Genomic DNA, 1,153,433 nt, shown 5'->3' with positions numbered 1-1,153,433 from the left:
TAAATCTATATTTTATCTGTACTGCCCTGGACCTTTCTGAGCAGCCCTCCCAAGGGGTCACTTTCCCCTTGCACCTACATTTCCACCATCTCTACTTCCTGCACCTTCCCAGAGTGGTCTGTCTCCTATGCCCTTGTCATGACAGACCCTTATTCCTCATTGCTCAGTCCCTTCCCAGAAATCCTAAAAGTCCCTCCTCTGTCTCTCTGCCCAGCCATTTGCCCCTGCAACTTTATTTCCCAATCAAAACCAATTGGAGGCATGAACCTGCAGTAACTTACAAGCAGACATTTGAATTCTCATGTAATTTGGGAATTCATTAAGTCAAATCCACAACATCTCACCCCTTTTGTCCATTAAAAAGGCCTTTTCTCTCATATGCACATGGAATGTGGTTAACAGTTTTGTAAACTAAAAGCATGTTATATACTAGTAATATCCAGTCCATTGATTTTGTCAATTTAGATATATTACTCTAATATCTGCCCTAACTTAAAGGAATTACAATTATGTACCTGAATTATGTTTTGACTTTAACTTACATTATTGTCTAAAAACCAAACTTTGAAATCTACATCATCTTCCTCAATGCTAAACAACTTAAGTTTGATTATGAGACTATAACTAGTCTTCAACCTTGTCAGAGATCTGAGAATGAATTCAATGTTACCTGAATACATAGCAAGCACAAAAACATAGCTTCCAAAGCTTAACCAATCTGTAGAGACAGCTGACTACCTGTACAGTCCCCTAATTTCTTATAATGTTGGAGAATCTGTCTTCAGCCTTCTGGCTCAGAACCATCTGACTTAAATGAAGCAGAAATTATGAAGGATGAGCTACCTTGCCTTGGCAGAACTTAGCATTTGACTATCCCACATCTGTTTGTCCTTTTTGGACAGTATTTTTGTCTGTAGATAAATTAGGGCACTTTTTGTCCAGAATCTACCTTGCCACAACCAAAATAACTCTACCTGGAGGTAACGATGCTCAATATCTTCCTTGAAGAGGAATGGGGATACTGCTAAGAACAGACATGTGTCCTAGTCAAAATTTCTACTAATAATGAAATGACTTTAAATGTCATATTTTGTGGATTTTTGATGCTTTTGAAGACTATCTGTCTATATAAAGTATATATGAATTGTCAAACATTAATCATCCTAGCTATTTCTATTTGAATAATATTAAAATACTTTATTATAACTAAATCAGAATTTATATAACCATGAGTTTACTCTCTGACCCTTAACTTGTGTTACTTAATCATCTTAAATAGTTTGTAATAGGAGCTAGTAGCCACAATTCCTACCTAAGAGTAACAATATTATTTACAAATTTTGTATCCATGTACAAAAATGTATACCAATGAAAACTTTAATTCTGTTTCAATATATAAATTCTATACCAATGTAAGAAATTATTATTTCAGTTTTATATCAATTATAAAGATTTCTACCAATGTAAGATTATGGCTATACAATATTTTGTTCAGGAAGAAATCTAGTAATCCTTCCCATGTATTTTCCCTATTCAAAATTATGACCACTTCAAATTATCCCCTAAAACGACAACCTAACTATAATTTATAAGATGACCATAACCAGACATCCAAACTAAAGGAATCAAGCTCATGACTCATGGTTTATTCCTGTCTAATAGGGTGATGAAATTTTTTTGAAAGGGTGAGGAGGGCTAGGAAAATTAGAAAATTTGGTTAGACTTAAGAAAGCTAGCTTAAGCAACTCTCTCAATAGGCTTAGAAGTCTCAGGACTTGAGTGAAGTTCTGATTGGAACTGTTTGAAAGGCTGGATGAACCAAGTCCATCAGCAACTATTCCTGATGCTACTTTGGGAGGCAGGTAGCTGGAATAACAGGTCATATCAGTGTCGCTGAGGATGAATCTTGCCAGAGCTTTACCTTCTGCAATACATGAATCTCACAACCAAAATTTTAGTACTATAAAGATATTTGTATGGATTATGTAAAATGCACAGATCAGTTAAGGATAAATTTTTGCTCCTTGTTTGAGCAGGTGAAAGACAACTATCTTTTTTTATGAGTTATTTTCATCAATAGCCAATTGTAATAAATCTGCATTTATGTCATATGAAGAATGGCATGAAGAATCTTAAGGATTCCCAACAAAATTTATTGTCTAATTTTAGCTGAAGTTTGATTATTTTTATGTCAAAGCCGTTTACTGGGTTCCCATATGTAGGAATTATGTTCTGGGTATATCTGAAAAAAAAAAAAAACAGCTTTTTTAATGGACAAAAAAAAGGAGGAAATGTAGCGACTTGTGTTCTCATGCTAATTATGGTAGAAAGAGAGAGAGGAGGAAGGAAGGAAGGAAGGAAGGAAGGAAGGAAGGAAGGAAGGAAGGAAGGAAGGAAGGAAGGAAGGAAGGAAGGAAGAAGAGAGGGAGGGAGGGAGGGAAGGAAGGAAGGAAGGAAGGAAGGAAGGAAGGAAGAAAGAAAGAAAGAAAGAAAGAAAGAAAGAAAGAAAGAAAGAAAGAAAGAAAGAAAGAAAGAAAGAAAGAAAGAAAGGGAAAGACAAACCTGTTTGCACTGTCCCATACATAGAACTAAAGGAACCCTGTCCCAGTTGGTTTTTGACTGGTCAATAAAGTTACCAGCAGCCAATGGCTAGGCAAGGAAACAGAGTTGGGACTTTTAAAATTCCCAGAAAGGGACCAAGGAAGGAGGAAGAGGGAATTTTCCATTGATGAAGCTGGTGCCCTTAAAAATCTAATAACCTTTTAATAGCACCAAGCTTTGAATATATGACTCTCTGTGGGAGGGCACTTTATATTTAAAATATAGCAAGGATTATTTACATAAGCTGGAGATGTCAGAGCACAAGGACATAGCTTTCATTGTAATCTCTTTTATCCTCTCTGCTTTTAAATCATGTATATGGATATTTTCAAAATATGTCAGCTTTGGCACAGAGGCTGCTCAAGGCAAATGCTACACCAACTATAGCCATATTGCTCCTTTTAGCTACTTGGACAAAATTCATTCCCTGCAGATTTCCAGTAGATTTTAAGATATTTTCTCATCTTTATGAAGATGAGGGAATATCTTCCATCTTCATCCACATGTCTACAATAGCCAGTATTAAATAGATTGTGTTATGGTGCAAAGCAAGGAGCTGGTCAGACTTCAAAATGAAGTATGATATGGAAACACTCAGATTCCAGATGTCGTTACTTAAGAAGCTTATGTTCAAGAACACCTGCCCAAACATCCCTGAGTACTGGGAAATGGGCACAAAGTAAGGTAAACACTGAAACTGAAAGCTGTTTGGAATATTTGATAAGCTAAGAGATGTGGTACACTGTCTAAACATCTTTGCTGTTGTATTTAATGCTTTATACTCTTCTGAACATTACACAGTGCTTCTTATATTCTGTCTATCTTAGTTATCCCTGATTTTAGCAATTAGGAGTGAAGGTGGCTGCTAAGTAAAATAGGAACTCTTGGTCAAGTTGACAGGTATCTGGCACCATCATTAAACTTGTGATACTTTAAATCTGACTCTTCTGGTTTTTGATATGTGCAAGCTCTTCAAAGTCAAGGGAAACATTTTAAAGACTTTTTTCCTGGGGAGACTATTTCTCCCTCTCTCAGCATTCCTTAGTTATATGTAGTTTTTTTTGTGTATGCTTAAGGCCTCAGGCTTTCCCCTGTCCATTTGACATACCTATTGTCCTTGTTCAGCTCTAAAAAAGTATACATAAAAATAACATTATAGAGACTGAGGTGGTTCTGTTTAGGATTATATATGTATGCAACAGCAATTAGTGAGAAAAGTGGCCATCGTAAAGTTTGAAAGAAAGCTAGGAAGAGTCTACAGGAGGGTTTGGAGGGGAAAATGGAAAAATGATATAATCTCACAAAATAAAAGAAATAATGAAAGACTATATCTTTATTCCATGCCGCATCATTACTTTGAAAATGACCCTGTCTTCACCACATTTTATAAAGGACTTCATGACATGATATTTTGACATGTAGTTGAAATCTAAAGGAGACCATTTCAATCATCATGAAATTTCTCTGCACACATCTTATATAAGTGGCTTCAGACAGTCAGAAATACATCTATGGAGAAAAATAATTCACCCTTCCTACACCAAAGCCAGTAGGGCCACTGAATTTTTTAAAATGCCAAGCTTTTACTTGATTACAGTCCTCTAACCTCAAGCTTGGTTAACAACAAGCCTTATGACTGAAAATATGTACAAGCAAACAAGAAATACGGCCTCCTACATTCTCTGAAATTTTATTATAGCGCTAACCTTTAGACAAGAAATGACATTTTAGAAATGCCACATACATTTTAACTCTTGTTCTATTTGCTAATGGCAAAGATGACCTATTAGCTGAGATAGGGGATAAAGTCTCACTATGAACTACATAACCATCTCAGTCCTTCAACATCATTACAACTCCATTTTTCACTCAAACCAGTGCCTTTTTTGTCAATTCACCCCAAGAAATACTACTTTTCCATTACTAACTGGAGTATCATAAAATCATAAGGGGAGATTTGATGTCATAATGACAAGACCTGCAGTGTGACCTCACTCCCAGGAATTTTTTGTATTTTTCTTCTTAAAACTTGCTCTTCTTGGATTGATCAGTAATCTCTCTAGTCATTGATTCCTGAGGACAAATTCATATAACACAGAATGAAGGGTAGAGATTTGATTTTCCTCATCTACAATTATCAAAAATATTTTTCAGAAATTATGAAGAAATTGCAAGTAGTTGTGTCTACTCTAGCCTGAAAAACAATCTTCAGCCATATAACAGTCAATCTCATAGTCTAGAGAATAATTAGGGCAATAGCATTAGCCCATTTCTGAGTCTTACAAGTTAGCCAGTCTTGACAGTTAAACCCACCAGTGTGATCACCAACTAGAATTGTTAGAAGCTAACATCCAAGGGATCCACATTAATACTGAAATATATTCCCTTTTTTTCATCAACAAATACCAATCAAGACATAAATATTGACATCACACATAGGTATCAGTAATAAGTAGCACTAAATAAGAAACACACCATTGTCTTGTCAACATAAAGGTCCAACTTATTGAGGGGAAGAGAGATAAAATGGAGTGAAAGACTTTGGGTACCTTGTGGTGGGAAGATATTGCCATTTTTATATGTGATAGTCAATATCATCCTAGCTGATAGAATAGTATTTCAGTAAACACCTAAAGGAAATGGAATTTGCCAAATAGATAATAAATTTAGGGACTTTAAAATCAAATTTTCCATCACTTATATTTATTGCAATTTTTTATGAAAGCAGAGGTAAAACAGAAATAATTACTATTTTCCTTTGATGACATCAAATTTCCACTTCAAGGATATAGCCATGCTGATTTGTGTTGTCTTATCTCTGTGTCTACCATTTCATCATTAGACACAGAGAAAATAGCTTAGTTAGGCAGTCTCAGCCCTCAAGACCTGTGTTGTCAGCTATCCACAGGAGAAGACCACTTGGACATGGGTTCGAACCAATGGAATGTATTTATTAGCCAGCCTGCAACTACACTGAGTATTTGAAACCCAAGCAAGCCTTTCTCACAATGGGCTTTTGGGCAAAAAAAAAAAAAAAAAAAAAAACCACATCCAAGGTTGACGCACCTCAATTAGCAAGAACAATTATCCAGAATCAGAACTATAGAAGCTAAAAAGCAAGGATAGTACCTCTAGAGATTTTCCCAGGATGATGGACTTTGATGGATTAGATCTTTGTTTATGTTTTGGCAGGTGTTGCTGTCCATATGCTGGTCTCTAAGGCCTAAGTAGTACTTCCATCATGGCAGCAGTTGTGCTAGGGTAGGAGGCCTAGTAAGATGTGGGGGGGCTGTTACTGCTGCATCCAAATCAGTGTGCTGACTCTGCTGCATTCCAGAAGGAAATGTTGGTGAGAAATAGGGGCCTAGTAATAAACCACATTACATTGTGAAAACTTTCTGAATTCTCTTTGTACCCTGAAGCACAAAAATGGATGGCAGTCTACCCTAGAGGTTGGATGACCACTTTCAAAACTTCATGGTGCCCTTGGCTAATGGAAGTAGGGTGACAGCTCATGCTAATTTTAGGTACCAATAAGTTGCTTTGATTTCTTTTAATATCGGATAACTATTTAAACAAAGAAGCTTTAATTTGAAAAACAAAACATACTTATGTAAGGTTAATTTATTTGTATTTATACAAAAACAGTAGTTAAATAAACTTTTCATATTTTCATGTAAGAATTGGGTTGTGAAACCCAAATTTTCTATAGCCTACAAAAATCGCAATGTAGCCCTAGTGACAAATCCATGGGTAAACAAACCTACAAGGGCCCCACCCTTAGAAATTTGCCATATTCAGTTTAGCTCTGACCACAGGAAATAGCAGGGTCATGATTGTGTGCCTACAGATAAGGAAGAACAAATCTCAGAACCTGTGAAATTACTCTCAGGATAAATGAGGAGTCTGCATGACTACAGAAGGCATGCCCTTTTCATAGGAAGACAGCTTTTGCTATGAACCAACACATCACTGGTGTGCCTGGAGAATAAATGAGCCTTGCCTTATTTGTATCTCTGCTAGTTTGTGCTCATTGTTTCCACATACCAAGGTTCCATGCCTGTAGTCATAAGGTTTTTTCCAACCTACTTTAGTAAGCATTCAACCTCTCCTCTAGCTCACCACACACCAGAGGTAGTAGAAAAGTTACTAGGACACAGGTGAAGTAGGCCTGTTTAGAAATAGTTCTTTCTTTCACCTCTGTTTGCTTCAGCAAAATTTTCTTTCACTTGTCTGCTTTAGCAAAACATTCCTTCACCTGTGTTCCTCGGCAAAACATCATTTGACAAAACTGACTTTCCAAAAAAAAAAAAAGAAAAACAGAAATTTCCACTTTACATGCCCACAGGAATGCGCGGAGCATTGTTAAAATGCCTGTGATGTTTAGTGACAGGAGCCACAGCAGGTACTTGCCCTGTACTTGAGATTACCAATCAGTTAATGGTCACAATAGGCATGAGATAGCTGCTCAAGCCTTGTCTTTTTTTTTTAATTAGGTATTTTCCTCGTTTACATTTCCAATGCTATCCCAAAAGTCCCCCATACCCACCCCCACAATCCCCTACCCACCCACTCCCCCTTTTTGGCCCTGGCGTTCCCCTGTCTTATCTTATGAGGGAAATGTTTCAGTGATGGTAGATAAGGCTATACACATAGTAGTGGACAGAGTTCTGATCAGACACCTAATTGTAAGACAACAGCATTCATCATTGTCATGTCTTTCCCTTCAAATAAAAGAAATAAAAGGAACTTACAATGGGCAGAAACCACTCCACCTACACCATTGTGCTTCTGCTGACCCTCACAGATTGGAGCAGTAATCCAGTTAAAGCTGGACATTCATTACTTCCTGACTGACCATCTCCCAGTAGCTTCCAGTTTCCTGCATAATAAAACTGTGTCCAGCATGACCATAACCTGCAGGGCCCTGTACACATGGCCACTACCACAGCTCAGCTGCCCATCTTCTAATGTTCAGCTCATACATTCTGTTCATGTCATTCTGGTCTCCTTGCTCTTCATGAAAGGAATGAGAATAGACATTTCTGTTCCCACAATTTACTTTCTTTTGGAGCATACAGCCATACTCTGATGGGTGGCTCACTGAGATTAAGTTTGTCTTCTGATGCCATAAATCTCAGAAAGACTTCACAGATACCTTCCTTAGGCCAGTGTCAGCTCTGGCATTCTGTGACACCTTACTCTGCTAGCCTCTGCCCCAGCTTGTCACATCTAATAACAATCTACAGATCTCTCTCTTCTCACCCTAAAGCAGAAGCCCAGTGAAGGCAGGATGTTACTGCTCCCTGGAACAGCCATTACTGAAACTAGAATATGACAGAGTGATGCACTGCTACATGAGGCTTTACATGAGTGCATGGTGCATAGTGCACAGCTATGGGAACAGGGAGAACCACAGATACATAAGGGGGTCAAATAGCTTGGAAGTCCTTCTACAAATAATAGAGCTCTTCTTCTAGTTCCTGTAACTTCCCAGAACTTAAAGGATTTATTGGAATGGGCTATAGCTACAAGAATAGGAAGAGAGAAAATTGGAGAACTTCCAAGACTCATCCCTGATGGAATCAGAGCCAGGTGAGTGTGTGGGACAAAGCAGAAGGTGCCTTTCTATAATAACAGCCCTGTGTATCAGCTATCTATTGCAGCAGTACAAATCTCTCATCTCACATCTGTCAATCAAAAGCAGAGCCTTGTTTCTCTGAGTCCTCTGCTATAGTTCTTGCATAAGGTAAGAATGAGCTGTAGCACTTCTTAGGACTCAGCAGGAAGCAGAGTTGCTTCAAACTCACTACAAGGATAGACTTAAGGCACTTTATTTAGCAGGCTATGGTTGATGGAAAGTCTGGTCTTCCCTAACTATTTTCTGGTTGTTGCTGTTAATCATTGACAGGATGGCCTCTCTGTAGAGCAGCCAATCTTCTGAGAGTAAGCTATTGTGGGAGGACTCGAACTAGTCAGAAGGCCCAGTCCTAAATTGTCCCCTAGAAGTGGCATCTACTGGATTCTGTTCATAAGCAATTCCCTAGGTCCAGCCCACACTGAAGGGAAGAAAATTAGCCAAGACATTGATACCAGGAGGTGGAGCCATTGGCAGCCTGTCACAGCTACCTACCACACTCAACAAAGTTAGTACTGAAGACATCCAAAGATTATGTTTATTTAGCTTATCTTTGCTACTGGTCTTGGGATATTTTGTAGAAAACAAAGGAAGTGAACCCAAGGTCACAGTGGGGTTGACTGGAATGCTCTTTCCCACCTCCATAGGACACACACTTAGCCTATTGTACCTTCTCCATGCCCATCTTCAGAACTGCTTATCTTAGCAACAAATAAACCTTACCTTAGCAACAGGAGAACCAGTCCAGCCCTTTTCTTGTATATACATCCTTTTGAAAAGATCTTCCTCGTGGGTCTCATACATGAACCATTTGTTTGAAAATCCTGTGTTGATTTTTCCCAACATGAGTTCATATATGAAGCATGTCTTTCTCCTGACTGCTTCTCCAATTTCTTCCACTTGTATCTTCTTGACTGGCCACCCTTCCTTTTAGCTCCCTCATAACTATCCTCCTCCAAAAGGGGGCTCCCTTACTTCACTTTTCCTTTCTCCCAACGGGAAACACTTTCAGAAACAAGCTTTAGCCCAGACCTGATACTGCTCAAATAGCCACTTTTGACCAAATGGGCCTCAAGATGGTGCTTCAGCGATGGAGAGTCTCTAGTGAGGCTCTAAAATGGGCTTTACTGATACAATCTTGGCCTATAACAGCCCTCATTTGAATAGCCCCTACCACTCCTGCTAAGCAGACACTTGAGTTTTCCTATGCTGAGATGAACCAAAGAGTTAATCAACCACTGAAAGGAATACCAGGGAGCTGGGAGAGTGGCATCCTGTGCTGCCTGCCTGCTTTCCAAATTTAAGAATAGGGAGTTCCCAAGTTCTTTGAGGGTCCTTTAAATGTTAGAATACTAAATGAGCTAGAGATTGTCTGCCATTAAATTAGCAGAGAAGAAAACCTGATGAAGAATTTTTAAAATACTGTATATCACCTTAGGGACAGAGGCATTTCTGATTTTAAAGTAAAATAAATCAACATGCTTAGGGGAAATTTGCATACATTAACATCCCATAGTTCTCTTTAGTTTGTAGAGCCTTTTAGTTGATTTATCTTTATTTTTTAATTGTCGAGTGAAATGCAATAGAAAAACCTATACAGTCTCACCACCCAGAAACCAGAAACAATAGCAGCCACCAGCAAAAATGATATACCAATACCACATGCATACATGAGACATAGATACCACAGCCACCGAGAAAAACAGAAACCAGGAGAAAATATTTGAGGCCTGATAGAACAAATATTTTCAAGATAGGAGTAATATAGCCAAATTCAGTACAAAACGTCCAGTAGAAATATCTGAGAAGAGAGGGATGCTCCCCACACCCTGAGAAAGGAAAGAGAGAATTTTCTCATACTCTTTCTCAGCTACAGATCAAACGTGAGAAAGGAGCTTTTTAAATGTGAAGCTGAATGGAGTTTTTATTTAAAAACAAAAACAAAAACAAAACAACCCTAAGAGTTACAGAGAGATAGATGGCTTAGGGACTAAGAATCTTGGCACACAAACATGGGGACCCAACTTCACATCCTTTCTTCCTCCTCCGATACCTGAAGTCTCTTCCAAATGCAGGTGACAGTGGCTGGATCTTATGCTATAGCAAGCAAACCCCACCTCAAAAGCCTTGCCTTTTCTCATCTGAGTGATCATTTCCACCCAGGCAAGCCGAGAGGACCAAGATCTATTTCAGGAACATGACGATATCTCTGTGTAAAGACCCTCTGAGTGAGACCATAGGTGAAGAACACTATCATTCTCATTGTCTTTGTGACTTAGTCTTTGTCTGCATTTCCCCAAAGTAGGACAGCCCTCCAAAAGAAAAATAAACCCAGCTCTCCTCCATGAGCTCAACTTCTGACTCCTCCTTCGTGTGAAACTCCTAGTTCAGATACATCCTCTACCAGTCTCAAAACAACTAAGCTCTAATGCAGCAATCTTTTTTTGATTTCTAAATTTCACTTACAGTGCACATGCTTGATTCAGTGCCCTTGTTGAAGAATACCCCATCAGTATCCCTGATCTTGCACGCTTGTTTTTCCCCTTTTGAGACTCCATCAATTTTCATCTAGGTCCATAATTCCTATTCAATGCTTTGCACATGGAAGTCTTCTGGTGACTGACATTTACTGAATTTTAGAACCTTTGCAAATTCATGGGCCTTCATTAGTTTTAACAAGATATAAACTTACTACAGTGAATCAAAGTAATTGCAACATGCATTGAATTCGGGCACACACTGATACAGTGTTTTCATTAAGGAAAACTTAATAAGGATATAAAAGCTAATATGGTAACCCTCCGAAGCTTCAGAGAGAATGTTAATGTTGTTCATTTAAAAGTTATTTCTAGTCAGAGGGCTCATTTCCTCCATGCAGCAACTCAGAGGCATAGGCTTCTGTCTGTGGTTCCATCATCTTCGGTGTCTGGTTTCCCAAGCTGACATTTTACCCCCAAATTGTCAGGTCTGAGGATAAAGGCTATGGAATGCCATACAATAGAGGGCAGACCTAACAGGTAAATGTGCCCTCTAGTACTTTCCCTCAGCTGGATTTCAGTCATGTAGCTATAGGAATACATGGAGGAGGAGCAGGTGGAAAGTATGAGCCTTTCCTAGATTCAGAGGGAAGAGGGATAATAAACAGTGATAATTTTAGAATTAATTGCCTGGTTTCTGCCTCACTTATTAAACCTTATACATACTATGAAGATTTCCTGAAAATGACACCCTCAACCCCAAATACCTAGATCAATCTAAGTAAAATGTGCAAAATATGCACAGCAAAGATCGTAAAAACCCCGGCTCTCAGATAACAAGGAAAGCAGAGACAGCAACTCCCACTAACTGTTCCTACCATTTTATAGAGCGCTGTGTTTCCACTGAACCTCATCTGGAAACATTCGTGAGTCACTAAACAAGCTAACTGCCTACAATAACCACTCAACCAAACAAATATCCAGAAACTGATGCTATAGACGTTAAACCATCAAAGGATAAGTGGGTGGGTGTCCTGGATCAGCATGATCCTACATGCAACAATTGAGGACAAAACAAAAATGACAGTAGAGAAAGGGAAAGGATTTGCATGAGTATCTAGACTTGTCATGCCCTCAGACTCACACAATTTTACATAGCTCACTACTTAACTGTAGAAATTAGGTATTTTTTAAACCCTTTTCCAGTGTGTGTATGTGTGTATGCACTCAGATATAACTCAAGCAAATCTTGTAGAAAAGGTGACAGCAAGTTTGGGTCTAATGTAACTCTTGTTTTATTTTGACCTACTAAAAGGCTCTCACATAATGATTCATCCCTTCTACAGAAATGAGATGTCAGGATGCAAAGGGCACCACATCCCGTCAACAGGCCATGTTTGTCTCCCAGAAGCACCTCAGGGAATTTTAACAGCAAGCACCATCTTCTGAGCCCTTCATGAGACTAACATCCGCTGGCTTCCTTTTCCACATCTGTAGGAGTAAAATTAGCAAGCAGTATGGAATCTGAGTTCTCCCCAGAGTTCAGTCAAAGGTCAGAGCTACCTTTGGGTAATTCATAGGGGAAAAAAGTTGCATAATAAAAATAATGATGTGGCATATGAATGTGGTTCCAATAGAACCATACCCTTTCAGCAGCCAGCTATATACCAACTCTCCATTTTCTGCTTGTTGTGTTTCTTAACACAGCTCTTTTTGCATCTGCCAGTGACTAAAATGTTTACCACCTCCTTGGTCTATTACTCTTGTTGCCTCAGGTCACAGAACATTCCAGTCGAGTTGCAAATTATTAGGACTGATTTTTTTTTATGCCTGTGCTGTCTAGAAAATATGCATGCATGTGTCCTCATCCTTACCCCGTGTTCACTGTCCTATACTGCTAGGATCTCTTTGTCCCTCCATTAGCCCCAATAAATTACAGTTGATTATAGCTCAGTCCCTTCTATAGTGGGTTAAATGCAGTAAAATGAGCAGGAAAATAGCAAACAAGGCCTTGGGGTGACATCAACACCCTGTAATAGCTTACTTTTACCTCTGATATTTTCACAGATGATTCTATCTGAAATTCCTCAATTTGGGATAATGATGCTGAAAGTGTATAATGTGAGTATTTGTGGTTGAGCCACAGATGATGGTAATAGTAGTGGCAGAAAGGTTGTATGTGGGTAAAAATCTAGCTCAGTGTAAAAGGCTGCTGAAGGCTAACTACACTCATGCTCAAATAAGTCCTGATGCAGTGGTCCTATCTGTAACATTAATAGGTTTTGATGTTTATTTTTTAAAAGAATAGAAGGAGAATCTCTGACAGAAAATTAAATAATAATAATAATAATAATAATAATAATAGTAAATAATAATAATAATAAACAAGTCTCTGGATTTAAAAAAAATTCCAGATCTGGGGACCCAGGATTCAATCCCCATCACTACAAAAATAAATATAAAGAAAAGGTGGGGGGGGGGGCATGTACCTAAAACTTCTCATTCACTGTGATCATTAAGCATTTTATTTGAGCCACCTATGACAATGAGGACATCTGACTATGGCTCCACCTGTACCTAACTATAAGGACCACTGCTATATATAGCATGAGGTGTTCAACTCTTTATTGAAACTCCATTTACCCACCCCGCCCCATGTTTTTGTTTCTTGAGTAGCTTTAGATAGAGAAATAATGACCACAGTGAAAAGCTCTCTCTGGGATGGGAAGATTAAGCTGAAATTTAGTAGGGACCTGAGATGTACAGAACCAGGAACAAGAGAAGTTTGATCTATGCCTTAGCTTGGGTTTTATTGCTGTGAAGAGACAACATGACCAAGGCAAATCTTATAAAAGAAAATATTTAACTGGGGCTGGCTTACAGTTTCAGAAGTTCAGTCCATTATCTTCATGGTGGGAAGTATAGCAGCATGCAGGCAGACATGCTGGATGAAGTAGATGAGAGTTCTACATCTTGATCCGAAGACAGTCAGGAGGAGACTTCTCTGCAGGCAGCTAGGAGGGGACTCTCTTCCACACCTACATGGGGGAAACTTTAGCCTCAAAGACTATGAACACAGTGACACACTTCCTCCAACAAGGTCACACCCATTCCAACAAGGTCACACCTCCTAACAGTGCTGCTTCCCATGGCTAAGCATATTCAAACTACTAGAGTCTGTCATCTCCCCCAACTCCCTGCATCCACCAAATATGATCCTTCCTGGCCCCAAGCCTTTACTTCTTCAGACCCTCTCTAGTCTGAAATTTTACTCAGACACTTCATTTAATTCTTGCCAAACAATTCACTATGCTGTAAGTTATTATGCAAAAGTCCTCACCACACCTTGGAATCACATCCTTCTTAGAGACTTACCTTTAACCCCCACTCTAATCTAGGTATCCTTTCTGATTATCTGCTCTTCATTTTACCCTAAACACCAGTACCCTGCATGATAAAACTATAGCAAACACACTAATGGTGTTCTTCATTGTGTTGGGCAAAAGTATTCTTCTCTAGTCTCCAAAGTGTGTTCCTTAAAAGCTATATTGATTTTCTCACTCATTTCTTTATGCCCCCTCTCATGCTACATACACTGAGACACCTTCAAGAGCCTCAATGTCCTCCATACTCCTACACTTCTAGGTAAATGGACTTGATTTCCTTCGAAAGCCCAAGTGTCCTGCCTCTGTCCTTGATACCTTCTCTCAGACTTTAGTTCTTCATTCTATTCTCCACAGACAAACTTCTCCCTCCTGACACTTGGATACCCTCAAATTATTCCTTGCCTTAAACCAAAGGCCGAAAGGAAAACATGTGAAACAAGACATCTCTTCTCCCTACCCAACTATGTCTAAATGGCTCCTTTTAATGCTTCCTCCAGCCTAGTCATAAATCCTCACATACCCTCCCTAACCATATTAATGATTTTCCCTTCTGTAGAAATCATCCGTCAAACACTATTTCTTAAAAAGAAATTCCTAGGTCAGAGCATCAGAATATTATTTTACTACATTTCTTACTGAAGCTTGATTGATTTCTTAAATGTACTTAAAAAATCAATATGCAATAGGGAAATAAGTCATAAGTTAAAAGTTCAAGGGATACATACAAACTGCACATGCCTACATGCTTAGCACCCAGTCTAAGGAAAGAACATTATCAAACTCCTAGAATCCAGTGTTCTCTCTCACCCCCTGGAATACACCACCCCACCTTTCACTAACTGTCACACTGGCTTCTGAATCCACATTAATGTTGCCATTTAGTAGTACTCTAAAATAGAAGTGTACAGAATGTACCTTTTTCTGTTTATCTTCTTTTATCAGATATTGGGCCTACTGATTCCTGATGTCTATATTTATGGCTTACTCATTCTTATTGCTGTTTTCTAGCATTACCTGTATATGCTATGATTTATGTATTTTCTGTTGATAAACATTTGGGTAACTTTTAACACAGTTGTATTATTTAATAGTGGTGCTACAAATATCCTACTGTGTATGAGTGTTGAATTTCTTCAGGATGTGTCCCAGAGGTGGAATTTGAGGACAACTTCACTATCAAAAATACCAACAAGGTCCACTCACACTAGCAGTGGATGAGAGTTCTGGCTGCCTGTATGCTCACCAACACTTGGTGGTTTCCTGATCTTTTCATTTTGCCATTGTAATGAGTGTACATTTATGATTTTTAATTCAGTGAATTCAATATCTTCAATCACTCCATATTTAACATGAGAGACTCCCTCCTTTGTACCACAAACTCACTCCTCACTGCAGAACATGTTGGTCTTCAGTGTCTCTTCTCATGTACCTTTCTCTTCCAACACTCTCAGGTCTGCATAATGTTTTTTCCTTTCCTTTACAAATTCTATTCCATGATCCCATTATTTGCTATCATTAAGTCTTACTTCCTTCAAGACAATATATTTACAACAGACAATAAAATTCCACAATTTTATTCACTCAACCAATGGTTACTTTATCCTTTACTAAATTCCTGACTGTTTGGGATACCAAACACTTTGAAAAGAAGCAGAGATGAATTGTTTAAGAAACAATCCTGGTTGGCTAGTTCTAGTGCCCACCTACATACCAGCACCTGGAAGATAGAGGCAGTGGAGTCAGACATTAAAAGTCATCTTTGGCTACATAGTAAGTTCTAAACCCAGTCACCTGGACTAAATGAGATACTACCACAAAAGAATGAAAGAATGAACAAAAGTACAAAAGAAAGAGAGAGATGTGGAAGAAGAAAAACCCTTGCCTTAAACAGCCTACTATCTCCACAACAAACAACAGCAAATCAATCTCCATTGGCAGTACCTAAGCATACCACACTAGAGGTTTGCTGAGACATAGAAATAACTAAAAAGGATAATAAGCAATATGAGCACTCAACCCTAAGACTTCAGTCTCCAGTGTTGGAGAAGAACTCACATATGAAAAGCATGGAGAGTGTCTTTCACACACTAACACTGTTTGGAATGGTTAAAGATGTCTGTGAAATAGAGAATAGAACCCATAGAGAAGTCTGCAAACATACACTGAAGGGCTTCCATACTTTCCCAGGAAGTGACTGAATTCATAAGTCAAGGGATCTACAAATATACTGGGATAACATTGTTTAATTCACTGAAAAAATTATTTTAGTTCCAAAGCTAAGTCAGCCATATGTCCTGGATTTTCCAGGACTCTGCTGATTTAAAATATTTTGTCTTACCAGGCCATGTGTCAGAACACAGCCCACAGCCCATTTAAGGTTAGAAAAATTGTGTTACCATAACCTCATTCCATCCCACATGCCATATTGTTTTTTTCAAATAAATGGTGACCTTGTTTCTGGTGGGTATCCTACACAGAAAACAATCTTGGTTTGTGAGCTTGCAATGTATGCTTATGAATATTCAAATGCACAACTCCAATTAAAATAAGAGCTGAAAGTCTGTGCTACAGGCAAGAAAAAAATACTCTGCTCATAGCTGCATTTGCTTTACTAACAACAGGTTGTAGCCTGACAGCCTGAGGGTAAAAATAATTAATGTTTTGTTCTTACCTTGTTATCATACATCTAATGAATCATATTTTGATTTTGCTTTACATTTGTTGAAGAGCCATAGACAGGTCCAATATAACAGAAGAAGCTGCAACTTTTTTGTCCGGTTCAGATGAGCACTGCTATATTTAGGAGCATTATATAGCTCAGTCTTTACAGAGAGATAAATGCCAGGAAGCCCATTCCAACTAAGAAGAATTTAAGAAGTATCTCAAACTTTAGGTTTACCCAAGAACAATCTGCAGGTCCAGTCCAGAATGCATAAAAGCTACATCATTTAGTGGTGGTGGTACTAGGTACTGAGCATTATACATGCTAGGCAAACACCCTACCACTGAGCTATATCACTAGTTCAATGTCAATTTGACACAACCCAGAGTTATTAGAGAGGAGGGAGCCTCCCCTGAGAAAATAGGTCCTCCATCTATACACAAGCCTGAAGGACATTTTCTTAATGAATTATGAGGGAGCACCCAGTCCAGTGTGGGTGGTGTCATCTCTGGGTTAGTGGTCCTGGGATGTATAAGAAAGCAGAATAGATTTGACCTTAGTACAAGGAGATAGAAATGGATCAATTTGCATTCTTCTACATGATAACCGCCAGTTGTGCCAGCACCATTTGTTGAAAATGCTGTCTTTTTTCCACTGGATGGTTTTAGCTCCCTTGTCAAAGATCAAGTGACCATAGGTGTGTGGATTCATCTCTGGGTCTTCAATTCTGTTCCATTGGTCTACTTGTCTGTCACTATACCAGTACCATGCAGTTTTGATCACAATTGCTCTGTAGTACAGTTTTAGGTCTGGCATGGTGATTCCACCAGGGGTTCTTTTATCCTTGAGAAGAATTTTTGCTATCCTCGGTTTTTTGTTATTCCAGATGAATCTGCCGATTGCCCTTTCTAATTCGTTGAAGAATTGAGTTGGAATTTTGATGGGGATTGCATTGAATCTGTAGATTGCTTTTGGCAAGATAGCCATTTTTACAATGTTGATCCTGCCAATCCATGAGCATGGGAGATCTTTCCATCTTCTGAGATCTTCTTTAATTTCTTTCTTTAGAGACTTGAAGTTCTTATCATACAGATCTTTCACTTCCTTAGTTAAGAGTCACGCCAAGGTATTTTATATTATTTGTGACTATTGAGAAGGGTGTTGTTTCCTTAATTTCTTTCTCAGCCTGTTTATCCTTTGTGTAGAGAAAGGCCATTGACTTGTTTGAGTTAATTTTATATCCAGCTACTTTATTGAAGCTGTTTATCAGGCTTAGGAGTTCTCTGGTGGAATTTTTAGGGTCACTTATATATACTATCATATCATCTGCAAAAAGTGATATTTTGACTTCTTCCTTTCCAATTTGTATCCCCTTGATCTCCTTTTGTTGTCTAATTGCTCTGGCTAGGACTTCAAGTGCAATGTTGAATAGGTAGGGTGAGAGTGGACAGCCTTGTCTAGATATAGCTCTCTCTTGTGAGACTATGCCGGGGCCTAGCAAACACAGAAGTAGATGATCACAGTCAGCTATTGGATGGGTCACATGGCCCCCAATGGAGGAGCTAGAGAAATTACCCAAGGAGCTAAAGGGAACTGCAACCCTATAGGTGGAACAACAATATGAACTAACCAGTACCCGGGAGCTCTTGTCTTTAGCTGCATATGTATCAAAAGATGGCCTAGTCGGCCATCACTGCAAAGAGAGGCCCATTGGACACGCAAACTTTATATGCCCCAGTACAGGGGAACGCCAGGGCCAAAAAGGGGGAGTGGGTGGGTAGGGGATTGGGGGGGGTGGGTATGGGGGACCTTTGGGATAGCATTGAAAATGTAAACGAGGAAAATACCTAATAATAAAAAAAATAAAAAAAATAAAAAAGAAAGCAGAATAAGCAAGTCATGAGGAGTAAACCAGAAAGTATCACCTATCCATGGTGTCTTAGTCAGGGTTTCTATTTCTGCATAAACATCATGACCAAGAAGCAGTTGGGGAGGAAAGGGTTTATTCAGCTTACACTTCCATACTGCTGTTCATCACTAAAGGAAGTCAAGACTGGAACTCAAGCAAGGCAGGAAGCAGGAGCTGATGCAGAGGCCATGGAGGGATGTTCTTTACTGGCTTGCCTCCCCTGGCTTGCTCAGCCTGCTCTCTTATAGAACCCAAGACTACCAGCCCAGAGATGGTCTCACCCACAAGGGGCCTTTCTCCCTTGATCACTAATTGAGAAAATGCCTTACAGCTGGACCTTGTAGAGGCATCTCCCCAACTGAAGTTCCTTTCTCTGTAATAACTCCAGCCTGTGTCAAGTTGACACCCACAACCAGCCAGTACACATGGCATCTGCATTAGTTCTTGCCTCCATGATCCTGCCCTGAATAAATTACTGCCCTCACTGCTTTTGATGAGAAAATGTTATGTGGAACTGTGAGAGAAATAAACCTTTTCCTCCCCAAGGTGTTTTGGTCACAATGCTTCATGGCAACAGAACCCTAATGAAGACAATCTCCCATCTCATTTTACTCTTTATTTTGAGACTAATTCTAAAATTCACTCTGCAGCTCAGGCAAATGTTGAACTTCTAGTTCTTCCGCTTTAGCCTCCAGATTAGAATAGCTGTAAATATATGCATGGAACACCAAACCAGCTGCCACAACTTCTAACAATCTTCTACCTTCTTATTTTGCATCAGTCTGCTTGTCAGTCTCCTTTCCTCTGCCTGATTCTAGCTCTTTGTTCTGAAGATCACTATATGTCTTAGCTTTGTTTATAAGTGTCTTCACTATTACATGAATTCTGGACCACAACAAGAACCCAAAGTTGAACTAGGTAAGTAAGATCTTTTTCTACTTCATTCCTAGCTTTTGAGCATTTTTTCTACTCATTCTAGGATAGAGTTCATTGTACAAGCCCAAATTGCTATACTCCAGAAGATGACCCTACACACAAGCACCTAGAGGCAGGACTAAGTTAATTCACTGTTTGTTTTTGTTTTTGTTTTTGTTTTAAAGCACAGAACATTGGAAAGAAAAGTGGTTGGGGGACAGAGAAGAATTAAGACACTTTGTATACATCTATTCCAAGCAATAAAAAAATGAATAATTCTTATTTGAAATTTGTCACATTAGGTTTAAAGACTTTTCCCTTTACATTATTCAATGTATGTCAAATCTAAAATTTCAGCTTTCGTTTTTTTTTTAATTTTTTAATTAGATGTTTTCTTTATTTACATTTCAAATGTTATATCCTTTCCTGATTTTCCCTCCAAACCCCCCTAACTTATTCCCCCTATCCCTGCTTCTATGAGGGTATCCCCCCACCCACCCACTTATTCCACTTCCCCATCCTCTCATTACCCTACCCTTCACAGGACCAAGGGCCTCTCCTCCCATTGATGTCTGACAAGGCCATCCTTTGCTACATATCTGGCTTCAGCCATGGGTCTCTCCATGTGCACTTTTTCAATTTACTAATGAACTTATAATCTATTATTTATACAATGTAAAAATACTGGAACATATTTAAAATGCATGATACATTTACATGATGCTATGTCCTTCTTTGCTACCATGGAACTTGAAACCACCACACATCATAGACATAGATTTATTTAAATTAACTCTAGAACACAGAGCTTTGAAATAAAAAGAATGAAAAACTTCATCAAAGAACTCTGGGAATTTGAAGATGACCTAAACACCCCAGTGAATTTAAGAATAGTAGTAAATGCCTAAAAAACACAAACATAACTGAATGAAGTTATGAAAACAATTCAGGATCTGAAAATTGAATTTAGCAAAAAGAGAAATATTGAAGAAAGTCAAGTGAAAATGAAGATGAAATAAAAAATTAGAAGACTCTGGGGAAAAGCCTTAGAGGAAGAATGGATTTAGAAGTAGAAATCATATCAGTACTTGAAGATAAAATAGAGGAATTAGACAAAACAAGCAATGAATATTTAAAAACTTTAAAGCATATGAAAGGAACCTTTAGAAACTGTGAGATATCATGAAAAAAGTCTTCAAATTACAGGCATATGTGATGAGAAGAATCCCAAGTCTGGCTTGAATCAGATCTTCAACAAGATCATAGAAGAAGAAGAAAAATAAAACTTTCTCCAAACTAAGGAAATATCTACTCATGCAAATAGAAGAAACACACAGAACAACAAATAGACAGAAAAAAACCCTCCCACAGCATATCATGGTAAAAAAATACTAAATGTATAAAATAAAGAATATTAAAAGTATCAAGAGAAAAGACAAAAATCACATTTAAGGGAAAAGTAGAAACTTTGAAAGCCAGAAGAGACTGGAGCAAAGCATTTAAAATCTTAAAAATCCATAATAGGCAGCCCAATTTGACTAATATACCCAACAAAACTATCTGCTATAGTAGAAGAAGAAAGAAAAGTTTCCATGGTACAGCCTTAAAAAAAGAAAAATCCATGTCACCAAACCAGGCCTATAGAAGATACTGAAGCAATACTTCAAGCTTAAGAGATGAATAAGCATGGTTAAGAAACTATAGAAAGAAAACAAATAAAGCTATAAATACTGAAATACAAAATATAACAAATTTATTTTGCAGATAGCTCTATATGCCTATTGAACAAGTCCTGACAACAGTGATGAAAACAATTCTTAGCTGTAGTCCATTTCTTTCAAGCATCACTTGCTACTTTAAATCTCTTCATATTTTACTCATGGCTATTCCACTGGCTACCTTATTTGTTCTTTGCTAATTTTAATGCATTTTTATTGATTTTAACTCATTTACAAACCCTTAGTTTAAATAACATGAATGGTACCTATTTGAATGTATAGTTTGATGAACATCAATATGTACATCTAATAAACTAATACAAGTGGGATGCTGAATATTTCCAGTCCCCTCAGCCACCATAGTAAGTTTCCGTAGGCCCTTTTCAATCAATTTTTCTCTCTCCTCCCCAAGAATCATCAGACAACTGATGAGTTGCTGCTTGTGGTTTTGGTTTGCTAAAATTGGAAGAAAATTGGACCACACAGAATGTATTTTACATGATGATTTTAGGGTTTGCCTATGTGGTTGTATGTAGTTTTTGTTTTCCTAAGTAGATGTACCTTAGATGGATGTACCACAGTCTATTTAGTCATTTTTCCGTCAATGAACATGCAGCTTGTTAGCCTGGCACTGTTAGAAATAAAGTCCCATTAAGCATTAATGTAAAAGTTGCTTTGTGGGCATGTTTTCCATCTCTTTTAAGCACAAGAGAGCAGTCAAGTCCTATGTAAGTATATATTTACATTTTTGAAAAGGTACCAAACTTGGAAAAAGCCTATCTCTTCCATATTATACTCCTGCCAACCCTGCAGGAACATTCAAATTGCTGTACATCATTGAAACATTTTCAAGGATATTTTGTGGAGTGCAAGTATTGGTTTTAATGTGGTTATGTCTGTTAGCTATGCTGAACAGCTTTTTATGTACTTATTAGTCATTCCTGTTATCTCCTTTATTGAAAACCCTGTTCAGGTTTTCTCCCTACTTCATTTGCTGCTGTTCTGTAGGTTTATCTTTTAGCTGTTAGGAACTTTTGTTTTGATTTATATATTCCAGATATACATCTTTTATTTGACATGTACCTTGTAAATATTTTCTCCTAGACTTGTAGGTTGGCTACTCCTCTGGGTTCGGTAAACTTTTTATATTTTTATTGATCATTCAAGCAGATGAGTACTTAGAATAATCACTGGAGTGATGCAGAGAATGTGGAACCTTTTATCAACTTCAGGGAGCTCCAGATGGCACCAGTCTAACCAGCATCGCCATTAATTACATGATCAACACACACTTTCTGGAGAGTTGGCAGAAATGCTGTTAGAAAGAACATTTTCTACTAGACTATGATAACATCTTTTTTTTTCCCAGATAATAGTGATGTTGTGCTATTAAACTTGTGCATAGACACGAAACACCCAGAAAGTGGTTCTAACTCAGCTATTTTTATTGTGTGTGGAACACTGTGAAGAGGTAAATATGGTGGGTAAAAGGTGAAGGTATGTACACAGACTTATGAGGGAGACTTTTCAAAAGGCAAATGGGTCAGAAATTTAATCTGCTCCAAGAAAGAAAGGAAACAAAATAACAACAACCAAAACAGCCACAGTAAGAAAATGGGTCTAACTGCTAATCACACACAGGAGCACACACACAGGCATGCATATGCATATGGACACACAGTCACACGGACACACAGAGCTTTATTCCTACTGAGATCATGCATTTTTCCCCTGATGAATCTCAATATACTATATGAACTAACCAGTACCCCCAGAGCTCATGTCTCTAGCTGCATATGTAGCAGAAGATGGCCTAGTCAGACATCATTGGGAAGAGAGGCCCCTCGGACTTGCAAACTTTATATGCCCCAGTACAGGGGAAACACCAGGGCCAAGAAGTTGGAGTGGGCGGGTAGGGGAGCAGGGGTGGGGAGAGTATAGGGGACTTTCAGGATAACATTTGAAATGTAAATGAAGTATCCCTAATAAAAAAGTGGAAAAATATTAATAATACTTAAAATTATCAATAAGTAGAGTATTTTACTCTTGAAATAAAAAGCATAAATTTGTGTGTGGGGGGGGGTTAAAAAAAGAAAGAAAGAAAGTGTATGCTTCTTTTGAATACAAGAAAGCCAGAATAGTCTACATGAAAGTACTGTGGAAGATGAAAAATAAAGTTATCTGCAAAGCTCCTCACTTCTTAAGGCAAGACAAACAAAGACTATCAGCAAATTTGGGGGAAGAGAGAGAGCTTCCTTAGCATAATACAAGGAACCTATGAAAACTGAAAACTTGAATTTTTCCCCTTAAGAAGAAAACAAGAGCCAGGCATGGTGGCACACGCCTTTAATCCCAACACTCCAGAGGCAGCTGCAGGTGGATTTCTGAGTTCGAGGCCAGCCTGGTCTACAAAGTGAGTTCCAGGACAGTCAGGGCTATACAGAGAAACCCTGTCTCAAAAAAAAAAAAAGGAAGAAGAAAACAAGAACAAGGTGCATCTGTTACATCTATTCTGTGTTGGATGAAAATTGCAGTCAAAGCATTTGGGGGAAAAATAAAAGAACTGAATCCCTCCAAAGCTAGAAATACAGGAACAAAATTATCTGTATCTATAGATGACATGATTCAGAAAATGCAAAGAAATCTACACACACACACACACACACACACACACACACACAAAGCACATAGGGCTAGTTTTGTCTCTATATATCAACAATAAAAATTATCAGAGAAAAAAATCAGGTTTATATAATAGCATCTAAAGAATTCAAAATCAATAGATATATTTAAACAATGAAATGAAAAACTTGTTCAGTGAAATTTTTTTTAAACAAGAAGCTCAACTATATTAAAGGCATCCCGTGTATGTTCCTTAGAAGGTCAGAAGGTCTCATACTGTTAAGATGGAAATAATACCCCCTCCCCAAGGAATCTGCAGATTCTATGCAGTCAGTCTGACTTAAAAAAGCCTGTTTGTGCAGAAACAGAGTGGTTCACAAATATGAAATAATGGTGGAATAGTCACATTGCCCATCTTTGCATTTTTATGATTTATAATTGCATGTATAGGATAAATATATGTATATGTGCATGTGAGTGTAAGTACCCATAGAGGATGTTGGGATTGTGGCCTGGGACAAACAGCTGAGGTGCACATTTAAACATACCAAAGTGGACCTGGCCTCTATGTTCTCCCAGCATTCCTCAATACATACCTGGCATACTATGTCCTCTACCCTGACTTCCCCTCCCCCAGAGGCTCTTTTCTATATAATCCAGACATTCTACGCCCCCCACACACACCCCTTTCTGTCTTCTTTCCTTCTCTCAGAATGATTGCTTTCTTTCTTTTTCTTCTTCCTTCTGTCTCCTTCCCCATGGCTAATTCCCTGGCCTAGCTCCTCAGGAGAAGTAACCTATCATCTGATTCTGTGACTCAAATGGAGTTGAGCCCCCAGCCACATGGGAATGGGGACCACTCTTTTTCCCCATCTTCCTCTTCCCCTGATTCAATCCTTTTTGGACTCTGTGAGTAACCACCATCTAGCAGCCTTGGGGCACTGGGTGCTCCTTCCAGGTCTCCAGACACCCCCACCCCCACCAGGTTTTCCTGTCAGGAGGCTACAGGCCAGGGCAAGCCTGTCTGTTCTAGAGCAAAGACTGGGTCTTTGTTCCCACTGGGAACCTTGACCTGAGGCTACCTCCCCACCCACCTTGTAAGACCCAAGGCTTATGTGCAGGACACTGTACTTTTGAGCCTTTGGTCTCTAGCAAAGCCTGGGAGAATGGGTTCCACTGAATCTAAAACCAAAATATTTATCCAAGTTGGTCTTGACACCCATTATTTGAGAACTGCGCTTTTGCTCCTCCCCCTCTTTTCCCTGCAACACAACTTCAGCAGCTGAGTACTTCCTCATGTGGCCCCAGGTGTCACCCAGGGGGAAACCTGCTTACCTACACCGTGGCTGGCACAGGGAAAAAAATATGCAGTGGGTAAACAGCACTTGACTAGTTACCATTTTGACTATGGGATAAAGAAGGTGGAGCCATTGTTTCACCACCATCTTAATTAAGGTCAAGCATATAACTGGCAGACATCTTTGTTATGGGAAAGTCATAGTTTCACTGGCAACTCCAATTTTATCTCTCTATAAGTTTTGTCCATCTGTTTCAATTGTATAAGTGTGAAATGACCAGTGCATACTTGTTTCTGATCGGTCTTGAATGCCTGAGGGGAAAAAATGCTATTTCTTTCTCCTGCCACCAGCTGCCTGGATTCAGAATTTACCTTTCGGTTTTCTAGCCACTATATTTATTTAATGGGGTATCAAAACTACACCTCCATGCATTGATACTAAAAGGTTAAGCCTAGGGTGGGTAATTAGAAACAGGCAAAGTTTGTCTATCCTGATAGACTTTAGATAGTCCTTTGGTACTTCAGAGACTTGCTGCAGATGGCATTTAACACGCCTAAACTTACCATGACAGACAGAGACTCCCAAATGACAAAGGACCCCTCCTGGATTGTGGTATGCTAACCACTGGGAAAGACTGCTCCAATGCCTTACCCACTGCCAGGCCCTGGCCTGAATTGTGGACAAACAGAACACCTGGAGTGATCATTGTCCCACATTGCTTAAGATGAGGTAAGGTCAGTCTCCACAGAGGGCTGGATGGCCAAAGAGAAAATGATTTAAGGTATATGGGAGAAAAATACCTCAGATTTCTTCCCATGACTATGCTACTGTTGTATTAAGACTTCAAAGTTCAGAGCATTAAACAGTGGTAATGTTAACATATCTAAAATCTCATCTCTTTTTGTAAACTTAAAAGATTCTTATAAGCTTCAGGAAATCTACTTGAATCCACCTCTCACAGGTATAAATCCAGATATATACTGTCAGTCCACAACCTGTTTCCCTCCCTACCTGTCTATTCCAGAGGGTGGGATCTATTCCACTTTCCCTGGTCCTGGGTGCCCTCCTCTTCCGACTACCAGGACCATAAGCCTAAAAGTTTCAAATGTACAGCTATTCTAGAACTCACATTAGACTAGGCTGACCTTGAACTCCTTGAGACCTGCCTGCCCTGCCTCCCAAGTGCTGGGATTAATGGCATGTGCCACCACTGTCTGGCTGAGTTTATTTTTTTAGTCCTAAAATTTCAGGTTATAAAAAAATTAACTCCAAAAATTGCTTACTGGCCCACTATTATGTGAAGACTCCCTACCACATACATGAATTCCCACAAGCCTTTCCCTCCTCAATGGATTGGTATCTGAAAATTGTGAATGGAAATAAAGTTTTCTTCCCATTATTAATTAGATTTTTCATTGTTGTGATCAAATGCCTGACATTTGATCAAAAACAATGTTAGGATGAAGGGAAGGCTTATTTTGGCTCAGAAATTTGAGGATATAGTCCGTAATGCTGGGAAAGTCATGGCAGCAGGAACCTGAGGCAGCTGGTCACATGGTGTGTACAGTTGGGAAGCAGAGAAAGATGACTTTCTGTTACCACACTTTCTCTCTTTCACTTACTTTGCTGTCCCACCATGTGGTTGCTGGGAATTGAACTCAGGAACTCTGGAAGAGCAGTCAGGGCTCTTAACCACTGAGACATCTCTCCAGCCCCCAAGTATGGCCTTCAAAAGCTCATCTCTAGTGACCTACTTCTGCCATTCAAGCGACCTGGCCTTTAAAATAAAGTAACTAGTTGGAGACCAAGCATTCAAAACATGAGCCTATTGGGGAATTTTAGATTCAAAGCATTAGTAACTATGCAATGAAAGTCTTGCTAAAGAAGAATAGTGAGTGTGTTGTATCTAAGCATTGAGATCCATGAAGTTACACTGTGCAACAGGTCTCATGCAGGAGATTTATTCAGGAAAAAGGTGTGTATATTTGGTGGGGTTTGATGATAGATACAGAAGCTGCCTCAGGGTGGAAGAAGGAGAAAAGAGGGGAAATGGCCTTTAAGAGGGGATGTGGCACATGTGCAGGAAGACAGACTGGCCATCAAGGTGCCTGATTGTCAACAATATGGGCTAGAAGTCAGAACATCTCTAACACTGGTCCTTAACCCATGGAGCTCTCCACTCCCTCTGTCATGAATGACTTCAAAGTCATTATATTTGGCAAGTTGTCATAGTGATCTGAGAGTTGGGTTTCAGATCTAGACCAAGCAGCTTAGCTGAGTATTTAACATACCAAAGTAGACCTTGCCTCCACAGGCTCCCAGCATGGCTGGCATACCCCGCCCTCTATGCTGAACTTTCCAAGCCAGGAATACGGCTTCCTCTCACCCAGTGGCTCTTTAGTATATAATCCAGATATTTCTTCTCTCTCTCCCAATCTCTCTCCCAATCTCTCTCCCAATCTCTCTCTCTCTCTCTCTTTTCTCTAAAAATGCATGCTTCCTCGGCTTCTCTTCTCCTTCCCCTCTATTTCCTCTGCTTGGTGACTTCACTGACCCCTTCCTGTGTGGTCTCAAACTCTCCTAAGAGCTGCCCCTAATAAACCTATCTTTATACTTAAATTCAGCTTAAACTGGTTTATTTTGTCATCAGAGATAACTTATCAGTCTCTCCAAAGTCAAGACATAGAGTTTGAAGACCTTTGCTTTCCATATATAAAGAGACTGGACTTTAGGATGTTAATTATGTGAAAATACTGATTCTAGTTGTATAACCAGGACTTCCCAGCTTGCTTATTTACTTAATTAATAAAAAACTTAGTGCTGACTATTTCTGGGTGCTGTTATAAGTTATTGGGGCTCTATAGATTAAAGAAGTAAGACAATTCTTAACTGCTCTCATGTAACTTATCTTCTATAAGCACTCAGTTTTTACTTTTAAATATGGTTTTCAAGATGGACCTCTTGAAAGGAGAAGGTTTAAGTAAATAGATGAAAGGTCACCCTCTGTGTGCCTCTTGGAGGTGCACTGGGCCACGGGTCAAACATAAGTAACTGGAGAGGGCATGGATAACTGACAATGATAAAGGTAAAGTAAAAAGCCTTAGAGATACACAATTTTGGAAGCAGAAAAGACTTGTCTCGTTGATTAATTGGATGAGAGTCTCATGGTTTCTCGAGAAGGTGTTGACAGGATTTTTTGAAACAGGTTCAAAGGACACCAGCTGGGGACACATCACCACTAATGAATCCAGAATCAGATCAACATTGAGTTATTTGGTGACACAGAAGAAGGTTAAGGGAACCATTGTGCCAGTGTGGAAGAAGAGAGGAGGAACAAGGGAGGCTAGAGCAGGAGGCTTTGGAGACCTGTGGATCATTGGAGCTTTCATTCCAAGGAAAATTAAAAGAACATTCAGGCAGAGAAGTGTGATCTGGCTTGGGTTCTAGTCAACACTGTGAGGTTCCTGGCACTGACCAGCACATGAGCAGAAGTGGAACTCCTGTTGAAGGATCCACAAGAATCCACCTTGAAATGATGGCATCTGAGGACTGCACACTGGTGGTGGAAACTGAGAAGTGAGCAGTCTAGATGTGTAATATTACATACTGGTGACTGAGTGTGTAGTCTGAGAGAAAGAGCAATTGGGACAGCCTCCTCAAGTATTTGTTCTAAGTCACTGGAAGCACAGTATTCAGTCCCAAGAATTAGATAGTCAGACTACATAGGCAACTTTAGCAGGAGGACCAGAAGGTCAAGTTTAAGTTGCTTATATAAGAGGACATGTATAAGGCATTGTTGGATATCACAGTGTGGACTTTGGCAGACATCCTTCAGCTGAGACATTAGTTCCTGGCACAATGCTCATCTAACTCACAGTCCTTTATAACCATAGCTTGAACTTTTACAGACTGTAATGAACAGTTGCAAAAGCATACCAGAACCATGTCAAATAAGTACAGAGAAAAGCTTGATATATGAAGAAAAGAAGCCAGTTTCCTTGCATGGAAGTTCACAGAATCCTCAGTCAAGGGAGTTCTGTGCCCAACTTCGCACTGTAGAAACTATCATAGAACTCAGGCAGTACACCTGGGGCTGGAACCAATTAGTAAGGCATGAGTCTTCAGGATCTACAGTTTTCTTAAGCCTTCTCTCCAATTTATCAGGTGAATTTGATTTTGTTCTTCTAACTTGCAGGGAAGAAGTTTTTTAAATCCTTGGGTAGATCATAAGCAGCTAAGCTGATCCCAAAGAACCACATTCAGTGAAGTTAAATAACTCTGCTTTGATTTGATGCCAGGAGAATGATAATATTTTAAAGCTATTCCTATAAATGTGGCATATGCATCCCCATGTGTCAGCAGTCTCTGCTGAAAACAGTTCATTGAATGACAAGTTGATTGGCCCCAATTCGAAAAGCACAGTGCATAAAAACATAATTTCAGGGTGGCCAACATTATGACAGATTCTAGATTCTGCTCATACACAGAGCTTGTTTGAACTGTTTGGGGAATTCTGTTAGTCTGTGAGTGCTTGCAGCCAAGACAATTGCCCTGATAGGAACAGAAGGAAAGGGAAGGAATGGAATTAACAACTGTTGGATGACTATTATCAGCCAGGCATTGTCTGGGAGAAAATGGAAGAGCAAGGGACTGATTGATAATAGTTGTTTTCACCATGAAAGGAACAGTGATAGCAGAGATGGAAAGAGCAGGGTTTGCAAGTGTGCAACACTGCACCAATCCTAGCTCTGTCACTGGCCAGAAGAATTCAATGAGTTATGTTACTTCGAGAGTCTTCAGCTTTTATATCTGCAAAAGGAAAAAGGTGAAGGGTGATAAACAGCTGTAAAAAGTGAAGGAGGATTTATTTTAGTACACACACACATTTACTACCTACACTACATACTCATGCTATGCACACACATATACATGTATACCACATACACATGGCACATGCACATAGACACATAACACACACACACACAAACATGCATACATATACACACACCACATAACCATACTTCATAAACACAGGACACACACATATTCCACATTTAAAAGCACACACACAAAACACATACCCACACCATACAAACACACATATATACTAACACTATACACATCACACACACATATGTACATACACCACATACCCACACCATGCATATCATGCATACACACATACCACAAATATACTCCGACATATACACACCATGTACATCATGCACATATCTCACATACACACACACCACAAACATATACACACCATAAACACATACATATCACATGTCCATAATATATAGACATGCCAACATACCATACATATTACACATATATACCACACACACACACACATAAAACACACATAAATTCTATACACATACATACCACATCTATACACACATACAATATACACATATATGTCATGTAGCATACACACATATACACACACAAAGTACCACCCTCATCCACATGCACCTTATCTCACACACACACACTCACCACTCAGCATACACACTCAAACTGAATAGACTTGACATTTTCCTAATTCTGTTCCATTACACCCAGTGTATTAGAAAAGGAAATATGATACAAGGTATCTGAACCAACCAGACAAGTACTCACCATGATTACCACAGTGGATGTGGTTTGAGGCTATGCCAGTGCCTGGCAAATACAGAAGTGGATGCTCACAGTCAGCTATTGGATGGAACATAGGGTCCCCAATGGAGAAGCTAGAGAAAGCACCCAAGGAGCTGAAGGGATCTGCAACCCTATAGGTAAAACAACAATATGAACTAACCAGTACCCCCAGAGCTCATATCTCTAGCTGCATATGTAGCAGAAGATGGTCTAGTCAGCCATCACTGTGAAGAGAGGCCTCTTTGTATTACAAACTTTATACGCCCTAGTACAGGGGAATGCCAGGGCCAAGAAGTGGGAGTGGGAGGGGAGAGGGGGGCATGGGGGACTTTTGGGATAGCATTTGAAATGTATATAAAAAATATCTAGTAAAAAAAAATGAACTGTTCACCACAGGCCACAGTCTCCAGTTGTTAGTACTGTTTGGGATGTTGTGAAATCATTAGGAAGCAGAGCCTTGAATAAGAGTGTGGGTCTCTGGAACAAGTTTGAGGTCCTCAAGGCCAGCCCTACTTCTTGTTATATAGTTTCCTAACTATGGAGCAGCCACTTTCATCTACCACACTTTGCCCCTCTAGGACTGTAGCTCAAAATAATCCCTTCCTCCCTTAAGTTGCTTTTATCAGTTATTTGTCACAGAAATGAGAAAACAAAATAATACAACAAAGGAGGGTTGGGGATACTGGCCACCTTTGCTTAGGGCCAAATAGAGTCTCTCCAGTTCAGCTTAGACCCTGGAAATGATAAATACAACACAGCACCCTGTGCCCCTGTGTTCACTGAATTACAACAACCATACCAGGGCCCAGCCTATCTTCTTATTAATGTTAATGAGTGTATCTCAAAGGCTATGGCCTTGTCAGAGGATTCTCCTAAAGAAACTGCACTGGAAATTACAATATAGTAATAAAACGTTTCTTGGTTGTTTGGAAATACAAGGCATAAGAAGCCTTTAATAGCCCCTCAGCAGTGTTCCATCACTATCCATTCTGAAGCATTCATGGTGCAGGTCCTCACAGCAAACTGCATCTTCCTAAGAAATCAGAACTCTTTTATACTTTGATTTTTGTTGACCTTCTGTTAATAACAAGCAGTAAAGACAAAAGGCAAAATCCCTAGATTATTGGCACTAAGTTCTGAAAGGCCAATGGAGGCCAGAGACCAAAGAAGTCAGATGGCAATGAGACCGAATCCCTGCCGAAAGAGAAGCTAGGTGGCCAAGCAAGGCAGTGGCAGGAGCTCTATTTCCAGGTCCCACCCTGAGGGCTCCTTAACTTCCCATGAGAATGGAACCATCCTCTTGCTGTTTCAGCAAATATCGATCTGGTGTTTCAAACCAGCTCATAAGTGGGAAACTCTACCGCTGTCTGTTGAAAGCAAGCGTGGCTAGACCAGCTCTTTTCAATTGATTTTGCCACTGAGCCAGATGAAGACATAAACAATAACAAGTAGGGAGAGGAAGGTGATTCTGGAACTTCCGGGATTTTTATACTAACCTTTTCTGGCATAACAAAACCACCTCATGAAACGTCTCTTCGGAGAGGAGTTGCAGAAGGAACCCAAGGTGCAAAATTATACAGCCCACTGTAATTACAGGAACTGGTTCCATTTTGAAATTCTGAGCTGCTCAGAATGAAATTGGGGCAAAACACGGAGGACCAGAACATGCTGACTATCATGAAGATGCAAAGCCTTGGGTAGACATTCCTCAGGGCAGGAACAAGCAATAGGCAAGGTCAAGGGTAAAAAATTGATGTGCTTGGTGCTGAGTGTAACACAAACACAATCAAAGAAGATGTGCCCAACCTGTCTCTATGTGGGAACTTCTCCGCTGCTCCAGTCTACAGGTGTCTCCTGCCTGAAATGGGGAAGAAAGAGGCTTAAGCCAGCCTTACTGATAGGGACCTGATTTTTTCCCCCTTAAATCCAGTGTTTTCTAAGTCAGAGGGTTGAGATTTAAGGATAAGATCAGGTACAAAAAAAGTTGAATGGAAATATATTTATTCCAAGTTCCATCTATGCCTTGTATCTCATGTCTCCTAGAATCAGCTCACATGGAACAATCCAGGGTGGGCAGTGGGGGTGAGGAAGAGGATGGAGGAAGCCATCTAACCAAAAAAGAACTTCCCATACCTCAGCATGAAGAGCATGTGCACTTCTAGCAATGTGACTGCAAGAACAAACACAAATGTGGTTTCTGTGATTCCCTTTTTTTTCTACATATAATGTTGACATCACAAAATTACAGTGTCTTAAAATGAAGACTCTAAACATTTGGATCTAAGTGTATTTTTTCAACAAATCATCTGCTACATTTTTTTCAGGTAAGTACCTCTTCCACTGCTCCTGAGGTTTGAACTGAATAAGTTCAACAGACATGGCTCACTATGAAATATTCATTTGTTTCCACTGGATTCTGAAATGACCACAATTTATTTTAATGCATTCCATACTGAGGATCAATTGTAAAGCCCTACAAAGCTGTGTTTGATCCATGTTACCTAAATGTCTGGTAAGCAAATAACAAATGCTATCACAATGCTTCTACAAAATATGCATAGATATGGTTATATAGACAAAGTCACTTAAAGCAGAAATGCATACCATTTTTGAAACAGCATTATTCACAACAGCCAAAATGTTCAAACAACTCAAGTCCATCAAACAATGAGTAAAGTCTATTTGTGTGTGTGTGTGTGTGTGTGTGTGTGTAACACAAAATATTGAGCTTTAAAAGGAAGAAATTCTGACACAGGCTGTCACAGGTATGGCCCATGAGCACATGTGCATTAGAAAATTCCAGCTGCTCAGAGGCAATCACATGTGAGTTCTTCACATGGGGCACTATGCTTTGGATGTGACTTGTTTTCCAAGGTTGTGTGCTGGAAAGCTGGTGCTACTGTGGAGATATAAAATGATGGGGCTTTTGAGAGGCAAACCCTGTTGAAAATTAATTAGGACATAGATGCCCATGTTCAAGAGTAGACTAATGCTGCACTACAGGAATAGGGCAAATTTGTTAAGAGTGGTTTTGTTTCCCAAGATAGGATATTAAGGATGAGCCTGATCCCCTCCCTGAAGCATTTTGCATATAGACACACTCACCATGTCATCTCCTCCATCCTTATCCCACCATCATTATGCTATCTGACACAAGACATTATCAGAACCAAACAGCCACAGACTCTGCACTTTTAGATCTCCAGGATTGTAGGCTAAATAAACCTTTTTAAAAACAAATATCTAACCATTAAGTATTTTTGCTACTCTAACATAAGAGTAGATCAAATTAATGGGATGGAAAACAGAATAATGATTACTGGGGACAAATAGAATAACGTTCAGAAGTCCATCTGGAATCAGTCAGCACTCTGCAAACAGATAGTATGGCCTGGAGAATGTCTGCAGGACTAGGGACAGAGTGCTAATGTTTTATGACAGAATGTTGGGTTGGACAGGCCAGTGGAAGGCTCTTGACATAGGGAAGGTCATGAACTAAGGGACTAGGCTTTGGGTCTGGGGAGTAGGCCACCATATGTGTTCTGAGAGAGGTGACACCATCCGTGCAGCAGATGATGAAAATGAACTCAGCGACTGCATGAAGGATGGCTGCAAGGGAGCCGTGCTGAGAACAGGGAGCCTGCTGGGGAGCAGGTTGTAATCATTGGCCTTTCTGTGAAATTGATCTTACCACAGAACGCCACAGTATTTATCCAGTCCTATATTAAATAGGCTCAGTGCTTTACAGTAACAAGTCTCCAAGGAAACACCAATAGGAAACTCCCAACAGACATAGAAAGGAGACTCAAGGAAAGCAAAAAGATGGGGAGAGACAGAGGGAAAATAAAAGACTAACACACTAGGGAAAGAAATTGCCAAGCTGAGAAATTTATGTCAGGCAATCAGCATTCCTTTCTTCAAAAATGGCTAGACTGTGTAATACTAGGCAAAGACCATTAATTTAGTATTTCACACATTGGTAAGTATTTCTTTTTTATTAATTAATTATTTTATTTATTTAAACCCTAAATGCTGCCTCCCTCCTAATCCCCCATCAAAGTCTTCTCCCCCCCCCCCCCCCATTGCTCCTTCTCCTTCTCTCCTCCTTTTTCTCTGAGAAGGTGCCTCCTCAGATATCCCCCTACCCTGGGGCATCAAGTCTCTACAGGATTAGACACATCCTCTCCCACTGAGGCCAAACAAGATAGTCCTCTGCTACATATGTTCTGGGGGCCTCAGACCAGCCTGTGTATGCCCTTTGGCTGGTGACTTAGACTCTGGAAGCTCCCAGAGGTCCAGATTAGTTGACACTGCTGGATTTCCTTTGGGGTTGTCATCACCTTCAGGGCCTTCAATCTTATACTTCCCCTAACTCTTCCTTAGGAGTCCCCGACCTCCATCAAGGCTTGGCTGTGGGTATCTGCATCTGTCTCAGTCAGTTGCTTGGTAAATCTCTCAGAGGACAGCTATACCAGGCTCCTATCTGCAAGCACAACATCAGTAATAGAAGACCCAAGTTGGGCCTGTTACTAGTCAGCCATTCCTTCAGTCTCTGCTCTATTTCTGTGCCTGCATTTCTTTTAGACAGGAACAATTTGTCGTTGAAAGTTCTGTAGGTGGGTTGGTGTCACCATCCTTCCACCAGAGGCCCTGTTTGGCTACTAGAGGTGGTCTCTTCAGGTTCCATATTTCCACTGTTGGGCATTTTGGCTAAAGTCACCTGCATTGAGTCCTGTGAGCCTTCCCCATCCCAGGTCTCTGGGACTTCCTAGAGATCCCCACACACCTCACCCCAATCAGCCGAATATTTCCATTCATTCTGCTGGCCCTCTGAGCCTCTCTCTTGTCTCTTCCCATACATGATCCTACCCCTTTATTCCTCTCTCCCTCCCTTTGGTAAGTATTTCTTAAGACTGTCAAACAACCAAAGTCAACAAAAGTATATGGCTACACCATATAAGGAATGTGCTTGATCTTATTTATAATGAAATAACTTGTGAGTGTGTGTGTGTGTGTGTGTGTGTGTGTGTGTGTGTGTGTGTGGTGTGAGTGTGGTGTGTGTGGTGTGTATGGTGTGGTGTGTGTTTGAGAGCTCAAGGAAAACATCAACAATCTGATAGAATAGTAAAGATCCCATTCCCCTGGTGCATGTGATAAGAATGAAGAAATGCAGTAGGGAGATAAAGAACGTGTGACTACATGCACATGTATGTATGCTTCTTTGAACGCAAAGGGCCAGTACATGCAAATGGAAGAAACCACAGGACAGATCCAAACAGATAATAAAGGAGGCTGCTTAGCTAGATTTACATGTAGCTCCTATTCTCTGAATGAGAGAATATGAAGGTTATTGGTGGATCAAAATATCAAATGTATTATTTAATCCAAGTTTGGTATTACTGTGGGCATGCATCTGGAGATTGTTGGTACCCTCATGAGTCTTAACAAATGTACATGTAACTTAAAACAAGATGAATCATTAGTGTGAATGAGGGTAGAGAGAAGTAATGTATATGGAGCCTGAAATAGTGCCTAATACCAAGTAGATATTCAGCAAATCTAAGTAATCGTGATAAAAATAACATTGTGCTATTTATATGTGCATATATGTTACTGTAATTAGTTGCTTTGGAAAAGTTTACATAATCGTGTGCATTCAAGATAATGTGCACTTATTAAGCACCTGCTGTCTAATAAGTATCAGATACTAATGTTTTCCAGGAGTGTCTCTGCCTTTAACAAGCTCACATGTTTCTTCATATGAACTCCACACACACTCCTCTACTGAGATCAAGGTTAAGTGCATAAATGGAGTTTCAGTTGAGAGAAGCTGGGAGTACGCTGTTCTCCATTCACCATGAATCCTGTATTTGTTATTTTTCTGTGGTTGTGTTAAAATACTCAGTCCACAACAATATCATGAAGAAAAAGCTTATTTTGGCTTATGGTTCCATTCAGATGGAGTCCACTGTAGTGGAGATACCATGGAATGGCAACAGGAGCAGAAAACTAGCTTATCACATTTATATCCACATACAGAAAGCAGAGTGTGTGAACAGAAAGTCACACCCTCTAAACCCATGAGCCTCCCCTCAGTGACTATGATGGTCAACAAAGAGCAACCTCCTAAACTTTCATAACTTTCTCTGATATCACTAATCAGGAGCAATCAAATATTCAAATATATGAGCTTCTGGAAAACATTTCTCATTCAGACCACCACAATGCCCAAGCCAGGGAGCGAGGAATCCTAGTGCCCCTAGTAGTTGGAGGACTTAAAGGCAGAGGAGGAAGTATTTCCAGAGTCTAGAGATATTCCCTTCCTCATCTTGTACAACTGCAATGCTCCAAATATTTCAGAAAGTTGAAAAGGAATGAGCACTGTGGATGGATGTGGTGAGATCAATGGTGACCACCTGACCTAAATAAAATGCAACTACTGGCTTCCCTTTGGCAATAATAGTACATCTTAAACCTACAGGGAGCTCTTAGCAGAATGAGGATGGGTATGAAAAATGAATGCAGCCTCTAATACTGTCAGATGGACCATTTCTCAATCTGCAAGCCATTTTCACATCTACCTCCCTCTTATCCAATGAACCAGCATTGTCAAAGAAGGTAGAAGATGGACATTGAACAACAGATAATACCACACGGTGTACTGGTGTACAGGATACTAGTAAAAAGGGAGTATCAGGGGAGATCGTAGAGAATTCAAAGAGAAACTCCAGCTCCCTCTATAGAGGATAGGGGTTGTTTGGAAAGATGTGTTTTCATGAAGGAAGTAGAATATGAGGAATTTTTATGTGGCAAATCTGGCTCATGGCACCCAGTGATTTATTCTTGTCTTCCATCATATAAGAAGACCCTTCTCTTCTTGAATCCACATCTACTTGAGGCCACTAACTCCACCTGTAACCTCCCCCAGCCTGAAACTTGCTTGCTCAGGGGTAGAGCTTGCCGCTCAATTGTTCTGCCATGCCCACTGCAGGAGCCCGCCGCTTTGCTGTTCCGAAGCCATCATGTGTTCACCTGCAACCTTACTCCAAGATTATTTGGCGGGAATTGGGCCCTCTTCCCCTGCTTTATAACTGCATGCGGAATAGTAAAATCGAGCTTTGATCAGAATGACTGTCTTAGCTGCATCTTTTTCTAGCCCGCCTAGCCCCTCTCTCTTCCAGGTTTCCAAAATGCCTTTCCAGGCTAAAACCCAGACCTGTGATCTGCTGGCCGGACACAACATCCACCAGCTTCTTCCCTTCACCTCTCAGGAATCATTCTTCATTCCCCCTTGACAATGGTCCTCTTCCATCTTTGTAGACCACCAATGAGATATATGTCATGGCCTCTAAACAGTGCTCACTGTAGTTGTGTAGGTGGCTTAACAGGTAAAGGCATTTGCCACCAAGCCTGATGACCTGAGTTTGAGTTCCAGAACTCACATGGATGAAAGACAAAGCTGACTTCAGCAAGTTGTGTTCTGACCTGCATGCACGAGCTATGGCATATTCATGGACATATACGCACAAGAAATAATTAATTCTTAAATGATGCGATTCGTGCACTTTTACTTTTTCTTTTAATGCCCTTCAGTGTATCATCTGAGCTATTGACAAGCTGACTGACTTCAAATTCAAATATAATCTGCAAACACCTATCCCACTAGTCTGCCAACTAGAAAACTTGGTACATTGTCTAGAACCACTATCAAGATCAGGTGATAAAGGTGGAAATACTGAAGTGCCCACACACATATACAAATTGGTTGTTATTCTGACTATATCTTTATGGTTGAGGTTGATGTGGTCCTCAAATATTTCATTTTGGTTCATCTGAGGAAAGTGAAATCAGCTAGGTAATCACTGTGTCTGTTAAATATCTTTCCTCTGGCCACACTGGTGCCACAGTTCCCAGTTCCCAGTTCCCAGTTCCCAGTTCCCAGTTCCCAGTTCCCAGCACTGCCATGAAATGCCCTTCCCATCCTTGAACATGGATAAACACCAGAATGTCAGAACAGATCACCTGCCATGCCAGGCACTGAGTCAGCCCGGAGGTGTTATACATCCACACAGCTCCCTGAAATGCCCCAGGGGCTTGGAGATGAGAAAGACATGTGGAGGACAAACAAAAAAATATGCACCTGTGAAAATAGTCTTGTAATAGCAGCCGCCCATGCACTAGGTGGAAGGGGTAACAGATGGCCACGTCTGCCTAATTTCCCAGTCCCCAAGGTTGTACTTCTCTGCTTCCCTTCCATCTCTTCTCCTAGAACATAGTTTTGGCAGACAGTGGGTCCCTAGGAATCCATCAGTATCCTTCAAAGTCATTCCAGAACAGTACAGCAAGCAGGGCCAAGCTATATGCTATGCAAATTAGAAATTCTGAGTTATAAACATGATCATTTCCAAAGCAAGTCTGTGACCTTGTAAGGAAACCCCTTCATTTAAACAAAATATATTCACTGATTATCAAGACCCCATTCAAAAGATTGACAGAGAGAACTGGACTCAGTGGCGAAACACAAAATCATTAGGCAATGTGCAGTCTGCCAGCTAAGTCACTGGACTCAGAGGGCTGTGGAGCACTAATTGGAGCTACTGAGATAACTCATGGTTGACCTCCATCTGTGTGTGGCATCATCTGTGGGCCCATCAGTTTCCTCACCTAGAAGATGAACTTGGGATATAAGTGTTGACTAACGCTGATCTTCCTAATTACTGCTCCCTGGATGAGACCTCCAGGATCCTGGTTGTTTGTTAATCCATTTTAATGCTTCAAAAAGGGTAAGACAGGATTTTTAAAAACCACTTAAGCTTACTTTAAATTCTACTTTTTATAGCTTCCTCCATGAACTTCCTGAGTCACTAATTTAAACAGGCAGAGTTTCAAGTACTATGCAGATGAAATGCTTCATAGACTTTACCATATCATGGTTTCTGTATCGTGATTACGTAAGACTGACTAAGCCCTATATCAATGCCCCCACCCCCAGCCTCCAGACAATCCCAATATCCTATACAAGTGTCACTGTAATGATAAACATCACAAAATGGTATATTTGGGAGGTGATGAAGTAGAATTTGAATTTAACCAATTAAACAAGCATTTCTCAACCTGTGGGTCACAACCCCATTGGGATCTAATGACTTTTCACAGGAGTCACCTAAGAAAACACAGATATTTACATTACAATTCATAAAAGTAGCAAATTTACATTTATGAAGTAGCAACAAAGATAAATTTATGGTTTAGAGTCACAGCATCAGGAAGATTGAGAATCTTATATTAGGCCTTTGTAAGTGTTTTGTTAAGTCCTGTGATTGGCTCTGCAGGAGCACTTTACACTGGTAGGGGTATCACCATTATCCCTCTAAATCATCCCACCGAGCTGCTTTTGCAGGATGGAAAACTGTGAAAAGACTGATTGTCCCTATGATCAAGGCAAGATGGGGAGAGAAGATCCCAGAGTCTATCCGAGAAGGAGGCAAAAAGTCCAGAAGGGGTCAAGAGAGTGAGTCCTGGTGACTTGGAACGCTGTAGCCAGAGCAGTATGGTGGTCATGTGACTTCTGAGGCTGAGCAGTTCCTGACCTCTTGTGGGTTGAAAGGGTGGTGCTGGACCCCATGAGCTCTTCCTGCTCCTCTTCGTACTTCAACTAAGGTCTGAAGTAGAGTCCCACTGTTCTAAAAGCCCTGCAATTGAAGTCCAGAGAAGCTTGTAGCTATGGCCATCTGACCCCATGAGGCTTGCAAAGAGATGTCCTTGTCCACAGAAGAATAGCAAAGTGTAGAAATTTTGACCTCCATCACCTTGATACCCACTGGCAGTCCAAGTGGACTGGGACATTTGTGTCCCTTTTTACCTGCACATGAAAGATTCACTTGTCTCTGCTCTGAAGAGAAAAGTGCAAATGTACGCCAAAGGACCATATATGCTCTGTGCCCTAAACCAGAATGACACTCATGGGATGACCTGTGTCAGGTAAAGAGAAGGCCTTTACCTCAGACACAAAACTGCAAAAATTACACTATAGGAATGAGTTTGTTCTAGGACCTGTGAATGGCTACAGGTTATGAGAGGCCAACTAAGAAGAGGTTTTAGTGGTCCTTCAGGTCATGCTTTGAAGAGGAAGGAATGCTGTTTCGTGTCTCTTCTGTAAGTTGAAAAACCACAGCCTTAAGACAGAGAGCTGGAAGAAAAGTGAATGGGGGATTTGTCCCTTTTACTACATGCTGAGCACGCTCCAGTTCAGTGCAAATGCTAAACTCCATCCTCTGAGACCCCAGTGAAGGTGGCACTGAGGACACAGTGACTTTGTCCTATAATATGAGCAGTGTTGGACCAGATCATGATTTGAAGTGGGGAGAAAAGGACACTGACAGATAGTGTTCAGGAACTCTGACTGGGCAGCCAACACCTGCACAGCAAGAGGATAGCATTAAGAGACAAGCTGAATGCATATCTGGAAGTAAACTCACACAAAGTCTGTGCACTGAGCTAGGAGATTCTGAACTAGCTGGACCAACCAGAGCAAAGTGGACATGGCAGAAGATGATGTCAGATATAAGGTCAAGGCTAACCCCAAGGGGAATTCTCCACAGCTTGAACTCAGTCTCAAGTAGAAGCATAAATGCCAATTTCCTTTACTTTGACAAAAAGTATGAGGTAAGCAATTTACAAATATGGAATCCTTATTTTAGCTCTTGGTTTCAAGACTCGAAAGTGGGCTGGTTATGTGGCTTTAAAGATATTCTAAGGTTATATTCTCATGGTTAGAGCAAACCTGATCAACTTGTGAAGGCCAGGAACCTAATAGAAAAACAGGAATAGTTCAAGGGTTTCAAAGATATTCCCTTTAAAGGCACATTTAGTGACCTAGTTTCCTTCCTTCCATTAGATTCACACACACTAAAAGTACCATCATTTCTCAGTTACTCACAGTATGGCAACTCATGAGTCTTTGAGTGACACTTAGCTTAACAATAGTCTTTAAGAGATTCTGCTGGTAGTTGCGTAGAAGATTGAGTGTGTGAACAAAAAGCAAAACAGAAAATAAGATTTATGAGACTATTGTGATGCTGTGTTCTAGATGGAAGTAGGGTGGGAATGGAAGTGCTAAGACTGGATGTGTATCGGGATGGTCTGTTAAGGAAGAAGAGAAACTGAGAGCCTAGAATGGCAGATGGGCTGAACACTCCTGAATAGAGACAGACTGAGAAGCCAATGATCATCTGACATTAGTGGAGTGATCAAGGCAAATACTAAGTGAAGATCTATGAATAACATTGGGAATAAGAAGCATCCCAAAGCAAATAAGTATCCAGTTGATAAGGAAGTCTCCAGTGGCTTCCAGGACCTAGAAGGAGATCTTTGTGTCCAGGTTAAGGGTGTGTAAAGCACTCCTTATAATTAAAGAGAGACGCTAAGGATCACAGAGGAGGAACTCAGGTGGGACCAGTCATATATGCTGAAGAAGAAAACAAACAGCCAAAGAAATTGCCAGTACCTGACAAATACAGAAGTGGATGCTCACAGCCATCCATTGGATGGAGCACATGGTCCCCAATGAAGGAGTTAGAGAAAGGACCCAAGGAGCTGAAGGGGTTTGCAGCCCCATAGGAGGAACAACAATATGAACTAACCAGTACCCCTAGAGCTCCCTGGAACTAATCAAAGAAAACACATGGTAGGACTCATGGATCTAGCTGCATATGTAGCACAGGATGGCCTAGTCGGCCATCAATGGGAGGAGAGGCCTTTGGCCCTGTGAAGGTTCTATGCCCCAGTATAGGGGAATCCCAGTGCCAGGAAGCAGGAGTGGGTGGGTTAAGAAGCAGGGAGAGAGAGGAGAGAGAGGAGATTTTTGGATGGGAATATTGGAAAGGGGATAACATTTGAAATGTAAATAAGAAAATATCTAATAAAAAAGAAAAATAAAGAAATCATATGAAAAACACAATCTAATTATAGGAAAATAGCCAGCCTAGAAATTTCCACAGAATTAATCCTAACAGTCTCTGATGAATTGGAAAGTATAGGCCTCTCTGGAAGAAGCCAGATGCTCATGGAAGCCCTACTCCAGGTGGACTGCCACCGGGATTGGTTGGTTCCCAGAAGCCACAGTTAGAACTGGAAATAACATTCACTCCAGATGGATGGGAGGCCGCTGTGGACACCATCCTTCACAGCTTGTCTTCACTGTGACTCGAAGGGAATAAACGTAAAATGGCATCATTGGTGTAAAAATAACTTTATATGAAAGTTATCTGTTTTTTCAGTTTCCCTTTACTTAATTCTTACCTGCTTTTCAACCCACAGAAATCACATTTCTGGCCCCTCCATCTTACCAAAGTAGTCCTTGACAAGATTACCATTGACTTCTGTATTGCTGGACCTGACTGTCAGATCTCAGCCCCCCATCTTAAGGGATATCTCAATCTTACTGGCTATAGGTTTCTCCATTAAAGACCTGCTGCTTTGTCCACTCTACTTACCATCTGTTCTGTCCAAATTGTGTATGTGGGTAGCTTTTCATTGTGTCGGGTCCTAATTGTTGATTGTAAGTCTTCTGCCCTTCTTGTTGTACATCCTGTCTCCCAGCTACCTCCAAAACTCTATGCTTTCACTGTATAGTATAATCACACCATGTAAATAGAAGCCTGGGTATATTTAAAGCCTGGGTGTGACCAAAGTATATGGAAGGGTGATTGAATTGGGTCATTCAGACTTATCATAGAAAATGAAGACCAAGGATACAATGTATAGAGCCTCCCATTTAGAACTCTGGGGAATTCTACTCACTGGACTTAAGGTTGAACTGACACCAATAAATCAAAAGTAACTGCTGTTATAATTTATCACAGTTATGATTCTATAAAGTAGTTACTTATTTGTACACATTTAACTCTCTGGTGTTTATGTAGTAACTTTATATCCCTCTTTATCCAAAATATCCATGTCCTCCTTTCACTCACTATATTACTATGCCTGGGTTCATCATATCAGTTCACTCTTTGTCATTTTTATCCAGTGCTTTTAGGATAAGTAGGAATGTTTAAAGCACTATGACCCATCTCTATTCTCAGAGGTTCTGATGCAGAATTTCGATCACTCCGCTACTCATTGCTGACAGCTTTTCTATCCCCCTCAGTTTGAATAGACACAAAGAAACCACATCTGTCAATTATTTTATCAGCAACGCAAGTGCAGAAGCATTGCTTGCAAGTGGTCAGCAGTCATTTCTGCAAGGCAGATGCTCATTTTTAAAAAGAAAAATAAAATCTGCAGTATCTACAACTTCTATGTATATGCAGAATAGTTATCTGCACTGTACCTCTTGGCATCCCTGATGTTGAGCTTATTGATCTGCCCTAATGAATTACCTATTTTGTTGACGTCTACACTCTGCAATAACAAAGTCAATCACATCTGAGTTGTCTACTTCTAATTTCCATCTATTTTGCACACTGTCTGCAAAGACAATCAGCTATACACAAAGGAGTAACTGTCACCTTGGAACCAGAAACCCCCCACCCAAGTTTTTGGTTTGTAATTTAGTCTATCATTCAGGACATTTCATTACCTTTGTCTCTGTATCTGTGTAAAAACAACAACAACAACAACAACAAAAACCCTACATCCTTTATAACCACCCCATAGTTAGACAGACATTTTGTATATTACCATTAGGAAAAGCCTTGGAAACCCAAATACCTCACTCTTTTTAATGTGTGAGGGAGTTAGGATGAGTCTTCCCATACCAATTAACCTAATCTAGATAAAGCCTCTCAGATATTCTCAAAAGCTAACCAAATCTAGATAAATCCCTCTCAAGCATGCACAGAGGCTGGTCTCCTAGGTGATTCGAAACCATGTCAAGTTGGCAATCAATATCAGACAGCATCTTATGCAATGAAAATAATAATCCATAGCATTCACAAGCAACCTCAATTTTTAAAATTGTTAATATTCTCAATAATAAAATAAGAATTTTATAAGATAACTAAGAAATAATAATTATTCCCCTACATAAAACACCTAGGCTAGCTTCCTTTTTGGTGTGTGTGTGTGTGTGTGTGTGTGTGTGTGTGTGTGTGTGTGTGAGATATGTGTGCCTCTGTGTGTATGTTGTGCATGTATGGTGTGTGTGTGATATACATGTCTGTGGTGTGTGCATGTGTGTGTGATATGTGTGTGTGTGTGTGGTGTGTGTGATATGTGTGCATGTGTGTTTCTGTGTATGTGTGTGTAGTATGTGTGTGTGATATGTGTGCATGCATGTGTCTGTGTATGTGTGGTATGTGTGCGTGTGTGTGTGTGTGTGTGTGTGTGTGTGTGTGTGTGTGGTGTGATGTACATGTCTGTCCATGGTGTATGTGTGTGCGTGTGTGAGATGTGCATGTCTGTGTATGGTATGTGTGCCTAAGTACACCTGTGGAAGCCAGAGGTCAATGTCAGGTGTCTTCTATCACCTTCCACCTTATTTTTTTAGATAAATTTCTCATTGAATCTGAAACTCCCCAATTAGCTATACTGGCTTTTCATGAAGCACTTTAACAGACAGAGCCATCTCTCTACCCCCTTAAAGATATCAATGTGCAGAGTCCGGCCTCCGTCTTTGAGAAGGGATATATTCTCAAAATTTTGCATGCTTAATATGCAATGAGCTTTAACAAATTATTTAGATGAGCCATGTGACTAGAGGCCATACATGCATGCACATACAGCTTAGCTGTAGACAGAGGCTATATAGTATATTTTAGTTATATCTAGTTTGAGGTACAGTAGACTCAAGACTCCAAACTCCTTGAAAACTAAATGTTAAAATTCGGTTTGACTAAGTTAGGTGAAACTCTATTCACTCAAGTTTAAATTTCTGCAAGATTTAAAGAAAACAGAGCAAGTCAGTAGTAGTCTGTTTTCAGGTATTATTTGCACAGGCAAGACAAGCACTAGACTGGCATGGTGCTGATGGATGAAGAGGGACTGGTTTTAAGCAGGAAGGCTTATGTTCAAAGCCATATCTACCCACAGATATAAAAATGTCAGTTCTTTCTTTCCACAGGGCTTGGTAGCAACTGAGAGACGTTTATATTTGCTAAGTTCTGCATCGAATGAATGGAAGAGCCAAACCCATGTTTTAATGACAAAATGCTTCCCACACACAGGCTAAAATAATGCTTTTACTCATGTCAGCATGTGCTCGAGCACACGCACGCGCGCGCGCGCACACACACACACACACACACACACACACACACACACACACAGAATCATCATCATCATCATTCTTAGTATCTTTCTTTTGCTTCCATTTGAATAGTTAACCTGTAGATCCAAAGTCACATAACAGCCATTTCAGCACACAGATACACACACACACACACACACACAGAGAGAGAGAGAGAGAGAGAGAGAGAGAGAGAGAGAGAGAGAGAGAGAGAGACATCATTCTTAGTAGTTTGCTTCTGTTTCCACTTGAATAGATACCCTGAAGATGGGAAGTCACACAACAGCTTTGTGCCCTATCAAGTTGCCTCCACCCAAAAACAGCTGCAATGCTTATCTAATTAAACCCCAGCGCCAAACTGTGAGATGCAGCATCAATCATTAATATTGTATTTTGGATCACTTTAAATTCTGACTGGGGGTAGGTGGTTTCCCGCACACTGGTCTCAGAAGGAGATTTTTCAAATAATCTTTAAGCAGCACTGAAAAAAATAAAACAAGCTGCCTGCTGTTCGATGAGGACTGTGCTACCCTGCTGAACACTGATTAGCTGTTAACTCTAATTGAGAGATGGATATTACTTATTCTGAAAATGCTAAGGATACTTTTATTGTGAATAATATGTAGCTTTCCTCACCTCAAAAATGTGTCTGTGGCTACTTGCCCAAATTATGAGCTGTTCCAAAAGAATAGGGGCTTCTGGTTCTCTTGTCTCTAATTTGCAGAGTCATTTATCCTGAATTGTGGCTTTTCTCCAGGTAGCCATCCACGAGTCAGCGGACTGTGATCTCCATGTGGGGTTTGTGCATAGATGCCCTGCATCTGGAGCAGGGGCATATTCTTACAGTTCTGAAGGCTCAGAGATGTTTATGTAAATCTTTGTCTCAGTCAGGCTCATGCTGACGTGCTTAGGTTTATGCTCATGAACCAAGAGGAGGAGTTTTCTCTATCGCCTTCTAAAAGACTAGAGCCAGCAAAGCAAGCCAAATGGGGCAAATTAGACAAAGAGAAACTGGCCAAAACTAAATGAATATCTGCTTCCTTCTAGCATTCTAGGAAGGATACCAGGCAGCTGTGCCAAAGCACACTGCTCCTCTTTGTGGGGAAAATGCTATGATCTACTCAAAGTCAGGGCCATCCGTCAGCACCCGCCACAAAAGGAGATGTGTATAAGAGAGGCTCCTTAACGAGGGACGGAGGACTGCAGAAGCACGGCGTGTGCCAAGCTCTGTAGAAGCACCGCTTAAAACTCAAGAGGAAATAGGGCAAATATCTGAACCATGAGGTTCCCATTCTCAAAGCCAAGATAGGTTGAGTCTGTGCCAGGGTCGTGCCTGGAACCCAGCCACATCAGCTAAAGAGGGATGGGAGAGCCAGAGAGAATACAAATAAGTGGGAGTAAGAGAGTGGAGATGTTTCACGAGCCTCGGGGGACAAGGAAAAGGAAAAGACTGTTAGAATGGCTTGCTGCAGGGCAGAGAGGCTGGAAGATCTAGGAACGTTCTGAAAGCCTACAAAAAGGATCTCTGCGCATGAAGGGACTGATCAGAGGCATCTCCTGAGTCTAGCAAATAGTCCAAAGCAGATCAGGGCACCGTGCCTTGGGCTGTCAACACAACTCAGCTCAAATTACATTTTCCCAGAGTCTCTTTGCCCATATAATTCTGAGAAACTATGTGCCAATTTAGAAAGTGGAATCTAGAGGCAGCCACATTTATGGGCTTTGATAACTGTTTATCTGCCTATTCACCTTGTTGGCTAGCATCAACTTCAGTTCTTGCTGAATCCTCTTCTTCAACTCTGTGACTGTGAAGCCAGCCATGTTCTCTCCTTTACAGGATGTGCCATTATTCCTGCCATACCCACCCATTCTCCAAGTTAGAAATTAAGAGATGGTGCAATGTCAGTTCAGATTCTGCCCATCCTCGTAGGTTACAGCTTGTGTCCCCGGTTATCACAGCTTTCCTCCAGTCCTCCATAACTCTCACATTTCTTTGACCACACTTAAAAAGGACAGTGGCTCGTCTCGGTGTATAGTGATTTAGTTATAATATTCTAGATAACTCATCATGTAGCTTACTATGATTGGGGCTTAGAAACTGGCATTAAGATGCTCTATGAATAATTAGCAGTTTCTAATTCATAGACTTTATGGCATATTTAAACATGTACACACAAACAGGACAAATATGCATATGTACACATTCACATATTAATAATATAAATGTGAATTAAGTATGACCATGTTTTGCTTAATAATAAATATACATTCTGATACACGCTTGGTTACATAATTTTATCACTGTGAAACTATAGAATGTAGTTACATGAACTAAGATAAAATATCATTCAATAATACAATTTTATATGATCACCACCCTATTCAAAGTCTGCCCTTGACCAATCTGTTATTATGCAGCATGTGATTATGTGCATGTATACACACATACACACACACATACACACACACACATGCACGCATGCACACATACACATGTACATATGTTTGTGGCAGCAAGCTAACTTGTCTGTTGGTAAGCAAGGAGGAAATCTCTCAATTGCCCTACTTTTTTGTTTTTGTTTTTGTTTTTGTTTTGTTTTGTTTTTGTTTTGCTTTTTTGAGACAGAGTTTCTCTGTATAGCCCTGGCTGTCCTGGAACTCACTCTGTAGACCAGGCTGGCCTCGAACTCAGAAATCTGCCTGCCTCTGCCTCCCAAGTGCTGGAATTAAAGGTGTGTGCCACCACACCCAGCTCTATTGCCCTACTTTCAAACACAATACTCTTCTTACATGATCACCATCATTTCCCTTTTCTTTAACCCATTCTTTGGTCATGATATCTCTAGTAGAGAGTAGAGCAATCTGCTGTTCTTTGGCTCTCCTACTTTGCACCAAGGCAAAACAAACTGTAGGCTTTCACTAGAATGGACTTCTTAGAAATGTCTACAGAATGTGAGGACCCCTGTCAGTGCATCCACATGACAATAGAACCACCCGTGCTCTGCCTCTGGGAAGCATGGGAAGAACTGTTGGTACAGAGAACACCTGGCTGAGAATGCAACCTAATTCTGATGTTATCTCCTCGCCTATCCTTCAACCTTTGGATGTGTTATGTGATATCCTTCCCTCCTTAATCGAAAACTTGAGACAAAAGTGTTTGTTCTGGCTGTCTGTAGCATTAAAATAACACCAAATGAAATTATTTATGTGCAGATTGTTCACAAACATGAAAAAACAAAACTTTAGGACCCAAATCATTCCAATTGTATTGAACTTACTTAAGCAGGAGAATAGAAGCTCAGCTACGCTCGGTAGACTTGGTGCCTGTATGCAGGAGATGAGCAACTCAGCTGGAACCATCTCTGGCTTTTGCCTTCCCGTTGATAAGACACCAGTTACTTCCCCCCTCATTTTTCCTTTCTGTAGGAGCTAACCTGAGCTCCAACATGGATGACTGAGGCTATGAGACCTGACTACCTCTAGTCATTCCTTTCTCTAAAGGACTGGATTCTGCTCCCAATATCCCACAACTAGTGAACAACGTATTTGCATGATGAGAAAAATTACTGTGAGATATGGTATCTCACATAGTTCTCATCCTCATGCTGCTGCCTGACCTAGCTCCACTCTAGACACCTTGACTTGATGCTTAACGTCTTTTCTCTTCCGGTGTCAGAATTGATAATCTCTTCTGAAAGAGAGATGGGAGGGAGAGAGATGTGGAAAGGAAAGAAGGAATGAAGAATAGAAAAATGCAACAAAATCTGTAAGATAGGAAGAGAGCTAATTTATTCTACTTTGTATTAAGGATGTGTGCTTTTTGGCAGTGAGGACTCTAATATGCTTGAAGTGTAATCGACTTAGGAATTGTAATAACAGCCTTCCTTCTGAGTGATTTCTGATGAATTAGGAATGTTGCCTCTGGCTTGTTTTTTTCATCCCTGATAATTGAAAGTCTCAAGTTAGCAAACAATTGCTTTCCAGCAAGCATTGCTCCTTTGTTCAATTGTTCATTCAACAAAAACATCTCCTGGTTCGTGTCTGTGTGCCAGACACCGTGCACTCAGTTTGCCAGGCATGCAGGGTAGAGCCAGACAGTCTGGTGTCTGAGGTTTTAAGGCCAAGAATCCAATGCTTACATCTGGCATTTTCTAATTAAGAAAAATATTTTATGCAATAATTTTGGGGTCTTGGGGTATGGTACATTTGGTGATGAGCTGACTGGACACAAAAGAAGTTGCTGAGGGGTTCCAAAGAGCTTAAAGGATGTGGTTCCCAAATCTAATTTTCTTTCTTCTTGTGGTACCAAATCTAGTGCCTGGCCCTCAGCAAGTAGGTGATTTCTTCCAATCCACAAGGAGCCCTTTTTCAGATGAAAGCGCCATTCACTACCTCAGAGATGCTTGTGTAGTAGCAGGGAATGGGAAGCAGTTGTGGCTATGGTTATAAACTCCACAGGCGATTCTTATATATATAAGCACAAAGGAGACCCACTCAGCATGAGCTGTATACATATTGTGCAACATATGAAAAATGATCAAACAGATAAATATTTTAAATGGGTGCCATATTTTAAAAAGAACACTTGGCACACCACGGGAAATAAATTCCAAAACCAACATATACGTATATGCATACAAATGATTAATTTTTTTTAGACTGTAAATTTGTAAAAGAGCAAGGAGGGGTATATGTGAGGGTTTGGAGTTTTGAAAGGAAAGGGGGAAATGAAGTAATTATATTGCAACCTGAAAATATATTTTTAAAGAAATATAGAAAGAAATGTTGGGCTAATGTTATGTATAAATTTGATTAACACAAACCAAAAGAGGTTTTAATTTTCTAATTATTTAGTGCATATACCTAAAGTCAGATACTGCCCCTGAGTTCAGGGTGACCTTGAACTATTTATCTTCCTGTCTTTACTTCCTACATGCTAAGAATATTAGCCTATGTCTGTTACCTTGAGATTAATACATTTTAAATTATTTTAATACATTTTCAAACTAATCATCTGTTCTGTGTGTTGTTCAAGATGCTTCTCAACAGAGAGAGAGGAAAAGAAGCATGTGATTAGACATTTAGTGTCTGTAAAAGCCTGAGAAGTCCTATGTCCAGGGTTCTGAAGTTGGGGCTTAATAGCAGAGCATCTACCTAATATGCATAATGCCCTAGGTTTGATCTCAAGGGGTGAAATAAGTATATAAGTAAATCTGTTTAGTATATGGGAATTTTTCCTCATGTCATGTGTCCAGACTACATTGTCCCTCCATCTGTTCCTGCTAGTTTCTTCCCCTGACCCGTCCAGATCTACCTCCTCTCAGGGTCCATTAGAAAACAAACAACCTTGTAAGGATTAATATTAACATATAATATTAAGTAGTACAAGAATATAATATTAAAGATGAAACAAAAACTAACACAATGGGACAAAACAACAGCAACAACAAAACAGGAAAAAAGGAGCCTAAGAGAAGGCACAAGAGACAGAGACTCACTTTTTTGCACACTCAGGATTTACATAAAAGCACTAAACTGGAAGCCACCACATATATGCAAAGGACTTGTAGGGTAAAAAGAAAGAATATATGTACATGGGGAGAGAGAGAGAGAGAGGGAGGGAGAGAGAGAGGGAAGGAGGGAGGGAAGGAAGGAGGGGAGAGAGAGAGAGAGAGAGAGAGAGAGAGAGAGAGAGAGAGAGAGAGAGAGAGAGAGAGAGAGAGAGAGATATTCCTCTGGCCATCTATTGCTGGTCATGCAGCCTACCCTTAAGAATACTTTGTTTTCCCAGTTAGGCTCCCTTAGAGGAAACTATATTTTAATTGGCAAGTGGTTATCAATTGAAGACTGCTTCTGGGCTAAGGATAGAAGTATGCATTCACTTCTCCTTTTATCTCTAGGATAAGATCTGGTTCAGGCTGTTGGCTGTTGGTCTGGTGCATCTATGTATTCAAATGCTTAATACTGGCCCCCAAGAGCTGGTTGACCCCAACAAGGAGATTCCCACTCACACCCAGTGATGTGATGTAATCCCTGCTCCCCAATTTAAAATTGATTCATTATTAAGAGATTTAAAGTCTGTGACTGGGCAGTAGGAAGAGATGCATGACTTGAGGATTGAGTGAAGAGGTCTCAGGAAGAACAGATGGAAGAAAGAGAAAGGAGAAGGAAGAAAGAGGCATCCATGAAAGGAAATGGAAAAGGAAAAGAAATTTCCTATATGTTTTGGGTTAGGAGCTTTTTGCACTTTGTATTGTCTTCAACTGTTGAGTCAATATCTTTTATGGTATCTTCTATGCCCAAGATTCTCTCTTTTTTTTCTCTCTCTCCATTTTTGAATTTATTTATTTATTTATTTATTTATTTTACACTTCACATTTTATTCCCTGCCCCTTGTCCACCCTCCTACTGCTCCACGTCCCATACCTCCTGCCCACTCACTGTCTCTACATGGAATTCCCCACTCCCAACCCCATCTGACCTCTAAACTCCTTGGGGCCTCCAGTCTCTTGAGGGTTAAGTGCATCATCTATGAATGAGCACAGACCCAGCAGTCCTCTGCTGTATGTGTGTTAGTGTTCTCATATTAGCTAGTGTATGCTGCCATTCTGATGATGATTCTTGCATCTGTAACTTCTGATATCTTTCCTAGGTTTTCCATCACTAGGGTTGCCTCCCTTTGTGATTTCTTTATGGTTTCTATTTCTGTTTTTAGACCCTGGGCATTTTTGTTCAATTCCTTTACCTGTTTGATGGTGTTTCCTGTATTTCTTTAAAAGATTTATGTGTTTCCTCTTTAAGGGCTTCTACCTATTTATCTGTGTTCTTCTGTAATTCTTTAAGGGGGTTATTTATGTCTTAAGTTCCTCTATCATCTTCATGAGATGGGATTTTATGAGATATTGCTTTTCAGGTGTGTTAGGGTATCCAGGGCTTGCTGTGTTCAGAGAACTGGGTTCTGGTGTTGCCAAATAGCATTGGTTTCTGTTGCTTATGTTCTTGTGCTTTCCTCTCCCCATCTGATTATCTCTGGTGTTAACTGCCCTTGCTCTCTCTGACTGGAGCCTGTCCCTCCTGTGGCCTGGTTATGAAGGACTTTCTGGGAGTCAAGCTGTCTCTAGGTGTGGGAGGGTGTCTGGAGAACCAGATTTGCCCCATGTTTAGCTTTCTTTATCCCATCATTCCTCACAGATATTACACAAAAGATGCTTCTTTATTCTGTAATACTTTTTAAAACTCTCTAGAAATAGCCTTGCACGTCAACAATTTGCAAAACATAATTGACACAGACCTTTAAGAAACTGAATTTACTCCTCCAACAGTCATGCCACTTATTAACAAAGACACACTCTGAAAAATTGTCATTGATCTACTGGGATTGGTATGGGAACATGCTGGAATATATAGTCACAATTCATATATGGTAACCTACTAGACTTATAGGCTATTGAGTAGACTAATGAGGACTATCATTGACTATAATGTTACAAGGTACTTATTAATGAGCTTTGACTATCTGTTGAGACCTGGTCTAGCTACTATTCATACAGCGCTGAACAAGGCAAGCATAGTTCTCAGGACCAAACAAATCTGACCTTCTAGAATCTAATGGAACAAATCACCCTGGTATGTATACGATATTTAATAGAGTGAGGATTCAAGTTGGGGGTTGCTGGAACTTTAGACATGAGAGACAAAGACTAGTAGTACAGGATTAGCATTTTATAAATTTTATGCTAAAGATAAATGTCAAATAGGATAACCATTGCCCTTCACTCTGTTTAAACAGGCATGTATTGTCTCTGGATTTAAAATACGTAACTTATTGAAAGCTTACAGTCCTTGAAACAGGTGTACTGGGGACATCCCCAGTCACAATGTTAAGTGACAAATGGGCTTTATGGAATAGTCCAGAGGTTAATCCACTCTGTGAGCACCAAGACAATTAACACTATGACTACTTTGAAAGGACACTCACATACAAAGGGATACCCAAAGACTTCTGCTTGGCAAACTGACCAGGGGGAATCATCCTTGTAACTCAGAGCTGAGGAAATTGGAAATGTTTGGAAGTTAAATTGGTGGGATTTCACACTTCATTGACTCCAATTCCTGCTGATTATACCTAAAACTCTCAGGAAAGCAACATGTGAGTCTGAGTAGATGATTTGTATGGTTAGGATGCTCATTAACAAAATACTTTTTTCCCACAGATATAAAATCTCCCAAACAATTCAGGGAAATGGCACTAATAACTGCTCTGGGTAACAATCTTCATAATGATCATTGTGTTGTTTGTTAAAATGGTATGTGAATAACAAAATGTCCCCCAAAGGCTCTAACAGATAAAGCAAGGATTCAAAAGGTTGCTATTAGGGTTGTTTTTAATTTCTTGTTTTTGAGAAATCAACCATAATAGTGGAAAATCTTTAAACAGACAAATGAAATTTACTTCTTATTGTATTTTGAGTAGTGAAAATTGTACCCAGGATTATAAAATCAAAATACATTGTTGCTAGGCAATTCTATGAATCATTTAAAGTCAGATTTTTACAAGATTGATACAAGCATTCCCCCTTGATTTTTTTCCCTCAGCTGGAACACTTTTTTTAAATTTTGCTTAAGCAACAAAAAATATATGGCATAATTATATGTGCATTTAATGCTATGTGGTCATAAATAAATCTTTCCCTAATGCTAGAACTTAAAGCTATGCATAACTATTGCTGGAATAGTTATCAGGTGTGACATGAATCCTAGGCACTGATTGCACTTGGCATTGTATTGACTACAGAAAGAAGCATCCCCAGCAGAAAGAAAAAAACAGGTGGATTCTCAGAACCACCTCCAGAACAGCTTCCATTCAAGTCGTAGGTACTGGCTGTTCATCCCCCTGACTTGAGAAATACCTATATAAATCTGTAGGTATTTGCATATAGTAGCCAAGACATTCACTTGTAGACTCTAGTATATTTATTCAGTTAATCATTTTACTGATAGCTGAATCTAATAAAAAAATCTACATCCTCCATGTTATTTAATAAGGAAGCAAATATATACTTAATTATGTAAAACTTGAAGGAGATAAAGATGAGTTTGAATAAAATGATATTGGTATTTGGGTCTTGTGGATTCTCGGTGTGCTTTGTTATGTGTCTGTAAAACTACTGTAGGCTTTTAAACTTGAAACAAAGAAGAGACATCATTATTTAAAACTAAGTATACAGCTCTTATATACCCTGTTTGTTGATATGACTCTCAAGTATCTCCTACAGATGATTGATAGGTCAGAGATCCTTTTGCTGAAATGTTTGTTCCATGACAGTAGAAGCCAATGCCACGTGAGTCACTTAACCATTCTCTTAAAAATGTAAAATCTTCAGACAAGCTCTCCCAGAATTTTAGGTGGATAAATGCCTTAACTCTATGAGCCACAAATTAAAACTACAGCCAGTTATTAGGGTATTTAATGAACAAGGACAGCATTTAAAGAATGAGGTTAGAAGAAGAGCAAAATGAGCTTTCTGTGCTTTCTCTTGTGAAGAGTACCCTTGTCATTAGGAGTATATCATCATTAAAATTGCATATTCATGTTTTGCATTTTCAGTTGGACTTGTGTCATTAAAACTACATCACGTTTGATGTATTTATAATTATAGCTAAAAGGTTATGTTAATGTTTATCTCTTCCACCATGAAAATCAAAAGAAACTATGAAGTATGCTTCGTAGTATGAACTTTGAATTCCTCCCCCCCCACACACACACCCCAGAAATTCAATTTGCACATATAAAATCCAATATTCACACACCTTGAAATAAAATATCTTTGATATCAATAGTCAAAGTTTTAAATATAAGTCTCCCAGTACTGGTGCTCACAAAACCTACACCATCTTTAAAAGGTGAGCTAGGGGAGGGAGACAGAATGAACTCCACGTCTCATTTAGTCTTTATAGGAGAAACCTCACAAGTGCAGATGAATGCACAGGGAACAATTATATCTCTTAAGGCTATAATCACTGAACTTAGACACTCAAATCTTCCTTTTTATACAGAACAGCAATAATAAAAAACATATAGGGCATGTCAGGGCTTTCCCCTCTGCAAGTAAAACTGGTGGTCAAATCTAATATCCACTTTCTAATCTTGGAAATTCGTTCTAACTTATCCTGCTAAGGGAATCACACAAACACCAACACTGTAGAATTAGACGTTTCTTTTGGGAACTATGATGTCTGACTCTGGGTCTGTGATGTGGCTGGAGACTGATAAACAAATGTTTTTGCATTATAGATAGTGATTTCTGTTTAATTGCTTTTCCTAACCCTCAGTGGTTATAAGAAAATAGGGTCATTTGTAAGAGATATGAAAAACCAAACTGTTTGTTTTGCTATTCTCATACCCAGCACAGCACAGAGTCTTCAGTGACCAAATTATTTTTTTAGTTCTACACCATCAACAACAACCTGCCCCTGGCGACACCCCCACCCCCCACCCCCCACCCCCTCCACCCCCACACACACACCACCATGTAATTCCTTTGCAAACACCAGCTGGGTTTCCTACAATTCAGTCCAACTCTGATGTCATCCACATGAGTACATCAGAAACACTGTATATGAGCTACACAGTAGCGGTTGCTTCTACTCCACACTAGCTCCCATCCTAAGCAGAAACATACAAACCTGGCTCTTGTAGGAAATGTAGCTCAGCCTTAGCAAGTAAACACATTTTAAAGCCATCATACTATGGACTTTGCCAGGTATGAGCAATTGATCCAAACACAGACATAGTTCATCTGCTTTCTGTACCCTGAATAATGAAGTCTTTTGTTTCTAAGCTGGCAATCTATTCTACCAGCATCCATCAAACTCTTACAGAACAACTTGCTAGTCTGCTAGGAGGGTGAGCTCCTCACAGCTCAAAACAACTAACATGATCAACTCAGCAATATGTGGAGCTCTTTATTAAATTTTAGAACCATATGCCTTTTCTTCCTTTTATTTCAGTTATTGGTCTTTCTTCAGAAGTATAACCTCACCTAATCCACTTTAATGTTTGGAAATCAATTTTTGATTATCATGACTTACTAAATAAGATATGTTTGCATGACTAAATAAGGTATGTTACATTAAAATTTACTTCTTTTCCTATGACAATATTGTTCTAGACAAGAAAAAGTATCCAATATTATATAACATTAAATTACTATTGGTCAACAATAAATTCAATATGTAAATGTTTCTTGTACTGACAATATAGTTTCATAGGTAAAGCATCAGTCTTCCTCGTATACCTGAAGTCCTGGGTTTGATCCCTAACTCTATAAAGCATAAGAAAGAATAAAAGTGTACAAATATTTCAAATCTAAATAAACAATGATTATTAAAACCATTTTACTGGAAATTCATCATCTCAATTCAACATTGCTAAACAATGTATTCATTTTACATATATTGATATACTTTTATGTCAATGAATTGAAAAGTTTACACATTTTACTAAGAAATTAAGACCAACATATTTAAGCTAGGTGTGGTAGTGTATGCCATTAATACCAGCACTTGAGAGACAGAGGCAGGCAGATTTCTATGACCTCAGGGAAAGCCTGGTCTACAGGAGTTCCAGTTGAGTTAGTGCTACATAGTGATATACTCTTTCAATGTGCCTAGTCTTATTATAACTTATTCTGCCATGTTTTGTTGATATCTCTGGGAGGCCTGCTCTTTTCTGAAGGGAAACAAGAAGAGTGGATCAAGGGGAGAGAAGAAGTGTTTGTGTAGGGGAGGTACTGGGAGGAGAGGAGGCAGGGGAAACTGTGTTAAGGATGTAATATGAGAGAAGAATAAATAAATAAATACATAAATACATAAATACATAATACATACTTAACTAAATATTCTACTAAATGATGTGATAATAATTCTAACTATTTAATCATATGGTACACCTGGACTCTATAAGAAACCACATGCAAATTTTTAACCAAAGGTTCTAAAATAGAACTTAAAGTTCTGGCTAGCTCTGTGAACATTAACATTAACGTACTGTCAGGTTATTCAAATGTCTCTCCCTTTCTGCTTACCAAGCTGATGGCAGATGAGCCTTAAGAACAGCTGAAAAGAATTGTTCGTGGTTATATGCATATAAAATGTCATCTTTTATCACCCAGTCTTTCTTATACTTCACTTTAATCTATACTCATAGAATTTTTCCATTCTTTAACAAAAGGAAAGAGGCAAAAGAGATAGACTCTCATTATTTCTGTATCTAAGCCAAAGCACTTCAGCTCTGGCCTCAAACACCCAGACCTCACTTCACCCTAAGTAGAATAGTGATTGTGACAGAGATATGCATGAACCCCTGTGCATCCACTGAACACTTTTAAATGAAGCCAATGCCTTTGATGTATGACCAAGAGGTTATCCTAACACTGACCCTGGGTAAGATTTAGGATGGGTTAAAGGTCTAATTTGGGCTTACCACTGGAGGAAAGAAACACTCTGACCTCAGTCAAGTTCTCCAGGAACAAAAGCTAAAAAAGAAGACCTATAAAACTTCTGGATCCAGCTGGTTCCAGTCAGAAACTATTGTGGATGCCAACAAGTGCTTGCTGATAGGAGCCTGATATAGCTGTCTCCTGAGAGGCTCTGCCAGTGCCTGACAAATACAGAAGTGGATGCTCACAGTCATCCATTGGACTAAGCATAGAGTCCCCAATGAAGGAGCTAGAGAAAGGACCTAAGCAGCTGAAGGGGTTCGCAGTCCCATAGGAGGAACATCAATATGAACTAACCATTGCCCCTAGAGCTCCCTAGGTATAAACCACCAACCAGAGTGTACACATGGTGGGACCCATGGCTCTAGCTGCATATATAGCAAAGGATAGCCTAATTGGACATCAATGGGAGGAGAGGCCCTTGGTCCTCTGAAGACTCTGTGCCCCAGTGTAGGGGAATGCCAGGGCTAGGAAGCAGATGTGGGTGGGTTGGTGAGCAGGGGGAGGTGGAAAGTAGTAAGGAGAGGAGGGGAGCCAGGAAAGGGGATAACTTTTGAAATGCAAATAAAGAAAAATATATATTTAAAAAAACACTTCTGGATCCAAAAACTCATCTCCTGAAAACTGCCCTTGTCTTGCCATTACCTCAGAAACTATTTCAAACCATACTGAGATCCACCAAGATGAAGCCCTTCTTCCTTCTCATGCACCTTCTATCTTCTTAGGTGCAATTTTAATGTTACCTGCAAACACAGAGAAGATTCTGGAAGGATATATGTAAAAAAGAAAAAATATACTGCAATGTAGTAGAAACTACAGTTGGAAAGATTTATCAAGGAGATAATCATTTATTATCTAATAAGGTACTCATACATTGTTTGATTTCAAGTAACTAATTTTAAAAGATACATGAAACTTCCTATTGAAAACTTTGGGGGATGATAAGTTAGGGATAGGTAAAAAGTAGTATTTTTTAAAAGACAGTAAATCCTTATATGAGATATGTGAGGCTCCAGAGTTTTGACTCAACAAGGGAAATAAGTCCCCTAAAACTTAACATGGCAGCATAACCTGGAGTAGCTTTGCTATTTTAACCGCCAAAATAGTGGCCGTTGACTAGACCATAGCAGAGCATCCATGAGGGCATTGAGGAAAAATGACAAGTTCAATTTTGCTGAGCTCTTTGGTCATAATAAAATACAAACTTGGTAGGTCAAGTGCCCATATGTTGGTTTCAGCAGTGTTTGCAAATGCTGATGGAGAAGAGCTTCCAAGGCCAGGCTCTTACAGCAGCAGGTGAAGTCCAACCTTGGAGCCTCCTAGCCAGGTGCCAAAAAGATAACTGTGAAACCCAAATTACAGACCCTGTTCTGGAGTCTGTCTGAAGTGTAGGAGTAAGGCTTTAAGAATGCTCAGGGGACAAAAAGACAAGAACTGGGGTGCAAACTCTGCTTCTACAGACCCAATCTGCTAATGTTAGGAAGAGAAAGAATTTGCTGAGGTAGTTCAAACCATGTGAGAATTAAATATGTCACAGCAGGTTAATATTTATTTTTTACCCTCAAATTTTAAATCATAAAATACATCTGGCATTCTTGCTGATGATTTGAAGGTGGGTGGCCCTTCTCTGTTTTCTCAGACAGAATGAGGTACAATATGTAGTTTGGAAGGGCTTATATCCCGGCAATATATCTACTCTTTTGTGAAGATATTTCCAAACCATTTTTCTCCAGGAAACTTTATCTTTTGGTGTGAGAAAGGAAGAAATGTCAATATTTTGAGGGCCTGGAACTTGTATAAATTATTCTGTCTTCAATTTCTAGAGAGAGGGAAATGAGAAAAAAAGAAAGAGACCATGTCTTCTTTTCTGTGTCCTCTCCTTCAAGACCCTCTGGGCTTATGGCATTCAACTCTTAATATACAGAGTGCTATACCACCTAGATATTATATTGCCTTGTGGCTCCTTAACACATTGTTTAATCTGTTCATTCAAAATTAGTGTAATACTTTTATGCACCATCTATAGCATGGTCCTCTAGAAACAAAGCCTGACACAAGAACTTTTACTTTTGTGATCTGTTGAGCAACAGATAAAAGAGAAAATCAAAGAGACTGATTTGACAGAACAGGACAACACACTTAGCAAGAATTCGACACCTTGAAGTAGGGGGAAAATGACACTCAGTAGGCCACAGGTAGCCATCAGTTGTGAACACCAAGATGCCCAACAACTGGGACAGGTGCACCGGCTCAGGAGAGGGAAAGGAAAGATGCATAAAAGAAAACAGGGGACAATCTTTAATGTTCTGCAAGAAAGACTCGGTGCTCCTCTATAATGCCTGACAAGGAGTTCCATGACGGATCAATGTGGGTTAACCTTTATTTTCTTTCTCATTATATTTTTAACCTCATGTAACATGGTAAATATGTTGTGTCATACATGAATATCATAATTATTTTAATATGTGTACAATTATTGTGAGCAGAGGTCAACTCTGGGTGTCTCCCTCAGTTTCTCACCACCTCGGGTTTTTTTGTTTTTGTTTTTGTTTTTGTTTTTTGTTTTTTTTTTTTGAGACATTGGTCCTGGAGTTCACTGTTTTGAATAGGCTGACCTGATCTATGAGCCCAAGAATCTGATTCCTCCATCACCATCAAGCTTACCTCAGTGCTGGGTGACAAATGCACAAATGTGCACAAATATGCTTTTATGTGGGTACTGGGGATCTGAACTCAGGTCCCTGTGCTTGGCTGGCAGGTAGTTTAACAACTGAGCCATGTCTTTGGGCTCCTCTACATGAGTAATTCTTTCTTACACTCAAAAGTAATAGTCTCTTCTACCAGAAACTAGATGTTACAACATACCATGAGAGTCACCCCCACCTTTCCCCATTAGGAGAAAAATTCCTTGCAATCTGAGCTCTCCCTCAGAATAAGCTTTCTGCAGTGCCCCTAGCTCTGATATTTGGTATAGCTATCTCCATCTTCTGGCATTTCCACGTTCACAGGGGAACCACATTAAAACAACTCTCTCTGGATTCACAACCTTGGCAACACGTTTTGAACCTTCAGTCTCCACACACAAGCTATTGACTACAGATGTGAGTTCATTTGGTTTGCTGAATATAAATAATTAAAATCCTACAGGGAGCATATTTTTACTTACAGGGCTCCATTGTTGTTCTTCTACCTGGTGAGAGTATGGCAAAAATTACATGAGTTTATTAAAAAAACAAAATGGATGGTTCCAGCTCTGTTCCTCTACCCCATGGAACGAAATCAAACAGCAGCTGCATAGAAGCAGGAGTCGGCTGTGGGGGAGGGGAGGGCTGGCTAACATTTGGAGGGATGGGCTTTCAGATTTGAGGGCTCCCTATTGTGCCCAGGGTGTTGTGGCCATCACTGCATCTTAGTGTGCAGATGTTCATGCTCTGAGCCGCTTCCAAGCCCAGCCTTCACCCTTGCTGGATGTTCTGTTTTATCATCCCCTCTTTATTTATGATCCCTCACATTTCCGACGACATAAGCGTACGCTGCTGAAGCCGTCAAAGCATACCCCCTACATACAAACTGATCTCCAGATTTCCAGCGAAATTGCCGCCTTTGTATACTTACAGACTGACGTGATAACTGAAAATAACTTCCATTAGCACTATAAAAACTCCAGCTGATACCAAATGAATTTCATTTGATACCAGCAGAGAAAAATATTGGCTACTGAGATATTCTTTGTTCATGGTTATTTACAGTTAGCTAGAATCCGTGTACAATCCAGCCAGGCAGACGGCTCCAAATGATCTTTCTTTTTGGACCTTGTAGGGATAGAAGGTCTTCTGCTAAAAGATTGGCTCACCTTCATTTGCTGAAATCCTAGGACCACTCACGTGGTACCTGCTCTGCCACAAAACATGGAAATGTCTAGTAATTAAATCCCCCAGAGTAAGATGTACACAGATGTTTAAGAGCCCTAGTGTCCCGACTCTAACTCTCTCCTCCCTATCTCTACAGTCTATCACCACACTGTTTTGTAAAACTTGAAAATGGTTGATAAAATAGACTATTTCCCCTTATCATGGTCCTGGTGTAAATATTACATAAATACTTCAAATGCACTTGACATCACCACTAAAAATTAAATGTCCATGCTTGTTAGGTTTCCTCCATATTGTTTACCGTATAAGAAATATCAGATTCCTTCCCTGGCCAGGAGAAGCCACTATCATGGAACTGCACACCCATTCTGGAGCTAGACATCCGGTATACAGGACTGAAGATAGAATAATATTAAATATTTTGAAAAACATACATATATATCTTCCTTTTCATAAGTTGCTTTCTTCATTCAACATTATTCAATTTTTAATTTCTCACTGTAGATACACACATAAAGTGCCATCTTAACTATTTTTATTTGTGTGACTCAGTGACATGAAATATATCCACAACAACATGAAACCATAGACCTCTAATTTCCAAAATGTTCCCCTTGTTCTAAACAGAAACCTTGTCCCTATTACCTAATACCTGTAATTCTTTCCTTTCTATGCTCCTGACAACTGCTATCTAGCTTTGTCTCCATCGTTGTGGTCACTCCAGGTGCCTCATATACATGAGATCATATAACCACCTGGTACTATTTCACTTACTATATTAACAAATTTCCCTGCACACTGGCTTATGTCACTCATCTTAAGTATTATATAGAATATTTAGCATATCGTAGACAACAATTTGTCCATAACTTTAATATTGTGGCATAACAAAAAGAGTTTTCCAGTGAACAGAGGGTCCACCATATGAAAATGGGCCTGCTAGCTTTCTCCACCTCTGCAGTCCACTAGGGCGTCACCCTTATTCACATTTTTCACATTCTGACCATCAGTAACTTATGGCTCTCTTTTCCGGGTCCTAGTTTTTCCCAACAGACTTTAATTTTTGATCTTTGACAACTTGATGGGTGTGAAATGTTACTTTTCCTGCTTTCCCTGATGAATACCACCAGGGCTCCAAGTGTCTTTGCATGCTTAGTAACCATTAAGTTTCTTCTCTTATGATGTGCCTGCTCATAGCCCTCACCCTCTTTTATATCCCTGCCCTATTGGTATCTCTAGATACACAGGCAGACCTTCTGAAAATAATCATTTAATAGTTGTATTTCAAGTGTCTTTGATAATTATCTCTAATGTCTCTATTTCCTGCTCCATTCACTTCTCCCATGACCCATCATGCATTTCCTTTTCTATTTGGATCGCACTGTCTTTGACTTCTTTATTATTATTATTAGATATTTTCTTCATTTACATTTCAAATGCTATCCCGAAAGTCCGCTATACTCTCCCCTCACCCTGCTCCCCAGCCCACCCACTCCCACTTCCTGGCCCTGGCATTCCCCTGTACTGGGGCATATGATCTTAGCAAGACCAAGGGCCTCTCCTCCCATTGATGGCCAGCTAGGCCATCCTCTGCTACATATGCAGCTAGAGACAGCTCTGGGGGGTACTGGTTAGTTCATATTGTTGTTCCTCCTATAGGGTTGCAGACCCCTTTAGCTCCTTGGGTACTTTCTCTTGCTCCTTTCTTATTCTATATTTTCCTGATTTCTAGTTTAAGCACTGAAGACCATGACCTTCCCCCTAAGAAATGCTTTCATCCACCCCATAGATCTGCTGTATTTTATTTTAAAAGACTGTGTGCTATGCCCTTGCAGCTGAACTCTGCTCCCTATCTGATTCCTTTTCCTCTGCTGTTCTGATGTAAGTTTGGACTTGACTGTTGGGCAATGACTGCACTGTGCACTGTACCACCTTGCAGCATCTCTCATGACTTGGGCAGTATGGCCGCCTTCACTCTCACTCTTTGGTTTTTATATGCTGTGAAACATTGTGTTTGAGTTTGATTTGCTTTATTTTTATTTTTCTACAATTTAGTTTTAAAGCACCCAGGGCAATGTTTTATTTCTTTTCCATTGGGAGGCAGGTATTATTTTAATTTTAGCATTTGTATCTCTTCTTGATATGGATTACTCTACGTCTATTGTGCCTGCCATCCAAGAATGTCTATCTTGAGCCTCATGAATGCTCTCAAAATCTCCAACTTGTGTCTGTTCCCATGTACTTGTATTTAATCACCAAAAAACAGCCTTTTCTTCTGAGTATCAGGTTCTAACCATGGTTTTTCACTCTTTCCTTTAAGCCTTTTGAGCATCCAAAAGACAGTGATAATACCACTCAGTGCCACAGCACTTGCCCAGGATTCAGAAGGCCCTGGCTGCAGTCCACATCATTGAGACAAGAACAGTAACAACAACAACAACAACAACAACAACAACAACAACAACAACAACAACAAAACCCAGAAAAACAAAACAAAAACAAAAAAACACAACAACATTTTAAATTACCCTTCCTGCTGCTCTTTTTCTTTTTTGTTTTGTTTGGGCCTGAAAATGCCCTGTCTCCTGACCCACCATCTCTTCTTTTCCCTTTGTAATTTGCAATTTTGGCATGTACATATATCCCAGGGACTGGAATAGGAGGACACTCCTCACCCCAGACATCCCAGCAGTGGTTACAGAGATAGTTCAGGTCACCTTCAAACTAATTAAATGAGAATCTCTGTGGATAAAGTCCAGACAGCATGCTTGAGAAATCTCTACAGCTGATTGCAGTTTGTATACAGGCTACAACCACAAACGACACACACCAGCCAGTATCTGCCTTCACTGCATTGTTGGCTGGGTTCACTCAACTGACACTCTCTGCTCAAAGTTTTATCCTTCATTTTGGCACCTGCAGATTCCCCTTTCCAGCTTTCAGTTTTTGATATACAGTGGGAGGGTGTTATGGTAAAGTATACATATATCATAACATTTACCATCTTTTTTTTTATTATGTATTTTCCTCAATTACATTTCCAATGCTATCCCAAAAGTCCCCCATACCCTCCCCCCCACTCCCCTACCCACTCATTCCCACTTTTTGGCCCTGGCATTCCCCTGTACTGGGGCATATAAAGTTTGCATGTCCAATGGGTTTCTCTTTCCACTGATGGCCTACTAGGCCATCTTTTGATACATATGCAGCTAGAGTCAAGAGCTCCAGGGTACTGGTTAGTTCATAATGTTGTTGCACCTACAGGGTTGCAGATCTCTTTAGCTCCTTGGGTACTTTCTCTAGCTCCTCCATTGGGAGCCCTGTGATCCATCCAATAGCTGACTGTGAGCATCCACTTATGTGTTTGCTAGGCCCTGGCCTAGTCTCACAAGAGACAGCTATATCAGGGTCCTTTCAGCAAACGCTTGCTTGTGTATGCAATGGTGTCAGCATTTGGAGGCTAATTATGGGATGGATCCCTGGATATGGCAGTCTCAAGATGGTCCATCCTTTTGTCTCAGCTCCAAACTTTGTCTCTGTAACTCCTTCCACTGGTGATTGTTTCCAATTCTAAGAAGAGGCAAAGTGTCCACACTTTGGTCTTCGTTCTTCTTCAGTTTCATGTGTTTTACAAATTGTCTCTTATATCTCGGGTATACTAAGTTTCTGGGCTAATATCCACTTATCAGTGAGTACATATCATTTGAGTTCTTTTGTGATTGTGTTACCTCACTCAGGATGATGCCCTCCAGGTCCATCCATTTGGCTAGGAATTTCATAAATTCATTCTTTTTAATAGCTGAGTAGTACTCCATTGTGTAAATGTACCACATTTTTTGTATCCATTCCTCTGTTGAGGGACATCTGGATTCTTTCCAGCTTCTGGCTATTATAAATAAGGCTGCTATGAACATAGTGGAGCATGTGTCCTTCTTACCAGTTGGGACATCTTCTGGATATATGCTCAGGAGAGGTATTGCGGGATCCTCTGGTAGTACCATGTCCAATTTTCTGAGGAACTGCCAGACTGATTTCCAGAGTGGTTGTACAAGCTTGCAATCCCACCAACAATGAAAGAGTGTTCCTCTTTCTCCACATCCTCGCCAGCATCTGCTGTCACCTGAATTTTTGATCTTAGCCATTCTGACTGGTATGAGATGGAATCTCAGGGTTGTTTTGATTTGCATTTCCCTGATGATTAAGGATGTTGAGCATTTTTTCAGGTGCTTCTCTGCCATTCGGTATTCCTCAGGTGAGAATTCTTTGTTCACTTCTGAGCCCCATTTTTAATGGGGTTATTTGATTTTCTGGAGTCCACCTTCTTGAGTTCTTTATATATATTGGATATTAGTCCCCTATCTGATTTAGGATAGGTAAAGATCCTTTCCCAATCTGTTGGTGGCCTTTTTGTCTTATTGATGGTGTCTTTTGCCTTGCAGAAGCTTTGTAGTTTCATGAGGTCCCATTTGTGAATTCTTGATCTTACAGCACAAGCCATTGCTGTTCTATTCAGGAATTTTCCCCCTGTGCCAATATCTTCGAGGCTTTTCCCTACTTTCTCCTCTATAAGTTTCAGTGTCTCTGGTTTTATGTGGAGTTCCTCAATCCACTTAGATTTGACCAGAGGTCTTAGGATCCCGTGGGGAATCCTGTGTGGGTCCTTGCGGGTATCCGGAGACTCCGCGGGCAAGGCACCCGGGTGCTGGAGTGGACAAGATTTACCATCTTAAAGATACAGTTTGGTTTGTACTTTCAATCCATTACAGTTAGGGAGATCACAGAAGCAGGAGCTGGAAGGAACTGGTCACATGTCATCCACGGGCAGCAAGCAGGATTGAAGAGTACTTGTGCTGGATTTATTGTTTTTGTTTTTCACAGTTCAGTGTCCAAAGAATGAGTGAGCAGGTCTCTCCACCTCAGTTAATCTAGTTAAGATATTTTGGGGCAGTGGTAGCACATGCCTTTAATCCAGGCACTCAGGAGGTAGAGGCAGGTGGATCTCTGAGTTTGAGTCCTGCCTGGACAGAGCAAGTTCCAGAACAAATAACGATATACAAAGAAGCCCTGTCTTGTGTGTGTGTGTGTGTGTGTGTGTGTGTGTGTGTGTGTGTGGGTGGGTGATATTTTCCACAAATTTATCTTCCAAGTGATTCTAAATCTCAGCATATTGGCAACTGAAATTAACCATTACATTTTTTTCTCATATCCTGGTACCTTAAATTCCAAGCAGAGCTATACAAGGACAAGCACCTCAGAGATACAAAGATAAAGGCTATTTTATTAAAGGTCTTTGCTATCAGTGTTGCTGCAATAAATGAGTCAAAGGAAATGGAAGAAGAAGCCAGCTTTTTGTCTTTCTCTTAGCTCTTTCCAGTCTTCAAAGAAATAGTAACATTTTCCTCAAGAGGCTGCTGCCTGACTGGTTGACATAATGGGTCCTGGTGGCCTTTAGGAACCTGCACCAGCACTTTTAGACCTCTTCAAAACTAAAAAATGGACACAGACGGTCTTTTTTTTTTTTCTTATTATTTCCCCCAAAGTTATTATAGTGATATTCTGGAAACTGATTTTAAAAGCATGCAATTTGCTCAATTCCCTGAAGTCAGGATATTATGTGATAATGTTCTCGTAAGAGGCGACCTATGCCCTCACTACCATGCATTCTTAATGAACAATTGGGAACAATAAGTTAAAAAGCTTTCATGGATGGACTGGGAGGCAGGAGAAGAACCCCTCAAATGTACAAGATTAACCCAATTTCTCACCTAAAATGAAAGAAAGACATGGTAGAGCCAGCTGCACTAGGTTAGAAGGTTGAAATGGTTTTATGTTAGAAGATGTGTAGACTGAAATCTTTGATCCTATGGAGCTCTGTCTACATCTGCACAGTGGTGCAAGGTGAAAGTAAGATGTATTCCCGTCTTCTCATGGAGCTAATCCAATGGAAGGTAGAAGTGTGGCAGAATAAGTCACCCTGAAGACACAGCCACCCTGAAAGGTAAGGGCTAGTGGCTTTGTATATTTATTCTAAACATACAATGAACTCAATAATGTCGACAACTCAATCACAAAAAGACAACTAACACAATTTACTTTTAATGCATGAAAAGCTTGAACTGGTGTGTCATACATAAATGCATACACAAATGCCCTGTACTCATACAAAGAGTGTTTAGCAACATTAGCCAAGAGAAATACAATAATGGGGACAATGAAATGTCACCAAGAGCACATGAAATGGCTGAAATAACCAGGGAGGATGGCAACAATTGCTGATGAATGTTACAAAGAACTAGAATTTTCACATATCATTGATGGAAATAGAAAATATCACTTTGAGTATTCTTATAAAATTAAACCTATACTTAACTTGTGATCTCAGTTATCTGGAATAATTTTTAATCATAAAAAGAAGAAAGCATATACCCAGATATTCAGCATATAAACTATGCATGAATATTTATGGGAACATTATTGTAATAACAACCTGAACCCAGAAGTGAATCACATCTCTATCAACCAAAGAAGGAATTTTAATGAACTATTTACACAATAGAATAAATATGATGAAAAATAGAAGAATCGTCAAACATTACTCTTAGAAAAAGAAACCCTAAATAAGTTTGGTTGGCAAGTTTGGATCTTGATGGTCACAAAATGACTGCCACAGCTATACTCAGGTCATCCAAGTAGAAGACAGATGTCCTTTCTTAGCAGACTTCCGCTTGATTTTCCCCTATACTAGGCCATATATCAATAACTCTAAAAGCCAGAGTCATAAAGAGTGACTCATTTATCCTGACTTAAGCTAATTTGGATTTCTCTGTTCAGAGATGGGTTATGTTCCCTCCTAAAGAAAAATTAGAATATAATGTCATCAAAGCAGAAGGAGATATGGATACTACATAAACAACTATAAAAGCCTAGACAGAATTCTAACATGAAAAGAAAACCACACAAATCCATTTCTATCTAGTATAGGAAACAGAGATGCTGGAGGGAAATGACCTACATCATTTTGTAGGAGCCACAAGAAGGCAGAACCTTCCCATACACAGAAACTAAGAAATCCATTCCATAGGAAAAGGAAAAAAATAATAGGAAATAAGATGTAATATAGCTGTTAAGACATGGGAACCAAGGATGGAGATGTTGGCATCAAGGGACAAGTCAAAGAGTGTAAAAGACAATGCAGAACACGTTAGGTTGAGCTGATACCAGCATCCCATGCTTTGGGAAGTCAAGATAAGGACAGTTTAGTCCTCAGGTCTGGGATGTGGGAACCCCAAGGTCAAAGTGCTGCTAATGTAGTTGTTTTTAAGAGCTGCTCCCTGGATAGAGATCACCTTCTGAGCTTCTTCCTGAATAGAGCCACCCTCTGGATTACTCTCCTCATCTCACATCACCTAGATGATCTTCTCAAGGCTACATACAGTCATATTGGAAGTTGAAGCTTTGGTATATGCATTTTGGAGAGGTAAAAATTCAGTCCATTACAAATGGTAAATTATAAGCTATTTAAAAAGCTATGTCCCATTGCAAATGAACTCACTAACACCAAGATATTTCTCCACATGGAACATTGAATTCTATTGTGAGAGAAAACATGATGGCCATCCTTGGGACAGAATAAATCCACTTTCTTTCCCTCCACTTCTGCCAACAGGCTGACCTGAGAGATGACTGGGTTATTAACACCCCTGCCCATGTCTGCATTAATTAGCCTTCTATATACTACTACCACTTCATCCAACACTTCCTGTAGCCAATGCCATGTTTACAAGCAGAACACATTGGTTGACATATAGTGATTAAGTTAATGACTAAGGGAAAATATCAGAAACCCCACAGATATTACATGCTATTATTTGTGTCTATAAATGTTTAGACAGCTTGTGGAAGTTTTCTCTGACACCATCATTAAAATGTACACTCATCATTAAAGTGTACACCTGTACTCCTAGCAAGAAGCATTCTTTTTCCTTGCTCATGGGAATATCCTGAGACCAAGCCATCCAGATCTCAAACTTCTCTGCTTCATGGTCCAGTTCATGACCCATGCAATGTAAAGAATATAACAACTTTCCTTCTAATTGTGTCATAAGGAAGATCATGGACACAGATCCCTTAAAGATCTTTTAGCAATTTCTCACCTCGGTGGAGGTCAAACTCTCCACTTCCAAGTGATACAATTCTTAAATTCTAGTAATTAGGGTACAGATGCTGCATTGTCTCAGCACCCCCAAGAAGGTCCCAAATGCCTTGTCAATAAACACCTGAGGTCTGACTAAGGGCTGCTTGGTTTCTTCCTCATCCTTCTGAGTAACAAAGAGTAGCCAGAAGGCCAGCTATACCTCAAATGTTATCAACAATTTAATCAGCATTCATACAAAATCATCTATCTATTGTGAGAGAAAACATGATGGCCATCCTTGGGACAGAATAAATCCACTTTCTTTCCCTCCACTTCTGCCAACAGGCTGGCCTGAGAGATGACTGGGTTATTAATGCCCCTGCCCATGTCTGCATTAATTAGACAGAGCACTGTACTAGCTTAGGGGAAACAGAAGTAAGGATAGAGAGCCCTTCCTTTAAGGTGCTCAAAATGCCACTGAAATAAATGAGCGAGCACATTGAAGGGGAAAGGTGGGGCTTTATTTCCAAAGAAGACGAAATAATTCAGCTGGGCAGGAAGTACATGAGATACGGCTTCTCAGGGGAGCAGTGTTTAAAGAGAATATGGAATGAAAAGGCAAGCTTTGTCTGCTGACAATGAAAGAAGTTTACTGTGGGTCTAAACTTTGGGACATCTAGGAATCATGCCATAATTCATGTAGCCATACAATTATAGTGGAAGGTAGATGATGCTAGGCATGTTCGAGGTACATGCAGCCTGTAGAAAGCTGAATTTTTATATATGCAACATAGATTGGAAGTCTGAGCTAGAGGACTTGTAGAAGAGATGGCTTAAGACAAATTAGGGGACAGGATGGAAACATCCAAAAGAGATGGGCAGAAGGAAAACATAAAATGTCCCATGGCAGCTGGGCAGTGGTGGCGCACGCCTTTAGTCCCAGCACTCGGGAGGCAAATGCAGGCGGATTTCTGAGTTTGAGGCCAGCCTGGTCTACAAAGTGAGTTCCAGGACAGCCAGGACTATACAGAGAAACCCTGTCTCGAAAAAAAAAAAAAAAAAAAAACCTAAAAAAAAAAGGTCTCATGGCATCTCTATCTTTATATTACATTTAAAATTGCCCCACCCAACTCCATATCCCCACTTTCTTCCCCTCTCTATCTTCATTTGCATGCTATAATGACTTCACGATGACACAGCCTGGGACTCAGGAGATCATCTTAATTCATCTTGTTCTGACATCAACTATATCTGAAAAATCTCTGATTCCCATCCTGCTGAGCACCTCTTAGACATGTTTAGTCTTTTCAACTTCTGGGTCTTTCTGAGTTTCACTTGATCATATACTGCTAGGAAAATGGGATAAGTAAGAAATACCTACTCTTTGGTGGTCTGGAAGTCAGTTTATTATAAAGACTTCACCTCCTGATTAACTACGAAAGACTGATGACTGTGTACCTTGTTCACCTATGACACAACCAGCTACAGATATCTCAGTTCTCATTCCTTGCTTCACAACAGTTAGACAAACTCCCCAATAATCAGTCCAAATAAAATGGCCTCCAGTTAGACATGATCAAAATTTCGTTAAGTTTCTTTCCTGCTCCAAGCTCCTAAATGTGGACCCAACCTTACTTAGCCTGTGCAAAATATGACCACTACCTAATGTCCTCTCCTCAAACCATGCTGACCTCAAGGAAAGACATACCTGATTCACTTCCAATGTCTGATCACTCTGACACTGCAATTCACCCCATTTTCTTGCACCCATTCCACTCTTGATCAAGTTCTCATTAGCTTACCTCAAGGCACTATGATAGACTCTAAACTTCTCTAGCCACCTCCTTTCTGGAGGGCTTCAAGCACACTCCTCACACACAAGACTACAACAGAGGAGCTCTGCCTACCTCTCCAGCCTTGTCTCTTACTATCCTTCTCCTCATTCAGGCCTCTCTTGGTTCCTTAAATACACTACACTCATGCTTTGGGCCTTTAAAAAATACCCAAAATGCTCATTAGAAACATACTCAGATGTTACACAGATGCTATAAATACTAGAGAGGGAAATCTTGATATATCAAATGGAGAGTTTTAAAAATAGATAAATTGCAAGGGAAAGACAAGGAAATGATGCAAAAATGTGGAAAATCTGAGGCATCAAAACGAGATGCTACATACATATCAGAAAGTAACAAAATGGAGACCTCAGCGTAGATCTGACCAGGCCAAGCACAGAATCAGTGAAATTACATATGACAGCATAACCCCCAAATCTGAAACATAAAACAATAATGAGTGAAAAGAGAGAACAAAACTTTCAAAGTTTTATCAAATGAGACTGAGTAGGAGCGGGAGGATTGATAGCCCAAGGGGTGGGGGGACAGAGAGACTGTAATAGAGGTATAACTGTATTTATGAGAACAAGTAAAAGACTATAAAGGTACATCTCTGACTCACAACCATCTGCAACTCCTGCCCCAGGAGACCCAGCAACCTCTTCTGGACTCATGTGCACATACCACACACAGAAGTACACATAAGCATACAATTTTAAAATAGTAAAAATAAATCTTTAAAAATGTTTTAAAAATATTATTTGAAAATATTATGTCTGGAAACTTTCCAAAATTAATGACAGGTCCTAAACCACAGATCCAAGAAGGTGTCAGAACACCAAATAGTATAAATTCTTAAAATGTCTATACACCAATCTTATTCAAAATTCACACACACACACACACACACACAGAGAGAGAGAGAGAGAGAGAGAGAGAGAGAGAGAGAGAGAGAGAGAGAGAGGACAGAACAAAAACATACAAGAAAACTTTATCTGCAGTTATACACAGCAAGAAAAATGTTTACAATGTTGAAAAAGAAAAAAAAATCTCACCAGCCAAGAATATAGTCTATATTTAATAAGACTAATGGACAAACTGAAGAAAAATGTGTTGCTAATAGAATTATGAAATGGTAGGACACCTGTGAAAATGATTGGCAGTTTCTTGAAAGTGACCTATAGAATTCCCATGTACCCCAGCAGTAACAAACTTCTTTTCTTTATAAATTAACTCAGCTTCAAGTAGTTTGCAATAGCAATAGACTAAAACAATGAGATCTGACTTACAAGACTCTCTCAAGGGCATTAGCCCTGTCTTAGTTAGGGTTACTATAGCTGTGAAGAAACATAATGATCTAAGGCAAATTGAAAGGAAGGGGTTTATTCACCTTACACTTTCACATCATGGTCCATCATTGAAGGAAGTCAGGGACAGGAACTTACACAGGGAAGAAGCCCAGAAGCACGAGCCTTCAGGCAGGATGCAGAGGCTATGAAGAGATCCTGCTTACTGAGTACTCCCCATGCCATGCTCAGCCTGCTTTCTTATAGAACCCAGGACTACCAACCCATGGATGGCAACACTCACAATGAACTGGGCCCTGTCACACCAATCACTAATTAAGAAAATGTGCTATAAACATGCCTGCAGCCCAATCTTATGGAACATTTTTCTCAAATGAGGGCCCCTCCTCTCAGATAACTATAGCTTGTGTCCGGTTGACATAAAGGAGCCAGAACAACCCCCAACTGTCAATGAGGCTGATGCCTTTGTCTTCACTCAGAACTTGCTCTGGAAGGCAGGTGGACTAAACTTGCAGCTGAAGGACAGCCATAATTTGAGCCAAGAGCTGAGGAAAACTTGACAGTTGGATGCCCTTTGATGGATATAGATGGATTAATTCTGTTTAGTTTAAAGTATTGAGAAAAGAAAGTCTTTGAAACTCATGTGTCAAGTAAGATCTTCAAAGACAGTGGGGTAGGACTTTGGGTGTCTTTAATCTCCTTTTTCCTGAGCACAGGAAGCAATAGAGACCTTCTCTCAACCCATGGCAGACCTCCAAAGTCTACACAGTGGGTTTTAGGGGAACCTAACATTAATTTCTAAGCAAACATTGCTGTTAGAACTATATAAAATGTCCAGAAACATCCACAATAGTTCACAATACTGCTGGCTCTTTTCATTTTTTCCTGTTTCCACATACAGCCCCCAAAACTTCAGAAGTATTTATGAATATGTTCCCAATTCTGATGTGCTATAATTCCAAAGGCTGGAAACAAAGATAAAAATATTTATCATAATGCAAATATTAATACTTCAAATGAACAACTCAAAGACCATCTGGAACTTACATCCTTGAATGCTCCAATAATTACAACGACTGTGACTGCATCATTCTTGTGCCTTCAAATGTTCTTTCATGGGATTGCCACACTTTATAGATACTGTTTCAAAGGCATTAGAGCAGAGATACAAGTGAAAATTCCAAACCTTTAAAGAAAAAAAGGTAGGATAGGGGCATTAAGGTAGGTTAGCTTAGAGTGAGGAAACAAGTTCTCAGAGTTCACAGGTAACTTGAGGAACAATTTTCCAGTAAGAGCTAACTGGTTCAGAGTGCCATTCTTTATAATTTATTCTTGGTGCACTCTTGCAACCACAGCTTATCCCAGCTATGAAGGGCTACTTTCACACTGTTTTCACCCGATCAGGAGCAGACTAGGTACTAGACACTGATCTTAGACTGGAAAGTAACCCTACAGCTCCGAAGGATTGGTTGCCTGAAGGTATTGATTCTAAGATGACAACTTAGGTATCTCTGTCATTACTATAATAATTCTCATGGTAACCCGTCTTTTTTTTTTTTTTTTGCCATATCTTTATAGCTTGAAACCAAATGTAATCTTTATTCCCATCACCATAGGACATGAGTTGTTTGCTTTCATTTGCAGGAAAAGGAAATTTCCTTTAAATCTCATAGGGAAAGGAAAATGGAAACTCAGCAGGGAGAAGGGGTTTTCTGGAGCTTAGATTAGGACATATCCATTTGTCACATGATCACGTACTGACCACTACTCTCTTTACTTAGTGTTCCAAATAGTTTTTCAGTGGAAGGGGTGGGAGAAAATCATCTCAGCCTCTCTTGATTTCCCATATAAGGCATCCAAGACCATGCTGGAGGAGGGTTGCAGAGAAGGCTAAATACCATCTCAACCTATTTTGCTTTGTAGTTAGAAGCCAGTAAGAAAAGGCAAAAAAATTCATTAGTGCAAGTGGCTAATTAGCACATCAGGTAAAGGCAACCACAGTGAAATGCAACTCAAAGCAGTAGGTTAGAATATACAGATATTGAGCAGGGAGCGATGGATTGACTGGTAAATGAGAAGATTGACTGGGAAAGAGAAAATAAAGTGATATTGGCTTCCAAGAGTCTGAAAGTGGGGAAGAGAAATCAATAGGAGGAAGCTGACTGGGTGATACTTTGTGTTTAGAGCTGCCACTGGTAAGAGTCAAGAGCTGTGGGAGCTGGGGTGGGGGGTGCCTCAACCAGTAAATTACTCACTGTACAAGCAAGAGGACCTGAGTCAATTCCCAGAAGCCATGTGAAAAGCCTGGCACGGTGTGTATGCCCATAATGCACCACTGCATAGGATCCCTGGGGATCTCTGACTAGCCTAATTGGCATGCACCCAGTTCCAGTAAGAGAACTCGGAAGAAAAAAAGAAAAGTGGCCTTTGATCTACACACACACACACACACACACACACACACACACACACACATTGAATACATGAAAAATAAGAATTAAGAAGTCTAAAGTTGGCTGCTGAGAAGTTTTTACTAGACCAACAAGGTGAAGAACAGGGAGTGGCTTTTTTCAGCACTTCTTACTGCATTGAGCTAAAAATGAAGAAGCTTTTTGGGATAAAATAGTCTGGTTTTCTTCATGGTTTTGGTAGCTCCTCTGCCCCAGAGTTCCTATGATTTTTTTTTTCCCCGAAGCAAAAGACTCTAAATATTAACCTTCGTGAGGATATAAGCTTTCACACCATTCAACCAGTCTCTACTCAGTGGAAAATGTGCCTGTCCCTAGTCACAAAGGAAGAAACCGTCAGATACAGGAGATTGGCAGGCTATCTTCCGGGACAAACTGCCCACGGCCTGTGTTTCACATGGGGAAAATCTCTTTAAACCATGAAGAGGGAATGTCTAATATTTAAAAACTAAATCCCCATTATTAACACACCCAAGACCCATACAAAAATCCCAATAAAAATCTGCTCTTTTCTCTACCTTGGGCACTCTGTGTTTCCCAAGCCAGACCTCCCTTCTTTTCTGGGCCTCTTTTCTTTCTAGCTAAAACATTTGGCCAGGGAGCTCCTGCTCATTCTGTTCCCATGCTTATAATCACCAAGGCACCTTTTCTCATACCAGGGATCACCTGGAGTCATGGCAATGTTGGGTTTTTGAGAGAGATATAGCCCTTCTCGTGGTGAAATTTTGAGCTTAACTTGGGGAAGTAGTGTGCTGGATGGTCACTGTCACCAAAGCCACCCTGAGCCAGTGGCTTCTAAATTTATTGTCTTACATAAGAAAATTAAAGAACCAAACAAAAACTGAGCAGAGAGAATGTGGTAGATCTATAAGGGAAATATGAAAAAGATCCTTAGAGTATAAAAGAGTCTCTGAGGGAGAAAAAACAAATCTGCTGCCCTACCCACTCCCCTTTATGGGTTTTAAGACTGGCGTGGAATTGGGAATAAGGCCATTTTTTATTGAGATTGGTCATTTTTGAGGACTTAACTATTAAGGATTCTACCTTCCTTCTCTTCCCTGGGCTGGAGAATCAAGCAAGAGAGTGGTCATGTGTGACTTCCTCAGGATTCACCATGAGTCTAACCATTGTTAAGGAGAGTTTAAGTCCTCCCTCAGCTGTAGGGCTGGCTCATGCCTCGGATAACAGGATGATTCAACATCCCTGTGAAGGAGGAAATAAGGAAAGTTAGTGAAGAGCTTTAACTAGGGAATAGAGGGAGAGCAATTTGGAAGGAGAAGAAGGGAGAAGTAAATAGCATTAAAGATGTTTGAAAAGCCATAGGGATCATATTATTTTTATTTTCCTAAAACTACATATAACACACATAAGGAGATTATATATATAATATATATATATTTTATATATATATAAAATGTCTTTCTTCAATCTAGTCACCTTGTGTTGAAATGAATAGTACCTCTTTTACTCCCCAAAGCAAATATTGACTAAACATTTGGAAAATATATTCTGTAATTAGAGAGACACTAATTCCTCTGGGAGTACCCCATCAGAGATTAAAATTCTAAAAAACTATTATAAGAAAATGGAAAGTCATTCATTATAACAAAAAAAATGCAAAATGTTCTGCTTTGCACACTTAACAAATACTTATGAGGTGGAATATTTAATCTTAGGGTCAAATAGATTCCTCTTATTTCTACGAGTTCAGCAAAATTTATTCTAGCTCTTAAGATTGCGTTGTCTCAATTTGTCATTCCTGACTGTTCAAATTGCAGCTCTTACAAGCTTGCTTCCCATGGTCAGGCTTTGAATTCTCCCATTCTTTACTCACGTGTACACTAATCTTTCCTGTTACTATCTCTTGCACCTTCATATGTTTGGACTTCCCAAAGTAACTGTGGCTGGGCTCCACCCCTGCATTCACACTCCTGAATAGCCCTCTTTCTTTGAGTACTTGTTCATTTCCAAGAAAAATATGGCAGAAGTTATGGGAAAGAATATGGGCTACTAGGCTGTAAATACTGGCTTCCAGCCTGGATGCCCTTTCATCCTCTTGTTTGCTCTTTCTAGGAGAAGCCAGTTAGGAGGCCCAACTGGCAGGGGATTAAAGAGTTACTGGCTTTTTAGTCAAAAGCCAACAGGAAACAGGTCCTTACTTCCATAGACCATGGAATGTTGAAGGTGCTAATGTCACCATAAATAAGTACAGAAGCAAAATTTCCTTCCATCCAGTCTTCACATGAGACTGCTGCCCTGGAAGACATCTAGAGTGTAGTGTTTTGGGGAAGAGTAAGACAAGGGTCACTCAACTAAACTGCAACAAACTCTCCAGCCACAGAAATGATGAGATATTAAACGGTTGATGTTTTAACATATTAATTATGAGAGTACCTCATACAGAGCATAACTAATGCTTTTAAGTTTTGTCCAGTTCCATACTGTACACAGGCAATTCACACACACCAGATTTAGCACCATGGTGGCTGATAAACCCTAATATGAAATCCTACCATTAGTCTGCACTTCACAAATGCTGAAGACTAACAAGGGTGCGTCTGCTGCCCAGTGCACTGGCTGCCACACTTTGTTTCTTGTATCCTCAAGATTCTGATACTAGTTTCTGGGCCCAGTTGAGTCTCTATGGAGAGCAAAAACAATTGGCAAGTGCCTGGATTGACTTCTTCCTATTTCATTTTTCAGAAGAGTTAGCTATTAAATCTTCCATCTCCGTCCTTCCTACCATGCCTAGTCAGCTAGACAACAGTCTCAAGTTCAATTCAGAGTTTCATATTCAAATCTTCTATTTCTAATGCTTTTTCTTTTCTTCTTTTCTCTGTCTGTATGTATCCTATCTGTGCATGTGTAAGCAAATGTGTGTGTGTGTGTGTGTGTGTGTACATGTATATGGAGGCCAGAGAACAAGCTAAGGTTTAACTCCTTGGACACTGCTTTTTTGTTGTTGGTTTTTTTGAGACAGGGTCTCTCACTGGCCTAGAGCTCACCAATTATTCTAAGCTGGCTGAATAGCAAGTCTCAGGCATATGTTTATCTCTATCTCCCCAGTGCTAGAATTACAAATATGTAATACCTCACCAGGGGTTTTTATGTGGATTCTGGAAAATCAAACTCAGGTCCCAGTGCTTGCAAGGCCAGAGCTCTTGCGTCTAAGCCATCTCTCTAAATGGTAATGCTTTTATGTGCTTTTGTCATGAAAGTAAAAAAAACAAATTTGGAAACGCTTGCACATTTCTATGGCAGTGTGAAAAATACAAAGGCAAGCACATTCAAAGATCCCCTTGTTTGCATTCAAGAGTTAATATTGGTTAAAAATAAATAAACAAACACCTACGGCCCTACAAGGCGAGATAGAAACAGTGAGCCGCAAGGAGCTCTAGAAAGCTCAGGTGTTACACAGCAGTGCTGGAAATTTTATGCCAAAAGCCAGACTCATGACTATGGTGAATGCTGTGCCTTACCTTCCTATCCGAACAATTCTCCAACACTCTGAGTGTTCCTGCATCCATTAGTGCTTCACGCTGGAAAGTCTGACTATGGCAGAACAATGCCAAAATCTCATCACACCCTGAACTCGGCCTTTCAGCCAGAGACCTGGAAACAGAGAATACCATTCAGGAGAACACAGAACAGAAGGTGGATTTTTTTACTCTCTTAAGGGAGAGGAACAATACACAAGCTAAAAGGAGAACTCCTTTCAGAAAAGGAAATGGCCTTTGCCTGCTGATAATAAACTATTGTAAACACCCAGATTCCATGTCCCAAGGTTAGACCACCTCAGGATCTATTGCTGAAACACCATGACCACAGTGACTTGGGGAGGAAAAAAAATATTTGGTTTAACTTACAGATCACTATTTGTCAAAAAGGAAGTCAGGACATGAATTCAAACAGGGCAGGAACCTGGAGGTAGGAACAGAGGCCATGGCAGAATGTTGCTTCCTGGCTTGCTCACCCTGCTTTCTGATAGAACTTACACCAAACCAGGGATAGCACCACCCACAATGAACTGGGCCCTCCCCTATCAATCACTAAGAAAATGCTCTACAAGCTTGCCTGCAGCTTGATCTTATGAAGGCATTTTCTTAATTGAGGTTCCCTCCTCTCAGATGACTTTAATCCAGCATCCTTACCACACGTGAGGGTAAACCACCCTGCAAATAGCCAACTAGAGAAGCCACAGGAGAAACAGACAAGTTCCACCTGTTGCAATAGTTTTCTAGATTGTGATGGCACACACTAGTAGTATAAGTTGAAGAGATGGAAGTAAGCCCGAGCTACACAGAAATATACACATATGCACATACACTCAAGTTGATATGATATGATAGGCATGACTGGCTGTCTTCATGTTACAGATTAGGGACCTGGTCTCAATCTGAAATATTTAGCTACCTTCATACCATGATGATGTGGTAGAGCCATCCACTCTCTGTTTGATTAGACACTGATTTGTCCCTAAAGAAAAATATTCTCTTCTCTGCTTATCTGCTTACCTTGGAAGTGTGGAGTTAATTTCTTTCCCAGCCTCTTGGTGATGCAATGGAGTTGAGAAACACACTGCTGACTACAATAAATAATAAGTCTCACTTTTCCTATGGGTCAAACTGAGCTGCGCTGAGATTCTTGGTTTGTTATTGATGTTCACACCAAAATCTATAGTGATTTAAGTATACTACAGCACATGTAAAAACTGACTGTCAACAAGATATTTACTAGATTACTTGGGTAAATACTAACTATATGGTGTCTCTATTTTGCCTTTCTACCTTTAAATGATTCACACACACAAAGGATCATAACCTAAGCCATTACCATACTTCCATTTACAGTAAAGTCCTTGCCAGATCAATGTTCAAAAAAATGTGGTTCACCAACATGTTTCTCCTCCTCCTCCTCCTTCTCCTCCTCCTCCTCCTTTCTCTCTCTCTCTCTCTCTCTCTCTCTCTCCCCCTCTCCCTCTCCCTCTCTCCCCCCCCTCTCTCTCTCCCTCTCTCCCCCCCCCTCTCTCTCTCTCTCCTTCCCTCTACCTCTATTGCTTGCTTGCTTGCTTGCTTGCTTTCTGTGTAGCTCAGGTTACCCTCCATCTCTTTAACTTATACTACTGGTGTGTGCCATCACAATCTACTTTTTATTGTTTGTTTATACTAAAAGGAAGAATTTATTTTTGAGAAAATATGATTAATCACAGGGGCAGGAAGAAGAACCATGCCTCTTTGTGAATTGTATTCCTGAATAGAAAACTATTGTAACAGGTGGAACTTGTCTGTTTCTCCTGTAGCTTCTCTAGTTGGCTATTTGCAGGGTGGTTTGTCCTCATGTGTGGTAAGGATGCTGGATTAAAGTCATCTGAGAGGAGGGAACCTCAATTAAGAAAATGCCTTCATAAGATCAAGCTGCAGGCAAGCTTGTAGAGCATTTTTCTTAGTGATTGATAGGGGAGGGCCCAGTTCATTGTGGGTGGTGCTATCCCCTGGTCTGGTGTAAGTTCTATCAGAAAGCAGGGTGAGCAAGCCAGGAAGCAACATTCTGCCATGGCCTCTGTTCCTACCTCCAGGTTCCTGCCCTGTTTGAATTCATGTCCTGACTTCCTTTTTGACAAATAGTGATCTGTAAGTTAAACCAAATAATTTTTTTCCTCCCCAAGTTACTATGGTCATGGTGTTTCAGCAATAGCAATAGAAACCCTAATTAAAATAGTAGGACTGTTTTGTGATTCCCACATTAACCAATCTCTTCTGTATATCTTATATAATACACATTTCATTTTATTAAAAATAAAATTGGTTTCTGGTTTTCTCAAAAGTTCCCACAAATCTATCACACACATGTTTGTTTGTTTGTTTGTTTTTTACTTTATTCCTAGGTAGTTTGAGAACAGAAATTTGGATATCTAGCACCTAAATAAACAGCAGGCGGTGTCCTGGCTGCCTATAATTCCAATATATGGGAGGTGGAGACAAGGAATTACTGGCAAACTGTTGGAGCAGCCAAATCTGGCAGCTTTGGGTTCAAATGGTAGAAATTGCCAAAATATGGTAAATAGAAATCATAGAGTATATCTTATGTCAACCTCTAGCCTCCACACATGCACATACACACACATACCTGCACTATAACATACATGACAAACCACACATATCTGAATGTGTACACACATACACATACACCATACACATACACAGGCAAAAAAAAAAAAAAAAGGAAATGGAAAGGAAGGAAAAAAAGCCTTCAAAATGTGTCAAATGTGAGCTATCTAAAATATCTAGGACATTAAATATGCACACAAATACACAAAAATGACTTTTATTCTGCCCCTTAGTTTGCTTTTGAACTTTCACCTTGACAATGAGCTACACTTTGCAGGGAAAATACTTATGAAGATGCTATTCATCTGTCACAGAATATTCAAGAACGCAGTTTTCTAGGTGTATTCAGGCATGAGCTGGCATGCCTGCTTTTTGTGGTACCTTAAGGCTTTAGCCCATTAACCACTGCTCTAGACAAGGGTTTTAAATGTTTCTAAAGAGGGCTAGATCTTAAACTTTTCAGGCTTTGAAGAATAGTTTTAATGTATCTATCCAATTCCAATAGAATAATTTTGAAAATATGATGGGGCTGGAGAGATGGTTACATGGATAAGAGCACTGGTTGGTATTCTAGATGACTGAGGAGAACCCACATCCACATTTCGGAGATCACAACCACTGATAACTCCAGCTCTAAGGGATCTGATGTCTTCTTCTATCCTGCAGGGGTACCCTCATATGGATGTGCATATATATATATATATATATATATATATATATATAGGCACACATACACATATGTACATAAGGTTTTAAAAACATAAAAACAAAGTACTGTAGTGGAGGTTCTAATAAACTTTCTTTACAAAACACAAACAAACAAACAAACAAACAAAATGTAATACTTGTTAAACAAGTAAAAATAGACCAAATTTTGACCCTGGACCATAACTTATCAATCCCAACTCTAGTATCATAACCTTGTTACCACATATGGCATTTTGCATTTAAATAAAGATAAATGAAATTGTAAATTCAAGTTTTTGTTGTACTAGACACATTTTACTGCACATGACCAATGGCTACCATATTGAAACATAGAATATTCCCATCATGCCAGCACAGAAAACTTTTCCCTCAATATCTTTAGACTACATTTGTGTTCTTTACATAAGAGTGGGGGTAGCATTTTATTCCTTAAGCTGCTATATCCTAGTCATTCTTAACACTTACTCAGTGTGAATGATTTGTTAAAACATTGAGTAGCCTGAAGGTTTCATATTCTGCAAAAAGTTGCCATGGTGTGATTTTAAACATTTTCATTTTTACCAGAGATGAAGTCTTAAAAAGCATGTGAAAATTTTACATAGAACACTTGATAATGGCAAACGAAATCTATCCATACACTAAAGAGTTGGTTGGTTTCCATTTATCTCTAAAAAGCACCCACACATACCATGAGACTAAAGTTCAAAACACAGTTGTTTTAAGTGTCTAAAAGTGGCAAAAGCAGGCAAGACAAAAAGATACCTAATGCAAATGTCTAAGAGATATATATCACTCGGAGTTACCATCGAGTGTCAGAACCATCTGAAAGGAAATTTTTCTAAATATTACTTCCCAATAGCAGGTGTAGGCAGCAGCAATGTGGTCTGTCCTGAAGTTTGCTCTTGGTTGTCTTAAGAGCCAAGGAGTTACTGTGTGGGTCACAACAAATACAAGTTCAGTCATGAGTTCCTTGAGTTTGGGTCCTGACCAAACATGAGATATGACAGCAACAGCAATTACATGTTTGTTACATGGTGTCATGATTAGAATACAGGCTCATGTGCATAAAAGCATGATGGAAGAATTAAAGAGAATTATCGATGACAGTAAAATTCCCAAAGAATATGATGTATGGCCTCCTGGCCAAGTAGGTTATCCATTGTGGTCCCATCCTGATCAAACTGCCTAGCAAGACTCTTTCACAATATTCTCCCTCTAAATATCAATCCAATGATTTAGAAGGCTTATGATTATTTAACTGTCTTGTCCAGAACTGACACATTTAGTCTTAAATCTTACTGGGTTTCAAATTAATCCAACCTGTGTTTAATACTGTTGCAGATATGAAGGGCATGGGAATAGTTTTTAGTGGCATAAAACAACCCAAAGATATATTACACCTCTGTAGATGAGAAATGCCACTTAGCTTCCGCTGGGTGAAGTTCATCTCATGCTGGCTGGGTGTGTTCCATTTGGAAGTCTCCGGGGTAGAATCACACCCTTCCCTTTTTTCACTTTCTAGGCTACACTCAGGATTTTGTGCCTATTCCATCTTCAAACTCAGCCACATAATGCTGAGTCCTTCTCACTATGCCATCCTTCTGGGCTTCTTCTGCTTCCCTTTCTACTTAAAAACAAACAAACAAACAAAAAACTTATGTATTCCATTGGGCTCTCTCAAATAACTGAGAATAACTTCCTTGTTAAAAGAAAGATCAGAATGTTATGAGATAATAGGATCATGACATTTTTCTTCTTTGTGCTTTTTCATTTCATTCATACAAACTTCATACCTCCTAAGCAGACTTAATGCTCACTTATAATTGCTTTTTGTCTGGAAAATGCACATCCCAAGCAAAGCAGAACAAAACCCTGAAACAGTTCAGATTCAGCCAATTCCTGAGAATCTCCCCAGCAGCCCATGAAATGCAAATACAGAAGCAGCCGGTCACAGCAGAGGTGATACACACTCATACTCTCAAAAACCTGTGACCACCCCCAAGAGAAGTGGGGATCGAGAGTCTGAGAGCAAGGCAGTTTGCATATTGATTTTGAAACCCACACTACGCCAAGAGATCAAAGAAAAGTGGTGTTCAGTTAAACTTAGCGCAGAGGGGGCCAACAGCCTCATTCCAGGCTGCATAATTTCATAATTAAAGATCAGGGGTGGCCACAATAAATAGCATGACATTAATCAAGTCTTTTAAATGGCAGTGTACAAATCAATCTTTCTCATTTCAAAGAAACTTTGACAACTTCCAAAAGGCATCATCTCATGCAAATGGTGTGCTGTATTATAACTGTTTAATTAACTCTGGTATCAAAAGACAGATGTGGCTCCAGAGGGAGTCCTGATATCTCACACGAAGACAGCTGCCTGCACGTGATCACGGCCCCACTCACTATGCCACAGCCACCCACCCTGTCCCCTCAGTAAGCTCCTTTCATCCTCCCGATCTGCTTCACTTTCATAAAAATGAGAGCATCTTTGCAGGAGCTTGATGAGATTTGATGAAGTTTCTGGAGACACACTTTGAAGATGAAGGCAGTGAGCCTTTCTCAAAAAACAAGTAATATGCATGTGTGTGTGTGTGTGTGTGTGTGTGTGTGTGTGTGTGTGTGTGTGTGTGTGTGTACAGTGTGTAGTGCGCATGCACATACACATTAAACATTATATGATGTTAATGTTGATTGTCAACTACAGGATCTAGAACCATCTAGGAAATCAGAATCTGAGAATGCCTGTGAGAGCTTATCTGGGTTAAGAGAACTGCTGTGGGAAGACTAGCCTTATCTTTGGTGGCACCATTCCACAGACTGGGACCCTAAACAGAATAAAACAGAAAAATTATGAGCTGAGCGCTAGCATTCTTTTTCTGCTTCTATATTTCTGGCACAATGAACCAGGGACCTCAAGCTCCTACTGTGACTTCCCCACTGTGAGCCCCCAAATCTTTCCTTAGTTAAGCTGATTTTATGGGGGAATTTTGTTATAGCAAGAAGGCAAATATCTAATACACAATTCTTTGAATGCTTATGGGATACCTGATAAAACTGGGATTTGGTAGAGCCTTAAGATTCTGCATGTCTCAGCAGTTCCCAAATGCTGGAGATGATGCTGTTCCATGTATAACACTGAGCAGCTAGTGACAGGTTGATGCATCATGACCAAGAATGGTCATTAGACTTAGACCTGATTGAAGCTGTTCTTTGAATGCAGAACTCTCAGCTGTTAGAATGATACTAGACTTAGAGGATAATCAGAATAACTACCTCCACCTCAGAATGGTTGGTGTCTTACCCACAATCAGAGACAGAGCAGGGGAATTTTCTGCTTGTGGTTTCCTTTCTACAACCACCAGAGAACATGGCAGAGAGAGGTGAGGGCAGGAGAGAGTGTAGTTTGCTTCTCACAAACCTGCACAATAGCATAGACATAAAGCACCTCCTGTAACTCCAGGACTCATCCGTACCTGGGGTGTGTGTGACGGGCATACTGTCAACTCAGCAGCATCTAGAATCTCCTAGGAGACAGGTCTCTCAGAAAATCTGTGAGGGAGGTTTTAGGCTGCATTTGTTGAGGTATGAATACCCACTCTATCTATGGGTGACACTATTCCTTGGGCTGGAGTCCTAAACTGAAGAAAAGGGAGGAAGCAATATGAATACTAGCATTCACGTCTCTCTACTTCCTGACTGTAGACACAATGTGACTAGCTGCAACTATGGTCTCCCTGCCATTGTGACTGTCTCCTCAAACTCTGAGTCAAAGAAATCTCCCTTGCTTAAGTTGCTTTGTCAAGCATTTTGTCACAGAAATAAGAAAAGTAAAGAACATGAGGTTCTAATCAAAATTAATGAATGCACGGAGAATCTCTACATGTATGAATACTTTCCCTTGTGTCCAATATTGTTACATTATGGAGAAGAAGAAAAATAAAAACAGCTGTTTACCATTTTACAATGCTTTTCTCCACTAAAGAGGAAAGCAGATTTTAAATGACATATGCTTTTTACCTAGTACACAGCTAGTTCCTTCGTGTATAGAATTTAATCAATACTTAAAACAAATCTGTGAGTGGAGTGAGTGAATTTGCTTACATGAGAAGGTGAATAGAAAACTACTTGATTAAAAAAAAAAGAAGGGGAGAAAAAGAAAATTACTTGATCATAAACCCACAGTCATACATTGAGTTATTCAATCACTTAAGGCAGCATGTTTTACTTGAACAAGTATAAGTAATTTGTGTTTGTTTTCTTTTTTTAAGTGTATCAGAGTTAATATTGTTTGTCAGTGTAATGGGACATAGAATCAGCTAGGAGACAAGCCTCTAGGTGTACCTGTGAGAGATGCTGACCAAACCCTAAACAATTCCTTTATTTTCCAGTCTAAAATCACTTTTAACCCCCCAGTTAAAGCTGACTATAATTAGTCTCCAAATTTACATGTGTTCTATTCTTGAATACCAGACTTATTTCTATAAAAAAATTTCCTGTCTTGGCTTTCACTAGTTGTATAGAATATTTAAAGGGTGAGAAATAGCCCAATTCCACCTTTAAAAATCATCTGGCCAAAGTATCTCATGCAAAATATGATAGTTGATGTTCTTATTAATTAATTATTTTATTTATATCCCAAATGTTGCTCCCTCCCTCAGTCCCCCTTCCCAGGGTTCTTCCCCCATTCCCTACCTCCTTCACCTCTGAGAGAGTGTCTCCCACCACCACTGCCCACTTGCACATTCCCTACCCTGGAGCATAAGGTCTCTACATTATTAGACACATCCTCTCCCACTGAAACCAGATAGGGTAGCCCTCTGCTACATATGTGCCCGAGGCCTCGGACCAGTCCATGAATGCTGTTTGGCTGGTGTCTCAGTCTCTGGGATCTCCCAGGGGTCTAGGTTTGTTGACACTGTCGGTCTTCCTACAGGTGTCATCCCCTTCAGTTCCTTCAATCCTTCCCCTAATTCTTCCATAGGAGTCCTGGACCTCAGTCCAATGCTTGCCTGTGAGTATCTGCACCTGTCTCAGTCAGCTGCTAGAAGATCCTCTCAGAGGATAACCATGCTAGATTTCTGTCTGCATGCACAACATAACATCAGAAATAGTGTCAGGGATTGGAGCCCACCCATGGGATGGATCCCAAGTTGGGCAGATTGCAAGGAAGACATTCCTTCAGTCTCTGATCCATTTTTATCCCTGCATTTCTTTTAGACAGGAACAATTTTGGGACAAAAGTTTTGTAGGTAAGTAGGTTGGTGTCCCCATCCTTTCATTAGAGGTCCTGTCTGGCTACTGTAGGTGGTCTCTTCAGGTTCCTTATCCCACTGTTGGGCATTTTGGCTAAGGTTGGCCATATCAAGTCCTGGAAGCTTCCCCCATTCCAAGTCTCTGGGACTTCCTATAGGTTCTCTTACACTTCACACCCTACCCCCAGCAAGCAGTTGCATATTTCCATTCATTCCCCTAGACCTCTGGGCCTCTCTCCTGCCTCCCCCTCTACCTGGTCCTGACCCCATTTTCCCTCCATCTCCCCTAGCCTACCCAGACCCCTCCCTCTACCTCCCATGATTATTTTGTTCCCCCTTCTAAGTGAGATTTAAGCATCTTCACTTGGGCCCGCCTTCTTGTTTAACTTCTTAGGATCTGTGGAGTATATTGTGGCTATTCTGTACTTTTTGGTTAATATCCACTTATCAGTGAGTATATGCCATGCATGTATCCTTTGGGGTATAGGTTATCTCACTCAGGATGATATTTTCTACAAAATACAAAATACTTGTTGTCCTTGTTTTTAATAGCTGAACAGTATTCCATTATGTAAAAAAAGCACATTTTTTTGTATCCATTCTTCAACTGAGGGACATCTGAGTTGCTTCCAGTTTCTAGCTGTTACAAATAAGGCTGCTATGAACATAGTAGAGCATGTGTTGTTATGATATGGTGGAGAATCTTTTGAGTATATGCTCAGGAATAGTATAGTTAAGTCTTCAGGTAGAACTATTTTCAGTTTTCTAAGGAACCACCAGATTGATTTCCAGAGTGATTGTACAAGTTTGCAATCCTACCAGCAATGCAGAAGTGTTCCCCTTTCCCATATCTTTGTTAACATGTGCTGTCATTTGAGTTTCTAGTTGTAGTCATTCTGATTGGTGTGAAGTGGACTCTTAGGGTTGTTTTGATTTGCCTTTCCCTGACAACACATCTGTTGAGAATTCTCTGTTCGGCTCTATACCCCATTTTTAAATTGGGCTATTTGGTTTTTTAGAGTCTAGTTTGTTGAATTCTTTGTATATTTTTCTTTGTATAGCTGTCTTAGTTAGGGTTTTACTGCTGTGAACAGACTCCATGACCAAGGCAAGTCTTATAAAAACAACATTTAATTGGGGCTAGCTTACAGGTTCAGAGGTTCAGTCCATTATCATCAAGGTGGGAGCATGGCAATATCCAGGCAGGCATGGTGCAGGAGGAGCTGAGAGTTCTATATCTTCATCCAAAGGCTGCTAGTGGAAGAACAACTTCCAGGCAACTAGGGTGAAGGTCTTAAGCCCACACCCACAGTGACACACCTATTCCAACCAGGTCACACCTATTCCAACAAGGCCACACCTCCAGATGGTGCCACTCCCTGGTCCAATTATATACAAACCATCACATTAGCCCTCTACCAGATATAGGGTAGTGAAGATCTTTTCCCACTCTGTAGGCTGCCATTTTGTCCATTTTTCAAGTTCACTAAGAGCTACTATCAGGGAAATATATATATATAGAATTAATGAATTTCTAAAAATTAACCAAATCACTGACTAAGGCAGGTGCTTAATATGTAGTAGAAAGCAACACACACACACAGAGGATCTTCATGTGAGAGAAATGGATGGGTGGCTTCAACAATAGAATGGAGATGTTTACTGGTAATGGAGGTAGATATATGTTAGCTTGGATTAATTTACACAAATGTATCCTTTGGGGGCAAAATAATCCTCAGAGGAAAACCTCCTAACTGCCAACATTTTCAATACAAGTACCAAGAAGATAGGAAGGATTTGGTCTAAACTATACTGAGCAGTCCTGGCTGTTTATGAAAGAAGTCTCATGAGGTCAGAACTTCTATCTTTGGTTACGTTGGGTTTTTAAAGGGCTGTGGAAAGAAAGAGACTCAATCAAAGTCATTCATTCACTTTCCCCTCTAGTGTTTAGAAGGTATCTCAGTGGTAGAGTACTTGCCAAGCATGCAAGATGCTCCAAGGTCATTCACCAGTATCAAAAGAAGAAAAGAGAGAGCTTTTACTGTCTTTACGCCCTTAGACACAGAGGTTAGAATGAATTTTGCCCCTGGGCTTGAGGTGTAGCAATCATTTTGTGGAGAGACATCCTCATGATTGCTTTTGTTCTCCTGTCCTTAACCCAAATCCCTATTTCCTTCCTTTCCACATGCTATGTGTTGGATATGCATGGTTGGATAATTTTATGGATATATGCAAATTTTCATTTGCATGAATGATTATGTTCTATTTTTTAATCAAACATTCTCCAAGGAAGATGCCCCACTTGCTATTTCAAATACTTCAGGCAAGTTGTATCCATCCCAATAGAATAGACTGTACTGTAAGGAAGAGTAAAGCAAAAGCAATGGTAACTGTGTTCTACACCCAGTTTTGCCAGGCCCTCAGTGTCTTTACTGGTAGACAGCTCATCCTAGACACAGATAAAGCAATGAGCACCAGTGCAGCACATAGAGAATTAGAGATGAAACAGTGAAAAATCTGCCCATAATCTAAGCACATAAATCAGCAAGATGATTTGTCATAGTAACTTTGCCTTGTGCAGCATTTCTTTTTCTTTTCTTTTTCTTTCTTTTTTTTTTTTTTTTGCATTTGTTACACTTCTAATATCCACAGCATTCACACTTCTTACTCTCTTACATTTTTTATCTAAGTAAAATCCAACTCCAAAGACTGAGGTCACAATTAAGTAGGAAATTACAAGAATGATATTCTCATACCTCAAGACTGAGGCCAAAGCTTTCCTATAAAGCCAACTATGGTGGAAATTATTAAATAGAAATGTAAATAGCATGTGAAGTTTATGTTTGTTTTTTCTTATGCCTCAAGGGCATCCAAAACAATAGAAGTAGGTGGGCTTCTGAGGTTTGACCTGAACTACCCAACATGTCATCAGGAACCAGAAGTCCTTGGAATAGCATGTGACAGTTGGACACATCCCCATGGTGGGTGCCTAGAGCTGCATTCCTAAGGAACTCCAATGCAATGTGACTATGATGCAACTAAACCTGGGCTCTCAGAACTGTTGCTTGAAACAATGTCAGAAGTCAGATGTTTGCAAAGATCAATAAATAAATAAATAAATAAATAAATAAATAAATAAAAACAGACTTGGATTCTGAAATCACCCCAGTGCTCACACAATACAGCATGTTAATGCTCACACAATACAACATGTCAATGCTCACACAATACAACATTTCATTGCTCACACAATACAACATGTCAATGTGTGGTTATTTGTCCTCAGAAGATATGTGTCCTTGTTTTTACAACCTCAAAATCCATCCTCTACATACATTTTTGGAGCATGGTTTTCTCCCAGTGCCCAAGAAACACCTGTTATAGGTACTCAGGTACTCATTTTTTTTTTTTTACCTGATCTGTCTGTTTCTTAGAAAGGAGTGTTAAAAATCTCTCACTGTGATGTAGATTTTCAATTTATCATTGTACTTTCATGTCAAAGCTTTGATGAAAATTGTAAATTGCTTTTGTTTTTCTATCTTCTGGGTAGGTCTTCTATTAATACAACCCATCTTTCCTTTTTCCTTCCTTAATGTTTTTAACCTTGAGTGACATCTTGTCAGTTGATCATTTATTGTTCCTGTTACTTTATTAAATCTGCCTAGGATATAATTACCCTTTCTTTAATTTCAACCTCTCTGGATCATTTGGTTTAGTATATGCCTCTTATGAAGAGCGCATGACTGGATGTTTAGAATTCAATCTGAGAACCATATCCTTCACAAACATCATGATTCCTGACGTGTCGTCTCCTTTCTGCTGTTCTGTTTGATTTTCAGTGTCCTACACACCCATTCATTTTTCTTTTCCTGTCTGATTTTATTTTTTATTCTGTTTTCCTTCTCCAGTTACTTGGAAATTGCACCTATTATTTCTATAATAGTTTCCTTTGTAAACTTAACACATCCCCTTAAAGATGTATTTTAAGGTGAGAATTAATTTGTATGTTTATTCAAGAAAATGATCAATGCCTGCCTACCCTGGGTGGGATGGTTTCCTAGAGTGAGGATTTCACTGAGTAGGAAATTCAAGAACATCATGAAATTTCCATTCTGGTTGGCAATATAAGATGGTAAAGACAATAAGTATACCTGCAGGTGCTTAAAGCACAGCAAGCATCCCAGTGGACTATGAGATCAGTGGTAAGAAGAGCCTCTGATCTTAGAAGGAGCAGCTTAGGTAAAAGTAAGGAGCCTGGGTTTTGTACTCAGTGAGTTGGAAATTAATGGAGGATTTTAATCAAGTGAGAGAAATAACTTGACTTAGGTTTGTGTGAAATTACATGGCGGCAGGGTTGAGAATCAATAGCAGAAAACAAAGCCCAAAATGGGATACTACTACAAAATACCCAGAAGAAATAGAATGTTCACTAGATGGTCCATCCTTTCATCACAGCTCCAAATTTTGTCTCTGTAACTCCTTCCATGGGTGTTTTGTTCCCATTTCTAAGAATGAGCAAAGTGATTGCCATATGCAGGGATCCATCCCATAATCAGCTTCCAAACGCTGACACCATTGCATACACTAGCAAGATTTTATTGAAAGGACCCAGATGTAGCTGTCTCTAGTGAGACTATGCCGGGGCCTAGCAAACACAGAAGTAGATGATCACAGTCAGCTATTGGATGGGTCACACGGCCCCCAATGGAGGAGCTAGAGAAATTACCCAAGGAGCTAAAGGGAACTGCAACCCTACAGGTGGAACAACAATATGAACTAACCAGTACCCTGGAGCTCTTGTCTCTAGCTGCATATGTATCAAAAGATGGCCTAGTCGGCCATCACTACAAAGAGAGGCCCATTGGACTTGCAAACTTTATATGCCTCAGTACAGGGGAATGCCAGGGCCAAAAAGGGGGAGTGGGTGGGTAGGGGAGTGGGGGTGGGTGGGTATGGGGGACTTTTGGGATAGCATTGAAAATGTAAATGAGGAAAATACCTAATTTAAAAAAAAAAGAAAAAAAGAAATAGAATGTTCATGTGGACAGAGAAGCAGAAGCAGGTGGTGGAAAGTGGCCATATTCTAGATGTCCTTTTAAGTTAGAGCCCCAAATATTTTTAGGGAAACCCATATTGTATCATGAACAAAAGAGGAGAGAAGAGGACATACTAGAATGTACCATATAACCACCATATAATCAATCAGAGGACTAGAGTTTCCTGGAGCTTAAAAGATAGGAGGTTATCAGAAGGCATAGTGGGGAATACTGAACTTGATTTAGGACATACTCATTTTAGAAGACCACTACACATAGGAGAGATGAAAAGTGTGGTACATAAAGGCCTAAAATGCATGAGCTGCAGATGACTAGAGATAAACATTCATGGGTCTGCAATACAGAGATAGTTTCCAAAGATAGGTATGTGAATAAATTCATGCAGACAGTACAGACAGCAAAGAGGTGAGAAGAAAAGAATGAGACTTGGGGCAGAAAACATGTCAGGAAGAAAAACTGAAACCAGGAATAACATGTAATAATAAGTCTGCAGACACTAACCCCGACACTTTTGCTTTTGCCAAGAGGCGCTTGCTGACAGGAATCTGGTGTGGTTGTTCCTTAGAAGGTTCTGCCAGCAACTGACCAATGTAGATATGGATGCTTGGAACCAACTATCAGACTGAGCTCGGGAACCCCAGTTGGGGAGCTGGCAGAAGGACTGGAGGAGAGGAGCGGGATTGCAACCCCATAAAAAGAACAATGTAGGTGGGCTGGATGACCCAGTGCTGCCAGTGACTAGACCACCAACTAAGGAGTGTACAGGGGGGAGATTCATGGCTCCAGATACATATGTAGCAGAGAATGGCCTTGTATGACATCAATGGGAGGGGAGGCCCTTGGTCCTGTGGAGGTTTGATGCCCCAGTGTAGGGGGATACTGGAGCAGTGGGGCAGGAGAGGGTGGGTGGGTGCGGAAACACCCTCATAATGGCAAAGAGCAGAAGGGAGAGGGCAAATGTGAGATGGGGGTTTGTAGAGGAGTGACCAGGAAGTGCAAGATCATTGGAGATATAAATGAATTGAATGATTTATATAAAAAAGCTGTACTACTACTAATAATAATAAATAACAATAATATAAATAATGATAAAGAGGGAGAAAAGAACCAGGAGGGTAGGAAAATCAGGTTAGAACTATGTCCTACAATGCAGGTGAACTTGACCAGGTTTCTAAGAGGGAATGCCAAGTTCTGTTAGCAGTTCAACTAGGGTAAGGCCAATAATTGACCACTGGATTTTCTCTTACCACTAACATGCCTCATAAAAATAATTTCAATGGAAACAACAACAAAAAAAAAACTATTTGGAGCTGGATCAAGGGAAAAGATAATGAAGGAGAGAAGAAGAACGAAAAGGAGGAGGAAGAAGAAAAGAAGGAGGAAGAGGAGGAGGAGACAGAGGGGAAGGAGAAGAAAGTAAAGAAATCAAAAAGTGACTACAGACAATACTTTGAGTTTTGCTACAAACAAGAGCAGAGAAGGGTAATCTTTAGTAACCTTAGTCAGGTCAGGAGAAATGTTAATATCTGCCCTGAGGTATTAATAAGGGTAGGAAAGATAATATTATCTTTACATGTTGATGACAAAGATCTATTTGAAAAGAAATAACTGGCATTTGTGGAAGAAAAGGGAAAAAACTCATGGAGAGAGAAATCGACTACTTGGACACACTCATCTTCCATTTTCAATGCCTTTGCTGGAGAAACTGGATCATCTATAGAGTACATAGTCTCCATATTCTGAATATTTCCCATTGCATATTTATAGTATGGTAGCCTAAATATAATGTTTAGTAGGAAAGTTCTTTCCTCAAAGCACTATATGAAAGCCAAGTAAATGAAGCTGGGGGTTGGGGGAGGAGTGCATTGAAAAGAAATCGGTTGTGAGAGCAAACAAAGAAACCAAGGGTTCAATACTCTTGCAGGTTATTGCATGTAGATGACTCTAGAGTGGAAAACCAGTAGGGAAGCCAGAGATCCTTTTCATGTGATCACTGATATGATGGCATCAGTCCTACCCTCCTGGTAAGGACACTCTGGAGTTCTGAGGGTCATCCAAAGGGCAATTGCTACCCTGATGACAAGTGGGATATTCACTATGTAATGTTCTCAGCTATTCAGATAATGATACTAACCACAGACAAAGGGCACCCTTTGGCCAAATGTGGGATGCTACTGCATTCAGCATCCACTCTTTTTAATGACTGAAGTGCTGTGTGCTCCATATGACTGTGCAGAGCTGGAGGTGCAAGCTGTGGCCACCAATCTAAGCAAACTGCCTGGACCATAGGAGGGTCAGAAATGGCTTCTTCAGATAGCCCTCTCTAACTCTAACATGGCTAACCAGCCCGCAGAGCCCCAAATTCTAATTAAAATTGCAAAGGGGGTGCTTTTCTTTCTTGCTGTCCATTCCACACAGAATGTAGACAGCATTTCACTGTGTCCCTGATGAGAGCGTATGGGTTCTGTGGAAGCACAGCTTCAGGGTTTATTAGGAAAGTAATGAAACCAAAGGGAGTCAAGCATGTCAGAAAAAGAAGAAAGACAATTTAACAAGAGCACCCTGTGCAGAAGCAAAGACTGTTGTTTTAGGACTATGGATCTTCTGTCTGCTTCTCAAGGCTTATATTAATTGCTAATATGCAATCAGGAGTTGTTATTTTCACACTCCCACATTAAGAAGCAGAATATTCATAAATATTTACCAGATTGTTGTATGTGGCATGTAATTTCTTCTCTCTCCATAAATTATAAACATGTGTGATATATCACCAGAAGAGAAACACGTAGGAAGACAACAAACAAAATGGTAATTGAAATGACAGGCCCTACTTTGTTGGACTCTCTGGCTCATTTTCTCACATCTAGCTCCACTAAGGGAAAAGCAAGCCTCTCCAGGCTCTGAAAGGCAATCACCTACATATAAGCAGCACATTGTGAGTCTGTCTGATCTGTGCTGACTTGGGGAATTCACAGTGATAAAAGTTATGATAATCAGCCATTAAGTACTGTTCTCTGGGGGAAGCTTTGGAAGGGGCAGAGAACCATATATGCTAGCTTTTCTGATGTGGAAATCTTTACATCTTCTGTCCCATGTTCAACTCATTTTGATTGTCCAAAATAATCAAAATTAATCTCAGGTAAGAAAAAATAATCAAATAATCAAGGTCACCCTTATCTATAAAGGATGTACCACCTGCTTGCATACCCTAAGAGATCGAGGAAGACATGATGTTTTACTACTAGTACCCTGGTGTTCCAAATACCACACAAATGAGTATTGACTTTCCCATACAGTGATCCACATCTTTCAGTATCTTGCTAACATTCACAAATTGAGAGTTGCTGGTCAACTGAAAACTTTAGAACCTCTGGAAAAGCTGAGTTTCCACACCACCTCCACTCTCTCCCCACTGGGTCTGTTTTCTCTGTGAGCCAATGAGTTTGTGATCACAACCCAGATGTAATTTACTACCTTCCATAAGTAAAGAAACTTCAAAGATTAAGTGATGAACTTCCATAATCATGTTCTTTTGTTTGTTTGTTATTTCTTGATCTCTTGCAACAATGGAACGCCCTGTGAGCTAGTCACTGAGACTATAAAGATCATTAAAGCTTTGAAGACACTCTTGTCTCTCTAGTATAATATCTAACATATAAATCCTGACCATGACTAATCCTAACAAAGATATAGAGCAATAGAAATACACACAAACTGCTGGTACAAATTCAAAATGGTGCGACCACCTTAGAAAACAGTCTGCAGATGGCAATGACTTTGTCATGTGGCTAACACACATGATAGAAAAGACAAAGGAAAGGGGGTGAGAGGGAAGACATGTAGAGAAAGAGAGAAGAGCATGCTAGTGACAAGAAAGAAACAGATAAAGAAAAGAGGAGAATATACTTTTTAATGCAATAACTGTCAGAGGATAAATAGGGCCCAACTGCTCGAGTGCAGATCTTGGAAAATGTCACATTTGGGATAATTGAAAGACAGGAATAAGCTAAGCAAATACAGCAGTCAGCCTAGGTGCTTTTCTGAGCACTCAGTTTTTCCTGACTCTTGCAGCTAGACACAGGTGACTGAGTTTGGATACAAAGAACAGTGGATAGAAGGACCCATTACCACCCTGGTTTGCTCATGATTTCCTGCTTTTCATACCAAAGTCCTGTTTCCAGAAAACCTTCCTACAGTACCGAGAATCAAGGAGTGCAAATCTTAGGAAAAAATATTACATACCTTGGATGATAAAAATTGGAGCTGAAAAAAGTGGAGTTTTAGCATGAATTCAAAATGATGAGGATTATCAGCCTTCAATAGCTTTTAGATTGTTTTTTCTCCTGACTCATTGACAAATTGATCCATGGTTCACAGTAGCACTATCAGTCTTCACATGATTTTAAGTAATGTGAGCTGAGTAATGACTTAGTTTTTGCCTGGCTGTTATGTCAAATCTGTGTCAAGATATTACCAGCTCAAATTTTAACACTGTGTTAATATTTAATGCAATATTTAACTAGAATTTCCTAGTCTTGTTGGAAACCATGTTTCCTAAGAATTAGGGTAATGAACAATGCCCACCAACAGACCTGTGCATTATGGAAACAGAAGTCCAGAGTGACTAAGTTTTCATAGCATTTGGAAATACTCACACATGATTAGTGCATTAAACAAGACAGCAGCATAATCATAGCCTGGAAATACTTTAAAGCTGTACCTGGGAGAAGGAGGCAGTGGCACATGTTTGGAGACAGTCTCAATAGAATGAGACCAGATATCAGCCATAAGCTTTCCCATCTCTCCAAACCAGTGCTCTGTTGAAAGTTGAAGCTACTACATCTGCTGGTACATACTAGAAGAAGGAACACCTCACTGCAATTTTATTGTACCCTGTGAAACTAGGCACAGTCAAATTTCCTTATTCTGAGTTACAACCACAATGTCCTATGAATGATCTGTCCTTTTTTTTTAAATTAGGTATTTTCCTCATTTACATTTCCAATGCTATCCCAAAAGTCCCCCCTACCCTCTCCCCCACCCCCCTACCCACCCACTCCCACTTTTTGGCCCTAGCATTCCCCTGTACTGGGGCATATAAAGTTTGCAAGTCCAATGGGCCTCTCTTTCCAGTGATGGCCGACTAGGCCATCTTTTGGTACATATGCAGCTAAAGTCAAGAGCTCCAGGGTACTGGTTAGTTCATAATGTTGTTCCACCTATAGGGTTGCAGATCCTTTTAGCTCCTTGGGTATTTTCTCTAGCTCCTCCATTGGGGGCCCTGTGTTCCATCCAATAGCTGACTGTGAGCATCCACTTATGTGTTTGCTAGGCCCCGGCGTAGTCACACTAGAGACAGCTATATCAGGGTCCTATCTGCACAATCTTGCTAGTGTATGCAATGCTGTCAGAGTTTGGAGGCTGATTATGGGATGGATCCCTGGATATGGCAGTCTCTAGATGGTCCATCCTTTTGTCTCAGCTCCAAACTTTGTCTCTGTAACTCCTTCCATGGATGTTTTGTTCCCAATTCTAAGAAGGGGCAAAGTGTCCACACTTTGGTCTTCGTTCTTCTTGAGTTTCATGTGTTTTGCAAATTGTAACTTATATCTTGAGTATTCTGTATTCTAAGTTTCTGGGCTAATATCCACTTATCAGTGAGTACATATCATTTGAGTTCTTTTGTGATTGGGTTACCTCACTCAGGATAATTTCCTCCAGGTCCAACCATTTGCCTAGGAATTTTATAAATTCATTCTTTTTAATAGCTGAGTAGTACTCCATTGTGTAAATATACCACATTTTTTGTATCCATTCCTCTGTTGAGGGGCATCTGGATTCTTTCCACCTTCTGGCTATTATAAATAAGGCTGCTATGAACATAGTGGAGAATGTTTCTTTCTTACTAGTTGGAACATCTTCTGGATATATGCCCAGGAGAGGTATTGCGGGATCCTCCAGTAGTACCATGTCCAATTTTCTGAGAAACCGCCAGACTGATTTCCAGAGTGGTTGTACAAGCTTGCAATCCCATCAACAGTGGAGGAGTGTTCCTCTTTCTCCACATCCTCGCCAGCATCTGCTGTCACCTGAATTTTTGATCTTAGCTATTCTGACTGGTGTGAGATGGAATCTCAGGGTTGTTTTGATTTGCATTTCCCTGATGATTAAGGATGCTGAACATTTTTTCAGGTGTTTCTCAGCCATTCAGTATTCCTCAGTTGAGAATTCTTTGTTTAGCTCTGAACCCCATTTTTAATGGGGTTATTTTGATTTTCTGGAGTCCACCTTCTTGAGTTCTTTATATATATATTGGATATTAGTCCTCTATCTGATTTAAGATAGGTAAAGATCCTTTCCCAATCTGTTGGTGGCCTTTTTGTCTTATTGACGGTGTCTTTTGCCTTACAGAAGCTTTGCAGTTTCATGAGGTCCCATTTGTCAATTCTCAATCTTACAGCACAAGCCATTGCTGTTCTATTCAGGAATTTTCTCCCTGTGCCAATATCTTCGAGGCTTTTCCCCACTTTCTCCTCTATAAGTTTCAGTGTCTCTGGTTTTATGTGGATCTCCTTGATCCACTTAGATTTGACCTTAGTGCAAGGAGATAGGAATGGATCAATTCAAATTCCTCTACATGATAACCACCAGTTGTGCCAGCACCATTGATCTGTCCTAAAACAACATTGTAAACTCAATGGTAAGGACTTTTGAGGAGAGCTGAAAACTAAGTCTCACAGCAGACTGTTCCTAGCAAATGAAATCCCACATATTTAGTAAAGCACAGGGGAAAAGCTGTAAGAGCTTAAAGTTCTCTCTCCCTCTCCTCCCCCTCCCCTTCCTCTCCTTCCTTTCTTCTCTCCCTCTCCCTCTCCCTCTCCCTCTCCCTCTCCCTCTCCCTCTCCCTCTCCCTCTCCCTCTCCCTCTCCCTCTCCCTCTCCCTCTCCCTCTCCCTCTCCCTCTCCCTCTCTCTGCTTCCTATGTGCAGATTAAATGTAATCAGACAGCTTCCTGCTCCTGGTTTTCATGCTACCCCTTCCCCATCATTACAGACTCTAGACACCGGAAGCAATAAGACAAATAAATTATTTCTTCCTCAATTGTTTTTGGCTATAGTATTGTATCAGAGTGACAAAAAACCTAATGGAATAACTGTGCTATATTATGCTGATATCTGTTTTTCCCAGAATGGCTGTATCTTGCTTGACTTAGCAATGGTATGATGACAATAACTAAAAGTAAGGTTGATTCTTGAGTACTCATAAAACCTTCTGTGCTACCTCTTTTCCCATAGTATGAAAGACTAAAGAAAGAGAGCCAGAGGCCAAGGACATGGCAGAATTCCTAATTCTAAGGAGCTCTGAGATCTCTGAGGACCCACATTTTCTTTGTTGCTGTGAATGTGGGAATTATTAAAATACTATTGGCCACTGTTGCACTCATGTAAGCCTTCATTATAAGGACTTCATCCGGTTATATTTTTCCTGTAAATATCCTAAGATGCTGGAATATAGAGAGAACTGACTCCTAACTGACAGCTGCAATGGCTTTACCAGTGGTCTGGCTGCCTTTAGGGAAGGATTACCCACCAAGTAGCCAGATGGACTATCCTTCTGATGAGTGTCAAGTTGTTTTGAGATATCCATATATTCCTTGAGGAAGCTACATGACAATTACAGCTGCTTGCTTCCTTCACATAATACCAGCTCCTGAAGGTACAGCCCTACTGCAGCTATATTAAACAGATCTTTCCATGCAACTAATTCCATCCAGGCCAAAAGAGAAACATTTTGCCTGGAGACTTTTGCAAAGAGGCTGCTGTGAGTGATATAGAAATACAGTACCATGATTGGCATAAACACAATCCTTTCTTTACATGAAGATCTGCTGTGATGGCCACAAACACCCCCAGAAAAATAGACTAGCAGGGCTATTTGGCTCACTTAAGAGCTGGCTGGGACATTCCCTGCTCCCTGTGCTGCCCTGCTGGGGTTACAACATTAAGTCCAACAAAAACACTTCTCTCAAGGGATCTTTTCTTCACTAATTTCAGTAGAACAGGCTTAGTAACTGGTAGTAATGACAGCAATGAAGATGAATTCAGAGCTGAGACAACAGAGTAGTGGGTAGGGTCAGTGGGAACTCAGTGTAGCTACAGCAGTGACAGGCTGTATCATTAGGGGCAGAAGATATACATACATATATGCATGCATACATACATATATGTATATATGTGGTATATGTAATATATCAGAGAGAGACAGGGAGAGAGGGAAGAGAGAGAGAGAGAGAGAGAGAGAGAGAGAGAGAGAGAGAGAGAGATTCAATGACAGGCTGGCAGGTTCAGTAGTCACAAGGGGCAACTAAATACTTCTCAAGAATGGCCAAGTTAAAACCTACCAGGAAAAAATAAGTTAAAAATTAAAAAAAAAAACCTACCAGGAATGATAAAAGTAAAAACAAGGTGAAAAGTAGAGGCATGCTGAGGTTGGGTGCAGAGAGAAGGCTATAACAGGAAATAGAAATTGTAGGTTTTATTCAGTAGAAAATCTCCGGGAGCTGCTGCTTAAGGGCTAAGGGTTTCTGATACTTTGGCTTCAAAGCTGCAACACCAGCTGTAGTTGGAGGCTGAAGAATCCCAACTTCCTAGGTCTTCACAGGTGCTGTAAAACAAACAGCTGCTGTCTGTTGCTGCTCATGACTGTCTAAAGTTTTATCACTTGCTTCTCTGGGAAACTGAGGATCACAGAATCTTCCTGGCACTAGCATAGGAAGAGTCTCTCTTCACCTACTCACGGTTTCTGAGAAGAGCAGAAGGACCCCGGTCAGCTGGGTGATTCTTTCTGGACTCTTGAAATACTACCTGGGTCAGAGCGCTCCTGGCAGCCTGCTATGGACAGGGACTTGGGCAGTGGGTTAAGGTGCTCCTACTTAGTGGTTCCCTGCTGTTCATCCTGCTTAGGGAAGAGAGTGAGCTCTCTATCTCATTATAGGCTGAGGAAACTACAACATGAACATGAAGGATGTAAATAAAACAAACAAAAATCAAAAACAAAAACCTTCAGTTCTATGAAGGAAGGTTCTCTGGTGGTTGAGGAGTGAAGAGTGTAGGTTCCTGCAGCTTTCTGCCTCATGGTTGCCAGCCATTTCTGTTTGATTAAATAAAGGCTTCACAGAAACCAATCTCATGCCTTCAGTTTTACCTCTTACTGGTCGCCTTAAAAGTAGAGCTACTAACAAACATGAAAAGATGGAAGACACATGCACTTTACTAAATAAACAAAGATGACATGGGAAAAAATGCTACACATTCTATGACTCCCACTATATGACATTCTTTTAAAAATAAAGACAGAGACCATAGGATCAGTACTGTGGGGTTTGGTGGAGGTAGAGATGGATAGATGAATCACAGGACACACATCCTTATACATTTTTCCAGTGTACAGAATACACAAGACCGAGAATGAACCCTCACAGGAAACGTAGACTTTGGATGATGTGTTAGAGAGGAGGAAATGCCTATTGTAACTAATGGACCACTCTAGTGCTGTGGGATGTTCATAGTTGGAGAGCCTGTGGGTAAGTCAGGACAGAAGATATATGAAAAATCTCTGTATCTTTCCTTCCAATTTTGTTGGGGATCTAAAACTGTTATGAAAAGTCTGTTCAATCCTCTAAAACACAAAGTATGTTTTATAGCAGTCATACAAATTTACAAGCGATACATATAGCATGCACACATACACATTTTTATATAACCTAAAAATTATGCAAATGCAATCCTATGCATAGAATATATACAACATTTACTTTCTAGAAGATCACCATCTAATGAGTTTGCCTTCACTTCTTTGGCTTTGTTTCTCCTTTTCATGTTTCATTCTCTAAAGCCAACATTATGAAGTCCATATCCAACATTCGTATAGAATCCATACTTGAAAGCACTATACTTTATATCCATGCATGCCCACGTTTTAGTATGCTGCCCATCACTTTTCTTATTTTTTTGTGCATCGCTAAATCCATATTTTATACCACAATGCAATTAAATCTTTTTCAACAGATACAGTTCGGCAACATCCAGGGGCAAGAAGGGATGTCCTGACTCATAAGCGATAAAAATTCACAGTAAAGCTGCAGATGTAGCAAAGTGAGAATTACCACACCAGCAGGAACTGCAGATAAAAGAGGATTACACGGGATGAAATGCAGTAATTGACTAGAAGTCACCGAAAAATACCAGATGGATGTCACTGCTCTCTATAACTCTAATGTGCTGGTGGATTTTATTGAGCATCAACAGACGCTCACTTTCGGTATTTTCTGGAGTGTAATTGAAGTTTATTGATATGCCATTATTGTCCAGTTTAGATGTGGCCATAAAAAAATACTGTTTGATGTACTCCGATCTCCATAGAAATCTTGGGCTTTGCTGCTTTAAATGAGAGCATGTAGTCGTAATTGTTGTAATATTTATTCCTCATCTTCCATTAGTCCTTTACCCAGAATATGGACAGCAGCTGCTCCCAGTAGCATTGAAATTGCAGGGGCGTCTTCAGGAGTGATTGGTGCATAAAATATCAGATGTGCAATTTTCTGTAATACCAAGGGAGACTTGCAAAGAATTTTTATGTTGAAGGTAAAAGAAAACAAATGTGTATGCAGAAATGAGCTGCCATGGGTGGTGTGGTCACCCATTACTTTTCATGGGTTTCTTTCTCATTTAGTCCTCAGCACAGCAATATGAGAGAAATAACTGTCTGTCCAAGCTAGAATAGTCATTCTATAAATACAGGCATCTCAGGTCTCAGGAATAGGACTCCCCAGCATAAGCCAAGACCATTTCCCTTAGCAACAAACATTTGAAATTAAGCTGGAAATAATGGGTGTGAAAATGATTGCTTCTCAGAGCAGCAAAAGAACACCCTTCCTGGGAATTCCAGGTATGCCTTGAATCTCACCACTGACAGGTTAGTCTAAACGTGCAAGAAGCTTCTGAAAAGCCCAAGTCAATAGGCCATGCAACATGATTAGATTTTCACAAGCTAACATCACTTGTCATTATTTTAAAGAAAATTGTTTTTCTTCTTCTTTTCTTTTTTTTTTTTTTTTTAAACATCTGAACTACGGTGAGTCAAGTAAAACCAGGGAAGAAAGAATCTTACAACATGCTGTTGGAAGCCAAAACTTCTCAGAACAAAAAGCAGAGAAGGCAAGTCCTCATGGAAAGCTCTTGCAAACATATACTATCCCAGTATAGTATATATACTCACTGTAGAAATCCCAAACAAACACACTTTGTTTAAGCTTGCAAGTCACAGTGTTAAGATTATATACTAGCAAACCTACAGTGAAGACCACCTCTTCAGGGTGAGCTTCCAACCAAGGCAGAAATTCTTCTAAGAGCAGTCACCCAGTGACTATCTGCATGAGAACCTCCTAGAAAACTCAGATTCCTGGGATGGGAAGATGTCCTTATTCCCTAGCACCCACATGGAAAGCCAGATGGGGCTATGCTTTTCAAAGGTGAGGAGCAGAGACAGGTAAATGCTGAGAGCTTATTGAACAGCTGGACTAGCCAAAAGATGAACTTCCAATTCAGTGAAGAGTCCTTGTCCCAATGAAATGCAGCAGAGAGCAATAGAAGTCACCCAAGTCACCCAATGTCTTGTTCTAGCCTCTACATATACATTTTAGGCTCACACACCTGAACATTCATATACATGCAACATACACAGCCTCAACTAAATAAATAGATAAACATTTTTAGAAATAAAATTCAGATTTCTTAAGTCCCACACCAAACCACTAACTTAGACTCTCCAGCAATAATGAACAAGCACTGTACATTTTAATAAACAACCAAAGCAAATCACAGAAAAATTTGAGCAGCACTGGCTTAACATTTACAAAGACCTGCTTCTGAATAGAATAGGTCGGTAAATGCCAGGAGAAGGACAAATCCAGCTGTAGAGTATCTAACTCCAGATCTATCATGGAACAGTCTCCCAGTGTGCTGCAAGTACACATGAAAGGAAAACTCTGAAAAGATAAAAGATTCATTTCCTCCATGTAAACATCCATGTACTTTCATAAATTATGCCAGACACCTACTTCTTATCTACTGGGGGGAAATGAATTCAAATGTCAAGTACTTTGCTATTTTAAGAGAGGAATAGCCACAAACAGAATCAGCACTTCAGTACACTTGGGGACAGCCAGCCATAAGATCAGCAGAAAAAAGCAGGAGAGCTGTACTCAGGCCCTGCTTTGAGTCAATCAGCACAGCTGGGCATCTGGTGATGATAGCAAATCCCATGTGGGGGCAGCGTCTTCTCCCTTTGTTTTCTAGCACCTCGTAGTCTTGATTATGAAACAAGAGTCATAATATATACATGGGCATATTTCCACTTTGCACCTCTAATATAGTTAAGAGAATTATACTGAGAATAACAACAAAAGGCCATATGGCGTTGCTAGCTCTGCTCCGCATCAACGTACCTATTCCCATCTGGCATGTCTGCCTGTTTAGCCTCTTCCTGTATGCACATTTCCATCATGGACTGGATTTCAACTGGAAGTTGAGGGCTACATGCAGAAAAAGCCAAAAGCAAAATCCCAAGTTCTTGTTGTTTGGTTTGGTTTTATTTTAAGCACATTCATCCATTCACTCACATTTTAAGTGATGACTTTCAGCCAGGTTCCACCTTAGGCTCTGGAGGCATCAAGCAGCATGGATAATGCTGGGTGTTCTAATAAAGAATTCAGTCTAGTCGGTGAGACAAGGACCTGAATAGTGTTCCAATTCATATGTGGATACTCTAACTCTATTTCACTGCTTAAGGATGTGACTATATTTTCAGATAGGACCACTAAAGAAGTAAGTAAGATATGAGGTAAAGTGGACCTAGTCCAAACAGACTAAACTTCTCTTAAGGAGAAATTATGACTCAGACCCCCAGAGAGAGGAGAGCATACAAAAAGGCTGCAATCTCTCAGCAAGTTGAAAAATAGAGAAAAAAAAAAAAAAACTTCTTCCACCTTGATCTTAAATGTTCCACCACCAGAATGACAAGTGGCCACCTTGTCTGTGATTGATAGTTCTGACAACCTTGGCCAGCCTATACGGAAACCCCCAAGCTATAGAAAGAACTCGATAGCCACTAGATTGGTAGCCTATGGGTTTCACAATCTAGACTCATCAGAGAGTCAAGGAAAAGACTGCTAAAGTTGCTTTTCAGACTTAACCCATTTCTCTATTCCTCTCTGAAAGCTGCTGTTATAACAAATGATGAATGAAAACTCATTCTCTCATCACTTTGGGACTGGAAGACAGATGACAGGAGGCCAACAAGATTGAGCCTCCTCAGTAACTCTGGGCAGAGCCCTTCCTTGCCTCCTCCTGACTTCTGGTTGAAGCCTGGTAGTCCTTGGCTTGCACTTATATCACCTGTGTCTCTGCCTACATCATCTACTGGGGTAGTCTCTATGTGTCTATCTTCCTATGGTGATCTTCTCATAAGGACACCAGTCATAACTGATCAAGACCTTCACAGCCCAAGATGATTTCATCTTGACTAATTTTAACTACCCCAGTTCCAAGTAAGGTCACATTCCACACTATCAGGGGCTAGGACTGCAGCATATCTTTTGAGGAGACCATTCAAATTCACAGCTGTTGTCCATGAACATCCTCAGTAAGATGAAGAAGTAGAGCAGCAAACAGGAAACTATCCTGTCAATGAAACAAGCACTGTGGGCCTGACTCTAAAATACATGCAGATATCTCAAGCAAACAGACCCAGATGACCAGCACCAGCTGACTTGACAAGATACCAAGCTGTAACATCACCTCATTTGATCAGTAGAGATGTTGTGCAGGGGCTGAAAAAGGAAGATGATGTCATCTGCCAACTTTTACATTTCTAGAAATACAATGTGCTTTTACAAAGAAATCCTAACTGGTACACTGACATGAACAAAGAAAAGTTATTGTATTGTCAATACCCTGCTCTGAAAATTCAAATGGTCTTTATTTATACCTTCAACTACCAAATTAAAGCCAACTAATTGTGATAAGTCCCTCTCCAATTCAAAATCACCAAAGAATACTTTGGATTCTCAGAGTCAAGGCTCTTATCTCCCAGCATCAACAGCCGTGGCACTAGTCAATGAAAGCCAGTTTATTTGTCATTAAGGAAGACTTGGGGACTGGAGAGGAATGTTAGGGAGCCCATCTATCCTATCCACTACAGCCAGTAATGCTGAAAGCCAGACAGTCACCATGCAAACAGGCACAGACCTCAGAACACACAAATTATTTGGCTCTTGCGAGCTACAATCAGAGTCAAAATCTTACAGATCCAAACCCATGTTCCTTTTCCTACCTAAAAGATTCTTAAAAGTTGTTAAATAATCTAGAATGTGCCCTAAAGCAAGTTATATTCATTAGGATCCATTAGAATTCTTTCTGTATAGAGTATGTGCTGTTTGGTGAGTCTGGGATCTAAGGGCTTCTCCCAAGATCTTCAGAGGCTCTATTGGTATTACTTACCCAGGTGTTATGACCTGTGTAAACTGCAAATGGGGAACAAAAGCTGAAGTTTTGTAATATGGAACTCACACTTTGTAGGAACATGTGCTTTCTGATTCTGGTATCTACAAAAAAGTTGTATCCCAAATCCTTCTGGCTTCCTTTCCCATAACCAACTTTTCCTCATGCAGGTAAAACAACTTTCCTGGTTGGTTTGGTCTAAGTCCATTGTGTGGAACTAAGCACCTACTCTTCTTAGAAGGGCAGAGACTCAATCTTGCCCATCTGTGCTCAAAACAGGGAAATGGTCCTTTGGTAAAATCTTAGAGATCTTCTTATTCTGGCATACTTTCAGAGAGTACTGTTCCATGTTTACTAAGGAAAAGAAAGAGGCTACACACATACACTAACTGGCTCATACATCATCTCTACTAACATGTGGTCACACTAGCACTCTCCCGAGAGGCCTGTATGAAAACAGTGATACACGTAGAATTTCCCAGGCTTTAAAAGGATAAGAACTGCCAAGATCTTACCAAGGGGAATCCTGTTTACATAGTCTTTTGATTAGGAAAACTCTTAGATAAATCAGTGAACATGCAGAGGAACAGGCATAGAAATAAGGATATCTGGGTTGATAGTAATTGTCTTCTCCAGTCCACAGTCATGTTGGTCAGCCTGACTTGTTCACATGAGAGCTCTCTCTCTCTCTCTCTCTCTCTCTCTCACACACACACACACACACACACACACACACACACACACACACACACTCCACAACTAATTAATGGATTTTGGCAGTATATCTAGACCAGGCCAAGATCCCTTCTCTGGGCACCTAGAATTTAATACATCAGAATAACAGAACAGACAGGCAGGCATGCTTTGAAGCTAGGTCAAGGTTGAGGAGGTCTGGATAACTAGTTGTGCCTGCTCTGTATGCAAAGATACAAGGAAAGCCCAGCTGTCAAAAGCAAAGAATGAAGCTCAAATACAAACAAACAAAACAATAGTAAAATAAGAAACAGAGACTAAGAGATGGACAGATCCTTCTTTCATCTTTTTTTCCGCCAACTTCTCAGTTTCTGCAGGATTTACTTCATGCTCCTCATAGTCCTGGATATCCGTGAGACTTACTTAAATCTCTGTAATCAATCTTCCCCTTTTTATTAAGTTATTTATATATTTCTCATAACAAAAAAAAAAACAAAACAAAAACAAACAAACAAAAAAAAACACCACCTATGGCAGAGCCATTGGAAAAGCCCCTGGGTATATGAGTGGTAACAAAAGACTTAATGTCTGATAATACCTTGAGTATCTGTGATATCAGTCTGTCTGTTCACTCCCTTGGATATGCAAACAGTAACGAAGTGATACTCATTTGATACCAACAAAAACATTCCCCAACCCAATCTTGGTGTGTGAAGCCTCTCTTGGGGATGTTCCCATTGACTTGCATGGATATGCCCAGTCCTTGAAAATCACAGCTGAAGAACAGACTGTGGAAATCAGATGAAAAACAAGAGACTCAGCATGTCCCAACCAGACCATCAAAACATAATGACAATCATTATATCAATCACGAGTGATGCTGCTTAACAGCTCTTTTTGAAGAAGAAATAAAATGGAAGGAGAGGGAGGACATGCTTGGCATTGCACTGAAAAGTGTGAAAATGGTCATTCCTATGGCATGATTTCTGTCTGGAACACTGATGTCCACTATGTAGACAGTGATCAAAATAAATACTGCAGGCACGTCTCATGAAAAAAAGCCAGAGTTCCTTTTCTGATTTACTGAAAAGGCTCATGGCTTACATACCTCATTCCTTTATTTCCAAAGCCAGGGGTTGGCAAGGCTCTCCCCTGACTGAGCTGCATCTCCAACACTCCCTTTAAAGAATGTATAAAGCTGGAGTGCCCAGAGCTGGCCCAGGGCACCAAGACCCAGCTGCCACACTCCTGGAATGCAGACCACTGCCTGCCACAGTGATGAAAGCCCAGAACAGGCATCTCCAATGCTTTGATTTGCAAGAACAGCTTGACATCCATAGCAACGCGGTTAACGTGAAAAACACAAGATAAAAACATTCCATTTAATTAAAAGCCCACAGTTCAATGGTAGTATAATTATTACAAGTGCATTTTATGGCTGTCTGCATTCGTTGTGGGTACATAAATTAATATGCAAATTTCCAGCCCTTCTCCTGTTCTTAAGCAGTCCTCCCCACTATCAATCTTTTCTCCAACATGTCAATTGTGTAAAGCATGGCTTTTTAAATGCAAAATAAAATTCACATTTACAGTGCTTCTGAAATCTCTCTAAACTGCTAAGCTTTGGTTTAGATAGATGGTGTTTAATTAACAGAGTTCACCTCTCTCCAAGGGCCCCCCAGGACAACAGAAACAAGGCCAAGGCATGCCCATGGTCTTCAGTCTGGCCAAGATTAAAGACTATTTCTCCATCTCAAGGACCACCTATCAAGGTATTTGTGATTCTCCATTCACTACAGCAAGAATTATAGGGAAACGTTGTTCTGATTTACAGAAAAGCAAATTCCTGTCCCTAGACACATGAGCTTGATATTATTCACCAGGGAAACTCAAGAAGAAAGCATTATTTAACAGATGGTGAGTAGGTGTTCAGAAATTTGTAGGCAGTAGACTCTAAGAACTACTGGTGGATGGATATGCATAAGAAGAGCTCCAACATATAAAAAGGACACATGCTCTACTATGTTCATAGCTGCCTTATTTATAATATCCAGAAGCTAGAAAGAACCCAGATGTCCTTCAACAGAGGAACGGATACAGAAAATGTGGTACATTTACACAATGGAGTACTACTCAGCTATTAAAAACAATGACTTCATGAAAATCTTAGGCAAATGGATGGAACTAGAAAATATCATCCTTCTTAAGATAACCCAATCACAAAAGAACACACATGGTATGCATTCACTGATAAGTGGATATTAGTCCAAAAGCTCCGAATACCCAAGATACAATTCACAGACCACGTGAAGCTCAAGAAGAAAGAAAACTAAAGTGTGAATACTTCAGTCATTCTTAGAAGAGGGAACAAAATACTCTCAGGAAGATATACGGAGACAAAGTGTGGATCAGAGACTGAAGGAAAGACCATCCAGAGACTGCCCCACCTGGGGACCCATCCCATATACAGACACCAAACCCAGACACTATTGTGGATGCCAATAAGCGCTTGCTGACAGGAGCCTGATATAGCTGTCTCCTGAGAGGCTCTTTAAGAGACTGGCAAATACAGAGGTGGATGCTTGCAGCCAATGATTGGACTGAGCACAGGGTTTTCAATGGAGGAGTTAGAGAAAGGACTGGAGGAGCTGAAGGGGTTTGCAACCCATAGGAAGAACAACAATATCAACCAACCAGACTCCCCAAGAGCTCCCAGGAACTAAACCACCAACCAAAGAGTACACATGGAGGGCCCCATAACTCCAGCCACATATGTAGCAGAGTATGGCCTTGTCCAACATCAATGGGAGGAGAAGCCCTTGGTCTGGGGAAGGCTCAATGTCCCAGTGTAGGGGAATGCCAGGGCAGGGAGGTGAGAGTGGGTGGGTGGGTGGGTGAGCACCCTCATAGAAGCAGGGGGAGGGAGGATGGGATAGGAGAGTTCAGGGGGCGGGAAAGGAGATAATATTTGAAATGTAAATAAATAAAGTATCCAATAGAAAAAGAAAAAAAAGAAAAGAAATAAAAAGAAATGTTCAATGACTTTAGTCATGGGGGGTTGTAGTCTCCCCTCCCCTAGCCTGAAACCTGCTTGCTCAGGGGTGGAGCTTCCTGCTCATTCGTTCTGCCACGCCCACTGCTGGAACCTGCGGAGCCACACACGTGCGCCTTTCTACTGGACCAGAGATTATTCGGCGGGAATCGGGTCCCCTCCCCCTTCCTTCATAACTAGTGTCGCAACAATAAAATTTGAGCCTTGATCAGAGTAACTGTCTTGACTACATTCTTTTCTCTCGCCACCTAGCCCCTCTTCTCTTCCAGGTTTCCAAAATGCCTTTCCAGGATAGAACCCAGGTTGTGGTCTGCTGGCCGGACACAACAGGGGGTGAGGGGAGAAGTGGTATAGTAGGCACAGGCATGCCACCTGATTTCATCTACTTTGACAGAATTGCTAAAGTGAGTCAATAATAATGATCAAAATCTGTCTGAACCTATAAATATGCACATTTCAAGATAAAAATATATCAATAAAGTTTGGGGCTAAGTCTTTCATGACTACCTAACAAACATGTGCAGACATGTTTTACATGTAAAATGCTCCTCACAGGTTCATCACATGTTGAACACTTTTCCCAAGCTGGTGGTGCAGTTTGAGGAGGTGTGGGGAAACTTTAGGAGGTGGGGTACAACCAGAGGAAGCAGATCACTCAGGAACAGATCTTGAGGTTTACAACCTGGCTCCACTCCCAGTCTCCTGCTTTCCTGACCTGCCCAGGTGTGAACCAGCAGCCTCATATTTTTAGTACTACAGCAGAAGCTTATCCTGCAACTATGCCTTTTCTCCATGATGGACCCTCAAATCTTGAGCCAAAATAGTTGCTTTCTGCTTTAGCCACTCCTTGTAAGGTATTTGATCCCAGTGACCAGAAAAGCAGATAACATGATATAGTTTGTGAAAATCTTGTTTGACTAGTAACACTGAGTTTATTACAGCATGAGTAGTTAAGAGCCCTTGAAGTTCTTGTTCACTTCCTAGCACCACATGATAGCTCACAACTGCCTGTAACTCCAGTTTCACCCACTTTTGGCCACCATGGACACTACATGCATATAATACACATAAATTCATGTAGATGAACACATGTACACATAAATAAGTCTTTAAGAGAAAAACATTAGGTGCTTGAATGAAAGACTTCAAGGTGGGCCCCCAAAGCCCCAAGTTTTGTCTTGCTCTGGCAATGATACTAGTGTCTTAATAGAACTGGAGAAAATGTGCTTGGGTAATTTACAAATGTTCCAGACTAAAGAGACAGCTACAGTATACACTTCTAGAATTAAAGTTCCCAAACAAAAACATCCCAAAGACTGAGCCTATTAAGTAAAAAAAAAAAAAAAAAAAAAAAAAAAAATTCAACTCTCCAAGAAGAAGGACTTTCCTGTATATTGGGTTTTGCTTGTTTTTAAGTTGTCCATGAAACTGATGGTGGTACCCTTTAGCTTGGCATGGATGACTAAAGAATTGTTATGAATCATTAAAATGAAGAATATACAATATTACTAAAAGGCAAGGGCTTTCTTTATAGTATTACCAGTGTCAAGAACAGTGTCAAGACCAGGATTCCAACTGAGGCTCAGTGGTAAAGCACTTGTCTAGCATATGAAAATCCCTAGTATTGACCCATGGTATCATAATAAGATAAAATAAACTAAAGAACAGTGACTAACATATAATATATTCTAAGTAAATATAAATTGGTCAGGTCCTGTATTTCCCATCTCTACCCTAAAAATAGAAATTATAGAAATTTGGAAAACATATAAAGACATTAAAAATCCAAAAACTTCCTTCAAGTCTTTTCTTTATGTATTTTCCCATGGTGAAATAAACTTTAAAATGGTAATTAATTTACATTATAAAAATTATTTCTATATCATGTATCTTCACAAATATATTATTTTCATGGTTCTGTATCAGTTCACTTTGTACATGTACATCCATTTTCCTAACCACCCATAGTTTATATGTGGGTATTTAAACATGAGCCTGACAATTATCAATATAAGCAAAACTTTCATTATGTTTTATAATGAGTAATAAATAGCCTTCTTGAAGTAGTATATGCCTAAAACTAGACCAAGTGTGTGTGTCGGGGGGAAGAATAACAGCCAAGAAAGCAATTATTCTTCCTAAAATACTAAATACTAAATCCTAAAATACAAATGCTTGCCAGGGTTGTGGGGAAAGTCCACTGAAATTTGGCAAATCATGAGCTCTGGAAGACCAGAGTGATCTCTGGCAACACCATCTACTTGTTCAATGACAATCTGAGTTAGCTTCTTGTAAATAAGGCTTGATTACCAATTCTGTGAGATGGACTTCATTGGGTTGTTACAGTGGGAAAGTGATGCCTACAAATGCCTGAAATCACTCAGTAAAAGGCAGCTGCTCCTTGGTTCACTTTGATTATTCTACCACTCTCATGAAATCACAGAAGCATGCATTGTTTTTAAGTTTGGACAGGCTTGACCAAACTGAGGTAAGTGACAAGATGCTGTTTGAGACTGTGTATATAGGAGAAGTTTTGAAGTTTTAATGGCCCAATGCAAGATGAGAATGCAGGCTGCCTTGGGATGGCAAGAGCAGAATATGAAACACAAGGCAGAAGGTGCTGCTACATTGCCAAGAGGGAATTCAACCTTTATGGAAAGCACAAGAATGTGCATAGATGTATGCAACAAGTAAGGGACTCTCACTCAGGGAGGTGGCCAACCATGGAGAAGGGGGAGTTCAGCAGACCCCACCTCATTGTATGATTATAAATAAGAGCAGAACCTCCCAAGCTTCAGCAACTAGTTAGTGATGCTACTAATGGGTGGAGTCTGTGCTGAACATTTCTAGGTTCTTGGCTTCTTATTCAAATAATTGAAAATAAGGCTTCACACACGTTTACAAAGTAGTGAGGAGACATAATTCAAAAGCAAAGTAAGTAGTTCAGCTAGGAAGAAAGCACAGGCCAAAGAACTATTAGCCATAGGAGAGAGAAAGCAATCAAGGGCTTTCATTACTGCTAGGAACATCTTTTTGTGGGAAAGAGAGGAAGAAATCTGGTTGCTAAGGAATATGGATAGGCAATTCTCTATTTTGACTGATTGATTAGGTCATACTATAATTTCTCTACTGTGCATGACCCATCCCATAATGCATCTGATTTTAATCATATTCCTGTTACTTATGCATAGGCATAAGATGGTAAAGAGAGCATTCTCCCTAGAACTTTACCTACGGACACAATTTTGTTTTTCTTCCCACACACCCCAAACTAGTTCAGGATAGATTAGCCTTTCTATTCCTCATACCCAGATTCATTGGGAATATACTTGAATAGAAACTGTCCAGGTCTGATTGCTATCAGGGGATAAGAAACCTATTTTGTTGTTCCGAGAGGGATGTATGAGAAGCCCAATGCAGGTGGGAGTCTGACGTCTGCTGGGTTCATTTTTCTGAGAGGGGTGTGTGGATACAGTATGTGTGGGCCTAGGCACTAGGTAGCCACATTTATTATTAGAAGAGGGAGGTATGCACAACCCAAACCAAATAAAATCCTGTTTGTTAAGCTCTTCCCTCTGTTGCCTACCTCAGCAGCACTCAGCTCCCTAGAACACATGACTGCACTTTTCTGGCCAGAAATGTTTTGAAAGTCAGTGGAGTGAGATAAAAGCCGAAGAACAAGCCCACAAAATGGGCCAATTATGACTCATTGTATTAAAAAATCAACTTCTATTATCTACAGTGAGCATGCCTCTCTTAAGGGTATACCACTACATTCAGAGGTAATGTTCTAATTCTTTAATCTTTTCAGAAGATTCCAAAATGTTTGCCAAAATCTTTCTCTCCACTTGTTGGGCTTTTATAACCAAAGAGTACAAACAATATTTTTTTAATTTTATTTATTTATTTATTTTTACATTTCTGGAGTCTGTGAAGTCAAAAAGAATCAGGAAATTCATTGCCTGATAAGGACTGGCTTGTTTGACCAATGGAAGATTGTCATCTCCCTTGTTGGAACAAGATAATTCTGGCCTTTTCATCCCCTATGGTGTACTAATCCTATTCTTGAGGACCCATCATCATGATCTCATAATACCATCACACTAGAGCTGTAAGTGTCTTTGGAGACAATGCAAGTACAACACTTTCCTAGTAGTTAATGACTTCAATCAGGAACCCAGAGAGGCTTTCTCAGATATTTAAATCAATGTGGCTGTGATTATGTGAACAATAGCTGGTTGCTAACATCCTACTGTGGCTACAAGAATGGCTGATTATCAACATTCACATCCCTTTCTACATTTAAGAAAATAACAATGTCCTTTTTTTAAAATTCTTTTTCAAAAAGTTCATGTCCTGAATTTCTCTTGTGTCCATTATTTCTTTCTAACGAGGGTACATCAAGTGATCATTTCATCTCTCCAACTAAACACATGTTCCTGTGTATAATTACTAACTGTTCCTGTCCCAGCTCTACTACACGTCCCTTCTTCTAACCTGAGCCCTAACACAGCTTTGTCTATCAGACTTAAACTGAATATTGTTTCCCAAGGTGTCTACATTCTAACCCCTGAATCATTTTGATATTTCCTTGCCTAACAAACAAGACTTTGCAAGAATGTTTAAGAATCTTGAAATGGGAAGGTTATTTTGGATTTTTATAATGGACCCTAAACATAAGCCTATTGGTACTTTTAAGAGGTCAACAATACAAGTCATAACAGCACATGGAGGTTAGAGGATTAGGAGTAAGGGGTTACATGCCCCAGAGTGCAGGGGCCTCCAGAAGCTTATAGGGTAAAAGCAACAAAAAGGCAACAGATTCCTGCAGAAGGGATCTAGAAGGACTCAGCCATAAGTGTTTATTATACATATCTAGTTTATTATAATACGATCTTGTTTTTCTGGCTCCCATTCCTGCAGAGGAAAAAAGCTAAGCTGTCTGACAATGCTCCATTTATGTTAGAATAGCCACTGGAAGCTGTCTGTACAGAAAATCTTTACCACCTCCCTCCTAGCACCTCCTCATTTCATCCACCCTATGAAGAATTTATAGCCATCCCTTGGTATCCATGGGAGATCAATTTCTAGACCACCAGCCAATACAAAAACCAAATGATGCTCAAGTCTCATATAAAAGCCAGGCATAGTATTTGCTTACAATCTACACATAACCCTTTATACACTTAAAATCATTTCCTGATCATGTATGTCTAATATCCAATGCAAATGCTGTGTAAATGGGTGTTGTGCTGTATTGTTCATGGAATGGTAATGAGGAAAAGCTGTTCATATTTCACATCGATGTAATTTTGAGGAAATACCCTCCCTCACCCTGATATTCAAGGATGCAGAGCCCAGGGCTCTAGCCACACTCTATTTCCATAGACAAAAATAAGTCCTCATTTTTATTATAATATTTTATTAAACAAAAAACATTTAACTAAATAAAAACCTAATATGTGTATAGCTCTGAGGCAACTCTAAAACCTTACAATAACTCTGAAGAGGAAACTTTAAAAACAATCAGAATGCAATATTGTCTTTCACTTTTATTGAGACAGGGTTTCTGCTTGTTCATTTGTTTGCTTGTTTTTCAAATCTTACTGTGTAGCTCTGGTTGGCATGGAACTCACTCTATAGACCTGCCAGGCCTCAAATTTACAGTGATCTTTTGAGGTTATGTGTTCTGCTATCTATTGTAATGCTAAGTGTAGTCCCCAAGAGATAGAGTTTTCATGCAGCCTCTGTGAGCCTGCCCCCAAGTTAATTCTGATTGGTGAATAAAGATGCCAACAGCCAATGGCTAAGCAGAAGAGACACAGGTGGGGTTTAGACTTCCCAGGCTTGGGAATGGAGAGGAAGAAGAATGGGCAGAAGAGGAGGGAAGAGAAGCCACCATGGGTTAAGGGTCAAGAAAGCATGACCCTAAGGGCTGCCCAGATGGAGCATAATAAATAGTAGGTGATAATTCAGGGTTATCAATAGGAAAGTAGATTCTAGCAGAATGGGTAGGCATCTGCCCAGCTATTGTGCCGCTTAAAGCTTATTAAAAATATAAAGGCTGTGTGTTTTTTTCCCATTATTTATTAGGTATTTAGCTCATTTACATTTCCAATGCTATACCAAAAGTCCCCCATACCCACCCACCCCCACTCCCCTGCCCACCCACTCCCCCTTTTTGGCCCTGGCGTTCCCCTGTACTGGGGCATATAAAGTTTGCAAGTCCAATGGGCCTCTCTTTCCAGTGATGGCCGACTAGGCCATCTTTTGATATATATGCAGCTAGAGTCAAGAGCTCCGGGGTACTGGTTAGTTCATAATGTTGTTCCACCTATAGGGTTGCAGATCCCTTTAGCTCCTTGGCTACTTTCTCTAGCTCCTCCATTGGGAGCCCTGTGATCCATCCATTAGCTGACTGTGAGCATCCACTTCTGTGTTTGCTAGGCCCCGGCATAGTCTCACAAGAGACAGCTATATCTGGGTCCTTTCAATAAAATCTTGCTAGTGTATGCAATGGTGTCAGCGTTTGGATGCTGATTATGGGGTGGATCCCTGGATATGGCAGTCTCTACATGGTCCATCCTTTCATCTCAGCTCCAAACTTTGTCTCTGTAACTCCTTCCATGGGTGTTTTGTTCCCAATTCTAAGGAGGGGCATAGTGTCCACACTTCAGTCTTCATTCTTCTTGAGTTTCATGTGTTTAGCAAATTGTATCTTATATCTTGGGTATCCTAGGTTTGGGGCTAATATCCACTTATCAGTGAGTACATATTGTGTGAGTTTCTTTGTGAATGTGTTACCTCACTCAGGATGATGCCCTCCAGGTCCATCCATTTGGCTAGGAATTTCATAAATTCATTCTTTTTAATAGCTGAGTAGTACTCCATTGTGTAGATGTACCACATTTTCTGTATCCATTCCCCTGTTGAGGGGCTTTTAATCAGGGAACTCAATAACCAAAGGCAGCATAGAAATACTGGGCTAGATTAAAGAAATTTCTACAACAGAGATCTTCCTACCTCTGCCTCCGGAGTCCTGGTATTAAAGGTGTATACCACTCTGCCCAGCTGAGACAACGTTTCTGATAGTCCAGGTTGGCTTCAAACCTTCTAAGTAACCAAAGATGACCTTGAACTCTTGATTCTCCTGACCTTATAATTCAAGTTCTGGGATTTCAATCATATACCATCACATTTGGCTTTTCATGAAGTGTTGGAGATTGAACCCAGGACCACAATTGTGTTAGGCAAATACTCTACCAACTGAGCTGTAGTTCCAACCCAGAATATGAATATTTTTAAAGCATTTATTTGCTTGCTTTTGCAGAGAGCAAATCATTCTCATTGAATTTGATTCAAGAGTGGGTATGCAGTTCTTCCTGGTTTTGCCTCCTTGCCACACCCATTCCAGTGCAATCTGCGTGGCAAGTCCAAAAGCTTGGCCACAGTCCTGAGGCAAAAAGTTCCATGGAAACTAGTCTCCTGGAAGTTCCTTGTCATCCCATAACACAGATGTGTTTCAGATTTGTCCCTGAGAGTTTTGCATGCTTTCCTTCAGTATTGTTTTATTATAAGTGCCCCCAAGGAATGATTTGATGACTAGCTAAGTTACATTAGCCTCCTCCAGTGTTCAATATCCTAGGAAATCATTGAGCCAGCCTTGGGCTTTGAATTTCCTACGAGTGTTACTTATTCAGACAAATTGCCTCCAATGTTGACAGAGAGATAGTGAAAGAAATCAGGCATTGCAATTTACTGGATTAGAGTAGAAATCTCAGGGTAATTTCTACAAAGTAAACTTAGAATTCTTGTTACAGTCATGTATGGGCAGACTACATTATGTATTAGAAGAAAGCTGGTGCTTTGCCTGAGCATCAGCAGCAGACATCTTGGTTCCGGGACCCAGCCGAGAGTATTCTGCACAGGTGAGAGTATGGAATACAGAAGCTAAAAGCTTCTGGGACAGGCGGGAGCCACAGAGCTTCTAAGGCAGCCCCCTTTTTGGGCCCCAGACAGCTGGCCACTTTCCAAGCCAGAGGAAAGGGGTCCGCCCGTCCCAAGAGCGCTTTGACTGAGCATCCACAGCAGACATCTCTGTTCCAGGACCCCGCCGAGTATATTCTGCACAGCTCCAGAGCTTACCAGATGGCGAAAGGCAAACGTAAGAATCCTACTAACAGAAATCAAAACCACTCACCATCATCAGAATGCAGCACTCCCACCCCACCTAGTCGTGGGCACCCTAACACAACCGAAAAGCTAGACCCAGATTTAAAAGCATATCTCATGATGATGGTAGAGGACATCAAGAAGGACTTTAATAACTCACTTAAAGAAATACAGGAGAACACTGCTAAAGAGTTACAAGTCCTTAAAGAAAAACAGGAAAACACAACCAAACAGGTAGAAGTCCTTAAAGAAAAACAGGAAAACACATCCAAACAGGTGATGGAAATTAACAAGACCATACTAGACCTAAAAAGGGAAGTAGACACAATAAAGAAAACCCAAAGTGAGGCAACGCTGGAGATAGAAACCCTAGGAAAGAGATCTGGAACCATAGATTCGAGCATCAACAACAGAATACAAGAGATGGAAGAGAGAATCTCAGGTGCAGAAGATTCCATAGAGAACATCAGCACAACAATCAAAGAAAATAGAAAACGCAAAAGGATCCTAACTCAAATGATCCAGGAAAAACAGGACACAATGAGAAGACCAAACCTACCGATAATAGGAGTTGATGAGAATGAAGATTTTCAACTTAAAGGACCAGCAAATATCTTCAACGAAATTATAGAAGAAAACTTCCCAAACCTAAAGAAAGACATGCCCATGATCATACAAGAAGCCTACAGAACTCCAAATAGACTGGACCAGCAAAGAAATTCCTCCCGACACATAATAATCAGAACAACAAATGCACTAAATAAATATAGAATATTAAAAGCAGTAAGGGAGAAAGGTCAAGTAACATATAAAGGCAGGCCTATCAGAATTACACCAGACTTTTCACCAGAGACTATGAAAGCCAGAAGAGCCTGGACAGATGTTATACAGACACTAAAAGAACACAAATACCAGCCCAGGCTACTATACCCGGCCAAACTCTCAATTACCATAGATGAAGAAACCAAAGTATTCCACGACAAAACCAAATTCACACATTATCTTTCCACGAATCTAGACCTTCAAAGGATAATAACAGAAAAAAAAAATACAAGGATGGAAATCACGCCCTAGAAAAAGCAAGAAAGTAATCCCTCAACAAACCAAAAAGAAGACAGCCACAAGAACAGAATGCCAACTCAAACAACAAAAATAAAAGGAAACAACAATTACTTTTCCTTGATATCTCTTAATATCAATGGACTCAATTCCCCAATAAAAAGACATAGACTAATAGACTGGCTACACAAACAGGACCCAACATTCTGCTGCTTACAGGAAACCCATCTCAGGGAAAAAGACAGACACTACCTCAGAGTAAAAGGCTGGAAAACAATTTTCCAAGCAAATGGTCTGAAGAAACAAGCTGGAGTAGCCATTCTAATATCGAATAAAATCGACTTCCAATCCAAAGTAATCAAAAAAGACAAGGAGGGACACTTTATACTCATCACAGGTAAAATCCACCAAGAGGAACTATCAATTCTGAATATCTATGCTCCAAATGCAAGGGCAGCCACATTCATTAAAGACACTTTAGTAAAGCTCAAAGCACACATTGCACCTCACACAATAATAGTGGGAGACTTCAACATGCCACTTTCATCAATGGACAGATCCTGGAAACAGAAACTAAACAGGGACACAGTGAAACTAACAGAAGTTATGAAACAAATGGATCTAACATATTTACAGAACATTTTATCCTAAAACAAAAGGATATACCTTCTTCTCAGCACCTCATGGTACCTTCTCCAAAATTGACCATATAATTGGTCACAAAACAGGCCTGAACAGATACAAAAATATTGAAATTGTCCCATGCATCCTATCAGACCACCATGGATTAAAGCTGAACTTCAATAACAACATAAATAATGGAAAGCCAACATTCACGTGGAAACTGAACAACACTCTTCTCAATGATACCTTGGTCAAGGAAGGAATAAAGAAGGAAATTAAAGACTTTTTAGAGTTTAATGAAAATGAAGCCACAACATACCCAAACCGATGGGACACAATGAAAGCATTCCTAAGAGGGAAACTCATAGCTCTGAGTGCCTCCAAAAAGAAACTGGAAAAAGCATACACTAGCAGCTTGAAAACACATCTAAAAGCTCTAGAAAAAAAGGAAGAAAATTCACCCAAGAGGAGTAGATGGCAGGAAATAATCAAACTCAGGGATGAAATCAACCAAGTGGAAACAAGAAGAACTATTCAAAGAATTAACCAAACACGGAGTTGGTTCTTTGAGAAAATCAACAAGATAGATAAACCCTTAGCTAGACTCACTAGAGGGCACAGGGACAACATCCTAATTAACAAAATCAGAAATGAAAAGGGAAAAATAACAACAGATCCTGAAGAAATCCAAAACACCATCAGATCCTTCTACAAAAGGCTATACTCAACAAAACTGGAAAACCTGGACGAAATGGGCAAATTTCTAGACAGATACCAGGTACCAAAGTTAAAACAGGATCAAGGTAACGATCTAAACAGTCCCATATCCTCTAAAGGAATAGAAGCAGTCATTAATAGTCTCCCAGCCAAAATAAGCCCAGGACCAGATGTGTTTAGTGCAGAGTTCTACCAGACCTTCAAAGAAGATCTAATTCCAGTTCTTCACAAACTATTCCACAAAATAGAAGTAGAAGGAACACTACCCAACTCATTCTATGAAGCCACAATTACTCTGATACCTAAACCACAGAAAGATCCAACAAAGATAGAGAACTTCAGACCAATTTCCCTTAAGAATATAGATGCAAAAATCCTCAATAAAATTCTCACTAACCGAATCCAAGAACACATTAAAGCAATCATCCATCCTGACCAAGTAGGTTTTATTCCAGGGATGCAGGGATGGTCTAATATGTGGAAATCCATCAATGTAATCCATTATATAAACAAACTCAAAGACAAAAACCACATGATCATCTCATTAGATGCAGAAAAAGCATTTGACAAGATCCAACACCCATTCATGATAAAAGTCTTAGAAAGATCAGGAATTCAAGGCCCATACCTAACCATGATAAAAGCAATTTACACCAAATCAGTAGCCAACATCAAAGTAAATGGTGAGAAGCTTGTACCATCCCACTAAAATCAGGTACTAGACAAGGCTGTCCACTCTCTCCCTACCTATTCAAAATTGTACTTGAAGTCCTAGCCAGAGCAATTCGACAACAAATGGAGATCAAGGGGATACAAATTGGAAAAGATGAAGTCAAAATATCACTTTTTGCAGATGATATGATAGTATATATAAGTGACCCTAAGAATTCCACCAGAGAACTCCTAAACCTGATAAACAGCTTCAGTGAAGTAGCTGGATATAAAATTAACTCAAACAAATCAATGGCCTTTCTCTACTCAAAGAATAAACAGGCTGAGAAAGAAATTAGGGAAGCAACACCCTTCTCAATAGTCACAAATAATATAAAATATCTTGGCGTGACTCTAACTAAGGAAGTTAAAGAGCTATATGTTAAAAACTTCAAGTCTCTGAAGAAATAAATCAAAGATCTCAGAAGATGGAAAGATCTCACATGCTCATGGATTGGCAGGATCAACATTGTAAAAATGGCTATCTTGCCAAAAGCAATCTACAGATTCAATGCAATCCCCATCAGAATTCCAACTCAATTCTTCAACAAATTAGAAAGAGCAATCTGCAAATTCATCTGGAATAACAAAAAACCTAGGATAGCAAAAACTCTTCTCAAGGATAAAAGAACCTCTGGTGGAATCACCATGCCTGACCTAAAGCTTTACTACAGAGCAATTGTGATCAAAACTGCATGGTACTGGTACATTGACAGACAAGTAGACCAATGGAATAGAATTGAAGACCCAGAAATGAACCCACTCACCTATGGTCACTTGATCTTTGACAAGGGAGCTAAAACCATCCAGTGGAAGAAAGACAGCATTTTCAACAAATGGTGCTGGCACAACTGCTTGTTATCATGTAGAAGAATGCAAATCGATCCATTCCTATCTCCTTGTACTAAGGTCAAATCTAAGTGGATCAAGGAACTTCACATAAAACCAGAGACACTGAAACTTATAGAGGAAAAAGTGGGGAAAAGCCTTGAAGATATGGCCACAGAGGAAAATTCCTGAATAGAACAGCAATGGCTTGTGCTGTAAGATCGAAAATTGACCAATGGGACCTCATGAAACTTCAAAGCTTCTGCAAGGCAAAAGGCACCGTCAATAAGACAAAAAGGCCACCAACAGATTGGGAAAGGATCTTTACCTATCCTAAATCAGATAGGGGACTAATATCCAACATATATAAAGAACTCAAGAAGGTGGTCTCCATAATATCAAATAACCCCATTAAAAAATGGGGCTCAGAACTGAACAAAGAATTCTCACCTGAGGAATGCCGAATGGCAGAGAAGCACCTGAAAAAAATGTTCAGCATCCTTAATCATCAGGGAAATGCAAATCAAAACAACCCTGAGATTCCACCTCACTCTAGTCAAAATGGCTAAGATCAAAAATTCAGGTGACAGCAGATGCTGGCGAGGATGTGGAGAAAGAGGAACACTCCTCCTTGGTGGGATTGCAAGCTTGTACAACCACTCTGGAAATCAGTCTGGCTGTTCCTTAGAAAATTGGACATAGTACTACCAGAGGATCCAGCAATACCTCTCCTGGGCATATATCCAGAAGATGTTCTAACCGGTAAGAAGGACACATGCTCCACTATGTTCATAGCAGCCTTATTTATAATAGCCAGAAGCTGGAAAGAACCCAGATGCCCCTCAACAGAGAAATGGATACAGAAAATGTGGTACATTTACACAATGGAGTACTACTCAGCTATTAAAAAGAATGAATTCATGAAATTCCTAGCCAAATGGATGGACCTAGAGGGCATCATCCTGAGTGAGGTAACACAATCACAAAGGAACTCACACAATATGTACTCACTGATAAGTTGATATTAGCCCAAAACTTAGGATACACAAGATATAAGATACAATTTGCTAAACGCATCAAACTCAAGAAGAATGAAGACCAAAGTGTGGACACTGTGCCCCTTTTTAGAATTGGGACCAAAACACCCATGGAAGGAGTTACAGAGACAATGTTAGGAGCTGAGACAAAAGGATGGACCTTTAGAGACTGCCATATCCAGGGATCCACCCCATAATCAGCTTCCAAATGCTGACACCATTGCATACACTAGCAAGATTTTATTGAAAGGACCCAGATGTAGCTGTCTCTTGTGAGACTATGCAGGGACCTAGCAAACACAGAAGTGGATGCTCACAGTCAGCTAGTGGATGGATCACAGGGCTCCCAATGGAAGAGCTAAAGAAAGTACCCAAGGACCTAAAGGGATATGCAACCCTATACGTGGAACAACATTATGAACTAACCAGTACCCCGGAGCTCTTGACTCTAGCTACATATGCATCAAAAGATGGCCTAGTCGGCCATCACTGGAAAGAGAGGCCCATTGGACACACAGACTTTATATGCCCCAGTACAGGGGAACGCCAGGGCCAAAAACATGGGAATGGGTGGGTAAGGAAGTGGGGGGGGGGAAGGTATAAGGGACTTTTGGGATAGCATTGGAAATGTAATTGAGGAAAATACGTAATAAAAAAATATTAAAAATTAAAAAAAAAAGAAAGCTGGTGAGTTTCTCTGTTAAAAGGAGGTTCCCTACAGATACATAAAATAACAACTAAGTCACTCCCATATACAGGAGTTTACATTGGCTTAGGAAGAAGGTAGGTTGTGGTCTAAGAAAGAACTAGAGTAAATGCTTAGAATAACAGCTGAGTCACTCCCATCCACAGGAATTTACAATGGCCTAGGGAGATGTTGGATTATACAATAGACTAGAAATGGGACTATGGTAAGGGTATAAAGCACTTGCCCCTGGCTTCTAAGAATAAGCTGACCTTAGGTAGGGCTGATTTTTATCCCGGTTGTAAACACTACCTGGTTCCTGTCATCTTTTATTTATTCATTTCTCTGTTTTGTGTTTAGAGTAATTTTGCATCAGGTAACCTCAATATACCTTAGATTGTTGGAGTCAGCCAAAAGATCCTCACTCACAAAGACCACAAAAACCGTCATAGCCACAAACTGCAAGAGGTTTTTTATTCATTGCTCCAACACATTGGGGACCCCCCACCCCAGCATGCAGGCAAGAGGAGAGATCCAGAACAAACAACACACTTTTTATACCTTGTAAGGGGCAGATTTAGACAACAGGGCTAACTGGCTTATTCTCATTGGTTTAGCAAATAACCCTTTCAGGCATTGATTGGTTTGCATAGGGTGACTACTTTTGGCCTAGCGACTCACTCTGCCTACTCTTATGGAGGGTTATTATGATTAGTCAGCAAAGCAGCAGTATGTTTTGAACTTATGGGTCAGCTATTAACGTCACAGCCATTAATGTCATGGGGAATTCTAGAGACAAGGTCAGGGCAGTTTGTGGTTTTTCTCAGAATTCAGTGTGGGCAGGGTAAGGGAATTTTTCTGGGAACTGCTAATCTTGTTTTGGCAGCTGCAGACTTAGTCTGGTCATTTTGACCACTAGTTTGGAAAGTTCCTTCAGAGGGTGAAGGGGCTGGGTGGTCTTGAATTTATTTCGGATGCTACAGGATGACCTTAATGTATCACTTAATTTCCTTGTTTTCTTCTGTAATATAAGTCTGATGCTCACTTTGAGAAATTACATTCAGATCCGACACTCTCTCTGGTGTTCATGTCTGTTTGTCATTTTTTCACCAACTCCTTGCCCACCCCAGTACCAGAACCCTGATTTTCCTTTGAGTTGAGGGACCTACTGAGTCCAACCCCCTGGCACTTCCTACTATTGGTTTTAAGCAAGACAGATCACCCAGGAACCCTCAGAATCTCTACTTGCCATGGACCGGCCTCAGTACACCCCCCCCCCCCAATCTGTTAGGTTTGACTCAGGGTTCCAGTTACAGGTGGGCAAGGAGTTGGCGAGAAGGGGATGACAAACAGACACGACACAAGGGAGTGTGGATCTGAATGTATTTTGTCTCAAAGTGAGCACCAGTCTTATAAATGACTTTTACACAAAACAGAGGAATGCCTACCAAGGACTGGCAGGAACCAACTGGGATAAAATTCAATGTTAACAACTGGGATCAAAAGCAGCCCCACCTAAGGTCCGCTTAATCTTAAAGTCAGGGGCAAGGGCTTCATGTCCTTGCCATAATTCCTATTCTAGTCTATTGTATAGTCCACTCCCCCGCCCCAGGCCATTGTAAATTCCTCTGTGTGGGTGTAACTCAGCTATCTACAGTTCTAAGTATCTACTATGGTTTCTCCTTAGACCACAACCTTCCTTCTTCCTAGATAATGGCAAATTCCTGCATATGGGAGTAGTTTGCCCTGAGATTTCTAACTCTATGTATAGATAGCAATGCCTGATTTCTTTCACTATCTCTCTTACAATACTAGAGGCAAATCTGAATGTCACTGAATAGGCAACATTCTTACTGAATTCAAAGCCCATGGTCGGCTCAAGGACTGCCTAAGATTGGTGAGGAATCTAACTTAGCTATATGTCAAAAATCAATCCTTAGACGCCTTATAATGAAGTAATATTAAGGGAAAGCACACAGATCTGTTTACCAACTAAAGCAAGGACATTGGAGAATCCATTATACAGAATGCCACGGTTCCAGAAGATTAAGTTTCTGTGAACTTTTGCCTCAGACCTCGTCCAGGCTTTTTGGCCTGTCAGGCGAGTCACTACTGGAGTGGATGCAGTATCTACTTACGAAGGGACCTATTTATCCTATTTTGTCTCCACTCAGAATCTAAGCCATAGGTTAACCATTCCAGGAGCAGACCCCAAAAGTCCAGGAATAAGACAATAAAATACACCACCCAAGGAACAGCCTAAAGAGAGTCACATGAATGGGAGATAGCTTATCTCAGGACAGGCCATCTGTGCTGGGCAGCCCATCTGATGGTTATAATCATTCACAACACAGGAATGCAGTCCATCTGGGGCATCCCAACATCCACCAATGAGGTTTTAGATAATCTAACGCTAACATAGTAGCCAATCAAAATTGTCCTAATGTCAGGGCTCTGGACCCTGCCAATTACATTAGAGATTACCTAATCTTTCTAGAGAGTTTCCCCAGTTCCCTATAAGAAGTCCTGTGAGCCACCTTTGTCTAGGCTTGTCACCATGTTGATGCAATGGTGACCCCAGCACGTTGGCTGCTTCTACAAAATAAATGCTCCTTGTTCTTGCATACTATTTGACTCTGGGGTTTTCCTTCAGTGATTCCCAAATCCTAACACTTAAATTTTTCCTTTCAAACTTAACCTAAAATTTAGCTCTGATTTACTTCCTTGATGGACAACATAACCTAATTGTATGTCCAAAATCAAAACAATGGCTTATGTACACAGTGATTTAAGAATAGCCTTTGTCAATACCTGAACATTCTGGGTCTTTCATGATAAGTACCTAGCTACATGTTATATGTTACTTAACCTCCATGTTTATCATCTTTGAACTATCATGAATTATTTTTTTGCCCAGTGCTAAAGAATATCTTTTGGCTTCTAGTTTGCCAAAATATGATGGCACATCCAAGTGAATACACAGCATACAATTGCCTAACAGTATTCAGTTAAAAGATGGTCATCTGTATACCCTTTGACTAATTTTTCTTTTGCTAGTCATTACATAAAGAGAAGGGAAAAAATAAAAATAGCAAAGTCTCATAAAATTTATAGACCTTGGAGAATATAGCTATAGCCTGCAGGAGGAAGAAAATCCAACTGGGGACATTTTCATCTGGCTTTTGCTCATTTTCCCACTTTTTCTCCCTCTACTTCAGTTGCTGTAATTATTTCGTTCCCATAAATTTCTTTCCTTTCCCTAAAGGTGGTCTGCTCTGTTTTTCTTCTCTTTCTCATCTGAGAGCAAATCCCACAGATACTTATCTCCCACATAGGGATACTTTCCTCCTTATCTCTGGTGGAGCCAAGACAACCTGGATGAGACAGGTGTGGATTGAGCCAAGGGCTGCCTACCAAGATACCAGAGGGGCACCATTCCAATTTCCTCTCTCAGCAAATGTGCTGACAGCGCTTCCTTTCTGCACAGTGCCCCTTCTGCTTCAGTTCCTTACAATCATTTAAATGGCTTATACTATGTTATTACCAAATCATATTTTTTCTAAATATACTGACCCCTTATTGGGAGACATATGCTTTGAAATGTTTTCCTCAACAATAAGGTGGTAGCTGGTGGGGCTTCCTCATCTCACACTCCAGACAGAACTTTCTGAGACGATCTGTAGGCAGGAAGCTGCATTGTATTGAGCTCCTTCTATTGATACTGGGTTCAACTGGACACTAAATTGGGATCCTTTTTGTTTAACCATTGTGACTGTTGATATAGTTATTATGGGAAATAATTTTTTCATACTATTGTACAATCATATGACCTTAGTCCATTTGGACTACAAAAACAAAATGTCTTAGACTAGGCAAGTTATCAATAATATTGATTTATTGCCCATAATTCTGGGGAACAGGAAGTTCAAGATTGAGGTACCCACATAATAACTATCTGATATGATATACCATAATAAGTGGTACCTTCTTGCTGTTTTCTCATGGTAATAAAAACAATTAAACTTCCTTTGTTTTGTTTTGTTTTTTCATAATCCACTTATTAGTGGCCTTCCCTCATGACTGAAAGCAGTCTGCAATACTGTTCATTGGGGACAATTTTCAATACATGAATTTCAGAGGCACATAAACAAACTCAGATCACAGCACATGCTGGCCATACATTTTAGAATTCGATTGAATCTATCCGATGCTAAATTTGCAGGAGCAAAATAAACATGCAGCTCATTTCAAGTGTGAGAAAATCCATCCTAAATCAATGTGTTCCACTTGGGGGTAAGAATTCTTGATCCTAGTATATCACCCCTCCCTGTGTCTACACAACTTGTCTGTGACTCTGCATGTTCTCCTACTAAAGCGAAAATTTTCTCCTTATCCTATTAAAGTTGGCTTTGATCTCTGGAATTTGAGAATTTGGGCATAAATACAAAAGTTCTGGGGCAAGGCTTTAAGAAATGTTCTGATTCTGCTCACCTTTCTGGAAACTTCCAACCTCTGCTATGAAAACAATACACTCCAGCAGCCCAGAAGATTGTGAGATCCTTCGAGGCTCTAGAGCCCAGCTTAACTAAGGACCCCTCTGATGTGGATTAAATCATGCTCTCCTCAAAAATTTCATAAGCTTAAGTGCTAACCCCTAGTTCCTAAAGTCCTCATGTGTAACTTTAATTTTTTCAAACCTTATTTTTTAATAATTGTTCTTAAACACTTTAACCTCCCTTGTAGCCCACCAAGCACCAGAGGTAGTGGAAAAGAAAGGATACCGGTGAAGTGGACCCGTTCAGAAATGGTTCTTTGGCACAACTCTCATCTGTGTTGTCTGAAAATTGGTAGTTCAGCTCACAGGTAGCAGTGGCAGCTTGATCCACTCACACACACTTTGCACATATATCAGCAGTCCAGTTTGATAGAGTCAGGATAACAAACATGAATCAGCAACAGTGGCACTATTTAGGAGAGACAGTCAGGCCTCAGCTTCAGCCTCAGAATCAGCAAGAGGGCTCAGGAGGAACACCAGGACAAGTTCTTGGCTGTGCCTCTCTCAAGGAAGCGAAAATCAGTGAAGAAGCAAGACCAAGTGTTGCACAGCTAGCTCTATAAGCAAGCCTAGCTCAGCTTCCATCACTGTCTGTCAAGTTCAACTTATACCCTCCAAACATCTCATGTCCTCCACGGGTCTTGCCTCAGCACTTGCATCTGTCTCAACTGACAGCACTCTGCCAATCAGCCCAAGTCCGAGGAAATGGCAAGAAACTGCAGCATACTACCAGAAGTTTTTTGGTGCATTTCTCTCTATGAAGTCCCAACAACTGCAGCTCAACTACGCAGTGTAAAGCGGACCAATATATCAATATGTCATTAGCGAAGAATCAGTCATCATGTGTCCTTTCATGTGCTTGCTTTAGCAGAACATCTTTTCACCTGTTCTGCTTTAGCAAATCATTCCTTCATGAGTCTGCCTTAGTCTTTCACCTGTGTCCACTTCAGGAAAACACTTCTTCATGTGTTTTCCCCAGCCAAACACTACCCAACTGACTTTCCCAAAAACCTTTAAGTTTCCACTTCACTCATGATTAGTCCAAGTGACAGTGGTTGGAGGTAATTAAGATCAAATGAGCTCGTATAGATGGACTTCAATGTAATGTTGCTGGTGCCCTAAGAAGAGATTAGAATGTGGAAGTGTCTCTACATGAGAGATAGACTAAAACAATCATCTGAAAGTCATAGAGAGACAACCTCCAAGAACACCATATTTCATCTGGAACTTCTAACCCATACAACTCTGACAATATACAGTTTATTGTTTTGCTTAAAGCAACCTAGTCTATAATATTTTATTACCCCTGACAGACTGACTATTCAACACAGTGTAATGCAATGATTGGGAATAAAGAGTTATTGTTTAAAGTCACTGAGTTTGGGAGTGTTACTCTACGCAGTGTCCCTGCAGTGAGAACTATCCCTTATTTTCACTTCCATTCTTCACACATATCATGCTGTCATGTGGTCCTAATGGAAATGCTATGTCTGTACAGAAGAAGCCATAAGCTCCTGGATAGCAAGGTCCACTTTCATTTACCTTTGTAGCCTTTATCTGTTACCTGTTTTCATTCTTAAGACAAAATACCTGACATGAACAATTTAAATGAAGGAAGGCTCAGAACTTAAAAGGGTACTCACCAAGTTAGCAGGGAGGTCATGGAGAAACGGATGACACTGAGAACATGGGGCTGAGACTCTCCCTATCCAGATGGGTCTAAAGAGCAGAATAAAGAGTGCTAGCATTCCGTTCAGTCCCTTTTTATTTCCCATTGGCACTCAGGCATGGACCTCAGTCAATGACATGGTGTCAGATACACACACAGTACCAGTCTTCCTCTTCCTTTCAAGACACACCTTTGTTGACACAATGGATGCCACATTAGTGCCCTAGGTGTTTCTTAAACCAATCAAGTTGACAACCTAACTTGAGCCATAGCTTCTATGCTTAGGATGATATCTGGCGGTGACCGTGGAAAGCAGGAACAAATGAGAAGAGGAAGGTACAGCATGTGAGCAAAGACTGATTTTAAGAAATACATCAAGGATAAATGGGAGATGAGCACTGCTTTGAGGTAAACTCAAGGATTAAATTTAGAATGTATTTAAAAGCTACGTGCAAAGAATTAAGAGTTATTCTGTTTGCTTGCTTATTTGAATGGCTACTTGTTTACTTGCTTGCTTTTGGTGTTCCATCTGCCCTCTGACCATGAAATTGCAGGTACAAATCTCGGTCTTTCTTCTGTACATTATTTTCAAAAAAAAAAAAAAAACAATTAATTAATCATGAAGCAACACAGATTTCAACAGTGACCAAAAAAAAAAAAAAAAAAAAAAAAGTTTTGTGTGTGAAATGAAAGCACATGACCTCCCTGATACAGGAGACCATGGCAAACATCGAATGACCTCCCTGAAGTCAGAGGCCTTGGCACACATCACAGGGGAGTCTGGTGGTAAGAAGCAGGGAGGAGCTATCCACAAGGACTGCACCATGTCAAGAGTTCATTTTTATGAGAAAGAAAACCGAAAGGATGGCAGCAGGCTGTCCTTGAGACCATGCATCTGAATAAAGGGATTTTGTAAGATTCCTACTAGTCCTATTAGATATGGTTTCATAGCAGTGATCAGCTCATAATTATGCATGATAACTGGAAAGCACAGACTAACAGATAACCCCAATATCATTTATATTATTTGTCAAACAGTTTCTCATAGTGAAACTGCACAAATTAAACACGTCTAAGCTTGAAACTTACTTCTTGCCACTAAGAAGTTGTGCAATTTTGTAATCCTTGCTTTTTCTCATGGTTGTAAGAAAAGGGAGTGGGAGTGTGGCTCATGATTGGAGAACAAAGCATGGCAGCAGGAGTAAATGGTCACACTATGCCAGCAGTCAGGAAGCAGGGAGAGGTGAGTTTTCTCCTGCTCATTCATTAGTCAAGGATTCAAGTCCAAACATGAAATTTGTCTTCCTTCCTCCAGTGCCCCATAGACACACCCACAGGTACACTCCAGATGCAGTCAAATTGACAGTGAGATTAACCAAAGACCTCAAAAGAATCATTTAGTACTGGAGATGAACCTTAGCCATGGAGTGCTTGCCTGGCATTCAAGAAGCTCTGGGTTCAATCCCCATCTCTACAATAATAACTATTATTATTCAATCTTTCTGAACTTTACCTCTATAGCTTAAAGTGGGTATAATAATATCTGTGTCCTGGCAGCCTGTTATCTGCCAATGAACTACCGTACTAGGTAACCAATAAATGAAAACTTTTAGCAGAGTCATAATTTTTACTCTTTGGCTTTGCTACATAAACAAAACTACCCTAGTCAATATATTTAAATATCCATTTCCCTTTCCCACTAAAACCACCAGCATATTATAGATCACTATTCATTCAACATGTTTTTGTTGGTAAAAGGATTTTGACAGGGTCCATTTACACACCCACATTCTCTGCCATAAGCAAGTTGCTGTCCCTGTGAATAACTGACAATGCAAAAAGTCAACTCATAGCACAAGTTTCTTCTGATAGTTGTGACAGAAATTTAAATAGATGATTTTATAGAATGCATCCAAGAGAAATATTTTGAAAGCATTAAGTAACTAATTCTTTAAAACTTAAAATTAGTTGTTTACTGACTTGAAGGAAACAAGATTGTTGTGTTTCTGAGTAGTTTAGCTCTACTTGCAGTCTGACACGGGCTTCCTGACTATACTTTCTTGACTTTAAAATCTTCTCATTTTAAAGCAGAGAGCTGTGATTCAACTTGCATTTTTCCATTTTCATTATGGCAGACATTATTAACACTGTTTTCCATTCTCACCAAGATAGACTAACAGGATTTTTATTTTACTGTGGATTTTTCAATATGTGCCTAACAGGAGCAATGTCAATGATAGATGTTTGGATGGAACATTGAAGGTTTCCTGAGATAATTTCCTGTCTTCATGTTTGTATTTCCAGTGTTCTAAGAGAAAGGTGCCTGGGAGTGTTCAAGAATCCTGCCTCAACCTTCAGTATCAGCTATGATCTTAAATCTTTTATCTGAAAAATAGAAGGTCTTTCCCCAAATGGAGAAGTAACATTTAGCAAAGAATAATATTCTGTATACCAATGCTTTGTTGTTTGTGTGTGTGTTGGTTTTGAAGGTATTTAAGCAGTTTTTAGTTTTTGATGTTATTTTAGAAACATGGAAGCAGAAGTCAGAGAGATGACTCAGTGCGTAAAGGTGCGTACTGCCAAGAATGGAGGCCTGAGTTCATTCCTGGGCCTCACATGGTAAAAAAGAGAGAACCAGCTTTCACAAACTGTCTTCTGGCTTTTACACAAGTCCAACAATTTAAAATGCCTATTCCTCCTGGTTTGAAAATGAAGTGTGAGGAGACAGGAGAGAAGCCCAGAGGGCCAAAAGAATGAATGGAAATATGCAGCTGTCAGGGTGGGAGTGGGGGTAAAAGGAACCTCTAGAAAGTCCCAGAGACCCATGATGGGAGAGGCTCCCAGAACTCAATGTGGGTAACCTTAGCCAAAATGCCCAACAGTGGAGATATGGAACATGAAGAGGCCAACTTCAGTAGTCAGACAGATGGAGACACCAACCCACCTTCAAAATTTTTGACCTAAAATTGTTTCTTTCTAAAAGAAATGCAGGGACAAAAATGGACCGGAGACTAAAGGAATGGCCAGTCTGTGACTGGTCCAACTTGGTATCCATTCCATGGGTGGGCACCAAACCCTGACACTATTAATGATATTATGCTATTCTTGTAGACAGGAGCATAGCATGAATATCCTCTGAGAGGCTCTACCAGCAACTGACTGAAACAGATGCAGATACAGCCAAGCATTGGACTAAGGTCAGGGTCTCCTCTGGAAGAGTTTGGGGAAAGTCTGAAGGAACAGAAGACGATGGCAACCCCATAGAAAGAACAACAACATCAACTAACCTGGAGCCCTAGGAGCTCCCAGAGACTGAACCACCAACCAAAGAGCATACAGGAGCTGGCCCAAGGCCTCTGGCACATATGTATCAGAGGACTGCCTTGTCTGGCCTCAGTGGAAGAAAATGCACCTAATCCTGTAGAGACTTGATGCTCTAGGGAGGAGCACCCTTTCAGAGGGGACAGGGGTGGGGGAAGAACTCTTCAAGGGGGACCTGGTGGGAGGCAACATTTGGGATGTAAATTAAAATAATTAATTATTTTTTTAAAAAAGAAAAAAAATGAAGTGAAATTCCCCTTGTGTATCAGACATTAATCACAGGAAAACTCAAGGGAGCCTAGCTTTGCTACTATCAACTAGTTTGTATCTGTGGTGGTTTGAATGAAAATGGCCCCCATAGGCTCATAGGGAGACTCATAGGGAATGGTACTACTAGAGGGTGTGGCTTTCTTAGAATGGGTGTAACCTTTTTGGAGGAAGTCTGATACTAGATCTGGGCTTTGTGGTTTCCAATACTGGAGCCCAGGCCCAGTCTCTCTCTCTCTCTCTCTTCCTAATGCCTACATCTAGATGTAGAACTCTCAGCTACCTCTCCAGTACCATGTCTGCCTGCATGCCACCATACTTTCCACCATGATAGTAATAGACTAAACTCTGAAACTGTAAGCCAGCCCCACCAAAATGTTTTCTTATATAAGAGTGGCCTTGGTCATGGTGTCTCTTCACAGCAATAGAAACCATAACTCTTGGGAAGGACCACATCTCTTTCTAGAACTTTTTCCACATTTGAAACTATAAAGATCCCATTCTTTGTAGATAACAGAGGGTTAGTAAATGCTTCAAATACCAGAATTTATTTGAAAACAAATTCTATATTAAGCTACAGTAGGTGCCTCTATATCCTATTTAATGACTGTGGTACATTTCTAATAGGGAACTCAGGAGTAATAGTTATTTATAGGCTATACTCGAAGCCATCAGCTACACCTTCAGGTGTTCTGTATTTGCAGGGATGATTACACAATGAATGCCTAATCTTGGCTAGAACATAAATAGAAACAAGAAAACAAATTTCCAGGCAAGCATACCTGTAATTTTAAACTGTTGATCCTGTAAGAGACTTCTTGAGAGACTACAGAAATTGGAGTAAGCATGGTCCCTTCCAACCTCCACCTAGGATTATATATGCCTACCTGGAAAGCAAAGCCCTCAAAATCAGTAGCTAGGGAGTTAGCAGTCACTACCTGTTGGCTGAGATTGAAAGACCAACCAGAATTGAAACAATAAACAGGGTGGTTTATCATACTGGTGCGTCATTTTCAAATGAGGCCCCATTCAAACATGAGCTATTTCCTGAAGCCTAAGGACTCTGAGCCCATTATTTCCGTATGTTTGCTCATGTGTTTGTTGTATTTTGTTGCTATCTGGTAAACCATTTATTCACTCACTCAACAGACAGTTTTGAAGTAACAGGATAATAAAGAAAATCTGATATGGGCACCAAGGGCCATTGATATTTGCTCCTCCAACTTCTGCCCTCACCCTTCCTTACCTTATGTTTCTCCCTATAAATTCAACACACAAAACAAGATCCATCCAAAAGAAAATGATAGCTTGCCCTCAGAAAATCAACTGAAAATCCAAACAAAAAATCAATAAATTAAAATCTTGGTAGACTGAGGGCTGGTTTTTTCACATTTTAAATGGAAGGGTTACTTCAGATATTTGCAATATGCCACTAGGAGAAAATGAAACATTTTTGGTGAATGCACTCATCACCAGCAGATAGTGCACACAATAAATGTTAGCTGTTTTTTTCCTTTTCTTTCATTTAAGTTTTTAAATATTTAATTGTTGGGGTAATCTGTGCACATGGGTACAGGTGCTTCCTGGGGGCCAAAGAGGGCAGCAGATGCCCTAGAGCTGGAGTTACAGGTCTCTGTGATCAGCCCAACAGGTGAGGATAGCACTGAGGACCTTTGCAAGAGGGGTTAAGTGCTCTTAGCCTCTGAGACATCTTTCTAAATGCCCCTTTTTGTTTTGTTTATTTATAATAACATTTTTAGGCAGATAACACATAATATCATGAAACGCAAGCACAAGAAGTCATGATTGCTGGCTCCAAGGTGCTTATGATAATGCAGGAAAACATTCAGGTAAAGAGCAGACAGCTCTGTGGGATAATTGTGCCAGCAGAGGTGAACACAAGGACACAAGTGTCTATTCCCAGGTAAACAGAGAAGCAGAGACTAGGCAGAGGAAGGCCTTGAAATTATGGCAGCCACCAATTCATGGAATATTAAATTCCAGACCCTGTACAAAGTACTTTGTAAGCATTTCTGACTGTATTATTAAAACACATATACACTTTATAGACAGAAAGCTGTAGGAGATTACTCAAGCTACTCTCAAGCATACAAACTGTCACATCAGGGGCAAAACTGAGGCTGGGACTCAAGTCTATTTGCTCTATGGCCCTCTCTCAAAATAAGCAAAACCACAGAAATAAACCTAAATCAGATCTTTTAGATATGTTGCCCTATGTATTTCACGGCAAGATAAGATTATGAAGTCTAGTTAAATTCAAATAGTGTAAGTTCAGTATTTAAATCACAAATATTGACTAGAATATCCTTATACTAAAAAGTAGCTATGTTTAATATAAATTGGTGGTTAACTTGGGGTCCTATATTTTCACTAGCTAATCACAGCAACCCTATTGCCCTGAACCTTCTCATGCTATGCTACTCAGCAAGTTCCACACCTTTCTATTCAAAGGCCAGACATGTCTTTTGCCTTTATAGGGTTTTTTGTTATTTTGTTTTGTTTTTTTTTTTGTGCAAAGGGGCCACATAAAAATAAAAATAAAAAATATATATGATCACTAGCATATTTTCTATACCTACTGTGGGTCACTAATACATTAATTCTATATGAATATATATTAATCTTCTATGTAGCCTCAGTCAATATTAGAACACAATTTGCTGAGAGTCACTCAGCTACAAAAGTGGAGACTGAAGGCTGGGTTGTAGCTTGCTGGTAGAAAACCTGCCTTATTGCCAGGGTTCCATCACTGGCAAGGCAAAAAGACACAATAAATTAAATAAGATATTAAAATAAAATATGTGCATTGAAAAGTCAATGACTACCCACAGAAAAGTCATGTCTCCATCTTCTCCACCCATAGCTATCTGAAGCTCTCTCACAGGGAGCTCTGACCTCTGCACCTTCAGCCTTCACCTACTGTCTATTGTTTGAACATCTACATACATTCCAATTCTCTGCACAGGGTCTTCTCTCTCTGGAAATTAATGAAGCTATATCTAACTAGAGTTAAATTTGAAATAAATGTACCTAAGAGCCTCAGACAGAAAAAGACACAAAGTCAATCAATCACAGGGCAGAGAGAAATCTCCTGCTGTCAGATGGCACCACAGCTTAGCTGTTTCCTTATTTGTAGACATTTCCTAGGTTGTTTTTAAAGGCTGAGGCACATCACTTACTAGGCTGTCTTTGACCAAGTTGACAGGATCAACTTTTATTTAATTCCATTCTATATTGAATCTGCTTTGAAAGCCACTTTTGATTATCCAGGCTAAAGGAAGGTATTGCAAAATGCCAGATAAGGAAGCAATTAAATTTACCTTCGGACTGTGCTGCTGCACTTATATTTGTTCACCACAATAAGCAGTGAGGCTCAGGCTCCTGTCTGTGTGCTGTTCAGTGCTGTCTCCTCTCCTCTGTCCCAGAGTCAATCCCATCTGTGGTGTGGTCTTTTCTCAAGAGGCAGGAGAAAGGGGAGCATGTCAGGAATGTCTGGGTCCTAGCTGAAATGATGGTATCACCTTTCAGGGGTAGATGTCAGGCCTAAAGTAAAGTTCATGAACCCCCTAAATCACGCACATGCTGTAACTCCTTCTGAGTCATGAAGTCTCCAGGAGAGATTATTTGTCTTTTCTTCCCCTGCCCTGTATTAGATATTGGGAGCATAAAGACATGTTAGACATAACCTCTGCCAGTCAGACTATGACTATAGTCTGAAACAGAATATAACAGAAATAGCCAAAAGATGGTGCAAGGAATAAAGTTCTAAAACATGCTATAACATGGATGGAAACATTACAGTAAGTAAAATAAAAGATACACAAAAGCACAAATATTCATTATAAAAGCTACCTAGAATGGACAAATGAATAGAGTCGGAGCACAATGTGGAGTCACCAGAGCTAAAGGGAGGAAGGGGTGTGGAGTTATTACATCATCAATCATGTAGGTTAGGGGTATGGGGTTATTACATCATCAAATATGTAGATTATGGGTGTGGAGTTATTACATCATCAAGTATGTAGGTTATGGGTGTGGAGTTATTACATCATTAAGCATATAGGTTAGGGGTATGGAGTTATTACATCTTTGAGCATGTAGGTTCAGTTTTGGAAGATGAGCACATTACAGAAATGGACAGTAGTCATGGTTGGACAACACTGAGGAGGATAGTGAACGTCCCTAAATTATAAACTTAAATAAATGCTTAATTTGTTGTGTTTAATTTACTATTATTTCAAAACAAAACTATCAACCAACTGAAAATTTTCTCTTAGGGGAATGAATAGACATATTTAAAAAAATTAAAGGCTAGTAATTTCCTCCCCAAAGGATGTAACACAAGGAATTATCTTTGTTTTAGAATTACAAACAAATCATCCAAAGAAAGAAATCATGCTGCTGTTTAATTCACTCAAGAGTTTATTTTACCACATCAGTTCATGAGTGGGCCTGAGGAGATGGGTTAGTGGGCAAAAGTCACACAGTATAAGGACGAGAGTTCAAATCCCTAGAAACCACATAATTGTCAGATGGGTGTGGCACCCCACATATAATGCCAGCTTTGAGGAGGTAGAGACAAGGGACCCCGGATCAAACTGGCTAATAATAGACTGTCTGAATCAGTAAACTCTAGATTCAGTTGAGAGGCCCTGCCTCAATGTGTAAGGAAGGAGGAATGTGGTCAAGTACTCCAAACATCAGTCTTGGACATCACATACATGTACATGCACATATCTTTCCAAACAAATGCATCTACTCATGAGAAGAATAATGCATTTCACAATAAACATAGAAAAAGCAAAGTATAGGACAGGATATTTTTATGGGGCAGGAAGCTTAAGTAGACTATAACTTGAACAACCTGTGAGTGACAGATGGGAATCCGGTCTCAAACTGTTTGTCAGTGCAAAGACACAGCTCTCATCTCAAAGGGATAAAAAATAGCTAATTCTAGAGCCAAACATGAATGGTTACATCCCAGGAACATGGGTTGAGGTAGCTCTAAATACTATATTACAGTTTGGAAATTGTTTCATGAAGCTTCTACAATTACAAAGTAAGATGAGCAAACCATGGCAATTTTTCAAATGTATGGTAGAAACATCAGATAAGCAGGCTATAGCAAGTGACTCCTCTCTGTTATTGATCACAGATGCTATCTGATGACATTCTTAGCCTTTGAATTGGTAAAAGAGAGGGGTTTGTCAGTATGTCCTAAAATGGTGACAAAGAAGTGATCAGCAAATGGCCATCATGGAAGCGAAAGGAAGTCCAGGATGCTTTGGCTTAGGACCTTCTACATTCCAATCCTCTACAATAACAGCAGATACTATTAGTCATCTTTTTTTTTTCTGAGAACTTAAGTTCACAAGATTCTACAAGATAAAAATTTGCCTAAGATGTAAAAGTTGTCTCAGGAAATTACTAACACCTCCCCACTCCCCAAATCTATAAGATGACTAGGGTATTTGAAAATGGTTAAAGAAAATGAGGATTTATCCTAATCAAAACTGACCATATAATCAATAATAAGGACAAATGCTTTTATACCACACGAACATATCCAAATATAGTAGTATGCACCACAGTTCTGACAAGGTCAGTGTCCCTAAGCTGTATGAAAGATAAGTAAGATATTGACCTCAGAGATTAATATTTAGGGATAAATCAGGACCCCAGAGACACATACCTCCTCATGTCTCAGAATTCCACAATGTTGTATCTTCTCTCCAATAGTTTTAACATTTCACCTTGCCTAGCACCATTTTCTTTCTTATTGTTTATTGAAATATTGTCCTAGCAGCACTGACTTTATTATCAGAGAGAATAATACAAGAAATGATTTGTAGAATGTTTTAAAACATGTTTTATAGATTTTTCTTTTTTTTTTTTTCCATTTTTTATTAGGTATTTAACTCATTTACATTTCCAATGCTATACCAAAAGTCCCCCATATCCACCCACCCCCACTCCCCTGCCCACCCACTCCCCCTTTTTGGCCCTGGTATTCCCCTGTACTGGGGCATATAAAGTTTGCAAGTCCAATGGGCCTCTCTTTCCAGTGATGGCCGACTAGGCCATCTTTTGATATATATGCAGCTAGAGTCAAGAGCTCCGGGGTACTGGTTAGCTCATAATGTTGTTCCACCTATAGGGTTGCAGATCCCTTTAGCTCCTTGGCTACTTTCTCTAGCTCCTCCATTGGGAGCCCTATGATCCATCCATTAGCTGACTGTGAGCATCCACTTCTGTGTTTGCTGGGCCCCGGCATAGTCTCACAAGAGACAGCTACATCTGCGTCCTTTCAATAAAATCTTGCTAGTGTATGCAATGGTGTCAGCGTTTGGATGCTGATTATGGGGTGGATCCCTGGCTATGGCAGTCTCTACATGGTCCATCCTTTCATCTCAGCTCCAAACTTTGTCTCTGTAACTCCTTCCATGGGTGTTTTGTTCCCAAATCTAAGGAGGGGGATAGTGTCCACACTTCAGTCTTCATTGTCCTTGAGTTTCATGTGTTTAGCAAATTATATCTTATATCTTGGGTATCCTAGGTTTGGGGCTAATATCCACTTATCAGTGAATACATATTGTGTGAGTTTCTTTGTGAATGTGTTACCTCACTCAGGATGATGCCCTCCAGGTCCATCCATTTGGCTAGGAATTTCATAAATTCATTCTTTTTAATAGCTGAGTAGTACTCCATTGTGTAGATGTACCACATTTTCTGTATCCATTCCTCTGTTGAGGGGCATCTAGGTTCTTTCCAGTTTCTGGCTATTATAAATAAGGCTGCTATGAACATAGTGGAGCATGTGTCCTTCTTACCTGTTGGGGCATCTTCTGGATATATGCCCAGGAGAGGTATTGCTGGATCCTCCGGTAGTACTATGTCCAGTTTTCTGAGGAACCGCCAGACTGATTTCCAGAGTGGTTGTACAAGCCTGCACTCCCACCAACAATGAAGGAGTGTTCCTCTTTCTCCACATCCTCGCCAGCATCTGCTGTCACCTGAATTTTTGATCTTAGCCATTCTGACTGGTGTGAGGTGGAATCTCAGGGTTGTTTTGATTTGCATTTCCCTGATGATTAAGGATGTTGAACATTTTTCCAAGTGCTTCTCTGCCATTCGGTATTCCTCAGGTGAGAATTCTTTGTTCAGTTCTGAGCCCCATTTTTTAATGGGGTTATTTGATTTTCTGAAGTCCACCTTCTTGAGTTCTTTATATATGTTGGATATTAGTCCCCTATCTGATTTAGGATAGGTAAAGATCCTTTCCCAATCTGTTGGTGGCCTTTTTGTCTTATTGACGGTGTCTTTTGCCTTGCAGAAACTTTGGAGTTTCATTAGGTCCCATTTGTCGATTCTCGATCTTACAGCACAAGCCATTGCTGTTCTGTTCAGGAATTTTTCCCCTGTGCCCATATCTTCAAGGCTTTTCCCCACTTTCTCCTCTATAAGTTTCAGTGTCTCTGGTTTTATGTGAAGTTCCTTGATCCACTTAGATTTGACCTTAGTACAAGGAGATAAGTATGGATCGATTCGCATTCTTCTACACGATAACAACCAGTTGTGCCAGCACCAATTGTTGAAAATGCTGTCTTTCTTCCACTGGATGGTTTTAGCTCCCTTGTCGAAGATCAAGTGACCATAGGTGTGTGGGTTCATTTCTGGATCTTCAATTCTATTCCATTGGTCTACTTGTCTGTCTCTATACCAGTACCATGCAGTTTTTATTACAATTGCTCTGTAGTAAAGCTTTAGGTCTGGCATGGTGATTCTGCCAGAAGTTCTTTTATCCTTGAGAAGACTTTTTGCTATCCTAGGTTTTTTGTTATTCCAGACAAATTTGCAAATTGCTCCTTCCAATTCGTTGAAGAATTGAGTTGGAATTTTGATGGGGATTGCATTGAATCTGTAGATTGCTTTTGGCAAGATAGCCATTTTTACAATGTTGATCCTGCCAATCTATGAGCATGGGAGATCTTTCCATCTTCTGAGATCTTCCTTAATTTCTTTCTTCAGAGATTTGAAGTTTTTATCATACAGATCTTTCACTTCCTTAGTTAGAGTCACGCCAAGATATTTTATATTATTTGTGACTATTGAGAAGGGTGTTGTTTCCCTAATTTCTTTCTCAGCCTGTTTATTCTTTGTATAGAGAAAGGCCATTGACTTGTTTGAGTTTATTTTATATCCAGCTACTTCACCGAAGCTGTTTATCAGGTTTAGGAGTTCTCTGGTAGAATTTTTAGGGTCACTTATATATACTATCATATCATCTGCAAAAAGTGATATTTTGACTTCCTCTTTTCCAATTTGTATCCCCTTGATCTCCTTTTGTTGTCGAATTGCTCTGGCTAATACTTCAAGTACTATGTTGAAAAGGTAGGGAGAAAGTGGGCAGCCTTGTCTAGTCCTTGATTTTAGTGGGATTGCTTCCAGCTTCTCTCCATTTACTTTGATGTTGGCTACTGGTTTGCTGTAGATTGCTTTTATCATGTTTAGGTATGGGCCTTGAATTCCTGATCTTTCCAAAACTTTTATCATGAATGGGTGTTGGATCTTGTCAAATGCTTTTTCTGCATCTAACGAGATGATCATGTGGTTTTTGTCTTTGAGTTTGTTTATATAATGGATTACATTGATGGATTTTCGTATATTAAACCATCCCTGCATCCCTGGAATAAAACCTACTTGGTCAGGATGGATGATTGCTTTAATGTGTTCTTGGATTCGGTTAGCGAGAATTTTATTGAGGATTTTTGCATCGATATTCATAAGAGAAATTGGTCTGAAGTTCTCTATCTTTGTTGGATCTTTCTGTGGTTTAGGTATCAGAGTAATAGTGGCTTCATAAAATGAGTTGGATAGAGTACCTTCTACTTCTATTTTGTGAAATAGTTTGTGCAGAATTGGAATTAGATCTTCTTTGAAGGTCTGATAGAACTCTGCACTAAACCCATCTGGTCCTGGGCTTTTTTTGGTTGGGAGACTATTAATAACTGCTTCTATTTCTTTAGGTGATATGGGACTGTTTAGATGGTCAACTTGATCCTGATTCAACTTTGGTACCTGGTATCTGTCCAGAAATTTGTCCATTTCGTCCAGGTTTTCCAGTTTTGTTGAGTATAGCCTTTTGTAGAAGGATCTGATGGTGTTTTGGATTTCTTCAGGATCTGTTGTTATGTCTCCCTTTTCATTTCTGATTTTGTTAATTAGGATTTTGTCCCTGTGCCCTTTAGTGAGTCTAGCTAAGGGTTTATCTATCTTGTTGATTTTCTCAAAGAACCAACTCCTCGTTTGGTTAATTCTTTGAATAGTTCTTCTTGTTTCCACTTGGTTGATTTCACCCCTGAGTTTGATTATTTCCTGCCGTCTACTCCTCTTGGGTGAATTTGCTTCCTTTTTTTCTAGGGCTTTTAGATGTGTTGTCAAGCTGCTAGTATGTGCTGTCTCCCGTTTCTTCTTGGAGGCACTCAGCGCTATGAGTTTCCCTCTTAGAAATGCTTTCATTGTGTCCCATAGGTTTGGGTACGTTGTGGCTTCATTTTCATTAAACTCTAAAAAGTCTTTAATTTCTTTCTTTATTCCTTCCTTGACCAAGCTATCATTGAGAAGAGTGTTATTCAGTTTCCACGTGAATGTTGGCTTTCCATTATTTATGTTGTTATTGAAGATCAGTCTTAGGCCATGGTGGTCTGATAGGATACATGGGACAATTTCAATATTTTTGTATCTATTGAGGCCTGTTTTGTGACCAATTATATGGTCAATTTTGGAGAAGGTCCCGTGAGGTGCTGAGAAGAAGGTATATCCTTTTGTTTTAGGATAAAATGTTCTGTAGATATCTGTCAGGTCCATTTGTTTCATAACTTCTGTTAGTTTCACTGTGTCCCTGTTTAGTTTCTGTTTCCACGATCTGTCCTTTGAAGAAAGTGGTGTGTTGAAGTCTCCCACTATTATTGTGTGAGGTGCAATGTATGCTTTGAACTTTACTAAAGTGTCTCTAATGAATGTGGCTGCCCTTGCATTTGGTGCGTAGATATTCAGAATTGAGAGTTCCTCTTGGAGGATTTTACCTTTGATGAGTATGAAGTGTCCCTCCTTGTCTTTTTTGATAACTTTGGGTTGGAAGTCGATTTTATCCGATATTAAAATGGCTACTCCAGCTTGTTTCTTCAGTCCATTTGCTTGGAAAATTGTTTTCCAGCCTTTCACTCTGAGGTAGTGTCTGTCTTTTTCCCTGAGATGGGTTTCCTGTAAGCAGCAGAATGTTGGGTCCTGTTTGTGTAGCCAGTCTGTTAGTCTATGTCTTTTTATTGGGGAATTGAGTCCATTGATATTAAGAGATATTACGGAAAAGTAATTGTTGCTCCCTTTTATTTTTGTTGTTAGAGTTGGCATTCTGTTCTTGTGGCTGTCTTCTTTTTGGTTTGTTGAATGATTACTTTCTTGGTTGTTCTAGGGCGTGATTTCCGTCCTTGTATTGCTTCTTTTCTGTTATTATCCTTTGAAGGGCTGGATTCGTGGAAAGATATTGTGTGAACTTGGTTTTGTCGTGGAATACTTTGGTTTCTCCATCTATGGTAATTGAGAGTTTGGCCGGGTATAGTAGCCTGGGCTGGCATTTGTGTTCTCTTAGTGTCTGTATAACATCTGTCCAGGCTCTTCTGGCTTTCATAGTCTCTGGTGAAAAGTCTGGTGTAATTCTGATAGGCCTTCCTTTATATGTTACTTGACCTTTCTCCCTTACTGCTTTTAATATTCTATCTTTATTTAGTGCATTTGTTGTTCTGATTATTATGTGTCGGGAGGAATTTCTTTTCTGGTCCAGTCTATTTGGAGTTCTGTATGCTTCTTGTATGATCATGGGCATCTCTTTTTTTATGTTTGGGAAGTTTTCTTCTATTATTTTGTTGAAGATATTAGCTGGCCCTTTAAGTTGAAAATCTTCATTCTCATCAATTCCTATTATCTGTAGGTTTGGTCTTCTCATTGTGTCCTGGATTACCTGGATGTTTTGAGTTAGGATCCTTTTGCATTTTGTATTTTCTTTGACTGTTGTGTCGATGTTCTCTATGGAATCTTCTGCACCTGAGATTCTCTCTTCCATTTCTTGTATTCTGTTGCTGATGCTCGCATCTATGGTTCCAGATCTCTTTCCTAGGGTTTCTATCTCCAGCGTTGCCTCGCTTTGGGTTTTCTTTATTGTGTCTACTTCCCCTTTTAGTTCTAGTATGGTTTTGTTCATTTCCATCACCTGTTTGGCTGTGTTTTCCTGCTTTTCTTTAAGAGCCTGTAACTCTTTAGCAGTGCTCTCCTGTAAATCTTTAAGTGACTTATGAAAGTCCTTCTTGATGTCCTCTATCATCATCATGAGAAATGTTTTTAAATCTGGGTCTAGATTTTCGGTTGTGTTGGGGTGCCCAGGACTAGGTGGGGTGGGAGTGCTGCGTTCTGATGATGGTGAGTGGTCTTGATTTCTGTTAGTAGGATTCTTACGTTTGCCTTTCGCCATCTGGTAATCTCTGAAGCTAGCTGTTTTAGTTGTCACTGTTAAGAGCTTGTTCTTCAGGTGACTCTGTTAGCCTCTATGAGCAGACCTGGAGGGTAGCACTCTCCTTAGTTTCAGTGGGCAGAGTATTCTCTGCAGGCAAGCTCTCTTCTTGCAAGGCAGGTACCCAGATATCTGGTGTTCGAACCAGACTCCTGGCAGAAGTTGTGTTCCACTCACTAGAGGTCTTAGGATCACGTGTGGAATCCTGTGTGGGCCCTTGCGGGTGTCAGGCGACTCAGCTGGCAAGGTAGCCGGGGCTCGAGTGGAGTGGAAGGGGTTTGTGCCCCAGATCAAGCCCGGGTAGCCTGCTTCCCTATGTACCGCAGTCTCAAGTTCCACGTGATTGGATTGGGGCAGGCACTGTGGTCCACTCACCAGAGGTCTTAGGGTCCCGTGGGGAGTCCCGTGTGGACCCTTGCGGGTGTTGGGCAAGACTCTGCTGGCAAGGTAGCCCGGGGCTCGAGTCTCGAGTCGAGCGGAAGGGACTTGTGCCCCAGATCAGGCCCGGGTAGCCTGCTTCCCTATGTACCGCAGTCTCAAGTTCCGCGCGATTGGATTGGGGCAGGCACTGTGGTCCACTCACCAGAGGTCTTAGGGTCCCGTGGGGAGTCCCGTGTGGGCCCTTGCGGGTGTTGGGCAAGACTCTGCTGGCAAGGTAGCCCGGGGCTCGAGTCTCGAGTCGAGCGGAAGGGACTTGTGCCCCAGATCAGGCCCGGGTAGCCTGCTTCCCTATGTACCGCAGTCTCAAGTTCCGCGCGATTGGATTGGGGCAGGCACTGTGATCCACTCACCAGAGGTCTTAGGGTCCCGTGGGGAGTCCCGTGTGGACCCTTGCGGGTGTTGGGCAAGACTCTGCTGGCAAGGTAGCCCGGGGCTCGAGTCTCGAGTTGAGCGGAAGGGACTTGTGCCCCAGATCAGGCCCGGGTAGCCTGCTTCCCTATGTACCGCAGTCTCGAGTTCCGCGCGATTGGATTGGGGCAGGCACTGTGGTCCACTCACCAGAGGTCTTAGGGTCCCGTGGGGAGTCCCGTGTGGGCCCTTGCGGGTGTTGGGCAAGACTCTGCTGGCAAGGTAGCCCGGGGCTCGAGTCTCGAGTCCTAGATTTTTCAAGTAATTAATGCTAAATATCTTACTGATTTGCCAGGTAGCATGGAAAAGGCAGTGTGCTGTTGGTCAATGAATATATACCTTAATTTGAGTTTCACAGAAAGCATTCTGTTTCCCACTTAAAAAGAGTACGTGTGGGTCCTAGAAGGAAAATGCATCTAAAAATGACTTGGTCATTTCTCAGGAGTAGGCATCACCCTCTCATTTTTAAAGGCATTTGCCAGGTCCACTAAAAGGGAAATTTCCACCTCAGTGGTAGGTTAGTTTGTGCAGCTGTACCACACTGATAATGCCCATGTTGCTGGTGTCAGTCAGGATTATTAGTCACAGGCAAATAGTTGTCGCAGAAATGTTCTCTGGTTTAAGCAGGAGCAGTCCTGCCATGGGGACCTGACGCAAACTCCTAGGGTCTCTGTGCTGTTCTTCTCTAAGACCACTGTCAGATGCTTTCCCACAGAGACCTCTTTGCTTATCATATTTGCTTTTCCCAATGTTTTATACAGACTAATTGCACTCTCATAATGATTATGTGCAATGATGAAAGGTAAATAACAGCCATCCAAAGGTACACCTGGGACATCACTCCTAATCCATAGATTATCACTGAATAGATATGTAAGTATTTTGGCTGGTGTTTTAGATAAGACTAATGGATTATCCTTAGTCCAACCATAAACTTTTAAAGAGAGGGGCTGAAAGAAATTTAACACACATATACACAAGAAGAAAAGACAGAGATTTAGAGTAGGGACACTAGCCTAGGAATGCTAGCAACTTCAAAAACTTAAAGACCATGGAAGTTTCTTCATCAGAGTTTTTTCAGAGACTATGACCCTGCCAAACCCTGAATTCAGATTTTTCTGCCACAGTGAAAAAATAAATTCATGTTGTGCTGAGTCATTTGATTATGGCAATGTATCAAAATGGTGTTGGGAAACATAAACAGATACCATTTTTATCTTCATTCTGAAAACAGGGAGACAGGCATGGAAAGATGTTGTAACTTCTCAGCACAGCATAAGTAACAGTGAATATTTGAACCCGTGCAGATAGGCTGCAGAACAAACCCAAAATCTAGGATAAAAATCTATCCCTCTAAAGACAAATCACTACAAAGTTCATGATGGAAGGACAGTGCAGCCAACTGGCTCTAGAGGCACTTCTCCACCCTCCTTCCAGCACACAGAATATAACAAAGTCTTGGGGCCAGCAAGGTGGACACTTGTCAGTCTTGATACCTAAGTTAGGGCCTATCTCTACCACTGGAAGTATGAGCCTCTTGAAGGCCACTGAAACTGCTGATAAGACCCACATGTGTGCACAGAGGTCTATGCACCAAGGCTTGATCTTACACTCAGTGTTGACTTGCTGGGGCTGCTTTATGAAAGCACCACCAACAGAGAATCTCAAGCCACACAGATGTGCTGTCTCAAAGTTCTCAGGGATGGAAGTCTGGGGTCAGGGTATCATCAGGATAGGTTCCTTCTAACAGCAATGGGAAGAAGTCATTCCAGGCCCTTCCTCTGGTTTCTAGGGATGGCTAACTTTCTTATTCTCCTTAGTATAGACATATGACTGCTTTGACCCTGTCTTTACAAGACTTTCGTCTGAACATATGTCTATCACCAAATCCCCAATTACATGGGACAGGATCCTGCCCCAAGGACCTCTCTTAACTTGTTAGATCATTAACAACTCCTTTTGCAAACCAGCTCACCTTCTTGGGAACTTGAGTTTAGTTATGATTTCCAGATAAGAATCTGTGAGGTGCACAACTTGACCCATAATAACTTCCCAGCACATTGCACTCTGGCCCTGATGTGGTGAGCAACTCAGAAAAGCAATTTCACTTTCTTGTACTACCTTGTGCAGCAACTGAAAGCATGCCTGGTGCTTGATGCATGTTCAGCCTTCCCATTGCTTAATTCAGCAATTTCTCAGACCAGACTTTCTGTTCTGTTTTGAATTCTTGCAGTACCATAGCTTCAAAAGCAAAGACCTACTTATATCACAACCATTTTTTAACTCTCTGAATTTTTAAATTATATTATAACTTCAAAATGTTAAGAATTTGAGCTGATAAAGCTCCACTTTGATAAGTTACCCCTCACTGTGATCTGAATGAGAAATGGCCCCCATAGGCTCATGCGTCTGAATACTTGGTCTCCAGTATTCTTGGTGTTTCTAAGAGGTTACGGGACCTGAGGCCCTGCTGGAAGACATATGTTATTGAGGACTCACCTTGAGGTGTACATATAAAATGTGACCTCTCCGTTCCTGACTGCCATGCTGGCCTCATTCTCCATCTGCCATTCCTTGCCCACCATGATGTATTGCATCCCTTCCAGAACTGTAAGCTAAAATAAACACTTTTCTCCTCTGAATTGTTTGCTGGTAAGGGATTCTATCACAGAAGTAGAAAACTACTATGTTCTTAATTAAAGGCAAACCCCTCAACTGTCTAATTTCTTTACTCCCCTTGTACTAATTGACGTTGAGATTTTAATCAACTAATTCCTCAACCTCATCTATGACTTCTTCAATATCAGTGTAGGGCACTTCTGACCAACAACCTCTCCCCTTACTTATAAATACGGTCAATGTCTTGGGTGGATGAACCTGTAGTCTAGGTGAAGGCTGGAAGATCCTACCTTTAAGATTAAGGAGTTTACAACATTAAGAGTCAAGTAGCTAAAGCTGATTCTCATCTTTTAAAGATTCTAGATTTACAAATACAGCTGCTTCCTAGAACTAATCACCCCAAGGTCAATACTGTAGCATTTCCTAGGTCATCTGCAGCCAAATTTCAAGCCAATATTCACAGATGAGATTGAACAACCTAGTGCATGTGTCTTTGTAGGAATATATCACATACTTTGTGCTTTGTCTAGCAAGTTCCCTAGTTGAAATGTCCCCATGAATTTAATAGCGAATGTGCCTAAAGGTATTGATAGCAAAGCTGACTTTGCCAATTGTTGCAAGTTGCTTAAAGTGACCCCATGCAAGCTGAGTGGCTGTAAGCAAAATACAATATATCAGGAAAACTTGCCACAGGCATAGATTGGTCCTGAGTTCAATGTTAATAAAGCAAAGACATCTATGAAATAGTGTCTTTAGGGGCTAATGAGATGACTTAGCAGGTAAGAGTGCTTGCCACCAAACTTGAAGGCCTGTATTCAATCCCCAGAGATCACTTACTGAAAGAAAAGAACTAACTTCCATATGTTATCTTACTTCTACATATCTGTCGTTGCATACAAGTGTGCACCTCCTCTACACACACACACACACACACACACACACACACACACTCTCTCTCTCTCTCTCTCAAATAAATGCACACAAGACAAGATTATATGTTGATGAGCTGGTGACTAGAGGTTTGTGTGAACCAAACCCTATACTTCCTGTGGGAGCAGCGGCCTAGAGTTCATTAATAAGAGTTGACTATGATTTGGTAGAAGTCACATCAAGTAACAAAACTCAGATGTTACTTTACTGTCCTATGGAGAAATGTTCCCATCAGCCATCAGTACTATGAAATCCTCCATACCTAGCCAAGCTCCTGGCACATAGAAAGTACTAGATAAGTGTCCACTCAAAAAATAAAACAAACAAATCCATCCATTAAGGAACAGAGCATCCAATGGCCCATGACAGCCATTCCCTCTGCTCTTGAGGATTACAGGCAGCCAGGATTTTTTAAAAAGCATGATCCCTGTCCATACGCAGACAATGTTTCTGCTCTTTAAAAATTATAGTCTACTGACTACTGAAACTGCTGCAAAAATTCTCCATCTCTGCTCAAAGGTTTCACAACCAGAGTTTCATGTGGTGGCACTCTGTAGTCTTCACATTCACCTTAGGACACAGCTTGTTGGTAAGCATTGTTGCTTCTAGAGAAGAACCCATACAGTAATACCAGAAAGCAGATTTGAAGCCCCTGGGGTGTGTGTTATAACCCTTTGCCAGCATTTATTTCCTCAACGTGAAGTCATTTTCTGAAGAGAATGACTTCACATTTCAGTAATTGGAGATAACACTGTAGCCAGAATTGCAGTATTAGTGCTTCTGTGTTGGGGCAACTGGGGACCTACATTTCACTTTGTTAGGTTGCACTGTAAATGTTCCCACTGTCAGAAGAGAGTTGAGATGACAGTCTTTGCCCAGAAGCACCTCAGAGCTAATTTAGCATGAGGGATCAAAACTGCTTCCTCCAGACATTTTCTAAGTTGTCCTGAAAGTAGGAAGAATGGGAGATTGAGAGGATTACATTCATGGCCTACAGCATTCACTTTAATCTCCCCCTCCAGCACAATTATCTTTGTAGGCATTGACAAACCTATTACCCAATTTATGGCAGCTCTGGAATTGTAAGGAGGCACAAATTGTTTCTGTTTTGATTGGAAAAGATAAACCACAATCACTTTGGAAGGATCCTCAAAACTGAATGCCATTGTCAGCCAGAGCCATGGCAGTTGAAGAAAAGAGCCAGTTACCAGTTGCTGTGGATGGTTCAGGAGGGACTGGCTCTTGAGGTGTGCTTGTGACAGCAGGGAGGGTACAGATGCTCACCTGTGCAGGTTGGAATGAATGCTGCTAAATATAATTCAGTGAGGTTGAGTCCTATATGACATGCTGTGTTTGTCCTTGTCAGCATAATGAAAAATAACACAGACAATAAGGAAAGTGATCTATGGTTGGTTTACCATAGCCAGAGAAAATAGAAGTACTATTAGATGTGTCTCCTTGATTTAAAGTTGGGCATGAAGTGAGAACACCTGCCCCTGTCAGGGCAAATGGCCAGGGGAAGGAAACAGCAAGACATGAGAAATGTTAAGTACCTTCATCTTATAGAAATATAAATTATTGGCAATACAGTAGAAACTATAGGGACCAGTAGAGAAAGTGCTAAGAACAGAGACTCAGATTTGGGTAGCTACCTGGCCATCATGAATGGTTTTGCTATTTGATACAAGACTTATGTTTTGGGGACTCTCGATTTTGTCACCATGGGTTTTCTCTAGTCTGTAAAATGAAAGCATTTAACTAGGTAGCTTCAGGGCTAAGATTTTTATGAAGGATTTATTTCCATCTGCTGTTTTGAGTTGCAGTTACTTCCAACCCTTCCCCCAAAGACTTGTCTATTCTACTCCCACTGGATGTGAGCCTGCCCTAAGTGCTGTTAGGGTTAGAAAAGAATGCCAAAACCACAGAGGAATTTCTTTCCTTGGGCATCTCATGAGTCCCAGGATAATTAGTGGGAAGTAGGAACTGGAGTGGTGATTAAACTGAGGATACAGGAAGAGGGATATGTAGAGCAGAGTTGGCTTTGCCAAGTGTCACGAGCTCCCTAGAAATGATTGTATGTAAGCCAGGTGCTTTTATGAAGCCATATTCTATAAAAGCATATTGATTGGGCATAGTAGTCTTCCACATCCAAGAAAAAAAGGGAATGTCAATGATGTAAGCTCCCTCAGACTTCAATAATGTCTTGCTAACTGGTGTAATCTTCTACAAATGGGTGCAACCTCAAATTAACAGCCCTGAATTGAGTCTAATAACAATATCACACAACATCATATCTACTCCTCAATCAATACTTCATTTTCTCATACAGCTTTTGGTCTCTGAGCTTTTATTGTGTTTTGCAGAGAACAGCAATGACTTTGAGTGGCACCAGTCACCTTCAACCTTAATATCCCCAAATGGCTGAACATGTCTTGAGATATTCCCAACATGAATACAGATTGAAACCCACACCCAAGAAGAAAAATTGCTCTACAATGCTCGTTACTTTCTGAAAACTTTTAAATTATGTGTATGCCTGTGGAGAGTGGGTTATGTACACATGCGTGGGAATATTCACAAAGACCAGAAGAAGATGTAGGATTCCTTGGAACTAGAGTTGCATGTGGTTGTGAGCCATCTGAGATGGATATTGAGACTTGAACCTCAGCTGTCTGCAAGAGCAGAGAGTGTTCTTAACCACTGAGCCATATCTTCAGTCCCTATAATATTCACTACTCACTGATGGGATGACATTCCTCACATTGCATGAAGGTGTGTCCCAGTATTTTCAATTGTTTATGGCTGTGCTGGTAGAGAAATATGTGCTGGCAAGATTTTGGCATTATCATTTTCTATGGACCATCACTAGTTTTCTATATGTAAATGCTTGTCCTTCCTTACCTTTTCAAAAGATGATTCTCTGGGATTATCATATTAAAAAGCAAGCTTGAGGTGGTGAAAGTCGCATAGCCCTCAATGCCAAAGGGCAAGACATTGACATAAGAGACAGACAAGTCATTGTCTTGGTGCTGATTGGTTCAGACTGGAGTGTGGCTTTTTGTATAAAAAAGAACTGACACCAGAACTAAAGTACAGAAATGGGACTTCAGGGCAGGCAGAGACATGGGAGACATGACCAATAGGGAAGGAGAATGGAGATGGTTGGAACTAGATAGAGTGCCGGAGAAGCCAGGCTTACATTAATAGCTAGGTGAGAGACTGCCCCTGCAAAAGGCCAACAGCGTTAAATTATACAGATGCCTCCATGTCTTAATTAAACCTCAAGTAGGATCCACCAAAGTCCTGAAATAACTCACTTCTTATCATGTCTGGTATATCAGTTCTTTTCTTCACCCAAAGCAAGGTAATTCTGCTTTAGAAACCACCCTTTGCCTTTAGAAATAACTCCATGAGGCTTCTCTGACAGTCACCAAAATTCCAAGTCCATAGTCTCAGGCCTTTTCACAGTTGGTTCTGGACGCTGCATCCTACAGGTTTAGTCACTCAACAAGTTTCAAAGAAAATTAGCTGGTTTTTTTTTTCATTTCATTTAATAAAAGGTACTATGTAGTATGATGGTGGGCTAGTTTTGAATGTTTAGGGATGTTTTAATATTTTATTCCAGGATCCTCCCATTGGGTTATATTGTAAAGCTATTTTTAAGGAAGAGAAAAGAAAAGAAAAGAAAAGAAAAGAAAAGAAAAGAAAAGAAAAGAAAAGAAAAGAAAAGAAAAGAAAAGAAAAGAAAGGGAAAGGGAAAGGGAAAGGGAAAGGGAAAGGGAAAGGGAAAGGGAAAGGGAAAGGGAAAGGGAAAGGGAAAGGGAAAGGGAAAGGAAAGGAAAGGAAGCACTCCAAAGTAATCTTTTCTGTATTTGTTCCTTTCATTCATACAGAGTGCTGAGCTGACATTTCTTCAAAAGGCAAAGAAGTTTAAAGAAAGTTGAATTCTCATCACATGCTCGCAAATTCTGATGGATTCCACAATAAGATGGTGCCTTCCTAGAGTCTGACTAAAGACTGTTTGAACCTTTCTACTTTAATTGGGTTTCTGTTAGGAGCATAAAAGATCACACAACAACATGTTTACATCCATCAGGAAAGTAGGTATATCTGTGCCGTGGCATTTTCAAAACTGTTCTTTTGAGTCACCATATCTGTGTGTGCTTAGATTGCATGGATCACCACATCCCTAATACCAAGACAGATGAGCTTAAACCCAACTCACACATGCTCACCTTGGAACCAGACAGAGGCAGACAGGTCAAAATTCTTACATCAAAATGAGCATGGCATCGAGCAACAAAGACTTGTGCAGCTGCTCCGTTATTCCCACTGGATTTTAAACCTTTCGTCATAAACCATTGTATACATTAGTTTCTTATCTGTTACCTCATAGATAGACAGCTTAGATTATTCCTAGTAGCTTACTTCTTTAAAAATTAGTCACCTTGGCCTAGTCGGACATCATTGGGAAGAGAGGCCCCTTGGTCTTGCAAACTTTATATGCACCAGTACAGGAAAACGCCAGGGCCAAGAAGTAGGAGTGAGTGGGTAGGGGAGTAGGGCGGGGGGAGGGTATAGGGGACTTTTGGGATAGCATTTGAAATGTAAATGAAGAAAATATCTAATAAAAAATTTTAAAAATTAGTCACCTGAAAAATAATTTTGCTCTAGAACATTCATTTTATTTGGGATCATTTCCTTAAAATATATTTTCAATAGTGGCAGGATCACTAATAACTAAGCCCAAAATAACAATATCTTTAGTCTCCTGTTATTCATTTCAAAGCTCTACATTTGGTACCAATATCCATGTGAAACATATTTTGTTTTTCTCAATCTTTGCCAGTTTGACAAACTCAAAGAAGACATAGACAGAACTTGGCAAAATCAACTCTCTGGGTTTTGGTGTTTTGTTGTTTTTTTTTTTTTTCTTTCTTCTTTCACTGGAGAATTTAATGACCTCTCATGTTGTTGAGGGTCAAAGTCCAGACACTCTGAATCACAGAAGGGTTCCCAAGGACGTGGCACTGATGGCCTCTCCACATTTTGTCCTGCCTTTTACCTTGCTGTTGCTCCACAGCACAGTTAGACAAAATGAGACACTCTCAGTTTTGCAACTCCACATCCATATGTCAGAGTCTAGGCAAGGGTGGTTCTCTCTTATCTGAACATCATTCTGATTCTACTTCAAGAGTTGTCTTAACCTTGTCCATACCACATGATTAGAATCTCAGTCACACACCATTTCATCAACCCTTTCCCATGATCCTTTTTCATCAAAAGAACTTCCCCCAGCTCCTGTGCCCGAAGAGTTCAACCAAAATGGTGTCCTGTTTGTATATTTGGGTCCTAGAACCATGTTTTCCAGAAAAACAAAGCAAAACAAAACAAAACAGAGTGGCAGATAGCGGTGCAAAGAGAACAGATATTGACAGAAGAAAGTAGAAGGAAAATTGATATTTTTTAGGAGAAAGTATTGACTTTGGCCTCTATGAGGTTGAAAACTATATTCAACCTCTCAGCTCCAGGTGTCATGACTTGGCCTGAGCCGAGTGCTCACCATCATAGTTCAGTTGTAAAGTTATTTTAACAATCATACTGATATATCAACGTGCATGTGACTATTAAGTATAAGAAACAATAAAATTAGGCACGTTTTTATGGAATTGTAGAAGCACCAGCTTGAGAACTTTTCAGTGGAAAAACATCCCCAGATCTCACCTCCTTTCTATAATGTGGATGGTCACACACAGAGGAGAAATAGTGGGAGGGGGAAGGATAGAGAGTATCTGAGGAGACGCATAACCATCAGTGAGGCTCACATCTGGTGAGATGCATGTTTTTCCCATGGAAAGACAACACTAGCAGTGGATGATGCTGCTAAAAGCTATTCGCGCAACATGTCATCTGGACTAAAGGATGTTTGGCTCTATCCTGATCCGAGATCTATAGAAGGTAAAACCCTGAATAACTGGCAATAGGGGCCGTGCAGAAGTGATGTGTCCCATCCCACAAAAGAGGCAAAGAAGAGCAAGTGAGTGTCAAAGGACAAGTGACATCAAAGACTAAAGAAAAGGGATGTGTGCTCCTCTCCTCCCTTATGTGATGCTGGGCGCAGGCCATAACCAAAGCAAGAGGCTTCCTATGGGGGAATGTGTCTGCAGTTTGTACCTGCCAGCTCTGAGGGAGTATTTATTTATTTATTTATTTATTTATTTATTTATTTATTGGCTCTCAGGCAGTGCTGCACTGTCTCAGAGGAGAACCTGTGTTCACAGCTTTTGGAAAGCAAGGCTTGTTTCAGCAGCTGTTGTCACTTTCCATAAGCCTATCCAGAAGAGCGGTCACAGGCACCAAGCTGAGCTGCTTGGTGCTCCCAGGCTGAGCTGCCTGGTGCTCCCAGGCTGAGCTGCCTGGTGCTCCCAGGCTGAGCTGCCTGGTGCTCCCAGGCTGAGCTGCTTGGTGCTCCCAGGCTGAGCTGCCTGATGCTCCCAGGCTGAGCTACCTGGTGCTCCCAGGCAGAGACAGGGCCCCCGAGGCTGCAGACATCCAGGGATGTGAAAGAGATTAACGAGGCAATGTCTCTAAAGTGCTTCTAGAACTTTGGAGAAAGGTCTTTGAATTATAATATTGACCGGAAGCAAATTGAGAACCAGAAAAAGAAATAATATTAATTTTGCCAAGGGTGGAAAAGTAAAGTCAGTCCAGATAACTTTCCTGCCTTGAAGAATACAGTTCTTGTCCCACCTCCTTGTAGAGCCTCATACTTCTTGATTAAGACATAGTATCCTTTTATCTCCATGTGCTTGTAGGATGAGCTGTAGCTGTTCTTTTTATTTTTTAGATTTATTTTCATTTCTTAATAATATATGTGCTTTTGTGCCTGTGTGTGGGTATGCGCTTGAGTGCAGTTGCCTGTGAGTCCAGAAAATGGCTTAGGATGCCCTGAAACTGCAGTTAGAGGCAGTTGTGAGCCACCTAAATGCATTCTAGGGACTGAATTTGGGTCCTTTGCAAGAGCAATGCTTTTTCTTAACCATTGAACCATTTCTCCAGCTCCCATAACTGTTTATGTTAATCTCACTCTGATCTTTGGTTTTTATAATCATTAGCTTATCTTCAAAAAGGGTTCCACTGTGTATCACAAGATGGCCTCAAACTCACCATGTAGCTCACCTCAAGCTCCAGAGATCCTCCTGTTTCTACTTCTGAGAGACTAGGTTTTCATGGGTGTGGCAACAACATATCCAACTCCTTTATTTTCAATTCAGACCCATTATTCAAATTAATTCATTTTTGAAATCTTCATTTTAAGAAGAGCAGGGTATTTGTCTACTATTGAGAGTTTTCATGAAGTGATTTGAAAGATACATTTACCTTAATATGGTTGCAAGATTTGATCTTACATGTAATTTGTTTGCCTGTAATTTTATTCCATAAAGAGCATGGAAACACAGATATGCTTCAAAATTCAGGTAAGAAAGCTTTTAGAGCAACATTCTGAAAGCTTGGGGTCGAGATGACATGTGTACAATATTTGGTACAGACATGACTCACATCCCTGACAATCTTGTTAAGGCACAAGGACAGTGTGAGCTCCTCCCATTTTGCCCTCCTCTATGCTAAGCATCAGCCACAAGTAGAGGATATAGTGATGTTTGGAGGGGAATTAACTACTACAGGTGAGTGCAGCCTTGACTGTAATGAACTACCTGGAAATAAAACTGCATCCAATGCCTATGGTATCAAATTTCTTTCCCTGTGGTACCCAGAGCCCTTGCTTGCAAGCTTAGGAGCCCTATAACATAAAATGGTAGCTATGTGGAAGTCATATGCAGAAGGCAGCTTTGAAAGCTGTTTTCCTGTCACTCTTCAACACAACAGAAATGGTTGTATCCTTCACTGAAGAAGTGACCTTAGCAAGGGAATTTAAAACACTGGACTAATCAATAAGGAGAAATGCAATCTTCTTAGGTTAAGAACTTGGTTGCTTTTGCCTTAATTGCTTCAAGGTCAATCAATCTTTCTGATGAATTGCCTGTAACCATTGCCTGACCCTCAAGGTCTCCCTCCCTTCAGGTCTTCTCAGTCAAGGACATAAACATTAGATTGAATTGGATGTTTCCCAGGTATGGGAAAAAATGAGGGGGGGGGGCACTATGGTTTCATCTTTAAGATAGGTGGTTTTTAATTTCTGCATATCTCAAGGTGCCCCCCTCCACTTTTCAATTCAATCTACATCCTATTGATTTTAATTTCACTGCATTGTGGTGAGATAATGTGGTCTGCATATTCCCAGTTCTTTGAAGATAGTTGATACTTGCCTGTGTTTTACTTTCTGGGCCCCTTTTGTAAAACTGCAGACAAGTAAGAAATGTTGAAAACATAGTCTTCTCCCAGAAAGAGCACCAATTGGTTATCCAATACCAAACAGACACTCTGAAACTTTCATATACAAGTAACATTATACAGACTGAGCAGGTTGTGTGTTTTTGTGTGTGTGTGTGTGTGTGTGTGTGTGTGTAAAACAATAGTTAATGAAAATGGAGCCAATAAATTTGAAAGAGAAAAAGGAGGGGTACATAGAAGGGCTTCAAGGGAGAAAAGAGAAGGAGGAAATGATATAACTGTAATATGATACATTTACACAATAAAATATTACTCTACTGTTTTGAAAAGTGACATCATGAAATTTTCAGACAAATGGATGAAACTAGAAAAAAAAATCCTAAGGTACCCAAGACCCAGGAAGAAAAATATGTATGTATTCACTTATACCTGGATATCAGCTGTTAAGTCAGTGATAACCATGCTACAATCCATAGAACCACAGAAAGTAGGTATAAAGTAAGGAACTAGGAAGAACAGATAGATCTCACTATGGGGGAAAGTAGAATAAATAATTATGGATGGATTGGGGGAGAGGACTATCAGAACAAGAGGATCAAGTGGAAAGAGGGTTGAATAAGGGAATTCAGGAAGAGACAGATAAAATTAAAGGCATTAAAGGGGTAATATAGAAACCTAATATGGTAGAAACTTCAAAAATATATACATATATGAATGAAATTTAAGTGAAATCACTAAATCATGGGAGAAACAGAGTCCAAGTTGGGCATATATTGTCACCAAAGCTTCCAGTACTGGGATTATGTTATATCTAATTGAGTTGTTGGCCAAAGGAGACCCATTGGAATCCCCAATAACTCAGGCTATTGCTCTTCACAAACTGATGGAAGGCCATATTGCTGAAGACAATACCAATGCAACTCATTGAATATGAAAAATTGAAGTGGATACCTACATAGAGCCTGTACCCATACATTCTAATGTCTTTGGTACAGGAAAGTGCTCTTCACAAATCTACCAAAAGAGAAACATAAACAACAGCTCAATCTTAAATGCTTTGATCTGCAGTGGTGTTCTGCCTGCAAGATATGCTAGGGCAATGGTAGTAAAAAGTTTATGGGAGTAACCAGTCAGTAACTGAATTGACTTAGGCCCAAACCACAAGATGGAACCCATACCTGATACTGTTTCAGTGACCAAGAATGAGAGACTAGATAGCCCAGGGACACAGGATAAAACCCAAAAAGGAGGAGGAGGAGGAGGAGGAGGAGGAGGAGGAGGAGGAGGAGGAGGAGGAGGAGGAGAAGAAGAAGAAGAAGAAGAAGAAGAAGAAGAAGAAGAAGAAGAAGAAGAAGAAGAAGAAGAAGAAGAAGAAACAATAATAAAATGACTCCTAAAAATATTCTGCTGAACTCATAATAAAATGGTGCCTTGTTCAGTTACCATCTGAGAAGTTTCCTCTTGTAGCAGATGGGAATAATACAGAGACCAATATTGGCCAAGCATTATACAGAGTGAGAAACCTTGGAAAACTCAGCCTTAAATGGAATATCTCCATCAAATCCTCCCCAACTCAGGGGGTCCCTGTAGAAGAGGAGAGTGTAAAATCCAAAGGGAATAGAGGACATCAAGTAAACAATGCCCTTTCAATCAACATGAGCAAAGCTCATACAAATTCACAGAAACTGACGCAGCAGGCACAGGGCCTGCACCAGGTCCTCTGTGTATATATCATGGCTTCCAGTTTAGTGTTTTGATGGAATTCCAGAATTTCCAACCAAGTGGGTCTTTGATTCTTGTGTCTTCTCTTTTGGGCTCTTTTTCTTCTATTGTTTTATCCTGTCCAAGTTTAATGTGATTGTTTTAGTTTCATTTTATCATACTTTATTATTATCTCTTAGAAACCTGTTCTTGAGGGGAGGTGGGGAGGAACTGAAAGGAGTAGAAGGAGGGAAAACTGTGATCACGACATAGTATGTGAGAAAATAATCTATTCTCAATCACAAGAAAAATAATCTCAACAGTAAAAGTAGTAGTTTTAAAGGAGCTAATTTCCAAAATATATAAAGAATTTAAGAAACTAAACATCAACAAACCAAATAATTCAATTTTAAAATGGGATACAGACCTAAACAGAATTCTTGACAGAAGAATCTCTAACGGCCAAAAAGCACTTAAAGAAATGTTCAGGATCCTTAGCCATCAGGGAAATGCAAATCAAACAACTCTGAGGTTCCATCTTATGCCCATCAGAATGACTAAGATCAAAACCTCAAGTGACAGCTCATGCTGTCAAGGATGTGGAGTAAGGGGAACACTCCTCCGTTGTTGGTGGGAATGTAAACTTGTACAACCACTATGGAATCAATTTGGTGGTTTCTCGGAAATTTGGTAATAGTTCTACCTTAAAGATGTAGCTATACCACTTCTGGGCATATACCCAAGACCATACCATAAGGATACTTGCTCAACTATGTTCATAGCAGCTTTATTCATAATAGCCAGAAACTGGAAACAACCTAGTTGTCCCTCAATCAAAGAATGGATAAAAAAAAATATGGTACATTTACACAACGGCATATTACTCAGCTATTAAAACAATGACATCATGAAATCTGCAGGCAAATGGATGGAACTAGAAAAGATCATGCTGAGTGAGGTAATCCATTCCCAGAAAGACAAACATGGTATCTATTCACTTATAAGTGGATATTAGCCATAAAGTACAGGATAACCATCTTTGGATGTATACCATCCACAGACCCAAAGAAGCTAAGTAACAAGGAGAACCTAAGGGAGCGATGCTTGAGTCTCACTGAGAATGGGAAACAGATTAGACATCAGGGATGAATGGAGGAAAGTGACTAAGTGGAGGATGGGATGGGAATGGGAACAGGAGGGATCAGTTTGGGGGGGTGGAGAGAGAGACAACTGGATGGGAAGGGTGCATCTCTGAGCTGAGCTGGAAACCTAGGACAATGGAAACTCCCAGGAATCTATGAGGGAATCCTTGCTAAGACTCTTAAGATAAGGAGCCTGAATTGGCCATCTCCTGTAACCAGGCAAGACTTCCAATGGAGGAACTGGGACACCAACCCAACCACAAAACTTTAGAACTACAATTTGTTGTGCCTACAAAATATGAAAGGGTAAAAGATGGAGAGGAATTTGAGGCAATGGCCAGGCAATGGCTGGCTCAATATGAGACCCATGCAATGAGAGAGAGCTCACTCCTGACACTATTAATGTTATTCTTCTGTACTTGCAGACAGGAACCTAGCTAGCATAACTGTCATCAGAGAGACTTCACCCAGCAACTGAGAGAAATGTTTGACCCACAGTCAAACATTAAGTGGATCTTGGGGAATCCTGTGGAAGATGGAGGAAGGATTGAAGGAGCCAGAGGTATCAAGGACACTTCAGACTCAACTATCCTGGGCCTGTAGAGGTTCATAGAAACTGAACCAACAACCAGGGAACATTCATGAGACAGCCCTCTGCAATATGTGACAGTTGTGTCTACATGTGGAACTCCTAAAGTAGGAGCAGGGACTGCTTTTGACTACATTCCCTGTCTTTGGGTCCCCATCCCCTAACTGGACAGCCTCATCTAGTCTCAATAGGAGAAGATAAACCCAGTCTTGCTTCAACTTGATATGCCAAGCTGGTTGATATCCATGGGAGGCCTCCCCTTTTCTGAGGAGATGGGGAAAAGAGAGTGATGGGGGTAGGGTAGGAGAAAGGGAGGGAGTCGGAGGAGATGAGGTAGGGGAAGCTTCGATCAATCAGGATGTGAAATAAATAAATAATTTAATCAAAAGGGGGATATCTATTGAATAAAGATCTTAAGAATTTTAAACTTTAAAAAGTAACCCTCTACTTAATAATGATTTTACTCTTAAAGATTACTTTGTCTGACAGTAACTTGACTGCTCCAGCTTTCTATTTAATGCTTTCACAGACATGGTGGCTACTCTTCATTATCAAATTTGAATCACCTAGAAGACTAACCCTTCACCATCTCTGTTAGGGCATTTGCAGAGAATTACACATGGATGCCTCACCTTAAAGGTGAGCATGTGCTGGGGTCCTAAACTGATATAAGGAAGAAATCCAGCTGGCAATCAGGATTCATCTCTCCGTGCTTCAGGTTTGTGGACACATGACAAGTTAGTGATGCTCTCTCTACCATCCTTTACTCGCATGGTGGACCAACCGAGCCTTCAAACTGTGAGGCAATATACATTCCATTCTTAAGTTGTTTATTTTGTCACAGCATCAAGAAAAGAAATTCATACAATAGGCATATTAGATTTTCTATTCTCTTTTGCCTTTTCTGACTTTAAGTCATATTTTGCAGAAGTAACACGGCATTGGGTCACTGAGAGAGCCCCCCCAAATCTATTTTTCTCATAATATTTTAAGTTATAAATTCAGTTTATTGATATTAATGATATACTTGAACTTTTTCACACTTTTAATATAATTTTCCCATCTCTTCTCCACCTCTCATTCTTCTTGCTTCTTTTTCTTCTATTTTTTTCTTTCAATTTTTTTATCAGGTATTTGTTTCATTTACATTTCCAATGCTATCCCAAAAGTCCCCCACATGCTCTACCACCCACTCCCCCACCCACCCACTTCCACTTCTTGGCCCTGGCACCCCCCTGTACTGAGGCATATAATGTTTGCACAACTGATGGGCCTCTCTTTCCACTGATGGCCGACTAGGCCATCTTCTGATACATATGCAGCTAGAGACACGAGCTCCAGGGCGTACTGGTTAGTTCATATTGTTGTTCCACATATAGGATTGCAGATCCCTTTAGCTCCTTGGGTACTTTCTCTAGCTCCTCCATTGGGGGCCCTGTGATCCATCAATAGCTGACTGTGAGCATCCACTTCTGTGTTTGTTAGGCCCCAGCATAGTCTCACAAGAGACAGCTATATCTGGGTCCTTTCAGCAAAATTTTGCTAGTGTATGCAATGGTGTCAGCGTTTGGAAGCTGATTATGGGATGGAACCCCCGGATATGGCAGTCTCTAGAAGGTCCATCCTTTCATCAGAGCTCCAAACTTTGTCTCTGTAACTCCTTCCATGGGTGTTTTGTTCCCAATTCTAAGAAGGGGCAAGTGTCCACACTTTGGTCTTCGTTCTTCTTGAGTTTCATGCGTTTAGCAAATTATATCTTATATCTTGGGTATCCTAAGTTTCTGGGCTAATATCCACTTATCAGTGAGTACATATTGTGTGAGTTCCTTTCTGATTGGGTTACCTCACTCAGGATGATGCCCTCCAGGTCCATCCATTTGCCTAGGAATTTCATAAATTCATTCTTTTTAATAGCTGAGTAGTACTCCATTGTGTAGATGTACCACATTTTCTGTATCCATTCCTCTGTTGAGGGGCCTCTGGGTTCTTTCCAGCTTCTGGCTATTATAAATAAGGCTGCTATGAACATAGTGGAGCATGTGTCCTTCTTACTGGTTGGGACATCTTCTGGATATATGCCGAGGAGAGGTGTTGTGGGATCCTCCGGTAGTACTATGTCCAATTTTCTGAGAAACCACCAGACTGATTTCCAGAGTGGTTGTACAAACTTGCAATCCCACCAACAATGGAGGAGTGTTCCTCTTTCTCCACATCCTCGCCAGCATCTGCTGTCACTTGAATTTTTGATCTTAGCCATTCTGACTGGTGTGAGGTAGAATCTCAGGGTTGTTTTGATTTGCATTTCCCTGATGATTAAGGATGTTGAACATTTTTTCAGGTGCTTCTCAGTCGTTCAGTATTCCTCAGGTGAGAATACACTATGCACATTTAATTAACAAAATATAGTTTCATTTCTTTTCCAAAAACAGGACTTCAAGGTCCTTTCACAGGACCATTAGCTCTCTGGTTCCATTTCGAATGGCTTTTCACTTGAAGGTTCCAATCTTGGAAGTTTTTTGTCTTCCTCTTGCAGGGAAGGTGCCCAGATATCTGGTGTTTGAACCTGCCTCCTGGCAGAAGTTGTGTTCCAATCACCAGAGGTCTTAGGATCCCTTGGCGGATCCTGTGTGGGTCCTTGTGGGTGTCCGGAGACTCCCTGGGTCAGGGACCCCGGTGCTGCAGTGGGCCGGAAGGGACTTGAGCCCCAGATCAGGCCGGGTTATCTGCTTCCTTAATTAATGCAGTCTCAGGTCCCGAGCGATTGGATTGGAGCAGACACTGTGTTCCACTCACCAGAGGTCTTAGGATCCCGTGGTGGATTCTGTGTGGGTCCTTGCGGGTGTCTGGAGATTCCCCGGGCCAGGGACCCCGGTGCTGCAGTGGGCCGGAAGGGCAGAACTTTTTTTTTTTTTCCCATTTTTTTTATTAGGTATTTAGCTCATTTACATTTCCAATGCTATACCAAAAGTCCCCCATACCCACCCACCCCCACTCCCCTACCCACCCACTCCCCCTTTTTGGCCCTGGCGTTCCCCTGTACTGGGGCATATAAAGTTTGCATGTCCAATGGGCCTCTCTTTCCAGTGATGGCCGACTAGGCCATCTTTTGATACATATGCAGCTAGAGTCAAGAGCTCCGGGGTACTGGTTAGTTCATAATGTTGTTCCACCTATAGGGTTGCAGATCCCTTTAGCTCCTTGGGTACTTTCTCTAGAACTTTTTAAAGACAAAAATAAAGCATTCCTCTCGTATCTAGACATTTTTTATTGAAATTTTGTGTATTCATCTTTTCCCATTTTTCATGTGTCTCTCCTTTTGTACCACACAAATCTTCCTTCTAAAATTGTTAAATTTTTTACCTTCAGAAGGCTTTTAATGCTGGGTTGGTGGTGGTAGCTCCTGTAAAATTTTTATCTAAAAATGTCTTTACTTATCGTTCAGGCCTTATAAAAATCCCTGTCATTTGGCATAGGATTCTAAGATGATATTTTTTTCTCTCAAAATTATCCTAACATCTTCCATGTTCTGTGGGCCTTTGAGACATCTATTCTTTGTCATGTTTTGTAGATGATCTGTCTTCACTTTCTCTGGCAACTTTAAAATCTCACTTTAGCATTGTGGAGTTTCAATGTACTATATCTGGGTACAGAATAAATAGATGTATGTCTTCTAATGTGATGGAGAATTCTCAGCAATCATCTTTTTGAATATTGCCTTGCTGGGTTGACAGGCCTCCTTAGACATTTTCTTATACTTTCTCAAACTTTCTTGTTCTAAGCTTCCAGATTGTCTGGCATGTTCTTTATATTTCCTCTGTTTGACTCCTGGATATTTCTTTCAGATCCATCTTCTAATAACTCTCTTTGAGTCTGTCCAACTCACTGTTAAGGGTTTTTAATTATCATTTTAATTATATCAATTGTAGTTTCACTTTCAGAAGGTCCATTTTGTTTTTGTCTGAATCTTCTTGGCCATATCTAATAGCTTCCATGCCTGCTTGTCAAAATGATTCCATCCTCTCTCCAGTGATAGAAGTAATCTTATCCAAGACAGAAACCCAGAAGGCTGGTGTTCTGGAAAAAAGACTTAGTAAGGCTCAAAGCTCCATGGAAATGAGCCATGGCTCAGAGCTTAAGGTAATGAATACTGCTCAAGCTGTGAACTCACTGCTTGGACCACAACCCTGTGGCCATGCCTGGAATGAGCCGCATGGCTCAGCCATGAAGGCTGACTTGGCACAGCAGAACTGGAGTGAAAACTCTGCCACATCCTATTGCTCCTATCTCCTTTCTCAAACCTGCAACCCAAAGTACCAGTCTTCCTTGTAAAATCTGATTCTGTCTCTGTTACCAGCCTTAATTTGTATGTTTTATCCAATACACATGGCTTCAATGAGTCCAACCCAAGCCACCCATACAACTTTGCACTTGTTGCCAGTACTCAATTTAGTGTCTACTTCAATGTCAAATGCTGCCATTGGACCCTGTTCTCAATATAACCTCTTCCTCCAGATGTCTTACTGTTCAGAGTTTGTTTACAGGGAACTTCACTAGGGAGCCTTGGGGAAGTATCTCCTCCATCTTCAAACCAAGCATATCATCAACAAAGTACATTTTAAACAGAATTAAATTATTTCTCAGTAGAAAGGTGTTGGACCGTGAAAGGCAGTCTGTGTTCTGTTGGAGCAAGGCTTACTCTGGAGACCCAGTAGAAAATTTTACAAGGGACAGAACCATAAGTTACACTCTCAGACATTAGGCTCCTGACACCAAGAGCCCTCAACTCCATAATTCTGTGGCTATCAGTCACATAGGCAATGCCCCAAGCTCCTGGTATTTTGGCTGGACTCTACCCCTACAGTTACCTGGCTACAGCCAGATATGCCCCACCCCACAGTTATCTGGCAACAGCAAGGTAGCCCCGCCCACTATAAAACGGGCTGCTTGGCCCCTCCTCACTCTCTCTTAAGCTCTTTCTCTCTTTCTGTTCTCTCTCTGTCTCTCTGCTTTTCTACAATAAAGCTCTAAAACCTTGAACCATCTCTGCTCATTAAGATCCACTGCAAGTCTAACCTCCCACCAGGAGGCCTCCCAGCGTTTCCAGCTGCCAGACCTGATTAAGGGCTCTCACCCTCCTGGGGAACCACCCACTGCCTTCTCCCCCTGACTCTTCTCCCTTTGGCCCCAGACTGACAGAGCCGTCCCAGGGGCTCACATCTGTTCTCAGTTCTTTGCAGTGTCTGGTGATGTCCTGAGGGATGCAGGTCCCTCCCACCCCTTTATTTCCTCAGGGCTGGTGCCCCACAGAGGCACCTCAGAGGACATCAGAGTACTTTATTCTCATACTTATAGTTAAATCTAGGACTTCAAAATACACCTCATCATGGAGCTGGTCCCATTATGACACCTATCAAACCTTGGGACTTACCAAAGACTGACTAACTTCTCCATCAAACATATTCTGCCACTATAGCACAATGAGAACAACCACTCACATCCACTGACAAAAGTACCCCCAGAGAGTCTGGAAGAATCCTGAAAAAATATTGGGATCTCTAACATTGGCCCAAAGAAATGACTCTTCTCCACCTTGTTTGCAGGATAAAATCACTTAAGTAGTTTTGAATATTCTATGCCCAGGCAACAGCTGGGGCAACATCATAACAAACTACACATCTGGATCTTAACTTCAGGATCTGGATACAAACATAAATGACTGGCAGTCTCTGTTCACAGACCAGATAAGCACACTAATGATGTAATGTCACTTCTATTAAAAAGCAGAAAAAGAGCTGTGTAATACCCTGGAGCTGGGGCAGGGCAAGCTAGCCAGGTAAGTGACTGCCCAAGCCCTACTCTGTGGGGGCTGATGGAATCTTGTCTGTGGCACATGCTTCTACCAGGGCCATGATCTGTACTGCAGCCTGAAGTCATGCTAAGCAATGCCCATGGGCCAGGCTGCTGTTGAGTACCACATTGATACAAGTGGCCTGAGCTGCCACCTAAGACCATGGTGATATCTGGGTTCTCACTGCCACTGAAGGACACATCTCGTTCGGAGACCATTGTGTAGCTGAGGTCTGTGTGGATGTCCACGGTCCAGGTTGCCACCAGGGACCATGCAGCAGTCTGTGGTCTGTGCTGCCTCCTGAAGCCATGGATGTCTATAGGGTATTCTGCCATGGGGGAGCCACATTGATGGGAATGGCCTGACTTGCCAACTGAGGCCATGGTGACGTCCTGGTCCTTGCTGCCACCAAAGGGCTTATCTAGGTCGAAGGCCTGGCTGAACCTGGGATCATGTTGATATCAGTGGTCCTTTACCACTGAAAACCATGCTGATGCCTGTAGTCCATGCTTTCATCTGAAGCCAAGTTAATGTTAATGGACTATGCTGCTACCCGAGGCCATATTGATGTGGGCAGCCTACACTGTCACCTGAGACCATGTTGATGTCTATGGACTAGTCAGCCTCCAAGGGCCTTATCTGGGTACTGCAGCAGCAGGCCAGGTTCATGGTCTGTGCTGTCTTCAGAAACTGAGTAGAGGCCAATGATCCATGTTCCTGCTAACTGTGAGAAGAACAGGAAGGCTACTTTTGCCATGATGTTAATGACTGCAGATATATAATTGAGAATAAGAGACATGGAAGATGTTTGTGACAACCTCTACCCCCCAACCCCCAAAAGTAACAGCCTAGACAATAAACCACTGAAGATAACTCTTAAAAAAGTGTGATGGAGATGCATAAGTGTAGCTCTCCACAATTGATGGCTTCTAGAGGAGGTATGCTGTGGGAGGGGAAGGACTCAGATCTATTTAAAGGGGCAGGACACTAAGAATTTGACCATGATGCAGTGAGTATATGAATAAGACGAAGTGAGCTTTCTGGGTTTTTTTTTCCCCTTTCTTATTTTAATCTTCTTTGTAGGGGGAGAGGTCACAAGGGGGTGGCAGACATGGAAGGACTGGAAAGGGGTTGTGCTTAGGGTGCATGATGTAAAACTTCTCTAGAATCAATAAAAAAGGTTATGTGGGGGCGGGGGGGAGCAGAAGAGGATCAGAATATGCTGCCCAAATGTACTACTCTGTTGCCATGTCTTGTTTCTGACAGCAATAGAGAATCAACAGATATGGAAAGAAGCCTTCCAGATTTCCTAATCTGACTGACAGCAGAAACTTGGGAGAAATGAAGACTGCTATAAATCCCTTCTCCACAGGAGTTATAGGCAAGGAGATGAAAAGCGGTCTAAGATGAGTCTGCAGAAACAAATGCTATCAAAATAACCCTAACCTTCCCTTAGTTTCTCCCATACTAATCTTCCCGCAATTTACTACCCTCAAAGCTTTAACCCTGTCTCCCTCCCTTGTCTATGCACCCCTCCAGAATTTATGAGCCTTTGTTAAAATGATGTATGAGCTTCTACTTCTCACTATTTTCTTTGGATTTCCCCATCTTTCCTGTGAAGCCCCTGTGTGCATTAAAAATATAAACATCAATGAGGAAGCAGATGCCTTTTCTCCTATTAACCTGTCCTCTGTTAGTGTAATTCACAGATCTCTAGTCACTGAATCCGAGAAAGCAGAGGGAAAAAATTTTCCTTCCCTACAGAGATCTACATACATATTAAAAGGCAGAGAGGAGGGAGTGCTTATTCCTTTGAAGAGATGAGGGGAAAGAAGGCCAGAGACAGACTCATAGAGGTGGGATGAGACACCTATGATGTGCCATGAGGGAAAAATAAGAACTGGCCAAGTGCAAATGGATGTAGCTGGAGGATATCATCCTTAGTGAGGTAACCCAATCACAAAAGAAGTCATTAGCTATGTACTCACTGATAAGTGGATATTAGCCCAGAAACTTAGAATACCCAAGACACAATTTGAAAAGCACAAGAAAATCAAGAAGAGGGAAGACCAATATGTGGATACTTTTTCATACCTCCTTAGAATGGGGAACAAAATACCCATGAAAGGAGTTACAGAGACAAAGTTTGGAGCTAAGATGAAAGGATGGACCATCCAGAGACTACCCCACCCAGGGATCCATCCCATAATTAGCCACCAAACCCAAACACTATTGCATATGCCAGCAAGATTTTGCTGAAGGGACCCTGATATAGCTGTCTTGTATGAGGCTATGCCAGTAGCTGGCAAATACAGAAGTGGATGCTCACAGTCATCTATAGGATGGAACACAGGGCCCCCAATGGAGGAGCTAGAGAAAGTACCCAAGGAGCTAAAGGGGTCTGCAACCCTATAGATGGAACAACAATATGAACTAACCAGTACCCCCAGAACTTGTGTCTCTAGGTGCATATGTAGCAGAAGATGGCCTAGTCGGCCATCACTGGGAAGAGAGGCCCCTTGGTTTTGCAAACTTTATATGTCCCAGTACAGGGAAATGCCAGGGTCAAGAAGTGGGAGTGGGTGAGTAGGGGAGCAGGGCTGGGGGGGAGGGTATAGGGAACTTTCAGGATAGCATTTTAAATGTAAATAAAGGAAATATCTAAAAAAAAAAAAAAAAAAAAAAAAAAAAAAAAAAAGGACTGGCCAAGTGGAGAAAACTCAAGGGAGAGTAAGGCACAGAAACAGGAATACAAGCATTTCAACGTGGCTAAAGGATGAACCATATGTTGAGTGGTCTCCTGCAGAGATGTAAAAGTCATGGTCAAAGAGCTTGGATTTTTTTTTTCAGAAGGCAAAAGAAGAGGTGGCCAGTGAAAGTCATGTAGTTGACTGGATTTCCATCTTAGTAGGATGTAAAAAAATTTTAAAAAAATTTAAAAAATTTTTTAAAATCTACCTCTGTTTGTGTCCATGCTTATCCTGAAGCTCCACAAAGGTTTGGTGTATGTGCTGAGAGCTCAGGACTAAGCCATATCCTTCTAGACAAGAGATATATGGTTGTTCCTATAGACAGCAGAACTCATGTATCATCCCTCCTAGAAAGTCTATGGTTCTAGCACAGGAAAGAGGACATAGAGGATTATCATGAGACCGGTGAAAAAGATCTTTAGGGAAGCTTAGAGACATTCTTTTCAAGAAGAAGACATGTAGTCTTCTCCCGTTATGGTACAGCCAGGAGAAGTAACAAGGCTCCTGTTAGTTATATGTTGTAATATTTTTCCTGATGACATATTACCAAAAGTCTGTTCATCCCAGGTTGGACATTGAGAATAGACCAAAGAAACAAATCCACCCAAGATTAGTTTATAGAACTGGGGGATTCGCTGATGTGATTTATAGTAGAATGGTTGACTTAGAGGCAGCTGTATCCCCGAAAAGCATAGATGGTGACTCGCAAAGGCTCCATCGATGAAACTCCCTGCACAGACCTACAGGCTTCTCTTCCCAGCAGCTGTTAGTGCCACATGGACTTCCTGAAACTTCCTGGGCTTTCTAAATTTTGTTTACTTCCTGAGGCTTAAATCAGCTCTCATCTGGATGGACTGTTTTAAACCAGAAGAAATTGCACGTATTAATTATTTTGGCATTTCAGTGTCAAAGTGTCCTACAAAAAAAATTAAGAAAAAGGAGATTTAATTTCATATTAAATCATATTAAAAGTTTTCAAAGCATTTCAGTTGGTGTGGTGGTTTGAATAAGAATGGTCCCCATAGGCTCGTCATATGTTTGAAACTTTAGTCATCCAGGAGTAGCACTATTTGAAAGGGTTTAGGAGGTGTGGCCTTAAAGAATGAAGCATGTCACTGGGATTGGGTTTTAAGATTTCAAAAGCCTATGAAGGACATAGTATCATTCTCTTCCTGCTGCCTGGAGATCCAGATGTACAACTCTCAGCTCTTTTACCAGCACCATGTCTGTCTGTATGTCACCATGCTTCCTACCACGATAATGGACTAAACCTCTGAAATGGCAAGCAAATTCCCAAGAAAATACTTTATTTTATAAAAGTTTCCTTGTCTTGGTCATGATGTCTCTTCATACTAATAGAACACTGAGATAGTTGGTCATATCATGCAGGAGAATCTTGGCTTATGATATTGAGAATATATGGTAGTATTGGATCACATCATGGAAGACCAAATGAGAATGACCCCTATAACCTCATATATTTGAATGCTTAGACAGCGGGGTGTGGCACTACTTTAGGAGTGGTAGGACATGAGGACATGTTGGAGGAAGTGTGTCACCAGGAGTAGGCCTTAAGGTTTCAAAAACCCATGCCAATTCTCTCTCTCTCTCTCTCTCTCTCTCTCTCTCTCTCTCTCTCTCTCCCTGAGGATCAGGATATAGCTTCAGCAACTTCTCCAGAGCCATGCTTGCCTTCATGCTACTGTGTTCCACCAAAATAATGGACTAACTTTCTAAAAGTGTAAGTGAACCCCCAATTAAATGTTTTCTTTCATAAGAGCTGCCTTGGCCATAGTGTCTCTTTAGAGCACTGGAACAGTGACAAGCACACCAAGAAACAAAGAACCAGCAGGAAGCAAGGGTCAGCCACCATCATAACTCACCCCTAGTGGCCCACATCCCTCAGATAGGACCCAGCTCCTAAAAGTTCCACAGAATCTCAAGATGCCACTACCATCTGGGAACCATTCAAAACGTGTCCATACAAAGGACATTTCAGATTAAAACTATACTACAAGCATCTCTAGTAACACACAAAAACTGCTTCTTGTGTTACCCTTCTGTTTTTCTCATAGATGGAAAATTGATTTGAAGTTTCTGCATGTTAATCCTGGTCCCAAGAATAGGACAGCTATTTAAACATAAGTTCTACATCCCAAAGAGAAACTATAGAAATAGACCAATAAAGGCCAATGGAGCTGGCAGGCACTCCTGATATGTGTCTAAGGAACAGCTAAATATCTCCAGCTCCCAAAGAGACTTCTCCACATCCTAGATAGAATGAAGTGATTGTATTAAGGGAACTAGAAAATCCATCCACAAAGACTACAGAGGTAAGAGTGGATGTTAGAAACACCCTAGGAGAATTAGTTAAGAAATGACAACTGTATAAGAGAGAGGACATGGAAAGAAAAGGAGAAGGGACATTCAGCAAACAGATTTCACAAGATGTAATGAAATAGATCAGCTTCTTGGCACAGAGATAGAGTAATGAACTTTCAAGCAAGAGTGAGTATGCCAGGGCTATACAGAGAAACCCCGTCTCAAAAAAAAAAAAAAAAAAAAAAGTAGCAAAGAACATTTCTGAAGTGTGTGGTGAAAAGAATGAAGCTGGGGCTAGAAAAATGGTTCAGTAATGAAGAACACTGGCTGCTCTTCTAAGTGATCTGGAATCAGTTCCCAGCACCCACACAGCAGTTCACAATTTTTGTAACTCCAGTTCCAGAAGATCTGAAGCTCTCCTTTAGTCTCTGCAGAAACTAGGCATGCATGTGGTGCACACATATATGTGCAGGCAAAACACCCATTTGTGGAATAACTCTGCTAATTAAGGTCTAAGTCCACTATGACTAGATAGCTTCTAGGCTTGGGTCCAATATAGGAGACTCACTTCTTTAGCAGGTTTCCTCTGACCTTGTCTAAGCCTACACATAAGCCTCTACCTGAAGCATGTTCTGAAGCCTAAATTAGATTCTAGGACCACTTTCCTTTCTCTTGACAAAACCTGATCAGCCAATACCTGAGAGTCCTGAAACGCTTCCCCATGCTAATTAGGCATTCCAGGACCCTAAGCCCCTAGCCAATGACCTTTGCCCATCCTGGATGTTCCTACCCTCAGTCCCCCAAAACTTTATAAGCCTTCAATCACCCTACAAAAGTTGGTCTGCCTACTGATTGTGGTCTCTGTGTGGTTTATTCATCGGATGTGCTCACAGAGTTTCTAAACCACCTGTTCGACATCTGTGCTCCCACTGCCCATACCCATACAAATTTTAAATTAAAAAAATAATAATGAGGATAACTGGGATACATCAGGAATCAACAGGAAGAAAAATTCACCTGTCTTATTCCAAAACATATGTTCTTTCTGCTATGAAAGGCAGGCTCAAAATCTGCCTCAGCATCTTAGTAGTCAATTTCTTTATCCCCAACTTCATCATATTCTGAATAAAGGCACTGTAGGATCTGACTCAAGCTGCCTGCAAGCTGAGTGAGACAGTGCACACAAAGAATGTGGTACAGCCTCAGGCACAGGCATAGACTTCTGATTACTGTGCTCACAAGGAGCTAAATGACAGGTCCTAGGGGTCATACATCCTAATTCTCAGAAGTTATAGGCATGTTATTATATTATATGGCAAAAGGGCCTTTTGCAGTAGCTCAAAGTAGTGAGAATATTGTGATAAACCCAGATTAACCCTGATACACAGAGTGGCCGAATGTGTTCTCAGACTTCTGTAACAAGTAGAGAAAAAAGAAAAGCATCAATGAGACAGACATGAAGACAGAAGAAGGCTAGGAGACTGACTCCAAACAAGGAGGAAGTGACTTTGAGCACAGTAGTCAGATACCAGCTGGAAGGGGAGGGAAAATTGGGTCTCCAGGACACAGGTTAAAACATCGAGCTTCCTGAAAGAGACACTCTCCAATTTGTTGAGCTTCTTGCAAGCTATGCAGATGGCTCCAAATTTTTAGCTTTCGTGAATTGACATCCATGCTAGGCTAGGATTTTAGTGATGCCACAGTCTTTAAGTCACTTCTACTCTATTTGGTAACCTTTCACTCACTCCTGCAAGCAAGCAACCTCAACAAAACTCATTGATTCACCAAGTTGGACTTTAGTGGCATCTTGGTCCATTGTCATGTCTCTGAGTTGAGGAGGGATGTTTGTACATATCTCCCCAGTAATAGTGTCACACACATTTATACCAATAAGCTGCATACTTACAAATGGTTGAGGTAGAAAGCTTACAGCATGTATAATATTCCATAGTTATGAAGACAGGAAGCAGAAAGGCCTGCCTTAGCCTGAGCCCAATGTATGACAATCAAAGTCCCTCAACAGGCAGCAGGAACTGGACATAACTTGTTGAGCTATGAAATGAGCAGATTGTTGCAATGGCAATACATTTTAAGGGTGTGGACAGCTCTAGCTTTTTTTTTTTTTTTTTTTTTTTAGTTTTACTAATTTTTTTCCATTTTTTATTAGGTATTTAGCTCATTTACATTTCCAATGCTATACCAAAAGTCCCCCATATCCACCCACCCCCACTCCCCTGCCCACCCACTCCCCCTTTTTGGCCCTGGTGTTCCCCTGTACTGGGGCATATAAAGTTTGCAAGTCCAATGGGCCTCTCTTTCCAGTGATGGCCGACTAGGCCATCTTTTGATATATATGCAGCTAGAGTCAAGAGCTCCGGGGTACTGGTTAGTTCATAATGTTGTTCCACCTATAGGGTTGCAGATCCCTTTAGCTCCTTGGGTACTTTCTCTAGCTCCTCCATTGGGAGCCCTGTGATCCATCCATTAGCTGACTGTGAGCATCCACTTCTGTGTTTGCTAGGCCCCGGCATAGTCTCACAAGAGACAGCTACATCTGGGTCCTTTCGATAAAATCTTGCTAGTGTATGCAATGGTGTCAGCGTTTGGATGCTGATTATGGGGTGGATCCCTGGATATGGCAGTCTCTACATGGTCCATCCTTTCATCTCAGCTCCAAACTTTGTCTCTGTAACTCCTTCCATGGGTGTTTTGTTCCCAAATCTAAGGAGGGGCATAGTGTCCACACTTCAGTCTTCATTCTTCTTGAGTTTCATGTGTTTAGCAAATTATATCTTATATCTTGGGTATCCTAGGTTTGGGGCTAATATCCACTTATCAGTGAGTACATATTGTGTGAGTTTCTTTGTGATTGTGTTACCTCACTCAGGATGATGCCCTCCAGGTCCATCCATTTGGCTAGAAATTTCATAAATTCATTCTTTTTAATAGCTGAGTAGTACTCCATTGTGTAGATGTACCACATTTTCTGTATCCATTCCTCTGTTGAGGGGCATCTAGGTTCTTTCCAGCTTCTGGCTATTATAAATAAGGCTGCTATGAACATAGTGGAGCATGTGTCCTTCTTACCAGTTGGGGCATCTTCTGGATATATGCCCAGGAGAGGTATTGCTGGATCCTCCGGTAGTACTATGTCCAATTTTCTGAGGAACTGCCAGACTGATTTCCAGAGTGGTTGTACAAGCCTGCACTCCCACCAACAATGGAGGAGTGTTCCTCTTTCTCCACATCCACGCCAGCATCTGCTGTCACCTGAATTTTTGATCTTAGCCATTCTGACTGGTGTGAGGTGGAATCTCAGGGTTGTTTTGATTTGCATTTCCCTGATGATTAAGGATGTTGAACATTTTTTCAGGTGCTTCTCTGCCATTCGGTATTCCTCAGGTGAGAATTCTTTGTTCAGTTCTGAGCCCCATTTTTTAATGGGGTTATTTGATTTTCTGGAGACCACCTTCTTGAGTTCTTTATATATGTTGGATATTAGTCCCCTATCTGATTTAGGATAGGTAAAGATCCTTTCCCAATCTGTTGGTGGTCTTTTTGTCTTATTGACAGTGTCTTTTGCCTTGCAGAAACTTTGGAGTTTCATTAGGTCCCATTTGTCAATTCTCGATCTTACAGCACAAGCCATTGCTGTTCTGTTCAGGAATTTTTCCCCTGTGCCCATATCTTCAAGGCTTTTCCCCACTTTCTCCTCTATAAGTTTCAGTGTCTCTGGTTTTATGTGAAGTTCCTTGATCCACTTAGATTTGACCTTAGTACAAGGAGATAAGTATGGATCGATTCGCATTCTTCTACACGATAACAACCAGTTGTGCCAGCACCAATTGTTGAAAATGCTGTTTTTCTTCCACTGGATGGTTTTAGCTCCCTTGTCAAAGATCAAGTGACCATAGGTGTGTGGGTTCATTTCTGGGTCTTCAATTCTATTCCATTGGTCTACTTGTCTGTCTCTATACCAGTACCATGCAGTTTTTAATCACAATTGCTCTGTAGTAAAGCTTTAGGTCTGGCATGGTGATTCCGCCAGAAGTTCTTTTATCCTTGAGAAGACTTTTTGCTATCCTAGGTTTTTTGTTATTCCAGACAAATTTGCAAATTGCTCCTTCCAATTCGTTGAAGAATTGAGTTGGAATTTTGATGGGGATTGCATTGAATCTGTACATTGCTTTTGGCAAGATAGCCATTTTTACAATGTTGATCCTGCCAATCTATGAGCATGGGAGATCTTTCCATCTTCTGAGATCTTCCTTAATTTCTTTCTTCAGAGATTTGAAGTTTTTATCATACAGATCTTTCACTTCCTTAGTTAGAGTCACGCCAAGATATTTTATATTATTTGTGACTATTGAGAAGGGTGTTGTTTCCCTAATTTCTTTCTCAGCCTGTTTATTCTTTGTATAGAGAAAGGCCATTGACTTGTTTGAGTTTATTTTATATCCAGCTACTTCACCGAAGCTGTTTATCAGGTTTAGGAGTTCTCTGGTAGAATTTTTAGGGTCACTTATATATACTATCATATCATCTGCAAAAAGTGATATTTTGACTTCCTCTTTTCCAATTTGTATCCCCTTGATCTCCTTTTGTTGTCGGATTGCTCTGGCTAATACTTCAAGTACTATGTTGAAAAGGTAGGGAGAAAGTGGGCAGCCTTGTCTAGTCCCTGATTTTAGTGGGATTGCTTCCAGCTTCTCTCCATTTACTTTGATGTTGGCTACTGGTTTGCTGTAGATTGCTTTTATCATGTTTAGGTATGGGCCTTGAATTCCTGATCTTTCCAAAACTTTTATCATGAATGGGTGTTGGATCTTGTCAAATGCTTTTTCTGCATCTAACGAGATGATCATGTGGTTTTTGTCTTTGAGTTTGTTTATATAATGGATTACATTGATGGATTTTCGTATATTAAACCATCCCTGCATCCCTGGAATAAAACCTACTTGGTCAGGATGGATGATTGCTTTAATGTGTTCTTGGATTCGGTTAGCGAGAATTTTATTGAGGATTTTTGCATCGATATTCATAAGAGAAATTGGTCTGAAGTTCTCTATCTTTGTTGGGTCTTTCTGTGGTTTAGGTATCAGAGTAATAGTGGCTTCATAAAATGAGTTGTGTAGAGTACCTTCTACTTCTATTTTGTGAAATAGTTTGTGCAGAACTGGAATTAGATCTTCTTTGAAGGTCTGATAGAACTCTGCACTAAACCCGTCTGGTCCTGGGCTTTTTTTGGCTGGGAGACTATTGATAACTGCTTCTATTTCTTTAGGTGATATGGGACTGTTTAGATGGTCAACTTGATCCTGATTCAACTTTGGTACCTGGTATCTTTCCAGAAATTTGTCCATTTCGTCCAGGTTTTCCAGTTTTGTTGAGTATAGCCTTTTGTAGAAGGATCTGATGGTGTTTTGGATTTCTTCAGGATCTGTTGTTATGTCTCCCTTTTCATTTCTGATTTTGTTAATTAGGATTTTGTCCCTGTGCCCTTTAGTGAGTCTAGCTAAGGGTTTATCTATCTTGTTGATTTTCTCAAAGAACCAACTCCTCGTTTGGTTAATTCTTTGAATAGTTCTTCTTGTTTCCACTTGGTTGATTTCACCCCTGAGTTTGATTATTTCCTGCCGTCTACTCCTCTTGGGTGAATTTGCTTCCTTTTTTTCTAGGGCTTTTAGATGTGTTGTCAAGCTGCTAGTATGTGCTGTCTCCCGTTTCTTCTTGGAGGCACTCAGAGCTATGAGTGTCCCTCTTAGAAATGCTTTCATTGTGTCCCATAGGTTTGGGTACGTTGTGGCTTCATTTTCATTAAACTCTAAAAAGTCTTTAATTTCTTTCTTTATTCCTTCCTTGACCAAGGTATCATTGAGAAGAGTGTTATTCAGTTTCCACATGAATGTTGGCTTTCCATTATTTATGTTGTTATGGAAGATCAGTCTTAGGCCATGGTGGTCTGATAGGATACATGGGACAATTTCAATATTTTTGTATCTATTGAGTCCTGTTTTGTGACCAATTATATGGTCAATTTTGGAGAAGGTCCCGTGAGGTGCTGAGAAGAAGGTATATCCTTTTGTTTTAGGATAAAATGTTCTGTAGATATCTGTCAGGTCCATTTGTTTCATAACTTCTGTTAGTTTCACTGTGTCCCTGTTTAGTTTCTGTTTCCACGATCTGTCCTTTGAAGAAAGTGGTGTGTTGAAGTCTCCCACTATTATTGTGTGAGGTGCAATGTATGCTTTGAACTTTACTAAAGTGTCTCTAATGAATGTGGCTGCCCTTGCATTTGGTGCGTAGATATTCAGAATTGAGAGTTCCTCTTGGAGGATTTTACCTTTGATGAGTATGAAGTGTCCCTCCTTGTCTTTTTTGATAACTTTGGGTTGGAAGTCGATTTTATCCGATATTAAAATGGCTACTCCAGCTTGTTTCTTCAGTCCATTTGCTTGGAAAATTGTTTTCCAGCCTTTCACTCTGAGGTAGTGTCTGTCTTTTTCCCTGAGATGGGTTTCCTGTAAGCAGCAGAATGTTGGGTCCTGTTTGTGTAGCCAGTCTGTTAGTCTATGTCTTTTTATTGGGGAATTGAGTCCATTGATATTAAGAGATATTAAGGAAAAGTAATTGTTGCTACCTTTTATTTTTGTTGTTAGAGTTGGCATTCTGTTCTTGTGGCTGTCTTCTTTTTGGTTTGTTGAATGATTACTTTCTTGGTTGTTCAAGGGCGTGATTTCCGTCCTTGTATTGCTTCTTTTCTGTTATTATCCTTTGAAGGGCTGGATTCGTGGAAAGATATTGTGTGAATTTGTTTTTGTCGTGGAATACTTTGGTTTCTCCATCTATGGTAATTGAGAGTTTGGCCGGGTATAGTAGCCTGGGCTGGCATTTGTGTTCTCTTAGTGTCTGTATAACATCTTTCCAGGCTCTTCTGGCTTTCATAGTCTATGGTGAAAAGTCTGGTGTAATTCTGATAGGCCTTCCTTTATATGTTACTTGACCTTTCTCCCTTACTGCTTTTAATATTCTATCTTTATTTAGTGCATTTGTTGTTCTGATTATTATGTGTCGGGAGGAATTTCTTTTCTGGTCCAGTCTATTTGGAGTTCTGTATGCTTCTTGTATGATCATGGGCATCTCTTTTTTTATGTTTGGGAAGTTTTCTTCTATTATTTTGTTGAAGATATTAGCTGGCCCTTTAAGTTGAAAATCTTCATTCTCATCAATTCCTATTATCCGTAGGTTTGGTCTTCTCATTGTGTCCTGGATTACCTGGATGTTTTCAGTTAGGATCCTTTTGCATTTTGTATTTTCTTTGACTGTTGTGTCGATGTTCTCTATGGAATCTTCTGCACCTGAGATTCTCTCTTCCATTTCTTGTATTCTGTTGCTGATGCTCGCATCTATGGTTCCAGATCTCTTTCCTAGAGTTTCTATCTCCAGCGTTGCCTCGCTTTGGGTTTTCTTTATTGTGTCTACTTCCCCTTTTAGTTCTAGTATGGTTTTGTTCATTTCCATCACCTGTTTGGATGTGTTTTCCTGTTTTTCTTTAATGATTTCTACCTGTTTGGCTGTGTTTTCCTGCTTTTCTTTAAGGGCCTGTAACTCTTTAGCAGTGCTCTCCTGTAATTCTTTAAGTGACTTATGAAAGTCCTTCTTGATGTCCTCTATCATCATCATGAGAAATGTTTTTAAATCTGGGTCTAGATTTTCGGTTGTGTTGGGGTGCCCAGGACTAGGTGGGGTGGGAGTGCTGCGTTCTGATGATGGTGAGTGGTCTTGATTTCTGTTAGTAGGATTCTTACGTTTGCCTTTCGCCATCTGGTAATCTCTGAAGCTAGCTGTTTTAGTTGTCACTGTTAAGAGCTTGTTCTTCAGGTGACTCTGTTAGCCTCTATAAGCAGACCTGGAGGGTAGCACTCTCCTTAGTTTCAGTGGGCAGAGTATTCTCTGCAGGCAAGCTCTCTTCTTGCAGGGCAGGTACCCAGATATCTGGTGTTCGAGCCAGACTCCTGGCAGAAGTTGTGTTCCACTCACTAGAGGTCTTAGGATCTCATGTGGAGTCCTGTGTGGGCCCTTGCGGGTGTCAGGCGACTCCGCTGGCAAGGTAGCCCGGGGCTCGAGTGGAGCGGAAGGGGTTTGTGCCCCAGATCAAGCCCGGGTAGCCTGCTTCCCTATGTACCGCAGTCTCAGGTTCCGTGCGATTGGATTGGGGCAGGCGCTGTGTTCCACTCACCAGAGGTCTTAGGATCCCGTGGGGAGTCCCGTGTGGGCCCTTGCGGGTGTTGGGCAAGACTCTGCTGGCAAGGTAGCCCGGGGCTCCAGTCGAGCGGAAGGGACTTGTGCCCCAGATCAGGCCCGGGTAGCCTGCTTCCCTATGTACCGCAGTCTCAGGTTCCGCGCGATTGGATTGGGGCAGGCGCTGTGTTCCACTCACCAGAGGTCTTAGGATCCCGTGGGGGGTCCCGTGTGGGCCCTTGCGGGTGTTGGGCAAGACTCTGCTGGCAAGGTAGCCCGGGGCTCCAGTCGAGCGGAAGGGACTTGTGCCCCAGCAGCTCTAGCTTTTGTAATCTCTTGTTCAAACTAAAGTATTTTACGACAGTGAACACACCAGAGGGCTCTTAATTTTCTAATTTTCATGAACTGTCACTTATGCTGGGCTGGGATTTTAGTGATACTTCTATGTTTGAGTCATTTCTGCTCCATTCAGTAATCCTTTACCTATATATACCCCTGTATCAAATTCTACAGTCTATTAGAGTTGCTATGGAAAAAAAAAAAAAACAAAAAAGAAACAGAAAAAAAAAACTACTAAAGAAAGAGACTAGAGGCTTGAGATTCTACTTCTCGGCAGCAGTGTTGTGTAAATTTAAATCATTTCAACAATAAAAGGCACAAGTAAGTCACCATCAGCATATCAAGGCTTCCACTCACACAGCGTTCCGTACTTTCAGAACTTTTATGGCTGTCTACAATATGTCCCCAAGACAGCCTGCGGTGGCTTCAATGTGAAATGTCTCCCACAGACCCCTATGTCAGAATACTTAGTCCCTGGATGCTGACACCTTTTTGGAAGGTTGTGGAACCCTTATGAGGTGGGGTTTTACTGAAGTCACTGTATCACTACACAAGGGCCTTATGGTTTTATAGCCCTAGTCTTTCTTCCTGTTCACTCCTTGATTTCTGACTGTGGTCATAATGTGGTCAGCTGCCCCCTCCTCATGCAGCCATGGCCTTTTCTACCATGCTGGACTATATGCTGGACTACATTGCTTCTTAAACTGTAATGTAAGCCACAATAAACCCTCTTCCCTTTATTACTTCTTGTCCTATATTTTGGTTCCAGCAACAACTACTACAATAAAAGAAACTAATATGTAAGTCTAAACCAGAAATAATTTGTAACCATTACTACCCAATAAGTGACACCATGGGGGTCCAGGATGAGAGGGAACTAGACAAATAATCTCAGGTAAGGGTGCCCAAAGACTCTCCTCTGCCTCAATCATAATGAATCCACTTTGTGGATTATGTTTTCATTTAATTTCAGAACATTGTTCGCGCTATAGTTGGGGTAATATAACACTGTGCCAACCAAAAGTAGTTGAGAGCAAATTACAGCTGCGTATCACAAAGCTTAGCATAGCATTACAAGTAGCTCATTGAACCACCGGCAGTTTGTTTGCAGGAGAAGCAAGCAGCCGGCCGTTCTGCATAATACAGCAGTGCAGCTGGTAATAGCAGGAGCTGAAATAAAGGAGTTCAGAGGTAGCAGCCTCATTTATGAACGAGTGAGGAGACCCTAATGAAATAGCATTTTGCCCCATCATCATCCTCCTGAGAAAATTCCCTGTGAGGTTTTCCATTTGAATCTCGGGCATATTTATGAAGATCAAAGTAATGGCTCTTTAAAATTAATTACATGAATTTGTAGCTCAACAACATTGAGTGAAAGACGGATGTTGTACCCCATGCCTTGTTACAGCTGTACATCACATACATCAAAAGCCTGGGACTCTGGGGAGAGCAAAGTCCCTCTCTACACCAGCCCCCAAGCAGCCGGGACAGACGTGGAAAGAGTACAAAAGATCAGTCCCCAAAGTTGTTGTGACAGCTTAATTGTATTATGGTGCTTAGATAATTCCCATTTATTTGGCTTTTTCCTCAGCTCCAATGCTGGCCCCCCAAGCGTAGCTATTACCAGGAAAATTAAGATTCACAACTTTAATGGGTCTGCTTGCTCTCTCTAATGCTGTCCCTGCTCAAAAGTCCTAGTAATTGTTCCACGCTGATCAGGACTTCCCCCCCAGCCCACAGCATGCTGAGACCCGACAGCAACTAACTAATTGCAATTAAAATCTCCCACGTGAGTGGAAGAGAATAACATAAATTAATCAGTACATTAGCAGAATTACATTTAAATGTTCAAATGTGCATCCAACATAGTGGGACATTTTAAATTATAAAGCAAAGTACTTCATTACAGATGCTGATATTTTAATGAGGAAATGTGATGTTTGGTTAAATGGGAGTACAATATAGAAACTTCCTTAAAATTAGCATCAGCGATGCATTTTAATTCAAGAAACAAGTTGTGGTCTGTGTAATTCCTGCAAATCAATGTAGAAAAATTTGCCTGGAGCTATGGAGACAGTTGATCATCTCATTCTCTGAAGAATTAATAATTTCAGCTGTACTAACTAGCATTTTATGTAAATTGTCAGATAAATCACAGTAATAAATACAGGTTTTAGATGAACAAAACAGTATGCTTCTCCTTAATTTATTCAATCATCAATCCGTATAGACTGAGGCTCAGGAATATGAAAGATTCAACATCTGAGTCAAAAAAAGAAAGAAAGAAAATGAGAGGAAAAGGGAAGAGAATGTCTCCTATGGTGGCATGGAGAACCTGGGGGCGGAGGGTGTGGTAAGTCCCATCTAATCTTACCAAAATTGTAAGTAGGAAAATATGAACATACATATAAAAGTTGGATTATGCATTGAGAAGATTGGTTCAGTGGCTAAGAGAGCGTGTTGCCTAATTCTTGTGATACCTGCACCACCCACATGGTGGAAGAAGAGAACCGACATTTACAAACTGTTCTTGGACCACTACCACACATGCACACATGCACACATGCACATAAAAACAAACATACACACATGTGCACATGTACACGCATACACACATGTATGCACATGCACACGAACATACACATATATAAATTCACACACACATACACACAGACATACACACATGTGCAAGCACACACACATGCAGGCACACACAGTACACATAGACACACTCACAAACATACACACATGCACATACACACATGCACACACACAAATATAAACATATATAAATAAATGTTTTTTTTTCTTTTAAGAAGTGGTCTTCTCTCTAAAGAAGCCTTTCTCCCAACAGTGAACACTCCCTGTTATTTCTATTGAAACAGCCTGTCCTCTTGGTGTCTCTGTGACATCATTGCTGTTCTACACCAGGTGGCAGAAGTCCATCTTCTTCTGAGTGGCTTAGGGCATAGCTTGGTACCCTGGCCGGTGTGCATAAAGACACCTGCTCACTTATTGGCATAACTGTGGACATTGCTGGCTTTGACTGAAGCTGGTGTCCTGATAAACAAAGGTGGGTAAGAAATCCTCTCTTTTGTGCTTTGGAAAAGAGCTGCTGCAAAGATTCCCCCCTTTTCTCCACAGACATTCTGTGAAGCTTCTTTTGCTTGTCTTCAACAAGACTGCCGAGGCCCATTACTGGTCTCCAAAAATTTTAGCTGCTCTGGTCAGAGTGGCACACACCTATAACCACAGTATTCTGGAGGATGAGGCAGGAGAGCAGAGATGAAGATGTTCTGTGGCAGCTTACATCATGGCACATAGGACTCAGAAGAAATAATTAATACCAATAGCAATAATAAATATAATTATAAATAAAGTCAGCTGCCCAACTTGTCATCACAGAGCAATTGAAACAAGATGGTTAGCCCGTTTGACTCTACCCTTCCCAAGTCCCGGAATCTGGGATCTCCTCTGTGGATCACATAGAGGCAAGCCACAGGATAGAATTTCCCTGTCATTCTGTGCCACTGCTCATCAACATTTCTAGTCTTGTGATGCCCGCAGGCCTGCCTGCAGGCAGAGCCCTTTCCCTGTTACAGGAATCTCTCCCCTTTTTACTTTAGCTGTGTTTAAGCACAGCACAATTTTGGGAAAAAAAAAATGGTAACAACTGAGTCCCAAATGTATAGCAGTTTAAGACGTTTATATTAAGATTCTTTACAAAGTACATCTGGCTGCTTTCACAAGAAGACTTTGAACAAAATCTCTCCCTCTAAAGTGCATATGTGTTTTCCATCAAATACCATCAGTGGTTAATGGTCTCCAGATGTGACTCTGAGCATCACTGAGATCTATGCAAAGGCATCTCATTATATCTCACATGAACTAATCATATTAAATCCCAGAGTAAATGGAGACCAGTGAAAATAAAGACAGACAATGACATGATTTTTTTATGTGTGTGTTTTGTCTGCATCTTTGTCTGAGCACTATGTGCATGCAGTGCCTACTGTTGTAAACCATCATATGGGTGCTGAGAATCAAACACGGGTCATCTAAAAGAGATTCTTATGCTATTCTTACAACTCCTACAACACCATTTTTTAAAAACTTGCTATTGTAGTAATACATTTATCATTTTGTAGCCTGCAAACAGGATAATTACACTTAAATTAGTCTCTACTTATAACTGACCAAGATCAAGTCTAAACAGAGCAGGAGACAAGAATCAATCCATCTGTCCTCTCTGTGTCTCCTGTCAGGGTGGTAACAAAGAGCAAGAAGGGATGTAGGCTCAATGAGGCTTCAAGTGTTAATATGAAATAGATGGATCTGGAGGGTATCATCCTGAGTGAGGTAACCCAATCACAAAAGAACACACATGATATGCACTCACTGATAAGTGGATATTAGCCCAGAAGCTCACAATACCCAAGATACAATTTACAAAACACATGAAACTCAAGAAAAAGGAAGACCAAAGTGTGGACACTTCAATCCTTCTTAGACGGGGGAAAAATGCCCATGGAAGGAGTTACAGAGACAAAGTTCAGAGCAGAGACTGAAGGAAGGACCATCCAGAGACTGCCCCACCTGGGGATTCATCTCATAAACAACCACCAAACCCAGACACTATTGCAGATGCCAACAAGAGCTTGCTGACAGGAGCCTGATGTAGCTGTCTCCTAAGAGGCTCTGCCAGTGCCTGACAAATACAGAAGTGGATGCTCATAGTCATCCATTAGATGGAGCACAGGATCCCCAGTGAAGGAGACAGGGAAAGTACCCAAGGAGCTGAGGGGGTTTGCAGCCCCATAGGAGGAACAACAATATGAACTAACCAGTAACCCTAGAGTTCCCTGGGACTAAACCACCAATCAAAGAAAACACATGGTGGGACTCATGGCTCTGGCTGCATATGTAGCAGAGGATGGCCTAGTCAGTCATCAAGGGGAGGAGAGGCCCTTGGTCCTGTGAAGGCTCTATGCCCCAGTATAGAGGAATTCCAGGACCAGGAAGCAGGAGTGGGTGGGTTGGGGAGCAGTGGGAGGGGGGAGGAGATAGGGGATTTTCGGAGGAGAAACTAGGAAAGGGGATAACATTTGAAATGTAAATAAATAAAATATCTAATTTTTTAAAAAAAAAGAAATACTCTGAGGCAGCTGGAGGAGCAACAGTGATTACAAAGCCAACACTGTGGACAGTGTAAGGTCCAGACTGACAATGTGATGTGTAAGTTCATCACACTGCCTGCATTTGGGTTTTAGTTATGCTTCTCACTTACAACAAAACACTTGATTGATAGATTTATCATAGTTCACAGATACTGTCCATCACAGATATCATAGCTCAGAAGATGCTGTCCTTCATAGCAGGAAAGTCACGCTGCATCTGCAGTCAGGAAGCAGAGAACTTCATGCTGGTGCTCAGCTAGCATTCTCCTTTTCATCTACTTGAAGACCTCAGACCATGAATTGGTCCTGCCAGCGTTTAGAATAGATCTTTATATCTCAATTAACCCAATTTAGAAACTCCCTCCTAGACATGTGCAGAGGTTTGCCTTCTAGGTAGTTCTACAATATTAGACATTATAATGTATACAAATTATGTTTTTCTTATGTGAATAAGTCATCAATAAGTTAAACTGTTAATAGTTATGCAATTTCCTCAACCTACTAATTGGAATAGGGAGCCTATTTCTCCCTGAAATTCAAAACTAAAAACATTTTTTACACAGTAGTTTAGAAGCTCCTACTTTGAGTTTGATAATATATCATTCCCTCGAGAGATTGTGTTTATTTCCAGCTCCATCTCTCACCAAGACCAAGAAGTGATAGTGAGCAAAAACAAAATAAGTCAGCAAAATGGAGAAGTCACCATGCTGTCTACTTTTCCTCTCTTCCCAGTAGAAGTGTTCTGACACATTCGTTGCTTTCATATTCCAAAACAGAATTTAGTGTGAGAAAAAAAATTGAGGACACAGAGGTAAGGTCACTAGATTCTATTTTTCAGGCCTGTGAGGGTATTAGGAAAGGTGGCTTGGAACTTCCAAATGTAGGGGTAAATTGGCTACTGACAGTAAAACTAGCCAAGAAGCACAGGATATTCATAGGTGTAAATGACGGAGCTCAAGAGACCTGTAGATATAAATGAAAGCATTTGGTGTGTAGCACTGAGAGAAGTGAAGCTATCTGAGGTTATTTTATTTTAATTTATTCTCAATGTTATAATTATCCTTACTGGAGCCATTTTGAGGAAGACAATGTTCATTTTCCCCCCTCTTTTCTTTTTTGGAGAAGTGACTAGTTAGATGCAGAGTGAAAGACAAAGGTTCTTTCATTTGACCCAAGTAGAAGGAAAGATTGGGGAAGTCTCCACTTTCATCAACTCAATTTACAAAAAGATCTCAAACAACCTATAGACATGCACTGTATCACAGTGACATTCAATACCAGGATTCTACTTGGTCTTCTCTGCCATTATGTTTATATAAACCCTAATTGCTTTCTGGCTATTAAACAAGATGAATCTACTGCTCTTGCCCAAGTGTCTTGCTTCATGATTTGTCTACTGGCATGTGTGTGTGTCCAGGCACTCTACAAGGTAATGTCTATACATAACCAACCAAAGGGAAATCTAACTTTCCCAAAAGGAATCTAAGGCGAAAGAGGATGCAGCATTGCCCCAAGTCACATATCTATGAAAGGGGCAAGGACACAAAGCCAGGGTCATCTGGATATTAATCACTAGAATACCCAACTTCTGAAGGACACCAGAGCAAGGACCTTCAGCCCACAGACATATAAATGTCTCAACTTCTATAGCTAATTCAATACCACACACCCACACACACACACACACACACACACACACACACACACACACACACACATGCCTGTGCCCTCACCAAGTAACATAAAGTTGATCCAGTTGTAACTGGGTTTTAGACTGGTGTTTTGTTTTACTTGATGCTGAGAACAAACACATGACAAGTGGCATACAAAAGGAAGGGTTGATTATGGCTCACCATTTGAAGGGTTGCAACCCACAGCAGTGAGGAAGGCACAGCAGCAAGAACATAAAGTGCCTGGTCAGATTGCATCCCCAGTCATAAAACTAAGAGAGATGAATGCTGATGCTCAGATGGCACTCTCTTTTCCCGTTTTGATTCAGTCTGGACCCCTAGGGCATGGTGTGGTACCAATGATGTTTAGGGTGGCTCTTTCCACCTTAGTTAAACCTCTCTGGAAATAGCTTCATAACCATGCTCAGAGATATAGCTCCTAGGTGATTCTAATTCCAGTCAAGTTGGTAATGAATATTATCCATCACAATTAGGATCTTCCTTTCCTCTTCTGTGACATTCCACCTACGTATAAACCCATCACATGGAACTATTCTATCAGAGGACATCATGTAAGTTCAGCTTACATCATGGTGAACACAAGAAATGTAGGAAATATGGGGATACAGAAAGGGCCAGAACATATCTTCCTCAAGGATACACCTTCAGTGACCTCCTTCCTTCATCTTTCTCCCTTCACACTCTCATTTCCTGTTAATCTTTCCATCATATTATGAGTTCATCGAGGGATTAATCCATTCTATGTGAGATTCTTCATGACTGAGAGTCTCTAGAAACTCATTCACAGATCCAGAAGTGTGATTTACTAACCTGGATTTTTTTTTTTTAAGACAAATCTAATTGACAAACTAGCCATCACTGTAAGCCAATCTGAAGACAGACCTACCCAGGAGTCTGAGGGAGGAGGAGAGAAGAAAGCCAGGAAAGGAGTAAAGGTCTTGTATATTTGGGAACCAGATTCTACAGCTGCATACCAAGGACACTCTGAGGACTAGAACCCACACATAGGAAAGGCATGCAGTACAGACAGGGATTGCTGCAAATGTCTAGGCCTGAGTGACCAGAACTTATCCCATTGCAATAGAAAAGAATGTCCAACATAGTTAGTACCTTACACATTTTTAAACAACTCAGCACTGGTATAAGACATGACCTGTTTATTAATCCAATAGTACGAAGTCAAAAAGAGAAATTCAGTCCATGCATCTCTTAATATAGGAAACCTGCTCTTATCATGAATCATAGACTTGCTAGGGTAGGCTAGAGTAATCACACACTGAAATGTAAGGTTAAGCCTGTGGACTATTAAGTTGGATTTAAAATTTTTATCCCTAGATTTTCAAGCATCCTTGTATTTAAATATTCTTTTCTTATTGGACTAGAAAGTCCTGGAAAATTGCTAGTGTCCTGAATAAATTGGTTTTTTTTCCTCAGAGTAATCAGTGAAACAGGGACACGTATCCTTCTATGGATTACATTCACTTCTGTTCCTTTTCTGCTGGTTACTGTGAGTTTCTATGTGGCAACACGAACTTACCAGAAAACTGGACTAAAGGACAGCTGGCAGTTGCTAGAAGAGCCTTTCTTCCCTGCTGAATGAGCCTGGAGTAAATGCTTCTAGCCGCCTTCAAAATTGGCAGTGCCTTATTCTTTGACATAGCTACTGACCAAGCCATTCTTATATGTAAGCAAAATGGCCCCTCCCCCAAACTATCACAAAAGTCCCACATACAAGCTTCAGACCATGAATTTAGACTTCTAGATAAAAGATCAGAAGAAGGCTATCTGTCTGGCTGTTCCAGACTGACTTTAAGACTGGCACACAACATTGTGATGGTTACCTAAGGTCCAGCAAAGCAGAAAATAAGTGAAATAAATGGAACTAATGGGGGAATTTTACATGTAGTGGCATCCTCTCCCTTAAAGGCAGTGTTGGAGAAAATCCCTTTCATTTCATCTGTCTTTGATTTCTAGAATTTAGCAGGTGAATTCCATGCAAAGTCCAGATAGCACACATTGATGATATATTTCCCAAAACCCTGTCATAGAACCCAGTGGAAATAACCTATGGAATACTCTAATATCATCCATAAATGAATGAATTGACCAAGAACTCAGGAATGATGAGTCTGAAGAAAAGAGTGTAGTTGGATGAGGTTGCATATGTCTATAATATCAGCACTCAGGGGGCAGATACAGAAGGACTACAGTAGGTTTAAACCTTCCTAGTCTATATAGTAAGATCCAGGCCATCCAGGAGCATATGGCAAAACCCTGTGTCAAAAGAAAATAAAGAAGGGCTGAGAGACAATTTGGTTGGTAACATGCTTTCTGTTCTAGTAAGGAGACATAAATTCAGTCTCCAAGGAAGGAGGAGGGGGAAGGCTACTGTGACAATATGCACCTGCAATCTTAATGCTGAGGGCACAGTGACAACAAAAGCATTGTCTGTTGATTGGTTTGTCTTGAGATCTGGGGAGAGGTCAATAGAGGCAGGTCCCCCTGTGTTCAGTGAACAAGCAGTGTTGCCTATTTGGGAAGCCCCAGACCAGTGAGAGACTCATGCCTTAAAAAAATAAAGTAGACCACTCCAGAGAAATGGCCCTTAAATTTGTCCTCTGACCTCTATGTGCATGGCAACACACACACATACACCCTTAAACACATATGCACAGACACACAAATCACAACAGAGCCTCTTTGTTTAAAGCCAGGGTCCTTGCACATGACCCCCCCCCAATAATAACTACCACAAAAGAATCCGTCAGAAGGTCAATTTTATGCACAGTATGTCTCTATGTGGCATATGATTACAACCCTTTGGTCAGAATTGGATTGCTGTCGTTCTGCTTAGTCATCATGACCAAGAGTAGCTGTGTCAAAATACGGGATAAAATAGCATTCCTCATGTTTATTTCCCCTGACCTCAATCTCTTCAACTATATCCAGTTCCACAGGCACGCATACTCCTCTAGCCTTGCTCCTGTCTTCACCAGTAAATGCCAGTGTCCACTGGAGACCTTCTGATTGGTTCTTGTTTAGTTTGACAGCTCATAAGATGACCTGAAAAGGTAAAATTGACCTTTCCCTCCTTGGCTGAGCTTGGGCTGATCAGGGGAAGATGGCTGTCTCAGGAACCCAGAAAAGATTTACATGTTTGAAGACTAGGCAGTCCCAGAGATAAGCTTTGACTTACAAGCCACTGCAAAGTCCTTACAGACCACGATAAGCTGTGATCCCCTTTTTCTATTATTGGAGACAAGGCTTTAAATCAAAATAAGACTGTCAACTTCCATGTAATAATTGAGCTATAAATACAGCTTTTTCTATTATTCTGGTAGCCTAACTACTATGAACACTTGCTTCAGGCTGCCAGAACTCAACTCAGCGATCAAAATTGTCTGTGTATGAGTTTTCTTGGAGAGAGAGAAAGATAAATGACCTATTAAAAGAAATAGAAATTTTTCATTTATTATTTTTTTTATTTTTATTAGATATTTTCTTTATATACATTTCAAATGCTATCCCGAAAGTTCTCTATACCTTCCCCCCGCCCTGCTCTCCTACCCACCCATTCCCATTTCTTGGCCCTGGCATTTCCCTGTACTGGGGCATATAAAGTTTGCAATACCAAGGGGCCTCTCTTCCCAGTGATGGCCAACTAGGCCATCTTCTGCTAGAGATACAAGCTCTGGGGATACTGGTTAGTTCATATTGTTGTTCCACCTATAGGGTTGCAGACCTCTTCAGCTCCTTGGGTGCTTTCTCTAGCTTCTCCATTGGGGGCCCTGTGTTCCATCTTATAGATGACTGTGAGCATCCACTTCTGTATTTGCCAGGCACTGGCATAGCCTCATACGAGACAGCTATAACAGGATCCCTTCAGCAAAATCTTTCTGGCATATGCAATAGTGTCTGGGTTTGGTGAATTGAGTAGAATAAAAATAATTAAAAGGAAGGTGAGCTCTCAGCTACCATCAGTTAAACAATGATTTGTAGAGTTCTGAGGAAAGGTGGGAAGTTAAAAAAAAAAATAACTTTGCAGCTTTCAAATATTACAGAAGAAAAAACCCTAAGCTCTTTGTCAGCCCAACCAGTTAAAAATAAACCAATAATTGCACAGCAGCTTGTTAGGTGTTGCAAGGTTAGAGACAAGCCAATGACAGGTCAACTTAACTGATCGCAAAACAAAAAGTGCAGCAGACAATAAATGTTTTTTTTTTGTATTCCCTCCTATCTAAAACATATGCTCTGAGTTTGGACCCATGAAGAACAGCCTTTCTTTTCCACAAATGTAAAACCAATAATAATATAAATCAGTGAATTAGAGTGCCATCTATTGGTTTTCATCTGGAATAGGCAGAGTAGGAGTTCTATACCTGTTGATTGTTCATCTTTATTGGCAACCTGATTGGGTACAGAATCCCCTTAAAGATTTACCTGAAAGTGTGTCTATGTGGGTGTTTCCAGAAAGGTTTAGCTGATGAGGGAAGCTGCACCCTGGGTGTGGACAGCACCAGTCCATAGGTTGGGGTGCTGAGTCCATATGGTGGGGTGCTGGATCCATGGGATGGGGTGCTGGGTACATGGTTTGGGGTTCTGGGTGTGTTGTCAAGCTGCTAATGTGTGCTCTCTCTAGTTTCTTTTTGGAGGCACTCAGAGCTATGAGTTTTCCTCTTAGGAATGCTTTCATTGCATCCCATAAGTTTGGGTATGTTGTGGCTTCATTTTCATTAAACTCCAAAAAGTCCTTAATTTCTTTCTTTATTCCTTCCTTGACCAAGGTATCATTGAGAAGAGTGTTGTTCAGTTTCCACGTGAATGTTGGCTTTCTATTATTTATTTTGTTATTGAAGATCAGCCTTAGTCCATGGTGATCTGATAGGATGTATGGGACAATTTCAATATTTTTGTATATGTTGAGGCTTGTTTTGTGACCAATTATGTGGTCAATTTTGGAGAAGGTACCATGAGGTGCTGAGAAGAAGGTATATCCTTTTGTTTTAGGATAAAATGTTCTCAAGATGTCTGTCAGATCCATTTGTTTCATAACTTCTGTTAGTTTCACTGTGTCCCTATTTAGTTTCTGTTTCCATGATCTGTCCATTGGTGAAAGTGGTGTGTTGAAGTCTCCCACTATTATTGTGTGAGGTGCAATGTGTGCTTTGAGCTTTACTAAAGTGTCTTTAATGAATGTGGCTGCCCTTGTATTTGGAGCATAGATATTCAGAATTGATAGTTCATCTTGGAGGATTTTACCTTTGATGAGTATGAAGTGTCCCTCCTTGTCTTTTTTGATGACTTTGGGTTGGAAGTCGATTTTATTAGATATTAGAATGGCTACTCCAGCTTGTTTCTTCAGACCATTTGCTTGGAAAGTTGTTTTCCAGCCTTTCATTCTGAGGTAATGTCTATCTTTTTCTCTGAGATGATTTTCCTGTAGGCAGCAGAATGTTGGGTCCTGTTTGTGTAGCCAGTCTGTTAGTCTATGTCTTTTTATTGGGGAGTTGAGCCCATTGATATTAAGAGATATTAAGGTAAGGTAATTGTTGCTTCCTGTTATTTTTGTTGTTAAAGTTGGTTTGTTGAGGGATTACCTTCTTTTTCTAGGATGTGTTTTCCGTCGTTGTATTGTTTTTTTTCTGTTATTATCCTTTGAAGGGCTGGACTCGTGGAAAGATAATGTGTGAATTTGGTTTTGTCGTGGAATACTTTGGTTTCTCCATCTATGGTAATTGAGAGTTTGGCTGGGTATAGTAGCCTGGGCTGGAATTTGTGTTCTCTAAGTGTCTGTATAACATCTGTCCAGGCTCTTCTGGCTTTCATAGTCTCTGGTGAAAAATCTGGTGTAATTCTAATAGGCTTGCCTTTATATGTTACTTGACCTTTTTCCCTTACTGCTTTTAGTATTCTATCTTTATTTAGTGCATTTGTTGTTCTGATTATTATGTGTCAGGAGGAATTTCTTTTCTGGTCCAGTCTTTGGAGTTCTGTAGGCTTCTTGTATGTTCATGGGCATCTCTTTCTTTAGGTTTGGGAAGTTTTCTTCTATAATTTTGTTGAAGATATTTGCCAGTCCTTTGAGTTGAAAATCTTCATTCTCATCTACTCCTATTATCCGTAGGTTTGGTCTTCTCATTGTGTCCTGGATTCCTGGATGTTTTGAGTTAGGATCTTTTTGCATTTTCCATTTTCTTTGATTGTTGTGCCGATGTTCTCTATGGAATCTTCTGCACCTGAGATTCTCTCTTCCATCTCTTGTATTCTGTTGCTGATGCTCACGTCTATGGCTCCAGATTTCTTTCCTAGGGTTTCTATCTCCATCATTGCCTCACTTTGGGTTTTCTTTATTGTGTCTACTTCCCTTTTTAGGTCTTGGATGGTTTTATTCAATTCTATCACCTGTTTGGTTGTGTTTTCCTACAATTCTTTAAGGGATTTTTGTGCTTCCTCTTTAATGTCTTCTACCTGTTTAGCAGTGTTCTCCTGTATTTCTTTAAGTGAGTTATTAAGGTTCTTCTTGATGTCCTCTACCATCATCATGAGATATGCTTTTAAATCCAGGTCTAGCTTTTCGTGTGTGTTGGGGTGCCCTGGACTGGGTGAAGTGGGAGTGCTGGGTTCTGATGATGGTGAGTGGTCTTGGTTTCTGTTAGTAAGATTCTTACATTTACCTTTCGCCATCTGGTAATTTCTGGAGTTAGTTGTTATAGTTGTCTCTGTTTAGAGATTGTTCCTCTGGTGATTCTGTTACCCTCTATCAGCAGACCTGGGAGACAAGCTCTCTCCTCTGAGTTTCAGTGGTCAGTGCACTCTCTGCATGCAAGCTCTCCTCTTACAGGGAAGGTGCACAGATATCTGGCGTTAGGACCTCCCTTCTGGCCGAAGATGAAGGCCCAAAACAGAACCTTTCCCAGAAGCTGTGTTGCTTTGGCCTGTCACAGAAGCTGTTAGCTTCTGTGTGCACACTCTCACCTGTGCAGACTACTTTTTGGCGGAGTCCTGGAACCAAGATGGCTCCTGCCGTTCCTGGGGCAAAAGCCTCCCGGGCCGGGTGGACACCTGTCCTCTGGCCGGGGAGGTGGTCGGATGTCTGGAGCCTGAAAAGGGTGCTGCCTCAGAAGCTCTGTGGATCCCGCCTGTCTCTGAAGCTGTCAGCTTCTGTGTGCACACTCTCACCTGTGCAGACTACTTTTCAGCGGAGTCCCAGAACCGTACTTACAGTTTTATCCATACATATAACTATATATGAATGCACACATACATGCATGTGTCTCTAAGACTAAGTATGTGAAGTTGTCATCTGACTGTAACACATAGGAAGTAAAGATTGTTCAAGTCATAAGAAATGTTATCACAAGACAGGATGTTACGGCTTAGAATGTGACAGGACTCACACAGTACAGTTCCATAGATGGGGACACAGTGCCTGGTGATGATGAGGTCAGTTGACCTGTAGTAGAGAGAACACCTCAGGTAGCCACAGGATCCTCTACCACAATGAGCTCCAGTCCACACACAGCCAACAACTATCTGTTGGAAGATTTATAATTAAAAAAAATAAGTTTTTATGGCAATTTCAATCACCAAATACACAAATACAGAGAAGCCATTCTCAAATCACCTCACTGGAACGCAAGCAAATCTGCTTCCTGTCAAATGGGCAGTGTGGGGATCTTAGTGGGTCTTCATGTGAGGATCTTAGTGGGTCTTCATGTGGGACTAGAGGAGTTCTGGTTCAGAGGACACAAGCCCAGCCCTCCCTCTTGTGTTCCACCCTTCCTGCTGCAGCTGTCACAACCACAAATTCAGAGTCACATCTAGAACATGCTTCTGCCCCTCATGGCAGGAAAGAAGGAGTGGGTGACATTTCCTTTAGGAATCTGAGTAGCAGTAAGAGAGATAATTGGCAGAAAGAGTGTCTAAGGAGAGATGAACACATTTGTGACATCAGCAGACCTGTAATGTGACAAGGCAAGAGGTTCAGCAGCTGCGTGCACAGAGAAGTCTTTATGAGGAAAAGCTCCAGTGTTCCTCACTCTTTCAAGGAATGGTCAGTATTAAAACAAAGTTCAACTTTCCATGTCAGCACTATTTTAGTTTAGAAAAATAATCATAAAACTCAACATAAGAGAGTAATTAAACCATGGTAGCCACTCTGATCACTGAATCCTCTTTCTCTGTGGCCTCTCCCACTAGTGAGAGACACTTCTCCCTGGAGACTTGTCACATCACTAACTGCTAGTTCAGCCTGCCTCTCTATTCTGTGCAAATGATAAACAAAGCACCAAAGGACATCGCTCTGTAACCCATGGTGAGTCAGCTCATGGTCATGTACAGTCTTCCTTACCCACAATGCTTGAGACCAGAATGATTGGGACCAGAATTTTGGATTGTGTTTCTTTTAAAATATTTGTAACATGTGAGCTCTTTAGAAATTAGGACCCAGATATATAATTCCTTCTTGTTTTATGCATGCCTTATGCACAAAGCCTTGCAGTAATCCTATACAATATTTTTAGTGTGCCTGAATAGCAAACATCAGATGCCTTGCCAGGAGAAAAAAAAAGTTGAAGATTCTAGAGCATTTTAGATTTCAGATTGTCAAACTGTGGATATTCATTCTTTGTTAGTCCAATAACCCTGCATAGCAAAGAAAGCACAGGTGGTTAAATAAAAATGTGTTCTTTGAAGCTCAAGAGGCCACAAGTCTGTGAATACCATATCAAGGCTGGTTTACCACCAACCTGGAAGACCATAACAAGAGGATCTGATCCAGGCTCCTCTCCTCGTATCTGCATACCATCATTGCTCTATACATGTCCATGTTCAAATTCTCTCTCTATCTTAGTCACTGTTCTATGCTTGTGAAAAGAAACCATGACCAAGGCAACTATTATAAATGAAAGCATTTAATTGGGAGTGAGCATACAGTTTTGTAATCCATTATCATCATGGCAGGGAACATGGTGGTGGCAAGCAGGTAGACACTGGAGCTGCAACTGAAACCTGATCAAAAAGCAGAGAGAGAGAGAGAGAGAGAGAGAGAGAGAGAGAGAGAGAGAGAGAGAGAGAGAGAGAAAAGAGAAGAGAAGAGAAGAGAAGAGAAGAGAAGAGAAGAGAAGAGAAGAGAAGAGAAGAGAAGAGAAGAGAAGAGAGACTCTGGGCTTGGCAGAAACCTCAAAGCTTACCCTCAGTGACACACTTCCTCCATCAAGGCCACACCTCCTCCTCCTCCTCCTCCTCCTCCTCCTCCTCCTCCTCCTCCCCCCTCCCCCCTCCCCCTCCTCCTCCTAATCCTTTCAAATAGTCCTACTGCCTGTTGACTAAATATTAAACTATAGGAGCCTACAGGGGCAATTTGTATTCAAATCACCACACTCTCCTCATGAGACCATCAGTCTTTGGGTTACCATCCACCCTAATAGCTTCATTTTAGCTTAATTTCCTTTAAGAAGGTGATTTCTATTTCTTATCTATAAATCAGTCATTCTGAAGTGGGATTAATTTTCAATACATGTAAAAGTGAGGGCATGACATGTTCACCCCCTAACACTGGTGAACCTAGCACCTTGGTTAGGATGGGGAACTTGTGAGCTCTGTTTTGGTGGGTAGTAAAATGCTTTAGAGCATGATTATACAATCTATGAATGTAATGAAAGCCACTAAAGGGTTAATTGTATGGTCTCAACTATATTATGTAGGAGTTATTAGATCTTGGTATAGATGTTATAAAAATGTACCCTTACTTTCCAGGAAAAACCAAAATGTTTTAGGGGTATCGGGCCTTTCCATTTACTGTCAAATTATTCTAAGTCGAGGATATGTACACACACAGCAACTGATAAATGACAAAGTACTAGCAACTGATAGAGCCAAGTAGAGGGTACACTAGAATTCTTCATCCTTTCAGTTTCCCATAAGCTCAAATTTCCACTTACAATCCCACGGCAGATGCAGAGGGATCACAAGTTTAAGTCCAGACTAAGCTAGTTACTCCAAAGCTATCTTAGGCTACTGTACTGGCTGGTTTTGTGTGTCAACTTGATACAAGCTAGAGTTATCACAGAGAAAGGAGCTTCAGTTGAGAAAATGACTTCATGAGATCCAGCTTGTAAGGAATTTTTAGTGATCAAGGGGAGAAGGCTCATTGTGGGTGGTGCCATCCCTGGGCTGGTAGTCTTGAGTTCTATAAGAAAGTAAGCTGAGCAAGGAAGGGGAAGCAAACCAGTAAGTAACATCCCTCCCTGGCCTCTGCATCAGGTCCTGCTTCCTGACCTGCTTGAGTTCCAGTCCTTGTCTTCCTTTGGTGATGAACAGCAGTGTGGAAGTATAAGCTGAATAAACCCTTTCCTCCCCAATTTGCTTCTTGGCCATGATGTTTTGTGCAGGAATAGAAACCCTGGTTAAGACAGCTACAAAGAGAGAGACCCTATCTCAAAAACAAAAACAGAAAAAGCTTAGATAATATTCAATAGCTGAGTGTTTCCCTAATAGGTGTGAAACTCTAGGTTTAATCCTTAGAACTGTAGATAATTCTAAAATAAACCTATTTTTAAATTTTTAACAATACAATATATTGCTACTGCAGTTCAATTCAACATGAAGCTTTTATTGAATCCCTTGTCTGGCTGATCAAGTTGCTTAAAGTTGACATCCCAGGACAGGAGGCTGAGGCAAGTCTGTTCTTAAAGTCTAGAGAGAGAGGGAGAGGGAGAGGGAGAGGGAGAGGGAGAGGGAGAGGGAGAGGGAGAGAGGGAGAGAGGGAGAGAGGGAGAGAGGGAGAGAGGGAGAGAGGGAGAGAGGGAGAGAGGGAGAGAGGGAGAGAGGGAGAGAGGGAGAGAGGGAGAGAGGGAGAGAGGGAGATGGAGGAGAGGGGGAGGGAGAGGGAGAGGGAGAGGGAGAGGGAGAGGGAGAGGGAGAGGGAGAGGGAGAGGGAGAGGGAGAGGGAGAGGGAGAGGGAGAGGGAGAGGGAGAGGGAGAGGGAGAGGGAGAGGGAGAGGGAGAGGGAGAGGGAGAGGAGAGGAGATTTACCTACTTTAAGCCAAATGTGTCTAATTTGTGTATTCTGCTTCTCACAGAGAAGAAAGCTACACAAAACAGGTATATATTTTGGTACTTGCTAGGCCCTCTGCTCTTTCTGGAATGTGGCTTGTCACTAGCAGAAACCTTTATCTTAAATGCCTCTAGGCAAAGCCCTCCAAGGAGGAGTGGGAAGGAAAAATCTTGCAGTATTTTTAAGGTTAGGAACACAGGAAGCAGCATTGCAGGTTGAGGCAGGGTCAGACTGTGGACAGTTGCTGTTGACACTTCCTTAGATAAAAGCCCCTCAGCATTGCTAATCAGCAACAAAGAAGTGCTAGGAAGCCAACCTTTTGCAGGATCCTGAGTGCTGATTAATATCTGCCTAGTCTCTTCCTACACTGTGTGATCATATTTTAAGAAGAATTTCAATGGAAGGCTTTTTGGAATGTATGATTACAATACATATTTTATGCTATTTCACCCCAGCACACAATGATGTAATTCTCAGAAGACAGGAAGCAGGCTCTCAATCCCCCTTTGCTACTGGGTCACCCAAGTGTTAGGCTCCCAGGGCATATTTACATCTTTTTTAAATTCCCCCTGACTGACTTGAAATATGGACAATTCCACCTTGTGTCAAGCCACACAGAATAGATAACTTGATCTTGGTTGGACTCCAATGAAGGTTGGGCTTTTCAGTCCTTTCTAAGTTGAAAACTAAGAAAGGGAACGGAGTATATGAAAGTTAACCCAGCAAGCTGGAGGGCAAATTTTTTTCTTTCATGCAGCCTGAGAGCTAGAAACGGTTTTGACATTTTTAACTAATTATAAAATAAGTGAGAAGACACTGCTGAGACATATATACAGACGCCAGAGACTAAAATGTTTATTATCTAGCCCTTTAGAGAAAAAGTTGCCAATCCCTTAACTAGTGTGTCATAAACTGAAGATGTAGCTAAAATTCTCTCTGCTGTGGGGCTGAGGGCACTCAGGGTACCAGCACACACACAAAAAAATTGAAGCTGCTCAGAGAAATAGGTTGGACAAAAGGATAAATAAGAAGCCATGTTTATCAACAAACACCACTTTTCATAATGACAGTTGGTAAATCACCCATAAATTAATGTTTCCTACAGGTATGGGGGTGTACATCTGTAACCCCAATACTTGGGAAGGAGAGAATTGGGAGTTCTTGGGGAAAAGAAACATTGGCTGTCCTTCAAGGTAGGTTGAAGGACAGCTTGCGCTACCTGACCCCAGAAAGGAAGGAAGGAAGGAAGGAAGGAAGGAAGGAAGGAAGGAAGGAAGGAAGGAAGGAAGGAAGGAAGGAAGGAAGGAAGGAAAAAAAAAAACCCACTTTGTACTTGGTATTGTAGCACATGCCTGTATCTCTGCATTCCAGAAGGCAAGGCTGAAGGATGTTGAGTTCAAAGTCAGCCTGGGATACACAGTAAGAATTTATCTCCAAAAAAAGAAAAACAAATATTTCTATGTATAACAGAAAATCTTAGTCATCTGACCCCACCAGTAGGCATCTTACAATTGTCCTTGTTCCTGGCAGAAATGATCTTGAAGTCGACAGAAAACACAGCCTCTTGTCACCTGAATAGCTCTTACAGCCAGACACTGTCCACAGTGCTTAGTCAAAAGGTTGAGCCTTATGAAGTGTTCCAGCTCCTGTGTAAATGAGAACTCCACCATCAGGCCTTCCTAACTGCTCTGCTCCATAAAGGAAACAGAAAGCACGAAGTTGATACCTCCTATTACTAACTTAAAATTTTCCTCAGTGGGCAAGTCTACACATGCCTGGCCATGTAGCATGACCCATCTGGAGTGTTGCTATACCACTGTCAAGACACTGTCCTCTAAGTTCAGAGGATATTTCTAACATAAGTAATTACATAGTATCATCTGCCTGACAACAATGGGGATTTAAAGGCAATAGTTATTCCTTTACTGTAAAAGCATGTATATCCCAGGCCTTCCCAATCGTCTGGGAATGGCCAAAACTATTGACTATAAAAATAGAGACAGAAATCTACAGGCAAAAATTAGACTGGGGATATGTCCCCAGTTAGGTTTCAGACATATTATCTAAATATGTTTTGTGTTCTTCCAGGAGAAAGGGAAAAAAACCTGTGAAACTCAAACCATCAGCATTTTAGTACTGGCCTCAAGGCTGCAAGACCAGCAATGAGGCCTCCTGTGTTTCTCAGCCCAACTGTGAGTCTCTGTTAGGGTTTCCAACCAAAGATAATCAGGAACCAAAACCTACAATCCCTGGTGAGTTTTCTTCCTTCTCTAGCTCTCTAAGCCATGCTGGTATATGAAAACAGCTTCCATACTCCAGAGATTGTTAGGAGCTAACTGAAGGCGAGACACATTCTTAAGCCTGACTTTGCTACCTTTGTTGTGTTAGTGACTGCTACCACATGTTGACAGCTCTCTAAATGCACGGTGTCTCAGCATATAGAGAGGTCCTTTCAATCATTGTTTTGTAGATGGAAAGACTGAAGGTAAATGACCCACACAAAGGCATCAGAGGTATAGGGGAATGCCAGGGCCAGGAAGCAGGAGTGGGTGGGTTGGTGAGCAGAGGGAGGAGATGGGGAGGGAAGGTTTGGAGGGGAAATCAGGAAAGGGGATAACATTTGACATTTAAATAAAGAAAATTTCTAATAAAAAAATGCAATAGACTTAAAAAAAATATTAAATGAAAATCCAAGTCCATTCCTTTCTATATATGTCAATTCCCTTTGGAAGTTTCATTGTGAGGCTAGCACCCTAGTTTAGGTGAGAGACTTGTCAATTTTGCACTGTTTTCTCATTTTTAGGACAACCAACTAATGAAATATGCCTACTGAAAAGTTTTAGTCTTCTAACACAATACATGACAAAGCAAGCTGCTAACCATTGGGACAGGAACAGTAAGGAGGGAAGCTAAATGGACAGACATGGAAAGACTGGATCTGTCCTCCTTCCCTATACCATGCTGAAAAATCTTCCAAAGTGAAGCTAGCGTCTAAAAGTAAAAGAATATATTCATAAACAATCACACAGAAGAATAAATGTGTTGCCTTGAGGCCAAAAGGCATTTCTTAAATGGGGTATAAAGTGTTCTAAACTTAAAAGATGGGCTCAAAAGACAGGCATGAGAGACCAGCTGACTGCCTCTTCACAAGAAGATAATCAAGTGGCCACATCAAAGAGAATTCTGCTTTGCTTGTGATCAGGGAAAGGCAAGTGGGAACACTGTAAAAAAAAAATGACAAGGTCAATGGAGCTATGAAAACAATGTATGTCTGGTAAGAGCGTAATGGATTCAGTTTCTCCAGAAAACTCATAAATATGTTTACCAAAGGTGACCTTCTATATATATAACACAACAGTTACACGCGCACGCACACACACACACACACACACACACGAAGACAATGTGATTGCATATATATATATACAGACACACACAATCTCTCCTCCATATCTCTTGAGAGAAATTCACATGAGCATGAGAGTACAGTAATCTTAGATTCTACTGTATAGTGGTCTTCAGAGGGAATATATTAAGAGACTATAAAAATCAACAGTGGCAGTTTGAATGAGAAATGTTCCCTACAGTCTAATGTATTTGAACACTTATTCTCTGATTCATTTCATTGTTTGGAGATGGGATGGACTCTTTAGAACTTGAAGCCTAGTTGGAGAATTTTATGGCCTCACTCCATGTTCAGTTTTCTCTCTCTCACTCTCTCCCTCTATTGCTCTCTTCCTGCTACCTACTTGTGGTTAAAGAAGTGATCTTCATGTTCCTGCTGCCATCCCTGCAACTTATGGACAAGCTCTTCTATATCCACCATGATGGATCCATCCTTCTAGAAGCATAAGCCAAAATAAACTGTTTCTTCCATAAGTCACTGTTTGGCCATGGTGTTTTATCACACAAACAGCAAAGAACTATTAAAAAAAAAAACAAGGATATTCACAACAGCCTCAAGCTGTAAATTGTCCATGCGTCTATCAACCATAGACTATGGAGATATATTTTGGCCTAGTTATCTTTTGAATTTTATACAGCTATGAAAATGAATGAACTATGTACATACCTGCATACATACATACAAACATTCATACATACATGACTGAATCTCATAAGCACACATAGTAAGTATCATATAATTCTATTTATATAAAATTCAAAAGCAATCAAAACTAAATTGTGGTGTCAGAATCAGAACTTATTCCATTTTAGATAAGAGGTTGACTTTAAACTAGAAAGGAATTTCTAGAATGCTAACTGTAGTGGTTAATCTTAATGTTCAAGTTGACTGGATTTACAGTCAGGTGTGTTTCCTAATAGGGAGATCCGTCTTGAGGCCAAGCAGCATCACCCATGAGCTGAGGTCTTGGACCGAATGCAAAGGAGAAAGTGAGCTGAGTACCAGCGCTCACTGCACCTGGCTTTCTCACTACAGATGCCATGTGACAGCTGCCTCGTGCTCCTGCCTCCATGACTTCCCCACAGGAAACTATTCCTTCCAACTGTGAGCCAAACTAAACCCGTCATCTTTTATCGGGTGCTTGATCACAACAGTAAGAAAAGTCACTAACACACTAGGTGAACCCCATTCCTTTATTCTGGGGAATATGTTCATTCACTCTTTGGAACTGTCCTAAGCTACACTCTTGTAATGTATGCACCTTTTGGTAAGTGATGCATCAAAATCAATATTAAAGATACAGGATAAAGGAACTGAGGAGATGGCTCAGTGGGTAAAGTTCTTGCTGCACAACTATGAGGACCTGAGATTAGATCTCCAGACTACATGTAAAGCCAGACACAGGAACACATTTCTGTGATCCTGTGCTTCTAAGGCAATAAAGGAAGTAAAGACATGAGGATACTTGACCTAGGCTAGCTACCCTGTTAGATGCAGATGTGAACAAGAGACCCTGTCTCAAATAAGATACAAAATGAAGACTGGTTCTCAAGTTTGTCCTTTGCCCTCCATATCAAACCTTGGGACAAGTGTACTTGTACTCACAAATGACTTAAAAATATATAAACAAGACAATAAAGAAAATAGCTAGGACATAAATAAATAGACATTTAAAGTAGAAAGGGAGAGGGGGAACCAAATAACTGCCAAGATAGTAAAGAGATCAGAAATCATGTGACTTTGGAGAGATGTGTATCATGAGAACCGTGCAGAGCCCACATCAGACTTGGATGATTAGCTAAGCAAGTCAGAGTTCCTGAGCATTTACCTCACAGCAAATACTAGCAGAAAATCCCAGCTAAGAAGGGGAAAGAACAGAAGAGCAGGTTTTCTGATGTGAAATGATCAAGCAGCAGCAGAATTGCAAAGCCTTGGGTATTCATCCTGCACAAAGTTAGAGTGTCAGGCAAAGTCAGACTTATTACTACACATGAGGAGAAAACAATCTCACCTTTGAGAGGCTGTTCCTGAGGCAGCTTGAGGTGATCACTCCCTTGAAGGCCTTAGTTTCCTAAAACTGCAATAAAATACTGAAAAGTTGGTAACTTAAAACTGCCAATCTCATTATATTTCTGTTTAGAAGACTGGAAGCCTGAGCAAAGGCTTGACAAGGCTGCTCTTTTCTCTGAAAGTTCTAGGAGGAAGCTTCCTGGGAACATTCGGCTTCTGATATCTGCCAGTCTCTGGAGCTCCTTGCCTTGAGAAGCTACTATAAGCACATGATTATCTTCTGTCTGCCTATCTCCACCTTTTCCTGGATATTTCAATCTGCACAAGCCATCTCTAATTAGCATATGACTCATTGGTATACAGAACCAAGGCAGTCTAACAGAACATCTCAACTAAAGACATCTAAGACTACCTTATTTCCAAACAAGGTCATGTCTAAGAGACTGTGGAGAAAGACTCCAAAATAACTTTGGGAGGACAAAACCCAATCCATGTCAAGTTACATACAGCAAACTAGTGTTGAAAGTTTCTCTTAGAATCAGCATCAGACCTAGATAATTGGCTAGGGAGACAACTTACTGAGCAAAGTATTTGCCTTGGGGTGGGGGTTGAGTTCAACCCTCAGAACCCATTTTAAAATAAATAAGTAAATAATAAATAAGTAAATGATAAACAAATAAAAAGTAAGTAAATAAATAAATGTTTTTACAGAATTGGCATGCATTTAAGGGGTGCAAACGGGACAATGATAGGCAGGTCCCTGGAGTTCAATGGCCATCCAGCCTAGTCTACATGTTGGGTTCCACACAAATGTATGTTCACATGCACCCCCACAAATGTGCACATATATTCAAGAACACACACCAGATACATGTGCAGACAGACACACACACACTCAATACAACACAACACAACACACAGAGAGATACATGTGCACACACAGACATACACACACAAATAAAGTAGATATGGAAAAGTTAGTTTACCTGAGCCCATATTACTTCCTTGACTTGCATTTCCAGGTCTCTTTAGCCCTTTGTATACTCTAATATCAAAGGAGCTAAGACAAACATACCTAAGAGGGGGTTTGGGGAGGCAACTCACTTTAAGACTGACTTAGATGAAGTCCTGTGATTCATTATAAGTATCATGTAATCAAAGACCCCAAACCTTTATATTGTGAAACTATTGCTATTATTTTTACCAGTTCTATGCTCATGAGCTCAAACACAGTTTTAGTAGGTACAGTTGGTCTCTTTTTATAATACAAAGGATTACAGTAGGAAAATTCAAAGGCTAGAGAAGGAACAACCTGAAGCCTTAAACATTCAAATTTGCAGATGCTAAGCAAGGCCTCAACTGAGACCATTAGCAGTAGCAACACACCACTACCCTCCACCTTCAGTGATCCAGGCCTTCTCACAAACAGGGGCTAGACTCTAGTGGAGGTAGGAGAGAGAGACAGAGATAAAGACCTAGTATGTGTCACAGCTTCTGACATTTTATGACCTAAACCTAAGAGTCATGCAACAGCAAACCCTGTTCTTATCTAAAACTTTGATATTCTTATTTATCCTCGATTTTTACATCACTTGTATTTTCAAAAAGTATTATAAGATTAAAAACATGTCCCTGGGGGTGGTGCTCACCTCGAAACCCAGTACTCAGCAGGTAGAAACAGGAAGATCAAAAGTTCAAGGTCATCCTAGGCTACATAGCAATTCTAAGACCAGCCTGGGTTACAGGAGACACAGTCTCTCTATTTTTCCTTTCTATCACTGAGATTTTAGCAGCTTCTGGGACACTCAAGACAAGTGCTGTTCTCATTGTCTTTCTCTCACATTCCTGGCCTATATGTCTTCTCCACCACATTCTGTTTGCTGAGTTAGTCACACAGTTCTGCCCAGCACCAAAAGAATCAGACAGAGGCTCCAATACTCTGTGGGAATGGCAATTTTAGACCTGAACACATGACCTCAGAATATTACTAAGTCAAAATGCAGTCAGCCATACCTTACAATAAAACAACTGTAAGGGTTCTGACTTGTTTGACAAATGCATCAGCTGTAGCTAAATTGGTTCCAGAATCCCAAGGAGAAAAATGTCAAAACTAATATCCACAGTGGCGAGTTCTTCGACCTTCTAGGGCCTTATCTTAGCTACGTTTCTGACTGTTCTATTTCAAAAGAGCAGTTGTTCCTTAGATCTCTTACAAAGAGATCAGATCTTTGAAGGCCTCAGGAAATGTTTGCTCAAACCTTTTGAATTGAAAAATCTTGTGTTTGGAGAAAAAAATTGTAGGCATAATGGAAAAATAAGTAAGAAAATATCTTTGTTTCCTGGGAAAACATCTTAATTATTGTGGTTCCCCCCCCCCAAGTAACAGGACACATTAGTAAATGATCCCAAGAACTTACTTGCATTGGTAAATAGAAGGAAAAGCACCTTGGGAATTCTCCAGTGAGATGCACACCAGTTGTTCCTATGTAAAATTTGTTTCACAGGCTCATGTGTTGGAACACCCAGTCTCCACCTGGTGGTATTGTTTGAGGGGTTGTGGGACCTTCAGCAGGTAAAGAGCCTAGCTGGAGGAAGTAAATCAGTAAGGGGTATGTATGTCTTGAGGTTTTCAGCCCAACCCCACTTCCAACCCCAGTCTCTCTTAGATTCCTGGTTAACCAGGTTGTAAACAAACCACTTGTGCCACTGTGAAACATACCTCCCCATCCACTAAGAACTGTATTCCCTTCGACTATGAGCCAAAATAAACCCTCACTCAGGTTGCTTCCTGTTGGAAATTTTGTCACAGTGACAAGAAAGGTAGTGAAGCAATGCCTACCTGTGAGTTCAAGATCATGTGAAGACAGCATCTGCCAGTTGTTCAATGCAATGGCAGCACATTCTGGCACTTTAGACTCAAGTTATCTCAACTGCCATCCTCTGTTAACAGGAAGGTCTCTTTTCAGAACATCAGTGGGTGCAGAATGTTCCTTAGTAGTTTCAGCAAGTGAAGAAACCAAAAACATTCAGAACACAAACGAGCTTGAAATCTACCCTGAGCAAAATATACTTAGGAACTTTCGTTTTATCTGTATATCAAGAACTATGGAATTTTTATCCATTACAAGATAACAAGTAAACAATCCATAATGTTGTTGCCCCTGGTAGAGAGTTCACAAGTTCTGGGTCAAAAACAAAAGAGAGTTTACAACTCCTTGAAATAGCAAGAGTATGAGTGAATACATTTGGCCAGTTTGCCAAACCCCAGTTCCCACAAGGTGATGTCATAAATAAGACCAAGTAGCACCTGCCCAAATCATGGATTGTGCAACTTCAGAGAAACTATGAACATAGTAAACTTAATTTTATAAAGAGTGATAAGAATGTCCACTCTTTATCCCACATCAAGACACTATTAGCATCTTCTAAGTTTGGTCACTCAGTAAACATCCTAAAAATAACCTATAACAAAAAGTAATCATTCTCTTTGCTCAGGAAAAAAAAAGTATACTAGAAACTCAAGAGTCATCTCCCCATACCATGCTGACTTATAAACACGAGTTCAACATGGAAATAGCTATAAAATACTTTTAAGTATGGTACCTCCTACCCAATTATGTATAAATTACTTAAATGAAATAAAATGCTAATTGCACTAGGCACGTTCCAGGTGTTCAGTGGCCATGTGTGATTGATTATTGGTTATAATATTGGACAGAATAGTCAAGATTTGTAGTCAGCTATACAATTAGTTGATCAGCCACATGTAAGGAAGAATGTATATGATTCAGGTCATCCAGTATATGTAGGTAACTTTGCCTTGTTCTAGGAAAACATGTTACAGCCTGCAGTGAAGACCAGCCTTGTTGAACAAATAAATGCAGCAGTTAAACAGACAGACAAGTTAAAGATCCAACTCACTGTACAGGGCCAAAGAAGGAGAAGAAGGTAGAAGAGTAGGGATCTAGAACTCTGTTGCAAAGAAGACAGAAATAGTAACATGGCTCAGAAATGAAGAACAGCGGATTGTTCAGCAGGATGAGGAAACCTAGTTCTAAGGGAACTATGAAACCCTCAAAGGACCTATAGAAGCAAGAGACACAGTGACTCTAACCCTCCCATGAAGAGCCCTTAACAGGACTGATGGATTAGAAAGAGAGCTGGCCAGACTCTTGAAGGCCTTTTCAGAGGCTTAGACCAAGAGTATGGCTGATCTTAAAAAGAAGTTTAAAAAATAACAATGGCAATAAACCCCTGAAAGATTAATGCAAATAGGATACATTTTAGAGAGAAAAAAAATTAGAATCCAAAGCAAACCAAGAGGCTTTAGATTCTTTGCCAAGGATCCAAACAGAGGAAAAGGCCAGGGCCACCTTCAGGTCACAGTCAGAGGACTGCAGCTACTCTTCTCCTACCTTCTCACTCTTGGGCTGCAACAAGGTCTATGTTTCTCACTTTCTGGATCTTGGGTGAGTCTGGTAAATAGTTGTCACTCAGTGATGAACAATGAGTCATCAGTAATGGCTGTTTAGTGCCTGTTGATGAATGAATGGCCACGGACAGGGGATACAGAGAAAGGCAGAACTCCCCCAGAGAATCACAATGCCCTCAAATGGCAGACCTTCCCAGTTGAACACTATTGTGAAACCATCATTCAATTACCGTACACAAGCGAAGATGCACCAAGCAGGCTGACTCCAAAAAAAAGCAAGACAAGAAACCAGGCTACTGAGAAAAGGAGCTAAGGTTATTAAAGAATGAAATCCTAAAGTTAAAAAGTCACCAAATAAAAGGAAGACTTTAAAGTAATTGTGATCACAGCTGTAAATCATCTTGGAAAGAAGGCAGGCACAACGTTAACCAAAGAGGAGGTGATAGGATCTGGCTCAAGGATGAGGGCCAGAAAAAGAGAGGCTGGGAGATTTTTGGCTACTTTGGAGGCTGAATCAATAGAAGTTGGTAATTGACAAACTAAAATGTGACAGAGGAATAAGAGTAAATAAGTTTCCTGATATGAGAGCTGTAGGCATCAGGGTCAAGAAAGGCATTATACATTCAGTTTAGAAAATGCACAGTAGGTAGGCATGTTTGTTGGTATCTGATGGAGGGGCTGGTTATGTGAACTCAAGCAGAGAGGAATTAAGCTATGAACTTGGCTGTATAAGCTCCATAGAACATCAGGTTGTCTGGGGAGTGACACACATCACAAAAGAAAAACTATGCACAGGCTGAACATGTGACAGGAGAGAGCTGAGCAGGGAGAATGCAAAAAGTTCTCTAAAAATCAAAATAACTAAAACTTACAGCTCTCCACTTTGTTTGCTTTGTTGGAGGCCAATACTTCACACAAAGCAATTGTGAATCTCCTATGGTTTCCTAGGATGCACACTATAAATGAAAATAGCTTCTCTCTCTATTTCAATATTTTAGCTGCATTTGGGTTTTTAAAAACATAGAGTGCAGGGATGTTTTTGTGTACTTATGTAATGGAGACTGTGTGGGCATATTTTGCATTGCACAGCCTTTGTGTTGAAAGGATGAAAGCCTAAAATGGATCTTGTATGAAATATGGGTAACTGCACACATCCCATCACATGTCACAACAGTAATTGGTACAAATTGTATTATACTTTACTTCTCCTCTGTCACAAGTGCCTATTTTATTCTAGACATACTAAATCAACACACATCTAACTAACTCAATTACAAAACCGGTGTAACCAAATCCAAAGCAGCTGGGATTTTAATGGGGATTTCTGACTGCTGTTTAGACGGTTCCTCTGTTACATGCAGAATGTACATCTCTAATGCAATCAAAGTCAAGAGAAAACTCAAGGTGGATTTGGAATCTAAGAACAAAATAGAAGATCTCTTCACTGTTACAGTCACAGAACAGCATGAGGAAGCAGCTCTTCTCACTTCCCAGCACAAATCCAGTGGGAACCATTCAAAAGGAACACAAGCGTTAGTTTCACAGGATGTACAAACCTGTACTTGTGAATTCATCTGCTGACCCATACAGAAGGAAAAGGGAGGGAATCCACATGTGTGTAGGGAGTCAGCTTAGCCATATGAAGTATTGAAAAAAAAACAGATAATGAAAGAACAGAAAGAAAAGAACTGGGTCATGTGGAGGAGGGCCATGGGAACACGGAGAGACAGTGCACTCATGAGCTCACAGCAACTGTGACTGCCAGCATAGGCTTTACTTACACTGGAGTTCCTAACATTCAATTATAAAGGAGACAGTTATGGGATGCCATTAGTGGTGTGGCCACTGGTGAGTTACCAGTGCACATGTGAGTTACATCTGATTACACTTGGTGGGTCACAAGGCCAAACAACAACAAAAACAAAAAACCAAAATAACAACACACAAAACTGTGAGGCCATGGGTGTTGGGGAAAGAGGGAGTGGAAGAGAACCTGCGTCCCTCCAGAGTTCCTATGCTCTGGGCAGGTGGACTTGGCCCCGGGTGGGTGTCTGGCTGTGTAAAGCCACTGACCCCACATGGCAGGTGGTGGACAAGGGACAGCCCTAGGTACCAGGTTCCCAGCCTCCCACATCCCACGCTGAATACAGCAACAGAATAGGGTCCCCGGGGCAGCACTCAGCCCCCGGGATGAAGGGAGGAGAGGGCAGGGGGAGATGAGGTGCTGGATGGTTCCCACACGGGCAAGAGTCCTTGGTCAGGTCCTTGGTCAGGTCCGTGGCTGGAGCGCAGGATGGCCTTCTGTTGGTAGGTTAGTGGTGGCTCCGTAGGAGAAAGCCCATCCCATCATTCAAGCATGGCAGGCCTTGATGATCAGAGACAATCTATGGTTTTAGAGCTTTATTGTAGAAAGGCAGGGGGAGAGAGAGAGGCCACCCATGACCACTTGGAGAGAGGGCATAAGAGAAAGAGAGAAGGAGGGCTAAAGAGTAAGAAAGGTGAGGGCTTAAAGAGAGCAAGGAGGGGCCAAGCAGCCCCTCTTATAGTGGGCTGGGCTATGTTGCTGTTGCCAGGTAACTGTGGGGGTGGAGTCCAGCCAGAATGCCAGAAGCTTGGGACATTGTCTGTGTGACTGATAGTCACAGAATTATGGACAGGCACCTGATTCTGGGAACGTGGCTCACCTTTCTGTCCCTTGAAGATTTCTCTACTGGGTCACTGGAGCAAGCCCCATTCAACCAAAATAGGCTACCTATCACAGCCCCACACAAAACTCCAAAAGCAGAATTGGAAGGATGGGGACTTAACCAGAGGATGGGAATAGAGGGAAGGAAGAACTAGCAGGGAAATTAGTCTAGCCAGAACATATTATATATGTGTATGAAACTATCAACAAATAAATTAGTTTTAAAAAGAAAAAGTTATAAAAATTTAAAAGTGAATGCCACTAAATTTGAACTCCCTTACACAGGTTCTTTCCTGTGGGTAACACTGGAATAGTGTGTGTCTGTGTCTTTGTATACCTACACATATCTGTGAAGGCGGTATATACGTGTGGGTGTTGTTACTCAGTAACCCTCCACTTTATATTTTGAGACAAGGCCTTTCAGTGGGATCTGGGACTCAATGATTAGGCTACCCTAGCTGGTCAGTGCACATGAGGCTTCCTCGTGCACTGTCTCAATGCTGGAATTACAATAATGCACCACCATTCCTAGATTTTTATGTGAGTGCCGGGGGTCAAAATGGGATCCTCAGATTTCATAGCAACCATTTTACCAAGTGATCTATTCTTCTCAGCTGCCCTCCAACTTCCAACCTTATTGCTTGAGGTCATTTTCTTCAAGCATTCTTCGTCCCATAAGCCATAGAAATTTCCCCTGGCCTTACCACATCTAAGAGTAAATGTTGGCTTTCCTCTTCATATTTATGTCCCTATTAGTGAATGCAAAGCCTTGCTCAGCTATAGCTCTTCCTGAGCTGTGCAGTGCTCTGGCAAGCCTACCTTTCTTTCTTCTGGCAAACGGATCCCTGGGCCTGTTGCTAAGCCTCCTTCCTGCACCATTTAATACATACCCACTTGATTACATTCATACTTTCCAAATGCCTGATGTCTTCCCCTGGGCTATGATTTGACAAGACTCTTTTTGTGTAGTGAAAACTACAGTGGTCAAATAGCATGTACAATATAAACTTGCTTCCATTAAACAAAACAACTTGAGAAAAATATAAGATCAGATAGCATATCTTTAATCCCAGCACTTAGGAGGAGAGGTGGGCAGAACTCTGAGTTTAAGGCCAGCCTCATCTACGGAGAGAGTTCCAGAATATCCAGGGCTGCTTAAATAAACTGTCTTAGAAAAAAAAAAAAAAAGTTGCAGAACTCTCCATAGCACTATTTCATGGGTGGTGGAAATGTAGACTTTTATCTTTAATGCATTTGTGGTGCTTATCATAATTAATATAAAGAGTAGTTATTCTAAGATTTCATCCTCACATCAAATTACTCCTTTTGATGTACACTTTCTATCTTCACATTCTGGAATGTTTTTAACAAATGAATATTTTTATCCCTGTTCAAATTTGTGTTTGTGTATATGAGTGTGTATTTGTGACCATGCATGAGAGCAGATGTGTGTGTGTGCCTCCTTCATTATCCCTTCAATTACAATGCTTCTCCCACACACTAAAACCCTCAAGATTAAGATAAATTTAGCCATGCATGGTGGCACACACTTTTAATTCCAAGACTCAGAAAGCAGAAGCAGGTGTATCTCTGTGAGTTCTAGGACAGCCAGAGCTATATCGTGAGAACTTGTCTTAAAAATCAATCAATCAATAAATAAATAAATAAATAAATAAAACCACATATGTAGCAGATGATGGCCTTGTCTGGCATCAGTGAGAGGAGAGGGCCTTGGTCCCGTGAAGGCTTGATGCCCCAGTGTAGGGGAATGCCAAGGTGGGGAGGCAGGAATGGGTGGGTGGCTGGGGGAGCAGCCTCTTAGAAGCAGGGGGAAGGGGAATAGGATAGGGAGTTTCTGGAGGGGAAACTGGGAAAGAGGATAACATTTCAAATGTAAATAAATAAAATATCCCATTTTTTTAAAAAAGAAAAGAACAGAAACTGCACCCCCCCCCCAAAAAAGATGAAGGTAAGTTTTATATCAAGCAGTAGACCGTCTACTATCAAAATACAGGTGCCTATGTCAATGTTCTCTAGAAGCCAGACCTTGGACACTGTTTGCTGAATAAGTACAGTGTATGCTGTGATTTGAGAAATGTCTCCTATGGGCCCATGTATTTGAATAGATGGTTCCCTGTGGTTATGGAGACTTCAGGAAGAAGTACATCACTAAGGTGGGTATGGAGAATTTATAGCCTGGCTCCACAGTATGTCCTGTTTCCTGTGTGTGAATGAATTGTGCCTTTCCCACTATAATGAAACACTTTCTCCTAACTTGCTTTTTGTTAGGGGATTTCCTTACAGCAGCAGAAAAGCAACTAATACAGAGCAAATCTCATAATGAGTAAGTCACATTTGCCCTTGGAGCCTGGACCTCTGTGTGATGACTTCACATGCATGTGCTCTGTGTGATGACTTCACATGTGTTTGCTCTGTGTGTGATGACTTCACACGTGTTCATTCTGCAATAGTTATCTTGTTTCCTCTGAAATGCGTATAAGATGCATTAAATTGCACTGGCCTCCCAAAACTCATCTTTGCTTTGTTTCAGCTGTCGTTGATATTACCAAAACCAGATTTTCTAATAGATTCATTAGTCATTCCTAACAACTGCTTGAAAACACCAAAACCCTTTTCAAAAGGCCAAAAGATACAGTGGTCTATAAGTGTCAATAGTAACCCTTAGCTTCCTCAGAACCCATAAGATAAATTATGCAACCTTTTATGCCTCTTTATATACCCCTGCTATTCCAGTGCCTTAGCTGTCTGTCAGCACCTAATTATACTTCCAATGACTAGAGACAGACTATCTTTTTGTCCCCACAAATAAGAATTTATAGCTTTCCAGTCCACATGTCACCCAGCAAACACCAGAGGATGAATATCCTACAAGAAGTCAATGATAGCCAAAGAAGAATAAGCCCCGCCAGGCCCAGTGGTGCAGCCAGCAGAAGGCCTTCCCCAATTCTAGTTGCCATGGCAAATGATCTAATGAAAAATGCTACCATTCTGAGTTCATCACCAGAGGATGATTAGGATGTAAATAAGGAGACATAAGCGATAACATTACAGGTCGCACCAAAGGCACATGCCATAAGAGTGGCTATGGCTTATCACAAATGAACCCTGAAGCCCTTTTCAGAATCCACTGTTTCTCATTTTGATCTCTGTAAACTTCCATTATATCACATAGAAATATGCAACAATTAAGTCAATTTAAATTTTAAATGGATTTTGGGCAAGTGGAGTGATGTCTGTCGTTTTACTCACTGTAGGGTATGCATAGAGCATTGGTTAGCATCTGTTCACAATTCCTCCAATTCAATTACAACACATTCAAACGCTGCATAGATATGAAAGACTATTCTGAATCACAATTTGTCATTTCTATTTCTTTTCTTCCTTTTTTCCTAGCTATTCAGGATATCAATTTCCAACCCAAAATGAGGATTTTACATTTTCCATTCAGAGGTACAAGATGTGCCCATTTAAAAAAAAAAAAAAACCACATGGCTCACTGCTTTAACAGGGGTTTCTGTCTCCTGTTGCCTCTTGGACCATGCACATACCTAAAATGAGCATCGTTCTCCCACATTCTAAAAATGGAGATGATAGATGATAAAATCTTCCCATTTTAAATTACTTCTTGGGTATTTGTCAAAGCAACAAAAAACTGACTTACATGAAGTCTAACTCTGAACGCTTTGCCAAGGCCAGGCAATAAATCTCATCATGTACCTCTGTGTGAATACTGTAGTTAATATCATAACCCTTCCCCTGAGACTCCAATGACCTTGGACATCTCAGCCTTTGAAATCTCCAGTAATACCCCTTCCTAGTCAAGTAGGTGATTTATTAACACAGTGCATGTGTGCATAGTGAATGCCTTGCATGCCTATGTAGGAAAGAATCCTGCCATCAAAGCTAGAGGGTTAGGTTCTAATTGCCTTCTATCACAACCTAGATGGTACCAACAATTTACCATCAAATTCCCAGGTGACACCACAAAAAGACCTAAAGATAAAATGTGATGCTATTTCCAAAAGATCTAACTGAGACATATGTAAAGAGAAATGGCGTTCATCTCCCTCCCTCTCCCCCTCCCTCCCTCCCCTCTCTCTAACCCCCTTTTTATTTTATGATGTCAATGATTTGCTTATGACATCATCTCTATTCTGATGCTCTGTCATTACAGGAGAACAAAAGCATCGATTGAGAACACATGGTCTTGAACATGAGTCATTAAATCGGTGGCTAATTAAATCTTTTCTCTTACTAAGTTAATGACCTCAGACATTTTATTGTAATGAAACTAATACACAGAGTATGTTTGTCTCTGGTTCTACAAATCCAAGGTGCAACTCATTCCTGCCAAGAGAAGTCCAATTAGCAGTCCCTTTCTGATATTTTTTATAAATTAGAACAAATCCTGCCTGCATTGTTCCACCAATCCTAAGATAGACCAATACAACAGGGAGGAGCCCCTGGGAATGTATCCTGAGGTGAGAGGTGCCACTGGCCTTGACTTGTTACCCAATGAAGACTGCCATGGAGTGCAAAATTAACCTATAAGAGTTACCTTGCTGAGATCCTGGTAGAATGCAGTTTTCTCTGGGCTGGCAGAATATTATGAACTTACCTTTTATCCAACAGCAACAAAGCTCAGAATATCTTCCCAAATAGACATAGAGAGTCTCCCACAGACTGAATACACTTTAGACACATAGTTAGCCATCCAATCCCTTGCTCCATCACAAAAATTAAAATAATCTACCCGGATAAAGTCCTACTCCGCACATAGCAAGCCTGACTGTTCTGCATCACTGTTTGATTTTCTGGGTGATTGCAAATTGATTGTGGAGTGCTGCATTCGGTCTCCATAGATCCATCAGGTAAATGCTCTGTCATGATTGAACTCCTCCTTTGCCCTTAATAGCTATCCTCCCATGTCCAGGAAATTCTCTATCTATCCACAATTTTTCATGGTTAGTGGTTTTTGCAATGTGTTCCTTTGAAGTTTAGATAAGCCCTTTCACTCTTAGAAGAATGGACCCTGGATCATGCTGTTCAAAGGTATGGGAAATTAAAAGGTGCACAATGATAAGTTGAGATAGCATGTGAACAATGGAGGCACTACACAAACACAAGTGTCTGTGATGTGTACTTGTGTTGTATCAGTCCCATTGAGTACATTGATTGAGGGCTCACAATGCTCCTGGCACAGAACCAGAGAAAACCATCCTTCTGCAGTATTCCAAGGACTCCTTACAACACACATGCGCGCGCACGCGCACACACACACACACACACACACACACACACACACACACAACTTAATGCTTCTAATAGTGAGTGAGAAACTGTGAAATCAGTACACTGAAAAAGGCAGATGGCCTGGAAGTTCAGGGACTACCATCTATCTCTTAGAACCACCAGAGGGACAGAGGGAAAAAATTGTGGATTTTGCTTGTTAGAATTTGAATCTTCAGTGTCCCTGCCCTCTGAAAAAGTTCTGATATGGAACGCTTGGTCCCCAGTACAAGTGTTCAGAAAGGTAGTCTTTGGAATTGATTGAATCATAAAGACTGTAACCCCAGATAGATTGAATACACGGATGAATTTGTAGCTGAATGAGTGTCTTAGCCACTATTCTTTTGCTGTGAAGATATATCATTGGCCGGGCAGTGGTGGTGTATGCCTTTAATCCCAGCACTTGGGAGGCAGAAGCAGGCAGATTTCTGAGTTCAAGGCCAGTCTGGTCTACTGAGTGAGTTCCAGGACAGCCAGGGCTACACAGAGAAACCCGAGAGAGAGAGAGAGAGAGAGAGAGAGAGAGAGAGAGAGAGAGAGAGAGAGAGACCAAGGCAACATTTAAAAAAAAAACATTTAATTTGGGGCTTTTTTTTTTATAGTTTCAGAATGTGAATCCATGACCATCATGGTAAGAAGCATAGTGGCCAGCAGGCAGGTATAGCACCGGATCTGTAGCTGAGCACTTATTTCTGATCCAAAAGTTACAGGCAGAAAGAGCAAGGAATTGGACCTAGTATGGGCTTTTGAAACCTCCAAGCCCAGCCCCAGTGACAGACTTCTCCAACCAGACCACACCTCCTGATCCTTCCCAAACAGTTCCACTAAGGAACCAAGCATTCAAACATACTAACTTATGGACCAATCTTATTCAAACCGACCACAATGAGTTTGAGGAGGATCTTCCTTATAGGATGAGCTCTCTTTGTACCTCATGGTCATAGTGAAGTAAACAATTTCCCCAGCCAAAGTGATATAACCCAGCAACTATGGACAGAGACCTTAGAAACCAGGACTCAGGATAGTCTTTTCTTTCTTTTAAGTTTTTTTTTTCAGGTATTTTGTGACAGCAAGAGAAAACTGACTGGCATGCACACTGCGCCAATCTGGAGGGGAGGAAAGAAGGAAGCAGAGAGGACCATCTTTCTGATTCTCTGTATGACTCTTCTGTGTGACTACAGATTTGCAGCAACTCTATTTCCAACCCAATAATATGCTCATTGATCTCTTTTTCGGTAAAATTCTATCTACTAAAAACAATGCTTACACTGTCTACCACTTGTGGTGGTTTGAATGAAAAATGGCTCCCATAGGCTCCTAGTTGGTGGCATTGTTTGGGGAAGTTGTGGAACCTTGAGGAGGTTCAGACTTGCTGGAGGAAGTAGGTTACTAGAGAAGGGATTTGAGAGTGCCCAGCCTCATCCCACTTCCATTTCACTCCATGTTTCCTGTTTTCAGTTGAAGATGAAATCCTTCAGCTTCCTGTTCTCGCTGCCTGCTGTCGTGTCTCCCCCACCATTATAGAACCCTCTCCCTGGAATGGTAAGCCAGAACTCCTTCAATATGTGTCTTTCAGCCATGTTATTTTACTGTGGCAACAAAAAGCAGCTCAACACCACCCAATTCCAAACAATCAGAAATAAAGTATGGTGACCTCATTCTAACAATTGACAGGGAATGAATGTGAAGCATTACTTGCTTTTGATAGTCTATAAACACCTTGTGTGCATCCATACTTCTAACATATGTAATATTGACACTTAGAAGTATAGTGGACTGAATAGAGGAGGGGCTTAGCTAGAGCCATATTCCAACAGACTTTTTCTTCTGGAAATATGGACCATTGTCTCCAAGCATCCAATAAACTGACTCAAACTATTATATATTTTAGTGAGCTCAGTAAGAAAATAGCATGGGCTGAACATCTTAAGTAACAGAAATGTATTTCTCACACATTTAAAGGTTATTGTGATGCTAAAACTTGGATATCAACTTGACTACATCTGGAATTAACTAATACCCAAGCATCTGGTCACATTTACAAAGGGTCTCCACTGGATTATTTGAGATAGGAGATCGACCTTATATCCATATCATTTGAGGTCAAAAGACCCATCCTAAATCTTGGCCACACCTTCTGGTGGCTACTTACATAAAAGGACATAAAAGGAGAAGCTTTTGGGGTTTTGCCTGCTTGCCTTCATTCTTACTGGAAAGTTCATCTATCCAGCTGCTGAGACATTCCCCTGATGGTATTAGAACCTACTAATTTCAGGATTCCAGCATTTACTGAAGATCAGTGGAGACATCTAGCCTCATGGACTGAACAAAAGCTAGCTGGTTCTTGGATTTTTCTTTTAGGAGACAGCCACTGTTGGACTAGCTGGACTACGGCATGTAAGACACTCTAATAAATCCCCATTTTAGAGATAGATAGATAGATAGACAGACAGACAGACAGACAGATAGATAAATAGATAGTGCACAGACAGATTCAAGCACTTTGGTTCTACTACATGTGGACTAGATCAATGCTAATCAGTTTGTGATGTGAGAGTTGACTAAAGTGTCCATTGTAGGCAACAGTAAGCTTTCTTTTCTCTGTATGCCAGTCAACTCAAATTCTCTGTTACTACTTTATTTGCTATTATCCTACATGACTGAAAATGAGCCAGCAGCTGTCACAGTACACCAAAAGCCTTTAAGTCTTTGTATAATACACATCTCACATATTCCTAGCTTTGGGGACTTGCTAGTTGCCCCAACACTGACTGGCACATGGACACTATTCTGTGGAGGGTCTTTGCTAGCATTGCTGTCTTGGCAATCATTCTCTTGGATGATAGGATTTTACAGATTCTCATCTTTCACTTCAAGCTATGTCATCCTGCTAAATGAAACAGTCAGCCAGCTTTTAGTTTTCCCTAAGTCTCTAAGGCAGAGGAACACATGTATTCTCACCTTGCACGGCTGTGCCTGCCTTTGAAGCCAGCTGGTACCCAATCCCAGGAACAACCTGAATGTCATGGCAACATGGCTACAGTAGCAATGGGCAGCAGACCTTGTTGAACCCTACCACAGTGAAAGGTTTTTGAGACCACCCACAAAGACGACTTGGAGATGGATAGCCATCTGGGAGACAAAGGGCAGAATGTTGTCTGAGAATTCTGCCATGAAAAATGAGAATGAATGTTTCTGACCTTCACCCAGCCTCTGTCCACTGTCTTGGAGAAATTCCAAGCCTGTGGAGGAGGAGGAGGCACCGGCAGAATTAACACATGCTCTGCATGATTCAAAAGTTCATCAAACTCTTTTTTGGCCTCCAAGTTCCCCAACCCCATGGCCGAGTAGGTGGGCACAGGAGTAGAATTTCAGGGAGGTACAAATAATGAATGAGAAGCAGGGAGAGTGAGAGGAGAGAAAATGGAAACTGGAATCAGGCTAAGGCAGAGCACACATCATACTAGAATCACCCACAGGCTGTGAGAGCAAATGACATGAAGGAGTGATGGCCTTCCAAAGAGGAAGAAGAAAGCATGGCCAGTTTGCTTATTTTTACCCAAGTCCCACCTCGGTAGCAGCCAGGACACTCACAGAGGTTTGCTAACCTGCTCTCCACATCCTACTCCAAGAGACAATTTCAGTCTACAGTTGGAAAAGTCACTGAGAAAAGAATTTCCTCTTTCTTTCTTTCTTTCTTTCTTTCTTTCTTTCTTTCTTTCTTTCTTTTTCTCTTTCTTTCTTTCTTTCTTTCTTTTTCTCTTTCTTTCTTTATTTCTTTTTTCTTTCTTTTTCTCTTTCTTTTTCTCTTTCTTTATTTATTTTTTTCTTTCTTTCTCTCTTTCTTTTTTTCTTTCTTTCTTTTTTAATGGAAGTTTTCTAAATCTCTGATTGAAACAAAAATCCTGAGCTGGGAAAGAGGAATAGGTTTCTATGGAAGTATGATTGCTGCAGCTTGAGCTGAGAGTGTGACTATGTCTATATACACACATGAGTATATACATCTATATATCATGTGTGTCTTCATGGTTACATGCATACAACATCTGGTGACAGAGGAAAGGATATTTTGAGATACTAAAGATCATTTTCTATTATACCTTTCAGAGGCAAGAGGAATTTTTTTCCATATTTGGGTAATTGTCTTTCTTTCCTAATTGTGGGCTGCCTGTCGTTTGATGCCTGAATCTCCTGTGGATTTGACTGCAGACTGTGGACATGTCTTACCAGTGCTGTGCTCCCTTCAGCTCACTCCTCCCCTTATGCAGTCCCCAATAATCCTGTGATCAGGTAAACATGGTCAACAGCATGTCTTCTTATATCACAGCACTATTCTTCTACAAGGCACTCTATATATCATAATAATTCTGTCCACGGGGACAGTTCAAGAGTCTAATGTTCAGCACTAGTAATTCTGGCATGGTTTAAACATGGAATGTTCCCCCAGAGACTCTAGCCCATGATGTTACCATGATGTAAGGGAGGAATCTTAAGAGGTGAGGTGAGTTGTAAACAATTGGATAATGGGGATAGTTTCTTGAAGGGAACAGAGGACCCAGGCCTTCAATCTCTCTGTTTGCTTCCTAAACACCATGAATTGAGCAACTTTGTGCTACCCTCCATGCTGCTGGGCCTCAGACAATGAAGTCAGATGACCATGGACTGAGGCCTCTGAATCCAGGCGCCAAAGCAATCCTTTCCTCTCTGTAAATTGACTTGCCTCATGTTAAATGCTATGGCAACAGAAAGATGGCTGACAGACATGTCAATTGGTTTTAATGTTCATCCTCAGTTGGTTCCCAATGGCCCTAGGCAGAAAATTTCTGAAATGTTCACCATTTAAGAATAATGAATACCATTAGCTTACTGTTGAGTCGTCCTGCTCACACATCCATATGCTGTGTGGGTCCCACAATGCAGCTCCAGTGACCTGTAATTCTCAGGTACAAGCACCTATGAAAGTCACTTCCTCTCTCTTGACTTCAATTTACTCAACTCCATAGTGAGAGGATCACACAGAAGACTCTGTGTAAGGTCACAAATACTACAAAATTCTGATCTTTAGCAATAATTCCTAGGGGCTTCCATTAAGTCTGGTCCATTTTACCACGGAATTTTAACAGGCCTTGAGGTCCATTATTCTAAGGAATATTACAGTGAGAGCAGACACACCTCGGAGTGAGGGGGAAAACTTGGATCCATATTCCAAATTCACCTTATCATGAAATCATATCCTTTGATCATAGAATAGTTTTATAAGGAACTGATTTGAGAACAGTGAACTACTGACCATCTAGTCAATGACAACACAGTCAAAGGAGAAAACAAAATGAAGAACAAAGAAACTAATTCTGAAACACTCTTGTAGCCTACAGACTGACTGTAACTTCCTTGCTAATAGCAGAAATGGGTACGTAAATTCCAGAACCTTTAGTCTGACAACTGAAAATGTGAAACTCATCAAAGAATTAGTCTATCGATTTGGTCTAAGCCTCTGTGATCCAGAAACTGTCTAGAAACAGTGCACACTAAGAAGAATGTTGTACTAAGTTTGTGGGTGTTCCACAACCTAACAATTCAAGGTAATAATCATGACTAACCACCACAAACCATACCCAGCCCCGGAATTCCAAGAGGCTTAATGGAGAGAATACTCTCTACTTCTACCATCTAGTTTTTAGAGATTCAAATGACTCTTCAAAGGATATTTGAGAATCACTCCAGCCTGTAGAATCCATTTTCTCGGGTGGTAGTACCCATGAGCCCTAAGCATTATCCCTCCCCTCTTCTAAGCCCCAAGAGGCAAAGATCATGTGAGTTTTGCACAGTACTGAATTCGTAAAGTTTTTTAAATCACCTAGACAAGAATGTCCAGCAAATATTTATAAAATGAAGGAATGCATGTGCATAAGCCTCACAAGTCATTTTTATTGCATTAGTCAGGGTTCTCCCGAGTAACAGAACTCATACAATGAATATATATGTATGATATATTAATTTTTCTATCTTTATATTTTAATATATTAATATGTAGATATATTTAATATATTGCTACATTGGTCAATTATTTACTTATATATTAAAGTAAATATAACACACTTTGCTGTCAGTAAGAGCATGGTATTCAAAGAAAATAAAGGAATGACTTACAGGCTGTGATCTAGCTAATCCAACAATGGCTGGCTACAAATAGAAAAATCCAGTAATCCAGTAGTTAGTGAGTCCAAGAGGCGAGTTGTCTCAGCTTACTTGGTCTTCAGTATATGCTGGAATCCTGAAGAAGTAGGTCCTAATGCCAGTGATTAAATGAACTTGCTAGCAAGGCAAGAGCAAGCCAGCAAAGAGCAAAACTTTCCTTTTTCTGTGTCCTTATATAGCCTCCCAGGAGAAGGCTTGGCCCACATTGAATCTGGATTAAAGATCTAGATTAAATGTATCTTCCCACATCAAATGTCTGGATCAGAAATGGAACTTCCCACTTCAAATTAGGCAGAAATCCTTCATAGGTGTGTCCTCTGTTTTTGAGTTTTAGTTCACTCTAGATGTAGTCAAATTGATAGCCCATAATAGCCATCACATTACCTTCCAGTCCCTGCTTCCTAATGTGGTCTGTTCTCAGGAACAATGTCTTCAGGACTTTATGCTGAAATAGACTCTTCTTTCTTTTTATCCCAGGAACAGAAAAGCCTGCCCCACTGTTAGTAGGAAATGTAGGATAGAAGGGAGGGAAGGAGGAAGGAAAGGAAGAAAAGGAGGAAAGAAGGAAGAAGAAGGAGGAGGGAGGTGAATGAAGGGATATTGCTGAAGAAGAAAACAATGATAGATTGATGTGGAAATAAGATGGGACCTATGAGAATAGGAATCAGAAAGTCAGATGTTTCTCACAGATGTCCTGAGGTAGATCAGTGGGATAGAAGGTTGGAATACTGTCTTCTTCCATAGAATGTATCAAGTAGTTTAGCAAGTACCTCTGGTACCCACCTTCTCTCAGATTCCTGTGTTAGGAGTCATTGCATGTGTATTCACGCAAATCACTACCCCTCTGTGGTAGAGGACATGGAAAGAAGTCTGCCCTATGTAACCCTGAGTATACCTTGGGAGTGCTGAAAGATTTATGACTCTGGAACAACACAGGACAGATGCTTCAACAAGACTATTTGGATGTGGTGAGGTAGGGATGGTGAAGAGCCAAGTGAAACTGGGTCCTGTGGATAAGTGCAATGACCTGTCCCCTAGCCTTCTTTGTTTGCTCTTACTCCATGCCCAACCCTACTCTATAGGCCAAAAAAGGGAGAAAAAAACAATATTGGAAGCAAAAAGATCAACAGAGGGGAAGCAGAATGAAAAGACAGGATAAGAGATCACTGTCTGCTGCCACATGTGCATCTCAGGGTGGGGTTTAGATGTCTGGTGTTCACAGCTCATGGTGCATATTCACCCATGCCCACTCTCAAATCCTGTAAGTAGAGCAAGGGTGGGGGTCAGAGAAGAGTATGCACAGAGCCACCTCTGCACATCTGCCTTTTAGTGACAGCAGGCTATGTTACCAAGTCATCACTTCAATGCTACAGCTCACAGTTTTCAAGAAAGCTGCAAGTTCCCTTCATCAGTCCTAAGTAAGCAGATTCTTGTGCCGTCTTCGTGAAGCATGGACTAAGTCATAAATGTGCAAGCAGTATCTCTATTAATATGAGTAGCAGTTGGCAGAATCTTAGTGCAACACTGGAAATCACAAATGGAGTTGAGTGTTGTCTTCCTCCAATTTGAGCAACAGAGACTCATACATAATGTAAAAGGGTAGATTGCAGCTGGTAGCCTCAGGCTGGATCACAGGAGATGACATTAACTCATTTTTATGATCATGAAGAACTAGTTCTTAATCAGGCAGCCAAAGAAAACACTAGCCTCCAGCCCTGGAGGTGTGCAGAATCACACTATATAACAATAAATAATGAGATTTCTCTGAGGCCCTAGACCTGGGTTCTTTATGCTCCATGAATATTTTTAGAGTCTAGAAGGAATGCAGGCAGTGGAAACCACATAAAGCAGGTGTCACCTGACCAGATGGGAAGCTGCTAGAGAGGCTAAGAGCATGCAGCTGAGCTGGCTAGGGTAGTGGCTGCTCATCCAGGGATGCTATTCTAGATATGCCAGCTCTTAATCTCAAAATTGTCCAAACTCAGGAAAGATGGGCTGCCTAAAGCAACAGCTAGTCATGGTTTCAGTCATCTGATGACAGAGCCTCATCAGTAGGTTAAGCAAAAGAGACATGGAGAGATCCCACTGGGCTCCCCATTTTAGCCTACTGTTGTTCTCCATCACCTAACTGGATAATCTGTTAATCTGTTTGTTTGGTTTTTTTTTTTCAACTATATTGAGACAGAAGTCAATGAACACATAATTCAAAATGTAGGTGCATGATTCAATAGTTCCTAGTATATTGCATTATTATTTTGTGTTAAAATATATAGAATAAAATATACCAGTCAATTTTATATTGGTCTAGTGAGATGGCTTAGTCTATAAAGTATGTGCTGTGCAAGCATGAGGACTAGAGATCTCCAGCACCGGTGTAAAGGCTGAGTGTGTCAGCACACATCTGCAACTCTAGTATTGGGAAGACAGAGACAGATGGATCCAGCCAGTGAGCTCCAAGCCCAGTGAGAAACTGCTTCAAGATGTAAGATGGAGAGCAACTGAGAAAGACACCCAACATCATCAATCTCAGGCCTCCATATACACACACACTCTCCCACCCTGCCCCATCACAGTGTGAGTGTATGTGTGTGTGTATGTGTGTGTGTGTGTGTGTGTGTGTGTGTGTGTGTGTGTGTGTGTGTAAGTGTAACATGAAATTTGCCAGCTTAACTCTTTGCAAGCAAACCTTTCTGTGGTACTAAGAACATTCGTATTATACAGCCAACAGCACCACACATCTCCAAGATGAAATTGTGCACATTGAACAACTCCCATATCTTCTCCCCTCAACTTCTGGGAACCTTTGATATATTTACTGTCCCTACAAACTTCCATGTTCTAGAAAGATCTTCTAAGTGAAGTTACACGGCATTTATCTTCTGCATGGTTGATTTCACTAAGCATCATGTCTTCAATTATATAATCATGTTTTCAATTTCATCCTTACATTATTCATGGTACAGTATATATTATAACTTCATTGTCATTCACAAAAGAGATTCATGTTTAAACTTCATACCAAGTATCTTTAAATACTGTGTCAGGAACATCAAAATAATAAACAACAAGAATCCACCAAAATTAGTGGACAAGCTGGGCATGATGATGAAAAGACTGTGAATATATCTCAGGAGAGGGTTTGCCTGTTTCTTTGCCTTCCCAATTATAAGTTCCAGAGACTGCACATATCTCTTAAACCCTAGACCAGTTCCTTCATCTTCAAAGCCAGTATCATTAACCCTGGTCCTTATATGGCCATCTTTCTGGTTTTGTTTTTTCCATTTACCAAGATTGCAATGATGATATAAATTCATTTGAATTTTACCTCAAAGTCAAATGACTAGCAATTCATTTTGTCTAAAACTTAGATTCTAAAGCCTTAATTGTTATATAACCTAACATATCCACAAGTTCTAAACATTAAGACATGAGCAGCTTTAAGGGGCTAGGATTTTACCTACCAGAACTATTGAAAAATAATTCTGATAACTTGAATTTTCAATTTAATGATTATAATTTAATAATTATAAAATCTTTAATATATTGTCATATTGGTCAATTATGATCTAACTTAAGTTATAAGTAAATAGAGAACACACTTTCCTGTCAGTAAGAACATGGTATTTATAGGAAACAAAGGAAGATTTTCAATCAATGCTCGTAATCTTATTGAAAGCAATATAACAGAGGCAATAAAAGCATAACATGTTTTTGTTTTTACCGGGTAAAAAAATCTATGGTAGAAATAGAATAGAAATTCAAGTCAAAGAGAAAAACAAAACAAAATTTCCCAACATTTAGGGAAGATTGTGTGTATACTTGTTTTTGTTTTGTTTATTAGATATTTTCTTTATTTACATTTCAAATGTTATTCCATTTCCTGGTTTCCCCTCCCTCAACCCCTCCCCCATCTCCCTGCTCACCAACCCACCCACTCATGCTTCCTGGCCCTGGCATTCCCCTACACTGGGGCATAGAGCCTTCATAGTACAAAGACCCTCTCCTCCCACTTATGTCCGACTAGGCCATCCTCTCCTGCATATGCAGCTGGAGCCATGAGTCCCACAATGTGTACTCTTTGGTTGGTGGTTTAGTCCCTGGGAACTCTGGGGGTACTGGCTAGTTCATATTGTTGTTCCTCCTATGGGGCTGCAAACCCCTTCAGCTCCTTAGGTCCTTTCTCTAGCTCCTTTATTGGGGACTCTATGCTCAGTCCAAAGGATGGCTGTGAGCATCCATTTTTATATTTGTCAGGCACTGTCAGAGCCTCTCAGGAGAGAGCTATATCAGGCTCCTGTCAGCAAACACTTGTTGGCATTCACAAGTGTCTAGGTTTGGTGATTGTAAATGGGATGGATCCCCAGGTGAGTCAGTCTCTTGATGGTCAGATGAAAGAGTTTATCATCTCTTTAATTTTAGGGTCTACTAAAAGTATTATTATCAAGCTCACTTTAAAATCTTGATACAATTGAACGTCAACAACTAATGCTGGGCAAAAGGAGTCAGACCATGTGACCCATTTATATTTGCAAGACAATGTTCCAAGGATGTTAGAACAACCCAACAATCCCTTTCCTCACTAATAGAGCTCAAGAACAATGACAGGTCATCCTGAGATGGATACCTGTTCATAACAGCCAGGGCTCCATTCTAGAAATAAAATGTCCTTCAGCCCTTTGGTTCATCATAAAGTCCAAGTAAGATGCCTCTATGGGACCCTGAGATGTAGGGGAAGTTGTACATGGATAGGTGAGTTTGCTTTGACCCACCTGGGTAGCTTCCCTGACTCTTAGGAACCAGCTAACAAATTCATAGCTTCTGCTGTCCCTTCCTGCCTCTCTGTAAACAGAAAGCCTATTTTATATAATTTGTTGTGTGAGGAGGTTTGAATCCTCACCACAGTCAAACAAATTGAAAACTATGATAGTTAATCTTGTCAATTTGGTGGGATTTAAAGTCACTATGAAAACAAACCTGCGGGCATCTCTGAAATGAATTGAAATAAGAAAGTGAGGCGAGCCCCAGCACTCAGGTTTCTCTGCTTCCGACTGGATGCCATGTGATACCATCATGCCTTCTCCATGATGGATGATTGTGCCTTTGAACATGTGATGAAATAGAACCAACCCACTTTTCTTAAGTTGCTTTTGTTTGTTATTATGTGAAAGTGACGAGGAAAGGCTCTGATCTGGGTACAACACACTGATTTACAATATGAAGTTCAAAACTAAGCAAGCTGACTAGTTGTGCGGAATTCCAGTTGGCAGATTTTCTTGGTTCTGAGAGATTTAAAGGAACTAGGAGGCTTCTGGGAGTCTGTGACAGTTTGTCCATATTGAAAAAAAGATAAAATTTCAAGACCTGTAAGTCATATAAAGTACTCAGAAATTGCTGGTTGTTTGTGAGCCTAGAGGCTGCCTGGGGCTGAGAAAAAAGAAAAACAAACCCGGGTATACCCGGTAGTTAAAACATTCCTGGGAACATCTTGACCAGAAAGATAAAGAGAAATGTGAGGACATAACAGGGCTATCTAAACTGAGTCAACAACTCACAGAACTCTGACACCCTACATGTACATGTAATTTTTCTGCTGATGTTTGAATAAGCCAATAGTGTGTCGCTATGCTGAATTCCACACGCCTAAGTCTCTTACCCCATAAAAACCCCTAGCTTTCGAGCCTCGTGGCTGACATCCATTATCTCCTGTGTGGGATGCATGTCGGTCTGGAGCTCCGTCATTAAACTGCCTCATGTGATTACAGCAAGATGGATTCTCGTGTTTCTTTGGGTGCTCTCTCACTCCCGAGACTAGAGTGGGGGTCCCCGAAAGGGGTCTTACAATATGAGTGGTTTTCTTTTTCTTCCAGCACTCACTTTGTAAGAACTCATGGTTTGCACACTTCTGCTGTGTTTGCTTTTTCTATGTACAAGCTGTGATTTAATGTCACAGTATTTAAAACTTTAGTGTACCCTTTATGCATTATGGATATCTACGCTTTTTTATCTTTCAGATGTTCTTCACTTTCTATCACTTATACTTGAAGTACTTTAGAACACTGGGCAAAATTTACAACCAAGCAATTCACAACAGACATCAGATAAAAAGTAATCAAACCAGAAACACTCCATTTTCAGTGCTAACCGAGAAAATGCATATAAGCACAACGTGTAAATCCTTTGCTCATCAAACTGAAAATGTTTGTGACAGTTGACTATAATGGGAAAGAGGTCCTCCCATACATCAGTGGAGGTTTAGTTGGTGTGCCAAACGATTGATGAGCAGCTTGGTGCAATTTTACCAAGTACTACATCTGAGAAAACAGTAAGCATTCTTCATGAAAGTCTTCAGTGTCTAAATAGATATAACCGGCCATACACTTCCCAATCTCTTGTGAAGAAATCAAACGTTTATTATTATTATTTTACTGCATTACAGATAACCCCTACTCAAACTCATGACATTTGAACTCAGAAACACAGGATTCCAAGTTTAGCTAAATTTCTTCTAAGGAAACTCTCTACTCAGCACCTAAAACTACAAAGCAAAGTATATTGTATTTACTGATTGCATTAGTTACTTTATTTGTTGCTATAACCAAATACCTGACAAGAAGAACTTAAGAAAGGATAGGTATATTTAGCCTCACACTGCGAGGGGCCAATTCATCATGTCAGGAAAGGCTCAGCAGCAAAAATCTGAGACATCTAGTCACATTGTACTTGAAGTCAAGAAGCACAAAAAGGTGAATGCTTGTGCTTAGCTTACTCGCTCCAGTTCATTCAGCTCAGGACCTCAGCAATAGGTCGGGAGCCACTCACAATCAGGGTAGCCACTCCCTCCTCAGCTCCTCAGGTAAATTGTTCTGGAAACATACAGATACCAAGTCCTGCACGGCTGAGGAAGAGATGGGTGTGACATGGTTCCTGCCCCTGGAGCAGGTCTAGCAGGGTACGGGCCTCCACAAGTGTTGACTATTGCTATGGGCATAAGGCTTGTTTATATAATAATGTATATATTTTATTTTATGTTCTTCTTTCAGGGGAATGTCCTTTCTGTCAAGTGTAATGACTCCATAATAATAAAAACAAACAAACAAACAAAAACCAGCACAATCCTGGGAAGCAAGAATGTGTCTCTATGATGCTGAGATTTTCAGTGCAGTCCTTAAGGCTGTTAGAAAGAACTCTGAAGACATGAGTTTTTGATTATATAAATCAGTGTAAGAGCTGTCCTTTACAGGATTTCTCAACTGTGCAAAAATATAAGAATGCAATATAAATTGTATAAAGGTCTTCACAGATCTTTAAAAAAAAACGGGCAGATACACTAATGAGCCAGCTTAGTCAAAAAGATATCAGCGAAGAAGATAAAGAGATTTAGGGAATGGTGATCTCAGGGCAAGATCCCACCCAACTAAGTTTATTGTTTATGCTTACAAAGACAGGCAGACTTCTGAATTCAAGGTTAGCCTGAGACAGAGAGAGTCTAGGTCCAGGTGTGGTAGGAGTGATGATCACAGAATAGGATCTCACCCAGCCAGCTTACTGCTTGTGCTTACAAAGGTAGGTGGATCTCTGAATTCATTTGCTTTCTTTAAAATAAAAAAATCACTTTTTTTTCTAAGAATCAAGGTGCTATGGTCATAAAATACTGATGCATGGGATAATCAAAAGTAAACCTGGGTATTGGACTGATTTAATATGTAAATAAAAGACTGAATTTGGTCTGCAAGAGAGAGCTACCTAGTTTCCAAGAGCTAACTTCTTGGAAAGCAAACATAGCTCTTTTAGAAAATTTCTACCAGGGTTTTCTGATTTTGGTCAGAAAACCCAAGAGCTATCCGGTTGCTTTTTTTATTATAATTTTAAAGATTTATTTATTTATTATATGTAAGTATACTGCAGCTGTCTTCCAACACACCAGAAGAGGGCATCAGATCTCATTGTAGAGGGTTGTGAGCCACCATGTGGTTGCTGGGATTTGAACTAGGGAACTTCAGAAGAGCAGTCTCTTAACCACTGAGCCATCTCTCCAGCACCCCTCTCCCCCAAGACCTATCTAGAGATCTGTCTTGAGCAGGCAGCTGTCTCAAGCAGACTACAGAGCTATCAGCTTGCATTCTATCATTGACTTTGAGTTGCTTTCTTCTGTCACTCCCATATAGCCCTTCCTTAGGACTTTATCCCAAGCTGATGCTGATCCTTGGCACACAGACACATCTAGAATTATGTTTCCACATGAGTCTTAATTCAATCAAGTTGACAGTGATGATTAACCATCACACTGTTAGTCACAAATTTTATATTTCATAATTACTTTAAAACTTGAAATGATTATTTTTTTAAAGATAGATGTATTGTTATGCCTATATGAGTATTCTATTTACATGTACTCCTGCATGCCAGAAGAGGGCATCAGATCACATTATAGATGGTTGTGAGCCACCGTGTGGTTGCTGAGATTTGAACTTAGGACCTCTAGAAGAATAACCAGTGCCCTTAACCACTGAGCTAACTCTTCAGTCCCCCAAATGATTATTTTTAAATACCAGCTTTTTATATGTTCAATAGTATGAGGGGTAAGTTTGTAAAAAGAAAAAAAAGAGCCATTTAAGAGAAAAATTTAAAGATACCAGTTTTAATAAAAATCTTTTTAAATATAGTCTCTAATCAGTCCAAAAATAAAAAGGCTAGCAAGAATTCATAGGGTTTTCCCAGCTGTGAACTCTGAACTACATTAGTAAGCAGTCTGTTGAGATATGCCCATTGGTACAGCATTATTGTGATGGGAGTAATCATCTGCTTTCTGATTAAATTTAAGGTGAACATTACAGGAAGTAACTCATGCCTAGTACTATAAAATTGGCCAGGAATCTGTGGGTAAAGAGGTGATAGGCCCTAGGAAGAAACAGACAAAATGTCAGCATGCCTTCTAAATACTTATCTTTATATTCATAAAGTAGTACAGCCTCAGACCTCATCAGATAAGCTTCTTTCTGCAGTGCACAGTGATTCCTACTGTGACTCATATGTGGTTAAAAAGCAGATGATAAGTGGCTGTTGGTGCTCAGCCTTAAAATCGGTAACACTACACCTTCAAGGCTCAGGGCACATATGGAAGAGAGGGTGAAAAGATTTTAGGAGCTAAGAATGAGCGGGACTCTGTGAACCAGTCTCTTTGGAATAACATGGCCAGTGTACTCACAAACTCACAGAGGCTATGGATGCCTGCATAAGACCTGTGTTAGATCAAGCCAAGCCACATTCCAGTGTGCATGGAGTGAGTGCTCATGAGGCTCCTCCTCGCTGAGGAGCTATTGGTAGTTAATGACTGCTGGGAAGAGAGAATATTCACTCTGAAGGGATGTGGCCATGCTCTTCTGAATGTCCTTACACCCATGTGCATACAGGGAGAATATGGACTAAGTGGATTATTTTTTAAAAGAGAAGACTAAAAATTGGAAGAGGGACATGGAGGGAGTCCAGAAAGGGTTGGATATGATCAAAATCTATTGGAAACATGTATTAAAATCTAAGGGAACAAATGTAAAACATATTTTAAAAGAATATAGAGCTTTATTTGCACAATTAAGATGAAGCAGTTGTAACTTTGTAGGTATCTTCAAAGTAGAAGGTATGTATAGTTTCCACACATCCATGTAATAGGCCATAAAAGCTCAAAAGCTCAATACACTTACACACATACACAGACACACACACCTAAGTAGCTCTACAATTAAGGAGCACATGGAAATAGGAGGAAAGAAAAACATACCTAGACATTTGTTACATTTCCCATGTAACCCAGGGATTTCCCTTAGGCTTCCCTGCTCCTCTGAATCCTGGACTTCATGCCTGCTGTGTTCTTTCCACTGAAGATGTCCTACCTGAACCCACATCTGTCCCCATGGGCCCAGCGAGCAATGGGGCCTAAGGATTCCAGGTACAGTTAATCCCAGGCCCTCTGTTTTTGTCCAGTAATCATAAAAGAGTATTTTTGGTGGATACTCTTGCCCTTTGCCATGACTTAGATGTTATTCTCGTCTTGTGAGATTGTGAGCTATCCTGTTTCATGTTTCATGGTCTGATCACTTTTCTTTAAACAAGGAAAGCTCAGGGTTTGGTTTGTTCTTAGCTTTCATGACATGTACCCATACACAAACCTATGCAAACACATGCACACCCTCACACACACACACACACACACACACACACACACACACACACACACAAAACTTTATATTAAAAGGTCAAAGTTTCAGGATAGACAGAAGATCATCAAAGGTAGCATTTTTAGGCATATAAGACCTTGCCATAGCATTGAATTATATCAAGAGAGTGACCATCCAGTGTATAGAAATTTCAAATATCACAAATAAGTGTTTTCTCTTACTCTGAATTATCCATAGACAAAGCATATTGAACAACTTTGTAAAAGCCTTCAACAGGGTATTCCACATCCTGAGAATGGCTTACTCTTGCCAAGGTAGGAATGATCTCTCAGTAAAACTCAAGAATCTGAGAGGACCCATTAAGAACTACTCTTCCTAGACCCCTAAAAATCTTCTTGGGAGGTAACAGGCTTTGTTCTGTGCAGGTAACTGAAGAAAAGACACTAGAGATGCTTGAGGAATATGATCAGCTTGAGACAGAGAACAGAATCCTGGCCCCCAGTAAAACCTCTGAGACAGTGGCAACAGGCTATTATAGAGCTATGTTCACTAGGAAGGCTCTGGGAAACACTGCATGCACTAGCCATCTTTAGCAAGCTTGAACTGGTTTTCCATTCAGCAGCCACAACCAAACCAGGCTTCACACTGGCTTCCCCCAAATAAGTGGAAGTGGAAAGGTTTTATCTTCTTGGCTGTTGTTTCAATCATAATTGTCTTTCAGGCTGAAAACATTACAAATCTTAGCAGCTCTTCTCTTATGAAAGACATTTTGATGACTTCACAGCATCATTTTAGCACAGAACATCTCTTGCTAAGTAGTCTATAAAGGTATGTGGGTCTATGGGTCAGCAGATGAATTCACAAATATAGGTTTGTACATCCTGTGAAACTAACACTTGTGTTCCTTTTGAATGCTTCCCATTGGATTTGTGCTGGGAAATGAAAAGAACTGCTTCCTCATGCTGTTCTGTGAGTGTAACGGTGAAGAGATCTTCTATGACCTAATCATAGTATCTCCAACTCTCAGCTTCTGCCATCAAAGCCGGGAATTCAGCAGAGTTCAGAGGCAGATCCATGGCTCTGTCTAATCTATTCATCTCCTATATATGTTTCCTATTTCTGCTGTAACTAGTGACACCATGTTTTCTGTCCCCAAGTCTATAGGTCAAAACTCTGAGTGCTTCAACAGTATGTGTGCTCTGGGTAGCAGAGGGATAAAATCAAGTGGTTGGACTTCCTCAGCCCTTATGGGAAAGGTCAGGAGAAGAATCTACTTCCTGGTTCATAAATGCTGTGGCAGAATTCCATTCTTCATGGCAGTGGTCGCCATTTCCTAGAATCCAGGCTACCCTGGACTATGTGTATTCTTGTCTCCTCTCAGTTTTCAAGCCAGAAAAATCCTCTTGGGGTCTTTTCTACCCTTTTGCATTTGTCCTAGTCAACAGAGCTAGTTTCAAGACAGCCAGTACTACCTAGAGAAACCCTGCCTCAAAACAAACAAGCAAGCAAGCAAACAAACAAACAAAAAGACACTTGGTCCCATATGCAAACTCTTTCAACAATTCATAAGACACATTCACAAGCTTCAGGAATCAGGGTATAGACATCTTTAAGGAGCATTTCTGTCTACCCTCCTCATCAAGTTTCTCTGGTTTCAAAGTAGACCCATAAGAAGTGTGTAGGGGTGTGTGTGGGTGTGTGTGTGTACATGCACACATGCACGTGTGTTCATGTATGTATCTATGTGTGAGTGTACACATATGCATGTACATGTGGAAGCCAGAGGTCAATGTCAGGTGTCTTCCTCAATTCATGTCATGTTTGAGACAGGGTCTCTCACTCAAACTCAGCAACTGTCTAGAGTGGCTGGTGAGCAACCTCCAGGGATTCTCCAATCTTAACTCCCTAGTACTGGAGTAAGGCACATGGGGCAGTGCTCATCTTACCTGGATGCTATGCATCCAAACTCAGGTCTTTATTTTTGCGAAGCAAGCATTTTATCAACTGTGCCATCTCCCCAGTCCCAAAGTTATGCCCTTCTACACTAGACTAAGTCATAGAATCATCCTCTCCCCTGGATTCTTATTGAGAAGCCAAAGATCCAAGGCCTCTTACCACCTGGGCATTCGTATGAAAAGCTAGCTTCTGCCAGCTCCATCCACAAGGTCTTGCTACAGGCTGAAGTTTGACAGCAATAACACAATCTTCTAAGAACTGACAAGCTACACCTGAAGTCCCAGTCAGGTACCACCCATCTCACCCTCAGGATCCAGCATCAAGAATGATGAGAACTGGCCCTCTGCCTTCTCTGTCCCCTACCTGTAGCCATCAAAGACTGCTAGAGCTGATGGCAAAATAGCAGAAGTAGTGAATGTGAGCCCTTCACCTGTTAAAGCCATAAACCAGGACCAGTTCATCTTTGTTGCTGCTGATCCAATAAATACTCCTAATCAAGTCACATTCTGTAGCTCATATATGTTGACAGTATGTTCTCCCCAGTCTCACTTGTTCTGAAACATTTGTGCCTGAGAAGAAATATGTTCTAGCTCTCTTTCCTTTAAGGCCAGAAACACAAACAGCAACAAGAATTTATATAATAAAGATTTAATATTTCCCAGCCTCCTCATCATTTCAGCTCCTACTCCATGTATTTCCCAAGAGGAGTCTAACTTCTTACCCGATTTACACACATAAAATCCTGACACAAAGAACAGCTACAAAATCTATAATAGGAAAACAAGACAGGGAAGGCAAAGGAATTTGTTCTCAAATGTAAAGTGGCTGGTTGTGTTGACACCCCCATGTGGACAGCTAGATAACCAGACCTACGTGTCCTTCTGCCCTACTTGCTCTACCTCCTCTACTTGACCTTCTGTCCCCACTTTCATGTCTTTAATATTGTCATACGTGTATTCTACCACAAATCAATCACAGTTCACAGCTCAGGTGCATGGCCACATCTCTTTATTTGTATTGATTTTGATCCCAATGCTGGTACTTTCAGGATGGTAGGATTTCTTACCTCCACCACTGTCAGTTTCTAGATGGTTCCATGAAGCTGTAGATAGGGTGCTGTAGCAGTTACTTTTTATATTAGTGACAAAAACAACTTAAATAAAAGATTTTATTTTGGCCTACAGAAGGGCTATTTCATGGGCTGAGGGTGGTAAAGCATGAACTAACTGACTGGAGTTCTGTAATGTGAAAATCAGTATCAGCTAGCACCAGGGAGTTAAGATTGGAGAATCCCTGGAGCTTGCTCCCTAGCCACTTTATCCAGTTGCTGAGTTTGAGTAAGAGACTCTGTCTCAAGCTTTAAACAGGAGGTAGCTTCCTCGGCTGGCTATTATAGATAGCGATATCCTTCTGGGTTCCCTGCTGTAGAGTAGGCTGCCTTCCTGGGCTATTTCTCTGTAGTCAGTTTGCTGGCTTCCTGGCTGGTTGCTGATTCTTTGGAAGAATTCTCATTTCTGTATAGCCCTAAGCACTCAGCCCCTCATTAGTTACAGTTATTGGATTCATGAGTGTAGGATCTTGAGAACAGGAACCCAATCTTTATATTCATATTTCCAATGCACAATGACTGTCTAGCACATTCCATCATCTCTGAAGAAAACACTGTACCTGTTAGCAGTTACTCTTTGTCCCCTCTTCCCCCAACATTTAGACACCATCAATATATGTTCTGTCTCTGTGTATTTGTTTATTCTAGGAATTTAATATAAAGAGAATGATATAGAATATGTCTGACTATTTTTACCTCATGGAATGTTTTCAGGGCCCATCCCCATTATAGCATAGTTCATTGTGTTGTCCTGTTGGGGTGAATAATATTCCACATGGATATATCACACTTGGTTCCTCTCCTCATCAGTTGATGGATATTAGGACTGTTTCTATCTTTTGGCTTTTGTGAATCATATGGCTATGGACACAACCATGCAGGTTTTCATATGAATGTCTTTTTAGTTCTCTTGGGAATCTCAGGGTTTCATGATGATGTAACATTTACATTTTTTGCATAATCTTCTTTAGCTGCAAAGCTGAAAATGAAGCTAGACTGGAGAGAACTGGAGAGAACTGGCTGGGCTTCCTGCTTTCCAGAACTACTCTCCCTTCCTCCATGGCTTGCCAAAAACTTTATCCCCCAGTACATTGTACCAAATTTTCTGTTTCAGGCCTCTGTACCCCCAACTGGCCTGTAAGTCCCTCTGTGGTAGTAGTTATATATTTCCAGTCTCTTTGGGGTATCCACAGTGTTGGGTGCTCAGCAATCTTCAAGTGCTCTGATGAGTGAGTGACTAGACCTGGTGAGATGGCTCAGTGTGTACAAGTGCTTGCTATGGAGCCCTGACAATATAAAAGATCCATCTGCAGGGCCCACGGTAGGAGAGATCAGATTTCCAAAGGCTGTCTTCTGACCCCCATATGCATATTTTGGTATGCATTGTACATCACATGAACACACATGTACACATGCACACACATGTACACACATGTGAATGCACAAACACACATGCATACACATACATGCACCCACACACACATGCACACATGTACATACATATGCACATACATACACACATGCACATACATACATGTCTACACACATACACACACACTATCACCAAAATCATCACCATCATAATGATAATTTTTGAATGAACGATTAAACTAACTAAAGTACCATTCCCTTAGTGTATTATTTCTTGTTTAACAAGTACAAGATTTTGTTCCTTGTGAAGTTTGAATATGAAATGCCTCCCCTCCATGATCATGGTTTCAGAACTTGTTTCCAAGCCAGTGGGGCTATATGAAAAGATTATAGGAACTTTAAAGGGTGGAGACTAGCTGAAGGACATAGTCACTGAAGACAGGTCCTAAAGGGCATATTATCACTATTCCTTTCCTCTGCTTCCTGTCTGCAATGATGTGAACAGCTCCGGCCACACATTCCAGCCACCATAATACCCTGCCAAGTGGTGGTGAGCTGAACTCTCTAGAACCACCCTCCCTCCCTCAAGTCATTTCTTTCAAATGTTTTGTTAGAGCAGCCAATAGTTAATACTCTGTAGGCTGTTCACTGGTTGCTGCTGATATGGTAGCTCATGTCATCTACACAAGACATGTCTATCTTCAGAAAGCAATAAACCCCAGACGCCCCAAGAACCGCAGCAATCTGCTCTGCAACAGTACATTTAACTTGTTTTTAAATTAAGTGAATGTGTCTCTGTTCCGAGCACAAAGCCTCATTATCTCAAACAAAATACAACTTCAGATAACACTGGCGGGTAAAAGCAGAGCGCCGTGTCTGCAGGAAAGTGATCTGAGTGATACATGGGTTATATTGTGTCTCCGTTGTTCAGAATTCCTAGGCCTGAAACTCTCCCAGGCTGCTTCTGTGGAATGATTAGTGCATCTCAGAATAGTAAAGGAGGGCACGGTTGATGTCTGAAGTGACAGTGAGCTCAGCCCTCCTGTCAAATGCTGTACATCCTTCAGTAGCAAGACCCGCACAGCTCAGGGCTTTGTTGGCGGCAGGTGTTATCTAAATGCAGTGCCGTGCGACTAAGAACCTTCGTACAAAGGGACTCAGTGTGCAGCTCTGGGGGCCTCGGTGTCACCGCGCTGAGGAAATCTCTTTTTTCTTCCTGTAAATTCGCCCTTGATGTTCAAGGGCTGAGGCTGAACATGATCAAATAGCAATTAAACCACAATGATCTAAGAATTATGTGACATGATGACTTGGGAAGGCTGATCTGTTCCTGAAAGATAAATTGAGAAGAAGCAAGGAAAGGGGGGGATGTGCATTCTGGGCAGAACAGATGCCATGGCGTGGCAGATTGCAGCCACAAATCGAAGGCTCTCTTTTTTATACCAGTCTCCTCTCTATACCTCCAGCTTTTACAGAGTGTTAACTTGGAGATCTGGGTCCAGTGAGAGTGGGTTCTTCTCTCCCACACTCAGTGTGAGTAATGGTTTCCTGCACACAAGCACAACCTCACAAATATACTCACATGTGCCCCTCTCTTCAGCTGCCATTTTCTAAAACTACCTATTCAAGATTATGGAAATGGCTCCCTAGTTAGATGGCTTAGTGCCTCCATTTCCCATCCCATTTAATTTATGCATCAATCTTCTCACTCACAGGCTAATGCTCAGCTCAGAAACTGCCAAGAGCCTCCATTCAGATTTTCTCCACAAACACCTTGCCTGCTGGTATTTAAAGCTGGCTGTGACATAATAGACTTACCTTTCTTTACTAGAGTTAAAATGAACTCTTTAGGGTCCTCACTTGTACCAGTTACCTTTCTCATTACTGTGACCAAATACACAAGAAGCTACTGAATGGAGTGGCTTATACGGACTCACAGTTTGAGGGAATAGTGTCCTTCATTTCATGGAGGGTATAGACTGTGTGACATCTCAATAAAGCTGGAACTGGAGGCTGAAAACAGAGCATGCTAATAACCTCAAGGCTCACCCTCCCCACAATAACCCACTTCCTCTAGCTAGGCCCTATCTCTTTTTTTTATTATTATTATTACGTATTTTCCTTAATTACATTTCCAATGCTATCCCAAAAGTCTCCCACACCTTCCCCCCCCCCACTCCCCTACCCACCCATTCCCATTTCTTGGCCCTGGCGTTCCCCTGTACTGGGGCATATAAAGTTTGCGTGTCCAATGGGCCTCTCTTTCCAGTGATGGCCGACTAGGCCATCTTTTGATACATATGCAGCTAGAGTCAAGAGCTCTGGGGTACTGGTTAGTTCATAATGTTGTTCCACTGATAGGGTTGCAGATCTCTTTAGCTCCTTGGATACTTTCTCTAGCTCCTCCATTGGGGGCCCTGTGATCCATCCAATAGTTGACTGTGAGCATCCATTTTTGTGTTTGCTAGGCCCCAGCCTAGTCTCACAAGGGACAGCTATATCACGGTCCTTGCAACAAAGGCTTGCTAGTGTATGCAATGGTGTCATCGTTTGGAGGCTAATTATGGGATGGATCCCTGGATATGGCAGTTTCTAGATGGTCCATCCTTTTGTCTCAGCTCCAAACTTTGTCTCTGTAACTCCTTCCATGGGTGGTTGTTTCCAATTCTAAGAAGGAGCAAAGTGTCCACACTTTGGTCTTCGTTCTTCTTCAGTTCCATGTGTTTTGCATATTGTACCTTATATCTCGCTATACTAAGTTTCTGGGCTAATATCCACTTATCAGTGAGTACATATTGTGAGAGTTCCTTTGTGATTGGGTTACCTCACTCAGGATGATACCCTCCAGGTCCATCCATTTACCTAGGAATTTCATAAATTCATTCTTTTTAATAGCTGAGTAGTACTCCATTGTGTAAATGTACCACATTTTTTGTATCCATTCCTCTGTTGAGGGGCATCTGGGTCCTTTCCAGCTTCTGGCTATTATAAATAAGGCTGCTATGAACATAGTGGAGCATGTGTCCTTCTTACCGGTTGGGACATCTTCTGGATATATGCCCAGGAGAGGTATTGCTGGATCCTCCAGTAGTACTATGTCCAATTTTCTGAGGAACCGCCAGACTGATTTCCAGAGTGGTTGTACAAGCTTGCAATCCCACCAACAATGGAGGAGTGCTCCTCTTTCTCCACATCCTCGCTGCATGGTACTGGTATAGTGACAGACAAGTAGACCAATGGAATAGAATTGAAGACCCAGAAATGAACCCACACACCTATGGTCACTTGATCTTCGACAAGGGAGCTAAAACCATCCAGTGGAAGAAAGACAGCATTTTCAACAAATGGTGCTGGCACAACTGGTTGTTATCATGTAGAAGAATGCGAATCGACCCATTCCTCTCTCCTTGTACTAAGGTCAAATCTAAGTGGATCAAGGAACTTCACATAAAACCAGAGACACTGAAACTTATAGAGGAAAAAGTGGGGAAAAGTCTTGAAGATATGGGCACAGGGAAAAAAATTCCTGAATAGAACAGCAATGGCTTGTGCTGTAAGATCGAGGTTTGACAAATGGAACCTCATGAAACTGCAAAGCTTCTGCAAGGCAAAAGACACCGTCAATAAGACAAAAAGACCACCAACAGATTGGGAAAGGATCTTTACCTATCTTAAATCAGATAGGGGACTAATATCCAATATATATAAAGAACTCAAGAGGGTGGACTCCAGAAAATCAAATAACCCCATTAAAAGATGGGGCTCAGAGCTGAACAAAGAATTCTCACCCGAGGAATACCGAAAGGCTGAGAAACACCTGAAAAAAATGTTCAACATCCTTAATCATCAGAGAAATGCAAATCAAAACAACCCTGAGATTCCATCTCACACCAGTCAGAATAGCTAAGATAAAAAATTCAGGTGACAGCAGATGCTGGCCCTATCTCTTAAAAGTGTCACAACCTCCTCTCCAGGCAGAGCTGCCAGCTAGAGACTATACATTCAAATATATGAGCTGTGAAAGACATTTCATATTCAAAACACACTCCTGCCACTTCAAGTGAGTTTCTAGAGACCCTGAGATGAAGACATGTAGGTAGACAATTCACTGAGGAAACTGAGCACAAAGGAAAAGTCAGTACAGATTTTAGCTTCCCATATAGGAAGAGACAGAAGGGGCAGTGGACTGGGAAGGCAGAGAAGCTCTGCAGCTTGTCCTGACCCTAGGATCACAGAGCTAATTCTACAGACTGCCCATCAGCTAGGCATTGGTTAAGGCTGGGGTGGTTATGTGATAGGGAAGGAAAAATGTAACAGTCTGGGGTCTCTGTATGAGAATGTAAACTGACTCTGGAGTCCCAGGGAATCCTGGACACTCCAAGGTCTAGAGCTATCTGAAACAAAGCATAAAATCTGTTCAGAGGATATCTGGGTAGGTAAAAGTGCCAAGGAAAGGGCTCTGAGGCTGTAGGAGAACATAGTGGGGTCTGGTGCACCCCATTTCAGACCCAAAAAGTCAATGCTGAGGAAATGACAGCCCTCCACTATATAGTTGTTTCCCATGGACTGAAGTATCCCCTTGGCTTACAAGACTCATTAAACTCGGACTCGGGAAGTTTACAAGGCTCACTAAGCCCCTCTTCACTCTTACAAAAGATATAAACAATTGCAGGGGGAAAGGGGAATCTTTGGTAGATCTGCCTGCAAGTTGTGCAGAAAAACCCAGTGATGTGTTTTCTCGTGAGTCATCACCTCTGCTGGGTAGAGGAGATACAGCTGCCAAGAGTTCCTATGTTCCCATCAGTAACCCCAAGAAAACCATGGTCTCACTAAGCCAGACTTGGGTGGAACTATTTCCTTCTGTCATCGGGGCTCTGTCTGGTTCACATAAATGTCTACTCATGAAATAGTTATGGGAACTCTTCACCAATTGCTCAAATCTTAAACATCTTTCACAGCCCAGCTCAGACTCTTCCACAAGCTTTTGCTAAGCAACACACACTCACACACAAAGACACAGGATCACAGAGATGGGACAAGACAATTTGTACCAGGCCCAGTTCATTACTTGTCTCAACTAAGGAAAACAAGTCTTGAAGAATGGTTGGGCCAGGAAAGCAACCTAGATCATGGTAAGTGACCATCACTGAAGGTCTGAATGAAAATGACTTAAGCCTCTTCATAAAAGATGAATTCTAACACCTACACTTCTAATGAAAATTTCCAGTTTCTTAGAAAGCAGTGTAACTATGTGAGGTAGAAACAAAACTAGAAACAGAAACTAAACTGGAAATCCAGTTTCATGAATAGGTCCCAACAGAGACCTGAAAGGACAAGTGGGCTCAAACTGCATCCTGGGAGCTGACCAGGACTCAGCAAGGGACTACAGCCTAAGTCAGACTAGTCCAGCAAATAGTCAACACTACAATCCATCCAAGGTGGGAGGTTGACACTACTCAGGAATCAAGAAGACTGCTCTTGAGGTGGTCACATGCTACAAGCCTGAAGAATGTGTTAAAGGCCTTGTCAAATCTCCTCTCTATTCTCCATGGTGCTCCATTTTTCGGACTGGAATGCAGATGCTGCTGCCTGGTGCCCAGAGAATGAAAGTCAAAGGCAAATGAGGTCAAAGGAAACAAAGGAAATAGAAACAGGGCCAGTGAAATGGTTCTGAAGATTAAGATCTTTATCCAAGATTGTCCAAGCCTGACAATCTTTAGGACCCACAGGGTGGAAGGGGAAGATGAACTTAGAAAGCATCCTCTGACTTCAAGTATACACCTTGGCACACACACATATACAGACACACACAATAAGTCAATATATTAATGTAATAAATATTTTTGTAATAAATAAATAAATAAAAGGCATGGTGGTGTACGCCTTTTAATCCCAGCACTTGGGAGGCAGAGGCAGGTGGATTTCTGAGTTCGAGGCTAGCCTGGCCTACAAAGTGAGTTCCAGGACAGCCAGAGCTATACAGAGAAACCCTGTCTTGAAAAATATATATATATATATATATACACACACATATAAAGGAAGAAAATAGAGATTGGCCTCATGATATAATGTTTTTAAAACACTATAATGGTAGCTGTTATCTAAATTTTGAAATCTCACACAATGATTATTTTTCCATATGTATAAAGTTCAGATGATGAGGGAAAGAAAGGATTTTCTGCCTGTCCCATTGTGTTCTCAATGGACTCAAATTAATGGGAGAATTTCTTCCTGGGTATGGTCATCCACCCAACAGAGAAAGGAAAAAAAGCAATGGATTATTTCCACAGTGGTATAAACAAGAACTAAACACTACATTTGGTGACGAAAACTAAATAAGACATAAGAACTAAATAGTACATTTCTTTTCCACTTCCTTCTTTCCTTCAGCCAGAAGTAACAACTATGGCCACACTAACTGCAAAGTAATCTGGGAAATGTAGTCCTGCTCAAGGTGAAAAAGAAAAATCTGCCACATTAATCTTGTGCACTGAAGTGCCTTCCTCTAACCTGGTAATAATAATAATAATATTGAAAGTAAATGTCTTATTTATTGATTTAGGAACTAGAGAGGTGGCTTAGTGGTTAAGAATGTATACTACTCTCACAGAAGACCTAAGTTTGGCTCCTAGCACTCATACTGAATATTTCACAAACACCTCTGACTCCAACTTTACAGGGATCTGACATCTCTGGCTCCATGGGCATCACACTTGTGTGAGTGCTCACACTTACAAGACACACACACACACATAGCTAAAAATTATAAAAATAATTCTTTTTTAAAATATGTATTTTTTTGTTGTAAATGGGATGATAGGCATATGTCACCATGCTCAGATTTTAGTGTAGATACTAAAAACTAAACCCATGCTTGCACAATGGGCACCTTACTGGGTGAGCCACTTCCCCATTCCCCCAAATCTTCATATTTCTAGGAGATAGGAAACTGTTTGCTCTGGGAAATACTTGGGGAACTATTCTACAGAGATATTAATATAGTCTCCAAAGGTATTAGCTAGGAGCACCCCATCCAAGCTACACACAGTAGGCTCTGGAGAGGAAGTACATGCAAGAAAAAAATAAACTCCCCCTAAAATCAGCCAATCCCAACAGCTGTTAGGGGCTGTACCATAAGATCTCAATATTCATATGTTAAAGCTTTGACTTCCAGGGCCTTGAATTAAGCCGAGGTGGGGACTTTAAAGAAGCGATTGAGTTAAAATGAGGCTACTGGATTAGTCCCTAACTCTCTTTAACCCACTGTGAGGAAGGAAGCTGGATGTAGAGGAAAATAGATATCAGGGACACAGAAAAAAGAACATGGGATACAACATAGAAAGGCTGCTAGCTACAAGCCAGAAGAAATCAAGCTGTCTGACACCTTGATGTCAATGCATCTAGCACATAAGGAAGAGCATTTCTATCTCAAAGCCTCTGCCTTGTGACAATTTTTTTCCCTCAGAGCAGCCTCAGGAAGCTGATGACAAGGAGCAGCTCTTCTAACCTGCCTCCGAGATGCTCACAGTCTGCAGGAGGTGACTTAAAATGCATCACCACAACGTGGAAACCTTCATTTTTCCACCAAGGATGCCAGGAATCAGGGCTGAGACACACACTGGTGCTCTCTTTGGAATAAATAGCAGGCAGAGAGACCTGGAGAATGGCCCATCAACAACTGAAATGATACAGTTGGTACAATTAAGATCTGACCAAAATCCCACACTAGAGTAAGAAGATTGTGGGCCTGTGTGGTCTCAGTTCTTAGATATGTGAAACTGGCTCAGCTTGATAACATAGATTCCTCAGCAGTAATATATGGCAGCCCTCATGACTGACTTCATTAAAATTCTTCAGGTATTCCATATGACATATGTCTAGTGAGAAACCCCATTGGAAGGTGCAGTTGATGGATTTATTGAAAGGTTTATTGCCAAAGTTAAGAGCCATACTCCTTTTCTACTTATTTAGAAATATACTGACACTGATGCACTTGAGCCAAATCTAGCAACATTCTGGCAGGCATTAAGAACGTAGTTAAAAGACCTGATCTTAATTGGGCTAATTGCCCCCTGTCTGGAGACCTGCTCAACCAGGATTCCCTTCTCCTCTCAGGCCCATGCCCTGTTGTGCCCTGAGTTCACAGAAACCCAGACAAGCCCAAGAATTGCAAAGTCTGCTGCAACTTGCACTTGCAACTCACAACTTGCAACTTGCAACTCGCTGAAGAGTCTTCTATTGTTTCAAGTTCAAACGTGCCCCGCCTCCCCGCCTCACACTCACCTTGCTGGCAAGCAACCCCCAGTCCAGAAAACTGTGGGTTTATATACAGTATATAGTTGGGAATAGTGTGAACATTCACAGAAAAGGGGAGTAGAGGGTGGGATAGTACTGAAGCGGGAGGGGGGGCTAATGGGTGTCTGTTCAAGGACTAATTTTATGGCTGTCATAACTGTTTGTGACCTGACCTCTGTTTACCTTTTACTTTTTCCATGGTCTCCCTTGAGCTTGTTATTTCTCTAAGGTCTCAAGGACAGACACCTGGAGAGTGATCAGGAGGCATGTTGGTTTTTGGAGACACAAAGGTGGGGAGAATGTCTCCTGCTGTCTCCTCAGAATGTCCTCATTAAGGGGGAGTTTTATGGGTCATGCCATTCTAATTCTAGGGGAGGAGGAGGGAGCCCCAGGCTGCTGCAGGAAGACACAGCACAGAAATTAGCTGTCTGCATGTGGTGCTTGCCTGGGGGAGGGGGGGGCGGGGGGTGCGAAGATGAGAGCCTCTGGCAGGAAACGCAGAGGCAAACTGTCTGTACAACACTGAAGTCTCTCTAGTATCAGTAGTTCTGGGGTTACAACAGCCCAACCTCTATGTTTTACCTGTGGATGATATAGCTAAGCCTTTAGGACATTTAGAGAGTAGGAAAAGAAAAAAATTGATGAGACTTTTGTCACTCGGAAGACTTTGACCCAAAGGAAACTGGTGTGGATTGAGGTGAATGGAGGATAGAGGTATGTATAAGTGGAGAAGATGGGGAAAAGTTGGAGACTAAGGAGTAAAGAAAAAACTTTAATCAGGGAGGAAAGCTTCACATTTTGAAGACTGGAAAGGGTTAGGGAGAAAGTGGGAAGAGAAGAGAAGGGGACTGGAGAGGAGGGGAGACGAGGAAGATGAGTGTGCTTCCCCTCAAAAATACACTAAAGACTTCACCCCTAGTGCCTGTGATTATAACACTATTTGGAAATCAAGACTTTATAGATATAATCCAAGTAGAGATGAAGTCATTTTAGTTAAGCCACAACCAGTACAGTGGTATCTCTTAAGGAGAGGCAAAGTTGGACATAGACACAGAGGCAAGATCTTGGAGTAATAATTTCCATTAGCCAAAGAATGCCAAAGGCCACAAGCAGCTTGGGTGAGGAACGATTCCTAGAGACTGCAGAATGGGGATGCCCCTTTCCAACATCCTCAGTCTGAACTCCCAGACTCCAGAACCCAGAAAGAATAAGTTACACTGAAGACTCTGACTATGATACTTGCTATGGCAACCCAAGAAACAAATAGAAGGAAAGTGATAAAGGGTTGAACCAAGCTTCCCCAAACCTGCCTCTCCCCCACACTTCCATTCCATCTGCCTCACAGGAAGCAAACGGAAATTCACAGGCTAGATTGACAGTTGCTGCTCTGTCTACAAGGAGCTTAGATGAAGTGGAGGGAAATAGAGTGTGAAGCGATGTCACAACATCTTATTAGCTATCTCATTGCTGAGTCAATCAGTTGATGAACTGATTCATGCCCACAGTCTCCAACACTTACATGTAGACTAAGGGTACACACATCTCTTGTGACGTTATTTACTTTTTAGAATTGGAACAGCTATTGATCACAAAATATAAACTAGGCATTGGATCATTGGCAAGAGAAGATGCAAATGAAGAATATAGGAAGAGAGAAAGAAAAAAAGACACACAAGGAAGAGTACTGTGGTGGTTTGAATGAGAATGGCCCTTGACCTGAGACTGCAAGAATAAGGGTCCTGAGTGGTGAGGAATGAGTATGAGAAATTACGAACACAAAAGCAATGGGTCCTGCATAAGCTGATGACTTATGCCAAGTGTCTTAGGGTTTTACTGCTGTGAACTGACACCATGACCAAGGCAAATCTTATAAAGAACATCATTTAATTGGGGCTGGTTTAGAGTTTACAAGTTCAGAGTTTCAGTCCAGTATCATCAAGGCTGGAACATGGCAGCATCCAGGCTGAGATGGTACAGGAGGAGCTGAGAGTACATCTTCATCTGAAGGCTGCTAGCAGAATATTGGCTTCCAGGCATCTAGAATGAGGGTCTTCAAGCCCACACCCATAGTGACACACCTACTCCAACAAGGCCATCCCTACTCCAACTAAGCCACACCTTCTAATAGTGCCACTCCCTGGGTTGAGCATATACAAACCATCACACCAAGCAAGTTAATTAAGAAATACAATGGCCTCTATACTATTTGCAAGAGGGGAAATAGCCAAGGTTGGTAGAGAGTTAAACAGACAATGTTGACAGAAAACAGGATATCTCAGACACAACTCCCTAAGGACTCCCTAAGGACTAATAACCACAGCCCAGGGGAAGAGTCATGTCCCCAAAATCCACAACCTTGACTCCTCTGAGCCACTGGCTCCAGCATGAGACCAATTTGTGAAGTCTATTCCTGATCACAGAACTAAAGTTTTCTTTGCCCTTTCATCAGGGCCTCTGAGAAAGTCTTGGGTTGGTCTGGCTCCTCACAGGCTCCAATGGGCTTGTGTGTTTGGATATTTGGTCCCCAGTTGGTGGAACTGTTTGAGAATGAGTAGGAGGCATGGGCCTTGTTGGAGGAGGAGTGTCACTGGAGGGTACACTTTTAGGTATCAAAATTCCATGCCATTCTTGTTTGGTTCACTATGTTTCATGCTGGTGGATCAAAATGTGAGCATTCAGCTACTACTCCAATGCTATGCCTACCTGCCTACCACCATGCTTCCTGCCACAGTGAATTCAAACCCTCAAAAACTAAGAGGCAGGTGGATTTCTGAGTTCGAGGCCAGCCTGGTCTACAAAGTGAGTTCCTAGACAGCCAGGGCTACACAGACAAACTCTGTCTCGACAAAAACAAAAACAAAAAACAACAATAACAACAAAAAAAACCTATAAGCCCCAAATAAACTCTTTCTTCTATAACTTGCCTTGGTCGTGGTGTCTTCTCACAGCCGTGGAAAAGTAACTAAGACAAGTTCTATGGGCTAGCAGGAGCAGAAGCCCAGAGTGACACTCTAGCTGAGGAGCACGATGTGGTCCAGAAACTCCCAACGCAGAGAAAGCATAGGGCTCTGAAGGGCTCTGAAGGGCTCCTGTGCCGCCACTTTGATTTTGGATGTCTACACTCTTCTGGGAATACATTTCTGGTGTTTTAAGCTCACTGACTTGGGGCAATTTCATTCAGTCCCTCTTAAAATACCAACACGGGAAAGCAGTTTAAAGCAGTGAAGCCCAGTTAAGTATTGGGCTTGTTATTTCTCGTTGGTACTTGAGGTATGAGCTCAGTCCTATGAGATTACGTACAACTATAGACCTTGTCTAGTGGAGATACAAAGAGTTCCTATCTAACAAAAAGGCAAGCCTAAAGATTACAATATTTTTGCCTCATAGGATACTAATGCGTTTTGTTCCAAACTAATAAGCAAAAAAAAAAAAAAAAGTTGTTTTTTTTTTTTTTCCGGTAGAAATAATTCCTCTCATTTCTCATTCAGATTGCTTTCCACTGTTCTGTTCCTTTAGTGGAAATCTGGATTGAGCTTTCACACTGCTTCATTCTATATGAGAGTCACTTTTTCCTTTTTTGAGAATCACACTTTACCAACACCCTGATCTTCAAGTCTGCACATGATCATGAGCTGGTCTACATCAATGTTCCTCTAAAAGCAGGAAAGACTTTCTTTCAAAAATCATTCTCCCTGTCAGGGGCCTGTACAGCCCATGCTTGACAGGGGTAGCTCATGACTGCTTTCAGGATATCTGCTCTATTGTCAGGTATATACCATCAGGAAGTTTATCTGGCTAACACAAAATCCCCTCCCATCTCTTGCTTCGTGGTTTGACTTGTGATTCTTTGACAAACATAAAAATCTCACTGACAGCTCCTGGGATATTCTAGTTTTTTGTTGTCTGGTGTAAGTCTCAGCATGGACTCTTAAGTTCCACATGAATTTAAACACACTACAGCACATGCCTAATACTTCACTTTACTGTCTGCATAACTAATATTGATAACAAACTTCATCATTGTAGATCACCGGCCACTGAGCAAAGCAGCCACCTTCTTGATCAGACTGGTTGTGCCTCCTTGCAAAAGAAACCATCATGATAAGCTGTTGATGTTTCTTCATAGAAGTTGTGGGGGATGTCAGTGAACCCCTACTGAGGTTCCAGATACCCCTTCTAGACATTTGCATGCAATTTTGCACTAAATATGTGTAGCCTAGAGAAACAGAAGGTGCTATAGTTTAAAGAGTAGGAGGGTTAACTGAAGCGAGCTCCATTTACATAGGTATATGGAAATCATCATTTACTCTGGGTGAAAACTTTCTAGTGTGGTTGCTTTGAGGTCACCTACACTCTTTTAGGGAATCCCCTAACCACTGCTCTACAAGTAAACTAAGAAACTCACTGGTTTCCCAGGGTGAACTGTACCTTGGTTTGTCACTATGACCTTACTGGGATGGGGGAAGGGTAGACATTGTTTGCATCTCCCCAGGAAAAGAATTCTCACAATAGAATACCAGATTCCTGTTATTAGCTTGTAAAAGAACAATTTCTCTGACACATGCTGCACAATTGGCAAAGATAAACTGTTATTGTTAGTGTGCACAATTGGCAAAGATAAACTGTTATTGTTAATGACCATGCAGAAAATAAGCAGACGCACATTAACACAACTCTCACCTTAAAGGGAGTAAGTAATAATTTACTCTGGAGACAAAATCAAGTATGGCTATATATTAAGCTTGGTTCTCTAGAGTAACAGAACTTACAGAATGAATCGTGTGTGTGTGTGTGTGTGTGTGTGTGTGTGTGAAAAGGATTTATTAATATGAATTACAGGCTGTGGTCCAGCTAATCCAACAATGGCTGTGTATGAAGGAAAGGTACAATAATTCAGTAATCATTCGGCCCACAAAGCTGGATGTCTCAGTTGGTCTTCAAGTAAATGCCAGAATCCCAAAGACCTAGACTCTAATGCCAGTGAAGGAATGGACTTGCTATTGAGGTGAGAGCAAGCAGGCAAAGAGAAAATTCTTCTTCTTTCATGTACTTATCTAGGCTTCCAGCAGGAGGCATGGCCCAGATTAGAGGACTGTCTTCCCATATCAAAAGTCCAGATTAGAGGTAGACCTTCCCAGTTCACATTAAGCAAAAATCCCTCACAGGTGTGCCCTTCCACTTTTGTGTTGTAGTTAATTTCAGATGTAGTCATGTTGACAACCAAGAATAGTCATCCCAGCCTCAAGTCACAGTTATAGGTTGCCCCAAATTCCATGTTCCAATGTAGAAGGAGTTTATAAAGTCATACAGTTTTATACAACAAAGAAAGTTATAAATCAAGGCAAGTTTAAAATATACTGGCTGGTACTTCAAAGAAGCATTTACAGCAGGATGGAGGAAGTCCTGCTACAGGCTCAGACACTGGTTTTGGGTTGGTGGAAGTTAGTGATCTGCTAAGTCAATAGATTTTTTATAGGGTTTTATCCATCAGTCACAGGATGTTAGTTTCCTACACAAGAGGTGGGCAAGAAATGGCTGTTCGGGGAGCAATAGTTAGCCCAAAATAATTAGTCTCTGGATCTGCAACACTCCACCCTCTCTCTCCATACCACTGCAGTTGAAATCAGCCAGTCTTTACAGACACAGCCCCATTCCAGGGATTCTCATTGACACTTTCGTTATTATTAGCCTATTTATTTTAAATAATGATTCCCTTCTGGGGGTGTAAAGAAATAGATTATAAGAAAGACTCTTTATAATTCTTGACTGATATGCACCTCAGGATGTGTGTAGGCATGAGAGAGTGAACTGTCTGAAGACCTGTCTGCTACCCTTTCTCAGCTGGGCTTCCTGCCTTGAGCCTAGCTGCTCCCTGATCTCTAGCAGCCTCTCTGCCTCAGAATCACATGTAGGAAAGGAAGGCTGGGTCATAGAAAGAGTTCAGCGTCACATAAGCCTAACAAACACACATAAAAATCCAGATAACACAGTTCATGTCTGTAATCCCAACAGAGATAGAGAGACAGAGAGAGTAAAATAAATAAAACAAACAAACAAATAAATAAATAAAATCATAGTTTTACACCACTAGATTATTTATAGGCTATTTAAATTAATAGATGAAACTAGACTAGAACCTTTTCTTTACATTAGTACAAGATAATACATTAGTTATTAATATGTTGCAAATTATTAGTTATTAACATGTTACAAATCACAAGGAACAATCTCTATGGAAGTGTGGCATTCCCTTCTTAGATCACACTGTTTTCAACACTCATTTCAGATCTTAGAGCTTAATTCCTAACACTACACAACTTGCTTCCTAATTTATTATTATACACCTCATGTTGAAAACACTCATTCAACATGAAAATTTATGGAAATATAATGCAAAATAGGATTCTTTAAGATTAGGCAGATAGAGAACATCGTTAAGCATTTCTCTCCAAAGCATTTTTTTATTATTTATACACTCCTCCCAGAAACTTAACTTGGTAAATATTGATTGAACTACAAATGTTCTTACCAACTCTTTTGAAAGTTGAGGATTCTAAAAATAGAAAGGATAGTGGCACTCACTCTGAAGAAAAGAAAACATTTTTTAAAGAAATTAAAGAAAATAGTGTGCAAATGTAAAAATAAAAACAAAAACAAAAAACCTTCCACCAGGCATGGTGGCTCACTCCTTTAATCCCAGCACTCAGGAGACAGGGGCAAGCAGATACATTTGAGTTTGAGGCCAGCCTGGTCTACAAAGTGAGTTCTAGGACAGTTACAGAGAAACCTTGTCTTTAAAAAAACAAAAACAAAAACAAAAACAAAAACACAACCACCACCACCACTACAACAACAAAACTTTAAAACTTGGATATAGGTGGAAAATACAAGAAGTTTCAAAAATATATAGCACTAGTGAGAGGTTCCTAGCACATACCACCATTAAATGTCCTTTAGCTGGGGGGAGAGGATAATGCATTCCAACTTGCTATGAATTTAATTTTCTTCATGGCTTCAAAGACAACAACCTTCTATATCTTTTTTAAAACCCTTCATCTCCCATATCTGTTCCTCTACAACATCTCCTCCCTTTGCCTTATGTTTCTTTTGCTACTGTTGTTGTATTGTTTTTAGATTTCTAAAAACTTTTTATTGATTCTTTGTGAATTTCACATCATATTGCTCCCGTCATATCTGCCCTTCACCCTTGCAACATGCCTCTCAAAATAAAACACACACATACACACACACACACACACATCACACACACACACACACACACACACACACATACACACATCACACACACACCACACACACACATTTCACACACACACCCCCCACACACATCCCCCCCAAACACATCACACACACATCACACACCCCACACACACACATATCACGCACACACACACACCCCACACACACATCACACACACACATATCACACACACACACACCCCACACACACATCACACACACACACCCCCACAACACACACCAAAACAAAGCATAGAAACCATCTTATTGTGGAAGCTGTAGTGTGTCACAGTGTGTCCCACAGTATACCTGCCTCTGTCCACACATCTTCACTTGCAAATGTTCATTGCAGTGAGTCATTGGTCTGGCTGGAGATCACTGGATTCTACCACACCATCAATATTAGGTCCTCATCTCGACTCCTCCTGGCTATCCTGTTCTTGCCCCATGTCATGGAGATCCCACAGCTTTGGAACAGCAGGACTGGCCCTTTCATGTGTCCCAACCATTCACAGATGATACAGATTTCTGGGGTGGCAGAGCCCTGGATCTGGGAGTGGGTAGTAGCTGAGCAGGTTAGTCTGCAGGCTCTCCCTTATCTGCACTACCAGAGGGAGCTCTCTAGCACTGCTCCAGCACAGCCACCCAATGACACCATCAGCAGGAGGCAGTGCCAGCTCTCCTAGTCTCATGACCTTCGGACTGGCTTACCTGCACCTATGCCTCCAGAGCCAGCTCCACTATGGTGCCCACTCAAGGTCTGGGGCCCACTTTCCCAAATGTTGCAGGCTGTGAGAGACTGAGCCAGTTATTCTGCTCTCACACCCTTGACGCTGGTTCACCTATGTCTTTGCCATCAGGGGCAGCTCTACTGCATTATCTAGGTGAGGTGCAAAGCCCCACTTGGCCATTCTCAAGACCCCAGCCAGGGTCAGCTCTCCCAGTTACTACATGTGGCAAGGTAAAGAGGGGGAAGACATCACCCCTGCACCTCTAAGCCTCAGGACAGATGAGTGGTGGGGCCAGCTCTCCCACACTTTCACCCTTGGGGGCCGGCTCACCTGTACACCTCTTTTACCAAGTCCAGCTCTACTGTATTGCCCAGGAGAGGGGCAGGGTCCGTTCATCCACTCTCATGATCCTAGAGCCAGTTCTCTAGAATGCAGCAGGTGGTGATAGAGAAGATGAGTGAGGATAACACGTACGCATGCACACGTGCGCGCACGAATACCACCTCACAGCAAACAAGTGGCAAAGTCAGCTCTCCTAAGCTCTAGCCTTCAGGGCTGGATCACCTGTGCACCCCTCCCCAACTCCTGCCACTGGGGTCAGCTCTGCTGTGCTGTCTAGGTGAGGTGCAGGGTCCTTCTTCCAAGAGTTGTAGCTAGTGAGAGCAAGGGTTAGCTTTCCCGAGCTCAGGACCCTGTGGTCAGCTTTCCCGAGTACTAGAGGTGGCCACCGCTGAGGCCGTGCCACCCCATAGTAGATGAGTGACAGTGCCAGCTCTCTCACTTTCATCTCCTAGAGGATGGCTCACCCACACTCCAGCTGCCAGGACCAGGTACTGTGCTACCTGGGCAAAGCTCTCCTGAGTGCTGCCACCAATTGGGGACAGCTCTTCAGTGTCAGGTCCAATGAGGGGGCGGGGCCAGCTAGGCACCGCCCCTGGACATCCACGTGGTCCCTGGCAGCTGCTCTTAGCAGGGACATCCCCAAGTTCTCTGGTTGTAACATGAGCCACAGATATTGACATCAATCCCTGCCACTGTGTAGTCACGGACTCAGTCATGGTGCTCAGGAGCAACTCAGGCTGGGCACTTATAGCAGGATACTCTTCTCCACCCTCAAGTCTCCAGTTCCATCTCTCTTCATAATGCTTAAGTTGTTCCACTTTTCTTTCTCTCCCATCTGGCCAACGCATACTTGCACATTGTGGTGGCTACCACTGCAGGTGGCCATGCAGCTGGCAGGTACCTGGGTGACATCCTCCATCCGTGCTACGGTGGTGTGGCAGCAAGCTGGCGTCTATGGCCTGCCTGTGCCAGAAACTGGAGGGCAGGTCTGTGGGTGGCATGACAGTCTACAGGTCTCTGTCTGTCCTCCTCCTGGGCTGCATTGCCTGGATTTGATTTGATTTTTATGAGTTCTAGGTATAAGGCAGCTTTGGCCACTAAGCCAGACGTCAGGGGTGTGCCTTACATTTCAATAAACAACATATTTTTGACATTTTAAAATAAAATTCCTCTTGGTCTGTCTTCTCCAGGTGTTACCTAGCAAGGACATTGACAGTTTCTTACCCAGTGCTTCTCCCAGTAGAACCTAAAAAACCCACCAGTCATCCAGCTGTCCTACCCTATGAGGTTGGGGAACAGAACACTGTATTGTGCTAAGACGACTGGTCCACAGTAATTCTTTTCCCTCTTAACTGTGATTGGCTGAGGGGGGGTCATGTGATCAAGCACCATTCCAGATAATTTCTAAACAAGGCTTTTCTGCCCTCTAAGTATAAACCATCACACACACACACACACACACACACACACACACACAAGACTCATTCTTGTTTTGAGACGTATCATTATAGGTGAAATGCCAGCGACTGAGTCAACTTATACTATCCCAAGGATGGCCAAAACACCAGACCTTGAGGCAATCAGCCTATCCAAAAGAAGCACATAGTAAAACCCTTCGTGCTTGCGCCCATTCTAGCTGCAGTTTTGTGTTGGTTGTTATGGAAGCTGTCTTCTTTGATACACATCTTTCTTTTTTTTGTGGGGGGGGAGGGGTTGAGACAGGGTTTCTCTGTGTAGCCCTGGCTGTCCTGGAACTCACTTTGTAGACCAGGCTGGCCTGGAACTCAGAAATCCGCCTGCCTCTGCCTCCCAAGTGCTGGGATTAAAGGAGAGCGCCACCACCGGCCGGTGATCCACATCTTCCTTGCCAGCTTTCCTACTCTTGCCAGGAAGTAATGACTGTTAACTCTCTTCCCTCCCTCTTGGGGTCCACTTTGAGTCCTTATGTTGACACCTACCCTACTTCCAGTGATGGTTTTAGGGGCTGGGACTTAGAGGAGAGAAGGTGACTGGGTCATGAAGGTGCAGCCTTTGTGACCTAAATGAGTAGTCAGGGAAAGATCCTTTGACCTTTCTACCACATGAAGACACAGTAAAAATTTACTATCAGTCAGTAAATAGGCCATCAACAGATATCAATTCTGCTAGGATTATTATCATCATTATTATTACTATTATTATACATTATAATTAAACCTCTCAGTCTCCAGAATGTGGAAAATAAACTTCTCCTGCTCACAAGGCACCGAGTTTGTGGAGTTTATTTTAGAGGTCAGTGTGGACTATGACATTCTGATCTATAGTCCTCAAACCATGCTCTTGTTTTCTTTTGATCCTAACAGGCCTATTAAACTGTGTCAGGCCAGAAATAACCTATTCATGAACAAATGTTTCTCCTTATTGACTAGTTTGCCATTCTATACTCTGCTCTTTGAAAGTCCCTGCTCTTAAATTCCATGGTCATAAGTTGTCTTAGGCCCAGTTTTCAGTGAATTATTTATTACCTTTGTTGCTAAAATTTCTTCCCTTAAGGAAACAATGTAAAAAATACAGAGACCCCCAAGGCTATGTGCAATTAAGATAGAATTGCATACTCGGGCACAGGCCCCATGGCCCTTCTTTGCCCACTCCTTCCAGGATGGCATCAACAAACCTAGCTATGATCTTTGGTAAGGAAGCCCTGCTGGATTCCTGAAGATGACAACAGTTTGTCTTAGACTGTAAACGTTAGAGGCTAGTCCTGAACAACTTTCTATTGTGGAATCTTTTCTCAACCAATCTCAAAAAATGTTAGCTTCATTGACAGTAAAAGATTAACCTTGCACACTTCAAAGAGAGGCTTGACCTTTTCTCTGTTCTGGAAGATAACCTCTAAACCTCTGAATTTTGCTGTCCGATAAGCATGCATTTGTTTAGTTGGGTCAGACAAGATCATACTAACAGTGTAATTGATGGTAGAGGCCTCAGCTTTTATCACGTTGGCCTCTGTTGGCTAGCTTGAGCTGTCAATCTTGTCTGTGTGACTAACTCTTTATACCATCCTTGGCACCCAGGCTTGGCGAGCTCCCTAAGCCTGTTGAAAATCATTTTATGGCTCTTGCCATGCTCTTGCTGGGAGAATCAAGTGTCTACATAAGTAGTCAAGATGGTGGCAGCTGAAAAATTTCTGCTTGGTGTCTCCCCATCCCCACCCTGTGCACCATGTTCCCTGTGGATTTTAATCTGCATCTTCAGCTCTAATAGACTGCATCTAGGAATAAGAGCTATGTTCACTTTAGTGGGCACTTCTAGCAGGTCATCAAGCCTGGGGTAGTCTTGGGAGTGGCCAAGAGCTTCCCTTGGGGTTCTGGACTAAAAGTCCTATCTAAGAGGCCCTCACAGAGTTAAGCTCACACAGCTGCAGTTTCCTTTGTCTGCTCTCAGATCTGTAACAGCAGTTCATATTTCTCTCCTAAGATCCAAGAGTTACCTCGCTCCTTGTTTGTCTCCTGTATGTCTCATGGGATCTTCAAACTGCCAAGCTGACAAGTTGTCTGTGTCCCCCAGGTTTCTTCTTCCTTCTCTACTCTTTGTCCTCTACTCTTTAATCAGTTGAAAACCTGTTACTTCCCTGAGGGTAAGAATTCTTTCAGCTCTGAAACCCAAGCATCCAACAGAGGGACTCACAAATATCTAGCTTTCAATACAGAAAGGCTCTGTACATAAATAATTAGTCTTCCATGTAAGTAAATTTCACTTCAAATTGACAAGAGCATAGCTATCTTATGAATGTGAAAATAAGAATTTTAGGTTTAAAATCTTAAAATAAAGGTGAGTCATATTAAATGTGTGTGTCTGAGTGTGTGTGTGTGTGTATAATCCAGAGGCCGATATTGGGTGTCTCTCTCCACTTTAGTGTTTGAAACATGCTCACTTAACCCGAAGCTTGCTCCTTTGGCTACACTGGTTGACTAGAAAGCCCCAGGGGTCTTGTGTCTCCTACCCATTCCCCAGCCTCACCTTGATCCCACAGGTATCTGTGGAAGTTTAGACAAGTGACTTAAGGACATCAGCCTCAGACTTCTGGTCTGTGAGAGGACTCACAGTGGTAGCCAGCTCACTGTACTGTTTTGAAGACTTCTTAATGGATTTGTGTGAAGTATATGTGAAGACAGGTAGACCTAAGTAAAAAGCTTCAATGAGGTCACTGCTCTCATAACTCACCTCTACTGTTTCCCTTCTCAGTGGATCTTTAGCTTGTGACTCAATTTTTTTTTTTAAATTAAGCCCTCTAACTCACCTTCATTCTTTTTAGTTAAAATGGCAGATACATGGTTTCCAGTGTTCAAGTTTGTTTCTCTGTTGCTGTGAGGGAGAAAAGGTTTCTTTGGCTTACAGTTTACAGTCTGTCTTAGTTGCTGTTTTATTGCTGTGAAGAGACACTATGATTAAAGCAACTCTTATAAAAGACAGCATTTAATTGAGGGCCTGCTTACAGTTTCAGAGGTATAGTCCATTATCATCATGCCAGGGAGCAGACATGGTGTTTGAAAAGTAGCTAAGAGCTCTACATCCTGATCTGAGAGGGAGGTTGGGAGGGAGGGAGGGAGGGAGGGAGGGAGGGACGGAGGGAGGGAGAATGAGAGAGAGAGAACTTGAGAAGACTAGGCTTGGTGTAGGCTTTCAAAACCTACCCCCAGGAACATACTTCCTCCAAAAAGGCCAAACAAACCTTCTAAAAAAAAAGTGCCACTCCCTGATGAGGAAGCATTCAAATATATGAGCCTGTGGGGTCCATCTTTGTTCAAACCACCAAACAGTCCAGTATAAAAAGAAGCCAGGAGGACCTCAAAGCTGAAAACAGGAGGCAGAAAGGCTCTGAGCTTATAGAACCTCATTCTGCTTCCAGTTCACTCTCGCTGTTTCATGCTTGCCTTTGAAGATCTGAGTTCTCACTCTCCTACTGCCATTGTCTGCCTGCCATGTTGAGCTCTCACCCCTCTGGAACCATAAGGGAAAATGAGCTATTCCTTCTGAGAGTTTCCTTGGTTATGGTATTTTATCCCAGTAACAGAGAAGTGACTACTACAGGAGAACAGTCAGCTCACCACTCAAGGGCATGTTTTATCATGGCGGGGAAGCCATAGCAATGGCTGGCTCATATCTCAGCAAACTGAGAAACAGAGAACGGCGAATCCTGGACTCATCTGGCTTTCTCTCCTCTCCCATTTTATTCCGTTTGAGATCCCAGTACATGGGATGATACACACTCAGGGTGGATCTCTTCAGTTACCACTGCAAACACTTTCAAAGATATGCCTAGAAGTGTCTCTCAAATGTGATTCCAAATCTAGTGAAAGTGACATGAAGATTGACTATCACCCAAGGCAATCTAATGACGGGCTTTTCATTATACTGTAATCACCAGCTCTTAGAATCTTCTACCTCATCTGTATATATTTACTTGTGTATGACCTGCTGGGCCCTGGATGCCACCCTGCTCTTCTGAACATGAATGAGAAGATTCACAAGCCCAAGCTGAGACCGTGCTCATTCTCAAGGCTGGCCTGCCCTGGCTACTCACCTTCTATGATTCTGCTCAGATAACCAACAGGGAAAATAGGGCAAGAGGAGGGGAACAAAGATAAAATGTATGTCAGAGGTACTCTGATACGTACAATGTTCCTTGCCTGGTACAAATAAGATTTTCTGTCACATTTATCTTAATCAAAGTTTCTTCATCAAAACAGAAGTAAAGCTACTTGAGTTAGCTTAAGAACAAATAAAAATGCTTTGGAAGGAAATGGGGGTGTTAGAGCTTTAATATGATTTGAGTTGAGACAGTTTGAAATTTGATTACTATGTGGTCATGGTGTTGGGAGTCAAGGGCTTTAAGAGATGAAAGGTTCACTAAGGGATTGGGCTAATTCCTGCAGGAATAGAATAATTACTCTTAGGAGTGGGTTGCCAAAAGGAGACTGACTCTTCTTGACTTTTAGATACCTCCCTGGTCTCGGGAACAAAGTCTTCCTGAATTTTTCAGCAAATATTCTGCTTATTTGAGAAAAACAAATCTACAGCCTCATCTTTATTTCATCTCACGCTAATGAGTCTGATGGTTAATCTCTGTAATCTCTGAAAAGATGGCTTGATCAACTCTTTCCCCATGGGAAATTTCAGGGACCATCTATTGGTTAAAGTGCCTAGTTTCTAATTATAACATTCCTGATGCTTCAATTTAGAAGCTTCCAACCTTTCCAGCCCATTTTCTGTATGTGTCTGTGCTGTCCTACATTCTCTAAACACAGAGCTTTCTTTTGTCTGAAAAAAAAGAAAACACGGAACTTTTGTCTGTGCCAGGTTTTTGTTTTGTTTTGTTTGTTTTTGTTTTGTTTTTGGTATGTTTAGCTTTGGCTACAATGTTGACCCTACCAGTCTCTCCAGTTAGATCACTTACCTCTGACTGCATTTGTTTCTGGTCACAGGACTGAACTGCATCCTCCTGCCCACTTGCAGCATGGCTGGCTTACTCCAATGGATTGGGAATGTATATCACTTCCAGGCACTTCCCATCTTCTCCACATAGTGTGTAGAAACTGGAAAGCCAGGGCTTGAAGGCAAAGACTGGAGCCACAGCATGGGTAAAAGGCCCTGAGTTCATTAGTGACTGTGTGGAGCATGCTACACATCTATGACATGAAAGAAAGGGTATTTTTTGCTGGACGAAGTTCCTGAGTACATGGTTCATAACAATATTTAGCTTTCTTTAAAAAGCACTTCTGAGACTGCTCTATTTTATGGCACTTTTAGACAATGACCCCTCTGTCATCTGCACTTCCTTTCTAGCAGTTTCTAGTACTTTCTAGGTACTCACCATTTAATTGTTTAGCCTTATGAGTACAAGTTTGCGTGTTTTGTCTCTCTTTCTGGAATGTACATGTTTGAGAACAGGTGTGGAGATCTCTTGCCACTCTTTAATCTTTGCTAGGTGGACTTCAAGGGTGGGTGCTGCTACCCACTATACACTCTTAAGTGGAACTTTTGTCGAGTGAGCTAGGGTGAAAAGCAAAAAGGGAACTTGTGAGACTGGAGAGGTGGTTAAGAGCCTGTATTACATTTGCAGTGGAAACAAATGTCCAGAACTCCAGCTCCAGGAGATCTGACACCCTTTTAGGGCTCTGTGGGCACCTGCACCTACACAGTTATAAATAATCTTGGTTTTGGTTTTGGTTTTGGTTTTGTTTTTGTTTGGTTTGGTTTTGTTTTTAAGTCAAAGAGGCTCCGAGTTCCTTATCTTCTCCTTTGGGTCAAGGGGATCTCATTAAGACTTTAAAAATGATGTGTTTATAAAAAGATAAACAGAGAGGGGGTTATGTTCTATGCTGGGGAGAGGGTGTGGGGGTGATGTATTGGGGGGGGGTCGGGAATGTCTCAACGGACCCATGCTGAGGCTTCCCTTCCCCCTGAGGGACTGGCCACATGAAAGTATAGTATAGAGTTTATTCAGGGCATGGGGAGGAGAGTTAAGAGGGTAGTAGAGGCAGAGAAAGGCAGAGGCTGGCCATGGCCATGAGCACGTGGAGAGAGGGGAAAGGGAAGAGAATGGGGAAAGGGGGAGCAAGAACAAGAGAGAGGTAAGAGATCAAGAGAGGGAGGAGGGGGCAAGCATCCTTTTTTATAGTGGGTCAGGCCTACCTGACTTTTTGCTAGGTAACTGTGGGGAGGAGCATACCTGGCTGTTGCCAGGTAACTGTGGGGGTGGAGTTTAGACAATGCTAACAACAACAACAACAACAACAAAAACCCCTAGTCACACTAACTGAATCCACCTAAAATGTAAACATTTCAGAGCTCAACATGTTAAATGCCAAACACTATAACCATTCCCTAAACTATAACCAAATCAGCTTTGGTCTAAAATGTCCTAAAACCCAAAATTGATAACCACTCCCCAAGCTGTAAACAAATCAGCTTCAGTCCAAGATGTAAAAATTGATGATTTATAAGGCTTTAAAGTATTTTAAATTCTCTATTAAACATTAATTTCAAATCTAATGTTTACTTAACTTGTACATGTAGTAGTGTGGAGGGTATGGCCTATGGGGCTGAAAGGCACTTGGCAATTAGGATGTCTACATAAATTTGTCTTTCAAATATGTTTTGTTTACTCATACAAACATTCATTATAATACCATGCTAATATAATATCACGCTTAGACATATCATGGAGCAGGAGCAGTTGTTTGGGCAGAAACACCATGTACAGGGACGGATTCACAGGGAAATCTTCTCATAGGCTTGATCTTCATCCTCCATGAAGTCCTTCAACTGTGGCAGGCTGGGGATGGCACTGAAGGAGATCCTAGGAGGTCCTTGTGAGCATAGGCCAGGAGCCATCACAGGTAGGCCTGTGTGGGCCCAGTGACACACAGTGCCAGAAGTTCAATGGTCACTGAGGCCAGGGCCATACACAGTCTCAAGTCTTCTTGCTGATGGGAATCCACACTGAGGTTAGAGAAGCCTTGTCTCTGGAGCAGGACAGTTTGATCCTAGAGTAGAGACCACTCCCAATCTTTCAATTTATGTATTACTTCATTAGATGGTAGATTTGTGCTATCAGGGTTCACAGATTGTGACTAGTTGACCAGCATAGGAAGTGTCTACCTTGGGGAGTATTTCATTAGCTTAGTAAAACCTGTCCTGGACTTGACTTGTATTCAAGCTGCCAGGTGGCCAGCCTGGAGCTTGTAATTGTGGCCTGGCTCCTATCAGAGCTGCCTGGTGGCCAGTTTCTTTTTGCTTGTTTGTTTGCTTGCTTTTTTTGTTTGTTTGTTTTTGTTGTTGTTGGTTTTTAGAGATATTGATTTCTCTGTATAGCCCTGGCCGTCCTGGAACTCACTTTGTAAACCAGGCTGGCTTCGAACTCAGAAATCCGCCTGCCTCTTGGTGGGCAATTTCTATCTCACATACATTGCATTATTGCAAGTCGCACAAAATTGTTACTAAGTTACACAATTTCTTTAAACTTATATTCCTAACAATCAGTCAGTTGGTGGAGGAGGCATATAAAGGTAGAGGCACTTATAAATCAGGACCTTGACCATTCATTAGATGCCAGGACTAAAGCCGACTTTGGTTTGTGATACTCTGGCTGTCACAGACCACCAGAAGGAAGGCAGAGAAAGCATGACGGATGTCTTACTATTTGAGATGTGGTGGCATATACAAGGGGAGAAGCTAAGTGGGGAACTAGATAAATAGGTTTGAACTCCGAGAAAGCAAGGAAAAGAAGTGTAAATCTGAAATGTATTGATTGGAGTGTTGGCAGCAGATTAAATCATACAGGGAAATTTGTGGAGTAGGAGAAAAGGATGAGGCTTTTAAAACTCTTAGCGATCATTCAGGGCAGGCAAGCCAGTCAAATAGACTTGGGGGTGGGGTGGGGGAGGGGGACAGGAGAGAGAAAAGGCAATAGGCATAAAGAAGAGGGCATTTTAAGGAGGAGGAAATTGTGAGATGAGGTAGCATTGGGAAGCAAAATGTCCTCTGGCCTTAGTAAGGGCAGAAGACAGCAGAGGTGACTGGCAAATGCAGTTTCCCTGAATGAAAGCCAAATGAATGAAGTTGGAAACAGCTGTGGTTGGGGGTGGAGGTGGGGGTGGGGGAGGGGAGAAGCACTCTGCTTCAGCGATGAAGGGCAGCGAAAGGCAGGGTGACACATAGAGCAGAGGAAAGCTTGGAAGTCACTTGGTGCTGAGGATGCGGACTCCACTCCAAAGAGGGAGACAGATCAGAGACTGATGCTTTGAGGAGGGTCGGAGGTCATTGAGGTTTGAGGTCTGTAAGTCTGGTAGTGGAAAGTACAAAGGTTTTTTCTCTTGAAGGTGGCAGCACAAATAAGTACTAGGAGTGGAAACTGAGTGGGTGACCTTCCCATCAGGAGGGAGGTGTAGCACCTAGTGGTCGTGACTGTATGGCACTGCTCCAAAGGAGGCGCAGTCCTGAGGTTGCACGGCCTTAGGAGGAGGAAGTCACTTCCCGTTTCAAAGGGAGAAAGTGGGGACATTTCTTCAACAACTTCAGACAGAAAGAAGCGTGGAGTTGAGATTTTCTGCAGGGATTCCACAGCCCTCGGCGGAACGTGCGAGACAAGCCAGGAATAGGCTTAGAACGCACGGATCCGCAGGGAACAGCGGCCAGGCCCGGGAACCGCCGCTGCTGCTTCGCGTCCCAGCTGCGCTTTCTCTTCCCAGCAAAGCCTGTCTGCCCCTGCGCCTCCTTCGTGGCGAGCGCTCTGTTCCGACGTCACTCCGACACGGACCAATAAGCGGAAGAGGAGAGCGTGAGTGATGGAAAGGGCAACCGATGGTCCCGCGGCGGGAGGCGGGACTAGACGGGAGCGGGCAGCCGCGAGTGGGAAGCGGCGCGGCGGGGGGCGGGACGCGGCGGGGTGGGAGTGGGAGGGCAGCCCCTCCCCTGGCGGCGGCGGGCTGGGGAGCCGCCGGAGTTTAAGCACGCGGGAGGGGAGATGAGATCGCGGCTCGTGCTCCTTGCAGGTAAAGCGCGGGGCGGCCCGCTGAGGGCCGAGCGCAGCTGCAGGGCGCTCGGAGTTGGGCGCGGGCTCCCGGGCTCTCAGCTGAGCCGCCAGCCCTGCGCTGGGGCCCGGGGGCGGCGCCCGAGCTCTGCACCTCTACTAGAGTTAGCTCCGACACTCGAGCTGCCTCCCGCGGACGCCGCCCCGGGCGGTCTGCGCCTGGGTAGAAGCCGCACCCCGGACAAAGAGCGCGCGGTAAGGGTGCGCGCCCCGAGCTCAAGCTCCGGCACTGCCCTGCTACGGCCGAGGTCGCCGAGCCAGACCCTTGCCTGCTACTGTCTGACCCAGCCGTGCAACAGCTTTGTAACCCGGGAGTCCACCGGGTGCAGCGGCCACCTGGCCGCGGGGTCCCCGCGCCTGGTCGCCAGCTGGCCAAGGCACGGGCGACGGCTGGACACAGCCGGGTAGCTTGGCCGCCCGCCCAGGGTTACACGGAGAGCCACCCAGCAGAGCCAGGAGTGCCAGTTACTCTACGCTCAACTGTGGAGCAAAGCTGGTACCACTGGCCTGGGAGCCTGGAACGGCTGCCAGGAGTTGGGGGAGCCAAGCAGGTGGTGTAGCAACCGCCTCACCTCCTGCGAACTCCACGGGGAGTCTGGGTTGTTGATGTTGTGACTGTGGGCTGTTTGTGTTTTCTTTCTTTTTATAACTACACACAAAAGAAAGGAGGAGTTAGAGGACAGATATCTCCACTGAATCATCCACACTTTGCTCTCTCCCCGTGAACAGATGGATGGGGAGAATTATAGTAAGGATTGACTGGAACCATTTTTGCCCCTTGTACCTGCATCCCCCGAAAGCTGTGCACTATAGGTGGAACTGGGGCAAAGTGAGGTATGCTCGCCCACCTGGGTGGGAAAATGGTTACATGCTAGCAAAGTGGAAACTTTCTGAGGCAGAAATTCTGAATGTGAAACCTCAGATGGGCAGCCACTTCTTGAATTAGGAAGATGGGTCACAACAGGATTCACCTTACTCTGCTTTTGGCCCATCACTACAGAGGATGGCTGGCTCCTTTGCCTCTAGCACAATGTGTGCTAGCTCTCTCTGCATCGTGCCAGATACGGGTGGTCAGAAACTATCACATTATTTAATCTGATTTCTAGAGGCAAGGTTGCCCTCCATCCTGAAGGGCAACTGGCCCTGGATGCATTGCCCTTAATGTAAAGGACAAGAGGCTCTCCATGCCTGTGGAAGAGTCTCCAGTTAGGTGGCTGCAGCCGGTTCCCCGTTTTCCCGGGGTGAATCAATTAGGTTGGGTCACTCTGCCTCATTGCAGCCAGGGCTGCTGTGACCATTGTTATCGGAAGCTTACAGTTCACAGCTCAGTGCCATTTAGCCTCTGGGGAGATATTGTTTGAGGTCTTTTTGACCTTTTGATTATTGACAGATGAATATATTTTAACCCCCTATAAAACCGAGGCTTAATATTAAGAGTTTGAGTATTGGGGATGGAGACTACTGGTTTGTTCCACATTGAACCTCTCTAAGGAGCCAGTTCAGAGAGTTCAGGAGACACCAGAACACAAGCTTTGTTACTGTGACTGTCTCTTCAGACTACTAGTAATAGGTTCAGTGTAGATGGGTCATTGCTGGAACTGGAGCCACTGTGCACATCCTGTTTAGCACCTCCTTACAGTGAGCTACCATCCAGGCTGTGGCTGAGGAGCCATGGCTCCCAGTCAGGGTATAACCTGGAGAAGACCATTAAGACATGTTGCTTAGTCAGAAACAAAGTATTCTTTCCTATACCCTGACAGGGATATGAAGATCTCTGCCACCTTGTGGGGCATGGTTTCATCTACCCATGCACCAGGCCTTATTTGTAGAACAAGGGTCATTTCCTATTGGAGGAAGGAGAGTTGGAATCAGGGTTATTTGTGTGGTGTGAAATTTGTATAGGATGCAAAGTCTCCTTGCCTGGGAAGTCGTATGCTGTAGATCTGCCCAAAAGAAGGGTTCCTCTTATTTGGTACACCCTGTCACCTGGTGGGCAGTGCTGGATGTTAAACCGCACCATGAGCATTAAGGCAGGTGATCAGGAACTGTGAATTGGTCAAAACAGTAGAGACTAACTAACTGCTTGTATTGCTTCACTCAGTCCTTACCACAGCCTAAAGACTGTTCCTTAGGGAAACAATGTAGCTCAAGGAAATGTAGCCACCAGTTCATGTGCATCTGTCTCCAGAATCATTGCTATGGACTGCTGGAGTGGATTCTGAGAACATCACATGGCTTTCTAATGCATTATGACTTTTTTGCATTTTCTGATAAAAGGCATGTTCTGGACTGTTTGGCTATATGTGCAAAGACAAGCCTTTTAAACAAATGGGAGCATTTGAATATTTTCACTGCAACAAAGCAGCAAAGGCATTGGACTTAGGGGAAGTCCCCTGACAGAGCAGAGATGCTTCCATGAGATGGCAAGAGCCAGTGAAGACTGGGCATAAGGGTGGAGGATAGAATGCCTGCACCATAGTGTTCTATGGTTTTGGTCCCCACAGGGGAAAGAGATCAATTTGACATCAACTCATTCATTCAGTTGACATCCCAGAAATGAGAACCTGGTCCACCAGGGCACCGCAGATGTTGGAGACCCACAGCCCATCCTACATAGATGTGTGTTGTTGCTTCAAAACCAAAATGATTGGCTTGGGCTGTGAATGAGTAGTCAGGGGAGGACAGTGGCTAATTTAAGAACACAGATTACTTCATCAATCAGTAATCATACAGCTATTTGAACTTCCTAACAAACTGATTACATATTCAAATGTTTACGGCTCAGCCTGAGAATATCAGAACTAGTTATATGGCCTTTTGTAGATCTCACGTACTCTGTTATACATTTAAAATTGGCATAAACCATTTGTTTTCCTGAACATTAATTTTCCAAATCAAAGAATACATTTAGACCTTTGCTTTTTAAAGTCATGGTGTCTTCTTTTTCTAAAATTTGAAGTAGCAGGAGTAATTTCTTTGCTAGAATGTAAAATAGCAATCAAGGTGTTTGTGATGACCTGACTACAGTTAGAATTTAAACAGTGGTTTACATTTTTCAGTGGAAAGAAGAAAGCTAGAGAAAGTGGGTGGATTATTCCCCCAGCACTTGCTAAGAGCAGGCCTTACATCAGGCAGTGATGCTCAGGGGACAAGCAGAAGAAGAGTCAAGGCTTTTGTGTCTGTATTGTAAATGGACTCTGCCTCTGGAAAGGATCAGTGCTGCCATGGAAAGGTGTTCCCTGCTGCCCGTCACCCTGTAAAAGGTGATTATCCGGACAAAAGCCCTTTAAAAGAAATGTCTGCGGCCTGAGATTCCTATTTGGTTGACTTGTTGATTTATGTATTTACTTGAAGATCTGGAACCAAATATACTCAGGCTGCATCCCAGTCAAGGGACTGGGATTTTCTTTCACTGGTATGAAAGATGAATGGAGGCTGTCTTCTTAATAGGGAGGACCAGAGCTTTTACAGCAAAAGCTAGTACTAAAGGAGATATTCCAAAGACTGTTCAACCTCACAGAAAGTATAGTGATAGCCAGCCTCCTCCAAACATCCATTAAACCCCAGGGACTCAGTTCAGAAAATGTCTCCGTCACATTGACCTATAGGCAAGCTGTAGGGGCATTTTCTTGATTAATGATTGGTGGTGGGAGGGCCCAGACCACTGGGCAGTGCCACCCCTGGGCATATGAGCCTGGGCTCTGTAGGAAAGCAGGCTGAGCAAGCCAGTAAGCAGCATTCCTCTGCAGCTGGGTTCCTGCTTTGAGTCCTTTCCACAACTTTCTTTAGTGGCAGACCTGTAAGCCAAATAACACTTCCCTGCCCCACCCAAATCCAGTAGGTAGTCTCCTTTTCATCTGATAATGAGGACGCAGTTTCAAAGAGTATAACTCTCCAAACTTATACTGATTGGAACTGAGCAGCCTCACCAGAAGAAAGCACACATGGAGGGTGTGGGGGGTGTGGGGGGAGTAGGGACAGGTAACTGATTTGTAGATAATTTTGTGTTTGAGTCTTGGAATTGGCCCAGGCTCTTATGCAACTCAGACAGCTAGAAAGGTCTTACATTTTGCTTTGTTCCACAGGAAATAGAGAGATAGAGACTCTTACAAAACCACACAGCTAATAAATGACAAGGCTGTGGTAGAACTTTGTCCATTTGAAGGTTCTGAAGAAGTACGTATTCCTAACTTGACTCTTTGTGCAGAATTACCCTCCCCCGCCCCCTACTTTCAGGACAGTTCATTTCTTTTTGGGGCCTTCCAAAGAAATCAGTTCCTCTATCTCTATGCAAACCCCAGCTCAATCAATCATTGTCATGTGCTCTAGCCCTATGAGTCCCCTCTCTTAAGATTCAGCTAGCTGGCATATGCACTTGGGTTGCACACACAGACTGTAAAGTCTGTCAGAGTCATGTTTCATACAGTACACTCTCGCTCCCCGCACCACAGTGTGCCAACAATGAAAAGTTACTGATTTTTCTGGATCAGTGGAGCTGTTTCTTACTTTTTCAAAGCTTTGTAAATTGGCTCTGAGAATTAAAAAATGACTTGCTTTATGGGGTTGGTGAATACATGATTCTGTTAAGTTAGAAATCCCAGAAGGAAAAATCAGAAAGTCAAGTGCTTCACCTTCCACTGGTCACGGTAAGGTCTGAAAGTCTGCTTGAGTTCCAGGTCACTTCTCTGCCTTCTAAATTTTGAAAGCCACAACCTAAGACACATATTTGAGACCATTGTATAAAGTCACAGAGTGCCTATTGATCTAGCTCTTGGCTTGCTTTAGGTAATGAGGTCCACTGCAAAATTGTACTTGCGGATATTTACGTGATGTTGTTTCCCTTGCAGATTTCTAACGAGCGTAATGCTGGAGCAGGTGGCTGTCGGCCTGCAGATTTCAAGATGGTTGAGCTGGATGCTGACTTGGATCACATTGTCCCATCCGTCCTTCCCCCTTTCTGGGCTAAGTTAGTAGTGGGATTTGTTTCCCTTCTGTGTTTTGCAAGGAGCTATGATGGCGATTTTGTCTTTGATGACTCTGAAGCTATTGTTAACAATAAGGTTTGTGTCTTAATCCTCTAGGAAACTTAAGCATGCCCAGTTTCCTTCTGTTTCAGTAGTCATCCAAGTGGGTGTTAATTCCATGTCATGCTTGGGTTGACTGTCAGTCTGGGTCTCATGAGCTATAGCTTTCCCATTTTATTTTATGTATGATCTCCTAACTGCATTGCCTCAGATCTGCAGCACCTGCCTGTGCTCAGGAGACCCCATGCATACCTCTGCTAAGACTGCAAGTCTGGGGCTGTTGCAGAGCATTGTGGATTGAGTGCTTCAGGTTTTATGAAACTTTGCAGAACTATGAGAGGAAAGAGAGACTCATGCATTTGCTCTAGTGATGGATGGATCTAATCACCCATTGCAAGATGTGTGGTCTGTAGCAGGCAGCAGCTGGCTACGACTCTGTCCTTCACTGTGTGAGCAGTGTGTTGACAGCTGTTGGAAGAAAGCGTTCCGCTGCTGAGGGGTACAGCATTCCTGCTCATTTCATATGTGGACACTCAACTTTGCTAACCTTGCAAAATCCTAGTCAGTCTTGTTACAGCTATATGAGGCCAGGAAAATAGCCGTCTTTTTTATTGTAAAATGGGAAGGAAAAGATTCAAATAAGCCACAAGACAACGAGAATAAGAAACTTGGAGGGAGGCAGAACCAGTGCCCGGAAGTGGCATGAGGTACCATCTTTCTGATGGTCAGTTATTCAGCACACGGGTTAAGTTGCTTATCTATGGCCAGAGCTTGAAGGAATGCACCTGCCTGTCTCTCTGGGGCAAACCATTGAAGGTGCTTTTGCAGCGCCATTGTTTCATGCTCATAAGAAGTAAAAGTCTATCAAGATGGCTCAGCAGGGTAAGGCATCTGCCACCAAGCCTAATGACCTGAGTTTAGTCCCCAGGATTCATATTGTAGAAGGAGAAAACACTACACACGCCTCCCCCCCATGCATGGTATGTCTTTTTGTGTGTATGTGAGCATGCACACAGACAAAAGTTAATAAAGGCTATAAATTTGATAGATGGATAGATAGGTTTTTTTTTAAGTCACTGATGCCACCAAATTAGAAAAAGTCTTTCTCACATAGAAAATGTCAAAGAAAACTTCATATGGCAAAACTGTATGTTTTAAAGTTGGAGAAAACCATGTTTGACTTGCAGGTGTTTTGTTTGTAGCATGATATTGTAATTACATTTTTTTGAGCCAGGGTCTCATTATGTTGCTTTGGCTGACCTGGAACTTGCTGTGTAGTCCAGACTGGCTACAAGCTCTCAAAGATCCATCTGCATCTGCCTCTGCCTCTCTGCCCCTCTGCCCCTCTGCCTCTCTGCCCCTCTGCCCCTCTGCCCCTCTGCCCCTCTGCCTCTTGATCGCTGGAGTTAAAGGCATCCATCACCATGCCTGGATCTGTTGATTCTCACTTTTAAGACATGTTTTCCACTTGTGATTTCCTTCCCTTTCATTCACCTGACACCTATAACAGGTGACTCCTTTGCAGTTCTTTCTTTTTTTTTTAAAATTGGGTATTTATTTCATTTACGTTTCCAATGCTATCTCAAAAGTCCCCCACATGCTCCCCCACCCACTCTCCTACCCACCCACTCCCACTTCTTGGCCCTGTCGTTCCCCTGTACTGAGGCATATAAAGTTTGCACGACCAATGGGCCTCTCTTTCCACTGATTGCCGACTAGGCCATCTTCTGATTCATATGCAGCTAGAGACACGAGCTCCAGGGCGTACTGGTTAGTTCATATTGTTGTTCCACCTATAGGGTTGCAGATCCCTTTAGCTCCTTGAGTACTTTTCTAGCTCCTTCATTGGGGGCCCTGTGATCCATCCAATAGCTGACTGTGAGCATCCACTTCTGTGTTTGCCAGGCCCCAGCATAGTCTCACAAGAGACAGCCATATCTGGGTCCTTTTAGCAAAATCCTGCTAGTGTATGCAATGGTGTCAGATTTGAAGGCTGATTATGGGATGGACCCCTGGATATGGCAGTCTCTAGATGGTCCATCCTTTCGTCTCAGCTCCAAACTTTGTCTCTGTAACTCCTTCCATGGGTGCTTTGTTCCCAATTCTAAGAAGGGGCAAAGTGTCCACACTTTGGTCTTCGTTCTTCTTGAGTTTCATGCATTTAGCAAATTGTATCTTATATCTTGGCTATTCTAAATTTCTGGACTAATATCCACTTATCAGTGAGTACATATTGTGCGAGTTCTTTTGTGATTGGGTTACCTCACTCAGGATGATGCTCACCAGGTCCATCCATTTACCTAGGAATTTCATAAATTCATTCTTTTTAATAGCTGAGTAGTACTCCATTGTGTTCATAGCAGCCTTATTTATAATAGGCAGAAGCTGGAAAGAACCCAGATGCCCCTCAACAGAGGAAGGGATACAGAAAATGTGGTACATTTGCAGTTCTTTCTTAACCGTGTTTCTGAAAAAAAAAGCATGTAGCCTTGAAAAACTGCTATGCTGATGGCTTGCTAGTCACAATAAGAATTTTCCTTTATTTTCCAATAAGAATTCACCTTTACCTTGTAAGTTCTGTCATTTGTTACCTGGGTACATAAAGAGTTAATTTGGAACTTGAGTTGAGAAATTCTGTTGAGCTGGGAGCATGGACACATGGGCTCTGGTGTGTGGAGAGTTTTGGTGCTTGCTCTTTTCCTTCCATGTGAGAGGAAGTGGCCAGGCATCTTGTGTCTCTGCCAAGTATGGTTTGAGCAGTATTTTCTGGAATGTCATCTCTTGCCCCCTGTATTAACTTTCCAGCCTCACTTTTTTTTCCTTCCCTGTTTGAATGGAATGCACAGCTCCTCTCTTGAGGCTGTCTTCATGATATAAGCAGGTGGTTCCTGGGTCTGGGGGTGTTGGATACTGTTGCTAGGGACTTCCTTGTGCTGAGTTGCTATTTCTTGCTCCCTAAGATGATCTCTGAATGGTGTTAGGAGGAATTTGCAATCTAATGTTCCCATAAATCATGAGAAAAGAAAAGACCTTTCTCTCACACACTGTGCTTCATGTAGACTGTGCCTGATTAAATATTTAGAGCTTCTTTGGTGTTCATTTTCTGTTCGGAGGGAGGCTAGGATGCTACTCTGACCACCTCGACTGGGGAGGCACTCCTTGCAGAACACAAAGGCCTGGATGTCCACTGTTGTTGCTGAGTTAGCAGATGGATTCTGCGATCTTTGTAAAACATCCAGCTGGCTCCTTGGGTAGATGATCTAGTTTTTTAAGGCCACTGAAGCTGGTAGAAGTAAAAGTCACAGTGAGAATCAAGTGATCAACTTTGCATCTGTTTCTCCTCTTGAGTTAGCAAGCAGCTCATTCTGTAGCAAGTGCTAAAGTCTAAATTGTAATTGTAACGTAGATATTTGTTCTTCAAGGCCATCTGTCATTTAACCGCCTCTTATTTGGGAACATTTTTTTAAAGGGTCTGTGTGTGTGTGTGTGTGTGTGTGTATGCGTGAGTGCATGTATACAGGTGCATGATAGGGGTGGGAGAGGCTACTGAACCTCCTGGAGCTCCAGTTGCAAGTGGTTGTGAGCCTAAGGTGGATGCTGGGAACCAAACTCACATCCTTTGGGAGAGCAGCATGCATTTTTAACCCACTTAGCCATTTCTTCAGTGTTTAAGCATCCATCTGTGCGTAAAAGGCCATTCTTAAAAAGCTGATAATAGTGTAGTTTCTCCTCTTAGGTACACCTGCCTGCTGGAGTCAGGATTCATGCTGGGAACTCAAGTCCCCTGAAAGAGCAGATCATGCTTAAACTGCTGGGTCATCTCCCTCATTTAACTTTTATAGCATTTAGTTTCATATTTTAAATGTAAGGAAAAATGAATTTAGGCATGTTTGGTATAAATTTAAATTATCTCAGCAGAAAGATGGTTTTGTTTAATATTTAGTAATTTTATATTTTAAAATTGCATAGAAACTTTCCCCCAGCTTCATAATCTGCTTAACTCCTGATCAAAAGTAGAAGTCTTAAAAATAATATTTGCCCATACTTGTTTAAATTGGGTATTGTTTTGTTACCTTACCTTATTTAATTGGCTATGAAAGGATAGTCGTGACCTTACATAGCTGAGTGGTCTGTTTATTCAGCATGTTTTTTTGTTTGTTAGGTTGGTTGGTTTTTGGTTTTGAGGTGTTTGTTTTGTTTTGTTTTTAGTTTTTTGAGTCAGGGTTTCTCTGTATAGTCTGTGTAACCTTGGTTGTCCTGGAACTTGCTCTATAGAGTAGACTGGTCTTCAGCTCATAGAAATCCACCTATCTCTACCTCCCGAGTGCTGAGCCTAGTGATAGAGATACTTAAACCGAGTAACCAGTTACCAGGGGCTATGGGGAGAGATAAGAGATGCTCCAGCATCCACAGAAATGGATTGAGATCCACTCAGGATGTTAGAGGGTTGAAGATGACGGTCCAGGGCAGCCTTGCCTATGCAAAGCCTCTGCAGAGAACTCACGTAAGAGGGGCAGCGGCATGGCGTCAGGCAGACGAACACAGTGGCTCTGACGGTTAGGAGAACATCAGCTTTGACACAGGAAGGTAGGAAGCTGTTAAAGGGCTGTGACTAACTAGATAACATAAGAAAATATGAGGATAGAGTGGTCCTTCTGAAAAGCCTGGGCATATCCTACAGAAGAGATGTTGGAGTGTGGGCCTAGTGCTAGCAGAAAAGACCAAGGGTATAGAGTTAATGGTTGGGGAGCTTTCAAGGCTATGGTGCAAAACCAGGGGAGGATCATGACTCCTTGCCCAGAATCTCCCATTGTGTTCCTGCAGGACCTCCAGTCAGACACGCCCCTTGGGGACCTGTGGCACCATGACTTCTGGGGCAGTAAATTGAGCAGTAACACCAGCCACAAGTCCTACCGGCCACTTACTGTCCTGACTTTCAGGTAAGGTATAACAATAGAACAGGTTCATCATTTGAGGTTTCCACCTGACATTATATGTGGGTCAGGTACATTGTTTGAGGTTTCCCCATGACGTCATATGTGGTAGTGATGGTGGTGGGGGAGGGTCCAGCATTAGTTCTTACGTACGTAGGTGGAGTACGTATGTATTCTAAGATGTGTATGCTCATATTAAGTCTTAGGAAGTGTGCCACAGGGTGTCTGAAAGGTTCTGCCTCAGGAATCTCTATTTCAGCTACACAAACTAAAACTGAAATTATGCAGAGGTTAGCCTGGCCTCTGGGCAGGGATAAGGCTTGCACACCAGCTAAATACCTGTCTCTCTGGATCTCAGATAGCCCACCCTTTACTGTTTGGTTAGCAAAGCATCAAGGGAATATATGATGCATACCAAAGCAACACAGGCATCCAATAAAACTATTGTTTTTTTTTTTCCCATGACGAAGGTAAGCTCTGAATCTTCATATCATTACCAATTCAATATGCAGTGAATATGAAGTTTAAAGATTACTTCTCTGAGCCTCATTAACCAGAGCTACTGGTCACGTGACAGAGCTCCTATACATATTTCTGGGACACATTTAAATACTTGTGTATAGATCTAACAGAGAAACAATTAGAACCACTAGCAATTGAGAAGTAGAAGGAAAAATCATAGTCACGGCAGGAAGGTGTGCTGTGGGAGAAGGCTGAGGATACATGTTATTCAAGTGTTTTGTTGTGTGATGTGTGGGTTATGAGAAACAACCTTGAGGAAAATGTGATTTTTTTTTTAAGATTTATTTATTTATTTCATGTATGTGAGTACACTGTCTCTGTCTTCAGACATACCAGAAGAGGGCATCAGATCCCCATTAGAGATGGTTGTGAGCTATCATGTGGTTGCTGGGAATTGAACTCAGGACCTCTGGAAGAGCAGTCAGTGCTCTTAACCACTGGCCATGTCTCCGGCCCAGAGGAAAATGTGATTTAACTTGTCCTTGGAGAGTAATCCCTTTGGGGCCCTGAAAACATCGTCTAGCTGCTCTTTTGACTTTGGACTCTATCGGTGCCCTTTTCTCCCGCTCTCCTCACGGCTCACTGTGTTCAGTTTCTTCAGGTTTCTTGGCTGGGCAGGCATTATTACCTTGGTCATGTCCCATGTCCGTTGTGTATGCTTCGTGCATCCACTGTGAACAATCCTCATTTGTTGCAGGATTAACTACTACCTGTCCGGAGGCTTTCACCCCGTGGGTTTCCATGTGGTCAACATCCTCCTGCATGGCAGCATCTCCATCCTCATGCTGGATGTCTTCTCAGTACTGTTTGGTGGCCTACAGTACACCGGTAAAGGCCAGAGGGTACACCTGGCCCCCAGGGCTTCCCTGCTGGCCACGTTGCTGTTTGCTGTCCATCCAGTGCACACTGAGTGTGTAAGTATCGCCCACACCTGACAGTCTGCATGCGCATAAGAAGATATCTCTGTACTGTCTGCTTTTCTGAAATAGGCTCAGCTCATTATGTGTTCTTCTTGTGTGCAGAGTTAGAATAAACACCACACTGACTTCAGGAAATACAATGCTCTCCCTGTCAGACATTAGAAACAATGGATTTTAGGTCAGAGATAGCTTTATGAATAAATAATAGCTACCATACTGGTAGACTTTCTCCTCAGAGTGTGCTGGCATCTTGGGTGGCACTGTCTGTGTGATAACACCAGCTTAACGGGTAAACATGCTGATGTTGCCTGACTTTGTATCCTAAAGGCCAGCAGCTAAGAATTCTTCCTCAGTGCAGAGACTACGGTAGTTTTTATTTATTTTATTCATTTTTGGAGAGAGACGGGATCTTACAGTGTAGGCCCTAGCTGGCATAGAACTCCCTATGTAGACCACACTAGACTCTAAATCACAGAGATCCACCTGCTTTACCTCCCAAGTGCTGGGAATAAAAGCTTGCACTTCCATATCTGGCCAGGGGCAGTTTTTCTCTAATAACTGACTTTATGATGTACAAAAATCTTCTCAATATAATAGCATAAAAGCACTATGACATCAGATGGTCTGGCACTACTTTATAGTAAGTATCTCAAGCAGGTAAAGAAAAGAGAGTGTAGCATATTCCATGGCCCATGTAGGCACAAACAAACAGCTCTTGAAGTCTCTGTCCCTTCTTCCTCCTCCCTCCCTGGATATCGTCCCCAAACAGACTTGGCCAGGTGATAGATAGCAATGATAGGAGCCCTACTTGCTGTCCAGTGGCCATGTCTCTGTGCCTTGGACACAAAGGAGAATACACTCTAGACATAGACTGTTGAGTTTTAACTGGGCATTTTCCAGACTGTCAGAAAACTCCCATGTGCATATTTGAACCCTTCCAAAATGTGAGGCGGCATGTGGCTGAAGTAGGAGATTGGATTTGGCCATTCTGGTCCCATGAAGCACTGGATTGGAAGGCTCCATGTGCTAGTTCCGTTACTGTGAACTTTGACCTTTAATAGACATTTAAATGCCTACAGTCAGTTGATTGTCCTGGTGAGGGTCTTAAAGTCAATTATAAACTGTTAACCAGAATTCCTGTTTCTGGCTGTCTGATAGAATACCATGGAGTTTTTACTGTTACCTTCTGTATGCAAGGCTATGGAGATCATGTTGAGGAGTCCACGTAAAACCCTTTGTCTCTCATTTTGTGCACAACTGTGACCAAGTTACTGTTGGCTTCAGCCTCACTTTCCAGGGCTGTGTTTGTTGTGTCTCAGATACAGTGTTGCATCAGACACAAACAGGGCTTTCTGGGAAAATCCTGACTGCATTGACTGCTTGCTTCTTGTCTGCTTGGGCACAATCATAAAACCAAAGTAAAATATTACGTTGGCCAAAGATATCCCAAAATTCTAATTCTTAGGTATTAAAAAATTGATTTGTGAATAGATTTCAAGACCTAGGTATGCTTCAAGTGTGTGCATGCACAAGACACACATGATCATTGCAGTTAAATGCAGCTAACCTGCTAATCTTAAAAGGCTGTATTTTAGATCTTTAAAGGGAATTGAGGGGAATGGAGAGATAACTAAGCTAGTAAATACTTGCGGTGCAAGCATGGAGACCTGAGTTTGATCACCAGCACCTGCATAGAATTCCTGGCATAGGGGCATGTGCCTGTATCCCAATGATAGGGAGGCAGAGACAGACTGTCCTTAGGGTTTCCAGCCAGCTACTCTAGTCTCATTATCTAGTTCTGGGCACATGAGAGACTCTATCTCAGTAATGCCCAAGGTTAGCCTCTGGCTTCCACATGCACAAACATATGTGCATGAACACACACACACACACACACACACACACACCACAGAAAGAGAGGAAGAAAGATGGGAGGTGGGAGGTACCTGTAGGGAGAAAGCAGTATTTGAAAATTCTATTCATCTCTCTGCCATTTCATGACAGCTGTTTAAACTTGGATTTCAGGGAATAAGGAATAATTAAAAATTAGCATTCACACCGACATACTTTGTATGTTTACCTTTCATTATTTTGACACACTATCCAATTTCCTCTTATCGCCTTTCCCCTGTTATCTCCCACTCTACATTCTTAATGCCACCTTTAAACATGTGCACAGAGCAAGACACCTGGAGCTTATCTTCAGGTGGCAGGGGGATGCCGCACAGGTATCCTGCCAGGATGGGAAAGACAGCCCTTTCCTGGCTGTGGTGTGGCCATGGTGGTCTCACCCTGCTTGTAGCTCCCTGTGGCATGGGGACAGAGCAGATTGCAGTAGATACGTGTCTGTGTATATGTGTTAAGAGGGTGGCATAGCAGCATGTGCCCTACCAGTTTTAATGGCATGCATTTCTTTGTAATTAATATTAATGTGTTTTGTAGCCCCTACTCCCTGCATTAACACTGAAGGTATTTTTGCCAGGTGTAAATAAGCACTTATATTTTCTCTTTGTTACTATTGGGGTTTTGTTGTTGTTGTTTTTGTTTTTGTGAAACAGGGTATCATGTAGCCATGGCTGGCCTTGAATGCCTGATCCTCTTGCCTCAACCTCCTGAGAGCTAGAATTATAGAGATGTGCCACCCAAAGCCATCCAGTGGACTTGAGATACAGGGTCCTGACCAAAGCCAAGGTGGTGGAATTAGACACATTTCAGTCTGATCCCCTTCTGGCTCTGATTGGTAGGGAAATCATTACAGCCAGATTGATTTGTTCCTCAGCTGATAGAAATCAAAATCCACCCCTACACCTGGTACGCCATCCCAGATCATTTTGAATTGTTCGTAGACATGTGAAGCGTCTGACAGGGTATTGGTGCCCAAGTGGGGAGAGGCATGAGCAGATATTGCTTGTTGTCGAAATCTTCAATCCTGATTAGGGGTTTCTACCTCACCTTTGACCATTCAGTTCCTGGATAAAAGACATGCAACTTGTATTATAGTCAATAATCCTTAAACAGCACAAGAGTTGGGCAGATATCTACCCTCTATGCTATTAGAATCTACTTACCTGTAGATAACCCCTGGTTATTACTTACCTCTTACTTTGTTTCATCTGGGCTGTTCTTAACTCTAGTTGGCTAGCTCGTAGGGCTATGTTTTCTTGACTCACCTAACACATGCTGGTTTCTCATTTCTCCTCTCATGCTCCCTACTCCTCAGCCTGGGAACCTTAAACCCCTCCCATGTCTCTTCTATCCACCTATTGGCTGTTGGCATCTTTATTCACCAATAAGAAATAACTTGGGGGCAAGGTCACATAGCTTACTTGGGTCTACATGCAGACTCTCTTACCACTGGAGCCCTTAGGGGTCACACTTAGCATTACATTACACAGCAGAAGACCAAACCTCAACGTTGCTTAGGTCTTGATCTAGTGTGACTCAGCCATCAGGATGAGATAAACCCAGGGCCTCCTTGAGGATAGGAGTAGCATTGCACTCCAAGTGTGGCAAAGGTGACAGGTTGCATGGGTTCTAGTATCAAAAGCTCAGGCGTCTTTAAGATGTCTACCCACCCATCTCCTGAATCCAGATGTCTTGCCAGGGAGGGGGCAAGATATGGTCTTTGCATTCCAGGCTGGGTCTCAGATTCACTTGTAGCTTTTAGATGAGGATGTCTTTACCTTTCAAGTTCTAGGATTATAGGCATGCTCCATCCATCATACCTAGCTTTGAACATCTAGATCTCAACACCTAAGGAATTAGTAGAGAAGCCCTGACCCACCTCCTTTTTTGTCCCCAGATTCTTATTTCTTGTCCCCAACTCAGATGCCACCTGTTTGGATTGAGGGGCGAGCACTGGTTTTCTCCCCCAGAAAAGACTGACAAGACGTTTGATGTAATCGGAGAGAAAAGTACAGCTGTTGGAGAGGAATTTACATGAAAATAATTAATTTGCAAATATTTTTAAAAGGGAGGAAGGAAGGAAGGGAGGGAGGGAGGAAGGGTAAAAGCCTTGTCTCCCTTATGTCCATTCTCCACTGATTGGACATAGCCTGTTCTTGGATAGCCTTTCACATTTTATGCTGTGAGCTCTCTTTAATTACTTGACAAATATTAGCTGAAATGCTAAATGCTTCTTTACTTAAAAACACTTGATAGATTTATCTTTCGTTTGTTCTTATGTCAGGCAGTATAATCTCCAACAGTTTGATAGTTTACCAAAACAGAGATGAAAGATGGCTCAGCTGTTGGAAACTAAGCCCACAGCCAGGACAATCGTGCTTTTACCAAAAGGAGAGCTTTCCTTTAGAAGATAAGCTTATTTGCTTAAACTTTGTTTCGTGGCAACACTTTGTACCTTAACCACCCTGATGGAAGGGGCTTCAACAACCTGGTCCTTCTGGCTTTGTCCTCACCGTTCTTATACAATCTATTCCTTCCCTTCAGTTACTTCAAGAAACCCTAGTTCCCCTGTCCTTCCTCCTCTTAGCTTGTTGCTCTGTGGCTCCTTGGTCAGAGATTCTGCATTGGCTTTAGTTGCTTCAATTCTGAGAGGGTTTGGGGTCTGGTCTATCCTAAGCCACAGCTCTCAAAAGCTCTTCTCCTTGTATCCTGGCTGTAGGCCTACAAAGCCTGGATGTTCCAATCACTTCCTTATTTGCCACTTTGTCACTGAAGCACTGAAGCACCCACCCCACCCCTCCCCCTGCCATGAGCATCAATGACCTTGGTCCTTTCTCCCACACAAGGTCCATGGTCCTTCCTCCCTCCCATGAGCAACAGTGTCCTTGGTCCTACCCCCCCCCATGAGCATCAGTGTCTTTGCCTCCCTTCATGAGTAAAAGTATCCTTGGTTCTTTCCCCCTCCATGAGCATCAATGACCTTGGTCCTTTCTCCCACACAAGGTTCATGGTCCTCACCTCCCCCATGAGCAACAGTGTCCTTGGTCCTTTCTGCCCCCCTCCATTAGCAACAGTATCCTTGGTTTCCACCCCCCTCCATGAGCATCAATGTCCTTGGTTCCCTCTCCCATGAGCATCATTGTCCTTGGTCCTTGCCCCCACCCTTACCCCATGAGCAACAGTGTCCTTGGTCCTTTGCCTGCCTGTCTTATGCATTGTCCTATTTCAAGAAGCACTCTGGTTACTTACTCATTAAATGAACTTACTTTGAGTATCCAGAACTCTCATTATGTGTTCATTTAACTCTCCAGTGAACTGCCATGTTCTCTCCAGGTCCATTAAGCTTGGTTTGCTCCTTGCCTCCTATGCTGGTTGGTTGATAGCATTTTTTGTGACAAGATACCAGGCAGAAGCAACTGTAGGAAGGAAGGTTTGTTGTGGCACAGTTTGAGGTATAAAGTTGGTCATGGAGGGGAAGGCATGTCAGCGGAGCGTGAGTGTTGGATATCTGGGCATATCCAATCAGGGAGCAGAGAGCAATGGATGCTGGTACCAGGCTCACTTTCTCCTTTTTATTCAGTTAAAGACCGCAGCCTCTGGAATTGTGCTGCCCACATTGGGAGTGGGAGTACCTCAGCTAAGTGGTTTAGAAATTCCTTCACAAACATGTCAAGACAGTTGTCTCCTGGCTGACTAGGTCCTGGCAGGTTGACCGTACTTGTCTCTCACACGTGCTCTTGCTAGGATGAATTTGTCAACTCATTCTTTCCTCTTACCCATGGACTTCCTAGTGTACCTTCATTCGGGGATTATTACTACAGAGGGCAGTGTACCTCAGCCTTTCATATGCAAAAGGAAACCTATCCTTAAAGGCATTCCTGTTCATCAGTTGACCGTACATGCCGTTAGGAAACATATATATGTACTAATTTCCACAGGCATGATATTTTATCTGCCCTTTCAGAAGTAAACAATCTGTTAATCCATTAAAGTGATTTGGTATATGCCACATTTGGGTGTCAGTTAGTAAAGGACATCCCGTGAACTAGAGCAGTACTCATGAGAAGAATTCTGTGTTTTTACTTGCTATGAAATATTTGGAGGACAATTATTAAGTTAGTGAGCTTGGGGAAAAGTGAACACAAACTTTATATAACTTTAGGAGAAAGGAGGGAAGGAAGGGAGAGTCGTGTTGGAAATGAGAAGAGAGAAAGGATGAGAACTGTTCTCTGTTTTAGCTCATTGGCCACTTTGGAATCATCCTGACATGGCAGGTTAGCCCTCTAAACTAGCTTGAGTTGGAAGGGAGAAGATGACAGAGGCAGCTCAGAGGCTTTGAACCTTCCCTGCTTCTCTCTTTCTGCCAAATGGCTTTTTTTTTAAATTTTTTTATTAGGTATTTTCTTCATTTACATTTCAAATGCTATCCCAAAAGTCCCCCATGCCCCCCCCCCACTCCCCTGCCCACCTACTCAGTTCATACTGTTGTTCCACCTATAGAATTGCAGACCCCTTTAGCTCCTTGGGTACTTTCTCTAGCTCCTCCATTGGGGGCCCTGTGTTCCATCCAATAGCTGACTGTGAGCATCCACTTCTGTGTTTGCCAGGCCCCAGCATAGCCTCACAAGAGATAGCTATATCGGGGTCCTTTCAGCAAAATCTTGCTGGTGTATGCAATGGTGTCAGTGTTTGAAGGCTGATTATGGGATGGATCCCTGGAAATGGCAGTCTTTAGATGGTCCATCCTTTTGTCTTAGCTCCAAACTTTGTCTCTGTAACTACTTCCATGGGTGTTTTGTTCCCAATTCTAAGAAGGGGCAAAGTGTCTACACTTGGGTCTTCCGTTCTTCTTGAGTTTCATGTTTTGCAAATTGTATCTTGTATCTTGGGTATTCTAAGTTCCTGGGCTAATATCCACTTATCAGTGAGTACATATCATGCGAGTTCTTTTGTGATTGGGTTGCCTCACTCAGGATGATACCCTCCAGGTCCAACCATTTGCCTAGGAATTTCATAAATTCATTCTTTTTAATAGCTGAGTAGCACTCCATTGTGTAGATGTACCACATTTTCTGTATCCATTCCTCTGTTGAGGGGCATCTGGGTTCTTTCCACCTTCTTATATTTATTTATATATTATAAATAAGGCTGCTATGAACATAGTGGAGCATGTGTCCTTCTTACCGGTTGGAACATCATCTGGATATATGCCCAGGAGAGGTATTGCGGGATCCTCCAGTAGTACTATGTCCAATTTTCTGAGGCACTGCCAGACTGATTTCCAGAGTGGTTGTACATCTTGCAATCCCACCAACAATGGAGGAGTGTTCCTCTTTCTTCACATCCTCGCCAGCATCTGTTGTCACCTGAAGTTTTGATCTTAGCCATTCTGACTGGTGTGAGATGGAATCTCAGGGTTGTTTTGATTTGCATTTCCCTGATGATTAAGGATGTTGAACATTTTTTCAGATGCTTCTCAGCCATTCGGTATTCCTCAGGTGAGAATTCTTTGTTTAGCTCTGAGCCCCATTTTTTAATGGGGTTATTTGATTTTCTGGAGTCCACCTTCTTGAGTTCTTTATATATATTGGATATCAGTCCCCTATCTGATTTAGGATAGGTAAAGATCCTTTCCCAATCTGTTGGTGGCCTTTTTGTCTTATTGACAGCACTTTTTGCCTTACAGGAGCTTTGCAATTTTATGAGGTCCCCTTTGTCGGTTCTCGATCTTACAGCACAAGCCATTGCTGTTCTATTCAGGAATTTTTCCCCTGTGCCCATGGCTTTTAACACATACTTCCTAGGTTTATATCCTTCATGTTTCCACTCAGATTTAAAATTCTTCTCGGTTGTTTATTATTGTTGTGTATGTGTGTGTGCATGTTTAATGTGTGTGCATGCCTGATATTGGGGAGTGGGGCATGCATGGTATATAAGGTAAAGTTTGGAAGACTCTGTGAAGTTTTTTCTCTTCATCCCTTCATGTGAGGATCAACTCCATGTCTCCAGGCTTAGTCAGCACCTCTACCCACTGTTCCATCTTGGCAGTTCCAGGACTTTTTTTTTTTTTTTTTAAATACTGTGCCCTCTGAGCTGGTAACATTTTCATTTGAAAATCTCCTGTGGGACATGAAAAACCTGGGTTGCTGGTGTTCTTAGATGTAAGGTATTAAATAACACCGCTTTTGCTAGACATGTGCTGTGCTCAGAACAGTCTGCTCAAATAACCTGGAATCTCTTAAAGCAATGAGCTGAAGTCCTGTACAGAGAGGGTGACAGGAATGAACCCGTTAAGATAGCACCCCTGGGTTGTACAGCACTGCCTACGTGCCATCATGAGGGGTGGGGGCTGGTAAGTTGCTTGTTTCATGTCCGAGGTACATTTTGTATATCCAGAATTCAGGAATGCTTAAATTTTTCTCCCCCCACCCCTTTCTTTTAAGGTTGCTGGTGTTGTTGGCCGTGCAGACCTCCTGTGTGCCCTGTTCTTCTTGTTGTCTTTCCTTGGCTACTGTCAAGCATTTAAAGAAAGTAAGCACTTTGTTTACCTTTCTTGTTTGCCACCTTCTTCGTTATTTCATCCTATGGAGCAGCGTCTTAACAGTAGGGAGTCAGTCTGTCCATATAAGGTTATCATATGAGGTGCAGTAGGTCAAAGGTTTAGACTCCTGAAATGTGTTTCTTTCGTTACCTCTTCATAATTGCCACATTCTAGATCAATAATACAGCAAAGTCCTGAGCAGAATTACTGAAGCACTCGGGTTGGGGATGGGGTACGTTTTATTTTCAGCAAAATTTCACGATTGCATACCAGCTTGGAGCTGTAGAGATCATATGTGTTGATGGCCAAGCTGCCCTTTCATAATTTTCAAGGGTGGATTGAACTGGTCCTACGAGAGTCTTCACTATTCCTCCCCTTCCTTGCACATAGGCTAGATCCCAGCTCTGCTTGCTTCTCTGGTTCTCCCAGATGTGCCCCCATGTTGGTGATGTCTACCTGAGTAGGCATGACCATATCTCACATCCTTATATCATTTTTTATCATGCTGAGAGAAAAAATCCTGCCCATCAGTTGGTTGGAGTCTGGGGACACATCAGTGGAATAGCTTTAGGGGCAGAGAATAGCAAGGGGCAACTTCTTTTCCTGAGTCCAAAGGTTAATACAGCAGGAAAGCACACCTCCATCAGTTCCTTGGACAGGGACTCCCCACTAACCACAGCTCATGATTAGAGCTCTGTAGAGGTTGTTCCTGCCTCAGTCTCCTAACAGCTGAGCAAGATTCCAGCGCCATTCTGTTTTCCATAAGGCTGTGAATCAGGCATGGGAGGGGTTCCCCCCATCACAGACATGTTAATTAAGTATAATGGCTCTACATGTCCTGTCATTGGCAATTAAGTTGGAATCTGCAGGTTATAGGGAGACATTTCTCAGCACTCAGAAAATGAAAACTTCAGACTTAAGAGGTTTTTTTTCAGAAATGTCTCATCAGTCATCATTTATTAATCTTAACATAACCTCCTTAAAACAATTACTTAGAGTTATGAATGAATTTCACAGTCATCAAACGTACTTTTTGAAGAAAGTATCTATATTAAGTATTAAATATCCACAGATTTAACAGGTAAGGTGTGTCATGTGGAACCTCCCACTGCTTTTAAAGATTGCCTTGTAAAGTCATAAGGGAAACCATTACAACACCAGAACTCCTTCCATTGAGTGAGCTGATAAATTCGCTAGGCTTTCTGAATGGACTGTTCTTTCAGAGTGGTGAAAAAAAAAAACCTGAAGCTACTTGGCATTCTGCCCTGGATTCTTTATCCTTTCTGTGTTAAAGTTCATGAATGTGTGCATTAACATTTATGTAGTATATGTGTATCTGTTTTGAGTTCTTTTACAGTCATAAAATTGTTTCTAAGGGTCATCCGTACAATAGGTAATTGGTTTAGGGAGCCTTTGGAGCTGGGAGTTTAGCTTGGGAGTGGATCACTTCCCCTGGCATAGGCGAAGCCTCGGGTTCTATGCCTAGTGTTGAAAGACAAATTAAATACTCGTGAAGTCTTCAGAAACTGATAGTGAGGTGAAGGTACTTCATTGTTGAGGGGTGCTCAGTTAACTCGTACTCTGATTCCCGGGAAGTTGGTGCTTGCCATATTACCTTTCGTTTTGCGTCCAGCGACACTATTTTAGTTAGCATGTATACTGTATTTAATTTAGCATGAGAAAGAGATGGTTAGGTCTGAGTTTATCAAGTATCTTCAATAAAGTTAATCTGAGCATGATTGGTGTTTGCGGAAAAGTATCGGTGGTAGCACCCCACTTGGATTACGAATAAATATTAATTTGTTTGACCTTCCCTTCCCACAACAGTAAGAAGAGAGGAGGATGGTTGTGGGAGCCTGGACAAAAGCCCGCTTGTCCATGTCTAGCCTATAGCCTCTATTTACTAATTAACTTGAACTCATTTTAGGACAGGAAAGAGTAGGCCAAATGGAGCCACAGAGTCACCTTCAGCATTGGTCTTTAAAGTATGAAACTGTAATGGTTGGTAAGCTCATTTCAGGCCTCAGTGCCTTGAGCTTGAAAGTTACCCTCAGCCTTGCAGCTCTGCATCCATTCTGCCCTTGGCAGGCTTGAGTTGGAGATACCATAGTTACTGCAGGGTTTAAAGTGGGTGGTTGAAGACTCTTGAGTCTTCTTCATTGTGAATCAGTTCCACTAAGGTTGCAATTCTAGAGGTTCCAAGTATCCTGAGAAGGCCTTAGATGCACTATGAGTAGTATTTATTTATTTTTTTTTTTTAGGCGCCTCTATTGCTTTAGTAAGGTCCTAACCTGACCTCCACTGTAGACACCAAAGGGCTTTGCATCCTGATGAGTAACCTGCCTTGTTCCTCTAGACCAATGGTCTAACCACACTGCACCAGCCCCTTGGTCTTCTCCTTATCATAGATCCCACCCCATCCCTTGTCTCTTGACAGAGGTATCATAATTTCAGTAACTTTTTTATATTTTTGATTTGTTTCTTTTTACTCTTTTCCCAACATGTCAAGAGTAGAATGTTCTCTGTTAAACACCAGCACCTTAGACACATCCTTAAGTACAGTGTCGATATTCAGCCTAGCATGTGCATTACCTAAGACCTGTTATTCTCAGAGGCTTGCAGGGTCCACAAGCCTTCACAGAGGAAGAACAAAGTTCCCTGGGCAAAAGATTTCGATCAGAAAATCTAACCAGGAAAGGAGTTCTGTTCTCTGATACTGTTCCCGAAGCATCACAGGGGCTGATCAATTTAGATCATCCATTCCCTCACCAATCAGCCTTATATTAAAAGTATTTCTTATACTGGGTCTTGTGCCAAATGCTGGATTGCAAAACCTAGAAACAAAGTCCATACAGCCCCATGGTGGTGGTGGTGGGGGATTTCTAGGCCCATGTGTATTATACGAATATACGTATACATGTCATACTTACGCTTGTAAAAATACTTTTCCCCCTCATGTTAAGACATTATACCCAGGGATTTGCATGTTCTAATCAAGACCTCTGGGTTGCACATTCCTAGCCTTAGTCCGGTTTGGTTTGGTTAAACTATGGCTTGAATTGTCTAGCATGTCCAGGGAGCTAAGAACAATCCCCTTCTCCACTCTTCCTCCTTAACTGTGTCATCTTAGCTCCCCGCATGTGCTGCAGTGTTTGCGGAGTGGATGGGGGTGGCCCTTGAACTGCAGGCACCCCTGACATTCCCACGCGTTTCTGTTGGTCCATCCTTTCATATATTTAGGAGCATCTTAATGTTTACATTTCCCTGTGTTTTAAATCACCAGTTTTCCCTCCCCTAGCTCATCAGTGCAGTGAACACAGACAGGCTAAGCCGTCCTCACAGACTCATGCCATAGCATGGTGTTTGCCTGTGTCTGTAAGTACAGCAGAGAATTAAAAGTTTTGTAGCAGAAACACAGTCTCTATTGGAATGAAAATGATCATGCTGTTTAATGCTTAGGCTTAATGTTTAAAGCAACCAACTTAAAGTCCTGGTCTTTGTACTTTAAGCATCTGAATATATAAAGTCAATAAAAAAGGAGGTCCGGTTTTAGGTACACATAAACTTGACATTCAGGAGTTGGAACTGAGTTAATACTATTTTATAAGGGAACAGAAATTAAGCGCTCTGAATTATGATTTAACTAGTTAGAAGGCTCTCTGAGAGACTATAGCTCCTTTTGGGTAACCTCATTAGCTTTCTTTATAGGTGCGGTCTGTATTATTAAGTCTGAACAATCTTTAACTACTTGAGTTTATTAGGAGGCCGCTTTGTTCAGCTCTGGTGACCTGGACTTTCAGAAACTGGAAGGAAATCTACTCACTGTCATCTTTAGGACTCTGGATTTTTTTTGGATATTTTTGGATTTTGTTTTGTTTTGCCTTTCTTTACTCTCTTTAAGCTCTTTTAGAAAAAGAGCTTTTAAATGTCATCAGACATTTACTTCAGAATAAGACAAAAAAATCATTAATTAAATGAGTTGAAGGTACATTTGTTGTTGTTGTTGTTTAATATGCTGTTCTCATGAGATGTTTTGTCAATACTGAAAGCTCTTTGAAAGCCTGCTCTTTCAGACTGGAGACAGGTAAGCCCTGAACTGTAAGCTTGCTAAAATGGTGAAAACAATTCCATTCTTCAACTAGTACCTTAAGCTAGGACTCAGTATCTTACTCATGTGGGAGGAGGGCTCTTCCAGAGAGGGATGGGGTTTTTTTGTTGTTTTTTGTTTTGTTTTTTTGTTTGTTTGTTTTGTTTTGTTTGTTTTTCGAGACAGGGTTTCTCTGTGTAGCCCTTGCTGTCCGGGAACTCACTTTGTAGACTAGGCTGGCCTGGAACTCAGAAATCCGCCTGCCTCTGCCTCCCATGTGCTGGGATTAAAGGCGTGCGCCACCACGCCTGGCCCTGAGGGATGGTCTTGTTACATTGTATGGCACACACTTTAAATTCTCAGCTCCGCCAAAAGTCAACAAGATCTCAGAGCTCAGAGCCTGTTTTTTGTTTGTTTATTTGTTGTTTGGTTTGGTTTGGTTTTTGTTGTTGTTGTTGTTGTTGTTGTTTTGTTCTTAAACCTTTATCCTGTTGCTGTCCTGTTTTGGTTCAGCCAGGAAATCGGGGTTTTCATTCCTTTACATTTAGCTTAAGATTTTTTTTTTTTTCTTTTGACTTAGAATCATGGTGCTTAAAAAGTAAGCCTAGTCAATTGGGTGACACACCTGTCATCCAAATACTCTAGAGGCAAAGGGAAGAGGAATTGTGAGTTTGAGGCCAGCTTAGACTACAGTAAAAAACTTACTTTATAAATAAATGAATAAGTTGGCAATAAATAAATAAATAAATAATAAAAAGTAAATGGCTGTGCCATACAGACACCTGTTTTTAGTCTGGGGTCATTGCTGGTGGGTTGTTTGTCTCTTTCTTCTCTGCCTTCATTTTCTTTGGATTCCTCCCCTGCTTGAATTTCTTTACATGGTCCCCTATGTGAGGACAGCAAGTCTGACTCTCATTCTGTGCATGGAAGCAGGCTCGGTTGGTTCCAGTACTTGGAACACGAGTCTGATGCTCATTGTGTAGCTCTGGCAGCTACAGAGCTGTGACCACCTGTCGTGATGGCCCGGTTCCCACACACACCATGATGTGCCAGTTTCGCTCCGCAGAGCTGCCAGGCAGAGGGTGGTGAAGAGGGCTAGCTTGTACAATGTGCTGCTCTTGCTGAAAGGAGGGAGGAGGGCTTCCCTCTGGAAGGAGTGCCAAGTCGGAGACGAATGCTTCATTAAATTGGTCACATCTGTTGGCACTTGTGGGTGTCAGTGCTGACAAGTGTCTTTCTGCTGGTTGGAGTTCTTCCCTTCGCTCCTTCATCCTTTGCCTCCGTTGACCTAAGGGACTGTGTCATCATGGATAATAGAGATATGGAGTGGGGTGGACCTCCCATGTTCTGAGTCTTATGCCATTGGCGCTTGTGCTAGGTAATTGCCCTGGAAAGTGGCTTTCCTCCACCTGAAAGGTACAGAATAGCTACAGATGGTTTTGTTATCTCTTCCTGTATCTTCTGAGCTTAAAAATCTAACAGTATGGACAAAGTTAGGGCCATGAATTCCAGTAGATACTTGAATAGAGAGCTGCATTCAAGATAGAATTACCTGTCTTAGGGAGACTTTATTTCTAAACAAAGATTCATAAAAATGTAACTGGATTATTCATAAATGTAACTGGAGGCAACGTTGGTTTTAAGGTTACTGTTTCTCACAGTTGCTTTTAGGTTGAAAATTATTACATTTTTATATGCATTTTATTCATATTTATTTATTTATTTATTTATTTAAAATTAGCCTCTTACATGATGAGGATACTTCCATCCTGAAGAGGCTAGAAGGCTAAGTTAAAAATGAAAGAACTTGTCTTCTAACTGTATTTGTTCACACCGAGAAGATTACTAACTTTTTGCTATCGCTGCATAGTTGCATAAGAAATGTGACAATGTAAAAGACTTCTAGTAAACATGGAGCTAAAATAAACCATTAATTTGGTTCTATATGCAAGGTGGCCTAGTGTTTCTGTCACTGCGATGAAATATTCATACTTGGAATGAGAGTTGCTAGCATTTGGTTGCCTGGTTAAAAACAGCCATAAAAAAAACCCATGAAATCCAAATTCACCTAGGTTATGTTGCAGGTTGACCTCCTTAGTTGCTTCGATGAATCGAGATTAAAAGTAAGTCTTAATTTAGGGGAATTGCATGGATTAAAAACTATAGTAGATGGGGTTGTCCCAGAACTCAGAACGGGTTTCTCAGTTTTTCTACCCACTCATGTAATATAAGCATTTTTGCCAATGCTTTGTACATTAGTTGACTCTGGTTTATAATGTCCAGGCATACTACACATTTGTGAAGAAGAACCCCATGATTTATATGATATAATTTTAGAGATTTATCCATTTATTATTTTGTGTGTATGTGTATGTGCCCGAGTGTATGTGCGTGCAGCACAGGCTGGCAGGCAGACACCCGTGTGCAAGAGTTCTCTGGACCCGGAGTTATGGGTGGTTGTGAGATACCTCACATGGGTGCTGGAAATGAAACCTGGGTCCTCTAGAAGAACAATGAATGTTCTTAACTGGTGAGCCATCTTTCCAGCCCCAGATGATACGATTTTAAAAGGTAAAGTTTTCTAGTTTGGATGCTGGAAGACACGCTAACACATATGCATGTTTAATCCTAAGGCTTCTGATAAAATACTGATAGCTCGGTGGCAAAGAGTAGATGAGAAAATGTTGGATTTAAATCAGCAGACTCATTTCATACTTTGCAAGATTTTAGAGGTGTGGATGGAATATAGACAAAGCAGTGTGCAAGGTGTCTCACAAAGCTGAGGCTGATTCTGAGGTTTACAGAGGCTGCCATATATAGAAACATAACAGGGCATACTTGTCTTTTTTTTTTTTTTCCAGTTCCCACTGTTTAAATTTCAGGAACAAGTGGTCTGGGAATGTAGCTTAGTTGCTAGAGTGCATACAAACCGTGCATAAAGCCCTCAGTTCAGGCCCCAGGTCCACAAGAACCAGGACTGTAATCTTAGCACTCAAGAGCTGGAAACAAGAGCATCAGAAATCAAGGGTCATCTTCTCCATAGTGAGTCTGAGGCCAGGCTGGAGTATAAGTCTCCCTGTCTCAAAAAAAAAAAAAAAGTGAGATGATTTTAGTCTATCAGAAATACAATTTTATATGGAATCAGTATAAAATGTAAAATACACATGATTTTTTTCACACAGAAGTCTTCAGACTCTTGTGTGGCAGTGCAGCACATCTCAGCTGGGACTAGATAAAGTCCAAGTGCTTGTTAGCTTTAATTACTTGCTTTTATATAGGAACAGGTCTGGAGTGTAGCTCTCTGCAGGTGAAGCCGTCAACTGGGTTAATAACTGACCATTGAAGTGTTGCCTTTGATCTGAAATTGCCACTGATTTTGGTTACTGAAGCTGAAGTAACTTCAGCAGAGAAGTGCCGTCACCAGGCAGGTTTTTGGGTGTCTGATATCAGAAGCCTAAGGGAGGATTTCGGTGAAGGACGTGAAATTGGAGGAGGTTTAGTTTAAGTGCTTCTATTGCTGTGATAAAGCATGGCCAAAAGGAGCGTGGAGAGGAAAGGGTTTGTTTCAGTTTGTACTTCCACAACACAGTCTGGGGTGATCAAAAACCATCAGGGTGACTTAAGAATGAAATTCAGCTCAGCTGGATTTTATTGTAACCGGTGCTACACCAGGAAGGACTTCTAGAGTCTGGCCCAGGTCATTTTACTTTAGCTGTGTTTAAGCACAGCACAATTTTGGAAAAAAATTTTGGTAACAACTGAGTCCCAAATGCACAGCAGTTTAAGATGTTTATATTGAGATTCTTTACAAAGTATATCTGGCTGCTTTCACAAGAATGGATGTTGTTGTCTTGGAGATGGTGCCCAAGAAGTTAGGGTCTAGGGAGCTTGCCTGAGTTAAACATAAGGCCTGTGGGTGTCAGGATTGGCCTGGCCCTAAGATAAACATAGAAGTCACTTAGGCTCTTAAGTCACTTAGTAAAGCACATGGGATATCACTCATAAGAATGGTTTAGGGTCTAACACAGTGTTCAAGACTTAGGGGGAAAGAGTCTGGGGTAAGTCAAAACAAAAATTCTGGAAGATACAGGCAGAGTTTGTCTCATCAGATAGCAAAGGATCGTCAGGTTGTAAAAACTACATCATTCCTTGCATTCCAGGAAGAACAGCTAAGCACCTTATTCCATTGAAGAGGTAACCTGTGTGTTCCTTCACCTTCCCTGGCTTCTCCAGTGCCTATCATGTGTACAAGACCTTATCGCCCTCTATAACCATCTATCGCTGAAGGAAGTCAGGGCAAGAGCTCAAGGCAGGAAGCTGGCGGCAGGAGCAGAAGCAGAGACAGTAGAAGATAATATTCAGCCTGTTTGTTCATACAATTCATGACCACCAGCCCAGGAACAACAGTGCTCACAGTGAGCCCTCCTACATCAATCCTCAATCACGACACGACAACACCCAAAAGCCTTGCCTTCAGACCAATCTGGTGAAGACTTTCTCTCAGATAAGACTCCCACTTCCCACATATGTTAGGATTGTGCCAAGTTGCAAAAACCAACCTGCACAAAAGGTATAGTACAGCTCTAGAGTGACCCTAGGGGGGGGGGGGGGGGAAAGCTCAATGAAGCCAGAGGCTGCGTTTCCTGCCTTGTTTCCATGCAGCCCACTGAGTGTGTTAGCCATCTCTAAAGGAGGCTGCCTTGAAATCTAGACAAGACTAGTGGAATGTAAGGCTCTCATTTTCACACGTACATAGTATTTAGCTTTGTGTTAACAGGGTGTCTTTGAGAATTACCTTTACATGTTTTAACGGAGGAATTGGGAATTTGTTTCCTCCTACACCCCCATGGGGGAAATTTCATCCACATTATATTTAAGTAAAACACAAAGTAATTCCATTTTTCTAGGGAGATTTAAAGTGATCTGGACATGTGCTTTTGAAATTAAGAATTTAGGAGATTTTATTACATTTAGGTGAGAAGTATGAAGGGAGAATGGTTTTCAAGTCAAATCTATAAAAATATTGGTAAAATAGAATTGCTACTGAACGTAAAACCCAGGGCAAGATTCCACCGCTTCAGGACAGCTGAGCTAACCATAGAAGCTCATTGAGATACATGGACTTTGGACCCGGCTAATCTCACTGTGTAATGTTTTTTATTTGCAAGTTTTTTTACATAAAGTTTTTATAATTAAAAATAAATAAATCACATCCAAGTAACATGTTGAGATAGAACAGAGCAGAATAAGTTTTAGGCTCTGTGCTCAGTAGATGCAAGTACGATGGGAATGAAGTGAGACGGGGTACCTCATGCTAGGTCTGAAACGCACAAAGCCTCAAATCAGAATCCTGCTTAGTGTATAAAGGCTTCTGGTAATGGGGGTGGTTCTGATTGTGATCTTTTAGTATCACTTATATATGTCATTTTTAAAAAAAATAATAAAGCCATTCTTCATTTGTTTGATAAATATGAAATGGTTCTTAGTGGAGAAACACTGACTTCCAGGCCCTCTGCCACCTGAACAGCTTGGAGCCAAGCCATGAAATTTAGAGAAGCAAGCTTGTGCTCAGCCTAAGGAATAATATTCCTGATGGACCAGAGCTTAAGAGTGAAAGGGGTGGTTATGAGATGTTCAGGCCTGTGCTGAAGTTACTCAAGGCAAGGCCAGGTGGCCCCCTGCTGGAAGCATCCTGGAAAGGGTTCTTTTTTATTCACCCAGCACGTGTTACCACTCCAGAGTCAATGGGTACTGCTGCTATTTGGTCAGGACAGTTCTCAATTGCTCCTCTAAGGCAAACAGGGTGCCAACAATGTAGCTAAATGCAAGCTTGCTGCCAAGGGTGATGTTGTAGGTATATAGAGTGTCCAGAAGGTCTGGGAAACATGTTAAAAGGGTCCATGGCTTGCTACTTGCTCTTGTCAGGCTCCTGACTCAAGAGGTCTGGGTAGGTTGTAATTCTGCATTTGGGGGGTGGGGGGGAGCATTCGAGACAGGGTTTCTCTGTATAGCCCTGGCTGTCCTGGAACTCACTTTGTAGACCAGGCTGGCCTCAAACTCAGAAATCTGCCTGTCTTTGCCTCCCAAATGTTGGGATTAAAGGTGTGTGCCATCACTGCCCGGTATAATTCCACATTTTTAGCAAGATCTAAGCTCGGACTCCAGGGGCTGAACCCTGAGTAGCACTGGTTTAAGGCAGTGGTCTCCCAAGGTCATTTGAAAGCATCTGTAACCCACTTGGGTAGAGGTGCTACTGTTGTCTAATAGTAGAAATGCACATTTCCTGAGATATGTAACATTGTCTCCACAACAAAGCATCTAACAATCAAATGTTTAAAGTTGAGAAATTCCCCTCTGGGGTAATAACCAGAAAATCCAGTGTCTATAATACACTTAAGAACCTCCTGGATGATTGTGGGTTATGATTACCACAGTCCATAGGCTACAGCTCCTCCTAACTTAATCTGAGGGGTCAGTTAGGGACACTTACCCACAGGCAATCAGACAGGCAGGTCACTTGCTGTTATAACTGGAGTAAAGCAAGTGGATTTGGAAGGGAGACTGCCTGGGAGAATGGGTGTGGCTTCACAGTTTAAGTGACATTTGACAGCTTTATAAGAAGGGTAGGATTTTGCCAGCGGCATGCTAGCCCAAGGGAACAGACAAGCAAAGAAAAGTGGGAATCTGTTGAGTTGGTTACTACACCTGGGATGGAATATATACCATGGAATCTAGAGGGGTACCAGGTGGTCACAGTAGCAAGGCCACTAATGAAAGTCATACTCACAGGGTTGCCCTTAGCCTGAAGGCAGCAGCAGGTGTCAGTCCTGGCAGAAAACGGTGCTGCTCAGGAGTCTTTGGGCTTCCAAGGGGTTTAGCTGTCTGCAGACTTCATCACCTTGACAGCTATCTCAGCCCACATCCAGGGAGCGTGAGGTTGAGATCACCTACAGTGCACGCGAGGTACCAGTGGTTACTGGCAAGACATGAAAGACTTCCACCCTGGGGCTTTGCCAGTCAGTCCTTAATAAATTACAATGCTTATATCCAGCTAGGGTATACATCATGCATCATGCATGTGAGTGTCACACACACACACACACACACACACACACACACACACACACGAACATTTATTGCTGGCTTCTAAATGTTGGTTTCTGGAATGAGCAATTTAATAAGAATCACAGTGTACCTTAGAAACTACACTGCATGCTTGGCACATTTTATGCCAGACTGATTGCCCAGCCAACCCCCTGGACTGTTACAGTGAAGCCATGGGAACCTCATCATCTAACCTGAGGAAGTTGCAGTGGTTTGCATGCAGCGTTTATCAGCTGACCTCTGTGGTTTCCACACCATACTGGGTGATTTTCTTATAAAGTGCTGAGTGTTTGATGTGGTTTTTATATGTACTAGGAACTTGGCTCTACAGTAAAAAATGTAACTTTCTCACCTGCTCTATTTTTTTCTTCACTCACTAATTACTACAGTTACTTTCTTACAGATTTTTCTAGACTTACAAATTTTTTACGCTTTTGCTGTTGTGGAGTATATAACATAGTGGCAAGTCACTCCACTCTAGTTCTTCCTTCTCATTTCCTGTGGTAGGGTCATTACCCCCTCTTATAGATTGAGGGGAATAAATGGAAGTATCTTGCCAGATGCTGTGTGTTAATAGTGAATAGCAGAGCAGAAGTCAGATTTAAAGTTCTTGTAGTGGTACCCAGACACGCTAATGATTGGTTCTCCTAAGAAGATGCAGTGCCTGTTTACTTAGATGAGGGCTGAGGGCTTCAAAGAGCTGCCAGGGATGAGGCCTACCTGTGACACTGTCTCCTTCTAGCTCTTTGGCTTTGGCCACTAGATTGCATTTTTTACTGACCACAGACAGCAATGGAAGTATACCTGCCTCTTCAAAAAGCAACTTAGTGACCATCAGGTGCCACACCTGACCTCCAGGTTTCTTGTCAATATATATGTTGAGCAGTATTTTGCCTTGCTGTTGATGCTGAGTCCCCATAACAGTTGCAGCCCAAACAGACTTTGTCTCTAGTGTCCAGCAGTAGCCATGCACCCTCTGGTGGTAGGGTCAGAGCCATTGCACACAGAGAGGAGCAGACCCAACCTAAGTGTGTAGGGCCCAGTCTTTATCCCTGGCATAATGGGTCAGAAGATATGCGAGCATTCTGAGCTCCTTTTTTTGGGGGGAAGGGGGGTAGCAGTGGGGACCATTGCAGTCATTCTGCAATCAGATGGATTGTTTGTGGCCTTAGAGTTCTCAGCACCACTTGTTAGAATGATCCTGTAATGGTGTACAAGTAAGGAAGAAGGAACTTGTTTCATGGGGACTCTGGGTTGTTGTCTTTGTGAGCAGAGCTTACTTACAACAGTTCTCAGTGCCTTGAGATGGGACGGGTGTCCTTTATAGAGGGAACTGTCCAGCCAAAGTTAAAAAAAAAATGCACATTGACCTACTAGAGACCAATGGTTTGGTCCAAACTCGGGTTTCAGATAGTGATTCTGTGAGACGCATGCTGGGAATTCCAGTTTTTGGTGCTGGCAAGATGGAACATATAACATGATCTATGTGTTTGTTACTTACCAGCAGGTAACAAGGAGGGAACACATTCTTCCACCTTCTGGGTATTGCTGAGTATCTTTCTGGGAGCTGTGGCCATGCTGTGCAAAGAGCAAGGAATCACTGTGCTGGTAAGACCTCCAACACAGATAGGGCCTGTGTCTTAGTCAGGGTTTCTATTCCTGCACAAACATCATGACCAAGAAGCAAGTTGGGGAGGAAAGGATTTATTCAACTTACATTTCCACATTGCTGTTCATCACTAAAGGAAGTCGGGACTGGAACTCAAGCAGGTCAGGAAGCAGGAGCTGATGCAGAGGCCATGGAGGGATGTTACTTACTGGCTTGCTTCCCCTGGCTTCCTCAGATTGTTCTCTTATAGAGCCTAGGACTACCAGCTGGCACCACCTACAATGGGCCCTCCCCCCCTTGATCACAAACCAAGAAAATGCCTCCAAGAGAGACACTGTAGGCCATCCAGCTCCCATAGCCTCCTCTGCTTCTGTGTGGCTTTGCCAGCCTGAGGTTTTAGCCTTTTGGGTCTTGGCTGCCAAATGCCAGCATTTCAGATAGAGAATTGATGGATTCTTCTGACCATGAGTAACGAATTGTGTAAATTGATCTGTGAAAATTTCTTAGGGAGAGAGAGGGGCATGTTTCCTCCTTGTAGAGTGGTCCCTTAAAAAAGATAAAAGAATGGCTCAGTTTCCTGGTACACTGTCACAGTTAGCAGTCCCGCATACAACAAGGAACTTCGTTAGCCACCAAAAGCATCTAGGCACACACACCCTTGACTCTTCTTCTCACCCAAAAAACTTGAGATACCTTGACCCAATTAAGAATGATAGTTCAGGGCTCGTTTTGCTTTTGTGATTCCAGCAAACAAATCCTTGTGCCTGCTGGTCAAGCATTGCGCCACTGTTCTGAATCCTCAGCCCCAGGATTCTTCAACCTTGTGCATTCACAGCCATTTCTGCCCAAGAGATTTTTACACAACTCAGGGTATATAATACAGGAAGATAAGATAGGCTTACAAATCAATCACTTACTGATGGTGAATCATAAATTTATTTTAAAGCAATTCTTTGGTATACCATAATTTTTATCATCTATTAAACCAAGTAAGTTTGCAAGCCGTGAATTGGATACGCATATTTGCCTAACAAATTCCAGTCCAACAAAACACTAGTTTGATACTGAAATGCTTTTGAATGATAGCAGGGAAAGATTAAAAGTGTTTATTTTCCCATGTTTAAACTATTATGATTCTGTAAGAGCAGAGAACCTAGTATGTGAAGAAACTGTAAAGCATGGTGTTCAGTAAGTGTTTTGGGCATTGTGTGGTGTGATCGTGTGCACAGTGTGCCAGGAATGCATGTTGTATGTTTAGAACCCAGGCTTCAGTGAAGTTACACAATGGACACCAGATGAGGGCCACCACAAACACCTTGGATTCATGATATGTTTCGATTTTGAATTAATTTTTGCTTATTGTGTATTCAGAAACTTTTATGTTGCCAGGTTTTTACAGATAATTATGCAGTCTAACATGGGGTCATGACCCACAGCTTAAGAAGCCTTGGCCTAGTTAGTCTAGTATTTAAAAAGGTGTGTAAGTGTTTGGTGGCTGATTATGGGATGCAGACACTATTGCATATGCCAGCAAGATTTTGCTGAAAGGACCCTGATATAGCTGTCTCCTGTGAGGCTATGCCAGTGCCTGGCAAATATAGAAGTGGATGCTCACAGTCATCTATAGGATGGAACACAGGGCCCCCAATGGAGGAGCTAGAGAAAGTACCCAAGGAGCTGAAGAGAGGTGGAACAACAATATGAACTAACCAGTACCCCCCAGAGCTCGTGTCTCTAGCTGCATATGTAGCAGAAGATGGCCTAGTCGGCCATCATTGGGAAGAGAGGCCCCTTGGTCTAGCAAACTTTATATGCCCCAGTACAGGGGAATGCCAGGGCCAAGAAGTGGGAGTGGGTGGGTAGGGGAACAGGGCAGGGGGAGGGTATAGGGAACTTTTGAGATAGCATTTGAAATGTAAATGAAGAAAATATCTAATTAAAAAAAAAAAAGGTGTGTAGGAGCCAGTAAGATAACAGGTAAAGGTGACTGGTGCCAAATGATGTTTGATCCTTGGGACCCACATGGTGGAAGGACAGGACTGACTAACTAGTTGACCTCTGACCTCCATACACACACCAAGTACTGCATGCTCGTCTACCCAAATAAATTTCCTAGAAGGCTCTTTCTATGCCTCATACATTTTACAGTTCTGAGAATTGAAGCGTCTGTCTGTGTATATAGGACACGTATCATCTTCACTCTTTTTAAATCCTGGGGTACATTCTGTTTAGTAAAATGTAAGTGAAACCATGTTCATGAAGCCAGTTCTCCTGAAACTATTACTGGGAGTGGGAACCAGTCATTAAATGACACCTCGTGTGGATGTCAGTGAGCTATGGGTTGAGTGTGTGATGCTGTGTTTGGCCTCTGCAGCTAGTGCTAAAGCAGGCAAGAGAGGGCTCTCTAAGCAGGTAGGCACACCACTTCTAGGTCTGCTCTGGATAGACGCTGGGGTTGAGTCTGAGAACAGAGGAAGTTTAAAAAGCTCGCTTCCCTCCTCCTCCCAGGTAACTTTTGTTGGCCTTGTCTCTTTACAGGAAAACATTGAAACTAAGGGTATGAGACCCCCCCCACCCCAAAGGAAAGAATCGTGGTAGTTGACTAAAACTGGGAGAGAGGAGCAGTCAGAATGTGGGACTTGACACAACTCAAAGCAAAGATTACTGGTTTTACTGAGTTCTGTCTGTAAGATAAAAGTCAGCAAGCAAGGATATTAAAAAGAACTACTGTGTAAAGATACTTAAGTCTTAAGCTAGAGATGGCTCAGCAATTAAAACCACTTGCTGCTCTGCAGACCAGGCTCAGTTCCCAGCACCTGTGTCTGGCACCTCCAAGGGAGCTTCCAAGGGCACCATGCGTGAGTGTGGTACATACACATTCATGTAAGCAAATGCTCATACACATAAAACAAGAAAAAAATTTAAGATACTTAAGTTTCCTGAGTTAGTTTTTTAACACTTTTGAACTAGGCATGGTGGCTCAAATCTATAATCCCTGTCCTCCGGAGACTGTGTTGGAATGATTGCATGTCTGGGCTAGCCTGGTCTACAAAGCAAGTTCCTAATCAGCCTGGGCTACAGCATAAGTTTCTGACTTCAGTTGTTTTTGCAACCTTGTCACTGTGGGTGTTTTATAAGTAGGCTGATTCTTGTGTATTGTAGACATTTAGCATCGTCCCCACCTGGAGCCAGTAGATGCCAATAAGAATCCCTTAGTTGTCCTACAATGCCTGTGGAGGTTGCTAGGCATCCTTGTGACCAGTAGCATCCCAGAGCTTAATTCCGGGTCTCTGCCCCCTCCCCAGGTCTGCAGAATAGGAATCCCACTTAGCCAGCTCTGCAGGTTGCTCCAGAATTTATTAACATATTAGAAGCACTGAAGATTAGGTTGAATTTAAATAAACCATGAGCATATTGATGCTGCCTGCAACTTGGATGGAGGAATGAGTACCAGTCAGTCCCCCTGGTCACATGACTGTATGACCCTCAGTGGCTGCCCCACAGCTCCAGGCAGAGAAGCAAACAGCATGAGAAGGTAGGAATGGCAGACAAGAGAGTTCCAGCCTCCTGGAAAACAGTTTACAGTTGAGCAGAGATGGTCTTCTGTGACCCATGTATGATGTGTGTCACATTAGTGAATAAAATCAGGATTCTTTGAAACGTTTAACCTGCCAGTGGCCTGTGAATTGGATAATTAGTGACTCCTAGCATTTGTGGGAGAGAGTTAAGCAGGGTTGTCATCCTTGCTCTGAAAACCACAAATTACCACTGGCTTCTGATGTTTTCTGATCTTCTTTGCTACAGAACCCCATATTAAAAGAGCCCAGTCACATAGGGGCAGCTTTCACTGGATATAAACTGTGGATATTCAGACTCTTTTATGCAGACTGGGCAGGGATTCCAGTAGATGACAGTGCCTACCAAAGTGACATTGACAGAAAATCATCCACAAAGTAAAGACTAGATCCAAGGTGTAACTGTACCTTGAAAAGCTGTCAAAGCGGCCTGACCATCATGGTGGCTATAGGAGCTGTTAGTGTAGGTGGGGCTATGGTTTACCTCAGGTCATTGTTGTTCACCTAACAGGAGTAGGCAGTTCTGCATAGTGTCTGAGGAGGCTTGCTCGTACAACATGAGCATCTTTTATGTGCTATGTCCAGAGTTACTCTATAGACAGCTGTGTCACAGCTTGTCAGTAAGGGGACATAAAGGGAAGAGAGTCTAGCTTTTAAACTAAAACTCAAGAAGTGTCTTCACTTCTCCCCAGGTTCCATTCCCCACCCACCTGACCTAGCCTGACCTAGCCTGACCTTGGAATGTCTCCATAGCACACACTTGAGGATAAAGTCCAGCTGTGTGCCCAGGGAGCACAAGACACTACTGAACAGTTAGAGTTCTGAAAGATCCAGGCATCCTTCAGAGAAAGAGATGTGTGTCTGCCCCATTCACCAGGCCTCGGTCAGCCCACTGAAGTTTACGTACAAGGCTGGGTTTGCAGAATTGATGGCTGTCTTTCTCTTGATATGCTTAATTACTGCCCAGGTAGTTGACCGATCTGTTTCAGTTATAGACAAGGAGGTGAGGGAAACAAAGACTTTGGGGGAACTTTCCATGAGAACCCCAGAGCGTAGCCATCCTCAGTCTTACAGTGCTCTAAATGTAGGCTATGGGATCATTACTGCCAGGGTCTCACTAGGTTCTAAATGGTGGAGGTCCCATAGTGGATTGGGTTCATCAAAACATGTGGCAGTTCTTTGTAAATACCTGGGATTTTGTCTGTTGTTTCCTTCAAATTTCTGGTCTAGGTTAAATAATGAAATTGTGGCTAATTTCTGCCCTGTCAGGGCCAGGATCCCTCTGGACTAACTGTGAGACTTTGATTCTTAGGGCTTGAATGCTGTGTTCGATATCCTGGTGATAGGCAAACTCGACATTCTGGCAGCTGTCCGGAAGGTCCTACATAAGGACAAGTCACAAGAGGTGAGCCACATACTTTTTCTGGAGCCTAGATATGGAAAATGTCAGGGACCAGCCAATTTAAAATGCTGAAAACCACAAATTACCGCTGGCTTCTGATGTTTTCTGATCTTCTTTGCTACAGAACCCCATATTAAAAGATCCCAGTCACATAGGGGCAGCTTTCACTGGATATAAACTGTGGATATTCAGACTCTTTTATGCAGACTGGGCAGGGATTCCAGTAGATGACAGTGCCTACCAAAGTGACATTGACAGAAATCATCCACAAAGTAAAGACTAGATCCAAGGTGTAACTATACCTTGAAATTTCTTACAATTTGAATTCTAAGGTAGGCAACTTTTTAGTGCACAGTGTCAATGCAGTAGCTACTCATACTTGGGCTTGGTATATTTTTTTTATTTATTTTGCAGTGCGGGGCAGTAAAACCCAGGGTCTCTTTCTAGGCAAGTGATTAACCTGTATCCACTCCATTTTCTACTTTTTATTTTAAACCAGTCTTCAATGTTGCCCAGGCTGGACTTGAACTCTGTATAACCCCCAGGCAGACTATATGGATGGGGGGGGGGGGAGGACGGGACCCTCTTGTCTCAGCCTCCTAAATACTTAGATTACACGCTATGCTTAAGTTGAAAATCTTCCACAACAGGAACTTTGTGGTGTCCTTTCAGAATGCAGGCATGTTCAAGAATGGAGGCCTCCTTTTCCGAATAGCCCTACTTACCATTGGAGGCACCAGCATGCTTTATATACGCTGGAAAATCATGGGAACAGGCCCACCGGCATTTACTGAGGTGGACAACCCAGCATCCTTTGCTGACAGCATGTTGGTTAGGGTAAGTATTGAGCCTGGATTTCTTTTCAATTATTTTCTTTACCCATCTATAGATTAGCAGTTCTCAACCTGTGAGTTGTGATCCTTTTTGGGGTCAAATGACCCTTTCATAGAGGTATCTATCCTAAGACAGTTGGAAAACAGATATTTGCATTATGATTTATAACTAGTAAAACTAATACTATGAAGTAGCAATGAAGATAATGTTAAGGTTGGGGGTGACCACAACCTGAGGAACTATATTAAAGGGTTGTAGCGTTAGGATGGTGGAGATCCACCTTCGTCTTCTCCATCTTCATCCCCACCCATCACCACATTCACAAGTCCCTAATCAGTGGATACATCCATGTTTTGTTGTTTTTAAGGTTATTTTATAATAAAGGCAACTTTTTTATGCTGTTAGGAAGGGTGTGTGGTGGTTCTTTATATAGTTATTTCTTGATGCCCATGGGAAATTAGTTCCAAGAGTCCCCCATCCCAATTCTAAAATCCAGGGGTGCAGGAGTCTCATTGAGAAGGTAAGGGTGTTTACATATATCCTGTTCACATCTCCCCTATGCTCAAAACTGTCTTCAGCTTCTACACTGCACCTAACACAGTGCCTGCTCTTTGTTCTAATGTGATTAAGGGTAGCGTTCACTGCTCAGCGAGTTTAAGCTTTGTTTTTTTTTTTTTTTTTCTTACAAATATTTTCAATATATGGTTAAATTCTAGGTTTATTGAGTCTGTCAATTCAGGCCCACATAGAGGGCCAACATAATTCCTTTCATGAAAAGCAGGAAAAGAGACCCCTTCTATTATGATGCCCATCTGACCCCATCTTTGTTGCTGCAGGAGGACCTAGCATGGCTGAATTAAGACAAATGTGGTAGCGCAATGCTATTGTAAGAGTGTTTTTCTAAGGATCAGGATCTCAAGCCACAGATTCTTAGCTGTGCACTCTACAGAGAGAGTCAAGAGGATGCTCAGAGCTGAGCTCCATTTTTAAAGAATTAGGTGCACCGGGCCCTACATTGACCATGTCAGAGGCGTTAAGTAATCCTATGTAAATGAGCCATATCCTGGCCAGAAATATAACCAACACCTGCATTGCCTGGACCACTGGCTTGGCTGTATTTTTAATGTATTAAAATCTGGATGCATTTAATAAATTACAGATTACAACCCTATGCTCAGAATACAAATGGGCAGTATTTTATTTTTACACAACCGCTTCCTGGAACAGAAGCTTATGAATGCCTCGGAAGTGAAGTTAGGATATGTGTGTTCTTTCAAGTTCACCATCAAGTAAGTGTTTGTTTTTCTTTTGACTGACAGGCCATAAACTATAATTACTACTATTCATTGAATGCCTGGCTGCTGCTGTGTCCCTGGTGGCTGTGTTTTGATTGGTCAATGGGCTGCATCCCCCTCATTAAGTCAGTTGGTGACTGGAGGGTAATTGCTCTAGCGGCACTTTGGCTCTGCCTAATTGGCCTAATATTCCAAGCCCTGTGCTCTGAGGATAGCTGCAAGAGAAGGTAAGAGGCAGCATGGAATTTTAACTTCTGTGCAGCAGAAGCATTTTGCTAAAATCAGTGCCTATCACTTCTCAACAACTCTGTGTATAGGACATCTAAGGATATTTATTCTGAATTTATGGCAGCAACAAGGTAGGAATCTATGGCTTCAGCTGGTAGGGAGGGAAGTTGGAGAGGCAGTAAGGCATTACTACCATGGGCCACTCCCACCCTCCTAAGTAGCACTTAGAGGCCTCACTGTAGGAGGTAAAATGTAATTTATGGTCAGAACAGGGAGTATAATTGACAAATGTTGGGCCCATTATTTCACAGTTCTCCTTCAAAGAAGCCCTTGCGAAGTCCTCTCTATTGTCCTGCACAAAATATGTTGTTGCCCTCAAAAGATACTACACTTTTTCAACAGATTAAAAAAAATCTTTTGCAAAGGGTTATTGAGAAAATAATTGGAGAAGACAAACATATTCTATGAAAATGAAAACTGCTTAAGACAGTTTTCACAAAACCTGAGTGCACATGATGTTAACTAAGTAATTTCTCAAGATGAATGAATGTTTTCTGCTTACCTGTGTGCTTAAATTAGTTGATGATTCTAAAGAGTGACAAACTTCAGTTTTAATCAGTTCATTTATACTTGTGAAATGAAATGTAAAACAAAATATTGTGAGGCATAGGGTCTGAGAAGGAACCACCAAATGTGACTTCACTGCTTCGTTTACACCATCTCATCATCAGAGCCTTAGAGATGTGGATGTTATACATGTTTCACTGCAAAGTGTGTTTGTGCTTGACCGCAGTAACAAAAGATAGTTTCTTTTAAATTTACGCACCTTAATCTATTTCAGTATTGTCCTTGCTAGACAAGTCGGGGAAGGGTCCATTAAAAACTACATGGTGTTATTTGGGAAGAGTATATTCACTAATCAAGGAATAGATTAGATCTAATCTTTTGACTTTATTGATGCAATGATTTTCCTATGTGCTGGCTGCTAAGTACTTTGCTCTGTGCTGCCAGCCAACTCCCCTCTACTGATGACTTTATCCTTGCTAAATATCTTTTCTAAATTGATAGCAAGAAACAAAGAGCAGTCTTTATTGTTATGTCCAGTAAGGTGCTTTTCGTGGAAAATCTAAAAATAGCCGAACTTGTAAATACTTTTTCATCTTCCAGAATCCTTACTCTGGGTTTGGGATTTCTTGTGATCCCCTTTCTTCCTGCAAGCAACTTGTTTTTCCGAGTGGGCTTTGTGGTCGCAGAACGTGTCCTCTACCTTCCCAGCGCTGGGTACTGCGTGCTGCTGACCTTTGGATTTGGAGCTCTGAGCAGACACACTAAGAAAAAGGTACCATAGGGCTGGGGCAGTGATGCAGTGGGTAAGAGAGCTTGCTGTGCGAGTGAAGGCTGAGTTCAAACCATAGCACTGATGTAAACTGCCTGGCATGGCTTTGCATGCCTATAACCCCCAAGCTTGAGGGCTCCAAGCTAGGGAGATCCTGGAAACTCATTGTCCTGCCAGCTTTGCGTTCTAAGGCCTAGAGTGAGAATGGAAGACACGTGACATCCTCCTGTGGCCTCTGCATGGACACAGGTGTGTGTTTACATCTGTGCACCCATGTGCGTGCACCACACATATGTACATACCAAAAAGAAAAACCTAGAATGCTGCCTCAGAAAACCATAGCACCACATGTTACTAATGACCTCTGCCAACTCTATTCAGAAACCTGTTGCCGCCATCATCCTGGGCATCCTTCTCATCAATGCACTGAGATGTGTGATACGCAGTGGTGAGTGGCGGAGTGAAGAGCAGCTCTTTCGAAGCGCCCTGTCTGTGTGTCCCCTCAATGCTAAGGTACCTTGCCCACCAGATTACATTTTTAATCTTCCAGTAGATAAGAACATACACCATGGATCAGTAACCAGGGGTGGGGTGGGGGGGGTGGTGGGAGAGTGAGGGGTAGGGGATGGAGGGGATTATTGGGTATTTTTTCCAGTGAGTTAGTTAAGATTCATTACACTTAGCTAAAAGAAGTTATTAAATTAATTATTAACATAGATTTATTTAAACTTGTGCCATCCTCAAGTTGCTAGTATCACCTCAGTTTGAAGACACTGGGAGTCGGGAGGTTGTTTCATCTCCAGGCTGGGGCTGGGTATGGATTCCGTCTTTTAAAGCAGACCTTTCAGAATCTATGCTCTGTTGATAGAAGGAACTGGTCTCATTCAAGCTATAATGTGAAGGTGGCAATACCTGTGAATAGGCTTGGGAATTTAAAGTTGACTGCTGCACAGAAGTGTACGTGCATAGCACCCTGAGGTCTGTGCTTGGTGATGCCTCTTGCCGGTTGATAAGCATGGGTGTATGTGCTGTAAAATTGGCAGTGTTTTGTTGGAGAGATCTACCAGGGATTTATCTCACTTGTATTTTTGGTTAAATCTAAGCTTTCCACTTACCCAACTAGTCAAACTCTCAGTGTTCTTTTTTTGTGAGAAATAATGCCTGCCTGGTAGGTTTCTTGACCATAGCACATCAGTCAGCACATAGGTGCTTGGGAAATGCTAACTGTTTAGATTTTGTGTTTATTTGGCTTCACCAAACAGTAAGAGGAGAATTCCATTTGCTGAGGTTGGGCCAAGACTTTAGGGTAGAAGTCTTCTGTTAGTGTACAGATTACTGTGTCATACTGACAGCTGTCTTACTTAGCACATTTGATTGGGATTGCTTAGTTTGTGTGAACGTGATCCTTCTGGGTACAAAGAGCTTTCTGAAGTTCTCAATGCTACATTCTATATTTAAGAAAAGTAACAATTTCAGACTAAGTTATATAAATAAAACTAATGACCATGTCACATCTTACTGCGATCCTAAAGTGAAGACAAGTCTATAAGAGCTGTGACTCCATGCCTGTCCTATGTTTGTATGTTTGTTCTTTTTTGGTCAAAACATTTCATTCCTGTTTTAGTTAAGATGTCTTAGGAACTTTTTTTTAGGTGCTTCTCAGCCATTCAGTATTCTTCAGTTGAGAATTCTTTGTTTAGCTCTGTACCCCATTTTTTAATAGAGCTATTTGGTTCTATGGAGTCTAACTTCTTGAGTTCTTTGTATATATTGGATATTAGCCCTCTATCAGATGTAGGGTTGGTAAAGATCTTCTCCCAATTTGTTGGTTGCTGTTTTGTCCTATTGACAGTGTCCTTTGCCCTACAGAAGCTTTGTAATTTATTAAGTCCCATTCGTCAATTCTTGATTTTAGAGCATAAGTTATTGGTGTTCTGTTCAGGAATTTTTTCCCTGTGCCCATGTGCTGGAGGCTCTTCCCACTTTCTTTTCAATTAGTTTCAGTGTATCTGGTTTTATGTGGAGGTCCTTGATCTACATGAACTTGGGCTTTGTACAAGGAGATAAGAATGCATTCTTCTGCATGCTAACTGCCAGTTGAACCAGCACCATTTGTTGAAAATGCTGTCTTTTTTCCACAGGATGATTTAAGCTCCTTTGTCAAAGATGAAGTGATTGTAGTTGTGTGGGTTCATTTCTGGGTCTTCAATTCTATTCCGTTGATCTACCTCCCTGTCACTGTACCAATACCATGCAGTTTTTATCACTATTGCTCTGCAGTACAGTTTGAGGTCTGGGATGATGATTCCCCTGGAAGTTCTTTTATTGTTGAGAATAGTTTTTGCTGTCCTGGGTTTTTTGTTATTCCAGATGAATTTGAAAATTGCTCTTTCTAACTCTATGAAGAATTGATTTGGAATTTTGATGGGAATTGCATTGAATCTGTAGATTGCTTTTGGTAAGATAGCCATTTTGACTATGTTAATCCTGCCAATCCATGAGCATGGGAAATCTTTCCATCTTCTGAGGTCTTCTTCAATTTCCTTCTTCAGAGACTTGAAGTTTTTGTCATACAAATCTTTCACTTGTTTGGTTAGAGTCACAACAAGATACTTTATATTGTTTGTGCCTATTGCGAAGGGTGTTGTTTCCCTAATTTCTTTCTCAGCCTATTTATCCTTTGAGTATAGGAAGGCTACTGATTTGTTTGAGTTAATTTTATATCCCATCCTGAGTGAGCTAACCCAATGACAAAAGAACACGCATGATATGCACTCACTGATAAGTGGATATTATCCCAGAAGCTCAGAATACCCAAGATACAACTAGCAAAACACATGAAACTCAAGAAGAAGGAAGACCAAAGTGTGGATACTTGGATCCTTCTTAGAAAGGGGAACAAAATATTCATGGAAGGAGTTACAGAGACAAAGTTCAGAGCAGAGACTGAAGGAATAACATCCAGAGACTGTCCCACCTAGGGATCCATTCCATATACAGTCACCAAACCCAGACACTATTGTGGATGCCAACAAGTGCTTGTTGACAGGAGCCTGATATAGCTGTCTCCTGAGAGGCTCTTCCAGTGCCTGACAAATACAGAACTGAGCACAAGGTCCCCAGTGAAGGAGCTAGAAAAAGGACCGAAGGAGCAGAAGGGGCTTGTGGCCCTTAGGAGGAACAACAATATGAACCAACCAGTACCCCTAGAGCTCCCAGGGACTAAACCACCAACCAAAGAGTACACATGGAGGGACCTGTGGCTCTAGCTCCATATGTAGCACAGGATGACCTTGTTGGACATCAATGGGAGGAGAAGCCCTTGGTCCTGAGAAGGCTTGATGCCCCAGTGTAGGGGAATGCCAGGACAGGGAAGCAGGAGTGGGTGGGTTGGTGAGTAAGGGGAAAGGGGATGGTATAGGGGGTTTTTGGAGGGTAAACCAGGAAAGGGGATAACATTTGAAATGTAAATAAAGAAAATACCTAATTTTTTTAAAAGATGTCTTAGGAAAAGTGATTTACTTTAAGCTTTTATCTTGGTTTTGTTGATCAATCACTACTATCTTTTGTAAATTAACTGTAGTAGTAGTGTAATTTCGTAGATAAAATCTCCTTTACATTTGCTTTCCTGCCTGGACAGGACTAATTGCTAGTTCTGTTTATATAGTTCCTCACCATGGGGAACTCCAGTCTCTACACAGGGTGTCATAATTAAACCTATTATCCTTCTGCTAAGGACTTAGATAAAGGACATTGCTTTCTTTATTTTTACCAGATGGAAGAAACTGAGGCATAGAAGGGGGAAGCTGGTGGTACTATTTAGGTTAGTAATTTGGTAGAGATCCAACATGGTGTTTTGTGGTACCCAGATGACCATAGGAACATGGAGTATATTTGTTGTCTTAGCCTGAAAATCTTCTCAGCATGTGAATTCAGCCCTAATAGACTGGAAACTGAGGGTACACACATGGGCATCACTTAGTCATGAGCATGTATGTTTTTCTTTTTAACTTGGGGTACACATAAAGACCTCAAGTGTCATGATAATCATTCTTTCTCTAGAGCTTTTCTCAATTATGCCATTTAATGTAAGCATGATAGAATTTATGTTTGTCTTAAATGGTTCTCTATGCACTGAAGTGTCTAATTGTCTTTTTCTTCTTTTCAAAAAGCTTGTGTTGATCGCAGTTTCTCCCTTTGGAAACTGCTGTGTCCTTTTGATTCCTCTGCATGGGATTCGTTTTCTGTTCTGGCCTCCACTCAGTAGCCTCTGAATATTACAGTTGGCACCTAGCTATTGTTCAGACCCAGATATATAAACTGAGACTCACTTTTTTTTTTTTTTTGAAAGATTGAGGTATCAGGGTAGGTAGTCCTTGGCCTGCATTGATATTACCCACAGTGTCTTGAAGGTGATAAGTGCCCAATATTAGTTATTGAATTGGTCCAAATGGAAACTGTGTTCATAAAGCCTACTGTGTGAGAGATTCCAAGTACTGAATTTATTGGGACTTACTTTAGTTTTTAAGATTTAGACATATGTTGTATTTAATGTCAACCCCATGATACAGTGCTAAGTTAACAAAGAAAGGATCATGTAGCACTTGAAGGTATTCCCTTAAAGATGAACATGAATCTTTATGTGTTTATACGTTTTAGCTTTAGCAATCTTCAACCTCAGCAGAATATTTGGGACTTTTAATGGTATTAGAAGTGCCTCTCATTGTGGGCACTTCTGCTTGTTTCCTACGTTTGTCACTTGGTGGCAGTGGCTGTTTTAATCTGGCTTCATTGTCTTAGCATATGATATGCAAAGGCTGGAGGAAAAGTTGGGTAACTGGGCTCTTTCTGTCTTACATGGAACAAAAATCCCCCATTTTCTAACTGCTACTAAAAGTAGCCTGTTGGTCAGGTTTGTTTTCTGAATTATTCAGCCCAAATCTAGGCAGCGGTTTTCTTTTCACAGAATTCTCTGTCCAATCTAGAGAGAGAGAGAGAATGTCTTCTTAATTTTGGAATGCCTTCTAAGCCCGAATCATATTTCTAACTAATTCCATTTAAATAACTGCTGCCTGGCAGCTTTTCACAGTGACCTGTCCTCTACCCTGGGATTCTGGCCTGGCATCCTGAGTGTCTGGCAGAACCCTGGCCATGCTGCAGAGGGCAGCTGAACTCTTTAGTTTACAAAGAGAGCAAAATTACCCCCAAACAAAGAAAAACAGCAGGAGCCTATGGGCTAAAGAGACTGGAGTCCATACTGATATCTAGGTAGAAGTTGTATTTGTGCTCTGGGGACCCAGAGAACATCCTTCTCCATAGCACCCTCTAGCTTTTCATTCTTTTGTTGTATGGAATAGGATGATCTTCACAAATGCCATGGGCTGCTCTGGCAGTAGTGTTTACCAAGCCACTTCCAAGCTGTGGAAGAATGAAAATACCTATAAATGGATAGGTATTCTGGTCCAGGAAGAGTTTCTAGGTTTCTGTATCACTGTCCATGCGTGTGTGTGTGTGTGTGTGTGTGTGTGTGTGTGTGTGTGTGTGTGTGTGTTATATGGTGTTTCTAAGTTTCTGTCAAACCATGTGTGCATGCATGCATGTGTGAGTGTGTGTGCATGTGTGGTGTGTGTGTGTTTCTAAGCTTCTATTCTGTCACACTCTCAATGACTTATCTTCTCACTGTGTCATTGTTTAGTCATTCCTGTCTACAGTCTTCATTTCTGTCCGATTCTAGTCAGATTGATCCCCTTTGTGACCTCACTTCCTTATTGCCACTTTAAAGGCCCAGTCTTCACAGTCACACTAAAAGGCCATGGGCTTCGCTCTATGAATAGTCTGTCCATGATGCATAACAGAAGTCAGTGGTTCAAAGACAGCTTTGAGTAGAAAAGCAGGCAGTATGGTGAGGCATCTCTAGATGGCCTAGAGAAGTCAAGCCCATCTTCACCAGCTCCCGGGAAGCAGGTGTACTGTGGTGAGAAGGAATGGGCTTAGAAAACCTGGGGTTCAGACTCAGATTCTCAGTTTCCGATAAGATGTCGAATACCAAAGCAATGTATCAGCTCAGAGCCACGGTGATGAGAAGATCTTGGGAAGAACCATATCGAGTCATGGTGGCCCTCAGCATTTGCCTTGAGTCTTCCTCTCCAAACAAAGATCTGTGGTATCCCTTTCCGGGATTACTACTGGCCTTAGGGTTTATGCCTCCTGATTCTGGGAAGAGCTTTTGATCATCAATAGAGACCTCTGATGGCCTTCCTCAGGGCCATGTCGTTCTGCTTTTCTGATCTTAGTCCAGGTTCCTGCTGCTGCTGCCTCCTCTTTCTTCCTTCTTCCTCTTCCTTCTTTCTCTTTCTTCTTCCTCTTCCTTCCTCCTTTTTCTTCCTCCTTCTCTTTCTCCTCCCACTTCTCTTGTTCCTCCTCTTTCTCCCCCTTCTTCTATTTTAATGGTGTTGAGATAAGGTCTCAAGTAGCCCTGACTGGTTTTGAACTTTCTATGTAGCCAAAGATGGCCTTAATCTGATTCTTCTGTCTCTACTTGCCAAGTCTAGGACTGCAGGCATGTACACTGGGGTTCAGACTCAGATTCTAGTCTCACCTGATATTTCTCTGTAATATATTCTGTGCCCATGTGTAACTGAGAGGCTCTGCCCCAGCCTCCCAGGCATCCTCACTCTAAGATGGTTAAAAATTTCTCATTGATTTGCAACCATGAGTCCTGTTTCTTTCATTGTCTTTGCAAATGGTTTATCTACTCATATATTCTCTTTTGTTCTTAATAAATGTAAAACCCCCATCATGTAAGTTAACCATTTTAAGACCAATAAGATGAATCAGTATGTAAAGGCACTTCTTGCCAGGACTCAACTGAGGTTTGATGAAGACATGAGAATTTAGCTTTATAAGGAGGGAGAATTGACCTGGCACATTCTTGTAGTAAACCATCAGTGACCTTCTCTAAAGGATATGCCAGGACAAACAATACACCCCAGGACATGCCAGGACATACAACATACCCCACCATCTTGTCAGTTGATGCCTTACTCTGTATTCTGAGTTTTCAGCAGGGACAGCCTCCTCTAACCCCTGACCCCAGACTTCACAACCTCTTTCCTAAACTGTGAGTAAAATATATTTCTATACTAAAATATTAACAGTCTGATGGAGGCTGGAGAGATGGCTCAGCAACTAAGAGCACTGACTACTATTCCAGAGGATCTGGGTTCAATTTCCAGCACCCACCCACATGGTAGCTCACAGCTGTCTATAACTCCAGTTCCAGGAGATCTAACACCCTCATATAGACATATATGCAAGCAAAACACCAAAATACATATTTTTAAAAAAGCAGCCTGTGGTATTCTGTCATACGAAAAGAAAACAGAGTAAGATGGCTTACATCAGGTTAGAGAAGAGACATGGAGACAAGGAAGTTAGTTGGGTGATGTGTGAAGACATCAGTAAGAGTTGTCTGGTCACCAAAATACACCTAGAAGACATACCAGGCTGGAAGAGTCTACCTCAAGCTAGGCCTTTAGAACTGAGACAGGCAGTGCTGTATGAATGAAGCCCAGGTTTGAAGGGCCTTGTCATGATAGCCCAAGGGCACAAGTATGGAATAATTTGACCTTGTTGCTTTCAAGCTGTGCCTGCTGTTGCCTGGCTAATCATAGTGGCCAACCTGAGTTCCTGCCCTCAGCATCCTAGGACCTTGAGTCTCTTACCCAACACCAGCTTCCTCCTATCCCTGAACTCTGCCTGGGCTGCCTCCTCTTCCCAGGGTAAACCTCTCTTAGTAGCTACTTCAGATCCCAGCCAGAAAATCAATCCCACAAAACTTTTTCTTAGGCTCTGAAACCAGAGCATAACCTTTCCTGCACAGCCCTTGAAACCTATGCAGCGACACAGGTTTAGCCATTAGCCGAGGCGCTGTGAGGTACAACTCTGGGCTTTTGCTGCCCTGCCGTATGTCCCCAGCGCTGGCCCAGTGCCTTATCTAGTCCTCATCAGTTGCTGCCTGGAGGATGAGGAGTCGTAGATGTTAGCCTCTAGTTTAGGCTGCCTTGAGAGAACAGTGTGGACTGGGGTTTAAACAGCAAATATTTGCTTCTCAACATTCTAGAGGTGAGGAAATCCACAGTGAAGGCACCTGTGCATAGCGGTGCTCAGGAAGGACCCTCTTCCAGTTCAGGGACAGGGACAGCCATCTTTCAGAGAAACCTCTGCATAACAAATGAAGTAAGGGGCCTATCTTTATGACCTATTCACCTTCTAAAGTCCTTACCTTTAACTCCGTAGGTTAGGAGTTGGGATGCCATTGCATGATCTTCAATTAGAAGATGCAATAGATGCCCAGCTTTGAACAAAGAAGTCTATGTGCTGATGGCCAAATTGTCACCTGTGTTTTCAGGTTCACTACAACATTGGCAAAAACCTGGCTGATCAAGGCAACCAAACAGCGGCCATCAAATATTACCGGGAAGCAGTCAGGTACACAGTTGTACGCATAGACCTTCCCTTTCTGAAATGCCTGTCGGTCTTGACTGATTTCTAAGTGTTAGCTGAAAACAACCGAACAGTGACAGACTGTGTGACTTTTCTCTCCATTTCCAGACTAAATCCCAAGTACGTTCATGCCATGAATAACCTCGGGAATATCTTAAAAGAAAGGAATGAGCTACAGGAAGCTGAAGAGCTGCTGTCGTTGGCTGTCCAAATACAGTAAGCATTTTTTTTTTCTTTTCTTTTCTTAACATTCTGCCAGGAACAAAGAGTGAAATCTCTGGGTTTGGGCAGTCATCTAATCCCCTCGTTTTCTTGTTTATCTTTTGTTAAAAAAAAAAAATGTTTTTCTAGGCCAGACTTTGCAGCCGCATGGATGAATTTGGGCATAGTTCAGAACAGCCTGAAACGGTTTGAGGAAGCAGAGCAGAGCTACCGGACAGCGATTAAACACAGGAGGAAATACCCAGACTGCTACTACAACCTCGGGCGGCTGGTAAGGGCAGGCGGCCCCAGTTTCCCGTCACCTAAAACAGAATGACCTTCTTAAACCCATCCAGCACTGTCCACATTATAAAAGTCCTATATATGTGTTTATCTCATTTGAAAATAGTATTTGATTTCCTTGTATACACTGCCGAAGTTCTAATTAATGAGCCATACAAACTGAATGAGCCCAATTTATGAAAATCACAAAGGCAATAGATGAAATGAAATTCTGTATATCCCTTCTGCCTTGGAAAACATGCTTCAAGAATCTGTTTCTTGATAAACATTGATTTTGTTGTTATTGATGTTTTTAAAACATGAATTCAATAGAAACTAATATTTAAAAACAAACCTGTAACTTATTTTCTGAGCTTCCTTGTTCTCTTTCCCCAAGGGAACAGATCTCTTGCTTTGCAAGGGGACATCCTCCTGAAAAGGACAGTGTCAGGAATTAGTGTTTATCTAAAAGGGCCTTGCAGTTACTTAATGGGCATAGAAACTAAAGTGCTTGAATTGCTCTGTATTTCTGGTTCTTGACAAAATATTTAAGGTAATCTGATTGCTCTTAATTTTCATGGCAAAGAAAATAATGTGGCTCAAACAGCATAATTCTTTAAACAGGACTCATTACATTGACTAGGTGAAATTGGTAAGGGAAATACTTTGGATCTGTCTGAGCCAAAACGGATTGTACATACAGAGATGGAACATCTAGGAGGAGTGTATAGCTTCACAAGTAGGTAGCATGTACAGGTTAAAAAAAAAATCTTGCTTATCCTCATTTGAAATACCCAAAGCATCTTTTGTGTAAACAAAACTAGTTCCTCACATCAGTTATTCATCCAAATAATCATCTCATGTCCTATTTGATAATTCAGATGTCCCATAAAAAACAACAAATGTCCCCCAGCATGGCCCTGCCTCTGGTAATCATCCCTGTCTAGACTTTGACGACCCAGTCAAGGCAGAAGGGAAACCAAGAAAACATTGGGTATTTGGATACTTTAATAGAAAGAATAGGCTTCCATTTTTACCACGACATGAATAACTTTGGCCTTTACCATGTTTGTTTCTGGAATGATGAGCCAAGATTTTGTTGACTGCACAAGTAGAATGAACAGAGGAAAAAAAAAAAATGGCCAGGCGCATGGTTGCAAAGAGAAAGACTGACTTTCTAATGCTGGACAAGTCACTTTAAGTGGACAGACGATGCTTGTATTATAAATTTTAGAATGAAGTAGTTTTTATTTAAAAAAACACAAACCTTGTTTTAGTTGTGATATATGTATGATAAGTATGATAGGACGACACCATCTCTAGGAATCTACTCCAGTGTCAAAAAGAGGTGTCACCTCCTGCAGGGCACAGTAGAGCAGAGACATCAACACCACTGACCCCAGGCAGCAGAGATTTGGACGAAGGACAGAAGCCTGAGATTCCCTTGTCTCAATCAGCTGTCTCCAGGTTTACATTCAAAAATGGATACTTTAGCTGGCCAGTGGTGGTGCACGCCTTTAATCCCAGCACTTGGGAGGCAGAGGCAGGCGGATTTCTGAGTTTGAGGCCAGCCTGGTCTACAGAGTGAGTTCCAGGACAGCCAGGGCTATACAGAGAAACCCTGTCTCGGAAAACCCAAAAAAAAAAAAAAAGAAGGAAAGAAAGAAAAAAAAAGTATATTTTATGATGTTTCGTACTTCTGTGCTGAAGCAGGTTTCTCCTAGAAAACAGAAGAAGCTCTTCTAAGGGTAAGCTGGGGTTGGGGGGCATTTGAAAACCCCATGACAGTGTGCGTAGGGACCAAAACTTCAGTCACATACAAAGCAGGGCGAGTCCTCAAAATTAACAAAGGGAGGATGTGCTGGCTGGAGGGAGTAGATGTGTTAACCTGAATCTATGCATGGAGGTGGAGTGACTGTCTCTGTTTGATGAGCCAGTTAAACTAGCAGTTAAATGACATTAGGCTGGTCCCTGTGAAGTCTTTGGTGTTTCCCCTTTTCTAGAGGTAGCTCCTTTCAGGTCACTGCCTGCCAAGCAAGTGTGCCCACCTGCAGCTTCAATTAAAGCTCAATTCTACAGTCATCACTCCCTCACTACTCACTGCCTCTCACTGCTGTTGCTTGGGATTTGGAAAACAGAATCTATGCTAAATGAACCCCGTAGGAGTAGCTTCCAAAGCAAAGAACGCAGAACATAAAATATAAGCATGGATGGTGAGCTCCAGTCTTGGGCTGCATGATGCTTTCTTTGACTGTGATGGAGAAATGATGGAGGCAGTGGTGTTGTTTACCCGTTGTGCTACCCAGACGTAGCGTTACCACAGGGCCTGTTGGGTACTGTTGTTGCTCTCTGTTGTAGTTTAATTACCCAGGTTTTGCCCTTGATAACTTAAAAGCATCAAGGCTTAATCTCTGCACCTCAACTGGCCCACTTTTATACCCATAAGTAAAAGGAACTTAATAGCTTCAAGGTATCTGTTTTAGAAGTTGCATTTTTATATTGGGAGATTAAAATTTGCTTTGATTTATGGACTCTGGTAAGAAGAGGATATAATGTTCTTCTTATTCCTCTATATTATAATTCCTCTATAATGACAGAGGAAATGGGAAGAGTTGGATTATTAGGGATGTGGTGCTGGCCCTTGAGGGTGGCAGTATCAGTGACCTGGAGGAGTGCTGGGGACTGTTGGCTGTGGTGACAGTGACCTGGAGGAGTGCTGGGGACTGTTGGCTGTGAAGAAGCTGGTCATTATTCAGTCATGATGGGCTTTAGAAAAGAAAAAGCTGGCTAAGTATTTTAAATAGGGAAGGCTTAGCACAAGGAATTGGTCAGACAGTTGTGGAAATAGCAAAAATGTAAATATAGGTTTGGGGGAAGCATGTGGATGGATAGAGAACTAACAACAGACTAGGCTACCTTTTAGAGGAAGATGACTGCTTCTAGCCTCAGGACAGTAGAAAATGGGCTGGAGCCATTTTGAGACGCCAGTAGGAGAATGAGAGGTGCGGGAGAAGCATGGTCCTCTGCCCTGTCCTTCTGAGGCTGGGAGAAAGAGTCAGAGGGTAAAGGACCCATGATGGACTGGTAGGTTAATAACACCTCTACTCCCTGCTGAGTATTAAATTACCATCACTGTGGTTCTCTGCTTCCTTAAAGTGTGTGTAAAGGAAGAGTAGCCATGGAGACAAAATGAAAACTTATCTGGTTCACCTTCAACAAAACAACAGTCAGAGTAATAGTGGGAACAAGTAGGAAACATCTGGAGGACTTGTGTTGTATAATGAATATACAGTGTCATCACTGACTCCATCCAAGTGACTGTGACCTGGAATACACGCTGGAGTGAACTGACTTAGACATCCAATGCAGGGACCAAGTTTAATGTTTGGTATATTTAAACAGCTGTATTTATTTGAATTTTTACACCATTTCCTAATGCTTTCCTAAAGGGTAAAACATTGCAACCTGACAGTCTTAAGCCTCGTGAGAAATTTGAGAAATTCTCTTTAACAAAAAAGATGTTTGTAAATGTTTTCATAATTCATCTGACCTCATGTCACCTACTTGTTGTGTGGGACATAGAACAAGTCAAAATGTTTCTGTTGTCCAGTGGAAAATGTGCTTAATAAGCAGTAGGAAATTATAAGCTAAAGCTGCCATAGATTCCTGTCATGGGGACTCCATGCAGAGTTAAGGGATGGAGTATATTCAGATGAAATGTACCTTTGACCTGAGTTTAAGAGGGTCGGATCACCTGCTAAAGAATCCATCAGAAGGCAGAAAAATTAAAGCAATTTCTGTACAAGCATGAGGACCTGAGTTCAGATGCCCAGAACTCCATGTGGATACCAGGTGGACATGATGACCATTGAGTTGGGGTTCCCAGAGAAAGCTAGCTAGTGGGAGTAGCCATTTTAGTGAGTTCTGGGGTTGATTGAGAGACCACGCCTCAGTGAAGAAAGTGAAAAGGCCATGGAAGATGATTCCTAGCATCCTTGGACCACCACATGCAGGTGCTCACATGTGCACATATACCCATATACATGCAAAAAAACATACACACAAGCACACGAACATACCACACACACACACACACATAAATGGAAAAAGAAAAGAATCCATCACTTTGTCCCTCTGACTTCTGATGACTGTGCAGATTAGAGCTATCTCTATCTGTTTTATATTGTTACGGATGTTAAATGAAATCTGTCCAGAGAAAGCAAAGATGATGTTCTTCTTTCACACAAGCCAAGCTGATCCAGACTGCTGAGGGATCTTATGTGACTATATGGGTCTCCAAAAAAGTTTGCAAAAATATATCTGAATGGCTCATATTTGTATTTTGAGTTTAGATATTCATAAGAGGTTTCTAAAACATTCTTCGCAAGCAAATAGGCATATGGAATGCATGTGTGCTCTGGCTTCCCTCCCACCCCAATCACTTCTGTGTGGGTAGCTGAGCCTATGTGTGTGCATATGGAGGCCAAAGATCAACCTTAGGTACCTTCCTCTGTGGCTGTCCTTATGTTTTGAGGCAGGGTCTCACCATTTCAGACCTTGCCATTTCAACTAGGCTCACTGGCCAGTGAGCCTCCTGGGGTGCACCTGTCTCTGTGTTCTCCCCACCCCCAGTTCTGGGCTTGCATGTGTATGCCAACAGGCTTGGCTTTATGCAGGTGCTGGGGATGTGCAACAGCTACCCGCTGAGCCATTTCCCAAGCCTACTACACCTTTCTGATTATATCAGATACTCATTTACTGGTCCAAATAACACTTAATCAAAGATAAACTATAGGGCCTTTCTGGAACAGAATCATCAGTGTTTCTCAGTAGCTTGAAGTGTGACGTCATATTTGTGGTCAATACATAAAAGGTAATAATGTTCCTTAACTCAAGACCCAGGTCACCTAACACTACCTCTAGATGTTTAGCAGAGCAAGTCACTCATTTCCCTCTTGTCTTGGTTCCTTCTGTAAAGCTCGGATTGTGATGGCATCTACTCATTGAGGTTGTGCTTTTAAGTACACAGGTTGATAGGAAGTAAGGTAGTAGTTATTGTTTGTTCTGAGGGATTTTGTGTGTCTTTGTGATAATGTCATAGAAAGGGAACAAGGAATAAGAGTTGGAATATTGACTCTAGGGGGGGCGGGTCTTTATTTTCAGTATGCAGATCTAAATCGCCACGTGGATGCATTGAACGCTTGGAGAAATGCCACCGTACTGAAGCCGGAGCACAGCCTGGCGTGGAACAACATGATCATACTTCTGGATAACACAGGTACAGAGGAGAAGGAGATGATGAGAAGGTGTTCCACCATCCATCATTCTGTGGGCTAACCAAGGCATGCAGACCAGTGACATTCCCACAGGCTAGTCAGGGCGTGCTGCTGACCAGTGTTAGTCCTAGAGTTTAAAAGATAAATAAGCTGGGTGTGGTGGTATGCAGCTTTGGTCCCAGCATTTGGCAGGGAGAGGCAGGCAAATCTCTGTGTCTGAGGCCCTTAGGATGACACAGAGAGACTCCAGGAAAAGAAAGAAGGGAGTGGGGAAGGAAGGGAGGGAGGAAGAATGAAAATAAATCTGGGTTAATTGATGTTAACAAAAATAACCTTTTCTAGAGAGTGGGGAGATGGCTCAATCGGTAAAATGCTCACAGTGCAGGCATGAGGCCACAAGTCACACCCTCCTCACCCACATAAAAGCCCAGGCACGGTGGTAGATACCATACAACCCCAACACTGGGAAATAGAGACAGGATCCCCTCACTAGCCAGCTGGATTAACCTAATTAATGAGCTCCAAGGTCAGTGAGAACCCTGTCCCTGACTTAAAAAAATAAATTGGATAACAATTTAAGAAGACATCTGATACTGACTTCTAGCCGCAAGAGCACATCCAGTACCCCAGCACACATAATGATGCTAATGTCTTTCTAGAAAACGAAATTTCCTCTAACATACCTGAACATAATGTGATGAAAACCATAATGTAATGAAAATTAGTGTTGAGGAGTGGGTGTGATCAGGTCTCATTTATTCTGAGGCCTATCATTGAGCCACACTACCTACCCTTCAGCATGCTGGAAACAGCTAGGTACACATAGGATCTGCTTTCAGGTCTTTTCTGAGAGGAATGGATTCTTAGTTAAAATACAATGCTGATGGTTAGATCTGATTTCTCAGCCCATAGTAGACCAGGTTCAACTGGTTTGGGGTGGGGTGGTGGGCTCTGTTACCCTTGTTGTGCTATCTTACGATACTGGAGATCAGTCCCAGGGCCTTGGATGTGGTAGGCGAGTTTTCTACCAAGTAGCCCTCTGCTGCCTTCTTTATAAAAACCCAACCATCCCTTTAAAAACCTTGGTGGTACTTTGATAGAATTGAAAACTAGTAAACCATCTAAACTGTGTAGACAGGAGGTAGATGGCTTGTTTTCCAAAACATACAGAACATGTACTTGGCTGTAAGAATATTCAGAAGTTAGTGTTGCTTTGCTGTGCTTTATGTCCCACTTTGGATATAACTGGTATCTGGGAGAGGATTTAAACATGGTCTAAAATGTCTGTTAGTAGTGTACTGAGTTGCCATCCCATGTCTCTTCCACCCACTAGGTTGTGGGTGTGTCTCATGTCTTCTCATGTTCTCCTTGGGTCTTCTCAAGTAGTATTTTCAATACTGTGTATCATGCATTCAAGTTTTGCTCTAGAGAGAAGAAGACACAAGCACAGTATTGATTAGTTCATTTCTTCTCCCAGGTAACTTAGCCCAGGCTGAAGCTGTTGGAAGAGAGGCCCTGCAATTAATACCTAATGATCACTCCCTTATGTTCTCATTGGCAAACGTGCTGGGGAAATCCCAGAAATACAAGGTGGGTAAGCAACAGGCTTTGATGTCCTGCAGTCAGTCGAGCAGCTACAGGAGCCACGGTGTTTATGCCCAGTTCAATGAAGGGTTCGGCCAGAGCAGGAGCACCAGGGGAGCTCTTGGTCAGATTCCTCTCCTGGTTACCTAACAGCTAGACCCAGTGTCCCTCGTCATGAGAAACCAGCTTGTTCCTTGTGCTGAGGAGTGAGAAGCCCAGGAAAAGTAACTAGAATGAGCTGCCAGTGCTGGGTTCCTGTGCTACATGGCTGGTGTCAAGATGACTTAGCACAGTGCCACCCTCCCAGGGCACGCTCCTCCTTTGCATGCAGAGTCTGACCTTGCACTTACAGTAGGGCAGGAGTACTAGGTTTGTCTGTGGGTTCTATCTTTTGCATTTTATAAACCTCAGTTTCTCCTCTGAATCACATGTCATCATCAAGGCCCTAGAGGCTTTTGACCAGTGAAAATCATAAGATCTTAACTCTGGCACTAAGATGTAGCTCAGTGATAGAAGGCTCGCCTAGAATGTATGTCACACATATACATGCAAACACACATGCACACTTCTTCCACTGAGGTTTTCAGAAGTAGTAAGTTGTCTGGGCCTCACTCCCTATAGGTTCATGGGGCCGGTCACCCAACACTCTATTCTCTATATTCTCATTAACGCAGATTCCTCCCCAGGAGAATCAGCCCGGAGCGGGGCAAATCAGAGGTATTTATTTTTAAATGACATCCTGGGCACTTCACACAGACATACTTTGGGAACACTTGGAGAAGCAGTCCCACAGCCTTTGGATGAAGAACTATTTCAGGATTGTGGTCTGATAGATGAGTTATTACTTAAAATATTATTTTTATTAATATTTTATATGAATATTTTATTCTGAATAACTTTATTTCAGAATTATAACAGCTATGTTTAATTTTGAACACTCTGAGGCCATGGATGCGATTCAAGGATAAACAGTAGCAATTAATTATTATTCACCTTTAAAGAACCCTACTACTATATTAATCAATACCTCTCGTATCATTTCTTTATATTCATTAGACATCATTATTGGTTTAACTTTCTATAAACTATTTTATGCATTTCTATCATTTCTGAATATTGGTGAATTTAGGTTTTACTACACATTTTTAATTCTAGCTTTTGTCCTAAAAAAAAAAAAATGGCTTTTTGAGATGTTTCATTTTATTTTTTTTTATACCTCTACATGGGGGAAGGGTGGGTTAGCAAGAATGAATCAGGAGACTCAGTCCTCCATTGACCCGGCTACCTACAGCAAGTCTTCAAGATGCTGATTCTGTGATCATTGTATTGATTTTTCTATCATCCTGCAGTCTATAAAGTGCAATTTCTATTATGGGAATTGAGCCCAGGGTTCATTTGGCTTCCTGTTCACATTGTTCCCCCACCACCACCCCATAAGTAGAAAATACTCCATGTAACAGAATGGTACAATAGGTTGCCCATCTGTACACATTTTCATCCTAATGGGCAAGGCCAGAGTGCTGAGCCTATGATAAGGAAACAAGATGAAATCTGAAATAAGGAGCTCATTTTGAGCTCTTAGGCAGCTAGCAGCAGGGGGCATGATGGGACTTTTCCAGCCAGGGGTTCAGCCAGCCTAGTCCAGCCATGGAGCCAGCATCTCATACTTTATTATTTTTTTAAGTTAAGGGTTTAGAATGTAAACATTTGTATAGCTTTTCTGTCACAATAGGAGGAGGATATCTTTTGTTCTTTAACCTGCAGGGTGCCCTGTCCAGCCTGTTGACTGCATGTTGACAGAGCCCTGGGCAGATCAGTGGGGAGATGGGGAAATGGTGGAAATAGAGTCTCACAGGATTGGTAGGCTTCTCTTCTAGTCCAGGGATTGGGAGTGGTGTGTGGGTGTGGGTGTCTGTCTGTCTGTCTGTCTGTCTGTCTGTCTGGGGCGAGAGGCTGATGTAAGGTATCTTCCTCAGTCACTGGCTATCTTACTTTTTGAGTCTGAGCTGGATCTGGAGCTGAGTGATTCAGCCAATTTGACTGTCAGGAGAAATCCAGTGATGCTCCTGCCTCTGCCTCTCCAGCGCGACACCATTTTTTGCGTGGGTGCTGGGATACAGATTCAGGGCCTCATGCTTGCAGTCGTGAAATGACCAAATGAATTTCTCATCAATATCAGCATGCAGGCTTCAGCAGCCTGCTAGTAGCTTCAGTGTACAGAAAATGTGTCTACTATATTGAGTGTCTCTAGTGCTCAGTTAAGAGCCCTAGAACCTAACCGCAGTCACTCACCGGTCCATCATTCAGTTTGTCCTTGTATAAAGTGAAGATAGCAGTCTGCCTGGCTCCTGGCAATATGATAGGAGAACATGCATGAGGGTGGAATTTGCATCTACTGAATGGTAAATACATGCATACAAAATGATGTTAGCTTAATTATCATTAAATGAACCTCTGTTGATCACTTTTAAACCCATTAAAATTAATATTGCTTTCCAGTTCAGGGCTAATGTGGGAGAGCCAAGGTGATGTTCCCAGCCGTCCCTTTCTGCATTGCTCATTCACTGCGTTGGGGTTTAAGGGCATGTCCTAGTGAGAGAGTAGTTTCCCAAACTCTGGTCATGTGTGCCACACTGTTAAGAACTCCTTTGTTTCTCATATAGGTTCTGCCCGATTTATTTGCTTTGCTTTGCTTGTTTGTTTATTTGTTTATTCATTTATATGTTATTTAAGAGACTGAGTTTTGCTATATTTTATTATATAACACAGGTTGGCACTCTTCCATCCTCTTGCCTCAGCCTCCCAAGTCCCTGGGAGCATAGTACATCCAGTTGATGCTTCTCTTTACGTAAATGTTCATTAAATTTCTTTTTATTTTATGACTGTGCACCACATGTGTGCATTGCCAAGGGAGGCCAGAAAAAGACATCATATCCCTTGAGGCTGGAGTAACACATGGTTGTTTGAAGCCATGTGAATGTTGGGAAACCAATCTGGGTTCTTTGGAAAAGCAACTAGTATGTTCGAATGCTGATCTCCAGCCCTTTGAGTATATTTTGAACACAAATAAATGTGTTTTAAAAGGTCATTATCAGAAAAATAGGGTAGCTAAGAAGTGAAAGTTTTACTGAGTCTCAGCTACTTAACTATCCCAGGCATAGGATCTGAGCCTTTAAAGGGAGATTGGCCCATGGTAGAGGGTATGAGCCGCAAACCACCAGTTGCACAGACTTTGACCTGAGTGAATCGAAAGGAAGGTATCTTCTTGTGCTTGGTTTCAACTGCACATTAGACTGTCTCCCTTCCCTTCCCCGAGTCATGGCCCTTAGGACATCCCATCTGAGGGCACAGGCTTAGTCTTAATGACCGGCTGCTGCTGTGACATTTTGTCTTTCAGGTCCTCTCAACCCAGATCTCCACTTGTTCTAAAGACTTGCAGGACCATTTCCGGCTCTAAACCTTTGTTAATTGCCATTATTGTTCTTCAGAAGAGAGTGTATTACTTTTCCTTTGTGTTGATAAACAAAATCTCCAAACTTTGGTTTAGGTTGGTTGTTCTGAATCTTATCTAAAATGTTGGACAAACCTGAGGATCTCTAAAGGCTGCTGGAGCTGGGATGTAAAACTGGCTCATCAATGACATCCTGTATATCAGATTGATGGCTTTATTCAAACCCTTTTAAATAATACTTCTGCACGACCAGGTTTTCTCTGAGCTATGTGGGTTCAGAGTTATCCACCTAGACACCCAGCCTATTTCCCAGGACACCCATGGGCTATCCCATGGCAAAGAAACTGCTGTTCTTGCACTTTAGAAAATGCAGAGGTAGAGCGGCAGAAAGCCCACTCAGAGAAGCCAAAATTATCCCCAGTCTAGCATCATGGGTTGTTTAAGCTCAGCATTTGGTGCCAGTTGCAGTGAGCTTGGCTCTACGTGTGGGAGACATGCATTGTGGCCTAGGCTTATGTTAGTAAAGAGGTTGGACATCTATCTGTGGGCATCATGGTAGAAAGTGACATCTAGGCTCAGTCTGGTAGAAAACCACATCACCCTGCTTCATGGTGACCTCACTGCAACTAAGGACAACTTAGAGGAAATGCAAATCTGTACAAAAATCATCCCATACTCCCCAAGGGTCACAAGGGTCTCACAGTCATGCACAGTATTGGACAGCTTCCATCCTAAGTGGCCATTTCTTCCTCATTCTCTTTGCTAATTGCTGTTGTATGTGGGATCCAGCCTCATCTGGGATGCAAGGGTGTTCTGGATTTCTGAGGAGACTGAACGGCTCATACCCCTACCTGAGAGTCTGCAGTAAGGCCTTCACTTCAGGTTGGGCATGCTGCCCTCGTTGGTGTCCTTGACAGCTTGGTGCTTTCCTTGTCTGTGCCCTTCCCTCAGTGCACACTGAATCAAGTCATCTGATTTAGGTTGTGAAATCCCAGCTACTTGTGAGGTAGAGCTTACAGGCTTTGCCATCCCCTCTCTCTGGCCACCACTGTGTTCTGCCACCCCCTGCCACCTTCCATGTTAGCTTCTTTAGCCTCTTCTGAGCAGGGCTGTTTCTGGAAAGGATTTGGTGATACAAAACAATGATGCTAGAAAGTAAGATGATTGGTTTTGCTTCGTGCATAATACCTTCTTCTGCATGTATTTTGTTTCATAGGAGTCTGAAGCTTTATTCCTCAAGGCAATTAAAGCAAATCCAAATGTTGCAAGTTACCATGGTAATTTGGGTAAGAAAATTTTCCATTTGAATTGTATTGAAATTTTGATATTATATACACAAGCACAAACAGACACACACACACATATATATGTATATATTACATATATATACATATACATACATCATTCATATACATGAATATAATATATTGGTATATATTATATGAATATATATATATATTATATAATCTTTTGCAGAAGTAACGTTTAAAAGGTAACCTATACTGACCCTGTCTCAAATGATTTTTTTTTTAAATGGGCTGGTGATACAGCTCAGTGTAGAGTGCTTACCCAGCATACGCATTCATGTTCCTGTACCTCATGAAAAACATTCCCTATATACAAATCAGGCTTAGGATGCTGAAGGCTTGCTTTATTGTAACTATCATCTTACAGCCTCATTTTTAGGTTAGAGCCCCTAGTTCTGCCTAGAAACACAGCTGTTATTTCACCAAAAGATTTATGGACATCTTCATTTAAAATAAATGGTTGTGGTTATAGAAACAGCTCAGCAGTTAAAAACACTGGATGTTCTTGCAGAGGACCCAGATTTGGTTCCTAGCATCTACATGGAGGCACACAACCATCTGTAACTTTAGTTCCAGAGGATCTGACATCTCCTAGTCTCCATGCACACCAGGCACTGCATGCAGGTGGTATACATATGTACAGGAAGGCAAAATAGTCATAAAATAAAAATAAATAAATCTTTAAAAAAAATAAGTTGTGGGCCTTTCTAAAAAAGGGGATAAAATAATAAAGGACCGGACTTTGGCATAGCCCAAGCTCAGTACACTGCTGACTGGCTAGAAGTTTCACAGCAGCACTGAACAGTCTTGTGCCCTTTCTTGTAATAACATTTCTGGAAGCACGTGAATCCCATCTAACAATAAGAAGAAACTCATGAGTAATAGGCAGGGCCCGGGGTACATTCCCCAGGGTGTGCAATTACAATAAATAAAGCTTTCAGTACAAACAATATTTTTTTAAACAGTGATTTCTGTAAAGGCTCTGCAATGGTTCTTTGTGCGTGTGTTTGGGAATCCTGCAAGTTAGTCAGAAGCACTTCCAACTAAATTCATCTCCTGCTATTTCAGCTGTGCTTTATCATCGCTGGGGACATCTTGACTCTGCCAAGAAACACTATGAGATCTCCTTGCAGCTTGACCCTGTGGCAGTAGGCACCAAGGAGAATTACAGTCTTCTGAGAAGAAAGCTAGAACAAACGCAGAAGAAAGATGTCTGATCTTCCCCCTAATGTTTTGAGTTTGTGAGTGTGTGCATGAAGCCTCTGTTCAGATTGTGTGTTTAGTCATTTAAAAGTCTCAGACATTTATTTTATTCTATTGTTATTTTTTTCCTATGAAAACAAACACATGCAAAAAGATTATAGCACCAGCAATACACTCTTGAATGCTTGATAGGATTTTTGCATTGAAATTGTATTTTTTCACACAACTCAAATGTAATTCTAAAATCTCAAAAAAAAAGAAACCTTTTTTTAAAAACTAAACAGAAAAAAATATTATTTTGAGTGAATTTTGATTGTGTTAAACTGCATTTGGGATGTGATGGAGTGACTTAGACATGCCTCCTACAATTTACATAGCCATCTACCGTTATCTGTATATTAGCTTGTTTATTTAATGACAAGAAAGAGTAAATCAGGTTTGGGTTTTTTTTTAAGTCTCTTTGCAACAGTGTAACTTGAAGTTTGTAAGAAAATTATTTATTCACATTTTTGTGTTGAACAGGATAAATAATTGAAGAAGGGAAAATTTTAATGTCTATATATTTATCTATATATTTTTTTCATAGGAAGTTATGGACTCCCATGCTTTTTTGATATGTATATGTATTCTCCAATGTGTGTGATGTTAGTATGCAGGATAATATTCCACTGTTAATAGAGTACCCCTGACGTACTTTAGGCAACCTAACATCCTGGTCTCTGTTCTGTCCACTGTTCAGAGGGCTACCTGTGTGTATATGCTGTGTTTTCATGTTTTAGTTGTAAAGTGGGTTTCCATCTCACATGATAAAATCACAGACATTACTCTATCCAGAAAATGCAAAAAGGTTCTCTTTCAAAAGAAGTCATAGCTCTGGATTGTGTGCTGTTCTTATAAACTGGGTTTGTTTTTCCTTTTCACATTAGATCTCAACAATTTGTTTACTTAGTTTGTTCTTTATATACTGTTGACCTAATAATTTATGCCATCGCTGTCATTTCTTATGCAGTAAAATTATCACACAAACTGTCATGAAAACTGTCTTGGTTTCTTTTTAGTTGGATGTTTTTGTCCCCCTCTCGCCCCTAGAGTCTGTTCTTTTCTAGTATACGAGTAAAACTGGTTTGCAGTTTCAGGGCCCACTGTCCATTCCTTTCCCACTGCTGAGACAAGACACCCGAGTAACAGGATAAAGGTGGAGGGGCTTATTTTAGCGTGGATTCAGGGTACAGGCTGTTGCAGCAGGGAAGGCATGGTGGCAGGAGTCTGAGCAGCCACTGTATGGACTGTGTCCATAGTCAGGACACAGAGCAATGCTTGCCGCTGCCCTGCATCCATTCTCCTTCCATTCTCTGCAGGTCCCCTGCATGTGGGTTGCTGCCACTCACATCTATGCCGGCTCTTACCACCTCTCTCATACCTCTGAAAATACCCTTCATGATGCATAGGTGGGCCTAAAGTCAGTCAAGTTTAAAACAAAAATCATCATAGGCCTATTTTATAGGATTCTATTATGAAGTTAATTGATGTTCAAATAATGAGATCAATGACAGATCCGTATTGATAGATTTGATTCTGTGTACTAAATTTTTGAGTAAAACTTTCACTTTTAATTAAAAGCAAGTGGAAGAAGTGTGCAGACAGGAACCAGGCCTGGTGGTGTATATATAAGCCCATCTACTTGGGAGGATCACCAATTCAAGGCCTGCTTAGGTTATAGAATGAATTCAAGACCACATTGGGCAGCTAAGTGAGACCTTGTCTCAAAAGTTAGTCAGGGTTTTCTAGAGAAAAAGAACAGGAGGGGGTTGGAGAAGGAGGAGGAGGAGAAGGAAGAAGAGGAAGTGGGAGGAGGAGGCAGGGAGAGAGAGAATAAAAAGGTTATTGGATTGATTTACACTGCACTTTCTAGGTTGTCCAACAAGGACTATCTTTACAATAGCTGGTTCTCAGTAATCCCAATCTAACTCTGAAGGCCAGGAGAATTCCCCCAGATAGCCACTGGTCTAAAGCTCACATCATAAAGCTAAAGAAACTGAAAGGAAAGCAGCATCAGTGGCAGCCACATGGTAGATGGACTCAACAGCCAGGTGCAAAGGCAAGCAAGTAGGAAAAAAAAAATGTTAACTTTTGCAGTTCCTTGCACCTGGGCTGTGGCAGGACCATGAGGCCCATGTTTAAGATGGGTCTTCTCTCAGCTGTGTTGCTCTAAGTTTTCTACTTGGTCACTCAGATTTGTTTGCGCTTTCATGCATGCTTAAGTTCTTTTAGGTTTCATCCCATTAGGCCCAGCCACACATCCCTGCATAGGGCTTTCTGGTTTTGAGTCTCATATTACCTAGTGTGTTCATTGCATATGGTTTCAAATTACTGACTTGAAGGTATATATAGAAGATTAAGCACAGCATCAAAACTTTGGACATCTGTGCCTATATTCTTGATCAACCTGCTTGGACCCAGATAGACACATCTTGATACTCCTGCTGTAACATCCTAGGTAATTTGTTTACATTATTCTCCCCATTTTTCAAGTTTAAAGTGGGTCATAAGACTTTTTTTTATAAGATGAGAACCTCAGTGGATACTGAAATAAATTACCAATGTTAGAGTGGGTTTTTTAAAAAGTAGCTGTGACAAAGGAGAGCTAACATTAGTAAATATGTCTGTTCCCTCGTTCATTCAGTAAAAAGTAAGTGCCTGCTGTATTAGTCACGTCTGTATTGCTGTGATAAGAACACGATGGCCATGGCAACTTACAGAAGAAAGCTTATTTGGATTTATGGTCCCAGGTGGAGTCTATTTTGGCAACGCAGACATTTGGTGGCATAGCAGAAGCTGAGGGCCCACATCTCCAATGGCAAGCACAAAGCAGAGAAAGCCACTGGGCATGGTGAAAGCCTTGAAACCTTAGCCTTCAGGCAGTAATATACCTCCTTGATCAAGTTAAAACTTCTTAAATTTACCCAATATTCAAACATTTGTGCCTATGGATAACATTGAAACTGCCATACCTACTATGTGTTAGAGTAACTAATTTCCCATTTTGTGGCTTCCAGATTGAGAGTTGTATCTGTGTAGACTGTGGCTATACCTCAGTGGTAGAGTGGGTAACCTAACATGCACTTGGTCCTAGGATTGAGCCCCAACACCATAAGAACTAACATTTAAAAAAAAATTGTAGCTGTGTTCACTGTACATTTCTTTTGGGCAGTATGCCTCTAGAGTATAGTAAGACACAAATATATGTGCCAGTCTAGAGATTTTAGTTATTTATTGCATCTAATTATCGCATTCAGGTTAATTTTTAACGTCATTGGAGACCCACAAAGGCTGTAGTCTCTCTGCTTTCACGGAGGCTTTCTGGGGTGGACAACTCAGACACCTGTCAGAAAATTGGACTCAGCATGCCTCTCAAGATCACAGGATTAGCAAGTGGCCAGAGCAAGCGGATGAGTCTTCTTGATGGATTAATCAGAGCTACTCATAATAAATGTTGAAAGAATGTTGATTAGAAAATCATCCTTTGTTTGGGTTTTTGTCCCAAATGAATTAATTGATTCAGGCAAAGAGCAGCAGTGAATAAAACCATTAGCTGGGAGGCAAGTCCAGAAAGCTGAGCTCACTGCTGACTGGGATCAATATGTGACTCCCACTGTGAGACCATGTGAGTTACATAAACACCTAGAAGAATTCTAAAATAAATAGTTCCACCTGAATCTAAGCAAAAATTGCACGAGTCCTGAGTTTAAATTAAATACTACAGATGATGTTGAATTTGTTATGATATAATGTAAGGACTTTAGATTTTTAAGGAAGATATACAATGCTGGATGTGGAGATACACAGCAGGAGAATGGTGAGCTTGAGGTCATACTGGACTACATAGCAAGTTCCAAGTCAACCTAAGCTACTTAGTGATATTTAGTAAAGGGAGTGAGGAAGGGGAATAGGTCTCATGGTGGCAGGCATGGGGATATCCCAACATCTCTAAGCCTGGTCCAATTCAAGGCCGACCTAGATTTCCTTGGGAGCTTAGCCAGGTCTGTGGGTCTACCCAGCCTGGTTCTTGCCTTCCTGTTCCATCACCCCTACCTGGTGGGGATGAGAAAACAAAGTTTGTCAATGGAGAGAAATGTTTGTCAGGGCTACCTTTGGAAATGTAATTTGCCATACACATCTGCAATAGTGTTTATCCACTTCTGGACTACCCTTTGGTCAGAATCATAACAAAGGCTATGCTAAATACCCTGCCTAGCAAGTGTCATGCCATTGGAGCATTCCCTCACTGTTACACTTGCACCAACTGACTGACATCAGGAAACATGCCATTCCTTTCCCCAACTTGGTCCCATACACAGCACTAAACTTCAAATGATATCACAGACTTCCACTTTTATATATTCTGGTTACCTCCAACTTTAAAATTCTAAATTTCCAACCCGTTTGTGGTAACTTGTGATTGCAGCTCTACAAAGGTAACTCAGTAGCAAACTCTCAGTAACACCACTGTGAGATTAGCCAATCATATCAGAGTGTGAGACTTCTCTCTCAACAATGGGATGAGACTCAGTCATCACCTACGCCTGAAATAATGAATGGGAGCCATCTTGGCCCTAGTGTGCTTAGTAGCTTAGTTTGGTTCTTGGTGCACCCATTTTACAAAAAGAATTGCCTCGTTGAGATACTTGGACTTTGTTAAGGTGAGGGGTTTTGTTTGTTTGTTTTGCTTGTTTTTATGAGATGCTAAGATGATTCTTTGCGTCTACCAAGCTTTCATTAGTAAAATGGGAAATAAAACTTTTCACAGAAGTATGAGGAAGTTTAAGTAATACATAGACATAAGAGCAAAACACATTTTAAAAAATTCTAAAAACATTCTGATAAAGTATGTATGGAGGGCTGGAGAAATGGCTCAGCAGTTAAAAGCTTCCACTGCTCTTCCAGAGGTTCTGAGTTCAATTCCCAGTGACCACATGGTGGCTCACAACCATCTATAATGGGATCTGATACCCTCTCGTGATGCATCTTTAGATAGTGACAGTATACTCATATACACTAGTTAGATAGATAGATAGATAGATAGATAGATAGATAGATAGATAGATAGATAGATAAAAGTAGTTGCATGGTAGAATTTACTTTTCAGCAAACAAGGTGATAAGGTTGGAAGAACTTTGGAACAAGACCATGAATCTCAGGGTCAGCTTTCTTGCTTGTGTGGTGGTTTGAATGAAAATGACCCCCATAGACACAGAGTGGCATTATTGGAGGTGGCCCTTGTTGGAGGATGTGTGTCACAGGGGCTGGGCTTTCAGTATCTCTCTCTCTTCCTGCTGTCTGATTATCTGGATGTACAACTCTCGGCTACCTAACATCATGTCTGCTTTCATGCTGCCATGCTTCTCACCATAACAATAATGGACTAAACTCTAAAATATAAGCCAGCTCCAGTTAGATGGTTCCCTTTATAAGAGTTGCTGTGGTCATGGTGTCTCTTCACAGCGATAGAAACCCTAACTAAGATATCATAAGTCATTTTTAAAGGTTCAGTGACTATCAAAGACAGATGAATCTGATTTTACCATATTTACCTGGAACCTGGGATTAGTTGCTTATTTACTTTGTGCCCCAGTTGCTTCCAGTAAATACAATGGGACCACTACTGGTTTTATTGATTTCTCCACTGTAAAATGAGATTGTGGTAAAGGAGTAACTTCAAGCATACTTAGACCCTTAACCTTCTTCTTCAACGATTTAGTTTTGTAAATTAGCTTGCCGCATTATGAGTGGCTCTGAGACTTTCGTAGTACTGCTTTGTTCTTCTCTCCATGCCTCCTTCCCTCATCCCTGCCCATCTTTGATGTCATGTGTAATCCTATTACTCCCTGTTTCTCCCCTTCCCAGGCCCTCCTTTAAGACCCCATTTTCCTTCTCATGGTCCTCTTTCTATAAAATTGGTGGTTTATAAATGTGATGATTGTTCAGGGTTCTTGTAGACTTGGACATCTATTTAAAATACAACCACTTCAGCATCATTTGATGCTACGTGAAAACCAAGAATATAACACGATTTCAAGTACTCCACATACACAAAGTCAAAGGGATGGGAAATGATGAAAGGAAAAGCAGTAGTCATATAGTTAATTTGGGTCTCGATGAGGAGACAATGGGTCTCTAGTCTCACCATCTCTGTGACGTTGCTTTCACATCCCGATAGGGACATATAGAACTCTCCAGCATCACGCCTGCCTGCATTCTGCCATAGGAACATCCTTCCATGATAAAGATCTCTAGAGAAAAAATTGCCCTCAGCTTTTGGTTCTCATACATCTTATGTCCTAAGGGTAGGATGTAGGGGAAAGCTAGTTCTTCCATTAGCTCCTAAACAAGTTTTATTTTAAAAAGAGTTGGTAAGTAGGCAGAATTGCTACAGTTACCTGTATCCCGTAGGGATATGTACGAGCAGATGCGATGCCTTAATTGTCCTGTGGAGCCTTCCTCAGATCTGAGTTTAGCATCACCTCAGTGTCTATGTGAAGGGGTGAGTCTCTCTGAAGTAGTGAATCTTAGGCGTGTTTGGGTCTAACGTGGAGTCAAAGCATGTGTGATGTAGAGCTGAACCTGGTGGGAGCAGTCGAGCCCGTGTCTGGTGGTGGGAGTGGTGGTGGGGAGCTTGCTTGCTTGCATTTCGGAGGAATGTGGCTTCGGGTTCTTACCTGCGCGGTTCCGGCACATGGGGAGTGGCGTGCGCGCTGCCAGGTGCGCTCCGTGGCGCTGCCGGGGCGGGCGGAGCGGCGAGAGACCAGCAGGAGCGCCGCCCGGGGCGGTTTGGTTGCGACACCCGCCCAGCTGGGCATTTCCGCTCCGTGGTCCGGGCGCGCTCCTCGTGATTCCCCCGACCGCTGCAGGTGAGGCGCCGAGGCGGGCTGGGACTGGGAGCCTGGGGGCGGCTTAGGGACTCTGTCACCAGCCAGCGAATGTCCGCTAGCGTCCCGGCGTATGGGTCTGCCTGGCGGAACGCGCTGGGCGGAGCGCGCATTTGACCCCCCACCCCCACCCCGGAAAGCTGCCCGGGCGGCCCGTGCTGTGACTGCTACCGGAGCGGAGCTGATGCTTGCTCTCGCGGGACAGACAGCTCCAACAGGTAGCTTAAGATCCTAAGGGAATGTGGCTAGCGGTTTTCAAAAGAAATGTTTTTTTAATTTTACTTTAGGAGTCACTTATGTGTGAAGAGTCCAAAACCTGAAAAAGAATCCTAAACCAACTTCTGTTGGTCCGTTTCACATCTGGATTTCCTTTGGAACCAGTAGTAAAACGCCTGGAACTTTGGCGATCCATCCCTTTGATTCTATCCGTGGTTATTATTGCTGTTTAACTCTAATCAACGAGTTATAACGTTACAGCCTCGCTTAAAACCCATTTGAGGTGTGCGTGTATTTTAACTTAGCTTAACTCCAAGCTCATTTATTTATGTTAAAAGATTTCTTCTAATTGAAGTCTTTCTCCTGGTCTGTTTCCTGTAACTGAAGTGCTTGCTAAGTGAGGAACTCTGCAGTTTGGCCTCATTTTCCTGAACCTTCTCTGAGAAGTCCCTGAGTAAGCAGGCCAGACTTCAACAATAGAGGGCATTTTTCTCTAAAAGCTAGTTTGCAAAGTTAATTGGTGGATTTTTTTTTTTTTTGTACTGAACCTTTTATTTAAACTAGTGAACTTACAAACCATGTCCTTAGCATGCAAAAGGCCCAAGATTGGCTCTCCAGCACTGGAAAATAAGCAGACCAAGTTGGGATTAGGAATGTGGCTCAGTGGTAGAATTCACCCTTCTGTGTGAAGTGGTGAGCTGGACTGACGTCTGTCTGTGGTGGTCATTAGTGGATGGCAGTGTGTGGTACAGAACCAAAACCAAAACCAAAACCCTGCAAAGGTTAATTTTTTTTAAGTACAGGATCAAGCCAGGTGTGGTGGCTTATGTCTGTGATTCCAGCACTCAGAACGCTAAAGCAGACCATCCTGGGATATGCAAGATCTTACATCAAAAAAATATCAAAACCAAAACAAATAAAAGTTTCTTCTTTATCTAGTAAGAACTTTTGAGAGCTCCAGTTCTGTCTGTCAAAGCTTGAAAAGGAGTCATGGGATGACTCTTTATTGGCCTTGGCCAGGGTCTTGTTAGGGGAGAGGACCCTCTGCCCTACAGACTAGTGCTGTCATGTTTGAAGAGGGACATGGTCCATGGGAAGGTAGCAATAGGAAGACGACATCAAATGATCTTAGCAGCCTTCTCTAGAACATTCCCCATCTGAAGCCAGTAAATACTGGAAATTTTATTTGGAGACTCTGAGCTAACAATAACCACCCAGCATCTTGACTAACACTCATCCTTCAGTCAAAGGCTTCCCTGTATTGTCCCACCCCTATAGCCATGGGTATCTATCTCCCCTCTTTGTCCTAGTGGTATGCTTGCTGGGCATCTGTTTCACCTGTTTCAATGCCACATTATTTGGTAATTTTTATGTGCTATTGACTCTTTGCTGGACTTCAGACTCCAGCTAGATAAGAACTACCCTATGTTGTTCATTCCTGTTGACCCTAGTGCCTTCTACATAGCCACAGAGTAGGAAAAAGTAACATTTTGAGATAGGCTTAGTGAGAGTTGAAGAGGAACCAACCAGACATTGTGCATTTGTTCAAATAATTACATCTGCTTTATAAGAATAGAAAATGGTTTGTCCACATTTCTAGGGTATACTTGACAGAGAATACCCAGCCACTGCCAGTATGACAATGTGTCCTGAACATCAGCTTCCTAAGGCAAGAAGCTAGTAGATGTGCTGGGTGTGCCACTCTCTGGTTGGCTGTGACATACTGTTGGATATATTGGCTTCCAGAAGCTGAGTTGTCTGCCATCCCTTACTAGAATCTCTGGTCACTTTCCCCGTATGCTAACTGGCAAATGTCTCAAGCAAATTCTGAACTCCAGTGGCCCTAGTGTCAGTACATAGGTTGAGCATTCCTAATACAGAAATTTGTTATGCTCTGAAATCCAAAACTTTCCTAAGTGACAAAAGTGTTGGATTTCACACTGTTTGTATTTCAGGTTTTTATGTTAGAAATGCTTGACATTAACTCTTCAATTAAGTCACCCCAAAATCTGAAAACTTCCAGCATCTAAATAATTTCTGGTCCCATGGGTTTCAGGTAAGGGCTACTCAGTCTGTTGTTGTTGTGTGGTCTTTGACTGTAACAAAATCACTAGTGACAAATGGATAGATACCAGACATGGTGTTCACCATGTGGTTGCAGAACGTCTTTGAGTGGCTGTTGTGAGCAATGCTGTGAAGGAATGGGGGACAGGGAGCCCCATCACTTACAGTACCATTATTACTGCCAAAAGGATTTTATAGAATTTATTTTATGAGCACAAAAAGTTAAATTATCAAGAACATCAGTTACAAGCCAGGCGTCATTAACACACACCTATAATCCCAGCATGTGGGAGGTGGGGGCAGAGGGATCAGGAGTTCAAGGTCAGTCTTGGCTAAATAGTGAATTTGAGGTCAGCCAACTGCAAAAGACCTTGTCTGATAAAAACAAAAGTAGAGCAACTATAAAACTGTTAAGTAGGAAACCAATGTATGGATTTCTTGTGTTGATGAGTAAATTAAAAAGGAATTAGCATTTACCAGAGACAGCTATATGCCAGACATGATTATATCTGGGATGCATTCTGTTACTTGGTTCAGTTTATTCTGTGATTTACCCTTCTTTCAGATGGAAATGGACAGTATTTGAGGGCTAGAGTCTCACTTATTTTCTTCACATGAAAGTCATTATTTGCCCTTTTTTTCAGTGCTATAACTGAAGTTCAGAAAGATGGGATGCTTGAACCATGGACAGGCACTCAGACAAACAGTTGGCTTTTCTTGAGTGTAAAGTGCAGTGCAGCTTGTTCAAAAGTCTGTGTTCTTCTGTTTTCTTTAGTTATTTTGATGCAGGGTCTTTAACTTGTTTTCTAGGCTGGCCTGGACCTTTCAGTCCTCCTGACTTGGGTTCTCAAGTGCTGTGACTCAGACATGCCTTATCACACCAGGTGTTTGTTCTTGTGTCTACCCCGCACTGGCTCCTGCTGCCAGAGTAACACTAAGCACGTCTGATCTGAAGGACATTGGTACACTCCTGGGAAATTGTGTTGTCATAATAAATTATAAGTAGAAGACATTGTATTACGTAGTGGCTCTTGTCATGTTCGTTGCAGACATGGGTGATTTATCTGAGTCACATTGCAAGGCTTGATCAGAATTTACCCACTCCCACAGGTGGTTTTTCTACGAAGACTCCTGTACCTCCCTATATTTTGATTCCCTATTTGCATCTTTTTTCCTTCTTCCTGCCTGCCTGTTGGACCAGCATAGTTATAATCATTGCTGGACTTTGTTCTGTCTGTAATCAAACTAAAGCTGGGAGCTGCTCCCAGCTTTCACATAGGCAAAGGGGCAAAGTTTTGGAGGCTGAAAACTGTTGGAGGGAGTGGCCTTTATTGTTTGAATAATCTTGTGGTGATGAAAATAATGATATTTTAAAGGGCAAATACATACTAAACTTGAAAAATCCTCTTTTGTGATTTGAGTTTTAATTTATCTCTCAAGTGCTGTGACTCAGACATGCCTTATCACACCAGGTGTTTTAGTTGAATTCAACTTGAGGTAGTACAAGCTCTGATAGAATGTGAATTCTTTAGGGAAAGTGAAGAAAAACAGGCTTAATTTTGAGTTTGGTGCTTTTAGTTTAGGTTGTTTTTTTTTTTCTTCTTCTTCTTCATTTTTTCCTTTTATTGAAAAAATGTTTTTTCTCTTACAATATATCTTGATTACAGTTTCTCCTCCCAACTCTCCTTCCTCTCTGGATCTACTCCCTTTCTGTCTCTCATTCGGAAAACAAAAACAAACAAACAGACAGACAGACAGACAGACAGAAAACCAGGCTTCTATGAGATAGCAGCCAAACATAACAAAATAAAAATAATAAGATGAAGCAAAAGCCATCAATCACACTGAGGCTGGACAAGGCAACCCAACAGAAGGAAAAGAGCCCCAAGAGCAGACACAAGAGTCAGAGACCCACTCATTCACACACTCAGGAGTCCCATAAAAATACTAAACTGAAAGCTGTAATTTATACTCAGGCCCTGTGCAGATCCATGTAGGCCCTGTGCTTGCTGCTTCAGTCTCTGTGAGTTCATATGAGTCCTGCTTAGTTGACTCAAAGGGCCCTGTTCTCCTGGTGTCCTCCATCCCCTCTGGTTCTTAACACTCTTTCTGCCCCTCTTCTCTGGTCCCTGAGCTCTGAGGGGAGAAATTTGATGACATCTCATTTAGACTCTCTCTCCCTATAATGTCTGACTGTGGGTCTCTGCTTCTCTTCCCATCTGCTGCTGGAGGGAGCCTCTCTGACGATGACTGAATGAGACATTGATCTATGTATGAGTATAACAGGATATCATTAGGAGTTGTTTTAGTGATACTTTTTTTTAGGACCAGTCGTGTTTGATTTTTCAGCTAGGTCTCTGGGCTATCTAATCTTGGTTCTTGGTCACACACCAACTCATGAAGTGGACTTTAAGTTGGATCACACATTGTTGGCTACTCCCACAAGTTCTGTACCACCATTGCTCTAGTATATCTTGCAGGCAGATCAAAGGGTCTGTGGCTGAGTTGGTGTCTATGTTTCTCTTTTGGTAGCCTACTGAGTACTTCCTGCACCAAAGACACTAGAACGTAAAAGGCTAAGGCTCCGTGTAGGCACCAGCTCCACTTATTTCTGTTCACCGAGTTGTGTGTTGTCCTCAACAATGAGTCCCCACTGTCTGTTTGTAGAGAGTAATCTATTGTCTTAGCAATAGCCTGGGTTGTTTGGGGGTTTCTCTGGGATCCTTTGGCCAACACTCAATTGAATGCAAGCCAGTCCTAGTACTGTATTAATTTTAATTGAATTCTAGAAAGTCTGTCTTTCTTTCCTCTTTCTTTCTTCCTTCTTTCTTTCTCTCTTTCTTCCCCCTTTCTTTCTTTCTTCCTTGTTTGCTTGCTTGCTTGCTTTCTACCTTGATTTATTTTTCACTGAGTGGAAAGTTGTTCAATTTCCATGAGTTTGTAAGCTTTCTGTCATTTCTTTTGTTGTTGATATCCAGCTTTAATCTGTGGTGGTATGATAGGTTACAGAGAGTTATTTCTTTTTTTTTTTTTAATCTGTTGAGACTTGCTTCATGTCCAAGTGTGTGGGCAGTCTTAGAGAGACTTCTATGAGGTGCAGAGAAGAAGGTATATTATTTGTGTTTGGGTGAAATAATTCTGAAATATCTTTTAGGTCTATTTGGTTTCTAACACCCGTTAGCTCCAGTATTTATCTATTAGTTTTTGTCTTAATGTTCATCCATTGGTGGGAGTGAGGTACTGTGTGAGGGCCAATATGTGATCTAAGCTGTAGTAGTGTTTCGTTTACAAACATGGGTACCCTTGTGTTTGGGGCACAGATGTTAAGAATTGAAATGCCATCTTGATGGATTTTTTTCCTTTGATGAGTATGCAGTATCTTTTCCTATCTCTTTTGATCACTTTTGGTTTGTAGCCTGTTTTGTTAGATATTAAAATGTCTACACCAGCTTGTTTCTTAGATCCATTTGCTTGGAATAGCTTTTCTAACCATTTACCCTGACATAATTCTATCCTTGATGTTGAGATGTGTTTCTTGGATGCAGCAGAGGGATGAATTGATTCCTGTTGTTATTATTGTTGTTGGTGGTGTGTGTTTCCCTTCTTTTGATTTTTTCCAGTCTGAGAGTATTTATTCCTTGTCAGTATTTTCCTTCTAGCACCTTCTGTAGAGCTGATTTGTAGATAGATGTTGTTTAAATTTGGCTTTATTGTAGAATAAATACCTTATGGTCCAGTCTATTTGGTGTTCTGTATGTTCCTTGTACCTTTATAGGCCTCGCCTTCTATTGGCTAGGAAATTTTTCTTCTATGATTTTGTTGAAAATATTTTCTAAGCCTTTGAGCTGTGATTCTTTTCCTTTTTTTATTATCATTCTTAGGTTTGGTCTTCTCATAGTGTTCCAGATTTCCTGGATGTTTTATTTCAGGAGTTTTGTAGATTTAACATTTTTTTTTGACCAGTGCGTCCATTTCTTCAATAATATCTTTAATTCCTGACATTTTTTCTTCCATTTCCTATATTCTGTTGGTGAAGCTTGCTTACCTCTGTAGTTCCAGTTTGCATTCCTAGATTTTTCATTTAGAGAATTCCATCAGTTTGTGTCTTCTTTATTGATCCTATTTCCATTTTCAGGTCTTAAAAAGATTTTATTCATTTCCTTCTACTGTTTCTGTTTTCTTGTGTTTCTTTAATATTTCTTTTATTCTTGTGTTTCTTTTATTCATTTTCTCTAATGGTTTGTTTTTATTTTCCTGTGTGTTTAAACAAATTCATTTTTAAGAACTTCTATCACCATCATAGTCAGTTTTAACATCTTTTTCTGGTGCTTCAACTGTGTTGGAATATTTGGGGTCTGCTGTAGCTCTAATGAAGACAGATTGCTCTGGTGTTTTAATTGTGTTTTTATGCTGTTGAATAGGCATCTGGGTTTAGGATTTTCATAGGTCTGGGTGCTGATTTCTGAATTCGTCTTTTTGGGAGGATGTTTTGTCCTTTTCTGTTTCTGTTTCTTCTCTAGATTTGCAGAGTGTGATGGCTATGTTCCTTGGCAGGGTGACTCCAGGCTCAGACCTGGAAATGACAACCAGAAGCAGGCCTGAGACAGGGTAACTTGGTAGTTTATACTTAGATAGACTGACAGACATGGCTATTCAGTATGAGTCTGTAGGTTGTATCAGGGCAACTTCATAGTGTGAATAGGTTTCAAGTTGGATACGTTTTCCTTGTATTTGGTACTGTTAGGCTTCAGATGTGACTTCCGTAGGTTCGTGTATTTGAACACTTTGTCCTCATTTCTGTTTTCAGAGGTTGCAGAGCCTTTGGACATGAGAGAAATCCTATATAAAATGTATCCATCCTGAAAGGACTTCCAAGCTCTTTACCTAGAGTAAGATAAATTAGATCTCCTTAGGTAACCTGAGGGTGCTGAGAAGAGGCTTTCTCATTGAGCTGGGGGGTGCAGTGACACATCTAAAGTTCTTTCAAGGACAGCCTGCATGTCTCACTGAATGCTGGAAAGCAGTGGACTACAAACTGGAGCCTGGAGCCTTGTTTTAGCAAATACAGCCTGCAAGCTAAGAAGACATTTTACTTTTCTAAAGGGTGATGATAAAAACAAAGTGGTGGCTGCATCAAGAGTGGCACACCTTTAGTTCTAACACTCAGAGTCAGAGGCAGGCAGAGCTGAGTTCAAGGCCAACCATGTCTACAGTGTGAGTTCCAGGACAACCAGGGCTACACAGAGAAGCCATATCTCAAAAAGTAAGTAAGTAAATAAATAAAAAGGCCTTGGGGGAGGGCTAAGCTTTGAGGCTTATACCTGGATATAACCAAGCAGCCTCATCTTCCTGCCAAAGTCAGACGCTTCTTCTGCTTCCTCCTCTGTGATGGACTGTATCCCACTCAAATTGTGAACAAAAATGTTTCCTGCCTTAATATGCTGTCAGGGTCTTGGTCAATGCAATGAGTTACCCACCGTGATTACCTTCTAACTATTCCTGCTAACTGTCCTGTGTTGAACCTTGTTAACTACCATAGATCCCTTGTCCCCTCCCACTGGGCCTTGCTTTTTCTTGGCCAGGAACCCATACACACCCACAATAACCAGGAGCTTGGCCTTAACCTTGAACTCAATGTAGTCATTTGGCTCTCTGTCCTAAAGAAATTGACTGCTGGTGTGCACTTTTAGTCCTAGTACTTGAGAAGCAGAGGCAGGCAGATCTCTGAGTTTGAGACCAGCCTGGTTTACAGAGAGAATTCCAGGACACCCAGGTCTACACAGAGAAACTTCTGCCTTGGAAGAAGAAAAAGGTAAGAAAGAAACCTGACTGGCGAGCTTGTAAACAACACATTGAGCAGCCGACCAAGGAGCCTCACTTGTGCTTTTATTGCCTTCATTTTGAGTAGATCAGTCCTCTGAGGGAAGACAGTTGTTTAAATGGGTTAAATTCTCATCTTTCTGGAGTATTTTGTTAGTACAGTATATAGAAGTATAGAGAACAACTTTGTGCAATATTTTAAATTGCTCTCTCTCTCAGGTTTCTTCTTAGTTTTTAAATTGGAGATATAAAGTTTGTTAAATTGAGCTGGAAATTTGGCTCATTTGTAGAGTATATGCCCTCCATTGAGGCCTCTAGTTTGATCCCCAGAACACACACACACAGAGACACAGACACACACACAGTGTTGTTATAGCTTGAGTTGACCTTGAAAAACAAAACAGTGTTCTAGAGTAGACATTCCTGTTTCATCCATAGCTCTTGTAACAGAATGTTCCAGAATACCTTGAAGTTGTCCTGTAGAAACATGAAGGGAAGGGAGCGGAATCTTCAGGCAAGGGTTGGTTTTCTGCCCAAGTTGTCTTAGAGTAAAACAGTGAAGCCTTTGGGGCACAAGGCAGACTAGAAATTACCTTCAGCCAGACCCAGATGCCCCATTTCCCTGTATCTCCCACTAACAGAGGGTGAGTTAGAACAAGACCTGGATTGTTAGCTCTTTCCTCCTTGACCAGAGAGTACTTGCTCCAGGAATAGTAAACACATTCTGAGAAGTTGCCTAATATGAGTTAAAAGCAGGCTACCCTCCAGGAGCCTGGAAATATTCCAAAAGCCAGATCATTTGCTATGTTTCTTAACCAAGTTTTGACAGTCACTGCTTAGTTAACAGTTAATGTAGATGGGGCCCTGAGTAGGTAAAACAAAACAAAACAAAACAAAAACCCTCTGGCTATATGTCCTAACGTCTGGGCATGGGATACACTCCATTCCCCACATTCTTCTTTCTGCACCTACTGACCACACTCAGCTTCCTTTCCTTGAACCTTTAACTGCAGAGGAATGCGTCTTACTCTGTTTCATTGTGAGTCAGGGTCCAGACATGATTGAGTTTAACAGGGCAGCATAAGTCCATTTCAGAAAGACTACAGAAACTTCACTGCTTGTGGAAACCCTGAAGGTGAAGGTTTCTGATTAGGGATTAGAAGGCATGTTGAATTCTAATAATTCTAATTCTAATAAACTGGCAAGGACAGGAGGCTCAGTGGCCTGTAGACTGGCTCTCTCTTTTGTGCTCATTAGTTTTTATTTTTGAAACAGGGTTGTTGTAGTTCATGATGGCCTCGAATTTGTCATCTTTCTTTATGATTCAGAATGCTAGAATTATAGGTATGTATCACTATGACTGACTCACTAGTATTTTCTATATCAACTCTTTATTTGCACACAAAATGTCTTTTTGTTTTGTTTTTTTGGTTTTTTTTTTGTTTGTTTTTGTTTTTGTTTTTGTTTTTTACAAATGGCTACCACTGTAGAACCACCTGGATCACCTTGGAGAGTGTCACTGTGCCTCCTCCAGAGAGTGGCATCGTCCCACTGGGCCCCTTCCCACCTTGCCGAGATGGAGCTTGCAAACTCTAGATCCTATGTCAGGCCTCCAGCTGTCTGTAGTGCCTCCCTGGATCACTGGCTCCCACCTGAGTCACCTCCCATGATTTGGAGTACCTGACTTTCTTTTGCTTGGCTCTCATGGGATGCTGACCAGCAATGATGGCAGAGACTAGCACTGAGTGAGCTGCCTGTAGGTCTGCACCCAGACTGTGTTGCAAACTGGGCCCTTAGAGCTGGATCGTGAACTTGAGAGTACAACTGAAGCATTTATGCCTGGACGCTGGCCAAGACCAGCAGTCTGGCAGCGGCCACCCTGTTGGATTCAGCTTGAGCTGCAGGTGGCACCAGTGGGTTATTGGCACCTTTTGAGGCCTGTCACTGCCTGCCCAGCCTGTTGACAGGTGTCTGGCTGCTCAGCCACCTGTAACAGCAGGAGCCAACATGTCTCCGTCCCAATGTACCTGGCCTGTGTTTCCAAGGCTCCTTCCAGGCCAGTGGGAATTTTCCAGGCACTTTCATACTCAGAATGAGCAGAAGTGAAGAGAAGGCTGTGTCTGCACTGTTAGTCACTGTATTTTGAAGATAGGAATGTAACTGCCTTAAGTTTTTAAAATTACACTGATGTGTATCTACTTGGAGGGGGCATGTGTGCCACAGCATGCATGTGGAGGCCAGAATTTGGTTCTCTCCTTCTACCACATGGTTCCCAGGCATCAAACTCAGGAACGTTCTTTACCTTTTACTTGCTGGATCTTTGACAAAGCATGAAAAACACTTCCAGCATGACAGAAACATTAAGAACTCACAGAATGGTTGCCAAGGCCAGATTTGTGCAGCCCATTGAGGTATCGGGACCATGAAGGTTTGTTTTCTAAGACCCTTGAGAATCTGGAGCTTTGAACACACGAGCAGGTTGTACCTGATTTCAAAGGCAGCTAGTGCTGCAAATTTGAGTACAGTGTTTGGCTGTCTGCTTTCTGGGGTATTGGTGGAGTTGGTGAGGCTGGCTTCAGCAGGAAGGTCTTGTCTTTACTATAAAGAGCCAAGCAGGCAACCAAATGAGAGCATCAAAGCGTCTGCAGGATGTAACCAGCCCTCCCTGGCAAGATGCCCAGGACCTCAGCTCCTGCCCCTGCTCACAGGCCAGGGCCAGGTTTAAAGTTCACAGCATCTTGTTTTTTCACCTGTTTCCTACAGTTCTAAGAAACTTCTGAAGAATTAATCAGTAACTACATCAGATACTCAGCCTTTGCTCCAAGGAAAATAGGGTTACTGTAGGGGAGGGGAGAAGTAACTCCTTGTTCAGATGCAAGGAGGCTTCTAGAAAATAAGAAATTTCCCATTAAACATGGCCCACACCCCATCCTCCATACCTAAAAGATCCTTATTCAGTTTCCCCACAGTTGTGTATGTTTGTTCCCCAAGCAGATGCCCTATGAGTGGGTATTTGGCAATATTGGTAAAGCCAAGGGTATTGGTTGGCCTTGTGTAGCCAGCTTTGACACAGCTGGTGGATGATGAAAGGAGTAAAGACGCCATTTGTAAGTGCTGTACTGTGGGTGTGCTGCACAGGAGTTCCTGCTTCTGCATGAGTCCTCTGCAGTCAGTGGAAAGTGGTAGACACATTTGGCCAGAGGCAGAGCTCTGTGCCCCCAGTATATGGTCACTCGTTTCCACCACAGTCTTGACAACTGGGAGATTGCTAGTGCCTTGACTTATCATGTAGAGAAATTGAAGTGATGATATTCAGAGCTTTCCTGTACTTCTTGTGCCACTAAATTTTAATACAAACAGGATAGAGACTTTAATGAGGTTGCTTTCAGAAGGTTGTTCTTATGCTAAGGGATAACATCCATTTTAAATCCTTTAGCAATTAATGTTGCAAGAGTTTAATCCTTAGCCCTTTTCTTATTTGGCTTACCTGATGTGTGGTCTAAGTATGGATTGAACATGTTCAATATTTGTATTTAGACTACCTTATTAAAGTCCAAATTCCTGCCTTTTACACTCTTGCCACCAGGTGGCTAAGGGAAAAAAAATCAATGAGGACCAATCCAGCAAAGGGCTTGGAATCATTATCAATTCTGCTTCAGTGACGAAATATGAAACTAGATGGATTGTCCTACAGGAAAGCAAACTGCTTCGTGACAGCATTTCAGGCAGCGCCCTGCCAGATGGACATTTCCATTGTGTTTTGTTTTTTAAATATTGACAATGTTGACTAGCCAGGTTTTGCTGAGCTAAAGTGTTTGGAGACGCTGAACCTGCTCTACCTTTGGGCTGACTTCTGGATAGACATATTGTTCCAGACTATAGCAAAGTTTAACACAAAGGTTCTGCTTTGGGCTCTTCTATTCTAATCAGGAGCATCTCAGCCCTGACACTGTAAGCCTCCCATCTGCTCCTAACTATATCTGTGATAGCATCCACACCAACACTGCATAAATCTACTCAGTACAGGCTCTGGAGCTCACAGCAAAACTGAGCTGAGCAACCATGTGTAGCTGTCTGGACTGTACATGTGTGGTAAGGTGAGGGAATTGGGCTGGTTTCTACAGGACACATCTGTTAAGAGTGAAGACAGCAGCATATGGCACTGGCCCAGCTTCCCTCAGTGTTTGGAAAGAAAGAGGCAGTCCTTCCACAGGCATGAAACCTTACCCAGCCCCTGGCTTATATCTTGTGCTTACTCAGTCCCTCTTGTATATCTAGCTGCTCTTTGGGTCTTTAATTTATTCACTTTGACAAGTAACCTCTTGGTCATACAACAGTTCACTCTCAACTTGCTTTTCTGATTCAAAGTGAACATGAGTGCCTTAATCCTCTAATGGGAATTAATTGCTTGTTTCAGTGCTTAATTCTGATCCTTTTGCAATCCCCACAGGGACAAGTTGCTTCCTGAAGGATCCATGTGTATTGTTCAAAACACAAGCTTAAAAAGGTAATGATGTTTTTCTTATGAAAGAAGCCAGAAATGCACAACATTCATTTTGTACTGCATAAGTAGTATTCTCAAACTGGTTTTGTATTATAAAGGAATCGCTTACCAAATGCTTCTGAGAAAAAGCCTAGTTTTCTTGTACAGAAATAAGCTATTGTTTTCTTTAGAAGAAAGTTGCTGATTTTCTACAGTTTAAAGCAGAAAACCACTGTCCCCTTCCTGAGTCTGCTTCTTGGTTCTGAAACCCCCATTTGATCAAGCTTAAATCCTCTTCCATCAACACATTTACTGTAACACTCTCAGGGGCTTAGTTGAGAACCCTCCAGTAAGCATTTGGGGAAGGAGCTGCAGTGGAGTGGAGACCTAGAGAAAATGGGAGGGAAGGGTCAGGGGAAGAGGAATCTAAAGTATGGCATTGGATGCTTATGACTGGCTGTCAGTGGTCAATAGAAAGTAGCTCATTGGAAAATATGATAAACCCAGTTTTTAAGTGGAGAACTTTGATTTAGGTCTGTACCATGCCATCCTGAACTTAAATTATCTGGTTCTGTATCTTGAAAAGTAGACCTATTGGTAGACCTATTGATGCTCAGTGGGGAGAGTGGGTCCACATTGTGTCGGATGCATAAGAACACTCATTCTTCAGGTTTGTGGTTCAGGCTTACTTGGGGCTATCAACATTTATCTACTAGATCCACTTGCCTTTGCTTCCAGAGTACTTGGACTAAAGGTATGTTACACAATGCCTTTAATTTTAATGTAGGCACTTATAAAAGAGCTAAACATTTTCTTGCAGGAAAGCCAGTAGAGGTGGGCTTTGAAGTTTCAAAAGCCCATGGCATACTTTGTCTACCTCCAACTTGTGGATAAGATGTAAACTCTGAGTTATTGCTCCTGCCAGTGCCATGCCTACCTGCCTGCCACCATGTTCCCCACAATGGTGATTTTGAACTAACCCCTCTGAAACTGTCTTGGTCATGGTGTCTCTTCACAGCTATAGAACAGTAACTAAGACACGTCTATTGGGAAAAGTGCCAGATTGAAGTCACCTACTATTAGTGGGTTCATGTTAATCTGTGTCTTTAGTAGTAGTAGATATTTTTTAAATGAAATTAGGTACCCCCTGAATTTGGTGCATATAGGTTTAGTTTGGTAATGTCATCTTAGTTAACTGTTCCTTGATAAGAATGAAGTGTCCCTCTGTTCGTCTATTTTGTCAGATATTAGGATAGTGATACCTGCTTGCTTTCTGGTCCAGTCTGATTGGGGTACTACTCTAAATCAATACCTATCTTTCTTATAGACAACAAATGTATTTTGTTTCTTTATCCATTTTGTCTTTTGATTGGAAATTGAGGCATTGATATTTAACGTTTTTACTGAAGTGTGTGTGTGTGTGTGTGTGTGTGTGTGTGTGTTAGCTGCAGTTAGTGTTATTGATGTTTGGTGTTGTGGTGGTCTCAGTGATACTGTGTGTTTTAATAAATATGATTTTTTATTTCTCGCCACACATTATTATGTGTATTCCTCTCTTCAGCCCAAAGTATTTCTTCATTTTCTTTAAGTTTTGGTTAGATATGAATTCTTCTTAGGATGCTTATATTGTGATAAGTTTGTCTTTCTCCTATTATGGCAGATAGTTTTGCTAGATACATCAATCTAGGCTGCCAGTTGTGATCTTTATTTTATGTACATGAGTGTTCTATCTGCATGTACAACTACATACCAGAAGAGGGCATCAGATCCCATTATGTATGGTTGTGAGCCACCATGTAGTAACTGGGAATTGAACTCAGGACTCTAGAAGAGCAGTCAGTGCTCTTGACTGCTGAGCCATCTCTCCAGCCCCCCTTACCCCCACCCCACCCCTTACCCCCACTCCACCCCTTACCCCCACCCCACCCCTTACCCCCACCCCACCCCTTACCCCCACCCCACCCCTTACCCCACCCCACCCCTTACCCCACCCCACTGCCCCCTTCATGTTCATTTAGGACTTGGAATGCTTTGTTTCAGGCTTTTCTGGCTGCCAGACTTTCCATCGAGAAATCAGCTGTTACTCTAATGGCTTTTCTGTATATGTAATTTACACTTCTTTTTTTCTCTTGCAGCTTTCAATATACTTTCTTGGTATGTGTATTTAGTGTTTTAACTGTGGTATACTAGAGGGATTTTCTTTTCTGATCTTGTCTATTTGGGGTTCTGTAAGCTTCTTGTATCTGTAGGGATGTGTCTTTCCTTAGTTTGGGGAAGATTTTTCTATGATCTTGTTGAAGATCTGGTCTGTATCCTTAACTTGGGATTCTTCTCCTTCATCTGTGCTTATAACTCAAAACTTTGTTTCTTTCCTGGTGCCCTACAGTTCCTTTCTTCTGATTTTAATTTTTTTTCTTTATTCTGTTTAGATCCTCCATTTTATCATTGTATCCTAATATATGTTCTCTGCTTGCTTTTTGAGTTTTCTAGTTGAGTTACTGGGGTTTACAATTCCATCTTCATTTCAGCTTCAATGTTTATATCTTCTTATTGGATTCCATTTTCAAGTCCTTCATCATTTTTCTCACCCTAATGCTTGTGTTTCCTTGGGCTTCACTAGCTTTATCTTCCTTAATTTCACTGAGCTGTTTCTTTGTGTTTTTGATGAAGTTTATTATTATCCTTTTAAATTCCATGTCCTGGGTTCATCTAAGTAATTGTTACTGGCAATCATTGGCAGACATTTCTATAGGACTGGTAGGTAGATCTGGCTTGATCTTTCATATTGTTTGTAGTTTGGCACATACGGACTTCTTTTGTTAGTTCAGAATCTGATATGAACGGCGGAGGTTGGGGTAGAAGAGAAACTGTGTGGATGGATTGGACCTAGAATTTGGAACTGGCTTTGATGGAATGAAGGCAGATGGTCAGAGGAGACTAAGTTGGTGTATGAAATGTGCCCCTTTGACCTAGCCTAGAATCTGGAGGCAGGGGTATATCTGACTGGGTGGAAAGTTAGATGTGATATAGGAGAGACCTGTGGGTTGTGTGATATGAAGATGTAGGTAGGGTGATTCCAAGCAGACCTCTAGAGATTGATTGTAGTGTAGAAGGGGTGGCCAGACAAAGCTTGGGTACTGGTAGATGTGGCACCTGGGCTAGATCTGGCAGGTTGAGGAGGATCAGGGTGACTCATCTGGCTAGACTCTAGAGAAGGATGCGGGGGATCTAGCTGGATGGAAGGGTTGGAGGCAGAGATGGAAATGGAGGGACCTGTGGTTGGTGGCAAGTAGGGTAGTTCCTGACTAGAGATGGGTTACAGTGTAGGCAAGGGTAGCAAGACTAGACCAGAGCACAGGATATGGGACCTAGGCTAGATCTGGTGGGTTGTGGTGTGGGGTCATGATGGGGAGGGTCAGGGAAATTCTCTGGGATAGATTCTGGAAAAGAATGTGAGAGATCTGGCTGGGTAGGAAGGTTGGGCTTGGAAGAGAAGGGATCTGTGGGTGGTGGCAGGTAGGGTGGGTCTGGGCTAGACACTTAACACTGTCTTTAGAAAATATATATCAAACAGAAAACCTACAAAGTTGTGACACTCAAAATAGAGTGTCAATAGCCTGAAAACAAACGTATAGTCAAATGGACTACGAAGTAGTTACTAGCATGTATAGTTAACAAAAACTGCAGGAAATTCTAAGACTATTTTATTCAGACAGGCAGCTCTTTCAACAAATGATAGCATATATCCATATTCAAGTTAGACCTTTACATAAAAACAAATGGATCAAAGGCTTAAATAAGAACTTAAGTGGGAAAAACCACCTGACACTGGGTTTGAGAATGATTTCTTAGATATGACATCAGAATCATAGGTAACAAAATTAAAAATACATTGGACTACATCAAAATTTATGTCCATTACTGGATATAATTAATAGAATGAAAAGGTAACTTACAGATGGGAGAAAGTAAATGTAGCTCATGTATCCAAATAGGATGACTATATTTTATTTTATAAAGTACAGGACAAACAGCTTGGATTAAATGCTGGGCAAAGGTCTTGAAAAGATGATCCTCAGAGATACACAAATATCCAATAAAGTACATCCAAAGATGCTGAATGTCATTAACCACTGAGGATACCAAGTCATACCCACAGTGAAATATTACCTCATGCCCATGGAGATGGCCACCATCCAGAAGCAACCACTTGGTGGTAATGCGAAAGGGACAGCAGCCAATCCATGCCCATCAACAGATAAGGATAAGAAAACTGGGTAGTCTGTATGGTGGAATATTACTTAGCTTTAAAAAGGAAAAAAGGACACACACACACAATATGATTGAACCTTGAAAACACTACAAGAAGTGAAATAAGCTAGCCATAAAAGACAGTGTTGTTGGCCTTCACGTATGCAAGGTGGATAAGGTACCAAACCTCCAGGAGAGGAGCAGTAGGGTAGAGATTAAGGGGAAACTTATTAACAGATAGTGGTTTCGTTATATAAGATGAAACATTCTTCTAGAGATCTGTTTCTCAACGGTGTGCATTCAGGATAACCCCACTACACATGTAGAAATGGTGAGGAGGGAATTAAGTGTAAAAAATAGTGGATTTCTGGTAGGTAGATTTTATACCAGTTGCTTAAAATTCGATATGTTTTTTATTGAAATACATTCAAAGTAAATGGGGTGGGGTGCAGGGAAGTAGGAGCCTTATAGAAAATTGTTCCAGGCCATATGCCACTTAGTCACATTCCTACCCCTGTGCTCCTGTGAGTAGCAGAGCTTTAGAATCAGGCAGCATCCCTGGTTACAACTTTCCTCTCAGAGCCCTGACTTGGCTTCTCCCATGATAAGTGAGGAAATGCCTCCTACCTTACAGAGCCCTGAGGTGATCAGGGCCCAGCATGACCCAAAGCCAAACTAGACTGGGAACTGGCCCCTCAGTCTCTTGTCCTGCCTCCTTCCTGACCCTGATTGGATGAAACGTTTCTTTTCCTCCTGTGTTGACTCTTAGTGACAGCTGTGGGTACTGCCCACAGCTGCTTCCCAGCTTCTATCAGGAGCTCTTTTCATTTTGTGAATTCTTAGCTCAGTGGACTTTGCCATAGTCACTCTGTCCTTGCTCTCCAGGGATGTTTTCAGGACCATCATCATCATCAGTTTATTTTCTTTCTTTCTGTAACTATGTACAGTGATCCATTGCCAGTCTCAAACTCACAGTCTTCACATTTCCACACCCACCCCCAGTGCTGACATTAAGGTGGTCTATCACCACACCTGGCTTAGTGTGCACTTTGCAGAGGTCAAAGAAGTGTCATACTTGGGTGTTGTGTGTGCCCACAGAGCACCCAAAACGCACCTGCAGTTGCTGCCTTCTTCCCCTTCTTCAGCAGCAGAAGTGAGTCCCTCTATGCTCCCACCCTCTCCCTGTCTTTAGCCATCAGCAGCCTTCTCTACTCTGCTCATTGGTATCCCAGAACATATTGAGTCAGCTATTGTAGAGCAGTGCCTCTCACTATGCCACACATACACTGCCTGCCCCATTGCTTCCTGTCACATATCAGCCATCTTAAAGGAGAATGCGCCTTTGTCCAGGGGCTGGGCTTTACAGTGGACAGTGAAGAACAGACACTTTTGTCCTGACTGTCTCCTAAGATACCATTTCCTGTGGTTTGAACATGGTTTGCATGTTCTCCAAGAGTCTACATGTTGAAATATAATTCCAATATAAGGTAGTAAGAGGGTAAAAAAAAAATTGTGATGCTGGGATTAGATTCATGGCCTTGTCCATTCTAGGCAAGATGGGGGTGGAAGCAGCATGCATGGTTTAAGGGATGGGGCTTTGAGAGGTGACTGAGTGTTGTGTAAGGTCTCCAAGGGATTAAATACTGTTTCCTGTATAAGAAAAGGCAAGGAGACCACCACATATATATGCCCTCTGCTTTATGGTGCCCTGCACCCCCTCAGGGGGTGTCTCTAATAAAACCATCACTTGGTCTGGGACCTTTAGGAATTAAGAGGAAAAGACTCCTTTTCTTTATAAAGTTGCCTTACCTTACACATTTCATTACAGTTACATAAAATGGACTTGTATATCCATTCAATAATCGCAAGAGAAAGTAGGCAATGAGATTCTGAAGATAGAAGATAGAACTGAACAGTGACCAACTTAGCAGCCAGCTCTACCAGATCCTAAATCTCTGCACAGTGAGGCCCAGGAGGCATGAGCTGTCTGGTGCTCTGGAAATGTGAGTGATTAGAGTAGGAAGGCATAGGATCTATACAAGAGACAAATACATCCCAAATCTCTCAAACTGAGCAGAGGAAGACAGGTTCCTTCTAACACAGGTCTAGGGAGGATGGCAATAGCACTCTGGAAATAGATGGAAGGAAACTCCACTTGTCCATGGATTATCTACCTCCCACACATACACCTGCCCTAGAGTCAGCCAACTGCTAAATCCAACCCCAACTCCTCCCATTGTAGTCCCACTTCCAGAGAGGGCCAGTTTTTTTCTAGAAAAAGCCAGACATGGGAAGAAAATCTCTTAGAGAAACACAGATACCATTTAAAGAAAAGAGGTAAGGAAAAAGACCTGGTGCCTGTGTCCACAGCAGAGTTAGAAGCAAAGAAAGGCTAGGAAAAAGCTGGGAACCCATAGAATGGCAATGATGTTTTAGATGAGTGGACTGAGATGAAGGAGAAGGGAACAGTGAAAGGCAGAGGAAGTGAAGGTACCAACTCCCCAATTACCATGGCAATGGAGTTTCAGGCTGGAATTTCCAGAGAGGGAATGCAGACTCTACTTGAACCCTATCATTATCACTTTTCAGAAGCCAAGGGGGTCAGGGAACCTAAGAGCCTCAGTTCAAGCTAAAAGCAGAGCTTGGCCATCCCAGCAAGAACCTGGAAGACAGTGAAAGCACACCTCAAGTCAATGTCCCTCAATTCCCTTCCTGCCACACTGTACACCAAGGGGGAGAGGATTTGTATAAGCTCTGGGGAGTCCACCGAAGAAGGGACATTCTGATGGCTTGCAGAAAAGGTGAGGCTGGGTCACCTCTACAGAAGCATGACCAGGAGACCCATGCAACACAAAACACCCAGAGCAATTTTAAGTTCCAACAAAAAATAAGAACATGCTTGAGAAAAAACATTCAGGTCCTATGTGCACAGCTCCAGTGCAGGTCACTAGGTCATGTTCCCTGTCCCTGCCCTGGGAGGTCCCCTTCCCAAAGTCCCACAGTTTGACATCAGGCACTGCTGGTAGGGCCAGTGGAGCATAGACAGGGTATGGAGAAGACCTGCTCCTGTGTTTCCATTCTCAAGCCACATTTTACACAGGTCACTTAGGTACCTAAGTCTGTAGCCCAGTCTTAAGCAAATGTTAGTTCTACATGGAGCCAAGGTACCTGCTGTAGATCACCATGAATTGTTCTTACCCTCAAAGATCTTGGGAAAGAAAGCTATGGGCCCACAGATGCTGTGAAGTTTTGCTGGGTCTTAAGTGTTGGGACAGGAATGTAAATGTGTTGCTGAAACCTTGCTTTGTCCCAGAAGTGGGGATCCAGTTTGTTATATGTATTTGTTCATAATATATGTTGTGGGGATTTCAAAGCTCCTTAAAAGACTGAAAGCTAATTGTGTCAGAAGGTGGCCAGCCTGCAGGTGTTGGTCCCTGATTGGGATGTTCCTGTCTGACAGAGAAGTCTCTTCTTAGGCTGAATACCTATGTGTGTGGCTGCTCACTCAGATATGCATGTTTTTGGAAGTTACCGCAGGGGCCTGGTAGTGACTTGACTTGCACTGGGACAGAGCATTGAGTGAAAGGTTTAGTTAGTTAGGTTTAGTTAGTTAGTTAGGTTAGTCATGGGGTCAGGCCTGTGCTCCTGAAACAGAGGCTGTCATAGAAACCCACCGTAGCCAGCTGAAAAAGCTGTGGGAGTTTTGTTTGTTTGTTTGTTTGTTTTTTCTATTCCAGCCCCATTATGACCCTGCCCCTTCCACCTGAGATGCTCAAGAGCTGTCTCCATATGTGGTCTGTGCTTGAGGTCTTTGTGAGACCTGGATTAGTCTGTCCTAGTGGGGCAGAGTGGCTGACCTGCCTGCTTTTCTTACCTTAGAATCGCAATTGAGGCCATTTGCTGGGTGTACTGGTATTCTAATGCCAGCTACTCAGAAGGCTAAGGCAGGAAGATCACTTGAGCCCAGACCTATACGATCTTACAAACACAGGGAAGATCTTCCCATCATACACACATCATGGTGCTTACCATGCTAGGAAGTATTCTTCCTCTACGATTATAGAGATCCACTTCCTGAGCCTCCCAAGTGCTGGGATTAAAGGTGTATATCACTACACCTTGCTCCCCCAGCCCAGATTTTTAAAGTCACTAATATGTGCTCCTCTCTCTAGGCTTGGGATTTCAAACTCCAGGGCAGGCTGGCCTAGTGCCTCTTTCAGCTTTTTAAATAGCTAGAGAAAGCATTTCATGATGTGAAGACTACATGAGCTTCTGGGTGCCATAGCAAAGTTTAACCAGAACATTTTGGCTTCTCTTCCTTATGAGCTTGGCCAGCAGAGTGGAAGGACTGTGGTCGTATTACCCTCAGTCCAGAGGCTTTCCCCAAGAAGACTCTTCATCTGCTCATGTGCCTGCCTGCTTTCTCCTCCAGAGTGCCTGCAGACAGATGGCCCACATCTTCGTGTATGGCACCCTGAAGCGCGGCCAACCCAACCACAAAGTCATGCTGGACCATTCACATGGCTTAGCAGCCTTCCGAGGCCGAGGCTGCACAGTTGAGTCCTTCCCACTGGTGATTGCAGGCGAGCACAACATACCTTGGCTGCTGTACCTACCAGGCAAGGGCCACTGTGTGACAGGTGAGATCTACGAGGTGGACGAGCAGATGTTGCGTTTCCTGGATGACTTTGAAGACTGCCCCAGCATGTACCAGCGCACAGCCCTGCAGGTGCAGGTGCTAGAGTGGGAGGGTGACGGTGACCCTGGGGACAGTGTGCAGTGCTTTGTGTACACTACAGCCACCTATGCACCCGAGTGGCTGTTTCTTCCCTACCATGAAAGCTATGATTCTGAGGGTCCACATGGGCTACGCTACAACCCCCGGGAAAACAGATAAAGGGCTGTGCCCCAGACGCCAACAGGATGGAGGGAACCAGATAGCTTCCTGGCATAAGCAGAGCGTTCCAAGTTCAACTCTAAAGCATGCTGACAAAACATTTTTGTCATATACTCTAATCTGATGTGACTTAATACTGCTTTAGTCTTAAGGAGCACCTGGACTTGCAGGTACTAGATAGGAAACACTCTAGACTGAGGTCCCTGGTTCTCCTCACTGCCTTTTTTTTTTTTTTTTTTTTTTTTAAATTTGCTTTGCTCTAACCTGAAGATGGCATCTTCTGAGACTAAAAAGACTAGGCTGCAGTTGCATCTCAGAAGTCGAATCTAGAAAGAAATGGCAGGAAATACTGAATTGGGTTGGATCAGTGTAAAAACATCAAGGAAAGCATGTTGTACTTAAACTATGTGCTCCATCCACCCCAACCCCACTTGCAATTTCCAAATCACACACAAACTATTAAAATGGCCATTAAAATACGAGTTTGCTGTTGCTGTTTGGTCCTTCTTTTGGTGTACTTACTTGGTAGACAGTGTTTTTCATTCTAATTCAGCAAAGTCAGGAGCACCAACTTGCTGGGAGACACAGCTGAGCCCTCAGACTTTATGTCGTTGATAGGTGCCCAGCTCTCGACAGTCTAGCCCATTTCTGCCACCTGAAGGTGCAGCCCTTGGGGAAGAGCCTTTCAGAAGAACCAACACATTAGTAATTTGTTCCTCAGGCCTGACAGAAGGCTTTGCTTCCAAATACAAACAGCACTTAAAATAATGTTAGGAAGACACGAAGTACCAATTACCATCTACCTCCATCTGATAATCTGTCAGCGTACATGCAAGTTGCACATGACTCTGCCTCTGCCTCCCAATGAAGTAGAAAATGGATTCTGAGAACTGCAGAACCAAATGCAGCTGCTGGCTGAGCACCCTGGCCCTCCACTAAGCTCACTCACCCTTCAGCATCACGGTGGACTGATCACTAACTGCAACTGGCAGAGAAGCATGACTTATTTTAGTCCCTTTTTCTTAATTGGAAACTTGCTTCACAAAATAGAGGGGCAAACATGGGCATCAGCTGATGGTCTGGCAGCCCCACACACAACAATGAGGGCTGGGCATCCTAGTCAGGAGGGAAAGGGACTGGGATAGCATGCTTGTCCTTGGACCCACACAGGCAGCACCCTGTCTGCAGACCCCAAAATGGGGATCTGACTCTTCAATCATCCAAGTGACATCAGTGTAGACCCACACAAAGGGGGCTTCCATAATCTTCATATAACCTTCATCGGTGCTACCTGGTCTAAGGAAGCCATGACTAATGAGCCCCAGGAATCCATCCTGAGTGATGGGAGGAAGGAAGGCAATCAGATTATAAAATGGCCAAAGCTAATAAAATTGCAAGCAGAGAACTGGAATTTATATAAATTTTTAAAGAATCACAATGAAATGCTAATATTTACAGTCAATTGGCACAGCCTGTCGCCTCTGTGTATATTGTCTTCATTCGGAAAAAAGGGCAAACTAATATTTAGACAAATGCTTGGTTTTATTGATTTAATTTTGACACTAGGAAATCTCAGCAGAAGTACAAATCATATGTACAAGTATTTATATCAAGAATTTCCATTGGTGATTTGTTGGCAGAATGTCGGTTTTGCCTCTTCTGAGGAATAAACAGGAGGCTGTAGAACCTCCTGCACAGGAGTGCTCCTGTAAATGCTTGCGCAAATTGAGGGTTAGAGAATAATGGAGACGCCAGTTAAAGCAGTGAGCAGTGCTGACGGAAAGGCTAGAAATACTTCATTCCAGCTCCACAAGCAGGTCTCCTTCACCAACTGTGTCTCCAGCTTTGCAGTGCACCAATTTCACCTTGAATTAAAATAGTTGGGTAAGAGCAAGAAAGAGAAATGGGAACCAAGAGGTGCACTCACCTTAATTTCTCATGAGAAGTAAGTGGCTTTAGGCCCGAAAACTTAGGTCAGACCCCTCTGCTCACATACATCTGTATAAAGAGCCTGAGTGTCCCTGCAGAACCTGTGCCTCACTTCTCCTGCCTTTCCTGTCATGTCAGCCCAAGAAACTTCTTAGGGAATTTAGGCTATGGATTGCTCATGGGCCTCTGAGACCAGGCCACTTGGCCTAGGTCAAAATGTCCTGAGACCCAATATGTTCATGCTGGTGACTGATGCATCCCATCCCTGCTTCCTCCTATGGTTTTGAGACTAGAGTGTGTACTTGGTGTCATGGTAAAAAATCAAACAGTTACACAACAATCCAAACAGGTACCAATTGAAAGGAGAGTCTCCTAGCCTGACCTTGTCCTCCTCCTTCCTTCTGATTTCTCATGAACATAATATCCCTGTCTCCTCCAGATTTATGTACAGGTCTAAAAGGAGCAGGCAGAAGACTAGAGGACACAGGAAGTCATCATTTCTCTCCTTGGAAGTAGTTGCTGAACAAAGAGTGGGTTTGACCTAACTAGCCATGTGGTGTTAAGCAAATAAAAATGCCAGGAATTGTCCAGGTTGCTGAACAAGTCCCCCACTATAAACAGAAGGAACAGACTTTTGCCTTAAACTTGATCCCAGAGTTCCTAAGAGCAGTGTAAAGCTATGCGAGTAATACTCAAAGGCCCTGATGAGCAGGTGCTATCTAGAGTGAAGTGGATGGTGACATGTGGTAGGTGTTTAATGATGCCACACTGACTAGGCCTGTGGATCTGTTTCCATCCTGAGCACTTTCTCTGAGAGGAAAAGTGATCCTTCTAAGGAAGAACTACTAGCTCTAGACACAGTCAGGGCCACTCCTTTGTCTTACAGGGCTGAAATCCAGAGGCCTGTGGTTCAGGACTGGAATAAATGGACAGGAGGGATTGAGCTAGCTGGGGTCTGGCTAAAGCAGACTTGCCCCAACAGCAGTTCTGGGCTCAGGATGAGGCAGCAGCCAGGCTGCTTCTATGGCGGACCAACATGAAGCAAATAAGGCATCTAGCTTATTGGGCCCCATGCTGCCTCAGAAATTAATTGCGTGCTAAGTCAGTATCTTAGCCCAGCCACACAGGGCCCTTGGTCTGACTACACAGCTATTTTTGGTGCCCATGAGGAGGAGAAGTTCTCACCCTGACACTAGGGCAGTGCTTGAAAAAGCAAGTAAAAAAGAGTTTTAAATAAAGATCACATTTTTGTGTCCCTATTTTTTTGGGAGCTCGTTATTATTTGACTGCCTCCACCTCCTAGAACATGAGACCCCAAATTCAGCTTAGAAAGAGTTAAGACCCTGTACAGCATTCTACCCTGTCAAAGCCCTCAGACATTGCATGGCTATCTTAATTTGCTCCAGCCTGGCAGCCAGGCTGGGGCCATTCAATATCCAGGGGGGGTGGGGGAGGGAGGGCTATAATTTTCCCATAGGGAGCAAGCAGGACAACTCTAGGCCTTCTGGAAGTCCATCTTTTTGGTGCTGGCTTTTAAGGTAACAGATCACAAGACAGACTGAAGCTGACTTGATTGTAACTGACCTCTCTCTCTGAACTCAATGTCCCCAAAGTGTGGCCATGGTGCAGGACATAGCATAGGACACAGCAGCCTCTGCTGTTCTCTGCACCTCCCAGTCACATTCTACTATCCTACTACAAACCCAAGCAGTCCTTTGGGAGGGGGATATAGTTTTTAATGATGGCATCTCTTTAGTCACAGGGAAAACACACAACAGCAAAGTAGCTTTTCCTGTTTCACTCTGAACAAATTCTAGCCCTGATACCCTTCCTCTCTTTCTCCCCGAATCATTAAGTCCCCTGCATGTATGTGGGGATTCAGTTCCTCCATCTACAACTGAATTGTTCCTGTCAAGGGGAAATTATCTTGAAGAGTTACATTAATTTTTGCAATCTGTAAAAACCATTTCCTGCTGTGTCACCTAAGTCTCAGATAACTAAGTGCCACAGAGACAGATGTAAACATTAAAAATTAAAGACCCCTTCATCTGAAAGACATTAGCATGGAGAACCTTGACTACCTGAACATAACATGGCCCTTCCTGGAAGGCCTGCTCTCCAGGAGGCAGAGACACACTGACAGAGTGGAATTCCCCAGTCCCAATGTCCACCCAGGAAAGGGACATGGGGCAGACATCACCTTTCCATTCAGTTTCAGGATACCCACCCATGTCTCAAATGTGGAGGTCCTACACCCATCACAGGCTGGAGTAGGCTAGTAGGAACTTGAGGACATACCTTGCCCATTTTCCCAGCTGTCATACTGTTCTGCATTTTCATAGCTTCAATCACACAGATTTCCTGACCTTCTGCTACCTGGAAAATAGGTTAACAGTAGATGTTTTAAGAACATTCTAATTTAATAGTAACATCCAAGAGTGAAGTCATTAAGTTCTTTGTCAAATGTGCTGGTTGGTCATGGAAACAGCAGCGACCTCTGAGAGCTTCCACTCCAGTGCATCTGAGGAGCCAGCAGAGAAAAGCCATTCACTCTGTTGCCAGGTTCTCAACAGAAAAGTCTGTATTAGAAGATCACAGAGTAGTGTATGGGGCCTCTCCTGGGCCCTAGGAGTCGGCGAGGTGATACAAAGCCAATGCTTCTGTGTCTCTATCATATCCTCAACAGGTAGACAGACAGACAGATACCTAAGGACCAAAGGACTCAGTGGCGCTTGTTGGTTTTCAGTGCAAGGGACATGTCTACCTTTATCTTGGAAGCATCAGAGCCAAATCTGTAAGACCTGAAAGTGCTAACTGGGAAAGTGACTTCTGAGAGTAACTTCCTACACAGGAATGGCTTCTCCAGCCATACCCAGTCCTTACAGAAGGCCTGAGTGTTCCACAGGTACCTGCTCAAGCCTATGTTCTGATGCTTGCCTTGCCTCTGGCTGTGGGAGAGATCCAGGCTGAGCAGGTACATACCCACAGGGTTAATCTGGAACTTCCACCCTGGAGTCATCCTGGGACTAAAAGCCACACTACTTTTTCTTTCTCTGGCCTCAAGGGTTAAGCACCAAGGAGCTGGGCCAGGATTTCTTTCTCTGTTTTGTGGGAAAAGGTCTCTTACTCTATGAAGTGGTAGGCTGATGGCTCCATGGGGCACTGCTGGTATGGTGGCCGGGGCTCCTGGACAGTCGCATTACTGTGGCTGTGCTGGCCAATGCCACAGAAGGGCCTGGAGAATGTTCTTTCCTGCCATCCCCAAATGATCTCCAAGTCCCCTCCCGGCTCCCTGTGTGGCACAAGCTGTCTTGCTGGCAGTGTGAGTACTGCAGCCCTGTGCATTCTTTCCTCTGCTGTTCAGGTGGTGGGCTGTGTTTTCCTGGCACGGGAATATAGGAAGAGAGGAGATGCCAAGGCTTCTGGTTCTGGCACGGAGGAGAGGCACTGCTGACAAGCAGGCTTGGAGCTCAGTGCTCACGGCCGCTCTTGACTCATTTCACCTGGCATCTGCAGTAAAGGCACAGAGAAGAGACACCTCAAAAGGACTGTTCTTCAAACTGTGGGACAGGAAAGAGCAGTGCCAAGATGATGCACATGCCTTGGCCGGAGGTGTCAGAACTGTTATTCCTTCATGCCATCATATTAGAGCCACTTCTTTCTCTTCAAATGCCAGGAGAAGGGCAGGTGTTATTCAGAGCTTATTCAGCAGCCAAGCTAAAATGTCCCTGACCCTGACCTGCAGGCAACACCACAGGTGGCTCCTTAGGACACCTTGAAAATTAGGAATCAAATGTCTACCTCTGGACCCTGGTCACTATTTCCTGTCAGATGGACACGTCCTCATAATGGGTATTTATGTGGTAGCCTTCTACACACCCACCTAGCCCGCCTCCCTTTGGATACTTGAGAGTTGGGGTTGGCTCTGAGTTCCCCTCACCTCAGGCCATCAGCTTCCTTGTGGATGGGCTCACTGCCCTCTGTCAGCAGCTGTGTCTCCTGTCGTTGCTCATCTCTTATCACACGGCTTAAGACCTACTGGGCAGTCTGAGGAGCCCCCTAACCCTTCCTCAACATACACACATACAAGTGTCCTTACAATCCTCTGTTAGAAGCTTAGTGGTTTCCAGTGGTGCCTAGGGGCCAACACTACCCATGGTGAACACTAAGGGACAGCTTCAACAGGCCACTACCTCCTAGGCCCTACTAGAGCCTGAGGGCAGAAAAACGTGAGCCAATTTAGGGTACCTTGCCACCATGACCATCCTCCCTGGATGGTTCTGGATGCTTGTAACAGTGAGTGCAAACACTGGGTCCCAAATTATTAATCCAATCCGAAACAAGACTCTCAAAGCTGACATAGCCTCTCCCCCCACTTCTGATTGCAAAGCTGGTAATTTGATGAAAAGCAAGCTTCTCCTGATGGGAAGGGAGTCTGTCTTTTGCCTGACTCAGCCCGTAACAACTCATAGGATTAAACCTGGGCCCTCCATCTGCCTTTCCCCCTCACTCCTCATGTACTTCCTAGCTCCCCTCACCGCCTTCTAGTCTCCTTCCATCATTTAACTATGAGCAGAAACCCATGACTTCCCCCTCTAGCTTGCTCTCTCTCCTTCCAACCATGTTTAGAGGAAATTTTCTTGAGGCAACTACAACAAAAATTTTCCTTTGTACCTTACAAAGCAGTGATATGTTTGCTCCAAGTGGATCATGCTACACACATGCATACAAAACCAAATAAGAAAGAGGTATGCAGAAAGGCTTGGTCTAATTTTGACATAGTTCATCTCTTGGAAATCAATGCAGTACAAGCTTATGGTTTTTGTTTTGTTTTGTTTTGTTTTTGTTTTTTAATCTCTGGGCAGGCTCTAGTTCCCACTAAGAGGCATTTGGGGGCTTAGCTCCTGTCTGCTGGAGCTTTCCTGCCTGTGGTGTCTGCACCTGCAGAACATGTAGCACTCACCCACTACAGCAACTTCTGGACTGCTGGCAGGCCCAGGAAGCCTGAGAGCAGCTGCCCTATCCCAGTGCCCATGGCAGAGCCAGCCCTGTAGCATGGCTGCACACAGACTTCTCTAACATTTGTGAATCATTGGATAAAGACTCACTGATTGTGACAGGATGTATCCAGAATTGGGCTTACTAAATGGTCACAAGCCTTACAAGTCTGTCTGATAAACGCAGTCGGCCTGATGTGCTTCTCTGCTGTCTAATTGGTGCAAAGTTTGGAGACCTGAATCCTATGTCTTTTCATCCGGCTTATTGCATCCTCTTCTCTGACACAGGGTCAAGGTTCACATTCGAATCAGATTATTAGAGCAGCCCTCATTAAGTGGGAGCTAGGCTTGCCCCAAACGAGTAAGCTTGTGAGAGAACTCGGCCCATTTACTCAGCAGATTTTCACATGTTTACGGGCCTGAATGTCACCCAGCATCGCTCTGTGCTGAGGAGTTTCAGACATCTCCAGCTGATGACTAATTGTGAGTGATGGGAAATGAAACCCAGCGAAGCCAGCTGCTTGCCATGGTCGGCAAAATGACTCTAATGGAGAGAGGCTGCCAATTTTCCAGTTTTACTGGCAAGTCTTCCAAGTGTAATTAAGGGAAGTTATAAATGATATGGAAATCTATCAAGTTCCATTTATTTTCAGAGGACTCCTTTCCCAGGGGACTTTTATCTTGAAGCTTATAGTATGCTTTGTTGTGCTAATGATTTAAGCCACATCTTGGTTCTGATTAAAGCCCCCAATCTCCTTCTACCAAGGCCCCTTCACTCCTTCCACAAAGATTAAAAGATACAGAACATTCTCCAGCACATGCCCCTCTCAGAAAACATGCTCTGACTGGGACCCGCATGGCACTGTGTATCGCTCAAACTGCAAACTGCCATTGCCCCTAAGAAAGCTCAAAGAAAAGTGTAGGGTGGGGGAAGAGAAGGAGGGGGGGGTCTCTGCCAGACATAAAAGCAAGACCCTCAAAGTGGAGCTTCGAAAGCCATGCTTGAGACGAGACATTCATCAGAAGGTGCTGTCGCCCACTAATGTTATTTGATTTGGAATAAAAGCATGAAAATGATGGCGAAGGCCTAAAATTGAAGACGTAAAGGATGACTGCACAGTGCTCCATTTCTCAATTTCATCCTTCAGAGCCACAAAATGGGGGTGATACAGTGACTGGATGAGCTTTACAGTAACAGCTGTGGTCTTCCCACACAAGGGAGGCCCTTCTAATGGGCTGAGGTCTGTCTGCAACAGACGGGGAGGAACAAAACAAGGATTCCTATTAAGAGTGCACAGTCATATTTCTGATGGAGAGAATCATTCTGGGAGTAGGGTTTCCTTTACATCGGTGCATACCCTCTTTTGTCATCCAAACCCAGGGCTGTGTGAAGGGTGCTACTGCTTAAAATACAGGCCAGAGGATGCAAATGGCGTCGAGTTTGTGCTCCCCCTCCCCCTAGAAGCCTACTCTAGCAACTGTAAAGAATGTAGAGGAAACTGTGCCAGTGGCATATGGCTTTCTACTGTGCTAAACATTCATACAAAAGACAGGTTCATCAGTCATTGGAGTATCTGGATAAAAAATTAGCTCCTGATGGATGGTATTTTGAGCTTACCTGCTGCTAGTACATTACCAGAGAAACACCGGCTTAGAAACCCACATGACATTAGAAACTGCAGACCATGAAACACAACACATGCAGGAGCACATAATGCACGGCAGATTATACAAAATAATAAATAAGCTATTTAAACCCTCTGCCTAAAATTGGGCCCGCTGCAAGGAACCCCGGGTCACTTCTACGCAGGCCAATTAATGCACAGCATCTGCTGTATAGAAGCAGGGCACGAAGCACTTCCGAATGATTCCGGCAATTAAAAGAAAACTGTTTCCTGCCTGTTCAGACAGCAACTGTTTCCCTGCAAGAGTGAGCACCAAATCGGTGCACAGCTGAAAAATTCAGGCCCCTTTTGGGGAAGAGGCATGGAGGAGGGGAGGGGTGAACCTTTATGGAAAAGGAGCCTTCTTTTGTTGTTCTGTATTCTGTGTTTTCCTGCCAAGTGAGACAGAAGGCTCGGAGGGCTTATGGGCCCACTGCAGTCTCCCCTTCTGCTGTACTGGTCCCCTGAAAACTAGGGATCCACATCAACCCTCCTGACTGTACCCAAGTAAAAATCGCTCCATTTCATATCGAAAGGTTTGTCTCTTAGAACATAGTTATCTAACACGTTTTAAGTCTCTGAGATCTGAAGGAGGCGGCCTCCATTTGCTAAAAGGAATCTGATTATTCCTACTTCCTTTTCCTGAGGTACTAACACAGGCTGCTAAATATGCCCTGATCTTTCTTGGAGAAAGAATGTGTCTCATGGAAAACCCACAGGGAGATGGGACCCCAGGAGATTGCCCTATCTGAGCAAGGATGGGACTGACATCAAATTACAAAGAGGACAGGCAGTGGACAGAATGGCTGACCCCTCATCTGGAGGTACTCTGTCTGGCCCAGCACACTCAATCTGAAGGGTGACGGAGAGAAGAGACCACATGTTTAGCATGCCTGGGGGCTCTGAGATTCAAGCCTGTGGTATCTCTATGGTGTTGCCCTCGGCTCTGCCCTCAGACCCCCTAGAATTGTGCTGTGGGAGTTGAGGGTGCTCAGAAAGGAATCCAGATTGTAGCCAATGTAAATGAAGTCCAGGTTTTGTAAAAATTCCTTAAAATGAAGAAAAACATGACTCCCTACTGCCCTCTAACTTAGCTCACACTGACAGCCTACGCTTATAGTTACAAAGGGAAAAAGTTGAAACTTCAGTGTTTTCCAGTCCTAAGAGGTCAATCTGACAGGCTACCTTGTGCACTCAGTAGGCTGTTTTGAAGGACGCAGTGACATATGATGATTTCTCTTTCAGCATATATAAATGTATATGTAGACACATACATATAAAGTCAAAACACAAAAGGTATTTTGAATCTTGGTAAGGTTGAGAATAAGCCTTAAAAACACTACAAAGGTAACAGGCCTTCTCATCCCAGGAAGACCATTCCTTGAAAAATGAAACCATTGCCAAGCCTGCACAAGACTTCACACAGATTGACCATCAAAACATTTTTATCTTACGCTGATAGTTTGTACTAAATTATAAAAATTTAAAAAATCCAAATGTTAGCCACGACAAAAACTACTCTTAAACATTTCAAAAGAAATGTTACATGGAAAAAATGATTCAAGGGCCAGGCTAAGGATAGTCCTTACTCCTGAAAGAAGATGAGACAGGAATTAGATTGGAGAGGGGTCACTAGGCAGCTTCATGGTGTGTATGTTTTACTGCCAGGAAAATCCAAAGCGATTGTAGCTAAGGGGAGCAGAGAATACACACGTGCTTGGGAGATGATTCTCCTAACTTTCTATGCTCTCCATGACTTAGAAGCTTAAAAGTGCTTCTGAGTATATGATTCTGTTTCTGTCCTGTAGAATTCAGTTTGCAGTTTGGGTTCAAAACTGGCGTCTCCTCAAACTGCTTAAAAAGTCACTGCTATAAAATATGTAAATTAATTATTGCCACCATTTTCTGATTGTAAATCAGGGCATCCATAAATTGAAAATCTATCCAACAGCCAGCCTGGCTCTTCTGCAAGAGAAAGGCAGAAATGAATGTTGGGCTACAGGAAGCACCAGAACACAGGTACTCCAATGCCCAACCTATCCCTTTCATTTAGCATGCCTAAATGCTTCCGAGGTTTCAAAGCTGGTTCTTAGAGCAGTGAAAAAGACATCTGCCAAGTTCATGTGTGCCTTCCCCAGATTGGCTACGGACTCAACTGTACGAGCTTTGATAACAACAGGAGGCAGCAACTGAAGGTCTGCAGCAGACACCTGTATCTTTTGTCTCTTGGACCATGGTCACTCACCTGCCTGGGAATTCTCCCTAAGAGAAGCACAGACGAGGAAGAAAAGACCGAGGAAGAAAAGACCGTGGTGAAGCCTGGTGGCATTCTTATTGCTGCTTTCGTTTCCTGCCTAAGGCACTGTCCACAAAGGCAATGGTCACAAATCCCAACTGCCAGTTCCCAGTCTAGGGACCGGGTGGAGCAGCCTCATCTTGGGGCCCACTAAAATTAGCTGACATGCAAATGTGAACAGGTCGGGGTGGGGGGAAGAAACCAGCAACGAAAGCAGCAGTGGTCACTGATGTATAAGACAGAGATGTAGAACCTTCTGGGTTGCATCTCCCTAATTTTCCAAAGCAAGGAGGGGAATTATTTCTCATACAAAAATTAGATGAGCACATTATATAGCTTGAAAGAACCTTAACCTTTAAAAAAAAGTCTTATCTAGGGTTGGCTCTTTTTTATGAGCTTTTATTGTTTTATGTCTTATATGAAAAGGCTAAGGAAACAAATATGCTCATAACAGCTTTATTTTATTGTTTAAAGACAAAAGGAAAAATCTTGCAACAAATGTTTTATTTAGTCTAATTTTAACCCACAGGACACATGTATGGTGCCAACATACTCTAGGAATTTATTTTAAATATTTTTTGTTAAAGATAGAAGTTTTTTTATTAAAAAAAACTCAAATCATAACATTTTGTGAAAGAAGTATTATAGTATATGCTTAGCAGTATATCAATAGAAAAATTGACTTTTTTGTATGAAGATGATCACTATAAAAGTATTTCCAGAAGGCAAATAGAAAGGGCTTAGAAAAACTGTTCTATCAATTGTCTCCTGAATTAAATTTGTGATTTGTTTGCAACTTAGTGTTTTCTAGCATCCCTTCCACATACATTAAAGACCCCACTCTACCATCTTTTAGAAAGTGATTGCTGCTGTCCCTAATATTAAAAAATAGGTTGAAGCATTGGAAACTCTTGCTGTGTGTATCCTAAAGGAGTATTTTGAATAAATACTTCATTTATTTTGAATAACACACTTCAATTCCAGTGTTTAGAGCAGGGGAAGTGTTTCAAATAAAGCAGTTCTTAAACCTTCCTACAGCAAGCCCTATGAAGGCATTTAGCTGAGATTTGCTACTTAGAATTTTATGCAAAGGAGACCCATTATTCTGTATCAAGTTTTCTTAAAAGATCAGTACAAAGCTACAGGTTGTGGGAATTTAAACTGTGAACAAAACTGTAAAGAAAACCAAGAGTGCTTTCATGGCCTCAGTTGTGTTTCCTGAGAACACACAGGGATGGTTAACTTTCACTGGTAAAGTGGAGCTTCCCTTACCTCTCACACTCCACCAGCCCTCAGCCATTTTAACTGCAGAACTGCAGTTACAAGCAGCGTTAGCATTTCTTCTGACAGCTTCACTAAGTTCTCTACCGTGAGTCCAAGGAGAGGTCCTTGCCTTGTGACTGCAGATTTCGAGCAGAGATTCTGGGAGGAGCTGGCACACCCCTCACCCTGTGTCCAGCTTCAGTATTTGTGGTTCAGGACACTCTTCACAAATATTAGTAATTCAAGAGAAAACAGTTTTCCCACAGTACAGCAGCATAGAATATGAAAGGAAGTTCTTCCAGGAATAAAAAGATGTGTGTTGCACCTGACCAGCCAGCCACATGCACAGACACACAGCGTTCATAAAGAAGGTGAGTGTGAAGCCAGGAACTCTGGCTTCAGGAGTACTTACAGCAGGCCCTGTTCTCTGTACACATTCTGCAGCCATTCTCCAATACCCACACTGAATTGATAATGGGTGCTTTTAATCTGAGAGCTCCCTGCCAAGCAAGACTGGGTTTAGGCTCTTGTTGATCACTGGCTTTTCCCAAGCAAACTTGCTGACCACATAATGAAAAGTAGGAAGGGCAACAATAATGCCAGAAGACTGTATTTATTAAGAGGTAAGAAGGCTGCACTTGCACTGCCTTGCTTACCAGTTAAGCAATCATAAGTGGGTAAATAGAGCTAGGATGGAGCAAATGGGGGCAGCCTCCCAGGCAAGAGCTGACCCACACCTTCTGCCCATCTTGGTCTTAGATGTCAGAAAACTAGGATTGAAGGTAAATACCCTCTTATGAGGACAAAAAAGCACAAATGTGATGCTCTAATTATAGCCACAATTAGAACTGGCAAGCTGGGGCTGGCAGTATATAGACTGGGTGGCTTCCAGAAAAACAAAACAAACAAACAAGAAGAAAGAAAGAAAACCCCAGAGGGTAGAGGTAACCACAACCACAACAACAAAAAGCGAAAAAGGAAAAAGAAAAAGAAAAAAAAAAAAAACTTCACTGCTCACTAGCCTGCACATTTAGATACAAGATTTCACTGACTGCTCTGATAATATCTGATAATACAATGTGCATTTGTGCCTGTTAATGCCAAAACCAGTGAAGAGCCCATTTCCACCCCCCAATCCTGTATGAAAACCCTGGGAGCTCTGCAGCACTGCACAAGTCAGCCTCTAACTTTCACACCTCACCTCTCCCACCATCGCCTACCGCTGACCTCAGGTACTGCTGTCTGCAGGAACATCCGTGAAAGCAGCTAGGCAGAACTACCTGGCCCTTTGTGTTTTCTACAAAAGTAGATAGCTCTCCTGTATCACCAGGGGAAGATATTTTTAAGTCAGTTTCCCAGTTGAATGTTAATTGGGAACTAATGAACAATCCAACTTGATCATTCTTATTCTGTATTTTTCTAGAAGCCAATGTCCCCTCCATGGATTTTTCTAAGTGTTAACATGATGCTCTATCTGTATTAATAAAAAAAAAAATCAGGTGCTATCTCAACATAATGATTATAGAAAATTAGGCAAAGTCCAGTGGCTTCAGTCAGATTCACAGTAGAATTAGCACATAGCCCATGAAAGTGGTTCCACAAGTACTTAAGGGCCTCTGGGAATCTCCCAGTTGCATTTTCAACCATTTTTTACTTTTGCTTCTAAGCAGCTGATTGAAGAAAAAGAAAGAGAAAGAGAAAAAGAAAAAGAAAGATGTATGTATCCTACACATTTGTCCACAGCAAGTTATGGGACTGAGCAGATAAGGGATATAATATAGCTCTGCTATTAAAAAGTCAAGAATAAAGCTTCCAGTTATGAATTTCACTTTCCACCTTACAACAGTGGGCTGATTTTGAACAGATTATAGGATTAAGGCTTCCTTAATTTTCCTCCCCAGTTAGACATTTAGTTCAGAAATCCTGCAACTAGAAACCCCTGTCAGGGTTAATATGTTCTGGCATGAATTCCTCAAGCATGCTTCATATCTAGAGGGCCAGGGAATAAGGAACAATGCAAAGTAAATGTAAATTTTACAAATTTGAGAAAGAAGAGAATGTCTGTCCTCATTTCTATTCCACGCCCCTACACCCCCACCCCTACACACACACAAGTTGGGAGGAGGCACTGTCACCCACACAACTCAGATGTGAAGTAGGTATACAGAGTGAATGCACACCTGTACCATGAGCGTCCTGTGGGTTAGAAGAGGCCACTGGGAGCGTGCTCCTGTCGGTGCCATTGTTCTGTAGGGGAAGTCTGAGCCCAGCATATCCCTCACACAGAAGTACTCTTACCATGTCTCCAGGCTTGACAGAAACGGCCACCACCACTCCAGGCATCGGGGAGCACAGAGTGCTGCTGGTGTCCTTGGGCACTTTTTCAAGCATGAATTTGTTCAGCTCTGCAGCAAGCTTGGTTAAAATGTGCACTTTGTACTTGAAAGAGAAAAAGCACAACAGAGGTCAAATGACGAATATCATCTAAAACAGCACTTATTCAAAATCTGCTTTTAGCTTTAAACTAAAATTACAATAATATCCTTTAAAGTCAAACATTCTAAAACCCTCCACATAACATTATTCATAACGGAGACAGGTTTTTTAAAGGAATTACTCATGATTAATTAGTGATATATAAAAAAGTATCACAGATCTTTAAGAAAACCATCTCAGAACTTTGTAAAGGAAAACAGTAAGGATTTTGCTTGAGGAACACTGCCGAGTGAGTGAGAGATCGAGCAGTGCAAAGCAGAGGAACCAGATCCTTTGAGTCCCTCAGCCTCAGGGAAAAGGCAGTGACACCGAGTGCATACCAGTAGATGGCAGCAGATTGCTGTCGCACGCCTCCCACACCTCTGAAGCAGCTACACCATGTAGATTATTAAATAGAGACAAAGGCTTCAGTGTTCATTTTGAGAAAAGAAGAGAAAAGTCCTTAACGTTCAAATATTTCTCAGTGACATAAAATGTTATATTCACATCAAAATGTTTTTCCTTTTAGGCACATTACCATGTAGCCTTTTCTCATATGACAAGCCAGCTAGTAGAAAGACAAGATGTAATGAGAATATCTTTTGGGCCGAGATATGATAGCACCAAGATTTGTAAAACACGGAAAATGCCAGGCACATCAGTTTTCATGGCATAGCAAAGGTGGATGGCCAACAAGTCAATCTTAACATTTCTAATACAGACAATACCTACTGGACAGGAAACATCCCAGATAAATATATGAACCACGATTCGCTCTACCCAAACAGAAAATAAAACGCTTTGAGGTAGGGAATTGGTTTCTGGTTCCCACCAGATCCGGTCTCTCTGGGGAGGACAGAAGCAGCACCCACTGGGCAGCTCCATTTTGTTGGAGGAAAGCTGCTGTAACTCAAAGCCTCCTGTGGGCATCATGCTGGCAGGGAGGCCGAGGCAGAATCTGATTCCCACTTTGATTCTGCCTGGGGACAGTGGCACTCTCCAAGTGGCTCTTTACAGGGCCTATTTAAAGCAGGTGGGGGAGGCCCCACAGAAGAGCTTTGATAGCCTAGGTTCCAAGCAGATTTTCGACACTGTGACAGGTTGAATAATAACATCTTCTGGGTGTTTCTTTACTCCTGAGTGTGTGTTTTGCAATCAAGACATAGAAATGTCTGCCAGTTCCTGAAGGATATGATCCTTAAGTGAAATTACAGCACAAATAAAAGCTTTTTGCTCCTATTAAAATTCATCTGAGTCATAAATGACAAGGGAAAAGCAGGCTGCTGTCAGTCTGACGACACCCTGGGCAGAGGGACTACGCATCACCCATGAATTGTACTTCCAAGGCCCTCATTAAATCCTTGGGAACCAAGGGGGGACATAATTGGGCCAAATTGCACAGTTTTAGTATCTGTGCTCTATCTCCCTTGGAACAGAAAGTCCGGCAGCACTAGAGGCTCGTGTGTACCGGGCAGTAAGTCCAGCAGCACTAGAGGTACGTGTGCATCAGGCGGGTTTCATTTCTAGCAGCATCACTAGGGTGTCACTACTACGTGACCAGCTGGCATTCTGCCCCAGGGATTAGTTTTCACTGTAGCATTCAGATCTATTTTCCCCCTGGTTTTCTTTAACTTCAAAATATGAATTTAGGAAAAGTATATACTGAGAATACAATTTAACAGCTTTTCACCACAGCAAATAGGCTTAAGAACCAATACTTCAGCTATCTCACAACTAAGCCTCAATGTGAACAAAGCTAAGGCTGTCTTCAGACCATTTCTCCTGAGAGGCCCAGATCCTGACAAAAAACTGGGTCCCTTACTATTTTTATAACTTTCATATCTTCTAAATTCCTTTCTCTGTAGGGCCCCTGCTTTGCTTGGAAAGAGATGTAAAAGAGTCCAAAACTCAGTGCTTCAGACACAGCCTTTGTTATTGATGAGATGTTCCTTTCCCTTTTGTATTTGTTTATTGTTCTTAAATCTGTTTAGGAATAAATGACTTATTGTAATCACAAGTGAAAAATAACAAGGAGTGGATGCCTCAGGAGAGGTCTTGTTGAACATGGCTGACTCAGAAGTGACCTTTCTGATTAGGAAAAGAAGAGAGAGAAGCTACACTTCTTAAGGATACCTTTGATGTTGTCCTGATTATCACAGGCCATCTTAAAACAGCCTCTTGTCGGCCCTGCAGTTTGTATGTAGAGTCAAAAGTCTGAACCGGCCTCGTTGGTGCCGCACATGGGCCCATCCAAGAAGACATCCTAGTTACAACCATAGATGTTTCCTAGTGCCTGCTCTCCAAAAAGGGGGCCACTGCAGTCTGCACTAGGACTTACAGAGCTTAGCATCTGAACTGGGACTCATTGTTTTCTCTAGATTCTTGGGGAGAGGTGCAGTTAGCTAGCTGAGGATTCAGGAAAGGGTCTTTCTAGCAATAGCAGAGCTCAAGTCTACTTCTATGATGGGCACTTAAGTGTTTTCAGATACTGTAACTACGTAAGTTCAGGGGTGTGTCTGTGTTCATGCAAAGCACAGTGTTGATGTTTAAAAGGCTGGCTGCTAACAGAGAGAAGTATAATCATGAAGGAGGACAGTTTTTCATTCCGTGTGGGTCCAGAAGAACCAGGGTATGGTGGTGAAAAGGTCCATAAAGGTCAGCTCTGGACTCAGTAGTAAAACCACTTCCCTCTACTGGTTTTAGGAAGCTGTCTCCAAACCACTGTCATGGGAATGGAAAGTTTAAAAAAAAAAAAAAAAAAAAAAACACCTCACCAGGTAAATTAGAAAACAGGCTCTCTCTGGGAGCAGTTTAGATGGCTTCTTAACCCAAATGTGATAATCATAGAAGGTATTTGACCCAATTATGTAAAATCGCCCCCCAAGCCAAGACTCCAAACAAATCCATTTTATGCTGTCTATAATGTAAAAACATATCTAGTGAGAAAATGTCATCCAAACATTTAAAGAAAAGAAAGAAGAATCAACAGCAAACATGGGAGATACAATGAGAACACTGCACACAGCGGGCAGTTAGGAGGAGGGCCGTGGGACCAGCATAGGACCCACTGTGGCTTTGGGAGAGAGTGCAGGGTAGAACAGGAGAGGTTTCCAGAGTGATATGCTCTGCTGACTGCTACATCCTGCAAGCGGGCTGCCCACCTGTGGGAGAACATGCCTCAATCTATTGATTATATGCACGATTCTCAGTCAGCAGCTTTGGACAGAGAAGCACTCCATCCATGTATGATCAGCTCCAACCTGATGGGCTCTGTTATTTGTCTAGTACTCGAGGCAGGCCCCCTGATGGAGATTGAAGTCTGTGAATGCCTTTCCAAAGCCTCTACATATACAGGTGATTTTTCAAGCCATATACACAGAGTTTCCATGATTCAAGGGTGTGGCCTTTGAATATGAAGTCCAGTCTGCTTTACACAGCCTTCAGCTGCAGTTTCAGAGCCTGTGAGATTTCTCTTGGAGAAGGGCTGAGCTCCAATTTCCCTTCTAACTCATTCGTCCAGGTCCAATTATGAGCTCCATAATTGATTTGATTTTTTTATGTCAGCTGTTGCCCATTAGAGCAACATTAGTCAACATTAGAGTCATAGGTCAACAATCCAGCTTTTCTCTGAGTTATCTGGAAAACTCAAAGTTATCAAGCATTGGCCAAAAACTATATCCACCCCCTTCCTATTCCCAAATGTACTGGCAGATACATTTTTCAAAGGCTGTCTTCCTATTCAAAGTTCCTCACCTCCTCCCACCTCACTCACCCTCACCCCTTCAGTCTCTACTTGTAAGCCTCATCTTCATTCACCTGACGTGAGATCCCCTAAAGCCCTAAGTCAGTCAGGGGAAAATCAGCACGAAGGTTTTGGAAATGATAAAAATGAGGCGTGTCTTCAAAATGCCAGCTCAGCAGAAAGGCAGGAGAACTATAAGCTATAACGTAAGCCACACCATGGACTTGGAAGCCATCAGTGTGTTCCTTGTCCCAGTTCTTTGTAGAAAAAGCACATGTTTACACGAGGGAAAACAACAGTCTGAGCCACGGACTGCACCTGTTTCTCTCCTTGAACCCAGAGCCTATTAGCTAATCTTTTGAAAGAGAAATCTCCAGAAAACATACTGAAAACACACAGACCAGGAGCTGGTAGCTTCTTCATCAAGGTTCAGTCAGCAACCAAGGTGGAAGGAGGAGGCTGCAGCTAAAGCAACAGGCCAATACCCAGCCAGCCCAGTCTCAGCCCAGGCTTCCTGCAGCTGCAGTGGTGGCTCAGCCTGTTAGCATAGTTCTGTGACAACTCCATCAGTGCAGTCTCAAGGTAGCTGTCAATCAGGATGCATCATTTAATCCAACAGCACTCGAAGGACTTTCTCCTCCAACCCACATGACAGCATAGCTACAGCTCTATTTATATCAGCGCCCAGTTGTGTTTACAATGCTGCAGTAATTAGAGAAGATGCAACAGGCAGCAATATTCCTGAGATTTCCATTTTGCAGCATTACCCTATAAAGTGTGATCCTGCTTCACAGAGTCATGCTAAATGACAAAAGGCTATTTTCTTCAATCTCCCAGCCCCGACAGCACTTCATTTGCAGCTATCTATAATTAGATTAATGGTGTAGTGCAGTACAAAGCGGACCCACTTCACATCAGATAGCTTATGAATTAGGACAAACACTTATTTCAATTCCAGGCAGAGAAAGCAATGACTGGGGTGTTTAGCATACCCTTTATGGTGGAATGAGATGTTAATTGTGTACCATTACCTCTAAACTGCTTGCTTGTTGTATAAATCACTGTGCTAATTGATGCAGAGATAGAAATGTAGCCACAGGCAAGAAAGCAAAGGAATGAGAGCTGAAGATGGAGGATAAGGGATTATCGAGGAAAACCATATGGAGACAAGGTTCCTTTGAAACCTCTGTTTTCTGCCTATGAACAGGAATCCTTCAAGTACAGCAATAGACAAGAAAAAAAAAATAACTTTACTTCTTACAAACACAATTTTCTTTTAAAAGTTCTGCCTGTCAAATATCGAGTATGTTGAATGAATCTGAAAATGCATTTATAAATCCCAGAATGTGTGGGCCAGCCAGGACATCTGGACTATAACTCATGGTTAAGGAGAGTCCCTTCTGAGTTACTTGATGCATGTGCTTCTGACCCACCCACAAGGCAAAACTCAAGTTTTCTGAGGGCCTGAAATTCTTCTCCATATTAGGAGGAAAAAAAAAAAAAAACTAGACTGGTTTAGATCTGTCAGGCTAATTACACAGAGAGAATGAATCAAACAGAACATGATCATCTGCCACTGATACAATAACTAGAACCACTGATACAGTAACTAGCCACTGATACAGTAACTAGAGCCACTGAAACAGTAACTAGCCACTGATAGAGTAACTAGAGCCACTGATAGAGTAACTAGAGCCACTAATAGAGTAACTAGCCACTGATACAGTAACTAGAGCCACTGATACAGTAACTAGAGCCACTGAAACAGTAACTAGAGCCACTGATACAGTAACTAGAGCCACTGAAACAGTAACTAGCCACTGAAACAGTAACTAGAGCCACTGAAACAGTAACTAGCCACTGATACAGTAACTAGAGCCACAGAACCCTAAAATCTGGTCATCACAGTTATAAGGAAGGGACTTCAAAGGTGCTATTTTTTTCTAGCTGTTCTAAAACTAGCAAAACAAATAAATAAGAGCACATACTGATCTAATAGCACCAGTCTTTTGTCTTCAAATGTTCTTCCTTGTTTATATACCCTACTCTCACTAACAGCTCTTTCTAGGGTCTAGAGAGCACAAACACAGAAACCAAATGCTGAACAAGAGTCGAGCCACGAGTGAGCCACAACTAAACATGCCCTTGGGAAGTTCATAAATCAAGCATGTGCCCTGTGTGTGTTTTCACTTTTTTAAGGTGCAAATTACTGCTGTGCACTTTTTTTACAATTCAGATGCTTAGTAATTAGCACTGTTATAACACTATTTTACACAGAGAGCAAATGTAGATCAGTTAGTTAGTGGTCCAATGTCCCTTTTTCACAGTAACAGTTGGCATCTCTCACAAAAGCTCAATTCAGAAACACTGTATAAAGTGCATTCTCCTGAAATGCAAATGTTGTCTTAACTTGTAAGACAATCAAGCGATGTCCTAAGGAACTGGGGCAGCTGACTTAAGTTATCACAACTGAAACCTGAAGGGAGTAGCCAGAGCTACATTAGCCTGTTACCATAAAGTAGACCTATATATCTGTCTAGGACTAACAACGCCTGCATTGTAAGGTTAGGGTCAATAGTTTAATGTTTGACACATTGTGATAATTAACAAAAGCCTACAAGGAACCATCAATGTCCTGTTCAACAGAATAAAACATTATCAGAATAGGGCAGAATGGAGATATAGCACAGTAGTACAGCACTTGTCTCTCTGGCATCCATAGGGCCCTGAGTTTGATTTCAAAATCCATGGGAGAGAAAAACTAGCAAAGGATTGGGAAACGAGTAGGGCAAAATGGCATAGGCCTGTAAACAATGCTCGGGTGGCAGGTGCAAGGGACTGTACATTCTAGGCAAACCTGGGCTAACCTGAGCGGAGTCTTAAACAAACAAAACTACAGTGCCCTACTTCCTACATCACAGCTGAGGCTCAGTGCCAGGTCCCAGAGGCAGTGCTCAGGGCCTGCCCATGTGTCTCATCCATTTAAATGCCAGAGTTACCTTAGAGCCGAATGCTTCAGGGTCAGTGATACTGATGTAACAGAAAAAAGATTCAGTCCCTGACTCAGCATTTGTTCCTCTCGTTGAAAAATGCAGTTAACACCACCAGAAAGCCACTCAGTATCTGACCGTTCTGTGACATGAGCTGACCCCAACACTGCGCTGTCACATAGCACATGGCTTCCCACTGGCAGTCACCAGTCAGGCAACAGTCAAGTGGTCAAGTGGAATCCAAACTCCAGGTTCGTTTTGATTTGGTTTTCTGGTTATTTTATTTTACTTATTTTATTTTAATTTATTTTTGTTGCTGGAGATTAAATTCAGGGCATTGTGTACATTATGTACATGCTTTATCACTGAACTACAAATCCAGGCCTAAACTTCAGCCTTTGGTTATACCCATAAATGTGCCATAAGAAATCATAAGGGCAGAGAACAATAACCTTATCTTTTTTGGAGAAAAAAAATACAAAAATAGAGGCAGGGAGAACATTTCTAACAAAACAAAAGAAAACAAAAAACAAAATACACAGAACTCATTTTTCAAAAATCTTCCTAAAAGGGTATGGCTTCCTTAGGGAAATGAACTGTCTTCAAGGTAACATGACCAACTTGGGCTAGTAAGATGGTTCAGAGGCTGAAAAGTCTTGTCATCAGGACTGACGACCTGAGTTCAGTCTCTGAGACCTACACAGTAGGAGGAGAGAAGCAACCTCCTCAGGCTGTCATCTGACACAGGTCAGGGTGCATGTGAATACACACATGTATGCATACGTGTACACACACACAGAGACAACATACATAATGAAAAAATAATATCTCTGGCAGAATGAGTCGAGTGATAGCTTCAAAGTATCTCTGATTTGAGGTAAAAAGGCAGTTCCCTCTGGAGAGACCTATTTAGAGATGTCCATCCACAATATAAAACTCAAGTCTTTTTCTCTTTTGTTTTTGTAATCACAGGCTTCCATTCATTTCCACTGTCTTGAAACAAACAACTTTCACCCTTAACAACTGTGCTGAAAAGCATATTGAGGAGACTAAGCCTTAGATCCAGAGCACTCTCACCAAAGGGAACTTACTTTTCTGCTGAGCTCCTGTGAGGCAGCTTTTCTGGCTCCTGAAATCACTCACTGTCTTCACACCCAAAATGGGAAAGGAAAGGAACCTCTGTGAGGAGCGCCAAGGACAGAGACACCCCTAGTGTGCAGTACTAGGGGGCCCCACATGCAGGTGCACCAAGAATAAAGGGGCCCAGGTGCCCACATGCTGTCTAACAAATAGGTGCACAGTCCACAAAGGCACTGTGCTAAAATAAGTGGTACTTTCCCACCCACAAGGGCAAGTCTGCTGCAGTGTATTTCACAGAATCCCAAATCAGGGCATGTGCCTTCTGTTTGATCAGGAGTCTATGTGACACATTATGACTATAATGAACCAGGGTTTTCTTTTTATACAAGAAAAATATTATAGATCTTTGAAAGTGCTGTGCTTAATTTTGTAACAATACCAACATCTGTTAACAGTACAAGCTGTTTCCATTCTTTACCCTGAATTGTTTTATGTAATTACGAGTTTATAAGGTAGTTGGTAAGCCAGTAAGAAGGTACCTTTTAAAAGCACTCTGTAATTTGGGGTACAATGAACTGTTCCCTTGAAAGTCTGTAATTAGGGCAGCATCAACTTACAGAAAAGTACAGGAAATGTTATAACAACACAATTATGTAAATAGGCACATAGGTAGGGAAGCGTACCATTTTGCTATGGTCCCCACCCTTCTCTTCACTTTCTCTTCCATTTGAATTCTTTGCTCATCTCAAGTGGGTATACTGTTATCACAGGATGTGGAACAAATGGACTCTGTGGAAAACAGATGGGGAGCTTGGCCTTCCTTCCCCCATCAATTCTTCAACACCAGAGGCTGGGAATGAAGCCAATGCTGGGCCTCTTCAACAGCACTCTGGCCTGTGTGTGGATGATTTCAATAATAAAAAGTTTTCACTATTATGAATTCATTGAAGAAACTCAGAATCAAATGGGATAAAATGTTGGCTTATGTCTGACAGAAATTACCAAACTAGCTTGTAGAAAGACAGGGTAAACACCGCCAGAGATGATTGTGGCATATAATCCTGTTGGCCAAAAAAAAAAAAAAAAAAAAAAAAAAAAAAAAAATCAAATCAGGAAACACCTCCACAAGCCTTCACACAGCGCTCCAAAGCACCACAAATGACCTCTGTCAGGGGATTGCTTAGCAGTTCTGCAGTTCAGAATGTAATACATCTTGCAAGCCCAGCCTGTGTCCGTAGACAATCTGCTGGCATTCCATGTGGGAAATATTGTACACATACAATACTGATTGTATGACAAGACCTGCAAAGCCTTGTGGGTAATATGGAAGGGAAAGGAGACAAAGTCCCAGAACATAATAGCAGCAAATGGAATCTTATTCCATAAACCTGAATTTGAGAGCTGGGAAAGATGCTACCTTTGGCTAAAGATGGTGGCACATACCTGTAATCCCAGCACTGGGGAGGTGGAGACAGAAGGAATCCAGAGTCATCTGGACTATACAATGAGGCTTAATAAGACTGTCTCGAAAATTTCTTAAGATGATAATTTTTCGACCAAATCTAATTTCTCAGACAAAAATTTATTCTCTTAAATCAAGATTATACCTCTTTTTAAAAGGTTATTAATTTATATGCATGTGTGTATGGCTGCTCACAGAACCTAGAAGAAAGCATCAGGTCTCCTGGAGCTGCAGTTACAGGCAGTTGTGAGCCATCCAACATGAGTCCTCTGCAAAAGTGTCAAGTGTTCTTAACTGCTGTGCCACCCCTCCAGCCCCATGATAATAACATCTTGTATGATAGTGTTAGAGATCAAATTGACAAGGATTTACAAAGCACCCAGCAAGTACCTGTAGAAAACTACACACTAAGTGTTCTTTTCAGTCTCTTTTCTAAACATCTCTGATTACCCAGAATGAGATAGGACAAACTGTTCATGTGTATGGCAGCACACAGGTTGCTAATTTTAGTCCTTACTCTATGGTTTAAAATTTGTAAACAAAAGTAGATTAAATTCTTCAAATACTACAAACAACTTCTAAAAGAAGATCTAAAATAAAAATTACAAAATAGGGCTCTATAACACTAAGGGTGTCTTGATGGGATTGTGTGGGGCCTTGTAAGCCTTAGATCCCTAAAGAGACACATGGTGAACTACAGGAAAAGTTTGAGCAATCCGTTCATTTAAAGATACTTAACAGGCCTAGCTGGGCATTGGCAGAGTATGAATACATATGGAAACATGGCTCCTGGCCTCAAACACCATAACCTGGCCATTCAGAAAAGGCATTGTGCAGAGCTGTAATATCAACACCCAAGGATACTGCTAAAAACTGACCCATTGGGAACATGTTTTACACTGAGCCCTCCTGGAGCCCTCTGGGCTAGGAGGGAGTGGGAACCATGACACACTGTCTCTATCATCTTCAGCATAGATACTGAGTTTCGACCTCTAACTCCACAGCTTAGAAGCTCAGGACTGTGAAGCTATGTGTCTCTAGATCCTGACTCACAAACTGTGGGTCTTCATGATACGAATTCACAAAGTTGTCCTGAGGATCCAGGCAATTCTTACATGAACAATCTACTTTGAGGCCCTGGTCTGTTTTACCTCAACATTATCACCTCTCTCAAGGCTGCCCTTAAACTCCAGGCTCTATTTTCCTTTCCTTTCCTATTTGCCTTTTCCTTTCCTTCTCTCCCTCCCCATTTTATCTCTTCTCCCACGGCTTTAGACAGGAGCTCACTGTGGCCTAGGCTGGCCTCACATTTGAGGTGATTCTCCTGCCTTTGCCTTAGGAGCTCACACAGGTGTACTGACCCCCACACCCGATTTCCTTTCTTTCCCTCAGTTTGGAACTTTTGTTGATATCCACAACACCCTGATTGTAACAACACTACAAAAAGTCTTTATATTCTACCCTTTATCTCAGAGGAAAGTGTTTATCTCATAGCCAACCAACATAAACTGTAACTGTCACCACTCGGTGACTTCCAGAATCTAGCTTGCCTCAAATGCCCAAAGTAACTGCCAAAAGACTTAGCTCCAGAGGTTAGACCTATTTGCCTCTGGACCCATCTGTAAGTAATACCTGTCCAATCAAATCTAACTCTTATCAGCATAGTTAAATAATGCTATTGAGGTATCAGTATATAAGTCAATAATAAGTCAATAAGGGCCACATCCCTTATAGCTAGAATCCTGACCCCAGGGTTTAAGTGCACCACAGGCAGAGCAGGAATCAGCCTTGCTCAGCGGGATAGAGCTTCTTATCACAAGAAGCTGAGCAGACAGACGCTGCAGCAGAACAGGTTCCTGTGAGAAGCTCTGCCACTGAGCTGAGCCTTCAGCCCTTGTTCCTGTTTATATTTGTTTTTGTTTTTGTTTTTCAAGACAGGGTTTCACTATGTAGCCTTGGCAGTCCTGGAACTTGCTCTGTAGACCTGGCTAGACTTGAACTGAGATTAGCCTGCCTCTGCCTCCCAAGTGTTGGGATTAAAGGCACCTTTTTGTATTTAAAGATCTTTAAGTTGTCCAGGTTGTCCTTGAACTTTCTAATCTTCTGCCTCCAACTCTCCCAGGTCACTGGGATTATAAACCTGCAGCAGCAGGCCAGTAGGCTAGAGCTCAGTCTCAGCTTTGGGAGTGTTTGGTAGATATAGTTATCACCTTATCAATGTTTCTGTATCCTTCATGCTGCTGTCCCTGAATCAGAAGACAAACATTACAAGGGCGAAATTAGAATAGGAAACCTGTGCATAGAACCTGAAGGTTCTTAATCCAGAAGTAGCCTGAAGAAAGAAAGCACTGTGGTCAAAGTGTGTTTGGGAAGCCAGGTTCTGGATGACTAAACGTTTACAGATTTCCAGTAAGCTGAACTACTAATTGTATAGGCAACTAGGGGCTGTTCCTTCATTCTCCTGGTTTATTAAAAACTATAAAGGAAGGTTTAAAAAAGTCCTAGGGAAATCAGCAGGATAACTTCAATGGGAATGACCATGCTACACTAACTGAACAAATGACTGTGTTATACTAATGGAATGACAATGAGATAGGACCCTTCCAAAGTATGGTTGAGGAAAGGTTTTTATTCCTGACATGAGGAAAAGAATACAGCCAGAGGCATGTGGAAGGATCCAGACTGAGTGGATGGTGAGCAGACAGACGCTGGGGGGCGGGGTGGGGGGGGGGTTGGGTTGTAAGAGACAAGAGAGAAGAGAGAAGGAAGAGGATAAAGGGCAAGTGGACCAAGAGAGGAGCCCAGAATCAGACACACACATACACATACACTATAAGGGCTAGTGTATACGCTTTTTTCTTTCTACCAAACACCAGAGTGAAAAGACAGTTTCATTCCAACATCTATGGGCACACAGATGCAAACTAGGGAAGAAACCTTTCCTGAGCCTCTTAGGTCCTACACAGGCTGCTGATGTTTACATCTGGAGAAGCAGTTAGTTCTATGTGAAGCAGGGTCTACACAAGTATAATTTTATGGCTTAGTCAGAAACTTCTGAGTATCACCACAGATCACTCGTAGTTTTGGGGAAATGGCATGAATTGTCGTTAATGTTACTCTGCTGATGGACACCTCCTCTGCAGTCACTGACAATATCTTAACTAGAAATTGAGTCTGGATTTTTGACTATTTCATCTAATCATGGAAGTTGTATGAGACTCGGGGTTTATAGCTTTGCTCCACTTCCAGCCACTTGATGCTTACCCTTCCCTACTGTGATGGACTCCTCCATTAGTTAGTTTTGGTCATAGTCTTCTACCACAGCAAGAAAAAGTAGCTAATACATTACAGAGGATCATAACTACACCCAAGCCCAGATGCCAACAAGCATCACTCTAAAACATCTGAATAGAGAAGAGCTAGTCTTAAGCACTAAGACTTTGGTGTCCAACCCTGTCTTGAAGAAACAAAAACAAAACATACAAACGAAAGTATCAAAAAGACTGTATAAATCAGAAAGACTGACAAGAGTACATACCTCTAGTTCCAGCAAAACAAAAACAATATTAAATTAGAATTGTTAGCTTTGGTACCATTCCCTTTGCTATAAACTGAGAAAAGAATAGTTGTTCATTTTATAGGACAGAAGCCTGGCAACACCAGCTCAGCCAAGTAGTTACAGTGCTGTGCTAGGAGTGTGATGGGTAGGAGTACTGAGCTTCCCAACAGTAGCCTGACTGTACAGAACCCCAGACATAACCTGATAGAAGTGTCAACACCAGGCCAGGCACTGGTGGCACATGTGTTCAATCCCAGCACTCTATAGGCAGAGGCAGGAAGATCTCTGAGTTCAAGGCCAGCCTGGGCTACAGAGAGGTCCACAACAGCCAGAGAGCTACACAGAGAAACCCTGTCTTGAAGAAACAAAAACAAAACAAACAAACGAAAGTATCAAAAAGACTGTATAAATCAGTTCTGGACAAACAAGGACTGGAGAAAAGAGGTGGGAGACAATGCAGCAGGTGATTCTGAAGGAGGCCCTGGACTGACTTTAAGCCAGTATTTTATAGTGAGAAAACTGACAAAGTTGAAAATATTTGTAGTTTAGACGGTCATCCTGTAATGATACTGTTATCTCCTGCTATTCAAAACTGTACAGCCATGCTGCGATGTTTTAGACAGGAGTTTGTCTTGTACTGAAGAAGCAGAGAGGTATTATGAGCAACTTGAGAAAGGGACAGAGTAAAATGAGTGAGACAGACAGACAGACAGATTAGATGGATACCTAGAAAATCAATACCCAGAAGCAACAACTGCAGCTCATGGTTCACATGAAGATTCTGGCAAAGTGATATGGATGGCATTTGTAGTGTTTCTGTGACTTTTATAGTAACTCTGACATTATTTTAAAATAAGCTCAAGAATTACAGCTAAATCTTAAAAACCTGAGATAAAAGTTTGTGTGTTAGATGAGAAAACTATCTGTGGGATTAAGAGCATGGGCGCTGTTCAGGGTCATTGAGGACATCTGCAGTAATTACTTTTAAAGTGAAATCAGTGGTTAGAGGGAGTGCTAATTGGAAGTTGGCACAGCTCCAGGTCACTGACACTGTCTCCCAAATTAACCCAACAAACTGGACGGCAGAGCAGTGAAACATCTTGGCACTATTGTGAGCTCGTGAATGAGAAGCAAAAAAAGACTCCAAGCTCTCCCCCTGCTTCATAAGAAAGGACATTTCTCATGGGCTTTGAAGGAGGCTCTGCCTCTGCCTTAAACACCTACAGGTTCACGAGATTGTCAGGGAGCACACATGGTAGGTTAGTCCACTGGTGAGTAGCACTCACTTAGCTAAGGTTTCTACTGCTTCCATAACACCACGACCGAAGTGAGTTGGGAGGAACAGGATGATTTGGCTACACTTCCACATCCCTGTTCACCGGCAAAGTAACTCACACAGGACAGGAACCTGGAGACAGGAGCTGATGCAGAGGCCATGGAGGAGTACTGGCTTGCTCTCCATAACTTGCTCAGACGATTTTCTTATAGAACCCAGGACCACCAGCCAGGGATGGCACCACCCACAATGGGATTGAGCCCTCCCACATCAATCACTAATTAAGAAAATGACCTACGGGGCTTGTCCACATCTCGATCTTATGGAATCATTTTCTCAATGAGGTTTCCATCTCTCAGATGACTGAAGTTTGTGTCAAACTAACATAAATCTAGCCAGCAAAGATACCATCTCTAATACTGCCCCAGAGAGCTGGCCTTTTCTATAGCAACAATCTAATAGCACTAACTATAGAAGCTATGACAAAGACCAGGCTGGCTCTAAAAGGTAACCTTTCTGCCTTCACATCTTGACATCTTGGGATCACAGGAGTCCATGACTACATCCACTATCCAACTATGGGACTATTGGTTTTCCTTCTTTCTTTGTGTGTATATGTGTATAGTGTGTGTGTGTGTGTGTGTGTGTGTGTGTATTTGGATGCATGTTAGAATGTGTATGAACATACATACATGTATCTATCTGTATACATGCAGAGGCCTGAAGTTGACCTTGGCTATCTTCCTTCAGTGCTCCCCATATTCTTTATTGAGGCTTGGTCTCTCACTGAACTTAGAGCTCTCCAATTCTAGCTACTTTGGCTAGCCAGCTTATCCTGGAGATCCCTTGTATCTGTCTCGATGGAACCGGGATTATTGGCAGCAGCACCTGCCTCAATTTTATGTTGGTGTCAAGTACCTAAATTCCCTGCCTCAATTTTATGTTGGTGTCAAGTACCTAAATTCCGGCATATAGGACTTTGTTCGAGAGCCTGTCCCTAGCCCCATAGGAATGGATTTCTAATACCACTAAGGGAATGGCAATTTTAATCCAACTCAGGAAGATGACTGATTTCCTATTCGGTTATTCTCTCAGGGTTGGACACAGACCCCATGCCCTTGTATATACAGCCAAGCACTCTATCACTAAGCCACAACCCCCAATCCAAAATCAAGTTTTCAGACACCACTGGCAGATTGCCTCTATGATGCCTGGGCTTTTTCATGATTCCTTTTTACACCAGTTACTAAAAGATCCACAATTAGAACTACATAAGCCCCATTTTCCTAGCAACAGCACCATGGAACCTAACCACAACACAAAGACCAGACAAACCTTTGTTATCGTTCCCTCCTAAATTCGATGGCTAACATGGCTAGCAGCAGCCCAGACTTCCATCTCCAGATGCCACAAAATTAAACAAACAAACAAACAACAACAACAAAAAAAACAGAGAACCATAAATGTTTACATTTTGAGGAGATTTAAAATCAGAGTTACAGGGGCCTAGCAATGCTCAGAGTCAGCTATTGGATGGATCACAGGGCCCCCAATGGAGGAGCTAGAGAAAATACCCAAGGAGCTAAAGAGATCTGCAACCCTGTAGGTGCAACATTATGAACTAACCAGTACCCCGGAGCTCTTGACTCTAGCTGCATATGTATCAAAAGATGGCCTAGTCGGCCATCACTGGAAAGAGAGGCCCATTGGACACGCAAACTTTATATGCCCCAGTACAGGGGAACGCCAGGGCCAAAAAATGGGAATGGGTGGGTAGGGAAGTGGGGGGGGGGAGAGGGTATGGGGGACTTTTGGGATAGCATTGGAAATGTAATTGAGGAAAATACGTAATAAAAAAAATATAAAAAAAAATCAGAGTTACAAATGAGTTTGCACAAAGGGAAGCATGGAGCCTAGTGCTTCCTGTGGAGCCAGGACTTTATTGCAGCCCCTCATGTCTCCCTGTGTCTACATCAGACTGCTGCTATCTACCGTGAGGCAGTACTTCATTTTTCCATTCTTTGCTTTCTTTTTGGTAAATTATCCTTTATATTTTTGTCTATTAAGAGCATAAGTACAAATTTTGAATTTGTCTCTTGCTATTGTGAACGCCTGGCTACTTTTTAAAAGGCAGAAATGAAAACAATAGCTTTTTCACATAGGTTACAAAATGATCCACAGACAAAGGTGTGTGTACATGTGCTTGTGTGTGTGCCTGTGAAAAGGCATGTGTGCATTAAGTAGCAATGCACTTTTCCCCACTGAGAAATCACTTTTCAGACAGCACTCAGTGGCTGTGTTCATCACTTCATCTCAGCGTGCATTTCTTTCTCATAGGACGAGCAGTATAGTCCTGTAGATAAGGAAGTTTTTGGTGGATGATAAACTACATACTTGACAGTGGTCCCACAGGCTATAGTGACACCATGCCTTTTTAGTTTGTGTAAGTTTCTTCTATGTTGCTTGTGCAACATGAAAAGTATTTTTTGTCTCCGAGGCTTACTGCCTGTGTCTGCTAACTCAGGCCTAGTCCTGGAAGCATCTAGTCTCCATACAATCTTATTTAAGCAGAGAATGTTTTCAGCCTCTGAGATTTACTACTGAATAAGCTCACCCCTTCCTAGTTCTTTCTGATTTCTGGCTGATTCAGTCCAGCTGTTCTGGCTCAGCCTCTCAGACTCAGGCCTCATACTAACTTTGGCAATATGTTCTAATCTTCTGGCTCCTTCTCACCCTCTGGCTCCTTCTGTCTTCACCTGTGTCTAGCTTGTTTTCTCTTCAATCTGTCTCTGTAAAACTCTCCTGGTAAGACTGCCTTCCCTACTCTCTTTCTCCCTCTGCACTGCCCCTCAAGTAGCTTCCCTTTCCTCTCTCTTCTCATGAGTTGGACATATCCTATTCTGTCAAATCTTTCTCTGATTCATCACTGCCACTCAACTAGACATCACTTTCAAACATGGCTGCTTCCTTGTACAAACTAACTTTACCTTCATGTAGGCAATTAAAGGTGTATACTAAGAGTATGTCTGTATTCCAGCCAGAGGGATTAAAAGTGTGTGCTAAGGGGGTGAGCCCCACAACAACCAGAAACAGCTTTCTTTTCAGTAAATAACACAATCACAGGGCTCACAGTGTAATCAAATAACCTGTGACAGCAACACACCTTTTTCTTTTTGTTTGTTTGTTTGCTTGCTTGCTTGCTTGCTTGCTTGCTTGCTTGTTTGCTTGTTTTAAGACAAAGACTCACTTAGCCTAGGCTGACCTCAAACTCAATATGGAACCAAGGGTGACCTTAAATTCTTAACCTCCTGTTTCTACCTCTCCAGTGCTATGACTACAGGCTTGTGCTAACAGGGCACTTTTCTCAGAATGTGTCCTCTCTTTAAGTGATGTGTGACAGTAGTTTTCAAAGGTACTCAGCATAATCCACTCCAAGCATGTACGCACCAGCACACACACACATACACACACACACACTTTACAAGAATGACTACCCTTCGTTGAAGTGGAAACTTCTGGTTTCTTTGGAAAGTCAGGTATGTCAAAGGATGTTTTGCTGGAGCACACAGGTTGAAGTATGTTTGCTAAAGGAGACACATGAAAGGGTGTGTGATGAAGGAATATAAATATGACCCCACAGACAGTAGGAGCTAGAGCATTGGTTTGCTTTGCTCTGCCTTACTATTCTCCACTAACAACACTTACATTGCATTGCTGAGCTCTGCTTGTGGTGACACCATAAGCAGAACCTCACTAAAGAACTTCTCATGAGGTTCCTGCAGCTTCTTGCCACTTCTGCAGCCTCTGGCCAGTTTCTTCAGGATTGAACTGCCCTTGCTGGTTTGTGTGCAGTATCTGCCTGCTGAAAGAACTGGACTGCAACTGCTGATTCATATTTGGTGTTTGCTACTGGACTGAACTGCTGATATCCTGACAATGAAGATCGGACTCATTCCCAAAGAACTATTTCTAAGCAGGTCTACTTCCCCTGTGTCCTAATAACTTTTCTCTTCCACTACCTCTGATAAGGGGTGGGCTAGAGGAGAGGTTGAACCCTTATTAAAGTAGGTTGGAAAAATTTATGGCTACACTTCATAGATGTCAGCATCACCAAGAAACTTATCAGAAGGGCAAATCATGAGGTCCCAACCAGACCCATGAGGTTGGGAATACTGGGGGTGGGGGGTGAGCCCAGCAAGCTGGGCTTATAGCTTTGAAAATGATTCTAAAGCACATTAAAGTTTACAGGGTAAGTGCTTCAGATAGTCTTGGCTCCGCCATTTGAAACTATACACCAGGAGCTTGCTGCCTCACTCTGTTAATGTAGTAAAACCAAACTAGGAGGAGGAATGCCTTAGTCAGTGCATATGAAAAACTGGCAAGGCTACAAGCATGTAACATATGGGAGGCCCTAGTTTCAACATCATCAGCACCATAAAATAGACAAATAAGATGAAATAAAATTATATGTTGACAATGGTTGCCAGAGTTGGTGATGGGAGCAGGGATTGGCTACCACAAGGCAGAAAGTAGCTTCCATGGTAACAGCAGGCCCTGAAGCTTGAAGAATGTGTGATGACTGCAGCTGTGCAGTAACTAGGATTCTGTGCTCCTGTGCACTAACCAGAACTCCACAGGACTCTGGAGCTGTGCACTAACCAGGATTCTGCGGAGCTGTGTACTTCCAGGACTCTGTGTTCCTGTGCACTAACAAGGTCTCACTGAGTTATTGTCTACAGCCAGGGCTATTATCATGCATGATAGATGCGTTTCAAAGTTATTTTAAAGATAAAAGAAAATGAGATTGGGGAAATGCTCAATGGGTAAACTGTGTTCTGTGTGTGATGGTTTGCATATGCTTGACCCAGTTGGAGTAGTTGTGGCCTGTCACTTTGGGTGTGGGCTCGAAGACCCTCATCCTAGCTGGAAGTTAGTCTTCCACTAGAAGCCTTCAGATGAAGATGTACAACTCTCAGCACTTTCTGTACCATGCCTTCCTGGATGCTGCCATGCTTCCCATCTTGATGATAATGGACAGAACCTCTGAACCTGTAAGCCAGCCTCAATTAAATGTTGTCCTTATAAGAGTTGCCTTGGTTATGGTGTCTGTTCACAGCAGTACAACCCTAACTAAAACATCATGCAAGCAAGAAGACCTGAGTTCAGATCTCAGAGCATACATAAAGCTAGATGTGGTAGTGGACAACTAGAATCCCAGCACTCCTAGGGTAGGATAGGAGGTGCATACAGGAGAATGCCTGAAAGGTCACAGGCCAGCTAGCCAGGCTCACACAGTACAGAACAGATGTTGTTTCCAAAATGGTAGAAGGTGAGAACCAATATGGAGGTTGCCCTCCATGCCTGCACACAGAATGTTACAATACTGAAAATGTATAAAAGAGTATCTAGTTCATAGTAATCAGATGTTGGTTCTTGTCATATGATAAGTCAGATTTGTCAAGCTGTAAATGTTTATCTAAAAGAAACTAACTTCCCCCTAAGTGCGGTGGTCTTTTCCTGCCATGATAGTAGATCTATTTTTCTCATGTTCCCCAAAATGGAGATTGAACCTATTATCTCTGCTATCACTGTAACAGAATACTTGAAGGGAGGATTCAGTTCATCTCAGAGGAGAAGACATGGGGGCTGGAACTCAATATAAGGTGAGGTGGAAATTGTAGGACAGCCTGTTATAGCTTAAGGAATTAATACGCATCTTGGATTGGAAGCAGGGCCATCTTCTATAACCTTCAATCAGGACCTCTCTGACCCTGTTTCTAACAGCTAGGCCTCCTGTCCAAAAGGATTCATACCCTCTCAAAGAGTACCACCAGCTGGGGACAAAGAGTTTAAATAGATAAGCCTAGGGGTACATTCCACATTTGAATTGTAAGAGTCATTTGCCTCATAATGAAGACTTTACAGAGAGAAGTATATTGGAGCAACTGCATTCAACTGATCCCACAAATCAGCCCAAGAGTTACTTTCCTTTCAAGAACACCACAGACTTCAGTGCTGTCATTTTCAATTCAACAAGCAGATGCACCAAGAAGCACACTGATATGTTGACACACATAGCCATGGACAGAACAGCAGAGAGCTATCACAATGGACATATACAGGTGTTCATCTTTTCAAGGCTGAGAAATAGTTCAGTGGCAGGGTGCTTACCTTATCTGATTTCAACTCTGAGCACCCAAAGACCCGTGGTTATATTTTGCTGACAACAATGTTAAGCTTTCCCCCAAGCCTGGTTCTGGGAAACATGAATGGGCAGCATCCATAGCTTTACATGAGGCCAACCTTATGCCTTTCTCATGAAAGCCTTAATTCTACAATGCTCTATCTATCTGCCATTTAAATCCCTAGCTTTTCTTTTCAAAAGTTCTTCTACTGCAATAAATCATATGAAATTATTGTAGCTGTTTAATACACTGTTGTTCTGATACTATAACAGATTTACCTGGCTCCTCTGTTTGCTTTTGGCTAACAGTGTAATCTGAGAGGTAAGATTCTATATTGTTTTAGAGTGCATACAAAACACACACACACACACACACACACACACACACACACACACGAGCCAGTTAATTGCAAGAAAAAAAGTTAATATAGGTGTTAATATAGGTGTGTACAATGTACACACACATATGCACACACACACATACACAGAGTGGGTTTGGCCTAATGCTGCTTGTGTTATAATGTTAATTTTGGTCCTCAAAACTTCTTGCATGAGTGTAAGACACTGAGGGTCCCTGCCCCCAGTTGGCTCCAGTTTGTAAGTAATGATGCCAGCAGCCAATGGCTGGCCCAGGACAGACAGAGTTGAGGCCTTTGGGATCCCAGGCTGGGGAGAGAGAGGTGAGGAAAAAAGAGAATTGCCATGATAGCAGTGTACGACTGACCAGCCATGTAAGAATTGGAGTAAGTGGCTCTAGTGGCCACTTCCCTGATTTGGGTCTGAGGTAGCAGAGATGAAATATAGATTTTAAAGGATGTTAACTCCAGAGTACTGGAGGGAAGTGTTTTCTCACTGTGGAGAGGATTAGAAGTGCCCAGCCTTTTAAAAACATTGAAACTAAGCTGGGCAGTGGTGGCACATGCCTTTAGTGCCAGCACTTGGGAGGCAGAGGCAGCATATCTCTTAAGTTCAAGGCTAGCCTGGTCTACAAAGCAAGTTCCAGGATAGCCAGGGATACACAAAGAAACCATACACACATATATATATATGAATGTGTGTATGAGTATATATACATCTATATATGCACATGTATGTATACATACACATATAATGCTAACTATAATTTTGGTACCTATATTATTTGAAAAATTTTGTCTGGGGTGGGATGGCTTTTAAAACACATTATATAATTCCAAAAGCACAGTCTAGTCTGTTCTGATCGTGAAAGGTCACTATTGGTCCTCGACTATTGTGTTTTCTACAACACTTTGGGCCTGTTTTAGGTAGGAGTGGGAGTCCTTTTCCAAGTCACCAGATTTTTGGCTGTCATTTCAGTTTTGAAGTCCTCCTTCCAGTCAGCTTCCTTCCAGTCCTTCTGGTAAAAAAGACCCACAGGGCCCTGGAGGTAACTGAGCTGGTAGAGTCCCTGGTCCTCAGTTTGAGGACAAGATTCAGAGTCAGATCCCACAAAATGCACCAGAGAACTGACTGTCGAGCTGTCCTCTGACCTATATTTTGACCTTCACACTGTCCCCAAGGCACACATGTGCCTGTACTCACACTCCCACAGCAGCTTTTTCTCTACAGAATTTTGAGTATAATATTGTCCACTAAATGGAAAGGATTTGGTAGCTGGGCATGGCAGCACCAGCCTTTATTCCCAGACCTCAGCAGGCAGAAGCAAGCAGATCTCTAGGAGCTTGAGGCCAGCTCCTAGTGAGTTCCAGGCTAACCAGGACCATTAAGCAAAACCCAGTCTCATAAAAATAATAATTAACTGTTTAAAAAAATAAATAAAAAGAAGGTGAAAGGATTATGTGGCCAAAACAACTTAGAGAAGAGCTTTCTACATTCTCTCTCAGAAATTCAAATTAGACACTGACTTAGTAAAGACTGGGAAGTGGAAAAAGAAAAATTATGACTTCATTTAACCTACTACTTATATAAATTTATGTAAGATACAGTGTTTCTTTTTAAGTGAGTTCCTCTTAGGGGGAAGCTGCTACATTAATTGCACTAACAGCAATTCTTAGAATTGTGTGCAAATTTATAGCCAATAGAGTTAAAGTTGTAAACCTAGGGTGTCCCATTTAGTGACTCTGTTTTCCCTGTTATAACAGGATTTGATACAGATAACTCCCCATCCCCAAAAATCAAACCTCTGGGGTGTGATATCTCCAATCTGGAGGTCCACTCAATTAAAGCAACAGAAGCTACTTCTTTGGGCACTTTACTGATGATTACTAGCTCTGTAAAGTTACATCCTCAGGTCCTTAATTGCTTCTACTGCACAGATAAGTTATCAGCGTTGCTGAGGCTTCTACCTTACTTTCATTCCTTTTCTCATTTGTGAATATTTTCTATTTCAGATAATTTAGGCAACATAACTCATTTGTTTAATATGTTTATATATTTTTCTAGCAGGTTATAGGATGCATGCCTAATGTCTGCCCATTCCAAAAAGACCAGATGATCAACACAGGAGCATGAAGGATTTTCACTCTAAGTTTAGTATCCTAGGTTCAGCATTCTGTGTGTGTGTGCCTGCATGTGCAGTATCCTATATATGTCACCCCAGCCTTAATTTCATGTCACAATTCAGGTCCATATTGCATCCTTCCATGGTAATTTACTGATCACAATCTCAATGGCTTGCAGATGTTGTTCTGTTACATGGAACTCCCCCGGTTCTTTATGAAAACCCTGCTGTCTATGGACTGAATGGAAACACTGTGAGGAGTATACAGTCTTTTGCCACAATAGGCTTTGGTCCCAGTATTTTCCACGTGGAGCCCTCTGAGAAGGCAGTATGCATATGTATACGAGCTTTGCTTCCTACCTCTGCTATTAGCTAACTGAACTTGAGGACAGCAAACCCTAGACTTTCCAGTGATCCCTCAACATCTAGGTGAGAAAAAACGGAGAGGGACAATCAGACTCCCCTCTTGGGAATGACAGAAGGAATGGTTGCAGGGAGAGCATGATCTAAACAGTGGCCATGGACACAACAACATGTATCCATCTGTAATGCCTTCCTAAGGGCTTGGGTGACCAGTCTTTCCTAAAGGTATATCCTGACAGTATGTTTAGAAAATGTGAATGAATTTCTTGCAAATGATATAAACAAAACAATTCCTTAAGAATCCTTAGCATTGTAAGCATAGATGGAAGAGGAGTGCTAACTCTTGTAACTCCTACCATGGGTCATCTCTATGGATTGGCTCCCCCGAAGGCCCTGACCTATGAAGTATTTGAACTTTACTCAGGCAGCCAGTCTGCATGTGGCTGTCAGCTCGGTTCAAATACGGGATAGATCTCAGAAGACCTAACTAGAAATTTAGGAAGTGCCCTGTCTTGTCACGAGTGCTGCCAAAGCAAGTTAGTACAGTAAATACAAGAGATGGCAAGGAGTGCAAGAGTAAAAGATTGCTGTGTGGCCAGTGCTTGAAGTAAAGTGTCTGATGTGGACGGACAGACAGACACACGGCACCAGGCCCCATGACCTTACTGCTGTCGAGAAAGCCATGAGTGGCTGGTGTTTCCCTTCTGAACACACCACACCACTCACTGTCTTTCAGTCCTCACTCCCTCTGCTTCCACTGTGAGACAGGAAAGAGAAAGGGAGGACAGGAGGGGAAGAATGAGGGGAGAATTCAGTGTGAAACTGAAATCACCACAGGCCTGCATTTCTCAGAACAAACCTAGATCTAATCAAAGAATGCATCAGATAGGCAGGAAGGAAACGCAGTGCCACCAAGCCTAAGTAGGCAGAGCGCTGAACACTGGGCCTCTCTGAAGGGCTCCCCACAGAATCACTTGGGAGCTGCCTCAGATGGAAACAGCCCATGTGTGAACAATTTCAGTGGAAGTCATTTCCCACTCCTGTCTGTAAATTTGGAACTATGTAGAGGTCACCAATAGTAAGAGTGGCATCTTAGAAAACTCTACATATGCAGATACACCCACATACAAGAAAGGGCAAGTTCAAACACTTCCAATGAGGTCTTGGTAACCCAGTCAGGTTTTTAATCTCTGAGCACATTGTTTGGAAATTTAGAGTGGCAGTGCAGAAGTTATCACAATGCATCAAGACGGCAGGTACACTAGGTGAGTCTGTCTAAGCCTGGCTTGGTAAATTTAGTTTTTTATTTTGGGAGGCCATAATCCCTATGTATCTAAGCATTTTCCTTAACATGGGTCAGAGAGTCAAGTGTTTCGTGAGAACCTCAGTCGACTCATGTCAAACAGTGTGAATTTGCTACTGACTTAAAATAGGGCCAGAGTTCTTGCCATTTCAGCCTGAGGATCATAAACACAATGGCCACCTGAGACCACAGAGCCGGATATGAGCTACTTATAGTAATACTGAGCCAGGGAACAAGAATAGCAGGAAAACAGCCCATTTTCTTGTGGTGAGGGCCTTTGAAGTAAACTATTTCTTAAACATACTATGAAGTTCAAAACATAAGTCTTTGAAGGCAGGTTATCCTCCTCAGCACAGTGACCACTGCTAATCAATTACTTCCTTTTCCTCTTGGATTTTATTTGTGAAACTGAGACCCATATTGTTGTTCTTTATCTAGGAAACCCACTGACACAAAGTGCTACAGCATTCTTGGACTCATGTCCCAAGATGGAAAAAGCAGCAAGACCTAGCTCAGAGATTCCCTACAGTACAGGAGATGTGCATATCCCCTGCTGTTCTGTCACAGTTTGGCACACCTTCACATCACAGAGCTATGGAAAAAGAAATGAAATAAGGGCCGTGGAGATGCTCAGGGAATAGAATCCTGCTGTCAAGCATGGTGACTTGAGTATGAATTCCCTGGGACATCCACCAAAAAGTTGGTGTTGTAATGCCTATAATTCCAGGGTCAGGGAGGTAGAGGCAGGAGAACCCATGGGACTTGCTGGTTCACTAGTCTAGCCAATCAATACTACCAGGTTCAGTGAGAGAGATCCTGTCTCAAAAAATAAATGAATAAACAGAAGAATGATGGAGGAACACACTGATTTTGACCTCTGGCTTCTGTGAAGGTATGCATCTGCATATGAATATGCACGTAAGTGCACACACACACACACACACACACACACACACACACGCATCCATACACAATGAAAAAGCATATCTTAAATGTCAAACAATCAAGAATATATGTCTTCATTTTTTAAATTAAAAACAAATTATCAGCTGGGATTAATCAGCTGGGTGTGATGTTGCACACCTTTAATCCCAGCTCTTGTGAGGCAGAGGCAGGCAGCTCTCTGAGTTTGAAGCCAGTCTACTCTAAATTGAAGTGAGTTCTACGACAGCCAGGGCTACACAGAAACCCTGCCTTGATAAACAAAACAAAACAAAGCAAAACAAAATTATCTCCAATATTTTCCAATTCATGACTCAGGGCTAAGATTGGTTTCAGCAATCATCTAATACTTCTCAATAAGATGCTGTGGATGGACCAATAACAGTTCAAAAGAAAACTCACAGGCTGACAGCTAATTTCTTCAAATCCATCATTAACTTCACAGTCTTTAGGTGGGAAATACGCAATGAGAACAAAAGTCCCAGTGAGCCAGCTTGTGTGGTTAACAGGTTAGGTATGATGGCAGGCATCACTGAGGCTGGAAGGCAGTCCAACAAAGAGTGTGCTGATGGATAGAGCCAGAGCCTGGACAGCACATGGCTGAAGCCTTTTCAGAGTGGCCAGGAACGGCAGGAAGCTTCTTAAAATCTAGAAATACATCAAAGGCCTGATGCAGATTAAGCTCTCCCCCATCCCCTCTTTTTTTTCCCTGGAAGCTTCACTTTTGTTCCTAATATAGAGACTTAGATGGCGTCTCTTCAGATCATAGAGCAAGTCATGCTTTTAATGATGGACTAAAAATTATAAAAGTCAAAGATGCCTTTTTCACCCCTGCTCTTTTGTTCCCCTTTCGGTGAATTCAAGAAAATATCAGTCTAGGCCAAATTTATCTCTTGCTAACAATGAAGATTATGGAGTAAGCCAAGTGAAATCACAATACAAAGACAAATTTGGATGATTTGGTCACGATTTAATCCCATTATTAGAAACATTAGGTAATACATGCATTATCTTTGGTATAATTCCAAGATATTAGTACAGTAGTTCCCTCATGCCCTGAAAACAGGTCCACAATACCCAGTGGGTCCCTGAAGCTGACAGTGCTAAACCTTGTAAGGACACACACACACACACTTACAAAACATTTAATGATTAAAATTTGCACTTTGAGACATATAGCACCAGAGAATATTCATTTCTACCGCAGATCCCAACGGCCTCCCCTGGTAACTTTGTCTCTCCTTATTTTATTAAGTGAGGAACTTTCTTTTACTTTTCTCTCAAAGGAACCACCTTACAGCTTTTCTCTGGCAACATCACTACTCCTTCATTTTATTCTGAATAATCAAGGTCCCCTGAGCACAGCAACTGCCATGCCTGAGCCAAATCAACCAAATGAATAGCAGCATATGCCATGTAAATGCATAAGACCAAAAAAAAAAAAAAAGTCCCCCCCAGGCAGAAAAGTACAAAGTTGATCATACTACCTAGAATGTCATGCAATTGAAAACTTGTAATTGTTTCAGGAAGTTTCCATTTACTACTTTTAGACTAAGGCTGACTGGAAGTAACTGAAAGCATAGAAGGTAGAAACTTGAAAAGGCAACTACCATCTGCAATATCAACCACCTATGGAGGTTTAATTTATGCCTGCTAAACTTCTAAAATATCAAAAATTTGTACCAGAAAAATGATTGCTTTTAAGTAGATGCACATTTTCACTGGACTCCCTAACGGCTCTTTCTCCAAGCTTTTTTAGAGCCATCCTCTGTGGTATTCCAGTTGGATGATGATTCTGATCTTCCCTGGGAACGTTCTCTGTCCTTTAGTCCACTTTCCCCTGTCCCTCTCCCCAGCCCCTCTCTCTCCTTTAGCCTAAACCAAGCTTGAGTTGCTCCTGTAAATCAGCTCTCCCTGCCCTGCAGCCCTAAAGCCACTGCCCTTTATGGTCATAGCATCCAAACCACCTACTCTGCTCACTATTATCACAGGCTCCACTCAATCAGACCACCTGGGGGGAATGTCCTTGCCCCACTTTGTTCAGCTGACAACATGGATGTTCTCAGATCAGTTACGGGAAAACGCCAAGGGTTACAGAAACCTCTTTACTAGACAAAGTGATGTCATATTTCATGATGCATAGTCAGCAATACAGAAATAAAAGTAACTGTTCCTGGAACTCTGGGGCATTGAGACAGTTTACTAGTCTATGATGGTGCTTGTCTTTGAGTCCTAGGAACTCCAAATTTACTTTGCCTTGGTTACAATTCACTTCTAGGCAACCTTGTAACTAGGGGGAAGTTGAGGTAGTGAGATGGAAATGAGTTGTCCAGTGTCCCTTCCTCTCCAGGCTCAGGAGCTTGACTCTCTGAGTCTTTGACTTAACCCTTCAGCCCTTGGAGTGACAGCACTCACTAGGAAGCAGCACCTGAGAGCTAGTCCATTACAAGGTGAATGTTCTTCAGCACTATCTGGTTTCACTTCAAGTCCTCTGGCAGTCAGACACCTTATCTCTCCAAACACCTCCAGACCTGCCTCATCCAATATCCCAATCTGACCAAAGAAATGAATTTGTTGTCTCTAGTAGTCCCACAGAACCTGGTGAAGAGAAAGGTCTGCACTGAGGAGAACCCTGGAAGTCACACACAGAAGCCTCATTTAGCTTGTCTCAAACAAGAGGCCCTCCTGAATCAGAAACAGGCTGACTTGTTAACTTACTGGAACTAAGAAGAAGCACCATGTAGACTTTCTGATGGAATAAAAACAATTAGACCAAGGAACTTTCTATATTGATTACAACTGAGCCAGAAGTAGACAGACAGAGGGGACATAGTTAACTCCTTTCATGCCGTCAACAAAAATGCTCCATCTGACTAGGCAGGTGAACCTGCCAATGGAGGCACCCCTGAGTCCAGTAAGGCCCATTACATGAGGCACAAGGAAGTAAACTGAAATTTGGATTTGGATCTTGTTTTGAGCAGGCCACATGTGGCAATGCTCTTGGGATACTGGGCAGCAGCAGTGGAAGTCAGGATAGGGAGATAAACTGCCTTTCTCCAACATGCTTGCTGGGTTGCAAAGAAAAATGTCTGGAACATAAGATGTGTTCAATGAATTTTCCACTGGGGATGTTTATTACAGAACTCTGGGACCTGGGGGAGCATCAAGGTCCCAAATACCTGGTTCCTTCATGGATAGAAATGGAAATAGGAAGAGTTGGAGAGGCTGTCATATCTGCTCTTCCATTAATTGTAGCTTCTTAATACTGGCTGCTATCTGGAAGAGTAGGGGCCAGTGGGGCTTTGACATTCCCTTATCTTGATCAGAAGCAACTAAATATTCAGAGTTAGGATGGGTGTGTTTCATTCCTTCTGGCATGCACCATGAGTTCTGACACTATGATATAACATGCTTGTTCTTCTCACTGCTGGCAGAAACTGGCTTTGGTTTGATACAGGAAGGTGTCATGGGTACCATGGGCCATTCTCTAAAGCCAGCTGCATGGAAATTCCAAAGTGGGTACTCTGTCCCATGAATCAAGCTAAAGAAGTGCTTCCTGCAGAAGGGCCCACTGTAGATCTAGAGAAAAAGAGGCACATAGATGCTAACAATGAACCCTAATAAATGTAGTAAGAACCCAAGGAACAGCTTAGAAGAGCTCTTCCCTTCTAGGAGAACTATGCCAGAGGAAACAACTGCACTCGGGGAGGACCACAGTTTTCTTTTCCCTGGCAGAGGCTCCTGGAACCCCTGCTATCCTCTACTCTTCCAGATAGCAGCTGGTATTAAAAAACTACAATTAGTGAAAGGGCAGATAATACAGCCTCCCCAACTCTTCCCATTTCCATTTCTATCCTGGAAGGAACCAGCTATTTGGGACCTCGATGCTCCCCCAAGTCCCAGAGTTCTGCAATAAACTGCTCCTTGGAGAACACAAAATTGTTTCCCACAGAACAAGAAAGAACTGCATTGTTGAAAGATGGATATCTTCCTGAACCAAAGGGAAAAAATCCACAGGGAAATAAATATGAACTTCAGGAGTTCATTCTTCTTTGGGGGTAAAGAATAGTTAGCTCTAGGCATCAGAAGTAAGATGGTGTTGTAAATGAAGGCCAGCTTACACTTGGTTGTGTGCCTAGAGCCAAAGCCTTAGCTCATTTATAGTCCTTCCCTCCTTTACTTGAGAATGAACCCTGGTCCTCCTGCTCTCTTCCTAGAGTACAGGACTTGCCACATTGGGAGGGAGAGAGAGGGGGAGTGGGAGAGAAGGAGTGAAGCACAGGGAGAAATGGGCTGAGGAATGGTCAGGGGTGAAGGGGTGAAGGATGACCACATGGCTAAAGGCCATTCATTTCACCTCTTATTAATTTTGTTAAAATTCTCATGAGAGCCTTAATGCTAAAATTTCTCATTCTACAGTAAATGGCATAATTCTTCTAGGGACCATCTTTACTATTACTATCTAGATGATTAGAATAACCATATACTTAAAGGTTTTTCATCTCTTGATGGTAAGACCCTACTGGTGATACTATCATAAATATGTCATACCGTCAATAAGACATAAAGGCCACCAACAGATTGGGAAAGGATCTTAACATATCCTAAATCAGATAGGGGACTAATATCCAATATATATAAAGAACTCAAGAAGGTGGACTCCAGAAAAATCAAATAAACCCATTAAAAAATGGGGCTCAGAACTGAACAAAGAATTCTCACCTGAGGAATACCAAATGGCTGAGAAGCACCTGAAAAAATGATCAACATCCTTAATCATCAGGGAAATGCAAATCAAAACAACCCTGAGATTCCACCTCACACCAGTCAGAATGGCTAGGATCAAAAATTCAGGTAACAGCAGATGCTGGTGAGGATGTGGAGAAAGAGGAGCACTTCTCCATTGTTGGTGGGATTGCAAGCTTGTACAACCACTCTGGAAATCAGTCTAGTGGTTCCTCAGAAAATTGGACATAGTACTACTAGAGGATCCTGCAATACCACTCCTGGGCATATATCCAGAAGATGTTCCAACCGGTAAGAGGGACACATGCTCCACTATGTTCATAGCAGTCTTATTTATAATAGCCAGAAGCTAGAAAGAACCCAGATGCCCCTCAACAGAGGAATGGATACAGAAAATGTGGTACATTTACACAATGGAGTACTACTCAGCTATTAAAAAGAAGGAATTTATGAAATTCCTAGGCAAATGGATGGACCTGGAGGGCATCATCCTGAGTGAGGTAACCCAATCACAAAAGAACTCACATGATATGTACTCACTGATAAGTGGATATTAGCCCAGAAACTTAGAATACCCAAGATATAAGATACAATTTGTAAAACACATGAAACTCAAGAAGAACAAAGACCAAAGTGTGGACACTTTGCCCCTTCTTAGAATTGGAAACAAAACACCCATGGAAGGAGTTACAGAGACACAGTTTGGAGCTGAGATGAAAGGATGGACCATCTAGAGACTGCCATATCCGGGGATCTATCCCATAATCAGCCTCTAAACGCTGACACCATTGCATACACTAGCAAGATTTTACTGCAAGGGCCCTGATATAGCTGTCTCTTGTGAGGCTGTTCTTGGGCCTAGCAAACACAGAAGTGGATGCTCACAGTCAACTATTGGATGGATCACAGGGCCCCCAAAGGAGGATCTAGAGAAAGTGCCCAAGAGGCTGAGGGGAACTGCAACCCTATAGGTGGAACAACAATATGAACTAACCAGTTCCTCCCCCGCCCCCGAGCTCGTGTCTCTAGCTGCATATGTATCAGAAGATGGCCTAGTCAGCCATCAGTAGAAACAGAGGCCCATTGGTCTTGCAAACTTTATATGCCTAAGTACAGGGGAACGCCAGGCCAAGAAGTGGGAGGGGGGAGTGGCAGGAGGGAATGGGGGACTTTGGGGATAGCATTGGAAATGTAAATGAGGAAAATACCTAATTAAAAAAAGGGGGGAATAAATAAATATCTGTCATGGGGACATAAGAGAAGTTCAGCTGATGGTAACCAGAAAGATTCCGCCCTTTTAGGTCAATGGACCTAGAAGTGCTATGTAAGTCATCAATAGTCTTACATAGTTATAAGCCCTTAGAGCTACTGTAACAACCAGAATGGAAAGGTACACTTGTGGGTGCAACAGTGACACAAATATTATAAGGGTAACCAAACTCATTCTGCTTGGATTTAAGAAGAAATGAATACAGCTACTGAAAACCTGGCAAAGAGTCAGGGAGCTCATAAGCCTCACTCATGGGCTGAACCAATTACTACTATTTTGCTATGTTGGCTCTAAATTGTTATCTAAATACATGACTCTATGTTTATACTTTTTTGCAGCTCTCAGACATCATCAGGGAAGATTATTTGTGCAATGATCAGTAGTTAACACAGAAGCCACAACTAGTCAAGGTTCAAAGCATAAGTATCCGTGGAGTACTCCCCAATAAATGAGACATCTATACCAGAACCTTTTCCTTAGGGCTGGAGACCATTGGGGAAGAGGGGGCAGAATGGAAGTAAGGGCCAGAGATACTGAGAACATGAGAAAAACTGTCTTTTGGACAAGAAAGGACCACTATACTCACGAACTCACAACAGCCATTGTTACACATGCTGACATTCACATGACCTGCACATGACTGCACAAGATCAAGCTAGTCCAAAAGGATATACATTCTTCTCAGCACCACAAGGTACCTCCTCCAAAACTGCCCATATAATTGGTCACAAAACAGGCCTCAACAGATACAAAAATATTGAAATTATCCCATGCATCCTATCAGATCACCATGGACTAAGGCTGATCTTCAATAACAACATAAATAATAGAAAGCAAACACTCACGTGGAAGCTGAACAACATCTAGTCAAGGAAGAAATAAAGAGAGAGACTAAAGACTTTTTAGAGTTTAATGGAAATGAAGCCACAACATGCCCAAACTTATGGGACACAATGAAAGCAGTCCTAAGAGGAAAACTCATACCTCTGAGTGCCGCCAAAAAGAAACAGAGAGAGCACACACTTGCATCTTGACAGCACAGCTAAAAGCTCTCTAGAACAAAAGGAAGCAAATTCACCCAAGAGGAGTGGAAGTCAGGAAATAATCAAACTTGGGGCTGAAATCAACCAAGTGAAAACAAAAAGAACTATAAAAAAAAAAATCAACCAAACTAGGAGCTGGTTCTTTGAGAAAATCAACAAGATAGAGAAACCCTTAGCCAGATTAACCAGAGGGCACGGGCACAGTATCCTAATTAACAAAATCAGAAATGAAAAAGGAGACATAACAACAGAACCTGAGGATATCCAAAACATCATCAGATCCTACTACAAAAGGCTATACTCAAAACTAGAAAACCTGCATGAAATGGACAACTTCCTAGACAGATACCAGGTAACAAAGTTAAAGCAGGATCAGATTAACGATCTAAATAGTCCTATTTCCTCTAAAGAAAGAGAAGTAGTCATTAATTCTCTCCCAAACAAAAAAAGCCCAGGACCAGATGGGTTTAATGCAGAGTTCTAACAGACCTTCAAAGAAGACCTAATTCCAACTCTCCTCAAACTACTCCACAAAATAGAAACAGAAGGTTCTCTACCCAATTCATTCTATGAAGCCACAATTACTCTGATACCTAAACCACACAAAGATCCATCAAAGAAAGAAAACTTCAGACCAATTTCCCTTATAAATATCGATGAAAAAATACTCAATAAAATCCTTGCAAACCGAATCCAAGAACACATCAAAATGATCATCCATCATGACCAAGTAGGCTTCATCCCAGGGATGCAGGGATGGTTTAATATACGGAAATCCATCAACGTAATTCACTATATAAGCAAATTCAAAGACAAAAACCATATGATCATCTCGTTAGACTTGGAGAAAGCATTTGACAAAATCCAACACCCATTCATTATAAAAGTCTTGGAAAGATCAGGAATTCAAGGCCCATACCTAAACATGATAAAAGCAATCTACAGCAAACCAGTAGCCAACATCAAACTAAATGGAGAGAAACTCAAAGCAATCCCTCTAAAATCAGGGACTAGACAAGGCTGCCCACTTTCTCCCTACCTATTCAATATAGTCCTTGAAGTCCTAGCCAAAGCAATTTGACAACAAAAGGAGATCAAGGGGATAAAAATTAGAAAAGAAGAAGTCAAAATATCACTATTTGCAGATGATATGATAGTATATATAAGTGACCCTAAAAATTCCACCAGAGAACTCCTAAACCTGATAAACAGCTTCAGTGCAGTAGCTGTGTATAAAATTAACTCAAACAAATCAGTGGCCTTTCTCTACACAAAGGATAAACAGGCTGAGAAAGAAATTAGGGAAACAACACCCTTCACAAAAGTCACAAATAATATAAAATACCTTGGCGTGACTCTAACTAAGGAAGTGAAAGATCTGTATGTATGATAAGAACTTCAAGTCTCTGAAGAAAGAAATTAAAGAAGATCTCAGAAGATGGAAAGATCTCCCATGCTCATGGATTGGCAGGATTAATGTAGTAAAAATGCCTATGTTGCCGAAAGCAATCTACAGATTCAATGCAATCCCCATCAAAATTCCAACTCAATTCTTCAAGGAATTAGAAAGGGCAATTTGAAAATTCATCTGGAATAACAAAAAACCTAGGATAGCAAAAACTCTTTTCAATGACAAAAGAACCTCTGGTGAAATCACCATGCCTGACCTAAAGCTGTACTACAGAGCAATTGTGATAAAAACGGCATGGTACTGGTATAGCGACAGACAAGTAGACCAATGGAATAGAATTGAAAACCCAGAGATGAACCCACACACCTATGGTCACTTGATCTTCGACAAGGGAACTAAAACCATCCAGTGGAAAAAAGACAGCATTTTCAACAAATGGTGCTGACACAACTGGCGGTTATCATGTAGAAGAATGTGAATTGATCCATTCCTATCTCCTTGTTCTAAGGTCAAATCTAAGTGGATTAAGGAACTCCACATAAAGCCAGAGACAGTGAAACTTATAGAGGAGAAAGTGGGGAAAACCCTCGAAGATATAGGCACAGGGGGAAAATTCCTGAATAGAACAGCAATGGCTTGTGCTGTAAGATCGAGAATCCACAAATGGGACCTCATAAACAAAGCTTCTGTAAGGCAAAAGACACTGTCAATCAGACAAAAAGGCCACCAACAGATTGGGAAAGGATCTTTACCAATCCTAAATCAGATAGGGGACTAATATTCAATATATATATAAAGAACTCAAGAAGGTGGACTCCAGAAAAATCAAATAACCCCATTTAAAAATGGGGCTCAGAACTAAACAAAGAATCTCAACTGAGGAATACCGAATGGCTGAGAAGCACCTAAAAAAGTGTTCAGCATCCTTAATCATCAGGGAAATGCAAATCAAAACAACCCTGAGATTTCACCTCACACCAGTCCTCCAGAATGGCTAAGATTAAAAATTCAGGTGACAGCAGATGCTGGCGAGGATGTGGTGAGAGAGGAACACTCCTACATTGCTGGTGGGATTGAAAGCTGGTACAAGCACTATGGAAATCAGTCTGGTGGTTCCTCAGAAAATTGGACATAGTACTGCCGGAAGATCCTGCAATACCTCTCCTGGGCATGTACCCAGAAGATGTTCCAACTTTTAAATAGGACCCATGCTCCACTATGTTCATAGCAGTCTTATTTATAATAGCCAGAAGCTGGAAAGAACCCAGATGTCCCTCAACAGAGAAATGGATACAGAAAATGTGGCACAGTTACACAATGGAATACTACTGTCATTAAAAACAATGAATTTATGAAATTCTTAGACAAATCGATGGATCTGGAGGATATCATCCTGAGTGAGGTAACCCAATTACAAAAGAACTCACATGATATGTATTCACTGATAAGTGGATATTAGCCCAGAAACTTAGAATATCCAAGAAACAATTTGCAAAACATTTGAAACTCAAGAGAAAGAAGACCAAAGTATGGATACTTCGTTCCTCCTTAGAATGGGGACCAAAATACCCATAGAGGGAGTTACAGAGACAAAGTTTGGAGCTGAGACAGAAGGGAGGATCATCCAGAGACTGCCCCACCCAGGAATCCATCCCAATAACAGCCACAAACCCAGAATCTATTGCATATGCCAGCAAGATTTTGCTGACAGGACCCTGATATAACTGCCTCTTGTGAGGCTATGCCAGTGCCTGGCAAATACAGAAGTGGATGCTCACATTCATCTATTGGATGGAACACAGGGTCCCCAATGGAGGAGCTAGAGAAAGTACCCAAGGAGCTGAAGGGGTCTGCAACCCTAAAGGAGGAACAACAATGTGAACTAACCAGTACCCCTAGAGCTTGTGTCTCTAGCTGCATATGTAGCAGAAGATGGCCTAGTCGGCCATCATTGGGAGGACCTGTGAAGGTTCTATGCCCCAGTACAGGGGAATGCCATGGCTAGGAAGCTGGAGTAGGTGGGATGGGTAGTAGGGCAGGGGAAGCGTGTAGGGGACTTTTGGGATAGCATTTGAAATGTAAATGAAGAAAATATCTAATAAAAAACACAAAAAACAAAACAAAAGAAAACAAACCATGGCTCTAACCAAAACAACCATCTAACCAGAGCATCAGCATAGGCAGCTCCAAGTCCTCTCCTGCCTGCCCTTCCTTATCTAATTAACAAATTTACTTAGCTGTTTTCTCTCCTCACCAGTAGCCAGACATTAACATGGGCACCACTTCCTGGGGTGAGCATCACAACTCCACCGAGTGGGTAACCCTCCTTATGCCCCCACACAGAGGTTTTTTTTTTTTTTAGTACCTGGCAAATTCTGAGTGTTACTCTGTGGTTTTGATTAATGCTGCTTTTACCTAGTGCAGTGAGGTAGACCAGAAAGCTTTAACAAACTCTTCATGTTTCCAGAATTGTCGCATTAACTGGGAGAAAAAGTGCAATATGCAAGAAATGCCTACTAAATGAAAATATACTGAGAACTGGGCTCTGAGGAAGCGACTATGTCAGGGTAAGCTCCTGCTCTACCAGGAACAGAAGAGTGACTAGCTTTGCTGTTGGGTTTTGTAGCTAGTTAAAACAGTAACAATACTTCATAACTATTAGGAAGGCAATGGTGCCATGCCATTTTCTGCAGTATTAACTCATTCTATCAAGGATGAAGGGGTAGAGAGACCTGTAGTTCTATCAAAGCTACATTCACAGAGGAAACAACACCAAGATTTCTGAACCCACAGCCTCTTGGGCCATCACCAATGGGTACAAATGGGAACCAGAAATTATCTGGGGTGACATCCACACCAGGGGCATGTAGTGCCTCTTGGCATACAGAGAGAAACTGTAATTCCTTGTCCTCAATATCTGTCCATTTTAGAGCCAGGTGACTCAAGTATAAGAGGTTGATGAACAGAGGGCCCCACTGAAAAAAGAAATTGAGCAATGTGACTCAAAGGTGCTTTGATTGAATGTGATCTTCTAATAACTACCTGCAGACCTGCTACAAATATCATACATTTCCCACAGCCCTCAACACATAACCCCTAAAATGACACACACACCCCAGCTAAAGAGTCCTGAAGCACCTAGATAAACACAGCTATGGGTTGCAAATGTTGCAGCTATTTCACGTGGCATGGAGAATTGGAGCTTATACAATATACAGGAACTCAAAAAGAAAACAGAGAACAGACTTTGGGGAGTATCTTCTTGCTCACTGAATTTCAAACAGGCACAAGAGATTCTCTAGCTCTAAAGTAGCCGCCCTCAGGAAATACCTTTGGCAAGGAAGGGAAATCAGATGTTACTCTTGGGATGAAAGGCACCTCTACAATGCTAGTCAGAGCTTTTGAGTGACTGACTCTATAGTGCAAGAACAGTACTTAAGTGTTATGCAGGATAACCCCATTCATTCTCACTGTAGTTGCAAGGTAGAGGGCACCATTTCTAAGAGTCAGCAGAACTGAGAAGCTGGTATCTGCCTGTGTGTAAAGTGGGTGCCCTGAAGCTTTACCGTGAAAACTACTTTCTATACACAAACAGGCAATATACTGTTAAAATAATGAGGATACGATTCCAAGAGGAAATCAAGAAAGATATTTACAAAATAAAAGGGGCAAAAAATGTGACAAACTTCAGAATCCAAAGTCCTTATCCTACTTCCTCATCCACCCTCAGCTCCACCACAACAGCAGGGTTGAGTTTTGCTAAGACTGAAGAAAAGTGAAGCTGTGTGGATGTGAACTTGTATTTGTGCTGAACACCCCAGCTGGTTGCCAAGGGTACTTGTTTAGTAATTCAGATTTCTGTGTTGCTAAAACTGGTTCATTTAACCAGCACCTAGACTATCTTTCCACACATAAGAGGCATCCAACAAATACTCAATGGATGAGTGAATGGCTGAGTGGATCACAGGTGCCATGGCTGTGCAAGAAACACCAGTGGGTAGACAGGACTGTGCTTGCCCTCTCCTGCTAATTTTGAGCTAGTGTCTCGGAAAAAATACTTAACATGCTTTCTCTTCTTCACAGTATTAGTGCTAATTAAATACAGTGTCAGCTATTATATCCTTTTACAAGCACATGTGGGAGGTCTCTAGCACAGGAGATATCTAAATGATGAGCGAAATAAAACCCTGCTATGTGAAGCACTGACAGAGGCGGGCAGTGCCTGACTTCCAGGGCAAAACAACAGTTCACAGACAAGAAGGAGCTGCCAGAAATGTATTGGCTGATTCAAACCTCAAAATGTTTACAAGGTTCCTATTTGTAAAACGCATGGACATCATTAGGTCCCTCTGCTCTTTATTCCTCCAGCCTTTCTTTATAGAACGACTTTCCACATAGCATACATTATTATTAAGAAGGTAGGAGTGGGGAAATGAAAGGTGTTACTTGCATAACATAAAAAAAAAACATTTTGAGAAAGGAAGAGGAACAAATGAAGTAGAAAATACATATCCATTTAAAAGTCATGTTGTTTGCTGTTTTGTGAGAGTTAAATTTGCTCTAAAATAAGAAACAAGACAAGATGGCGCAGCAGGTAAAGGTGCTAGCTGCCAAGTCTGACAACCTGAGTTTTATCCTTAGAACCAACATAATGTACAGTGAGCATGGTCTCCTACCAGTCCTCTGTTTTCCAAAAGGCACCATGTTGAGAGCATGAGCACAAACATACATGTGCACACACATACACATGCACACACACACATATATAATAAAGAAAAATAAAATGCTATACATTGTTGGGCTACCTCTGGATAATTACAACTTCAAAGGAACAAGGGGGAACCCTGACACACATAATATTTAAAAATAAGATCTTTTGTCAGAATACCAGATGACCGTAATGAGAGACAAATTATACAAGGCTAGGTGAGGATGTGGAAAGATTTACTTTGCTGAAATAGGACTCCCTATGTGGCCTAAAAGAACTGACTCACTCATATATTCAGGATGCAAGACAGCGTGGCTCCTTTAGAGAACAGTCTAGAAACATCTCGCAAGTTCACACAGATACTGTATGATCTGGAAATTATACCAAAGCATAGACCAGGAAAAGTGAAAATTGAATTATTAATGTCCAGAATACCCTTCTTCCTGATATAAAAAAAAAAGATAAAGAACAGAAACACTTGTTATCATATGGACAGACTCATCCATAAGACCCCACACAGCACATAATTTCATTTCTATGAAATGTACAGAATTCAAACACACAGAGAAAGAAAGATGGCTGCCTTGGGCTAAAGGGCTGGAGATATGGGATGATGGCTACAGAGTATAGGTTTCCTTTGCAGATGCCTTAAAACGGATGATACTGGTGGGTGCAGAGCTCAACAAACGTTTAAAACTAGTGACTTCATACTTCAAATAAAATCGTATTTCATTGAAATCTTGTAAGATTATTTACAGGCATGCATTTCACAGTCCTCTGTAAATGAAGCATATGAAATAGTCTGAACTCAGACAAAGAGTAAACAAGAACATGGAGAGAGCACAGCGCCTTGTGAGATGTCTACAAGGACAGCAGCCAGCTCAGCAGTGCTACCAAGGGAGCTGCTCTGAAGCACTCAGGCTTACAGTATGGACCAAGGCTGATGTCAGCTGTGCCAGCTAAAGAGAATGTCGAGCCAGGCCTGGTGGTATATGCTTGTAATCTCAGCAGATGGGAGACACAGACAGGAGGCCCACCTTGACTTTAAGTCTGGGCTGGGCTGCATAGTAGCTTGTAGCTGGCATGCTTGAGGCTCTGGTTTCAATCCCTGGCACCAAACAAAACAAAACAAAAACCCAAGTAAAAACAAAATAAAAACCCACTCCTTATATACATAAGGAAAAATGGGCCTGTAACTTGCAAATTCCACTTAAAAGTCAAATGGATTTATTTGCATTTGAGATTGGTGAACAAAGAAGATTTACTTTATAACTCTTTTGACCTATTTTAGACATTATTTATTAAATATTTATTAAAATGCTTAAGCTTGAAATAGTACCAGAGGCACCAGAAAGAAAACAAATAAGAGCAATTCAATTCTATACCTTCTGCTCAATAAAACTTGCTTCTCCGTGGCAGGCGGTACAGAGAACTCTACCCAGGGGGTTAATCAAAATTTCCTTAGAATAACTGAAAAGCATCTGCATTTTCCCCCTGGAAACCACAAAAAAAGTCACTGTAAGCAGAACATATAATCTTGATTATTAGTGCTGAGCCTGGAGCAGCACAATGTGTGTCCCCAGAAATTAAGTTACAGGACTCAGTGGCATTGTGGGAAGTCAGTGATGCCTCCCCTAATGAGACAGAAGAGCTGAGGAAATGGAGAGAGAGACAAGGGCGCTAATCAGTTGCATATGTGATGCTTTGCTACTGTCTGGAGCAAACTGCTTACTGTGCTTGATGCAATCACTCTCGAGGTAGGATGGTGCCGAGAGAGACCTCAGAGGTCACCGACCCCAACCTTTAATTTTACAACAAAGAAAACTGAGGGTTAGGAGGTCACACTCCAGTTTAAAGCATTACTGGGACTAGAAACAAACTCTCTCAGGGCTCTGCTCTTCTCATGAGATATTTTCTCCCCTCTCTGAGTCTGTGTGCTTCAGAGGATGTTACCCTTAGACATGGGAAGCTACAAGTTTCAAGGGTGACACCAGTAAAACTCAGCATATAAGGGCTACACCATCTGTGAAGGCACACGACGAGAGATCTAGGGTTCTAGGCAATACAGGTCTGCAGCTATGGCTCAGGCTGTTAAAGCCTAATCTCTCCCAAGAGTAATTCTGCAAGCAGACGATGCAGAGCCAGGCTGACAAGGGACAATAAATGGAGAGTGCAGAGTTAAGAAGCAGTTCACCAGGTTTAGGCGTGGCACAGGTACACTGTGGCAACTTTGCTCTGACTGTGCTGAGGCTGTGCTAAAGAGCTTCCTAATCTCGCTGGAGGGTACACTTAAAAGATTTGGTCTCCGGGAAAAAATATGCCTCACCTCAAATTAATAAAAGTACCAGTCTGTGAGTTAAGTTATAGGTTGGTTCTCATTACACACACACACACACAAAGATTTGTTTTATTTTTAGTTGTGTGTAGGTATGTGCACGTGAGTGCAGCTGCTCATGGAGTGTCTCCCAGGAGCTGGAATCACAGGCAGTTCTGAGGGGCCCAACACAGGAACTGTACTTGGATACTCTGGATACTCACCAAGAACAGTACACACTCTTAATCCCTCTGCCATCTCTTCAGACCCCATGTAGCTTTAATTTCTATATAATTAATAATTTCTATATAATTAATAATCTCTATATAATATAATTTAATTTCTATATATAATGGTTTAACATTTGAAGGAGGCACTTAACCACTCAAGACTCACTCTCTTACCCATAGTGAGTTAATTCCTAAAAGTAAAGAACTTAATTGTGAATAAGCCAAGCAACTCTGTTTTTAACTCTGATACTGTACAATTATTTTCCCTTCCCTAACCCTAACTATTTAGGACTAGGTACTAGGCAACTAGAGACCATCTTCTAAACCTGCATTATTTTGATCCAGAAATCCTATCTACCCCCACCCACATGCCCTGTACTTTCCCAGAGAGCCCTACAGGGCTGCTGCCCATGTCTCATGGCTCCTTCTGCATTGAATCCCCACAGCCCCAGACTTTCCCTGTGGGCCTGCATGGTATAGCTACTCCCTTTGATGGGAAGTAACATTCTTCTTTTAAGGGCAGTAACCTCAGTCACCTCCATAAATCAGAATCCTCAAGTACAATGTTTGTAGTCAGCTTCCAAGGACTACTTTGCAGACTGGATAGTGACAAGCCACCAGGTGGTGTCCAGGTCCACAGGCCCAGTGCTACTAGTGCCTCCATGAACACCTACTACAAGCTGCAAGGCCCACAGGCCTGACTGACTCAGATTAGTGCTACTGCTGGCTGTGCACAGGGCACACGGTGTGTGTTCACACAAGTTTGCACTAAGAAACTGGTAGACTAACACCATAGCATTAAATGGATATTTCCCTGTAAATTACAATTTTAACAGAGAAAACACTATAGGTGGCAATCTTGAACTGGAAAAAGTTGTTAGCCTCCTTCTAGCTCACCACCTGTGGGAAGCCACATGTGCCGTTGCAGAGTGGCGCTGGCTACTGCTGGCCACCACGCATAAGTTTGGACAAACAACCAATGTGTACATATGCAGTAAAGTTTTTTGCCAAGACACTGCCTGGCCCGGGGAATGATAATGAGGTTCTGAGAGTATAACCAATCAGATGTGAGACATGTAAATGAGGTATGATAATGAGGTTCTGAGAGTATAACCAATCAGATGTGAGACATGTAAATGAGGTATGATAATGAGGTTCTGAGAGTATAACCAATCAGATGTGAGACATGCAAATGAGGTATGATAATGAGGTTCTGAGAGTATAACCAATCAGATGTGAGACATGTAAATGAGGTATGTTAATGAGGTTCTGTGAGATACTGAGAGAGAGTAACCAATCAGATGAGGAACATGCAAATGAGGTATAGTGCATAACCAATCTGGGTGTGAGACACCCCTCTCCTAGGCCTATATAAGCAGCACCAGTTCTGGGCTGGGGTCTTTTCGCCTCTGCAATCAAGCTCTCCCAATTAACATGTGCAGAAGGATCCTGTTGCAGCATCGTTCTTGCTGGCAAGAAAGGCGCACGCAAGAACCACCCACCAGACATAGTGGGGGAAAAAAAGGTTATTAGGATATGGGGGAAGTGGACCTGTTTAGAAATTGTTCTTTGGAGCAAATCCCATGTAAATCAACTGTTCAGTTTATAGAATTTAGCAACAGCAGCTCAATTCCCTCCCAAATATTTCACAAATATACCAGCAGCCCAATTCAGTAGTGTTGATATAACAAACATGAATCAGCAGCAGTGGCATAACCTATCAGAAACAGCCACACATTAGCCACACATTAGGGTATGAGTCAGCAGGAGTGACCAAGACGACCAGGGATGCCAAGAGAAGTTCTCTGCCATGCCTCTCTCAATGGATTGAAGATCAGCAAAGATGTGAGACCAAGAAGCATTGAAAAGCGAGCTATGCAAGCAACCCTCCATCACTGTCTAGTCCTATTTATACTCCCTCCAAACAACATGTCCTCCACGGGTCTTGCCTAACTATGTGTCTTGCCTCAGCAAGTGAGTCTTAGCAAAACTCCATGTGCCTGACATCATTCTGCCTATCAGCCCAAGTTGTCGAAGCAACAAAAAGCTGCCAGAACACAACCAGTTTTGTTGGTTTTTTTTTTGGGGGGGGGGTGAATTTCTATCTATGGGGTCATGACAAACAGAGCTCATCTATGCAGTGTAAGATGAAACAATACATGTATGTCATTAGCAAAGAATCCTTCATCACATGTTCTTTCATGTGCTTGCTTTAGCAAAACATTCTTTAACCTGTGTCTACTTCAGAAAATACTCCTTCATGTGTTTGCCCCAACAAACCACCATCTGGTACAACTGAATTTCCAAAGAAACTGTACATTTATACTTCAAAAAGTTAGTTTTTGAAATAAAAGTTAGATATAATCACAAATAGGAAAATCAAATCCTTTTGATCAAATGGCCTGTGACTAAGAAACACATGGCACTTATAAAAACACTTTGGTCATAATTCTGTGCAAATGTAAAGGTACACGTGAACAGTCATTAGTCAGATAATAGGAACATGCTCTATCTGGCAAGTGGTCTGAAATTAGATAACCTACAGAGTGTATGCAGAGGGATGAGCTGCACCATGACCCAGGGACAATCATGAGCAAGTTTTCAGTCACGAATTTATGAAGGTTAGTGATATGGTGACAGAGAATTACAGATAACCACAACTTAAGCTTCTTCCACTTCACAGTGCTTCTAACACATTTGGTTAGAAAGAGACTTGGAATTTTAAATCTGGATCTTCGCACGTGAGGGTGCTTGGCAGTAGTGGTACACAGCTCTAGTGAGCCATGATCAGAACGGGACACCACCAGCCTACTACGCTGTCTGTGCTTCTCAGCACAGGACAGTGGATGGTGTTGTTAAGGTCTGCTGTCAAAATACAAACTCTATTAACTGTATATTTTGGCATATGAGATTTTTCTCTTATCATGACATTTAGTGAATTAAAAAAAAAAAAACCCTCATCCTGTCTATGATCACTGTCTGGGACAAGACTCTCAATCTCACACTACTAATACTTGAGAATGAGTGACCCTGCTGTACTAGACTGGCCGGTGTAGTGTAGGGCTTCTTAGTCGCATGCTGGCCTGCTCTGGTAGCAGCCCACCACTAAAGTCAGCCAAAATGTCACCACATAATCCACATGTGCCCCAAAGGACAGAACCACTACTCTGGAGTACTCTATTACTATTTCCAAAATTGTAACACATTGCTGGGCTCAAAATTTGGTTAAATAGATAAGAGAATAAAGAAATGTGGGTTAAATAATAAGAACAAGGAATCTCTCAAAACACATTTAAATATGTGTTACATCTGCATTACCTTGAATGTAGTTAGCTTGGGATTTATTTTCTTCTATTATGTTTGTCTGTCTGTCTATCGTTCTGTCTATCTATCATCTATCTTCATCTGTTATGTATTATCTATCATCTATCTATAATCAATATCATCTATATACCAACTATCTAGCTATCATCTATCAATAAGTCATATATACATATATAATTATCTAGCTATCACCTATCTACCTACTAGATACATATCTATAATCAACCAATCATCTATTATCTATCCATCTATCATCTGTCATGTCTATTTATCAATCTATCATCCATCTACCATCTATTTATTATCTATCTATCTATTTATCTATCTGTCTATCTGGCGAACAATACTCTAGGACTTGAACCTAGAGCCTTGTATATGCTGGTTAAATGCTCTACTATTAAACTACGATCACCCCTTTCTACTTTCTATTCATTTTTTGTCATGTATTACATCTTGACTGCAGTTTCCACTCCCTCCACTCCTCTTAGTCCTCTTCCAGATCCACTCTTCTTCTGTTTCTCAAAAAAAAAAAAAAAAAAAAAAAGAGCAGGTCTCCCAGGGATCTCAATTGAACACAGAATAACAAGAAGTTAAAATATAACTTGAACAAACCCTCATAATCAAGTCTGGGCTGTATGAGATAACTCAGTAAGAGGAAAAGGGTCTCAAGCACAGGCAAGAGAGTCAGAGATGCCCCTACTCACTGCTAGGAATCAAGCTAATAATCATAAAACATATGGATAGACCCTAGCTCAGGCCTGTACTGTTTGTAGCTTCAGTCTCTGTGAGCCCCCATGATCCCTACTTAGTCAATTCTGTGGGCCATGTTCTCATAGTATCCTTGACCCTGATGGCTCCTACAATCCTCCCTCTCCCTTTTCTTCAGAATTTCCAGAGTTCTACCTACTGTTTTTCTGTAGGTCTCCACATCTGTTCTCCTCAGTTGCTGAATGAATAAGACCCCTCTGATGACAGCTAGCCTAGGCACAATCAATGAGTATAGCAGAGTATCAGGAGGAATCATTTCATAGCTTTTCTCTCCCAGTCATGTTTGGTTCTTTCCTAGGTCTCTGGCTGCCCTGCCTCTGGTTCCTGGCCATCTAGGCAGTGTCAGGCATGGGTTCCCTCTCATGGTATGGGCCTCAAGTTGGTTATCTATTTTGTATTTTAATACAAGGTCTAAGTTGCCCTTGTTGCCTTGACCTTGGGATCTGCCTGCCTTCAGCCTCTATCTAGATGGGATTATAGGCCTGCATTGCCAGGTTCTATTTGGTTAAGGCTTTTATTATGTTTATTATGTTCTAATTGAGAAGGTAAATCTTTAAATCAGACAGCATGTTTAATCTAGTTTTCTGTCTATAACAGAAACAGTTACTTGGGGAAAAAGTATTACCTTTGGGGAAAAAAGCTCTCCCACTGTAGTGGCTGGTTTTGTGTCAACTTGACACAAGCTAGAATTATCACAGAGAGAAGATTCAGGTAAGGAAATGCCTCCATGAGATCCAGCTATAAGGCATTTTCTCAATTAGTGATCAAAGGGGGAGGGCCCCTTATGGGTGGTATCATCTCTGGGCTGACTTCCTTCAGTGATGAACAGCAATTTGGAAAGTGAAAGCTGAATAAACCCTTTCCTCCCCAACTGCTTCTTGGTCATGATGTTAGTGCAGGAATAGAAACCCTGACTAATACACCCACCAAATACAGAAGCAGATGACTGTAGAAGTAGGGAAATAGGGGCCTTTGGCAGCATGGGACATCAGATCTCAAAAGTCAACCCACAAGGGTTAAGAGTTCTTCGCCTGGCATTCAGGCATCACAAACAAAGCCAAAGGGTCACTGGTAAAACTCCAAGCCCCAGATGCCTGGTGCTAGGGCCACACTCTGGACTATGTTGGTGCTGCAGCTGTCCTCCCAATACAAACCCACCTGAATTCTGCCACCTTTGTCTTTTTTGTGTACATTACTACTTATGTGCATATGTGCATGTCTGTGTATGCTTTGTGTCCAGAAGAAGGTGTCAGATTCTCTAGACCTGAACTTACAAGTATTTGTAGGCACCCTATATGGATTCTTTTGCAGTGTGTGTGTGTGTGTGTGTGTGTGTGTGTGTAGGGGGGGGTGCACAAAGGTTCTTCTGCTCACAGGTAAGTACTAGGGGAACAAACATGTTTACCATATGGGGTTGTGTTTTCAAAGGGAGAGATGTATTACCTGTTTTCCACCTAGAAGGCCAGGAGCAGGTGTGATTAATTATCTGTGTGTGGCAGAGACCACACTGGATCATTCCACAGAGCCTTATGATCAGTTTGTCAATCTATAGAATCCATCTTTATGGAAAAATGTCATGTGTACTTTACAGTTTCAATGTAGTCATACCTTAAGTTTTATTGTACACATGGGATTGAGTTATTTATCATAAAAAAATTGTGTTGTGCTTACATATACCGAAAATAAACCATTGAGGGTCAGACTCCCAGAGTTTGCACCAACACTGGCTACTGAATCATGTTGAACTGACTGCCTTCTTGCCTCCCGTGAACTGTCACAGTGGTCAAAAGGACTCCTGTACATCAGCAGTAAGGCTTGCAATCACTGGGCCCCATCCCTGTTTCTAACAGGCATCATCTCACCTGCAGGAGGGAGTAACAGTTGCTTTTGAATACTCTACAAGAATTCATCAAGCATGGGCTCTCTGCACCCACACACCCACACATGTTAAAGTTTGTTTTAATTGAATGACTTAATCAGAAAGGTGGTGGGACAATCTTTTGGGCATGGAAAACTAAAAATTCATTGTTAGAAACTATACACTGGTTCCCTTACCGCTAAATACAGGAGATATATTTCAAACCAGATCACTTAAATGGTGTCTTTGATGCCTGATAACTAACTCAGGTAATTAGCATTGGGATCCTAGGAATTACCTGAATTGTCTCTCACAAATGAGAATACGCATCATTAAAAAATATGCTAGCAGCCGGGCGGTGGTGGCGCACGCCTTTAATGCTACCACTTGAGAGGCAGAGGCAGGTGGATTTCTCAGTTTGAGGTTAGCCTGGTCTACAGAGTGAGTTCCAAGACAGTCAGGGCTACCCAGAGAAACCATGTCTCTAAAAAAGAAAAAAAAATGCTAGCTTGGGAAAGTTACTTCTCATGCACACGGGATGCTGACTACAATCTGACAACTTGTTCATCTCTTTGGGTATCCTGTCACAGACCAAGGGAGAAAATCCTACAAGGTATTAAATGCTGTGCTGTGAAATAGATGCTGTGTGAGGAGATGATTGTAATGTTCTCAGTTTCACCATGAGACAAACCAGGCTGCCACTGAAAACCAAGAAAGGGAGGTTTCTTGAGCAGCCAAGGAACTGTTGCTTTTACTGTTCAGTACAATAGGCTGTCTCTGGTGCACATTCAAATATTAGCAAGGACCCAAACCACTGTTGAACATCACACAAGCTAAGATTTACCCTAAATCCACAAATGTTGTCCATAGCAGATCTATAGTAATGATACAGTATGAGATTAAGTATCCCTTTCAAGCTTCCAACCAGATAAAGGTTAAATATATTCCTAAAGTAAACCCAACATCAGGCCAGGGTGGTTTGCTGTTTTCTTTGTGTAAGAAGTATATTCGCATAGCCACAATGAATATCATACATTGGTCCTCAGTAGACTTCAGACCACTAAGATTCTACAGAATAATATACATTAGTAAAATAGAAAATAAACCCAAATCTCACCTCTGTGTTAAGCACCTCTGTGGTTATTGGGTCTGAATCAGGTATGAAGTTACAGTACCCCCAGCTTTTGTCCTTCCTTTTGGGGACATTTTCTAGCATCTCCTTGGTAAAGGTCGGAGATGATGCTGAGCATCTTACTGTACCAGGGCAGCCTAGGACAACATCTATTTCATACAAGAGGATTGAAAATCCCTGCTTTAGAGAGAAAATGAATGGGGTCATTGTATATACCTGTAAGAAAGCAACTCAGAGTGAGGCAGACTGTAGAATTACAGAAATTATAAACAAGATGATACAGAGACACAGCTGATGACACTAGGGGTTTCCTTGTGCTTTAAGTCCCAGGTGTTCCTCCTTAGTTGCCAAAATAAAATAAAATAAAAACCATCAACATATACTTAGTCAAATTCTTGGACACACTGCTATTACAAAACACATTCCAGAACATCATTTACATGTTTGGCTCATTACATACTAGTACAATAAGGTAATTTGGTATCTGCTTGCTAGAGTTGGTATTTATTGTCAGAATATAATCCAAATTCTAGTCTTGGTGTACATTTTTAAAACATGTATTTGCTATGTGTTGTGTGGTGGTAGTGTGTATGTGAGTGCACGCATGCCTGTATATGCACATGAGTGTATATCTGTGCACTACATGCAATGTAGATACCCAAGTGGACAGAAGAGAGTATTTGACCATCTGGAACACGAGTTATAGTCAGTTGAGCTGGCATGTAGGTGCTAGGAACGGAATCCAAGTCCTTTACAAAAGCAATCAGTGGTCTTAACTGCTAAACTGTCTCTCCAGCCCTGGTCTTGTATTTTAAGTTGTTTTGTAGAATATGAGACCTCTCCCTCTCAGCCTCTCTGGGAACCAGATGACCTTTCAAGTGACTTATGCATGATAAACCTGATACCCACTGACTCTGGTATGACTTCTAGAAGAAAAGTACCATCATTCTGCATTACCACTACTGTAAATTAAAGTACAAGAAGCAATTTATAGGCACAAAAGAACAGCATTATGTAGTGATAAAGGCAGAGTGAAGTGGAAATTTCTAGTATCCTTGGAGATTCAGTTGTGTCATGTCATGTTTTTCTGGAAACTGTCTTCTAGGAGGATGTTTTGCTGAAGCAGACAGATGAGAGGATGCTTTGCTGAGAACAGACACATGGTGTTTTTCTAGAAGCTGCCTAGAAAGGGGGAATGTGATGTTTTGATGGAGCACACACTTGAGAGGACACATGATGTTTGGAAAGGGTACTAAGTATAACCTAACAGACGGTGGATGATACTCTGGAATTGGTTTGCCTTGCCACTCTTTGTTGGTCTTCGTAGGGCTTTGTTGATACTGGTCTTCACTGATGGTACTATGGACTGGTTCACCTTGCCTTCTTCGCTGATCATTTGAATAGAAAGGCACACCAAAGAACTTCTCCTGATATACTGATGGCTTCTTGCCACTTCTGCAGACTCCAGCTGATTGACAAAGCCTTGTAGTTTCTTCTGTATTTAGCTGCTGTTGCTGATTCATGAATGGTGTTTGCCAGTGGATTGAGCTACTGCTGCTAAATTGTGTGAATTTAACTGATAATATCCTGACAACAAAGACTGGAATCGTCTCAAAGAACTATTTCAAACAGGTCCACATCCTCCTTTGCCTTATCAGCCTTTCCTTTCCATTACCTTTGGTGGGTGGTGGGCTAGAAGTCAGGTTAACACATTTAGAAATCCTTATTACAGTAGGTTCTGAAAAATATAAGCCTATAGCACAGAGACCTGAATGGCCTAAATTGACATCTCTTGAACATGAGGTCAATATGACAAAATCTCTAAGCACCATAACATGATCTCAAGCAAAAGAATGTTGCTTTTGCCAATGTATGCATCTGTCTTAGTCAAGGTTTCTATTCCTGCACAAACATCATGACCAAGAAACAAGTTGGGGAGGAAAGGGTTTATTTAGCTTACACTTCCATACTGCTGTTCATCATCAAGTAAGTCAGGACTGGAACTCAAGCAGGTCAGGAAGCAGGAGCTGATGCAGAGGCCATGGAGGGATGTTCCTCACTGGCTTGCTTCCTCTGGCTTGCTCAGCCTGCTCTCTTATAGAATCAAGATTACCAGCCCAGAGATGGTCCCACCCACAAGGGGCCTTTCCCCCTTGATCACTAATTGAGAAAATGCTTTACAGTTGGATCTCATGGAGGCATTTCCTCAACTGAAGCTCCTTTTTCTGTGATAACTCAAGCTGTGTCAAGGTGACACAAAACTAGCCAGTACAGCATCTCAAGCCCAGTGTTCACACACAAGGCCCTGTCTTCTTTGGTGTGGAATTGCTCTTGGTGACCTTTACTCTCCTCAAGAAAATAGATGCTAAGGGGGGTGGAGATGCAAGTCAAAATAAGCAAACCAGAAGTGGGAGCCTGGAATACAAACTGTGCTACTATATGCCAAGTCCCTTTGATTTTCCAGCATTTTACAAACAGTTTCTTATCCAACCATTGAACCTCCATAGAAGTGGGAAATCTTGTTGACAAAAAAACTGAGGACATGAAAAGTTAAGCAATTTGTTCAAGTACACAAACTATCAGAAAGGATCCAAGATTCAAATGTAGAAATGCAAGCTCTGTGCACCACTCTTCCCACTCCTCCCTGTGTCAGTGTGCATGGACAGCCTGGGACAGTTCATCCCTGTGTCACTGTGCATGGACAGTCTGACACAGTTCAGTCTGTGTCAGTGTGCTTGGAAAGCCTGGGACAGTTCATCCTTATGTCAGACAGTTCATCCCTGTGTCATTGTGTACAGTCAGCCTGGGACAGTTCATCCCTGTGTCGCTGTGTATGGACAGTCTAGGACAGTTCATCCCTGTGTCACTGTGTATGGACAGTCTAGGACAGTTCATCCCTGTGTCACTGTGTATGGACAGTCTAGGAAAGTTCATTCCTGTGTCAGTGTACACAGACAGCCTAGGACAGTTCATCCCTATGTCAGTGTGCACAGACAGCCTGGGACAGTTTATCTCTGCGTTAGTGTGCACAGACATCCTGGAGACATCTCATGGACACTTCTGTGAACATAAGTCAGTGACTGCAAATGTTTTTAAATGGCAATATTCCAGAGCATATTTGCTTTGGCCACATGATTCATGTTCCCTCTTCTAGCTACTTTTCTTTCTCTGTGTGCCTGGTGTGTGTTATATTTGTGTATCATACACTTACGTGACTACCTGGGTGTGTATGCCTGTGAACATGCATGTGAAGTATATTTATGTATCATGCATGTGTGTGACTATGTGGGTATATGTGCCAGTGAACATGCATTTGGAAAATCATGGCAGGACATCAGGTGTCTTCCTTTATCTCTGCCTTACTTCCTTGAGACAGGGCTTCTCAGTGAATCAGAAGCCCACCCTGTTGTCTGGACTAGCTGGCCACCAAGCTTTCAGGACATGCTTGTCTCCGCCTCCCAATGTTGGGATTAGAGGTACATGAAAGTCATGCCCAGCTTTTTACATGGGCACTGGGGAGTCAAACTCAGGCGTTCATGCTTACAAAGTAAACACTCTCACACACTCAACAATCTTCCCAGCCCGGTGTTTGAGTTTTACAGCTAATTCTCAGGTCCTCTCTGGCCTATTCATCTTAAAAACCAAATGGTGCAAAGTGAGCTGATGTATGTAGAACAATTTTAAAGCCCTATAGCATCATGCAAATTGAGGACATTTAAACTATTTATTAAAACTGATTTTATTCTAAGTATTTGGGCAGTTGGAAAATAGTCTCTTAAGATACTTTGAAGTAAGCAGTTACTGCTATAAGGATTGAAACACTATGGTATCATTAAACAGCCACATCTAACTGATGTAATACAATTATAATGTCATAAACAAACATAATAGTGTAGAAGCTAGGCACTACCCGCTTAGACACTGCTCTTAGCATTGGATCTCGCCTTGTCCATACTCACCCCCCAGTGTTCTTCCTGATCTACACATCAGTGGTGTGTCCCTATGCCACCGCATACAGTCCATCTGTCTCTTTGACCTTTCAAATAAAGCATACTAAAAGTCCAACTTTCTAGCTACCTCTCTGCTTCTCTGTGTGGTGCTCTTCTGCCTCTGAACCAACAGACAGTTGACATTCAGACTTTCCTGGGAGACAGTTACCATCCTTCTCCAAATCCTTGGTTCACTCTGCACTGTCCAGTTTCTGATAGCCTACTCCTTCCTCCCTAACAGACTTTGTCCCCTTCCCACCACCAGCACTAGCTGACCTGCTCTTCCTCAGATGCCCGAGACTTCCTTAGGACTTTGGGTTTAAACTGATTCCTTAGTCTACCTTTCCATCAGTTTTTAAACTCTGTCTCTAGTCCTTTGCAGACCTTGTTCATTCTCTTTCTGAAATCCATTTTCCATTTGCAAACCTGACTCTTCCTTAGAGTGATAGCCTAAGCTCGAGATGTCTTCAGATGTCACGTCTGTACTGCCTTTATCTGAGCAGTTTAGAACACTCCTCCTTCATATCATATTTCATAGTCACCAGCTGCTTCAATTCTATGGAGGATATCCAGCTCCCTGAAAGCAGGGACAGCAGTCTCTTCCTTGAGTTGGCAAATAACTGTCAGCTAACACATGATCTATCAGATTAACACTTCTTCAAAATGTGATGTCTAATAAGGTACAAAACATGGCTTCTTTACTCCCATGTTTATTAATATTCAGCTAATAAATGACACAAGGATATGCTCCCTCTCCCTCTCTCCCTCTCCTCTTCCTCTCCCTTCCCCGTCCCTCTCTCTAAGATAGAGCCTCTCTACATAGCCCTGGCTGTCCTGAAACTCACTATGTAGACCTGGTGCTGGCCTCAAACTCAGAGATCTACCTCCTCTGCCTACCAAGCAGAGACCTTGGCTCTGTGGCCTAGACTCATAATCTCATTTATATTCTCTCTCTCTCTCCCTCCCTCCCTCCCTCCCCCCCCTCTCTCTCCCTCCCTCACTCCCTCCCCCCTCTCTCTCCCTCCCTCCACATGTGTTAGCCAGACTACAGCTGGGGTATCATTCCTCAGGAACTATGCCATCTTGGTTTTTGAGAAATCGTCTCTCTATAAGATGGAGCTCATTAAATAGAGTAGTTGGACAACAAACTCCAGGGATCTACCTGTCTCTGCCTCCTAGGAACTGGGTTTACAAATGCATGCCCCTATGGCTGACTTTTTCTATGGATTCAAATTCAAGTCCTCTACTAACTAAGCTATCTTTCCAACTCTCTGGTTGGACTATATATATTGGGTTTTCTATCAGTAAGAGAAAAAATTAAGCCAGGTATACTAGCACATGACTTTAATCTCAGTATGCAGGAGGCAGAAGCAGAGAGATCTCTGAGTTCAAGGCCAGGCTACTCTACATAGCAAGTTTAGGACAGGCAAGGCTATACAGTCAGAGTGTCAGAGAGGGCTGGGGAAATTGGTCCATAATCTGCAACTTTATCAATCGAAACTCAGGCCTGTTTCATCCTCAGCTCCCATGCCTTTTTCTTTTCTTTCTTTCTTTCCTGCTTCCTTTCTTTCATTTCCTTATTTATTTATTTATTTATTTATTTTAGAGACAGGGTGATGGGGTTGGCTTGACAATCATAATAAAAACACAATTGTCTGCCTTATCTGCCCAAGTACTAAGATTAAAGGTTTATATCATTTGGCTGATTCTAGCAAGCATGATATCTTAGGGCAGAGAGTAAGTCACCATCTAGTCTTCTTTCCAACTACACATGGCACACAGGACACTAATCATATTTCTTAATTTTGCTGATAATGTATCACACACTATGTATTAATAATTAAACTCTTTAAAAAGCACAGTGGCCAGGTCAGGGAAATGGCCTGGTGGGTAAACACTCTTGTGCATCTGCATGAATGCACTGTGGCATGAGCACACAAACACCATGGCACACAATACCATCAGTAAATAAATGTTAATAAATAAAATGGTAAGTTAAAAAATACTACACAACAACTTCAAAAAAATATGCACTAAACTTGTGTTCCAAGTGTTCATTCTCACACTTGAGATTGGCATTTATTGTATAAACCACACCCTGCTGCAGAAACAATGTTTAAGACTAAGAGAACATTTAAAGTACATTTTGTAATCTCTTATCCACATTCTGGCTCAAACTTTGTACATTTGGGGGAAAATGAAGAATGGGATGCTATAAACTTATTTGTAATCTTGATTATTATAAAAATAAAAACATCAGCTGGGCAGTTGTGGCGTATGCCTTTAATCCCAGCACTTGGGAGGCAGAGGCAGGTGGATTTCTGAGTTTGAGGCCAGCCTGGTCTACAGAGTGAGTTCCAGGACAGCCAGGGCTACACAGAGAATCCGTGTCTCTAAAAAAACCATAAATAAATAAATAAATAAATAAATAATAAAAAAACATCTGATAAACTACAGCAACCTGCCACTGACTGCTCTAGGGACATCTCTGTCTGATGCAAGATGGAAAAGGATCAGGGTGAAGAGTAAGACAGCCTGGCCTGGCAGGCAAGAAGGTATGAGCCTGTGTGCCTGCATGTGTGTATGTGTGTGTGTGCATGTGTGCATACCCATGCATGCACTTGCACACATGCACACACACACACACACACACACACACAAGCATGCATGGGAGCATATTAAAACCTGGGGAAGGCTCTGGCTTTCACACCAGACACACTACCCTCACTCCCATCGTCTCTTTAATATGTCCAGGGAAAGTGTGCCTCAGTGCTTCTGGTGAACAAGTCCCAAGGGACAACCCAGCTGGAGACTTTGTGAAGAGAGGAACCTGGGTATAAAGTATTAGTTGGCAGGACCCAAGCAGCTACAAAGGCAGGCTGGAACAGGTGGACAGTTATGTAGACCAGTGTGTAATGAGTAGTTACAACTATCATGTCTCTTCTGATACTCCATAGATGTAGAGAAAGGAACAAGAGAGAGCTGAGAGATCCACCAGAGTCAGACACCTGTGGATGAGGGAGAAAAGAAGAGAAAAGGTCTCTCACATCTTCTTTTGGGAGGTGAGAGCCAGACACAAATGATAACGTCATTTATTACTCCAAAGACGAGGCACAAAGAACAATGGCAACAATCCTAGTTTCCACTTTCTAATCAATTGACTTTCAAACAGACGGGAGGTTATTTTGTTAAAATTCAGCTCCCAGAGGTGAATTTTTAGAAATTTTGATGATGCTTCTCTATCTCTAAATATGAGTGATGCAGATTTGAAGCCTGCAGTATCCAATGACAAGATATAGTACTGGCTTCAGCTCCTGCTAATTAAACGAATCAATTAAGAGGCTGCGGCTGCAACTGTGTGGCTGCTGTTCTACAGTAGCAATAACAGCCCCACAGGGAGGTCTTTCTCAGCATTAAAATGCTGTCCTCCACAACTCCATCTGATATTATTAGAAATGGTTATTTCTGTCTTGCTGTCATATTAGTAGCAAAGGCAAATTATGGAAATATGCAAACCAGGATGGTCCCAGTATGGGATCAGGTTGGGTTTTCAGCCTCCAAGGGAACAATTGCAGAAACTCCAAAGTTCCCCAAAGTTCCTTAATGGAATGGATAAATCTCTCAGCACAGCATCCATTTACAAGCTAGGTAAGGGTCACATATTTACATTCCTTCCCGCTAAGCTGATACGATTCAACTAGATGAATTATCATATTAAGTTTACCCTCCTGAGTTAAACTGATAGAGTTCAAAATTGTTTCCGATGGTTGTCATTAATCGCTGTTACTCCTTAAACCCTTACTTTGAAATCTAATTGTGCTGGTGTGCCAAGGGTCGTATTAATAGTCTCCTTAATGGTAAATCGTTGTAAAACATGTTTATTCTACTGATGTTATCACTCAAGCTTTCAAGGCTAATAAGAAATAAAGTATATTTATTATCAATAAAACTTAATTTAAAATGTACAACTTGAGATTTAAATTAGCTTGGAGAACTTCAGCATCATTTGGTTTCATTAAGATTTCTGGCTAAGCATCAAAGACAGAAACTGATAGTTCCTCAAGCCCTTGGTGAATGCTAACACCATAGCTATGAAGAGACTGTTGAAGAAATTGCTGTGGTGTTTCCAAGGTGGGGAGAATTAGTCTCAGTGAGATATGCTTGCCTTATACTGCAGTGCTTCAAAAATTAAATAGAAACAATGATTAGATTTTAAATAATAAACACAATGGTAACTCCCCAAACTTTTAAATTAAAAAAAAAAATTATCCTTATTGTTTAGCAAAAGAAATTCTGATTTAGCAAAAGACTGCCTTTTCAGTTTCTGTGTTAGTTTAGAAAGTCTGGTGTATAGACTCACAACTCAACCAAAAATGCAACTCAACCCATGCAACTCACTATGTGAAATAGGTACCTCTGTTCTAAGGAAAATTCTGGGACACTTGTTCACTACGTGGTATCTGCACTGACTATTTGTGTTCCCTGCCTAGCCATGACAGGACTCAGAGGTAGGAACTTTGGAAGGTCCTGAAGGGGCTCCAAGGATCAACCTCATAAGAAAATATGCCCCCTCCCCCCCCACCCCCACCCCTGCCTGTGAAGACAGAGAAACAACAACAAAATCCAATCATCAACATCTGCAGAGAGCTCCCTGGGCTAAGCAGTTAAGCATTTGTTCTGAATGCACTGTAATGGTTACTAGCTTGACTTTAAAGACAAGTAAGACCTGGTTTTGATCCAAGTCTATCAGTTAATTTGTACCAGGTGGTCATTTAATGCCTCCATGTTTACTTAGTTCTGAAACCTAGGCACATCTCCCCTCAGCATCTCACTAAGTAGAGGAGGTAGCTCCTATTATGGGGGATAACAACAGACATGAGAATACGTGTAGAAATACATGACCATATTCAAGTGAGGTATTAGAAACGTAGACCTAAGAAGCAATGAGCTCAGAGAACATATTTTTGTAAATGGTCATTTTTAAATTCTCATACATGTCAAATGATCCTTCCTGTCTATATAAAGTATACTGGGTGGAACAATGTCACTTACAATGTCATATTCTCCAGAACCTCGCAGGTATAACAGTATTTGGAGCTAGGGTTTCACAGCTGTGAGTACTTAGAAGGAATTTTTACTAGGTTGAGTATGTGAGCCCCAAGTGTCCAAACTGGTATTCTAGATTCACATGAATAAAAGCACACAGAACAGGGAACAGGAAAGGGCCAAATGATCACAGGAGCTTAGAATAACAGTTTTAGCCATGGAAGGACAAAAACTGCCACCACGACAAGAACCTGGGAGACAGGGTCACCAGCCCTTACACAGAGCCTGAGGAGCAGTGCTGCATCTGATTTTAGGTTTCTTCTTCTTCAGAACTATCAGTGAATTTGTTGTCCTGAGCTACCCATGTGTGGCAATCTACTATAGGGAAAACTAGTACAAGCTCAAGATGTCAGAATACTATTCACAAATGGAATCATGTGAGAAGTCCCAGTGCTTATGAGAAAACTCCAAGAAAAGAAGGGTCATGTAACCCCGGTTTCTCCAAAAAACACAGGGACTGCTCTTGGATTGTGCTCTCGTGCCCTTTCCAGTATAGTAAATAGGAATGAGTTCACTTCAGATTACTCATTACAGTTGGCTATTGCGTGATACTTCAGTCTGCCTCATTTACCAGCTCTGTTCTCCCAGATCCTGCTGCCTTTCAAGTGGTACAAGTGAATCATGAATCAGGGATCTGAGAATAATGGGGCAGAAGCCAGGGAAGTCTTTGCCTTGTACCAAGCTTGGGCATCAGTTTTTAAAGAAAGGCCGAACACAGTATTAATCTAATAATTACAAAATTAATGCAATAATTAATCAAATAATCAATCTAATAATCACAAATATTAGATTGCTTGCAAGTTGCTTATGATTATAATCCCTGGTTCCCAGTAAAAGGAACTTTAGAAGAAGAAGTATGGGACAGAGTCGGAAAGAATATTAAAACACATATGAACAAGGAGAAAACCATCATTCAATCTTGGGTAAGTCATGTCAGCATTAATTTGGACTGTTACCAACATACTTAAGGGAGATAAGGGGGATATTAATCATGAGGAAGAGATGGATAATTCTTTAACTGAATGACCAAACCTTAAAATTGGTTAAAAATGAAAAGAAGAAAGGAAAAGAAAGAGAGAGAGAAAGAAAGAGAGAATGAAAAAGAGGCAAAAGGACAATTTTCCCCATTCAGGCAAAATTTAAAGTAAAAAAAATAAAAACCACCCATAACTCTGTGGGAGATGACCCCTCAGCTCTTTCACTGGAGCCTCCTTTAATATCGTCACCATTATCTGAAGATGACCATGAAGCACAGGGTGAGGAATTTGATAAGTTGGGGACCTTGTGCTCCAGCCTATGGATGATTGTGAGCATCCACATCTGTATTTGCCAGGCACTGACAAAGGCCCTCAGGAGATAGTTATATCAGGCTCCTGTCAGCAAGCTCTTGTTGGCATCTGCCATAGTGTCTGGATTTGGTGGTTCTTTATGAGATGGATCCTCAAGTGGGGCAGTCTCTGGATGGTCGTTCCTTCAGTCTCTGCTCCAAACTTTGTCTCTGTAACTCCTTCCATGGGTATTTTGTTCCCCCTTCTAAAAAGGATTCTGAGCTTCGGGGCTAATATCCACTTTATTAGTGAGTGCATATCATGTGTGTTCTTCTGTGATTGGGTTACCTCACTCAGGATGATATCCTCCAGATCCATCCATTTGCCTAAGAATTTCATAAATTCATTGTTTTTAATAGTTTCAACATAAGTACTCCATTGTGTAAATCTACCACATTTTTCTGTATCCATTCCTCTGTTGAGGGACATCTGGGTTCTTTCCAGCTTCTGGCTATTATGAATAAGGCTGCTATGAACATAGTAGAGAATGTGTCCTTATTACCAGTTGGAGCATCTTCTGGCTAAATGCCCAGGAGTGGTATTGCTGGATCTTCTGGAAGAACTATGTCCAATTTTCTGAGGAACTGCCAAACTAATTTGCAGAGTGGTTGTACTTACTAGCTTGCAATTCCACCAGCAATGGAGGAGTGTTCCTCTTTCTCCACATCTTCACCAGCATCTGCTGTCACATAAGTTTTTGATCTTAGCCATTCTGACTGGTGTGAGGTGGAATCTCAGGGTTGTTTTGATTTGCATTTCCCTGATGATTAAGGACGTTGAACATTTTTTCAGATGCTTCTCAACCATTCAGTATTCCTCAGTTGAGAATGCTTTGTTTAGCTCTGCACCCCATTTTTAATAGGGTTATTTGGTTTTCTGGGGTCCAATCTCTTGAGTTCTTTATATATATATTGGATATTAGTCCCCTATCAGATTTAGGATTGGTAAAGATCTTTTCCCAATCTGTTGGTTGCTTTTTGGTCTTATTGCCTTACAGAAGCTTTGCAATTTTATAAGGCCCCATTTGTTGATTCTTGATCTTACAGCACAAGCCATTGGTGAGTGTTACAGAACTCTGGATTTTCAAATTTCATTTGCAGATCACTACAGAAGGATAGGGAATCAGTGTCCAGTGGTAAGCTATGGAATTTCATCATACAAACTGAATTTGTGATTACAAAAATTGTCCAACCATTTCCCATTTCACAGGCAGATACTTATTTTATTGATAGTTCATCTAATGGTATAGGAGGGATTCATGGTCCAGATATTCATCAATATTAACACTTCCTTTTCCTCAGCCCCATAGAGGAATCGATTGTCCTGATTTGTCTATTACAGTTAATTCATAAGCCATTAAGTATCATTTCAGAGTCTGTTTATGCTGTAAGATTATTTCCAGCAATAGACTCATACTTGTACTTTTCATGGTTTTATTGCATAAGGAAATAGGTAAACGGATACATTAACCTGCCCTATTTTTACTTTTTCTGGAAGGAAACTGGAAAGGGGGACACATCTGTCATTGCAGATGGATCCACTAAAGCATTATGGATTCTTCTTCAGCTCTTCCAGTCCCAGGCCATCAAGGACAATGGCAGAGGGTGAGGAAACAACAGAGGTCACCAGAAAGATAGAAAATCCTCACTAAAGGGCAAAAGGAGATATCGACCACATCATCAGTATCTGTCCGCCTGGAGTCAAGTACAGCCCTAGGCACCAAGGAAAAGTTATTCTACTAATGATTCTGTGTTTAGGACTGGTTGTTGGGACCACAACAGACTCATTCATTCATCTGAAGAAGGGATTACATTTAATTTTTCCTTGGGATCTGAAACATTCCCCATTTGCATAGGATATAACATTTATATTCCTATTAAAGAAGAAAATTGGCTTAATCATATGAGTCTCTTTTCAAACTATTCTATAGATTTTTCTGATGAATATAACAATGTAACCAATAGTACTAGACACAGTTTGGATCTTGGTGGCAAAGGATTACACATAATTCTAACTCTAATTTTATTCATCTTAATATTGTTTAAATTCTATTTCTATTACAATAGAAATCTATTTTATTATAATCTAATTCTATTGCTCTAATATTTTTCATTATGTTTATATTTTGCTTCCTTATAGCATGCTCATACATCAACTGACAACTAGATTTATCTACAACATCTCAAAGTCAAAATCAAGCTGGATATCCTGCTATTAAAAAATAAAAGGAGGGGGAGATGTAAGAACATGGTCCAAGAATATAGTCATGTGAAGAGACATAAAGAGGCATTACACAATTTTCTGAGTGCTTATGAGAAAACTCCAAGAAAATAAGAGTCATGTGACTTCAAACTCTTCAAAAGCACAGAATTCTTGGATTATGCTTCCATGCCCCTCTCAAATGTAGAAGGAATGAGTTTGCCTCAAATTATTCTTTAGAATTGTCTGTTGTGTAAGGATTTAGTCCACCTCATCTATCAGCTCCATTCTTCGGGATCCCATCATCTCTAGAGCAGTATACATCCAAAAACCTACATTTTTGGGGCAGGAGATCAGTCGAGTACAGGCACTGAAGATAGAATATATGCAGCATAAATCCTCATGTCAACTGTGCTTTATAGGTGAACACACAGGGTGATGCTCAAACACCACAGCAAGAGACAAACAACAGATTTAGAGTGTGCCTTTAAACAAGCTTCTGAAAATTAGAGCTGTCACTAATGATAACTATAAACTTACATGTAAACATATTAACAAACCAAGTGAGTAAACCTCATCAGAGGAAAAAGTTTAATTATTTAGATAATCAAAACTGATATTACTTAGAGTACAAGACTCTATCACACAGTGAGTGGTGTCCTAAAACCTAGAAAATAACTAAAACCTGTAACAAATCATACAGTTATTAACAGTTTTGAGTCAGCTTATGAGGTGATATAGCTTATGAACTTAAAAATATCATAGATGTGCTTAAAATAATTATTAAAATACAAAAAGCAGAGCATCAATGTGTTCATAATGGTAAAAAATAAAAACAGCAGAAGCAACTTAAGAAGCTTACAACTGAAATTCATGGATAAATAAAACACATCTCCTCGACTCATTAGAATGTTAAACATGCCTCCATTTAAGCTTATACAGGGCTGCACTTATGGCTCAGTAGTGAATAGCACTGGCTGCTCTTCCAAATGACCTGAGTTCAATTCCCAGCATCCACGTGGTGCACAGCCATTTGTAACTACAGGGAGTCCTGTGGTCTCCACAAGCACCAGGTATGTATGTGGTGAACAGATATACATGCAGGCAAAATACCCATACAATACCAAATAAGTCACATTGAAGTTATAGTTTAAGATTAGAAAAATAACTCATCTATACACAGAAATTAATTAAAAGATAAAATGTGACTTATGAGTGTCATGTAGCAATATATAAGATAACAGGATTTACATGAAAATAATGGAGATATAAAACTATGATCCAATGTCATTAGAAAAGTGGATGTAAAGAATTCAACAGAGAAAGCCAGAAAGCAAACTGAGGAGGGAAAAGTCAAATTCATTGTTTTAATATCATATGTCTTTTTTTTTAAAGATTTATTTATTTATTTCATGTATGTGGGTATACTGTCGCTGTCTTCAGACACACCAGAAGACAGCATCGGATGCCCATTACAGATTGTTGTGAGTCACCATGTGGTTGCTAGGACCTTTGAGCCATCATCTCTCCAGTCCAGTATGACTTATTTTTAAGAATACAGAGGAAAAAAATCGGAAATTGGAAAGGAAATGTAACTATGCAACAAACTGAAACTAGAGAAGCATTTCCTCTTTGAGAAGATGCAACAGGAATATTTCCTTTTTTTAAAGTATGACTTCATAGTCTTTCGTTATATAAGATACAATTTGCTAAATGCATGAAACTCAAGAACGAAGACCAAAGTGTGGACACTTTGCCCCTTCTTAGTATTGGGAACAAAACACCCATGGAAGGAGTTACAGAGACAAAGTTTGGAGCTGTGACAAAAGGATGGACCATCTAGAGACGGCCATATTCGGGGATCCATCCTATAAGCAGCTTCCAAATGCTGACACCATTGCATACACTAGCAAGGTTTTGCTGAAAGGACCCAGATATAGCTGTCTCTTGTGAGACTATGCCGGGGTCTAGCAAACACAGAAATGGACGCTCACAGTTAGCTATTGGATGGATCACAGGGCCCCCAATGGAGGAGCTAGAGAAAGTACCCAAGGAGCTAAAGGGATCTGCAACTCTATAGGTGGAACAACATTATGAACTAACCAGTACCCCGGAGCTCTTGACTCTAGCTGCATATGTATCAAAAGATGGCCTAGTCGGCCATTAGTGGAAAGAGAGGCCCATTGGACACGCAAACTTTATATGCCCCAGTACAGGGGAACGCCAGGGCCAAAAGGTGGGAGTGGGTGGGTAAGGGAGTGGGGGGAGGGGATGGGGGACCTTTGGGATAGCATTGAAAATGTAAATGAGGAAAATACCTAATAAAATATTTTTAAAAAAGATTTATTTATTACATGTAAGTACAGTGTAGCTGACTTCAGACACACCAGAAGAGGGCATCAGACCTCATTAAAGATGGTTGTGAGCCACCATATAATTGCTGGGATTTAAAATCAGGACCTCTGGAAGAGCAGTCAGTGCTCTTAACCACTGAGCCATCTCCCCAGCCTGAATATTTTCAACACAGAAGCTTTACTCACATGTCCTGCTTCTCACACCAAGATGTCTCAATTTGATAGCAAAATAAAACCACAACGAAAGCAGCAGAAACATGGGAGAAGGTCAAACATATTCTCTCTGAGTAAGAGGACAGACAGCACTTTTTTGTACTTACCACTGTGCCAAGAAACTGGATGCTCATGTTTCCACCTGCTTCCCGAGAAAGACACTAGAAGGAAAAACAGTGTAAGATGAAACTGCTCCATAGGGGAAATGTACAGAATGTTCATAGTCACCAAACAAAACTTGCAAATGCCCACCAAGCAGTGAATGAGTGAAGAGAAGACAGTACGTCCACACCACTGAATGCTCGGCTGAGCAAGGAGTGAAGCATCAAAGGCGCTGCTCTTCAAAAGCCTAATGACAAGATCAGTGAAGTGATGTAGCAGGTAAATCACTTGCCACCCATGCCTACCACCTGAGTCTGACCTTGGGTACCACTGTGGAGGACAGAACCGACTCTGAAAAGTTGTAATTTGACCCTCACACGTGTACCATGGCACATGTGTGCCTGTACTCACATCATAAACACAATAATGATAATAATAATTATTAATTAGTAACAATAAAAACAATGCAATCCTCTTGAATAAGCAATGAAAAGGAAAAAATCAAATTGCCCCATATAAATCAATACATTCTCAAAGCAAAAAAAAAATTACCATTTTACTTATTGTAACTTTAGTTAAAAGAAATAATCCTGAAAAATGGACACTAAACCATGTACTGGAAGTAAGTATTCTTCAGTACTCTCACCACAAAGCTGTTTAATCCTAAACTTGTTCCTTCAAGTTCCCATTAGCAAGAAAACTTTCGAGTACAGTGAAGAGACTAGAAGGAAGCTCTGTGGTTTGAAGGTTGGCAGATGAAGCCCTGGAGGATGAATGGCGCATTAGTCACTTTTCTTGCTGTTATAAACACCAGGTGAGAAGAACTTGAGGGAAGATTGATTTGGGCTCAGTTTATCATGGTGGTACAGACACAGTAGCTCTTGTTCATGGTGGCAGAAGACCAAGACCACAGCCATGGGATGGCACTAGCTATTCAGGGTCAGTTTTCCTTCTCTACTAATAAGAAACAAACTCACAGACAGACCCATTTTTGTTTAGTTTGTTTTGGTTTTTTGGTTTGGTTGAATTGGTTTTTGTTTGCTTGAGACAGGGTTTCTCTGTGTAGCCCAGGCTATCCTGGAACTCACAGAGATCCACCTGATTGTGCCTCCTGAGTGCTGGGATTAAAGTCAACAGTCAACACTACCCACTACAGAATATCAGTGCCTTCCACTATACTATTAGTCCCTTGCCATAAGCAGAGATTCATCAACAAAAATCAGTAAGGTGATAGAAACTAAAAGGACCCTCTAGAGTTCAAACTGAGCTCTTGACTCCTTCCCTGTGGGAGGTCCCACCTGCAGAGGGCCAATGGCTCCACACCAAATTGATCTTATTAGCAGTCTCAGGACGAGGAGGTGTGCAGAAAGCATACCTTAGTTCATGTCATTTTGGCGCATTAACTTTTTCCTAAGGATTTATACTACGGAGGGAAGTACTGGCTAAGTAGGAAAGCAAAGCTGCAAAGACACCAACAAAGTACAGTTCACAGAACTGAGAAATGCCGATAAAAAAATCACAAGGTGCATTCAGAAGGCCATTTAAAAGTTTTGGATACATGGAAAATAGTATACAAGGTAAGTGACCTTACAAAATGCTTGGGATCAGAAAGGGCTCAGATTTTCTTAGATTCTAGAACATCTACAATCTATACTGGTTAAATACTCTTAATCCAAAACTCCAGCACTCCAAAAGATATTGGAGCAGTTTAACTCTTGCTCCACAGACTGGGGGTACTCTTTATATATACACATAAGAATATATAAAATATCATATATATATACACACATAAGAATATATAAAATATCATATATATATATATATGATAAGAATCAAATAGTATGTTCAAAGTAATGCTTAGAAAGATTCTCTAGAAAGTAGAGCATATTAGAAGACACCTGTGTGCAACTCTGAGTCAGGGTAACAAGCAGCAGAAAGAAAGAACATAAGAATCGTGAAGAGGAGGACAGGAGTAAAGCTGTGTGTAGAGGAAACCAGTCCTGGCTCAGCAGCAGATACTTTGTTATTTTCTAAAACATTTTATTTTCCTTTAAAAATTTTTTCTTTACTATCTTTTAGTTAAATTTTTACTTTATTTTAAGCAACTTTAAATTACTTAAAGTTAAAATTGTATTAAGCTAAAGTATTTACATATTTTTCTTTATTATTTAATTAAAATTTTATCTGGAGCTCCCTTCTCTCCTCTTTAACATTCTGCCCATTCTTCACATGTCTTTTCTTTAACCCTTCCTTTTATATCTTGTTCTTGTTCCTAATACCTCCATAATTTCTTTCACTATAATTAACTTTTCCTTTGTTTTAAATATTATATCTCATATTATATAATGCTACCAGTTTCTGTGTATATATGACATGTATGTTTATGGCCTGTGTGGAAGGCAGAGGAGACATGTATATTTGTGGCATGTGGGGAGCCAGAGGGTAGAATCAGGTGTCTCCCCTCACCTTTGACTTTGTGACAAGGTCTCTCTCTGAACCTGGAGGTGAGTGGTTTGCCCCCAGCCCCATCACAGCATGAAGCCTACCACTCTCATGTGTCTGACTTTATGTGGGCCCTTGGGATAGGAACTCAGGTCCTGCCTCATGCTTATATGGCCCTGTACCAGCTGGGTCATCTCCCCAGCCTGACAGCTTTCCTGTGGTCATGGACATATATTAATTGGTTTTAATGATCTTAAGTGTATTTAATATCTCATTAAGTTTGGTGTTGCTGTTACAGCAGCTTGCTCTGTCCTCCTTGAGTAATACCAGGAGTGTGCTCTCAAGAGAAGATTGATCACTGAGAACTTGAAATAAAACCAAAAGAGAGCTGGTTGTGGTGGTGCTCGCCTTTAATCCCAGCATTCGGGAGGCAGAGGCAGACAGATTTCTGAGTTCAAGGCCAGCCTGGTCTACAAAGTGAGTTCCAGGACAGCCAGGGCTATACAGAGAAACCCTGTCTCGAAAAACCAAAACAAACAAACAAAAAACCAAAAACAAAGAGAGAGAGAGAGAGAGAGAGAGAGAGAGAGAGAGAGAGAGAGAGAAAGAGAGAGAGAGCTCTATCCAAATAGATGAATAAATTCTAGCCCAGAAGCAAGTGTGAAAAGGCATGTTAATATGACTGTTCCAAGTAGCATGACGGCAGTAACCAAATCCAAGAACACTGAAATGACAGAATACTAGACAAAGAATTCAAAGTCTAGATTGAACATTGATCAATGATCTCAAAAAAAAAAAAAATTCAAAAAAGCAGTTTAATGAAGTTAGGAATTCAGCTCAGGGCCTGTGTAAGAAAGTCAGCAGCATGAATGACAAATTCAGCAAAGAAATTAAGATTCTTAAAAAAAATAAAATCAAGTAGTATGCCGGAAGTGGGAAAACTATATTAAAGACTAAACTAATCAAGTAAATGTACTGAAAAGCATCATAATGGACTAGAGAAAGCAGAAGAAAAAAGTTACTAAGAACAAAAAACAAGGTGAAGGAACTCTATCTCAGACATCAATAAAGAAAAATGCAGAAGTATCACAACTTTCAAGAATCACAGTCATGGGAGCACCAGGGGTAGCTATCTTGGGTCCCGGATCCCTTAGGTGAGAGTGTGGACTACAGGAGCTACATAGCTTCTGGGACTGGCAGAAGCTCTGACCACTGAGACTCAGGAGACAGCTAGACTCCCAGGTCTGCTGACAGAGGCTAACAGAATCACAGGAGTAACAAGCTCCAACTAACTCCAGAGATTGCCAGATGGTGAAAGGCAAACATAAGAATCTTACTAACAGAAACCAAGACCACTCACCATCATCAGAACCCAGCACACCCACCTCAGCCAGTCCTGGATACCCCAACACACCCGAAAAGCAAGACTCAGATTTAAAATCATATCTCATGATGCTGGTAGAGGACATCAAGAAGGACTTTAATAACCCACTTAAGGAAATACAGGAGAACACTGCTAAAGAGGTAGAAGTCCTTAAAGAAATACAGGAAAACACGACCAAAACCATCCGAGATCTAAAAAGGGAAGTAGAAACAATAAAGAAAACCCAAAGTGAGACAACGCTGGAGATAGAAACCTAGGAAAAAAATCTGGAACCATAGATGCGAGCATCAGCAACAGAATACAAGAGATGGAAGAGAGAATCTCAGGTGCAGAAGATTCCATAGAGAACATCGGCACAACAATCAAAGAAAATGCAAAATGCAAAAATATCCTAACTCAAAACATCCAAGAAATCCAGGACACAATAAGAAGACCAAACCTACGGATAATAGGAGTAGATGAGAATGAAGATTTTCAACTTAAAGGGCCAAATATCTTCAATAAAATTATAGAAGAAAACTTCACAAACCTAAAGAAAGATGCCCATGAACATACAAGAAGCCTACAGAACTCCAAGTAGACTAGACCAGAAAAGAAATTCCCGACTGAGGTAACCCAATCACAAAAGAACACACATGATATGCACTCACTGATAAGTGGATATTAGCCCAGAAACATAGAACACCCAAGATACAATTTGTAAAACACAAAAAAATCAGGAAGAAGGAAGACCAATGGGTGAATACTTTATTCCTCCTTAGAATAGAGAACAAAATACCCATGAAAGGAGTTACAGAGACAAGGTTTGGAGATAAGACAAAAGGATGGACTATCCAGAGACTACCCACCCGGGGATCCATCCCATAATCAGCCACCAAACCCAGACACTATTGCATATGCCAGAAAGATTTTGCTGAAAGGACCCTGATATAGCTGTCTCTTGTGAGGCTATGCCAGTGCCTGGCAAATACAGAAGTGGATGCTCACAGTCATCTATAAGATGGAACACAGGGCTCCCAATGGAGAAGCTTGGAGAAAGCACCCAAGGAGCTGAAGGGGTCAGTAACCCTATAGGTAGAACAACAATATGAACTAACTAGTATCCCCAGAGCTCGTGTCTCTAGCTGCATTTGTAGCAGAAGATGGCCTAGTAGGCCATCACTGGGAAGAGAGGCCCCTTTGTATTGCAAACTTTATATGCCACAGTACAGGGGAATGCCAAGACCAAGAAGCGGGAGAGGGTGGGTAGGGGAGCAGGGCGGAGGGAGGGTATAGGGAACTTTCATAATAGCATTTGAAATGTATATGAAGAAAATATCTAATAAAATAAATAAATAAGTAAATAAGAAAGAAAAAAAGGAATTGAGGTACAATTAAAAAAAAAAAAAAGAATCACAGTCATGATCAAGAGGCCAAACCCAGAACCCACGGGTAGAAAAAAAAAAAAAATGAAAGAAAAGAAAAAGAGAAAAAGCTGACTACTGACAAACTAACTGTTGGCAGAGAAAAGAAAAATTAAAATTATAGTAGAAAAACAGAAAAAAAAAATCTCTTAAAATTCTTATGTAAATAATAAAGACTTCGAGACTTTACAGCCAGCACCTGAGCAAAATGGAAGTTGCTGGAGCCAACACAGTACCCAATTTCAAATCATACATATACCCGAACAGCATACCTCAGCCACAAAACAGGCATGTGGCCCAACGGAGGGCACAGAGGACCCATGGTGTTACTGTGATTTACATGTAAAATGTTCTTCACAGACTTGTACTTGGAAATCCAGTCCTCAGCCTATGGCACTGCTTCATTCATAAGGAACCTTTAGGAAAGAGTCTCATTAGGCAAGGGGATCACTGGGGCAGGCCTCAAGGTTTTGTCTTTGTTTTTTGTTTTTGTTTTTTTTTTTTTTTTGTTCGTTTTAGGTTTTGTTTTTTTAACTTACTAACTTTATATCCTGCTCTCTCACACTTCTCCCCCACCCCCACCCTGATCATTCTCCGAGTGAGTGAGTGAGTGAGTGAGTGAGTGAATGAGTGAGTGACTGAGTGACTGAGTGACTGAGTAAGTGACTGAGATAGAGAGAGTGAGTGGTTGTGTGCCTCCCCCCCCATCCCTGGGTATCTTCTCCACCCTGACACTTTAAGTCTCTGTGAGGCTACATGTATTCTCTCCCACTGAGGCCAGACAAGGCAGCCCAGCTAGTAGAACATATTTCAGGTACAGGCACAGCTTTTGGGATAACCTCAGCTCTAGTTGTCCAGGACCCAAATGATGGTCAAGTTGCACATCTGCTACATATGAGCAGGGTGGGGAAGGCCTTAAGGTTTTATTGCCTGGCCCCATTTCCTGTTTGTTCTCTGAAGCCCCACTTTGAACACTATGTGATCAACTGTCATTGCTGCCACTATACCTTCCTTACTTTGATGCACTGTCTCCCTTCTTAAGCTGTAAGCTAAACCCTCTCTCCCCTAAATTTCGTCTGCCATGTATTTGGACACAACAAGAAAAGAAACAAATGCAGGTGCCAGAGACACACTGGATAAAGACAGTCTCTTTAAGAAATGGTGCCAGGCAAACCAGATAACCACATGACTAGAAAAGAGACTGCCTCCCCACCCTGCACAAAAATTAATTCAAAATGGATCATAGACTTTAACATGAGATCGGAAACTGTGGCATCACTAGGAGAAGTTATAGAGAAAACACAGGATATGGTATAGATAAGGACTTCCAGTAAGAACTGACAAGTGGACTGTGTGGGAAAACCAATGGTGGCAGGAATGTGAGAACCCTCAGACAGTTGGTAGGAGACAGAGTGAGTAAAGCCAGCATGGAAGTTAGCATGAGGTTCCTGAGGAAACTAAACAAATGATTCTAAAATTAAAGCACTGTGATACAATGCCCTTTTCTGGTCCCCACAGACACTCACATACATGTAACATACATTCATACAGATGTACACACAAAATAAAAATATAAAAAAATAAATAAATCTTTTAAAAAAGATCGACCTTCCAGGTTACCACAGAAAAGACAACAAACAAATTGTAAAATAACTAATTATGCCTCGATATGATAAATTCACATACCAAAATGTATTAGGTATTATGAGACAAAAAGAGAGATCAACAAGTTTCCAGAAGAGTTACAGAAAGGCTTACTGCTAGACACTAAAGTTTGGTGGTTAAAAATAAGCATGATGTAGCCATTAAAGGAAAATAGGATGGAGGGGGCCTCTGAAGTTACTTTCGATCAGAGAATCCCACATGCGACACTGCCCTTAAGAAAATGAAGCAACCCTATAGGTAGAACAACAATATGAACTAACGAGTACCCCCCAGAGCTCATGTCTCTAGCTGCATATGTATCAGAAGATGGCCTAGTTGGCCATCAGTGGAAAGAGAGGCCCATTGGTTATGCAAACTTTATATGCCTCAGGACAGGGGAACGCCAGGGCCAAGAAGTGGGATTGGGTGGGTAGGGGAGTGGGGGGGACGGTATGGGGGACGTTTGGGATAGCATTGGAAATGTAAATGAGGAAAATACCTAATAAATTTAAAAAAAATAAAAATAAATAAAAAAGAAAATGAGGTCAGCACTATGACAGGATACCTACATTGTCATCAGCACTACTACAGATTCATGTATGATCTCTAAGTCATGGGATCCGTTCAAGTGGTCATCAGTGAATAAAGAAAATGTGTATATTAATGGAAATGTATATAATAATATTAATGTTTACACATGTGTGTTGTGTGTGAGTGTGTTTATGTGAACATACAAACATACTAATAGAAAACTATTTGTTAAATAGGCACCTTAGCCACTTGTCCTAGAGATGAATGAGAAAAGGGGTGATATGGACAGGGCAGGACTGCTCCTAGGTATGGTGGAGGAGAAAGTGTATTATAGATATAAGGGAAACATAGCCAGACCCTGGTCCATGTACAGAGAGGGGGAGGGGAAAGGAGAGAGGAGAACTTAGTAGAGCAGCCAGGCAGGGAGGTAACCACAATGTCCGGATTATATCAGAAGGAGCCTCCAGGCGACAGACAGCCCAGCCCCTGGGCTGGAGAGTTCAGGGTAAAGGCCATACCCTATAACATGTAGAGCTGGGGGATGCTGGGAGAACCTAGAGGTAGGCCTGCTTTGATATGCTAAATAGGCACCTCAGCTGCTTGTCCTGGGTTTGAAACTTAACACAATTCAGCCCTCAAAATAGTGAAAATCTTGTCATGGGCAACAATATAGAAAAATATGAAGGGCAGTATGGTAAAGGAAGTGAGCCAGTCACAGAAAAGACACACACACACACACACACACACACACAGAGAGAGAGAGAGAGAGAGAGAGAGAGAGAGAGAAACACAGACACACACAGAGAGACACACATATGCATACACGTACAGACACTCACACATATACACTTACAGACACATCAGACACATACATACACACACCACCATCACCAAAATAATAGGAATGAACAATCATTGGCCTTTAATATCTCTCAACATCAATTGTCTCAATTCCCCAATAAAAAGACACAAACTATCACAATGGAGCAAATATAGAATCCATCATTTTGCTGCATGTAAGAAACATGCCTCAACATCAAGAGTAAAGAGCTGGAAAAAGATTTTCCAAGCAAACAGACCCAAGAAACAAACTGGAGTAGCCATTCCAATATCTTATACAATAGACTTCCAACCAAAATTAATCAAAAGAGACAGAGAAGGACATTTCATACTCATCAAAGGAAAAATTCACATGAGAAGTTTGAAAAGCTGACCTCCTAGAAGCAGGGAAGTGACTGGTGAAGAGTGATTGATTGATTAGTCAAAGGGTGAAAGTGTTAGCTCAATGGATTCAAGAAACCCATACTATATCAATCCATGCATCAGGTCACTCAAGATCACTAAGAGAACAGATGTTAACTGTCCCTACCACAAATGTGGGAAACTGTAAGAGGTAACGCACATCTTAGTTAGGTTGGCTTAGTCATTTCATAATGCACATGCATATTTGAAGCACTTATAATTGTCAACTTAGCATGTATAAAGGAGGCCATTTTGAGTTTATGTTTGCATGTTTACATGACACATGTGCACATGTGTGGAAGTCAGAAGATGCTGTGTCTTTCTCAGTTGCTCTCTACCCTGATTTTTGTGAAAGGTCTCTCACTGACCTTGGGGTCACCTATTCATCTATAGTGGCTGGCCAGCAATCCTCCAGTCTCAGCCTCCTTGGCACTGGTGTGCCTTTTATCATTTGTGCTGGAACTCAAACAAAGTCTCTTGCTTCCACAGCAGAGCAGTGAGCCCCTTCCTAAAAATAACTCACTAAAAACTATTTCGCAGGAATGTTACAGAATGAAGTAAAAGAAAAGCTTTTGTGTTGATAGGAAAGTTTATATGACTTTCCGATGAGGAGCAAGCATGGAAAGTTGGAGGAAGGGCGGGTAGTTCAGTGTGACCAGGAACAGGCAGAGTTGAAAGATGAAATCAGCAGTCCAGGAAGCAGGAAGAACTTAGAGAGCTGGTTACAGCTCATGTGTCTGAGGTTCTGTTGCTGTGCTGGGGACAGAAGCTGTGCCTGTGCATAGACAGTGCACTCTCCCGAGCCACAGCCTCAGCTCTATAAGCCTCTTAAATTTCCTACACAGCCCTGCTCCTGATGAACAGTTGATGGCCTGCAGGTGAAGATACACAGCATGGAGAGGGACAATCGCCTTTGAGTTGCAACTTTGAAAGATGATCTTCATTCTGTGGAGGCAAGGGAACTAAAGAGAAGGACATTTAAAAGTGCATGTTCCTTCTGTATGGGATGTGGCTACTCTGACATGATCATTCCTTAGATGGAGAGCTCTACATGGACTGGAAACATGTGTCTTGTGCGTTCTCCTTAATGCCACCAGCATACAAGACAATGCTGTAGACATGGAAATTCATTATCAGTTCCCAGCAAGAACGTTTTGGGTGTTCAGATTATGAAAGACAAAAGCGGGCAACATAGCCCTGAATCACAGGTTGCTCCAAAGTAGAAGTCTGGCTGCTGAACTTAGCATCAAAAAATTAGGAAAGGAGAAATGAGAACATTGGAGAGGGTGAGTGAGTGATATATCAGTATACTGGCTTAAGGAGGGAAGAGATGGGGGCAGGGAGAGAAGGTCCATGCACCCTGTTATCATTAGAGAGGAGGGATTGTTTTTCCTGGTATGCATAAACTTTCTTTCCTACTACTCTGTGTCAGAAAGAGCCAAGGGAAAAATATGCCACTTCTAAATGTCAAAAACAGACTACAAAGAGACTAATTTCAAGTAAAACTGAACAACAGAAAACTGTCATGCCTCAAATCCATATAAACTTACACAAAAAGTAGATAGCACAGAAAAGTAATCACACAAAAAATGATACCATGACCAAAAATGCCAAACAGATGAAAATCATAATCCAAAAATTAAAGATACTATCTCCTAAAAATGAGGCAAAACTCAAGAAATACTTTAAAATATAGGAAATAGTTATTCAGAAGGGCCAAACCAAAGCAAACAAAAAATGGAATTATGAGCAAAGAGGCATAACCACTACTGCCTCAAGACACATGGGGAGGTCATCTATAGTTTGCATTTCCCACATCTTAGATCTATTTTGTCTACATCTTATTAATCAATACTCTAAAGAGGAGTTGAATCCCATACCCAAAAGCATCCTAGACTGGCCTCAAGACCACCTCAGGCTCCTGGGTTGCGTCCCATTTCCTTGGTGTTTCCTTGGTGTTGCCTGCTGGCTTCACCTCTACACATTTATCCACATTCTTGCCCTGTGGGTTCCATCCAGATCCATGATTCTTTCCCTTTTACAACATACATAGTTTAAAATGTAACCGTATGGGTCCATGAGGTGTTTCATTGGGTAAAAACATCCAACCTGATGACCTGTGAGTGATCCTTAGGATGTAAAAGCAGAAAAGTGACTCCCATGAATTGTCCCTGACACCATGACACATGCTTATACAATAAATAAACACATGTATATTTTTAAGATTTAACTTTGTAAGAGTAGGACCTAAGCACAAAGGATACATTCCACATATAGCCTAAAATTCAATGTCTTCTGATGGTTGCATGTAACTTCAAAAACCACCATGCTCCAGATACAGAACCCAACTACCACCTCCCAAAGAAAATCCCAACCTCCTCGGTGAAACAGCCAGAAAATACTGCAGAGACAACAGCAGAGCCTTCTACCCATCTCAACCTGTCCTAAGTTAGAGTCTGACTAAAATAAAGGGCCTATTTTTCCTTTCCTTTCCTTTCCTTTCCTTTCCTTTCCTTTCCTTTCCTTTCCTTTCTTGTTTGTTTGTTTGTTTGTTTGTTTGTTTGTTTTAAACAACATCTCACTCTATAGGCCAGGCTGCCCTTGAATCCAGACATCCTCCGGCCTCTGCCTGTGGGTGCTGGGATTATTGGCGTGAGCACCACACTCAGCCCCTTTATGCTTTGCATGTGACAGACCTACTCTACTCTTTGTGGCTTCCAAATTTCTGTTTTCAGCTCCACTCTAGGATACATGGTCAACTGCTCATGTGATACTAACCCTTACATAGCTAAGCACCTCTCACACGACGGCAGAGTCCAGACGGAATTCTTGATCAGCAGATCCTTCTGCAGACCTGATCCTCCATAGCTCTCCTAAGTCTACGTAAAAACAAAAGGTCAACATTCACCACTCACCCTCAACCCTTTAATTTCCTTCACACCCGGTAAATAGTGCATCTGCCAGTTCTTGCTGCCCCCACCCAGAATATCCACCAAATCACTTTACTTGTCTCTACTGCTGGGGTCTAACTCAGGTTTTAGCAGCTTTTCTGTACTAAGCCATGGAGTTAACATTTTGGGCCTTATGAGACCATGGGCAGCAATGAGGACATTATATAACTACTTCTAGAATAAGATAGAAAACTTTTTTTTTAAGCAAAGAACTTCCTTTTGGGGACAAATTTAAAATATAATGACCAAGTACAATTTTTATTGCTGGTTTACGACTGTCAGTAATAGATTTTTAAGTAATAATATTATTAATTCGTTGAGACTTCATACAATGCATTTTGTCATTTCACAACTCCCCCAAGATCCTTCCCCGTTTCTCTACCAACCCAACTTCATCCTTAGTCTCATTCCTTCCTCTCCCTCCTTCCCTCCCTCTCCATTTCTCCATCCCCCACCCCAAACGTATCAAGTACAGTTTGTACTGGCTGACTACTCCTGGGCATGAGACCTGCCCTGGGTTGTGGTCTCTACATCAGGTATCACACTGAGAATGAAATGTTTTAAAGGACAGTTTGAATTAGTTCATAAATTGCTCTTTATCGAAATTACATGGTGATCTCCATTTGTTACGATCCATCTTTTACTAAAGTCATTTTGTTTTTAAGACAGGGTTTCTCTATGTAGCTCTGGCTGTCCTAGAACTCACTCTGTAGACCAGGCTGGCCTCAAACTCAGAGATCTGCCTCCCAAGTGCTGGGATTAAAGGCATGGGCTACCATGCCCTCTTTGCTAAAGCCTTAAACATTTCATGTACATTGAAGTTTGGGCATTTTATCTCTGAAAAGGCCTTTCAGAGACAGGTGTTGCCCACACTGGCATTGGACACTTGTGACTGCACTGCAGTCCTCACTCAGAGCAGCCTGAGCTAATCGTGGGAACTCTTCAGTCATGATCCCATACTGCCAGTGTCAGCTAAAGCCTCAATGGAGGCTGGCTACAGCAGGCAGTGGGTTTACGGTGAAGCTTTCCTCGCTGCTTCTGCTAAGGGAACTGTAACTTGCATTTTATTCTAACCATTTGGCAGCCCAAGAGTATGGAAACAAGCTTCACGTGTTCTCTTAGAATGCTCTCTGAAAGAAATGGCAACTGTGGGAGCAGCTGGCTAAGCTGAACTGTCCTGGCTGATCGTTACACAATTGACATGTGCTGCAACAGCACAAAGTGCCCTGAGACACAGTCAATCATTATCTGTCAGTTAAGCAAAAATAAATTTAGATATTAAAAATAACAGTTCATAGTCAGGCAGTGGTGGCCCATGCCTTTAATCCCAGCACTCAGGAGGCAGAGGCAGAGGCAAAGGCAGGAGGCTCTCTGTGAGCTTAAGACTAGCCTGGTCTACAAAGTGAATTCCAGGGCAGCCAGGGCTATTATACAGAGAAACCTGTCTTGAAAAAAAACAAAACAAAAATAAATTAAAAACCAGCTTGTTATAATTTATTATTGAATGCTAGCTGTTGACAAATGACTTTGCCTTGGGACAAGTTTGTCTGTAAACTGCCTGAGCCACATCAGGTGTTCTCATCTGGGAGGGGACATCAATGCACCATCATTCTGCATCTCCCTGCCCTACAAGAAGGGCTCCACTCATTCCCAGGCAAACAGAAGTAAATGCATAATAATTAACATATAATGAGCTTAGCACAATAAATGCACTAATTATACCAAATGAGTGTATAACCAGACATAAAAAGTACTAACAGGTTCCTTGACTTTGCATTCAGTTTACAGCAGGTCAAAACTACACAGAAGATGACTATAGCTTGCTTGCTTGCTTGCTTCCTTCCTTTCTTCTCCTCTCTCTCTCTCTCTCTCTCTCTCTCTCTCTCTCCCTCCCTCCCTCTCTCCCTCCCTCCCTCTCTCCCTCTCTCCCTCTCTCCCTCCCTCCCTCTCTACCTCACTGTCACAATCTCCAGAGAAGGAAGTCAGAGTCGTCAGAGTCAAAGCAGACATATCTCAGCCAGTCGGGGAGGAATGACATTGGGAAAACAAATGAGAACCACCAGTCTCAATTAATCTGGATCCCTGGATCTCTCAAACACTGGACCACCAAACAGACAGCATACACCAGCTGATATGAGGCCGCCAACACACATACAGTAGAGGACTTCTGGGTCTATGTTCATTCAGAGATGACGCACCTAAGCTTCAAGATACTGGAGGCCCTGGGGAGTTTAGAGGTCAGGTAGGGTGGCGGGTGGGGGAATCCACGTGATGACAGGGTGGGGTGGGGAGGAGGTGTGGGATGTGGAGCAGACCGAGGCTGGATGGGAGTGGGGGTGGGGAGGGGAATGAAATATGGAGTATAAAAAATAAATTAAAAGTAAAATTAAATTTAAAAAGAAGATAAAAAAAAACCACTAGAGCTTATTCTGCCTTTCCTATAAGAATACAAGCTTTTCCCATAAAGAAAAGTGAATACTTTTTTAAAATCTAGAATCCATGAAAAAGAAAGTCTTTAATGCTAAATGCATTACATACCAGGCAAAAAGCAAATCCAACCTGCCTGAAAGCCAGCAAAGCTTCTGCAAGAAGACATTCCTAAGACATACTCTCCTTCTGCCTGATTCCACTTCCTCCTTTTCAAGTTTAAGATTCTACCTCAAAGCCAGATAAAAACATCCCTCTTTCCTTATGTCGAATCTACTCTAACATCTATACTTTCCAGTGTTTCACAATGAAAATTCTAAAAAGATTCTGTTCACAAAACAACTTCAACAAATACAAAATCAGCAAAGCTATCTGCTCAGGAAAGCAAAGACACTCACAGAACAATAAACCTAAGGTTTCCAAAATACCTACTAGAATAAAAAGTCAGAAATGATTTCATCTTTACAAGTAATGTTGAGGGAGGACAGTGGTGAGGAGGGCGGTGAGGATGGTGGTAAGGATGGCCGTGGTTTTCTTTGTCCCCCTCACTGATTTCCAATTTGACAATATCTTTGTAAGGCTGCAGGGTTTGTCCCCGTAGTCTCCAATGTAGCTATTCTTTGTTTCTCATCTACACAGTTGCTGCCTATACCCTTCAAAATTCTCTTCCTCTCTCAGCTACTAAAATGTAATTTTCTAGTTAACAATAAAAAAAAAAATGTGTGCATGTGGAGAGGAGAGGGATTCAGAAAGCTGTCTTCCTGTTCCTTCAAATTAATGAACATCTCCAAATTATAAAGCCCGTTGCTAAGACCAAGACGCGCTCGGCTCCCGGGACTGCTGTCCAAAGGCAGGTAGCCCTGCCTTGGAGTTAATGCCTTAAATTATAGTCATGCATTCATCCCAGCTGTTAAACTGTGATTAAATTTTTTGAAACATAGTGAAAGCAGTTATTTCTGTTGTGCTGGGAAGCTTGTTCCTGAGATGTGTAACCGTAATTGATGTTTTCAGGAAAGTGAAAAGGAGATGGTTAATAATTACTCTTTCATTTCCTACTTCTTTAGGAAAAAAACACTAACCCTTGCTTATTCTGTTATATATTTATATATCTGACACAACTAAATATACGGGTTCATATTACATTTGGTGATTCTGGAGTAATCACATGCGTACAGTTCAAAATAACAGCTAATTACTTCTAAGAGGGGTGGGGGTGAGGAGAAACATCTTAAAAACAGGGAAAACATTTATTTTAAGACTGAAAACATGTTATGAAGCAGATTCTTCTATGCGCATGTGCTTGCAAATATAAGCAAAACGGTGAACCCTATCATTTAACTTTATAATTAAAAAATTAATTTTAGGGACTGGGACTAAAGCTCAGTGATAGTGTTCAATCCCCAGCGTGTACATGCACATTCCAACATACGCGCACACACACACACACACACACACACACACACACACACATGCATATTAGCTTCAGCACACATACATAGGAACTAGGACTCTAACGTTTGTTTTCATATCTTATGAGGGGCATATTTATTTAAAATATTGACAAGTAGAACATTTAGTTTCATCTTTCTAAAGTGGAAAAAATCTTCTCACTTAAAAACAGGAAGGTACAGTTAAAATGTCAAAAACTTCTTTAATTTTGCATAGATACACTCTTGTAGATATACTGTAGTCAGTACACACAGCCTGTAGCATAACTGGTCTTCCTTCACATTCTGTGCATGGGTGACATTCTGTAGTACCTTGCTGCACTGTATCATGTTATTTAATCCATCTACTACTCCAATCAGTTCACAAGCAATACATTTAATCTGGTATTCTGCAGTAAATGCTTGAGATGTGTGTGATGCTGTTGCAAATTTATCTGCTTTAACATGGAAAATTAGTTCCACTTAACTGCATATCAATGAGCTATTCAACACAGAATTCGGGAATCCTGTTCTTTACAATTACTTATAATAAATTTATTTCTCTTGAAAATATTTCAGCAAGAATAAGAGAAGGAAAAACCAGTCTTCAAAAGCACATTGTGAGTAGCTCCCAATCACACAATGCGGTACGGCTAGACCTTAGCTGGATCTTCAGATACTTTCAAAAGTGCTTAGCTACTCTTCAGGCCTGAAGACAACCTGCTGTGAGCAGGTGGGTAGGAGAGATGCCACACAAAGAAGCAGTCCAGGAGCAGTCAGCTGGCTCTGCCTAAGAATGTCTGACAACGTGACTGTACAAAATGAAAATCTACTCTGTGAAATGTTAACAAGAAACACGGCAAATGCAGCAGACAAATTACACTATAAGAAATGGACAAGTTTTTGAGTCAGACAAAGTAAAATTAAAGAGCCTCTTTCAAGGTTACAAAAGAATTACTTCACAGGAAGGGAACACAGGCATAGTAATAATACTGATAATGACAATAAAAAGTTTGTTAATTCCGCACGCTCCCACCTGCAGAGGTTCTAGCACACATGAAGGACACAGAGAGTGAACTCAGAGAGATCACAGCACATCTCCCATTTTCTTTACCACTTCAATCAAGTGCTATAGACAGGAAATCATTTCATCTAGTAAGAAAAGCTCTGATTTTTGTTAAACTTAAAATTGGAAAAATATATTAACTGGAGGGGAAATCCATCTTTTGCTTTAAAATGAATCCAGCTCATGTGTTCATTCTACATTAATTCTGTTAATCCAATTAATTTGTGTGTGTCTGTAGGAGGCAGTGTGGCATTAGCATGCTCATGGGTTTTACCTGCGTATGCATGCACATGTTCATGTGTGCCTGCTTGTGTGTGGAGACCAGAGATCAACCTTGATCAGATACCTTTTATTTTGCTTTGTGAGACAGAGCTTCTAATAGACTTGGAGCTTGCCCCTTAGGCTAGACTGGCAGGCCATTGAGTGCAGGGATCCTCCCCCGTCTGACTCCTGGTGCTAGGATAACAATCATGCTCTTCCATGACAACTGCTAGGAGCAAAACTCAGGTCATCACTCAAGGACTCAGGTCATTACAAGCACTTTACCAACTCCTCAATGCAACTAATTAATGAAAAATATTAAAACCATAGTTAACACATAGAGGGGAAACAGAAAACAAATGAACAAACAAACAGAACCAAAATCAAAAAGTCCTACATGATTTTTATCTGAAACACTCCCTGGCTTATAAAGAGTTTGACTGGAAAGCTGTCTCAACCAACAGTCAGAGTAGCCAAACAGGGCTTCTCCAACTGATTGGGAAATTAAAATTTCAATTTTATTTTACTTCAATAAATTTTATTGTAGTTTTAAAACTGTGGGGACTAGAGAGATGGGTTGGTGACAAAGGACAGTTGCTGTTCATGCAGAGGACCAGTTTTAGTTCACAGCACCTACATGGCAGCTCACAATAGTAACTCCAGTTCCAGGGAAATATATGGCTTCTGTGTGCATCAGATATGCACCTGGGTGTACATATACACACAAGGAAAGGCAAATACTAATACAAAATGAAATAAACAAATCTTTAAAATAAACTATAGTAACATAATACATATTTCTGTTAAATACAGTCTCATTTTTTGGGTAGTATAGATCTCTAAGTGCACCTTCCCACGAACTACAAGAGAATGACAGGACTTCCATTAGCTCTTCTTTAGTAAACATCAAACCATCTAGGTGGAAACACTAGCAAATGCCTAACATGAGAAAGTAAGTAAATTGCAAACACTGCCATTCTACCTCCCTCAAATGAAGGTACTTGAGGAAAACGGACTTGTCAGATGAGTAGGAAAAAAATTCTTTGACACAGTCATTGAGGGAGGAGCTTTAATTTTGCTCAATAGTTTTCAATGTTTGCATTCCCGGTTCTTTTAATCACTCCTCTCAGACAGACTGCTCACTAGCTCTGCAGTGGTGCTTATCAACAGCGACTAAGGTTCTTTGAGCCTATGATCCTCAAGTCAGAAAGAAAAGGCTATGGCAGCAGCAAGGTACACGTGGCAGAGGTCAGGCCCCACAAAGCAGACGTCTCTAAGTAATGGGTAATGAACGTCAGAGGGGAAGACAGAAGCCATGATATGCACAAGCCTCTGAAAAAGAGAAGAGGGACAGCCGAGACAGACAATGTGCTGCTCTCCCCATGCAAGCCCATCAGCAGGTGGTCATGCCAGCCTGAAACAGAGTGGGTGCCCCCCCACCGAGAAATTAGCAGCAGACACTTGCTTCCATGAGAAGTATCCTTAGGTGGGTCCTCTGAATCTTTGTTGCTGTTGCTGTCTCAGGAACCATGGTGGCCTGTATCTGCCGAGCTCTGACTTGCTGTCTTACAGTGTGGATTCTTTTGATCTGGGGAGGCCAAAACTGGAGACCCCATAAACCACACAAGAAAGCTACCTCAGGACCATGGTTACCAAAGGGAAAGTTTGAGAGCAAGTAAATCTAAATCTCAGGATCAGTGCATAGCTAAGGCAGACTTACTTCAGACATTCTGGAGCCCAAGAAGACTCCATATCCACGCACTGACCTGCTCTCTGCCCACAGAGCCAGGCAGCTTTCACATGTATATGCCAGGGACTTGGCAAAGCAGCAGGTTCAAACTTAAATCAGAGCAGACTCCAGATCAACTGAGGATGATGACCACCTATTCCATAGCCACAGGTCTCCTCACCATCCCTTCTGATCAACTGAAGAATGGTGATCACCCATGGCATCCCTGACTGCACTTAGTAAATACACCTGGGTTTTTGTTTTTGTTTTGTTTTGTTTTGTTTTGTTTTGTTTTAAAAGGAAACAGGGAGTAATACTGTGCCCATGAAGTTTACCAATGATATCACTTCTCTATTGGAAACTCCCATCAACCCTACTGGCCTGAAGCCAGAGCAGAGTTCATGGTACTAAGTAAGAAGACTGTGAGTGTTTGGCTCCTCAACCCTGTCAGGTTACTACTGATGACACACATGTAAAGCTCTTCAACTGTGGCTCCCAGGTGAGCATCCTTAGGAGCCTACTAGCAATACAGATGAAGTAAAGAAGTCTGAAGTCAAGTTTGTAGGTGCACACACAGCATGAGTTTAACAAGTCATCCAGATATTCTTCCCCACACTGTACTTTGAAAGCAGCACTAATTTAAAGCATGAATGACAAGAAAATGTGACGTGAGAAATTGACAGGGAAAAGAGCAAGCAGCAGAGCACAGTAGGGTCACAAAGTTGGCTCAGGCTCCTGCATGAGGAAGCCCCACAGCAAGACTATGTGGGTCTAAATCTCTCATCACACCTTATTAGCAGAATGACCTTAAGCAAATCACATATTTTCTTTTTCTCTCAGGAGTCTCATTGATTCTCATCAATAAAAACAAACAATGAGATTATCTACTCTGTAGAGTTAAGCATTGTGAAGATTAAAACATTTACTATATGCATTAAACTTTAACCAGTCCCCATTGCAACTTGAGCACTGTGCAGCATGCAGAGCGAGCACTATGGAGCAGGGGCACCGTGCATGATTCATGCTGACCATCGCTTATCTCTCACACTCACTCCACCATGTGGAACCATGTGGTAGTTTGTCAAATCAACTCTAAAGGTGAAATCCAAAGAAAGTGCATAAAAATCATTCCTGTCTGTAAGGGAAAAAATGCTTTATCCTGATCTTAGGCACCTGATATTTTTGCTGATACAGCATTTACCTTTCTTAGAAAGTATTAGCCTGGTGTCTCAATTCCTTTCAACAAGTCTAGGGTATGCCTTGATGGGTTCATACATTTCAGGTATATGAATACTTCTGGAGCAACGGACTTACAAAATAAAAAAATAAAAGTGAACTGAACATTATCCAAGAAAAAGGGATTTTCTAAGGGAAATGGTACTGGTGGTGTTTCTACATACATACCTAGCCAAAAATTCTACAAGTCAAATAGCCATGAAGATAACTATCATCAGAGATACCAGGAAAGATGCTGAAGAGTGCTATGGCAGGAAGACTTGAATGGAGCCTCCTATGTCTTTTCACACCTAAATACACAACAGTCAAACTACCTGATGCCCCAAACCACATGGTCCAACAAAAAATATGGTATTGACCACTGTTGTTAAGATGTAATAGCACAAGATTTATTATTCTATTCACTTCTTCAGTATTTGTTTGTTTGTGGCTGTGTGCTTGCTTGTGTAGACAGGGACACATGCATCCCAGGCTGGTCTCCAACTCTCCTCAGCTAAGGAGGCCCTTGAGCTCCTCATCTTCTCTCTTCCGATTCCCGAGTGCCAGGATTATACAAATGCACCATCACACTTGGTTTTAGGCAATGCTAAGAATCAAATTCAGGGTGTTTGTTGGCCATGCTAGACAAGCATTCTGCCACTAAACCACATCTCTGAGCCCATCAAATGGATTTAAGTAGTGTGAAAGCATGTAGCGATATATCGTTCAATGGTCTCAAATACTTTCATCTCATAACTTATTTATAAGGTAGAAAAAATGAAGCAAAGAGTTAGGGTATAGAAGAAAATTAGTATGCATAGAGAAGCCAAAATATCAGGTTGAGTACTAAGAGTTAAAGCCCTCTTAGACCTACAGAGATAACACAACAATCTTAGAGACTAATCAGTCCTCAGATATCTATTTCAGAGTCTGAGTCCTCTGACTCACAGTCTCTTAATAGAGACAGGTATAGATGAAACATAAAACAGATGTGATTCTTTGGTTTTCTACATAAAATTGAGTTTAAAAACCAGCATTTGATGCTATGAGAGATTGAAAATTCCTATTCATATGTAAGAGCCACATTTTCCTGTGGTTTTGTTTAGTGTTTGGTTTTCCAGGAGCCTCTGACCTCAGTATGAAGTGCCCATGGAGGCTTAGCTCCATGGGTTTCTACTTTAAATAGAGGTCACGGATTACAAAGAACATGCTATCAACTCTTGTGTTCAAGGTAACTGCTAATAGGAAGCCATTGGGGTTGGGGGATGAGCTTCTCAAATTACAATACTAACTTCCTGGGGCATGTGCTAGAGAAAGTCAAAGATCTTTAAAAATCCTAAATCTGATAGTGGGCTAATATCCAATATATACAAAGAACTCAAGAAGTTAGACTCCAGAGAAACAAATAACCCTATTTAAAAATGGGATACAGAGCTAAACAAAGAATTCTCAATTGAAGAATACTGAATGGCTGAGAAACAACTGAAAAAATGTTCAGCATCCTTAATCATCAGGGAAATACAAAACAACCCTGAGATTCCACCTCACACCAGTCAGAATGGCTAAGATCAAAAACTCAGGTGACAAGCAGATGCTGGTGAAGATGTGGAGAAAGAGGAACACTCCTCCATTGCTGGTGGGATTGCAAGCTGATACAACCACTCTGGAAATTAGTTTGGCAGTTCCTCAGAAAATTGGACATAGTACTACCAGAGGATCCAGCTATACCATTCCTGGGCATATACCCAGAAGATGCTCCAACATGTAATAAGGACACATGCTCCACTGTGTTCATAGCAGCCTTATTTATAATATCCAGGAGCCAGAAAGAACCCAGATGTCCCTCAACAGAAGAATGGATATAGAAAATGTGGTACATTTACACAATGGAGTATTACTCAACTATTAAAAACTAAGAATTCATGAAATTCTTACACAAATGGATGGATCTGGAGGATATCATCCTAAGTGAGGTACCTCAACCACAAAAGAACACACATGATATGCACTCACTAATAAGTGGATATTAGCCCAGAAGCTCAGAATCCTTCTTAGAAGGGGGAACAAAATATCCATGGACGGAGTAACAGAGACAAAGTGTGAAGCAGAAACTGAAGGAATGACTATCCAGAGACTGCCCCACTTGAGGATCCATCCCATAAACAACCACCAAACACGGACACTATTGCAGATGCCAACAAGAACTTGCTGACAGGAGTATGATATAGCTGTCTCCTGAGAGGCTCTGCCAGTGCCTGACAAATACAGAAGTGGATACTCACAGCCATCCATTGGACTGAGCACAGAGTCCCCAATGAAGGAGCTAGAGAAAGTACTCGAGGAGCTGAAGGGGTTTGCAGCCCCATAGGAGCAACTACAATATGAACTAACCAGTACCCCCCAGAGCTCCCAGGGTCTAAACCACCAACCAAAGAAAACACATGGTGGGACTCATGGCTCTAGCTGCATATGTACCAGAGGATGAACTAATTGGTCAGCAATGGGAGGAGAGGCCCTTGGTCCTGTGAAAGTTCTATCCCCCATTATGGGGAATGCCAGAGCTAGGAAGCAGGAGTGGGTGGGTTGGCAAGTGTGTGTGGGGGGGGGAGAGTAGGGTATAGGGGGTTTTAAGAGGGGAAAAAGGAAAGGGGAGGGGAGGGGAGGGGAGGGGAGGAGTCAACCTTCATGGCCGTGTTTCTTCTGACCGAAGACTATATCATTTCATCTGCATGAAAGATGATAATCCATGCAAACCATGCTTTATAATTAAAAGCCTATAATGACAAAGATGACTTCTCATCTAGTAATTATTTAAATGCCTGTGGGATTATTTATTTTCAGCAAATATAATGCAATAACTTTGTGAGGGTCTCTGAAAAACAGAAAACCCATTTTCTGAAATTAAAACATAGCTCCAAATTCCCTAGTATAACAAGAAAAAAAATCTTTACAACTACAGAAAGAACACAATGAATATTAAAATACAGCTTTTCCTTATTATGTCAGTATTAGCCACATAGAGAAGGATAAGGCTTTTGAACTTGAAACTTTCTAAGTAAATCCTGTGAAGCTTTACCTGCACAGTCCTCTGCGTGCCATCAACGTTGACAGACAATAAGGGTGACGCCAGGTTCCACGTACTGGTCACATTTAGTTTCGAGCCATCAACTTCCACCTGTTGTGACACAAAATAAGACTGTTACCACGAAGACAGACAGGAAACTGATCTCAAGTTCACTGCTGCATGCAAAGCAGCAGCCATTTTAACAGATGGCTTCCAAACAACCTGTCATGTTTACTGCTGCAGCCATGAAAGACAGGGTCCAACAACGGAGTCTTCCCAGCCATCTCTGGGGAGAGGTGAAGGACCTGTGAACAGCTGCCTCTGGGTACTGAGGCTTCAAGTGATTTCCAGAAAGTAACAAACAGCCTTCTAACTGGAAACCTAGCTGGACATGCCACATTTACTGCAATTAGACACGTAATGCATGTAAATCCCAGCGACACTTTGCAGCCCACACAACAGGGCGTGCATAGAATGTCCTCTCCAAGGACCAAGGAAGAACTTTCTCATGCTAATTTTAATGATGGACTAAGCATTGTTATCTTAATTAAACACACACTTTAATTAGGCAATACTCTCTGGTACTGAATAGCCAATCTATCCAAACTTTGAAAAGTTCTACCAGACAGTCACCAATCATAAATAATTTTTACCAAATTATCATCAAAAACAAAAAGGCCATAATTATTCAAATCAGAGATACAATTAGAGGGAAAATTTTAATTTCTAAGTAACATAAAAGTAGTTAAAAGGAAGTGAAATCAAGGTTAATTGAAAACACTCACCAAAGGTTGTTTCCTAACTCTTTGGTATAAGAGACAGGCTGGAAATATTATTATTTTAGGTCTATACACACTCGCATAAGTTGCAAAGTAAGTCTAAAGCAGAAGCAATATGTGTGGAGGCTAACAATCCCTATTGTCAACTCTCTCCAAAGTGCACACACACTCTGTAAAATTAGATGACAGAGTCCTACTGCCTTTCTGTTGAGCACCTGGGGACAGATTAAGGAGACAACAGTGTACAGAGACTTTGTTAAAACATTTCTGTCACATATTAGCTACCCTAAAAGGATTCAATCTTGGGGACACAGCCAAAGAAAGTTGAAGGCTTCATGACATTGCTAACTAAAAATGTGACTCCAGTGAATCATGATAGGAATCTAGAACTTCCAGCATGTCTTAGTAGAAGATAAGCCAGGTCTAAGTCAGGCTGAGGGCCACAGGGCACAGGAGACTCCACGGCTGCGGGTGCACAATAGGCACTATGGCACTAGAAGTCTTTTCAGTGCAGTCATAGCATCAGAAAAGCCCAAATGAGACCAGGAATTGTTATTCAACAGCTAATGGTCCAAAGCCAAGCAGCATAGACTTGGAAGACTCTCTACCCCACCATCGTTATTTTAATATGGCTCTAACTACTGTTCCAATGCCCCTAACACAAGCATCTGAACTCTATTTTGATGGAGTCTAGGGGCAGTGAGAGAAGCTTGAAACACCAATGTCTTTGTACAGAACAAAATCATAATCCAGTTTACACAGAAGTTTGCCTTCTTTCCTCTCTACCAACTGGAGGGAGGACTTATGAGAAAGACTCACATGACTAAGAAACAAAGGGACAACATTTCCTTATACACTAGATAAGAAATCAACAAAAATTTGTGATCTTGCTACCTCTAAATCAAGGAAGATATCACTGCATCAGTAATAAATGAAGTATATCTGCAAATATTAAATAAAGGAACATGCCAGAACCTACCACATGCCTTTCTAGGTCCCTATCAGTAATCAAATTTCTCCAAGACCCACATCGTGAACAACAGATACAATGATTTTATTGATACTGTCATCGTATGTGTGAGACCTAGTTGTATTAAAAAGCCAGCAGGGAGCAAAAATATCAGTTTGCTTCCGTGGGAAGTCAAGACAGAGTGGGCAGAGATACTCCAGCTATGTCTCATATGCCGTCCACACCAGTCCTCCTGAATCACAGAAGATGCAGATGAAGTATGACAGGAGGTTTCCTCATTTACCACACTGAGAAACTTACTGAACTGACCACCACTTTATCTCTTCAGTGACAACCACCAATGTGCAGGGGCCCACCACAAAGGAAACCAAGGTCAGATGTGGTCAGAGAGAGAACATAAGGGACTAACTAGCTTGTGGAAAAGTGCAGCCTCTGTTTCTAGCCAGCCCTCCTGATTACAGCATGGGCAGTAATCAGAGAACAGCCAATACTGCATCTTGAGATACAGCTGAGGAAAATTTTATAAGAGAAAAAGGTAAATAGATTGGAAGCATCAAACACTAAAACACAAGAACTACTACTCAAAGAAACACAGGAAGAGTTTAGACAAATAACTCTCCAAAAACTCAAAGCAACCATAGGAAACATGACCCTCAAAAAAAAAGCAAAACAGCTCAAAGAAGAAAAACAAAGGTTCAAAGAAAAGATTATACAATAACAGAAGGAAATGAAAAGCAAGCTGGTAGAACTCAAAAAGAAAAAAAAAACACTAAGAGAAAAATAACACTATAGAGATAAAAGCTACATGAAGAAGCAACCAAAAATAGAATGTAACTAAAAAGAAATGCCAGGACATAGAGCCACGAATATAAAAGCAATAATGAGGAAAATAGGCAGGGAGAAAGCAGAAAGGCAACACAAAAGATACATTAATGGTCTTCTTTAAAAAGGCCTATAAAGCAAAAAAGAAAAATATAAAACTAAAGATACAAAAAAAAAAAAACTTTTCTTTTTTGTTGTTTCTTGTTGTTTTTTGTGATAGGATCTCACTGTATAGTTGCTTAGGGTTCACTATGCAGACCACATTTATAGATCTGCCTGCTTCTGCCTTCCAAGAGCTGGGATTAGAGGCCTGTGCTGCTATGCCAAGGAAAAATACTTTTTCAAAATAAAAAAAAAATGTTGAATTTGTAGACATATGATTTTAACAGAATTCTATGCCCAAAGAGATAATTACATGGCTACTTGGGGAAAAAAAAAAGAAACTACATACAAGGAAGGAAAAAATGTCATCCTAACTAAATAAGAGCAACATCAGCACAGAAGACCTCAGAGTAATTTGTTCTAAGTAGATCAAAGGAAGCAAGGTAACTAATTTTATATCCAGCCAAGGTTCCTTAAGGTATAGCGCAAAAATATATTCTCTGCATGAAGGGACTGAGGTGGGAGGAAGTTTCTAAAAATAAGACAACTTTGTAGGTACTAAAGTAAAAACTACTGTCAAAGAAATTCAGAACAATATATACAGTGAGCTATCCTTTCTTTTAAAAATATATGTATTTCTTTATTGATGCTGTTTTGTATGTTTTTAAGATGAGGTCTTGAATGCTGCCCAAGCATGACATAAACAACAAATTCTCCTGTCTCAGGTACTAGGAAGACAGTCATGGACCACACAAATAGTTTTAAAATTAAATAATTTGTTGTTTACTCATTTGATTACCATGTTGCTAGGCAAGCGAATTACTATGAAATATAGCCCCAGTCCCCAAAGATATGCAGTGATTTAAAACTTCTCAATATTCTTTGCTTCTCAGCAGGAAGGTACATCTCTCTAAGAAAGTGGCCTTTAAGCTAAGATCAGAAAGATGAGCATTAATTAGGTAAATAGAATTAGGTGCTAGTATTTGGGGTGTACACAAGTATCACAGAAAAAAAACTATTTTTCATAGAAACACAATACTATAAGATAGTTTAGTGGATAACGCATTTGTTGCACATGCATGAGGACCTGATTTCAAATCCCCAGATCCCAAGTAAAGCTGGACACAGTGTTACTTGTAGCTGATTCATTAGAGATTGTTCAGTGACTTCTTCTAATGTCAAAGTCTTGTTTATTTAACTCTAGAACTTGAAGATCAGTGGACAAAGGTGGCTTCTTTGTATTAAGATGCAGCAACAATCTCATTTCCTGGTCAGTGACTGAGACTGAGGAAATCGGGGAGATCTTTTGCCTAGTGTAAAGGGAAGTGGTGTCTCTGTCTTTGTTAATCATGTGTTATGGAACAAATATCTGAGGTCCGAGGTTGTCACATAGGGTGGGAGATGAGAGACAAAGAGAATACTCAGAGGCTTACTGGTGAGCCAGCCTGCTGTACATGGCAGTGAAAAAAAGGGGACTGTCTCAAACAAGGTGAAACCAACACACATTCTACATGCACACCCTGGCATACACACATTGATATTCACAGATACACACCTGTGGGTGCATACACACACACACACACACACACCCATATTCACACATACACATTATATAACATACACACACAACATTTTTTTAAAGTAAACACAGATACACACCTGTGGGTGCATATACACACACACCCATATTCACAATATACATTATATAACATACACATACAACATTTTTTTAAAAGTAAACAAAATAAAAGCCCTGTGGCAAGAAGCAGCCAACATGAGACAAAGGACACAGATAAGGAGTGACTCTGCCCTTAGCATGGGATACAGTCTCTTAGGTATGGATGATCAAATAATGATGATCACAAGTCAGGACACTGAGCTGGCCATCTGTGGGTAGAGAGAAAATGCAAGCATTGACAGCCACATGGAAGCACAGGGCCAGAGCACACACTGGCCAATGGGCTTCTATTGCAAGGAAAGAGTGTACAGAGGGAATGTGAAGGTTGCCCAGAGGAAGAGGAAGCAGTGAGACAAACTGAAGAGGTCCTAAGAAGGGATTTACAAAGATAATAAGAGTTGTTTCTGGAGTAAGGACTATGAGAGGGAAACTACCACATGGTTTCACTGCAGGCCAAGAAGGTGCTGGATGGAATATGTGGGAAAGTGCGGTATACAAAAATCAGGGGATTACTAGCAGGAGTTACAGAGACCAACCAAACAGGATGGAGACAAGTGAAGCAATGGCAGAACAAAAGCAAAGGAAAGCTTTAGGAATGGAGGGCTGGAGAGAACCTCCCACACCTGGCCAAACTCTCTCCATCAGCTCACCTCCACCACCACCCAAATCTGGATCTCTACTCAACCTCTCTCCTGTAGCTCTCTGGTGTCACCAACCAGTTCTTGGATAAGCCAGGAAATGTTTGTATAAACATGAAATGGTCATTTCCAAACTGAGACAAAGGGGACACAGTAATGCTGGCGTAAGAATGAACAAAGTGAGGAGAGTGCACACACTGAGAAAGCACCTGACAGCATGCAGTTCTCTGTGTAAGGACATCAGGTGCCTTACTAGTCTGAAACCATCTAAAGATGACATGCTAATTTAAAGTCAAGGGCGTTATAAATTTGGATGAATCAGAGCTTGGCTATGGTGGATGGGGCTGTAAAATGCATCTCTCATGCTTTATTTTCTGAAAACTTTCTCCGAGGATAATCATAGAGAGGTTTATATGAATGTAATTCAAAATTAGGATATTTAAGGCATTTCCAAAACAACCCAAAAGCATGATTTCTTTTCATTTCCAGAAGGTATTTTTCCACATTTAGTAACCTCCCTATAAGTCTGTATTTCACTGAAAACAACCAGCTGCATTGTGGCACAGGCAATGCTTGTGTGAAACATTTCCTGTGAGCCGTTTGGAACATTCAGTTTTCCTATCCACGTCATCACAAGGGGAAAAACACACACCCTAAATTTATATGGCATTTGATGAGAATACTTACATTATCACTAAAAAGCAGCAATACAAAGTACTTCCTCAGGATTACCACCCGACACAGTAAAAACACTTTTGCTTCTGATGCAGCTGCACCTGCTAAGCTTTTAAAAAGTGTACTCAACACTAGCAGTGTAAAAATAAAAAACAAAGTATTTTCCAGCCCCACCCCACAAATAATAAAACTTTGGGAAGGTATAGTATAGATGGTAAGAAACGCTTCTGGTTCACCCTGTAGCTTTGTTTGTCACATGCAAATCCTACTTCTCTAAATCTCATGTTATTCTATGTTAAGGAAATGAATATTATGCAGAGGTAAATCTGAGCTAAAACTGCCGATGTTCCATCTATTGCTTCTCTTGCTTCTGTTCCTACCAACAAACTGAAGGACCAAATGCACAGGCTGATCAGCTCTGCTGCTTCACAGAAAGTCAAAACTAGTTCCTGCCCCTTTCATAGACTCTCATGTGGATTCTTTGCTTTTTCTGTTTTGTTTTGTTTTTTGTTTGTTTTGGTTTTCGTTTGTTTATTCTTTGACAAGGTTTTTCTACATATAGCCCATGTTGGGTTCTATGTACCCAGCTCCTCAGGTGCTGGAATTCCAGGTGTGTGTCCGTGGCATAGGAACCTTATAAATCATCATACTACACAGAAAATGAATAAAAGAGATAATTGTTTGCACATTTGACTCTCAGGCTGGAAAGAACCATCAAAGTACTATAACACAATCTTCTCCATTTTTTACAGATAAGGGAATTAGAGAATCATATACATTAACTCACAGAAGCAATTACCTTTAGGTACACCTGTGAGAATTCATATAAACATATTAAAAGCAAGGACAACAAATGGAATGTAAAGCCTGAGATGAGAGCTGGACAGGTGGTTCAGTGGGTCAATGTTTGTTTTTCTTACAGAGACCCAAGTTCTGTTATTAGCATGCTGATGGGGTGGCTCACCAGAGCCTATATCTCCAGAAGCCTTCTGGCCTCTCTTGAGTACCCATATGGCATTTGTGCACACACACACACACACACACACACACACAGAGGAAATGTACATATATCCCCATACGTTAAAACTAAGTCTTTAAAGGAGCTAGAGAAATTACCCAAGGAGCTAAAGGGAACTGCAACCCTATAGGTGGAACAACAATATGAACTAAACAGTACCCGGGAGCTCTTGTCTTTAGCTGCATATGTATCAAAAGATGGCTCATTGGACTTGCAAACTTTATATGCCCCAGTACAGGGGAACGCCAGGGCCAAAAAGGGGGAGTGGGTGGGTAGGGGATTGGAGGGGTGGGTATGGGGGACCTTTGGGATAGCATTGAAAATGTAAACGAGGAAAATACCTAATTAAAAAAAAAAGATTAGGACATGGAACTGCTATGGTATAAATGCTCTTTTTTATTATTATTGTGAAAGAAGATTTGTTCTATGGATAGAAATGTTAATTAGTTGTTTTCATTCTTATGTGTTAACTACTGATGACAAAACCTTTTTCTGTTTAATTGTACACCAGTGGATTGGCATATCTAGAGTCTTCATTCACAAAAACAACTGTGTGCCATGTGATCAGTTAGTTGGGCTATTAGTCCCATCTAGCCTTACTACACTTTACGAGATTATATAAAACATAAGTATTCCTTCAGATTCTGTCAGCAAAAATATGATTTAACAGGTTTAACAACTTTGTTATTTGCTTGCTTCAACATTTATTTAAATGGAAAATGAGTTTTGTTCAATAACTAAAATGGTTCTTAAACTTTCAATATTACTTATAGCATGTTCTATGTCTTTTAGATAGCAAAACATTTTTTTAATTTCTTTGATCATATTTACTGACTGATGTATGTGTGTGTGTTTTTGTGCACATGCATGAAAGACAACTGTCTGAGAGTCAGTTCTGGCCTCTCTCTCATGGAGCCCGCTCTCTTGTTTCTGCTGCTGGGCTGAGAACTCCAGGCTGGCCAATCTGAAAGCTTCTGTGAGAGTCTCCTGTCTCCTTCTCCCAATTTGTCAGTGGAGTTCTGGGATGGTGGAACATGCCAATGAACACAGCTTTTTAACATGGATTCCCGGGGTCAAATGCGCACAGTCAGGTCTGTGAGGCAGGCACTTTTGCCTATGTATAGCCATCTCACCAACACACGGTAAGCTTTTTTCAATTCTGCTCTCTCACTTACTAAGACAGCTCTCTAAAATGCTCTAAAATCCTGGGTGGCTTTCCATAAAGTGGTGAGATGCCTTCTTACAAAAACAAGAGGACAAGCATTTTCGGTGTTTACTTTTTACACTCGCACCTTGCACACAGTCTGACTTCTCTTAGCCCAAAATTATATATATGACAAAAACCATCAAGAGAAATTAGATATGACAGCAAAGCTCCATCAACCTGTCACAAAGGTTATATTAAATATGCATCATTGTAAATGTAATTAAATATAAATCAAATGATGTGAATTGAAAGAGAAATTTTAGGTACTGATATACACACTACCACTAGTTTGACTGTCTAGTTTCTGTTTAATTATCGCCTCATTAATTGATCGGTAACAACTTTAATTTCAGTTTTATGGTTTCAAAAAAACTCTGTTATCTTGCACATGCTTTAATTATGATACTAGTTTGTTTTGGATTGGTGTAGTAAGGTCAGGCTCTGAAGACCATACTGTAAATTATATCAGCTTAGTGATAACCCAGATAGGCATGCTTTTACACAGGCAACAATGGATGCTTAGGATCAGATGAGTGGGAACCCTGAATCTCTCTGTGCTGTCAGGAAGAGTCCAGTGGCTTGTTTTGAAGGTCTTGTCTTCTGTTCCTTCGTCATTCCTGATTCCATTTCTTCATGTGTAAAATACAGTCAAGCTCCTAGCATAGCATTCACATAGGGCCAGGAGAGGGCCGCTGTGGTTGCACTTCTGTCCACCCTTCTCATCTCCCACAGTCCTCACGTGTATTCTTCTCTAATTTCAAACACAACTATTTTTCTTGTAAAAAATATTTTTAGTATATTTTTCAGTGATAGATAGCTCTTGCCTAGAAGCAACAACAACAAAAGTAATTTTTCTTGGCCCTCTGTTTTCTGCGTTTTGGTTTTTTTTTTTTTCTCCACTTGAAGCAGGGTATCATGTGGCCCCAAACTGACTTAAACTCATCATGTAGAGAGACCAACCTTGAGTTTCTGACCCACCTGACTCCACAGCACAGTACTGCAATTACAGATATGCACCTCAATGCCTGGGTCCTCTTTATTATGTTTCCATCAGCACTTCCATTGTTTGGGTGATAATTTCATCTGATGACATTTAGTATCTGTTCTGTTTTTCACTACTTCAAATGTCACAAGCTCAACACTACCACATAACCCAGAATCATCTATATTTCTTTGTTTGTTTGTTTGTTTGTTTGTTTATTAGGTATTTATTTCATTTACATTTCCAATGATATCCCAAAAGTCCCTCACCCAATCCCCCACCCACCCACTCCCACTTCTTGGCACTGGCTTTTCCCTGTACTGAGGCAGATAAAGTTTGCAAGACCAATGGGCCTCTCTTTCCACTAATGGCTGACTAGGCCATCTTTTAATCCATAAGCAGCTAGAGACACGAGCTCTGGGGGGGGGGGGGGTACTGGGTAGTTCATATTGTTGTTCCACCTATAGGATTGCAGATCCCTTTCGCTCCTTGGTTACTTTCTCTATCTCCTCCATTGGGAGCCCTGTGATCCATCCAATAGCTGACTGTGAGCATCCACTTCTGTGTTTGCTAGGCCCTGGCATAGCCTCACAATAGACAGCTATATCTGGGTCCTTTCAGCAAAATCTTGCTAGTGTATGTAATGGTGTCAGCGATCGGAGGCTGATTATGAGATGGATCACCGGATATGGCAGTCTCTAGATGGTCCATCCTTTCATCTCACCTCCAAACTGTGTCTCTGTAACTCCTCCCATGGGTGTTTTGTTCCCAATTCTAAGAAGGGGCACAGTGTCCACACTTTGGTCTTTGTTCTTCTTGAGTTTCATGTGTTGAGCAAATTGTATCTTATATCTTGGGTATTCTAAGTTTCTGGGCTAATATCCACTTATCAGTGAGTACATATTATGTGAGTCCTTTTGTGGTTGGGTTACCTCACTCAGGATGATGCCCTCCAGGTCCATCCATTTGCCTAAGAATTTCATAAATTCATTCTTTTTAATAGCTGAGTAGTACTCCATTGTGTAAATGTACCACATTTTCTGTATCTATTCCTCTGTTGAGGGGCATCTGGGTTCTTTGCAGCTACTAGCTATTTTAAATAAGGCTGTTATGAACATAGTGGAGCATGTGTCCTTCTTACCAGTTGGAACATCTTCTGGATATATGCCCAGGAGAGGTATTGCGGGATCCTCCAGTAGTACTATGTCCAATTTTATATATATATATTACAATGTCAGATTTTATTGAATAACAAAAAATTTACAAGTTGCAGTGGTTTTAATTGTAGTAAATTGTTAGACTGGCATCTGGCTGAGACTGATGCAGATTACTTGATATTCCACTCTTTTTTTTTTCTTTTTAAATATTTTTTACTAGGTATTTTCCTCATTTACATTTCCAATTCTGAGGAACCACCAGACTGATTTCCAGAGTGGTTGTACAAGCCTGCAATCCCACCAGCAATGGAGGAGTATTCCTCTTTCTCCACATCCTCTCCAGGATCTGCTGTCACCTGAATTGTTGATCTTAGCCATTCTGGAGGACTGGTGTGAGGTGGAATCTCAGGGTTGTTTTGATTTGCATTTCCCTGATGATTAAGGATGTTGAACATTTTTTCAGGTGCTTCTCAGCCGTTCGGTATTCCTCAGGTGAAAATTCTTTGTTTAATTCTGAGCCCGATTTTTTAATGGGGTTATTTGATTTTCTGGAGTCCACCTTCTGGAGTTCTTTATATATATTGGATATTAGTCCCCTATCTGATTTAGGATAGGTAAAGATCCTTTCCCAATCTATTGGTGGTCTTTTTGTCTTATTGACAGTGTCTTTTCCCTTGCAGAAGCTTTGCAATTTTATAACATCCCATTTGTCAATTCTCGATCTCACAGCACAAGCCATTGCTGTTCTATTCAGGAATTTTTCCACTGTACCCATATCTTCAAGGCTTTTCCCTACTTTCTCCTCTATAAGTTTCAGTGTCTCTGGTTTTATGTGGAGTTCCTTAATCCACTTAGATTTGACCTTAGTACAAGGAGATAGGAATGGATCAATTCTCATTTGTCTACATGATAATCACCAGGTGTGCCAGCACCAATTGTTGAAAATGCTGTCTTTCTTCCACTGGATAGTTTTTGCTCCCTTGTCAAAGATCAAGTGACCATAGGTGTATGAGTTCATTTCTGGCTCTTTAATTCTATTCCATTGGTCTACTTGTCTGTCTCTATACCAGTACCATGCAGTTTTTATCACAATTGCTCTGTAGTAAAGCTTTAGGTCAGGCATGGTGATTCCACCAGAGGTTCTTTTATCCTTGAGAAGACTTTTTGCTATCCTAGGTTTTTTGTTATTCCAGGTGAATTTGCAGATTAGCCTTTCTAATTCATTGAAGAATTGAGTTGGAATTTTGATGGGGATTGCATTGAGTCTGTAGATTGCTTTTGGCAAGTTAGCCATTTTTACTATATTGATCCTGCCAATCCATGAGCATGGAAGATCTTTCCATCTTCTGAGATCTTCTTTAATTTCTTTCTTCAGAGACTTGAAGTTCTTATCATATAGATCTTTCACTTCCTTAGTTGGAGTCACGCCAAGGTATTTTATATTATTTGTGACTATTGAGAAGGGTGTTATTTCCCTAATTTCTTTCTCAGCCTGTTTATCCTTTGTGTACAGAAAGGCCATTGACTTGTTTGAGTTAATTTTATATCCAGCTACTTCACTGAAGCTGCTTATCAGGCTTAGGAGTTCTCTGGTGGGATTTTTAGGATCACTTATATATACTATCATATCATCTGCAAAAAGTGATATTTTGACTTGTTCCTTTCCAATTTGTATCCCCTTGATCTCCTTTTGTTGTTGAATTGCTCTGGCTAGGACTTCAAGTACAATGTTGAATAGGTAGGGAGAAAGTGGGCAGCCTTGTCTAGTCCATGATTTTAGTGGGATTGCTTCCAGCTTCTCACCATTTACTTTGATGTTGGCTATTGGTTTGCTGTAGATTGCTTTTATCATGTTTAGGTATGGGCCTTGAAATCCTGATCTTTCCAAGACTTTTATCATGAATGGGTGTTGGATTTTGTTAAATGCTTTTCTGCATCTAACGAGATGATCATGTGGTTTTTGTCTTTGAGTTTGTTTATATAATGGAATACGTTGATGGATTTCCTTGTATTGAACCATCCCTGCATACCTGGGATGAAACCTACTTGGTCAGGATGGATGATTGTTTTGATGTGTTCTTGGATTCGGTTAACGAGAACTTTATTGAGGATTTTTGTATCAATATTCATTAGGGAAATTGGTCTTACTTTCTCTATCTTTATTGGGTATTGTTGTGGTTTAGGTATCAGAGTAATTGTGGCTTCATAGAATGAGTTAGGTAGAGTATCTTCTGCTTATATTTTGTGGAATAGTTTGTGAAGAACTGGGATTAGATCTTCTTTGAAGGTCTGATAGAACTCTGCACTAAACCCATCTAGTCCTGGGCTTTTTTTGGTTGGGAGACCATTAATGACTGCTTCTATTTCTTTAGGGGATATAGGACTGTTTATATCATTAACTTGATCTTGATTTAACTTTGGTACCTGGTATCTGTCTAGAATCTTATCCATTAGATCCAGGTTCTCCAGTTTTGTTGAGTATAGCCTTTTGTAGAAGGACCTGATGGTGTTTTGGATTTCTTCAGGATCTGATATTATGTCTCCCTTTTCATTTCTGATTTTGTTAATTAGGATGCTGTCACTGTGCCCTCTAGTGAGTCTGGCTAAGGGTTTATCTATCTTGTTGATTTTCTCAAAAAACCAGCTCCTTGATTGGTTGATTCTTTGAATAGTTCTTCTTGTTTCCACTTGGTTGATTTCGCCCCTGAGTTTGATTATTTCCTGACTTCTACTCCTCTTGGGTGAATTTGCTTCCTTTTGTTATAGAGCTTTTAGGTGTGTTGTCAAGCTGCTAATGTATGCTCTCTCTAGTTTCTTTTTGGAGGCACTCAGAGCTATGAGTTTTCCTCTTAGAAATGCTTTCATTGGAACCTGAGACTGCGGTACATAGGGAAGCAGACTGCCCGGGCCTGACCTGGGACAAAAGCCCCTTCCGCTCCACTCCAGCCCAGGGCTTCCTGGCCAGCGGAGTTGCCTGACACTCGCAAGGGCCCCCACAGGATTCCCCACGGGATCCTAAGACCTCTGGTGAGTGGAACACAGCACCGGCCCCAATCCAATCGCGCAGAACCTGAGACTGTGGTACATAGGGAAGCAGGCTACCCGGGCCTGATCTGGGGCACAAGTCCCTTCCTCTCGACTCGAGCCCCGGGCTACCTTGCCAGCAGAGTCTTGCCCAACATCCGCAAGGGCCCACACGGGACTCCCCACGGGATCCTAAGACCTCTGGTGAGTGGAACACAGCGCCGGCCCCAATCCAATCGCGCGGAACCTGAGACTGCTGTACATAGGGAAGCAGGCTACCCGGGCTTGATCTGGGGCACAAACCCCTTCCGCTCCACTCGAGCCCCGGGCTACCTTACCAGCGGAGTCGCCTGACACCCGCAAGGGCCCACACAGGATTCCACAGGAGATCCTAAGACCTCTGGTGAGTGGAACACAGCGCTGGCCCCAATCCAATTGCTCGGAACCTGAGACTGCGGTACATAGGGAAGCAGACTGCCCGGGCCTGACCCGGGACAAAAGCCCCTTCCGCTCCACTCCAGCCCAGGGCTTCCTGGCCAGCGGAGTTGCCTGACACCCGCAAGGGCCCCCACAGGATTCCCCACAGGATCCTAAGACCTCTGGTGAGTGGAACACAGCGCCGGCCCCAATCCAATCGCGCGGAACCTGAGACTGCGGTACATAGGGAAGCAGACTGCCCGGGCCTGACCCGGGACAAAAGCCCCTTCCACTCCACTCCAGCCCAGGGCTTCCTGGCCAGCGGAGTTGCCTGACACCCACAAGGGCCCACACAGGATTCCTCACGGGATCCTAAGACCTCTAGTGAGTGGAACACAACTTCTGCCAGGAGTCCGGTTCGAACACCAGATATCTGGGTACCTTCCCTGCAAGAAGAGTGCTTTCCTGCAGAGAATACTCTACCCACTGAAACCAAGGAGAGTGCTTCCCTCCAGGTCTGCTTATAGAGGCTAACAGAGTCACCTGAAGAACAAGCTCTTAACAGTGACAACTAAAACAGCTAGCTTCAGAGATTACCAGATGGCGAAAGGCAAACGTAAGAATCCTACTAACAGAAATCAAGACCACTCACCATCATCAGAACGCAGCACTCCCACCCCACCTAGTCCTGGGCACCCCAACACAACTGAAAATCTAGACCCAGATTTAAAAGCATTTTTCATGATGATGATAGAGGACATCAAGAAGGACTTTCATAAGTCACTTAAAGAATTACAGGAGAGCACTGCTAAAGAGTTACAGGCCCTTAAAGAAAAGCAGGAAAACACAGCCAAATAGGTAGAAGTCCTTAAAGAAAAACAGGAAAACACATCCAAACAGGTAATGGAAATGAACAAAACCATACTAGAACTAAAAGGGGAAGTAGACACAGTAAAGAAAACCCAAAGCGAGGCAACGCTGGAGATAGAAACCCTAGGAAAGAGATCTGGAACCATAGATGCCAGCATCAGCAACAGAATACAAGAAATGGAAGAGAGAATCTCAGGTGCAGAAGATTCCATAGAGAACATCGACACAACAGTCAAAGAAAATACAAAATGCAAAAGGATCCTAACTCAAAACATCCAGGAAATCCAGGACACAATGAGAAGACCAAACCTACGCATAATAGGAGTGGATGAGAATGAAGATTTTCAAATCAAAGGACCAGCAAACATCTTCAACAAAATAATTGAAGAAAACTTCCCAAACATAAAGAAAGAGATGCCCATGATCATACAAGAAGCCTACAGAACTCCAAATAGACTGGACCAGAAAAGAAATTCCTTCCGACACATAATAATCAGAACAACAAATGCACTAAATAAAGAGAGAATATTAAAAGCAGTAAGGGAGAAAGGTCAAGTAACATATAAAGGAAGGCCTATCAGAATTACACCAGACTTTTCACCAGAGACTATGAAAGCCAGAAGAGCCTGGACAGATGTTATACAGACACTAAGAGAACACAAATGCCAGCCCAGGCTACTATACCCGGCCAAACTCTCAATTACCATAGATGGAGAAACCAAAGTATTCCACGACAAAACCAAATTCACACAATATCTTTCCACGAATCCAGCCCTTCAAAGGATAATAACAGAAAAGAAGCAATACAAGGACGGAAATCACCCCCTAGAACAAACAAGAAAGTAATCCCTCAACAAACCAAAAAGAAGACAGCCACAAGAACAGAATGCCAACTCTAACAACAAAAATAAAAGGAAGCAACAATTACTTTTCCTTAATATCTCTTAATATGAATGGACTCAATTCCCCAATAAAAAGACATAGACTAACAGACTGGCTACACAAACAGGACCCAACATTCTGCTGCTTACAGGAAACCCATCTCAGGGAAAAAGACAGACACTACCTCAGAATGAAAGGCTGGAAAACAATTTTCCAAGTAAATAGTCTGGAGTAGCCATTCTAATATCGGATAAATTCGACTTCCAACCCTAAGTTATCAAAAAAGACAAGGAGGGACACTTCATACTCATCAAAGGTAAAATCCTCCAAGAGGAACTCTCAATTCTGAATATCTACGCTCCAAATGCAAGGGCAGCCACATTCATTAAAGACATTTTAGTAAAGCTCAAAGCACACATTGCACCTCACACAATAATAGTGGGAGACTTCAACACACCACTTTCATCAAGGGACAGATCGTGGAAACAGAAACTAAACAGGGACACAGTGAAACTAACAGAAGTTATGAAACAAATGGAACTAACAGATATCTACAGAACATTTTATCCTAAAACAAAAGGATATACCTTCTTCTCAGCACCTCACGGGACCTTCTCCAAAATTGACCATATAATTGGCCACAAAACAGGCCTTAACAGATACAAAAATATTGAAATTGTCCCATGTATCCTACCAGACCACCATGGCCTATGACTGATTTTCAATAACAAGATAAATAATGGAAAGCCAACATTCACGTGGAAACTGAACAACACTCTTCTCAATGATACCTTGGTCAAGGAAGGAATAAAGAAAGAAATTAAAGACTTTTTAGAGTCTAATGAAAAAGAAGCCACAACGTACCCAAACCTTTGGGACACAATGAAAGCATTTCTAAGAGGGACACTCATAGCTCTGAGTGCCTCCAAGAAGAAACGGGAGACAGCACATACTAGCAGCTTGACAACACATCTAAAAGCTCTAGAAAAAAAGGAAGCAAATTCACCCAAGAGGAGTAGACGGCAGGAAATAATCAAACTCAGGGGTGAAATCAACCAAGTGGAAACAAGAAGAACTATTCAAAGAATTAACCAAACGAGGAGTTGGTTCTTTGAGAAAATCAACAAGATAGATAAACCCTTAGCTAGACTTACTAAAGGGCACAGGGACAAAATCCTAATTAACAAAATCAGAAATGAAAAGGGAGACAAAACAACAGATCCTGAAGAAATCCAAAACACCATCAGATCCTTCTACAAAAGGTTATACTCAACAAAACTGGAAAACCTGGACGAAATGGACAAATTTCTGGACAGATACCAGGTACCAAAGTTGAGTCAGGATCAAGTTGACCATCTAAACAGTCCCATATCACCTAAAGAAATAGAAGCAGTTATTAATAGTCTCCCAGCCAAAAAAAGCCCAGGACCAGACGGGTTTAGTGCAGAGTTCTATCAGACCTTCAAAGAAGATCTAATTCCAGTTCTGCACAAACTATTTCACAAAATAGAAGTAGAAGGTACTCTACCCAACTCATTTTATGAAGCCACTATTACTCTGATACCTAAACCACAGAAAGATTCAACAAAGATAGAGAACTTCAGACCAATTTCTCTTATGAATATCGATGCAAAAATTCTCAATAAAATTCTTGCTAACCGAATCCAAGAACATATTAAAGCAATCATCCATCCTGACCAAGTAGGTTTTATTCCAGGAATGCAGGGATGGTTTAATATACGAAAATCCATCAATGTAATCCATTATATAAACAAACTCAAAGACAAAAACCACATGATCATCTCGTTAGATGCAGAAAAAGCATTTGACAAGATTCAACACCCATTCATGATAAAAGTTTTGGAAAGATCAGGAATTCAAGGCCCATACCTAAACATGATAAAAGCAATCTACAGCAAACCAGTAGCCAACATCAAAGTAAATGGAGAGAAGCTGGAAGCAATCCCACTAAAATCAGGGACTAGACAAGGCTGCCCACTTTCTCCCTATCTTTTCAACGTAGTACTTGAAGTATTAGCCAGAGCAATTCGACAACAAAAGAAGATCAAGGGGATACAAATTGGAAAAGAGGAAGTCAAAATATCACTTTTTGCAGATGATATGATAGTATATATAAGTGACCCTAAAAATTCTACCAGAGAACTCCTAAACCTGATAAGCAGCTTTGGTGAAGTAGCTGGATATAAAATAAACTCAAACAAGTCAATGGCCTTTCTCTATACAAAGAATAAACAGGCTGAGAAAGAAATTAGGGAAACAACACCCTTCTCAATAGTCACAAATAGTATAAAATATCTTGGCGTAACTCTAACTAAGGAGGTGAAAGATCTGTATGATAAAAACTTCAAATCTCTGAAGAAAGAAATTAAAGAAGATCTCAGAAGATGGAAAGATCTCCCATGCTCATGGATTGGCAGGATCAACATTGTAAAAATGGCTATCTTGCCAAAAACAATCTACAGATTCAATGCAATCCCCATCAAAATTCCAACTCAATTCTTCAACGAATTAGGAGCAATTTGCAAATTCATCTGGAATAACAAAAAACCTAGGATAGCAAAAAGTCTTCTCAAGGATAAAAGAACCTCTGGTGGAATCACCATGCCTGACCTAAAGCTTTACTACAGAGCAATTGTGATAAAAACTGCATGGTACTGGTATAGAAACAGACAAGTAGACCAATGGAATAGAATTGAAGACCCAGAAATGAACCCACACACCTATGGTCACTTGATCTTCGACAAGGGAGCTAAAACCATCCAGTGGAAGAAAGACAGCATTTTCAACAATTGGTGCTGGCACAACTGGTTGTTATCATGTAGAAGAATGCGAATCGATCCATACTTATCTCCTTGTACTAAGGTCAAATCTAAATGGATCAAAGAACTTCACATAAAACCAGAGACACTGAAACTTATAGAGGAGAAAGTGGGGAAAAGCCTTGAAGATATGGGCACAGGGGAAAAATTCATGAACAGAACAGCAATGGCATGTGCTGTAAGATCGAGAATTGACAAATGGGACCTAATGAAACTCCAAAGTTTCTGCAAGGCAAAAGACACCGTCAACAAGACAAAAAGACCACCAACAGATTGGGAAAGGATCTTTACCTATCCTAAATCAGATAGGGGGCTAATATCCAACATATATAAAGAACTCAAGAAGGTGGACTTCAGAAAATCGAACAACCCCATTAAAAAATGGGGCTCAGAACTGAACAAAGAATTCTCACCTGAGGAATACCGAATGGCAGAGAAGCACCTGAAAAAATGTTCAACATCCTTAATCATCAGGGAAATGCAAATCAAAACAACCCTGAGATTCCACCTCACACCAGTCAGAATGGCTAAGATCAAAAATTCAGGTGACAGCAGATGCTGGCGTGGATGTGGAGAAAGAGGAACACTCCTCCATTGTTGGTGGGATTGCAGGCTTGTACAACCACTCTGGAAATCAGTCTGGCGGTTCCTCAGAAAATTGGACATAGTACTACCGGAGGATCCAGCAATACCTCTCCTGGGCATTTATCCAGAAGATGCCCCAACTGGTATGAAGGACACATGCTCCACTATGTTCATAGCAGCCTTATTTATAATAGCCAGAAGCTGGAAAGAGCCCAGATGCCCCTCAACAGAGGAATGGATACAGAAAATGTGGTACATCTACACAATGGAGTACTACTCAGCTATTAAAAAGAATGAATTTATGAAATTCCTAGCCAAGTGGATGGACCTGGAGGGCATCATCCTGAGTGAGGTAACACATTCACAAAGGAACTCACACAACATGTACTCACTGATAAGTGGATATTAGCCCCAAACCTAGGATTCCCAAGATATAAGGTACAATTTGCTAAACACATGAAACTCAAGAAGAATGAAGACTGAAGTGTCTACACTATGCCCCTCCTTAGAATTGGGAACAAAACACCCATGGAAGGAGTTACAGAGACAAAGTTTGGAGCTGAGATGAAAGGATGGACCATGTAGAGACTGCCATATCCAGGGATCCACCCCATAATCAGCATCCAAACGCTGACACCATTGCATACCCTAGCAAGATTTTATTGAAAGGACCCAGATGTAGCTGTCTCTTGTGAGACTATGCCGGGGCCTAGCAAACACAGAAGTGGATGCTCACAGTCAGCTAATGGATGGATCACAGGGCTCCCAATGGAGGAGCTAGAGAAAGAACCCAAGGAGCTAAAGGGATCTGCAACCCTATAGGTGGAACAACATTATGAACTAACCAGTACCCCGGATCTCTTGACTCTAGCTGCATATGTAACAAAAGATGGTCTAATCGGCCATCACTGGAAAGAGAGGCCCATTGGACACGTAAACTTTGTATGCCCCAGTACAGGGGAACGCCAGGGCCAAAAAGGGGGAGTGGGTGGGTAGGGGAGTGGGGGTGGGTGGGTATGGGGGACTTTTAGTATATCATTGGAAATGTAAATGAGCTAAATACCTAATAAAAAATGGAAAAAAAAAAAAGAAATGCTTTCATTGTGTCCCATAAGTTTGGGTATGAAGTAGCTTCATTTTCACTGAACTCTAAGAAGTCCTTAATTTCTTTCTTTATTCCTTCCTTGACCAAGGTATCATTGAGAAGAGTGTTGTTCAGTTTCCACGTGAATGTTGGCTTTCTGTTATTTATTTTGTTATTGAAGATCAGCCTTAATCCATGGTGATCTGATAGGATGCATGGGACAATTTCGATATTTTTTGTATCTGTTCAGGCTTATTTTGTGACCAATTATGTGGCCAATTTTGGAGAAGGTACCATGAGGTGCTGAGAAGAAGGTATATCCTTTTGTTTTAGGATAAAATGTTCTGTAAATATCTGTTAGATCCACTTGTTTCGTAACTTCTGTTAGTTTCACTGTGTCCCTGTTTAGTTTCTGTTTCCATGATCTGCCCATTGGTGAGAGTGGTGTGTTGAAGTCTCCCCCTATTATTGTGTGAGGTGCAATGTGTGCTTTGAGATTAACTAAAGTTCTTTAATGAATGTGGCTGCCCTTGAATTTGGAGCATAGTTATTGAGAATTGAGAGTTCCTCTTGGAAGATTTTACCTTTGATGAGTATGAAGTGCACCTCTTTGTCTTTTTGGATGACTTTGGGTTGGAAGTCGATTTTATTAGGTATTAGAATGGCTACTCCAGCTTGTTTCTTCAGACCATTTGCTTGGAAAATTGTTTTCCAGCCTTTCATTCTGAGGTAGTGTCTGTCTTTTTCCCTGTGATGGGTTTCCTGTAAGCAGCAAAATGTTGGGTCCTGTTTGTGTAGCCAGTCTGTTAGTCTATGTCTTTTTATTGGGGAGTTGAGTCCATTCATATTAAGAGATATTAAAGAAAAGTAATTGTTGCTTCCTATTATTTTTGTTGTTACAGTTGGCATTCTGTTCTTGTGGCTGTCTTCTTTTAGGTTAGTTGAAGGATTACTTTCTTGTTTTTTCTAGGAAGTGGTTTCCGTCCTTGTATTGTTTTTTTTTTTTTGTTTTGTTTTGTTTTTCTTTTTTTTTCTGTTATTATCCTTTGAAGGGCTGGATTCGTGGAAAGATAATGTGTGAATTTGGTTTTGTTGTGGAATACTTTGGTTTCTCCATCCATGGTAATTGAAAGTTTGGCTCGGTAGAGTAGCCTGGGCTGGCATTTGTGTTCTCTTAGTGTCTGTATAACATCTGTCCAGGCTCTTCTGGCTTTCATAGTCTCTGGTGAAAAATCTGGTGTAATTCTGATAGGCTTGCCTTTATATGTTACTCGACCTTTTTCCCTTGCTGCTTTTAATATTCTATCTTCATTTAGTGCATTTGTTGTTCTGATTATTATGTGTCAGGAGGAATTTCTTTTCTGGTCCAGTCTATTTGGAGTTCTGTAGGCTTCTTGTATGTTCATGGGCACCTCTTTCTTTAGGTTTGGGAAGTTTTCTTCTATACTTTTGTTGAAGATATTTGCTGGCCCTTTAAGTTGAAAATCTTCATTCTCATCTACTCCTATTATCCGTAGGTTTGGTCTTCTCATTGTGTCCTGGATTTCCTGGATGTTTTGAGTTAGGATTTTTTTGCATTTTGTATTTTCTTTGATTGTTGTGCCGATGTTCCCTATGGAATCTTCTACACCTGAGATTCTCTCTTCCAGCTCTTGTATTCTCTTGCTGATGCTCACATCTATGGTTCCAGATTTCTTTCCTAGGGTTTCTATCTCTAGCGTTGCCTCACTTTCGGTTTTCTTTATTGTGTCTACTTCCCTTTTTAGGTCTAGTATGGTTTTGTTCATTTCCATCAATTGTTTGGATGTGTTTTCCTGTTTTTCTATAAGGACTTGCAACTCTTTAGCAGTGTTCTCCTGTATTTCTTTAAGTGAGTTATTATAGACCTTCTTGATGTCTTCTACCATCATCATGAGATATGCCTCTAAATCTGGGTCTAGGTTTTCGGGTGTGTTGAGGTGCCCTGGACTTGCTGAGGTGAGAGTACTGGGTTCTGATGATGGTGAGTGGTTTTGGTTTTTGTTAGTAAGATTCTTACATCTGCCTTTTGCCATCTGGTAAACTCAGGAGTCAGTTGTTATAGTTGTCTCTGTTTAGAGCTTGTTCCTCTTGTGATTCTGTTATTCTGTACCAGTAGACTGGGGAGACTAGCTCTCTCCTGAGTTTCAGTGGTCAGAGTACTCTCTGCAGGCTGGCTCTCCTCTTTCAGGGAAGGTGCACAGATATCTGGCGTTCAGACTTGCCTCCTGGCAGAAGATGATGGCCCAAAACAGGACCTGTCCCAGAAGCTGTTAGCTTCTGTAGTCCACACTCTCACCTGTGCAGACTAGTCTCAGTGGAGTCTGGGAGCCAAGATGTCTCCCGCAGATACTCAGGCAAAGCCCTCCCAGGTCGGACACCTATCCTCTGGCAGGGAAGGTACCTGGATGTCTGGAGCCCGAAAAGGGGGCTGCCTCAGAAGTTCTGTGGCTTCTGCCTGTCCCAGGAGCTGTTAGCTTCTGTAGTCCACATTCTCACCTGTCTCATCTATATTTCTATAGGACATTCACAATAAGACTTCTTCCCCTATCTGCCTTCCCACCTACTGCCACCTCAACACAATACTTCCTATTAATCTTGCCTACTTTGATACTTATCTGTGGCAGTTCAGCATTCTAATATTTTCTGCAAGCATGTGAAGGGTCTCTCAATAGTCCACTTAATACTCTGTTTTTAACTCTCTTCTCTAGGAAAACTTTCCAAAATCATTTCTTGAGCTTCTATGGCAGCAAATGACATCATTCTTAATATGCAAACTCAACCAGGTAATACTTGTGTATTATGACCCCAACTATATACGTTTGGTAGTTTTATTCTCTTATCTTAAAATCAGAGCAAAATTTTCCCAAAAATTAATATCCCCTCATCCTAAATTCTCATCTTTGGACAGAATGTTTTATAAGCATGAGCAATGAAAATTCCATGTTTGTCAAATGCACTGCTCCAAAGGGTTACGTGCATCTGCACAGTGGGTAACTCTGTAGTTATTTGCCTTGTGTCAAATGCATTCCAGAAATGATAGTGTTGGGTTTTTTTTTAATCTAATTATTCTCAGGCTAATCATGAGAAACCATGAATTTGCAAAGTGGACCTTACTAGCTCCAGGGTCCATTGATGTTTCTTACCTTGGTCAGCTACTATGCTTATAAATAGAAAACAGAAAAGTGGTGAAACCACTGCTAATCTTCTAATGAATATTCTAAATAGCTGTTATCTGGGCCCTTTCTTTAATTTCATATATTTAACATTTTTAGTATTAGTATGCATAGTTCTGTGTACATTACCCATATTTGACAGTTGTTATTAATCCTCTGGCAATAAAGAACCATGAACCCATTAGTGTTTCAGCTTACGTTGTCCACAATAGGAATTTTCCTTACATAGCAGTAAACAAAACCAAGAAGTTATCATTCATCTAATATTACCATCAAACTCTGTTTAGATTTCTCTAGTTACCCCAGTGATGGCCTTTAGGGTAGGGATAGGATCTGATTTAAGCTCACGTGTCTCTTTTCTCTGTCCAGACCAGCTCCTTAACTTTGCCTTGACTTCTGACACTGAGCTATAGAATAAACACATCAACTCAAGTAATGTCCGAAAGATTATTTCTTCCTTGACTAAAAGATGAGATCTTGGACAGTAATAGTAAGCTCACAAGGGAGATCCCTCACAATGGCCTAAGTATCCTTTAGGGACTCAAGACCTTGCTTGCCTGCTCTGTTGGGCAGTTATGCTCTTGCTTCTTTGCTCACCCATGGTGAAACAAAGCAAGAAGTTAGTTATCTGCAAGCTGGGGATGGCCCTTCACCTAGTACTGGATCTGCCAGAGCATTGGTCCGAACTTCCAGCTTACGGAACTGGAAAAGTTATGTAAGTTGGTATGTACGACGCCACATACAAGAATACAAGGCACAGCAGACCAACCTCAATAGCTGCAGCACAGCAGGTACGCTCAAAGTATCTCCTAGTTTGGGATCATATTCCTCACAACTGCTTATCTTAGCAAGGTGAACACATAACTTGGGAGCCATACAACTGTCAGTCTGCCCCACTCCCAGTGACACCGATTACCTTATCTCTGACTAAAACACTTCCTGCCAAGCTAAGTTAAACTCAAAGGAAGTACATCCAAATCTGTTTCTATCCTGCCTATTACACACCATAAGCTCTACTGACTATTTAATGCATCAAGTTTATTCTAGATTTTACCCATCCAAGATTTGCCAAGCCCTTCAGAGAGAAACAGCCTTCCAATACTTGATTCACTGAGACACTCTTTGGTCATTCAACTATGGAATGCACTGCACTTTAATTATAGAAAAAAAATATAGCCATGAATTAGCAAAACAAATTCCAACTAACTTTACACTTAAGGTGAAGTTTTAAAAGGAAGGCTTCACCTGTGGAGAGGAGTGAGATCAGGGACTGTTTAGAGATTTAGGACAATGACAAACCCTGCAACTCAACAAACATTAAAATAAATCAATTTCTACGGCTGTAGCCTGCTGTAAAGGTCAGGAAAAAGAAAAGGCAGTGAGCAAGGGCAGATCAACAGGAGCAGCACAGGGGCTCAGCCTTCTGTTGTCTGGACTTTGTGAATGCTTTACATTTCCGGGGTAGAAAGGAAAGAAAATAGGTCATTAGGTCAGGCTAGCTATTTGGACAGTTGCAACAAGTTCCAAAGATTTCCAACCAAAATTATAAATAAGTTATCAAGACAATTTGGCCAAAGGGATAAATAGTTTCCTGAGCCACGTGGTAAGAAGGAATAGCTCAAAGGACAACCCGCCCTCCCTCTACTTGTTTGATGCCTTCTTGGTTCTTTCCTTCCTGGAACAACTGACTCCTCTCCATCTTACAGAATTCTTTGATCAGCCACAAAGTCATATACTCTAAGTTCTCCTGATTTTCAACAACTTGAAAATCTTCCCAAAGCCCTATTGCCAATCAGCTGTGTCTATACACTTCCACTGACCAGTAGGAGCTGGGGCTTTCCTGTGTCCTATCAGTTTTTGTAGTTCGGAAGACTTCTTGGCTTCTAGATGTTTAATGAACAGAACTATCATTTCTTCTTCATCTGGCCCTTCGGGCTTTCACTCTACTACCTTCAACCTACCATTCACCATCCTGATTCTCCTCCTACTCTTTCTTACATTCAAGTGAATGAATGTACACAGGCCCCCACTACCAACTATATTCCTGCTAAACTCGGACTCGCCACATCACGACCACATTCATGCCACTTACTGCTTGCTTTTGAGTTTTTGTTGCATCCTCACACCACACCATGAATGTATCTTTTCTTGCTTTGAAATTCTACAGCTTTTTCTGCATCTAACGAGATGATCATGTGGTTTTTGTCTTTGAGTTTGTTTATATAATGGATTACATTGATGGATTTTCGTATATTAAACCATCCCTGCATCCCTGGAATAAAACCTACTTGGTCAGGATGGATGATAGGGGACTAATATCCAACATATATAAAGAACTCAAGAAGGTGGACTTCAGAAAATCAAATAACCCCATTAAAAAATGGGGCTCAGAGCTGAACAAAGAATTCTCACGTGAGGAATACCGAATGGCAGAGAAGCACTTGAAAAAATGTTCAACATCCTTAATCATCAGGGAAATGCAAATCAAAACAACCCTGAGATTCCACCTCACACCAGTCAGAATGGCTAAGATAAAAAATTCAGGTGACAGCAGATGCTGGCGAGGATGTGGAGAAAGAGGAACACTCCTCCATTGTTGGTGGGAGTGCAGGCTTGTACAACCACTCTGGAAATCAGTCTGGCGGTTCCTCAGAAAACTGGACATAGTACTACCGGAGGATCCAGCAATACCTCTCCTGGGCATATATCCAGAAGATGCCCCAACAGGTAAGAAGGACACATGCTCCACTATGTTCATAGCAGCCTTATTTATAATAGCCAGAAGCTGGAAAGAACCTAGATGCCCCTCAACAGAGGAATGGATACAGAAAATGTGGTACATCTACACAATGGAGTACTACTCAGCTATTAAAAAGAATGAATTTATGAAATTCCTAGCCAAATGGATGGACCTGGAGGGCATCATCCTGAGTGAGGTAACACATTCACAAAGAAACTCACACAATATGTATTCACTGATAAGTGGATATTAGCCCCAAACCTAGGATACCCAAGATATAAGATATAATTTGCTAAACACATGAAACTCAAGGAGAATGAAGACTGAAGTGTGGACACTATGCCCCTCCTTAGATTTGGGAACAAAACACCCATGGAAGGAGTTACAGAGACGGAGTTTGGAGCTGAGATGAAAGGATGGACCATGTAGAGACTGCCATAGATAGCCAGGGATCCACCCCATAATCAGCATCCAAACGCTGACACCATTGCATACACTAGCAAGATTTTATTGAAAGGACGCAGATGTAGCTGTCTCTTGTGAGACTATGCCGGGGCCCAGCAAACACAGAAGTGGATGCTCACAGTCAGCTAATGGATGGATCATAGGGCTCCCAATGGAGGAGCTAGAGAAAGTAGCCAAGGAGCTAAAGGGATCTGCAACCCTATAGGTGGAACAACATTATGAGCTAACCAGTACCCCGGAGCTCTTGACTCTAGCTGCATATATATCAAAAGATGGCCTAGTCGGCCATCACTGGAAAGAGAGGCCCATTGGACTTGCAAACTTTATATGCCCCAGTACAGGGGAATACCAGGGCCAAAAAGGGGGAGTGGGTGGGCAGGGGAGTGGGGGTGGGTGGATATGGGGGACTTTTGGTATAGCATTGGAAATGTAAATGAGTTAAATACCTAATAAAAAATGGAAAAAAAAATATGTATTATCTTAAAAAGGCCAGGAGAACAATAAAATCATTTGCAAAACAAAACAAAAAAAAAAAAAAAAAAGAAATTCTACAGCATTTTGCATGCCTGTGCACCTCTAATGGTGCCTTATGATCTCCACTGTATTAAACTCAAACTTCTCGAAGCTCACAAGGGTAAATTAGACTATTTCTCTTTGATTTCTCTCATGAAGAGCTTAACAAAATGACTTGATCCAGAATCTTAGTAGATTTTTGGTATCTACCATATTAAAGTAAAAACAATCTAATTAGACAGAAAATATAACTTAAAAATTGAGTGTCTGATATGTGTGCGACCATGTGCATGTATGTCATGGAGCAGATGTGAAGGTCAGAGGACAACTTTGCAAAGTTTGTTTTCTCCTTCCCCCTTTATATGGGGGGTTCTGGGAACCAAATTTGGGCAGTTACGCTTGGGAGGAATGTATCTCTCTGCTGATACATCTCACTAGCACAGAAAAATATCACTTCATCCCTGTGATTACAGGCCTATGAAAAAGCTATGAAAGCCATGGCTTAGAAAAAATTTCATGGCGCCAAAGAGACACAAGCATGTTACTTCACTTCCATGGTCTTCAGTGCATATTTTTCAGATCTTAGATTACTAACCACAAAAAAACACATTTCTGTTTTGAAGATTCCTAACACAGCCTCAGAAAGACAAGGTGCAAATAATACTGTCATTAAAAATCCATAAATGCTCACAATGGCAGTTAACTACATAAAAGATTCTATTAGGCTCTTTCATAACTTAACCCAACAACAGAATCTTCAGACATCTATACCTCATTGCCCACCCAACATGTACACGGCCCAGCAGACTTAACACGGCTCATTTAAAGAAAGACAGGCAATAACAAAGAAGTTCAAAACAAATAAAAATGCTACTTAAAATTCTATCCCATTTCTGGGGTTTCACTTTTATGTCCAGAGAACTAAAATTATCTATTCACATCATTAGATGAATCCTTTAATCTTGATGACTGTGAACAGAGTAAAACTACTCCATTATGTGCAAAACTGTGCTTTCAAACCCCAAAGAGCAGAGAAGAGGTCTGGCATGTTTCCAGGAGCCTTGGAAGAGAGTGTGGCTAATATATATTAGTTTTGGTAGCAGTTACCAAGAATAATACACTGGCTGTGGCCAAACTGAAAGCTGGCAAGCAAGGAAAGGGAAGGAATGAGTGGGAAATAATTAGGGACAGTACAAAGAAATAATGCACAAATTAAGTTCATCCTTAAAGATTTCCAGATAAGAACTGGGAGTGGTGATGGTGGTGAAATCATTCCTGTGCTTCCTTAGAAAGTTATAAAAAGAAAATCTAAGATATTTAAAGCACTGCCACTCTGAGTGAAGCAAGGAATAAATCAAGTCCATCCTCATTATAAGCAAAAATCATGGGAAAGGAAGGCACAGCCCAAAACTATCTTGATTTTTTTCCATCTCTCATTAGGCAAAAATCAATATTCTGAAGACAGTCTATGTAATTTTACTATTACTTTACTGCAGTAAGTCTCAGGATGCTGCATCAATAGCAGAGTGCAAAGTGATTAGGAATGGCTCATCTACATAACATCAAATGGAAAGATCACGACAGTTTTGCTGAAGTATCTTAATTGAAAAAGGGGCCTTCTAGCCCCTTTCTTCTGAGCTGACGCCTCCAGCAAGCCTCTCTCCCAGGGCACCTCTGCAAGCAGAAGCCTTTGGCCAAAGGAAACCAGAATCAAGTGTGTGTTAATACAAGGAGTCAGAGTAATTTAGGGGGAATCCCAAAGTATAAATACCTACTGGAACAAACATAAGCTCAGCCTCTCAAAACTAATCTGAGGCATGAGCTTGTTCTCTGGAAAGTGTTTCAACTGTAGAAACTACAACAGTGCTAACATGAAGATTAAAAGATGCCACTTACATAAGTAGACAGTCTTAAAGATCTCTTTAAAGGGCTAAGGGTGCTCTACATACAAACAAGCATGAATCAAAGAGTGGCATTTCTAACTTAGAGTTATGCCCTTGGATTAATCCAGAGAATTTAGCAAGCTTTATTAGGTCTATTTTCCCAAGAAATTAACTTACTTGTACATGAGCAACCAGTCTGTTAAGCTATGTAGTTCTCACTTTAACTGGGCAACTTCTGATAATGGAGCCAGGCAGGACCTGGGAAAGATGCAACAAGTGTAGGGCACCTTCCAACAGGAGGTGTTAGGGTCTTGTGTAAATGAAGTAAGCAGCTGTGTTGTAGTCTAGAAAATTGTATGCACACATACACACACAACAGTGTATCTTACTAATGTTAATATGCCCATCATCCAAGTCCAAAATTAATCCCTTCCAAGCCAATTTCGTGAGACCTGTGTCACCTACCTGCTCTAAGACTGTTAAGTAAGACACACTTCTCTTGTCACCCATAAATTCAATATGTTTTGAGTTTAGTCTATATTAAGACATGCATCAAACTTTGGCATCAAATAAATTAATCTCATAATCAGCAATAATAGTAATTTTCATCATATTTTACATGGTCCTCTCTGAGCACTAAGAGCAGAAATAGGAGGGGGCAAATAGACAATGGAGCAGATAGCTATAAAAGGTTACATGAAAACCAGTCCTAACCACATATCCTGCATAGAGTGCTTTCTCCAATTTCTATTTATTGAAAGATAGGGTCATAATAAAGTGTCCCTATTAGTCTGGATCACAAAAGTAATTCAAGATGCATGAAAAAACTCTTATTATCATTCAAGTTTGCTAAATCTATTCAACCATTCAGCCCTTTGCTTTCTGAGAAAACTGCCAACAACTGTGCCAATTAGTGTCAATTGCCATGTTAGATTTTGTAACATCTGCACCTGCCTACCAGTTAGGTTAGCCTGCAGAAAGGAGTGAGTGATGCCACCCCAACTGGCTCTGAGATAGCATTTGCAAGACTGTAATTTCTTAATTTCTTAATTGTACTGAGTTATTTTTAAAGTAAGTTTTCCAAATTAAGTTTCTATTTCTTCTTTTTCAGGAGATGGACAAATTTAGCATTCATCTATAAACTATATTTTGTTTTAATCTGGAGTTTTATAACCAAGGAAAATTCAATATACAAGAAATTTAATGAATCATATATTTACTTCAAATATGTATTTATGAATTGAAAGAAACAATTTCAAGATTATCAAATGTAAATTTATGCATTTCATTTAAACACATGAGGAAAACAAATATCTATCTAATATTTTGAGATTTTTCTCATTTGAGTGCTCTTATTGTTTCTTTAATGATATAGAAATACATAATGTAGAAGAAATCATGAACAACAGAATCTCTAATACCGGCACATTCAAGCATATACTTCATCTTTATATTTGAAGAATTGCTCACAATTTAAACTCATAAAACACTTTTTTATGTATTTTTTATTATGTATTTTCCTTAATTACATTTCCAATGCTATCCCAAAAGTCCCCCATACCCTCCCCCCCACTTCCCTAACCACCCATTCCCATTTATTTTTTTGAAGAATTGCTCACAATTTAAACTCATAAAACACTTTTAAAATACTCAAAACAATTCATCAATCTTTGGTTTATCTTTGGGTCAGATGCTTCACTTTGGTGCACAGTAATTAATAGTAACAATATTTGTTTCAAGCCCACAGTTGGAGTGCATTGCCCACAGCTGATGAGTGCTCCTAGACCCAATGAAGTGCTTAATGGCCAAGTGTAACCATGCAACCGTGACAGGAAGTACAAGCTGCATGTCAATACAGACGGAAAGCACAGGAGATGTACACAATGTAGCATGTTCTATCTGGTGTCATTACTTAAATTGCTACTTTTCCTCAACGATCTATTCTGAAGCTCCAGCTAGTAGAATAAATGGTAATTTTACCTGCCAAATTTGGCACAAATGAGGACAAGCAACTTCATTAGCAGAACAATGCTTTCAATATGATTTTTCCCTTTTCCACCCAGTGCCAAATAGTAGAACAATTCAAATCAAGAAATATAAGCAAAATTACCTCCTCTTGTTGAAGTTTTTATATGCTTGAATAAGCAAACGATCTACAGAATGCTAGCAATAATCTCCTCCTTGTAAGTTAGTATATTTTTTTTGTATTGCAGTTTAATTACGAGTTAGAATGCTATACTCATCCAAGAATGAAACGGTGAGATAAAGTTTTCAATGTATTGTGTGTAGGAAGTACTTTGCCTATCAAACATTTAGAACATATGTGGTACATAAAACTACAAGATTAGACTTGGATGCAACTTTTGGTTAAAATGTCAATGAATGGACCCAAACCAGTTGTGTGGAATGAGAATGAATAGGCTGTTTCTAGTCTGTGGTGAACAAATACAAGTAGCACCCACTACCACCCACATCACCAACCACAAGCAGCTCTCACACTTCCTTGGTGTTTTCAGTAGCATCCTGAAAACAAAATCACAAATTCCTCCAAGTTTCTTTCAGATCTGATCATAGAGGCACTAAACCCAGCCCTTCTATTACTTATGCTGAACTAGAATAAGGGGATATGCATAGCAGCTGTAAGTCACTGCCACTAGATTAAGAATAAACAGAGTAGTTTTTGTCCAACTGAATGAGTTTGATCGTTACTCAACAAGTCTTGCTTTATTTATGACACGAGATTGTGCTATGCTTATACTCTCCCTCTGGCTCCTTATACATACTCCATATGAGAGCTGTATCACACATATAAACACAACAAACAGTTTTTAATCTAAAAACTCGATTGATCAAGTGGAGCAACAGCAATGTAAGCCGAGTCTCTGTGAGCAGACATAACAAGTAAGACCCCAAGAACACACAGGGAACAGGCTGTGCTCACAGAACTTTAATATTTAGCAGTGTCTACCTTCTATTAAAGTTTAAACACCATGATTTCTTTTATAACATCCTCCCTTAGGAAGGAAACATTCATTGAATCAAAACAGAAATTTCAATTCTGGTAATATCTAGACTATGAGTGCCCTTTGTTTTTATTTCCAGCTATTTAAATTGTGTCACTTGTTCAAAGAAATGGCTCTAAAAGAAAGAAAAGGAGTGTTAACCAGGCATCTAATACACATCCCACTCATTGACTCCTCAGAGCATCCTACAACAGAGAGATCATGAATCGGGTTTCATAAGCGAGAATCTAAGGCTATGCGGCACAGCACAGTTAAAAATTGCTCAAGATTCCAATTGAAGTGGTCACCTTAGGAGGTCAGAGACTCCTGTTGGTGATAAGTGGGGCAGGAGAAAAACATGGTGGGGTGGATATTGCAATGCAAAGAAAGGTCACTCTGAAAGTGGCTGTAGGACAGCCATGAAGAAGAGAATATATGAACAAGATACCTGGGAAAGTGGCTGTGGAATCAGCAAAGGTGGGTGGATACTGGAGCAAACTGTCCAAGAGCAGTACTTAGTCTGGCACCATGATAGCATAGGTGCACCCACAATAGGTAAAAATGGAACTTCAGACTTTAACTTAAGTACTAGAAGGGTCCCAGAGCCACAGAAACGGAAGAGAACAGAAGTCTGTGATGGCTTCACTAGTCTTATTAAACAAAACTTACCCAAATCACAGAGACATGAAAACTACTTCTAGATGTACCTTTGAGCTATTGTGTTACAGCCTCAACAAGGGTTTCATATGAAAAATGAATTAACAGAATTTTAGAATCCAGACTAGTAATTAACACTGACAAGTCTTGTCAATGTTTGTGTGTTTATCTGTTTATACAAATTATTCACATGTTGTTTGCAAATGGGAAGAGATCTGCTTGCAGAGTATAAAGTTTATTGGATTATGTAAAAAAACAAACTAGTATGTGTAATTTACATAGGTAAGGTGAAACAGGAACAGTGTTAAATTCCTACCACACACACACACACACACACACACACACACACACACCACTCTATTGGGGTCTTTACATACCTTACCTCATTTGAGTTTTACAAAAACCCTAGAAGATATTATCTCAATTTTATAGATGAGGAAAACCAGGAAATACCTTGACCCTGTTGGCTTCCACAGCCCACCCATCCTGGCTCAGGCTTTAAATCTAAGTTCGTCTCTGTCTCGTGCCCCTTTTTGTCTTCCTGTCTACCATTGCATAATACACTAATACACTAATGTGGCTGTAGCTCAGGGGAATTAAATGGCCTCCTCTTACAGTCACATAATTGTCAGAAACAGAGGAAGTTTCACTATCTTCAAAGAGTGTTGTTTTCAAAACAGTATAAACTTGTTTCTCTGCCATCCCTTACCTGGCCCCACGCTGAACTTGGTTAGAAAAAATTAACCTAGCTCCGATCAGCAGTTACTAAGTTGGAAAAAAAAATGGAGGATGGAATATGATGGCCTATGTCCTTATATTTGACTTGTGGGATGTCAACAAGTCTGCTCTGTTTGCATAATAAAAAACGTGACCACTGTGATGTACTGCATATTAACTTCACCAGATAGAAATAGTTCCCTAACAAGCTGTCTTGCAAATTGACATAAAAGACAGCTCACTAACATTCTGACTCTTGATATTTTGCATTTCTCCCAAGATTTTTAGAGCATTGCCAACAAATAAAGAAAATTACGGAACCATGTACTACTGTTGTAAAGGCAAAAACATTAAAAGGACACCATACCTGTGATTTTTCAAAGTGAGTACATTTATATAAATGTAATAAAATATTTCTGTGTCACGTCTATCATTCTCCTAACACTAGGAGTTCCACCCAACAGCCACAATTCATAAAACAAGTGATCAAGAATAGAAAGCTCAATGACCAACTTATGGCCTGGCTCCATCCATTATAGCCCTAGATGGTGTCATCGTTCAACATACTCTTTTAGTTTAAGCTTTCCTTGACTGTTTTAACTGACAGGTATTTCTGATCATTGAGTCAAATAAACTGCCACAATTATGCAGCATGGCAGCTGGTGGGGAGATGGGAAAGATCAGTTATGGCTGAGATCCAAGGCAGGAACCTCAGGTTGCCTGAGACCACAGATTCTTGGATGGAAACAAGACCCAAGAATGGTCTGTGACCTGTGGCACTGGAACACTAGTAAACTTCAACAGCCAAAGCTGATTTTATATTTCCTTAAAGGCCAAGGTAATATGCAACATAAAGGTAACTTTTGAGCTTTTTTATAAAAAAGCTTCTTGGATGTTAGCACCAAGAAGATCTGAAATGCAAACCACGCGCTCCTGGATGGAAAGCCTCTGAGGCCCCCGAGCTTTCCCATCAGAGCAGAGTGAATGTACGAGTACAGTCCTAGAGAATGTCACAGCCCTCAGAGATGTAACTGGGATGTGGACGGAGAAAAGATGCTAAGGTGGGGGAAGTACACAGAAGAGAGAAGAAAACATTATTGGGGGTAAGTGCAAGGAGCGAGCTATTCTATTGAAATGTGACAGTTTGCAGCTAATTTCAAAAGTACTAGCTCAGCACACTTTAAAGTCATAATGTACTGTGAAGAGCATCTCTTTTTTAAGATGTTTACTGAGGAAAATGCCATGACCTGTAGCATGGGTAAAATAAGCCAGAGCAAGCATCACCTGCACTGTAACAAAATTGGCTTTGTTTTGTGATTAACACTGGTCCCATTTCCAGGTTCTGGGTGTAACCTCATATGGGCACTCACACAGGCCTTATGCACAGGTTAGTGCCATCTTTTCAGTTCACTCACAAGCAAAATCTGGAAAGGCACAGCTGCTGTGGGGGTCTGAGAAGCAAGATCTATTCCACACATCTCATCTCGGATGGCCAGCCTAACCAGCCTGGTACAAAAGGAGCCTTGGTGGGGCCAGCTATGTTTGCTTAATAATAACAGTTGTATAAACATGAGGTCCTCTCAGTTAAAGGGAAACCAACATCAAAAAGCTGTAAAACATAGAACCCGAAACCCCTCTTTCTTTGAAGAAACCCGTTTGAAGCGAGGTGTTTCTAGTTATGGGTGAGTGGAATGAGAATTCAGCTGCAACAAGCGGACATCCAGTCCCAGGAAGGACTAATTAACTCCATGTGCGCAGCGGCATCTCAAGTCGCCTCACACATTTCAAAGAGAAGCCCTTGTCCGCCTTCTGCGAAGACATCAAAACACTCAGTGCAGCTGCTGCACATTGAGGCTCCATGACGATGATGTTGTTTTTATGGAATTCCAAGAGCTGAAAGAGTCATGCCAAGATTCAAAACTACCTCATCACTGAATCAGCGAGGGCAAGACATTCCCACTCATCACCACTGGGAATCCCGTGCTAGCCCCCGGGCCCACTTAACAACGCTTCTGGAAGGCCTCTGGAGGAAGATGGGAAGCCAGCATTTAAAGTGCTGTACACACTTGATAGTGTGTGGCTAAAACCTCAAGAACTGACATGATAGCATATTTAACTTTTTTCTGAACCACCAAACCAGGATTTTGATGTAAAGACTCTGGTAGTTGATGAAAGCCAGCAGAAGGAGATAAGAACTTCAAAATCATCTTTAACAAAAATATTCTACTTAACAGCCTTTACTCAGGCTATGAAGTAGTAAGAGAAACTTGTGGTGAGAATTTAGAACATTGTCCCAAAAGATTTAAGTACTCTTAATATTTTGCCCCTGAGGCTTCTCCTAACCTCATCACTCGTCGTGGCAGGCACATGTGGTCAGATGGGGCAATCACATTTTTACATAAAGACCAACAGTAGATGGACAAGGCCACAAAGTAGAAAAAAATTCCAACCCACCCTCCCACATAAGGTGTAGATAGAGAGATAAACCAATGCCATCCATACAGCAGCTAAAAGTCAGCTGTCGGGCTCAGAGGCCAAGAACTCGCCTAATACATGCCAGAAGCTGAATTCAAACTCTAGCACAACAGGGAAAGGAGAAATGGGTGGGTGGACAGTTGAATGGACAGATGAGTAGACAGACGAGTAGACAGATGACTGGCAAGGCTTCACCAGCAAGAGAGCCTGGTTTCTGGGATTGCACTCACTCAGTCATCATGAGCACATCACTGGGCCACCTTCCTGCCCTTGTGTGCTCTTTCAAGTGAAGAACTGGCCTATAGAAGCTAGATTCTGGTCAGGTCTGCATACATCCTGTGGTGCTTTTCTTCAAAAGTGGATTCAGGGAGGCACAGCTTAGTTTCAAATAAAGCTTGGTTTCTAACACAACTAAAAATTTCTTTGCCACTTTCCCCTACTCTCCAAATTTGAGGCATCCCATGACATATGAATAAATTAAAGCCAACTCAAAGGGAACTTTCCAGTACAGGATGAAAGCCTACACACAAGCACACACCTCTAGCACAGAGAGAAAGGCGAAGCATAGCAAAGAGTAGGGCAGATGGTTTGCTGATGTCATTACTTCAACACTGTCTGCAATATACACCAAATACTTCACACTTGGTAAGAGAAGTTACCCTATTATACAAAAAGGGAACACACCAGCACTCAAAAAGTACAGCTTGCAATCAACTTGTGCATTCGATTCCCACGAGTGCCAGCCAGGTACAGTCTGGCATAAGAAACACAAAGAGGATGAAGGTCCAGTTGCAGGGGAGAGTGCCTGCTTAGCACAAGACGTGGGCTCCAGCATAGCAAAGCAGTAAAACCTTTGAAAAACTTCACTAAAAAGTGAAGTGTGAAAATTAAAGTAGCTGAATGAAACAAAGTTCACAGCGGCCTCCTAAAGTCAAAGTTATAAGCCTGATGTACCAATCCAGCATGTATGGATTGCAGGTTTTAAATGTCCTGATTATCAATGTTGTTAAATACATTTTGTAACTAAATTAACCAAATACACAATACATACATAAGCACAAGCAGCTGTAACAGCTTCTAGAAGTTTGGGAAGCTCGCTCTATAGCCAAAGGGGTAGACATAAGCTACACCAAAATATGCACCTTGGCATATGGAATATTTTAAGCTTTAGGAATTAGAGAAATCACAGGTGCCGGAAAGACTCTCTGACCTTCCCTGAAGCAAGTCGGGAGAGAGTTTCCTCACTGCAGAGAGGCAAGAGCATCCTTCTGTTGGAAGCGCTGCTTACTGCCCCCATCTACCACCCTTAGTTTAAACAGCTCATCCTCTTGCAGTCCCCATGCCTCATGACTTAAAGTCAGTCTAGAACTTTTCTTTGTCTCTTCACTTCATTATGAAATCTTCTGTGTCAGGCTCAAGTGCTTTTATATAAATGTATGTGTTTTCCCCCTTGTTAACTTGCCTTTTGTTACAGGGGCCCAGCTGAGGCTTAGAAGGGTAGAAGAAAAAGATACATTTTCTCTACTACAATGGGCTGCAGAAAAAAACTCTAGATAAGCAGGTGATTTACTCAGATGAGCCAGCTGTCACAAGAACGCGGTTTTCTCCTTCTCACATGAAGTCTTTACACATGGGACCAATTCTGTCAATTAATTTTTTGGTAACTTTCCAGGTGCTCTGATGTCTAAATATAGTATTAATCTGCATTTTCTTTGCTGGTTACTTTTTTCCACTTGTACAATCAAAACTAATTAGCTTGAATATAATATTCTCCAGATTTGACTTTTAAAAAATGGAAATCCTGTTCTTTTTTAAATTGTTATTTATTATTATCGTGTGAGTGTGGGTGCACATGTACTGGATACACATGTGGAAGTCAAAGCAATTTTCAGGCATCAGTTCCCTCTTCCCACCATAGCATAAGAGATTAAACTCAGGTTTATCAGCTTTGCACAGCAAGCACTCCAAACCCCGAAATCACATTCTTTATGGAAGACAAAAACTTTTAGTTTTTTTTTTTCTAAAAAACAAAATCCAATACCATAAAACATCAAGGCCACTGAGATAGTTTAACAAGTAAAGATCCTTAATTCCACACCTGATGATCTGAGCTCAATCCCTAGGACCTCCTAGGTAGGAAGAAGAGGACCAACTCCCTCAAGGGGTCCCATGAGAGACATGTGCTCACAACACATAAATACACATTTAAACCCTTTAGATTAACACATTTACTTTGTCCTTTTTATTGTTTAGAGTATGAAGAAATTTGAAATATCAAAATGTCTTAGGGTTACTATTGCTATGATGAAAAGCAACTTGGGAGGAAAGGGTTTATTAGGCTTACACTTCCATAGCATTGTCCATCACTGAAAGGAAGCCAGGACACACTTGAAACACAGCTTATTGCAGAATCTCAGGAAACACTTCCAAGAAGATTTCACCCCGATGATGCTGGGCTATTCCTAATCATTGCTAATCTCTCAGGTCCCAGCTGACCAGCATCAATGTCAGTAAGGCACACATTTCACACCAGCAGTGCTAGTCTCTTGGTGATAACAGCTGACTCCTCAGCCCCAGCTGATCAGAACCCCAAACCTTAATTCAAAATAGCAAGTGGCCCCTAACAGAGTCTTTAAACTTCCCTCTGAAACTTCACAAACCAGGCTTCCATCTTATGCACTGCTCTCAACATTCTTGTCTCCAAAGCTCCTATAGAACAGTCCACTAAACTCTCCACACTCAATGGCTTTTCTAGCCCTAAATTCCAAAGTCCATCCACAATCCTTCCAAATGCAACATGGTCATGTCTGTAACAGCAATATCCCATAATCCTGGTACTAACTTGTCTCAGTCAGGGTTTCTATTGTTTTGAAGAACACCATGACCAAAAAGCAAGTTGAGGGGATGAAAGGGTTTGTTTGGCCTTACATTTCCATGTCACAGTTCATCATCAAAGGAAGTCAGGCCAGGAACTCAAATAAGGCAGGATCCTGGAGGCAGGAGCTGATGCTAAGGCCATAGAGAGGTGCTGCTTACTGGCTTGTTCAGGCTACTTTCTCATAGAACCCAGAACCACTAGCCCACCCACAATGGGCTGGGTCCTCCCCCATCAATCACTAATTAAGAAAATTACCTATGGGTTTAGATCTTATGGATATTTTCTTCATTGGGGTTTCCTACTTTTCAAATGAGTTTAGTTTGTATCAAATTGACATAAAACTATCTAGCACACAAAGAATATAGGGTTGTGGGTTGTTTTTTTTTTTTTCCCAATAATGTGTGTGAGTGTATATCTGTATAAAGAGATGTATACATGAGTGCAGTTGCCCTGCAAGGCCAGCAGAGGCCAGCAGATACTCTAGAGCTGGAGTTAGCAAGTGGTTGTGAGCGGCCTAATGTGGGTGCTGGAAATAGCCTCCAGTCTTCTCTAAGAGCAGTATGTGCTCTTAACTACTGGGCATCTCTCCATTCCTGACAAGTGTGCTCACCATACCCTTTCAGTAACCTAAAGTTATTTAAGCATTTTATAATTCTAAACATATTTCATTTTGGAGTTTGTCTTCAAAAGTGATTACATGATACTCTGTAAAAATGCATTTGAAGGGGATGAAAGATGACTCTCCAGGTGCTTGCTGTGGCCAGGCATAGCCACCTGAGTCTGATCCCAGAACCTACATAGAAAGAGGAAACTCACTTCTAAAAATTGTCTTCTGGCTCCCATACCACCACTGTGGGATATATACAGAGACAGACAGGCAGGCAGGCAGACAGGCATACACACACACACACACACACACACACACACACACACACACACAAAGTAAGTATAAAATAACTAAATTCATCTCACCACGGTAAGGTAAAATACACTGTCAGAAGTTAACCTATTAGGCCCTAATAAACTTTGCTAATAACAATGTTGAAATTTTAATTAAATATGAAAGATCCATATACTTTTCAATGTAAATATTTTTCAAAACTTGACAGGATAGCTTAGTGACACTGATTTCCACAGCATGTGTGAGGTCCTGAATTACCCACAGCAACCAAGTAAGTTTACTAAAAATACAACAGTAATCAAAACATGCCATCTTTACAACATATTAATTTGAACACTGTTTTTGTTGGTCAGTATCATTCTCTACAACATACCTAATATATTTTGCATATAAGAGATGACCAAAATGATAAATAACTTTAGAATAAAATAGAAACCCATAGCCTTAAATTGCTGTCAGGTTGTGCTGTGTTTACCCCCCCCCCCCACACACACACACACACCTGTCCTCTGGCACATGGACCAACCTCCTGTCCAAGATCTAAGCACACAACTCATGCTGCACACACTCCTGAACTAGAAGCTCAGAAGATGTTGCACCTCAGCCTCTTTTGTGGAAGTCATTTCTCTCCAGTGTCAAGCAGCACTTCATGGCCACCACGCTCCTCCTTTTAGTCCTCTCCATCAGAGCAGCCTCCAGAGGAGGATAGACTGATATTTTCCCTCACTTCCATTTCCACCTCCACCTCCTCCAACCTCTCCCCACCTCTTAATCTTCAAACATTTCTTCCTTGTGGCCCCACTATTCACCTTAAGAAAGCCCCACCTGAGTCCTACCTGAGCACTAAGATGTGTGTTCTTTCACACCCAACTCACCTTTCTTATGAGTCACTCATGCACACTCCTCCTATCTCAACTTCAATATTCCATCTTGTCTTCATGACACCATTGAAATGGACACAGCTCAGTTTTCCTTCTTCTGCCGCTGCTTCAATGCTTTGAACCAGGGTGCTCTGGTTCTTTACATTGCTTTTTGTCCAGTATTCCCTATCCCTTGTTGACATCTTTGGTGGACCACAGGTCTGACGCCTCCTTGGCCTCTTCTCTATTTCCCATCCTTCAACTTGTTTCTGTGCAACTGACAGTCAAACTTCTGTGGACACCCTTGGGCCAAAGAACTTCACTCACAGCAACCCAGTGGACAATGCCAGGTTCTTCCAACAGGTCTGCAGTCACCTTCATTATCTCTGATTCCTCTGCACACATTTTAGCAAATGTCACTGTCATTCAGCCAGCTGACAGATACCCTGAGCTCCTCTTTGTCTTCATCACAGAGCTGTGCTGAGATGGCTTACAGCATGAACTCAAGAACCAGAGCCAGATTCTCACCTCAATGCCTACTTGCCACTAACTTCTGATGCTGGAAAGGCTGTTACTGTCTCTGTACCTCAATATCCTTCCATAAGACTCACACCTCCTCCATGCACAGCCCTCCCCAACTCCAATCATGCCTTTCTAACTTATTCCTTAGAAGGGAAACACAGTGGTCCTTCTAACCCAGATCACTGTCAGGTGTCCTGAAGAAAAGCTTTCTGTGATCTCTACTGCCTTTCAGACCAATCCCAAAGGCCCACAAGGTCAAGTGGCATCCACAGGTGTGAGGGAGGCTGTTTAATCCCACCTCCCCCTGCCTGCCTTTGGCCCCAGATGCCACACGTACACATACACACAGTTTCATCCATTCCCTCAGTTTAATTCTCTTTATACATTTTACATAAGCCCTCAAGATTGTGACCTCATCCCCTGTGCCACCAACCACCCTTTTGCAGGTCTCAAGCTGGCTGGCTTCCCTTTGAAAGCCTGCACCCATGTTCATGTCCAGGTTTGAGGATTCCCTACCTATTCTCCATTGCACCCACTCTCTCTGTCATCATTCATATGCCTGTCAGCCTCAACAGAGCTAACAAGTCAGAAATATCACCTGTCTTGATGACCACTGTTTCTATTCTCTATGTCATAGGACACAGTAACCAATGGTGACACTCACTGCAACTATGATGATGACAGAATGATAACAGTGTATCTGGTGGCTGAGTCACTCAAGGGCATTTCAACAGATGGTTTCCATGTTCATTTAATTTGTCAAGAAGCTTGAGATGCAAAAATATAATATGAAAATTGAGCCAAGAATAGTGATGACCCCTGTAATCTCAGCACAAAGGGAACTTATAGGTTTGCTCAAGTTTAAAGCCATCCTGGGCTACACAGTGAGACCCTATCTCATAAGAACAAAAAATGTGATGAAAAATATATACATAAGCAAAATTAACAAAATAATTGTTAATATTTTTATTGTTAAAATTCAGTCAGTATCTAAAGATACAACCATACTACTGCATATATTTTATAACAGTTATAAAGTTAAATAACCTGAACTAAAGCTGGATATCTTGTGTCAACATTAAGCATTTTACCTGAAATTAAATACTTCAGAGAGTGTCAGAAACCTGAACATAATACTAACACCCAGCTGAAGTCTTAATCACAGTATTTGCCAACTCTAATACGGTAACCACCAAGCCCACTTAGTGCTTTTCATCTCCAGAGTAGTGGGAACTGAAGGTCTATAGCTTATTTTTGTTCCTCACTTAGCACCATAACAAGCAACTTGGCTCTTAAGCACCACATGCCTGAGCCATTTAAGAGGGTGCAGGTGCAGCCCTGCTCCCAATTAGACGGGCAATTTTCCAGATTACATGGGCAGGAGCCTCACATTTTTATGAAAATTCAGGCTTCTGGCTGAAAAGCAGATTATGATACCCACTGGAAAGGCTACATTTAAAATATAAACAGATCAAGCTGTGCGAGTTACTCTTCAGGCTTGATTTTTCCACAGCCTTGTTTATCTGACCCTCTTCATCAGATATCAAGCTGACTTGGCTGTGTCTGATTTAAAAAGATATTTGTTGGCTTGTTGGATCTCAGGGTATGAAGTGACAGTGGTACAGAAAGTGACTTTGGGACTTCCTTCCTTAAGCCACTCTACTCCCTAAAATACTTGAGGTCTTTCACAATCAGTAAAGCTATGAATTCTGGGAGCCTGAGAGCAATCTTCAGAGTGCTATCAGCAAACAAGCATCTCTTGAGATGTTTCTACACCTAAGAAGAAAAGGGGGGCATCACAGAGAGGAACTAAAAATGTTTTCACTCTTTCTCCAACTACTCTGTGGTCTGTAGAATCTACTTTCAATTTCAGAGTTCCAGCTGAAGACAGTTCAGAAACTACACTTTGTGGTCCCATGCCCATGCCCAGTCACTCTCCAATGAGTCAGAAATTTATCTGAGCACTTATCTGGGTAGCCTAGGCATTGTATGGAGCCATGCAGCTGGCTTCCCAACATCAGGGCAACAACTACATTTACCACATTGTTGTGTCTGCTTATTTTGTGACCAGAATGTCTTCGGAAGACATTGGTTCAGAAGACATTGTGGCTTCTTCTGAAGACATTCTGGTCACATAATAAGCAGACACAAACCCCTATCACTACCCTACTCAAGACAGAATCTCACTGTCCAGCCTGGGTTGGCTTGGTACTCATGAGATGTGCCTGCCCTGCCTCCCAACTCCTGAAATTAAAGACATGTACCACCACACCAGTCCTAACATACTCTTTCTTTCTACGAAAGAATATACTTTGCCTTTACTACTTAATGAAACCGCATGTAAAACGGATTCATAATCATTTTTTATCACCTGCACAGGATGTCAGTGTTCTGACATTTCCACAGATATTTAACTATCAACACACTCAGCCTTTGAGCTGTTTGAATTCTCTGCAGTTACAAACAATACTTCTATGGACACACTCTTAAACCCCCTACATTTGAACATAAATTGAGGTGACACTTGGGTTTATGTGTGTTGGTCAGTTGGGTGATTTTGAGACAAGGTCTTGCTGTGTAGCCCAACCTGATTGTGGATAAATGGATTATCAGTGTGCCCCGAAGACCTGACTAGGAGACTCCCCCTGTCCAATTGCTTCCTGTGTGTTTTATATCAAGGCACCTATAACATATCAGCATTTATTTTCATTTCTGTATATGAAGATGGCTTCTGTACATCATCTCACCCTGAGCTGGCCTGAAGACGGTGGTCAATGTTCTCACTGTGCAGGAGCCAATCACACACTCTGCACTGTAAGTCATCTCTGAACATTTCCACCTAAATTAGAGGCTTTTCCCATCTGCTGGCTCTCCACATAGCCCTACATGGAATGTTCTGGGAAAGACAACCTGACATATTTAACTTGTATAACATTAATGGGGGACAGGAGGTGTCTAAAACTTCATTTTGTTTCAAATGTGACAATTATATCTAACACAATATATGCTAATCAAAAATATGGGAATTTTTATAAAAATTAATATAGAAAAGGACTTGTAGGGAGGCAGAGATGGGTAATAGGGGTAAAGGGAGGGAGGCAACTGTGAGAGCGACAGTAACCAAAATGCATGGTGTGTATGCAGATAACCAAAGAACAAATTCAATGAAAATTTAGGAAAAAAAAAAAAGATCAAAACAGAAACAGGACACAGGCAATGTCTCCTGATGAATATCTTGAAAAAGGAAAAAATGATTTATTTTCCTACTAATATTTTTCAATTGGAAAATTTTTTTCAAGAAAATTCATTTTGCTGAGTAAATTTCATGTTACACGATGTACTTAGTAAAAATTTGCTGTTAGAAAATAATTTCTTCCAAATGTAGCTTTTCAAATTCTGCTTCATTTAGAATCTGTTTGTACTTTTCGCACACACATACACAAACACACACACACATACACCCACACTCAGTCTGACAAGCAGTTCACATGATCATAGCATTTAGTTCACATTAAAGGAAGAACAGAAGTAATAAAAAGTTTAAGTATGTCGGCTAACTTAAAAACTTGATCTTGATTTTCTATCACAAGCAAAAGTCATCTCCCTGGACCAGATCACACCATTTGATCTTCTACAGGAAGTACAATGCTTCTTCATTTGTCATACATAGATTTGAGTTGTAAATACTTTTTTTAAATGTTGAGGAAGCTAAAAGTTGCCATAAATTCTAATAGTTAACTGGCCTTATTTACTAATGTCATTGTCATGGCCCAAGACCTTTCTAAAATCTGCCAAAAAAGTAAATCAGTGCATGTGGCAATAGCTCATTTCTAGAAGGATAGGAAAGCCACAGTAGCTACATCCCTCAGCACTTCCTTCTATTATAAAGGGACAGAGATGGGATGACCTTGCTAAAGACATTTTTGATTCCTTGGTTGATGCTCACATTTTTTAAAACTGGCAAGGGGGCTGGAGAGATGGCTATGTGGTTAAGAGTACTGGCTGTTCTTCCAGAAAACCCAAGTTAAATTCCCAGCACTCGCATGGTGGCTCACAACCATCCAGTTTCAGGTGTGACTCTCCCTCAAGTACCAGGGTGCAAGACATACATACATGCAGGCAAAACACCATACACATAAAATAAGACTAAAGTCTTTTTTTAAAAATGGTCTTATTTTTTAAAAATCACTTAATAGGCATCCTAAGTTCATCCAATTAATGTCCGGATTTTACAATGGCATCTTACAAAGCTGCTCACAGGGCTCTGCTTTAAAACCAAATTTCCAAAATGCTCTTCAAATATAAAAACAAGCTGGTGGAATGTCTTCCTAGTTCAGAAGTCTAGACATATATAGTAGCAGAGCAAAGGGGGAAAGGTTGGTAATATCAGAGAAGGAAAATACCACACAAGGAGTATGCAATTGTTTCTTATTATGCATCCATATGTAATTATTATTTTTATCCTTTTGTTCATCACTGTATCTTTTCTTTGTGAAGAAAAATACAGGGTGGTAATTGAAATGATATGAATACTCTACAACATTTCCCTCCCTCCACCACAGGCATCCAAAGATAAGATCATTTTGAATCAACCATAATGAACATTATTAAGAAAACAAAATGAGAGTTTAAACTCTTTAGGTAGGAATGCTCTTGTCAAACCTCAAAAGACTCTGAAAAAATATAATTACTTGTATAAAATTCATGTAATCATTGCTAAAAATCATTATCATAATATTAACATTTATAAGTAGTAGCAAGGTTTATAAATACTTTTTAAAAGTAATGGAGTGCTGGTGAGATGGCTCAGAGGATAAAGCTGCATTCCAGCAAGCCTGGGGGACCTGAGTTCTGTCACAGGGGCCCACATGGTAGAATGAGAGAAGCCAATGCTGTGCTCTAGCATGGGTGTGCCCACAAATGCTAGCTCAAGCTAACACACCACACACACATACACACACACACACACACACACGCGCTTTTAAACTTGTGTGTGGTGGTAAGGGTTAAGTTCAGGACAGCATGCTTGCTAGGTGGGTATTTGGTCTGAGTTGCATTTCTAGCCAAAGATATAAAGGCACAATAGCTACCTTTTCTCAGATCACTAGCCCTCACATTACCAATGCTGTGTCCATGGTCCAGCAGAGTTAAATCATCTACTCCTTTATGACTCTGAGCCTGAGCTTCTGAACTTCTCTGTGCCCAGCAGCATTTACACATCAGGGGAACTCTAAGAACTAAAGGAGTGAGGCATATGCCCTCATCCATAGGGCAGCATGAGGTCTTAGCAAAAACAGATCCAGGTAAGCATTTGTTTCAGCAAAGCATCTATGAATAGGCTAACCTAACTTTACAAACCACAATATAACTACAAACCACTGTGAGCACAGATAAGAGTAAAATTAAGAAAACATAGAGTAAGGAATTAGGGCTGGCAAGGTGGTTAAGGACAAAATGCACTTGCTATACTAGGCTGATGACCTAAGTTCAGCCCTGGGAAGCCACCATGGAAGGACACTAGTAACAGGAGAGAGCCGAGTCCTGATAGTTGTCCCTGACCTCCATGCACTGTGCACTTTCCTACAATAACAATAATTAAATTTAAATTTAAACAAACAAACAAACAAAAAAACAGGACTAATGAGATAGCTCACTGGAAGAAAGTTCTTGATGCCAGGCCTGACCATCTAAGTTCAATATCTAGGACCCAAAGAGTGGAGAGAACCAACTCCCAAAAGTTGACCTACACACACACACACACACACACACACACACACACACTTGAATTTTTTTTATATGGTGTAGGTTGGTTGGGGGTTGGTGAAGCGACTCAGCTGGTCAGGGCACTTCCCAGGCCTGACAACTTGATTTTGACTCCTGGGACACGGTGAAGGAGAAAACCAGCGCCCACGATGCCCTCTGACGTCCACATATGTGAGTGTACACACAAAGCAAATACTCTTTAAGAAATTAAACTTCCTACATAGTAAGGATGTCTCTGGGGATCTGGAGAGATGGCTCAAAGGTTAAGAATACTGGTTGCTCTTTCAGAGGGTTTATATTCTATTCCTAGCACCCAAATGGTTGCTCATGTCCCTCTGTAACTCCAGTTCCAGGAAGCTGGACACCTCTTTTTTTTAATTTATTTTTTTTATTAGGTATTTTCCTCATTTGCATTTCCAATGCTATCCCAAAGTCCCCCATACCCTCCCCCTCACTCCCCTACCCACCCACTCCCACTTCTTGGCCCTGGCATTCCCCTCTACTGAGGCATATAAAGTTTGCAAGACCAATGGGCCTCTCTTTCCACTGATGGCCAACTACATATGCAGCTAGAGACATGAGCTCCGGGGAGTACTGGTTAGTTCATATTGTTGTTCCAACTATAGGGTTGCAGACCCCTTTAGCTCCTTGAGTACTTTCTCTAGATCCTCCATTGGGGGCCCTGTGATCCATCCAATAGCTGACTGTGAGCATCCACTTCTGTGTTTGCTAGGCCCCGGCATAGTCTCACAAGAGCTATATCAGGGTCCTTTCAACAAAATCTTGCTTGTGTATGCAATGGTGTCAGCGTTTGGAGGCTGATTATGGGATGAATCCCCGGATGTGGCAGTCTCTAGATGTGGGCACCCTGTTTTGACCTCTGTGAACATCAGGCATGCACATGGTGCACAGACACACACATACACATTAAACGCTAAAGAGGGGTATTTGACTTTCAACGCTTTTTTTCTCTCACACTCCAGTGTGGTTTTCTAGCTATGATGGGAACCAAGTCCCTGCTCACACTTTGTGAGTGTGCAATAAGTTGTCACTAGTAAACTCACACGTGAGTGTGCTCTAGGTTGTCACTGGTAACACCTCCCAAACACTTCATCTTCCTGCACACACTTCCCTTTGTTCAGGCAGCTGGAAGGTTTTTTTGGTTCACTTTTAATTTTATTTTTAATTTATTCCATCTTACCCTCCCTCCACTCCTCTCAGTTCCCACACGGCCTCTCCTCTCCACCAGATCTATTGCTCCTCCGGTTCCCTTCAGAAAAGAGTAGACATTCCAGGGATATCAACTGAACATATCATAACAAGATGCAATAAGAATAGGCACAAACAAACCCACATATTGAGGCTGGGCAAGACAACCCAGTAGGAGGAAAAGGGTTCCAAGGGTTCCAAGGCAGAGTCAGACACCCTGGACTTCCACGTTAGGAATCTCAAAAAAACCCCAACAAAACCAGCAAGCTACACAACTATAACATGTGCAGAGAACTTAGTGCAGACCCATTCAGGTTCCATGATTTCAGTCTCTGTGAGCCCCCAATGAGCCCTGTTTAGTTGATTTTGTGGGCTATCTTCTCCTGGTGTCCTCAGCCCCTCTGGTTCCTACAATCCTTCCTTCCTTTCTTCTGTGAAGTTCCCTGAGCTCTGCTTAATGTTTGGCTCTAGGTCTCTGATCTGCTCCTATCAGCTGTCAGAAAAAGCCTTGGAAATTCAGGTGACAGCAGATGCTGGCGAGGATGTGGAGAAAGAGGAACACTCCTCCATTGTTGGTGGGAGTGCAGGCTTGTACAACCACTCTGGAAATCAGTCTGGCGGTTCCTCAGAAAACTGGACATAGTACTACCGGAGGATCCAGCAATACCTCTCCTGGGCATATATCCAGAAGATGCCCCAACAGGTAAGAAGGACACATGCTCCACTATGTTCATAGCAGCCTTATTTATAATAGCCAGAAGCTGGAAAGAACCTAGATGCCCCTCAACAGAGGAATGGATACAGAAAATGTGGTACATCTACACAATGGAGTACTACTCAGCTATTAAAAAGAATGAATTTATGAAATTCCTAGCCAAATGGATGGACCTGGAGGGCATCATCCTGAGTGAGGTAACACATTCACAAAGAAACTCACACAATATGTATTCACTGATAAGTGGATATTAGCCCCAAACCTAGGATACCCAAGATATAAGATATAATTTGCTAAACACATGAAACTCAAGGAGAATGAAGACTGAAGTGTGGACACTATGCCCCTCCTTAGATTTGGGAACAAAACACCCATGGAAGGAGTTACAGAGACGGAGTTTGGAGCTGAGATGAAAGGATGGACCATGTAGAGACTGCCATAGCCAGGGATCCACCCCATAATCAGCATCCAAACGCTGACACCATTGCATACACTAGCAAGATTTTATTGAAAGGACGCAGATGTAGCTGTCTCTTGTGAGACTATGCCGGGGCCCAGCAAACACAGAAGTGGATGCTCACAGTCAGCTAATGGATGGATCATAGGGCTCCCAATGGAGGAGCTAGAGAAAGTAGCCAAGGAGCTAAAGGGATCTGCAACCCTATAGGTGGAACAACATTATGAGCTAACCAGTACCCCGGAGCTCTTGACTCTAGCTGCATATATATCAAAAGATGGCCTAGTCGGCCATCACTGGAAAGAGAGGCCCATTGGACTTGCAAACTTTATATGCCCCAGTACAGGGGAATACCAGGGCCAAAAAGGGGGAGTGGGTGGGCAGGGGAGTGGGGGTGGGTGGATATGGGGGACTTTTGGTATAGCATTGGAAATGTAAATGAGTTAAATACCTAATAAAAAATGGAAAAAAAAAACCATACAATAATCAAAAAAAAAAAAAGAAAAAACCTTGGGTGATGATTGGTCTTGACATAGATCTATGAGTATAGCAGAATATCATTAGGATTTGGAGGGGGTAGTCATCAGTTGTGTTTGGTTTACCCTAAGGTCTCTAGGACATCCAACTTTCAGTTCCTGGCCATCCAAGCAGATTCAGGCATGGGCTCCCTAGCTACTTCTATGTTCTATGTTAACTTGACACAAGCTAGAGTCATCAGATAAGAGGGAGCCTCAATGGAGAAGATGCCTCCAAAAGATCAGGCTGTAGGCCAACCTATAAGGCATTTTCTTAATTAGTGATTGATGGTGCTTGGGGGGTCAACCTGAAAGCAGGTTGACTAAGCCATGGAGAGCAAGCCCTCCATGACCTCTGCATCAGCTCCTATGTGAGAGATACTTTAATTTTAATAAATGTTATTCATCCTTCCTGTGTTGCTTATGCTAGGAAAATATAGTAACATCTAAAGTCAGGAAGAGGGTTTAGCTCTTTCCTTTAGGGATTAAACTCATTTTGCCTAAATTTTGCATATTACCTTCAGTGTGAGGAAGGAATCCAACCTCATTCATTGTATATGGATATCCCACTATTTGCAGAAAGGATTATCCATTCCTCTCTTGAATCATTTTAGTGCCTCTATGGAACATCACTTTGAAGTAGGGATGTAGCTCAGTGGTAGAGCACATGCTTTTTAGGTATAAAAGCCCTGGGTTCAGTACCCAGCACACACATCATCACCTCCTAAATGGAACCACTACATGTTTGCTTATCTTATGGCTTTGGGAACACCCCAAGTTCTCAGGACTACAAAGGGTTAGAGAATTAGTCCTATCCCAGTAATCAACTTGTCTGCCCTGATGTAAGGGTCTTACTCCAGTTCAGTACACCAAGGGTAAAAATGTGACTAATCCATTGTTTTAAAGATAATTTTGACAATCCTACATCTTTATGCTTTCACATGAATTTAAGGGTCTGACAAAAATTTGGCTCAATTCAGGAATTACAGGGAGTCTTTAGATCATAAGGAAGCAACGACTGTGTCTTTCTAACCAGTTCATAACCAGGAGGCTGTGTCCCTCCTTCATCCTTTACCAAAGACTTGCGCACTGCACCATGTGTGCTTCACGACTTGTGCATGTCACCATGTGTGCTTTCTGATTTCTGTGTTGCACTTGTAGACTAATGGAACTGTTGTCCCTGTGGGGTTACCATTGCAAATGAGGAGATATTTAACTGATTTGAGTTTGCAACCATGCAGAACTCACTTCTTCGTGATAGTTTCTTGGCTGATGCCTTCCAGTCTTCTACACACAACCACACAGCAGTTACAGATGGAGATTTTCACCACTCTCACATGATGGCATTTTGTTGAAGAGTGGCTCCACGGAACACCTCATGCTGCCATTCCAGAGTAGGCCTCTGCTGCTGATTTAATAGAATGCAGGGCCTCATGCTTACTAGAAACTGCTTTACCCCCAAACCCAGCCTTTTAAATTCTAATACAAATTGAATTGTATTAGATACAATATAACATATAACATGAAATTAGGAGGATGGAAGGGACTCTAATTTTAATTTAAATGAAGCAATTTTATGCTTTTTGAAAGTATTTTTGTTCTCTTAATAAAAGAAACTGAACTAAATTTAGGAAAATGAACTATAAAGAATTTAATAGCACAAAGAGGACTGGGTGTGTGGAAGGGAACTAGGAAAAGTGGGGGAAGGCAGTAGGAAAGACAAAGAAATTTCAACAAAGTATGAATGATAGTATTAAAAGGAATGCCAGAACTTTATATGCTAACCTTAAATTTTAACTTTAAAGTTTTTAAGATAGTGGAAAATTATTCTCCATCCAGCAAAGCTAAGTATTATTTTGACCATTTAGATGTTTGTATTCATTAGTACAAAGATTACATTTGTAAACTATGGGTAGTCTAGAGATTCTGGATATTTTTTGTAATGTTGGTTGATTGATAGCAGGGGTAAGGAGTGGGGAGGAGTACCTGCCATGGTATCTTGATGGTGAGGCTAGAACCCTTACCCATTGAGCTGGCAGTCCAAACCTGGATATTCTTAAGTAGTAGTTTGAAGAGTCTTTACAAAGGTTGCTGACACTGGCCTGGTAGGAAAGATTATCTATTCCTAAGAATCACTTATGAGAAGTTAGTCAGGCAAACACCAGGCAAACACTTAAAAGTAAATGTGTAGTGCTCAGATGTCTGTCATTGAAGAACCACATTTCTAAGCCAGTTTTTTACACATCAAAACCACTCAGACCTTTTTCTTCAAACTGGTCTTCAAAATAAATTTAGTTCTTCATCTTTAAAGCAATGAACACACTAATCTTTGTGTTTCTTGTGCTGTCCTAACCAGTTTTATATCGTGTTGCATAAGAGAGAAGGAGAAAGACTTTGGAATCCAGAAAATTATTATAAGTAAACTCAACTGATTTTCCTCATCTTGGAGCTCAATACTTTGAAAGACTGGATAGTATTCTCACTGTGTGTGTTCATGGAGACTAAAAACCTCCCAAGCCCCTGGAGCCTCATCAGATTTAGAATGAAATTACATTATTTTGGTTTCCATTCTGCTCTTCTGTCAAAAGTCATTTGTTTCCCCAAACAATATGTATCTCAAAGCAACTAAATCACAGAAGAGATTGTGGGTAAAGGGTTATCATGCTAACAATGCAGCCACTTTCTTGTTCATGAAAACACACAAAGCTACACTCTAATCAGCAAACCTTCAGTGTTTGTCCAGTGAACTTGAGTCACAGATTTTATGTATCATCCACACCATGGTATAAACACTGAAATCTGAGTGGCCTGTGCTCATTGTAGTCCAGAATTTAAAATACTACAGTTCTGTCCTGGATGTTTCACAGAGATTTTATATTCCTCATAAGAAAGGGAATGGCACCAGGAGGTAAGCTTTTCTTCAAGAATATCACACAGGAATCCCAAGATGACACTATCTATCCAAGGCTTCTGGCCCCTAGCACATCCAGCACAGACTGGAGTGATAATTGATCACAAAACCAAACCTATGACTTTTCAATGAATACTAAAGAAAAGTGAACCAGGGAGTAGTTTAGAATGTGGCTAAATCCAGAAATGTGTTTCCTAATTAGCATAAAAGGACCAAAAGTCCCCTTTATATTCAGCTCATATAGACAAACATGAAGCTATGCTGGAGACTATGAAGAGACACCAGAGAGGCTAAAAATGTTCTAAATTTGCCTAGATAATGGAAGATTATCTAGCAAAAAACAAGCAAAACTCACGGTAAATGCCGGCCCATTGTTAGATGCCACGACAGTATGATCTTCATCATGTAACTTTACCGAGAGCTCCCACTTAGCCACATCAGGCCTAATAACTGGTACTCTGAAGCAGAAAGAAAGAAAAAGAGTTAATTATATTTTATTCTCTATCAATAAACTAATTTCCTCTAACATTGATGTGTGGAATAAGAGCGTTGAGTACCACACTTCACATTTCATTGCACTAATCCCACCCTTGGACTAAGCAGCTTCCAGATATAAATGGAGAGATTTTTAAAAGGCAGACACTCAAAAAACAACAGCCATCAGTCTGCTGTAATTGTGGAACCACTGCCTCTTCTGTGGGGGCATTCATGCCATCCTTGCCCCGTGTTCTGAACCTGAATTGTGGAATTGTGACAGTCCTTCATAAGTTACTCTTTTTTTAAGTACTATTATTTTTTGCTAACTACTCAAGCTATGTCTCAATTATAGTAAAATAATCACGGTGACAAATGTGCTAAGTTTCTAAGACAGAAATTAATCAGTCAACATAACGTGGTGTAGGAACTTGGGGCTTGTTTGCTCTCCCTATTCGATACGACTAACAATGTAGTAAAGAATGAAGGTGGTGAGAGCTAAGGGAATAAAGGTGCTTCCATGGCCTGAGGACCTACATTCAGTCCCTGGAATCCACAGATAACAGGAGAGAAAGGATTCCAGGTTACTCTCTGACACTTCCCACCTCTGCACACACAGGCACATACATACACACAATAATAAAGTTTATTTCTTTAAAAAGAATGCTTTACTTGTAAAACTATATAGAATGTTCTCCCATAAAGTGAAATTGGAAAAAAAAACTACCTTAGTATATCAGCTAGACTAAAACCATGAAGAGAAAACTAAGCTTCAGTAAACTGTGTAACTTACAACTTCATAAAAACTAAGTGACTGGCACCATGCCATGGAACACCAGGCAGGGACAGTCATGGTTTCCATCTTGTGCACAGCCTGTGTCTTCTGTCTTCTCTAGTCCTGGCTTTCCAGTAAGCCCTGGAATCCACCCAAGGCTGTCAAAGCTCTAAACAAAGCTAGTCTTATCATATAAATGTATGGTTGGTATTACATGGAGCAGAAAATGTAGGTCAAGCTGCCAGGAAAGAAACACAAAAATTTCCTATAATTTTGTTTTTAAAAGTAAGGAGTTCAGAATTAACCCTAGGGTCACACATTTATATTCTTCTTATCTTTGAAGTATTATTAACACTAGCACCTTTTAGTATCTAGGCTCTAGCTTCAGTCATGAACCTAAAATTAATATTGCAGGTTATATTTTCATTCAAACCTCTCAAATTTCAAAAGAGTGTATATTATCTGGTATTTAAAAAAAATCATAGTGATAACAACTGTGATGCTTAAGTCCCCTCTAGTTACAGAGCCTGGTGAAGGGGGGCTAACAGGTGAAGAGACTGTTGGTATTGGACAGGCCACTTCATATGTTTAATGATGACTATCTTAAATCCTACAAAAGAAAACAAGAGACGCAAAAACCACTTGGAAGACACTGTTGGGTGATCAGAGAGTAGAGCTTCATAGAGAAGAGTGAGAGTAAGCAAGAGTTCCTAAGGACAAGGCCTGCAAGCATGGAAGGAGAGAAGAAAGGGAGGCAATGGCTATGTCAAGGTAGCAGGAGTGTTCCTGTGCTTACTGCCTCACTCCGCACCTGTATCCCATGGCCACTGTAACATCCATGTCTCTGCACTGGACTAAGGGGCTGAAAAAATGTTCAACATCCTTAATCATCAGGGAAATGCAAATCAAAACAACCTTGAGATTTCACCTCACTCCAGTCAGAATGGCTAAAATAAAAAATTCAGGTGACAGCAGATGCTGGCAAGGGTGTGGAGAGAGAGGAACACTCCTCCATTGCTGGTAGGATTGCAAGCTTGTACAACCACTCTGGAAATCAGTCTGGCGGTTCCTCAGAAAATTGGACATAGTACTACCAGAAGATCCAGCAATACCTCTCCTGGGCACATAACCAGAAGATGTTCCAACTGGTAATAAGGACACATGCTCCACTATGTTCATAGCAGCCTTATTTATAATAGCCAGAAGCTAGAAAGAACCCAGATGTCTGTCAACAGAGAAATATATACAGAAAAGGTGGTAAGTTACTCAATGGAGTATTACTCAGCTATTAAAAACAATGAATTTCTGAAATTCTTAGACAAATGGATGTATCTGGAAGATATCATCCTTAGTGAGGTAACCCAATCACAAAAGAAGTCACTTGATATGCACTCACTGATAAGTGGATATTAGCCCAGAAACTTAGAATACCCAAGATACAATTTGCAAAACACAAGAAAATAAAGAACGAAGACCAAAGTGTGGACACTTCATTCCTCCTTAGAATAGGGAACAAAACACCCATGGAAGGAGTTACAGAGACAAAGTTTGGAGATAAGACAAAAGGATGGACCATCCAGAGACTACCCCACCCGGGGATCTATCCCATAATCAGCCACCAAACCCAGACACTATTGCATATGCCAGCAAGATTTTGCTGAAAGGACCCTGATATAGCTGTCTCGAGTGAGACTATGCAGTGCCTGGCAAATACAGAAGTCACAGTCATCTATAGGATGGAATGCAAGGCCCCCAATGAAGGAGCTAGAGAAAGTATCCAGGAGCTGAAAGGGTCTGCAACCCTATAGATGGAACAACAATATGAACTAACCAATAACCCCAGAGGTCTTGTCTCTAGCTGCATATGTAGCAGAAGATGGCCTAGTCGGCCATCATTGGGAAGAGAGGCCCCTTGGTCTTGCAAACTTTATATGCCCCAGTACAGGGGAATGCCAGGGCCAAGAAGTGGGAGTGGATTGGGTAGGGGAGCAGGGCAGGGGGAGGGTATAGGGAACTTTCGGGATAGCATTTGATATGTAAATAAATAGTTAATTAAAAAAAAAGAACTACAGTCACTTCATATTCTTATTTGTTTTTTTTTTTCCATTTTTTATTAGGTATTTAACTCATTTACATTTCCAATGCTATACCAAAAGTCCCCCATATCCACCCACCCCCACTCCCCTGCCCACCCACTCCCCCTTTTTGGCCCTGGTATTCCCCTGTACTGGGGCATATAAAGTTTGCAAGTCCAATGGGCCTCTCTTTCCAGTGATGGCCGACTAGGCCATCTTTTGATATATATGCAGCTAGAGTCAAGAGCTCCGGGGTACTGGTTAGCTCATAATGTTGTTCCACCTATAGGGTTGCAGATCCCTTTAGCTCCTTGGCTACTTTCTCTAGCTCCTCCATTGGGAGCCCTATGATCCATCCATTAGCTGACTGTGAGCATCCACTTCTGTGTTTGCTGGGCCCCGGCATAGTCTCACAAGAGACAGCTACATCTGCGTCCTTTCAATAAAATCTTGCTAGTGTATGCAATGGTGTCAGCGTTTGGATGCTGATTATGGGGTGGATCCCTGGCTATGGCAGTCTCTACATGGTCCATCCTTTCATCTCAGCTCCAAACTCCGTCTCTGTAACTCCTTCCATGGGTGTTTTGTTCCCAAATCTAAGGAGGGGCATAGTGTCCACACTTCAGTCTTCATTCTCCTTGAGTTTCATGTGTTTAGCAAATTATATCTTATATCTTGGGTATCCTAGGTTTGGGGCTAATATCCACTTATCAGTGAATACATATTGTGTGAGTTTCTTTGTGAATGTGTTACCTCACTCAGGATGATGCCCTCCAGGTCCATCCATTTGGCTAGGAATTTCATAAATTCATTCTTTTTAATAGCTGAGTAGTACTCCATTGTGTAGATGTACCACATTTTCTGTATCCATTCCTCTGTTGAGGGGCATCTAGGTTCTTTCCAGCTTCTGGCTATTATAAATAAGGCTGCTATGAACATAGTGGAGCATGTGTCCTTCTTACCAGTTGGGGCATCTTCTGGATATATGCCCAGGAGAGGTATTGCTGGATCCTCCGGTAGTACTATGTCCAGTTTTCTGAGGAACCGCCAGACTGATTTCCAGAGTGGTTGTACAAGCCTGCACTCCCACCAACAATGGAGGAGTGTTCCTCTTTCTCCACATCCTCGCCAGCATCTGCTGTCACCTGAATTTTTGATCTTAGCCATTCTGACTGGTGTGAGGTGGAATCTCAGGGTTGTTTTGATTTGCATTTCCCTGATGATTAAGGATGTTGAACATTTTTTCAAGTGCTTCTCTGCCATTCGGTATTCCTCAGGTGAGAATTCTTTGTTCAGTTCTGAGCCCCATTTTTTAATGGGGTTATTTGATTTTCTGAAGTCCACCTTCTTGAGTTCTTTATATATGTTGGATATTAGTCCCCTATCTGATTTAGGATAGGTAAAGATCCTTTCCCAATCTGTTGGTGGTCTTTTTGTCTTATTGACGGTGTCTTTTGCCTTGCAGAAACTTTGGAGTTTCATTAGGTCCCATTTGTCGATTCTCGATCTTACAGCACAAGCCATTGCTGTTCTGTTCAGGAATTTTTCCCCTGTGCCCATATCTTCAAGGCTTTTCCCCACTTTCTCCTCTATAAGTTTCAGTGTCTCTGGTTTTATGTGAAGTTCCTTGATCCACTTAGATTTGACCTTAGTACAAGGAGATAAGTATGGATCGATTCGCATTCTTCTACACGATAACAACCAGTTGTGCCAGCACCAATTGTTGAAAATGCTGTCTTTCTTCCACTGGATGGTTTTAGCTCCCTTGTCGAAGATCAAGTGACCATAGGTGTGTGGGTTCATTTCTGGGTCTTCAATTCTATTCCATTGGTCTACTTGTCTGTCTCTATACCAGTACCATGCAGTTTTTATCACAATTGCTCTGTAGTAAAGCTTTAGGTCTGGCATGGTGATTCCGCCAGAAGTTCTTTTATCCTTGAGAAGACTTTTTGCTATCCTAGGTTTTTTGTTATTCCAGACAAATTTGCAAATTGCTCCTTCCAATTCGTTGAAGAATTGAGTTGGAATTTTGATGGGGATTGCATTGAATCTGTAGATTGCTTTTGGCAAGATAGCCATTTTTACAATGTTGATCCTGCCAATCCATGAGCATGGGAGATCTTTCCATCTTCTGAGATCTTCTTTAATTTCTTTCTTCAGAGATTTGAAGTTTTTATCATACAGATCTTTCACTTCCTTAGTTAGAGTCACGCCAAGATATTTTATATTATTTGTGACTATTGAGAAGGGTGTTGTTTCCCTAATTTCTTTCTCAGCCTGTTTATTCTTTGTATAGAGAAAGGCCATTGACTTGTTTGAGTTTATTTTATATCCAGCTACTTCACCGAAGCTGTTTATCAGGTTTAGGAGTTCTCTGGTAGAATTTTTAGGGTCACTTATATATACTATCATATCATCTGCAAAAAGTGATATTTTGACTTCCTCTTTTCCAATTTGTATCCCCTTGATCTCCTTTTGTTGTCGAATTGCTCTGGCTAATACTTCAAGTACTATGTTGAAAAGGTAGGGAGAAAGTGGGCAGCCTTGTCTAGTCCCTGATTTTAGTGGGATTGCTTCCAGCTTCTCTCCATTTACTTTGATGTTGGCTACTGGTTTGCTGTAGATTGCTTTTATCATGTTTAGGTATGGGCCTTGAATTCCTGATCTTTCCAAAACTTTTATCATGAATGGGTGTTGGATCTTGTCAAATGCTTTTTCTGCATCTAACGAGATGATCATGTGGTTTTTGTCTTTGAGTTTGTTTATATAATGGATTACATTGATGGATTTTCGTATATTAAACCATCCCTGCATCCCTGGAATAAAACCTACTTGGTCAGGATGGATGATTGCTTTAATGTGTTCTTGGATTCGGTTAGCGAGAATTTTATTGAGGATTTTTGCATCGATATTCATAAGAGCATATTCTTATTTGTTGACTTAGTTTTTTCTGGTGCTGTGATGAAACCCAAGGCTCCAAGTCTGCTAGGCAAGAACCCTAACCACTGAGCTACAGCCCCGTGCATTCATCAGGAAGGGCTAGGGAGCCACAGAAATGACAGAGTTCCAAGATCGCCCTGGATGTGTCTCCTCCATAGGATACATTCCTTGCCCAAACCCCAAGTGGTAAGATGTCCATTCTCCCAGGACCACCATGTAACTTGGCTTTCCTACATGTTTGTTTTCTTTGATTCTAAAACTACACACTTGCTGCTCATGACAATTCCATGGTATTCGACTTCACACCAAGCTAATTCTTAATTGAACTACTTACCATTCAAGCCCTTAAAGGGAAAGTCCCATTCTTTGTACCTTATTCTTTTCCTGATTACTCTGGCTTGTGTCTGATTGGACCAGATCCTTTTAATTAAGCCAAACAAACAGGAGGCAGAGGACCAAGCAAACTGATTAAGAACCAGGCTCTGCTGTCCCACAGTATGAGCTCTTCCTACACTTCTGACCTTGAACACATAGACAGAATGTATTTCCTTTCATAAAACATTAAAATAACAATGGAATCAGCATTGTCAGACACACTTGTCAGAGGACTGGATGGAGGCAGGCAAAGGTAACAAGATGACCACTCCCACCTCCTGGTCTCTCTCTGGTTTTGGAGACTGAAATCCTTCCATCACAAAGCTTTGGACTCCCTCTTCTCAGCCTCACAGTTTCCAAGGAGGGGATTCCCACCCTCTTAAACTGTCTCAATGGTGATGTAATTTTTCTGTCTTCCTTCCACTTAGTCGGAACTACATGCTATGGAATTTTCTAAAATTGAGTGACAACAATCCTTGAGAGCAAAGGTCCTTTCCAATGAAGCAGCTGTCTTTTGCCTGTAGAGGCAGTGGATGTCACTGATCTTAATGTCCTGTGCTAGCCCAGAACTTTTTCCCACAGAAAACGATCCTGCAGATGGTGGCGAGACATAGCCGGCTCTCCTCAGGACCCAGCCACTATTTATTTTTCCAGTGCTTTATTTTGATCCACATCTGTTTCATATACATTGTAGCTTGTCCCAGGAGGGACCTTATGGAAGAACACAGGCTTCTGAGAGAAAGTCCAGAGGTTCATGTCTCAGCTTCTTCTCTCCTCAGCAATGCACTTGAGAACCCACATCCCTGAACCTGTAAGAGGGGTTCCCACAGAGACAAGGGGGTAAAAGGAAGCCCAGCTTCCTCTGACCCTGAAGTCCTGGAGTAGCACTCTCCTAACAAGATTTAAGGCACTTTGTTAAGAGAAGAGAAGAAAGCAGTTCCACTAAGAAGCAAGACTCCAGGGGCCAAAAAGAACAAAAACCAAGGTCCCTGGGCACGGTTAGCACTAGGGTCTTGTCTGGCTTTACGTGGGTTTAAAGGTGGCTTGATTTTGTTTGGTGAATAGACTAGATAGTTTGGGCATTTATGCTAGTTATTCAGCCATGCAATACTGCACTAAAATCTGATTCTACATAATTGCTAAGAGAACAGTAATTTAATAATTACTGTGAAACAGTAATTTCAATTCAAAAAGCATGAACATGATAGAAATAACTACTACCTAAAGTTGTATTTCAAATAAAAAAATTATATCTGTTGATACAACTCAAAATGGTTCAAAATGGGTTATAAAGATCAGGGTAGATCACTTGCATAGTAGATACCAGGCTCTGGATGTCAGCCATCAAGGAGAGAGAAAAAGCCAAGGGAAAATAATTACAGGCCATCCTGAAAGGTGGGGAGATGCTTCAGTCTCCCTAGTGAAGCACACTCCGTGGGGTGGCCGCCGTCAGATCAAGGGTTCACCTTGTACAACTTAAGCTGCACATTCAAATCTGAAACCCTGACTTCAGATGGCAAATAACCAAACCCAGTAATGAGGGATCACATACCAGCAGCTCAAAACCAAATCACAGCTGTACCCAAGTCTGTCCATTTCCATTACCAGCCTGACAGCAAGAGTCAAACTGGTTAGGAAAACCCACCTTTTCCATATCTTACAGAGAAAACCTGGCAACTGATTTTTAGTAATTTCAATAGACATTACAATATACATAACTTAGCAAACACACACACACAAATGATAAATGTGCACAGCTACTAACGGAAACTTCCAACATTTCACAGACTTCAGGCTCAGGCAGTGGCCATCCCAAAGCATTCTGTCAGACAGTAATGACTGGCACTACCCATTAGAACAGGGAGAATAGTGGAAGAACCATGAAGAACTGCCTCGCCATAACTTCCCCAGCAGGTGGACTGTAAACTGATGCAGAATAATCTTCTGAATTCCAAAACCACTGAGGTCAGTTTCTGCATGCAAATCTTGTAGGAAGAAAAGGGCCCTCAGAAAGTGGGCCATTCATCTGAACCCAGTTCAGAAAAGTTCCAGTGTGGCACAAAGCTATGCCATGCAAGCACAGAGATGCATTCAGCGGGGGTAGACAGACATAGATACAGGCAGACTACAAAGGAGCCCTCCCATGGCTCATGAATAAGTCGAGGAAATGATCAGGAAAAAAGTGGGGGGAGAGACAGAAAGATGTTTAGACAGATGGCCCACTTGAAATGCCTGAGATAGGGCAAAAGCAATTTTAATGAAACTTTAGATCTATCACATGAATTTTTTCTTATTTTCCTCAACTGAAGAGGAAAAGAAAACAACTCCAAGGAAGACAGAAACTCAGCCATGTGCTGAAAACCCCATGTTCAGCAAGTTCAGACAGAAAAAGGGTCAAAAGCATGAGTTTTCGTAGTACAATAAATTCATATAAAAATTTTTCACAGAATCATCAGCTATCAAAATGAATAGAAAAAAGCATGAAACAAACACATTAAAAGAATTTTAAACAGAGATCTACTGCCAAGCCAAACAAAAATCTATGCCTTATTATGTGAGAACTTACAACAGGGTAACATTAAAGTTCATCACTGCGAAGACAGATAAAAGTAGCTTTCAGAGAACCCTTCAAAGCCAGAAACAGGCATACGTGAGGATCAAGATCCACCTACATGTGATTTTAAAATGTGTGCATCCAACACATGACACAATACCAAAGCCTGTCACAAAACTGTCCTGAGACATCATCGAGTTTAGTGTTAGCAACACAGATAATCAGACAAGTGACAGATAGTCTAGTACTGAATGTATCACTACAATCCTACAATTATTCATAGATACAAATCCTACTTTCTTCCTCCACTGCAAAGTGTGTGTGCTTCTCCTAGACGTGGAGCACGTGAGTCAGGAAAGCAACCCAGACTAGTTGGCACCACTGCAAGCCTCACCCGTTGACCAGGTGTAAGCCTGTGAACAGTCTGTGGCCTCCATATGATGGAAACTCACTGGGCCTTGTTTTCTTATCTGTAAGAATGTCTAATTTGTATGTGGATGAGAGGAGATAAGATGTGAAGCACTTGGGGTGTTACTGTGCAGTAAGGGTCCAGTGTCCACAAGCATCCATCAGGGTCTGCTACAGAATCCGAAAACGCTCCATTGTCTCAGCAATACTGCACATCTTTTTGAAAGGATCGATAGATAGATATGTAAAGGACACCTGGCTGCCCTGTTATAACAGCCATAATATGGATCCTGCAAGGTGTCAGTCATTATTAACGTTCTCTTCTTGATGGGATTCAAAATCCCCAAGGTAGCATATCTCTGAATGAGTCTATGAGGATACTTCAGAGAACTGTGACTGAGGAGGAAAGACCTATCCTGAATATAGGTGGCCCCAAGGTCTGAGAGGAAAGCAAGCCAATCAAGACAATTCAGCTTTCTGCTGCCCGACTGAGAGTGGACTGCAACCTCACACTCCTGCCACCATATCTTGCCAATCGTGCCAGACTCTCCTCTCAAAGTGTAAGTCAAAATAGCTCCCTCTTTCTTCAAGTAACTTTGGTCAGTTATTCTGTTGCAGCAATAACTAAGAATACAGTGGCCACTGATATAAGAAAAAAAAATGTGATACATACATGATATTCTGTCATCTGCAGCAATGGGGATAGAACAGAGAACACTAGCTGAAACAAACAGTTACCAAAAGACAGATACCAAACGAGCTCCCACATCAGAGGCAAACAGCTAGGCTTCATGAATGAATACTGAAAGCCAGAAAGTTAGGTGGAAAGGGGGATTGAATGACAAGGTGCCAAACAGTTATACAGGAAGAGTCACCAGAGGGCTGGGTAACAGGTACCAAACAGTTATACAGGAAGAGTCACCAGAGGGCTGGGTAGCAGGTACCAAATACAGTTACAGAGGAGGAGTACTTGTGCATTTTATACCATGGAGGGATGCCTGGAAGACAACCACTGGAAGGATCCCAGCACAGGGAAACAGAGGGCTTTTTTTTTTTTTTTTTCCAGATAGGGTTTCTCTCTGTGTAGCCCTGGCTGTCCTAGAACTCAATCTGTAAACCAGACTGGCCTTGAGCTTATAGAGATCCTCCTGCCTCTGCCTCCAAGTGCTGGGACTAAAGGCATACAACAACAACACCCAACTGGAAACAAAGATATTTAAGATGTCAATGCTGGGCTAGAGAGATGACTCAGGCATTAAAGGCTGGGCTCACAACCAAAAATATAAGATGTCAATGCTAACTATCCTTCTAAGACCATTTTATGTGACATATATGTATCACATTATCACACAGCACTTACAGATAAAAGAAAACAAAATAATATGCAATTTACATAGTGAAATTCAGCAGTCTTCAGTTCCACCACCTGCCTTCCAGCCCTCCCACAGTTAATTATGGGTTATACTTGTCTGTTCCAAAGCCTCACTTCAGTGCATACTGAACATGTGTACTATGGTATGAGCTTTTGTTCAATGTACTTCTGAATTCCTCTCTTGCTTATTGGATGCTTTCTTCTACATAGCATGTTCTCTTGTACACATGCTAAAATTAGCTCCTCCTGCTGATAGGCATTGAGTTGTCTCCGTTTTAGATTTAGGGTGGATGTGAGGTTCCCGTCATTACTATAAATGCCAAGGAGCTCCAGGCTGCCAGATGTGGTGCTGAGAATGAAACTTAGGTCCTCAAGAAGACCATCAAGTGCTCTTAACTGCTGAGCCACCTCTCCAGCCACTTAATTTCAGTCTTATGAAGACAATGCCCAAAGTATTTCTCTAACATTTCTTGCCTTCTTCACCCCTTTCCTTTTGAGACACCTAACACGTGTGTGTTACCTTTCTTTATAACACTAAACTGTCTTCAACTTTTTAAAACATATTTGCTGAAATAAAATCTACATTTAAAACAAAACAAAACAAAACATAACAAAACCCAAAATCCTGGGCCTGGACAGCTCAGTGGTCAAAGTGCCTGCTGTGTGAGCAAAAGGATTGAAGCTTGGAGCTCCAGAATTAACACTAGCCAAGTGGGCATAGAGGCAGGCCCACCTGTGATCCCAGGGCTCAGGAATAGAAAGGATCTCCATAGCAACCTGGCTAGGAAGACTAGCTATATCAGAGAAATCTGGGTTTGACTGAGAGGCCCTGCCTCAGAAAAGAAGGTGAAGGAACCATGAAGACGTGTGCTTCAGGTCTCCACAATGACATCCACTTATGTATGCCCAGACACATGCAAACACACATATACACACATGAGAAGAAAATGCTCCTATATTTAAGGTACATAAGTTATGTGACACCCTTATGTGCTTCAGTGTCTGGAATTCCATTTTCTCTTTCTTCAGACTGGATAGACTACCATTCACCTACCTTCTGAACTACCCATCCTTTCTTCTGTCACGGCCAGCCTGCTTTCCAGTGTCCCCAGAAAATTGGCCATGGCAGATACATTGTACAACTGGAATTTCACTTCCTGCATTCTTATCACTTCCATTCCCATGCTAAACTGCATTTCAATTCTCTCATTTGTTCTTTAAAACCTGAAACAATTAAGTCCTGCTTTAAAGTTCTTACCCATGATTGTAACAGCTTCACATTCTCCTCACTGGTTTCTTCTGACTGCTTTTTCTCTGAACTATGAGTCATCTTTATTCTTAACCTACATGACAAATCAACCTCCAGGGTAGGAGAGATACGGAAGGGGCTTCACATGCTATGTGATCTTCCTGAGTGGTCTCTATGACAGCAGGCACTGAAGTTACTGATTAATAATTGAAGTTGAAGGCTTACTTGCTTGTCATAGAAGGATGTGTCTATTTGCTTTTGTTCTTAATAAATCAAACATCCCAAACTGCTGATTCAAGAAACAGTCTTTTCTCCCAAGGGATAGCCCATCCAGGATTTTAATGGAAAGTTTGAAGTATTTACAAGACCTTCCAACTGGTAAGATTCAAAACTGCAAGCATCATCAGCATATCTCTTACTATGCAACTCAAATTCAAGTTCTCTTCACTCATCATTCCAGCAAGCTCTCAATGCTGGGTTCCCTGGAGTCTTTATGCACACATATTTCAAGAGGCAGTGGTTAACTTCAGAGAAATGAATTTCCAATATGGAACTCTCCTATGTGTTGCCATTTTGCCATGATATCTTGTTCAATGTCAAGAAGTTCTGGGGGCTGGAGAGATGGCTCAAAGGTTAAAAGCACTGGCTGCTCTTCCAGAGGTCCTGAGTTCAAATCCCAGTAACCACATGGTGGCTCACAACCATCTATAATGAGATCTGATGCCCTCTTCTGGTGTGTCTAAAGACAACGACTGTGTAATAAAATAAATAAATCTTAAAAAAAAAAGTTCTGACAATCCTAAAGATCTTCTCTGAGGTATAAAATACTGGCTACTTACTTAATTTCTAGTCATTCTCTGATGCCTTTGACAGTGACTACACAATGGGGGAAAAATCCAGATGTGTACTTCACACACTGTAGTTTCTGACAGACCTGCCTTGTAGGAACTATGAAGGAACTGATTTGGAAATGTATCTCTTTTAGGAAGCTTACAGTCAGGTATATATACATCTATACATATGTATATATCTGTGCTGCAGATCAAATACATGACCTGTTACATGGTAGATAAGTAGTTCTTCCCTTAATTCCACTGTATGCCCCTGACTCCTATCCTTCTCCCCATCCATTTTGGTATCTACCAAAGAATGAACTCTTCTGATTACTGATATAATTTATGTGACAAATCATTATTCTCTTACTGAAAGCCAAAATGATAAAATGGAAAAGTGAAAGCATCTTCAACAAATGGTGCTGGACTAACTGGATGTCTACATATAAAAGAATGAAAATAGAGCTATACTTAATCACTCTGCATGAAACTCAAGTCCAAGTGGATCAAGGACCTCAACATAAAACTGGATACACTAAATTTCATGGAAGAGAAAGCGGGAAATACCCTTGAACGTTTTGGTACAGGAGACAATTTCCTAAACAGATCATCAATGGTTCATGCTCGAAGACCAGCAATTGATAAACAGGACCTCATGAAACTGCAAAACTTCTGTAAGGCAAAAAACATGTCAATAGAACAAATAGCCTATGGATTGGGAAAAGATCTTTAACAACCCTACATTTGCCAAAGGGCTAATATCCAAATTTTACAAAGAACTCAAGAAGTTAGACCCAAATGACCTAATTAAAAAGTGGGGTACAGAACTAAACAGAGAATTCTCAACAGAAGAATCTCAAATAGCCCAAGAAGCACTTAAAGAAATACTCAAATTCCTTAGTCATCAGAGAAATACAAATCAAAAAAATCTCTGAGGTTCTATCTTATACCCAAAAGAATGGCTAAGATTAAAAACTCAATAGATGGCACATGCTGATAAGTATCTGGAGCAAGGGGAGCACTCCTACATTGCTGGTGGGGGTGCAAACTTGTACAACCTCTTTGGAAATCAATTTGGCAGTTTCTCAGAAAACTGCAAATAGTTCTACCTCAAGACCCAGCTATATCACTCCTGGGAATATACCAAAAAGATATTCCAACATCCCACAAAGACACTTGCTCAACTATGTTCATAGCAGGTTTATTAGTAATAACCAAAAACTGCAAACAACCTAAAGTCCCTCAACAGAAGAGTGGATAAAGAAAACACGGTACATCTACACAGTGGAGTACTATTAAGAAATTAAAAACAATGACATTATGAATTTGGCAGGCAAATGGATTGAACTTGAGAATATCATCCTGAGTGAGGTAGCCCAGACCCAAAAGGACATGCATGGTATGTACTCAATTATAAGTGCTTATTAGCCATAAAATACAGGTACCATGTGACATTCCTCAGATCCAAAGAAGCTAAACAAGAAGGGAGGCCCAAGTGAGGATGCTTGAATCTCACTCAGAAGAGGAAATAAAATAGTCATAAGAGGCGGATGAACGGAGGGAACTGGAAGGGTGGGGGAAGGGATGGGGGTCCAGGATCAGGACGGGGGAAGGACAGGAAAGATGACTAGATTTTGTCAATGAAAATTAATGGAAATCTGCAACTGACAGGGGTGAGAAGGTGGGAGGCATTTCCAGGATGAGACAGAAACCTAGGATAAGAGAGGCATTCAAGAATCAATGGGGGTGACCTTAGCTCTAACTCACTACATTGGTGATATGGAACCTGGCTACACCTCTTGTAGCCAGGCAGGAACCCCAGTGGAGCAATAGAGACACCAACCCTCCCACAAAATTTCAACCCAAAATTTATCCTGACTACAAGAAATGGAGGCATGGGGGATGGAGCAGAGACAGAGGGAATGACCATTCAATTACAGGCCCAACTTGAGACCCATCCTATGGGCAAGCACCAATTCCTGACACTATTAATGATACTCTGTTATGCGTGCAGACAGGAGCAAGTTGTCCTTTAAGAGGCTCCACACAGCAGCTGACTTAGACAGATACAGACACAGTCAAACAGTGGATGGAACTTGGGGACTCTTATGGAAAAATAGGAAGAAGGGTCGTGGGCTCGAGGATAAGAATTCCACAGGAATGCCAACAGAGTCAACTAACCTGGACCCTTGATGCTCTCAGAACATACAAGGGCTGAACCTAGGCCTCCCTGCAAATATGTAGCAGATGTGCAGCTTAGTCTTCCTGTTGGTCCTAAATAACTGGAACAGGGTGAGGGGAGACTATCCTCAAAACTGCTGCTTGTCTGTGTGATATATTCTTCTAGCTGGGCTGCCTTGTCTGGCTTCAACAGGAGAGGAAGTGCTCAGCACTGCAGAGACTTAAAGTACCAGGGTGAGTGAATACCGGGGCGTGGGGAGGCACCCACTCAGAGGAGAAGGGGAATGTTGGATGGAGAAAGGATTGTGAGAGGGATGACTGGAAGGATGGCAGTGAGTAGGATGTAAAGTGAATAAGTTTAAAAATTAATTAAATTTTAAAAAAGTAAAAAGAAAGAAATTTAGATTATTTAGACTCCTTCTCTCTAGAAAACAATCTAGACATCTCTCTTCTACTTTGACATTTGGATAACCATCTATCATATTTGACATTAGTGTTACTAAAAGAAGGGATGACTCTGTTCTTGTCATAAATTCTTGCATCTTATCATATGGGCACTATCTGTGACTTTTAGAATGACTTAGTAACTACTTCTGAAGACAAAAGGCTATCAGCATGAAAAGAAGAATGTACATAAAGGAGTAGAGCTCTGTGAAGTGGTGGTCATAGCACTGGTCACTCGGGCCAGTGTTTTCTAGACCCACAGAACAAGAAAGCAAAGCAGAATTTGTATAGAGAAGCAATTGAAGGCAAAAAATAAACATTAAAATATACCTCTAAGATATATATACACTTCAGAGTTCTTTTAAAAAACAATAACACAAAAAGCTTAATTCACTTTGTCCTATTACCAAGAAAATATTAACAACTATAAAATAGGATCTAAGTATAAACATGAACAACTACTACATCAGTATCATTTAAAACAACCAGAGTCTCAAACAACATGACTCATTAGTCTCTCATTATTGTCCCTAGAGTTTTATTTATAGTTCTTGTATTTTCTAAATTTTACAGAATTTATTTCTAGGACAGATTACACTGAAATCCTTGCTTGGGGTGAAGATGAAAAAGGTAAAAGAAACATCAACCTAGCCAAGTTGCTTCAAAAGGTCAGACTTGGGCACACACTGTTCCGTCTGCATATTCCGTGGCACCTCAGGGAGAGGCAATAAGGAAGTGAGCTGACAAGCAGATAATAACGAACACAACCCCCAAATCGAGCTCCTGGAGCAAGCTTTCATCTCACTCTGGTACAACTCATTGCTCCACCTGTCATTAAACACCTAAATCATTATGTTCTTTTATGCATAAATACAGGAAGAAGCAAGCAGAAAAATTAAGCAATATCTTCAGAAACCCTATTTCCCATTTGTACTAATTCCATCCTCTTTTCAATACTGCATTTCTCTCCTTGGCAAATCTCTCTAAACCAATTTTAAATTCCTTGTTGGAACAAGGCCAAACATAAATATACAAATACTGCTCCTTTTCCTACTGAAAATGACTTTGCACAGATCGGCTAACTTGGATTTTTAACAATCATCTTTGTATTATGCAAATTAATCTTTTGACATTTTCTTATACATGCACTGATGGTGTTGATTTAGTTTCAATTCAAAAATCAGGGATTTCATTACCCTATAAAACATATCCAGAGTTCAAAGTATTTAATGGGGGTTAAACAAAATGCAAACATTTAATGCAACATTAAGCATGTGAAATAAAAACTTGATTGCCTAAAGAAAGCATGCTATGCTGTTACCCTGGTGACAGGTTAAAAAAGGGATTGTGAGATGAATAGCTGTATGATATGAAATTAAAATGTTTCACATTGAACAATCCGAAATGAATTGGGAAAGGTTAGAGTAGAGAAGAGAGAAATCAATTCTCCAATGGCAATGGTGAATGGGAGAGGAGAATGAATAGGATTTGCCAGTGGGGTGCACCAGCTGCCAAGTATCCTGCAGCCACAGAATTACAATAATACTGATGCAATGTGCGTGAGCGTCTGCCATCAGGGCAGGGGAGACAGAGGTCCTCCCACAATAGCAGGCTGTTCTGACATCTAGCCCTTGCAGAACAACCAAACTGAAGAAAAAATATTTTAAAATGTTATATTCAGCAAATATTACAGATGTGTCACCTTACACATTTATGATTTCATTCTTGGGATCTCTGTGATTCTAACTCGGACAAGACAGGGTCATAGTAAATAACTGAAAACAGCAACAGTAATAGTAAAAAGCCAAAAGGAGTGTGGCTGAATTCATGTTTTTCTCTCCTCGTCTCCTCTTGATGCTTTCAGTGCGTTGGTTGCTCAAATGGAAGTGTGTATTTCCAAAGATGTTGCATGGCCACGAGTGTTCGCAAATATGCAAAGTATGCAGTCAGCCATCAACACATCACTTCATTATTGTAAAAACATGACCTAATTGAGAATGTAAATGAATCAAGTATGATATAAAAGTTGTTTTATTTCATAGGTGGTGTAAGTGTGACATATCTTTTTAAATCCAGGAAACTAACCCTCCTCTAATGCAAACTACATGATAATATTGGCTATTTCTCAGAAATGATTTTCGCAAGGCTAGTTTTTCCTGTGTTCCTTTCCCCAATTAGCATTCAATGGTTAAAATCCTATTTGAAACATGAAACTCACCCTCCAGATGGAAACTTAAGAACAACTACAAATCACATCCGAGACCGGGAAAGGCCACTGCCTTTCAATAGCAGGAAAAACCTCAGATAATTGCATCTGTCAGGTAGAAATCATTAGGACATTGATTCTCCATTTTATCAGGAAGCCAGATGAGAAAAGAATGTACAACACAGATGTCAACACAACACACAGAGGTAATTCAAGAGAATGTAATTTCCCCTTAGAGGACTGTGCTTGCAAAGGTTAAACTGGTTGGGGCAGGCTGTGTGGCTAGTCAGATGCCTGAGATGTCCCTCTAAGCCAGAGCACAGGGTAAGGTCACACACTGAGCCACATTGTAGGCTGAGCTGTTTTCATCAATATTACTACAGCTCATGAGAACATTCTGGCTCTGAGACTTTAACAACTGAACTCGTAGTTATGGGAATGAAGTAAACTCTGTGACCTTGTTCAATTCAAACAAGCTCATTGCAGAAGAAGCTGGAGAACCTGAAAGAAGCCAATTCTGCTGTTACTCAGACAGTAAAATGAAGGCAAAGGTTGAAGCAGTTTGGCAAAGCAGTTTGTATCACTTGTTTGTACCTTACCATGAAGCTGGAGCCAAACTCCTGGCACCTCACTAGGCCCTGGTCCCACCTGCTGCACCATGCCAACCGTTCACAGTTCAGCACTGGGTGAAGGGGCCAAAACAACCAAAGCAACTCACAATTTCCAACCCTGAAAAATCTCACGTAGGACAGGCCATAAGTCAGAGGCCATCTTTTCCGTGCCGAAGAGATGTGGGGGTGTACCCTCACGTTCTGTAAGGCGTCTTCATGCAAATTACCTCTCTATTATTTCCATTAGAACAAGATTTTCAACCATATGTTAATTTTTATAGTGCTAATGCACGGTTTTTCAAAACTACAATTTTGAAGAACATTAATATGCCAAAACATTGACAATATAATGGTATATTTTTAAAGCTGTCCTTTTAAGTGGAATGCTCACTTTTCCATAAAATCAAAGTAAGGCACAAGACTTTATATATCTATGTAGAAGGCCAATCTAAATCTTCTGCCTCCACCTCCTAACGTACTGTAAGTCTGCTCCTGGCATGTGGGCTCAGCCATGCCTCGCTCTCTACACTCTTCTACTGCTCCTCTCAAAGTCTGTTATCATATCCTCCCCATCTAAAAGAGGTGGGTGCTAGAGAGCTCCCAGGCCCACACCCTGGCTACTACTGTCTCTTTTACTGGTCTCCCAGCTTCCATTTTTAACCAGGTTACAAACTGTTTCTAAACCTGAAGTCAAAAAGTCTTGTTGGTACTTACACCGCAGCAAGCTCCTGGCTGAAAATTTACAATGGCTCTAGACTCCCCACAGGGTACAACCCTCAGTCTTAACTCAAGAATCAGGGCTCTTCCCTGTCCCACTCAGAGGGAGGAAGGATGGGAAGGGGAAGAAGAAAACACATGTCTTAATTTCTATTGCTGCAATGAAACACCATGGCCAAAAAGCAAGTTGGGAAGAGAAGAGTTTATTTGGCAGACACCTCCACATCACAACTCATCACTGGAGAAAGCTGGGACAAGAACTAGAACAGAGCAGGGACCTAGAGGCAGGAGCTGATACAGAGGCCATGGAAAAGTGTTCTTTACTGGCTTGTACCCATGGCTTACCCAGCCTACTTCCTTATAAAACCCAGGACCACCAGCCCAGGGATGGCACCACCCACAAAGACCCGAGCCCTTCCCCATCGATCACTAATTAAATTTGCCCTACTGCAGGAACTTATAAAGGCATTTTCTCAACCGTGGTTCCCTCCTTTCAGATAACTCTACTTTGTGTTAACCTGACATAAAATTATCCAGCACAATAAGGGAGGGAGGGAGGGAGGGAGGGAGGGAGGGAGGGAGGGAAGACAGGAAGGCAGGCAAGTAGTAATAAATCAGTCAGACTTGTGAAAACAAGGAGCAGAGTGGCAGCTCTGGGCCTACAGACTTTCAGTTCTGCAAGACAAAGAAGCTCTAGGGCTACTACATAAATGGTTGCTATAGTTGACACTACAAACCTAAACACTTGGAAATGGCTACAGTGATAAATGCCACTGTTTGTTTAACACAAAATATAAATGCCATTAATTCTTTCTCTCTTTCTCACCTCTCTCCTTCACCCTCCCACCCCAAAGAGGGTCTCACTATGTAGTTCTAGCCAGCTCATTACTCACTATCTAGTCTACAGTGTGCTCAAACTCAGCAATCCTTCTACCCCAGCCTCCCAAGCGTTGGGATTAAAAGTGCAAGCTACTATGCCTGAACTCACTAGTTCTCTTTATCAACAACAATTATTAAATGGGTCCCAAGTGAGTTAAAGAGTTGAACATTACTAATTTTTCTAATTGCTCCTTATAAGAGATTGTGATTGTCTCTTCTGGTGAGCTGTTAAGAGGGGTTGTCTTAGGGTTTCTATTGCTGTGATGAAACACCATGACTAAATGGAGCTTGGGGAGGAGAGGGTTTATCTCACCTTTTGCCTTTACCAGTGGTCCTCAATCTGTGGGTCACTACCCCTTTGGGGTCAAATGACCTTTTCACAGGGGTTATCTAAGACCATCAGAAAAGATATTTACATTACAATTCATAACAGTAGCAAAATTACAGTTATGAAGTAAGTAGAAATGAAAATAATTTTAGGGTTGGGGATCACCACAACGTGAGGAGCTGTATTAAAGTGTCGCAGCATGAGGAAGGTTGAGAACCAGCTTATAGTCTGTCTATCATCAAGGAAGCTAAGGCAGGAACTTGAGGCAGGGACCACGAGGCAGGAATTGAAGCAGAGGACATGGAAAAGTACCACTTACAGGTTTGCTGCCTATGGCTTGCTGAGCCTATTTTCTTATGCCACCTAGTATCATAAGTCCACTGGGCTGGGGGCTGGGCCCACCACGTCAGTCTGGGTCCTCTCTTTCCAGTGATTCTTGACTATGTAAAACTGATGAGATGCCAGCCAGCCAAGGGCAAGGGAAGAAAAGCAAATGAACAGAGTGAGGCCAGTGAAACCCAGTAAATTCTTATCTATCTACAATAAAAACACTTTCCTATGCCCAGAGGCAGCATTGACTCTCCAAGACCTTGAGATTAATGCAATGTGAGGACAGACAGCACTGTGCTTGCTCCTTCTAGCTCAGCTCAGCCCTGAGGACCAACCCTAAAAGAGACCAGGGCTGGCTTTCTCTGCACCGTGCCTCTTCCTCACTTGTAAAAAGAACAAGCAGGTCTTCTGCTCAGGAAGGGAGAGTTGGCCACTGAGCGGCCTGGCCATCCCTCTATGGTAAGTTTCAAGGCTTACAGAAAGCTTACATTACACATGACAGCTTCAGAGCCACAGAACCTTGCAGAGGACAAATTACAGAGAAATGTTGCAGGCAGAGGGGAGTTGAGTGGTTCCGTGGAGACAGGCAGGCCTTCTCACCAGCCCCTGAGAATCCTGAAGGGCAGAGCTGGGCCTGCCCAGGATAAGGGAAGCTCCCCTGACTGCTCTACAAGCAGTATTTCCAGCTGAGGACAGCAGGCATTTCAAGCAGATATAAACATTACCAAAAGGGACTAAGGGATTATCATTAATATTTTCTCCTTCCAGAAAGTTATCAATTAGTACAACAAACTATTGGACCAAAGCACAATGCTAGTAAAATCATTTTCAATTCACATAAGAGAATATGTTCTTTTAATAGAGCGTTTAATATACACTTCTACAGATTAAAGTGCTTTCATTTTTAGCTTTATTTTGGAGCTAGGGATAGAGTCCAAGGCCTCAACTCTGGGTAGCACGCAGAAGCCCTAGAGTGTTAAGAATGGTGGAAGTACGTGACTACACAGTACATCAGTGACTGCACCGTAAACAAGTGTACATGCATGTAAGGAATTGTGTTCTGTACACTGACAGGTATCCCAAGAAGCACACTATTGTTTCTGCCATTAACTTTTCTTTTTTTTTTTCCCAGAAATGTCCCCTATTACTTTACTATCTAAATACTGTGGTACATATTAATGTCTTTTTCCAAGTCATAAATGATGAAAGAGTAAAAACCACAGAGAAATTGGGAAAATACATTCAGCAGCCAACACAAGCAAGCCAGAGGAAGGGCTATGAGCTACTGGTTTGGAAGTGAAAACATTACATGAATGCACCCATGGCAGCATGGTAGAGCCACATCTGGAGGGTGGCATGCTACTCCATTCCCAATCCAACTGTAAACACAGCCTCAGAAGCCAGGCTATGACCTCAGCTTGAGAGAGGCAGGCAGCAGGGCCCTCATCAGGAAGCATGCAATAGAGACTGACTCTAGAGTTTGTACTGTAAATAGTGGTGCTGAGTTTAGAACATTTTGGCTACTGAATAAGTGGCAAGTTCCACAGAAAATGAACTCACCAGAAAGGAGCAATTACTTGTTGCATGGGAAATATTCATATGCACAATTATCTGCATAACTGAACTATGACCTATGTCTTTCACTAATATAATTCTTCCTACTTATAGAAAGACAATGAGTTCAACAATAAGACATGCAAAGTTATAAAGGCAGCAATGTTCAGACTTACAATTTAGGGTAGAAACTCTGTAGAAGTCAAACACAAAGGAAGACAGAGACTGAATGCAGTACCTAAAGCTTTCTGATAGAAAGACTTGGTACCCTTGTGTGCAGGGGTCTAAGTAACAAAGTACACAAGTAAACTTGTCTATTTGCACGTGGAAATGCAACATAGACATAACATTAACAAGTGGGGCAGCTGAGAGATGGATAGGGAGGAAGCAAGGGGAGGGTCTTTCTCATGGCTGTGAAAGCTGAGGAATGATGAGTTGAGGCTCCTTATAAACTGCAGATGCTTAAAGACCTCTAAAATATAAGTGTTTCCAAAGAATAGCTAGCAAATAGTCGTAACATATTACTGTGGGCTTTTTATCAAATGAGATTAAAAGATAGAAATGTAGCTGTGGTCTGCGTTTGAAGCTCGTATAGAAAGACAACAATGTACAAGAAGCTTCGTGTTAGACGTGTTACTAGGAATGATCTGGTCACAGCGAAAGTACAGTGTTTAAAGTGGCGGTTAATAATGTGTGGGATTACACCGGGTTCTCACGTCTCGTATTTTAACTGCTCTTCTGAGTCTTACCCAGAATGAATGAGAATATTTATTTCTTTTAGAAAAGCCAACACAGATACTAAGTCACATCACTTCCTCTTCAACTACACTTAGGGTTTCTGAAGTAATAACAATCCAAATAGTTAAAAAAAAAATGAGAGCAGAAATATCAATGTCATCTGAAAAGAAACCACAAACCTCATGAGGTTAAGAGTCTCCTGTGCACACCCCCTGCTACACCAGCACTGTCCCACAGAAGCCAGTGGAGCAAGGCAGTCATGATGAAAGGGCTCATTGTGTTCCCGAAGCACATACCACATGCAGATACTGAACACTTGAAATATGGCCAGTGTGATGGAGAAACTGGGTTTTAAGTTTGATCTTAAGAGCACATGTGGCTCCAGGCTTCCATACTGAACTGCAAGGCAGTCAACAGTCATCGGATTCGCAACTCTGCTGACCACGCTCACTCTCCCACCAATCATCTGTAATTTGTTGACCCATTACCTCTCCCCTCTCTCCAGATAGCTATTGAATCATTATTCCTAAAAAGACAATCCACTAAACTTCCTCCAAAGAAGCACCATCAATGGATCATAGTAAGTACTAAGCTGCAACCACACACAACTTCATTATCTGTTTACTTCCTCAGAGGCAGCGGGACTCCGATCTGTGCTGCTCAGAGCTATCTGGTGGCCACCACCCCACTCTCTCATTCATTTTGTGGAAAACCAAAAAGAAGAGAAATTAAAGTAATGGAGTTTTATCGACACTGTAGCTTCCCTTGTAAGGGTCACTCAGTAAGCACAGCTTTACAGTCAATGACCTGACTGCTGAGAAACAGCATTGCCCATTGCCTTTCACCTGGGTTACCAGAGAGTTAAAGTTCTCCTTGGGTTTACAGACAACTGTCTCAATCTGGTCTTAATTCCATCCTGCAGCTTCCAATTTCTGACATATGTGTTTTAATCATCCAGATGGGTTCCTGATACTGTATAGTGAACACTTTTCAAGACTAGCAAGTTAATAAAACAAAAATAACCAATGCAAGCTAAGCTGAACAGAATTCCCAGTAAATATCAGAATGGATGTCTAAATTAGACAGCTAAGATACTCTTTTCCAAGTTTCAAAAAAAAAAAAGTTAGACTAATGTACCCATAGCACCATATTAAACAGTGAGCTTACTGTACTTTCCCCTTCATTCCATACCTTGAATGTTCTTGGAAGCGCTGAGCTCGTAGCTGGGATGCCACAAATACAGATGATGCAATGGCCAATAACTGGTTTCTCTCACTCAGTGTTAACGTGTGCCCTGTAAGAAATGAATCATAAGTCATATCTGTGACATCAACATCTGCACCTCCCTCTTAGAGTCATCAGCCAATCAGACAACATCTGCACCTCCCTCTTAGAGTCATCAGCCAATCAGACAACATCTGTACCTCCCTCTTACAGTTTCCAGCCAATAAGAGAAGAACTTTACCGGGCACCTAGAATAGATTCAGAATTGTATAAGAAACAGGTGACGGGGTATAAGAAAGCTCAGTAAGAAACTCCCAAGCTGTGCTCACTGGAAGCTCATTGCCTAACATAGGAAAAAAATTATTTTGTTTTGTTTTCTAAGTTTATTCATTTTTCAGCCAGAAAACCAGAATATTGACATTCTTGAAAGCAAATTTCCAATTGGACATAGTACTACCAGAGGATCCAGCAATACCTCTCCTGGGCATATATCCAGAAGATGTCCCAACCAGTAAGAAGGACACATGCTCTACTATGTTCATAGCAGCATTATTTATAATAGCCAGAAGCTGGAAAGAACCCAGATGCCCCTCAACAGAGGAATGGATACAGAAAATGTGGTACATTTACACAATGGAGTACTACTCAGCTATTAAAAAGAATGAATTTATGAAATTCCTAGCAAAATGGATGGACCTGGAGGGCATCATCCTGAGTGAGGTAACACAATCACAAAGGAACTCACACAATATGTACTCACTGATAAGTGGATATTAGCCCAAAAACTTAGGATACCCAAGACATAGGATACAATTTGCTAAACGCATGAAACTCAAGAAGAATGAAGACCAAAGTGTGCCCCTTCTTAGAATTAGGAACAAAACATCCATGGAAGGAGTTACAGAGACAAAGTTTGGAGCTGTGATGAAAGGATGGACCATCTAGAGACTGCCATATCCAGGGATCCACCCCATAATCAGCTTCCAAACGCTGACACCATTGCATACACTAGCAAGATTTTGCTGAAAGGTCCCAGATATAGCTGTCTCTTGTGAGACTATGCCGGGGCCTAGCAAACACAGAAGTGGATGCTCACAGTCAGCTATTGGATGGATCACAGGGCCCCCAATGGAGGAGCTAGAGAAAGTACCCAAGGAGCTAAAGGGAACTGCAACCCTATAGGTGGAACAACACTATGAACTAACCAGTACCCTGGAGCTCTTGACTCTAGCTGCATATGTATCAAAAGATGGCCTAGTCGGCCATCACTGGAAAGAGAGGCCCATTGGACTTGCAAACTTTATATGCCCCAGTACAGGGGAATGCCAGGGCCAAAAGTGGGGGTGGGAGGGTATGGGGGACTTTTGGGATAGCATTGGAAATCTAAATGAAGAAAATACCTAATTAAAAAAATAAATAAATAAAAAGAAAAGAAAAGAAAAAACAAAACAAAACAAAACAAACAAACAAACAAAAAACAAATTCCCAGCAATTGAGCTAGTCAGAGCATATCAAAAAAAAAAAAAAGCAAATTTCTAACTAGCACTTAACACTTGATATTTTTACACAAAAAAATGAATTAAATTTCAGTAGAGGCTTCTTATCTAAGCACCTATTTCACACTTACTCATGTATACTGAAGAACAAGAAATTACCAGCTTTCCTAAACTTGTGACTGAGTATTAGTGCCTTTTATTCTAAAAGCTATGAAAAGCCAGTTCCAAAATGCACAGCTTGGCTACTCTGCAACGTGAGCAATGGAGTGTTAAGGACACACATATAGAAGGTGGCCAAAATCCCTCTGGAGCAGCTGGCAGAAAGGCTGGTTGATATGTGGTTGGTCCCTCCTCTGTACCTTACCACCAGCCCTGTCTATCTGAACTCTGAATTACAACGAAGTGTTCATGTTTATTGAATTTTTTTATAGAAAGAAAACAACTGTTTAGTTTATAAACTATTAAAATAATAATAAAAAAAAACAGAGCTTTTGAGCTGGCTTAGTGGTTAGGAGCATGCATGGCTCTTTAGAGTCTGGTTCTAGCACCCAGGCTCAACAGCTCAAAACTCTTATTTTTATTTTATTTATGTGTAGAAGAGTGTCTGCATGTGGGTGTGTGCACATGAATGCAGGTGCCCATGGAAGCCAGAGGTATTGAATCTTTTGAAGCTGGAGGTATAGAAAGTTATAAGCCACAGACTTTGGTTTTAAGAAGTGAACTTGGGTACTCTGGAAAAAAAACAAGTTCTCTTAACTGCTGAGCCATTTCTCCAACCCCAGGAAAGAGATTTAAATAGGTGAAGAAAACAAAACAGCCATAAATGGGAAAGTCAGACGAAGATCTTCAGGAAGCACACCAGCCTCTCACACCTGTTTCCTGTCACCATTCTCATCCATAAGCTTACTTCTAAGGAAAATGAGAACAAAAGGCCACAAGTTCCAACTTCTGCAGAAGCAGATTGATGCTGGTCAAGAACATGGGCAAGGCCATGTTTTTCTAGCTTTTCCTGCCTCTATGTATGAGTCAGAAGGCAGATCAATCAATTGCTCAATTAACAAATTTCTCTCTTCCACAATTTCTCTCCATACCAAAATTCTGTTAGTCCCAGGGGCAGTGGCCTAGCTTCTGAACAACCTCACATGCCCAACTGCCTTGCAGTAGGTAACTAACTCCACTGGCAGACTTGTATAAAAATCAATAGGTGTCCTACCAGATCAGATAATGCAGAGTCTGTAGTTAGCACACCTTGAGAGCACTAAAGCAACCACACTGTCTCTACTAGTCATGTGACAGCAATCACATGGTACAGTAGGTACAACTAGAGTTCTGAGCTAAAGAATTCAGTAGGTATACAAGTTTATTTAAAAAAAATAAAGTGACTTGAATATCATTTTTAAAAATAACCTAAAAACATTCAGAATGTAAATATAATTATTTTTCAAGATCTGTAGCACATTCCTCTACAGAAAGGTAATTCATGAAATGGAAGGGTGTGGAAAACCCAAGCAATCCATCCTTTCCTGTTGGGCCAAATCCAGACACTGAATGAACCATTACACAAAGTGTAATGGCTCATGCCTGATTCTAGGAAAGACACCATCATTGACTTCATAAACCACAGCCATGTAGGCCATGGCATGTCACTGACCTTCTTCTGACACTGGAACAGAGATGGAAAGTCCCTCATGATCTTTTCTAAGCATTCTCACAAAAAATAGAACACTGACTTCCCAAAACACCTAGAAGAAGAGTTCTCCAACCGTGTCTCAGGGATGACTTGGAGCCCTAAAAGCCATGCACAGGCCAGCAAAACTAAAGCAATTTTTCTATCTGCTTTTTATTGACCATTATTTTCAAGGTGAAGTATTTCTGTATTCCTTCCTGGAGTCTACTTATGGTTTCAGACCCTAGCATGCAGACTATGTGATGACATCATTGCTCCCATATCAACATCTAATGGACGTATTACAGTTGCTTACAAATGAACCAGCAAGTATGCTCCAATTTGTCAGTAACATACTAAGACCAGTAGATACATAAGCTCTTTGGAACACAAGAGAATTAATAGATTTCATGGGGACTCCCAGTAACAGTGGGTATATCCTCAGCAGCACACAGAGCAGAGAATACGATGACACAAAACAAACTTCCTATGTTCAACCCAATTCTTTTTTTTTAATTATTTTTAATTAGGTATTTTCCTCATCTACATTTCCAAAGCTATCCCAAAAGTCCCCTATACCCTCCACCCCACTCCCCTACCCACCCACTCCCAATACTTGGCCCTGATGTTCCCCTGGACTGAGACACGAGCTCCTGGGGTACTAGTTAGTTCATATTGTTGTTCCACCTATACTGTTGCAGATCCATTTAGCTCCTTGGGTACTTTCTCTAACTCCTCCACTGGAGGCCCTGTGATCCATCCAATAGCTGACTGTGAGCATCTACTTCTGTGTTTGCTAGGCCCCAGCATAGTCTCACAAGAGACAACTATATCAGGGTCAATTCAGCAAAATCTTGCTGGTGTATGCAATGGTGTCAGCTTTAGGAGGCTAATTATGGGATGGATCCCTGGATATGACAATCTCTAGATAGTCCATCCTTTTGTCTCAGCTCCAAACTTTGTCTCTGTAACTCCTTCCATGGGTGTTTTGTTCCTAATTCTAAGAAGGGGCACAGTGTCCACACTTTGGTCTTCATTCTTCTTCAATTTCATGTGTTTCGCAAATTGTATCTTATATCTTGGGTATTCTAAGTTTCTGGGCTAATATCCACTTATCAGTGAGTACATATCATTTGAGTTCTTTTGTGATTGTGTTACCTCACTCAGGATGATACCCTCCAGGTCCAAACATTTGCCTAGGAATTCCATAAATTCATTCTTTTTAATAGCTGAGTAGTACTCCATTGTGTAAATGTACCACATTTTCTTTATCCATTCCTCTGTTGAGGGGCATCTGGGTTCTTTCCAGCTTCTGGCTATTATAAACAAGGCTGCTATGAACATAGTGGAGCATGTGTCTTTCTTACCAGTTGGAACATCTTCTGGATATATGCCCAGGAGAGCTATTGTGGGATCCTCCGGTAGTACTATGTCCAATTTTCTAAGGATCTGCCAGATTAATTTCCAGAGTGGTTGGACAAGCTTGCAATCCCACCAACAATGGAGGAGTGTTCCTCTTTCTCTAAATCCTTGCCAGCATCTGCTGTCACCTGAATTTTTGATCTTAGCCATTCTGACTGGAGACAAGTGGAATCTCAGGGTTGTTTTGATTTGCATTTCCGTGATGATTAAGGATGTTGAACATTTTTGCAGATGCTTCTTTGCCATTCGGTATTCCTCAGGTGAGAATACTTTGTTTACCTCTGAGCCACATTTTTAATGGGGTTATTTGATTTACTGGAGTCCACCTTCTTGACTTCTTTAGATATATATTAGATATTAGTCCCCTATCTGACTTAGGATAGGTAAAGATCCTTTCCCAATCTGTTGGTGGCCTTTTTGTCTTATTGAAGGTGTCTTTTGCCTTACAGAAGCTTTGCAGTTTTATGAGATCCCATTTGTCAATTCTCGATCTTACAGCACACGCCATTGCTGTTCTATTCAGGAATTTTTCCCCTGTGCCCATATCTTCGAGTTTTTCCCCACTTTCTCCTCTACAAGTTGCAGTGTCTCTGGTTTTATGTGGAGTTCCTTGATCCACTTAGATTTGACCTTAGTACAAGGAGATAGGAATGGATCAATTCGCATTCTTCTACATGATAACCACCAGGTGTGCCAGCACCATTTGTTGAAAATGCTGTCTTTTTTCCACTAGATGGTTTTAGCTCCCTTGTCAAAGATCAAGTGACCATAGGTGAGTGTGTTCATTTCTGGGTCTTCAATTCTATTCCATTAATCTACGTGTCTATCGCTATACCTGTACCATGCAGTTTTTATCACAATTGCTCTGTAGTACAGCTTTAGGTCAGGCATGGTGATTCCACCAGAGGTTCCTTTGTCATTGAGAAGAGTTTTTGATATCCTAGGTTTTTTGTTATTCCAGATGAATTTTCAAATTGCCCTTTCTAATTCGTTGAAGAATTGAGTTGGAATTTTGATGGGGATTGCATTGAATCTGTAGATTGCTTTCTGCAACATAGCCATTTTTACTATATTAATCCTGCCAATCTATGAGCATGGGAGATCTTTCCATCTTCTGAGATCTTTGATTTCTTTCTTCAGAGACTTGAAGTTCTTATCATACGTACAGATCTTTCACTTCCTTAGAGTCACGCCAAAGTATTTTATGTTATTTGTGACTATTGAGAAGGGTGTTGTTTCCCTAATTTCTTTCTCAGCCTGTTTATCCTTTATGTAGAGAAAGGCCATTGACTTGTTTGAGTTAATTTTATATCCAGCTACTTCACCGAAGCTGTTTATCAGGTTTAGGAGTTCTCTGGTGGAATTTTTAGGATCACTTATATATACTATCATATCGTCTGCAAAAAGTGATATTTTGACTTCTTCCTTTCGAATTTGTATCCCCTTGATCTCCTTTTGTTGTCGAATTGCTCTAGCTAGGACTAGAAGTACAATGTTGAATATGTAGGGAAAAAGTGGGCAGCCTTGTCTAATCCCTGATTTTAGTGGGATTACTTCCAGCTTCTCACCATTTACTTAGATGTTGGCTACTGGTTTGCTGTAGATTGCTTTTATCATGTTTAGGTATGGGCCATAAATTCCTGTTCTTTCCAAGACTTTTATCATGAATGGGTGTTGGATTTTGTCAAATGGTTTCTCCGAATCTAAAGAGATGATCATGTGGTTTTTGTCTTTCAGTTTGTTTATATAATGGATTACATTGATGGATTTCCATATATTAAACCATCCCTGCATCCCTGGAATAAAACCTACTTGGTCAGGATGGATGATTGCTTTAATGTGTTCTTGGATTCGGTTAGCGGGAATTTTATTGAGAATTTTTGCATCGATATTCATAAGGGAAATTGGTCTGAAGTTCTCTATCTTTGTTGGATCTTTCTATGGTTTAGGTATCAGAGGAATTGTGGCTTCATAGAATGAGTTGGGTAGAGTACCTTCTACTTCTATTTTGTGGAATAGTTTGTGCAGAACTGGAATGAGATCTTCTTTGAAGGTCTGATAGAACTCTGCACTTGTCCTGGGTTTTTGGTTGGGAGACTATTAATGACTACTTCTATTTCTTTAGGGGATATGGGACTGTTTAGATCGTTAACTTGATCCTGATTTAACTTTGGTACCTGGTATCTGTCTAGAAATTTGTCCATTTCATCCAGGTTTTCCAGTTTTGTTGAGTATAGCCTTTTATAGAAGGATCAGATGGTGTTTTGGATTTCTTCAGGATCTGTTGTTATGTCTCCCTTTTCATTTCTGATTTTGTTAATTAGGATGCTATCACTGTGCCCTCTAGTGAGTCTAGCTAAGGGTTTATCTATCTTGTTGATTTTCTCAAAGAACCAGCTCCTCGTTTGGTTGATTCTTTGAATAGTTCTTCTTGTTTCCACTTGGTTGATTTCGCCCCTGAGTTTGATTATTTCCTACCATCTACTCCTGTTGGTTGAATTTGCTTCCTTTTTTTCTAGAGCTTTTAGGTGTGTTATCAAGTGCTAATGTGTGCTCTCTCTAGTTTCTTTTTGGAGGCACTCAGAGCTATGAGTTTCCCTCTTAGGAATGTTTTCATTGTGTCCCATAAGTTTGGGTATGTTGTGGCTTCATTTTCATTAAACTCTAAAAAGTCTTTCTTTTTTTTATTCCTTCCTTGACCAAGGTATCATTGAGAAGAGTGCTGTTCAGTTTCCACGTGAATGTTGACTTTCCATTATTTATGTTGTTATTGAAGATCAGCCTTAGTCCATCGTGATCTGATAGAATGCATGGGACAATTTCAATATTTTGGTATCTGTTGAGGCCTGTTTTGTGACAAATTATATGGTCAATTTTGGAGAAGATACCATGAGGTGCTGAGAAGAAGGTATATCCTTTTGTTTTAGGATAAAATATTCTGTAGATATCTGTTAAGTCCATTTGTTTCATAACTTCTGTTAGTTTCACTGTGTCCCTGTTTAGTTTCTTTTTTCACGATCTGTCCATTGATGAAAGTGGTGTGTTGAAGTCTCCCACTATTATTGTGTGAGGTGCAATGTGTGCTTTGAGCTTTACTAAAGTTTCTTTAATGAATGTGGCTGCCCTTGCATTTAGAGCATAGATATCCAGAATTGAGAGTCCCTCTTGGAGGATTTTACCTTTGATGAGTATGAAGTGTCCCTCCTTGTCTTTTTTGATACCTTTGGGTTGGAAGTCGATTTTATTCGATATTAGAATGGCTACTCCAGCTTATTTCTTCAGATTATTTGCTTGGAAAATTGTTTCCCAGCCTTTCATTCTGAGGTTGTGTCTGTCTTTTTCCCTGAGATGGGTTTCTTGTAAGCAGCAAAATGTTGGGTCCTGTTTGTGTAGCCAGTCTGTTAGTCTATGTCTTTTTATTGGGGAATTGAATCCATCGATATTAAGAGATATTAAGAAAAAGTAGTTGTTGCTTCCTATTATTTTTGTTGTTAGAGTTGGCATTCTGTTCTTGTAGCCGTCTTCGTATTGGTTTGTTGAAGGATTACTTTCTTGGTTTTTCTAGGGCATGGTTTCCGTCCTTGTATTTGTTTTTTTTTTTTTTTTTTTTTTTTTTTTTTTTTTTTTTTCTTATTATCCTTTGAAGGGCTGGATTCGTGGAAAGATATTGTGTGAATTTGGTTTTGTCATGGAATACTTGGTTTCTCTATCTATGGTAATTGAGAGTTTGGCTGGGTATAGTAGCCTGGGCTGGCATTTGTATTCTCTTGGTGTCTGTATAACATCTGTCCAGGATCTTCTGGCTTTCATAGTCTCTGGTGAGAAGTCTGGAGTAATTCTAATAAGCCTTGCCTTATATGTTACTTTACCTTTTTTCCTTACTGCTTTTAATATTCTGTCTTTATTTAGTGCATTTGTTGTTCTGATTATTATGTGTCGGGAGGAATTTCTTTTCTGGTCCAGTCTATTTGGAGTTCTGTAGGCTTCTTGTATGTTCATGGGCATCTCTTTCTTTAGGTTTGGGAAGTTTTCTTCTATTATTTTGTTGAAGATATTTGCTGGCCCTTTAAGTTGAAAATCTTCATTCTCATCTACTCCTATTATCCGTAGGTTTGGTCTTCTCATTGTGTCCTGTATTTTCTTGTTATTTTGAGTTAGGATCTCTTTCCATTTTGCATTTTTTTGACTGTTGTGCTGATGGTCTCTATGGAATCTTCTGCACCTGAGATTCTCTCTTCCATCTCTTGTATTCTGTTGCTGATGCTCGCATCTATGGTTCCAAATTTCTTTCCTAGGGTTTGTATCTCCAGTGTTGCCTCGTTTTCTTTATTGTGTCTTCTTCCCTTTTTAGGTCAAGTATGGTTTTGTTCATTTCCATTACCTGTTTGGATGTGCTTTCCTGTTTTTCTTTAAGGACTTCTACCTGTTTGGTTGTGTTTTCATGTTTTTCTTTAAGGACTTGTAACTCTTTAGTAGTGTTCTCCTGTATTTCTTTAAGTGAATTATTAAAGTCCTTCTTGATGTCCTTTACCATCATCATGAGATATGCTTTTAAATCCGGGTCTAGTTTTTCAGGTATGTTGGGGTGCCCAGGACTGGGTGGGGTGGGAGTGCTGCGTTCTGATGATGGTGAGTGGTCTTGCTTTCTGTTAGTAAGATTTTTACATTTGCCTTTCACCATCTTAATCTCTGGAGTTAGTTGTCATAGTTGTCTCTGGTTAGAGCTTATTCCTCCAGCGATTATGTTAGCCTCTATCAGCAGACCTGGGAGACTAGATCTCTCCTGAGTTTTAGTGGTCAGAGTACTCTCTGCAGGCAAGCTCTCCTCTTGCAGGGAACGTGCCCAGATATCTGGCGTTCGAACCTGCCTCCTGGCAGAAGTTGTGTTCCACTCACCAGAGGTCCTAAGATCCCGTGGAGAGTCCTCTGGGGACCTTGGGGGTGTCCTCAGACTCAGCGCTCAAGGTGCCCCGGTGCTGGCACCGACCGGAAGGGCTCAGTCCAATTCTTACAAAAAAATATGGTAACACAAATGCATACTCTATGTTCAACCAAATGCTTACAAAAAATCAGCAGCTTCTTAAAGAAAAACAGATAATCTTGATGTAGCTTTTGAAAAGGGTTGAAGTTAAAGTGTAACAAGGTACCAGAGAAAGAGATCCAAGATGCTCATATTGGTCAACTGAAATTACAATTTTTAAAATACCTTGTTCATTTTTTCCTTTAATTTCAAATCAAGTTTTTACATTCAACATTTGAATGTAAAAAGTCAACAAGAACAATTTCCTGTGTACCCTATTTTTAAATTTTAGATTCAATCATCTCAAAATTCAAATCTAAGGACCTTTTGTAAAAGTACCCTCATCTACAAACAGATTTGGGGAAAAAAACAAATGTAGTGGAAAAGTTTAATGCAGTCAAAGAGACCAGTACCTGCCTGTGAACAGTGCTGAGATCAGGCCAGATGGGACACAAATGGGTAACCCTAATGGCGCAAAGTGACCTGGACCCAGACTTACTGAGAAGATCCTGGACTGGCTTCTCTTGTTACTTGCTGCTGTCTCTCAGGCACATATATCAAATAATCAATGATGGTGGCTTAGCATAGCTGAGATTTGCTCTGGGTTCCACCTTCTGGGGAAGGTGAAGGACAGAAGATAGTAGCCATTCAGAGAAGGAAAAACTGGCATAACAATAAGCTCAGGGCATCAAATGGGAGGAAGGTGTTAGAAATGGCCAGTATGGTGTGCTTGACCTTAGAGGGCCACCTGAGGAGACATCATTGTAAATTCTGTGGCCTATGAACTGGAATCCCAGCCCAACCCAAGAAATCCTTAATCTGTAACTGAAAATCCTATCGTCAGAGCTTGAGATGAAGGTCACTGTTCCAGCCTACCATGGACAAAACCCTGCACTCTGTTCCAAACATTAAAAATAATAATAATAACTAATACACATACGAGTTCACAGAGCATGACAGTGTGCACAGAACCTGCAAAATTCAAGCCAGACAAGATCCAAGCGAGGAGAAGGTGAAGTAGGAACAGAGTCACACCCCCTAACCAAGATGTTGTTTGCAATTGATAGATTCTGGAAGAGAAAAAAATATCAGTTTTCTCCAATGAAGTGATACTGGGTATATCAACCACACTCCAGAACAAGTCTCAGGCTCAAGAGTAGTTGACTAACACAAAATAGAATACATGGCTTTTGTCTGCATTTTGTTGTTGTGGTAGTGGTGGTTCATTGTTTTTGTCTTTCTTATTTTGTTTTCATTTATTTCGGCTTTACTTCTAAGAAAGATAAAGAACATAAAGTTGGATAGAAAAGGAATAAACTGCAGAAACACTAGAGTCAGTTCCTGACTTAGTTCTTTTAGTGTACCTTCTCTGAGCTTAATGAAAATGAGAGCTGAGATTAAGTCATTGTAAAAGGCTCTTCTGGCAAATTATGGCAGTCAACAAGCCAGGATTCCTTCTGCTGCAAACACAAGAGTCTATGCAAAGAAAATGTAGTTAATGTCCAGTGGGAAAGTGTGCTCTGTTCTAAGGTCAATTTCTCAGCTAAAGCGGATTGTGGCTCCTAAAGAATTCGCAATACTTTACATAATTGTAAATGTACACTAAGTATAGCCATCAACTCAAATGAAAGATTTTCAATGCCCATTTTCCTCCCCTGGGGGCTACTTACACACATGTACATTCATGCTCACATAACCACATGTGAATACAAATGTTCAGATACATACATAATCCCACATGTACATTCATGCTCACATAACCACATGTGAATACAAATGCTCAGATACATACATAAACCCACATGTACATTCATGATCACATAACCACATGTGAGTACAAATGCTCATATGATACATACATAAACCCACATGTACATTCATGCTCACATAACCACATGTGAATACAAATGCTCAGATACATACATAAACCCACATGTACATTCATGCTCACATAACCACATGTGAATACAAATGCTCAGATACATGCATAACGTTTGTTCTGAGAGCTGACTCGGGGGACTACCTTTTCCTTCTGCCCACTATTTCCTGTCTTGTTACCAACACAAATGAATTATCTGAGCAGACATGGAACCATATGGAAGTGCTGAATCTACTTCACAACTTACCACAGCTTCTAAACCACAGTACAGAGAATAAAACATTAGAATCAAATAGGGTGAGCTGTTTATCTAGAGATGTGTATAGGTGATTTAAAATTCCAAAGCATTCCTTTCATCAACCCTGGATAAGATTCTTTTCATTGATTAAACAAGTGTTTATATAGTATCTCCCGTGAGTTGTTACTAGGGAGATGGTAGGAAGCAATGGCCTAAGTGTTTCTGGCTTCAGGTTAGCAAATGTTAATGAGCAAATACTCCATTATAAAGCTGTAATCATAGCCAAGATGTAATTTATTCTATATTTTTGAAAATTCAAAAGTTTAAGAAAAATAACCTGATGAATTACTATTACTGTTCATTTTAAGACTACAAATAAAACTCAAAGAACATTCAAACGGTCTATTTTCAATTTAATTTACAAAACCTTAGTGAATAGTCTGAACTAAAAGCCATTGTGTAAATGCGTTCAACAGTCAACTCCATGATGCTGAGCTGACCATTCAAGTTACTTTCTGTACTACAACACGTGTTTTGCTTTATTTTATATTTAATTTAATGGTGTCAGGGATCAAAATTCAGGGCTTCACATATCCTCAGCAAGGATTGCTAATCTACACCCCTATAATACTTAAAATCTAAGAATCAGCCTTTGTAGGGATTTATGTCTAGATATTCCTAGAATCCCAATTAAATCACTGGTTTCTACAGATGCTGACCAGGTCTTCAGTGCTCTATCTCCAACTTGATTTAAAAAAAAAAAAATTGTCTGAAACTTGGAAGCAATCGCTGACAACTTGTCAGTGTTAAATTTAACGTAAGGATATTTTCTTCATTCAAAGTACATTTCTTTTTTTATATTTAAATCTGTTATCAGAGAGACTGTTCTCTGAGCTCCATATGCACCATGGCTGGAACACTCCTAGACTCTACATATGAGCACACACTACACACACACTTTTTTGTTGTTTTACTTTTAAGAAAAAAATCTAAACATGGCTACATTCATGAATTGCCCATGCATACTCATAAACATGAATGTTAATGGTCAAGAATACTTCAAAAATGTAGTACAGCAAGTGGAACAGAAGCCAAAAGACCTTCACTCAAAATAGAAAAGTTGTGTTTACGAATAAGAATAAATTAACCTGGTGTAACTCAACACACTTCTGAGAACTAAATAGCTCAACACATACATATACATACCTTTGAAGCCATCAGGATACACATCAGAGAGAAACTTAGTGCTGATGTCTCCTTTCACAAAACGTGTGTTGATTATCACCTCCCGGAGCAATGGGATGTTGTGTGTAACACCTACAAACAGAATTTTAGACTGAATTGGAAAATTGATAAACCGCTTGTCATACAAGCATAATGACCTCTGTTTCACTCCCATGTGACAAATGCTGAGTATGACTGTGTAGATCTGTGATGCCAGTGTTGGGCAGGCAGAGAAAGGAGGATCCCTAGAGCTGGTCTACCAGGCAGTCTAGTCAAAAAGTCAGCTGCAGGTTAGTGAATACTCTGTTTCAAAAAATAAGGCAGAGCCACTAAGAAAGATACCAACATTGACCTGTAGCTTATATTCTGTCTCTCTTTTTCTCTCTCCCTGCCTCCCTCCCTCCCTCTCCTCCTCCTCTTTCCCTATCTCCCTCCAAGAAAAACCCAGTTACTGGTCTTTCCTTACCTAATAAAATCATTTAAAAACAAACAAACAAACGAAAGAAATAAAGAAACCACCCACTCAAGCAGATCCATTCCCCACCCTACTTGCAGATAGGCATGATGACTAATTCCTAAACAGAGAATTCAAGTTCAAGTGATGTGTTCCACACCTTTCTTTCATTTCCTCCTTTTAGGGGCTTCTGGATGGTGGCAGGAACTTCACTTTAGCAATGTAAATGAAGCAGACCCTAGTCTGCTTGTCTGTCTACCTGTGTGTGCATTTTTATCCCCTTAAATGACCTCACTATCTGGAAGGCCCAACAAATTTTAATTACATCAAAACCAAGCACATTTGTGCATTTTCATAGAGTCCATACAATGGTATCTTGACACCTTGGTTACAATGTGTCACCATGAACACTGGTTTCCATATGAGCACATGGGTTTATTATTCAAAATGACTATCTATCCCTTAGCTAATAAATATTAACAATTTACTATATCCTTCCAATCATTTCTTCTATGCATCTTTATTCTAAATTATATTAACAACCTGTGTAAACATATGAGCATTTCTGTTCCCAACTCAAAAAATACTATATATCTAAACTGGATAAAATCCAATTCTCAAACTATCCCATCTACCTCAAACATTTACATTAAGATCTACCATTCTAGTCATACTGATAATGGTTTATACAAAAATTCCATAGATGGAGTTACTCTATTTAGAGGATGCTATAATACGTTGCCTTTGTATTACATGTCTGTGAGAGATGCACCCCCAAAGTTACATTTTAGCTCATAGCCAAAAACTACAGCTTCAAAGGGCTTAAAATACCCAGAAGCAACTGTATGCCTGAAGGATGCCTGGGTATATTAGACACATATAAAGACTTTTGATTAAAAACAAGACAACAGCAGGAAAAAAAAAAAAAACACTTTCATTACTGAGGTAACAGAAGGTCTACAACACCTCTGATGGCTTAAGGAAACACTGGAAACAAGGTGACATTCATTTACAAAGACATTTGATAAGATACTTAGACAAACCAAAGGGGCAAGAATTTTTTTTAGTTGATTATTTTATTTTGTATTTTATTAACAAAAGTTTAAAATTTTAGTCTTAAGTCGGGCGTGGTGGCGCACGCCTTTAATCCCAGCACTCGGGAGGCAGAGGCAGGCGAATTTCTGAGTTCGAGGCCAGCCTGGTCTACAGAGTGAGTTCCAGGACAGCCAGGGCTACACAGAGAAACCCTGTCTCAAAAAAAATATTTTTTTTTAGTCTTGGTATCTTTACCATAATGTATAGAACAATATATACCTGCTATAATGAGAAGAAAAAGAAAAACCTATAACAAATCAAAAGACCTCAGGAATGTAGGTCTAATCTTATTGCATTAATCAACAGCTGTATTTTTTGTAAGCCATGGCTATGAAAGTCCTGAGCAAGAAGGGTTTTCTGTTTAAGCTGCAGTCACTTTTTTGATTATGGATCTTCATTTTTTTCTGAGGCAGGTTTTTATAATTTTTTAAAATGGATTTGAGACAACTGTCTCAAAGTAACATATAGTTTTCCAGACAACTTTTTTTTTCGGGGGGGGGGTTATTTCATCTTATATCCTACAGTACATTATGAATGGTAGTCAGGACAGGAAATCAAACATGAGCTTGGAGGCAGGCACTGAAGAAGAAGATGTCATGAAGGAATAGAATTACTATCTTGTGCAGACTGATTTCTTATTCCAGATGTTCAGGGATGGCACTTGCAATGTAAATCATCAGTTAAGGAAATACTCAGTGATCTTTTGCCTACTTCACAATCTAATGGAGACATTTTTCAACTGAAGTTTCCTTTATATTTGATTTAAAAAAAAACACAGAAAGAAAGGAAGAAAGGGAGGGAGGAAGAGAGGGAGATGAAAGGAAGAAAGGGAGAAAGAAAGGGAGAAAGGGAGGAAGAAAGGGAGAAAGAAAGGGAGAAAAGAAGAAAGGGAGGAAGGGAGGGAGGGAGGGAGGGAGAAAGAGAGAGAGAGAGAGAGAGAGAGAGAGAGAGAGAGAGAGAGAGAGAGAGAGAGAGAGAGAGAGAAAGAGAGAAAGAGAGAAAGAGAGAAAGATTGATTTTCTCAAAGAAACAGCTCCTGGTTTTGTTGATTCTTTGTATAGTTCTTTTTGTTTCTACTTGGTTGATTTCAGCCCTAAGTTTGATTATTTCCTACAGTCTATTCCTCTTAAGTATATTTGATTCTTTTTGTTGTAGAGCTTTCAGGTGTGCTGTCAGGCTACTAGTGTATGCTCTCTCCAGTTTCTTTTTGGAGGTACTCACAGATATGAGTTTTCCTCTTAGCTCTGCCTTCATTGTGCCCCATAAGTTTTGAGTATGTTGTGCTTTCATTTTCATTGAATACTAAAAAGTCTTAAATTTCTTTATTTCTTTCTTTACCAAGATATCATTGAGTAGGGTGTTGTTCAATTTCCATGTGTATGTGGGCTTTCTGTTGTTATTGAAGACCAGCCTTAGTCCATGGTGATCTGATAGGATGCATGGGATTATTTCTATCTTCTTGTATCTGCTGAGGCCTGTTTTATGACCAATTATATGGTCAGTTTTGGAGAAGGTACCCTGAGGTGCTGAGAAGAAGGTATGTTCTTTTGTTTAAGGATGAAATGTTCTATAGATACCTGTTGACAGTGTCTCTGTTTAGTTTCTGTTTCCATGATCTGTCCATTGATGAGAGTAGGACGTTGAAGTCTCCCACTACTATTGTGTGCTGTCCAATGTGTGCTTTGAGCTTTAGTAAATTTTCTTTTATAAATGTGGGTACCCTTCCATTTGGAGCACAGATGTTCAGAACTAAGAATTCTTCTTGGTAAGTTTTTCCTTTCATAAGTAGGAATTGACCTTCCTTATCTTTTTTGATAATTTTTGGTTGAAAGTCAATTTTATTTGATATTAGAATGACTACTCCAGCTTGTTTCTTGGGACCATTTGCTTGGAAAAATTGTTTTCCAGCCCTTTACACTGAGGTAGTGTCTGTCTTTGACATTGAAGTGTGTTTCCTGTATGTAGCAAAATGCTGGGTCCTGATTACATACCCAGTCTGTTAGTCTATGTCTTTTTATTGGGGAATTTAGTCCATTGATGTTAAGAGATATTAAGGAATAGTGATTGTTACTTCCTGTTATTTTTGTTGCTAGAGATAGAATTATGTCTGTATGGCTATTTTCTTTTAGGTTTGTTGAAAGAAGATTATTTTCTTGCTTTTTCTAGGATGTAGTTCCCCTTCTTGTGTTCGAGTTTTCTGTCCATTATCTTCTGTAGGACTGGATTTGTGGAAAGATATTATGTAAGCTTGTTTTTTCATGGAATATCTCGGTTTCTCCATCTATGGTAATTGAGTTTTGCTGGGTATAGTAGTCTGGGCTGGCATTTGTGCTCTCTTAGGCTCTGTATAACATCTGCCCAGGATCTTCTAGCTTCCATAGTCTTTAGTGAGAAGTCTGGTGCAATTCTGATAGGTCTGCCTTTTTATGTTACTTGACTACACACTGTCACAGGGATTACAGTATTGATCAGCACTGCACACTAACACTGGTATTACAATATCCAAAGTGCACAAGAAATAACAACCCCCAGGAGGGAACAAATTCATAATATGAAGTGCAGTAGTGATTTAACTGAAAGAGAGAAAAGTAATTGTTCTTATATGAAAATTAACAACTCTGTGCTTTCATAAGACACTCTCCCCAAGCGGCCATAGAAATAGGAGATAACTTAAGTGAGGCAGCCTAACTTCTACAAATAAATGTTTGCCTACATATGTAATTTAGCTTAGTTGAGTTTCCTTTTACAGTCTAGTCCAGGTTTCTCAGCCCTCCACATGGCCAATACCCGAACAGTTAACACAGATCTGTCTTCAGCAAATATAACATGGTTTAAAGATGCAGTTTATGATATTTGGACAACATAAAGTTACTTTCTGATACTGATATCTAAAATACTGAAATAAATGTAAGTAACAGGATGAATGAGTGAATGAATGAATGAATGAATGAACGAATGACACATTAGCATTTCATTCTATATTCACAGTTGAAAAGGGGTGGTGACTTTAGAAAACGTAAGCTGAAAGGATTGTGAACAAGTATTTCTTACATCTGGGATATCAAACAACAGAGCCAAACAAACAAATGGACATCGACTTTTTTGTTTGTTTGTTATAGCATTTTCTTTCTTAAAATTTTATGTTAGCAGACAAAGTATTAGGTGCTCTAACAGCCTTACAATGTACTTTATAGCTGACTGACCTGCTATCTCCTCCTTCCCCTACATTCTCAGTTTCCTTTCTACTTTCCTATCAGGTAGCTCCTTTATACCATGCTTTATACCATACTTCTCTCTACACTCTTTGTTTCCTTTGTGACTTTATCCACATTTACACATGTTTATAAACACACACACATACTACAAACTAAGGTGGTCATGATAAGGTGGTCAAGAAGATGGTGTTGCTGTTATCTGTGTCTGGGTCACCTCCTTAATATAATTCTTTCCAACTCCGTCCATTTCCCTAAATTTTTCATAATTTCATCTTTCTTTACAGCATAGTAAAATTTTATTATATTTATATGTATTACACTTTAAGCATACATTCATCTAAGCTACTTCCATTCCACTGAAGAATGTTTTAATATTTTTAAACTATATAGTAAATACAGCATGAAAAAACCTTAGATTTTACTAAATTTCAAGAATAAAATTAAAACTCAAATACATTTGTCCTTAAAGTTCTTTGAATAACAAAGCACATACTACTATGTGAAGTCAAACTATTATCTGTTTTCCTTCCGTAAAGTACACAGTTAAATACCCCCCCCCTTTTTTTTTCACGTATGGCTATTAGTATAACTAGCTGTTCCAAGAACTAATGCCCAGGAACTAATTCTAAAGCCAAATCAATAATAATGAGAAAACTGTTTCAAACACATAAAGCTAAAACATCAGCTGGAAAGAAAGGTGCAGATGAGAGGTACCACTGTGCACTTGGGTTGCATTCTTCCCATGTCTCAGAAAAGACAATGCCATTGGAGTGAGTCCTTATATAAACAGTAAGCAGACAGTAGAGTATTCTTTGAGAGTTTACAGCCTCAGTAGTATTATTAATCACATACTTATAAAAATTACAACTCAGAGTTTTAGGTTGGGAATTGGGGTGACCTGTGCCACAGTTCACCAGGTCCCATCTGCATGGGAAATCATGACCAGGACACAGAGGGAGGCCCCTGGAGCAGCCTTCTGACTGCCTGCTGGTTCCAAAACAGCAGGCCAGACACTAGCTGTGCACTCTGCCAGGATCAAACAGAGGCTGAGACCACTGCTTCTTTCATGGGGACTTGGAAATTAAGTTTAATGTAGGTATACCGTGCTCTAAAGTTTCTTTAAAGTTTTTAGAGTTTAGAAACACTAAAATTTCTCTAGAGTTTTTCTTTTACAAAAGCTTACAAGTAATTGTAGAGTTGGGGAGAGGGGAGGTCCACATTTGACCAATGAAGCAGTTACTTAACAATACAGTAAATTTCTTTTCCTTTCTTGCCCTTTACAAAAGCTTTAAAATCATCTGTTAAAATTCACCAGGTAAAAAAATAAACATCAAAGATAATGGTGTTAATGGAGACTTTTTTTTAAAAGAAAAAACCCTCTATCCTGTAATAATTTCAGAATCTTAGAAAGTTTGCAAAACTATAGATAATTACTGTCCACCCTTGACCCAGGCACTGCATCTGGGGCAGCTCAGCACATGTCTGGGCTTGATTCTCTGTATGTACAGACCACAGACCACACAAGTCATTTTTAATGTAATCACTTAAAGGTAAGTTGAAGACGGAATAGCCTCTAATTATCTTCCTGTACATTTTCTAAGAGGAAGATAAGTCTCTTCTGCAATCACAAGTGTCTATTTAACCTACAAACTTGATTCGAATTTCTCCAGTTGCCCCACTAATGGTTTTTACTACAAAGGAAAGCCTTTTTGGTCCTGGTCCAGGATCAAGTGCAGAACTCTGTTGCACTGAGTGGTCTTAGGCCCTCTGGTTTCCTCTGAACTAGAAGCTGCTGGTTTCTCCTTGTACTTATTGACCTTGACACCTCTAAAGATCACAAACCATTTATTTTGTAGATTGTCTTTCAGGTTGGTAGGTCTGATTTTTCCTCATGATTATATTCAATTTACCTGTTTTCAGGAGAGAGAGAAGAAAGGAGAGAGGAGGGAGGAGGGAGGAGGGAGGAGGGAGGAGGGAGGAGAGAGAAGAGAGGAGAGAGGAGAGAGAAGAGAGGGGGTGGGAATTATCACGACAGGCACAGACATGGGTTACCACATCAACAGTGGCAATCCCTGGCCACTTGGTAACATTGCTAGCACAAAGTAGTTCCCATGACACTTATTAAGTATATTACAAAGGGACACCAACAAACTATGCTGTTTCTCCAATTTCCCCATTAACTTCAGCATCTACTGACTTTTTATAGTTTATATTCTTGGCATAGCACCTTTTTACATGGATTAAAATCTATGTAGAGGAGTCAAGCCACCTCTTTCATTTATGAGTACTTACTGAGCTTCAGTCTTCCAGTCTCCCAGTTTGACCAGCGGGAGCCTCTTCAAGCAGATTCTGCATCTTCCTAACAGATTTTTTCTTGAGCTTTTCCATTGTTTGTTTTAAGGTTTGCACAAGGTGTCACACTGTAGCCAAAACTGTCACACCAATCCTCCTGCCTCAGTCTACCAAGTCAGTGAACTCCAGGTGAGTGCTTGGAAAACAGGTGTGAACTAAGCCTGACCTGAGGTCACTCTTCAGCACAGCTTTTCTTTCTTACATAGGCAGTTCAGGCTCATCTTATGCTCCTCCTGAAGCGGAGCCTGGACACAGTTAGTAAACTGAGTGAATAGAAGCCAAACATGTGGACAAGCACACACATCTCAGGACTATCATCCTACAATTGCTGGCCTCCAAATGTCAATAGTGCCAAAATTCAGAACCCTTAGCTAGAGAATGAGCATATGTGTGTATACATGAACACACACATGCACATACACAGAGACAACCCTTACACAGTCAGTAGTTAAAGCCCAAGAGTTCTCATGGATACCTCCTGATTCAACCTCACACCACACACAGGGTTCATTTCACCCTGAGGCATTCATTCCCACATCTGTTACTGCCTTTCTGACAGAGGGAAACTTGTTTCTTATTATCCACGATACTTGTATTTATTTCCTTACTTCCAGAATGTACATAAATTGGTTTCAGACCTGCTAACTCATCAACTATGAAAAATAAACCTACTAACTAGAGTTTAATATTTATTTAGACATATTTTCTCTTTAGTCTGGGGTATTACAGTTAATATACAGTTAAGTTATTTGGGTTACTTCTCTCCACCCTCATCCCTCAGCATGATTATGTCACTCATCTGAAATATGTCCCATTCATTGTTAGGAATCCATCTTAAGTGTGCAACCCCAAACACTGATTAGTCCAATATTCAAAAACTGTCACCTCCAGAGCCACTCCATGCACTTGTTTCCTGTCCCCCACCACACCTGCACCTCCTGCTAATCCTGTATCTTTGTTTGTGTATCTATATGTACAACTGTGTGTGTGTGTGCCCACAGAGGCAAGAAGAGGACATCAGATCCCTCAGAGCTAGAGTTATGGTAGTTGTGAGCCAACCAATGTGGATGGTAGAACCAAACTGCAGTCCTCTGGAAGAGCAGAGCCCAAAACAACCCAGCATCCAGGCTTGCCTAGAGGATGTTCTTAGAGCCCCCCACACATACACACTGGCCATTCAAAATTATAATATACAGCTGAATCTGATAGCAAAGTTGGTACTTACATTTAGTATATAATTTACTCCTCAAAGTGGGTGAGAATACACACGTTGCAGACTCCAGTGCAAGAGTAGCTTCTGATTTGGTCACCATTGCACTCAGAGGGCTTGTATGAGCACCTGGGGACAGGCCCTTGGAAGACAGCTGTACTCACAAACCATCTACTGCCTTCTCTGAGCAGAGCCAGTAGATGTTTCCAGACCTCAAAGTCATCAGCGGTAAGGCCAGGGTCCATTTTCACACATCTGTAAGTGTGCTACCTTCCAACCCCAAAACTCATAGTCAGCGACATAACAGACTCATTTTCCCAGTGTGGGACAATGGTTCTTCATAGTCCCTCATATCATGTATATTGCAGAATTGCAAGATGCCATGGGTCAGTCTGTAGAGGGTTAAACACCTGTGCCCAGTGTTTAATCTAGTCACACATTTTCTCATTTTTCTTTAATCATGGTAAGCAACTCTTTTGTGAAGTTCCTTAACAACAAAGCCTTCAAGCTGCTCTCTAGACCTGGACAACATACACAGCAACAAAAAGGCAAGTGTGCAGTCTTACCCCGGATCACATAATTGTCCAGTGCGTCTTCCATCCTCTTCAGGGCTTCTGCTCTGTCAGACCCATATGTGACTAGCTACAAGCAAACAAACAGAATGGTCTGTAAGCTAGCCACATACCCGAGTAACCAGGCCTAGTAAGTTTAATACTTCCTATCACATTCCCCAATGTGTCTTTTTGATTTTCATAGTGGTCCAATTTTTTAATATAAAATAAGTCAAGTAAGATTCCTTTGAATAAACAAGTGAGAACCAACCGATCTCAGACATTCCTCATACATGTCATTGTCACAGTAGAGAAACACTTGAGAACAAATCAAACAAGTTCTTCACTTGATAACAAACAAACATGTTGTGTAAACAAGCACAGCAGAAAGATTAAGGAGAGTAGACAGCAGAGCCTGAGGAACTGCCACAGCATGCCAACACATGGCACAGCACACCAGCACATGACACAGCACATCAGCACATGACACAGCACACCAGCACATGACACAGCACATCAGCACATGACACAGCACACCAGCACATGACACAGCACACCAGCACATGACACAGCACACCAGCATGTAACAGTATTCTAGCACGTAGCACAGAAAACCCATGTATGGTACAGCATGTCAGCATATGGCACAGTGTGGGGTCTAAGGACAAAGTTGCTAATTTCCCTGGTTTTCTCTGCTTCCAAGTTTGATCTCCTAAACAGCTAAAACTTTTCTAAGTTGCAAAAGAGCCAGTAAGAAAGTGAAAGAATAAGTTAGACTGTCCTTAAAAATTACTGGGTCAACCAGAACATAACACAAAAACTAAAGGTGCTGGTTAAAAAAAAAGAAGACTTTGTCTGTAGTTTCCTGTTATATGTAGTCTCTATGAATTCAAAAGACATTGACAATATACATTAAAGGTTTTTCTGATGCATATTATTAAGTAGTAGGTTGTAATTCTAGTAAATTTACAAGTTCTTATAAAACCAATTTGCCACATGGTGGTACACACCTTTAAAGCTAGCACTTGGGAGGTAGAAGGAAACAGATATCTGTGAATCTGAGACCAGCCTGGTCTACAAAGCAAGTTCCAGGTCTACCAACTACATAGTGAGACAGCATCTCAAAAAAAAAAAATTAAATAAACTTTACACATATGAGCCAGCTAGAAAATTTATAGGCCATTTTTCTAGACAAACATACATTCATCTAAAAAAGAAACAGTTCATTTGAAAATCAATTTGTAATATTTTATGTATTTCTACTTTTATATGTGTTTCTGTAATAAGCAAAACATCTAAGGTTTATTTAAAAAATATTAATGGTTAAAAACAGTGAAAAAAGAAAACTACAAAGATTAAAATGGCTTGTTTCGGCAGCTATAGCTACATAAGAGAGCACTCAGGGCACTAGAAACGTGGGCCACAGCAGAACCTTGCACAAACTTGCAGGATTCCTGTTTCATCTCCAGCACAAAACTAAAAGAAAACTTGAAGTTAATCGGTCTTTGAGGCAAAGCTACTATTTCAGAGACAAAGCATTTTCAAATTGCAACATTTTACTATTTATGAGATCTTAGTATTTTAGAGACTCGTGATTTTCAACTTTAATCTGCAAAGTTTAAAAAGACACATGGGCCAAATCCTATTGTACTTTTCTATAAAAGTTAGCTGGGTTGAGTGGTGGCTCAGTGGTATGGTGCCTGCCTGAGATACACCCGGCTCTAGGCTCCAGCCATAGTGTAAACAACAAAAGTCAAATCCACTCAAGTTGTAGATTGGAAAACCTTCAAAGAGCAAAAGTACTCTTAACCAATACAGGACCAGTTTCTCCACAGCACCTGACACACGTACTGCTCACTGGTTTGTTTAATTAGAGTTCATTGTTAAGAAAAGGGCTGTGATCAGGATGTAGTGAATTAAAGGAAGGAAGTCAGGAAGGAAGGAAGTCAGGGAGGGAGGGAGGGAAGGAAGGGAAAGAGGGACGAAGGGAAAGAGGGAGGGAGAGAGGGAAAGAGGAAGGGAGGGAAAGAGGAAGGGAGGGAGCGAGGCTCAATTTTGAATTCATTAATTGAATATGCGTACTGTTCTACAAATGGAACTAACCTTTGAAATCATAGGATCATAATAGATGCTGATGTCACTTCCTGGTTGGATGCCACTGTCAACTCGGACCTGGGAAGAAGTAAAGAAAAGGTGCATAACTTCACATTGGGAAGATTTGTTTTATTTAACCACAAGCTGTTTTTTCATGGAGAAAATGGATAGTAAAGTTTCAGTCTCAACACCCTTGCCTCTGGAAAACAGAAAACCCAGAAACATAATGTGAGGCTGATCTTTGATCTCTAATATGCAGTACAGCTTATAATTTTTGCTCTTTCACTCAAAAAAAGAAACTGGGAAGAGGAAGGCTTCATACACCCCTACCCTAGGGCACACCTGCAACTGGCTGCAGCCTGCCCCTGCCCCTTCAGAGCCCTGGGTTGGCCCTGCCCAGACCTCCTCCTCACATGGCCTCTGAGCCACACAAACGGGACAGGCTTTTGTGTCTGCAACACTTTGCCATTTTCCCCAGACCTTCAGCTGTGAGCACTGTTTTCTGTTACTGTTAGCCCCGAGAGGCCTTCGTGTTTACACAGCTTTCCCCGCGGCTCTGCCCTGTGAGGATGCAAGCTCCAATTAAGAGTTCGGATTCTGCGCTTTTTTCCATCTTGGGCAGAACCGGCACAGGTTCAAAACATCTTTTGAAGCCGCTGGTTGCTGTTAACCTGCCAACGAGTTAGTTAGTGCATCACTGACTCTTGTTTTCCTCTCCCAGCTTGATACCCAAAGTACAGCACAGAGGTTAGCCATGTAAAACTTCGAATGAGCATCTGCCAAGGACAGAGCACTTATTAAATTATTGTGACTACGTTTTGGAATCTGAAGTATTTAGAAGCTAGTCAAAATATTTAAGACTGGCAGGCTTATCTTCGGGATTGAGGATGGAGGAATTTAATGGAAGGTTCTAGAGCAGCAGGACGATGCTCAGCATTTCAGGGGTGGGATAGAAGAGGGGAAGGAAGCGCGGGGTCCTGACACCTTCGTGAAGGAGGCTTCCCAATAAGCAGCAGCTCATCTGTTTGTGGCAAGGCAGAAAAGGTCAACACAGCGGCTGCGAGGCCTTTAATGTTTTAATTTAGGCAATTGTCAAGGGACCACGTGTAAAACCTCTTGTCTAGAATATCCACGTGAGAATGGGTGATGGCTTTATTACATGACATCAGAAAATAAGTGAAAACCACACCGCTCTCCCCTTCATACGGTTTTAAGGGGAAGCTTGCAATAACCCCGGGAAGCATCTATTTCTGTATGTGCAGCACAAGCAACAACTTGGGCCCATGTGCCCCGAGTTCCTACATGAAGGTCTTAAAGTGAAAGCCACTCCACATTCATAAAAGATGTGAGCGACCTTTCTTTACTAAACACAGTCTTCTGGGCATAAATTCTATAAAATTTGGTGTTCATAAAAAAATAAAATAAAACCTTAAAAAAGGAAAAGAATTTGCAGGCAGCCATGAACACAGAAAAGTGACACTGTATCCTCTCTCACATATACATGGCTGCTGGTAACTTGGCTGCTGATTACTTGGTTAAGAAAAAAAGACACTGTCTTCTCAGTTCTGGTGCCAATAAGCTAGAACTACTCTGACCACAGAGTCAGCTTTATACCCACAGCGCATTGCCAGAGCCTGTTTATCGCTAGGACTGCGGCAGATCTGAAGCCCTGGCTTTCAGCATAGTTGATATCCAACCCACAGTTCATAAGACAGCTCTCATCGTCTTAAAGAATACTATCCTAAATGCTAACTAAACTATGAGCAGTTGCTAGGTCTGACTCTCTTTTTTGTTTGTTAAATTAATGACAAAAATGTGTCACCTTGAACACATGGGGTCAAATCAAAACATATCATATACAATGAGCACACATAGGCAGATCAACATTCCCAAAGAAACTGTATAGAGAAAAAAAAAAAACAAGTTTTAACTCCCAGTTTACATACATTTTTCTAAGTAATAGCCAACTATATATCTTACTAGTAACAATCAATTAAAAAACAAATTCAATTGCCCATTCCTCCATGCATACAAAGCCTACATAACGCCACTGGCCATTTCAAGAATGAAGGCAAATGGAACTCTAAGCATAACACACCAGTGTGATCTGAAAATAAATTCACAAACTTGGAAGATCAAAGACTACAAGGAACAGCCTCATCTCTGCCCTACAAGCATGTTTCAGCCTTAATGATGTGCGTGAAAGGTGTGAATCAAAAGTTAACTCTGAAATATTTGCTCTTTCTTGTGACCAAAAAAACCCAAGATCCAAAGCTGGCTTCCCTGTGAAAATGACACATCTAGCTTTAATATAGTGAGGGAGAAAGAGGACCACACTGAAAACACTCATGCATCCCAAGTGTGAGGTGCTCAAGTCAGCCTCCACATACCTCCAGAACAATTAAAATTGCCTTTGTCAGCCAAAAAGTGGACCCTAGAAACTATAAGGCGGCTCCCAGCCTTCATTATCAATTCACCTCTCCCCTCGGCACAGCTCCCAGCCCGCCGTGTCTACCTGACAAGTGACAGCCCAATATGATTAAATGTGTTGAAGGGAGGGGACTTGTGGGCCTCCATGACAGGCCAAAAGTGATCACCATGGAGATACATAATTACAGCTGTCAACGCGTCTACTGTCCTGCTGACATCAATTTGATTGCTCCCAGCAATAATGATAGACAAAGCTTAGTGCACACTCTCCTGCCCCCAATCCCTTTATCTATTCCTTGGTCCATTTAGCTGACATGCAACATTCACACACGCAAATAACAGCAGTAAGCAGAACATTTAAGGCATTTTAATTGTTTTTTCTTTCTATGGATGGATCACAACTGCAAATGTTATTACATAAAACTCCTGCTGCAGCATTAATTGAAGAAAGATTTGGTGGGACAAAGACTGTAGGGGGTAGAGTTTGTCCATTATCACTTGGGCTTTCAACAGGTCTCACGTTTGAAAATTGCAAATTGCAAAAACTTGAGAGGGCAAAATGTTTGACATCCTGTGAGCTATTACAACATGGTGGAAACTTCTAGCAACTAGAGTAATCATTACAGCTTCTTATTTAAGACTTTTTTTTGTTTGTTTGATTAAAAAAGTGTTTAGATATGTCCCTATGACACTTGCTCTCATGTGCTATTTAGCATCACAGAATGCCTGCTCAGTCTTTACTAATTTTTTCTGCCTCCAGGCTTTGAACACAGCATGGAGTCTCCAGGCCTAGAAAGGGTCAAGTCCCTTTAGAAAGCACATGGGCAAAAATCAGCTTAAAAGTGAAATAAATCATATATCCAATAACATCTTCAAATTCAGAATTCTTCCTGTAATCTTTCACCATCTTCTTAGCAGCCATCAAACTGAATAATCCTATTCACAGATGGTACAGCCTTTTCATGCATGGCTAACATAATGTCATCTATATGTGCACTCAATACCCTGAGTAAGAGAGAAGGTGCCACCCTTGTTCTTCTGAAGCAATCGAATTGCTTAGAAAGGAAACGAACAGATGAACTATGGAATAAAATGAATGCTAGTCACTGTTTCCTCAAAGTTGGTGATACCACACAAAATGAGGCACTTTTTACTCTTTAATAAAATTCTGCTAGTGAGTTTATTTTGTGCTAGAACTTCTTGACATCTGACTATAACACAGGGCTGGATTAGTTTGGTTTTTTTGTTGGGTTTTTTTTTTTTTTTAAAGAAAAGATTACATTTTTAACACAAAAAGTCATTTCCCATTCTTAGGATTCTATGATCTTTCACAGTATAAACTATCATTTATATGATTAGATGTGTGTGAACTTACCCTGTTGAGTGGATTCTGATGTTTCTAAATACCATGAAGTACAAAAAATATTTTTATTTAACACAAGAAATGACTCCCCATGAATTTCCCTTGTCCCTCAATTTACATCTTTTAGTGTTCACATTCCCTAACATGAAAGTGTGGCATAAATCAAGGGCTGAGCCCCTCAGTTGGGATCACAGTTAATGACTTACACCAGGTAGATGTATCGGCTCTTGGTACTGGGACAGCCTCCCAATAGACGGTAAACCGAAAGACTTGTAGGGGTCCTGGAGGTTCAAAGGAAGGGAAATACAGGCTTTGAAACATAAACCAGCACAAGGAAGGTTAACAACAATGAGAAGTATTTATAGGTCTATTTTAACATACGGTATTTACCAAATCACAGATTCCAGAATACGATTGTCTCATCCTCTAGACAACTTCTAAGTATATTTAAAAAGCACACAGAACCACAAGCAGAGTTTAGCCTGACCTCCATAGTCCTTTATTGAAGTTGGTAGAATTCCAACTTTTTCTAAAATTTCTAACAATGCCTTGGGCAAAAAAATAAAATGACCTAGACTCTCTATCAAACATAGCTCAAGTTCAGAACAACAAATGCAATACAGCAAAGAAATTTGTTTTTTTTTACTTCTCCAAACAGCTCACATATGGTAAAGCTGGGAAAAGTCTTCCAGCAGAGACTCAGAAAGCCATACACACTTCTATACATGTACATGTTCTGCTTGTAAACATATGAGAGCAGAGCTGGGACGTGTGAGTGCCACTTCATATATGATCATGAGCAGTAACACTGGGTAATGTGTGGGTCTGAGTTATCTACAGATTTCAAAACAACTCACAGCCCACTTAGAGATACACTGACTCAGTGCTTTATATTGCTAATATCTTGCACCTAAAAGATTGCACAAATGTTTATGTTGCATTTCTGTTCTATCACCTGAAAAAAAAAAAAAAAGCATCTTCAGAAGCTGAGTGATTGGTATAAAGTGTCAGTTTTTGGCAAAACCTGTAATTAAAATTATAAACCAAGAGTGGAAGCTTTACCAAAAGCTTTACAGTGTAGAGCCTGTCTGTGGAATTTTGAAGGACAAAGTCAAGGACGCCCAGCTGAGGCCCTGCTGGGTCCCAGCACACTGCTACTGACTTCCCCACCCAGAAAAACACAACAATTACTTCAACTCCACTCTGTTTTCAATTGTTGCAAGTTACCTAGTGTTTTTCTGCACTGACCATGGGCTATCAAAGTCTTACTCTATCTGTGGGTTAGCCACACTGGCTGTTCCAACTTGGACATAACCCCACCTCACCCCACCCCCATCTACCATCAGAATGCATTTTACCTCAGCATAAACCCGACATTCAACTGCCCAGCCACTGATGGGAATATCCTCTTGCTTGTGCCTGAGTGGGTAACCCTTAGCAACAAGGATCATTTCTTGGACTAAGTCCAGGCCAGTAATGCACTCTGTGACAGGATGTTCGACCTGTAAAGCCAAGATTGCCATTTAATAGGTGAAGAAAAAGGCAAATAAATGTACATCAACAAGGGAATTCACAAAGGTTCAGAGTCAAGTGAAATAATTCTGCTTAACCTTTAGTAATACCTGACTAAAAATCTTCAGTGAAATACATAAAAAGAAAGAATAAATACAGCTCCACACAGATGAAGGTCAGAACCACCCTGAAAGCATGTGTAAGCTTCTCCATTACTTTTCCCAATTTCCATTAATTTGTGGTCCCACATTTAATGGTTTAGCTTTATGTTTCTTTTGCTGCCGTTCTCAGTGTAGCTGATAAATAATGCTCCTTCTGCTACACTTGCTGCAGCATCTGTGGGGAGACCGCTGGTGTTCTCAAGCCCTCATCCAGTCTGAAGCGTGCCCACTTGCATGCTTTCACTAACCTGTCCTGACAAGAAGCAAGATTAGCGTAATCTTGCATCAGTGCAGCATGGCAGGAAGCAGCAGATGGAGCCTTCAGGTTGCCTTCCCTCCAGACAGACCTGGGCAGTGCTTAGCATGCACAATAGCAGACCAGGGTGATGGGAGCACTCTGCTTTCTCAGCACACTGCTGATAACTACCTCAGCTGATGGTGCCAGGGGAGTACCTGGCCTTCCACACCAACACATGGGATACATATGTGCAAAAACACAACACTCACACACAGCCACATGAACAGATAGACATCATTATAATTTGGTTGACTGTGTAGAAATCCTTAGACTTGGGTTCAAATAAGGACATTTACAGCACTGAAAAAGAACATGTAATCTTTTATCTAAAATCTCAAGTAAGTTCTAAAATATTTTAAAAATCTTTGGCCATACCTAGTACTTTCATACCATTATTTTTCCTTTTAAAAATTAAGTTCTAGGTGTATGACACGATCATTTCATTATTGTGACATGTCACATTTCATACATGGACACAGGAAAAGGTCACTGAACAAATGAATCATCTTCTAGCTTCAGCTGCACTAATTGAAGGACAGGGCTTAGTCATTACAATAATCTTGAAGCTTATCATAACCAGACAATGCCATGGTCTTTAAAAAAAAAAAGAAAGCTTGGTTAAAAATAAACAGATGGCATCCATAATTAGCTCTGTGTGTGTTATGAGTTTGTTTACAGTTTCAACAACATTTTAAGACATTTTGACATAATTTTAATGACAAATCATTGCTAAAATAAGCATCTACCCTTTGTAAAATAAATGTGACACTAAATAAAGAACTTATTAGACAGTTTAATGCATATATATTTTAAATCAAATTGTGATGTGTTAGAAACAATATTCATAAGACACAAATGCAAAGCCCCCTGTTAATGCTCAACACCAATTCCATGTGAACAGACCATCTCAGCACCCTTGACTGATCTTAACTATAAGATGTAAACCTACTATGTGACAAAGCACAGTTTACACAACCTTTTCAAAATGAGCTTTAATTAAGTGAAAGACTCAATTTCCACTTTGAATAACCAGTACTCCAAAAGTATTACATAAAAAGTAAAAATACAGAGAGAATAGAACTGAACAGAAGCTACGAAGTATGGTCAAGTTAGTGAGTGTTGAAACTATAAGGAGACAGTGAAAATGAAATATTTAGAGAATTTTAGGGCATCTCCCTTGAGCTACTTCACTGACAATGAAAGGAAACACAGTGAGTGCGCAGCATGAAAACACTGGGCACACTTCCTCACCACAACCCATATTAGCAATTGTGGGGTACAGAAACTCATGGCATTTGCATGGTGCTCATAGAAGCTCCCCACTGCTGGAGCCGCCCCCCAGAAGGGCAAGGGTGCATCTATAAGAAGTCAATGAACTCTGAATGAAGATGTGCTATTTTTTTTTTTAAACCACCTATGCTTTTTTTAAAAGGTCAAGATTACAAATGACTAAACGGCCATGGGATTAAGAGAGACTAAAGAGAGAGCTGACTGTGGTGGTACAGACCTGGGACCCCGGCACTCAAGAAGCAGAGGCAGGAAAATCCCAAGTTCAAGGCCATCCTGAGCTACACTGGGAGAGATCAATCTCCAAAAGCAAAAGGAAACAGGAGAAAGTAAGACAAAAACAAAACAAAACAAAACAAAACAAAACAAGACAAGACAAGACAAGACAAGACAAGACAAGACAAGACAATTCAAGACAAACAAGGAATGAGTATGTGTGACACAACCCAGACTAGGAAATTTCCCCTTCTGTAGCAAGCTTTAGTGAGGTCTCTGGATAACAGCAGTGTAACAATGTCACCATCCTGATTTGGGGTTCTGTGGCTATGTAAAACTTATGCCTGAAGTTTTACTCTAAAAATGTTTATGGTAAAGAAAACATATGTGGCTCTGCATATGAACTTACAGAAAGAGCAGCTATAGACAGGGCTAGTAATGTGAGCTGAGATTCCTTTTTTCTTCTCCATCTTTACTCCAAGTCAGAGATCATTTAAAGATTTAAAACATAAGTAAACATAACACTCCTGTAAAGGACTTCGTATTTTCTTATGATGAACCATGATTGACATAACTGTACCTGGCTGGACCAGCATGTGTTCCTCCTCAGCTTCCAGATCTTACAGATTCTCATTAAGAGAAAAGAGGTGGCCATTCACAGCTGCTTATTTGTTCCATTTCTCTCTGACCTAAACTTCTAAGACTTTACTCTGAATTCACCTAATAGTTGCTAAAGCATTTTTTAAATTAGGTAACTATATCAGTAGGGCTTCTTTATCAGAAAAATAATTTGGGTAAACTAATTGTGTAAGTGTGCATGTTAACAGCAAGAGAAACCTAGTACAGATGAGAGAGGAGTCATTCCACAACTGCGCAGAGAGGACGATGGGGAAAAAGAGTCTATGTTTCTTGAAAGCAGGGATATTTGACTGTAAATTTTTAGAAGCTAGTAATCTGTGATTATACTCAGTCAAAGCAGAAACTTCCATGATTCAAAGTAGAAAGCCCAGCATTCATAATCATGGATGGCATGTTAAAATTTGCAAATCCTCCATAAGAACATGCTTATTCAAACTTAATCAGCACTTCCAGAGGAGACACCTGTGAGGAGAGGTATATGGTACAAATTTTAAATCTCTAAATAATACCATTTTAAGCTAACGTGTCTTACATAGTATCTTTAGTAAATCTATCAAGTGTGACTAGACAGGTATCAGGTAGAGATGGTCTGTGAAAGCTCTTTCCAAAGCTGAATTTGTTGGAGTCAGCCCTACCTTGAACAGGATATGAATATAGATGTCATAAGGATAGACAGGATTACCCGATAAAATAGGAGGGAACTGTCGTCTCCTATAAAACAGGGTTTCATCATAGTGCTCGGTACTATATGTCTCTGTCTCTTCCCTTGCTGCTGCTCTCACCTAGAAGGATAACAGATGCCTTTATTTTTGGTTCTGCTCTCTGAATTCAGAAAGACACTTTGTCTAGTATAGGATTCAATGGGCACATGTGACCAACAAACATTAGTTTCTTACAGTCCTGGGGGCCATAGTAAAGAGTCTAAAAAATGTGCCCATTAAAATTATGCCATATTCCCTTCCTCCTGGGAATATGGGATTGCAAAATAAAGACCCAAAGTTATTAGACTTTTGGTCTACAGGAATGAAGTATAAAAAGCACATTGATGCAAACACACCTTGAAAATAATAATGACACTCAAGAAAAGCTGCACAAACTTAAGCTTTGTCATGGAGTGTTCCTGGTGAGAATTAACAGATAAATACAGGACGACAGGACTGCCGGGACTGCAGTGTATCTTCCCCTATCTTGACGTTCTAACCATTGCTACCTCAGAATGAGACTGTACATCAGGAAACAGGGCCTTTATTGAAGTGACTATCTTAAATGAGGTCATTAGGGTGAACCCTACTCCAGGATGCCTAGGGCCCTCATAAGAAGAGAATGGACATAGACATACAGCACAATGCAAGGCCATGTGCAGACAGATATCTTTCTGCAAGCCAAGGAAAGAGGCATCCCAAAGAGACTAACCCTGCTGACACCCTGTTCTTGGGTGTGTGGCCTCCAGGACTGTAAGAAACTACTGTTGATTGGTTAATCCATCTAGCCAAAGGCACTTTGCATTGACAGCCTGGGGGCCATAAGAAGGCCAAAGTAGGATATTAAATGTGAGTATAAATCCAAAACTTGGAGGGACATGTTGACAAAGGCCTTTAATTCTAGACCTAGAGAGGTACAGACAGGTGGATTTCAGTGAATTTAAGGCCATTCTGGCCTACACAGCAAGTTTCAGGCCAGCCAGAACTACATTAGCGAGACCCTGTTTCAAAAACTCAAAAAAGATAGCAAAATAATTTATAAAAGCTGCAAAACAAAACTTGAACTGTCCACTTGACAGGCTTCCCCATGGACAAACTCACTGCACACATACACAGAAAAGGGGGAGTGGGGCTGCACTACTCCAAAGCTGGTAAAAGCACTTGTCCAACTACATCTACTGTCAGAAGACATCATTTCGCTTGCAATGTAGACAAGAACTAAAACCCAAAAGAACTGCTAAATTATCAATGAGAATTGAGTAATTAGTAATTCAAACTGTAAATAGAAGAAAAGAGAAATCAGAACTTAAAATGGAAAAAATATTAATTTAAAAGAGAATTGTGACATCAATAGCTAAGAATGAGGATCACCTTTTCACGTTGCAAGCATGTCAGATTACATCGCGGCCACGTGTACATGCCATGTGTATACATGTGTGTGTAAAAGTGCATGTGCATAGAGATGAATGTGTTCATATGTGTGTCAAAGAACCTCGCATGTTGCTCTTCAGGCACCATTCACATTTTGAGACCAGGTCCTCATTGGTCTGGAACTCACCGAGTAGGCCGAGATGGCTGGTCAGAAAGCCTAAGGAATCCACTGTCTGCCTTCCCAGTGCTGGGCTAATGAGCTCATGGTATCACTATGCCTGACTTTTTCATCTGAGTTCTAGGGATTGAACTCCAGCCTCTATGCTTGTGTGGACTGAGCCACAGCTCCAATCGTAGAGTGCATTCTTCAAAAGTAGCTTTTAAACTTTGAAAGTAACATTTGAAGGGCTTGGGAGATGTATCTGTGAATACATCACCTGGCACACAGGTATAAAGGACCTGAGTTCAGATCCCAAAGCACACAGAAAAGCCACTCAGATGAGGCATTCCACCACTCAGAAGACAGCGGCATGGTTCCATGGCAGGATGGCTAGCTAGACTGTCTAAAACTTGCACGCTCCAGGTCCACCAAGAGGCTCTGCCTCAATAAAGTGGTTATTGATTGAAGGAAACACCTGATGTCAATTTCAGCTCCTCATATGCACACAAATGCATGTGTGTCCATACCTGGACATACGTGCGTATATGAAAACAGACACGTGCACATGCTACAGACACATAGATGTACAAAGAAGAAAGTAGCAGCCTCAAAAATAAAAGATCTCCCAATGATCTTCAATGTAGAAGATACAACATGATACAGGTTGGAATTTGGTATTAAAACCTTTGAAACTAAACTGCAGTTACATGTCAAAAGGCACAGTACAATGGTAATGTGCTATGACATAATGTCTGCTATCTGCACTGCAATGCTGCACATAAAAAGGCATTTGGGAACAATATTGGAAGAACAAGCATGAACATGCAAGTCCATGGCTCTTGTGCTCTTGCTAGTCTTTCCCACTTCTTAAAAGTACCACAAGAACTGGAAAGCTAGCTTACCAGTTACGAGCACTTACTGAGGACACAGATTCCGTTCCCAGCACCCACACGGTGGCTCACAACTGTCTGCAACTCCGATTTCAGGGGCTCCAATACCCTCTTCTGATCTCTGAGGGCTACAGCACACACATGGTACACAGACATACACTCAGGCATACACACATACACATAAAATAAATATTAAAAAAAGGAAGTTAGCATGAAGAAAAGGCAAAGGTTCAGATGCAGTGGAGGAAGGAGGGAGGAAAGGGAAAAAAGAAAAAAAAAGAAGCAAGGGAAGAACTAGGGAGAGAAATTGAAGTGCGATTTGGTGCAAGGATTTCTGCTCCAAAGGGCGTCATTGGTGAAGAATATTTTGATTCCAATTGAAATTAACTTGATTCAGTAAGGACACATGAAGTCATTCGCATATAACATCAATTTTAAAAGAGGTTATTTATCAGAGTAGCTGCTGGTTCCTTGTTTAGCAGGCTGTTAGAACAGTTCCCACATAACTTCCCTGCCTCCACCTAGCTTTCCCAGACGATGAGCATGCTGTATCAATATGGAAACTTGTGAGAGTTTATGAGCCAACATCAATACACTGTAATTAAAGCCCACATTTTACATCAGAGCTCACTCTTAGAGCCATACATTCCTGGTGGCTGGCAAATGCATAGCTAACTGTGTGTCTCTGCCTTGGCAGCATTAGCATTTTCAATTCAGAAGTCTACACCCAAAATAGCACAGGAAAAACCATGACCAAACAACTCTAGGAGGAAAGGGTTGAATGGGCTTATGCTTCCAAATTACTATACATCATTGAAGGAAGTCAGGACAGAATCTCAGACAGAATAAGAACCTGGAGGAAGGAGCTGATGCAGAAGCCAGAGTGGAGTACTGCTTCTTGGCTTGCTCCTTGTGGCTTGGTCAGTCTGCTTTCTTATAGAACCCAGAATCACCAGCCTAGAGGTCCTCTCAGTAATCATCAATCAAAAGAATGCACTGCAGGCTTGTCCACAGCAACCATTTCCCAAATGAGGTTCCTTCTTCCAAAATGATTCTAGCTTGTGTCAAGTTAATAAACTAGCCAGTACACTCCCCAAAGTTGGAGTTCCTTCTCAATTCACCCTACCAGGGGCTGGTGAGATGGCTCAGTGGGTAAGAGCACCCGACTGCTCTTCTGAAGGTCCGGAGTTCAAATCCCAGCAACCACATGGTGGCTCACAACCATCCGTAACAAGATCTGACTCCCTCTTCTGGAGTGTCTGAAGACAGCTACAGTGTACTTACATATAACCAATAAATAAATCTAAAAAAAAAAAAAAAAAAAATTCACCCTACCAGGCTATCACCACCACACAACACATTAGTTCAAAGAACCTTTGCTTCTCTCTTGTTTTCCGTTGTATTTTTTAATAGTTACTCAATGGTTTATATTGGGTCAAAAGGTAGCTGATTTATCTCAAGCCCCAAACTTCTGTAACAAAGTAAATGTAAGACATGTAAGGACAGCCTTATTTATCACCCACTCAACAGTTCACAGGAGACAATACCCAGAGCTACAGCTAAAATAGGAACCTGTGACTGAAGAAAAGCCCTGGTCATACTACAACAACATGCTCAGTGACGGAGACGCTGTTGCTGAGTGTTATGGAGTTTGTGACCCCTGGAAAAGACATAGACTCAATCCAACTATAATTAAAAGAGTTATTGGTTAGGTACTAGCAGGAAAGCCACCCTAAAGCCTAATCTCAGGCATGTCATGAAGGAGGGGTGTGGGAAGGGCTTGTAAAGGGGAAAACCACAAGATGATCTTCAGTATCTATGCAGGCAAGCAATGACCAGTCTGTTCTACCAAGTAAAGTGGTTAAGGAAACTCAGAACAATCTTTGTGTGTATGCATAAGCAAGTTACAAAAGCCAAAATAACAGTTAGTCATTCTGTAACAAGTAGATGGTCATGGCTATACATTTTGGGATGGGAGGTCACTGATTCTGGTTACTGGGACTTATCTTTCAGGGACTGGAATAAGAGGAAAAATATCTAGTTAATAACAAATAGATGCCTGGTATATAATGGGGTTTCTTTAGCCACCACATTGAGCATTCAAGTCAAAAATATTAATATGAGAACCAGAGAAGACATGCCTACTACAAATAAGACAAATGGTAGGCCAAGGAGAATAAACAGTGAAAGCAGCAGACATAAAAACTTGGGGAAGAAAGATAGCAGGAACAGGCAAAAATATGTTAATTAACATTAAGAATTATTTAAAGGAAACAAAGTACTATTTCAAAATGTTAGCCATAACCATTTTTAAGATTATATCTTGCAAATTATATGTGAAAATTAAAAGCATTTTCCCAAGATTTTGGCAACTGTATTATTTTAATTCTTTTTCTTTTATTAAACATAAATAAGGTAATCTAATAAGCTAAAATTTTCACATATAAAAATAAAAATGAGAAGTAAATAGTTCTCTTGGATACTGAACTATAATGTATGGCATAATATCTAAAACACTGCAATACTAGCACCCAAATGAGCAGAAACATTTTCCAAATTAACAGATATCTGAGATAGTTGAATAAATTGAATGTCTTAGACAAATACAATAAAATTGATTCCAGATGGAGAGATCCATTATGAAGTATAAAATGAGTTCTAAGAGAAAACATGGGGGACGGAGTTTGGCTTATCAAAGAATAGGGAAAACCAAATACTATCACAATGACCCAAGTTACACAATAGAGATTCAACTACTTAGAAATAAAACCTTTTTCAGAAAATAACAACATACAAATTAAGGAAGACAAGCAACAGATGGAGGGGAATATCTAAAAATGGTATCTGAGGTTTCCACCCTATATTCATTTGCTGATCCCACTGTCGATGAGATGGCTTCTGACGCAGGTGAGGGAAGAACCCCTGCTCTGAGAGGATCAGAACATCGTGATCCAGACCCCAACCACATGCAGCAAGGACCAGTGGACCTGACACAGGTAGAGGGACTTGTACTACACACCAGGAACCTGAACCGTATAAAATTCAGGCCTTGTACAAGCATTGTGAGCATATCTGACCTCTTCAACACTGAAGGAGTAGAGGGATGAGGGAGTACGGAAAGAGAAGGCAATTATGCAAACTTTGCTCTGGAATGTCAGAAAAGGCTCGATGTAAAAGGGTCTAAGGGTATACAGGATATTCTATGATCAACTGACCATCTAAAGAACTAAGCTAAACCAAGCATCCAAGGCAAACCAAAGCTAAATCAAGCTACACCAAGGCCTCAACTTGGTGACTCATCTCCAGAGAGAAACAAAACTTCATGAGTCCAAACGTCACCATCCACCAAGTGAAGATGCTACTCAGATTTCTGTTACCAGAAAACACAAAAGGCCTGAAGCTGGACTGGCAAGCTTAGGAAATTTCAAATGAAGGAACAAAAGCACAGTACAGACTTCTTTGCTCCAGCCAGTGCACTAACTAGAGATAACACAGATTGCAAAAACTACAGAATTTGGTATGTGCTTTAAGAATTAGAATCTCAGCTTAGAACATAAATTTGGAAAGGAAAATACACTATTTTTTTTTTTTAAATGTGAGTAGTTAAGAACATTTCCTGCTTTTGGAGTTCAATCCCCAGCACCTACATCAAGTAGCTCACAACCACCTGTAACTTTGGCTCCAAGGGATCTAATAATACCTTTGGCCTATACACGCATCTGTACAGACTCACTTGCACACATTCACACATATACTTTAAAATAATAAAGATAAATGTATTAAAAGTAAATGTTCCTATTAAAAAGAATGTTTGAATTGTTTTAACAATATCAGAATCTAGACATGGTAGCACATACCTTTAATCTTTCAGCATTCAGGAGGATCATAGCAAGTTTGAAGTCACCCTAATCTATAACAAGTTCCAAGCTAGCCATGATTACACAGGCATATAGGGGGCATGCAAGCGAGGCTTCCTCAATGTGAGAAGACCAAGATTTATTTGTTCTTCATGATCCCAGTTAGTAGTCAACTTACTGTGAAATGCCCCTTACACACAAACAAATCCTAAGAAGGCAAAATTCATTTTTTCTTGATAGCAAACAGGGTCACACTCATGACAAATAAACCCAAGAAAAGAAGTGTGATAACCATTAAGCGTGAGTAAACTGTATTGTCAGAACTAACATGATGAAATTTTTACCAATTTAACTCCTCAATGCATCCCACCCCCAAGGCAATTCTGTAATCTTTAAATGATAGATTATAATTTCCTGGAAAGCTATCCAGGATAAAAAGCAGACAGGCATTGAGGTACTCCAGTGATTTCAACCAACTGCAAAGAGCTGTCTCATGCAGAAAACTGTGGGGCAAGCTTTAAGAAACACTTGGCTAAAACAAGTGAGGTAGAAACAAATGCAAGAACAAAGAAAACCACAAGTGTCAGGTGTGGTAAACATGTAGCTGGCTACTAGAGATACTAAGCCAAGGAGATCATCAGAGCACAGGAGTTCAAGGCTAGCCTGGGCAACAAAGCAAGACCTTGTCTCTGGGAGTAAGGTACAGAGTTACAAGTTAACCAAAAAAAGATACCAGATGGTAATTCTATAGATGATGGCATGTATCCAACCAAAAGTCATATCTATTTGTAATAATCATATCTATTTGTAGAACAAAACACAAATGTTCTCTCATTACAAATTTCTCTCTGGATGTCATTGCAAGCTACCATCCTCATCATGGCATAATAAAGTCCCTATCTTAATAAAAAAAATTATTTCCTAGCTCATTATCTAATTAGATTCACTTAGTTAGAACTGCATTATTTTAATCAAAAACAAATTAATATCCAAAATTGTAAGGATATTCACATGAACAGATTATGAGCTAAGAAATATAACTTCAAAGGGAGTAACCAACTACTATTAATAATAAATGCTACAAATATTTATAATATTAGTCTCAAAATACAGCAAACTTCTGCTATGGCAAGTAAGAACCAATTTGTTATTTGATAGGTGTATTTTTACTCTACCAGTAATTTTTTTCATATAACTGACATAGATTAAGACTTTGGTGATTACACTCATGGGATTAGTTAGTATTTGATTTGCATGTTCAACTGCCACCTCCCTTGCAGCTGATGCACAGCCTGTGACTGGTGAGGGTCTAGGTGTCAGGGAAGCACTTCCACATGTCATTTAGAAAGGTAGTGGTAAGTGAGGCAAAGGCCATGTGTACAGGACAGGAAAAGGGCACAAATTTATATGTAGATAACGTACTTCTTAAAGCCATCAGCTTGGAACCAGTACTCAGTTACTGGGAGTAGGTAACAAGAGAGAGGTATTCTTAAGAAAACAAAGAGTAAGAATACAGGAAAAATATCACCACCCAAAACCCAACAAATGGATTCGAGAGACAAGCGCAATATTCAGCACCATTTTTTTCCCCCACACATGTGCATCCCAGGGACAAAGTAACACCACGGATGTACTTTGTTCCTTTGGTAGCATGGAGTAACTGAAAAGTACAGTCATAAACATGAGAGGCCATTACAGGACAGCGCACAGATAAACCACCTCCACAGGGAGTTGAGGCCACAAAGGAGCACACCGTCAAGGTCAGAGTGATCTCAGAAACAGCCCCTTGCTGGACTGCAAACAAGCTTAGCATCCCTCAGAAGCCCAAGAAATTTCACTTTCAACTGGGACCCTTACTCAGTGCCACAAAATACACATGAGCACTGGGCAGAAAACAACAGCAGCAAATCTCTATAGGAGAGAAACCATCACCCAAGGTATCATGCACCACTAAAAGGAATGAATGAATGAATGAATGAATGAATAAATGAATGAATGAAATGCATATCCTGGGGCTGGAGAGATGGCTTGGAGGTCAAGAGAACTTTTTGCTCTTTCAGAGAACCTGGGTTCAATTTCCAATACCCACATCATGACTCACAAGTATATGTAAGCCTAGTTCCAGGGGATCTGACACCATGCATGCACATAGAGCACATACATACATGCACATGCATGTGCACATGCAAAACATTCATATATACAAAATTAAATAAACAAGTAAAAAATACTTTAAGAAGTAATATGCAGTCAGAGATTAAAAACAAAGGCATAAAAGCATCTAAGTACTACCATCCCAACAGTATCGATGAGCACACTCACAGGGATGAGCACACTCACTCACAGGGATGAGCACACTCACTCACAGGGGTGAGCACACTCACTCACAGGGATGAGCACACTCACTCACAGGGGTGAGCACACTCACTCACAGGGGTGAGCACACTCATTCACAGGGGTGAGCACACTCACAGGGTTTCAGAAATGGAAAACGTCACATATGCCATAAGACAACTAAGTTGACTGTGCTTAAAGAAATAAAAGATAAAATGAAATTGTTGGATGGGAGATGCAAAAAGATAGCAAGCACTGAACTGCATTTTTAAAGAATCAAATACAGAGTCTAGCTTGAAATGCAAACAAGTAAAACTATAAAGTCATGAGTAAACGATGCATTAAAGTGCACCATGAGGCCAAAGAATTATCAAAAAGGGCATGTAATGAAATTACCTAAATCGAAAAATTCAGAAGGAAGAGATAATGATAGAAATAGCAATAGACAATTTTCAAAACAGCACAAAGGTATTAAACTACAGAAGCATGGAGTCCCATGAATTACATAGGCATGTATACACATGAGTGAAGAAAACTAAGAAAAAAATTGATTGTTTAAAGGGTATTTTAATTTTTTAAAGAGGTATTAGCAAGAAGGAGGACCAGCAGGTAAGAGGTTTGATCCTGGAGCCTTTGTAAAGGTGGAAAGAGAATGAGCAATATAAAGTTACCTTCTGACCCCACATGCACCATGGCACGTGCAGCCCTCACAGGAACACATCATCAACACGCACAAATGCAATACATTTGCAAACATTTTAAGTCATTTAAAAAACAAATTCATTACTGCTGTCAGAAGAACAAGAAAGTCAGTATCTACACATAAGCAGAAAGAGAATTTGAAAGTCTCCCCAGAAGTAGGCAGGTATAACATGATGAATTTGAGAGAAAGTTGGAGGAGAAAACATGGAGGGATTAGAGGAAGGAAACAGAAGGGAAAATGAGATAAAAACCCCATATACATGTATATGTATGTATATATAAATTATATATATATATGAATGTGTGTGTGTGTGTGTATATATATATGTGTGTGTGTGTGTGTATATATATATATATATATATATATATATATATATATATATATATGTATATATATGAGTTTGCAACAAGCAAGCCTTTGAAAAAAATTTCCAGATACAAAGGAAGAAATAAAAGATCAGATATATCTTCTATATGGGTAGAGGGAAAGAATGGTATTTAAAACAATAGTAAGAGACATTACCTTGATGACAGTGAAGTCTAAAATGTCCTTACCCAGCCAGGTAGGTCTGGCCTGGAAAACATAACCTGACTGACATCAGACCTGGAGCGACCAAGGCTGTCTGCTGTGGGACAGGTTCTAACAAAAGCTTAGGCTCTCACACAGCTCTCAAACCACAACAGAAATGAAGTTAAATGCTAAGCACTGGAAATACAAGGAAGAGAGAAAAACTTTGGGGGAAGAAAAGTAAAAACATTGAAACAGACTGAATTTAAATCCAAATATATCAAATCAAGTTCAGCTGTATGGAGCTGAACCAGAAGTTCACTTGAGCCTGCTTTCAAGGCCATTCTGTTTCAAACAAAAAAAAGTGGTACAAATGCACTAGAGTCATGGTGATGTCTAGGCATACACAAGATGATAGAGTTCATGATGTTATCTAGACAAAGACAAAATGATGTTGTCTAGGCACAGACAAGATGATAGGAATTGCCTTAAAATTATATAATGCTTACAGAGATGTAAAATGCATTCACAGATAGATCAACCGTTAAACAATGAAGAAAGATGCACTGTGCAAAAAGATATGTTGAGTTCAGACCATGAGCTCCCCTGCCACTAGGCAAAGGACAGGACCACTAAAGGAAACCCACCGCAAAGATCCAAAACCACAAGGACTGGTTAAGACCAAGTTTAAAAAAAAAAAGTATCTCTCTTGGGGCTGGAGAAATGGTTCATCAATTGAGAGCTGCTGAACTTCCAGAAGACCTATCTTGAATTACCAGCACCCACAAAGCAGCTCACTGTAACTACCTGTAACTCCAGTTCCAGGGGATCCAACACCTTTACCCAGATATACACAGACTGAAAACATCAATGCATATGAAATGAAAATAAATGAATCATTCTTTAAAAGTATCTATCTTACAATCACTCATATGTTGAGAGGTCCTGATACATGAAGGAAGAGTCTGATTTCAGGGACAGGTATGAATATGAAGAAAGCAACTGAAGCAAAAGCTGCTCAGGGTGACATCGGAAGCTAAGTGTGTGGAGTAGCAGCATAGAGGAGTGTTCAGGCACCCAGGTGATATATAAAAGGCCACCAGAGGAACAAAAGCATTCAAGCCATCCTTCTGCCCAGAGACACTCAACTGCCTCTCCCAACACAGGAAAACCAATACCCCCCACCAATGGAAGAAAAGTGGATGCTATTTTCAAGCGTAGTATGATTTGCACCAGACTCTATTGTCAAAGGAGGCATTTTCCAATCCACACCATCCTGGATCCCTGATGTCATGAAAGGACAATATATTTTCTTCTTTTGCATACAAAATGTGTTTTACAAATGATGCACCACATTGAATGGAGTTCCATCTACATTCATGTTCACCCTGAACCTGTGAATATGACCTTATCTGAAAAGAGTCTTAGCAGATATAATCAAATTAAGGGTCATACTAGAGCGGAATGACCCCAAATCTGATGGCTGTTATTTGTTTAGAAAAAAGAACTTTGAACATGGAGATACTTAAGGAGAAAGCCAGATGACAGCTAATGCAGACCAGAGCTATCTGCCACAAAACAAACGACAGGTTAGCTGACAACCACCTCGTGACAGATTCTTGCTCAGCTCCAAGATGGAACCCTCTGCTGAAGCTGACCTTAGACTCTGGCCCAGGCTATAATTTCTCTAAATGAGTAAAATGGGAAATACACCAATCATTTACAGAAACTGAAATATAAACTATTATTTTCTTCAGAGCAGTATCACATGAATTAGCATGAAAATTCCTATTTGAACTGCATGAACACCAAAGAATAAATACTATATGACCCCATCAACAACAACAACAAAAGTTAAAGATAATAAACAGCTACCAAAACTAGTATGGCAACATAAAACAGTATTTCCAACATGATCTCCATCAGAACAGGAAACACTACAGAGATGGAGGGAGATGGAATAAAAGACAGAAGGGAGGCTCGGCAAAAACTGCTGGTGTTTTGTACCACCAGCCCCGCCGATGCTTCATGATTTGTTCAACAAACGCTTTTGTTCTGTCTACTTTTACACACACACACACACACACACACACACACACACGTAATGCCCTGTACATGTGTGTCTGTATATGTATGGGCATATATATATATATATATATACACACACACATATATATATGTGTGTGTGTGTGTATGTATGTGTATATATATATATATGTATATATATATACATACACATATGTGTGTATGTGTGTATATATATATACACACATGTATGTATATACAAGCACACACACAATTTAAATAAGGGAGGAAATGGGAAGAAGGAAGAAAATAAAGCCACCTGTTACAGCACTGTTGACCTCTGAGATGATAGCTAAACTCAGGAAGTCACACACCAGGGTGGCCACTGGACTTTTCCTAACTGAGGCAGAGGTGGCAGGTTCCTCAGGAACTTGGGAGTTACTCCCAGAAGTTCACATTAGGTCTCCTTCCTCTACCCCTTTAGAAGACGCTTAAGAACTTGTCACTTTCTGACTATAGCACCAAGATCTCTGACCAGCACACAAATTCTGACAAGTACAGCTCATCCTAAAAGGGTCAAGCAAACCAAGGAGACTGTCCACATGGAGTATTATCAGGTATTAAGAATATTAACAGTATAGAAGGTTAAACATTGGCCTTCAAGTTGGCAGGCTATGAATGGGGCTGGACAGATGGCTCAGTAACTAAGAGCCCTGGCTGCTCTTCCAGAGGACCCAGGTTTGATTTTTCAACACCCATATGGCAACTCAAAACTGTCTGTAACTCTAATTACATACATACATGCAGACGAAATGTGCATACATATAAAACTTAAGTTATATATAACTTAAATGCATATAAAAATTAAACATTAAATAAATAAATTAGTAGGCTTCTTAGTTCTCCTTACCAGGTGTATCAGCACAAATATAAAGAAAAAGATTTGCATTTTGGTGCTGATTTTTAAATTTTATTATAAAACAAAATGAGAAAAAGAATGCATGAGGAAGAACAAACAGGCACGGAGAGGAGTAAAAACACAAGTTGTTACCTGTAGTCTTGTATTCATCTCCAAGAAGTAAAAATTCTTCTGGGAGTCCACAAGAAATTCCACAGTTCCAGCAGAAGAATACTTCACGGCTTTAGCCAAAGCCACGGCCTGCTCTCCCATTGCTTGGCGAGTTTCAGGATCCAGAAAAATGCTACAACACACAAAGCACTCAGCAGCAAAGCCTCAGGTGATCTTTTATAGCCTTACATAAAACTGCTACATAGATTCATCTGAATCAATTTAGAAAATGGTCATGTTTCATAGCATACACTGTGTCATGTGCAAGTTCTAAGTATTCTAAGTTTCTGGGCTAATATCCACTTATCAGTGAGTACCTACCATTTGAGTTCTTTTGTGATTGGGTTACCTCACTCAAGATAATGCCTTCCAGGTCCAACCATTTGCCTAGGAATTTCATAAATTCATTCTTTTTAATAGCTGAGTAGTACTCCATTGTGTAAATGTATCACATTTTAAAGTTTGGAGCTGAGACAAAAGGATGGACCATCTAAAGACTGCCATATCTGGGGATCCATCCCATAATCAGCCTCCAAATGCTGACACCATTGCATACACTAGCAAGATTTTGCTGAAAGGACCCTGATAGAGCTGTCGCTTGTGAGACTAGGCCGGGGCCTAGCAAACACAGAAGTGGATGCTCACAGTCAGCTATTGGATGGATCACAGGGCCCCCAATGGAGGAGCTAGAGAAAGTACCCAAGGAGCTAAAGGGATCTGCAACCCTATAGGTGGAACAACAATATGAAATAACCAGTACCCTGGAGCTCTTGACTCTAGCTGCATATGTATCAAAAGATGGCCTAGTCGGCCATCACTGGAAAGAGAGGCCCATTGGATTTGCAAACTTTATATGCCCCAGTACAGGGGAATGCCAGGGCCAAAAAGTGGGAGTGGGTGGGAAGGGGAGTGGGGGGGAGGATATGGGGGACTTTTGGGATAGCATTGGAAATGAAAATGAGGAAAATACCTAATAAATTATATAAAAAATAATGCATGTGTGTAGCAACTTTGTGCATACATGAACAAGCAGAGAGAAGAAAACTGTCAAAAGCTGAGGATTAACAAATGAGGTGCTGCCTTCCTATTCCAAGAATTATATTGAGCCACTGTCATCTCCAAGGAAAGAGGGAGAAGAGAGTAGCAATGTTGGAGAGACTCTTGACTTTTATGCCCAAGTGCTATCTGGGCTCCTATGAGCATAATGGCTGTGAAGGGTCTTCTGGAGAAAGCCTACATGTGAGGGAAGCCTAGACAGTCTTTCATTGCAGTTAAATAAGGTGTTCTTCAACTGGGGCATACAGAAAACACGGTTCTACACTGACCAGGTGCATAAGTCATATTTACATGTTATGTGAAAATGTTCTGACCTGAGGCTCAGAAGAACCCAAACCCTCTATTTCCCCTAGGTAAGGCAGTTCAGTGTTTGCTAACTCAGTGTTCACAATGCCTTTGTAGAACACAAATGCATCTAGTAAACCTCTAATGCCTGTATCAAAATCACTCTCACAGCCAGGGCAAACTAAAATGTTTTCATCAAAACTTGTTTAAACGAAGGGACATATATATATGTATATAAGTGAAGGGGTGCACACCAGACAACCAGTATTTTCTGACTGTGGTGCTGCATAAGAAGGGCTCTGAAAAAAAAATTCAACATGAACTCCATTTCTATGTGCAGGCTGGTGTTCTCCAGGTACCATAAGATCTGTCAAACATGCCGTGCAATATTCATGGTGGGATGGTATCTGACACTGAGTGCTCATCTTCATCCAGAAAGGCATCTAGAAAGAGCCACTCCAGAGTTACCGGTGCCTCACGCCCACTCCTACACACTCACTGGTCCCTGCAGCGTAAGACCTCCTTAACATCCTGTCAGTGTCCAACTAGCATTAAGTCATTGTTCAAAATTTCCCTAACTTCCTTGTAAATATCAGGATATAGCCTAGTTTTCTTAGAATCAAGATCCAAATAAGGTTCAGACTCTGCATTTAGCTGCTTTAGCTTTGCTTTGCTTTGCTTTGCTTTGCTTTGCTTTGCTTTGCTTTGCTTTGCTTTGCTTTGCTTTGCTTTGTCTGTTGTTTTATTTTGTTTTTGCATTCTAAGATACTTGTAATCTACTGTTCCATCCCTGGTTTGGGGCCAAAAACTTGGCCACTTTCCTGTCTCATTCCTTAAATTGTAGCAAGCAACTCTGTATGTCTTTTAACACTAGGATTGCATTTCAATTCCATATAAATTGGTAGATTCAAGCCATCAATCGTCATTTAGATTACCATAGGGACAGAGCTGAGCAGACAAACAGGAGATATACTTTCTAGTCACCCATCAGGAGATGTTGGGAGTACTGGATGGCTTCAGGTGTTAAAATTTTTATATTATAAATATAATTCTGCAGTGTCCTAATAAATATAGGCATAGAGAAATCTGGAAAACAACCCCATGATAAAGCTAATGCAGCCAAAATAAGGAAACTGTACAAACGTGGAGGCTTCAAGCAGTTGAGTAGACTCCATTTTGTTCTTTTGGTCTAATTTACTCCTAAACCATAGCCCTTGCATAGCAGCAGCACAATTACTAGGCATTCTGTTGATAATGCAGTCACAGGAAAAGGTGAAGTAGACCTCCCCCAGCACGAAGTAACAGCAAAGTCAAAGGATTAAGACACCATGTTTTAAGACCAACATATTACCCCTTGTTTTTCACCATGGTGTCTAAAATAAGGAATAATTTTTACCCTGTGATTAAAATTTTACCCATGGTCATATTATTTTGAAACTACACATACAATAAGGCTTTGCAAATTAAAGTTCTATTGGATATATATTTTAGTGCTTGGCATTTCAAAACAACTACATATACTCAACTGGGTTTTGTTTTTGTTTTTCAGTTTCGGGGGTGGGTTGCCTGATTTTGATTTTTGGGAGGTCTTGCAATATAGCCTTTGGCAGGCCTGATACTCACTATAGCACAACTGGGCTTGAATTCATGGTGATCCTCCTGCCTTAGCCTCTGAGATACTAAGTTGTGAGCATACTTCAATATGCCTAGCACCAACTGGGCGGCTTATTCTTTCTTTCTTCTTTCTTCTTTCTTTCCTTCCTCCTTTCCTTCTTTCCTTCCTTCTTTCCTTCCTTCTTTCCTTCTCCTCCTCCTCCTCCTCCTCCTCCTCCTCCTCCTCCCCCTCTTCCTCTTCTTCCTCCTCTTCCTCCTCCTCCTCCTCCTTTTTCTTCTGGAGACAATGGTTTCACTATATTTCTCTAGCTGGTTTAGAACTCTCTATGTAAACCAGGCTAACCTCAAATTTAGAGACCCACCTACCTCTGCCTCTCTACTAATATCAAGTACCTACTCAATAGAAATGAATTCTCATGAAGTTCCTCACAACCCCACTGCAGCTGCTGGGAACCACCAGAGCAGCTCAGATGAATCAAGGACTGCTCAAGAACTATATCCAGGAACCCTTTCTTAGTAGGAAAACCCAGGACCAACTTTGTTAGTTTCTCTAGCATAAGAAGCACATCTATTCTAGGCGTCCTGAGAACTGGCAGGCTCTGCATAACCCCCAAACCTAAACAAGTCTCAACTGGCTATCCAACTCTCACCTATTAAAAATCTACTTCTTGAAAATGCACTTCTCAGTACCCAAGGAGCTAAAGGGATCTGCAACCCTATAGGTGGAACAACAATATGAAATAACCAGTACCCCCCAGAGCTCGTGTCTCTAGCTGCATATGTATCAGAAGATGGCCTAGTCAGCCATCAGTGGAGAGGCCCATTGGTCGTGCAAACTTTATATGCCTCAGTATAGGGGAATGCCAGGGCCAAGAAGTGGGAGTGGGTGGGTAGGGGAGTGGGGGGAGGGAATGGGGGACTTTTGGGATAGCGTGAGAAATGTAAATGAGGAAAATACCTAAGAAAAAAGAAAAAAAACAAGTAGGAAAGCTTTGATGGTAAAGTTTTTTCAAATTTTGAAAAGATACATTTAATAGTCCTAAACTTAAAGTAGTAACATTCTTGTCATAATTTAAAAGAATCAATTTTATAATATACTATTTACTGTAATTGATATATTCTAATGTAATGAAAATGAGAATTCAATACTATTTTCAGATTTAATATTATGATAAAATTTAAGGTTTTTTTCTCCTTGGAATTTCACATGTATACAAAATAAATGGGAAAAATATAAAACAAAATTTATGGGTAAAATTTATATTAAGGTAATGTTAACAAAAAGTTTTAATGTAAAGAAAATGATTAAAACCAGGTTGTTTTATGGGTGCTCTCTGGGGCAACACTTACCTTGGCGCCTCCTCTACCACCTTCTGGTTCCTTCTCTGGATCGAGCACTCCCTCTCATTGAGCCACAGAGCATTGCCATGTTTATCCCCTAAAACCTGAGAGTAGTGTCACTTGAGAACATTAGCCATGAAGGTTGCCAGCTGACACTCCCCAGCTAACACCCCTCCCCATGTAACTTCCCTTGCTGTTTAATACCCAGACTTCAGAGAACACATAGCTTTCAAAACACACACTGGGTTAATATTAACAGAAGGAAAGTATATTTACAACTCTAGAATACAATGAAATATTATTAGTAAGAAAAGCAGAGGAGAGCAACCCTCATGTTGCATCTCCAGCACAGATGGACATATGAGGATTATTTAATAATGGCTGGAAGGTCAGAAGCCACTGTGGAACTGAGAAGCACTGAGAAAGGGCTGACTGGGGTCACGCCTTCTGGTCACCAATAAGCAGGGACAGCAGATCATTCTGCAAACATCTCTGTTGTTCTTATCCAGTGTGTTGTTAGTTGTGTGTGGGTAACACTGCTGTCCTTATTCTGTCAGAAGAAAACTAGAGATGATGGCTAGGAGCTAGCTGCTCTCCTTTTGTGAGAGGGAGAAATAAACTGGGGCTCCTGGAGAGAACATGACACTTCCTGTGTTGAATCACTCAGAGTTGTTTGAATGTCCCTGGGCACTTATTTTAGGGTCACAGACTTGTTTTAGGGGCTCTAAAATGAGTCACTAATTTTAGCACCAAGCAGCTCTCCAGCCTCACTGCAGGGCTTTCTGTTACGGTCCCTTCATGTATTACAGAGAGCTGATACAAGTATCATATTAATGTTTTATATGGCTGTTACCAGTTTTTAAAAAGCATACTCACAACACACATAGTTAGCTAGGGCATGAGTAGTGAATATATGACTGAACATTTTTAGGACTAAAGTCTTTCTAAACTCAAAACTCATTTCAAGTAATAAAGGAAAAAATTTAGAATCATCAACTGCCAATAGCTTAGCATTTTACTTCTAAGACTCCAAGGTAGCTGCATGAGGTTCATCTAAAAATATTTTAACTCCTAAAAATAACTCTTAATCTCTTTTTTTAAATTTTAGTTGGCAAGAAAGTAAAAGTACATTTAGTCTCCAGGAAATAAACAACAAAGAATCTCAAAAAGCATGTGCAACTGTTTAAAAAAAAAAGAGAGAGAGTCAGATATAGAATTGTTTTTCTCTGATTCTATATAGTCTCCTTGTTTGCTCTAAAAAGTGTGGGGAATTTGGCACACAATTGGTGCTCAGACATATATGCTGGCAAAACAGCCATACATATAAAGTCAAAATGAAAAGCTCAGAGAATTTATCAAGCATTTTAAAGTACTAGTGATGATATACTAGAAAACATTAATAAAATAACTTATAAGGGAAAGATGACCCTTTCCAAGCTGTTGCACACTTTGGCTATAACCCTTTATGTGCTGAACAAGAAATGGCCGTGTGCATGATCCCCAAGAGGCTTCATGAGAACGCATGCTCTTGAGGATCCCTGAACCAGCCTGGGGAACACCAATGTTTCTCTAGTTGAACATTCCCAGTGTACACCTCAGAAGACACAGGGTGGGAGTGCTCATGCAAAAGTTAGCAGGTGGTTGGTTGGCATGCACAGATATGCTTCCCAGACTGTGAGTAGACATTCAAGAAATGGGTAACATCATCTAAGTGCAGAAACCAAGGGACCAGGACAGGGTAAAAATGAAGCTGATTTCTGTGAACTGAGCTTGTCATATGGCAGTGCCCTCTGAGCCAAAACACTGCCATCGACAGTAGACCATGTCTGCCAGCAAATCACTACCACAGCTGTGCTTGGTCACTGTTAATGTGTCCTCATCGAAGGAGGAGGTCTGGATGGGGACACTGGAACACTGGAACTTCCCTCATCTGATAGGCCAGTCATTCTGCCCCACTACTTCTATATAGTTCTGCCCTAATTACGTGTGGCTCTTGGTCTTGGGAGGGCCTAGAGTATACAGGCTAGATGACAAAAAAGAAGAGGGCCCCATCTGTTCAGCCATGGGAAAGACATCATTCATGTTGAATGCTGTAGCCGCATTCCACTGTGGCTGATGTAGGGACACCAACACTCCTGCCCGTAACCCCTCACACATGCTCCATAAGTAAGCCTCATAGTAAGCTTATTGGTTCCCCAAGGGAACTCTGCATTGTCACTGAGCCTTTATGAGGGGAGGGTGGAAAGACACTGCTTAGTTCCTACTGGGGAAAAATTATTAAAACAACCCTATAGATGTAAACTATAATGCAAATACGTTCATGAAAACTGGAAAGTGAATAGGTTTTTTTTTAAACCTAAGATAGATCAGATGGGGGAGACATCTGGGTTATCCATTTACTAGGGGACAGACTTACCTATGTTTAAAAACATATCCCAGAAGGGAGATCCAAGGTAATTAAACCAAATGCTAATGTAGTTGTGTAACTACCTAAGTAACAAACATTTGTTGAATATTAATGAAACACAAAGGCCTAGCTGCTGGAACAGCTAAGAACTATGACCTCATCTCTGATCTCAAGGATCCACGATCAATCAGGAAACAGGGGCATCTAAACCTCAAGCAGTGTGGTGTGTGCTCTCACCAGCAGGAGCACTGCCTTCCACCTCTGCATTTTGAGATTCTCATTCAGCACAAGATCTAAAGACACAAATTTTTAAAAGGATTTAGCAAAGACATCTGTTTTAAAACCAGTGCACAAAAATCACCTGTGTGAATTACATGAGCAACAATAAATAAATAGCAAATAAAACTAACGTAGCAGTTAGCACATCACAGGGTCAAAACTAATGAAATGGTTAGAACATCACAGGGTCAAAATGATCAAGTGTCTAGGGAGTGATGTATGAGAGACATAAAACCTTTAGACTTAAAACTAAAAAGCACCTCTGGAGGGACTAATGAAGACTTACATAAACCATGAGCTATTTTAGGTTCACGGGCTGATGAAAAAGTCAATCTAGAACCAATACAACCCAAATCTAAAACCCAGTACTTGGGGTGTAAGTATATATGTCATAAAGGAATTAGGTTAATGGGTAAAATCCAAAATTAGAAAGTCAAAGCTGTTGGGGAGGGGAGGTTAACTAAGATTAACGGTACCATATTCTGAGCTCTCTCTCTCTCTCTCTCTCTCTCTCTCTGTGTGTGTGTGTCTGTGTGTGTGTGTGTGTGTGTGTGTGTGTGTGTGCACGCACGCGCGCGTGTGCGTATGTGCGTGTGTGCATGTGTGTAAGAATGTGGGGGTGTAGCATATGCTTGCATTCGTATGTATGCATATGTATTTGCAGGTATAAGCACACAAGCATGTAGGAAGGGAAAATTGACATCAGGCATCTTCCTCTATTTTATTCTTATTTTGAGACTGAGTCAGACAGAGTCTCTAGCTAAGCCCACAGCTAAACAACTCAGTCTATCTGGCCAGTGGTCCTCCCCAGCCCTGGGATTACAAACATGTGCCACCATGCCTGCTCTTTATGTGGAGTCTGGGGAACTGAACTCAGGCTTGTATACAAAGCATTTCACCAACTGAACCATCTCCTCAGCCCTCAGATATCTTTAAAACAAATATCATTAAAACAATGAACCAATATCACTTAATTTACAATAAATGGTATATACAATGTACACAACAAATGTAAATCCAATATATGATATCATTTTGTAAAAGTAACTTTTAGTCTGCTGATATAATTGTTGTCTCTAAAGGCTTAATGCCTCCATCTGCTAACGTAGGCCTACCTCTGGAAGCTTCTAGCCTCTGTACAATCTAATCTATACCTAGAGTATTTTCAGCCTCTGAAAACCTACTATTGAAAAAGCTCACCCCTTCCTAGTTCTTTCTGGTCTCTGGCTGGCTGGTGCAGTTCAGCTGTTCTGGCTCAGACTCTTCTCCCAGCTGACTTATTCAATCTGGCTTTTTCTCTCGGCCTCTGAATTGCTCTCCTTGGCCTTAAACTGACTGTCTTAGTCGGGGTTTCTATTCCTGCACAAACATCATGACCAAGAAGCAAGTTGGGGAGGAAAGGGTTTATTCAGCTTACATTTCCACATTGCTGTTCATCACTGAAGGAAGTCAGGACTGGAACTCAAGTAGGGCAGGAAGCAGGAGCTGATGCAGAGGCCATGGAGGGATGTTCCTTACTGGCTTGCTCAGCCTGCTTTCTTATAGAACCAAGACTACCAGCCTAGAGATGGCACCACCCACAAGGGGACCTCTCCCTTTGATCACTAATTGAGAAAATGCCTTACAGCTGGATCTCATGGAGGCATTTCCTCAACTGAAGCTCCTTTCTCTGTGATAACTCCAGCTTGGGTCAAGTTGACACAAAATTAGCCAGTAAACTGACTCTAGCAATCTTTTCTAATCTCCTGGCTCCTTCTCATTCTCCTACTTGTTCTGTCTTCACCTGTGTCTAGCTTGTTCTCTTTTCAATCTGTCTCTGTAGAATTCTCCTGGTAAAGCTGCCTCCTTCTCCCTCTCTGTGCTGCTCTGCTCTCCCTCTCAACTCTACTGCATTGTTCTCCAGGACCTCTATTGTATTTCTGTACTGTACTCTCTTCTCCCATACTGTCTCTCCCTTATGTAGCTTCCCTTCCTTCTCTCTTCTTGTGAGTTGGGCATACCTTGTTCTGTCAAATCTTTCTCTGATTTGTCACTTTGCCTACCTCTCAATTAGGCATTACTTTCAAACATGGATACTTCCTTCTACAAACTATCATTACCTTCATTTGGGGGGGGGGGGTTTGGATTGTGTACTAGGGGCATGTCTGTATTCCAGCCAGAGGGATTGAAGGTGTGTGCTAAGGTTGAGCAGCACCACAATTAGAAACAGGTTTTTCATTAGAGAAAATTAGAGAGCCAGATGGGAAAGCATCTACTACATATCAAACAAAAACATTTATACAAGCATAGTCACAAACTAACACACTATACCTAAATCAAAAACTATAGTGCTCTGGAGGCAAAGCAAGAGGAATGCATATGTAAAGCTAGGCTGGGCTACCCAGAAAAGTCCTGTAAGTGTTAAGAACTCTGATGCTTAAAGACAATAATATGGAAAGGGAAAAACCATAGAGATGAGCTGAGATGAGCTGAAAGGTATAACATGTATACAAATATATATTATAATCATTATATGTATTAGTAGTATATACTATTATTCCTTTTTTTAATGGCTCCAGTGATCCAGTCATGGAAGACACTGCTGTTTTTATTTTTTTAACATTTATTTATTTATTATATGTAAGTACACTGTAGCTGTCTTCAGACACACCAGAAGAGGGCATCTGATCTCATTACAGATGGTTGTGAGCCACCATGTGGTTGCTGGAATTTGAACTCAGGACCTCTGGAAGAGCAGTCAGTGCTCTTAACTGCTGAGCCATCTCTCCAGTCCTTGACTGATGAGTTTTACAGGTGGGCTTCTAATTTCATTTCCAGCCAACCCAAACCATTCCAACAACATGGCATAGTCATACTCTCAACCATTAGACGGCATCTTGAACAGTACCAACCTGGATTTCTATATGACGAGGGTTATCGATAAATTTTTCTATTAGTAGTCTATCATCACCAAAACTAGAAGCAGCTTCCTGGGATGAAAATCTAAAGCCATCCCTGTAGAACAAAAAGAACAATTATACTAGCAAATCAAAGATAGTCTTCTACATAGAAAACAGTTTTGTTTCAGCTTAATTAAGAAAAACGGGGAACAGATTAGACTCACTACATGTACAGAAACCTAATCTAACAGGAGCAGCAACTTCCATTTATCCCTCTGTCACCTTGGGCCACTTATTTAATGTGCTGGTTACAGATTTTCCATGAGAACAAGAATGCAGTACTTGTTTCACCAACCAACTGTTGAACTAGCAATGCTAGAGAGACAGACTACTCAACAATTAAGAGCACTAGCTGCTCTTCATCAGGATCCAGGTTTGACTCTCACACATATGTGGCAGCTTACAACTTCAGTTCCAAGGACACTGACACCCTCTTCAAGCCTCCATGGGCACTGCATGAATGTGGCGCACAGACAAGCATGCAGACAAAATACCCGTTCACATAAAGTAAAATAAATATTTTTAATACACTAGTGAAGAAGACCAAAGTGTGGACACTTTGCCCCTTCTTAGAATTGGGAACAAAACACCCTTGGAAGAAGTTACAGAGACAAAGTTTGGAGCACAGACAAAAGGATGGACCATCTAGAGACTGCCATATCCGGGCATCCATCCCATAATCAGCCTCCAAACGCTGACACCATTGCATACACTAGCAAGATTTTGCTGAAAGGACCCTGATAGAGCTGTCTCTTGTGAGACTACACAGGGGCCTAGCAAACACATAAGTGGATGCTCACAGTCAGCTATTGGATGGATCACAGGGCCCCCAATGGAGGAGCTAGAGAAAGTAACCAAGGAGCTAAAGGGATTTGCAACCCTATGGGTGGAACAACGTTATGAACTAACCAGTACCCCGGAGCTCTTGACTCTAGCTGCATATGTATCAAAAGATGGCCTAGTCGGCCATCACTGGAAAGAAAGGCCCATTGGATTTGCAAACTTTATATGCCCCAGTACAGGGGAATGCCAGGGCCAAAAAGTGGGAGTGGGTGGGTAGGGGAGTGAGAGGGGAGGGTATGGGGGACTTTTGGGATAGCATTGGAAATGTAAATGAGGAAATACCTAATTAAAAAAATTTTAATAAAAGTATTAAAAAGCACACCAATATTTGTCTTAAAATTTAGAAGACACAAAAAAAGGTGGAAAGGGCCTGGCAGTTACACAGTGGTGGGAACAACAGAGACTGCAATTCTGCAGGAAGATGCTTCCTAGACATTCTTCAGATACAGGGCCTAAGATGCAGCTGTGTCCCATGTATCACTTAGGACATTGTATCGCCTTCACACATTTAAAACAGAAAAGGATGGTTTTTGAGGGGAAAAAAGTATAGATTTAATTATTGTTTTACTAGATACATATAAAAGGGGTGTTATTTGGCCAGTTCATGAACACTCAAACTCAGCAGGGCATGGTGGCATACAACTTCAACCTCAGCACACAGGAGGCAGAGGTGGGTACACCTTGTAAAAAATATATATATTGTATATTGTATGGATGCATCACCTGTCAACTAAAAACAAAATACAAACAAACAAGCAAACAAACAAAAACTTAAAAAGAGCCAGGTGTGGGAGAGTCACCTAGGAAGATGTGAGGAGACAGATGCAGGACACCTGAGCACAAGTAACCAGCCATGTGGCAGAATGAAGGTTAAAATAAATGGGTTATTTTAATTATGATCCAGTCAGAGAAAAGAGCCTAGCTATGTGGCCAAGGTGTTTGTAAATATATTTTAAAACTGAGTGTTCTGGGAGCACGGGACTGGGAGGAAAAGCCAGACCTACATTCTACAATGTCTCTGTGAGTTCATGGCCAGCTTGGCCTACATAATGAATTCTGGGCCAAGCTAAACAACAATAGTTAGATACTATCTCAAAAGAATTATAATTAATTAATTAATTAATTAATTTAATTAAGCTGAAACTTAGGATTCAATTCCATGGCTCGCCCAGTAAGGGCTCTTGCTATCAAGCCCAGGGACCAGAGCTTGATCCTTCACATCCTCGAGGCAGATTCCCACAAGTTGTCCTTTGACTCGATGCATGCACCATGGCAGGTGCATACCCTTATGCACGTACGCAAAGCAAGTAAATAAAATAAGCAAATTTAAACAATTTGAAGGGAAAAAAACACTTCAAAGTTATCTAAAAGTAACTGAAAATGTTTATTCATTCACTGATGTATCTGGAATATAAGATATAATTACCTTTACTTCTAACCAAGTATATCTTCATATTAAATACTTGTATTGAGCATAAAACAAGAAAACTCGACTCTTCTAATCCTTTTATATACAAGCATTGCATCTGGCAATTTTAAACATAATTATCAGATATACTGTGTCCGTAAAGTAGTGAAAGTAACTAGAAGACATTTTAAAACCCGAGGCGAAAAAAATTCTCCTCTTTCTGCTCCCTAAGAGAAAGGATCTTAGGTTTTCATTGTCTCTTTGACTTAGAGAAATGGTTTTCAGATTGGTGCAGAGTAGAAATGTCAGAGAAACTAGAAGCACAGTGAATCATCCTCAGAACCACACAGCCAAAGTTTCACTGACAGGATGGATACAAAGTTTCACTAGACAGGATAGATGCTATAATTCATAAAGAGAATAACATAGCACTTTACAGTTGCCTCTAACCTAATGACTAAAATCTTTCTTTTTGCTTTTAAGCCAAGAACATCAAAAATAAAACATCACAGTCATCAAAATAAAACAAAGTTTGAAAACATCACAGGTGTATTTTGCAACTAAGGGAAAGTTGAATTAAGAACATCTTCTGGGACACAGCTCAGGGCTAGAGTAAAAGCCTGGGTCACACACAAAGTTCTGGGTCCTACAACCTGCGACCAAAAAAAAAAAAAAAAACCAAACACACACTTCTTGTTACTGTCATTTACACCTTCCTTAATTCAAAAAATATTATCATTCAACCAAGGAACCTAATAGATATTTTTGTACTTCTAACATCTAAAGTAAAATAGAAACTATCTGATTTATGGTATGATTAGTAAATCTTGTAGCCAGGGTTCCATTTTAGCCATACATTTCATGTAAATCTACATATAGGAAAGAAGGCCAGAGCCTGCTGTGAAAACAGCTAAGCTCCACATTTAACAACTTTCACGATTTGTTGTTGTTGTTGTTGTTGTTGTTGTTGTTGTTGTTGTTTTGAGGCAGGGTCTTTCTGTGTGTAACAGACCTAGCTGACCTGAAATTTGCTTTGTAGACCAAGCTGGCCTCTGCTTCCTGAGCCCTGGGATTAAGGGTGTGTGTCACCACAGCCACCTGAATTTCATTGAACTCTTTCCCTGTTGTAAAGGCTCTACGCAAGTCTTAGATCTGCTGAACTGCCAAAACAAAGGAAAGAGCCGCAGGATACAGATGCTCTCAGGACAAAACAAAGCAGCAGATTACTAAACGTGATGTTGCATCCAAAGAAGGGAACATGTTTGTAGATTGTGCAAAAACAAGTTTCTTCATCAAAATTAAGTTTCTTCTTCAAAGTGAAAAATGGAGAGAAACTGGACAAGTGTGCATGGCATCAACACCTTAGCACTAAGGGAGGGCATCTGGCCTCAGACAACCATTCCTGGAATTCTAGGTTTATGTTTGATTTTTTTTTTTTTAATTTTCAGCTTTGTTGGTGTTGTTCTAAATAAACAGAGAATATGGAACAGTTTATTATTATGATGATGATGTTATTTTATTTATTTACATTCCAAATGTCCCCCTTCCCAGTTTCCCCTCCACAAATGCCCTATCCCATCCCCCTCCCCACTGCCTCTATGAGGGTGATCCCCACCCACCCATCTGCTGCTGCTTCACAGACCTAGCATTCCCCTATGCTGGGGCATTGAGCCTCCATAGAACTAAGGGCCTCTCCTCTTATTGATGCCAGAGAAGGCCATCCTCTGCTACATATGCAGCTGGAGCCATGGGTCCCTCCATGTGTACACTTTGGTTGGTGGTTTAGTCTCTGGGAGCTCGTGGGGGTTTGGGGGACGGTATCCAGTTAGTTGATATTGTTGTTCTTCCTATGGGGATGCAATCCCTTTCAGCTTTTTCTGTCCTTCCCCCAGCTCTTCCATTGGGGTCCCCATGTTCAGTCTGATGGTTGGCTGCAAACATCCATATCTGTATTGGTCAGGCTCTGGCAGAGCCTCTTAGGGGGCAGCTATATCAGGCTCCCATCAGCAAGCACTTCATGGCATCAGCAATAGTAGTGTCTGGGTCTGGTTTCTGTAGATGGGATGGATCCCAAGGTGAGACAGTCTCTGAATGACCTTTCCTTCAGTCTCCACTCCACTCTTTGTCCGTACATTTCCTTTAGACAGGAACCATTCTAGGTTAAAATTTTTGAGATGGGTGAGTGGCCCCATCCCTCAACCAGGGGCCATGCTTATCCACTAGATACGATCTCTACAGGTTCTATCTCCCCTTTGTTGAGTATTTCAGCTAACATCCCCATTGAATCCAGGCAAACTCTTGCTTCCCTGGCATCTGGGACTTTCTAGTGGCTACCACCTGTTCCCCATCCCCCACTGCAATACACCTCCTTTCAATTTCCTAACCTTCTGTAATTCTGTCTCCTCCCAACAGTGATCCTGCCCCCTCCTTTTACTCCCCACCCCCTCTCTCCATCCCTCTACCTCCTGTGATTATTTTGTTCCCCCTTCTAAGTAGGAGTGAAGCATGCATAGGTCTTCCTTTTTACTAAGCTTCATATGGTCTGTGAATTGTACCATGGGTATACCAAGCTAAATATCCACTTAGTAAGTACATACCATGTGGGTTCTTTTGTGACTGGGTTACCTCACTCAGGTTGATATTTTCTAGTTCCAGCCATTTGCCTAAGAATTTCATGAAGTCATGAGTAGTACTCCATTGTGTAAATGTACCACATTTTCTGTATCCATTCTTCTGTTGAGGGACATCTGGGTTCTTTCCAGCTTCTGGCTAATTTAAATAAAGCAACTATGAACATAGTGGAGCATGTGTCCTTATTATATGTTGGAATATATAGCCTAGGAGTGCTATAGCTCGGTCCTCAGGTAGAACTATTTCCAATTTTCGGAGGAACTGCCAGACTGTTTTCCAAAGTGGTTGTACCAGCTTGCAATCTCACTAGCAATGGAGGAGTGTTCCTCTTTCTCCATATCTTCGCCAGCATCTGCTGGTACCTGAGTTTTTGATCTTAGCCATTCTGACTGGTGTGAGGGGACAGTTATTTAAATAAAATTATCCATCACCAAACCCACAGTGTCAAACTTATGCTCTTCTACACAAGATTACAGAGATGGCTCATTCATCATGTTGAGACAATATTTTCAGGTAGAAAGTAATATATTTTTATTAAGCACATAAGTATATTTTAAGGGCTGGTGAGATGACTCAGTGGTTAAGAGCACTGACTGCTCTTCCAAAGGTCCTGAGACCAAATCCCAGCAACCACATGGTGGCTCACAACCATCCATAATGAAATCTGATGCTCTCTTCTGGAGTGTCTGAAGACAGCTACAGTGTACTTACATATAATAAATGAATGAATAAATAAATAAATAAATAAATTTTAAGTGTATTTTGAGTATGTACCCCTTAGTTGACTAGAAAAGATGTTTGGAGAAATGTAGATTTGAGGACTTTGGATCTGAAAGGCAGTGGAATGCTTTAAGTGGGGCTTGATGGGCCATCCTAGTAGGAATATGGAAGCCATTGGCTGATATGAACTGTGGGGGCTGGCTCAAGAGGTTTCAGAGGAGAAGAATTTAAGTATGTAGCTAAGAAATTAGCAGTGATTAGGGAGAAACCAGCATCGTTGAAGTGAAATCTGAAAAGTGTTTTCTGAGAGCACAAAGAAGCTGTGTTCCAGAGGGTTGTAACTAGTACTGCAGCTGAACTTGGTAATGTATAAGAATCATCTAAGTGGTACTGGTTTTGAAGATATGAAGGGGTCATGAAGAGCAGCTGAAGCCAAGGGAAACTACTGATGAAGGTGTAACCTCAGTTGCACTTGATGGCCCAGGACTGAAGGGGTCATGCAAAGAAATTGAGGCTTGGCACCATGAAGAGGGCCCATGAGAGGCTATTGGTGAAGCCTAGTTGCAGCAGAAGACTCCAGCAAATTGGGGATTCCAGTACCATGGGATGAACAGCAGCAGCAGTGGAGTAGAGTCAACCTGGGCCTAGAGTATTACAGAGGGCAGAGCTGGAGAAATGACTGAGGCTATTTGGATGAGCCCAGAAAATCATATGAGGATCTCAGACTTTGGAACAAGAAGCTGTGAGGTTGAAGTTGCCTTGGATACTCCATTTCTGGTAACAATGTCTGTCTTAGTTAGCATTTCCATTGCTGAGAAGAGACACCATGACCAAGGCAACACTTATAAAGGACAACATTTAATTGGATTGCCTTCAGGTTCTGAAGTTCAGTCCATTATCATCATGGTAGAAAGCATGGCAGCATCCAAGCAGCTATGGCACTAGAGGAGATGAAAGTTCTACATCTTCATCCAAAGGAAGCCAGGAGCAGACTGTTTTCAGGCAGCCAGGAGGAGAGTTTCCAGGTTTACCCCCACAGTGACACACTTCCTCCAACAAGGCCACTCCTACTATTAGTGCCATTCCCTGAGCCAAGGATATCCAAACTGCCACAACCTCTCTCACCAAAGCACTCAGTTGTTATTAGCATTCTTATCCACCCTTCCTGTGAAGAAACTGTATATAGCAGACTATCTGCCAAGAGATAAAAGAGCATGTTTCCAGCTATCTGTGCTGCTCTGAGAACCTCGCCTTGCCCCTTACTAGAGATGTAGTACAGTCACAGCTCACACCCTGCACTCACGTTCAGAAGCATGGGCTCCCAGATAATCAATACATACCAGTGCAGGAGAAACTGTGGTACTTCTGATACTGAGTGGGGGTAGGGTGGGGTGGGGTGTGAGGAGACCTTCCACTTGTATTTGAAATAACTGATCTAAGAACTAGAGTTACATTTGTGAACCACTGTGTGTGTGCTGGGGACCACACCCAGGTCCTTTGCAAGAGCAGCACATGCTCTTAGCCACTGTGCCAACCCTTCAGAGATCATACTTTAAAGACAGAAGAAGCCCACACCTATTGTAACTTCTAGTCTATAGCTGGAACCTTTGCCTTTTAGCATTTCCCAGGACCTTTCAAGTAAAACAGAGTTGTGTTGTATCCACTTATTTACATAAACACTTAATCATTTTATAAATCCAAACCAAGAACCAAAAATATAAATTGTATGCCTCGGAAAGGTCCCTGGGTTCCAGAGCTATGGATGGCTAGGATGAATGGAAAGACAGCACTGTGGGAGCAGGAAGAATTTAAACAGGTTTTACTAGACTTAGCTGCATTGGGCAGTCTCTTTTCTAATGGCCATGTCACCATACATTAGATTTCTGAAAAAATATTTACCTCTGCAAGAATGACAAGATGATAGTTGCCCAAGAAAGGCACAGCCCTGGTGAAGAAGTCTGTGGGGCAAGGCCCAACGGGATGAGTTCAAAGGCAAAGCTCAGGACAAGCTCAACAACCCACCCTGCCTGACAATGAATGCTGTTCATGGAAAGGAAGTTCCGCCCCAGAGCTTATTGCTCTAGCTGTGATCTCTGAGCCACTGGAGACCTGTGGTTCTCCAGGAACTCCTTAGCAAAGGACTTATCAAAACGTTTCCAAAGCACCAAGCTCAGGTAAGCTCGACAGAAGATGCCACGGGTAGGGAAACTCCAGCTGCTGGGGAGGTGCATGAAGAGATTACGCCGACTGTGCATGTGGAGGGCCAAAGCTTTACTAAATAACACAGAGTACTTTGACTTCTGAAATTAATAAAAAAATAGTAAGTTTTCTAAATTTATAGAAGAATGTATTATGTATAAAAGACATACAGTGATTTCAAACTTAGATGGAAAATGGTATTCTACACACTAAAAATTATCAAAGTAATTATCCACTGGGATTAAATAAACTTGGTTCAATCCTTAGATAACACTGTAAATTATATGGCCAGATATTAGTAATTCTGCATAGAAAACAGAACAACTCTAATTTCTTAAAAACACACTATAAAAACAAAACCTTTTACCAATGTAAAATAAAAATTTGTTTTAAATAACCTTTCTGTGGTAGGGTAATTATCTTCAAAATATACAGAAGGAAGATTTCTGCATAGTATCAATTTCACTCTCATCCAAAAAGTAAAGATTAGATGGTCACTGTAATTATTCCATTATGCATTGGGTATCTGTTTACCTGTCAGTTTAATAAAACTCTGGTAACTGCAATTTTCATCAAAAGTGCATGTCAGGCAGCCTCTCACCTGGTCTCTTCGTCATCCCAGGCGATGCGCATGCCTTTCCCACCACCGCCTGCTGAGGCCTTGATCATCACAGGGTAGCCTAACAGCAGGGAAGAGTGAGACAGACGCTCAGACTTTGATCATGTGGATGTATGAACATGACAACTGACCACATGTTCTGTAACACAGATGACAATAATTTATTTAAAAGTTCCATTCCTTAGAGTTACAGAAACACAACCAATGTAATGGCCTTACATATCTAAATGAATAAGCATTTTAAAAGAATAGAGCATTTGTATCAAAAAATATACTTTCCAAGTAATGAAATAAAAGCTTAAAAAATATGACAGACAACTCCAAAATCAGAACTATATAAACTTTTTATATTTAAAAAGCAGTTTAGATAGCAGGCAAACATGTGCATATATGCACATACACATTTGTGATTCTGAAAACTGCCACTTGCATGCATTACACGTCAATTTCTCTCTCATTTGCAGGAACTCTGGGTATTTTCACATGAAAGGTCACAGAGAATGCCTTTAGCCTTTATCAGCAAAACTGACAGAGTAGGGGGTTATTCAAGTACAGTTATTTCCCAAAGAGCCTGAGTCCTCTTGCACAACCGAGAAGCCATGCACTTCTGTGTATACTCAACAGGCTGTCATGAAGGTACCAAGTCAGGACTCAGATAAAGGCTAATCTCAATTACAGTTTCATGAAAAGAGATAAAGCCACCATTTTATCATTCTATAATCCCTTCCATCATATGTGACAGAAAAGTCAGTCTGGGCCAGGCATGGTACAGGTACTACGGAGGTAGAAAGAGGAAGCTCTCTGTGAGTTCAAGTTCAGCCTGGTCAGCCTAGTGAGTTCCAGGACAGCCATAGTTACATTACTCAGTTCCTATCTCAAAATAAAAATAAACAAAACAAAACAAAACAAAAAAGGAAAGTCTCCTTCCTTAATGACTCTCTGGGACCTCAGTGAGAATAGTCACATAAGTAATTGCATTTGTTATTGTGTTTGCTCGGCAAAGAAGCAGTCATTAAGCCTTCACTCTCACAGTAAGCAAGCATCAAGCCCCGAATTTGTCTCATTCAGTGCTTCAGCCACCTTAAGTGCCCATGTTGAAATCAGTAAAATATGTGTGTGTGTGTGCCTGTGTTCATGTATGTGTGTATATGCATGTGTATGTATGCATACCTCTACTTTGGAGGAGTAAAGAAATGTGATGTAAAACTGCCATGCCTACAAAAATTCTATCTACAATAACCTGCAATCTTTGTATAGACAGGTGATCCATCACCACCCCTCCATCAAAGAGCATGCTTACCAATTCCACCCATACTTATTCATGCTTGCAACAGGAAAGTTTGAGGGGATGGGTGTATCCTCCTCCCATCCTCCTCCATTTTGAACAGTGGGAAATCATCTGTCTTCTCGGCCATATGTATGCTATGAACCCTCAACTATGCAATCATGTTTTAGTTTGAAAACATGATAATTTATCCTTATCCAAAATCTCTCTCTTGTTAGACCTATGAATACCTGCAATCCAGAAAGTCAAGAGTCCCTGATAAAAATGCAAAAAGCTGAATATGAAAAGCCTGGGAGAGAACAGAAGAGCTGTTTCAACAGCTAAGAGAGTGTGTTTCTCTTGCAAAGGACCTGGGTTCTGTTCCTGGCACCTGCTTTAGAATACTTACAAGCATCTGTAACTCCAGTTCAGGGAATCTGATGCCCTCTTCTAGATGCAGAGGGCTCTTGCACACATGTAGTACACATAAACTCACACAAGCACATATATAAATAAAAAATTAATTCCTCTTGAAAAGAAAATGATGGAAGGAAGAGGAAAAACTAGCAGACGTTGATGATATTAATTCTGGCTGCATTCTGAAATAACACAAGGGTCTTGCACACAGATGATAACAATATGAAGCAGCCTAGTTCCTCTCCTACTATCTCACTGTGTCCTACCACTCTAGACATATTAGGTTATGCAGTGCCTGGAACTGGAAGTGGAAAGAAAACTAAGGACTTAGTAAAAGCCAGAATTACTGGAAAAATTAGGAGTTACCAACAAGAATGATAGTCATTGGCAACTCTCTGTTGTCTACTCCACATACAGAGTTTCCACAAACAATCTCTTATTTCCTAATCCACTAAAGCACTCACTCCTGAGTTTGGCTTTTGTCTGTAATGCATTTGTTTACATTTATATTTTCAGTTGACATGTGTTTGAAACAGAACTACCTTCCTTATCACAACAAATAAAAAGTATCTGAGACTTTAAACGAGGCAATTTCTCTTCCAATACCAATAGATCACTTGTAACTTTACATTTCTTACATATACAGACATAAGCGAGTCACAAACACAAACAAACAAAGACACTCTTTTGGGTTTGTTTGTTTGTTTGTTTTCTGAGACATGCTGGCTTAAAATTCCCTATACAGCTCAGGCTACAGGAGACTGTCCATCATCCTGGTTCTGGAATCACACACAGGACACTGTGTCCAGGGAAAAGACAGCGCAGACTCAGGCCTCCGTGCTGCTCTGGTTTCTTTTCACCTTTGATGCTGTCTCATTGGATCATCTGGAACTGACCCTGTGTTCCATAGCCACATGGAAGCTCCCCAGCACACCCAGGGCAGCATGGTGTCGAGTCCCTATGTCCCTTCTGCACAATTATGGGTAAATGAATACTTTCAAAAAGAAATTACACAGTTTCTACTCATAAGCCATGTCCACTCAAGTACATATGCACTCTTGTAACATAACAACTGGGAAGTATGCCCCTCAGAGGAGCCAGCTTTACTCTTTCCTTGAAATTGCTTCTCTAAACAATTGATATTTTAAGTTAATTTAAATGCTAGGAGTGGAGCCTAGGCAAACTCAGTGAGGAAGAATGAGCCCTGGTCGAATTCTGCATGGAGAAGTCATCTACCAACGCTTTCCATGATTACTGCAGCTGCTCTGCAATGAATGAGCTGGAGTAACTGGAACTCTGACTGCAAGGCCTTTGTAGGAGCCCAAGTGGCAGACAGCTCTCATCTGAATGTGGCCAGTCACGAAAGAGAAAGACAGAGACTTCAGTTTGTTCTACAGTTTGAGACACCATGTGTTGGATATAGAAGATAAGAAAGACTCTGGAAGCTTAGAAGCTTTCCCATTTAGTTGTGGGTGCTAACAACTTGATTAACTGATACTAAGATATTTACCTGTACACAACATGATAAATAACCAGACTCTCCCAGCAAATGCCACCCAAGAATGGGAGAGTGGGGAGGAGGAGTAATTATCAGATAACTTAAAAGCTGATAAAAATACCTGAAGGATAAGGTACTAATTCTTTTTTTGCACATTTTTATTAGATATTTTCTTTATATATATATATATATACATTTCAAATTTCAAATGCTATCCCAAAGTTCCCTATTAGCCCCCCCCACCCCCGCGCCCTGCTCCCCTACCCACCCACTCCCTCTTCTTGGCCCTGGCATTCCCCTGTACTGGGGCATATAAAGTTTGCAATACCAAGGGGCCTCTCTTCCCAGTGATGGCCAACTAGGCCATCTTCTGCTACATATGCAGCTAGAGACACTATTGCATATGCCAGCAAGTTTTTGATGAAGGGACCCTGATAAAGCTGTCTCATATGAGGCTATGCCAGTGCCTGGCAAATACAGAAGTGGATGCTCACAGTCATCTATAGGATGGAACACAGGGCCCCCAATGGAGAAGCTAGAGAAAGCACCCAAGGAGCTGAAGGGGTCCGCAACCCTATAGGTGGTACTAATAATTCATTTTAAAATTACATATCTTAGATTTAGTTTCTTGAACTACATTTTGATCCAATATATCAACTAATGGAAAAGGGAAAGTTAAAAAAAATCCCCAAAATATTTCCTGGGAAATGACCAGTTCCAAATTTAGTAGTGCTGGTCAGTAATCTTGCCCAGCAAAGTAAGTCTGATGGGCAAGAACGTTATCTTTTTAAAACAGTTGGGAAACTTGTCTTTGTTTCCTAAAGAAAGGTTCAAAGGGAAAAGAAAAGAAAAGATACTGCAGGGAGAAGAGATCACTAGATGGACAGAATGGAGCCTGACAATGGACAATGGGGCTCAGACAAGAAAACAAAAGCCTTAAGAGAAAAAGATCAGACAGGAAGGAGACCCCTGGGGAGTCTCGTGTTAGAATTACAGAGAAATCAAGTGTCACACACTGCATTTTGCAGATTGTTTTTTGCTTGTTTAATGTAAAATAGTTAATCTGCCCTTTCTTTAGGAAAGAGTCAGTTTATTTTTCCTTGAGGGAGGAGGAGATCCTGTCCTTTATGACATTTTTAAAGATTGTGACTTTTTTATTATAATACTTGGTCTTGACTGCCCTTAACAGGATTTAGAAGTCCCTTTAGAAATACACCTTTGGGACCTACTGGGAGGGAGAATATCTGATCTCAAAGTGGGGGGCATGTACCAATGGGAAGCTGAGAGGTCCAGGAAGAGAGCAGTATAGGTCACCTGCCTTTACTTCCACATCCTGCATGAGTCTGTGACTGCTGATGTCCTCTACTGACAACAGGATCCAGCTTGAATGTCCAGGATGGAATTAACACCAGGCACTATCCAGGAAGCACCAAACCTTCACTCACTGCCCTCTGCTTTTCCAGCATCAACCAGACAATGCTAGACTACCCAAGCCCTGCTGTATACAGCAGTACAATGAATCCACTTTTATGACCATGACTTGAACCTCTAGGTAAGAAGGCAGTCTAGAGGCTGCCTCTGTGTGAGTCAATGGAGGCCAGAGTCAGAATAAGGAAAGGGGGGTTTATCCCAAGGGAACAATAAAGAAAGTGTATTTGAAATCCATGAAGGAAATGAAGAGATACCAGACAAAGAGCAATAAGAAGTTGTACAAAAGCAAGACTTGTATCAGCTGCATAGCTCATGAACAGACAAATGGGAAACACTACTTCAGAAAAAGTGAACTATGAATTGAGCCTTAAGAGCAGTCGGGGGGGGGGGGGGAAGGGAATTACAGACGGAATGTAAAATGTGAATTTAAAAAGGGGGGAAAAAACAAACAAACAAATAAAAACAGAATGTTCCATGTTGGTATCAGGACCTCTGAAACCTGTGACATCACATAGGCAGGACCCTAAGACCTGTTGCCAAGGCAACAGCCACCATATTCCCAGAATCCACTTGGCTCACCTCCCACCTTTACCCATGCTACATCATCATCCATATTTAAAGAAAGGTCCCGATTTTCTTTCGATTTTCTCTCTCTCTCTCTCTCTCTCTCTCTCTCTCTCTCTCTCTCTCTCTCTCTCTCTCTTCCCCTCTTCTCTTTCCACCACTACCTTGCCCCACTCTTTCTCAATAAACCTCACGTGGAACTGTTTGACCTGGTGTAGTCCTTCTGAAGCCACAAGCGATTTCCAAAATCGTAACAGTCTGTCCCACGGGTGTGGGGCACGCGCCTGTAATCTCAGCATCAGGGAACATGACCCAACATTTAGAGCATTTAGAGGCCAGCCTGGTCCACATGCTCAGAGATACACAGATACACTTTGTCTTGGAAAACAAAACAAAACCAAAAAGAACAGGCTGCTCAAAGAGATCTCTCCCAAAACCAGACAGTGAGCCAAACAGCTAATGTACAAAGCACAGTACAGGAAATAAGCAAGCATAAGAAAGCAAGACACATGACTGCCCCAGACTAACGAACTCAAAGACACTGGATCAGGTACACCACCAGATGGAAATTTCAAAATTTATCTTGTAAAAATGATCAGTGACACAACAGAGGATTAAAAACAAGCAAATGAATTAAATGAGGATCTAGAAAGACAATGGAGAGGGAAGAGTCAGCAAAACAGATATTGAAATCAGCAGTTGTGGTAGTTTGAATGAAACAGCTCCATAAGTTCACAGGAAGGGACATGACATGAAAGAATTAGGAAGTGTGGCCTTGTGTTGGAGTAGGTTTGACCTTCTTGGAGGAAATGTGTTACTAACTGGGCTTTGAGGTTTCAGAAGTTTCAGCTAGGTCTAGTGGCTCTCTCTTCCTGATGCCTGAAAATACAGATGTAGAATTGTCAGCAACCTCTATAGCACCATGTCTGCCTGAATGCTGTCATGCTTCCCACCATGAACTGCCTCGAATGGACTAAACCTTTGCCCCAATTAAATGTTTTCCTTTAGCCAGGCAGTGGTAGGACATGCCTTTAATCCCTGCACTTGGAAGACAGAGGAAGATGGATTTCTGTGAGTTCAAGGCCAACCTGGTCTACAGAGTTAAGTTTCAGGACAGCCAAGGCTAAAAAGTTTTCCTTTATAAGAGTTTCCATGGTCAAGGAATCTCTTCACGGCAAGAAAAAGCTAACTAAGAGAGAAGTTTTGTTTTGTTTTGTTTTTAATCAGCAACATGGAAGAAAAAATTCAGCAAGGAAACTGAGTTTTTTTGCAAAAACAAAAGAATGAGAAATGTTGGAAATAGAATTTTAAATGAATACATTTTAAAGGGGGAACAGTGGACACTATTACAAACTAAACTAAGCAGAAAAAATACTAGGGGTAGAAGATAAGACTTACAAAATGCTAAATTCAAACATCAATAAGTAATATAAAATAAATGAGTATGTCCATCATGATCCAAGAATGCTGAACTATGATCAGAACAAACCTAAACATCCACGGGATAAGGAGGGGGCTGAGATAAACACTAAAGGCATGAAATGACAGCAGACAAGAATCGCATTCAGCTGGCCATGGCAGAAGACACCTTTTAACTCAGTAATAGTAGCAGAAGGCAAATCTCTGTGAGCTCAAGGCCAGCCTAGTCTACATGGTGAATTACAGGCCAGCCAGAGCTATATAGCGAGACACTGTTGACATTCAAATGCAATAGCCATTTAGTACTCCAAATGGACACCACAAGGCAAGAACCTTTCTACAACATATTATATACAAAATGTCAAAATATAAAACATTGAAACAATATTAAAAGCTTTAAAGGGCAAATGTCAGTTCACCTACAAAAGCAAGAACACAAAATACCATTAGCTCTCTCAGTAGTAGCCCTCAATGTCAGAAAAATATGAGACTATAAATATTAGGTTCTAAAAGTAAGTAACTGCCAGCCAAGATGGCTATTATCCAGCCATGTTATGTTTAACCCTGACAGAGAAACAGGGCATTTCAAGACAAGCATAAGCTGAAGCAATTCAAGACCACTAAGCCAATGCTACCAAAGATGCTTAAAATACTAATCAAAGGAATCAACGTCAAGAGCACAGGACAGAATGAGCTTCTTGAAAGGAAAAGCTAAGCAGAGGAGAGCTATAAAGAATTCACTACTCAACCCAGGAAACAAGCAAAGCCCTTATACACTATGAAGACAAAGTAAAGAACAAACAATAGTCTACTCAATCAACAAAAATCACAGGAATTAGTTGATTCCTCTCAGTAAAATTTTAAATATAAATGGCCTCACCTCACCATTAAAAAGACACAGAGTGGCCAACTAGATAACTAGATCCAGCTTTCTGCTGCTTCCAAGACACTTACTTTACTGCTAAAGGCTCCTCCAAAGATTGTGAGTCAACAGATAGAAAGAATTCTATTATTGATGTAAACCAAAACAATGTGGCCCAGCTATTCTGATACATGATAAGTAGACTTCCGACCAGAATTAGCCAAAGGTGATAAAGAAGCTCATGCTATACCAATAAAGGAAGTGATGAGTCAAGAAGATCTACAACTGTGGATGCACCAAACATGGGCCCCTGACCTCCCAAGCAAACACAAACACTAGACAGGTACTTGTACAATAGGAGTTGCTGACTTCAATACCTCACTCTCATCTCTAAGTCATCAAAATATTCAACAAAGAATACTCAGATTTAAGTCACATCATAGATCAAATGAGCTTAAACAGACAAATACAGAATATTCCATTCAATAGAAACAGAATACATATTATTCTAGGCAGCCCATAGAATCTTCTCTAAACAGACTATATTGCCAGCAACAAACCAAGTCTTAACAAATGAATCATCTTTTCTGGCTTATAATATCAGTGTGATGAAACTAGAAACTAGTAGTGAGAAAATCTACAGAAACCATGAAAACACATGAAGATAGAGCATCTAACCCTTGAATCACTGAAGAAATCAGAAAGAAATGGTCAAAGTTTCTAAAAGGGAATGAAAACACAACTTGGCAGAACCTTTCAAATACAGCTAAGGAAGCCCAGAAAATCTCCTCTTGAGTTTGCAGGTCAGAGTTTTCAGTAAAGTCTTAGAAAAAAATCTCAAATAACCTAATGACATAGATCAAGGACCTAGAAAGACAAGAATTCAAACCCCAAAGCAGTATAAGTTAAAAAATAATAAATATCAGGGTAAAATTAATAGAATGGAGACTAAAGGAAGCATAGAATCAATCAAACAGAGCTGATATTTGAAAAAAATAAGATGAACAAATTCATGGCCAAATGAACAAAAAAAGGGAGAGAAGACACTAATTAGAAATGAACACAGTGAGACCCTGTTTCCCCTCCCTCTCCTCCTTTCTCTCCCTCTCTGAATCCCCCCCCCCCTCTCTCTCTCCAACAAAACCCAGAGAATCATTACACAGTACTTTTAAAAACTTATATTCCAAAAGCCTGGGAAGTAAAAGAAAGAAGTTCCAAACACACATGACCTATAATGCTATAATGACCTATAGAAATAACTTTAAAGGATTTGTAATAGTCAAGGAAATTAAAATGATGGTTAATAAGCCGGGCGTGGTGGTGCACGCCTTTAATCCCAGCAATCGGGAGACAGAGGCAGGCGAATTTCTGAGTTGGAGGACAGCCTGGTCTACAAAGTGAATTCTAGGACAGCCAGGGCTATACAGAGAAACCCTGTCTCAAAAAACAAAAAACAACAACAACAAAAAGACGGTTAAAAAAAAAAAAAAAAAAAAGAGACTCTCCACCAGGACCAGGTTGGATTCAGTGCAAGAATGTGAGGATGGTTCAGTGTACACAAACCAATAATGCCACAGTCCAATGATGCATTAGCTACATTTCTGCAACAACTGTGCCCTTAAAAAAGAATGAGGTTCTCCAAATAGAAAACTGAAACTAAAACAAGAGTGAAGAAAGCATATATTTTGTCTTTCCTCGGTTTGCCTTAAATGTACAAAAATAAATTATTATGTATTGATATATTTATATTTTAATAAAATTATTTTTATTCACAGTTACAAATATGTGCAACGAGTATATTTAATACTATTTTGATATTAAATATAATCTTTATTTGTTAATGGTGAATATTAATTATAATATCATCATTATGTTTTGTTTAAGTAAGAACTAATCAATATTGTATATATGAGGGTATAACCAAAATATATTATAAAGTACAATAAACCAATACAGAACACTACTACTTTGGCAGAGAAAACTGAATAGAGATTACAGAAAAGTGACTTTGTAATGTGTCTGGATGACAGCACAGTAAGAAAAGGTATTCACAGGAGGTGTCTGTGTGATCTGGAGGGTTCTCAGGGAAATCCCTAAAGCCTTGTAAAACTTCTTTACCGTGTTTCATTTCACTTCAAATTTTATGACTTCTCTTCCTTCCAGTCTGCTCAGGACACTAGCAAGCTTCTATTTAATAGCCACAACTGTAAGCATGTATTTCACAATGAGAGCGAAAGGGAAGAATTAGAAGAAATAGAAGGAAAGGGATGGGAATCATCAAGGACACACCCATGTATGAAATCTGAATTGTAATTATAGTAAATTTTTTCAATAATAAAAAAAAATGGCATTTCTGAAGTAGATGGTACATGGAAACAAATGTTCCAAACTAAAAGCTACAGTTACGTAAAAAACACAACAGTGGCCAACAATTACTTTCCACCTCTGGCAGTATAGATAAATGCTTCCAGAAAAGAAACACAGACCTGAAAGTGGGAGAGCACAGAAAGATTTTGTTTCTACCACATAGCACAAAAAAGAGGGAAAAGGCAACAACCTGTGCACAGAGTGGAGGAGCACAGCTCTGTGGCTGTGTGTAGGCCTTGCAAAATAAGCTCTAGATCCTGATTCCCCAGCAACACAGAAGAGGAAAAAGAAAACAGAAACAGAAACATAAATCACACAAGAAAATCCAGAAAATGACACTACAAAAGAAAACAAACAAAAAATAAAATAGGTTCAAATATATGTTTATAATTCTGTTGCTCACACTTGGGAATATATTTTCCCATGGACTCAAGGTCTACTTTAACCCTTAAGTAAACTTACAATGGCCATCCAAACCATAATATAAGTGTGAGATATCTCAATAAGAGTAGGAAAAACCTGATCCATCACCAAAGGGCTCACGCGCATGTGCACACACACAGACTTGAATACTGTGTCACCAAAGAAAGTGTTCTTGAGTGTAAGATGTGTAATTCACAGCATGTCACAGGCACATGATCCTAGTGTAGACTCTAGCCCTCCTGCTTTCCAAAATTCCTCCAAATATGACAATCATTTATTACAAAATATTCTCATAGATGACTTGGATAGGTGGTAATATCTAAGCTATGACTAAAAAGAGCCCAATTTGAGTTTAAAAGTGTATTAATAAAATTAAACCACTTTAGGACAGTCTTAGAAGCTGCTGAGTGCTTCATGGGGAATAAAAGGACCAATGATTTAACCCACAGACAGCAGCATTATATAACCTACCAAGTCTTACTGTGAAATTAGTACAATAGGGAAAAGCTTCTAAAGATGCTGGCAACGCTGAGGAAGTAATTAATACAGATGTTCTCGACAGATAAAATAGTATCTTATATGTACTGGCCTTATATCCAAGGCAGTTTTTCAAAACAAACAACAAAGAACACTTAATATGACTTAAATGACCAAAACCAAAATAATTTAGCCATACCCAACAGAAGCAGTACACAACAAGCCAATCACAGAAGAGCATGCTGAGGAAGCTGATAGCTCAAGAACACCAGACCAAAGAACTCTATGCTAGCTTGTCTCATTTACAAGAATATCTTAATGTCCATGATCACTTTGGAATATACAAACTTTGCCAAATCAAATGCTCTCCTATCATAGACAAAAATTCTGAGTAACAAACCACACTGAGAAAACAGGACTACTAAAATATTAGTATATGGCTTCCTGAAACAATGTAGCTAGCAGCACAGATTGTTTTAAGATGTTGCTGTAAGCCTGACAGAAAGTGTTGTCTGAGGCCCTTGCCTAGCCACAGCTTTCCATAGGTATACACATGTATTGATCTGACTCAAAATTATAGGTTTCAAAGCTTTGTTCTCTTTTCCTATTTTCTCCATTTAGACACTACAGAAGACAACTGTGTTCATGAGCAAGAGGAATATACTTGAAACTTCATATATATATATATATTCACTTGCTTAGCCTATCCAGCTCTCACCTCCCACTTTCTACTGCATCTTTCTTTCCTAGCAAAGCTATTAAGTTGATATTTTCCATTTTAGAAAAAGGTAAGAACTTGAACAAGCTTGTCAAGGGCACCTTCATTTGAATCCTGTGTGCTGTGTCCTTCACATTACAACAGACCACAGCCGAGTGCTCACACACAACTAAATACAAACTGTGTCCAATCCTCAAGACTCTTCAGACAATTATTCGTTTTAATTAGCTAGTGAGTTCATCTTATAAAAGAACCAAACTAAGATCAAGTGACTACAAGTCCTACTTTAATAAGAGAATATGGTAATTCAACTGATAAATTCTAGAGCCACAAGTAATAGAAACCAAAAACTATTAAAATATTATTTGCTCTATGGGAATTACTTATTACACGTTTGCTCAACCGTATCTGCTGAAAGACACAGAAACACTACCAAAGTTAATTTAAGGACTTACCAATTTCCCTTGCAATTCTGACAGCTTCATCTGCATCCTGTAAAGGCAGGAAATGAGACTCAACATTAATCCCATGAGACATTGCACAATGTCTTTAGGGCAGTCATATATTGCACTACTGTCTCCTCTGATTCATTTAATGTTCAATTTTACAACCTTCTAACCCTTTTCATTCAGAGAAATGTAAAATTAATACCATAAGTGGAATGTAAATTCTCCTTCGTCGTTATTATATTAAGAAACTCAAAGCAGTTTGAAATGAGCTGGCAGGAAACATGACCAGAATTGCCAATGATTCGGTGCAGTTGCTGGGATTTAATGGCAGATTTTAGATGTTTACAATCAATACTGAATTGTAAATCAGATCATTAAAGCTTGTCTGCAGCCCCCTTGTCTATTTACACACTGTGTTTTCCTAGATTCTGTCAGCAGGGGGAGTTGATTGTCTATTGTTTGGGAGGAGCTCTATCAATTTTCTAGAAATAAGTAAATTTCCAGTATCTGTAAGAATTAGCAATTGTTTAAAAAAAAAAGGAAAAAAAAGAAGAAAGAAAGGAAGGGAGGAAAGAAAAAGAAAAAAAAGAAGAAACCTTGTGATTTCCATTATATTTTCTTAACCAATTCTTCAGGTACATATTTTATCTTTACAGTTGTACTAGGCACATAAATTAAAGTTCAGTGAAACTCCGAAGAACAAGGTAAGGACTCCTCCCTGAGGTCCAAGACAGGCCTGCGTTACCGACTCACAAGTGCATCCGTCCCCGCCATTTGTCAGCAGTAACACTTAAAACCGCTTCAACAAACTGCCCCAGCCAAAGCCATTCACCTGATATACACTGTGCAAACTCTATGCACAAATTTTCGACATAATGACAAGAACTCTGAAGCCACTTTCTCAATTCAATTAATTTTTCTAATCCAGTGGCACTATATGCACCACCAGCAATGTTCTAGAACCACCAGTTGATAAATATGCAGGAATTTTTCCACAATTTCAAGGCATTCAAGGGAAGCCTGGCATTTTTAAAGCTCTTAAATTACTACATTTAAAATGAAGAGCAATCACAGTAGACTCCCCAATCCCCAAACTGGGACTAGGGGAAAATAACTGCTTCATTTATGTCCAGTTTTTAGAAAAAGAAAAGAAATTCTTCCTTAAAAGTCTTCAGTACCCAACAGCATCCCTGAATAAGGAGGCTGGAACGGGAAGTTGTCAGAAAAATTTAATTTCCTTTCATTAGCCAGTCTGCTCCACAAATAGGTGCTTGTTAAGTTCAAAGCAATCCTGAAAGCGACACCAGTTTTAAGTCTTTTTTTACTCCAAGCAGTCACATCTGCTAATGAGATTTTCCAAATAACAATTGTTTTCAAGTCAGAGATAAAGCTCTGTCTTGCTCCCTGCCCCAAAATCAAGCTTTACTCGCTTTCTATACCTTGATGCTTGCACCAACCCTGCATCTCCAAATTTTAGTTTAAAAAGATAAAATTTTAAAAAAAATCTATGAAACGGGTCATTTAAGAATGTCATGGCTTCCACACATTGAGTTGGAAGGCTCTTTGTTCCAGCCGGTGACAGTTATTGGAGAATACTTGCCTTTAATAGCCTCTGTCAGGAAGTGTTAAACCTGCCAAATCGAACAATTAGTGCCTCTTGAACAACATACAGGAAGAGTGAGGACTGGTGAGGACCCGGTTATAATCAGCTAGAAGGAAACTTTTAACATTTCATTCAATGTGGAAGGGTGTGTTTGCCAAAGACGTCTCAAAGAAATTCAACTACAACCTACAAAGTCTGGGGCCCAGGGAAGCCAACAGTGCTCAAAATCTACTTCTGGTTGTGACATATTTATGTATCCACATGACACACACACGTTATGCTTTATATGTAAAGAGAATTTGTATTTATCTACAGCAAAACTTCTCAAAATTCCTGATCTCCCACAACACAATGTTAACTTTTGACGAAGGTATAAGTTTTCCTACCATGAAAATGAATTTCTATGACAAAGATTTTTCAGATAAAATCAAATTGCCTTAAAAATTAATTTTTCATTTGTCATTCACTGAGCCAAAAAATTCATTGAGGATCTATTACGTATTAGACATTACAAAACACATATTATTGTTTTTGAAAATAAACTAAACACATGTGACACATCTAGTTTTATTATGGGATACATAAAGATTAAAAACTCTAAATAGCTCCTAAATCAATAGCACTAACATATGGTGCATAGACCCTCCTTATGGGGTTATGGATAGGAAAAAAAACATGTAATAAAGCTTTGGAAAGTCTATTCAGAACAACAGATAATTTAAGTCCAGTAAAAACAAACAAAAAACAAATAAATCTAAAGAGAAATATAAAACACATCCACCCTCAGCTTTCGCCCTAGCAGTAGGCTGACACAGGACATCCCACTCAAGTGTGAACACAGGAACAAGCCTGAGCAGCACTTCACACTTCGGTCAAGACACACACATAGCCTTTGTGCAAATAGCTGCATTTATCAAACATGGAGAGCCTGTGTCCCTTCCTCCACAGCCTTTGGTTGTAGAAAGTTATCCTATGGATGACTCTCTCACATGTATCAACAAAAACTTACAAGGAGTTTGTTATTTTCAATTGTGCTGTTTTGATAAGTAAAACATCTGGAAAACAATTTAATGGGCCTTCAACAAAGGACTAGCATACAGATGGCTCAGTGACTCTACCCATTTAAAAGAATGATGATCCATGTGTTTTAAGACACTAAGCCGATAAATATTTTCTAGCAACAGTGTATACAATCGTGTATACAATCTGGCCTTTTATCCTTCTAGAGTCCTAGCCCATGAAGAGAAACAGAAAGTCAAGTGGACAAGCAAGTCACCTGAGAAGTGATGTGAACACTTCATGGCAACAGCAGAGAATAAGAGGAAACTTGCTTTAGGTAATCGGAAAAGGACCCTCCTGAAGTAAAATTGAAAACCACAGATTAAAAAAGCCGGGTTGGGCTGGAGAGATGGCTCAGTGGTTAAGAGCACTGACTGCTCTTCCATACGTCTTGAATTCAATTCCCAGCAACCACACAGTAGCTCACAGCCATCTGTACTGGGATCCGATGCCCTCTTCTGGTGTGTCTGAAGACAGCTACAGTGTACTCATATACATAAAGTAAATAAATAAATCTTTTTTTAAAAAACTATGCAGCTGGGGCCATGGGTCCCTCCATATGTACTCTTTGGTTGGTAGTTTAGTCATTGGGAGCTCTGAGGGTACTGGTTGGTTCATCTTGTTGTTCCTCCTATGGGGCTGCAAGCTCCTTCAGCTCCTTCAGCTCCTTCAGTCCTTTCTCTAGCTTCTTCATTGGGGACCCTGTTCTCAGTCCAATGGATGGATGTGAGTATCCACCTCTTTATTTGTCAGGAACTGGCAGAGCCTCTCAGGAGAAAGCTATATCAGGCTCCTGTCAGCAAGCACTTGTTGGCATCCACAATACTGTCTGGGTTTGGTGACTGTATGGGATGGATCCTTGGGTGGGGCACTCTCTGGATGGGCTTTCCTTCAGTCTCTGCTCCACACTTTGTCTCTGTATCTCCTCTCATGGGTATTTTGTTCCCCCCTGTAAGAAGAACCAAAGAGTCCATACTTTGGTTTTCCTTCTTCTTGAGCTTCATTTAGTCTGTGAATTGTATCTTGGATATTCTGAGCTTCTGGGCTAATATCTACTTATCAGTGAGTGTATACCATGTGTGTTCTTTTGTGATTGGGTTACCTCACTCAGGATGATATTTTTCAGTTCCATCCATTTGCCTAAGAATTTCATGAAGTCATTGTTTTCAATAGCTGAGTAGTATTCCGGTGTGTAAATGTACCACATTTTCTGTATCCATTCCTCTGTTGAGGGATATCTGGGTTCTTCCCAGCTCCTGGCTATTATAAATAAGGCTGCTATGAACATAGTGGAGCATGTGTCCTTATTACATGTTGGAGCATCTTCTAGGTATATGACCAGGAATGGTATAGCTGGGTCCTCTGTTAGTATTATGTCCAATTTTCTGAGGAACCACCAAACTGATTTCCAGAGTGGTTGTACCAGCTTGCAATCCCACCAACAATGGAGGAGTGTCCCTCTTTCTCCACATGCTCTCCAGCATCTACTGTCACCTGAGTTTTTGATCTTAGCCATTCTGACTGGTGTGAGGTGGAATCTCAGGGTTGTTTTGATTTGCATTTCCCTGATGACTAAGGATGTTGAACATTTTTTCAGGTGCTTTTCAGCCATTCGGCATTCATCAGTTGAGAATTCTTTGTTTAGCTCTGTACCCCATTTTTAATAGGGTTATTTTGTTCTCTAGAGTCTAACTTCTTGAGTTCTTTGTATATATTATTCCTCTATTGGATATAGGGTTGGTAAAGATTTTTTCCCAATTTGTTGGTTGCCATTTTACATGGAGGGACCATGTCGCCAGCTGCACATGTGGCAGAGGGTGGCCTTGTTGGAAATCAATGGGAGGAGAGGCCCTTGTTCCTGAGAAGGCTCAATGCCACAGTGTAGGTGAATGCCAGGACAGGGAAATAGCAGTTGGTGGGCTGATGAGGGAGAATGGGATGGGGGGGGGGCAGGGTTCAGAGGGGAAACAAGGAAAGGGGATAACATTTGAAATGTAAATAAAAAAATATGAAATAAAAAATAGTAAATCGAAAAAATTGTTAACAGCCAAGGAAAAAAGTATGTGTGAGGAACAAAATAATTTCTGGTTAATAATTTCTAACTTAACTGGGCAGTGGTGGCGCACACCTTTGACCCCAGCACTTAGGAGGCAGAGGCAGGTGGATTGGTGCCCCTTGTTTTTCTTTTGATTGATTTATATAAATGTAGATTGTATAGCTGTTTAAATATATGATCATTACTTATATGGATGCAAACAAACAAAAAGCTCAGTGTTGTGGAAAACAAAAAGAGAGGAAGTTCAACAGAGAACCAGCATACAGTGGACTCCAACTTAAAAGGAACTTATTGTGTTCCAGAAATAGAGAGGGACAGAAGACACATTAGGATAGAAGACATGGCCATCCCTGTCTTGGCCTTCTGTGATACAGCCCAGAAACCCTGTGACACAGCCCAGAAACCCTGTGATACAGCCCAGAAACCATGTGATACAGCCCAGAATCTCTGTGATACAGCCCAGAAACCCTGTGACACAGCCCAGAAACCCTGTGACACAGCCCAGAAAACCTGTGATACAGCCCAGAAACCATGTGATACAGCCCAGAATCTCTGTGACACAGCCCAGAAAACCCGTGATACAGCCCAGAAACCATGTGATACAGCCCAGAATCTCTGTGACACAGCCCAGAAACCCTGTGACACAGCCCAGAAACCCTGTGACACAGCCCAGAAACCCTGTGACACAGCCCAGAAACCCTGTGACACAGCCCAGAAACCATGTGATACAGCCCAGAAAACCCGTGATACAGCCCAGAAACCATGTGATACAGCCCAGAAACCATGTGATACAGCCCAGAAACCCTGTGACACAGCCCAGAAAACCTGTGATACAGCCCAGAAACCAAGTGATACAGCCCAAAATCTCTGTGATACAGTCCAGAAACCATGTGATACAGCCCAGAAACCCTGTGACACAGTCCAGAAAACCTGTGATACAGCCCAGAAACCCTGTGATACAGCCCAGAAACCCTGTGACACAGCCCAGAAACCCTGTGACACAGCCCAGAAAACCTGTGATACAGCCCAGAAACCCTGTGACACAGCCCAGAAACCCTGTGACACAGTCCAGAAAACCTGTGATACAGCCCAGAAACCCTGTGATACAGCCCAGAAACCGTGTGATACAGTCCAGAAACCATGTGATACAGCCCAGAAACCCTGTGACACAGCCCAGAAAACCTGTGATACAGCCCAGAAACCATGTGATACAGCCCAGAATCTCTGTGATACAGTCCAGAAACCATGTGATACAGCCCAGAAACCCTGTGATACAGCCCAGAAACCATGTGATACAGCCCAGAAACCCTGTGACACAGCCCAGAAAACCTGTGATACAGCCCAGAAACCATGTGATACAGCCCAGAAACCCTGTGATACAGTCCAGAAACCATGTGATACAGCCCAGAAACCCTGTGACACAGTCCAGAAAACCTGTGATACAGCCCAGAAACCCTGTGATACAGCCCAGAAACCCTGTGATACAGCCCAGAAACCCTGTGACACAGCCCAGAAACCCTGTGACACAGCCCAGAAACCCTGTGACACAGCCCAGAAAACCTGTGATACAGCCCAGAAACCATGTGATACAGCCCAGAAAACCCGTGATACAGCCCAGAAACCATGTGATACAGCCCAGAATCTCTGTGATACAGCCCAGAAACCATGTGATACAGCCCAGAAACCATGTGATACAGCCCAGAAACCCTGTGATACAACCCAGAAACCCTGTGATACAGCCCAGAAACCGTGTGATACAGTCCAGAAACCATGTGATACAGCCCAGAAACCCTGTGACACAGTCCAGAAAACCTGTGATACAGCCCAGAAACCATGTGATACAGCCCAGAAAACCTGTGATACAGCCCAGAAACCGTGTGATACAGCCCAGAATCTCTGTGATACAGCCCAGAAACCATGTGATACAGCCCAGAAACTCAATGACCTGGATCCAATAAAGAAAGAAGATCATGAACTGGGCTGGGCTTCCAGAGGACAATTCTTAAACCCACCCAAAGATATTCAGGACACACACAATACACACAGCAGCAGCATGCTCAGTGTGGCTTGACTGTTTCTGAAGGTACAGATATGAGTGCCTATACAGATATTTAAAGATTCAGTAGCCCTGCCATAAGCTGTGGGGATGGGGACTTCAACTTAATGCTTTATGTCCCAAGGAAAGACTATGATTCCACTCTCCATAATACTTTCATTGTTTAAACCCTCTGCCTCGCTTAGGGTTTTGTGTGTGTGTGTGTGTGTGTGTGTGTGTGTGTGTGTGTGTATGTGTTTAATTATGTAACAGTTGTCAAGGCAATACATTTTATCAAAACAAATGAGAAACCAGGTATGGTGGTTCATGCCTGTAAGTATGCACAAGAGGCTGAGGCAGGGGACTCAAAGCCAGACCACGTTTCAAAAGTTCAAAATAAATCAAAAAGAAAGAAGAAAAAGAGAAAGTTTTCTTTAAATCCACTTAAAATTTCCCATGACATCCATTACCTTATAGCAAGCACAGTCTCCTTAACTTGGTGTCAGTGCTTTGTCATGCCTGCCCAAGCCACCAGTACCAACCCTAGTCTATCCCACCTAGCCCTGCAGCCTCACTCCAAACCTCAAGCTGTCTCAGTCTTTGTCTATCCTGATGCAGTTGCCTCTGCTCAGAGAGAAACTCTCTTCTCTTTCAAGTCAGCTGTTACTAAGACTGGCCACATGCAAGGCCCTGAACCATCCAAGCTTTCATGGAACTTACAGGCTGGGAGAGCAGCAACTCCTTAGATATGCTACAAAGTAGCTAGCAATGTTGTGTGTATTCCATGCAGGTAATAAAGAGGAAATGTGGTGATAGGCTCTGAAACTCAAACATAGATGCCAACAAGTCTTGCATGCTTCGGAAATGACAGCACAGGGGACCACTGATTGTGGGAGCCTCTGAAAGAAGTAAGGATCCTCAACTTACCTGAGGTTACTGAGTAACCAAGGGTACCCACAGGTGATGGTAAACTCAGCAAAGGGCTAAAGAGATGGTTGATCTTTCAGATTACCTGAGTCTGATTTCTAGCACCTTCATGGGGGCTTACAGCCATATGAAACCTTTAGCTACAAGGAATCTGGTGTTCTCTTTTGTCCCCCAGGCATGCACTATAGTGCACAGACATGCATGCAGGCAAAAAAATCCATAATCATAAAATGAAATTGAAAGAGAGAGAGAAAGAGAGAGAGGGGGAGAGAGAGAGAAAAGAAGAAGAAGAAGAAGAAGAAGAAGAAGAAGAGGAGGAGGAGGAGGAGGAGGAGGAGGAGGAGGAGGAGGAGGAGGGACAGACAGAGAAAGAAAGAAAGAAAGAAAGAAAGAAAGAAAGAAAGAAAGAAAGAAAGAAAGAAAGAAAGAAAGAAAGAAATCTAACTTCATTTGAAAAGCAAGGAAATGGGGGGCCTCACTCTGGCTACCTTTTGTAGGGGCTGAAAGAGGTTTGCTTTGTGTGGAAGGGCTTGCTTTACACCATGCATTATATCTGTATACAAAGAGTAATTTCTAAACTATTCTACATTCACACATGAAGGCAAGTACTGGGACATGGTGCCACCTGACTGCAATCCCTCAAGCAAGATGGGAAGGCCAGAGGGAAGTAATTCAAATAATAAATAGAGTAAGGCAAAACTTCCCATTGATGATGGACTCAGGAAAGACTTCAGCTATTAAGTTTCCAATTGCTCAAGGTCAGGCTGGAAGAAGACTCTACCATAGTGTAAGAGTCCCTGTTACCCACAGACATTGTTCTAGAGCCTGCTGAAGCTGTCAAAATCCTTTATGGTAAAATACGACACTTACTGGCCCCAAAAATTCTACTAGGGAACTCCTACAGCTGATAAACACCTTCAGTGATGTGTCTAAATACATGATTAACTCAAAAAGAAAATTAGTAGCCCTCCAATATACAAATGACAGACTGAGAAAGAAATTGGGGAAACAACACCTTTCACAGTAGCCACAAATAATATAAAATATCTTGTGGTAAATCTAACCAAGCAAGTGAAAGACCTATATGGCAAGAACTTCAAGTCTTTGAAGAAAGAAATAGGAGAAGATATCAGAAGATGGAAAGATCGCTCATGCTCATGGATTAGAAGGATTAATATAGTAAAAATGGCCATCCCACCAAAAGCAATCTACAGATTCAATGCTATCCCCAGCAAAATTCCAACCCAACTCTTTAGAGACCTTGAAAGAAAAATTCTCAACTTCATATGGAAAAATAATAAGCACAGGATACCTGTAAAATAAAATAACTTCCGGAGGTATCACCATCCCTGATTTCAAGCTGTAGTACAAAGCTATAATAAAAACTGCATAGTGTTGGCATAAAAACAAAAACTTTTATCAATAGAATCAAACAGAAGATCCAGAAATAAACCCACATACCTATGGACACCTGAATTTTAATAAAGAAACCAGAAATAAACAATGGAAAAAAGAAAGACTCTTTAACAAACGATACTGATCTAACTATATTTCTGCATATAGAAGAATGCAAAAAGATCCATATCTATCACCCTGAGCAACATTCAGTGAATCAAAGACTTCAACATAAAACCAGATCAACTGAACCTGTAAGAAGAGAAAGTGGAAACTCACCTTGAACTCACTGGCACAGGAGACAACCTCCTAAACAGAAAACTGATATCACAGGTGCTAAGATCAACAATTGGCAAATGACCTCATGAAACTGAAAAGCTGATGTGAGGCAAAGGACAGGTCAACAGGAGAAAATGGCAGCCAGCTTTACATCCAACAGAGGGCTAATATCCAAAATATATAAAGAACTCAAGAAACTAAGATATCAGCAAACTAAACAATCCAGTTAAAAATGGGGTACAGATCTAAACAGAATTCTCAATAGAGAAAATCAAATGACTGTGAAATGTTTAATACCCTTATCCATCAAGGAAATGCAAATCAAAACTACTTTGAGATTCCATCTTACACCTGTCAGAATGGCTAAGATCAATAACACAAGTGACAGGACAGCTCATGCTAGTGAGGGTATGAAGCAAGGAGAACACTCTTCCATTACTGGTGGGGTGCAAACTTGTACAGCACTATGGAATCAGGATAATGGTTCCTTAGAAAATTGGGAATGACTCGAGCCCCTGGGTACCTTGCCAACGGAGTCGCACGACACCCGCAAGGGCCCACACAGGATTCCCCACGGGATCCTAAGGCCTCTGGTGAGTGGAACACAGCGCCTGCCCCAATCCAATCGCGAGAAACCCGAGACTGCAGTAATAGGGAAGCAGAATACCTGGGCCTGACCTGGGGCACAAGCCCCTTCTGCTCCACTCGAGCCCCGGGGTACCTTGCCAGCAGAGTCACCCGACACCCGCAAGGGCCCACACAGGATTGCCTATGGGATCCTAAGACCTCTGGTGAGTAGAACACAGCACCTGCCCCAATCCAATCGTGAGGAACCTGAGACTGCAGTACATAGGGAAGCAGACTACCCGGGCCTGACCTAGGGCACAAGTCCCTTCCATTCCACACAAGCCCCGGGGTACCTTGCCAACGGAGTCGCCTGACACCCACAAGGGCCCACACAGGATTCCACAAGGGATCCTAAGACCTCTAGTGAGTGGAACACAACTTCTGCCAGGAGTCCAGTTCGAACACCAGATATCTGGGTACCTTCCCTGCAAGAAGAGAGCTTGCCAGCAGAGAATACTCTGCCCACTGAAACTAAGGAGAGTGCTACCCTCCCAGGGCTGCTTATAGAGGAGAACAGAGTCACCTGAAGAACAAGCTCTTAACAGAGACAACTATAACAGCTAGCTTCAGAGATTACCAGATGGCGAAAGGCAAACGTAAGAATCCTACTAACAGAAATCAAGACCACTCACCATCATCAGAACGCAGCACTCCCACCCCACCTAGTCCTGGGCACCCCAACACAACCGAAAATCTAGACCCAGATTTAAAAACATTTCTCATGATGATGATAGAGGACATCAAGAAGGACTTTCATAAGTCACTTAAAGAATTACAGGAGAGCACTGCTAAAGAATTACAGGCCCTTAAAGAAAAGCAGGAAAACACAACCAAACAGGTAGAAGTCCTTGAAGAAAAACAGGAAAACACATCCAAACAGGTGATGGAAATGAACAAAACCATACTAGAACTAAAAAGGGAAGTAGACACAATAAAGAAAACCCAAAGCGAGACAATGCTGGAGATAGAAACCCTAGGAAAGAGATCTGGAACCATAGATGTGAGCATCAGCAACAGAATACAAGAAATGGAAGAGAGAATCTCAGGTGCAGAAGATTCCATAGAGAACATCGACACAACAATCAAAGAAAATACAAAATGCAAAAGGATCCTAACTCAAAACATCCAGGAAATCCAGGACACAATGAGAAGACCAAACCTACAGATAATAGGAATTGATGAGAATGAAGATTTTCAACTTAAAGGGCCAGCTAATATCTTCAACAAAATAATAGAAGAAAACTTCCCAAACATAAAGAAAGAGATGCCCATGAACATACAAGAAGCCTACAGAACTCCAAATAGACTGGACCAGAAAAGAAATTCCTCCCGACACATGATAATCAGAACAACAAATGCACTAAATAAAGATAGAATACTAAAAGCAGTAAGGGAAAAAGGTCAAGTAACATACAAAGGCAAGCCTATCAGAATTACACCAGATTTTTCACCAGAGACTATGAAAGCCAGAAGAGCCTGGACAGATGTTATACAGACACTAAGAGAACACAAATGCCAGCCCAGGCTACTATACCCGGCCAAACTCTCAATTACCATAGATGGAGAAACCAAAGTATTCCACGACAAAACCAAATTCACACAATATCTTTCCACGAATCCAGCCCATCAAAGGATAATAACAGAAAAGAAGCAATACAAGGACGGAAATCACGCCCTAGAACAAGCAAGAAAGTAATCCCTCAACAAACCAAAAAGAAGACAGCCAAAAGAACAGAATGCCAACTCTAACAACAAAAATAAAAGGAAGCAACAATTACTTTTCCTTAATATCTCTTAATATCAATGGACTCAATTCCTCAATAAAAAGACATAGACTAACAGACTGGCTACACAAACAGGACCCAACATTCTGCTGCTTACAGGAAACCCATCTCAGAGAAAAAGACAGACACTACCTCAGAGTGAAAGGCTGGAAAACAATTTTCCAAGCAAATGGTCTGAAGAAACAAGCTGGAGTAGCCATTCTAATATCGGATAAAATCGACTTCCAACCCAAAGTTATCAAAAAAGACAAGGAGGGACACTTCATACTCATCAAAGGTAAAATCCTCCAAGAGGAACTCTCAATTCTGAATATCTACGCTCCAAATGCAAGGGCAGCCACATTCATTAAAGACACTTTAGTAAAGCTCAAAGCACACATTGTACCTCACACAATAATAGTGGGAGACTTCAACACACCACTTTCATCAATGGACAGATCGTGGAAACAAAAACTAAACAGGGACACAGTGAAACTAACAGAAGTTATGAAACAAATGGACCTGACAGATATCTACAGAACATTTTATCCTAAAACAAAAGGATATACCTTCTTCTCAGCACCTCACGGGACCTTCTCCAAAATTGACCATATAATTGGTCACAAAACAGGCCTCAACAGATACAAAAATATTGAAATTGTCCCATGTATCCTATCAGACCACCATGGCCTAAGACTGATCTTCAATAACAACATAAATAATGGAAAGCCAACATTCACGTGGAAACTGAACAACACTCTTCTCAATGATACCTTGGTCAAGGACAGAATAAAGAAAGAAATTAAAGACTTTTTAGAGTTTAATGAAAATGAAGCCACAAGGTACCCAAACCTATGGGACACAATGAAAGCATTTCTAAGAGGGAAACTCATAGCTCTGAGTGCCTCCAAGAAGAAATGGGAGAGAGCACATACTAGCAGCTTGACAACACATCTAAAAACTCTAGAAAACAAGGAAGCAAATTCACCCAAGAGGAGTAGAAGGCAGGAAATAATCAAACTCAGGGGTGAAATCAACCAAGTGGAAACAAGAAGAACTATTCAAAGAATTAACCAAACGAGGAGTTGGTTCTTTGAGAAAATCAACAAAACAGATAAACCCTTAGCTAGACTCACTAGAGGGCACAGGGACAAAATCCTAATTAACAAAATCAGAAATGAAAAGGGAGACATAACAACAGATCCTGAAGAAATCCAAAACACCATCAGATCCTTCTACAAAAGGCTATACTCAACAAAACTGGAAAACCTGGACGAAATGGACAAATTTCTGGACAGATACCAGGTACCAAAGTTGAATCAGGATCAAGTTTACCATCTAAACAGTCCCATAGCCCCTAAAGAAATAGAAGCAGTTATTAATAGTCTCCCAGCCAAAAAAAGCCCAGGACCAGACGGGTTTAGTGCAGAGTTCTATCAGACCTTCAAAGAAGATCTAATTCCAGTTCTGCACAAACTATTTCACAAAATAGAAGTAGAAGGTACTCTACCCAACTCATTTTATGAAGCCACTATTACTCTGATACCTAAACCACAGAAAGATCCAACAAAGATAGAGAACTTCAGACCAATTTCTCTTATGAATATCGATGCAAAAATCCTCAATAAAATTCTCGCTAACCGAATCCAAGAACACATTAAAGCAATCATCCATCCTGACCAAGTAGGTTTTATTCCAGGGATGCAGGGATGGTTTAATATACGAAAATCCATCAATGTAATCCATTATATAAACAAACTCAAAGACAAAAACCACATGATCATCTCGTTAGATGCAGAAAAAGCATTTGACAAGATCCAACACCCATTCATGATAAAAGTGTTGGAAAGATCAGGAATTCAAGGCCCATACCTAAACATGATAAAAGCAATCTACAGCAAACCAGTAGCCAACATCAAAGTAAATGGAGAGAAGCTGGAAGCAATCCCACTAAAATCAGGGACTAGACAAGGCTGCCCACTTTCTCCCTACCTTTTCAACATAGTACTTGAAGTATTAGCCAGAGCAATTCGACAACAAAAGGAGATCAAGGGGATACAAATTGGAAAAGAGGAAGTCAAAATATCACTTTTTGCAGATGATATGATAGTATATATAAGTGACCCTAAAAATTCCACCAGAGAACTCCTAAACCTGATAAACAGCTTTGGTGAAATAGCTGGATATAAAATAAACTCAAACAAGTCAATGGCCTTTCTCTACACAAAGAATAAACAGGCTGAGAAAGAAATTAGGGAAACAACACCCTTCTCAATAGTCACAAATAATATAAAATATCTCAGCGTGACTCTAACTAAGGAAGTGAAAAATCTGTATGATAAAAACTTCAAGTCTCTGAAGAAAGAAATTAAAGAAGATCTCAGAAGATGGAAAGATCTTCCATGCTCATGGATGGGCAGGATCAACATTGTAAAAATGGCTATCTTGCCAAAAGCAATCTACAGATTCAATGCAATCCCCATCAAAATTCCAACTCAATTCTTCAATGAATTAGAAGGAGCAATTTGCAAATTCATCTGGAATAACAAAAAACCTAGGATAGCAAAAACTCTTCTCAAAGATAAAAGAACCTCTGGTGGAATCACCATGCCTGACCTAAAGCATTACTACAGAGCAATTGTGATAAAAATTGCATGGTACTGGTATAGAGACAGACAAGTAGACCAATGGAATAGAATTGAAGACCCAGAAATGAACCCACACACCTATGGTCACTTGATCTTCGACAAGGGAGCTAAAACCATCCAGTGGAAGAAAGACAGCATTTTCAACAATTGGTGCTGGCACAACTGGTTGTTATCGTGTAGAAGAATGCGAATCGATCCATACTTATCTCCTTGTACTAAGGTCAAATCTAAGTGGATCAAGGAACTTCACATAAAACCAGAGACACTGAAACTTATAGAGGAGAAAGTGGGGAAAAGCCTTGAAGATATGGGCACAGGGGAAAAATTCCTGAACAGAACAGCAATGGCTTGTGCTGTAAGATCGAGAATTGACAAATGGGACCTAATGAAACTCCAAAGTTTCTGCAAGGCAAAAGACACCGTCAATAAGACAAAGAGACCACCAACAGATTGGGAAAGGATCTTTACCTATCCTAAATCAGATAGGGGACTAATATCCAACATATATAAAGAACTCAAGAAGGTGGACTTCAGAAAATCAAATAACCCAATTAAAAAATGGGGCTCAGAACTGAACAAAGAATTCTCACCTGAGGAATACCGAATGGCAGAGAAGCACCTGAAAAAATGTTCAACATCCTTAATCATCAGGGAAATGCAAATCAAAACAACCCTGAGATTCCACCTCACACCAGTCAGAATGGCTAAGATCAAAAATTCAGGTGACAGCAGATGCTGGCGTGGATGTGGAGAAAGAAGAACACTCCTCCATTGTTGGTGGGATTGCAGGCTTGTACAACCACTCTGGAAATCAGTCTGGCAGTTCCACAGAAAATTGGACATAGTACTACCGGAGGATCCAGCAATACCTCTCCTGGGCATATATCCAGAAGATGCCCCAACTGGTAAGAAGGACACATGCTCCACTATGTTTATAGCAGCCTTATTTATAATAGCTAGAAGCTGGAAAGAACCCAGATGCCCCTCAACAGAGGAATGGATACAGAAAATGTGGTACATCTACACAATGGAGTACTACTCAGCTATTAAAAAGAATGAATTTATGAAATTCCTAGCCAAATGGATGGACCTGGAGGGCATCATCCTCAGTGAGGTAACACATTCACAAAGGAACTCACACAATATGTACTCACTGATAAGTGGATATTAGCCCAAAACCTAGGATACCCAAGATATAAAATACAATTTCCTAAACACATGAAACTCAAGAGAAATGAAGACTGAAGTGTGGACACTATGCCCCTCCTTAGAAGTGGGAACAAAACACCCATGGAAGGAGTTTCAGAGACAAAGTTTGGAGCTGAGATGAAAGGATGGACCATGTAGAGACTGTCATATCTAGGGATCCACCCCATAATCAGCATCCAAATGCTGACACCATTGCATACACTAGCAAGATTTTATCGAAAGGACCCAGATGTAGCTGTCTCTTGTGAGACTATGCCGGGGCCTAGCAAACACAGAAGTGGATGCTCACAGTCAGCTAATGGATGGATCACAGGGCTCCCAATGGAGGAGCTAGAGAAAGTACCCAAGGAGCTAAAGGGATCTGCAACCCTATAGGTGGAACAACATTATGAACTAACCAGTACCCCGGAGCTCTTGACTCTAGCTGCATATGTATCAAAAGATGGCCTAGTCGGCCATCACTGGAAAGAGAGGCCCATTGGACACGCAAACTTTATATGCCCCAGTACAGGGGAACGCCAGGGCCAAAAAGTTGGAGTGGGTGGGTAGGGGAGTGGGGGTGGGTGGGTATGGGGGACTTTTGGTATAGCATTGGAAATGTAAATGAGCTAAATACCTAATAAAAAATGGAAAAAAAATAAATATTGTGCTTCAAAATTAAAAAAATAAAAAAAAAGAACCTCCATAGTTTTCAGAAACACAAAAAAAAGAAAATTGGGAATCAAACTACCTCAAGTCCAGTTATGCCACCCCTGGGCATAGTCCCAAAGGACACTCCATCCTATCACAATGACACTTGCTCATCCATGTTCATACAGCTTTATTCATAAGAGCCAGATTCTGAAAACTACCTAGCTGTCTCTCAACCAAAGAATAAATAAAGAAAATGTGACACATTTACATAATGGAATACTACTAAGCAGTTTTTGGTTTTGGTTTTGGTTTTTAAGGCATCGTGAAATTTGTAGGCAAATGGATGGGACTAAAAAAAATAATCATTCTGGGAAAGGTAACCCAGACCCAGAAGAATAAACATGGACATTAGCTGTTAAGTAAAGGATAACTGTGCTACAATTCACAGACCCAGAGAGGGTAAGTAACGAGGAGGGCTCTGGGCAGGATTGTGTGCATCTCCCTTAGAAGCGGAAACAGAGTAAATTCTGCAGGTGGGATGGGGGTGGGGGTGGGGAGAGAAATGAGAAGGACCAGGTTGTGGGGAGAGATGAAGGGAAGGAGCACTGAGAAAGGTGACTGGAATTGGAGGGCATTGGGGGACAATGTGGAAACCTAGTGCAGTGGAAACTCCCTGGAATCTACAAGTTTGACCCTTGAGGGGACTCCTAGCAATGGAGGATACAGAGCCTGAACTGGCCATCTTCTGTAACCAGGCAAGGCTTCCAATCGTGGAACTGGGACACTAACCCAGCCGCAAAACCTTTGACCAATAAACCTGTCCTTCCTGCAAGATGTAAGGGGCAGTATCCAACCAATAACTAGCCCTGACTGACACTACTTGGATGACCCAGAATCTGAGGCTGGTAGCCCAGATCCTTAGGGTAGAACCAAACATAAATCAGGGAAATGATTCTGAACTTCTATACTCATAGATTAGTACCTAGTCTAGTTGTCATCAGAGAGGATGCCTCTGACAGCTGATGCGAGCAGATGCACAAACCTGCAGCTAAACATTAGGTGTCCTGTGAAGGAGGGGGACATTAACCCACCCATGAGACCATCAGCCCCAGATTTGTCTTGCCTGCAAGGATGAGGATGGAGTAGAAATTGAGGGAACGCCAGCCAAGGACTGGTCCAGCTTAAGGCCCATCCCATGGGTGAGAGCCAACCCCTGACACTGTTGGTGGTGCACTGCTGTGCTTGCAGACAGGAACCTGGCATGGTTGTCTCCTGAGAGGCTTTATTCAGCAGCAGATAGAGACAGTTGTGGAGACTCACAGCTAAGCATGGGGCAGAGTTCAGGAAGTCTTGTGAAGAGTGGGTAATGGAATTGGGCAAGCCAGAGAAGTGTGAGATACCATGGTAATACCTAGTAACATGGGGTTCACAGAGATTGGGCCATCAACCAGAGGACATGCAAGAGCTGGACCTAGGCACCCTATACATTCATAACAAATATGCAACTTGGTCTTCATGTGGGTCCCCTGGCAAATGGAGTGAGAGCTGTCTCTGACTCTGTTGCCTGCCATTGGATCCCCTTCCCCTAACTGGGCTGTCTGGTTTTGCCTCAGTGTAAGAGGGGTGCACTCGGTTCTGCTTAAAATGGGTATCCCAGGGCAGGATGGTGGCCAGGAGGAGTTTCCCCTCCTCTGAGGAGGTAATAGGGGATAGTAGGGAAAGGGACTGTAGGGGTGAGACTGTGAGGGGAGGTGGGAGGGGGACTAAGATAGGGATGTAAAGTGGATAAACAAATTAATTAATGGAGAAAATTAGGTGGAGAGAGAGCCTAGATTGGAAGTCTTCATCAGGTCCCTCCTCTCCAAGCTTGGGGAACTCTGCAGAAGAGGGGGAGGAGGAATTGGGGGAGCCAGAGGTGTTGAGGACAGTGGGAGAGCAAGGCCCTTAGAATCAACTAAGCAGGACTCGTAGGAGCTCACAGAGACTGAAGTGGCAACCACGGAGCCTGCTTTAGTCTGTGCTAGGTAAGTGCTCTACATATGTTATGGCTGTTAGCTTAGTGTTTTTGTGGGTCTCCTGACTGTGGGAGTGGAGGTATCTCTGACTCTTGTCTGCTCATAGATCCCTTTCCTCCTACTGGGTTCCCTCTCCCAGCCTTGAGGATTTGTGCATTGTCTTATTGTGTCTTGTTATGCTTTGTATGATTATTATCTCTCGAAGGCCTACTGTTTTCTGATGGGATATGGTAGAGGTGGATCTGAGGGAGAAGAGAGGTGAGGGAACTAGAAGGAATGGAGGGAGGGGAAATTGTAATCAGGATGTATTGTATGAGAGAAGAACTTAAAATATATATGTGTGTGTGTATATATATGTATGTATGTGTATATATGTGTGTGTATATGTGTGTGTATATATATATGTATGTATATATATATATATATATGTATATATATATGCTTAAATATAACCTACCCATGCCATCTCCTGTGTTTTAAACCCCCTCATGTTACTTAAATTGTCCAACATGTACAGATGTTAAGTCAATGGCTATTGCATAGTGTCATTTAATAGACATGGACAAAAAGCCTATGTATACTCAGTACAGCCAGTCACAACTATTTCCTAAGTATTTTCTAATCCAGGGTGATTGATTTTGTGGATTCTGAACCTAAGAATACTTGGTTAGTATCATAGACCTGTCCTTATACTTCACAAGCATAGAAAGATATTTTGATCATATTTATCCCCCATGATCCTAACTTTACTGGTCCCTTTCCTATTTCCTAACAGTCTAATTTTTACTTATTTATTTTATTTTATTTTTGAGATAGTCTCAAGTCTAGCAGGGTGGCCTCAAACCTAGTATGTAGACAAAGAAAACCTTGAACTTCTGACTCTCCTTTCTCCAGTTTCCAAATGCTAGGATTGCAGGTCTGTGTGGTGCTGAGGATTCTACCCATGGTTTCACACCTACTGGGCAAGCAACCTACCAACTCCATTTTGTCCTCAGGCCTCTCCCTGTCCGACTTTCATGGCCCTCCTCCCACACCAGATAAAGGAGAAGTGTTTGTCATTCTGAGTCTGACTTATTTCACTAGACATTGTCATCTCCAGCACCGTACATTTTCTGGCAAATGGCATAAAATATTTTATGTTATATTTTATGGCTTAATAATACTTCATTGTGGCATAGATATAACACATTTTCTTTACCTATTGTACAGCTACTACGAACAGTGCCTGAATAAACATGACTGCAGTTCTCAATTGCATCATGACTTTGATTTCTTCTGTTAAATACCCAGGAATGGTACGGCTGAATCACATGGTAGTTCTATTTACATTTCTTGAGGAAACTCCATATTGATTTCCATAATGGCATATATATTTACATACAGGAGCCATAGCTGTCCTATACACCAGAATACAGTATTATAACAAGTGAAACATAAGAGTCAAATAAGACCCAGAGTAAGCCAGTAACCCACTCCAAAAATTAAGTATCACTGTTTTCTGTAAAGACACCTATAGAATATAAGTAATGATAAAATAATAATGGAAAAATAATTATTCTGTATCACCTAAAAGAACTAGGGAGAAGAGAATTCTGGGAGGCAATGCTCTACTACAAAATCAAGTGTCTGTTTCCTCCTCTCCTCTTCAACTCACAATAGAGTCTAATAATAGAGAAACGCTCATAGTTTTGTCAATATAGATGATGCAGTGTCAACCTTGATTCCTGCCAATGTCACACCAGTTCTTCCTGTACCTAGAAACCACTTGTGTGACGGATAAGGATGGCATCTCCAGTGTCCCACCCACAGCTTTCACCTTAGACCTCTAATCAAGGAGCAATCCCTCCTCCTGGAAGAACCTATACCTATTAACTTCATAAAAAAAAAAAAAATGACTGTGCAAATGGAGTTCTAAGACAAATGCTCCTGGAAGCCTCTCCCTTGAACTCTAGAAACACAGCTAGTCAATGGTGAGCCAGTGCTTATCTCAATTGTGGCTCATCAGTACTGTTGTGATTAAATAATGTTCAAATGGAGGATCTCAAAAGGCCATAATCCTTGTCAAAAAAGGGAAAGGAAAGGAGAAGGGGAAGGGGAAGGGAAGTGGAAGGGAAGGGGAGAAAATAGGAGAAAAGAGAAAAGAAAAGCTCTTCTGACCAGTCCCCACCTCTACAACAACAGGTAGAGACACTAATGCCTATCAGTGAAGGGCTAATAACAAAAACACACTCTTCTCTGGGGCTAGCCAAGGTGTGGTTTTCCTGGAGGTGACTCAACAGCAGACTGCTGCCAACACCATGTGAGGTGGTACATGCCTTTGGTCCCAGCATTCCAGAGACAGAGCAGCAGGAACAAGAGCCTAGGGCCTAGGACTCACAGGAGCCCACACCAGGGTAAAATAATAATTAAATAAAACTTACTAACAAGCGCATTTTGGGGAGGCTCCTTGTACCTTTATGATTGAAAGCCTCAACATTTTTGCTGGATCTTAGATGGCAACTAACCCACACCCGACACCAACCGTGAGACTCTTTAGAAACTACTCAAGGCTCAGCCATGTGAATGTTCTTGATATGGCCAGTGTGCCTGGCCCTTGGTATCAAGCTCCTCAGAGCTGCAGAAACAGTGCTGCAGCTTATATAGGACATCTAGAGAGACACACTTAGGAGAACTGTATTTCCTTTTCTTTCTCTTTCTTTTTTCTCTTTTCTCTCTCTCTCTCTCTCTCTCTCTCTCTCTCTCTCTCTCTCTCTCTCTCTTTCTCTCTCTCTCTCCCCCCCCCAAGGTCTCACTGTATAACCCTGGTTGGCCTGGAACTTGTTATGTACATCAAGCTGGCCTCAAACTCAGAGAGATCTGCCTACCTCTGCATCCCTAGTATGGACATTAAAAGTATGCACCTAAAAAATGGAAAAAAAAAAAGTATGCACCAACACGCATGTTTTTCCACTGACGATATCCATCAATATGCACCCATCAATACAGTATATCAATGCCCACTCACCCACTCACCCACTCATCACATACATCAATGTCCACTCATCCACTCATAACATACAGGACATCAATGTCCACTCACCCACTCATACATATAGTACATCAACGTCCACTCATCCACTCATCACATACAATACATCAATATCTTCACCATCCCCATAGTTTACAGCACTAACAACAACTGACTTACGCCACTCTACTTTTTTTCATATATATAAACAATAACTATATTTTATCACAGAATGCTTGATTAAGGGTACATATTATAAAGATGTAAATGAAAGTTTCTCACCTTTACTACCCCATCAAAACCAGGGATTGTGTTGACCTTTGCTCTCTTGGCTAATAGTTTGCTTTCTATCTTGTCACCCATGGCTTGAATAGCATGAGTATCAGGTCCAATGAAAGTGACATCTTCTGCTGCCTGAGAAGAAAAACAAGTTAAAATTTACAACAAAGCATCATAACATGAAATCACAATTTTTTATAAAGAAAAGCTCATACAGGTATATATGATTATATAACTGGATTTTTATTATTTCTGTAGCCAATGCTAAAATAAGGATGTGAGCCAACTGTATTGTATTGTATTGTATTGTATTGTATTGTATTGTATTGTATTGTATTGCCTCACAACACAATACAGCACAGATCAATAAAGAAAAGCTAGGCCACTGAGAGCAAAACAGTGGAGACCACTGATATGGACAATATTCTTGGCAAAAGCAACTGACGTGACACTGTCCCTGTAATATGCTCTCACTAAATAAACAGTACATTCACCTCTAAATTGCCTTGTAAATCTGGGTATCCTCAATGTCTTCCACACAGTAAAACAGAACACAAATGCCAAGTTTATTAAATACCAGCTGTGTGCCCACCTTTGAGCTAAATGCAGTGACCACACAGACCAGCAAACTCATGAGAAGATTGGGAATTTAACACATATTATTATGGTTTTAGTTAAAAGTAAGCCTGGGGGCTAGAGCGATGTCTCAGCTGTTAAGAATTCTTGCCATTCTGGTGGAGGACCTAGGTTTGGTTCCCAGCACCATAGTAGCTCACAGATAGATAGGGGATCTGATGCCCTCTTCTGACCTCTGTGGGTACTATGAATGCACACAGTACAAAAATTAACGTCATCGTCATCATCATCATCATCATCTAATTTTTTCCCTGAAAATGTATTTCCTGACTGAGTTTACATCACTGTAAGCTAAATTTAAAAAGTATTATTGGGGAAACAGTGATTGGAGACTTGGCAAAGAGCTAGGACTTAAGTGCCAGGAGAACATAGACTACACAGCAGCTGAGGGGATGTCTGGAATAAAGGATCAGGCCATGGGGTCAGGAGATGAAGTGAAGCCTGAGAAGGGCAAAGCAGTGTATATGCTGGGCACAAGGGGCCTCATGTGAGGGGTATGTAAACAATACATCATATATTTGCAGTGCTATTTACACAGAATTCTCAGTTGGGAAAGGAACTCCATTTTCTTCATAACCAGAGTAACTATAGCAGTGTGAAGCTTGGACTGCCCAGCAAGAATGCCCAAGGAAAATTAAGCCACGCAGAACAGAAAGTGGAAGTATAAGAGGTCACTAATGAAGAGTTATATGGAAAGGTACCTATCTGGGAGATTAGAAGAGAGCTTGACCTACATTATGAAATAATCCATAACTTGTTCAGGAGGGAAACACAGAGGTACAGAAGTTATAAGACAAGGCCAAACTGAGCCACAAATTGCTCAAAGAATCAGCTATGGGAGGAATTAAAACCTACCATTGAGGTTAGGCATGATGGTACACATCTGTTAACCCCAGATTTGGGAAGCTAGAGCAAAGGGGCATAAAACTCAAAGCTAGCCTGGGCTACACAGTGAGACCCTCCCTCAGAAATAAAAATAAAACACAGCTGAAATTATTCAGAGATAAAATTATTGAAGAACCAATGTCTTTAAACTCAAGACAAATATTTCTCTTCCTGCCCAAAAGCAGATAGAAGAAAGAAAATTCAATTTGGGTCAATTTTGGGGGTGGCCATGGGGGAGCAAGTGATTTGCCAGCCTCGCTGAATTAAGTAAAGTGATGAAATGAGGGAAAACCCCTCCCTCCTCTTCCTAGGTTTATAACTGTTGCACCAACCATAAAAGACAAACTGCCTGAAGAAAAGCAGATAGGTCTATAGAATCTATGTTGCATTCAACACACAGACTGCCTTCATAAGGAAATGAGAGCCAAAGGAACAGATAATGCAGAGTGTTTTGTTTAAGGGTGTTATCTGTGAGTTTGGGTGCTGGAAACTGAACATACAGCCTTATATCTGCTATGCAGGTATTCTACAACTAAAGTATACATATGACAGCATATAAAAAGCTTTTGAGAGTTTTACAGAGGTTTGCTGAAGGTCTGATGAAGCACGGTCAGCTGTGCAAAATAGATAGGCAAGGCATGAGCATGATGTCATAACATAAACCACACAGAACTGGAAGAATAAGAGGTCACTAATGAAACCGTCTATGGAAAGGCACCTATCTGGGAGTATGTTCTGGAGAAACTAACAAAGCCTGTTGGCCATGTTCTCCCATCCCTATGTCTTTTCATGTGAAGACCTTGTGACCTACTCAAGAAGAGCTGAGAAAATCTAAGGTTTTATGACTTGCTGCATGGGAGATGGTGGGAGGAGGTCAGAGAGACCTCTTCTTTCTGCTGATGGCTCAAATTCCTTCCTCTTCTAATACCAAAGATGTCATGCTTGAGTATAACATGTCCTGAACACCATCAATAATTGTATAAAGCACTAAACTGAGCAGTCCACTCCTCAGAAGCTGTGATAAAAACAGAACACTAGGATAATAAGACTGACAGGTACACAGGGAACCAATAATACAAGAACCCAATAACTACAGTTATTCATCTTAGGAATTGTACAATTCTATGTAAGGAATCTTTCCGGACATACTAGATGTTCATAAAACACAATTTCATCCATATTTTCATCTAGTTTTAGCAGAACCTTCTTTGAAGGGGGAAAGATATTACACAAAACTACAAAAATGTAAAACACATGAAAATACATCTGTTCTGCGTAAAAAGAGTGGCAACCTCTGACCTCTACCTGCCAGCAACCTGTGTCTCCACCGGAATGAAGAAGCCACAGGCAACAGGGTGATAATCCATTCACTTCTGTATGCCAAGCTACAGCTCACTGGACAGGATTCAAAGGCACAAGGCAGCAATCATGCTTCAACCAACAATTGTCTTTTCAAATTCTCATTTTACCTGCTAGGCTGCATGATTTTGTCATCAATGCTGCTTTTAAAAATGCTGTGCCAGGCAGATGCAATCAAGTAATCAGGATGCCCACACAAAGGGTTTAAGAGATAATATAAATGAGAACATCCAAAATACATTATGATTACAGAGCAAGACTTGTGATTAACAGCAGCCAGGCAACCTGGACCACTGATTAACCAGACTTTCCACATGCATTCTAATTTTAAGAAAATGACTTCCTCCAAAATGCAAAATTATTCCCCAAAATGCTCACATCAAGTATTTAGTGACTATTCTTTATCCCATGTAACACAAAAGATAAATGGTTGGTGAGCACACCAGGCAAGTTCTCAGACAAAGGTTGGAGTGAGGCAACTTCCTTTTTATCAACGTGTTTTAGAAGTACTCTCTGGTCAGCATTCATTTGTAACTAAAGAAAATGTCATCTCAGACTCCTGTCTCCCTTGATGCTATACTCAAGATAGATAGATAGATAGATAGATAGATAGATAGATAGATAGATAGATAGATAGATAGATTACAGATTGATTTAATGACAGATATATTGACAGATGATAGATAGATGATAAACAGATAGATAGATAATAGACAGTAGATGATAGATAGATGGATGGATGGTTGGATGGATGTATAGGTAGATAATAAAGAGATAGGTACATAGATAATAGATACTAGGCAGATATATAGACAGATAGATGATAGAAAAATAATATAAGTGTGAGGTGTTGGGCAAAAACTAAATAATGGTTGGAAAATGATGGAGTTCCAAAGTCCAAAGTTCCTGACCAGAGTGAATGGTGAAATTTTTTTAGCTTCATATCAAACTTCATCTATTAATAACCTTTAGATATGGTGCTGTTAACTCTGTATATCTCTTGTTATCCATCATGAACATAAAATTTACTTTTTAAAATTTACTTTGTATGATCCATTTAAGATTGGCATGAATGGTAAATATATAAATGCAGATAAATGTCTTTTAATGGCTATAAAAGTTGGAATTTTCATCATCATTGGGAATTAATAGTGATTCACACAAAAAAATCATGAAAAATCCAAAATTGTTGCTTCATGACTCTATTCATTTCCTAAATTCTATGATTTGTATATTTCTGGGAAAGTTTTGACAAGAGAATGAAGAAAAGTGGCAAAGTTTGAGGATTATGTTAGGACAATAATTAAATTTAATTTCTAGCAGGTTTTATGTTGGAAATGAGACAGAGGGGAGACAGCACAGTTGGTAAGAGTATCTGTTGTGCAAACACTGGGACCTGAATTCAAACCCAGCATGTAGGTAAACGCCAGGCATGTTCACACAAGTACCTATAGCCCAATGCTGTGGGAGGGAGAAAAAAGCAGGTCCTGGGGGTTGATAGCCAACTTATCTAATCAAACCAGCAATTAAACCAGGTTGATTGAGACCATGTCTAAGAGTATATGGCAGAAACTGACAGACCAGGATTCCTGATATCCCCTCCTCAAACTTCCCCACAGATGCACACGTAGAGAAGGAACAAACACTTGTAGAAACGTAAAATGATAAACATTTTCATTTAAGAAATACTTCAGGTTAGAAAGGTTTTCATTTATGAATTTATATTTTTTTCAAATGCACACACCTTAGGATCTCCAGGATCACTACTTAAGAGAATCATAATGCCAGGACCAAACAAGGACAACAAGAAAACTGCTAAACTACCCAGAGGGCACAAATTCTATGTTTTAATGCTATTGTCTGAAGGAAAGAAGGAAAGGAGAGGAAAGGAAAGGAAAGGAAAGGAAAGGAAAGGAAAGGAAAGGAAAGGAAAGGAAAGGAAAGGAAAGGAAAGGGAAGGGAAGAAGGGGAAGGGGACGAAAGGGAGGGGAAAGGGGAAGAAGGGGAACAGGAAAGGGAAAGGGAAAGGAAAGGAAAGAAGAGGGAGGGAGGAAAGGAAGGGAAGGAGGAGGAAGGGAGGGGGTTCTGGAAGATAAGGCCATTTTTTAGTACTGGTACAGAAAGTTAGCGAATGAGATAAACTGAGTCAGCAAGACATTTTCAGAAACTGATACAGCTGTCAGGACTCAAGTAGAAGAATGCTTGCCTGCTAGGCATAAGGCTGTGGTTCAATCCAAAACACTACAAAGAAAAAAAAAAAAAAAAAAAAAAAAAGATGAGACTGCAAGGTTAATTCATGTTTTTCAGTCCTCAAAATAAAACCTGCTTGTTATCCACTTTGGTTTTAACCCTCTTGGGCATACAGCCCTGCCCCCTTTGAATATCATAGTTCTTCAAAAGTCAATATAAAAGGAAACTAACCCCACACATGAAGATAAGACAAATAAAAAGCATCAATGAAAAAAATGCCTAACATGCTTTTATAAAGAACCCTAAACAAACTAGACAATGGCTCAGGTGGTATAGTGCTTGCCACACAAGTATTAAGACCTCCATTCAGATCTCTATCACCCATGTAAAAGCTGGCCTAGACATGAGCACCTGTAACCCCAGCACTGGGGTGGACTAGACAGGAGGACTGTCACTGGCCAGCCAAACTAGCTAGCTGAATCACTGAGCTCCAAGTTCACTGACAGATACTGACTCAAAAAACAATGAATGAATGAGGTGGGCTGGCCTGTCCATGTGCAGGCGAAATAGGAAGCCTTGTCTGTGTGCTTTCTAGATAAGCGTAACCATCACACTTTGTCACACTTCTTCAAAGAAGCTTCTTTTGCAGCACAAGGAGGCGACTACGGCACCACAACTTCTCAGAGTGCAGAGACAGTGGAATCTCCAGTCCCAAAGGGACCTCTGTAACACAACTTTTGTACCAAAGTTCAGAGAAGATCATGGAAGAAGCACAGAGGGGTTTTAAGAGCCAGGGCATTAGACAACTTCCATGAGATAGTGTCTCTTAGATGTCACAAGGGTGTTGCATTCACAAACTCCCAATTATATGGTTGCCCATATGTACCCATATGTACATATGTACAAGACCACACTTGTCAACATGCCAACATGGATGGATGGGAAACTGACAAGGCCTCACCCCTAATGAAAGGCTACAGCCTGATCCTGGCTGTTAAGTAGCAAGAACCATTTTTTTCTTTAGGGATGAGCCCCTGATGGGTAGCTTAAACCTAAGCGGCTAGCCTTAAATCCAGGTACATATAGGCAACACTAATAGGACACAGTGAGGGGGCAGCTGTGTATAAAACAATACTAATTATAGATCAGAACTTCGTGAATTTAAAATAGAGTTGTTGGAGACAGAAAACTAGAGAAATTGGTAGAGATTTGTTGGAAGTGAAGTAAATATGGTATAATCATGTAGAAAATCTCTAAAAAAATTAATTTCAGATTTTAAAAACTGAGGAATCTGTTGGGTGTGCTTGTGCACACCTCTAATCCCAGCATTTGGGAGACAGCCTGGTCTACATAGTGAGTTCCAGGACAGCCAAAGCTACATAGAGAAACCCTGTCTTAAAATTAAACAAATGGGCTGGAAAGATGGTTCAGTGGTTAAGAGGACCGACTGCTCTTCAAGAGGTCCTAAGTTCAATTCCCAGCACCCACATGGTGGCTCACAACCATCTGTAATGGGATCTGATGCCCTTTTCTGGTTTGTCTGAAGACAGAGCAGTTACATACATCAAATGAATATTAACTAATTAAACATGTGATGGCTCATGCCATGTATTTAGGGGGAGGTTATACTCCTCCCCACCTCAGAGACATCTGCAGTTTCTTCAGAGACATTTGCAGTGTCAGTCTTGTTCCCTCAGGCACAATGATGAATGCTGAAGTGAACTAACTTGGCCACATTAGACATCTTGTCACCAAGGCTGCCTTCAACTCTAGAAAAACAGATTGTTGCCATCAATATTGCCTTTGATCTCACTAACCTCAACTACGACATCTAAATGTTACAGTGTTGTTACACCCATGGCAAGATCCATGACAGTCAAGGCTGAGAACAGGACACGTGACATCAATGAGCAGTCCATCTCCATCTTCCAAAACTGAGACCCAGCCAAATATTAAAGAGGGCGATCCTGGTGATAAGCTGTGGAATCACAACCATGGAGAAGGCCAGAGCCTGCCCGAAGGGTCATCATCTCTGCCTGTAAAGCCCTCATATTTGTGATGGGCATGAACCATGAAAAGTTTGACAACTCTCTCAAGACTGCCAACAGTGCCCTTTCACCATCAACTGCTTAGCCTCCCTAGTCATCCATAACAACTTCAGTACAGGAGATCATGACCACAGCTTCTACCTCCACCCAGAAGACTGGCCTCTTTGTGGAACCTATGGTGTGATGGCTATGGGGCTGCAAAGAACATCATGACCCCTGGTCCTGGCAAGACCACCATCCTGACAGGAAGCTCACTAGCATGGTCCTTCAAGTTCCTGCCCCCAAATGTAGATCTGAAACAGCACCAAGAGAACTACTATCAGACACTGTAACATTGTGAAGACAGTGATGTCAGCATCAAAGTGCATCCTGAACCATGCTAAGGATCATGTCTCCTATGATCGATAACATTGTAAATATGGTAATATGGGCACCAGAGGGCCCATCAGAGGGCCCCAGAGGGCATCCTGGACCATGCTGAGGATCATGTTGTCTCCTATGATTTTTAACAGTGATACCTGGTCCTCCACCTTTGAGGCTGGGGCTTGCATTGCCCTCAACAACCACCTTGTCAAGCTCATTTCCTGGTATAACAATATTGTTGGCTATAGCAACACAGTGGTAGACTTCATGCCACATGGCCTCCAAGGAGGAAGAAGCCCTGGTGACCTATCCCGGGGGGGGGGGGGGGGGACATGAGGTAAAGGGAGAAAGTCTGTACCAATTCAGCCCCCAAATCTTCCCTCACAGTTTCCATCCCAGACCCCTAGAAGAATAGAAAGCGCTTCAGAACCTTTCTCACATACCATCAATAAAGTTTACTATACTCAACAAATAGTAATGTAGAAAGCAACCAAGTAGACACCAGAATCAACTCATATACACATCATATGCATGCATACACATATACACACATGCATACATCTCTTCTGCTGCCCCCACACACACACACAGAGCTTTTAGTCAAAGCATCCACTCATTGTATGAGTGCTGAGCTCTAAAATGAGCCGTTGTACACTAGTCACCTTTGCTGCAAACAGGGAACAGGCTTCAAGAAGCTACATGGTGTCCACTATGTAAGAACAATGAACAGTGGAGAACCTGTCCTCCTCTCCCTTTTACCATCTCCACTTTATTATCAGGCAGCAAGCTCTATCATGCTGTATACTGATGTAAGAGCTGTATGCCATCAAGTTCCAGTCACAGCACTTGATTTGAGCTTGTGCTTGAGTGTGGTAAATGCAACCTGCAAAGAGATTAGAGAAGGCACGTGAAAACAGTTCCTGTTTCCAGCAAGGTCACTTCTCGTCTTCTCTGCAGCATTACTCAGTCTTTAGGGAGATGGTCTGGTTTGGTTTTGGGTTTTGAGCTTGTTTTTGTTTCTGTTTTTGTATCCCTGGATCATCTAGAGCAATATAGACCAGGCTACCCTTCAAAGACCTGTGTACAACCTTCCAGCCTCTGCTTCCTAAACCACCACACTGTAAGATGGTATTTGTTTCTATTTTGTTGTTGATGTTGTTGTTGTGTTTTAACTGAAAAGCAAATGAACTATTCAGTTTTATACCAGGGAGGAATTGTAGGCATGTTCCTATCTGGAATTCAAAGAGCTGTTGTACAAGATGGAGGAGGTTCTGACTCCAGGCAGTCTCCTGGAGTGGTCCTCTCTTCTGTCTGCTTCAATGTTTGGCTTACCTTTTATTTGCAATGACTATTTGAAAAAGGACACAGCATTCAGGTTAAAACCTTTACCAAAGTAGATTGAAGCCTGTGATTGAATAGTGTCCATCCCAGGAGGGAGGAGGAGGCCTGTGCTGCTCCACGACACAGGGTGGCTCTAGGTTCCTGCAAGGTGATAAGCATGATGGTGTGGTTGAAGATGGGTCCCAATTAACTCGCCCAACACTGAGGAGAATGAAACTCTATTGCTGCAGCAAAGCTAAGATTCTATTTTAAAATTCTAAATCACAATACAAGCCAAGAGTTTTTCAACTTGTTCAGAATATGTGAGTTCCACTGAAACCTCGTGGCATTGGAACAACTGCATTTCATTTACATCATACTCTATGCTGGCAAAGGAGGCTGGGTCTTTCACGTCAACAGTGGTGAGATCTGGATTTCATTTAGTCTAGTGTATATTCTGTATTAAGTCTCTACTTGGCATGATGTGCTCAAGTAGAAATATTACTTCCAGATGACAGCTGCACATTGTATTTACTCACGGGAAGAGGAGTGTGGTAGCGTTAGCTTTCTCCACTTTAGCCACTGACAGAAGTTAGGCTTCCTGGCACAGTACATGTTAAGAAACACAGTTAACTATACTCCACATTCTTCACACATGGACAGTCGAAGTTAACAAAACATCAGGCTTTGGGGTGAATTTTAGTCCCTTTCTTTGAAAAGAACTCTGGCTTAATATTCGAGCACTATAGACAGTAAGTATATCCATAAATATTGGCAATTAGAGTATATCACCTTAAAGGAAATTGCTCACTCTATCATATATACCTACCTGGCATTTTCAAGATATTATGTTTATTTCATTATATATAAATGAAGTGTTTTCAGATCTCCTTGATTCAATTCTTTTTACTGCTTCATGAATACAGAAATTATTTTACTATTAAATATTTTTTCTAGTTTAATAGAATATAACTTAAAGCTATTGATCTGACAGCACTTTTATTAGCATTAGCAGAAAAGGATGTGGACATGGTGGCCCTAACATTAATACTAGCAGCTGATGGCAGAGAGGTCAGGGGACAGGTGAGAGAGACCTTTTTGGTAAACAGTCCAGACATCAGATATCAAATTTCATTTTAGAGTTTTCAAAGTAGCCTATGCTAGATCGTCTCTCAGCTGTTTACAGTTTTTTTTTTTCTTCCTTCATAAACATGTATAAATTTCCTTTAAAACTGGCTTCACATCCCATTGTCTAAGGTACTGCTGTCTAGTACGGCATGAAGAAGCAAGCCACTTTCTGGGGATGGTTGGGAGGCTCTGCCTGCTGCACAGTGGCTGGAGGAGCACAGCCTAGTGACAAAGCTCATCAGGATGTTGAGTGGAATGCTAATCTAGGAGAGGTCCTGGTTTGTAATTAACTGCCCTTGACAACAACAGGCTAACTCTCCACACTGCTGGAATTCACTGTCTGCTACTTTATTCTTTACTCTGTTCAGTAACAAAGATGCAGTGAAGCCAACATAATGCAGAGACATGAAAGAATATTCAGGCTGAGACTATCTGCAAGTGGGTAATTTCTTTTAGGTTTAGAAGAGGGGGTGGCTATAGCACTACTAACAAGACCTATCTATGATGTTTATTTAGTAATTGTTGTTAAGGAAGTGTCTCTTTGGCCTCAGACTTGCCAGGTAGCTGAGGATAGCCCAGATTACCAAACTGCCTGCATTTTCCTCCCATCTGCAGGGATTAGAGGGGTGTGCCACCACCACACCCCACTTTGTATTTAGCACTACTTCCAAGGGATTGTTCTGAGGCTGGTCTTGTCCTAAACATCATTCTCTATAGATAATATTTCATTCATCAGGTTCTAATCATATAAAAAGCTTACTCTGGAACCACAATGGTGACTCGCTTTTACTAATGCTTCATTTAAGGAAATCATTGGCATTTCATATTAGCAGGCTAACACAGCAGCCCCAATGACCATCCACAAGTAACAGAGCAAGCGTGGTGGTGCATGCCTTTAATCCCAGCATTCAGGAGGCAGAGGCAGGTGGATTTCTGAGTTCAAGGCCAGCCTGGTCTACAAAGTGAGTTCCAGGACAGCAAGGGCTATACAGAAGAACCCTGTCTCAAAAAAGAAAGAAAGGGAAGGGAAGGGAAGGGAAGGGAAGGGAAGGGAAGGGAAGGGAAGGGAAGGGAAGGGAAGGGAAGGGAAGGGAAGGACAGTCTAGTGGATGAAATGGCTGCCATCATCACTTAGTCTGACAAAATGACAGACACCAAAAACATAGCCACAAGTCAGTGTTTTATCTCTGACTTTGCTACCATGTCATACCATCTAACCTGTTTGGCAACTGGTAAGGTGACTAGCAATACAAGAAGTTAAAGGCTGCAGCTGATCACTGGGAAGCAAGCAGACATCAGGTGTCCCTGTATGCCTTGGACACACCTGTTATCCCAGCATGTTAGTGCCCCCATTTGCACTATAAACACTGAGGTTTGGATAAACATGGTTTTTCACAGAGTTTACAATCTAATAGAACAATGTGCATTACTGGCCAATAAAAACCTGGAGAAAAGAAGCAATTGGAACAGTAAAAGTTAAATGCTGGACACAGGAAACCAAAGACAACTTGACAAAGGTGAAAAGGTAGACAGGATTTGTAAAAGAAGCACGAGAATACAAACACACAACCTAAGAATATAAGAGAAGCCCCATGAAACGAAAGGTTCTCTGACACCAAGGGATGAGGAGGAGGCACGACACAAGCAGCACTCACTTAGCTTCTCTCTCTGTATCAAGTGCCACAACAACCAGATCTCAGCTTCAGACCGCCTCAGTATCTACTTAATTAAGGCACCATCTATTCATCCATTCATCAGCCAACAGCACCAAGTCCCGATTCATGCCAAGGCCATGCTAATCCCAGTGATTCAGTAACACACAAAAATCAGAGTCACATCATTGCCTTCATTCAGTCCACAAACCTGCAAGAAGACAACAGTGCAATGGCCAGCTGTGAAGCCTGAGTGCAGTAGTGCATTCAGAAGCCTATGAGCTTCCCCTTCGATTAATATTTAATATTGCCACAATTTAGTATGCTCAGATTGCCTGAGATTTCTTTCTCAAAAAGTACAACCAGGGGCAGGCTAGGTGGTTCAGCTTATGAAAGAACTTGTCACATAAGTCCTGAATTTGATTCCTCAACCTACTTAGAAGTGGAAGGAGAAAATAACTCCACAAACAGCTGTCCTCTGATTTCCACTGACATATCATGGTACATTGCCTCTCTCTCTCTCTCTCTCTCTCCCTCTCTCCCTCTCTCCCTCTCTCCCTCTCTCCCTCTCTCCCTCTCTCCCTCTCTCCCTCTTTCCCTCTCTCCCTCTCTCCCTCTCTCCCTCTCTCCCTCTCTCCCTCTCTCCCTCTCTCCCGCTCTCCCGCTCTCCCGCTCTCCCTCTCTCCCTCTCCCTCCCTCCCTCCCTCCCTCTCTCTCTCCCTCTCTCCCTCTCTCCCTCTCTCCCTCTCTCCCTCTGTGTGTGTATGTGTGTGCATGTGTATGTTTGTCTCATATACAAACACACACACACCTCTGCTATGTTGACCTTCTGCTTGAACAAGACTTTAGGAAGCAATCTCACACTTAGTCTTGTAACAGAGACACAAGCAGGTGTCATGTCTACTCAAGTGAGCTTCATAGTCTGTCAGCTCCTCTGCTGCCCTCTGACATCACCCTGACCTACCCAGCCTTCCGGAGTCATGAGGGACAGCATTTTTCCTCCCACTGCCCAGGTCAGGAGCCTCCTCGGAGCATAAAAGAAACTGTTTTGTTAAGAGCAGCAATTGTGGCACCTGCCTGAATCAAATACTACAAAACCAGCCTGGTCTGCATATACTCCAGGCCAGCTAGGGCTTCATAGTGTGAACCTTTCTGAAAGAAAGAAAAAAGGCCATAAACATTGGAACCAATGTGTACTAGGAGCTGACTCTTCTGCCTCCAGAAGTTTTCTGAAGCCAAGCTATCCTTGTCTTCTGATATTCCTCAAATCCCATGGCCTGAACAGACAGTTGTGGCAGCCAGCCATCATCATCAAAGGAAACTCCCTGTCCCAGCACTGGTCTTACAATAAGAGCAGTTGCTGTACTTTAACCCCTGAATTTCTAAAAACCTTTAAGATTAGTAACAGAAAGCTCTTTCTATTCCCAAATCCAATACAAGTGATAGTTATAGAAGGAATAAAAATTTAGAACCCAATTTGTTCCTTGAGGAATTAATTCTGGGCTCTACATTATTATGTGTGTGGGTTTTTCCTGAACACCTATTCTAGCACTCACTACCACTGCTGCCCACTCTAACTCTCTCTTTCTCTATCCCAAGCCCCAGAACGCATGCATGCCTGTTCAACACCATTGGTAAGTCCCTCCTACACACACTGTCTGTCTTAGTCAGTGTTCTATTGCTGTGAAGAGATACCACGACATTTAACTTGAACTGGCTTATAGTTCAGAGGTTTAGTCCATTATTGTCATGGCAAAAAGCATAGTTGCATACATATAGTCATGGTACTGGAGAAGGAGCTGAGTTCTATATCTGGACCAGCGGGCAGCAGGAAGGGAGAGCAACACTGGGCCTAGCTTTATCTTCTGAAACCCCAAATTGCACCCCCAGTAACAGGCCGCCTCCAACAAGGCCACACCTCCTAATAGGGCCACTTCCTGTGGGCCTATATTATCCTGATTCTCAAGTGAGAACCCAGAACTTCAGAAAGCAGATGTGAAAGTCACTGTGAGCACTGGACTTTGGAGAATATGTATTTCATTTAATAATAGTCACAAGCATATAAATTAGATTCACTTATAAGATCAGAGCTATCTAGTAGAATCTAATAGGCAATAGGGTTCTTAAGTTACAAATATCTAATTTTATTAATTTTACATAAAATTCCAGATAAATTATATAAAAACAAGATTAAATTAAAAGAAATATGGCTATCTTATATATAAATTGTTTTTTAATAAAGAGACATTAAAACATGGTCCAAAGCAAAAGATGCCTTACATATAACAGTCACTCTGTATTTCAAACGAAACTGTCCACCCCAGCAGTGGTCACAGGAAATGCCATGATAGCCTTCCTCCTCCAAGTTTGGTGCTTCCAGCATTGGCAATGGCAGCCAGCACTGAGGTACAAGTCCATAGTCCATTCTCACAATTATTAACAATCCCCTTGGGGCTTGTCAGCAGGGGTTAAGTTAAATCCTTATGTATTGAGAAGCACATAATTTGAAAAAGGTACAGGGCCAGTGAGCCTTGACGTTATCAGGCATTGAAATGCTAGAAAAAGGTGTTTTGTATAGTTTCACTAAAAGATCTAAATATTCTGTTATTTCTGTATTTCACTTGTTTTCCTAACTGTAAAAACAGCTCAACTTGGTCCTTACAATTAATATGCCATTTATCAATCACATGTCTAATTTTGAGCTTATTTGCCAAGCACTCACAATTTTTACCACAATCTACATGTAAACATATGACACAGATTTCTTTACCCAAATTATATAACCCAATAAGTTTCCTGGTGGCAAAATGTGTCATTACATAACACACTCATCAGGTGTTCTTACACAAACAGAAAAAACAGAAAGAAAAAAAAAAAAACAAAAAAAACAACTAGGTTTAACTGAAGTCCATTAATACTGAAAAACCAATCTCAAAAACATTGGTAGAAGACCGAGTCAGCTTTAAAACATGACTCTACCCCAAACATATTAAAAGAGAAACTCTACCCTCACACAATTAGGGGAGTTATTACATCTCTATCCTGGTGAATTTTCAAAGGCTTTCTGTAAAGATACTTTTTTGGTCATGTTCTCATTTTGATAACTAGGAAATTAGAATTTAATCTGCATAACAGCAGTATTTTCAATCTAGCTCAGTTCTAAGAATATGTGGAGTCTCAAAGGAACTGAGTTCTCTTATCCTTAGATTGATGTAGATAAATGGTAAAAACAGAAATAATCCTTTTCTTTTCCAACAGGGACTATGTAAACCTTCCCACTCTAGGAGTCAGTCCCTAGTCACTTTCAGATGCCTCAAACTTTTACAATAAAGAATTCAGCTAGAGCCTTCGCTAAACAAGGAGTCAACTCCGTAAGCAGAAGTCACATTGCCTCACTTGACCTACAGAGAAAGCATCACTAACCCTAGATAGACGTTCATTCTGCAAGAGGCATGCCAGAAACTGCACATCGAGAACTGACAATGGATGCTATCCTGACACTCAGAGCCACAACGGCTCTATCACCTTTAGCCCTCCGTCCTGGTAACCAGAACTCTGTTAGATTAGTCAGCATCCTAGCTAGCACTTCCCATCTGTACAGCTGCTGGAGGTAGTGCTTACTGACAACTGACAAGCTGCTTAGCACTGCAGAATTTGATAATTCATGTCTTACCAAATTTTTACTGACTTGGAAGAAAATAAAACACCAATTAAAAGCAGATGTCACTTTTAATGCTAACTGGCTGAGAAACTTAGAAATTTTAACCCAATGTGGACACAGAACGGACCCAGCTGACAGTTTGGACAGCTAAGTATTCAAAGTTTCTGAAGTCCCAGGACTTTGAAAGTGATTTTCCAGAACTTAATTCCATGTGGCTTTAATCTGGCAACCATTCAAAACAAACAGTGTCAGTGGTTATCTCAAAGTCAAATTTACTATAACACTTTTATAAAGGCTACATGATCAGATCATTAGTAAACTAAATATTCCCAAGATCTGTATTTTATGTTCTTACATATCAAAATTCTGCAAAACACATTGTACCACTTTCAAAACTGCACCCAGCAAAAATTAATATAAAGACTAACGAGCTTGCTTAACATGCCTTAACCCAAGGGCCAAACAACCTATAACTTGTCATCAACAATCTGACTTAAATACATTCTTCGATACTATATGGTTTAAATTCATTGAGTTGACATTCTAACCATGAGTTCTGAACAATTTTTTGTTTAGATTTATTGTTATTTTATGTATTGGTGTGTGTGCCTGCTTGTCTGTGTATACAAACATATGCATGCAGATTCCTGTGAAAGCCAGAGAAGGTGTCAGAGCCCTGGAACTAGAATTGTAGGTGGCTGTGAACTGACCAGTGTGGACACTGAGATCTCAGGTTCTCTGCCAGAGCAGGTAGTGCTCTTAACCATGGAGCCATCTATATAGTCCCTGAACAAGACTCTTGAATTGGATGTTTTGGCTAGCACTACAAAAGTAAGTACAGAAATACACAGACAGACCATGATGAGCCACATACACACATAATTGATAACACTAAAACCCAGAGTCTCTTGCAATAAACCTAAGTTCTGACATTGAAATAATTTAAAGTATATAAAGAATCATAATGTTCTCGAGACAAACGGGCTAGTAAATTTTCACACCACTCCATCTTATCACAAAGTGACCTGTAATAAAACCCCATATCTCAAAGACACTTAAATATAAAATATCAAGCTTTTAACAAACAGTCACAGTGACATCAATAAACATCCTACCTCCATGTCTGACAACACAGACTACAACTTTGGAAGCCAGGTCTCCTCTACTGACCACTTCCAGTTTCCCACAGCCATCAAGCAATCTCAGAATAAATCCCATAGACTACTCCCACAATGGTCCCAAGCACAGCCATCCAAACCTATGAGATTCAAGGCCTCACAAGCCCTTAACTTTGCAAACAATCACTGAGCTGAACAGCTGGAAGGAGAAAGACCCAGGAGGATCCTGGGCAGTTTCATGTCCCACATATAGTAAAGGGAGAAAGCCTGGCATGAGAAAGGCATTAAGGGAAGAAAGGAGAGGTGGTCGGGGAAGGAGACTGGAGAAGGGTTGCGCTGCCACCCACGGCTCGCTTTGCACTTTCATCCTGCTTTCTGCATCGTTGGTAGTGCAGAGATCTACCACATGCAGCACACGTGGCAGGGCCTGACAGGGTACCTGGCTCTCAGCTCTTCTACTCTGTTTATTCCTAATATATATTCATCAGACTTACAAGCTGCTGCAGAACAAGGGCAGCCTCTGTGCGAAGGAATGTAAACTTCTGACATGTGCTGAAACCTGGGCTTGCCACCACTAATGAGCACATTAAAGGGAAAATGCTCACTAGCTGCTTGCAACCTGCTTACTTACCCTATGTGCGTGATTCAACATCAATTAAGACTAGCTGCAAAACCGGAGCAGGCACACTGCTGCCACTCTGAAATTTTCACATTGCAATGGCTAAAAGCACGGTGCACAACACTGCTGAACATGTATGTGGCCAGTCAGCCTCAGTTAAGATTCATGAAACATGGAGCGGGAGAGATGGCTCCGCAGATATGAGCACTTCCTGCTCTGGTTGATGACCAGAGTTCAGTTCCCAGCCCCCACATCAGAAAAACTGCAGTTCCAGGGAATCCAACACCCTTATGACTACTTTGGGCACTGCACGTTCATGGTGCACATACAAACAAGCAGGCACATACACACATACACATAAAATTTTCAAAAAAATATAAAACTTTTACAGATTGTGAAACTTGTTGGAAAGTTAACATTTTCCCCTAACCTTATTTGTTTCTTAAGCATGAAAACAGGACCTCTGGCTGTGTGCAGCAGAGACACCCAGAAGCAAATTGCGTACCTTTTGATTTATTCACCAGCTCCATCTATGAACTTAATTATCTAAACTCCCCAAGAACACAGCAAGAATCTGAGAGGCTTAAAAATATGCCCTCCAAAAAAATTATAATTATTATAAACTAATGATTTGGGCTTAATGGTTAAGAACACTGACTGCTCTTTCAGAGGTCCTGAGTTCAATTCCAACCCCACATGGTGGCTTCATAACCATCTGTAATGGAACCTGATTGCCTCTTCTGGTGTGCCTGAAGACAGAGCATATATATATTTTTCCAAAAAGAATGATTTAAGCATCAAAACAAATATCTGACCTGATCGGGCAGGGTCTCACTGCTGGAGCACAGAATGTGAGACAACCTGGTTACAATAATCTAATCTGCAATTCACATTGAAAAAAAATCAAAACTGAGATAAGCAGGCTTTTCCTTCTGGTTAGAGCTGTGGGTGGAGCCCAGGGCTGGAGCTAAACAAGTGCCCTGCGCTAAGCTCCACCACAGCCCTGCTGTTGACACTTTTAATAAATGATTTTCATAATAAAGTTTTTAATGAAAGGTATAATTAGTCTGAGTGGTTTTTAAGAACATTATGGATACAAACAGGTATTCATAACACTAGTGCATTTTTCTTTCTCTGATGCTCTCTAAAAAGCACAAGACTCTTAAAGCTTCCAAAAATTTAATCATTATAATATTATATGAAAAAATAGTAAAAACTTCTATAAACATTTCGTTATTTCATTGTCTATAAAGCAGAGATAATTATGCTTTAGGCTGTTTACACGGATTTTTAAAGCATCCATGAAACCACTTAGTGTACACCATTTAATAGTTCTCTCAAAAAGAGAATCACAAGGAGCCCTAGCCCTTCCTCTTCCCCCAGCAGAGACCATTAATATCACCTGATCCTTTACTCAGAGGAATACATATGGGGTTGGGAATTTTTAGGTCAGTGGTAGAGTCCTGGCTTAGCAACCACAAGTCCCTGGGTTCCATCCCAGCACTGAAGAGTCATAGAAAAGACCAAAAGTCAAGGGCACAGAAGCACACCTATGTGACATCAGGAGCTCAGGGGCTGTGACTTTCCCTCACCCTGAAGGAACTTTGCACACCTTGATTAGCCACTTCCTGAGGTGAAAAAGATGCCAGCTTCCTCTAGCACATGCATTTCTGTGTCATGATTTGCTTTTTGCCTGCTCACAGAAACTCTTCTGCCCTTTACCTCTTGATTCTTGTCTAGTAACGCCCAGCGTCTGCAGCTCTGTGGTTTTCTGACCTGCAGTGGATTCGACAACTGCCATCATGAAGTCACTAACAATTCTGGCCAGGACATCTAAGGAGACATTTTCTCCAACATATGCAGTTTTGGTTAACTGATACAGATATCACATGCCAGGTCACTTAGACTGCAAAAGCACACCACCAGATCGTCTCACTCCTCTGTGTGTTTGTCATCTCTCTCTTCTGCTCTTGAAGAACACACAACCATTATGGACAGGTCTGTGGAATGTGGCTAGGGATATCATGAGGCTGAAAGGATCCTAGTATACGGAGGAAGGGCAATAAGTGAGAGCAAGCAGAGACGTGAAGGATCTCAAGGCTTTGTTCTGTGCACACCTTACACGCACTGCAGAAGTCTCAGTCTGATAGCCACAGATAAGCAATGACTGACACAGCAGCTGTGTGACCTTGAGCAACTTCTGCTTCTTCACCTGTAAAGAGAAAAAACTATACCCACCCGTTGGGCTGTTTTGGAGAGCAAAGGAATTCATGCATGCTGAGTGCTTGGACAGGTGCCTGGCTCAAAACAGTTACAGATATGAAGGGGAGAAGACTCATCCAGTTGTAGCATGAATACGATCAATCTGGTTTTGCTCGCTTTCTTGTTTTATATAGCCTCATTACTGCCTTTCTGTCTTCCTCTACAATTCACTTTTTAATTTATTATTGTCTTTAAATGTTATGATAAAGAGTGAAGACCTCAGGAATATAATTCCCTTTTTTTTAAGAGTATTCATACACTAACAAATATGGGTTCCGTGTGGCCTGTGAGATGGCAAAGTGGGTAAAGACACTAGCCACCAAGCATGACAATCTGAGTTCAATCCTTGAGACCCCACAGTGGAAAGAATCAACACTTGTTCTCCGGTAAGTTGTCCTATGACTACATGCACACTCCTGCACATACAATAAATACATGTAATAAGAAATAGAGGAAAAATTAAAACTCAAAGGCATAAAGGCTCATAAAGCAAATGTAACAGTTAACAAATGAAATAGCAGACAATACTTTCTTATATTAAAATTCATACATTTAAAAAATATGATTGCTTTTAGGAAAAAGCAATTTAATAGGAAATACAGATCACAAGCATTGTTAAACTCTTTCAAATAAGTTAGATGTGGCTAGCAGAGGGATTAGATCTCCAAGTCTATACCATTTTGAGGGACATAATAACCAATTTCATTACGAGCATTGCTGATGACCTCTGAGGGACAGGGGTTAGGAGATGAGTGATGAGGATGAGGCCCCTAACTACAGTGGATGCAGGCTGAGGCAGAGCAGTGGGAGCTCGGCAGAGTCCCTCAGACCTCAACCCAGGAGCTGTCCTCTCTGGGAAGGATGCTCTCAGCATCTGGCCTAAAGAGGCCACCTACTCATCCTGGCACAGCACTTGTCAGACTATTGGAGCTCAGAGTCACTTAAAACTTGACAATGACATTGTCAAGAGCTTGACAGCAAGCTCTGACTCCTGCAAGGGAAATTAATATTTACCTAATTAAAATATCAAAATTGTATTTATCTTAAAAGACTAGCCAACTTAATGCTAATGGTTAAATATAATACTTTACGATACACTCAATAGTGAAAGTTTAAAGTTTTGCATTTTTGCAAATCTCTTTAACATTTGGCTTAGCAGAAAACACCCACATTCTCTCATTTGGCCTCTGCATCAGCGCAGTTTCGATAAGAGATCAAGTAGACACTAGAAAACTCTGCTGCCCAATCCTGAAGAAGATGAGGAGAAAACTTATAGCACAAAGTTTTTACTGCAGGATCTAGCAGAACCTCAAAAGCCCCCAAGGGACCTAAGACACACCAGGGCCAACATAACCCACTTTGATTTTCTTCACAGCGCTCATTATGGTATCTATATTAATGCATTGTTAACCCACCGTATTGCAAAAAAACTCCACAAAGCCCAGGTCCTGTCTGTTACCACTCTTGTGGACAGTGTCAGCAAACACACTAATTAATGCCACCTCCCAGGACAGGGCATGTCCCTGATGGTTTGTGGCTAACAAAGTTCTCACCTATTTTATCTAAAAATCTTCCACACCTGGTACTAAGAATTCAGCATTCCACTGAGAAGGAATTGTCCAGAATAACTCAAGCTTTGTCCCTGACCCTCCTGTTAGAGAATTTCCTGAAATACTTCAGCTCGGGGAATCAAATGGAACCCTGGATATACAACCCAGAAGAGAAAGTTTATGGGTCCCTTAGTTCAAGTAGGAAGTGAAGTATATGCCAGCCAAACTCAACTGGAACATCTTTCTAAGCATTGGGGACCAGGCATTTAATTCTGTTTATCCTGCCCCCCATGTGAGCACTAAATGTGCATTACCTGGTGTGTTCTACAAGATTCTCTCACCAGGTTCACTCTCACTGGCTCAGTTCATTCAAAAGCTCGTGACCTGAGCACAGTGGGTCCCTCCGGAGCACAGTGGGTCCCTCCGGAGCACAGTGGGTCCCTCCGGAGCACAGTGGGACCCTCCATAGCACAGTGGGTCCCTCCAGAGCACAGTGGGTCCCTCCAGAGCACAGTGGGTCCCTCCGGAGCACAGTGGGTCCCTCCGGAGCACAGTGGGTCCCTCCGGAGCACAGTGGGTCCCTCCGGAGCACAGTGGGACCCTCCGGAGCACAGTGGGTCCCTCCGGAGCACAGTGGGTCCCTCCGGAGCACAGTGGGTCCCTCCGGAGCACAGTGGGTCCCTCCGGAGCACAGTGGGTCCCTCCGGAGCACAGTGGGTCCCTCCGGAGCACAGTGGGTCCCTCCGGAGCACAGTGGGTCCCTCCGGAGCACAGTGGGTCCCTCCAGAGCACAGTGGGTCCCTCCAGAGCAGTGGGTCCCTCCAGAGCACAGTGGGTCCCTCCAGAGCACAGTGGGTCCCTCCAGAGCACAGTGGGTCCCTCCAGAGCACAGTGGGTCCCTCCAGAGCACAGTGGGTCCCTCCAGAGCACAGTGGGTCCCTCCAGAGCAGTGGGTCCCTCCAGAGCACAGTGGGTCCCTCCAGAGCACAGTGGGTCCCTCCAGAGCACAGAGACGGGCACCAGTACATGCTGTTCTCCTGTTCTTTTCCACCAGGAGAAAGCTTAAGTAAATGGAGTGTCTCTTTGCAATTTTGTTCCCACTGAAGCCTTTCACACAGATTCTAACCCTTTGCTAGTGGAACTCAAGGTTGATTCCTGGCAAATACATACACATGCACACACACACACACACACATACATGCACATGCATGCACATGCACACACACAAAAACACACACTCACACATGTACACACACTCATACACAAATACACACACATACGCTCACACACATGTACACACACTCACACAAATGCACATGTACACAACACACATGCTCACACTCGCAAACACACATGCACTCACACCACACATAAGACCCATGCACACAGACACTTATACATATACAAACACACACAGAAATATACACATGTGTACACGAACACACACTCAGACTTACAAACATACTCACACACAAACACACATGCACACACTCACACACAAACACACAAGCACACACTCACACACAAACACACAAGCACACACTCACACAGAAACACACATGCACTCACATCACACAGATACAAATGCACACACACACACACAAACACACATGCACTCACATCACACAGATACACATGCACGCGCACACACACACACACACACACACACACACACACTCAGACATACCCTCAGTGGAAGCTGCTAATTCTAGAACATCAGTCTTTCTCAACTGCCTCAAGAGAAAGGGGTTATTCAGTGAGACTAAAGAATTAATAAGACTATGGTAACATAAAAAAAAAAAAAGACTACATTTCTCACATTTGTATTCTAGTATAAATAAAGCACAAATGAATCAAAATTCAATATTTTTGTATGTGGCAACTAGCTGGTCCTGGAGATAATGGTAATTTCCTGTCTATTCTAATCCAAGCACACATCGTAGCAGCACAGCATGGAGAAATGGAGAAGGCTCTCAGCAGAAGCAGCTTACCAGCATGGGGTGTAAAGCATCAGGTTTTAATGCAATGCTGGAACTTGGTGCTTATGCTTTCAATTAAGCTCTGGGCTTTTTTCACTGTTATTTGTTTTGCTTGCATAGGCTTTTTACTTTTATATATATGTATGTATATGTATATGTATATGTATATGTATATGTATATGTATATGTATATGTATATGTATATGTATGTTGTATTTATTCTTCCCTCATATATTACATACACAGTTTCCCCTCCCTCCACTCCTCCCAGTCCTCCTCATCTCCCCTCTCCCTGAGATCCAGTCCTCCTGTTGCCCTTCAGAAAAGAGCAGGCCTTACAGGTATGTCATCCAAACATATCATGACAAGTTACAATAAGGCTAAGCACAAGCACTTATATCAAGGCTGGACAAGGCTGGACAAAGCAACACAGTAGGGAGAAGAGGGTCCCAAGAGCAGATGACAGAGTCAGAGACACTCCCACTGCTTGCGTGGGCTTTGAGGCACTATCTCACTACACATGGATATAGTCCAGATTGGCCATGAATTAATTCTCAGCCTTCTGAGGGCTAGGATTCCAAGCCATGTACTACTGACCCCAGCTGCATGAAGGTTTTTAAACCACCAGGTAAAAGGAATGGTATTTGATTGTGAGAGCCAACATCATCCAGGATAATATCCTTTTGTGTATGTCCTCCTACCATAGTGGTAATAATGTTAAGTCAATAATGACACACCTTGAGCCAAGAGAGGTAGGGCTTTTAGACAGCATATCCTGTTTGAGTTCATTTGGTTTCTGTTCACTAACAATTAAAAAAACAAAAAAACAAAAACACTGTGTTTTTTCTCTGTTACTGAACATATAAATTTTAGTAGATGAAGGTGAGTGAAACTTACGTTTAACAACTAGGGAACATACCAAAGACATTGACTAAAACCACCTGGTACTGGATATGGAAGAGAGCATTAGCATCTCCAAGCTTACTATATCCCCAAAAGGAGCTACCACTAAATCTCATATATCCGTGTCAGTCTGGCAGCTCAGAGAAGAAGACATAAAAACACACTGTGGTTCCTTGTATAAATTTTCTTAAATGAAAATCTCAGACACAATCAAAACTAGACTTTACACTATAATGGATCCCTAGATAGCAACCAGCCATCTTCAGCAATTATTTTAAAACTAATTTTAAGTTTGTATTTCAGCAGTACTAAAACCAACTGAGCCTTCGAAACATTATGTTATTGTAAGTTAATGCCAAACACTGAGCCCATCTATGCTTCACTCACTCAATGTACTATCATTCACAGAACTATTGCAGAAATGTAATCAATTCTGCTTTCACACTTAACATATTTTCTCTAAACTATGGCACTCTTGTGGGTAATGACATATGTAGGAGCTGTCATTAATTAGTCAAAACAATTCCTTATAAATAAAACGCTGTGGGTAAGAAATGCACCACATTCTTCTTAGCCTATAGTAAGCTCTCACTGCACTTCAATGTCTACACTCAAACAACCAGTTAGTGTGGAAAGAAATGTAAAGAGACGCTATAGCAAGGACACATACAGACAATATAGTTCATACCACAGGAATGCTGGGCAAGACAGGGGCCCAGAGAGAGCACTCCATCCACTGGACACCCCAGCATGCCAAACACTGTCTCCAACAGGTACCTCGGGAACTAGTAACATTCTTAGATAAGGTCCAGTCCCTAACAAAAGCCCGGTGTCATCTCGTTATTTCTGCTTCTTTGCCAATTTTCGACAGCATGCACTTAGAAGCTTAATTTTAGAATGAACGTGGGACCAGCCAGGAAGAATCACCAGCATGGAAAGTGATAATTAATTAATGTTACTTCATTTAATCCAGTGAAGTCTTCAACTTAAAAACCTCTCCTATTGAATTCTAAACTCAGGGGCTAGATACAAATATATCAATGAAAATCAATTTTAATGGAAAAAAGTTACTATAAAACGGTATTAAAATTAACATTACAACATAAAAACACAAGATAATTCTCGAAATGACCTTTCTACATTGATTTCTAGGATTTCAAGCTTTAACTCAGCAATTTCTCTTGTCAAAGAGGGCAGCACAGCCAGGGCAACCCAAAATATGAAAGGTTTAAAAAGTACTTCTGCCTCCAACAACCGAAATCTGCATGAAATGTCTATGCCAAATATATCAGAAATGCTACGAAGAGAAAAAACGATGAACGCATATGCTCAAATAAGATTAAAAGAGATGGAGCTGGAGAGATGGTTCAGCGGTGGATTGCAAGCTTGTACAACCACTCTGGAAATCAGTCTGGCAGTTCCTCAGAAAATTGGACATAGTACTACCGGAGGATCTTGCAATACCTCTCCTGGGCATATATCCAGAAGATGTTCCAACTGGTAAGAAAGACACATGCTCCACTATGTTCATAGCAGCCTTATTTATAATAGCCAGAAGCTGGAAAGAACCCAGATGCCCCTCAACAAAGGAAGGGATACAGAAAATGTGGTACATTTACACAATGAAGTACTACTCAGCTATTAAAAAGAATGAATTTATGAAATTCCCAGGCAAATGGATGGACCTGCAGGGCATCATCCTGAGTGAGGTAACCCAATCACAAAAGAACTCACATGATGTGTACTCACTGATAAGTGGATATTAGCCCAGAAACTTAGAATACCCAAGATACAAGATACAATTTGCAAAACACATGAAACTCAAGAAGAATGAAGACCAAAGTGTAGACACTTTGCCCCTTCTTAGAATTGGGAACAAAACACCCATGGAAGGAGTTACAAAGACAAAATTTGGAGCTGAGATGAAAAGGATGGACCATCTAGAGACTGCCATACCAGGGGATCCATCTCATAATACCAGCCTCCAAACACTGACACCATTGCATAAACTAGCAAGATTTTGATGAAAGGATCCAGAGATAGCTGTCTCTTGTGAGGCTATGCCGGGGCCTAGCAAACACAGAAGTGGATGATCACAGTCAGCTGTTGGATGGGTCACACGGCCCCCAATGGGGGAGCTAGAGAAATTACCCAAGGAGCTAAAGGGAACTGCAACCCTATAGGTGGAACAACATTATGAACTAACCAGTACCCCGGAGCTCTTGACTCTAGCTGCATATGTATCAGAAGATGGCCTAGTCGGCCATCAGTGGAAAGAGAGGCCCATTGGTCTTGCAAACTTTATATGCCCCAGTACAGGGGAATGCCAGGGCCAAGAAGTGGGAGTGGGTGGGTAGGGAAGTAGGGGGAGGGTGTGGGGGACTTTTGGGATAGCATTGAAAATGTAAATGAAGAAACTACCTAATAAATAAAAAAAAGAAAAGAAAAGAAAAAAGAAAAAGAAAAGCATTGGCTGCTCTCCCAGAGGACCTGCGTTCAATTCCCAGCATCCACATGGCAGCTCACTGCCTGTTATTACAGTTCCAAGGGATCCAACACCCTCACACAGACATACATGTAGGTAAAATGCCAATTCATATAAAATAAAAATAAATAAATTATTTAAATAAAGATTGGGAGAGATAATTATATTTGACTCTTCCTGTCAAAGATAAGAGCTTTAAACAAATTAAGGACAATTTAAATGAATTGCCTTTATAGTTGAAACATACATGCCCCATTTTCCACATGGTCTGTAGCATTTGTTTCTAGATTACCTCACAGAGTTTAGAACAAGAAAAAGAAACCTTGTTATTACATTTTTTTGTTTGTGTGTTTGTTTGTTTTTGTTTTTTCGAAACAGGGTTTCTCTGTATAGCCCTGGCTGTCCTGAAACTCACTTTGTAGACCAGGCTGACCTCAGACTTAGAAATCTGCCTGCCTCTGCCTCCCAAGTGCTGGAATTAAAGGCATGCGCCACCACTGCCTGGCTACATTTTAAGATTTAATATAAATAACAACATACAGTACTTTAGCCTAAAGTCAACTAACACAATAACAACCCCTAAACTCACCGTGACTTAGGAATGAGAGGCTTTGACTGCACATGATGAGAAGCTGTCTTCAGAGGAGCTTCACCACATGCCATGAACACAACCGGTCTACCACCTACTTTTAGCCAGGCATTAGGAAGGGCTGCAAACATGGACTTCTGATCCCTACAACCTGCAAGACAATCCTTTTATGATGTTGGCCTCCGGGACCACAAGGAGAAACACTGGAAGTCTATAGTGTCTCATGTGTGAACCACAATGTTTGGTAGGTGAGATGGAATCAGTTCATTTTTCCCTTATAACAGCAATTCTCAATCTGCGGGTCATGACCACTTTAGGTGTCGCATATCAGATACTTCTGTTATGATTCATAGCACTAGCAAAATTATAGTTATGAAGTAACAACGAAATAATTTTATGGTTGGGACTCATCACATGAGGAACTATATTAAAGGGTCTCAGCATTAGGAAGGTCGAGAACCATCACCTTGTGGTAACTTCAACTTACAGTGAGTGTGTGCCAGGGTACAACTTATCATACGGTGATGAACCTCGATAGCGTTGAAGAAGCAAAGAGCAAACTCAGAGTGAGAGGACATTAGCTGCGATCAATATCAGACAAGAGAGTAGCCAGCACACAAACACCTCTATACCACTAACTCAGTAACAATAGAAACCCAGCTAAGATCATTAATCATCAGACAAGTTCAAATCAAAACCACGACCAAACACCACTACTTGATGAGATAGAAGTGTAGCAAGAATGTGGGGCAACCATGAGTAGAGCTGTACAAATTATACCTACTAACACTCGGGTTCCTGCTCGCAGTCCAAAACATTTAGCAAATAGAACTGAAACCCACCACAATGGCACTGGAAGTCAGCCAATTTCTAAGGATATACCCAGGTGGAAAAAAAAAAACAACAACAGTGCTCCCACAGCACACTGTAACCTGCAGTCAACTCCCTTTTCATTGTTTCTATGGTACACACCCACAAGATCAGATATTCTCAAAAGAGCATCTTAAATGGTACGCTCTGTGGGAACATATTTGAGATTCAGTAAGTTATATTCCAAATAAAAATTTTGCCTTGATGCACACACAAAAAAGGAAGAGCTTAATTGTGAGCTACATATTTTCAAAGCAAAGACAAGCATCAACAGTATTTTGGATCCAATCCCATCATTTTATGATGGGAAGAAAGCTCTTTTGCAGGTTGAGGGTCTTTTAACTCTTAACCTGAAGTCTTCAATAACTTTTAACATTCATTGGAATTATGATGATGGAATAAGTAGGACAGAAAAAGAGGAAGAGGAAGCTGATAGAAACCAAAGCTCTTCAGTGATCAATGAAAAGTCAAAACAGGAGCAATTTTAATATAACATAGAGAATAGTATGCCAGGTAAAAATATTATTTTTAGATCTTTATCAATCCTAAATCCAATAGGGGACTAATATCCAATATAGAAGTTGGACTCCAGAAGACTAAATAACCCTATTAAAAAATGGGGTACAGAGCTAAACAAAGAATTCTCAACTGAAGAATACCGAATGGCTGAAAAGCACTTGAAAAAATGTTCAACATCCTTAATCATCAGGGAAATGCAAATCAAAATAACCCTGAGATTCCACCTCACACTAGTCAGAATGGCTAAGATCAAAAAATTCAGGTGACAGCAGATGCTGGCAAGGATGTGGAGAAAGAGGAACACTTCTCCATTGCTGGTGGGATTGCAAGCTAGTATAAACACTATAGAAATCAGTTTAGTAGGAACCTCAGAAAATTGGATATAGTACTACCAGAAGATCCAGCGATACCTCTCCTGGGCATATATACCCAGAAGATGCTCCAACATGTAATAGGGACACATGCTCTGCTATGTTCATAGCAGCCTTATTTATAATAGCCAGCAGCTGGAAAAAAACCAGATGTCCCTCAACAGAGGAATGGATGCAGAAAATGTGGTACATTTACACAATGGAGTATTACTCAGCTATTAAAAACAATGAATTTTTGAAATTCTTAGGCAAATAGATGGATCTGGAGGGTATCATCCTGAGTGAGGTAACCCAATTACAAAAGAACACACATGATATATACTCGCTGATAAGTGGATATTAGCCCAGAAACTTAGAATACCCAAGATACAATTTGCAAAACAGATGAAACTTAAGAAGAAGGAAGACCAAAGTGTGGATACTTCATTCCTTCTTAGAATGGAGAACAAAATACCCATGGAAGGAGTTACAGAGACAAAGTTCAGAGCTGAGATGGAAGGACCATTCAGAGACTGCCCACCCAGGGATCCATCTCATAAACAACCACAAAACCCAGACAATATTGCATATACCAACAAGATTTTGCTGATATAGGTGTCTCTTGTGAGGCTATGCCAGTGCCTGGCAAATACAGAAGTGGATGCTCACAGTCATCTATTGGATGGAACACAGAGATCCCAATGAAGAAGCTAGAGAAAGTACCCAAGGAGCTGAAGGGGGCCGCAACCCTATAGGAGGAACAGAAATATGAACTAACCAGTACCCCCTGAGCTCATGTGTCTAGCTGTATATGTAGAAGATGATAGCCTAGTTGGACATCAGTGGGAGGAGAGGCCCTTGGTCTTGAGAAGATTATATGCCCCAGTATAGGGGAATGCCAGGGCCAGGAAGCAGGAGTGAGTGGGTTGGGGAGCAGGGGAGGGTATAGGGGACTTTTGGAGAGGAAACTAGGAAAGGGGATAGCATTTGAAATGTAAATGAAGAAAATATCTAATAAAAAATATTAATATCTAAATTTTTAAAAGAATGTTATTTTTATTGATTTTTTTTTTTAGTATTCTTGAACTCTGACAGAAAACATCCACCTCATTAAAAATATACAAAAATCTCTTCAGAAAAGTTAACCATGAACAGTACCTTTAAGTTGGAAAAGGCAGGGAGAGGTTCACTGCAGTGAGGACAGAGCGGGAAGCACGTGACCTCCCTGGCAGCAGTGTAGTCAGGGTCAGTAGAGCAGCAGCATTGTTGGTAAAAGGAAATGGAAGAGATAAGGTGAACAAAACAACTCAGGGAGACAGGAAAGAGGTGGGCCCTACTACAGTCTCCCCTCTAATGTGAATAGCCAAGTAGAAGGTATTGTTTTATCTCGATTCAGAGAAGATTTGATGTCTCGCAATGATTATTTTTCTGAATTAAGATCACTTACCTATTCTCACAGCATGCTGTGAAGCCTTGAGGAGTGGGACTTATACCTGACATATCTTCTAATGCCTTGGGCAGAAATGCCAAATAAGAATCTTGGATGACTAAATCCATGAATGACCACACTGGCCATTTTATTTAACTTTCCTAAGTGTCAAGCATTCATCTCTAACTGGAGTTACCAACTTCTGAAAGGGCTATGGCATGTATTCTAGGGCTAGGCAGGCCATTCATCTCTGTTGTTCCAGGAAAAAAGCAGCCATAGACAAATACATAAATGAATGGGCAAGAGTAGGTTTTAATAAAACTTTATTTATAAAAAGCAGGATGTATTTGTTCCACAGACAAGAGTTTTCCAACACTTTATACAAATGTAAAAATAAAAGACTATACTCTACAAAAACCCAAGAGCAGCAAGTGTTCTAAACCACTAACCCATCTCTCCAGCTATCAAATCACTTTTTATTGCAAAACTTTCATAAAAATTCAAAAAAAATGACCAAAAAAAAGGTGGTATACACAAGGATAACTCAGGCACACAACATCATACCTAATAATCTATAGCTTTACATACACCCACCTGAGGCTTCTCAGCAGATGTTACCCTGAGGCACTGTTTTTAATGCAGAAAGGAAGCGAATTACAATAGACTCTAATTCTGCAATCTATAAAACTGTTCCAATTTTAGAAATTTAAAAAGCTTTGAGTTTTATCTAGAAAGTGATAGATCTACTTATAAATAATACTCTATAGAACAAGGTACAAATTACAAAATTGGGGGGGGGGAAGGTCTAATATATAATTAGAATGAGAAAGATATTCTAGGCCAGCAGAGATGGCACACACCTTCAATCAAAGCACTTAGGAGGGAGGCAGGCAGACCTCTGAGAGTTCAAGGCCAGCCGGGTCTACAGAGTAAGTGCCAAGACAGTCAGAGCTATACAGAGAAACACAGTCAAGAAAAGAAAAGAAAAGAAGAGAAGAGAAGAGAAGAGAAGAGAAGAGAAGAGAAGAGAAGAGAAGAGAAGAGAAGAGATCTGACATAATTGATCCAATAAGCACAAAAGTTCTAACAATTAAAATCATATTTTAGTTCCTAATAACTTAGGTTTCAGTGTCATCTTGAGCATAATTATATCTAAAAATTTTTATTTATATATAATATTATTCCTTATATACAATATATAAATATATAATAATATATAAAAAGAGTTATATATAATTAGTTTGATACAAATAGACCATTTAAAAGTGCTTTTCCCAAATAAAACCAACAGGATCTCATCATGTCACTTTTTAGAATAAAAACAGGAAAAAAGTCAATCTTACTTCTGGCCTCATTTTCTACCCTCACAGTATAAAAGTAAATAACTAACAAGTCAACAAACAACCTGGCCTATTTACATAAATATTTATTTTTATTTTTTAATTACTTGTATGCATGTGTGTCTGTGTGGAGTTTGTGCACATGAGTGCAAATGCCCACAGAAGACAAAAGTAGGAGTCATGTCTGTAGAGCTGGAATGCTTCTAGTTACCATATTTGGGTCTTCTGCAACAGCAGTGTATGATCTTAGCCACCAAGCCTTCTCTCCAGCCCCACATTTACAAATTAAAGTCAGATCAAATAATGTAACAAATGGATCAGAATGGCAACTTTAATCCCTCTCCATTCTGATAATTACTCATTAAGACCTGGATTATAAAATAAAAACATTCACTTTTAAAAATCATCAAAAAGTCAGTAAATCAATTAGAATTCTATAATCCAGGAGTCTAACATGAACAGCTCCTGTCTGGATGCTGCTTTCTGGAATAAGGCAATTATTTCTGGCTTATTACAGACTTACCAGACGCTTTGCAAACTCTTTGTTTTCTGACAGGAATCCATACCCTGGGTGTACCTTTGGAATGAAAATGAAAGATTCTTTTAGCTTTGCTACATTGTAGGTCTGTGTAAGCCACAAGGTATCATCCACTGCTTAAGTGTGACTTCCTCACTGACTAACTCATTTCGCTTTTCTGAGTAGAGAATCAAATTCCTCCTTTGCTCTGTCAGCAGACCACAGTGGCATCTGTGTGATAGGTTCTTGTGATAGAGTACTTGTCTACTCTATCAACAGAAACTCACCTGACTTTTCCTGAGACTGCTCAGTAAATAGAAAGAATATAAAGGACTAGTGGAGAAATGGATGCTCACAGTCAGCTAATGGATGGATCACAGGGCTCCCAATGGAGGAGCTAGAGAAAGTACCCAAGGAGCTAAAGGGATCTGCAACCCTATAGGTGGAACAACATTATGAACTAACCAGTACCCCGGAGCTCTTGACTCTAGCTGCATGTGTATCAAAAGATGGCCTAGTCGGCCATCACTGGAAAGAGAGGCCCATTGGACATGCAAAATTTATATGCCCCAGTACAGGAGAACGCCAGGGCCAAAAAGGGGGAGTGGGTGGGTAGGGGAGTGGAGGTGGGTGGGTATGGGGGACTTTTGGTATAGCATTGGAAATGTAAATGAGCTAAATACCTAATAAAAAATTTTAAAAATAAATAAATAAATAAATAAATAAATAAATAAATAAATAAATAAAGGACTAGTGGGCCAAAGAGCTACGATCTACAAACCCTTGGAAAAACAGATGAAAACCTCAGGAACAGCTGCTCTCAAGCCACACTGTCAGGGTGTGGTGGTGCATGCCTTTAATCCTAGCACTTGACAAACAGGCCCCCAGCAGATTGCAAAGAGTTTGAGGTCAGTCTGGTCTACATAGAGATTTCCAGGTCAACCAGGGCTATGTAGAGAGATCATGCCGAAAGAAAGAAAGAAAGAAAGAAAGAAAGAAAGAAAGAAAGAAAGAAAGAAAGAAAGAAAGAAAGAAGGAAGGAAGGAAGGAAGGAAGGAAGGAAGGAAGGAAGGAAGGAAGGAAGGAAGGAAGGAAGGAAAGAAAGAAAGACAGACCGCCCAAGCTCAAAATCCCACAGTATGTCTTACTTCCAATAACAAAGGGTGTTCAAAAGCTCCCGAGAGCGTGTCAAACTGCACCCAAATGGGCATTTGGTTTAAATTGTACTTTGCACCATCTATTTTTTTTTCCTTCTGATAACTATCCCTTCTCTCCTCACTCTACATTTGGCCATCTACAATTAGCCTGTACTATCTTCCCCAGAAACCTCAGTGTACAGTCTAACCTGTGTCCTAAGCATGCCATTCTTCACTCTACACACAGCCAACCATAAGCCACACCAACATCAGTCAGTGTTGGAACAATCTAAGGTAAAATACTTCCGCTGAAAGGAGAGACAGGTTCCTGAAGAAGCCAGAGTTGGAACCTGAACCCAAACCAAGTGTCATGGACGTGGGACGAAATAATTTAATCACTGAAGTAAAAGAAAAGATTCACTCCACCGTTTCATCCAAATAGAAAATTCCACTGGAGACTTCTGACCATCGAGGGCTAAAACAATACAAGTTTTCCTTCTGTTAAGTGCTAATATGCTGTAAAAATCTACATATGGAATCATAGAATATAGGTTTTATTTAAACACTTTCTTCTAAAGTAATGAGCAGAGTGGTGGTAAGGCATTTCTGGCTAGTGCCAGATAGTGCTAGCGCTCGCTGCCTTTAACATTAAGTGGACAGTTAGTTCTCCGATTAAAAGCAACAAGCAAAAATTACTTTTTTTCTTGGATTCGATACCATCGACCCCAAATTAGGGGTGGAGAAAGGATTTATCAATCTAAGTTATTAGCATTTTGTTGACACTAACAAACTAATTAGCAAATAGACATTTTATTCCTAGCAATGAAACCGAGTGTGCACAATTTTTAAATGACTAAACTGAGATTTAAACAGTCTTTTCAGAACCTGCTCATAATACAGAAGTTTCGGGGCTTTGTTTTTTGTTTTTAATGCTCTTATGACACTGAAAGGGTTAATACTCAAAACTAATTGGGATTTCTTTCTTCCTGGCGAATGTGGTCCTGAACTGAAGCTGCTCCCTGGTGTGAGAGCTGAACCCAGCAGCCACCTGCAGCATCAGCCACCAACACTGCCAGATGCTGCAAAGCCTTTGATTTCCAGTAGCAAATCCGACCACATTTAACTCATGTGACACAAACTAACTGCAACAGCGTTTTCAATCATTCTTCCTTATTTTTTCTAATACCAACTCCAGCTTTCTGCTCACTGCATATGAAACAGCTGCAGTAGATAGGTTCGCTCAGACTCACAGCTTGGGCCCTGGTTTTCTTAATGGCTTCCATGATGGCATCCATGTTGAGGTAGCTTTTACTGGTGGGAGCTGGGCCAACACAGACAGCCTCATCCGCCATTTTCACGTGAACCTAAAGAGAAAAATCCCTGTATTAACAGATGCTCTATAAAAAGAATTAGAATCACCCATCAACAGATGGAAAACTGCAAATCTGATTGTTTCACAGTCACCCATAGAATCAAATTTCTCTTCAAATATTCACTAAAAGTAACAACGCAACAAAAATGTTCGGGGTCAGCATCACCCGTGACTTCATTTATTATGCATGCCTAACCAAACAATTTCTACAACACACCTGTATCCCCTCTCCAGTTCATCCATGCATAAATATGATACCAAAAAGTACCTCACTACATAGAACCAGACTGGCCCAATATTTTAATAACAGGCGCATTCATGCCCAGTTCTGAGCAAGCGCCCCAGGAAGTGGGGATAATTAGAGGGACTGAATGGATGGATGCAATGAGTCCCTGCACAGCATCAGGTCGGCACCAGGCTCAAATTAAAGCCCAGGACTAAAGAGTTCAATATCATAACACATGAACCAGAAAATTCTGAGAAACACTTAAATACTCTCACATTAGAGCCTTGTCCATTTTACACTTCATCTTTGAAAAAAAAGGGAAGAAGAAGACATTGTGCAGTAAGTGCTCAGTCTATTTAAATTCATCAAATTCCGGCATGTGCTGTCTATTTTTAAGACAACTGACTCAACAGTGTTTTTACTCTATGTGTTTTTGCTTAAAAGGAGGCTAGGTAGGCATTCAATAGTGAAAAGAATAATCTGTTTAATTTCAAAAGGAATCTACCTTTTTAAAATAGTCACAGTGGGCTTTTGAACTGGTATCTCCTAACGATTTTATAGCTTAAGAAACTCATGCTCTTATTAATTATTTTGAAAGGCAGATACAAAACCCTGGGCATAAACACACACCTGAAGATTTATGATCCACTTCTCCATTGAGGGAGGAAAACTACAGCAGCAAGCATTTCGGGGTTTCTAAGTTAGAACCTTCAGTTTTGAACTAATTTTTTAAAACCGCTTTTTGAACTAAGATCTGAAGATTACAAAGTAGCCTTTTAGAAAGAAATCTGAATTACTTTTATTAATTCAATGAAAATACTCCGATTAAGTAATAAAGTCGTTGTATATTAAAAGGCAAATGTCAACCTACTAAAGGAAGTTACAGATCAATATTTTAATACAAGATACTCAAATATTTACACTCCTTTAATGGAACAAACTACAAGCCTTGTTTACAGGCTTCTAAACACTCTGTCTTTCCAAGCAGGCTCTCTCCCTTTGCTTAATTCTGCCTGGCTTATTCCCCAGCTCCATGTTTCTGTGTGTCTCTCAGACATCTCAGACTCTGCTATTACCAACTTTGATGTTGTAATTAAAGCTGTGGGCTTTGAAAAGCTTGAAATCCTAAGGAACCTTTTGAAAGAATGTATGTTCCAGGTAAGCGCAGCCGTGAAGGCTAAATGCACACTTATTTATATAATTTATTTCTCTCGTGATAGTCTGAATTTTTCCTGGGCACTTCACCTTTGGATGACCTTCCTCTCATCTGAACGCTCACAAGTGTTGGCAATGGATCACATTCCACCTAAGAATTGCACTTTAACGTCTTTACCACCTATGTTATTATGACGTGCATATTTCCTTTACAAATCCTATTGCCATACAAGAGAAAGATTATGTCTTAAATTCTTTTTAAAATCTCCTAACAATGCCATGTAAAACTTCAGGATAGGAGTTTATTTATAGTAACTTGTATTATTGGATGATGAAACCGTTTTACTGACAGTCACAACAGTAAGTCACTGACTTTCAAGACAGAGTCTAGCTACACCCAGAGGACACCTTCTCAGCCAATGGATCTGGCAAGAGCACGTGCATGGTGGGAGGTGCTTCCTTTGGTTTAATTGTATTTTCTAACTTTGTAGAATCACCTGTACAATTCTGAAGAGACATTGCTTACCAACGTTTTTCTGTTTCAAAAATTTCAGCATTTTAAAAAACAAATTTTAAGTAATTTAATTAAAAAAATATAGCAATCATAGACTTTAAACTGAGGCAAATTAATCTAATGAGATTTGCTATGGTTCAAAAAGAACAACATGCTGGTAGTAAGACTACTCCATATCCAAAAGAATCAAGTGCTTTTCAAAAGGGACTGCTAGGTTTTATTCGCACACAGTTTTTCATTATTATTTTATTATTTTTAATTCTTTGTAGAAGAGTTACTTGATTGAATCAGCCTGTTTTTCTAAGTAATGAGCTTCAAGGGTGTAATTTTTAAACTTACAGGACTGATAATGAATCATCTTCCCATTGTCTTTTTGAAAACAAAATTATGCCTGTCTAGCGTACATGAAGCCTTGGGTTCAAGAGCTAGCACCACGCATGCAAAAATCTAATTACTTAAATATGTGGATAGTGACAAATTAAGACTGGTGGCTAAATCTTAAAACTTTGGATTAATAAAAAAATCTATATCAACAAATGAGATTCCTGAGATATGTCGAAAGTATTCCATTTGCCTCCTATGTTTATCAAGAAAACTTTACCCAGTGTTTAAAAACAAATATACTGGGCCATGAAGTATATTCGGCATAAAGGGCAATGGACTGAATGGAAGTTTTCAACACTGTCTAAACTAGTACTGTCTGAAACATGAAGATACTTCTTGTCTGTAGTACTCCAAAGCATACCTCTCCATAGGATATTACTCCAACATGATGGACAGAAATGTGTGTGTCTTCTATATGATAACCTTCAAGACAAAATACTCCCCACAACACCACCAAGCTGACAAAATGGAGCCTAAAGAAAATGCTTGCCTGAATCAGCAAGGCTCATCCAATCCAATCAGGCATCAGGATCCACCAACTCTAACTCAAAGGTCACTAATGTGAAAATTACTGAGAACTGGAAAGGTGAAGAGAGGAAAATCAACCACATAATGTTACTTTGAAGCACTAAAAAGAGTTACTTTCAAGCAATCAGATAAACTCTTTTTTTTTTTCTTTTTTTTTTTTTTTTTTTTTTTTTGGTTTTTCGAGACAGGGTTTCTCTGTATAGCCCTGGCTGTTCTGGAAGTCACTTTGTAGACCAGGCTGGCCTCGAACTCAGAAATCTGCCTGCCTCTGCCTCCCAAGACACAATTTGATCTCAACACTTGCTTTGGTTACATTTTATTAAAGTGACATATTTAGTTCATGATTATTTTGAATGCTAGCTAGAGTTAAGGACTTTGCTACTTTTCAAAGTGTAAATCTCAGTCTTTAAAATGACAAGAACAAAAAAGCTGCCCCATTTCTTATGTATGTGGAATGTTTTGCTTGCATGTACATTTGTACACTATATGCATACAGAGTCCACAGAGACCAGAAGAGGGGGTCAGATCCCCTGGAACTGGAATTGCAGATGGTTGAGGGGCACCACGTGGGTGCTGGGAATCAAACTTCATCTTCTGGAAGAACACTCAGCTTGTAACCACGGGGCCATCTCCCCAGTCCCCTGGCCCATTTTCTACGTCCTGATTTTTTAAGTTGCAAAAGAGAAGTGCTATGGATCAGTCAGGATCCTACACTGGGTTGTTTACTGTTGTGCTTTGGGTTTTTTAAGTGGTCTTGCTGGAATGCAGGGATGTATTGCTGTTGATCTAGGACACACAAACACACACACATACACACATACACAAACACAAAACGTAAGACTAGAGGTCTTATAACAACTACAAGTTCTTTGTAGACATCAGGGAAGCGGGCTGTGTAAGGGGAAGAGCAGCAGTCACTATATTCCAAAGCAAAACCTTAGCAAGAGGCATGTCTGTGGAGCTGGTGGGTACACAGAGGACAACAAAAAGAATTCTGAGATGAAGAAAGGAAATAACAAAGATGTGCAAGGAACAAAGGGTTGTGGTGGGGACGGTGACCAGGTGCAGTCGTTGAAAGAAGCACAGTGCGGCCAGAGACGTGGTTTGGATTTGTTTTTCTTTTGTTAACTTAGGGAAACTTGAGAAAACTGTAAATAAGGAACTAAGAACAGCCATTGGACATGGTTCCTAATTTGCAGGTATTAACAAATCTACAGAAGCCTCCCTGAATATGCTATTTTGTGCACATATATGTGCTTCTGTAAGAAAATGCCTGAACATGTAAATATGGCAAACTAAATAACCTAGAGCTTATGTCAACTTACATTCTATTAAGAGGAATGTCTCCACAGCAAATACAATTGAGCACTTTAATTTCAACCTAATGGAGAAAACATATCTTCAATTTAAAATTTTTTATATTAGTGGGGTTTTTTTGTTTTTTGTTGCTCCCTTTCTGAGACAAGGTCTCATGTATCCCAGGCTGGCCTCAAACCCATAATGCTGGTAAAGATGACCTTGAATTTCTGATCCTCCTGGCCCTAGTTTCTGAGTTCTGGGATTGCAGTTCTGTACCTCAGCACCTGTTATTTTGTGGTCCTGGGGATGACACTCAGATATTATGTCACGGTGTTGGTGAGCTGACTAGCACAGTGTGGAGCAATAACCACCCCACAGTCTGCTTCTGTCATCTTCCCTGACAAACAACTTAGGTCAATATGTTTTTCCTAAGGACTTAGCTGGTATCTGGCACTACCAGTGTGCTTGGTACACTCACAGCCAGAAGAGGGCGCCAGACACCCTGGAATATGAGTGAAGGATTGCTGTGAGAGCCACGTGGGTGCTGGGAACTAAACCCAGGTCTTCTTGCGAGTGTAACAAATACTCTTAATCATGAGCCATCTTTCTACCCCTTAGTTCATTAGTGTGTGTGTGTGTGTGTGTGTGTGTGTGTGTGTGTGTGTGTGTGTGTGTGTGTTTAAAGTCAGGGTTTCTCTGTGTAACAGAGAACTGGAACTCACTGTGTAGAGCAGGATGACCTTGAACTCCCTCTGTCTCCTGAGTGCTGGGATTAAAGGGTAAGCCACCACTTCCAGAAGTTTACTACTTTTTAATGAACTCACTTATACTTCTAAATTCAACTCAAATTTTCAGGACATGAACAGAATATAGCCAGATTCTTTGCCAGAATATAGCTTTCAGGAGGCAAAGGCAGACAGATCTCCATCAATTAAAGGCCAGCCTGGTCTACACAGTGAGTTCCAGGCTAGCTAGAGCTACATATTTATTTATCTCAAATAAATTAAATAAATAAATAACAAATAAATAATAAATAAGAACTACAATCAATTCCCTTTGTGTTGTTTCTATAACACTCACCAAAAGGACCAGATATTCTTTAGTAGTAGTAGTAGTAGTAGTAGTAGTAGTAGTAGATGTTTTCTTCATTTACATTTCAAATTTCCTAGTTTCCTCTCCAAAAATCCCCTATACCCTCCCCCCTCCCCCTGTCCCCCAACTCACCCACTCCCACTTCCTGGCCCTGGCATTCCCCTGTACTGGGGCATATAAAGTTTGCAAGACCAAGGGCCTCTCCTCCCACTCGTGGCCAACTAGGCCATCTTCTGATACATATGCAGAGAGAGACACAAGCTCTGGGGGTACTGGTTAGTTCATATTGTTGTTCCTCCTATAGGGCTGCAGACCCCTTCAGCAATTGGGATACTTTCTCTAGCTCCTTCATTAGGGGCCCTGTGTTCCATCCAATAGATAACTGTGAGCATCCACTTCTGTATTTGCCAGGCACTGGCACAGCCTCACAAGAGACAGCTATATCAGGGTCCTGTCAGCAAAATCTTGCTGGCATATGCAATAGTGTCTGGGTTTGGTGGTTGTTTATGGGATGGATCCCCAGGTAGGGCAGTCTCTGGATAGGACCAGATATTCTTAAAAAGAGAACTTCAAATGGTATATTCTCATGTGAATATATTTAATATTATGTAAATTACATGCCAAATAAGAATCTTGCCCTGATGCACACACAAAAAAAAGGGGGAGGAAGAGGGACCCTTAATCATAAGCCACAATTTTTCATACTTAATGAAAAAAGATAGCAATACAAAATTCTCAAAAAACAAATTATTTAATGTATAATTTTGATATGTGAAAGTACAACTTATTAAGAGCACAAACTACAAGTGATCCTCCATTTATAATGAGTTACCTACTAGTAAACCCATTGTAATTGGATAATACCATTAGCTGAAAGTGTATTAAAGAGCCAGTGACATAGTTCCATATGTAAAGGCATATTCAATCCACAGGACCCACAAGGTAGACAGAGAGAACTGACACCCCAAAGCTGTGTCGTGGCCTCCATCCATACCATGGCACACACATCCACATTTAAAGGACTAAAGATGTAGCTCAGTTTATAGAGTACCCGCACAAAACGTGTTAGATCCCCAGCACGGCATACCTGGGCATAGTGGTATATGCCTTTAATCTCACTTGAAAGGTAGAGGCAGGCAGAAGTTTAAGGTCCACATAGTGCCACATAGTGATTTAAAGGCCAATCTGAGATAAATGCAACCATGTCTCAAAAACAGAAACAGAAAAGAAAATATCCTAACTCCACCTGTCAGCTTTCCGTTACTGTAAATGATACCTGAGATGAACCCACTTCTAAGAGGAAAGGTTGACTGAGGCTCACCGTTTGGGAGGCACAGACTACGATCAACAGGCCTGTGTTGGGTACATAGCAGTGAGTATAAGTGAGAGTTACTGTTTCCTCCTGGCCAGTTCAGAAAGGAGCAAAGGCACAGTCAGCTATTGGATGGATCACAGGGCCCCCAATGGAGGAGCTAGAGAAAGTAACCAAGGAGCTAAAGAGATCTGCAACCCTGTAGGTACAACAACATTATGAACTAACCAGTACCCCGGAGCTCTTGACTCTAGCTGCATATGTATCAAAAGATGGCCTACTCAGCCATCACTGGAAAGAGAGGCCCATTGGACACGCAAACTTTATATGCCCCAGTACAGGGGAACGCTAGGGCCAAAACGTGGGAATGGGTGGGTAGGGGAGCGGGGGAGGGGGGGAGGGTATGGGGGACTTTTGGGATAGCATTGGAAATGTAATTGAGGAAAATACGTAATAAAAATATATATATAATTTAAAAAAAAAGAAAAGAAAAGAAAAGAAAAGAAAGGAGCAAAGAAAAGAAGGCCATGATCCCTTAAGGACAGGTCCACCTCCTGAAGCCTCTACTGCCTTAGAACAGTTGCAGGCCAGGGACTAAGCCCTTCTCAGCATGTCACCTGAGGAACATTTCCAAGCCAAACCCTAGCAACCTAACCTACAGAACATCCTACTTTAAATTCTCTGTAAACTATGGTTGTTTCCCTCCTGATTTCAGGGCTGATCAGAGCTTCAGCTTCTGCTACTATCCAGCATCAAAACAAAAACAAACAAACAAAAAAAACTGTACTATACACAGCTAGTCTGGGAAAATATCCACATTCCAAACTTGAATGAGGGTCTCTACAAAGATATAACACTTTTGCAGAACTGTAAAATCAAAATGTTTTAATACAGCTATGAGATGTCAGGAGCCTTACAAAGTGTTTTGTGCCGTTTTGAAACCAAATCTCCTCACCACTCAGAAAACGTTCCAGCTGAGCCACATCAGTACAGCCTCGGGATCTATAACACTTAATTAGAATAGCTCATGAAAGATACTTGCCTAGATTTAATTATAAAGGCTCCTTTACTCAATATCTAATATCCATTTGGGGAATACAGCATAGACTGAGAATTATTCTATGATTGACTCACAGAATCAACTCAATGCACAGTTGTCAACAGAATAAGCCACTTCACGATACTGTTTATATGCAACTTTACCCAAACTTTACACTTTCCTTCTAGAAACATGAGGCTCTTGCTTTTAGAATGCCCATATGCTCTCTGGCAGACATGCACGCCAGCCCCCATGTCCTCCAGAAGGCTTTAACATGGGCTCCAACTCAAGAGAAAGCATCAGACGCAACTCCAAGATGACTATGTTCAGGTAAGAAGTACACTTCTCCCTTTGCTGCTCCAACCAGGCAGCCACCATGATGGCCACACAGAAGCAGCACAGACAGAGAAAGGCAGCTGAGATCGAGACTGGAGATCGAGGAGTCTGAAGTCCAATGGAGCAAAGCAATACCTAGACAGGCTCAGTGCCACTGGCACACTGATTAGCCCTCCACAAGCTCATAAGTGATCACATTACAAGTTTATTTCCAAGTTCATAGCTGTACAAATTGACCTTTGAAATTAAGCAAGAACTCAATGGTGTGATTGATATTCTTCTCTGGTCTTCACAGACATGGCAATGCAGCAGGAAAGAGGACTGCACAGGAGCCCACACCCCAAAGCTCCTGTTTCAAGTGCACAGCAGTGAAGACTATCCACAGAGAACAGGACGACAGCTGAGAAAACATGAACAGCAATCACCTCATGAAGTCACAACGAGAAAACCACACGATGCCACACAGTGGAAAACCACACAAGGACATGCACTGCTGACCAACTATGAGCAGCTTCTTGGTAAATGAGAAACACCAAATGCAAGGGCCAGGTCACCCAGGAGTCTGGGACGAGACGCCCACTGGTTAACAACAGGCTAGGGTGGAGTTGCCTGTTCTTTGCTTCAGCTACTATAGCTTTTGGAGTCAAAATCAGAAGCAGAGTCGATGATTGGCCTGCTGTACATGTCTACACCATGATCATAAGATCCAGACACGGATCCAGAATGCACAATGCCAACTGGGAGCCACTAGGAAATTGCTAGTGAGGAGAACTGAGTATTGTCTTGTTGACTGTCTTGGGGGCTTATGGGAAGAGGCAGGGGACAGAGGGAGAATGAGAGAAAACCCAGAAAAGAGGAAAGCAAAGAAGAGGAAGCAGGAGGGAAGGGGATGAAAGGAACAGGCCTTTTAAACCTTCATCACAAACAGAACTCACAGTCCAAAACTCCAGATCACATGACAAACAAAGCAAGCATCCACAACACAGCAGCAAATAAAATAGTTCAGAAGAAATTAATTTTACCAGTCTGGCAAAATCTTTCAAATGCTTTAATTTTTCACAAATTAAACTAGAAACATTTCATAATTTCTATACTTCTATATATACATCTATGAATCACCATGTAAACTTTTCCTTTGGTATGTTAACAAGATTGAGACATTGCTAGATTCCTGACATCTAAACATCCATTCCCCATTCTGTGCATTTCTAGTACACTACAGATAACAAGTAATAAACAGGGTCTTGAATTTCAATGGCCACCCCGATCACATTAATAAATACCGAAGGCCCTAGTGAAGCATACCTTTGGGTGCAGCTGTGAGCCAGATGTGAGTGACACCACACCATGGACTGAATAAAAAGAGAAGAAGCCATCTGAGAACTGATGTTCCTTTCTCAGCTTCCTAGTTGATGCCACAAAACAAGTCACTCCCATTGCCATGCTGGCCCCCTGTGTGGAATACTTTGGGGCAGGAATTTGGTCATAGGAATGAGAAAGGAAACCAATACGACATATAACCAACAATGCTGGCACAGGTCACTGCTACATACACAGTGCCTTGTAAACACTAGAAAATCAGAATCAAGCTAAGCTGTGTTTTCTAATATTTGATTACTTTTACCAATAGGTAGGATTTCCAGTCCTCCTTAAATACATGCTTAGAGAAAAATAAGGCCACAATTAGTTCTTATTTCACATCACAAGGTATGATAACATTAGAGTACACTCATTTCTTTGAAAGTGTCATTCAAAAATCACTATGTGTATATATTGCTAGAGATCAAACTCCAGGTGGGTTATTCACAACAGGCGAACACTTGACCACTGAGCTGCACCCCCAGCCCCAACTTCTGATCTGTAAAAAGTGATTTTAGAAATCTGCCCTTTACAATAATGGGAGAGTATGTCCCAAGACCTTAATTTTTTGCTAATGGCTCAGCAGGTAAGAGCTCTTCCAAAGATCCTGAGTTCAATTCCCAGCAACCACATGTTGGCTCACAACCACCCGTAATGAGATCTGATGCCCTCTTCTGGTGAGTCTAAACACAGCTACAGTGTACTTATTTATAATAATAAATAAATCTTAAAAAAAAAAAAAAAAAGAATTTTTGCTGCAAAAGCCAAGTTGTTAGATGTTGATATAGTAAACAGAAGACCAAGACCTGTACTTGGCTGGGGCTGTTAGGTAGGCTTTGCTATCCAGGTGAGAGAATAACAACAGGAAAAATAACAATGTCCTTTTTTATACTAAAAATTTAAGACCAAAAGAGTAAAATGTTCTAAGTCTCTCTTTGGGCTTTTTTTTTTTTTTTTTTTAAGTTCTGGCGAGTTCAGGACATGTAGCTTAGAGAGAGCATTTGGCAGGCATTTAGGAAACCCTGGGCTCAATTTCCATTGCAAAAGAAGAAGAAAAGAAGTTGGAACATCCTGTTAAATGGCCAGTTACATGAACATATAAATTAATCTAATAATTCATACATGAAGATATTAATGCCAAGGCTTTTCTCCTGTCTGGATGCAATTTCTGCCCAATTCCTGGATAAAGTCACAGTCCCTCTTCACTGGAATGACTGGCTTACCCTTAACACCAGGGGGTTTAAACCATCAGTCATTTAAGCAGCTTTGCTGGGTTTTGACAATTTAGCCTGCTGAGCTCACAGCTCCCAAGGCAGGGTGTTGGTTGTAAGTTTGACTTCTGTTGCTGCTGACCACTATCACAAAGTGCATAGATAATGGACTTCACTAACCACCACCCGCAGGTTAACACTTCCAGCATTAGCCATAATGCTGCTTTAATTAAGTTAATAAATAAAGGTCACAGTTCTATACAAAGTTTTATTAAATTTGACAGTGTTTACAATTTTTAAAAAACCGTGTGTTCATCTGTACAGTGCCACTATAAATTTGTCTACAGATAAAATACAGTTTGCTTATGGATTTATGCTGTATTTCAATTTATTTTCTAAAGGAATTCAATTTATTAGCTTCTTTTCCCCAAAATATGTACATTTCTAACTGATGGTTTCATGGCAGATGGCTCTAAGCATGCTGGGCACAGAATGGGTCTACCTGGCATAAAGAGACCACCTACCACACAAAGGAGGCTCCACCCCCGTCTGATTCTAGAGCATTTTGATGGTAGAAAAGATTAATGCTTTGATTCTTCTATAGCTTCGTGTATTAAATATTAATTTCTCTCTGAAATGCTTGAATTATTTTTCATCTTGAAAAATAAAGTCACATAAATTGTAGTTTTGAACCCAAATCATTTATGCAGTAGGAAATGAGCCAGCGTACTTATGATGAATATAAGGAAGACCTACGCAAATTCTTAAAGGAACATGAAGTCAGAGGCATACTCTCGGCTAAACGGATGGACACCACTTGAAAATGCAATTCACAGAACCAACACAATTGACACAATTCTCTATTTTTATATGGACAAAGCAAATTGAGACTATTTTGTTGAAAATAAGAGAGTGAGGGCTGAATTTAGCTCGTGTACATACTGAATTCAGCAATAATTGTATTTTTTAAATACACAACATGACAGGCACTATGGTGGATAATAATGAATCAGCATGGGATCCATTTAATACACGTCTTGATTAACTCATTGCCTGTCCAGTTCGCACAGGCCTGCTTCCATGTCATCATCGTCATAGTTCCCATCATCCCCAGCACCAGCGCTCCAGCACCTTGATTAGTGCGCAGCTCGCAGACGGGCCGTTGCTAATGCTAAATCATTCTTGTCAGGCCTCCTGCCACTCTTCTGCAGGGTCTCCAATTAAATATAATGTCCCTGATGAGCCATATTAATGTGAACAAATTCCTACCAGGGATCCTATCCTATTCCATTTTGGCCCAAAATGCAGAGGAAGTAATTTAGCTAAGCCAAGATAATCAAAACATTTAGAATTGAGAGAGTATAATATTTCTGCAGAATAAGTTTTTCTAAAGACAAAAATAGCAGAAAAAAAATGTCTAAACATTTCAAATGCATTCTTCTCCTGATTAGTTCTTCACAGAAAGGTCTAGTGTTTCAAATTTGCATAAGTATATTCAGTATGTCCTGCTCTAAGAAAGAATAGCTACGTTTTATAAGAAAAGTGAATGACAGTAAGATTTTAAGCAAATATCCCATTCAAAAACCCTTGAATTGCTGGGCCCAGAGGCCCTGGATGGTAAGTACCAGCTCCTCTGCACAGTGAGGATACAGGAACACTTAAGCCAAGCAGTTCAAGGCAACAAGGTAAAACCTCACTGCACATCCCGTAACACACACACACACCCAAAAAAAGTTAATAGTATTTTAATTTCCCAATCACAAGAGTAAAACTAAATCAATGGAACCAAGTCCTCTCTTCCCTCCAAAGGCAGCACAAGAACAACTAACTACCCAGAGCTCGCTGATGGACCTTTATGTTGTTAAGCAAATTCTTTGCTGAAAGTTGACAGCTATAGATATCTGTTTAATACTGATAAGAATATTCAGAATAATCCTAGGGTTTTCAAGTGTGGCCTAACTATTAGGAAGTGTTACAACCTAAAAAGACTAACTAGAAAACATGGATCATGATGATCAGTGTCTCAATACATGCTTTAGTAGTCAAGGCAACTTAAGAATGTGTTACTAGCCAGGCATGGTGATACACTTGCAGAAGCAGGCAGGTCTTTGTGAGTTCCAGGCCAGCCAGGGAAATCATACAGAAAAACCCTGTATAGAAAGAAAAAAAAAAAAAGACAAAAAACAAACAAACAAACAGAAAGTGTCACTTAAGGGGCTGGCAAGATGGCCCAGTAAGCAAAGACACTTAATGCCAACTCTGGTGTCCAGAGTTTGATTCATACACCGACAGCGTGGCAGGAGAAAGACTCCTGCAAATTACCCTCTAACTACACACCTGGCATGGTGCACACAGCAAGCCTGGAGAAATGGCTCAGCTGTTAAAAGCTATGGCTGCTCTTCCAGGGAACCTGGATTCGATTCCCAGAAACCACAAGGTGGTCCACAACTATCTGTGTGACTCCAGTCCTAGGAGACCTAACATCCTCTTATGGCCTATGTGGACAGCAGGCATACACATGGTGCTCATGTATGGACATACTTGTAGGCAAAACACTTGCACACATTAGATAGATAGATAGATAGATAGATAGATAGATAGATAGATAGATAGACAGACAGACAGACAGACAGACAGACAGACAGACAGACAGTGTCTTAGTCAGGGTTTCTATTCCTGGACAAAACATCATGACCAAGAAGCAAGTGGGGAGGAAAGGGTTTATTCAGCTTACATTTCCACATTGCTGTTTATCACTGAAAGAAGTCAGGACTGGAACTCAAGCAAGTCAGGGAGCAGGAGCTGATGCAGAGGCCATGAGGGATGTTCCTTACTGGCTTGCTCAGCCTGCTCTCTTATAGAACCCAAGACTGCCAGCCCAGAGATGGCACCACCCATAAGGGGCCTTTCCCCCTTGATCACTAATTGAGAAAATGCCCCACAGCTGGATCTCATGGAGCCATTTCTCCAACTGAAACTCCTTTCTCTGTGATAACTCCAGCTGTGTCAAGTTGACACATAAAACCAGCCAGTACAGATAGATAGATAGATAGATAGATAGATAGATAGATAGATAGATAGATAGATAGATAGATAGATAGGTAGGTAGGTAGGTAGGTAGGTAGGTAGGTAGGTAGGTAGGTAGGTAGGTAGGTAGGTAGGTAGGTAGGTAGGTAGGTAGATAGGTAGATAGGTAGATAGGTAGATAGGTAGATAGGTAGATAGGTAGATAGGTAGATAGGTAGATAGATAAATAAATGATTTATGATAATATAATAAGTACATATAAAAAAATGCTATTTAAACATACCACTTTAGGGATAAGCCCAGTAACACACAGGTCTGAAATCCTAACTACTAGAGAGGCTAAGGCAGAAGGTTCTGTAATTCAAAGTTTTCATTGACTACAGATGAGTTCAAGGTCACCCTGGGAAACTTAGCAAGACTACTGTCTCAAAAAAAAAAAAAAAAAAATTCTACTCTAACTCTTCTCCAGTGTGAAACAGTTGAAAAATACCCAAAAATCATCTAAAGGAGGAAAATGCTCAAAACAATTACATTTCAAATGTATTAATATTGTTAGGTATCTAAGGCAAAACTGGAGATGTGCTAATCAACATATAAATATATTCATTCATAATGATATTTATTTAAAGCCATGAAATAAAGCTTTCCCATCAACCTTCTCAAATGCTAAGTGTTTCCCTCAGGTTTCTGATACCATAGCATACAGTAATGTATTCCAGTCCCATTTACTTGATCATTACCCTCCAGTTTGTTCAACTGGAACCAACACACACTAATTACTTAAGCATCACGAAGTCCTATTTGTCCTTTGTTCCTCCCCAGCCAGCAGGGAAATATTATCAAGGGTAGGCATAAAAAGTGATGACTACCTCACCTTACTGTCAGTCATCCCAGAATGCTCACAGGAAACACCACTCCATCTCATTATGGAACCCTGAGGCTGAGACTCAAGTACCCACCAGGAATCACACTCCAAACAGCAGGCGACTTGGGTGCGATAGGAGTCACCATAAACACTTTGCTAATTTTAGGACCTTGTTTCAAAGCTGTAAATACCAGATATTGCTCAATTAAGTTTGCCATGATTGTACACAGCAATAAAATGGGAGAACAAGAAATATGAGGTCTAGGGTTGACACACAGAATCATTTCTCCTCTTTTGAAGTGAAGAATCTAGACATTGCCAATTTACCTTGGCTGCACCTTTCTTTCAAAAATCTAGTTTCTAACTTTAGTGGATTAATAAAGAATATTTTATTCCTTTACATGAGAAAACATTTTAGAGTTTTCACTTGAAATACAAGGGAGGACTAGATGTTGGGTATCTGAGTACATCTGGAGATTGCAGCCGTCTCCAAAGTCTCCCTCCATCTGTTCACTGCTGTACTGTTTACCAAACCAAGGAAACTCTTAGTCACTAAAACAATTACAAAGTTCTGATCCCTTATAGTCTTTACCTTCCCTGGAACTGCCTAAAATCACAATAAACAGGAACTATGCTGAAACGTCCCTCTCTTACCTTATAATCAACACATTATGATAAAACCTTCATTAGCAAGCAAGAAATTCTCCCACCCCAGCCCTCTGCCTAAGATCCAGTAGATTTATTCCAGAGCTGTCTCCTCCCCTTCCTCTAACATGAGTGGCCAGCCCTACCTCACCCCAACTGAGAATGCGCTTTCCCTGTCATGTTTCTTGGAAAGCACTAGGCCAGAGGTCCTTAACCTGTAGGCTGAGACCCCTCCGGAAGTTGAATGACCTTTTCAAAGGGGTCACCGAAAACCATCAAAAAACCACAGTGGTTTAATTATGATCCATAATAGTAGCAAAATGACAGTTATGAAGTAGCAGTGAGAATAGCGTTGTGGTTAAGGATCCCCACAACCTGAGGAACTGTATTAAATAGTCACAGCATGAGAAAGGTTGAGAACCACTGCTCCAGGCCACTCTTCCATATTGATGCTTTGTTCAATTTTGAAACAAAAATATTGTGTTTACTAGGGTTTCAAGTGAAAAACATATAAAATAATCATTTCAGCTGAGAAATTACTAGCATCTAAAATATTTAGTTTCCCTATTTAAAATTTGGATGTCCTCAAGAAAGTCAAGTTTTTAATTTTGATTTTAATATTAATTCAAATCACATCCTTTGTAAACTAGAAACTCAAAATTACTTTTGCCTTTATTATCCACGATTCTATAGCTCTTGCATACAGAACATTACTTAGCATGTCTAATAATGCTATTAGGTCAGAGTCAAGACCACATGAATGAGATCACCAAGCTCGAAAGATGCATCAAGAAAGGTCCCCTGCCCCTCTACATGTGAGGTCACAGCTCAAAAGCTTCATGTGCAAAGCAGAAAGAAGGCCCTCACCAAACTTTCAGTGCCCTTATGTCAACTTCCCAGTCTCTACAGTTATATAAACTAATTTCCTATTGTTTATAAGCTGTCTCATTATGTTGCCATAGTCTGACTAGACTATGACAGAGACAAAGAAAGAAAGCAAGACTCAAACATCTAAAATCAGGAATGTATATGGAGATATAACCACCCACTCACAGAAATAAAATGCTAACAAAGAACTACCGCAAAAACTTCATACCAATAAACCAGAAAACTTAAGTGAAGTGGACAGATTCCTAGAAATATACAAATTCAGAATAACAATCAAAAATCTACCAAAAAAAAAAAAACCCACCTACACACAGAGAAGCCATAGATGAATTATACCAAACACTTAAATATTGCCAGCACTTTACAAGGGTTCCCTGAAAAATAGAAAGCTTTTCAATCCATGAGGCTAAGATATTCAATACTTTTCGGTAGTTGTTTTATTTTTGTTTTTCGAGACAGGATTTCTCTGTAGCACTGGCTATCCTGGAACTCACTCTATAGACCAGGCTGGCCTGGAACTCAGAAACCTGCGTGACTCCACCTTTCAAATGCTGAAATTAAATGAGTTTGCCACCACAGCCAGCCTGGTAAGATATTCTAATACCAACCAAAGACAGGAAAACTACCAAGTAGTGTCTTCCAAATACAAACAGAAAGCTCAGCTTGGTTACAGAACACAAAACCAAACAAAAAAATTGCATCAACATACATTTACCTAAAGAAAAATTAAAATGGAATAGACACTTGCATGAAAAAATAAAACACTTCATTATAAATGTACCAAAGTAAACACAGAGCTTGCAGTCTCCAATTATTGGAGGCCACAGAAATTGAAAGCAACCCAAACAAGATCATCTACAAACACAATACAGCACAGCTAAACCCCCAGGGTTCTGCACTAAGACCTGCTCCTCTTAGTAAACCATCGTGAACAAAAACCTATGAGGAATGAAAATAACTACTATTGAAATCAAGAATTTTTTAAAAGTTAGCAAAGAATCTAAGATCAATTTTTCCAAATAAAATGATATATGCAAAATAAATGTAATTGCTTTTCATTAAAAGATACTTTCAATACAATCATCAAATAAATTATGTAGTTAACATTTATTTTTCAGTAATTTGCAATTCTTTCATCTAGATTTTCGAAACGGAAGTTACAGTAAGACAAAATAAGTAACAGTTTCAAATAGGGCACCTTTCTTTAAAAATCACCATACTTTAAAGATCTTTCTACCAAATTAATTACTGAACTATTAAAAGTGACATAAAGGAAAAACACAGTGCCTTAAAAGTATAGTGGCTCATATCTCAGTCCATAAAGGTCTAACGCCCTGCATTCTCTTCCCACGGGATCTCTGTTGTGGGAAGCCACATGTGCCATTGCAGAGTGGCACTGACTACTGCTGGCCACCACGCATAAGTTTGGACTAACAACCAATGTGTACATTTGCAGTAAAGTTTTTTGCAAAGACACTGCCTGGCCCGGGCATGATAATGAGACTTTGGGAGTATAACCAATCAGATGTGAGACATGCAAATGAGGTATGATAATGAGGCTCTGTGAGGTACAAAGAGAGAGTAGCCAATCAGATGAGGAACATGCAAATGAGGCTTAGTGCATAACCAATCCGGGTGTGAGACACGCCTCTCCTAGGCCTATATAAGCAGCACCAGTTCTGGGCTCAGGGTCTCTTCACCTCTGCAATCAAGCTCTCCCAATAAACGTGTGCAGAAGGATCCTGTTGCAGCATCGTTACTGCTGGCCAGTCTGGCCCGAGCAAGACTCTGTCTACTCATTCATAGTTCGTTACTGTTAGAAAATGCCTGCTGTGTTAAAAATGCCACATAAAACTATACATCGTTCACAGCTTTTTTTTTTTTTTTTTTTTTTTTTTTTTGGCTTTTCGAGACAGGGTTTCTCTATGTAGCCCTGGCTGTCCTGGAACTCACTTTGTAGACCAGGCTGGCCTCGAACTCAGAAATCCGCCTGCCTCTGCCTCCAAAGTGCTGGGATTAAAGGCGTGGGCCACCATGCCCAGCTCATTCACAGCTTTATGATACACCTTCCTCTGCTCAGATCCGATCAGCATCAGCCTCTCTCCCTTATCAGACTTTCAGATGAGCACATTTAGGGACGATCAGGCAATGACAGCATTCCTAGAGATGTGGGAGCTGTGCTAGGGAGGCACTCCTAAGCAAGCACTGTGTAAACAGCCCATTCATCTCCCACCCTAACTTCCTCAGGCTTTGGTTTAAGCTTTTTGTTGACCAGCAATAAGCTTGGCAATCCTGGTCTGAACCTTGGAGAAAAGTTAGTTAAGATATTATAACACCATTTTCTGGGGACCCTGGAGTGGTTCTGGGCAAAATCCTTCATCCTGGCTAAATGAAAAAGGGAAAGAAAGAAAGAAAACATGACTGGTCCTGGTTTTCGGCACCATGTGTATAAGAAAAAGAAATAAAAAGAAAGGAAGAGGACTGGTCCCAGGAGGAAAACCAAATAGCCTTAGAACTCATGGAATTCGTCCCACCGGTTAGCACAACCACATCAAGAGGCAGAACCCAGACTGTCCTGAGGACTTCTTGCTGTTGTGGAGTTTTGCTCTGCTCACTATCTTCAAGATCACCACATCCCTCTTGGTCCGTGAGTTGCATGAAAACTCCAAAAGGGCTGCCAGCCCCTCACTGGACAGTATCACTGGTATCAAGAATAGTGATTGATCTTTTTCAAGTGTTGCAGCTGGAGCAGATTACTGATTCAACCACCACCCTCAGAAAGGACTTAGAGCTGTAGATTGCTAGTAATGTCCAGCACCCTTAGAAAGATTTTGGAAATGTTGATTGTAGTAAAGTTAGGTTAAGATGCTTTTGCTAGTGGCTTTGAAGTAGAAAATCTTGGGGAACAATTGGAAATTCAGAGAGGCACACTCTTGATAGTTGAGCTAGACCCTTTTTGATGTCAGGGACAAGAACAATGGCAACCCAGCTAATACTGGCTGAGGTGGATAAGCCCGTTTGGCTGAAGCTGGGCTGGTGATCAAGGTGATGACTAAGATCTTATACCCATCTTACCCTCAGATTCCTGACAGGATTTAATAAAAAAAAATGTTAATAAGTAGATGTGCACCCTGAGGATTTATAGGAAAAATGATTTTTTATGATGTGATACTCTTAAGATTTTTTTATAAGATTACATTTTAAGATGAATAATAAAATAATTGCCGTGTGTCAATAAGGGAAACTGGCTAAGAGAATTATCTTGGTTGCTTACACTTTGTCAATATCACAAGTTGGTTAGTTACGAATGTATAAGGGTTCTTGAGAATAATTTGTTTTTATTTTGCTTATCCATAATACATAAAACATTTTATCATGTGAGGGTATTGGGAAAGATGTTTTTTCTTATGTATAGTCATTGTAATCATCCACTTAAAGAAAAATAGAATATAGCCACATTGTGATGGTTGTACTACTGGAAAGATTTTGCTGGGACATACAATATGTGTGAGAAAAATAAAGTTGTTGGATCTTGCTCATTGGAGCCTTGCTCCTACCAAAAAAAAAAAAAAAAAAGATATTATAACACTTCCACTGTGTTTGTGATAACAGTGGACTATTGGTTTTAAAAACCAAATATACCTTTTGCAAGTGAAGGAAAAAATAAAGCAAGTATCTTTCACTTCCATTCTAATAGACCCAAATTAAGTCTTGATTGAAACTAATTAAAAATATACTTACAGAACTGGCATCAACATCACTGTGAATGGCAACTGTCTTGATGCCCATCTTCTTGCAAGTTTTAATAACCTAGTCAAAACACATCACTTGTTAACATTCACATGCAAAGGAAGTTTAATATATTTCCAAGCAAAACAGAAAATAATTCAGATCCTACTCACCCTACAGGCAATTTCTCCTCTGTTAGCAATGAGAATTTTATCAAAAGTCTGACAAGAAACAAAAAGAAAATCATTACTATTACTTTGATATTTAAAAAAACAAAACCAAAAAAAACCCAATATTTTCCACAATTATCAATAAATATGTTTCTGGTAAACATTTACTTTCTAGAGCAATAATAGATGTTATAAATAATATGTTCCTTTACAACCAGAAGGCAACTAAATTCATCTGATTGGACCTGGCCCTACAATAACTTGTTTAAGGCATCAATTGACTAGGTTAATTTATTTAATAATTAAACTATATTGATTGCCATAAAGAAACATGCCTCTCATATCAATGGTTCTGTATTCAACTCCCAGCACTTGTTGTTTTTACAGAGGACCCACATGGCAGCTCACAACCATCTGTGACTCCAGTTCCTGGGGACCAAATAACCTTTCCTGGCTTCCTGGGGCACTAGGAACATGTGGTATACGTACACACATGATGGTAAGCATTCATACACATAAAATAAAATAAAATACAAGGTACTCATGTATCTTAGTGAAGATAGTATTTTAGCCTACATAGAAAGTTTAAAATCTCAAAACTGGAAAGACTTAACCTTTATAACACTCATGGCTTATACTACTAGCCTGAGACCATCTTTGCTGCCTAGTAAACTCCTAACCTAATGAAACTCTGAGGCAGTCAGTCTTGATCACATAGACCCTTAAGATAATCTACTCTTACCCAGGCATGATACTATGTGGTCATTACTTTTCTTGTCCAAATGGCAACAATAACTATTGAACAGTATGTATTCCCTAGAGAAAAACACACTTGTACATGTGAACTGCATCATTTGAAACAGTCAAGTTCTAACGAGTTCTGGAGAGAAAATACAAAACAAAAATAAAGAAAAACAACAAAGCAAAAATCCCATCTTGTCATGGAAGCTGTAATGTGTCACAGTGTGAAAACACAGTATACCCATTTGACTACACATCTTTACTTGCAAATGTTCATTGCATGAGTCAACCACACCTACTAGTTTGGGTGCAGGAGAGCATGTGGCCTGAACAATTCAGCTACCACCCAGGTGTGAAAGGGCCAGTCCTGCAGATCCAAAGTTGCAGGGTCTCCATAGCAGAAGCCAGAGGCCTTGAGCCAGACCAATGACTCATGCAAGATATGTTTTGTATTTTCTTTGGGGGGCATTGCAATGCCAAAGGGCAGAAACAAAGGGACAAGGAAGCAGGATTAGGGTGCATGATGTGAAACTCACAAAGAATCAATAAAACGTTAAAAACAAGCAAAAAGAAAAAAAAAAAATGCAAGCATGTTAGCTTTAGTAGCTGGTATTCACTCCTGGCACTCAAATGGTGGAAATGTCTCAAAGAAACTTGAGAACCTGAGTTCAGATCCCATCATTCATGCAAAGCTGGGTGTAATGGCACATGTCTGTCACTCTAGCACTGCTGTAATGGCACAATCTGTAACTCTAGCACTGGAGTAACGGCTCATGTCTGTAACTCTAACACTGATGTAATAGATCATGTCTGTAACTCTAGCACTGGTGTGATGACTCATGTCTGTAACTCTAGCACTGGAGCAATGGCTCATGTCTGTAACTCCAGGCATGGTGTAATGGTACATGGCTGTAACTCTAGCACTAGTGTAATAGATCATGGCTGTAACTCTAGCACTGGTGTGATGACTCATGTCTGTAACTCTAGCACTGGAGCAATGGCTCATGTCTGTAACTCCAGGCATGGTGTAATGGTACATGGCTGTAACTCTAGCACTAGTGTAATAGATCATGGCTGTAACTCTAGCACTGGGCACTAGAAGTGGAGGTATATAGAGACAAAAGGATCCATGGAGCTCAAAGACCAGATATTAAAGCCAATCAGTGAGATCTGGATTCACTGAGAGACCCTGTATCAATAAATAAGATGAAAAGGTGGTGTGGCAGCACACACCTTTAATCCCAAGCAGAGGTTGGTAAATATAGTTTCAGGCCAGGCTGGTCTACATAGTAAACTCCAGTGCAGCCAGGACTACAAAGGAGATCCTGTCTCAAAATAAACAAACTAATTAAGCGAAGAGCAATCAAAGGAAGATATCAGACAATGACGTTTGTCCTCAACATAGATGTCTGTACATGTGTATGCACTCTTACACACATCTAGTACATACATCTACACATTCACACAAACATACAAATAAATTTAATTTAATTTTAATAAGGAGTCAATGACAGGTTAAAATGAAAACTGTTATACTTTGGACACTAAGTAACCCCCACAAAAGACTTGAGTAATGGGTGGCTCTACCAGGAGATACTATTTGGGGAAGCTCTGGAAAAGCCTAACTGAAGAAAGCAGGTCGTTGGGCCCTGTCGTTGAGTGCTGGAGTTCACCCAGAACCCCACTGACCCTCTGCTCTCTATCAACTGAGAGGTAAGTAGCTTCCACCAGACATTCCTACCACCCACCTACCCAAAGACCCACATCAAAGACACAGAATTAGCAGCCCTAAGACTAAAGACTTAACTCTCTGAAACTGCAAACTAGAAGGGTCAAGGTTCAGCCTCAGTGTGAGAAGAGCCAAAGTCTAGCCTCGTCGTGAGGAGGGTCCTGAGAAAGGGGGCGATGGGAACGGCACAGATTCAACGATGATTCGAAGTCTGTAGTGGACACACACTGTCAGTTCAAGTGCTGTTTCTCTGCCCAAAGCTTCTCATAATTTCTCCTCCTTCTCCTCTCTGCCTTTTTCCCATTCTTTTTCCTTCTTTCTTCTCATTCTTTTTCATTCTTCCAACCAGAGAGACTGAACCCAGTTTTTTATTCACTAAAGCTACATCATCAGGGTTTTAACCACTGTTAATAATTTTTTCTAATTCATAAATTTTATAAACCCCAGGTCATTAGTCTTAACCCCTGCCTCCTTAAAACAGAAATTAAACACAAAGCAAAAGCACAATCCTTATGATTTTACACAGCCTGATCTTCACTGATAGCTGGGCACACACAGCTCTTGCAGTTTCCTGGAAGAGCAGGCAGCCATCTTTAGTAACGGTTTAAGTACAGAAAAGTGAGAGATTACTAAGGCTGAAATAATTTCTTACAAAGTTTTAAAATTTATGTAAGTAAAGTAGGCATTGTCACTTCCAACCCTTCACTTAACTAGAAAATAAAGTACTAGCTTATTATATGTTTACACATCATCTTTTAATGTTTCCTATCCCAGCAATCCCATGGCCTCTGTTTTAGTTTGGGTTTTACTGCTGTGAGGAGATACCATGACCAAGGTAACTCCTATAAAGGGCAACATTCAATTGGGGACAGCTCACAGGTTCTGAGGTTCAGTCTATTATCACGGCAGGAAGCATGACTGTTCAGCCAGGCATGACTCTAGAGGAGCTGCGAGTTCTACATCTTCATCCAAAGGCAGACAGAATAATACTGGCCTCCAGGCAGCTAGGACCAGAATCTTAAAGCTCACCCCACAGTGACATACTTCCTCCAACAAGGCCAACCCTACTCGAACAAGGCCACACCTTCTAATAGTGCCACTCCCTGGGCCAAGCATATTCAAACCACCATAGCTTGATATATTTTCCTTCTAATATTATTTGTTTGTAGATTGTATATAAGCCTTCCTCCTATAAGATAAACCCACCTATCATTTGCTTACTTTTTATAGACTCCTTCTTTTCCTATCCGTACCTTTTCTTCTTGAGACCACTTTAGCTCTCTATCCCTGGTGTCCCCAAGTTCACACTGGTTACTTAATACAGCAGTCATTGAACAGGGGAGTACATGTATGTCCTCATAATTCCAAGTTCAAGGCCAAGTTTCACAATGAACAATTTCTACAAAGGACCATGTAGGCTTCCGTGGCCTTTGTGGTTTTGTTGTCTAGATTTTTTCCCATGGCCCTAAAAGCCAAGCAGAAGGCCTGTTCCTCATCCTCCTCAGCCTCATGACCACCTCCATTCCTCATTCCTGAGAACTGCATCTGTTTCATTTATTATGGAGTGGTTAGCTCTGAGTAATGGGGGAAATATATTCCCCAGAAAGAGATTGAAAATTAAGTAGGAAAGATAGCAGATCAGCTTGAGGGAAGCAGCAACCATTAGCACATGTGGGGATCAACAGCCTGACGATGTTCCAGGGGCAGAAACTGAGTCATACCTCCCCTTAAGCAGCCATGAGAACCTGGCATAAAAGAAATCCTTCCAAGGTATTTACATCTTACACCCCTGCACTGCAGTGAGATAGCCAACCCACACGAGAATGGAGGTCATTATAAGGAAGGTCAGGCCTCCTCACACACATAAACCAGTTCAATAGCTCACAAGAACATGGCGAATCCTTTAGAAATGTAGTTAGAGGCAGTTGCGAGCTGACAGATGTGGGTGGTGAGAAACAAACTCTTAACCACTACAGTCATCTCTCCAGGCCCTGAATCCACATTCTAAAAACCTTTGATGCTAATGAGAAACACTACCAAACTCAAGTTGTACTCTACAAATGAAAAATGGAACAAAGACTGAGCCTCTCTAAAACCTGTGATACAGGGGCTGGGTGATGACTCACTGGGTAAGAGCACAAGGGAATCGGAGTTCAAATCTCTAACAATCACAATAATGCCTAGGCATGGCCAATCAAGTGCCTATAACCCAGGCATGGCAAGAGGGAGAGACACGAGGATCCTGGGGCTTGCTACAGGCCCAATTGCAGGTTCAGTGAGAGACCCTGTCTTGAGGGACTAAGTCAGAGAACGATAGAGCAGGACCCCAGATATCATCCTCTGGCCTCCACAAGGACATGAGCACATGCACACGTGCTTACATGCTCACATGCACGCACATATTAAAGAAGGAAAACAGAAAAGAAGCCTACAACACTTCACCAATGCAATAAATAATGACAATATCACTACAATTCAATCAGTCCACTGAACATCATGTGGCAACAAGAAATAAAACCAGTCCACCTCGGCCATTGAGATTTTATTTTTATTTTTAAAATCCTTACCTTTTCTTTAGGCTCATATTCCACAGAACTGAGACTTCTGGACACCACTAGGCATTGGTATGAATAGACTGGAGCATGCTATTTAAAAATAGAAGAAAAACAAAAGTGAAAGCAGTTAGACTCTTGTGGGTTTTACCTTTTCTCGGGGTTCTTTTCCAGTTTGCTTCTACCCAAGAGTTTCAGTCTATATACACAGTGCTAAGAATGGAACTTAGTTACGGAGAGGAAACCTCAACTGAAGACACGTCCCCTTGGCATGTAAGAAGAACCAAAGGTGTGGCAAAAGAGGAAGAGAGCGAGTGAGCGAGGGGTGGCACGTCACGGGCAGCCTCTGGTGGGTGACTGAGAGTGCAAGGTCAGAAATGCCACAAACCTCAGGGATTTACAGAATTTAAACGGAGGACCGTTTCTTTGTGTGTGTGCTTCTGAGGTGTGTGCTTCTGAGGCAGAGATCAGTCTATCATTCCCAAGGCCCTAGGTACTTAGTAAGCAAATAAATAAATAATAAAGTGATGGCTTTAAGGATTTTTCAATTTTAACAATGACTAGTAACTAATAAAAATGTCCCTTTTTTTATTTGTTGAAATTTTAAAAAAAAGTCAGGAGTTATAACTTTTTTCTGGCACAAAAAGGATTTGATAGATAAAAGTCCGAAATGATCAAGTTCACATCTAGTATGTTATTAACTATTTCTGAAGAAATGCCTTAAGACATTAAGAAAATGAGTAATAAAAATTGTAACAAACACGGGACGAGGTCTGACTATGCCTATAACTGGATATCTTTAATATTGGTTTAGGTTTGAATTTTGGTTCTTTGGTTTTGAAACAGGGGCTCACTGTGCACAGGCTCTAGCTAACCTGAAACTAGGTCGACCAGGCTGACCTCAAACGCTCAGAGATCCAAGTGCTGGTAGGAAGGATACACACCATCCTATCCAACTGGATGTCTGTGTTTGTACAAGTGTCTTTCAAAAGTGTATGTGTCATTTTATGCTCTCTTTATAGGAATGTCTACATTCTATAACTGTCGTTCAAATTCCTTTTTTTAATTTCTCAATATATTATTTCTCTTTTTTTTTAAAAAAAAAAAATATATATATATATATATATATATTATTTCTCTATGTAACCTTGGCTATCCTGGAACTTACTCTGTAGATCAGGCTGGCCTCAAACTCAGAGATCCACTTATCTCTGCCTCCCAAGTTCTAGGATTAAAAGGGTGTATCACCACCACCAGACTCAAACTGGATTTTCTTTCACGGCTGTGTTATAAGGATTCTTGATATATTCTAGACTCATACCTCCATTGTATATATAACCACAATTATTTGATTTTATTCTATACATTTGTTTTTTACTTTCTACATGTCCTTTGAAACTTAAAAAAGTTAAATTTGATTAAATCTAATTCCTTGTTTACCAGTAATGAATTTTTTGGAGGAAGAAATATTATCTTTATGCATTTTTAAGTCACAGCTCATAAGCTAAATCAGAAAGTTAAAACAAGAAAAGTTGCATAACCAAGTTTTAAGAAGGCGATGTGTTGGGACAGTATCTGGATGTGTTGGGACAGTATATGGATCTGGGGATAAAGTGCTTGCCGTGCAATGCTGAAGACATGAGTTTGATCCCTGGAACCCATGGTGGAAGAAAAGAGCTAAGTCCTGCAATCTGTCCTCTTAACTTTATATGGACAAGGACTTGCATGTCATGGCACATGCACACACATTCGCACACATAGGAATAGAAAAGAAACTTTAAAAAATCCAACTTGTCTAGTAGTTACTGGTAAAGAGGAAGAGCAGGAAAACACAAAGAACAAGAGGTAGTTATTACTATCTCCTAAAATATTCTAAAAACACACTGATGTGAGAAACAGAGCATCTCACAGAAATGTTTTAAACTGAAGTTAAACACATATACTTTTTAAAAACATAAAACCTCAGACTGCAAAATGCATTCTCTACTTGAAACAAGAGTAGGAGACATGAAAAAGGCAGCTTGTTAAAGGAAGCAAGAAAAGATTGACTGAGTGGAAATGAAATTAAGTATATTATATCCACAGTACATACCAAGATCATACTCCATTTCCCTTCTGTATTACCCCCAATCCTACACATTGGAAAGTTGAGTCCTACCAGCTTCTAACTTTTGACGATCAGAGAGCTAGAAAAGTTTGTTTTTTAATTTAAAGATAGAAACAACAGCATCTTCCACCATGACATTGGTGCCTAGTCAAAGTTATAATTTGGGTGGGGAAGGGTAGTGTATCAGGAGGCTCTACCCATTCCCTCTATGTTTAGATAAAAATTCAGCCATTTAGACTTTCAAAGAACTAATAAAAAAATTAAATAAATGGAAAATGAGTTTTCAAAGAATTGAAAATGCCAACCTTCTACGGCCCCTCAGTGGAACAGCTACAAAAAGTTCAGTGTCACAGCAAACTTAATAACAAAGATAATAGTCCTTTCTCCAAAAAACCTGAATATTTAGCTTCAGCCAGCCCTAAACTCTAAATACACATCTTAGGTGTGAAAGCTAGCTGGCATTTCTCACATCTCTGCTAGGTCACAAACACAATGGGGTGAACAGCAGCACCTACTGCTCCATCCATGCAACAGAGGAGCTGGCATTCTGAGTGGCTCTAACACTGTAGCCACACACTGGTCTACTGCAGCAGCATGCCAACAGACTCTTCTAAAAATAATGATATTTTAGCCAGGGATGGTGGTGCACTCCTTTAATCCTTAAAGCACTCAGGAGGCAGAGGCAGGTGGATCTCTGAGTTCCAGGCCAGCCTGATCTACAGAGCGATTTACTGGACAGCCAGGGCCACACAGAGAAGATAGATAGATAGATAGATAGATAGATAGATAGATAGATAGATAGATAGATAGATATACATACATACACATATATATGCATATATATGTGTGTGTATATATATATACATATACATATATATTTTGAAATTTTCATATGCCATATGTGGATTGAATTCTCCCTGCAGCTCCTCCCAAATCCAGCCCCTCCCTCCCAAGCTTGTCCTTTTTTCTTTAACTATTTCACAACAGATGCCCCTGCCTCCTGTCTCTTTCCTCCCAGCCCTCTGTTCCTGGCTTAGTACAACCTAAGCCTTGGGTGTAGAGGTCTTGGATGGGGGCTGATACCCCCAGGGCAGCTGATCTCCACATTCTGACCAGGTGTGGCCGTCTGACGGACTTCATTTGATGAGGGTGGGAGCTGTACTTCTCTGTGAGGATGAGGATCTAAGGATGCAGTGAGGAAAACTGCAAGAGAAGGTTCTGCTCTCAGACCCATGTCCTCACTAGCTGCAAGGAGCTAGCTAAGTTCCCAGTGTTGGGCATGAAGCCTCCTACTGAGTGGCCTTGAGTCCAGTTAGACAGCTGTTGGTTACCCAGGAAGGTGCTGTCACTGTGCCTTTGACACATCTGTCATATAAGGCTCAAATCAGATGGTTTCTTTAGCCATTAAGGAATTAAGTGTATTGGAGTTGTGGGTGCGACTCCATGGTTAGGGTACTCCCATAGCATTTATGAGGAGCAAGGTTCAGTCCAAAGCACACAAAATAATGACATTAATTGGTACCGTTCATTTCTGATGACAGAAATCACGCTTACTTCACTTAAGAGAATGGGAGCAGAGGATGATGCTTTCTCATCAGTTCCAATGTCTTTGCAACAAGCAAAGCTTGTACAAGAACTGCCCGAGAGGATGGTGTTTAAGACCTTGGAGCAGGAAAGAATTTCTAGATTCCACACCACTCAGCTATTACTCTTGAGCATTTACATGTACACCCGAGGCACTGGCATGCTGACCCAGGGAGTTGCCCGCCAGTCTGTTTTATTGCTGCACAAATTGCGACAGAAAAAAAACACACACACACACACACACACACACAAAAACCAAAAAAACAAAAAACAAATATTTGTTGCAGTTGAAGTAGATAAATAAAATTTAATACAGTCATACAGTGGGGTATTCTCTAGCAGGTAAGTACAACACACTGAAATCAATGTATTAACAGCAAAAGAAAAAAATTATCAGTGAAGTAATGGACACATTACAATGATTCCTGTGAGAATTTGAATAACCAACTTATGGCCCTACTACTAAGCACTGGTTATGGGATAACACTTTCCCTAAAGCCCTAAAGCATTAGTGTGGGATACATGTGAGTGGCTATTGCTAAGGGTAGGAAGGGAGGAGATTCAGAAAGCATGTGTGGCCAAGCAATTGATTAAATAATACAATGATACTTCAAGCTTTGGTTCTGAATGCACACTTTCCATTAAAACGAAAGCCCCGTAATTAATTCATACAAACAACAACAACAATGGCAAAATGATGCATTTGGGGGTAGAGCTCTGCAGAACGCACCTGAACACGTAGGAGAGGACTGAAAGGCACATGAAGGCCAGCCCAAGCTCAGCCTCACCCTGTTTCTTCACCTCGAACCACTCAATTTGAACACTTCTGCCCACAGCTGGAAAATAAGAGCTCAGCTGACTTTCCCCTGAGGGTGAGCACTGACCTGGACTGCTATCAGGAGTTACTCGAAACAGGCAGTTTATTCAGACTGAACATGACCGCTAAGAAAGTGATGTCCTTGCTGAGACTCTGACAGTAAACAAACAGAAAATGCAAAAGAGTTTATGTGACTTTGCAAATGTGGCATTGCTAAGTAACTCTCAGAATAAAGTGCATCTCCTCTGTGGGTCCCAGAACAATGGACTTGGCTAAACTTGGCTAAAGAGAACAGTCCAGAAATCTCTAATCTCTAAGTAGCTAATCTCTGAAGAATGTTTGAGCCAGCCAAACCAGCATATTATGTGTTTACTCTCAAGAAAAGGTCAAGAATGTAAAACTAGACTTTAAAACACCTCCACCGGGGTTCAAGAATTATACAAATCTACAAGTTACACATAAACTAATAGAAGAAAATGTAGCAGAGTGCCTAAGGGAACACAGTGGTTTTAGAATCGTTTTATTATTACTTAAAAGTACTTGGTTAAAAAGAAACAGATACACACAAAGAGAAGACAGTGTGCAGACATGTAAACTCTCAATAATGTAGCCAAGAATGAAAAAAAGCATAGAGAGCCCTAGTTATCAAGTCACTAGACACAGACATCATTACAAGAGACAGAACAACCCAGGGAAAGAGCCTATGTTAGAGACCCATCCCAGTCGCAGCCTGAAACTGATTGTCTTCAAATAATATCTGAAACCTATAGCAGATATTTCTTCACTTTTCTTTAACCCACACACCCAATTTCCTCACAGGTGTAGTTCGCCAATGCCAAATTTACTTTTTGCTCTGTGATAATAAAGTTTGTGTAACCACTGTCAGTGTTACTTGGGGCAACCTGACCCTATATCCCAGGTCATAGTCTGTAGGCTTAGATTTTTACAAACCTACTTTTAATAAGTAAACTCCCTTTTAGCCCACCACCCACCAGAGGCAGTGGGAAGGAAAGGCTAACAGAGCAAAGGAGAATGTTGACCTGTTTAGAAATATTTCCTTGGAGGAAATCCAATCTGTGTTGTCAGGATATGGCATTCATTAAATCAGCAATGGCAGGTTGACCTAGAAAAAACCACAAGGCTCTGCCAATTAGCCCCAAGAAGCTTCTGGAACACTACCAGTACCATGAAGTCATGACAAATGATAACCAAGAGAGAATGGTAAGGTGTACCAATACCATCCAGCACTGTCAGCAAAGACCGGTGTCAGCAAAACCCAACAATGACCAGAAAAGAATGGCAAGGTGTACCAATACCACACAGCATCGTCCACTGTCCAGTGGGATATATTTATATCCTTTGCAAACACACGAACCCTCAAGCATCTGCCATAGCAAAACATCACATGCCCTTTTTCCAGGCTGCCTCCAGAAAAACACGTGCCTGTTCTTAGCAAGAGCATCCTCTCATAAGACAGTTTTCACGTGACATAACTGAGTCTCCAAAGAAACCAGAAATTTCCACTTCAATGCTCACTCATATTTGACTCTAGAATACTACTATCTCTTATTCCCTCTCAGACAAGAAGAGCTTTGCATCAACAGAGTTCGGTGGTAAAGTGCTTGCCAAACACACAAGTCCATGTGTTTGACTTTCAGTACCATGTAAAATAAAAGTTTTGAGAAAAACTTTTAAACAACTGCGCATAAAACAACTATGAAAACTACCACAGTCAAAAAGAATGAAGAAGAATAGAAAACACAAGGTAACATACTGCCACTGATTCTCTTCCTCAGAAAAAAAGGGTCCTTGTCAGCGTGGCATATGGATGAAGCTGTGAACATCAGGGACACATGGGCTGATGCTCAGCTCTGCTCTTGCAGAACTGTAAGGTGTGGGACAAATCACTCCTAAGGGCCTTTCTTAAAATGTAAGTCATAATATCTCCCGAGTTCCCAAGGGACTCATTAAAAGGACCACATGACTCTTTACAGGCTGTCAAGTGCCCCTAAAGGTAAGATATCTTACAAAAGCTCAAAGTGCCCAGTTTTGGCCTTAAAAAAGCATACCAAGCCACTTAAGGCTGGCCATAAGAGTAATAATCCTCATTAAAACAACTCTTGTCTAGACTCAGATTCCAACAGGGGAACAAATCTCAACTCTGACACCTCTCGAGTGCACAGGAAATGTCTTCACGTGCAAAGAGAGAGCAATGATAGTGTTCCACAGCCATAGTCAGACCTGATGCAGTAAATTAACCCAAAACTGAGGACATGGCCATGCTTTTAGACAGACTAAGTTAGCCACTGGGGGGAAAAAAAACAGGAAAATAAGTATCCTTTGTTGATAAACGAGCACCTACCTTTGGGTTGGGGTTGTGTCTCGCTGTGAGTAAAACCAGTTAACCCACTAGCAATCATCTCAAAGAACAATTTCCACATGAGTTCTAACCTGACCAAAGCCAGGTAACATACCCACAGCACCACTCAGGTGACCAGGACACAAAAATAAAATACTTCTGTAGACAAACTAATTCAAAAAGACACAGACGATCCTGCCAAGAAAAGAAGCCCAAGGGGCTGGTGAGATGGCTCAGTGGGTAAGAGCACCCAACTGCTCTTCCGAAGGTCCGGAGTTCAAATCCCAGCAACCACATGGTGGCTCACAACCATCCGTAACAAAATCTGACTCCCTCTTCTGGAGTGTCTGAAGACAGCGACAGTGTACTTATATATAATAAATAAATAAAATCTTTAAAAAAAAAAAAAAAAAGAAGCCCAAGCTGATGCTTCATGTCTGCGTGTCTAGGTGAAGGAAGGTCATCTCCTGTGCATGTAATTCAAGAGTCTCAAAAGCCCCAGCTGTGGACTGACTGCAGCATTTCCACAGACTACCATGACCTTCTGAGGAACACACCTCTCTAAATGGAGGCCACATTATGTCAACAAACATAGCTCTTTTTTCAGACACACTGGGATGGTTCACCTTAGTACCCATCCTAAGCAGAACAGCTCCCATTTGAGAAGCATAGTCCAATCGAGATTCTCCCACCCCCGTCTCCACACTAAGCTAGAACATGAGGAAATTATGTACTCCAATTCAAAAACTTCAACCACCCTCTTAGACCATGCCATTCCTGCTATCCATCCTACCAGTATGCAAGGATACCACATGGACCCTCCTCACCAAGAGTACCCAGGCTGCTCTGACATTGAGCACTCACATCTATTCCCCTCATCATGGGCACTTTCTTTATAATTTTATTTATTTTCTATTTTATTGCATTGTATGACTGTGTGAGAGTATCAGAATCCATGGAACTAGAGTTACAATTTTTAACTGCCATGTGGGTGCTGGGAATTGAATTGGGGTCCTCTGGAAGAGCAGGAAGTGTTCTTAATCACAGAGCCATCTTTCCAGCCCTGGCAACCTATCTTCTTTTTTTCTTCCTTTCTTCCTTCTTCCCTCTCGCTCTTTCCTTTTTTTTCTTTCTTCCTTTCTTTCTTTCTCTCTTTCTTTCTCTCTTCCTTTCTCTCTTCCTTTCTTATGTCTGTTTATTTTACGTGTATGTGTTTGTGCCTAAATGTATATATGGGCACCATGTATGTGTGGGAGCCTTCCGGTTTCAGAAGGTGTCACGAACTGGAAATGCCAGGTTTCTTTGGAAACTCTGTTGTGTCATGGGATATTTTTCTGGAAACTGTCTTATGAGACGATGTTTTTGCTGAAGCAGACATGCAGGGGTATGTTTTGCTGAGAACAGACATGTGGTGCTTTTCTGGAAGCTGCCTGGAAAGGGGGCATCTGATATGTTGCTGGAACGGACACTTGAGAGGACACATGATGTTTGGAAAGGGTACTAAGTATAACCCAATAGACAGTGGATGATGCTCTGGAATTGGTTCGCCTTGCCACTCTTTGCTGGTCTTCACTGATGATACTGTGGCACTGGTTTGCCTTGCCTTCTTTTCTGATTATTGTTTATTGTGACTTTGTAGACAGAAACACAACAAAGAACTTCTGGTGGTATTCTGGTAGTTTCTTGCTGCTTTTGTGCAGGCTCAGGTCTATGAGCAAAGCCTTTCAGTTTCTTCTGGATTAAACTGCTGTTGCTGATTTGTGAATGGTGTTTGCAAGGGACTGAGCTATCACTGGTGATTCATGTGAACTGAACTGCTGATATACTGGCAATGAAGACTGGAATCGTCCCAAAGAACTACTTCTAAACAGATCCACTTCCTCTTTTGTCCTAGTAACCTTTCCTTTCTATTACCTCTGGTGGGTAGTGGACTAAAAAGGAGGTTAAAGCATTTAAGAACCCCTATTAAACTAGGTTTTGAAAAATCTAAGCCTATAGTGTGAGATTCCCTAAAATTAGAGTTACAAATAGTGGTAAGTCTCCATGTAGGTCCTGAGACCAAACCTAGTACTCTGCAAAATTAGTAAGCACTCTTAACCACTGAGCCATCTCTTCACCTCCAACTCTGCAGAAATTCCCCATCAATCCTGAAAGCTCCTGACTCTCAAGCCCCAGCCATGGTCACAGTCAGTTCCCTCACCTCAAGGGAGAGCCAGTTCAGTGACACAACCTGAGTTGCACTGTCTGATATGGCAGCCAGCCACTTGCGTATACTGAGCATGTGAAATGAGCCTGGTGGCTATTAGCCTGAATCCAAATTACACACTTGGTCTTGGAAACAGTTCCCTGATAAGAATCACAGGTAACCATTTTTTTGATTAAGCTTTGGCTCCAGGCCCAGATGACCAGGGCTAAAGCTAGAAGTTATACAGTGATGGCTCAAGGTAAACTGTTTTATCTTTCCAGAAATCAGGATGTGATAGGTATTCCATCACATTTCTGAAGGACAGTTCTACCTGCCATAATAATGAAGCTCGATGGGTTACACAAAAAGGGTAAGCCGGGGTTCTGTTCTGGCTCTGTTTGCCTGAGAACCAACTTTGAAAGGAGCAATTGTGTGCTCTCTTCAGCCCTTCTCAGTCCCTAGAGCCATGGTCCCCAACCTTCCTAACACTGCTACCATTTCATACAGCTCCTCATGTTGTGAGGATCCCCAACCATAACATTATTTTTGTTCTACTTCATAACTCCAATTTTGCTACTGTTCTGAATCAAAATATAAATATTTTTAGAGAAGGAAGTTTGCCAAAGGGGTCATGACCCACAGGTTGAGGATGACTGCTCTAAGACCAACCTCTTCCTCTCAACTGGTAGGAACACTGATTCTATCCTATACCTGACTCTACAACTGAAATTCAAGCCAAAAAAGATCATTGCATTGTTCTTTTAACCTTTTTTTTTTCTGACAGAGTCTAACTCTATAGCCCTGCCTAGCCTTAAGCTTGTGACGTTGACCTCAAACTCACAGAGGTCCATGTGCTTCTACTTTTATTTAATTATTTAATCTTTTTCCACTGATAATCTAAAAAGAAAAAAAAGACCCAAGTATTCAGTTTTTATTGATTTAAAGATAAAAATTTGTCTTTTTCTTTTGTATAAATGTATGCATAGTATATGGATGTGTACCTGTCTGTGCATATGCACATTTGCATTCAGGTACATGTACATGTGTGTACATGTGTGTGTGGAAGCCAAGGTCTTTCTTCCATACTTTTCCACCTTACCTTTGAAGTCAGGGTGTCAATGAATCCAGAGGTGACTGACTGGCTAGTCTGGCTTTGCTCCCCCAGCACTAGGGCTGCAGTCGGACACCACACCAGGATTTTTTACATGGGTTTCAGAGAGCCTAATTCAGTTTCTCATTCTTGGATGGCAGAAACATTACTGACTGAGCTATCTTCTCAGGTAAAATTGGTCCTTTAATGTTTAAAATACAAATGCTGGCAGTTTTTTAAATCCATTTGTAATCCTCTTTATATAGTATGACAACTTTCTAGCCTTGCTCTTGAGCAGTGGCTCTCAAACTACACAATGCATCAGAACTGCTGGGAAGACTATCTGAATAAAACAGACAGCTGGACTCACCCCAGATGCTCGACCTCTGCAGGTCTGGGAAACTGCAGCTACACAATGAACTACAAGCATTCCGGAGGTTAAAACTGATAGCAGTCTCCAGCCAGAGAGGGACGTTAATGAACATTTCCTCTGTTCTATCCTGCATTCTTCACTTCACACAAGTCCTACACAAGCTTGTACCCAAAGAACCTCAACAACCCACTTCTACAGAACTCATATAACCTGAGGTATCAAAAAGTGCCAAATTTATAGTAAACAGCTAGAGGTTCACATTTTTTTAGAAAAGAAGTAACAAGTTACTTCTTAAATTGCTAGTTGCCTTTATATCAGTCTTTTGGTTTTTCCCTCATTGACATGCTAAATACAATAGGAAAAATCCCAGTATCAAACCTGTATATTCACGTAGGTATTCTACCTGTGCAATGCTAAGATGATACTGAGACAGGCTCTTGCTATGGAACCCTTGATGCCTTAATACTACAATGTAGCTAAGGCAGACCTTGAACTCACAGCAATCCTCCTGTTTCAGCCTCCCTGGTGCTGACTTTACAGGCACTTGCCTGGTTTAGAGTAAGCACCGTTTATCCTGATAAAGTTTCCTTACTCACAGAGACAGCTATCTGGTCTATTACTTCCTTCACTTTCATTACTATTATAAAAATCAAAGTCATTTTTATACCTAAGAGGCATAGATGTTCTTTTTTCTTTTTATCACTAAGTTTATTAATATGGTATGATTAAAGCACTAAGACATACTTGACTGGCCAGCCAGTCAAGCTACCAGTGAGCTTCAAGCCAATGAAACCCTTTAATGACATACTAGGTTGTCCTCTTATCTCTATACTTCCAAATACACACACACGCACACGCACATGCACACAACTTTTCTCAAGTTTGAATGAGACACTCTACATATGCCTATGTAGATGCTCCAAGAAGCCATAGGCTATCAAATGCAAACCCAAGTGCCAGAGACAGGCTACCTGTCTACAAGTTATTCCTCAGGAAACATCCTGAGACCACCACCACCCCCAAATAATACAGATTATTGCCACTTCTGTTGACTTGCCTTCAGAACTAAACAGTAACATCCTGTTGATGATGACATCACAGGCTCTGGCTATAGGACACAAAGAAACCAAATTAGAACTGAGCTAGAAGCGTCCACCCTATTGGCTTGCCCTCATAGTTTAAAAAGGTACAAGGCAGACTGCTGGAGAAGAAAAGTCAAGACTTAATCAGCTATGGATATTGCACCGGATACCCAACAGACCGAAGAGGTAGGATGTGCCCCTGCTACAATAGTGGGAAGTCTATACAGGATAACCAATCACTTTCTGGTGGAGACTGAGGTTCACTCCACAGTAAAGACTTTATGTCTGGTACTGAAAACCTGGTCAAATGCCCAAAGCATAAAGAACATAGGCCCTAGTAGGGGAAGCTATGCTCTTGTTTTCTAAATGGATATGGTATCTTCAAATTACATTCAAGATAATTATATTTAGTTCCATAAACTAGTACTGCTCTCAGCTTTGTTCAGAGGAGTTCCTTTAAAAAAAAATAGTTTCCTTTCATGTGCAAGCATGTATGCATGTGTATGCATGTGCTGTGCATGTGAAGGTCAGAGCACAACTTACAGAAGTCAGTCTTCTCTGACCATATGGGTACCAGAAAGTAGAACTCAGGTCATCAGGTTTAGTAGCAGGTTTGGTACCTATATTGGCTGAGCTATCTCTCTTGCAGTAGGCAGCCTTAACTGTAAAGATTCAAAATTGGTCAAAGTGCTTATAAAGTGATTACTGGGTGTTCAGCTCTAAGTGAATATGTCCCTTCAATGTTCAGGTGAAATCATTAGAAGAAGAGATGGAAAGAATTGTCGAGCCAGAGGGTTATGAAGAACTGTGAAATGCCACTGTACTCAAGAATTCACAAAAGTTGCAATTGTCTGCAGAAGGTCTGCACAACATTGGACTATCTACATGCTATCATGAAAGTTTTCTCCCAGTAAAGTACTCTTCTCTTGGGGGGCACCTATTGAGATTCCATGAGCAAAACCATACAATATGATATGTACCTTTCTGTGTTTATGTCTAAAGAATCATTCTTGGTACCATCTTTACAGGTAATTCCTTCCCATCCTATGCCACAATCAAGTACTATTGGATTTAGCTCCAAAATATATTCCAAATCTGGATGGTCCTCACAAATTCTACCACTATAATCTAAACAAGTCACCATCTCCTCTGGTTGATCTTCAGTAGCCTCGTGATGGGTTTCCTTGTTTCCACTTTCCCTGTGGAACTCACACTCAAACACCTCCTTAGACATCAGTCACGCTCTTTTCAAAATGTGAATCTTATTGCTCAAAACATCTATTTAGACTCCAGTTTATGTGTCTGTGTGGTGTTGGTGACCAAGTCAGGAACCCCCTTGTGCTAGGCAAACACTCTACCACTGTACATTACAGTCCTCTCATTTTATTTCAAGAGTCTAACTAAGTTGCCCAGATTGAAATGTGATCCTCCTGCCTCAGTTTCCTGAGTAGTTGAGATTACAAGCCTGCCCTACCTAAAGGCCAGCTGGACTCTCATTTTTAAACGGTGAACGAGAGTTGAGATGACTGTGTCTTGTCTCACCTCATTTCTTAGCATCCCCCCTCATGCACTATATGACATGCACTTAACTCCACACCTTGATTATGACAAATGTGATCCCATCTTCCAGCTTTGCCATGGCATGCTCTCCATCCAAAATGCTGGTCACCTAGACCATAGCATGCAGGCTGGGTTACCTTCATGTTCAAAGCCATGTGAGCAAAGTGCCTTCCCTTTTTCCTACCCAGAACCAACATTATCACTACTTCCTACTCCCTGAAATTTTTTTCTAAGAAGCAAAAGGAGGTGATTTTGTTAAGTCACAAGCAAATAAGTAAGGGACTCCAAGCTATAAAAGAAGAATTCTCAGGTGAGACTACCTGAATTCAACTACTCATAAAAGGTTATCAGACCCACAGCCATACACAAAGGCTTTAATACAGTTACTACCATGTCTGGTCTTTGTACATATCAGCATTGCAGAGCTGTCCCCATGGACAGGAAGCAGAGTGGAGCAGTAATAGGAATGAGCTAGGGCAAGGTAAAAATCATGAGTGCTCATCTTTAGTGACCAACTTCTTCAGCTGGGCACCATCTTCCCTAGTTCCACTACCTTACAATAGTCTATTCAGAATTTAAACCTACCAACATGGCCGTTCATTAGGTCAGATCCTCCTGACCGACTGACTCTAAGGATTTGCCTCAACATCTAAAATAAGATGTAGACTTAATCAAATCAAATTAATCATCAAGATTCATTATAATAGGATAACAGTTGCCAACTTAAATAATAATTGGAGAGATTCTTCAGATAAGAACATGTATGCAAAAAGCAGATCATTGCAATAGACCTTTGCATGCCAAAGTAAACAATGTATGGAAGAGATTGATCAAGAGGGAAAATTCCAAAAGCTGAAACAAAGATTTTGTAAGATACTCTGAAACACCATTCCTTGGCTACAAGAATGAGCAACAAAAGTAATCTAAGGTTCAGCAAATGTTGTTGGGCAGATAGGCATCTTGTCTTAAATCAGGGCAGCTATGATCACTGCATCAGACCTATTAATATGTTTGTGGAGACAGAGGAGACCCTCATAAAACAGGAGGCATCTACTATCCTAGTATCCTCAAAGCAAAAGCAGTATTATTGCATATACCACTATATCATGCTGTTGAAGCATCTAAGCCTATGCCCACTGACAATATATTGACTCTGTTGAAGGAGACTTCCTTCTCACTCAAATCCAATGAACTTACAAAATTCTTTCACCAACCTTAATTTTTAATCCTTGATCTCTCTGTACCTATGTCAAACTATTTTACTGTCTCCTAGTCTTTGGACTTTTTGGGGGGTGTTAGTTTTTGGGTTTTGGTTTTGGGGGGCTTGGGAGGGGGAGACAGGGTTTCTTTGTATAGCTCTGGATCTTGATCTGAAGATCAGATTGGCCTCAAAGTCAGAGAGATCCACATCCTCTGTCTTCCAGAGTGCTAGGGTTAAAGGCATGTGTCACCACCACCCTGCAGTTGTATTTTTAAAGATTTGTTTTTATTTTCTGTGTAAGTGCACTACATACATGTAATGCCCATGGAAGCCAAAAGAAAGTTTCATATCCCTTCGAATTGGAGTTACAGAGTGTGGTGAAATGCCATACCGGTATCAAGAGTAGCAAGTGTTCTCAACTACTACAAACCTCCAGCCCGTTTCTCCCCAGTATTATCAGCATGTGTCACAATGACTGACACATAAAAGATGCTTCAAAAATACCTTTAAATATTCTTTAAGTGAAAAGACAGCTACAAGAACAAACAGACAGACATGGATGGATGGAAATTACTTCTTGAATGTTCTTCCCCTGTATTATGGATTGAGTCTAAAACATGCCCCTAACAAGTCAAGAATTAAAGACCTGGTACCCAAGACAGAAATATTCAAAGATGTGTCTTGAGAGTGGTTGGATCTTGGGAGCTCTGACTCTAATGGTGGCTTCATAATTTTATGGTACTTGTGGAAAAGCCATCATTAGTACCATCAGCGCTAATATCCAGAGATGGGGCCTGGATAAAGGAAGGTCATTAGGAGCAGGTTCTTGGGGACTTTATCTTGTCTGAGCCCCCTTCCTGATCTCTGCCTCTTGTACATCATGAGGTAGCTGCCCTGCCCCAATTTTCTCTACTATGATGTTCAGCCTCACCTTAGACCCATAGAAGTAGAACACGTGATCATTAAATAAGACCTCTGCAACAGGGAGTCAAAGTAACCAACTCTCCTTTTTATCTCTTGGGTACCCATTAGTAGTGAAGAGTTAACACACTGCACCTTGGTCAACCTATAACCACAGATACCTCTGTGAAACCCTGTATTTCTGTCTAAAATTTCCAATCACAGGTTGGAGAGATGACTCAGTGGTTAAGAGCACTGGCTGCTCTTCCAGAGGTCCAGAGTTCAATTCCCAGAACCACATGGTGGCTTACAATCATCTGTATAGGATCCAATGCCCTTTTCTGGTGTTTCTGAAGATAGCTACAGTGTACTAATATATATTAAATAAATAAATTTTTTTTTTAAATTCCATTCACATCCTTTGCCCCTGTTCACCTACTTACCAACATAGATAAATGGATGGGTGGATGGGTGGATGGGTGGATGGATGGAAAAGATGGTTCAGTGGCTAAAAGCACTGGTTGTTCTTCCATTAGAACCAGAGGCTCCATTCCCAGCACCCATATGACAGCTCACAACTGTCTTGAAGTCTAGCTCTATCTTAGTTAGGGTTTTATTGCTGTGACCAGACACCATGACCAAGACAACTCTTATAAGGACAACATTTAATTGGGGCTGGCTTAAAGGTTCAGAGGTTCAGTTCATAATCACCGAGGCAGGAAGCATGACAGAGTCTAGACAGGCATTATGCAGGCAGAGCTGAGAGTTCTGTATCTTCATCTGAAGGCTGCTAGTGGAAGACTGGCTTCCAGGCAGCTAGGATAAGGGTCTTAAGCCCACACCCACAGTGACACACCTACTCCAACAAGACCACACCTCCTAATAATGCCACTCTCTGGTCCAAGCATATACCAACCATCACAAGTTCCAAGGGATCTTCTGGCCTCCATAGGTAGTACATATATGTAGTACACAAGCATACATGTAGGCAAATCAACCATACACATAAAATTTTTAAATGAAAATAAATATATAGATGAACCACAGACCCATTTAAGCAATTGTCTTTTCCTTTCTCTTGATCAAAGATGTCACCAACGTCCCTTATAGTTAGAACAGAACTATTGCCATGTTTTTCCTCTGTTTTGAACTGAAGAAACAAATGATAGCCAAAATGTAGAAGTTTAAATATAGTATTGACCAGCCTAGTGGGCATGGTGGCCAAGGCCTTTAAACCCAGCACTTAAGAAGCAGAGGTATTCAAGGTCAGCCTGATCTACACAATAGTTCCAGGACAGCCTGAGTTATATGAAGAAACCCTGACTTAAATAAATAAACAAATAAACAAATGCCATCAAATTTTTTTGCCATGTTTTACTACAATAGAAATCAGTTTCTGAAATAAGCTTAGATTTTTTTTTCAAAGTAACTTTGGCCAATCCTAATACAATAGCTATGTTTAAACTTTTCAAAAGTACAGGTTAAGTTTTCAAACTGCGACAATGTCACACAATGAGATTATCATTCAGATGACAAACAGTATTGGAAAAGCAAGGCTTTGGACACATACAGTCCAGGGTTCAGACTTTACCCCAGTCAACTATATATCCTTAAATTACTTAACTGCTCAAAGCTTAGTTTCCTCTTGTGTAAAGCTGGGATTTCTGACCTAGCTACTACATGGATAAAATATGTGAAGGGCTGGGGATACAGCACAGTTGATGGAATGCTAGTTAGGCCAGCATGCACACACCACTGGGTTGGTTACCCAATACTGCATAAACAAGATGTGGTGGGACACACCAGTCTTTCCAGCACTCTAAAATGGAGGCAAAAGGATAAGAAGTTCAAGGGCAAACTCAACTACAGAGAGAGCTAGAGATCAGCTGAGCCTTCAAGAGACCAGTCTCAGAGCTGGGAGAGGGAGTGAAAACCATTTAAGGCATATAAAAGCTCAATAAACTGTTGCAATTACCATAAAACTAACACCTCTAGCCACTGAATGTAGCTAGAAAAAAAAAGTATTTAAACAGAACGTGTTTTAAAGGTTGTTTTACAAATAGAGTAAGTAAAGACTAAATGTGAACTCAATATGAGACAGAATCGAAATACAACACAAATTATGGGGACATGGAGGCATGGGGACAAGAAGGAACTCCCAAATCAGGAATCTGGTTGAAGCCTCTTGCCAGCTGAAAATCAATAATTCCAACACAATTAGCCACATTTTCTGTGAAGGTTGCTCACATATGTAATACTCTTTTATAGAGAGAATGCTAACAAAGTAGAGAAGGCTATAGGGGACCCATGATTGTTGTTTTCCTAAATGGACATCTTGTTGAACTGGAGAGCTCATAGACTAAGAGCACTGGATGCTCTTATGGGGAAACCAGGGCTCAATTCCCAGCACCCACATGGTAGCTCACAACCATCTGTAACTCTAGGTCCCATGGGTGCAATGCCTTCTTCTGACCTCCATAGCCACAAGGTGCATACACGGTAGGTACACAGAAATATATGCAGGCAAAATACAAACACATGTAAAGGAAAACAGTAATTTTTAATTAAAAATGGGCATTTTGTCAAACTACCTTCTAAATATCTATGTTTATATCCATAAACCAGTGTCCCTCGGCCTCAGAGAGGGTTCTGGTTTCAGTAGGTGGCAGCTAATAGCGAGGTTCATAAGTAGTCCAAGTGCTGAGAGCAAGTGACTGTCAAGTGCTCAGTCCTAAGTGGACATCTCTGTGACCCCTTCAAAGGCTCAGAGAGCATCAGAGCAGGAAAATGGACAACAGTACTGTGACACCCTGTCTTCCAAATACAGCACAGCCACTGCAATCATGAACTCAGAGCATCTATGGTTGGTTACCTTCACAAAATCCAGCTGTCATATCCCCCAAAGGACAAACGCTAAAGGCCTCACTCCCCTGTGAGGAGCTACTGGCAAGCCAAGGTTACTGGGTGTGGGGGTTGGTAGCTATTCCTTGTTGTAAACTTGACTACATCTGGAATTAACTAAAACCTAAGTAGATGGGTACCTTTAACCTGGACCATAGCTCCTGTTGGCAAAGGATATAGAAAAGGAATCTCTTCTCTTCTCTTCTCTCTCATTCCCTCTCTCTCTCTCTCTCTCTCTCTCTCTCTCTCTCTCTCTCTCTCTCTCTCTCTCCTTGCTCTCGCCATCTCTCTGGCAAGTCTATTCCTTCACTGACAATAGAGCCAGTGGGACTCCAGTATATACTGATGACCAGTTGAGACATACAGCCTCATGGATTGAACAGCTATTGGGTTCTTGGACAGTCATTGGACTAGCTAGACCACAGCCTGTAAGCCATTCTAATAAATCCTAGATACTTGGATGGATGCATGGATGGATAGAAAGGAAGAAAGGAAGAAAGGAAGAAGAAAGGAAGAAGAAAGGAAGAAAGGAAGAAAGGAAGAAAGGAAGAAAGGAAGAAAGGAAGAAAGGAAGAGATAGATAGATAGATAGATAGATAGATAGATAGATAGATAGATAGATAGATAGATAAGGCAGGCAGGCAGACAGGCAGCCAATAGATAGATTCTATCATTTCTGTTTCTCTACTGAACCCTGAATGATATAGGGAGGGAGGCTTTGGGGTTCTGTTTTTGTTTTTGTTTTCAGTGCTGTATCCACAAGTAAATTGTAGTAAAAATCTTAAATACCTGGCAACCCTTCTTATTTACAGTTTTACTTCATCAGCTGTAACACTATCCAGTAACAGGAGTCACTGCAAGATTCACTTGGGCTCCTTAGCAACTCTTGAAATATAACTTCAGAAACCGTGAAAGCAGAAGACAGGACTCCTGTAATGACACTTAATTGCACCTTTCCTTCCAAAAGCCCGTATGTGTTCTTGTGTAAGACTTGGGTATGTCTTACTTTCTCTTTCTCTTAACTACCACACTTAAATCTTAGAAATGTTAGAAATGTCTTTTAATAAACTCTAAGTCTGCTTCTGTCTGGTTCAGTTTAAAATTCTTTTCTGCAGCAAAATTGAGGCTCCAGCTTAACCTGAGTACAGGTCCCTAGAAGTCAAGGGAGCGCCTCTGTACAAGGAGGGTGGGACAGTCTCTGGCTGCCATTGATAATGCATCTATCCTAAATCTAAATACATCTGGAATTCCTAGGCTAGTCAAGAGTTAGCTATCTGCCTTTCATCCAGAAGATTTACAGAATTAGAAAGGGAGAGAGGAGGGGGTAAAATCTTGGAAAGGTTCCACTTCTAACAGAGTGGTGGAATGCAGTTCAAGTCCACATATAAGAAGCATGGTCAGGCCAGAAGCCGTTCCCCCATTATGGTGAAGGTCAGAGGAGGAATGCTCTGTGGCACAACTGTGACAGCACTCTGCCACCCCACATTCAGCACCAACTGTGACACTGTGCTAAGACAACAACATTGGCACGATGCAGTCTCTGCTGACACATTAAAGAAACATAACACGAGAGATCCCATGCATCCAAGATACAGCTCTGTTGGTTGAGTACATGCTAACAGGAGCCCAGCTCCATATAAACCTGCTGTAGTGGAACACTAATTCCAGCACACAGGAAGCAGATCAGAGGTTCAAGGTCAACCTCAGCTGCAGGGAGTTCAAGCCCAGCCTAGCCTGCATGAGATGTTTCCTCAAACCACAAAGGAGGGAGGTTAATGATGGCTTAGAGACCAAAAGTGCATACTGCTCTTTAAAGAATCCAGGTTCTGTCACCATCATCCACATGGTGACTTACAACTAACTCCAGTTTCCAGGGGTCCACTGTCCCCTCTGCTACTCCATTCACATGGTACAGATAAACTCATGAAAAAGTGCTCATATCTTTAAAAAAAAAAAGGGGGGGGGGGACAGGCAAGATGGCTGCCTCAGAGAACAAAAACACTTACTACATAGCCTGATGACATTGCAGAAGATGAAAACTAACTTCTGAATGTTGTCCACACTATGGTACCCACACCTACACTAAATAAATGTAATTTAATTTTTTTTTTAAATGCTAGAGGCAGATGGATTTCTGAGTTCGATGCCAGCCTGGTCTACAAAGTGAGTTCCAGGACAGCCAGGGCTATACAGAGAAACCCTGTCTTGAAAAACAAAACAAAACAGTGCTAGGGAGACAGCTCAGTCAGTAAAAACCCTTGCTATGCAAGTGTGAGGACCAGAGTTTGATCCCTGGAAAAGCCAGGTATAGCATATCCCTGGGGAAACAGACAGGAAGCCCAGGGTTTGTTGATTAGTCAATCTAACTGAATCAAAGAACTCCAGATTCAGTAAGACATCCTGTCCAAAAAAAACAGATCAGTGGGAAGTGACTGAGGGAGACAACCGACTCTGACCTCTAGTCTCTACATGCATGAACAAACATGTGCACGTTCACACACAAAGATAGCTTCTATGTTACACAGCTAGTATACAGCAGCAATGATCGAAACCTACTTCCTGTTAGCCTGAGTCTAAAATATCATGGTCCTTTGCTCTACCTTGCAACACCAAGTGATTAACACTACCCTAAGAAACGCAGCATGACGAGATCAAGCCGGCAACCGTCTGATTCCTCTCCAGCACCATCCAGGCCCTGCTCCAGAGCCTCCATGGACTTTTCTCACGTCCTCAGTGTTCCCAGTGGACATGGACCCAGGACACAGCCTGTTCTCTCACAACACTATTTTTTTTTCTTTTCTAGAAAAAAAAGTCACCTCATCCTTCATAAAGTATATTATTCTTAAATTTTTATTTTTTCAAACGTATGTGTATGTTTCCCCTGTGTGTATGTCTCTGCACCACATGTATATCTGATGTCATTCACTCCTAATGGTTGTAAGTAAATCAAACCCAGATCCTCTGTAAGTGCTTTTAAGGACTGAGCCGTATCTCTAGGTCCAGTTGTGTGAATTTTTTGCTATTTTATTATGGTTGTGTATATGGTAGAGGTCAGAGCACAACCTTGTGGAATCAATTCTTTCCTTCCACCTTTGTTTGGGTTCCAAGTGTGAACCCAAGTCACCAGGGTTTTGTAACAATGGCCCTTGCCCACTGAGCCATCTAACTGACCCTTGTTGAAACAATGTTTAACTTAAGTAGCATGATATAAATAAGAGTATTGACTGTTTCTAGGAAGCTGGCAGTGTAGCTCAGTGGTACAGCTCTGCCTCAATGTACCAGGCCTAGACTGACACTTACTAGTTCTATGGCTTTAAGCAAGTCATCTAACATTTCGGGACTTGAGTCCATCTTCTGTAAGTGGTGTTATGTGCTTAATATGAGGACTGAATGGCTTAATTTGCAATAGTTGCCTAGGGCATAAGGTCAAAATATGGACTTGGTCAACTCAGTCTATTTTATTTTATTTCACCACCAAAACTTCTCAACAGCCTTTTAAAGTTATTGCTTAACTACTAGATGAAATTTCATAAACACTTGAAACTGTACTCACCCCCTACACAGGAGGAATTCAGTCAAGATTTGTTTGTAAGAAACTATCTAAAAAAAGCACATATCCAATATATAATATCCAACCCTGGTGTGGTGGTGAATACCTATAATGCCAGCATTTGGAAAGTAGAGCAGGGGTTGAGGATTTAGCTCCAAGGCAGAGTACTTGTATAACAAGTACAAGGCCTCAGGCTCAGTCCTCAGCCCTGGGGTGGGGCCAGGAGACCAAAATCTTCCTCCAGTACACAGCAAATTTGAGACCAAGCTAGGCTAAGTGAGGTCCTGTCTCAAGAAAACAAACCCCACAGAAGAAGAAATATAGAAAATGTGACTCCAAAGACCTTACCTTCTCACTGCAGGTAATTTCATAAGAAAATGTGTAAAAGTCTTAGCAAGAGCAAATGAAGATTAAGTGATTACAGGATGATAAAAGTTAAGGAACAAAATCCGTGTGGCATTACAAAGAACAATGAGAGCCAACTTTTCAAGGCTGACACAAGGGAGAACCTTCCAGCTCACACTGCCTAAGTGGGCCTGTTTGCATTTCCTTAAAAAGAGTAAAAGGCTGAGCACAGCAGTACACTCTACACTCAGGAGTCAAGAGGCAGGGAGATCTCTGTGGCTTTGAGACCAGACTGCTCTACACAGAGTGTTCCAGAATAGCCAGGGCTACACAGAGAAACATGTTTCTCAAAAAAATAAATAAATAAAAAATAAAAAAAAATTTTTTAAAAGAGGCAGATCATATCAACTCAAATTTCAATGACCATAAACCAAACGCTGTAGAAAATAAATTTTTAACTTTTTCTACTGAGAGATAGGGAAGGATTTGAGCCTGGCCTTAAACTCACAATCCTCAGCCTTTCCAATGCTGTGATTACAGGTGCACACAGCACTACACATGATTGCACGGCAGGGAAGATTAGCAGGCACACTCAACCAGCTTTCAAGGGGTTTTCAGGGGTCATTCATTTTTAAGAAATCTGCTCAAGTGAATTAGTAAGTGTACTTTAAAAGTTGGGGAAGTCAATGCTGGCAAGGCATTCAATATATCCCATATGGAAGGAGAAAGGAGGTTAACACGAATTCCCAATCTGTGAGTCAAAATGTCACCATGACATCCAGGGTGAACCACAGTTTCTAATCAGGCTAAGCAGTTCTTAGGAAGAAAAATAAATTCAGACGGTGCATTTCTCACGCGTTACAATGGTGTCATACAGTTTAAGCAGGATTTCAAGTCACACGTGTGCTCTGTTAACAATCTTGACTTAGCACAGTATTTTCAAACTCACAGCCTTAACTATTCAAACAGCAATTCATGATGCCCCTTCAAAGTCGTTGCAAAGACAGCAAAAGAACATGTGGACTCTTAACAAGGGCTCTCTAGAAAGCTGCAGGAGAAACCAGCACCGCGAGACTCTGGGATGCAAGCCCGAAGGCCATCCCGAAGGAGTGCAGGTAAAGCTCGGACCACTTAAGCCTGTCCCTCGGATATGCGCGTTCAAGAGATGCCCAGTGGCAGGACAGAGTGTGAGTGCAGCCTGGTCAGGGCCCGGGCCTGGGGCAGCCGGGATGAACCGCGGGTGTCGCCTGGGAACCCGGAGCAAGCAGGCCCACGCGAGCCCGGTTCTGCTCACCTTCAGCGTCCCCAGCAATTGCTGCTGCGAGGACCGCCGCCAATGCCGCCTGGCCGCCAACAGCGCCACGGTCCTGACCCACTGCCCCGCCATCGTCCACCCCGCAGACTTGCCGGCTGCTGACCTCTCACCCTCGTCAAGGGGCGGGGAAGGGGAGTGCCCGCGGGACGGCCAATCAGGAGCCTTGAGCTCTAAGCTCCGCCCCCTGGCGAGTAGGCTTGGGAGGGAGCTGGTCCGACTGCGGCGCAGAGCCGGTCGCCTAGGGCTTACGCATATGGGATGAGAACCGCACTAGGACCCGGAGGGAGCCGACCAAGGCGCTCCAGCAGCCAGTCCAACTCCCCTACTGCTGAAAAAGCTGACTGGAGCCTGCTTTTGGCTTCCAAAGAACCAACGTTGGCCAATCGGGTGCATCCATGCTCCTTTTAATTTCTCGGTGGATATTTTAAAGTAGATCTCACCAATAACCATCTCTGTATCAGGACTGGTGCTCACTTACTTCGCCTGTCCTACAGAATTAACTTAAAACAGTCAGGAAGCCAGGCTGCAACATGTAGAGGTCTAGCCAAAAAGACAATTCGCAACATTTGCGATTGGCTGAGAAACTGAAAGTTCTTACCAAAGTAGGAACATAAGTAGCAAAAATTACCTGTTTCACCAGCGCCAGAGGCATTTTCCTAGTCAGGAAACCCAGTTTCCCTTCTCTTTCCCTCTTGCTACTTTCATCACCATCTTTGTATTTAGTTTGTAGTTTTAAAGTCCTGTTTTTACTGCAAAGATTCCTTCAGTGAAAGGGGCCTGTAATAGAAACTACTTGGCTCTATAAAGGGACTTAATCACGGAGCCTGAGGACCTAAGTCTGATTTCTAGGACCTAAATCAGAGGAAAGCACTAAGTTCCACAAGTTATTCTCTGACCTCCATATGCATGTCATGTACACACACATGTACACACATACATATACACACAAATAATTTTTCCATCTGAGAAGTACAAGTAAATACATTGAAGAAAAATTATAATATCCAATTGTAATTTTTATTTATGTATACTTTTGTGTATAAGTGCCTGCATGACTATATGTGTACCATATGTGTGCCTGGTGCCTGCAGAGGTCAAAGGGCATCAGATTCTTAGAACTGGAGTTACATCAGTTGTGAGCCACCACGTAGGTACTGGGAATCAGTGGTTTGGTTTTTTTTTTGTTTTGTTTTGTTTTGTTTTGTTTTTAAGATTTATTTATTTATTATATGTAAGTACACTGTAGCTGTCTTCAGACACACCAGAGGAGGGCGTCAGATCTTGTTACGGATGGTTGTGAGCCACCATGTGGTTGCTGGGACTTGAACACTGGACCTTTGGAAAAGCAGTCGGGTACTCTTACACACTGAGCCATCTCGCCAGCCCCGGAATCAGTGTTTTTAACTGTTGAGCCATTTCTCCAACACTGATAAGATCCCTGTAAGCAGCCCATGAAATGCCTGTCTTGCTCTCAACTTTGTCCCTGAAGAGCAACCATAGGAGATTCTTGGAGCTTTATGTCAAAGAGACTCTCTCATTCTGGTAATAACTTACTAGATAAGAATATTAATCCGATTATGGCAATTTTCAAAGTTCTCAGATATGGTTGAAAGCTCCAACCCCACCCTCACAATTCTGTCCACAATTATTTTCATGGAAGCAAAGGGGAAATTTTTAATTACCACTGTCCTTAAGACTGATATAACTAGCTAGTCCGTTTAATTATAATCTACGAGAACAAGCAACATTGTAACCACTATTGTTCGGAAAGCTACTTCTAAGGATAAACTTAACTCTTTGTGTCCCAAAAGACTAAACGGCTACAAAGTCTAATTTTTGCTTCAGATAATGGGAATAGATAAAATACTATGTAGCGAATACTCCAGAGGGAGCTCTGAATGGTTCAAACCTTAGACTCTGTAAGCTAACACTTGCCTTAGGCTCTACAGCAGATAAGATTGATTGATGAAAGTGAAGACCCAGCCAGCAGAACAGGGACAGATCTAAGCTGCTCGAGTCCACAGCTGTGTAACCCACTATGCTAAAGCCCTCTATATGCATGGCTTCAAATGTGGCTTTTACTTTTTTAAGAACTTACTTATTTTTATTTTAGGTATATGAATATTTTGCCTACATGTGTTATCTATGATGTGTATATAGAGGCCCATGGAGGCCAGAAGAGGGTGTCAGATCCTCTGGAACTGGGGTTACTGATAGTTGTTAGCATGTGGGTACTAGGAATTGAACCTGGGTTCTCTGGCAGAACAGCCAGTGCTTTTAACCACGGAACCACTATTCCAGCCCCAGTGTTGTCTCTTGAAGGCCTGCTCTTTTCTGAAGGGAAAAAAGAGAGGGAATGTATCTGGGGAAAAGGAGACGTCAACGGAGCTAGGAAGACTGGACAGAGGGGAAACTGTAATCAGAATGTCTTCTATGAGAGAAGAATCTATTTTCAATTTTAAAAAATTACCAATTTAGCTGGGCATGGTTGAGCACACATGTAATCCCAATTCTTTGGAGACAGGAATGGGAGAATCCTCACTTCCATGTAAGGATGATAAACTCAATAATAATAACTAATAATAGGAATTCATCTTAACACCGTTTCCATCCCCAGTTGATATATCTATAGTATAACTCTTGTACATACAGCCCAAGGAGCATCAAAAAAGAGGAGCCAGAAAGACACTAAAAGCAGGAGAGGACCAGAAAATTTTCTTTGAGATTGTATCTCCTAGAAATAACAGAAAGGCTTAGCTCATCATACCTCAACAATATGGCTGCCTAAAAAAAGACCTGAACAAGACGAATGCCAATAGACATGCTAACATAAAAAGACAAAGAATTATAGGAAATTAAGGAATGCTGGGAGTAGGAGAAACATTTTTCTCTAGAGATGAGCATCCTATTAAATTACACACTACCAACTGGACAGCCCTAAAACCATATACATACAAGTAATACTAAATGGACTGAGCAGATTGTATTTATATATTTATGTATGTGGACACACACATACACACATACAAATTAAAGAAAAAAACAAAGTTGAGATGGAGTGAGGGAAGGGGATATGGGAGGGATTAAAGGGAGAAAGAGAAGGGAAAATGATGCTATTATATTATATCATATACTATAATAATCTTATATTTTTATACATTTTAATGTTTTATGCTTATACATATTAAATAAATTATGGTGTATTTTCTAACATTTAATAAAAATAATTTGTATAATATATTATGTATAACTTATATTTATATTACATGTATAATACATGGACATATAAACTATATTATATTAACATAAAATAATGTAAATGTTTAATAAATCATAATAAATATATATAAAATATGCCGGGCGTGGTGGCGCACGCCTTTAATCCCAGCACTCAGGAGGCAGAGGCAGGCAGATTTGTGAGTTCGAGGCCAGCCTGATCTACAAAGTGAGTTCCAGGACAGCCAGGGCTATACAGAGAAACCCTATCTCGAAAAACAAACAAACAAACAAACAAAAACATAAAAGATATAATACAATAAAAGCTACACCATATTTATTTAAAAATTTTAAGATTTATATATTACATAGAATAAATTTAAATTTAATAATAATTTATCACCTAAAAGGTTAAAAAAAATGCAGGTTTGTGTGGAGAAGTGTCCCATATTAATGTAGATTATTAACAGATGCATATAATATCATTCTATTTTTCTCTCTTTGCATTTTTAAAATATTAGTACAGTTTAGCTGAGAACTCACAGCAGTTGTCTTGCCTTGGACTTCCAAGTGTTCAAATTTTAGGCATCTGCACCATGACTCTGTTTCTGCCATCTTTTCTCACATGGATATTAGTACCATCTGATCAGGGTACTAACCAGATTTTATGATTTCTTTTGACCTGAATTTCTTTTTTATTTTGGCTTTTTTTTTTTTTTTTTTTTTTTTTTTTTGGTTTTTCAAGAAAGAATCTGTCTGTGTACCCCTGGCTGTCCTAGAACTCTCTATGTAGACCAGGATGTCATAAAACTCACAAAAACCTGTTTCATCTACCTCTTTTGTGCTGAGATTAAAGGTACCCAATCCACAGAGCCATAACAGGCTCTGGATTGCTTTTCAAAAGTCACTGGTCTTAGTTGGGTTTCTATTGTCATGAGCAAACATTATGAGAGGAAAAAAAAAGCAAATTCGGAAGGAAAGGGTGTATTTGGCTTACATTTTGCATCACTGTTCATCATCAAAGGAAGTCAGGATGAGAACTCAAACAGGGCAGGAACCTGGAGGCAGGAGCTGGTGCAAAGGCTATGGAGGGGTGCTGCTTAGCAGCAGTAGGATGTGAAAGTTACAATTTCATAGATAGATAGATAGATAGATAGATAGATAGATAGATAGATAGATAGATAGACAGACAGGCAGATATGCATAATATATAATAGTACTTACAGGTCTGCTATTGGGATGCAGCTTTCTGAGAAGCTATAACTCTTTAATAACAGCTCCAGTTTCCTTCCCATGGAACCCTGCTTTCTTCCTAGAAACACATAGACTCCTTTGGATTTTTTTTTATTAAGGCCCCTTAATGAGAATCAGTAAGTACTGATCCAATCAAACTATGGCTCAATTCTCAAGTAATATAAAAAGGTGTAAGCCCCAGCACTGCAGAGGCTGAGGCAGGAGAATCACCTGAACATGAGAGCTTGAGACCAGACATCATAGCAAGAAGAAAAAAAAAGGAAAGGAAGAAAGGGGGGAATGGATGGAATTCTTTCAGAATCCTGTAATTTCCTTGGTCTTAACTGCAGTCTTTAATGACAAAAATCGTAAACTCCGAAGCTAGCACATTGGCTCTCAATCTGCATACATCATTAGTTAAGCATCTTACCTGCATGGAAATGTCGGCCCCAGTTTCAGATTTATAGGTTAGTAGAAACTGATCAAGTCAAAATGACTTGTGAGATACTTGGGTGTCAGAACACAGTCCAAGAATGAAGCTGTGTGAGGAGAATTCTGAGTGCTCACAAGAAAACAAGTCCAGAGTCTTGAGACCTCAGTTTCTTCAAAAACGTGAATTGTGTTTGGGCTGTTTTCATGCTCCTCCCAGGTGTAATGGATAGGAGTGAGCTCATTTCATTACAGCTAGTTACTGTTATTTGTTTATATGCCATGTGCAGCATGTCCTGGTGATTGCACACTTTACTCAGGTGAGTCTTCCTTATTTCTTCTCTTTCCTTCTTTCTTTATTTTATTTGTTTATTTGTTTGTTTGAGACAGGATTTCTCTGTGTGTCCCTAGCTGTCCTGGAACTCATCTGAAGATCAGGCTGGCCTTGAACTCAGAGATCTACCTGCCTCTGCCTCCCAAGTGCTAGGATTAAAGCCATAGCACATGCCTGGCTTCAGGTGACTCTTCTTAACCCTCAGAGTATAAACTGTCGAATGCTCTGAATAAAGTTTGCCTGCTCCTCCCTGGCAGGTACAGGCAAGAGGAGAGAGGTTCCGGTCTCACAAGGAGCCCCCACCGGCGTCTCTCCCAGGCTGAGCGGAATGGCAAATGTCAAAAGAAACACACCAAGCCAGGAGTCTTGTTGAAGCAGAAACTCAACTTTATAGCATCAGCCTCTCTCTTATATAAGTTTGGACCATAAGGAGGGGGATTTTTGGTTGGGTAAGATGATGTAGGAGGTGGGGAAGTGTGATGGAGGGTATGGAGTGACTGACAGGGCCAATGGCAAAGCTCGACATCAGCAACAGCTCAGCAACAGCGGGGCAGAGGCAGAGCCAAACAGGTCTTGCTGAGTCACCCCGATACAGAAGTGACTGAGACAGGTCTCAGAACTCGAGCCAGGCTTAGACTCTCCCACAAGGCCCAAACCAGGGCCAAAATGGGGCACAACAAAGTTGGCTATAGCTTGAGATTTTAATCTACTTCATTTTTAAGCCCTGCTCCCCCAAATTCACACCACCACTTGTAACTGTGTAGGTCATTAACATTGCTCTACTGTGCTGCCATTACCATCTGTCCACAGCAGGTTTTCAACTAGCAAAAGGAAAATTATATCATAAATACTAACTCTCCACTTTGCCCTGCTCCCAGAATCTGACAAGTATTACTTTCTATCCCTCTAATTGTGACTATCCTAGGTACCCAGTATGACTGGGATACTCACTCAGTTTTACCCACAGATGTTTAGGTTTTTTGGTTCTTCGTTTATTCTGTATATTTGTTTTCAAGACGCTCTTCTTGCAAATAATTTCACAACACAGGGCACTGTGTGTACCATATTTTACACTTATGAGTGGTATCTTTAGCCGGGTGTCTCAGAAATTGCTGAGTTGAAACGCATTTGCACATACAAAGTTTACCAGCTCTCATTTAGGGAGCATTTTGTCACCTCATAGTCCCACCAGCTTTGCAGGAATGCCTTCTTCCCAAGATTGGCCAAAAGAGGATGTGGACTTCTCCGTGTTGAGAACTGTGAAGAGACTAGCCTGTTTTAGAGCTAACAAGTTAATCTGTACATTTTTATGAGCACTGCAGAAGACACTAGGTTCAGAAGGTTCTATCATTTAGAGCCTCAGGAAGCCTGAGCTGTATGTTGGCCCTTTCCCAGTTCTCTGGAGTCAAGAAAGAAGAAGAAACAGCTTCCATGGATGCTATGTCCTGGTGGGCTATGTCATGGCCATGTCTTGGAAAACCAAGACTAAGAAACCTCCAGTTTTAAGAGGCTGGTGACAGAGACATCCAAACTATCCCGGAAGAAAATGTTTTCTAATTCTTGATCAGAGAACACTTTCAATGCTGTCATTCTGACAGGTCAAGAAGAGAATTTCCAACCATTCAATCTTATTTTATCTCACGTTTCTTCTATAAGGGTGAGTACTGAATATTTCTCTGGGCCTTTGTTTGCTTTGTTTGCTTCTCATTTTCTATGAACTATCTTTTAAAACTCTAGGCAATATCCACACCTCTCTCTCTCTCTCTCTCTCTCTCTCTCTCTCTCTCTCTCTCTCTCTCTCTGAGATGAGTTTCATGAGCTCAGGCTAGCCTCAAACTCTCCATGTAGATACAGCTGAAGATGGATTTCAACTTGTGACTCTCCTGCCTCATCTCCCCAGTGTAAAACCACATTCAGTTTAGAGATATTAAACTCAGTTATATGCATGCTAGCAAGCATTCTACCAACTGAGCTACATCCCCAGCTCCAGTCTTCCTCCTTTTCATTTAATCAGCTTTATTGAGATATCATCCACAGACAATAAAGTTTACTGTTTTCAATGATATAGTCCGGTAGTTGTTAAAGATTGTTTATCTACATATTTACATTACAAACATACATATATACTTATAGATTTACAGGTAAGTTTGAATTATCAATCTTTCCATATGGATTTCAGGATTTGAATTATAATTAGTAAGGCTTTCCTTACATTCAGATTATAAAGAAACTTATTTACTTCTCTGTAAATCTAACTCTTATTCACCAAATATAATTGTTGTCTTGGAGGCTTTCTGCTGAATAAGTTCATCTTTTCTAATTCTTTCTGAACTCTGACTGGCTGGTTCAACTCAGTTGTCCTGGCTCAATCCTTTCCAAACTGACTGTCTCTGTCTGACTTGTCTCAGCTCCTCACTGAAATGCTCTGCTTGGAAAACTCTGCCTTTCAACTCCACTAACTGAACTGTTCAAACTGATTCAACTGAACTCCACTGTATTGCCCGAACTCAACTGAACTGCATTCGCCGAACCTGACTCAGCCTGTTCTTAAGCAGCATCTCTCTCCAGTCTGTTCCCATGAGAATCGGGTGTATCCAGTCTCTGACTCATTCTGTGAAATCTTTCTCTGATTTGTCACTTGGTCTGCCCATCCATTAGACATCAGTTTCAAACATGGCTGCTTCTTTCTACAAGCATTTTCTACATTATTCGGGATAAAAGGTATGTTATTCCAGTAGGATCACACAGACATAGAAGGTCTTTAGGTGTGATTCCCTTGCCAGAGCAGCCATGTTGCTGGATTAAAATTCTTCTACACTCCTCTTTGCTAAATTTAAATCTTTCTTGTTATCCTCTAGTCACCAGGCTTGTACAATGGACACTTTTACCACATGCCTAGCAAGACTTCCTGCCAGCCCCCATTTTATTCTCAAACTTCTTTTTTTTTTTTTTTTTTTTTTGGTTTTTCAAGACAGGGTTTCTCTGTGTAGCCTTGGCTGTTCTGGAACTCACTTTGTAGACCAGGCTGGCTCAAACTTCTTTTTAACATTGCAATATCCCCCTACTTAGGGTATAGTTATATTTTTTAATAAATCTATTTTTTGCATTTATTCATTTATTGTATGTACATGTTTGTTACTGTGTGTGTATGTGTGTGTGTGTCCACATGTGTCATGGCACACTGTGTGTGGTGATCAGAGGACAACTCACAGAAATCTATTCTCAGAGGTTTGTGGCACAGGCGCCGGCGGGAGCCTTCTTGGCTCCGGGACTCCGCGGAGGGCAGGCTGCACGGGTGACCGTGTGGAATACAGAGTGCCAGCCGTTTCTGGGACGGGCGAGAGTCGCAGAGCTTCTGGGCGGCGCCATCTTCAGCTCCAGACAGCCGGCCACCTTCCTGGTGAGAGCACGGGGGTCTGCCCGGCCTGAGAGGTTTGTGGCACAGGCGCCGGCGGGAGCCTTCTTGCTCCGGGACTCCGCGGAGGGCAGGCTGCACGGGTGACCGTGTGGAATACAGAGTGCCAGCCGTTTCTGGGACGGGCGAGAGTCGCAGAGCTTCTGGGCGGCGCCATCTTCAGCTCCAGACAGCCGGCCACCTTCCTGGTGAGAGCACAGGGGTCTGCCCGGCCTGAGAGGTTTGTGGCACAGGCGCCGGCGGGAGCCTTCTTGGCTCCGGTACTCCGCGGAGGGCAGGCTGCACGGGTGACCGTGTGGAATACAGAGTGCCAGCCGTTTCTGGGACGGGCGAGAGTCGCAGAGCTTCTGGGCGGCGCCATCTACAGCTCCAGACAACCAGCCACCTTCCCGGCAAGAGCCACAGAGCTTCTGAGGCAGCGCCATCCTCAGCTCCAGACAGCCGGCCTCCTTCCGGACAAGAGCCACAGAGCTTCTCAGGCGGCGACATCTTCGACTCCAGACAACTGGCCACCTTCCTGGCCAAAGCAACACAGCTTCTAGGAAAGATCCTGTTTTGGGCCTTCACCTTCAGCCAGGAGGAGGTCCAAACACCAGATAACTGTACACCTTCCCTGAAAGAGGAGAGCTTGCCTACAGAGACTGCTCTGACCACTGAAACTCAGAGAAGAGAGTTTGTCTCCCATGCCTGCTGATAGAGGGTAACAAAATCAACAGAGGAACAATCTCTTAACAAAGACAACTATAACAACTAACTCCAGAGATTGCCAGATGGCGAAAGGTAAACGTAAGAATCCTACTAACAGAAGCCAGGACCACTCACCATCATCAGAACCCAGAACGCCCACTTCGCCCAATCCAGGACACCCTAACACACCTGAAAAGGTAGACCTGGATTTAAAAGCATATCTCATGATGATGGTAGAGGACATAAAGAAGGAATTCAATAACTCACTTAAAGAAATACAGGAGAACACTGCTAAAGAGTTACAAGTCCTTAAAGAAAAACAGGAAAACACTGCTAAAGAGTTACAAGTCCTTAAAGAAAAACAGGAAAACACAACCAAACAGGTAGAAGTCCTTATAGAAAAACAGGAAAACACATCCAAACAGGTGATGGAAATGAACAAAACCATACTAGACCTAAAAAGGGAAGTAGACACAATAAAGAAAACCCAAAGTGAGGCGACGCTGGAGATAGAAACCCTAGGAAAGAAATCTGGAACCATAGATGCCAGCATCAGCAACAGAATACAAGAGATGGAAGAGAGAATCTCAGGTGCAGAAGATTCCATAGAGAACATCGGCACAACAATCAAAGAAAATGGAAAATGCAAAAAGATCCTAACTCAAAACATCCAGGAAATCCAGGACACAATGAGAAGACCAAACCTACGGATAATAGGAGTGGATGAGAATGAAGATTTTCAACTCAATGGACCAGCAAACATCTTCAACAAAATTATTGAAGAAAACTTCCCAAATCTAAAGAAAGAGATGCCCATGAACATACAAGAAGCCTACAGAACTCCAAATAGACTGGACCAGAAAAGAAATTCCTCCCGACACATAATAATCAGAACACCAAATGCACTAAATAAAGATAGAATACTAAAAGCAGTAAGGGAAAAAGGTCAAGTAACATATAAAGGCAAGCCTATCAGAATTACACCAGATTTTTCACCAGAGACTATGAAAGCCAGAAGAGCCTGGACAGATGTTATACAGACACTAAGAGAACACAAATGCCAGCCCAGGCTACTATACCCAGCCAAACTCTCAATTACCATAGATGGAGAAACCAAAGTATTCCACGACAAAACTAAATTCACCCATTATCTCTCCACGAATCCAGCCCTTCAAAGGATAATAACAGAAAAAAACCAATACAAGGACGGGAACCACGCCCTAGAAAAAACAAGAAGATAATCCCTCAACAAACCTAAAAGAAGACAGCCACAAGAACAGAATGCCAACTTTAACAACAAAAATAACAGGAAGCAACAATTACCTTTCCTTAATATCTCTTAATATCAATGGACTCAATTCCCCAATAAAAAGACATAGACTAACAGACTGGCTACACAAACAGGACCCAACATTCTGCTGCTTACAGGAAACCCATCTCAGGGAAAAAGACAGACACTACCTCAGAGTGAAAGGCTGGAAAACAATTTTCCAAGCAAATGGTCTGAAGAAACAGGCTGGAGTAGCCATTCTAATATCGGATAAAATCGACTTCCAACCCAAAGTTATCAAAAAAGACAAGGAGGGACACTTCATACTCATCAAAGGTAAAATCCTCCAAGAGGAACTCTCAATTCTGAATATATACGCTCCAAATGCAAGGGCAGCCACATTCATTAAAGACACTTTAGTAAAGCTCAAAGCACACATTGCACCTCACACAATAATAGTGGGAGACCTCAACACACCACTTTCATCAATGGACAGATCGTGGAAACAGAAACTAAACAGGGACACAGTGAAACTAACAGAAGTTATGAAACAAATGGACCTGACAGATATCTACAGAATATTTAATCCTAAAACAAAAGGATATACCTTCTTCTCAGCACCTCACGGGACCTTCTCCAAAATTGACCATATAATTGGTCACAAAATAGGCCTCAACAGATACAAAAATATTGAAATTGTCCCATGTATCCTATCAGACCACCATGGCCTAAGACTGATCTTCAATAACAACATTAAGAATGGAAAGCCAACATTCACGTGGAAACTGAACAACACTCTTCTCAATGATACCTTGGTCAAGGAAGGAATAAAGAGAGAAATTAAAGACTTTTTAGAGTTTAATGAAAATGAAGCCACAACGTACCCAAACCTTTGGGACACAATGAAAGCATTTCTAAGAGGGAAACTCATAGCTCTGAGTACCTCCAAGAAGAAACGGGAGAGAGCACATACTAGCAGCTTGACAACACATCTAAAAGCTCTAGAAAAAAAGGAAGCAAATTCACCCAAGAGAAGTAGACGGCAGGAAATAATCAAACTCAGGGGTGAAATTAACCAAGTGGAAACAAGAAGAACTATTCAAAGAATTAACCAAACGAGGAGTTGGTTCTTTGAGAAAATCAACAAGATAGATAAGCCCTTAGCTAGACTCACTAGAGGGCAAAGGGACAAAATCCTAATCAACAAAATCAGAAATGAAAAGGGAGACATAACAACAGATCCTGAAGAAATCCAAAACACCATCAGATCCTTCTACAAAGGCTTATACTCAACAAAACTGGAAAACCTGGACGAAATGGACAAATTTCTGGACAGATACCAGGTACCAAAGTTGAATCAGGATCAAGTTGACCTTCTAAACAGTCCCATATCCCCTAAAGAAATAGAAGCAGTTATTAATAGTCTCCCAGCCAAAAAAAGCCCAGGACCAGATGGGTTTAGTGCAGAGTTCTATCAGACCTTCAAAGAAGATCTAATTCCAGTTCTGCACAAACTATTTCACAAGATAGAAGTAGAAGGTACTCTACCCAACTCATTTTATGAAGCCACTATTACTCTGATACCTAAACCACAGAAAGATCCAACAAAGATAGAGAACTTCAGACCAATTTCTCTTATGAATATCGATGCAAAAATCCTCAATAAAATTCTCGCTAACCGAATCCAAGAACACATTAAAGAAATCATCCATCCTGACCAAGTAGGTTTTATTCCAGGGATGCAGGGATGGTTTAATATACGAAAATCCATCAATGTAATCCATTATATAAACAAACTCAAAGACAAAAACCACATGATCATCTCGTTAGATGCAGAAAAAGCATTTGACAAGATCCAACACCCATTCATGATAAAAGTTTTGGAAAGATCAGGAATTCAAGGCCCATACCTAAACATAATAAAAGCAATCTACAGCAAACCAGTAGCCAACATCAAAGTAAATGGAGAGAAGCTGGAAGCAATCCCACTAAAATCAGGGACTAGACAAGGTTGCCCACTTTCTCCCTACCTTTTCAACATAGTACTTGAAGTATTAGCCAGAGCAATTCGACAACAAAAGGAGATCAAGGGGATACAAATTGGAAAAGAGGAAGTCAAAATATCACTTTTTGCAGATGATATGATAGTATATATAAGTGACCCTAAAAATTCCACCAGAGAACTCCTAAACCTCATAAACAGCTTTGGTGAAGTAGCTGGATATAAAATTAACTCAAACAAGTCAATGGCCTTTCTCTACACAAAGAATAAACAGGCTGAGAAAGAAATTAGGGAAACAACACCCTTCTCAATAGTCACAAATAATATAAAATATCTCGGCGTGACTCTAACTAAGGAAGTAAAAGATCTGTATGATAAAAACTTCAAGTCTCTGAAGAAAGAAATTAAAGAAGATCTCAGAAGATGGAAAGATCTCCCATGCTCATGGATTGGCAGGATCAACATTGTAAAAATGTCTATCTTGCCAAAAGCAATCTACAGATTCAATGCAATCCCCATCAAAATTCCAACTCAATTCTTCAACGAATTAGAAGGAGCAATTTGCAAATTCATCTGGAATAACAAAAAACCTAGGATAGCAAAAACTCTTCTCAAGGATAAAAGAACCTCTGGTGGAATCGCCATGCCTGACCTAAAGCTTTACTACAGGGCAATTGTGATAAAAACTGCATGGTACTGGTATAGAGACAGACAAGTAGACCAATGGAATAGAATTGAAGACCCAGAAATGAACCCACACACCTATGGTCACTTGATCTTCGACAAGGGAGCTAAAACCATCCAGTGGAAGAAAGACAGCATTTTCTTTTTTTTTTTTTTTTTTTTTTTTTTTTGGATTCCATGATAGTCCTACCTTTATTTTTTTTTTAATTAGGTATTTAGCTCATTTACATTTCCAATGCTATACCAAAAGTCCCCCTTATCCACCCACCCCCACTCCCCTACCCACCCACTCCCCCCCTTTGGCCCTGGCGTTCCCCTGTACCGGGGCACACAAAGTCTGCGTGTCCAATGGGCCTCTCTTTCCAGTGATGGCCGACTAGGCCATCTTTTGATACATATGCAGCTAGAGTCAAGAGCTCAGGGGTACTGGTTAGTTCATAATGTTGTTCCACCTATAGGGTTGAAGATCCCTTTAGCTCCTTGGGTACTTTCTCTAGCTCCTCCATTGGGAGCCCTGTGATCCATCCATTAGCTGACTGTGAGCATCCACTTCTGTGTTTGCTAGGCCCCGGCATAGTCTCACAAGAGACAGCTACATCTGGGTCCTTTCAGTAAAATCTTGCTAGTGTATGCAATGGTGTCAGCATTTGGAAGCTGATTATGGGGTGGATCCCTGGATATGGCAGTCTCTACATGGTCCATCCTTTCATCTCAGCTCCATACTTTGTTTCTGTAACTCCTTCCATGGGTGTTTTGTTCCCACTTCTAAGGAGGGGCATAGTGTCCACACTTCAGTCTTCATTTTTCTTGAGTTTCATGTGTTTAGGAAATTGTATCTTATATCGTGGGTATCCTAGGTTTTGGGCTAGTATCCACTTATCAGTGAGTACATATTGTGTGAGTTCCTTTGTGATTGTGTTACCTCACTCAGGATGATGCTCTCCAGGTCCATCCATTTGGCTAGGAATTTCATAAATTCATTCTTTTTAATAGCTGAGTAGTACTCCATTGTGTAGATGTACCACATTTTCTGTATCCATTCCTCTGTTGAGGGGCATCTGGGTTCTTTCCAGTTTCTGGCTATTATAAATAAGGCTGCTATGAACATAGTGGAGCATGTGTCCTTCTTACCAGTTGGGGCTTCTTCTGGATATATGCCCAGGAGAGGTATTGCTGGATCCTCCGGTAGTACTATGTCCAATTTTCTGAGGAACCGCCAGACTGATTTCCAGAGTGGTTGTACAAGCCTGCAATCCCACCAACAATGGAGGAGTGTTCCTCTTTCTCCAAAAAGACAGCATTTTCAACAATTGGTGCTGGCACAACTGGTTGTTATCATGTAGAAGAATGCGAATCGATCCATACTTATCTCCTTGTACTAAGGTCAAATCTAAGTGGATCAAGGAACTTCACATAAAACCAGAGACACTGAAACTTATAGAGGAGAAAGTGGGGAAAAGCCTTGAAGATATGGGTACAGGGGAAAAATTCCTGAACAGAACAGCAATGGCTTGCTCTGTAAGATGGAGAATTGACAAATGGGACCTAATGAAACTCCAAAGTTTCTGCAAGGCAAAAGACACCGTCAATAAGACAAAAAGACCACCAACAGATTGGGAAAGGATCTTTACCTATCCTAAATCAGATAGGGGACTAATATCCAACATATATAAAGAACTCAAGAAGGTGGACTTCAGAAAATCAAATAACCCCATTAAAAAATGGGGCTCAGAACTGAACAAAGAATTCTCACCTGAGGAATACCGAATGGCAGAGAAGCACCTGAAAAAATGCTCAACATCCTTAATCATCAGGGAAATGCAAATCAAAACAACCCTGAGATTCCACCTCACACCAGTCAGAATGGCTAAGATCAAAAATTCAGGTGACAGCAGATGCTGGCGTGGATGTGGAGAAAGAGGAACACTCCTCCATTGTTGGTGGGATTGCAGGCTTGTACAACCACTCTGGAAATCAGTCTGGCAGTTCCTCAGAAAACTGGATATAGTACTACCAGAGGATCCAGCAATACCTCTCCTGGGCATATATCCAGAAGATGCCCCAACTGGTAAGAAGGACACATGCTCCACTATGTTCATAGCAGCCTTATTTATAATAGCCAGAAGCTGGAAGGAACCCAGATGCCCCTCAACAGAGGAATGGATACAGAAAATGTGGTACATCTACACAATGGAGTACTACTCAGCTATTAAAAAGAATGAATTTATGAAATTCCTAGCCAAATGGATGGACCTGGAGGGCATCATCCTGAGTGAGGTAACACATTCACAAAGGAACTCACACAATATGTACTCACTGATAAGTGGATATTAGCCCAAAACCTAAGATACCCAAGATATAAGATACAATTTCCTAAACACATGAAACTCAAGAAAAATGAAGACTGAAGTGTGAACACTATGCCCCTCCTTAGAAGTGGGAACAAAACACCCTTGGAAGGAGTTACAGAGACAAAGTTTGGAGCTGAGATAAAAGGATGGACCATGTAGACACTAGCATATCCGGGGATCCATCCCATAATCAGCTTCCAAATGCTGACACCATTGCATACACTAGCAAGATTATGCTGAAAGGACCCTGATATAGCTGTCTCTTGTCAGAGTATGCCTGGGCCTAGCAAACATAGAAGTGGATGCTCACAGTCGGCTATTGGATGGATCACATGGCCCCCAATGAAGGAGCTAGAGAAAGTACCAAAGAAGCTAAAGGGATCTGCAACCCTATAGGTGGAACAACATTATGAACTAACCAGTACCCCGGAGCTCTTGACTCTAGCTGCATATGCATCAAAAGATGGCCTAGTCGGCCATCACTGGAAAGAGAGGCCCATTGGACACGCAAACTTTATATGCCCCAGTACAGGGGAACGCCAGGGCCATAAAAGGGGAGTGGGTGGGTAGGGGAGAGGGGGTGGGTGGCTATGGGGGACTTTTGGTATAGCATTGCAAATGTAAATGAGCGAAATACCTAATAAAAAATGGAAAAAAAAAAAAAAAAGAAATCTATTCTCTCCTTCCTCTATATAAATTGCAGGGATTGAATTCAAGTAGTCTAGCTTGATGTAAAGTGTCTTTACCCACTAAGCCATCTCACTATCCCTAATTATATTTTAAAATAAATTTCCAGTTGTCAAATGTCATTTTATAAAAGTTAATCTGGGGGCTGGTGAGATGGCTCAGCAGGTAAGAGCACTGACTGCTCTTCTGAAGGTCCTGAGTTCAAAGCCCTGCAACCACATGGTGGCTCATAACCACCCGTAATGAAGTCTGATGCCTTCTTCTGGTGCGTCTGAAGACAGCTAATGAAGTCTGATGCCTTCTTCTGGTGCGTCTGAAGACAGCTACAGTGCACTTATTTATAATAATAAATAAATCTTTGGGGGGAAAAAAGTTCATCTGGATTAAGGGCATACTCAGTGGTAAAAGTACTCCCCTAACATGCACAAGACTTGAATTCTACCCCAACTGAAAATACACACACAAACACACACACACACACACACACACACACACACACACACACACACATGCTATAGATATACATGCACTACATAAATATATAATTATAGATATAATATACACATATATTAATCTAAGCCAGGTATGGTGACAGACACCTATATTCATAGCACCTGTGAGACTTAGGAAGGAGAATCATTTATTTGAGGGTAGCTTGAGCTCATTAAACTCTGCTTATAGAATTCAATGCCTCTTATAGCCCAAAGTTCCAAAATCTTTCTTTTCAAAAACAATTATTTATATTTATTTAGGTGTGTGTCACATATATTATATAGATGTACATGTGTCACATGTATATAGGGGTATGTGTGCCACATGTATACATTGTGTTAGTTATATGTATGTCACATGTATACAGGTGTGTTAGTTATATGTATGTCACATGTATACAGGTGTGTTACGCATATGTATGTCACATGTATACAGATGTGTTAGGCATATATATGTCACATGTTTACAGATGTGTGTGTGCATATGTGTGTCACATGTATATAGGGGTATGTGTGCCACATGTATACATTGTGTTATATGTATGTCACATGTATACAGGTGTGTTAGGCATATGTATGACACATGTATACATTGTGTTAGTTATATGTATGTCACATATATACAGATGTGTTAGGCATATATATGTCACATGTTTACAGATGTGTGTGTGCATATCTGTGTCACATGTATATAGGTGCTTCTTGAAAGGCAGAAGAGGTTATCAGGTGCCTTAGAGCTAGAGATACAGGTATTTGTGAGATGCCTGAAGTGATTGCTGGGATTTAATTCAGATTCTCTGGAAGAGCAGTAAGTGCTCTTAACCACTGAGCCATCCCTCCAACCCTCCAAAATCTTTCATACTCTTCTCACACAAAACAAAAGCCTAAGAGCCAAGTGATCCGGTTTAGCACAATTAACAGTGAATTCCTGGTACAAATTTCTGTCCACTTTTCTTTGGTGTTGTTGTGATTATATACACGGACAAAAGCAATTTAGGGGTAAAGGAATTGGTTGTAGCTCTCGATTCCAAGTTACAGTGCATCACTGTGGGAAAGTCAAAGCAGCAGGAACTTGAAGCAATTGATCTAATGCACAGTCAAGGGGTGGGGGGAGAGAGAGAGAGAGAAGGGGAGGGGAGGGGAGAGGAGGGGAGAGGAGAAAGACAGAGAGAGTGCTTGCACGTTTGTTTTCAGCTCACCTTCTCCGTTCTTTTGTTCGCTTGTTTTTGGTTTTGGAAACAAGATTTCTCTGTGTCCTAGAACTCTCTGTAGACCAGGCTGGCCTCACATTCACAGAGATCTACCTGGCTCTGCCTCCCCAGTGCTGGGATTAAAGGTGTGTGACACCACCGTCCAGCTACCTTCTCTATTCTTACACAGTCTGGGACATAAACTCAAGGAATGGTGTTACCTATGGTAGGCTAGCTCTTCCCACATTAATATAATCTTCCCATATTAATATAATTATAATATAATACAATTAATATAATCTACCATAGACATGTCCACTGGCCACTCTGATGTAGACAGTCCCTGTCCCAGGTGACTCTCAATTCTGCCAAGCTGACAAGTAAAACTAGCTATTATGCCTACTTTCATGCTTTTGTTTATTTGTTTTAGAACTACTCAAAACCTTCTTCATATGACTTTATGCATAAGCCTTCAGGTTACACTGATCTGGTCTTCTGATGTGTATATGTCAAATGAGTATGGTCCGCTTTACTCATGCCTTCTCTTTGGGGAGAGGTGAGGATGGGGACTAACAGAGAGGTGAAGAGGAAAAGCCAGTTCCTTCAGGGTTCTTCAACTTTCCCCAATTTTTTGTTGTTTGTTTTTCTTCTTCTTTTTTTAAGATTTATTTATTATATGTAAGTACACTGTAACTATCTTCAGACACCCCAGAAGGGGGCATCTGTCTCATTACAGATGGTTGTGAGCCACCATGTGGTTGGTGGGATTTGAACTCACAACCTTCAGAAGAGCAGTCGGCGCTCTTAACCGCTGAGCCATCTCTCCAGCCCTTGTTTTTGTTTTTCAAGACAAGATTTCTCTGGCTAGCCCTGGCTGTTCTGGAACTACCTTTGTGGACCTAGCTGGCCTCGAACTCACAGAGATCTGCCTCCCTCTGCCTCCCTAGTGCTGGGATTAAAGGTATGTGCCATCACCACCTGGGTACTTTCCCTGCTTCTTATTCTATGCACTCCACTGGGTTCCTGCATGTGTGTCCATGTAGTACCCACTGGAACCCAGCTTCAGCAAGCTCGATAATATATTTACATGTATGTATGTATGTATATGTATGTGTGTGTTTGTGTGGTTTTATGTTTGTGGGAAAGTGGAGCATTTGTGGAGATGAGAAAGCAACTTGCAGGACTAATTATTTTCTTGTATCCCATGGATCCCACGAATAGAATCCAGGTCATTGGACTTGACAGCAAGTGTCTTACACACTGAAGCATTTCACCAGCCCAATAAATCAATATTGCCCAGAGTAGCATGGGGCAGGAAATATTAGAAGATGACTTTGAGACTCCTTTATTCTCCCTTTGACTATGTCCAGAGATTTGTGAAAGGCGCACCTCTGCCCACAAGAGAAAGAGCCAGAGACAAGGTCTTACAAAGGCACAGCATGGCTTTCCTGACATTGCATGGTATGAGAACCCTCTAGTATGAGAGACAACTGTCCCTTGGGTCACTCAAGTCTTGGAATAGAGAGAAAAAGGAAAAAGAGGGGAAAGAAATGGCTCGTTTCTCCCCTCAGATCCTTCCAGTTAGAAACCTCTTAACCCCGGAACAAAGATTTGTTTATGTGGAGCCAGAGCCAATCTTGTGCTGGCTTTGCTAAACTGATCTTCTCTCTGTTAGCATTAGCATCTCAGTCTCTTCTGGGACACTCGAGTTATGCATAGATTTGCTAAAATCAAAGAGCTTTTCTTTTAGATTTCTAATGCTCTGATTATTTCCCATCCTCAGTTACTTAGACACTGACCTGGGGCCTCATGTATGCTAGGCAAGCACTCTACCACAGGCTGTATCCCAGCCCTTGACACTGTCTTAACATCCTTCTCCCCTCTTAAAATACATAAAAATACTCATGTCATAGAGTACTATATACCTATAAAAAGAAATATGGAAAGGTCTATATAAACAACTGCAGAAAAATTGCCAGGATACATTACTGAGAAAAAACAACCATGATATAGAAAAGTGTATGCAGTTTGCTACTGTTTATCCAAGAAAAGGAGAGATAAATGTATACATAGAGAGGAATAGACTACAATTATCAATGGATGGACTATGGAAATAGCTCAGTAGACAAAACCCTTGCTGCACAAATGTGAGGATCAAAGCTACAATCCCCAGAATACATGTAAATGTAAAAATCAGATGATCACAGCCCACCGTAATCTCAGCACATGGGAGACAAAGACAAGGGATTCCCTGAGCAAGCTGGCTAGCTGCACTAGTCAAATTTGCCAGCTCTGAGTTCAGCAAGAAATCCTGCCTCAGGATATAAAGCAAAGAGTGATCAAGAAAGACATCTGACATCAACATAAGGTCTCCACATGTACACACATACATATGTACATGTGTATCTACATGCAAGCATGCACACATACAATACATACATACACATGCAAATACAAATGTACAGAGAAAGGGAGAGAGAGAGAGAGAAAACAAATGATGAAAGAATCTAAAGTCCTTCCCTCTGCTCTATATCTACCAGCCAGCACACTCACATCCAGAGACAGGAGAATACACTGCACCATGGGTGGCATATGGACCCTTCCTGACTGCTATGATTAGAGTACCATGAAGATTACACACAGGAATCCAGATGCATTTTGTCTTGAAAATATCAATGGATCTTCCAACTGCTGCTTGGGATTTCACCAGTTGTCAGTGGTTGACCAGCTGTCTGGAGCACAGCCAATCTCCATAAACAAACATTCTTCTCTGTGACTCTGTCCACAGTGGTGAAACTTACAACCACAAGACGTAAAACAACTTGAATATGATGACAAAGCCAAAGGGGATGATGACATTACCATCTCATGACAAAAGAGAAATAACTGTATGTTAGGTGTTTGCATTTATTATTTATTTTTAATTGGAAATTGTCAGTAAGAAAGTATCCCTGGGCACAATTACCAACATAGCCAAACCTTTGTTAAGGGCCATGGCAGAAGACAGATGCTGCTGCCTGTGTGCATAGAAGATAAATCCTGAGCCGGGCGTGGTGGCGCACGCCTTTAATCCCAGCACTCGGGAGGCAGAGGCAGGCGGATTTCTGAGTTCGAGGCCAGCCTGGTCTACAAAGTGAGCTCCAAGACAGCCAGGGCTATACAGAGAAGCCCTGTCTCGAAAAAAAAAAGATAAATCCTGCTAACATGAAGCACTCTAGGACTTCCGTTTTTCAAAGTGGAACCTCTCCTATGGAGACATTATGAAATATCAGATTTGAAGCCACATGGTAAAGTTGCATCTGTGGAAATGGTCACATACCATTGTTGTAGAGATGAACCCCTACTACCCTCTATACTAGTGGGAGAAAATTTTGAGACAGCAACTGTGAGGAACGGATTCTCTTTGGGGTCAAACAACAGGGAAGACCGGCGGCCTTTCCAAAATGGCTTGGCTCCCAGCTTGGCTGCTGCCACTTGGTGAATGCAGTTGAAAGGAGCTAAAAGGGACACTCCCTAGACATGTGCAGTTGCACAGAGCTTTGTCCCAGTGTTCTGGATACTACCCTGTAGTCAGTCACACTGGGAACAAACATCAAAGCCCTCCCACTCTGGGGAAGGCATGCAGGCTCTTAATGAAGTCATATATATGTAACATATGACAAAGCAATGGGTCATACTTCCAAAGTAAGTATTTCATTCCCAGGTACATGGCGGAGAACACACTATGGAATGACTGAGTCTGGGGAACTAATGTAGGATGATAGACATCCTCACAAGGTTTTTTGTCCTGGAAAACAAAGAGGAACAGTGAGCGGTTCCTGTATGCAATTTTATCTGTACTGTCCCCATTCCCTGCAAAGTCCCATTCTGGCATCAATTTTCTTTCTATTGTCTTTGTCAACAAACATAATAATCCTCCCAAATGGGACAGAAAACTATGTCTGGATACAGATGTATAGGGACGCTAGTTTGATACCTAGAGATGCTCTGGCCACTGAAAGAAGCCTTCCATGTTAGGATGACCCCCCAGAAGTAGGACACTTGCCTGGCATGTGAGGGTAAAAGTCTCAGCACTGCACATGTCAATCACTAAAGCAAAGTCTTTAGTATATCATTTTGAACTTCTACTGCAACCCTGCCCATTCCTCAAAACCTAACTCAGACCTTTTATTCCATGTGACATCCTCTTAGTTCTCTCTGATCAGAGTTACATTGTCTCTCTTCTTCATTTTGACAAGGCAGCAGTGTGTTTACGCACTGTATTATGATCATCCACATCTGGCTGCATGTTTCCACTGTGAGACATAAGCCTTTTGAAAGCAGTAAATTTGGGAATGCTTCTAAGGGGGAGAAAAAAGAAAAGACGAAGATAGGCAAAGAGTCAGTGGAAAGAACATGGTTGAAGTTGAAAGAAGTCAGTAAATTCACTTCTCTGAGATCTAAGATAGCAGACGCAAGCACAAACAAACAGAGAAGACACCAACTTATGACCCTGAACATTCATGAAACCCAAGGTTTCTAAGACTGATATCTGTAATCTACTGCTCCACTAATACAAGCTGTTCTATTAAAGCAAAATCTACATTTCCTGGTTAGTAAAACATTACCTTTATAGGCTTTGAGAAACCACGGGTTAGGGCCAACAAAGTAAAGATGTTTGCTGCCAAGCCTGGCTGTGTGCTCAGCCCCTGGAAAGAGTGACCTCTACAAGTTGTCCTCTGACCTCCATACACTTTCTCTGGCGTGCACACATACAAAGTAAATAAGAGAAAAGAACACTTTTAACTATATTGTTGACAGTTGTGTAAAGAAAGCTGGGAAGATCAGGAGAGGCTGGGTGTATGGCTCAGTACAAGAGCACTTGCAAGGTCCCAGGTTCGATCCCCATCACTGGAAAATAAATACTTTTTTAAAAGATACTGGAATTGGCAAAAAAAAAAAAAAAAAAAAAAAACAGCTGTGATATTACGAAGTATAGCAAGAGAAGTAAACTCGGCAAATAAGATTATATCAGATTTCCAATGTTCTGCATATCAAAGGGCACAAGAGAAGGAAAGGCAGAGTTGGGAGGTGAAACTGTCAATCTTGACAGTTCAGGCTGACTGTAAACTTGACAGGATGTAGAGCCACCTAGCAGACAAAGCTGAGCATGTCTGAGCTTCATAGGTCAGCTGAGCATGACCTATGAATAAAACAGAGAAGGAGCTGTAGAGCAGTAGTCACCTCTGCTTCCTGAGCACAGATGCACTGTGACCAGCCACCTCATGCTCCTGCTGCCAAGTCTTCCCCCTGTGAGACACAGTATCCGCTTGAACCAAAATAGACCTCCCCACCTCGAGCTGTTCCTTCCCGGGTATTTTGGTTAAAGCCTCAAGAAAAGCAATGATACACCAATAAAATATCTGATAAAGGGCTAATATTCAGGACATATTCTTTACATGTTTACAATTCAAAGCAAATATAGGCAAAAACCCTGAATAGACATTCCACTGAAAATGATACACAAATATGCAGGGTGTGTTCATGGAGAGGTGCTCCACAGATCTACTTGTTAACTCAAATCAGTTAGGGATGGCACAGTTGGTATGCTTGCCTCCCCTTTGGTTCAATCCCAATCAAACAAACAAACGCAATACTTCATATTCATTAGGATGGAGATGATCAGAACAGTAAGATCTGTAGGGATTTTTTTTCTGGACAGAAATGTATTCATCTATGGGGGCTGGGCTCGGTGACCCATGCCCTCAATGTGAGTGCTGTCAACCTGAGTTCAGTCAGCAGAGCCCACATGATGAAAGAGAAAGGAGACGCCTAAGATTTGTCTTCTGACTGACACACACAGAAAATAAAAACTCCAAAGTCAAATCAGCATTAGCCCTCGTCCTCTGGGATCATGTTGGGACCTACAGTGGGTTATTACCTTCAGGGCCACACAGGGTCTCCTGGAGCTGCCACCCTTCCTCCTGAGACTTCCCTAATCTTCCTTTCTTATTTGGTCCTGCTAGGATACAGAAGGGACAGATCTTAAACTGCCCCAGCTCTTCTGGGCTTGCAGATATGGCTCTTTTGGAGCCCGTCAGTAAGGCTCTTGGCAGATCCCTTCTGAGCTCATGTTCTAACACTCACCTGCAGCTCCTTAGTATAAAAGAACCCCTCTTCCAGGTGCCTATTCACTATCCTACTACCAGGGATCCATAGTTCTCTGCCAGGCTCTCATCTAGTCTGCCTCACCCTGTGGCTAACCCCCAACAGCTCTCCTTCACATAGGGTCTCTGAGAAACACCCACTGTCTGATAAACTGAAGAATAAAAAAAAAGAGGCTATTTCCTATCATCCAAGAACAGCTTTCTTCCAGCCTCTAAGCAGAGAACTAAGCCTATTCCCTTTTCCTCGGATATCCTGAAAAAAAATCAGGCGTCAGTAAGTTGCGACCAGGTGGATTTAGGCTCTTCATCTGGAGTTTTCCCAGTGGTCTGACAGAGATGAGGGGTAAATCACATTCAGACTTCTCTTTTCCAGAGGAAAGCATGGCTCTCACTAACCTCACACTAACAATCTCCACAATGTCTAGCAAAGGGCTGGGAGATGGCTCAGTGGATAACTGCTTGCTGTACAACATGAGGACCTCCCCAGCACTGGCATAAAAAGTGAACATGGTTCTGTGCATGTCACCCCAGCACAGGGGCTGTGGATCCATGAGGACTGCCGGGACTTGCTGGCTGCCACTCTAGCTCCAGGTTCAGTAAGAGACTCTACCCCAATGGAATAGGGTGAAGAGAACAGAATAGGACACCAAAGTCCTCTAATACACACACAAACACACACACACACACACACACACACACACAGAGTGGGGGAAGAGACAGACAGACAGACAGAGACAGAAGAAGGATATTGGAGGGGAGAAAATCTTTATAAAAGCTTTTCATCTTTCAGTGGACAAAGTGCATGCACTTGGTCAATTTATATTGTGGACTGTGTGCTAAGCCAAGAATACATCACATTTACCATTTTGACTAAAGACCTGTAACCTAAATATAATCTGTAGCAAACATCAAACAAGTTCAAAACAAAATCATTCTCTTTTTAAAAATATCAGCTTTCTCCAAAAACACCACTGTCATAAAGGTCGTGAAGCAGGCTGAGGAGCCTTTTCCAGGGGAAAGAAGCTGAGGAAACATGATCTATAATGTAGGAGCCTCTAGTGGAGAAAAACTGCAAATGCTATAAAGGACATCACAAGACAGGTGACAAAATGCAACAAATTGCACATCTGTTTCAATGTTGGATTCCTAACGGTGGAAACTATGGAATAGAAATGTACAATGAAGCATCAGGAGGCAAGGGAACAGAATGTGTGCAATTTATCCCCAAATAGCTCAGACACAATTTGTACACACAGGGAGAGTAATTCTCTCTTTAAAAATGAATTAAATAAAATAAGCGCATCCGGATAAAAGGTAAACAGATGTTTTGGATACAATTCTTGTAATCTGTCTGATGTTTGACATTATTTGCAACTTAAAATAAATGGTTGATATGTGCTGGAGAGGTGGCCCAGGGATTAGAAGCACTTATTCATCTGTCAGCTGGCGGGAATTTCATGTCCACCTGCAGCTGTAGTTCCAAGGGATCCAAAGTCTTCCTGACTCCTTGTGCACCTGAATACCTATCTCTCTCTTAGTCTTTCTCTCTCTGTCTCTCTCTGTGTCTGTCTCTGCCTGTCTCTCTCTGTCTCTCTGTGTATGTGTGTGTGTGTGTATGTCTGTCTCTTTCTCTGTCTCTCTGTGTGTCTCTCTGTCTCTCTGTGGGTCTCTGTGTGGTCTCTCTGTATCTCTCTCTTTTTCTCTGTGTGTGTATGTGCGTGTGTGTCTGTCTCTCTCTCTCTCTCTCTCTCTCTCTCTCTCACACACACACACACACAAATAAAAATAAAATAAATATTTGCTTTACAGTGTTTTGCCTAAACATGAAAGCCTGTTTGTTTTTTTTTTTTCTCCTGAATCTCCAAGAACATAACTGATTTGTATCTTTAATAAAGAAAAGGGGAGATAACCCGGCCTGATCCGGGGCTCAAGTCCCTTCCGGCCCACTGCAGCACCGGGGTCCCTGGCCCGGGGAGTCTCCGGACACCCACAAGGACCCACACAGGATCTGCCACGGGATCCTAAGACCTCTGGTGATTGGAACACAACTTCTGCCAGGAGGCAGGTTCAAACACCAGATATCTGGGCACCTTTACTGCAAGAGGAGAGCTTGCCTGCAGAGAGTACTCTGACCACTGAAACTAAGGATAGAGCTAGTCTCCCAGGTCTGCTGATAGAGGTTAACATAATCACCTGAAGAAAAAGCTCTAACCAGAGACAATTATAACAACTAGCTCCAGAGAATACCAGATGGCGAAAGGCAAACATAAGAATCCTACTAACAGAAATCAAGACCACTCACCATCATTAGAACGCAGCACTCGCACCCCACCTAGTCCTGGGCACCCCAACACAACCGAAAAGCTAGACACGGATTTAAAAGCATATCTCATGATGATGGTAGAGGACATCAAGAAGGAATTTAATAACTCACTTAAAGAAATACAGGAGAACACTGCTAAAGAGTTACAAGTCCGTAAAGAAAAACAGGAAAACACAACCAAAGAGGTAGAAGTCCTTATAGAAAAACAGGAAAACACATCCAAACAGATGATGGAAATGAACAAAACCATACTAGACCTAAAAAGGGAAGTAGACACAATAAAGAAAACCCAAAGTGAGGCAACGCTGGAGATAGAAACCCTAGGAAAGAAATCTGGAACCATAGACTCGAGCATCAGCAACAGAATACAAGAGATGGAAGAGAGAATCTCAGGTGCAGAAGATTCCATAGAGAACATCAGCACAACAATCAAAGATAATATAAAACGCAAAAAGATCCTAACTCAAAACATCCAGGAAATCCAGGACACAATGAGAAGACCAAACCTACAGATAATAGGAGTTGATGAGAATGAAGATTTTCAACTTAAAGGACCAGCAAATATCTTCAACAAAATTATAGAAGAAAACTTCCCAAACCTAAAGAATGACATGCCCATGAACATACAAGAAGCCTACAGAACTCCAAATAGACCGGACCAGAAAAGAAATTCCTCCCGACACATAATAATCAGAACAACAAATGCACTAAATAAAGAGAGAATATTAAAAGCAGTAAGGGAGCACATAATAATCAGAACAACAAATGCACTAAATAAAGAGAGAATATTAAAAGCAGTAAGGGAGAAAGGTCAAGTAACATATAAAGGAAGGCCTATCAGAATTACACCAGACTTTTCACCAGAGACTATGAAAGCCAGAAGAGCCTGGACAGATGTTATACAGACACTAAGAGAACACAAATGCCAGCTACTATACCCGGCCAAACTCTCAATTACCATAGATGGAGAAACCAAAGTATTCCATGACAAAACCAAATTCACACGTTATCTTTCCACGAATCCAGCCCTTCAAAGGATAATAACAGAAAAAAACCAATACAATGACGGAAATCACGCCCTAGAAAAAGCAAGAAAGTAATCCCTCAACAAACCAAAAAGAAGACAGCCACAAGAACAGAATACCAACTCTAACAACAAAAATAAAAGGAAGCAACAATTACTTTTCCTTAATATCTCTTAATATCAATGGACTCAACTCCCCAATAAAAAGACATAGACTAACAGGCTGGCTACACAAACAGGACCCAAAATTCTGCTGCTTACAGGAAACCCATCTCAGAGAAAAAGACAGACACTACCTCAGAATGAAAGGCTGGAAAACAATTTCCCAAGCAAATAGTCTGGAGTAGTCATTCTAATATCAGATAAAATCGACTTCCAACCCTAAGTTATCAAAAAAAACAAGGAGGGACACTTCAAACTCATCAAAGGTAAAATCCTCCAAGAGGAACTCTCAATTATGAATATCTATGCTCCAAATGCAAGGGCAGCCACATTCATTAAAGACACTTTAGTAAAGCTCAAAGCACACATTGCACCTCACACAATAATAGTGGGAGACTTCAACACACCACTTTCATCAATGGACAGATCGTGGAAACAGAAACTAAACAGGGACACAGTGAAACTAACAGAGGTTATGAAACAAATGGACTTAACAGATATCTACAGAACATTTTATCCTAAAACAAAAGGATATACCTTCTTCTCAGCACCTCACGGGACCTTCTCCAAAATTGACCATATAATTGGTCACAAAACAGGACTCAACAGATACAAAAATATTGAAATTGTCCCATGCATCCTATCAGACCACCATGGCCTAAGGCTGATCTTCAACAACAACATAAATAAGGGAAAGCCAACATTCACGTAGAAACTGAACAATACTCTTCTCAATGATACCTTGGTCAAGGAAGGAATAAAGAAAAAAAATAAAGACTTTTTAGAGTTTAATGAAAATGAAGCCACAACATACCCAAACCTATGGGACACAATGAAAGCATTTCTAAGAGGGAAACTCATAGCTCTGAGTGCCTCCAAGAAGAAACTGGAGAGAGCACACACTAGAGGCTTGACAACACATCTAAAAGCTCTAGAAAAAAAAGGAAGAAAATTCACCCAAGAGGAGTAGATGGCAGGAAATAATCAAACTCAGGGGTGTAATCAACCAAGTGGAAACAAGAAGAACTATTCAAAGAATTAACCAAACGAGGAGTCGTTTCTTTGAGAAAATCAACAAGATAGATAAACCCTTAGCTAGACTCACTAGAGGGCACAGGGACAACATCCTAATTAAGAAAATCAGAAATGAAAAGGGAGACAATAACAACAGATCCTGAAGAAATCCAAAACACCATCAGATCCTTCTACAAAAGGCTATACTCAACAAAACTGGAAAACCTGGACAAAATGGACAAATTTCTAGACAGATAACAGGTACCAAAGTTAAATCAGGATCAAGTTAACGATCTAAACAATCCCATATCCCCTAAAGAAATAGAAGCAGTCATTAGTAGTCTCCCAGCCAAAAAAAGCCCAGGACCAGATGGGTTTAGTGCAGAGTTCTACCAGACCTTCAAAGAAGATCTAATTCCAGTTCTGCACAAACTATTCCACAAAATAGAAGTAGAGGGAACTCTACCCAACTCATTCTATGAAGCCACAATTACTCTGATACCTAAACCACAGAAAGATCCAACGAAGAGAGAACTTCAGACCAATTTCCCTTATGAATATCGATGCAAAAATACTCAATAAAATTCTCGCTAACTGAATCCAAGAACACACTAAAGCAATCATCCATCCTGACCAAGTAGGTTTTATTCCAGGGATGCAGGGATGGTTTAATATACAAAAATCCATCAATGTAATCCATTATATAAACAAACTCAAAGACAAAAACCACATGATCATCTAGTTAAATGCGGAAAAAGCATTGGACAAGATCCAACACCCATTCATGATAAAAGTCTTGGAAAGATCAGGAATTCAAGGCCCATACCTAAACATGATAAAAGCAATCTACAGCAAACCAGTAGCCAACATCAAAGTAAATGGTGAGAAGCTGGAAGCAATCCCACTAAAATCAGGGACTAGACAAGGCTGCCCACTTTCTCCCTACCTCTTTAACATAGTACTTGAAGTATTAGCCAGAGCAATTCGACAACAAAAGGAGATCAAGGGGATACAAATTGGAAAAGATGAAGTCAAAATATCACTTTTTGCTGATGATATGATAGTATATATACGTGACCCTAAAAATTCCACCAGAGAACTCCTAAACCTGATAAACAGCTTCGGTGAAGTAGCTGGGTATAAAATTAACTCAAACAAGTCAATGGCCTTTCTCTATACAAAGAATAAACAGGCTGAGAAAGAAATTAGGGAAACAACACCCTTCTCAATAGTCACAAATAATATAAAATATCTTGGCGTGACTCTAACTAAGGAAGTGAAAGATCTGTATGATAAAAACTTCAAGTCTCTGAAGAAAGAAATTAAAGAAGATCTCAGAAGATGGAAAGATCTCCCATGCTCATGGATTGGCAGGATCAACATTGTAAAAATGGCTATCTTGCCAAAAGCAATCTACAGATTCAATGCAATCCCCATCAAAATTCCAACTCAATTCTTCAACGAATTAGAAAGAGCAATCTGCAAATTCATCTGGAATAACAAAAAAACCTAGAATAGCAAAAACTCTTCTCAAGGATAAAAGAACTTCTGGTGGAATCACCATGCCTGACCTAAAGCTTTACTACAGAGCAATTGTGATAAAAACTGCACGGTACTGGTATAGTGACAGACAAGTAGACCAATGGAATAGAATTGAAGACCCAGAAATGAACCCACACACCTATGGTCAGTTGATCTTCGACAAGGGAGCTAAAACCATCCAGTGGAAGAAAGACAGCATTTTCAACAAATGGTGCTGGCACAATGTGAATCGATCCATACTTATCTCCTTGTACTAAGGTCAAATCTAAGTGGATCAAGGAACTCCACATAAAACCAGAGACACTGAAACTTATAGAGGAGAAAGTGGGGAAAAGCCTCGAAGATATGGAAACAGGGGGAAAATTCCTGAATAGAATAGCAATGGCTTGTGCTGTAAGATCGAGAATTGACAAATGGGACCTCATGAAACTGCAAAGCTTCTGTAAGGCAAAAGACACCGTCAATAAGACAAAAAGGCCACCAACAGATTGGGAAAGGATCTTTACCTATCTTAAATCAGATAGGGGACTAATATCCAATATATATAAAGAACTCAAGAAGGTGGACTCCAGATAATCAAATAACCCCCTTAAAAGATGGGGCTCAGAGCTAAACAAAGAATTCTCACCCGAGGAATACCGAATGGCAGAGAAGCACCTGAAAAAATGTTCAACATCCTTAATCATCAGAGAAATGCAAATCAAAACAACCCTGAGATTCCATCTCACACCAGTCAGAATGGCTAAGATAAAAAATTCAGGTGACAGCAGATGCTGGCGAGGATGTGGAGAAAGAGGAACACTCCTCCATTGTTGGTGCGATTGCAGGCTTGTACAACCACTCTGGAAATCAGTCTGGCGGTTCCTCAGAAAATTGGACATAGTACTACCAGAGGATCCCGCAATACCTCTCCTGGGCATATATCCAGAAGATGTCCCAACCGGTAAGAAGGACACATGCTCCACTATGTTCATAGCAGCCTTATTTATAATAGCCAGAAGCTGGAAAGAACCCAGATGCCCCTCAACAGAGGAATGGATACAAAAAATTGTGGTACATTTACACAAAGGAGTACTACTCAGCTATTAAAAGGAATGAATTTGTGAAATTCCTAGGCAAATGGTTGGACCTGGAGGGCATCATCCTGAGTGAGGTAACACAATCACAAAAGAACTCAAATGATATGTACTCACTGATAAGTGGATATTAGCCCAGAAACTTAGTATAGCGAGATATAAGGTACAATTTGCAAAACATGAAACTGAAGAAGAACGAAGACCAAAGTGTGGACACTTTGCCCCTTCGTAGAATTGGAAACAATCACCCATGGAAGGAGTTACAGAGACAAAGTTTGGAGCTGAGACAAAAGGATGGACCATCTAGAGACTGCCATATCCAGGGATCCATCCCATAATTAGCCTCCAAACGATGACACCATTGCATACACTAGCAAGCCTTTGTTGCAAGGACCGTGATATAGCTGTCTCTTGTGAGACTAGGCTGGGGCCTAGCAAACACAGAAGTGGAAGCTCACAGTCAACTATTGGATGGATCACAGGGCCCCCAATGGAGGAGCTAGAGAAAGTATCCAAGGAGCTAAAGAGATCTGCAACCCTGTAGGTGCAACATTATGAACTAACCAGTACCCCGGAGCTCTTGACTCTAGCTGCATATGTATCAAAAGATGGCCTACTCGGCCATCACTGGAAAGAGAGGCCCATTGGACAGGCAAACTTTATATGCCCCAGTACAGGGGAACGCCAGGGCCAAAAAATGGGAATGGGTGGGTAGGAGAGTGGGGGGGAAGGGTACGGGGGACTTTTGGGATAGCATTGGAAATGTAATTGAGGAAAATACGTAATAATAAAAAAAAAAAAAGAAAAGAAAAGAAAAAAGAAAAGGGGGCCAGGCAGTGGTGGTGTACACCTTTGATCCCAGCACTTTGGAGGCAGAGGCAGGTGGATTTCTGAGTTTGAGGCCAGCCTTGTCTAAAGAGTGAGTTCCAGGACAGCCAGGGCTATACAGAGAAACCCTGTCTTGAAAACAAAAACAAAAACAAAAACAGAAACAGAAACAGAAACAAGAAACACCAAAATAGATTAAATTAAATAAAGAAAAAGAGATCAAGGATCAACTATCTAATTTAAAGTACTAAAGATCTATTTTATTTTGTGAATTCAAGTGTTTCCTCTACAGGTAGATATGTGTGCCCTGTGTGAGCCTAGTGCTGGCAGAGGTCAGAAGAGGGCATTGACAGCTGATGACCGTGAGCTGTCACGTGGGTGCTGGGAACTGAACCCAGGTCCTCTGCAAGAGCAAGTGCTCCTAACCACTGAACTATCTCTCCAGACCCCAAATGCTTCATCTTAAATAATTCTTTTAACCCTCTTGTTTTGCTCTTAAGTTTTTTTTTTTTTTTTTTTTTTTTTTTTAAGACAGTCTTACACTGTGGCCCAGGCTGCCCTGAAACTCACTCAGTTCAGATTGGTCTCAAATTCAAGACAATTCTCCTACGTTAATTGCCAAGAACTTAGATTACAGACTTGAGGAACCAGGCCCAGAATATTTTAACCATTTTAACGTGAAAACAAGACAAAACAGCACATAAACAAGGGAGTTTTCTTTTCTTTCATTGTTTAGTTTTAGAAATTCCAAGAATTGAACACAAGACCTAAACAAGAACTCAGGTATTTAATTTAGACTTAACTTCTTTTCACTAATACCTTTTTTGAGATTCATGTATACTATCACCTAAACAAAGGTGGTTTACTGCTACAAAATAAACCAATGTGTGGCTATATGGCCACACACTTTTTTATTGACATCCATTTGTTTTCCACTGTGCCTTTATCATCATTAAACACTGTGTGTCCTGACATGTTTTCTCTTCATGAACATGTGTATGAGCTTCCTCGGGCACACCTTCCTGGGATTTATGAGTAAGATGCCCCTGGGGGGTGGGGGGTGCTGGAGAGATACAGCTCAGCAACAGACTGAGGCACAGCGCTGAGAAAACAGAGTACGGTGGGGGAGACATATATTCTCATACAATCTTATCTTTGCAGGATTCTCTAAAATTAATCTCTTTCATAAAGAATAATGAAAATTCAAAGACAAAAAACAAAAGATGAAACCTCCAAAATTAAAATACTTAGTCTTGAGCCAGGAATAGTATCATAAGCCTCTAATCTCAGCACTTGGGAGATAAAGGAAGGCAGATCTCTTTGAGTTTAAGGCTGGCCCTGATCTACATAGTGAGTTCTAGGACAGCCAGAGCTAAATAGTGAAACCCTGTCTCAATCAATCAATCAATCAATCAATCAAATCATATCATCCTTTTCCCATTCACAACCTGCTCCCTTATTCTTTCACCCTATTTATAAAGAATATGCAAAAGTAATAGTAGGAAATGAAGAGATGGCTCAGTGGGTAAGAGCACTTGCTGTTCTTCTAGAGGATTCAAGTCCAACTCCCAGCAACCACATGGCAACTCACAACTGTCACTCCACTTCCAGGGATCCAGTGACATTTCCAGCCTTCAGGGACAATGCACACATGATGGTAAATATATAGGCATGCAAATGTGTGTGTGTGTGTGTGTGTGTGTATCATATCTTATCTTTTTTAACTTTTCATGTTTTGTAAAAATAGAGTAAAGCTAAGAGTTAACATAAATGATGAGCAACTGAGTTAGATTCTCTGGGTATAATACTCATGCTCGTATTTCCAGTACTCTAGAGGACCAGGCAGGAGAGTAGCCCCAAGTTCAAAATCAGCCTAGGCTATATAGCAAGTACCAGGTTACCCAAGCATACCCAGGCAACACCACCACCGCCACCAAAAAGTTAAATAACTGAGTCCTGATTCTTAATTTGTAATCAAAAGATTCACCTGAAGTACCTGCCACCACAGGACACAAAAATTACAGTTGGGAAAGAAATAATGCTCTAACTTCCCACTAAATTCCTGCCTGTCTCTTAATAGCATGTGACATCAATGTTTTTCAAGTGAAAGCTTGTAGTCTGGGTCCTTCTGAGTGTCACATGGCTACATGATATTCCCTAGCTGTGGAATTTGCTTTTTGATCTGGGATTCCACTTGAAGATACTCCAGAGGCTGGGCAGCTCTCTAAACACACTAAGCATACATGTGAACAGCTCAAATGTCCAAGTGTTTCCATCAACAGCCACTTCAAAAGTCATAATAACTTACAGGTGTGAGCATGGAAATGCCCTCTGCTCGCCTCTGCCCTTCTTGAACTCTGCCTCCTCTCTCTGGACCATTTTTTTAAAAAAGTACTGAATTCTTAACTTAGCTTGGCATGTCTCCATTTTCTCTTCCTTGGCTTTGGGGCTTTTAAGAGGACATTCCAAACTTTTCTAGGAAACACAAAAGCAGAGGCAAATGCTTCAACATGTCAACTCTTTGGTTTCCTTAAATCCTAGTGTTATTTATTAGTTTACTCAAAGTAGAGAAAACAATTTAAATTCTCCTTGAGAAGATACCTACTAGGGAATTAAAGAGACAGGTGGGTAGTAAAACTCTTGCCTGGTTCCAATCCTGGGAAATTTTTGATGGACTATAACATCTGCTCTGTTTCTACCACTGCTGAAGACAGGCTCTCCGACTTTACTGCCATCTCCAGAAAGAGCAATGAACTGTGTGTGAAGGCAGCTTAATCTATCACTTACGTTATGATTTCTCAAAGTGGCATTGTGACATATTACTGCAGATAGTTCTCCACTGTGAGGGTTCGAACTTGCCTGCACATACGTTCACATGGAGACCAGAAGTTAACCTCATATGTGGTCCTCAGGAAGTTCATTTTCTGAGACAGAGTCTCTCTCCGAAACCGTAAGCCTGCCAATTAGGCTAGAGTGGGTGGCTAACAACCCTTAGGGATTTATCAGTTACCATTTCCCCAGTACTGAGATATAAATGTGTACCACTGCCAGGAGTGGTGGCATATGCCTTTAGTCCCAGTACAAGGGAGGCAGAGTCACAGTCATATGGATCTCTAAATTTAAGTTGAGGCCAGCCTGGTCTATAGAATGAGTGCCGGGATAGCCAGGACAACACAGAGAAACCGTGTCTTGAAAAATTGAACAAACAAACCACCAAAACAAAAAATGTGTGCTACCCCAACTAGGTTTTTGCACTAGTAATAAGGATTGAATTTAGGACTTCATATTTCCATATCAGGTACTTTACTGGCTGAAGTATCTTGCAGTTTTGGGAAATGTAGCCTTTATTCTGAATAGTCACACAACTAGCTCAACATTAGGGATTTTTTTTTTTAAATAGACACTGCTACTGTGAAATTTAGTTAGTGGTAAGTATATGATATCATTTAATGCATTTTCATGTATTGTTGAAAATTCAAAGCAATTACATTAACAGATTCTCATCAACATTAAAGACTCCTTCACATTTCATAGTAAATTGAGCTATCAAATTTTTAGTAGTCTAATGGGTAGAAAATAGTTTTTCTTGGGACTGCAGAATTGACTCATCAGCTGATAGTACTCACTGCTCTGGCAAAACACCCAAGTTCAGTTCCTAGTACTCACATCAGGTGGCTTACAACCACCTATAACTCCAGTTCTGGAGGTCTCAATGGCCTCTGGCCTCCACAGGCACCAGGCACACACATAGTTTACACAAATATATGCAGGCAAAAAAAAAAAAAAAAACCCAACCCACCATACATGTAAAATAAAGATAAATGAAAATATAAGAAGAAAAGAAATTGGGCTAATGAGAGAGCTCAGCACTTGCTATCAAGCCTTATGACCTGACTTCAATTCCCAGGACCCACCTGGTAGAATGAGAGAATGAACACCTCACGCTGTCCTTTAAGCTCAGCATTTTGGATCCGGGGGCAGGAAGCTCTCTATGATACAAGGCCAGCCTGGTCTACATAGTAAGTTACAGGGCAAACCAGGGCTGCTTGATAAGACCCTGTCTCGAAACAAACAAACAAACAAACAACTGAAAGCTAATTAGAAGTCCAACTACATGACAGTTCCCATGATGAAGTGGGACTTTTTAGGGGTGTAACTATTTTGAAGTCATTCATGCTCCTGTAATTAGCCTCTCACCCATGAGCTGTAAGGAAGTCCAATAAACTTCATTCGTCTCACCACGTTGGATTTAAGCCTTTCAGACTGGAGTTCTTATATAAGCAAGTTATGGCTAAAAGAGAGGCAATGACAGTACAGCCTAGAACCTGTCAAGTGCAAGAAGCCAACTCAGTGGCAAGTACATACAGGACCCTGTGCACTAAATCCATCAGAGGTGGGAAGATGCCTTGGCAGCCCCGTGGAGACAAAACAGGATAAGAGAACAGTGTGGGTCAAGAAAAATGACTGTGGGCTACAGAACACTACCTGAAATAGTACCTCCAGACGGCTATACCCAACATCTGCCACTCTTTTAAGGGAACATTTGACAGTTATGGTGCTTGTACACCTTTAATCCTAGCACTCAAGAGACAAAAGCAGGTAGATATCTATGAGTTGCAGGCCAGGCTGGTCTACATATTGAATACCAGGCCACCCAAGGCTACACAGGAAGACCCTAGTTAAAAATATCCAAAAATAAATAAAATGAAAAAGAAAGAATGGAAGGAATGAAAGAACAAAAGAAGGAAGATAGGAGGAATGAAGGAAGGAAGTGAGGAAGGAAGGAAGGAAGTGAGGAAGAAAGGAAGGAAGGAAGAAAAGAAGGAAGGAAGGAAAGAAAAGGGAGCGAGGGAGGGAGGGAAAAGGGAAGGGAGGGAGAAAGAAGGAAGGAAGGAAGAAGGAAGGAAAGAAGGAAGGAAGAAGGGAAAAAGGATGGAGGAAGGAAAGGAGGAAGAAGGAAGGAAGGAAGGAAGGAAGGAAGGAAGGAAGGAAAAGGGATCGAGGGAAGGAGGGAAAAGGAAAGGGAAGGGAGGGAGAAAGAAGGAAGGAAGGAAGAAGGAAGGAAAGAATTGGAAGAAGGGAGAAAGGGTAGAGGAAGGAAAGAAGGAAGGGAGGGAGGAAGGAGGAAGGGAGGAAAGAGGAAGGGAGGAAGGGGGAAGAAGGGGAAGGAAAAGGAAGGAGGGAAAGGAGGAAAAGGAAGGAGGGAGGGAGGGATGGAGGAAGGAAGAAAAAGAAAGAAAGAAGGAAGGGATAAAATCTTTTCAGGTTGCATCTGATCTTGCTGACATTACTTTTTAGTGTCCCCTTTGTTGGAATGGACAGCAATGGATCTACACAGGCTGTAAAAAAGGTGTTTTAATGCTTGCCTCTGATGTTCCTTGCAGATTTGGAGAACAGTTAAAGACAAGGAAAAATTTCATAAGAGGGTTTTTTTGTTTGTTTGCTTGCTTGCTTGCTTGCTTGCTTGTTTTGTTTTTGTTTTTTTAAGATGTCCTAGATAGGTTGGGGTGGGGCACTTCCAGAAGCCCTAAGGTTATTCCTAGTTCCAGCCGTGGGTAACCTTCCTATGAGTTGTTGTCCAGGGAGGTTCCTGAGACCCAACACCCCCCCCAAAAAAAAGGTTATTGACACTATTGTTGATTGCACACAAAAACTAAATAATGAGAACAAATCGTTGCCAGACATGGTGGTGCACGTCTTTAATCTGAACACTAGGAAGACAGGTAGATATTTCTCTGTGAGATTGAAGCCAGCCTGGTCTACATAGCAAGTTCTAGGTCAGTCAAGACTATTTAGAAAGACCTTGTCTCAAACAAAACAACAACACAACAGGGGGGAAAAAAACTACTGAAGACATTGAATGTTTTAGTTGCAGGGTAAGAAGAAATAAAGCTATGACTGAGCTGAAAGAGCTCCCTCCCTGATGGTTAGCTTCTGTGAGTGCTGGATATCAAGCTGTCCCTATAGAATTGTCCTATAGGACAGAATTGTCCCTATAGAGCTACTCAGCTGTGGGCCCTTTGTGGTACACTATACAAGTTCAAGGCAAGATGTGCTTGCTGTCTAGGGCAATAGTGGTATGAACTGTTTTGGGTGCAACTTTTTTTATTGGATTTAATGCCCACTCCGTGGGGGGAAATTCATATCTGGTACTGAAAGCCAAGACAAAGAACTGTGGTTGGGTCAGAGGTTCCCATGGGGAGGCAATTGCTGTTGTTTTGTTGAATGGATGTGATGTGCCTCCTAAACATCTGCCTTTACACCTGTAGGGTACAGTTATGGTTGGTCCTGTTTGTGGGAAAAGTGGTTGCAGCGGATGATAGTTGTCAATGGACACACTCATAACTGATTAAACAGCTGAAGGCAAGCAATAGCTGAGGCAGCATGACTGCCCAATGCTTAAATAATGATCACAGACAACATATTACCTCTTACATGGCTCAGGGCACATTGTGAAACAAGTAGGCAGACAGAATGTAAGCGCTAAAGAAAGGGAGTGGAGTGCTGTATGGCAGTCCGTCCCCCCACCCCCACCCCACCCCCAGCATAAGGCAATGCTTATCTTGAACTTTGCACCGGACAACTAGAGAAGAACAATACAGTTGTAGCTAGACCTTCAGCACAGACAATGGAACTATTAAACACCACCACCCCCCAGTAGACGGAGGGGAGGAAGGTCAGGAGACCCTCACCTGAGATTCTAGCTATTGTTCCCCTTCCCCAGCTGCATGCTAGAGTATATAAGAAGTGAAAAAGTAGGGAACTACAGCAATGACTCATTGGTTAAGAGCACTTCCAGAGGACCTGGGTTCGGTTCCCAACACCCACATGGCAGCTCACAACTGTCTGTAGCTCCATTTCCAGGGGATCCAACACCATCACACAGACATACATGCAGGGAAAAACACTAATGTACATAAAATAAAAATTAAATCCTGAGTCCTATAGCCCCCTCGTGGCGGGTGCCGCTCTGCGCTGATTGAGCTGTGAGCCTGGCAGACATGTACCTAGCCATATGCCCACCCCACTGCGGGCTCTTCACCCTGCTGCTGCACAGGTGCTGAGCCCACCCAAAGCTGGACGATGGTGAAATATTTCCTAGGCCAGAGCGTGCTCCGAAGTTCCTGGGACCAAGTGCTCTCTGCCTTCTGGCAATGGTACCTGAATCCCTACAGCAAACACTTCTTAACCAAACAGAGTGGACCAGGAGAAGACCAGGAGAGTCTGGGGACTCTTGACCAAGACCAATAGGATGCTACGTTGGGCAGAGCAAATCTTTCCTACCAATGTTGTTCACTCATTGTACATCCTAGAGGACTCTATTGTAGACCCACAGAATCAGACCATGACCATCTTCACCTGGAACATCAACCACACCCAGTTGCTGGTGGTGGAGGAACGATATGTTTACTGTGTGAACCCTGACAATAGCAGCTGGACCGAAATCCGTCGGGAAGCCTGGGTCTCATCTAGCTTATTTGGCGTTTCCAGAGCTGTCCAAGAATTTGGTCTTGCCCCGTTCAAAAGCAATGCGACCAAGACAATGAAGGGCTTTGAATACATCCTGGCCAAGCTACAAGGTGAAGCCCCTTCCAAAAAAAACTTGTTGAGACAGCCAAAGAGGCCAAAGAGAAAACAAAGGAGACTGCACTGGCAGATACAGAGAAGGCCAAGGACCTGGCAAACAAGGCTGCCACTAAGCAGCAGCAACAGCTTGTATAGCTTACTTCTTCTCAGTTCTCCTCAGTGTACCTGATTATTAAAAATCGACCTGCAGCCCTCTCTGCTGTCTGGGGTGGTGAGTCAGGGTGCTGTCCTGGTCAGCATCTGTACCACACCCAGCTCTGTCTACTGGGCAGAGGGGTGCAGTGACTTGCCCAAGGTCACAGCAGTGTGCAGTTGATAGACTGTACTCTCCACAAGGCAGGGCTCCTTGTTTTATTCTCTGCTGTGTCCCAAGTACCATGAAAAATATTTAGCACATAACAGGCACTCAATAAACACATGGTTTGATTGCCCCCCAAAAAAATCCTAATTAAAAAAATATACTGTATGAAAAGAAAAATGAAAGGGTAATTAAAACTGGAACTCCATGATAAAGTTTTGATGAGGTTCCCATCTGCCTTAGTTAATGTTCTATTATTGTGGAGAGATACCATGACCAAAGCAACTCTTACAAAAGAAAGCATTTAATTGGAGGCTGGCTTATCGGTTCAGGAGGTTTAGTCTGTTATCATCATGATAGGAAGGAGACAGACACAGTACTGGAGCAGCAGCTGAGTGTTTTATATCCTCATTTGTAGGCAGCAGGCAGAGAGACAGAGACAGACAGAGACACAGATACAGGCACAGAGATAGACAAAGACAATCGGAGACAAACAAAGTCAGAGATAGAGGGCCTGGCAGGGCTTTTGAAACCCACACCTAATGACACACCTCCTCCAACAAGGCCATACTTCCTCTAACAAGGCCACACTTCTTAATCCTTCCTATATACTTCAACAACTGGGGACTAAACATGGAAACATATGAGTCTATGGGGTCACTTAGCCAAGGCCGTCATTCAAACACCACACCATCCATAATGGGGCAGGACTTTGTAGTGAATGATACAGCTGTCCTCTGTGTGTCTGTAAGTGGCCACTCATGAGTGCTCTCTATAAGCAAGCCTAACAAATCCACTACTCTCACCAAGCTAGACTTCAGTGAATTTCCACTTTAGTCTGTTGCTGGGACCCATCACGGGTAAACGGGCACTTGTTTGTGTCTTCACAGGAAATGTTATATTCCAATTTAAAAGGCCATTCTCTTGTCCCCATATCCCTTCTCAACATAGAAACATTGGGATTACATTACAGATGTGCCCACCTATACAGTCTAAGCTGTTTCTGTAAATCAAGTCCATACATGAACAAGTCTGTAAGGATAAGAAGATATTCACTGAGCTGCATGGACCTGGGAGACTCAAAAGCCTCTGCAGGATATCGTGAGCAAAGAGAAGAGCTAATAGTTAATCTAGAAACAAAGAGCTTGATGCTTACAATAGAATAACTACAATGCACCTGAGATCCTGACTCTAGGAATTCTCTCTAGTGAAAAGTACTTTCAGTGTTCCATGAAGAAATTACACTTTAAATTTAAAAAACAAAACAAAACAGTATCAAAACTAGTGACAGAGTATACATTTTGGAATCTTCTGGCAGAATATGTGACAGAAAAGCACCAAGGAACACTGCAAACCCTTGGCATCTTCACAATATCAACACAGTCATAACCAGCTATGTTCAGGGAAAGTAATCACACACTAGAGATGTCAGACAGTAAGGACAACAACCCTGACACTATCATAGTACACACAGATAGGTAACAATAGGGCATGGCAAAGCCCACAGAAGGAAGTAAATAGTTAAAGAAAAGCAGGGTTTGGTAGCATACACCTGTAACTCTTTAACACTTGTAAGGTAGAGGCAAACAGATCAGGAATTCAAGGACAGCCTACCTATCAAATTCCAGGCCAACCTTGGCTAAGTGAGACCTTATCTCAAAATTAAAATTAAAAGCTGAAAATAAGATTTAAAAATGTATGGTACCATTATCTATTTTATGCCTTAGAGAAGTTTTGAGTTCTATCAGCACTGGATGCCATGTTAAGAAACAGGGCAAGAACACTGGTAACAAACACAGAACAAGAGCTGGGACTAATTTAACCACATGGTCAAGGTATAGGAGTAATATATCAAAGCTTTAAACTGACTATTAGAAAAATTACTACTTAGAAAAGTAAGTTGTTCCTCAAATAGCCACATTTTGCTAATATATTACACTGAAGATAATTATACTTCTGTGATGTTTTAAATCAATACTTTGACTCTATAAGAATACTATCATTTTTAATAACTGAAAATTTCTACATTTCCCTTTGGTATAAACACTTTAAAACAGATAGAAATAGAATGCCCACTGAAATCCTTCCCAGAATGATGACCAATATGAAAAAACCATCACACCAAAACTAAAACTGAGTTAGACCAGTTTCCCTTCTCTAAGAAAAGAGAGTTAATAGCACTAGCGTTTAATCTACCTTCCATACAATCTGTCCTTTCAGTTTAAGATAATGCTTCACCCTTATTTCAGTTTTCAAAATGCCAGGAAAAACTTTTTTTTTTTTTTTTTTTTTTTTTTTTTTTTTTTTTTTTTTTTTTTTTTTTTTTTTGCTTTTCTGGAAAGAAAATGAATACAGAAATGTAAGTGGTTTGGTAATCCAGATCCAAAATGAAAGCCCACACTTTATCTTTCCTACTGTCTTTTTGCCAGAAGAAGCAAGCATTCATCCTAACATCCTGAAAAGGAGGAGCGAAGGTCAGAGCAGTGTCACAGGCAACAAGTGTTTGAAGGGAAAAAAAGGACATAAAGGAAAAAGTTGAAAGAAGAAACACAATTCCAAATTACTGAGTATGGACCCTATATTAATATATACTGTGCGGACACTTGATCTTCCTTTATGGGCTGGATAAAGGCTCCTCTGAGGCATTTCTAATTAGGGATGACTACAAGGAGCCAACGGAAAGCAAAGCGCTCTATAAGGTACCAGCATCTCAGAGAAGTCTCTTCCCTGGGAGCCCACAGTTAAAAACAGCTGCACAGTTAAATGAAGGAGTGGTGAATACTTCAGGTATCAGTTAAATTTTCTCTTTCTTCTCCTACTCTTCTTCCTCCTCCTCTTTATGAATTCGTATTATTTTTAAAAGACGACACATGTTTGAACACTCCTCCGTCTCAGGAAACAGTGCATGTCTAGCTGAGGGGTGGGGAAGCATGTAATGAGGAAGAGCTCATTTTTTTTAAGAGCTGATATTTTTTTTACAACGTTCTTTAAAACTGAAAAACCTCTTTAAACACCAGGAGGAGCTTAAATAACTCATTCTGGGCCTGAGGGTTCCATGTGGACAGTCCCTATCTCTGGTCTGCTTCTGGCAGTGTTCTCCTGGATTCTAACCATGACGGTAGGCCCAACAAGCCCTCACAAAGACTCCAAAGCTCCAGGCTTCACCCATGCCTGTGCTCTCTGGTCTTCAGGGTGCACCTCAGAGGGTTGTATGTGGCTTGTCCCACATGGAGCTTGGTCCCAGAAACGCAGACAAGGTAGCCTCGCTAGTTGCCAGGAGCAATGAAAATGCAAGCCTTTAGGCTCGAAGTGAGTCTGACCATCCCTCCACAAGCCTCCACTTCCAGGCCCCGATTGCAGAAAGCAAACCAAGTCTGCCCAGCCTGGGGCCTTGTGTAGGGCGCCCCAGCCTTGGCCATTGTTTAGTCCTGAGGAGTTGATGAGAGTTGCTTGCTCCCCTGTCCCTGGGGTCCGGCAGCTGCGAAGCGCGGTAGGGCGAGGAAGGAGCGCGGAGCCCTCCTGGCGGGGCGGGAAGGCTGGGCTGCACCCCGCGGGCCGCAGGGAGCCGCGCACCTGCCCCGCCCACCTCCAGCCGAGCACCGACCTCCTCCAGCCCCCGCCCTCGCTGCGCTGCGCGGCTCAGGTGCGCGGACCCAGAACCTTTCGGTTCTCGAATGCCCCCTGTCAAAGGACAGTTTAGATGCCCTCGAGCGAGCCGGGCTCTCCGCGGTAGCATCTAAGGCTCCCAGAAGGAAGTGTGATGGAGGATTCCGTCTTGCCTCACTTCCAGAGTTGAAAGCTGGAAAGCCGTCGGTTCTGCACAGAGGAGCAGTCGGGAGCGAGCTACCAGCCGCTGATGAAAATAATTGTTCTCGCACGCACTGTCCTGTGCCCAGAGGCGCACGTGCGCGCACGCGAACACACACACACACACACACACACACACACACACACACACACACACGCCTCTTTAGCTGCCCAACCTTAGTATTCTGATCATGCAGTTTTCAACAACTTGCTTGACACAATAACAAAGACATTTAAATGCCAGGACGCAGACTTCACTTTTTAACCTGCTGAGAGGAGCTACTTTCAAAGCTTCCCCACAGCGAATAAACTGACAAAAAATATGGGGTGCACTTATAAATTAAACACCTTACCCTCAAAGCAACGTTTGTTAATCAGGTTTCTAAAGCAATAGCCGTGTCTGTCTTTCTATTCACCCAAATAATGCCCCAAGAAGGAACCCCCTCACACAGGAGAGAGCTGGGGAAAAATGAATTATACCCATAGCTAGTAAAACTCATCTTAAATCAATAGAACACCACTTGAACTTGAGTTTCCATTGTTTCACTGGACCATCAATGTTTTTAATTAAACAGAGCTACCCTTTCTGCTAAAACATTACATAAAAGGGTTAGGTTTCTACTTTTGTTGAGGCAGCTGGCGTTTGTTGGCTGTTGTGTTTGAGCAACAGACTGTTCAATAGAAGCGAGAAATAGCTCAACGCGCTCTTAATAGACCTGTTTCGACAATGTACCTTGAAAAGGAATACATTGTGTTATTGTGTTAGTTTGCTACAAACCTATTAGAAGAAAAATAGCGTCCATCAGGTCTAACAAAACGCATTTGTATTATACGCACTTATCTGCTTCAAATACACTTCTTGGCACAATGTCTAGGATTCAACTAGATCATCAAGAGCTGGACAGAAGAACACATACCAGTTAGGTAATGATACACAGGCTAAAAATAATAATAAAGAAAGGCTTACTCAGGCCATAATTGCGACTTTTTATTTTTGATGAAGATGCAAACAGCCCTACTTTACATTAAAAACGTGTGGGTTTCTTCGACAAAAAAAAAAAAAAAAAAAATTAAAGATTTGTATCGTGTGACTATTGATCCAGATCCCACAGTTGGAACAAATCTGATCCATTTTCGATAACAATTTGTTTCGGGGAAGGATGCAGGGCAGAAATATAGTATTTTAAAAGCAGAATTAAACGGCTCAAAGATCCGGGTTCTTTAGGGAAATGTGTGAAACAAACAAATCGAAAGCAAGGGTTCCAGCCAAGAGGTTGGGGAGTAGCGCTGCCTAGCAGCAGGAAAGGAAGCACTTCTTGGAAAATCCTCTCTTAAAAATGAATTTAAAGTTTGTTTTAAAGGCATTTTGAACAGAGAGTGAAACTTGAAGCATAGAAATAGGTGGCATTTCAGCGACATGCCTACTGTCTCTTGTACTTCAAACTTTAAGGGGAAAAAAAGAGTCAAATGATGAAGCTAATTTCACTCTGAAATTACTTAGTAGAAAAGATAGCTAAAGTGCTATGCACCCTCCAGGCATCTGCAGAAAACCACGTGCTTTCTAGCCTGCATATTTGGTTTTTCAGCTGCAAGATTGTTGAGAACACAAGAGAATGGTAGGTTGCTAACAGTTCAACTGCATGAGGTAGAGAGAGAGAGAGAGAGAGAGAGAGAGAGAGAGAGAGAGAGAGAACTGACATAAGCTACAATAGCATCCTATGTAAAAATCTATAGTTAAAACTAAATGAGATATTTTGCCCAAATAACTTATTTGTTACATTTCTGAATTAATAAGTTATTGCATGAAAATTTTAAAAAATGTTATTCTGTAACTTTAGACAATGTTCTTGCTATTTTTACAAAATAGCTTGTTAGATTCTTCCAAAAAGCAATTTGAAGTCAGGTGACTAATGTAACTGATCTCTTCATTTGAAACATTTTCTTTAAAAGTGTGTGTGTGTGTGTGTGTGTGTGTGTGTGTGTGTGTGTGTGTTGGATAGTAGTATAGATATAAGTGGTACTTTAAGACTTTTCACTGATAGCTCCATCTCACTGTGTCCAAATCTAATTTTTAAAGCTATTTTATTTGGATTTCAAAAATGGAAATGAAATCCTCTTCCTCAAATTGCATATTATAAAATGAGTTTCTCAAATGTATAAGTTTGACAGAAGAGTAGACATTTTTAAGTTTGACCTTTTTTATTTTACATATACACAAATATACCAAATATAAAAGGACTTTTTTAAAGTCTGTGATTTTCAACTTTAAAAAATATTTTGGGGGTGCTAAAGTTAAGTTTTACAGGGGATGTATATTCGATGTATTTTAATTTGAAGAGATTTTTCAAATCAGCAAATATTTACTAAACAGAGCCTTTGAAAGCCCAGCAAAGGAAGAAAAAGCAAGAGCCTTGCCTTGAAGGTAAACTATGATCAGACTCTTTGTGTTGTACATAATCTTGAAAATCTTCAACTCTCCACCCTTACAAAGGATCTTCAGTAGGATATGAAGACTAAGTATTTCTATTTATTTCTCTACAATTAAGAATATGCATTATGGGGCTGGAGAGATGGCTCAGTCGTTAAAGGCTAGGCTCACAACCAAAAATATAAGAATATGCATTATGATTTGTCTCTACTTAAAGAATAAAAGATCAAATAAACAGATTTCTGTTAACCTTTCCATTTTTTTAGAAGTTATGTTTTTTATTGTTATTTTCTTATTGCTGATACCTAAAAAGAGTTTTAACATTCATCCTAAGCAGCATCTAACGTGAAAAATTTTGGAAAACGTGTTTTCAAAGTACATACATATTTTTGGTTTGCCTCCAGTTAGTAAATGAATTATCATGTCCAATTTCCTTTTGGAATTTGCTTGCCTTTTAGCTCAGAGGTAAGGGGAGTGAATGGGATCAATATATTTTAAGCTTGTCTGCCACACAAGATTATTTCAATGCCATCCTTTGCTGTTGTGTCTCAAAACACAGTGGCCAAGCCCACTGCCGGCCGCCCAGACATTCAGCCGAATCCACCCCTGGGCACAGTCTTCAGAAGGAAAAGATTCGGCTTCCAAAGTTGATTAAAAACAGCCTAGAAATGTCTGCACTCAAAGACATGTGTGGTTGAAGAGCCCAGTAAACTGCTGCAGAGAGGAGGTAGCTGGGGTCTAAGTGTGCTTCACTGGGGAATATGCGGGAGCTTAAAGCAAATCAGATAGACTACAGAAGGGTATCATGTCCACCAAAACCCACAGGTAAAACTCACTCTGTATGATTTGAGTACTGAAAGAGACTGGTTCATATTCTCTCTCTCTCTCTCTCTCTCTCTCTCTCTCTCTCTCTCTCTCTCTCTCTCTCCACCTTAATTTGAAAGAAAAGGAAATGTACACACAGCAGAGACCTACAGAGATATTTGGAAATTGTGGACTTGCTTTGAGTAACTAAGAGACCTTTTGTTTCTCATTTGGCAAACACTTCAAAATATACTCCTCCCTTAAAGTTACCTCCTGGAAGATATAATTAAAAGGCAAGAACTAAGACAGAAAGTGAACTAGGAATGAGGCATATATAGCTTGGTGAATAAAACAGGTTTGTCAACTTCTTCTTCTTGATGATATGTTATTTTCTAGCTTATGATTTTTTAAAAAAATAGTAAGTAAAATCTAAAGACATCCAAACCAGAATCCAATCATGAACAAAAGTGGGAGGTTTTCTGACATGCTTCCATAATAAAATAAAAAACTCTGTCTATATGTGACTGTGCTTCAGTTCAAAATTTGATTCCAGAAACTGGTGCAAATTCTTACTTTTTTGTGTGGCCACAGGAGGAGGAAAATATGATACATTGGGGGATTTTACAGTAGAGCTGTGTTTAGTTTTAATTTTCCTGCATTTTAAAATAAACACTTTGACCAAAGCATGTTTGATCTTTGCAAGAAGGAAGTATACATTGTGAAGGAATGTGCAGAGGTTGGGTATGAAAATGGGGTTGTGACTCACAGCTGCAGGCAGAGAAAAAAAAAGGCGTTGTAGTGTCAGCCAGAGGTGTTCAGTCTAATAATTCAAGCTGTAAACTGTATCCCCTAAAATTACCTACATAATAAATCATTGTGAGAAGAAAAAAAGTTTAGACTAAAAAGTGTAAGTGAAATAAAATCCTCAGGGGAGTACACTGCTGGGACCTATTACAATGATATGAAATTATTTTGTCCAAAACTTTAAGAATTAGAATAATGCTCAAAATTGCTCTAGCACAGTTGATCCTTCCCCCCCCCCCGCGCATAGATTTCAACACATTTTAATATACCCTACCCCAAAAATGGGTTTCCATTTTTTCCTCTTTTAATCACACAGCCAAACTGTTTTATGAGATTTCCCATCTATTAATACAATTTGGAGGGAGGGGTCAAAATACCTTTGTGTTTAAAAAATCAGTTACAACTAAATTATCATATACACATCGAGAATAAGGAAGACAGACGTCCCTCTGAAATTCCCCTAGGTTCCTGTCTCACGTTTCAGTATTGCTCATAGGTACCAAAGAAAACACTAAATTCATGAGAGCTAGTGAATTAGCTTGCCTATACTCAGTGCTTCACTGGAAAACTCCGACACTGCGGTTGATAAAGCCCGAGCCAAAGCCTACAGGCTTGAGAAATGAGACCATTTGGGGGATAGAATGCACCAGTTTGGAGAGGAGCTATGAAGAGGTTGGGTGCCCAGAGAAAAGATGCAACTGTCAAGAGGAAGTTTAAGGACAAGAACATACAAGTCTTCGAAACAATAAGATTGAGGAAGTCAAGAAACAGGCTTGGCAAAACCATATTGAAACAATTTATTTTATAGGATCCCCCTACATTTCCAGAATTAGTGAGCAGAGCCACTCTGAGAACAAGGACTGTTCTTGACGGCTCTTGCAGCGCTTATGAACACTGAGAAGGAGAAAAGGTAAAGCGAACAAGTCTCTTTCGCCTAAGCATTTCGCAGGAAACTAAAAGGAAGGGACGAGAAATACACAAAAGGCAGGCTGACTCCAGAGAAGTTTGCAATAAAGATTAACTGGAAAAAGGAAGTCCACAGCAATTAAAACCTCTACCCTGGCTCATTAGTATTCGTGGCCGAATGTCCAGTTCTCCTGTTTATCTTTCTCCCAGGATCAATATCCTAGCAGCGTGGGCCTGGGAGGAGCCCGAGTCCGGCCCTGCGTGAGTCTGACCTTTCGCGCCCTCCCTACAGGTCAGAGCATCCTCAGAACCACCGGCCAGCGCGGCACCCGCGCTCATTAAATCCGCCATTCATAGAAGTGCGGGGAGTAGTGGGATGGGGGCGGGGGGGGGAGGCGACAGGCAGGGAAAAGGGGGCTGGAGACAGTGGGCAGACAGAAGTAGCCAACTCCAAAGGATTCAGGAAACCACACAAACCGCTGTGGGCCCACTGGGCCCAGAGGACAAAACAAAGCAAAAAAATCCAGCGCAGTATGCACCAGGGCTGCCTGCATCCAGAAGCTGGCTCTGCTCTAGGGCAGTGGTTTTGTTGGCACCGCAACAGGTTTTGGATTTTTACTGAAAAGTAGCAGTAAAAAGCCCTTTGCTCCCATCAAAGGGAACTCAATGCCCACTTGCAGTCGTACCAGGTCAGGAGTGCTCCAGACCTCTCCAGGCCTTGGAGAAATAGCTCCGAGAGAAGCTTGGAGAAGCTTCAACTACTAAGGTTATCGCTGCTGCTGTTAACATTATTACCATCCCCATCCACCTCCTTCTGTAGAGACGCTGCTCCATTCTGCTCCCCAGGGCCACTGACTTAGCATCTGGGGTTTGGGGGACTGGGAGTGGGGGAAGAAGAGACTAAGGCAAGGGTTATTGGGTGGGCACATAGCTTTTCCATCCCCTTAATAGATGGAGGAAAAACTACTCCCTGCCACCACACACACACACACACACACACACACACACACACACACACACACCAGGAAAGTAGAGAGCGCAGCAGGTGGGTAAGACAATCTAGCCCATCACAGCCCCTGGTAACCGGCCTAGGAATGCCAACTGCAGGTATTCCCCCATCACCCACCCACCCCCACTCCCCCAACCCACCCACCCCGCCGCTGTCCTCATCTCAACCTGTAGATTCAAGAAATGGGCCTCACCTATAAGGTCAGGCAGTGGTCCCTCCAAGGACAATAAGGGGGAGTGAGCAACCGCTTACTGGTCTTGTGCCACCCACGCGCATCTCTGCAGCCCCAGGTCCTTCCCACCCGGGAGTGAACCGGTGGTGGAGAGATTCGGAAGCCACAGGAGGTGAGCATATGAGTGGATGATGTGTATTGGCATGGGAGCGCGAAAGGTGTGTCTGTGTGGGTGAGCGGCAGAGTAAAGGGACTCCCGCAAAGCCTGTCTGAAGGCTGTGTTAAGCCAGGTGGGGCTGGAGAGATGCTGGACCCAAATAGGGAGAGAAGCAGAAAGCTGAAGGAGAGGTCAAGTGTTACCTCTTCAAAAGCGGCTCTGCCCTGAAAACAAAAGGAAAGCGGGCTGGGGGCATGCTTAGTGACCTCAGTGCCCAAAGTTAGCATCTTGCATCTTGTAGAGGCGGGGCAGCAGGAGGACCCTGGCCCGGAATTTCACTGCCAGAGGTTTCCGCAGTGGCCATTCAGAGGCGACAAGGGCCCGTTTACCCCTAGTGACCCCCAGCCTTGACCATGAACTCCGACACTTGGGTTGGGCTGCCCTATAGTTGGCTTTACAGGTGGTCTCATTTGTTAAGTCCTACCCTTATCATCATGGCTGCCTTCCCCTCCTCAGGGACTCAGCGGAATGGGTTGAGGTTTTCTGATACTTGGCCACTCAGATCTAGTCTGGAAAGATCTAGACCACCCCCCCCCATAAAAAAGCCCAGCAACTATCCCCGGAGGGGAGGGGGAAGTGAGAGAGTGGAGGGAAGGAGAATGACATTTCTATGGTCTTAGTTCTGAGCTGCAGGTTAAAAATAGAAACCTTTCATTTTGACTTGTCTGCTGAGGTACTCATGGATGTATGGATGTGGAGCTGCAAATTTCTGGGGCATCAGATTATAATCAACCCACAAGTATTTATCGAGCCCTGCTTGGATCCTGAGAGGAGCTTTCCTTGCATGTTCCTATTTCAACATTTTTAAAAATTAAAAACCTATCTGAAAGTTCAACCAATTCTTAGTGAAGTGTTTGTTATTCTGAGGCCTTTATTTCCTAAACTTTGGAAGTGGGCCTAACATCCCTGGAATTATTTCTGACATGATTTAGGGGATAGTAGGATCTGAGTGTCCAATGCATACTTGGTAAAATCTCTGCCTGTCTCTAGCCTCCTATGCTACCAATGAACTCAACAGTACTCAGACATACTTTCCCTAGACCCACCAACCCAGGCAAGATCAAGTTGGATGGCCCAAGCCTTCCTAGTCTAATGCAGCGATGTAGCAAATAACACAGTGCCTGGAGAAACCCGAGCCCCCGTCCAGCCTGTGAGCTACTCTTGATCTCAGGATTTTGTGCGGAAGAAAAAAAACAAAAAACAAAAAACAAAAAAAACACTTGAGACTGAAAACATCCGTCTGAAAAAGAGACAAAGGGGATAGGGGGTGGGGTGGAGGAAGAGCCAAGGTGCCGGCAGAGGGGAGAGGAAAGGGGTCCCGGGCAGTTAAGGATGGTGTGCGGGTACCAGGGTGGCGTTTTCTCTACTGGAGTCCCGCAGTGTCCCGACTGTAACTGCCTCCCCTCGCCCTTGCCGCAAGCAGAACTGACGCGGCCCCTGAGCTGGGAATAACCTCCTCCCTGCCGGGGACTTCGGAGGACATCACTGAACTGGGAGAAGCTGATACCCATGCCCGTTATCCTTGTGGCCATTAATAATGCAGCGAGGATCACGATAATTAATAATAATAATGATGGGCCTCCCGAGGGAGCTCCAGCTGCCTCCGGATAAAGCGAATCTCGTGGTGAGAGGGACTTATTCTGTGGTGAATGGAGTTGAGCGCGAAGGGAGCAGGCTTCTGTTCACAGAAGTTCAAGTTGACAGCGGTGTGGCAAGCAGAGACACCAGTCCTGACGCCGCAGCGAACCCACAGCGAAGCTCTTGGGCCCTGAGGGAGGCCAGGACCAGCTTCAGCTATGAGGCTCTGGAGTGAAGGCAAGGGCAGGTTAGCTTTCAGGCCTATTCTGAGTTGGGGTGACGGGGAGGGAGGGAGGGAGGGCTCGGACATCTCCACTCACCCACCTAATCCCCACTCTCAACCTCATCACCGCCAGGCTCTCCGACTCAGGCGCCAAACTGCTACACCCTTTAAGTACAGCGATTCTGGCATCTTTGGCACTCTTCGCACATATACTATCTCCCTCTTCTCTCATTAGCCTCCGGAAATTCGGAGGGCCAAGAGAAAAGCCAAACAGAGAAACTGGACCAAGCCGACGGGCTGATAACTCCTGTGGACAAAGCCTAGAGGGGCTAGAAGCCATTTTGCTGGAAAGCCTTTCCCAGGGCCTCCATCGGTTCTAGGGTAGAGTAGGAAAGCACTTTTGGGGGATGGTCTTTCTAGCCCAGACCCCCTGCACGTTGTATTTTTCTGCAGAAAACTAACAATGGCGTCATAGACTTACAGCGAGCTCCCCAATAGATTTAAAAAGCAATTGCACTACCTTGACCCTGTGGAGCATCTATTTTGCTCCCATGCTCCCGCAAATAAGAAGGCCCCAAGGCCTTAAGTTGATGCAGAAGTAGTCCCTCTGAGTCCTCTTTTTTTCTTTTTCTTTTAAGATTTGTGATATCTCAAAACTATAGTTTTCAGCCCCACAATGAAAAGGTTAAAAACATTTGAGTAGAACCATTTTCTTCTTGCCCACCAAATGAATATTTAATCTGACTCTTTTGCCTGCTCCCCCAGGGGCAAGGGGCTCGGCAAAAACCCTAAACGATTTTTCTCATGGCTTGTGTGTTCAATGAATTCTCCCAAGGCTCAGTAACATATGCCAATTTTTCTAATAATTTTGCTTAATATTATTAGGGGTTATAAATTTGATTTTAATAGAGGGTTGATTGCTTCCGAAATTGGCGCTTAGGCAGCTCGCGGGCCGCTGGGGAGGGCGAGCCTGGCACTTGTCACCCAGAGAGTATCACAAGCAGGCAGGCTGGATGCATGTTCGCTTGCCGCTGAACAGGTAGCATGGCCTGTGGGAGGTGAGTGTTGACCTCTTCCCAAACATCCCTCGGGCTGTCATGCCTGACCCTGAGGTAGCAAAGGACCGTGCGGTCTTCCATCCATCCGCAGAGGACTCAGCCCTGGGCTGCTCTGGCTCATCCGGATCGCACAGTAGGAGCCTCTGAAGCTGACCAGGTCTGCTCCCTCCCCTGAGAGCAGCTCCTCCAAAGCCCAGGGCCTATCGGAGCTACAGGGACACTCAGTGGGAGGGAAGTCTTGATAGCTCAGGAACTAAAAAATAATTTCCCCCATCTCTATCCTTTTATTACTAAAATTATTTTTGCTTTCTTTACAGCATCTTGTTTGAAAACTCACACCAACTCCTGTGGGGGCAGGGCAGCACGGTGGCAAAGATTCCAGAAAATTCAGTACTCCTATTCACTTCCACCTGGCAACATTAGCCTTTGTATAAAATAATTTTGCTGCATTCTTTCCTTCAGAGTAGATGTATCCCTATCTATGACGGCAAATAAAAAATATTAAAGCATATCCTATTTATTACTTTCCCTTGAGCACCACTGCAGAGCTGCTTAAGATAAACAGGGTTTATTGAGCAAGCTCTGCTTAAAATATCAAGGAAAAAAAAAAAAACGAGCCCCTTTAAACTATAATCACTGGGCCAAGTTCAAAAACAAAGTACTCGGCTCAGTTTTAAACGTGCAATTAAAAATAACTGTACCTCAGCTTTTCAGAGGGAGGGAGAGAGGAAGGGGGCAGGGTAGGGAAAGAAAACAAAGAATAAGGAAATGTTTAGTGCTCTTAAAGCCAGCCCAAATAGCTGAAAGAAAGAAAGGCATTCCCTTAGATAATGGAGCCATTAGACACTCTGAAGGTTCCTGCCGCCATTCCTCACAGGGGCTTTCCAAAAATTTAATTCATCCTCAGCTACCCAACAAAAGGATGTAGAAAATAATTTTGAGACTTTCTGCCAAAGGGGCAGTTTAGCCCATTCTCTATGCATAAATAGACCTTCCTCCAAAGAATGCAAGGTGGCACTTCCCCCCTCCCCCAATCCATACCCTCGTCATGCCTCAAGCTGACTCCTTCCCATTCTCTTCAATAACTCTGCTAGGGGGGGAAAAAGTATGTTCATGCAGTTTCAACACATTTTATTATATTTCTGTATGCATTACTCTCAAAACATCACAAGAAATGATCAAACCACTTAAACCTTCAAATAAAAAATCTGAAACAGTTTATGCCCACAATTGTACATATTTATAGTTAAGAAACATTCTTTATAAATATTGTTTCCTCTGTAGCAAGTTAATACCATAATTTAATTACAAATGGATAAATATGGCAACGGATATTTACAGAAGGGTGTTATTTCGGAAAAAAGCTAACGGCACAACGTTTACTCCCACCCACCCACCCCCCAATCTTTCATACAAGAACTAACAAATCGAACGTCGCAAAAGCACTGAAACATCACATGTAAACCCAGCTAACAGAAAAAATACATTCACAAGCGTTGGTGGTGTTGGTGATGTGTGCTATGGGTTGGTATGTTGAAGAAACAGAAGGGAGACTTTGGCACGGCTCATATTTTCCAGTCTATAGTCGCATGAAGTTTACAATCAAGTTGCCTCATTTAAAAGGAACACAATATTTAATACCACAATACAAAATAAACCATTTTCTTCCACATTACTTTAAAAAAATAAAAGAAAGAAAGAAACCGGGAAACTAAAAGGAAAAAGAAAAGGCCCATCACTTGGGGAAGGGAAATGGGAGAAAGGCGGGAGGGAACGCAATCCGGGAGTTTACAAATGGACAAACTTCTATCCACCAATAAGCCAATAAGCCATTAAAATCACCGTGGAAAAGGAAGGCGTCCGCTATGTACAGTTTGTCAAAAAGACTAGGAAGCATGTGGGAAGGAAAGTGGGCTAGGGAAGTTTGGCTCGATATTTTTGTGGGATTTACTTTCTTAATTTTTTTTTATGTTTTCAGTTTCAGACATACAGAGAGATTTTGCTTTTCATGCCTAGATTGTTTTCTTAAAAAAAAAAAAAAAAAACAGTTAAAAAAATCCTTCTGCTGGTAAAATCTTTTTTTTTTCACCATAAAAATCAGATTCATAATTTTAATAAGACGATCCTAAGGTGCCCTCGATGGGTTTTGGGAGGGCGACGGTGGATAAGGGAACAGGGAATGGGAGAAAGGCCTGGCCCCTCACACGTACCATTCATTGAAGTTGGAGGAGAGGCCGCTATGGCCTCCGGTTGTCCCGCTGCCCCCGCCAGAGCTGCCGCCGCCCCCGCCGCCCGCCCCGCCGCCGCCCCCACCGCTGCCGGCCGCCGAGCCCCCTCCGGAGCCGCTGCTGCCAGAACCCGCGCCTCGGTGCACTGCGGACACCGCGGCCGCTGCTGCCGCAGCCGCTGCTGCTGCTGCCGCCGCTGCTGGGGACAGGTTGGAGCTGCTTTGTGGCTCTGCGCTGGGGGACACCAACCCCGGGGGTGTGGACGACTCGTAGCCAGAGCTGGCAGCCGGGGAGGACTCGGAGCCCTGAGGGGAGGACTCATGGACCTGGAAGACAAAAGCCGGGAGTGGGGACCAGAGGGGACTGGGTGTGAGTGCAGCTGCTGTGAGGCCGGGTCCCCGAGCCGAGGGCACCCCAAGAGCGTCCCTCGACCTCTGGGGACCCTCCCAGGCCCGCTGGGAGCTAGCTGATGCTCCAGGTCGGCCTAGCCCTCCCGGCTACTGCAGTGGTACCTTCATGTGCTTCCGCAACGAGCTGGGATGCGTGTAGGACTTGTCACACATCTTGCAGAGATAGGGCTTATCTGAGGTGTGGACATGCATGTGCTTCTTCCTGTCGCTGCTGTTGGCGAAGCGCCGGTCACAGCCCTCGAACTCACACTGGAAAGGTTTCTCCCCTGTGGATTGCAAACAGGGTGCTTGCTATGGGACCCCCAAGGACCCCCAAAGTCCTCACCAAGGATGCCAGGGTACAGAGTAGAGGGCAAAGGGGAGAGAGCTGAGTCTCTGAAACAGGTTGGATACCCCTACGAAGAGCCAACTAACAGGTTCTATCGTTTATTTCATAATTATGAAAATAAACTTCCCTTCACACTGACACCTATCTCCTTAAATTTCTAACGACTTTAGGGGTGCCCCTGGCCCTGTTCGCCTTTTTGCAGAGCTTTTTGGATTCCCAGCTCCCTAACAAGTTGGTCTAGCTATCGAGAAGCTGTTATTTTGACAAAATATTTGGGGCATTATCAAAATCACACAGGCGGCTGGGCTGCTGTCGTTTCCTCTTTGGAGCCAGTAGGCAATCATATTTGGAGATGCTGTGAGCTGTTTGGAGACTGGGATATGGAGATTGATTGAGCCAGTACTTATCATCCAAAAACTCTGCAAATTGAGTTAATCATAATCCTAGTATAATCGCCAGTCTTTTTTTTTTTTTAATGGGGGGTGGAGGAAATAAACATGAGAGATAAGGTAGTCTTTTAATGATTGTACCTCTCAGCAAATGGGTTAGGGGTTGGAGTCAGGAAAACCTTTCAAATTTTCCCTGTTTAATTTTCTGGAGGTTCCTACATCCTGTTGCCAGGATTCCAAATGCTTGGAGTCATTTAGAGGTGTGAGAACTCAAACGTCGTTCCACTTGGAAAGGGAACCAGTTAACGTTAAATTCCATTAGCACCTAAACTGTTTTTTAAAGACAACCGCTCAGACACAGGGCATTTCATGCAAATAAATTTCTCAAATTTTAAACCTTGTTAAAAGCTTGTCTCGCACCTCGCCTCCCTCCCTTCCCAAAAGAGAACAATAGGCCGCTGGCTCATCCCGACTTCGGAGTAAATATTGACGAGGGAAGTTGCTAAAACATTTGGCTTTCTTTTAGCAAATCGTCTTTTGCGATTTTGGCTGAGACCTGGTCGAAGATGAATAATCTGAGGCGAGAGGCTCGTTCTTTTGCGTCTCCTCTCACGATAGCCCCGCGGGGCGGTACTGCCTGGGGCTCTGGTTAGCCCAGGCGAGGGTCGAAGTTGGTAATCACAAACCCTCTGGTGCCCATTAGAGAATCTCACAAACTGCTGACAAACCACCGTCAGTCCCCTGCGACCCACCCCAAAATGGGCTTTAAAAACACTTTTTAAATGAGAACCTCTTTACAGCTTCGGCTCACACCAGATTCATTTAATGGGAAACAGTCCTGAGAAGGACGTTTGGACCCTGTGTAAAAAAAAAAAAAAAATGGGGGAAACACGAGCCTCTGAAAAATAGATAATCCACTCGGGGCAGAAAAGCTCAGTCAGACAAGCTGGCAAAATCCTTGCTATGCTCGCTTCCCGGACATCGAGCTAGAGCCGAATTGTTTTATTTTGTGCGCTCTATTTAGAACGGAAATATTGAGCAGGACGGGCGGGTGGGGGGTGGCAATCGCATCACTCCAAGCATATATTTGGTATTACGCTGATCGTTTAAAAGTTCAATTTCCGCACATGGAAAAATCCCAGTCTAATAATACTCTTACCATCCTCCAACAAAAACAAGCCCTGGCTGTCCTGCGCTCTCCCATTCCAGGTCCCTGGCTGATGGTCATTCCCCAACGCGTACGAACACACACACACACACACACACACACACACACACACGCTCAGTCTGTGCATTTATTTCTCCTCGAGGTGCCTCTTCCCACTGCTGACCCACGATTACCTGTATGAGTTCTTTTGTGGATCTTGAGGTTCTCGGAGCGTGCGAAGACCTTGCCACAGCCCGGGAAAGGACAGGGGAAGGGCTTCTCGCCAGTGTGCACGCGGATGTGGTTGACCAGTTTGTATTTGGCCTTAAAGGGTTTGCCCTCGCGTGGACACTCCTCCCAGAAGCAGACGTGGTTGCTCTGTTCCGGGCCGCCGACGTGCTCCACAGAGACGTGGGTCACCAGCTCGTGCATGGTGCTGAAAGTTTTGTTGCAGCTTTTCTTGGGATTGCTTAGCTGCTCCGGGTCGATCCACTTGCAGATGAGCTCTTGCTTGATGCACTGCTGCCGCATGTAGCGGAAAAAGGCACCAGGGTGGTGGTGGTGATGGTGGTGGTGGGCTGCGGCCGCTGCCATGTTCATCCCCATGTTCATATTCATAGGGCCGTACTGGTTGTGGAGCTGCGCCGCCGAGTAGGGGTCGGTCCGCGGGCTGGCCACTTGGCGGTATTGCTCCGAGCGCCCGAACACCTCGCCCGGCAGCCCTAGGCGCATTTGCCCATTGAGCACGTTCTGCGAGGCGTGCGGCCCGTGCTGCTCCGGGAGGCCAGGGAAAAGAAGGTGGCCCTGCGCGTCCGAGTGCGCGTGGTGAAGGCCGCCGGCGCCGGGTCCGAAGAGCCCGTGCTGCCCGCCTCCCGGCGCCGAGTCCCCGAAGCCCCGGCTGCGGAACAGGAAGTCCCGGGTGGAATTAAAGGGAGGCCCCGAATAGGAGCCAACGTGTGCGGCGTGGGGCCCTAGAGCCGCGGCCGCAGCGGCTGCAGCAGCCGAACCCGGGTAAGCACCCGGACCTTGCGACGTGAACGCCGAACTCTGACCAGGAGACAGTTCGTGTGCCCCGGGGTTGAGCTTGAAGGCGCCCATGTGCGCCGCGGCCGAGTCCACGAAGCCGTTCTGAGCTGCCGCCAGGCTCAGCTCGCGGTCCTGCATCTCGGCCGCCGCAGCCGCCGCTGCCGCGGCCGAGTGGTGGTGGTGGCGCGCGAAGCTGCCCACCCCGATGGCCGGGAACTGCGGCCCCGCGTCCAGAAGCATGGCCAGCGCGCCCGGCCGCCCCGCCGGCGCCGGTGAACCCCGCCGCCTGGATTTCCTCTTCGGATCGGCGAGGCGCGTCCTCTGGACGCCCGGCTCCGTGAACCGGCGGTGGAAATACTGGCGACTGCAGTCTCGGGAGCCGGGCTGGTGCGCCCGCCGCCGCCGCCTGTATCTGCCTCAGGCGGCCGGGCACCGAGCGAAGGCGCGGAGAGGAAGAGGAGGCGGCGGCGGAGGAGGCGCGGGAGGAGGAGGTGGAGGAGGAGAAGAGTCCAAAGCCAGGCGGAGAACCAAAGTGTATTAAAGGAGCTGCGGCGGGGGCGGGCGGGCAGGGCAGGGGAGGGCGGGCGGGAGGAGGGAGCGGAGGGAGGTGTGGGGAGCGGAGGAGAGGGGGGCCGCCGGAGGGCGAGCTCAGCGCCGCGGCCCCCACCCCTGCGCGCCCCCGCGCGCGCACGCACGCACGCACTCACTCGCTAGCTGCCTTGTACTGCCGGCGGACCAGGAGCCTGGCTGAGATCAGCGGCATCCGCCGAATGAAGTCAACGCGGCTGCGGGGCCACAGTGCCCTAGGGCAGTGGCTGTGCGCACACAAGCTGGCAGGGAGCGGACAGCAACAAGCTCCGCCAGCCCCAGAGCCTGGCGCACCCGCCGCTCCACCTGATCTCCGCAGGGGCGCTGGGCAGCCGGGAGGAGGAGGCTAGGCGTCGAGTCCACGGCGCTCTCGGGTGGCCGCTCCCTCCCCCGAGGCCTTGCTCACGCCGCCCAGAGCGCTGCCGGTATTGTTCGGCTTCGCGGTTGCTGCGGGGGTTTAGCCCTCTTGGCCCTCCGAGCTTGGCATTGGCGACGCCCGGAGTAGTAAACTTGCAGCGGTCACGAATTCCCCTAGATGAAGGAAACGGGCGCGTCGTCCCCTCTTTCTTTAAGTTGGGCTGGAGGAGGAGGGAGGGGGAGGAGCAGGGGAGGGGGGGACTGTGGGAGGGGAGAAGGCGAGGAGGGGGAGGGGAGCAGGGTGAGGCTAGTCTGAAAAACAATAACAACAATAAAAAAGTGTTCTCTGGTTCTCCCCCTTCCTCCAGCCGATCTGTTCTGGGCGCTAGTCCGGGAATGAGTGCTCGCATCAGCGAGGACAGAGCGAAGTCCTCGGCACAAGCAAATGCTAGGAGGCCAACACGAGTTCTTCCTCTCTCGCGGCTGCAGTGGGCAGCCTTCGCCACCGCCTCTGTTTATTTCGGTGGGCGCTGAGGCCGCAGCAGCAGCCTTTTATTTTTTTATTTTTTGTCCCCTCCTTTTCCTCTCCCCTCCCCCGCGTACCCGCCGGGTCTCCCGCCCGGGTATCCCTCCCTCCTTATCCAAGGCTCGGCCTCCTGGTCACACCGCCCCTTTAACGGGGACTCCCGCCCATCCCGCCCTCCAGAAACCGCTATTGGCCATCACGGCCTCGTCAATCCTTCGCCCAGCCCGCCCCACCTTCCCTGAGCCCCGCTTGGGTTGTGCAGCTGCAGCAGCGGCCCAACGCACCCATAGACTGGGCCTGCCAGCATGCAGGGTTTCGTTCGCGCGTCTGGCTCTGTGGCTCCCGTCACCAGCCGGCTAATTCAAGAGTTCAGCTGCGAGCCTAACGCGGTGCCAGGTCTATGGGTCTTGTCCCCTTCCGCCCGATCCTGCTCCCGTATACTTTGTCAGAGGCCACCAACTCCCCAGAGATTGCATCCACTACCAAAGTACACCGAAAAATCCGGGAACTCTAGTCCAAAGCACCCTTAGCTATAGAGTCACCAAGCCCGAGACCCTGAGGGAGCGAAGAGACTTTTCCTGACAAGGACAGGTCTTTCCCAGTCTGGACAGGCACTCTACTTTCTCCATTCTCACCTTGACCAATTTGCTTTGAGGCGTTAAAGCGTGGATGAAGGATGGTGGACACAGATAGTCAAACTTATCCCTTCTTTCCACTCCCTGGACATTCGTCTATACACCGCCCCCATCCCAGGCGGTGGTCCCCACCTGCCCCTGGGCGCACTTAGCTCACCCCTGCCCCCACCCCATCCCCACCTCCCCACCCCCCGCCCTGGCCGCTCATGTTCAGCTCAGATTACAGGAGTAAACTAGGCAGCAGACCCTGAGGGGCAGTTTAGACGTCATTTAAAGACAGTGTCTCCCTCCGGGTGGATACCTCCTGACCCGGTCCACAGCCACATTGGTTCTGGAAGTGGAATGCCCAGAATCAAGCAAGGTTTAGGCCTTAATTTGGCTGTTGCCGTATCAGAATCAGGGCCTCAGAAAAAATAAACTGTGGGGCTTACGGTAAGTGTCACTCTTTGGTGAAGCCACCGCAAAGCTTCCCAAGCGCCGCCCTCGAACCCAGGCTGGCTTCCCACTAAGAACATGGCTGTCCCACCGCCCTCAGATTGGTAAGAGGTAATGGGAAAGGGAATTGCGGGCCAAGAGTTTGGGGAAGTGTAAAGGTTCAGCCCGTGACCATCGTCTTCCTTCACCTTTCGCAGGCCTGAGAACTGCTTTTATTAATAAATCTCTGGAAACTGAGATAAAATTCGCGCAAGAGAATAACAACATACTTCGAAATTTATATTGAAATGAAATCACCAAAAACGCTGGAAGAAGACTCTTGTTGAGATTTGCTGCAATGAATATGAGCTCCTGCCTGATCAAACAACCTCTCAAACCTTAGGTGGGTCTGGCTCAACTGTTGGAGCCAACCTTTCTACCAAGGCTCCCTCTGTTTCCTCCGTGTTCCCCATTCCTTGGTAAGGGGGACGGGAGAAACGACCACAAGAAAAAGGCATCTTGACCGAAATCATGAGCTTTCCTAGAAGCTGGAGAGAGGAAATGGTCCTCTTTCCTCCCATTCCCCTACCTCAAAGGGCAGAAGCTACACTGGCCTGCTAGACCGCAGGGGGAGGGGAGGGGGGAGAGATGGAAAATATCTAAGCAGAAAGGCTTCAATCCATTTATTTTAAAAGCCTGCCTAATTCAGTCTTTCACATTTGCTTGCCTTATTTAGCAATTTATACTGAAAAGTGCATGTATTGGTTTGCTCTAAAAATACTACCACTCCCAATTTTTTTTTTTAACCTAAGATTGGTTGTGAGAATAACAGCCTTGCTACCCAAAGACCTTATTTCCTTCTTTCAAGCCCTCACACTTGTAGGTTTTCCTCTTCTACCACTTCCTCACCCCCCTCCCCACTCTTCCTTTCCTCTCTTTTTTGACCTATTCTCTCCTTTCGCTTTGATTTCTTCTTTGCTGAGCCCGCAATTCAGGATGGCGCGGCTGGGCGCTGGATTCGAGGGCCGAGCGTTAGGGCAGATGCCTTAATTCCCGCCGGAGAGCTCGCCGGCTGGGCCCTCCTGGCTATTCTTTCCCAGCTCCAGTTCTCCTCTCACTGCAGGAAACAGAGGAGCTGAACCAAGTTCAAAGTCATGTCTCGGTCCCCTCTTTCAGAAGTGTTTTATTTCTCTGCAAACCAGAAGAAGAAGAAGGAAAAAAAAAAAAAAAAAAACCTTTTCCTTCTTGACAGTTTTTTTTTTTTTAAGGAAGGAGAGGAAAAAGCGAGGGCAAGAACAAGTGTGTGTGTGTGTGTGTGTGTGTGTGTGTGTGTGTGTGTGTGTGTGTGCCTGTGTGTGCCTGTGTGTGTGTGTGTGCGCGCGCGCGCGCGTGTGTGTGTGTGTGTGCGCGCGCGCGCGCGTGTGTGTGTGTGTGCGCGCGCGCGCGCTTGCGAGAACGCGCAAAGGCTTTCAGGACTATTGCCTCAAAAGTAGACTCAGGTTCCTTAGCGGAAGGAAGGAAGGAAGGAAGGAAGAAAGGAAGGACAGAAGGAAGGAGTGAAGGCAGGCAGACACTGAGCAAATCATTTTTTTTCCAACAGGTTTCTAGAAAGGCTGCTCTGTCAAACTTCCCAAACCGGTAACTGTCAACGCTTGGAAGCCAGTTCTTTCTTTGTTAAGTTTCCCCAAATTGTTCTTTTCAAACAGGGCAAAACCTGCACTGGGCAAAACCTCAGCTTGTGGCTGAGAAGGATATCCGCCACAGGGCTCCTGGCAAGGGTACATTTCCCGGCGAGTGAAGAGAACCAAGGCTTGATCAAAAATTCGTGGTGTGTTTACAAGAAGAAAAATAAGGGATGAGGTGAAGCAAATTCCACAAACATCCCAGCAATCATGAGCAACTCCTTTTGAATGGTGTCTACTGTGATCTCTTATAGCGTGATGTGCACATACATACAGAAGAATAAATGCATTGCACTTCACCCACTGTGTTCTCACACACAAAGGTATACATTGTGGGAAAGGAGACACCAAATACAAACAACTTGGCTATCCACTGAATATATTATTGTGACTCTTGGCCCCAGTAACACTCCAATTTTTTTCCCTTAAAGAAAGGTGTAAAAATGGGGGAGAGAAGCTGTGAAGAAGAGTATGTAATACATTGTAGCTTAGGCCAAAATAATAACTAACATAATAATAATTTCCTTTTCTACAAGAGTTCTAGCACCACCTCCATCTAGCACCACCTCCATCTATATTAGAGGCAAAAATCCAACAAGATAATCAACAGGATATTAAGTTGAAGGTTACTTTTGATTCTGCTTTCTCAGCTATTACTGAGTTGGGTGACCCCCTGATACATGAAAGACCACATGTGTGCTCTGGGAAGCCCCCTCTATAAAACCCACATAGAACAAAAGCCTTTTGACATGACTTTAGAAAGGTATAATGTAAGAGGAGAGGAAGTTGTGAAAATCCTAGCCAAAGCTGTAACTGTTAAATAACATTAGGAAGGAGGCTATGAGAAGATCTCATAAGATAAAGCTCTTCCATGGCTTTGTATCTTTTCTCTTTATAATTAAACTCTGTAGTTCGAGCGGATTAAAAAAAAAAACCTCAATATAAAATATGTGCCCACCAGTAGTTTATTGACAGAGATGAAAATACTTTTGTACTTGTCAGAAAAGGGGAGAAGAAGCTAGAAGAACCCAGCCCACCCCCACCCTCCCATACTGGGTGACAGAAATTGTGATTTTGGAAAAAGAAAACTAATTTTCCTTGCTTCATCTCCTCTTTTTTGATAGGAATGTTTTCCATGTTGAAAAGAAAAACCCAGCCAAAACAACAATAAAAAGAATCAACACAAAAATCCAAAATCCAGGAGGCTCTAGTTTATGGGAACAGGAATGCATTTAATTATTTCAAAGATTGTTACCTTTGGGCTTGTGGGCAAACCTAGGGATTGAATACTGTCTACAAACAAGCAGCTTTCCAATAAAGTGCAGTATTATTGCAGTAGACTTTGTAATACAATTTATGCTGTCATTCATAAATAATAATGCCATATGTCAACCATATTGCTTACACAAGTAAAAGCATCAATGTGTCACTATTTGATTTATCTCAACAGCTTCTCTAAATATGAAGTGTAGATACTGAAAGGGATGCTGTTTTGTGGGGGAACAACATTCAAATTTTGAAATACATATCTGCATTGAAGCTTCTACTCTCATCGTTATCTGACTTCTAAGAGAGTCAAGGATGAGAGATGAAGAAAAGTTCATTTCAGACCTAAAAAAACAAAAAATTAGTCTGTTGTGTACCTTGGCCATGTAAAACATTTTGTGACTCTTACTTGGACCGTCTGAGTATATTTTGAGATATATCGATGTGTTTCTCAAGAAATTCCCAATCAGAATGGTCAAATGAAGGTCAAAGGTTTTCTCAAACAACCTCTATCTTTAATTGTAAAAATAATTTTGAACCAAATGGGAATATTTGATCACAGGCATATTTTACACAACTTATCTTTGGTACTGTAAAAGTAAGCTCCCCCCCCCCCCAACAGCTTTTCAATGCAAACGTCAAGTGGCTATAGGATTGGGCCAGTTCTTTACTATCTAAAGGATTTGAACAAGACACACACACACCACTCCACCCCCAACCCAGCATTTTGGTCTCAGGAACGTTCGTCTCCCCAGCCTTATCATACCCTTGAATGTGTGACAGGGATCATAAACCTTAGCATAAAGTACATTTTTAGCTACCCCTTGCACCACACGAGTCCGTAGACCCTGATGTTTCTGAGTTCAGGAGGAATGGGAAAGAGGCAATCCTCAGAGAAATGCTCAGAGGTCTGCAAGTTGCCACTGGATGATTTTGAGCACCAAGGTCTCTGAGCCCAATCGTAGCCCCCGTGCCAGATTAATCTCAGTCGCGAGGACGCCAGAGTGAAGAATCTGGCCCCTGTCGGAAAAGGATGGGGCGAGCGTGTCCAGAAGAGTTGACTTTAGACTTTGCTGACTCCATCCAGACCTTCCTGTCTTGGATGTGATGTAGTAAAATCCCTGGAACCCACAGTCGTCATCTCTTCCTGCCTGGACAGAGCTCCGCTAAAACGAAGATTTGCTGGTCCGTTTGCCTTGCTGGCTCCAGCTTGTAGAAAAATCTTGGTGGACTATCACTACCATCCCTAGTGTCTCACAGCAATTTCCACCCTGCGTGGCTTAAGCACCCCTGGGCACTCCCGCCCAGTTTCTACTGTCCTCCATGTGTGCCCCGTTCGCCCTTGAACCCGTCTCGGGCTTAACCTGAAGGGCCTTAGACTTTACAAATCCAACCGGCACTTAGCCCTTCCGCAAGGAGGCCGCTTCTCAGAAACCACGCGGGACTGGCGAGTTGTAAAGCAATTGCAAGGGCAATAAAAAAGGCATCTCGGTGGGTCTCCCCAGTTCCTTTCTTGTTCACCCCCGTCCCCCAAATGTCTCCCCCCCCCCCACCGCCCGCCCTCTTGGAGAAACAATCAAACAAAGGCTCAAAAGCCAGGAAATGTCCAATTCACTTCCCTTAGAGCTTATTAATTGCCCACACCCATCGTAGGAAACTTGACTGTGTTAAGTGAGGCACGGACAGCACCTGGAACTGGGAGACACAGCCCTCCCTCCCGACAGCGGGAAGCCAGCCTCAGAATCCCCGAGCACCAAGTTCTGTGGCCTTTAGGAAGCTAAGCAGCAGCGTGGCTATCGGGTTCTAGCCAACTGGGGATTGTCTGTGCCTTCCACCTCCCCGCGTCTTTGTTTGGGGAGCTGAAAAGATGTTGGGGTTCCTAGAGCAAACGTGAGGTCTGTAAATCCACGGGCCCCAAAGCTCTTGTTGCCTCCAGCACCGATATTTCCAAGGTTTGCTCTGCCTTCATACAAGGGCCTCTACAGCACAAAGTGCAGATTAGGGCACAGGTTTGGGAAAGTGGTCCTAAAGACCAGTTCCACCATCAGAATAGGCTAGTTCCACAGAAAAGGACAGAATTTGCATGAATACATCTATCACTCCCTGCTTTGGAAACCAGTACATTATTCACTTCAACGCTCTGGAAATTGTTGTTTTTTTAGGAAGTGTCTAAGACAGTTATCGTGTCCTTAGAAAGTCGGGATTTAAGTGCGTTTCGGCTGGCTCCCAAACAGCTGGAAAAAGAAACAGCGCACCTGGGGTCAGGCAGGTCATCACAATAACAAAAAGGGCGTCTACAAAATAAAAAGCCCTTTTATAAAGCAAGGCAATTCCGGAAATCCACAGTGAGCCTTCCTGATGACCAAGTAGCTAGGCCTATTCTCAGGTTTAATTGGCAGGCGGTTTATTGGCGCCTTATTGGTGGTGATTGAAATTTTGCTCCCCAGCCCTTTCTTTTAAGAATTAGCATCTCAAGTCGATTTACCTGAGTCAATTATCTTTTTAGGGTCTGGGTTTGGTCATGAATTTGAATATTCATTCAACTCACTTTGTAAATATTCCCTTTCTAGTCACCCACCCAAATCTCTGTTATTTTCTAAGAAAGTAATTTCTTTCTTTCTTTTCTTTCTTTTTAAGGCTCCCATAAAAAGAAATTGATTAGGGAGCTATATTTGAATTAAGACATATTAAATCGATGACAGATACATATCATGCTGTGTTTAACAAGAGTTGTACAAGGAGGCGGGTTCCAGATTCCACACAGCCCTGCTGTAGCATTATTCACATTTTTTACAGCCTTTCCTTCATGCCTCCACCCATTAAGCCATTACATTTCAGCAATTCAATAAAACAAAGCAGTTATAATTTTGACAAAAAGCTATTTTGAAGGGGCTGAAGGTACCCATTTTATTGCACAATAAAATTGCTCAAATGGTCTATATTATAAACTAGGTTGCACTTATTTTCTTTATTCACTTTTTGGGTTTGTTTTGTTTTTGCTGATAACCTGCAGGAGTGAACTCAGAACTGCCATTACTGCTGACATGGATGTTCATTGCCAAGAGGTTGGAATAAAGGAAAATCATTTGAAATGTCCTTCAAGGAAACGAAGACAGTGGTAGTAATTCCCAACATGACACTCCCTTTATATACTATCTATGCAGATGGTACTGTGCTCCACCAACCTTCCTATGTCTGGCTCGAGATGTTTAAATCTCCCAAACAAGTTATCATCAAAGAATTCTCCTTCCCAAATATAGATGTGGATTTGATCACTGACACTGCGTGTGTGTGTGTGTGTGTGTGTGTGTGTGTGTGTGTGTGTCTTTCTACTTATGCCCTTTGCATTTTCCCTAGATTTTAACTTCACTTACAATAAAAGAAAAAGGCATTTGGAATGTGATGGCATGATTGTCTTTGTTTGCTTGTCAGCTTTATAAGAGAAATGGCATTCCCAAGGTTCATAGGGAGACTACTTTCTGCAGATGGCTCACACCGATGTCAATGGCACTCGCAAATCAACTCTTTTGAAATAATACTTATTTCTTTTGAGGACTATGATCTGATGACAGCTTTGGGGGTGGTTGATCTTTCGTACTGCAAATGAATTAAGCTTAAGTATGGTATCTTGCGTTCCTGTCCCCCCCCTTCCACTCACCCCATACTCCACCTCCAGATGTGTATGGGGTCACATCCGACTCCTATTGCTACTTTATAATTTAATTGAAGGTAGCAAAAATATTTTTGCTCGAATTTGAGCATTTTAGAACATCACAAGATTAAGAATATTTTATTTTTAAACAACAGAGGACACTTTGGGAGATTGAAATTCCGAATCAATGAGGTCTCAGGGACAGCATTCAAAAACCTGGGCCATAGGATCCTAGTTTTTAAATGATTTTCAAGCATGGCATTTCAGTTTAAGGAGGAAGTTTATTTTATTAATAAATAAAGACTAGATACTTATTTTTTAACTATTGTATTTGGTCTATTCTAGCTTGTGGTCCTTTCAGAGAAACCGAGGCACATATGTGGCATGCGTTCTGGGCAAGGAGGAATTTTGCTTAAAAAGACATCTCCTATTTAAAGGCTTACACTTAGGAGAGTAGCCATTGGGCCTTCCCTGACACTGTATCTCTCTGAGAGGCAAAAGTTCGAACCGCACCCCACCCCGCCCACCTCCTCCTCCGTGAGCTCTAATTGGGAGTAGCAGATCTAGAACCCACTCGTAGTGTGAGGTTAGGTCCTCTGAACCATGTCGAATCCATGAGCTAAAAAGTCTAAGCAAGACTGTTCCTTTGGGGAAAGATTTATTATATATTATTTTGACTTTGGTAGTTTGCCGCGCTCCATCAAATTGTTTTGTGACCAATATAGTTTAATAATTGTCCTTATTACACCTACAGTCTGCACTCCACGTGGGCCCAGGGACAGACAGAGTCCATTTGATAAGTTTTTGGCACCGCTACAAATGCGATGGTCATTCAGTGCAGATGCATCCAGAGATTATCCAAGAGAAGAAGTAGAAAGAGTTCAAGTGAGTTCTTCATCTTCTTCCACCACCCCCCCCCCCAACCCCTGCCCCCTCGCTTTACCCCTGGTGGGGAGGTCCCATGACCTCTCTCATTCCCGTCCACTTTGGCACGGAGCTAGCAGACGCTCTGCGCCAGGCAGGTCGACCCGGAGACTGGCATTCGAAGGGGACTGAGCCCGGCGGCCAAGTGCAAACTTTCTGCAAGGGAAACTTAGGCATCTCAGGGGAAGCCGGGATGCAGAGCTCCAGGGGAAGAGGGGGCACGAAGTGAAAGCACAGGCGGTGTGGTACACGGGGGCGGTTTCCCGCTGGGCCCAGAGCCTGAACCAGAGCCAATCGCGCAGCCGAGGCAGCTGCCAATCACACGGCTCCCTCCAATCCCACCCGTGCCATTTCCAAAAACTCGGTCCCACTGTGCAGCTCAAATGTGGTGTTCACTCTGCCAATCGCTGGAGGATAGAGTGGGGACAAGAATAAGCAGCTAGGAGGCCCGGACACAAGAAGTTAAAGAGCCCCTAATATATACATGTTTTTGAAGGCGGGCAGAGGGGGAAAAAGTCCCCCCAGTGAGGGTCCATGGGCCTGATTGTATAGTTATGATGGAGCCCCCTTTGAGCAAGAGGAACCCGCCAGCGCTGAGATTAGCGGATTTGGCAACGGCTCAGGCCCAACAGCTTCAGAATATGACAGGCTTCCCGGTGCTGGTCGGCCCGCCCGCCCACTCCCAACGCCGCGCGGTCGCCATGCACCTCCACCCGCGGGACCTAGGCACTGACCCCGGCGTAGCCAGCACTGCGCTCGGACCCGAGCACATGGCACAGGCCAGCGGGCAGGGCCCCTGTCCTCCTTCCCAGGGGCTCCCCGGGCTGTCCCAGGTTCCCGCACCAGCCGCCCGCTCCGTGGCCTCAGGGACTCACCCAGGCGCCCGCACCCACCCCGACGGCGGGGGCAGCAGTGGCGCGCAGGCCTCGGCGCCCCCGCCTCCAGCCCCTCCTCTTCCTCCCTCCCAGTCCTCCTCTCCCCCTCCCCCGCCTCCTCCTCCTCCTGCCCTCTCGGGCTACACTGCCACCAACAGTGGCGGCGGCAGCAGCAGCGGCAAAGGCCACAGCAGGGACTTCGTCCTCCGGAGGGACCTTTCCGCCACGGCCCCCGCGGCGGCCATGCACGGGGCCCCGCTCGGAGGGGAGCAGCGGTCCGGCAGCAGCTCCCCCCAGCACCCGACCCCACCTCCCCACCCGGCCGGGATGTTCATCTCGGCCAGCGGCACCTACGCGGGCCGGGACGGCGGCGGCTCCGCGCTCTTTCCCGCGCTGCACGACTCTCCCGGGGCTCCCGGTGGCCACCCGCTAAACGGCCAGATGCGCCTTGGGCTGGCGGCCGCCGCGGCGGCTGCGGCCGAGCTTTACGGCCGCGCCGAACCACCCTTCGCTCCGCGCTCAGGGGACGCGCACTATGGGGCGGTGGCGGCCGCCGCGGCCGCCGCCCTGCACGGCTACGGAGCCGTGAACTTAAACCTGAACCTGGCTGCGGCAGCGGCGGCCGCAGCGGCCGCGGGGCCCGGGCCCCACCTGCAACACCACGCGCCGCCCCCGGCGCCACCGCCGGCGCCCGCGCCGCACCCGCACCACCCCCACCTCCCGGGGGCGGCCGGGGCCTTCCTGCGCTACATGCGGCAGCCAATCAAGCGGGAGCTCATCTGCAAGTGGCTGGACCCAGAGGAGCTGGCCGGTCCGCCGGCGTCCGCGGACAGCGGCGTCAAGCCCTGCTCCAAAACTTTCGGCACCATGCACGAGCTGGTGAACCACGTCACAGTGGAGCACGTGGGCGGCCCGGAACAGAGCAGCCACGTCTGCTTTTGGGAGGACTGTCCGCGCGAGGGCAAGCCCTTCAAGGCCAAGTACAAGCTCATCAACCACATCCGCGTGCACACCGGCGAGAAGCCCTTCCCCTGCCCGTTCCCGGGCTGCGGCAAGGTCTTCGCGCGCTCCGAGAACCTCAAGATCCACAAGCGCACTCATACAGGTGGGTGTCTGTCCCCGGCCGCCGCCGCCACCGCCTCGCCTTCTGTTCGCTTTCATTTTTCCCTCCTTCTGCTACTTCTCCGCAGACGTATGACCCGGACATGTGACTTCTTTTTTTTTCTTCTTCTCCCTCCCCCCCCCTTTTTTTTTCTATGAATAAGTAATTCAATAACACACACGGGCCCCGCGCTGGCCTCCCTTTCGGCGGAGTCTCCAGCGTGCCCGCAGCCCCTCGGCCGGGACCCGCAACGCGCTCCAGCCGCCGCCGCCCTGCCGGGAACAGCAACAGCAGCATCAAGGCACTCAGGACGGTCCGCAGTCCCCACGCCCCGAGCCCCGGGAGGTCCGGAGGGCCTTGGGGAAGGGAACCTTGGCTACCGTCACCCGGTAGCACCTCCCTTCTTCCACGGGACGCGGGCCTTGCTGGACCGCCGCGTTGCCGAGATACAGCGTGGGAGGGGCGCATGGGTTTGGCTATGTTTTGTAGGCTGGTCAGAGCGGCCTCACCCGTGAAGAGAGGTCCTGGGGCCGGTTGAGGAAGGTCTGAGGGAGAGACCTGGGACCCTAGGAAACTCTAGCTTTTCACTCGAGGTCTGACATACACTCTCATACTAATTCATACATTCCTGACCTCGTGCACACACTCGTGTGACACCACGACCTCCCTTGCACATTTGTCCTCACTCAACACTTCATTTACATATCTTCACGCACCGACTCACACACGGTCCACAGGCTTTAGTTACATTGTGTTGGGCACTGGAGAAGTTGGCTTCTGTCTTTTAAAAGAAGGTTCTAGACCCCAGAGAGGGTGCTTTCCCCGGATCTGTAAGACCTCTGTGGAACTTGGGGAGAACTCTTAACTCCATGAGGTTCCTCCTCTTATTCTGCCCCACGTCGGGGATCCGTGGGTCTGGTGAAGGAGGCTGAGGCGTTGGGCCATAGAGGCATGGGCCCTGTTGGTCCTGTAGAACGCGCGATCGCGCCCGGCTAATGTGGAGGGCGAGTGTAGTCGAGATTTATATGATGGGAAATATTACTCCTCGGAGGACACTTAGGTAACCTGAGTTTACATTCAGTAATCACTTGACTGATTTATCGGCGCATCTGGGACTGGAACGCAAAGGCAACCCCCAAGCACAGGCCCTTACACAGGCCACTGGCCTGAGGCCTTTATGAGAGCAGCCTGGTTGAGGTGGTCTTAGCCTACAGCCTTGCTCTTGAAGCCCTAAAACTTAAAGGCTTCCCTCTGACCTGCAGGATCGGCTAGAAGTTTTCCTTACAGGCCTCCCCACCCCACCCCCACCCCGCCCCCTTCCTTTTCCCTAACTCGGATCAGTTCTTAGTTTCTTTACTAAAGGGAAAGTTCCCTGGAGACTCTTTTCGCTTAAAAAAACAAAAACAGACCAGTTGCATGCTCTGTGCTCAATGCTTTCAATACTTTGAGCAAGCACCTAAGGGCAAAGGGAACTTTTAAATACAGTGCAGGGCAGGACGTTTTGGGCCCTCTCCACTTTCCCAGGCCTCTGGAGAAGAATGGACCTTAACCGAGGAGGCTGGTGGCAGCTGACCAAGAAGAATTTGACTGACTTACTCGAATCATGGCTTTTGGGTTTTCACAGGACATGTTGCCCTCTGACCCGATCCGGAACAGCAAGTGGTAGAGGGGACCTCGCGGCAGGATATTTCTTTCTGATTCCAGATAGGGGGGGTGGTTCCATTTCTTGTTCCTGCTCCTACAGGTTGCATGGACCCTTCCAGGTGGAGCTTGTGGGGTGCCCCTCGAGGGGGGTGCTGGCACCTCCGGATTCAGTTCATAGCGTGCCTAGTGTTTGGCTGTCCTGGGACTTTCTGAGCCAGTGGGCATTGTATCCAGAGAGAGACCTTTTCTGCTTCCTTCCCTGCCTTCCATACTGCCTTCCCATAACTTCGGGGTTATCTAGGATCCTAGAACAGATGGATCAAAGGACTAATCCCCAGGCCACTCCTGAAGGCCTGTTTCCTGACCCACGTGCCCTCAGCTGCATTTATAACCTGTCTCTAGCTGGTGTCTAGAGGGAGTGGCAACATCTAGGCAGTATCCACACTACTTTTTCCTACAAGCACCAAGTCTCCAAAACTCTTCATAGTTCAGTTCTGACATGACCCTTCTGGCAGTGTCTGTAAGGTAAACACTAGGATCACCCAGCCTTTCTGGTTAGGCCCCTAAACAGCGTGGGTTGTTCAATTATATCTAGCTTCTTCTTTTTTTTTTTTTTTTTTTTTTTTTTTAATTTTCTCCTCTGCCACTGTTCTTTATGCCCTAACTTCTACCTTGCTTTCCCCTCCTTATCCCCTGAGTCCTGCTGCTCTTTCTCCAGCGTCATGGAGGAACCAGACATATTTAAAACACTTATTTTTTTCTAAGCCAAGATATGGCAGCTGCTCAGAAACATGAGAAATTTGAAATGTAGTGTATTTGCTTAGCGTGAATAAAACCACTTAAGCCTCCATATTGAAGGGAGGATTAGAAGTATAAATATAAATGCATATAATACATATTTAGAAGGACAGTATATTAAATAGGCTTACCATGAACTTACAGTGTAGCACAGAAATCCTGACATTCATATTCTGTTAGGAAAAGATTAATTTTGTTTTATTCCACTCAATTTGTGGAGAATTTGTAAATATTGTGATTAATGCTGTGAGTTGCATTTGCCTTCCACTCATAGGCTAATGTTGGAAGTACATTTCAAGAATAACTCATATTGTTTTTAAACAGTATTTCCAGTTAGTGAAAGTTATATTTCAGGCATTTTAAATTCTTTCAGTTTTGTTACATACTCTGGCATTGGAGCAGTTAACATTGATGAAATATGAAGAAAAAATAAGACCTCATTGAAATATTTGTATAGAGAAAATGAGATGATTAACCACAGAAATTTATCTACTGTTATATATTTTAAAATATTATACAAAACAAAGAACATTGCCTTGTGTTCTGTGTCTGAGCAGCTGCTGGGTTTTGTTTTGTTTTGTTTTAATCCTCTCAGTGGAACAAGAGAAAAATTCGTATGTAACAGTATTATGGGATGACTTATTTAGTTTTGGACCTGAATACATCAAGCTCGTAGATATCGAGGTGAGGGGTAAAACTCGGTTATAATAATCGGTTGTCTTCTCTTGTTTATAAGCCAAAGTGATGTGGCTAAATTTCCCTAGTTAACAGCTTACTAAGCAGTCTCACTTCTGGCCTTGTGTTTAAGGAATTGTGTTCCTGGAGCTGTTAGATAAATTGAACGAGGTGATAGGCCAAAAGACCTCAGTTTTTGTTTTTGTTTTTGTTTTTTAAATAGTTTAGCTTATTAAGGAGGGAAGAAAGCTGTCAGCATGAATTTCCTTAGGCACAAGGTACAGGCAGATCCTGCTGAGGGTGTACTTGGTAATGTCCACTCTGTCCTCTGTTACCATGCTCCCCCTCCTGTTAACGTGGGGTTCTAGGGATAGTTGGTAGGATAATGGCCTGACCTCTGTCCAGCCAGCCTTGTAAAAATCTCATGGTAGGACTGACCGTGTTTCACAGGTGTCTTTATTTCTGAGGCACAGAGGAGGGTCTGGTTTTCGCCTTCCTTTTACTCTTCATTGTCACCTTACTGTGCCCGAGCTGCTGTAAACTTAGTTTATTTATGTTTGTGTCTATTTTTCTTTCTCGTGGGTTCTCACTCTGCACTCATGGTTTTGGAAATAGAGTTTATCTCAATAGGGAGAATCTTTCCATTTGCATTTTCCTGTGTTCAGACCACAGGGAATGTGTGTGTGCAGGGGGTGGGGGGAGGGCATAGCATGGAGGCCCTTGGTGGCCTTCAGAGGTACATCCTGGACTTCATTCTGATCTCTCTGCTGCTCCAAGACCATCAGGTCCCTCACAAGCCAAGTCTAAACAAAGCCTTCAGGACAATAGACACAGGCCACTTCTTGAAGTGTCTCTTTCTTACCTACCTGGATATTATAGTAAGGAATAAAGCTGGAGGGTCTTCAGGAGTGCGGGGGATGCACCCCTAGTTCTAATCTAAGATTGCTTCAAATGAGAGGTCTCTGGGAAGCTATTGCTAACCTTTCCTATGTTTTGTTACAGGGGAAAAGCCTTTCAAATGTGAATTTGACGGTTGTGATAGGAAGTTTGCCAATAGCAGCGATCGAAAGAAACACTCCCATGTCCACACCAGCGACAAGCCCTACTACTGTAAGATTCGAGGCTGTGATAAATCGTACACCCACCCAAGCTCTCTGAGGAAGCACATGAAGATTCACTGCAAGTCCCCCCCACCTTCGCCTGGAGCTCTTGGCTACTCGTCGGTGGGGACTCCCGTGGGTGACCCTTTGTCCCCTGTGCTGGACCCAACCAGGAGTCGATCCAGCACTCTGTCCCCTCAGGTGACCAACCTCAATGAGTGGTATGTTTGCCAGGCCAGTGGGGCCCCCAGCCATCTCCACACACCTTCCAGCAATGGAACCACCTCTGAGTCTGAAGATGAGGAAATGTATGGGAACCCTGAAGTCATGCGGACGATACATTAGAATTATTATTAATAAGTGAGGTAGTAAGTGGCAGTCCTTGGACCATGTCCTAACCTGAAACAATGCTGAGCCTGAGACAAACTGGTGACTCAGACTTGCCACCGGGTCTAATTAGCCCTATTTATTCAGTATGAAACCCTATGGTGTTTGTACATTTAATTAATTTAATTAAGATATTTGGTTGTGGGTTGGTTTTTTTTTTTGTTTTGTTTTTCTTTTCTTTTCTTTTTTTCTTTCCTCTTTCTCCTAAAAGAAACAAACACAACCACAAAATAAAACAGGACCAGGGATGTAGCTCAGTGGTAGAGCACTTGCCTAGCATGCACAAGGCCCTGGGTTCAATCTCTAGCACTGGAGGGGGAAGTAATAGCAAATAAAAAGCAACCAAGTCGGACTTGTACATCGCAGGGGGACAGGCCTGGTGTCAGATTCTATCAAGGGAAGAGTGGAAAAATTGAGATATACACTGCCAATACAATTTGTGTGTGTGTGTGTGTGTGTGTGTGTGTGTGTGTGTGTGTGTATTAAAGGGGGGAAAAAGAATATTAAGTCAGAACTTAATACATCAACCAGGACCCCTCCATGTCCCAGAGTGCCTCTCAGAGGCCTTTGACACCATAATGAGGGCTGCTTTTGAGCCTTCTGGTAGAGACTTAATTCTGCAAAGGCTTCTTGATTGTAAAACACACACTTGCTGCATTGACAACAGATCCTGGACTGTACCTGTATCCAAAAGTCTTTGTATAACAATCAAACAAACAACTTTGGTTTCTAATACTTTATCACTTTAACTCCGCTGCTTTTATTATCAATCTCAATGTAACCTGATATTTTTATACAGGATTGTTCCTTCAGTATCTTGTGTGATTTTAAAAAAAGCAAAAACAAAAACCAAAAGTCAAGCCAAGTGCAGCCACCTTAAGATAGCTCCATATACCCTGCTACTGTGATTGTTCAAGCAGAAATGGAGAGAAGCTACTGAGACAGACAACTGGGAAACTGTGATCTTTTATAAACCAGAAGTAATTCAAGTGCTTTCTCTGTCCTCTGCTGGTTTGTGTTTTGATTTTAAATAGGGAATTTCAGATGCTGCCTCCTGGCTGTATCCAAACTTGTTGAGTAGTAAGGAGTTATGGTTTTGACCATAAGTTCTTTGGGATGCCAATAGGCACAGTGATGTCTGAGGAAGTGTTAGGGTACATCCTGTCCATTTTTAAAAGATTTAAAAAACAAAAGACAAAAAAAAACAAAAACAAAAACAAAAAAAATCAAAAAAACCAGGCCAACTCCTCTTTTATACTACTGTATTGACTTTTTTTTAAATAAAAAAAAAAAAGGTCTTTATTTTTAAATGCATTTCCTTTCATCTGTGCCACAAGGACTGAATCTTCCGTTTATAATGACATGTGAAGTGTATGGTTTATTTTACAAGAGGAGGAGTTGCTGTACATGTTAAAATTTTTAAAAGGTTTATAGTTAACCACCAAATGCTGATGAATGTGTGACCTTTGCCAGAGCTGTCAAGCCAGGACACAAAGGGTCAAGGACCTAGGACAATAACTCTTAGTCAGTTTATGTTCGGTTGGTACAACACATCTCCTGTGCAAACTGTAGTCCATCAGAAACACCATACACATATGCTAAAGGTACTAATTTATCCTCAGAGACCCTGAAGACACCCCCTCCCCCATGATTTGTAGAAATTTGTTTTGTGTGCTGTGAGTGGTTAATGTAGTCTTGTCCTTGTTAATAACTTGTCTGTGAATACTTTTATTTGTACAGTTTTTAATTAATTTATTTTTGGAGATCTTTTTCTGGAAGAGTTCAAAGCACACCAAAGAAATATATTATACATTTTGGCGAAAGATTGTCATTTATGATCCATTGTTTATTTAAGAAAAAAGAAAAGGAAAAGAAAGTGGGAAAATATAAAAATATATTTTTAAGCTTACTTGAATGGACAAGGTAATGTGAAAACTCGACTCTTCCTGCACGTCTTTTTGCCTCGTGTTATGAGATTATGTATAGTTTATAGGTATATTAGTACAGTGCATGGTGCTGTTACGTGGACACCTTTTAATGTTGTCTTCAGATTGTTACAGTAAATAGGAAACATGCAGACCTTCCTTTACAAAGAGAGAGACCTACAACTTGAATATAAAATAATCCTACATTTTAAAGGTTTATTTGATTTTTTTTTCCTGTTATTCACTTTCAAATAGAAAAGATAAAGTATGAACTTGGGTGGGATAACTTATGTACTGTAAGCTTGTTAGGACAAAGTATTCCTGATGTATAATGAGTTGTTTTATTTATACAACTTTTTCAATGGTAGTTTGCACTATTCTTTATCATGCTACAGGTTTATTTATTATGAAACAAAGGAATATGTATTTTATGTATTTTGCCATGAATAGGTTAACTCTGCCACAAATTTATTGGTTCCTGATACACTGAAAATAAAACCTTAAAATGTGTACCTCCCTTAGAAAGAAGTCAAGAATGGTGATGGACAAATGTAATAAAGGTATTCTTCCTATGTATTGCTACATTTTATCCAAGGCACATCTCTGTCATTCTTTTAAAACAGAACAGTTGCAAAAGGAGTGAACCTGCCTTTCCCTGATCTATTATGAGCTTCTGAAGAAGGGACAGGTGGGAGTGGGTGGGGTAGCTTGGATTACTTACCATCTAATCTGAAGCAGTGAGTCTCAGCTTTCCTAATGCTGAGACTCTTTAACACAGTTCCTCGTGTTGGGGTGACCCCCAACCATAAAATTACTTTGTTGCTACTTTGTAAGTGTAGTTTTGCTACTGTTATGAATTGTACCTATCTGTGTTTTCCAATGGTCTTAGGTAACCCCTGTGAAAGGGGCCTTTGCTCCTCACCCCCCCCCCAAAAAAAAAAACAACAACCCACAGATGGAGAACTGCTGATCTAGAAAATGCAAGAAATTTTATAAAAACAAATCCCTGCAGGTTACAAGTACAGTTATACTTTTCTCAAAGCCAGTCCCTTCTTGTGTTAAAATCAGTCATGTCCTTAGTGCCTAATTGCTGAAAATAAAGTCAGGGGTAATAAGATTCCAAACATAAAGGCAGGTGACAAAACTGCTCAGGAGCAATTTATAGTTACAGAATGGGACTGACAAATGGACACCAAAATCAGCTCATAGCAGGTTGGAGTAGGGGGAGAGTTACAATTTTAGTTTTTAATTATAATCAGTATTTTGGAGTAGGTAGGTGTTAGGCAACTTTTTTTTTTTTTTGTGGTAGCAGATTATTCCAGTGACTGACTCAAATTGATATGTTTGGTTATACATGTTAGCAAGCCTGGCTGTTTCCTTGTTTTTATGTTCACCACTACAAAACAGATAAAAGGCAAGTATTAAAAAAAAAAAAAAAAAACAATTGGTAGTCACATCAATAAGCATTTCTCCAAAAGGTTATAGTGGCTTTTCAAAGTCAGGTCTGTTAAGTGTAGTAAAGGTGACACAGGTTGCCAAGAGTTGTTGTAAGCCTCATGACAATAACCAGCACACGAGGGAGAAAAACACTCGTAAATGAGGGCTTCGATCAATGGGAAAACTTACAGCTCTAATGAAGTTTCTTGTGAAAGGAAGGGTGATACAAAGCCACCAAGACATGAATCATTCATGGGAAATATAAAAGATAAAAGATATCTGACAATGAGCAGAAGCTTGTATAGAGTGTATAAAACAAGTTTCCCCTTCTTATTTTCTGCTTTAAAACGCACAATCTCCCACTCCCAGCCTCTTCTGTCCAGTCTATAGAGTTAAAATTGACCACTGCTCGTCCTGAGCCACTTCAAAGTAATTTAGTCCAGAACGGAAGGCTTGGCGCTTGGACAATCTTCATGGTGTGTTAAGATTTCTATGGCAATTGGCAAGCAAGACGTTCCCATCTGAATATGTCTCAAAGAAAGCCACTTATTGACACTAAGTTGGCTATCATCAAAGACTTCATCTTCCCTCTGCAAAAAAAACAAAAAAAACAAAAAACAAAAAACGTGGCCTTGCAACCACTGAATCGGCTATCTTTGTTTTTCAGGCCAGGAGGCTCTGCAAACACACGGTTTTTCCTTGTTTATATATCTCTCCTATTCAAATATTCTTTGGTAAATGAATGTTAAGAAAGCCTTAGCAAGATCTACTTGGTGGGAAGTATGTCCTCTTGAGTTGGAGGTGGCCACACAAGTGTCCTGATCCTGGGGCCTGAAGGCCTTGGAAACTGGGCCCAACTGTCTACCCGCCTCTCAAGTGCTGTGTCACTGGAGAGGAGCGTTGTTGGCCTCCACTCTGTCCCAGTGTGGTTAGGAAATACAACCAGGGAGAACGGAGCAGGAGAGACAACTGCATTTCTCAAGTGGTCACCTTAAACCAAAAAAAAAAAAAACAAAAAACAAAAAACAAAACAAAACAAAAAAACCAAAAAAAAAAAAAAAAAAAAAAACCAGGGAATGTTATCACAAGGCAAACAAAACAATCCACAGACTTAAGAATCTATCCATCTAGTTACAGGGATACCACCTCCCTGCCATCTGCCAGTGCCTTACCCAAACACCACCCGAAACCTCGGGAACATTCTAGATCTGGAAAGACAACAGAATCACAGAGAAAGCACCCTGGGGTGGTCAGCACACTTTCCCTCCCCGTGAAAAAAAACTCTCAGAGACCCCACGAAGGGACATCCCAGAGCACATATTCACACATCCCGAAACTGCCTAATCAGGCAGGGAGAAGTTCAAAGGCATGTTTTTGAAATTCAAACTACTGTTTTTATGGTACATCCACACAGAGGTCAGAATTGCTATGGCAATAGGCAGGGCCAGGAGAGTCGCTGGCAGGCCGTCCACAGCGATTTGAGACAGTCTATTAAGATACAGTTGCAGTGACCCTTACTTTCAAGGCCAGTTAATTCAGCCAATTCTCACCTCATCAGAAACACATAGGCAAAGATTAGAAATGTATGATATATATGTGCATATCATATATATTAGCTTTCTGTTGTTGGTGATGATTCCCCTATAGAACCTCCTGGCTTGAAAGGAAGAAGAAAGAATGAAGAGAGGAGAGAAAGCCCAGTGGGGGTGGGGGTAGTGATGTCAGAGGGTAGGGAGAGAGGCAGGGGAGCCTGGTCCCCAGTACCTCTTCCTTCTCTCCCCACCTAAGCACTTTTATTTGTAGAGCGATTGTTCTTTGTTTATTTAATACAAGTACTGTGTGAATAGTGAAAAATAAACACGATGAAAAATAACCAAACAGATGATTCCTCGGAGTGAAAAAGCCCGGACTTAATAAAAGTGCGAAGCAGTCACCGCTCAATGAGAAACGCTTTGAAGTGGAACTTATTATAAGAGGGATACTTCAGGGTTGCCTTAACGACGCCGCTGAATCGAAAGCGCTCGCCTTTGTCAGCGATTTGTTCTCCTTTGCTGGGGTGCCCGGAGAAATTACTTACATGGGCTGCCTTAACATGCGGCCTGCAAATCAGTAACTTTGCAGCTCAGACTTGCAGACGCCACTGGGTCACCGACAAAAAGAAGTCAGGGGGGAAACGCACCAATCCTCCAGGCGGAGGCTCTGGGGATGGGGCTCACGGCGTGTTGGGGCGGTAGATAAGTTGCATTACACCCGAGCTCCCCACTCTAGCTCTCACCCCAGAGCAGGTCCTAGGGCCTCTATCCCTAGATGATCCAGACTCCTGCGGCTCCCGGGCCCTCCAGTGAGGGGCGCTCTTTGGCGCGCAGGCCCAGAGCCATACTTTCCCAGCAGTCCAGGCCATATTTAATAAGGGTCGTTTATCACTCAGGCGCTTTGAAGGGTCGCCTCCAGCCCTGTGCCCATTAGAAAGGCGGAGGTGACATTTAAACTCCGTTTTCAAGGATCGCGGGGGGATTTCATTGAAAAGGCAACTCGTTTGTCTCAGGAGCCTGGAAACAACCCCCGTCTCCCTCCTTTTGACCACATGGCATAACTCAAAAACAATAGTTCAAAAGTGAAATGGCGTCGTGGTGTTCACTGGGAGACAGGCCCCCATCTAGCACCAGAGAAAGGGGTACTCCTCAAGACAATGTGCTTTTTGTGTTCGGCTCTGTCACGAGGATTGTGTTGTTTGCTTTGGAGGCTTCGCCTGTTATACTTGCCTGAAAGTGCTTGTGTTAAACAAGAGTTATGAGTCATCCAAAACAACAAACATTTTGATTTTCTTTGCCTAAAGGGCTTTCCCTGGCTATGGGCACCGTGAAAAAATAATGTCCTTGCTGAGAAAGGAACACCAGTAGTTGCATTACAAGCGGGTGCATTAAATATTGAATGACATGGGGAAAGGAGCTTGTCGAGGGGCACTCAGCCTTAAAGTCTTTCTTCAACTTTGTCTTCGGTGGCTGCTGGACTATTTAAGATGGTATTAATTAAGGCAGCTTCGGATGCTGTGGAGCCAGCCGGCCCCTGGGCTGAGCTCTGTCAATGGGCCTGTGTCCCCATGTTCTGCTTATGGATTGGCTGAAATGTCACTTCTCATTTGCAGGCTGAAGAGAAGTGACCATCCTACACTGAGGGCGGCAGGAATGTAGTCAGCAGCCATAGTTAAAAAGAGTTTGAGGGACTGGGGTAAAGGGGTGGGGGCAGGGGGATAGGGACATGCAGACAGCCGTTGGGAAGGGGAAGGAAGATGCACAAGGACCACTTGGGTTTGGATAACCCCTCTTTTTTAATCCTTTTTGCCCGGGGAAAACACATTAACCTGTCTGGATCCTACAAAGAGAGACACAAGCTCTGTACAAACGGTTCTCTTTACTAAGATACCTTGCTCTCTAGGTCTCAGTCACAAATTACAAACAAATACACGCTCTCCCAGGACTCCAACCAAGCTCTTTTTTTTTTTTTTTTTTTTTTTGATTTCTTTTTTTTTCCATTTTTTATTAGGTATCTAGCTCATTTACATTTCCGATGCTATACCAAAAGGCCCCCATACCCACCCACCCCCAACCAAGCTCTTAGGATCCACTTTTACAGAAGGGGAAACTGAGGCCTCAAGAAAGGCTCTGAAATTATTTCCACCAGAAGTATTCCCTGATGCATGACACCTGAGAACAAAAGCCACCCTCTGCTTAAGGTGGCCCCACACCCAAGCCCAGATACAAATTTATTCCAGTGTTTGGAAATTTCTAAAAAGGAGAGAAGAAAAAGGAAAAGGAAGTCTACCGCCAACTGACTATGGTCTAAATTAACCCATGCTTCAAGAACCAGTTGACTATAGCTTCTCAAAGAGGAGAGACAAGAGTTGGCTGTCTGGAGAGGCCAGGGTATCCTGGCAAATTGACTTTGGCAGCCTGAAGCCCCCCTCCTCCTATCTCAGGGCATGGAGTTCCAGCTGGGTTTGGGCCTTCTCTTTCAACAGAAGGCCCCTGGCAGGTGGAGAGATGATGCAGTCCCTCCTTCTCTCTGGGCTCTTGCTATCTGTCAGAGGGGTTTAATACCCCTAACTGTAGATCTATTTGCAACATTTGACTTTTCCATCTTGGATGTACTCCCTCCATTCAGCCCAGGGGCTCTGTTTAGCCAGTTCGATAAGGAAGGTCCTATTTCGCACTAACAGCCTTGCTGTAAAAAACAGAAAGAGCCTGTGTCCCTTCACCTCAAGATAGACTATGTGTTCTAGGGAAGGAGGGCAGGCAAGAAGAAAACCTCCTGTAAGCCCTAACACGTGGGCCTAAGGTCCTTCAACCCTGTGGTAGCTGCAGGGCAGCGGTGTGACTAGTTGGACCAGGTCACTGGCAGAGGTACTTCTAAAAAATCCAAGGTGGAAGCAGGTAGGCCTAAACTCCCGCCCAAGTGAGCTGATGGGGAGGGGCGCTTTTACTTATTTCCTTACTTCGTTATCCCTACTTCTACAACCTTTTTGTACAAACAGGTCCCAGGGCTGGGTAAGGGACTAAGAAAGGTGGCCTTTTGACCTGAAACACACCCAAGCACAACTACACACACCCGCCAGCCCCGCCCCCGTCAGTGCACTGGGCACGCACTTGGGTTCCAGGCTCCTTGCCAAGAGCGCGCGGGCACCCTGCATGGCACACTGGCTGAAGTTCCTGCAAGAAGTGGCGGGGGTGGGGTGAAGAAGGGGTGGGCGGCAGTGCAGGCAGCCAGCCGACTGCTGGCGGAGCGCACAAGTTCTGTGCTCAACTTCCCCGCTCTTAAAGAGACCCGGGATCCCTCTGGAGAGGCCCTCGGGAGCTGGCGGCAGGGCTGGGAGAGGCGTCGGTAAGCTGGCCGGCGCGGGGCGCGGGCGGTGGGACACAAGGGCGCGGCAGGAGGAGGGCGCGCGGGTGCCCGCGGCCGGCCGGGCGCTCGGAGAAAGTCAGCCGGAGCAGCTGTGACTTCACCTATTAGCCCCGATGTCTTTCGGAGGAGCCTGGTGGAGTTAAACAGCCCACAATGGGCGCTCTGGGGCGCCTCCAGCCTGACCTCCATCCGGGTTTAATAGTTTCATAGGAACGTCATTAAATCAATTACTTAGTGAGCACATCATCATTTATTTGTAATTAGCAGCGAGGAGCGCGTTCTCTCCCCCAGCCCGCGGCCCGGGTCCCAGCGGGGTTGGCGAGTTGTGCAAGCACTTTTGTTTGCTTGAGTGTTGACTCCCGGCTTTATTCGGCCGGGGTAATCTTTACATCTTAATCTAGCATTCAGGGGGCTAAGGGAAAACAAACAGGGCGCAGGCCGGAGGCCAGCCCTGCAGTCCCAGCCTTCTTCCATAACTCAACCCTCGTGGGATGCGTTGGTCACACCTCCGCGGCTGCCTCTTCTCTCCCAGGGCACAGCCAGGACAGAGGGGCAGAAGAGGAAGGAGGCAGGCCAGGGGGACCAAGGAGGAAAGTGGCCACGGGAGAGGAGAACCAGAGGCCCGCAAAATGAGCACAAAAGGAAATCTGCCGGGCTTGTGCACATGTGAGGGCGGCGTTGGAGGGGGAATCCGTGCGTAAGCGTGTGTGCATATGAGTGTGAGCGCAAGCAGTGCGTGGCATTCCATGTACCTGAGCAGAGAGATGGGACCACCAGGAGCCGGAGCCGGAGCCTGAGGTGTGGGCCGGGCATGCGTAGGGGACTCTCGCTGGGTGTCGCCACAGCAAAAGTACTTTGAATTGAAGCTGCGGGGCCCCAAACGAAGAGCTGTTGAAGTGTTAGGGAAGACAGCGATGCCACTGAAAGCCAGGTCAGAACCTGCGCATGTGGAGAGACTTAGTAATAGCCCCGAGAGGAGTCGTGGTTCCTTTCCCCACACGCGGCAACTCTGGCCAAGTACTGTGCACAACAAAGCAGTTTCAGCTGCTAGAGCCAAAACGGTGGGCGACACGCCCCTGAATTCTTGCTGTAGTCCAGCTTTTTGATCCAAGTTGGATAGCTCAACTTCTGTAGGAGATTCCAGCTCAGGAAATGGAGGACGCCTGGGAAGCCAGGGGGTCATTGACAGTCGGGCTGGGTTCCCAAAGTGTGAATAACCATAATTAGGAAAAGGCCCCTAGGCACATACACTTTATCCCACACCCATTTGTGAGAGGGCTTCCAAAAGACACTGGCCAGTGTCCTCTGGTCAGCTTTCCTTTAGCCTCATTGGGCTTGTGAGTTTTCTGAATTTCTACACTAGTGTGCATGGCTGGGACTAGTTTGTTTAGGATGCTGTGTAGAGGCAGGTCCTGATTGTGTAGAATACTCCCTCACCCCTGGTATTTCAGAGCTGGTATTCTCATGGGCCCAAGAAGAGCCTGGGACTTCAGGGCTGACACCCCTGGAGTAGGGGTACAAAAGGAAGGCTAGAGTGGTCTCTAGGCCTCTCCACACAGCTAGCTGTGGGTGGAGAGACACGTGTGAAGCTAACAGTCTTGACACAGCAGCTTGCCTTGCTCGAAACCTTGTCCTGAATAGCATAGTCCAGGAAGCCAATAATAAGTCTTTTTTGTTTGTTTGTTTGTTTGTTTGTTTTTAGTGGGGTTTTTTTGTTTTTTTTTTTGTTTTTGTTTTTGTTTTTTTTGAGACAGGGTTTCTCTGTATAGCCCTGGCTGTCCTGGAACTCACTCTGTAGACCAGGCTGGCCTCGAACTCAGAAATCCGCCTGCCTCTGCCTCCCAAGTGCTGGGATTAAAGGTGTGTGCCACCACTGCCCAGCAATAATAAGTCTTTAGGCTCCTATGTAGCAGCTGTCTCCATCTCCTCTTCGAATTTTCTGGTTTTCCCTCCTTTCCTCAGGTTTCCTATATACATCCTATATACTTATACATGCCGATGTACCATCCTATAAACATCTCTTACCATCGTCATTTTCTAGGTCATGCTGTTCTCTATCTCAGGGCTTTAGGGATTCTTAGCCTACTGGACAGAGCATGAGCAAAGGCCAGGGAGTTGCTGAGATCCTGTTTCAGACTCTTCCCCAGCTTCCTTGGATGGCTGAAATTTAGTGGAATGCTTGACTACTGAGGGCCGACATGTTGTCTGGGAACCCAACTCAACCTGGGAAATGGGTCCAGATAAGCACTTTAAATCAGCTGTCAGTCATCTGGAAGAAGTAGGTTTTAAAATATAGAAAGCACAGTTTTCACTTTGCATGTTTCTTTACCTGGATGGGTCTAGGCTTAAGTACCGTGACCAGAATGCCAGGAGAATTACCAGGAAATGTCAACAGGCAGCAAAATAAAACAGAATAGAACTTTTCTGAAACTCTCCGGAACCCAAACATGGTAACACAAGTTCCCTTTCAATATGTTGTGCAGACTCCTACTTTAGTGTGTGGGACATATTGGAGTGTAAAATGTAAATATGACCAATCAAGTACACACACACACACACACACACACACACACGCACGCACGCACACACGCACACACCACACACCAAATGTTGGGGTAGAGAGATCAGGAGTTCAAGGGCAACCTGTATTACATGAAACCTTGTGTCCTAAACTAAGAGAAAAAGAAAGATAATAAAGAAGCAGGTCACACTACATAGCCTAGGCTGGCCTTAAACTGGAGAGCTTCCTGTCTCAGGCCCCAGGAATTGGGATTGCAAATGTGCATGTCTATGAAGCCCTGAAAACTTTTTTTTTTTTTTTTTTTAAAGATTGGGTTTCCCGTATTCCAGGCTGGCCTCAAACTGACTATGTAGGGCAACCTTGAACTTTCGATTCCTCTCCCTCCAGGCGTCTACCAACATTTCTGGTTTCTAGGTGCTGGGGACTGAACTTAAGGCTTCATGCTTGGAAGGTAAGGGTTCTCCTGACTGAGCTATAAACCCAGCCCCAAGGAACTCTATTGTTATTGTTGGTTGGTTGGTTGCTTGCTTGCTTGCTTGGTTTAAATTCTAACCTTGCAGAAGATCAGGGCCCCCACATTCTGGATCTGACTAGATTTAAGATAGCCTGGAATAACGCAAGACTGAAAAAGACTGCATCTAAAATGAAATGAAATTAAAATGTAATTCACCCGCAACTTTTCTTTCTACTTTCCACCCCCCACCCCAGCCTCCTACACTGTTTAATAAAGGCAGATCTGAGAAGCGTTTTATGAGCTGGCAGGGAACTCAGTGCCATGGTTGATTTAGAAAATCAACCTGGTGCTGCCTGCAAGGATTCCCTAGTGATAGTCACATCGGGAATCTCTCTTTGGGATCCAAGTCCTAACAGCTTTCTGGCTTTCTTCTGTGATATCCTGGTCTGACTCCATCTTTATTGAACACCCCTGTGCTATCCCAAATGGCTGACCCTCTCAGTGGAAGCTCTGTGGACATCTTTCAGCCCTTCCCCTTCCGTTTCCCTGGGGTCCTTAACCATTGGATTCCCCAATCTCAAAACAATGAGACACTGTTCTTCCAGAGACTTCTCTTGTCATGGCTTTGGGCCTCATCCTCCCTCTTAGCACAGAGTATGGCTATTCACTCTTGTTTTTTTTTTTTTTTGTTTTTTTTTTTTTAAATTTAAAGTCAGGCCAATGCCTATGCAACAGTACCCTCTGTTTCTGGTGATGTGGCTTTGAATAATGACATAAAAGCAAAGGTTTAGGAACAGCCAGTGCCAACAATGTTGGTCTCCTCTATGGATGAGAGCAGAGCTTAGACTTATTTGGTTATTAAATAGTCTTAAGGAGCAAGGATTAAGAAACCTACAGCAGGGCAAGTGACTAACCTGCTCCTGAGAGAAACTTCTAGGCGGGCTCAAGCCTCAGACCCTGAAGAACTGTTCTCTAGTTAAACCTGAGGGCGCAAAATAAAGAAGGGTTCCCAGGAAGCACTTTTAGGAGGCAGTGACAAGCAAGTTCAGGAAGATCCCTACAGTTGAGCTGTGGCTATGCCGCCTCACCTGCTCTTCCTTCAACTGTAGGCTTTGTATAGGCCTTTTTTATGTATTGCATAAAAGCAGGGTACTGGAGTGGTCCAGAGATTCTGGAAATGTGTCTTCTGCAAGGATGTATGTATATCAGCACCCTCTGACTAAGTGGGAAGGGGAAGCTGAGAAACCACGTCATAAAAAGGGTCATTCTTGGTTCCTTAAGTTTCCTTTTGAGATCGCAGTGAGGTTTTATGTATTTTCTTTTTACTGTACAAAAAAAAAAAAAGGTTTTGTTTTGACTGTTTTATTTTTTAATTAAGTGTATATATGTGGTGGGAGATATGTGCACGAGAGTGCAGATGTCCTCGGAGGTCATAGGCAGAAGATCCCCCTAGAGCTGGAGATGCAGGCAATTTTGAACTGCTCACCGTAGAGAGTGGGAATTGACCTGCTTCTCTGGCCCCAGAAGTTGTGTGTGTGTGTGTGTGTGTGTGTGTGTGTGTGTGTGTGTGCGCGTGTTAAATAGATACACATGTTAGCATTTGCATGTTTGTTGTGTATGAGCATGTATAGACAAGCAGGCCACAGTGTGGGGAGATTAGAGGGCAAAGCAGGAGTTGCCTTTTTCTGCTTCTATATTGTGTGGTTCTGAGGCACGAGCTCAGGTCATCAGGCTTAGTAGCAAAGGCCTTTACCTACTGAGCCATTTCACTAGCTCCTGAAATGAGGTTTCCATGGGACGGTTTCAGTGAACCACTTTGAACCCATTTTGATCATTTTTAATTATGTAGTTCAATAGCATTGAATATACTCCCAAGCTTTTGCACCTCCCCCCACCACCACCACATTCTGCAGCTCAGTAACTTTTCTTTCTGAGGCTGGGTTTTACTTACAGCCCAGACTGGCCTTGAACTTCTAGTCTCCCTGCTTCTACCTCCAGAGTGTTGGAATTACAGGCCTGTACTACTATGCCCAGCTTATACAGTGCTGGAGATTAGACCCAGGGCTTCACCCATACCCAAGTACTACCAGCTGAGCTACTGTCTTCAGCACCCTCTCTAACTTCATATTTCAAGTGAGTCATTTCACTTCTAAAGCAGTAGTCCCCGTTCCCTCCACCACTCAGTGAGTAGCCACCTACTTTCTGTCTCTGAGTTTGTCTACTCTAGGGAGCTCATACAGTATGTGTCTTCTCTTGTCTGGCTTAGTTCACCTGACACATTTCATCTGTTATTGCACACACCTTGATATTTTGCAACATCTCTTTAAGTTTTTGCTTTGTTTGTGTGTGAGCATACTAAGGCATGTGAGCTAAGGCGTGTGAGTGGAGGTCAGAGGGGCTCACTTCTCTCCTTCCACCATGTGGGTGGGTCCCAGGGATCGAATTCATGTTGTCAAGTTTGGCAGCAAGGACCTTTACCTGGTGAGCCCTGTGCTGGGTCCTCCAAGTTCTTCCTGTTGTTACTAATGGCTAGATAGTCTTCTATCCCTTGGACACCACCACTGTGTTTACTTCTATTGTTTATGGATAACCGCACTACTTCTACCTTGGAAGGTCTAATGATGCAAGCTTGCTCACATTGCTTTTAGATATGTGTGTTCCTATGTCACTGTCTACTTTTATTACACACACATGCACACATACACACACCATTACACACACCATACACACATAAATATAGACACTCTCTCTCTCTCTCTTTTTTTTTTTTTGGTTTTTCGAGACAGGGTTTCTCTGTGTAGCCCTGGCTGTCCTGGAACTCACTTTGTAGACCAGGCTAGCCTTGAACTCAGAAATCCACCTGCCTCTGCCTCCCCAGTGCTGGGATTAAAGGTGTGAGCCACCACCACCTGGCCTAGACACACTCCCATACACATATACACTACACACACATACCACACATATACACCCCATCCACACACACCACACACACCCCTCCATGCACATATACATACACACATACCCCTTACATATACCTACCACACACACACACACACACACACATTGAATGTTGTTCCTGTCAAGAATATAAATACCAGCCTCTTGTGATGGCATACACCATTAATCCTGCACTGTGGACACAGAAGCAGATGGATCTGTGTGCATTCAAGGCCAGTTTACATAGTAAGTTCTAGGACTGCTTCTGTCTCAAGAAGAAGAAGAGACGGAGGAGGAAGTAGAGGAAGAAGAGGAAAAGGAGAAGGAGGAGGAGGGAGAGGAGGAGGGAGAAGGAGGAGGAGGGAGAAGAGGAGGAGGAAGAAGAGGAGGAGGAGGGAGAAGAGGAGGAGGAAGAGGAGGGAGAAGAAGAGGAGGAGGAGGAAGAAGAGGAGGGAGAAGAGGAGGAAGAGGAAGGAGAAAGAGGGAGGAAGGAAGGAAGGAAGGAAGGAAGGAAGGAAGGAAGGAAGGAAAGAAAGAAAGAAAGAAAGAAAGAAAGAAAGAAAGAAAGAAAGAGAAAGAAAGAAAGAAAGAAAGAAAGAAAGAAAGAAAGAAAGAAAGAAAGAAAGAAAGAAAGAGGAGAAAAAGAACTTAAATATATTTAAGTATCAGATTTTCTCACTTGACTCTAGCTTTCCACAGTCAGCAAAGTGCAGCCAGAATTCAAAGGTGAGGCAGAATATCATCTTCCAGTTCTGTGGCATTTCCATTTTTGTGGATGTGTATGTGATATGTGTTTGTGTGTGTGTATGTGTTTGGGGAGGTATGTGTGTGTGCATGTATATGTTCTAGTGTGTGTGTATATATATGTGTGTATGAGGTGTGTGTGTATGTGTGTGGGAAGTATGTGTGTGGGGTGTATATATGTGGTATGTATGTGTGTGATAGGATATGTGTGCATGTATGTGTGTGGTGTGTGTAAATGTGTGGTATATATATGTGTGTGTGTATATGGGAGTGTGTGATGTGTATATGTTTATGGTGTGTGTGTGTGTGTGTGTAAGGTGCATTTGTGTGTGTGGTGTGTGTGTGTGTGTATGTATGTGATATGTATGTATATAGGTGTGTGTGTATATGGTGTGTAGGTATGTGAAATGTGTGTAGTATATGTGTATATATGTGCATGTTTATGATGTGTGTATATGAGGTATGTGTATGTATATGTGTGTGGTATGTACATGTATATATGGTATGTGTTATGGGGTGTGGTATATATGTATATGGTGTGTGTGTTTGTGTATAAGGTTGTGAATACATATATGGTGTGTGTGTGTGCATATGAAGTGTGTATATGTGTGTGGTGTGTATGTGTGTGCTCCTGTGCATATGTGAGATGTGTGTGTATATATATATAGTGTATGTGTGCATATGAGTTGTGTATATATATATGTGTGGTGTGCATGTATATGTGTGTGGTGTGTATGTGTATGGTGTGTATGGGGTGTGTGTGTGTGTGTGTGTGTGTAGTGTATGTGTATGCTGTGTGTGTGTGTTCAGACCTACCAGCATTCCCGCTTTAGAGAAACTATTAACACATTAATATTATCAATAGCAGGCAGCGCGTGAGCCATTAGGGATTTATGAAAACATCTGAAGCAAGTCATTTCAAAGTGCTGATTTGTTTTATAGTCAGTATTACGTTTTATGACAGGCTCTTTTGCCAACAAAATGAGTGCATAAGAATCATACACAGCTCTGTAGATGGCGACTGCTGCCCTGTCTGCCCTGCAAATTTGTGTTTCAGATCCCTTGGGGAACTTCTGTAATTTGCAGATAACTATTGACCCTTTGCTGAAGGGCCAGTCCTGGAACATGCCCCCACCCCCACCCCCGATATTTTCAGCTGTGGAAAAACCCACAGCCCCTTCCTTCTTCAATCTAAGAGTGGAATACAAGTGCCAAACAACCTGAATGCTCTCCTGGCTGCTTCTGCTTTTAGATGATAATATAATGGTAACCACAACTGCTGGCCACCCCCTACCTCCTCCTCCTCCTCCCCCTCCCCCTCCCCCTCCCCCTCCCCCTCCCCCTCCCCTTCCCCTTACCCTTTCCCTTCCCCCTTCCCTTCCCTTCCCCTTTCCTCCTCCTCCTCCTCCCCTTCCCCTTCTGATTTCCCAAGAGTTTCCTTTCCTTGTTGGCTTAAGACAAGGTTTCTATAGCCCAGGATGACCTGAACTTCACTGTTTAGCCCAGGTTGGTCTCAAACTTTTGATCATTCTCCTGCCTCAGTCTCTGGAGTGCTGGGATTACAACTGATAAACTACCAAGTCCAGCTTAATTGGAGCATCTTAATGGGCAATTTCTCTGTTTTGGGATGACATAGTCTGAACTAGGACAGATCACTGGTATAAGGGGAATGTGTGAGCCTCTGCAACACATTCCCAGCCTCCCTTCAAATGTCCCCTCTAATCCCATAATCCCCTCCCAACCCCCAGCATTCACCAAAGAAGAGGGCAGGAGGGACCCACCCTGGTTGGAGGCAGTGACTGACTTGCCAAGCCTGGGATTTGTGGAGCCTCCCCAAGTGTCCACCTCTGGAACCCAAGATAGTTTTGGAAAGTTTCCTCTTAGCCTTCTCAGGAAGCAGGGTTTGTAATATTTCACAGCAGCTGTTTAGCATTTCCCTACCTAGTTATTAAACACGAAAGGGAGTAAATTAAAACAGCAAAGTAAAATGAAATAAAAGGCGTCTTTGCTTTCTGTATAGAGACAGCACCTAATTAAGAAATATTTGAATCCCACAAAAATGCAGGCTCTCAAGGGTGACATAAAACCTCTCCCTTTAAATCAGAAACAAAATCCAGAAAATTAGGGACAGACCCAAGAGGTAGTCCTTTAAAACAAAAAGCCCCCTGCCCTTGGGACTTCTGACTTCTTTCCTCCATTCCTTCCCCTCTTCCACAGTCCTGCGGGAGTATTAAATGACTTCTTTGACTTGAAGTTTTGTGGTCCGCTTCCATCTAAGCCTCCAGCCAACTTGTTCTCGCTGCCAGCCATACTAACTGCTGGTCCCAGAGCCTTTTCTTCTGCCTCAAACCCCTCCCCTTGACAGGGCCAATTCAGAGTGGCATCCCTGGTTAGATGAGTGTGCCCCTCAACTATGACCCTCTGCCCCAGTTGCTGGAGATGGGACCCAGGCCTTGGCCTCCTCCAGGCTATGTGGATGTTCTACTGAACTGCACTCCTAGAGCCTAATGTTTTGTTTGTTTTTGGTAACGTGGCCTTTCCTTTTCTTCTTTTTCACACTTAACTCAGGCTGGTCTTGAACATACTGTGTAATGGAGCATGTCTTACAGCCTCTCGCTCTGCTGCCTTGACCCTGACTGCTGAGTAAGAATACAAGGCTGTACTTCCCCGAGCCCATTTATGGGGTGCTGAGGACTGAACCCAGGGCTTCACGTGTGCTAAGCAAAGCACTCTAGGAATTGAGTTGAGTTCCAGCCCTTTGGCAATACTTCTTCTGGCTCCTGATAGATCTTTCCTGGACACTTTGTAAAACAGCATTCTCATCTGCCTTCATGTTCCTTAACTCCACCAAGTTGACATTAGGCTCCTTTCCCCCTGTCTCGTTGACTTCCATCTTATTCTTGAGATGATACTGGGATACTGACTGCCACCCTGGGTGACTCAGGCAACCCTGATCCATCCTCCTTCCAGGGGTTGTGGCCTCATTATACACACACACACACACACACACACACACACACACACACACACACCCATTACATACATACACCACAGACCATTTTAGGTCTTTGCTTCCAGACTCTGGTGATTTTTACACTGGAAAATACTCACCTTGGGTACCTGCCAGAAATAATACTAAATGTAAGGGATCCTGAGCACCAGGGGATGGGCGGGACAGCTGGGCGGAGCATCTGGGAGACTGTCCTCCTGGTCCTTACTCAGTTCTGTGGTACTCAGAGGTGAGAACCATGAGATGGCTATGGTAGTGCTTCCTCTAACGTTGTTAACCCAAGCCCTTAGTTTAATTTTCTTTTTAGACTAAGCAATCAGAGAAAACCAGTTGCTTGTTTGTTTGTTTGTTTGCTTGTTTGTTTCAAGAATAAGGAGAGGCCGGTTTGTTGGTGTTTTCTTTGGGAATGGAGCCTCCATCTACTTTGCTTTCTATAGGGTGGAGCAGGCTCCCCTTAAGTGAGGGGCAGAAGCAAAGCCCGGTGTCCCTTGCTGCCAACTTGGCTGAGAGGGTCCTAGGCTGGGGATCTAGACCTTGAGCCCAATCCTTCCTTTTCTTATCTGAAACTTTTAGATAGAAAAAAATTTGCAAAAATGGCCTGATTTCCTTTTGTTTAGATTTTGAAATACAAGTATTTCTGAGTAAAGCTTTGGGTGGGATTTCTAGAAACAGGGTCATAGTATTAAAAATAATCAGGTATCTACATATTTCGTACGTACAAGGGGGATTTCTTCTGCATATAGGAGTTGTATCAGGGGCCTTGTCTCCACCCACTCTGAGGCAGGAACAGCCCAGCTCTCTACACTGAGGTAACTGAAAGCATCGCCAGGCATTGCCAGTGTCCTCTGAAAGGCAAAATCACTGCCAATCAAAGACTCCAGAGTGATATACTTGCACATCACTGCAGCACTATCCACGATCATGAGACTTACGGGACCAGCCTAGGTACCCATCAACACATAAAGAAGGTGAGGTCTATTCACACAATGGATGCTTACTCGACCATAACTTGCAAAACATCATTTGAAACAAAACAGATGCAGCTGGAGATTACCTCATTAAGTCAGTCAAGTAAATCTCAGAAAAACAAATATAGTGTGTTCTCTTATTGTGGATCCTGGATTGTATATATCTGAAGTGAAGGTCAACTGCAATTGGGGGTGGGGGGAAAATTAAGGGAGGGCATAGGAGAGGGGAGGTAGTGTGGGGTTGATAGTAGGATCAAACTGTATTATATACATACATACATACATACATACATACATACATGTATAACAATGTTCTTATAGAGTCCAGCACACGTATAATGGAGACATACATACATACATACATACACGCACAGGTGTACACACACACAGAGGGAGAGAGAGAGGGAGGGAGAGAGAGAGAAAGAGAGAGAGAGAGAGAGAAGAAGAGAAGAGAAGAGAAGAGAAGAGAAGAGAAGAGAAGAGAAGAGAAGAGAAGAGAAGAGAAGAGAAGAGAAGAGAAGAGAACCACAGATGGTTAATGTGGTAAGAGATGAGAATAAGCTACAAAATCCATACACAGCACCGGGCAAGAGAAAGAAACCAGCAGTCAGTTCTAAAGACGTTTGAAAAGGTAGAGAAGGGCCTAGAAGAACTTCTCTGTGAGGTGGGGGTAAGTAGAGCAGGCAGGGTGATCTAAGATGTCAGGCTGTGTCAAGAAGACAGTAGTCCAAGATAGAGGGCTCTACTAGCTGAATTCTTTAGATGGACAGTGTTTGTGTCCAGGGGAGTACAGAGGGGCTGGCCAATGGGTGAGGTCAGAAAAGACAGCCAGGCAGAAACTTTCAAGAGGACGCCTGTGCTGAGGCTCAGCAGAGGGCAAAACAGCTAGAGATGTAGGTCATGAGAGTCTTGTCTCTAAGGAGCCTAAGGAGCGTGTTTGTATGATGATCCAAGTGACCTGAGCAGACAGAGGCAGACAGAGGTGTAAGAGCCAAGGGAGTTGAAGCAAGAAAGGACATTAAATGAGTAATGTCCATGTGTCATGTGGGATCAGAGCCCATGTCAAAGACTGGCTACAACTTAAAACATATTTTTTCATTTCTTTCTTTCTTTTTTTTTTTTTCTTTTTTTTTTTTTTTTTTTTGAGGTAAGGTCACATTTAGCTGGTTTCAAGCTCACTGTGTAACTGAGGGTGACTTTGAAACCCTAATCCACCTGCCTACATGTCCCAAGAACTGGGATTATAGTCAGATAGCACCATTTATGTGATGTTGGGGTCAGAAGCCAGAACTTCCTTTATGGTGGTAGGCAAGTTTTCTACCAACCAAAATACATCTTTAATTGGAGTGAAATCTCAGAACAATGGGGCTGGAGAGATGGTTCAATGGTCAAGAGCACTAGCTGCTCTCCCAGAGGATCTGGGCTCGATTCCCAGCACCCACATGGCAGCTCACAACTGTAACTCCAGTTCCAGGGGGATCGGATGCCCTCCCACCAATACACATAAAATAAACCAAATAAAATTAATTATAAGAAAAGTCTTAGAACACAAATTTATGGTTTTTCTGCATAATTCATTAGCATTGGTTATTTTCACAATATTGTGTACAGTTATACTGCACTATCCCCAAACCTCTGTGTGTGGGGTGGGGTGAGTAGTGGGGAACCACACCCAGAACACTTCATGCATGCTACCACTGAGCTATAAACACACTCTTTTGAGACAGTGTCTCATTAAGCTGCTCATCTTAACCTTGACTAACAACTACACCTTAGTCATAATCCTACTCATTATCCTCCTGCCTCAGCCTCCTTAGGCAGGCCTTTTTCACTCAAAACCAAAACCCTGTGACCAGTAACCAGTGATGTTTCAGCTCTCCTAACTTCTCCACTGAGGGAATTATTTTGATGAGAGTTGAATTCATCTCTAATAAGAGTGAAGGTTCAGACCTCAGCTAGAGGCAAAGACAGACTACAGTGTTGTGTCAATGGGAAGAAGGGAGGAGTCTGTGTGAAGCCTAGGGTGGAGATGACAAAAGGAAATGTGAAATGGCAATTTAGAGAGTGAATAAAGATAAAAGGAGGAAAAATCTCACTGATTAACAGAGCCCAGTGCTCACTTACTATTTGTACATTTGAAATTAAAATGAGACCAGTCAATAATGATGACTGTCTCTTTTAAATTTAGCAATATGAGCTGTGGATGTAGTTCAGGTGGGGTTGGGCTTCCCTAGAATTCAGGAAGCCCTGGGTTCTATTCCCAACACTGCATACACTACGGGCAATGGAGGATACCTGTAAAGACCAATAGTTCAAGGTCATCCTCTGCTCAACAGTGAGTTAACATTCAACCTAAGTTATACAATTCTTTCTCTCTCTCTCTCTCTCTCTCTCTCTGTATGTGTGTGTGTGTGTTTACCCTTTTATGTATGTGTGGAGGCCAGAGGTCAGCGTTGTGTGTATTCCTCAATTGTTCATAGCCTTATTTAAAAAACAAACAAACAAACAAACAAACAAAAAAAACAAAACAAAACATGGTTTCTCACTGACCCTGAGCCAGCCATTTTGTCTTAAGCTGGGCTTGCTGGCCAGCAATCTCCTGGGATCCTCCTCCAGCACTGGAGTTACAAACACATGGCTTTTTAGCCAGGGACTAGGTATCCAGATTATGGTCCTGAACCTTATGCAGCAAGAATTTTACCCACGGAGCCATTCCCAACCCATTTTAGTGCCTTTAAAGTGAATGGTTCAACAGAAAAAGAACACTCCTGCTCCTACAATGGTTGCTACCCTTCTCCAGAGCCTCACCCTCCCATGTCAAAGACTATGGACACTAAGTACCATTCTCTTCTCCTCCAGTCCCTGGAAACTCTAGGCTACGAGGTTCCCCTGGTAATGTTTAGCAGCTGATAGATAGTGTGTGTGTACAGTTACATGGGATTGGCAGGGAGAAAAGAGGAAGGTGTTAAGGAGTATTACAGTATACTGGTTGCAATGGTGAACTATATACCTCCATAGGCGGGAAAAGGTATAAGAAGTAATTCAATGGAATCCCAAAGCTACTGTCTCCTTTCTCATGGTTCCATAGACAGCAGGAGTCACAACTCATTTCAAGTTAATTAATTATTATGGTTCCCTTTTGCTCCTGAAGTCTCTACAAAAGGGTCTGAAATGGCCCCTTGGGGCCCCAGCATTTCCTCCTCCTCCTCCTCCTCCTCTGAGCCAGAGACCTGAGAAAACAGTGTAATCCCCTATGCTCCCTGCATGCCCTGCACCTCATTAGGTAGGAGAAGAGGCATATGGTGTTGTACATGGGGAAGAGGTACGTCGTCTATGAATAGCAGCGCGGTGTGAACAGACAGGCTGACAGATGACTGCACTGGATCTGATCACACAATATGGGCAGCCGCATCGCATTGCATCGTGTGAAAACCATCAAAGCTTCGGAAACTTGCTAATGTCCTCCTTGCTTTCTGCTTCCCAGCCTCTGCACGGGGGTGGGTTCTCTTCTCCGGGCTCCAGGCTCTGTCCTCAACTTTCTGCCTCTCGGCTTTTCATCACCCTGATCTATATTTGGTAAGGCCAGCTAGTCTTCTTTTCTTAAGTAAAATGTTTTATTACTTATTATTTTTAGCTTTCAAGTTTTTAAAAATTATCTTTCTTTCTCTCCTCCCCCCCCCTCCCCGCCCAGCCCCAATTCTCTTTCATGTGTGTGCATGTGTGTAAGCACATATTGTGAATGTGGAGGTCAGAGGACAACTTTCAGGAGTCAGGTCTCTTTCCAGCATGTGGATCCTAGGAACTGAACTCAGGTCATCAGATTTGGTGGCAAGAAACTTCACCTGCTGAGCCCAGCCTGGTTTTCTTTGTTTGTTGTTGTTTGTTTTGTGGTTTTTGAAACAGAATCTCTCATAGTCAGCCCAGGCTGGCTTTGAACTTGCTACGTAGTTGAGGATGAACTGAACTCATTCTCCTGCCTCAGCTGCTCAAGTGCTCGGATACAGGCACGGACCACCATGCCTGTTTAGTTCACACATTGTTCATACCACTCATTCTTTGACTGTGGGCATGTTTGCCTCTCTGCGTGCATGCGTGGATATGTGTGCCTCTGCGCCTTACAGATTATAAATTCAGTTCTGGAAAGAAACACTGATACCATGCCACACGAGCACACTTTTGAAGAAAAGGTGCCTGCATCTGTTTTCCACAGCATAGATGCTCTTGATGAGAAGACAGACTCCGGAGGGGATTTGTCTTTTATAGACAAAGCTGAGGCAGGGCATCTCTTGTATTATACAATACCAGGCAATCAATTGGTAGGTAAGCCCAAGCTCCCACCGTGTCATGCTTCCAGTAATACTTTAGGAGACCCAGGAGGTCATCAGAAAAGCAGCTGCTTAGATGACTAGAGCTAGAGGAGGCCCTCAGCAGCACTGAAATTGTGTAGTATATGTTGAGTTGTATGTATTTAACTTGAATTAATTTGCCGCATGTGTCTGGTGGCCATATTGGATGGTACAGCTTTTGTTCATAGGTACAAATTACTTATGAGCTACAAGCTTTTTCAATTAAGGTAATTTTAATTAAATTTACTTCATGCCAGATTATTTATCATCTCTGATATAAGTAGTGAATAACTGAGTGTATCCTGACTGCATATGAAGTGCACATGAGTGACCCTGACTGCATATGAAATGCACATGAGTGATCCTGTCTGCACATGAAATGTACATGAGTGACCCTGACTACACATGTAGTGCACATGAGTGACCCTGACTATACATGAAATGCACATGAGTGACCCTGACTGCACATGTAGCACCATGAGTGATCCTGACTGCACATGAAATGCACATGAGTGACCCTGACTGCACATGTAGCACCATGAGTGATCCTGACTGCACATGAAATGCACATGAGTGACCCTGACTGCACATGTAGCACCATGAGTGATCCTGACTGCACATGAAATGTACATGAGTGACCCTGACTGCACATGTAGCACCATGAGTGATCCTGACTGCACATGAAATGCACATGAGTGACTCTGACTGCACATGTAGTGCACATGAGTGACCCTGATTATAGGGTTTATGTTTGTCCCTCAGCAAGCAGCTCTATAGTGGGCAATGGAAAGGGGCGCTAGATGGGTGGCAAGAGAGGGTTGAGGGATCTGTTTGGGTTTCAAGTTCTGCCATCCTGAATGTAGATTTTTTTTTTTTTTAATCTGAGAAGGTTGCTATATCTTCCCAAATCAGATTCTCTGAGAAGTCAGGAATAAAAGGAATGGAAAGGGCTGGGGGTAGGGTGCCAGGGATTTAGGGTTTGATTCCCAACACCATGGCATGATTTATGGTAATTAAAATCTGGAAATAACTCAAACATATGTCAGTAAGGTACTGTTTGGATAATGTACAATCCAGTTACATAATCACATCTCCTGTAGGCAAATAGCAGTAAGGACACAATGTGTCAGATTGCCAAGAATCTGGATTATTAAATTTAAAAAATGAATTAAATAAATAAAAAATAAGAAAGCTGGAAGCTGGGTGTGGTGCCACACAAGTGTGACCTCAGCACGTAGGATGTGGAGGCAAGGTGAAAAGGCATTTTTCCTTTAAAGGAGGGGGAAGGAGGCAGAGGTGTGAGAGGTCTTGGAGGAAGTGAGCTAACTGTAGTCAATCCTCTAAAAAGCACAAAAATGCAGCCTCGCCCAGGTAGTTCTCTTGTTGACTAGAGCTGGGTCCCGAGGTTCTGCCCCGCAGTCAGTGTACTTTGTGCGCCTCAGAGATCCCACCACAAACTACACTGGGCATCGAAGGTGGAAGGGAAGGGGTTAGCTATCGAACAGGAATAAACCACCATGGGCAGTGGAGAGAAGAGGGGATAACTGGGTCCAGGAAAGCTGGTTCGCTGGACTGTTCGTCACCGCCCTCAGCTCCATAAAAGAGGCCTATGTGCACGGGGCGGCACGGCCAGCCCGAGGGAAAGGTTCTTTTCCGGATCCTTTCTCTGTATTTCTGGAAACCCAGCGGTGTGCACATTTCTCCAGGCATCTACTGGTAGAAACAAGTCCTCGGTGAGCCTGAACCACTGCCTTTTGCTACCACCTGACAGATAGCTTAGCCTGGTTGTTCCCTTGTAAAAAGTGCTCAGTCATCTATGAGGTGGAAGTCACCCTTGTAATGATGGCTGAGCACGTAAAAGGAGGAGCCAAACAAAGGTGGTGATGGCTGTGCTGAGCTGAGAATTGAATAAGAAAGCTTAGCCATTGAAGATTATTTATATGCTAAACCTTAGTGTGTTTTGTTATGCTTCTTTAGTTAAAAATAATAATTTCTGTTACCCGGCGCACACCTTTAATCCCAGAACTCAGGAGGCAGAAGCAGGCGGATTTCTGAGTTCGAGGCTAGCCTGGTCTACAAAATGAGTTCCAGGACAGCCAGGGCTATACAGAGAAATCCTGTCACGAAAAACAAACAAACAAACAAAAAAAAATTTCTGTTACTCTGTATGTGCATAATGAGGTGGAGGTAGGAGGTGGGGGGTCGCTGTGTGCAGGTCGCAACACGAACATGGATACGGGACAACTGTGTATTCAGTTCTCTCCCTCCACTTGTATGTGAGTTTCAGGGATCCAACTCTGATCATCAGGCTTCAGAGGCCTGCCTCTCATGGCCTACGTTCTCCGGCTTCCCCACTTCCAGAGTATTCCTAAGACATTGCCAGTACATGTTCAAACACATGAGTCTCTGGGAGAACATTCAAAATACAAACCATAATAATACACAGGAAATAATTAGGGTCAGCAAAATGGCTCAGTAAGTGAGGGGGCTTGCTGTCAAGGCTGGTGACCTGAGTTCAGTCCCTATGATGCACATGGTGGAAGGGGAGAGCTGATTCCCAAAAGTTATTGTCTGACCTTCACATTCACATCATGGCACATATACACAATACATATAATATATATTATATATTGTATATTATATGTTACATTATGATATATATTATAATAAGAAATATAAAAATAAGTTTAAAGGTTTGTGACAGAAAGAAGAGCAAGGGGGAGTAGCATGTTTCAGGCTCATTTCCTCCTATGGTGCCTCACAATCTGACCGGGTAGTCCAGGGAAGCAGAGTGCATTTTGGCAAAGGGAAAGTCAGTTTCTTTAATTACCATGCATCGAAGTTATATATACATGCAGAGGAAGTTGTGCAGCTATGTAGAGTGACCCTCTGGCCTCTGGTGGAAATTTTCTAACAACCACCAGGCACCTGAGTCTGTATTGTTTGCCTTCTAAGACAAAAGGAATCTCTTCTAAGTAGTTAGCGTAGGTTCCACACATTTTGGTCCTTTTCTCCTTTGTTTTATGAGACATCCAAAAGACTGAGAGATGAAGAACCACAAGGGGTGGTTAGCGCCTAAACATCACTTGAATGTGTGTTTTTGTCCTTGGAGACTTTCTAACGCAGCATATTGAAGAACTGTCAGGGAGATGAAAAAAAAAGCAAAGACTCCTGATATTTAGTTTGAAACAAAGTGAGGAGACATGAGATTTGAATCTAACGAAGGGAAGAATTTCAAAAGAGAAACTGTGCCACACTTCCTGCTTTTTGACTCACATATCAAACAAAGCCAGACTTAGATAATCACTGCTGATCTGTTGCCTCAGTGACACCAGGGAGTGTACACTGACACCAGAATTCTTTACAGCCCCACCACTTACCTTTCAGTGGGCTTGTACTATACTCAGGGGACCTTGACCTCACTTGGATACGGTCAAGGGTATTTTCTGTATCCTCAAGTTGGGCTGTGTGCTTAGTATTCTAAACTTTCTTTGGTAACATTCAGTCCCGGTCAGGTCTGTCCTCTGTAAACATGATTCTAGCTGTTGTAGAGCTTGGTGGAGCAGCTGAAGGTATGCCAAGAGAAATACAGTTTACATTGTTAGCATGAAGAACTCACCCTTCAGCAAAGGAAGCAAGCTCACTTGTAAGGCGATGAACTCAGAGCCACACAAAACAATACTGATCTTTCTATTAGGGAATCTCGGGAATGTGATAGTTTTTCTTGGAAAAAGCCTATAGAACAAATGCTTTTTTTTTTTTTAGGCTGTGATACAAAAGATCAGTAAAAAGGACCAGTAGTGTGGGAAACAGGGGTGTGATTTAGCCAATAAAATATTTGCTGGAAAAGCCTTGAGACCTGAGTTTGGATCCCCAGACTCCCAAAGAAGCTGAAGGCAAGGATTCACATATCTAGGTTACAGGAATAGTGACAAGTAAATCCCTGGGTGTCATTAGCCCAGTTAGCCTTGTGGAAGACAGGCTGCAGGCTAGGTATCTTAGTTACTCCTCTATGGCTGTGTTAAGAGCCCATGACCAAGGCAACTTATAAAAGAAAAGGTAATTGGTCATAGGATTTTGTAGATGGAGGAACAAAGGCACATCAGCAGGACAGAGATGATTTACACAAGGTCTAGATCACATTTGGATCCATAAGTAGGAGGCAGATAGAGAGTGCTGTAGGATGGGGGGGGGGGTGTAGATGGGGGGTGTAGATGGGGAGGGCCTTGAAAACTCCAAAGCCCTTCTTCAGGAACATGCCTCCTTCGACAAAGTCCACCTCCTAATCGTTCCCAAACAGTTCCACCAACAGAAGACCAAGGGTTCAGACTGATATATAGCAGAGGGGTGGGGGTGGGCGGTGCATCTTATTCAAACCATCACAGCAAGAGATCCTGTCTCAAGAAAGACAAACTTAGAAGGCAGTTGAGGAGGACATGCTACACTGACCTCTGGCTGCCATGTCACATTCCATAATAGACAAGGATGGGGGACGAGGTGAGCCCCAGGAAGCACATGTGAGAATCCTGGGCTTGTAGATGGGGCCACTGCACTGAGGCACAGGGTGAGCAGGGTAAGGAATTGGTGACAGATGATAGCGGTCAAGGTACACAGCTCGTGGTTAGAGATGCACAGTTGCACAGTGACCATAACAAAGTCCAAGTGCGTGGAAGAGCTTGTGTCTGCCCACTGGCTTAGCTGTTAAATGATCACACTAGAATATATACCAAGGACTGCGTGAATTTTATCCCATCTTCACAACTGCTCCATGAGGTATATCCTGTGTTTTACTCTCATTTCAGAGGAATTGAAGGCAGAGAAGTCAGCTTGCGTAGGTAGGAAGTGGCAGCACTGGGATTTTAAAGAATATTTAAGACATTGTGTGTTTATTGCTGAGCATAGCACCCATCTTTGGTGACACACCCCCTTTGACAAGGTCCACCTCCTAATCTTTCCCATCCAAGCATGTGGAAGGCAGAGACAGGTGGATCTCTGAGTTTGAGAACAGTCTGATCTACAGACTGAGTTTTAGGTAGCACAGCCAGGAATACATAATAAGATCCTGCCTCAAAAAGAAATTTATGTACATGCATGTGCTTCTCTGTGTGTATTTACACTTGTCTATATGCCTACAGAGGACAGAAAAGAGTCTTGGATACCCAAGCATTGGCATTACATGTGGTTATAAGACACATCACATGGGTGCTAGGAACTAAACTTGGGTCCCCTGGAATAGCAGTAAGTACTTTAAAGCACAGAGCCATCTTTTAAACACTAATCACAAATTAATCCTTTTTTAAAAAAAGATTTATTTATTTATTCTACATATGTTCTACATATCTGCATGTCAGAAGAGGGCTTCAGATCTCATTACAGATGGTTGTGAGCCACCATGTTGTTGCTGGGAATTGAACTCAGTAGCTCTGGAAGAGCAATCAGTGTTCTCCACCTCTGAGCCATATCTCCAGCCCCAAATTAATCCTTTAAACAAATAAAATAAAGAGATCCACTCCATAGATCTATAGCCTTAAGTGCAGTGGTTTATGCAAAGTAGCTGGTATTCCCTTGGCTTTCCTTCCATCTCTGAACATTTTTTTTAATTATCTTTATTATTTCTAATTGTGTAATCTATATGTGGGTGTGTACGTATGAGTGATCTCAGGTCCTCTGCAAGAGCAGGATGCAATGCTCTAAACTGCTGCGTCCACTCTTCTGCTCCATCTCTGGATATCCCTAAACCAGAACCACAGAGAATCGTCAGGGATTGTGGAGCAGCCAGACCATAACCATCTATGGCCGATGTTGCTTATTGTAATTTACATGGCCATTCCTAGTGACCACACTTTTTCCTTAGAACCTTTCTTAGACTGGGTTGTAGTGGTATACATATGTCATCCCAGAACTTGTCACCCATGAGTTCAAGGCCAACCTGGTCTACAAAGTGAGTTCTACACCAGCCAGGACTACATAGCTGGATCACATTGAAAAAATCCTTTCTTGTGGAAGTCCCTTGAATTTTGTTCACCAAAATTTATACCTGCCAAATGTGTTCATAAAGACAAGTATGATGAGGCCTGGGGATGTAGCTCAGTTGGTAGAGTGCTTGCTCACATGCATGCAGCCCAGGTTAATCCTCAGTACTGCCTACACTAGGTATCATGGAGCACACCTGCAATCCCAGAACTCTAAAGGTGGAGGCAGGGGGATCAGAAATTCAAGCTTTTTTTGTTTGGTTGGTTGGTTTTGGTTTTGTTTTTTTCGAGACAGGGTTTCTCTGTAGCCCTGGCTACCCTGGAACTCACTCTGTAGACCAGGCTGTCCTCGAACTCAGAAATCCACCTGCCTCTGCCTCCCAAGTGCTGGGATTAAAGGCGTGCGCCATCACGCCCGGCAAATTCAAGCTTTTTCTCAGCCACTCATGAGTTTGAGTTTGAGCTCAGCCTTGTATACATAAGACCCTGTCTTTTTTTTTTTAAGATTTATTTATTTATAATAATTAAGTATACTGTAGCTGTCTTCAGACACCTCAGAAGAGAGCATCAGATCTCATTATGGATGGTTGTAAGCCACCGTGTGGTTACTGGGATTTGAACTCAGGACCTTCAGAAGAGCAGTCAGTGCTCTTGACTGCTGATCCATCTCTCCAGCCCCCTATAAGACCCTGTCCTAAGAAAAAAAAAATTGCTATAGAGGTGGATGCTCTTAGCCAACCATTGGACTGAGCATAGGGTCCCCAATGGAGGAGCTAGAGAAAGGATCAAAGGGGCTGAAGGGGTTTGCAGCCCCATAGGAGGAACAACAATATGAACCAACCAGTACCCCAGAGCTCCCAGGGACTAAACCACCAACCAAAGAGGGACCCATGGCTCCAGTTGCATATGTAGCAGAGGATGGCCTTGTTGGTCATCAATGGGAGGAGAGGCCCTTGATCCTGTGAAGGCTCAATGCCCCAGTGTAGGAGAATGCCAGGACAGGGAAGCGGGAGTGGGTGGGTTGGTGAGCAGGGGCATGGGACAGGGGGTTTTGGGAGGGGAAACCTAGAAAGGGGATAACATTTGAAATGTAAATAAAGAAAATATCTAATGTTTAAAAAAAGAAAAAGAGAGAGAGTAGGGGGGAAGGAAGGAAGGAAGGAAGGAAGGAAGGAAGGAAGGAAGGAAGGAAGGAAGGGAAGGAAGAACGAGTGAGCCAGGCAGTGGTGGCTCACGCCTTTAATCCCAGCACTCGGGAGGCAGAGGCAGGTGGATTTCTGAGTTCGAGGCCAGCCTGGTCTACAGAGTGAGTTCCAGGACAGCCAGGACTATACAGAGAAACCCTGTCTCGAAACCCACCCCCCCCCAAAAAAAGAAAGGAAGGAAGGAAGGAAGGAAGGAAGGAAGGAAGACATCCACAGGCTGTAGTAGTATGCATTTAATCTCTGCACTCTAGGGGCACAGGCAGGCAGATTCCTACGTTCAAGGCCAGCCTGGTCTACAGAGAAAGTTCCAGGATAGTCAGGACTACAAGGAGAAACTCTCTCTTGAAAAACCAAAAGAATCAAAATAATTAGGAAAGAAGGAAGGAAAGACAATCCCAGGAGCACAGCCCCCGAGATTTCTTACTTTCCCACACTTGTTCTTGAGCAGCCATCTTTACCATGGTGTAATTTTTAAAATATTTTTATTTCCATTGAGCATGTTGAAGTGTATCTTTCGCTTCCTAGAGTTGACTGTATTTGGAATGCTATGGAAAAGACCTGTAGTCTCTAGGACTTTCCATGTTTGTTACTCTCTGCACCTCAAACTCAGGTAGCCATAACTTCCCTTCTATCCACTCCTCAGTTCACAGCCCTTCATTTAATTTTTCAAAAGACAATTGTCTCCTTGAAAGATTAACTCTGTTCCCCGTTGGTCTAGCAAGATGCATTTGAGCTTATACTGTTAAATACTCTTATTAGACACTGACCAGAATTGCTCTGTGCCTTAAAATGTTTTTTAATGTTTATGGGGATATGTCTGGGGGTGGGGGTGCGGAGTCTGGGTATGTGCATATGAGTACAGTGCCCTGGGAAACCAGGAAAACAGTGTTGGATCCCCTGGAGCTGGAGTTATAGGTGGTTGTAAGCCACTGGGATTCAAATTCAGTTCTCTGCAAGAACAGTGTGCGCTCTTAGCTGCTGAGCCTCCTTTCTTCTATTCAAAATGTGTGACAATGATTAATACCCATTGCTAAGTGTTTGCTGTCTGCTGGGCTTTATACTTCTGTGTGCCAAGTGCTTTACCCCATCATCTCCTTTGTTGCTGAACATCCTCACTAGTCAGGAATTCTGTTATTGTCCCCATTTCGTAGAGGAAGAAACAAAGCCCAGGTAGCTTGGTCACAGAAGTGGTAGAGCCAGGGCCATCCATTCTGTCTGACTCTAAACTCCATACTCCTCACCATGGCTGGGGCCGCCTGTCAGTCACTTCAACGCTTTGGGTTTGAATGATTCGTTTTCTTCATGTCCACCATCATCCCCAAACACCTGCCTGGCTCCTGCCTTCAGAATTAATAATGGTGGATAGATAGATGGGATGACATCCGGGTGACCTCCCCAAGTGAGCTTGCCAAGCTTTCTCTTCCAGACCAAACAGTGAGACCAAGCCCGTTGGGAGGTGTCATTTCCTCACACCCCCCCCCCAAGTAATTCGGTTGTTTCTGCTTGTCAAACACTTCTGTGTGTCTTCCCTAAGCTCCCATTAGTCACCGAGATACGTCAGTAAGTGAATGGATTTACTGTGCTCCGGCAGCTGCCGAGCTGCAAGCACATGCTCAGAACATGGCAGCAGCAGGACCCGCACAGGGGGCCCAACAGACATCCAGGCTCCCCAAATTAAGTCCAGGCCCCAAACCAGAGAGGATTTTGAGGAAGAAACTATTGTTCTGTATTCAGAGGCAGTCTGCCTAGCTCAGCCCCTACCCGGGAGAGGTGATGGAAGGACATTGTGTGCCCAGAGATGACAGACGTATAAACAATTTTCTTGCTGAGGTATGGCCCCCTCTCCACTCAACACAGAGCCCATCTGTCCAACAGTGTTTGAAATAACACCACTGGACGGCCAGAAAGGAGTGTCCATTGTCACATGCACTTTTGTACAGCAGGCAGTCCACACAGGTCCCTGTAATTCAAATCGAAACAGCTTCTCCTGTGACAGGGAGGTGGGGAGGGAAAGTGGTAGTTTGTGATTTCACTAACCGGGAGGATTGTTTTTCTAAGAATTTCTGCCAGTGGCTGTGGAGGACTCTTTGTGCATCTACGGGAGATCTCAAAATTTAGGCAGCTATCGGATTCCAAATTAAACACCTAGCTGCTGCCTGCTTGCTGGAAAGGCAGGCCTGTCCTACTGGTCTGTGTTTAGGAAAGACTGGGATTTGATTGTCTTTCCTGCCTTCCTGTGGACGTTCTCTTGGCTCGTTTGGCCAGATGAGATATCAGGGCACAGCTAAGAGCTCAGAGAAGCTGTTCAAAATTCAGAAACAGGGGTAGCAAGATGGCTCTGCGGGTAAAGCACAAACTTGAGAATCTGAGTCCAGATCTCCAGCACCCACATAAAACGTCAGTGCTGGAGAGGTAGAGATAGGGGGAGTCCTAGGATTCTCTGGCTAGCTTGTCAAGTTGGTGATACCCAATTTCAGTAAGAGACCCTCAGCAGGTAAAGGTGCTTGTCACCAAGGCAGACAACCTGGGATTGATCCATGGGACCTACACAGTGGGAGGGAAAGAATCTATTCTTGAAAGTTGCCCTTTGATTTCCACATCACTACTTACTGTACATGTGATATATACACATGCACACACACACACTCATAAACAAACAAACATATAAATACAATTTTAAATGGTAGAGAGTGAGAAAGATACCCAGTATTGACTTTTGGCCTCCACGGTACACACATCTGTACATACACACCCATATACCACACAGATACACACAAACTCAACAAAAACTCAGAAGTGGTTGGTATCAAGCCCCTGGTCTCATATTTCCTGGTGTAGGAAATGGTCATCTTGGCACATGGAGCCTTCCTATTCCTACATGAACTTTGTGGGTGGCCTTTTGTCATCTGCTTTTTCTGAGATGAGTGCCAAGTGAATTGAAACATATTCTCTTTTCTCCTAAACATGAATCTTAGCATCCTGGAGGAGAAAGAACAAAGATGATGTCATCAGGACTTGGGCTCATAAATAATTATTGGAACTGAGCATGGCCTATGCATCAGTAGGCCCATTCCCTATCCTGAATCCCTGTTATGTGCTGCAGAGGAGAGCTCAGAATTTCATTTTTTGTAAATGTAGAAATAATTTCAAAATAAGGCTCGGGCCAGGCAGTAGTGGTACATGCCTTTAATCCCAACACTTGGGAGGCAGAGGCAGGCGGATTTCTGAGTTCGAGGCCAGCCTGGTCTACAGAGTGAGTTCCACGACAGCCAGGGCTATACAGAGAAACCCTGTCTTGAAAAGAAAAAACAAAACAAAACAAACAAACAAAACACCAAGGCTCAGGGTGTAGTTCAGTTGGTAGAGCTCCTGTCCAGAATGTCAAAGCCCTGAGTTGTGCAGAGTTGGGGCTTGGTGGTGCATACCCCTAACAACACTCTGGAAACAGAGACACTCAGAAATTCAAGGTTATTCTCTGCTACATAATAACTTTAAGGCTAGCCTGGAATACAAGAAACCTTGTCTCAGGAAAGAAAAAATTTTTAAAAATAGTGACATAACTATTTCCTAAAGTTTGCTACAGATTATGCCCTTTGAGTGAAATGAACCTAAGTTCTTCTGAACACCAGGGCCCCTGGTCAGGCTGAGGTCAAGCTTCCTCTGGATTCCTGAGGGAACAGAATGATGAGCAGGACAGAAAAGAATGGCTTCCTTTGTATTTTCCAACATCTCTGCACTATGGCAAACAGAGAAGATGGTGGTGGGTGGCTCTTAGCAAGAGATGCCCAGACTGAAACCCCTGCCATTCCTACAACACTCTGGGCTGTGGGGAATCAGAGGCTCATGGACACCTGTACCCCATTCCGGCACATTTGCTACAAGCCTCTGATGTAGTTGATGTGAAAGCATTGTGAAGGACGGAGGTCATGGTATCCTTTGAAAATCTGATGTGAGAAAATTCAAGTGTACACACACAGAATTTTGTCTCTAATCTCCAATGGTAAATGTGAGTGCTCAAGCCTATCTCTGGTCTTCAGGGTGCTAAAACACCTACTTCAGATCAGATCATTAATCAAAGTAAGGGTTTAGAGGAGAAGTGAATATGCAGTTGTCTAAATAAATCTAGCCGCAAAGGTTTTTAAAAACCCATGTGAAAGGTCTTTCACACACTGTTTCTATAGAGGACTGGGCTTGGAAGCAGTTCAAATGCTAGGGCTCCAACAGAAAATACCCAAGTTAAGCAATTAGATCCAGACAGTGCTGCAAACCGCATTCGCAAGCAGACTGCCAAGTGCCATGGTGTCTACTTTTAACAAAGTTTTAATGTTAACTTGGTCAGGATAATTATTTAGTAAACAGCCAGTTCAACAGTGCAGATTTGATTTCTGAGTCCCTGCCTTCCAAAGGTGTTCCAAAGAGAACCTCCTCTCATTTCTAGGATGTGCCTGGTAGAATGGGAAGGGTGTAGACCTTCGTTATTTGATCGTGGCTGCTTTAAGTGCCTTTCAGGATAAGTCCCTCACTCAGCCTCGGGTCTAACGAACTTGGCTTCACCAATAAGCCCAGATGGACATTCAAAGCACCTAGGTTGCTAAAGTGGCATATACCCAGAACAAGATAAGGATAAAGGTTGTTCCGATGACTTCAAAACCAAAACGAAAGAAAATCAGATCTCAAAAGACTCAATGGTGACTGAAGGGCAGAGCCCTGGGATTTCTCCTGGAAGAGTGTGGGGCTTCTGCGAATTTAATCTCCCATCTGTGAAAGCTCTGTCTTGGTACAAAACACAGCTCAGAAGTGAGCGTTTCAATGATCTGCTGGGTTGATATGTGTTTAAACAATTTCATTACAAATCATTTTCCAGTGGGAACAACAGAGTGCCTTGGTACAGGATATCTTTGAGGGAGCTAATTCCACATTTCCAAATCATTTTCATCTCCTTCCAGCTTACATTGGGTTTCCTCAAAGTCTATTAGCCAAACAGAGAGCTAGAAGTCGGCAGTATTATGTTGTCTCCTGGTGTGTGCCAACCTCAATGAGAGACCTAGACCTCAGAAAGGATAGGACATGTACAAGGAACAGAGCAATGTCTCTATGTCAGGGGAAGACAAACAGACGGTTGGTGGTCAGGGGTCAGGGAAGACAAATGGAGTGGCAGATCCATCCATCAATCAGGTCCTGTTCTTCCTTGATTGATGGGTGCTGCCCACCCAATCCTGGCTCGAGGGAGGCAAGTCGTCCTCGGGGCTATTCTGGTTTATCTGAAACCCTCAAACGTCTATGATGGGAAACGGTATCGATCAAAGGCTGAACTTGGCATTCATTTTGGAGGAACCAATGTTACCACATTTCAGGGTAGCAGACTGGGAAAACTCCCCTGAGACTTAGGTAGGGAATAAAGCCCTTCTCCTAAGGGATGGGGGTTGTAGCTTAGTAACCATGGCGATGCTAACAGTTGTGGCATGGCAAAGGGGGAAGTTTGTTTGTTTGCTGCAGAAAGCTATTACACACCTAGGAGCAGAGGGCATTGAAGACTCTGACCTATGGAAACCCCATTAAGAACATCTAGACTATTAAGAGGAGGGAGGGAAAGGGAAGGAGATTTAGCAGCTCTGCAGTTATTTGTCTGGGAATGTTCCTTCTCCTATGAGTTTAGGATTTTCATCCTCTTAGAGATCTCCATCCATGTCACACAGGCGTCAGAGGCTCCCTATCTAGTCTTGATCACTTGAGGATGCTCTGTAAGTCCTGGGTGTAGGCACTGGGAGGTGGCATGGTCTGATGGCATCAGTGCCATCGATCTCTAAAACATCTCTTATCTAAGAGGACACCCACACACACACACACCTTATTGCCATACCAGCCTACTGTAGCAGTACACTGCTATATCCACAGGGCATGATAGGTTCATCCAGACTATTAAGTCTGGACTTCACCAAGATCCTGTCACTGACATTTTGTGGGGTGGAGGTGGGGAGATCCAACTTGGAGACTTTTGTAACTGTTAGGCAAGTGCTCTACTGTTAATCCAGGTAAAAGGTAGGGTAGGTTTCAAAAACAGAGTAGATTGAAGCTGGGTGTTGTTGTTGTGTGCTTTTAATCCCAGGACTTAGGGGCAGGGCAGATTTTGATTTTATTCATGACTTAAGGCAAGGGGGTAAATTGGGAATTTCCGGAATGGGGAGGAGTCCCTGGAATACTGTTTACTGTCTTTACTTAGAGCTTCTGGGATGCAGAAAGGACTCAGATCCTTGATGCAAAGCAGCAAATTTGCAAGACTAATGAAATTTGCCATTATAATAAAGTAAATTTTATGGTGAGGGGGAGTCTCAGCCACATGGCTCTCAGCTGGTTTGGGGCAGTCCTGCTGAAAGGTAACTCTGCAGTTGCTTCAGTCTCCCTCTTGACTTGCCTCAGTTTCCCCTGAGATAGCCAAATCTATATCATCGCTACTGAGCTATACACACAACTTTTCCTTTCATTTTTTTTAAAGACAGCCTTATTTAGACTCTCTCTCTCTCTCTCTCTCTCTCTCTCTCTCTCTCTCTCTCTCTCTCTCTCTCCTCTCTCTAAGTTGCCCAAGGCCTCAAACTCAGTATCCTCCAGCACTCAGCTTCCTGAGTGCTAAGGTTGGAAGTGCACATCATCATACCTAACTTGTATGTCTCTTACAAAAGTGACTAATGGCTACTCAAAGAGTCAATAGTGGCCTAAAGCAAACAGCTAAGCACAGTTTGAGTAGAAACAAGAGGAGGTGAAAGATCCTTCAGGTAGTCAGGACTGGAAATGGTAGAGAATTTTCTAGGTGGCAGAGTCTGAGGAGGTTAAGCATGCTCTAGGCAGTCAATAAAGGGAGTAGAGGCATTGGTGGAAGGGTCCTTGGACAGCCTGTACAGACAATAGGAGACCAGGCACTAAAAAGTATGTGGAAGGCTGGAAGAGAGGCAAGGCAGGAAAGGGCAGGTGGCGCGTATCTTGAGATTTTAAAACCCTACATCAGAAGCAAGTGAAGCTGGAACTTCTGCTCAACTTCCCAGATTAGGGAAAGAGGGGTGACAGTCTAGTTCTTAGCACTGAGAAATTCATAACATTCATATTGAATGAACGAACGAACGAACGAACGAACAAATGGACAGAATTGGTAGGAAGTAAGAGAAAAGGAGAAGACATATTTGTCTTTTGTCTTTCCCACTTTTCTCTGACCGTGTAGGAAAAGTATCTTTTAGACTTGTGAAAACCGTACAATACTAGACTATGTAAGAGAGAGAAAAAAAAACAAAAACGGATATGCTTTTCAAATATATCCATCACATGGATTTGTAAATTGTTTTAATTTATTTAATTTTAATGTGGCTGCCCCTCCCCAGCTCTAGTCTATAGGCAAGGCAATGCCCAGGAAGAGGGGTCAGGGACCCTACTAGGTACTTCCTGCTTCTATCCCAAATCCTGTCTCATAGATGAATAATACCTGGATCTGACTTTCAGGGAAAAGGAACTTCCAAAAGATATTGTGAGTTCCACAGTGGTGTGCACCTGTGTGCGTGCACTCCTGTGCATGTGCATGCGTGTGTGTGCATGTATGTGTGCATGTGTGTGCACATGTATGTGCGCATGTATGTGTGCATGTGTGTGTGCATGTGTGTACATGCATGTGCATGCACATGTGTACATGTGGGTGCATGTGCATGTGTGTACATGTGTGTGCATGTATGCATGTGTGTGCATGTGTGTGCATGTGTATGCGTGTACGCTCCTTTCCCTTTTGCCAGTTAACATGTGTCTTTGAACCTGTAATCTTTGAATCATCCTCCACTTCAACTCTTCTTTCACTGAGTTGGCTCCTTCAGAGTAAGCAGTAGTTATTCACTTCATCACAGGCCCTCCCTTACTGTACTCTTTAAGAAAATTAAACTTATTACATTCTGGCTGTTTGCAGTGGCTTCATCTCAGGTGTCAGATTACAAGCTGTCCTTTCAGAGAGCAATCATTTTTTGCTCTCTCCTTTTTAGCCTTCCCCCACCTCCCCGCCCTTTCTTTTCTAAGTCAAAGCTGTTTTGTATTAGTGGAGCTGCAAAACAATTTGCAGGAGAGGGACTAGCTCAGTTTCCAGTTTCTGTGTCAGAAAAAAATAGTAACTTAAGGGAGAAAGGATCAATTCTAGTTCACAATTTCAGGGTCTGTTACTGCTGGGGAATAGAGGCAGTAGGCGCTTGAAGCAGCCAAGAGCAGAGAGAGAATAAGTGTATTCATGCTCACTGCTTACCTTCCTGTCTTCCAGTCATTTATAGTCCAGTACCCACACGCAAGGAATGAGACCACAGTGGGCTGGGTCTTCCCACATCAATTAACAAATGTAATTAAGACAGTCCCCTACAAACACACCCACAGGCCAACTTGATCTTGACAATCAGTCACTCCGTTGTTCTTCCCAGGTGATTCCGGATTGTGTCAAGCAGACAATTACCATCAACCACCACAGAGATACACCGGGCTTTTAGAGAATGTTTACTTGTAATGACGGGCAAGTCCAGTGAGATGAAAGATGGAGAGTCAATCTTGCCTCTTCTGAAAGTACAACTTCTTAGGATACAACCATAAACCCAAGTTAACCAACACCATTTTGAGTTTCACCTTCTGCATTTGTGCTATACCATGATTAGCTTGGTCACCTCCATGTAGCACACTGTGCAGGGTGTCTAGGTTTGTGCAAGCCTTGCTGTGAGTGGACAGGCACTGGGTGAACATATAACTCCTTACGAGAAAAATCTGCAGGCATTCCAGGGTCCATGAGCTGGAAAGTCTAGAGTCTCTTCCGTTATCTCCTTCTCTCAAGTGATCATGCCTTATGGAAAAACATTGTTTTAAATGAGGAGACAGCGGGTAACTATGCACACTTGCCTTGGTCCTTGTTTGGCCTCTTACACCCTGCACCTCAAAGATTCAGCTGGCCTGGCCTGACTCCAGGAGACTGACAGGCAGTGACTCAGTGGCCAGTTTTGCTCTGTAAGAATTGTATGTAACGGGCAGTATATGTCCAGTAAAGCTTTCAGCTCTGTGAACATAGTAATGGAGCCAGGTTCCAATCTATGACGGCAAGTTTCCCTTGCTGCCATGGCTAAAGCATCTCTATCAGTGAAATGACGGCAACATGGTTGCCCAGGGATTCAGGTTTTAATCAGAAATTTTAATTTTGTGCACAATTCATGAAGTGTGCGTGGTGAGAAATGTTGCTTACCTCATGCTTCAGTGCTCTGCCTTGTGAACAAGGCGTGTCAGTTTGTGTCACAGCCCACACATCTCTGGCAATAAGGGCTGGGATTGCTTGGGAAGCTGCTGCAGAGGGCGCTGTCCAGGTCACTCAGGAAGTTTATTTGGAGCAATTAAAAGAGAATGACACCTTTAATCCCAGCACTCGGGAGGCAGAGGCAGGTGGATTTCTGAGTTCGAGGCCAGCCTGGTCTACAGAGTAAGTTCCAGGACAGCCAGGGCTATACAGAGAAACCCTGTCTCCAAAAACAAAACGAGAGAGAGAGAGAGAGAGAGAATGAGAATGAGAATGAGAATGAGAATGAGAATGAGAATGAGAATGAGAATGAGAATGAAAATATGAATGAATGTGCTTGGCCCTTTGTGGAGGTGAGTGCTCGGCACCATGCTATCAGTGTGGATTTGCCTTTCTGACTGAGTTTCACACTCTGTTTTCCCAGGTGGCTTGTAGTCTTGGGAAGAGTTGTCTGTTGTGAAAATGCCCACAGATGTATGCACATGAAGAGCATACACTGCTTGATAAACAGCAGCCATCAGAGAAGGAGAGGCTGGCCAGGCCAGACTCCGGTAGAGATTTGTCTCAGCCGTTCTTGACCAGAGACTAAAGTCACACCCACCACAACTCATGTAGGCAGGAGAGTAGGCACCCAGCTAACTGTCCCTGTGAGACCAACAAATACCATCTATGGACCAGTTTTCTGTGTTTGGCCATGTGCTGACTTTCAAAGATATAGGACGAATTTCTTTAGAGCAGAAAGCAGGACAATGTAGTGGGAGATTGCCATAACCAGTTGAGAGCTGCAGGGCATGACCTGATCAGAACAGGAAACAGTATAGAGGGAGGATGCAGGGTCAGAGAGGAGAGGCAGAGGGAGGAGGCAGAGTCAAAAGGAGGAGGCAGAGTCAGAAAGAGGAAGCAGAGTTAGGGAAGGTAACAAAATCAGAGGGAGGAGGCCAGAGTGGAATCAAGGGTGTGGTGGTGGAGGTGCCAGGTCTAAGCTTGTCTGAGAAGCCTATTGAGGTAATGAACTCCAGAACTGAGAGGACCCTATTCACTGTGTGGCCCTGGTCTACTCTGGGCCCTCTCTCCATGTCCCTTCTCGCATAGTGTGTGATGAAGTACCACCATCCCTTCATCTCTATCCCTCCTCACCCTACCTCCCTCCATCAAAGCCTCTGAGCCACTGACCAGGCTTTACCTGTATTTGACAGTTTGAGAGGCGACAACGGTGGCTCAAACTGGAGCCTCCACACCCTGACCCAGTCACAGGACCAATTGCAGACCCTGATGAGGGGTCCTGGGCCGGGTGGACAGACAAAGCTGGGGCTTGCATTGTCATAGTAAATCCTGCTCAACCCAGAGAAGATGAGCTTCATCTCTTAAGGAATGTAGGGGGGCTGGAGAGACGGCTCAGCAGTTAAGGGTACTTGTAGCTCTTGCCAAGGATCCCAGTTCACTTTCCAGCTCAGAACCATCAGTAACTCCAGTTTCCAGGGATGTGATGTCCTCTTTTGGCCTTCATGGGCACCAAGAACACATGGTGCACACACACATATGTTATTATGTTGTATATATGCCTGTAACATACAATATTATACTATATATTAATTCCTTTTCATTAAAGGCATGTCTGGCTTTATCAAAGTAGGGCTTTAGCAGATAACCTGTGAAGCCATGCTCTTTTGCCACGGGGACCCTCTGCACAGGTACCCTCTAGGATCTGGGTGACACACGTGGAAAGAACAAGCAACTTAAACACTGAACTTTCTCTCTGCTCATGTGTGGAAGTCAGAGGAGTCCATTCTGTCCTTCTACTAAATGGGTCATCAGGCTTGGTTGGATGCAAACACCTTTACCCACTGAACCATCTCACTGGCCCCGAGTTCAGTGTATTGACTCCTTCATTCAACAAAACTTGAGCACACCATGCTAGGTTCCATGAAGAAAGCAAATGAACTTTCTGGTTGAATTCCAACCTTATAAGCACGCCGTATGGAGAAGTGAGGTTTTAGTACTTGCCTGTTCTACATACTTTTTCTCACTTACCCTACAACCTCTCTGGCCCCTCCTTACTGCACCATGTGAAGAGATCATCCCAACCAGGGCATTTCAAGGGAAGGTGGTCAGTGGATGGAGGCCCTCTGGCTCATCTCTGTCCCTCATGTGAGAAGCTGCAGGCGTTTGGGCATGAGGACAGTGTACCCTTGGCCTGGAAGTGGAAATGACCCCACAAATAACAAGTCACAGACAGAGCCCTAGATGGAGTTCTTGGGAGAGGCAGAGCAGGGACCTTTCAGAATTCCTTTTCTATTCTTTTTTTGTTTCTTGGATTTCTTTGTTTTTGTTTTGGCTTTGGATTTTTGGGGACAGGGTCTCACTACTTAGCTCCAGCTTCCTGAAATTCACTATGTAGACCAGGGTGGCCTCGAACACACAAAGTCTACCTGAGCCACCTTCAACAGCTACGAGTTTCTGTCACTTTCTACTACCAAGGTACTGACTCCAATGTCCCCAGGACTTTCTTTTCTAATTCTCTATTACTCTTTTTAAAAAAGAATTATTTAATTAATGTGCATGAGTACACTATAGCTGTCTTCAGACAGACCAGAAGAGAGCATTGGCTCCCATTACAGGTGGTTGTAAGGCACCATGTGGTTGCTGGGAATTGAACTCAGGACCTCTGGAGGAGGAATCAGTGCTCTTAACAACTGAACAACCTCTTCAGCCCCTCTCGGTCACTATTGAGGATCTGAACTGCTCTAAAAATCCACAGGGACTGGATCCCACTTTCTTGCCACTTTAAGGTACTTTGTGATACTCAGCCCAGCTTATGAGGTTGCCATTGTCCTGTGTGAGAGTGAAACCGAGGCCCAGCACATGTGACAAGGACTTCCAACATTTCTCCTTACCATTTGGCATTTCTGACCTTTTACAAACCTTTTCAGTTGAATAGCCACATTCTTAGATACATTAAATCCCTTCCTTTTGTTCCCTAGCCTCTTCAGCACCACCCCCACCCCCTTTATGAAGGAGCTAGGTTCTTGGCTAATTTGCATGTTTGTTTTAAAAGACAATAAGGAGTAGCAGGAAGAAGAAGAGGAAGATTAACATAAGAAAAGCCTGAAGTGAATACCAGCTTTCACAGCCAACAGAATTACCGCTCAGACAGACGTCCTGGTCTCTTGCAAAAAAACACCTGCCCCAGGTTAACAGCAGGTCTTACTTCAGGTACAAAACAGAACCTCCAAAGTTGCTGAAGGAGTGAAAGTATGCTGGAAAAAAGCATTCGAAGCTCCCAGCCTCATTAAGCTGGGAAAGGAGAGACCAAAGAGGTCTTTTGGCCTGAGGCAAATAATTGCAGTCAAAGATTCCTGCATCTTTTCTAGAGGTCCTGGGCCTTCAGTCAGTTTGACTAAAGCACTGAAGAGCCCCTCACCCTCTCGTGTAAGCAAGGCTGGGAGAAGGTGGTCAGAGGAAGACAGCCCAAGCCTGCTGGGTGCAGCAACTTCAGATACTATGGAAGGCCCAATGTCCTGAGACCATCCAATCCGACAGCTGAGCCTTCTCCCCGCAGGGTTTTAGCAGTCAGTCCTAGCAGTCCCGTGGTTTCAGCTGAGGCAATCGACAAATATGGCATTTTATGTGTATTGTTTAGGTATATAAGACAACTAAATATACAGAATATTAGTCCTGAAGCACGGCCACGCCATCAAAGGAGCCACACTTTCTTTTCTGGGAAATTCAATACCAGTGTACCTAACTGGTACACATGTGTGTCAAGAGACAGGAAAGCATGTGAAAATGAATGTGCATGAAACCAAAGCTCAGGTCAGTGAGAGGAGCTTCAAACTGCTGAGACCAGCTCCTGTGGCCCCAAACTTGATTATGGAAAGGGTGACATTCAAGTCTTGTTGCTTCTTTTTTCTTTCTTTGTTTGTTTTGTTTTTCGAGACAGGGTTTCTCTGTGTAGCTCTGGCTGTCCTGGAACTCACTTTGTAGACCAGGCTGGCCTCGAACTCAGAAATCCACCTGCCTCTGCCTCCTGAGTGCTGGGATTAAAGGCGTGCGCCACCACGCCTGCCATCTTGTTGCTTATTTATTATATGTAAGTACACTGTAGCTGTCTTCAGACACCCCAGAATAGGGCATCAGATCTCATTACAGATGGATGTGAGCCATCATGTGGTTGCTGGGATTTGAACTCATGACCTTCAGAAGAGCAGTCGGCACTCTTAACCGCTGAGCCATCTGTCTAGCCCCTTGTTGCTTTTAATGCAGAAGCTACATTCTATCTTTGAAGGCTCTATGGTTTGGCTGGGTTATTTATCTCTTTAAACTATAGATAATAAACTATAGTTTATTTCATGAAACTATAATGAGACCCAGAGATCAATATATGTTTAAAAAAAACCCAGCAGAATTAAAAACAAAACAAAATTACTACTACTGGGTCATGTAATATTGCCCTAGTCAGCCTGGAACTCCTGGGCTCAAGGAGCCTTCCTGCCCCAGTGTCCTGTGCAGCTGAGACTTCAGGTGCCTGCCCAGCAATGTTGGACAAGCTCCCTTCCCCCACCCCCATTTTTTTCTTCAAGACAGGATCTCTCTATGTAGTCCTTGGCTGACTGTCCTGGAACTCACTCTATAGATCAGTCTGTCCTTGAACTCACAGAGGTCCTCTTGCCTCTGCCTCCTAAGTGCTGGAATTAAAATCGTGTGCCCCTCCCCCACACGTGAGTGCTTGGGGAACAATTCTCTCTTTTCTCCTTGGTTTTCTCAGATATATTACCTTGAACTAATGATGATTCTCCTGCCTCAGCTTCCCAAGTGCTGGAACTATAGAAGTGTGCTATCATATCCCATCCAACAGACAACTTTAACATGCAGCCAAGGTGTGTGTGTATATATATATACATATATATGTGTGTGTATATATATATCCTATTGGCACAGATAATCTCAGAAACCCTTATTTAGCCCTTAAGTGCTGTGATTTAAATAATTGAAAACTTAAATACAAATAATAAGACAATCTACTCTACTTCTAGTATTTAAAAAAATTAAAACCTTTATTCATCTATTGAAAAACCTCTTCTTACAAAATATAGAGGTTACAGAAGTCTCAAATTTACTTCATTAGTCCCACAAAGTATTTTGGGAAGGTCTTATGAGTCTATACTTTTCCCACATTTTAATAATCTTAAGTGAGGGGGCTACAGAGATGGCTCAGTGGTTAAGAGCACTGACTGGTTTTCCAGAGGTCCTGAGTTCAATTCCCAGCAGCCACATGATGGCTCACAACCATCTGTAATGGGATCTGATGCCCTCTTCTGGTTTGTCTGATGACAGCAACAGAGTACTCATACATAAAATAAGTAAGTCTTAGGAAAAAGGTAAAAAATAATCTTAAGTAAGTTTTAAGTCTGTTACTGTTTGTCCTTGAGAATCAAAAGGTTGTTAAAGTTTTTGATTTTCAGGAGAAAACTTAGGAACTCAGAGGACCGAGTAGACGTTTGTACACTGAAGACAGACAGATGAGATGTGCATGGTTTACAAGCCTATATAAGCTAATCTCAGTATTTGGGATGCTAAGGCAGGAGGACTGTCATGAATTGAGACCAGCTCTAAAGAGCAGGACCCTATATCAAGCAAGCAAACAAACAAACCATTAGTGAGAAGATACTAATTTTTTTTGCTGTTAATTTGGGATGACAACACCTTGCATGGGTGTGTGTGTGTGTGTGTGTGTGTGTGTGTGTGTGTGTGTGTATGTGTTCTTCTATCACATGTGCTGTAAGCCTTTAGGTAGGGAGGGGTAGCCTCAACAGGGGGAGTCACATTGCAGAAACTGTAAGGGACAGGCAGGGCTGGCCAGCACACCCTGACTCCCTAGCAGTGTTTGCCTGGGAAATCAACTTCTCCAATGTTGCTCAGCTTTGGAGGTAAATTTTATTTTTTAGTGAAGCCTGGGTGCCCAGTTCTGGAATGGCTGCGTGCCTTTGTGTGTTTGGGGCTGGCTGTAGCTGCAGAGGGTGCTAAGGTAGAAATCACGCAAAAGGCAGGAAACAGAATGACCCATGTTTGGTATCTAGATCAGAAATCAAATCAAGAGTGCCATTGCTGACAGAAACATGCATTTCTAAAAGATATTTATTTGAAAGTTTGGAAGAAAGCAAAGCTCGTGCCCCAGGGCTTCTGGGAGTATGTACAAAATACAATAATTAAATTAAGTCCAGCAGTTAAAATTCCTCATAAAAAGAAAAAGCTGGAGTGTTTCCCAATGGGGAATGCTTCACTTGAAAGAAAGGTTTTACTCTATGGCCTGAAGGTCAACAAACTGGGGCTCCATGAGAATGTATAAAATTTCTTAAAGCGGGTCTTCTGTCTTTGTTTTGTTGAAAGAAAATAAAAAGAGTAAAAAGGGGACAAGTTTTTAAAATTCAAAAAAAAAAAAAAAGGAAGGAAGAAAGAAAAGAAGGAAAGAAAAAGAGGCTGTCCTACAACCATCAGAGTTTTTATGAACACCACACTGGAGGCTATGAAAACATACTCTTTTCTGAACACTAATCAAACACATCTGCTCTCCAAGAAGGAAGCAGGGGAAGTCCAGGGGAAGCTTTTGAACAAATCTCTTAAAATACACTGGTCTTCATAGGCCCTTCTTGCAAATTCATGACAAATTCTCCTGCTAGTTAAATTTGAACATATTTAATATTTCAATATTTTCATAATACATTTTACACTTGAAATGAAATGACTGATGCAGGTGAAGGTTTGTATGTGTGTGTGTATGCCCGTGTTTGTATGTGTGTATGCACGTGTGTGTGTGTGCGCGCGCGCATGTGTGTGTGTGTGTGTGTGTGTGTGCGCGTGCGCGAGTGTGTGTGGTTTCATGAGGCAGAGTTATTAGAATGAACTTGTTAAGTCCCATCCTAAAATAGAATGTTTATCACAATTTGAAAACATCAGTTTTCACAATAATCATTCGTTACTGTTTCTGGTACTGCTCACCAGCAAAAGGAATCAGGTTAAGGCGGAAACCAAATTTCATAAGCTTGATTATAAATATCTTTATACCTTCATAAGTTATATAGTAAAAATATAAATCTCACATTTTATACATTTCTAGAGATATAGAAGATTTCTATAAAGTTAACCTGATTGTTCCTAAGCATTTTTCTAGGCTCCTGTGTGAGCTTTAGAGGCACTCTCTGATAGCCTTTCCTAAAGCGTTATGAACCATAACCAGTCCACAGTGTTCTTAAATCCCTACGTGGAGTTTGAGCAATGCTGCCTTTCCATGAAGACAGTATGGGTGGATGTACCACAGTAGGAAGAGCAGCTACGTTTAACTTACTGAATAATTAGTGGTCTCCTTGTCATTTCTCCTTTGATTCCCAAATTACAGCATTAGCTGTCTGTCCCCTGCACTCAGGGTCTCTCCAGAAAAATGGGCATAATACACAATCGTTGCCAAGTTCACAGTAAATGAAGGATTGTGGGATGTTCCCTAAGCAGCAGGGACTTGAGCTAGAATTACCTCCAAAGCACAAACTCAAATTAGGGGTGGGGTTGCCTAGTTTTCTTGCTTTCCTCTTGTCACTTGGAATCTGTGGTTTTGGGACTCTGAAGGTGGGTGGGCCAGAGAAGAGAAGGTAAAATTTCTAAGGAAGAAGAGCAAAACCATTTTAAATACTCAGAGATGCTGGCAGGGGTCTGTGAGGGCAGAAACAACACAGCTGGGTGGTACATCCTCTGTTCTTGGGGTCTGAGTCTCCCAGGACTGTGTTTCTAGAAGACCAAAGACATTCTCTAGCAGTTCAGCTCCATCCTGGTGGCAGATCCTGCAGAAGGCAGGGCTGTGTTTTAGGAGGATTGAGTCTCCTGCCTGTTTCTGAATGGCATCTGTTTGAAGTGAGATGGGCTCAGATGTCTTTACTGGCATTGGAGGGAGGCTGAGATAGAGAAAGAAGCCTCCACTATTGTGTGTATTGTTTCTGGAAGATCCTCTGATGCTGCCGCACTCTGAGATCTGTTGAAGAGATGTTTAGTGAGAAATTGTGAATCTGAGTTGGGAGTGTGTGGTTTTTCAAGCGATTTGCAGACTTGTCAAGGGTATGGGTCTCCTTGTAGTATGGCCTTGAGCAAATCAAAAATTACTTGACTGTCAGTGTCCCTGGTATCCTACATCTCTATGTGAATGTTGGCCCCCTTTCAGCTAGGACTGGTACCTAAGGCCCTTAGAGCTTCCGTTTCTATCTATGTGCTTGGACAAAATGATGGAATTTAAGTTTATAATCAAACACCCTTGAAATAAATCTTTATAGTCTGTCAACAGGTCGAGGAGATTGCTAACAAAGCCACAAGGCTCTTATGAAATACACATGGAAGTTGCTAGATGAATGTATTTTCCTGCTAGAACATATATTTTTGTTTGTTTGTTTGTTTGTTTGTTTGTGGTTGTTTCTTTGAGACAGGGTTTTTCTGTATAGCCCTGGCTGTCCCAGAACTCACTTTGTAGACCAGGCTGGCCTAGAACTCAGAAATCCACCTGCCTCTGCCTCCCTAGTGCTGGGATTAAAGGCGTGCGCCACCACATCTACTAATAGAAGCCAAGGAGAAAACCAGCTTCATTAGTAGAAAGGAAAGCACACCAGTAAACCCACTGTGGAGGCAGAGTTAAGAAGATCACTCACTGAGCATTTAAGATCAGCCTGGTCCACATAGCAAGTTGAGAGCCAGTTGGCTACATAGTGAGACTCACTCCTCAAAACAGCAACAGAGTAACAACAAAGAAGAGCCTCTGCCCAGGAAGAAGCATGGAGGATGCCTGCCTTAACACAGTTCATACACATGCAAATATAAGGCTCCTTTTCTCCCTCCTTTACTTCCTTCTCTTCTTTTCTCTTCTCTTCTCTTCTTTTCTCTTCTCTTCTCTTCTCTCTCTCTCTCTCTCTCTCTCTCTCTCTCTCTCTCTCTCTCTCTCTCTCTTTCTCTCTCTCTCTCTAAGGCTCCTTCCTTATGGGTGCAGGTCACCCTGGGAATAGTGAGGACTTGGGCCACACAGTTGGGTGGATGCTGGACATTCAGGTAGCTGAAGGCCCTGTCTCCTCAGCTGATCAAAAGGGGAATCTTCAAAGGGCCACTTTCATAGGGCATATGTCCATGGCAACACTTGGGGCCAGGTTTTGGGGTGTTGCTGTTGTTTATTTTTGAGTAGTTGAAGAAACTGAGACTTAGAGAATATCTAAGTGTGAATGTAACAACTGATTAGTGAGAGAGCCAGGACCAGAGTGCTAATTGATGGGGAGAGACCCACAAGCCCTAGTTTTAACAATACACTGTTTTTGGAGCTCATACCTGGCAGGTGAGGAATGAGAGCAGACAAGTGTCCCAAGGAGCACAACAATGTCCAACGTGTGCACTATGTGAGCGCACACACACCTAAAGAAGTCTTCCAGTAACAATCCAGTATAACATACTGGGAGAGAGGCAGTCCTGTAGCCCTCTGAGGGGCTGAGGAGCCCTCACAGGCAGGCGTGTCTGGAAAGCTTAGGAGTCTTGAGAATGATGGAAAGGGACTTCAAAAAAAGTCCCTGCAGTTAGAGAAGCCAGTACTACACACACAGGAAAGGGTGACCACAGCAGCCAGATTGTCTCAGGCAAGCCTGGGAGAAGCGCCATAGAGCTCTCAGCCTACAGGAATTCCTGGTAACTCTGTCATAGGGTTTAGACTGTTACTGTGTCTCCCCACCCTGTGTGTGTATGTGTGTGTGTGTGTGTGTGTGTGTGTGTTCATCCATGGAGGTTTGAGGATTACTTTGGGCTCTTGCCTCTAACCTTTCCAAGCCCGTCTTTTTCTGATTTCCGCCCCTATACCACATATTATACACTAAGCCACCTTCAATTTTCTGCTCCAGTTTCCCAGTTTCTCTGTTTTGCACCTCATGCTCTGCCAAAGAAGTTCTAAGATTACAGATGCCTATCACTGTATCTGGGCTTTTGTCTGGTTTTTTGTTTGTTTGTTTGTTTTCTTGTTTTTTCTCAGTATGTTCCAGAAACCAAACTCCAGTCAGCTGGGTTGCTTAGCAAGTGTTTTTATGGGATGAGCAAACCATCTATTCACCCTCCTCGTCAGAAAAACCCAGGGGCTCCCACTGACCTGTCCCTTCTGTCCTCTGGTGCTTAGGGGATATAAAGCTGGATACCCAGAGTATTCCTCTGCAGACACCACAAGGAGCCCTCTGAAGGCAGCAGAACACTCCTTGTCTTTGTGACACTAGCTGTGTATCTAAAGGACAAAGGCAAATTAGTTCCTTGTTTAAGAACAAAAAAAAAACAAACCCAAAAACCAAACAAACAACCTGGGTTAAACCAGCTAGACATCCTTAAGAGAAGAAAGAAAGAAAGAAAGAAAGAAAGAGAGAGAGAGAGAGAGAGAGAGAGAGAGAGAGAGAGAGAGAGAGAGAGAAAGAAAGAAAGAAAGAAAGAAGAAAGAAAGAAGAGAAAAGAAAAAAAATCCAGCTTGTCTTTACTGCTTCCAGCTTGTCTTCACAGCTTCCAACTCAGCAGATAGATAGTATGACTCACAGTATTGGTCCCCTCTTGTATTTCTTTCTTTAAACATTACTTTCTTTCTCTCTTATTTATTGTGTGTGTTGTCAGAGGACAACTTGCAGGAGTAGGTTCTCTCCTTCCACCACTTAAGTCTGAGGGACCAGGCACGGAGGTGAGGGTTTTTATGGGCTAAGCCCATCTAACTAGTTTCCTTTGCCTCTAGCCTCAAGAGAGAAAGTTTTGTTATTCGCATAAAGAATTTTTCCCCCTAGAGCTCCTCCCATGCCCCAAGACCCTAACCTAAGGAATATGTGTGGGTTTTTTTGTTTGTTTGTTTGTTTTTTGTTTAGTTTGCCTGTGAGGAATCTACAAGAATGTTGGGGTTGGGGTGCCTGGCACAGCAGAGCCTTTAACACCAGCAGTGGCAGGTACATCTCTATCTTTAAGCCTGATCTACAAAGGAACTTCCAAGCCACACAGGGCTTCAGATAGACCCTGTCTCAACACCTCCCCTTCCAAAATTGGCTGAGACTGAAGCAGACTCCTCCACGGTTACTGAGTTCCATGTGGGGTCTTAAGAGGCTGCTGGCTTTAATTTAACTTAGGGTGCTGTAGTTCCAGTCTAGAAGTCTGGTTCGGTTTCCAAGTAAGAGGTCACCTATGAGAAAGTCAACTCACCTTGACCAATCTTCTAGCTGTGGCTGAGCACGGCTTTGCATGGTCTGGTCATCAGATCAGCAACTAGCAGGTCCTCTAGGCAAGTCTGTGGAACCATGTGCATACTACAGAAGGGCGGACCTCATTCCTCAGACCTCACCATGCCTTTGCATGGCTCACACACTGCAGAGACCGTTTTCCAAGGGAGAGATACAGGGAAGAGTATGGATTGCTGGATTTTCGAATGTTTTAAATGATTCTTTGTTTGGTTGATTGGTTTTGTTGTTGTTGGTGGTGGTGGTGGTGGTGATGGTTGGTTTTTGAGACAGGGTTTATCTGTGTAGCCCTGGCTATCCTAGAACTTGCTCTGTAGACCAGGTGGGCCTTGAACCCACAGAGATCGGCCTGCTTCTGCCTTTTGAATGTATGTGCCTTCACTGCCTGGCAACGTTTTTGTTTTTTGTTTTGGTTTTGTTTTGTGTTTTTGTTTTTGTTTTTGAGACAGGGTTTCTCTGTATAGCCCTGGCTGTCCTGGAACTCACTCTGTAGATAAGGCTGGCCTTGAACTCAGAAATCCACCTGCCTCTGCCTCCCAAATGCTGAGATTAAAGGCATGCGCCACCACTGCCCGGCTGCCTGGCAACGTTTTAAATTCTTTTTTCCCTTTCATTAATTAATTTATTCACTATGTAGATCTATTTATCTATGTAGACCTAGCTAATGTGGAACTCACTATACAGACTAGGTTGGCCTTGAACTAACATAGGTCCCCCTGCCTCTGCTTCCCAAGTGCTGGCGTGCTCCATGGGTACTTCGATTTGAAGAGAACTCATCTGTGGATCGCTCTGTGACTTTTGGACAGTTGTCTGACATCCAGGGAACTCAACAGGTGTTGGCTGAATATGAATTTAGTTAAATATTCGTGAGCGCAGCGATTCCCCTTAAGACCTTCGGGGGAGGGGGGATATATTTACTCACATCTGCTTCTTTCTTACCCTGGGGAATTAGAATTTGTGGTTTTCTCTCGCAGACGTGCAGAGAAATCCACAAAGTTGCTTGTGGCATCTGGGGAAATGTTAACCAGGAAGCTGGCTAGGCAGAAGACGTGGATCTTTCCAGGTCTTATGCCCTACAGATGGGTCATCTTTTAGAGAGTGGAACTCAGATCCAGTACACCAGGACTCGCCCAGGACTTGCCTGGCGTTTGGCGTCTCCCCCAGAATTCTTTACACATGGCCCAGGAGCCAACTTCGGTGTTTACGACACACCCGGGCGGCGGATCCCCTGGACGGGCTATGGGCCCCGCGCAGGTGTCCGGCCTGTGCACGGGGTGCGCGGGGGCCCAGGAGCCCCGAGAAAGACGTTATTGTTACACTGTAACGAGTCTGATTAACTCGCTCCTGACACTTTCTCTTAGTTTCTTCGGCTCCTAGCAACCAGGCACAAAGGCGAAGGATTGTCCCCGGCTCCGCGGGGACACGGGCAGCCTTTGATCTCGCACCATTACAGCCCGGCTGCGCGACAGGCTCACGGGGTCCGGGAGGCCCGCAGTCCTGGCCACTGGGCCACGGGGATCCCCCCACTGCGGCCCCGGCCTAGCCTGGCCGCTGCGCCCCAGCACTGCTACACCGGTGTAAGTCATCACGCAGGGAAGGGCAGCGGTCTCCGAAATGTGCCCAAGGCCTGGTCTCTACTCCGGGGCGACGCCCGCGCACCGATGCATGCGGTGTGTGGTGCGGAACAGAAGAACATCTACCTACACGCGTGTCCTGACCGTTTGAGCACGTCTCCTTCCTAAGCGGTACGGGAGTTCCAGGCTTGCCTTGCTCTTCCCGTCCGAAGGAGCGAAAGAAAACCCAGCCGGTCAGTCACAATGAAAAAAGAAAGGGGGAAAAATTATGTAAAAGGAAGGACACAGTTACATAGTCCTCGAAAACGTAAATAACCTGCTTAGACGAAACTGAGTAGATCGCCACAAATTGCGTGTCCAGGAGGACTTTGGTGCCTTCCTGGCGCTTGCTTTGTATTTCTGGCTATCTTTACGGATTCTGAAGGAGGTGGGGTGTCAAATAATTACTAGAATCTAAACAAACCATGTCCACCAGCGACAAAAGTCACCCACCACAGAACCGGGACAAGCTGCCGGGTCCCACTGCGCAAGTTTTACAGGTACTAAAAAGTAATTTCCGTTCCAGTTCGGGTCGCTTACTTAGCCATCCCTGGCCCCAGTTGAAAACAGAGGGTGGGAAGAAAGAAGAGTTAGGCTTTAGCATTTCAATGTTAGGGTCAGGTAATTACTTCCCCTAAATTACAAAGTGAGGGCTTTGCAGGGGGCCCTCCCGGGAGAGGGCACTGTTCCCAAGCCCTGGATTTACAGACCCTTCTTGTGCTCTCCACTGGTAATAATATTCACAAGTTCCCGTGGAAAAAAAAACGCAGAGGATTCAGATGGCAAAATAAATGCAAGCTCTAAAAGCATACTGTCCTGAGGAAGAAAGAGGAAGGGGTGTGTGTTGGGGGGGAGGGGACAAGGGGAGCTGTAAAGCCCGTATTCTCTCCTCTTCCTGTGCCAACTAAGAAAATTCCATAGTCTCTAAATAAAGTTTCCCCAACTCCCACAAAACTATTGAGTGCAAAGGTGTTCCTGGCGATAATGACTTCTATTTTAGAGAGCGGAACACCGCATGGTTGGTTCTATTTATCCAGCAAAATATGCCAGGCAATCAAAGACTTTCAAATTCAAACTACAGGCGGTGAAGTCTTCATCCCCGGGACACTATTTCCCGACCTGTCTCTAGAGCAGTGGGGGCCAGTGTGGCCCTGTGGAAAACTGGAGACAAGGCTGAAGAAAGTCCCTAACTTGCCGTCCCAGGGGTGCCCCCCAACCAGCCAGAATTCTCCTTACCCTTTCAATAAAACATGACTGTGCCGATACAATCCTCTATACATTAAAATGAGTTTGTCACAGATTGTCATTAAGACCTCAGTAAAACAATGAAGACATTATTGGGCACCCCCCCCCCCTCGGGCAAGGTATTAAAGGCATAAAGCAATCGACACCACACGGGTCCTATTGAGATTAATGAAAAAATTATGCAAAAAGAATCGCAATTTCATTTTCCCGTGACGAGGCTTTGCGTCCGTCCAGTCATTCTCGCATCGCACCTGATGATTTATTAAACTAATCTGTGGAGATCAACCGCTGATGTTCTCAGCTCAATCTTGTCCTGGCTCATTTTCTAAGTAATTGTTTCTCATTAGTTCTGATAATGTTTTAATAGTGTTATCCATAATTTAGCCCCCTAGAATTAATAACAAGGGGGTGATACAGGCAAAGTGGCTGCCATTGAGCTACATAAAAATATAAACAGGTATGTTTTTTTAATTAATCTGATGAGCAGCCAAGTCCCCTTCCCACCTCATCACCCACGTCTGTGTCCCTACGGCAGACTCAGCCTTGGTGGCTCACTCAGCCTTGGTGGCATTTCTCTTTGTCTGCTCCTTACTAGGGGATGTGGGTTGGAGAAGTGGGATGCCTGCTTCCTTGCTACTCCACGTTTTAGATTTCTGTCTCCTGGGGAATGAGGGCTATGGGACCTCTCTTCTGGGGGCCCTTGTATCTTCTCAGATGACTGGCAATTGGCCTACATCTTTGCCTCCTGTGGGCCCCGGTCTTGTGATCCTACCTAAAGTGGTATTTCTTAATTATGAAGATGATTGATCCGAGGTCTGAGAAGGCTTAGCCAATGAGAGAGATCGTTTTGAGCTGGATACGGTGAAGGACATCAGGACTTTGGAGGAGGAAGACGCAGGAGGACTCTCATGAGTTTGATGCTAGCCTGGGATACATATCAAGATTCTGATTCAAAGGCAAAACCAGAACCAAACAGGGTGTTTTTGTATGGATAAGGAAGTTAGGGGACAAGGATTCCGAGATACTCTAACATGGTGAGGACATAGGAGTCCCTACCACTGTTGTGGAGTGGGAGAGGCCTAACTAGGCCCTGTTCTCAGTACCACTTTGAAGGGTTGCTTTTCGTTTGTTTGTTTGTTTGTTTGTTTGTTTGTTTTAGAGACAGGGTTTCTCTGTGTAGCCATGGCTGTCCTGGAACTCACTTTGTAGACCAGGCTGACCTTGAACTCAGAAATCCGCCTGCCTCTGCCTTGAAGGGTTGCTTTTTCTTAAGGTCTCCATGACTTCCACCATACAGGTGGGGCTTCCTCAGAGGGAGGCCCCTGTATGCTTTGGGTCGACCTGAACGACTGGGATGGAGGCCAGAACATGTGCCCCTCATCTTTTTTTAGCGCCAACAGCTTATCTGAAATCAGTACTGCTCTAACACTCTGAGCGTGTGTACATGTGTGTGAGTGTGCACATGCATTCATGCCCTCCATTCCCTGCTGGCTTATGAGCAGTCTTTGTTTCCACCAGCATGGACCCCTGTGGGTCGGCTTACTTTGTGCACACCTGACTTCATGACTCCCAGATGCAGCCTGGGGCCTGGGCATTTCTTACCCAGAGTGCCCCTGTCCTCTGTCCTGAAGCACCAATGGCCAGAGGCTAGCTGGATCTTCCCACTCCCATATGCCTTTCCAGAAACTCTGGGGTAGCACAGAGCAGCCCAGGTGAGGAATGGCTATCTCTCAATGAGGGAAAGGAGAGAGACACACAAGGTCCAAAGCAGGTGGCCCCAGCCCAACGCCTCAGCTCTGTTTAAGAGTTAGCCCTTCAGGTCCCTTGCTTGTGAATACCCGTGTCTCAAGAATGTTTCTCCAGATCCATCAGCTCTGGGGTTGGCTTCAGCCACTTGCTAGCCAGGGTGGTTTTCTCCTTCCTACCTTGCACTGGGGTGCATGGTGGCCATGGTAACAGTAGTTTCTGACCTGGCATTGGTGCGATGATGTGGTATCCACCTCCTAGGGTTTTCTGTAGGAACTAGAAGGATAGAATCAGGGGTGAGAAGTAGACTCGGGGATGGGGCACACACCAGGGGCCATGAAGGGAATCCACCAAAAGGGCCCAGGAGGAGGAGGAAAATGAAACTGGAAAACAACTGTTTTCTATTTACAAATTTAAATAAACAGCACAGCCTTCCCCGTGGTGTTTGTCTAAGAGGAGCAGCTATGCTGCTGAGTAGGTCGTGAAAAGGTTGGTGCGGAGTTTTAAACGTCCCATTCTGCTAATTTCTTAAAAGAACAGTGGTTCAGAGTCTCTGCACAAAAGCTCATGATTTAATGAGGGAAGAGAAACAAAATCTCCGCTTGCTGGTGTTTCAGACTTCATTGGCGTCCTCTGGCACGCACAAGTTGCTCCTCAGAGGCTTCAATACCCTTTCGCCTTCAGGATAAGACTACAAGCTGAATAGAGAACAATGCCCGGTTGTTATGTTTGTTTACCCTTCCTACAAGCTGGGTTAACCTCTTCAGAACAGCTTTACTAAGCCCGTTAACCACACCACCCATATGACCCACAGCCTCATTTCTAATGGGATGCAAATCTTGCAGGGGGCCATATGCACCAGCCCCGTGGCTTTGTGTCCTCTAGACATACAAGTTTATGGCTGAGAGTCCCATCCTAGCCCTACATTTACAGGGGGGTGGGGGTGGGGGGAATGGCCTCAATGGCGAACAGTTAAGCAGGGAGACAAAGGGTAGAATGGACGGTCTTGTTTTGCCTGCATTGATTTTTTTTTTAATTGCCAGTAACTGTTGACCCCAAGTATTCACCCAAGATGAGAGCTTTCGGGATCATCAAATGGATGGAGCCTGTGGGGGACAGTGGCTTCTCCAGAAATCAGTTTTGAAAGTTGTTTTTAGAGGCGTCCATAAGTCAATACAATACCTAACGACACTTTTATAATATCCTCTTTGTTGCCTTATCCGATAATTCATAAAACTGCTGAAACCTCGATTTTGATATTATCCTTTTAAAAAGCCTAGCCTTAAATTTATCTGTGGTGTCCTCTGTGCAAATGAACAATATTGGAAATATTTCCTAATAAAAGAAGAATGAGGAACATTCTAGAACACATATCAGAATATGTTTCGTCAAGGACTTAACTTCTTCCCACCTATATTTCCTCCCATGTCTATCTCCCTGTGAAATAATAAACCGGTATTTATAACACATTAATAGACAATAGCAAAACCATAAGCTTAGACTCCAGAGGAAGAAAGTTTATTTTTAGCATAGCGGGTCAGTAAGATACAAGGGGAGGGGGCGTTGTGACTAACGTGAAATGAGGTCCTGATCCAGCATGCTAGCAAGCTGCCCTGGGTACTGCGGTTTGTCTTTAAGAAGCCCACAGTATCCATTCAGCCCGCCTGAGGAGGGCTTCATTTAACAGATCATTTTTCCTTGATGGATGTGGCAAGCGTAACAATGTTCTGGGCCTGCTTCAGTAATGGCATGTCGATCATACTTCCTCGGAAAGTAAAGGCTCCCTGGAAAACAGAATACAAACTTCCTGAAAGAACGCTCGCAAATTATAGGCTTCTTTTCTTGCGCACACCCTTGTACCACAAGAACATTTTAGATCCCACCTGAGTTATGCTGACTTTCCTGCCCAACTTTTGAGAAAAATCAGAGCAAATTGCAGGGGAGAGATTTCTTTTTATCCTCCTACAGAGGCGGGGAGGGGGGGAAAATCCTTCAGCTTTTTAAGAGAGAGAAAAAAACCATAGCAGACACAAAACATGGTAAACTGTTCATTTCACCCTTGAAAAATTAAACGGAAAACAACTGCGGAAGAAAAATTTAAATACTTATTTCATTTGAAATCTTGTGTGGGATTCTGAAGCAGTATTGTATGCTCTGGCCGGTGATTACCGTTTTTTAAAAAGTGCAGGTTAGTTGCAAATGCTTCCTTCTTGCCAGACATAGTGAAGGTGTTACTCCAGGGTAATGAAAATATCTGAGCAAAGAGACCATCATCCTGTTGGGACATCCGAGCCAAGGACAAAGAAGTCATTCTTTGTTGACCAAACTGGAAGGCATCTCTGCTGCCCCACCCGTAACCCCCCTCTACCCCATCTTACAGATTCTCTCTTTCTTCAACCTTCTTCAAACACTCATTTAGACTGGCATATGATGTAGGTCCTGTTCTGGGTTAGGACAGGGGCCCACCATAGTGCTCTTCCAAAGTAGCATGACTGGGAAGGGTTAGAGTTATGGGTTACACCGAGTCTCCCAGCTTCAAGCCTTCCCTTGAATCAAAGAGGGGAAATTCAACTGACAGAAGGTAGCAGTCCCCGATCCCAAAGTATCTGTGTTCTTGTTTGATTTTTGTTTTTGTTCCTCTATAACGTAGGTTGCCCTTCAAGGCAACCCTCCTGCTTCAGTCTTCCAAGTGGTAGAATTACAGGTGTGAGCCTTCATATCTAGTTCCATGTACTTTCACTCTTTATTGTTGTTTTTGAGACAGAGTCTCATAATGTCTCCGCAGCCTGGAAAGCTACATAGACCAGGCTGGCTTTGAGCTCATTGAACTCGGTCTGCCTCTGCCTCCTGAGTACTGGGATTAAAGGTGTGTGCCACCATCCCCTAGTTTTCCAATGTTTTTTTTTTTTTTAATTATTTTATTTTTTAAAGTGCTGGAGATGAAACTTGGACTTTCTAGGCCATGGCTCTAACCCCTGAACCATACCTCCACCACGGCTAATCACTTCTCTCTCCTTCATTTTACCTGTTGTCAAGGGTGTGGCCCTGAGAGAAAGAACAGGTGCTCCTTGGAGATCTGGAGGTGGGTGAGCCACCCTAGCCCTTGATAGTTCAGTTATATGCAGCAGAGCCCGTTTCCTGTTGCATAGGTTAAAGCCCACAGTCACTATTGTACTTGCTGGTTTTGCACAGCGCTGCTGAGATGGGCATGCTGGGAGCTACCACGAGGGTTATGGGGTAGGAAAAGAGAGTGAACTCATAGGAAGGAATCAACAAAACTCCATGGCAGAGAATCCTTGGCAATATGTTCAGATTTTATTCCTCAATGAGGCAGATTTAAAAGCATACATAACCAGAGTTTTTTCTTAGGAACGCCTGTTCCTCTTGGAATGAACCCAGCCCTCAGGCAAACCCGTGTGACCTAAAATCCTATATTTGGGTCACTTTCTGGTCTCCCTCTCTTTTCATACCCTTCAATTGGCCCATTCCATACAGCCTAGAGCTAATTTGGGTCATCTAGGACCATGATGAATTTTATGAATCTGGTTGGGGAGGTTCCCCAGGTTGGCACTGCATGGAGATCAGGGGTGGATCCCACGCTGTTTTACAAGGCAATCATCTAGTTTTCCCATTGGAGCGAGTTACCCGCCCACACCCGAGGAATGGATTATGACCCCTGTAAAACAGGGCATCCGTCCTTTCAAGGTTTAGCTAATGGGCTGGCAAGAGAAAGTTAGCCTAGGTGCACATGAGATTTAAAAAACAAAAACAATAACAGAAAACCCATAACAAACAAACAACACCCCCCCAAAAAAAAAAAAACAAAAAACCAACACCAACAAAAACCCTGATAAGTCTGGGTTCCGGCCTTGTCTCCTGAAGCTGTGTAGAGACAAGCACTCAGGGAAGAGAAATACTCCCAGCTGCTTTTTGAGACCTGGAGAGAACATTTCTTTCTTTTGTGGGGACATATGGAGTCTGATTTCCTTTATTATGTGGGAAACAAGATGTATCATTGTTCTGTTTCCTTGTCTCTGTAAATTGAGGACTTTGGTGTTCAGAATGAGAGGACCTGGCATAAATTTCCATGCCTTCATACATCAATTCATAACATGACTTTTTTTTTTTAATGTATAGATTTATCTGGAAATGTAAACAGTCTGGTGGTCAGAACTTGCTTTTAAAGATGTTGCTTGTCAAAAAGCCGTTTGGATTTTGGAGACGACAGAAGAGTTTCTGTCTCACTGGCTGATGCTTTTGGAAAACTGACAGCCCATCAAAAAAAAAAAAAAAAAAAAAAAAAAACGCAAGGAACTCTTATCAGTCCAAAGATTTGGGTTATATTTTTGTTTTAAAGATGCCTTTAAGGAGCTGGAGAGTTGGGGCTGTGGCTAGGAGCCGCCTGCTCCTGCTGAGGACAATCTGATTCCCAGGGTTCAGAACTGTTTGTAACTCTAATTCCAGGGGATCCAGAGACTGCACTGCATTGCAGGTACTGCATACACGTGAGGCACATATATACACGGAGGCAAACATTCATACACATAAAAGCAAAGAAGTCTTTTTAGAATTCCTTTAAACAATACTACGCCTGTGACAGAATACTCAGATAACCATGCTGACAATAACAGCTATAATGTTTTGAATAGTTACTAATCTCAGAGTCCACGGATGGGACTTTATATAACTTTGCTTCATGAATACTGCCCACAACCACACAGAGTATAGATGCTATCATTCATCCTATGAAAAACCTTCTGAGGAGGCTGAGGAAGAAGCTGTTGGCAAAGTGACAAGCCGGAGGTCTGGACCACAACCTCCAAGACACGGGTCAAAGGGCAACACAGCTGCATATACTTGTGATTCAGTGATGGAGAAACAGAGAGTGAAGGATTCTCCAGCAGGCTGGCCAGCCAGGCTAGCTGAATTGGTTCCCTGTGCTCCGGGATCAGGGAGATACTCTGTCTCAAAGACAAAGGTGGCCAGCCATCAAGGAAACCTGTCAGTGACCTCTGACCTTCATGTACAGCTGCACAAATGCACAGAAACCTTTTTCATTTTGGTAGAAAAATGCAATAGAAAAAGCGATTGTGTATGCTGACAGTGCAGCCCTGTAATCGACACCCACAGTGCTGTGCAGCAGAGCTCCAGACTGCTCTATCTTGCAAAACCAAAAACTGTACCAAGCAAGCAACTTCCATTTGTCTCTCCCTCTTACCCAGCTTTCCCCACACTGCCATTCTCCCTTCTGTTCTATCGCCTTTACCCATTCTCAGCCTATAACTTAAGAACCTGGGTCAAGTTTATCCCTTAGCTCATCAGGGTGGAATGGGAACAAAACACTTGTATGTTCTCTCTCTCTCTCTCTCTCTCTCTCTCTCTCTCTCTCTCTCTCTCTCTCTCTCTCTCTCTCCCTCTCTCTCTCTCTCTCCCCTCCCCCTTCCAGTTTGTGTGTGTGTGTGTGTGTTTGGAGACAGGGGTTCTCTATGTAACCCTGGCTGTCCTGGAACTTGCTCTGTAGACCAGGCTGACCTCAAACTCAAGAGATCCACCTGCCTCTGCCTTGTGAATGCTGGGACTAAAGACATGTGCTACCACCACCTGGTTCCATGTTTGTTTGTTTTTTAAATTCTTTTTTTTTTTATATTACACATATATGTGTGCATCTGTATGTGGGTGTATATACATGGGACTATGGGTGCCTGTAGATTCCAGAAGACAGGTTGGATCCCTTGGAGCTAGAGTTATAGGTGGTTGTGAGCTGCCTAATGTGGGTGTTGGGAACCGGAACTCAGGTTTCCGGCAAGAGCAGTATATTCTCCTAGCCACTAAGCCACCTCTCTATTCTCAAACATGTCTATCTGATTCAAATCCTGTGTGTTGTTAAAAGCTTTTGGGTTAATAATGTGCTGAGCATGTTTTGTGATTAGCTGAATCAGACTCCAATACAAAAAAAAACAAAAAACAAACCAGTCTCATTCAGCTGTGTTATTTGTGTTGGAGGGGGTGTGTCAAATTGCAGATTCCAAGTTCAGTCCAACAGGGTTAGATGCAGGAAGCCTGGAGAATGGCCAGGAATCACCTCATGATTCCCATGAGTTTGTGACCTTGTGCTTCTGCTGCTCTGAGTTGAAGTTGAAGGCCAGGTTACAAGTATATGCTTGCAAAGCATAAGACCCCCGGAGATCTCTTACAGAGTGTCCTCACGGAACTTAGTAGTGGACACTTCTCAGGTTAGACATCATTCAGTGGCCATCCATCCACTGTGGACAGAAGAGCAGCCTATGTCAGGCCTTGGGGAACCACTTAGGACAGGAAGGGAAGACTCCACCCCTGTGCTCTAAGAGCTTCCAGTTGTGGGAGCAGACAAGGAAGAAGAGCAGCAGCTGCCTCAGGACAGACAAGATCTGTGGCTGTATCGGCTTTTCCCAGTCAGCATTTTCCTCACCACACTCACACCTCCATAGACATGAGGCTGTGCACCCAGCACCCAGTACACACATTCCATGACAGTTGCCCCAGGGCTCAAGCCCTGCCAGTTTTGATTCTACAGTGACCAATTGTGTCATTTGTCATTGAAGATCCCTGGTCAGTGCACGGGCAATGCTTCCGGCCTATAGGTCTGAGACTCTGATTCCTGGAAGTAAGGGGCAACATATTGGCGCTCCTGTCATCTGTATGGGGCAGGGGGAAGCCACAGGCTCTAGATTTTGTGACAGTAAACTCATTCCTGGTGACAATAGGCACATAGCTTAATTGTAAAGCACTAACACGTGGATGGCCACGTAGCTTAATTGTAAAGCACTAACCTGGCATACTAGAGGCCTGGGTTTGATTCCCAGCACCACAAACAAATGACGGCTCAGAATGGCCCTGAGGTAACATGAACCTCCTCCCCCCTAAAGCCTTTTCAGGAGAATGCAGATAGATGAAGATTTCTAGGGAAAGTGGTTATGGGTGACATGGGAAGATTGATCACAGTGGCAGGAAACAGTCACAGTTTCTGGCATTCAGAACCTGAAGTCTTTTGTACCTTTTTGCTTCTCTAGATCACACAGAGACCAGTTTGCCAGGAGCTGACACTACTACAAATTCTTCCTCTTTCAGACCAGGGTGGAACTCAGGCTTCACACGTTTGAGGCAAGTCCTCTGATACTGAGCTGCACACCCAGCTCAAATGGATACTATACTTCCCCAACTCTGCCTGCTTTCAGATGCCAAAACTGTTGGATATTCAAGGGTGTTCTCTGGCACGTGCGGATAGGGGGTGTTGCTGTGTGCAGAGAGAGAGCGCTACCTCAGTACCTGCTTCTTAAGGTGACACCCATTCCAACGTGACACCGGGCCTTTTGCTCAATTGTTTCGAGTGAATTTCTAACATTTTTCTTTAAAAATATTTTTATATTTGGGGGAGGATGACTCAGAACCAGGGTTCTCTTTGAGCCCTGTGGGTTCCGGGGATCAAACTCGGGCCATCGGGCTTAGAAGGAACGCCTTGACCCCCTGGGTATCTTGTAGCCTGTGCTTTTGTCGGTGTTAACCACTGTCAAGTTTCCAGGCCAGATGTTGGCTTTGAGTGGGCCTGAGGTCAACCTTGGGAGTCTTCCTAAACTGTTCCCTCCTGATGTTTTAAGACAGTCTGGAGCTTGGTAAATCAGCCTGGTGGTCCTCGCTACCTTAGTCCCATCAGTCCCATCATTACAGGTACACCATATGCCCAGCTTTTGGTAACCCCCTACCTAAACACTCCCCCCCTTTCTTTACCATCCATCAGTTATCCTACTGGCAGAATTCTTGGACAGTTTGGTTGTGATGTTCACTCTAGCATGGGAGTCTGGGTGCTGTGACTCTTTGGTTGCTAAACGGGGATCTCTTTAAGAGGGGGTCCCCCCCACTTCGGTCTGACTGCTACATTTGAGGTGGCCTTGTTCATCTGCTTAAGTCTTTGACTGCCCTGGGATTCACTGAACCAAGCCACCACCTCCCTAGTAGGGACTCTACAACCTTGCTCCCACCTCAGCACTTCTGCTGTACGCTCGCTCTGCTCTCATTCCGAGGTCATTTCCTGTACCTGACAAACTCCTGATGCTTCAAAGTGTCTAAAGATGACGTCCCAGTGGAGTTATTCAACCTCCTTGGTCATCATCTGCCCTTTCCCACAGAACTGCTGTGATAGGTCTTGTCTGCCCTCCTCTGTCATTGCTGGTTTCTGGCTGTCCTTTTCACTAGGTTGGGAGCCTCTCTTGAGGGTTAGGTCAGTTACCCAGTACCTGGGATCTCCCAAACCATGCACCTAGACAATGCATTGTAGAATATTGGCCTCGAGTGTGAAGGCTGTAGCATTGAGGGAGAGGAGAGAGGGAGGGGAAGAGAGCAGATGGAATAAGAAGCTACAGTTTTACTGGTTGTGATTGGACTTTTTTTTTTTTCTTTAAGTTTTGCTACTGTACATGAATGCTGGGTCCATAAGTCACTGACACATGCAGTGAGGGTTCATACCAATTGGTCCCAGGGACCTGGAATCTTGCCATTCACACTGTCAAACTGTGTGGGACCCTGGCTCACAACTCTTTAGGTTCTTTACCATTCAACGTGGTTGAAGCCTACAGCATGCTTGTATATGTGGGTGTAGTCAGGCGAGGACTTACTGTAGCAGGGAACATAGTGATGTGTCCCTGACCTCATGAAGTCTTCACCTAATGCAGGAAAATGCACTAAACGATCATCTCTAGGAAGGATAAAGTATAAACGAGCATGTGGCCCAGAGCAGTAGCCCAGTTGCAAGGCAGGTACAATATGGAAGAACATTCAGCAGGAGGCTCAGTAAAAACCTGGTGGGGGCAGGAAAAGAGTGACCAGGGCACAGGGCAGTTTGTTCCCAGTGGAACTCAGATCTGGGCAATTGACAGGACAGGACAGAAGATGGAATTAGACATTTTATCTTCAAGTGTCTTTTTGCATCCTTGATCCTTCCCAGGTCAGTTGACCAATACCCAAGTCTCCAGCAGGACACAATGGCTGACCTTGTGTGAATGACTTAACGGTTTAAGGAAAATCAAATATGTCATATTTGTGGTGTAAGAAGGCGTGTTGTAGAGAGAGAAGACAGAGTCAGAATAGGGGCAGGGGCGGTTCAAGCAGGTGAGAGCTTGGAGAACAGGTGGTCTTAGTTTTGTCTTTTTAATTTGTTTCTGTTTTGTCAGGACAGGGTTTCTCTGTGTAATCCTGGCTGTCCTAGAACTCACTATGCAGGTTAGGCTGGCCTCAAAGTCAGAGAGATCCCTCTGGCTCTGCCTCCCGAGTGGAGTGCTGGGATTGAAGGCGTGTGCTGCCACATTGAGTTGATTGTATTTTTATACCTTTACAAAATATTTTCTGTATTTGAGACAAGATCTTGTTATATAGACCAGATTGCCCTAGAATTTACTATATAGCCCAGGCTGGCCTCAGACTTGGGGCAAACCTCAGCCTCAACTTCCTCAGTCCTATTTCCAGAGATAAGTTCTCATTTGTAGCTTGATGAAGGCATTGGTGCATGCACACATACACACATATACAAAACCGATGCGGAGGTCAGAGACAACTTCTGTAGCTGCTTCCTTCTACCACAGGTCCTGGGGGGGGGGGGGGTCGCTGGGGTCACCAGCTTCCAGACAAGTGCTTCTCTCCATTGAGGCCTCATTTTAGCTTTAGAGATGCTAAACAAAACTTGGGCTTCAGGGTCAGTTAACCATCTTAAGAAACATGTGACAAGGAGAAAAGAATAGGGCTAGAATCTAAGCCTTTCCTACAAATCCCAACTCCTGCCCCTAGTCAGTGAACCCAGCATGTAACTGAGGAGAACAGCACCTACCCAAGGCCATCAGAAAAAGTTGAACATTTAATGTACTCCTCTTTTTTCTTTTTTTTCGAGACAGGGTTTCTCTGTGTAGCCCTGGCTGTCCTGGCACTCACTTTGTAGACCAGGCTGGCCTCGAACTCAGAAATCCGCCTGCCTCTGCCTCCCGAGTGCTGGGATTAAAGGTGTGCACCACCACTGCCCGGCCCTATTTTACATACTATGTATTTACATTTTTAATTTTAAAGACTAGTTTATCTGTATTGTTATTTCAGAGATATTAATATGCAAGATAAAGCTGAAAATAATAAAAAAAATGCCAAGTAGAAGCTACATCAAAAAATAAATTTACCAGCAAAATTGGGAAAAGATAAACTGTGCCATGCTGGAATTTGAGTTTTTCCACTCACAATCCTTAAGGACTGTTAGTAGAAACACCAAAATGTAACAGTATAATATGTGAGTGACATCTTAAGTCTTTAAAAGAACCACAACAGTTTCTAAAAGCAATACAAGCAGGGGACACTTGATACTTAGGCACCCTTTTGCTTTGTGATGCACATCATGTAGCCAGGTGATGGGGTGGTGGTGCACGCCCTAAATTCCTCTACTGAGGAGGCAGAGGGATGCAGATTTCTGTGAGTTTGAGGTCAGTGTGGTCTACAGAGAAGAGAGAGTTCCAGGACAGTCATGACTACACAGAGAAACCCTATTTCAAAAAAAAAAAAAAAAAAAAAGGAATTTACTGGAGGCATGGGAGGTAAAAGATGATGACCCGTTTTATGGTTTTTATTTTAACATTCGATTTGTAGTAATAATTAAGTGGAAATTTAACAGTATTTTAAAATTTAATCCAGCAGTCATTTACTTCTACTGCCAGGTAATTTTCAGACACTAATATATCTCAAGGGTGAACCCACATGAACCACAAAGCACATTCTATCTGGCCTTTGACAGGCAAGCCATTGCGTGGTCATAAGCATGCAAAAGATCTGAAGCGGGTGGCCTGTGCACCTGACTGGAAATGGGGGTAGAACCTGGGTGGGGGTAGCCTGCTGAGCACCCTGGGAAAGTCCTAAGCTCCTGCCTCAAAGCCAACTCAGAGAGGCTGTGAGAGTCCAGCTCCCAAAATTTCCTTAATGTCTGGAGAAGACTCTCCTAGCCTTCCATTCCTTCCCTAAACCTCCTTAAGCTCCGTGCCTTTTAGAAGCTATGGAGCACAGAGCCATTGGTGTGGAACAGAACACAAGCTTTTGTGTGGTTGCTATTCAGCTCTAGTCAGGCCTGTCCTGAGAGCACTGGGAACCCTGTGTGTCCGAATCCCTCTAGGGTAGTAGTTCTCAGTCTGTGGGTGGAGACCCCTTTGGTGGGTCACATAGCAGGTATCCTGCATAGCCGATGTTTACATTATGATTCATAACATCAGTAACATTACAGCTATGACGTAGCAACGAAATAATTGCATGGCTGGGGTCCCCACATCATGAGGAACTGTATTAAAGGGTCACAGCATCAGGACAGGGTTGTCCGCCACAAGTGCAGGTACCTTTCCAGACTCCATTCTTCCTCTCTAAGACATCAAACTTGCCCATGAGGTTTTAAAGATCAAAGAAAGCATTCAATGGCCCTACAGGCCCTCAGTCAATGAGAACGGTTAGTGGCTTAACCGCTGCCCCTGAATCACCTCTGCAGTGATAGGTCTACCACCACCCAAATACAGGCATCTTTATTCCAATTGCTACTGTACCACCAGGGTCACAGTTACCATGATTATGGTTATCTCATAGCCATTCATGTTGCTACTGATATTGTTAGCCAAATAGCCAAAGATACTTTTATAAAAACATTTTACAATTTATTTGGGGGTGCAGGGCATGAAAGTACCACAGCATACATGGGGAGGGGAGGTAGGGTACAATTTTCAAAGATCAGTTCTCTCCATCTACTATATGTGTTGCAGGGAACTGAATTCAGCTTGTCAGACTTGGAGATAAGAACCTTTACCCACTGAGCTGTCTGCCTCCCCGGCATGGCCAAATAGAGCATGGCAATGGAGAACACAAGCCTAACTGGGTTAGATTTCAGAGTGGCTTTAATGGTTTGAGAGACATTAGCATTGATAATAGGAGTCCAGGTAGATACAAACTGAACTAAGCAGCCACAGGTTATAAACAGGACTGTCTCTTTAAGAAACTAGATTCAAGGTCTGGAGAAATGGCTCAGTGGTTAAGAGTACTGGCTGCTTTTCCAGAGGTCCTGGGTTCAACTCTCAACACCCACAGGGCAGCTCACAACTGTCTATAACTGTCCTCTCTTTTGTATGCAGTCATAACACAGACAAAATACCCATATGTGGAAAAATAAATAAATCTTAAAGAAAGGAAGGATGAAAAGAAAACTAGATTCTGGAATGCTAGATATCTGACAAAGACAAATAAATTTTTGATAATTTAGAAAGGCAGAGAAAACTGCTCTCTCTTTTTTTCTTTGAAACTGCTCATTAAATATCCAGATCAGAAAAATGGCAAATGGTCAGAATAGTCTATAAAAACAGAATGAATTCTCAGAATGTGAAAAAGGGGAGAGACAGACGGATGAAGGGACAGTGCTCACACTTAGCTTTGTAAAGAGGAAGCATAAAATGACCTAGCTCTCACTCTATGTGGAAAAGGAAAGAAAGGTGTTATCCTCGGTAAGACTAACACAGGAAATGGGGGTGGGGGTGGGGTAACCACTCTGGAGCACAGCTTTGGAGGGGCGCCAGGCTGGCAAGGTTGATGCAAAGGAAGAGGAGAGCTGAGGTAAACCTCGGAGATGATCTTCTTCATCTGTGACCAGTCTGTGCAGGTGGAGGTCTCCATGGACCAAAGTATAAGGGAGATCCACAGTCCTTTCTATTTAAAAAGCTGTCCTCAAAGCCTCTGATATAAGATAGGCAGGTAACAAGAGTTACCTTGAAAATATCTGGGAGAATGACCCAACTGGAGAGAAGCCTTTGTTCTCAATATCTTGGATAAGGAAGATCAGGCAACACAAAAGCTACTTATTAAGGATTTCTCTGAGTATTGAAATCTAAAGGGGTTTCTAAATTTGCTAGGGAATTCAATCTTCTGGTTATAGTTCCTTAATTTGTTTTTGTTTTCTTTTCCTCAAAGTGGCTTTACTAAATGATTTGTGCATAAAATTCATCCATCGTCGGTGTATATTTTATTAGTGTTTCAGTAACTACATAGTGGCTATTCCATTTCTGATTCTCCTTCCCCCTTCTGTGTTTTTCTAGTGCAGGGACAGAGTACAGGGTCTCTCACACTGTGCCCTTAGCATACATGGCTAAATGCATAAATATTTTTATTTAGTTTAGAATACTTCACGGTAGGCTTGAGAGATATCTCATTGTTAGAAAGCTTGTCAAGGAAACAGGAAACCTGGGCTTGGTCCTTAGTACCACAAAAAGCTAGGGCTTCTGGGAAACTCCAGCCTGGAGGTGGAAGTGGGGACCAGAAGTCATCCTGGGTAACCAACTAATCAACCAAACAGTATTCCATGTCAAACATAAGCCGCGTTTGCTGACAGAAAGCCCAACAGTAAATGCCACATTACCCTGAAGTCTAGCCATTCAAGAGGCCTTCCAGGGGACGGGTAATGACAAGGTCAGGACAGGACTGGGATCGCAGGGAAGGTGGGGTGGGCACCCAGAGGCTGTTCCTTCTCCTTGTTCCATTTTGTTCAAGATCAGACGTGTGTCTGCGTACACATCTGAACTACCTGTCCTATTTGAATTTGATTATAATGGAAATACTTTTAAGATCTTATCTGGGGGCTGAGGAGACAGCTCAGTGGGCTAAGTCTTTCTGAACAAGCATGAAGAACTGAATTTGGATCCCTCACGTGCATGTAAAAGCTGGGTGCTGTAGGCAGTGGTATATGTCTGCATCCCCAATGGAGCTGGGGCGACCCGGGGTCTGCTGGTCAGCTAGTCTAGCAAAATGGCAAGCTCTAGGCTCAGTGAGAGAACATCTCTCAAAAAATAAGGTAGACAACAAGAGAGGAAGACGTCTGGTACTGATCCCTCGTCTCACATGGGCACACACCAGCATGCACACCAGCACAATACCCACACACAGACACACGTCACACCCACAAACACAAAGTTAACATATACAGTCCATTATTTGTGTGAGTATTTACTGGTATACAGAAGAAACCACGTTTGTACTATTTCATTTAAGAATGGGGGTCATAGCTTTATAACGATCTTGCATGTGAGAGATTTCCAAACCCTTTCTGGGGTCTTAGGTCTGACTATAAGACTCCTGGGATTTACCCAGCAACAAGAATAATACTTAAAAAAAAATTTTTTTTTTAGATATAGGGGAAAATGTGAATACAAAGTAAAGCTATTTCGTTATACTACCTTTAAGAATAGGTTTTAAAGCATTATATAAAGATTAAACCAATAATTTAAAAAGTTACCAACCCTAACCTATAAAAAAAATAAAAACAAAAACAAACCAAACAAAAATCCTCTTCTCCCTTAACACTGGACTGGCCATTTGCCTCTAAAAGCAATGCAGTTAGTTTTAAGCAGTGGGGAAAATTCACTACCATGCTTTAAATGCGTTTTTCTTTCTTTTATAATTGTAATTTGGTATATATCAAATCTGTCATAAAGTCTGTGTTGATGCCCTCAGATTTCCTAAGGGCTGGACTTTTCAGAGCTGGTATAGTGTACAGCTCTGAAAACTTTAAATGAACAGGGACACAAAGGGAAAAAGCAATTACTAGGAATCTCAGAAGTAGATCTCTGAATCTTTCACTTTTACCCGGGATTTACCCGGTGCTGTTGCTATTCAGAAATAGATGGGAAAGGCTGTGTGGGATGGGTGGCTGGGCGTGGACGGGGACACGCTGTCACCACTTAGTGGTGCAAATCTTTCCATGGACAAAGACAACAACCAAGTCTTTGGGTGGTTTGTTTGATCTGTGTGAAAGGGTGGCAGTGGGCTTTCTGGCGCTTGAGCAAGCGGGAACAATATTTTTGGCTGGAGAGATTTCTCCAGACTTCTCTCGGGGAGCCTTCAAGAGAGCCATCTGGATCCAACAGTGTTTCTTTTTGTAAAGCTCCTCTGCACTTGGAAGCGTAAAGGAAAGGTGCGGAGCTGCGACCACACCTATGAGAACTACTTGCCTTCTGTATTTAGAAGGGGTGATTTAGTACAGCTGGCAGTCCGAGAGGAAAGGAAGCAACTCCTTTATGCGTTAATAAGAGATCGCTTGTAATTGATGTTCCCCGCATAGGAAGTGTTTATTAATGTCAGCTCATTAGTCCACACTATTGCTCCTTCATGAGTAAAACCGGAACGTTCCAGTTACGTGACACTTATGGCGGTAACGTCACTACTGACCTTGTCTTGACCTTTATAACTGTTAATGGGACCTGGATCTTGAGCGAACACTCCCCACTCCCTCGGTGTTTAGTCAGCTAGTGAAGCTGTAATGAATGAAAACTGCTAAAAATGTTCACACAAAATCCTTCCAAACCCACATGACACACTCAGGGCAGTGATGGGATTAAAAAGAGATCGCCTGAAAAATGGAATTAAACTCAGGTTTGTAGCCAGATATAGCAGAAAAGTCATCATAAATACGATACATATATCCGCTATTCCTTCATACTCTCCACGCCGGAAGGAAGTGGCAACTCTTATGTTATGTTACGATCTCCTTTGATTGTGCCTCCTTCAGCAGCACAGATACTAAAATTGGAAAGACACTGCGAAGATTAGTTTTGCCCTTCTGCAAAGATGACATTCAAGTTCAGGAAGAATTCTGTGTTCTTACATGTTGGGGAAAAAAAAAAGATTTTCTTTGATGAGTGATCATTTTTAGAAGGCAACAAGCTATTTCTCGAGCTGTCATCTTTGTCTAGCAAGCGATGAATGAGGGGAAAGCCTGAGCAGCAACGTCATAATTCAGATGTGAAAAATACACAGGGTCAAATATGCTTTTATATATTGTATTAATACATATTTTACAGGTACTAGATTCTATGTAATTACAGTTTCTGTTGATCCCAACAGTAACTAATGACTTGAGAAGTTCCCACTATACTTATCCAGGTTTCACATTATGTAAAATTCTTAGTGGATTAAAAAAAGAAAAACAAGAAAAACAAGAGAGCTATGTTTCTTCATTAAGCAAACACTAAATCCAGTTCTGAATGGAGAATTTCCAGATATTATAAAATCTCCACAATGAAAAAAAAAGATATATAAATGACAAATGGATAATTTTAAAGAAAATCCTTTATACTTTTAAAGCAAATCACACGGAAATGATTTATCCCAGCTAACACATTTTACCAAATGTAGTAGAAGAACTAATGGTTTGCAGGTTGTATTTCAGAATACATTTTTTTTCTAGAAGGAAGGAAGAATCTGTCTGGTTAACAATGTTAGTTAAATTATAAATACTTTACATCCTGGGAATTAAAACAGGAATAGAGCATATGTTGAATGACCTTTTAGTAACGGATTTTAATAAGAGAAACCAAGCTGAAGTTCCAAATTTTAGCCAACAACTACTTCTGTTCTTATTAACAGGGATGGCTGTGCCAGGTAAAACTGACTAATCTCAACCTATCTTTTGAGCACCATTACCTGCCAAAGGGTCATAGAAGAGGTGAGTTGAGTAGCGTTATTTTTCTAGGGTGAATTGTTTTCTCACGTGCTCTCATACTAAGTGCATCAGACTCAATTTCCATGGAACTGCTAACTAAGAGAAAGGAACACAGGATGATGAAAGTCTGAGCCCCAACAACTCACCTGCTCGTGACATAAGCCTTCCCACGGTTGTCATTTAGAGAGATGGGGAAGAAAATGTAGGACTTTTCACTATTGCCACGATCAGAAAACATAACTGACCCACTGTTAACTGCCAGCTCTGGCCACGCTTCGGTGTAATTGAAGACGGGGGTGGGAGAAAAGCAAGGGTACATCGTAGTGCCTTTTTGGACTGTTTCTACTTAAAGGAATTAATTAAATGAAATTTTCATCAGAGGAGAGGGATAGGGCCTCGGGGAAACTCATGAGCACCTCACCAGGACGCAAGCCATCCATTTTCCAGCCTTGGGAGTCATCTGTGCTTTGGACAAAATATCCGGGAGTTCGTATTTTTCATAAATGGTACTCATTTGAACTAAGACAGATGAAATGTTTGTTGGAGGTGATACTTCCTACTGCCGTGAGCTTTTTTTATAGGGGATCTCTGCCAAAATAACCCACACACTATTTAAACCACACGAGCCCCTCAAGACCCAAGGCACCTACCTGCAGGCCCAATGTTTGAGGCCAGCTAGTTTATAGGCGCAGTGAAAGGATCATGCTAACTGGATAAAATAACCATATGTCCCCACCGGAGGCTCCATTACTTGAGTCATTTAAGCCTCTCTGGACAAAAAGCACCAGGGCCATTTGCTGTTGGAAATCAAACCTCCACAAAGTGGACATAGGAGAAATGACCTAATAGGTAATGCCGGCTTCTGTGTTAAGGAAAGCTGGCCTGCCACACTGTTGTGAAAGCGAATGCCCTAATTATACCCCAACAAGAGGGGCACTTCTTATTTGGAGAATGAAAAGGGAAAAAAAGCCCAGATTTAACATTTACATCACCATTATCAAAGGCCTGGGCAATTTTCCCTAGGAATAATATTTTCGAGATATAATGGAAAAAGTGTGTGTGGGGTGGGGTGGGGTGGGGCACAGTTTGTAGTCTTTATTCAGGAACTTAAGAGGCAGAAAGGGAGTGTTTCTGGTCTGACTTTTGTTTGGGAGCTGGTGAGGTGTGTGTGTGTGGGTTAACCTTTACCATCTGCTTATAAGGCCAGGTATCCATCTCAAGGGAGCACATGCTGCCTCAGTTTACTCTCTCAATATGCATTTACTGCTTGCACACTGTCCGCTGGTATAAGGCAGAATAGAGGAAAAGGATACATAGAGTGAATGTGTGTGTGTGTGTGTGTGTGTGTGTGCGCGTGTGTGTGTGTACACTTGTGCGTGTGTGTATATGTGTGTGTGTGTTTCTGCATACATACAGGTATGTGGGAAGGACATGATGGGGTTCGCATGTGTGGATTAAAGATTGCACAGCTTTTCTTTCTAGGTAAATATGTTCATTTACTGCAATCCTCATTTTGGATTGAAATACAGAAACAAATGTGAAATACAATTTCAACTTAAAATTACTTTTCTGTGAAATAGATAATTTTTTGATGGCCACCATTGACATGAAATGAAAAAAAAAAAAACAAACCAACCCTATTTTTCGTAAATTTGGTATATTGTCCAAATAGGATCTTTCCTATGTAGATATTCTGCCTTTGGATATTAAGCGTGTGTCTGTACAAAGGTTAGTCCGTGTGTGGAGCAGGGGGTGGAGAGGAAGAGGGAGGTGGTATGCTTGGTCAGGGTTGAAGGCAGACATCCACAGGGAATGACCTACTTAATGTTGTCACCCATTTGTCCAAGTCGTGGGACTTTCATGTGTCCTTGCAGCCAGGGATCATGTAAAGGACACTTCTCACATGGGTGTCACAGACCCACCACTGAAAACCAGATTTTGCTTCTCTGCTGTGTTTTTATTTATTTATTTTCACAAGGGTGAGTATTTAACATCTAGGACCTTACTAATCTTTTAGCACCCTTCCTCTCCTAAGCAGTTTTGAGTGGAGGGCATGGCAACTCCATTCCTTACAGAAGTCACGGGCTGAGGTGAGATTATCTCCAGGACAGATTTATAAAAGCAACGTCCCCCCATCCCTCTGAAAAAGAGGCAAACGGTATTATTGCAAATAACCTTTAAGATAATTAACTAACAATGCTGCAACTAGCATAAAATCTTCCTTCAGGCGACACCTAATTTAAGTGTTACTGGCACAAAGTGGAGACAGATTGTGCATTACCACCGCAATATTTACATAGCAGAAACCCACAGAGCGGGAAACGCCAGGCTCAATGAAGCACTAAATTAGAACAACCGTACCCAGTGTTAATTTGCCTTTCATTCTTTCCAAATCTCGGGTCCAGAAATCGGTACAAATCCATCTACAACCTCCTACTCCTAAATGACTAAACCCGAGGAGATGTTAGGACTTTTTCTTTTACCCCACCCCTCCCCACCCCCCAATTAAAATAACTTGAAATTTATTTCTTCTCTCCACAAGAACCATGTGGTCAAACTGTGATTGTTTCGTTGCAACGCGCTCCTACTTTGATCTGAAATCACTCTCATACAAGCGCCGTGTCGAAGACGACACGGCAGAGCCTATTCTGAGACTGCCAATACAGCTTATGAAGAAAATAAATAAGACGAGACAGGGGGACCAATTAGTGAGATATTTAGGGAAAGGAATAGTTGTCTACCTTCCGCAATTTTCTCATTGATAAATTTTATTTCCGTTCCACATTTCCCGTTTCTCCTGCCAAATGTAATGAGTTTTCCTTAAACCATCCTTGTCTGTAATATTTTAAACTCCAGCACCACTCAAATCGAGGTATCAACAAAAACATTTACCTTTCCCAGCTGCTGGTGTTCTTTGAAGGCAGCAATCAGCTCTTCAGCCCACTGAATTTTTTCTGGGGTTGGAGTAAACTGTTCCTGTACCACTGCGATCTGGTTAGGGTGGATCACCTGTTTACCTGCAAAGAGAGCAACCACACTGGAGGCTCAGGGCAGGCCAGATGCACCCAGCTGGGGACATCCCTGGATGCTTCATAGAGTGGGTGCTGAGGAACTGAACAGTACAAAGTAAGACCTGCAATCAGACACACTTTCCCAGAAAACCACATAAGAGCAAACACAAGTATGGGAGTTACTGCACTCTAGATTTACGTAGACGTGCGCCTCCAGCGTAGAAAAGCTCGCATTTTTAGTTACAGGTGGCTAGATTGGGCAGCTTGTTAAATAACTACTTTCCTTGGATTTTAACTGGAGAATGTCTGCAAGTTATCCATTATTTTGAGTTAAAGGTAGAGTGAAATTAAATGAGAATTCTCTCAAATTGTCTAAGCTGTCTAGTGCTTGTTTGCAGGAGGGAGGGGCGGGGGGGGGCTTGTGGTGCTTTCTATAGCTCATATACCAGAGACAGACAGTTATAGTTCAGCTCGCAGTAGATGTTATGATCATATCAATACCAAACACTGCCTTGGAATGATACATTTCATTTTTTTTGAGCATGTTATTTTAAACATGTCAATTTCAATGAAAATATGTCTAAACTAAAAGGCAGATTTGAATACTGTGGCATCTAGATTACTCTACTTCACATTTTTTAAATAGAAAGATTAGAGAAAATTTATCTGTTCCAAAATATATCTGGATCTTCCCTTTCTCCTGATAGTATGAGAGTTGTTTTGTCTTCAAATGATAAGAAATGGTATCTATGTAGAAATATCTTCAAAAGGAAATTGTATCTATGTAGAAATACCTTCAAAAATCTTTTATTCTTTTTGAAGTTTAAGGGTTTTAAATAAAAGCACCATCCATATACAAGCCTCAAAGGATTGTATGTAATTGTAACACTCTTAATAATAATAATAAAACAATTTAACAATCAGGGAAGTGTGGTATCTAATCAGGTCATTAATAAAATGCAATATAATTTAATGTCACAACGATGAGATTAAATTGCATTACATGACAAAGTTATGAACGTAAATTGACTCTTTAAAACTGATGTGCACTTAATGGCTGCTGACTATATTTGTTGTCTCATCAATTTGCTCTGCTTTTTAAACAGTTGCTGCAATATTTAACACTGTATGTCACAGCCCACATGTTTTTATAAACTACCAGTTTCTGTTACTATACTTATTCAGTTGAACCAACAAAGGAACAATGTTTGTAAAAATAGTAAAACAGGGTTTTTCTTTTTCTAGTGTTGTTAGGTAAATAAATAATATTCTCTTTAAACCTCAGCATAATTAAAAATTCTGTTATTTCATTCTTGCCTGCCAGCATAGTAGAAAAATGTTATGAATCTATATGCATAAAGGCACTTCAAACTATTTGAAGACTAATTTTTAGAACCAACTAATAGGAGCTACAAATGTAAACTCTTTTCAAATAGTAGATATTGATTCCACATTTAATTATAAATAGCTATGATAATGTTATTTAAAGAGCTTGACAGTGCCCAGTAGTCATTTCCTAAATTGCTAGCCCTGGATTTCATAATTTATGTGCATAATTTACGTTGCTGTGCAAAAAGGCGGATTTCACGGGAACTTCTTCGTACAGACTCTGTAATGTGAGGAGCAAGTGTAACTAGTTAGCTGGGTTCTTGTGAATGTAACAATGTAACTAGTTAGCTGGGTTCTTGTGAATGTAACAATGTAACTAGTTAGCTGGGTTCTTGTGAAACCTCCCGGCTGCTCAGAAGCACCCAAGTTTCAGTATGAGGCCACTGTTATGTGTTGTGGTCTTGAAATCTAATGTACACTTTCATGCCAAGGATTCTTTTGTCCATCTATGTACATTCCAGTGACTGCATAATGGGCTTTAATGCCATGTGGGGCACAAGCAAATATTTTATCCACAAGAGTTCTTATTGACAAGTTACCAAGAGGGTGCAAAATTGGACGGCATTAAAATTTATGACCCTGAGATCCTCTTTACAAGACTGCTTGATATATCTTGCTTTAAATCAATACCTGTCAAGTTTTTTAGGCAACTGTATGATGGTATCATTTTTTGTCTTGTACAAAAGACTGCAAAACTATTCAGAAAACTATATTGCTTCATATTCCTAATCTCGCCTAGCAGCCTGTAGTGCCGTATAACCATAACAGCTAAGGCAGTGGGAAACGCTTCCTCCCACAATTTAGTTTCGGTCTCTTTTTATTATTTAAAATACCCTAAAGTTAATGTATACAGCCATTGGGATTGATGTTAAACCAAGTGGGGACTACATCCAATAAAGACGGCAAAAAGAAAACTACAGCCTACTATTTGATGTGATGCTAGATTTTCTTGAGGGAGGAAAAGGAAGGGAGAAATTATATAATTTTATTATAACCTCATAAAATAAGGCTGTACGTGTATGTACACACTTAAGTTTTCATGCTGAAGTACCGAAAACCCTTGCCCTGGTCCAGTCTCGAGTTATGAATAACAGGACACTTTGGCTGGTTTTTAGAGCCTTTGACCACCTGCTTCAGATAAGTATTGTACAGTTGGTGACAACACTCTGCCTTCTCCTCTTGGCCTCACCCCCGCCCCATCTTCTGCTGCTTCTCTCCCTCTCTCGTGCAAGGTTTAAGGTATCACAAATAAGTTCTAAAAATTAGTACCCTAGGATCCTGCGAGTCATAAAACACTCAGAGAGGGCATGAGTTAAAACATACACAGTCTCATATCTTTTGATCACTTTTTTTTTTTTTTTTAGTGTGCGGAAATATAGTCGGGGAAACAAAGACCTCTCAAAATCAGCACGTATGTGTAGAGTGTGGCCCCCCCCAGCTTACAGCTTCTGCCACTTGGAGGCACAATGGGCATTGTGCCCTCAGTGCCTCCCCGCACCCCAGCTTCCATCTTCCTGTGATTTAATGCTCCCTGTTGGGCAGAAACAATAGTGCCAGGTCCATAGGTTCTTCGTGCTGAGTTGGGCACAGTCTAGACATTTAAACCGGATTTGAAATAGCTTGTCTTCTGAGATTGAATTGGGGACCAGTTCAATTCAGTCCTGTATCTTGAGAAAACTTTGAACCCCAGAGGAAGCTGGGGGTGGGGGTGGGGAAGTAAAGCAGGGACACGAAGGACTGATGGCTGAGACCAGGGTGCCTGGCAGCCAGTGCCACATATTGTAGGCCAACCACATCGGTCTCTTATTAGATAGATTTCATGGGCCTTTTTCTCCCAACTTTTCCATTGGGGCCACATCCTGACTAGCCAGGACAGGCATGCCCCACCCACGTACTGATTAGCAGGAGGATTCCTTTCTCTCTCTGCCTCTATTAAATATAAGGAGAAAGCAGTAGTAGTTCAGATCCGTTAAGAAACATCGCTGTGCATGGGATCATATGTCTTTAAGCTTAAGAATTAGAGGTTCAGGATTATGTCAGTACTCTGTTATATATGAAAAGCAACATCAGTTTATTTCATTCTAAGATAGCTATACTATTGCTTAAGTCTTTCCATTTTGTTTCAGGATAAGACATCCTCCGCCAACATACAGTTTACATTCCAAGGTAATTTGTGAGACATGTAGTTGAAATCTGACTAGGTATAGTATCAAAATAATTTATAAAAGGGATAAACACCATTCCTTCCTTCTACTCCTTCTTGCTGGATACATTTATAGTTAGCAATCTTAGCACTTTAAAACATAAGAATCAATGAGAGAATGAGAGAGAGAGAGACAGAGACACAGACAGAGAGACAGAGAAAACACGTTATCATGTGTACACAACCGAACAGGACCATTTATACATAAGATTCTATTACGGTTAAAAAAAAAAAAAAAAACCAGAATTCCATTGCAAAAACCTGATTTTCAGTTTCCTTGAACTCACAGGGACAGGAGTGATGAGCACTGGTGACCGTCAGCTGCCTGCCTTTTCCCCATACAGACCCGTGAGGGATCCACTGACCCCGGTGCCAGCAGGTACCCACAGGTGGCAGCAGGTACCCACAGGTGCCAGCAGGTACCCACAGGTGGCAGCAGGTACACAGACACTTATTGGGAGACACAGGAGGAAAGAGGGGCTTCCCGTGGCCAAATGATTTTTAAAAATAGTCAGAAGTAAAAATCACAGGTAATATCAATTGAAAATTAATCAATACTTTAGCTATTTTAGAAACATTTTCTTATATTTCACCAATCTAAATCCTGACCTTTTCACTCTCAAACCCTCCCATCATAGTCTCATCCTTTGCCTGGGATCAGCTCAAATTAGACGATATACTTAAAGAGACAGAAAAGGAAAGTGTAAAGGAAAAAAATTCAATCAAATATTTTGCTTTGTGCCGGGCGGTGGTGGTGCACGCCTTTAATCCCAGCACTTGGGAGGCAGAGGCAGGCAGATTTCTGAGTTTGAGGCCGGCCAGCCTGATCTTCAGAGTGAGTTCCAGGACAGCTGAGGGCTATACAGAGAAACCCTGTCTCGAAAAAAAAATTATATATATATAATTATATATATATACACACACACACACATACACACACACATATACATGCATATATATTTGTAATTTGCAGAGACAAAAACAAAACAAAACAAAAAAAAACCAGACAACAAAAAAACCAAAAAAAAGAAAAAAGAAAGAAAGAAAGAAAGAAAGAAAGAAAGAAAGAAAGAAAGAAAGAAAGGCAACAACCCACATACAACCCAGGTGACGATCATCAGGTGCTCTCTGCTCTGTGCAGCCTTCTCATGTTACAGGGTATGAGATCCATAGACATCTATATTTTCTGGAATGCCCACTAATGCACACACTGCTCTTTAAGACAGCACCAGGAGTCATACCAGTGAAGCCCATGGCGGCTGCTTCCCTTGACTGTCTGAGAAGTCCGTCTTCATCTCGGAAGTCAATGTACACAAGATCTATGGCTTGTAGGCCAAAGGCTTTTGCCGTGACAACAACCTTCTGCCGGGCATAGAGGATGTCTTGGGTGTCTTTGTTGCTTGTTGCACCTGGAAGTGAGTTACGCTTTAAAAAGGGAGGCTTTAACCTTGGAAACCAAACCCAGACGTATACTACAGAAACCAGGTTATAAAGACATGCGCGCCTCCCTGGAAACTGTCTCCCAGAAAAGTAACTATTCCAATACGCAGGAAGGCAGGAATATAGGGAAGAAGTGTGGAATGGCATATATGTCTAGTGGACTGGAACAATTTCCAATACAATCACTCGTAGTTGCGTTTGGGAGAGGAAAGCGGATCACAGGGGCCCCTAGCAGATTTACCTCCTTTGTGCAATCACTTGGAGAGTGTCAGCCCAAAGATAACACTATAACAAGTGTCCAGGAAGCTGCGAGTGGGGGTGGGGGGTAGGGAATAGCTCACTTCTTAGGAATGGCATAAGCTGGTCTTGTGACATCTGTCCTCAAAGATGTCCTGATCTAGTGCTTTGGGGTTTGGTTGGACCTGGGGGCGGGGGGTGGGGGGTGGGAAGACCCTCATTTTGGGAGAGGCAGAAAGTGCCTGAATGCCTACTGTAATAAAATACACTTAGCTGTGGGACACACGAATGTCTCCTGGAAAGCCTTGTATTAAAATAAAATTTTCTTTTTCTCCCTGAGGGGAGGGAACGTGTCAGTGCTTAAACCTGGGCTATAATACCCACTGCTCAGGAAGAGTGTCCCCAGCCCACTGGAGTGTGGTTCTGAAAACAGTTTCTGTAACCTTGGCCAACCATAGTTCTAACTCTGTAACTCTCCAACCATAGAGACACCCGGAACAGGGCTCAAGGGATATCAGCAGGGCTGGTACAATAAATGCTCTGAAATATACACTAAGGTAAATTTACAATCTATCTTAAACAGGCCTTCTACATTTAACATAGAAAACACGGCATCAAGGCTCAGGCAGAAGCACTTGAACACTCCATTTAGAGGCTCAGGTCTTACGCTTAAGTGAAGACAACATATTTAAGCCAGCACCAGTAGTAGTAGAAACCGAGTAGACCCCATACATTCTTGAACATGCCTGAGATTGTGGAGGCTTTTATTAGTTATTTTATAAATGAGTAGAAATAATAAGGTGGGACTCTGGAAGCAGGAGATGGAGCCTAAATTATCAGGAAGTGGTGGTCAGTTGTCATGAAAAGGCACCATCGGGGCTAGCAAATACACATTATTATGTAAATGTCCCTTTGTGAAGGGGCAAAGAAGAAAATTCTCGAGCATGCGCACGCTCACACACACACACACATACACACACACACACACACACACACACATACACACACACACACACAACTGAGGGCAGGGGAGATGTTGGAGACAGATCTTTGACACCTATGCTGGCTCGAAAATCTTCTCCTCCAAAAACGACTGCATCTAGGCAAAGACCCACTTGAGGTCCAGTCTTTAGTGTTTCTTCACACACTGCCTGGAAAAGAGCAGAGCAGGGTCTCAGAGGCTGGGAGCCAATGCATCAGCAATAGAAAAGATCCAGATCCTAATACACTTAGGCTAAGACAAACTGAGATCTTCCTACAGCATTTCCTAGTCTTCAGAGAAACACCTCATACATACCTGCTCTGCCTGGTGGTTTCATCAATATGGCTATCACAGTTTATTATGTAGTTAGAACACTCCAATTATACAACATCCAATTTTCTAGATAACTTTTGGTAAACACTTTTAGCTTTTACTATAGGTAATTCATGTCTCTCCAGAATTTGCTTTTGTTTTAAGAGGACTCTTAAATGACAAACATAAAACCACAAGAGAGGAGAAAAAAAATAATTTTTTTAAAGCAAACTAATTGGATTATTTGCATTGGGATCAAGTAACGTGGTTTCAGGCTTACAGTCAGGCCATGCAACACCAATAACTTCAGAGAGAAAATAAAAATGCTACCAGTCACCCAGGGCGTGTGAATAAAGCAACTCTCTGACGCGTCTAGCTGAATGTAAAGACGGATCACGTTTGCTATAGATGTAGCTATGAGTCTTGGGACATGCGGCTGTAATGTACTAACATCTGTGTGGGTGGGGAAAGAGTGAAAGGAGTGGTGGAGATACTGTTGATTAATTTCAGGCATTGTGAGAGCTCCTAAGTACATTACTGAATAAAATGGCAAAATTGTGCTTTAAAATGAAACCACTGTGTGCATCTGATCCCAGCTCTGGGATGTGCTTTTGATTATACTCGAGGGTGCTAGGGTGAGCTGAGGACTTTGTGGTTGTTTGTCTGAAGGAATTGGTCACGAGACAGGGCTGGAGGCAGCCCCTAAACATTTGCACTGGGCCCTTCCTACACAGTCCTACAGATCTCCAAAGCTTCCTCTGACCCTGATTTACTTCATCGCAGGTCAGCTACTTCCGTTTTTTAGTGATTTTCCCCCCTCCTACTCTCTGGAGTGGAAAAAAATTAAATAAATCAAAATGCAAAACCGAAACAAAACAACCAAGGGCTAGAAACTTCGGGAAGAAGTACAGGGAGTGCTAGCCGGCCATTCAAAGTCAGGTGATGCGAGAGAGACACACACGTTCTGGGAAATGATACAAAGGCTTGAAGATCAAGAGGGACAAACAAGCTGGCTATGAATCTGGTAAGGCAGGTAGTGGTAAGGCAGCCACACAGTGGCTGAGAATTGGCTCAGCTCATCTTTTTTGAATGTGTGTTAGAAAATACTTTATGTTTGAAATGTGGCAAACTGAAACAAGAGGCTATTGATTATTTATACATAGGAACTATGAACAATAATCATATCTGCTAGGGATTTCAGATAATAGTACCAGAGCCCAGGGTATTTGCAGATGGAAAGACAACTGGTAGGAAGGGCAATTCAAACTCGGTATATAAAGGTGAAAAATAAAATTTCCATGTATGCTTAATCTATGCATGTACTAATTCAAAGCATATATGTATTCTGTGATTTAATTTTTATGCATACTCCAGGAACATATAAATGTTTGGAGACTGAGAAGACCTCTTTTTTCTTTTTTAACTAGTTTCTTTGTCTTCTAAGATATTGACAACCTTGTTATTGTCGCCGGACAGATAAGAAATGGCTTGAATAACTTACTTGGTTTATAAATCTTTCTTTAAAAAAAAATTTAAGTAGATGTTCAAATTAAAAAAAAAAACAAAAACAAAAAACAAAAAACCAACCAGAAGTTCTCTTTAGAAAATCAAAGTAAAATACTAACTCACATGACCACGCTAGGGATGGCTTCCTTACCTTAAAATTGAGCAAACCCATTGCAGTCTCCACAAAGGGGATTAAATTCATTGGTTGTTCAAGTTTTCGGCCTTTTAAGTGGAGTGAAAATTTGTCTGAAAACTAAAATCAGAGATGTCATAGGTGATTAGACAGAACAGAAGCTCAGCCCCTGAAATGCAGACAGAGCAAGGCTGAAAAGCCTCTGACCTGAGGAAATACCCTACCCCAGCCTCCAGCATCCACACAAAGGAATGGGGAGGGGGCAGGAAGGAAGAAGGAAAGCAGAGAAAACTGAAGGTAACAAGGTCCCCCCCACCACCCCAAATCACAGGGAAATCTCAAACACCACAATCCGTTTCCCTCAGAAAGGAACACTTTGAGGCCTAGGAGCGAGAGGGAAAAAGAGATCCCCAGTTTAAATGTTTCCCTGGAAAACATATTTACTCAGGACTTATCACCCTCTCTCCTCCACGGAATGCAAATGGCAGGCGCTCAGAACAAAGCAGACCTCTCTACCTGCCCTTCGGTTTTTTGTTTCAGACCCAACACCAACACATGTGCAACTGTTGGCTGCCTTTTACGTATGTGCAATCCGAATTATCCGTTATAGCGCCACTATCCTTTGTTCCAGAGGGTTTTCTTCATATATTTTTTTTTAAGCTTACCTAGGAAGACCTTAAAAAGGAAGTTTAATTCTTTGAAGACCAAAGCTTGCCAATTTTTTCCATGAGACCAGTTCACAGCTAGCTCTGTGCTGCCAGTGGGGTAGCCCAAATTCCAAAATCTATCATCTGGAAACATACAAAAGCGCTTGCAGATCCTCCACACCCCCGGTTCAAAAACAGGGGGAGGGAGCCCCGCAATCTAAATTGTAAATCTATTATGTCTATCTAGATCTAATAAGATGTGGGAAGATTAAAAAAGAAAGAGAGAAAGAAAGAAAGAAACACAGGTATAATAAAGATATTTTTGTAAATAAAGTTGAAAACATATCTATCCATTTAAATTTAAGGAATATTCAGCCATTAATGGATATCAAAGGAAAAGGGAATTTTAATCATCTCTCCATTCAGTCTCAGTTGGGTAAATCATATCTAAGAGATTTGCATAAATATAAACCATCAAAGACTTTTCATCTTCAAAGGGGGTTTCAAGACCCTATAAGCTTTGTACTGTAATCATCACAGGTCAACCCTGCAGGAATAGGGCTGCTATGGCAACATAAAAAAACTAATGCTTAAGGCTTAGCATAATATTCTCACTAATAGAAAGGAAACTCATTTTAAAAGCTGGCAGCCTATTTACCAGAAGCAGGATTAGAGGTGTTATTTCCCTTTTTACCTGCCCCTCCTTGCCTGCCTGCACCCCCCCCCCTAAAAATACCTAATCATTGGGATCTTTAAAAAGCTTTTGAGTGATTTGCAGTAACTTTACAATTAGGCTAAAATAAATCACAGCTTTCAGTAATGAAGAATGATTCCCGTGGCTCTCCGCCCCTCCCTCTTAGCCGGCGTCACCGTCACCTCTCAGTAACTTTCAGGGAACAGAATAACCCACCACACAACAGCCAGGGTGACGAGAGGGCTGAGAGAAAGCTCAGGGGCAACCTGTATGGTATCAGACGCCGTGAAAAATAAAACGTAATTTATGTTACAATTAAACTTGAAAATGAGTAGTGAAATATTGGTGGCTTGGGTGTTGAGTACTTAGCTACTGATTTTCTTTTCTCATTAAAAAAGAAGGAAAAAAAAAAGAAAGGAAGGAAGGAGGGAAAAAAAAGAAAACTTACAAGGCTACTTGAACTATTCTCTGGGATAGTCGTTACAACTGCAAAATTCGTAAAGTTTACAACTAGATAAATCTTTTACAAGATATCCCCTGTTCTTAATGAACAAAAATCTCCAATGCCTTTTGCTTTATAGTCAATAGGGGCATTTAAAAATTAAATATGCTAGCCCCTCCCCCATCCCCATCCTCTTCTTTCTTAAAAAATTGCATTAAGTACTAACACAAAAGGTAACTAGTGGAGAAGTTTCAATTAATTTTTTCAAAAGGAGACGATTAAATGTTTCCGGCCTGGTAAAGTGTTCATTTCATCGAGGTGGAGGGGACTGGGGAGGGGGGCGTGAGGAAAAGAAGGGGGGAGAATTACAAAGAGACTGGGGAGGAGGTGAAGTAGCAGGGCTCAGCAATTCTTTCAATTCCAGTGCACACCCAATAGCGTGTTGGAAGAATACGCACTGTTGGGATTTGTGGGAGAATTGTCCCGCGACAAAAGAGGCAGAGTTACGCTTGTTACAGCCCAATAAGCCGTGCCAGTCAGACAAGAGCCCACACTAACGACAAAAGGCGAGCGGGCGATTCTCACACAAAAGAAAACAAGTAAGCCCATCTTTCAGTTGTGCGTCAGGCTTGAGGTTTTACGCTTCGCATAAATACAAACGGAGAGGAAAAATAAACAGCCCCAAAGTCTTCTGCTAACTAGAAGTCCTATTTCAATTTCAGCGTCTCCCTCACATCCGAGGATTCGAAACAGCGATGCGAAGCTGTAGCTCAGAATTGGGGAGATAACCCCCATCCTAAGCAAGTGCGTGTGTTAAGAGGCATAATGGATGGAACCAAAGAAAGAGGGACTTCAGAATTCTCCATCAACTTAATACATATCTGAGTGGTGTTGGAGCCCTCGGGACAGTCATACGCTCTAAACAGCTAAGCCTAACTAACCTTGGTGAGATCTCCAGTTTACTAAGTAAACACAAGCCCTTGGTGACCAGTCTTTAAGAGGATCCCAACGCAGAGCTGTCAACACAAATACCTTAGCATTTTCATGTACGATGGTTTTCAACCTTCTAGTAGCTACATTTGAAGAGTATACGGTGAAATAGACAAGAGTGGCCTCTCATATCTTATATTCAACTAATAGAGTACAAACATTATTACTGCAATATGGAATCAATATTAAAATTTTTGAGATACTCTCCATTTTACTTAATCTACTTGGAAAGAACATCAAGTCTCTAAACTCAGGCATATGTGCATCTTACTTATCACAAGCACACTTCAACTTGCTCAGGCCACAGTTCAAATGCTGAGTGGCAGGTGATCCAGCATATTCAGGTGGATTTCAACAGTGAGCAGCTGGGGCTGGAGAGATGGTTTAGTGGTAGTTAGGAGTACTTGATGCTCTTCGAGAGGATCTCGGTTCAATTCCCAGCACCCACATGGCAGCTCACAACCGACTATAACATTAGGGGCCTTACATCCTTATACAGAAATACAGGCAGGCAAAACACCAATGCCCATGAAATAAAAGTGAATTAATCTTTTTTTTTTTTTTTTTTTTTTTTTGGTAGCAGTTTTACCAGGTATAGCAGCTACTTAGCATACTGCTTTGGCTAGATCCACAACCTTTAAGATAATATGAAATGGTGCTTTGAGCTCCCCCGCCACCCCCACCATCCATTCAGTCCAGTCACTCCCAAAGGTTCTGCCCCAAGTGGCATAATAAAATGGCATTTTATTCAAGGTACTTGCAGAATAATAGTAAGTCCCCTATTCATCCCCTCTCCATCTCACAATTAAAACAATCATAGAATAATTGGGCCCATTTCAAAGTTTTCTTAAGTAATTTGACATGCCATCCACTTTACATTTCAGGCTTTTATTGGCTGAAAAGTCTGTCATGAAATGAAAACACACCTGACAGTAATTTTAAAAAGGGCGCACCAGAGAGCTGTTCAGGAAATAATATCTGAGCTAATTAAAACCACGAGTTAAAAGCTTCCTGTTTCTTCCTCCAGTTGCCCTTAGGAGTGACCTTTTCCTCCCTTCCCTGGGCTCTTTGCTTCATATGCAGCTAGACCTCCTCGATGCTTACGATGGCTTCAGAGGAGCCTCAGCCAGAACCATCTACATCATAGCTCTTACAAGTTGAAGCCCTGGCATTCCAATGGCAGGGTAGATGCTCAGAAAGTTAAGTGTCCAGGGGCTGATTTGTGAGGGCTACTGAGGAGACTGCTCGGACCAAACCACAAATCCAAAAGTGATGTTTCCAAACCAAAAGCTGTTCTGGGAAACATGCTGGGGACTCCTGGATTCTAGGGAGGAGGAAATGGTAGCTTTTCCCATTCACTTTTCATAATCCCGTCTTCTTTCTTTTTTGAGTCAGGGTCTCAAGGAGCCCAGACCAGCCTCAAACTTGCTATGTAATTGAGGATGACCTTGAACTGCTGATCTTCCTGCTTCTTTCTATCTCCCGAATGCTGGCACTATATGCATTTGCCACCACGTCCAGTTTATTCAATGCTAGGGAATCAAACCAGGGCCTTGTGCATGCTAGGCAAACATTCTACAAATCAAGCTAATACCAGCCACATTTTCTTCTCTTCCTGTCTCTCGTTTTTCTCATGGTGTCGACTGAATCCAGAACCTGACACGTGCGAGCAGCTGTTTTATCCATGCATGGGCTCTCTCCTCAGCCCTGTGTGTGCATTTCTAAATGGATGCTGTCTACACTCTCTCTGGGTGACTCCTGAGCTGGCCTGTGCTGCACAGAGAAGCACTATTACTTACCCATCGGATTTCTTCAGGACCTTCTACCTTTGGTAGCATCAGACTAGAGGGAAGAACTCTGGCCTGTAGAAATGTCTCCAGGTCGACTTCAGCCAGACCACTAGACACCGAGTTGATTCTCACACACTTTTCCGTTGTGCCCAGGTCAAAGTCTTCAAGAGTTTTTGCTATTCTCAATCGAGCTTCATTCTGTAAATATTGAGAAATGTATCTCCTTAAATGTATTCTTACCATTAAAGGAAACCCAACGAATAGTTTATAGAGTTCTGATGGACACTCATAGACATTTGATTAGAGCAACACATTTTCTGCCCACAAACTGATACTGAAAATGAATGATTTCTGCACACTGTTTAAGATGACTGAAACACAATGGGGAATGTTCCATCATGCATATTGGTATACCTCTGAATGGCAGAGTAATTCACTCATTAGTGTGCTTTCCAACTGAAGAGGTTAGAATGACTAATTAACTGATTGAGCATTAACTATCGACTAAACATGGTTCCAGGTCTTTTACTCACATCTCTTCATTTAATAAGTCTTAGAAACCGCATGCCATCGGGACTGTGGCAATGTCACCTGTCAGCATATTCACATTAGGGGAAAGCTAAGCATTTGCTTTTCTGCTCCCCAGGCATCACACTTTAAAAAAAAAAAAATCATCTTTTTTATTTTATTTGTTTTGTGACCAAGTTGTGTCTTGACATTCAATTAAGAAGGTGCCCACAGGAGTCTGACGCTCACTACCACGTGAGAGACTCCCACTAATTCAGGTGGAAACAATAACATCACCAAGGAATCCCTCTATGGAGTGCGTGACAAATAGACTGTTTTCTTTGATTTGACAGTCTTTGCTGCAGTTATGAAAAGCTGAGAGTCACATTTGAATTATCCCAAGAAAAACTGCATGAGCCCAAATACGTTATGTATTAGCTTTGAGTTTGAGGTGAAGACTGTGGGAGGGTGGGCGAGGGGGAGCTCACTAAGGGGTGGGGGTTGGTGTGGAGAGAAAGGAAGCTCTTGGGGCCATTATTTCCCGCCAATTCCAGTTTCAAAAATAAAGTCTTCCATCTTGCCAACAGCCCTCAACAAATTCTCACTGCCAGAATGAACACTTATCAAAGATAGTTTAATTTGGGAAGAATTTTCATTACACTAATAAAACTTTAAAGCATCTAACTACTGATGAATGCATTTTTTAAAAAGTCTTGGAGCTGGTTAAGACCACTCACTACTCTTGCAGAGCACCCACATTTACGTCCTCGAATCCACGTGGTGGCTTACAACTGTCTGTAACTCGAGTTCCAGGGGAGTGATACATTCTGCTGGCATCCATAGGCACTAGTTACATATATATGTGTGTGCACCATGTTTGTGTGTATGTATGTGTGTATATATAAATATTCATCAATTTTCTAACAATTACAGCTATAAGTACAGATAACCATGAGTCATTTGCTGCAAGTGGTGGAACCTTAGCACTCAGGAGACACGGCCACGTAGAACACAGAGGCTGAGGCAAGCCTGGTCTACATAGGGAGTTCCATACCTAGTAGAGTTACATGGTAAGAGCCTATCTAAAATAACAACAAACAGCAACAAGTTCGAATTATTTAAGCCAATACAAGTCTACATCCAGTCAGAGACAATCCAGGACAGTTGATTTAAACCAGACATAAGTAAGCCTACCTCTCCATGGAAACCAGGAAGGCTTCTAGTTGGGGTCTGAGCTACACAGTGTGATGAAAGGGTAGCTTACAGTTATTAGGTCACATGGGAATGGCACCCAGAAGGACTTTAGGGTGTCTCTGTGCAGACTTGATTTGCAGAGTGTTGGCTGTGAATAATTATGCCAAGGGAGGCAAAAGCAAGAGAAATCTCATGAGCCCAACAGTGGCTTGAGTCCACATGATGCTATTCTTTCCATTTTTAAATTCTTAAAATCTGTTTTCACAGCGTGTCTGTGTGTTGTAGGAAGTATGTATACATCAGCGCAGATGCCAAAAGGGGTCAGAGGCATCAGACTCCCGTGAAGCTGGAGTCATAGATGGTTGTGAGCCACATTTGATGAGGTATGGGGAACCAAACACAAGCCCTCTGCAAGAGAAGTATATAAGCCATCCCTCCAGCACCCACCCTCACCCAACTTGGTTATTCCATAGTGCAAATCCCACTTAGGTACTCTGCTATGTACCGTCGCTGAAGAAGCTAATGGGAACGCACGGTTTGAAGGCTGTCTATAGTAGAAGGAGGGATTCCTATGCTTTTACCAGTACCCATTTTCAGACTCACAGCCTCAGAGAACCTAAGAATCAGGTCATGTTGCACACAGCTTGGACAGCTATGAACTCTGGATAGCTTGGGTTTGTAAACATTCCAACTTGTGAGTTCACACCCTACAGCAAGTCAGCCTTGCAGACTTGAAACTCTGAAGGGGGTGGGGGGGGGGGGAGAACAAGTCAAATGGTCATACAGTCAAGCTGAGTAGGATGGTGCACTCAGGAGGCTGAGGAAGGAGGATGTCCAGTTTCAGGCCAGCCTGGTCTCCGTTGCAAGACCCTTGTTGAAGGAAGACAAACAAACGTCCACCGAGCATGTGTGTTTGATGATGCAGAATTCCTGGCAACTTCTTAAATTGTGTCTCAGAATCTGAGCGCTAAGCTGTTTGGCTATTTCCTTTGGATTTGAAGGGAACTGTTTGTGCAGCTCATGCTATAAACCTGCTTGTGATTTTCATCTGAGGTCGGATTGCCATGGTTTCCACGCATTCCTGTTCACTGAGTAAAACTCAATCCTTTAAAACTGGCTGCAAGCAGAGCACCTAATTCCAGTCTCTGCGCATAATCTGGTTAGTCGTTAACCAGTTATAATAATGAGCACTGAGAACTCAACATTGTATTCTTTCTTTTCCTGGTTTTTGTTTTTGTTTGTTTTTGTCTTGTTTTGATTTTTGTTTTGTTTTGTTGGCACAGAATGAACAGGGAGCTCTCTCCTGGCATCACCCTATACCTTTCCAAAAATGGAGACTTGGGTCTGAGGTATATTGACACCCCAAACTCTTGTTAACAGGTTGCTGCTTGCTACAATTTACATCAATGAAGAATGGATCCCTCTGGTATGTATCCCAAAATATCCAACAACCTTACTAAATTTACACCAGCCAACAAGTGTGTGGAATTTTTTTTTTAATGGTGAAATATGTCATTGTGCTAGTAAACACACCCATGCCATCTGTTGGGTTGAGAGAAAGACAGCTCCTCAGAACAATTAGTGCTGTGTATTCTGTTAGCTTGGTCCACCCAGTTGTGAGGAGAGAGACGTTCTGAACTCTGTTTGCCTGACTTCTCCCTACCATCTCTCGCATCATCTCCATCAACCCTTCATGCATCCTCTTGTTCTCTGGCGATACTCCTCCCTCCATCTCCATCTTTAGGTGGGTTAAGAAGAGGTCTGCAGGTGCCTGGCAGACTCTGAATGGGGTCTTTAGAGTAACTTGCTGAAAACAAAAAGGAATGAGCTTTGTGGGGAAAGAAAGGATGTTTTGGGGGAAGGTTGTTCTCATTAGGCTGAGGGGGGACTATATCACTAACAAAACGACACAGACCAGAATCTTTGGGACCAGAATCTTCCCAAAGTTCCTGCGACCGATCGATATTCCGTGCCACGGGCTACTTGGTGCAGTGGACCAGAGGCTAATAAAACTGTCCTTATCCATAAGCTACAGTATTATGTGGCCGTGTCTGGGCCAGGAACCAAGGCGTGCTATGATTTCAGAGCCTGGATTCCTGTCACCTGGGGAGGAGACGTGCTCCGCTGACGTAGGAAAGCAGATAAATCAACCATCCCCAAGACCTGCAGCCTCCAAAATTAAGGGAGGAAAAATCTGCGTGCGGTTGGTTCAATTGGCACCCATTAAAGCTAATGACTAATCATCCTCGCGAGTTTCTAGCACAGAACGATGAGATCTGCGAAGAAAACAACATCCGTCCACTTTTACACTCCAGTGGAAGGGGTGGTCCCTCGCGGCGGGGCGGCACAGTCTCGCCATCTGGAGAATAAATCGAGTGTGAAGTACAGTATAGTTTGGGACCAAGCTCCGTGGCGGCCGCTCAGCAGTCAGTTCATTAGCCCCAAACTTCCAGGGATTAGAGGGGCATCAATTCTACTGTCGGATAGGATGAGACAGACAGGGCACAGGATTCAAGAAACATCTAGACAACCAGGAGCCCCCTCTGGCTTATTTATAGAACCACAAAGTATAAACACGCAAATAAGTGCCTTAAATAACAGCATCAGCACAGTTCCCTAACATCTGAATCAACGCCTCCTCCCCAGCCTCCTACCCCAGCTCCCCTCCCCTTCTCCTCTCCCAAAACTGTGAAGGTTAAAGTACACACTTTATGGGACCAGAGGAAAGCTTGCCTCCATCAGAGGCTGAGATCTGGTAATTAAGAAATAGGAAGGGCATCCTAGACCCAGGGGAGATGTATAGCATTTGTAATAAAAAACATATATAAAATTAATATTTTCATTCCATAAAGACAAATGCCATGCCTTGTGTTCCAAACCCTTCCTTATGTTCTAATACTGGCTCATCTTAACTCATTTTATTGGTCAAGTGATGTCACAGGTATGGCCTCTTCCAGGTTTTGACTATAAGGTCCTGATATCAGCATCTTTAAGCTAAAGTTGTCCAGGTCAAATTAGGTTAAACCAAAACAACAAAAAAAACCTTTGACTAAATTCTTCCATTTAAAGACCTAATTTTTCATCTGCTTTTTAGACATTTATAATTAAAATCAGAAATTCCTGTGACACAAAAGTCATCACAAGGAGACCATATTGCACTTCTTCATAAATGCACAGAATTTGTCATTACAGGGACCACTCAAAGGGAGGTAGTAACTGAAACCATGTTTCCTGATTCTTGCAAATTGGTAGTGTGTTTCATTAGACAAGAGACAGTGTTGACTTTCAAAAGGTCATTAATTGTACAAAATAATGAGTTTTGTTCTGATATTTTCAAATATGCACAGGATATACTTTGATCATATGAATTTCTAGTTCATTGGGTTTTGTTGTTGTGGAAAAGAAGTCTTGGTTTGTTTTCTGAAAGGAAAAGGAAGGATAAAAGGAAGAGAGAAAGAAAGACTTGCCTCCATGACATTCTGTGTATTAACTGTTTTAAAGTCTCATCCCTTGATTATGTCCTGCAAGATTCCCCAAGTCATTCCTATTTGCTCTGAAACCACAGATTTAGATGCAGGAGAGGTTTGTTTTGTTTTGTTTTTTATGTGTTTATCGCGAATGATACATTAAAACAAAGGCTTATAGCAAAAATATCACAAGCCATCTTTCATTTCATTTCAAGGACTGAGAAGGCTCAGGAAGCTTACAGTACGTGCTTGGAATTTCTCATGCTGAAGACTGAATCTACTCTACAGGCGGCAAACACAACATACAAAAGACAAGGATGACATCCAAAACTCTATGACAACAAATTATTTCACAGGCTCTAAGCAATTAAAAACATTGCTAAGGCAGCCAGCAAGAGTGGCTCTGAGGGTCAAGGTCCTTGGGGCCAAGCTTGAGGACCTCAGTCAGATCCCAAACCTCACTACAGAAAAGAGAACTGGCTTGTGCAAGTTGTCCTTTGACCTCCGCACAAGTCAGGTATGCTCCAGCATGCACCCCATCACAAATAAGTATAAAAAAGTTTAGAATATTTCTAAAGGAAAAATGGCTCTGAGCCACATGAGCACTACATTTGTCTCACATCAAGGAGCAAAGGATTTACATTTGTGCATTTCTCTGAAGAACTATAAATAAATACCCATCTCAACAACAAGTGCACAGTAGGGAAGAGTGGGGTTGTCTGCAACTTACATTGAATTTTAGAGAATGAGTTCATGGTGAACAAGAGGACAGACAGATGAAGGCAGGCAGAATTAACATGTCAGTGAAAAAATATAACAGGGAATACACAGCATTCGCTGTATGATCTTACAAATTTTCTGATGTTCAAAATTCTGGTAATAAAACTGAAGGGAAAAATCCTGAAAAGATTTCTAAACTGTTCATATTTTGGAGAGCTGGTCAATGAATAATATATACTTTTTTAAAAAGCCAATTCTCTTTAACATTTGCATATGTTTGGATATTTTCACAATAAAAGAAATTTTGAAGTTATAACTTTTACTTTGTTATTTATAGACAATTATTTGAGTTTTTGGTGGGTTTGTTTGTTTGTTTCGGTGGTGGTGGTGTTTTCGGATTTTTTTTTGTTTTGTTTTTGTTTGGTTTTTTTGTGTGTATGTAGCACAGGCATGTCTGGTGCTCTCAGAGGGCAGAAGAAGGCATGGAATGCCCCACAATTGGAGTATGGGTGGTCATGGGCATACTCAATATGGTTATGGGTACCAGGAACCAAATTCAGGTTCTTTGCAAGAGCAACAATTGTTCTTCACCACTGAGCCGTGGCTTCAACCCTTTGGTAATGGTTTAATGAGATAAAATTCACACAACATATAACTCGCCCATTCTTTCTGCACATTTGCTTTGTTCTGAAGCTCAGAGACATCATAAAGAACCTTCTGTAAGTCGCTTCTGCCATTTGTGGTTAAGTGGTATCAGGGTTCACGAATATCCTACTATCCACCAGTTCCCTCCCTTCTACTGTCATACAATATCCTATTGTATGGTAATGGCATAACATAACCCTAACCCTGACATATACAGCCCTGGCTGTCCTAGAACTCACTCTGTAGACCAGGCTGGCCTACAAAAATCCGCCTGCCTCTGCCTCCCAAGTGCTGGGATTAAAGGCATGTTCCACCACTGCCTGGCTGGCACATTATATTTACATCATCTAATGGACATCTAGATTGCCCTCTACTTAGGGGGTTGCTGTGGAACATGCTCTAACACTTTGTATAATACTCACACACATTTCTATCTTTGTACTGAAAAGAAAATGGGTCTCCTAGGTCACATGGTAACTTGTATGCTCAGCCTTTTGAGCTGGTTCTCCAAGTGGCTACACCAATTTAATATTCCCATCTCGGCTCTATACGGTGAGTAATAACAGGTCCATAGGACTGGAAGTGAAGTAACAATTTAGTCAGCAGAACAGAACCTACTGCCCATAGGCAGGAGTGGCCCTCCCCACAGGGCCTAAGGAGGGGCAAGGAAGGCCTGGACTGGGGCCGAAGCCTCTGAAAACTAAGAATTCTAGTAGCAGCAGCAAAAGGAACAGACAGCCCCCAGAAAAGAGCCCAGATGGACAGATGGGATAGCTGTGAGAATACAGGCACTTGCCATGGACAAGACTGGTGATCCCTAGAACTCATGGTGGAAGGAGAAAACTGACTCCTAAAAGCTATTCCATATAGGTAATGTGCATGTATGCATTCTCTTTCTCTCTCTCCCTCTCTTCTCCCCTTCTCTCTCTTCCTCTCCTCTCTCTCCCTTCTCTCTCCCCCTCTCTCCCTCTCCCCCTCCCTCTCTCCCTCCCACTCTCTTCTCCCCCTCTCCTCCCCCATCTCTCTTTTTCTCTCTCTCCCTTCTCTCTCCCCCTCTCTCCTTTCCCTCCACCCCACCCCCCTCACACAGACACACCACTCACACACAAAGTGGATGGCTAGTAAATATAAAGCCAGAGGTGGGAGCCCTGCTTAATTCGGGGGTGTGTGTGTGGGGGGGGGGGTAAGACACACAGAAAAACAAAAGTCTCTGAAGACGATATCTTAGCAATGAGAATTAATGCTGTGCTCCACTGGAAAGAAGGTTGAAGAGATGACAGGACATGAATTCACAGGTACACCCTAAAGTCCCTCTGGACCCGGTGCCCTGAGCCCATGATTGCATTTGCAGGAGTTGACCTTGGTCAGGTCCTTGTTCAGACCCACCCACTTGTTCCTTTGCCTCCAGGCTCAGAGTGACTTCACTCCTATTTATCTTCAGAACACAACTTTGCACGTGGGGTTCCATTTTGGGGACTCCTGATCCAGCCCACTGACACAGCAGAATGGGTGGCCAGCCACCTCACTGAGCACACCCTCTAATTGGTCTCCCTCCACCCTGCCCCCGGAGGACTGAGAAGGTGTCTCCCTTTCCCAACTGATACAAAGTACAGCTGGAGCCAAGCTGCCCTCTCTTTCTCTCCGTATTTATATTTCACGACTTCTCTGGGTTAAAGGAGGTAATTAACTGTTTTGGTTTAAAAGCCCTCCTGCTGGGTCGCAGTCTGCGTGGGAGAATCAAAGTAAACAAGCAAAAGGGAGCATTGTCATCAAAGAACTCAGCACCTACCTTTCTTCATTATGAGAAGGGAAACGCGCCATTTGCCGCAGGTGCCGTGGATCACCCGTTCGGGGCAGGGTCCCAGCGCTTTCATTCTTTTGAATGGTAAATCAAGAGTGATCGGTTCATAATTTAATGAGGCAGGCTTACTGAGGGTCCAAACATGCTGGAGATAACAGGCGCATCACCTGTGCCCTGCCTGAACAGTTGTAAATGATGCTGGCAACATATTCTGTCAGGTAACTTCCTCTAGCTACATTGTGGGAAAAGAGATCAAAAGTTTCCTCTTCCTGTGAACATCAAGAACCAGTTGTTGGGACTGGGCGCCCAGCTCATTTGGTAGAAGTGTTTGCCTAGCATGCTTGAGGACCCGGTTTTGATCCTGACCCACACAGCCTGGGTGTGGTGGGGCTCACTGGTAATAGCAGCTGTCAGGAGACAGGGAGGATCAAGAAGGTCAAGGTCATCTTCAGGTACACAACTTTCTTGCCAATTTGAGTTACTTTTTGTTTTAGTTTTTTAGGTTTTTTGGTTTTTGTTTTTTAATGTGTGTGGGGGAGGGGGGAGCAAACCTGAGCAATGGTGTCGCTCTCCTTTAGTCTCAGCGCTTGGGAGGCAGAGGCAGGTGGGTCTCTGAATTCAAGGCCAGCCTGGTCTATAGAGTGTGGCACAGCACAGCACAGCACAAAACAAAAATTTTAAATATACTTATTGTATTGTGTGAATGTGCATGACGGGCTGCCACATACTCCACAGAGTGAATATGGGAGTTTTTCCTCCCCTCCACCTTTAGGTAGGTTCTGGGGGTTGAACTGAGGTCACCAGGTTTGTGCAAGTGTCTTTACCTACTGAGCCATCCTGCCAGGCCAAGAATAAATTTTACATTAAACTCTAGCTTACGTCTTTGTAAAAAGACATGTTTCTCTATTCATCACCGAGACTTGGAGACCCGCTGAACCACGTCTCTCCCAGGCTGTCCATTCTTGTTGAATTATGAACAGACAGTGACACTGGGGTCAGAAATTCCAGTACCTGTGCTGTTTCAGCAATATCTAAGACATCGGCACAAAGAATCTGGCGTCCGCAGTGGAAGCCACAGCAATGTAGTGGAAGCCACAGCAATGTAGTGTAAGAAGGAAAATCACCTGGAGGCTTGGCACAAGGGGGCTTGTCACGAAGCAAACCAAGCTAAGCCTCATTCCAGCGAGTCGCCAGTGCAAACCCTTGACTCCCTGTCTTCCCAAAGCAGAGTATCAAATGTAGATAATTAAAATCTGTTAGGGTAGTCATTTGTCTTCCTCAGAGCCAGCAAGGGAGGGGAAAAGAAAAATTAGGTAAGGCAATAGTGTGTGTGTTAGCAGAAACAAAATGAGAAGGAGCTATTTTAGCAATGCACAAACCGGATCAAGTGCCTCACCTGAACTGCTTCTCATATCACCAAGGATTTAAAGCTACAAAGAAGTTAATACAAGAGACCAAAAAAAAAAAAAAAAGGAAAAAGAAAATAAGAATAGAAAAGAAAAAAGAACAACAAAAAGCCCCCTAAACCCTTCCAAACAAGAGCTTCTCTTAGACAGGGTCTCATGTATCCCAGGCTAGCCTCAAACTTCCTATGTAATGGAGGGTAATTTTCAACTCCTCCCCTCCGGCTTCCACCACCCAAGTGCAGGGAAATCACAGGCTCAGTACTTCCTGCATATTAGACAAGCACTCACTCAATTAACTGAGCTATATCCCTAACTCAGGGCACTTCTTCTCCCCCTTTCAGAGATATGGTCTTGCTGAATAACCTTGGATAGCCCAGAACTCACTATGTAGACCAGACTCAAAATTATAGTACTTCCTTGTCTCTGCCTCTGGAAATTTATGTTTACAAGCATATGCCACCACACATAGCCTATTTTGTTCCTTTAGGTGGTAAATTGGTAGGTACTTAAAGGTACTTTTACATATGTGTTTATGTGGGGGCAAGTATGTACGTCATGGCACGAACATGGAGGTCAGAGGACAACCTGAGGATTGGGTCCTTCCCATCATACCGAGTTTTTTGGTTTGATTTTGGTTTGTTTTGGCTTTGGTTTTTTGAGACAGGGTTCCTCTTGTATGTAGCCCCAGCTGTCCTGAAATTCATTCTGTAGACTAGGCTAGCCTGGCCATCATCAGATTCTGAGGATCAAACTTGGGTCACCAGGCTTATCTGATCTTATCTGATCTAAGAGCAAGTGATCTTATTTGCTAGGCCATCTCGCTGATCCCAATATTCTAAAGGATCTTGCTTTTCCAGAACAGAGTCACAGGTATTGTAAAGGGTTGTATTTTTCCACCTTGTTCACTTTTATTTTTTCCTTAAAATCAACACTGAAAAGAAAAAGATGGCCAGGGTGGCCTTGAGGAGTGGCCTTGAGGGGTGGCTGTGGTGGCAGAGGCAATACACACCTTTAATTCCAGCATTCAAGGCAGAGGCAGAGGTGCAGAGGGGCAGAGGGGTAGAGGGGCAGAGGGGCAGAGGGGCAGAGGCGCAGAGGCGCAGAGGGGCAGAGGGGCAGAGGGGCAGAGGGGCAGAGGCGCAGAGGGGCAGAGGGGCAGAGGGGCAGAGGGGCAGAGGGGCAGAGGGGCAGAGGGGCAGAGGGGCAGAGGGGCAGAGGCGCAGAGGCGCAGAGGGGCAGAGGGGCAGAGGCAGGTGGCTCTCTGAGTTCAGAGCCAGCCTGGCCTACAGAGTGAATTACAGGAAAGCCAGGGTTACACAGAGAAACCCTGTCTCTAAAAACCTAAAAGGAGGGTAAGAGGGGAGGGAGAGAGGACGAGGAGGGGGAGAAGAGGGGGAGAAAGAGGGAGAGGGGAGAGGACAATGGTAACTTTTTATTAAAAAGATAAACGTTTCAGCAGTCCAGGCTAGTCTCAGCAGTCCAGGCTAGTCTCCAACTCCCTATGCAGGGTTAAGCAGCCAAGGATAGTCTTGAACTCCTGATCCTGTTAATCCAATTTTAGAGTCCTGGCAGAACTTAACCTGTTTAGGCAGTGCTAGGTATCCAGTTCACACACACTAAGGCAATCAGGGTACTGATTTGGCTACACCCCAGCTCCATAAAACAATACTTCACCTATTTAAAAAAATTACATTTATCTATTTTGTGTGTGGAGTGGTCGAGTTCCAGTGTGACACAGCCCACATGTGGAGGTCAGAGGACAACTTGCAGAAGCCGGTTCTCTTCTTCCATTATGAGGATTCCAGGGATCCAACTCAGGTCATCGGGCTTGGTGGCAAAGCCCCTTTACCTGCTGAATCATCTCTTTATATGCATTTTTAAAATTTAATTTAATTTAATTTTTTTAAGAAAGGGGAGACTTTGATAACTGTGGTCTGGTCACCACAGAGGGCTGTCCTTTGGGACCAACCACACAGGAAGTGGCTTCTCTTCGAAGCATAGCATGCCACAGCCCGCTGCAAATGAGCGCTACAGAGAACGTGTATCCTATCACAAGGCGCACCAACTCCCACACACAGAATCCTGTCTAATTAAATGCCCCCTCCCCAGAAATGCTAACAAAACAATGGCGGGCTAGCTGCACTGTTGGTTTTCCCCGGTGTTTTCCACCTTTCTCGTGCCAGCCCTTCTCATCCACTCCTCGGCAGCTTTGTTCTCTCACCAGTGCCAGCCAGGCAGGCGAACTGAGCGACCACTTGGGTTTTCTTTCCTCTTTCTGCGCCCAGTAAATTTTCATAAAGCGTTTAACGTGAGAACAAGTAGGTTAATTTCCCGAGTGGCGAACTCAGAGCCCAGCACCACTGCCGCGATTTGGCTTCTGAGGCAGGGGCCTCGGCCCCAGCAGCCAGAAACCTTGCCAGATCCATCTCTGAACAGCCCCAGGTGCGATTTAGCAGAACAGATTGTGTGGACGCTGGATGGCCTGTGTCACAATGAAATGGTGTCCTTTCTTCCTGAGAGATGAAGACAGAAGCCTCCTGGGCTGGCAGTTCTGCGGGCAGAAGCCTCTGGACATGCAGGACAGGGGAAAGCCATCCCATCTGGCCACACACACACCTGTCCTCAAGTACATTAAAGTTCTAACAACATCACAGTCCCACCCGAAGCCACCCCTACCCCCAACCCCTACCATAACACACATCTGTTTTCTCTAACTCTAAGTGGAGCAAGATATCCAAGGTTTTATTTTAATATGCAAAAGACAGACTCATAAGGAAAATTGAAAACTGTGTCTGGCCTTTAATATACACCTAGCTGGGCTCCTCATGAAAGCCTGGTAGACAGTGACCTGTGAAGCAGACGGCTCAACCAGCAATGGCCAGGCTGCTTGGGGAAGATGCTGTGGATAGAAGCCAGGCTTCACAGCTACAAGTGTAAGGCTCAGAGATGAGAACAGCTTGTTTCCCCGAAGTCAGTAGGATTAGTGAGTCTTAGAAAAGACCAGGCTTGAAGCCTAGACACAAGTCCTCACTTACAGCAACAGTGTTACCCTTAGTGATAATAAAGCCGTGGGGGTCCCCATGACAATAGCATTGGAATAAATTGTGCAGATGCTTTTTAAGGTATGATGGGTTCAACCCCTAACAGACCATAAGTTAAAGGGTCAGATACTTGAGAGCTGAGGCGAGAGGGATGTCATGAGTTCAAGACCAGCCTGGGTTATAAAGTAATACTCAACATATAAGTAGTCAAAAGTCAAGAATGCATTTCCTAATTCCAGCCTTTAGTCCCCTCCTAGGAACATGGTGTACTGTGGAGAGCTGGCTGTTCTTAGAGTCACAGGGCTGACTAGAAGCAGTTCTCACAACACTGCCAGTGTATTTGATTACCCATAGCCACCTCAAAAACAGAGAGGTTCTGGGAATTGAAATTATGCCACCAGGCTTGGTGGCAACTGCCTCTATCCACTGAGCCATTTTGAAAGCAGGATACATTACGTTGAGGAGAACGTGGTCGTAGGGGCACAAGGTCTCTCATTCACATCTGGGCAGACCAGAGAGCAGAGAAAGGAGAAGGCCAGTATTCAACTGGCCTCATCTTTCTAAAGTTTAGTCTTGGACCTCAGCTCACTGGGTGTTATCACCCATACTCAAGGTGGGTCTTTCCTACTCAGCTAAACTGCTTTGGAAATGTCCTTGATAATAAACCTCAAGGTATGTCTCCTAGGTGATGGTAAGTCTAGTCAAGACGGCAATGGAGATTAACCATCACAACAGGAAAGGCATGGTAGCTGGTGTGGGAGAGTTTGGTGGCTGGAGTGGGAGGGTTTGGTGGCTGGAGTGGGAGGGTTTGGTGGCTGGTGTGGGAGAGTTTGGTGGCTGGTGTGGGAGGGTTTGGTGGCTGGTGTGGGAGGGTTTGGTGGCTGGTGTGGGAGAGTTTGGTGGCTGGAAGAACTTGTATCAGTGGTGGCTTCTTATTAAATAGGAGGTATTGACAAGACTGCAGGTACAGTTTATAACCTTCTACCTGTCAGCTAATCCATCATGTACCGAAGATGCTTCCCTCTCTCCAAACAGTGCTAGCTGCTAGAGACCAGAAGCCCATGGTGGACCTTTCATATTCAAACCCTTTGTCATTAGAACTTAACCATTTCCTGCCTTTTGCTTTTGATTCATTTGCTCACTTCTTTCAAGAGCTTTCCTGAAAAGAGTCTGTGTGAGATTCTGTTTCGGGTAAGGAGAAAACAGCTCTCTGTCTTCAGGGAGCTTCCTGTAGTCAGGACAACAGCTGGTCAACAAGTTAAACTAAGAACAACCTCGGCGGGAAGTATCATGAACAGAACAGAATCAAGTGCTGGGACTGAGAGGACATAGGGATGGCAAAACAGCTTCTGAAAAGATGTGCCAACCTGCCTGACACTTGAACAATTATACGTGAAGCCGTAACACGTTTCTCAGAATGTTCAGCATAGAGCACCTGTGCAAACAGCTGCTGAGGACACAGCCTGCTACAAACACTGGGTCCGACTAAGTGCTCATTCAACCCTATAGGAATGGCCATGGGCCTCCAACTCTCACACTCTTCTTCTAGTCCAGCAAGTCTGGGACTGGATGGTCTCGTCACCTTACTGTGCCTCAGTTTCTTCATTTCAAGGAGGAGTTAGGGATGAGGATCAATTGGTCTGTCCGACATGAACAAAGCTCAGGGTCCCATCCCTAGCACCACATAAAACCACCACATGGTGGTTGTAGTGTCTAGTGTTCTGTCAACTTGACAAAGTCATCATGGAAGGGGGGCGGGGGGAGGCTCAGTTGAGAAAACACATCCATAAGATCTGACTGTAGCTGAGCCTGTTAAGACATTTTCTTAAATAGTGATTGATGTGGGAGGGCCCAGCCCCTTGTGGGCTGGTAGTTCTGTGTCTGTAAGAGTAGGCTGAGCAAGCCAAAAGGAGCGAGCCAACAAGCAGCACTTCTCTATGACCTCTGTATCAGCTCCAGTCTCCAGGTTCTTGTCTTGTTTGTGTTCCTGTCCTGACTTCCTCTCATGATAATAGTGATATGGACGTGTGAGCCATATAAACTCTTTCTTCCCTGAGTTGCTTTGGCCATGGTGATTCGTCACAGCACTAGTTACCCTGACTAAGACAATGGTGTATGCCTGTCACTGAAGTGAGGGCAGGAGGAACAGAGAAGCTCAAGGAGGTCACAGTAAGTTTGGAACCCAGTCAAAAAGGAGGGAGGTAGGGATAACAACAGTTATCTGATACAGGTAATGGTGAGGTTTAGGATAAGTACTTAATATTTGTTAGAGTTTTTTGTTTTTGTTTTTAAGTGCTTATACTTCCCAAATGTTGGGATTTAGGGTGGTCCACCACATCAAGCTCCTTCTCCCTTCTCACTAACAGATCTGATATAACCCAAACTGAGTGCATCTTCCCAGGTACTCATATGGACCCATATTTTTCTCTCACTCAGTCACTACCAGAAATGAACAGCTATTGCAACATCCTAATTCTGGTATGACAACTGGCAACAGTTAGCCTTCTTGTTCAAAGACAAAGTGGGAGGTCACTTGGAAGGTAAGTTCAGAGCCCTGTCTGACCACTGCATTCCTTTCCAGACCATTTCCCAGGTTATGCTGAATTCTGAACACATTTGCCCAAATCCACACCCAATATAAATGAATATACTCTCTAGGCATCTACCCCAACAATCTACCAACACATCCTGACAATATGTTGGTTTCTTCTACCTGACAAGCAATTGGTAAGCATTTTTAGAATGTTAGCTTAATTAAGCTGATACTAAGGAAAAGAAGTGGTACTAAAATAGGTTCCTTATTGGAGATTATGTAAGGATATGGAAGGCTAGGCCAGATGAGGCTAACAAGTGTAATCCCAGCACTTAGGAGGCAGGGCCAGGAGGATCTGCTACAGGTTCAGGCCAGGATGGTCTATATAGTGAGTCCCAGGCCTTCAGGGCTGAGTGGCAAGACCTTTATTTTAGGACAAAAACTTGGGGAAGAAGAAATACATATCCTAGAAAGGTAAGATTTGTTGGGAAGACTCAAGAACCAGGGAAATTGATCAGCCAATAAAAACTATGTCAAAGTGAGCTAGCCTGATGACCCAGATCTGATTCCTGGAACTCACACTTTATAAGGTGTGGTGGCATATACCTTAAATCCCAGAACGTAGAAAGCAGAAAAGTTCAGCACCTATGGATCTACACAGTGAGCTCTGGACCAGTCAGCCACATCGGCATAGTGAGATCCAGTCTTAATACAGAATTCAGCATTACAGATGGTGGAGCAGCTGTAAGATGCAGGGAGATAAGAGGCAGAGAGAGATCCGCTCAGAAGCACACGGCCCATCCAGCCTGGAGTACACCCCACAGCAGCAGAAACAATGAGAGATCCTGCATCAGCAAAGTGGAGGGCAAGGGCTAACTCTTTACCAAGTTGCCCTTGGACGGCCACACTCACACTGTAGAAATATGCTCCTGCACTCTAAATACACAGAGAGACAGAGAAAGAGAGACAAAGACAGACAGACAGACAGACAGACAGACAGACAGACAGGAGAGGATAGCTATGAAGCAAAGACTTCCACAGCTTTGCTGATAGAAATCAACCATCAAAGAAATTTGTTTGTATGCTGAAATTGGATCGTGAGAGACAAGAACAGGATTTGCTGTTATTTAAAAACCACTCATTTGGAAAGAAAGAGATTAAATATTGTCACAAACGTGGTAATGATAAGCTGCTCAGCCTCAACTGTGAGCTAAACCAGTGTACACTGGTTCTAAGACCAAAAACGAAGCCTGAAGAGACACCATGGCAGTTGGGAGCTTGGGCAGTTCCTGTAGAGGACCCTGGTTTGGTTCCTGAAATCCATGTTTGAGAGTTCACAACTGCCTATAACTGTAATTTCAGGGGATAGGATACCTTCTGTCCTTTGCAGGTACCCACAGCCATGAGTACACACACACACACACACACACACACACACACACAAATATATAAAAATCTAAATAAAATATTTAAAATTGAAATGAGGGACACATTAAAAGGGTACTTTCCCAAATGTGTACTGAGTTCTAACAACAGGTTAGTACATTCTAAATATGTCACAAGATATCAGAATTTTATTAATACCATTGCCCAGTGAAGTAGAAATACTTGAAAGGATAAGGTTGATTAAGAATGAAAATCTTGGGCCTGGAGTGATTGCTGAGTGTCTTAGGGTTTTTATTGCTGTGGACCCCAGGACCAAAGCAACTCTTATAAGGACAACATTTAATTGGGGCTGGCTTACAGGTTCAGAGGTTCAGTCCATCATCATCATCAAGGTGGGAGCATGGCAGCATTCAGGCAGGCATGGTATAGGAGGGGCTGAGAGTTCTACATCTTCATCTGGAGGCTGCTAGGGAAATACTGACTTCCAGGCAGCTAGGACTAGGGTATTAAAGCCCACACCCACAGTGACATACCTACTCCAACAAGACCACACCTACTCTAACAAGGTCACACCTCCAAATCGTGCCACACCCTGGTCCAAGCATATATAAGCCATTACACCAAGCAGTTAAGAATACTAGCTGCTCTTCCAGAAGACTCAGGTTCAATTCCTAGTACCCACTGGTGGCTCACAGCCACCTGTAACTCCAGTCTCAGGAGATTAGATGCCTTCTTCTGGCCTCTGTAGGCACTAAGCACAAATAGAATACATCTACATACATCCAAACGAAACACCCAAACACATAAAATAAAACAAAATAACATTTTTTGAATGGAGATCTAGCACAGAAACCAAGTCATCAAAATGTTATTGAGCAAATGTCAAAAATGAAGCCTCTTGCACTGACGGTGAGGTGGCTCTACGCAAACAAAATGCAACAAGACAAAACGTTTTTTGAAGAGAAAGCAACACATTTGACATTCCCATTTGATAATTGGTTAAAGGTATGTTTTTGTTTTTATCATTCCTAAGACCAATCATAACGTTAACTGGAAAAGACAGATCAAAGCTTTGAAGGGCAGCTATCCACTTTCTGAAACATCACACATCTGTGTTCGTTTCTGAGGCTGCTATAACAAAGCACCACATAAAGACACCTGCGCTGCCCGGCTTGGTGGCGCACGCCTTTAATCCCAGTACTTGCGAGGCAGAGGCAGGTGGATTTCTGAGTTCGAGGCCAGCCTGATCTACAAAGTGAGTTCCAGGACAGCCAGGGCTATATAGAGAAACCCTGTCTCGAAAAACAAAACAAAACAGACACCTGCACCAAGCAGGATGGCCTGAGTTCAACTCCTGGGACCCACAGGTTGGAAGGAAAGACCCATCTGACTTCCACATTTGGCACACGCACACCTCCCCAACCCACCCCAACTCCAAATAAAAGGGAATTTTAAAAGTTTTAAAGAACAAGAGATTTACTCTATCATGGTTTCATGGGCCAGAAGGTTTGAGCTCTAGATGCCAGCTAGGATTCCCTAGAGAACCCTTTGCCTTTTCAAGTTTCTGTGGTGGATGGCAGACATAGTAGCCATGTCCCCCAAGCTTCAAATCTGATGACTTCTTGCATCTCTCCTAAGGGTAACTGGGTGTAGGTGTCCCTTAGACAACCCACGGTAATCTCATCTGTAGATCCTTAACTATGCTCTGTACTGATACTTTTTCCAGAGAAGATTTCATTTATAGGGGGTCTAGGGATTAAGGTGAGAACATATCATTTGGGAGACCACCGTTCAATCTCCCACAGAAATCACATTTTGTGAACACTGGAATAAACATTTCCTTAAAAGAGCTGTTGGCAAGTGGTAAGATAACAGAGGTAAGTTCTTCCTATTAAAACCCCTTCCCTTTGGGGCTGGGCATGGAGACGCCTGCCGTCAATCCCGGTACTTAGGAGATCTAGACAGGTGAATCTCTGTGATTTCAAGACCAACTTGATCTACATATCTAGTTCCAGGACAACCAGGGAGACAGAAGACAGAGATCATATCTTACTCTTCTGCCCTCTCCCAAAAAAACACTCCTCTCTACCTCTATTAGATAATGGCACCTGGACTATTTTAGGTCTTTGGTAGATCTCTACAGATGTCACTGTGTCCCTGGAGGCAGGACTTGTGACTGTCACCGTTTCATTGGGGTAACCTTAAACTCACACATGACCTCTCTGCAGCATTCATCACCCCACTGGCAACTGTAATTGTTCAGATGCTTCCAAACCCACGCTTTTGTTCTCAGCTGTTTCAAATACTACCTGTCTTGGTAGACACAATGAGGAGAGGACTGTACAACATATGCTTGGAGCAATTCTACCCACCAAGAGCTCTGTCTCTTCCTATAAGTCCTAGCAGCTCCTTTATCACTAAGTGTTTCTAGATGCCTAAGACCCAGAATCACAAAGTTAAGCAACATCAGCGTTGAAGACAGGTCCACAGTCACCTAGTTGTTTGTCTTATTTTATTATGTGGGTGTTTTTGTTTGTTTTTTGTTTTATGTGTGTGTGTGTTGTTTTGTTTTTGAGACAATGTTTCAAATAGCCCAGGCTAGCCTCAAACTCCCCATGTAGGGAAAGACGACCTTGAACTCACCAGTTGGCTAGATCAGCTAGACACTAACCCTAAGAACCTGCCTATTTGCACCCCTAGCTCAGACATTACAGACCTATGTCTCTACAGCCGGCTTTGGATCCAAACTCAGACCCTCCTGTTCATTCAGTGAGCAGTTAGCTAACTTCGCCATTTCCTCAGGTCCCCAGTCTTGATCACCTGGTCTCCCCGCCTCTATCTGCCAAGTTCTGGGATTATAAACCAGTACCACCATGCTCAATAGATTAAGTCATTTTCTAAACAAGAAGATAAGAGCCCTAGGGAGATCACCAAAAGACTTGAGTGCCGCAGACCCTCTGGGCCCCTTTGTCTGCGTGGAACGGGTCTCTAGTTGCGGGTGGACAAAGCGTAGGATGAGTGACAGACGCACACAGGAGAGGTCGCGTGGAATCTGAATGCCATTTTTCAAATCGAACATCAGACTTTTTATGCAGAAGACAATAAGGAAGTTGGGTGACATACCTGCAAGGTACAAATGAGGTAACCGGATGCTTAATGACTCTTACACAGAACAGAGGAATGAAAACGCAAAGATCGGAAGGAACTGGGCAATAAAATAACTGAGGCAGAGTCAGCCCTATCTAAGGTCAGCTATAGTCTTAGAAGCCAGGTGTGAGAACTTTTCACTCCTAGGGCAAGGGCTTTCACACCCAAGTCATGGTTCTAACTAGGGAGTTCCGTTCTAGCTAACCATCTCATGAATAATGCAATACTCTAAAACCACAGCCCCAATCTACTTCCTAAACCATTGTAAATTCCTGTATATGGGAGTGACTTGGCTTTTATTGATAGTGTAATACCAGAGGCTATTCTGAATGTCACTGTCTAGCTCAAGGACGTTCTAGGACTGTTGGAACACTGGCGGAAGGCTTTAGCTATGTCAGAATTCAATCTCAAAAGGCACTTATAATAAGATGATACTGAAAGAGAGCACGTGGATCCATACACTAGACTAACTCGGGAATGGAGAATTAAGGGAACGCCAGACTCCAGGAAGAGAGCTTCCTTGAAACTCTTTTTGCCTCATGAGCAGCTTTTAGGCATCCCTGCCTGACAGGCTGCCTCGGCCAGAGTGCCGTGGCACTTGAGGCTGTGCTGAAGGCCGTGCTGAAGGACAGCCCAAGTCAAATGAAGCTCAGCCAAGTGCTTGTTCCACACCACGCTGTATGACACACAGTTTGATCTGGCTATGCTTGCTGTGACTCCATGGTGACAACCAAGGAGAATGGTAACTCAAAGAATAGTGTTGGTGACCCTCTGAGTTTCTATTGTCGTGATAAAACATGACCAAAAGCAAGCTGGGGAGGAAAGGATTTATTCGCCTTATAGCTTATAAGTCAATCACTGAAGGAATCCAGGGCAGGATTTCTAGGCAGGAACTCGGAGGCACTGAAGCAGATGTACATAGGGAGTACTACTTAGAAAACAGTACATTCTCTGCCTGCTTTCTTATTTACCCCAGGACCACCTTTCTAGGGGTGGCACTGTCCACAGTGAGCTGGTCCTTCCTACTTTATTCATCAATCAAGAAAAAACACTGCAGGCTTGCCCATTGGCCAGTCTGGTGGAGGCATTTTCTCAACTGAGTTTCCATCTTCCAAAATGACTTTAGCTTCTGTCAGCCTGACATGAAACTGGCCAGCACAGTGATGTTGACTGAGTACGGGTTTCCTACGCATGGCTCTCTGAACTCATGGAACATGGGCACACAGATTAAATAGTACCTGTAAAACTACATGGCTTTGAGGTCACCTTGTTCAGCGCCTGACTCTTCACCACATCTTTATAGGAAAGGGAAAAGGACTGAAAGAAACATGCCATGTTATTGGGGGGGGGGGGGGAAGCCTGGCTATCATCATCTGAAGCCTCCTGGGATGGAAAGCAAGTCTCCTAATTTTACAGGGCTTAACTCTAAAATTAAGCAGGTATCCAAGATCAGTAATGATAGCCTTAGGAACAAACTTGGTTTTGCTTAAAACTTATCACTGTAGAAAATGAAGCGTTATCTCTTAGAAAGAGTAAAGCTATCAGCTACCTTGTAGTAAATGGGAAAGGCATTTTCTGGTTGACGCAGAGAGAGAAAAAGACCCAGATGGTGGATCCTTTTGGCATAGACTTCTCTGCTCCGGCTGTCTAATACACTTCCTCGCTGAGTTAATTCTGCTCATATTAAACCATTACAGAAGTTTGCTTGTTTTGGAGGGGAGAAGAGAAAAACAAAAGGATTTTCATGTAAAGCATTCCCACCTTCCTCCTTTGGCATCAGGATGCCCTGTTGATTAAAAGAAGTAACCAAAATGATCTGGGTCCTTTGGTGGAAAAAGTCTCAAAACTAGGTCCTCTGAAGGGGTCAAGAGAATCCCTTCCTTGGGAACAGGATAGGACCCCAGGCCCTGGTGGGCCGATTACCTGGGCCGGAAGTGATGCCTAATAAAGGTTCACAATTTATTTTAAAAACAGGTTTTGGCATGTAGGAGGGAGCATGTTGCATTACTGCGGGCTGCAGAGTGAGTCCCTCGGGCTTGCTGCCCTGTCTTCTTTCATGAGGAATCCCTGCCAATCTAGGATCTGTGAACTGCTTCTGCCAGCCAATCTCTAATTTAGCATATGTACAAAGCCAGTTTTTGGACACTATGATGGAGCCTGGCACCTCTGCAGCTTTCTGTATTTGCAACGTTTCCAGTGAAATATGAACAACTAGCAAGGTAGAAACAAACTACACCATGGAAGAGGCTTTCTAAATTTACAGATAAACCGAGTGTGTGTGTGTTCGTTTGTCCATGTATGTGTACATGTATGTGTGTGCACATTTGTGTGTATGTGTGTGTGTGTATGTGTATGTGCATTTGTGTTTAAGTATATGCATGTGTGCTCATATGTGTCTGTGTATGTATACATTTGTGTGTGTGTGTGTGTGTGTGTGTCTCCTGCTTCCCAACATAAACTTCCCCCATGCCTTCCCTTGTGGTTGTTTCATTTAGATTTTTCAATCTTGGATGTACTTAGCAAAAGCCAGCACTGACAAAGATAAACCCTGCTCCCCACTGAGAACATCTGATTTTTAAAATGTAAAAACGCTGCTCTTTACAGAACAGGACATTTCCTCTTTAATGAGTTTCAGGATACACCCAAATAATTTGCAACTAGCAAATGACACCATTTCTAAGGACTTACCAATAATTCCCACACACGTAAAACCAATTTGATGGTAGAACCTACATTTTGGGGACAAAATGGGGGCTGCTTCTGAGGGGACGGCTGACACAGTCACGGGAAAACTTGCCTACCCTTAGGCTTTTACCATGATCTTCCCCAGAAAATCTGCCCCTGCAGTGTGTTTGTTTGATGGACTGTTTGAGAACAACATTTTGACTTTTCTTATGTACGTATGAAATAGAACCTCTGAGTTAAGGGGAGGTATTCCTGTCACGTTCTCAAGCCAGTTTCTTCCCAAGTATGCATTTGGGACAAAGGCCAAATTCAGGCAATTCTGTTGTGATCTCTAACCCCCTTCCTTCCCGAGTGAGTCACCAGAGTGAGCAGACCCTCCCAAGCAAGACAGCACCCTGACATCTAGGGCTTCTATTGGGACAGTGTGAGTCTGAGTCCTGCATGGATCACTATAAATATTTTAGCATCTTGGCTGATGGTGAGCCTCGCATATGATGCAGAAGCCAGACTTGATGGCCCTGCCCTCGCGTGGCCTCCCCAGGTGGCAGGGTTGAGAGCAGTGAGGGCAGTGTGGTTGGCAGGGGGTGAGAGTACCTGCTGCCAGTCATCCTGAGTAGCCCCCAGGCTGATTGGTGACAAGAGCTGACAGGCTCCTAAGGGGAGGGCCTGCCCAGCTCCTTTTGGCAGCAGGTACGATGAAGACACACGGAGTCCCGAGGCAGAGACATTTTGTGTTCGTGGCTATATACTTCATCTGCAAGGCCACCTGCCTAGTCTCACTGGAGGATTGCCATTAAGGGATGTCTGATGGCACCAGGTTCTCCCACCCCTCAGGGGCTCCACCCAAGCCAGACAGAAAGGCTGGGCAGCAGTGCTGGGGATTAGAGGGGATCGATATGTGTATATGGAATACTGTCACGGACAATTGAAGAGGCTCACACATCACCCCGCGGGGAACTGCTATGAACTGAAGTCTGTGGTCAATGACTCTCACGGAACCTAGGTCCTGGTCATTCTGCCTGGGTGTGGCCAGAGAGAATGTCTGTGATGTGACATCTGTGACTATTATTAGCACTGCAATGACTAGAATACATGATTCTAGGGCTGGTCTCCAAAATGAAAAAGAACTACTAAAATGAGGGGAGTTTGTCTCACACCCCAGAGAGCCTCGAACCAAAATTACAAGATAACCACTTTTTCAAAATAGCCAGACAGTCAAGTCCATTGCAACCCAAAGCCTATGTGTGTTGTATCCCATTGTCTCTGCCCTGAGCCAGTCCCCAAGTTCATGAGTTTCCTGACGTTCCTTACTGATGGATGTGAGATCACACAGGCATAGTCGGAGAATTTCGGTACGCAGGACAACTAGCATGCAGGACCACTTTTGGTGTGTTTGTTTATTTTTGTTGTGTTTGGTTTTGGTCCTTCATCTTTCTTCTTCTCCTTTTTCTCCTCTTCCCCCTCTCCCTCCTCCTCTTCCTCATCTCCTCCTCTTCCTCCTCCTCGACAGTATCTTGCTATGCAATAAGGCTACCCTTGAACTTATAACCACCTCCTGCCTTGGCTTCCTGAGTATTAAGATTACAAATGTGCACTACCACATTACAAAAAACATACCTTAAAGTCTCCCCCCCCACACACACACACATATGCAGGAGCATGCACCATGAGGTGACACAGAAGTTAAAAACACTTGTTTGCCTAGCATGACCTGCATTAGATCCTTGAACCCACCTAGTAGAAGATGCTCATTGTAGACGCAATTTAATAAGTTGTTTCTCTGACCTGCGTTGGTTAGTTTTCTGTTACCTTGATACAAGCTAGTGTTATTTGGGAAAAGGGACTCTCAAGTTTGCCAAGCATTGTCTTGGTTAGTGTTTGATATGGGAGGGCCCAGCTCACTAGGGGCGGTACCAACCCTGGACAAGTGACCCTGGATTGTTTAAGGAAGCAGGCTAAGCGAGCACTGAGGAGCAAGCCAGTAAGGTCATTTTTGCCATCACAGCAATAGCAACTAATAAAACATCTCCACATGAGCTCCATGGCATGTCCATGCTTTCTCCCAACTCAATAAATGTCATTTAAAAAAAAAAAAAGAAAAAAAGAAAAAAGCACTTCAGTATTATCAAGCTAAGTAGATTTCCAAAAGACAGACGCTAGAGTGTAATTTGGGAGTCACTTACAAGGTTTATCATTCCAATAATGCAGCTTAATTTTCCCAGTGAGGGAAAAAAAATTCAACCCCAGAATTACTGTGTGTTGGGTTAAAACACAAAGGAAAAGGAACTCTCTGGGCAGAGGGCAACGTGGCATTGAATGCCACCTGGGACAGTGGCCATCCGGAGGAACATAAGCAGACAAACATATTTTAAGACAGCAGCCCAGGCCGTGATGGGCACACTCACCTGAAATGTTCAGGGGAGGTTGGGAGGCTGGGTTAATCTCTTCTCCACCATCAACTGGGCTGACCCCACCTGTAAAATACCTTCCCAGCAACACCAGAATTCTGCATTTGATTAAATTACTGAAGAGAAAAGCCAAGCCAAACTGGCATCTGGAACTGGCCATCCGTCCCAGGGCTCCCTTCCACACCACACCAAGAAAAAGAAGAAATAAGTCCTCATCAGTCCAGAGTCTAGCCTTTTCTCTCTGGGAAATAAGTCCTCATCAGTCCAGGGTCTAGCCTTCTCCCTCTGGGAGAGTCCTACATAGCCCTGCTTCCAACATCAGCCGTGGATCTTCCATGCTTCGGTCTTCGTCACCAGCCATCAGCATAGAATCTAGATGCTGACCCCACATCTCGATGGTGAGATATGGAGGAACACTTCAGCGGTCCTGCCAAGGTGCCTGAGATACAATTTCAAGTACAGCCAACATGCAGAGCAACCTGTGCTACTCCACCCCCACCCTCGCCTTCCTATCCTGCTTGCCCACTTCCCGCCACTCCCTCACCATCATTTCTGTTTTTAAACATTTGCTTAGTGTGCCTATAGAGACGCCTTATTCACGGGTTTGAGCCTTGTGAACCAATGTGATGTCATTCTGTGCTGACATGTCGAAGCTATGAAACACAGCTGACCCCATCACTAAATGTCTGATTGATCTTTCCTGTCATAATTTTTTACATTCATAGGATTATTTCAACAACAAATTATTCCTCATATAAAAGAAGACTAAGGGCTGAGAATGTAGTTCATTGGTACAGAGTTTTTCTATCATGCCCAAGGCCTTCGGTTCCCTCCACAGCACCACCGAAAGATCAGGGAGAAATATGGAATAAAATGGTATCTTTTTTTTTTTCTTCTCTTTAAAGCCATCTAATGATGAGTAGCATCTATATAGTCCCTTACTGACAGAGTGTTTGGTGTACAGTTACCTTTATCCCTGCGGCATCCCTTGGAAGCTGGTGCTATGGCCCTCATCTACAGAAGAGTGCTCTAAGGCTCAGAGGGGTGGAGACACTTCCCTACGCTGTTCAGCTGTCAGACTGCCAAGAAAGTTCTGTCTGATGTTGTCCTCAGCGCCCAGCTGGGCAGCCTAAACTCCTCTGGGTCCATTGCTGGTGGCCAGACCCGCCTGCCACGCCTTACTTTATGGTGTTATGTAAACAGAGCTACATAAAGGTGTTGTCCATCCGACAAGCCACAAAACCGCCTCTGCTTATGGGAAACCTTCATCGAAAGCAGCGTTCCCTGCACAAGGCCTGGCACCCTGTCTCCTTTCTCTGCTTGTCTTTCTTGAGTGCAGAGAGCTCTGCCTGAGTCAGTGGGGGCCACGGCCTGGGAAGATGGGAGGGTTGAGAACACAATTGTCCCACAGCACAAAGGCTTCCATCCCAATAAATAATTAGGAGGAAGTTCAAGGCTGCTTCCTCAGCTGATCTTCAGCAGCTTAATCTGAGCCAATTCTGGATTAAACACAACTGCTCAGTGGTTCTGACAGTCTCAGCCAGGCACATCCTGATGAAGTTGGAGATGCAGAAAATAGTTTTTGATGGGAGGGAGGGAGGGACGGAGAGAGGGAGAGAGGGGATAAAATACAAAGCAAGTCAACCAAGTGAGCGCATCAACTTATGTGGACTGAGAGGAATAGGAACTCAGAGCGAGACAGGTGCGGATATGTGCACCCGTGAGGGACAGAGCATGCGCACGGATGTGTGGGAGAGAGTGTGCGTGTATAGAAGTGATGTAAGTGGAAAGGCGGGCAGGGATGACTCTAATTAATTAGATGTGAAGATCTTGGCAGCGAGGGGTGTGTTTATAAACAGTCTCCACTGAAACATACCTTTCCAACTATTGATGATCTTATTTGCCAGAAATCATCTCTGAGATAATTATTCTGTGCTTGCTTCAGTCCAAAAGTGTGTGTGTGGTGGTGGTGGGGCGGGGAGAATACTAGCGAGTGAACAAAACGGGCCCCCCTCCCCCGCTCTAACATATAGCGTGGCACAGAGAGCATTCCCAGGGCTCAGCTGAAGAAGCAAGCCAACACAAAGCAGTTTGCACACTGGTTGGATGGTGGGATCTTAGCCAGAGGCTTTGGGCTTGTACCTCAGAAAAATTAGAAGAGAGAGAGAAGAAAAAAAACAGGATAATAGTCACGTAGAAATCAATGAAAATAGAATAAATACTTGCCCAGGCATGCCAAATCTTTTGAGAAGAGTATCTCCCACAGACCCTTTCTGAGAAAGTGACTAGAGGGTGTATTCCATTAAAATGAGCGAATAAGCCTAGCAAGAAAAAGTCATGAGATCCAGCAAACAAAAGCTCCAACTCAAATCAGGTCTAAGGACTCCCCTAGGTGAAGAGAAGGGAGGGCATAGGATAACAATCCAGTGAGCAGCCAACTCAGATAAGAACTGGGGGAATTTATTGGTTATTTAGTAGTATATTTAAGACATTTTATAATGCCCAACTCCCAAATGGAGCTGTATCAGTAATAGACACAAAAGAATGAAGCAAGTCCAAAAGACAATAAGCAAATGGGATACACACAGACAACAAACTATTATCAGTGAAAAGACACGCACTATGAAAGCGTCTGAAAATGCCTTATAGCATCTGATGGGAACTTGATGACATTTTAGAAAAGGCAAAATTACAGCCCTCAGAGGTTGGCATAGTTGTGAGACTGTTTACACAATAGTTATGCAGTGACTATTTAGTACAATTATATGTTAATATGTTCATATATGTGGTGGGCGGTGATAGGGGAAGGGTTGAGAGTTCCTTTCTCTTTCTACAGAGATGAAGTCCATGGGAACCTTTAAAGGGGAAATTAAGAAATGGGTGATAAACAGCATCGAGGGTACACAAGTGCCATCTTATCTGTCATGGAGCTCTCTCAGATGAGTGGACTGGGCTAGTGGCCCAGATCGTTGGTAAAACAGTATTTCTAGGTGTGTCTCTGGGGGAGGTTTTGGAAGAGATTCTCTCACCAGTGTGGGTGGGCATCACCCAATCTGGTAAAGGCTGAGAGCAAGAAAAACGGTGAATTTCTCTCTCCTTCATCTGAACTTCAATCCTCCTCTGCCTCTGGCCACTGAAGTCCTGGCTCTCTGGCTTTGGACTCGGATTGGAAGACTATATTTCTTTAGCTTACAGACACGGGATCACAGAATTTCTCAGCCTCTGTGATGCTCTGGGCTATCTTTCAAAAATCCTTCCTTACATAACCTCACATCCCAATGTTTGTCTCTGTCTATCTCTGTCTCTCCTTCTCTTTCTCCCCATGTGTGAGCCTATATGTGTCTGTGTGCCTACCTGTGTGTGTGTGTGTGTGTGTGTGTGTGTGTGTCTGTCTGTCTGTCTGTATTCAGAGACCAGGCTATCAGTAGCTCTCTGTTGTTGTTGTGTTAAAAGATTTATGTGTATTTGTGTACGTATGTCACATGTATGCAGGTCCCTGAGAGGCCAGAGGGTATCAGATGCCCTGGAGCTGGAGCTCCTGATATCCTGGTATGGGTCCTGGGAGCCAAACACAGGTTCTCTGAAAGAATAGTATATGCTCTTCTCTCTGAGTTCTCTCTCCAGCCCTGGCTCTACCATCTTTAATCTGCAACTCCCAAATATTCTCCCTCTCCCTGTTCCTCTCCCTCTCTTAGCAATGAGCCTAATGAGGTAGCAAGAATGTAGAAGTGTCTAAGGTCAACCTTAGAAGCTACATTCGTAGTTACCAAACTTAACTCCAAGGTAATATATAACTACAGAAGAATCTGAGGAATAAAATTGTATGCCAAAAGGAAGAGAAACTGGGTTTGCTGACCTCTATCACATAAATTCTTATATATGACCATACTATAGTACAAGAATCGGAAGCCAGATATGTATTTTAACAGTGATAACATTTTCAATATTTTCTCAGTTGTGTCCTCTCAACCACACCCCTTCAAACATACATTAAAGATAAATATATATTAAATAGATGGTTTCTGCCTCCAAGAATATCCAATCTGATTCTTTTCCTTCTCCTTCTTAGGGAACACATTATGGTCACAATAAAAATTATCCATGGAAGGGAATAGTTATCAAGAATAAATCCAGGTTCCAAAAGAATAGAATTTGACTAAGCCCACTTGGCTGAGAAAGGGTGAGCAGCTGCCTACAGACTCCCTGGCCCTTATTTGCATCTTCAGTGTTATGCATATTTTTGCTAAGCACTATCCCATTATCTGTAGGTGAGAGGAAAAAGAAAATCCTACCTGTAGCAGGCCTTCAGATCCCCTCCCAATTCCTGAGAAATCTCAGCCAGCGGGGGTTAGGAAGGATTGGGCCTTTGATCTTCCTTGCTGATTGTCTAGTCAGGTCTAGGTGGCTTAGTAACAAAAAACACTGAATCTCACAGTTCTGTAGGCTGGGAAATCTAAGACCAAAGCACCAGTAGGTTTGATGTCTGGTGAAGACCCACTCCCTGATTCATGGCGGTGCCTTCCCACTGCGTCCTAATATGATAGAGGGGGCAACAAACTCTTTAGAATCTCTTTTATCAGGACACTAATCTCATTCACAAGGGCATCTCGGATATTACTTTTTCAACCCAAGGAATTCCAGAATGACACGCATGTTTAAATCACAGCAGAACTACAGGCTTCCTGCTGGGACTACCAGCAAAAACAAAGCCACACCCACGGTGGGCCACTCCCAGGCAAAAGAAGAGGATGGGTGTCAGGGTGCATAGGGAGGCAGAGGCAGGTGGATCTCTGTAACTTCATAGCCAGCTCAGTCAATGTTCCAGGCTAGTCAATGCTATAAAGTAAGCCCCTGTTTTGTTTTGTTTTGTTTTGTTTTGTTTAGAAAAAAAAAAAAGGAAGAAAAAAGAAGAAAAAAGAAAGAAAGAAAGGAAGGAAGGAAGGAAGGAAGGAAGGAAGGAAGGAAGGAAGGAAGGAAGGAAGGAAGAAAGAAATCAAGCATCCTCAAAATCATATTTTCAGCCTGCCTGCCTCCCCACTTTTGTTTTTTTGAAACTGGGTCTCATGTAGCCCAGGACAGATTCAAACTCACTAAGTATCTCAGGCTGGCCTCAAGCTCTTGATCTTTTTGCCTCCACACCCCAAGTACTGTTGGTCACTGCTAGTAGAATTGATATCTTGTGGTAGACTGAGGTAGCCTAAAATATGGTGGGCAGCACCTCTGCTGGAGTTCCACTCTGGGTTAACTGTTGTCATCCATCCCTAATCCATGAGCTGAAAGGCAATATCCAGTGTGATCACATCTGGAGGTGTGCACAGCCTTTGAGAGGTCACACGGGCGGAGCCCTTGTGAAAATATGTTAAGAGAGACTCTAAAGAGTTCTCAAAGGAAGACAAAAGAAAAAAAATCCCTTCTCTGCAAACTATTTAAAATAGACAGGTGCTAGCAGCCAAGGATGGCAGGTAACAGGGTGGGGGTGGGGTCAGAGGCCTGGAATGTGGGGGCCAGGGTTACAGCCCGAGTGAGCATATATTTCCAGCACTTCATAGTGCTACCATATTATTTCCAAAGACTGGGAGACAAAGGGGCAGCCCTGTAGCCCAGCGATCATACATTAAGATATACTGTGTACTTTCTACATGGCAGGCACCATGTTGGTGTTGGATGGAGACCTGCTAATTGAATCCTCATACCTTCTATATATTAAAAGTCAGCAGCAGACGAGACAGACTGACTCCTCATCCCATCCCATCAGTCCCCAGTGCAGAACCGACTCTGAGTGGCCCCTTTTGATAGTGGTTTGCAGTCTGCTAACCAAAGCCAACACAAAGCGTTCCAGAAACGCAAAGTACTCAGTAATTTGACCTGGCCCCACAAGGTCAGTATCTTTAGCAAATCTAGAAGAAAAAAATTTATTTATTTATTTATTTATTTACTTACTTACTTACTTTGAGATAATATGACAAAAACATTTTGGTGCAGAATTTTAAGGCAGAAAAGACGCTGCCTCTATCACTCCTAACTGAGAAAGGCGAAACCACAGCACTTCTTCCTAGCAGGATGCAACTAGAATGGAACTAGAGAAGCAAAGGGACACACAGATGGCCCTGCGCTTAGAAAATACTCAGGGTCACAATCTGGACCATCTGCTAGGTGTTCAGGAAACAGAGCTGAGATGATTTTAGGATTCAATGTTACAGCTTTAGCGCTCACCAGGACCCTCCTCATCTCTCTGACCTGCAAGGCTGTCATCGTCCTCAGAAGTACCACCCCAATCAAGTGGCTTACATCACTTACCCTTTAACCATTCACAGCAGTTGTGCTGAGGACAGGGGAGGGGGGGTCCTCTTTTGAGTCACACCCCTGATCCCTCCTTGAATAGGTAGTTCATGGGACATGGCATCTGAAAGCCAGAAGTATGTGTAGCAATCACTCTTTTAAGACAAGACTTGCTCACAAATACTAGGCACAACAGTGTTCAACTTTAATCCCAGCATTTGGGAGGCAGAGGCAGGTGGGTCTAAGATTGAGGCCAGCTGGACACCCAAGTTCCAGGATACCCAAAACTATTCTGAGGAACATGCTATCACTGGGCTTTATGCAAAGCCACAAGCTCAGGTCTTTTTTTTTTTTTTTTTTTTTTAACAACATAGTATTTCCAACTAAAATCTGTACTTAAAACCACAAGAAAAGTGAATTTCTACAATTCTGTAACCCCAAACCTCTACATGTTGTCTATGAATTATTACAGTGCAAAGGGCTCTCTCTGGTCATCTGTGGCTTCTCTAATAGACATAAGTTCTCCTCAAACCCATAACAACACAACAGCAAATCCTGGGGCTTCGGAAGCCATAATGGTATGGACTTTCACATGGTATCTGGAATCGCTTTCATGCCTTCCCTCCCCAAAATGCAGGACTGATCATATCACACGGTCGGGGACACAAGCTTTGGCTTGAGTTTCCTGGTCAGCTGTTAAACCCACTACATACGTTTTGGTTTTCAGAGTGACTGGAATTAGGAATAGAAAGTGGAGTATAATTGGAGAGTGGACTCACACCACTCTCTCTTTCCCAGAGGTTTGAAAGACCCATCGGTCAGTAGGACACCACCACCTTGTCACTAAAAAGGTGATTCTCCTCTAGAGTCATCTCGTGGCACTTCTGTTTCTCTGAAGGCTTCAGTGAGGCCTGTGGCCTCTCAGATATATCCCAGATAACAAAATGTAACAGCCCCTTGGAGACCTGGGTCTGGAGCTGAGGGCCTGTCTTTTCCATGGATGTTTAAAAAACAGCTCTGACTGGACCCCAAGGGGCAGCCTGCTTCAAAGGGCAGCTGGAAGGCCATGTGGGGATGGAGCATGGCACCTGTGCCCAGGGCTATCAGGCCTATCTTGAAAACAGAATGGAGAGCTTGTGCCCTGGGTTCCCAACAGGCAGCTAATTTCGCCTGCCATTTCTAGTCTTCCTCTGGCTCCAATTGCTTCTCGGCTTCCTCTTTTGCCTCAGATGGGCAGGTTTCCAGAGCTGTCAGATTTTCTTCTGCCCAAGTTAACAGGGACATTGATTTTGGAGGAAGGCAGGCCCTTCCTCCCACCCTCGTCCTTGCCCAGCTCCTGGCTGGATCTCGCCAACACTGTGGTATTGTCTGGTTTTATTAGTACTGCCTGGCTGAGGCCTCCCTTCCCAGGTGGCCCTGGTGGCTCTGGCTTCCTCTACTTGGCATGTTGACATGCATTTTTGGTCTCCCAGGGAGAGACTGCTTACCTGGATAATGGGCACTTGACCCTCTAGTTCCCAAAGTGGACTTGTGTACCGCAGCAGGACTTGCATCTGTTTTCACGACGATCGCCAGGAGGGAGTCATAGCAATGTGACCTTGCTCGGATGGCTCTGAGATTGATGGAAATTGGGTCACTTTAGGGGTTCTAATGGCTCTCAATGTGGGGATCCTAGAGGTCCTACTGTATTCATGGAGGACAATGTGTCCCTTCCAGAGTTGAAGCATGGCTCTTCCGAACTTTTTCATTGGGCATAGAATTGTGGGTGTCTGTTTCTCTGAAGAACTTGCCCATGAAGACAGGAAGTAGAAATTTACAGAGGATACTATAAAGGCCTTCAAAGGAAAAAAAAATGTTGCCCACAGCAGACATAGAGAAGTAGATTTGGAGGAAAGAGAGGAAGTTTTCCTTGTGTGGCACACATCACCCTTTCCCCGCCTCTTTCCTTTCTGACCATAGTGACAGTCTGCACATGGCTCGCCTGTCCACTCTTGGCCAACTCTAACCTGCCTTTAATATGGCTTTTTTTTTGGGGGGGGGGGGAGACAGTTTTGCTATGTAGCAAACACTGACCTGAAACTCCCAGCCCCTCTTGTTCCCAAATGCAGAGATCACAAGTGTGTACAATGAACATTACGCTTGGTTCAGAATGGTATTTTTATGCTATGTAAGTCTGCTACTCTGCACCATCTTAGAATACATCCAAAAGCCCTTATTATGTGGCTCTCAGCTCTACTCTCCCAGCTCCTGCCTTCCTCCTGTGTCTCTGATGTCCCTGAGCACACATCTTTCTAAAGCTCTTCTCAGCCCCTGGGCCTTCGAATCTCCCTCCCATCCCTCTAGAACCCATCCCCCCCACTTCCCCCCAGACCTTTGCTCAATTGTCAGGTACACAGAATGATTTTCTAGCAGGAGTCCTGTTTTCTGTCTTCGTTGCGTTTCGCACTGTGTGTTCTCATCACTATTATAAACTGACTACTGCGTGTACATCTGGGTGCACAACTGGCTCAGCGTCTATTGCACCAGCCATGAGATCTTCAAGAGGGGGTCCAACACTTAGGTTGCTTACACCCCAGATAACTGCAGTGACAGCCGCTTGTTGCCACGTGGTGGCTGTTCAATCCTTATTTGATGACTCATAGAGCAGAACGGCTGTCTACCTACCTGGTGTGCCTTTCCTAACAGTGTTACTTCTGTGCAGCGAGGCCGTTACTCCAGCATAGAACAGACAGTGTCACTTGCCAGGAAGACCTGGAATGTCCTTGAGAAACCTGAACTTACATGTCTGGATGACTAGGACAAGGGCCCCACTTCCTGAAGCCAAGTTGGCTTGGTGGCTTCATCTGGCCTCACATTTTCTCCCCCAAAGCTCTTGTGTGATGGCATGGCAGACTGGCATGTCTTCCCTGACTTCTCATGTTGGCCAAGATAAATGTGCCACATTGGTGATAATGTCAGTAAACTCTGAGGCTGCCAAGGAGTGTGGCAAGTGAGGGCCAAGAGGAAACCAGGGCGCAAACACTCAAGCCCTGGAAATTGTCTCATTAAGAGAGGTGCCAGCCGCCACACCCTGGATGGAAGGGGCATAATTGCTGGAAACAGCTAATCACTAACAGCCCAGCAGCTCCGGGCCTACAATCCTTTTCTTCACTTCAGGATCTGTGCCCCACCCCCTTCCTCCAGAGGGGAAAAGGTGCCAAAAAAGGAAGCCAGGCATGATGACATGGCTCCTGCCTCATACACGGGGAATTCCTTCCCTTGGGCTTTCCCAAGATGTGTTGGGAAGCATCTCTTTAGTGCTAAGCTTGAAATTCCAATGCGTCTCTCCAAGCAAAGTTCTCTGAACCCCAGAGAAGTGATCTGATCCCAGCTTGGTAGACAACGGTTTTCTGAGTGACACTGGCCTTTCCCAAGAGGGTGCTTCAAAAAGTAACCCTTGCCTTTCTAGAGCAGTTATATGTGAAGACATAAACTAAACATCTCTTGGGAAAACTCTACTGAGTAAGTGGCCTACAAAATAAACAAAGTAAAGGCCTTCATAGATTTGTTGGTTTGGGGTGTTTGTTTTGTTTTTTGGTTGGTTGTTTTCTTTGAGGTTTTTTGTTTTGTTTTGTTTTTGTTTACCTGTACTGGGGCTTCCTACATGCTAGACAAACTGTTCTACCACTGAGCCACTTCCTCACCCATTTCATTGTTAAATTACATTTATTACAATGTTATTTGTTACAATGTTACTTATTACAATGTTAATTTATTACATGTTATATTTTAGTGATAATTCACTAAAATAAGCGACTAGCTCCATCAAGTAAATGCTCAAATATCAAAACAGAAAACCATCACAGTTCTCCAGGAGAATACACCTGTTCAAAGTCACAAGCATGGGGATGGGAGACAGCTCAGTGGTTACAGTGATTGCCATGAAACAATGAGCCCATACTGAAGCTCATATCCCCAGAGCGCACATAAAATGCCAACTGGGCATGGTGGCCACCTATCACTCCAGATTTTGAAAGATGAAAACAGGAATCCCTGGAACAAACTGGTGAGCTAGACTAGCATTATTGGGGTGGTCAGGGTTCTGACCTTCAAAGTCAAAAGTGCTAAGTCATGTGGAGACATTGGTATGTCACAATCTCCAAAAAAGGTAGGTTCTCATGATTCCCTTTTTTGTATGGGGGTGTGTGCATATGTGTGCCTCTCTTTGCATAAGTGCATACCTATGTATGTGCAAGCAGAGGCCTCTTTCATTAAACATGAAGTCCACCACTTATAGTAGACTAGCTGGGCAGCCATCTCCCAGAATCCACCTGTCTTCATCCCCCAGTACTGGGGTTGCAGGCATGGGAGGCCATGCATGGCTTTTTTTTTTTTTTTACTATGAACTTGACCTCAGGTTCTCATGCTTATGCAGCAAACACTATTACCCACTGAGCCATCTCCCAAGCCCTATAGACTCCTTCTGTAAATACTTTGACAATATATAACAAAAGCCATAAATGGGGCTAGAAAACGGCTCAGTGGTTAAGAGCACTTACTGTTCTTATGGAGGACCCAAATTCAGTTCTCAGCAGCCATATCTGGTAGCTCCAGGGGATATTACACCCTCTTCTGGCTTCCATAGGTACCCCTACACACATGTGGCATACATTCTCTCACACACACACAGGAATAAAAATAAGAAAAAAATTTAAAGCTATAAAAATGTTTCTAGGGGCTGGTCAGATGGCTCAGTGGGTAAGAGCACCCGACTGCTCTTCCAAAGGTCCAGAGTTCAAATCCCAGCAACCACATGGTGGCTCACAACCATCCGTAATGAGATCTGACTCCCTCTTCTGGTGTGTCTGAAGACAGCTACAGTGTACTTGCACATAATAAATAAATAAATCTAAAAAAAAAAAATCTTAAAAAAATGTTTCTATTTATTGATATGGCAATCCCAATTTAACAAATATGTCCTAAAAGAAGTGGTCAGGCACACTGGTATACATACACCTAGGATTTCAGCACTGGGAAGTTAGAAACAGGAAGCCAAGAAAGCCAAGGCCATTTCAGCTCCACGGTGAGGTTTAGACCAGCCTGGGCAGAAAATTAGATATACAGAGTTCCTTATTGTGAAATGTATCAAAATTCATTATGTTATGAATTATAGTAAAAACCAGATACAACTTACATAGCCTCAATAGTTGGAGAATGGTTAACTAAATGGTTAATTAAAGTGAAAACATTTGATGTTTATTATTCATCTATTAAGATAACAGAAATTCTTGCAGCAATTTAAAAAGCTATGATAGCTGGCAGGACAGCACAGTGGGTAGAGGCACTTGCCACTAAGCCTGATGAAGTGAGTTCAACCCCACGTGAGGGAAGGAGAGAGGGACCCCCACAGTTGTCTGACTGTCCCATATGTGCTATGGCATGTGCATATACACACATATTAATTAAATGTAGCAATTTTTAAAAAAGATACACTGAAACCAGTCAAACATGTAACATTTATGGTTATAAGAAGATTGAGATAGCACAACAGGAATATATTAGAGTGAATTTCATGTGTAATTGGTAGACTCAGAATCATTTCCTGCTGGGCAGTGGCACTTGTGAGGCAGAGGCAGGCAGATTTCTGAGTTCGAGTCTACAGAGTGAGTTCCAGAACAGCCAGGGCTACACAGAGAAACCCTGTCTCGAAAAACCAAAAACCAAACCAAACCAAACCAAACCAAAACCAACAGAATCATTTCCTTCCTTTAAAAGATTTAAAAATTATTATTACTATTACTAATTATTATATTATTATTATTAGTGTGAGCATGTATGCTTATGTGTGTATAATGTGATGGGGGAACACGTACCACAGCATGTGTGTGAAGATCAAAGACAACTTTGTAAAGTTGTTTACTCTCTCCAAAATGTGGATCCAACTCAGATTATCAGGCTTGTATAGCTGGTGTCTTTATATCAACAAGAGAGCCGAGCCATCTTGCAAGCCCTCCTTTTTTTTTTTTTTTCTTTTATTTTAAATTTTATCTTTATGTATGGGTGTTTTGCCTGTATGTCTGTGTACCACATGTCTGTGTGCTGGGTGCCCAAGGAGGCGAGAAAAGGGAGGGCCTTAGACCCTCTGAAACTGGAGTCATCTTAACTGCAAGGCCATTTCTCCACATTCACTCCCAGCCCTCCTTTAAAAAAAATATTCTTTACTGCTGTTAAAAGCAATGAAAATTACAAACTTTAAGTATCTGACAAGACTTGTCTAGGAAAAATAAGGGTGCCTGCTGGGTTGTTTTGATGATTAAATCAGTTAATGGGTCCAAATGCACCTAGGTGTGACCCTGGAGTGCTGGAAGGCTTCCCTCCTGTCCCTTCTTCTCCTTCTCACCGGTTCCTCCATCCCTCCACCCAGCATCAGTATCCCGAGGGGACAGGATCAACACTGAGCCTGTTGCTGTGCTCAGAGACCAACTTCCTGTCTGGCCCTCTCTCTTTCTCAGCAAGCGTGTTTACCTCCTGTTCATTGTTTTTAATCCTAACTTCAGGAGCTCCACAGGCTCTGGCCACTTATATTCCCCAACTCTCTTCAAAATGAACTTGATCTTTTCTCTGTAGTTAAAACGCTTTTTAAAAGCAATATTAACAGCAGAGCAGTTCTGTGAGGTAATAAACAGAACTGCGAGCAATTCCAGAAAGGAGTTAAATACAGTGACTGGGGAGGTGGCCACATTGGTTAATATGCTTCCTGCATAAATACAAGGACCTAAACTTGGATCCCCAGCTCCTGTGTAAAAAAGTCAGTGGTGGTGGCAGAGACTAGAGGATTCCTGGGACTTGGTAGCCAGTCAGTCTACCTGGATCCATGAGCTCCCGGTTTGGTAAGAGAACTGATCTCAAAACGTATGGTTGGCAGTGATGAGGAAGATGCTAGATGTCAAGTTCTGGCACACATGTGCACACATCTGCACATAGGAACACATACACACACAAATAAGGCAGTATCTCAGATACTTTGTATCTACAATATTCTTCACAGTAACCAAAGATGGAAATAACCAAGGTGTGATAGTGAGTTCTCTATTACATCAGCAAAACAGTACCTATAATCAGCTTTTCTAAGAGGAAAGCCTCACGGTTATGGAAACTGCAGACTGATGGGCACTGATGTTTTGGGCCTACATTAGTGTAGTTGCTAATGATGAAGGGTTGGTGAAGTAAGACTGCTGACATTATTGTCAGGAACCAAAAGAGAGAATGAGAAGGGGATGCAAGTCCCACAGTTCTTGTCCTATACATCTCCACCATTCAAAATGTCCAGCCTCCTCACAATGCACAGCACCAAGTATCCAAGGCCCATCTGGGATACAGAGTGAGTTCAAGACCAGCCTGGATAGTGTACTGAGACCCAGACTCAAAGTCAAAAGAATCTAGGAGGATATAGCTGGACAGCAAACAGCTTGCCAAGCATGTGAGGCTCTAGGTTCAATCTCCAGGAACACATACACACACACACACACACACACACACACAAAAACAAACACCACTAAAATGTTAACTGTTATGTTTTATACACCTTACAACACTTCTTTAAAGCATACAGTGTTAATAATGGCAACTTTCCTCCTTGCCTTAACACAACTTGTCAAGTACTACGCTGACATCTTAGAGAGTTCTTTCTGAAGGAGATACCTTAGGGAAAGAATGAAGACAGTATAGAAATCTTGGGTATGGTAGCTGGCCAAAGAGAAAGCCTATGGGACTTTCAGTTCCCTAAAGCTCTAAGGAGAGGTGACAAAACCAGATGAAAGGCAAGGGGAGAGGGAGAAGGTGAGGGGTTGGGGGCCCAGACACAGCAGGGGAGTGAAGAAGGAATCAGAAGCCAGTCAGCAACCTGTTGTGCAGTTCAATGTCAAATCCCACTCTGCAAAGTCCTTGGAAGCCCTTGAGAGTCACATGGCCCAGCCTCTTGCTGTGGGTGATTCCTGCTGTGTGACTGTGGGGTGGGAGCCTGTGCTTTGTTGATAGTGTATTCACTTGCTTCCCATCATACTTTGCTCCCTCTCAGGTAGTTTTTTTCCTACTGTTACATTAACTTTTCCCGGGGAGGCATGAACGACTATTTACCCCAGGTAGGCTCCAAGGACAGAACAAAGGATTGCTCCCAAGTCCAGCTTGGTTGAGTGATCCAGGAAGCTGAACTGGGAGTTACTGCTAAGACCATGGGTGAGGGGTTGCTTAGGGGAGCATGCAAAACTTGCCGGCAGCTGAGCTCAGGCCCAGTGACCCCCCCACCCCCCCACCCCCCACCCCCACCCCATCACAAGTGGTGCCTCTAGGACGATGAGCCGACCCGGAGGTTAGTCTTAAGGCTGCCACTTGTGCATAGTCACGGCTGCTTTGTTTCAAGACAGCTACTGCAACGCCATGCACGGAGGACAGAGGTTCATGACATCTACCGTTACGGTGAATATTAACTGTCAGTTTGACAGGATCCAGGAGTACCTAGGAGACAAGTCTCTGGGCACGTCTGTGAGGAATTTCCTAGACGGGGTTGGGATGAGAACTCACTCTACGTGTGGGTGGTGCCATTCCATGAACACCGTATCCCAGACTAGAAGAAAAGAGAACTCTGCCAGAGTACCAGCATTTAATAATTACTCTCTGTCTCCTGACTGCAGACGCCCCCACCTCAAGTTCCTGCTGCCATGAGAGACAAAATAAAGTCTGTCTTCTCTAAGTTGCTTTTGTCAAATATTTTTTTTTCCCCAACAACACATAAAATTGAAAATTTACATACAAGACCTCTGCTGATAGAGCTGTCTCTCTGCTTTGCCTCTGAAGCATCCTGGGGTCATCTCAGTCTCCCTTCTCTGTGCTGTGTTCAAGGCTTTTCTTGAGATTAGTGGCGTGTTCTGTATCTCAGCTGTTTCTTGGCCTCAACGCCAACCTTCAGATGTGAACTGACCAGTCTCTTGGGTTCCTTTAATTTCATATGGTTCTTTCTACAGCTAATGCTACCACGAAACCCCACTAAAACTGTGTCTGTGAATGTCCCTGTGATATGCGAGCCAGATGGCAAATCATTTGACAATTCATACACATGACCTGAAAGCTAGTTCATTTTATTGCTGATCAAGTCAACCTAAGAACCAAGATCAACAGGTAGAAACATAGAAAAAAACAAAAAACCATTTTTGGGATAAACAGTTGTGATTAGTACTAACTGCCAAGGTGACAGAATCTAAAATCCCCTCAGAGCTGAGCCTCTGGACAGTCCTGTGGTGATTATCTAGGTTGTGTTCACTGAGGTGGAAAGACCCACCCACTGTGATGTCACCATTCCATAGGCTGAGACCCTGAACTGTGCAAAATGAAGAAAGAGGGTCAGCCACACGCATCCTACCACTCTTTGCTCTCTGGTGCTAATACCACATGACCAGGCCCTGCTACCTTAACTTCCTGCCACTATAGAACAGACCTTGGTATGTCCGACAAAATAAAGCTTCTTTCTTAAGTTGTGTCTTGGTTTTTAGAGACAAAATTTCTATGGGTGTCACACTTGAAACTCACTCTGTAGACCAGGTTGGCCTTGAACTCAGAGATCTGGTTGCCTTTACCTCCTGAGTGCTGGGATTAAAGTGGTGCACTCCACTGTCCAGTTACAGATGTATTTTCACGATGTGCACAAATCAACTCTACACGAGAACAATACTTTGCTACATATTAGGAAAAATGGGAGTGAGTTCATCCGAGGAAGAAGAATCAAATCCAGTGTTACTTCAGAAGGCCCATCCGCTTCCCCTACACTTCTGCCGGAAACATTCAGGGGCAAGATTGCAGATACAACTCAAGTTGTCTTACTTAAGGACATTTACATGACAAACACGCAGGAGAAAGGTGGCCAGAAGGCTCAGCAGCTTCCCAACAGAAACTTACCCATTCTCTACCTGCTTTGCTACCCACAGCGATGCTTTTGTTCAAAGGCAGACAGTGCTGAGTGTGTCTGTGGCAACACGCTCCCTTGTCACTGTTAGCACGCAAGAAAAACTAATTTGCCACGGTTTTCTTTGAAGGAGGACAACCACACCAGGAATCCTCAACTAGTCATCACATTGATGATAGACAGTGACTGTTGCCAAGAAGGGCTGAACTGTTTTGGACTGGCCTAGGCAGACGTAGCTTTTGACCTGTGATGAGTTCCCTCAGATGTACTAGTTGCTTGATGGTTGCCTGCAGAGAAGGCAGACAGACTTGAGACTCCACCACAATCATAGCTGTCTTGACATGGCAATTCCTATGTCCACTGAGAGCAGGCGGTGTGTGCTGGAACACAGACCCAGCCCTGTCCCGGGGCCTCCAGCAAAAGACGGGCACCATCATGGGCTGCCACAGAGGAAAAAGACATACAAAGGACACACTAAACAGATGTGGAGAAATGACGGTGTGTGAAGTCACAGAAGGCCTTTTGGGAGGGACGCTCCCACCAAGATCCAGAGACGCTGGGCAGAGAGAAAGTCACAGGTAAATCCTGAAGCAGAGAAGGAATGACAAGCCCCACCCTGAGTACTTGGGGTTGGAGACTAATCATTTATTCAGTCACTTTTACTCACACTCGGTTTAAAAAGAGCTACCTGCAGCAGATGGTACACGTATGTAGCGCACAGTAAAGACACCTGTTTAAAGAATGGTCAATTTATGGTTGATTCAAGCTCTCACTCACCACCCCCCACTTACTACCCAATTATTTTCCTGAACTTTCACTGGAACTGGGACCTCCCAGAAGAAGTAAACTTCAGTTTATTTTTTATTGGGGGTGGGGTGGGGGGCAGGGCATGAGCATGGTGTATGTAATGAACCCAGAACCACCATCCCAGGCATGGTACCACCCACAATGGGCAGGTCCCTCCACATCATTCACTAATTAATAAAAGGCCCTACAGACTTGCCTACAGCCTGATCTTTTCTTTTTTAAAGATTTATTTATTATTATAAGTAAGTATACTGCAGCTGTCTTCAGACACACCAGAAGATGGCATCAGATCCCATTATAGATGGTTGTGAGCCACCATGTGGTTGCTGGGAATTGAACTCAGGACCTTCGGAAGAGCAGTTAGTGTTCTTAACCACTGAGCCATCTCTCTAGCCCTACAGCCTGATCTTATGGACGAATTTCCTCATTTGAAGTCCCCATCTCTCAAATGACTACAGCCTATGTCAAGTTGACATAAAGCTAGCCAGCAGAGCAGTGTACGCACAAGTGTCCCGTGTGTAGGTATACACGCCTATACACATGAAGGCCTAAAGAGGATGGTGTCTTCTATCACTCCATCCCATTCATTTGACGCAGGGTCTCTCATTGAGCCTAGACCTAGGCTGGCAGCCAATAAACATCATACACCTTGCTGTCTCTGCCCCTATCCGACCCCAAGGCTGGGATATGGGCATGTGTGCAACCATAGTCAGCTTTTGTTACATGGTTGCTTGGAATGTAAATCCTCATGTTTGTTCAACAAGCATTCTTAGCCACTGAGTTATCTCCCACAACCCAAGAAGCTCATTCCAAACAGGAGGGAATGCCTTCAAAAACCTTTAAATTTTGAAGTAGCTCAAATAACTGTACCGCTAATGACTCTGGGATCATTACATTAAAACCAGGATATCAGATGACTCTAAACCTCATATGCTTTCTTATGGTGAGCTCTGAGTCCCCAGTGTAAGAGCATCAAGATGTGGGGTCTTGGGAGGTTACTGGATCAGGATGGTAGGGCCTTCGTGAATGCAACCTGCACGCTTATAAGAGAGTAGAGGAGGAAGGAACTTCTTGGCTACATCAGATCTGTGGGAAGATGGACACCGGGCCCCAGAAAAAGCCTCTCGGCCTCTGCTGTGTCTGCTTCAGTTTTCTAAGAAGCGTCCTCTTCAGGACGGCAGAAAACGCTACTTCAAGGGGAATCTCTCTCCCTCCCTCTCCCACAGGAAGAAAAAGAGAAAGCACTAACCCTACATTTCAAGGTTTTAACAAATGAACCTCACAGTGTGAGCACAGACTCTGAAAGGCCAGCGCCTACCAAGGGGGTGAGCGGGGCTATTGACCAGCTCCAGGTTCGATTCCCAGCTTCATCTGAGAGTCGGGATGATTGTTCCTGCAGCCTCACCCCTGGCTTGGCTCATGACAGCTTCTTCTCCCCACAAAACAGCTTCTCTCACTGGGCCCAATGTTTCCTTTCCAAAAACAAATGAAAGTTTATTGTTGTGTGTGAGTGCATGTGTGTGGACATAGGCATGCGTTTGTGTGAAGGTCAGAGAACATCCTGAAGGAGTCAGCCTCTCCTTCTACCATGTAGGTTCTGAGGAATGAAGTCAGGTCTGTCTGGTAGGCTGCCAGCAACCTTTTACTCACTCAGCTAGCTCATTGGACCAGGGACCATATCTCTTAAACCAAACTTCTCAGGAAAAGCTCCAATGACTTGTCCATTTGGGCTGTTTCTGAACTAGGTGGCAAAAAGACAACCCTGACTCATTAAGCCTAAATCAACTTTATTGGCTCAGGTGAACATTCCCAAGGCCCAGCACCAACCCCTGCAGTCAGGACCAAGGAACTAATGGCTACAGGATCACAAGGATTCATTTCACAGGTGACAAACCACAGAAATTTAAGATCTGTTCTGATTGCCCTGGATAACATCATATGTCATGGGCTGAGCTGTGGCTAATGGAACTGAGTCCAATGATTGGTTATCCTGGGTTCCATACTTAGGGCTGAGGCTGTCCAGAAAACACCGGCTGAGATCTGAAGCAAGGAAATGGATACTGACGGCTAATGTAGCTCCGCTGATAAAGTGCTTGAATAACATTTAGAGACTTGATGCCCAGACATCACATAAACTGGACATGATGTCCCATTCCTGTAATCCCAGCATTTGATAGATCTCTGTGAGTTCAAAGCCAGCCTGGTCTACAAAGAGAGTTCCAGGCCACCGAGGTTTGCATATTAGTTCAATCTCAGGATTGGGAATATGGGCACATGCCTTTAATCCCAGCACCCAGGAGGCAAAGGCAGGTGGATCTGCAGGAAGATAAAAAATTCAAAACTACTTGCTACCGATTGAGTTTGAAAATAAATTGAGATTGATTGAATATATAAGAGCTTGTCTTGAAGGAGGAAGAGGAGCTGAAGGAGAAGGAGAAGGAGGAGGAGGAGGAGCAGCAGCAGCAGCAGCAGCAGAGGTAACAGCAAAGAGATTGTAGTGACTTGAATGAAAACAGCTCCCATATCCTATAAGTATTGTTGGAGGTGTGGCCTTGTTGGAGGATGCATTTCACTGGGGGTGAGCTTTGAGGTTTCAAATGCTCAAGCCAGGTTCCTGTCACCCTTCTCTTCCTGCTGCCTGCTGATCCTGATGTAGAATTCTCAGCCCCTCTCCAGCACCATGTCTTCCTGCGTGCATGTCACCATGCTTCTCACCATGACAGTAATGAACTAAACCTTTGATCTGTAAGCCAGCCCCAATTAAATGTTTCCTTTATAAGAGTTGCTGGGGTCATGGTGTCCCTTCACAACAACAGAATGGTAAGACAGAGCTTAAATTTCTCTATCCATGTATACTCTTTCCAGGAGTACCCCAGGAGCCAATGCCTTAAAACCACAGACTCTCAGCTGAGTGTTTCTGGTACTCTGCTGAGGAAGGCTTTGCCATGGGTAGCATGCCTTGGCTTCTTCTCCCACTTAAGCAAACACATATGTAGCTGTACTAGAATATCAGGGTATTGATGTGATTACTAATTAGCCACCTCGGACTATGCAAAGGATTATCTACCTCACTACCTGTGTGATTGATCCTGTGTGATTATCTACCACTAAGACACAGCCTCCCCTGCTTCCGATGCAATTACCTTCCTCCGTGGTGAGGTTGATGGCCATGTGAGGACTCGGTCCACATACACACGTGATTGATGCCCATACAATTAACTAGCACAATGATAATGCCAGTGATTGATGCCTGTGTGATTATCTGCCAAGATGATATCCGTGCAAATGAAAACTGGCAAGTTCTGTAACTTCTAATAATAACTCTCACCAGCATATGAAAGCCAATCACTTAAAGACTTAAGACATGTCCTCTCTGAAGATAAAAGGCCACCCATACACCACCGGGTAGCTCTATTATATATGTAGTGTGTGCATTTCTATGCTAAATCACCTATTTATACACACATATTTGGGTGAGGAGTTCTACTTTGTTGCAGTAGTATTTAAAAGAAAATCTGGGGGTTGGTAACATGGGAACTGTCCTTGCTGTCAAGCCATGACAACCTGAGTTGAACCCCCCACAAGGAGGAAGGAAAGAACCAACTACCTTTGACCTATAGGAGCACACCACTCCATTTCCATCCCCCATCCCCCAAAATCAATCAGTGTTAAAAGAAGAAAACTTGGAATCAAAGTTTAACATTACATCGTGGGCCTTCCCCTTTCTAAAATTCTGATTCTGGGGGCTCGTCAATGAAAACGCATTACTGACTTCACAAAGAACAGACTCTCTGTTCATATTACAGTTTGTTTCTGTTAGCAACATTGATTCTTAGTGACTGTTTTGCTCACATTGATCATCTCAATTAGTGGTAGGAAATACCTGCCAATGATAACTCTGCCTCTGATAACTGTGCCTCTGTCAGTGGGGTGCAGACATCGGTCTGCACGGCCTGGTCCCAAAAGCACTCCAGTCCCAGGTGACACAGTTCACTTCCCCCCATCTCCCTTCTCCAGGGATACTGGAGTCTGTAAGGGCACATTCTGCCATTTATCTCCCCTCCCTGTCTCCAATTCATTGTTCTTACTGTTGAGAAAAGCATGTAATATCCCCCATAGAATTGATAATTTTCTTTATTATTTAAAAAAAAAACCTGCTAATCCATGAAGAGTTTCGTCCTGGGTAATGTTAACTCAGCTGCCTGTTTTATAATAGGATTATGTTTTCCAGGATTTAAAAATCCCACGTGTTAACTACCAAATAGACTTCTACAACCACTATAAAATCTAATTTAATCCCCATTGGCATTAGGGGAATAGCTGAGGTACAATTTATGTCTAACTACACTTAACACCCTACAGCCTCCAATAAATATATAACATTTCTTTTGAAGTTATAAAAAGAAGCTGTTCAGTGGGGTAACTGGGTCTCAGGAGTCCAATCATGCAATATCTCTAAGGCAGAACAAATGTTGTTTACATGCGGTAAGGATTATGGGGAAAGTTTGTTTAAACAGATTAATGCGTGTTTACCCATATTTATGCGACCTTCTACATTATGCAAATTCAACTTAAAATGATCTTCATTTCTTTCATTGGAAAATAATTATGGAGGGAGTCAGCTATTTGGTCTGTTACCATTTAGTTTAAGAACCTAATTAGCTTAGAATACATTTCAGAATAAATTCTGTACCAAACTCAGGCAGAAGGCTAATACCATGCTTTGCTTTACACCAAGGGAGGAGGCATTTCTTTGGTGTGTGGGTGAAGATGAAGGAAGGGGGAAGACCTGAGGGCCAAAGGCAGGGATTAACGTGTTCTCTACTGTCTGTTCGTCTCTTTTTTAAATGCAGGGGGCAGGAAATGGCCTCTCAAGGGAACATAAATCTAGGCATAGCTGGACAGACACACTTCCTATTCTGCCCGTCCCTCCTCTCCCTTCTCAGACAGGTGAATGAGAAGCCTAAGACAAGACAGATGGAAATGGGAAATGCTGGCAAAAACCAAACCAGGTTCAAGAGGAAGGAGGATAAAACAAAGAAGCTGACATGGAACACATCAAAGAGGACCTAGCACTAGGAAGTTGAACATGAATCTCAGGGCCATCCAACCTCTTTAAAGATGCAAATTGCTGTCAAACACAGAAAACAGTAGGGCTCTGTTTACCCTTTCAGACAGGGTGCAAACTGCTAATCAGGCTCCATTGCTGGGCTGGCCACGTTGTTTATCAATAAACAGGAAGACAGTTAGACTATAATTTTCCTGCCTAGTACTGGTGGCCAAAAGGAAATGCTGGCAGCTTGATAGGACTGAGTTCCAGTTGTACAGAAAACCAATTATTATTGGACTAATGTATGGGTGTTTGCAAGTCGCACAGGCGTGCTACACATGTCCACAAAGCCATGTGAGACATATTGGCAGTGACGGAGCCTGGTGACGCATGGACTGAGGAGAGCTGTCAAAACAGGCTCTTAGGCCTCCAGGAGCTCAGCTGTGCACTACTGCCTCAAAACGCACGCACACACTCGGGAAGTGAGTTAAGATGGCAGACATGTGGGAATCTTTCACATGGTAATACATGACGTAATACAAACAAGGCAATAAATAGCTCTGTAGCTAGAGTGCACTGGAATATGGTCTTACTGATACTGTATGCTGTGTTAGCTCGGAATGCCTGTACGCCCAGTTATTCTAATGTGGGCAAAACACATCACCTCAAATCTAAACTATGTACAAGATCCTAACATAGAACAAAAAATCCAGTCTTACACACGTTCAGGACTTTGGACAGTCCAAATCACTATTTAGTTCTTTTTCATTTGGTCTTTACAGCTGCATTTGTAGAGATGAAGATATATCAGGCATGGTGGGGTGTGCTTTTAATCCCAGCATTCAGAGACAGAGGCAGAAGGATCTCTGTGGTTCAAGGCCGGACTGATCCACAAAGTGAATTCCAGTGTCACACAATAAGACTCTGTCTCAAAAATAAGCAAAAATATTCATTTTGAACACATGTCCACTGATAACTGGGCATAAAAATATACAGTATATGCTGGACAGTGCTTTTGTTAATGCGGAAATAACCCATATATGAACAATAAAGACAATATAGTGATCAAATAGAATTTACTGATTCATCAGATAACTGCTGGGTAATGTCTAAGTATGAGACTCTCTGGTAAACTGTGGGAACACAATAGAATGAATTCTCTTTACAAGGCCAAGAGTCTGGCAGGGAAGTAGACATTGAATAACTCTTCGGCAACTCTCTTTTCTTTTCTTTTCTTTTTCTTTGTTTTGGTTTTTTTTTTTTTTTAGATTTATTTATTTATTATATCTAAGTACACTGTAGCTATCTTCAGACACTCCAGAAGAGGACGTCAGATCTCATTACGAGTGGTTGTGAGCCACCATGTGGTTGCTGGGATTTGAACTCAGGACCTTCTGAAGAGCAGTCGGTGCTCTTACCTGCTGAGCCATCTCGCCAGCCCCTAGCCATCTCGCCAGCCCCTTTCTTTTCTTTTCTTTTCTTTTTTTTTTTTTTTTTGGAGACAGGGTCTCATCTATCACAACTGGTCTCCAGGTCAATCTTCAGGGTAATGTCTCCAAGGATGACACTGAACTCCTAAGTGATGGAATGACAAATGTGTGCTATCCTGCCTGGATTTATGCAGTGCTGAGAATCAAATGCAGAGCTTCACGAATGTTAAACAAGCAGTTTACCAACAGAGCTGTACCTTCAGCCCTAACCAACTGGTCTTCATTCTGCTCATATTCATTCTGCTCAGTCCGCAGTGACCATCCTGGCTATTTGAGATGGCAAACCCTGGTTCACCATATTAGTACATGTCATACGAAACTGAAAATTCCAAAGCTCGGTATGGTTCTTCTGTTAAGAGCAGCTTTGATCAAATGTTTTGGGGTGGGGACTGACTGGGGATTCATACACTGTGTTACCTTGAGCAAGTTTGCTAACCTCTCTGAACTCTCCTTTGCCTATCTATCACTGAGAATGATGAAAGCTGGGATCAGAACAAGGTGACCTTAATTTATGCACAGCATTTAGAACCTGTCAGCAAACAGAAGCACACACCAGCTCTCTGGAATCGTCCTCAGACAACTGTCAGCACCACGGTCAGCTCCAGAACGCCAAGAGACGTCAAGAATTCCAAAGACAATGGAGCGAAACTGCCTTCAGCTTGGACCTGAGTAAAAGCAGGCTTCCTTTGAGTTAATTCTTGACTGTTCTTTTAACAAAGCAACCATCTTCCTCACCCTATTATGTAGAGTGTAGAATAAGAATCAAACCATGGGGCTGGAAAGATGGTTCATCAGTTAAGAGCATGTATTGCCCATACAGAGGGTCCAGGTTTGGTTCCCAACATGTCAGCTCACAACCACCTGTAATGCCAGATCTAAAGGATTCAACACCATCTTCTGGCCTCCATGGGTACCAAGAACACAGAGATGTACAGACAAACATGCAGGCAAAAGACCCTTATGTAAAAAATTAATTAATTAAATGAAATTTAAAATAAATTAAATATCTTGGAGATATTTTTCGGAAATCATATTGTCCTTGTCTCAGGATTAAAAAAAAATCATTTTAAAGAAAAGGTTTTAATTAATATAGTGTGGGTGAGTATTATGTGAGAGTGTGCCAAGTGAGTATGTATGTACGTGTACATGCATATGAAGGTCAGAGGATGACAGTGGGTATCTTTCTTAGTCTCTTTCCACCTTAGGTTTTGAGCCTCACACAAAAGCTGTGGTTCTCAACCTGTTGGTTGCAACCCCTTGGAGAGAGGGAAGTCAAACCACCCTTTTACAGGGGTTACATAAGACCACTGGAAAATACAGCTTTTTGCATTACAATTCATAGCGGTAGCAAAATTGCAGTTATGAAGTAGCAACAAAAGTAAGTTTATGTCTGGGGGTCACCACAACATGATGAGCTGTATTAAAGGGTCTCAGCATTGGAAGTCTGAGAACCACTAATCTAGATCTCATTGGCTAATGGGGCTGACCAGCAACCCCAGGCACACTCATGCCTCTGCCTACTCAGTACAGGGACTTTTACGTTGCTTTTTCATCTTCTCATCCTGTCCCTCCTGCTCCTCCTCCTCTCCCTCCTTTTCCTCTTCCTCTTCCTCCTCTTCTTCCTCCTCTTCCTGCTCCTCCACATCTTTCTCCCCTTTTAATGTGAAAGCTGGGGTAAAACTCAAGTCGGCCTGGTTCCAAAAATTACCTTGCAGGCTGAGTCATATCCCCACCTCCTTTTTAACCTTAATATTAAGCTGAAACTCAAAGATATGTTTCACTGGCCAGGCCTGGGCTTTCTGAAGTCAGAAACTTTGTATTGTGGGTCATCGTCAGTCTTAATTGGATGCCTAGGAATTGTAGGAGAAGAAATACCTGACAATTGAAAGGCTTCATCTCTTCATGAAGAGGCTTTGTGGAGCTCATTAAATAGAGACCTCTGAGTATGGCGGCTTTCCACCAAGATGACACCGGGTCTGAGGAACAAAACAATGAGGAGAGGGAAGAGGGTTGTTTGGTTTTGCTTTTGCACAATTATTCCTCAGGGGCAAGGTTATTTAAGGTATGGAAGGATTATTAAACGACTGGGAACACTTTGCCGCTAGCATAAAAACCTGCATAGGTTTTTTTTTTTTATTATTATTATTATTTCAGAACCTTTAAGGATCAAAAAGACCTTGCCGCGTTCCAAAGCGCAGTTCAGCTTTCCATACTGTTCTGAAAAGACTCCCAGATGCCCCGATTGTGATTGAAGAAATATCCCAAGCTCTGAGGTCTTTTAATAAATGCAAGGCACCTGGAAGTGGACCTTCCCATCCTAATCCACACCCCTATTGAAGAGAGGTTGGCTCCCTGTGCCCCTGCGAGCATTTAATCACTCGCTGCATCTCCTCCTGCTTTCTCCCTGTGGGGAGAACACCTAGCCACTCACATTTATTCCAGCAAACCTGATAATGCTCAAGAATCTAAAATCTAGACAAATGGATCTGTGCATGCAGACTGTGTGTGTGTGAGACACGGTGGGGGGGTCGGTGTGTGTGTGTGTGTGTGTGTGTGTGTGTGTGTGTGTGTGTGTGTGAGAGAGAGAGTCAGAGAGAGACAGAGACAGAGAGAAAAGGGTGTGTGTGTGAGAGAGAGGAAGAGTGTGTGTGTATTGCATATGAATGTGAAGGTGTGAGTTGTGGTGTGTGTGTGTGTGTGCAAGGGTGAGTGTGTATGTCAGTGTAAGAGTGTGTGTATGTGTGAGTGTGTGTGCACAAGAGAAGAAGGAACCATGAAACTGAATACATATGTTTAGGTTGGAGACGGGTCTTCCATCTGTCTGGCGATGAAAAGCATTATAGAAGAACTCAAGAATTATTTTTTTTATTTACAATCTTTATTCATTTCTGTGTGTATATGTAAACCTGTGTGAATCGATGTGTGCCGGGAATCTAGGAGGGATGATTCCCAGAAACTGGAGTTGTGGGTAACTGTGAACCACCCTGTCAGTGCTAGGAACTGAGAAAATGATGAGTTCTCTGCAAAAGCACAAGTGTTCTTAACCACTGAGCCATCCGTTGAACCTCTCTCCAGCCCATGAATTAAATGGTTTAAAATGCCATGTGCCAGGTGTGGTGGCGCACGCCTTTAATCCCAGTACTTGGGAGGCAGAGGCAGGCAGACTTCTGTGAGTTCAAGGCCAGCCTGGTCTGCACAGTGAGTTGTAAGACAGGCAGAGCTATCTAGGCCGTCTAAAAACCATAAATAAATGTTTAAGAAGGTTTGTGTTGGGTGGGTTCATAGCTCAACAGTAGAACACTTGCTTGACATGAGGAGTTCCCAGCTTTATCTCCAGAACTACCAGGGGATAAAAGGAAGCCAGCAAAGCAGAAGATGTATCAGAAAAGTGTGATTTAACCGAAGGGCAAATCTATGAGTTTTCTTACACTTATGAGAAAACACTTGATGTGGTTGTTTGCATGAAAGTGTCCCACATAGGCTTGTGAATTTGAGCCCAGGCTGATTCTAGAACCTGTCAAGCTGATAATCACTATCAACCATCATACTATGATAAGCCAATCAATCACCTTGATTGACATGAGGTAGCTAGCTTATAACAAGCAACTTGCATCGGGAAATGGGTTGACTCTGTATTGTACAGTGGGTCAGGTATTAGAGGAACTTTTGTGGAAGAGCTCTGCAAGGGAACACAGACATGCGGTGTTGTCCCAACATTCCCTGCTCCTTTATGTCCAACATGCTTTAAGCATCCAGACATTAAGACAACAGTCCAAGACAGAGAGAGACACAGCAAAATCCTTGAAACGACAGCCTGGTGACATATTTCTCCAGGATTGCTGAAGTTCTAACAGTTGATTAGAGGGCACAACATTTTTATACTTGACTGTCTCACCACAGCTGCTTTTCAAGGTGGAGACTAACTGTAATAAGCCATGGGTCCTCTGCCAGTTAGAGCAGGTGGCCTGAAGAGGCACTTTATAGAGCTTTGGTTTTCCCAAGATACTCCCCTCAGTCCAATATGAGGAAGTCTCTAGAAGTAGCCTCATCGAGGACTTGCACAAATGTCTCCTCTACACAGTTCCATCTTCTTAAATGTCCTTAGCCTTTTCTTCCTCTTCTAAGAATTGCTGAAGAACCAAGGGTTTATCCCAAGAGCTTGCCTAGCATGAAGCAACCACAAAACCAAGCATGGTGGTGCTCCACCTTTAATCTAGCACTGGGAAGGGGAGGAAAGTCATCCTAAGCTACACAGTCAAGTTCAAGGTCAACCAAAGATAAAGAAGACTTTCAAAAACGAGCTGGAGAGATGGTTCAGCAGTTAGGGGCACTTGCAACTCTCAGGAGAACCCAGGGTCACTTCCCAGGCATTATTCAGACATTATATACTTATAAGCTTCTCTGTGGAAACTGCTATTGTCCCCACGATAAGTACATTCCACAGAGAACTAGGCAAGTGAAATCCAGAGCCAGCCAGCCAACAGAAAACAAACCCACATGATGCTCACAATCATCCCTAACTCCAGAGGATCTGACTGACACCCTCTTCCAACCTCTCAGCACACTGCACAAGCAAGCAAACACTCATACACACACATACATAATAAATCTGAATTATTCGTTTAAAACAAAACAAAGAAACCCACTTAGAATCAAACGAAAAGACCATGTTCCTATAGACCTGAATTTTTGCATCTTTTACTATATCACCGTTAGCCAGTGACTCCTCAAAGAACTACAGGCAACTAAGGAATGCTCACAGCAGGTAAAAAATTCTTCCCTCCCTATGGAAGGAGCATTGGTTATTCAATACCAAGTTATCCTGAAATCATACAAAAACAAGTGACGACAGCCAGACTGAGCCAGTGCATTTATGTATTAATATTATATATTATATATACATGTGAAGCAATAATAAAAGGGAAGGGGTGAGAAGGCTAGGCTGACTCCATGACAGGCTTCAGATTCGTAGTTCAGAAGATGAGGCCTAAATCTCTGTTTCTAAGAACTGGGCAAGTACAGAGAAGTCCAGGTCCCAGAAGCTGCCCCGCCACCTGGCCAGGGGCAAGGACAATGGATCAGCAGCAGTTTCCAGATCTCTCCAACAGTTTCCAGCCTCCCTGCCCTGTCTTGGTTCTGGAATGTCCATTGAGATGGAGTAAGATAAGCTCGCCTACCCTGGAATTTCCCTAATGTGCTTTGAATCAGGCCTGGAGCTCACTTGGTTGTCTCTCTGTCACGGTAATGGGAGACCTCAGGATGCTGGACTTCTGCAGGATAAAACACTTTTTCCATTTATATACTATTTGAGTCTGGGGTATCAGTCTATAGCGAATCATGGACCCTTACAGGGGGAAATGAAAAATTTTTTTAAATAGGTAAAGTCAACTAAGATTAAGAGAGTCTAAGGGGCTGGCTTTGCAAGAGGGGGAAGAAATAAATCTTGAGACATAGACACAGGCAGTTAGGGGTGAGGTTGACTCCACCAGAAGGGCAGAAAGCATTGCTCGGTGGCAGAGCGCCTGCCCAGCATGTGAAGCCCCAAGTCTATCCCCAGAACTGATTTTAAAAAAATAAATAAAAAATGTCTAGGAAATTCAGAGCTTGGCTCTCCCATTTAATGGCTATGTAACTTCAGACAGATTTGAAAACTTTAAATGAGATTATATACGAGCATAATATATGACAATGAAATGCAAATCAGTATATATGGGTAATGTATACAAATTATAATATATGTGATTATTACATGGGAAAAAAATCAGTAAACTATTTTTTTGGCTGAAGAAATGAGTCAGCAGTTAGGAGCACACACTTCTTGCAGAGGACCTAAGTTCAATTCCCAATATACCACAGAACAGCTTACAACCTCCTGTAAGCCCAGTTCTAGGGGATCTAACTTGGTAGGCACCCTGCTCTCATGTACACATACCTCTCAAATACCTAAACATAATTAAAAATAACAAAAGTAAGTCTTTACAATTACTACCACCTCAGCTGGGCATGGTGGCACATGCCTTTGGTCCCAGCACTTAGCAGGTAGAGGCAGATCTCTTGAGTTCAAGACCAACCTGGACTACTTCCAGGACAGCCAGGGATAAACAGAGAAACTCTATCTCAAAACAAAAAACAAAATTACTTTATCTGGTATGGATATAGGCTCATCAAGAACAACTCTCTGGCCAGGTGTGGTGGTGTCCACCTTAAATCCCAGCAGTCAGGAAGCAGAAGCAGGTAGATCTCTGCGAATGGGAGGCTAGCCTGGTCTACATAGTGGGTTCTAAGCACTAATCATCAAGGGTACATAGTAAGACTCCATCTCAGAACAAAGAAACATAAAACAAGTGTCTGGCAAGCCATTTCTGGGACCCTCTTGCCCCACAGAGGGAAGCTGTTACTCTATTTTTTAAACAAAACTTTGCTTACCTTAAAAAGGAAGGAAGGAAGGAAGGAAGGAAGGAAGGAAGGAAGGAAGGAAAGAAGGAAGGAACAGAGGGAGGGAGGGAGGGAGGGAGGGAGGGAGGGAGGGAGGGAGGGAGGGAGGAAGGAAAGACAGAAAGAAAAAAAAAAAAAAACAGGAAAACAAAACAGTTGGCCAGACACCTGCCCTGCATGCATGAAGCTGTAGATTTGACTCCAGCGCTGCTATATAAACAAAAATGAAAGCAAGATCCAAGTCTATGCACCTGAGTTCAGTTTTTGGGTGATGGGGAAGTACACGGTCAGGGTGGCTGTTTAACTGGGTCGATCAGGAATGTATCTTCATTCTGAAGAGGGGTCTGATCAAAACCTAATAGCTTCGTGAAGAAATAATCATATCCCCAGGTTAAATCACGAGCGTGACCTCAGAATGCCTCGGTTTCCCTATTTGCAAAAGGAACATAACTGTAGTGACTCTGAACTGTCGTGTAATTGACAGTGTCTGGTGTTCTGTCAGCACCATTTAAATATCGTTAAACTCTAACAGAAGTTCTCAATGGCGTCTTGTGCGGCACTTGGCGCCAACCCCTTAACAGTTACATAGCAAACTTGTTAGATTTTCATATGGCATGCTTGTCAAATGTTTAGACGATGTGAGTGTCAGATGACAAAACCAAAATCCAAAAGAGCCTTGAGACGACAGCTATGAAACACAGCACACGAGAGGGAATTAAATCCTCTATATGGTTTTCTTTCCTGAGTCTGTGACAAAATAGCTTGACAAGCAATTATAGAGGAAGTTGAAGGAGCTCTCTCCACCATAGTGGGGAACTCAAGGCATCAAGACCTTAAAATGGTTGGTCATGAGACAGCAGTCACAAAGGGCAATGAATGGTATCATAGTGAGTAACCCTCTTTCTCCCTTTTATAAGGTCCAGCCTCCCAGTTGGTTACGCCCACAATGGGTGAGTCTTCCAAGCTCCGTCAAGATGACCCTCCATAGGCATGTCCAGAGGCTCATTTCCAAGATGTCCTAGATGCTGTCAAGCTGACCCCTCTAGCCACCATTATCTAGCAAGAAAATTTAACAACAAAACTAATAATATCCAAATCCACTTTAAAAAAATTATTGTGCTGGCTTACCAGGATATTCTGTAGATGTTTAAAGGGAACTAACTCCAGCTGGGTGGTGGTGGCTCACGCCTTTAATCCCAGCACTCAGGAGGCAGAGGCAGGCGGATTTCTGAGTTTGAGACCAGCCTGGTCTACAAAGTGAGTTCCAGGACAGATAGGGCTACACAGAGAAACCCTGTTTTTGGAAAAAAAATATATATATAGGGAACTCCAGTTGACTTTAACTCAGCACGTAGAAAAGTATGTTTAGCAATTAATTCAAAATTCAGCTGTAATGAGAAAATTGATTATCCTAATAAAGGCACGGTGAAGGGATGTTAGCCAGCTTGAGCGTGCATGGCAAATAGGGCTCTGACAGGCTTTGTCCTTCTCTCTCCCATTGCCTCTGCCTTGCTAAAAAACAGCTAGATTTCATTCCTAAAGCTAGCCTGCAAGGTCTACTTCCTACTCCTGAGGCTGACTTCCAAGATCCAGCTATCAAAGTATTGAAGTCAAGCAATCAAAAGCCTCCTTTAGCTCACCTAGTTAACATAGGCAAGTAAGGGGCTGGAGAAATGGCTCAGTGGCTATGAACACTGGTAGCTCTTCCAGAGTACACGAGTTCAATTCCCAGCACCCACATGGCAGCTCACAACTGTCTGCAACTCCAGGTCTGTAGAGGATCTGTTACCCAACGCACAGAAATATAAATAAATTAAAAAATTAAAATGAAACACATCCTAACTATATCTAATTAAAATGAAACACATCCTAACAATTAAAATGAAACACCTCATCCTAACTCAGGGTTTTCTCCTTTTTCCTTTGTAAACCACCATTCTCCTAGCTATCACCTCTCTATCCTAAAGCAGTCCTTTGTCCCCTCCACCCAGAACAAATAATACTTCCCCCTCTCCCTTGTTCCCTCCCCACTTCTCCCTCTTCCTCTACCTACTCTCTTTGTCTCCTATCTCCTGACCTCTATCCCTCTGGGATAAATCAATCTCATTTGTATTGAGAACTTGGTCTTGGGTTGTCTAGAGCCAACTCCAAGGTTCCCTACACACCTGTGTGGTGTCTCAGCCACCCACAAGCAGGAGGACCTGGCTTCAAACCCCAGGGCCCTTGTTAAAAGCCAAGTGTGGTGGCAGGTTTGTAATCCTAGCAGTGAAGAGGCAGACAGGTAGATCCCTTCCACTCACTGGACAGCCAGCCTTACCTGATCTACTAGCCAATAAACTGTATCAAAAAGTAAGGCAGAGAGTACCCGAGGAAAGACATTCAAGGTTGACCTCTGTCACCTACACATATGTGCACACATATAAGCATATGCATGCAACAGGGCATAATGGCACACACCATTAATCCCAGTACTCCAGAGGCAGAGGCAGGTGGCTCTCTGTGATTTTGAGGCCAGTCAGATCTACGTAACAAGTTCCAGGACAGCCAGGGCTACATACTGAGATCCTGTTTCTAAGCCCCCTCCTCCCCCAGTCAAAAAAGCATACACACACACACACACTGAATGAAAATATGATCTAAGATGGTCGTTGTAGCTCATCTCAGGCTTCTAACGAGTAGCTTGACTGCTATCTGGCTAGAGAATGGCCAAGTATACAGACCCACAAACAAGCAGAGATACAACAGGAAGGAGGAACATTGTCGTGAGGGGAACAAAAGATCCTCAGGTGGGTCTCAGAGGACAGCCGCAAGACTTAAGAAAGAGGGTTAGAACTTTTTCCAGGCCTCCACGGACTTACTGCAGCACAGTGTAGACATAAACACCTTTAATCTCAATTGCTACAGGCTTTATCTGACCCATTTCCTGTAGGAAATCAAGCTACTCCCAGACCCTTTATCAACTTTTCTCCAGTAATAATCCCCATCCCTGACAAAAGAAGATATTGTCATCCCCACGGTATAGATAAGAAATTGAGGCAAAGAAGTAAGGTGACTGCCTGAGGTTACACAGGACTGGAATTACAACCTGGTATCTAATCTTAGAACACACTACATGAGTTTAGGGAGGGGTATATTGGAATCGCATTATAGTCTTTAAAAGAAAAGTCTATTTATGTTTAATGTCTAGGAGAAAGAGATTAATTGTATTAATTATATACCAAAGTCGTTTATTCTAATCTTTTTCCAAATACTTGGGAAATCTGGATTTTATCGTTATGAAGATATGGGAGATTAACTCTTTTTTTAATTAAGGCAAATATTTGTTTGCTAGACTCTCCAAGGAAAGTAATTAATCTGGAAAACTGTACAGCTCAGACAGACTCCTTCAGATCACGGGAGTAAGCAGCTACCCATAGAGCAGGGATCCAGATGGCCTAGGGATCTGATGGGTAAACAAAGGTTGGGAAAAGCATGTCTTCAACCACGGCATTTGCATGCATACATAAACTATTATTATACAGATTTACATATTTCACCTAATTATCAAACAAATGTGTGTTCATTACTTAAAAGCTTGAAAATAAACGGGGCGGTGCTGGCAAACACCTTTAATCCCAGCACATGGGAGGCAGAGGCAGGTGGATCTCTTGAGTTTGAGGCCAGCCTGGTCTACAGAGTGAGTTCTGGGACAGCCAGAGTTACACAGAGAAACCCCACTGTGGAAAAACAAAATGTATAAAGTTAAACAAACCAGGAGGCTGGAGAGATAGCCCAACACTTAGGGGCTTCTCTTCCAGGGGGTTTAGGTTCGGTTCCCAGCATTCATAAGGTGGGTAATAACCACCTGTAATTCCAGTTCTAGAGGATCCGATGCCCTCTTCTGGTCGCTGTGGGCACTGCATGCACAGGGTGCACAACGTGCATGCAGACAAAACACATAAAAGATAAAAATAAAGTTTGTCAAAACAATATGAAACCAAAGTGCTTACTGTTCAACCACCAGATAAGCTGCTGTGCCCGGTCTGGTGGTGTGACTCTGTCTCCCAGAGGAATGGCAGAAGGAAGCACGGAGTTGGGAAGCAGAAGGTTTGAAAGGTGGAGATCGGCTTGGATATACAGTTAGATCCTGTCTTACAATTTTTTTTTTAATTAAAAACAATTTTGTTTTAATGAGGAAGGATCAGGAACACTCCATCTACTCCTGTTCACAAACTAGTCAGGCCATAAGGTCAGAAGTCATAAGCCGCTCTGGGTTCTGTACACAACTCTTTAAGGAAGGAAGGGAAATAATGACTCAGCCACAGCATCTAGGCATCTGATAGCTGGGGCTACACAGAGAAACATTGTCTCAAAACAACAACAACAACAAAAACAAAAACAGAATAAGAGGAAGAAGGAGGTGGGGGGAGTTCCTTTGCTGTACTCCCCATCACATGGCCCACCCATGTGCAGCAGGTGCTTTCTGCATTCACTAACCCCAAAGGTATCTGCCTGACACCCAGAGACAGAGTGCGTGACCCAGGCAGCCAATTGGCTGTGGTGCCAGGGGAGCTGGACAAACAGTTGGCTGGGCGGTGGAGGTGGGGGACGGGGAGCTGGGTGTGTGTGGCAGAGGGTATATAGGCACCCATCATGTTTTCTTTAAATGAGTCTGCTTCTGCTTCTTACCTGGCTCCCAGGATCTGTGTCATTGATGCCTTCTCACCCCCTACCCCTAGGATCATCTGGGGGGGGGGCCTGAGGGCTAGGGCAACAATTTACTTAAGCTAACCAATACCACAGAGCACATTTGATTACCTATTTATACACACACCAGTCATAGCTATTGAATATCGTGGTTTTAAGATACATTTTGAAGGGATTCGTCCCTTCTTTCAGAGAAGACGCATAACAGCAAGAGTTAAAAACCAATGTTTTTGGCTGAAGTCAAAAAACCGCTATAAATAAAGACAGAGGACGATGGACAGACAGAAGGCTGAGGACAACAGACACCTCCAAACTGTGTTGAACAAGGCTAGCTCGAAAGTAACGGATGCCAGCCCAGGTTCACTCCATCTGGAAACCACGCCATACCTTTTTGTTTTCTGCAACACCATCCTCGCAGTCCAGCACGGCACAATCTACTTTCAAGGACGGGATCTTCCTTATTTTCTTTTCGTCATTCCCAGGGACATAGAGCACTGCTCTCCGGGGGACATACTTGTGATTGGACAAGGAGCTGTATCTAGGCTTGTAGACACTGACCACGTGGGATGCCTTCCTGCAAGGGAAGTGACTAGGGTTAGTCCTAAATGGAATTCTGTATTTATAAATTTGTGACCAAACTCTGCTCTTAGCCATTCATTCCTTTCGGCTTTTAAAAAATATATAAATATTATTATTATTATTATTATTATTAGTAGTAGTAGTAGTAGTAGTAGTAGTAGTAGTAGTATTGGTATTGGTATTTGGTGGTGGGAAAGGTCCACATGTGTGTGGCCTTTGGGGTTCCTTGAAGCTGTGAGTCACCAGAGCTGATGTCAGTGCTAAACCCGATCCCTTTGCACTTAGGAGCTGGGCCATCTCTCTCATCTTATTTTGGCTTTTTGGTTGTAAGACAGGGTCTCAACATGTAGCCCAGGTTGTACTGAAACTTACAATATAGACCAGGCTGGCTTTGAACTCATAGAGATCTGCCTACCTCTGCCTCCAAAGTACTGAGATTAAAGGCACGAGCCACTACAGCCACCTATTTTTGGCTTTTTGAGATGTTCTTGTCACATACATACCCCTGGCTCATCCCTGTGGCACCCAGGCTGATCACAAACTAAGGGCAAATCCTGGGCAATCTTCACATACTTGACCGCATGTTTTGATTCAAATACTCAGTTTTCAATATCAAAAATAAGAAGTCATACAAAGAAATAGGAAAAATATATGGTCCTGTATAAGAACAAAAGCAAATCAGTTAGAACCACCCATGAAACTGCCTGACGGAGGCTTCAGTGTGTGAGGATGTCAAAACAACTACCTTGTTTTGGGGTGTTGTGGCTGTAGTGGTGGTGGTGTAGTTGAGTTTTGGTTTTGGTTTTGTTGCTCTTGTTTTGTTTTTCCTTGACAGGGATTTGTTCTAGAGCACTAATGAACCTGGAACTCAAGTGCTTCCTGCCTCATACTTCCATCCCAGGGCTAGGACTTGCTGTTGTAGCAACAGCCACAGCCTCTTTGTCTACCCTGTGACCATCAGGAAACATGCAGATCATTCCAAACATATACACAGCTAAGACGTAACTAAGAAACAGGTATGGTAAACTCAAACTGACACAAAGTAACTACATCTGTCTTCTAAGTGTTCATGAGAAGTTTTCAGTGGATTCCAGAATTTCAGGGCACAGTAGAGTGGCTCATGCCTATAACCCCAGTATTCAAGAGGCTGAAGCAGGGGTTACAGGTGTAGCTCAGTGGTTTGAGTGCTTATATAGTATGAACAAAGCCCTAGGTGTATTCCCAACAATTGATCAAGGACATGGGGTAGTTTACAGCTAAAATCCTACCACCTAGGAGGTGAGTCAGGGGGATCACTTCAAGATCATCTATGGCTGCATAGGAGATCAGCCTGGCCTAGAGATTGAAGAAGGTGGGGTGGAAGGTTGGGGGTGGGGGAGAAGAGAAGAGGAAGCAGCAGAAGTGGGTAGCCAAGACTGGGAGATCTTGAGTTTGAGTCTAGCCTGGGGCACATAATGAGGCCTAGATCAAAAAACAAAAACACAATAACAAATTAGATTTCAGAGTTCCAAAATGTTTAAACCTACAAGGCTGAACTGATAGATTCTTTTAATTACAGCATTGGTGGTTCAGACACTGGGGACTTGCTGGCCTGGCAGTCTAACTAAACAGTGCTCCAGGCTAAGTGAGAGCACCCAAGAAGACACCAGACTTTGACCTTGGCTCAACCCCCTCACACAAGGTCCACCTCTTAGAACTAGGGTAGTAGTGTGATTTTCAGCAGGACTTTCAGGGAGAAGGTAAAGAAAGGGAAGGAAAGTAGGAAGTTGTTGGTAGGGTTCAAACTTGTGGCCAAAAGATGGATAAATCCTGGAGATTATACTGGCAATACATCATGTACTTCCAATTTATTTATTTATTTTGGTTTTTCAAGACAGGGTTTCTCTGTGTAGTCCAGGCTATCCTGGGATGAAAGGCATGGGCCACCATGCCTGGCTGTACTTCTACTTTATTAAGAGAGTAGATTTTAATTATTATGATCAAATATGCATTAATAATGAGAGGTAACGATGTGCCAGTTAACGGATGAATAATTTCATGATATACATCAGAACATCAAAATGCTTCCAATAGAAAGTCTTGTCAACTTTACTTTAACAGAGCTGAAAAATATTTACAAAGATATTTAATATTGCTGGGCATGGTGGCCCACACCTTCCATCCCAGCACTTGGGAGGCAGAGGCAAGCAGATTTCTGAGTTCATGGCCAGCCTGGTCTACAAAGTGAGTTCCAGGACAGCCAGGGCTATACAGAGAAACTGTTTCTCAAAAAACCAAAAAAAAAAAAAAAAAAAAAAAAAAAAAAAAAAGAAAGAAAAGAAAAGAAAAAAACAAACAATAAAAGATATTTAATGTTAAATGAAGAAAGTTTCGATTGATATCTTAACTCTAAGTTTTTTGCTTATTGTGTGTGTGTGTGTGATCCATATGTAAGAGTGTGGGTAGGCCTGTGCATACACAGGTGGAGGCAAAAGAAAACTTGGCAGTCAGTCCTCTCCTCTCTTTATGTAGCTCTGGGGATCAAACTCTGTCTGCTAGGCTCTCACAACAAGACCCTTTACCCACTGAGCCATCTCTCTGGCCTCCTGTTTGGTATTTTAAATGGAAGATGTAGCATTGTAAATGCAATAGTATCTCCGCTTAGTGACATCTTCAGTGAGAAATGCCTGGAAGGAAGTTCCTTGAGATTTGATGGGGGATGGCACTAGAGTGTACATTTAGGAGTTATGACTTCTCTTCTGCATGATTCCCTTATTTTAAACAACTATCAGAAACAATGTCACTCTACCTTCTTATTTCTTTTATAATTGGCTAAAAACAAACCTAATGAAAGCATTTCACAGGTTTAGAACAGCAGTACTACATGGTAGAAAACATACAGCCAAATAAATGACTTGAAATTGCTGGAATTTGACTGTTTTTTTTTTTTTTGACTGGTTTTAACCTATAAAATATTAGTTTGACCAAGTATTCTGACAGAAGATGGGAAGAGAACCAGACATCAGGATGTAGGGACAACAGCCTTGTTCAGATCTTGGAAACACTGTAGAGGTCGTCCCTACTGTGGCCTTTACCAAGTACCTTGCCTAGGTCACTGCTGCACACAAAGGCCCCAGGCTGCAGGATACAAGCAAGGTGAAGAGGTGTCTCCAAAGCCACATGGTCTACCCAGACAGGGATCTCTACAGAATGAGCTCCACAGTGAGAGCCCACTGTATTGGTTGGTTTTGTGTGTCAACTTGACACAAGCTGGAGTGATCACAGAGAAAGGAGCCTCCCTTGAGGAACTGTGTCCCTCCATGAGATCCAGCAGTAATGCATTTTCTCAATTAGTAATCAAAAGAAGAGGGCCCAGACCATTGTGAATGGTGCCATCCCTGGGCTGGCAGTCCTGGGTTCTGTAAGAAAACAAGCTGAGCAAGCCAGGGAAAGCAATCCAGTAAGCAGCATTCCTCCATGACCTCAGTGCCTGCCCTGCGTGAGTTCCTGTCCTGACTTCCTTTGGTGATGAACAGCAATGTCAAAATGTAAGCTGAATAAAGCTCTTTCCTCCCCAACTTGCTTCTTAGTCATGATATTTTGTGCAGGAATACAAACCCTAAGACAGCCACGCAGGCTCAAGGCAGGGATACAGTGAGGGTTGAGGAGGCGAGGGCAGGACATATTTGGAATAAAAAGAAGGAATATACCAAGAGACCTTAAATTCAAATTTCATTGTGGACTCTGAGGTCTCTAGGGGCCTCAGGGCACAGGGGCCCCTGCTCCAACAGAAGGATGGAGGTTTCTGCAAGTCTCTCTTCTCTTTTGGCTACTGCATCGTCTCCCTTCTCTGATCCCTGACTGCTCCCAAATCTGTCCTGAGCTCAAGCTGTGTTCAGCACTGACTGCTGATGTACACAGTAGGTGACAAGATCAAACTTATTTTATCCTACACACTGAGAGTTATTACCTCATCACAGTCAACATGTAAATCTCTACTGAGCGACATTTCTGAGGGAGGCTCCTCCTGGCCTGGTTTTCATCCACTTTCTTTCTCACCTAGTTACCTATTTCTGTAGGTCCTAGAGGTAGGGGAGCTCTCAACCTAAGAGTCCAATACCTGGGAGCACTTAAAGGTTTATCAGATGCAGCCGGGATGGTGGCATGGCTGTAAACCCAGCATAAAGACCAGCAATTCGAGGATATCCTCAGCCAATCTGGGTTACATGAGACCATGTCTTAAAATAGCAACACAACAAAAAAATCACTAAACTCAGGTGCTAGGCAAGATGGCGCACACCTTTAATCCCAGACCTTGGGAGGGCAGGCAATCTTGGTGAGTCCCAAAGTAGCCCGGTCTACAGATGGAGTTCCAGAAGAGCCAGAGCTATGTAGTAAGACGCTGTCTCAAAAAGCTAAAACCAAAGCAAACACCACCACACCTTGTCAAACAAATCTCCTTTGGAAGAACTCCAACTCTGCTTCATACCCGCACGTTCTGGAATTCTTTTAGAGGCAAAGTCAAGGATCTGCCTTTGTTTGAGTGGAGTTTCCAGAGTTATAGATGAGTGAAGTTCTGAGTTGCCTGTCTCCTTGCTCCTCTGACACTTCTGTGACATCCCTAGTACAGGGTGATACCAGGGCGTCAGGCTTTTCCTAAGGTCTCTTCATGGTTCTAATGTGCAGCTAAGTATTCAGGCAAGAGTGCTAGGTATTCCCACTGTGTATTAGCTCCCGTGATACAAAAACTTTTGTTTAACAAGTTCCACTGAGCCATGCCTATAATCCCAGCTCTTGATCGGCTTAGGACAGTTCAAGGCCAGCCTAGGCTATATAGTAGGTTACAGGCAAAACACAGCAGTATAACAAGACCCTGTCTCAAAAAAAAAAAAAAAAAATTTTTTTTTAAACTGGGTTATAGGGAAGCCTGAAGCCTGGGGAGATAGTTCAGCCTGTAGACTTCTTGTTTCTTGATCACAAAAAGTTGTGTTCAAAGCCGGGCGTGGTGGTGCATGCCTTTAATCCCAGCACTCGGGAGGCAGAAGCAGGCGGATCTCTGAGTTCGAGGCCATTCTGGTCTACAAAGTGAGTTCCAGGACAGCCAGGGCTATACAGAGAAACCCTGTCTCAAAAAACAAAAACAGGGCTGGTGAGATGGCTCAGTGGGTAAGAGCACCCGACTGCTCTTCCAAAGATCGGGAGTTCAAATCCCAGCAACCACATGGTGGCTCACAACCATCCGTAACGAGATCTGACTCTCTCTTCTGGAGTGTCTGAGGACAGCTATAGTGTACTTACATATAATAAATAAATAAATCTTTAAAAAACAAAACAAAAACAAAAAGTTGTGTTCAGCCTCCAGAACCCATGTTAAAATGCCAGGCCTGGAGGTGTACAGTTGTCGTCAGGGACAGAAAGATCCCTGAGAATCACTGGCTATCCAGTGTAGAGTCCTTGGTCAGCTCCAGGCTATGACAGATCCTGTTTCAAATGAGATGAACAGCATTCCTAAACAGCAAACCAAAAGCTGTCTTCTGGCCTGCATGCTTATGACACACATGCACATGCAACTCACATACATGCAACACATTTTTTAAAAGCTGGGCAGGTTCCCAGGGGTACAGCACTTGCCTAGGGTGTGCAAGACCTATCACTAGGGATAAGCAAAAAAGCTGAGTCCTGACCTGGTCTGGCATCAGGCACAGGTATTGAAGAATCTGTGTGTTAAGTGAAAATAAGAGCCCATTACTGCATCCTTCCTACTCTCAAAATGACAGCAAAAGTCACTTATTAATTTCCACTTGGCTTCAGCTATTAATAATCAGGTGTCTATGCCAGTATCTATGATTAGGCTCCACTTATGTTCTCACTTTGCTAAGTTCCCGAGTGCCCCGAGAGATTCCTTCCCTAGTTTGAAAAACTGTGTTGGTTACTATGGCGACGGCGAACGGAACAGGGGGTGTTCCGTGGATGGAAGAGCCATATAACAACTATTTGTCTTCCTACAAGCTGCACATAGGTGTGTGCGTTGCCCATAAGAGCTAAGAAAATATTTTTAATGCAAAACCCCCTTGAACAAAAGAGCATCTGTTAGGGCCAAAGTAAAGAAGAGTCTTGTATCCAAAGCAGACACGTACAGTACGTGGTTCAAGTTCCATGTGGGTTCACTTCTAATGCATGACCCATGGGCCATGCCTGTCTGCCTTGAGGCCTCTCTGGTGAGCCAGGGACCAAGCATGTCCTGTTATTTCCTTGGCAGAAAAACCCCTAGGAAAGGAGTATTTGTAGAGTGAAGAGCAGATATCCTTCTTTACCTGAGGCATGGTCTTACCATGTAGCCCAGGCTGGCCTCAGCATCATGTGGCTACTTCAATGTGCTGGAGTTACAGGTATGCAGTCCTACACCTGGCTTTGGTAACAGTGGGGTGGTACCTGAAGTGGTGCTACCTCAGACTACAAGAACACAGGGGGCAAAGCTGGTTTCTAGGAGTGACCCTGATGCCAGGATCTCTGCTTACACAAAATGAGAAAGGGAACAAATCCCATGTCCAAAGCTCAGCTTACCCTTCACACAGTAGAAGAAGCTACACACGCAGGGATAAATAATTCATGGTCTGCATCTAAGAGGTCCCCAAAGAAGACAAAGCCATACAGACAGATGTGGGGAGCTTAGGGCTTTGATCTCAGCAATCCAGATACTTAGGCAGGAGGATCATCAGTTGAAGGCCAGGCTGGGCCACACATTAAACCATCTCAACACACACACACACTCATATACACCACACACACACCACACACCCATATCACACACACCAAACACCACAAATACCACACATACACACACATACATACACATATACCACATACCACACACTATACACTCATATCACACATACCACACACCCAGCACATACATACCACACAGATACCACACACAGCATACAAAGCACATATACATATACACACAGCATACACACACACCATACACTACATACACACACATACCACATATATACACACACACACACTATACACTCATATCACATACACCATACATACCACACACAGCACACAGACACCACACACAGCACACATACATACAGTACATACACACAACATACACTACACACACACACACACACACACACACACAGGCAAAAACAAGATCCAGAAAGTTAAAAGGTGGTTATCAGAAGGTGAGGGGAAGAAAGGAGTGAACTGTTGATCACAGGATGTGAAGTTGGATTTGGGGGAAAAAAAGCAGAAGTTCAGGAGATGGAGGTGAGTAATGGCAGTAGCTGCACGTTTAAAATACTCAAATCACTGACTATACAAAGAGGAATGAATAAGATGGCTTGTTTTAATGCTCTGTATATTTTACCACAAGGATAAGAAAAATAAGAGCTGGAGGGCTGGGGCTGTAACTCAGTAATAGAGCATGGGACTAACATGAGTGAGGCCCTGGTTCAGTCCCCAGAGCTGCCTAACAACAACAAAATAATAACAAAGATGAGCAGGACAGCACAAACCTTCTCCTAGCTATGCCAGTGCCTGAGGCAGGAGCCCAAGAATTTAAGTCCAGCCAGGAGGACACAGCATCTCAGAAAGGACAGTGCCGAATCTGTTTGGCATGGTGCACCCATCACACACACACATACACACACACCACACCCAGACACAGAGACACAGGCACACACAGAGACACAGACACACACAGAGACACACACCACACACAGACACACACATGCACAGAGACATACACACTCACAGACACACACACCACACACAGACACACACAGAGACATGCACAAAGACACAGAGACACACACAGAGACATAGTCATCACACACACACACACACACACACACACACAGTTACTGAACTTCAGAGTCAGGATCAGGCATGCAGAATGTAAGAACAACCTGCCCCAAGCCTTTCTTAAGTAAGGACTGTGACTGCACAAACATGGATGGCCACCATTCAGAAGCACTTCACTGTCACCCAGTGAGTCTACCATGTGTGGCCACCCAGTTCTAGCTGTCCAGGTGAAAGTGTGGATTGGGAAAAGTAGCAAGTTGGAGGAACAGGGAAAGCCCCAGACGATTGCACTGGTCATGAGCAGATCCCACTTGGAGACACAGGCTTGCACTGGTCATGAGTGGATCCCACTTGGAGATAGATGCTTGCTTCCATCCTGTCTCTATCGATTAGTAGAGCAATGGTCATTTCCAGAGTGGCTCAAGTTCAGGGCACTGGTATCCCTGGAGGAAAAGAGGAACATTTGCCCAAAAGCAAGGCAAACCAACCAGTCCAATGTAAGGAGGCTGATGAAGTCAAGGATGCTTGAGAGTAGGGGAGAAGAGAAAAAAAAGGATGAGGAAGAATAAAGATGGAGGTAGAGGGGATGTACGCTGGGCTGATGGGAAAGTACAAATTAGGAAGGAAGCAGGAAGGAGAAGTGGGGGTAGGTAGAAGGATAAGTGTGCATGCACATGTGTGTGTGAGTGTGTGCATGCATGTCTGTGTGACTGTGTGAGTGCATGTCTGTATCTCTGTGTCCATGAGTGTCGTGTGTGTGTGTGTGTGTGTGTGTGTGTGTGTGTGTGTGTGTGGTGTGCATGTGCGTGGATGTTGGGTACTGACAAGAAAGCATGTGCCTGTTAAAGGTTATTCTCCTTAATCCTACACTTTCTTGATCTTCTTAAGAGGAGCAGAAGTTCTGTGGGAAACTGAAGGGAGAGAAACCTCCTACTGTCAGCATCTATCTAAAATCCCAGCACTTGGGAGTCAGTGGCAGGCAGATCTCTGTGAGTTTGAGACCAACCTGGTCTACATGATGGAGAGCTCCACTCAACCAGGGTTACATAGCCAGGCTCTGTCTCAATAAAGAAGGAAGGGAGCCTTGCATCTTCCCAGCCACATGAAGAACATAATACAGTTAGAGGGTTGTGTTTTGTTTTGTTTTTGTTTTTTGTTTTTTCTTTCTGGGGCTCTTAAAAATACAACGGGCTCAAAAGGAGCTCCCAAAGCCCCCCAGACACTCCTGCTTCTGCCTCCCCAAGCTGAGATTGACAGCATGCCCTCCCATGAGCAGGCTATACCTCAACAGTTCATTGTTAGCGCTCCCTAGAGTGTGGTCCAGGAGGGTTTCCCTCGACTCTGTCTCAGAGACTAAATGATAACCCATTGCAAGGAACTGAGGCACAGCACAACAGTAAGATCAAAGGGCCTGGTCAATTATCGTGAAAAACCTAAAGGACTTGCCAGCCAGGCTTCACTTTGTGTCAGTAGAGACCATTCACAGCTTTGGTCCCTGGTACTCTCTGCATCACCAAAAAAGGGGAATATTCCTACAAGTCAACCAAGACAACCATCAGAACAGATCTAGCTCAACTGTCCAATGTTCGAGTTCCCAAGATCTCACTCTAAAGCTGAATACGGAAAAGACAATATTTAGTAATAAATATGTCAAAAACAGCCCCGTGGAGAGTATCAGAAACAACGTTCCCATAGCAACTAACCTGCAGCACACCTGTAGCTCCACAGCCTGAGGCAGGGGAATCACTTGAGTCTGGAGTCTAAGAGTTCAAGGCCAGCTGGGCAATGCAGTGAAATTCTTTCAAAAGCACAAATTGTAAAGGTGTTTGCTGCCAAGCCTAAGGACTTACATTCCATCCCTGGACCTTATGATTTGAGAGAATCAATTCCATCAAAGCTCTCTGACTTGTATGCGAATGCCGCAGCATGCACACACACAATCATCCCTGTGTAACCAAATAATTAAACAAGCTGAGTGAAATAAACACAAGTGCAAGCAGCACACACTTGCAATCCCAGTATTTGGGAGACGCACAGTGAATTCCAGAGCAGCCAGAGGCACATAAGAGATTCTGTCTCAAACCAACCAACCAACCAAGACAAACCCACTAACAAATAGTAACATCTCCACTACAAAACTGAAGTGGATCAAATTGTGTGATATAAGATATAATATATATCAGCTTCCAAACGCTGACACCACTGCATACACTAGCAAGATTTTATCGAAAGGACCCAGATGTAGCTGTCTCTTGTGAGACTATGCCGGGGCCTAGCAAACACAGAAGTGGATGATCACAGTCAGCTATTGGATGGATCACAGGGCTCCCAATGGAGGAGCTAGAGAAAGTACCCAAGGAGCTAAAGGGAACTGCAACCCTATAGGTGGAACAACAATATGAACTAACCAGTACCCCGGAGCTCTTGACTCTAGCTGCATATGTATCAAAAGATGGCCTAGTCGGCCATCACTGGAAAGAGAGGCCCATTGGACACGCAAACTGTATATGCCCCAGTACAGCGGAACGCCAGGGCCAAAAAAAATGGGAATGAGTGGGTAGGGAAGTGGGGGGGAGGGTATGGGGGACTTTTGGGATAGCATTGGAAATGTAATTGAGGAAAATATGTAATAAAAAAAAGATATAATATATAAGCAATGTGTAAAGTAAAGAGGAAAATCGAAAGTCAAACATTTTAAATAAAAATAAATGTCCACTAAGTTCTCCCCACATACGAGACTCCATTAGCACTGGGTGTTTCCATGGTAAAAGGAACAGTTGAAGCAAAGATGATGCTTCGTGGGTCATTTCGTGGGTCATTCAGAACCTTAGTAGTAATTAAGCAGATTTGAACTAGAAAAGTCTGCCTTTAAACTCGTTCAAGGTCAGAATGGACAGCTGTAGACCTAATGGATGCAGCAGGCGATTCCTGATTGTTTTTATCTCACGTAGCTCAGGCTAGCCTCAGTAGGTAGCCAGATGGTGACCTTGAGCTTCTGATTCCCCTGCCTCCACCTTCCAAGCACAGCATCAGAGTGTGCTGCGACGCCCTATTTATTCAGTGTGGCGGATGGAACCCAGGTCTTCATGAATACTGAGCAAGCACTCCACCAACTAAGCTACGGCAGCCCGGACAGATCCTGTTACAGTTTTCCAAAGTTCAAAGGCTGCTACATACGTCAAATTAATATGCCTCCCTTGGACTGGATTCTTTGATAGAGAGAAATAATCAAGGCAGAATCTTTTTTCACTCCGGGGGAAAAAAAGGTCCTGCAACTTTGAAAAAATGGTTCCCCCCCCCCTTTTTTTTAAATAACTGTCATGAAACCGATCTTGGTTAGTGGAATCTCTTGTTTCTTTCCAGATTGTTCAAAAATTCCTTTCAAGTGTCAATCTCAATGAAACTGAGGCCAATGTGTTACATAGTTTTGAATTTTGATATCTTTGCTGGCCACAGTCCCTAGACTATTCTGGTCTGTAGTTATTTGTGAGCATATAATATTGCATTCGATCTCTCTCTCTCTCTCTCTTTCTCTCTCTCTCTCTCTGAATAATTTCTTAAGGAAGAAACACAGCCTGGGTCTAATTGCCAGACCTACACACCACACACACAAAAGCTGTGAATGCAAGCTGCGATCTTGAATCCTGCACTGCAGCTTTGATTGTGTGGAACCCACAATAAGATTGAGACTGATTCCTTCTTCATAATTATTCAGAGCTAGCGTGATGAAAATCAAGATGGAGCAGGGAGTCTCTTCCTAACATAGATGGACTTTCGGTTTGGTTTTCAATGTTTAACGGACTAAAGAAACTAACCCTTTCCAGCTCCATCTAGGGAAAGGCCTCCTGGAAACTGCTTTAAATTTAAGGACAGTTAAGAGAGAGAGACAGGGGTTCGTGAGATGGCTCAGTGGGTAAGAGCACCCGACTGCTCTTCCGAAGGTCCGGAGTTCAAATCCCAGCAACCACATGGTGGCTCACAACCATCTGTAACAAGATCTGACTCCCTCTTCTGGAGTGTCTGAAGACAGCTACAGTGTACTTACATAAAATAAATAAATAAATCTAAAAGAGAGAGAGAGAGAGAGACAGAGAGAGACAGAGAGAGGCAGAGAGACACACAGAGGAAGACAGAAAGACAGAGACAGTGTGTGTGTGTGTGTGTGTGTGTGTGTGTGTGTGTGTGTGTGTATAATGTGATAGTGCATTTTACAAAGCTATCACCTACCTTGTCTAATAGTGGTACTGATTTATCTTCCTTTGGAGTAGCTAATGATAGGCTAAGAGGAAGTTACCTCAGAAGTATTGTTAGGTGACAAGGCTAGGCCCTTGTTGGAAAGACTTTGCTGCTCCCCCCCCCCTTTTCCTTTCAGAGAGAGAGCTCTCTGTAGCTCAGGGTGGCCTCAAACTCATTATATAATTGACGATAACCTTGAACTCCTCATCCTCCTGTGCCAACAGCCCAGTGCTGGCATCATAGGTACGTGCTACCATTCCCGACTTTACTGGGAATGAATCGCAGGCCTTTCTGCATATGAGGCAAGCACTCTACTAATGGAGCTATGTTCCCAGGCCCTGTTGCTGGTTCTTGTGGCACCAAAGATCCCTCTTCCAGTATTGTAGAAACTCAAGCATAATACAAAGAGAAGACTGTGAGCTACCAACGAGACAGCATGGAATATCTACTGTAGAATACACTGTTTTCCACTTCTGCCTGCCTAACAAAGTTCCCAAGTCCTCTGGGAATTCCTTGTCCCATTTTCCATCCATTTTTCTCTCTTCTTCACTTCTTCAATGTTTCTCATCTCTCTCTCTCTTTCTTTCTCTCTCTCTCTCTCTCTCTCTCTCTCTCTCTCAGTAACAGGACTGTCAAGGTAGAGGGGCTCCAATGACCAACTATCTCTCCAAATGGACCCTACTTTTATCACAGACGCCTGTGATAAAGCTCCATCTGGCACGGATGGATCCATAGTCTAATCCCCCAGCCATTAGGAACCCTGCAGAATACTAACTAACCTTCATGAACAACTAACTCATTCCCAGCTAGTTTGCATCAGATCTCTGGAACCCTACTAGAAATTTCAACTCCCAAAGGACCTGGTGAATTTGCCTGCCCTTCTATGGTATTATTTGCAAACTAGGCAGGGATCTGGGAGCTGGGATCCCAGCACTAAGGAATTTCAAAGCCAGCCTGGGCTACCTAAACCCTCCAGCAGTCAAACATGCAAACTAGCAAACTTTCACATGGTCTTCCCTGGTATCTGACCTCCTAAAGAAAGCAAAGCAAAGAAACACAACCAAACACTCAACTTAAGCAGATTCTTAGCAAAACCAACAGTCTTCCATAATAGCCCAAAGGGCCAGGAAAGTGGAAAGGATATTCAATTACAAAATATCAACATTTGCACAGTAGTTCCCACTAATTAAGAAAGAAAGATAGACATTGTTTGTTATAAACACCACCAGGTCTCGCTCAGACCCAAGAGCTCACCGCAGAGCAACACCAAGCAAGCCCTCGGATCAGAACAGCTTCGCAAAGGGGGTCATCACTACAGTTGAGAGCATGCGTTTTGTCACACGGGCTCTTAATCCTCGTCATGGCCCCTACATTTTAATCATTTGTTCTGATCGTCTTCCTCAAACAATTAGTGCTAATGAATGGCCAGGATACCTTGGATCATATATGTCTAATTGCAGTCAAGAGCCCCTCTTGTCTGCATGTACATTTCAATTTACCTCTGGGGATAATGTTTGTTAATTGTGTTTCTTTATGCGGCAAGGGAAGAGAAAGGCTTCTCAGGCAAAAAGGAGCTGAGAGTTTCCCTCTTCCCCTTTGTTCCCACAAGAAGCTAAGCCACTTGGAGAGGCACTTAATCCCATCATCCGTGGTTACAATTGCCTTGCGGCATCAATCAGAACCAACCTGAAGGAAAATGATGCAGCTATATTGTGTAATTAAAAGCAATTCAGGTAGTTATTACTGGGCCTTTACAGGTCCAGATACTTAAAATGGCCCTGCAGGGATCTGAAACACCCAAGTGTTTTAAATTTGGCCAGAAACATTTCTCCCCGGAAGAGGAAAAATATGCAAAGTAAAAAAGAAAGAAAGAAAGAAAGAAAGAAAGAAAGAAAGAAAGGGGGAGGGGGTAGAAAAAGATCAAAATCAAAACAAAAAGCCCAGTAGCTTCTTCTATGGTGAACTAACTGAAAAGCAAAAGAGGAGAAGAAATTAAATAAAGAAAAAAAAAAATACCCACGACTCCCAGCTACAAAATGAAATAAACCAGACGGGAAAGGAAAGGGGGGGGGGGGGAATTGCCATTTCACAAGTAGCCCCTGTCTTCATTCAACTTTTACACTTAAGAAATATGTAATGATACCAGTGGGGTCTCTGCAACAGGAAAAGTCTTATGGGCTTGTTAATATGGAAGTGGGAACTTCCTCAAAAGTCAAGTTTATTAAAGAAGATACAAAGTAAGTTTCTGGTTTGTCTATGCCCACTAACAAAAACAAGATGTTAACAAGTACTTTTTTTCCCCCCTTAACTTAGTATAGATTTCCAAAATGACTCAGGTTATTTTAAAAAATAAATTTAAGTGCCTAACCATTTGGATTTCTTACTTAAATTTTATTTATTTATTTATTTATTTATTTATTTTAACAAATAAGAGTCACTGTGTTGACAGAGATGGCATGGTGTAAAAATTCTCTGGCTTTAATGTTTGACTACAGTATAAGATAAAATGTAACTCAACAGTTGAAACAACTGTGTTTCAACAATTTCCTCTTTTAAATTTCAAAAATGGGGGAGGGGAGTCAGAGAAAAATGCTAAGCAAGCGCCTTTACGGACTGCTGGAAAGGAAAGGCCAGATGTTTTTTAGAAAGTCACAACGTGTCTCTCTCTCTCTCTCTCTCTCTCTCTCTCTCTCTCTCTCTCTCTCTCTCTCTCTCTCATCAGAAGGCATCCTAGAAGCAGCTGGCTACCGGACACTGTGCTCCATATCTCTAGGATCAGAGCCCTGAGCATCACACACATCCTGAGGTACAAATTAGTCGATACTATAATTACAGCCTGAAACCTACTGTGTGTGAACAGGTGAGGCCCCACTGTCAACTGCACATCCAAACCAAAACATGACTGTCAAGGAAAATCCCCAACAACACCCCCTCTCAACATAGAATCACCCTTGACTCCCATGTAAGTTTTCCAGCAATTTAAGTCAGTACAAATGCTGCCAGCTAAAGAACTTGAACGTATACCCTCAAACGCTTCAACACAGGCTGGGCATGGCGGTGGCACAAGCCTTTGATCCCAGGGCCATGCAGGCAGAGGCAGGTGAATCTCTGTGAGCTCCAGACCAGCATGGTCTATATAGTAAGTTCCAAGTCAGGAATGGCTATGGAGTGAGGACCATGTCTTGAAAGGAAAACTGATATGTGGATAGATATTAGCCCAGAAACTTACAATACCCAAGATACAATTTGCAAAACACAAGAAAATCAAGAAGAGGGGCCTAGCAAACACAGAAGTGGATGATCACAGTCAGCTATTGGATGGGTCACACGGCCCCTAATGGAGGAGCTAGAGAAATTACCCAAGGAGCTAAAGGGAACTGCAACCCTATAGGTGCAACAACATTATGAACTAACCAGTACCTGGGAGCTCTTGTCTTTAGCTGCATATGTATCAAAAGATGGCCTAGTCGGCCATCACTGCAAAGAGAGGCCCATTGGACTTGCAAACTTTATATGCCCCAGTACAGGGGAACGCCAGGGCCAAAAAGGGGGAGTGGGTGGGTAGGGGATTGGGGTGTGGGTATGGGGGACCTTTGGGATAGCATTGAAAATGTAAACGAGGAAAATACCTAAAAAAAAAAAAAAAAAAAAAAAGAAAAGAAAAGAAAAGAAAATCAAGAAGAGGGAAGACCAACAGGTGGATGTTTCATTCCTCCTTAGAATAGGGAACAAAATACCCATGAAAGGAGTTACAGAGACAAAGTTTGAAGCTAAGACGAAAGGATGGACTATCCAGAAACTACCCCACCTGGGGATCCATCCCATAATCAGCCACCAAACCCAGACACTATTGCACATGCCAGCAAGATTTTGCTGGAGGGACCCTGATATAGCTGTCTCATATGAGGCTATGCCAGTGCCTGGCAAATACAGAAGTGGATGCTCACAGTCATCTATTGGATGGAACACAGGGCCCCCAATGGAGAAACTAGAGAAAGCACCCAAGGAGCTGTAGGGGTCTGCAACCCTATAGGTGGAACAACAATATGAACTAATCAGTACCACCAGAGCTCGTGTCTCTAGCTGTATATGTAGCAGGAGATGGCCTAATCGGCCATCCTTGGGAAGAGAAGCCCTTTGGTCTTGCAAACTTTATATGCCCCAGTACAGAGGAATGCCAAGGTCAAGAAGTGGGAGTGGGTGGGTAGGAGAGCAGGGCGGCAAGGGGTGGGGGTGGGGGGGAGATAGGGGACTTTCGAGATAGCATTTGAAATGTAAATGAAGAAAATATCTAATTTTTAAAAAGAATTTTAAAAAAAGGAAAACTGAAGTTTAGCAACTGATGTAAATGGTAGAACGGGCTGTCTCTATCTTCCTTCATTATCTGCTTGCCCTGCTTTCGTCTGACTAGATGATAACCACACTGTTAGAGATTCCTCATCTGCCTGGTTCTCTGCTGACAGCTAAGCATTTCCTATACCCTTAAGCCTATTGGTTAGTCAGCGTCGGCCAGCCTTCAGGTATCCTCTGGATCCTGGACAGTTGTTTGTTTGTTTTTATTGCCCTTGTGTTCAAGCAGGCTGGTGAGTGACACACTTGCAGGTACCAGGCAGAGACAGCAGATCAGAGGGAGCCCTGGTGGTCTGTCTGTCTCTCTCCCTTTCCACACTTCTGGGTAAATCACCCCGTGAGTGAGTAACAGCAACAGACACTTCGTAGCTGTCCTAGGACCTGTTTCTTTTTTTTTTTTTAAGATTTATTTATTTATTATATGTAAGTACACTGTAGCTGTCTTCAGACACTCCAAAAGAGGGCATCAGATTTCGTTACGGATGGTTGTGAGCCACCATGTGGTTGCTGGGATTTGAACTCTGGACCTTCAGAAGAGCAGTCGGCGCTCTTAACCACTGAGCCATCTCGCCAGCCCCAGGACCTATTTCATAACCTACATTTTGCCCCTAGTCACTTTTGGGTGAAGAACTGTAGGTATTTTTTCCTTAGAAAAAGAATGAACTTTTAAGAAGACATTTTAGGAATATTTAAAACTGAGCAGGAAACACATATGCATTGATGATGAATCTGTCACGGTGACCTTGACCACCATTCCCACCCTTAACAGAATCCCATCCCGTTCCTTTGCCACTCCAGGGCTCTGTACCACCCTTAGTCCCCGATGCTCTTCCTGGAATCAATCCCTCAGGGAAAATGCCCACTACAGGCTACCAGTAACAGTCGCATGACTGGGACCCTCAGTTCCTGCCATCAACCCAGCTGTGTGCGTGCTGCTTAAATACTCTCTGATCAAGCTGGAGAGCCAGGATATGAAAATTCAGCTCTAATTCCTGTGATTACAATCTGTCCCAATCAGCTAACACTTCCACAGACAGCCTACAGGCAACCTGCCTATAAATAAATAGATAGATAGATAAATAAATAAATAAAAGTTTTCCAAATCAGGAACAAAACATACAGAAAAGTTTCTCATGGACTCATTCTTTTAAAATATCATTCTATAATAACTTTTTCACCACCACCCCTTTTTTTTGTTGGTTTTTTTGTTTTGTTTTGTTTTTCGAGACAGGGCTTCTCTGTGTAGCTTTGGCTGTCCTGGAACTCACTTTGTAGACCAGGCTGGCCTCAAACTCAGAAATCCACCTGCCTCTGCCTCCTGAGTGCTGGGATTAAAGGTGTGCACCACCACGCCCAGCTTTTGTCACCCCTTAATACTGAATTTAAGTATTAAAAACAGAAGTAACCCTATATTGTAAGATTTTTTAAGCTGGTGTTCTGGTATAGTACTTGCCAGAATGGCCCCCACACTCCCCAAAAAAGGTTTCAAGCTGGACACGATGATATACGCCTATCCTCCCAACACACCAGAGACTGAGTTCAGAGCTAAGCTGGTAACACAACAAGACCCTGTCTCAAAATGTAAGAGAGGAACTTAAACAAAAAAAAAAAAAAAAAAGTTAAAAAACAGCTCTTGCTCTCTTGTTCTCTTCCCCTCTTCCTCCTCTGTCCCTTCTCTCCCCATTCCTCTTCCCCTCTCTCACCATGTGTTCATGGCCAGCCTCTACTCCTTTATATTCTCTCTCTTGCTCTCTCTCTCCCTCCCTCCCTTTTTCAGTCTCTACTACCCCCTCAACTCCCCTCCCTATGCCTTAAATAAACTCTATTCTATACTATTTTTTTAAAAAAAAAGTAAAAACGATTCTGTGAACAGTGTTTCTCTTAAATGAAATCTAAGCATAAGTGATACACACACACACACACACACACACACACACACACACACACACATAAACACATAGGTCAAAGGGCAATTCTCAGAAGTTGGTTTCCTCCTTCCAGCATGATAAGTCCCAGGGATTTGAACCCATGCTCATCAGGTTTGGCAGCAGGTGCCTTTACTCACTGGGCCACCTCACCAGACCACTTTATTGGATTTTAGGACAACTTCTGTTCTTGGCTCAGTCATAGGCTGAGGATCCTCTGTGCGAGAAAGCCTCGCTCACAGGCAGTAGTAGTAGCAAACGGCACCCGTCTCTTGCTTATTACATAAGTTCACTGAGCCAGGAACTTCAGTCATTCACTGACCGAAACTGAGCAATCAATCCAAACTACATGGTTTTTGGTTTTGTTTCCTGTATACAGTAAGGAATCAGCCAAGCACCTCTGAATCTCTGGCTCTGCTGAATTTCTTTACAGTCACATTTATCAGCATGAAGCTTTGTGCTTGGCTGTGCTCAGGTTTGCTGACAGACTGGACGCTGCACTTCTTATGAATTAATTGTAGGGACAATCTTAGGTATCACCCAGAAAATTACCTTTGCTTGTTCGTTCATTTGATTGTTTAGCCCTGGCTGCCCTAAAACTTGTTCTGTAGACCAGGCTGCCCTTAAATTCACAGAAATCCACCTGCCTCTGCATCCAAGCACTGGGATTAAAGTCATGTGCCACCACCACCCAGCTGGAAATGTCTCCTTTTTTTCAACAGTCAGGAACCTCTTACATTCTACATACACTCTGGGCTGAATCACGACTTAAGGGGAAAAAAAAAATACAAACTGCACATACAAAATTCACACGGAATGTGTCTTGATCAATACGAAGAAGCTGTAAGAAAACTATTGCAGAAATAACTTCAGTCAATTTACACAATTGATTTGTTCTTCCGAGGGGCCTTTCATTTACTCTGCCCCTGATTGAGTCGTTACATGAATCATGAAGGTTTTACTATTAAGATAAGGGGAGAATTTCAATCAGGGAGTACCCTTGATGGTTTAATTAAAGAATTTTTGCATCTCACTTACACAGCATCGCTCCTTAAGTACTGCATGGCATTTATTTAAAACGTCCCAAAGGCAATTAAGCCCTTGATTAACAATAAAAATTTCTTCCTTAACTTCATTGTCAATTAACATGAAGCTCGTTTTTCATTGCCTGAAACGTACAGTGCACGGTACTCAATGGATTCAACCTGCATATAAATCCACACAAGCCACTGGGGGGTGGGGGTGGGGGACTAAAAAGCATCAAAATACACAGACAGAAATCCTTTCAAAAAGTGGGACTAACTGGACTGTAGCTTGTGTGGTCTGCCTGGCTTCATCTAAGCTGCAAGGACTCTGCTCTGGGTTGGGGGAGGACAAGAACTGGCACAATTCCTAACTCTGAAGGATCAGGTTTTTTGAGCTGATAGGAGGAGAGGGAAAATGATGAGTAATTTCCTTGCGCATATAGCTTCTCAAAGCCTGTGCCCATGGAAGGAGGCAGCAATGGGAAAGGGACTAAAACAAAAAACAAAAACAAAAACAAAAACAAAAACAAAAACAAAAAAAAAAAACAAAAAAACAAAAAAACGGGTCAAGAGGTTTTGGAGTCCAGCAGTTCTGGGGTTCATGACTTCAACCTGTACGAACAAAGCTCAGATGCAGTGTATGAGCTGGACATGGTCGTGAGCTTGTGAACTGGTAAGCTGAGTCAAAACCACCTCCCTACATCCTTGGGTCACACACAGAGATAACACAGATTGAGAAGACACTCCCCCCTCCATCCTGACCCCCATGTGTGGGTCTGGAACACGTGATCTGAAGAGCGCTGAGAATCTTGCTTCATCTAGAAAAACTCTGGCTATGGGAATGAGGGACAACTTCCATGCTGCTCAGAGCCATTGTAAACTCTACCCCCTACTCCTTAGCCAGGGCTGAACTTCTAGGATCAGCTATATATAAATCTAGGCTTCTCTGTGAACTTTATCAGCTCTAAGTTCTAATCCAAAAAAAAAAAAAAAAAAATGGAATTTCAAAAGGATCTTGCCTTTCATTTTAATAGTAGACTTTTTTTTTTTTTTACTTTTATTTAGTATTTGATTGACTCAGTGACAAGCCAGGAAAATACTTTGGACGTCAAATAGTTAACAAAGGGTCAATCAACCCTGGAGCCCAGGTTAGGCTGGGCTTATGGGGCAGGGCGGGGCTTACGGGGCAGGGTGGAGCTTGTGAGGCAGGGCTTCAGAGGTGTGACTGTGAATTCCGCCTTGGGGGGCAAAGAACCAATTTGTGAGGCAGTGTGGCTGCTGGTGAGGAACCCAGGTGGGGCCCATCACTTTCATCTTAATTAGCACCTCAAGTCCTTTCTCTGCAAATGTTGCTCACACCTCCGAGACCTATCTGTTTATTTCCTGCACGTGGGGAATTCCCAGGTATAAACACTAGTTGTTTAGCAAAACAGTGGCGCCCAATGTCCCCACATTTTCTACCAGAGAAGTTCCTTTTCAAGTTACCTGTAAATAAGATCTGTTTACACATTTCAAACTATCTTAGAAATGTATGAAACTATGAAATGATTCTATTCTAGTTTTCATTTCAAAAGACCCTTTAAAGCCACAATTATGTTAAAAAAAAAAAGACTACTAAATCACCTTTTATATTAAGTATCCGTTTATAGCAAACAATATTTAGGTACCTACAGTATGCTAGGGACAGTGTTAAGACAGCTGGTACCTGCAGTTATATTAAATCAAAATAAATTCTCAATAATATATATTTTTTAATTGAGAGCCCCTCAACTCAGCTCAGCATATAAGGACGCTTGCCACCAAACTTGAGACCCACATGATGAGAGAACCCACCCCCGCAGGTTGTCTTCAGCCCTAACCCGCCTGTGCACACACAAGCTCACACACAGCATTTAAGTTCTTTACTTGCATTACCTTAATCTTTAGAACAATCCCATGAAGCAGGCACTATATTATTGTTGCCTATTGCCTACTTGGAAACATAACATTGTATCCTATAATGTAAGTTTCTAACAGGCAGTTGAAACAATGTATAGCATGGGCACTTTCATTTGCATTATCCAGAAAAACTTCAAACAAATAAGATGGAGGGCTGGGGAAATGAGGAATCTAAGTTTGATGCCCTGAAGGAATTCATTAAAAACAAAAAACAAAAACCAGCTAGCTGTGGTAACCTGCTGCTGTAATCCCCACCTTCCTGCATCAACATGAGAGGTAAGAGAGCAGAATCTATGGGCTTGTTGGCCAGCTAGCCTGGAGACTCTGCATCAATAATGTGGAAGGCTAGACTCACACTCATTCATTTTCTAAAAAAAAAAAAAAAAAAAAAAAAAAACTCAGCAAAAAGTGACTGTATTTGTTACAACTTAGAACAAAACTCAGAAAACATCATTTACCTTGAAGGACCAGATAGGAGATATTTCAGCCTTTTAGGGGCTGAAGCGTGTGAGGTGATCACAGACGGGTGCCTGCAAATAAGATACCAACCTCCACAGATTTTTTATGCAATTAAAAAATAAAATTAGGTGCAAGTTTTTGATAATATCCTGCAAGAAAAAAAATGAGAATCTACTTTAGGGGGTAGTATTTTACTTAATTGGCATTCAAAGATAATGTGCCCATTAACTCATTTCCCCTGGAAAAACCATTCCTAGGCAAAGGCTATGCAGGAACAGGTGGTGGGTATGCAGAGGCTGGGGCATAGCTTAGTTGTCTAGAGCACTTGTCTAGAGTAAACAACCTGAATTAAAGTATCTGTCTCCAGGTCTCGCCACAGTCAAGTGTCTACACCCTGCAATCTCAACATTTCAGAGAGGGGATGTAGATGACAGAGGGGCCCCAGCCAGTAGCAGAGTAGGATGATCCACCGAGAAGCCTTGTCAACTCCAGCCCGGAGTAAGCCTTGTCAAAACATTGTGAGTGGCAGTGTCCCACGCCGCTCTCCACATTGAGCTGGGAGGTTGGAGGGGGACAGCCTGGAAGCCCCACACCATCCTCCACGTTGCGATGGGAGGCTGGAGGACTTTTACATCTACTGTTTGCACACTCTCTTGGGCTGCATTTTTTTTTTTAACTCTAAATTTCTCTAACTTCCCTCACTCTTCCGATCCTGATGTCAATGCATTTCTTTTGGGGGCAAGTTCTAAGGGATCAGTTTTGTGTTTCTAAGTATAGCACTTATTTCATCCTTTTAAAATACAAAACCCAGAAACTGAGTCTTTTGTGGGCTCCCTGCTCTTTGTGTGACCACAGGGGAGGGGAGAAGGGGGGGAGGGGAGGAACCAAATGGTGCCCAAAGGTCCAGGCTGTATTTGACTACAAAAATACAGAGCATGGGAGCAGGGCAAGAGAAATGAATCCAAAATCCCACAAACACACAAGGCTTATTTTTCTTTTATCAGATTAAGGATCGTAGGTCTTCATGCTTACTCGGATGGAACAAGAAAAGATGTTAACCTCTTTGCCTTGTTCCCTTTGAGTCTGAACAAAATAAAGACCCAGTACATTGAAAACATCCATTATCGTTCCCTTCTTCCTTTTAGGAGCAGGAGACAACATCTGGTGAAGGACTCAAGGTTATGTTGTCATCCAGAAGAGTCACGGGGAAGCAATGTCAAAGGGCCGGAGCCAGAACACAGACAGAAGCTCAGTTTCCCCTCCTTCCTGCGCCAACAGACCTAACCTGGACAGGGCTGGCCACTGAGGAATGAATTCTGGTCCCAGCTGCCAACAGCTCATTCCAGCTGCTTGGGGAGAAGAGCGGCACACACCGCAACATACACATGTCCAGAGGAGCTACTGCTTTTGAGGGAAAGGGCCATATTTTCCAAATTGGCTGACTGGCAGCCGAATGAACAGCCTAATGAACAAGAGCTGGTGACGAATGGTGCCTTTAGAAGTAGTTAGACACCATCCAGGACTGGTAGCAGACAAAGCAAGAAAAACAGGCTAGGGAGGAAGTGCACAAAGTAAAATGGAAAGAATTTTAAGTGACCAATTAAAAAGAGGGGTGGTTTCCCACCCAGTCTAAGCAGCTGTCCCTCTACAGAGACAGTTCGGACAAAGTCTATTCCTTTCTGTGGTGGAGTCAAGTTCCCAGGAAGGACAATTTTTTTACTGGGTTTTCTCTTCTCGAGCCATCCCTAAGGCATAATATAGCACCGGTATTGTAGGATCTTAAACGTTAATATAAGGAGCAGAGGAGGTGGCTCAGTGGCTTTAAAAGTAGACAAGCTTGAGGACCTGAGTTCAAATCCCCAGGAACCCACATAAAAGCCAGACTTGGTCATGTGTACCTGTGACCCCAGTGTTGGGAGGTGAAGACAGGTGGGTCCAGGGAGTTTGGTGGTCAGCCAGCCTTACTAAAAAAATAAGGCCAGCACTCAGGAGGCAGAGGCAGGCGGATTTCTGAGTTCGAGGCCAGCCTGGTCTACAAAGTGAGTTCCAGGACAGCCAGGGCTATACAGAGAAACCCTGTCTCGAAAAACCGAAAAACCAAACCAAACCAAAACAAAACAAAACAAAAAAAAAAGCAAAAAGGAAAACATTATACAATGCCCTCTGGTCTCTAAATGTGCATGCATGGCTATGCATACCCATGTACATATATGTATACGCACTGACACACTATATATACCATAAATACACACACACACACACACACACACACACACACACACACATATATATATATACATATAAAGTAAAGTAATTTTTTTTAAAAAAACAAGATAAACAAGTCAGGCACAGTTAATTCCAATCTAGTGAAACTGAGGCGGGGGGGGGGGGGGGAAGATTTTGCTTTTGAGGGCAGTCTTGGCTACATTTTGAGATCCACCTATGGGGGCAGCATTAGAGAATGCATGCAGCTCGTTGGGATTCATGATTTAGCTCCTAGTACACATCTGTGAGTTGTTCATATAATAACAATGACACAGAAGTTTCTGCTAAGTTATTTCTCCACTACTGAAATGAGCCAATTCAAGCCAGCGTGTATATATAAAGGCAAGTTTACTGGGAAATGGCTCTCTGATTGGACCCAAGGAATCAGGCCAGGAAAGTCAACAAGGTGATGGAGACAGAGGCTAAGGGAGGGGGAGGGAGTGGAGGGAGACAGAGCATTGGAACACAGCAGAGAGGGAGAGAGGAGGGGTGGGGCTGGGGGAGATTATATATATATATATATATATATATATATACATACATACATGGGAAAGAGCCTTTGGGGGAGGGGAAGCCCAACCCCTGGGCTGTAAATTTCAGAGTAGAGAGTGGGGTAAGCCAGGAAAGGATGGAGGGACGCTGGGAGAAAATGGAGGCCAGGTCCACTTTGGTATGTTAAATATGCACCTCAGCTGTTGGTCCAGGGTCCAAAACTCAACAGTTATGAGGAAAACTGACTGATTTTTAAGTACTTTTAGTTCTGCCATAATGTTCTGTTGAGATGGATGGAAAAGGAAAGGGTAATAAATGCCCATATTTTAATATTTTAGCTTTATGGGTTTTTTTTCTATACACTCTTTTAAAAAAAGATTTATTTATTTATTTATTATATGTAAGTATACTGTAGCTGTCTTCAGACACTCCAGAAGAGAGAGTCAGATCTTGTTACAGATGGTTGTGAGCCACCATGTGGTTACTAGGATTTGAACTCAGGACCTTCGGAAGAGCAGTTGGTGCTCTTAACCACTGAGCCATCTCTCCAGCCCTCCATATACTCTTTAACAGGCTAAAAACACAGGGTCTTGGGAGCTGGCTCAGCAAGTAGAGCACTTTCTGTGCAGACAGGCAGGACTTGAGTCTAGATGTCCAGAACCACAGAGCACCAGACATGGCACAGTGCACCTGCAATCCTAACACCTCCTCCAGTGAGATGGGAAGCCAGGAGAGTCCCCAGAGCCTCTTGGGCCAGCTAGCCTAAGACAAACAGCAGAAAACAATAAACTACTTCTCCTAAACAGGGCAATACCAGTACCAGACACCCTAGGCTGTCTCTGACCTCTATTCTTTTTTTTTTTTTTTTTTAATTTATCTATGTGTCTATCTCTATGTTTCTTTGTCTCTCTGCCTGTGGCTCTCTGTCCCTCTGAGTGTGTCTCTTTCTGTGTGTCTCTCTGTCTTTGTCTCTGTGTCTCTGTCTCTCTGTATGTGTGTGTGTGTTTAAGATTAGAGATCAGACAGGGTGGTGGTGGTGCACGCCTTTAATTCCAGCCTTTGGGAGGCAGAGGCAGGTGGATTTCTGAGTTCAAAGCCAGCCTGGTCTACAGAGTGAGTTCCAGGACAGCCAAGGCTACACACAGAGAAACCCTGTCTGGAAAAACCAAAATAAATAAATAAATAAATAAATAAATAAATAAAAATAAAAACTGTTCCCACTCCCTCCCCAACCCCCAGGGTGAGGATCAAATCCAGAGCCTTATAAATGCCAAGCCAATTCTCTACCGCTGAGGTACATCTTCAGTCCTTGTTTTATTTTTAATACAATCTGACTATACAGCCCTGGCCTTGAACTTTAGAGCAGCTGAAGATGACTTTGAATTTCTGACCCTCCTACCTCTACCTCACGAATGTTAGGACTACAGGTGAATGCCACCACATCTGGTTTATTATCTCAACCATTTGCTTATGTGCCGAACATATTTATGATGTGTGTGCATGTATGTATGTGTGTTCATGTGCCATGGTGCCTGTGTGCAAGTCAGTGGACAACCTAGGGTATTAGTCTCCATGCACCCTTTTTAAGGCAGGTTCTCTTTGTTTCTCACTGCTGCCTATACCAGGCTGGGTCTCAAGCTTGGGAGATTTTCCTGCCTCTGCCTACCATCTTGCCATAGATGTGTGCTACAATATCACATTTTATGTAGGTTCTGGGGATTCAAGCTTAAGCTATTACCATTTGTATAGCAAGGGCATGAGATTCGGAGACATCTCCCAGGGCCATCTCAACTTTTAGAGGGCCCTTATTGGATTTATATTTACTTTCCCTAATCCGTATGAGTCTTCCAACTCCTTGCTTTTCTTCAAATAGTGCAACTTTCCAGTATCTGACCAATATCAATGAAAAACATAACAAATTCAGGGCTGCCTACCTCAGCCCTCATCCTTATGACCCTGAGAAAGGGGTTGTGTGCCTTCTGTGTTTTTGGCCTACGAGTAGCCTCCTGCGATCTTTGGCTATGGTCTCTATGTCCTTTCCCTTCCCTGAAGGATCATCCTGGTCTGTTCTTCGGAGGCTTCTGGAAGCCCACATCCTGCCAAGCTCATGTAGTCCACCACTTGCACCCCAGCTTAGCCAGGCCTGTCCTGAGAAAGGTAAGAGAAAATGCCTGTCTTGGGGTCTCACCAAAGACACCAATGAGCCTAGGGCCAGGGATACTTCTGAGGACCCATGCACTAGCCTCCTGCAGAGCCTACCAGAAACTCAGCTTGTTCCCCTTGTTTTGTTTTTTTTTAACCACAGTGACAGTCACAAGCTTGGGAGAGTGGGGTCCTAGAGCCCAACCAAGAAGCCACTTGTGAATGATCCTTGGTTGTGGCTGTGAGTGCTCCTCTGTTGTGGCTCTGGAAATAAGGACTTACACAGACAACTCAGATGGCACTCAGCCCCATCCCTCCATCTAGCAGCAGGTTCAGTGATAGTACTAACAGGCTAGGCCGATGCTGACAGTACCGATGGAGATGCCCATGAGAGCAGTAGGGTGACTTGGGGCAGTAACACATTGTATGAGCTGAAAGCTGGCCCTCCCTTCCTTCTGATGTTATCAACAGAAGTAACACAGACTCTGCTAACTGACAGAGAAAAAAAAAAGGAATTAGTTTTTTTGGTTTTTTTGAAATAGGGTCTCATAGCTCAGGTTGACCTCAAACTGGCTACGTAGACAAGGGTGACATGAGCCTCTTTACCTTGCCGTCCACCTCCCGAGTGCTGAGTTTACAAGCACTTGAGCCACAAGTACTTGGTTTTTAAGTGGTGCTGGGGATTAAAATGGAGGGCCTGGTGCATGTTAGACAAGCACTTTGCCAACTGAGCTCTATCACCAGCCCCAAAGGAGTCTTTTTCTGGAGAGTGCTTCATCAATGACCTAATGGGTCCCTTGCTTTCTTTGCACCCATTAAGAGGGCAAAGCACTATGATGCATCTTCCTGCCTTCATGTTCATTTCTGAAGTCTATCAAATCCAGCTGACACACGGCCCCCAAACAGACCCATGAGACCGGAGCCACACAGGTCACTGACCCGGGAAAAACTGATGCAGAGAAACACACTGAGGGTAACCACCACCCAACAATCCTTGTGGTTTTTGGTTTTTTGGATTTTTTTTTGTTTTTTTCCTTAAACATGACCAATAGTCAAACAGGTAGCTAACTAAAGGGCCTGGTCCTCAAAGCCATGGAAGAAAGGCTTCAAGCTGACCTATAAGCAGAGGGTCTTTGGGCTGGGATTGCATATACATTATCTCCATATAAACGACTGAGTACATCTGCTCATCAGCCACAATATGTCAAGCACAGCACAGCACACAAAGACACCTCTGCCAGTTTCAGAACTCCCATTTAGATTTATAAGGCAGCCTTTCATCCTGCCTTATGGGAAGAAGATGCTTTGCTGACCCCTTGCATTCTGGTTTCCTTGGCTCCCTTAGCAAGTCTGGATAGTGCTTCCAGACTATGACTGCCCAGGAAGGTGTTCTCAATGTTCAAAGTGGACGGAACAAGTGTTTTAAACAGATTAGAAGCCCGCTCTGTTTGCCTTCTGTATTGAGAAGGGCTGGATTTGAAGTGAATGAACTTTGGAGACTATCACATAACTCATGGGAAGACACGCAGTGGGGCCTGTAATAGTAACACTGATGTCCTCTGCAAATAGAGAGAACTGATGTGTCGTTCCCTGAGAGATGCAGCCAGGGTCAGGAAAGCAATTTTCTAAGCTGAGCATGGTGACACATGTTTATAGTCTCAGCACATTGGAGACCAAGAAAGAACGATTACTAGGAGCTCCAGGTCAGCCTGGGCTACAGAGGGAGAATGCCTCAAAAACCAAGAGGAGCAAAGAGAGAGAAGGGGAGGGCAGGCAAAGGGGAATTAATTTCATTTACCACTTGATTGCAGAGATAAAGTGACCAGAGGAACATAATGCTCCAATTTTGAGAAAGTCTTCCACATGTCCCTTCTTTTGTCTTATGAGGACCCGCCATCCTGGAAAGTCTGAGTTGGGCTCACTTTGAAGAGTGTTCCTTTGTCTCAGTGAGTGCCAAGCTTATTTCTTGGGAAAGCAGCAGCTAGCAAAGGGGAAGAAGTGGAAACCTGCTAAAGGGAGCGTTAAAGGAAGCGTTCTAAAATACCTGGGTTGCAGCTCAGTGGTAGAGCACTGTGCCTAACATGTGTGAGGTCCTGGGTTTGAGTGGAAAGTCTGAGACTGCCTCAAACCAGCAAAGGAGGTGAGTTGCTTCTCAGGTCTTTGAGGCCTTCGAGGAACTTGCCTTAGGAATGAAGCACTGATGCTATTACAACTCTTTGCTGGTCACAGAAGCAGCACCCACCTGCTGACTCCCCTATCTCTCAGGGTAATTGATGGAAATCAGAATGTTAGTAACTGACACTCTCAGGAAAACAGAGAGGATATGGGGAGGGGGAGCGGTTGCTATGGGTGTGCACTGTAGGCCAGGCCACATTAGGGACTGAACTCTCATTCCCAGCCTGAGCTGCTTGCTGGCTCTTTTTCCAAGTACGGAAAAACAAGTGACCACCAGTGGTCACTTGCTACACCACCACTAAGCCGCCATGGTTTCTCTAGCATTCATCAGGAGACATTTACCAGTCACAGTGCCCCAAGGACTAAGGCCCCAAACTCAGGCCAAAGACATGCTGCACCCCATGGACAGTTAAAGCTGGTTACTGAATACTAGGGGTACCGAGAAGTTTCTGCCGTTTACAACTGTGGTCCTACATGTAAGTTGAAAAGCAATTATACTGACATCAAAATGATGTTGAAATACTGGAAACCTGACATAAAGTCGGTATTTAATAAATAGTATTTGATAAGCGCATGAGTTCATCTTTTCTTTAAATCCAAAACTACTACCAAAAAACAACCAACAAGAAGCAGAATATCACACAATAATTTGTTCAAAGTGTTAATTGGTTGTTAAGCTTTTAGAAGAATTGTAGCAGTTATCATGCAAACACACTCTGAAGTTAATTCTAAAAATCTCACCCTAATTTAGCATTAAAAAAAAAATAGTTGGTGTATAAATTCATGAAAAGCAACCAAGCTTGCTACTTACAACTGAAAACACGCTTAAAATGGCAAATAAGGGATCCCCACTACAGACCCAAACTATCCTCTTAAATACAGACTGTTCGCCTGTTGCTCCAAGCGCATGTGCAGTGCCTGGATTAACAGGGCAGAAGGCAAGAGCCCTAAACACAGATCCAGGGTGTCCAGGGAGTAAGCCGAAAATGAAGGGGGATTCACACATCACCACAATGCCTCCCTGGGGGCCGTTCCGGTCCCTCAGAACCCAAATCCAACTTTTCAAAGCACCTAAATGTATGGCTACCAAATAGACTTTGCATTTGCAATAAATAAACACACACATTTCCCAAACCAGCTTTTAAAACACAATAGGTGTGACTGAGTTTCTACACTAAGCACTTTATCCCCCCCTCCCGACACAGCCCTAGATCAAAACAACCAAAGTTAACGTTCCCCACTGGCTCTCTTCAGAACATCCCTTCATCTCTCTGACAGACTCTCAACAAACAAAAAAGTTGGTAAACAAAAGAAAACAACTGACAATAGACCAGGGCTTCGTACCTGACCCTGCCTGTCCCCAGCCAGCCCCAGCTTCCCCTGCAGCAGCAGACAGCAGTGAAAGCTCCCACTGCTGGCCCAGCCCTGACCAGCCCCAGCCAGCCCCAGCCAGCCCCAGCCTCCCGGCACTAGCACCGGCACCAGACAGCAGAGAAAGCTCTCATTGCTGGCCCGCAATTTTCCCTTTCTTGCTTTGTTTCCTGCAGTCCAGAAACTTACCCAAACCATGAGTCTCCGAGCAAGAGTGATCCACGTATCTTTCAGAAAACAACAAAGCGCCAACTTTGTACTCTTGCGTCTTTCCTGGCTTTACTAAGACTGCAGGCCAACCGCGCTTTCCTAACTCAGGGTCCCAGATAGCAGTCATGTTGAAAGGCCAGCCTCGCCTGTCAAGGATTAGAACACTGTGTGGGACGCGCTCCTCTTCATCACAGCAAAGTAGGCCCGATAATGCTAGCACTCAGCAGGGCGCAGCCCGAACTTTAAGTCTCTACTGCGGCCCTGGCCGGCAGAGAGAGCATTACACATTTACTGAAATTATCTGTTGCACCAAAGGAGAGAATTAATCAAAGCCCCCCTCTTAATGAAATGCTTGACTGAGCCAACTACCCCGATCCCTTTTTAAATAGGACCCCGGTGGCAAGTGACCCTGACAGCATAGCCTAGGCAAGGTACCACACAGTAGCGCCTGCTCAGGTTTTCTCTTTTATGCATCACTAAGGGCGATTTTGAAGACTGTTCCTGAGTTCAGTGTGTTGAGACATCACAAGCTTAAAATTTCTTTGACTTTTTACAGCTTTGCTGGTCTTCGGGCCTTGTTTGTTAACTATGTACACTCCGTGCACACTCACCCCTGCCAACGCACACAACCCCAAAACAAGAATAAAACAAGATAGTCTGGATGAGACACACTGGAGAAGGCAGACGGGTGCTACTTTCTTAAACCAGGAAGTCTGGCCAAGATCAGTCTGGGAAGTCATTCTTTTTGGCATCTTCTCCAAGTCTTGGCTGCCTATGGTTAAAAAAAAAAAAAAAAAAAAAAAAAAAAAAAAAAAAAAGTAACTACACAGCCAGATTCACTTTCCTTGAATTAATATAGGAGAGTGTGTTTTACCATCAGAAATAAAGAAACATATTTAAGACTTAAAAAGCAGGGGAGGGGTGGAGGGAGCCAAGGGCCGAACCTAAATGTAGTATTTTTATTGACTTCTTAGAAACCAAATAACCTGGCATATTAGTGTGTGCATTCTACAGCAGACATTCAGCCCATTGTGGGACTCGGAGGAGAATAAAGGGAAACCCTACTGTTTGAAACCCAGCGGAACATCCCACAACAGGACACCACTGTTCCCTCACGCATGAATGGGACCAAGATGAAAGAAGTGATGGGCTTCTGAGGTGCAGCAAAAAACAAAGGGGACAAAAGTCCAGAGGGAGAGGGAATGACAGAGCTCACTGCAGCGCGAGGAGAGGAGCGAGGAGGGAGACAATGACCACGACAGCCAAGTGACACGGAGGAGAATGGAAAAGTCTACACAAGTGTCTCCGCTCCCCGCCCTTGATGAGAGGACAATCAAATGTTGGTACATCTGTCATTAAAAACGAAAAACAAGACAAAACAAAACCCAGAACCATCCTTATGCTCAGAAACTTTTAACTCTTCATTTAGCAAAGACTTTTTGAGTCTATGACACTTTGCGGGCTCTGTGTATGTGGCAGCATGTCCTGGAGACTGAGGGAGAAGTAAGTGGCCTGTCCACATGGAAGGGAATATGGATTTGCAGCTCACATGAAAAATGGGCCCAAGGATACTTATATAGAGCAAGTCAACCATAAAATATCTCCACTTCCCTCACACTATAATAAGGTATTTGATATAAATTTGGGGTTGAATTTTTACCTAGCAAACATTTGTGCCTTAAGTTTCTTTATCCTCTATACCAGGTGCCGAGATCCTATTGGATGAAGGAGGAAATCTGTGCGTTCACAACAGTGAATGTGGTCGTGGGGATGCGCTGACAATTATTGCTCTTTAACGTTTCTGTTTTTCTTAAACCGAGGCACACCTGTCCACACTTCAGGAACGTTGAGCCTTGCTATGAACTACTTGGGGAGGAAATCCTGGGTCCTGCCACCCCCAATATATTAAAACCCACTGGCTGGGCTTTGCTCTGTTATTCCGCCAGCCTGGGGAAGTCACACCAGGTTTTAAATCTCACTCATTCCTAGTTTGATGATGTGCAATCTCACACAGGATCCAAGAAGCAGTTATTGACCCTGTCGGAACACCCGATTAATGGATAAACGCTGTAATTGATTAGCAGAGGAGTGAGAATTAAAACAGGCCTTGGCGTCAATAACCAGCCTCAGACAAGGTATCTAACAGAAAATGTAAAACAGGAGCCCAGGGCTCAATCTCATCAAAGACAAGCTTTTCTTAAACCCAGAGGAAGCAAGGGAAGGAAGCAGACTCCTGTTCGGGTCGCTGCATTCTTTAATCCTTCCTCTAGGGAGGAGTGCTGTGGGAACACACACACACACACACACACACACACACAGTATGGGAACTCACTCACCACCTGCAAACATCAAGCATAGCAGAACAAGGCAGTTCAAAAGCCCCACTCAAGACGCTGACTCACAAGGACGTCCAGCCTGGACTATCCATGGAGACGCTACCTCAAAAATAAAATCAAGCAGGTTCCTGGAGAGGCAGGAAGCAAGGGCTTGCCAGAATATTGTTTCCATCTGCATCAGTAAGTGGAAATTTCATTCATTCAACCTGGTCTAGACAGATTATTGTTCTGGGCTACAGAGTACAAACATTACAATTTTCATGTTTGTTTGTCTGTTTGAAACAGGGTTTCTCTACATCTCCCTGGCTGTCCCAGAACTCACTATATAGACCAGGTTGGCCTAAAACTCAGAAATCTGCCCGCCTCTGCCTCCTAAGTGTTGGGATTAAAGGCAAGAGCTGCCATGCATGGTAAATAAATCTTGTGGTAGCCTAAGTGGATGCAGACTCCCTCCTGTCTAAAGTATCCAGAAACCCTGGATAACCTTAAGCAAAAGACAGAAGGAGCTGCTGGGGTGCTAGCTCAGCAGTGAAGTGTTTAGGGAACCCCAAGGACCAGAGCCTGCATGCCCATTACCCACACAAAGAAGCTGGGTGTGGCAGTGGGAGCCTGTACTCCCCCTTCATTTTGCAGAATCACTGAGCACCAGGCTTTTAATAAGTGACCTTGTCTCAAAATATAAAATGTCAAGCAATTGAAAAAGACATCTAACACTTACCTCTGGCCTTCAAACACACACACAAAGATAAAACAATGAAATTAAGACCAACGAGAAGCCTCAGTGGATAAAGTCTGTTGTTAACAATATGTAAGCAATGTCTAGCCTTCCCCCTACAGTCCCAATGACAACCCAATATACAATTCTACCAAGTTCACTCCGAGGTCTATGAGCTCATTGGGCAACTTTATAGAACATGGTTGGGACACTTCTTACCGTCTGAGGGTGCTCCCACCAAAAGATCATGCTGGAAAATTTGTATCAGGCAGGGATGATCGCTTTCCTATTTCCACACAGACGGAGCCCTCCCTCTATTAGACCTGGACCTTATACTCTAGCCCCTCCCTAGGCCTTGTGCAATTAGGGCAGATTTGCACATCAATGTGATATAGAGGACTAGATACTCAGGTGACTCTCCCCACCCCTCCACCGGGGGATACGCATGATGAATAAGCACCAGCTGAAGCTGAAATGATCTTTTGTCATCAGGCACAGCTGAATTCCAAAAGACGGAGGCGGTTTGGCTCTGAGCGTAGTCTTACACAGGGTGCTTTCCACCAGGCCTGATGACCTCAGTTCAATCCAAGGAACCTACATGATAGAAAGAGAACCAACACCCAAAGTTGTCCTTCAACTTCTACATGCGTGTCCTGGCACTTGTGTGTGCACACATATTACTATCAAATAACAATCATAATGAATTTTTTTTAAAAAAATTTAAATGGTCTCCCTGAGTAGCTTGAAGGAAGAAAGGAGACCCTCCAAGCACCAGTAGCAGCAGGAGCCTCAGAACTCGGGGGTTCTAAGTTGACACTGTGGTCCCAAATAGCTCTCAGCCATGGAAACAGAAGTAGGCTCTGCGTGTCAATACCCACTTGTGGCAGAAGGTACGCACACAGGGTGATGCAAGGCAAAGAGGGAACCGAACCAAACCGCACCCCTTAAGATGCACTGTCCACGAAGAGCAACCAGCAGCAACAAGACCGCAAGGTGGCCTAGTGGTTCAAAAAGGAAAGGGCCCCATGGGGGCACGGCCTATAGGGAGTGACACCTATTAAGAGGTATGGCCTAGTTGGCTTCCAACAAGTGTGTCACTGTGGAGACAGGCCTTGGAGTCTTAGATATGTTCCAGCTACACTCAGTGTGACACACAATCCCCTTCTGCTGCCTTTGGATCAAGATATAGAACTCTCAGCTCCTTCTCCAGTACCGTGCCTGCCTGGATGCTGCCATGCTTCACGCCAAGGTGATAACAGACTAAACCTCTGAAACTGTATGCCAGCCCCAGTTAAATGTTTTCCTATGTAAGAGTTGCCTTGGTCATGGTGTCTTTTCACACCATTGAAACCCTAACTAACATAGTAGCCTAATGTCTGGCTTGAGTTTGTTGAAAAGGATCATTAAAACCACGAGCCTATGCAGAGAGTGAGCAAAGAGATAAAGTTTGTATCTGTAAAAAGTTACAAATTGAGAAACGGCACTGTGAATAAGTGTTCAAGAGCCAGAAAGACGGCATGGTGGGTAGGAACATTTGCCACTACCCCAGATGAGCTGGTTCATGGTAGAAGGAGAGAACAAACTCCCACGAGTGTTCTCTGACCTATACACACCCTCTCTCTCACACATGCTAAACAAACAAATAAATGTAATAAAAAAAAATAAATGTAATCAACCATGATTTAAAGTTTAAAAATAATGTTGGATGGGCATGATAGCCCACACCTGAAATCCTAGCACTTGGGAAGCAGAGGCTGGAGGATCTCTGTTAATCTTTTTTATTTTTTAAATTTTTCTGTTTTTATCGGTTTCTCTGTGTAGCCTTGGCTGTCCTGGAACTCACTCTGTAGACCAGGCTGGCCTTGAACTCAGAAATCCACCTACCTCTGCCTCCTGAGAGCTGGGATAAAAGGTGTGTGCTACCACGCCCAGCTAGGTGACTCTTCTTAACCCTTGGAGTATAAACTGTCTGATGCTCTAAATGAAGTTGCTGCTCTTGCAGAGAACACCAGGGTGTGTGTGTGGTCACACACACACACACACACACACACACACACATATATATATATATATATATAACATTTATATGTATATATAGTACATTTATATGTATATATATGAGAGAGAGAACACCAGAGTTGTGTGTGTACACACATATATTATATGTATACATTTATATGGATATATACTTATTATATATATATATATATATGGAGAGAGAGAGATAGACAGACAGATAAACAGGGAGAGAACATCAGGGTTGTGTGTGAGTGTATGTGTGTGCACATATATACAAAGTAGACACCTGGTGTATGTGGTGTATGTATGTGTATATGTGTCTGTGTGTGTGTGTATTGAATATATACATATGTGTGTATGTGTATATATATATACACACCAGGGTTATGTGTGTGTGTATTTGTGCACATACATACAGAATGGACACCAGGGTTCTGTGTGTGTACATTTATATACATAATGAACACCAGGGCTGTGTGTGCACGTGTGTGTGCATACATATCTTGGTATACAGTCAGGAGATGGACGCCACGAAGCTGAGGAGCAAGCCTGGCAGTGTGAGCTGTCACAGCCAGTGTCAGAACAGCAAGCATTGAGGATTAATATTGAGCAGGACAGTATTTAAGCACACGCATGAGCTGCATAAACAATTGCGAATCACCACTAAATGAGGAGCTGCGAAGCTGCGGAACATAGAACTTAGGCAGCAATTCTTTCTTACATAGCTAAATACTCTGTTCCTAAGCAGCACAACAGACTCAAACTAATAACAGAGTTTTTACAAATTACCAAGAAAACGGCCTGTTAACTTGAATTCAGAAGAGGGGGCAAGATGTTAGAGATGGAATTCAGGGGGAGACTGTGTGCATAGCATGTGAGAGGTCCTGGGTTCAAGCCCCAGAAGACACACACCAAGGAAGCCAAGAGTTCCATGCTATTAATTCATGCTGAATCAATAATCAACACACACACAAACTCATATTGAACCACAATGTGGTGTGCTAAGTCAGAAGCCAGCCTGGGCTACCCAGGACCCTCTTCTGCAGAAACAAGACCCTGGATTCAGCCTGGGCTACCCAGGACCTTCTGCTGCATAGATAAGACCCTGGATTCAGTGTCCCCACACCACCAAACACAAATCAAGGAAAACAGGAAATCTCTGTTTAAGTCCACAACCCAGTCAGCAGAGGATCAGCACCTGCAAGCCCCTAAAGCTTACATCCTCGGGGAAATACAGTTGTTTCTCCCTTTCCTCAGGCCCCAGGGGTGGGGCAGTCACTACCTAGCTCTTCCACTTGGTTCCCATTCTCTTTTCCCAGAGTTTGCTGACAGTCAATCTTTTATGGCAAAAGCCCTAACGCACAGGCGTGTAGCTCGCTCTGAAAGCAACAAGATCACAGCAGAAGTCATCATCATGAAAGGAACTTAAAAACCAGGCATGACCACTCCCATCGGAAACCATAGTGCCAGGGAGAAGTGGGAAGGTAGGATGCCAGTCTGACCATCCAACTTATCAAAACTGTAAGCTTCAAGTTCAAAGAAAGACCCTGTCTCAGAAAAACGAGATTTGGACTGGGAGATGGCTCCATGCCTGCCACCAAGTCCCAAGAACCTGAATTCCAGGGCTGGAGAGATGGCTCAGCAGTTAAGAGCACTGACTGCTCTTCCAGATGATCCTGGTTCAATTCCCAGCACCCACATGGCATCTCACAACTGCCTGTAACTCCAGTATCTGACAACCTCACACAGACAATATGTGCAGGCAAAACCATACCAATGTGCATAAAATAAAATAAAAAAAAAATTTTTTTAAAGTGGGTCTGGGGCTGGTGAGATAGTTCAGTGGGTAAGAGCACCTGACTACTCTTCCGGAGGTCCGAAGTTCAAATCCCAGCAACCACATGGTGGCTCACAACCATCCGTAATGAGATCTGATCCCCTCTTCTGGGGTGTCTGAAGACAGCTACAGTGTACTTACATATAATTTAAAAAAAAAAAAAAAAGTGGGGCTGGAGAGATGGCTCAGTGGTTAAGAACACCGAGTGTTCTTCCAGAGGTCCTGAGTTCAATTCCCAGCACCCACGTGGTGGTTCACAACCATCTGTAATGGGATTTGATGCCCAGTTCTAATGTATTTGAAGAGGGTGACAATGTACTAATATGCATAAATAAATCTTTTTTAAAACCCAAAAACAAACAAACAAACAAAAAACAAAACCAAAACAAACAAACAAACAAACAAACAAAACCACCACCACCAACAACACAACCGAATTCCATTTCTGGGATCCACAAGGTGGAGAGAGAAACTCAACTTCTGCAAATTGTCTTCTGACCTCCACATGCACACTGTGACATATATATCTACTATAGTGAAAATTCTGGAATTCTGGTTTCTTAAAAAAATAAAATAAAATAAAAAACACACACAGAAATGGGCCTGGAGAGCTGGCTCAGCAGGTAAGAGCACTGGATATTTTTCCAAAGGACCTGGGTTCAATTCCCAGCACCCACATGATAGCTGGCAACTGTAACTCTGGTTTAAGGGATCCAACACCCTCACACAGATATACATGCAGGCAAAGCATTAATGCACACAAAATAGAAATAAATTTTTAAAACCCACAGTAATAAGAATATGCTTTATTTTAGTCCCAGGTTTAGGGATGTGGGGCTGACTGTGATTTGCCTCATGTGTTAGCAGAAGCATGATATTGCCAGGTGCAACTGTGTGACATTTGGAAATCTGGTAACTTTTCAGAGGGTATATAAATGCTAGAGCCCCACTAGACCATCTGGGTAGTTGTTGGATGTGGTTTTTTAGTAGCCGATGTCAAAGCAGAAACAAAAGGAAAGAAATTAGATTCTGGATTTTCCTAATTCCTATCTCTCTTCTATCCTCGCTTCTCTCCTACCTAGTGTTAGGGAAGGAAGCCAGGGGGATAAAGAGTGGGAAAAGAGAAGCCACAAAGTAGCAAATACCAGCTACAGCATATGCACACACGTGTCACAATCACACACACAAGTAAGTGTAATTTAAAACATGTTTTAGGCCAGGCAATGGCTCATGCTTGCAGAGAGAGAGAGAGAGAGAGAGAGAGCAAGCAATCGGGAAAGGAATGGAAAGGACAGACAGAGCAGGACAGGACTGCTCCTAGGCATGGTGGAGGAGAAAGTGTATTATAGATATAAGGGAAACATAGCCAGAGGCAGATGCATCTGGGAAAGTCCAGACCCTGGACCTTGTGGGGAGAGGGGTACAGAAAGGGAGAGAGGAGAACTTAGTAGAGCAGCCAGGCGGGGAGGTAACCACAATGTCTGGATTGTATCAGAAGGAACCTCTGGGGAACAGGAACAGAGAGCCCAGCTCCTGGACTGGAGAGTTCAGGGTAGAGGGCGGGTATGCCAGACGTATCCTGTAACAGGTATGTTAAATAGACACTTTACCTGCCTTCACAGTGCCTTTGGGCCAGTCTGGTCTGCAAAGCGAGTTCCAAGCCAGCCAGGGCCACACAGAGTAACGCAGTTTTGTGCACACGATCATGAAGAACTCAGATCTCAAGCCCCTTGATGACGCATGGTTGTCATCTCAGCACAGGAAGCAGAGCTATGTAGCAGCGAGATGCCACTCAGAGGATGAAGGTGTCAAGCTTCACAGTCTGAATTCCCTAGAACCCACATGACAGGGGAAACCCAACCTCACGTTTTTCTCTGACTCCCACAAGTGCACACCGGCACACACAAACTAATAAGTGTAATTAAAACAACAACAACAACAACAACAACAAAAACCCAAAACAAAACCAGGAGCTGGGGCCAGGTGTGCTAGTTTATGTCTATAATCAGAGCATTTGGGAGTGGAGGCCCAAGGACCGACAGTTCACGGTTATATTCAGCTACACAGTATGAGGCGAGTCTGGATGATAGGCGACCCTGTGTCAAGACAAAGAGAAGCACCGATCGATGGGACAGATTTGATCGTCGGCACTGACAATAAACTAACAAAATTTTATTAAGTGACTGATTTCATATATTCCCTACCGTGAGCGAAACTTACTGGGGAGCCATGGACTCGTCCAGCCCTGAGGGGCACCTTGAGAGAGGCTGGTACGATGGGAGCAGAAGGGTTAGGGGTTGGGAGGTCAGAGGTCACATAAAACATTTGAAAGGGCATTGTAGTAAAAGAGAAAGAAAGGGAGTTGGGAGAAGGGGGAGGGCTGGATGAGCAACATCCCTTGAGACCCATCCCCCCAACACACTGTACTTCTCCCACAAACCCCTCTCATGCCTTTACTTTGTCTTCCAAAGTCTCAATGACAAAGGCCACTGATGAAACTACCGTACAGTATAAATAACAGCTTTATTATTCCCCGGCTCCACTGGGGCAGAGAAAGAGAGCAGAAGGTCTGGGAAGGAGCAAATGTTCTGTGCTGCCTGTGACTGCCCAGGCCAGAACGGACCCTGCTGGACCCTGCTGCCTGGCTCTGAGCCTCCGGAGGGGGTAAGGGAGGCTGGCCAATCTCAAATCTCCTTAAAAGCAAAACAAACCGACAAATAGATAGGGTGAGATGGCAGTAAAGCTCCGCCCCGTTGTGGCGCACAACTACAGTCCTTCATGCTGCGTGCACACGGTTCCTTCTATATTGAGAGAACTGACACAGAATAAACTCTGATTTAGGTTGGGAGGGAAGAGTGATCTCTAGGAGCTGACAATTTATAAGGGGCTATAAGCCTTTCTTGTTTGCAGTGCTGGGACGACACCCAGGGCCTTTGCCTCTGCCTCTGCTGGGCAAGTGCGTGCCTCAAAGCCCCAGACCTGGGCCTGTAGCATTTCAAAGAAAGACAAGTCTTGAGGATAAGAAAGGAAATGCAGGAAAGACAGAAAAACTCTTTTTAGTCACAAAGGCCCACAGGAAGGGACATGGAAAAACAGAACTTTTTTTTTTTTTTTTTTTTTTTTTTTCTTTTTCCGAGACAGGGTTTCTCTGTGTAGCCCTGGCTGTCCTGGAACTCACTTTGTAGACCAGGCTGGCCTCGAATTCAGAAATCTGCCTGCCTCTGCCTGGCAAGTGCTAGGATTAAAGGCGTGCGCCACCACTGCCTGGCCTTAGGGCTATGCTTTATATCTGTGTTCTTTCACAACACTGCAACAGCCACTACTATCTCTCTCCTATGGTCTTCATCACCTGTTGCTGTGATAATCAGCGGGACTAAAGCAACGTGGGGAGGAACGGGTTTACTTCAGATTACAGGTTACATCCCATCATGAAGGGAAGCCAAGGCAGGAGCTTGAAGGAAAAACCGAGGCAGAAACCAAAGGACAGCTGCTTACTGACAGGCTCGCTCCCAGCCTCATTAGTCAGCTGCCTGTCATGTACACAGCCCAGGCATACCTGCCTAGGGATGGCACCGCCCACGGTGGGCTGGCCTTCCTACATTAATGAGAAAATGGCCATGAACCAATGCAATGGAAGCAATTCCTCAACTGAGGGCCCCTCTCTCTGGTACGTTAAACTGAACACTGAAGTGAACATACATTCACGCGCACATGCACACACACATGCACTCATGTGAGCACACGCACGCTCTCCTCCCCCATTCTGAGTTCCATGACGATGAATTTGACTTCTCTAGACATGTAATATATGCCGAGTCTTGCAGTATCACCCATGTGTCACTGGGCATCATTCATTCAACCACATAGCAGCAGGTACCAGAGCTCCACTCCTTTTAAAGGGAGAACACTATCCTACTGTCTGTCTCTGCCATATTATGATTCTCCACATAATGGGCAGTTAGGCTCCTCCTTCTTTGGGCTATGTGAATCATATCCTGTAGGGGATCTGAGTCCCTGATTTTTACCTCCTTTCAGTCAATGCTGGGAAGTATAACCAGCAAACCTGGGTTTCTGCCTTCATGGTTTGTTCACATAGAATGTTGTGAACGTTGTCAAAGTTATAAACATAATGCTCTAAACAAGTGTATGCTTTCAATCCTGTGGTTCTAAAATAATTTACTTATGAGTCACCTCAGCTTTTTTTAATCAAGGAGAACTGAAGACTCTGGTAAGGGAAGACATGTGCCTATAGAACAGTGGGTCGTAGCCTGTGGTCATGACCCTTTTTAGCTCACATATTATGGCTCATAACAGTAACAACACTTCAGCTATGAAATAGAAATTAAATAATTCTATGGTTGAGGGTCACTACAGCAGGAGGAACTGTATCAAAGGGTCACAGCATTAGGAAGGTTATGAACCAGTGCTATAGAAAGAAATGTACCTGGAGCTGAAGGGAGAGCTCAGGTGTTAAAAACAATTGCTTCTCTTCTAGAGGACCCAAGTTTGATCCCAGCACACACATCAGGTAGCTCATGAACACCTGTAACCCCAGCTCCAGGGTCCAATAGCCTCTTCTGGCCATCTTTAACATACACGTACACACACACACACACACACATACATACATGCACACACAGAGCAAAAACAACAACAATAATAAATAATAAATTTTTTTCTTTCTTTTTGGTTTTTCGAGACAGGGTTTCTCTGTGTAATCCTGGCTGTCCTAGAACTCACTCTGTAGACCAGGCTGGCCTCGAACTCAGAAATCCACCTGCCTCTGCCTCCCAAGTGCTAGGATTAAAGACATGAGCCACCACTGCCTAGCTTGTTTTTGTTTTTCAAGACAGGGTTTTTCTGAGTAGCCTTGGCTGTCCTGGAACTAAGAGAGCTTCCTGCCTTATCCTCCCAATTGCTGGGAGTAAGGATAGAGCCACCACACACTTCTAGTAATAATTCCCCCCCCCCCTTTTTTTCCCTAGAAACAGTTTCTTTGTGTAACCTTGGCTGTTCTGGAACCAGCTCTGTAGACCAGGCTAGCCTCGAACTCACAGAGATCTGCCTGTCTCTGCCTCATGAGTGTTAGCATTTAAAGGCGTGCACCACCATGCTGGCTAACTTAATATAATAAATCGTTTTAAAAGAGAAAAAAGGACTGGAGAGGTGGCTCAGTGGTTAAGAGCATTGACTGCTCTTCTAGAGGTCCTGAGTTCAATTCCCAGCAACCACATGGTGGCTCACAACCATCTGAAATAGAATCAAATTGTACTCCAGAGCTACACTAATAAAAGCCAATAATTTTTAAAGGGTGGGGGAGCATGTCAACAACAAATATTTAATATTTTGAGACAAGAAAATATTCCCCCATCTCTACTTCATTTTAAGTTAATTTTTTCAGTTTAAAAAAAAGATGCTTGCTGTGAGCTAAATTTCATCTGGGGTATGACACTGGCCTTTCTGGCTTAGGACCTCATTGAGCTCTGGCACCTTGAAAGTGCTCATTCAAGGGCTGGAGAGATCTTTGGAGACATGGCTCAGCAGTTAAGAGCACTGACTGCTCTTCCAGAGGTCCCGAGTTCAAATCCCAGCAACCACATGGTGGCTCACAACCATCTATAATGAGATCTGATGTCCTCTTCTGGTGTGTTTGTGGATAGCTACAGTGGTACATATATATATATAAAACAAATAAATCTTTAAAAGAAAGAAAGAAAGTGTTCATTCCACACATCCATGGGTCTCTCTCTGTTCACAGGTAACACTATGGCTGCATGGCCAACCAACAAAGGGAACACAAACGTTAATGAATGGATGTGATTGCTGCAATTAATATTCAGGTCTGTGGACATCACGATCGGATTTCTAGGAAACTAACGAGCTATTTCATAAGTCAGGGCAGGATGTTAAATGTTCAGTGACAGTCCTTGCAACTGTGTCACCAGACTTCCACCAAGACAAGGAAACCATCAAAGCAATATTTAAAAAACCAAGCAAGCACCCATGGGTCAGATAAGTGGAAAAACACATCTCCAAGCTTGAGAAGAGGACAAGCAGCCTGCATTCAAAGAAAGGATGGAAAAGTCATTAACAATACAAAGAAGCCTCTACTCTCTCCAGGGGCAGGAGAATTTACACAAGAGGCAGGAACACAAACAACCTCCACAGGTGCTCACCACCTGCTCAGGGTAGCCACTTTCTCCAGAAGCCCTTGACAACTGCAGGTGCAACGTGGGCATATTTCTGTCAGCCTGGGTTCTGCTTTACAAAACCAGAATTGACAGGTTATCACAGGTGTAAATAGTTGTCGTCTTCGTTGTTGTTGTTGTTGTTACGTTTTGCTTTGTTTTAACAAAAGCAGAGAGTTTTCCAGATAGGAAAAGATTAAGCCAAATTTCCCCTTCTACACTGAGCCCAGCAGAAAAGCTTTTGAGAGAGAGAGAGAAAAAATTGTTTTGTATAAAAGGTGGATAAACAGAGGTCCAGGGAGATGGCTCAGTGTGTAAGGTGCTTACTGTGCAGGCATGAAGACCAAAGCACCCACATAAAAGCTAGGGCATGGCTGGACATCTGTCTGCTCCAGAACTGGGGATGGGCAGGATGGGCAAAAACAGTCGAGAGATATAAGGTGGAGAAGAGAGGAATCCTCATGTCAGCCTCTGAACCTCTGGTCTCCACACATAACCACTCAGGGAAATGACACATGAGTATACACATAGCCATACACCACACACACACACACACACACACACACACACACACACACACACTCCTTTCTGATTTTATCTCCTAGATAATGATAAGAAACTGTATAATAAGCTACCACTTTCCTGTGATAGCTACACATGAAAACATTAAGTCATAGGTAAGAAGAGCACATAACATCATGCTAAGAGGTGCAATAAAGATCGCACAGAGGCAACAAAGGGAAGAAATATATGTGGCAGCCTCCCGAATAAAAGCAACGACATATTCTTGGACAAAAATGGGTGCCCATTACTGCTGTCCCACTGCTGAAATGAATGAGATACTATCTGTGCAAAGCTCTACTGCAGCAAGTGTCCCATGGAGGGCCACCTCAGGATTGTCGTTGACAGCTACTGGCAACCTCCTGAACAAGAATCACCATCTGTCCCTGAACCTCTAGCTGCACCATAATGAGGTGACAATGGCTGGGCTCATGGCTATCCTGTATATGTATCAGTCTCTCGCATCCCTGAGCAAGTAAGTATCCAAGCCTCTGACCAAGGTCTCCTGAAAATCAAAGATGGAGAAAGCACCACTTTCCCACAATGTACCACTTTCCCATAATGCACCACTTCCCCATAATGCACCCTGAATCATTTCCTTTATGCTTCTTTCCAGCCTTCTCCCAGCATCCCAGTGTATATTTTAACACCAAAAAGAAAAGCTCTCCAATGTTGATTCACGGGGACTAATGTTTAGTTCTCATTTTGGCAACTAGACACTTGGACAGTGAATCTCTGGGGTTAAGACCTTTTTCATCCTCAAAATTGTCTCTCTCCATATTTATTTCTTAGTATTAGAGATTGAATCTGGAGCCTTACACATACATACTAGGCAAGTCCCAAGGTCTTCCCCCATTTATTTGTTTGTTTACATTTTGAGACAAGGTCTTGCTATGTAGCCCTGGCTAGTCTGAAACTCATTATGTAGATCAAGTTGGCCTTGAATTTTCACAGAACCTTCTACCTCTGTCTTTTGAGTGCTGGCATGTACCACTGTTGGCTTTTGTGTTTTGGGGTGGTTTGCATTTGTTTTGAGACTGGCTTTACTTTGTAGCTCGGGCTAGCCTACAGCTTGCTGTGTAGAACACTCTACCCTGTCTCTGAGTCCAAGTACTAGTGCCGATCTTCTGGTCTACTTTTTATCTTTAGAAAGGGTCTCAGTAAGTTGTCCGGGCTGTAGCACAAGCGGTCTTTGATCCTCCTCTGCCTCAACCTTTCAAAAGCTACAGGCTTGTGTATTGGGCCCCAGCTTCATCTACAAAAGTTTGAAAGCCATAACCATCAGTGTCTTTAAGCATCCCCTTGCAAACAGCCCACTGAGTCTTCTAGACTTGAGGCACAGAGCTGTGTCAGCTTTGAAATATGAAGTACTCACGCACACCCCAGTCCGGTCATCACCTCCCTGCGTTTTGGGTCCCATGCTTGACCAAGGTGTTTACAAGTCAGTATTTATCACTTTCCTCAGAGATATTTTTACACCATCTTGTTACTTTTGTGTGTGTGTGTGTGTGTGTGTGTGTGTGTGAGAGAGAGAGAGAGAGAGAGAAAGAGAGAGAGAGAGAGAGAGAGACAAAGGAGAATGCCCAAGCCTGTTTCTTTCCGCATGCTGCAATTTAAAACAGAAAAATGTGCTAACCTAAGGCTTGTTTTATAAACGGCAACATTTAAAATTTCTCCCATGTCAACGATGAAGGAGGGGGGAAAACTTACTTCTAAAAATGACTCTTTGATAGAACATCGGGGTTAGTTTCTGAGTGGCACGTTTTAAAAACATTTAATCAGTAATCTGAATGTATGTCAACACCTTCTGGCGGAGTACGATGAAATGTGAACCTTGTCAACAGCAACAGAAAAAGGTGACACACTTGGGACCCAGAGCTTTTATACTGACACACAGTAATAATATAATTTTAAAATTTATCATCTGTTTAGCTGCAAGCAACAATTAATCTTTTTGACAATTTGTACAATGCTTTAAATAACACCTGGGAAGAGAAACGCCACACTCTGATCTTTACGTTCCTCGTCTTCCAGGGCTTTTGAGCTCACATGCCTCCAAAGCTACACATAATAAATTGTGTGATTAGGATTAAAATGTTGGAAAAAAAAAAAAGATTTCCCTTGTCACCGAATGCCTCTTCTTGCCTCAGTTAATAAAATTACTTAACATGGGAACTGTAAGCGAGAGCGAGTCCCCGAGGAACTGAGGGCCTCGGAGGGTTCATTTCTGTCATGTCAAATGACATTCTATTCCAAGAGCGTTTAACCTACGACTTCGCATAACTATTCCTCACTTGAATGTGACTCTGATGAGCCCCCAGAAATGTCACTGATCCTTCAACTGGCAATTCTATCAAGGCAGTCAAGATGGAGGCTGACTAATTTCATGATTTTTTTAAAAATCCTGAAAGACAAACATGCTTTGAAATGTTCAGAACCAAGTGAAGGCATGTATGCTGTAAAGATCTCTCTCTCTGTGTGTGTGTGTGTGTGTGTGTGTGTGTGTGTGTGTGTGTGTGAGAGAGAGAGAGAGAGAGAGAGAGAGAGAGAGACTGTAATTTACTTTACTTTTTGGGTTTTTGAGACAAGGCCTTAGCATGTAACTCTGGCTGACCTGAAACTCACAGAGATCCACCTGCCTCTGCCTCCCAAGTGCTAGGATTAAAGACATGTGTCACCATGCCTGGTAAATTTCAAAGCACAAAGGGTCAGGGTACTCACACAAAGACACAGTGGTCATGTGCCATGGAAAGGGGCTATGTCAGCAGAGGACCTGAGTTAGATCACAGAAGCCAGGCATGGTGGTAAATGCTCATACGCCTAACACTGAAGAGACGCAGACAGAAAGACCCCTGAGATCACTGGCCGGCCAGCCTGGTTAAGGGAGATGGGGGCTGAGAGAAACACTCATATACATAAAATCAAATTGAAGGCAAAAAACAAAGATGGCTGTCTCCTGAAAAAGAACACTTGAGGTTGTGTCTGGAACTCTACACAAGTGCAAGCATATCCTCTCAAACACACACACACAAATGTGCACACATGCACACACACATGCATGTGCACACGTATGCACACATATGCATGAAGAAACAGGAAAGAAAGAAGAGGAAGGAGGTCACAGATATTTTTCTCCCTTTTTGGCCTGAACCATATCTCTAGCCCTATTTTATTTTACTCCATTTATTTTATTTTTTGAGACAGGGTCTTACTGTGTAGCCCCTGTTGTCCAGGAACTCCCTATATAGACCATACTGGCTGGAAACTCACAATGATGCATCCACCTTTCTCTGACTCTCAAGTGCTGGGATTAAAAAGTGTGCTCCATCAGGCCTAGCAAGCCCTATTTTAAGAGAGAGGGTGTGTGTGTGTGTGTGTGTGTGTGTGTGTGTGTAGTATGTGCCTATGGATGTAGGTACCCTCAAGAGACCAGAAGAAAATACTGGGGTTCCCTGGACCTGAAGTTAGTTACAGGCTACTGTGAGCTGCCTGATGTGGGTGCTGGGAATTGAACTCAGGTCCTCTAGAAGGGCACATGCATGCTCACAGCTGACACGCCTGTGTTTTTAAGTCCAGCCCTCCATGTTCCATGGTTCCCTGCACCCGGTCTCTGAGGACTCCTGCCTTGGTCTGTGGAGGGGGTGAAGGGGTATATGTTAGAGGGAAGGCAGAGTGGCCACTGATGTCAAATGAGCTCAATTCTAGCACAGCCATTATAATACCTCCCAAGGAAGGAGGGCAGCCGCCGTCCTGATGGAGCTTACACCAGCCATAAACCGGCTTAGCTTCCTCCCGTTTACAGTTTATTGCATTAACATTTCTTTTGTGCTGGCTGCTGAAGGGAACCTATTGTAAATTTGGGCAATTACGACTTTTGTCCCATCGACTCCTCCCCTTCTCAGTACTGTAACATCAAAGGTGACCACTTCAGTCGAGGCTGGCTTTAGCTGTTAAATCCAACCTGAGATCCAGGTTAAAATGACAGGCTCCTACAGAAAAGGACTGAAATAAATCAGAAAGACGCTGTTCCTGCCTTCGGAGAGTCTTTTTAAAAAAAAAAAAAAAAAAAAATCCTCCTTAAGCCTCCTGCACATGTCAGTGTGTCAGCCTGGCTGGGTATCTCAGTGCCCCCGTGCCCAAATCCCTGTAAATGCTGGGTTTCCCTCCATCCTGCCTCTGCTTAAAATAATCCGGATCTCTGTGACCTAGAGCAGGTGCGGGAACTGCAGAGGTGATGATGGGCAGGCTGAAGAAAGGCAGGAGCCCAACGAGGGCCCCAGCAGAGTCCAGCTGGGAGGCCTGGTGGACCAGATGGAACCTGAGCGTCTTTCTCCAGGCCCATAAATTGCCACAGAGGCAGGATAAAGTATAAGTGAGTGTTTGTGCATGTGCTGTGATTCCAAGGCTAGGACAGACATAAGACTGTACGGTTCTTACAGAGGACCCAAGTTGGGTTCCCAGTACTCACACCAAGCAGCTCACAAATGCCTGTAAGTCTAGCTTGAAGGGATCTGACACTCTCTCCCGGCCTCCCCCATGCCACCTCCAACAAGCACGCAATTTAAAATAGAATAAAAACTTTAAAAGGAACAAAAGAGAAGAGAAGAGATCGGTGATTGTTAGGGGAGGCTCGATAGATAGAAACGAGGGACCGAATGCCCTTTGCAAATGAGAGTTTGGGAGGAAGAAAAATGTTCTAGAATGAATGATGACCACTTCGTCGTAACTCTGTGAATGCACTAAAAACACACTGGGCTGTATCCGTGAGTAATCTTCAGTTTGTGGATCTTATACTATACCTCAATAAAGCTGTAACTGTAAGCGCTACAGCAGCTTAGGGTTAGCACTCACCATAACTGTAGAGGCAAAGCTGCTGCCCTTAGAACACAGCCCAGCGCTGGATAGAGGGGGGAATCTCTGTGACCTAGCCTTCCAGAGGCACAAACAACAGGAGCTGTAAATAAGCCTGGGCTACCAAGAGAGATCCTGCCATTAGAAGAAGAAAAAGACTTACTAACTAGGGCAGTGGTTCTCAGCCTTCCTAACTGCAACCCTTCCATACTGGTCCTTGTTCAGTTCTGTTGTGGGGACCTCCAACCATAACATCTTTTTTTTTTTTTTTTTTTTTTTGAGACAGAGTTTCTCTGTATAGCCCTGGCTGGCCTCAAACTCAGAAATCCGCCTGCCTCTGCCTCCCAAGTGCTGGGATTAAAGGCGTGCGCCACCACCGCCTGGCTTTTATAACATCATTTTTGTTGCTACTTCATAACTGTAATTGTGCATCTGCTATAAATTATGTAGCTAAGGCAAGCCACAAACTCCCTGTGTAGCTGGGGATAGCTCTGAACTCCTACTCCTCCTGCCTCTACCTCTCAAGTGCTAGTGTTACATGTATGTGCCACGTTGGCACACCAGCATGTTGAAAACAAGAACAGAGTGAACAAATGAAGCCGCTGGATAGGCCACTCTGTCTCCTGGCTCTGAGTTTTCACTTTCTGGAACTATCAGGACCCTGATAGTATCCACAGAAGCAACACTGAAGCAGGGTCAACAGGTCCTCAGGGTCCAGCTTGAAGGCTCCCTTTGCCTCGGGGCTGTGTTTAAGTACATGGGTTTGTCTGTCACACTGTGATGTGGAAGAGGGTGGGCATGTGGAGATTTTTGTCTTTTTTCCTAGAGCCAGCATAGAAAGGACCCATGAGGTTGGAAAATGGGGAAGGAAGTCTCAGTTTGCTTTGAGGAACCTACAGTCTGATCAGCCCTTCCACTTCTCCATAGTAGAGGGGTATGGCAAGGTCACATCAAAACAAACACAGGCATGAGAACTCAATTTTATTTTTTAGGTTAAAATTGGCCAAAGGATGGCAGTTCCACAAAGCATAGCCCTGTGGCTTTTTGAGAGTGATGAAACCTTTCTGGGCTCTTGGGGAGCTTAATCCAGGGAGCTGGAGTTCCAGAAGGTCCATGGCCAGCACCCCCAAGCCTGTGGCTTTGAATTCATTGACTCACAACCAAAACTAGGAAATCTTGTCCAAAAAGTGAACACAGATTAAGGACGTGTGGAAAAGAACTTCCTAGAGCCAGAGGGGCTCTGAAGAAGGAATATTTTGAATCTCCCCCACCCAACGGTCTTCCGAGGGCTTTGTAGAAGTTGGATGGAGATGAAGTAAATTGCTTATTGGGGCCACCAAAGCGGATGAGAAGTTGAGAAGTCTTCACACTCTATGTGCTCCCCAGCCCAATCAGAGGAGTAACCTCATGATTGTGAGCAGTCATCACTGGCCTGTCTACGTTCCTTAAAAGCAACCTGGGACTTTCTTCCCCAGACACCTGATGGGTCCTTTCTGTGTTGGCTCTAGGAAGAAAGACAAAAATCTCCACCACCCTATGTCACCATCTCAGTGTAAAAGACAATTTATCCAATCAGAGGAGTGGTCATGGCCCATCTACCATGTTCTTTCCCTACTGCCTAGGGCAGCTGACCTCTTGCTTCACTATTTCACTAGATTATTTTTAATTAAGTTTGATTATCTGCATGTTTATGGGTATTCTGCCTGCATTATCTGTGTGCCACATGAATGCAGGGTCATGGGAGCCAGAGAAGAGAACTACAGTTACAGACAGTTTTGAGCTGCCATGGGAGTGCCGGGAACTGAACCCATGTCCTCTGCAGGAGCTCCAGTGCTCTCCACCGCTGAGCCATCATCTCTCCAGACCCACACAAAATTATTTTTGAATGGAGCTCTAAGTTTCCTTTGAATAAGCAATACAGAGGGGCTGGAAAGATAGCTCAGTGGTTCAAAGAACTAGGTACTCTTTTTTTTTTAAAGATTTATTTATTTATTATATATCAGTACACTGTAGTTGTCTTCAGCCGCACCAGAAGAGGGGGAAGGCATCAGATCTCATTACAGATGGTTGTGAGCCACCATGTGGTTGCTGGGAATTGAACTCAGGACCTCTGGAAGAGCAGTCAGTGCTCTTAACTGCTGAGCCATCTCTCCAGCCCCAGAACTAGGTACTCTTGCAGAGGACCCAAATTCAATTCCCAGGGCTCCCCACCCTTGTGTGGGTGGTGCTCTCAACTACTTGTAACTCCAGTTCTTCTGACTTCCATGGGCATGTGGCACACATGCATACAAAACATTTATCCATATTTTATAAAAACTACCTACAGAGATGGGGAATGGGAGAACCACTCTGACTGGACCTTCCACAAAACAATTACAATTTCTATAGAAGGGTCAGTTTGAACTAAAAGTTTGTGCCTGAAAATTAGTCTATACAGCTTACTTACAACTCTAGAATAATCAAAATATTCATCAAGAATCAACTAGGGCATACTACCTTTAGTCCTAGCAGCTGAGAAGCAGAAGCCGGTAGATGTGTAAGTTAGGGCCATGTTGGTCTGCAGTGATTTCCAGGACAGCCAAGGTTACACAGTGAGACCCTGTCTTAAAAAAATAAATACAGGGCTGAAGAGATGGCTCAGAGGTTAAGAGCACTGACTGCTCTTCCAGAGGTGCAGAGTTCAATTCCTAGCAACCACATGGTAGCTCACAACCATCTGTAACGGGGATCCAATGCCCTCTTCTGGTATGTCTGAAGACAGCGACAGTGTACTCACATACATGAAATAAATAAATAAATCTTAAAAAAAAATCACCATCCCTTAGATCACAAGAACAAGATACAATGCCTTTAAACTCAAGTGCTCACAAGCATCCCTGGCTGTCTCTCAGCAACATGTCTAGAGAAGGAGTCTTTAGGGGAGGCTGCCATGTTGGAATTCTGGAGGGGCCATCAGAGAGCAGGTCAGCCACTCAAAGCAAGTGATCAGAGAGTTAATCAGGAGAGATAGTAGCTCTGAAAGTGCTTATTAACCCACGCCTTTCAGCACAGTGTCTCCACCACCCTGCCCGCCTCTAACCAAACAAAACACTATAGAGCCAGCTTTTGTTCCAGGAGGAGGTTGACAGCGACTTGCCCGGGATGGGTTTTTTATTTGTTTGTCTGTTATTCAAATAACTTTTCTCCGGGCAGAAACTGAAAGGGAAAAATGTCAGAAGTATGTGATTAATGATTTTTTAAAATGGAGGAACCCTGCGTTGAATTGTAAAGCAGGGATTGAAAAGGCCCCCATCTCATTAAATAGAAGATTTTCCTATGCAAGTTTGATATGAATTCTTTCAAAACGAGTTGCACTAGAAAATCCAAATTAAATGGCAGGGCTTCTGTCTAAATATCCAGGAAGGCTAGGTAGGCTGTTCTGGAACACACTCAAATCATTGGCATCTAGAATATTGAGTCCGCTGAGTGGCGGTTAGATAGTCACTGTGGTAATTAGGATGAAGCTTCCAACACTTTCCCAAGTCCCATGCTCGCCGAGGAAAAGGTAAACTCACAGGAACAGGGGAAGATTTGAAAGAAAGAAAACTTAAAACTTTTTAAAGCCAGAAGCTGAAAACAACCCCTGTAAATAAACAGCAAAGAGAACTCTTGTTAGCCCAGGCAGTCAGAGCACCAAGGAGCTTGCCTAGGAGCAGCCGTGGATTTAATAAAAAAGGATTTTGGTCAAAGGGCCAAAATGCAGGCAAGCTTCTACTGCTTAAGAGATGTAGGTAAGACTTTTCACTATGGTTGGAGGAGGAGGCAGGGGACAAACCGGGGGAGATAAAATGCTACTTTACACAACAATGTAGACAGTATTTAGGCCACATGCAAATTCCTCCACAGAGCTTTCAAATGGAATGCAATTTACTACTCCGGATAGCTAATTAATAAAACAGTCTAAAAAGAATGCACGTTAATCACCCTCCGCCTCCTGGGCCATTTCAACCTTGTTCTTTACATTTTGCTGTTAAACAAAATCTCAGACTTTGTTGCAATAGTCAAGGTTTTCACTACCGTTACCAGAGGCAAGCTGGTAGTTGTTCAAACTCACCTTTAAAAAGCCAAGCTGGGAAGGCTAAGATTACTTTTGGAAGTTTGCTCTGTGATGCAGAGAAATCTCAACTGTGGACATGGAGCCAGGTCCTACCTTCAAGTTACTCCAAAGTTGCAATCGTGGAAGCAATCTTTAAAAATCTCATTCTGCTTTGCTGATCCTGTTGGGCGGTGGGGATTTAAGCCATGCCTTGCTGTGAATCATGGAATTAAAGAGCAGATGAGGTTTTTATCTTCCACTTGGTTTTTGACTTTGTCTCCCCCTAAGCGTGTCTGAGCCAGATAATTTTTGTTTTTCTGCTGATAACATTAGAAGTCTGAGCTGGATTAATTCCTTTGGGACAACCTGTTAATAATCTCCAGGAAATAATCCAAACTGTCCTGCAAGCAGTGTACCCATGGTCACCTGACTTGTCTCCCACCCCCACCCCTACCCCCAACTTGAAACTAACTGGAGGGAGGGCAGGAATCAGCTTGGTTCAGTTTTAGTATGTTTGAATCTAAGTCCAAACTTAGAATTATCTAGGTCCATGTTTCAGGAGATTGAGACTTTAAGGTGTCAAAAGACGCTTTGAGAGATGACCACGTGGTGGGAGAGCCTCAGTGAACTTGGGTCCAGCACCCAGCATCCTTTCTGGAACGCCACATTTCAGCCACACCGTGTTTCCTGAATGGTCAGCAGAAGTTGACTTTATGGGGAGCCCCTGAAAGGCTGAGTGAGCAGACCTAGAAATGGCAGGTCTCACTTGGGCCTGAGGCCCCAAGGGACCTGTGCTTGTGCCGGGGTAAATGACAGTACTGAGCAACTTTGGAAAAGCAGTTCATCTTCCAAAGTGTCACTTGCTGAAGGATCCAGAAGAATGTGACGTCACCCTTCCATGTCCTTTCCCTTCCCGACTCTACAAACTGTAAACTTTCCATCCGAAGAAAGAGCGGAAGGGTGGCTTGTACCACCTCACAGGCCTGGCTGAGGCAGGGTGGGCGTCCTCCCTCCCTCTTCAGCCAATACTGTATCTTTCCCGGTTCACTTGCTTTTCTTAAAGCGACGCCAAGTTTGTATACTGGGAGGAAAAAAAAAAGAAGAAGAAGAAGAAGAATCTAAAGAAAAGCCAAGGAAGTGGTGTCATTAGCAAATGCAAATATGCTAATACAGATAAAAATATAATCCACCAAGTCCAACTTGTCATATGCAAAATTATTTTAATGACATATTTGAAAAGTGTCAGTGTGTTCCGCTGCCAAGAAGGCAATACATTTAAGGCAAGCTTACAAAGTATATGAAATCACAGACTGTAATACCCTGTGACTATCTTGATTTTAAAAATTCAGTTTACAAATATATACCAATATTTTTCTCACGTTTAATCAGTCCCCTACTGCTTCAGCATAAGAGTTAAAATAACCTAAACAGCTTCTTGAAGCACACAGCAAGTCTGTTACATGGATCTGGGAAACGACCACAAAAAAAAAAAAAAAAAAAAAAAAGAAGAAGAAAAATAATTAGTCAAAAACCATACGAAACAGTATAAGGCATAGTTCCTAGGTTCTAGGAACTGATCATTTTTTCCTGGGAAAATTTTACTTTAAAGCAACTCTAAATGAAAATGCATATAATTAAGGGAGCGACCATCGCTTCAAACAGATTGACTGTCTTTAACAAGCTTCTCTCCTTCTAGCTACTCAGATATGCTATATTTCCTAATTATCACCTTTTAAGGGCCATCTGGGCCCATTCCTCCCCATCAGGGGGCAATTCCATTTGCATTGTTCCTGGGCTTAGTCATGATCAAGCAGTCTGGTGGTAAAGTTCATTAGAAATGAGAACAGACGCATTCAACCCAACACAGTAAACCAGGTATGGGATCCTCAGTGCCCGCAGGAGAGATGAGAAACACACATTCGCGTTCCCAGAGACCTAACGAGTCTTTACCACACATTTTATCCAAGTGATTCAAGAGCACTTTCAGCCTGACCAGGTACGGAATGAAAACTTGATTAAGCCTCCTCACACGGGCAAACGTATTTCTCAATTAAGGCAAGAGAACTAGAGTCCCTTATGTCTTTCGGCTGAAAAGTCTATTAAAACCCCTTTAATGGTCCCCTCATTCAGACCGCCATTCACAAGCAGTATACTACTTCCTGTAGAGAACACACAAGAATTATCCTAATTGTTATTCTCCACGAAGTGAACGCACATTACAGGAAGAAGCGTGTCCGACCCACAGACTGATGCCGACTTAACTACGGGTTTCAAAAAGTCATTCCCCCTTTGTCTTTGTCAGGGACCATCCCATATATTCTCAAGCTCCCTTGTTTGTTGTCTTGGCCCACGGATGTGTTGGCCAGTCTGGCAGCTGCTCCACCATAGAGCTGATTATAAAAAAGAGCGGCTAATTCAGGGCAGACCCGTGGAAGGTTCCCGCTTTCCTCCAAAGGTCTAACACATAAAACTCAGGAAATCGTTACCTGCCTCATCTTGCAATTTCTGCGCCTGGCTTGCAAAGGCCCTCTTAATCCTAGATGCCAGTCTCAGGAACTGGAGGAGGCTGGCGCCCCGCTGAGCACCACAGCCTCTTCAGCTACACCTTAGTCTTGCAAATGTCGACAGCTGCAGCCGGGCCCTAATCTATGCAAGGCAGGTGTAGCCCTGGGCTCTCTACGAGTGACCCTTTGGAGCTATTAGGGCTGGCGAGTTAAGGGGTTACTGTTCAAAAGAACTCTTCTGAGCCCCCTCGTTACTGAGGCCACTAAGCTTTTACGGAACAAGGGCTTGGTTCCTGTTTGTACCTTTACCCAGGTCGCCTCTGTCATCCTAGCTGGGGGAGTCAAATTGGCAGGAGTTCATCCTCAACTAATGTTATGTGGGTGAGAAAAAAAAAAAATGGTTCTATGGAATGTTTATCTGTGTTTTTAAAACTTCTCCCAAAGGCCAGATGGTTCAGCGGTTAGCCACACAGAGGACCCAGATTCTGTTCCCAGAACACATGTGGCGGCTCATGGCCATCTTTAACTTCAGTTTTAGGGGACCCGATGCCCACTTCTGTCCTCCCTGGCACTAGGTATGCAAGAGATGTATAGAACTTTGTGCAGGCAAAACACCCATACATAAATAAAAGTTGTATTTTGCTTTTTATTTTTGAGATTATAATACACAAACCAATTGAAATTACTTTTTGGTTCGGTTTGGTTTTCTGAGACAGCCCTGGCTGCCCTGGAACTGACTCTATAGACCAGGCTGGCCTCGGACTCATAGAGATTCTCCTGCCTCTGCCTCCCAAGGGCTAGAATTAAAAGTGTATGCCACCATCACCCAGCTTTAAAATAAGTTTAAAAAGTTTAATCACCTGGCGATTCTTCTACTTATTTATTTTATATATATGAGTGCTCTGTCTGCATGTACTCCTCCGTGCCAGACAGAAGAGGGCATCAGATCCTGTTAGAGGCGGTTGTGAGCCACCCTGTGGTTGCTGGGAATTGAACTCAGAAAAGCAGCCAGTGCTTTTTCTAAGCCATCTCTCTAGCCCCAATCACATGTCTTTTTAATTTTAATATACGTACAGATGTTTGTCTCTGTGTGTGTTTCTTTTAAGTTTTTTTTTTTAATAATTTATTTATTGATTATATGTAAGTACACTGTAGCTGTCTTCAGACACCAGAAGAGGGCATCAGATCTCATTATGGATGGTTGTGAGCCACCATGTGGTTGCTGGGATTTGAACTCTGGACCTTCGGAAGAGCAGTCGGGTGCTCTTACCCACTGAGCCATCTCACCAGCCCTCTTTTAAGTTTTTGTTTGCTTGTTTAACATAAAACAAAATACACCCTTACCCTAAACCCCTCTCTGGCAACTGATGAGGAGAAACCCGAGACAGAACTTCCTAAGCAGAGGTTCTCAACCTGTGGGTCGAGACCCCTTTGGGAGTTTCCCATCTCAGATATCCTCCATATCAGGTATTTACATTCTGATTCATAACAATAGCAAAATCAGCGACAACATAATTTTACAGTTGTGGGTCACTGCTACATGAAGAACTGTTTAAAGGGTCAAAGCGTCATGGAGGTTGAGAACCAGTTAGGACTAACCGTTAATGAAGAAATTCAAGAAGTCAGCAGGGCTTAGTGGATGAGACCAGCGAACACCACACCACCCACAGAAGCTAAGCCAGCAATTATCATCTCAAGCCTCAGCCCTCGAACCTCAGTCTCTCAGATTTCCCCTCTTTCTCTGAATGTGATAAAAACAAATGTATCTGAAGCCAAGGTTACTGTACCTCCAAAGTACTATGGGAAATGTAGCTCCAAAGATGACTCTGCCCTAGATAGAGACTGTGCTGGGCCCCCAAGGTCGTGAGCAGGGACTGGTCACCAGATTTGCAAGGCTTGGTTGTGTGAGCTCTGCTTGTGTAGCTTTTAGGACAGTTAAAGTTTTAGTAGTGGTTTAAGGCAGTTGTGTAGATTTTTAAGGCGGTTTAAAACCTTAGAACTTCCTCAAGGTATCAGCAGGAGGAAGTTCCCCTCCTAGAATCCACCAGCCCCTTCCTGGATAAATGCACCTTGCCTAACAGCCTCACACAAGATTCTGCTGACGGGTGCAGAGTCTTTCTTCTTGCATGTGGCATAAGGAGGTAGCATGAGGAAATCTGGATGTGACTCTGACTCTCCTCGTGGTCTCTTAGATAGTGATGGCCATGCCACCCTGACCACTGAGACATATGTGGAAGGGCTTGCTTTCTTAGGGAACTGACACACGAGGCCTAAAGGAATAGAGACTTTCCCAGAGGTTGCTTTGATCCATCTAAGTGTTCCTACTGGGGTCACTGAAAACCTGGTGTGGCTGTCTTCAGACACACCAGAAGAGGGTGTTGGATCCCATTACAGAGTGATTGTGAGCCACCATTTAACCAAATCAGGAATTGAATTCAGGACCACCGGAAGAGCAGTCAGTGCTCCTAACCTATGAGTCATCTCTCCAGCCTGAGAGACTGTCTTTAAAGCTCAATTTTAAGATACACTTTAAAAAAAAAAAATCTGGAAGTCGTTATGCAAATTTTGGAATAATAAATATTTTCAAACATTTGAGTTTTCTAAAGGATTATTTTAATTTTCCCCTTAATTTTAAAATTCCATTTCATATTTTCCTACCCTTTACTTTTAGAAAACACATAATAAGCTTTTTTGCTTTTTTCAACCTCTCACAGAACTGTTGAGTTTTTATAAAAGTATAAAATTTGAAACATGCATAAAAAGACTGTAAATGTACCAGCAACACTGGGCTATGCTTCTGTAACTATTACTTCTAGCAATTTCATAAGAAGAAGTACATTTTCTTGAGTCGTGTGCTGTCTTTAGCAACAAGACTCCCATGGGCTTTAATGGAAGTCACGCAGCTAAAACTCCATGCCCCACTTTGAAAATTTAAGAGTAATTGCTAAGTCCCCCTTAGAGGGTCATAGAAATATTAAAAACCAAAGTATTTTGCTAAGAACTCCAATTACGCCTGAAGGCTTACATCAGGGTTTATAAAATGATTGGTCACATATATAATGTACTCTAATGCCATTTTATTGGCTGGCTGTTTTCTTCATAAAAGAAGGTCTTTGTGAAGTCCTCTGAACAGGAACACACAATACTGTGAACTTCAATCCCAGGGCTCATTTCAACCCGAAACTCCATCTTAAAGGGGTGGGAGGCATGAGGAACTAAATGGACTCCAGGACATTTTATCTTGTTATTCCTCATCTCCAAGGGGATCGTTTAGTTTGCTGCATTCCCAGGCTGGTAGACTTCAGAAGTACCTTAAACTGTGGAACATAACCAACCAGCCCCTGTAGAATGGTTGTCTTGAGAGTCCCCCAGCCAGGAAGACAACGCCCTCTACAGGTGAGCCAGAGGTAAGACCTCACCTCATCTCCTCTCCAGGAGCAGGGACTTTAATTCAAGGGGAATCTAGCTTATTTATTTTAAATTTTCAAACTAACAGATGAGAAAAATAAGTAAACAAAACTCGAGACTACCCCAGATCCCATTCAATGATGACTCTTACTGCCCTTGCCTCCTGAGAAGGTAACTATAAACCAATCTTTTACCTGTTGTTATTTGTTTTGTTTTCGACACATGTAACCCAGGCTGGCCTCCAATTCCCAATATGACCATGAACTTACCCTCCTCCTTCAACCCCATGCCCAGAGTGCTGATCACAGATGTATATACTTATGTTTATTCTGAATGAACTCAGAAATTGAAGCATGCCAGCCATGCTACTAACTTACACCCTCATTCACTTCAACCTTTTTCTAAAGAATTTCGGACATAAGCCGAGTCCTGAGGTTCTTCAGGTGTTATAGCTCTGGTCAAAAATAATCACATAAGGGGCTGGAAAGAGCACTGATTGCCCTTCCAGAAGACCCTGGTTCAATTCCTAGCACCCTACATGGCAGCTCACAACTGTCTGTAAATCCAGGATCTGACACCCTTACACAAACATGCATGTAGGCAAAACACCAATGCACATAAAATTAAAAAAAAAATCATGATTTAAGAAAATAATCACATAAGAAAACAAGAACTTGTGTAATAACTCAAATGATCTTTCTTCCTTTCTGGGCTAGGAAAGAACATATTGGGTAGGACACTGTGAAACATCACAAGCAGTGTAGCACACATCAATGAGCCAGAATGTATGCCAGGCCCAGGCTAGCTGCCAATGGGACTAGGGTTTCTACCTAGTAAGAGAAACCCAAAAGGTCCTTTTTAAGACCACCAACTGGCTCCTGAGTCTTGGCAGCCACTCAGTGTCTGTACCATTTGTCAGAGGGAAGCTAACATGGAAAACAGGTCTTCCATAAGCAAGTGGCAATGGTCCCAGAGAACATACTCTGAACCCCTACCCTGGTGGATCATTCTATGATGGAAGAACAATGGATAACTCAAGGTCTTACCTAAACACAAAATAAACATGTTTTTCTATAAGTGGTAACAATCTCTAGGTTTTAGATTGGGTATGGCAGGTTTCATCTACTTACAGAACAGCCCCTTTCAACTATTGTTGGAAGCCTTGTATAAAATTACCACGGATGGTTGGTTGGATGGATGGATGGATGGATGGACAGATAAATGGATGAAAGGAAGGATAGATGGATGGGTAGAAGGAAGGAAGGAAGGAAAGATGGATGGATGGATGAATGGATGGATAGACGAGATGAAGAAAGGAAGGACAGATAAATGGATAGAAAGATGGATGGATGGATGGACAGATAAGACAGGTAGATAGATTGAAGGAAGGACAGATGAATGGGTAGAAAGATGGATGGAGGGAGAGAGGGAAGAATGGAAGGACAAATGACTGGATGGAAGTTAGGAAGGAAGGAATGAATAAAGATCTAAGGTTCAAACTGCAGACAATGCCCACACTGACAAGCTGTAGGATTTTTTTCAATCCTACAGGACAGCTCTGCTATCCTTACCCCACTGTTGCTACCTCATAGACAGACCTGGAAATGGAATCTAGGAAACAGGAATGTCTCATGGAAGGCATGCATAAGAGACCTGCCGGCCAGACCATAAATCAGTGCAAAACAGAAGTTCTCACCCTGCAGCTGGAACAGACATCACCTAGAGGCCTTGCTGAACTAAGGCTGACTTTCATTCTTCAGCCCTCCTGGTGCTTTGACTCCAAGAGGGGCCTAAGAATATGCATTTCCAACAGATTCCTAGGTTAGGTCTTATACTGCTTATGGACTTAACTGCTCAGGACCACACTCTGAGAACCACGATTCTGGAGGCCAAGGGGGAGATCAGGTATCATCTTGTGACTGTGTAAAAGAAGATGATGTTGATAAAGAATGCCTTCTCTTTGGTGTCCTAAACAAAGTGATATTGAAATTCTCCCTGCAGGATGGAGCAGGGGAAAGTTTCCAACCTCCTGGAGACTGTGGCTGCCCCAGAGAAGAACCACAAGGAAGAAGACCGGAGGGGACCAAGGAGAAAAGGCAGCTGCCTTGAAACCTGTTCACTATGTTTATTGCAAAATCCTTTCAAAATAGTCTCCTTGTAGAGAGAATAAGAGTTAGGGCCAATTTTAAATCTGTGAAAATGACAGCTGTCTTGTTTGGGTCAAGTCATGAATGCAGAAGTGTTCCGCACAAACGGTAAAAACCTAGACTGAGCATCCTAAATTGCTATGTTAACACTGGCCTCGAAAAGACAGAAAGACCTCTTAGTGCTATTTAATGAATGCACAGCAGACAACAATACTCAGCTTTAGGGTGCTATTTCTCACACCAGGACCTAGTGGGAAAACATTTTCTTTGAGTGGAGTTTAATAATAAGTACCTGGAAGTCGGAGGCAGCTGTGGGATTTTCTGTACGACGTCTGGAGGGATCCACAGAAAGGCTTGATCCTCTGCTGCCCACCAGATTCTCCCCTCCCTACTCCCCACCCCTTTTCCCATTTTGGAAAGAGGGGAAATATGGTTTGTATAAAGAGGGCTGCGGTCGCTCATTACATGACACTTGGACAGATGTGTCATTTGCAGATATAATAGGCCTGTGCTTCACCACCCCCTGCACAATTACTCAGATCACCATCTGAGGAACCGTAAGAGCGAGTCACGAGGAGAAAAAAAAATGCAAGTCCCAGCACAGTGGCGCATGAGTAACACTGGTAAACAAACCCTGAGCTGCCAAGTGAGGAAGACTTCAGCTGCAAGCCGTGAGGACTCACATTGCTGGAGAGGAAATCTGAGACAATGCCTTTCTAGAGGCCTCCCAGATCAATTCTTCACTTCGAGCATGTATCCCAGAGAGTTTAATTGGCTATACCATTTCAGCCAAAAGGCTCTTCAAATTTTTTATTTTACTTTATGTGTTTGACTGTTTCACCTGCTTGCATGCATGTGCACCGGGTGCATGCAGTGCCTGTAGAGGCCATAAGAGGGCAGCAGGTGCCCTGGAGCTGTAAAGACAATTGTGGGTGACTGAACCAAGGTCCTCTAGAAAAGTGGTCAAATGCTCTGAAGAACTAAACCATCTCCCAGGCCCCTCCTCCCCCCGCCCCCTCTGATCTTTTAAAGATTTGTTGGTTTTTTTTTAAACATTTTTGAAATTATTTCTTTATTTAAGATTTATTTATTTTATATATATGAGTACACTGTCACTTTCTTCAGCCACACCAGAAGAGGACATCAGATCCCATTACAGATGGTTGTGAGCCACCATGTGGTTGCTGGGAATTGAACTCAGGACCTCTGGAAGAGCAGTCAGTGCTCTTAACGGCTGAGGCATCTCTCCAGTCCCAAGATTTGTTTTTATTATTAATTGAATGTGTGTGGGGAGGGTGTGTGCATACAGCAGAAGGTGCACTTGGAGGGCAAAGGTGTCAGATCCCCTGGAGTTGGAGTTGTGGGCCCTGTGTGTATCTTCTGAAATAGCAGCCAGTGCTCCCTCCAAACCCACCCTTACCCCACAAAGGATCTTTTCTAAGGATCAGGATATGAAAAATACAGACAAATTAAAGTATATTGAATAAGAAAAAAATTAATTACATAAATGTTAGTTTCTCATTGCCTGGTAAGTGAATGTATACCCAGCAGCCATTTCCTTCACCTTCTGCTTGGAAAGAGTTAACCTAAATTAAAATATCAGGAGAAGTATTTCACACCTGCTCTTGCCGCCCACTTTTTCTTTAATTATGCAAAAGATGATTGTAACAAACCCACTATGTAAATCTCTTCAAACAAAAAAGATAATAATACTTTCCTGATGCTGAGTTTGGTTGCAGAAAAGGCAAATTGGTGCATAATTAACAATTTGTTGGTGCAAATTCATCTGCATCTTTTAATTGGTGTTAATTAGATTAGGACTAAAATTTCTTTAATCCTTTATCTTGCCTTTTTTGATGCAAACTAATTTCCTCAGTTGGATGTCAAAGTTTCCTATTAATTACACCTTTTTAACAGGCAAGCTTCCTCAGCTAGGCTACTGAAGGCTCAGATACACAGGCTGGGAGTGATTTCCAGAGGATCTTGGGACCAAGGTTTTAGTAGAAATAAGACACAGTGAGAATTGACACTTGGAAGATGGCGAGTGTGCTGGCCTCTGCAATCTCCAACCCCTGACAGTCAGACAGGAGAGCTGGGGGCATTTGGTGGCCCCATGTAAACAACTCCGTGTAACTTAACTCTACCACAGTGCAGATGTTAGGACAGAAAGGAATAACAGTGGCAAATGTGTAGCCTTTTGGTTAGGAGGATAGCCTGTCTGTAAAACCCAAGAATAACCAATATGCGGGTGTCTCTTACTCTGAATTATCCAGGGGCCTCTGTGTAAAACATTGCCTACCCATGCCAATGGAAAGCACACAGCCACGTTGGCATCTTAGGTGAATTAAATTCCACATTTCATATGGTTTGCTTGAACATTGTAACCCTCGTACCGCAGTGAGCATGTCGGGAGAAAAAAAGCCACAAAATACGTTCAATATCTTTTATGGCAATGTGACCTGAAATAAAATTTTATGTAGTCAAGGATTTTGATAGCTCTTTATCCATTGCCTTCCTCTCCCTACGCAAGGGTGATGATTGAAACCCGATGTGTGCTAGCAGGGGGAAAAAAAGGCCGTAAAACATTTTATGAACAAATAAAACAGTAGCCATTAGGTTTTGCCATGATGTCTGAGTAGATATTCAGCACAAAAACACGATAAAACAACTGTAAACCGAGTGTGATCAAATGTAATTACAATGACTTGTCTCCAATGAATGACAGGAACTAAATACAGTCACAGACTTCTCCAAAATTACTTTGGGCAAAGAACCAAGAGAACACTATATCCTTTCTTCACGAAAGGCATTTTGCCAAATAAATCGCAAACACACAAGCTTTAATAACCATGGCCACAAAAGCACTTGGGAACTCATTATGGAAATGTTTAAAACACAGGCACACATGTGAGTGTGCATGCTCACACACGCTCACGCGTACACATACACACACACATACACATGTGCTCATATTTGATAATCAAAAAAAGATATCATTTAATCCCACTGAAGATACCACACGTTTGAGAATTTTAATTGGTGTTCTACACAAGTAAACCCAGAGGGTGACAGGCAAGTGCAAGCCGCCCCCACCCACCCCAGTCTCGGGGTATTTGGCTGCCATTCCTGGCATCTTTGAAGAGGATGTAAGAAAACCTACTTGAAGGATATTATGCAGCTAAAAGTAAACAATGGATCCCGAAATAACCTGATTTTTTTTTGCAACAGTCCAGTGCAGGTGGGATCTCTCCCTCACTTTCCACCCTTTTAAATGTGTAACCCACTAAAGCATTCTCTCTGTAAAGAGAGAAATGGTCCTTCTAGCATTTGATTCTAGGCTGCACACACAGAGACCATCGCTATAGTCCTAAGAGCCTACAGTCCCTGCAGAACTCTGATATGTTGCCTCTACTCCTAAAACTACATGTGTTATAGGCCATTTTGGAGTGTCTTCAAGAAAGTAGAGTTGGGTATGGTGCCACACATCTATAATCTAAGCCATTCTGGTGATAGAGTAAGGAGGATGGCTACAGATGTGAGGCTACCCTGGTCTAACATAGCAAGTTCCAGACCAGCAGAGACTATATAAGGCAAAAACAAGGGCTGGGAGAGATGGCTCAGCGGTTAAGAGCATGTGTCAGTATTCCACTAATCCAGAAGACCCAAGTTTGGCTCTCAGCACGCAGGATGGGTGGTTCACAATCACCCGTAACTCTAGGACACCAGGAAGATGAACGACGATCAGATGCCACTGGCCTTGTGGACTCTAGCCCTCACATGCACACCCCACCCCCACCACACATCATTAAAAAAAAAATCAATCTTTTAAACAAAACAAAAGAGTAGAAATCTAATTCCATTTCACACTTATACCCTGGAAAACAGTCTAATTTTTGTACCTGGATGTCTATTGAAGTACTCATTAGACTCCCATCAACTAATCAATGCATGATCAAGATCTGGTGTATTTGGGGCTGGTGAGGGGGATCAGTGAGAAAAGAATCCTGCCACCAAATATGGCAGCCTGGGTTCAATTCTCAGGTTTCACAAGGGGGAACGAGAGAACTGCGCAGGCAGGACGTTCTCTGATGGGCACACTTCACACCCACCTCCCTACATACGTATGTATGAACACGCACAAAATAAACAGATGTAATAAGAAATTAAGATATATATACATATATATATGTGCGTGTGTGTGTGTGTGTTTTGTTTGTTTGTTTGTTTGTTTGAGACAGGGTTTCTCTGTATAGCCCTGGCTGTCCTGGAACTCACTTTGTAGATCAGGCTGGCCTCGAACTCAGAAATCCACCTGCCTCTGCCTCCCAAGTGCTAGGATTAAAGGCATGAGCCACATTTGAGGAACAGTTTGCTATAAAAGGATATAAAGTACTAAACCATGGATGACCATGAAAAATAGAAGTCACCAACAAAAGGTACACATATTGTGAGCTTCTATTTATATAAAAGGTTCCATATTGGCAAACCCACAAAAACAGAGAGTAGGTAAGCGCCTACCTAGGGCTGAGAGTTTGGGGGGAACATGAGGCGTAGCTGCCAATAGGTACAGGTTCCTCCCTTGGGGTTATAGAAACATGGATATAAATAAAATCATGACAATGGTTGTTCAACACTGTAGTAGAGTTATGAAAGTCACTGAGTCATATGTGCATTTTACAGGGACAAACTACATAGGTCATAAATTATAACATTTCCAGGTAAAGCTAGTATTCACACAAAGGATATAATAACATAGTATTATATGTCTGTGTGTATGTGTGTATATATATATGTGTGTGTGTGTGTGTGTGTGTGTGTGTGTGTATGTAAAATAGAAATCATATAATGTAGTGGCTCTCATTTCCTAATGGGACAATGGAGGTCAACCAAAAAGACCAAAGAGAACTCCAATCTCTTTAAGACACGCTGGTCCTAGCCTGGTGTGGCACTGCACTGCCTTTAATCCTAGCACTCAGGAGGCTGAGGCAAGTGGATCTCAGAGTTTGAGGCTAACCTGGTGTACAAGTTCCAGGAACTGCCACAGGGCTACACAAAGAAACATTGACTAAAAAAGCAAAACAATACAGAGAGAGAGAGAGAGAGAGAGAGAGAGAGAGAGAGAGAAAATATTCTTCTTTTATTCTTTCCTTCCTTTTCTTTCTTTTTTAGACAGGACCTCTTGTAACTCAAGCTGACCTTGAAGTTTCAATTCTCTTGCCTCTATCTCTTACTGGGTTTATAAATATATGCTACCACACACCTAGCTCCGTGGTGTCTGTTCTTCTGTCCTTCCTTCTAGAACATCTGTTGTGGGGATTTGAACTCAGGTCATCATGCTTGTGCAGTAAGCAATCTTACCTGCTGAGCCTTTTCCCTGAAAGATGTGCTCTCGCTGGGGTTTGACCTCCTTAAAAGCTTGCTTAACCTGTTCTGGGGTCTCAGGTTGTCCTTTGCTGGGGAGGTGTCCTAGCCTCAGCTGCCTGACCCAGAAACAAAGGCACTTCTCTAGCTCTCTGGTGATGATGCCCCTATCAAATCTGCTTTTGTTTAGGAGGCCAGTGACCTCCAAGCTGATGAGTGCAGTGACAGATTCTCTGGCACCAGAATACTTGCCTGTCAGCATCAGCAACATGTAGTGTAGTTAGTCCTGCCACCTCACTGTTCCTCCTTAATATCCCATATCAACACCTCTCCCTCTTCATCCTTTCCTGTCAGAGCAACCCTCTGGTATCATCTCTGGGGACAATGCCTACATGCAGATCTGCAGTCCAGACGTTCCTCAGAAGTCAGGCTTTATACGCAGTCACTAATGGACTTCGATGCAGAGTTCCAGCAGCTTCCTGAAGTTGAACAGGTCTCATGCAGAATGTCTGATCTCGCTCCTCCCAACAGGCTCATCGCCTCAGTAGAAAGCAACTCTTCCTTCCAGGCCAGGACCCTAAATGCTTCTCTGATTCATCTTTTCTTTCCAACCAAGAAACATCTGATCCACCAAAAAATTTACTTGGTTCTGCCTCAAAATACACCCCACATCTGTCTAGCCACATCCCAACTCTGTCTAGCCACACCCCAAATCTGTCTAGTCACACCCTCCAAATCTGTCTGGCCACACCACAAATCTGCCTGACCACACCCCAGATCTGTCTGGCCACACCCCAAATCTGTCTCCCCATTTGAGCCACCATCAGTCAGGGCGCAGCAGCTCAGGGCATTCACCTCCTGCCTAGTCTGCCTGGTCTGCCTGCTCAACACATATCTGCCAGACAAATGAATGACAGCTGCCAATCTCCCAGAGCCATCACTTGCCAACATCTGGTCCAGAGCAACTTTATGGATTAAGAGCATAAAATCTTGCTATGCAGATTTTGGACTAAAAGAGAAAACCGAAGTAAAGCTTCTTGCTGCTGCCTTCAACGCCAGAATCTTGCAGTCAAAGTGGATGTTTAGCTACAAGCATGGAGAGATGTGTACCAAACATTAAGAGGATCCAGTGATCCGAGATCATCACCAACCCCATCCAAAACTCTTCCAAGACTGTATCTCAAGTACTGTATCCCAGGCTAGCTTGGAACTCCCACGTAGCCATGGATGACACTGAGTTTCTACTCCTCCTGCCTATACTTACAGAATGATGGGATTACAGATGTGTGCCATCACCACACCCTGTTTATAGGTGATTGTGGGCTGGTGACACAGGCCTCGGAGATGCATCCTAGCCAAAGGGGAGTCATTCACACTTCCCTGCCCATATGAGTTCATGGCTCTGTCACCTCCTAGCAAGAATATAGAATTAATTTTCTACTTTTAACTTTTCATCAGTTCTCCAGTCTACCTTTCCTACGGTCAAGAGTTAATCCTCCTGAAATGCAGCCATACACAGCCTTCTCCTATCTGGAAACTCCTCATGGTTCCTCTGAGTTGGTTCCTAACACCATGGCCTTATATCTGACAGCCTTCATGGCCTACGCTCCTACCACATCCCCTGATGGTTAAGAGAATATGGTTTTCAACTATTTGACGCAATAGCTACATGTCTACCCACCCACTCATACTACTGCTGACTTTTCCCTCAAATTGTCTCACTTAGAAAACTTTTTAAAATTTTTGCTGTTTGGAAAATTGGATCTTAGAACTTGTTCATGCTAGCCCCATGCTACATAGCCAACACCCTCTTTATTATTATTTTTGTTTATTTGTTTATTTTGTGCATGCAAATACAATGTCACTTTCTCCAGACACCAGAAGAGAGCATCGGATCCCAATACAGATGGTTGTGAGCCACCACGTGGTTGCTGGGAATTGAATTCAGGACCTCTGGAAGAGCAGCCAGTGCTTTTAACTGCTGAGCCATCTCTCCAGGACCCCTCCCTTTATTTAAAAAAAATTTTTTTATGTGTATGGGTGTTTTGCACTATGTGTGCACCTAATACCTATGGAGGCCAGAAAAAGGTATTGGGTTACCCTGGTACAGGAGTTAAAGATGATTGTGAGCTGCCATGTGGGTGCTGGGAATTTAACCTGGGTCATGGTAATCTAACCTGGCTTCTCTGTAAGAGCACCCAGTGCATTAACCTCTACCCCATCTCTCTAGCAACTTACTTCTCTTAGTGTTAGAATAATAGGCATGATTGTTTTTATGTTGTGATAGGGACTGAGCTCATGGCTTTGTGCATGTTAGTTAGGCAGACACTCTACCAACTCAACTATATCTACCACAATACTCCCTGACATTTATATATATATAATTACTGGGCATATATGGTGACACAACTTTATCCCAGCACTTGTGAGGCAGAGGCAGGCAGAGCTCTGTGAATTTAAGGCTAGCTTGGTCTACAGAGTGAGTTCCAAGATAGCCAGAGCTCCATAGTAAAACCCTGTCTAAACAAAACAACAATAGCAAATTATTATTATTTTTTATGATCATAGAAGTTTTATCTGAATGTATGTCCATTCACCACAGGTGTGCCTAGTACCCCCAGAAGCCAGAAGAGGATGTTGAATTCCCTGGGACTGGAGTTCTGAGTTGACACATGGGTGCTGGGAGTCAAACCCAGGTCCTCTTGACTAGCAGTGAGCTAGCTCTCTTAGCTGCTGAGCCATTTCTCTATACTTTAGTTTTGCCCTGTCAGTATTACACATGACATTCCTAGTTTGAAGTAGCAATGTGTACTAAGGTGAACACATACTTCAAAAGCAGAAAGGAAAAGCCACTTTATTCTTTTCCTCTTGGTTTTTCAAGACAAGATTTCTCTGTGTAACTCTGGATGACCTGGAACTAGCTCTGTAGACCAGGTTGGCCCCAAACTCAGAGATCTGCCTGCCTCTGCATCCAGTGTGTTGGGGTTAAAGGTGTATGCCACTATGCCCCAGCTAGAAAATCTATTTTCATTAGAAAATAAAATAAATAAAAATAAAAATGGCTTTTCCTTGTGGGGAACTTAGCAATTTTAGGACTCATTTTTTCTGTGTTGCCCAGTGCCTATGATCAAGTGAGCTCCATAGAGCTATCTATGCCACAAAGAGTCTATCTGAGACCACGTGGCAAGCTCAGTCACTCCATCCACTCAGTAGCCTGAGTAATATTTATGAGCACCTACTATGTACTAGGTATTGGGTCCCTTGCTGACTCTAGACATACTCTGATAAAGCAAGGTAGCCATAGTCCTTGGGTTCTCAGAGTTTATTTTGCAACAGGGAGATATTCACACGAGGAAACAGAACAACATGAAAATCAGTCGATCTTTAGGAATACACTAAATGAAACAAACAGATGCTATCACAGAAATCATGGCAGTGAGCAGAGAGGAGCCTTGTAGACAGGTTGGCAGGGAAGATGTTGGCCTCAAGATAAAGAGGAGCCAGTTGAAGGGAGAAGCTGGCTTTGAGGCAGCTGCCGACTGACAAGTACTGAAAGGAGATCAAGACGGAAGAACCCAGATCATTGGACAGAGAGGGAAGAGTATGACACTGAGAAGGTCATTAGGAGCCAGAGTGCAGGACATCACGGAGAGAACCAGAAAGCTTTTTTCTTGCTTCTTAGTGTTGGTGTCCTGGATTGAACTCATGGCTTCCCTCTAGCAAAGCAAGCACTGTTGTACCACTTAGCTCACTGGGGAGCATTAGGGCTGAGGAGACAGCACCGTGCGTCAAGTGACTGCTCTGCAGGCATGGGGGACCTAGGTTCAGGTCCTCTGCACCAGTGCAGTGCAGTGTAGCTGGGGTTGGCTATTTTGTGGGTTCTCCTTTCTTCCACCCTTTCAACCACTTACCACTAGACAAGAGAGACTAGGAGACAGAGAGGAAAGGAGGCAGTGTTATCTTTAGATTATTTCCTGCTGATTGGGGCAGGGTTGATCTTCACCCGCAGGATATCTGCTTTCTTCTTGTTGTTTTTTCTTTGGGAATGACCACTTAAAAGCAAAACAAAAAACAAACAAACCAACAACCAATTACGAAATTCTCATGACTCTGGGGGCTTTCCAGCCAACCATTCTAGCCAAAATAGCAAGCTCCAGTTTCAGTGAGACCCTGTCTCAAAAAACAAACAAACAAACAACCCAAAACAAAAACAAAAAAACAAGGTAGAGAGCGATTGAGGAAGATATGCCCCATGAATAATGTTGACCTACCTCATGCACAGAGACCAGAATTTTCAGAATGAATACATGTATAAACAGGGTTTTTTGTTTTTTTTTTTTTTTTAGGTTTTTCGAGACAGGGTTTCTCTGTGTAGCCCTGGCTGTCCTGGAACTCACTCTGTAGACCAGGCTGACCTCGAACTCAGAAATCCACCTGCCTCTGCCTCCCGAGTGCTGGGATTAAAGGCGTGTGCCACCACCGCCCGGCAATAAACAGGGGTTTTTATAATGGCTGACAGGCTGTGGTCCAGCTAGTCCAACAATGGATGTCTACCACCAGAAGGTCCAAGAATCCAGTAGTTATTCAGTCGATGCTGGATGTCTCTGCTGGTCTCTAGTATATGCTGGAATCCTGAATAAACAGACTCTAATGCCAGTGAAGGAACGGCCTTGCCAGCAAGAGTGAGAGAGAAGGCAAGCAGTCAAAGGAGCGGCTCCCTTCCAGCAGAAGTCATGCCCAGATTAAAGGTGGACCTTCCTACCTCAAAAGATCCAGATTAAAAGTGGGTCTTCCCATTCCAAGTGATTTAACAAAGAAAAACCCTCCGCAGGTGTACCCAGCCACTTGGTACCAATACTTAGTCAATTTGGGATGTAGTCGAGCTGACAACCAAGACAGCCATCACAGTTTACCCCTTGTCAACTTGACACACACAAATCTCCTTATGTCATTAATTTACAAATTAAAACAACAACCAGGTCATAATTACACCTAACATGATATAACCATTTCGTGTACAATGGAAAGTGCATTGTACATCTACCCAGGTCATAATTAGGCCTGACCTGACATGACTCTCCCTTGCACAACAGCAAAAACAATAAATTTTAGCATAGGTGGTAATGTCTTTTAAAGACATTCTTTTTAGTACCTCAAACTTATATATGATAACCACTGATATTCTCTTAGTTGATGTTAAAGAACCGATGATAAAGGAATCAAGGGGGAAAACCACAAATTCTGCATAAATATGTTCTTAAGATTTTGACAGAAACCCTCATGTCAGCTACAACCCTTGTTTCTACGACAGGTCACGTGGCCTTAGCTAGTATTTATAACTTCCTTCCTCTACTACCCATTCTGTATTTTTTCTAGGGATGTGATACTGTTTTTGATTCAATACTTTCCCTGGCAGAGGTAATCCTAAAGGCTTCCATTTAGCCTTTCCACTAGTAACAGGCCACTCTGCCTGTCAAGGAAACAGTGTGAGGATCCTGCCAACTGCTAAGTCTCTCTATCCCAACAATACATTCCGGGACTAGAGAAATAACCACAGGATGAGTTTGAACCTGCTGTGTCAGACTCAAACCAAACTCCATGAATCTCTGACCTCCATAAGCCCCTTTAGCTGGAGGGCCACAATGTTTCTTGGGGCCTCCCAGAAATCAGCATCAATTCAAAACCAGTGTCCAACAACCGTAGAAAGTCTGATTGCTTCCTTTACCCCAGTGTACAGTTATCCTTGTACAAGGCATAGGTCCCTCTGGGGAAGGACTGGAGAAAAAACCTAATAGCAAAACTTTCATGTATTTTATCAAGGTCTTTCCTCAGGGGAACCTGGCTGTCCCTTCATTCAAGGGGTTCTGGGTCTGCAAACTGGCTCAAGTCTGGACATTGGTTCATGAATAGAGATTCCCTTTTACCACAATCCAATGTAGACTTTCGGCCGTTTGCTTGGGAATTTTTGTGCTTATACAGAACAAACAAAAATGCAGTGGGTTTCTCATCTGTTTCATGCCTGGAAACACCATGATTGATTGGCCAGTACCAAAGGTCCAAACAAGTCCCGCCATTGTAAAAACACTGCCTGTGCTGCCCTGTGTGGAGTAGGCCATTGTGGGCATTGCTTTGTCTGTGTTGGCCATTATCATAACTACGATCACCTTGCTTTTGGTGATTCACATCAGCTCACACATGCACTCCAGAGCACACCCACACCCACACCCACACGCACAAGCACACATGCACTGCAGAGCATACCCACACCCACACGCACAAGCACACATGCACTGCAGAGCACACCCACACGCACAAGCACACATGCACTCCAGAGCACACCCACACGCACAAGCACACATGCACTCCAGAGCACACCCACACCCAAACGCACAAGCACACATGCACTGCAGAGCACACCCACACCCACACGCACAAGCACACATGCACTCCAGAGCACAGCCACACCCAAACGCACAAGCACACATGCACTCCAGAGCACACCCACACCCACACGCACAAGCACACATGCACTCCAGAGCACACCCACACCCACACGCACAAGCACACATGCACTCCAGAGCACACCCACACCCACACGCACAAGCACACATGCACTCCAGAGCACACCCACACCCACACGCACAAGCACACATGCACTCCAGAGCACACCCACACCCACACCCACACGCACAAGCACACATGCACTGCAGAGCACACCCACACCCAAACGCACAAGCACACATGCACTCCAGAGTACACCCACACCCACACGCACAAGCACACATGCACTGCAGAGTACACCCACACACACACGCACAAGCAAGAGGAAGATGCATGAGCCAGAAGCCATGAATGTGTCCTTACAAGTAGGGGTAGGGATCGAAGGGCAGAAGGTGATTTAGCTGACATCTGGGGGTTAATGTTGCAATTAGCCAGTGTTTATTTTTCTTGTTGCTGTTGTTTTGGCTAAAAACAAACCAAAACATCCTGAAAAGAAGAGAGGGAGGCAATGGAGGAGCTAGAGAAAGCACCCAAGGAGTGAAGGGGTCTGCAACCCTACAGGAGGAACAACAATATGAACTAACCAGTACCCCCAGAACTGTGTCTCTAGTTGCATATGTAGCAGAGGATGGCCTAGTTGGCCATCAATGGGAGGAAAGGCCCTTGGTCTTTCAAAGATCATATGCTCCAGTACAGGGGAATGCCAGGGCCAGGAAGTAGAGTGGGTGGGTTGGGGAACAGAGCATGGGGAGGGTATACGGGACTTTCAAGATAGCATTTGAAATGTAAATGAAGAAAATATCTAATAAAAAAATAAGAAGAGAGGGAGGAAGGGAGGGAGGGAGGGAGGGAGGGAGGGAGGGAAGACATTCAGGCTGCCACATGTCTGTCAGCATCTCAGCACCTAAGCTCCTTTCATCTCTGTGACAGAATACCTGAGAATATATACATATTTTGGTTTTTGGAGACAGGGTTTCTCTGTGTAGCCTTGGCTGTCCTGGAACTCACTCTGTAGACCAAGCTGGCCTAGAACTCAGAAATCCGCCTGCCTCTGCCTCCCAAGTACTGGGATGAAAGGCGTGAGCCACCATTGCCCAGCTTCTGAGAAAATAATTTTTTTTAAAGAATTATTTATTTTATATATGAATGAGTACATTGTAGCTGAATCCATACACACCAGAAGAGGGCATCAGATCCCATTACAGATGGTTGTGAGCCACCATGTGGTTGCTGGGAATTGAACTCAGGACCTCTGGAAGAGCAGTCAGTGCTCTTAACCACTGAGCCATCTCTCCAGCCCGAGAAAATAATTTAAAATAGCATTTGTTTTGACTCACAGTCCCAGGTTTCAGTCCAGAGGCTTTGGCTCCATTTCTTCTGAGCACATGCATGGTGTGCAGAATCCAACTGAAAGGGGCGTGTGTGTGGTAAAGCAAAGAGGCTCACCTCACAGCAGAGAGCAAAAAGTATGGAAGAGGCTAGCAACAAAGTATACCTTTCACTTCTCTCTCTCTCTCTCTCTCTCTCTCTCTCTCTCTCTCTCTCTCTCACACACACACACACACACACACACACACACACACACTGTGTACTTTGTGTGTGCACTGTACATGTCACAGTGCATGTGTGAAAGCCAGGGGTCAGCACTTTTCCTCTACCCTGTGGGCTCCAGGGATTGACTTCAAGACATTAAATTAGGCTTAAAGGCAAGTAGCTTTACCTGATAAACCATCTTCCCGGTCCCCTTTTCACCCCCTTTAATCAAGAGATAATCGACCTACAAACGAGCTCGTCCTTTGAGGAAGTTAGAGCCCTCATGCTCCAATCACTTCCTATGGTCCTATGGGTGACCACCAAGCCTTTGAGAGACAAGATTTCAGATTCAAACCCTCAACGAAGATCACTCCCCATTCATTTAGCCCTTCTGCCTGGATGTGGCTCAGTGGCAGAGCACAGGGCCAGCATCTGAGGACACCTGTTGAGGCTCCTCCTGCCTGCCCCTTCGTCCACCTTCTCCAGCCCTACAAACCTGGTGGCTCTAATGTCTGCCCTCTTCAGCTGTGTTAATGTCTTACCCAGCCATACTGTGTGTTTGTGCTTGCTTGTTTTCTGTACTCAGCCCTGTGGACCTGGCCAGGTCACCAGCAAATATACCACAGATCCAGGCTGGGGTCCCTGCCTATATTCATTCATTCAGAGGAGGTTTAGACAGAAGCAACACACAGCACGGCTCTAGCTCTGCTCTCTCTTGCTAGATCCAATTTGTAAATACAAGAAGTGAAGAAGATATCAATGGTGAAGGTTTATTTTTGCTCATATTTTTATTAATAAGCAGTGGGTACAAGCTTATTTCAATTTGACTATAGAACTCTTATATCTACATCTATAAACAAACACCTATGATTTCATATTTCTATCTGCTCCTGTTGTTTCAGATAAGACTATTCACTAATAGGAATATTATGAAGATTTTAGATTTTTTTATGAATATGAGTACACTGTAGATGTCTTTAGACACACCAGAAGAGGGCACCAGATCCCATTACAGATGGTTGTGAGCCGCCATGTGGTTGCTGGGAATTGAACTCAGGACCTCTGGAAGATAGCCAATGCTTTTAACCACTGAGCCATCTCTCCAGCCCAAATTTTTAGTTTTTAGAGGAAATTAAATAATTAGAATGAATAAACCAGTAAAAAAAATCTAATAAAATATTTATTATAACTATAGGAATACTTAATGTAGTAAAAAACAAAGTAGTAACTTTTAAAATAATATCAAATACACGAATTATATTACTTCATCAAGACTGTATGCTATGTGTCTGTATGTTGTGTGTTTGTATATGTGTTCTGTGCTGTGTATATATGTATGTGTGTGCATTGTATGTGCTGTGTATGTGTGTGCATACGTGTAAGCAATGTACGTGTATGTGTTATACACTGTATATGTGTATGTGTATGTCTGTGTGCACTGTGTGTGCATGCTATGTGAGCATGTGTATCTGTGTGTGTGTTGTGCTGTATATATGCTATATGCTATCTGTGTATATGCACACTATATGTGTGTGTGCACTCTTGTGTGCACACTAGAGGTCAGGTATCTTTCTCAATCACTTTCAACCTGTTTTCCCCCTAAAGTAGGGCCTTACTAAGTAGCCCTGACTGTCTTGGGTCTCAATATGTAGACAAGGCTGACCTTGAACTCACACAGATCTCCCTGCCTCTGCCTCCTGAATGCTGAGATAAAAACCATGCCCAGCTCCAACCTTATTTTTTGAAGCAGAGTCTCTAAGTGAACCTGGCTGGCTAGCAAGTCCCAAGAATCTTCTGTCTCCACCTCCTCAGTGCTGGGTCACAGTGTACAAGCTGTGCCTTTCCTGTACATGAATGTTGCTGATCAAGAACTGAGCCTCCTGCCTACACAGCAAGGAGGAGGCCATTCCCTTGGCCATCCATCCCCCTTGGCCCCATCAAGATAACGTTTAGTGTGGAAACAATTTGCCTCCCATAACCTGTCCTATTTTATACTTTGTAGACTGAAACCGGTACACGTGCAGAGTCCAATCGTTCTAATTGTTCTAATTATCATCACACCCTGATCCTGCTGCAGAAGACAGCAGGTGGCCTTTCCGTTCCTCCGGAGGGAGCTCCCTGTGGGCAGGCTCAGCTTCCTGAGGAGGACTGCCATGGGGTCCTTCCATAAGGTGCATGTTGCTGCAACCCAGGCTGCTACGTGTTCAATATCAGCATATTAAGTGCTCAGTGCTCTGCTCAGAACAGATCAAAGCCTATGGAAAAACAAGGTCTCACTATGTACCGTTGGCTAGCCTGGAACTCACTAAGTAGAGCAGATTGACCTGGAACCTGTGTCAACCCTTCTGTCCTGCCTCCTGAGCACCCTCATATCTGCCGTTATGATTTTGGACCTTGAGTCCCCAGAAACCCTAAAGCTCCCAAACACAGCTCTCTTCTCTGTTCCTCTCTGATGGGTCTCCACCAAACCCATTCGCTTAGAAAGAACCTGCATCCTAAACCAAAACTCCAACATGTGAGTTCAATAGGCAGAAACTTGGGTGGGCATAGGACACTTGGACCCGGGCATATCAGCATCCCTCTAGGAGACCCCTAGTTAAAAGTGGTAGTCACATGACCCATAGAAGTGCTGCCTTGCCACACCCAAACATAGCCGAGAGCATCTTTCTTTCGGCAGCAGGGCCCCCTTACTTGTGTGACTGTATGACCATCGCTGGTAGCCTTTTAGTGGTAATAGAAATTTTCACATTAATGCTGTAAATTCTGCAACATATTTTGACGCCTGATATATCAGATGCGGGGGATGGGGATAAAAACCACAACTGCATAATGAAAAAACATTTATTTTCCCCCTTAGTCCTAGCAGGTCAGCAATTGCAAGCCACTCTGCAAACATACATGAGGTTAGGGACATGGAAGGAGAGGCTAGCCAGCGTCTCACAGCACAAATCACTGTCCCGAAATTTAAGAAGAAAGGAGGATGGGAGCCCTTGGGAGGAAGACCTATAAGATTGGCGAGAGTCCCAGTGTAAAGCGGATTGTTTCTAGAACCATCTTGGAGAGGTTCTTCCACCGGGGGGTCTGCTCCAGGTGGTACACCCACCGGGTCAACCCTTTGTAGTGAGGGCCATCCCGGCATCACCCAGCCAGTTCCAGACCCCTTGCAGAACGCGGAGGTTGGCAACAGCAACGGCTTTTCTGGATGCGTCAGTATTCACCTCCACCCCCCAGGCCTTTCCCAAATGTCTGTTCCTTTCTCCCTCAGCCCCACTGCTACTACGCCCCGGGTGGGCTTCTCAACCCTGCTGTCTGTGAATGTCCCAAAGCCCACAGGGGCCTCCAGTCCAGGACTCGGCTAGCAGGTAGGCCCTGTCCTCTGCCATCCTTCCTGCTTCCGTTCTGGCAAGAGAAAGCCCTCAGCCAGCCCTCCCCGGACAGATCTTGGAAATGATTAATCTCTCAGATTAAACTGAATGAGCTCAATATAAAAATATTTTTAAAAAACAGTAGGGTCGTTAAAGAGTGACAGATTTAAGCGCCATCTGGGCTCGCTGGTCAGGGTGGCGCGAATTCCATCAAACGGCTGAACGGTGCACGATCTGAGAATCCCATCTGTTTTATCTAACATGCCTCCGTCCGACAGTTTTGCCATTTTGATGTTAAGAGTTGTTTAAAGAAAACATTATTCTATGGGATATAGAATAATGCTCTCTCTAAACTCCCTGAATGAAAATGTACACTTGATTATCACAATGTCTGATGGACTGGAAGCGCCACTGGATCCTAACAGTGGTCCCCGAGCAACTCCAAACGGACTTCTTTTCACACACATGGTCATTTCCACCAGTTTATTTTTGTAAACCTTCGGGACCATATGTGGAGATGTTTCTTCGGGTTATCCTATGAAAGTACACTTTAGGGTTTTTTGTTTGTTTTGTTTTGTTTTGTTTTTGTCCCCACTGAAAACTATATTGACTAAAAACTATATATATATATATATATATATATATATATATATATATATATATATATATAATAAAATGGGATTTTTTCTTTCTATTATTAATCCTTTCTCTGTATCCCTCAACTAAAATATTTTTATGGAAATATTGCTGTGAAAAATACTCATGAAACACTCAGGCAGTTTTAATTATCCATGAGACTTATGTTTTTCTTCTTTCTTTAAGCAGAGGGGGGACCCATCCCTAGCCTTTCTGTTTCTGACCCTGGCCACTTTGGAATGCTTCTCTGCCTGCTTAGGCTGTAAAACAAGTTCTAGAAACATCATTTGGATTTCCCTGTGCCTGTTGACATGGTTCTGTTTCTGAAATAGTGGCAAAACAAACAAACAAAAAACAAAAACAAATAAAACCCAGATATATACTGTGGCCACTTCATCTTTAACAAATGAAGAAAAATCATTTCCAAAAGAAATCTAGGAGGGTGAGAAAGGATAGTATAGCAGGCTAAGTGGGTCTAATGTACATTACGTACACTTATGAAAATGTCATTAATCGGTACTTTAAAAAAGAATAAATGTATCCTCCGCATTTAAGACATTTTTGAAGAATCCTATTTTAATCAGACTGTCCTTTAACTGGAAAACACTGCTCCTCTTCAACATGATCAATATGGTGATTAGAACTTTGGCCCATAAAATAAAGGGGGGCTAATTTTCCTGTTATGCTACTGTTATGCAGCACATTACAGTATTTTACAAACCCGTGGATACTAAGCTGTCATAAACCAAGAGCAATCTGGTTCCAAGCAACTGGAACCAGAAGAGAGATTGCTCATTATCACCATATTCATTATTAATTTTAGTCATCTTTTTTTTTTTACAGGTACTGAGTAACTCAGTCTCACAGTCAAAGCCTTTAGAGATTTTCATATCACATGTTTTTGCTAACATACAAGTCACTGGCAATTTTTTAAAAGCTGGCACAATACCCGCGAAGAACATAGGCATTTATCATTTCTTTACACCTACCGAGTACCTCTCCCAACACTATGTGTAGCAGTGTACGGAAGGGCACACTAAGGTTGGCTATCTCTAATAACCACAACTATTACTTAACATTCCCATAGAATAACTACTAGAAAACAAAGTGACAGTCAGGCGTGGTGGCACACACCTCAGAGGCAGAAGCAGGTGGATTTCTGTGAGTTCAAGGCCAGTCTGAACTACATAGTGAGTTTTAGGACAGTCATAGCTACATACAGACCCTGTGGCAATGGCCCCCAACTCAAAAAAAAAAAAAAAAAAAAAGTTCTTTCTCAAATATCCTTCATTTGATTAAATAAAGAAGAACAATTTTATGTATTATTTTTTAAGTGGCATTTCACAGACAGATTTGAAGTACCCACCTCGGGGCATCACAGTGATCCCAGAGGGGGAAAAAATGACTCTGCAGCTGACAGATTTTTCAAATGGAAAAGCAAACAGTAAAATGGCTCAGAACCTTTATTTTCCCCAAAAGCTACTCAGGACAGTCCAGAGTTCTAGAAAGACACTGGAACTCTTCGTCTAGGGCGACTGTCCCCAGAGCCGAGGCGGCATCTAGCTCACAGTTAGGACATTGATTTATCGTAGAGTTACAATCTATTTAGGTCACCTAACCAAAGCAAAGGCTGAGACAGTTGGCTTTTTCTTTCCCCTCTAAGTTTGAAAACTAAATCAGAAATGGCTTTGGAAGGCCTAACACTCTTCAAGGCATCCCCGAAGCCCGAGCTCGCACCGCTTATTAAAGTTTCTTTATATTTGTGGGTTTCGCCCCGTGTCACCTCTAATAAAAGAAACGAGCTCCGTCATGCTCCAGGCTCGGTCCCCCCCGCCCCCCTTGCCTATTCAGACCCGCAATGCTCTGCGGCTTGGCTTCAGTGAAAATGGAGCCGGTTAGGTTGTCACTGAGAGGTGCCAGCTGGCTTCTGCACAAAGGTGACAAGCTTTCTTTGTTGCTAATCCTTTTGGCTTTCTTAGTGTCCCTAAGTCACACAGGCACGCACCAGGCATTTCCATCAGGTGGACACAGTGTTGATGCCGGCAGCATGGTGCCTGCGCCCCTAGACGAGTACACCACACAGCCTGGCACACACTCTTTCGGTGGGCACGTGAGAAAAGAGGCTGGTTACACTTTGAGCTGCTTCTGTGGCCCAGCAGTGGAACTCGAGTACACACTTGGCCATGGGATGCAGGGTGGACAGCCATGTAGGCTGCAGGACAGAATGACAAGCAGGGAGATGATTCAGGGAGAGCTAACTCCCGACATTCTTCCTCACTCAGGTAAAATGCCCCTAACTGTGCGCACTCGCTCAAGGGTGCCAACCGGGAAATGGTGTTATTTATACCTGTGCGTGTGGTTGGTACCAAACGACATCCGTTTGCTCCAGTTTCGTACATTGTTCAATCAGTGCTGCGTATTTTTAGGGCTTACAAAATAGAAGAAAATATTTCCCCTTGGGGTTCTGCCTAAGTAACACTATGTGAGCTAAGAGAAGAGGAGAGCTAGTGTGTTCTTGACAAATAATTTGTATTTCAGTATACTTGAGTAATTTTATGGAGCCTAGCTCTAAAGAAAATACTCGGTGTCCTGTGTGTTACCCAACGTATTTTTCTTTGTACCTACAGGGTACCACCCCAGGTCTTAGTGCTATATTTGAAGTCGCTGAACAGCGGCCTATTGAGAAATAAAGACAAGCAATGAGGCCAACAAATGAACAAAGAAGCACTCCCTGAACCTGAGTGGAGGAAAAAATCTTAACAGTGTCTCCATTGCCATTACAAAAATCCTGTAACGCTCAGAGTATGCAGAACCAAGAGTTTATAAATGTACTGCACTTTACAAATTATTAAATCAGATGGCAGCATTACCCGCTCATCAGGATGTCCAAATAAATCTGTATTTCAAAATGAGATGGCTTGTCAAATTTGTTATTAGCAATACAGATGACAGAAAGTAGGCCTTTTCTTTAAAGACCTTTATCTTATTATGACTGTTGTCTGGAAAAGACAATGTTTTAATGAACTGGACAACACACATCTATTTCTGTAAAGTGCAAACGAAATAAAGTAGACACCACAGCTTATCCATTCTTTGGCCCCAGCAACTCTCAAGACAGTAGAGAAAGTTGGAAGTTATTTTGGCTCAAGAGAATTGATTAAAAAATATTTTTTTTTAAAAAAGTATTTTAAACTAATAAGAGTCCACATCCGGCTTCTAAAATAACTGAACGCTCACATCTAGGCAAGCTCCCGAAAGTCATGTAGCATCGATACATCTATCTGTCTTGGGATGGGCATCCGTACCCAGAACTTCTGAAACTTGTGGGCCTTTAGGAAACACAACCAGAACAAAATGCTTTCAGAGGAACAAAACCGCAAGAGAGGTCAGGGAGCCACGCAAAGCCCTTCTTCCCAATTTGGGGTCATTCTCCCCCGGCACTGATTGGTCTCCCAATAAATTCCACACTAGCTCCTCCCTTCAGCTGCCTGGAGACACTTGAACGGCCGCCTTGCTCCACAAAAGTTTAGCTTGCTGATTGGGCCTGAAACAAAGGGAAGACAGCGGGGGCGCCGTTTATAAGGGGGCAGGGGAGGCTGCCGGGCTATTGTGCCTCGGCGGCATCCGCAAGCTGTCAGTTCTATTTTAACATCGTTAATAAGACTGTTAACACGTCAGACTTTGTTTTAGAGACCCATGAAAACACCAACAAACTATTAAACAACTCACCTGAAATAAAATAGTATCCACTTTGGAAGACCCGAAATCATACTGAGAAAAAAGTCCTTAAAATGGAAAGGCCAAAGGAAGCTAAAAGGAGAGTTGTGGCTGAAAACGCGTACAAAGGCCTCGGATCGCAGGGCCTTTATTTATTATTTTGATCATGTTGCCTTTGGGCTGCAGGTGTTCAGACTCAAGAAGTTATATCAAAATGAAACGACTCTGAGGCGTATATGCAGAACAGGGTGACAGGTTTGATAGACAATTTAAAATGAATATTTGCCCTGACAGATTAAGAACAGTTACTTCTGCTGGAAAACTGGGGGGGGGTGGGGGGTGGGGGTGGGGGGGGTGGGGGTGGGGGGATCTTTTGATCTGAGACTTAAAGAATTAGGAAGCAATCACTGAAGAAGACAAATTCTGAATCCAATATCACTGCACTAACACAAAACAAAGAACAGCAAAACAAAATAGCAACAAAAACCCTCTTTTCTTTGCTCAACTTTAAAAATTAATACTATCAAACAAAATAAAATATTTATGCCTATAATTAGGAAGTCCAGCCTCATAATCAACATTTAACAATAAAATACTATTAGAGGAGAAATTGCTTCATTTGAATCTTGTTGTGGAAACAAATATTTTATTAATTTTTTTCTATTCAAACAGTTAACTTCTTACAGGATAGTTTAGTAGACTTACAATTGAGAGTAAGCTATCACATCATTTAATGTAAAAAAAAAAAAAACAAAAAAAACAAAAAAAAAAAACCAAAAAACAAAAAACTACCTCAAAAACCCATAATGCATTGCAAGAAATTTGTAACATTGTAAGTATCTGAAGTCCAAAGTCTGCAGAGGCGCTTTCCCAGTTGCCCTTAAGGTATTGATTTTCCAACCCGCTTTAACACAACATAATATACAGTTATACGTATGTGTTAATTTTATATAGTCGCGCCAGTGATTTAAAGCAACAATTGTTTAATACTCTTGCCAGCACTGGTGAGGAAAATTAAAAACATCATTTTTTTTTAAATGAGAAATTCCAAATAAAGTCACATAGAGGAGTTATGTAGCTTCTAGAAAGAGGGGGATTAGAAAGAAAAATTTTTTTAGGAATATTTACATATTTGGACTGTTGAGTGCAGCTGTTGGTAGGTGGCCAGCGGTGGGTTATGCCTGGTGGAGACTGAATGAAAAGCGGAGAGAGATTGTTCACAAAGACGTTAATGAGAGAACACAGGAGTGTAAACGCAAGGGTGAATTCAGAGGCCACTCCAAAAGCAGTCCCAGATCACACACAATTCGGCGATTGTATTCCCCACAGGTCAGAGGACCAATGAGCGAGCAGACTCCGGTACAAGGCCTGGGGATTCAGGTGACTTTGTGAAGCATCACCACCATGTATTTTCAGAAGTGGAAACTGAGGCAGCTGCCCGGAAGGAGGACCCCAGGGGGAAAAGAATATTTAGCTACCACTATTCCACTGCCTTTCCCAAACACAATGCTGGCCTTGTTTCTCGGGCCTCCTACGGTCTTTCATGGTTTAGATACACACATTTCAATCGGAGTATTTCAGTTGCTATAACAACTTCATAAAATTGTCCCCTTTTAATCACATCCTTTTAAAAGCTGGACGTTTCGGTGGAGCGCTTCGATTTTATTCCGCGGCTACCTGCCTCGCCGGGATTCGTTTCTTTCTCTCAAACACCTGTAAATAACGTCAGTCTCTCCTCCCTCCCCGCAGGCCGGAGAGAGAGATTCTTTTAACAATGTGTTTGTACATGGCCTTATTATCAAGTTTTTAAACCCAGGTGACAGGGTGGCCAGAACTGGTTCCCGGGGCTCACAGGGGAGAGAGGCGCCGCTGCTGCCCCGACAGCTGTATTTCCCAGTGTCAATTATTTATACCACCAAACAGGTTTTGGAGAGGATTGCTGGCAGTTTTAATTGGCTTCCGGTGACTTCATGGGCACAGTACCTTTAAAATATTACCTACCTCTAGATAGAGAAATAAAACTATCGTAACACACAACTGATTCAGCCTGGTGCATGAATTTTTAATCCATCCTGAGATGTTTGGGGCAAGGCCAATCAAGAAGAATGAACAGTGGCCCTGGGCGTCAACAACCAATACAATGGGAAACAGGGACACCAGCAACAAGCAAAAACAGAGGGTGTTAAAAAAAAAAAATCCAAGCCAGGCTCTTTGCATATGTAGTGAAAAACCTAAGGCCTCACCAGCCAGCATGGAAATGCTCAGATAAGACAAAGGGCCTTGCTGGGCCTTCTTGGGTCACAATTTGAGGTTAAACACAGCAGATGGGAGAACCTGAGAGTCCACTTCATGGAACTTTAGGACACTCCAGTATAAAAATCAGTTAGGTGTCCAAGGTTACTTCAAATTTCTGGGTGTGTGTGCGCGCGCGCGCGTGTGTGTGTGTGTGTGTGTGTGTATCGAGGAAAAGATCCAATGTAACCCCATCTGCCAAACTTAAAATGCAAGGTAGACAGACAGCATGCAACAACATAAATACCGGTTGTATTTAGGGCCCCCAAACAACAGCCTTGATATAAAAAGTTAGAACTTTTACTTCAAAAAATACTGGTGACTTTTTTTTTTTGTGGTCACTGAGGTGGGGGGCAATCTCTTTTAATTATGTCAAAAGCAAAGAGAAGAGGGTAGGCTCTTTACCTTTGAATACCAAATGAGGGAAGGCCGCATCAAAGACTTCCCTTGATCTGTTTTGCCTGAAAAATTAATAGGCTTCACCAAGTCCTTTGCATCGCAAGCTCAAATTCCAAAAAAAGAAGCTGGGGTGACACCCACAGTCCCAGGGACAAAATGCAGCCAGCAAGAGGGGCTTGGCTTTGATGGGGGGGTATGGGGTGAGGTGGGGGGGTGGGGTGAGGTGGGGGGGTGTTATTTGATTTTGGGAAGTTTTTTTTTTTTTTTTTTTTTTTTGTTAACAAGGTGGATAAGCCCTGAAACTGTTCCAAGGCTAACTGTCACCCATGTTTTCCTCCTACCTACCCTCAGCCTCTTCCCTTTGCTGCCCGGAGCAGATGCTGGTGGCTGGGACAGTGTGGAAAGGCCTGGCCACCTAACTCTGCAGTTTCAAAAGGAACAGTTGAAAGGCCCGAGGATGAGCCCACAGGAGGCCTAGGGAAAAGGCTAAGTCAGCATTTCAGAGGTCCTGACATCTACTCGGCTCTTCTTTCCTCTCCTGCAAGGGGAAGGCAGGATGACTTCAAAGGGGAAAGTTTTGGGGTGTCTGGGAGGACTTTAGTTCACACTCCTTCTGGCAGCAGGATGGCCCCCAAAGGTGAATATTTGTATCTTTCTCTTAAAGAAACCCCACGGTAATCTCATTTCGGGGACACATGGCTGCTGCTGAAGTGGTGGGTACTGGAAAGTGAGACTGGGTTGGGGGATGGGGCAGCCGCTGTCCAGGCTTCTGCTTCCACTTCAAACCCTCATCCCAGGATGTCTTGGTGGCCACACTGGTACAGGAGGAATGGGAGGGTCCAGAGATATCCCATTACCAAGGGACAAGGAAGAGCTAACAGGTCACAGACTCGATAGTAGGAAAAGGGGAAAGGTCAAGAGGAAGGCAGAGGGAAAAGTGGGGACGAAGGAAGACCTCGCTAAATACCTCTCTTGGCCGAGGGGCTGGGGAGAGGGATGGAGAGACGTGCTAAGACTGCTATTTACAGATGAATGGAAGCAGGGCTTCTCCATCCGCTCAGTGACAAACCTTAATTGCTCAAAACAAAGCAAGTTTCCAAGGGCCAAGCTCTTCGAAGGCCCCATCTTTGCTGTAACGTCGGGAACAAAGCTCTATGTCCAATATTTCCATTAAAAAAAAAATAAACGAAAGCAAATCGTGATGTCTACCGTCATCTGTTTCAAAGGGTTTGATTTCTTCCCACCTCCCGGCTGCCAGCTAGGTCATCACAACAATTCATTTATTTTACTGTCTTTATAGAGAGGAGAGAAGAGAAAAACCTATGTCTCACTTCTTAAAAGGTGGCTCAAAATCTGAAATTCAAAGAATAACATTACTAAGCAATTACCTGGGAAAATCTAGAAGGCCTTCTGCGAGAACTATCAAAAGACAATATTTGTCTAGAATTCGAGCACTAACGGCCCTGACACAGCAAAACCATTGTGTTTTCCCCAACTTTTCTTTGCTCCATACAGCTGTGTTTTCACAGATGTCAAGCCATGTGTCTCCACCAAAAGGTTTAGCCCTCCCTTCAGAAGCGAATGTGGATCAAAGGTTCAAACGCAGAAATACAAGCTCCCTTCCCCTCTGGAACATGTTTTTATTTTTCCGCAGTGGCTGCAAACCAGAATTCCCATCTGCTGTCCTGCGGCACCCAGGTTAACCTTACCAGTGGGGCTCAGAGCACTGTTATCTCAGCTAAGAAGAGCATAGATGAAGAAGCGTGCCCATGCCTGAGAGAGCCACGAGGGCCCCTCCCCAAGATGTCCACTCAGCTCAGAGAGGATTGAACCAGGCAGGAGCCGAGGTGACCTTAGAAATTCATTATTCCCTTCCTGTTCCATCAGAACAGATTTACGAAGTTAAGATTGGGTTTTTCTGTGATGCACATACAACTTGTAGAAAGAAGAACATACGGTTTCCTGCCTCCTACTCCAGCAATACACAAGAACATGCAAATGATGCTTCGCTTGTTTGAAACTGTCTAACAATAGACCTGATAAAATAATATTAATCTCTATCTAGCAGGTTCCGTTGTATTTTACCAAGCTGTAGTTCTGTTTTAGATAGATCTCCTTCTGACGTGCTAATCTTTTTAATGCCTCCCTCACCCTCACTTCCTATTCTTCCCACTGAGAATATCTGTGAAACGACTAGGAGAGAAACAGATAAGTTTCTCTACTGCAAAGATGGGTTCACTGCATTTGCTCAGGAGAAGAGCAAGCCGGGGTTAAGCAGCTGACAGGGTTTTAAGACCTTTGAAGGTATTTTTGCCAGGTTCTTAAGATCGCTCAGTATCAGGTGAAATGAGTTAGACAGAGGCACGTATCCGTCTGTTTAGATCTCTGTAGACCATCAAGAGTGGAGGGATACAAAGCTTTGGCCAGTCAGCCTCTCTGGAGAATATACAGGCGCCAAAGTGGGGAGTCCTGGACTGGTTTAACACCAGTGTGTGAGTGCCATCTAGTGACCACTCCAGAACTACAGTCTAGTCACCGCACTTACCGTACAGAAACATAAGCCTCCTAACCCATCTCCCCAAGATGATTTGGTTCCAGCATTCCCAACCCTCCTGTCCACTCATGGCAGCATTTGTTGCCCTGGTTACAAAATGAACCTAAAGGAAAAGGAAAAACAAAAACAAAAACCTAAACAGCTTCAGAAAACAAAGCAGGAAGTGGGAGGGGCCCAAGATGGCTTCTGACTAGAAAAAGCAACACAGTATCAGATTGTCAACACTGAAGCTGCTCACAAGCCCCACAGAGAAGGGTAAAGAGGCCACTTCTACTAAGGAATTACTTTGACCATTCTGAAGGACAGACTCCATGAAAACGGAGTCTCCCGCCATTCACACCTGCCCTTCAGACGTCAGCTGATCAACTTTGATGAGGAAAAGCTCCCTGTCTGGGCACTCATACCTAGACCTCTCTGAGTCCTCTTTGTGTGTGTGTGTGTGTGTGTGTGTGTGTGTGTGTGTGTTATTGTACACTCTAGGGATATGAAGCCCTCCTTGCAGCTAGACAAGCTAGCAGCTTCTCCTGCTCCAGCTGCCTGGACTGCAATGTAAGCTCCACAGCAGACCAGCCTACCAGCATGCCTTGTCCTGGGATGATAGGACACTCTCACCCAGCTTTGGGTGTGGCCCTTCAGTGGCCTAAGCATCAGTGGGCTGTCCTCACTTGTGAGGAGCCGCCCTCACAGTCACCGTTACAAGATGGCGCTGACATCCATTGCTCATAGTAAAATGTGTGCAGGCGTCATTGCCTGAGCCCTGCCTCTCTCGTGGCGTTAACTGACTGATAGTGGGCAGCCAATTCGGGTGGTGCACGTCTCCAACCGTTTTACACAGCCTATAAAAGGGAAGGGCTTTCTGCTCTCTGGGTCTCCTCTCCTGAAGTTGATCATCTATCTCTCGAGATGTATTAAAGCTTTACTGCAGAAGGATCCGAGTGGCCTGCGTGCGTTTTGCTGGCAAGACGGTAGCGTGGGTCACTCACTGGTAGCAGGTGGTCCCAGAGGGCCCCATCAGCCACTAGAGGCCACTGTTCTGTCTCCATTTTATGAGTTCCAGGTAAAGACACCTGGACCAGCATAGTCAGAACAGGGACAAAATGCAACACTGTTGCTCCGGGCCACACCCATGGGATCACAGACCCTGTGAGAAGGAGGGCAGTTGTTGTAACAGACTTGCCTTTGTTTCTGGAGAAGACTCGGGCCTGAATCCGGTTCTATGGCCACACAAATCCTCATTCACACGTCCATTCCCTAAGCTGGCCTCAGTGAGAAAGGAGCCAGGTCATCACTAAATGCTGTCTCCCAGGGAGCCCGGAAGGACCAGGGCTCAGCACAGATTCATTGGCTGACAGAAAGGAAGATGCCAAGAGTCATTCAAGGCCTAGGGTGCCCGGTGGGTCAGTGAGCCTCAGCTCTAAATACCCCCACTTCTCTGCTTTCAAGGAATGGGGCATGTGGCAGAGCTCAGGTGAGGCTCATTTCTAAAGGGAGGAGGACCTGGGGCCAGGAGTAGCTGCTCATCAATGTTATCCTTTGGGGGGAGGGGTCCAGCTATGTGACCCAGGCTACATGCAACGTATCTTCTACCTTAGCCTCCAAAGTGTTGAGATTATAGGTGTGTACCGCCACACTGGGCCCTAAAATGCTACTTAATTTTAAAATGGTGGCATGTCATCCCTTCTGGTAGAGAGGGAGTTGTTTGCTCTGCCCATTCAGGTCCACTTGATGCCCCCCCCCCCCACATACCAATCAATAACATACCTTTGAACGATGACTTTAGAGCTTTTCAAAATGAACAATTACACCACTATGAAAAGCCAGACCCTAGTAGAAGAGACACTTCGAAGGCCAAAAGGTTGGGCTGGACAGGCTCTGGGGTGGTGGGATGGTGAAGGCTCCAAGTCCCAGGATCCCTTCTTATCATAGTTTCTAGCTCAGACCCATTTGGGTACAACACACCAGCACAGCCTAGCTTCCCTTAGCTACTTCTTAGGTCTGGAGAGTAAAAACACTTTGAGGACACTATCTGTTCCCAAGAGTAGAGTCAGGGAAGCCCCAGAGGTACTCTGCTGAGTAAGGCATCTCGTAGTGTTGCCTGCATCTGGATGCAGCCAGACAATGCCTGGCTGAGATGAGGGTCAATGTGAATAGAAGAGCTGTGAATAGAAGAGCTCTGTGGCTCAGAAGGATTGAGTAGGCTCTTGATGGGGAAGCCCAAACACCCAACTTATGTGAGAGCTATACTGTGAGCAAAGGGGACAGACCCCAGACTGGACCATACCTCTATTTTATGTATGTGAGTACACTGTAACTGTACTCAGACACACCAGAAGAGGGCATCAGATCCCATTACAGATGGTTGTGAGCCACCATGTGGTTGCTGGGAATTGAACTCAGGACCTCTGGAAGAGCAGTCAGTGCTCTTAACCACTGAGCCATCTCTCCAGCCCTCCATCCATGTCTTAGTGATGGTAATAAGTCATTTTTGTTGTTGTTGTTGTTTTGTTTTTCGAGACAGGGTTTCTCTGCATAACCCTGGCTGTCCTGGAACTCACTTTGTAGACTAGGCTATCCTCGAACTCAGAAATCCGCCTGCCTCTGCCTCCCAAGTGCTGGGATTAAAGGTGTGTGCCACCACTGCCCGGCTAATAAATCATTTTTTAGGTCATATTTGGGAGTCTTTTGACCACAGCCCTCAGACACATATCCTAGTTTATCAGTATGTATAAATTGGGTACTTCTAGCTTATATGCTTAGTGCATTGTGCTTGAACCTGTCTTCAGAAAAGGCAAAGCTGTAAATTGTCCTGTAACAGAGCTGTACCTTGTCATGGTGAGATTCCCAAGGTAGAGAAGGTTGATTAAAACGCACTCGCGCACAAATACACACACACACACACACACACTAAAACTAGCCAGAGTTGGTACTGGTACTCTGATATATGCCTGTAACCTCACAACCCAAGAGGCAGAGGGTCATGAGTTCAAGGCCAACCTGAGCTACAGAGAGCAATTGGGAGCCTGTCTCAAAAGTAAAAAAACAAGGCTGGGGAGAAGACGCAGCAGATATGAGTGACGCTTATACTTTCAGGGACCAGAGTTCAAGTCCAAGCAGCTATCTGTGTAAAAAAATTCATACACATAAAATTTAAAAAATAAGTAAATCTTTAAGATTATGTGTTCACGGTAAGATGGCTCAACGGTTAAGAGCACTGAGTACTCTTCCAGAGGACCTGAGTTCAATTCCCAGCAATCACATGGTGGTTCACAACCATCTGTAATGGGATCTGATGTCCTCTTCCGGTGTGTCTGAAGACCCATACAGCATACTCATATGCATAAAATAAATATTTTTTTTCTTTTTGGTTTTTTGAGACAGGGTTTCTCTGCATAGCCCTGGCTGTCCTAGAACTCACTTTGTAGAACAGGCTGGCCTCGAACTCAGAAATTCACCTGCCTCTGCCTCCCAAATGCTGGGATTAAAGGTGTGCGCCACCACTGCCCAGCTAATAAATCTTTTTTTAAAAATGTATGTGTGTCCCTGTAATCACGGATGCTTATTTAGTTGCTCGGCTACACTGTATAAGAGACTGTCTGATCATTTTCTCCTTTGGTGTCCACTGGTTCTTTGCTCTACTCTTTCTCTAGGCTAGCGTCTAATTACTTATTACTGCTTTTCTTTGGAGGGGGCGTGTGTGCATGTGCATACGAAGGCCAGAGAACAACCCGAGATATCAGGAGCCGTTCATGACAAGGAGACCAGGATGGCTGGTAAACAAACTCCAGGAATCAGCCAGTCTTCCCTCACCAGTCTGGGATGACATGGGTGTACCACTACAGCTGGCTTTTTTCTAAACATGAATTCTGGGGATGAAACCAGGGTAGAACATAAGCCTTCACCCACTCCGCTATCTTCCCAACACTCTGGTCGCTTTATTTTCTTTTGTTTTAATTTTCCCCCTTTATTTGTATTTCTCTGTGTATAGGTGTCCTGCCTGTGCGAACATCTGTGTACCACAGGCATGCAGCGCCCATGGAAACCAGAAGAGGGCATCAGATCCCATGGGACTGGAGTCATAGATAGTTGTGAGCCACCATATGGGTGCTGGGAACTGAACCTGAGTCCTCTGAAAGAATAGCAAGTTTTCTTAATAGCTGAGCCACCTCTCCATCCCCAATGGCACATGTTTAGTTCACTGTAACAAGACCAGCAAAGAACTGCCAGTGCCCTTGGGGACATGCACATGACAAAATGCCTACCTAGGAATTCACAGCGAGCAGGTAACTGGGATCCTGATGCTCCCCTGCTCTGTTGCATTGGTTTTCTCAGACAGTGCTCTTCATTCCAGGTGTTAGCCTCAGAACAGAGGCTGCTTAGTTTGTAGCTACTTAGCCCTGCTCTTCAGATAAAGGAGTCTGCAGGCTGATTGTCAACTCAAAGGTACAGCCCTTATGGCATCAAAGATCTCAGATTCTATCTCAGGTTCCATAGAAAATAAGAGTGTGGGAGTGCAACAGCTATCATGACACTCTTCTCATCCCAGAACACCTGCATCCCTCTCTGGAATACCTACATCCCACTCTGGAACACCTGTATCCCATTCTAGAACACCTGCATCCCTTTCTAGAACACCTGCATCCCTCTCTGGAATACCTACATCCCACTCTGGAACACCTGTATCCCATTCTAGAACACCTGCATCCCATTCTAGCACACCTGCATCCTTTTCTGAAACATCTACACCCTCTTCTGGAACACCTGCATCCCTCTCTGGAACACCTGCATCCCATTCCAGAACACCTACATCCCATTCCCGATCACCTGCATACATTCCACAACACCTGCATCCCTTTGTGGGACACCTGTTTCTGAAACATCTACACCCTCCTCTAGAACACCTGATACCCTCTTCTGGAATGCCTATTATCCCCTTCTGGAACACCAGCAACCTATTGTGGAACACCTACATGTAATTCCAGTTGCCTGTAGTGGTATCTAAAACCCTGATCCGCGATCCGAGGCTCTTCACAGCTTGGTCCCATGAACGTCCATCTCACCACTCCCTTACACAAACCCTTTCTCTCTCAACAGCCAAAGTCCTGTCCCATCATCCCCCAGAGCCACCTCAGCTGCAAGCATGTGAAAGTCTACTCATCCTGGGAGTATAACAGTCATATGTTGTTTTGTGGGGATACACTCTAAGGCATGGGCCTTTAGCTACTTTGTCATTGTACAAAACCTCACACTAATACAACTACAATTATTACAACATCCCTCAGAGTTTCAGCTTAGGGATTACCATCGTATGTACTGCCCACAGGTGACAGACCCTCGTCCTGTAAACCACTTGTGTTTATTGAACCCATGTTCATGACTGCAACTCTTTCCATGTTCCGATCAGTCACGTGGGTGGCTAGCACCGAGCTTCTACTTACAGAGAATAAGTCATCATTTGGATGTGACTGATTTATAAGGAGAAGCATGTTTTAAGGGTAGCCATGTCTCCTGGACCTCAGAGCCTTCTGTTCCTGTAACGTGGTCTCATTCACATGTGTGGAGGGACATGAAAGCAGATGGCATTGCTGAGACCCTTATAACCCTCCTTCCATCTACTCCTGCCCTGCACCCATCTCCTCCTCATCTACTCCTGCCCTGCACCTTCCCCCATCCACCCCTGCCTGCCCTATACTCCTCCCCCCTCATCCACGCCTATCCTGCACCCCTTTATCTCTGCACCCTGCCTGCCCTGCACCCCTCTCCCACCCACTCCAGCCTGCTCTGCACCCCCTACCCCTCACCCACCCCTGCCTGCCTTGCATCCCTCTACCCCTTACCCACCCTGCATGCCCTGTACCCCTCCCCCATCCACCCCTGTCTGCCCTGTACCCTCTTCCCCTAATCCACTCCCACCTGCCTTGCATTCCCTCTTTACCTCATTCTCTCCAGTCCACTCCTCTTTCTACCTCATCTACCCATGCTTATGTTAAACCCTTTTACACGCATCTACTGGGTCTACTCTGTAGCCTCCTCATCTCTCCCTTTCCTACTCTGAATGCTCAGAAAGTTGCACAGCCAGGCTAGGCAGGAGCCAGACATGGAGGTCCAGTCTTTCACAGACATAGGTGGCTATTGACACCCTAAAGTCCACTCTGCCTCTTGAGGAATGGCTGCATCCATACACAGTTCTGAGTCTTCTAGGATAATTTACAATGTGCCTAGATCTGTGGTTTATTCGGGACAAAGAGGCAAGCTCTGTGAGTTCGAGGCCAGCCTGGGCTATAGAGTGCATTCCAGGATAGCCAGAGTTACACAGAGAGACCCTGTCTTGAAAAGCCAAACAATAAACAATAAACAGACATTTTTTTCCATTTTTGTCACATGTTCTGTACCAGGGCAAGTGCTGGACTTTCAAGCAGGTACAAAAGTAACGCCACTCTCTAAGAGGTTTAGTAACAGATTAACCACTTGTTAGTATATGTATAACGCTAGGGGTGGGGGGGGGTTGGTTGGTTGGTTGGTTGGTGTGAGACAGTCTCACGATGTTGCCCAGGCTAGTCTGGGTCTCATGGCAATCCTTTGTTTCTGCCTCTAATGACTGGAATTATTGATATGTTCCATCATACCTAGCTCAAAAGACAGCAGAGGGTTCAAAGGATCACCCACGAGCAAAGCAGAATATAGGTGCTATGTTAGCAGCTGTCGGCCAGTGCTAGGGCAAGTGCTAGGTTCTTTCTCTCTCTCTCAAGATTTTAAAGATTTTTTTAAAGACCTATTTTATATATGTGAGTACTCTTGTCTTCAGACATACCTGAAGAGGGCATCAGAACCCACTACAAATGGTTATGAGCCACCATGAGGTTGCTGGAAATTGAACTCAGGACCTCTGGAAGACCAATCAGTGCTCTCAACCTCTGAGTCATCTCTTCAGCCCCCAAGTGCTAGGTTCTCAAAGAGAAAGAGAGACTAGGTTAGCTGATCTCACCACACCAAAAGTGGGAGGGGTTCAAGAAGCAAAGAAACAGAGCAAAGAGAGAGAACCTACAGGTAACTGGCTCTTCATGCAATGGCAGAGTCAGGAAGATGGGATGGAATAGAGAAATGTCTGGAAAAACCAAGCTGGGGTTCCAAATGCAAAGGACACTATATAGTCTGGAGGTTTTTCTCCTTCGAGTGTGTGTGTGTGTGTGTGTGTGTACATGATATGTGGAGTCCAGAGTACAACTTGTGGAAGCTGGTTCTCTCCTTCTAGGGATTAAACTTAGGTTGTCAGGTTTGGCAGCGAGCACTTTTACCCACTAAGCTATTTCACTGTCCCAGGATATGCCAATGTGATGACAGTTTCTATGTCGCTGGACAAGGAGAGTCTCCCTAGATTAACACCTGAGGTTGCTACTGTTGCCCTCTATTGCTTCTCTGTTGCATAAAGAATCATGAAATGGGGGGGGGGGGGGGGGCGGGTACGCTGGAGAGATGGCTCAGCAGTTAAGAGTACTGACTGCTCTTCCAGAGGTCCTGAGTTCAATTCCCAGCAACCACAACCATCTGTAATGGAGTCCGATGCACTCTTCTGGTGTGTGTCTGAAGACAGCTACAATGTACTCATATAAATAAAAATAAGTAAACCTTTTCTTTAAAAAAAAGATTCATGGGGCTGGTGAGATGGCTCAGTGGGTAAGAGCACCCAACTGCTCTTCCGAAGGTCCAGAGTTCAAATCCCAGCAACCACATGGTGGCTCACAACCATCCACAACAAGATCCTCTTCTGGAGTCTCTGAAGACAGCTACAGTGTACTTACATATATTAATAAATAAATCTTTTTAAAAAAAGATTCATGTAATGTTCTGAAACAATGTTTCAAATTATCTCTGCCCTCTCACCTTCTGTGGCAAATCCATAAAATCTCCCAAAGAAATTTCCTCTCACTTTACGCCAGCTTTTCTACCCTCCTGACACAGGTTTTCAGGATGCTCCTGTTCCTCACAGGCTGCACTTGGCCCATCACACTGGTGTAATAGTATTTTAGCTAAAACCGATCTCCATGCATTATTGTCTTCGCTTGAAGTGAGCTGGCACCGGCCACAAAGGCTGCTATAAATGGAGCATCACAGAACGCAAGTGAAAGCGTGAGTGAAATTAAGGTTTGAAAAAAAAAAAAAACTACAACCCACTGTTTAGTGCCCAGAAACAGGACAGACTGTGCAGCGTCTGTGCAGGGACAGAGAGCTGATGCATCAATGCCCTAGAGTGGAGTGGGAACCGTGTCCATCCAAACCAGACACTATGCTGCTGTCCTAGAAAAGCCACCCCATCCCATTCAACCTGAAGCTATGTGTACTTGGGCATCCTGGACAAGTTTTACTAATGCAACTCTCCTCTAATCATTAATAGTCTTAATTGTAGGAGGCCGGATAGATTTATGAATGAAATATGCATATAAACATATATGTGTCCTTATGTTCAAGCATAGAATATTTCGAAGTCCAATCTGCAGATGTAAAACCACATGACATAAAAGACTGAGCTGGGGGAAAAAAAAGTTACTTCCATGCATATGTAAAACCTGCTCATTTTAAAAGAACTACCAGTGAAGCTACATGGCTCATCGTCTATTATTAATAGAAGAAAGTACTGAGAGTAAATTTGACTACAATGCCCGTGCAACTCTAAGCTTCAGAAGTGGTGCAATCGCTTTTACCAGCCACATGTGTGTCTGCAGAGACCAGGAGACCTCAGGAGTCCGCAACACAGCTTCTCTCACCGACCTCCAGTGGGCTAGACTGGCTCCACCTGCCTATGTCTAGCTCCCCAGTGCTGGGATTCTAGCCATCCACCGCCACACGTGGGGTTCTGGGACCAAACTCAGGTTCTCGTGCTTATGCAAGGCACATTAACCAGTAAGCCGTATTCTCAACCACCCTTGTTTAAAGATCTATTTTTTGTTTTTAATTGCACAAATGAGAATGTGCCTGGGGTTGTGAGTTGACTTATGCCAGTGCTAGGAACTGAATTTGGGTCTTCTGTAAGAGCAGTACACACTCTTAATCACTGAGCCATCTTTCCAGTAGACCTGCCTCCTTCCATAACAAGGTCATGCTATACAGCCCTGGCTGGCTCAGCACTCACACCAAGCCCAGGCTGGCCTCAAGGTCGCAGCGGCCTCCCAAACCAATGGGAGCTACCGCACCCGACTTTTATGATATCCTCAGTTGTCCACACTCTGGCCATGCTATCCGCACTGAGACATCTGTAATACATAGAAACATTCAACAACAACAACAAAAAAAAAAAAACACTGTCAATCCCACAACTCAGATTATCATTGTAATTAGTGTGACAGAAAGCATCTCAGATACCAGGCCTAGACAAGAACGTTGCTTCAGAATCCAAAGAACAACAGACCATCAACTGTGCGGCTCAGCAGAGATGTCACCTACCTACCCATCTTAGAAAACAGGTAGAAGCCAGGAAGGCTGAGCCACGCAGAGCTGCCATGCACTGAAGCCTTGGGAACAGTCAGCGGGGCTGGGATTTTTGTCTCAGGACTACAGAGCTAAAGGCATAGTCCTGCCAATCGTGAGGTGCCCTCTTTCACACAGACCACCCACAACCATGGATTTTCCATCTGGTGAACAAAACAGACAGCTCCCTAATTATTTTTAAAAAGGATTTTTCCCCCATAACATACTTTTCTTTATTTGTCTGTGACCTGGAACTTAACAGAAAACCCGATGCATGCCAACTTCATTTCTTGTAATGAAATATCCTATTTTATTGTTTTAACTGGTGTGGTGGTTTTGGTTTTTTTTCCTCCCTTTTTTGGTTCTAAAATAGAAATTATTACCCCAAGATCCAGCACACCAAATTCCCAACACAATTCCAACTGACAACTTTTTTCTTTGAATAGAGAATACCTGGTTTAAACACAAACCATTGAAATTTTGCTCACAACCAACAGGATGGAAACTGGAGGGAAATTATTTGCAATCGTTCTCTACTGGGCACCCATACTGCTAGTGTCAAAATCTATGGCTTTTCCAACAGGATGGCCACCTCTGCCAAAAGCATGCTCAGAAATGCCAACTGTAATTAAAATCTGGCACCTGTCTTGGGCGCCAAATTTGCTTCTAATGTCTCCACGATGAAATGTGTCTCACTTTGGAGGATGCACGACGCTTCTTGCCCTCTGCCCTTAGGAAAAAAAAACACTCGAGCCGGAAAATAATTGACAGCTGTTATCCCCAAAATTACTTTTCCCCCTCGTCTTAACTCAGCTGAACCTTCCCTGCTTTCTTCCCCGGAATCTGTTTAATTGGTCCCTAGAGAATCGGCAGACCTTCCCTTCCCACATTTCCTTTTTACTGTCCTTGGGGAAAAAGGACACTGGGTGCCTTCCTCCTCCGTGAGGTTGTCTTTGGGGAGCTGTGGTGTAGTATGGACAAGACTTGTACTCAATTGAAACATAGACTGCCTTCCCCAAGGTGTCTTTTTAGAGTAGTAAATCTCCTTCACTTCATGTGTGGTGTGTGTGTCTATCTGTGCATGTGTCTCTGTGTGTCTGTGTGTGTGTGTATGGTGCATGTGTCTCTGTGTGTGTGTGTGTGTGTGTGTGTGTGTGTGTGTGTGTGTGTGTGACTGAACTCAGGGCCTCACACACTTCCCCACTCCTAGACCAGGAACAATAAATCTATTTTGTTTGGTTGGTTTTTTTTTTAAAAATAGATTTTCACATCTTTAGCATAAAGATGGCCTCACACTTGTGGCAATCTCCCTACCTCAGCCTCAGAATACTAAAATTACAGGCATGTGCCAACATGCTCAAATTATGAAGAATAGATCTTGGTTGACACACACTGCCATTGTCATGAGCTTGTGTCCCATCAACTGTTTTGTTGAACTAAGACTCATGCTAAGATTTTGTGTTTGGCTTTGACTGTTCAGGATCTATAGCATTTCTCAAGAAGGTAGTCCAGAGTTGGTGGGGGGGAGTGGCTCAGTGGTTAGGAGCCCTTGCTGCTCTAAAGAGGACTCAGGTTCAGTTCCCAGCACCCCTGTGGTGACTTATAACTCCAGGAGCAGTTCTGGCCTGTGTAGGCATACCTATACACATAAAATAAAAACAAGTCTTTGAAAAGAAAAATAAATAAACTGCTACATTGGCCAGGCATAGGGTTGTATGACTTTAATCCCACATCTTTAATTTCATGAAGAGGAGGCAGGACTTAACTACATAGTGATTTCCAGGCTAGCCAAAGTGAGACTGTCTTTAAAACATCAGACAAACACCCCCTCCAGTTACAGCAGGCAGGTGGGCCCTCAGGATCGTTCACAAAATCCCCGAGATGCCACTGACCCAGCGTGTTCATGAAAGAGGATCCTGTTCACACCAGGGGATTTCTGACTGCAGGTGAAAGGGCACCTCACATTTCTATTTGCTTGTTACTGTCCCAGACCTCCTCAGAGACCTCAGTGTGAAACACACATGCCTCATAAGATCTGCCCTGAAGGGCACAGGCAGGCATATGGTGGCTATAGTCACCTTAGTCCCTGCCATGTCATAGACTTAATGTCAAAATTATAATCACAAACAAAAGTGCAAATGCAATACCTTCTCGTACAAAGCGTCGGAAACATACGTTATCACTTGTTCAGGCTTCTAAGTAGACTCTTTCTCCACCTTGTTAAAAGTGGAGGCATTGACAAAAAACACGAGGATACAGGTATTATACAGTGTGGGTATCAAAGACAGAGTATTCAAGTTCCACCCAGGTAGAGACTCTGGTTATTCAGAATGTGTGGAAATCACTCCAATCGAAGGGTAGACCAGCACAGAGCAACGATGTAACCCACGTGGTCACGTGAAGCAGTCACTACTTCTGGAGACTTCCAGAGACGCAAGAGAACGGAGAAGCCCAAACTCTTCAGCCTCTGAGGCAGACCTTCTGCAGTTTCTCTGCAGAGGAAAGCTAACAGCTCTGGAAGAAGGGACAACCGGGGTGGCTCCAGGGATAGTGGGGAACCCCAAAAGGAGTCTCCTAAGCTTAAGCACTAAGCCCCTGAGAAGACTGACTGCCCAGGAAGCCCCTAACAACGAGCCCCAGCTCTGGCTTCACACTCTAACCTGGCATTCAATCCATGGACGTATGTGTGATGAAGAGTTCAGCAACGCTGCCACCCCCCCCCCACCCTGCCCCGAGTGCCCCGGATCTAGCTTTCCGTCCTGACCCTATTCTCCGTTTTTCTTCTCTCTTCCTTTCCTTCCCTTCTCTTCAACAGGGTCTGCCTACCTCACCCGACACAACCTCTGACTTGCAACCCTCCCACTTCTGCCTGCCAAGAACTGCATCTGCAGTCATGTTCAGTCTGTCCTTTACTTGCTGAAATTTCTTTCCTTCTTTTGTCTGACCAAAAAAAAAAACCATTTATTTATTTATTTTATGTATATGGGTGCACTGTAGCTGTCTCTTCAGACACCAGAAGAGGGCATCAGATCCCATTACAGATGGTTGTGAGCCACCATGTCATTGCTGGGAATTGGACTCAGGACCTCTGGAAGAACAGTCAGTGCTCTTAACCACTGAGCCATCTCTCTTGCCCCTGTCTGACAAAATGTTTAAAGAAATAAACTGGTATTTTTCAGTGTGTATATATATGTGTGTGTGTGTGTGTATTCATATGTATATGAGTGTCAATGCCAAAATATAAATAGCTTTTACATACTTGGGTTTCCACCTTGATTCATTTAAATTCATCCTAACCTATAGGACTGCTATTTTTAAAATCGGGTAGAGACCCCTGTGTGTCTGTGTTGCTCTGGGATTGTACCTGCTGTGAACAGCATGTGAGCACAAGCTTGCACTGGTGAACTGACTGAATTTCTCACACTGGCCAGAGACTCCCGTGAGGTGGCACAGGCCTATAACCACAGCACTTGGGAGGCAGAGGTCAGAAGAGCTCTACAACTCCCAGTTCTGCTTGAAGTCCATTGAGACATTGTATCAAAGACAAAAACAAGACCAGATACGGGAGGAAAAAAAAAAAGTTAGAAATACAATAGGCTTAAAGCAGCCACTAATCGTGTTAAGTTTTCCTATAAAAAAGAACCTTCTAGAAGCGTAGAAACAGTTTAGACTGTCCCCTCCTACCACTCGCTCACACACAAGGACTAGTGTGCAATGAATGCAAGGCTCCACCTGGGTGTTGCTGTGGTTAGGACTGTCACCCTGACACAATCTATGGTCACCACGGAGACAAACCTTTGGCATTGTTTGTGATGGAGTTTCTAGACTCAGCTAACTTAGCTGGGAAGACCCATCCAGCTGTGGGTGGCACCCTTCCATGCCATGGAGTCCTGTGCTAGATAAAAAAGCAAACTGAACAAGGCAGTCACCTCTCTCTCTGCCTCCTGACTACAGCTGTCACATGACCATCCACTCCACACTCCTGTTACTGTGCCTCCCTGCCACCTGCCCATTACACATCCAAGCAACCCAGTACGTAAGTGACAAGTAAGGAGCTCCTTTAGGAACAAGTACACTCGGTAGAACTGCAGTTGTCCAGGTATTTACAGCCATGCACGTTGTTGTTTCACCTAAATCTCTGCCTGTGTGAGGGTGTCAGATCCCCTGAAATTGGAGCTACAGACAGGTGTGAACTGCCATGTGGGTGCTGGGAATTGAACCTAGGTCCTCTGGAAGAGCATCCAGTGCTCTTAACTGCTGAGCCATCTCTCCTGACTGCTTTTTAATTTTCCTCACATTTGTTTGTTATGTGTTTGTATGCATTCACAAACAGTACAGGCATGTGTGCATGCACAAACAGTACAGTATGTGTGGCACAGCACACATGTGGAAATCAGAAGCTAACATCCAGGAATCTCTTCTTTCCTTCTACCCCATGGATTCTAGGGATGGAACCCAGGACTTCTGGCCTAACGGCAGTCACCTTTACCTACTGAGCCAACCCACCAGCCTGAGACTACTGGTTTTTGGAGTGGAAACTTAAAGCGTTCTTTGGAAAGTCAGTTGGATGGGGTTTTGCTGGGGCAAACACGTGAAGGAACGTTTAGCTGAAGCAGACACAGGAAAGAGGATGTTCTGCTAAAGCAAGCACGTGAAAGAACATATGATGAAGGATTCTTCACTAATGACACACATGTATTGGTCTGCCTTACACTGTGTAGTTGAGTTACATGTGTTGGGACTCCATAGAGAGAAACACACCAAAAAAACTTCTGGTGGTGTGCTAGCATTTCTTGCTGCTTTCTCAGACTTGGGCTAATTGACAGAGTGATGTCAGTGAAGACACACATGCTAAGACAAGACCCTTGGAGGACACATGATATTTGGAGGGATTTAAGTAAAACTTTATAGACAGTGATGGAGACTGAGCTAGGCTTGCTCACAGCTGAGTTATAGCTGTGCAATGCTTGTTGGTCACGCATCTTTGCTGACCTTCTCTGACCTTCACTGAGAGTGACTTTTCCCAGCCTTCCTGTTGGTCCTGGTCCCTCCTGCTGACTCATGCTGAGGCTGAGGCCTGGCTGTCTCTTCTAGGTAGTGCCACTGCTGCTGATTCGTGTTTGCTAACCTGACGCTACTGAACTGGACTGCTGATATTTCCGTGAAGTGTTTGTGAATGGATCAAGCTGCTGCTGACCTATGAACTAAACTGTCGATTTCAACAGATGAGAGATGCTCCAAAGAACCTTTCTAAACAGGTCCACTCCCCCCATATCCTTTCATTCCCACTACCTCTGATGGATGGTGGGCTAAACGAGAGATTAAAATGTTTTAAAACATCATTAAAAGTAGACTTTTAAAAAAATTAAAGTTACGGGTTTTCTGACTCCTTCACCATCATCTGGGTGTGAGGGACTTTTTTTTTTAAAAAGATTTATTTATTTATTTATTTATTTATTTATTTATTTAATGTGTGTACACTGTAGCTGTCTTCAGACACTCCAGAAGAGGGCATCAGATTTTTGTTACGAATGGTTGTGAGCCACCATGTGGTTGCTGGGAATGGAACTTAGGACCTTTGGAAGAGCAGTCGGCACTCTTAACTGCTGAGCCATCTCACCAACCCCAGTGTGGGACTTTTTAAATGCCATGGATTTAGTCACAAAATTGAGGAGAGTAGAAAAAGCAAACAAAGGCCTAGGATATAGCTCATCTGGAAAAGTCTCACCTAGCATGCACAAGCCTTGGGTTCTATCTCTAGCATATATAAACTGTCATGGTGTACACCTGTAATCCCAGCACTCAGGAGATGGGAGTCAGAAGGATAGAAATTCAAGGTCATTCTTAGCTATACAGCTAGTCTGAGAATGGCCAGGGATACAAGAGACCCTGTCTCATTGAGAGGGAGAGAGAGAGGGAGAGAGAGAGGGAGAGAGAGAGGGAGAGAGAGGGAGAGAGAGGGAGAGAGAGAGGGAGAGAGAGAGGGAGATCTCCATGGCCAGGCATGGTAGTACATGCCTTTAATCCAACACTCAAGAGGCAGAAGCAGGTAGATCTCCGAGTTCAAGGCCAGCCTGGTCTACAGGCTATTCCAGGACAGCTAGAGGTTTACAGAAAACCCTGTCTTTAAAAAAACAAAACAAAACAATCAAAACCATAAAGAGAAAGAAAAATCTATGAAGCAAGCGTCTGTTAGACCCTTGTGATAATTCTTAGTCATTATGGGTGATTACAAGTAACCAAATAACAGGAAATTATATCAATAGCTTTAAAGGCTAAAATGTCTTTGGCTCAGACAGGAAGGAATGTGAGTAGCATCCATACAAACGAGTTCCATCAAATTTATGACCATCAGAGTCACTAACATCCAGCCTTCGCATGCTTGTGGGAAAACTCTGCTAATTAAGGTCAAAGCCTATCATTGACTGGCCATCCCTCTGAACGTGGAGCAGAGTGGAGGACTCCCTTTATTAACAGGGCTTCCACTTCTCTGATCTTGTCTGAGGAGTTCAAACCCCACCCCTATACAACTCTACCCACAGAATATCACGTAGCCTTAGATGACAGATTCAACTTCCTTTCTTCCAATAAGAACCTGTCCAGGTAGCACCAGAGATTCCCGAAATGCCTCCCAGTGCTAATGAGTCCTCCCAAACTACATAAGCCTCGAATCACTCCAAGTCAAGTTGATCTGCCTCCCTGCAGCTGGTCCCCTTCACGCTACCTACTCACAGGGCTTTCACCCTGATGTCCATCTGTTATCTCTGCTTCCATTACCCGATGTCGGCCAACGATTCCTCCCCACTAGGACATGGGGTCGAGGGTGGGGACTGAGAGGGTCACAGTGAATACACAAGGCATGGTTACTGCAACCTGTTTCAAGCATTGCTGAGGGAAACTCAACCTCAGAGCTGTTCCTGGCTTCCTCTAATTTGCCTTTAGTCCCAGCTTCTTTGGAAACTATGATTCACTTGAACCCAGGAATTGAAGGCCAGCCTGAGCAAAATAGCAAGACTCCATCTTAAAATTAAATTTGTCAACATGTTGTGTGGGATTAACCCCAGTTCAAACCCACTAAGGGGGAACTTTAGAATGGTTAATCAGTCACTCCCCACCCTCTCCTCCGTAATGGTGGGCAGCCATTACGTGTTTGACTCTTTTTTTCAAGTTTCTGTTTCTAAGAGGACATCTCTTCCTGATCTGATCATTCATGGTACGTATTTTCTCTATTAACCCCTTGGACATATTATGATAGTTGCTTTAAAATCATTGCCTGTTAACTACAGCATCCAGATTGCCTTGCATTTGGATCCCAGGAACTGCCCTCCTTCATATTGTTGATTTTTACAGGAACTGGACACTGTGCATACTTCAGGGTTTGTTCTCCCTCTGAAGGGTATTTTTGCTCTGACACAGACTTAACATCTGAACGTGGACACTGAACTCCCTGCCTTGTGTTAGGCAGCACCTGAGACCATGGCTTAGTTCTTTCTGCTTTCAGCAGCCTGTGTTGCACCAGGTGCTCTAGTAGCCACCTAGTTCAGTGGTCAGCAACGAATCCACTTGACCTCCAGCACTTTATAACACCTGGAATCCAAAAATATTTTAGGGCCAGGAAGACTAGCCAGCAGGTAAAGGCGTTTGCTGTCAAGTCTGCCAACTTGAGTCCCATCCCCCAGGATAATTGAAAGAGAAGCAACTCCCACAAGTTGTCCTCTGACCTACACACATGTACCTGCAGACCTCCCATAAACAAACAAACAAACGTCATAAAAATATTTTAAGGCAGATTTTACTAAAGTTATCTGTACACAAAGTACAATCAACTTACTACTCATGGGAACTACATCATTTTTCTTAGTACCTGGATCCTTACTGTGGTATGAAAACATCACAGTTTAATGGGTTCCTTTAAAAATCCTGTCTTTAATCCCAGCACTTGGGAGGCAGAGGCAGGCGGATTTCTGAGTTCCAGGCCAGCCTGGTCTACAAAGCGAGTTCCAGGACAGCCAAGGCTACACAGAGAAACACTGTCTCGGAAAAAAAAAAAAAAAAAAAAAAAAAAAAAAGAAAAAGAAAAGAAAAGAAAAGAAGAGAAGAGAAAAGAAAAGAAAAGAAAAGAAAAGAAAAGAAAAGAAAAGAAAAAATCCTGTCTTATCCAACAGAGTCAATTCACCTGGGCCCTTGGGGACTCCCAGAGATTGAACCACCAACCAAAGAGCAAACACAGGCTGGATCCAGCCCCCTGCCCCCCACCCCACATATTTAGAAGATAAGCAGCTAGGTCTTTATGTGGACCCCCAACAACTGGAGTCGGGGCTGTCCCTTAATCTGTTACTTGCCTGTGGATCCTGTTACCCTAACTGGCCAACCTTGTTTGGCCTCAGTGGGAGAGGGGGTTGTGGGGGTAGGGGGACACTCAGAGGGGGCTCTCCTTTCTCAGAGAAGGGAGAAGGGGGGGTATCAGCGTGAGGGGGTACAGGGAGGAGAGGGGCTGCTATTGGGATGTAAAGTGAATAAATAAATACATTTAAAAAAAATTTTAAAGCCTTGTCTTATTGATATTTTATAAAAGTATTCTCTTTAGGGGATATAGAGATGGTTTAGCACTTTAGAGCACTCACTATTGCTTTTACAGAGGACCCAGGGTTCAGTTCCCAGCGCCCACATTGTGGCTCACAGCCATTGGTAACTCCAGTTCCAGGGACACCATGTTCTCTTCTAGTTTCTGTGAATATCTTACTCACATGGTGCACTTACACGCCCTCAGGTAAAACACTTACCCATAAAGTAAAAAATGAATTAACTTTTAGAGAAAAGAGAATCCTTTCTGAAAGCAATAAAATAATTCTCCTTTCCAAAGGTGCCCAAACTAAAGAACTGAAATGCTTGTGGCTTTTCGAACAGGACACAGACACGGGAGCTGGGTCAGCTCCTGCCCCTCCCTTAGTCTGTAAGCTTAGACTAGACTCTCACTCCGTTTATCTGTAAAGCAGGCGAAGGAACACTCTTCTCACGAGACCATGGATGGGAAGCACGGTGCTTGGCACATCGCTGAGACCTCAGAGCTGCGTCTTCCAAGGCAGGGACCGGGTCAAGGAGAACAGTACGGGAGCAACTGAGGACAGGAGGGCTTGGCTGGAACGGGAGGTCACAGAGGAAAGGGGAGAGGGAAAAAAAGGAGAGAAGAGAAAGGAGAGGCCAAAAATAATGTCTTTGAACTAGGTAAGATTCCATCAAACGCTGATCTCTTCAGAACTACCTTAGTGGAAACTGCGAAGCCGGCTGAGTTCACCCTGGCCCGCACTCCCTGCCGCAACCCTTCCACTTTTAGCGCTTCTCTGAGCCCTCCGAGCTCCTGCCAGCCTGGTGCCTGTGTGATAGCCAGTCCTGGTGCTCAGAGAGCATACGAGGCAGCAGCCCTAAGACCTCCCTCGTAAGACCTCCCTCGACGTGAAGTCTCACAAATGTCTTGTTGCCTGCTCTACATGAGAAATAAAGAAGAGGAGAAAGAGAAAGCTGCAATGGCTTTAAGTAGATTTTAAGTTGTTGTCTTAGTTAGGGTTTCTATTCCTGCACAAAACATCATGACCAAGAAGCAAGTTGGGGAGGAAAGGGTTTATTTAGCTTACACTTCCACACTGCTGTTCATCACCAAAGGAAGTCAGGACTGGAACTCAAGCAGGTCAGAAAGAGCTGATGCAGAGGCCATGGAGGGATGTTCTTTACTGGCTTGCTTCCCCTGGCTTGCTCAGCCTGCTCTCTTATAGAACCCAAGACTACCAGCTCAGAGATGGTCCCACCCACAAGGGGCCTTTCCCCTTGATCACTAATTGAGAAAATGCCTTACAGTTGGATCTCATGGAGGCATTTCCTCAACTGAAGCTCCTTTCTCTGTGATAACTCCAGCTGTGTCAAGTTGACACAAAACTAACCAGTACAGTTGTGTTCCTTTTATTATTAGGAGTGTCATTACTTGGCTTTCTTTGCGTTTGCTGTTTTCTGTGTGCTAATATGTGTGAGGGCGTGTGTGGGTCTCCTTTGCCTTCATGTAGGTTAAGGGCATGGAACTCAGATCGCAGCAAGCACCTTTATCCACTGAGTTATCTCACTAGTCCCTAAGTTGTGTTGTTATCATTTCAAGACGGGTTCACCATGCAGCTCAGGCCAGTAGCCCGGGTTGGCCTTCCTTGTCTTAGCGATCTTCCCTGTCTTCTACAGACTAGCAGCAGCCTTCAGGCCAAGCATTCTCCTCTTTACCAGGACAAACCCCTCTGAAAAGAACACTGCTTCACTGGAAACTAAGTAACATCCCAAGCTGCTCCCTAGGCAGAGCCGGTGGATTTGCTACCAGCATTTGCTTCTTTCAAATGTGTATCTGCTTGTGCATATTCACGGGGCACAACACGGGCACAAGGCGCCATCATCCTGCTCCAGCACGCAGGAGCTGAACTTGCACGTGACCTTTCTGACAGAAAGGCTGGGGAGAATGTGAATCTGGTGACTCTAAGCAAGAGTCAGAGGGAGCTACCCTCAGACAGCAAATGCCACCTCTGAGCCAGGTGCTCGAATTCCCTGAGACCTAAGAAGAATCATAACATCTCCATGGAAGACAAGTTCCCACAAGGAACTAGGCTTAAGACTGTACCAGAGAAGCCAGGAAGCCATGGGCAAGTCTGTCGTTTCAACCACCTCGGGGCTAGGATTAGCTCGTTTGGTAGAGTGCCTGCCTTGCATGCATAGAGTCATGGGTTTGATTTCCAGACCACAGAAGTCCAGTACACTCCTGTAATAACATTTGGGAAGTGAAGGTAGAAGATTAATCCTTGGCTCATCCTATAGTGTGTTTAAAGGCTGGACTGTGCTACATGAAACCCTGTCCTAAACACACACACACACACACACACACACACACACACTATAGATAAATATAATTTAAATTCTTTTTAATTAGAAAAAAAATAAGATCCACCTTTAGATTAAAAAACCTGGAATTGGGTTAGCCACTGTCAGGACCATTTGCCAGCCCTACAGGTAGCCAATAACCTGTATCCTGACCCCATTTCAGGGAGTACTCCCACCACACAAATGGAAATGCTCCCCCACTCCTCTAGTGCTGAGGGCTCTGCGAGCCACGCTTGCCCCAGGCTCAGAACTCCCGCCCCCTGTTCCGCAGCCGGAGTCGGAAACAGAAATCGCATTGTCACAACACGTAGTCAATAATGGCAACGTGCGTGCCCGCCACACTTAAAGGCACGCTTGTGAATCTGACAACCTAAGTCTCGAGACTCCGTTACAAAATGATTGCTGACCAGGGCCCGACACTCAGGTTCGTAAGCCCGTCTGTCCGTTCTGCCTTCCTGCTGGCCCTCTAGGCCCATAAAGAAGGACGTCCAGTGTCTTACAGTATGAGAGCCAGCCAGTCCTCACTTCCCAGGCTGCTAATGGTTTCACATAAAATGAGCTCCCGGGATTTTACTGCCATTCCGCAGCAACTTCACAAGTGAGAAGATGAGGACACATGAGTCTTCTCGGTTCAGGTCTAAGGAGGAGGAACTTTTCCACGTGGTATTTCAAATACACTGCCTCGCTGGGCTGCTGGGTAATAACAGGGATCTAGTCCGTGAGTTAGGGAGACCAGGAATAAGTCGCCAAGTTCTCTCTAGAGAGAGGGGGATTTGAATTCGCTTCCTAATCCATGGCTGTAAAAGCCACCGGGCGTTTGCATTCCACTTACACAGTATAGACGGGTGGACATCAGCTGCTTTGCGTTTCGACAAGTAATTAGAAGAAAACATTAAATCGCACGTTCTGACCACATAAAGCGGCTTTGTGCCCATGCTCACAGCCCAAGGATTGCTGTAACGCACGGGGGTGGGGGTGGGGGTTGATCATGGGAGCCGCACGAGAGAAAAGGCCCGAATGGACCTGTAAACCTTGTGTTTTAATATGTGTACATTTATATGGAGTTTTAACAACACCCAGCACACCAAACAGCGCCAATGAGCTGCTTTCAAAAGAAAACACCTCCTAGAAGCCTTTAAAACAGAGCTGGCTACCCGAAAATGCATGAAATCTCCAGTCGGGGTATGTTTGGCTATTTGCTGAGAGCTGTTTCTGCCCAGAGATGATTTACCAACATACTTTGTTTGGAGAAAGGAAACCTAAAAATGATACAAAGTTAAAAATAAGTTTTCAACTTCCAAAAGCAGCTGACAGGCCAGTGAGAGGCTTAGCCAGCCAAGGTGCAGGCCTGACCACCTGAGCTGGATCCCAGAAACTCACAGTAGAAGGAAGGTAATGGGTGTGAGCATTGTCCTCTGACCTCCACACATGTATGGTGGTATGCACGCATGCATGCATACACACACACACTGTACTGCTTTCTTGCTCTCTCTCTCTCTCTCACACATACTACACACATACATACACACACACACACAGACTTTTAAGGTAGCATCTTTATTTCTATGTCTAACATCTTTATGTCTAAGAAATAACAATTAGTCATTTTCTTCTTATCTTTTAAAAATACAAATTAACTTTTAAGCCAGGCGTGGTGGCACACGCCTTTAATCCCAGCACTTGGGAGGCAGAGGCAGGTGGATTTCTGAGTTCGAGGGCAGCCTGGTCTACAAAGTGAGTTCCAGGACAGCCAAGGGCTCCACAGAGAAATCCTGTCTCGAAAAACAAAAAACAAAACAAAACAACAAACAAGTTAACTTTTAAATGCCAAATATATAATTTAATATATATTTAAAAAAAAAATAGGGGCCAGACATGTTGGTGCATGCCTGTAATCCCAGCAGAGGCAGAGGTAGGCAGGTCACTGAGTTTAAGGCCAGCCTGATCTACAGTCTAAGCTCTAGACTGGCCAGGGCTACACAGAGAAACTCTGACTCAACAAAAAGAACCAAATCCAAACAAACAAACAAACAAACAAAACCCCACAGTTCGGTATGAGAAACTTGAACTAGTTTTAAAACTTAAAAACACTTCAAATTCAAATAAAATAAGATTCCATATAAATGACTTACGTACACATATTTCTTAATATGTATATTCTTAAGCTTTCAAGACACAACAAAACACAACTTAGAACTCCCTCACACAGTTTTTTCTTTTTGATGACCACAGATCTTCTGGTATCATTAGTCATAAATGTACAAGTGGTGAAAAGTACCCAGCTGCCCAAAATTATTTACTTTGTAGCACAAACGACAAAGGATGTAACACCCACTAACTGACCTGCAGAGAAGGGCGGGCGTTAATTTATTCTGCCTGCCTTGGGTTTTACTTTCTGTTAAAACAAGACTTGTTGCCATATTTAACCCTTTCATCACATTTTTTAAGAGACCAAAGAATAGAGAAAAAGACAAAGTGGCAAGGAGCCAACATTTGTGAGTTCCAAATCTGTTAGTGCCTTCGAGCTTAGGACTTAAAAAGAAGCATAAAATTGGTCAGATTTTGGTGGTGGTGGCCCAGGGACCCTGAGCATTTTAGGTCACTCCGCCCATCACTGAGCCACACTCCCAGCCTGTGATTATTTTCCCTCTGAAAAGCGCAGTGTTAAATAGGAATCTTATCGCTCTTACTGTATACACCACGCATTTTATGTGCAGCGTAGCTCTGGCGGTCCTTTGCCATTCACTGGCCCAACCATGGAATCATGAATGAACGGAAAGTATGAACAGAAAGTCAGAAGACCTAACTGGATGATCCTTCTGGCTGAACGACAACAGGGGCCAGCTTATTAGTTCCCACATATAGAAGCCCTTTGTAACTGCAACCCAGGAATGTCATCTGTCTTGAATTATGTCCACCTGGGATTACATCCCGATGACCAACACCGGCAGAACGCTGGGACCTGAGAACTTCACTGCTTTGGTGATTGACATTTAAACTGTTTGAAGTTTCTAATTAAGGTCTCTTAACAAATTAACTGCAGATGTAGGAAGCTAAGTGTGCAGTAGGCAGAGATCCCAAGTCACCTGAGAGCTGCAAACAGCTAGAACCGGCTCAACACAGTGAGCTCATTAAAGCCGAGGGGCCTGCACTCCTGGTGCCATCACAGTTGCGCTGGCTCATTTAGCTTTCCCAGAGCACCAAGGGCTGAGGTGCAGGAACCCAGGGCCTCCTGCATATCAGAGATGCTCTACCACCCGAGCGGCATCCCCAGACCCCCAGTGTTGTAACTGTAGGGCAGGAGATGGAAATGCCCTGGGAATAAATACCACTCAGACCAGCCATTAAGTCTGTTGTATTGACAGGTTCCAAAGACACCTTGAAACAACCTCTGGACACATCCATGACAGAGTTTCCTGACAGGTTAAGGGAGGTGAAACAACACCCATTCCATGGGCTGGGGTCAGGGACTCAATAAAAAGGGGAAGGCTGGTAAGCGCTAGCATCCACTTCTCTCTGCTTCCCAAACCACCTCACCATGCTTTCCTACCATAATGGATGGTCCCCGCAGCCAGTGAGCCCAAACAAACCCTTTCTTCCTCATGTTGCTTAGCAACGACAAAGCAGCACACCAACCAGGCTACAGGATGAAGAGCCAGCTTGATGGGTCCATCATTTTCACTGCCTACCCATTGCCCAGCAGGTTGTAAATTAGAAGTCCTATGCTGACGAGTGCCCCCATACTCAACCTTGTCCTGTCCTAACTCCCATGGGGCATGCAAGTCCCCTTTCCCAGGAACCCATCTCTTCCTCCCATGTCATCTTCTAAAGGCAGCACCCATGAGGGTGTCCCAGACACCCCCAGAAAGTCATCCCCACCTCTGTTATCTCAACAGCACTCTGAGCTTATCCCTGTGTGATGGTTAATCCTAACCGTCAACCTGATAACATCTAGAAATACCCAGGTGCCTATAGGGAATATCTTAACTAGGTTACCAGAGTGGAAAGTCTGGCCCACTGTGGGCAGCACTATTCTCTAGGCTAAGAACCTGGACTGTAGAAACAGAGTGAGCTAACCACAAGCATTCACATATCTCTCTTTACATTTTTTAAAAAGTTATATATATTTTCATGTGTCTGAGTGTTTTCCCTACATGTATGTCTGTGCACGCACATGTGTTTAGTGCCCACAGGGGCCAGAAGAGGGCATCAGATTCCCTGGTTGTGAAATGCCATGTGGGTGCTGAGAACTGAACCTAGGGCCTCTGGAAGAACAGCTAGTGTTCTTAACCACTGTGCCATTTCTGCAGCCCATTTCTAGACAGTGTAATGTGACTACAGCTTCAAATTTCTGCTGCTGACATTATGATGGACTGAAATCCCAAAATGTGAGTCAAAATAAATCCTTTCTCCCATAAGTTACTATTTTCAGGGCATCTTACCACAGCCATAGGTAAGGAACAGGGCATTGTTTCTTGCCACCTGTCCCAACATAGTTTAGTCAACACTGCTAAGACTTATCACAGGCCAAGGTGTTATCGGGGCTGCTGAGAGACCAAGAAACAATCATGGCAGAAGTACTCCTTGAAAGTCTCTTCCACCCACCAGCCACCTCACACCGCACTTGAAGGGACAGAGGCCAACTAAGAATGGCAACACATGCCTGTGACATCATTACACAGGAGGCTAAGGCTGTCAGATCTCCATGAGTTCATGGGCAGCCTGGGATACAGTCTGAGACCATGTCTCAAGAGTTGAGGAGATGGATCACTAGGTAAAGTGCTTGCCCTTGCAAGCCTACTAAGCACTTGAGTCCAGATTCCCAGAATCCGCGTAAAAAGCACCTGTCTGTAAACCCAGCGCTCCTACTATGAGACAGGAATCAAAGACGGGAGAGTGGTCTGAAGTCCTGTGGTCCAGGCAGAAGTGTGAAGCAAAGAGGCAGAAAGAAGAGAGACCCTGTCTCAAAACATGAAGGCAAGAATAGACTAACAAAACCAAATGCAGATCCTCTGCCCCTGCGGAGGGGCTTCTGCCCACATTGTTCTTCCTTCTCCACTTGAGCGACTGCCTCCAGGGTGATCAGAGCCCAGGGCCATTCTTTTTTTTTTTTTTTTTTTTTTTCCAGAAGGATGTATGAATGAATGCCTGAATAATAAAAAGAAACAGGCTGAAAATAGCTCTTCCCGTTGATGTTTGGTGACAAGCTGTTCTAGGAAGTAAATACTGTTCTAATTTCCCTGCACAATATAACGAATAATGAGTTCTGCAAGAAAACACTATTGTCCTTAGAAAAATTAAAATAAAAAAATAACAAGTTTAAAAATTGTTTTTTGAGAGAAAACCACATCAAGCAGGAAGCCATATGGTTGCGAAGATGAAAAGATACAATTTTTATCCCTCATTAACAATAATCCTGGAAATATTAACATTTTCAACTAATTCCTCCCCAAGCAGGATACTCATTAATAGCACACACCTGTGTCAACAGCACAGCCTTCATCTTCCAAAGCTTTGTGTTGGCTGGTGCCTGGGATCCTCATTTTAACACCTTAGGTGTTTGTGCTGCCTAAAAGCTGCTAATCCCTGCTGGTCCCCGGTTGGTTGCAAATGCTCGAGGCTACAGCCAACAGACCAGGCTCAGAGGTAGGCAGGTAAGCAGCAGCCCCACCCCAGCTCTGCCAGGGGGCAGCTGGGTCAATATGGTGTCCTGTCCTCAAGGAGCTTACAGCACCAGCCCACATGGGGGACTGCGGCCCAGCAGGCTGTGGGGCTTACGGTAGCTGGTTCCAGCAGAAGCCACCCCATGTGTATAGCCTCTTCCACAGCCACAGCTGGAATCAAAACTGGGAGTGAGCAAAGTGAGCAGCTCACACTCCCAAGTGTGCCCCAAACTCAAAGGCGACGAAACAAAGCTAGCTCAGGCTGTAAAGCCCTGGCCTTGCAATCATGAGGATCCGAGTTCAATCCCCAGGACCCATGTACAATGGAACATGAGGCACACACTTAGGAGGTGAAGACAGGCGGACCCCTGGGGCTTGCTGGCCAGCAGGTTTGAGCCTGATTAGTGAACTCCAGTCCAAGGAGAGACTCTATCTCAAAGAAATTGAGTGGGTTTTTCTGAGGATGACACCTGAGTGTGTGACACCTGCATGCATGTGCACGTTTGCCTATGCACACATGTGAACACACATGTTTAAAAAATGTCAGTCTCAAGATGAAGGTGAACACGGCTCCCCTCCCATCTTGCTAAGCTGCCGCCATCGAAAGATTGTTGTCTCTTCTTCGAGGTACTTAGACCCCAGGGCTTTCTGCACTCTAGGCAAGTGCCCTGCTGTGGAGACATGCTCCAGCCCATACCACAGCCACTGCTAATGCACCTCCAGATCCTGAGCGGGTCCTGCCTTGAAGAATAGAAATACTCCCTCGACATTTGAAACAAACAGAAGGCTGGTCACAGTAACCTTGGGTTACACTGAGTCAGACTGGCCAGACCTTGGGACACCTTGGGACTGAGGGATACTACGGGTGGTCTTTCTTTCTCTCTCTCTCTCTCTCTCTCTCTCTCTCTCTCTTTCTTCCTTTCTTTTGTTTTGTTTTTTCAAGACAGGATTTCTCTGTGTAGACCAGGCTGGCCTTGAACTCAGAAATCCACCTGCCCCTGCCTCCCAAGTGCTGGGATTAAAGGCATGCGCCACCACCACCTGGCACAGGTGGCATTTCTAAAGGCCCCCATCACTCAACCATGTAAATCAACAGTGTCCTTTGTACAGACCTCTGGTTTATTCTTCAGAAAACTCTTTGACAAAAGGAGGAATATTATGGAATCTGAAAGCAGCCCTGGCCGGTGTTCAAGAACTTGAAGCCAAGAAAGAAACTTCAGATTTGACAGCTTAAATTATCAGGAATGTTTAGACAAATCTATAATCTAGGAAAACATACAGACACCCACACTCAGACGCAGAAAGTTTTCCTCTCACATAGAACCGATAATTAGCAATGAATTCTGATTACTGCAGCCATGTGGTGAGGCAGGTTCTGTGCTAGGCACTAAGTTCCCAGTGTATGGGGAAGGGCTAATAGAACAAGAAAGTGTGCAACTCACCCCTTAGGATAATCCTTCAAGTGAGGCAGAATGGGATGCTGATGGAAGAGACGTGGTGGGAGGGAAGGTACTTCCCCAAGGATGGAGATTTTATGTAGGTGTCTGCTGTCCTTTTGTTTATCAACATTTTGATGATAAGTTTTTCCCCCCTTAAGCAACCTCTAAAGAAACCAGTGTTTATTTACTTATTTATTTTACGTGTATGGATATTTTGTCTGCACGTATGACTGTGCTCCACAGGCATGCCAGGGGCCTAGTACTCACAGAGGCTAGAGAGCATCAGATTCTCTGGAACTGGAATTACAGACGGTGGTAATCCGCTCGCTGTGTGGGTGCTAAGAATTGAACCCAGGTCCTCTGGAAGAACAGCCAGCAGAGCTCTTAACTGCTGACCCATCTCTCCAAGCCTCTTATGAGAAGACACCATAATTAACATTTGGTACACTTCCCATCTAGGTAAACATTAGATGTGAGCCCTGCCACCCCAAGCCTCAAAGGCCATGGCCTGGCTTTAGGAAGGAAGAGACCACCTGTTAGTGGAGGATGAAAGGGGTGGAGAGGCAAGATTATACCTGCACAGGAGCTACAGGGAGAGGGAGGGTTCTTGGGTGAAGTGGGGGGAGGGGAGGGCTCTTGGGTGCAGTGGGGGTAGGGGGAGGGCTCTTGGGTGCAGTGGGGGAGGGGAGCTCTTGGGTACAGTGGGGGGAGGGGGAGGGCTCTTGGGTGCAGTGGGGGAGGGGGAGGGCTCTTGGGTGCAGTGGGGGAGGGGGAGGGCTCTTGGGTGCAGTGGGGGAGGGGGAGGGCTCTTGGGTGCAGTGGGGGAGGGGGAGGGCTCTTGGGTGCAGTGGGGGAGGGGGAGGGCTCTTGGGTGCAGTGGGGGTAGGGGTAGGGCTCTTGGGTGCAGTGGGGGAGGGGAGGGCTCTTGGGTGCAGTGGGGGAGGGGAGGGCTCTTGGGTGCAGTGGGGGAGGGGGAGGGCTCTTGGGTGCAGTGGGGGTAGGGGTAGGGCTCTTGGGTGCAGTGGGGGAGGGGGAGGGCTCTTGGGTGCAGTGGGGGAGGGGGCTCTTGGGTACAGTGGGGGGAGGGGGAGGGCTCTTGGGTGCAGTGGGGGAGGGGGCTCTTGGGTACAGTGGGGGGAGGGGGAGGGCTCTTGGGTGCAGTGGGGGGAGGAGGGGAGGACAGCTCTCTAGTGCAGTAGGGAGAAGGCAAGAGGGGCAGTAGGATGGGCCAGTGTGCCTTCACGAATGGTTTGGAGAAAGAGCATGGAGCTAGCAACCGTACACCTGCCAGAGCAGCTATAGTATGATGGTATAGGAAGGAGCAAGATCTGCTGAGAATAGAGACATCCAAGCCCCAGTGCATTATGGGTACGATAGAAAATGGAGCATAAGCGAACCACAAACAGTTGGCCATTTCCTCAGAAGTTCTTTGCAAAGGTACCACATGATCCAGGAACACCACTCCTACATACACACCCCAAAAGACCTGAAATAAGGGTGGGGGTGTAGCTCGGTGAAGAGCTGGTTCACGGAAGATGCAAGAGGCCCTGGGTTTAATCCCCAGCACAGTATGTACTGGCGCGGTATTAGTACCTGCGACCCAAGCACTTGGGAGTTGAGTGCAGGATGTCAGAAGCTCAGGGTTGCTCTCAGGTATACATCGAGTATGAGGCTAGCCTGGGCTAAATAAGACCCTGCAGAGGGGTTTGGTTTTGTTTTGTTTTCTGTTTTTTGTTTTTTGTTTTTTGTTTTTCAAGACAAGGTTTCTCTGTATAGCCCTGGCTGTCCTGGAACTCACTCTGTAAACCAGGCTGGCCTTGATCTCAGAAATCCACCTGCCTCTGCCTCCCAAGTGCTAGGATCAAAGGCGTGCACCACCACTGCCCAGCTTGCAGAGGGATTTTAATCCAGCAACATGGCTTCTCTGGGAAGGGATTACATCCGAAGACCTTCTAGGTTTGTGTGATCGGCTGGAACGCAGACACAACTACACATCTTTAATCCCTCTAGCTGGAATACAGTCATGCCCTTAGTGTGAATCTTTAATCCCAAACAATAAAGGTAAAATTAGTTTGTAGAAGGAGACAGTCATGTTTGAAAGTGATGTCTAATTGAGGGGCAAAATGACAAACAGGAAGATTTGACAGAATGAGTCAGGGACTGAGAGGCCAGATCTACTCCATCTTAGAACTGGAATCCATCTTAAAAGAAAAAAAAAAGTCTGAGAACTTGACCTGCAGCTGAACCCAAGTTGCACCTAAGTGCCATGGCTTGTCCTCGGGCTCATACCCCAGAGTTAGTCCCTAGCTACTTCCTAGCAACAGCCAATCAAGATAAGTCTGACTGTTTCAGATGTACTTTCAGACCCTTTGTGATTGTTGATAGTTTTGCTTCAGAGCACCCACCTGAGAGCTTACAATAGTCATTCTATGAGATGCTTGCCTGGCTGGACATCCCCTAGCTTGTTCACCATTTCCTATAAAACCTTGTCCTGATGAGCGTTCAGGGCTTCACCAAACCGTTCTGCTGCATCAGGGTCAGCGGTGAACAAGCCCAAGCTTCAGCTTGTAAGAGAGAGACCCTAGTGTGATTGCATCAGAGTCGGCTCCTGGGTGATGTTTTGGGGCTCGAGAACAGGCACAACAAGACAGGATACTCCAAACTCTCCTGAGAACAGACAGGAAAGAGAGGCGAAAGAACAGTGGAGGAGGGAGGGAGGGAGGGAGGGAGGGAGAAAGGGAAGAAGAGAGAGAGAGAGAGAGAGAGAGAGAGAGAGAGGAAGAAGAGGAGGAGGAGGAGGAGGAGGAGGAGGGAGAGGAAGAAGAAGAAGAAGAAGAAGAAGAAGAAGAAGAAGAAGAAGAAGAAGAAGGAGAAGGAGAAGGAGAAGGAGAAGGAGAAGGAGGGGGAGGGGGAGGGGGAGGGGAGGGGAGGGGGAGGAGGGGGAGGAGGGGGAGGGAGAGGGAAAAGAAGAGGGAGACAGATTGAGATTACCAGGACAATTTTACAGAGACAGATTGCAGGTGAGATACGACAGAACTGGCCAGAGAAGGAGGAGCCAGAAGATTAGAACAGATTGCCAAACGTTAGTTTGAGGCCAAGCAGATCAGTTCAGTCAGAACCCAAGAGAAGATAGGTTGAATCAGTCAGCTTGGAGAGGAGTTTGAGCCAGGACGGCTGAGTTGAACCAGCCAGCCAGAGTTCAGAGTGAACTAGAAAAGGTGAGTTATTCAGCAGTACGCCTTCGAGATGACAATTACATCTGGTGAATAAAAGTTAAAGGGGGGGGGGGCTGGAGAGATGGCTCAGCAGTTAAGAGCACTGGTTGCTCTTCCAGAGGTCCTGAGTTCAATTCCCAACAACCACATGGTGGCTCACAACCACCTGTAATGGAATCTAATGCCCTCTTCTGGTGTGTCTGAAGATACCTACAGTGTAACTCATATAAATAAATAAATCTTTAAAAAAAAAAGTTAAAAAGGGGGTTGTAGGGGAGAAGAAAGATTAGAAGTTCCCCAAATACTGGTGGGTGAATGAGTGCCCAAAATAGCACTATTTACCAATGCCAAACAGCAGAAACAATTCAAGTGTCCATGAACTGATGGAAATATAACCAACTATATACCCCAAGCAGTGCACTATTCAGCCACAAAAAAGAAATACTGGTACATATTATAGCAAAAATGAACCCCAAAACAAAACAACAATGCTCTCAGCCTGCTGTGGTGCAAAGACCAAATCCAGATGACAAGTGTGTCACTTTTTTTTTTTTTTTAATGTGCATTTGTGTTTTGCCTGCATGTGTGTTGGGTCTCCTGGAACTGGAGTTAGGCAGCTGTGAGCTACCATGTGAGTGTTGAGAAGTGAACCTGGGTCAACTGGAAGAGCAGCTAATGCTCTTAACCACTGAGCCATCTCTCTAAACCCTGATGTGTCACATTCTTTTTTTTTTTTTTTTTTAAAGATTTATTTATTATTATATGTAAGTACACTGTAGCTGTCTTCAGACACACCAGAAGAGGGAGTCAGATCTTGTTACAGATGGTTGTGAGCCACCATGTGGTTGCTGGGATTTGAACTCTGGACCTTCGGAAGAGCAGTCGGGTGCTCTTACCCACTGAGCCATCTCACCAGCCCCGATGTGTCACATTCTTAATTTTTTTTAATTAATTTTTTTTTTTTAATTTTGAGACAGGGTCTTTCTGTGTAGCCCTGGCTGTCCTGGAGCATACTACATAGACCAGGCTGGCTTCAAACTCAGAGATCTGCTACCTCTGCCTCCTGAGAACTAAGATTAAAGGCATGAATCACCACTCCTGGCCTGATTTTCCTATCTTTTAACTGAGTATGTATTTATGTGTGCATGTGTGTGTTTGTTGGTATACACACATACTCATCTACTGAGATCAGATGTGTGTGTGTGTGTGTGTGCGCGTGCGCATCTCCGTGTATGTGTTGATATGGACACAGGAGTGTCCACCAAGGTCAGAGGTGTGGTGTGTGTGTATGCATATGTATATTGACATGCACACAGGAGTGTCCATGAAGGTCAGAGATGTATGTGTGTATACATGTGCATATGTGTGTGTGTGTGTGTGTGTGCATGTGTACATGTATGTATGTTTGTTGGTTGGTATGCACACATGATGTGTCCACTGAGGTCAGAGAGAACTGAGATTTCAGGACTGCAACACCATGCTGAGTCTCTACAGAGCTGGAAATCAAACCCAGGCTTTGGTCAGGCCAGGTACCACCCCACCAACTCGATTCCAGACCAGCAAGGCCTTTCCTGACAAAGCAACAGAATAAGCAGGCCACATTCCTGGTGTTGGGAATATTTGTTGTGGCCTGGAGGGAGGTCGAACAGACAATCAAGAAATAAACACCTGATACTTCTGGGAGAAGAAGTGATGGGGAGAGCCAGGCTGCATGAGGAGAGGATACAGAGGCAGCTGCTGAGGGTGCTGGGCTGCCATGCTTTGTCACAGGGACGCCAGGAAGACCTCCCTGATTGGTGACATCTGACCTGAGATCTAAGGAGCGAAATGCCCCAGGCTGGCACAGGCAGCCCAGGGCAACAAGAGGGAAGGTCACAGGTATCCAGAGTACAGTGCAACTTAAGTCTACTATCAACTTCTAAACGGACTATTTATAGGGCAGTGTAGACTAGTGTCTCTCATTTGTCTTAAAGAACAAACAGGAAAACATGCCCACCTATCCTAAGAAAAACAGCCTGTTTGTGAGGGCTGTCCACGACTGCAGAGATCGGCTATATCTCTGTGGCTAGAGCGCCCTCTAGTGTCTCAGGGATGAGCTACATTTGGCATTGGGGCTGCATGCTTCCTTTTTTTACGTTAAACTTTTATTTTGGACCCAACTTAGCCTTCTCCAAAGGCCACTGTGAGATTAGATAATAAGGCAAGAGAAGTTTACATGCCTCTACATAAGCCCCCATTCCTTCTAATCAATGTGTATGTGACAATGTTTTAATTATATGCATACAAATAAATACATTTAAATCTTTCAAAAGCTCTATAGATGGGCTCATGTTAAAGGGGAAAGAGGCCATTTTAGAAATATAGAACGGTTTTATTTTGTTGTTTGATTCTAAGACAGGATCCCACGTGACCCAAGCTTGCCTCTAGCTTGCTATTAACTAAGGCTGATCTTGAACTTCTGATCCTCCTTCACCAACCCCCAAAGGTAAGTTACCTCTGACCCCTACATGAGCTGTGTCATCAGCACCTGTCCACACACTCTCACACAAAAACATACAAACAAATAAGAATTGTAACTTGCCAGGTATGGTGGTGCACATCTCTAATCCTAGTACTCAGGAGGCAGGGGATCTCTGAGTTTGAGGCCAGCCTGGTCTAGAAGACAGCCAGAGCTACAGTGTGAGACTGTCTCAAACAAACAAACAAACAAACAAACAAAAAACAAAACAAAGAACTATAATTTTCAGAAAATGAAGAAATTGAATGTGGCACTCGTGAAGGGGAAGGGGCAGAGGTATAATGAAGGCTTTGTTCTCATTTATATTTTGCAGTATTGGAAGGTTGTATCAATCAGTATCTGAAGGGTTCTGCGGCTACTTGCAGAACACCAGCCATTCTCAGCGGCTGCCACCAGCTCCCACATGCTTATAAAAACCACAGGGACATTGGTTCTCAGCTCTTTATTATTAACCTCTGTGGATCTCAGAAGCCTAGCTAGGAGAAAGACATGGTCTCCCCGGTAGTAGGTCAGAGTGCCAGCTGAGGCCGACTGCCAGAGAACAGGGTTCTTTGTACTCCTGGCACTACCAGCTCTGTAGCCCACATTCCGTGCCTGTTTTACCAAGTATGGGACCTGCAAATACTGAGGAAGAGGTGCAGGCAGGCTCTACAAGGCAGCCTGCAGTCCAGAATGTGACCAACCGGTCCTTCTGGAAGATGATTTGACAGCAAGCTCCAAAAGGCTGCAAAAGCCATAGGCTTTGAACCTGCAAGTTCACAAGTCAAGAGCTGCCTCCAGGGATCCCCCAGAAGGCAGAGAGGGAGATCGACCCCTGCATGTCCCAAGAAAGAAAACTCAGGGATCGACTAAATGAACAACTGTGGTTGTGGTCATACACAAAAACATGTGCATACATGCAAAAATATGATAGTCTGTCTTCTAAAATAATCAGGAGGAAAACTCTAAAAGATGGGCTGGGGCACTAGCTCAGGAGCAAAGGCCTTGTCTGACAGGCGCGTGTGTGTGTGTGTGTGTGTGTGTGTGTGTGTGTGTGTGCCATCTGTGTGTGTGTGCCGTGTGTATGTATCACGTGTGTATCATGCAGGGAAATAGCAGATATCACTAAAGCATCTGCATTATTAGCTTAAGAACCTAAAATAAGAACAAAATAAAATAAAAAGAAATAATGAACTCTTCTCTAAACCCGGTGGGAGGGGGAATGAGGAAAAAAGAAAGCTCAACTCTGAAGCCCGTTTATTAACCAAACCATTTGAGAAAAGTTATTTAATTGGCTTAGTGCATTCTGTGTTGCCATACGAATGCCAAAGAGTGGGTGGGTTAATTCACAGAAAAGCTCTCTACTGTCAGGCACTATAGTATGTACATACACATACGCATGCATGTAACCCAGCACTAAGGAGTCTCTGGGGCTGCAGGATCACAAATTGCAGGCCGATCTTACATAGACAATGAGACCTTGCTTCAAAAGTGGAAAAGAAAGAAAGAAAAGGAAATATAACTTTCTCTACATTTCTGGAGGCCAGGAAGACCAACCATTATGCCTTCTCTCTGAGTCAACCCACAACGGAAGGAATGGTGGCCAGCAGGCACTGGCCGGGGCTATGATGCCTGGCATCCTAAGTTTGTCCCCAGTGCTACAAAAACAAAGAGGAGGGGCAGAACTCACATGTACTTTTGGGGCACTAGTTCAGGAGCAAAGGCCTTGTCTGGCAGGCTTGTGTGTGTGCCATGCGTGTGTGTGTGTGTGTGTGTGTGTGTGTGTGTATATGTGTGTGTGTATGTGTGTGTGTGTATGTGTGTGTGTGTATGTGTGTGTGCCTGTGTCTGTGCACGCACACACATGTACATGTGTGTACATTATTACTTAACTATCTGTCTTGATATTTAGAAACAGGGTCTCACATAGACTAGGATGGCCTTGAATTCACTATATACTAAGGATAGCCTTGAACTTCTGATCCTCCTGTCTCCATCTCCAGAGTAATGGTATTACAGTGTGTACCACCATGGTCAGCTTATGTAGTATTTGGGATTGGACTCAAGCCGTCACACATGCTAGGCAGGCACTCTACCAACTGAGCTACACTTCCAGCAACCCCACCCCCGGCGTACTTTTATGACAAGGCCACTCTGAATCATGAACACAATCCCATAATATCAGCATCAGCCCCTTCGTGAGACAGAACCATCATGACCTAATTACCTCTTAAAGGTCCCACCTCTCAGCACTGTTGCTTTGGGGATTTCATTCCCACACATGACTTTGAGGGACGCATTCAAACCACAGCAACAAGCTATAAAAGCAACATGAAATAAACTGAACCTGCTTGAATGGCAGTGGATTTATATTCATACCCAAGTGACCTATATGAAAACAAATACCATTTCCTCCATAATATCTTTATTACCTAATAAAATTCTAAACCTGTTGAGCCCACGAGCAAAGTGTAGAAAAACAAATGACTTACACCGAACACACCACAGCTGCCAGGAAAGGTGTATTGTTTTACAATTAGCAACACTTTTCCCCTTAATAAAATTCATCATATGTACCAGTAGCCCCTCCCTCAAGGAGTCCAGCTGTGCCCCAGCTTTCTCTCCCCATCCTCTTAGATGCACATTCCTGACCTGGTGTGCTACTGCACACCTCTTGGGAGATAAAGGCAGGCCAGTCTCTGTGACTTTTTTGGGTCAGCCTGGGCTACATAGTGAGTCCCAGGCCAACCAAAGTTACATAGTAAGGCCCTGGTCAGAAACTAAATAAATAATGAAAGTGAAATATATACACTTAAATAAATTAAACAATGAATTACTGAGTTTGTGACACACTCCCACAAAACAATACTGCTAGCAAATAAATACATTGTTAGAATGCAGTCCAAGCCGGGTGTGGTGGTGCACGCCTTTAATCCCAGCACTTGGGAGGCAGAGGCAGGGGGATTTCTGAGTTCGAGGCCAGCCTGGTCTACAAAGTGAGTTCCAGGACAGCCAGGGCTATACAGAGAAACCCTGTCTTGGAAAACAAAACAAACAAACAAAGGATGCAGTCCAAAAAAATCATTCTGGGTGCTTTGAGAAAACTCTAAGAATACAAGTCCAGTGTCTTATGACCTCAATGTCTTCAAAACAGAATCGTTCTTGGACTGTAAGTCCACGCTCCTCCCAGGTATAGCAGGTAGGAGAGAGTTCACTTCAGATTATTCATTACAATTGGCTACTGTCAGTTGTTTATATGCCTCTATGGAAAAACATGGTTTGCCACGTGAGGTGATTCTTGAAAAACCTCAGAATATAAAAATTATCTGATGCTCTGAATAAAATTGTTATCACATGAGATTTTAGTTCACCTCATTTATCAGCTCCACTCTCTCAGGTCCCACCAACTCTAGAGTGGCAAACAGCATGCACCCTCTCTGCATCTCCTTGAATGAAGTAGTATAAATAGATTGGATCAATGAAGATGTAAATAGTTATATACATTTGGCAGCACATGAGCACCTATAAAAATAAAGTTCTGATACACACTGCAACCTGGGCAAGGCTTCAAAGTGTTAAGCCAAGTGAAGGAAGCCACAAACCAAGGGTGTGAGGAGCGGGTGTGGCGGCAGTCCCAAAGACGCCAGGGACTGCAGCTAAGTCGTATGACTTGCACCTGACTTCCTCATATAAGCCACAAACATCTTGAGAGCTGGGCAGGTGTACCAGGATACTGGTGAATTCATTTTGATGGAGATATGCCCCTGCTGCCCTGATTAGCTGAAGCTGCGTGCCTGGTGAGGTGGCGTGGCCTGCTGTGCGTGGATGGGAACTGAGAGTATAAAAGAGTGAGAGGCCCAGGGTTCGGGAGAGATATAAACAAGGGAGATATAAACAAGAAGAAACAGGACTGAATAAACGTGTGCAGAAGGATCCTGTTGCAGCGTCGTTCTTCCTGGCCAGTTAAGAGAGCGCAAAACAAGGGGTGAACACTATCAATGCAACATCCAGATTGGATACATTCTGAAAAAAACGAGGCAGTTTCCTCTCAACGGGGTTGGAGGCAACAGAAAATGCTATGGATGAACTGATGATGGGTATATTACAATGTAACTATAAACTTTATATTCAGCTGATGGGTGTATATTACAATGTAACTGTAAACTCTATATTCAGCTGATGGGTGTATATTACAATGTAACTGTAAACTATATTCTGCTGATGTGTGTACATTACAATGTAACTGTAAACTCTATATTCTGCTGATGGGTGTATATTACAATGTAACTATAACTATTCAAAATAACTTAAATAGAAAACGGCACATACACATATATGTGCGTGTACTTGTTTATTTTATTTACTTGTTTTGGTTTTTTTGAGATAAGGTTTCTCTGTTGTAGCCCTGGCTATCCTATAATTCACTCTATAGACCAGACTGGCCTTGAGTTCACAGAGATCCACCTGCCTCTGCCTCCCAAGTGCTGGCATTAAAAGTGTGTGTCACCACTGCCTGGCATGTCTCCACTTTTTAAAGTGGCTTATTTTTATGTGTATAAATCTTTTGCCAGCATGAATATCTGTATATCATGTGTATGCAGTGTCCAAGGGGGTCAGAGAGGGCATCAGATCCCACGGAATTGGAGTTACTAGTTGTGAGCCAACATGTGGGTGCTGGAAATTGAGCCCAGGTCCTCTCTGCAAGAGCAACCAGTGCTCTTAACTGTTGAGCCATGACTTCCATCTCAATACTCAAGATTCTTTTTTTGTTTGTCTGTTTTTTGTTTTTTCGAGACAGGGTTTCTCTGTATAGCCCTGACTGTCCTGGAACTCACTTTGTAGACCAGGCTGGCCTCGAACTCAGAGATCCTCCTGCCTCTGCCTCCGGAGTGAATGCTGGGATTAAAGGGGTGTGCCACCACTCCCGGCTCAAGATTCTTAAAATGTTAATTCCTCTGACTCACTGTATGGACTCAATGAAATACTGATCAAATCCCAGTAAATTAGCCTGTGGAATTAACGAACTAATTCTGAAGTTTACCTAGAAAAGTGAAAGGCCCAGGAGAGCCATCACAATACAGCAGACAAGACGGTCATAAAGAGAGTGCCTGCAAAGCAGTGGGAACATTGTCATACAGCCCATAAAGACCTACAGATGCTACCAACTGCTGCTGGATGAAGAAGCAAGGACAGGTTCCTCAACAAACTGACTAGAACAGCTGGAGGGGTCATAGATCTGAGATGCATACACAGCAGCATTTACCTTCCAAAAGAAAGAACAGGGGAAGGGGAAACTCTCAGGACCCACAGATTAGAAATATCTCCCCTTTGAAATAGTCTAAAGAGAATGCTGGGGAAAGCCACAGACTGGAAGAAAATATTTCCAAAATCCAGATCTGATGACAGACTGTAGCTGATATACACTAACAGCAAACTCAACAGTAAGCAAATGACCAGAGGGTCCCCATTCTCCCGTAGGCTCACGCAGCTTTCTGTGGGGAGGGCTGCTCTCCACATACCCAGGAAATGCAGACACCACCTAGATATCCTTTCACTCAGCTCTGACATTTTACAGCTGGAGAGAGTAAGTACCAGGCCCACACAATTAGGGCCCAGTCCCTCATGTCTGCCCTTACTTAAGATGTAAGCAAAAGCTGTAGGTGTTTTCCTTGTGTTTCTGATTGACGGACCATAAGTCAGAGGTTCCTAAGACTCCACTCTTTAGGTCCAGTTCATTTGCTAGGAGGGCTCACAGAACTCAAGGAAACTGATTACAATCAGAGACCTTCGAAAGGATACAGATGAACAGCCAGATAGAAGGATACACAGGGCAGGGCATGGATGAGGGGTGGAAGCTTCTATGCCCTCTCTAAGCACACCTCCTTACAGAAAGCTGCATGAGTTTAGCAACCTGGATGCTCTCCAAACCCTGGCCTTTTGGATTTTGATGGGAGCTTCCTTGAACAGACAGGACCAATCTTGTGGTTCCTTCTTCTCTGTCTTGTGTCAAATTGACAAAACACTCATCAGCACCGGTGTACTTTAAAGTCACATCGTGAACTTGCTGAGAAGGGCTGAACCCCACAGCCTAGCAGCCCCCAACACTCAAGTCACTCAGGAGAGTCCATTGGTTTAGGGTTGTGTTCCAGGAAACAGGGACAGAAACCAAATAAACATTCTTACTGTATCACAGTATCGAGCACAACACAATTAAGAAATCGGCAAAATAGTTGGGGCATATGTACGATGAATATACTAGATGGCAAATCACCATTTGGAAGGTAGCACAAAAGCCTGACCTCAATGACACACCACCTCCAAGAAGGCCACACCTCCTAATCTTCTCCAAACAGTTCCACTACCCGGGGACCAAACGTTCAACTATATCAGCCTCTGGGGGCCACTCTCATCCAAACCACCACAGCATCATCTAAGGGGATTTCAGGTTCAAACAAATCGAAAACAAGATACCACAGCCGCATACCGGTTAGAATTGTTGAATGTTCTTTAACCAGCAATGACAGACGATGAGTCAGCAGAGTAACACACTCGTTCACAGATAAGACGGTGCAGCTACTGTGACGTCTTCTCATAAAGCTAAGCACAGCCTTCTGAGACAATTCAACAGTCACATTCCTCAGTAATTATGTCTACACACAAACGCATGTGAAGACTTCTGCACAGTCAACAAAAACTGGACGCAGCTAAAATATCCTTCAACAGCGAACTGTCTAAACCAACTGTGGTATAGCTACACAATGGGATACTACTTGGCAATACAAAGAACTGAGCTATTAAGTCATGAGAGACATGAAGGAATTGTATATGCCTATTGTTAAAGAACCCAATCTAAAAAGACTATACACCGTATGGCTCAAATTCTTTGACACTCTAAATGAGATGGATCAGCAATAAAACTATATGTTACGTAGGCCTGACAACCTGACTTTCATCCCTGGAGCCCAGGGTGGAAGAAAATCAACTCCTGAAAATGATCCTCTGACCGCCACACATAAACTGCAGTATGTTCGTGCTAACATTCATACACACACACACACACACACTAAATAAAGTAAATGTAAAAACTAAATCGTCTGTTGGGTAGAGGGTACCTGGAAAGAATGCAGACCAAGAAAAGCACCAATTGTATACAAAAGGGCTTTGAAGAAAGAAAAGGGTGCTGACCTAAGCAACTCTAGGAATAAATGGAGCCCATGAGGCTGGAGGGAGTCTAAGCACTGTCTTCTAGTGGGTGGACATCTTCCCAATGGGTGTGGGCTAATAAATCATATGCTTGCTAGGACTGAACAATTAAGTGCCTGCGTGGTAGACAGCAGGAGCTTCCTTACAGTTGGGCCGGTGCTTTACTGACAAGCCTCAGGAAGAAGTTAGACTGCTCCCTGAGTGATGTGTTAGACCTGGAAGCGTCCTAAGGACTCATGTGTAGCTTGAGAAATAGCTACAGATGGTTCTATGTAGCAACTTTGATAGGTGTGTGTGTTCCCATCTATATTTCTTGGCTCTGTCAAGTGAGTTATGCTCCCTTCCTTGAAAGCGGAGTAATTCATATACATCCAGCATGGCCACAGAGAACTGCATGAATAACATGACAGTCTAGAGCTCAGGGCAAACGCTGGTGGGTCAGAAACAGGGATCAGGATTTCTGGTCTTGAATGGCCCCTGCGTGCTCAGCAATGGTTCAGACACTCTGAAAATAAGCAAGGAGCCTCCAGAAGTAGCCTACTGGTCCCAGACAGCACTTACATCCTCTGGTGGGTTTACTAGGACCACACTAGCACAATTGGCTCACTAAAGCCAAGTACCTGCCCTTGATAGAGATGATGCATGGTATGGGGGGCAGGGTGGTGGTGATAAAAAGGAGTTTACACTAAGCTCCAAGCCTATTAGAAGTGGTGACTGTGTGCGGTCAGGACTGGTCCTTTCACACTTCAGAAACGGAATCTCTGGGCTGGCCCAGGACCCCTCCCTTACCACCACTCAGGTTCCAGGAGTGATTTTCCTCCAGCCAGGGTGCAAGGCCACAGATGAGAAAATGAGGTGCCTAAGACCATATGGGTCCTGTCATGGGTCTGGGGTAAATCATGAAGCACAACACAAAAGATGTAAAAAACGCTAAACTGTGAACTCTGGCTCCATCGCTCCGTGGGACTTTGAGACAGTCTCTGATCCTGTTTCCTCACAATAGGCAAGACACCTTAAAGGAGAACTCAGGACACGTGCAGTTAACAGATAGGCAAGTGTCATGAGGGAGGGTCACTGTTTGTGACAATCTACAGTTCCTTTACCAACTAGTATTGCTATGTAGGCCAGGCTGGCCTCAAACTTGCTATGTAGATTAAGTGTAGCCTTTAACCTGCGTCCTCCTGCCTCCACTCCCCAAGTCATGGAATTCTTTTCAAATATCTACTCCAAAGCTGATGACGTAAGACTTAAAGTCTCTTGTTAAACCAAAGAAAACTTCAAAATATATGCTCTTTTCACCTAAAAAAAATTCAGTGTTTTTCATGAGCAGATTTTGGCAAAAGCTTTTTGGAACCCTCAGTCATTCTTGGTTGGGTAAGTGGGTCCAGAGAACAACATTTGGGAACCACTGTGCTTCACATAGGTGGGGTGAGCGTCTCAGCTACTCCAGAGCGCCCCTAAGTTAGCGCGGTACATGCCAGATGCTGACAGCCCTGCCAACCCAGTAACGTTTGTACCCATTGCCCGGGTCCACGCAAAGCCCTCCCACTGGGAGGCAGCAGCCGCAGCGACCTTGGCAGAGGTCAAGGACCGGAGGCACAGAGGTATCGGGCTAGAGTGCCCATGCAGGCTCCAGAGACCACTCTGGCTACCGCCTTCGCCGCGTGGCGGGGACAGAGAACCTGAACTCACAGCCTGGGCAGCGCCGCCGCTCCACGAACCGTGTTCCGCAGCACGCACAACGCCATCTTCCCGACTGGCCCGCCTACGCCCCGCCCTCGCCCCGCCTAGCTGGATTCGGCCACGCCCGCCCTACCAGGCTTAGCCCGGCCCCCCGCTTGCCACAGCCCAGGCCAGTCCAGCCAGACTCAGCCCCACCTTGCTTCTGCTGGCGAGGCCCCATGCAACGCTTCTCTTTCCAAAACCACGCCCGCCCTCGTTAGCCACTCCAATCCTCTGCGAGCCCTGCGCGGCTCTGCGCGGAGGCTTTGGTGACCCAATGCTCCGCCCGCTTCTGAAACGAGTTAGAGAAACTTGGGTTTTCTCTGGCAGAGAAGATTTAGGTTTCCGAGGGGCTTTTTTGCTGTTTTTATTATCAACGTGCCCCTAACACAGTCGGTGAGCCTGCGATGGTGCATAAGCTAAAAGTGGTCAAAGCAAATGGGCTCTACCTGAAAAGGTGCAGGCTTGGGACCCACACAGGCCCCTTCCCAATGCCTGCGGGTCTCCGGAAACTGAGAGAAGCTGCCATCGGTCGTCTTTCCTAATCCAGTGGTGCCCTACCTAGTGTCTGGTCCTTTCCACTCTCCACCCTCCACCATTCCTCTGTCTTCTACCTCTGCAGTTTTGATTTTGGTGGTCACTACGTTCCGTTTGTTCTGAATTGACACTCAAAGTCGTTGTCGGAAGCTGGATTAAAAAATAGACCCCAGACGGGCGTGGTGGCTCACGCCTTTAATCCCAGCACTTGGGAGGCAGGAGAATTTCTGCGTTCGAAGCCAGCCTGGTCTACAGAGTGAGTTCCAGGACAGCCAGGGCTACACAGAGAAACCCTGTCCCGAAAAACAAAAACAAAAGACCCCAGAAGTCCTTTGTAGCCAGAGTGGCAGCACAGATGCCGAATATCTGCAAGACTGAGTTATCGCTTAGTTTATGATACCAACAGGGCAGACTGTTCAAACCCTCTGTGAGGCCCCCTCACACCCACCCGGACCTCTCCTGCCTGCACCCAGTGAGGACCATCCCACTTTCCTGTCTCCACTGCGGGCCCCAGTCTGTTCCGCCAAAATGGAGCCTGAGACAAAGCAGTATCAGGAACACCCATTCCATCTCTAATTTACACATCTATATCTTGTACTAAGAGACTGAGCAGGCAAGCTTTGTCTGTCTCCAGATACTAGATCACACTCTTTGTCCTGTTACACTTCTCTATGGCCATCCATCCACCAGTAAAAACACAGGTCTGGGGGTTTGAGTTTTTAAAACTTTTGTTGTTGTTGTTGTTGTTGTTGTTGTTTGAGACAGGGTTTCTCTGTATAGCCCTGGCTGTCCTGGAACTCACTGTGTAGACCAGGCTGGCCTTGAACTCAGAAATCTGCCTGCCTCTGCCTCCCAAGTACTTGGATTAAAGGTGTGTGCCACCACCGCCCGGCCTTGAGTTTTTATTTATCAATAAAAGTCACGTAAGGCGTCAGTTACATGCACAAAAGAGTTATTGCAAGTTTTGCACCTGAGGGGGTCAGAGGGATTGAGGGGAGGTAGTGGGGGAAGACGGGTTGGGAGGGTGAAAGACTTCAGGGCAAAGTAGAGCAGGCATAAAACTTCAGGGATCTGAGAACCTCCTGGGCCCAGGTTTAAGTGGCCTAAATGCCTTTTTTAATAATATACTCGGGAGTAGAATTTAGGGCCTCAGCCAGGCAGGCAGGAGCTCTATCTACCACTGAGCTACACCCTGGCCCTAAGTGGCTGAAATCTTGGCATTGTTTCACAAATACATTTGTCCTAGATAGAAGTGAGTTATATTTTCACCACATGGCCTTGTAATTATCGTGAAAACTCAATTAACCTTCATTGTTTGTCTTATACTATCTAGCTTTGTATTGGTTCTACAGAACACCTCCTAGGATTCGCCCGCTGAAAATATCTGATCAACCTCACTGTTTGCTGTAACATTTAAATAACTTTCCAGTGGGAAAGGGCAGACCCATTAGGAAAATGAAGCCCTTTATTCTCTGGTTAGGAACCCCAAAGGCTCTTTATCACAATCCATTCTTTCCTTCCTTTTGCTGTCTGGCCGGATGTAGGGTTTTCTCACCAAAGTTGAGTCTCAAAGGCTGAGCGGGCCGGTGTCACTGGTTTCAAACTTCAGAATGGCGCACTTAGAAAGAAGCCTATTAGAAGTTCTGTGGAATGGTTTTTAAGCAGTGGCACAGATAGAACTTGGCTCTGAGATCATTGCTGCCTCCTGCTGCTAAGATACAAAACCCTCCCAGCCGCGCTCCCGGCCAGCGCTGCCTTTGATAAGGGTGATGGCTGCGTCTGGCTCCTTGGGGAGAAAGGAAGAGACGTCTCTCAGATTTAGGCCAAATGCAGAATATCTAATGGCCACATCGCGAGCCGGCCGGGCCTTAGCTCCCACTCTTTAAGTCGAGGAAGTTAGACTACATAACCTTTAAAATACCCTTCTGCTCCGGAAGGCCTGACGTCTGATTTTCTGACTGCATGATTTTCCAACCCACGCTGCAGCATCCCCTATGATCAGAAGGCCGGTGCCGATCCTTGTAGACCTTCTAGGCCATGGTCTCTGCTTTGTCTCCATAGCTCTTCTAGTACTTGTCTATGTAATTTATTTTTTTGTTGTTGTTGTTGTTTTGTTTTCTTGAGACGTGGTCTCCTATTGACCAGGGTGGCCTCTTACTCACTATGCAACTGAAGTTGCACTTGAACTCCGATGCTCTTTCCTGCACTTCCCCAAGTGTTGGAACTATGGTCATGTTGGTTTCATGAAGTGCTGGGAATCGAACCCAGGGCTTTGTGCATACCAGACAAGCACCCTACCAACTGTGTTTCTCCCCCAGCCTCAGTTTCTGTGGTTGGATGAATACTGGCCTCCAAATTGCTTGCATCCTAACTGCTACAACCTATGATTGTGTCACTCAGCATATGTGATGAAGGAGCTTGAGGTGAGAAGATTATTCTGGGTCACATGGGAGGACTCAATGTCATGATAAGCATTCCTATGAGAAGGAAGCAAGAGAGTCACATCACAGTGTAGGTACGAGACTTAGAAGCACAATGGAGTCTGGGGTGGGCCATAGTCAAGGCCATGGGACCCCTAGAAGCTGGGAAGCCAGCCAAAGACTGCCCTACCACATTCCAAAGAACCTGCAAGAACACCTGAACTTATCCCCATGAGAGCTGTTTTGAACTCCTGGCCTCTAGAACGGCAAGATAATAACTGTTACATTGTTTTAAGCCACTAAGTTTGCAGTAATGGATTGCAGAATCAAGGGGACCCTGAGGTGCCTAGTAAAAATGAAACCTTCTCAGAGTTCCTCTACCAAGGAATGACTCTTAAAGACTGACTTTAAGGCTTGTGGAGGAGCTGAGGATGTAGCACTGTGGGTAAAAGATTTGCCTGGCATGCATGAGGCCCTGGGTTCCATGCCTAGAGCATGCCCAGTGCATAAAGTGGATATAGACACATGCCTGTAGTCCTAGCACTTAAGAGGTGAGGGCAGAAGGATTGAGTTCAAGATAGGGACTGGAGAGATGTTTCAGAGGTTAAGAGCACTGAGTGAGAGTTCTTCCAGAGAGTTCAAGTCCCGGTAATCACATGGTGGCTCACAACTGTCTGTAATGGGAACTGATGCCCTCTAACAGTATACTCATATAAAATAAATAGATCTTTAAAGAGAGAAAGAGCCGGGTGTGGTGGCCCACGCCTTTAATCCCAGCACTTGGGAGGCAGAGGCAGGCAGATTTCTGAGTTCGAGGCCAGCCTGGTCTACAAAGTGAGTTCCAGGACAGCCAGGGCTATACAGAGAAACCCTGTCTCAAAGAGAGAGGGAGAGAGGGAGAGAGGGAGAGAGGGAGAGAGGGAGAGAGGGAGAGAGGGAGAGAGGGAGAGAGGGAGAGAGGGAGAGAGGGAGAGAGGGAGAAAGAGAGAAGAGAAGAGAAGAGAAGAGAAGAAAAGAGAAGAGAAGAGAAGAGAAGAGAAGAGAAGAGAAGAGAAGAGAAGAGTTGAGTTCAAGACAGGCTGGAGAGATGGCTCAGCAGTTAAGAGCCCTTGCACAAGATAGGAGCTCAGCTCCCAGCACCTACATGGTGGCTAACAACCATCTGTAACTCCAGTGTCAAAGGATCTAATGCTGTCTTCTGACTCTGTGGACACTAGGCATGCATGCATGGAGTACACTTAAATAAAAACAGGTAAGACGTGCACCTGAACACATACACAGAGAGAAAACAAATGGAAAGGATTTAAAAGAATGCAACATACTCAACCACATAGTGAGCCTGAGGCCAGCCTAGGTACATGAAACTCTGTCTCATAAAAAATTATAAATAAGTACATGTACAAGACGCTGGGCATTGTGGTACCTATCTTTAATCTCAGCACTCTGGAGACAGAGGTAGGCTATCTCTGTGAGTTTGAGGCCAGCCTGGGCTATACAGTGAGACCCTGTTTTGAGGTGGGGTGTGGGCAGTGAGTTCAGTTCCTGGGATCCACAGGGTATAAGGAGAGAATTACTCCCAAATGTTCTCTGACCTCCATATGGCTGCTGTAGTATGTGCCCCCCCACCCCCACCAACACTCACACACAATAAATAAATAAATAAATATACATGAAATGACAGAAGAACTTATAAGAGTGAAAAATACTTCTCCTGAGTACTAATGTAAACCTCATAGAATTCTGCCTGCCTCTCCTCCTAAGCCTGAGCTCACAGAGATGCATGATCACGCCTGGCCTGGTGAAGGTATCTTACCACCGCTACATAAATGGTGGAGCATTCCCAACACCCAGCAACAAGTCTAAGAAATGCTTTGTTCTTTAGGATACGTGAAAATAAAGCCAAGGCTCAGGCTTGCAAGCAGCACCAAGGCTGCCTCCGTTAGCTGGGCTGGCTTATTCCTGAGGCAGGGTCATTTGTACCATGTGGACAGGGGCGCAGAGAGTCAACAAATGGGGATTAAGGAGAAGCTTGGACCAATTAGATCACATGAGGTCCCAAATCTCTCCTTTATCAGGATAAATCCAAATTTGACTCCTATTGCTAAAAGAAAAAAAAAAAAGTGAGATACATATTTCTTACAAGCCAACCTGGGGGCATTATCATGCTGTCTATTATCAGCAATGAACAGATTTGACTCCTTTCCAAACAAGATTGGCAGGGCCTGCGGGGTCTGTCGGAGTCAGGCTAATCCTCCAATCATCTGCCTGCCCTATCACGGTAATAGAAAAGTGTTGGTAATAAGCAGGTTAACAATCTTCTTGTCTGGCGCATTAAAGATAATTCCACACGACCCGGAGGGTCTTACCCAACAGCATCCCACGGCGCCGGGTGCCACTTCCACCGAGGCTACCAGCTATCAGTGGTGCAACTAAGTCACTGTGTGCCTGCCCCGATCAAAACACAGGCAGCACTTCGGCGGGAGTTCTTATTACAGTGTGGGACAGAGAACTAACACAAAACTCGGCAGCCACAAACATGGAAAATGGTATTGCACACTGCACTGCCAAGGCGTGCCTGGGGCCCTGGGCCAGTGAGTGAGCTCAGCTTCATGAGGGTCGTCAACCTGAAGGGTCTCCTTCATTTTATCTTATTATCCAGGTGGTTTAAATGTAATGCATACGTAGAGCTAAAAAAAAATTTAAATAGCAAAAAAGGACACAGAGAAAAGCCTTGCCATCCTTCTCCCCATCTACTCTGCTCCTCCTTCCCTGACAGGTGACTCTCCTCAGGATTATTTTATTCTTTCAGAGAAAACAAAACAAGAACACAAGCAAACAAAACAAACAAACAAACACACAGGGAGTTTGACTGAACCCAGTGTCTTCACCTCGTTAATCTAATTACAGTTGTTACAGAGAAGAAACATTGTATTTACAGGGAATCCTAGAGTATCAGATTGAAAGAAACAGTGGAATGAGGGCTGGCAGCTAGAAACAGTGACCCTCACTTCGTAAGGGTGCTGGACGCTCAGAATAGCAGTGAAGCGGCTTATTTTACACCCCTGAAAAGCTGGGTACCAAAAGGCTGGCACGCCAGATTTGGTGCAAAACAGTGGTTTTTGTATTCCTAATGGCATTTCCCTGCTCCCCTAATCTCTCACTGGCTGAGTTCTTTAGGGAGGTATAATCCTTCCAGTTAGCTAATCTAGGTCCCTCCTCAAATTCCCGAGGATTCAAGGGCCTTACCCTTTTCTAACACAGGGGCCCGGGCCCAGCAGGTACTAGCTGTGAGCTAGGGAAGACAGAAGCCGAGTGCCTCCTGCTTATCTATGATTCATTGATGAGCTCAATATTCATTTCATACTGAGGATGGATAGCATGGTTTATTTCTTACACTGTGGGCATGGAAAGGAGGTGGGGAGACCACACTTCATGGAAAATACTTTAAGTTTGAGAAGATAGCACAACAGTGTAAACATACTGTGTGTGTGTGTGTGTGTGTGTGTGTGCGCGCGTGCGTGCGTGCAACCCAGAGTTTTCTGCACACTAAATTAGTCCTCTACTGAGCCCTAACTCTCACCCAATGTGAATGAATGTAAACAATGTTTCAGAACTGGCCTCTTGACAATTCAGTTGGGGCTTGGGATTCATTGGCTGGCGGAGTGCTTGCCTAGCATGCACAGAGCCCGTTCAATCTCCAGCGTGGCACAAGCGGAATGTAGTGGTCTAAACCTGCAGTCCAAGCACTCAGAAGATCAGGGTAGAGGAATAAATTCAGGGTCATCCTCAGACACATACAGAGTTCAGTGCTTAGCCTACCTACATAAGACTATTTCAACGGGGTGGGGTGGGGGGATTAAAGTGGTATGGTCCTGTAACCCTAACCCTGATTTTTATTTCACTCTCCATTTTAATATAAAACATGAAATATAGCTCTGGGTGTGGTAGTCCACGCCTTTAGCCCCAGCACTTGGGAGGAGGCAGAGGCAGAGGCAGACAGATCCCTGGATTTAAGGCCAGCCTGGTCTACATAGTGAGTTCTAGGAAGCCAGGGCTACACAGAGAAACTATCTAATCTGTCTGTCTACCTGTCTATCTATCTATCTACCTATCATCTATTTATCTAAAGTATGATCTTTCTTATTGATAATATATCTTGGGGAGGCTTTTCCAAAGCAACTTTGGGGAGATATGATTCCTCGTAACCCACAATTCCATTTTACAGTTCATTATTGCAGAGAAGTCAAGGCCAGAACTTGAAGCAGCTTATCACCCTGAATCCCAAGCAGAGAGAACATGTGTGCATGCTTACTGCTCAACTTGCTTTGTGTACTCATACTGTTCAGGACCCAAACCCAGGCAATGGTGCCACCATGATGGTTTTAGCCTTCTCATGTCAGTTAACACAATCTAGACCAACCTTCCACAGATGTGACCACAGGACCACAGGCCAAGCTGATCTGGTCAATCCCTCACTGAGACTCTTCAGATGATTCTAGATGTTGTCAAGCTGACAACTAATACCAACCACCAGAGGCTAGAGGACGGCTGGGCAGTGAAGAACACACACTACTCTTTCAGAGACCAGTCCCCAGCACCCACCTCAGCCGGCCCCCAACTGCCTGCAACTCCAGCTCCAGGAGTTCAAAACTCTATTTTGGCTTCTGTGGGCATGTACACACATGTGGAATACATTGGCACAAACACATAAAAAAATAAATCCTTTATAAAAAAATAAAGAATGCCAACCACCACACATGTGTTCTAAGCACTTTGCAAAATCCTAGCACACATAGGGATATTCAGATTTTTGTGCAAAAGAAAAGAAACAAGACATGCACATAAAAATACTAAAGGCAAATCCAGAGAAAGTGCCCAAGAAAATGATTTCAGGCTTCAGAGCAGCTACCTTCCTTATCTGGTACATCCCCCCCTCTACCACCCCCAGATTAGGTTTTATTATGTAACCATGGGTAGCCTGAAACTCTCTATGTAGACTAGGCTAGCCTCAAACTCACAGAGGTTGGATTGCCTCTGCCTCCTGAGTGCTAGGATCAAAGGTGTCCACCACCATACCTTGCTCTAATTCAAACATTTATCCACTGGTAAACATGGAGAAGTATTTCCACACCATCTATTTTTAAAAATAAGATTACAGCTTGGAAGCTCGCCTTTTTCATGCAGTCCTTAAAGTTTGCAAAATCTAGTTTTTGCTTCTTTCTCTTCTTCTTCATCTTCTTTTTAAAAAGCTTTTAACTTATTGACCTCAGTATTTTTGCTACATCCATTGCTGGATCAAATCCTTATACTTTTCAAAAGCATTCCTTTAACCTGAGGTCAAAACCAATGTGAAATATGAAGAAGTTATAAAAAGACTGAGATCTAGAACAGCTATAACCCTGATGTACTTTACCCAAATTTTTACAACTTTGAAGCTTCGGCTGCAGAAAGGAGGCAGGGTTTTATGTTCCAGCCAGAGGAACCAAGCACAAGAAAGAATGAAGCGATATCGTTTCTCAGTTTCATAGCCAGCTTCTCAATCCAAAAACATGAAATAAAATAAAAAGAAAGAAAGAAAAAAGGAAGGAAAGGTGGGGGAGAGCAGACAAGCAGAGCCAACAAAAATAAACGTTTGCCATTTTGTTTGCTTAGAAAACAATTCCTTGAGATCTCTTTTTTCCCCAAAGTGGGGGAAAAACAATTTCTCAGTTTACTTTCTAGAAGAGAAATTTATACAACCAACTGCCAAGTGAACCCAGACAATCCCTGCACTTGGGGCTGTGAGGGCCACAATAAGTAGCTCACTGCTGGCAATAGTTTACGGACAGGCACTGTCTGATCATGTCTAACGTCTATAAGACTCTCAAGGGCATGGGGCTGGAGAGATGGCTCAGTGGTTAAGAGCACTGTGAAATATGAAGCACCCACATGGCAGTTCATAACTGTCTAGTTCCAGGGGATCTGACACCCTCATACAGACATAACACCAGTGCATGCAAAATAAATTAATAAAAAGTTAAAAAAAAAAAGATTTCCAACTGTGCCCCGCCTGAATGAGCAGAGAGAGAGCTCCAGTCGAGTGGATGGAGAGAATTGGCTCCTGGAAGACTGATATCCAAGCATAGAGACTTGACTTGGGGGTGAGAGAGCAAGTGGATTACCATAGCCACAATTTGTCAGAAGGTCAGTGTGGTAGCAAAGGGTCTCTCTTTGCCACTGGCTTTGAGCCGGGGCTGTGTGCTATTTCCAACTGTAGACCTGGAGGATCCTTGCGTGCTTCAGTCTGTAAAGTGTGTCTCGTCAAAATCCACAAAGTCCCAGGAGGAAGAGGGGCCCGCAGTGAAGCATTTCCACACGGAACTGCAGTAAAGCAAAACTGCACCAGCATGGAGTCCTGCATCGCAGACACAAGATCACAGTAGCAAAAGTAAAACTGACGCAACGGAGTCCTGGAGAACAAGAGAGCTGCTACAGCTCTCTGAGCCTCTGTGTTTACCCCACAAGGGCTGCTTGCTGCAAGGGTTGCCGTTCTGTGGACAGAGGGACATGTGCAGTGTCTGCTCTGAAACAGGGGAGTGCCTCTCTGCCTGTTTCTGGAGCCATTCCCATGACCTGCCCTGCTGCCACGAGGGACCCAGGCATGGCTTTGTGATCCAACTGTGGAGTTCACATGGCAGGGTGGAGCTGAGCGCTTGATGAGCACGGGGTCTCTTCTCCCACCTCAAGAACATTAAGGACACCTGTAAGTCTGACAGCATTTCCATCCAGACTGTTCTCACCGGGGAAGTTTGTTCAAGAATAAAGTCAACAGAAGAAGAAGGAAAAAAAATTTTTTTTAATTAAAAAAAAAAAAAAAAAAAGCGAAGGCAAGAGATGGAGTTAGAGGGAAAGGTAACCCCACCCCACCCCACCCCGCTTTGCCTCACCTCTGTGAGCTGCCCCGCCCATCTAAGTTGCTTTTTTCAAGTATTTTGTCTACAGTAATGAGAAAAGCAACTAATGTCTTGGTCCTGCTTCCACCTGCTTCCACGAGTTGCTGAGAGCAGGGGGAAGGGAGGAACAGCCAGCGCTAAAAGCAACAATTGCACGTGTTCCATTATGGAGAAAAAGACGAGTGAAAGAGACACAGCGGCGTCTGAGTTACAAAGCATCACAGGATCGAGCACGTGGTGGGTGACCACTAACGATCAGGTGTTGTGTCCTCCACTTGACCGTCACTTACCTTTCCATAGGACTAGGAAGGCATCTTCTGCTCTACTCAAAAGCCGAAAGACTCTGTAGTCCCTCTCTGTGGGCTCTTTGATCATGAGCTGCGCAGGAACGGAGTAATTGGCAGCCCAGAACTAGTAGAAAACACCAAAATCTGGCACTCGGATCCCTTGTAGCAACTTAAGCAGTTTAAGAAACCAACTTCAGCACTGGGTAGAAGCAGAAATAGTCAAGGCAGAGAGAGCAAAGCTCTGTCACCGGTGCTGACATCCCCAGAGCCAGCAGCAGAGGACACTTGGCAGTGGAGTTCCCGCTTATCATGAGGATCACCGTCCTGCCCAGTGTAAACATGGGACACAGAGAGACACAGTAGAGACTGGTTCATTGTGACCCTTGACCTCTGCAGGTCCCGCCTTTCACACATCCTCTACTTACTTGGAGGTCACAGTCCAAATACTGCTTGGTCAGCCTTGTCTGGCCACCACCACCGGCTTCTTTGACTAAAAGGGACTTAAACGTGTTCTCCTCCCTCAATCAGCATCTCAGATGGAACTCTCAAGCTATAGGTTGTCATCTTCTCAGATGCGGGAGCAAGGTGAGGTGTACAGGAAGCTCCCATCTGCCAGTACATCTTGCCCCCAGCAGCTTCTCTTCATAATTTTAGTTGAAAAAAAAACCATAAGCCACTCTATAATGTCTACAAAATCCAATCCTAGGAAACTGGGTAAAATTTGGATGACCATTGCAATATTTTGAGGGTCAGAGGTAACCGTGATTATAAAATAACACCTCCCAATCCTCTTCCAGCCTTTTGTCATTTGCTAACAGAATTTCTCATATATTTATTCAGAGGTAACTATAGCAACCAAAGGTCAAATATGTGAATTGTAAATGCAAGTCAGAAAGGATTAAAGGATTGCCAACGTCTCAGGGCTTTGAAAACGGCTGCATCTTCCAGGGTAAGGGAGCCACTCTTAGGCACAGCATGAGAGTCTGCTCTTCCCTCAGGGGAGCCTCTACCCTGTGCCACCTTTGAGTCAGGTGTCAGGAGGTGCCAAGCCTCCAGGGACTTGCCTGGGAGGCATGGGACATGTATCTGCAGCTTGGAGCCTGCAGGGGTACCCTGAGGCACTTGGGCACATTGCTGCAAGCCAGCACAGGATGAATCACTCCAAAACCATCATATTAGCCACAACCGTGAGTCCAGATGAGGGGAAGAGGTGGGTCTCAGTAGGGCAAGCACCCTGCACCCACCCACTGAAGGGAAGTGCGCTGCCCTCCCGGCCCATACCCAGATGGGCTGCTGTTATAAAGCTAGTACATGGTACCACTCTACAAACACGAGAGGGCTAGGATTCTCACCGACTGAGGCCCAAGTAAACCATGTCACGGCTCCCTTAATGAAGCCATGAGGAGCTTGTGAGGTCGGGGAGCCAGCCGGCAGATCCAGCAGGGAGGCTCTGCCAGGGCACATCACAGCCAGGCAGCAGGTTGCTTGAACATTGTTTCTCAGAAGTTATTAGTAAGGGCTACACTGCGGGGTAAGAGATGATCCGTCTATTAGCTAGGCTCCAGCAAGGCTTTGATTGGGGCCTTTGTCATCTGAATTGATCCTGGGGAGATGAGACGTGGAACAATCATTTCTTAGACAAATTTCTTAACACACTCATTTCTTTCTCCCATCAGGTCCCAAGAGGTGGCCTCTATCACTTTTCTTGTTTATTTAATCCCAGAGGTGTCATTTAATGAGAGCAATGCCTTGTCTGCACAATAAAAACTTCATTTCCGTGGTTGCTCTTAAAATATGCCCACAAGGGATGGGAGAGATGGCTCAGTGATTAAGAGCACTGGCTGCTCTTCCAAAGAACCCAAGTTCAATGCCTAGCACCCTCGTGGCAGCTCACAATTGTCTGTAGATCCAGTTCCAGGGGGTCCAACACACTCATACAAACACGCAGGCAGGCAAAACACCAATGCACAAAAAATAACTATTTTTACAAATAATTATTTTTCTCCTTAAAAGAAAACATGTACACCAATTATGAAAGTGAATAGTAATACTGTCAGTTTAGAAACTATCCAGCTAAGAGGTGTCAAAAACCATGGCAAAAGGTGGTGACTCAGGGTCTGGAACAACAGGGAGAGCACGTGAAGAGCGGCGTCTGCAGGAGATAGCAGGAGCCTTGCTGTACAACTTGAATTATGTGCCATGTGCAGCAACTATCCCCACCAAGGGGAAAATGAATTTAAGTAGATGAAAATATCCAGAATCTAAGCTATTAAAACGCCTTTTCTTAAACTTTTTGCAAGAAAAAGAGCTGGGCTTTTGAGGAGCCCCCCCCCCCCAGCGATCCTTCAAGCATGTGTGGGTGTCACCCCCTTCCCACACATTTGACAGAAGTGTGTCAAGGAGGGCCATCTGTTTTGTCTGAATAAGAAGTGACCCAGCATTGTGATTTCAATTAGCCTCTTTGTAGCTTTCTGTCCGGCTGGCTCCATCACAGCAGTGCCAACTCACTGTAGAAGGGAGATGGCCAAACTCTGCCACTGCTGGCTTGTCTTTAACAACCGTCGATGAAAGTAGAGCAGCACGTGGACAAGACGTGATGCTGGCTGAACATTAAAATTCTATAGAATCAACACAGCCTGTTCTGGAAACTAAGAGCTAATATTTAAGGTCAATATACTTATCACTTGAATCCCAATTTCAGTCAAAGAATGTATGCCTATTACGGAAAACATATGCAAAGTTTTGCAGTAGGGCACCGTGTTGGCCTGCTCTGGTAGCCATCTTGAATCATACAGGATGACCGCTGGAGGAGGCACGGTGTCTTCTGTTGTTTCTCGGTACACAGACAGACAGACAGACAAGCCCAGCACAGTAGGATATGGAGTTTATCATCAGATTCTACAGCCCCCAGCATCAGAGTGTGCTGATGTTGCTGACATTAGTGTCATCCAAACCAGACACATTCCTGCTTGTACAAATACCACGTCTATCCCGGCTACTATATAACCTGTCTCCTGACCCAGGTCACAGACCTGCTAGCCTTACTGTCACCTTAACCATGCGTCTGTAAGTCCGAAGTCAATGAAACCCATTGTATTAGTCAGGGTTCTCTAGAGTCACAGAACTTATGGGTAGTCTCTATATAGTAAAGGAATTTATTGATGACTTACAGTCTGCAGTCCAATTCCCAACAATGGTTCAGTAGTAGCTGTGAATGGGAGTCCAAGGATCTAGCAGTTACTCAGTCCCACACAGCAAGCAGGTGAAGGAATGAGAGTGAGACTCCCTTCTTCCAATGTCCTTATATGGTCTCCAGCAGAAAGTGTAGCCCAGATTAAAGGTGTGTGCCACCACACCTTTGATCCCAGATGACCTTGAATTTGGAGATCTCTCTGTCTTCAAGATCTCCATACCAAGATCCAGGTCAGAAACTTCTATCTCCCAGCCTCCAGATTAGGGTCACTGGTGACCTTTCCAGTTCTGGATTGTAGTTCATTCCAAATATAGTCAAGTTGACAACCAGGAATAGCCACTACACCCATGATCTGTGGTCTCTTATAAGGCCATTTATCATGATCAATTCATACAGCGGACACTAGTTTTTGCTAAAAGTATCCAAAGAAAACAATGAGACTTATTTTTTAAAAGTCATGCTTTTCTCTTTATAATAACAAAGTAATTCATTATTGAGAAAAATCAAATACTTCAAGAACAAAAAGGAGAACTAAGAATCAGATACAAGTCTCTGAACTCGGAGCTTAAGTGAGCAGGTGGAAGGATGCCAGCAGACCCCCACGAGCTAAGGAAACAGTGATTTTTGTTTTGTTTCGTTTTCTTAGTGTTTAGATGTAAAAATATACAGTTAAAGTTGCAAACAGAAAGAAGGAAGGAAAAGAGGCTCTATCAAAGAACAAATAGAAGAATGGACTAGTGGGAAGGCTCAGGTCTGACTCCCGGCACCCACTCACAACCATCTAACTTTAGCTCCATAAGCTCCTACGCCCTCTTCTGACCTCCATGAGCACCAGGCACACCCATACACATAAAAGTAAAATGAAATGATAAAGAACCGCCTTGGTGTGACAGAAAGATGGCTCCGTGAACAAAACACTTGCTGGTGAGCCTAGCAATCCGAGTCTGATCCCTGAGACTCACATGGTTCTGAAATCACGTCCCAAAAGCTGTCCACTGACACCCACATTTGGGGTTTGATGTGCACACACCCAGCATATATAGGTGCACATATACGGTAAAAAATAAAATGTAATTTACAAAATTTTAAAGATTTATTTTTTTATTATGTACTTTATGTGTACGAATGTCCTGTTCCCGTGTACACTTGCACACCAGAAGAAGACATCAGATCCCATGGGATTTTAGTTATAGATGGTTGTGAGCCACCACATGGGTGCTGGGATAGATGCTCAACCACTAAGCTGCACCCCTGCAGGAAAAACTCTTGGTTTTCAGTAAACAGAAAAAAATATGAGGGGCCGGGCATGGTGGTGCACGCCTTTAATCCCAGCACTCGGGAGGCAGAGGCAGGCGGGTTTCTGAGTTTGAGGCCAGCCTGGTCTACAGAGTGAGTTCCAGGACAGCCAGAGCTATACAGAGAGACCCTGTCTCAGAAAAAACAAAACAAAACAAAACAAAACAAAATGAGCTCTGTTGACACAGTGAACTTTTTGCTTTGTGCATGTACATGGTAGAACAGTTTGTACTTAATTAACATGTAACTGCATTATTTAGAAAATGTTTTTCAAATGTATACTTTTTTTTCTCTTGTTATCCAAACAGGTGGTAACCATAATCTGAATTTTGCTTTTAAAAAATATATGTATCTATCTTTATTTTATGTGTATCAGAGTTTTGTCTCTATGTGTACTGTGTGCATGCGTGTGTGTGCAATGGGGCACTGGGTCCCCTGGAACTAGCGTTACAGATGGTTGTAAGCACCAATCAAGCCCTTAAAGACCTTGGAAAGTTGATTTTCCTTTAGGATCTTTAATGCTTTAAGGTTGCGATTATTCGTTTTGTCATTTTTTTTGTATACTGTAAGCCACCGACAGCATGCCACAGATGGGCAACCTTCAAGCCATACAACTGCCCTGGGTGGTACCCATTGCGAACCTTCCAGGTATAACCATCTGTGCTCACCTCCCTTGAAACTGTCCCATTGCACACTCTGGGGTCTCTCCTTCAATTAGAGCACTTGTGTTGCAGGAGACCTAAAATGCCAAGAGTTGAACCATGGTGTTAAATCCATTCTACTTACTGGTATTGTTTAAATTATTAGCCTGAAGTGCTGCCATGGCAACCAACAAAGGTAAATCAGAGAACCCCGTCCCGAAGAGCTTACTCCTAACTTCATGGTTGCTCCTGGTGGGAGGGGAATATGTAACATAATTTCACTGGAAAGGATCTTTATAATGAAGGTTTATAAGAACATTGCCAAACCAATAGGCAAGGTTCATTATTTTTAGAAAATGCTATAGCAGGGTATGGAGCACACCTTTAGTCCCAGCATTCAGGAAGTAAGGGATGCAGATCTCTGTGAGTCTGAGGTTAGCCTGGTCTACACAGTGAGTTCTAGCACAGCCAGGGCTGCATAGAGAGACCCTGTATAAAATAACAAGCAACCCAGCAAGAAGGACGCAAGAAAGCAAAAGGTTGTTGAGCTGGCACAGCAGGCTGGGCCTGACCTGTACGCTCCCACGTGGCACCTGCCCAGGATGCACAAATGAAACACACACACACACACACACACACACACACACACACACACACAATTAGCTTGTTTTTAAAGTGCCTTGGCTACCTCAAAGGCTGGGCACTCCTAAACCTTACTCTACTATCCCAGGCCCAAATAGGGAAGTGGCCAATGGCCATTTACCCAAAACCTCACATGGCCAATTGATTGGCTTTATCTCCTGTTGATCCTGTCTCCCATTCTTCTTCCCGGAGTCATGTTGATTCTGCCATTCCTCTCTGTGTCCTCAACCTCGCAACTCTAAGGGTCCCAACCCATGCCCAGCCATCGGCATCTTTGTTGATCATCAAAAACCAACTGGGGACAAGGACCTTTAGCATTTTGACACACAGATTCCCAATTGAATCAAAGCATTAGAACCAATCTCCAATACTGACCACCTGAGTTCAATCTGTACAATTGTCCCCTTACCTGGACACACCAGCGACCTTCCTTGTGAATCAATACAAAAGTAGAGTCCCCTTGAGTTATTTTTGTGTGCCCGTGGATAGCATGCCTGTGTGTGCCAGAGGCCAGACACCAGCTGTCCTCTGTTCTCCACCTTATCTTTTTTTTTTTAATATTTTTATGGGTATGATGTTTTGACCACATATATGTATGAACATTACAGGCATGACTGGTATTTGCAGAGTTCAGAAGAGGGCATTAAATCGTCAGGAACTAGAGTTAAGAGATGGTTGTGAGCCACCATGTGGGTGCTGGGAACTGAACCCAGGTCCTCTGCAAGGGCAGTAAAAGCTCTTAACCACTGGGCCATCTTCCTTCCTAGCACATCTACTTTATTATTTGAGACAAGGTCACTTCCTGCATCTGGAGGTCACCAACTGGCTAGCCTGGCCAAAGTGCAAAGGCCCCTGGGCTTCCTTGTCTTTGTTCTGTTCTCCTAGCATTAGGGTGACAGGCAAGCACGGCCAGCCAGCTTACGTGCATGCCAGGGATCCAAGCCCAGGCCCCCATGTGTGCACAGCAAGCACCTTACCCCTGAGCCATCTGTCTCCCCAGTCTCAAGTTGGTTTTTTTTCCAGTTCCTGATGAGTTTTGGTTGTGTCAGAAACAGGACAACAACAAGAAAAACAATGACACTTTCCCCAAGCACCACAAAACAGCAACAACGAACAAAACAGAACAAAAAAGCCCAACAACAATCTGGCCATGGAATCCAATCCAGCGCAGAAGTCCTTGATTGGCTCTCCAGAGGTCCACCCAAGGCATGATCGCTGCTCTGATGTCTCATCCAATACCAGGCTGCTTTGTTCAGTGTGACAGTTTGGCTCGAGGCCCCACCTTCCATCCAAAATGAGCTTCTTCAGGCCCTGGTCGCTGTATCCCACTGTGGAGAGATCCAAGGGGGAGTCTGCTGTGACGCCTACCTCAAGGAACAGTTTTAACTTGAGTGTTGAAAGGATGCTGGCAAAACAAACAAACAAACAAACAAACCCACAGAGAGGGCTGGTGAGATGGCCCAACAGGTGAAGATGCCTGCAGCCAAGCCTAGTGATGAGTGACCTGGTGCCTGACAACCATCCCTCCCAAAGGTTATCCTCTCATCTCCTTACTAGTGATGTGGCACAGTGCCCACAGGATAAATACAAGTACACAAGCAGAGGGAATGGGTACATTATTCCTCTAGATGTAGCATTCTAAAAAGGAAGTGTATTGTGATGGACTGAATAGAGGCTTTCCCAACTGTCTACACTGAAGCCTTAAATCCCAGTAGGCCTCACTGTGAGGATATTTTGAGTCAGGGCTGGTAAGGAGATAACTAAGGTCAAATCACTTCACACGGGTCCTCACCCGGTTGGCGTCGTTATAACAAGGGATTTGGACTGGCATGACCAGGGATACACAGAAAGAGAAAAGGCAGTGTGGTCACCAGGGGTTAGAGTGAAGCTAGGCAGAAGAGTACCTGCCTGACACGCTGGAGGCCCTAGGTTTGATTCCTAAGCGCTGGAAATAAAGTATTGATCACCACCAAGAAGGGCCTAGAGAACCAAGCCATCTACAGACATGAATGTACTTGATCTTGCCTGATCTTGAGAAAAACAACCTATTGATTGTGGACTGTTAGCCCCCAGTGCCAAGAAAGAAATCTGTTATTTAAGGCCACTTTCTGTTGCTTAACACCCAGTTTGTGGTATTCTACTATGGCTGCTTTATCCAATAATACATTTGAACGAAAACAGGTCCATTAAAACCATTCCTAGCTTGTTTTCAGATCTGAGAACAAGACTTGGGGAGAGGCGTTGGAAACCAAACCACCACACACGACACACACACCAAACTCTCTGCTGAGTTCTACCCCAGACTTCGTTTTTAAGCTTTAGTTTTGGGCCAGAGTCTCATTAAGTTGCTCAGGCTGACTTGAACTTCAGAAGTCCAGGAAGGTCTTTCCATCCTCTTGTCTCGGCCTCCCGAGTAGCTGGGATCAGGCCTTCAGCACTGCGTGCTCTGGGCAACATAAGATTCACAGCACGCAGAACTCTGAAGCAGGTGTGTGTGAAACGCTTTGAGGTTCTTTTCTGGTCATTATATAAACACCCTAATGCATTATAATAAATGGTGTAGCAGGATTGAAGCTGAACAGTGGTGTAGGTCCATAAATACTTCTGTGTGTCTTACAGTGTTAACACTCAGTCTATGTTTGTTAACACTATTGCGAAGGCTTTTTCTAAATTCCTAAATCAAAGAACTCATGAGCACATATAGTTCGGTATGGCTGGGGTGCCACAGGGGTCAGCTGTAGCACAGGGTGCGCACACTTGAGGCCTGTTCTGTAGCAGATGTGATGTGAGGAACAGGTGATGAGCCAGCTGGCTGCTGATGTCCTAGGAGGTGCCACACAGGTCCCAGTGGTAGAGGTTGCTAAGAAGAGACCCAAGTTTAGGTTTGAGGCACAGACCTCATTGACTGCCTGGAGAGGTGTCCTGGTGCCCTGAAGTTCCAGCTCAGAGGACGCAGCTGAGGGGATCCCTCTGCAGATGGAGAAGCTAGGATGAGGCAGGTCTGAGGGATGAAGTCCACCTGTGTACAAACTGAGCTTGAGAGCTATGAGGCCCATTCAAGGCTGTCTAAGGAGCGGTGGCTGCAGCTGGAGATGGATGAAATGGTTATGGGGGTGAAACTGGGTCAAGCAAAAGAGACAGAACAGGGGAGGACATCAACACTCACCAGGCAAATACTGTCTCCAAAACACCACAGTCATCAGGACATGACGGGGGCTAGGCCATGTCTGCAGCATCTCCTTGGGATTCTGGGCGGTGTAAGACTTAACACACGGGCAGAGAAGGACCGTTAGCTGGGATTCAGGGGGCACTGGAGACCTCGGCAGTACTTCCAGCAGAATACTAAGGATGTAACAAGATGAGATCGCAGAGGGAAGGAGGAAAAGAAGAGAAAGAGTGGATCAGAGTGCTTTTGTGCTGTTTTTCAAGACAAGCAGAAAAGTAGGCGTTACTGGCTATTCCTGGTTGTCAACTTGACTATATCTGGAATGAACGACAATCCAGAACTAGAGGGCTCACCTGTGATCCAGATCTTGAGACCGGAAGACACGTTTCTGACCTGGATCTTGGCATGAAGATCTTGAGGCATCATGACCATGAAAAGCTTAAGCCCAGGGAAGGTAGTACACGCCTTTAGTCCCAGGAGACTGAGGCAAGGAGATATCTTGTTTGTCAGCCTAGGACAAAACAAGTCCCAGATCCAGGCATGATGGTACACACCTTTAATCTGGGCTACACCTTCTGCTTGAGACCTCCATAAGGACGTTGGAAGAAGGAAGGTTTGCTCTTTGCTTGCATTTACTTGCCAGGACATCTATTAGAATCCACTTCTACGGAAGACCAGCTGAAACAACTAGCCTCATGGAACTGACCAACTACTAGATCCTTGGACTTCCCGTTCACAGCTGACCATTGTTGGGGTGGTTGGACTACAGACTGTAAGTCATCATAACAAGCTCCCTTAATACAGAGAAAGTCCGCCGGGCGTGGTGGCACACGCCTTTAATCCAGCACTTGAGAGGCAGAGGCAGGCGGATTTCTGAGTTCGAGGCCAGCCTGGTCTACAAAGTGAGTTCCAGGACAGTCAGGGATACAGAGAAACCCTGTCTTGAAAAACCAAAAATATAAAAAAAGTAAATAAATAAAAAAAATACAGAGACATTCCATAAGTTCTGTAGCTCTAGCCCTAATACAGTAGGCATATTTCAAAACAGCAAGGAAAAGCATTGAAGACAAAGAAAACAATGAGGGACAAGGAAGAGTCTCTGAGAGACAGCAGACAGCCTGAAAGATTTGGCAAACTTCACGCAATGCTGGGCATGAAGATGGACTGCAAAGATTCACAACAGTGCTCAGACAGCCACACAAAATGGCTACATTAGAGAAGACCTAGGGAGAAAAAAAGGAATGCGGCAAGCATACCAGCAGGAACACCCCTCACTCAGCTGTCCCCAGGTCCTTACAAATGTGTGGTTCTCTTCACAAAAGCTTTTAGACAGGATAACTCAGGGGCTCCCACCACCCAGAAAGGGTCTACAAGTAATGTGGGTTCACTAGCACGGTCACCAGGTCCTTAGAGGGAGATCTTCAGCTCACCCCTGCAGTCAGCTTTCCCCACTGCCCTTCATTAGTTCCTTGCCATCTTCTCTTCACAAAGATCCCTCAGTGGTTTGGGAGGGTAGAGAGGACTATATATGATGCAACCTCATATTCTGGTCTTGATCTCACAGGAATCCTTTTGTTTCAACTCCCCAATGGCTGGGTCAAGCATGATTGACCATGCCTGCCCTTCTTCCCCACCCCCAAATTATTTTATGTACATTGGTGTTTTGACTGCATGTATGTCTGTGTGAGGGTGTTAGATCCCCTGGAACTGGAGTTTACTGATAGTGGTTGCTGGGAATTGAAACTGAGTCCTCTGGAAGAGCAGCCAGTGCTTTTTACCATGGAGCCAGCTCTCCAGCACCACCAACCCTCTAACTTTTTTAAAGGTTTATATTTATCTGTTTATGCGCATGAGTGCAGGTGTCTGCAGAGGCCAGAGGAAGGATCTACAACAGGTGGTTGTGAGCCATCTCTTCTCCTTCAAATTTTCTTGCAATACTTTTACGAGTTAAACATTTGTAATCTGAAAACCTAAACTCCAAATTGTATGTGTGTATGTGTGTAGTGTGTGTGTGTGTATGCTAGGAACCTAAACGAGGGCCTCAGTGCATGTTGGGCAAGCACTCCACCATTAAGCTCCCCACAACCCCCAACTCAGAACTTCAAACTTTTACAACACTTACATTCTGTTCCCAAGCACTCTAGACAGAGGATACTAGACCTATGTATTTCATTTCTTTCCTCGAGTGTGTGTGTGGAATGTGGCTGGTTTATAAAGAACAAAGGAAGACCAAAACAGCTAGTCAACTGTATTGAATCCTGATTGTTCACTGTAGCAAAGCTGAAGCAAACTTTGCACCAATTAAGATCAACCTGGCTTCTGAATGGAGAGCTTGCAGATCAGGCCAGGTTTGGTCAACTGGCCTATTCAAAGGTACCAGTTACAGTGCAAAGAAGAGAGCAGTACTGAGAACTTTTAAGTACACTAAAGCTTCTCTGAGCCTCAAAACCAACAGGCTGCTTGGTTGTGAAACAGGGTCTCAATATACATATTGTACATTAGTAACCCTGACCAGCCTGTCTCCAGTGTTCTGTGCCTCACTTTCCCAGGCTGGGATTCAAATGTGCACCTGGCCCAACTGTTGTGGAAAATCTCTTCAATGTGAGGTAATCTTAGCTCAGTTTAAAGTACGTGTCTGATCTTTTCTTGTAAGCAGGTGAAAGTGAAGCCATCAATAAAAGGTGTTTTGATGAAGATCTGTCTGACACCACTGTCATCTGTCAGCTTTCCATATGAACTGGTTCAAACTTGCCAGATGTAAGAAAGTTATTAGTGAGCTCCTAATCTAGGACAAGAATTATTTGTGAAACCCACTGCAATCATGAGGTAACAAATGCTAATGTGCAGACCAGAGAGCCTAACTCATGCTGTGTGCAAGGACAGGGTTGAGTCTGTAATCCAGGGGGGCCTCCAATTCACTGTGCAGCCCAGAGGGACACACATCATCCTTACGCCTCACCTTCCAAATTAGAGGTATTACAAAGGTGTGCTCCTATACCCTGCTGACTTAAAAAATTACTACACTTTGGAACGTAAGTCTACAGTGTAAATTTTTAATAGTAACAATATAAGGCCTGCATTTAAGTTCTAAATGTGTCATTTATCTGACCAGACAGGCATGACTACAATTTTTATCATTCCTTCAGAGTGAAAATTCAGACTTGACAAAGCCCGACAGTTTCACTTAAGTGGAAACAGAAAGTGTGTATCCACAGTATTCAATATCATCCAATAAAATAGTATAGTGGCCAACACATTTGTATTCACAGAGTTTTCTTCAATATGCAGGGAGTGATACAATGAAGACATTTTTACAATATTTATTAAGATAACAAATTTATAAATTCAAAGACTCAGAGGCACATAGTTTAAAAGGCCAATACCATGGGAATAATGAAGTCAACACAGAAAAGTAAGAAGATATGAACAATTATAACCAATACAAGATTTTTAAAAGCCACATTCCCCCCAATGAACATGTCATAGGAATCATCCTTCAAAATTACCATGATAAAAAGTTATTTCCTTCAAAGAAAAATAATTCTTTCCACCTACCGAGTCTAGAAAATCCTATTTACAATCAACTGTCCAGTCTTTCATCAGTATTATGGCCTCCTATAATCTGCCATTAGAAGTATTGAAAAGTTTATAGCTATCGTATTTACAAATGCACATAATATTTAAATCTGCTCTTCACTGAGAACAACTGAATATATACTTAATCCAATCACAATACAAATGCTTTAGTGTTGAAACACATCTTGTAGGTGCAGGTGCATGGGAGAGGTGGACTTGGAAGTATGTTGTTTCTGAAGGATTACTAGGCCAATAAGTCTGAGAAAACTCAAGGTAGTCACAAAACAGGTCTTTGTGGATGAAGATTTAGTTTATTTCTGTTTTAACTGGACACACTGGGCTTCTTCAGTCCACTTTCACCACACTGTATATTTTGGTAACAAACCAAAAGCATGCAAAGAAGCCAATTGTTCCTATAAAAGAAAACACACAAGTTCATTACTTTACATTAAGAGATAAAACAACCAAACCCACATGTAAAATGACCAGTTCTTTTAAAAGAACTTTTAAAAGTTCTTTTAAACTCTTGTGGGAAAGGAATGTAATACAGCTCTGTGAGCTGTTTTGAAGAAAACCACTTAAATTCCTTACAAAAACATTTAGAATTTCTTATGAGATTATCCAAATTTTCCATAGTACACATTATCTAACCCCCACCCCTCCTCCTTTTTTTTTTTTTCTGAGACAGGGTTTCTCTGTGCAGCCCTGGCTATCCTGGATCTCACTCTATAGATCAGCCCGCCTCTCCCTCCTGAGTGCTAGGATCAAGGGCGTGCGTGTGCCACCACTGCTTGGCTCTTTTTGCTTACATGCATCACTGAGTTAAAAAATGAAAGCATGTCACACTGTGGTTCCCATTTAAGATTTTTTTTTCAATCACAAAATGGAACTGCTACCATTTTTTGCTAGACAGACTGACAGGATAATTAGATGGATATTTCAAACTATAGTTGCTAGAAATTAGTAGTATTCAATGTGTAGTAAGAGAACCCAGAAGTTTCTGCAATATATGCAAGTGATGCAAGCAGGGTAAGAACAAAGCGCCCAGCACAGAAGCAGGCAGTGCACAGCACTCGGCCGTAACACTGTGCATGGTGAAAGTTAACCACACGTCTAAGTCCACTGCTTCTTTTGTGGTTGAAGTGGGCTTGAAGACAGCCTCTCAAATAAGCAAGCACGTACTCTACCACTCGGCGGCACTCTCAGCTACACACACACACACACACACACACACACACACACACACAGACAGAGCATTTTTTTCTCCTAACAGTCTTGCTAAGTTATCCAGATGGGTCCTGAACTCCTAAGTAGATAGGATTATAGGCCTGTAAATCCATTTCCTGACCAACCACATTAAAGAGATGTCGCCATTGGTCTACTACATGGAAACCATGTGCCCTCATTTAAGCTACCTTCATCAGCCTCGCAAAGCTCAATGAGTCTTGTCAGAAGTGTGGCCAAAATCCAATCTATTTTGTCTATTGTGACCATGTGTGTGGGTGTTTAACATAGAGCAGAGTGAGTTTTCTCCTTCCTCACTGGTTCTGAGGATCAGACTTAGGCTGTCAGGTTTGAGCCCAAGGGTTTTACCCTGAGGTACTTCAACAGCCACAACAAAAGCTCTTTAACAGCTGTGACTATATACAGCAGTGGTTCTAAACCTATGAATTGTGACTTCTTTGGGTCACATGAGATATCCTACATATCAGATATTTACATTATTATTCATAACAGAGAAAAATTAGTTATGAGTAGCTATGAAATACTTTTATGGTTGAGGATCACCATAACATGAGGGACTGTATTAAGGGGTGACAACATTAGGAAAGTTGAGAACAACTTCTATGTGGAATAGTGCAATTGAAATGGCAGTATGAAAAATCTGGCAACAGTAATGTCTAATGAACAATTACTTCAGGATCAACACGTGATGAATCTGAGCTGTTCCAGCAGCACTCATCTGTGCTGCACCACACTCACTGCAGCCTTGAACACAGAGCATGCTCACAGCATCACACATGCCACAGACCACCAGTCAACACTGCCTCAGACACCCAGCTCAGATTCCAGATTCCAGCAGTCATGAACTACAGTGCCTTTAATGTATGTAACAGTTATTTTGTTGTGGAAAACAAAGACCTTTACTCTTTTCTAACCATTATTTCTCATCATATATCATGTAAGTGGATCTTAGGATTACAGCATGTTAGACAAACAAGCACATCTAGTCAATCAATTTTTAAAGATTCCATTTTATTATTTTTAAGATCACGTGTTTATGCATGGGTATGCACAGATGCCCTATGACAGGGGAAGTCAGGGCTACAATTGCAGGTGGTTGTGAGTCACCTAACATGGGTTCCAGGATCTAAACTCAGGTCCTCTGAAGAGTAGTACATACTTTTTAACCACAGAGCAATCTCTCTGGTCTCTGCAAAGTTGTTTAATCTTTAATAAATGGTTAAATTATACACCAAACAATTATTTTAAAATAATGTTCTTTATTATTAATCAGCAAGTGTTTAATTTGTATACCCACTTTAAAGCTGTAAAGCAGGGGGCATGGAAATGTCCTCCAGTGGAAAAGCTTAAACCACACTTGAGCTTAGTAAGCATCAACTCAGACTCTGCTCTGCAGGAGCATGTATATACACTGTAAAACTGCCAGCATACTGTAAACACTGTAAACCTGTTTAACAAACTATTTTCCTTAGGAAATGCTTAGGAAAAAACTCTGGGAAATGCCCAACATGTAGGGTACAGATCTATATATACAAGGACCCATGTGCCCCTGTGAGCAGCTTCTGCTTCATATCCCTTCTGGTTTTCATCATTATTTTAAATGTAATACACAAAAAAAAGTACTCAAGATTTTCTAAATCTATACACAGTATTGGGGACAGATCTGGGAGGTTATTCATGTGATATATGCATCCTTCCACTGGAATGTGTTGAGAACTGGTTATGTGTGGGCTGTGTGCTAGTGGAAGGGCTCAAGATCACCTTTTGGATCAGGAAAAGACTTGAGAGAGGTCAGGCTTCATGTCATAGACCAAATGGTGACAACAGAGCATTCATCACTGCCCTGAAGCCTACGGAACACAGCACCCATTCCAAAAGGGACCTTTTCTTAGATTACAGGGAGTTATTTCTGCTATGTAAACAAATTGGCTTTAAATAAAAAGGGGTTGGTTTGGAATTCTCAAGCACACATAGGCTCAGCTCACTTGGATTAAAAAGCCCATAACCAGATCCCTTCTACAGAGCAAAGCGCCCTAGTACACGGAGAGCAGTGCTGCTCTCTAGGTAACGCAGCAGCCTCAGGGCTGGGATCTAAGCTATCACAGGGCACCAAGACACACAGCTAAGCTGTCCTGATGATGTGTGACTTTGATTCCGTTTTTTGCATTTTCACTTTCCTAAGCCGCAACTACACGTGGACATAACAAATAATGCTGAGCTGGGCTGATGATTCCATAAAGGGGCAGTGGGTAGCAGAAACATTCATAAGGGAAAAATACATTTATGGAAAACTTACCAGGAATAATTTACATCTTACCTGTAAAAAGGAAGAAGATCAAAACCATTATCATAGTATAACCGAAGTACAGGATTGTACTTGCTGTCCCCGTGATCTGCAGTTTGGAGAAGAAGTAGTGTATGGCGTATATCAGGAAGTAAACAGCTGTGAAGCCGCTGGTAAGGAAGGAACGCCACTGCCAATGGTAATCCTAGTGGGGAAGGACAGGGTCAGAGTTACTTCCCGACGCAGGTAGCACGGAGCTGAGTCATCACTCAGGAGCTCCAACTTAATTTCTGCACAGTTCTAGGTACTGGCCAACTGAACGCTGCATTTCCCACTTCATTAAAGGTGCTAAGAGGCACACTTCTATTTGTTGCATAGCTACCTAAAATCTGACTAAAGGTCTGAGAAAATATTCAATAATTTATGATTAATAAAAGATCAGACTATACTTGAAAGGTTATGATTCTGAAGGAAAAGCAATGTACAAAACCCTTAGATGATTCAAAATTAATATTCATTGTATTAAAGTTCAGTCAACTCTACATGACAGCAATTTTCTATCAAGGCCTGGTTGGGATTTACTTCCAATTACGACTCACATAATTTCAACGAGGTAGGTGATTAAGACACAGCTATTCTTGCCTTTTACATAAAGTGGATTTTAGCACAGCAGAACATCTTTTTTAAAAAAAAGAAAGAGGAAACTTCCCAATCTCTGCTACAATTTGGGAATATGCAAAAAAATACCATACTTTAAAAAGCAAGCAGCTGAGTACATCTATAATCCCAACACCTAGGAGGCTAAGGCCAGCTTCACTACATGGTGCATCCAGGCTAGCCTGGGCTATAGTGAGATAATGTCAAAAAACAAAAAGCAAAACCATCATAAACAAAATAAGCAAAACAAGATCAGGAAAAAAACATACATAAATAAACCCCTACTGTAGCTAACTGATGAGTCCATCCATGTTTTAGAGAATTAACACTTACACGCAAAGCCAGGCAAGGGCAAGAATGCACACGTGTGTGTGGTACTGACAATTGAATCAGGCCAGGGCTTCTACATACTAGGTGCACACTCTATGTCAGAGCGATAGTTCAGCCCAGGTGTGTTTCTATATTCCAACCAAGGACAAACTCAAAAGGGACACAAAAATACCTAAGTACTTTTTTGCCAATGATCTGAAACATTTACATGACAAAAAGTTTAAGCATCGAGACAAAAGACAGAAACCTACACAGACAGAGAAGACATACTTTGTCTTAAGCTAGAAAACTTAACAAGTAAGATGCTAGCATTCTCCACAAGAACCTGGACCAATGCAGACACTAACAACGGTGTGAAAAGGTCCAGGGGCTCAGCTGGCACAGGCTAAGTTCTAGTCCTCAGAGTTCACAGGCTAGCCTTGTCCAGGGATTAGGCCGGGGAGTGACAGAAGGCATGAATATGTATCTGCAAACATCAGGTGAGCTAACCTGGAAAACTAATGGCTGCTCTGGGAAGGAAATCAGGAAAGCGAGAAGCAGTACTGTATGGAAGACACTATCAGAAAAAAGGCCTCGTGTCCAGAACATATACAAGACAACCAGTCCGATTTAAAAGCAGGAACCAAAGACAAAGTGTTCCCTATGTAAGATGCTCAACACCATCAGTCACTGAACACACAGATCAAAGTGAGCTAGCACTACATGATCACTACACAGCCTCAGCAAGGAGCCAAGGAGACAGAGAAATAAGAGCTGATGAAGATTTAGAGAACAAAAAAGTGTACATTGCTGGTGGAAACATAAAATGCAGCCCTCAGGACTTGAAGCAAAGAATCAAAAGCAACCCAAAAGAGCATCCAAAAGGAACTAAAACTCATTTAAACACTTGGTGGGTATTCACAGAAGCATCATTTATAACAGCTACGGGGTAGAAAAGACTCACATGCCCGTCAGTGGATAAATGTGTGCACGAATATCACACATACACAACAAAATATTATCCCATCACAAAAGAACTGAAATATGCTACAGTAGAACCCTTAAAAGTATATCCTATGCTTTTTATTATTATTTTTTTTTAATTCAGTATAATTACTGCACATGTCTGGTTGTGTGTGGGGACCTGGATGTGCTAAAGCACATGTGTAGAGATCAGAGGACAACTGTGTGGAGTGGGTTTGCTTTTCCAAGTAACGACTGGTGTTTCAGGAACTGAACGCAAGTCATCAGGCTGAGCCATCTCTATGGCTCCAGAATCTTTTCTGCTTAAAGAGATCTCACTTTGTAGCTCAGGCTGGCTTTCAACTCTTGACTCCTCCTGCCTCAACCTCTGAGTTCTGGGATCACAGACACGTGCTTCCGTGTGCTCCTCTCTTTTAAAGACAGAAAGCAGACTAAGGCTTGCCAGGGTCAAGGTAAAAGGGAAACAGACAGTCACTGCTTATGGGGTTTCTATGAGGAGAGAGTGAAATTATTTCAGAATCAGACAAGAGAGTTGCACAAAACATGTTAAGTGACAGTCATTTTTTTAACTTTAAAGTGTAAATTTAACTTAAATGTAAAATAAAACCAAATCCAAGAAGCAAACAACAGCAGCAAAAACAAACCCCTGCAAACAAAGCAGAAAACCAACTCAGTCTCACAGATTTTATCTGTAGAGAAGAAAGAATAGACTTGATGATCTGACAGCACGTCAAAGCTGTGGCTGTGAGCTACAAGGATAGTCACACCGGCAGCCCTTTAAAAATGGTAGACTCAAGAGGGGAGACAATACGAGGAACTGAAACGATGGTTCTTGAGCTTTGTTCATGACACGGAGCTGCAAGTCTGGACACTCCATCTCTGGTACCGCAATGTTATCACTGTGGCGTTGCCATAAACTATAGCTCATTGCAATGCAACCATTGAAACTTTTCAATGAACTTTGCTTACCTTTTTTAGAGATATATTGTGTGTGTGTGTGTGTGTGTGTGTGTGCGCGCCTACCTGTCTGAATCTTTTCCACCTGTGTGCAGGTGTCTAAGGAGGCCAGAAGAGGACATAACATCCCAGTGGGCCATCTTTCCAGTCCCCAACTATCTATTTTTACCAACTTTTTATAACCTAGAAATACCTATAAGAATATTAATTTCAAATCAGTCATTAAAAAGCAGTGAAAATTCAGTACAATATACTATTTTTGGGAAATCAGCATTCTAAAATCTTCACTGATAATCTTTAAATAAATACAATGAACAAGAATATGACCTTGATTCAATCCTAAAGAAGTCTTCTTTTGGAATGGGATGAGGAACAGGGGGTGGGGGTGGGGGTGGGGAGGGAGCAATGACTGGAATGTAAACAAATAAAATAATTTTAAAAGTCTTTTGATTGTGGATAAAAGCCAATTTCTTTGATAATAAACATATATGTAGAAAAATACTGTTATAATACTACCTATAAATTAACATTGAACAGTGCTAATACATACCTCTGCACATAGGTGAAAGTAGCAAAGAAGTATAGTTGCTTCGGAACAGGTAATAACCAAAATGATAAACACCAGAAACAGGAAACCAAACATGTAATACATCTGGTGGGACCTGTAATCAAACATGTCAGGACACAGTGATATAAATATTTCGACACAATAAATGACATATTGTTCATTCTGCTGTCAACTAGGAAGGGTTTTCTTTTTTCTTCTCTTTTGATGACGAAGAGGGCTGAGACAAGGAAGGATAAGGTGGTGGTGCCGTCACATTTTAGCCTCCTGTTGAGGTAGACCCTGAAATTACTATTCAGGAAAATATAGCAACCCTGTTTACCTGCTAGTTGAGTCAGAAGTGTTAAAAAAAAAAAAAACACAATGGAAAGACAGTTTAAAGTAGGAAAGAAACCAAATTAGTGTATAAGGTTTTAGAATTTGGAAAACTACTAAAATAACTGGGGAAGAAAGATATTCTAAACGTTTACAAAGCTCATAATTATTCCAAGTTCAAGCTACCTGAGATCTTGACACAACTGTAGTACATGTCCATATGATTGAAGGTGATTATAATAAACTACCCACCCCTAGTTAAACACTATACAACAGAGAGGCTCAAACTACAACAGTTCTTCCTAGTGTGGTAGCACATACTTTTTTTTTTTTTACTCGTCACTTGGAAAGCAGAGGCAGAGGATCTCTGTGAGTTCAAGCCTAGCCTGGTTTACAGAGCAAGTTCCAGGCCAGCGGGGATACATAGAGAAGCTCTACTTCAAAAAAGACTTTCACACAGGAATGAGAAACAGTGAACACAGGCGCTGGGTGATTGTATAAACCTTCCAGGTCATGGAAAACAGCCTTCTTTCCAACTTCTAACCTCCTCCAATGAGCTATCAGCTGCTTCTCTCTGCAGCAGTACAGCTACTTAAGAACATGGGGTGGCAAAGCTTGGGCTGATATAATCACTCAACCTCCAAATACTCATTTTTCCCCTCTGGAAGATGAGGACAGAATCCTGAAAGCTATGAAAGAACTAACAACAAGAAGAAACAAAGCCTTCAATGAGTGCTAGCTATTATCATTACCTACTTTTTCCCAGAGAGAGAACCTGACCTTTACTTCTGTAAAACTCAACAGCGGCTCTACGTACACACAATGGTAATGAGGATAAGAGGTCTTTGTCTTCAGCTTACCAAATGCTATTCAGAATGAAGAAAAGCTGTATAAAGATGCAGCCAAAAGGCAAAATGCCCCCCATGATGATGCCAGGCAAAGGCTTTGTGTAGAACGACTGCTCAGGAATCTGACGAGGGATCTGATTGGTTCGAACTGGGTGTTCAATGGCCTGCAGCCAAAAGAGGGGGGAAAAAGGATCTATAATTAGCTGTTAATATATTGTGCAGTTTTTCTTAGTTTCTATATTAATAATAACTGGATTGGACACTGAAAGTTTACTTAAGTCATCAAATTAAAACATGTAACTGGAAGCAATGACTGAGACATTGATCGGTAAAATACTTGGTCAGCCTTCTGGAACAGGGCAAAGTTTTCTCTAGTAGTCATCTACTGACTAACAGCTTTACACAAAGCAAGAAATAGAACATAGTGTGGCATTAACAAGGCAAACTCTGGATTTTCAGGGTTTTCAGTTTAACTATATACTTATTGAAAGATATTACTTGGTCCTGCAATTTAAAAAAATTTTTTTATACTGGGAAATGGGCAAGAATACCTTCCCTACCCTCCCCCCCCAATTCACTGGCTTAAGAACATAAGGAGAAAATACTACAAACAAAAAATAAAACCAAAGAAACATATTTCAGGTGTGGTGGTGCATGCCTGTCCTCAGAATTCTGAAGGTGGAAGTGAAAAAAAAAAAAATCAGGATACAGAGACCTTGTCTTTAAAACCCCAACACTCCTAACACTATTACTTTGTGAACTGGTTTTGAAGCCCCAATCTTAAAGGTAAGTTTATATCTTATGACATTTTAATAGCATCTTTTAAGGTGGAATATATTAACTTAATCAGCTAAGCCCCCTGAAATAAGTTAGCGCTTATGAACTTACATTCTTCTTAAAGCCAAAGTATGCACCAATAAACGTCAAAGGCACAGATATGCAGAACCAGAGGGCCAAGATGGCAACCAGAGTGCCAAAAGGAATGGCTGCTGAAGAGCCTTCTCCCCAGAGGATTAGATTCATGATAAAGAAGTCAGCAAACACAATCCTAAAAGACATGGTCAAACACAATTGAAGCAGGGATAGTGTCCTGTGATTTGTGTTACAGCTTTAGTGACTTAGGTAGAGAATAAAAAAGGAGGTAGAATTTCTAAGTCACAGGTTACACATAATTTAAAACTTTACTACAAACTACAAAATTGCTTTTTTGGCTGCTTTGTCCAATTTAAACTCCAACCAGCAGCTGATGAGAGCTGCCTTTCTGCACACTTTCATCACAGTTAGATCTGTTGAAACTTGCATGCCTATGGACAACTGCAGTGAGCATCTGGCACTTGCTGGCTCTGGTATCACTCCTGCGCTTGCTGGCTAGGCCCCCTGCTCACTGTTCATTTGGGCTGCATGTTTTGTGCGTTATTTCTATACTCTAGTCACTAATTCCTGCTAAGCATGGCCCTCCCCCTTGTGCTTTTATGAATTTAAACATCTAAATGTGTGCAGTTATACTTTCAGCAAGGCTCTGAGTACATTTCTCAATTAGCAACTCATGCCTCGGATGAACAGCACTTCCTATGGTACTGCTACCCTGGAACTGATCAAAGCTTCCCAATATATTTTTTTAGAAATACATACATTACACTGTTTTTCTATTCTGGGGTTCAAACCTACATCCCCACATGCAAAACTTAGCATATATATGGATATAGGTTTGATCACCAGCATAGAAAAAAAATCTTTGAGCAGTTGCAGCAAGCCACGCTCTTTATGAATCTCAGGAGGGTTATTAGAAATGGCTTAGAGCAGGACCTGTGCAGGATGGGGTACGATGACCACAAAGGAAGACACCAACAACCCTGACAATGGTTTCCAGATCTGAACATGGGAATGTCACTGTAAATTTCAGCAAACCAGTGAGAAACGGTATCATGACAGTTTACTCTCCAAGTGTGTGCATAGCAAATGAGAACAGGAGTGGAGACTGTCTTCTCAAGACACTCTCGCTGGGGATGGAAAAAACAGTCACTTGCAAGGAAGACACTCATGGGACCCAAGGGAAGGAAGCTCTTTTCACAAGCTAGGAGAGCTAAGCACATTCCTAGGCTAAAGAACCATCTGCACAGACACATCAGCTGGGACAACAGGACATGTCAGAAACTCGGGATGACGGAACGGCAAGGTCCTCACGGAGCCTGACAGGACAGTCTTGGTAAGCAGGTCACTTCTTAAGGGAGCATTTGCTTCCAATGCAGGTCTATGAAGATACTGGTTATTAGCAGGTTTCTGGTTTTGGCCTGCCAGTGAACAGCCCTGTCTGTCAGAACCTCACTGTGTGCTCTTCATTGTTACTGTCTGTACAGTGGCCAATTTCTGTGTAACAGAAATTCTGAGATTATGGAAGATACTAGATGAGATCTGAAGCACTCCTCAGGAAAGCTAAGGTTGCTTTGATTTGTGGTGTTTGTTAAGTTTTGGGGCATGTCACTATAGATAATGGAATATACCAAAATACTGGCAATACCCCTGGCCTGCCTGGGCATCTTTCAGGGAGGAACCTGTCATCAGGTCAAAAGCTTTAACGTAACCTGTATGGCAACATGTCAGAACAATTGCGGCAGACTGAGACAGAGCAACGTTTGCCAAGGGAGGTGCTAGGTTCTCTCCCTCAGACACTAAAAGCTATAATGATTTTCCACCATGTAAGGTGCATGGTGTCATTTAGCACATGTTTACTAAGATTCATATTAATAACTTTTCAAAAACTTTTCTTAGGTACCTGACTTAGAGATGTAAGGGACCGAAAAGGTTGGGGGAATAAGAGATGATCATTAAGAATTACTAAGAAATTCACTTACCCAGGACAAAGAAATGATGTCAATAAAACATTTGTTTTCCACTTTTCACCACCAAAGGCTAAAGAAGAAAAAACAGGTGTAAGCACAGATTTTTCTTTAAAGAAAACCAAGTACCACAATCCAGATGTTTGTCAGGCAGAATGAGCAGCTCATGAGGAAGTGACTTTTGCACATACTCCATGATGCCCATTATTAAACGGCCTACGGTGCATGGACAGGTCCAGTCTTAAAGACTGAAGGGACTTGTGAGGGGTGGAGAGACATTAGTAGGAGAAGGTCTAGGAGGGAGTAATATGAATGGAGAGAGAGGTATAAATGAGCAGAGTCACTTCAGGAACCGAATGAAAGCCTCTGTGGCTGAAAATAAGGCTGGCACGACAGGCAGACCAACTGTATCTCATGTATTAAAATACACATGGCCATACTGATCCCATGTCCTTCAGGAAAGAGTACAACAAGAAGAGTAAGAAAGAACTTGGGCCTGAGGGGATCAAGTCTAGCTAATATTCCTACTTCAGTCTGAGGTTTCCCAACCCCTATCTTAAGGTTACCCGGGCAACTTTCCAGTGTTTCACTTCAAATATTGTTCCTACCAGTAGACCACAGGGAACTAAAAACACTAAGCAAGGTCAACTGCTATTCTCTGGCTTTCTCACACTAAGCCCTAGCCACCAACTACACCCGTGGCTCTAACTCTGCTTTACTTCTGAAGAGTAAGTGGAAGACACAGGGCTGGAGAGATGGCTCAGTGGTTAAGAGCACTGACTGGTTTTCCAGAGGTCCTGAGTTCAATTCTCAGCAACCACATGGTGGCTCACAACCACCTGTAATGGGATCTGATTCTCTCTGCTGGTGTGTCTGAAGAGAACAACAGTGTACTCACATACATAGAAGACACATCAACGAATGACATGACACATTACTTCCTCCAGGGATCCCCAAACAGTGACATCTTTGTTTAGTTTATGAATGTTAAACTGATATGCTGCTTTGCCTAGCCCAAAAAGCTAAAGCTTTAAAAGAAAAAGGGGACGAGGACAGCAATAAGCAGCATCACAACCATTTATGCAAATGCACTGTCAAAGCTTTTTGAGATAAATCTAGAACAGTCACCCATATAACAAAGAAACCACTCTTCAGGCTTGTCTCCAGAAACCTCTGGGTAGCTATCCAGGGAGTGCCTACTTGTGCCCCTCATCCACCCAGGTTCAGAACCACAATGGAGACAGACTCAATTCCAATCACCACGGCTTTTACTTACATTTGTAGAATCTGGCAGCAACATAGCCAGCAGGTGTGCCCAGTAGCACCCACAAGACCACAGCACATGTCATCAGGGCTCCTCGATTGGCAGGGGACAAGAATCCCAGACATGCAAAAACTAAGGAGTAAGCATGCACAGTTGTAAATGTTACCACGTGGCTTCCTTTTTGTGAAATGACAGAATACTTCACATTGCATGAACGTGATCCTGCACAAAGGAAACTTTATTGGGAATCTCTAGAGGGAGGCCAGAAGAGTCTATATCTAGGCAGTTCTTAATAAATGCTAGAGTGGAACTCGAGAGCTAATTCTGGGCTGAGTCCATCTGGCTCTCTGGTAGCATCATGCTAGCTAAGCCTCTGGCTTATTCAGGGACTTATTCTCCAGGCCTTCCTTCCTGCTTTAGTCTAATATTCTTATAGACCTACCCCTATCTCCCTCACATTAAAATAACAACAGCAAGTACTACCTGGTCTTCAAAACAAGCCTAGCAACCTGAGTGTAAAGCCTAAAGGTATGAACTGTGGCTTTCAAACTTACTCAGATGCCAGGCATTTAGAAATAAGTAATTCCTGTTATAAAATTATACAATAATCTTACTAACAGACAGTAACTCCAGCACTGTTCACAGTGGCTTGCACTGTATCCTAGCACTAGGAGGCAGGAACTGGGAAACCACTGTGAGTTTGAGGGCAGCCTAGTCTACACACTAGGATTCCAAGCTAGCTCAGGATATAGTCTCTTTGTCTCAAAAAAGTAAAGCTAAACAAAAGACTACATACTCTATTATATATTTGACCTTTATCCAAACAAGAGCGTATGTTCCCTAGAAAAACTTGAAAAGCTCTTCTGTGGATTCTCTCAGTAACACTCGCTACTTTTCACTAGTAGCTGGACCCAACAGGGAAAACCATGGTTTAAAAATATATACATAATGCAGAAAGTTTATTCATAAACAGTTTCTCTTACAGAAAAGAACAGGGAAAGAAACTGGAGTCAATGCTGCCTCAGGGAGGAGTCTCAGAGTGACCAGTCCCCCTAAAGATCTATTTCACTGATAAAACTTTCTGCAATAAAATCTCTCAAGATTCTCAGGTGGTTCAAAGAGACCCCATAGTTATGGAACATTGCTAGAAAAAAGAAGTCTTACTTCCTAAATCTTCTACATGAGAAAACAGTACAGAAACTTCCTGTCTCCCCTTTAGTTCCTTTTCTTTTCTACTCTGGATGTTACTGATAACAGAGACTCTTAGCTGACTGCTCTTTCCTCAGGAGGAAAGCCAAACTGAGTGGCACTGGCTCTAGGTGGGTCTACAAGGCCCTGCCTGCATCTCTGTAGCCCAGTTCCAGCACTACAAAGGCTTAGTCGACTAGGTGCTGCATGGAGGGAGATACCCAGCCAGCCTCTGGGAATCTAACCTGCATCCTAGACTCTCAAGAGCCAAAGCACACACAATTTGAGAGTCAGTAAAGCTACTTTTGGGAAGGAAAACTCCTTTCCAAATACTATTAGAAAAAGTATTTTCTTCTTAATCTTCATTTTAAAAACTTACACAGAGTTACAAAAGTCATAATTAAAATCTGTGTTCCAGATCCTAGGAAGACAGACAGCAGCATCCCCTTTCTTGGAGGACGGAATATATCCCCATGAACTAGTTTCCAGCCAAATTCTTCCTGGGCATCTTCCTACAGAAAACAAAGACAAAAACACCCCAGTTCAACATGTCACAGGGTAACATTTTTGCTTACCATTGAGTACGTTGCTATATATTTTTTCAAACTTATGTTAATGTAAACATGGAGTCTTAGCTTTCTAGAACTGTTTCTAAAGGAATGTTATGTACTGAAGTCTACAGTCATCGGAAAACTGCCTACCACACACAAGGCCCTCCCTCCATAAGATCCTCGGCACTGTCAAGACAAGAGCGAGCCTGGAGAAACTATGCAGACACAGGATTCCTCTCAACTCTGTAGTAAGCTTGTTTGTACTGCCAGCCCAAACTGCACCATCATATCGTATATACTAAATTACTAGCTCTACATGGTTGTTTTTAATAGACATAATAAACAGAATTATGCGAATCCTTAGTCTCCTGAGTCTGCCCCAGCCCACTCCTAAGTAGATGAAAATTCGAGTCATCCTTCTGTCATGCTTCAACATTATAACATAGCCACAGGACCCACACTTCCCTCCATCTCCTTATCAATTCATAACATTTTACTTGGTCCCTGTATGGTTATACTAAATAGGCCTGCTTCTGTCCTGGTTCCTGAATACCCCCTGAATGTACCTGTCCACTCCCTTCTATCTTGGGGAGATCTGCAACACCTTCTGCATGGGCGCACATGCGCACCTACACCTTTCAACTTTGCTTCTTTATTCTAATACAATTTTGAAGCTTCTTTTCACTGTGTATTCTGAGTTGGCTTATTGTTGTTAATAAATGTTTAGTATTCTACTATATGGCTATTTCATAATTTTAAAAATCAGCTACCTATTAACTGCTTATAATTATATAATTTCTAAGCAAATATAAAATAACTACTGTTTGAAAAAAACCAAACAAACAATAAAATCCACTGTGCCCAGATATTTATAACATAAAAGGAGGCCTAGTACTTAAACTGTCCAAGTGCCTTCCACAGGGTGCACTGCTCTGCATTTCCACTGACCATCTGAAGTGTGCACGCTCTCTTAATCACCCCACACAGGGATAGAGCCAAGTGAATAAACAATTGTAATGTGTACTCTTCTTATTAGGAATGACATCAGTTGAGTTCTGACACCTAACTCGGTCTGTCACACACACACACACACACTCAGCGGTCTACTAGATGAGATACCTCATGTTTTGATATGGACTCGTATTTCTCTTATATCCTTTGCCCAGTTAACTTTTCTTTCCAGATGAGTATTTACTTTATTCTAGTACCATTCATGGAATAATCTGTCTTATCCATGTTTATACCCTTTAAGCCCTCAGTTTAGACTTCTTACACACAGAGAGTGTTTCCTTGCCAACTCCTCCTACATCTCTCTCTCTGAACTGTTTCCATTTACTAAGTTAATCTCTACAAAAATTGCTTCACTATAGATCAATTTGGGGCCAAGTGGTTTTGTTCATGACAAATGTGTCTCTCAGTTCAATTAAGTACAGACTTCATTTTATTTATTTGTCTATGGATTTTCTATTCTTGTCTTAGAAAAAGGTTTCACATCTGAAATCTCTGTGGTGTCTAAAGACTAATTGAGATGTTTCCACTCACCGTAGAGTCCATCTGGTTATATCTGGCAATATCTTTATGTAGCGTGCGTAACATAATCATAGCTACCATTCCAGATAAGAAGAGGACAATAACCAAGGAGTTCATTATGCTGTGGGAACAAGCACATCACAGTGGAACTGCAGCTTAGTCACAGAGCAGCATCAAAAGACTGTTACAACAGCTCAATCGGGGCCATGCCTCTAACCCCGGCACTCAGGAACACTAGTCACTGTGCTCAGAGGCACTATTACTATGTGTGTGCATATGTGGCATTGCAGATTGATTTGAGGGTCACCCCAGGCAAGCCCCTTTCCACTAAACTACATATCCACAGCCCCTAAAGTTGTCTAGTCTAGAATCAGAATGGTTTTTCTGTGATCAACTTTACTCGGTTAACTACTGTTTCCAAGCCACTCCAATACATACAGCAAGGCAACAAAGAGCTGGCTTGGACCTTCAAGACACTTAATGATGGGCAAATTTATACAGTCAACTAGTGAATGTCAAAAAGGTAGTTAGCAAAGTAGGAAAAGGAGAGAGACAGCACAGTGAATGAGCTCTGGAGAAAACAATGGCAGCTTCCTGAACACTCTGACAGGAACTCCAGCCAGGAATATCCTCAGACGGTCTATCCCATAGCCTCTAAGTCTTTCATCATTCCCTCCCATGATCAAAGTATTTCTAGATTAAGAAACAAACTTAGAAATAGATGGCCTGCCCAGACAAACACCTCATGTCTTAAAGCATGGATTCTCAACCTGTGGTCGTGACCCCTTTGATAAGCCCTCCTCTCTAAAAACATTTACATTACAATTTATAACCATAGCAAAATTACAGTTATGAAGTAGCAACAAACATAATTTTATAACGGGGGGGGGGGGGAGGACCGAAACATGAAGAATTGCATTAAAGGAACACTGCATTAGGAAGATTGAGAACCACTGGCTTAATCAGGATCTGAACTGTGGTCTGGGCTACTGAACTCACTGAACAGGGTCAGAGTGAGAGGAAATGCTCACAGGGACAAGGCAGAGCAAGCGGAAAGCCAAAGGCACACAAACTGCACTCTTACCTAAACCACTGAATATGGGTGTGAGGCATAGACTCCAGAATATAGTCCCACCTAGACGCCCATCTGATGTTTTTCTCTTCCTGGAGAGGGATAAAAGAAACTCTGAGCATCTTCTGACCAAGTACATAAGAAAATTCTCTTCAACAGGCCACTCCTATTCAGTCAACACCTCTAATCTTAACAGTAATATCTGGATTACTAGTGAGAATGAGGTAGTTTCATATTTATGCAAGTCTAGTGCAAATCAGAATGAAACTAAGAAGTAAATTAAACAAAACAAACAACAAAAAACCCAACAACAACAAAAACCCAATCAATCCCAAGAGGCCTGGCAACAGTTAGAGCAATTCTTACATGTTTGTGGTTTTTAAAAGTTCAGCTCTAAATTATAGCTAGTACAAGTAGATTTTCAATACCAAAACTTAGAGCTATATTTAATTTGAGAAAATAACCAAACAGAATGAGCTCTTCTCGACATTGTAGCCATGGGATGACCAGTAAAGCTCAGTTATAATCCAGATGCAAGGGACATCTGGAAAATGCTACTTAGTCTCACCTACAGACACACACTGTTCACATGTTTGCCTGGAAATTTAAATACTACACAGGGGACACTAGACATCACAACAATATTAGCTAAGTCAAGGCAAAACCTTTAAAGCAGAGATGGAACACGCCCCACACTTTTGATGATCATGTTTTCTTTCCTAAGCGACTTCTCTATTAACAAAAAAACATTTCTTAATATTTTAAGAAAACCAACATGAAACTCTCCATTTAAACTGATACCCTCATGCTGATTGCAAAAAATGATGGTGTTTTCCATGACTTCTGGCATGTCTGACATTTCATATCACCACCTCTGTCGATTCCTGCAGCTTGTCTCATATGCTATCTCTCGGTTGTAACACACGAAGCACAATTCTTCAAATTATGCATTTTTTTCACCTCGATTACGACTTAGTTTTAGGAATGATTATGTTGTTTGGTGCATTGACAGGCTGTTTTAAAAAGCAGCTCATTAAAAGCTTATGTACTTGATAGACTTGATCATTAGTATTTTTAATTAGATTAAGTTCTACATGTTTAAAATCAATGTCTGAATTATACTGAACATTAAAAAACAAACTCACCTCAAAACTAATAGAATAAGTATAGGCAATTTTGATCTCTCCTGAAGCCTTGTTGCTTATATCCATGGCAGGTCCAGAGCAGTCTGGTTTATCTATGTGGGTATGCTTGAAGCTGTGGGAAGATACATTTTGGCAAGATAATAAAAAAGTTCAGTTTAGAAAATGAGGTAAAATACAGGTCATAAATTTTCTCTATATTTTACAATGCAGCTAAACATTAAAAGTGACAACATTCAAACCACATTACAAAATTTGTCTCAAATCTGACTCTGTGTGGGTGTGTGCATGCACTTGTACAGTGGCTGTGGGGCCCTTGAGGCACTGGGCCTCTCCTCCTACTGTGGGGTAAGAGGCTTGAACTGAGGGTTACTTGGAAAACAGATTTACAGCAGAGTCATCTCCCTGGTCCTCATGTCACACTTCGTAACATAAACATTTATGTCACAGAAATGATTAGTTACATACTCAACTATAAGCAAAAAGTCTGACCGCTGCATTTAAAAGAACACTGAAGCCCACTCCTCCTTTAAGATAGGGTCTCGCCATGCTGCTTATTCTGGGCTTCATGTCTGGACTCAAAGACCCTCCTGCTGGGACTACAGGCATACACCACTGCACCCAGTCAATCTTATGAAACCACAGAGGGAGTTTAATTTAATTGTCATCTTAGTATGTCATGTACACCAGTAATGTGGAATGTAGCATGGCTAATTCGGTGGCAAAAAAAGTGGAAAAAATACAACCCACAACCAAAACAAGTTCATTCTCGTCTATCTGCCTCCTCCCTCCCACCTCTCACAACAGGGGTTCTCTGTGTAGCTTTGGTTGTCTTGGAACTCAGAGATCTGCCTGCCTCTGTGTCCTGAGTGCTGGAAACAGCAGGCTCCAACAGGCCTGGCTCAAAACAGGTATTTTCAAGAAAACACCTTGACAACCTCAAAAGATGCCTTTGCAAAAAGTCTCCCTGGCATGGAGACTTTAAAATGACAGGACCAACAGCCACATGAGCCTCTGAGCAGCAAAGCCACCTGTTGATGAAAAGATGTTCTTTCCACTACAAAGGAGACATTGTGCCTATAACAAACCAAAAGGCTGTGAAAATTCCTGAATGGAAAACAAAGCAAAATGCAAAGGCAAGGCAATCTGACCACTCCCATTACAGAAACGAACCACTGCTGTCTCTGAGCAGCCTACAAACCAAACCAACCACACAAACTTCACTCACTGACAGGAGTTTTCACTGTAATTAATCTGCAAATGTCAGAATTATGGTTAAGTAATAAACTACTTAATCTCAAAATACACTTCCCCTTTGGACCTAGGTTTTACTTATATTTGTTTATTAGGAGGGTTGAGGTACATAATCTCACTCTTTGGGGCAGGCTAGCTTGGAACTCACAATGTAACCTAGGCCAGCCTTGTACTCACTGTAATCCTCCTGCCTCAGGCTCCCCAAGTGCTAGGATTGTAAGTATGAGCCACCACACCTGGCTGCAATAGGGTTGTTTGTTGTTTTAAACCTTCTTCTATATTTACCTTTTTGGTTCAAGTTTAGCAGCCACTAATCTTGCTCCCATAGACCCAGTTTCAACAACATGATAATATATCTTGATGTCAACATGATTGAAGATGTAGAAAGTGTCTCTCTCGTGGAATTCTGACTGTGAAACAGAACTTAGTTAAACACACAACACAGCTACAGGACAACCAAGCACAGTGTTCCACAAACTGCTATAGTAACAAATAGACACTTAAATTCAGATGGAATTTTATTTCTTCCCCATTACAATGCTAAGTTTTAAGGTAGAGGTCCTCATAAGCCAAATTAATGCCAAGGTTTTAATTTTTTCATAAAATTAATAAATATCTGCTTAAAAGATTAAGTAATATTTTCTAGCTTTTACTTAAAATATGTTAAAAAAAAAAGAAGTGACATTATAAATATGTTAAACTGCCCATATTTAAGCAAACCTTTCTAAAATTTTGTAAAACTGTTCAGGATTACAAGTAACAACCTAAGCTTCTCAACTCTCACACGAGGGCTCATGAACTAAGGAGATGATGTTAACTTAGATCACATCAGTGAGAGAGTGAATCAGGTTGCCTGGGTATATGGAAACCTTATACGCCCAATATTAGTAATAACAAAGTAATACAAAATTAGTGACTATTATGTGTTGATCTTAATAACAATTCTATATTGTCTCTTCTAACATTTTCTTCATACATAAAAGCAAGGCTTCAAAGAAAAACAGGTTTGATAAAAAGTGTATTCTGAAATTTCTGCGATACAAATTTACAAACTTAGAGACACCCTTCTAACTCTCCAGTGTCTACATGCTCTTAATTACGATTTATGCGTCAGACATTTCTCCTGCAGTGCTGCTCCTATTCTTAGAAGTTTTTCTTACTTTTCCTTAATACTTTTATGTTTTCTCTATAACAAGGTTTACAGATGTAACTTTTTACAGGCTGTATTTTTATTTTGTATGTGTGCACACATGTATGGGGGCCAGAGGACAAGCTCAGGGAGTCAGTCATCTCCTTCTCCACGAGATCCTGGGACCTGAACCCAGGTCATCACGTACCTTTACCTCCTGAAACATCTCACTGACCCTGTGTCTAGCTTTTTTTTTCCCCCTAAAGTAGAAAAATGCTTTAAGTAGTTTTTTTTTTTTAAAAAAGATTTGTTTATTTATTTCATATGAGTGCTCTATCTGCATGTATACCCACATGCCAGAAGAGGGTATCAGGATCCTATTACAGAGGGTTGTGAGTCACCATGTGGTTGCTGGGAATTGAACTCAGGACTTCTGAAAGAGCAGCCAGTGCTCTTAACTGCTGGGCCATCTCTCCAGCCCCTGAATCTAACTTTTTAATAATAATAATAAAAAAAAGCCAGGTAGTGGTGGCGCACGCCTTTAATCCCCTCACTTGGGAGGCAGAGGCAGGCGGATTTCTGAGTTCAAGGCCAGTCTGGTCTACAGAGTGAGTTCCAGGACAGCCAGGGCTACACAGAGAAACCCTGTCTCAAAAAACCAAAAAAAAAAAAAAAAAAAAAAAAAAAAAAAAAAAAACTTTAAAAAAGATGTATTTTTAGCATGGCCATGGTGGTGCATGCCCTTAACCCCAACACTCAGGAGACAGACAGTTTGAGTTTGAGACCAGTTTGGTCTGCACAGAGAGTACCAAGACAGCTAAGGCTACATGGTTGAGACCCTGTCTTCAAAACTTTTAAAGAATTATTTTTAATTATCTGCATGGGTGCATGTCTGTGTATGATAAGCAACTGGCATGGGATTCTCTTGAGCTGTAGGGTTGTAAACCAACTGGGAACTGAAGCTGTATTCCTTGGGAGAGCAGTATATGCTGCTAACCTCTGAACCATGGCTTCAGCCTTTAAAATAAATGCACTGTGGTGTTATAAGTTATGTGTGCCTTCAGTACCAGTCCTCTTGACACCAGGTCTCCTGGAACTGGAGTGCTGGGCTTCTGTGAGCCAACTGACATGAGTGCTGGGACTCAGACGTAGGTCCTCTCCACAAGCTCTTAAGAGGACAACTGTCCCTCCAGCCCCTCAGTGTAGCCTTTGACTTAGAACAAAGGCTTAGCCCTTCACATAGAACCTACCATAAGAAACTGTAAATCTTGAACTGAAATCTGAATGATTTCATTTCTAGAGCTAAATGTGCACAGTATTAATCTAAGTAATGTACCTGAGAGCATCTAACATTCGGTCTCTGTGACACTTCTGTTCAAAGACTGAAGTCTCCTTCAGAAAAGCAGTGCAAAGTTTACCACACACTTACACTGATAACACAGGCATCCTTTGCATGGCCTTTATCTGTAATGTAACAGCCAATGGGAAATCCAGGATTACAGAACTTCTGACTGTCTTCAACCTCATAGCACCACGTGACAGGCATATTATCCACAATCCTGTGCGTGGGAGTAAAAGTCAGGTCAGTGATCCGAGTGCACAACCACGAGGCACAGCTTAAGTCCGTGCCGTCTTTCATAAGACATAAACATCTCTAAATGCCAAACATTCCACAATTCAAACATGTTTTCATGGAACCCATGATGCACTGTAATAAGAATAGAGTTAGTACAGGTTTTGAAACTATAAATGCATGTAGAAAAGGAGATCTAACAGCTCGCCTGCTGCAGCTGTGACTGTAATGGCGTCATCCAGGCACCTGAGTGCAATTTTCCCTTCAGCAGAGCCCTTGACGCTGTAACAGGTGCACAACAGTGTACCTGGTTCCTCAGGAGCTTTCAGGTCTACTACAGTAGCTCACAGAAGGCAAAGGAGTACATCTGCAAGATGGAATTTAACTAGAGAGTGAGGGGAAAAGTGGAAATTATAGTATTTTCTGTTAAAACTCATAAATCCAAGTGATTAAGAAACATTGCTATAAAGCAAGAGAATCAAATCTTTCAAAGTTTACAGTGAGAGAATAATGAAGTTTGTGGCACTGTGAAACTACATTATAGTCTGAGCATGCGGTCCCCTATGCTTAGAACACACTGCAGGATACAAAATAAAAAATTGGCCAAAATATACTAGCTGTATTACAGTCATAAGACTACACTCCAGGGCATGTTTTATTTTTTAATTAATGTGTGCCCTAGGAAGTAAAATTATGATTCTATATTCACCCAAGGTGTATGTTAATGACCTAATAAAACATGTCTTGTCATATTTAAGTGCTACTTAATAGCACACTGTGTACAAATTTTACAATCACCTATACTATTAAGCTGTTTACTATTACACCCAAAAGACTATAACATTATAAAATATTAGAAACATAAAACAATGCTGTATAAATAATTGAAGAGTTTTGTGGGGTGCTAAATCATCAGTCAGTTGCGTTGGACAGAATTAATTATAACCAGTCGAGTGTATGCAGGCAACATAAAATGTGTTTATGTTAGTCAACTAGAAAGAAAATGCTATATAAAAATTAGAGGGCTAGTTGCAATATGGAGGTTGGGGGCATATAGAGTTTTAAAAACAAACATTTTACTTAGTTGTAACTTATTTAATGTCTTGATTTAATAGCTATTTCAGGTATTAGAATATACTAAGCAGAAAGAGAACCCCTTTGAAATAAATCCAAGAAAATTTAAAGAATACCATTTTTAATTACTGCTTTCATAAATCAGGAAGCAGTATTAAATTTCTAAAAATTCAACCTTAATTCCAATTCACCACAGTGGGTAAGAGGGTGGAAGAAGAATCCAAGTATTACAGTGGGAAGACTGGTCCCAACTTTCTACCAGAAAGAACTCCTTCCAGGGTAGAGGGCACTTTCTCCTCTACATTCCAAGGCCTGTGTTAAACACTGCCAGCAATAAAACCTTATTAATTATAAAGAAGTTACTTTCCCAATAATTCAGTTATAAATGTTTCGATTAGACTGAAGTAGCCAAAAGTGTAGCAAAACTGAATGAAACTTGACAATTAAGTCCTCCTGTGTAGTTTTAACACAAGCAGATTTATACTAATGAGGATTTTGCAGTTTTGAAAACTGTATAGCACTCTCCTTTGTTGAACTGGTAGGATCTGAGATTAAATATGCTGGCTGAAGTTATCTTCAGAATCCCTTTCTATACCACAAGCTGCCATAAGTCTAGAAGTTGTATGTCATTGAACACTGAGTATGAAGACAACTAGTTAAGTATGATTTTATTTTTAAAACATTATAAAGATCCATCCCATAATCAGCCTCCAAACGATGACACCATTGCATACACTAGCAAGAGTTTGCTGAACGGACCCTGATATAGCTGTCTCTTGTGAGACTAGGCCGGGGCCTAGCAAACACAGAAGTGGATGCTCACAGTCAGCTATTGGATGGATCACAGGGCTCCCAATGGAGGAGCTAGAGAAAGAACCCAAGGAGCTAAAGGGAACTGCAACCCTATAGGTGGAACAACATTATGAACTAACCAGTACCCCGGAGCTCTTGACTCTAGCTGCATATGTATCAAAGATGGCCTAGTCGGCCATCACTGCAAAGAGAGGCCCATTGGACACACAAACTTTATATGCCCCAGTACAGGGGAACGCCAGGGCCAAAACGGGGGAGTGGGTGGGTAGGGGAGTGGGGGTGGGTGGGTATGGGGGACTTTTGGGATAGCATTGGAAATGTAATTGAGGAAAATACGTAATAAAAAATAAATTATAAAGAACTCAGTAGTACAGCTTGCTCAGCATGACCTAGACCCTATACCCAGTCTCCAGTAACACATGTTCACATGTATGTTCACATGTATGTTCACATGTATTACTCTCTGACTCAGGGTCCTAGGTAGAAAGCAGAGGGTCAGACTGCACAGGACTCTTTAACTGAGTTCAGGTACCAGTGTGGGGATCAAAAACAGGCGCTAGAATGATGGAGCTGCTCCAGCTTTGAGTAAAGTCAGCCCCCAAAATCCCTAACCCACTTTTAATGGCCCAAGTAAAATAAAAAAATTACTCAACTCAAATAAGAAAACTATATCCCATTAACCTTTCTCTAAAATAAGGATGAAGAATTTATTGGTTACAATGATCTGAGGAAAAGAAAAATCACCATTCACATCATAAAATTCATACAACTATAAAAACAAATAAAATATAGATCTTCAAAGGCCCTGGAAAAATGCCCAATGTATCATTAAACAAAACAAGCACACAGAGTCAAGTACACAATAATGTGTCAGCTTTTGCATTTTCTAACAATGCCTACCCTTTCACATTCACACAAATGCAGAAATCTGAAAACACGCATCACAAACAGTGCTGCACAGGAGAGGGCAGGCATAATAAATGGCTGACAGCACTAGACAACTCTTATTTGCTATTTAATATTTTTCTGTACCACTTGAGGGTTTTTCACAAGCTTAATAACTTAGAAAATAATCCTATCCTCCCTAAAGCAGCTTGGTACAAAGGAAGGTACTAAATGCACAGTAAGATTCCATAAGAATTCAGTACTTTTAAAGATCTTTCAAATTCTGAGGGACACATTTTATTTCTGCCAATTCTGCTTAAAGTCAAGCTATGTAGTATATAAACCTTCTGAAATAAAAATACAGTCAACTCAGCTTCAGTAAACCCACAACTGAGAATCAGTGTCTCCAAAACCAGAGTGGCCTGGGGCCCCGGACTACAGCCTAGAATTACAAGTTGCAAATTCCTGTTCATAATACAGACTTAAAATCATAAAACATTCCCAATTCAATGGTAAAAACTATTATTTAACAGCACTTTTCCAGTTGACTTTTTAAAGCAGTCACTGGTTTGTAACTGCCTTTACAAACTGCTTAGTAAATTTCACTAGTGAATACTTCCTAAGTTTGTAAACTACCTTAAATTGATTTTCTTATTAACTTATTCAGCTTTAAAATAGGACCTAGACTAACTGCGAAGATTAGCTAAAGATTTCTAGGTACCTTCCGGCATGGAAGCTACCAAGGAATAAATGCCTCTCTTCTCTCTCCTACCTGCAGTGTGTGAAGAGAACAAAGAGCCTTGCATATGCCAATCAACATTCTGTGACCAAGACAGCCCCAAACACCCTCGTCTCTGCTTCCATTATCTCTAGGACCCAGAGTCTAAACAATACTCGACACAAACTGCTAAGAAACTGGTTAATGTTGCACCATGGTTACAAAACATGAAGTAGATTTGATTTGTAGATGCTCTTCCCCACACCATAAAGTGCCCCACGGTAACTGCCAGAGAAGTAGAGCAGCAGGTCTGTGTACAAGAAGCACCTGACAGTCACCTGCTTTAACACTGCGCTGGCATGAACAGTTTGTTACACTGTATGTAACCTACAATTTCATCTCTATAGACACCGACACAGACATTTCATTGTCAGAGCCCCAACTCGAGCCTCTGTCTCACCAGTGATGCTGATAGTTCAGTAGCATGCTTTTTTTCAGGAAGTCTAACTTTTGTTTGTCTTCAGCCTTCTCTGTATTGTATGTTTTCGTACAAACGAGCTTACAGGTTTCCTTCTTATTAAACGTAAACTGTATAAAAAGAAAGTAGAAAGTACATTAATAAAAATTATGCAAAAAGATACAGGTTCTACCTAAGACAGCAGTTTAAGTTACCAGTCCTGGTGATAAACATAAAATGCACCACAGCTAACTCAGGGAGCTGAACCTTCAATTCGCTTCTCTATAAAGTCTCCAATTTTTCTTATCTAAGTGGATTTTTTTTTTTTTGTATTCTGCTAACTTCAATCTATTCATCCTCTACATGTAACTGTGACCTAGAAGAACAAGGCAGAACATTTCCCCATAGGTGCCTTCTACACTTCTGGAGCTGCTGGCTTCTAGTAACAAGAACCCAAGATTTCTGCACTATCGTCCAAGTAAACAGGAACCAATCAAGTGCCCCTATGTCTCCCTAGGAGACTCAGAAGTGACCACAATGCCACATTTGAATATCTAAAATTAAAGCAAACATGACCCTTTACTCAGGCTTAAAAGGCTGCTAATTCTCAGGATTCTAAATATAAAAAAGGTAAAATTAAAAATTAGTAACCAAATTTAAAAATTAGAAGTTCCTCCAATTTTGAGTCCAGAATTACTTAACCTCCCCCCCCCCCCCACTCACACACACACCACTCACATACTTTAATAATAGGTTCATGATGATGTACTGGGAGCATTTAAGTCTTAATTTTAAAAATGCAACTCATTGACTGGAGAGATGGCTCTGTCTGCTCTTTCCAGAGGGCCTGAGTTTAATTCCCAACAACTACATGGTGGCTCACAATGCAATGGGATGCAATGACCTCTTCTGGTGTGTCTGAAGGGATCGACAGTGTACTCACATACATTATATAAATAAGTCTTTAAAAAATAAAAATAAAACTGTGATTCATTGGGCTGAGGGGTGAGGAGTAAAGCAAACTGCAGAGCGAGAGGGCACGAATGAGGCTCTGGTTCAACATCCAGCACAAAAAAAAACAAAACAAAACAAAACAAAAAATACCCCCATATAAATATCTTCATATTTTCAGAAGGCTGAGACATATCAACTATATAAATAAACCTAATAATTTCTAATGTAAAAATCACATTTTGCTGAGCAGTGGTGGCGTACGCCTTTAATCCCAGGACTCAGGAGGCAGAGGCAGGTGGATCTCTGAGTTCAAGGCTAGTCTGGTCTACACAGTAAACTCCAGGATAGCCAAAACTACACAGAGAAATCCTGTCTCCAAAAACAAAACAAAAAAATTATGTTTTTCTAAATAGTCCAGTTGACTTGTCAGTTTTGATTTCTCTTAATATGCTGCAGTTTGGCCTCAAATTCAGATTCTTCTACGTAGGCCCCCAAATGCTGGGGTCCCTATAGGTGTGTTCTAACAGCTGGCTAGTGGCCTGCTTCTGTATGTTATTAACACCCCTACACCAACTTAGCTGAGGTGAATGTTTACGTGCAGCCCACTGCTGCCATCTGTCAGCCAACAGTTTAATTTTCACCACATCACTACCTCCATCTAAAACACAGCATTGTAGCATTATTTTGAACATTAAGGTTCATTTTTAAAAACTGAATAGTAGTAACACAAAAGTACTAATATGACAGAATGAGAGGCACAGATGTCCAACTTAGATAAGGAGAGACAGACATCATCTCTGCTAACAGCATCCAACAGTAAATCTTACACCTCAATCTAATAGGTGGGAACTGGATTTAGCTGTCTCAACTTTTGTACTCAACTGTAAAGGAAAAAAAAAAACAACAAAGGAGAAAGAGCGGGCATCTTACACGTGTGCATCTTATACGTGTACACCATAAGAAGCCCATGGGCCAACGTCAGACATCCTCTTCTATCGCTCTCCATTTTAGTTCTCAAACAGGTTGTCAGTGGACCTGGAGCTCACTGACTCACAGCTCCAGGGTCTCCATGCTCCCCCGCTGGACTACGGGTACATGTGCTAATGTACCCAGCTTCTATGTGGGTGCTGAGGCTGAGTTCAGGTCATTATGCTTATGGAGCAAGCACTTTACCAACTGAACCCTCCTCCAGTCCAGGTAACAACTGATTACAGAGCAACAGTTAACAGTCAAGGCTCATGTATTCCACCCAATAAATGGGCAAGATTGGCCTTCTCCACATGTTAGATTAGAAAATCAAGGCATCAGAGACACAAACTAAGAAATGCCCGTCAGGATATGACCCAAAGCGTTGAGCTATAGAAACAAAGCTTCTCTCCTTATGCTTAGTTAGAAATTCCGTATTTGAAATCATTGTCACTTTTTATTTTTATGTGTATGTCCATATACCACATGCATGCTCAGACAGGCCAGATGACGGTGTTGGATCCTCTGGGACTGGAGTTACAGATATCTGTAAGCTGCCATGTGGGTGCTGGGACTCAACCCGGGGTCCTCTGAAAGCACAGGGGTGCTTTTAACTGCTGAGCTATCTTTCCAACCCTCAGTACTTAAGTTTTGATAAATATTTAAAAATGTTACTAGCTAGCAAAGGAACCAACCCTCTTTTGTGACACTCAAGCTTAATTTTGCCCTATTTTACTTAATTGTATTATATTGTGGGGTGTATATGCATGCAGAGAGGTGTAGGTGTGCCCATCTGCACGTATGTGGTGGGCAGGAGGTGTCTTGTATCACTCTCCATATTATAAAATACACATCTTTAATTTTATCGTATGTCCATGTGTGCAAGCACTACAACAGCCAGAAGAGGGCATGAGATGCCCAAATTTACTCTTCTGTTCACTCCTGTTCATTTCTGTTTTATCTGTAGGAAATGAAAACCCCAGTCTATATCCTATTCCTTAGCTAATTCTTTCGGCTCTACTTTAAAAAAAAACAAGCTGATTCTAAAAGTCCAACTATGTCACAATCTCCCCCTATGGTCTAAACCACCATCAAACCCTATCCAGACAGCTGTGAAATCTCCTGACTGGGGTTTTTCTTTATACCCCCTCAGTCTGTTCTCAACACGCCTCAATAGTGAGTGACCATGTAAGAGCCAAGCTGATGCAACAATGTCCAATCTTGCTCAGCTGTGAAGGGTCCAAAGTTTGAGTCACTGTTGTTTCTTGTGGTGGTAAGGGCCCCAAGCATGCTGCAAGTGCTCTACCACTCAACTGGGCCTCCTCCTGTAAGAGCCGTTACTCTTGCCCTCATCTCTCACCAGCCCCTCTCTCTCATTCCTTGCTCAGGCTGTCCTCCTTTATCTCTGTACCTTCAACAGCCCAGGCAAGTCCACACCTGGGGACCTGGCATCTTCTGTCTGCCTCTAAAATACCTTCCCGAGGCACTTGAGTGACTTACTCCCTCACTTATTTTTAAGGTCTTGTATTCAAATGTCACCTTCTCAGTAAGTCTTACCTAAAATGACAAACACTCTGTCCACATTGTTTTAGTTTTGGAAGTTCTTTCCCAAGTAACTGACATACTGTATTCTTTAGTTCTCTCCAGTCTCCTCCTTGCCATCAAGACCAAAGAGCCACAAAGGCCAGGGATTTCTCTTGTCCTGTCCACTGTTATATTCTACATCTGTAACAGTGCCTGGGGTATACACAAGTAGCTAACCCACAAATGTTAGCCCAGTGAATGGATGCATCAGTGAGTGTTTACAGGTACATGGGGTTTTACGATCCACACACTGTCTTAAGCTGTACTTTTCCTGACCTAAACAAATGTCCCAGAAAAAGGTGACCAAGCAGCCTTTAGATGGGGACCGCCCTCTGCTGCTGGTTATCACTACTGCTTCACTACACACTTAAGTAGGGTAAAAATATCTGAAAATAAAGCACAGGAGGGTCAAAATGAATTAAAGTATATTGTCTAACCAGGCAGTGGTGGTGCACACCTTTAACTCTGGCACTTGGGAGGCAGATGTAGTGAATCTCTGAGCTCAAGACCAGCCTGGGTGAGCTCCAAACTCACCTAAAGAAGTGAATTCCAAAATGGCCAGGGCTACACAGAGAAACTCTGTCTTGAAAAATGAAAAACGCCTGGTGTGGCGGCGCACGCCTTTAATCCCAGCACTTGGGAGGCAGAGGCAGGTGAATTTCTGAGTTCGAAGCCAGCCTGGTCTATATAGAGTGAGTTGCAGGACAGCCAGGGCTACACAGAGAAACCCTGTCTCGAAAAAGCAAAAGAAAAAAGAAAAACGAAAAACAAAAAAGAGGGTGGGTAGGTTATAGCTCATCTTTTAAAATAAGTTCAGGTTTTCTAATCAAAGTCGCATTCCAAAATAACATGACCCATAAATTTGAAAAATCATTTATGGCTGGTTTAGAAAGAAAACTCTCATTGATGGCCCAATACCATGCTTTCATATGCTGTAGTCTTCAAGAATCTCTTTAAATTGGGAATCGAAGAACTTAACACTTTTTGGTTTGGAGGACAGGATCTTGCTAGGTAGCCAGGATAACCTGGGCCTGCCCTTAGCATCTCCACAGACATATGTGTCACTATGTTCTGTTTAACACAGATCTTGACCCTAAGTTTCTGTAGAATGTGAAAAATGTTGGGTGCACACCTTTCTCTATTTAAGAATACTTCTGCTCTACTTTACCTCAGCTCCCAGGGCAAGAGATTAAATCTAGGATTCCCAGGACCCAAGCAAGGGTCCTACGAACATTTAGAAATGTCAAGAATTGGCTCCTTCTACAGATAGCAACTGTTTGTTCTGTTTTGCTTTATTTGTTTTGGTTTGGTTTTCCAGTTTACTATTGTACCAAAGGCTGTCTGTCTCTGGCAGTGTAAGACCCTGAAGCAGAGATCTGCCTGTTTGCCTGCCTCTGCTGGGATTAAAGGCCTGAGCCACATCCACCAGGCTCTTTCCACTTCCTAAAGGCCAGCACTAAGTAAACAGACACGTTAATATTTAAGTTGTCTGTCTAATTTCATAGATATGCCTGACAACAGCATCCACTACAAATGAATGCAGTATCAAAATAATCTCTCAAATTCATAACAAAGAATTATTGCTTGATGCTCCCCATAAAGACACACTGAATTCTTCCCCAGTAACTTCATTTCGAAAGGTCTTCAACTGTCTTTCAAAATAATTTAAAACTGTTGTTTTTTTAGAGCAGAGAATTGCAGATTAGATTATTTGAAGACAGAGTTATGACTTAAAATGAATCTGTAGGGGTTGCAGAGATGGCTCAGTTGGGAGCACTGGCTGCTCGTCCAGAGGACCCAGGTTTGGTGCTCAGCATCCACATGGCATCTCACAACCATCTGTAGCCAGTTCCAGAGAGCCCAATGCCATTTTCCTGCCCCCATAGCCACTGCACAAACATGGTACAGACATATATGCAAGCAAAAACACCCATACACTTAAAATAAAAACAAATAAATCATTAAAAAAAACAACACCGTAGTGGATAAATGTATGCAGTGTTTATATCTTCCTGCCCCTGAGGCTTCACAGAACGGGTTCTGCATGGAGGGGAGTGAGATGGTACTGGGACCAATGCAGACCCAGGGATTAGCTGGGTGGATGCTCCACATAACAAAGTGCCAAGAAGAAGAAAGTGCCTGGTGAAAAGAAGGCCAGATTGCTAAGGGTAGAGTCTAAGCCACAGAAAGAAGAATGGGAAGCCAGGAGAGGCAGCAGTGAGCTGAGGAATACATGGGGGTCGAATGCCATCACAGGAAAAGTTCTAGTAGGGTCAGATGCCCAAGGAAGCAGAGAAGGAATAATGCAAAGTACAGAACACATTAAAATAAATGTGTGTACATTATATATAAATATATTAATACACTAAATAAGTAACAATCTAATAGTATTTATAACAACTTGTATGTGTGTACAAATCTTCAGAAAATGCTAAAAAGAAACAAGTAGAACTAAGGGAGAAGAGAGACTTACTTTTCGTTTTATAGTCTTCCACACCACTAAACTATTTATACAGTGATGTGTTATAATTATAAATGTCTTAATTTTTCTGAAAGAGGTCTACCACTCTTTGTACAGTAGAAGAGCACATATAAAATGACCAGAGATAGGACTGCTCAATATGGGAGAAAAAGTTCAAAAGATCAAAGCTTAAAAAGGAGATAATTATGGGAAATGATGAAGTACATATATCGAAGAGAATATCTTATATTGTGTGCAGTTTCATTTAACTGGTGTCCTAGAAAAATTGTATGTGATGTTTCAATAAACCCTTTTTGTTTTTGAGGCAGGTCTTAGGTCGTTCAGGCTGGCCTCCAACTCATTAAGTAGCTGAGGACATTCAAGTTTCCTGCCCTCAACCCTAAGTGCTGGGATTACAGGCCTGTATTACCATGCTTGGTTTTGTGGTGCTGAGGATAGACCCCAGGCCATTGTACATGGAAAAAACAAAAACAAACAACACTGTACCAAATAGGCTATAAGCTAAATAACCCAAGACTAAAAGTAAAATGAAAATTAAAAATCTCTTTAAAATACCAACAGAGAAGCCCAGGCAATGTTGCCCTTGGGAATCAAGAAAATCTACAGACACTGTTCAGAAAGAGGAGACAGACAAAGAATAACAGAGACAACCTTCCTTACTGGACAGAAGACTCCACACTGTGCATCACAACACTAGAGCAGACCTATCAATGACATGCTATGAAAAGAAGAAGGGTCTTTCTAAACCAAGGCTTTAAGAAATTACTACTGGGGGCTGGAGACATGGCTCAGTGGTTAAGGGCACTGACTGCTTTCCTAGAGGTCCAGGATTTGATTCCCAGAACCAACATGGCAGTTCACAACCCCGTAATTGCAATTCTAAGGGATCTCTATGGGCATTGGGCACACAAGTGGTGCACAGACATACATGCAGGAAAAACACTCTTACACAGAAAATAAACTTTAAATACATATACATACATATACACACACCCCAACAGGAAGGAAGGAAGGAAGGAAGGAAGGAAGGAAGGAAGGAAGGAAGGAAGGAAGGAAGGAAGGAGAAAGAAAAGGAAAAGGAAAGAAAAAAAGGAAGTTACTCATGGGTGCAAACCAAAGTAATTGCTCCTCACCTGTGCAATTTATTTGTGACAGTTCTCAAATAAGAACAAAAAAGAAACCTCTAAAGCTATGGTAAGAAATTTTTATTTAACCGAATACAAACCTTATACGGTGAGGGTTCAATTCTTTCCCCGAATAATACCTGACCAAGATTTTCAGATGGGCGTTTTCCTTCTGACGCTTGGCAAAAGTCAAACCTGAAAAAAGAACATTAACATTTAGACATAGAGAAAACAGTGAGGTAAGAACCATGGCCACTCTTGAGAGATTCCTTTTTTCAGGAGCTCTTTAAATGAGGAATGTGCTTACGTTTAAGTCTCAGGCATCACAGTTCCCACCAGAACCAGAAATGTTCTACATTTTATATATAAGGCTTCTTAAAAATCTACAAATTACATCTTATTCTTGTGAAGTTTAATTCTATATTATAATATATATAATAGTATATGTCATGTAACTACATATTATCATAACTATATAATATATAATCATTTAACTATATATAATATATACTATATCTGTTATAATATATCTTTATGCAGGCTTTTTTTCAGGATTAATCTTTTGTTGTAACTTCTTAATTCAAATCTTCCCATAGGATAACACTTCCAGATTTATTAATCTTATACCTGCCTCACGCAGATATGGTGCCCACCTATTCTTTCACTATGAGAACTCAGAGGGATGGAAAAGCACATTCAGAATCCTACGATTCTCTCCTATAATTTTTGTGTATTACAAGTCAGCTTTAGTAAAATTTGGTTTCAATATGACCACTCAATTTTGTCACAGAAAAGTATAGGACACTCACTAAGAAATAACGTGGGGAGTGTGTGAGTATAATGGCCACAGTATAGTTTTTTTCGAGACAGGGTTTCTCTGTGTAGCCCTGGCTGTCCTGGAACTCACTCTGTAGACCAGGCTGGCCCCGAACTCAGAAATCCGCCTGCCTCTGCCTCCCAAGTGCTGGGATCAAAGGCGTGCGCCACCACCGCCTGGCTCGTATTCTGAGATTCTTAAGAGGAAGGTGAATGTCAACAATTACAAAACACTCCCAAACACGGATCAGATCCAGATTCCCCTAAGAAGAACAAAGATTTCAATAAACACGCTGACTCCTCAACAGAACAAGCAGAACCCAGGAAAGCAGTGACTCTCCCCTGTGTGAGTCAGGCGGACAGCTCAGGGCTTGTGCACACCTTCCTTACATATACTTAGGCAGAGAGGTTCTCATGGGGCAATAGCTTTTGTATATACTGTTTTGTATAGCAAACACTGCCCTTTAAAACTCTTTGAGCTATGGAGAAATAAGCCAATTATAATCTAGGAACGATGTAACAACTAATATGGAATACAGAAGTTAAATGATTATAGGGTTGTTTTTTGCAGCACACTTCATAACAACAAAATCCACACCTTAGAAGGTCAAAAAGAATGGCTCAATGGGTACTGTTTGTTGCAGAGGTTGACCAGCTCAGTGCAGTCAGCCAAGCCATGTGAAGGTGGAAGGAGACCACTGACTCCACAGATACACCTCATATATGAGACAGCAACAACAACAAAAACTTTAAAAATCTGGAAATGAAATGCAATCAGTAAGCAACTGCACTATACATAATTGTGCAGGTTACAGAGACGTCTGCAATGACTGCGCACTGACAGGGAAGGTGCGAGGCCACTGTGAGAAGACATGATGCTTATTGTTGTTTACAGTAAAACTGCACAGGATGCTCACACAGTCAAAGACTGGAGAAAAAAGTGCCTCAGACAAAATAGTGGTTCTTTCTGGGGATAACACGAAGGAGAATTCTTTTAAAATGTATAGAAGAGGCTGGAAAGATGGTTCAGCGTTTTATCTGGACCAGGCAGGGTTCAAGTCCCAGCACCTACATGGCAGCTTACAACCATCTCTAACTCCAGTTCCAAGGCATCTGATGCCCTCCTTCTGCCCCAAAACAAGGCATTTGTGTGATGACAGACATTCAGGCAGGTAAAACAACCATATACATAAATAATAATTTAAAGAGAACAAATTACATTCTTATGGTCAGATAAAAAAGGAAAATCATGTTTCGTTGATGTATCTGTTATCCAGCACAATTTGTATGCATGTGTATTGATACCCATGGAGACCACAAGATGTAGGATGCTCTACAACTAGAGTTCCAGACACTTGCAAGCCATCATGTGAGTGCTGAGAACTGAGTTTGGGTCCTCTGAAAGAGCAGCATATGCTCTGAACTACTGAGCCATCTCATTAGCCCCAGAACAACATGTGTTTCTCTGAAAGTGTTTCCAAACTGGGTGTGGTGGGTATTCCTGTAATCCCAACACTTGAGAGGCTGAGGCAGGAGACTTGCCAAGAGTGTGTATCAAGAAGGGCTAAAGTAAGAGCCTATCTCTATCACCTCTACCCAAATATTCAGGCCCTATGCACTTAGGGAATGAATAAAGTTCTACACACAAAAAATCTGATGAGCCACATAAACATTATCATAAAATCAAGCTGGAAAACTTACGCTGTATATTCATAAGGAAGAACAGATTCCACCGAATCAAGCCGGTTAACAAACAATTCTATATCAGCCTGAAATGAGGAAGCACAAGATTAGAACATGAACCCTGAAGACAGACACAAGTCATGCTTGGAACTGAGGAAAATTCTACATGCTTGAACTATTAAACTATTCTTTTTTTATTATTATTAAAATAACTTTATTTCAGAAAGGAAATGGGCTGTAAATGCCTCCTAAGCAAATCTATTTTCTGCAATCTGTTAATAACCATGACTGAACGATTGCTACCTTATTGGTAACTATGATTTCCGTGAATTTAGTACCGACTTAAATGCCAAGCAAACTTGTTGACGCAGGGATGTTCCCTGTGTGGGAAACATTTTGCAGATTTGTCCCCTGAAAATGTTCTACTAAGAACTAGCCTGAATTAAGCAATTTTCAAATAAGCCCTTTCAGGGCAGCAGAAATAGCCCTTATGAACAACCAGCAACGTTATGTGAATAGTAACCCAAATGTTCTTTGGATGTTTTTAAAAAGGAACTTGAGTTATCATACAGGCACCACCCTTTAACCCCAGCACTTGGGAGACACAGAAGGCTGGTGGATTGAGTTCCAGGCTAGGACAACAGTGAGACCCTGTTTGTGTGATTGGTTAGGGAGACTAAACACTTGACTGGTCCACACAAGAGTAAACTTACACGCTTTAGAGCTTTAAGGAAGACAATTATTGTGATAACTGTGAAAGTTCCTAGTTCTTCCTAGGGTGGGAACAGCTTATTAAAGTCATACATCAAAACTATTCTTGAAAAGCCAACATGACTTTCCCTTATTGAAGGATGACTTTACCGTAGAACATTGAGTTGTACATATGAAGAGTCACATCTAGCTTATGACAAACATCCATGGCACTGCAGAATGTAACTGCCTATGTCTTAGAATTTGCTCAATGGGCACCAAAACAAAACTGAGCTTGAGGGGCAATGTCTCAACTGTGACATTGACTTGTGGGAAACCAACGAAGGGTGTCATCGGTTTTTACTGTGAACTACAAACCTTACCCAGCCAGAAACCTTCGTATTTAAAGTGGTGGGAAAGACATTCCTCGTTAGGCAAGTAGGGTTCTCATTCACCGTTTCTGTTTTATTTTAAAACCTTCTGCTACCATATTCACCTCCAGATCCATAGCTACCACCACAGGGACTGCCTGAGCTTCTTCCACCAAAACTGCTCCCCTTCATGGATCCATAATTTGATTGTTGCTGTCCACTATAATTTCCAAAGTCATTATAGTTTCCACCACCACCATAGTTACTTCCACCAAAATTTCTTCCTTCATTGTAACCATCATATCCATTTCAACCACCACCATATCCAGGTCCACCACCTCCATAACCTCCTTTACTACTGTAACCAGGACCACCACCGTCACCTCCAAATCCATTATATCCACCATCACCACCTTCATATCTACCTCTGCTGCCACCCTCCACCATCATAGCCACCTCTTCCACCAAAGTTTCCTCCACAACCTCCAAAGTTTCCTCCACAACCCATAAAGTTGCCAGATCCACCTCCACGACCTCTCTGTGATCCAGCAGACTGCATCTCTTGTTTAGAAAGGGCCTTTTTCACTTCACAATTATGCCCATTAATAGTGTGGTATTTCTGAACAACAATTTTATCAACTGTGTCATGATCATCAAGTTATAAAAGCAAATCCTCTCTTTTTCCCACTCTGCCTGTCTTCCATAACCTCTATGGTTTCAATCTTGCCATACTTTTCAAAGTAGTCTCTCAGGTTATATTCTTCCGTATCCTCTTTAATACCACCAACAAAAATTTTCTTCACCGTTAAATGGGCACCAGGCTTTACAGAATCCTCTCTAGAAACAGCTTGCTTTGGTTCCACCACACGCCCATCAACCTTGTGTGGCCGAGCACACATTGCAGCATCCACCTCTTCAACACAAGAGTAGGTCACAAAACCAAAGCCTCTGGAACGTTTGTTTGGGGATCTCTCATTACCACACAGTCTGTGAGTGTGCCCCATTTCTCAAAATGTTCTCTTAAGCTATCATCTGTGGTTTCAAAGCTCAGACCACCAATAAACAGCTTCCTCAGCTGCTCTGGTTCCTTTGGATCATGGCCCTCCCCCACCCCCGCCCCCGCCCCCGGCGGCAGCTGCGGCGGCCAGAATCAGGCTGGGGGTACTGGGCGGCAATTTTACCGGCAATTGAGACCGGACTCACCTCTTCCAATATGGGACCAGGAGGAGCAAAACTATTCTTTAACAAGTATATTCAATTAACAAATTATATGCATTTAAAACATTCCTATATAACTTTTACAGATGCAAATGGCTCTAATATTACTAATGCTTTGAAATTCTAAATTTACTAAAATATTAAATAAGATATTTTAAAAAGCAAATTTGTTTTCAAAAGTCTGATTTCCAAATTCAGTATTTCACTCTACGCCACAATCATTTTTATTTTAGGGGATGGAGAGAAGGTTAAGAGGGTGTACTGCTCTTGCAGAGGGACAGAGCTCAGTTTCCAGCACCCCTGCTAGTTCAGCACACAGCTACCTTTATCTCCAGCCCCAGACTGTATGCTCTTTTCTGGCCTCTCAGAGAATGAGCGTGCGCGCGCACACACACACACACACACACACACATACACACACACACACACACACACACACACACACATGCACGCACGCGTTGTCTTGAAAAACCAGAAAGAAAGAAATGCTGCTCCACTGGTTGGAATTTTCCCAATCAACCACACTGTGAGCGGTTGCTTATGTACACTCTGAAGCAGTCAAGACCACATGGTCTGACTTTGGTGGGCAGCTGTGATTCAACTGAGAAGGACAACTACAACAGAGAAGACATTTACCAGGATGAGATCAAGGTCAACACCTTTCTCCTTTATTTACAAAAGGATGGTAATATTTACCTTGTAGGGCTACGTTAGACTACTAGTTGCCATTTATAAAGTATTCTGAACAGCGCCTAGCTGCTAAAATACAGGCAAAAAGATTGATACAACTAACAGGAAGAGTCTAATAAGATTACTGTATTCATCCACTAAACTCCTAAAGATAGTATGATCCTTTGTGAACAGCTTCACATGCAAACTGTATACTTCTTACTGTATACTTCTACTTGCTGTATACTTCTACTTGCTGTATATGACTTACTGTATATGTCTTACTGTATACTTCTACTTACTGTATATGACTTACTGTATGCATCTTACTGTATGCTTCTGCTTACTGTATACCACTTACTGTATGCTTCTACTTACAGTATGCTTCTACTTACTGTATACCGCTTACTGTATACCACTTACTGTATAGTTCTTACTGTATACTACTTAAGGGGAAAAGGCTTCTACTCACAGCACTCAGGAGACAGGGGCAGGTCAGGCAGATCTCTGCGAGTTTGAGGACAGCCTGGTCTACAAAGTAAGTTCCATTTGAGGACAGCCAGAACTACACAAAGAAACCTTCTGTGTGTGTGTGTGTGTTTTTGGGGGGGCGTGCAGTACTGTCTCCAACACTAAAAAATATTCCTTTTTACTTAAACTATATCATAGACCATTTCAGCTAAAAAGTTGACAGGACATTTCAGCATCAGAGAATGTTTGAGTAATTAAAAACAAATATTGTAAAGGCAAAGCCTCTAGCTGAAGGCTTATTCAGTCTAAATAATTTCACTATCACTGTTATGAAAACACATCCAAATTCAAACTCTAACATCTAATACAGAAAATGAAGTGTTTTCACCTCCAGATTTCTCCTGAGGAATGAGTTATTATATTCTATATGACTTTGTATGTTTTCAGTTTCAAAATCTGCAACTCTATATTGCTATGACATAATTCAAACCAATCACTGCCACCAGGTATAGCCTCTTGTTAATACCAAGGCTTAAATACTAACTGACCCACGCTGGGAGTCCTTTCTCCCTTGTTGAGGTTTTCTTATCTGAAAAATTAAAATAATAATTCCAGCTTCTAGCAGTTTTTTGAGAAGCTTCTGCCATGGCATGTCCAAGGTGAAAGCTAAGTGCTTTCTAGTGTGCAACACTGTCCAACAGAATTTTAACCAAAGATGTCCTTCATCTGCATTCTTGGATACAGCATCCTCTCTAGGCAGCCCAAAGCTATTGGGCACCTAAATTGTACTAGCCACAATTTCAACATTGCCAAAACACTGATTCTTAACTTGTATTTAATTTAAATGGTCACAGTAGGCCAATGGCTCCGAATTGAACAGCAAAGTAATAAATAAGAACACCATGCTATGTTGTCTGGTGCCATATAAACAATCTCTTTGTATACTTAACATTTTTACTCCAGTCACAATAACTTTTCTTTTTTTTTTTTTTTAAAAGTTAAAAATTCCTTAATTTTTTATTCCTGGTACCACTACCACAATTTACAGGGCAATATACCTGATGTAATGAAAAGAAAAAGAAAAAAACAAAGCTACAACAGATAAAAGACCTCAGGAATGTACATCTAATTGACACTACATTGCATTAATCAATAGCTGCACTTTTTGCAAACTGTGGCTATGACAGTCCTGAACAAGAAGGGTTTCCTGTTTAAGCTGCAGTAACTTTTCTGACTATGGATCATCGTTCCTTCTGTGGCAGATTTTTACAGTTCCTCTAATGCATTTGGGACGACTGTCTCAAAGTAACCTGCAGCTTTCCTGACAACTCGCTCTCTCTCCTGCTAAGAACTGTAGCCGTTTCTGTTTTATTTTAAAACCTTCTGCTACCATATCCACCACTTCCACCTCCAGATCCATAGCCACCACCATAGGGACTGCCTGAGCTTCTTCCACCAAAACTGCTCCCCTTCATGGGTCCATAATTTGATTGTTGCTGTCCACTATAATTTCCAAAGTCATTATAGTTTCCACCACCACCATAGTTACCTCCACCAAAATTTCCTCCTTCATTGTAACCATCATAGCCTCCTCCTCCACCACCATATCCACCACCCTGGTTTCCATATCCTGGTCCACCACCTCCATAACCTCCTCTACTGCTGTAACCAGGACCACCACCATAGTTGCCACCATCACCTCCAAATCCATTATATCCACCATCACCACCTCCATAACTACCTCTGCTGCCACCACCTCCACCACCATAGCCACCTCTTCCACCAAAGTTTCCTCCACGACCAAAGTTTCCTCCACCACCTCCAAAGTTTCCTCCACAACCCATAAAGTTGCCAGATCCACCTCCACGACCTCTCTGTGATCCAGCAGACTGCATCTCTTGTTTAGAAAGGGCCTTTTTCACTTCACAATTATGCCCATTAATAGTGTGGTATTTCTGAACAACAATTTTATCAACTGTGTCATGATCATCAAGTTACAAAAGCAAATCCTCTCTTTTTCCCACTCTGCCTGTCTTCCATAACCTCTATGGTTTCAATCTTGCCATACTTTTCAAAGTAGTCTCTCAGGTTATATTCTTCCGTATCCTCTTTAATACCACCAACAAAAATTTTCTTCACCGTTAAATGGGCACCAGGCTTTACAGAATCCTCTCTAGAAACAGCTTGCTTTGGTTCCACCACACGCCCATCAACCTTGTGTGGCCGAGCACACATTGCAGCATCCACCTCTTCAACACAAGAGTAGGTCACAAAACCAAAGCCTCTGGAACGTTTTGTTTGGGGATCTCTCATTACCACACAGTCTGTAAGTGTGCCCCATTTCTCAAAATGTTCTCTTAAGCTATCATCTGTGGTTTCAAAGCTCAGACCACCAATAAATAGCTTCCTCAGCTGCTCTGGTTCCTTTGGATCATGGCCCTCCATTTTGAGACCGGACTCGCCTCTTCCAACTCGAGTTCGATATGGGACCGAGAGCCACAATAACTTTTCTGTTTCAGAAAAAAAACAAAAAAACAAAAACTCTCATTTTATTAGTCCATCCCAGCGGTTGCAAACTTTTCCTATAAAGAGACAGTTTATAAATAGTTTAGGTTGTGTAGGACCCACTGGCTCTATGGCTCTATCCTTATAGAGCATATATCCTTATAAAAGCAGCCTAGACAACCGGCAACTGAGGACATGCCTACAGTCTAGTAAGCTGAACAATTACTATGGGCTCTAAAATAAGTAAATAAAAATCAGACATTCATGTAATCTTCAATCATTACTAAATAATATTATCCTTTCCTCCTCAATCACCTAAAATGGCACAAACGATCTGCATCTTGAGAGTCCTCTAAGTCTAAGCAGTGAGCTGGGCTGGACGCCTCGTCTATCTGTGAGCCTCATTTTCAGACGCTAAATGTCCAAATGCCTGCACCACCATATCCAGCTCTTTATTCCCATGTTATCACCTCTCATGTTTTTGGAGTAATAAGCCTTGAAAACCGAAACGTCATAATCTTTTCAATTATCTATCTTTATCATGCCAGTTGGTTTTCTTGGAATTTTACTAAACTCTTATACAATGTTCTTGACAGATGTGTAATCAAGCAGAACTATAGCAACATTCAAGGTTCAGACACCAAAGCGGCCTAGAATTACAGAACGCCAGTGTTAATTTCCGTGGCCTTTGTCCTGTGTGTAAATTCTTCAGGTACTTCATTTCTCCTGTGTGCTAAACCTAAAGCTAAGCGCTCATCCTCAGAGCACATGGTTTCTTTTCAAATATTCTTCCTAAATGTGTCTAAGACCAAATTAATTTATTTAGTCCAGGAAACGTTAACGGACTTAATTTTGCTCTCTCATATACCCTCTGTTTTTATTTTTGGAACAGGATCCCACGTAGCCTAAGTGGACTTGACCTGCCTGTACTGCCAAGGATGATGGCCTTCAACTCCCAGTCCTCCTGCTCCCCTCCCAAATGCTGGTATCACAGGTGTAGAACACCATGCCAGATCTCCCTTGTAATGTTTAAAACGCTCCTGAAATTGTTTATCTGTTAAAATTACATTACAGATCTAATACCACCAACAGGCTATAATATTTCATATGTTCTCTTTGTTACATCTAACACACTATCATCAGGTATCAGTCCCAAGGACTATAGAAAAAAAAATACCTACCATCCTACAGCTACCCACTCCCTTAAGCTAGCCCATACCTGTCTTTAAGTTCCAGTTTAAAACAACCTTAGAAATCAAGCTCACTAGCTCCTTCCTCTAAAACTGTATTTTCACCTTGAGTTAAGGTCTCACTATAGAGCCAAAGTTAACCCAGAACTCCCAATCCCCCTGCCCCTGCCTATGATGTACCAGGATTCCAGACAAGTCTCATACCCCTGGCTTAGAATAGGTCTTTGACTAGCTCTAACAGCCAAGAAAGCCTCTCTCCTTGAAATCATGCCAGCCCTGTTTCTAACTTAGTCATTTACACCAACTGTTGCCACTTTATTGCATCTTACTGTGCTGTACACTAAGCTTCACACCACTTCTTGTCCCACTCTCAAAAATTATTTACATTGTATTAATTTTTGCTAACCTTGCATCTGGCATTTTATCTAATATCAAACCCCCCATCAAGTTTACCTTATCCGTCATCTTCTCCTAACCTAGCAAAGTAGCCTCAAATTCCACACATAGAAAAAATGTTAACAATGCCTTCAGCAGTATGTGTTAGTTCTGCTTTGTGATACAAAATAATGTAATTATCAACAGCTTTCCATAAACATGTCCAAAAAAGTATTCCTCACGGATCTTCCACCTGAAAACAAAGTCCATTTTAACACAGCACATACATAAGGAGCTGAGTAGAATGCACACTGATGGCACACAGTTGCCTATAAAGCAAGCTCCAGATGATCTCTTCAGATTTTAAGTCTATCGTCAGCAATTAATAACCTTGAATATAAAGACTAGATGAGCCAATATTAAGAAAAGAAAATGGTATATACAGAACATAGTCCATAACTGGCATGGAATTATAAATTAAATGAATCAATATATATACTTGTTGTGTGTTAGCTCACAGAAGCTGAACATTCGTGAATTTGGATAAGCACTACTATATGGAGAACTCCCAGGGCTTTTTGCAAGGAACCCCCTCCCTCCTTCAGAGCAGTAGAAGCAGCACTGACTGCACGTGCTGGGTAGCTGTTGCTGTAGAGTCAACGATCACACTTTAAGAAAGCAGGGTTTTCTTAAATTTTCTGCCTGTGACTATAGCTAGGAAAATTACACAATAGAGTAATGAGTATAGAAAATAAGTATAAAAGTGAAACACTTAAAATAATTATTTTGTATAATTATGCCAATTATTAAAAATGAAAGCAAATGTGCATACTCATAAGTGGAGGTGCTGGTCATTTTTTTAAAAAATGTTTATTTATTTATTTTATGTGTAGGACTACACCATAGTTTTGTCTTCAGACACTCCAGAAGAGAGCATCAGATCCCATTACAGATGGTTGTGTGAGCCACCATGTGGTTGCTGGGAATTGAACTCAGGACCTCTGGAAGAGCAGTCAGTGCTCTTAACTGCTGAGCCATCTCTCCAGCCCGCTGGTCATTTTTAATATTTAAAAAGAAAAAAATCTCCTGGGGGCTGGAGAAACGGCTCAGAGTTTAAGAGCACTAGTTTACAAAGATCTCTAACTTTTTTTTTAAACATTATTTATTTATATTTATACGACTACACTGTAGCTGTCTTCAGACACACACCAGAAGAGTGCATCAGATCCCATTACAGATGGGTTGTGAACCACCATGTGGTTGCTGGGAATTAACCTGGAAGAGCAGCCAGTGCTCTTTAACTGCTGAGCCATCTCTCCAGCCCTATCTCTAACTTCTGTTCCAGAGGAATCCAATACCCTCATTTAGCCTCTGTAGGCACTACATGAAATATGTTAGGGGAAGCTACTGAGTGCCTGCGGGTTTTACACTATAATGAGTGATGTTTAGGTAATAGGGGGAAGGTAGGGTAAATATGATGAAAATCTATACACAGATGAAATGTCACATATATTATATACAAGTATGAAAAGTTCTTTGTGCTTGGGTATGGTGGTACACCCCTTTAATCCCTCTAAGTGCTTAGTAGCTTGGAAGGCAGAGGCCTGCTCTATGACTTAGAGGCCAGCCGGTTCTACACAGCTAGCTAGCTTCAGACCAGTCAGGGTTACATCATGAGACTCTGTCTCAAAAAAAGAGAAGAAAAGGCCATTGTTAAATATAATTAACATATGCTAATAAAAACCATGAAAGTGTTAAAAATCTTGTTTTTGAGGCAGGGTCCCATGAATCTCAAACTGTTCCTCAATTCATAGGTCAGCTAAGGATTTCTTTGAACTCCTGATCCTGCCCCCAAAGTGCTGAGATTTCAAGTGAAGGACAAACTTGGCCTGGTATTTGATTTCTTTTATGTTCATCATCATCCGCTCTAATCATCTTTATCTAAGCGTCTGTACTCAAAGGTTAGTACGTATGCTCTTCTGAACATGTCTTCAACATAGATGGATGGCCAACTCTAAAGTGGGGCGTCTGGAGATGGGCTTAACTCTCACCTCACTTTCAAACAGTTTCTGGCTATGTTAACACAAGAACATACAAGAAAACTGAACATTAAACATTTTAAGAAAGTTACAGCATCCTAAATCACTTAGACAAAGCAGGACTGAGTATAATCTCATACTAAGAAATTTGTATGGCAATTTGTGTGCCTCCCAAGGCGCAAGTCAAGCATGTGAACACGAGGGCTGTGCTTAGCCACGGCTCAGTACATTGATCCCAAACGCCAAGGGCGGCTTTGATTTACTAGACCTATGCAAGGCCAGCGAAAGCTTACTTCAAGAACTCACTTTCAGGAGCTGTACTGAGAATTGGGTCCCCTTTCTGGTATTACATCTTCAAAATAGACAGGGAGAGGAAGAAAATGTATCCAAGAAGGAAAATGGGCCAAACATTTAGCTTTCCTATAAAGCAGATGGCTCTATTCTTGTGTAAATAAATTTTCTATTAATCACTGAAAAAAATTTTGTATAGCAGAGGTTTTTAGCTAACTAGAATTCAGGAGTATCCCTTCTAAATCCTTCATCCAAGAGCATGCTTTTACGTTCTGTCACCATCAGTCTCAGCTGTGGTCAGACACAGGGGTCAAGTAGGTGCTGTGGGTCTCCTCTAGGAATGAGGACTCTCGGCGGCTTTTACTCTGCTTTCTCTCACTGGCATCCTATCTGCCCCACCTAACACCTACAATGAAGAAATAGCCATGCGAGAAGAAACACAGCTCTACAGAAGGTCAGTCATAAAGGGTCTAAAATGCAACACAATAGATATAAAAGGGGAGGGAAAGCTACACAAGATCCCACTGCCTAACATTAGAGACATCTACAAAGAGACTGACTCGAGAAATGCAGATATGATATGAAAAACATCTTAGTAGGAAGTTGTTAAATAGGAACCCAGATTACAATAAAAGGAGGGAGTGTTTCATTGCTCACAGAAGGTGATCTCTCCTCATACTTTTGAAAAATAAAGTTTCAACTTTAGACTGTATCAAAGAACAGAACATCCACCTGACCATTGAGCTGGGTGTGATGGCCTACACGGGTAATCTTGCACTTAGGAGGGGAGAATCAGGAGTTCAAGGCCAGCCTCATACACTGGAATGAGGACAACTTGGACAAGACCCTGTCTCAAAACACTCCCAAAAGAAAAACAAAAACCTGACTATATCAAAATTCTTTACATAGACACAAACTTGGACTAACACATCAATTCTGGAAGTTTTGGTTCCCAGGAGGCAGAGTGCATCAGAGAGTAGTGAGGAGCCAGAGCTGCGGAGTCCAGGCAGTCCTGGGCTCACCTGCTTCTTAGCTCAGCTCTTATGAACTTGAGGCAGTCAAGTCACTAAATCATACTGAGCTTCCATTTCCCACCAATCAGCAGGCCTGAAAGAGGAGCACAGAGAAAGAATTTTCACAAGATTCCTCCTTTTATGGAGACTGAAGTTTCTTCTTCTTCTAAAATAAGAGAAGAAGAAGAAGAAGAAGAAGAAGAAGAAGAAGAAGAAGAAGAAGAAGAAGCCGCCGCAGCAGCAGACGCCACCCTAGATTGTCTAGAACATGCTATGTAGGCAGAACAGGCTAGTTTCAAACCCAGAACTCTGCCCATCCCCCCAAATTCGAGGGGTTAAAAGCAGTGCCTCTCCATGCCCAGCTGCATACTTAATCTTAGTGGCAACAGAGAAGATCTGTCTGCCACAAGTAAGGTAGCCACAAGGAACCAGAAAACGGACTGAAAGGCCTGCAAGGATTGGGAAACAGGTTATTTAAGGAACCTGTGTAAGGCTGGCAGAATAGGCCAGCCAGTTCCAACAGAAGCTGGGGTATGCTTGTAGGCTTACTCTGCTGTGACGTGCGGTGTACACACACACCTGTGACTTTGTTCCATGCGTCTAGTTATACACCTTTAGGAGGAAGAACCAGTAGAATGTTTATTTACCATGGTAAAGTGAGTCTTCCCTAGGCCAATCCCCAAACACCATCATCTATACACTGCTAGGTTTCCAGATGGCGAGAATCCATGCTTTTTTTCGAGAGAAAACTACGAAGGTATGAAACTAAACACCAATTAGTAAGTATCAATCACTTGTAATAAACAGTTATGTTAATTTTTCTTTTAGTACTTCAACATCTTCATACGACTTCCGGTCATACAAGTGTTAGAGACTCATCATTCTGCATCTGTTCAGAGCAGCACACAGACTGCCTTCTTAAATCTGACTCAGTCCATGTTTGAAGGCAACTGCTCCTAAAATAACATACACAATTTACAGAAAGCTTCTGAAAATAACTACCAAGAAAGGAAGGTGACTGCGTAAGCTGTCATTTTATCATGATTGCCCAGCTAATGCATCTGAGCCTTGCTGTCTGTCATTAGCCACTAGAGGGTAGAGTTGGTCATTTTTCTTTACAGCACAACAAAGACAATCTCAAATTTCATCTCTGTCTCCCCCACTCACTCCCCCCATGTATGTGTGAATGTGTACATGCCATGTGAGCATGTGGAGGTCAAAGGACACCTTTCGTGGGTAGGTTCTCTCCATCATGTGGGTCCCAAAGACTGAACTCAGATTGTCAACTTGTTGGCAAGTATCTTTTGTTTTGTTTTTTTGAGTCAGGGCCTAAGTAGACCTGGAGCTCACTCTGCACACAACAAGGCCTCAGAGATCTGCCTGCTTCTGCCATCCAAGCACTGAGATTAACGGTGTGCACCATCAAGTCCAGCTGGTGGCAAGTATCTTTACCCACTGAACCATCCTGTCAGCCCCATTCCCCTAAGAGTATGATCTCTCAATCCTTCACCCAACTCTTCCATGAGGCTTCTCCAGCACCATCTAATGTTGGCTGTGGGTCTCTCCATCTCTTTCCATTGGCTGCTGGGTAGAGCCTCTCAGAGGACAGCTATGCTAGTCTCTTGTCTGCAAGCATAGCAAGTATCATTAATAGTGTCAGGGATTGGTGCTTGTCCTAGGGATGGGTCTCAATCTGTGCCAGTCACTGGTTGTCCATTCCCTCTGTCTCTATTTTTGTCCCTGTACATCTTGTAAGCAGAACACATTTTGGGTACAAGGTTTTGTGGGTGGGTTGCTGTCCTTATCCCACCATTGGGAGTCCTGCTTGGCCACAGAAAGTGGACTTTCCAGGATCCATATCCCTCACTGCTAGGAGTAGAAGAGGACAGGGACGCCACAGGAGACCAACAGAGTCAACTAACCTGGACCCTTGGGGGCTCCCAGAGACTGAACCACCAACAAAAGAGCAAGCACAAGCTGGAACTAGGCCTCCTGTACATACGTAGCAGATGTGTAGCTTTGTCTTCATGCAGGTCCTCCAACAACCGGAGCGGGGGCTGTTCCTGAATCTCCTGCCTGCCTGCAAGTGGATCCCATTCCCCTAACTGGATCACAATGTCTGGCCTCAGTGGGAGAGGCTGCACCTAGTCCTTCAGTGACTCCATGTGTTAGGGGTTCTGGGGAGTGGAGATACCCAGAGGGGGCTCCCCCTTCTCAAAGGAGAAGGAAAGGGAGGAGTGGAGGGAGGATCTGCGTGAAGGAAGGATCTGGAAGGAGGAGGAGGGGCTGATACTGGCATGTAAAGTAAATAATAAGTTTTAAAAAAGAATACGGTCTCTATATTACGCAGTAAAAATGTATCCAACGTTCTGAAAGCTTATGCTGTTTTAGTTCTTATGTCTGAATTGACACTGAGGAGCCAAATACTTAACAGTTAAAAGCATGAAGGTGAACTGTCACTATCCTTAATCATTTGACACTGCAAGGACACTCAGTCCAAAACTAACCAGCACATGGCAACTAACTGAAGGAATCAAAACTTTTATACTAAATGGAGCACCTGCTATCTGGAACACCCTGTAACTTCTGACACTTCTGGCCTCTGTAGGCAACCCACACTTATATGCATCTACATAGACACACATGATTAAAAATAAATCTTTAAAAAGAATGCACAAATAATTCCTGATTACAACAGAGAAATGCTAGAACCAATCTAATGCCTGGCAAGCATAAATGGTTAAGCAAGCCCACAGACAGCAGAGTGTTAAGAATAAAATATTCCCATGTCTAACAAATAAAAGAATGGACATTTCATGACTACACGGATATTTAAATGTATGCACATGTAATGGTATTATGTAAAAAAAAAAAAAAAAGAGTAAATCACAAAACTCATTTACAAAGGCGAAGACCATATATCAGAAGTTAGAAGAACATAAATAGGATTTTAGGTTTAATGAACTCATATTTCTCTGTCAGAAAATTAAACATAAAACTTTGTTGTTGTTGTTGTTACTGCTTTTGAGACAAAAGGTCTCTCTACATAGCCCTGTCCTACAGCTCATTATGTAGACAAGGCTGGCCATAAACTAAAGAGATAAACCTGCCTCTGTCTTTGAGTGTTGGGATTAAAGGTGTACCCAGACACCAAAGGCTTATACAACAATTTTAAGGAAACAAAATAGTGAAATCATCAGGCAATCCATACCAAGTTAATGTGGGATGAGGACTTCATAGCAGAAGCTATAAGACTATGCGGTGCTGCACACATTGCATTGAGCTACACCTGCTTCATTCTGCACTCAACCAGTAAAAGACAGTGTTTCTCCTAAGAAATCTGAAATACCTTTCAAGGGAAACACATAAGCAAACATAATTATTCCTGTGTTATAGAGGTGGGGAAAGAACCAGAAATCATATCAACAGCATCAAGGACCTCTCTGCTCACTCTTGTCCCCTCAGGAAATATGGAGTGGTATGTTTATGTTCTCCTGTCCCCAGTTCCTGTATTGAAAAAGTAGACCCTTAGGCAATGGTACTATGAAGGAAAGCCTTTTAGGGATGACCAAGTCCTGGGGACAGAGTTCTCATGAATGGTTTAGTGTTCTCAAAAAATAGGCTAAAGAAGCTCTTTCATCCCTCCCACCACATGAGGCATACATACACATGGACGAGGAAGAAAATGAATCCTCACCAGACCCTAAATCTGTGAGCACCTAAAACTTTGATTTCTCAGCCTCCCAAACTGTGAGGTAAATTTCTGTTTGGAAAAGAGGGAAGGGATGTTTGTAAAGTTACCATCTTGACCGCAGGAATAAAAATTTAAACTGTTTACTAAGCAGAATAGCTCCCTACTGAGAGAAAAGGGAAGATGTCTAAGTCTCCACGCCAGCTAGTTAGAGAAGAGCCTAGGGACATTTGCCCTCTTCCTACTGCTAACGGAGTAGCTGAGAACAAGGACAGCAAGCCAACATCCAGAATATGATCTGTCTTGCCTGTTTCATCCCCACACCTATCTAAGTCAAACCCTCAAAGGATCAGAAACTTCAAAAGGACACTTAAAGACCTTGTGAGACAACACAAATCACCCACAAATCCACTCACACTTCTCTCTAAAGTCCGTGTCCAGTGTCACATCTCTGCTGCTTCTCCAGAAGACTCTAATCCACAAACATTTCCTCATCTATGCTCTCTAGGTATGTGGACCATACCTTTCGTAACATCAGATTTTATTAATAAGCCTCTGTTCTCCAGTGGCTGATGGAGGAGCCAGGAATGTATTTCTCTAAGAAATTACGAATACAACACACATTCACTGTTCATTTACAGACCAAGTACTTGTTTATAAAGGTTGGCTTCTGAAATATTTAACAGAAAAATTCAGTGTGCCTGTAAGACTGGATCTCACTTTAGGTCAGAACTCTCTAGAAGGAGGCAGAAGTTCCTGCTTTTCCGGGTACCACAGTTAATGGACTGTGTGCCTGGGTGAATCTTACCGATTGGTAGGCATTATTGAACCCTCTACGACTTACGTGTCATAGATACACGTTTGTTTCTTTCTAAAACTGTAGTGACCATGTTAACGCCACACAGGATAGCCCACAAACCTAAAGAGAAGCTGCAAAATGCCATGAAAACTTTAATAGCCTCCCTAATACTCTAAAACAACCTCAAAATTCACAACTGTGGTATAGCTAAGAGTCATAAAATAAACACCAGCTTAAAATTTTAGTAAATAAAAAGTGTAAACGTTTTCTTAACCATTATTTGAAGTATTAAAATTAACGGTTTCTGAGAGGCCCTGGATCCTCCAAATGGTTAAGTTTTAGTAACTTTACGAAATAATGGTGTATTGTGATGCTCTACACCTGATACCTAAAAGCTGCTTTCAGCTGGTAAACTGAAAAACGTGTGGGCGGATGGCCTACGAAACCAACATTTTCAAGGCAGGTTCTTTCTCCCGCTCTCTGCTGCTTTTTAAGTGTTTAAAGCCATCGCGGAGAAACCCATTTGGGGGTCTCTTAAAAATTTTATAGCTTAAAAAAAAATTTAAAGGCCAGGGACTAAACTTAACTACAACTAGTCTTTATTAACGCGGTTTTCAAGGAGGGTTAGAATGCGTCACAATCCACAGGTTAAATGATCAACTAGTATTCTTGAAGTTCGGTATCAAAGTCCTAGAGAGAATAAGCCGTCATGACCAGGAGTTCTAGGAAAGTGCAATAAAACAGTGAGCTACGAAATTAAGTTACTGGAAGTTGTCGCTCGGCTGGGAGCGCCCCGTGTGGGCATCGGGTCACCGCGTACCTGCGTGCAGGCCAGTCCAAGGGCGCTCCGCAAGCCGCCGGGGTCCGGGCAAAGCGCCCCGAGCTGCAGCGACGAGCCCGCGGGGACCACCCGGGGTCCGCAGGCCCCCGTCCCGTCGCGGCTCGAAATGCGACCCCACCCACAGCTACGCCCCTTCCCGCTCCTTGACCCCGCTCCTAGACCCCGCTCCCACCGCGGCGCGCAGCCCGACAGGCCTCCCCCACCTTGCACTCGTTGCTCTTCTCTTCGGCGCAGAAGTTGACCGGCGCCAGGCCGGGCAGGTAGAAGGCGCTTCCCGGGCGCGGGCCTGGGACCGTCCCTAGCAGGAGCAGCGACAGCAGCAGCAACCTGGAGCCTTGCGCTGGCGGCGACGCTGGCGGCCTGGAGCTCATGCCGGCGGCTGTGAGAGGCGAGCGGCCGAGCCGAGGGGGACGGCGAGGAAGGAGGGGTCCGGGGCGCTCGGAGATCACCTCAAGGCCCGAGCGCAGAGAAGGCCGGCCCGCAACGGCTAGTTCCGGTTACGCTAGGAGACACCGCGGGCCCCGCGACAGAAACCGAAGCGGGCCTCCACGGAGCATGCGCGGGGCCGCACGCACATGCTCAGTGCCGGCGCCGCAAGCGCAGCGGGCTCTTTCCGGGCGGGGCGGCCAAGAGATCCGCGTTCCGGGATCTGGGTGACTTCCGCCTGCGCGCTTCCGGCACCCACAGTCGGGTTCCAGGTTCCACCGTGGCGCTCCAGAGCGCCGCGCTTCTCGGGCGCACCTCTTCTCTGCCCTCTGTCACCTCATACCCGTCAGTCCGCTCAGGACTGATGAACCAAGTACTTTCTGATGGAGACCGAGTTGGTCGATGAGGCAGAGCTCAGGGGTTACCTAGTTGGGGCCAGGGTAAGGGAACAAATGGAAAGAGCGGTTCGTAAATCTTTAAACAGCTCTTAGAGGTTATTTGCAAGAATAATTCCTAAGCATCGGAAATGCTGGGACATTCTTGTGTGGGAGAAGTGTGCACACAACAAACATATCTTTCAGAAAGTCGAAATGAGATAGATGAGAGAGGGTAGTAAATATAAAGTAGCAATGGCAGGTTGCAATGAAGATACCGGGGCTTAGTTAAGCAAAGCAGTCGTGTTAAGGAAGACTATTACGGCATTATTACTCTTCGACAAGGTGCATAGCTTTTCCCATTGATAATGGGAAATGGTTATGTCTCTGTGTTAGTGCGCAAGCATTATGCTCAAGGAGGAGAAAAGTTTAGCATAAAAAGCCCATGGAGTTTTAGACTTCAACCGAATTCTTCCCCAAGTGCATCATCTTAGAATATAAAACACAGTCCTGGATGACTGTAACCCCCAAATTCAAGAAAAGGCAAATTCAGAAAATAGGTAAATTCAAAAAAGTTTGTAGTCTCATGCTATTAAATTTTTTCTGTGTGCTCATATATTGCTCCCTTCCCCAAAGTTTACAACTAACCAGATTTTCAATGGCTCTAGCACCTACAGAAAGAACTACTGACATACCTAAAAAGAGCTTTAACATCAAAGGTAATTTGTACTGGCTGAGCGTCCTGGCTTTGGAACATTGTGATCTAGCGATGTGCCTCTGGGCATGGGTTCATCACTGGAGAAATGAAAGTTAGAAGAGAAGACAAGGGTGCTCACCCTCTCAAAGAGTGGTAAAGATTAAGTTAAAAAATACTATATCACAAAAAAATAGGTGATATAGTAGTTGTCCCAGGCGGTCCTGACCACTTTTATAACAAAAGGAGGCGTGTCCATCAGCGCACACCATCTCAAATACATGCACATACTGAACTTTGGGCTAAGTCAAGACAACGCCCTTTGTCGAAAAAGGAAGCAGCTGTCTCCAAATATAAAGAGGTAGGATTAACACCCCCCACACACCTTACCTATTTTTCTGATAATACCAAACTAGACCTTCACTGCCGTAGCTCCCGCTCCAACCTTGCCATTACTACTTTTTTCTACCTGTGACAATCTCACTGTCCATAGCTGGCATGCTGCTCGCTGTGCCACTGAGTTCTTTTGGTGGTCTCTAGGCTCCTACCTACCACGCTAGGCCACTCTGTAGGTCTCCCCAGCTTCTACTTGTGCTAAGAGGGATAATGTAGAATGTAGGTGTCCCCCATTTCCACCGCTGCTCCTCGGTGTCTACCAATTTCGGAAACGATCGTGTTTATTGTTCACTGTCTCACTTCCCAGGGCTGCAGGGGCCTGGTCTCTGCATCTTCCAACTCTACAGCAGGGCCTGGAGAGACGAAGGCGAAGCAAACTAGAAGTGCTCGCTCGGCCCTGGTCGCCGGAGGACACAGGTTCTAGACCTGAATTTAGGGTCGCAGACTTGCGGTGCTAACGCCTGAGGGTTCCCAGGGTTTCCCGCTCGCTTTCACAGACCACCACAAGCTTAAGACCGAGAATCACTTCCCAGGATGGCCTGGGATACTCAGTGATGAACCCACGGTGACCTGGTGCTTCCTGCCCCGAGACCTGACAGCCTCAACACTCTGGGTAAAGTAAATTAAAAACCCGGACAACTGGAGTCTTTGAGAATGAAAACGACATCGGGATTCCAGACAGCTGACTCGCTCAGAGCTCCAACTGGGTGTACGCACGGCGAGTAAAGCCAACTCCTACAACGACACGTCACCGTGCTGGGCCGCTTCTTGGCTGGTGGGCGGGGCGACCCCTACTTCCGGATCCGGCCTCTTCTGGGTAACGCCTCACCTGCGGTTCCCTAGGTTACCTGATGGCGGGAGGGGGCGGGGTGGGCGGGGGCGGGGCGAAGCTTTCCAACTCTGGGTAGCCAGCTCCTGGTTGGTGAGGCTCTTCCCGACTAGATTAAAGGGAAAAACGCAACTTTTTTCAGACTACTGATAACTCTGACTGGAGCAAAACCTGAGGAATATGTTTTTTTTCTATGTTCCACACGGCATTTGACAATTCGGAGAAGCTGAGGAAAGAGAGGGCTTTTTTGTTTGTTTTTTTTTCCAACAGGGTAGAGAAACCTGGCTGTCCTGGAACTCACGCTGTAGACCAGGATGGCCTCGAACTCAGTAATCCACCTGCCTCTGCCTCCCAAGTGCTGGGATTAAAGGCGTGCGCCACCACTGCCCAGCGAAAAGGGCTTCTTTGGTTTGGTTTGATTTTTGTTTTGTTTTTTTTGTTAACCATGGATATGGATGACGAAAACGGTCAGATGAGCAATGAACAATTCAATATACGCTGACCTTTATACTCAAAATGGTTAAGATGATAAATTTTATTATGTATGATTTGCCACAGTTAAAATCGAAAATTCTCCCCCCCCCACACACACTTTTCTGCTGAAATAATTTAGATGTCTGTTTTTCTGAATTTCTCACACTATATGAATGAGATGGCCAGATTTAACAAATATACAGGTACCCATTAATGTTTTAATTTCAGATGCTCAATCAAATAATACACAGGAAATACAAGTATATTACTTGGCCATCCTACACATGGGTGGAGGGTAAACTGATAGGAAAGTGCCTTATACTTGAAAAGAACGTGCATTGATTTTACTAGCTATGTGCCTGTAAATGAAAGAGTCTTTGAGATTTTCTTTAGAAGGGGAAAAAAAATCTAGATCTTCATTTCCTGATAGTATATCATCAATGACAGGTCAGAATATCATACCCAAAATATTCCATTTGGGCATAAAAGACAACACTGCGTTAAAGGCAGCAGAAAACTAGTGTGCACAAGATGGTCCTCTTTTGTGTCTAAGCAGAATAGAGATTTGCCTTTATAGAAGTAGGGGGAGAGCCTGCTGGGCGAGGCCTGCAACCCCATCTCCTTGGGAGGTTGAGACAAGGATCACAAGTTGAAGACCTGCCTAAGGTGCAGATCCCTGAGTCTGAGAACAGCTTGGGAAACGTAATGAAACTGTCTCAAGAAGTTTAAAAAAAAAGGAGGGAGTCTTAGTGTATAGTGTTGACCTAGCATGTGTTAGGTCCATGATTATTTGAATCAGAAGCACCCACCCCACCAACTAAAAAGACTTGAAACAATACTAAAATATATATATATATATATATATATATATATATATGATAAACTGTAGCAATCAACTCTAATCTACCACACATTTCCTCATTGCTGCCCCACTGTACTGCCTGTGGATCAAAACCTGTTTAAACTAGTCACCTCTATACAATGCATGGCTGCTGTTAAAACAGGAAATGTCCCTGAAAGAACAATGGCTTCTTTTGGTTTTCATTTCTTTTCTGTGAAGCCCCATACACATAAAAACATGAATAAATATCTTTTTCTGTCAGTTTGTTAATTAGTAATTGTTAATTAATTACAGACCCCAAATAATAAAAAGGGTAAAGGGGAGAAAAATCTATTCTCTATATAGTATAATTTGGAAGTAAAATTGGCCTCGAACAAATTAGCTATAAACACTGCCCAAAGAGGTCAGAGTCAAGTTATGAAGTCTCTCATTTTAAGATAAAGAATGGGGTAGGTGTGATGGCATATCCCTTTAATCCCAGTGTGTGGGAGGCAGAGGCAGGCAGACCTCTGAGTTTAGGCCAGCCTGGTCTACTACCTATCTAGCTAGACCGTGTCTCAAAGCGAAACAAAAAAGATAAAGATGATCCTAGAGTTATCGCGTTGTTTCCCATTGCTATAAGATTCCTGGGGAAAACTGCTTGGTGCAGGACAGGTTTATTCTGGCTTATGCTCGCAGAGATTTCAATCCATGATCAGGGGGGCTCCAATGGTTTTGGCATGGCAGAGGGATGGTGAAAGAGAGTTGCTCACCTCATGGAAGCAAGGAAGCAGGGAGGGAGGGTGGAAGAGAGCAGGAAGCAGAAGAGAGACATCAGGAAAAGATACAGCTCCCGGAAACACTGTGACCTACTTCCTCTAAATAGCTCCACCTCCAGAGGGCTCCCCTGCCTCCCAGTGATGCTGTCAAATTACTCACCCCACACCCTAGATCAGGTCAGTGTTGGGGACACACATTGAACAGCCTTGGCAAGCCAGGGCACGATTCAGATTGCAGGTAAAAGACCACATGGCTGGGACGTAGGCAGCCACAGAGGGTTAGAATAGACAAATATATGCCTAAGCGCAGTGCCTGCAGCTCTTTAATACATTTATTAGGTCCCCGAGTTGTTTATTTGGGGGGTTAAAACAGACTAGAGCAAGTGTAGAAACTCCAACATTACTTGGGAGCAAAAGGGCGAAGAAAAGCCCCCAGGAATTACATTTACCGTGGAGAGCTCTTATTGTTCAGTTACCTACCTTTCAATGATTGGGCTCACGGAGTCTGCAACACACCGGCCTTTAAGATGCTTTAAATCCAAACCACAGCAGTCCCCAAATGGACTTTGTGGCCATTTGAATGAGTATGGCCCCCAATAGGATTATATATTTAACTTCTTGGTCCCCAGTTAGTAGAACTGTTTGGGAAGGATTGGGAGGTATGGACTTGTTGGAGGAGATATGTTGCTTTTGAAACCTCAAAGTCACCCCTTCCTAGCTCTTCCTCTCTCTACCTCCCAATTGTTCATAATGATGGGCAGTAGTGGTGCATGCCTTTAATCCCAGCACTTGGGAGGCAAAGGCAGATCTTGTGCGCGCTCGACTGGCCAGGAAGAACGACGCTGCAACAGGATCCTTCTGCACACGTTTATTGGGAGATCGAGCCCAGAACTGGTGCTGCTTTTATAGGCCTAGGAGGGGCGTGTCTCACACCCGGATTGGTTATGCACTAAGCCTCATTTGCATGTTCCTCATCTGATTGGCTACTCTCTCTCAGTACCTTACAGAACCTCATTATCATACCTCATTTGCATGTCTCACATCTGATTGGTTATACTCTCAGTACCTTACAGAACCTCATTATCATGCCCGGGCCAGGCAGTGTCTTTGCAAAAAACTTTACTGCATATGTACACATTGGTTGTTTGTCCAATCTTATGCGTGGTGGCCAGCAGTAGTCAGTGCCACTCAGCAACGGCACATGTGGCTTCCCACAGGCAGACAGATTTCTGAGTTCGAGGCCAGCCTGGTCTACAGAGTGAGTTCCAGGACAGTCAGGGATACACAGAGAAAAAACAAAAACAAAAACCAAAACCAAAAAAACAAACAAAAAAAGGGCATAAGCTCTCAGCTATTGCTCCAGCACCATGCCTGCCCCCATCATGCTCTCTGACATGGTGGTCATGAACCAATTCTGAAATCGTGAGCTTTTAAAATTAAACACTTTCCATTTTAAGTTCCCTTGGTTATGGTGTCTCTTCCCAGCATAGAAAAGCAATTTTAATGGCTTATAAATCAGGACTTATAGAGAGGGATTATTTGGTCAGCATAACCTAGAAAAATTATATTACAGTTTGATTATATGATCAAACTAAAAAGAAAAAAAGGCAGTTGCCTTTCACCTACTCAAAGAACAAAAAATCATCCTGACTGATCTGTGCACCCTGCACATTCCATACAAATGTCTTTCTAGAACTAAATACTGATTGTAAGGTTTATATATTACAGAATGAAACACCAAGAGGGCAGCCCTGACAGGATTCACCCCCAGGGATGCTAAGACGCTGAGACCTGCTGTTCCAGCTCACTGATTGATCCTGCCTAAACTGATGCTCTTTTCAGAGACTTGCTTCCAGAACAGCGTCAGGAAAGACTGCTGATCCCAGATGACCTTAACTCAGCCAGCCATTCAAACCATCCCAATCAAGACTTCAGTTAAGGCCTGAACTTTCTGAACACAGAGACAGGACAACAAATGATGCCAGCTAGCTTTCTTTCCACATTACCGTTTTCCAATTCCCTTTTGGGTCCCCAAACAGGAATTCCTCATCAATATTCAGTAAGAAGCTATTATAATGATATTGTTGTCCCAGTCCCTAAAGTTGGGGTGGATAGTTTTGGTCATTTTATAAATTATAGATATGTTGTCATTTTAAGGGATGATTTACAAATAGTTATAGTCTTGGACAAGGAGGAAACTAGAGAGCTTAGACTAAGGAATTTCTATCTTTTCTCTTTCTTATCTTCCTTTCTTTCTTCCTTCCTTTCTTTCTTAAGTAAAGGAAAGGGGAAATATAGTAATATTATAAGAAATTAGACAAATAGGGATAGATTATTAAATCTACTTTAAAAAAAACTTTTTCTAAGATTTATTTATTATTATATGTAAGTACATGGTAGCTGTCTTCAGACACACCAGAAGAGGGCGTCAGATTTCATTACGGATGGTTGTGAGCCACAATGTGGTTCCTGGGAATTGTAGTCAGGACCTTTGGAAGAGCAGTCAGTGCTCTTAACCACTAAGTCATCTTTCCAGCCCCTGTTAAGTTTACTATTAAACAAAAGCACTTTATAGCCACAATCTTACATTGGTAGAGATCTTCATATTCTGATGCAGAACTGAAGTTATATTTTCTTTAAATTAGTACAGAATTTTGTATATTGATACAGGTTTAAGGTTTTCATTGGCACTAATCTTTGTATATTGATACAAAGTTTAAGATTAATTTTGTTACATAATATATGTATGTTTCAACTCTTAGGCACTATGCCTATGAAACTCATAAAATCACAAGGTTTAGTCCCAGTCCTTTTAATAGCTGCTATTACAAACTGTCTAAGATAATTAAATAATGCAAGTCAGCAGTCAGTCAGTCATTGTATTTATCCACCGGTTCCTATTTGTAGCCCAAATGAACTCGGGAGAAGTCAATTTGTTTTTAGTGTATCACACACACACACACATACACACACACAGTCTCTGAGCATTACATGGTCCCAAAGCCCCTGATATCAAGGCACTCCTTCCATCTGGAACTTCCTGTAGTACGGCTGACTGTAGCTTACAGGAAGAGAGAAGGCACTGCACGGGAGACTCTTTGTAGGGGGTATTAGAAATGGCTTTCAGAATTTGAGACTGAGCTTCATAGTCTGGGGGAATACAAAAACAGAGTTTTGCTCTAGGTTAGCTCCTATTGGGAAGCAGATGCAATTATTATGAGTTCTGACATTATTACCCACTGACTTACTTATAAGACAAACCACATGTCACTTAAAACTCTATTCCAATCTGAGGTTGACTGGTGGAATTTGCCCAGCAGTGAGGAACATGGCTGATCCAAGGATGCCACTGTGACTGCCCAGAGCAGGAGCTCACAGTGAATGGGTTACAGTAGTACTTTCTGATGGTCACGGCCCATGGAACTGTAGTGAAGGGAGGAAATCCAAGGCCACTGGCCAGTCCAGCTCCTCACCTCGGCAGCTGCATTTCTCTTCCTCCCCAAGATAATGTTATCCATGGAAGCATGGATACGAGTCAGATATTCACTCCTGTTGTACCACACATCTTGCGTGCGCCAGACTCGACCAGCAAGAACAACGCTGCAACAGGATCCTTTTGCACACGTTTATTGGGAGAGCTTGATTGCATAGGCGAAGAGACCCCCAGCCCAGAACTGGTGCTGCTTATATAGGCCTAGGAGAGGCGTTTCTCACACCCGGATTGGTTATGCACTAAGCCTCATTTGCATGTTCCTCATCTGATTGGCTACTCTCTCTCTCTCTCTGTACCTCTCAAAGCCTCATTATCATGCCCTGGCCAGGCAGTGTCTTTGCAAAAAACTTTACTGCATATGTACACATTGGTTGTTTGTCCAAACTTATGCGTGGTGGCCAGCAGTAGTCAGCGCCACTCTGCAACGGCACATGTGGCTTCCCACACACACATACCCAAGATAATGTTATCCATGGAAGCATGGATACGAGTCAGAAATTCACTCCTGCTGTACCGCACATACCGATGCCTTTTTCTTCATATTTTTTGAAGGACAAAGTGTATTGAATTCCAAGCCTCACACATGTGCAAAACAAAAACAAAAACCCTCAAAAGTCCTTTTTTTTTGCTTTTGTTTCTTGTTGTTTGGTTGGTTGGTTTGGTTTTGGTTTTGGGTTTTTTGGTAAGATTTTATGTATTTATTTTATATATGTAAGTACACTGTCTTTCTCTTCAGACACACCAGATGAAGGCATCCAATCCTGCTACAGGTGGCTGTGAGCCACCATGTGGTTGCTGGGAATTGAACTTAGGACCTCTGGAAGAGCAGTTGGTGGTCTTTCCAGCCTTTGTTTTGTCTTTTGAGACAATATTTCTTTGTGTAGTCCTGGCTGGCCTGAAGACCAGGCTGGCCTCGAACTCAGGGATCCGCCTACCTCTGCCTGCCCAGCACTGGGTTGAAGACATGGAACAACTGTCTGCATGACTTTTTCTTGGTGCATCCGGAACTATCAGAACACTGAACTAATGCCAACATCCTCTCTCACATTGGGAAACTTTCACAGATCTTTAAATGAATCATCTTATAAATGAGGCTGTGAGCAGCAATATTAGCATTCAGTTTTCAGCCTTCTGTCACCCTGGAATTGAATCTTCTAAATGTATTTTAGCAATATGGCATATAATTAACACAGTTCCTATGTACAAACACAGACTCCCACAAATCAACCTCTTTCTAAATGGCCACTAAGAAGAAAATGTCGAGAGACTAGGATAGTCTTGTCACAGATTACACAGTCAACGGTGGATAACAACAGCATTTTAACTCACTAGGAGATTATAAACTGAAATTCCACTGAGTGGCAAAGATCTACGCAAACAACATAAATAAAATATTGTGGACATTTGTTTTATTTTAATTATGTGAATATGTGTGTGGAAAGGGTGTGCAGATGTGAGCGCTGGTGCCTGAGAGTGCAGAAGAGGGTGCTGAATTCCTGGAGTTGTAGTTACAGGCAATGGTGAATGATCCGTAGGTGCTATAAAACAAACTCGGGTCCTCTGCAAGAATGGCAGGTGCCTGTAACCACCGAGTCATCTCTGTAGACCACAGCTAATATTCTAAGGACTGGCACACCAAATGTTGCCAAGGACACAGGACAGAATGCTACACACCATTACTTAGGATGTGACTCTGCATAGTCCTGGGGACAGAGGACAGAGGTAGGATGCTTGCCTATAAAGAGTATAGATATTTGGAAATTTTGCTTGACATGTGTAGTTTACAACTCAGAAATTTTACTACTCTCTCTAAAAGTTTATGTACAAAAGATGTATTTACCAAAGTAGAACTCAGATGTTTACCTTCAAGATGGATAAGTAAATTATGGTGTAGTTCTACAATAAAAAACAGTACATAGCAAAAGAATATATTATTATTATTAAATAATTCAACACACATCATGCTTACAAACATTGTAAGAAAAACAATTGTATGCTTATGTAAAGTTCAGAAGACAAACGGAAGCTGTGCCTTATCCACTTGATTATTGAACTCCTCCTCGTCTGAAGTCACCTTTTGGTGAGCATTTACATGGGACACAAATATCTTCACATCCTTTGCCCATTTGGAGAGATCTATCCACATACTTCTTCCCCAGATGTCTTTCTCACCAATTTTCCAATTGTGATCTTTCCAAGTCCCTGACCATCCAGCCAATCCATTGGCTACAGCCCATGAGTCAGTGAATAATCGTACATCTGGCCATTTCTTCTTGCAAACAAACTGTAATACCATGTGTACTGCCCGAAGTTCTGCCCACTGTGAAGATTTCCCTTCACCTGTGTCTTTCAAGGTTGTCCCAGAAAGGGGTTGTAATGCTGCAGCTGTCCACTTCTGGGTGGTGCCTGCATAACGTGCAGAGCCATCAGTAAACCAGGCCCTAGTCTTCTCCTCTTCGGTCAGTCGATCATAGGGAACACCCCATGAGGCTATAGGCACATGTTTGGCAGCAGATGGCATTGTAACAGGAGTAGAAACCATAGGCATTTGAGCAACTTCTTCATGTAACTTGCTTGTGCCTTCAGGACCTGCTCTGGCCCGATCACGTATATACCACTTCCATTTGATAATAGACTGCTGCTGTGCACGTCCCACTTTATGACTTGCAGGGTCTGATAGTACCCAGCTCATGATGACCTTAAGATTTATTTTTACTTATGCGTGCATGCGCGCGTGCGTGTGTGCATGCGTGCATGTGTGCATGCGTGTATGTATGTATATGTGTATCTCTGTATTGGGAATGTGCCACCTGCATGCAGGTACTCTCGCAGGCCTTGGAGCTGGCATTATACCGGCAGCTGTTAGCTGCATGACACGGAGGCTGGGAGCCAAGTCCTCTTAACTCCTGAGCCATTTCTCCAGCCCCAGCAAGTTACCTTTTGAGAGTCAAGAAGAGTAAGCAGGAGGCTCCTGCTTCTTCACTGCTGGATGCTTGAGTACCATTCAAAGTAAGAAATACTGTCTTGGGGTTTCATGGCTGAAGAGACACCATGACAACAGCAACTCATAAAAGAGAACACTTACTCGGGGCTGGCTTACAGTATCAGAGGTTTAGTCCATTATTGTCATGGCGGGAAGCATGGCCCCCATGGGCAGACCCAGTGCTAGATGCAACGGAGAGTCCTACCTCTGCATAGGCAGGCAGCAGGAAGAAAGAGAAAGACACAGGGTCTGGCTTGAGCATTTGAAACACCCAAACCTCCCCCTAGTGACACACTTCCTCTAATAAGGCCACACCTATCCCAACAAGGTCACACCTCTTAATAG

General features: G+C 42.3%; 8 protein-coding genes, 10 long non-coding RNA genes, 2 other non-coding genes and 4 pseudogenes across 58 annotated transcripts in view; 13 read left to right on the top strand and 11 right to left on the bottom strand.

Moving 5' to 3' along the window:
- Gm33906 overlaps positions 1-206,177 on the bottom strand; it is a 221,721-nt gene extending 15,544 nt beyond the window's left edge. Inside the window, exon 1 of the long non-coding RNA XR_001781472.1 lies at positions 205,893-206,177. This is a non-coding gene — a long non-coding RNA (predicted gene, 33906). The remainder of the gene's footprint in view (positions 1-205,892) is intronic.
- AA536875 (expressed sequence AA536875) lies at positions 73,283-80,956 on the bottom strand. 3 transcript variants are annotated; one of them, NR_045145.1, is made up of 5 exons: positions 80,729-80,956; positions 80,081-80,135; positions 79,694-79,826; positions 74,794-74,932; positions 73,283-74,711 (listed from the first exon to the last, which is right to left on the bottom strand). It is a non-coding gene; the product is annotated as an expressed sequence AA536875 (long non-coding RNA). The 3 variants fall into 3 exon arrangements; NR_045143.1 differs by lacking the exon at positions 80,729-80,956 and adding an exon at positions 77,259-77,417 and having other exon boundaries at positions 80,081-80,273; NR_045144.1 differs by lacking the exon at positions 80,729-80,956 and having other exon boundaries at positions 80,081-80,273.
- Positions 206,178-232,287: 26,110 nt separating the features above from the next.
- On the top strand, positions 232,288-232,351 carry LOC115488401. The gene has a single exon (XR_003951258.1). It is a non-coding gene; the product is annotated as a U7 small nuclear RNA (small nuclear RNA).
- A 33,822-nt stretch (positions 232,352-266,173) lies between these two features.
- Tmtc4 (transmembrane and tetratricopeptide repeat containing 4) lies at positions 266,174-330,488 on the top strand. 18 transcript variants are annotated; one of them, XM_030248003.1, is made up of 19 exons: positions 266,174-266,287; positions 269,385-269,588; positions 271,173-271,385; positions 276,174-276,289; positions 277,503-277,719; positions 286,074-286,161; positions 298,870-298,970; positions 303,859-303,951; positions 304,621-304,785; positions 306,102-306,304; positions 307,473-307,644; positions 308,023-308,154; positions 316,052-316,131; positions 316,255-316,362; positions 316,498-316,639; positions 321,793-321,907; positions 323,383-323,495; positions 328,157-328,226; positions 329,316-330,480. In XM_030248003.1, exons 3-19 carry the CDS (start codon positions 271,227-271,229, stop codon positions 329,462-329,464), a joined length of 2,223 nt encoding a protein of 740 aa, XP_030103863.1. In that variant the 5' UTR covers positions 266,174-266,287; positions 269,385-269,588; positions 271,173-271,226; the 3' UTR covers positions 329,465-330,480. The 18 variants fall into 18 exon arrangements, 17 of the variants coding, with proteins under 17 accessions (XP_030103863.1, NP_001347527.1, NP_082927.1 ...); NM_001360598.1 differs by having other exon boundaries at positions 266,176-266,287; positions 298,867-298,970; positions 329,316-330,488; XM_030248009.1 differs by lacking the exon at positions 269,385-269,588 and adding an exon at positions 294,419-294,828 and having other exon boundaries at positions 266,177-266,287; positions 271,173-271,291; positions 298,867-298,970.
- Positions 320,017-336,429, bottom strand: 4930594M22Rik (RIKEN cDNA 4930594M22 gene). Of its 2 annotated transcripts, NR_155286.1 has the most exons (3): positions 336,167-336,429; positions 325,782-325,837; positions 320,017-323,329 (listed from the first exon to the last, which is right to left on the bottom strand). It is a non-coding gene; the product is annotated as an RIKEN cDNA 4930594M22 gene (long non-coding RNA). The 2 variants fall into 2 exon arrangements; NR_155287.1 differs by lacking the exon at positions 325,782-325,837.
- Positions 336,046-358,599, top strand: Ggact (gamma-glutamylamine cyclotransferase). Of its 3 annotated transcripts, none has more exons than XM_017315990.2 (3): positions 336,046-336,358; positions 348,927-348,983; positions 355,800-355,886. In XM_017315990.2, exons 1-3 carry the CDS (start codon positions 336,051-336,053, stop codon positions 355,822-355,824), a joined length of 390 nt encoding a protein of 129 aa, XP_017171479.1. In that variant the 5' UTR covers positions 336,046-336,050; the 3' UTR covers positions 355,825-355,886. The 3 variants fall into 3 exon arrangements, with proteins under 3 accessions (XP_017171479.1, NP_663441.1, XP_006518983.1); NM_145466.2 differs by lacking the exon at positions 355,800-355,886 and adding an exon at positions 357,643-358,599 and having other exon boundaries at positions 336,294-336,358; XM_006518920.2 differs by lacking the exons at positions 336,046-336,358; positions 355,800-355,886 and adding exons at positions 336,504-336,594; positions 357,643-358,599.
- Positions 338,588-339,673, top strand: Gm46488. The gene is made up of 2 exons (XR_001781477.2): positions 338,588-338,648; positions 339,467-339,673. It is a non-coding gene; the product is annotated as a predicted gene, 46488 (long non-coding RNA).
- A 915-nt stretch (positions 358,600-359,514) lies between the features above and the next one.
- Positions 359,515-765,094, bottom strand: Pcca (propionyl-Coenzyme A carboxylase, alpha polypeptide). 7 transcript variants are annotated; one of them, NR_153443.1, is made up of 25 exons: positions 764,961-765,094; positions 691,667-691,744; positions 686,633-686,680; positions 686,472-686,540; positions 666,729-666,842; positions 664,349-664,402; positions 632,574-632,705; positions 611,042-611,078; positions 599,129-599,207; positions 590,679-590,781; positions 585,111-585,205; positions 580,788-580,938; positions 564,434-564,577; positions 563,282-563,356; positions 559,292-559,360; positions 557,204-557,279; positions 548,294-548,404; positions 535,334-535,436; positions 521,374-521,388; positions 511,455-511,557; positions 459,005-459,103; positions 436,212-436,265; positions 372,555-372,695; positions 362,335-362,412; positions 359,515-359,972 (listed from the first exon to the last, which is right to left on the bottom strand). NR_153443.1 is itself a non-coding variant. In NM_144844.2 (24 exons), the coding sequence occupies exons 1-24, from the start codon at positions 715,090-715,092 to the stop codon at positions 359,904-359,906; spliced, it is 2,175 nt and encodes a 724-aa protein (NP_659093.2). In that variant the 5' UTR covers positions 715,093-715,131; the 3' UTR covers positions 359,515-359,903. The 7 variants fall into 7 exon arrangements, 5 of the variants coding, with proteins under 5 accessions (NP_659093.2, XP_006518493.1, XP_011243224.1 ...); XR_383133.3 differs by lacking the exons at positions 521,374-521,388; positions 764,961-765,094 and adding exons at positions 363,164-363,546; positions 715,000-723,146 and having other exon boundaries at positions 359,629-359,972; NM_144844.2 differs by lacking the exons at positions 521,374-521,388; positions 764,961-765,094 and adding an exon at positions 715,000-715,131.
- Gm46489 lies at positions 496,378-500,445 on the bottom strand. The gene is made up of 2 exons (XR_001781478.1): positions 500,046-500,445; positions 496,378-499,402 (listed from the first exon to the last, which is right to left on the bottom strand). It is a non-coding gene; the product is annotated as a predicted gene, 46489 (long non-coding RNA).
- Gm46487 (predicted gene, 46487) lies at positions 615,421-618,974 on the bottom strand. Its single transcript, XM_017316344.1, has 2 exons — positions 616,264-618,974; positions 615,421-616,158 (listed from the first exon to the last, which is right to left on the bottom strand). The coding sequence occupies exons 1-2, from the start codon at positions 617,723-617,725 to the stop codon at positions 616,031-616,033; spliced, it is 1,590 nt and encodes a 529-aa protein (XP_017171833.1). The 5' UTR covers positions 617,726-618,974; the 3' UTR covers positions 615,421-616,030.
- Gm18143 (predicted gene, 18143) lies at positions 735,591-737,027 on the top strand (annotated as a pseudogene).
- Positions 754,209-754,847, top strand: Gm9399 (predicted gene 9399; annotated as a pseudogene).
- Positions 765,095-766,468: 1,374 nt separating the features above from the next.
- Gm33769 lies at positions 766,469-768,526 on the top strand. Its single transcript, XR_383798.4, has 2 exons — positions 766,469-766,981; positions 768,333-768,526. It is a non-coding gene; the product is annotated as a predicted gene, 33769 (long non-coding RNA).
- Positions 768,527-769,130: 604 nt separating this feature from the next.
- On the bottom strand, positions 769,131-774,075 carry Zic2 (zinc finger protein of the cerebellum 2). The gene is made up of 3 exons (NM_009574.3): positions 772,712-774,075; positions 770,756-770,919; positions 769,131-770,569 (listed from the first exon to the last, which is right to left on the bottom strand). The coding sequence occupies exons 1-3, from the start codon at positions 773,781-773,783 to the stop codon at positions 770,216-770,218; spliced, it is 1,590 nt and encodes a 529-aa protein (NP_033600.3). The 5' UTR covers positions 773,784-774,075; the 3' UTR covers positions 769,131-770,215.
- Positions 774,076-774,259: 184 nt separating this feature from the next.
- 2610035F20Rik (RIKEN cDNA 2610035F20 gene) lies at positions 774,260-779,082 on the top strand. Its single transcript, NR_045046.1, has 5 exons — positions 774,260-774,556; positions 774,857-775,011; positions 776,282-776,466; positions 777,770-778,068; positions 778,870-779,082. It is a non-coding gene; the product is annotated as an RIKEN cDNA 2610035F20 gene (long non-coding RNA).
- Positions 779,083-783,800: 4,718 nt separating this feature from the next.
- On the top strand, positions 783,801-790,299 carry Zic5 (zinc finger protein of the cerebellum 5). 2 transcript variants are annotated; one of them, NM_022987.3, is made up of 2 exons: positions 783,801-785,567; positions 789,684-790,299. In NM_022987.3, exons 1-2 carry the CDS (start codon positions 784,142-784,144, stop codon positions 790,124-790,126), a joined length of 1,869 nt encoding a protein of 622 aa, NP_075363.1. In that variant the 5' UTR covers positions 783,801-784,141; the 3' UTR covers positions 790,127-790,299. The 2 variants fall into 2 exon arrangements, with proteins under 2 accessions (NP_075363.1, XP_006519420.1); XM_006519357.4 differs by lacking the exon at positions 789,684-790,299 and adding an exon at positions 785,728-785,800 and having other exon boundaries at positions 783,988-785,567.
- An 8,013-nt stretch (positions 790,300-798,312) lies between these two features.
- Positions 798,313-883,780, top strand: Gm5089 (predicted gene 5089). Of its 2 annotated transcripts, NR_033326.1 has the most exons (4): positions 798,313-798,408; positions 862,169-862,247; positions 881,102-881,147; positions 883,404-883,780. It is a non-coding gene; the product is annotated as a predicted gene 5089 (long non-coding RNA). The 2 variants fall into 2 exon arrangements; NR_033325.1 differs by lacking the exons at positions 862,169-862,247; positions 881,102-881,147; positions 883,404-883,780 and adding exons at positions 812,548-812,639; positions 812,755-814,605 and having other exon boundaries at positions 798,344-798,408.
- Clybl (citrate lyase beta like) lies at positions 847,225-1,078,465 on the bottom strand. 9 transcript variants are annotated; one of them, NM_029556.3, is made up of 8 exons: positions 1,067,678-1,067,765; positions 938,029-938,215; positions 878,030-878,218; positions 873,476-873,577; positions 871,582-871,675; positions 870,089-870,256; positions 865,137-865,261; positions 847,225-847,512 (listed from the first exon to the last, which is right to left on the bottom strand). In NM_029556.3, the coding sequence occupies exons 1-8, from the start codon at positions 1,067,731-1,067,733 to the stop codon at positions 847,417-847,419; spliced, it is 1,017 nt and encodes a 338-aa protein (NP_083832.2). In that variant the 5' UTR covers positions 1,067,734-1,067,765; the 3' UTR covers positions 847,225-847,416. The 9 variants fall into 9 exon arrangements, with proteins under 9 accessions (NP_083832.2, XP_030103857.1, XP_030103856.1 ...); XM_030247994.1 differs by lacking the exon at positions 1,067,678-1,067,765 and adding an exon at positions 968,585-969,368 and having other exon boundaries at positions 847,231-847,512; XM_011245173.3 differs by lacking the exons at positions 847,225-847,512; positions 1,067,678-1,067,765 and adding exons at positions 847,526-848,003; positions 1,077,887-1,078,465.
- Positions 861,299-861,405, top strand: Gm25464. Its single transcript, XR_003951250.1, has one exon. It is a non-coding gene; the product is annotated as a U6 spliceosomal RNA (small nuclear RNA).
- On the top strand, positions 1,015,821-1,019,554 carry 1700108J01Rik (RIKEN cDNA 1700108J01 gene). The gene is made up of 2 exons (NR_015532.1): positions 1,015,821-1,016,003; positions 1,019,270-1,019,554. It is a non-coding gene; the product is annotated as an RIKEN cDNA 1700108J01 gene (long non-coding RNA).
- An 11,390-nt stretch (positions 1,078,466-1,089,855) lies between the features above and the next one.
- Tm9sf2 (transmembrane 9 superfamily member 2) lies at positions 1,089,856-1,142,377 on the bottom strand. Its single transcript, NM_080556.3, has 17 exons — positions 1,142,024-1,142,377; positions 1,125,676-1,125,743; positions 1,123,260-1,123,353; positions 1,116,052-1,116,179; positions 1,111,958-1,112,087; positions 1,109,685-1,109,809; positions 1,108,149-1,108,260; positions 1,107,016-1,107,095; positions 1,105,944-1,106,052; positions 1,104,230-1,104,362; positions 1,102,675-1,102,794; positions 1,101,414-1,101,471; positions 1,099,450-1,099,609; positions 1,098,574-1,098,725; positions 1,097,384-1,097,495; positions 1,093,960-1,094,131; positions 1,089,856-1,090,810 (listed from the first exon to the last, which is right to left on the bottom strand). The coding sequence occupies exons 1-17, from the start codon at positions 1,142,189-1,142,191 to the stop codon at positions 1,090,743-1,090,745; spliced, it is 1,989 nt and encodes a 662-aa protein (NP_542123.3). The 5' UTR covers positions 1,142,192-1,142,377; the 3' UTR covers positions 1,089,856-1,090,742.
- On the bottom strand, positions 1,125,856-1,127,946 carry Gm17082 (predicted gene 17082; annotated as a pseudogene).
- Positions 1,130,434-1,131,572, bottom strand: Gm6254 (predicted gene 6254; annotated as a pseudogene).
- A 107-nt stretch (positions 1,142,378-1,142,484) lies between the features above and the next one.
- On the top strand, positions 1,142,485-1,151,520 carry A330035P11Rik (RIKEN cDNA A330035P11 gene). Its single transcript, NR_015586.3, has 4 exons — positions 1,142,485-1,143,675; positions 1,144,018-1,144,527; positions 1,148,341-1,148,671; positions 1,150,842-1,151,520. It is a non-coding gene; the product is annotated as an RIKEN cDNA A330035P11 gene (long non-coding RNA).
- The last annotated feature ends 1,913 nt before the right edge of the window (positions 1,151,521-1,153,433 follow it).

Source organism: Mus musculus, chromosome 14 (genome assembly GCF_000001635.26).
Source record: "Mus musculus strain C57BL/6J chromosome 14, GRCm38.p6 C57BL/6J".
Classification (NCBI taxonomy): domain Eukaryota; kingdom Metazoa; phylum Chordata; class Mammalia; order Rodentia; family Muridae; genus Mus; species Mus musculus.
The sequence above is the reverse complement of the archived record's forward strand: the minus strand, read 5'-3'. Positions and strand labels throughout refer to the sequence as shown.

Bases quoted from the DNA above. Each gene is read 5' to 3' on its own strand.
- Ggact (NM_145466.2), top strand. From the start codon at position 357,658: ATGGCCCACATCTTCGTGTATGGCACCCTGAAGCGCGGCCAACCCAAC.
- Gm46487 (XM_017316344.1), bottom strand. From the start codon at position 617,725: ATGATCTTCTTTCTTTATTGGATCCAGGTCATTGAGTTTCTGGGCTGT. The intron at 616,159-616,263 runs GTTTTCTGGGCT...GCTGTATCACAG, and splicing joins GTTTCTGGGCTGTATCACAG to GGTTTCTGGGCTGTGTCACA.
- Tmtc4 (NM_028651.3), top strand. From the start codon at position 271,227: ATGGTTGAGCTGGATGCTGACTTGGATCACATTGTCCCATCCGTCCTT. The intron at 277,720-286,073 runs GTAAGTATCGCC...CTTTCTTTTAAG, and splicing joins ATCCAGTGCACACTGAGTGT to GTTGCTGGTGTTGTTGGCCG. The intron at 298,971-303,858 runs GTAAGACCTCCA...TTTGATTCTTAG, and splicing joins AGCAAGGAATCACTGTGCTG to GGCTTGAATGCTGTGTTCGA.
- Tm9sf2 (NM_080556.3), bottom strand. From the start codon at position 1,142,191: ATGAGCTCCAGGCCGCCAGCGTCGCCGCCAGCGCAAGGCTCCAGGTTG. The intron at 1,107,096-1,108,148 runs GTGAGTTTGTTT...ATCCCTCTCCAG, and splicing joins CTTATTCTATTAGTTTTGAG to GAAGAGAAAAACATCAGATG. The intron at 1,098,726-1,099,449 runs GTAAGTTCATAA...TTTTGGCTGCAG, and splicing joins ACTTTGGCTTTAAGAAGAAT to GCCATTGAACACCCAGTTCG.
- Zic5 (NM_022987.3), top strand. From the start codon at position 784,142: ATGATGGAGCCCCCTTTGAGCAAGAGGAACCCGCCAGCGCTGAGATTA. The intron at 785,568-789,683 runs GTGGGTGTCTGT...GTTTTGTTACAG, and splicing joins CCACAAGCGCACTCATACAG to GGGAAAAGCCTTTCAAATGT.
- Clybl (XM_011245172.3), bottom strand. From the start codon at position 1,067,733: ATGGCGTTGTGCGTGCTGCGGAACACGGTTCGTGGAGCGGCGGCGCTG. The intron at 865,262-870,088 runs GTATGACTCCTG...CTCTCTTTGCAG, and splicing joins AGCCGCCATGGGCTTCACTG to GTAAACAGGTGATCCACCCT. The intron at 848,004-865,136 runs GTAAATGTTTTT...ATGTCCCAACAG, and splicing joins AACACCAGCAGCTGGGAAAG to GATGATGGTCTCTTTGCTCA.
- Pcca (NM_144844.2), bottom strand. From the start codon at position 715,092: ATGGCGGGGCAGTGGGTCAGGACCGTGGCGCTGTTGGCGGCCAGGCGG. The intron at 564,578-580,787 runs GTAACAACTTGT...TTGGCTTTACAG, and splicing joins AGATGAATACAAGACTACAG to GTCGAACATCCTGTCACAGA. The intron at 548,405-557,203 runs GTAAGACTGCAC...TTCTGTTTGTAG, and splicing joins GGACAATTATGTGATCCGGG to GTGTTACACACAACATCCCA.
- Zic2 (NM_009574.3), bottom strand. From the start codon at position 773,783: ATGCTTCTGGACGCGGGGCCGCAGTTCCCGGCCATCGGGGTGGGCAGC. The intron at 770,920-772,711 runs GTAATCGTGGGT...TGCAATCCACAG, and splicing joins CCACAAAAGAACTCATACAG to GGGAGAAACCTTTCCAGTGT. The intron at 770,570-770,755 runs GTACCACTGCAG...TTTGTCTTCCAG, and splicing joins CGTTGCGGAAGCACATGAAG to GTCCATGAGTCCTCCCCTCA.